This window comes from Staurois parvus, unplaced genomic scaffold, assembly GCF_062004578.1.
Source record: "Staurois parvus isolate SC_StPar_1 unplaced genomic scaffold, SC_StPar_1.0 ptg000155l, whole genome shotgun sequence".
Classification (NCBI taxonomy): Eukaryota; Metazoa; Chordata; class Amphibia; order Anura; family Ranidae; genus Staurois; species Staurois parvus.
The window spans coordinates 22,510,798-23,603,684 of NW_028317951.1; the positions used below are offsets into that span (position 1 = coordinate 22,510,798).

The following is a 1,092,887-nucleotide window of genomic DNA, read 5'->3' on the forward strand; positions in this document are numbered from 1 at the left end:
CAGCAGACTTCCTCCCCTTCCTCCCATGAGCCATCTGAGGTCATATTTCCCAGCTCCTAGCAGTATGTCCATTCCCTGTACAAGCAACCCCTAGAAATATCAGTCTGTACCTGGATGGGCCCGATACGATCTTTATTAAAACACATCCATCCAGATACAGTTCAGATTGGTAATGGGCTGTAAGATATGCATAAGCCTACACGCGGAGTTCACACCGCTTGGCGCCTTGCGTTATGAAGCCCATGTGGTACTATGCTGCTGATATGTGGATACAGGCCCGCGGTCTACTGCCAGCGGCATTCGCATCGAATGCCGTGGTGGTATACACGCCGGTCTATAAGCGCAGATCCGCCATCTCATCCATTACCGAGCTGAGTACTGTAATACATACATTGTACATGCGCATGGCCCAATTGCAGCCTTCAGAGCTTTAATTAAGCCACACGAGAGACATATGAATAACACGAATATATGACACATTTAAAGTTCGACCAACAATACAAAATTTCCATGACATTCCCTCCTGTTTTATCATATTCTCCTCGTATCCCTTCTTGATCTTCTTCAGCTTGATGGGTGTAGTCTCAAAACCTCAAAGAGTTCCTGTAGTTGTCCCTGAGAATAAAGCTCCATGGGGTACCTGAAACAACAAGACCCGACGCAGACTCGACACAAACAGGCTTGATTGAAGCGATGATCCTCAAGAGCGTTGGAACCTTCACTACAGGAAGGCTCTTGCAAAAACCACAAACAGACTTGTGGTATGAATAAGGCTTGTGATCCCACGGTGGTCTGGGGAGATCCAGCAGCAGATTCTCAAATTGCCCCTGCAGACGGGGCCACACAAGGCTGGTCTCGACCCAGACAGTTTTCCAAATCGCAGACACAAACCATGATGAGGCTTGAAGCTTGCTTGGAGGTCTTGGAGAATGTGGTCTTCAGGGAGATAAATCAGAGGGAAGCCAGGACGTAATCTGTAGAGAAGGTGGTTGGTTGGTGAGGTCTTCCTCCGATCAGTGGTTGGAGTGGGATCCCAGGAGCGGGCATGGAGATGTGGTCGTCTGCCCGAGCTTGGCTTACACGGTCGATGAGGCAACAGGAACATCTCACCGTGGCATATAAAAGGCAGATGAAAAAGAGAAGCATCAGGACATACACTCCCACTTCCTTCAACCAAGATCCGATGGAGAACAGGAAATCTCCCAATCCTCCCAAACCCTTGAACGGATTCCAACCCTCACTAGCTATAGCTCTAGCTTTTCCCTCTAGTTCACTAACTTTGTCCATATGGGCCTGGACCTTGTCATCGGTGTCTTCTATCCAAGTACAACAATCCTCTCCGATGAACTCACAGAACCCCCCTTTGGCGGCTAAAAGCTAATCAAGGGCCATCTTCTCCTGAAGCACTAAAATTCCCATCTGCCGTTGTTCTTGGGCAATTTCTCTGACAGCCTCTACGGTCTCGTTAAACATACTATCCACGATGACAGAAAAATTGTTCAGGCGCTTCATAAGTTCTATTCCCCATCCTGTCCATGAGGGGAACCAAGCCCATGCCTGGTCGCCCTCAGAGAACAGCTCCCTGCGAACTCTCCCTGCCATCCTTACCTTCTTGTGGACCATCAACTCTTCATGATCCATCACTACATAGGATGCGGGGACTAGCTTTATGAGGGCACGCGAACCTTTCGCGTTCTGGGGAAATGTTCTATAGGCTGCCGAACCACACAGAAAATAGTATGGACCTGTCAGAGCAGAGCAGGAGGAGTTGCTCGTTCGGCCTCTGGCACTGAGCAACAGTTGCACAGACTGGGGGATTGCTCCCTCAGTTTGCACATCACATCCGTCCTTCCAACACACGTGGTCTGGTCGGTCAGTGTGGTTACTCAGAAGGGAAGTCTGGTTAGTCAGATTGACAGTTATACCTCCCTCGCAGGTGGTAGTCCCAACAAACTTGTTACCTGTGCCAAAGCTGATGTTAAAGCACACCTGAGGGCTGCCTAGCTGTCCAGTTACCCATAATGGACTGACGAGGGTCCTACAGGAGCTAGAGCTAATATTGGTGCTAAAACTGATGTTACCTGCTAAAAATGTGTCATTAAGTTCTACCGACAAATGTCTACGTGGGGGCTGAGCAGGGGTCCCTTGCTTTTTCATGCCGACGCGGATGTCATATAGGGCATGAACAGCGGCCATTGCGGACATGTGATGACTGGGTGGGGGCTTAGAGCATACCCAACAGTTGGTTTTGTTGGCGGTTCTGGCTAAACGCAGGTGCATTTTAAATAAAAGGTTGGGGTATCTGCCGTCTTTTCCTCCGTTCACACACATGTAAGACATACAAACAAAAAGAAAAAGGAAAATGACACCCCTCATTCTCTGGTGTAGCTGAAAAGCTTCTTGCAGTGGCTTGCGTGCACCCAGTTGTCTCGTCCCTCGAGCTTGAGTGAGGTAGGTGTCGTCAGCTGGACTTGGTATGGTCCGGTGAACCGTGGCTCGAGTCCGGTTCTTTGATGTTTCTTTAGGACGACCCAATCACCTGGCTCAATAGAAAGAACACCTGTTATTGCATTTGGATCGGGGAGCGATTCGCGAACCCGATGGTGTATCTTCTGCAGCTCCCGTTGCAGAGATTGCACGTAACCTGTAAGCTGTGAATGCAAAGATGACAACTGTTGAGGAAAGTACAACCCTGTTTTTGGGAGGTCCCCCAAACAACACCTCGTAGGGTGACAGCCCATGTGGTTGCCGAGGGGCATTCCGGATGGAATAGGGGGCAATGGGGAGACACTCAGGCCAAGGTTTTTTTGGTATCGGCCATGATTTTGGAGATCCTGTTTTTAAGGATTCCGTTGAGATGTTCAACCTTACCGCTACTCTCGGGGTGATATGGGGTGTGTCGTCGCTGACTCCAGTTCCACCAAAGAAATGCAGTCGTGTCCTTTGGAAGAGAGGTTAGTAGTGGACAAAGAAGACATGTTAGCAAAAGAGGTGTTAGTATTGTTAGTTGTGTTGCAAAATTCAGCACTATCGTTGCTGTCCCCCCCCCCTTCTCATCTTCCAACACAGGAAGAAGAGAAGCTGGGTTAAGAATAGTGCATCGTTTGATAGTGAGGTTAGTAGGGGTTAGGAGGGCTTTCCCCTGAGAGGGGTACCTTGCCTTGGATGTCCTGTTTTCGCAAGACCGTTCTTGCTGCACTGGTGTCGGTGAGGCAAGGGAGGGGATATTTTAATTCCTCTAGAAAAAGGTGGATCTGGGCTGACACCGATTTGTCAACTTCCTATGAGAATTCATAGGGGTTACTTACCATGGTGGTCACAGGGGCAGAGGACTCATCAGGAATGAACTGCCACCGACCTTTAGGTAATTGGGGACAGCTCCTCCTCATGTGCCCCATTTGGCGGCACTGGAAGCACCTGGGTGGGGGCCTATCCTTCCTGTGACCCAGATCCCTTGGTTTTTCGTGTGGGGTCTGGGACATAAGAACTTTGGCCTTGTCCTGTTTTCTTCTATCCATTTCCCTCTCTATTGCCGCAAGAGTGGAAAGGATAGCAGGGATAGACATCTCATTATATTCGGGTCGGGCCAGAACCAGCCTTTCCCGAATTTTAATATTGATGCCTTCCAAAAATTTGGCCCGCAACAGAATGTGCGTCGCGGTCACCTTTACCCCTTCAGTTGGAGCATCAGGTCCAACTTCCAGATCCGCATCCAGTGCCGTCTGCTTGAGACGGCGCCAGAAGCAGGCGCTTTCCTCATTAGGACCCTGGGTGAGCTTCATCATGTCCGTAGTAGAGGTAGCACCATACATTTCTGGAAGCTTTGCCTTTAGCTGTGTACAGAACTCTTTGCCCCCTGAAGTCATCTCCTCATGCGTGGTTATAGAGCACCCTGCAATCACTGTACTGGCCACTTCCATGCCCACCTTCGCCCGCAGGATCTGTGCACAATCTGACCCACTCATACCATAGCTGAACTGGTTTTGTCCAAACATTCGAGCAAATCCTCTCGGATTGACTCGATAGTCCGGGAGCTCAGCCAGAATAGTGCGGATCTCTGCCGGGGTGAAGGGGACATGCCAAACTACCCGTTCCCCTAAAGTCCGTTCCCCCTGTGCATTGGGAGGACCTTCAAATTGCTGCACTCTGACTGGATAGGCCTCGGTCCGGGAAGAGTGCAAGGGCTGGCCCAGCTTCATCGGTGGGCTTAGATTAACCACCTCGCTTACTGCACCTTCAGGTTTGAGGTCCCTCAGATCAGGGTATAGCTGGGGGGCAGGGGTCTGATCAGTGGTTCGTAGCGCTTTGATGCAATCCGCCCTGTTTCTTAACCGGGTGTCTATTCCCCTTGATTCACAGATAGTCTGCAAATCGGTTGTTGAGAAGGCTTCATAGTTGGAAACAGAAGGAGCTGGGGTGAAGCAGGGAGAAGGGAGAGGTAGAGGTAGAGGCTGAGGCATAGAGACAGAAGACACGGAAGGTACATCAAGAGTGACATCACTAGCAGAAGAGAAAGGTGCAGTTATACTTATCTCAGCCACTGTTGGTTGTTGGGGAACCCCAGCAGACCCTGATCCTGCCTGCCTTAGTAGAGTCAGCCCTGAAAGAGCTTCCTCCACCTCTGACACTGGATCCTCCTGTTTTATTCCCTCTGGAGGCCAGGTATACATCACCTGGTTCTTCCGGACAGACACCAGTTTATGTATGCCCTGCTTCCCTAATTGGATTGACCTGTGAAGCCATAGCTGTGCGATCTCTAGTTCTGACGCCTGCATCCGTGGTCCAAATTCAGAGATGAATTTTTCCCACCTCCATGCGTCAAATGTACCTTCCCGGGGAATTTCCCATCTGGTACCCTTCGACCATTTATTCCACCTTTTGAGGGGTTCTGTAGACTTCCCCCCCAAACTCACCTTCATCAGTTGTGCAGCTGTCCTTACCCTGAAGAGGGCTGGTTCCCCCTCTCTCTTCATGGACTGACTACTGCCCATCGTGACTAGTCACTGGTATATATCCCGCGTCCGGGTACCTGTTTACCCCCTGGAGCACTCGGTGGGATCCTACCGAGAGGCCTGATTCCACCACTTTCCCAGCACAGCGTAATTTATGGGATTCTTATCGATCACCCGAAGCGCATCAAGTGGCGGTCAGACTGAGAGCACACCTCCCACTCCCACAGCGCAATTTATGTGATCCTGACCACCCGAAGTGTTTGTGGTAACCAGGCTAAGCGTTCTACTTCCCTGGACCGCCCACTCCCACAGCGCAATTTATGTGGTTCTCATCACCCACTGTGTTTGGCAGGCCACACCGCACAATGATGAAAGTGGCTTTTCTCTCCCTTCACACAGTAGCTAACACATGTCAAAACAAAAAGAGGGGTTCTTGGATGTTACTTAGGGATCACTGGTTGGCCGGAAACCTGCTAACTGACCTTTAGGAAATTTGTGTAAAGAAAAAAACTTTCCTAATACACACAGAAAAACCCCTTTTCAACCTGAAAAACCGTTTAAAAAAAGGACAAAGTGGATCCTTATGAAAAACACGGGACATTTCACAGTAAAACAATTACACAGAGGTGAACCAAAAAACTGCGCCAAAAGTAACCTTGTTGCTGACGCGAAAATCAATCCTATCCTACCGCTAAACGATCTGCGCTACACACGCAATCTTCACTGCAACCACCTAAAACCGTTTACACAAAAAGTCTGCTGGACGTGAAACACGCAACGCAGCAGCTTTAAAACAAACCCGCTTTACAATAAGGAACTACTTTTAACAGGAAAAACACAAGAAAAACATAATCACTATACAAGAAATCTATGTGCAAAAACCCAGACTTCACCGCGCTCACTAAATGTGGAACACGTGAGGGAAAAACTCGCTTAACATACTTTAAATTGGCTGGCAATACGCAAATTTAAAGCTAAAAGCAAACAAATTAAACTGTAAAAAATTTGGATTAAAAACACAAAATGGGTCAAATGCATATAGGAAACTTCATGCACATTGCATAGAGATCACTGAAACTCAAAGCGAAACTTGGAAAAAGGAATGGTGGAGAAACCACATGGCATTCACAACTGGTTGCCAAACAAAGCAGCACATGTGGTTAGTCAAGAAAATGGCCCCCCACAGGGAAGCACATGGTAGCCACTAGAATGGCCCCCCACAGAGATGCACACGGCAGACACTAGCCTCAAAATTGCCTCTAACCTCTTACACAAAACAGACTTTTGGACAGAACATACACTGGACAATTACACAACAATATACAGCACACATACAACACAATTTGGCACAATCACAGAATGGACATAAAACACCAACATGTCACACTAACATGCACATGTAACAGAAAGGACCCCCTGCTGCATGCTTGCTGGGAGCAGTAGTACCACAAAACATTGCACAGACTACATACACACAGAGATCTTACAGCAGTTAACAATTAACCTAAACCTTTCAGCACTGTAATAATTACCTCACGTGGAGGGGGGTAAAGCAATCACCACAGTACCTACAACCCACAAATACTTACCTAACACTATGCAACAACTTTTACCCACTAAAACATATACCCGTTTAATTTTTGGTTGGAAGATTTTTAAACTTGACCAAATCCAGCCAACCAAACCCACCCCTCTGCTGCTCTCCGCAGAGACAAACCCTCGTCTTTCACCCACAAATCAAGAGTTTAGGACAAAAAACTAGGTCCTTGCTAAGCGGTAATTCTTGTTAGCTAACAGAGAGCGAAATCAGCCACACGAACACGCAAAAAGCGATCCTCTTAATGGCAGAGAGACCTGAAATGTGCCGGCATACTTTTTGCTAGTTCATGATGGCCCATTCCCCCCTCGTGCTTGGTTAGCTATGCAAGAATACGCGTTAGTATCCACCAGGCTCGCCAAACTGTCTTGGAAATTCGCTTTAACGAATTTCTCCTTACCGTGAGTACTCGCAGTTGGATGCGCAGAAATCCCCCATAAAGCTGTGCGAATCTCGACTGCAGCTAAACTGCACGATTCCTGCCCATCCAAATGGATTAGCTCTGTTGAAATGTGGGGGTGGAGCTCCGTTGCCCTAGAATGATCACACGACACTCTAAGGCTAGTGTTGCAATTCACATAAGGGCCGGTTTCAGACTCAGCCTTTGGTTTTATTACAAATACACACATGCCCCCCACATGAATAAAGTTAATCCCCTCCCACCGAACAATGCAATGGGGAGTGCCTATACACAGGATGTACATTCCGATTGGAGCATAGCCTTTCCTATTATCTATCACTGGTCTTCCCCCATGAGCCTTCTGAGGTCAGCAGACTTCCTCCCCTTCCTCCCATGAGCCATCTGAGGTCATATTTCCCAGCTCCTAGCAGTATGTCCATTCCCTGTACAAGCAACCCCTAGAAATATCAGTCTGTACCTGGATGGGCCCGATACGATCTTTATTAAAACACATCCATCCAGATACAGTTCAGATTGGTAATGGGTTGTAAGATATGCATAAGCCTACACGCGGAGTTCACACCGCTTGGCGCCTTGCGTTATGAAGCCCATGTGGTACTATGCTGCTGATATGTGGATACAGGCATCGAATGCCGTGGTGGTATACACGCCGGTCTATAAGCGCAGATCCGCCATCTCATCCATTACCGAGCTGAGTACTGTAATACATACATTGTACATGCGCATGGCCCAATTGCAGCCTTCAGAGCTTTAATTAAGCCACACGAGAGACATATGAATAACACGAATATATGACACATTTAAAGTTCGACCAACAATACAAAATTTCCATGACAACACTCAATGGGGTAATTCCTGGAGGCTCCTCCCCGGAGCTCCTCTTCTCATGAGGAAGGAAGCGCTGACCTACAACACCATCTTTTAAGGCGGAAGTCACCGAAGGATCTACTGAGAGCGAGGCTTGGTCCGCAGCCTCGCTCTCACTTCCAGTCCTGCGCCCACAGACCCTGGGCTCTCCTACCTGATGTTTGGCAGATCTAGTAATGGACTCTACCACGGCCGCTCTGCTCACACTACAGGGGAGCACCATGTGATTCAACAAGCCGCCTCAGTCCTCTCCTGGATATGCCTCAATGGAAGAGGGAGGAAAGGCACCTGTCCTTGGAATGCCAGGCACACCTCCCCTATGCCATGGAAGCTCTGATCAACTGGGACCCCAGGCATGGGTGAGTGACCCCGGTTACAGCCTGCCATCCCCAGCTCAGCTGCTTACCCCCCAGGGGGAACCTTCCAGGCCTTAGTTCTGAAAAAAAATGTTTTGCTGCAGGGAAACCCAATCAAAAACTGAGGAGTGAAAGGAAGGGCATGGAATTTAAACTCAATTTTTGATTATGTTTCCTGTCCGTTGGAGCTAGTCATCACTCAGGTGTGCCATCCTGGAAGATGACTAGGCAAATGCAATTTTTGTTGAAATGCTCCCTAAGGGTTAGTCACTTCCAAGGCTGAAATCACACTGTTTGCGGTGACAGGCATTTTACTGCATTGTATAACAATGGTCATCTCAAGGACCCACAGAAAATTATTTTTTTCTGTGTGTCCAATTTATGCTGCAATGCAGCCCAGAGCTGTGCTGCAGTGAGCTGCAATACAATACGGACATGCTGCATTTATTGCTACAATGTTGCAGCAAAGTTCAACTGCAAGGTCTCCTGAGGGTGATTGCAATGCAGTGTCTGTCTTGGTGTCAGGGAGATGAGGGAGATGAGGGTGATTCTCCAGCTGTTCTCTATCCAACTTGAAACATAGCTTCTTAGCAGCAGAAACTGTGTTGTATAACTGGAACTCATAGTCAGCCTATCTACTCTGCGTCTTAGTCCCTAGTATCTTCTAATCTGTCGTGCAGCCAGACCTCTAACTACCAAGTGGCTGACAGATGCATTACCTGACATTAGCCAATGCTGGAGCCCTGTGCTAAGAAGTAGTTAAAGAATCTGAGACCAGAGGGGACAGGATTAACTAAAATAACATGAGCTATGAACTCCATTGCAATGAACAGGTTTACCTACTAACATACTGGAAGGTGACCACTACATACGTACAGTAGCACATACCTAGCTACCTGGAATTGTGCATTTGAGATAATAACAATATTACAAAGATACGTTTGTCACAAGAATTCTGATACACACTCAAGAAGCTATGAACAGCTTCAGTTAAACTATTTGAACATAGAAATACTTGCCTAATAGTGTCTGCTTCTGGTCTGGAGAAAGCACAGTAGAAGCAGCTCCTGTTTATGTAAGGTAATGTAATTCAGTTCCTCACTCTCTCCACTTCCTTCTTCTAGGGTTTCTCACTCAGCTAGCAGGGACAGGAAGTACTTCTCCATAACCAACTAACGTGTGGTAATAAACAAGCAATAGTTATTTACAAATACAGATAGTAGAGGACAGCAGATCCCTACACTTTTAAAGAATCTTCTTACTATTTTGTGGAAGTTCTGATCTAATTGCCAAATATTCAGTTATTTCCAATGTTCTGTACAGAAGCCCCCATGATATTGTCTGCATTGGTTTCCATTTTGCAGAACAGCAATTAGATTAAAGTGTATGTAAACCCTTACAATGAACTTCTTCTATCTGCTCAATTTTGATCTGTGTAATAAACCATTGGAAGTATTTTGGTATACAGTGTCTGTTTGATAAGTTGAAAAAAACTATTTACATTATTAGAAAATCAGAACTGTCCTGTGTCTTCTGCACACTTCCTGTAGTAACTCAAAGAGACCTACAGAAAAATTATCTGAGTGGTTGAGTAGCTTAGCAAAAGACACTGGGCAGGGCTGACAACACTCACACCACAAAAGCAAAAGGACTTAGGTAGGCCATAAATGATGCAAATTTCCCATCAACACAGACAGTGCTCACAGGGGAATCCCTTCTGTCAATCAATTGCCTTCTCCTGGTGGGAGGGACTGTGCCCACTGGGAAAAGACAGTGGTTATTGCTAGAAGCTATAGCAGCCTCTAGTGATAATCACAAGTCCAGCAGGCTGGTTGTACCTAAGCCGATCGATCGATCAACTTAGTACTCTCAGCATGCCCACACATGTTTAAATCTCGACCAGTTCCTGCCTGTTCCAGCCGAGATTTGAAGCGTCTATGGATGGCTTTAGTGGCTAAGTGCATTTCTGGCAGATCAACATGTATTTTTCTGTGTTTGCCAAGTCTTTAAATGGATAAAACCCAGGGATTTTTTTGCCTTGACATATGTATTAAATAGGGTCTGTCATATTTCAATTAATATCTGGGCTAACATGCTGTGTACTCCAAGCCAGAAGCTTTTCTGTGCCTGTGGAGGCCAAAATGATAGACCTGGCTTTGATTTCAGGTGCATAAACAAGGACATATGCAGGCAGAAGTGCATGTCTGCTTTTCACCCTATGGGATATATAACTGCAGTTTAATCCAAATAAATAACCACAGAACATTATTAGTGCTCTTTCTAGAGCTGTTCAGATTGTGAATGCACAAATTACAAGACAAACTGAAGATTTGCTTCAAGTTCCTTCTTTATAAGGATTTATATAATTGGATATACAGTCTCTGTGAACTACAATGGAAAGAAATAGTAAGTATTTGCTCAATTGATGCAGACGTATGGAAATTCAGTGCTTAAAGGGGAACTAAACCCTTGTATCCTTTTCAGCCAAGGAAGCAGCCATCTTAGCTTCTGTTTGATCTGCAACTGTCACGGTGCTGCATGTGTGATCAGTTATGACACAATCCATTTGATGGTTTGATAGTTTGGTGATTGATGGGATTACTTCCATTTTAAAGTAGAACTGTGGTCTGACTACGGACATTCAAATATTTATTAATTGTAGCAAGAAGTAAAAAAATCTTTAAATTATGCATTCACTGACTTCTGCAGATACAGCCATCATGCAGAAATGAATTCTCAAAGTTTACAGGAGAAGTAATGCAGTCCTTCAAGTCAGGTCTTGGAACTTCTTCACATCTCTCCCTTCTTCTTGTGCTCCTGCCCTGTGTTTAGATTAGAAGGCTGACAGGCTGCCAACTCACTGCTAGGAGGGGGGAGCAGGAGGAAGTTAAGCTACGTAGAAAAAATACATATGTCATTGAAAAACTTCTGCAGCAATATTTGCAGCTGAATTGCTCTTCAAAGGCTACAGAGTTTAGTGAGGACTTGTTTTAATACCCTTATATTTGTGTAGTATCCAATAGTGTACTACTCGGGTAGTGTAGGTGATTAGGTTGGGTTACTGCAGGTCAGGCTGGATAGCTTAACAGGTTGAAACTCTATCACCTCCACCTGGTTCTGGAGGACCGTGGAAGCTTCCAGAAGCCAGTGGTGGAAGAAGTGGAGACCTAACCTGCATGTTTATGGGAGTCTAACCATAAACACAAAGAGTGGCGAGGCCAACCCATAAATATGGGAAAGTCAAGCTGGCAGGGGAGTTGGGTGGAAGGTGGAGTGCAGAGTAGACTGTCGTTGGGCTGGGAGGGGTCCCCTAGGTCTAGGGGGGCAAGCCTCCAGACTGGGCTTGGGCTTGTCTCGGGAGGATCCATTCAGCATCCCAGTATAAACACAATCCATGTCTGGGAGCAAGGAAGACAGAGTGAGTACAGCAGCACACCCAGGGATTCACAGAGGGAGAGAGTTCCACCTGTAACAAGCTTTCAAAGGACAGCATTGTGCTCAATCCTCTATCCTTGTCCTGGGGGATCTTCTGAGCAGCCAGGAGGGCTGGTAGTGTCTGTAGGCTGTGGAGCTGTTCTACAGCGGAGAGGAGATATCTCTGCATGTAGTTTCAACAAGCTAAGCTAACTTTCAGAGGGCTGAGAGTCACTAGCCCATAAGGGGCAGTTGCTACTGATCCATAATGACGACTGCTTTTAAGGAAAAGAACAGTCCAGGATCTGTTTTTGTAAATAGGAAGGAAGTTGTCCCTGTGCATTGATTCAGTCTAGTTGGGCAACCCATAATCCCTATTACCCTATCTAAGTTATATCCCCTAATAACCAAGCTCATGGACTGTTCACTGACTGTGGATGCAAATGTGGAAAATGTGTATTGACTTACTGTGTGAAGCTTAGAGGGATCCAAAAACACAGCAGCCCTCAAGAGGGTAGAACTACATTTTTAAAGAATATATAAATATTTGAATATAAATTGCCTAGCCACAGTTTAGCTTTAAAGGGAAAATATAGTGTATTTTCATTGAGTATAGATTTTCAGTTATTATTGCAGTGCCTACTTTAAAGTGGTTGTCAGGGAACGAGAAGATCGCCATGGCGCATGAATCTGCACATGCATAGGATCCCGACAAGACATACAGGCAGGCGAGCACTAGGATCCAGGCATGCCTGTCACCAATGACGGCGCCGGGCAGGCACTAGGACCCAGGCGTGCCTGACGGTGCTGGGCAGGCTATTTAAACTGGCCATTGCAATGTGCAAGTTGCCGTATGGTCTTGATCCTTTGCTTGTGTTCTGATCCTGTGAGTGTACCTTGTTGCCGAACCCAGCCTGATCCTGATTACTGCTGACCATCTCCTGCCCTGAGCCCTGAGCCCTGGCTTGCCTTTTGACAACTCTTGTGCCTGCTCCTGATCGTCTGACCTCCTGTTGCTGAACTTGGCCTGTGACCCGACTATCCTTTGTCTGCTGCTCTGTTCTGTTCTGCCTCCACAGTTACCGACCCGGCCTGTCTGACTCCGCTACTTGCTTCACGGTGTGTCCATCCTGCACAGATCCATTCGTTTACCGCTCAGGTCTGCCCTGACTCTTCACATCAGGCTCTTATCCAGCTACGTCCCGTTGGCGGTCCTCTCTACTACAGTTGGGTGTACCGCGACCTGGTCTCAGCCTGCTCCAAGTCCATCCCCACCATCAGGGGCTCTGGTGAAAAAGCAGACTGGGGCTTAGACTCCACGCCCTGGGGAATCCCGAACTGTGGATCCATAGAGCTACCGTTAGCAAGTACGTGACAGTGGTTCTATAGTTTATATTATTTTTACCTTAATGCATTTTCTGTATTAACTGCTTCCCGTCCGCCCTATAGCAGAAGTACTGCTACAGGGTGGCACGGGTGCACAAAATCATGTATATATACGTGATTTTATAGTTCCAGGTAGGGGGTGCGCACCCTATCCATGCCGCCATTCGTGGCCTCGGCTGTCAATCACCGGGTCCTGGCCGGTGATTTCTCGCCCGCACCCGGTGATTGCTCTCCAGCACCCGGTGATTGCCGAGCATCTCCGATGGGGGGAGAACTGTTTGTAAACAAAACAGTTCTCTCCCCTGTCAGCTACTGCACACTGCTTTGCATGGCTGTGTCCTTTGACAGCTATTTGGTATTGCCCATGGGGGTGAGGTTTGAATGGAAGAAAGAGATCCTGCAGACAGGTGTCTTTTATACACATGCAGTAACAAGTTGTCATTAGGAGCACCTTCTTAAATTGACTGGACTAATCTGTGTACCTCATGAGCACATAGCCATTCTGCGGGAGCCAGAATTATTGTTGGTTGGTAGGGGATCAAATACTTGTTTTACTCATTGAACTGCAACTCAATTTATAACATTTGTATCGTGTTTTTTCTGGATTTTTGGTTGATATTCTGTCTCTATCATTTAAAATACACCTATGATAAAAATGATAGACTCTTCATTTCTTTCTAAGTGGGGAAACTTACAAAATCTGCAGGGGATCAAATCATTATTTTCCCAACTGTACTTCCATCCAAGGAAAGGGTCACGGTTGAAAACCAAAGATGAAATACAGCAAACCAAAAGATAATATACAACAATTCCATTACTGTATTGTCACCCTTTCAGATATGTTTCCGATGGAGACTATATGTGGCTATGCACAAATTATGCAGATATGGTCCACTGTTGTCACAATTAGGAAATCTGCCCTGAGAAATGTCGTTAAGCTAAGGAAGACAGGATGCGGCTGCAAAGAAAGATCAGCAGCACTAAGATGCAACAAAGTATTTGAAGTGTTATTAATACGTTGCAAAGTTAACATCTGTTCCACATAACTCTTTGAGTGTGTGAAAACGCAAATTTACACGTGTTTATATTGCTTTAGCTTTTGAATTGGTACAGCCAAGACAAAAAAGGTTTGAAGCACTAAGAGTTACTCACTTATATTAAACCTTTTGTTTTTAAAACAGAGTAAGCCCCCTTTCCATGAATTACCAGCCTAGGACATCATGCGCATTACACATTGGCTTTTATCCTTATGGCTGGTGGGTTAGCAAGTGTCCCTTCAAACGTAGACTATTTGCAGGTTTATTGAAAGAGCAGCAGAATGGTCCTGCTGTAGCTGTATATCATTAAAACCCTACTTTACAAATGTGTTTTGTGCTCCTCTGGCTTCAAGAATCCAAAGCTTGTGAAAGGCAATGAGCAGGGAGAGAATACAATGCTGGAAGGAGATGCTGGTCATGTAACCTGTCAAAGTCAAATGATTGTCTTTTCTCCAATCGTACAATCTGCTGATAAAGAAGAATTCCAGGTAAGGCAATTTATATAGTTATGGTCAAGCGTAATTATGTATGTTCCATCCTGATACTACAGTGCTGTCCTGCTGCATTGGGAAAACTGGAGGCTGTTTGCTCAGCATGGCCACCAATCAGGGAGCACTTTGCATTTCTCAGTAAATGGAAACAGTTCTCTGGTTGGACAAGCTGGAAAAATGGGGAGGTGAAACAACAATCTCCACTTCATCCAATCAGAGAATGCTTTACATTTCTTGAGAAAAGGGAAAGTGTTTTCTTAATGGCATTCACACTGACTGGGTGACCTCCTGTAAGCAGAAAGTCAGCTACTTGGCGCAGGACCTGGAATCTAGTGGAGATACCTTGATCCAGCTTCCAATGGGATCCCATAGGTATGGCACATACATACTTACATTGATTCAAGCTGTACCAATGAAATTCAGCTTTAAGCAAAGAGAAGTCCAAGGACCAACTCAGGCTGCACACCCAATTTTATAAACGACCTGTAAAATACAGGACACGGTTTGTGTACCTCAGTAGAAAATAATGGACAGAGGATATTGATATCCATTTTCAGCTTAAAAGAACCCCATGAAGATATATGTGCAGAAAATAAAATTTCTAAAAAAAAAAAAAAATCAGTTCTTTATTAACCACTTGCCGACCGCAGATAGCCGAATGATGGCTTCATATGACGTCCTCCCAGAATGTGCTCTCCCGCGAGCACACCCACACGCCCCCGGCGATCTCCGTGATCGCTGTATCCTATGGACACAGTTGATCATGTGATGTGGTAAAAGGCCAATCACAGCGGTCCTTTACCACATGATCAGCCGTGTCCAATGACACAGCAGATCACAGGTAAATGCAGTTGCCGGTTTTCGGATGCATTTTCCTCACGCTGTCACAGCATGAGGAAAGTACTGCTGATGACCGGCAATTGTCAGAGGACAGATTGGCACTGATCATCAGGGCACTGATGATCAGTGCCCAGCAGTGCCACCCACCAGTGCTGCCCACCTGTGCCCAGCAGTGCCACCCACCTGTGCCTATCAGTGCCCAGCAGTGCCACCCATCTGTGCCCATCAGTGCCTATTAGTGCCACCCACCTGTGCCTAGCAGTGCCACCCATCAGTGCTGCCCATCAGTGCTGCGCATCAATGCCACCCATCAGTGCCCAGCAGTGCCGCCAGTCAGTGTCGTCAGTGCCATCCATCAGTACCCATTAGTGCCACCTATCAGTGCCCATCAGTGCCCATCATTGTTGCATATCAGTGCAGCATCATCAGTGCCACCTCATCAGTACTGCCTATCACTGCTCATCAGTGCTGCCTATCAGTGACGCCTATCAGTGCCCATCAGTGCTGCCTATCAGTGCAGCCTTATCAACGCACATCAGTGAAAGAGAAAAATTACCTGTTTGCAAAATGTTATAATAGAAACAAAGAAAAACACCCAGCAGCAAGTACTTGCCACCAAAAGAAAGCTCTATTTGTGTGAAAAAAATATAAAAAATGCATATGGGTACAGTGTTGCATGACCACGCAATTGTCATTCAAAGTGCAACAGTGCTGAAAGCTGAAAATTGCCTGGGCACGAAGGGGGTATAAGTGCCCGGTAGGCAAGTGGTTAAACAGTGGAAATGCTGGACAACAGTATGGTTTCTAACCTCTTTCATTTTGGTATACGAAAATACAATCAGTATCATTTTTCAGATTTTGAAAAATGGCACAGGCACTCAGTGAAGCAAAATAATTAAAGTGACCTAAATCTGTTTATTCTGTTAATAAAATATTACATAACTGCTTCTGTAAGGGTTGCTAGGTTTCAACACGTCTGTGCATAGCGTTAAATATTAACATCTCAGGAGTACATGTTCAAATTCAAGAGCATGGATACTGTTTAGCCAATCACAGAGCAGTCCTGTTTCCATGGCAGCAGTATCACTGATTCATTCACAATGAAACCCACAAGGCTTTTACAAAATGCTCTAAAAATAACCTTTTAAGCGGAAGCAGTGCAATTTGCCAGCTATAGTTTGTTCAGCTTTATATTGGTACAAAATTAATTTATGGTGCTTTAAATGAATTACTCATGTTTTATTCATGTATCATGTAAGAGAGCGAGAGAACGTTTCTTGATTAAAAATGAAATCTGTCTAAAAACAGTATTGTATTGCTATCAGTCAATAAAGTCTTTTTATTTTTACTTTCAGTTTGCCCAGCAGAACCTGGATTGATTATTGGCTGAACAACGTCCAAGTACGTGAACTTTTCAACTTTCAAAGAATCAAAAACCTGAATGAAAATCTGATGTCAAAATGACTTTTTTCATTTCAGCAGAGGGGAGGAGCCTAGAGTGCCGTGGGCAGGGGCGGACTGACAACTCATGGGGCCCCTTGGCAATAGGGGATCATGGGGCCCCTGTGTCCTTGCCCACACTCAAAAAAGCCTATAAAAAAGGTACCAGGGGCATTTCATGGGGCATTTCATGGGGCCCCCTACTGACCCGGGGCCCTCGGGCAGTGCCCGAGTGCTCGAATGGTCAGTCCCCCCTGGGCCGTGGGGGACCCGAGAACAGAAGGATCTGGGCTGCTCTGTGCGAAACCCTTGCACAGAGTAGGTAAATATAACGAGTTTGTTATAAAAAAAAAAGCATTTAATATCAATTTAACCACTTGGCGACTGGGCTATAGCCAAATGATGGCTACAGCGCGGTCGTTCAGTTCTAGGAGGGCATCATATGGCGTCCTCCCAGAACAACACTTCCCGTGCACCCTATGGGGAGGGCACCTGGCATGCCCTGTGATTGCTGTGTTTGTCACACTATCACAGTGACCGTTTACCACGTGATCAGCTGTGTCAAATGACATGATGTAAACACACATCTGCCTATCCGTGTTCACCGGTTATCGGCTACACTTTCCTCATGCTGTCACAGCGTGAAGAGAGGAGAGCCAGAAACCAGCAACTGTGAAAGAGGATATCAGTGCAGCCCCAAGGGGATATCAGTGCAGTCCCAACAGTGTCCATCAGTGCAGTCCCAACAGTGTCCATCACTGCAGTCCCAACAGTGTCCATCAGTGCAGTCCGTCAGTGTCCATCAGTGCTGCCAGTCAGTGTCTATCAGTGCTGCCAGTCAGTGTCCATCAGTGCTGCCTGTCAGTATCCATTAGTGCTGCCAGTCAGTGTCCATCAGTGCTGCCAGTCAGTTCCTATCAGTGCCTCCAGTCAGTGCTCATCAGTGCCGCCAGTCAGTGCTGCCTATCAGTGACCTTTAGTGCTGCCTATCCGTGTTCATCAGTGCCGCATACCAGTGCAGCTCCATCAGTGCAGCCTATTAGTGCGCATATATGCTGCATATCAGTGCTCATCAGTGCAGCTTCATCAGTCAACATCAGTGAAGGAGAAAAAATACCTGTTTGCAAAATTTTATAACAGAATCTAAGAATTTTTTTTCAACATTGTTTGGATTTTTTTGTTTATTTAGCAAAAAAATAAAAAAGTGATTAAATGCCACCAAGAGAAAGCTCTATCTGTCCCAAAAAAAGGATACAAATTTAATTTGGGTAGAGCATTGCATGACCGTGCAATTGTCACAGCGACAGCGCTGAAAGCTGAAAATTGGGCTGGGCAGGAAGGGGGTGACAGTACCCAGTAGGCCAGTGGATAAAACTGACTCTAAGTTGGTGTACAGAGACAGGCGAACTGTATGCTGTTTAGCAGAGCCACATGTTTGCTGCTGCTACCCTCTCACTACCTGTCACTGGTTGTCAAGGATATTGTCGACTTCCCAGCCAACAGGCTCCTAGCAACCAGTGATGTTGACAATGGGAGAAGCCTATTGGCGTAGCTGAGGGACTAGTTCCTCATCAGGTCCATCAAGTTCTGTAATGAGAAGGCTGTCTATTGGCTATGAAATTAAACTCTGGTAAACAATGGTATCCATTCAAAAATACAATCAAATACAGTCATACAATCAAAATACATTTAATGGCTGAAAGAGTTTAGCTTCAGCACTGAAAACTAGTGTAAATAAGTGTCCTACACACCCCACAAAAATTAGCCGAAGATCATTCTTAGTGTTCACATCACCCATAGCCAAAAATTTAAAACAGAACTCTAGAAGTTTCCCCTGCATTACTTAATTTCCACCACTAGATATCCTCATTCTAGCATCATGCAAACTATTTCCTCTAAACCGAGGATGTCCAACCTGTGACTGGACAGTGAAAGGAGAAGCAGCGCAGTGATGATTTTATCTCCTCATCTCACTGCTTCCTGATCTTATCAGTATGCTTCTTGTCAGCACGTGAACTGTTTGACTCCTTGTGCTTCTTTTTTAGCTTACAATAAAGTCCTGCTGTAGAGGAATTGCAAGAGGCATCTGATACCAGGTCAAATACTTGTGCTTGCGCCAATTACAAAAAAATACAGTTAATGATAGGTGATTAGAGAACAGCATTAATGTGTTCTTTTTATATTTGCTTAGAGTTCAACTATGAAGAAACACAGTTACATTGCTGTTGTACACCTTATTGGTTCATTGCCATTTAAGCCTGGCTAAACTCTTCCATTTCCAGTCTTGATGCCCAAAATATGCTAAGTGCACTGTGTAAAAATATGCACGTATCACACATTCTAGGAGGAGAACCACTTGGGGAATCAGTGCTGGAAAAGGATCTGGGTGTTTAGTAGATCATAGACTTAAAGGGTAAGTCCACTTTCATGGGAAAAAATTGCAAAAAGGAAAAAAAATAATGTAACATATACAACTGTGACACAAGTCATATTTTAACAATGTTATTAAAATTACCTTTCCTTTTCAATCTGCAGCACTGTAATTTTCTGTAAAATGTAATGCAATATAACAACCTGGAGGCATTCCATACACAGATGGTATACAGAACGCCCCCCATATATGTAATCTCCTCCTTGTGTGATTGGCTTACTGATTTTCTCAGAAGTCTGCACTAAGATACAGTCAGATTTTGGGCATCCCCTACAAAAATGTCATATATGGTCAGACACTTCCAAAGGGAAATCACATCTAAAGGGATAGATACCTTGCAATTTTTCCATTAGAGCCCTGTAGGTGCAGCAGCTGATAGATTATTATAAAGTCACTCCCATACAGATTCACTCTGCACATAGACATAGACAAACAAACAGCTTTTTTTTTTTCGGAATAACAAAAGGTAGGAAACTTCAACAAAGTTTGTTAGAATTCTTGCAATGTACATAGATCAGCTAGAGAAGAATGTTTTTTTTTTCTCAGCAAAAGTGGAGTTACTCTTTAATAATAGAATGCAATGTTAGTCAAATACTTGTATTAAAATAGACGTAGACTCAAGAGTGAGAGATATGGTGGGAGGGGGAAACAGGAAAGAACCTCAGTGTTGTAACATTACCATCATAGTATAGCTACACTTTCAGATGGTCATACCCAGATCACCATTTTACAGGGTCTCCACCTCATAGAGATAGGGATCTAGCCTCCCCCCAAGCAGCCCAGATCCTATCAAATTTTTTGGGACACTTGTGACTTATGATATAAGTAAGCTTGTGGAGGGGCAGGGCATAGTTCACCATGGATCTCCACTGGGAGATTGTAGGAGGGACTGTCTGTTTCCATTTAGAAAGAATAGCTTTTCTGGTGTAGAAGGCAGCATAGAACACAAACAGCTTTTTGTGGGTAGTGGAAGTTATTGTGTCACAGACCCCCAGGTAAGAGTGCCAATGGGTCCATCAGAACAGTCAGTCATCCCACTGAATTATTATCCGCCACCACCACACTCCAAAACCCCTGGATAATTAGGCAGGACCACACAACATGAATAAATGTACCTGTCTCACTTTGGAATTTAGGGCAAACAGCAGAGTGTGCAGGGCAGATCACAGAAAGCTGCTGTATAGTATGCTCTATGTAAAATTTTAAACTGGATATACAGTATCTGTCGTTTGCCGAAATTACCAAGGGAATTTACTGCTGGATCCCCTCATCCCTGTCTACAGTTTTCAGGGTCAGAATATCCCTTTGCCCCTTTCTCCCTTTTTAATAACTGCTTTTTCTTCCTCTTTTTCTCTTTCCATTATGGTTTTGATATGGCCCGCTTGTGAGGTACACACGAGGTACATACAAGCTAACCTTAGACCAAGGGTGGACTGACAACTCATGGGGCCCCCAGGCAATAGGGGATCCTGGGGCCCCTGTGTCCTTGCCCAAACTCAAAAAAGCCTATGAAAAAGGTACCAGGGGCATCTCATGGGGCCCCCTACTGACCCCGGGCCCTCGGGCAGTGCTCGAGTTTCCAAATGGTCAGTCCGCCCCTGCCTTAGACCTATATTTTAGAGGAGTAGCGTAGGCTTCCAGTACCTCAAAGAGTTACTGGATGTTCTCCCCCCTTCATACACTGAGCATGCAGAGGACAACATGACCTCCTTGATGCCTAGTGCGGTGCCCCCCCATTGCCCCTCCATACTGTTGGAGAGAGTCAGGGACAGAGGTGGGGGCATGATTGAATCTAAGCTCAAAATATCTTCACAGTATAAAGCTCCAGATTTTTACACTATGTAGAAAATAACTATTGTTGATAACATGTCACCTTTTTGCTTATTTTCTGATGTACACTTCAAAACGATGTACATGTACACTATTTTCTGAATGTGTACTTATTGGATTTTTATATATCTATTGAAAATCTAATAAAAACATTGGAAAATAAATAATACCATTGAAATTGATGCAAAACATTTTGGTGGTAAATTCTCTTTTTGGACATTTTCATACAGAGAGATAGAAGTAGACAGAAATATCAGAAACAGAAAAATATTCCATCTATCAGCTCAAACTTTACATATGAGTTACATATTAAATACTGTATATACTGAAGCAAACACGTAAACAGTTATTGACAAAATTCCTAATAAAAGAACACTGTTCATTTATTCTTAATATTATATAGTAATGACATAACTATATGTGTGTTAACCACTGTATTTTTAGTAGGTTTAAATGTTATCTTTTGTTACTTTTGCAGTTAATAACTCTTTTACATTTTGTTTTAGAGGCACATTCTAATGCAGTCCATCCATGGATTTCTAAAAAATGTTAGATTTACATCTACTTCTTCTGAAATATATAACCCAAAGGTGTATCTGAGGAATCATGTTGTGTTTCAAATCCATGAAACAGCAATCTCTAGATGTCTGCTTGCTTCCTTGGTTTATTTTTTGAGCGCATTCAGCAGGGTATCCTCAATACCTCTTATGCAAATAACGGCTACAGTTTTCAGTTGCTGCTCCCCCATCTCTTATCCCTGAACCTTCTTATTAGTAATCAAATGCAGCTGGTGGCCTCACTGCCAATAGGCAGGCAGGAGTGCTGAAGTGGCTACAGTAGCTGTCATCAATGCTTGAATAGGACAGCTGGAATTTCGAGAATACTTGAGTGCTATAAAGATAAACCAAGGATCCAAGCAGGTAACAAATACACCAGCAGTCAAAGAAATATTCAGTTGCTGAGATTCTATAATGAAAGAAAATATGCCAATGTTGAGTCTTTATAAAAAATAAAAGTAATGTTGACCTTTATAAATTGACATTACAGTATCACTGGCTCAGCTTTTAATTTCAAGTATCTTTATTTGCATGTCAACAGGGTATCTACATTTTTGAAAATATTTTTGAAAATATAAATATATGCAAGGTGTTTGCAGGTGGGCTATCATCATTCTTTAAATATCAACTCCAGTGACAGTTTGTAGAGCACATTTCCAATTACATTTTGTGGACAGAATTTTCAAACCCTAATTTGCACTCTATAGAAATGTACCATAAGTGTTCTGAATATATCTTCAAGAGCTGTGTGTATATTTTCCATATTACATTGAAGGTTATATTTTTTTCTCTTAGCTGTTCCCATGGATACAATCATTTTCACACAATGGGGAACTTAAATCCACTTCTTCCTTTAAATAGATTACACCTAATATATAATGTTCTCGAAGGCTTGGAGCAGACATTTTTCTTGGGTATTATTTTACTAATTTGTATTTCGTTCATGGCCATATCATTGTTTTTACAAATTAAACCATTGCTTCCTGAACTTTAGCTGGCTATTGTTTTCTGAACTTTAGCTGGCTATATACAGTATCACCAACTCAACCTGTGCAGTGTCCTTTGCAATGTACAGGTACCTCCTACATTGTGAAATGTTATTACGTGTACCATGCTCCAGCCACACCACAACACTGGTGCTGCACATTATTGCTGGGCTCATTCCATAAGAGCCCTTCATTTGTATTCCAGCAATCTTCACTATCAGAAAGACCCACTCCAGTGGGTTTAACACCCTCTGCAAAATGGTCCTCATTTATTCTGTTGGTTATCATCACAGGTAGCAGGGGATTGGGCGGGATTGAGCATTGGGAATTCCTGGATCTAAGGAATTTTAAAACAGGAGCAATCAAAGCAGAGCAGGAACAGTAATGTGAGCACAGTGAAGACTTACAGTAAAGTGGGTACAGGGTCAAGCAGAGAAAGACAAGAGTGTGAGAGTCAGTACAGTTTAAATAAGAAAGATGCAACCACACTGGCAACTGATGGAGGATTCCCTAAATAACCACAAACACAGAACAGATGGGACACAAGTCAAAAATACCAGCCCTAAGAGAAAAATATAAGATCTTAAGGGAAAAAACACACCAAACTCATGAACCTTGAATCAACATAGATACTCATGCTTCCTCTAGAGCAGAGGTCTCCAAACTTTTCAAGCAAAGGGCCAGTGTACTGTCAGACTTTAAGAGGGCCAGCGAGGATAGAAAATGTGCTGGCTCCAGCATCAGTAAGAATAAACATGGCCGCAGGGTTGATGGTCAGTAGGAGGAGTAGTGCCCCATCATTGGTATTAGTGGGAAGAATAGTGTCCCATCATTGTTTTCAATGGAAGAAGTGCTGCCCCATTGTTGGTCTAAGTGAGAGGCATAGTGCCCCAAAGGGCGGATAAAGGGTAGCAAAGGGCCAAATCCAGCCCTCGGGCCACAGTTTGAAGACTCCTGATCTAGTGCAATGAGATATTCTGCATGGTATTCCTTCATCATGGGTTAAAGAACTAAACATCAGTGGGACCATATGGTGATAGCATTTAATACTACTTTGTTCAGGGATAAGTCTATTAGAAAATACCAACACCTTAATTACAACTCTACTCCTGAACAGCTTGGTAAGACCCTCTTTTGAAAAGTAAATAAAATATATTAAACCAAGGTAATTTTTGTAAGAGTGTTAACAATACAAAAAATATTTATTGTCTGTTGCTGCTGTACAACACATTTTACAGATTACCATAGTTCAGCTTTGATCCTAGTTTATTGTGCATCCTCTTGGTAGCTTGGAGTTTTTGCCTGTACCATCACCAACTGTTTTGAAGAGGTAAGCTTGTAGAAAAATCTTCAGCATCCCACACAATTCGACACGTGTCAGATGCCTGCTCCCCTGCCTCGCACTATGGTCAGTTCCTCTGGAACATACAGCATGTCACTACTGTGTTCTTTAATGACATAAGGATCAGCTGAAAAAACCACAGAAGGCAAAAGGGCTTCTAACACTCATATTATGCTGAATGAGGAGATTTTTTTCAGCCAGGTCTTCAAGATAGTGAATATCAGTAGCTGGATGGGTAAGTATTAATTCTGTTCTTTACAGGCAGGTCTCTTTAATTTAATTTTGTTTTAATTGGGACTGAGTATCTTTAAATAAAAGGCATATAAAAATGTTGTCTGAATATATACAGTGGGGATCGAAAGTTTGGGCACCCCAGCTAAAAATTTGTATTAATGTGCATAAAGAACCCAAGGAAAGATGGAAAAATCTCCAAAAGGCATCAAATTACAGATTAGACATTATTATAATATGTAAACAAAAGTTAGATTTTATTTCCATCATTTACACTTTCAAAATAACAGAAAACAAAAAAATGGCGTCTGCAAAAGTTTGGGCACCCTGCAGAATTTATAGCATGCACTGCCCCCTTTGCAAAGCTGAGACCTGCAAGTGTCATGGATTGTTCTCAATCATCGTCTGGGAAGACCAGGGGATGTCAATCTCAAAGGTTTTAAATGCCCAGACTCATCTGATCTTGCCCCAACAATCAGCACCATGGGTTCTTCTAAGCAGTTGTCTAGAAAACTGAAACTGAAAATAGTTGACGCTCACAAAGCTGGAGAAGGCTATAAGAAGATAGCAAAGTGTTTTCAGATGTCAATATCCTCTGTTCGGAATGTAATTAAGAAATGGCAGTCATCAGGAACAGTGAAAGTTAAAGCAAGATCTGGAAGACCAAGAAAAATATCAGACAGAACAGCTCGCAGGATTGTGAGAAAAACAATTCAAAACCCACGTTTGACTGCACGATCCCTCCAGAAAGATCTGGCAGACACTGGAGTTGTGGTACACTATTCTACTATAAAAAGATACTTGTACAAATATGGTCTTCATGGAAGAGTCATCAGAAGAAAACCTCTTCTACGTCCTCACCACAAAAATCATCGTTTGAACTTTGCAAATGAACATATAGACAAGCCTGATGCATTTTGGAAACAAGTTCTGTGGACCGATGAGGTTAAAATTGAACTTTTTGGCCGGAATGAGCAAAGGTACGTTTGGAGAAGAAGGGGCACAGAATTTAATGAAAAGAACCTCTGTCCAACTGTTAAGCATGGGGTTGGATCAATCATGCTTTGGGGTTGTGTTGCAGCCAGTGGCACAGGGAACATCTCACGAGTAGAAGGAAAAATGGATTCAATAAAATTTCAGCAAATTGTGGATGGTAACTTGATGCCATCTGTGAAAAAGCTGAAGTTAAAGAGGATGGCTTCTACAAATGGATAATGATCCTAAACACACCTCGAAATCCACGGGGGATTACATCAAGAGGCGTAAACTGAAGGTTTTGCCATGGCCTTCACAATCTCCTGACCTCAACATAATTGAAAATCTATGGATAGACCTTAAAAGAGCAGTGCGTGACAGACAGCCCAGAAATCTCAAAGAACTGGAAGACTTTTGTAAGGAAGAATGGGCAAAGATACCTCAAACAAGAATTGAAAGACTCTTGGCTGGCTACAAAAAGCGTTTACAAGCTGTGATACTCGCCAAAGGGGGCAGTACAAGATATTAACTCTGCAGGGTGCCCAAACTTTTGCAGACGCCATTTTTTTGTTTTCTGTTATTTTGAAAGTGTAAATGATGGAAATAAAATCTAACTTTTGTTGACATATTATAAGAATGTCTAATCTGTAATTTGATGCCTTTTGGAGATTTTTCCATCTTTCCTTGGCTTCTTTATGCACATTAATACAAATTTTTAGCTGGGGTGCCCAAACTTTCGATCCCCACTGTATATATATATATATATATATATATATATATATTATCTCAAAAAAATTAAAGGAACACTTTTTAATCAGAGTATAAAATCAAGTCAATTAAACTCCTGGGATATTAATCTGGTCAGTTAAGTAGCAGAAGGGGTTGTTAATCAGTTTATCTGCTTTGGTGTTAATGAAATTAACAATAGGTACACTAGATGGGCAACAATGAAACAACCCCCAAAACAGGAATGGTTTTAAAGGTGGAGGCTGTAGCAATCGTGCACACAAAGCCAGACGCGGCCCTCCATTTTGTTAAGAATTCTCCATGTTGTCCCATCATCCCCCCTCCCTCTCTGTTCACCCACAGTGATATGTGGCCTGAGTGAGGAGAAGGATCACAGGCGTCCAAAGCACAGCAGGAAGCTCCGAGCTATAAAACCTCAAAAGCTGGGTGCCTAGCTGTCTAAGAAACTGTGCAATCTGGCACATCGTAAAAGTATAAACTGAGTCCCTCACTGAACTTCAAAAGACCTTCCAAGGGGTCTGTCAGACACCGCCTGGCGGTATCTCTAGCTGCCCACAGTGCGGGGTTCCTCAGGGCGTGGGGTCTAAGTCCCAGTCTGCTTGTTCACCAGGGCCCCTGATGGTGGGGATAGACTTTTAGCAGACTGAGACCAGGTCGCGACCCCTGAGTACGTCCGGCAGTGGTAGAGGGTACCGTCAGAGGTGTGCGGGGTATAGAGCCTGATGTGAAGAGGCTGGCAGGCCTGGCAGCGGGGACTGATCCGTGCGTGATGGATGGATGGTCAGTGTGAGGTAAGGCGTAGTCACTCAGGCTGGGTCGGCAACGTACGGGCAGCGAGGTACCAGAGGAGCAGACAGAGAACGGTCAGGTCACGAGCCGGGTCCAGTAACTAACGGGCAGGTAGGTACAGGAGGAACAGGCAGAAGAGTGGTCAGGTCAAGCTGGGGGTCAAGCAGGAGACAATCAGCAGGGTCAGGATCAAGCAGAGGTCGGCATCAGGGAAGCTTCAATAACAGATCACAGGAACAGATAATAAGACCAAACGGCAATGCACATACCTTCTGGCTCATTTAAATAGCGTGCCCTGCGCTGTCATTGGTGCCAGGCGCGTGTGTGCGCATGCGCGGCTGTCGCTGTTACCGCGATCGCCCAGGTCCCGCCACTCACCGGCTAGAGCGCGTCAGTATTCTGCGCATGCGCCACCCGGCGCATCGCTGCAGAACACTGGATCCCTGACAGGGTCGTAAAAACAGACTTTTAAAAACTCACTTTTCATATAACTTGATATCTTCACGTAGGACATAACTACCTAAACATGGAGCCTATATTCGGAAGGCTCAGTTTGAAACCATTCTCCTGGTATGTGACACCCCTTAGCTGGCATACCTAGAAAAGCAGAAAACTATATCTCTTGAACCATTCAAGTGCATGTTTCATCTCTAACCATTCCGAAGATTCGGCTGAGTATTAATACACTAGTGCCCAGGCCGGCAAATGTGCCTAGGAAAAGTTATGAGCCAAAATATAAGCGAGATTCTGGTTGTAACTTAGGTCTCCACCCAACACCCCTCCCCAAAAGGAGACCATTGGTTACTACTCCAAAGAGACACCCTGCTGGGATTTGCTAGAAAAAGGGCTGTTATGCTTGGAGTGTGTGTGAGAGAAAGCAGAGTCTCCTGCGTTTAACATTGAAACTAGCAGTAGAGACAAGAAATCCTTTTGACTTATGACACTTGAAGCTGCTTAACCCAAGGCGGACTGGCAAGTACTTTAACCCTTTAACCTCCTTTCTGTTATCTCTTTGCTGTGCTATTGTTCTCTGTATATTTATATATATATTGGCTACATCTTTTTTCTGTAAATATTTTTATTGCACCCTTTTGATCTTTTAGTAATAAATCTTACTTTCTGAAAGTGTTGAACTGTTTCTAAAGCTTTTTAATGCAACGTATTCCTGCCGCTGAAGAGCGCTACTATGTGTGTTTAACCCTCTGTATAACCTGTCTGAGGTGACAGTGGTATACAGACGATTATTTCAACCATCCTAGTGTTATTGCTGATATTTCCGAGTTTCCTCTTTCTCTGTACAAAAAGGAGGTGGTGGCCGTGTGAAGGGTTAATTTCGTAATTAACATGACCCAGTAACAATCGCGCTCAGGCTGCCGTTACATCGATTTGTGGTCCAGTGAGCTGGAAAATCATTGTGCAGGGTGCAGCTGGGCGTGGCATTGTTACGCACCTGACATCGCGGTTTTAGATTGGCTAGTCCTTCGGTCACGAGTTTGGTGAGAAGGGCAGGGGTCTGACGTCGCGATCGTCACAGAGGCCACTGAAATTTTTTCCCTATTCATCTTTTCTGTTTTTCATTAGTTTTGCATTTGGCTAAGGTCAGTGTCACTACTGGTAGCATGAGGCGATACCTCGACCCTACAGAGGTGGCAGAGGAAGTCCAACTCCTCCAGGATGGCACATCAATACGTGCCATTGCCAGAAGATTGGCTGTGTCTCCCAGCACAGTCTCAAGAGCATGGAGGAGATTCCAGGAGACAGGCAGTTACTCTAGGAGAGCTGGACAGGGTCATAGAAGGTCTTTAACCCATCAGCAGGCTCGGTATCTGTTTCTTTGTGCAAGAAGGAACAGGATGAGCACTGCCAGAGCCCTACAAAATGACCTCCAGCAGGCCATTGGTGTGAATGTGTCTGACCAAACAATCAGAAACAGACTTCATGAGGGTGGCCTGAGGGCCCGACATCCTCTAGTGGGCCCAGTGCTCACTGCCTGGCATCATAGAGCTCAATTGGTATTTGCCATTGAACACCAGAATTGGCAGGTCCGCCACTGGCGCCCTGTACTTTTCACAGATGAGCAGTGGTTGAGCAGTGTATCTACTGTATATACATACAGTATATATTTTATTGAAAATTCACAGCAATTGTGTAATTGATAAGCATATTCTAAACAATTGTCTACAGTCAATGCACTCTAAAAAACAATCTGTTGTTAATATTAGGAATTACAGAACACAATAGTTACTTTAGGTAAATTTCACTGCAGTTTTCCCTACTGATCCAGCTTTGCATAAAGCAAGCTGTGTGTGAAATTGTACAGATTCTACACTGCTCCTTGTTTGCATAATAAAATACTAGCAGATAGGCATGAAGCATTGTACAGGTGTCTAAATGTACCTTGACATTTTTAGTGTCAATATCTTAAACAAGTTATATATATTTAAAATGTAACAAATTTCAGTGTTATCTGTTTAAATTCATGTTTTCAAAATGTTTAGGTCTTACTGTTTCATTGTACTAAAAGTAATTAGAATATATCTGGTGTGACAATAATTATTCAAATATGGGTGGAAGTTGGAACAGATGTTTGCGCTATGGGGAATGACTCTGAAAAGCTGCCAAGAAAACTTTCCAGTAAGTGACTTTTTCTTTCTCAATAATTTTGCAATGCTGAAAACGGAAATATAAACAACTGAGAATGTAGAATTAAAACTCTATCTGTGGAGAAGTTTGAAACGAATCGAATCATTTGAGTTTATGTACCATTATGAACTTTATGAATCAGAACAATACCACTATTGGTTATTTATTAGGCAATAACTTTGAGATAACAAATTAATATAAAGTAATCTATCACTATTGCAAACCATTACATATACCTAGTGAAGTGACTGGCCTCAGGTGATACGCAGATGAGATAGAGCTTCCTGCATAAGTTGTACCTGTCTATCTGAACTCCTCTCTCCTCTACATCTGTTCAAAGTGCTGACTTCATAAAACTTGTCTGAGAGTTCAGAAAAAAAGGAGGCAGAGAGCTGACATTACACTCTGCAGGGCTCAGTGAGGAGAGTTCTGAGAACTGATTAGAGGGTAGGGAACACACCTCCCTTTACATGATTCATGCTGACAGCAGAGAAACAAGGCAGCTGACAGAAATGACACTAAGTGCTCTGTATTGAGACAAGCACATACTATAGAGGGATATGCTTTGTTCATATTCTATGTCTGAGGTTTACAACCACTTTAATTATAGTTTAATTAATGTTGTGTTCTTTGTGTTTTTGTGTATATTTGATTATTTGTGTAGTGTTGTTTACATTTTTTTAAAACTCTTTTTCATTGCTGTTTTTTTTTCTTTTTATGGAGCTAAAGATGAAGCTAAAGATGATCCATTTTTTAATATAAGAACAGGTCTAGGATAGGAACTTTCATAACCCACAGTATCTAATTAACACTCACTGCACCATTACCAAAAATATCACCTTCCCTATTGACTCTAATGTGTTTCTCTGATATGATGACATTTCTCCAATATTTCCAGATTTTAGCAAAAAATCCAGGGAAATAAAAACTTTCAGTTTCGCTCATCCCTTTTAGCCAACTTGACTAAACTCCCAGGATTTTTGGTCCCACCAACTCAAGAGACTTTAAAACCTAACTCCAGGAATTAAAAAGAAAACTACACTAGGGGATGAAGAATAAGATGTAATACTTACCCTACTCCTCACTCTGGCGAGGCTCTGATGCTTCTCTCTATACTGGGCTGTGGGTGGTAACATGCTGTCCTCATGTACAATGTAGTGCATTCTACTCGAGGATATAATTGTGTGAATGCGGCTCAGATGGCCTTAGAGAGGAGGCCGTGGTGGACCAATTCCACAGATGAAGGGAGCCAGCTAGACCAAAGAATACAGTAAGTATTACACTTTATTCCTAATCCCCTATCATTAACAATCATTTAACCCATTGCAAACTCTGCTGCAGGGATAATTTTATTGTAATTCCTGGAGTTGGGCTTTAACTAATGCATAAAAATAAAATTGTTTTATAGCACATCATAAATGACTATTGGATTTTTCTCTGCATAATTCTTCTTTGAACAAGAATATAGAAACATTTAGTTTGATCAAGCAGCTGTTCCTGGATTCTGTGAGATTAGTGTACACAAAAAGATAATTAGTTTTTGCGAAGGTTTTTCATAAATAGCATTTCCTACCACTTGTTCATTATAACCTCTTTATGTATCCTCAGTAATGTTTAATGCATGTCTGTTAGATTCATTCAAACAAAATCTCTTCTCTAGCATTTCTAATTAATGGTAATTTACATATATGTTACTGGGCCTTCTAATATGTAGATGAGCCTTTAAATATGTCCCCAAGCTTTACTTCGTACTTACAGTTTTTCTTTATGTATGTGTCATTTTCATTCTGTCTCATGATAGTAGGATGTGAGAGCAGGCAGTCACGATGACAGGATGTACCACAGAACATGCTTTTATCCAACAAATGTTAGGATTTTAGAAGTTTTATATTAAAGACTAACATCAGGCAGCATTTTAAGAAAACAAAGCTTTAGCCAGTGCTTAAAAAAAAAAAAAAAAAAGAAGGAACTCTAACTGCAATACTCTCCTGTTTTCCACAGTAATCCCCCTCTGCCAAGATTTCCTCAGTCCAGCATCATTCAACATGAAAGATTGAAGACACACTGTGAGTGCAGGGTGTAATGGACTCACCCCTGAAGAAGACATGATGAATCAACTCTGTACTTACAGTGTAATGATGCAGAGAGAGGTTGCCACATTAGTCCTGCTCTCTGCATCAATAAGAACCACTGGTGACAAAAGATGATCCGTAGCAGAAGAGTACCCTGCACATCACACGTCACCTGTTTGGAAACAGGCAAGTATGCAAAAAACATAAAAATAAAAATAATAATGTGGGAGGAGGGGAGTGGAGAGGGGAGCACTAAGGGATGGGATGTGGGCATGGTTCTAGGTCTGAAAAAATAAAGCCCAGCTTTAAGTTTTTAGTTTACTGGTTAGTTTAATTCCAATAATTTTGTAAAACAGCATTGTCAGTGATTGTTGATTTAGCCCTGTTGGAAACAATTAAAGACCTGTTCACACTTGTGCATTGTGGCAGTTCACGCTAAAGTGTACAGTACGTGGTAACACATGTTGCCACAATGCATGCCAACAAATCTGCTCTTTGTGGTTGTGTTGTGGTGGCATTCATTGTTAATGATTGCAATGCCTGACACAATTCACCACAATGGGCATACCATGGATTGTGATGTTCTATGTTTTGGAGAAAAAGGCAATGTACTTTCTTTGTCTGTTATGGTGCTTTGAAACCACATTCATAAGGGTTGCCTTAACGCAACACACTTTAACATGTGCAAAACCACACATTAACCTGCATGCGCTAGCACACAGCAAGGGATCACTTTAGTGTGATGGGGCCCACATGGGTTTTGTTTGGTTATTATGATGGAGATTAACATGTAAATAATAGTCCTGACAGAGGCAATCATTTCCCCTATAAATAATCATTCATTTTAAAACTGCATCTCCTTAAAAAATGACTTAACTATATGTTTGGGCTTATGGACATCACATAGGGAGTGTTATATTTCCACTGTGTGTCTGTGTAACACAATCTGACAGGATAATAAGGTTATTTCAGGATTCACTGTCTCCAAGGGTCATAAGCCTTCTGCTATGAATGTTAATCCTTTTTAGCATTCTTTAGAGTAACTGTATAAGTAGGCCAATCGCTTTAGTGTTACCTTTCCATTTGCAGCTCAGGCAAGAGAATCAAATTAATTGATTTTAGGTATAGAACCACAAAAATCTGGGCACAGTACTTTGCTACATTACAGTTTGAAAAAAGGGAACATTTTATGTGTAAATATTTCTTTCTCCCCTTTTCCAGTCTTTAGGGTTGATTAAAACTGTAAATGTTTAAATTTGAGGCAAAAAAATGGGAACAAAAGTGGAATTGTTGCTTGCAGTATCCAATCAGAATTTTAATATCAACTTTTCATTAAGTGAAGGGTGAATTCTGATTGGTTGCTTTTCTGAGCTGTAGTGTTCTGTCACAGGTTTTTCTGTTCTTAGCATCTGAAGACAATCACAAAAAAGGAAACATGCTTGCTGCCTTACTCTCTATTTAACATCTTACAAGAATGAGTAAAGTGACTCTAAGCATACCCCAACCTTAACAAGTCCCAACATTAAAGGAAACCTTTCTGAGAAAAACATGGAGAAAGCAACAGCTGGCTTCTCATTCTGCAAATGTTAGGTGTTTGGCTTTAAAGCTGTACTCCAGGCAGATGTAAAGAACACAAATGTATTTTAAATAGTGTAGGTATCTGAATTTAACTTGGTACAGCCTCTTGCACTCTCCTGTACAGCAGCACTCAGAATGGGGAAGAGATGGGCTTGTCTGGGAGCGAATCATGTGTGCTGTATGAAAATATGCTGTCAAGGAATATGATGATAGGAAGAGAGAGCAGGGCAAATGGTGATTTGATCTCTTTAGTGTGCTGCTACTCTTTTATTGACAAATCAGAGGGTTAAAACTTTAACATAGAAAGTGGTGCCATCTGCCTGACTGTTTTGTCTGACAAGTAAATCTCAGGACTGGATGAAAAGAAATACAAATCCTTTGACAGATAAAACATCTCCCATATATGTACTTAATTTGAGTATTTAGTTGAATGCTTGATGTTCAGTTTTTAAATATAACCTTTTTCTCCTTAATAAAATAAAAAAAGAAAAATTCCTTAACATGGAGAAAGTGTGCAAATTAGTTGTAACTTCGCTTTGGCTCTTAGCCCTGGAGAATCAAAATAGTGCCCAGTCCGGCCTAACACAACGTCTCGCTAAGTGCATTGACAAAAAAATTTAGTAAGTAAGGAAAAGCAGACCCCTGAGAAAGAAACTCTTGGGGTCCCATTCGCCCCTGCTTGCAAAGTAGCCTGAGGACTGACTGCAGCTACAACTACAAGTACCTGGGCCAATATCCTGCCAGATAATCTGGGTCAAGACACAGAAGCACTTCAACAACCTACCATGAAGGAAGTCTTAAGGGCAGCTTCAATGGGCACCATAAGGGGATGCCTGGGTGGCATAAATGTGTATCCATGATGCGGTAAGACCTTCAAAAGATTAGAGAACGAACAATGGTGGCAGAGAGCCGATTAAGTGATCTAGAAAATAAGCTAACCACACTTATTAGAGAATCCTGCACCACTTCCCAACTAGCAATGACAAACAACCAGAAGAATGAGGATATTGAGAATAGGCTTACAAAGAATAATGCTTGTATTGTTGGGCTACCAGAACAAGTGGAAAGTATGAATCCTACTGACTTTGTGAAGCAATGGCTTCTGAAGCTGTATGATAAGTAGGACTTACACTTATATTGCCAAAAGAATTGGGACAACTGCCTTTACACACACATGAACTTTAATGGTATCCCAGTCTTAGTCGGTAGGGTTCAATATTGAGTTGGTCCATCCTTTGCAGCTATAACAGCTTCAACTCTTCTTGGAAGGCTGTCCACAAGATTTAGGAGTGTGTCTATGGGAATGATTGACCATTCTTCCAGAAGTGCATTTGTGAGGTTAGGCACTGATGTCAGATTAGAAGGCCTGGCTCAGAGCCTCCTCTCTAATTCATCCTAAAGGTGTTCTATTGGGTTGAGGTCAGGACTCTGCCCAGGCCAGTCAGGCCAGGCCAGTTAAGTTCCTCCACTATAAACTCGCTCATCTATGACTGTATGGACCTTGTTTTGTGCACTGGTGCAAGGTCATTTTTGAACAGGAAGGGGCCATCTCCCACAAAGTTGGGAGCATAAAATTGTCCAAAATGTCTTGGTATACTGACACCTTTTGAGTTTAGTTCACTGGAACCATGAAAAACAACCCCACACCATATTCCCCCCTCCACCAAACTTTACACTTGGCACAATGCAGTCAGGCAATTACCATTTTCCTGGAAACCGGCAAACCCAGGCACATTCACCGGATTGCCAGAAAGAGAAGCGTGATTTGTGACTCCAGAGAACATGTCTCCACTGCTCTAGAGTACAGCGGCGTACTTTATACCCCTGCAACCGAAGCTTTGCATTGCACTTGGTGATGTAAGGCTTGGATGCAGCTGTTTGGCTATGGAATTCCATTCCATGAAGCTCTCTACACACTGTTGTTGTGCTAATCTGAAGGTCAAACGATGTTTGGAGGTCTTCAGCTTTTGACTCTGCAGACAGTTAACGATTTCTGTGCAAGGTGCACTTCAGCATGCGCTGACCCCGCTCTGTCATTTTACTTGGCCTACCACTTCATGGCTGAATTGCTCTTGTTCCTAGTTGCTTCCACTTTGTTATAACACCACTAAGAGTTGACTGTGGAATATTTAGTAGCAAGGAAATTTCACGGATGGACTTATTGCACAGGTGGCAACATATCACGGTACCACCCTTGAATTCACTGAGCTCTTGAGAACAACCCATTGTTTTACAAATGTTTGTAGAAGCAGTCTGCATACCTAGGTGCTTGATTTTATACACCTGTGGCCATGGAGGTGATTGGAACACCTGAATCCAATGATTTTGGAGGAGTGTCCCAATACTTTTGGCAATATAGGGTAATTCACTATAGCTCAAGAATGAGCTCATAGAAAACCTATGTACCCTAACATCCCTCTAGGACTATGCTGGCATGAGTCCTGAGCTACAAGAATAGAGCGATAATACTGCTCTTTGGCTGAGAGCATCAAGTTATCCAGTATAATGGAATGAAGCTGTCTTTATACCCAGATTTCTCTGCTGAATAGCTGGGGAGCTTTATAGTTTTTAACAGTCGTACAGTTCCTTGACAAGGAACAGCAAAGTACCCCCTTGTCTTTCTGCTTAACTAAAACCGTTATTATTATTACAGGAACTTACAGTACATAGCGCTGTCAATCTACATAGTGTTTTACATATATATTGTACATTCACTTTGCTCCCTGCCCTCAAGGAGCTTTCAATCTAAGGTCCCTAACTAACATTCATACACATAATAGATCCAATTTACACAGGAGCCAGTTAACTTACCAGCATGTCTTTGAAGTATTGGAGGAAACCTACGTAGGGACAGGGAGAATATGCAGGCAGGTAGGGACATAGTTGGGATTTGAACCAACAACCCTACGTTTCTTGGATTTGAACTATCTCACCAAAGACCCTAGTGCTACTTGGAAGAAGTGCTAACCACTTAGCCATTGTACATAATACTGTGCTTTTATGAGCTGCTTGAATTTGCAGACTATATCTCACTTGCACCTGAATGGTTGTTGTGCTGAAAGCTGAAGTATGGTTACCTTATGTTAGGTAATGTTATGTCTTTTTTGTTTTCCCTAGCCCAGTGTATTTTATATAACATGATATGGGGAAAACATTAGCCAGGTACACCTGTCGATTTCATGGTATGAGATAATCCAAGTATACAGCAAGCTACTGCTCACCTGTGTCACTTATCTATGTCTGCAAGTGCGGTGCAATGGAGAGCTCCTGTCAGCTCCAACACATGCAAATGAATGAATACAGCTTGAACCTGCTGTAGCTTTTGGAATCAGCTTCTACCTAACCCACCATCAAGGATGCCACATATCCCTAGTGGAAGAAGTGAACTGCTCCTTATGGCTCATGAAAGGGACATAATAATGGCTACTTGTTTCCATCACCCACCTACTAACACAATGGTGGATGTTCTAATAGTTTCAAGGAATGTCAGGGGACTAAAAAAATCCTCTTAAGCAAAATATGTTAACAGCAGTCTGTGGAAATATCAACTAGTGATTTGTGGTCTACAGGAAACACATTTCACAAGTCACTGCAAACTGTATTCCCAACTCACACTTAACCTATGCCTGATATTCCCAAGGAGTGAGTGTGCTGGTTAACAAATGACAGAACTTCCAGGAATTCAACTTGGTTAGTAATAATGAGGGCTGGTATATATTTTTACACTGTAGAGTGTTTACTATTACATATATATCAGCAATAACATTTAGAAGTTAAACATGAAATGGAAACACTCCATGATTTGCAGGTGTGAAAGTGATAACATGTTTGTGTTCAAAGCAGAAGTGATGTAACATTAATTTACTTTCGATGTGTGATGAGACACCTAGCTAACAAGTTGGAAAGCCTTACTTTCGTCATTCACTGTGTGCATGCAAGTAATGCATAGTTGTGTCAGAGCATACTGAGCTTCAAAGAGGGCAAATTGTCGGTGCACGCTTAGCTGGTGCCTCTATGACTAAAGTTGCCAATTTTTTGCCAGTCTTCATGGGACTGAGATCGAGCTCTGCAATCACTTTTGCAGCACTTGTTTTCTTATTCCACTTCACAATCCTGCGCAATGTCCTTTTGTCTCTATTGGTCAGCTGACCATGTCAACCACGTTTATGCTTACAGTATCAGACAACGTTTTTATATGCTGCCATAATCTTAGATACTGTACCATGCAAGATTACAGATAGATGGAATAGAGATGTGGGACCAATAACAAGAGAACTGGGTATTGTAGATGGCCATATAGCAGAACAAAGTGTAAATTTGCTATCTCAAGAGCACTATTCCAGTCCTCAAAACTAACTTTACAATGCTAGAATTCAACATACCCCTTGACTCACACAGAATGGCTAAAACATATGAATTATGCTTTGAGGCTTAAACACCTCATATTTCAGCAGAGAATGAACCACCAAATTTGAAAAAGATATGAGGTAGTTAGTTGGATAATCCAGGCTTCCATAAGGATGACATAATTATCCCTTGTTTGGAAAACAGTTTGTTGTGCAGAGTATTGGTATTGCACTTTGTATGTATGCTTCTGCTGTCTTGTCTTGTTGGAAATTATGTGTATCAGATGCATTATATTGATTTAACGGTAAGCCAAGAATCTTCAATAAAGCATTTTTTCTGAAAAATATTTCCTTAACAAAAAACATAATGGAAATAACAGCGTGCAAACAGGTCTCAGTATTCTATGTGACTTCTGAAGCCAGTAAGCAGAGACTGACTCCTGACCAGGGTGTCTTGTTCATATTTTTTATAGAGAACATCTTTGATTACTGATTTTTTTCTGTAATTTTACAGATTTTTATAACCTTTTCATAACCCTATAGTTAACGATCAGAAACATAAAATGGAAAAGGCACTCTTATTTTCAAACTTTGTTTCATAGGGGATAAAAGAAAACCTTGAGATAAAATAACCTGCAATGGCTTCAGCTCTTAGTCTTAAAATATACTTTTATGTTATTGATTTTCATTTAAGTCCCCAGAGTGTGTGAGCACAGTAGGCCATATAACAATCAGACAAAATTCTACTTTGTGAACAGAATTTTATCTCCCTGCACATTCTCAGCGGACATTGTATCAAGATGAGCTGCTAAGGATTTCATATTTTCTTCTATCTAAATTGAACCATAAGAACATTTTGCAATGGGAATGCTATAGCCATTAGTGATGCTGTCTGCATTGCATTTAGAACCTGCTAAGAATTAAAGGAAAACGTCATGTTCCCTAAAAAAATTGATGTAACTTAAAACTGCTACACAAGTCATTTAGCAATTTCATGTTATAAAAAAGCACTTTATTGTTTCAAACCCAGACACGATTTTCTAAAACTGGTTAAAAAAAAAAGAAAAACAAAAGAAACATTCCATGCAGTGACAGCAGTACTCACTGGGGTTGATTTACTGAATAAGTAGAGACCATTTACTTAAGCCTTGTACACACATCAGAAAACCGTATGAAAAATCGTTAGTACACAGCTTTCATATGAAATTATTAGCAGAGACAAGCATGAACATTTTTTTTCATACGATACCAGATCGTATAATTTTCATTTAATCAGTAGATTTTTCATCCAAAAATACAATACAAATACAATACATCACTTTAAAATTTTTATTCTGTCATACAAGATTTTTCATAACTTTAGTAACCTCTTCACTTTTGATATGAGACTAGCATGCAAAAACAAAGGGACGATCATTCGTCCGATATTCTCATTGTGTGTATGGGCTTTAGCTGAAGCTGGTATAGATGGTTCATTTTTTTCATTTATCCAGTCGGCTGAACAAAAAAAACAAAACAAAATACTAACAGATCCCTGAATCCACAAAATGAAGTGGATGGAGGAATCCTCCTGCTGGGACATTGCATTCTGACAGCAGGACCCACCTCCGAACGAGAAACGTTTTCCAGCATGTATCTTGAACAGAATTTTATTAAATGATTAACTTCTGTTGAACTGGGATGACCACACATTGATCGAACTTCGTATGGCCAGCTTTAGTAAATAACAAAGTGATGTTAACATTGAATATCCTAACATGTATAAAGGAAATTGAAAAAAGATTTTTGCATGCATATAATAATGATTTGTGTAAATAAAGCCTTACCTTATTCACTAAGCTTCTTGGAGTTTCATTTTGCTAAGTTAACTGATTCTACTCCTTTATTAAATCAACCCCATTGTATATGTAGGGTTTCTCGTAGGGAATTCTCTAGCTGAATACTTCTTCTAGGAGGCGGCACATTAGCTTTAGGTCTTGGGTGTATAGCACCCTTCAAGATTAGTGCAGGTTGTTGTACATTCTGTGATCAATGGAGGGGTTGATTATTTTAGCCTGCTCAGAGTCTCACAGGCTGCTGCTTTGATTATTTCCCTCCAGATTAGGCCTATTTCCATTCTTAGGTAAAAGAGCCATCAGATTTGTATTCATTTGAATGGCAATTTCATGCTGGACAATGATATACAAGTTATTAGAATGTAACTTGTAAGTATGCCAAAACTTTGTTAAGTTTAGAAAACTGTATCTAACAGGGAAAGCTGAATGATCGTAAAGCTGGTGACATCCCATTGGACACTCCTCAGACCTTCTCATTGGTCAGGTCATTTCTGTTAACACCCTCTTCAGGGACCAGAAAAGAAAGACTAATCAGAAGTCTGGAGCTCTCCTTTACGATCAAACAAGAGGCATCAATAAAGATCTATGAGAGCCACTGATCCATCTTATGTTCATTGATTGGACTTTACCAAATGCACAGAACCAGGGTATGTTAAGTACTTTCATTTTTAAACCCTTTTTGTTGCATTAATGTCACTTTTATGTAAATATTTTATTCGCACCATGTTGCTTTTTCTATTATTAAGAAATATTTTGAAGTGCACTATTAGTGTCTCTAATGCATTAACACAGAACTTTAAAAGTATCTCTGTCTCTTTGAAAAGCACTACTATATGATAAATCATTGGATATCCTTGTATTATAAGTCATAACTGTTAGTTTGAACATTTGATAAATTACAATAAAAATGTCGGGTGGCAGTGATTGATTTGGGGTATAAATGGTTAACTGCATAGTTAACGAAAACCCATTTGCTGGCACTCAGATTGTGATTCCACAAGCTGGAACATCTTTGTACAGAGGGAAGCTGAGAGTGTCATTGCTGTGTATTGGTGACAGCATGGTGTGAGTCTGACCAGCCATTTGTCGCAAGCTGGTGAAAGTGGCTGGGGTCTGACACTGCGTTCGCCAAACATGCCACTATGAAAGCTTGATGAGAGCCCATTTGACCTATGTTTTCAACTTAAAAATTGCTCATATAACAAGTACTTACAGGCTTTTTGGTATATTGCTGTAATAAAGTATGACCTAGACTGCAGAAGCAAACAAGATCTTGGATGGAACCAAGACCATCATGATTTTGAGTCCTAAGAAATTGCCATAAGATCTACATCAAGTGAAAACACGGATCACTCCTTGATACATTATGCTTATACATTACACTTCTGTCCCTTTTTTTTATATTTAGACTTATGACCTGAAATGTTTTCTTAAACCCTTTCTTTGCCAGAGCTATATCACCTTTTTTGCACTAATCTTAAAATACACATTTTATGCTTGAATATCAATTAAAAACCCCAAAACATTATATGTTTTCTGAAAGCAGAGACCCTGAAGAACAAAATAGTAGTTGTTACAATTTTATATATCACACAATATTAGTTCAACTGTTTATCAGACCCATAGTTTTAGTAAAAAATGCACTGAAGATAATTTACAAACACAATATAGTGCCCATATTTTTATAAAACATAAAAACTTAGATTGAGTCAAGTAAATGGATACCAAACATTTCAAGCCTTAACAAATGGTGCTTATAAAATGGTATCAAACTTTGGTGCCTAAAATTGCCTTTAGGTGAGGCTCTAAAAGCCTTAAGATGTGTAGTGCAATTGTTATTTTTGTATAAAGGTGCACCCGATGTGCAATTTTACAAATGCTTCCTGATCTCCCTCTGCTCACTGACACCTGCCATGGTCCCATCCATGCCTGCTGGAAGAGCAGCAGAGGCTAGGATACATGGGCAGGACAGTTGGTTTGAGGATTAGTAACTTGCAGTGTATGTATGGGTTTTCTGCACTACTCTTAAAAATAATAACTGTTACAGTTGTAAATCATGACATATAATTTTCTACTAAATCCTAAGGAAAAAACAAACATCACAATATTATAGAAAACATTCATATTATATTACAAGGGCATTCCCATGAAGCACTGCTGTATTATAAAATAATTTTTATGAGAAAAAATAGTTTTGCTCTGTGATATAGTATATTAAAAGTATCAGATTTTATCATATGGATATTGGTTTTAAAAGTTTTATTTAGAGCACATTTAATGTCTAGTTTTTTAACATTTACTGTTTACTCATGATATTTTTGGGAGTCTGTTGCTAGGATTCACATTCAGCTAATATGTGTTGTTTGCTGTACATAAGATCTCACAACACTGCAAGCTTCAGAACTCTTTTTCTTCTCTCTCCTCTCTCCTAGCAGTGCTTTTGGTAATGAGTGTTTCATAGTGAAGATTATCAAACATTTAACATATTATTGATTGCACAGAGTTTTGAACCTAAATCAACTATTTCATCACATGTAAAGTTGTATGCATGCTCTTAAAAGTCATAGTACTTCAGTGTTGTTTACGGGACAGATTACTGATTTATGCATGTTGGTTAACCGCTTGTGCAAAATCATGTATAAATACATGATTTACATTTCCAGGTAGGGGGCGCGTAAAGCAAAAGACGTGTAGCAGAATACATTTTGGCCTAAATTTATGACGAAATTAGATTTTTAATTTTTTTTTACCTGGATATGTTTCGTAGCAAAAAGTCAAAAATTGTTTGTTTTTTTTTCAAGATTGTCAGTCTTCTTTTGTTTATAGCACAAAAACCTAAAACGCAGAGGTGATCAAATAACACTGAAAGAAAGCTCTATTTGTGGGAAAAAGGACATAAATGGCATTTATGTACAGCATTGCATGACCGCACAATTGTCAGTTAAAGTAACGCAGCGCCGTATTGCACAAAATGGCCTGGTAAGGAAGGGGGTAAGTCCTGTGGGGGGCACGTTTGTGGAGCTTACCCCAAGTCAACTAAATTTAAAACCAGATCATGAAAAGGGATTTCCAAAAAAAAAATTCCAATTGCCAGAAACCACACTCCTGAGGAATGCTCAACTCATGCAATACCTGCATGTGACAGACACCATAAAAATAATTTGTATACGTTATTTCTGCACTTTAATAAGTTATTTCAGATGGGATCTTGTAATTTTAGCCTTGGCACACAAGGTAATTTCCAGATTCCTGAAAATTCATTTTAAGGGGAAGCTTACACAGTGGCTGTTGCCAATAAAAGTCCCCAATTGTTCGACTAACAGTGTGAATGCATAATATGGGTCAGACCACCTTTGTCAACCCACTCATGTTCCACTTCATTGGCAGAGAATTCCTAGCCCAGGGACCAGTCTTTCCATTTTGAGAAACATGCATTAAGTAGTAATCTCTAATTGTAGGCAGTATAATTATTGAATCTGGAAATGGTTCCTCCATGCACCACATTTGCGTGGATGGAGGAATCTTTTAGTTTTGTTTTTCCATTTGGTCAGAAAAAAATGCTTTGATAATCTTTAAGAAAAAAATGCAATGTGATGTCATCCTATAGTACTGTGACATCATGTTTATTTATGCATACCATGGAAGACTTGTTCAGGAGTATAAAGGAAATGTCAAGTAGTGCAGCCCATAGCAACCAAGCTTTAGTGCTGTTTTTAAGTGTTTTTGCGGAGTGCCTTGGCTAACAGAGCTGCTTCTTTTTCCCAGTACAGCACTGCATCCAGCCTTTTGGGACTGACCAGTATTATGTACATAACTAATAGGATGTACTGTATTCCAGAGATAAACTTAATTTTCTTTCAAAGGAGATCAAGCCAACAGAATTGCTATAGCAACACTTTTTGGGAGGAACTCAGTCCTGCTTACTAGACACAGAATATAATGTACAATACAGCTGTTTATATTTCATGCTTCGACATACAATCCCAGAAACAGGCAACCAACAGAACCACAAAGCATGAACATTCGTAGTCTTACTTCTTCCTAGAAGAACATGAAAACAATTACATTTCAGACATTAAAAGCGGCTGAGATGAAGAGCACGAGCCTTGAATAAATTATTTCCAGCACACATGGCAACCACATGATTTCCACTACAGATGTAAGGCAAATTGTTCCTGTAAACAAATTACAAACAAGTGAACACACAGAACACTTGGCACAAAAGTAGTAAAAATTTAATATGTTATGATGTTATTACTGAGACAGTCACGTGCTCGGCTGAATGCTGCACTACAGACAATTGTTACAAAGTCATACAGCAACAAGCCATACAGTATATTTCCAGGACAAAGAAAAGCCTTGTTTTTGCATTTCATGGTAATTAATGCCATATATAGGCTGCTATTCATATGTTAACAGAACGGAAATGTTTATGTGACTTTTTTCTGTCAGTGTATTTATTTTAACACAGTATAAATTGTTTAGCATTCTGATTATGTTTGCTCATAACAATTAGAGTTTGCACGATACCCAAGGGTTTAAGTGGACCTAAACTCAAAATGTGAAGATTTGCTATCTCATATAGGATGTCTAGAAAAAAAATTCCAAGTAATACCCTGAAAAGTTGACCTTTTGCCTTGAATTCCTCCAGATAATTATCAGTGCACTTCCCCTGCTTTTATATCTTTATTGTGAGACCTAACACACTGCTGTCTTTGATTGTTAATCTCATGTGATTTGGTTGACATTTGGGGGTTTATTTACTAAAGCTGGAGAGTCCAAAATCAGACTCCCTTCTGCATAGAAACCAATCAGCTTCCAGGTTTCATTGCCAAAGCTTCATTGAACAAGCTGAGGTTAGAAGCTGATTGGTTTCTATGCAGAAGGGAGTCTGATTTTGGACTCTCCAGCTTTAGTAAATAAACCCATTGATATCACTACTGTGTGCTCACCATTCTGAGGATTTGCTGGAGAGAAAGCTCTACTTGTGGACCTGCAGTGCAAGGATTTCCATGCTCCTGCTTCAACCATTTTGTGGCTTTAAAGTGTTTTTTTACCTCTCCTGCTGCTTCTTTAATTTTGCCCTATGAGTCATCAATATGATGATGGTGAAGTCATGGGGGGGAAGTGGTAAACACAATGGAAAAAAAACATATATCTATATGAAAAGATTTTAAGCAATATCAAAATAAACACAAGAACAATTTCCAAAATTTGGACAAAACTGAGTTGTATACATTTGTTTAGCTCATTACATGAAAGTAAGGTTAATAATATAACCTATCACAGCGCTCCTTCAACGTTACCTATAATGCTGCCTCCTCCTCTTCACTCCCTCTTTCTGTAGGGGTCCCTCAAGGTTCTGTCCTTGGACCCCTTCTCTTCTCCATCTACACCTCCTCCCTTGGTCACTTGATAAACACCCATGTCTTTAAGTACCATCTCTATGCTGATGACACAAATCTATCTTTCTTCCCCTCACCTCACCCCTTCAGTCTCCTCTCGCATTACTAACCTACTAAGCGACATATCGGCATAGATGTCACTCCACTTCCTCAAACTCAATCTTTCCAAAACTGAGCTCTTACTATTCGCCAAGGCCGTGCCCCCTCCCCTGACTTCTCCATCAAGATCAATAACACAATCATCATTCCCTCCCCTCATGTCAGGTTACTAGGTGTAATCCTAGACTCCCATCTGTCCTTTCACCCCCAAATCCAATCACTGTCCAAAGCTTGTAGACTTCACCTCCGCAACATCTCCAAGATACGCCCGTTCCTAACCTCGGAAACCACTAAGCAGCTTATTCACTTCCTTGTTATATCTCACCTTGACTATTGTAACTCCCTCCTCATTGGCCTACCGAATTGCAGGCTATCCCCTCTTCAGTCTATCATGAATGCTGCTGCCAGACTCATCCACCTTACTAACCGTTCTGTATCTGCCACCCCTCTGTGCCAATCCCTCCACTGGCTTCTCATTGCCCAACGGATAAAATTCAAGACATTAACAATTACGTATAAAGCCATTTATAACTCTGCCCCAAATTACATCACTGATCTTGTTTGTAAATATCACCCAAACCGTACTCTCCGCTCCTCACAAGACCTCCTGCTCTCTATCTCCCTTGTCTCCTCCGCCCATGCTCGTCTCCAGGACTTCTCCAGAGCTTCCCCCATCCTCTGGAACTCTCTACCCCAATTTATCAGACAATCACCCACTATGCTCACTTTTAGGCGATCTCTGAAAACCTATCTCTTCAGGGAAGCTTATCCGGCCCTCAGCTAATAATGGAATCTTCTACTCTTCCAACCAGTCCATCCTCCACAGTTACTACCTTTTGTACCACTAGCCCCTCCCTCCTAGATTGTAAGCTCCAAGGAGCAGGGCCCTCCTTTCCCTCTTGTATTGAACTGTATTGTTGCTGCATTGTCTCCCGTTATATTGTAAAGCGATGAGCAAACTGTTGGCGCTATATAAATCCTGTATAATAATAATAACTTGAATTACAAAATCTTCAGTTTTACTCGAATTAGTTGATGCAAAAATGAATACACCCCACAACAAAAACTACTACATCTAGTATTTTGTATGACCTCCATGATTTGTAAGGACAGCACCAAGTCTTCTAGGCATGGAATGAACAAGTTGACGACATATTGCAACATCTATGGATGCTGGATGGAGAGTGATGCTCACATTGGTTTTGTTTAGATGCTCAAATTGTCTCTTCAACTTTTCCCATAGGTGTTCAATTGGGTTCAGATCAAGAGACATACTTGGCCACTGAATCACTTTCACCCTGTTCTTCTTCAGAAATGCAACGCTGGCCTTAGATGTGTGTCTTTGTCATGTTGGAAAGTGCAGAATGACTAGGGGCACAGAGTGATGGTAGCATCTTCTCTTTCAATATAGAGCAGTGCATCTGTGAATTCACAATACCATCAATGAAATGCAGCTCCCCGACACAAGCAGCACTCATGCAGCCCCAGAAGGGCACTGCCACCATCATGTTTTACTGTAGGCACCATGCATTTTTCTTTGTACTACTCGCCTTTGCGGCGCCATACAGTTTTGAAGCTATCAGTTCCAAAAACATTTATCTTGGTCTCATCACTCCAGAGTACAAAGTCCCAGTAGTCTTCTTTTTCAACATGGGCCCTAGAAAATTCTAGGCAGGCTTTTTTGTGCATGGGCTTTAGGAGGGGCTTCCTTTGTGGATGACATCCATGCATGCCATTCCTCTGCAGTATACGCTGCATTGCGTCATGGGAAATAATCACCCAATTTGGCTTTCTACTTTTTTAGCTAACTGCAGTGAACTTGCATGGTGATTTTCTTCAACTCTTCTCATCAGAAGAAGACGCTCCTGTCAAGGTGTTAACTTCCGTTGACGGCCTGGATGTCTCTGTGAGATGGTTAAAGTTCCATCTTTGTTGAATTTTTGTATCACTTTTTCTACAAAATTCTGACTGATAAGTTAAGCTTTGATGATCTTCTTGTAGCCTTCATCTTTCTTGTGTAAAGAAATTATTTTCTTTCTCAGGCCTTGTGACATTTCTTTTCCATGTGGTGCCATTGCTGACAGCATAAAATGGGAAGGGGTTTTCTTTGTTAAGTAATGCCCTTTTATAATCAACTGTAAGCTGGACACCTGTTTAATGAATAATTAGACTCTCCTGTAGTTGAACTCTTGTTAATTAGGACTTTGTTGTCTAAAATTTAACTTTGCATGTAAGACTTTCATTAGGGTGTATTCATTATTGCAACATGTTTTTGAATGTATTTGTTAGAAAAAATAAATTTTTGTATGTGCAAGTTAACAAATCTTGTGTACAATCAATGGCCCGCATTTGTGGGAGTATCTTGTAGTATAGTGTAGGTTTTCTGTCAAATCTGTTGGGGTGTCCTCTTTTATGCTGAGCATTGTATAAAAGTAAAAAAGTATTTAGTCAGCCACCAATTGTGCAAGTTTTCCCACTTAAAAAGATGAGAGAGGCCTGTAATTGGCATCATAGGTAGACCTCAACTATGAGAGACAAAATGAGAAAAAAAATCCAGACAATCACATTGGCTGATTTGGAAAGAATTTATTTGCAAATTATGGTGGAAAATAAGTATTTGGTCACCTACAAACAAGCAAGATTTCTGGATCTCACAGACCTGTACCTTCTTCTTTAAGAGGCTCCTCTGTCCTGCACTCATTACCTGTATCAATGGCACCTGTTTGAACTTGTTATCAGTATAAAAGACAGCTGTCCACAACCTCAAACAGTCACACTCCAAACTCCACTATGGTGAAGACCAAAGAGCTGTAGAAGGACACCAGAAACAAAATTGTAGACCTGCACCAGGCTGGGAAGACTGAATCTGCAATAGGCAAGCAGCTTGGTGTGAACAAATCAACTGTGGGAGCAAATTAGAAAATGGAAGACATACAAGACCACTGATAATCTCCCTCGATCTGGGGCTCCACGCAAGATCTCACACCGTGGGGTCAAAATGATCACAAGAACAGTGAGCAAAAATCCCAGGACCACACGGGGGACCTAGTGAATGACCTGCAGAGAGCTGGGACCAACATAAGAAAGGCTACCATCAGTAACACATTACGCCGCCAGGGACTCAGATCCTGCAGTGCCAGACATGTCCCCCTGCTTAAGCCAGTACATGTCCGGGCCCGTATGAAGTTTGCTAGAGAGCATTTGGATGATCCAGAAGAGGATTGGGAGAATGTCATATGATTAGATGAAACCAAAATAGAATTGTTTGGTAGAAACACAACTCGTCGTGTTTGGAGGAGAGAGAATGCTGAGTTGCCTCCAAAGAACACCATACCTACTGTGAAGCATGGGGGTGGCAACATCATGCTTTGGGGCTGTTTCTCCGCAAAAGGACCAGGACGACTGATCCATGTACAGGACAGAATGAATGGGGCCATGTATTGTGAGATTTTGAGTGCAAACCTCCTTCCATCAGCAAGGGCATTGAAGATGAAACGTGGCTGGGTCTTCCAACATGACAACGATCCCAAACATACCGCTCGGGCAACGAAGGAGTGGCTTCGTAAGAAGCATTTCAAGGTCCTGGAGTGGCCTAGCCAGTCTCCAGATCTCAACCCCATAGAAAACCTTTGGAGGGAGTTGAAAGTCTGTGTTGCCCAGCGACAGCCCCAAAACATCATTGCTCTAGAGGAGATCTGCATGGAGGAATGGGCCAACATACCAGCAAGAGTGTGTGCCAACCTTGTGAAGACTTACAGGAAACGTTTGACCTCTGTCATTGCCAACAAAGGATATATAACAAAGTATTGGGATGAACTTTTGATATTGACCAAATACTTATTTTCCACCATAATTTGCAAATAAATTCTTTCCAAATCAGCCAATGTGATTGTCTGGATTTTTTTTCTCATTTTGTCTCTCATAGTTGAGGTCTACCTATGATGCCAATTACAGGCCTCTCTCATTTTTTTAAGTGGGACAACTTGCACAATTGGCGGCTGACTAAATACTTTTTTGCCCCACTGTATATATATATAGTGCTGTATTTACCGTGTATGTTTGGTATCTAACAAATCATAATTTCATTCTGCCAAATAATATGGAGATTTTTGGATTGTAAAGCCTTGTCATATCGAAATATATATACATATATATATAGCCACTGGGCATACTTACAGTGGTTCTAAAGGCATTAAGGTAAAAACCTTCTGCATGCAGCCACACATCCCAGGCCCCCCCCCCAAATACTTACCTGAACCCTATCTCAATCCAGCAATGTGCATGACAGTAGCAGCCCTCCCAGCTCTCTCTCTCCTTATTGGACAGGGAGTCATAAGTGGGAGCCAATGGCTATGGACACACAGAGCTGGCTTGGGAGCAAGCAAGCACAAGTGTCCCCATAGCAATCAGCACTCTGCAGGTGAGAGGGGACCCAAGAAGAGCAGGAACAGGGCTGCTCAGAATAAAACTATTGTAGCAAGTATGACATGTTTGCTATAAAAAAAAAAATAAGGTTTTGGCCTTTAGATTCACTGTAGTACTCCAGTACACTTTTTTTTTAAGTCCGCGGAAGTGCGAAAAACGAAAACCCGTAAGTGAACAAAAAACGTGCTAGTGCAAAACCAACACAAAAAAGTGCACTTAGGGGTGTGCTTTGTCCACCCCCTGAAGGGGTAGGACCTCTACCCTGATCCCCCGGGGCACGAAGCTCCTGACAGGGACTAAGGTTCCCATGTGGTCCACCTGGCCAAAAGGCCTGGCGGACCCCTTTCCTTGTGGTAAGGGGGCTCTCCCAAAGAGAAGCCACCCTAGGGACAGGGGAGGAAGGAACCAAAAGGCCACACATCCTCCCCCTAGACTTCAGTCCGCGGATGGTAGGCCCGAGGACCCACACCCTACCATCCATGAGGAAAAAAACACACACATAAGTGAAAAGTGACAAAACGTGGGAGAAAAATAAGTTAAATAAATAAAACCAATACATACCAATTTTTCCAAGCCTGTAGACTTTACCTTACACATAAGCCATGTATGGGGAACTGTGTAAAACGCTTTTGAAAAATCCAAGTATACCATGTTCAATGCCAGCTGTCTGTCCAAGGTTTTGCTCACCTCCTCATAAAAAAGAAATCAGATTTGATGACAACTTCTGTCTTTCATGAACCCATGCTGTCTGTTGCTTAAAATATATTTTTCCAGCAAGAACACATCTATGTGGTCGTTTATTAAACTCTCCAATATCTTCCCAACTATAGAAGTTAAACTAACAGGTCTATAATTATTTGGTAAAGATTTTGACCCATTTTTAAATATTGGCACCACATTGACCTTACGCTAATCCAGAGGTACTATGTCAGTCATTAAAGAGTCCCTAAAAATTAGAAACAATGGCTTTGTAATGACAGAGCTCAATTCTTTAAGGACCCATGGGTGTATGCCATCCGGTCCAGGTGCTTTATTCACCTTTATTCTGTATAAATATTTTTGGATTATATCAATTGTGAGCCAATGTGGATCATCTGGAGCTGTGTCAATCCAATTTCCATTATGGACAAGAGCTCCCCCATGCTCCTTTGTATACACAGAGCTGAAGAAGGTGTTTAATAAATTTGCCTTCTCTTTGTCACCAGTCACCAACTCTAGATTATTTTGTAAAGGGCCTACATGCTCGGACCAGACCTTTTTACTATTAATATATTTGAATAATTTTGGGGGGTTTGTCCTACTATCTTTTGAAATCTGTCGTTCATTTTCAGTTTTTGCGGAATTTATTTCCTTGTTGAGTGACTACTGCAATATTAAGATGGACTTAATCTTCGAGTGATCTGAACTCTGCACCATACCAAACTGATTCAAACTCTGTACTGTAACATTTTTCACTTAATTGATTTTTAAACATTGTTCAGCTGATGTGTTGAATGTTCTAACTTGAAATTAAGAGCTCTGCCTCTTTGAGGAAGCTACTGCAGTGTAAACTCTATCAAATTCCTGTCTGGGTGTGGAAGCAAGTGATACAGACTTGCTTTTAAAGGTCAGAATTGCAACAGTGAATGCTCTGAGTTATGCATGTTTCTGTTAAAACAAGTGGTGGCTAGCATGTATGCATGCACAGAGTTACTACTTAGTTAACTTGTCCCAGTGACAATCACCCTCAGTCTGCTTGTACTTGAATTGTTTCCCACAAGCTGGAAAATCTGTGTTCAGATGAGGCTGAGAGTGGATAAACATCACAATGAGTTCACCAGTCAGGGGCAGCTATGACTTGACGAAGCAATGCCCTGCCTTTACAAAGATGGCTACAGGTCAGAACAAGGCATAGTAAGTCAGTAATAGGGAAAATATTAGCTTCAGGAAGGCTACAGGCAATGCTGTTGATTGGTCCTTTGCTCTCTGCATGCCCTTTTCTGGTCACAGTTCAGGTCCTCTTTAAATAAAAATGTTCAGTGGGGGTATCGCTACACCATAATATGCATTTTGACACATGTAACTCCTAGTGTATATGCATTATGTGTGTGCATTATGTACCTTCTGGTGTGCCCTCCTTTAGGGATGCCAGGTACACTAACTGAATTATTATTTCTAGGTGATGGTCTGATTGTTACTTTCAGATGTTACAATACTATTTATTTATGTATCTTTTCTTCTAATCTTTTCCATTTAATGTTGCCTTCCCTGGTACTGCTGATAGTTTCTACTGCTGCTGTTTTATATTACTTTATATTATACTACAAACAAGAAGAAAATACTGTGATGTGGGAGTTATTAGGTGTAAAGGTGTAGAATATGTTTACATATATTTAAATTTGGAATAAAAATGCACTTTTCACCGAGGTAATTGTATTCATTTATTTTCGTTCTCCATCCCTGATACCCCACTTAATGTATTTGTAATAACTTTTGAGTAGAAGAAAGTTTATTTGTTACTTTATCTGTATATCCCTGGGCACAAACATTTCTGCTCCTGCAGTTCTTCTACATATATTTTACCCCTTCATTTTCCCTATTTGCTGTCTTATTTGTTTATAGAGGAAATAAAATCTTAACCTTGACTCTGGGGTAACACTAATTCAAACTGTACAGTCAGCAGATAGAAGGAAAAAAAATCAATGTGAGTGCATTACAGGAGCGTATGAGCTAGACAGAAATGCTGGGAAGTCACGCTGACAGTGGAAATAATTGGAATAATTCTTAAAGCAGCAGTTTGGAATAGCTGACTAACAGTGTTGATTCAAACATGGCTTGAGAAGAGCTTAAAAATTTTACGTACTTTTTTTTTCACCAAACCCCATCATTATCAAAGTCAGTGGTGCATAGCAATACAGTAATAGTTAAAGGAGTGAAGTAGAAGTTTTAAAGAAACTTGATTATTACTTAGGGTTCTATTTATAAATGTTTTCACACAATTCAAATAACTTTCACCCCAAGATTTACACATATTTCTAATTGCATTAAATCTATGAATCCTGGGTAAAAGTTATGTGAATCTTGTGTTAAAACAATTATACATAGACCCCCTGAAGTTTCACTGGAAGATTTGCATTGCGTCTTTGGGCCTTGTTAGCTCTGAGATAGCTGTTTGTTCTTGCAAGGTTCCCCTATCTCTCTGTTCACTGGAGCATTCAGTTACCCTAAATGTTCAAGACAAACATTAGCTGTTCCGTCTGTTATAACAAAAGCTTTAAATCTCTGTGATCAAGATGTTTCATGGCTTTTTTGGAGATTCGTGTTGACGGGCTTTGTGCAAATGCAGCATTGACATCAAACTGAGATGCTTCAGAGATCATTGTCAGGTCCATTTCCCCTACAGTTGGCCTCATTCTGATCTACATTCAGCCATATGGATTCTCCCTGTTATTAGAATCTCCCCAACTGCCTTCACCACCGACAACCTAAGCAGCCTCTGCATTGCCGTGGTGAAGCCACAACACACTTGGGCGGTGGGACTTCTTCTAGTTAACCTGTCATCCCATGGCTCATTGGCTTTCCCACCTCTGACCACATGCATCTGTCAGTGCTCTGACATGCCTACCTGTGGGATGTGCAGAAGGCAGAGCACCTTCCATGGGTGATGTTTGCTGGTTCCAGCATTATCCTCATAAAGGACCTGTACACAGAGGACGGGCTAACACTGCTCACCACCCCTGTCATCCCTGGTTGTCAGGGCCGGTGCAAAGATGCCTGTCTGCAGATCAGAAGGTGTATTTTACTGCCCCTTCATTCCTGGTGTTGTAAGGCAGCTGCCTTATGCTGGCATCGGCCCTGGGGACAAGGTAGCTAGAGAGCAGGAGGTCTTGGGAGTCAACAATTTGGCTAATATTTCGAGACAAGATTGGTGAGGAAGCTGGGGGCAAAGTTGGTAATAGATATGTATGTTGTAGTCAGAATTGTATACATTGGGCCAGTGGATGGATTGGCAGAGGGAGGTTGCAGCCACAGATTGGTTGGTAAGGTGAATAAGTTTGGCAGCAACATTCAACATTCATGATAGTCCCATGTCTAGCTGGCTGCTGCATAGTGTAGAAATCTTACTTCCACTGCCACTTCGTCCTTTCCCCATACTGATCCTTCAGCACTGTTAGGGTTGACAGCTGCTACAACTGTGAAAAAGTTATATTGCTTGCCCATCCTTTTGCACACACCTCCTCTATTCAAATAGTATTCTTTCCCAGACTGAAAGATGTTCTGTAAATGAAAGAGATAATGTAATTCTTCTGTTCATCCTCCATTCACAGAACATTTGCCATTCAGGGAAAGAATAGTACAAGATCAATGAATGGAGGAGGTGGCCACAACTAACAGCAGCTATTGTTGACCTTCATAGTGCTGGAAACCTTGCGGCAATGGAGAGAAGATTTCTACACTATGCTGCAGCAGGCCTGAACATGGGGTGCACTACATTTGGGGTAAGTTATGGCCCTGGTGCTGCATAGAAACTTTTTAAAACTAAACTTTAGATTAAGTGGTAGATAAAGGTGCAGCTTCCTGTAGGATTCAGGTTTTCGTGTTAGCACTGCAAATCCTGCCCTCTGCTCAAGCTCAAATTTTGTGTATCTCTGCCCATAGATGGATTGAAATTTGGCCTGCTTGTCCTGAACAAGCTAGATTTTGATTTGTCTATGGCTATATGCATAATGGTAACCTGCATATAAAAGTTAAACTGACCTTTTCAATGCATTTCAAATCAAGTTCTTCTCACTCTTCGTCTCTGGTGTTGAAGTCCAACCTGCACTGCACAGGCACTTCAGCCACCACAATATGGTGCTGCTGGAGTCTGTAGCCAATTGCGAATTATTGGCTTTTCTTCTTCACCTTTTAAATTCTGCACCCCAGCTCTGATACCTGCACAGTTCAATGTTTACACTGCACCACCAGGCAGCTAAGGACAATGCCAGGGATTCTTGTTTGCTGGGGGTATACCAATCAAAATGGGACTCTCCTCAGGAGAAAAGGATGAATGATAACATCTCATTTGTCACCAAAATTTTCCAGTTGAGATTTACTTCATCTCTTGTGCTGTTGTCAACTGTAAAATTTTAAATTCACCAACATTTTGTCTTTTTGACATTAGTCACCAGGACAAATAAAGAGGGACATCCACCCAGCAGGGACACAGACAGAAATAAAATCTTGACAAGAGTACTAATACTTCCCTAGCAAGGAACAGGTTACCTTTATTTATTGTGAAGTTCAAAAAGTTGAAGAGGTCATTGACTTCAGTAAAATCCTTGCAACCTTTTTCATTTATATTACCATGGATCCATATGTGTCAATATTTGGATCTGTCTTAAATATATTTAAAGATTCAAGATGTGCACAATAGAGATCAAGGGAGTGTTACTTCTATTAAATTCACAAGAGAAATGTATAAATCATTCACACATGGAGAGCATATGCGTTGAATGTTATGTCTGTTTTCAAGAAACATACAAGTTTTGCTTGCAAGGAAAAGGAACTCCTGGAATATCTGAGGTCATCTCCATGTTTATCACCAACTAATAGGCTTGGAATGTGCGTCTATAACTACCAAAAGCTTATTCTTGGACATGAGCCGTGTACAGGGATACAGTTTTGTTACTTCCCATTGGGAATTCCATGTATTATTCATGGCACTAAATTATTCTTTAAGATGCTAATTAAGCTATACTGCCTTTCAGTATAGTCATTCCATGCTAGTTTGTGACATCCTTAAGCTCGTGCTTCAGGCTCTGTGTGATTAAAGGTCAATAACTGTTCTCAGAATTGGGTAACTAATTGGGTAATTCTACTGTTGTAGATAAAGTCTGTAGAAATAAATAGTATTACTTAGGCTGTTAATCCGGTATTTCATCTTTTAGGAATTATTTTAGACACTGAATTGTATGTGTTTGTGATTTTTTTTTATTGTCATGTCAGTAAAATGTGGTATAAAGGTGTGTTAGAAATTATGTATACAGAAACAGAGATCTTTCCTACAGAACAGACAATGCACAGTCCACATGTGCATTTCTGCTTCACTACAAGAAGGAAACAGGAAACTTTTTCAGAGAAAGGACATACCATAGACATACCATAGATGCAGCTACAAATTTATAAACACTGCCATCTACTGGTTGAAGATTATATCTCTACTGAATACTGATGTATTTGTTGCATAAAATACTCTCACTGACCACTTTATTAGGTACACCTTCCTAGTACCAGGTTGGATCCCCTTTTGCCTTCAGAATTGCCCTAATGGCATAGATTCAATAAGCTATTGGAAACATTCCTCAGAGATTTTGGTCCTTATTGACATGATAGCATCATGCAGTTGCTGCAGATTTTTCAGCTGCACATCCACAATGTGAATCCCCGTTCCACCAGATCACAAAGGTGCTCTATTGGATTGAGATCTGGTGACTGTGGAGGCCATTGGAGTACAGTGAATTCATTGTCATGTTCAAGAAACCAGTTTGAGATGATCTGAGCTTTGTGACATGGTGCACTATCCTGTTGGAAGTAGAAGAAGATGGGTACACTTTATTCATAAAGGGATGGACATGGTCAGAAACAATACTCAGGTAGGCCATGGTATTTAAACGATGCTCAATTGGTACTAAGGGGCCCAAAGTGTGCCAAGAAAGTATCCCCCACACCATTACACCACCACCACCCTGAACTGTTGATACAAGGCAAGATGGATCCATGATTTCACGTTGCTTATGCCAAATTCTGACCCTACCATCTGAATGTCGCAGCTGAAATTGAGACCCATCAGACCAGGCAACAATTTTCCAAACTTCTATTGTCCAATTTTGGTGAGCCTGTGCGAATTGTAGCCTCTGATTCCTGTACTTAGCTGACAGGAGTGGCACCCAGTGTGGTCCTCTACTGCTGTAGCCCATCTGCTTCAAGGTTCAACGTGTTGTGCTTTCAGAGATGGTATGCTGCATACCTTGCTTGTAACGAGTAGTTATTTGAGTTACTGTTGCCTTTCTATCATCTCAAATAGTCTGCCCATTCTTCTCTGACCTCTGCAAGGCATTTTCGGCCATACAACTGCCGCTCACTGATATTTTCTCTTTTTGGACCATTCTTTGTAAACCCTAGAGATGTTCCAAAATTTCATTTACCAATTGTTGGAAACTCAGATTAAAGAATGAAAAGATAAACTTTAACCATTTCACAAGTTACCTGCATATAAGACTGTACTATTGATAATAATAAAAAACCTTAGAGATGGTGTGTGTGAAAATCCCAGCAAATCAGCAGTTTTTGAAATACTCAAACCAGCCCGTCTGGCACCAACAACCATGCCACGTTTACAGTCACTTAGCCACCGGACACTTTTACCTCATTCCTGCCCAGGCCAATTTTCAGGTTTCAGCGCTCTCACACTTTGAATGACAATTGCGCGGTCATGAAACACTGTACCCGAACTAAATTTTTATCATTTTGTTCACACAACTAGAGCTTTGTTTTGGTGGTATTTAATCACCACTGGGTTTTTATTTTTTGCTAAATTAACAAAAAAAACAGTTTTTCTTTGTTTCTGTTATAAAAATTTGCAAATAAATAATTGTTATTCATAAATTTAGGCCAATATGTATTCTGCTACATTTCTTTGGTGAAAATAACCCAAATCAGTATTTATTATTTAGTCTGTAGGAAAGTTATAGCATTCACAAACTATGGGATATATCTGAAAATTGATCAATCCTGAAGTACTGAAAGCCAAACTAATTTTTTGAGGCCAAAATATGTCAGAACAGTACAGATATCCCCCAAATGACCCCTTTTTGTATTTTTTCTGTCATCATTTTTTGTAAAATGAAGAAATTAAATAAATTTTTTTCACAATTATAATTGTTTTTCAATTTTTTTAATTATTTTTTTTTATTTTTTTACTAATTTTTTTTTCTCTTTTTATACAATTTTCTTTTCATATTACATGATGACCAAAGTGGTATAATGTTACCATAGTAACATTGTACTACTTTGGGGAAGTGATCAGTATTGTTTTTTTTACACAATATGATTTCTTATATCAAAGAATTTATTTGCTATAAGCAAGCATTTAACTGAATGAAATCAATTCATTCAGGTTTTTTTATTGTGATTAGCTGTGATTGGCCATGGCTAATCATTGGCCATGATCACATGGGCTGTGATTGGCCCAGTCTGTGCATGTGATCACTGGGACCTACCACAGCTAGGAATGAAAGGAAGCCATCCATTGTTTACAACTGTCATGTGACCTGTTGTGATTGTTCACAGCAGGTCACATGGTACTGACAACAGGCCGGTACACATATCTGTCATTGGCTGTATCCGAGGTACACAGCTGTTGACAGATCTCTCCACAGTGCGGCCCTGCGGGCATGCGCAAGACGCAGGATGTCCTATGTCGCCCACCTGGATCAATGAGAGTCCCGCTCAGCTGTCATTTTCCTATTGGCTGGGCGGGAAGTGGTTAAATCCCCTTTCTTCCCCATTCTAATGCACTGTTTGAACTTCGGCAAGTCGTCTTCATCACGACTAGATGCCTAGATGCAATGAGTTGCTGCCATTTGATTGGCTGATTAGCAAATAGTGTTACTAAGCAATTGAACAGGTGTACCTAATAAAGAGGGTGGTGAGTGTACATGAACACTGTATTCCAATAAAATATCCTGTTGTAGGTTGTTGATGAACCATCTGCAGACAATGTTGTGTGAGATGCTGATGTTAGGAGCATGGTGTGACACACTGGTGGTTATTTAGTTAAACTGGAGACTGCAAAATCTGGCATAGTTGTGCATAGAAACTAATTGACATCCAGGTCCAAGCTGAAGTTAGAAGCCGATTGGCTACCATGCACAGCTGCACCAGATTCTGAGTGCACAAGCTTTAGTAAATCTCCCTCACCGTCTCTGAACTCTCCACTAGTGCTTTGCTGCAGGGGCGGACTGACAACTCATGGGGCCACCGGGCAATAGGGGATCATGGGGCCCCTGTGTCTTTGGCCACACTCACAGCACACCCTAAAAAGCCTATAAAAAGGTACCAGGGGAATTTCATGGGGCCCCCTACTGACCCCGGGCCCTCGGGCAGTGCCCGAGTGCTCGAATGGTCAGTCCACCCCTGCTTTGCTGTGTGGTCTTCAGCCTTGTTCCTGTGATACCATCTTGATTAGCATCCTTGATCCTGTTACTTATACAGCTTCCTCTCTGACCTTGCTCTCAGATTACTCTTGCCTGCTCATGTTTGCTGTTTGATTCTGCTACCGACCCTGGCCTGGACAACTGACCATGTTTCTTCCTAGTAAGTCTGAGGGACACTGAACCTCACTGTCAGTTTGTTGCTGACTCCTGCTTGTTCCTGAATCTGATTCTGCTTACGTCCTGGTATCCTTCTATTTAGCTGACTCCACCATCAACCGGTCTTTGTGTTTTCACAGTGCACCGTCAACTGTACCACTGCTATTCAAATACCACTGCTCCCAATTTCTTGCTCACAGTTTCTACACCTTGGCACTTGTGCCTTTCCTTTGCTCCTGCAGTCTCTGTCTCAACATCCAGGGGTGCTCGGTTGGCCACTAAGCAAGAGGCCCCCCTCATCACATCTTAAACTCCACCCACCGGTATATGACAGCTGAACTGGAAAGGAGGGAGTGCCAACAACAGATGGTCCATTGACGCCTATGGGTGATATCACCATTCCAGGTTTTATTAGCCTTTGTCAGAGCACTCTGTCCTCTCCTCTGCAGCAGTCACTGGCTGATACAGAGAAATTCACGTGACTGGACCGGAGCAGCCTGAAAATAGGTAAGTATATACAACTTCTTACAAAGGTTAATTCTCATAGGTGCTAGGAGAGGGGAGGAGACAGTTTTAAGGCTAGTTAGGTGTAAGCTGGAATTCCACTTTTTGGTGGCCCTCCATGGTCCTATCCAGTACTGGTTGTTGCCATGTCCTTAACTAATAAATGCCTACATCAATCTTCTCCATCGAATAACACATTTTTAATAATCTTAGAAGTTAAAATAATGCCTTACCATGGAGGCAGGATTGTATGAGCACTGATGATAAGTGTTATACTAAGGATAAAGTGAAGAACTGGTATATCAAACACGCCACCCCACGTTGATGTGCAAAATCACAGTTTGTTCAGGTACAGTTGTGATTTCTAAACATCCTTTCAGAGAAGCTTAACAATGTACAGGGGTTGAACAAAATGATGGAACCATGCTTTACTTTTGGCACAAGTCAGTCCTGGTCGTAAGCTTGGGATGGTGTTAGCCACACATAAACACTACTGGTGGTTGGGAACAGTGTGAAGCTCAATTAATTGGACCATATTACAGTCTTCCATTGATCGATAGTTCACAATTTATGTGTGTTGCACCATTCTCTCCTCTTACGAGCATTAATATCAGTCACTAGTGGTTTGGCAGTTGCAGCTCACCTGTGAATGTATTGCTTATAGAGTTCCCTCTGCAGTTTTTGTGGCCAAGGGCTTTGGAAGACTGAAATGGTGCTCTGAACTTTTACAGCAGTTGTTTTCTTATTCTGGGTCACAATCCTGCACAATGTCTCTTTCAGTCAGTTGACCATGTTGACTGCGCTTATGCTTATCAGATGACGTCTTCCACAAAATTGTATATTACGTCATAACCTTTGATACTGTACCTTTTGACACAGCAAATAAATTGGCAACTTCAGTCACAGAGGCAACAGCTAAGTGGATACCAACAATTTTCCTTCTTTAAAGCTCAGTAAGCTCTGACATGACTCCGTATTACTAGCAGTGCACGTAATGAATGAGAAAAGTGAGGCTTCCCACCTGTTAGCTAGGTGTCTCATCACACAACAGTGTGATGATTGCGGCATCAGACCCCAGCTCTTCTCACCAAACTCGTGACCGAAGGACTAGCCAATCTAAAACCGTGCTGTCATGTGCGTAACAATGCCACGCCCAGCTGCACTCTGCACAACGATTTTCCAGCTAATGGACCACAATCGATGTACCTGCAGCCTGAGCGTGATTGTTACTGGGTCAGGTAAATTACGCAATTAACCCTTCACACGGCCACCACCTCCTTTTTGTACAGAGAAAGAGGAAACTCGGCAATATCAGCAATAACACTATGATGTTTGAATAATCATTGGTATACCACTGTCACCGCAGGCAGAGATATACCAAAGTTTAAAACACACATACAGTAGCGCTCTTCAGAGGCAGGGATTCTTAGTTTGTGTTAAAGAGCTTTAGAAATAGTTCAACACTTTAAGAAAGTAAGATTTATTACTAAAAGGTCAAAAGGGTGCAATAAAAATATTTACAGAAAAAATATGTAGCCAATATATATAAATATACAGAAAACAATAGCACAGCAAAGAGATAACAGAAAGGAATTTAGATAGATAAAGTACTTGCCAGTCAGCCTTGGTTTAAGCAGCTTCCAAGTTTCAGAGCCAAAAGGATGCTTTTATCTCCCACTGTTAGTTCCGATGTTAAAAAGGGAGATTCTTCAACTTTTTACAACTAAGCTTAGCTTAGCTTTTTCTAGCAACTCCACAGGGTGTCTCCCTGGAGCAGTAAACCAATCGCCTCATTTGGGGAGGGAGTTGTAGGTGGAGACCCAAGCTACGACCAAAACCTCTCATAGCTCATATTATGGTTCATAACTTATTCTCGGTGCATTTAGCAGCCTTGCCACTAGTAGATTAACACGCAGACACATCTGCTGAATGGTTAGATATGAAGTATGACATATCTGTTTGAATGGTTCAAGAGATATAATTTTCTGCTCTCCTGTACATGTCAGATAGGGGGTGTAATATACCAGGAGACCGTTCTCAAAGTGAGCCGTCCAAATATGGGCTCCACATCTATGTAATTATGTCCTATTTGAAGATATACAATTATATAGAAAAGTGAGTTTTTAAATATAAGTCTGTTTTTACGACCCTCTGGAATGCCTTTGAGCTCAGTGAAGGACTTGGTTTATGGCTTGATAAACCCTTCGCTAGCAAGAGTTTCCTAGACAGAGGGGCACCAGTTAGTGTGTGATTTATAACCATGACACCCTCCCAATGAGTTTGCTGCCTGTGATCTGCATCAAACAGACCACATGTCTCTCAACAGAGAGGGAGGGGGGATGAGGAAAGCTGATTTTGGAGTAGGACATGATAGAAGATGGAAGACCCTTAACAAGATGGAGGACCACGTCCATCTCTGTATGCATGATTTCTACAAGCAGAAGCAAAAGAATGTTACGTCACTTCTGCTCTCAATGCAAAACATGTTTTCACTTTCACACCTGCAAATCATGTAGTGCTTTCATATTTTTGTCCAGCCATGTACTATGACGGTCCACCTGGCACCCCACCTGTGTGCTTCTGTGAGAGAACTGCTTCCTCACTACTGGGACATGGGACCAAGGTATTATAGCTGGGCATTGCAACCAAGAACTCCACGACACTAGCTTAGGTGCAACCTGGAACTGTTTATTGAAATACAGGTTTCATACACTTTAGAAATAGGGTCAGTCCCCACATGATCAATAATAACAAATATTACGAATTGGGATAAACAGGTAAGGAGGTGAAGTTGACACAAGACTAATCCCATCATGTAGGAACCTCCAGGAGGACTAGCCAACAGACAGAAACAATAGGGGACTCAATTAACTCAATTAACAAAGGTACAAAGACACAGTAAACATATAACACCTTATTAAACAGATTACAGCAAGAGACCTCAGCATCAGGTTGTTTAGAGCCAATTATATTAATATCTGCTTTGAGTCTCTGAGTCTAGGAGGGGGGTTGAAGCAGTCAGTGCTGGTTTGGGCACAGAGACCCAAAACCTGTATCCTGGTCCTCCATGCACACACCTCCCAAATAATGGACTCTCTTCAGATGTCAGGATCCATGGTTAGTAGGCAATAGGCTAGGCTGCAGTCCCCTCCAAAAGCACCTGTCCCGTTTGGGACTTTCACATGTAAATTTTAATATCTTTGATATTCACCTGTGCTCTATATCAATCTTTTTGGAAGCTAGAATAACAATGTCTTCCCTGACATCTGTTTTGCATATAAAATGGTTGATATATTAATATAAAGAAATAACCGATAAGTTAAAGAGATTCTGCCAAATTTTTTTTGTCAATGTAGCTAAGATTTTACTTGAAGTAATACCTGACAGGAAGGCATGAGGAGGATAAGTCATAGGCAAGGTACAGTTTTTAGCAGGGATGAGATACTGTATATTGATAGGAGGCATGAAAGCTAAAAGGGTGGCACAGAACAGAAGGTAGTAGGGATAGCTTAAAATAGACATCAGCCCGACTATCAGCCAGACCCTGCTGGGCTCTTTCTTGTTTCATAAGTGACAGAGCTTAACAATTTCTGCATTTCTTATTAAAATATTTAACTCTTTAAAAAATATCTGCATTACATTGGCAACATTTGACACCGTTCTGTGCCTGTTCAATACAAATTATTTTAAAAAGCCAGTGCATGGAATAACTGTTGTATTGAATTGGAACATTTATCCGGATAGTGTCTGACATCAGGAAAGCATAATACTCATACTGTTGCATGTCTAAGTACCCTTGTTTTAGTAAAAAATGTCCTCTAAGACCAGATGGTTCCTGAACTATCATTACTGATTGGTTCAAGTTTGTGGAAAGGTCACACAAGCCTAGTTGGGTACCAGCTCTTTTTTTAATTTTTATGTAGCGCAAAAATTTATGCAGCACTTTACATAGTGTACATTCACATCAGTCCATGCTGTTAGGGAGCTTACAATTTATGGCTCCCATTTCACACTCATTCTAGGCCCAATTTAGACAGGAGTTTGGATTTTGTAATGCTTTTGCCAAGAATGGATCCTTTGAACTACCCTGCTTCTCCAGTTTTAATATACAAATACATGTATAAATAAATGCAGATGAATTCAAACCTTTATTTAATGATGTCCCAGCCTAATGATAACTACAATCACTCCATATTGGTTTTCAAGACCAGCATAAGAAAAAATTTGCTCTTTTAAAACAAGCCCCTCCCCCAGCTCTTTACCTCTGCATTGAATGTACTATGTCAACTATGTCATAATTTAGACAAACCAGTTCTTGTACCTCTGTTTTCTCGCAGAACTTAATAGACATGAACAGGCACAGCAAGATGAATTTTGGATTCGGATTAAAATAGAATTCAGTCCGAATTTTGTCTGTTTGGTGTTCGACAATCAGGTGAGTAAATGGGCTGCTTGCCATGTCTGTTTGACAGTTGTAAACAACATGGTGGCTGACCAAATATGGTCAGGGCTATATTAGGTCAATCTATTTAGCCATAATGATCAATGATTTCAGACATCATACCCACCTCTGTGTTTGCTTACCACCTGTCAGCTTGGAATCTGTCATTTGGAGAGCAATAACGATGGGAACAGATCATCTCTGCGCTCAGCGTCTTTTTTTTTGTTCTTTTAGTGGGTCAGTGGGTGTTGTTCATTGTGGTTGATGAGGATCTACATCATTGTATGATGTGACTGATGATGGATTTACATCATGGGATGTAGTACATTTTATACATCAGACAAGTGTGCCACTTCATAGGCAGGTTTAGGAAAGCATCCAAGCATTTTATTAAAAGAAAGTGGCTATTTTTAAAGTAGAATTCAATGTTTAATTTGACTTTAAATATTCATTGGGGCCCAAACAAATTATTTCCATTGCATTACATGATTATTGAGATGTCACCTGCCCACCTCTCCACCTCAGCCATTAAGAGCAAGCCTTGTATTCATTGATAAAATGAATTGAGATGCATTTAGTTTGATCCTATTTAATTCCGTCAGTAGAAGACGCCCAGACTGTTACACACTCTGCATAGTTATGTATTGAAAATAGTTTGGCCCAACCAGACTATTTATTGTCAAATTGAATATGGAATTCTACATTCATGTTTCACTTAAAGGATTATTCAAAGTTCTGCTGCACCCCCAAATGTTAAATTATAACTTTTTTTTGCATTAGTACATGATTCCCAGGTCAGTTCCCAACCTTCCATGCCATTTGTTTGACAAGCCCTTGCCTATTAGCCTTGAAATAGCCAGAACTAATTTTAAAGATTTGGGTCCTCTTGATGTTCTGAGCTTCAACACAGTTGGTGAACCTCTTGCCAACCAAACTCTGGTGTGTTCAGCATATTCCTAATACAAACGAGACAAAAAACAGCCATGTTATACACAAATAATGACTGTATGGCCCCACTCAAACTGGTGTACTTAAGTATATTGCCATGCAAGGGCCATGTTTACAGTGATGGTAGGAGGACAGGTCCACAGCTACTGCTGCTCCCAATTTGACATCTGTATGGGTGCCGGTGTGTGAATTCAAGGAAACACACCCACATGCACCCTCACCCACACAGATGTCTCTGTGTCCATGCAGGCCCTGCATCACAAGTAAAAGAACAGGACTGCTTGCAAGCGGATACAGAAAACAACTGTCAGGAATGGACTCAGCACTGGTGGTGGGACTCCCCTGCCGTGTGGGCTGCAGTACCAGAGCTGACCAGCGGGTGCTCTCAGCACTGGTGGTGGAACTCACCTGCCGTGTGGGCTGCAGTACCAGAGCTGACCAGCGGGTGCTCTTAGCAGCCAGAAGCTCACAATCAGCCAAACCTGGGGCTGATTACAGAAAGGTGTATATAAGGCATGACCAGGCCTGTGCTCTGGGCCTTGGTGTATGTTTTCCCATGAGCCTCTGTACCTGTATCCTGTGTTCCTGCTTCGTTGCTGACCCGGCTTGATCCTGATCTCTGTTGACCGTCTCCTGTTCTGACTACTGGCTCATCCCTGACTATTCTTCTGCCTACTCCTATGCTGTTTGACCTCCTGTTGCTGTACCTTGGCTTGTGACCCGTTTACTCTTTGCCTACTGCTCTGTACTGATCTGCCTCCACCGTTACCGACCCGGCTTGTCTGACCACGCTAACTACTCTGCCATCCATCCATCCTGCACGGATCCAGCCGTACCTGCACATACCTCTGGCGGATCCCTCTACCACTAGCAGGTGTACTCAGGGGCCGCGACCTGGTCTCAGTCCTGCGCCAAGTCCATCCCCACCATCAGGGGCTCTGGTGAAAAGGCAGACTGGGGCTTAGACTCCGCGCCCTGGGGAACCCTGCCCTGAGGACCGCTAGAGGTACCACCAAACGGTCATTACAGAACCCTACGGCCGGCCTGACCGTTCCACCTCTCCAGCCCTGACTACGCCTGTGTTCCTGCACCTCCTAAAGATTAGTGGAAGGTTGGTTTGTTCACTGTTGTTTATATAGATATATATCTGGGTGGCTAATAATAAACTGTATTATATTACCTGCGTTTCCCTGTGTCAGTCCACACCTTTCTGGTCACTCCTTGATTCCTGACAACAACTGTGCATTCCATTCAGGCAATCTCGGACATCCCACTGGTGTATGCCTAAGAAAGTGTATATGATTGAAGCCTATTGTGTATTTATTTCCTTCAGAATTCCTATTTGCTATACCTAATATCTCCTTGAAAGGGAAATTTGTTTACTGAGTTTTACCAGAAAGAAAACATTGTGGTATATTACTGTATGATCACTTGGTTTCCATAGCAATGCCCTAATTATGAGCTAACACTTTACAGTCTTGAAAGCACACTCTGCTCAATATACTAAAGTGAATTTACAGTAAAACTGAATATCTAAGCAAGGCTCTGTTCCAAGAAGAACTTGAACACCAGCAGATGTAGGAATGTGCTTTTTAATGTTGTAGTTTTCCTTCCAGACCTAAGTTTGATTTTATGTATAAAGCATATACTGTATTTATTATGTGTTGTATGGGCAATGAACAAGTTACAATGTGACGTATTCATACATGGCCATAGAAATGTTTTATGGCATTTCCTTTACAGTTTTAGCCATACATTTAGGGGACAGACGCACTTAAAGGGGCGTTCAGTATGCAATGTTACAGTGTGCCAACACGTGACTGCCCCATCTACAGTAAATGTATTAAGCTAGAAGGATCAGTAATCATGGACATAAGAAAACTGATTTATTAAAAACACCTGCACAAGGAAAGAGAGTAATGCCTATGAAGATTATAGACATACTTGTGTAGCAGGTTTGGAAGGGCATGCGGATGTGTTTACGCACCTAGTGAACAAAATTCCTTGACTGATCTGCTAAAATGTACACTCTTATATATCATGTGAACATCTGAATAATGCTATTTTTGTGGTATATAAGCCAAAATAATGTACTGTATGTTAAAGCCCAAAACAAATATGAATTATATTCAGCTTACTAAGCCTTAAAGTGGTACTAAACCCAGGACCCTGCATTCACTATATCTGGTTTCCCACAGTACACACAACATGGAAATGCTATTATTTTAGTAAATATAAACTGCTGAATACCTTTTCTCATCACCAGTATACAGTATAACAGTCTTGTGACTTCTATCAGTGTCCAGCAGAGCACTGGTTAAAGCTTGTAGGATGAGTTTTCATTCTGCTCTGACTGTCTTATGAGGCTGCATAACCCCTGACCCTCTGTCTGGACAGTGCTGATTGGCCCTGTGCTGATCACATGCACCTTCCTAAAGGAAAAAAAAAGTCTTTAGCCATACACACTAAACTGAACATGTGCGGAGTGATTCCTAGAGCTGTTCTATTAGCAGATGGACTGGGGGCAGTAGAAGAAGTGGAGGATCAGAGAAGACAGGATCAAACAGCCTTTTTACACAATATGGAGGATTAACTCCTTAGGTTGCACAGTGAGTATAACAAGCATGCTTTACTGCATATACAGATTGATTTTACTGTTGTGGGTTTAGTAACACTTTAAATGTGGTGGCTGCATCACCAAGCAATCCAGCTAGTAACACACTTCTTGTCTCAACAGAAACTTCATTGGACAGCAGTATTGTCAATCTGGGGAGAGGATAGTGTCAGACTAGCAGATTTAGATGGACTTAACTAACAATTTAAATCTATTAAAAAGTGCAGTGCTGAAAAGATAAAATTATAAGTGTCATAATATACAAACTAAATACAGTAATAAACATAAATGATTAAATAGTCCATAAATATGGAAATCTTTAGAGATAACAGTTAATATAATGACAACACTCCTCACTGATGTATCAGTCTTTTCCAAACTCTCTACCAAAATTCATCAGTATATCCCACTATCATTCCAAATGCACTCACCAGAAAGAATTGCTGCACAGATTTTTGCCAGCAAACTAGGCTCAACAGCATACTGCAAGGTTGGTATAACTATTTTCAACAGTTCTGTTAAGGAAATGTCCATTTGAAGATGGCAACAACCAGACTAGTCTATCAGTGGAAGCATCAGATGGATAGCGAGACTAGAATAGGGACAAGTGCTCCCTAAAAAAATCAAAATGATGTATATAGTATAGTATTTATAAAAAAGATGTCAAATAAATGTGGCCTTAAGAAAAAATATATCTATACAAATCTTCACAGTGTGCACCATCAATAGTCCAATGCATTCACCAGACCAGATGGCTGTACATCATACAAATAGTAAATGGGCACAATGGCAATCACCAGATCTTCGTAATTCACCCCTTTAAGGAAAAATTTTCTTGATACAGCACTGACCAGAAATGACGTCACATAACAGCTCCCAGGCAAATGGCAGGACACTATATACAGTATAACCTTTGAATCTCCCTTAGGATGACCAATTAGGTTGAAATGCATTGAGGCTTAGTGATGCACTTCCAGCCATGTAGTTTCCAGGTGGTGGAGGGCATCCAGAGTTCTGGCGTTAGATGTGGATAGCTGTCATCTTGCCACCTATACACAAGCCGAATATAATGGGTGCCAGTTGATAGGGCACCGTTTTATATGAGTGTATTGGTTATATTTATTTAATAAAATTATTAGTACGGGTTTAATGCTATGGGACCCTCTCTTCTTTTTTGAGAATATATGCCTTCTCAAGCAGTAGGGATTCAAGAGATTAAAAGAAATGGATGACAAAGGGACTGCCCCACAAGCACTGTTGAACATACCAGAGATAGGTGGTCAATAATACAGGATGAGTTTACATCTATCAAGGGCACAGGAGCACTGCCCAGGCATCATATACATTTTTTCCAGAAGTAGTTTCACATTTATAGTTATGTGACATGCGTGGTTAAATTTTATATGAATATCTCTGTACATAGCTGTGTCTGTTTACCATTGCAATAGAAACCGGAAACCTCATGCCAAATGCCAAAACAACATTGCTATATAGACAGATTACAATATAAATTGAGCAACTAAGCATGTTATAAAAAAAATTAAAAAAATATAAAAGGTGTGTAGATACCATTTTTTAAAATATCGCCATCTTTTGGAATAAAACTCCGTTGCACTTCAACATGTAAACTATAAACTATAGCAAACAATACATTATAAATGAAGTACCACCTAAGTGTAGCATTAAGATTACTATCCCTTATATGTATGTATAATATGTATATGGTTTATTAACTATACACTGAACATTACCTTTCACCTAAGATGTTCAATAATGTAAGTCACTCCTGAAAAAACAGGTCTAATTAGTAATCACTGATGAAGCAGTTTATATTGAATTCAATATTTAACCCTTTCGATGTCATGGTTTGTAGATCATATATCCATCTGGATTCCCTTTGGCTAAGGGTTTTAACTTTGCTGTTCCCGCCCAAAATGTTTTTATTTTTTCAAGTCCACAAAATTGCAGGGTTCTCAGATCTTTTTTATGGCAAATACGTAAGTGGATAGATACACTATGGTTCTTAAATTCAGTAGATATGTTGTATATGTGGTCATATATTTTTTTGTTTTCTGTTTTTTTTCTTAGATTGCTGTTCGCGCGTTTTCATCTCCCACATTTATAGAAAAATGACCTATCTTTGGTGGATCCAGTATATTTTTTACTAAGACATTCCTCAGGGATGGAGTTTTTTTATATATGAACTTCGGTTGTTCCGGAAGAAATTTTCCTAATTGCAGGAATGGGCCAATGTTTTTTATATTATCTTTTAAAATTTATTGTGTTGGGCATTATATTCCAATATTACTACACTTTCATATTCTTCTTCTTTCACTTTTGCCTTATCCTAAATTAATTCCTTTCCATATTTTTCACCTATTGTATTTGGTTCTGGATGAATTCTCTCTTATAACCTTTTTTGGAGGAACTTTTCTTTGAGATCTTCAGCCTGTTGCAAAAAATCATCTTCCATAGTGCAAATTCTTTTTAGTCTCATGAACTGCCCTTTTGGAATATTTAATAACCAAGAGGCACAATGGCAACTGTTTTGCGTTATATAGCTGTTTTCTTAAAATAACTTTTTGTTATTAACTTGTTATCTCTTTTGGAGATTATTACTGTAAGTCCAAAAACTGGATTTCTTCCTCATTCACATTCCATATTAGTTTGATGTTTTTATCATTCTGGTTCATATCTCTGATGAAGTTTTCCAAATCATCTCTTTCACCTTCCCAGATAAATATGATATCATCTATGAACCTTTTATATAGCTTTAACTGTTATGGTTTTCTCCTGTATATCTTTTCTTCCTCCCTATTCACTATAAAAAAGGTTTGCTACATTTGGAGCACACTTCACTCCCATGGCAATTCCAGCATTTTGCTTGTAATATGTCTCGTATCAGAAATAGTTGTGTTCTACTGAATACTCCAAACATTCCAGAACTAATCTTCTTTGTCCTATTCCTAGGTCTCCGAACTTTTTAATTGCCCAATTTGTATCTTTTTTCACATCTTTATGTTTTATGATGGTATATAATGACCCAACGTCTGCAGTGGCAAGGGTGTACTTCATATTTGATCCATTTTTAATTTCTGTATAGACTGTAGGAGATGTTTCGTGTCTCTCAGATATTATTTGTTTTTTGTTACAATCGGTTGAAGAAACCAATCACTGTATTGATCTATCCTTGCCCCGACAGAATTAATCTCATTCACAATGGGCTGGCCGGGTGGATTGTGTTCATCCTTTTGTATTTTAGGTACACTATATATAGGAATTCTGCAGGTTAAAGGAACTGAATATTTTTCTTCTTTAGAGTTGAAATATTTTTCTTTACTCCATTATTGCCAAGCCTCAACATCTCCTGGTGGTATGCATCCTTTAATAAAATTACTATGCCCGTTCCCTTGTCTGTGGGGAGTATTATTATATCTTTTCTTTCTTCTAATTTTCAGATTCCTTCTTTTATATATTTTGGGTCTCTCACTTTTTTTATTCTTAATTTTTCCAGATCCTCTGATACCATTTTATTGAAAACTTCAGTGTGTTTACTATCTATATTATTTGGATTGAATAGGGATTTATTGTGTAAATTACTACAGTATATCGAATCTCACCATCCAATCCTGAAACATTTGTTCATCGTTCACGTGGGTTTGTCAACATGTACTTTTTAATATTTAGCTGTATTTTATAACCAAATATACATAGAGAATTTATCCATATTGCTCGATGTGCAAATTTTAATCCTTTATCTAATACTTTTGTCTCATCATCTGTCAGCTGTTTTCCACTGCCGTTATATATATACCTTCACCCTTCATTTTCTTTTTCTTTTGCTTTTGCTCCTGCCCTGCATCCTCTTTTCTTTCTGGGCTTCTTCTTCTCTCCTCTCTTTTTTCCATATGCTGTTGGTGATTGATGATGATTCCCCTTCCATAAAAAATTATCATGTGATCTTTCTCTTGCATATTCATGTCTCAATGGTTCATACCTGTTGTAGGTATGTAGGTATGGGGCTTTAGTAATCATAATGTCTTCCATCATTCCGCCTATTCCTATTGTCCCAATATGGTTTTCTTCCACTTTAATTAGTCCTTCCATATTGGTTTCTTCCATTCCAATATCCACTCAATTGACCATAGTTTTTTCTTGGTGTTCTTATTGCTTCATTCCTATATTCCCTATTCCAATTGCCTCTCTATGGTGGTGATGGTGGTGGTGGTGGGGGCTCTCTGTGGAGGGGGTCCCTGCATTCTAGATCCTCTCCCCCTTTTATTTGCATATTTCAGTCACTCTTGTTCTAATGGTACTTGAATTATAACTTCCTTTTCTGGTGTAATATTTGCTGATTCTGGTTCATTTTCTTGTGTCTTAGCTTGCCATTTAAAAACCTGCTTAGTGTTAATATCTTCTTTATCCCTATGGTACTTCTTTGTCTTTGCTCTGTATTCCTGATCTTTTTTCTCCAAATCTTTATTTAGTACATTAGTCAGAGTGGTATACTATGGTAGTTCCTTAAAGGGTTCCATCTGTTTCTTATATTCTAATATCAATGATTACAATGTCCGCATTTTTTTTTTTTTTTTTTTTAAATCTCACCACTTCCTCACTCTTCTCATTAAAGAAGTTGTACCATTCCTCAATGGAATCTTTATCCAATAATCACATATGGGGACATCCCATCTAAGTCTCCTTGGTCCTGGGGCTGTGTCAGTAAGAGAGAGAGCACAGAGACATGTACAAGGCGAGATGACGACTGGACAGCGCTGGAGGCACTGCTAGCTTGGAGGAGTGCTGTCTGATTCCATGCTGGAGCGACTAAAGGTGTAGATCATTTAAGTGAATTTGATCATTTATAATTTTATGGTTCAACAGATCTGGTAAGAGGCCTCTATCATTGGAGTGGATTATTATCAAACGATAAGTTATATATTTCTTATGCACAAATCTTTCTTTGTGAAGTGATTACAATTGCACTCACATGTGGGACTTGATTGTTGGTATTGACTTATCAACACATGGACTTTCACATATGATTTTTTGTTCACAAATTATATGTTTATTAAGCGCTGCTTTCTTCACTTGTAAAAAATGTTTTTAGGTTTAATATTGCTTTAAGGACTGTATGAGACACTTACTATTCAGCACCCTTTCACTCTTGATGACAAATTTGTAGCATGAAGTGCATTGGACGGGGTAAGAGTACTGACATCACGGCTGCATGGTGATGATGCAACGGTCATAGTTGCAAGTCCAGGACACTATTTGTTTTTGTTTTATCCTGCCTGGTTTATAATACTTTAAATAAATACTACACTATATAACTTCAACGCATGTAGAGAAGTATAATCTGCAAGATCTCTCCAGCATCAAGGCTCTGGTCAGATCGCACTCCGTACTATCCTCTGTTTCACCGCGAAGAGCAGTAACCAGGATTCATCAAACCGTGTAGGCGCCAAAGGTACTCCTTAGTCCAGATAGGCACTGTGAGAGGTGGTGCTCTCAAAGAGAGCCCAATAAAGGACGCCACATAGTGTGATGCTGTTTGACTTGGGTTTATTAGTCAAAAGGGTGAAACAACAAAAAGTTACTGACCATACAATGGTCATACAATGGACCATATAACTTCAACGTAGCTCCACTATTGATGAGCACTTGTTCCACACAGTCCTGCCATTTGCTTGGGTGCTGGTACATGACATAATTTCTAGTCGGTGCTGTATCAAGAAAATTTTCCTTAAAGGGGTGAATTGCAGAGATCTGGTGATTGCCATTGGGCCCATTTGCTGTTCACATGACCTACGGCCATCTGATCTGGTGAGTGCATTGGACAGTTGGTGGTGCACACTGTGGAGATTTGTATAGATACATTTTATTTTACATCTTTTTTTTATAAATACTACACTATATCCCTCATGTTGATTTTTTGGGGAGCACATGTCCCTATTATAGTCTAGATATCCATCTGATGTTTCCACTGATGGACTAGTCTGGTTGTTGCCATCTTCAAAGGGTCATTTCCTTAAAGGAACCACTGAAAAGGGTATTATCAACCTTCGAGAGTGCTATTGAGCCTAGTTTACTGCCAGTAATCTGTGCAGCAGTTCTTTTTGGTGAGTATATTTGGATTGGTGGTGGGACACACTGAGTAATATTGGTGGAGAGTTCGTAAAAGACTGATACATCACTGAGGAGTATTGTCATTATATGAACTGTTATCACTATAAATGTCCATATTTATGGATTAATCATTTATATTTATTATTTATGTAGCACTACCCCCTTAGGAATTGCTGAGTTTGGGTCCCCCTAAGCTGAGCACGGCCTTGCAACACACATTTTCTTCACTTCTCCAGATGCACAGAGTCTGTAAAACATTAATTGAGCTGGTTTTTAGTTGTTTTTATTAAGGGGTTAACAACTTGGATGGGGCCTAAGTGTATAGACCTCTTGGGATGCCCAAAGAACTATGGAACAGGAGGACAATGTCTTGGAAACAACACTGTACAAAAATATCGACCAGTGAAAATATAGTCCTTTCCCTTTAAGGAGCACTGTAGTCCCCTTTTTGTGTACCTCCTCAGACCCTGGATGAATCCTACTCTTCACCCAGCTGCACCAAGGGTATCCCTGAGCAAGAGGTCCCAAGAGTTTGCAGTTAAGCAGTCTAGTTGGGTATTACATCTGACCGCTCTCTCCCCATATCTGGCCCAGAGGGTGTAGGAGTACTTACGCTGTCCTTTCCTGTTGTGGAGGGTCAGTGGCTGCCTTCAAGCTTACACTGGGCTGGCTCTTCTTGACTAACAGGCTGTCCTCCCTAGGAGACGTTGAGGCAGTAGAGATCTTCTTGTACAGCGTCCTGCTTGTAGGTAGGCTCCATCCCAGGCTCCACTCTCCAGCCTTCTTCTCAGTCCATTTTCCACCTGACTCTGCCCACTATTCCCCAGGCTTTATAATATTTGAGGGTTGTCCTGTCACCATGACCAGCCTTCTGCCAGGAAATTGGCCAAGGTTCCTCAATCATGCAGATCTGGGACTCCTCCCCTCCTCTACCACAGTTCCAGTTCCAGTTCTCTCAGTTTCTGGATAGATGGAAGGGCTCAGAAGCCCTGACCTGTAGAACCTCCCTGCCAGTCTTGAGGTGAACTCCTGCCTTACTTCTAGGCTGATTCATCCCAGGCTGCTCTTCCATCTAAAAAAAGAAAAAACAACAAACCATTCCGGCTAAACCTAGAGGGCATTACATCTAGTTTGTATATTATGACACTTATAATATTATCTTTTGAGCAGTGCACTTTTTAATATATTTGTTTACAAAGGTTTGGGCATATCCACCTTTTAGTGCCAGCAGCCGTTCTATTCCCACAAACTGACAGCTGTTTTTATTGATTCGTTAACAATTTAAATCTGAATGCCAGCAAACAGTTTATAAGCAGTTACAGCAACAGTTTTTTTTATTTTCTTGTGATAAAGGTTTTGCAATATTGAATAAAAGCTGACCATTTTAAGCACCCCGTCAGTGTTACACGGTTTATCTCATGGTTTGTTTGGATGGCTTGGTCTGTTACAGGAAGTTGAAAAATAAAGGAAAAAAACTAAAAAAAAAATAATAATAATGCAACCCCACACATCTAAAAAGGGTAAGCTGCACCCAACAGTGCGGCAGCTCCAAAAAGAATTGTATGCAGCCAGTGCCAATTAGGCAGTGCCAGTACAGTTTTTTTCTATAAACTATGCATTAGAAAGTAGCAGTGCATAAAACTAGCTATGGCTAACATGGTCTAAGTGTAAATGTGTGAGCATACACACTTGATTCCCTCCACAGAGCCTGCACATTGTTTTTTTCAATACTTTCAGTGTTTTTCTAAAGTAACCTTAAGTCCCTGTGGCCCATGGGCTATTGGGCACCATATAGATTGCAGAGTGGCAGCTGGGTGCTGAGCTATGGAGATATCTCCACCAAAAATACAAGTAAAGTCCTGGCCTGGCAAAGACAGAGAGAGAGGCTCAGGAGCATGTGATCAGGTAAGTGATCAACAATGGTGGGGGGGGGTTAACTTTCACTGCCATGACCACGAATGCAAGGGGGTTAACGTTCACTGCCATGACCACCTATGCAGGGAGAGCTTGAGGAAGTGGGTTAACGTTCACTGCCCCATGAGGGTTAAATTTGACTGCCACTGACCACCAAGGCAGGGAAGGAGGGGGCATTAGCTTTCACTGCCATGACTACCAATGGGGATGCAGTGGGGAGGGGGGTTACCTTTGCACTGACTGGAAACCTGCATAGGAGAATAATGGGTTGATGTGTGGAAGAGTACACTCACAATGTTAAGATGAATGCATCACAAAACAGAAGAAATAAAAGCTATCGTCACTCAGGTATACAGTAGTACTCACCACTCTTCCAGTCTCCTTGAATGTTATTAGCTTGATGTCATCATCAGTCTGTAGGCGTCACCCATTTGATGCTTATCATCCAATCCTAGACTTCCTTTCTAATTTATGCTAAAAAGTGTTTGTCTGTTCTCTTTGTATTGCTTCCTTTGTGTGAAATTCTTGGTGTTCCTGCCAGTCGATTTCCAGTTTCAAACTGACCACACTAGGCATAGAAACACATCCATCCTAATGTGGTCAATTTTTTGGCTGTTAGCACAGACCTCATGTCCTCCAGTGGCCAAGACTTATGCTGACAGGTCCCCTGCACAGCCATTCACTGAGAAGATCAGTGTGCTGCTGTTTCTCAACCCCCACTTCTCCAAGCCACTTTTGCAGCTGAGGAAAGAGATCACTTGTATAAAGAACAAAAGTATATACTGTATCTATATATATCTAGCTATCTCTCTCTCTCTCTCTGTATATATAGATAGATAGATTTTTTTTTTCCTTTTCTATTTTAAACTGAATGGGTTGTTTTACAAAGTTAGGGTTCACATATACTTTACTGTCAAAGTGTTACTAAACCCACAACAGTAAAATCAACCTGTATATGCAGGAAAGCATGCTTGTTATACTCACCGTGGAGCCTAAGGGATTAATCCTCTGCAGTGTGTAAAAGGGATATTTGATCCTGTCTCCTCTGATCCTCCCCTTCTTCTACTGTCCCCAATCCATCTCCTGATAGAACAGAGCCTTGGGGACAAGCTGCATATTCTCAGTTTAGTGTGTATTGCTAGATAGTTTTTTTTTCTTGGGAGTCGATTAGCACTATCCAGACATAGGTTCAGTGGTCCTGTAGCCTCATAGGACAATCAGGGCAGAATGAAAACTCCTACTACAAGCTTTAACCATTGCTCTGCTGGACACTGATAGAAGTCACAAGACTGCTCTAACTGCTGATGAGAATAGGTATTTAGCAGTTTATATTTACTAACATAATTGCATTTCCATGTTCTGTGTACTGTGGGAAACCAGATACAGTGAATATAAGGTCACGAGTTTAGTAACACTTTAACAAGCATTGCACACTGTTCAAATCCATTAAGCTTCCTCCACAGGGAAGAAGAGAAGAGAATACACAGAATAAGAGCTGGATTAAAGAGGGGATTGAGGTAAACTTACACTCTGGAGGAAAAGTGTTTTCCAACCAGTAAATCAGGTACGCCTACATTTTTTCATCTTAATACTTTAGGAAACGGAATTTCATTTATTTTGGAGAACCTAATGATTTATACCTGCTGTTGTTCTTTTTACTTTAGTAAGTCAAGTTCAATGTCTATTTATCTATTTCTCTGTCTCTATTTGTCACTTTTTCTTTCTATCTATTCATATCTTAAATTGCACTGGAAGATATATATACAGTAAGCAATCAACTTTTATTGTTCTAGGAAGCTCCACATAAGAGAAGACACAATGTTTAATAAAACAATGGCATTTTAAACAGAAGCACTGCTCCAAAGATGTTACATAACATGGATTCATTTTTAGAAACAACATTTGAGATTCAGTAAATGCTTATTTCCTGAATTTCCTGCAGAGAGAACAACTTTCTGTTAACAATATAAAATCCCCCTACGGCGTGCTAGCATCATAAGGGATGCAAGCTAAGCTGTTTTCCAGCACTCCAACGTGGATTTTAGTAATATTGGTACTGACACATCAAGTCTATATCCCCTTTGTAATCAAGGTCTGTATCACAATAATAATACACCTTTTATTGTCTTACAGTACACCATAAAACAAAATATATGTGTTGTACTAAAAGGTATGGCAAATCTGTTTTAGTAATTATAGAGGAAATCCATGACCACATAAATACATATATTGAGCTGAGTATAATAAAGGAAAATGCCAAATAGGTTTTACTGCAGAACATTACTGCCTAAAAGTGACTTGTATTTTAGAATATATTTGATAATTACAAAAAAAGAAAGAGGTGGAGGTTTTGTCCATAGCATGTAGTGAGCCACTGGCTTTCTTTTTCTTGCCTGTATTACAAAAATAAAAGCTGTTTTGTTTGGTTACCTGCAATTAATAATAAAGATGATAATAATAAATATAAATAATAAAAAATGTCAAGGCAGACCCAAGGCATAAAAAAGCTAAGTAGCCAATTAGATGGCAAAGTAGGCGTGAAAATATAATTTATTTTGTACAGTCAGGTCCATAAATATTGGGACATCGACACAATTCTAACATTTTTGGCTCTATACACCACCACAATAGATTTGAAATGAAACGAACAAGATGTAATTTAACTGCAGACTGTCAGCTTTAATTTGAGGGTATTTACACCCAAATCAGGTGAACGGTGTAGGAATTACAACAGTTTGCATATGTGCCTCCCACTTTTTAAGGGACCAAAAGTAATGGGACAATTGGCTTCTTAGCTGTTCCATGGCCAGGTGTGTGTTATTCCCTCATTATCCCAATTACAATGAGCAGATAAAAGGTCTAGAGTTAATTTCAAGTGTGCTATTTGCATTTGGAATCTGTTGCTGTCAACTCTCAAGATGAGATCCAAAGTGCTGTCACCATCAGTGAAGCAAGCCATCATTAGGCTGAAAAAACAAAACAAACCCATCAGAGAGATAGCAAAAACATTAGGCGTGGCCAAAACAACTGTTTGGAACATTCTTAAAAAGAAGGAACGCACCAGTGAGCTCAGCAACACCAAAAGACCCGGAAGACCACGCAAAACAACTGTGGTGGATGACCGAAGAATTCTTTCCCTGGTGAAGAAAACACCCTTCACAACAGTTGGCCAGATCAGGAACACTCTCCAGGAGGTAGGTGTATGTGTGTCAAAGTCAACAATCAAGAGAAGAGTTCACCAGAGTGAATACAGAGGGTTCACCACAAGATGTAAACCATTGGTGAGCCTCAAAAACAGGAAGGCCAGATTAGAGTTTGCCAAACGACATCTAAAAAAGCCTTCACAGTTCTGGAACAACATCCTATGGACAGATGAGACCAAGATCAACTTGTACCAGAGTGATGGGAAGAGAAGAGTATGGAGAAGGAAAGGAACTGCTCATGATCCTAAGCATACCACCTCATCAGTGAAGCATGGTGGTGGTAGTGTCATGGCATGGGCATGTATGGCTGCCAATGGAACTGGTTCTCTTGTATTTATTGATGATGTGACTGCTGACAAAAGCAGCAGGATGAATTCTGAAGTGTTCCGGGCAATATTATCTGCTCATATTCAGCCAAATGCTTCAGAACTCATTGGACACCACTTCACAGTGCAGATGGACAATGACCCAAAGCATACTGCAAAGGCAACCAAAGAGTTTTTTAAGGGAAAGAAGTGGAATGTTATGCAATGGCCAAGTCAATCACCTGACCTGAATCCGATTGAGCATGCATTTCACTTGCTGAAGACAAAAGTGAAGGGAAAATGCCCCAAGAACAAGCAGGAACTGAAGACAGTTGCAGTAGAGGCCTGGCAGAGCATCACCAGGGATGAAACCCAGAGTCTGGTGATGTCTATGCGTTCCAGACTTCAGGCTGTAATTGACTGCAAAGGATTTGCAACCAAGTATTAAAAAGTGAAAGTTTGATTTATGATTATTATTCTGTCCCATTACTTTTGGTCCCTTAACAAGTGGGAGGCACATATGCAAAGTGTTGTAATTCCAACACTGTTCACCTGATTTGGATGTAAATACCCTCAAATTAAAGCTGACAGTCTGCAGTTAAAGCACATCTTGTTCGTTTCATTTCAAATCCATTGTGGTGGTGTATAGAGCCAAAAATGTTAGAATTGTGTCGATGTCCAAATATTTATGGACCTGACTGTAGCAAAGCTATCTAGTTCAGACCCCATACTGGACTCAAGCTTTAGAGCAGCCGTGTCTAAAAAATCAACAATCATTTAGTTTTTAACATAGTTGACCTATGCAAATATAGTGCTGTACTGTCATTTAGAGTTTTCAGTTGGATCTGCTTCCCTCATAGAAATTGATGTAGGAAATGGGAAGGGTTGCAATCTAGTGGGAAGGGGCTACAAACTTACTAGATAAAAAGGCCTGCAATAAAGTGGAAAGGAGGACTTTACAAAGGGACAACACTAAAGCTTCACTACAAGAGGAGGAGAGACAAGAGGACAAGAACCTATTTTCCTGTAGTTGCTTATTGCCCCGAGTCCTGTTCCCTAGGGAAAGTGTGGACCAACTATAATGGAAGATAACTTACTTTCAGTGTACCCCAATTGCATGCAGATTATTGCCTATGTTTCTCTGCTACAAAAGCAGAGACCATGTGCATGTGTGAATTTATGCATATTTGTAGCCCTTTGCATGTCTTCATTCATTCTTCTATCACTGTAAATAGTTTCCATATGCATCATTTTTGTCTCTTAACTTTCTGGGTTTGTTCCTTGGTCTTTACTGCAAGAAGACCTGTAAAATATTTATTGCATTATGCTACCCAAGGGGAGATTAACCCTCTCTATTTGTCACTGTAACAGAAAATGTTAGGAAATCAAGACAGGAGTAGAGAGGAGAACTTCCACTTTGATTCTTCAGGACAGGAAATGAATGGACATCTCTCAAAAGGGAACCAGCAAGAAAAAGAGAATCTGCAGAGAATAACTGCATTAAAAGCTATTGCTTGAGATAAACTTTAATACATACCTTTTGAAAAAATATGAAAAGTATGGAAAAAAATCATACTTTATAATGCATCAGACACATGTTAGAATAGGTTTGCGTGCATTTGCCAGATTCACTGCTACACTTGCATCCTTATGTATCAACGAGTCCCTACTGAGAACAAGTGTTACTTCTCCTCATCATCAGACTTTTTCTAAAAGGTTGAATCTCATTGATAGTTGGGGGGGGGGGGGTTTATCAATGTGTTTTTATGAAGAATTGGATTACTTTAAAACCAAAGCCATCAATAATATTTGAACTTCGAATCTGATCATTGGCTGATAGGACATCTTTAGTTCTCTTAGTATAAATGCATAGATACATCCGGCTAAGTGTTGCTTCACTCAGATAATACAGATTTCAGCTGTCTGTGTGATTTTCTTTGATCATCTGAGCTCTGGTCTTTACAGACATGGAAAACTAACATAAACAGCCACAACACCTGCTCCATTACTACTTAAAGTGAGCTTTTACATTCCTAAAGCATGTTAACATATTGGTACCTTCATATCCAGTGCCATCAGCTATTTTAAAAGTCACTCTGACTGTACTGAAAATTTCCAGCCTGTTATCCAATTGTAAATATCAAACTTTTGTCAAAGGTCAACAGCTAAGTCCTCATCTCCCTCCCTTATCATTACCTTGATGGGTGATGTATGCAAAGAGCAGTGACGCATGTCTGCCATAGGTTGGAATAGAAATGTTTTTGATGTTTGAGCTTTGATGTGACTGACAACTTTGCTTTATTGTCTCAATGCTGTGTGATAGACAAGATGGTGACACCCAGTAGAGGAACAACTGGGTCATAGGAAAACAAACTGGAGTTAACTTTTGTCCATCACTAATGAGCACCAGGGAGTAATTTGTAAAGCTGATTTGACAGCAGATTCTAAAAATATTGGTAAAGGGTTATTTTAATGCCCATAATCTGTGGTGAAAATTTCTACATTGTTAGGCAAGCTCTGCAGATACAGTCACTTGATAACTTGTCCAATAAGGCTCACCTCTGCTTGATTAATCTGTATTCCTTTTCCTTTCATTTTTTCTTTTGTTATTGTATTTATCGTATTTTGCTCTAGCAAGGGAAACAAATCCTTCCTATTCGGATATTCCCTGGTTCAACTTTACCTATAAATATTAGTATCCAGTTACTGTGTATAATGTGCATTTAGGAAAGAATCCAGGCCTTTTTTAAAGCAATCTACTGAACTGGCCAGAACCAGCTCTTGAGGGAGTCTATTCCACATTTTCACAGCTCTTACTATGAAGAAACCTTTCTGTATCTGGAGATTAAATCTCTTTTCCTCCGGACATAAAGAGTGCCCCCTTGTCCTCTGTGATTACCTTAAAGTGAATAACTCTACACCAAGTTCAAAATATAGACCACCTATGTATTTATACATGTTGATCATATCCCCCCTTAGTCTCCACTCCTCAAGAAAGATTAATTACAGTTCCTCTAATTTTTCCTCATAGCTGAGCTCCTCCATGCCTCTTATCAGTTTCTCTGTACTTTCTCCAGTTCCCTAATATCCTTTTTTTGTGAATTGGTGCCCAAAACTGAACTGCATATTCCAGATGAGGCACTACTAAAAATTTGTACAGGGGTGAAATTACATCTCTCTCTCTGCAGTCCATACGTCTCTTAATACAAGAGAAGATTTTGCTCACTTTAGAGACCACAGCTTGGCATTGCATGCCATTATTAAGCTTTTGATCTACCAGAACTCCCAGATCCTTCTCCACCATTGATTGCCCCAGTTGTACCCCCCCCAGTATGTATGATGCATGCAAATTCTTAGCCCCCAAGTGCATAACTTTACAAAATTTACCAACATTGAACCTCATTTGCCACACAGTTGCCCAATTAAACAGTGCATTGAGCTCGGCTTGTAAATTGGAGACATCCTGTAAGGATGTTATTCCACTGCACGGCTTGGTGTCATCTGCAAACACTGAGAAGGTACTTTTAATCTCAGACCCTATATCATTTATAAGTATATTAAAAAGTAAGGGTCCTTACACTGAACCTTGGGGTACACCAGTAACAACCCTAGACCATTCAGAGTATAAATCATTAACCACTACTCTCTGAATACAATCTTTTAGCCAGTTTTCTATCCATTTACAAACTGTTTTTCCAAGCCTGTAGAATTTACCTTACACATTAGCCGTGTGTGGGGAACTATGTCAAACGCTTTTGCAAAATTCAAGTATACTACATCCACAGCCACTTTTTGTATAAGGTTTTGCTTACCTCCTCATAAAAAGAATGATTGATTTCATGAATCCCTGCTCTCTGTTGCCTAAAATATTTTTTTCTAGCAAGTACTCATCTTTGTAGTCTTTAATCAAACTCCCCAGTATCTTCCCAACTATAGAAGTTAAACTAACAGGTCTGTAGTTACTTGGTAAAGACTTTGACCCCTTTTTAAATGTACTGTAGGCACCACATTGGCCTTACACCAATCCAGTGGTACTATGCCAGTCATTAAAAAGTCCCTAAAAATTAGAAACAATGGCTTTGAAATGACAGAGCTCAATTCTTTTAGGGCCTGTGGGTGTAAGCATCTGGTCCAGGTGCTTTATTCACCTTTATTCTATCTAATTATTTCTGGACCATATCAATTCTGAGCCATTCTGGATCATTTGGAGCTATTTCAATATCAACCCCATTATGGACATGAGCTCCCCCATGCTCTTTTGTATACACAAAGCTGAAGAAGGTATTTAATAAAATTGCCATCTCTTTATCTCCAGTCACACACTCTAGATTTTGTAAAGGGCCTACATGCTCAGACCAGACCTTTTTACTATTGATATATTTAAAGAATTTTTGGAGGTTTGTCCTAATATCTTTTGCAATCTGTAGCTCGTTTAAATTTTTGCGGCCCTGATTTCCTTTTTACATATTCTATTATATTTCTTGTAAATGTGTCAAGGTCCTACCTTTCCTCAGAGCTTGTGCTGCTCCATGTACTGGCATCCATCTTAGGTTTCTGCAAAGCATTGTGGGTTCCTTTATGCTCTCAAGCCACTGCGGCTCCTCCTCCAGGAGGTGGTGGCTTAGCACATTTAAGCCTGCTGTCTGCAGCTGCTCTTTGCATTCGTGTCCTGTCTCTTGCACAGCAACAAGCTCCTGTTTAGCTACTCATTGCTTTCCTGGATACCGACTCGGCTTTGGCTAAGACTCCTCCTGGCTTCTGACCCCGGCTCTGGCGACCATTCTTCCTGGCTCCTGATCACGGCTCTGGTGACGATTCTTCCTGGCTCCTGATCCCGGCTCTGGTGACGATTCTTCCTGGCTCCTGATCCCGGCTCTGGCGACGATTCTTACTGGCTCCTGATTCTGGCTTTGGCTACGATTTCCGCTGTTGGACTTGCATAGACTCTTGTCTTATATTTATATTAATAAACCTACCTTTAATTGCAGCTCCTTGTGTGTCTGGCTCCTCGCTCCCTGACAAAATGATAATAGTGTTCCATCATTTTTATATTTTTTCAAAGCTTTTTTAATATTATTTATAGCTTTTTTAACTTTGGGCATGAGCCACATAGGTTTCAATTTTAGCCTTTTAAACTCACAAACAGTCTTTTTGAAAAATTCCCATTTGTGTTCGTCAATGCCAATATTCCCTCCTAGTCTAAGTCTTGGATAGCAGCCCTCATCCTTGGAAAATTAGTTCTCTTAAAGTTGAGTGTTCACTTTTATTTATTCTACTTGAACTCATTTATAAAGAGATAAATACTGGTATTGCATGTGCCTCCTAGGTGCCTCAATTCTAGGGATATTGCGTAGAGAGGAAAGGTTGATCTACTCTAATTGTGTAGTGACATTATGGGCTATTACCCTGCACTGGAAATCTCTGGTGGTCCCCTTGTCTTCGCTTCTAGCCAGAACTGATTCTATTATATTAATGGAAAGGATCCACTATGCTTTACAATATAGAATACATCTGTTTTCTCTTGGAATGTGTGGACTACCCACTGTCCAGAAAGCCTGAAGTAAAAAATAAATAAATAGCGAAGGGCAGACATGACAGTATGAAGTGGGGAGACAAGAAGCGAAGGGGTTAAGATAATACTAAGATAGCAGAGTTAAAAGCCTACTCGATAGGGGGGGGGGGGTGGCACGTGGCTAATGAGGAGTCTTGGCATTTTAGGGAGTGGTGGAGAGCCATTTGCTTCCTGTGGAGTTCAGCAGATGAAGAGGAAACTTCCCACCCTCCCTGTGTTTTTTGCTTTCTCTGTTTTTGTTGATACTATGGAGTCATGGCAGCTGGGTGGTCTCTGACCTATTATGGTTCCACAGTAAATAATGAAACATGTTTTGATGTCTTCAACAACTAACAAGCTTATCTGTTTCTGTTTAAAGGACTGTTTTGTGTTAATTTAATTTTATTTGTTAATAAAAGGCTGTGATGGCCATTTTGACTCCAAGTTTTGGTGTGGTCTCCTTTTATTTATCAAGGGGAGGGTGCTGAATTTGTGGGGTATGGCCTAGCAGTTATCTGTCAGTGTTGGGGACATTTTTTCTACGCTAATCAAGATGTTTCTAACTTAAATCTGATTTGTCTCCTCTCTGTACATGTCCTCTATATTATTTTTATCTAGATAAGTGCCTTTTGGCACATCTATTGTCACTGCTGTTGTACCCGTCTAACTCATTGTTATTACGATCATGATGTTCTAGGTACTCATTGTGCTTCTAAATTGTTTTTCCTTTTTTGACAAATATGTATTCATGTTTTTGATGTATTTTCTCTTTTGTACATTGTCATAATACTTTTTACTGAATTCATATCTTTTCTTCAATAAATAGTTTGTAAACAATACAAAAATGGCATTGCAAATGAAAAGTGTTCAAGCATTATGACAATGGTGAACACAATTACTTATAATTCAAGCCTTTTTTTTTCTTTCTCTGTTTGGCAGGTTTGCTAGGTGGTGTCCAGCTCAGAAGGTATGTTTGCCATTTTCTCTGATAATACTTTACATTTGCTTATTTGTTTGATGTTTTTCAAATTCACCATTTAATGTTTCTGTGCTTTATAGATATGAGAGAAAAAAAGATGTTCGAAAATTTGCTAAACAGACTTTGATTTGACACTTCCTTATAAACAGCCTCCAAAGTTCCAGAAGTTTGAAAATCTTGCCTGATTTACAAGAAAAGTACACCATGCTCACTTTGCAAGGGAGCTTTTAATTAGCTTAATGTGTGTGATAAAAAGTCACTTTTCAAAGAAGAGGGCAAGGAAAATGTAAGAAAAAAGATTTTGCATGCGCAAAATTGGATGTTTGAAATCAGCATAATTTTTATCTCATTAGGGAAGTTAAGTGAAAATGCACTTGCAAAGTGAAAATTCCCTGTTCTAAGTTACCAGCTTATACTCATTTAATAACCGTCAAAGGTCAAATGCACTATTTTCAATCAAGTTTGGGACTTTAAGATCACAATGAAACAAGGGCACTTGCTTTAGTGAAATATGTCCAAAAAGATTTCCCTCACTTAGGTTTTCTCTCACTTCCACTGGTTTCTACTGAGGCAAATCTCTCTAGTGAGACACAAGAGACAAAAAAAAACAGACAGGGGTTTAATCATCTCCTACTCTATCAAAAACTTAAAGCAGAACTAAACCCATCAAGTTAACGGTTTACCCAGTTACATCCAAGCCATGCCATGAATAACTCAGTTGTTTGTGCTCTCAATCACACTGTCCAGCCATCAAATGGCTGGTGTTGTAACTGATCACATGGGAATTAGAAGATCAAACAGAGGCTAAGATGACCGCTCCCTTAACTATAAAGGATAATGGGGTCTAGTTCTACTTCAAGAAAACATTTTTAGATATATTTCAAAGCTAAAGATTAATCTTCCTTTATTTAATTTTCCCTGTTTTCATTATGTACCTAGTTTTAGTCGCAGTAACATCATTACTGAGTCCCTGTATGTCTCTGTGCAATGCATAGCTGGTGGAAGAGGCTAGCAGGGTGCTTTACATAGCTTCATAAAAATGGGGAGCTGTGGCAATGCCCACATGTGATGCTTAACCTTCATGATTGAAATAACTTAAATACAATAAATGAAAGGCAAGGGACAGTAAGGCTGGAAAGGAAAAGGCTAGATGATAATGGACTTCCTCCAGCCAGAAAATGTATCTGGCTGTATCTGACCTCCTGCAGCTTCTAATGCACACTGTGAGAAGCTCACAGTATGGAGTGCAATCATAGTAGCCAATCTTAGTACAGGGGAGGAGCCTGTACAACTGTGTTAGATTGAGGGTAAGGCTGGAGGTTTTAAACCCAAAATGAAAAATGTAATATATTGCAGCTTATCAATCATTAGATGTGGTGGCTTCATCCGGTTTCTTTTTTAGTCTTTTTACCTGGCGATGTTCCCAGTAACACACCTTCTGTATTAGAGTTCCCCCATTCTGGATGAAGGAGCACAGGGATACCTTTGGACAGCAACATTGTCAGTCTGGGGGGAGGGGAGTGTTATATGTACTAGCAGATTTAGATACACTAACAAAATGAAGCCTAACTCCAGCGAATACTTTACAACAAACAGTTTTTTTGAGGAGGGATAAAGGTTTTAAATAAATGAATAAAATCTGATTGTTGTAAGCACCCCTGTCAGTGGTTCAATACCGCTTTAAGCCTCGGAGCTAGTGAAGCGACAAAATCTGAATCATAATACAATAAAACTTTGTACAGCTTTTCTTGGTGAAATGAAAAAAAAAGGCAACTGCTTGTCCCTGTGCAAACATTGAATGTTTGAAGATCAAACAGGTACAGACACTAAGATATGTTTGTGTGGAGTATAAATATAAATTGGCAGTTATTGAAACCCACTGGTCCCACCATAACCGTATTTCACAGCAGACTGAATGGATCCCAAGGCGTTCTCTTTGTATATAAACATGTAAACAGTTCTGTATTCTGACAGAAATATCTTATTTTCCCACAGAAGGCAGGAAATACATCAGAATAACAACCCAGCTACAGAACAATTTTGTTTTCTGCCAGAAGCATTTAATTCCATCACATAGATGTATGGAATCAGTCACACTGGCCACTGCTGAACATTTTTTTTTTCTAGCAAGAGGATTTCCTGTGAAAAGATGTGATGCCTGTCCTTCACAACATCAGAACAATAAGAATCCATTTAAATAGAACACTCTTGCTAAAAGGCAGTGAGAGTTATCTAGTCAAGAAATATGTGTTAAGGTTCACCCATTGGTAGAATTATTTTGAATGTGTTTCCACATGTTCCACAACAATGTTCAAGGATGTAAAGCAGCTGTATGAAATTAAATGTATACCAGAGAAGAAAATAAACATTATATACACCGATACGCACATGCACATACAACAAAACCCAAGAAAACTAGAAGAATGTTTACGTGCATGTGTTCGTAATACACACAAAAACTCTGAAATATGCACATTTATTATACAGCCCATCCTTGTATTTTTACACGGGAATTTTCTGCCAGGATTGACATAGCATAACTTAAAAAAAATAATAAATCAGAAAATCAGAAAAAAAAAAATGTCAGCATACTTTTTTAGATGCTTTATTTCAGATCCTCCAGCAAGAAAAAAAACAAAGTAATTCCCTTTGTTCATGAGTGGGCTGGGTAGCTGTGTTTGCCACATTTAGCCCTGTCTGTGCTGTGCAGGCAGATCTTCATTGTCAATTGTAACTAGACTTGACCATTGTCTGTCCTAACAAAGGGTTAGCCATGGCACTGCCTCCTGAGACACATCTAAAAATTAAGAAATGTCTATATAAAAAAAAACTATTTTTTAGGCTTTCTATGTGAATGGGCAATGGGAACACATAAATATATATTGGGGTTTTCTTAAATTTGACAGCAAAAGTGGAAATATGCTTTAAAGCATCTATAATGAAATGTGAAAGGTACATTTAATTCCTATGTGCAAGTTTTGCATATTCACTGATGAAAGGGCAAAAACCAATATCTTCAAAGTTTACCTTTGAGCTTAATGTATATCAAGCTAAAAAAATTGTTTTATAGTTTTGGATAAAGAGGGGAAGGACAAGTACTCTTGTTGCGTTTATACTGCTACCCTGGATTCTGTGAGAGATTTGCCCTCACTTTATGTTTTGCTGACAACAATTTCACTAGTGATTGTTTTGCTTTGAGTCTTTTAAGGTTCTTTGGGGTAAAGACAAGGAAGCATAAAAACCTCTGTAGTGTATTAATATGCTTTACTAAACAAAAATGCTGTGCATACAATTGTAGGAAAGACAATAAAAGAATTAGAAAAATATTACAGGTATACAAAAAACCACACCTACCTAAACTAGCTAACAAATGGGCATGATCAATGGTCTGTTAACAACAGGTATATGCTAAAAGGTTACTTAGCTCATGTTATAGTGGCTTCACAATATCTGTAGGCAACCAGGACCCCAGATTCTTCCTTTGGTTCTGTGAAGTCCCCTCTAGCACAGGCCTTCTTTGTTGTTATATCAATATGGCGTTCTCCTGTCAGCTTATGCTGCTGACCTTTTCTTGGAAAGTTTAGGTAGACAATCTCACATGGAAATATCCTTTCTTACTACGTTCTTTACGTTAATTTTTATGGGTGAAGTATTTCCCAATTCAACTTTATGGCCGTATTGTTTCATACATGCTATAGATCAAAAGGTCAAGCTATTGTTGATCTAGGTTACCTAAATGCATCGTCTAGCTAGAATTCCTGGAATGGAAGCATCTAACTGCCAGATGACATTTGCCAAACATACAATAATATTATCTATTTTTCCATTATATCAGAGGATAGCTTGTGCAAACATTTCCAACAGCATTTCTTTGAGAAATGTCCACTCAAAAAAACCTGATGGCTACTTTTAAGGGTCCAGCAAGCTCTAAAAAACAGGTACGCCAAGAGCCTCTATGGCCTCAACAGGAAATTAATAAACCAAATATACAGTCTTGTATGTGGGGCCACCAAATGATTGCTGACTCCATCCTAAAGAAATTAAATAATATGGGGTATGATCACCAAAACTTATGGACATAATAGAAAAAAACAGAAGTACTACAGGTACCCCCATAGGAAGTTTCATAGGGACCATGCAGCTTAATCAAATATTGGTTTTATTTAGAAAAAAGTCTCAAAATAATAATACAACGCACTACAAAGCGAACAACCACCACCGACACTACACCAAATTAAAAAAGATAACATTGTCTGAACACCCAAGCAGCTGCTCAACCGTCACACACACACGCATACATGGAAATAAATAGACTAGATGGAAACAGATGGGTTACATTGGGTGTTCAGACAACCTTGTCTTTTTTAATTCAGCGTAGTGTCGGTGGTGGTTGTTCACTTTTTAGTGCGTTGTATTATTATTTTGAGACTTTTTTCTAAATAAAACCAATTTTTGATTAAGCTGCATGGTCCCTATGAAACTTTCTCTGGGGGTACCTTTAGTACCTGTGTTTCTACTTCTAAAGGCTCATTCACACCATGAGGCAGAGACGTCACTTTTTTTGCATGCATTCTGCAAGGACACAACAAAATCAATTGTTTTCTATGAGCCCTGTTTACACCCCAACACTAGTATCATGTGCAGATTTTCTCTGTGCAGGAATCTGCAACGTGTATAAATGTCATTGAAGTGTGCATGAAAACTGATGTAAACTGATGCCTCTGCAAGTGAAATCTGCACGTAGGTTTCCATCAGTTTTTCTGCATGCATGGTGTGAACAAACAAACAAATAAAGAGATTGTTATGTGTAAATCTGGAAAAGAAACACAAGACTATAATATATAATATATATAATGCAACACAGTGATGAGCTTGGATTTGGAAGAAAGCTGTTGTTGCCAGGATAATTCACTGTTGGTGAGAGATTCCCCACACTGAAGCTGCATGTACACAAAGATGCTTATGACATCATTGACCTAATATAGCCACATAAACCTTTTGGCCCTTCTTTCTGGGTTTGGAACAAACCCAAATTCATCCCTAAATTTTACAGGAAGAGAGAGAAAATCTACAACACGAACAGAAAATAAATACATCCTTCCAACCTCATGTCAAATCACTTACAAACACATACAGGCTCCACCTCCGCAACATCGCCAAGATACGCTCCTTCCTTACCCCAGACACCACTAAGCTACTCGTGCACTCCCTGATTGTCTCACGCCTTGACTACTGCAACTCCCTTCTAACCCGCCTACCCCAGTGCAGGCTCTCCCCGCTTCAGACCATCCTGAACTCAGCGGCTAGACTCATCCACCTCACCAACCGCTCCACCTCTGCCAACCTCCTCTGCCTATCCCTCCACTGGCTCCCGGTTACCCAACGCATCAAATTCAAACTACTCACTCTGACCTACAAAGCCATTCACAACACTGCCCCTACCTACCTCACCAACCTGATTCCCAAGTACCACCCTACCTGTACCCTTTGCTCCTCACAGGACCTCCTTCTGTCTTGCTCCCTGGTCTCCTCCTCCCATGCACGACTGCAAGACTTCTCCAGGTCCTCCCCCATCCTCTGGAACTCACTACCCCAATCCATCAGATTGTCGCCTTCCCTCCTCACCTTCAGGCGCTCCCTGAAAACCCGTCTCTTCAGGGAAGCCTACCCCACCCTTACCTAACAGCCGTCCTCCTTCATTCCTCCTACCACTCCACCCTCCCACAGCCACTTCCACCTGTACCACTACCTCCTCCCTCCTAGATTGTAAGCTCGAAAGAGTAGGGCCCTCTAACCCCTCGTGTGCTGTTTGTTGTTGTTGTACTGTTTCATGTATTGTCCCCCTCTCTATCGCACAGCGCTGAGCAAACCCTTTGGCGCTATATAAACTCGATATAATAATACTTTGTATCTGAAACTATGGCCCTCCAGGTGGGGACTTTCAGGACTCTGATAGCCACAGGCAAGACTCCCAGAGGCAGAGGCACGATGGGACTTGTAGTACTTCAACAGCTGGAGGGCCATAGTATGGAGACTCCTGTATTAAAGTACAGAATTTTTATTTTTATCTTTGTTGCTGTTGGAGAGTACATCTCACTTTCTATCTGGTAAAATGTCAGCAGGATAACAGGGTCCCAGTAAGCAGTAACAATCTGATGAGAGTCCTAACCCTGAAACCTAAAACCCTACCTAAAGGGAATGAGCTAGGCACATTACCATTGCTAACTTCATATAGCACCATGCAACCACTACAACCACTACAACATAGAGCAGGGGTGTCCAACCTTTTGACTTTTCTGGACCACATTGGAAAAAGAGGAATTGTCTTGGGCCACACATCAAATACACTAACAATAAGCCTAGCTGATGAGCAGAAAAAGTCAAGCAGATCACAAGTTAATGATCACTGATATATATATAATGTATCTATCTGAGTAATAAAACTTAATTTTGTGTGCATTTTTTATTATAAAAATAAAAGAAGGCAACATAAAACTAGTGCATTATTTGACACTGTTTTTGATAAACTATATCAATAACTGGTTTGATGGGTATAGTGTCAGTTCTCAAGGTGCTCATCATGTATTTTGGCTCTAATTTTGCCCTTCATGTGCTTCATCCTTGAAAATGGTTAATTATAGGTGCTGCTGAAAACTAATGACATAAATAAGGCGTGGTTGTGAAGAGTGGGATATTTTTCTTTGGGAAGAAAAAACTTATAATAGTCCAGTGAAGAGACAGTCAAATGTTTATTTGGCCACATGTGTTTGCTATGTGTAAATGTATTTTTCAAAAATTCCCATACAAAAATCAACAGTTTCAAGTTTACGATTTTGTGTTGGGCTGCATTCATAGCTGTCTTGGGCCACAGGGTGGATACCCCTGACATAGAACAATCTGAATTATATAAATTCAAATTAAAAGCAGCATAACTGCAGTTTTTTTCCCTAAATAGCAGTACATTGTTGCTTGTAATTGCTACATAAAATCCAAAGTGTTTAAATAAACAAAATGTTTATATAGAGGGCAAGGGCAATGCAAACAAAATAGAGGACATGCAGAACGTAAAATAATATATAAGAAAAAGTATTATTATTATTTTATTAACCACTTCAAGTCCCAACGCTTTCACCCCCTTCTAGTCCAGGCCAATTTTCAGTTTTCAGTACTATCACACTTTGAATGAGAATTGCGCGGTCATGCAACACTGTACCCAGATGTAATTTTTTTGCATTTTTTGAGACAGATAAAACTTTATTTTGGTGGTATTTATTCACCACTGGGATTTTTATATTTTTGCTATATAAATGAAAAAGACCAAAAATTTTGAAAAAAAGTGTTTTTCTTATAACATTTTGCAAATAAATAATCTTTCTTCATAAATATTGGCCAAAATGTATTCATCTAGTAATAAATAACCCAAATTAGTTTATAACCAAAAATTATAATTTTTCTAAATTTTTTTTTGCATTTTTATATTTTTTTATATTATTATTTATGTATATATATTTTTTTTACATACTGTCACCCTAGCAGTACAGTGTCACCATAGTGACACTGTACTACTTGTGGGGGGTGATGAAGATTATTATTTTTTTTTTTACACTGATTGCTTTTACACCCATAAAGGCTATAAAGGCAATCATTTCTCTTTCTTTCTGGATGTATTCTGCAGCCATTGAGAAATACTGTGAGAGCTGTGATTGGTCACAGCTTGTCACATGATACAAGGCTGTTGTGAATAGCCTTGTACCATGTGACCTCTGTGATCATTGACAGATTTCACTAGTAGTAAGCGATGATGTCAGGAAGTGACATCTTGTTTACTGCTATTCATGTGATCACTAATTGGCCAATCAGTGATCACATGAATTGGGACCTCAGACAGAGGTCCTGTACAGCGATCTGTGTTCCGCTGTGTCCGGAGGCTCCCAGGGAGTGCGTACAGGCAATGGATGCGGGAGGACATTTACAAACGTCCACCCGCATTGGCAGCATTCCTGTCCATCCGTTTATCGGCATGGGCTGGACGGGAAGAGGTTAATAATACAAGATTTATATAGCACCAACAGTTTGCTCAGCGCTTTACAACATAACGGGGGACAGTACAATTACAGCACAATTCAAGAAAAAATGAATTGGAGGGCCCTGCTCGTGGAGCTTACAAACTAAAGGGAGGGGGAGATGGTACAAAAGGTAATAGCCACAGGGGATGATCTGATGGAGGTGACTCAAGTACAGTTTTTTAGGTGGAGATGGGGTAGGCATCCCTGAATAAATATGTTGTCAAGGATTGCCAAAGGCAGAACTGGCCAGACATAACAGGGTAGGAAATGCCAGAGGATGGGAGAGGTTTTGGAAAAGTCCTGGAGGCAAGCAAGGAAGGAGGTAACAAGACAGCTAGAGCAAAATGTTTTGGGAGGACTGAAGCAGACAAGTTAGGCAATTTCTGCAGATGAGGTTGGTGATGTAGCTGGGGGTAGTGTTGTGGAAGTATACAGAAAATATTGTCAGCAGTTTAATGATGCTGGCAAGGTTTATTCCAGCCCTACAAACCCACGTTTATTCATCAGATGCAAGAGAGATAAAGAAAAAAAATCAGTTTATCCGTAGCTCTATTAGATATAAGATGCATAAGACTGGCCATACAATATACAATTTTCTGTCCAATTTGTGCCCAATTTCCTTTAGATTTACCTTCAACTATGTAGTGCAAGGGCCTGCCTAATTAGATACAACTGAATGTGTTGTTTAGGTCTGACCTCATATTATATGGTTTTTGGTAAATCTAAAGCAAACTTTTCAAGAAAATTTAATAATGTATGGCCAGGCTTAGAAGGTTCTTTTAGCACCTTTCATGCATATTTTTTTTATTAGAATTAGAAGTTAAAGTAATGTAACTTAGCAAAACAATGCTGTTATGCATACAGTGTTTTCAGTAAAAATCATAGCTGGTAAATTTTGCAAGTTCTGTGGTATTTTTCGCATTTAGGTATGTTGGGCCCTCAGTATAATAAATGCAGTTTGACACTCTATCTCATTTGACATTCCTGCTATTACTAATGCTCTGTTTGTTAGACAAAAGCTTCATTTATAGCCTGATAATCAAGCAGAAATGCTTCCCATTAAATCACACAGGTGATTTCTTTAGCTGTTATGCTGACCACTTTTACCTGAATGCAGATGAAACATACAAGAGGGAATGGCAAATCTCTCATCAGTATTCTGTGTGATACAGACTTAATGCCACTGGGCTAAAAACAGCTTAAAAACCTTTTAGAACACAATTACAAGCACTACTTTTCTCCTTGCTAATGTGAACGCAAACAAAATACTTACTGAGCAAAAAAGACCAAAATTGTATTTCACAGAGACACAATAAATGTTATCAAACAATTCTAAATATTCTCTATGATAGAGTATTTGTGTTTAAATAGCAGTGCCAGATGGGCAATTCTAAATGGCACAATATTTGTAATTGAAAAGCTCTTTTTACTTTCTCCACTATTACCTGAAAACTGTATAAGCTAAGTGTATGTGTTAGAGGAGTTCCTTTCATAAGAACATTTAAAAATAGAATTATCTTCAGCATTTGTTGTTAAACTGCCAAGAAAGCCAAAGGGTCCAATAATTCTAATCTGGAATCTGGAAAAATTTAGGAAACAAGCCCCAATGAACACTTTTATTAGTGAACTGCAGTCAGACTGCATATACAGTTGTGACTATGACTCTTTTTACTTTTTTTATTAGCTAAGTGCTAAAGCCAAGGAAATGCATATATAGAGAGATCCTTTAATGATATGGCAGTGCATATATAAGTCTATGAAGTAATGGAAAAAGGCTGGGGTGCCCTCGGGTGAAGGGTCACTCTCAATATGTACACTAGTCCCACGTCCTAATTTATGCTAGCCAAAAGAAACAGGGATAATACAAATGGACTTTATAGGCACAAAGACTACATACACGTGTTAATAAAATTAGTATTGCTTTATTTGACCTTACGTCACATATACACCATAGTGTTAAAAGACTTGTTAAGTGATATACCCGCAATGAATGTAACAAAGCCCACCATTTAATGGAATTAACAAAACAAGTGATGAGGCATGGAAAAACCACCAGTATGATCCTATAGTGGGTTGAGGGACATTCTAGGAGAGTTTGCCTGACATGTTTCGTGACAGCAGTTGCTTCCTCAGGGGCTAATTGTATATCTAAAAGAAATACATAGACTTCGATAAACAAAACAAAACAAGAGAGCATACAGACATAATACAGGGCTCATAAAATATGTAATACACTTACATAAAATATCACTAAGCACCAGACAGTCATGAGCCCTCCAGTCAGTGAGAGCAGGCCTCCTCTAAGTACGCAATGGGACGGAAACCATTCAGGGGGCCAGGTATGGGGGCGCAAAAAAGGCAACGCAGGCCAGCACCCAAAGGTACCTCAAAAGGCTGAATTCCAAATACGGGGGAATTATGAGGAGCCAAAAAGAGCCTGAATAAAGATATATATAGGGAGACTCAAAATATCATCCTACATTGAATAGGATTGATTAGATGTATAAGGAGAATTCTTTACCTTACCACGGCACTGTTAAATACAGGGTGGTCCCTTCCATCAAGGAGATTAGAAATAATAATCATCAACTACCCTACAATCCTTAACATGGAGGAGGCTTGTGTTCAAATAAGAGATGCTAGGTTTCTACAGAGTTGAAAAACCGTAAAGCTATCTAAAAAGGTATATTACCATTATGTTAGTATACAAAACATGTTTGACGACCCATCTCCAATTACACACAAGCTACATAGCAGAGCTTACCATTTAGGGTAGTGTGAGTAATCCTTAGTCACAATAATGTAGTTATAAAGGCATCCAAAGCTGAACCATGGAAAATATATAAAAAGTATAGCCCAATACCATTGGTAATGGTAGACCACCTCCTAGCAGAAGATTGGCCTGTGGGCCTAAAAAAAGGGGAGAAAACAGGCCATTGATATATATATATTGTGGGAACTTGCTTCAAAGTGGTAGAGCTTTGTTAACGCACACAGCAACTCGCTTATTTTTCAGGGCCTTTTTAGCCCACTTTTATTTACAGTTGTGTCCAAAATTATTCAACCCCCAATGCTGTAAAGGGGTTTAGGGACTATAGTGTACATTTGGAATTGTATTCAGAATCAAATCCTACAAGGACGTTGTAACTACCCAAATGCAACTAAAATGACATCAATTGTTTATGTAATACAGTAGTAAATGGTTCTTATGTGGTTTCTTCATTGCCACAATTATTCAACCCCTTAAAGACTACCACTCTGAAGAACAGAGGTTCATACAGGTGCTTTCCATCAGGTATTGAAAACACCTGTGGATGTCACCGAGCAGCAATCAAGCATAATAAGCACCAATTAGGCAGCTTTAAAATGACTGTGATACTCAGCTCCTTCTAGACATTTACTGGTGTGGTTACAAACATGGTGAAGGCAAGAGAATGGTCCAGGAAGACAAGAGAAGAGGTGATTTCTCTTCACAGGAAGGGCAATGGCTATAAGAAGATTGCAAAGATGTTAAACATACCAAGAGACACCTTAGGAAGCATCATTCGCAAATTCAAGGCAAAGGGCACTGTTGAAACGCTACCTGGTCGTGGCAGAAAGAAGATGCTGACTTCGACTGCTGTGCGCTACCTGAAGCGTAGAGTGGAGAGAAGTCCCCGTGTGACTGCTGAGGAACTGAGAAAAGATTTGTCAGATGTGGGTACAGAAGTTTCAGCCCAGACAATAAGACGCACACTGCGTAATGAAGGCCTCCGTGCCAGAACTCCCAGGCGTACCCCCTTGCTGTCTCCAAAGAATAAGAAGAGTCGACTGCAGTATGCCAAAAGCCATGTGGACAAACCACAAAAGTTGTGGGATAGTGTTCTGTGGACTGATGAAACAAAATTAGAACTGTTTGGGCCCATGGATCAACGCTATGTTTGGAGGAGGAAGAACAAGGCCTATGATGAAAAGAACACCTTGCCTACTGTGAAGCATGGTGGAGGGTCAATCATGCTTTGGGGCTGTTTTGCTTCTGCAGGTACAGGGAAGCTTCAGCGTGTGCAAGGTACCATGAATTCTCTTCAGTACCAGGAGATATTGGATGGAAACGTGATGCAGTCCGTCACACACCTGAGGCTTGGGAGACGTTGGACCTTTCAACAGGACAATGATCCCAAGCATACCTCCAAGTCCACTAGAGCATGGTTGCAGAGGAAAGGCTGGAACATTTTGGAGTGGCCATCGCAGTCACCAGACTTAAATCCGATTGAGAACCTCTGGTGGGACTTAAAGAAAGCAGTTGCAGTGCGCAAGCCTAAGAATGTGACTGAACTGGAGGCCTTTGCCCATGAAGAATGGGCGAAGATACCCGTAGATCGCTGCAAGACACTTGTGTCAAGCTATGCTTCACGTTTAAAAGCTGTTATAACTGTAAAAGGATGCTGTACTAAGTACTAAGATTGAATGTCACTTGGGGGTTGAATAAAACTGATAATGCTGTGAGCACAGAAAAGACATTTGTGGTTATTTCATTATAACTGTTATGTTATATTTGTCTGACCTACAAGTGCCTCTTTAATGTAAATGTAAGCAAGATGACTGAATGATCAAAAGCAATGTCAAACTGGCCAAAACACTCAATTTCAGTGGGGGTTGAATAATTTTGGACACAACTGTAAATGAAAGTCCCGTAACATAAAGGTTTCCCACGCAGGGGTTTCCACCATCACACAAATTAAACAATACTCAGCCTTCTGGCTCTCTCAGGGATACCACTCTATGTCTGTCTCCCGCAGACTCCTTCCAAAAGGTTGGTTTTTGCACACACAGCAAACTTCTAGCACACAGCTAGTCTGGCTTCCACCTCTCCTTGGTGAAGCCCACCTGACCCCAAGCAGTGACCTCCTGTCTTCCAAGTGGAGCCCTCCTATCTGCCGGGGTGGAGCCCAGAACCCTGGTCCTGACTCTATGAAGAGGCCTGCACACACCTGTGCAATCAGTCTCCTGGCCATTTCCAAAACCTGGTCCCAGGATTGGAGATTTCATTCCTCCCAGATCTCTTTGAAATCTCCAGGCTCCAGATCCCAAAACAGACCTTACAAACAAAGGAGGAAAGTGAAAAGCCACTTTCCTCCATATCAAACATTTACCCTGGAGCCCCTCAACCTGCCTTGTTGAGAATCCTGGGTGACAGATTGCCACACTGTCACTATATATATATATATATATATATATATATATAGTATATTACTCATCACTGACTTGTCACAAAAATCCAAATATATCCATCAATGGCAGGTGTCTTACCAGGAATTGAGTACAGGAGCGCGGAGTCACACAGAGCTAATGACAGAAGCGCACTAACAAGAATGGCAGAGATCGGGTGCCGGTCTGCAGCCTATAAAGCACCCCAGCGCAGCGCGCCCACGCCGGAGCGTGTGATGTCACCTCGCCAAGCATCAGTGAGGCTCTGGTGCGACACACCCACGTATGCACCGCAAGCCACTGCGGTGAATGCCATGTGTGCGCATATGGGGAAAGATCAAGGGACCCACCCCCTGAAACCACGAGTGCACCACCCCAGGGACTGGACAGAACATCCCTCGGCCACCTGGCCGCACACCAGGCCCAAAAGGGACAGGCCTCCCACCCACAAGAGGTCCAAGGGAGCAACCACAGGTCCAACTCCCGGAGACTAAAAGGGACCACAAGAGCATGGTGCACAAATAAAGAAAACAAACATTGAGAAATATATATATGTATATATATATATATATAAAAGAGAATTTATCTAACCATAAAGGAATACCAAAATAAATCAACACATACAGGAGTATATGCATGTGTATGTAGTCTTTGTGCCTATAAAGTCCATTTGTGTTATCCCTGTTTCAAATCTATGAGGTGGCTGATGAACAAGTCCATCCAAACATGAGGTCACAAGATACAAAACCAGTCAGCACCTCAGGGCAACCCTTCAGACAGAGAGAAAAAGCAGTCTCCAGGTAACATGTAAACAGAAAAACATAGAGGCGCCTCTGCGTGTAGACTGTAAATAGATTTATTAAAAATGGTAAAATTTCACTCACTTTTAGTTAAGTTAAAATAGGCACATCAACAGTCAATGTTCAGTATGTAGAATGTCAGATGCTCATGACTGAGTATTATGACCGCCACTCTGCTGGATCCACAGCCGACTGGATGGTACAGGAGGACCAGATCGAGGGCTGGAGCGCTGGTGGAGTGCAGCATTGAATGTAAGAATGTCACTGGATGTGATCATGACACATTTCAGAGAATGCGCACAGAGGAGTAGTACATTGGGTGTGTTCCTTTATAAGGTACTGGAACTGAGCTAGATGTGCATTTATGTAGAATGTTGGTTGGCGCCACCACTTGCAGTATAAAACTTACACTACATACATGCAAAGGACTAAATTATCAGGCAAGAAACAATGTAAATACATTAATAATTGAATAATAAATAAAATATACAGTGTATGCAAACTAGAAATTATGTGTTTCAAGATAATGGGCCAGGATAACAGTTAATCTAAAGCTAAAAGCTATATGGATAGTGGTACTAAAGGGAACTATCTCTACAGAAAAGCGCTTAGATCAGATGTGTGCGTACCATCTATATATACTATATATATAATGTGTGCATACATATGTAAAACAATAAAAACATATACCTTATGGCTTGAGGAATGTCTTGAACATATATATGTTTATGAAGGCAGGAGGAGGAAATAGGGAATTGCGTATCTCTCTTGCTTGTGCACTACATACATATATTTCATGTTGTGCACTTATTTTAAAAATTGGAAATAATTAATGTAGTAAAATTGTCATAAAGCAATTACATATTAATGTATTATAGTGTATGATAAAATGCTGAATAATAACACGAACATGAATTTGAACAGATAACCTGTGTATAAGGACTTCTTGTTTCCAATGTATACTCCCCTAATAATAATAATAGTGCTAGTAGGATAGCAGGGTATATAAAACTGTTTAATTACAATAGAAAACAGAATTACATAATGGATAATTACTGGTGCCACTCACCACCCAAAGAATAATATCCACCCAACCAACTGAAAAAAAGAGAGGTGGAGGGGAATAGTTATTATCTAAGCAGAATAGATGGTAAATGAATGAACAAGATTAAAAAATTGTGGAAACTTCGATCTCCTCATTGAGGCCTCCAGCTGCCAGGGTATCTAAAGTATAGATCCAGTATGTTTCCCTTTCACGGAGCTTGTGAAACAACTCTGCTTCAGGGAGAAATCTGAATATCTTCTTAATGACCCAAACTTCCAAACCTTTGGTGAATTTTTTATGGTACAAAGCAAATAGACAGGGAATACTGGGCTTATACTTCCCGTCTTCAAATAGGCAATGATGTTTGCCAAAACGCTTTCTTAGATGGGGATGGTAAGGCCTATACATAGGAGTTTACAGGGGCATAATAGGCAATAAATTACAAAATCTGAGGAACAGTTGTAAAAATCTTCTAGTTTAAATGTCCTGCCTTTTGCCGTGAACTCTTTTTTACAATGCTGAATAAAGAGGCAGGTTTTGCACAGTGTTTTTTACATTGATACATGCCTAATATAGGTATGAGGCATGTTTGCAAAGGGGATCTATCTTGGCTGAGTTTTAGCTTCCTATGGGAATTTTTGTTTCTTAAGTTTGGGGCCCTCTTGTAGGCTACCCGAGGTCTGTTAGGGAGCAAAGGTTGTAAATGTGGATCTTCCAGTAATATGTTCCAATGTTTATTGATAATTTGTTCCATTTTTTTATGCTGTTGATTTGATATGGTTATAAATCTAGTGGATTGGTCAAAATTGTCTTTATCTTTTCCTACAGCCTTTCCATTGAGGTAAAAAGTATAGGACTGTTGGATTAGAGATTCTGGATACCCTTTTTTCTAGAAGTTTGTCTTTTAAGATGGAATATTGTTAGTCCATTTGGGCTAATGGCAACTACTATAATGTAAAAGGGAATTACCTGCAGTAGGTTTATTATAATTTTTGGCAAGAATCACATTATTGTCCTGATATACCTCAAGGTCCAAGAAGGCTAATTTTTCAACATCTAGTACATAAGTGAATGACAATTCAAATGGGTTATTATTGCAGTGCTCAACACATTTTAATATTAGACTGATGGGACCCCCCAAATGATAATAATATCATCTATGTACCTTCCAAAAAAATGAGGTACAGTGTAAAGGGGTTATTATTCCATATATAGCAAAATTCCCATAGACCCATAGCCAGGTTAGCGCATAAAGGTGCAAGATTTTTGCCCATCGCAGTCCCTTGAACTTGTAAATAAAAATCATCATTAAAGCTAAAATAATTATGCGTAAAGCAAAATTCTGTAGCCTCCAAGATGAAATTCACCTGTCTTTGAATGATAAGTGGGTCAGTAGATAGAAAATTACTAAGGGCTAAAAGTCCAAATTGGTGAGAAATGGAGGTATGAAGTGAGTTCACATATAAGGAGACCCAAACATAAACGGATTCCCATTTATAAGGTTGTATTAGTTCCAATAAATGGATATTATCCCTTATATATGATTGTAGGCCTTGCACCAACGGCCATAGAAATTGGTCAATGTATAGTGAAAAACCTGTAGTTATGCTTTCCCCAAACTTTAGAAATAAAATTGCCCCTAGCAAACTAAAACCCAGACAAAATAGATCCCCTTCTCAAACATGCCTCATAACTATATTAGGCATGTATCAGTGTACAAAACACTTTGCAAAACCTGCCCCTATTTGGCACAGTAAAAAAGAGTCCACGGCAAACGGCAAGACATTTAAACTAGAGGATTTTTACAACTGTTTCTCAGATTTTGGAATTAATTGCCTTACATGCCCCTATATAAACTCCTATATATAGGCCGTACCATTCGCCATCTATGAAATCGTTTTGGTGGACAACGCCGCCTAGTTGAAGAAGTGAAAGATAAGCACAGTATTCCCCGTCATTTTGCAGAGTACCATCAAAAATTTAACCAAAGGTTTGGATGTTTGGGTCATTGAGCAGATATCCAGATGTCTCCCCAAAGCAGAGTGATTTCACAAGCTCTGTGAAAGGGAACCATACTGGATCAATACTTAGATACCCTGTCACCTGAAGGCCTCAATGAGGAGATCGAAGTTTCCACAATTTTATAATCGTGTTAATTCATTAACAATCTATTCTGTTTAGATAATAACCATTGACTGTTGATGTGCTTGTTTTAACTTCACTAAATGTGAATGGCATTTTACCTTGCTCTTTTAATAAATCCATTTACAGTCTAAACTCAGAGGCACCTATTTGTTTTTCTATCTACAGCCAATGAAGCATTGGTTTATAAAATTTAGTGCTGGTAGCACTAGGAGAGTGGGACCACTGTTTCCACACACAAGCAGTGACCTGTGTCTCCTGAGGTCCAATATTCCCTACTAAACTCTGCTCCAATCAATATCAGTCCAACATGCTGCACTGAACACTTCTATAATCAACATTACTCTTGTTCCCAGAGCAGTGCTGTTGTTTAGAGCAGTGTCCTGTGGGTTGTGTGAAAGAGCGGACCTGATGCTTGTATGTGAGAGAAGTGCTCCATGTACTCTAAAGCCTTGTACACAATGTAAGTTTTTTTTCATTCTACCCAGCGGGCTGAACACAACCCCCCCCCCCCCAGAAAATCCTTATACCACCACAAGCAATGTTGGTTCAATGCTCTCCCTTGCTGTTTCTTTGCATTCTGACAGGGGACCTGCCCCCCCCCCCTGGAATACACCAATAAGCCCTTAAAGCCATTGGCTTCAAGCACTGATCGGATGCTGGTTTTCCAGCATGCTCCTCGACATAAAAATCAGATAGACATCTGTACACATCAACAGTTAGCTAGTTCCTGCTAAACCACCCGATTTTCGGCCAGTGTGTACCCAACCTAAAAAATATTTGACACCTGCCGCAGTACTTAGCAGATAAAAAGAAAAGAAGCTTATTCCATAGTGTATATGCATCCTGACTGCATTAAGGTAATACATTAAGAATGTTGAACTGGGTTTTAAGGCAACAGTCAAAATTAAGAGGCATCAGACACCTTCAGGTGGACTTTTTGGAGGCCCTGTATACTGATCTGTTAATAATGAACACCTTCTGGGGCTCTTGGCTGTGGGAAAAGACCCCCGCCCCCCTCCACACAGCTCACAGGAAAAGAGCTGAGGCTTTCAATCTACTGCAAGCCCCTTCTATGTCACCATTTTTCTCTTAGCGTGAGGAAAACTTGATTCATGCTGATAGCAAAGGAATGAAGCAGCAGACAGAAATTACATTTAGTGCTCTGAATTGAGACAAGTACTCACTATAGAGGGATATTATTTGTTCATATTTCATGTCTGAGGTTTACACCACTTTACCTTAGTGATTTGTGAAAGTGTGTGGGTCAGAGCTGGCAACCATGGAAGTTGCTCTATATCTGGACCCCTAAAAAAGATGTGAGGTGTAACATGCAGGAAGCTGACGGTGCCTGCTGTCCAGGGTGAGCAGTAGTTTCATCTTTTGATTCTAACCACAGGTTTAGTTTAAGTGATTACTTTTATGAAATAATGGTTATTTATAAAAGCACAACCTGTGTGCCCACAAAAGTACGAACAGCATTTGTGATCATTTATGATTAAAGTAAATGTGGAAGCAAATGTGAAAAAAAATCAGAAGGGTACTTTGGTGTAGATTTACTAAAAGTAGTGCACTCAGAATGTGGTGCAGCCGTGCATGGTAGCCAATCTGTTTCTAACTTCAGTTTCTTCAATTAAGCTTTGGAAATAAAACCTGGAAGCAGATTGGTTGCTATTTAGAGTTGCACCAGATTTTACAATCTCCCGTTTTAGTAAATAACTCCCTTTGTGACCATCTAACATTTCATGTTCAAAGTACTCTTTTGGCATCTTTAATAGTTTTTACATGACTGCTCTCTTTCTCTGTCTACTAAATTTGGCAAGAGCTGTGGGTAGGTTTGAAGGCTCATTGGCATATCATTGCCATGGCATCTTGATTTTCAAGTTCCTGCAATTCTTGCTAAACTTCCCATTACAGCAGTGGCAGCAGTCTGGCTAATTTACACAGACCACACACACAATTTCCATCAGCGGCTTATAGTCCTATTGTGTGGTAACAACATTGCTGCTTTATAAGGCAGTGGGTTAGATTTGTCATGATAAAAGAAGCAGTTATATGTCCACAACAGTAAACTTGATCATTAATGGAGGCACGAGCAAATATATATTTAAAAAATTAAAACACAATTTCTAGTTTGTGATCTCTGACCCACTTTGCCTCTCCATCTCCTGTAAGATCACCTGGGCAGCCTACATACCTTTTTCCTGGTGTTTGACTTGGCCAAGTCCAGTGTTGTCACAGGTCCCACTTTGGCCCTTCCTCTTGTGATCAGTCGATCCAATTTGCTGCAGAAAGCACCACATGTCAAGACTCCCTCTGCCTTAGGCTCACAGGAAATTGGTTGAATGATGATGAATATCATTCAACACCAAAGACAAGCATTACTAGATCAGTGGTCCGTTGAATGTTAAAGGCGGATAAGATGATTATGAGATGCTAGAGATTGAAAATGCAAATCCTTAGGCAGATAAAAGAGTATATGTATTTTATTTGTGTATTTAGCTGTTTTTCTACAGTTCAACCTGAAAGTAGTTAGGATATTTTAAAATTGAGAATTGAGTAAAGATAATACAAGTTACTAAGACAGAGATGTCATCCTGAGAGAATAGTTGATATGATGAGAATGAAGCAGCGTGCATTGTGGCAAAAACAAGGTGCGGCCAAATAGCTTGAAGGATGCATCCTAAAGCCGGCCATAAATGGTTCAAATCTCTGCTGGTTCAGCAGGGACCAGCCGAGATTCAAACCATCTATGGCCAGTCTGTCAGATTGTTCATGCGATTATTTCCAGCGGCTATATCCGGCAGCAATAATCACTTTGTTCTCCTGGCATGGACGGCTCGCCCTGTGTAGCCTCGCACCCCCCTCCTGCCGGGAGAACACAATAGCTCCACAGGAGAGATTTGCTCATCAACACTGACTGTGTGGATAGGGGACTTGAGCGACTTTCTTTCCTGAAGCCCGTGGTTGCAGGAAAAAACAAATCACATTGCCTATGTGTAAAATGTAATGTAAAATGGGGTTACAATGTGCATAATAAAAATGTAGATGTTAAGCAGCCATTGAGAGCCATACAGCACATTAATGCCAGGTGCACACAGGCTGAAAATTGGCCAAAAATTATTGGTTCGGCAGGAACAGCTACAGAAGCAGTGAAATGGTACTTTGTCAAGCTGTTGTAAAAGGGACAAAAACTGAGAATTATATCCAGCTTGTAGAACAAAGGAAATAGTGCCATACTATTGCATTCACAAACCAAAACAGCAAAATATACATACTGTATTTAGCACCCTCCTAGATAGGTACTAGGATCTGTATAGTTAGGATAAGTATAGCTTTAGAGGCTAAGCAAATGAACAGCATGTATATAGATACAGCCCTGGCCAATTTCAGGGGAGGGTGTCCCCATTGCATGCTGGGAGTGATATTTATGTTCTGTGAACACATAGGCTCAAGGTCTTTCCTGGAGAAGATTGCAACAAGCCAGGCTGGAGGCAGGCTTGCCTTGCATAGCACTTGCTGCCATGTGGACCTCAGGTGGGCAACCTGAGGGTCTGGAGCTAGAAAGACTGATCCTGGTTCTTCAGTATGCTGACTGAGGGGAGCAGTCTTCCCAGGATCTGTCAGGTATCACTGAAGGGTGTCGTTGGGAAGATTGGAAGGAGGCTGCAATTCTGTCCTTGGGCATTGTGAGTAAAGACACTGAGAGATTTTGGGGATTCTGTGTACTGACTACCCCTCTAGCACTTGATAGTCAGCGTGGGTCTGAGAAAAGGGAATGCTGTCTGGTGTTCTGAAGAGTTTGTCCAACTGTTGCTACTGCAAGGGACTTTGCTCAATCCTAAACTACTTGTTGCTGTAATCTAAAGAGAAGTCCTCTATCTGCCTTCAGCAAAGACTTCAACAGTACTTAACAAAGAGGTCAATTAGATGTCCTCAGCTGTGAATAGTTCTAATTTTGGAGCAGGGGCGGACTGACAACTCATGGGGCCCCCGGGCAATAGGGGATCATGGGGCCCCTGTGTCCTTGCCCAAACTCAAAAAAGCCTATGAAAAAGGTACCAGGGGCATCTCATGGGGCCCCCTACCGACCCCGGGCCCTCGGGCAGTGCCCGAGTTTCCAAATGGTCAGTCCGCCCCTGTTTTGGAGTATCCTACTAAAATCCCCAATCCCTATCCCCAATTCTACAATAAAACTCCAAAAACAATACCCCCTATACTGGTCATTGTAGACAACGAGTGAAAGTGTGTCTGCACCTGGCTGTGGAAAATACTTTGTGCCTGATTGCGGGGTGAAGGAAGGGGAGACCTGGGCAAATATACAAGCCGCTCCTCTGGGGGTAGCACTACATGTATATGAAAACACCAGAACTGTGTTGTCAAAAGGGACATCTGTTAACTATGCTGGAAAGAGGCCTGGGTTGAACCTCTGATTAATAAGAGCTGCAATGAGTGATGCAAAGCAGAAATGCCAACCACAAAGCCACTGTATGGGCAGTGGCTTAGCACTAGAAAGGGGTGGACTGTCAGCATACTCTCAACTCTCACTTTCTCATTTCAAGTATTCATATCAGGAGCTCTATATCCCTGGCCTGGACATGATCATTGTGTGTTGATGCTGCAGGTCCACTTTGTCTTTCTCACTCTTTTGAGATGGTGATTAAAATTGTCTTTACTGCTTCACCAACCTTGTTTTGATGATGCCAACTTCAAACATACCAAAAAAATCTGATTATACCTTCTGTTAACTTTTCACATAGCAAATGGACTTTTTTTTTTTTTTTTTAAAAAGGGAAATGTCAATAGCCACAATTTAAATTACTTTTTGTGACTTTTTCTAATTTTTTTGCAATACCTCCTACACATCATAAATATAAGCCCCTACACTGGCAGGTTTAGGCCAATCCCCAGGCATGTTATTTAAAGGATTTGCAGTTTAATTTTAAGTATTATCATAAAGTTATAAATGCTTTTCCCTCTGAATTGTATTTTCATTTATTTGTTTATTTTTCATTGGCACATGCCCCCCATGGTTGTGCTCAGCTACCAATGATTTTTTTTCACAATCTCTTGTCTAAAAGCCTTGAATATGGCCTATATATTGAATATATATTAATTCTTGAGATTCAGCTCCAATTGATTTCAGTGAGGGTTCGGATTCAGCATCCAGACCTCAGCTATGTTCAGTGCACCTCTCCTGAATCCTAACGTGGGACATACATAGACCATGATAGGATAGAGTTGCAGTTGAGGGTCAAGTCAGGTTTGTTGCTATTAGATCCAGATACTGTGCATCAAAGCCAAAGTGAAGAACAAAACATTCACAGCCACATTAGCGCAGGAACATTTCAGACAAGGTCAAAAGTGGCATGATTAACAGCTAAATAAATCCTAGTACACAGGACAGAATGGAACAACCTCACTTTACTAACTTTGCCCAGTGAACATCCTCTACTCCTTTATTAAAGAAACCCTATTAAATCTATGTGTCTTGTAGCTTTTCCTTTTTCAACTATGTATTATTTTGCAAATGCAAGTTTGGGTTGTAAATATATTTTATACAAGTACCTTGTGCTGAAATGTTCATAATACAATAAGAACCTACGAGGAGACTTGTGATTTCATCCCGACAAAACACTACAGAAGCCTAGTGTGTCTAATGCCATTCCAAAAATAGATCCATATTTCACAGAAGTTGACATTATTTCCATAAAAGATAAAAATAGAGGGGAACATTATTTTTCCACAGCACTCGTGCTCCAACTATTTCTATTTATATGTTGATTAAGTATAGAAGGAAGTCATTTGTAATAGGGCAGTGACCTTGACGAGTAATCTAAAAAATACATCTCTAGATATCCTGTATAACATTGTAAACTTGTGTGTAAAATATTTAAGGGTGTTAAAATCAGAAGCCATGTTGAATTTTGAATTATGCTAAACATTCAGCATTGTCATTTTGGATTCACTTTTAAGATGCCAGTTTCTCTCCCCTGAACACTAGTAACACATTTGAAAGGCTCAATTCCCTAAATGGATGAGTCATTTTTACTGAATATTTACTTATTTTTATTTTCTCCAAAAATGCTCAGTTCACAAACAGAAATATTGCTTAGGAGTGGGTTTAATTTTTTTCATGAAATGGGCTTTTAACATTTGAAAGTCATATTTTCTCATGAATCAAAGCTTTATTTTATCACTCTTTTAAACAACTCTTGGCTGATCACCTCGAGAGGATTGAAAAATCAATTTTTGATGCAAAAATTGCAGGGCATTGAAAATACTGCATGTTTTATGTTTGTAATAACTGAGCCTATAATGTAAAAAGGTTTTTTTTTTTACTGCACAGCTTAATAAAATGGTTCCTATGATTTTCTTGGACATATATAAAAGGGTTCATAGCACATTCACCATACATTTTCTGCACATTCATCAAGCACTAACTGTCATGTTACCAAAGCATATTCGCGGGGTGAAAAATCTGCCCTAGTATCTGTTCTTCAGTGGAAGAATGTGGTTACTTTTAAAATTCCACTTTTTTTTATAGCAGCAACAATTTCACATTTCCTGCCAAACAATTGCATGCTCCCATCTGACCTCATCCAGAAAGGCACACAAGGCATGTAGCCCAGAATCTGCATAGAAAGGCCATCATATAGCCCCTTGCCATGTTGATTAACAAGGTACTGCTAAAAAAGAAAAAAAAAAAAAAAAAAAAAAACGACCCTAGAAATGAAAATTTTATGTCTATTTATAGGAGTTTCATTTTTGTATTTCACTGCTCTGTCGGAAGAAAAACTCTCCAGAATATAGAGTGTAGGGGTGATTTACTATTATTTTTTGCAAAGTGAAGCTTTATCATATATATTAAGCTCTGGGAAAAATTATCTTGCAGAGTGCAACTTCACTTGCAAGATGAATAGTACAAGTGAAGTTGCACTCTACAAGAGAATTTTCCCCAGAACTTAGTGAATATGATGACTTTGAAAAGAATACCCATTTAGGTGCATGAAAAAAACAGCAATTTTACTTGCATATGATTGAATAATCATCAGAGTCATCAGATGAGAGTCATCAGAACCTCACCCCATTCACTAAACTCTAGGGATGATTCCCTTGCAAAGCAAACAATCTATTTACCTGTAGTAAATCAACCTCTATGTATGGTATTTTCCAGTTAGTATTCAGCCCACTGAGTTCATCACACATGTCCTTGTCACTAAACACTGCGGAAGGGTTCTATCATGCACTTGTTAGAGACCAGGTGAATGAAGGTAGTGACAGAGTGTGAGGACATGGAGTAGCATGAGTGCTTGAGTTGCAGGCAGTACTGGGTGCATGTTGCTACGATGAATTGAGTGAAGGGATGGGGATCATGGAGCAGACCCCAAGGGAAAGAACATCATGGTACCCAAACAGAATACAGGAACAAGGTTGAGACCTTTGCTGAGGGTGGCCAAGGTCTATCACTGGGGTACCAGATCAGTAGACAGACGTAGAGTTGGGGCTCAGCTGAGCTCACAACCAGCCAAACAGCATAGTACCAAATCAGGAAGCAAAAGCAGAGCCATAAAACAATCTGAAGTCAGTATCAGCAAGGCAAACAACGTGCAAGGCAAAAGGCAGAAAATAAAGTCCACAAGGCAGGCCAAGGTCACAATGAAGAGGATGAATGACAAATTGTTTTGGTACAATATATATGTGTTATGATTTGGCATTTTTTTCTTTTTTCTTTTTTTTTTTTTTATCAGTTGTATTCAGCTACACCCCATGAACCCCTGAAGAAGCTCACCCTGCATCAGGATTTGAGCACCTCCCTTCATGGTTATGTTTTCTGCAACTATATTATGACCATGCTGTAATCAATGCTGACCTGTCATTATGAATGTGGAAAGTGAAAGACAACCAGCACAGTCGCTATTAAAGCAAAATACCATAAACTATCTGTGAAAAATTAACCTAATGTACATAAATCACAAGTAAATCAACATGCTTGCAAATCTGTGACTTCTTAGTTGCTACTCAGCACTGTTAGGCATTTTCACTCCACCCCTCTAAGATATGACACAAATAATAATGCAGCGCAACGAAAACAGCGTCTCTTAAATAAATAAGTCTCAAATATTGAAACAAAAAAAAAAAGAAAAGGCCTTAAATATGTATGTGTGGCCAACTGCCAGTGAATTCCAGATATCACAGTATTCTCTTCAATGGATCTCCTACGTATCGCATGCATCACCCAGTGAACTATATGGGCTCATCTCCTGGATTGGATCTTAATCAATAATGAAGATCAAATGCACTTTTTTTTTCCCTGCTAGGGCTATACTACAACTGGCTCATGGCTCTCAGTAGCAATCACAGGCACCAACACATGAACTGGAGCTTCTGTTTGACCTCCACTCCGTGTGACATATACTTATGCAAAAGGGATAAAACCAATAGTTCTCTCCATACATTTTAAAACAATTTAATAAAATCTAAAACGGGAGACTCACAAACAAATGCACTTTCAGTGCCATATCCAGTACGTCATATAAACGTAAACTGCTTTCTTACCACTGGGTCTTCACACCACCTGGAGGTGGCATCAAATGTAATTCCTATACTTGCTATACCTCCAAAATACTGTATACAATATACAGTGAAGGAAATAAGTATTTTATACCCTGCTGATTTTGAATGTTTGCCCACTCACAAAGAAATGATCAGTCTAAAAATTGAATGGTAGGTGCAGAGGCGGACTGACAACTCATGGGGCCCCCGGGCAATAGGGGATTATGGGGCCCATGTCTCCTTGCCCAAACTCAAAAAGGCCTATGAAAAAGGTTTTAGGGGCATCTCATGGGGCCCCCTACTGACCCCGGACCCTCGGGCAGTGCCCGAGTTTCCAAATGGTCAGTCCGCCCCTGGGTAGGTGTATTGTAACACTGAGAGACAGAATAGCATCACAAAATTCAAAAGAAATGCATGTGTAACAAAATTATGCACTGATTTGCATGTTCATGAAGGAAATAAGTATTTGATCCCCTTCACAAAACATGACTTGGTGGCAAATCCCTTGTTGGCAATCACAGAGGTCAGACGTTTCCTGTAGTTGGCCACCAGGTTAGCACACATCTCAAGAGGGATTTTGGCCCACTTATCTTGGCAGATCCTCTCCAAGTCATTAAGGTTTGGTGGCTGACGTTTGGCAACTTGAACTTTCAGCTCCCTCCACAGATTTTCAATATGATTAAGGTCTGGAGACTGGCTAGGCCACTCCAGGACCTTATTGTGCTTCTTCTTGAGCCACTCCTTTGTTGCCTTGGCCATGTGTTTTGGGTCATTGTCATGCTGGAACACCCATCCATGACCCATTTTCAATGCCCTGGCTGAGAGAAGAAGGTTCTCACCCAAGATTTGATGGTATATTGCCCTGTCCATCGTCCTTTTGATGCGGTGCAGTTCTCCTGTCCCCTTAGCAGAAAAACACCCCCAAAGTAGAATGTTTCCACCACCATGTTTGACAGTTGGGATGGTGTCCTTGGGGTCATAGGCAGCATTCCTCCTCCTCCAAACACGGCGAGTTGAGTTGATGTCAAAAAGCTCAATTTTGGTCTGACCACAACACTTTCAACCAGTCCTCCTCTGCATCATTCAGATATTCAGTGGCAAACTTCAGATGGCTTGGACATGTGCTTTCTTGAGCAGAGGGACCTTGTAGGCACTGCAGGATTTCAATCCCTGTCGGTGTAGTGTGTTACCAATTGTTTTCTTGGTGACTGTGGTCCCAGCTGCCTGCAGATCATTGACAAGATCCTCTCCTGTAGTTCTGGGATGATTCCTCACTGTTATCATGATCATTCTCACTCCACGAGGTGAGATCTTGCATGGTGCACCAGGCCTAGGTAAACTGAAGTTGTTTTGTGTTTCTTCCATTTGCGAATGATTGCACCAACTGTTTTCACCTTCTCACCAAGCTGCTTGGCGATAGTTTGGTAGCCCAGTCCAGCCTTGTGTAGGTCTACAATATTGTCCCTGAAATCCTTGGACAGCTCTTTGGTCTTTGCCATGGTGGAGAGTTTGGAATCTGATTGTTTGATTGCTCCTGTGGACAGGTGTCTTTTCTACAGGTAACAAAATGAGATTAGCAGCACTCCCTTCAAGAGACTGCTTCTAATCTCAGCTTGTTACCTGCATGAAAGACACCTAGTAGCCAGAAATCCTGCTGAATGATAGGGGATCAAATACTTCTTTCCCTCATGAACATGCAAATCAGTGCATAATTTGTTAGACATGCATTTCTTTTGAATTTTTTGTTGCTATTCTGTCTCTGAGTGTTACAATATACCTACCATTCGATTTTTAGACTGATCATTTCTTTGTGAGTGGGCAAACATTCAAAATCAGTAGGGGATCAAATACTTATTTCCTTCAATGTATATAGTATAGTATAGCAGTGTATTTTGAATGCTTTTAACTCTGAGTTGGTACATGATTTAGCTATTTGCTTTAACAGAACATTCACACTGACAGAAATCAATAAACACCATACAAATAAATAGAAGCAAATTCTAATTACAATTATTGAGCTTGGTTTTAATGAGTCACACATAACATGTTTGCAATTGATTACATGCACCAGCAACAAGGTGTTAAATATTCCATGATCGTTCCACATCAACAAGAAATCCTTGACATTTCAAGAAGATAATGTATTTGCAAGATGTAAATGGTAATTGTTCAGCCCTGAATGACACTATTAGCACTAATGAGTAGTTTTGCTTCTTCATCAGATAGCTCTATTTTTAGGTCAAATGTAGACAGGGCATTTGCAGTTATGTATGGTTTGAAAAATGGATAACGCTAAATCATTTATACTTACACTCTTGACTTTATTAGGATGGAAAAATTACTATCCCGCTTAGGGCAACAAAACCAATTAGGAATTGGAAATAGACGAAGAAATTATTCCCAATATTACATATGCTTTGCTGGCTAATATATAGTACATTTCCATGATGCATGTCATCTCAAATACAGACTGGGGTCGTTTCTTCTTCTGAAAGCATCCAATTACTTTATGTCTGCCTCAATGGAAAATGTGAAGACATAATAGATGTATTGGGACACAATACTTGTTTGTGATACCATTAATCTGCAGGGAACCTAATGATTTTATATAAAAGCCTTTCACTACATTAAGCGTGTTTCAATTTTAGAAGGAACTAACAACATTCTTTATACATTATGTCCTGGGTACTTCATATGTTGTAAACCAAAATTTCAGAATTTCATGATTCTGGAATCCATAGATATATTGTTTTCAATGCTGCCGAAAAGAGCGAATATCAGTTAAAGGAGACCCCAAACATTATTTATTACATGTATGTATTTTATATAGAACAAATAATTTGTGCAGTGCTTTATATACTGTACTTTCACTTCAGTCCATGCCATCAAGGTTCCTACTCATATGCTAGGGCAACTTTAGATAGGAGCCAGTTAACCTACCAGCATGAATGTGACCAGAAACCAACACAAACATACAAACTCCATTCAGATACCATGCTGGCCAGATATCAAACTGAAGACCCCAGTACTGTAATTTAAAAATGCTAAACACTAAGCCCCTTGCTGTCCAGGGGCAGACGGACAAATCATGGGGCCCCCGGGCAATAGGGGATCATGGGGCCACTGTGTCCTTGCCCAAACTCAAAAAAGCCTATGAAAAAGGTACCAGGGGCATCTCATGGGGCCCCCTACTGACCCCGGGCCCTCGGGCAGTGCCCGAGTTTCCAAATGATCAGTCCGCCCCTGTTGCTGTCCAACCCATACGAGGTTGTTATCCAAGTTTTTGACACTCTTGCTGCAATAGATTAAACAACTCTATTTAAAAGGACTTTCTAATACAATACATTCATACAAAACACTCTTCTTAGATATGACGATGTTTTGCCACACTAGACTACTAAAGATTACTGGGGTGGAGGATTTATTCTCATTTGTCTTCCAGCAAATGTAATGCAACACACGTTAATTTGCAAATAATGCATGTTGATGCATGTGATTTAATGTAATGGGCCACACTGTAAATGTATTCATCTTTTAAGAAATGCTGTGCTATGTTTTACAACCAATGGGGTTCATTTACTAAAGGAGAAAAATATGTTCACTTTGAAAGTGAATTTTCAGTTTGGAAAGTGAATTATCACTATCTTAATGAATAAAGAGAAATACAGTAAAAAATAACTTTATGCAGAAAAAAGGATTTTTGTTCACACGTAGCTTACTCCTAGAAGTAAAGTAAAGTATGACTAAACCCAGGACCCTGCATTCACTCTATCTGGTCTCCCACAGTACACAGAACATGGAAATGCAATTATTTTAGTAAATATAAACTGCTAAATATCTTTTCTCATCAGCAGTTAGAGTAGTCTTGTGACTTCTATCAGTGTCTGGCAGAGCACTGGTTAAAGCTTGTAGGAGGAGTTTTCATCATTCTCTCACTGCCTTATGAGATTGACCCTCTGTCTGGACAGTGCTGATTGGCCCTGTGATGATCACATGCACTCTCAAAAGAAAAAGAAAAACCTTTCTAGCAGTGCACACCAAACTGAGCATGTGCAGAGTGTCACCGAGGCTCTGTTCTATCAGGAGATGAAATGGGGAACATGGAAGAAGGGGAAGATCAGAGAAGACAGGGTCAAACATCCTTTTTACACAATGCAGAGGATTAATCCCTTAAGTTCCACAGTGAGTATACCAAGCATGCTTTACTGCATATACAGGTTGATTTTACTGTTGTGGGTTTAGTAACACTTTAACAGTAAAGTATACAGTCATGGCCGAAATTGTTGGCACCCTTGATATTTTTCCTGAAAATCAAGTATTTCACACAAAAAAGGTATTGCATTAACACATGTTTTGCTATACACATGTTTATTCCCTTTGTATGTATTGGAACAAATATAAAACAGAGGCAGAAAAGCAAATATGACATAATGTCACACAAAACCCCAAAAATGGGCTGGACAAAAGTATTGGCACCCTTAACTTAATATTTGGTTGCACACCCTTTGGAAAACATAACTGAAATCAGTCGCTTCCTATAACCATCAATAAGCTTCTGACACCTCTCACCCGGAATTTTGGACCACTCTTCCTTTGCAAACAGCTCCAGGTCTCTCTTATTGGAAGGACACCTTTTCCCAACAGCAATTTTAAGATCTCTCCACAGGTGTTCAATGGGATTTAGATCTGGGCTCATTGCTGGCCACTTCAGAACTCTCCAGCGCTTCTTTGCCATCCATTTCTGAGTGCTTTTTGACGTATGTTTGGGGTCATTGTCCTGCTGGAAGACCCAGGATCTTGGACGCAAACCCAGCTTTCTGACACTGGGCCCTACAGTGCGACCCAAAATCCTTTGGTAATCCTCAGATTTCATGATGCCTTGCACACAGTCAAGGCACCCAGTGCCAGAGGCAGCAAAACAACCCCAAAACATCATTGAACCTCCACCATATTTTACCGTAGGTACTGTGTTTTGTTCTTTGTAGGCCTCATTCCGTTTTCGGTAAACAGTAGAATGATGTGCTTTACCGAAAAGCTCTATCTTGGTCTCATCTGTCCACAAGACGTTTTCCCAGAAGGCTTTTGGCTTACTCAAGTACATTTTGGCAAACTGTAGTCTTGCTTTTTTATGTCTCTGTGTCAGCAGTGGGGTCCTCCTGGGTCTCCTGCCATAGCGTTTCATTTCATTTAAATGTCGACGGATAGTTCGCGCTGACACTGATGCTCCCTGAGCCTGCAGGACAGCTTGAATGTCTTTGGAACATGTTTGGGGCTGCTTATCCACCATCCGGACTATTCTGCGTTGCAATCTTTCATCAATTTTCCTCATCCGTCCACGACCAGGGAGATTAGCTACAGTGCCATGGGTTGCAAACTTCTTGATAATGTTGCGCACTGTGGACAAAGGCAAATCTAGTTCTCTGGAGATGGACTTGTAACCTTGAGATTGTTGATATTTTGCCACAATTTTGGTTCTCAGGTCCTCAGACAGTTCTCGTCTCCTCTTTCTGTTGTCCATGCTTAGTGTGGCACAGACAGACACACAATGCAAAGGTTAAGTGAACGTCTCTCCTTTTTATCTGCTTTCAGGTGTGATTTCTATATTGCCCACACCTGTTACTTGCCCCAGGTGAGTTTACAGGAGCATCACATGCTTGTAACATTCTTATTTATCCGCAGTTGTGAAAGGGTGCCAATACTTTTGTCCAGCCCATTTTTGGAGGTTTGTGTGACATTATGTCGAATTTGCTTTCTTTCCTCCCTTTTTTTGTTTTGTCCCAATACACACAAAGGGAATAAACATGTGTATAGCAAAACATGTGTTAATGCAATACGTTTCGTGAGAAATACATGATTTCCTGGAGAAATATCAAGGGTGCCAACAATTTCGGCCATGACTGTATGTGAACCCTCACTTTGTAAAAGCCTCATTCAGATGGGTGCTGGCACATGTACTGCATGCATAAGGATTTTTTTTAGCTTCTTTATCCGCCCCAAGCTGTGTGCAGGTAGTGTATAGAAGTGGATGCAGATGCAACAGGTGCATGGACACAGCTGCTATCAAGGAGTGGGTGCATGGCTCCAAATGCACACTGTCTGGAAATAAAAATCAAATTCTTCTTGCACGTGATTGGGTATTTTTTGCAAAGTCAATTTTAATGTTGTTTTGCCTCATTTACTAGGATAAGTGAAAATTAAAAACACAAATCAGATGGGACACTACAACACCTTTGCTGTATGCAGTCATGAGCTTGAAACAGATTTTAGAAAAAAAAATCATGAATGCAAAGACCCAGCAGCAATCTGTCATAGTGAGAATGCTATACTTGGACTCTTGCAAAGTACCATGCCAAGGTAGGTGAACCTGCTATACCAAGGGACTGACTTATAAGTGGATTTTGTACAGAGTCAGCTATGTGGGCTATTATCCAAGCTTAGGGGATTTAGGGGTATCTGAAGCTCTAAAGGCAAAAGAAAATCGTGCGCTGCCAAATAATGAGAATAATAATAGATGAGCTCCTGCAAACACGTGTGAGGTGTGTAAACATAAAAAACAGACTAAAACAAATGTAAGTGTTGCACTGCTAGCATAAATCAATACATGTAAATATACGAACAAAAACATGACTGATAGTCCGAAAAGATGATAAAACATAAAAATAAATGAGATTCTTCAAAAAAAAAATCCAAATAAGTGAAAAATCTCCCTGCTGGTGATTGCACCCAAAATCTCAGTGCTGTAAATCTTCAACACATGAATGAATCACCACAGTGAACATAGACTTCCAGGTGGTCTCTCACCTTCTCACATGGACCTGTATGTGGACACAGGTCAAACAAGGCATCTCCCCTATTAGTGCGGGTAACACATAACTTGCTCCTCTGTGCACTCTTCCCCTTATGAATCACCACTGGACCTTCACAAATGGCACCCGATTTCAGTTCAGTATTTTTCTGTTTTATCATCTTTTGGGACTATCAGTCACGTTTTTGTTTGTATATTACATGTATTGATTTATGCTAGCAGCGCGACACTTTCATTTGTATCTGAAGCTCTGTTTACATCTGCAGACTTTTGAGCAAGTAGAACATTTTTTGTATTTAAGATTTTTGGTCTTTTTTCATTTATACAATAACAAAAAAAAACCCACCAAAATGAAAGCCCTATTTGTGTGAAAAAATAATAAAAATGTAATTTATGTACAGTGTTTCGTAACTGCGCAACTGCCAGTTAAAGGAGGTCAGTGCTGAATAGCAAAAACTGGCCTGGTCATGAAGGAGGTAAAACCTTCCAGGCCAAGTGAGATACTACACATCACAAAGGACCTTCGGGAAAAACTCATGCAATAATATGTCTTGTCAAAGTGTCTCCCCAAAAATAACCCAAGAAAGTTGGTAAGATGTATGCTGTCTGCAATGACCAAAGCAGTCATTCACTTGTAATTTCAGCAGGGGCGGACTAACCATTTGGAAACTTGGGCACTGCCTGAGGGCCCGGGGTCAGTAGGGGGCCCCATGAGATGCCCCTGATACCTTTTTCATAGGCTTTTTGAGTTTGGGCAAGGACACAGAGGCCCCATGATCCCCTATTGCCCGGGGGCCCCATGAGTTGTCAGTCCGCCCCTGAACTTCAGTATTCTTGCACTTGTTTGGCATAGAAGGAAATTCTTTGCCCTAGACACTGCATACCTATGCTGACTCAGTGGCAATTGCAGGAAGATCAAGTTGTTCTTATGATTTTATTTTTACACCTTTAGAAAAAACGGAACTAATTTCCCTTCCTAAATATATACCACTCACAGCTCAAGCATCATATCAAAAGGCCTAAGAAGCCCATCATAGTCACTTACATCAGTCATTGTGCAAGAACATCCTTCCATCCACAAGCCAGAAACAGAATCCCCCAGACTTGGCAAGAATTTCCTTCAATCAGCTAAAGATTTTATCCTACTACCACCCATAAAGGATATTAAAGCTTCCCCACCTTTCGTGAATTGAATTGATGTCGTCATGAACTGTTCTAGGATATCATACAAAGGCCTTTCTGACTTGAAGATGGGTTCTTTGAAAGAACCATCTGAGACTTCATCTTTTTCTTTACGGACTTATGTTTTTGGTTGCATGTTTTCTTTATTCTTTATGTCTTTCAGGTCCAGAAGACAAGTCATCAATTTATTAATTAATTGAGTTTTGTTTATACAGTCAAATCTAAAGCTTTCAGGTGGGAAAGTGGTGTACCACCTATTATGTGTTATTTTTTATTGGTGTTGCAATTCTGTTGCATTGTATTGTTATTATTGTGGTATCTACAGACACCTAGAGGGGAGTGTGGTGCCACAGAAACTTGTTTATTTTGCATTGGGTATGTTTGCTTGTTCTCGTCTTGTGTGCTAGTCAGTACAGCCTGGTCTTCTATGATTGTCTAGTTTCGTTTCACTGTCATGGCAGAGACAGGGCTTCAGAAAAATTATTCTTTATTTAAAATACTGGAAAGCCTTCCCAAGATCTATACTTTGTGAAATAAAAGTACATTGGATTTAACTTCTGTGTTTAATTGGAGCATTAAGTTGTCTGTGGCTTCTGCTTATCTGCTCAACAAGGGCCATATCAGATCAGAGTCTGAAGAGGTATGTCATTACATAAAGCTGCAGTTGAGACATTGCATACCTCATGTCCTGTTCCACAGAAAATTCCATGTTTGGCCCACTCAGTGGGAACTTGATCCTTTGACATGAGTTGCCAAGAAAAAAAGAAGATTGATAAAGTATTCTGCATATTAGAGAGGTTCAGTTTCTTAATATCTTGCTAGTTTACATAATATGCATCAGTTAATATCACTGCAATTTAAGACATGTGGTCTAAGAAAACAATAATAGTGTATGAAGTCTTAAAGCTGAACTCTGGGCAGAATTATTATCCCCATATTGCAAAGTCATCAGTTTACCTAAGAAAATCTGCAATCTTTATGAAAAAAGCCTTAGCTGGCTTTTAAAAACAATATCCACCACAATGTTTTATCCAGCTTTCTTTGAGTTCATAAGGCTGGTCACTACTGCACTCATGAGTAGGGGGGCTGGTTGAGTAAACTCCCCTCTATAGTTCTTATAACATAAGTGCAAACAACATAGGTGTATGGAACCTCACAGCGCCCACCTCCTAGCAGCTGGACAAAACTGCAAGCTTGGGGTAAAGGAGATGATGGTACTAACATTTATTTATTGATTTCCCTGAATATATATTTTTTTAACAACTGTGGAAATTTTGATGTACAAGAAAAAGGCATTTTATGGAAAGAATGAAAGGTCAACCTGGATCTCATTGTGACTCAGAAAAATGTCAAATGATTCCTATCCAGCTCAGCCTCTCCACTGGCTCTTTTGTTTCCTACCTCCTCTTCATGTTAGTGTCTTTTGGGTGCCTTTGTCCCCCACCATACACATGTTGGTTCTATCCTCAAACACTTATGTCACTATAGGACTCAGCAGTGATTTAGGGGTCACAGGAATAAATTGCAGGAATGGACACAGGCATTTCAACACTCTCATGGGTGTTGAAAGATGAAGAGTCTGCCGGAGGCTGCAGTGCTGGAATGGAGAGAGTTAGGAGACAAGCCACCGGAGAGGTGAGTATACTACCGGGTATATTGCAGCTAACAGGACTTTAGGATTTTCACTTTTTCTGATAGGGTTGCTTTAAAGCCAGTGGGTCAGCAATTTGGCCAGGAAACTAACAATTTCAAAAGAAGGTCAGCGGTGGCAAGCCCTATATTTCAGTTATAAAAACATATTCCTTTTTAAACATATATGTGAACGGATTTATGATCTGCACTTTAACAAAAGAGTATTGCATGTTTTTTGGCAGATGCATGCATAGCAGTGTAGCATTAAGGCCACTTGAAAAAAAAAGGAGCAGCTTAGTTATCACAAATGTTTGACAGACGCTTTAAATGTTGTAACTGGGGATCAAGCACCCAAACCTTAACAACCTGAGTCAATGTAATTCCTAAGAACAAAAAGAGACCCAGAGAAGTTGCCAATATACTCTTTTAAATGCCATCCCTGTGCTCAGTAGACATGTGTATGCCAGAAATTTTCATTTTATTTCAGATGAATTTGTTCAATATGTTCAAAATATTGTTTTGTCATGTTTTGTTATGTTAAACCGATTTGTTTTTGGAATTCATTTTGTATCTTCAGCGTTCGTTTCGTATATTGGTGGGTCCAGGTGGATTAAGAAACGTTGCAGTTCTTTTGGAAGATTGCTATTTCTTAGTCTTCAGTTTCGATATTTTGGGTGAATGCATTACTCATATATTGAAACTAATCGGAGGGATTCGATATTTTCAGACACAACGGAATAAATGCAAAGTTCGACTGCCCCAAATTTTTCAATCCTAAGAATTGAATTTGACCGTGGAATTGAACTGACTGACTGTGACAATTACAAATTCAATTCAAATCACAAATTTACTCAAATTTGAATTATCGAATGAATTTGAAAATTGTATTCATTTCCCCATGGGTCCAAACAACTATCGAATCATGTGGCGTCATCCGAATTAAACAAATGTATTTGTTAATTTCATTACTATATCCTTTCGAAGAATTGTATACAGTACATCCGAATCTACAAAAATCATATTGTCATCTGAAAATAAAATCATTTAGAAACAAAACACACATGTTGCTACCAGTGCCACCAGAAACAGCATTTAGGCTTACCCCAGATTTTGTCATTAGTATGGTAATAGCAGGCAGCATAAGGGTGATAAGGTGATAAGAAAACCTCATCTCATACTTGTGTTATAATAGAAACAGCACTTTAGTACATATAACACGTATAATCAATATAATCGTAAAAAAGGACATTCAGATGTACAGTTTAATGTTTTTCTACAGACCTGAGAACCTCACTGATGGCCTCTGTTTATTATCTTGCATGATATATTAAGATGCACATAATTCTATTAGAAATACAAACTGAATGCATTGGTAGTGTCTCACTTTTAAAGAATTATGGATGAAAATCCATTAACCATGGGAATAAAGATGCATTTGTAACAGTTCCATAAGAACATGTTTATTTTTTAAAGCTGTGATTCTGTGACAATATTTTATTCCCAAATATAATTTGTATACAGGTTTAATATTCCAAACTCTCCAAATTATAACCAATGACATTACAATACTTACCAAGCAGAATGATATGTCTTATGTAATATTTTAGACCAGTTGTTTTTCTTTTGATGGCCTTGACCTGAGATACAAATGCTAGAAAACAGACAATGTTAGAAATGATAACAAAGGATATGAACAAAGGTCCACCGCTATCTAGTTTCTATGGAAACAGCCATAGCACTCTGAATGCAGCATAGGACTCAAGCTGCTACTGTAAAATGTAAACTGTTTAAGCCGTTTACACTGAACCTTTGTTTTTCTTTACATGTCATCAGCTTTGTATTATGTCACATGAAACATATATGCATATTATGGGCAACTAAACAAGGATGTCATGCTACACGATGGTAAGTGTGAGGTTTTTTGCTTCAGTAACCATTGCCATGATGGCACGTTTAAAACAGAACTTGCAAAGCAAGCAATCATTTGTATTAAACCTTTTTGTTATTAGCATACATTCTAATTTTTTTCTCTTGTACAGTCTTATAAGTTCATTATATTTTTGTAACTCTCCATAGTACTGAGTTTGTAACATAGCTAGAGTTAGAACATTGACAGTCAAAGCATCCCCAAATTACGCTAAGGCATGCCTACAGACAAATCTACAGAATGTTTAGAATCATACATTGTCATACATAAAGTGTCACCAAACATTGTGACCGCTTGCAACCCCCAAAAGTTGATCTTACTAACACAGTCACTTTATGTTAGGTCTACATTGTAGACTCTATACCAGGGGTACTGAACTAAAATTCACAGGGGTCTGGTCAGTAAAGTTTTCTTCCAGCGGAGGTCCAAGTGTCATGTTGGTGCTATGCCTCAGATCCTTCAAATCACGGCCTCCTGTGCACATCACAGTTCCTCCCCCCACCCCCATCCCCCCTTCTACATCACAGACCGCCCCATCACAGATTCCCTCATCACTGAAATCCCATCATAAATTCCCCCCCCTCAGCGACTGTTCCATTACAGACCGTCCCATCACAGACCCCTCATCACAGATCTCGTCCATGACAGATCCCTCAGCAGAGACCCCTGTCATCACAGATTCCCTAAAGGAGACATTAAAGAAACAATAAAGATTAAAAGATGTAAGACATTAAAGATTACTGTTAAGAAGTACTTATAAAATCTACTGAGCCTGAAAGTTTTCTTGGGGTAGAAGTGAGTAAGGCTAAAGTTGTGGAAATGGCGAGTAATGGAAATATGAATAAAGAAGTAATATACGGTACTTGTGCATTACATTGCAAATATGATAGTAATTTGAAGTCATAAATCACAGCCAAGTAAACCAAAGGTAAAAGTGCTTGCTAATATACAGTATCTCACAGAAGATAGTACACCCTTCACATTTTTTGTAAATATGTTATTATATCTTTTCATGTGATAACACTGAAGAAATGACACTTTGCTACAATGTGAAGTAGTGAGTGTACAGCTTGTATAACAGTGTAAATTTGCTGTTCAATCAAAATAACTCAATATACAGCCATTAAGGTCTAAACCGCTGGCAACAAAAGTGAGTACACCCCTAAGTGAAAATGTCCAAATTGGGCCCAAAGTGTCAGTATTTTGTGTTGCCACCATTATTTTCCAACACTGCCTTAACCCTCTTGGGCATGGAGTTCACCAGTGCTTCACAGATTGCCACTGGAGTCCTCTTCCATTCCTCCATGACGACATCACGGAGCTGGTGGATGTTAGAGACCTTGCGCTCCTCTACCTTCCATTTGAGGATGCCCCACAGATGCTCAATAGGGTTTAGGTCTGGAGACATGCTTGGCCAGTCCATCACCTTTACCCTCAGCTTCTTTAGAAAGGCAGTGGTCGTCTTGGAGGTATGTTTGGGGTCGTTATCATGTTGAAATACTGCCCTGTGGCCCAGTCTCCGAAGGGAGGGGATCATGCTCTGCTTCAGTATGTCACAGTACATGTTGGCATTCATGGTTCCCTCAATGAACTGTAGCTCCCCGGTACTGGCAGCGCTCATGCAGCCCCAGACCATGACACTCCCACCACCATGCTTGACTGTAGGCAAAACACACTTGTCTTTGTACTCCTCACCTGGATGCCGCCACACATGCTTAACACCATCTGAACCAAATAAGTTTATCTTGGTCTCATCAGACCTCAGGACATGGTTTCAGTAATCCATGTCCTTGGTCTGCTTGACTTCAGCAAACTGTTTGCGGGTTTTCTTGTGCATCATCTTTAGAAGAGTCTTCTTTCTGGGATGACAGCCCAATTTGATGCAGTGTGCGGCGTATTGGTCTGTGCGGCGTATGGTCTGAGACAGGCTGACCCCCCACCCCTTCAACCTCTGCAGCAATGCTGGCAGCACTCATACACCTATTTCCCAAAGACAACCTCTGGATATGATGCTGAGCACGTGCACTCAACTCCTTTGGTTGACCATGGCGAGGCCTGTTCTGAATGGAACCTGTCCTGTTAAACCGCTGTATGGTCTTGCCAACCGTGCTGCAGCTCAGTTTCAGGGTCTTGGCAACCTTCTTATAGCCTAGGCCAGAGGTCTCCAAACTTTCTAAACAAAGGGCCAGTTTACTGTCTTTCAATTTTTAGGGGGGCCGGACTGTTGCCTGTGGGAGTAGAAGTCCTGGTGTCAATGGCAGTAAAAAATGTCCCATGACTGGTGGCAGTGGGAGGAACAGTGTCACACTATTGGTATCAGTGGGAGAAATAGTGCCCCATCATTGGTATCAGTGGGAGGAATAGTGCCCCATCATTGGTATCAGTGGGAGGAATAGTGCCACATTGTTGGTGTCAGCGGCAGAAACTATGCCCCACTGCTGATGACAATGAGGGAATAATGCCCCAAGGGCCAGATAAAATGAAGCGAAGGGCCACATCCGGCCCTCGGGCTGCAGTTTGGAGACCATTGACCTAGGCCATCTTTATGTAGAGCAACAATTATTTTTATCAGATACTCAGAGAGTTCTTTGCCATGAGCTGCCATATTGAAGTTCCAGTGACCAGTATGAGAGAGCGATAACACAGAATTTAACACACCTGCTCCCCTTTCACACCTGAGACTTTGTAACACTAACGAGTCACATGACACCGGGAGGGAAAATGGCTAATTGGGCCCAATTTGGACATTTTCACTTAGGGGTGTACTCACTTTTGTTGCCAGCGGTTTAGACATTAATGGCTGTGTGTTGAGTTATTTTGAGGGGACAGCAAATTTACATGTTATACAAGCTGTACACTCACTATACAGTTGTGACCAAAATTATTCAACCCCCACTGAAATTGAGTGTTTTGGCCAGTTTGACATTGCTTTTGATCATTCAGTCATCTTGCTTACATTTACATTAAAGAGGCACTTGTAGGTCAGACAAATATAACATAACAGTTATAATGAAATAACCACAAATGTCTTTTCTGTGCTCACAGCATTATCAGTTTTATTCAACCCCCAAGTGACATTCAATCTTAGTACTTAGTACAGCATCCTTTTACAGTTATAACAGCTTTTAAACGTGAAGCATAGCTTGACACAAGTGTCTTGCAGCGATCTACGGGTATCTTCGCCCATTCTTCATGGGCAAAGGCCTCCAGTTCAGTCACATTCTTAGGCTTGCGCACTGCAACTGCTTTCTTTAAGTCCCACCAGAGGTTCTCAATCGGATTTAAGTCTGGTGACTGCGATGGCCACTCCAAAATGTTCCAGCCTTTCCTCTGCAACCATGCTCTAGTGGACTTGGAGGTATGCTTGGGATCATTGTCCTGTTGAAAGGTCCAACGTCTCCCAAGCCTCAGGTGTGTGACGGACTGCATCACGTTTCCATCCAATATCTCCTGGTACTGAAGAGAATTCATGGTACCTTGCACACGCTGAAGCTTCCCTGTACCTGCAGAAGCAAAACAGCCCCAAAGCATGATTGACCCTCCACCATGCTTCACAGTAGGCAAGGTGTTCTTTTCATCATAGGCCTTGTTCTTCCTCCTCCAAACATAGCGTTGATCCATGGGCCCAAACAGTTCTAATTTTGTTTCATCAGTCCACAGAACACTATCCCACAACTTTTGTGGTTTGTCCACATGGCTTTTGGCATACTGCAGTCGACTCTTCTTATTCTTTGGAGACAGCAAGGGGGTACGCCTGGGAGTTCTGGCACGGAGGCCTTCATTACGCAGTGTGCGTCTTATTGTCTGGGCTGAAACTTCTGTACCCACATCTGACAAATCTTTTCTCAGTTCCTCAGCAGTCACACGGGGACTTCTCTCCACTCTACGCTTCAGGTAGCGCACAGCAGTCGAAGTCAGCATCTTCTTTCTGCCACGACCAGGTAGCGTTTCAACAGTGCCCTTTGCCTTGAATTTGCGAATGATGCTTCCTAAGGTGTCTCTTGGTATGTTTAACATCTTTGCAATCTTCTTATAGCCATTGCCCTTCCTGTGAAGAGAAATCACCTCTTCTCTTGTCTTCCTGGACCATTCTCTTGCCTTCACCATGTTTGTAACCACACCAGTAAATGTCTAGAAGGAGCTGAGTATCACAGTCATTTTAAAGCTGCCTAATTGGTGCTTATTATGCTTGATTGCTGCTCGGTGACATCCACAGGTGTTTTCAATACCTGATGGAAAGCACCTGTATGAACCTCTGTTCTTCAGAGTGGTAGTCTTTAAGGGGTTGAATAATTGTGGCAATGAAGAAACCACATAAGAACCATTTACTACTGTATTACATAAACAATTGATGTCATTTTAGTTGCATTTGGGTAGTTACAACGTCCTTGTAGGATTTGATTCTGAATACAATTCCAAATGTACACTATAGTCCCTAAACCCCTTTACAGCATTGGGGGTTGAATAATTTTGGTCACAACTGTACATTGTAGCAAAGTGTTGTCACATAAAAAGATAGAATAAAATATTTACAAAAATGTGAGGAGTGGACTCACTTCTGGGAGATACTGTATGTGCTTCAGAAAATAGCATTATGTGCTCTCAATAAATATGACCCTACCCCATGTACACAATTAAATGCTAGTATTCCCTCGGTAAGTACTGTAGAACCTTGTACCTCTGTATTCACGGGTATACTTAATTATAAAAAGCAGTAGTGCATACAAGTTCTTAAGAGTGAATGAAAAGAATGCAAACCCACAGAGAATGCAATATGAGAGTAAAATGTTAGATAAGGCACAATGAATCAGATGAGAAGACAGGAAACACACATGTACCTTGGAGCTGTGTAGAGAACAACTTGTCAGGATATCATAGCTGGAGAAACAAATTTATGCCACCTCCAAGCTCTCAATATTTTTATTTCTCCTGGGGAGCACATAGATTGATCAAAAGCACCACAGATGATACCAGAGAGATGGAGACCCAGCAGTGATATCTGAACTCCATCCAAAGGCCACCAACTATGCCTACAGACTATTATCAGTTGGCTTTGGAAAATCCGTGATATTCTCTCCTTCAGATAGCAGCCTAAGAAGCCGATAATTTCCCTATATCAAGCTCTATTTAGCACTCTTGCTTTGAAAAGCTGATTGCCCAATTTAAACTGCCACTGACTTTTATCTGAATTTAGTTTGCATGTTCTTGTCTTTGAGGGATTTTGTCCTCGTACTCACATTTTTACAACCTAAAAACATATACCGTAGGTAGATTTATCAGCCAGCATCCAGTTTGGTTTTAGTGTGTTTGTCTGTAATAGGGATTTTAAATTGTAAACTTTTTAAAGAATGTGTTCTGATCCTGTGCATAATTTGTGAATTATTTTCTGTATTCATTAGGCTCTGGGCTAAAAATAACTATAAAACAGATTTAGTCAGGTAAATATTAAATATTGCATATACTGTAATATAATATACTGAAAACAATATTTAGTAATTTTCTTTACAGCCAAAAGGTAGAGTTGTAGACATATTTTCACTTTTTAAGGCTCTCACTTTTCTGTAAAGCCTGTAGTCTACTGAACTCAATGGGGTTTGTTTAATAAAGACAAACGTACTTTTCACACTGTAAGTGATAATTGGCTTTGCATGGTAATTTCCCTTAGTTTAGTGAATGAAGCAAAGCTTTGCTGACTTTTATCATTCAATCATCTAATTTCTGGCAAAGTTTTAGATCCAACTACAGTATTACCCTATTGCAGAAATTATCCCTCATTGTCTGTCCTTTTGACACCTTTAAAAGGACATGAGATTGCTTCATGGGGCCAAGAAAGCACTAACAACAAATAAAAACAATTTTAGAAATTCCAACCCATTCTCATTGTATTAAAAATGGGTTTTTCGGTATTGGACTTCTATATTTGATATGATTAAAGTGTTACTAAACCCACAACAGCAAAATCTATCTGTATATTCAGTAAAACATGCTTATTGTACTTACTGTGGAACCTAAGGGGTTAATCTTCTGCATTGTGTAAAAAGGAAGTTTGATCCTGGATTCTCTGATTCTCCCCTTCTTCCAGTGTCTCCTAAATATCCCCTGATAGAACAGAGGCTCGGGGGCAAGCTGCACATGCTCAGAGGTCCTGAATCCTCCTACAGGAGAGTGAAAACTCCTCCTACTAGCTTTACCCAGTACTCTGCTGGACACTGATAGAAGTCACAAGACTGCCCTGACTGCTGATGAGAAAAGGTATTTAGCAGTTTATATTTACTAAAATAATTGCATTTCCATGTTCTGTGTACTGTAGGAGACCAGATATAGTGACTGCAGGGTCCTGGGTTTAGTAACACTTTAATGACATTGACAATGGTCATATTAGTTTACTTATGGATCCAAAGATTGCACTTTTAAGTATTATAACAGATTGCATGTTATCCCCAGTGCGTAGATTAATGGTCATACGTTTACATTTTCTAGTTCAAAAACTAATAGCTCAGAAATGGTTGTTCCCTATGCCACGAACATTTCTTCAATGGCATAGTATGGTTCAAAAAGCTCTTGAAAGAGAAAAATTAGGGGTTTGTGTACAAAAATTCTATAAATGATGGTCCCCCTGGCTTGCTGTTTATCCATTGCCGGTTTATTCTGTTACCTAATTTCATGACTTTATATTTGTGTTACTACTCATGCAGATGTGTTTCTGTTCATTTCTTTTTTTTCTTTTCTTCTGTTTATTTTTATGTAATGCTATGATATCCGGCTTGATTTAATCTACTGGCAGTTGGAGCTGAACTGACATACTTTGTTAATTATCTTACATGCATCAGTGAGATATGTTTAAGGAGCATGATGTTTTTTTTCTGTTCTTCGTTATTGTTGTTTTGTATAATAAATGCTAAAAAATTTAATAAAAACTGATTAAAAAAAAAATGTATTCCTTGCTGGAAATGCTTTTGATTTATCCTTGTCTCTTCTCAATAGGGACACAGACAACAATAACATTTAAATTAGATCTAAACACTAAATGGATGACATTTAGTTTTACAAGTACCATGCATCAGAATCAATTGCCATGTATACTGTATATGTTTATAAAATATTGGGGGGGGGGGGGTCGGGATTTACTAAAACTGGTGTACACAGAATTTGGTGAAGATGTGCATAATAACCAATCAGCTACTAGGTTTTATTGCTAAAGCTTAATTGAACAAGCTGAAGTTAGAAGCTGATTGGTTACTATGCACAGCTACACCAGAGTCTGTGTACACAAGTTTTAGTAAATCCCCTCACAGTTTTAAGGTTTTATTTCATATTGTTATCTGTCATTACCTCTGATCTCGATAAGGACCTGCTTTCTGATGTGAAAACAGTGGACACAGTGACAATGAGGGCACCTTCATGAAAGAAATATTATATTCTTACATACGTTTTAGTATAGGGAAAACTGCATATTTAAAGAGCAAATCTACTTTTGTTGCGAAAAAAACCCAAAACAATCTTCTCTGGGTGATCTATGCACATTGAAAGAATTTTTATGTCCTATATGTTTGTGCTCTGAAGGAATCATGTGAGATCATGTCTTGTGTAGAACTGATTCTGAATGGGAGTATCTTGGAGGAGTGCCCAATGTCCAAAAGAATGTGCTTTTGATGGTAGATTAAGAGGCATTTATTGAGAGTAATGACAAGTACATCAAGCCAACATGTTTCAGGAGAAAAGACTCTCTCTTCTTCAGGGCTATTAAACAAATATGAAAACTATACAGAGAAACAATATATGAGAAAGAAAAAAAATAGTATGTATATTTAAAAAAAAAAAAACATATACATATCTATTAAAAAATGAGAACATTATGTTGATTATGTAGAAAAATACCAAGGTAAAATCTGTCTTAAAATTACTAAAAACACAAAAAATATATTTAAAAATAATATATACATATATTTTTTATATATATATATATATATATATATATATATAAATCAGGAGTTCCTGATCATGATCAAAATGTTCAGAATAGAAATAATCAAAATAGAAATACAATTAATAGTAATAATAATAATGGCAACAGTAATTGTAATCATTCAGCTCAGAGGAAATCTGCAGATAAACCCGATAAAAATAAAATAAAATTAAATAAAAATATTTTGAATAGTAATAGTGATACCAACACTAATGATAGTGGACATTGAGCCTACAGGAATCTGTAATGGTAATGTGTGTGGATTGCGCTAGTAGGTCGGGCCTTAAGGGATATAAAACTGTGTAGATACTACTGTGACATAGATTATGTTAAATAATGTAATGGGAGTTCCTTTTTTATTTTTGATCAGCTTATGCAGGCTTTTTTTGAGGTAAGTGGCAAGGTCTGCATCCCTTTAGAAGTGATTATCCCTGTAGATGCATCTCACCAAAATTGAAATGTTTGTTGCAGAGGATGCTTAACATCTGACTTGTATCTTATGCAGATTTCTGGGAAAATCAGCGTGCCACTTACACAAGTAAGAAATTACATCTCTGGGTGTTCCATACACCAACCGTGTACAGAACGCCTCCAGGTTGCCATATTGCATTGAAATTTCCAAAAAGTTACAGCGCTGCAGACTGAAACAGAAATATAATTTTTTAATAACAATTAACACAACAATTTACAACAAATTCAAACAATTAAAATATTTTAATAACTAATTACAATATGTCTGGTATTGCAGTTGTATATGGTATTTTACTTTTTTTCAACATTAAAGTGGAGTAACCTTTAAAAAAAAAAAGAAAAAGTAAACCACTACTGAAATTACTAAACATTTTTGCAAGAGTTTTGTGAACAAGTTTAGAAATGGTATACTTTGCTTGTTTTGTATGGTTCTGGAAGTAGAGAACCCTGCAGATCAGATTGCACATACTTGGGATGTTCAAGCACTTGGAGCTGCTGTTTTTTTTCAGCATGATCCTTCTACAGCTCAAAGAGTTCCCAGCACTGAGCTCTTGAACTTCTTCCAGTTCCCATAAGTTGGCAAAAGCATGGATTTCCAATTTCTTCCTAACCACATTTAGGTTTTAAATAAGGAAAAATAAAAAAGGGAATTACTTGAATAAATACTTGAAAAAATAACTTGTGTAAAAGTATTTTTTTTTAAGCTTGGATTGAGAAGAGAATTGTTAAAACTGTTTTCTTTTGCCAACTGTATCCTATTGAGAATATTTGTCCTCACTGTACTTCCTGTAGACATAACAGGAAGCAAGAGGATATCTCTCCACAATTAGGGAAATCTGCCCTTAGACAGAAATATTGTAACAAGTGCCCTCCCTGTTTTATACTTACTTGCTCTGTGCAATGGTTTTGCACAGATCAGCTACATCCTCCTCTTCTGGGGTACCTCACTGGTGCTCCTGGCTCCTCCCACCTTCTGAGTGCCCCATAGCAAGCTGCTTGCTATCTGGGCACTCTTGTGGGCTCAGTCCTGAGCCAAGTTGTATGTGTCCATTGACACACACAGCGTGATTTGGCCCCACCCTTTTGACTGCTCACTAGCTGTAATTGACAACAGCAGGAGCCAATGGCTCTAACTGCTGCCTCCATATCTAGTGAGGAGAGAGAGAAAAAACAGAGACACTGTTTAGTGCTTAAATTTAGTGGGTTTTTTTAATGTTATTTTATCTCTATTTTCTTTTCACAAGCTAACACTGCATCAGAGGGAGATTGTTCTGTGAATAAAGGAACACGGAAATATTGTGAAACTATGAAATTATCTTAGTGTGCCCTCATTTATGGAATGATCTTCCTTTAGTGCCATATTCTTTAGCTAAGTGTATAACATTTCAACATTTTTTTACTTTGGTGAATAAAAAGGAGTTGAAGTTGAGAATACTTAACAATGTCCTGGTTACAGCAGAGTCCAATGGATTAGCAAAGATGGTAACGTGGCTCTCTCAAGTCCAGTTAGGTGTTCTTTGGTTTAATGTTAAACAAGAGCTGTCAAAGTGTGGTGGTATTCCACTTTTCTTCACATCAAGGGGGGTGTTGACAGAGACCATCTGACCAATTATCCGGTCTAAGGGGTGGTTGCTGGGATGTCACAACATTTATGACTGTATCATGGTCCTCTCTTACATAGTTTTATAATATTATTAATATCTTCCAATATGTACAGGTTGCGTTCTGGAAATGGGTAGAATATTATTCAGCATTATATTTCAAGTCCAGGGATACCAAACACAGAATATATCGGTTGGGTCTGTCACCCAGGAGGTAGGAGACTGCTATCTCCCCTTCTGTATGCTCTAGCTTTGTCACGTATGACCTAGATTTGTTCGGCATGCTATTCCTGATTCAAATATTTACTTAATATTAATGTGTCATGTGCCTGTCTGATTTTATGAATTATGAAATTGTGAATGGGGCAGAGGTCCCTGAAAAGTAATCTCAGGCCCTGACTTCCTTTTTTACTATGCCCATTCGTTCTGCGTAGACATGCTTTAATTGCCCTACAAACCACGGGTGACAGAACTGAAGGATTTTGCTATAGTTTTATGATAGCTCAGAGGGGAGTAATCATCAGTAGATTTTTATGATTAGCAGAAATTACCAGACATCCTTCCAGAACTTCAAGTAGATATTTACAATTCTAGCAAATGCCTGTGTACTGGTGTCTGCTGTCCCTAAGTTGAGATAACAGGCTTTTTGAAATGTGAGTTAAAAGGCACATTCCTAGGTAGTTACTGCTGCAATGTGTAACAATTTTACAAAACCGTCATGGCCAATCAATGATTTTTGGACAACATGGCTGCCCATACAGCTTTTCACTTGCCCAGTATATGATATCATTACAGTATGTCACTGCATAAAGTGATATTTGAAATAGAATAATGATGCATATCATGGTAATGCCTACACATTCCTTCTGTCTTATTTTCTCTGTAAACAGGTTGGGAATGTGTACTCACAGATGTCAAGGTTGCTGCATTATTTAGTATCAATGTGGTTATCAATGTACAGAGTAAACCCATGTAGGCATTGTTTTTGTTCATACAGAGTATAATTATCATTCATTTGGATATAATTTTAAAGCTGTGCATGATATTTTAAATTGTGCATGATAAATAATTGACATTTTTAAAATAGAATGCTCTTTTTAGCTAGTAAAGCATATTACCAATATTCCTACAAATTTTGTGAGAAAGCTTTGAAAGAGTGGAAATAAGCTCTGGTTCCTAAAGGATAAAGCAACAAAGGGGTGTGTAGAGATAAACAGAAGGTTGCATGATTTATTATTGTTGACTTTCATGCATTGGCTCACATATATTTAAACATAATTCAGAACAGAGCAAAATATGAAAGCAGACTAGATAAATAGTATTTTTATGAACAGCATGCATTGGCCCACATATATTTAAACATAGATCGACATAGAGCAAAATATGAAAGCAGACTTCTCATTGATGGCAGATAAATAGTATTTTTATAAACAGCAAGTCCGGTTTTGCAGCTATGCAAAATTTTACAGTTAAAAAGAATGAATATTTTACCTATCCTCTGCATTCCATTCTCTGTGATCTAATCTTAGAAAAATGTATAAGGGGCACCCTTTTAAACTGTAAAAGGCATGTTGTGGAGTTTCAATGTCAAGTAAGATCTATCCAGAGAAAGTTAAAGAGAATACATTAGTGTATTTGACAGTACAGGGAGTTGAGCTGAACAGTAACCTGAAAAGGCTACTTTCATTAATAATCTCTTTTATTAGTCTAACCATATATATATATATATATATATATATAAAATCTCAAAGAGATATATAAATATGTGGGTTATTTAACCAATGGGTTCTTACTATTGTGTTTTAGATTGAGATGTCATTGAACTTCAGTAAGAAAAATAAAAAAATAAAAATGGGAATTCTTATTATAATTAAAGAATATGTAAAGCCAACATTTCATATTCCTGATATGTGCCTGTTGTATCGTGTACTTGTATGAAAAGGTATCCTGTTCTCTTTGTATTGCTTCCTTTGTGTGAAATCCCTGGTGTTCCTGCCAGTCCCTCTGCTTTCCTACTAAAAACTGACCACACTAGGCATGAGAGCAGAGTGTGGCCAGTTTTCTGGCTGTGCTGGGAGCTAATCCATTATCAGGCTTGTGCTGACACCCCCCCCCCTTTTGCACAGCCAATCACTAGGAAGATCAGTGTGCTGCTGCTTCTCCTCCCCTAGCTTTTATGCAGCTGAGAACAGAGGGTGTGTCATCACTTTAAAAAAAGGGGAAAATGTATTTATAACTTTTTTTTGTATATGTATACACAAATGTTTTACCTTTAATTTTTATTTTAATCTGAATGGGTTGCTTTACAAGGTGAGGATTTACATATACTTTAATCTTCCATTGATTTCATCTGCATATAGGATTACATTGTTTAACACAGCTCAGTGGTCAAAGTCTTGTGCATAAATGGCAAATTTGGAAGCATAAAGAAAGTATTCATATTTCTTTTAAAAAGTTCAGAAACAGTTTTACTCAGCACAATTACCTATGACTCTATGTTAAATAATAAAAGTACACTTTTACACTGTAATGCTACTCATCTTCAATGGCATTTCAATGGGCTTATGGATGGGAGAAACAAATCACGAAGCTAATGATCTGATAAAGCCTGGGCTAGCTGGCTGGATAAACTGTCTGTATAACTTTGAAAAACAGCGCTTGTTTTACTTAAAAAACATGTATTGTTTTATAACTTGTTACTTGCATCATGATGAAAGAGAAAGGGTCGATAAGTTCTCTAATAGCAGGATGGATATATAGCAACTTTTACCACTTTACTTTACCAGATTCATGTTTTAAGAATAAGGACCTGTGGCTGCCCATTCTGAAGGGCATGTTGACTGATTTTAGTTTTTTCTTTTGTGGACCAGCACACTTACAGCCATTCTGTAGAAATACCACTCTCTATTCTTAGGGTGACAAACTGTCTTGTTTCTGTGTGTGTTTGAGTGTGCATGTGTAGGTAGGGGGTTGCATATTTTTTTCAAATCAACTTCTGCTAAACAACTATTAGCATGATTCAGGCTTCACATTACTACAAAAAGCATTTCTATATACTGTAGATTGGGTGCCCTGGGTTAGTTTTTTTAGCTATGCATTCATTTGCTGTTTCTGAAATGAGCAAGTCTACTTTTTTTAATAGTAAAGTTTTGTTAAACACTTTCTATATAGAACGTTGTGTATATACAGAAAGAGAAGAAAACAGTGGTCACAGTATAAAGGTAAAAAACAAAAAAATGAGTGCAAAGAAGTCCCAAAACTATAGTGTCAGAAAACATGATTTAGCTCATTGTTGTAAGTCCACATAGCACTAGATCAAGCTCTTGAAGCTGTAACAGGCCCTGGGTACACACAAATGAAGAAAAAAAGTGCAATATGAAGGATGTTTATTGCTTAACAATGAAAAGCCACTCACATGATAGGTAGCTTGTGCTTGATAAAGGAGCGCACTTGCCTTCTAGTGGCCTTGCGCATGCTCCGAAACGCATTACATTGCATACTGGTCCCGCTTACATCATCACGCTGATGCCAACGCTGCACTCCAGGGTGCGCTCCACCACCCTCCATCGGAAACACACATGCTGGCCGGCTTTCACCATCTTTAGTCTCCCCCAGCGCGAGTTGCAGCTGCATTCAGCGAGGACTGGGACATCATCCCTCAACTTTTATTTCACTGATGAGCTTCTTTTATACTTCTATCATATGAGTGGCTTTTCATTGTTAAGCAATAAATGTCCCTTCATACTGCACCTAGAGGCGCTTTTTTTCTTTACAGTATAAGGCAGGGATGTCAAACTGGTGGCCCTCCAGCTGTTGCGAAACTACAAGTCCCATCATGCCTCTGTCTTTGGGAGTCATGCTTGTAACTGTCAATCTTGCAATGCCTCATGGGACTTGTAGTTTGGCAACATCTGGAGGGCCGCCAGTTTGACACCTGTGGTATAAGGGTAGTCAAAGTACTACATAATCTTTAGGGCAACGTTGTTTTTGTGCCATTCATGGATGCAAATAAATATGCTGGTAACTTATAGCTTGATAAGAGTGATCCATCTATGGATCATCTATGGAAATGTTGATAAGTGAATCATGAAAGAAGGAAAGAGGAATGGAAGGGGGAGTTAGGTCGCTGCTGAGGGGAGTGGCACACATGCCAATGGTACAAAATGCTAAGCATTGGTATCAAACTAGTTCTCTGAAACAGTCAGTGCTTGTGTAATGGATCCATGAACTCCAAGGTCAAATGTACCCAAATGGAAGAAAAATATATTTGAAATATATTTTAAAAATATTCTTCCCAAATATATTGCCATATATTTGAAATGCTACAATTTTGGCCATATTCAATATATTTAAATATATATATATATATATATATATATATATATATATATATATATATATATATATATTGCATGTTGAAATGCATTTTTACAAAATATAAAAAATACAAAAAATTTGCAAAAATACATTTAAAATGTACTGTATGTCTTTAAAAATAAAAAAAATCTACATTTTTGGAATGCATTTACAGATATAAGTAAAAATATATGTTAAAATGAATTTTTTATATGTTACATATATTTTTTTAATATATTCTTCAGATTTTTGTTAACATAAAAAAGTCATTTTAACATATATTTTTACATATAATTGTAAATGCATTCCAAAAATGTCAATTTGTATTTTTAAAGACAGTATATTTTAAATATATTTTTTAAAATATTTTGCATATATTTTGTAATAAAAATGCATTTCAAACAATCCTTTAAATTGGAGGTACTGAAGTCCATGATGGTAAAGGAGATAAATCCACTGCAAGAGCAGTGATAGGTGCCAAATGGCCAACCAGTAAAAGTTTGCGGAGCAGGGATACATTCCCAAGCACTCTCAAAACTGTGCTCCACCTTCAAAGCACAAGGTAGGTGTAGAGGTCAGTGCTATAGCCCGGGGTGCTGATCCCCAACAAGGGACTCTAATCGAAGATATGAAGGTGCAACCTGACATACTGTATGTCCTTGCTAAAACATAGCTTTTATTAGCATAACTAATAAAATGACAGCAAAAGGAGCTTACATGTTTCAGCCAACACTCAACGACTAATTCACACACAACCACTTCAAGAATGTAGTGGCCTTATAACCTAGTGTGAAAGCTGGGATACCGATTAGGGAAGTCTACTTTTTAACCATCACCTGTATGAATCTCTTTTGTTATTTTATGTTGTTTTGTGCTATGTGACTAAACAAATAGACATTTATTCAGAGTTTCCATCTTTAGGAGTACAGTGTTCATGTTTTTGTTACTATAATATTTTATGTATTTGCTCTATTGTTCTTTTCATTTGAATGTGTAACTATATTTTTATCCCTATCATAATTAAATTGCTTTTTATTTTAGATTATATTTTTATAGTTTTCTTTTTCAATTTTTTTAAACCAGTTCAATTCACTTAAAATAAATGTGGTTACACTTGTATTTGAGGCGTAAAAGTTTGATGTTATGAAACTCCTGGCCAGAAATCCTTCCAGAAATCTATGTAACAAAAAATTACAACCATTTTCCCTTTGATTCTTCTGACTTTGATCACTTGAATGTTGTGTGAACTGTATAAGCCTAAGGGCCCATTTCCTCTTTTGCCGTATGCAACTTCTGAGCCATTGTTTCCAGCTGTTTTGTAGATTGCAGCCGAAAAAAAAGGCAGTTAGCCTCTTGTTCAACTAAAGATAAACAGAAGATACACAAGGCTAACAAATCCTGATAAGGATCCATATTTTAAAAAATGTTCCAGTTATTTTCAGCAGACTCCAATGAGATTTCAAAATATGGTTACATGGCTTTGAATCAAGCTTCTGTTCTTTGTTTTCAATGGCTGAGTATGTTGATCAGAATAAAAAAGTATACAGACCTGCAGCAAAACATATTCATATCAGAAGCAAAATGCAAAAAAATGCTCAAAGCAAAAAATATGCAAAACCTCAAACAAAACTAACATGCTTTTCAGTGGAAATGGGCCCTAAATGGTAACTCTAGGTGCCCATTTTAGAAAAAGTCAGCTGGAATTTTTTCAGAAGTTGCACATTAAAGTGGTGTTAAAGTATAAGTTCACAGTTTAGTAAAAAATAATAAATGCACATTTTTTTACAGGTAAAAAAAATGTGCATTTATTATATTTGTTTGCAGCAGCCGGAAAGCATTGCAACAGCCATCAGCAGATCGTTGGTGCCATGCAGGTCTCCTGCAAACCTGTCCGAATATCTGCTTGCCTGTACGGGATCTACGAGCAAGCAGATATACTGACAAGAAGAATCAATGAACCACCACAGCATTCCACAGCGCCACAGTAGTTCCTTGAGGACTACAAGCCCACAGCCGCTAAGCCGCTAAATGTCAAAGCTGGGATTGAGGGGAACGGGGGCCAGTCAGATTGTAAGGTTACATGTTACACCCTGAATATGGGTGTAACGTTACAAATAGTGAACTTGATTCTTTAAACCCAAAAACAAAAATGTAATATAGTTGTGCTCAAAAGTTTGCATACCCTGGCAGAAATCATGAATTGATGGCATTGATATTGAAAATATGACTGATCATGCCAAAAAACCTGTTTTATTTAAGGATAGTGACCATATGAAGTCATTTATTATCACATATCTGTTTGGCTCCTTTTAAATCATAATGATAACAGAAATAATTTACATACCCTGGAATGTTTGGTCTCAGTACAGACACACAAGGTACCGTAATTCACACAGGTTACAATGGTAATTACCTACTTCAATACTGAGCACTTTTACCCCCTTCCTGCCCAGGCCAATTTTCAGTTGTCAGTGCTGTCACACTTTAAATGACTATTGTGCGGTCATGCAACACTGTATCCAAACTAAATTGTTTTCATTTTGTTCACATAAATAGAGCTTTCTTTTGGTGGTATTTGATTGCCATGGGTTTTTTTATTTTTGTAAATAAATGAACAAAGACCAAAGATTTTCTTTAAAAGGAAAGATAAAAAAGTGAGCGCTCTCACATCAGCAGCCAATGCACCCAAGGCAATCACAGTAAAACCTTCAAAAATACAAAAACATATATAAAAAGTGCGGCACTAGTAAATATAAGATCTACGAAGATATAAATATCTCAGATGATCTGAAACACAATGTGGTATATAGCACTAAACAAAGAAAATGACCAATACATCAGATAAATTGATAATAATGATAATAATGTCCAGACAAATTGTCGCAGGATCTTGCGTAGAAGCTTAAAAAGTCAGGAGCAAATAGTAAAATTGCGCACTCACCGGACGCGCTATAAACAAGCGCATATGTAGTATGACCCCTGGAAATCCCTTATCGAGCGGGGAAGATAGATAACCATCTGGGAGCAGATAATCCTGGTGTAATGGACAGCCTCCAGGTCCAGGAATCCCCTTAAGACTGGGTGAGTATATGAGTAAGGAACTCCCTCCGGTGGTAAAGATGAGTAATAGGATGTCCTAAAATTTGTTAGCTGGGAGCCAAAAAACACCTCATAGTGTAGTAGGTAAAATCAAAAAAATTATTTCAAAAATATGATAGATAAAAACAGGGCAGAAACACTCAAACAGTAAATGATAAGAGTAAAGTGTGACTGACCCAGAAGTAAACAACAACACACATAATATAAGTTTAACATATGTGTATAGTAAATCGCAAATAAACTTTCTTGATCTTACACTCTTTAATGTAGAAGGAAAGATAATTACGGAATCTTTTTTCAAGTCCACGGATCGCAATAGCTACATCCCTACGCACAGCTGTCACCATCCTTCCTGGCTAGCGAACATTCCACGGGGCCAATTTACTAGGATAAGACGGAATTGTACCAACTTGGATACGTATTATTCCCAGGCTATGATCTTGAAAGAAAGATTCATGGAAAAGGGTTACAGCAGTAGTATTTTGATGGAAACAATACAGTCTGTTGCAGATTCTGATAGGGACACTATGCTACAGGATAATCACAGACCTATTCAAACTAAAGTCTGTCCATTCGTTACTACTTATAACATACAGCATAAAGCTATTAGTGCGTTGATTAAGAGAAACTGGGATATTTTACTTACTGATCCAATCCTGAGTAACATCTTACCTGAACGACCTGAAATTATGTTTTAGAAAGCTATATCTATTAGGCATAACTTAGCACCTAATGTGATAAATCCCCCAGCCCGTATCTCTCTGTTTTCCGACATGAAAGGGTTTAGTCCATGCAATAGATGTGTGATTTGCAGATGTGACAGTACTAGAAAACGCAGGATCACTGAGTTTATATCACACACAACAGGCAAAACATATATTATCAAGAACTTTATTTCCTGCCATAGTAGATATGTTGTCTACTTACTTCAATGCCCCTGTTTAAAACAGTACGTAGGACGCACAACAAGGCGGTTAAGGGACCGCTTGCGAGAACACGTGGAAAACATTAGAAAAGGGTATAGGGATCATTCCCTATCAAACCACTACAGGATACATCATAATATGGATCCCACTTCCCTCAAGTTTACTGCTATTGACGTCGTTACTCCCCATTGGAGGGGTGTGAACAAAACACGTGCGGTGTCCCAGGCAGAAACTAGATGGGTATACGAGTTGGGTACTTTGTACCCTCTGGGGCTTAATATTGAAATTGACGTTAACTGTTTTATCGCTAATAGTTAATAATATTACAATAATATTGTTACTCGTCCTATTAATATCTTTTCTTGGTCTAGGTTTACTCCTTTTACTCTTCCATTATTAGTGACACTCTATTGTGGGTGACGTTTCTCCTATTTTATTTTATTTTATTTTATTTTATATTTCATATATCTGGCTATCTTTAATGGTATTAAGATCATGGTTCGTTTGACTATTGTCATCACGAATCTTATGAATTAAAATTATTATAACCATTTAAGGTGGTCTTTCAGTGCTAAACATGAGCGTTGATTTATTGTGTATGCGTGGTTTCCCTCTGATGTGTAGGGAACTACGTATATACATATTTTCGATCTATGATAAAATGGCGCCAATAACATTACGCCAGACTATAAAATGGAGACGCCTTTTTTATATTTTATACTTTGCATTACATTTTATATGTGTACCTGTAATAGTTCCTTTATTATATTGTTTACCATATATTATTTTACATTGGGCACTCACCTATTCATCTGTGAATACTGACTATTATTATTGAGTGATTTAATGTGAATATCTTTCTGTGTCATTTTAAATGTCATAAGTAATATATTAGGATGCTGCTGCCAGATTAATTAGCGCCTTTGTCCGCATTTTGAATTTGGCTGCTGTTTTTCCTGACTGTGTGTAATATTATTTTTGTGTATTTGTTCTGATCTTCAGTAAAATGGCGCCCGTAAAGTTGCCTATGTGCACTTCCTGCGAGCGGTAACACCATTATTATGTTGATAATGTTGTACCATATGCATTACCAATGAGTGTGCTCAATATCTAGACCCAATGGGGTTTATTTACTAAACCTGGTTGACTCAGAATCTTGTCCACTTCTGCATAAAAAACAATCAGCTTCCAGGTTTTATTGCTGAAGCTTAACTGAACATGCTGAGGTTAGAAGCTGATTGGCTACCATGCACAGGTGCCCAAGATTCTGAGTCAACCAGGTTTAGTAAATAAACCCCAATGTGACCAACTATGGCATGCTGTGGTGACATAGTATTACCAGAGGTGAGAGTGCTGTCTGAAACACAATTTCAGACCTATGACAAAATGGCGCCCGCGGAATCGTGCATGCGCACTTTTGCTGACTACGACACAATGGCGCCGCCGTTATGCGCATGCACGATTGCCGCATAATGCTATATAGGGGTAGAGGTCTGTCATGCTGCTGTTGGCCTCCCCTCTGATGATGTGCAGTGGCACGAAAGGCCTTAGGAGGAGCCAACAGAGCATGACATTACAGCCGCCTGGAGCCACGAGGAGGCCCGGCGGCCATCTTACTTCTGGGTCAGTCACACTTTACTCTTATCATTTACTGTTTGAGTGTTTCTGCCCTGTTTTTATCTATCATATTTTTATGATATTTTGATTTTACCTACTACACTATGAGGTGTTTTTTGGCTCCTATTGGAGCTAACAAATTTTAGGACATCAAATTACTCATCTTTACCACCGGAGGGAGTTCCTTACTCATATACTCACCCAGTCTTAAGGGGATTCCTGGACCTGGAGGCTGTCCATTACACCAGGATTATCTGCTCCCAGATGGCTATCTATCTTCCCCGCTCGATAAGGGATTTCCAGGGGTCATACTACATATGCGCTTGTTTATAGCGCGTCCGGTAAGTGCGCAATTTTACTATTTGCTCCTGGCTTTTTAAGCTTCTACGCAAGATCCTGCGACAATTTGTCTGGACATTATTATCATTATTATCAATTTATCTGATGTATTGGTCATTTTCTTTGTTTAGTGCTATATACCACAAAGAGTTTCTTTGCTTCTCTTATACAATTTTGCAAATAAATAATTGTTCTTCATAAATTTAGGCCAAAATGTATTCTGCTACATTTATTTGGTGAAAAGAACCCAAATCGGTGTATATTATTTAGTCTGTTGGAAAGTTATAGAATCCACAAACTATGGTATATATCTGAAAATCAATCAATTCTGCTGTACTGACAGCCAATCTCATTTCTTGAGGAGCACAAATGACAGGACAGTACAGATATCCCCCATATTACCCCTTTTTGGAAAGTAGACTGTCTGAGGTATTTAGTAAGAGGCATTGAGAGTTTTTTTGTCATAATGTTTGGGAAAATAAAGAAAATAAAAATAAATGTCGTTCTTTTTTTTCACACTGTCACCAGTGCAGTATATCGGCATCATAAAGATTGGCCAGCAGGGATTTGACTCTGGTAAGGAAGCACAGGTCAATATGATTCAAACTATTTTCTTAATGCAACATGCACAAATCTCTGATCTGCCCATGTGTCTCCTCTATGTTGACACAGAAAATATTTCTAACAGGGTAAGTTGGCCATTTTTTAAACACACTCTGATGTAAACAGGTCTTGGTCCTGAAAAGATCTGTAACATTCTCAATCTCATTTCAGCTCCATCAGCTAGGATTCAGCTAATGGATCTTTGTCACCTAGGTTGCCCATAAATAACAGTACATATCAACAGTGACATCACTAGGGTTAGTGTTACCTGGTGGGGTAAAGCATGGTGTCACCCTCCCTCCCACAGACATGAGATAGTCAGAGATAGTGGACAGTGATACAAGAGATGGTCAGAGACTGTGGACATGATACAAGAGATGGTCAGAGACTGTGGACACAAAACAAGAGGAGGTCAGAGACTGCAGGAATACTACAGGAGATGGTCAGAGACTGCAGACATGTTACAGGAGTTGGTCATAGACTGCAGCCTGATACAGGAGATGGTCAGAGACTGCAGACATGATACAGGAGATGGTCAGAGACTGCAGACATACTACAGGAGATGATCATAGACTGCAGACATACTACAGGAGATGGCCAGAGACTGCAGACATACTACAGTAGATGGTCAGAGACTGAAGACATACTACAGGAGATTGCTAGAGATTGTAAGCTCGAAAGAGCAGGGCCCTCGAACCCCTCGTGTAGTGTATTGTTACTGTCTTGTCTCATGTTATGTCCCCCTTGCTACTGTACAGCGCTGAGCATACCCTTTGGCGCTATATAAATACTGTATAATAATAATAATAATATAATAATTGTGGCCATAGCTGTGCTCACAATGGCATGGGGGTCTCCAGAGATCATGGATGGATGGTGCAGGGCAGGGGTCCAGTCTCCCTATTAATCATGGACCTCGGTGATGCCATACACAGTAGTGGGTGAAGGAGAGGGACTGTCTCTCTATCAGGGAACCTGAGTGCTGTGCAATGCTGTGTATACAGTGGGTGAGTGGTCCCTCAGCATGCAGCCAGTGTTGTCTCAGGGTAGTACACACACAGGCAGTAGACATATACACACACACACTGACAGGTGAACACCCCCCTCTCTCCTGAAGACTTGTTCCTGGTCCCCTCACTTCCCCTCACAGCTGACTTTAATTCTTCCAGCACGGACACAGAGCATTCCAAGCGGGCAGGTTAGAGAAAGAGGAAGGTGCAAAAAGTGACTGACAAGGAAGCACACTGTATGAACACACACTGTATGTACAATTGTGGCTTCCTAGGCACATCCATTCATAATACAGCTTCAGATGTGCACTTGTTCCCCAATCCCTCCCTGTGACAATGCAATGTATCCCAGCACTCCTCTGTATGGAGAGGGCAGAGGCTGGAGTTTCCCCTACCAGAATAATACTCACAGCGATGTGATCAGGACATTGCTGGTATCGGCTGCTCCACACTGGTGCCGGTTGCTCCGTGCTATAAAGGGTCAAGGTGTCCAGAGTAGAGAGCTCCTGGGAGGTGAAATAGCAGAGACTCCAGCTCTGTTCTGCGGATGCCGACCCCCTACTGACTATGGGCATTGCTCAAGTGCCCTAATACTGCCATGCTGATGCTGTTGATTTAAACATGGGGCCACTGACTCATTGAGCATGCACCCGGCCTGCCAAAATTGTCTGAGCCCAGTCGGCTTTGGAACTGCCATATTTTTTATGAATGGCTGATAACCCTGTTGTCACCCCTCTGACTGGTGTCACCCAGGTGCAGTCCACACCCCCATAGCAACGCTTCTTTATATACTGATGATGGAACATTTGGCAGTGTGGATAAAAAAAATCTAAGTATTCCAGAGATCTCTGTCATCTCCCTACAGACTAAATTGTCTTCATTCACAGATGACCTTCTATTACAGTGTGCAGTATGTTGCTCAACCTCACATAGATATGCCATCCATACTTCAAGAATTCTGAAAATTTGGCTCCTTGAGTAACTTTAAAGTAAACCACTCTAAATCAAAAATCCTTAATGTGTCGCTTCCAGAGTAGCTGATAAAACTAATCAAGACAAATTTTCCGTTCCGGATTTGTTCTGCATCTCTGAACTATCAATATCTCATCAGACCTTTCCTGGCTCTATTCCCTTAACATAAAGCCCCATAGGATTATTTTGTATCTTAAAAATTATGGCAGAAAACATTTTTGTGGAAATGTATATTAAATATCCTCAAATTGGACATTACTTACAGATTTATAAATCTCTTTCAAACTATTCTGATTCAGGTTCCGTCCCCCTTCTTTTAGAAAGTACAGAAAATATTTTCTAACTTTATATAGGGTTTGAGGTGATCTAGGTTGAATTGCAAACCACTGTCTCTACCTAAGGAATAAAAAGGGGAAGGGAGTGCCCCAGACACCTTTTTGTACTGCAAAGCACTGGTCCTGATAAGGATCCTAGACTTATTCCACAATCCTCAAATGAAGCTATGGGTTCAAGTCAAACAATCCCTCTTCTTGCTTGACCTCTGGGCTATCCGTTGGACCCTAGAAAATAAGTGCAAAGAAACTGTCTCCATTCTAACCTTTAGAAATCGAACTTTGGGCCTTTGGGATACTCTGGTTGCTAATACGAACATCTGTGCATATGTAGACCCAATTACACTATTATCTGATAATCCCTCTTAGCTACAACATGTAATGTGAGCGTTGCATGTTCCCATTAAAACATGTACTGGCATTTTTTTTGTGTGTATATGATTAATGGTGGAGTTAATGAGTGATGATTGCCCTCAGTCTGCTGGCACACAGATTGTTGACCCAAAAGTGTGGAAATAACTTTTGTAAGTCACTAATGAAAAACAATTAGCTGCAGGGAGACCAGAGGAAAAACTGATGAATAGTAATGAGCCGGTCTGTCCTGGGTTCAGTTGGAGCAGGGTTCAGTGAACTTCTAAGATGTTTGCATGCTGAACCTGAATCTCATTGAAATCAGGAGGAATCAAATCTGTCAAATTAAAATTGCCCATTTTCTAGTTTAATAGGCAAGGGGTTGTAAAAATAAATAAATAAATAACATGAGGGTTGGACACTGTCCTGAGGAACATGTACTAATGCAAAAATCATTTTTAAAAAATTTAATTCAAGCCAGGAGAATTGACCTTTTTTTAAGCACTGACATTTGCAAAGGAAATGGTTTTAAAATGCTGGAAATGTACATTTCCCTGCTGGATTTTTTTTCACGTCACACAGACCCCTCCAAAGGTCTCCCAAAATACACAGCAGTCTGCTATGTGTTTGGGGGGACTGGAGGAGTCTGAAGCTGGCAATGAAATGTTATTTTCTTGCAATTTAAACTGTATAATTTTCTGTAAATGTCACTTTTGCTGTAGCACATCTATAGAGAGACAGAGAGAATGAAAAAGATTGCGTATAGTTTCCCCCCCCCGCCAAAAAAAAAATGCATACCAGACCTTTTGAGTGTGTATGGGGTTCCTCAGGAAATCCATATCAGACCTTTCAATTCTGGCATGAATTTTAAGGAAAGGTAAAAGAAAATGTATCATAGAAATAAAGACACTCAAACATTGGACAAGTCCTTTATTGAAAAATTAAAATTCAGGAAAAATGTTAAATAACGATGGCTGCCACCAACTCGCTGACATTAAAAGCCCAAAGCATCCGGAGCATACCACTGATCCCAAAAGACCAAGAAACCCCTCTGTTATTTGGGACTTTTAAGACTACATCAATAACCAGGAATTAATATAAAATACAGTTTCTTTATTTATACAAGATCTTCCATTTTGCTTGAGGTGATTGTAGCCGTATTAGTGCATTTGCGACAGAAACAATTGAGTACTGTCTGTGATACTTTTTTTATTTTCACTAACATACAATTTGGAGGACAAGCTTTCGGGGTATGTCCCCTTCTTCAAAGTCCAAGCAGTACTGCTTGGACTTTGAAGAAGGGGACATACCCCGAAAGCTTGTCCTCAAAATTGTATGTTAGTGCAAATAAAAAAAGTATCAGGGACAGTACTCAATTGTTTCTTTATTTATACAACAAATGTTTGTTATACAATAGGTTAAAAACCTATAATGGTACAGATAATACAGCTACACGTTTTATTCACAGGCTATAAAATAAAGCCAGGATATTTAAACTGCATAGATAATCCAAAAGAACAACACCACGTTTTAAAGTCTCCTTCTCCTTCAGGGTTGCTTTCTCATTCCAGAAGGTACTTCTGCCGAATGACTGCTCCCTGGAGTGTCATCAGCTATATAAGGGAAGGGAAGGAGATAGAAGTGTCATCAATAACCAAATATTGATGATGTCACCACTGTTATTGTCCCTTTGTTTACATGGCCTGGAACTCCCAGCCATGTAAGCCAATGTGCTGGTGACATCAACAGTTGCTAGGGATGCATCCGCTGCTTACACAGGAACTATTTATTGTGGGAAGCTGTTGCATATAAAAATGGTAGCAGTACTACTTCTATATATGATACTCAGCTCCTGCCAAAGACAAAAGGATTTGAAAAAATTCAGTCTGAGCCTACGTTTGGACAGAACCAATGGCTCATCACTACCAATGGCTAATCCTTTGTCATTTGCTTGCCTTTTCAAGGACAGTTTCAGATGCTACTTAAGTAATGAGAGCAAATGTACGTTTCAGGGCATCTCTCCTTTAACTGCAACCTCTTTTTATGGCTAACATGGTACATCACTTTTGTGCTAAGAGATATGATTCACAATTGGATTCATGACATTGCAAAATATTATTGAGATATTATACTTTGTAATTGTATTCTGCTGTAATAAGCTTACTAATGAAGGAGGGGTGTTTGAATGTTGAAAAACAAAAAGTAGAGATGTTGGGGTTAATATACAACAGGTAAATATAATGTTCATTTTGCAAGTAAAGTTGCACTTTGTGAAATATTACTTGTTTATTGAAATATTGTCACACTTTTGAAATATTCCCTTTACAATCAGCAAATGTTTGCCCACTTTGTAGCATATTTTCTTACATTCCTTGTATATATTAAGTCCTTGAACAGATGTTTTACAGTCTGTATTTATAGACCAAATTTCTGTTAAATGCACTCAGACACATTTTGCGGTTGACCTTTTGTTTGAATCATAAAGTACATCATATTCTCCCAAATTATCAGAGCACTCATATAAGGAGATTCTGACTCTCCTGCTAATGCTGTGCAATGAAGATAGACTATCAAGTAGTTTCTGTTCTGTGCTCTAATAATATGAAGGATTACTGCAAATGTTTATTTATTTAATCATGAATCCTGTAAAAGGTATATCCACAATATATTGATTTACTGTTTATTGTTATATTATTTTAATCATTAATCATTGTATTCATATTGAAAAACATAATTAAAAGGAAAGTTTATTATTTTAAGTAAGCCTTGAACAAGTGCATGCTCCCCTTTGAAGTGACTTGCTTTCAACAAAATCTATGTCTTTTGAGCTTTGCTATGCTGACATTTAGGACAGGCCTCCCTATCACAATGCATTTCTGTCATAGCCCAAAGCACAAAAATGTGTAACCTGGTATAAGGAGCATGAAACCTTCACTCCTGCAAAAATAAAAAAAAAATATGACCTAAAGACTTTGGCCTTCTCCAATATTTGAATGTAGAAATTATGAAAGTGTGATTTTAAACCACAATGTCTGTTTTCAACCTTTAAACACGATACATGGTCTGTTTTGATTTGAGAAGTCACCTCTTGCAAGTCAGTGATTGATCTGTATGGTCATAAAAAAGAAAGAAGATACCAAACATTTTTACTGCACTAGATGCAACTATGGAGAAGACACTGATCCCCATTCCATGCATCCATGAGCAGCAAGATACAGTCAACCACATTTAATGAATTCCACAGTCCCCGATATACTGTACTTAATTGATCCTATGCAGCCTACATGCTTAGGAGGGTATGTAAAGCACAATAATGTTTAAATATTAAATGAGGATCTGAATCTCTACCTGTTTAATCCATTATTAACAGCTTCGTTATCTACTAGAGTGAAGGGTCTGGACTATTTACAGTAACAGCCGAATGAACTTTTAGGTCTGCAACCAGTTTTAGTGTGTATGTCAGCAGAGGACAGGATGTTGAAATCTCTCCAAACACATTATTAGTAGAGTGGGATGATCATGGGCAGGAAGTGAAGAAAAATGTCACTGAGCACACAGGCACAAATAAAAATATGACAGAAATGTTAACTCTTCCCCATTCAAGCCAAAACTGAAAAACATTGGCTGTGGTTAAGCTTTGCTATTCTTGCTGCCATTTCCCTAACATACGTTGATGAATTTCAATTAGTTACTTAAGTATTTTTTTTAAATATCTAAATCCCATACATTTCCAAATGTATTTGCTATTGCTCACCAGTCTCATCTACACCAAGTAAGTGTTTCACACCACCCATGTCTCCCTTAATTACACTGTATTAGAAGTCATAAGAATATGTTCATCAAAAAGGAAACCATAATTTTTTTTTGTCAGTTTTATTTATTTATTTGATTAGTGATGTTGTATATCTATTTTTTTCCATAAAATCTTTTATTGAAAACAGATGGTATCCACAAGAATAGCATTGCAGAATTATTTTTAAGTGGGAACATTACATCAGAAAGAAAGAAAATGTGTAGAACTGTCACATACAGTCAGTTTACAGCAAAATACAACTCAATCCAACATCAACTGACTACAGAGGAATAGGAGTATGCAAGCCATATTCCATCAGAAGAATAGTTTCGTCAACCTACTGGGTATAAAGAACCATCAATAATAGAATTTGATCCTCAGCTGTAGTACACCAGACTTAAAAATGAAACGGGACTGCAGAGAAGTAAGAGAGAAAAAAGAAGAAAAGAGAAGAGAGAAAAGAAAAAACCAAGTGATGAGTGCATAACAAACAATTGGTCCTCCTCTCCAGCAAGCACATGACCTATTGTTTTATATGTATTTTATTGCTATATGTATACATTCCTTATTTGACAAATAAACATTTTTTACAAGACAAATGATATATAGAGTGCCTTGTGTTGGCTAAAGAGTGCAGCAAAAGTAGCTCCCTTTTAGGCGCTGCTGTCTCTCAGCAAAACCTTGGATTAGTCAGATGATGAGTGGTGAATCACTTATGTTTGTGTGTAAATGTTGAGCTACTGAACCACAGCATTTTTACCACACATATGAAAGAGACATGTGAAAAGCAACCAAGTGCTCAATGTTATGTCTGGATACATTAAAACTCTTCATATGCAATATTTCATCTTCACCCTACTAATAAAAGAAAACAAATGTTTTACATTTTTTTTTAGTGCTGACCAGAATAAAGACAACCTCTACGAAATCAGTATACAGTACATTCTCTATAGGGTATAAAAGTGTAATACATTTTACTGTAGGTATGGTGCATATTGGATGTGTTTTAGGTGCTTATTACATGGGTGTTTACAAGCCTTATCATTCATTTCTACAGAGAGTGCATTCTAATGGCAAATATAACAAAGACCCTACATCTCTCTTCTACAATGTAAAGCATTAGATAAGAAAAAAAAATTGATCTAATGCTTTAAAAAAAAAAGGACGTGTTTACATTAGGAAGTGATATAATGAAGTTTCTCTGGTCCTCCTAGGCCATAGATATGAGTGGAGGCCATCTTTCCTTCACTCATCTGTATGCTTAGCCGCCGCAATCCTGAGATGCATTCTGGGGCTCACTAGGTAAGCCCGAGAACCACAGGAAAGCAGCGAGGGGGTGGGGGCGTTCAATCTAGTAGTGAATCTGCTGCTCAGACCATTTTTAGGAGAAAGAGAATTTCCAGCTGAAAAAAAAAATACCAGGGTTATGGCATATTCCACTCCCACAATGCACACATAAAGTATCAAAATGCAGAATTGGTAATGCAAATTAAAGCTGCCTGAATGGTTTCAACTGCGGGGTGGCACAGTGGCTTAGTGGTTTACACTTCCGCCTGGCAGTACTAGGGTCGTTGGTTTGAATCCCAACCATGGGAACACCTGCCTGGAGTTTGCATGTTCTCCCTGTGCCTGCATGGGTTTCCTCTGGGTATTCCAGTTTCCTCCCACACTCCAAAGACATGCAGGTAGGTTAATTGGATCCTGTGTAAATTGTCCATAGTATGCGTATGTATGAATGTGAGTTAAGGACCTTAGATTGCATACCCCTTGAGGTTTAGGGACTGATGTGAATGTAAAATATATATGTAAAGCGCTGCGTAAAATGACAGCGCTATATAAGTACCTATAATAAATAACTGAATTTAGTATATATTAGTCTAGTGCAGAACCATTAATTTTTCTTTTTTCTTTTTGCATGAATTACCAGTTCAAATGTATCTATTATAAAAAAAAATTTTTGAATCAACATTTTATTTCACAAAGTGTCATATTATTCCCCCCCCCCTCCTCCCCATTCAAAAATGTTACAATAATGCAACAAAATGATCATGATAGCAGTACTTTAATATAATATGTGATAACCCATGCAATAATCTTCCTGAACTTTGTGTGTTAAGTTATTGCATATCATATGAACCAAATTTAGCTAATTCATGTGAAAAATCTCATGTAAAAATGCAATCTAGTCCTAGCAGTAGTTGGTGGTACTACAACCAATTCCTAATGCTCAGGCTGGCCTAACAACTTACTACATTTCACTTACATAGTTTGGGACGATGGCTCCTTTGCATCTTTGCAGCCATCATTCACTAAATATACAGACAAATAAGGAAACACCCCCCCCCCTTCTTTTTGCCCCAGCTGTTTACTTTGCCAGTGCTTCAGTGCCCCCTTGTTTTCTTTGGGTCTGTTTGTGTCTTCCACTTGTTTTTCTTTCCATATTTGATTTCTCCATGTTTATGCAAAAATCACTAAATAAATATTTTTAGGTTATGACTCAGTTTTTAATACTGCATTTGTATAAAGCTCTTTCTAAATACACTTCTGTAATGTGTTTCACTACAGAACACTTAAGTGCCTGGACAACATTAATTTCAGTAATCAGGATGTCTGCACACAGTCTACAGATTTCAAACACATTTGACAAATAGAATCCCAAAAATGGCTATAATTACCACAGTATCAGATTAGGTCACCAAGCATCAGTTCTTAAAATGTCCTGCATTGTGACATCTGAACTGCAAATACATCACAGAACAGATCTGAGTGCAAATAACTCTACATCAGTGACATGCTAAGCATCCTGGAAGTCATGCATAGTTCAAAATACCTTACTTCTATCAGGATGAGGCCGACTGATGCCTGTGGTTTCATAAGCAGATGGTTAGGCTTTAAGCCTAACCTTAGGATGTGATGTCGGACTTAAACCGAAAGTTACAGAGCTGCCATTTTGGAGAAGGTTTTTATATTTCATGCTGTGTTGAAAGTTTGGATATATGCAGAGACACTATTTTCATTTGTAAGCACATTTTTAATCAATAAATGACTATATTTCTACTATTACCTACTACACTATATTGATTTGTTCTGTCCCATGTTATGATACCATTGGAAGTCGAAATTATTGTGAAATGAGAGGAGCCTATGCCTATCTATGCTGGTGGATTTATATCGTCCAGTACGGTGCATGGTCTCTATGAGGTGGTTGAGAGTGTATTCAAGAACATGGGTGATTTGTGGAGAAGTGAGGGGAGCACGACAGAGTGTTAATTGTTTTGAAGGTATTACACTATATTTTATTTCTTCTGAGGTGTATCTCATATGCAAAGGACTACGGAATGGGAGGTTGCACTGTGGTGGAAATTGGAATTTGTTAAGGCTATTTCCAAGTTTATAGAGGGTAAGAGTAAGGATGACAGACGTTTAGAAGTGGACACATGGTGGAGTGGTTTTGCACTATTTGGCACTAGCTTTTTAAGTGCGTTTATTTTTTAATGAAATTATGTATCATGGATAATGCACTATGTGCAGATATTTTTTCTTTTGAGGGTAACAAGTGAAATAAGAAGGTTTTATCACATTTGAAGGAAGAACACTGAATAAGAAGACTAAATGCCATGTTTGGTTTCACAATAGTGGTTATATTGACATTGAGATGCTGAGAAGGACTTGGACTGTAGAAAAGGGATGGAGCCTATGACAGTTTTTTTTTAAATTGTAATCTTGAACTTGTTGAGCAGAAACATAAGCACATGAACTTGTTGGACCAGACACATAAACACATTTTTAGAAGAGTGAGGAAGGGTTACAACTTTGAACAATGTTTATGTATTGTAAGTTTTTATTGAATCCAACCATAGAGATGTACATGACCAAATAGAGTCAACAGACAAACAGCCATCAGTGTCCCATAACCACACAGACACATCAAGAGTGAAATCAGTGACACAGTAGAAAACTCTATTTGCCAACTAGGTAACAGACTAGCAATCCTTAACGCCTAAGAATTGGCTCGGCTAAGTTTAACTCAAAAGTATAAATGAGAGCGTTATACATATAATCAATAATATACAATGTAATAAGACCAAGAAATCTCATGTAAAGTATGTACCACATAAAGTGGAATAGAACACAGATGCCCTCTAGAAACTACCCCATGGAAAGTTTTATATATTTATCAAAGTGTATGGGCTGGGAAACTAGGCTTTCATGCAAAGGAATGAACAAAGGGAAACTAACAAAGGTAGGGATAACTCATCAGGCAGACAGTATACAGAAAGGGGGGGGGGGGGTAGAAACAAAAGCCAACCCTCCCATGTAGTAAGACTGTAAAGACTCCAAAAGCTGCAACTGCACACCAAACGCAGGCCAAGTATTAAAACAAATATCAAATAGTTGAAGTGCTTCCCATATTTCCTATATCTCTAAAATGACACTTCCTACATATACAGTACAAATAAATTCAGAAAAAACATTAAAAAATCGTAAATACTCATATAATATATCTTCTTGTGCAAACCATCAAATGAACAAATATATAGTAAAAAAATAAAAAATAGTCCAATATTAGAGTCTCATACACCATTCAATATTTATGTGAGATTCCCAATCTCCTTGACTTTCTTGCATGTTCAAATGTAGAAAGACATATTCTCCACCAAAGCAAAATCACAGTGTACTTCACCACCCGTATGAGCAGGGGCGGACTGACCATTTGGAAACTCGGGCACTGCCCGAGGGCCCGGGGTCAGTAGGGGGCCTCATGAGATGCCCCTGGTACCTTTTTCATAGGCTTTTTTGAGTTTGGGCAAGGACTCAGGTGCCCCATGATCCCCTATTGCCTGGGGGCCCCATGAGTTGTCAGTCTGCCCCTGCGTATGAGTATAATATCACCTGGTCTGATGGACCCCACTGCAATTATGGAGGTCAAATGCTCTTTTTTGTCATACACAGACTGCTACTATCCCAATCCTTCTTTATACTCACTGGTCTCCCAAGGATAGAATGGCATGGAAGAAGCATAAAAGAGCCAGTAGTGCAGATTGCTATTTTTAAATTATTCATATAAAATCAAACGCACTCTCATATAATCAAAAACTTATACAAACAGCATCTGAAGATTCAAGAAGAACATGGGGTCTTGACTCCGCCTAGCGTGATGACATCACCGCCTGCTTGATGCGTTGCGCCATGATTGGCTTTTTCAATAGTTCCCAGGCTGTACCTGTTTGATATTTGTTTTATTTCTGTATAGTGTTAGTGATTGCACGGTTGGCTTGGAGCTGCTTATATGTGAATTGGTGATATATATTCATTATTTTGCACTTATAATACCATGGGGGGGGGGGGGGTCACTTTAATTTTTGCAGGCCAAGTATTATTGAGCTGTATAGGTGTGGGAGAATGAGAACGTGTTCTACTAAAACAAGGTCTTCCATTGCTGTTCCTCCTTCCACCCCACAGCAGCAGTCAATTCCTCCATCTGCTGGATCTCATCAATCACAGCAAACCATTGCCTTATTGATGGGGGCTCAGTACACATCTTTTTCTGCATGATACAGACCTTTGCTGTATTCTTCAGATGGACTAGAAACAATTACTTATAGCGGCGCTTGGAGATGGAAGGTGTCAGGTGAAAAAGAAATGCCACCGAGGTGCTTTTCAGGATGGATATCTGTTAATCTGAGGACCATTTTCTACACTCTCTACCAAAATAGGTAAGTTAGTGGGCTTGAACACTGTTTTTATTGCTATATGTACTTTCTTGTCTTGGGGATAGTCACAATCTTCCCCCTCCCCCATTTCTTGCATAGGCATCACAGGCACAGGAAGTGATGGAAAATCTCTCCAAGGGGGACAGAAATAAAGAATAATGGAAACTCTGTGTCTTTTCCATGCATTTAAAAAATATTAACTGGAGTTTAAACTTGAATTAACTTGGACTTTAAGCTCTGATGTTTGGATTTCTTTAATTGTATCTGTACATAGAGATGTTACAGACTTTTTCCGTTTTCACTTTTGGCACTTCAGGGAAGTACAATCATTATAATGTATCCAAAGTTTGTATTCCTATTCTCTGTCACAGTCATTCAGCCCTATTACAACAATGCATATTATGTGTTTAATTTTAATAATGCACGTAGGCTCTTAGTAAGTGATCCATTAAAGATGACACAATAATATACCATATCTATTCACAAGAGGGGGATGGGTTGTAAGTACAAAGAATATCATTATAAAGATATAAAATACAGCTCTTGCACTGGGGCTCCACCTGCTGGACAGATACTGTAATGCAGCCAGAAAAAAACACTTTCACATCTGAATGTTCTGAAAGGAAACTTTTCATGAGAGAAATACTAAAGCTGCCCATACACATAGCAATTTGTGTGAACCCTTTACAAGCGGCTAACAATTGTAAATATGATCTCAAAATATTACTTTGTAATCTACCACCCACAAGTTCAATCCATCACCATAATGTAGACAGTCATGAAGGTTAAATTGGGCAGTAAATTACCATGCAAAATTGAAATGGAATTGTGATCCTAATTTTCTGCATTCAGCTGGGGCAATTTAAATCCTATCTCCATCTCAATTGAAACAACCATTTTATATCTTCGACTTTAAAATTCAGCACTACATATACTATAGTGCAATCTATACAATACTACTGTATAGTGCAATCATTTGTAATCTGTTTTTAATATAGTCTGAGGATTAGTAAAACCTGCTGGTGTGTATTGATAGCAGAATTTTTCTGTCATACAATGAACTGTGCCAAAGCTATATTACAGGAGAATGCCACAGTAAAGTTCAAGCCACAGGAAGACTATGGGGTTGATTTACTAAAACTGGTGAATGCAAAATCTGGTGCAGCTCTGCAGAAAAACCAATCAGCTTCTAGGTTTTTTGCCAACTTTTAACTGAACAAGCTAGAGTTAGAAGTACAATGCACAGCTGCACCATATTTTGCACTCTCTACTTTTAGTAAATTAACCCCTATGGCTTCAAAAGCTTGTGTTTAAAGCTACCAATAGATGTTAAAGTGACATTAAAGCTTCAGGTTTTTTTTAATTAAAATACAAAACATGTTATATTTATCTGCTCTGTGCAATGGTGTTGTACAGAGCAGCCCAGATCCTCTTCTTCTGGGGTCCCCTGATGACACTCCTGGCTCCTCCTCTTTGGTGGGTGCCCCCATGGAAAGCCACTTTCCATGGGGGCACCCATGTGGGTTCACTCCTGAGCTGCCCTGTCTGCATCCATTGACACAGAGTGGGTGGCTCGACACTGCCCCCCCACTCCCTCGGCACAGCATTTGATTGACAAAGGGCTCCCACTGCTATCAATCTGCCAAAGGAGACTGCACATCACTGGATCAGATGAGGCTCAGGTAAGAATAAGGAGAGGCTGAGGGGGGATTGTGTAGCACAGAAGGTTTTCCACCTTACTGCATAGAATGCATTAAGGTGAAAAACCTTAAGGGTTTAGAACCACTTTAAGCATCTGTCAGACAATGGGCTAACATTATTTTTCTATAAAAACCAAAGTATGAACAATGACAGGCAATCAGTGTTTACAATAACAGCTATGTGACTACAAATATCAATTGGTGGGACAAATTTAAAAAATGTGTTATTGCTTAGTAAATTGAGCTTGATACCTGAATTTTGTACAGGTTCAGATGACACATACCTTCTTTCCAACTGCTGTAAAAAAAATCTGTTGGTTACAATTCTCAATAGTTCAAGCAGAAATTTATACAAATAGTTGGATTGAGAGGTCTCTTGGGCTGCCATAAGTGTGGACCATCTAAATAAATTAACGGCGGCTTTGGCGCACATGCACACTAGGCAAAGGACCAAGCCAGGATATTTTGGATGCGAAGGCTGTGTGGTGTGGAGTAGGCTTACACAGTGAAATGCCTAATTACATTAAGGGGGTATTTTTTTAAAGGATGACATCACTAAAACTGAAATTGTCCTTTAAAGAGTTAAAGAGATCAAATGCTCAGTCTTGCTTTAGGAAAAAAAATTATTTAATGAACATTTTTCTTGCAGCTCTCATGATTTACTTATTATAATTCCATAAAGAGCATGCTGCGTTCAATTGTGGAAACATTTTTGTAAGCTCAGGCAGCTGTAAGACGGAGTATTCAGTCTACATACAAGAGAACCACTGGTGATTATTCTAACAAGTTGATTTGAATAAGCCATACTGCCCATTTTTCCTTTGAAGCCAGTCTTGTAACCCTCATAAAGAACTATATCACAGTGAGCAGTGGTTACAGCAGAAATTTTATACAAAACGCATAAAGTCTTCTTGATGTTCATATAATGCTTTAATCATTTTGTTTAATCTAGTGCAAGGTCAATCTTCCAGATAGTCTATAATGTTTTTAAGCCCTTGCTCCATTGTTATTGGTATAGTAAGTTGCTGCTGTCTAATCTACAAAACACCATGATTTAGATTGTGTAATTGCCAAAAGAATCTTTATATCAAAGGCTAGAAGGCTAGAATGGAATTAGGCATTCAAAGGCTTTTCTTTGTTGTATTTTGTATTCTTACACTTGTTACTGCTAATTAAACCCACTGTGCCTTTCATTAAAAAGTTTATTAATAGTAGAATTTGCTCTCACCTTTATTATGTTGTGGTCATATTTGTCAGGTTCTTTTCATTCTTCCTCCATCCCAGTGCTTTCAGTGATCAGGAGCGTAAGAACTACAAAGCAAAATTGTACATAGATTTAAAATATACCGTATATTTTTTCACCCTACTGCATTAATAAAAGGAACCTGTCATGAGAGAAACGTGTTCTTCAATTGTCAACTACTCTCTAAATGTTACAATTTAGTGAGTCACTCACCTTGCAGAAATATCCAGGCCAGGACAAGATATGACCTTATTAGTAGTGTATTTGTTCTTGGTCAGGGACTCATTAAATTACATAAAGATGTTTCCCCCTGAGGTTTGGGGACGTTCCTTTAAACTATCCTGAACTTGTTTGGGTGCCAAATATTTTAGACTTTTTTTTATAAATGCCTTTTTATTGGATTTTTGCATTTTTGAACAAACACAACATATATTCCATATTCATACAAGTGGCCTGTACATAGGGGATGTATAAAGCAAAAATAGGACCAATTGCAGAAAAATTGTGATCATCAGTACATGTAACATTTAAAGTGAGCAGATAGCCAGTGACTGTCAGCCTCCGGCTCTCTGCCCTTCCATTGCTAACTGGAGCAGTGTTCTGAGAAGCTGAGCCACCAGCCATTCAGGCATCTCGGTAGATCCTGACATTACAGTAGGGATTTTTTCAGAGCCTGGAACAACTGAGCAGCATCAGCCAACAGCAGGCTTTAGCTCACTGTCAGCTAAATAGGGGTCACAGGAATGCTGAACGAAGTTCACCATTGTGACCTACAGGAGAAGTGGGGCCAAAATAGCTCCTTTACTTGATAAATTCAGTTGTTTAAAAAAAAAACTTTCCTAGACTCCTAATTACACTAAGCTCAACCAGGGGTGGACTGACAACTCATGGGGCCCCCAGGCAGTAGGAGATCATGGGGCCCCTGTGTCCTTGCCCAAACTCAAAAAAGCCTATGAAAAAGGTACCAGGGGCATCTCATGGGGCTCCTACTGACCCCGGGCCCTCGGGCAGTGCCCAGGTTTCCAAATAATCAGTCCGCCCCTGAGCTCAACCACCCTCCCAGTCACTTATTTACCTCATCTGAAGGTTAAAGTTTCCACTGTTGTCTACATCCAGGGAAATAAAAATCTAAGGCTGGACTGCCCATGCCTGCACAGTACCCTCCCATAGACTGAAATGGGACATTGCTCCTCCAGTAAAAATACATCCTATTCAAGTCTACAAAAGCATTAGGTGGAAGAATGGCTCTTCACTGTAATTATATGATCCGTACCAGCATTATTACAAGCAGCACTACAATCCTGGCATCCCTGGAGATGTGCAGCACACTTGGCTGCTATCCCACTATACTTTGCAGTTAACCAAAGGACTTCCCTGGAGATGTCTGATATTTTACTTCATACTTTGTGCAGACTGGGAAAAGCTGTGAGCCAATACCACAAACAGGGATCAGAGAATTCTGAGAACTTCAATCTACAATGAGTGTTCTATTTTCAATAACTAGGAATATGAATTTTTTGGCAGTTTTAAAATTTCATGTCTGATGTTAGAAATGGAAATTAATTTTAGTAGTTTCGTATTACAAAATGGTCAAGGGTAAAAATATATACATTTTTTAAATAAAAAAATTAAGCTCTACTTTAAAGGAAAAGTTTAGGGTATGTAAAAAACAAACATACTTTACATACTCAATTCCATGCTGTAACATTGGTCTGATGCTCTAGCTGTTCTCCACAAACTCTAAGCCAGAGAACAGAGTGATCACATGACTGCTGATTGCTCAGTTCTTGGGCAGCTCTGAGCAGAGAGCAGTGACTGTCAGTCACTGCCCTTCGCTCTCTCCTCTAGCACTCACTACAGCTCACGGCTGGGGAAGGGGTGGGAGCAGCTGGCTCTGAATCTCATGTGCGTAGCCAATTAGGCACCTGGATGGATCCCAACAATATAGTTGGGATCCTAACAGAGCCTGGAACAGCTCTGCGACATCAACAACTTAGCTTGCTGTTGGCTGATTCTGGGTCGCAAGAGAGCACAAGCTTTGGCCACACTTCCTTTTTATTAGATATTAATAGCAATGATTGCACAGCATCCATAGTTGTGTGAAGCATTCAGGAATATGGTCATTTACATCTTTTTCTATATTTACATTTAATCTGAAATAAATGGAGCAAAGGTGTGAAATGTCTTAAATATTCCATCTTATAGACAGCTTTGTAAAATAATAGAGTATGAGTTACTTGGGGCCTTCCTTGCTTTTGTGTGTATTGATACATGTTTTGCCTCTTGGATGTGCCCATAGGTCATCAATGCATGTCAATGAGTATTAAGCATACCTGCTTCATTTTTGTTCCATTTTACCACAAGGCAAAACACTTGTCTTTTAATACATTTGTTTCACATTTTGTTGCTGCACTACGTGTCACCATGCATGATAAGGCATAATAATGTATGGTACAACACGCATAAAGTGTGAAGAATCTCTTAAGGACTTTTGGCGTATTAGAAAATAAAGACTTGTATGCTGGTTCCATTCTATCTCACCCAGACTGGCCAGATAACCAACAGAATATTTGTAACATTATCAGATCCTCCAACCCGCACAAATCTTCTATAAAAGTGAACTATTAAACAGTCTTTCGGTCTGCTTACCATATCCACAATATTTTATTGTTTCTAGGTTGCTTTTGATAAGAAAAATAGTTTTTGAAATGTTAAAATAAACACATCAAATTCTTAGGTGATAAGGAGAACATACTCGTACTTGTAACGTGGATTTTGGCTTAAAAAACCCCATAAAACTATTTCCTAAGTATACATGTACTTTAACTCCCAGAACCTTTATTGCATTGCAAAATTAATAGACCACAAACAAATGGAGTTATTTTTGGCACAAGCCCTCTTTGGTTCTTTTCTTATGTGCAGAAGGAACAGACGTTGCACATTTGCACCTGCAATAAGGCCTACACCTCCTGGGAGACTGACTTATGGAAGTCTCTATTTGTGTCTTTTCCTGAGAACTATCCCAGCTGTGCATCTGTAGTTATACATAGATTTGATGTCTGGAAATACTTACTTACTATAAAACAAACTAGAAATAGGCAGCCTGAGGATAAGACAAATGGTATTTACATGACTGTCCTGCTAATGCATTTTTCAGTGTAAAATAGATCTTCACCAGAAATTTGACAGAGGAGGGATAGGGAAGTCAGTGTAGAATGTAAGCCCATTTTATATGTGTTTTCTGAGGCACATGAGACTGAGAACAGCTTGGTGCAGACTACCGCACTGAAAAAGTGTTAGCAATGACAGAGATACAAAAATAATATAAAATAATGCCAACGTGTTACCAAAGCCATGCCATAATATAGCAAGAGCATCAACACACTGCAGAGTAATAGTATGCCCACAGTGGCACTGCATTGCAATGCCATCTGTGCCACATTACAGCATATAGAGTACCACTATACAGACAAAATGCAATATTATAGCCAGGCAATCTTTTTAAGTATATATTTAAAGCCCAATTGCAAAAAAAAAATTAAAAGCTGTGCTTAGTCTTGAAGTTGTTTTTTTTTTTTTAGAAAGCAGCCATATGCTGAGTAGAAAAGCCTGTACCCTGCCAGCATGCTGCAGGAAATGACTCTTGCTTTCTATGTCGTAGCAAGTCTCTCTGTAGAGGTCCAACACACCCCCTGCTGAGCTGGTGGCACTTATCAATTGGGAAAAACCTGACATGCTGGTTGAACAGAAGTTAGATGGTTGATCGACTTTTGTCCAACCAGAGTACCCATGCATGGATTGAAATTTGGTCAGTCCCTGCTGAAACGGCCAAATTTCCATGTATGGTTGCCTTAAGCTTTTACAATTAGGGCCCAATTAACCCTGATCCCTTGCACCACCAACCTGCAGCCTTTTGCCCTCCCTGCCATTCACAGAACACAATGCAACAGTAACAATAGGAGTTCTGTGAATGGCGGACAGAGCAGAAGAGAGGGGAGACCAGCGCAACCTTTCTCAGTAGCAGCAGCTGCTGTTAACTGTTACAGCACTGGAAGACACTAGCTCAGGACAAAATAGGGTGCTTCAAAAAGAGGCACAGTAGGTAAGAATTGTAGCTGAAGCAGCCACCTGCAGGTAATGGGATACACTCCATTGCACATAATTCATGTGTTTGATGCTGTATCCTCCCCTTGCAAAAAAATACTAAACTTCAGCCTTGTGTTTTGGGAATCAAAAGTACTATTCTGGTTATACACTTGGCAGTTTTTGAGCTATTTTGGAATATTTCAGTTAACTTTTAGTAATGGGCTTGTGTATGATTCAAAAGCAGGTTCATGAAATACTTCCAAACATCTGCAAATTATAAACTGTAACATGAGCCCCATTGAATTAAAGGGGAGGGAAATCTTGATTTTTAAAAAATAAATTTTCAAGGCTAATAGGCAAGGTATTGCCAAACAAATGTATGGAAGGCACTGCCAGGGAGGAAAAGCACTAAAGCAAAAAAAAAAGTTAAAAATAACATTTACCAGGAAGCTTGTTTAATGGAACTTAAAGTGAAACATTATAAATGCCCAATTTCTTTAAATAACAAGTTTCCCCCTCTTTTGTATTTGCCCTGTGGAAGAATCCCTGGCTTTAGGTTTCCCTTGCAGCTTGCTAAGTTTTTGGGAGAAAAAAGAGTATACTGGCAAAGCAGCATGCTGAGTGCTTGTTATACTGGAGCAGAGAAATTGCAGACATGCTTGGCTTCTGCTGTGTGCACCACGGATTCAATAATAAATGAAGAAAAATAAAAATAAATACATATGATGACAAAAAAATAACAAAAGTTAAAAAAAAAATTGGCTGATGGGAACCTGCCACTCTGAAATAACCCAGGTCAAGAAATGTTCACAAGATTATATAAGGGAGGGGTTGCAATGCAAAGCGCTTGGGCAAAATTGTGACCAGTTTCAGATAACTGGGCTACGGCATTTGGAAAGTTATTGTGTAGCTTCTGTTGCTCCAGATGGCAATTGTTGCCTGCTGCACTGTCCAGCCACTGTATAATATTTTGGCTAGTATCTCTTAAATGATATACTAATTTCTATTTCAATATATAACCTCTCTCACCTCTTCATCTTATATTGTGGCTTAACCATACTCAGTATATAGTTTTATTTCAAAATAATGCTCACATATTGTCCTGATGCTAGCCAAATTCTAACAAACACATATCTGAAGTTTTCAATATATCCTGAATATTTTGAAAATAGTTGGGGCTATGGATTGGAGCAGGTTTGAGGAGTGTGGGGTTTTCTTTTTGTTCGGAGGGTTGTTTTTGTGCTTTAACACTTTACTAACGTTTAAGACAATGCAGCATGACACTTCAAAAAAAGAGAAACTGACAAACTATACTATTAAACTTTTCTATAGTTTTTAGATTTGTTGTGGCTGCCAAATCCACTGTTAAATTCAGGCCTATTACTGCTATATATAACAAAACAGGTGTAACAGCCAAAACTGCATTTTTGTAATGTTAAAATTAATCAGATTTGAGTTTTGCTGTTGTATGTAAGCTGACATAAATGTGAAATGTAAAAACATATATTATTTATTTATTATTATTATTATTTATTTATTACATGTCCAAATTATGTGATGGCAGAATACATGCTGATGCTGTCCATGAAAATTGTATTCTCCCAAGCATGTCATTTTAAGGATAGGCATTTTTCCCATTTCACCCTTAAAATCACCTTTAGAAGACCTTTCCTGCTGTATGGTATTTGTTTTTTTTTTATATTTTTGCTGTGTGAAATATCTCCTAAGTAAGTAAAGTAGAAAGTAACCAAAATTTAGAATTAAATATCATCCCCAACTGTGTTTGGTTTATTTTGTAGCTAAGTTTGGGTTTTGTGGATTTCAAGCAGAATTCAATTAACCCCTTGCAAATCAAACCTGATTTACTCACCCCTAGCTAGCAGTTTTAAAACAAACCTATGCTTTGTACATAGTTGAAGTTCAGAATTACATAAATCTTAGAAAAATGACACTAGAAATTTAAGAACTGTTTGGTGAGGTATTTAAAAGTTCAGGCACATGAAGCATTTATATCTATTCATTTCATAGCAGTCGCATAAACTGACAGATACACAAAAGCTTTGAATAAAAAAGCATTTACAATGCAGAATAGAGACATGACCCTCAGATAGAGTGTGTGTCATTTGTACAATTAGGTTATGTCATTAGAAAATGTAAGATCTTGTTAGGCATTTAGAATTATTCAGTATCCAGACAAAGCTCAGCGGTAGAATCTTCATTCCACACTATGGGATGTTAAAAATGGTACCTGACAAGGTGTTTGGCTGATTAATTCACAAGTAATATATTGTTTGCCTATTCTATTCACATCTAGTGTCCTGGATGTGACATCCGTGTCCCTTACATATAGATCCCTATAATAAACCCCAGGTTTTTGTCACATAAAAGAGCACATAGAAGTTGCTTTTCTAGATGCAAGTGGTTCTTTTTGTTTACAGCCCAACTGAAGTAAAAAAAAAAACACCCCACTCTGGCACTTTTCCTTGCAATAAATCCTTTCCACTGCTAAATTACCTCAATCGTCTGGGTACCATCATGGCATTCACCTGATAAATAAATCAGCACTGACCTTATCTCTTCATTAAGGACTGTCTACTGCCAAAAATTACTCAAAGAGGAACAGGACCTGCTCATTATGTGATGCAGCCTAAAGACATCAAATAAAGGTGAGTATGTAAAAGAACAAACAAAACATACCACGTAGGTCTCAAGGTTGGGTGAGGAAGTAGGTGAGCACAGTTCAAAGTTTGACTTTCAGTGACCAAAGTACAAAGAATAAGCTAAAAAAAGGTGGTGGTGGGGGGAAGAGGTAGTGTCATCAGATCATGATATCTTCCATTTGTATTTACTCTTGCCTTTATTTTCTGCTTTGTATGGCCACCATTTGGCACTGGGATGAATTCAGTAACAAAAGGACTTGTGTAATCTATGGGTTTATTATGGTTTTACAAGTAGATTCAAATTCAACAGACACTCAATGTCCCAAACAGTACCTTTTAGATTACTTTTTAACTCTATGATGCTTATTCTTATGAGATTTCAATTATATTTTACTATTTATTTGTGGTCATGTGAGGTCCTTGAGGGAGGAATGGAGGCACTGCATGTGCCTGTCCAAGCTGGCGGGGGTTAAAGAAGTGTCCTCCATGCCCAGCACTTTTGCAGATTCCATGCACCCACAACACTTAAGTGCATTCACACTGGAGGAATCATTCCCCATGCCCTGTTATTTTGAATGCATAAGAGCTTTTTCTTTGAAACCACAGAGTCATTGGGTAAATATTTGCTAAAAGCTAAGCCCAATTTAAATACGTATACCGTGAATGTACACAGATTATGGAAAATTTTCAAATGACAATTTTTCATTTTTACAAAGGAATCCTGTTTTAAAGGAATGTTGTACTGAAAGATGAATGGAGGCTGATTTTGCTGATTTTTATTCTGGAGTGGTTGTCTGGCCATTATGATGCTACTTTGGCATTAATGATTTGACATGGAACAAACATGGAATAAGTGAAGTCAGAACTCCTAATTTGCATACTTGTTTCAGGTCAGAGTCCAGAAAATATTGAAGCCAAAGAATCAGCGTGACAGCCAACCAACTAGCAGTTTTAAAATCTTTTACCTAAATTGGCAATATGTTTGTTGAATGGGGCTAGAAGGGAGAAATAATAGATAATTGCCACTTACAGCAATGTCTTCTTGAAATGAAATTGCATGTTAAGAAAAATCTACTTTTCCGAAAAAGAAAAAGAAATTGTAATATAAAAAATAATAAAAATTGTGTTGGGGCATACCTGGTTCTAAGCTTGTACATCCTCACAGTATAAAGTTTAAGATGTTTGGATTGTGTTTATAAAGAATAATTACTGTTGATAATTTGCCATCCTTTGTGGCTAAGTTTTTGATGTACACTTCCAAACGACATACATGAAGACTGTTTTCTGCAAGTGTAATTATCAAATTCTTTTTGCTACATTTCTTTTGAAAATCTAATAAAAATATTGGAAAAGAAAATAATACAAATAATATAATAAAAATTGTATTTTTTAAATCTTAGAAGGAAAAGACAAAGCAGAGGATATTGCATAGCTTATTGCCACTTTATATCATCGCCATATAGCAATCCTACAACCACCCACAAGATTTCAATTGTAATTTTCTATACTGCCTCAGTCTGATGATAGTCTGTTAGGCAGTAAAAACATCTGGCATTTTCCAGTGTTTATTTGCAGGTGGAAGAAAGCATTTGACTGGTTTCTATGACCAATAATTTTCACAATTTATATCTAATTAAAAAAAAACAAATTTTTTGCCCATTCAGAAAGGAAATACAAATATTCTTGCACGGTTTTTGTTATTTATTAAGAAGCACAGATTCAGAAGCATTAATGAAACCGTAAGAGATTCAAATATTTTGTTAATGAATAATATGGCAGGTTTATTTGTGAGTTGTTGATGATACCACATTTGCTGTAATTCAGAATGACATATTCAGGCCATGCTCTACATTTTACAATCTTAGATTCAGCAGCAGTTATTGATCACTATGTTAGTTTTAGTGATTTACTGCCTTACTTTCACAGAAGATACAATGAGGTCATTGTCAGTAATTTACTGGAAACACTGAATACTATATATGTACAATTCAAATGATTTTAAAAATATGCAGTTTAAGTATTTGAAACAAATGTGTGTTTGCTAATAGCAGATAAAGAATCTTAATTTGTATTGATACCAGTCACGCAGAAGTATTTTACATTGTTTTTAGCTTGATGTGTCACTTGTACTTCTACTTATTTGACAGGCTGCTTGCTGACTATCCACTGCACACTAACAGCCTGCTTAAAGGTTCAGTCCATCCAAAATGTACATTTAATTAGAACCTAATAAGCTTATAGGGTTGATTTATTAAAGGCAGATAGGCTGTTTGCTTTTCAAAAGAATTTTAATTCAGAATTGAATTGTCACTTAGCTTAGTGAATGAGGCAAGGCTCTGTTGACTTCCATCATCCAATAATGTGTAAGCATGCATGCAGATTTTGTTTTTTTATTTTTTCTTGCATGAGATTGGTTAATCTTTGCAAAATGAATTTTCAAGACATTCACTAAGCTAAGGACAAATTACCTTGCAAAGTGTACAGTCAAATGACTTTAGTAAATGAACCCTATATATCTTGAATGCTGCAACAATACGATCTTCCTTCCACAATATGGCTAATATAATAATAGGATAGTGTTCAGTAATTTAATAGAAAAATAATAATGGTTTCTAAAGAGACCTTAAAGTAGGTGTAAACTCTAACTTGATGACATTTAGTTTACTAAAGCACAATGGGGTTGATTTACTAAAGTTAAATAGGTTGTGCACTGCAAGAAATCAGCAGAGCTTCGCCTCATTTCAGAGTTGTGCACTGCAAGAAATCAGCAGAGCTTTGCCTCATTTCAGAGCTTCCCCTCAGAAGCTCTGAAATGAGGCGAAGCTCTGCTGATTTCTTTCATCCAATCAAGTGCAAGCAAAAATGCTGTTTTTTTTTAATTTTCCTTGCATGGTACCCTCAGATCTAGAGCAACTGCACTTTCAGTACACTTGCAGTATACTTCCAAGTGCACTTGAAGTGTGCAGTCTATTTATCTTTTGTAAAACAACCCCTATGTATCTCAAATAACTGTCATGTTTTCTTTTCTTGTCAAATACTGATTTCCCTCTTTTTCATTCTTTTTTTGAATCTCAGTGCTTCTGATCCCCTCCAATCACTTCCCACATATAGTACTGGCTGCACATCACTGCTCTGTGTCAACTTTCTGATAAAGATAAGAATGGTCTGTATCTGTACAGCTGCTTGTAGTCTCATTTGACAGGGTGACAACACAAATGAAAAATTAGAAGACAGTTGTCACTCCATAACAGAAGGTGACTGAAGAAGGACCCTAATGGCAAATATTCATTTATTGAGGGCTGCATATATAAAAAGGCTGAAAACAACTTTTGAAACCACATTACGCTCATATAAGATTTTAGTAGAGGGGTATAAATCTTCATTGAAAAAAATAACAGAGGTGAGGGCAAATTGGCAGTGCTGAAGTTTGGGGAGAGGGGTGTTCATGCCTGTAAAGCTGGCCATACATGAATTATTTTTTTTTTTACATTCAGCTTTACAGGCATACATTAATTATTGTTTTATATTCAACCAGTGGGTTGAATGAAAAAAAAAAAGACCAGCTGAACCGGCCAAATTTCAATGTATGGCCAACTAAAGTATAAGAGAAGAAGTATCTCTCTGCATTTATCTGCAGATTTGTTGTTTGAAAATGGTGATGTAGACCACACGTACATCAGCATTTGGACTGTCTAGGGCAGGGGTGGGCAAACTTTTTGACTTGAGGGCCGCAATGGGTTCATATATTGGACCCGGGGGCCGGACCAAGAGTAGATGAATGATGTGTATGTGTCATCCATAGTAAGTATAGTAATATTCCCCCATAGTAAGCATAGTAATTAATCCCCCATATAGTAATTCATCCCCCATAGTAATTCATCCCCCATATAGTAATTCATCCCCCATAGTAATTCATCCCCCATATAGTAATTCATCCCCCATAGTAATTCATCCCCCATATAGTAATTCATCCCCCATAGTAATTCATCCCCCATATAGTAACTCATCCCCCATAGTAATTCATCCCCCATATAGTAATTCATCCCCCATAGTAATTCATCCCCCATATAGTAATTCATCCCCCATAGTAATTCATCCCCCATATAGTAATTCATCCCCCATAGTAATTCATCCCCCATATAGTAATTCATCCCCATAGTAATTCATCCCCCATATAGTAATTCATCCCCCATAGTATTTCATCCCCCATATAGTAATTCATCCCCCATAGTAATTCATCCCCCATATAGTAATTCATCCCCCATAGTAATTCATCCCCCATATAGTAATTCATCCCCCATATAGTAATTCATCCCCCATAGTAATTCATCCCCCATATAGTAATTCATCCCCCATATAGTAATTCATCCCCCATAGTAATTCATCCCCCATATAGTAATTCATCCCCCATAGTAATTCATCCCCTATAGTAATTCATCCCCCATATAGTAATTCATCCCCCCTATAGTAATTCATTCCCCATATTAATTCATCCCCCATATTAATTCATCCCTCATATAGTATTTCATCCCCCACAGTACTATTCCCCCCCCCCAAGTAGTAAGCCAAGTCCCCCCTGTGTCAATTCACTTACCTTTGCTCTGCGCGTTCCTCTCGCCGTGTTCCCGCGCCGTTCCGGTCTTCAGGGCGGACTGTGAGAGGAGCCTAGCTCCCCTCACGTTCCTCACGCTGCCCCGCCTACACACATTCTGACAGCCGATGTTTGCCACACTCCGCGGGCCGGATTAAAAGGTCCGCCGGGCCGTATACGGCCCACGGGCCGTAGTTTGCCCATTGCTGGTCTAGGGTGTGGGTGGGGTAATGGATTTCTTACCAGTTTTATCTGGATAAACTGTGCCTGGAAATGTCTAAGCATGAGAGAATCTTTTATGGAGAGAAAGCAAATCTGAGTAGCTTGGGAATACTTCAGAGAAAGATGATAATAAATTTCCACCCTACCAGAAGTTCTTCCAGTAAAGTTCATTTAATTTTGATTGCAAGATGGTGTGGTCCCTGTCTAGGCAGCATACCCCCAAGAACCTCTGCATGGAGAAACAGGGAGTGATTAAGTGCACTGTTACCAGGTTATGTGATTGTTGGCAAAAGATTAAAGTACTCTAGAAGAGATAAAGTGGCCATGTGTGCTGAGACAATCAGTGATAGTAACCTGTGCTCTGATATTTCTTGGTCCTGGTGTACCAGGGTCAAGTAGACAAAGTGGCTGCACTATCGCTTTAGTGTAGTTTCAGGCGTTGATGTTTAGTTTTCACTTCCAAGATAGAGCAGAAGCAGGGCTATGGTTCACAAAGACTCCTAGTGATTTAAAGTGGTTGTAAAGGCTGAAGGTTTTTTACCTTCAGTATGTATCTCCCCCCTCAGCCCCTCAAGCCCAATTCTGATCCAGTGATGTGCACAAGAGCAGTTGCTCTCCCTGGTCTCTCCCTCCTCATATGCTGAGACACTGTTAATCACAAACAGTGAGGAGGGGGTGGGGCCGAGCCACACTCTGTGTGTCTTATGAACACACAGAGGCAGTTCAGGAGCAAGCATACATAAGTGCCCCCAGAGCAAGCAGCTTGCTCTGGGGCACTCAGCAGGGGGGATGAGTCAGGTGCGCTAGTGGGGCATCCTACTAGAGGAGGATCGGGTTGCCTCAGCGCAAAACTATTGCACAGAGCAGATAAGTATGGTATGTTTTTTATTTTCTTTAAACAAACAAAAATCTGAACCTTTAGTATCATAGTAAGGCTGGATGCAAACAACGTATCATGAGTATTCTTGTTAGAAATCAAAGTATTTTTCCAATGAAATATAGAAAAGTTGTTTTAGGCAGGAATTTACACGTGAATGACCACCCACCCCCATCTACTTAATAGGGAAGCAGGAAGTTGCACAGCAATGACATCAAATCACATCCAACTTTATTAGGGTTAATATTGCACACTATGGAAAACAAACAAGTGCTACAAGCTTCATCAATCCTAAACACGGGCTGTAAAAATTGGAGCATGTATTTCTATGCCCCTGTTCAACATACGCTTCTGAAATATGTCTACCAATGCAACAAACATGTCACATTTGACAGAATTCTGGTTGAAAAGAATGTCTTCATTGATGCAGTTTCCCAGTATATTTCCATATTGATCCATGATGGTAGGACAATGCTATAATGCTCCAGGAGACTTGATAGTAAGTAAGCAAAACTTCCCAAAAGTGAGAGGAAATTCTACCTTCAGCAGTTGTCATGAGAAATGGTATTTCATTTGGAAGATTTCTCCTCATTTTCTGTTCTTTGGTAAACATTTGGATTTTCTCCCTCTAACTGTCTCAGAGGCAATGGTTATCAGGACATACAATGAAGGTGGCTCTCAAAGTAACAAAAAGTTGACATATGTTGTAATTCTTACAAACTCTATCGATCATTGATACAGTTTCCCAATATATTTCCATATTGATCCTTGATGGTAGGACAATGCTATAATGCTCCAGGAGACTTGATAGTAAGTAAGGAAAACTTCCCAAAAGTGAGAGGAAATTCTACCTTCAGCAGTTGTCATGAGAACTGGTATTTCATTTGGAAGATTTCTCCTCATTTTCTGTTCTTTGGGAAACATTTGGATTTTCTCCCACTAACTGTTCCAGAGGCAATGGTTATCAGGACATATAATGAAGCTAACTCTCAAAGAGCTGACATAGGTTGTAAGTCTTACAAACTCTATCGATAAGTAGTTTGTCTGGAGTTTCACTTTAATGTATATGCAAAATGGGAACTTCCCTTGTAACCTTTAAGGCAAGCATTAATTTCATTTGAAATGCAGGTGTTAAGAGCATAACTGTAATTCTCTGAAGGTCATTCTCACTGTAAAGACATAATTGTCTACAGACAGGATGGAGAATTACTAATGCATTTGGCAGTGTTACAGAAAACTCATTTTCTTTTCACTTCTTCCCACGTAAAAAGATTTGACATTGATAAGAAACTATTTGAAACTTGATTTCCATAGTTAACAAAATATAGATAGCCGGTAATCATCTGAGGCTTCCTAATACTCAGGCAAGAATTAATTTATTTGAAGTTTATAACAGCCTTACAAAAGCAGAGCCATCCATTCCTGGGCTGGAATACATAAAAGACGGCTGCACGTATGTAAATTGACACATTTATGGTAGCAAATTACATTTCATTATGTATTAAAAGTTTAAAGACTAGTATGGATTAACTCCAGATGTCTGAGTAATTCTACCTCTGACATGAGCACCTTAAATCTGTCATTATTAGAGTCGGTCTACCACACAGTACTGGTCAATTAAAAAATCACATTTACCAAGTTTACATTTTTAGAAATTGATGTCATGTCCTTGAGAGCTTTATACAATCATCTAAAACTTTTTCCGCATTTTTTTGGCTTTGTTAAAAAATGACCCTGCACCCAGAACAGATTTCTCAATCCTGTGTGCAGTGAGGCAAGGATTGAGCCTATGCTGTGAGTTCATCACCACAAGTGCTCTCTAGTAAAACCTCATGAGGAATTAAGGGGAAACTGATAGGTTGGTGATATAAGTATCCTGACTACAAAGTCTAGCTCTCAGACTGTGACAGCCATGTAGGTAATGGTCACCAAATCTGAATGTTCATTGACAACACAGTACAGATGCATAGGATAAAAATTAATCTGAGTTTACTTTCCTTCCTTCCTTAGGGTCCTTTCACAAGGGGGGAGTCTTTTCTAATCAGAAAGTGATTGGTCAACATAATCTCCACTGAATTGGAGCATAACGGAACAGATGTGGCACCCCTGTCCGCTCAGTTTCTTTTTTCCAGAGCTGAGTAGACTCATGTTAGGTCTAAGGGTAAATGAATTTAAATGGTTGTGCGTCCCTTTGCATCCTTTTACCTCTAATGTATCACATTTAGGTCTGAAAAAACAAAAAAGGACACAACCCTTTTCTTTTTTTTTGTATTTGGACAGACTCATAGGTAGTTAGCTGGAAACAGAAGCACATTGGCTTATATCCACCTTCCCATAGACTAAAATTAAGATTCCATGCAGATCCACCCTAAAAACTAACAGGTGGATCTGATCAGAGCACTTACCTGAAAGGACCCTTAGGCAGACAAAACAATATTCTTTCCTGCAAACAGGGGTTGCAGGAAAGAAAATCGCTGGATTCCCCCACTGACCCCATCAGTCAGTGTTGATGGGGGAATCCCTCCCTCAGAGCTATTGTGTTATTGTGTTCTCCTAGCAAGGGGGGGGGGAGTATGAGAGGGAGCCATAGATTTGCATTTCTTTAATTAGCTACAGTAAGTGTGAATGTGGATTTGATTCATTTAACAATATCTATTAAAATATAAAACTTGTTTCTATATAGTTTTAACCTCTTCGTGACCACGCTATAGCCGAATGACAGCTGCAGCATGGTTGTCTAGCTCTGGGAGGAGCTCTCTGTGTGATCGCTGTGTCCTTTGGACACAGGTGAGCAAATGACATGGTAAAGGGCCAATCAGAGCAGCCTTTTACCACATGTAAATACATTTTCCGGTTAACGGCAGTACTTTCCTCAAGCTGTCACAGCGTGAGGAAAGTACTGCTGATAATTGGCAAGTATAAAGGGAGACATCTACACTGATAGTCAAAGCACTGATTGTCAGTGCCCTGAATATCAGTGCAGCCCCAAAGTGCCCATCAGTGCTGCCAATCTGTGCCCAGCAGTGCTGCTAGTCTGTGCCCGTCAGTGCCAGCTATCAGTGCCGCCAGTCAGTGCCGCCTATTAGTGCTCTCCAGTGCTGCCTATTAGTTCCCATCAGTGCCTCATATCAGTGCGGTCTCATCAGTGCCTCCTCAACAATGCCCACCAGTGCTGCCTCATCACTGCTGCCTCATCAGTGCAGCCTATCAGTGCCCATAAGTACTGCCTCATCAGTGCACATCAGTGCAGCCTATCAGTGCCCATCAGTGCTGCCTATCAGTGCCCAACAGTGTAGCCTTATCAACACACATCAGTGAAGGAGAAAAATCACCTTATTTGCAAATTTTATAATAGAAACTAAGAAAAACTTTTTTGTTTTCAAAATTTTCAGTCTTTTTTGGTTTGTTTAGCAAAAAATAAAACACCCATTGGTGATTAAATACCACCAAAAGAAAGCTATATTTGGGTAAAAAAATTATAAAAATTTCACATGGGTTCAGTGTTGCATTGTCATTGCAATTGTCATTCAAAGTGCGAATGTTGAAAATTAGCCTGGTCAGGAAAGGGGTAAAAGTGCCCGGTAGGCAAGTGGTTAAATATATATGTACATAGGGTAGCTATATTTGATAATTTACATGAAGTTTGGGCCTTTAGCTTTGTAGTTTTTACTGTTCCTTTCTTAGTGTTGCTTCCTATTCTACTATTCCCCCAAAAAATAAAAAAAAATCCAAAACTCCTCTTTTAAATATGCATTTACAGTACTGCTAATATTTCCTTTATGGACTAGAAGGTTTAGTGAATTTGTTGAGTCACATTGAGCAGTCAGTGCAGTACATATCTCTAGACTGCACTCTGATAACACCAAAGGTTCAGTTGTTAAAAAAAAAACTGGCTTCTGCACAGTCCTCACCGTTGGTCATGTCTGACGCATTTCACCTGGATTGTGATCTGTGATTAACCCCTTAGTTTCATAGTTCATTAGTCACCAATGTCTGATTATTGATAGAAAAGAGAATGATCATAAGGAAAAAGTATTATAGTTTATAAATGTTAAGACTTGGAGCTGCACACCTTACCCTGCTGGCCTAGGCAATGGCCCTTGTGTGCAGCCCTAACAATGCCCATAAGAGATGGAATACCAAATTGGTTGATTTTTCCTTGTTTACGTATTTGACTACATTTTAAATGCATGATTGTGAATCTTGAAGCAGTAATACAGTCATTTAAAAAAACTTCAGGCATAATATACTAAATAGATAGGTAAAAAAAGACATTTTTAGCACCATGAAAAACATATTACTGGAATGATAACCATACATTCACAGATAAATGTGAAGTGCTAAAGAAACTATATTTTAAAATAGTAAAGCACAAAATGCATGTATTTATTCAGTCATGATTTCTACAGAAGATGTTTATTGGCATCACCCGTATTCTCTTGTACATTAAGTAACAGACATTAAAGTTTCAATGAGTTGCACAACTGCAATTTATTCTTCTCAGAACATAATGTTCCAAAATGAAAGTGGAGCAGTGAGCTGCGGTAAAATCAAACACTTAAGGTCAGGTATTCTGAAGATGACTCATACTGAATTTTTATAAAGAATTTTCCACTTGTACAATTTGTAGTCTCTCAGCTTGGTTTTAACGTATGATGATATGCCCTGATAAACAATATGAGTCTGTGATTGAAAAATCAGACGTGCTTAGACAGACAATGAGTCTCAGACAAGTCTCACAGAATAAATATGGAAAGAAGCTGTATTGTAGGTACTGAATATTAATAAGCTAATGGGCACAATTATATCCTACTCAAATGCTTGACTCAAACGTTTGGACCCAAAACTCTTTGCCTTCTTTGCTATTTCAGCATCCCATAACGCCCATAGAAAGCAGGACTTAACTCTTTACAGCAGTGGTTCTCAACCTGTGGGTCATGACCCCTTTGCGGGTCGAATGACCCTTTCACAGGGGTCGCCTAAGACCATCGGGAAAACACACATTTCCGATGTATAAAGAGCAGCTACTGTGTAGAAAGCAGCTACTGTGTTGAAAGCAGCTACTGTGTAGAAAGCAGCTACTGTGTTGAAAGCAGCAGTATTGGAGGTAAAACGACACTTCATGAATTATAATTACTGGGTAAATAATTTTATGGTTGGGGGTCACCACAACATGAGGAACTGTATTAAAGGGTTGCGGCATTAGGAAGGTTGAGAACCACTGCTTTACAGGCTCTCGACTAGGCCTGTCAAGCCACACTCACTGGTTCCTGCTTTGTATGTCAGAATAAAGAGCCATCCACATACAGGGAGCAAAGCAACGTGCTAGCTGCGGGGGAAGAAAAGAATAGGGTAAGTTATTCCTCTACCCCTTTAGACTAAATGACAAATCAAATAAGTAAAATGTAAGGTCTCCTTATTAGATTAGGACTCCCTGAGCCTGTAAAAAGCATCATGTATTGCAAGGGCAGAAAATGTAAGGAAAAGGGATAGGATACATAATTAACTCCTGTCTTCTGTAGGGCTGAATATCTTTACCCTTTCCAGTGGAGTGCTTTGGGAACCCAAATCTTGCAAGAAGATTCTCCAGACCAGTGCAAGAGTGACTTTCTGCAAGATTTGGGGCCATCAATGTTTCCTTGGTTGCACAAAAATGACTGTGATGTCATCCTTACCTTGACACTGTGGGTGGAAGATGGAGTATGGTATTTATTTATTCTAACCCTTTCCTTATAGGTATAATTTTGCTCATGTAAAATATGGTGACTTCTATAGGGGATGGGGTTCCTGATCTAATTAGTGGACTTTGTGTTTTAATGCAGATGTGTTTTAAGAGTTGCTACATGAGGGTCTGTAGAAAATAGTAAAATTATATTTCTTACCGAAATTTCATCTCTAAAGTATAATGGCAATACTTTTTTTGGATTTGGATAGCGTGAAGATGGGATAAAACGACTATCAGGATTTTATTGCTGTTTACATCCCCATTTCGATGATTCCCTCTCTCTATCTTGTTCACCAATAAAGAATACTGTTATAAAATATATAAGTAAGGGTACAACCAAAACATGGAGTTGCCACTAGAACTGGGGAAATCTTCTTATTAGGAACACTTGTTCCCTTGGCAAATGTCTAATGCGGGAGTTCCCTTTGAAAAGATGTGTTTGCACTTCCTGTTAAGTCTACACAACAGGAAGTGAAGGGAAATCTCCCTAATGAGAAGCAGATGAGAAAAAAAGCTGACAGCAATTTTTGAAAAGATGTTCTTGCACTTCCTGTTGAGTTTACATGACAGGAAGTGAAGGGAAATCTCCCTAATGAGAAGCAGATGAGAAAAAAGCTGACAGAAGTTTTGACCCTTCCCTAGTCTATCCAAAGTGGGAAAAAAGTTTTGGCTTTAGATACGCTTTACCTTTCAGAATGGTTTACATTATCCTTAAAGCAATATTAAATAATTATTTAAATGTTTGTGGGGGGTTTTGTGGTAGGTAATATTGAGGCAGTACACTAGTAGTTGAGGGATTAAAGCTAGTGAAAATTAACGGATGGAAAATACAGAGTTGTTACAGATAAAAATAAGAGTGAAAGGATATAAAACACTCAGAAAGTTGAATAATTAACTAATAAGTAAATGGAATCTTTGGGAAAATTGGGAAAATCTCTCAGATTTTTTGAGTGTCTTAAATAATAGGAAAATCACTTAATATTTATCTGTTCTATATAATTTAGTTTAAGACGCTTGAAGGGATAGGGTTTCAAGAGGGCAATTTTAGTCTGTTGGTAAATATATATGTATATAGTGTGTATGACGAAGAAATTAGTGGGCGCTCAAGATTCAAATGGAGTCAGCAGCATATGCACTAAAAAGGAACCCAAAAAACCTTAAATAACATATAAAATCAATCAGTGCAGCGCTATAGAGTTAATGATAAACCAAAATATATGAAAATAAATTAAATGTGAAAAACAATGAATATAAAGTCTTCTGTAAAGATGCTAGGCACTATATGTTAAGTGCAACTACAAAAAGTCAATACACACAAAATTAAAGATCATGTGTTGGTGAAAATCTGCCATCAGTCAGAAAATGTGAAGATTCCATGCCCAAGTAATTTCAAATGAATTCCATGTAATAATAATCTATTCAGCAAAGTGCAGGGGATATGATAAAAAATGTGCACATACCAGATGTGCACAATAAATGCGTAATTAGTAGAATATTAATCGGTGGTATGATCTGCCAGAGGTGCCCTTTAAGGTGGATCAGATGTGCAGCCTGGAAGGAAACTCCCTTCTCTGGATCTGGGGCTGCCCTGCAGCCGTCCTCCAAATGGGATCCTGAAAGTTATTAGCTCAATGCAGAGCCAAGTCAGGCACACCCCTTTTGATAACGTGCCTGCGCATGAAATGCGTCAAGGAGGAGCCGTACGCTGTGACGTCACACCGCCAGAGCCTCACGAAGGTCCGGCGGCCATCTTAGAAAGTGGCTGGTCAGTGTTATACTTTGGAGCTCTGCTATTTTATCTATTTTCTCCACGTGGATGACATTTATACTTTTAATGGAATAAATGTTTAAATACTACACTATGGTCACCCTCTTTCTTGTCTCTGCATTAAGCTAATAACTTTCAGGATCCCATTTGGAAGACAGCTGCAGGGCAGCCCTAGATCCAGAGGAGTTTCTTTCCAGGCTGCACATCTGATCCACCTTAAAGGGGACCTCTGGCAGATCATACCTCCAATTAATATTCCACTAATTGCGCATTTATTATGCGCATCTGGTGAGTGCACATTTTTTATCATATTCCCTGCACTTTGCTGAACAGATTATTATCACATACAATTCATTTGAAATCACTTGGGCATGGGATCTTCACGTAGCACCATTTTCTGACTGATGTCAGATTTTCACCAACACATGAACTTTAATTTTATGTGTATTGACTTTTTGTAGTTGCACTTAACATATAGTACCTAGCGTCTTTACAGAGGACTTTATATTCATTGTTTTTTGCATTTAATTAATTTTATATATTTTGGTTTATCATTAACTCTATAGCGCTGCACTCATTGATTTTATATGTATATATTGTAGACTATGAAATATTTAAATATTATGGAAAACTGGAGCTAAAAGTTTGATTAATGTAAAGTGTAAGAAAAAAGAAAAGTTTAATAAAGATGATCTGATTGTGGTGCTTATATTTATGCAAATGTATAAAGCGAAAGTGATAATATTTCTCAGAGAACCTTGTGAAATGTTTGTTTTCATTTTATAACTTGCACTCGAAGAATATTTAATTTTTTTCATTTTTTCAGCAGCGTCATCATTTTAAGAAACAAACCAGGGCACGCCTAGTGTTTTTGGAAAAGAACTTGGTCCAGTGTGCCAGTACCAGCTTTGAATTATACAGGCCAACGTACAAACCTCTGGTGCATCCAGATACACTGTACTGCTGAGATCTTATTTTGTATCTTATTAAAAATACCACTTTAACACATGCCTGTTCCCTCATTTTTGGTAAGTATGTTATTTTATTAAAATACTGGAGGAGGGGAGATATCTTACAAAACATCAGTAATTTTCATCTTTTCCAAAATATGCTTCTTTATTCTGCTAATTTCCTTTTAGAAAAGTAATTCATCACACTGCAAATGTTAATTATTTTTGCTTTGCAAAGAAATATTTGGGCTTCCGTCAGTTTCTCTCATGATTTTGTTTCTTTGATGCTAAATATGAAAATGTTCACATCATACCATTTAACTGAAAAAAAAAGGTAATAATAGTTGGTTGATAGCAAAAAGCTTTTGAAGTAGTCCCCATTCCTTTTACCATCAAAGCACACCTTGCAAGTACATAACTTCCCATCAGTGCTAAAAGTAAATTACAGTAACATTACAAGACTTGAAAGGACAATAAACATAATTAAATATTTTCAATGAACTGCTTTATGTAAAAGAGTTTTTAAAAATGTTAATGGATAAATATGTTACATTTGCCAGAGAATTTGTGAACAGAAGACATTCAAATGTACTTGCCAATGCCAGTCAGAAAAAAAATAAAAAACATTGAGGGATATACATCATTTTGTTTTCCCTCCAGACATTTCTGTATTTTACAATAATCTCTATTATTGGCAACCTGCGGATCTGAGAATCCCTGCTTATAATGCAGGAGAGGGCTTGCTGATCCTATCTACTGCAGGGTCCTTGTTTTCACCCCTATATAGAAAACCTTACACAAAAAAATGTCAGTGCTTTTTTTTTTTCTTTCTTCTTCTTTTCTCTTTTCTTCACGAAGAGTACGGCTGCTTTTGAAGTCCTGGCTAGCCAATTTCTTGATATGCACTTACAATGTTGGCTCCATTGAGGCTGCCTCCAGGAGTATGTTTGCTTTTATTACTGTTGAAATCTTGGTATAAATTTGTCTTGTCTTGAATACTATCTATTTTCTCAGTCCTTAACGTAGCTGCTGCTGTACTTTTTTGGATTTTCTGTAAAATGCAAATAATTTGCCTTTTTTGTATGTTGATATTGGCCTTAATAAACATTTTCATGGAATAAAAAAAAATGTCAACTAAATGTAAAGAAAATGAAACTAAGAAGTTTCTCAGTCTCCAAACAAACCTGCTAAGGCATTAAGCTGATCTCTAAGTTAATGCCACCCCCTTCTTCACTAAATTGAACACACCCCCATATAGCTAATCTTGCAGTTAAAAAAAATCTAAATGGCCCAAATAATTACCTGATTTTGTATTCACATGACATGCCAAGTCCTGAGTATTCTTTCTTCTGGTATGAAGAGTGCGAGGGTCCTAATTTGAGTAGCCACACCCCTCCCTTAGTTTATTGGATGCTTCCTAACGGTCGGATACTCACAAGGCCTTATAGACTCTAGAGACAAAAGAGTGATGTAACAATGAAAGGCAGCAACATGACCAGTTGGAAGGACTGAATTCAACTGGGGAATCACTAGCCTCCACTTAGGGAAGAGGCAAAGCAGAGGGTCACATGGTATACTCAGATGAACAAAAAAGTCAGATGGTTTTAAAGTGTGAATGTGTGGAAATGGGGTGGGTGGGCCTGACAGGGACTAGGGGGAGTACTACATTTGTTCTGTGATGGGCTTTAAATGTAATGTGCAAAATGGGAAGCAAATTTAGAGTCTGGACTGGACAGTCTACACAGCTCTGATCCTGTAATATGGTCAATGCTTTGTAGATTCTTGCAGTATGGAATACATAGAACAACTCAAATGAAGGTAAACCGAATTAATCATCAGCTATGATTTTGGTGGCACTGTATAACTCTCCTTGAATGCTTGCATCCCCCCTGGGAACCAGGGTTGTTGGAAAAAACAGCAATCAGCATCAGGCTCAAGTGCTCTTGCTTTTAAGGGGAGCTCCATTTTGGGGGTACCTTTCAAAGCACATCCCCAAAGGGTAGCCCTTGTCACTCACTTAACCATCTATGGTTTTCTATAATACTCAATTTTGTTTGGGATTTGGTACAAATGCACTTTCTGACTACATTTTCATGTTACACTCCCCAAGTGCAGGACTCAAAGACTAATATCAGAATGGTGGAAGACCTTATACTTGCTGTCCCCTTTCCATAAAAATATCAACCTGTATACTGTGTGTGACTGGTTCATAGAGGTTGGATGAAAAGAAGATACTTTTTTTTAGTTAACCACTTCAGTACTGGGCACTTTCACTTCCTTCCCGACCAGGCCAATTTTCAGCTTTCAGCGCTGTCACACTTTGAATGACTATTACGCTGTCATGCAAAACTGTACCCATATGATATTTTTATCATTTTTTGAGACAGATAGAGGTTTCTTTTTGTGGTATGTAATCACCACTGGGTTTTTATATTTTCTTGCTAAACAAATTAAAAAAGACAGAACATTTTGAAAAAAAAAATCTTAGTTTCTGTTATAAAACTTTGCAAAGAAGTAATTTTTCTTCTTCACTGATATGTGTTGATGAGGCTGCACTGATGGGCACTGATGAGGCTGCACTGATGGACAGTGGTGAGGCTGCACTGATGGGGGCTGATGAGGCAGCACTGATGGCCACTGATTAGGCAGCACTGATGGGCACTGATAAGCTGCACTGATGGGTATTGGTGAGGAGGCACTGACAAGGCTGCATTGATGAGGCAGCACTGATGGGCATTGATGAGCACTGATAGGCAGCACTTAATTAGTTCTTAAAGTCGTGTGATGTATATTCATATCTGTATGTTTGTTATAGGCGTCATGCCTTCTTGAGAATTTCTGAAAAAAAGATTTCTGTTGATCTCGAAACACCTCAAGTGCGAATTATGCATGATCCATGACTAGATTTGCAATACCATCTTTGATGACACCGCCGCAATATGTATTGTAGCTTTATGTTTGTTTTTTAAGACTGTAAAAATAAAACTGCATATTGTTTTAAAAAATCTTTATTGAACTGTTCAAATGTATTATATAAGAGAATTGTGCCGTTCAAGTCCCGTCCAAAAGAGGACTCCCCCCCCCTTGTAATACAGAACCATAGGAATATTTTTTTTAACTGCTTCCCATCTGCCTAAAGCCAATAAACATCAGAAGGGAAGCAGCGCAGATGCGGGTTAACGTACCTGTACGTTCACAGGACGTGCACCCGGGAACCCGTTGACCCATGTGTCACCCAGACACAACAGATCACATTACCGCTGTGTGCCTGGGTGATCACGTGGTGTTTTACCATGTGATTGCTGTGTCCAATTACAGCAATCACATTGTAAACTTGTCAAACCAAAAGTAAAGATTAGTTCTCTCTGCTCTCACACAGATGTGCTGTGAGAGCAGAGAGAACCATTGCTGCAGTCTGTCAGTATACAGCAGCCTGTCAGGCTGCATGTACACTCACAGCCTGCAGTGCCAGCCAGCCCGAGTGCCCCTGATCACTGTCCCATTGTAGTAATAATAAACAATGCAGCCAGCACCTGCCACCTGTCCCAATGACACTAATGCTCACAATAACACCACCATACACCATACCAAAGTCCTGTTGGCCACCATACTAGCGTCTTGATCACTGCCATACCCCATACCAGAGCCATGATCCCCGCCACATGCCAAACCAGCACCCTGATCACCACCATATGCAATACCAGTGCCCTGTTCACTGCCATACACCATACCAGCGCCCTGATCACTGCCATACTCAATACCAGCATGCCAATCACCCACACCAGTATCCTGATTACCACGCTCCATACCAACGTTCTAATCTCCGCCATGCCCCATGCCAGCATCCTGATCACCGCCAAACACCATACCAGCATCCTGATCACCGCCATACCCCAAAGCAGTGTTCTAGTCACCCCATTTGCCATACCAGCATCCTGTTCACCGCCATACCTCAAACTAGCATACTGATCACCTCTATACCCCATACCAGCATTCTGATCACCCCATATGCCATACCAGTGTCCTGGTCACTGAAATATCTTATACCGGCGCCTTGATCACCACCATACCCGACACCAGCCTCCTGATCATCCCATATGCTATACCAACATCCTGATCACCACCATACCCCATATCGGTGTCCTGATCATTGCCATACCTATTACCAGCTATTGCCAGGAGTCTGGCATTTTATGGTCTCAACTGATCAATTTTCAAATATATATCCCATAGTTTGTAGACTCTATACCTTTCACACAGACCAAATAGTATGCACTATTTTGGGTCATTTTTACCCCAAAAATGTAGCAGAATACATTTTGGCCTACATTTATGAAGAAAGATTATAACAAAAACTAAGCAAAAAATGTTTGGTTTTCCACATTTTTAGTATTTTTTTCATTTATATAGCAAAAATAAAAAACCCAATGGTGATTAAATACCACCAAAAGAAATCTCTATCTGTCTCAAAAAACTGATAAACATTTCATATGGGTACAGTGTTGCATGACGGAATAATTGCCACCGAAAGTGTGACAGCGCTGAAAGCTGAAAATTGGCCTGGACTGGAAGGGAGTGAAAGTGTCTGGACTTGAAGTGGTTATATCCCCAGGGACAGCCTGTACACTAGTATTTATTCACCGTGGATTTGGATTGTAGACCAATACAGAGCACTTGATGTGGACTGGTTGAGGTACAATGACATCTGTGCTGATATTTTGCACTCTCCAGATTTATAAAACATGTCTGCTTTATAAGATATATTTTTTACTGAGTACATCATTGCTGTTTTGTACCAGTGGATTGTGAATTTCAACTGAGTTTGGACTGTCTCCAACAATAAGGTTACAAATTTATATAACCTGTTGATCGATACCATTGCAGACAGATGTAAGAAACATCAATGTCCTAGCTTTTATAAGACATTTGGGTGTTGATACCTGTGCTTTGAGAGGCCCAAGAATGGATAAACACTAGTTTACAGGCTGTCTCTGTGCTAGCCATGAGGATTTAAAAGATTATTGTTTTGTGCTCCTTTACAATATGACTTTTGACATTTGCCACTAGTCTCTAAGCCATAAAAACTGTTAAATTTACTTGGACATATAGCATTGCCTTTCTGGATTAAGCTGGGAATGTGTCTCTTAGTACCCTGTGATAACTTTAGGTGTTTGTCTATGACTTAAAGGATAAGTCCACCTTTTAACCTTTTGCAGGTAGGTAAAAAAATGTGCATTTATTATTTTTTGTTTGTGGAACCTCTAAAGCATTGCACTAGTGTTCAACAGATCACTGGTGCCATGCAGGTCTCCCCCTGACCTGCTTGCTCATGCATCCCGTATGGGCAAGCAGATACTTACTGACAAGGAGGCTCAATGAACTACCATGGCACTGTGGAGAGCCATGGTAGTTTATTGAAAACTACAAGCTGATAGCTGCAAAGGACTTGTAGTTTTCCCATTCACAAAATACTGTGAATGAATGATGCAGCCAGGTGGGCGGAGCCCCGCATGGCCGTGTTTTTTTTAAAAAATCATGACAGCTAGCGGGGAGAAGAAGATCCCCCACTAACTGTCACAAAGGGAATGGGGGGCCGATCTGGTTGTTACATGTTACAACCTGAATGTGGGTGTAACAAGTTACGAAAGGTGAACTTACCCTTTAAAGTGATACTAAAGGTTCACATTTGAAACAAACAAACATGTCATACTTACCTGCTCTGGGCAATAGTTTTGCACAGTGCAGCCTCGATCCTCCTCTTCTTGAGTCCACTGAAGGTATTCCTTGCTGAGTGCCCCAAAAGCAAGCTGCTTGCTCTGGGGGCACTCATGTGTTCTTGCTCCCGAGCAGACTCTGTATTTCTATAAGACACATAAGACACACAGAGTCCTGATCGATCCTGCCCACTCCTATCCCCTCCTCATTGGCTGTGATTGATAGCTGGACAACTTCCACTTTCGATCACAATCACAGCAGAGGACGGAGTGGGTACCTGTCAAATTCGGATACCCCCTCCCCCCTGTTTCTCAAAGGTGCCAATCCTTAATGTGGATCGGGGAACGAGGCCATAAAGCAGAACTTCCCCTTTTGGGTGGAGCTCTGCTTTAAAGCATATTTTCACTTTTTCAGTCAACTTTCAGGTAACCCTGCTAGATATTATGTATTCCCACCGTATAGTTGAAAAAAGGTATGCGAAGGTGTCATGGCTGATTCTCAGAATTTCTGGACAGTCCCAGTGTCTTTGTTGCTACATAGTCTGTGCATACAATTCTTAAGGGTGGTTTCCTAAATATGTAACCCTTTGTTGGGGCAGACAGTGTTCAAATTTAAAAAGGTAATCAACAATTGTTTTTTTTCGGTTATGCTAACTTAATGGGAACATGTAACAAATAAAAAGTAGGTGTTATCCCAATTTGGCTGCCAAAGTGGATATACTGTACACTTTCAGTATTGCCAATAGCTGCTGCCGGTTGTGCTTACACATTTACTGACCTGAGACTGTACTTTTGAGCAAACAATCAGTTGAAGTGACAGGAAATTTATTTTCACAATTGCTTTGTCTGGGATGTTATCAGCGTGGCCCATTGCTGCATTTTATTTTTTTTGGAAGGTGGTCCTGTTTCCCAGGGTTACAAAAATATTTTTTGTCTAATAAAATATTTTCTATAATTAATTTAAATACATACCTTAAGCTTTCTCCTTACTCTGCAGTATAATTATCTGAAGTCAAGGTATTTTCCAGTAAGACATAATAAAAAATATTATTACAATTGTTATATATATTTATACTCTTACAGAGCAGTTCAAAGCAGAAATCAATTTCCTACCATTCGCACAATAATAAAACACTAATCATAATAATGTTAATCAATTTTTGTCTCTCCCACCATTTTGAACATTGAAAGTGTTGTTAATGAGGCATATGTCATCAGGAAGTTAATATGCTGGTAAACACAAATTTCTAGCATTCCTTGGTCTATGATTTGTTTCAACATTTGTGGTACAGCAAGTAAACTTGAGTAAATCTACAAAAGTTATTAATGGTTGTGGAAATTTATAGCAAATGGACTGAAAGATAAGGTCTGACAATTTGCCCTAAGGAGATATCATCCCATGCTGTGTAAGCCAAGGTAGTAATGCTGAGATAATGATAGAAGGGTACAATTCAGTAGAATAGCCTGCAGTTCACATTCCAAGAATATATTGATTATGTTACCATTTACATTTTAAGATCCCATATATTCTCAGTAAAGAAAGGCCCCACATTTATATCAGCTCTCTAATGCTGATCTAATGAAATAAGGTGATTTCTGTTCACTCCAAAAAAGCTTTTGGTGTTATTAATTGAAATTTTTAAGAATGATCTGCCTATCAAAAACATGCTGAAAATAGGTAAGACATTATATAATATTTTAAGCAGTATTAAGCACAAAAAATGCATTTCCAAGAAATTCTTTAGAAAACGCTTATACTACTATGTGCCAGCAAAGTGTAATTAAAGCCAGAACTTATTTTTTGCTATAGTCATCATTATATTTATTGGGATGTAGAGCTACTCCTGTAGTAGCCGCTGGATGATGCTTGTCCTCTGGTTCTGCATTGACCTTGTATACCCCTCATCCCTTCTGACTCTCTAGGTACAGACATTTTCAACACAGAAAATTACACTCCTTTATGGATTAGAAGAACACAACTCATATTTAACACAGCAAATACTGTATTGAAAGAAGTTGGATAAATGGTTCAGGATAGCAGTTAAATACTTCACAAGTCAGCTTTAAAGAACCTTTTAGGTATGACACCAATTAAGTAGCATTGGATTAAACTAGCAGAATGAATATGAGAATACAGGCCTAAAGGTATAGCAGGCTATAGATATTCAGAGCAAAGAATATATAAACGAGCAAATGCAAGAGTGTGGTCAAGTGCAACACTGGTTTAAGAAGAAGAGACTTAAAAACAGGTCAGACCCCTCTGAACCACTAAAACACTGAGCAAGTCTCCAGTTTCTTATACCAGATAAAGGATGGAGTTTTCCATTTACGCAGATTCACAAAGCGCCACTAGGGACAGTTCAGATTTTAGGTGCAATAAGGTATCTTCGCTAGCATGTTGGGGCCCGTGAATGAAACATAACTCTTTAGAGATCTGTAGTGCCAAAAAAAGTATGACTGAAGTAATAAGGGTAGCGGTTCCCAAAGTGGCAGGATTACGGTGTCTGCATGCAGTGTCTCTAAACAGTGACATGGCAGGATGAAGGGTTTTGTGCACTAATCCTGGCTGGAAGGAAGCCTCCGCAGTAGCAGGATGTGCTGTGCAGATGTGCTGCAGTCTAGCTGAGATGAAGAATGGACTAGGGCTGGCCAACCATGTAGTAGAGTCATCAGGTGGCCTCATGGTCTGCTGTGCTTGTCTCAGGCTGCAGAACAGCAGCAACACTTGGCCTCACAAGCTGTGCCCAGCAATGCAGATCCACAATTTTGAGTGTTTATGTAGCAGGCTAGGCTGCAACAGTGTGCTGTCACTGTGTGCAGGGCAGCAGCCCAACCAACCCAACCAGAGAGTCCCAGACCAAGAGAGTGAGCCCGTCATTACTGGCTGCAGTCAAATATATAGGCTCTCACACATTCCTATAGTTGGCCAACTTTCCAGGGTGTGAAGTTTAGAAAAGGCTCTGAAATACAGTGATGGTTGACAACAGGACTACAAGTCCCAAGTACTCTGCTCTGATACAAGAATGCAGCAAGTGATGCAGCGGTCTGAGTGCAGGCACTAGAGGGCAACTAAGTAGTCTTTAGTTCTGTTGAATTATGTCTTCCTGATTCATCTTGCAGTAGCCTGGACCTGGCTACAGGGATATAGGCTGAAAAATATGGACACATAGACACTGAAAATAAAGTGCCATTAGCAATTTAAACAGAGCAGCAATGTGCAGTAGGCTAGGGATATGTTAACAGATTTTCAAACATCCAGATCTCAGAAAGATCATGATGATTTTCCTTATAGCAATATCAGTGAGATGTTGCCCAAAAACACCAACACAGCATATGCTATGTTCCGTTTTTGATGACATCCAGCAGATTCCCCTATTCTGCCTTGTGTTTAACCCCTTTCTCCTGTATGCCTGCCAAATCTCCGATAAAGCTAAAAAGGTGGTGTTATTTCACCAATCACGATACCCATATATTTTCAGGGGCACAACAATCATCACTCACAACTAGCATTTGTGAATGTTTTATTTACATGCAGTTGGGTATTCTTTGTAAAGTAAAACTTTGCACACACACAAGCAAGCAGGAGGTAAAGTCAGTGTGAGGGCTTATCCTGAATGAGGGTCAGAGTTAGGAAGCGAACCTGGAAGTTATGGAGAGTGAGACAAAGTCAGCAAATGGACCTGTGTGTGATAGAACAGTATGCAAGTGTACAATCCAAATGCACACGTTCCTGCATTAAAAATGGCTGTGTATATACGTGGGTGCTGCAGCGACCATCGACTGGAACCAAACGGAATCAACAAGGGAGAATGTCACCAGCACACCGAGGATCACCAACATGGGTCCAAAGGTTTTAATGACCGATCACATAGTTACAGCAAGGCAACATTTCGGAGTCTCGCAGGACCCCTTCATCAGGCATGTGACATCAGGTCACATTCCTGATGAAGGGGTCCTGCGAGACTCCGAAACGTTGCCTTGCTGTAACTGTGATCGTCCATTAAAACATTTGGACCCATACTGGTGATCCTCGGTGGGCTGGTGACATTCTCCCTTGCTGATATAACAATATGGCACATTAAAGAATCTAAGATCAAAAGATCTATTTGCACATTTCAACCAATAATATATCAATTACATTTCATGTAATTTGAAAAACTTAAATATTTTTCTGCCATTGTTGGACACATGGCAAGCTTCAGTGTCTCATCTGCTACACATGTAAAGTAAGTACAAGCATTATGGGTTTCCCACTGTTGCATTCTTACAAACACCAGCCATGTCTTGTTTTCTATAGCAATGTTAGGGGGCAATTAAGTCACAATTGAAAACTAATTATCTTGTGTTGGTTGTTCCAGAGTTCTTAAATGTTTGATTTGTAGTTACTAACCTAAATTTTTAAGCAACACACTGACATTTTAAAACAATTAAAAATAAAATTATTTATTAAAAGTCATATACTGTTTTTGTTGTCAGCTAACATTTTTTAAAAATGTTGTATGTTTCCCCCCCAAAAAGTAATATTCAAAGAAAAAATGGGATGACTTGTGAGAACTTTGTTCTCAGGTTTTCTAAAAATTAATTACGATACAATTTGGAACACAGTGAAGCAGATGTTTTGAAACGGATTTTTATCATCATTATTTTATTAATTGTTTTTATTTGAGGAAAGCAATATCGGGAGTACAACAACCTAACTTTGTTTAATAATAGTATTAAAAAAAATGATTATTTTATTTAAGTAATATGCTTGAAGTATACAGTATGTAAAATCTAAATCTATTTATTAGTGTATCCTACATCATGTCACACAATATACAGATTTCTTCAAAGAGAAATATGGGTTTGGATTTTTTCCCCCAATTATACTTGCCTAGGTGGATGCCGCATCGGTCCGATGCTGCATCTGTCCCCTGCCGACTCTAAGTGTGAGAACTCAATGATCACATGACTGCCGAGTTCTCATAGCTGCTCTGAGCAGAGAGCGGTGACTGTCAGTCACCGCTCTCTGCTCTGCCCCCCCAGTGCTCATTGGAGCACTGGGCTGTGGAGGGGGAGGGAGCGGCTGGCTCAGGCTCTCAGCGGCTCTCTGAGAGGCTGAGCCAGGTACAGCTCAAAACTCTTGGATAGATCCCAACTTTTAAGTCAGGATCTTTCCTCAGCCTAGACCGGGTGAGTGACATCAGCCGACTGCTGGCTCCAGCTGAAAATAGGTTACAGGATTGCAGAGTGAACTGCACTCCTATGATCCACAGGAGAAGTACGGCCAAAACAGCTTTAAAGTATATTACCATTGTTGCAGCCAAATTGGGTTAACACCTATTTTAGATTTGTTAAAAAAAGAGAATTAAAATGTACTGCTTACCTTGTTGAAAAATCATACTTAGCTTTCTCTTTCTATGTAATGTAAATGAGGGATCTGGGGAAATAAACCCTGAAACAAACATTTTATATATTTTAGCTTTTCAGTCCTTGTGGTGGCTGCATTCGTTTTTCTCCTCTTTATTTCATCTGCTGATCTGGCCAATAACACATTTCATGTTTTGGCATGTATGCATTCTGGATAAAGTAGTAAAGCAAACACCTCTGGACACCAGCATGGTCAGTCTTGGAGGAGGGGAGTGTTAAACTAGCAGATTTAGATAGACTTGACTAACACAGTAAAGTTGAACTCTTTATAAGCAGTAACAGGAAACAGATTTTTTCTTTGTGGGAGATGACCATTGCAAGCACCCCTGTCAGTGTTAAAAAGTTTGTCCCAACCCTCTAGCTGCTACACTGTCTGGACAGCTTGATCTGTTAAAGTAAGTTGAAAATAACAGACTTACTGGCTGAATCACCAGGTAGAAATAAAGGGAAAAAAGCCTAAATAAAGAAGAATAATGCAGTAACATCTAAGAATTTGTAAGCTGCAATTGAATACTTTTTTGCTTTGGGGTTTAAATACCACTTTAACCGTGTCTGTACTCTGCTGGCAGATCTTCATTATCAGTTGTAATTTAGATGTGCACTAAATGTCTCAAGGCTTTGGTGGCTCATTGTGTGTTAGTTAACGCACAATAGAAAAAAATATCCCTCAGTCTTATTCCTAATTGCACATTGCAAGCTATCAAGCTATTTTGAACAAAACACAGTCTATTATTTTTAGATATATTGTGTGAATGTAAAAAATAAACATATTGTGGGGGTTTCTCAATTTTGACAGAAATATTATTTTTATGAATCTGTTGCAAAGGTTCTTATCTGAGATCCTGCCATTAACAGCACTTCCTGTTCCAGGCTGAAAATGCCAAGCCACTGCCTCACAATTAGTAGCAATCTTGTCAGCCTGTTGTTTGCACTCTTTCGGTTGGCCATTGGGCTGCCTTTTAGGTCAGTCAGATAGGCAGCCTAATAGCCAACTGAATGGACATGTATGGCAGACATACAATATGGCCGCTATTCATAAGGCTATGGCTTAGTATTGTCAGCTTGCAAAAAGAATCCCAGGATCCCTGGATTAGCCTTCCACACATCCAGAAAAGCTCATTGCTTGGGATCCATGCTCAGGAAAGGGGAACGTAAGTAAAATTGTTTTATTCAATCACAAAAAGGAAAACCCATTAACAATATAAGTTTTACAAAAATAAAATACAGAAGTGTAACATTTCACATTGTAATTATAATGGTAAATGATCATTAGGGTAAATAAACTGTGCAGTTGCTCCAGAGCTTACTAAATGAGGTAAAGCTTCACTTTGCAAAGAATACCCAATATCCACATGCAAAAAATATTAAAAAAAAAATATTTTTTTTGTACATGATTGGATGATGGAAATTAGCAGAGCTTCCCCTAATTTACTAAGCTCTGGAGTAACTGCACCTGTAAAGTGCACAGTCTATTTGCCTTTAGTAAATAAACCATATTGCATATCTGTTACAAGACTTTGGGGCATATTTATAAAGTAGTGGATGTGACTGTCACCAAACATTCACTGGTGGTGAATCAATGCCATTTAAAACATGAAAATTCACCTGCTGTGGATGTTTGGTGAATACCAGATTAATTGCACTATAAATATGCCCCTTTAATTTAGCTCTGTTAATAACAGAGAGGAATAATAAGTACAAGCCTAGGTGATTTCTGTAGAGGCTCGGCAGATCATTTTACAGTTGTCTAAAAATAAACCAATTAAGGCTGTATGTCAATCTCTGTTCATGGTCCATAAATGTCTGCAGCTCACCATAAATGTTCTTTCTTGAGAATAGCATGCTCCCTCTCCATAGGTCAAATTGGGTTTATTTTCTGTAATTAGATCAAAACACAAAATATCCATCACAAAGATATTCTTTATAATGCAAATATTAATTACAACTTACAGTGCTCATTGTGAAACAAATTATTCATCATATTACAAATTATTTATCACAATAGGAAAAACATCATGGCACTCAATGCACATAATACATTTATAACAATTTATAGGTCTATCACAATATAAACTATCAATAACATATGAAACTGAATCAAGGTACAAAAGCTTTTACTATACAAAATGTCCAATAATAAACTAACAAAATTATTATTCATAATACAAACTATCAATCATAAAGCAACATGCCACCTACAATATAATATCTACAACAATATAAAATGCACATTACAATTAAAAGTAAACTTTAAAGTGATTGTAAAAGATTATTTTTTTTGTACAGAGTAGCCCCGGTTCTCCTCTTCTCGGGTCCCCCACCGGCTTACTATGGGGCCAGTCCTGCAGGCTTACTCCTGAGCTGGCTCTGTGTGTCCATAGACACACAGAGCATGGCTTGGCACCACCTCCCCATTCCCTTCTTACTGGCTGTGATTGACAGCAGGGGGAGCCAATCGCTCCTACTGCTATCCCTGAGCCAATGAGGAGGGAGAGAGCCAAGAGCCTCTGCTCTCCTACACATCACTGAATTGAGATTGGGCTTAGTTAAGTATTTATGTGTGGCTGGGGGCTGCACTCAGAAGGTTTTTTACTTTAATGCAGAGAATGCAATAGGGAAAAATACCTTTTGCTTTTGGAACAACTTTAACATGTAGGATGTGCATTAGTATGCAAAATTTGATTAAAACTAGAAATACCCACTAGACAGACACAAAATAAATACAAAATTAAATAAAATACAAGATAAGTAAAAGATGTTTATCAAAATACAAAATATGAATACAATATTCAATATTATAAGTAGTTATCACAACAATAAATCTGAAATGCAGCCTTACCTGTAGCCTTGTACAGCTGTGAGAATTGCTTACTCTGATTTCAGCACACATTTCTCATAGAGTGCATTGGAAGCTGCAGAGAGTCCGAAAAAGCCCATCTCTGCCACTTTCGTCAGCCAGTGACCAAGGCAGGGATCTGGGATAATTCATACACTAACTCTGGACTTATCCTCTAAGCCTCCTGAAAAGCCTCTATTCCCCACAGTTGTTTGTGAGTGCAACGATTGATTTCAATTTGTCCATTATACTCTTATGTATACTACAGTTTGGAGTGTATGCTCCTCCCTCTCTTTTCTTGTTTTATGCCCATATCAGTAGTGATGAGCATACCAATTTGCATTGCTGCTTGATGGAGAAACCAGGTATCGTAGAGTACCTTACTGTTGACCTAAATCCAACATATAATTTTAGCAGTTTTGAGAGAGGCAAAAGGTTCCCCACATTTCTGTTCTGTAACCAAATGTAATGCTGGCACCACTGAAAAACTGACATTTTATTAGGTATAGGCCCACTACAGGTACCAACAGTACAATGTTTCAGAAGGCATGGGACAGGATCTATATAAGGCTGGAGCAGCTAATCAGTGTCTTTGCTTTAAAAAAAACTTCCCAGTACCATAGCTGTGACCAGAAAGTGACCAGAAACTATTGGCCTGCTCCCCCAGGTAGAGAGGAGATAACAGATAGATGGTTTAAAAAGGAAGATATCCAACTGAGAGATATAATGGGGGAGGGGGAATTAAAGCCCTTTAAAGATCTGGAAAAGGAAAAGGGAAATATATTTACTAGGTTAGCTGGGTGGCGTTATCACCAATTAAAAAGTTTTTGGGGAAATCTACCAAAGCCCCTGAGAATGAAAAAAGATTGGAATTTGTTTGAAAGGTTGTTGGATTCATGGGGGGGATGGGAAATACGGCACAGCTAAAATATATAGAATTCTCACAGAATTAGACACAAACACAAAACCAATGCACATAGTGAAATGGGAAAGAGATTTGGGGGTGGTATTAGATGACGATAAACAGCAGAAAATAAATAGATTAGTCCATGAAAATGTAAGTTTGAGGGATGTAGAAATAAATTATAAATGTTTGATAAGATGGCACATTACACCAAGTTTAGAATATAAGATAAGTGGTGAAAAATCACCATGGTGTTGACGAGGATGTGGAGAAGTAGGGACAGTTTATCACATTTGATGGGAATGTCCAAAAATTCAAGTATTCTGGAAAACAATAGTACGTTTAATTGAGATCATAACTGAGATAAAAATTGGGATAGACCCAGGGATGTGTTTGCTGCATAGTGCAGAGCTATCAGTTAGCAAATATAAGAAATTAGGTTTAGGGTATTATTTGAATGCTGGAAAAAGTCTGATCCCTAAGTATTGGAGGAAAATAGAAGTACCGAAAGAGGAGGATTGGATAGAAAGAGTGAACTGGATTAGTAAGATGGAGAAGCTCAATTACATGCAGGAAGATAAGATGGAGATATACTATGCGAAATGGGAAAAATGGGAAAAATGTGGAGTAAACGTGAAAAAGTGAAATGTAGGATGATATAGAGTGGGTGGATGGGTAGGATATTCTTCTTGCTTTGGATGAGATGTTGGGAAAGAATGCAGAGTGGGGGGTGTTGGGGGGGAGGGGGAAGGGGGAGAAGTTCTAAGAGGGAAAAAAAGAAAAGTAATAAGAAATAGTTATGTGTATTTATTATGAATATGATGAAAGTGTTTGATATTATTTTTGAAAAATTAATAAATATTTAAATTAAAAAAAAAAAAAAAAAGAAACTATTGGCCTGCAAGCTCCAGTAAAAGCCTAAACCAGTGTTGTTATTATTACTTTTAGTTAACCACTTGCCATCCAGTCCAAATCCAACATTTCTCTCATATATGTAAAAATCATAATTTTTTGTTAGAAAATTATTTACAACCCTCCAATCAATATATATTTTATGAAAGCAAACACCCTGGAGAATAAAATGGTGGTTGTTTCAATTTTGCTTGTTGCACAGTATTTCCACAGTCATTTATCAAATGCAAGTTGTCAGGAAAAATACACTTTAAGAAATTTTAGTGAACATAAACACAATATAATACCCAACTTTTGGTGAAATGTAAAAGATGATTTTACCCCAAGTAAATAGATTCCTAACATGTCAAGCTTTAAAATTGCCCACACGCATGGAATGATGACAAACTATATTACTTAAAAATCTCCATAGGCGAAGATTTAAAGCCTTTACAAGTTATCAGTTGAGAATTAAACCAGAGGTCTGGTGCTAGAATTATTGCTCGTTCTCTGACATTTGTGGCAATACCTCACATGTGTGAGCACAGGGGGATGGGGGTGCTTTATTTTTTTAATTTTATTGTTTATTTTATTTAAATTTATTTTTTATACTCTCTCTTTAATTTTTTTTATCAACTTTATTGCTATCACAAGGGATGAACAAAATCCATTGTGATAGCTGGGCTGTCATGACCTGGTTCACCTGCTGGTGGCACTGTGCTTCCCTGAGTATAGAGCTTCAGTTTTAGTGTCCACCAGCAGGTATCTTCCAGCTGTCAGCAGGCTCCAGCACTCAACTTCACTTGGCCACACCTACTGGGAGGGTACTTAAGTTCCACTTCTGCTATGGTTCTTCCTACCTTGTACCCTATTTGCCGTGCTACTGCCGGATTCCATTACCATTAACTGTTGATCCTACCCTGTACCCAGTACCTTGCTCCTTTCCCAGTTTTGCTTCTTTTGGTTTCATTTGTATATACAGTATATTGTGTATTTACTTAGTTGTTTAGGTTTCTGCATTTTGGAATAAAGCTCTGATTTTCAAGTATTTCATGTTTATTGCTTTGCTGGTGTGTAGTTATCTTACACCCACCATAAATATATCTCACTTTAAAGATAAATATATTAACGCATGCACTGCCAAAAGCAAAAATTAATCTGAATAAAGTTAAGAAGAAATGCTGCAAGCACCTTACTGTAGCACTTTACTGTATGACACATCACAGTGTACAGAGTAATTCAATAAATTATGGTGCAGCACAAACTCTTCAGCCTCAAAAACATAAGTAATCTGTAGGAATTCAATACCACAACCTAATGCTGCAAATCTAAAAACACCTCAAACCAGGGGTGGACTGACCATTTGGAAACTCGGGCACTACCCGAGGGCACGGGGTCAGTAGGGGGCCCCATGAGATGCCCCTGGTACCTTTTTAATAGGCTTTTTTGAGTTTGGGCAAGGACACAGGGGCCCCATGATCCCCTATTGCCCGGGGGCCCAATGAGTTGTCAGTCCGTCCCTGCCTCAAACCATGCTAAACTAGTGTGGATCCCTGAATGTGTTATGCCATAATAAAACTGTGAGATCTGATAGTGATAAATCAATGTGCATATTATGCATAAGGTATGCATGGTTTGAGGTGTTTTTAGATTTGATGCACCAGGTTGTGGAATTAATTGCCGCCGATTACCTATATTTTTGAGGCTGAAGAGTTTGCTCTGCACCGTAATTTTTGAATCACTTTAAAAATATATACAGTACTTATGGTCTGCTCCCAATTCTGTGTGTAGCTACATACAGTATACCTGGTCATCCCAGCTGCTGATTCCTGACATAACACTGACACCCACCAAAGAGCCGGATAAGCTACGACTGGGAACTGGGAGCCATTCGCTTTGAGTATTTGCATTCCTTTTGTTAGTGGCCATCCCCTAGTAAATGTATCATCAATAGATTGGACCAGTCTTTGTGTCAGGGAACATGCATACTTATGTGCAGACTTCCTATAAGCACTGCTTATAGCCGGTTAGTGGGTGTGCGTGTGCGAGCGCGCACACAGGCACGTGCATATGCGCTTGTGTGGCAGTGCATTAGCGCCAGGCAGGCTATTTAAACTGCACTAGTTCCTTGTGTCAGTGCCATGTGGTCTACAACGTTCCTTAGCATCCGTGCATCTGTTCCTGTATTGCTCCTCTGTTGCAGACCCAATCACCCACTGACTCTACCAGAACGCTGTCCGCACTGACCCATGACTTGACTCCTGATTACTCTTCTGCCTGCCATTGATGCCTGATCTGCCTGCTAGTTGCCAACCCGGACTGTCTGACTTTGCCTTTGCCCACCTGTCTTCACCTGAACCAGCTGAGCCCTGCCATTAGTTTGAATAGTGAACTTAAAGCACATTGATTAATTTGGTCTCAGTTTTCGAATTCCTACAATGGTAGATACTTTTTTTCTTGAGGAATTTGTTTCAGCAGTTAATATCGAATTGTTCAAGAATGCAGCAGGCTCATTGGTGTTGCAGTATATGGCCGCTCTCATGGGTTTTAAAAAAGGTTACAAAGATCATTGTTTTCCTGGAACTTTTTCCAGTCATAGTGGCATTTGAATTGTGGGACAAATATTTTGTGAATAAACGTATTATTATGCAATTAAACAATAAGGGGGATAATAATGGGGGATTTGAACTACCTGGAAACTGACTGGAGTAATGGTACTGCAGGAACAGTTAAAGGGCAAAAATGTATAAACCTACTACAGGAGAATTTTATGGTACAGTTCATAGAGGCCCCAACTAGGAATGATGCTCTGCTGGACCTGGTAATCTCAAACCATGCAGAGCTTATTACGAATGTCCATATAAAAGAACATCTGGGTAGCAGTGACCATAACATGATTTCATTTGTTGTTAGCTGTAAACAACAACCACATCTGGGAAAAAATAAAAACTCAACTTTAAGAGAGCTAATTTTCTAAGGGTGAGAGCTGCTCTCCAAGACTTAGACTGGGAGGAAATATTGATATCGATGAACACAACACAGAAATGTGAGTTCTTCAAAAAGACTGTATGTGAACACACTGCAAAATATATTCCCATGGGTAACAAGTTTAAAAGGGTAAAAATCAAACCTATGTGGCTTACGGCCAAAATTAAAAAAGCTATAAATAATAAGAAAATAGCTTTTATTAAGTATAAAAATGAAGGAACGCTATCATCGTTTAAACATTACAAAGGATATAACAGAATATGTAAAAAAGGAATTCAAGGCCGCAAAAATTGAAAACGAATGACAGATTGCAAAAGTTAGCAGGACCAACCCCCAAAAATTCTTTAAATATATTAATAGTAAAAAGGTCCGGTCCGAGCATGTAGGACCTTTACAAAATAATCTAGAGTGGGTGACTGGGAACAAAGAGATGGCAAATTTATTAAATACCTCCTTCAGCTCTGTGTATACAAAGGAGCATGGGGGAGCTCTTGCCCATAATGGAAATGGTATTGACACAGCTCCAGATGATCCACATTGACTCACAATTGATATGATCCAAAAATATTTAGACAGAATAAAGGTGAATAAAGCACCTGGACCGGATGGCATACACCCTCGGGTCCTTAAAGAATTGAGCTCTGTCATTTCAAAGCCATTGTTTCTAATTTTTAGGGGCTCTTTAATGACTGGCATAGTTCCCCTGGATTGGCCAATGTGGTGCCAATATTTAAAAAGGGATCAAAATCATTACCAAGTAATTATAGACCTGTTAGTTTAAAATCTATAGTTGGGAAGATACTGGAGAGTTTAATAAAAGACCACATAGATGGCAGCACAGGTTTAAACATTGGACTTCTAATTACAGCCTCAGCCAGTTCTCGCACAGGCAGCACAGGGTTAAATCCCGAGTTCCTCATTAGCTAGTCAGCACTGGGCTCCTCTCAGGCAGCACAGGAGGTAATGATGGGCTGCTCTGTAGCAGAGACAGTGGAGGGAGAAGGGGAGCTCTAAATGCTGAAAGAGAAGAGAGTCTTCACCTGTTGGGCTGAACAAGGATGTTCCTCCCTCCATTGTGTCCTGTCAGCTGATGAACACTGCTTAGTATGGCTCTGCATACAGCCTCATAGTAAAACAGCACACAGTTAACCCTTTGATCACCCCACATGTTAACCCCTTCCTGCCCAGTGCCATTAGTACAGTGTCAGTTGTTTTTATTAGCACTGATCCCTATATTGGTGTCACTGGGGATGTCAGTGATACCAAGTAAGTTCCCCCCAGTGTCAGAATGCCTGCTGCAGTCCCGCTTTAAGTTGCTGAGTGCCACTATTACTAGTAAAAAGAGAAAAAAAATTCCAGTATATATACTGCCATTTGTAAACGCTATAACTTTCACATAATTTACACGTATTGGGATTTTTTTTTAGCAAAGACATGTAGCAGAATACATTACAACATAAATTTATGACGAAATTTGATTTTTAATTTTTTTTACTGGTCATGTTTAATAGCAAAAAGTCAAATATATTGGTTTTTTTTCTCAAAATAGTCGGTATTTTTTGTTTATAGTGCAAAAAATCAAAAACGCAAAGGCAATCAAATACCACTGAAAGAAAAGAAAGAAAGCTCTATTTGTGGGTAAAAAGGACCTAAATTTCATTTGGGTGCAGCACTGCATGACCACGCAATTGTCAGTTAAAATACCGCAGTGCCGTATCACAAAAAAAAATGGCCTGGTCAGGAAGGGGGGTAAATCCTCTGGAGGGCAAATGGTTAACAATGATAATTGCCGGCATTCTTTTGTTTACAGGAATCCTGCTGACAGCTGAAAGAACCAAGCCTGAAGGTATCAGTTTCAGGTATCGGTGCATTTGCATGAGTACCGATACTCGTGCAAATGCCTAGTATCTGCACCTTAATAACAACCAATGACCTGTTGGGTCTGGTTTGGATTTTACCTGTAGACTCGAAGTAGACATATCGAAGTATGCAACCTGGCTAGTAAGGAAATGTGCACCCCCCTCCTGAATCATACACACCACACCACATGCCCTCAACATGGGAAGGGTACCTTGCCAAGGAAAATGCCCCTTGAAAGCAACTTATCCCTGTGTCGACGAGGAACAGCCTAATCCCCCAACCTTGCTCCCCTCATAGTCCTACAATGTCAATGATGTTGTCTAGTAATGCAGATCTTCATCAGTCATGATCCCGATGATCTGGTGAAAAAAAAGAACAGTGTCCATGCACAACCCAACAAACTCCATATTATGATTGACAGCTTCCAGCTGAATGTAATCAATGGGGCTGAGAAATGTCTGATGTCATGACCATGTTTGGTCAACGATATCTTCTGCTTGTTGCTAATATGCCAGCGGCCACCAGCATTTTACTTGCCAATGATGCTGTGCAACCTGTACAACAGGAAATATTTATTTAGCGGGAAGTAGTAAAATTGCCAATAAATGAATCACTTCTTGCTTCAGAAGCAGCAAGATGTTAAAGTTCAGGCTGGCAAACCAGCCAAACTGGTTGCTCCGCAAATGTTGAACATGCAAAGTTTAGGTTGAAGCTTGCTTTAGAGCTAACATCATATTATTGATGACTGAGCATAATACCACCAGTCTCCTGCAAGCAGGAGAAAGCATTCCCTTAATCTCCTATTTTTTTATGATCACGCTGACCATATATAGTACCTGACCCAATATGGTAATGGCCTTCGGGGAAGAGAATAAAAGAGGAATGTATTGTCAGAGGGAGTGCTGTGATCTCTTTTAGAGATTCTAAATACCAATAACTGGTAGAGGTACTTTGCATACATGCACTGAAATGAATTATTGCATTTTTAGTGAACTTGTCCAGAAGCTGTCTTGAAAAATACAGCTATAAAAAAACAGGGCCATGGCATAATGTGTTCATTACATGCCTTATGTATTTTTTTTTTAATCTAGTTTCCTTTTAGGTATTATATTTTCTCATGGTGAAAACTGCAAAGTGATGAAACAGTTTGTTTACTATTTCAACACTAAGAGATTTTGGGATGGGGAAGAAAACCATTGAAAACAAAATTAATGAAGAATGTGAATGTTTGGTGAACAAGTTTATATCTTTCGGAGGTTTGTCTCTTGTCAATTCTTTGACAAACAGTAATAAAAACCTGACAAAAGTTCTAACCCTTCCACAATGTATCCAAAAGTAGAGATATGCTTTACAGAGAATATCTCTTATAAGTGGACAGGTTATTTCAGGGTTTTATACTTTATAACAGTGGTCTCCAAACTGTGGCCCTTGGCTTGCCTTTTTCTGGTCCTTGGGACACTATTTCACCAATGAGTCACCTTTAACAGGGCACTATTTGGCCCACTGACACCATTGATGGGGCACTATTCTTCTCATTGATACCAACAATGGGAATTCCTTGTTGATGCCCATCGATTTCAGGGCATTTTCTACTCCCACTGGTCACAGTCCAGCCATTCTAAAGTCTAAAGGACGGTAAACTGGCCCTTTGCTTAGAAAGTTTGGAGACCTCTGCTTTATAATATCAATGCTGTTGATGTTGTTGGCCATGGAATAGAAGAAATCCCACACTACATTATCAATCCATGTATTATAATTCCAAAGCAATTAAAGTGGTTCTAAACTCAAAACATCTTTTTATCATAATGCATTCTCTGCATTAAGTTAAAAAAATAGTTGCCACTACCAAATCTACTCTCCCTCATCCCTAAACACTTACTTGATTGAATCACTGATCCTGCGCTGTCCCCACTGCAGCACTTCTACTCTCACTTCTGAGTCTTACAGGAGACACTAAGAGCAGTGGGAGCCATATGCTCCTGCTGCTGTCAGTCAAACTCCTGTGAGGTGGGAGTTGGGGCTTGGCTTACCAGCACTATGTCTATGGATGCACACAACCCAGCTCAGGAGCGCATCCACAAGCACCTTAGCACCTGGCTTGCTGAGGGGGAACTGGAGGAAGGAGGAGCGAATGGCACCAGTGGTGGACTGAAAAAGGGGAGGTAAGGGACCGCTCTGTGAGATATCATTGCACAGAGAAGGTAAGCCTAACATCTTTTTTAACTTACACTAAAAAAATTTACCTTAACTATCACTTTAAAAGCTCAGTCAGCAATCCAAACACACCAGGGTTGATTTATGAAAGCAAACAGACTGTGCACTTTGTAAGTGCAGTTGCTCCAGAGCTTAGTAAATGAGGTGAAGCTCTGATGACTTCCATCATGCAATCATGTGCAAGGAAAACAGTTTTTTTTTTCATTTTCTTTGATTGGGTATTCTTTCTAAAGTGAAACTTTACTTCATTTACAAAGCTCTGGAGCGACTGCATTTGCAAAGTGTACAGTCTATTTGCCTTTCATAAATCAACCTCACTGATGCATTTCACACTGATGTGTGTCTAATGCTAGCAGCTGCAGTACACAGTACTGTCTAACACAGCCAGCAGATGGAACTTTAGGCTCCTTTGCACATTTGTCTATTCTTTGGTGTTCTGTTAAATAAGCTCTGTTCACTGAGTTCAGTAGCTCAAAATCAAATTTACAACACAGTTGAATGAATGAGTGGAATGAATCCTCCGTCTCACTTTTCAGAGTTTTAAGAGCGAAAGAGTGGAAATTCACAGTTTCTGCTGTACTTGCTCTTTAGAAAACATTTATTTTTTATGACTCCAATGTCATGGGTATAAATGTGATAAATCTTTATTTGTAAAATAATGATTTGATATAAATAGTCCCATAGGGATATAAATGCTTCATTTTAAAAATGTAAATCTAAAATAAATTGAACCAAAATTATTACAAAAAGTATTACAGTTTTTTTGAAGACTGTAATTCTGACGACAGGTTATTATAGTTTATGAAAAATATTTTAATCATTTTATTTATTCCAACCTCAACATAACTCGAAAAGTTATTATAATTTCAGGAAAACCATTTGAAAACACCATGATAATGAATGCTGCTGTGGCGAATACCATTGTGTCCATCATACTGGGCCATCTCTTTAACTATGAAGAGCCGGTATTGAGATTAATGTTTAATAAATGAAAACATAAAGACTACTTGCATCACCCATGGTCACGGTATGTTGATTAACATTTTTGACATTTAAGGGTCAATTAATAATGGAGCAGTGTCCATGTTGCCTTGTACAGCACAGTAAAGAAGAGCACAGTAAAGAACACTCACTAGCACCTGTGGTTGCTAAGGGTAACAAAGGAAGATATTCTTGATATTTATCAGCATATCTGACCCATAGCAACTTCTCAGACATCTTTCTCTACTTCTGTTACCCTTTCCTCTAAGTCCCAAAATACTGTTACTTTTTTTCCATCAGCAGTACACTCTGGTCAGAACCATGCAACTACAGTATCTAAACAAAAAAAGAAAAGTTTTCTTCTGCTCATTCAGTCCTGCCACTATCCACTGCTGCCTCAACCATTATTCAGCTAGTTCCAGAATCCATGCTGCCTGCTGATGAAGTCCTTTCCTTCTTAATGCTGCCTGCTGATGGAGTCTATTCCTCCTCCATGCTGCCTGCTGTTGAGGTCCTTTCCTCCTCCATGCTGCTTGCTGATGGGGTCCATTTCTGCTCCATGCTGCCTGCTAATGGGGTCCATTCCTCCTCCATGCTGCCTGCTGATGGGGTCCATTCCTCCTCTATGCTGCGTGCTGATTGGGTCCATTCTGCTTCTATTCCTAATGGGGTTCAGACTGCCTCTATACCTAATGGGGCTCAGTCCGCCTCTATGCCTGCTGATGGGGTTCAGTCTGCCTTTATGCTTGTTGATAGGGTTCAATCTGCTCCAATTCCTGCTAATGGGGTTCAGCCTGCCCCTGTGCTTGCTGATGGTGTTCAGCCTGCCCCTGTGCTTGCCAATTGGGTTCAGCCTGCCTCTATGCGACCTGGTGATGGGGTGCAGCCTAGTGACCTGCTGTTCTCTGCCAAGCCTGCTGCTGGTGACCTGCTGTCCTCTACCAAGCCTGCTGCTTTTAACTTGCTGTCTGCTGCCCAGCCAGACTATGTTGATTTCCGGGCCACTGCCCAGCCGTAGAATGCTGATTTCCGGGCCGCTGCCGAGTTGAACTATGCTGATTCACTACCTGCTGCTCACCCAGACTTTTTTGATTGGACTCTCTCCTGCTGATGTGTCTGAGGCTGCTGAGCTTCCATTGTCATGTGGCTTAAACGGGTTGTCTGTTTAGTTAATGATCCCTACTGTTGCCTGTCCTGCGTTCTTTTCACAGCCAGTTTATCCTGTTGTGCCAAGGCTAGGAGGTCCATATATCCCCTCTAAATATGAGAGCTGCTTCTGCTATTATAGCCCCAGAAGTAGAGGTCTTCTGGGGAAGGTCAGAGTTCCAAATGAACCTTGTCTTGACTCAGGTGTTATCTTTGCAAACCCTGGTGCATTTGGGGACCTGAGTTGGGTAACCTGTACATGGGTAGACCTGAGTGGCAGGTAAAAAGTGGAGCAGTCTCTAGAAGCAGAGATGGAGAAGGTCCAATTTTGATGGGACACCCTGGCATCAGGGTACCTGTAAGGACCAAGGATTCCCGTGTTAAGCCTTTAGGTTGTCTTCAGAATCCCAGCATTGGGAAGCCTGCTGCATTAAAGAATTGCAAGCTTTCGGTGTTGCACCTCTTTGGGGATTTGACCAGCAGGGAACCCAACCAGATTTTGGACCCCGGTGGTGGGGTACTCAGTCAGCCTCTGGACCCCGGTGGCAGAGTACTTGGTCCTCTAGACACCAGCAGCAGGGTACTTAGCCTTCAGACCCTGGCAGTGGGGCATGGTGGAGCATCAGGAGGCCACTCCTTAAGACAGGGGACCTGCAACAAACTGGTTCACCTGCTGGTGGCACTGTGCTTTCCTTGGCAGAAAGCTGCAGTTTTAGTGTCCACCAGCAGGAGTCTCTCAGCACAGGTTCCATCAATCAGCTCCACCTGGCCACACCTGCTTGGAGGGTACTCAAGTTCTATTTCTGCTTTGGCTCCTTGTGTCAGTGTTTTGGCTGCTCCTGCCCATTTGCTGTGCTGCTGCCAGACTCTGTTGCCATTAACTCTTGATCCTGCCCTGTACCCAGTACCTTGCTCTTTTCTCAGTTTTGTTTTTTCCCCTTCCCATCTGCTCCCCTAGTTTTCCCCTGCCTTACATGTTTCATTTGTATATACTGTATATATTGTGTATTTAGTTAGTTTTTTAGGTTTCTGCATTTTGACATTTAGTTCTGCTTTTCATGGATTTCATGTTTATTGCTTTGCTGGTGAGTAGTTATCTTACATCCACCATAAATAAATCACACTTTAAAGATTTTCAGTATATGTATTGTATGGTCTGGTCCCAAATTTTGTGTATAGCTACATATATCTGGTCATTCCAGCTGCTGATTCCTAACATGGCCAGTGACAGGCACTCTTTACTGAGAGATCTGGGATCTTTTAGACCCAAATCTCTCCTCAGCCTTCAAAAGCATCTAATCAAACCTAGAACTGTTTTATCAGATGCTTTACAAACGAGTAACAGCTTGTAAACAACAAACTGAAACTGGAACTGACAAAATCCCAGTCGCTTCCAACAGGAGGGATGAGTATGGATGTACCTGCCTATCCTCTGTGTTCAGCTGGGCCAACAGTGGAGAACCTGGGATTGGCATGGGCGACAGCAGGGGGCTACCATCTGCACCCTGTAGAAGTGATCGAAGGCCATAGACATGCTCAGATCACTTTAATAGGAAAGCCCGTCGATGGCTGCATATTTTTATATCAGGATCATGGCTGCTGCTGGTATCACCACTTCCATTCGAAGGACGTATATACTGTATACAGATAGCAAATAGGAAGCAGTTAAGGAGCTGCATTGTTGGTGAAATCACTTAAAATGCATGTAGGTTTTAGGTTCGCTTTCAATCAGGTTGATAAAGAAGAACGTATCTTTAGAAAAATCTATCTTCTCACAAGATCAGGGCAATTCCAATTTCAGATGGATTAGTATACTCATCTATAGTCATCCCCTCTCTCTGTTAGAATATTAGACCTGTTCTGATTCTGTTATTGAAAGTGTATTTTAAGCTAATCACTTTAGGAAGCATAAATAATGTTCCCGGAGACTAAGCTTTGTGTGTATCAATAATAATTTCAATTGGTAAAATGATAACACAGGAAATTAGTAATATGGTAGAAAATACTCCAAGAGCTCTTAGGAAAGGAAACAGAGACATCTAGTGTTTTCAGAAGCAGATTGTTTCTGAGATTCACCGTTTACAGTTGTATGACTGGTAACAAAGGCAACAAGTTAAAATGGATGCTTTCTTGGGTTGTGGCGATGGTCCTCAAACATTACGGTGCATTGACACTGTTTGCAGGATTAATAGGAAAACATGATAGGATATCAGCTGCTCTTGTGCTCTGTATCTAAAGCTTAGTACTCATGATCAGAAAATCAAATGAAAAATACCGCTTTCAAAGCGATCATACGATAATCTGATCGTTAGTACAGGTGTACCTCGGTTTACGAATTTAATGCGTTCTCCGGGACATTTCATATTGCGAAAGATTCATAAACTGAAACGCAGTTTCCCATAGGAATGCATTGAAAACCAATTAATCCGTTCCGGAGGTCAGAAAAAAGTTTAAAAAAAGTATTTTATCTGTTCAAAACGCTTTATAAAGTGCATTTTAAAGGCATACAGTAAATACTGTACAGGGACATGATTAAAAATTAATTTTGTAAATGCATTGAAAACCAATTAATCTGTTCCGGAGGTCAGAAAAAAGTCAAAAAAAGTTTTATCTGTTGAAAACTCTTTTTTATTATTATTATTATTATTATACAGTATTTATAAAGTGCCAATGGTTCGCTCAGCGCTGTACATTACAAAAGGGGGACAGGCCATATGACAGAACAATACCAATACAATGCAAAACATGAGGGGATCGAGGGCCCTGCTCTTTCGAGCTTACAATCTAAGATAAAGTGCACTTTAAAGGCATAGTACTGTACAGGGACATGATTAAAAAAAAATTTGTAAATGCATTGAAAACCAATTAATCCGTTCGTATTGCAAAAAAAAATTGTAAACGGAGGCATTACTTTCAATGGATTTTCATTCAGAAACCAAAAACTACGTTAACCGAGGTGTTTGTAAACCGAGGTACGCCTGTACACAGCTTTCATCCAAAATTATTTGAAGGGACAAACATGAAAAATTTTCTCGTACAATACCAGATCATACGATTTTCGTTTAATCAGTACAGTTTTCATCCGAAAATACAATACACATGCAATATATTACATCACTTCTGAATTTTTATTCTTTCATACAAGAAGATGAGACTATCATGCAAGATAAACGGACGATCGCTCATCGGATATTCTCATCGTGTGTACGGGGCTTAAGTTCAGAAAGTCACAATGGTTACCTCCTTGACTTAGGCGAGTCAAGGAAGCAGCAGATGTCTTTACAAGAGCGATGAGTGTAGAGACACATGCCCTTCCTTGTTATCACTGGGTCCTTTAGGATATAATCACATGAGAGTAGCTCAGCACATTGAATGTGAGCAATGCTGATTGCTAGGAGATCTATTGTTGCTGGTGGTGGTCTATTGTTCCTGGGGTGGATCTGCTGTTGCTGGTGGGTATTTTGTTGTAGGGGTCTATTGTTGCTGGGGAGGATCAATTGTTGAAGGGAGGGTCTATTGTTTCTGGATTCTGAAGAGGCTATTAATGTTGGCTGCTAGAAGATCTATTGTTGCAGGTGGGGTCTGTTGCTCCTGGGGTTGACTGCTGTTGCTGGTGGGCATTTTGTTGTAGGAGGGGTGGCAGTGTGAGGCCATGCCACTGTGTGATTAGGCAGTTTAGGCCAGATTTTGGAGTACACAAGCACCTTAACGAGTGTGTGCTTCCTTCATATTGGAGCTTGTATTAGAGTTCAAAGCCCCACCCTCCTGAAAGGGCCAGTGTGTGAAAGGAGTGTTGATAGGTGCTGGCATGCACCATACTGTCCAAGTCAGGACAGACCAAGGCCAGGGCCTGAGAGAGTCCATAAAGGACAGAACAGCTAGGTAGCTGCAAGGAAAGATGCAGAGCTGAGGTGCAGCATCTGTGCATGAACACTGGGATGAGTTTTATATCAGGAGGACCAAAAGAGGTACTAATCAGAGTAGTAAAGCTGCAAGAGAGAGCCTCAAGGCTGAATGTTATTTTTCCATATGGTATTTGATGGTGAGATCCCCCTTCATTGGAAATCTTTTTTTGTGAACTTTCATTTGTTTCAAATAAATGTGGGCAGAAACAGCCTTGAAAAATACTTCTGGCGTGGAGTAAACTCACTGTTTGGTGCTACCAATGAGCTAAATCACCCCAAATCATCACAGGGGTCTATTGTTACTGGGGGAATCTTTTGTTGTTGGGAGGATCCATTGTTGGAGGGAGGGGTCTATTGTTTCTGACAGCTGGAGAGTCTATTTATGCCCGCTGCTAGAAGATCTGTTGTTGCTGGTGGGTGTCTATTGTTCCTAGGGTGGATCTATTGTTGCTGGTAGGTATTTTGTTGCAGGGGTTCTATTGTTGCTGGGGGATCTATTGTTGCTGGGGAGATCTATTGTTTGGGGGGGGCTATTATTGCTGGATGCAGGGGATTTTACTGATTTTCATGTTATCGTTAACAAATTCCATGCAAATTACTTAGCAGCACAAAATGATACTTGGTTCTGTTTTCTCTAAAAGGAGAGGTAATGGGAGATGGTAGGGGGTGGATCAAAGGGACAGGTGGTTAGGAGCCAGAGACAAGAGATGACTTGGAGGGGGGAGTACCTGCACCTATTCTCTAAGAAAAAAAAGCAAAAAAAAAATTATGCAATTCCCATAAATCCTACCAACCCAGAAGAAGAAATTGGATAGTACTATTTATACTCAAAGAGTAGAGAGGAGATAACATTACTTATAATAGAAATTATGGTTGTAGCGATACCGATGCTGGTATCAGTGCCGATGCTAAGCATTTGCTCGAGTATCGGTACCTGAAACCAATACCTTCAGGCTCGGTTCTTTCAGCTGTAAGTGGGATCGCTGATGACAGCTGAAGTGTAAACAAGTCCTGGCAATTGGAACTGTCAAAAGAAAAAGAAAAAGCAGCCTGACAATACAGCTAGGGTACATTGCTCAGCCACTAAAACAGAAAGATAAAATGAAACATTGTCTCTTTTTGTATCTCCCTGTTTATTCACCTACAGAATGAACTTATCTACAGATGAAATCAGTTAAAAGCAACCTGTCAAGTAAAAAAAATTAGACTACAGGGAGGGGGGGAGGACAACTTCCGCTTCCGATCGTCTAGGCAATCACAGCAGAAGGGGGAGAGGGTACCTGTCAATTTCAGGTGCCCGCTCCCCCAATGCTCCCCAAAGGTGCCAATCCTTAATGGAGAATGAGGGACCAGTCTTTAAAGCTGAACTTCCCCTTTTGGGTGGAGCTCCACTTTAAATAATGACAAAGTTAGCACAGAATAAACAGGTCCATAGCAGAATTGTAAAAATTGCTCTGGTCTATAAGGGGTGAACAGGTGTGAGAGGTGAAGTGGTTAAGGAGCAGAGCCACCACATCCTTGACAACTGATCACTCATTCAGCTGTCAGTGGGTTTCCCTGCTGACAGCTGAAGTGTAAAATAACCAGTTTCCAGCAGGTAATTGGCATAGGTGAGTACCAAAAAAAAAGTATTGGTACTCGTACTCATACATATCAGTGCAACCCTAATAGAAATTGTCAGAATCTGATTAATTATGGTGAGGATCTATTAAACATCCCTGATGAGGAAGTCAGGAACACAAGGGGCAATAGTAAGAAGGGAATTGTTAGTACTGAGTCCCCGAATCTCCAAGAAGTATAATAAGTTCCAAATATAGGGAAATTAATAGTTATTCAACTTTGAAGGACAATAACGCCTTGTTAAAGAGACAGGTCATGAAAAGGGTATGCACCTCAATGAGTACAATGATGCTAATATCAATAGACCTTTGAACATTCAAACTGAAAAGAAGAAATACCAAAAGAAGAGACCTAACAGAACAAAGAAAACAAAAACACACTGGTAAAAGCAGAGGTAAATCTGAAATAGCCGATTTATGGCTACAAGATCTGTTTTCCACTTGGGAAACAGACAGAGACAGGGGCGGACTGACAACTCATGGAGCCCCCGGGCAATAGGGGATCATGTCCTTGCCCAAACTCAAAAAAGCCTATGAAAAAGGTACCAGGGGCATCTCATGGGGCCCCCAACTGACCCCGGGCTCTCGGGCAGTGCCCGAGTTTCCAAATGGTCAGTCCACCCCTGGATAGAGATATCTTATGAGATGATTAGGCTGTACTAGTTGAAAAGTGGGATTTTTCTACCATATTGGGAGATCTTCTGCTATGACGGGGATGTCCAAAGTGAGAAACATTAGGTTTGGGCATGCAATTGTTAAGTGCATGACCAAAGAGTAGACATCTCTCAAATGGCAAAATAAATTGACATTATTTAAACGTATCTTCAATGTTCCAAGCATGTCGCCATAGTGCCCTGCTATGACAGACTCTACTGCCCTGCGAAACATAAACTTCAATGTTTGTAAGAGGCCATTATACCTGGAATCTGTTTAGATGCAGGTACTTTTCATCCAAAAAATTTTAAGGTGATTCAGACTTTTCATTATTTACTGTTTTATTTAGCATCAAGAATGCAAGTTTGCAAATTGCAAAAAACACAATGGTGAATGTGCATAAGACTCTGTGCAAAAGGCATTAATATAATTAATTCTAGTCTTAAGGCCTGTTGAGTAATGTCTGTGCTTAGGGCCAAATGCCAAATTACACAGGAGCACAAAGTGAATTTTTCTATTTGTTGCAGACCTTGTTGCTGTAAAAGGAACATTGCTTTCTGTATCTGCTCATTTGATCAGTTACTAATGTCAGTCTGTGTATAGTGAAAGGTCAATTAAATACAAAAGCACACATTAGCATTCATGTTAAAGCATATCTAAAACCCCAAAACAAAAATGTAGTACTACAGGTTACCAGTCCTTATACATGATATTTGTATTTGTTTTCCTTCTTTGTTTTGTTTTATTTTTTTTCCCCTGGTGATTTCTCCAGTAACACATTTCACGTCCTCCTAAAATGACAACTCTCACTCACTTTTCTGCAAGGGCAACAGATGCAAGATAGGATCACAGAACCTCCCTTACCCCTTGTATTTATAACATAGCGGGATGGGGTTCTGTAGAGTTAACTTAGACCAATGTAATTGCTACCAATCAGATCAACAGTTTTTTTGCACTTATCAAACAGATTTAACAAAACATTTTCAGGCTATATTCACACTAGGACACAGTGTGGGAAACCTGTTTTTTAATGCTCATTTCTGACACCGTTTTCAAAATGCATTGCTGTTGCAATCTGTAGTGAGTGTCAATGTTAAGTTAATGACACCCCAAAATGCAGGTCGCAAACACAGTGTGCTTGCCTACACCGGATCGCATGATACCATGCCATTTGGTTGCATTTCCAAAAGCAGTGCACGTACTACTTTTGGTGCAATGCAGTGTGAATTGAAGTCATTTAAAATGATTGGACTCAAATCACTCTGCACTAAATCTTATCTGGATTGAACAGGAATGTGGGGCTTAATGGTATATATAACTGAATAAAATGGACCAAAAAAGAGTTAATTGTTAGGGCTTAGACATACATTAATGAATTAATTAAAAGAACGAGAGAACAAACTATTACAAACTGTGACAACACCTGTAATAAAATAAGAAAGTTGTTAAATACCAGCAACTATAACTATATGTGAAATTTGTTAAATTGCAAGAATATATATACACTATATTGCCAAAAGTATTGGGATGCCCCTCCAAATAATTGGATTCAGGTGTTTCCAATCACCTCCATGTCCACAGGTGTATAAGATCAAGCACCTAAGCCTGCAGACTGCTTCTACAAACATTTGTGAAGGAATGGGTCGCTATCAGGAGCTCAGTGAATTCAAGCATGGTACCATGATAGGTTGCCATTCATGGATAAGTCCATCCATGAACTTTACTTGCTACTAAATATTCCACAGTCAACTGTTAGTGGCATTATAACAAAGCGGAAGCAACTGGGAACAATAGCAACTACCAAGTGCTAGACCATGTAAAATGACAGAGTAGGGTCAGCGCAAGCTGAAGCAATTTCATGCTCCCAACAGTTTGGGGATGGCCCCTTCCTGTTCCAACATGACTGCACACTAGTGGACAAAGCAAGGTCCATAAAGACATGGATGAGTGAGTTTGGGGTGGAGGAACTTGACTGGCCTGCATAGAGTCCTGACCTCAACCCGGTAGAACACCTTTGGGATGAATTATAGTGGTGACTGCAAATCAGGCCTTCTCGTCTGACATCAGTGCCTCTCCTCACAAATGCGCTTCTGGAAGAATGATCAAACATTCCCATAGACACACACCCAGGGGTGGACTGACAACTCATGGGGCCCCCGGGCAATGGGGGATCATGGGGCCCCTGTGTCCTTGCCCAAACTAAAAAAGGCTATGAAAAAGGTACCAGGGGCATCTCATGGGGCCCCCTACTGACCTCGGGCACTCGGGCAGTGCCCGAGTTTCCAAATGGTCAGTCTGCCCCTGCACACTCCTAAACCTTGTGGACAGCCTTCTCAGAAGAGTTGAAGTTGTTATAGCTGCAAGGGGCGGGCCAACTCAATATTGAACAACACAGAACAAATAAAAGATCTCCCAGCAGCACTTACCAGCCAGCTTGCGAAACAACCAATTTAGCCCTGTCTAACAGTTTGCGTTAAAAACAGAGGGTTTTGTTTGCACACATTTACAAATACCGCCACAGTCCCACATCAAGGGTCCTCTGTATACTGTGGACCTAACTAAATTTCAAAGCCTCCATAGTAGGAGCACATGTATAAATGTATAGGTTAAGGGCAGGTGTGCCTAGAAGAGACCATCCCTCCTTAAAGGTACGCATGTGATTCCCAGCTGACCCCAAATGACAGCAAAGGCATTCAGTGCATCCCTGCGTCCAAGTTAACCAACTACCAAAAAATGGCAACCGTCCCAACCTATAACCAGCCTTAGCAGCAAGGTGCACATGAAGGGGCAATGCACAGTGCAGAACAAACAAAAGATCTTCCAGCAGCACTTACCAGCCAGCTTGCGAAACAACCAAACTGTTAGACAGGGTCAAAGTTGGTTGGAACGCAGGGACTAACTGCCTTTGCTGTCATTTGGGGTCAGCTGGGCGTCACATGCGTCCCTGTATCTTTAAGGAAGGATGGGCTCCTCTAAGCACACCTGCCCTTAACCTATATATTTATACATGTGCTCCTACTATGGAGGCTTTGAAATTTAATTAGGTCTACAGTATACAGAGGACCCTTGACCTGGGACTGTGGCTTACGCATGTATTTGCAAATGTGTGCAAACAAAACCCTCTGTTTTTAATTCAAACTGTTAGACAGGGCTAAATTGGTTGTTTCACAAGCTGGCTGGTAAGTACAGCTGGGAGATCTTTTGTTTGTTCTGCAATTCAATATTGAACCCTACGAACCCTAAGACTGGCATACCATTAAAGTTCATGTGCGTGTGAAGGCAGCCAATACTTTTGGCAATATAGTGTATATAAATATATATATATATATATATATATATATATATATATATATATACATACACACATACACACACTACTGTGCAAAAGTTTTAGGCAGGTGTGAAAAAATGCTGCAAAGTAAGAATGCTTTAAGAGATATGTGTTAATAGTTTATTTTTACAATTCACAAAATGGAGAATAAATAAACAGAAGGGAAGAAATTGAAATCAAACCAATATTTGGTGTGGCCACCTTGTGCCTTCAAAACGGCACCAATTCTTCTAGGTACATGTGCACACAAGTTTTTAAAGGAGGCAAGGTTGGTTGGTAGGTGGGTTTTTCCAAACATCTTGGAGAACTAACCACAGAACTTCAGAGGGTGTAGGCTGCCTCAAATTCTTCAGTCTCCAGACAGACTTGATGATTTTGAGATCAGGGCTCTGTGGGGGCCAAATCATCACTTCCAGGACTCCTTTTTCTTAATGACATTGGCTGTATGTAAATAATTTGAGGCCAATCACACGCCTCCCTGATGATATGGGATGATGGATAAGTATCTGCCAGTATTCCTCAGCACCATTGATCCAGACCAAATCTCCAGATCCATTTGCAGAAATGCAGCCCCAAACTTGCAAGGAACCTCCACCATGCTTGCCTGCAAACACTCATTATTGTACCACTCTTCAACCTTTCAGCTAACAAAATTCCTCCTGCTACAGGCAAATATTTCAGATTTTGACTCATCAGTTCAAGGCACTTGCTGCTGTTTTTCTGCACCCTAGTCCCTATATTTTCATGCATAGTTGAGTGCTTAGCCTTGTTTCCATGTTGGAGGTATAGCTTATTGGTCACAGTTCTTCCATGAAGACCATTTCTGGCAAGACTTTTCCATACAATAGATGGGTGTACCTGGGTATCTCCAGTTTCTGGCAGTTCTGTGCTGATGGCATTGCTGGACATCGTCCAGTGCCGAAGGGAAGTACACATGATGTGTCTTCCTACACAGCTGTTTCTGTTTCCTTTAATGACCGTGTTTCAACCTACATATGAAATTGATGATTATTAGCACATGCTTGGTATAATTGGTTAATCATACACCTGACTCTAATCCTGCAAAATCCCTGACTTTGTGCAAGTGTACAAATTGTGCAAGTGTGAGAATTGATGCTGGTTTGAAGCCAAAGTTTAGTCCCACCAAATATTGATTTGATTTCGATTTTTCTTCTGTTTATTCACTTTGCATTTTGTAAATTGAAAAAAAAAAACAATTAAAATATATAATTTTGAAAGCATTACTGAACTGACAGAAATCATCGTTACACCACTACATATACAAAAACTCCTAGATGATTTAGATAATATTTCTTATAGTCTTTTGATTGAAGGGGCAAGACTGTTTTATGTTAATAAGCATGGTCCTTTCAAATTAGATAATTCTTTTCTTCTTATTTTTGCCATTTATTGCATACATTCAGGGTGCAAAGGTACTAAGGTGTACGTTTATTAACCACTTGTCTAAAGGGCACTTTTATCCTCTTCCTGCCCAGGCCACTGCTGGGTGACACTGCTGGCCACTGATGGCCGGTACTGCTGGGCACTGAAGGGTGGCACTGATAGGCAGCACTGATGGGAACTGATGGGGTGGCACTGATAGGTAGCACTGATGAGGCTGCGCTGATGAGATGGCACTGGTGGGCATTGATGAGGATGCACTGATATGCACTGATAGGTGGCACTGATAGGTACTTATACATGACACTGATGGGCACTGATAGGTGGCATTGATGGGTGGCACTGACTATCAGCACTGACTGATAGCACCGACTGGAGGCACTGACAGACGGCACTGACCGGCGGCACTGCTGGGCACTGACGGGAGACACTGCTTGGCAGCACTGATGGGCGCTGCTGAGTGGCACTAATCAGGGCACTGATCATCAATGATCTGATTATTAATGTAGCTCTCCCCGTCACATTTGCTGATTATCAGCAGTACTTTCCTGTGACAGCATGAGGAAGGTGCAGCTGATAGCCAGCAACTGTTTTTACATTGTTATCTGCTGTGTCATTGGACACAGCTGATCACATGGTAAAAGGCCACTGTGATTGGCCTTTTACCTTATCACCGACAGTGCCGGGGGCACACAGGGAGCGCGTTCTGTGAGGACGTCCATGGATGTTCTCCCAGAACTGGACAACCACGCTGTAGCCCTCTTTCAGCTATAGAGTGGTTGGGAAGCAGTCAAGCAGAGATAATTTATCTGCAGTTCTCAGGGAAAAATCATCTCCTCTGTCCCCCTGTTTATGAAGCAGAGAACATTTTTTCTCAGAAGGAGAAGAGAGGAGTTTTTCCTCTGAGAACAGCGGAGATCTGTGTAGAGGGCTGCATGTGATCTTGTGAGATAATTGTGTGATTACAGATCACCTGAGTTTAAACAGTGAAAACAAAGTTACAAAGACCATGCAATGACATGAAAATAATAAGCACTGACCACTGGTACTTTTTAACGCACATTTTGGCACATTCTTTAAATGTGTATTTTGGCTCCTTTTTATTGTGCATTTTAGCATTATTTACCTGCATTTTGCTGCTTTTTAACATGCTGTATTTTTTTTAACACGCATTTTGACGTGTTTTTTATGTGCATTTTGGCGCTTTTCTAAACACACATTTAGGTGTTTTAATGCACATTTTTGCACATATTATTTTAACATGCATTTTGGTGTGGTTTGTAACGCACATTTTGACATTTTTATTAGCAGGTATTTTGAAACTTTTTTAAAGTGCATTTTGATTTTGTTTTTATGCATATTTTGGCAAATTGCACATCTGCTAGCCACTTAACAAATAATGGCACCGCAAACATGACACGCATTTTGCATGTGTTTCCAGAACAAACACAAAAACGCAGGTAAAAAATTAGCCAAATACATGTTAAAAAAAGCACCAAAATGCATATAAAAATTTCAACTCACATTTTTTTAAAAATGTGTGTTGAAAAAGGCAGCAAAATGTTTGTTAAAAAACTGCACCAAAATGTGCAATAAAAAGGCCCAAAAAAGCCAAACTGAACCTTGTTTGGGCATGCAGTGTTGTGTGTTTTTTCACTGCGCATTTTGGTGCATTGATAGCGTACTTGTCAAATGACAAAATGGGTGGCAAAATGCATTTCTGCTAACAGCATTTGGGGTGCGATTAACAATGAATGACACTCAAAAGTGCACTGCATAAATTAACACAATTTAGCATAATTTGGAATTGCGGCAAGAATTGTGCAATTCTGCATTGCTCTATTGTGAATGCGTTCTAAATGACAATACATTATAACTATACTGTATGTATGTATATATATATATATATATATATATATATATACAGGTGAAACTCAAAAATTAGAATATCGTGCAAAAGTTAATTTGTTTCAGTAATGCAACTTAAAAGGTGAAACTAATATATGAGATAGACTCATTACATGCAAAGCAAGATAGTTCAAGACGTGATTTGTCATAATTGAGATGATTATGGCTTACAGCTCATGAAAACCCCAAATCCACAATCTCAGAAAACTAGAATATTGTGAAAAGGTGCAATATTCTAGGCTCAAAGTGTCCCACTCTAATCAGCTAATTAAGCCATAACACCTGCAAAGAGTTCCTGAGCCTTTAAATGGTCTCTCAGTCTGGTTCAGTAGGAATCACAATCATGGGAAGGACTGCTGACCTGACTGTTGTGTAGAAAACCATCATTGACACCCTCCATAAGGAGGGAAAGCCTCAAAAGTTAATTGCAAAAGAAGTTGGATGTTCCCAAAGTGCTGTATACAAGCACATTAATAGAAAGTTATGTGGAAGGGAAAAGTATGGAAGAAAAAGATGCACAAGCAGCAGGGATGACCACAGCCTGGAGAGGATTGTCAGGAAAAGGCCATTCAAAAGTGTTGGGGACTTTCACAAGGAGTGGACTGAGGCTGGAGTCCGTGCATCAAGAGCCACCGCGCACAGACGGATCCTGGACATGGGCTTCAAATGTCGTATTCCTCTTGTCAAGCCGCTCCTGGGCTAAAGAAAAACAGACCTGGTCTGTTGCTCAGTGGTCCAAAGTCCTCTTTTCTGATGAGAGCAACAGAGTATTGAGGAAGAATGGAGAGTCACACACTGCAAGATGCTTGAAGTCCAGTGTGAAGTTTACACAGTCTGTGTTGATTTGGGGAGCTATGTCATCTGCTGGTGTTGGTCCACTGTGCTTCATTAAGTCCAGGGTCAATGCAGCCGTCTACCAGGAGATTTTGGAGCACTTCATGCTTCCTTCTGCAGACGAGCTTTATGGGGATGCTGACTTCATTTTCCAGCAAGACTTGTCACCTGCCCACACTGCCAAAAGCACCAAAACCTGGTTCAATGACCGTGGGATTACTGTGCTTGTTTGGCCAGCTAACTCGCCTGACCCGAACCCCATAGAGAATTTATGGGGCATTGCCAAGAGAAAGATGAGAGACATGAGACCGAACAATGCAGAAGAGCTGAAGGCCGCTATTGAAGTATCCTGGTCTTCCATAACATCTCAGAAGTGCCACAGGCTGATAGCTTCCATGCCACGTCGCATTGAGGCAGTAATTGCTGCAAAAGGGGCCCAATCCAAGTACTGAGTACATATGCATGCTTCTACTTTTCAGAGGTCCGATATTGTTCTATGTAAAATCCTTGTTTTGATTGCATGTAATATTCTAATTTTCTGAGATTGTGGATTTGGGGTTTTCATGAGCTGTAAGCCATAATCATCACAATTATGACAAATTACGGCTTGAACTATCTTGCTTTGCATGTAATGAGTCTATCTCATATATTAGTTTCACCTTTTAAGTTGCATTACTGAAATAAATGAACTTTTGCACAATATTCTAATTTTTCGAGTTTCACCTGTATATAAAACACGAATATACACATATACATACATAAACATATATAGTTATAATTTATATCAATGTTTAACCCCGCTGGTGCTGATATTAGAAAGAAAGAAGCCTTCTTCCTCACATCACAGCTCCTTCTCACCCATATTCTCCGGCTCTGGGCTGGAGAATCTGGGATGGAGATATTTTACACTGATTGCCAGTGAGATCTTCAGATCTCACCTTCATAAACTGTCTATCTCTGTAAAAGTGAATGACAGAAGGGTGTGTCCTGTGTTGAGAAGTGAAGAAAATGTTCTCTGCTCCTCACCTCAGCTTCATAAACTGGCACACCTGAGAGATTAGCTGTGATCATCAGGATTTTGGCTTTTCTCTCTTTCATAAATGGACAGCTTACACCCCAGTCGCACTGGGTGAGACTTGGCATGTGATTTGAATGCCATGTGACTTGCAAATCGTATGCCAAGTCGCACCCTATTTTAAAGTAGTACATACACTACTTTTTGTGCAATTTGCATAGATATCTGTGTCAGATGTCTTGCAAATCGCACCTGAAATCGGCATATTCCCCGACTTTGAAATTGTGCAACTTCACTGTAAGTCTCACGATTTCAAAGTCGGGCTTGATGTGACTGTGGTGTCAATCAGTTATAGTATGAAGAACATACTGTACCTGCTCTGCTTTTAATGTTTAGTGAAAACTCACATGGATAAAATGCACAGAGAAAATAGCTATAATACCTATTTGTGAAAGCTATAAGTACTGCTTGGACCTTGAAGAAAGGGGTACACCTTGAAAGCTTGTCCTGAAAAATTGTATGTTAGTGCAAATAAAAAAAGTATCATGAACAGTACTCATTTGTTTCTAAATACTATAACAAATACAAAACAGTATTAGTCTTCATTAAAGTCAGACTTATCCTGCTGCCACTTGGGCTACTTTCTGGACTGCACCACTTACCTGCACAGCTACCCCAGGCATCATCCATCCAGCCAAAACACTTCTCCATCGCTGCAAATGACCAAACAGAGGAAGGAGGTGCACCAGCTGGAGAAGCTGTAAAGACATAGCCGGGACTCCAGACTAGAAAAGGGGAGAAGAAGTGTCCAAACCAGAGTGCTTTACCCATGGGCTCCAAAGAGAACTCCTCTATGTGCAAATTTACTGAGGTGGAGGCAGATCCACTCTTAAGTGAAGGAGAGGCCATGTCACTCTGCCAAGGACTGAAAGCTGTGGTCCGGAGGTCAACACTATAGAATACAAAATGTAGCTACATGAATATTCCCTGGCCATGCACTGCAGTTGAATGTATTACAAAAAAATGATGGGAGCTGCTGTTTGGGGGTTCTTTTTATCACGCAGTTATCCCAAATGCCAGTACATAAACACCCAACATGAAGTGTCAGTACCAGAATTACTTTGCTGAAAACATGTGAACTTGCGCATGTGTGGAGCTGGCTATGTGACTTGAGAAAGTGGCAACCAGCTCCCAATTCCAAGATGGCAGTGTCGGGTATGTGCAGCAGTGAGAAGAATTGGCTATAGGAAAGACAGCTCTGGACTGTATGAATTGTTGAGCACCTTTTTTTAGTTAACAGTTTAGCTGCTGACCTTTTATTTTCACAATGCTGAGTGAAGTTCATCTTTAATGAGATCATCTCTGGGCTATTTCGTACTGTAAGCATATGCACTTTGTATTGTTTATAGCAATGCAGCCCAGATAGGCCCATAACTGCTGCTATGCAGTTAAACGATAGAAAAAAATTACATCAAGGTAGAGTTAGGTTACAATATACCTGTATGTGTGTATATATATATATATATATAATAGAATGCAAAAAATGTTTGTAATGTAGTAGATAAAATAGTTCTTTTATACTGTATATGCCTAGAAATCATCTTTTATTATGTATATTAGGTTACGATAAACTAGTAGATAATATAATGTTTTCATTTTTTCTTTCCTATTGAATAGGAAGGTAACAAGAAAACAAATCTTTTCAATAGTGAAAACAGTCAAGAACAAAGAAAGGATTTCCCTCTCCTTCAGCCCCTATGCATTTCCTTTATGGGCACACATAGGGAGCCAGCACTGGGCACAGACACCACAATGCAGCACAATAAAATGACTCTGTGCTTACCATATTCAAGATCACACTCGAGGTATGTGAAAATTACATTTCTTTTCATTACACCTTCCAACATTGTTTGCTGATATGCTACATATATCTTATTGAATTTTAAACAAGTAACATTCATTACTGGAGATCTAACGCAGGAGAAAACCAATTACACTGAAACAAAAGAAACTTGTCAGATTTCTCTGTACTTGCAGCATTGTGCTAGTGTGCACAGCATTCCACAATATTATTCTCTGCATTACTGAAATGTGACAGTCAATGAAAGCAGAGGAAATATATGTTAAATAGATTCAGCTTCTAACTTGTTCAAACAAGATTAGATTGGATTTTTGTAAAAAGTTTGGTGTGCTGATACATTGATCAGCATAGGCACATATGCTGATTTGGTCTTGTCCTTTTTTTTTTTTTATATATATATATAAAATTAGCACTCTTCTTGATGTTTTTCCATTCTGTGATGTGTATATGGTACTCCTTTTATAATTTTCATTTTTTTGCACTTTACCTTAATTTGATATGTTACCTAATCTCCTCCAATTGGAAAAGAACTGTAGTGACAAGTGATGATGTTGAAGCTTGGTGACAACAGTTAAAAAAGTTTTACGGGGATACATTTCCAGTGTTTCAGCTATTGGGTTTGGGTACTACGTTTACCCTGAGAGAAGGACACTATATAAAATTAGTATAAATATTGGATACTTATAAATATTGAACGCTGCACAAGTACTCTGGCATACAAGGTGTACACAGTCCCACTTGCCCTATTAAATATGCACAGCCATTGTACAGGGTGGCATTAATAGTCACTAATACTTACATCATAGACTGGTTTCAGTATTGCTCTTACAGCACTAGACTGTGACTATTTCAAGCTGTTAGTCTGCTGCAATTGTCTTTGATTTATGCCACATATTGTCTGCAGAGAACATTTAATCATTGCAACCTATCCATCTATCCATGATCTCTATCATCGCTGCCGCATTGTGCAGGACTGTGATTACTTTTTGCTGCATTGGCTCATGGCATATGTTGCATACATGCTTGCACGGAATTCCTAAATACTGCAGCCCTTCCATCCATCCAGGACTTTTGGGTCACCATGCATCCATGCAGCACTCAGTTCAGCAGCAACTATACATGAACTTTATATAGTGACCAATTGGATTGAATTGGAATGCCTTCATATCTATACCAGAATTCCAGACCTTTATGTCCATCCAAACTGACATTACTTTTGTTTTCATCGCATTATTCATTGTCCACTGTGACAGCAGTAAGCCTATGGTATTAGTTATATGGTTCATAGGGCCATTGGGGTAGCTTTCTGGCCCCCATAGTTAGATATAGATCCGGTGGACAATTAGGTTTTGGCAATTGTGCATGGTGGTACAACACCTGAGACCTTTACCCAGAGACAATTGTGATATAGGAGGGTGTTTGGACTGGTCTCGATGTTATTGGGCTGGAACAGTGTGGTGCTATTTGGGATAGTATACCATTCTTTGTGGGGGGGGTCAGTTAGGGATGGGTGGTTTCCCTCAGCTACCCTTTGGGGGGGCATGTGAGTATGTGGTGGAGGGTTTGTGGGGGGTTCGGGTTTGGGTGTGGTAGGCTTTGTTATGGGATTCCTTAGGGGAGGGTGTGATGGGGAATGGGTCACCTGTGATGCTTTTTACTTTAATTTTTTTGTGATTAAAAAACGTTTGTATGAGGAAATAGCCATATGGGTGTGTAGCCTATTTTCTCTTCTTAGGTATAAGTATTGGATATGCAATGAGGGGGATTTACTAAGACTTGAGCTGCCAGGGTCTGGAACAGCTGTCCATGGCAACCAAACAGCTTCCAGCTTTCATTTTTAAAGCTTAAAGTGGTTGTAAGCCTGTAAATCTGCTGATCTATGGGCCTGGAATTGCAGCAGTGCTGGAGAGCAGAGGCACAAACATCTGATTGGGTGGGAGTTATAGAACTGATGGAGCAGTGACAGGCACTCATCAAGAGTGACCAATTATGCCTGCCTTTTCCACCCACTCCTCCATTCATAGAAGCTTTCTTATAGCTTCTATGAATGAAACACAATATATGAAAAGAAGGGAGGTGGATGTTTCAGTCATCTGCCATTCATAGACCAAGGCTGTCAGAATAAAATGTAAGGAGGAATTCCTCCATCCACCTCATTTGTGTGGATGGAGGAACCTTTTCATTTTCTTTTCTTTCAGCCTGATGACTGAACAAAAAAAATACCTGTGTAATGGCCAACTTTAATGTGACAAAGAAAATCAGTAACTAAAAAGGTGACTTTAGGGTGTGATGCCTGGCTGGAAGCAAGAGTAGACTTCCTCATATTCGACAGTGCCTGGGCATACTTTGGTACTTTCAGGAGTTTGATATGCACACCCTGCCCACCCCTGTTTCCCATTACTGGATTAGACAATAATGGTTTTATCTGGAATTGGGGTCTAAAAGAGAAAGATCTGTTCCATAAAGACACTCCCTGGAATTCATAAAGAGTGTTGTAGATTCTCCCTAGAAATATTTCTTGCAGTAGTGAGACAAATGGCAGAACAGACTCTGACAGAACTGTTGGAAGAATCTTTCCTCTGAGTTTTACAAGCAGAGAAGATATCTGGAGATGTTCGAAGAGTAAAATATTGAGTGAACCCACTGTGCAGTGGGTTAAGAGGTTGGCCTGGGCAACTTAAGCAGCTTCAAATAGGTCCACTTTAAATTGCTGCAAGTATTTAATATTACCTAGTTTAGTAAAATTATTGTACTTTTCCTTTACCTTTCTGTGATTTTTTACTTTATGGAGGGGACAAAAGAACTGTGTTTTCCTGCTTTCTGGTTGTAGCCTTTTTCCAGTTTCAGAAGAATTGTTACATTACGCAGCATGTTTATTTTTTGTTTTTGTTTTTCAGGCAGACCTGATTGAAGCTTTATGCAGCTCTAAGGTCAGGAAGATGTAAATCGACTTGTCAATGCACATATTCTCCAGCACACCAAGGATCTTCAAATGTTGTCCAAAACTTTTGTTGCAGAAAGATCACATCACAAAAGAACAAGTGCATAACATGCCTGACGAAGGGGTCCTGCATGGCTCAGAAACGCAGCACTTGTTCTTTTTTTATGTGAATTTTCTGCAATAAAAGTTTTGGACAACATGTTAAGATCCTTGATGTGCTGGTCAATATGTGCATTGATCCATAATATTTCCAGTATCCAGCTGGTAGCTGCTGCAGCACCCACTACTGATGAGCCCTGTTTCTACGATTGGAATATAGACAAGTAAATTGACTTGTGTCCGTTTACATCTGCCTACTTCTGAGTCTGTCAAGATGTAGAATGAAAATGTGGAAAAGGACTGCATTCCTGACAGGTCAGAGGTAGCCTGATGTAAACAGACAGCAGAGACCATTTACATCCATCTGCCCATAGAGCTATCATGGGTCCATTTGTTTCTGCCAGGCATAAACTGAATGGGCACAGATGTAAAAAAACTGACATCTGTCCCATTCGGATCCAGTTCATCAGGGGATCTGCTCATGGATCACCTGTTGATCAGAGCGGACACTGCTCTGAATGAAAGAGCCCTAAGTGGAATACATTTTTAAAGGGCCACATTATATCTACTAAGGTCCATGCTCATGTAGTTTTAGAAAACGATTATAGCATTTTGTTAGCTGAATTCAAATAATGATTGCAGCTTACAATATTTTTTTTTCATACAACAAACTAAAAAAATGTTCTTGAAATATTGTACTACCAAAATGATATAAAATGATATAAATCATGCATTGATATAAATCAATGCTTTTATCAGCTGGAGAGGAGTCAAGGGCCTCATTCAATGTACATCAGCTACAGTCTGAAAAGAAGTGAGAAGAGATGCATGTGGCCCCAGAAATCACCAATTTGATGTGTTTTTTGTAAATTGTAAGTTCTCATGGTGGTATTTCTGTTATTTTGTTCAGTCACTTTTTCACAAATCTGTACAGGTATTTTCAAAGGAAAATGATTTTTTTGTATTCTTTAGGCTCATTGCTGCAGTGGTATGGTTGTTATACTTTAATGCCTGTGGAGAAACTGGACCCTTGGAAGTTTGCAAAAATAAAGAACATCAGGTTTCTGCTGTCAATTGGTTCACTTCTAGCTTTCCACCCATTTACTCATTAGGCCTATAATTTTAAATTTTCAGGGAGCAGGTTGGTGGCAATGTGTCAAAATCATTATATGGAATGGCACAGTATGATAGCAGAGCAAAGAAAAATATCCAAATAATCCACATGAGCCATCTCACAGAATAATGCATTTATTGAGATACATTATGAACAAACATTTGTGAATGTTGCTATAGCTATATGTGTTTGCTAGCATCACGTTCCAAAGACAGGTGAATACAATCAAGCATATAACCATGCAATCTCTATTGACACAGTTTAGACAACTCTGCTTCCAACCTTGTGCAGCAAATTGGTAAGGCCTTTTTCTGATTCACCATATTCCTGCTCACAAATCCAGCTCCATAAAGACATGGTTTTATCATTTTGGTATGGAAAAATACAAGTGGCATTCACTAAGCCCTGACTTCAACCCTACTGAAAACATTTGGAATGAATTAGATTGCAGATTGTGCTCTAGGTCTTCTTGTCCAAGTTCAGTACCTGACCTCATAAATGCTGAACGGGCTCAAATTCCTATGAACACAATCCAAAATCTCATGTGAAGCCTTCCTAGAAGAGCAGAGGCTAGTAGAACCACAAAATGAGGTGGGGGATGGGCAACTCCCTGTTAATGTTCATGGTTAACAATTACTTTACCAGTAGCATGCCTGATCTGACTGGCATCAAATTCAAACATGCTGCTCCACATTTCTTTAAAAAACACTGAAAAGTCAAAAGGATATACTAAGCTCCAGTATGCCAGTGATATAACATGATGGTCCCTCGTGGGACTGAAGCATTGGGAAGGCCTGTGTAGCTATGTTTGGTGGCATTGGGATAGCTGGTTTTGGAAGATAAGGGTGCCATGCAGCCTAGTATCAGCATAAAAAATGGTGTACTTGCTCCATAAGAACAAAAAAGTTGCACTCAGATGAGGATCATATCTAGGCGTTGATGCTGAGACAGTGAGGCTGATTTACTAAAGGAGTTAAAAATCTTCACTCAACAAATTGTGTGAATATTCACTTGAGTTATCCAGACATGTATAAAGCAAATATGTTTATTTATTTTATTTACACATGATTGGATATTCAAAGTTAACAGGAATTTGCTTTTCACATGACTGACTAATTGAGGTTAATAATCACTCACTTCATTGAATTAAGATTTTTAACTCCTTTGATTAATCAACCTCAATGTGTGTCCAAGCCTGTCAATGATGTTGAATTAGGGTTGCCACTTCATCTCTTTAAAACCGAACATATATTATTTACACAGGTTCTGGGGCTGATTAAGGTGGTAATTAAACTCAATTTATGCCTTACCATCATTAAATTAGCCTCAGAGCCTGTGTAATTAATGTGTGTCTGGTTTTAAAGGGATGAGGTGGCAACTCTACTTTGACTATGTCTGAGATCTGTGAAAGAAACTGGCCATGTAGCCAAAAATTGTTTTGTTGTATTTTGCCTGATATTTCTCTGGGTAGAAAGTTGTTTCGTGTAAACCTTGCTTAACATCTAATACAAATTGCCAAAATTGCTTTGAAATTGATGTGTAGAGAGTGAACAGACAGTTACATATTGTTACACAGTTGGTAAGGTTAAATAAAGAGACTGGTCCATCCAGTTCAATCTGTGTGTGTATATGTGTGTCTATCAGGGGTGGACTGACAACTCATGGGGCCCCTGGGCAATAGGGGATCATGGGGCCCCTGTGTCCTTGTCCAAACTCAAAAAAGCCTATGAAAAAGGTACCAGGGGCATCTCATGGGGCCCCCTACTGACCCCGGGCCCTCGGGCAGTGCCTGAGTTTCCAAATGGTCAGTCCGCCCCTGGTGTCTATCATTTTCAATATCACTGTATATTGTATTCACTAAGGAACACATCCCAAGTGTTTTTAACTTATCTGCACTCTCTGCTGACACCACGAACTGTGGAAAGGAACTCCACAATCCTTACCTCTCTAACAGTAAATAACGCCCTACGCAGTTTAAGATTGAACCACTTTTTGACCAACTTCATTGCGTGGCCACATATCTTCTTTAGAGACCTTAGTATAAATAGTTTCCTCCCAATGCTAGAGTCACCATTCAAAGATTTATATATTGCAATGATATCCTCTCTTAAAGGGGAATTGTTGGAATGCAGAAAAAAAACCCCAAAACAATCAAACAAAAATACATACTCAAATCCATGCTTCAGCATTGGTGTGATGCTGCAGCTTTCCCCTGCCAGCTCTAAGTCCAAGAACTGAGTGATCAAATGACCACTGATTGCTTAGTTCATGGTCTAACCTGAGCAGAGAGCAGTGACTGTCAGTCACGACTCTCTGCTCCTCCAGTGTTCACTGGAGTAATAGCTGGGGAGAGGGCAGGGGGGATGGCTCAGGCTCTCCGCGGTGCTGATCATGTATCTGGGTGGATTCCAACATTGTTGTTGGGATCTTTCCAGAGCCTGGAGCTGCTCTGTGAAAACCCACTGTCAGCTGATTCTGGGTCACAGGAGAGAACAAGTAAATGTACTCATGTGACCCAGAAGAGAAGTATGGCTAAAAAAGCTTTGGTCATACTTCTCTTTTAAGCGCCTCTTCTCAAGGGAAAAAAAGTTTAAAGTTGTTCCTCCTAACTGAGATCCTCCAGCCCCTTTTTTTAGCTTGTTGCCCTTCTCTGGACTACCCCCAGTTCAAGGAAATCTTTCCTGAAGATTGGTGATCGACATTGGACTTCATACTGTAGATGTGGCTGAAACAAGGTTTTGTAAAGTAGTAAGTAGTAGAAATATAATTTTATCTCTTGAGTGAATACCCTTGAAATAAATATCTGGGGGTTGGTTTTGAACTCCCCTTACTTATATTAAAATTATTTACTATCTTGTCAGTCCTTATTAGTTAATATACCTAAGCTCTGACAATATTGATGGTATGAATATATTACAATATTAGCTATAATAATAAACACACTGCTCAAAGAAGCGAGGTCTTATTTATTTACATAGGAAGTAAAACACTAACAGAGAAATCTAAACAAATATTAAAGAGCATATAGAAATAAAAGAGCAGAGATGATACGTTACTTAAGTTCATCCTCAAAGCTACGTATCTTTTGGCTGGGCCCTGGGTAGAAAGAGGGAAGAAGGGGATGCAAGCATGGCCAGGCTTGCATTTAAAGCACTCTCAGACACCACCCACACAAACACGCTTGACCAGCCTGATGTAGCCCTCCATCCAATGAGCGGCAATCCATAATTTATAAGGGGCTGTCCTCCCTTTTCATTAGGAAGTATAATATAACCCCAGCCATCCTTCCGGAAATATGCCATTGTCTCCACCAAGGGGCACTGATGTATTGCCAAAAATGCTATGACACAGGTCAACATTCCAGTCCACATATGGTTTCTTCCTTCTAGCTAGAAGCCAGGTAATTTGTCCTTTTAATCTGTGTCACCAGAGAATCTGGGCTGAAGCTCTCTTATCTCCATGCCGCACTACTAGGGGGTATGTGGGAACTCCCAGGACCAGGGTTTTGGTATGCAGTTTTTTGTTTCACACACCCTGTTGTAAATTCTTGTTTTATTGACACTCCAAGATGACATCCAAGAAGCCAAATGGTTCTTTAATAACCAGGCAGTAAGAATCTATAAATGTCTGATATAAAATCATGTTGCCTTCCAACCACCCTATTAAATTCATGCTAATATTCTGCTAGCCTTGCTTGCTGCAGCTTGGCATTGCATGCCTTTGCTGAGTTTGTGATCTACTAGGACCCCAAAAAGAAGTCCTTCCCTAGTGAATAGCTTGCAGTCATATTTTTAGTTCCCAAGTCCATCACTTTACAATTTTCAGTAATAAACCTCATCAGCCATAACGTTGCCCACCTCTATATTTTAACTAGGTCTGCTCAGAAAGTAGCTATATCATGTTGAAGTTATTGTCCTGCTTAGTTTTGTATCATTAACAAACACTGAGATTGAACTATGTATTCCAACCTCTATATTGTTTATGAACAATTTAAACAGAATTGGTCCTAGGATAGAGCCTGGGGCACCCTGCACACAGCTCTAGACCATTCTGAAAATATTCCATTATTCATCACTCTCTGGACCACCCAGTAATTCTTTCACTCTTTTAACAAGGATTCTCAGACCTTCTATACTGATACCAGACTGTGTGCCCATCAGTAAAGTCTTTATACTTCAAGAGGCTAGATCATAAAAATATGCATCCCATCATTCCCATCATCAAGCATTGAACCAAAAGTATTGAATTCTTCCACACTTGCTGTCCTACAGGAAGAGGAAAGTGGAATATTCAGGATTTTGCTTGTTCATTATAATATGCATTTACCAGTTATTGAGACCACCACGTCTTTAAAAATAATGTGTAAAGAACCCCTTACCCATTCACCATCTTACTAAAAAATATGAATGATATTTAAAGGATAAGATTATCATTAGGAGCAGATTACATGTTACACCCAAATGTTACATGTTAAACTCCCTTTTCTGTGGCAGCAGGTGGGGAATCCTGTCTCTGCACCCACTGTCACTTTTTGAAAACAGCATGGCTGTGCAGGGCAACACCTACACAGCTACGTCATTCATTCACAGAATTTTGTGAATGAAAAAAATACAAGTACAGTCTGCATGCTACTAGTTTATTCAGTCTTCCTCTAGCTATGCAATTGAAAGCCTGTGAGCAAAAAGCTAGAGGAACACTCTGCAGGAGCCTGACATTGCACCGGTGATCTACAAAAAAAAGAAAAGAAATGCACATTTTTTTACCTACAAAAATATGTGCATTTTTTATATTTGAAAGATGAACTTAGCCCTTAAGCAGATCTTTCACCTTTGTTCAGTTAATTCAATTTAATTATTTAATATGTTTTCATTAACGTCCTCCTTACATAATCACATAAAACTGTCATTTCTTTTGTTTAGTCATTAACTAATTTTCACTTTTACTTGAGCCATTGTCCATGCAAGTTAAAAAGATGTTGGTTAAATTTAAGCTATATATAAAACATAGTTTAGGTACATACAGGTGTTAGCATTTAATTAAATGTATTTTGAATCGTTAATAATATGATGGATTAATAATATGAATGATCTGAATTCTTCCTTTACATTAGCTTCCTGTAATCATCTACTGTATACACCATAAATCAGACAGTGGAAGGTTGTGCAGAGTGAATCATGTTTTCACCAGTGAAAGGTGGGGTAGAAGTTGTGTAAGTTGCTTAGAAGAGTGGTGAGTACCGGGAGGACCTCATCAATATGACAATGCTCACTCGGTGATCAATGAGTCAGTTGGAAGTGTGTATGTGAAAAGGAATCTGCTGAGTTGCAGTAAGGAACATTGTTCACTCTCCACAGTCTCACCGTATTTAGAAACATAGCCATCCTCTCTTGCTTTCTCGAGGGAAGCACTAGGGCAGTGGTCACTAAATGGCGGACTGCGGTCTGGAACCGGACCAAGGGACAGTCCTGTCCAGACCGCAACCACGCCATGCCACCAACACCGCCCGTGCCCTCCCTCAGGCTGAGGCCTGGACTGGCCATAGGGCACACCAAGCATTTGCCCGGTGCACTGGGGCCGCCGGGCTTAAGATGACCGGCTGCACAGTGGGAGGTAAGCAGTGACTGCGGTCTGACAGGGCTAATACAGACTGCTGCTTCCACTCACCTCCTGCTGTGCGGATATGACTAAAGAATGGCTGACAGGAGGAGTGGCAGTGATGGCTCCAGATGACAAGCAGGAAGGGACACCTCCTCAGCCGGCCTCTGCACTGAAGGGACAACGGCGGCCGCTGGCACACTGTGACAGCTCTGTAGTGGTGGTGGATGGGGCTGTCTCTGCTGGATGGGCTGTCTCTTTGCTGGACAGTCTGTCTCTTTGCTGGACAGGCTGTCTCTTTGCTGGATGGGCTGTCTCTTTGATGGACAGGCTGTCTCTTTGTTGAATGTTTCTTTGCTAGAGGGGCTTATTCTTTGGTGGACAGGCTGTCTCTTTGCTGGATGAAACTGTCTCTTTGCTGGAAGGCTGTCTCTTTGCTGGATGGCTGTCTATTTGCTGGATGGGCTGTCTCTTTGCTGGATGGGCTGTCTCTGCTGGATGGGCTGTCTCTTTGCTGGATGATCTGTCTCTTTGCTGGATGGGTTGTCTCTTTGCTGGATGGCTGTCTCTTTGCTGTAGGGGCTGTCTCTTTTCTGGATGAGCTGTATCTTTTGCTGGATGGGCTGTCTCTTTGCTGGACGAGCTGTCTCTTTGCTGGATGGCTATCTCTTTACTGGAAAGGTTGTCTCTTTGCTGGATGGCAATGTCTCTTTGTTGGAATGGGCTGTTCCTTTGCCCAGTTGGGTCCATCAAAGAGACATCCCAATCCAGCAAAGAGACAGCTCAGTCCAAGAAGGGACATCCCCATCCAGCAAAGAGACATACCGTCTTTGCTATATATTTGCTATATATTTGCTGTGTTGTTAGGGGCGCTGTGTTGTGTTAAGGGTTGTTGTGTTGTGTTAGGGGTGCTGTGTTGTGTTAGGAGACGCTGTGTTTTGTTAAGGGGCACTGTGATGTAAAGGGGGGCAGTGATGTGAAGGGAAAAGAGGACACTGTAGGACTTCTTTAAAGAGGGGTCTGTGATGTAGAGGGGACCACAGTTTGAAAGCTAAAGATGATAATGTACCGGGGGACTGTTATATCGCTAATGAGATGCGGACCTCCGCTGGAAGGAAATTTTGTTGACCAGACCTCCGTAAATTTGAATTCAAGACTCCTGCACTAGAGACTATGGACTATCTTTTAGGAATAGAGCAGTGCACATAACCACAACTAATGTTTACTTCTTTTTTCAAACAAAGAGAAGCAGGATGGAAAACAAAGGTTTGGGAGTTTATGGAGGACTTTACAAAGAGGTAGACAAACACAATAAAAATTATTTAATGAAAAATAGATTGCAGGATCCTTAACCAGAGGATGTGTATGAAATAGTCTTGGAGAATAAAGATATTGTTTAGTGTCACCTTAAAATTCAGGAACACAAATGCGGTGGTTCTAGAACCAATGAGCACTGTATGGCATGGCAGTTCAATTAAAAAAAAACCCACAGAAAATGTGAAATTCTTACAGTTTGGCAGTGCTTCAAATGCAATTAATCACAAAGGTACTATTTGTTGCAATACTACTTTCATTAATTAACTACAATTGAATTACTGACAACACTGAAAGCTCCAACATCCTATGCTGTCAAAGGTAAATGCAGGCAGTGAGCTGTTGCTATTGCTCAGATTAGCCTGAAGCTAATTTATACAGAAAGGTTTGATTGATTGGAAGGGTATTAGATGAAAAAGGACACAAATCTGGCTATATATATATATATATATATATATATATATATATATATTTGTGTCCATGGTGTTTTTTTCTTCGAATACCCTTCCAATATATATATATATACACACACACACACACACATAAATACAGTGTGTGTGTATATACAGTATATATATATATATATATATATATATATATATATATATAAAAACATACCGTGTGTGTGTAAATATATGTATGTACATATATATATATTTCATTCATGAACCTTGTTATCCTGCTTTCAAAGTGTTGTGAGGTGAACCTTTAGCATTTCAGGAATATAGGAGTAAGCTAACATAAACTGACACAAGATGGCAGTACAACATCAGCCAATTATAGTTGATGCCTGAACCCTACACTACATTCCATAATGCCATTTTAATTTTGGCAAAGATTTTGATTTTACTTAATTAAATGAAGTTAATTTCTATGTAAGCTGCAAAGCATAGTAATGAGATTAACATTTTATTTTCATGATCAGTCAGTGAAACCTAAATTGCATTGGTTTAGTCCAAATTATTTTCATTACATGGTAATTTAATGTAAGGGTAAACTGCATAACCTACTGTAAATATGTGTTTTACTTTTAATATCACGGAAAATATGCTGCTGAATCTGGGGGAAGACGACCCTGCTAACCGTTATGGTACACTTTAATGTGCATGAACAGGGATTTTTTTCAACAAACTACCTTACCTGGGAAGTTGCCAGAATTGGCTCGTCAATGCTGGAATTTGATCTGGTTTAGTAATTTTTGGAATCGTTATAATATTTTGAATTCCTGTTAAAGAGAGTTAAACAAAGTTCAGCATGTACAAGGTCATTCTTCTGAGTCAAACATGCCCCACTGAGCCAATACGCTGCAGAACAGAGAAGTGCTGACCAGATGAAGATTCAAGAATGGGAAGAGAAAGGCTAGGGCACAATGACCTTGTGGCTAAGAAAGAGGATGGTGTACCCATACCTGCTGAAATTAAATACTATGCAGATTATTTGTGAGTGCATCGCAATCTGTTGCTCCTCTACTGCTGACTGATATTCCTCATTAAAGTTGAGCTGGGTTTGATCCAAATTTTCTTTTGAACTTTGAACTTTCTCTCTGTCTCTTCCACCCACTGCAACCCATTCAACTGTGGCCAGGGTATTCTCTGACCCCCATCAATATGCACACAAAGGGGCAGGGGTGCTTATGATTTCATTCACCTATGTGGCCACATGGTCCACCCAATGTTGGACAGAACCTCACCATCAGCAATAACAATGTTAATGAATATTTCTAATGGGATTTTTTTTTACTTTATTGCTAGTTTTCTACTGTTATTTCTGGTTCATAAACAAATATTCTCCTTAGTAAGTGAAGTCTGTAGACTAAAACAGTACTGTGATTTTTGAGGTTGATTTGTAGTCTACTTTACTGAACATATCACAATGCACGCCAGAGTGAGAGAAATAAGTCAAGCACCAGAGCTCCTGCGTAACTCTGAACTGTTGCCTTACAGATGCATTTAAAGCGTTGCCTATGGAAAATATAGCGAATTGACGTTTGTCGCCTTTTCACAGGTGTACCAAATTTTAGGATACGTGATGTTGAGTGTCTTTTTACTCAGGGCAACCTCATCTTTTTTATTTTACTGAAATATTGGGTAATTTGTTGTGTTTGTGTGCCCTAAAATTAACTTTAGTATATTTATAACCGAACATTTTTATTTCATAGATCTTTGCATTAATATCATGCAACTTAAGAAACTGGAACTACCACTATTGTATTCTCTTAGAGTGTCTGCTTTCAGAAAATATATACTATTTTTGGGGTTTTATGCAATCTTCAGAGCTAAAATTATTTTTTAAACGTGCAAAAAACACAAAAACATTTCTGGCAGTGAAAGGGTTGAATAACTTGCCTGGGCGTTGCCCTGCCTTTTAAGTAGTGCATCTGTACAATGTATACAACCTACTACAGCAAAACTGACAATTACAAAGAAACAAATACAATTTAAAGTGATTTTAAAGGCTGTAATTTAAAAAAAAAATAACAAACATGTTCTACTTACCTGCTCTGTGCAATGGTTGTTATTGTTGGTCCTGGCTCCTCCCCTCTGTCGAGTGCTCCCAATAGCAAGCCTGCTGAGCCATGCTCCTGTGAATAGACATTAAATAACACAAAAAACAGCGCAAAAATTAAATACATAAAAATAATCACAAATAAATAAATGTCCGTGCAAAAATATATACAGTATATAATATTTCAAACATAAGTCCTTATTTTCCCAAAAGGATTTTCAAAACAATGTTCCAAAATGTGCTTCCACCTAATCACCAAGTGAAAAATAATATTGACCGCACTCACCAGATGGAGGTGAGTAATAAGCCTCATAGGATATAAGGGATCCTATAGCTCCTCAGGAGGAACTCAAATCGCCTTCTTCACCCTGCTTAGATACAGCAATCGACTCCACTCTACTTCTCCATGGAATCCTCAATAATGTGCAAGGAAAGAAAGGCTACATAGTGTAATACTGCCACTCAATACCATATAAATCAATAGAATAAGGACACTCACATGTTTCAATAAAATAACAGGCCTTGTTTAATAGCCTCAAAGGCTTCAAAGGAACAAGATTCCAAATTGTAAATATAGGGATCTCACGCTTTAAGGATCACTGTAGAGGATGACCAGCTTTCCACCTCAAAAATGGCTGCTTTAACCGCAAAAGTCGGCGTGCGTTCCAAATACCAGAAGTGACGTAGGCCAAGAAGACGGCAGACCAGAAGTGCATCAATGCATGGAGTGGAGTCGATTGCTGTATCTAAGCAGGGTGAAGGTGATTTGAGTTCCTCTTGAGGGGCTATAGGATCCCTTATATCCTATGAGGCTTATTACCCACCTCCATCTGGTGAGTGCGGTCAATATTATTTTTCATGTGGTGATTAGGTGGAAGCACATTTTGGAACATTGTTTTGAAAATCCTTTTGGGAAAATAAGGACTTATGTTTGAAATATTATATATATATTTTTGCACAGACATTTATTTATTTGTGATTATTTTTATGTATTTAATTTTTGCGCTGTTTTTTGTGTTATTTATTATTGGTGGTTTTCACTGGTGCACAGCTGCATAATTGTATACTTTCTTTGATTGGCGCTGGGATTTGTTTAGTTTGTTTGTGAATAGACATTGTCCATTCACACACAGAGCACAGCTTAGCTCCGCCCCCCCACTCTCTCCTCATTGGCTCACTGGCTGTGATTGACAGCAGCAGGACCTAATGGCTGGCTCTGCTGTGTGAGCCAGTGAGGAAAGAAACAGGAGAGCCGCTGCCCTCATGTACATTGCTGGATCAAGATGAGGCTCAGGTAAGTATAAGGGTGGGTGGGGGGGAGCTGCACCCAGAAGTTTTTTTTACTTTAACCACTTGCCCTCCAGAGGATTTACCCCCCTTCCTGACCAGGCCATTTTTTGCCATACGGCATTGCCTTAGTTTAGCTGACAAATGCACAGTCATGCAACGCTCTACATAAATGAAATGTGTGTCATTTTTTTCCCACAATCAGAGCTTTCTTTCAGTGGTACTTGATCACCTCTGTGTTTTTAATTTTTTGCGCTATAAACAAAAAAGACCCACAATTTTGAAATAACAAACAATATTTTTGATTTTTTTTCCAATAAAAAATTTAAAAAAATCTAATTTCTTCATAAATTTAGGCCAAAATGTATTTTGCAACATGTCTTTTCTAAAACAGCTCCCAATAATTGTATAATAATTGGCTTACGTGAAAGTTATAGCATCTACAAATGGCAGTATAGATACTGGATTTTTTATTTTAATTTTTATTATACTAGTAATGGCAGCGATCCGCGACTTATTGTGGGACTGTGAGACTGTGGTGGGCATTCTGGCACTGGGTGGGAACTGATGAACTGCCACTGACATCCCCATAGACGCTAATACAGTGATCAGTGCTAATAAAAAGCACTGACACTGTACTAATGACACTGGGCAGGAGGGGGTTACCATCTGGGGCGATCAAAGCATTAACAGTGTGCTGTGTGTGTTTTACATTGTGTGCTGTGCACTGTTTTACTTGGGAGACATGCTGCTTTGTATCTTTCTGCTGTGCAGAGAGATACAAAGCAGCATGTCCATGCTGACAGGAGAGAGACTTGTATTGTTACACACAGGTCTCTCTGCTGTCTACTTTGCTGATGGTCACTGAGTCCCCGCTGGGAATCACCAGTTGGGACCCAGTGACTGACAACCCCAGTTGCCAATAGCAGCACCGATAGGGCAGCGGTTGCGCCCCCTACCAGGAAATGTAAATCATGTATATATACGTGAGTTTGCGCAGCCGTGACACCCTATCGCAGTACTTCTGCTATAGGGTGGATGGAAAGTGGTTAATGCATAGAATGCATTCAGGTAAAAAACCTTCTGTCCTTAGAACCACTTTGAATTGATAGCAAATGACAGCTGTGGCTGCTTACTAAAGTTTGTGTACAAAGTGACCTGGGGGTTCCCTGTATCAGATGGGGGACTACTATACACACAAAAAAAAGCATGGGGTTCCCTCTAAAATACATACTAGATCTTATTCTTGATGAGATGTCTGATATGGCTGTCAAGGGGGAACAAAAAACAAATAGCAAAAACAAACGCAAGAAAAAAAACAGCGTGAGGTCCACCTCAAAAAATCACACTCTTATCTAAGCATGCTGCCTTTTTCCTTCAACATACGTTCAACTTGCAGTGGTACGAGAGAGATCCCATGGCAAAGCATCTTGTTCCCATATTGATGAGGACAAGGGACTTCTCCCTACAACCTGTAAGCCTCAATTAACAGTCATTGTTTGGACACATGAAGCTGCAGCGGTAGTCTTGGCAGTTGTTTTCATCAACTTTCTGTTAGTTTAACAGTTTATGATTATTGATGATTTGAAGTCACAGTTATGCTGACATGATGACATGATATGTAAAGATATTGACAGGGTCTCCCCATGGACCAGGTGGCTCTTTGGTCTCTCCCCCTTACGTTTGGTGGATGCTAATAATACATCAGCAGAAGTATATTTATTCCTCCGATGACTAAATTGGTGTGACAAGCGTCCATGGTCCCGAAAAAGCAGCATTGTTTGTGAATCACATAGGCCAAAGAGAATTATGATTACTTCATACTAGGACGCGTCACAATATATTGTATTCAAGCATATGTATTGTCTGACCATTTTATTGGTTCTTTTGTGATTGATGGACACAATTTTATAAAAGTTTTATTATATATTTTGATATAATAGAAGTCTATATATTATTAATACATTTGAATTCCCAATTGAATACTGTGAATTTTGAAATTAATTCCCAGGTGGAATAATAAAATTCCCACATTTATGCAGTTCTTGGTATGGTTGTAGTGGATGAGCCTGCTGGGTCCCTCCCACAGTTCAATAGAGCACAGGCACTGTGCAGCATGATAATTATCCCAGCTCTGGATTTGTAAAGTAATTTGGTGCAGACAAAGTGAATTTATCTCATTTTTGTCTATTGATAAATATATTAGAATGAAAGCTTTTGTGCCTTGGTTGAGCTTGAAGTCCTAAAATACAGTAAATGCATATATGGCTGTGCATATAATTGAAATTTGCTATTTATTCAGCTGAATTCAGTCTATTTTCATGGGGAAAAATAATGGATCTAACGGAATATTTATAACAACACAGTATCCTTTTAGTTTAATGAATTTATTGAACTGAAAATGTACATCTTGCTGTCAGATTCTAGTGGGTAAGGGCCAATACTCTCAATATTTTTAATAGCATAGCATTCTTCCTATAATTAAGCAGATATCCTCTAAAATGTTTTAGCGTGCTCTCTCCGTAAACCCAAGACATAGAGCAATCGAGTCATGTAATATGCAAAAACTAATAGTAAAAACAAATAAACAGATAACAATAATAATACACAAGTCTTCCTGCCTAGAATTTGATGCTAATAATTTGGCTTTGGAATAGTGAGTGTGGCTAATTTAGTAAAGGTCACATTTGCATGCCGTTTTTTTGTGCTTTGCAGCTCGAACATTAGTCACGTGTGAATGAAAAAAGGCTTTAATGTGAAATCATCAAGCTCTGACAATCACATTCCTTACAATTACCAAGTAGCTATAGTATAGAACCCACTTGAAAGCATACCTGTGAAGGACATAAGTAAATACTTACTTTTCTTGCTGCCCGCCCCTCTGAACTCCTCTCTGATCATCCACATTGAAACCTATAGTTCTGAGAAGGTCAGTCTCCTGGCTCTGCTGCAGTTCTCACTGGTTTCTCACTTTGACCTCCATTACAGAGGACAATAGTAATGTGGAGGTCAGAGGGAGGAACCAGTAAGAGCTACGGGGAACCCAGGAGAGTGGCATTTTTAGAAGTGTTGGTTTTAGCATTGACTTCAATAGAAGATTTCTGCAGATTTGAGTTTAGTGATACAGGCATCAGGCGGAAGTATTTACTGACTAATTTTCAACTATGCTTTCATCTAAGTTGTATGCTATTAATAGGGTCACTTTGGCAAATGTTGGCTTGGCTTCAGCAGGAAGTAAATTAAAAAATTGCAGTAATCAAGGAATTTGCAGAGCAACTCCAAGCAACAGTAAACAAGTAAAATCAACCAGTAAACAGGTAATGCTTTCTAGGAACTATGGCAACTGAACTAAAAAACAAGAATTGAAATGTTCCTTAATCACAGTCTCATATACGGTAATTCATTTCTGTAATCTTCTTGGTACTTCCGTCTCATGTAAGATGTTTCTGCTACATGTGGCATGCTAAAAGGGTTGTATATGAAACCAGGGAACACATTCTCCTATGTTATACCAGAATATGAATCTCAACAGTCTTAGAAATGTAGTAAACAGGGCAGCCAGTGGCCCAAATTCCAGGGTGAAAGAAACCTCAAATTTTTTTTTCACCTAGGTGAAGGATGACTTTATAGTCAAACTGCTTTCTGTTACTCCTGGGGCCATATTAAAGCACTATACCTACAAACAGAGCTAAACGTAGAAATAAAGCTGCCCTGAGCACACATGAATGATGATGCCATTTTGTAAAAAAGCCACATGCTTTAAATTATATGATTATTACAGTTTAAAAGGATGCAAGGATGCCCAGTTGGAGACAGCATGTGGTTTGTGTTATTTGCAAAGCCTTTACACCACTAGACAGTAGAAAAGAAAGATGGTTCTATGTTTGCTAAACCATAAATATATAATATAATATAATATTGATATTAATTATTATATTTTTGGGTCCATCATTATGATTATTTTTGGAGGTTTTGTGAGTTCTACATATGCTTTTTATTACATTTGTTTCTGTATTATTTTCTGCCTTTGACAATTTTTTCACGGATTTCTATACTTTTTATTCTCTCATCTCTGCCATCATACATTGAGCAACACTAGGTTGTGTCCCAGGCTTCCAGGTAACCCTGCCTTGACCCTCTCAGTTATAGATTTAGATCTATGCCAACTGAACACTCTGTTAAGTCTGCTGAAAGGCACTGGATGCCACGAACATTGTGCATAAGCATATGGAAGGAGCCAACTGGCTTGGAGTAGGTGTTCTGCAATGGTGTAGGGGGTAGCAAGTTTGTTTGCTACCATGGCAATGAGGTGGAAGTGCAGATGTCAGGACACCAGCATATTGATGTTCTGTTTTGTATGTTCCCTACAGTTTAAAGCCCAACATCACAAAGCTTGAAAATTATTCCTTGGTGCTGCAACTGCAGTGCAAGGGTTAATTTCTCGTTTAGGTCTAGGGGACTTGTTTGAGTATTAATATTATTATTATTATACAGGATTTATATAGCGCCAACAGTTTGCTCAGTGCTTTACAATATAAAGGGAGACAATACAGCAACAATACAGTTCAATACAAGAGGGTTAGGGGGGCCCTGCTCCTTGGAGTTTACAATCTAGGAGGGAGGGGCTGGTGGTACAAAAGATAATAACTGTGGGGGAGAAACTGATAGGAGGAATAGAAGATTCCGTTATTAGCTGAAGGCGGGATAGGCTTCCCTAAAGAGATAGGTTTTCAGAGATCGCCTAAAAGTGGGCAGAGTAGGCGTTAGTCAGATACACTGGGGTAGAGAGTTCCAGAGGATGGGGGAGACTCTGGAGAAGCCCTGGAAATGAGCATGGGAGGAGACAAGGGAGCTAGAGAGCAGGAGGTTTTGCAAGGAGCAGAGAGGATGGTTTAGGTAATATTTGGAGACAAGATGGTGATGTAATTTGGGGCAGAGTTACAAATGGCTTTATATGTTATTGTTAATGTTTTGAATTTTATTCATTGGGCAATGGGAAGCCAGTGGAGGCATTGGCAGAGAGGGATGGCAGATATGGAACGGTTAGTAAGGTGGATGAGTCTGGCAGCAGCATTCATGATAGACTGAAGAGGGGATAGACCAATGAGGAGGAAGTTTCAATAGTCAAGGTGAGAGATAACCAGGGAGTGAATAAGTTGCTTAGCGGTAAATTTGCTTACCTGATTCTTCCTGCTGCTAGACTGGTATCCACAGTGTTTTCTCACCTACGCTCCAGGGATGTAAGGTCTTGATGTCATCAAGACCAATGCAGGGTCCATTGGATGTCATGATGCCAAAGAACTTTCCACTGCTGGAGCATGGTTGAGCATTGCCTGCCAGGGCAGAATAAGCTAGACTATACAAACAATTAACCCTTGCAGTGTGGGCGTAGCCCCACTGCCATGGGAAATTTTTATGTTTTCCAGAGTTTGGACTTTAAGGCCCTTTTCACAAATGCGGTCAGTGGGATAAATCCATGCAGTTGAGGTGTATTTTTAACATTCCTCAGCTGCCTGTCAAAACTTACTAATGCCTGTAAAGCAACTGCCATTCACATTCAATCCTGCCTGCCAATGCACCCCAAAGATGTTTATAGGACTGTGCTGAAACCATGCCATTTAGATGTGTTTGTGGTGTGATGAAGAGGGATTTTAATTTGAAGTTCCTCTTCAAACAGGCATGCGGAAGGTGGCAAATCACATCTTGATCACCTGCTAACTGCAGGCCGGATGCATCATAGGCTGCCAACCATTAGTACATTTACTGACAGTTTATACAAATCAGTGATTTTTACAGCAGTCAGTAAATATCTGGTAGATACATTTTATGACAGTAAAAATCAGTCCCTTTTTCAGGCAGGTTAGTGAAAGAAAGAACCCCTTGACAGCTTGATGTACCGCCAGCAGCCACTTATCCAGTCAGAGTTTGGAGCCAGTTGGGATTACTTTTAAATAGAAGTAGGCTGGAGCCAACAGTGGAAGGAGCAGACAGCCACATTTGCTGATCTTGCTCCTCTAGCTTCAGCTGCAGAGTGATCTCAACTGTGCTCCACCTGCTGCCTCTCTGCATAGATATGTAGTTGGAATCCAGGGCTTGTCTGGCGGGAACAGCTCCTGAAGCCCATGTCCATGGCCCCACATGCCCCGTAGCTACACCACATGCTCCTCCTGAGTAACTTATCCTGCTCTTCTGCAGCAGCAGTTCTTTATCAGGTACTGTCAAGGATAAGGTTTTGGGGATGGGAGTAGAGCACTGTACTGGAGGAGGGGGCAATTTGGGGAAAAGGGGGTACCCCTGTACTCTGCACTCTGTACATAGAGCACCCCTGAAGCCTGCATTCTATGTGTATCACATCCTTGAACCCTGTACTCTGTATGCAGCGAACCCCTGAACCCTGCACTCTGTAATTAACTCACACTCCTGTTTTTTTAATGCCCCTTTAAGACCCTCCCACTGCAGGAGGTGATACTGCTGCCTCATAAATGTGTTTTTTTCTAGCCATATTGGAAATTTTGTATTGAAATACCATGCTACAACTTCAAGCCAAGCAATTGTCCTGTAGCTGCTGTGCAGTGCCATTGAGCTTGACGGGCAAGTTTCACAGGTGATGCAGGAATTCCCCCTGATGAAGCCATGTGACCTGGTGGTGCAACGTGTAGGGGAGGGGTTGTGATGTCACGACACTCAAGGGGACAGGCAGATAACAGCAAGTACACTTTATTGGATTGCTAGCAAGCACATTGGAGCAAGTTTAAAGTGATTTATTCAGTATGTAGATGTGAGTGCAATACTATGTAATAAATGAATGTTTTAAAAAGAGGGTAAGGCACTATGTTCTGATTATTCTTTATGGTACATGGACCACTGGAGGAGGATCTATAAGAAAGTGAGGGGATCCCAAGCTCTGCAGGATAATAACCCAATCCAGCCACAGTCCATATAAGGGACACAAGCTATATATGACCTCACTTAACTGTTTGGTCATATTTACTAGGTGAGAACACAACTGGTGAAGGAGCATACATGGTTGTCACATATATACAGCAGAGGCGAACCAAGCACAAGTCGTTTTGTCTACATCACTGTAAAGAGTGTGAAATCACAGATGATATATGGACACATAATTCCTGAAATATTGCATTGATTTTGGAAAGATTTTTTTGAGATTGCAGATTATATACATATTCCATATACTTATCAGTGGAGTGTGACACTAGTACATTTATTAAGTTTATATTTGTTTGTTGTGTCATATTGCCTTGATGAAAGAACTTGCCATGGTTCTGAAAATTGTACTGATTTGTGACTACAATGCACTGATAAATGCAAAACATTTTTATAAAGAGATTGGTGTGCTGGCAACATGTGCTTCCTTTGTACAGAGGACAGTGCTGTTCTCAGATTGCCACCTTCAAATTCTTCATTGTGTGATGCTCTGGATGTTATGACATGTCAGGAAATATTTCACCTACAAATCAATACATCAACCTGTAACCTGTACGGTGGCACACTTTATACCAAAGACAGTGTAAAGTTGATCTTCTGCAAACAGAATGAACACATGACTGAGCAGGACAGTTTTTCTAGGCATTGTAGCGTCAGCTCCATGCTAATGAGATCTGACATTGTGATGCCTTAAAACAAATTACTGTCACATGAAGTTAGTGATTTAAGGACATAGTGTTTTGATGCTAGCACTCATGCTATTTAAAGCTATGTTCTTTTGACATGAACAAGCAAATGGAACAGAGAAACCAAAATGTGGGATCTTAAATAAATCTATAGTAAAACATTAGACATAAACTGAAAAATACCCTTCCACCAAAATGTACAGACAACTAGTAAATGATGTGTAAGCATTTTTATAATGGTAAATAAATGAAGAGATCTACATAAATAGCAGATGCTAAAAATACTAATATATATTGTGACATGTGGTTGTTAGCTCTCATGGTAGATGCATTGTTTTAGTGAGTCCATGGCAGACAGTAACTATTTTTTAGGAGCTTATAGCCCACTTTTATTTAGAAAAACAGAACAGAAAATCCATACACTGGAAAATGCCAAGCCACCTGCCTCATAAGCTCCCTCAGCTTCAACTGCAGTACCTCTCTTGGATACTTGGCTCTCTAGGCTTTAGACACAGCATCCTGCTGCACAGCCCACCACTAGCCTTTGAACAGGGTTCTCCTGACACTCCAATAGGAGCTAATCTGACTCCTGGAACTGAGACCTCTGTCTCCTGGCTTCCGACTGGGTCCTCTGACCCCTCAATAAGACCTTCCATCTCCCCCACTGGGAGCAGTCTCCAACTGGGAGCCCTGAGCTACTCTCAGACCCGAGTATATAATGACACCTCATAGCTGTGTACTTCAGATTGAAGATGTCTAACAAAACTCAGACACAGGATTGAATGTTCCGATCCAGAGCTGCAGAAACAAGAGAAAGCTCACGCACACCTGTTCCAATAGTGTGCTTGCCTCTTTGAAAATCTGACATAAACTGACTAATCACACTGCCACACACACACATATATACACATATATATATATACACACACACAGTATATACAGTGCTCAGCAGAAATTAGTACACCCCTTTTGAAAAGTAAGATTTTAATCAATATCCCAATGAACACAAGAACAATTTCCAGTTTTGACAAAACTGAGTTTTATAGAACATTTGTTTAGCTGATGAAAGTAAGGTTAATAATATAACTTAGGTTACAAAATCTTCAGTTTTACTCAAAATTAGTTGATGCAAAAATGAATACATCCCACAACAAAAACATCTACATCGAGTATTTTGTATGACCTCCATGATTTGTAAGAACAGCACAAGTCTTCTAGGCATTTAATGAACAAGTTGACAACATATTGCAATATCTATCTTTTTCCATTTTTCCATTCTTCAAGAACGACCTCTTTTAGAGCCTGGATGCTGAGAGTGATGCTCAACTTGTCTCTTCAAAATTCCCCATAGGTGTTCGATTGGGTTCAGATCAGGAGACATACTTGGCAGCTGATTCACTTTCACCCTGTTCTTCTTCAAAAATGCAACAGTGGTCTTAGATGTGTGTTTTGGATCATTGTCATGTTGGAAAAGGGACCAAGGGCACGGAGTGATGGTAGCATCTTCTCTTTCAATATAGAGCAGTACATCTGTGAATTCATGATACCATCAATGAAATGCAGCTCCCCAACATCAGCAACATTCATGCAGCCCCACAGAAGGACACTGCCACAACTATATTTCACTGTAGGCACCATGTATTTTTCTTTGTACTCCTCACCTTTGCAATGCCATACAGTTTTGAAGCTATCAGTAGCAAAAACATTTATCTTGGTCTCATCACTCCAGAGTACAGAGTCCCTATTGTCTTCTTATTTTTCAGCATGGGCCATGGCAAATTCTAGGCAGGCTTTTTTGTGCAAGGGCTTTATGAGAGGCTTCCTTCATGGACGACACCCATGCATGCCATTCCTCTGCAGTGTATGCTGTATTGTGTCACGGGAAACAATCACCCCAGTTTGGCTTTCTACTTCTTTAGCTAACTGCAGTGAACTTGCTTGACAATTTTTTTCAACCCTTCTCATCAGAAGATGCTTCTATCAAGGTGTTAACTTCCATGGATGGCCTGGACGTCTCTGTGAGATGGTTGCAGTTCCATCTTTGTTACATTTTTGTATCACTTTTGCTACAGTATTCTGACTGAAAAGTAAATTTTTGCCGATCTTCTTGTAGCCTTCACCTTTCTTGTTTAAAGAAATAATTTTCTTTCTCAGGCCTTGTGACATTTTTCTTCCATGCGGTGCCATTGCTGACAGCATAAAATGGGAAGAGGTTTTTTTTGTTAGGTAATGCCCTTTTATAATCAACTGTATGCTGGACACCTGTTTAATAAATAATTAGACTCACCTGTTGTTAATTAGGATTTTGTTATCTAAAATTTAGCTTTGCTCCTAAGACTTTCATTGGGGTATATTCATTTTTGCAACATGATCTTGAATGAATTTGTTAGAAAATGTTTTTTTTTCGTGTGTGCAAATTAACAAATCTTGTTTGCAATTAATGGCCCACATTTGTGGGAGTATTTTGTACTATAGTGTCCCATAGAAAATGTTGATTCTGAAAAGGGGTGTACTCATTTATGCTGAGCACTATATATATATTCTGTAGGGAATAGGTAGTGAGGTGATGGCTTTCTGGGTTAAGCAGTTTTCTTAAAGGCACTGTGAACTTTCAAATATTTTCATTGTTTTAGCCAGGTATTAATGTATTCATATTCCCTGTGTTGTTTGTTTGCATTACCTTGCATTTGCATTCACCTAGCTTTTCTGTATTTACCAAAGAGGCAGGCTACTTCTTGTTCCATATATAACAAAACCACACCCAGCCTAGAGTGAAAAACCCCTTACGACCCCTTACCTCCCCCCGGAGGCCACACTGGTTTTGTGAACATTTGGATGAACACACACTATTAATATTTGGATAATGCACTAATGTTTAGTTTATTTATTTTGAGGTACTAAGGGTAGAAGAAGACACATTGCTTTGAGGAGTATTTGAGATTAAAAGATCACTAAGAACTGGTGGACTTAAAGAAGACTCCAGCAGGATATATGGAGAACTTTGGAAGGACTTTAATTACAAATTTATTTTCACTTGGTTGGATATCGGGTATTTTGTTATGCAGTATGTAGAATGACCTAAATTGCCTTTACCTACAACTTCTTGTTCCAGGTCACATATCATTCAGTGTGTGCTTCACCATGTCTTCTGTGTTGCATCACAAATGTGGAAGTGCTAATATTTTGAAACACTCCATGGTCAGCTCTCTTTTAAGTGCTCTCCCTGTTTTGTCTGTGTCAGATCTATATACTATGTAGCTCTCATCTGTAGATCAATAAACTGAGTGACCCAGGGATTGTGGGATATGTACTTTATCCACAGGAAGTGTCAGTCCTTAGACTACATGCGAAGATCATGCATTGACTTGTGCAACGCAAGCCTTACGTTTGAAAACAAACTGAAACTTCTTACACAGTAATGTGAATCTACTTTACTATAGGCTATGTGTACAGGCCAACAAAGGACACCATGACATTACATCAATGCACATCTTATGTCGGTGAAAAATATGCAGGTGCATTTAGGAAGATCTATAATGCCTTTATTGTAACAGGACCAATCCAGTGGCTTCTTGCAAAAGGTGGTATGTTTATTGGTGCTATTTACAAAGGTGATGTGCAGTCCTTTAAATAATTAAACAAAAAAGCTTCAAAACAAAACCTGGCCATATCTTACCTACTTAACTTTACTTAAACACAGCCCTGACTAGCCGACTGAACATGATAAGTGGTTGTCAGTCACAAAATGCAGTTTTCTCATTTCCAATATTCCCAAACCTTAGCTCCAGCAGACTCAGCCTGCCTGATCCATAGGCTGCACAGCACTGCCTGTGAGCATGCCCAGGTCTTTTCAATTAACCTGGCTGCTTAATTGCAAGCAGACACAGGTGCATTCCTGGGGTGCATCAAGGACTCTGGAATGTATATGAAATATGTCTTGGTGATGTATAAACCTTGTGCAGGACTTCTTCAGGATTTCTGTGTGACATTCTGCTAAAGTATGGTAGTATACAGTAATTATACATGAATCATATCATATGTTTTTTTATGTTTTCTTTATGCATCATGTTATAAAAGATGATGATCTGTCCTGTTCTGTGCTACAACATACTGAAATAACATTATTTACTTGCTAATAATAAGACTCCAGTCAAGGATCATTAACTTTAGCCCAAGGACGTTGTACTGGATTATATTGGATATATCTTAGAATTATCCACTCACTGACCTATATTAGTTTTGTTTCTATGAGCTATGATTCACTTTTGTCACCACAAGGATAGACAGGAGACTTGTCAAGTGTCATCTGACTGCTGCTTCCATTTCTGTCTGCATTAGAGCTCATGTACACGGGGCGTTTGGAAAACTCTTCGGAACTATGGAAACTGACTGCTGGAAAACGTAGGTTAGAAAATGTCAGTTTAGCTGCGTTTGCATACCGCGTTTATGCGCGTTTGCTTTTAGAAGCGTTTTAAAAAGATAACCTCAGGAGACCCTCCCAAATGCCCAGAATGCACTGAAAAATAGTAAATCATTAACTATTTCAGACATTTTGAAGACAGAGCAGAAGCAGAGAGAGTAGTATGTGTTGAGATTACCTGTCTTTTCTGGTTGTATTTACTATGGATCCCATCATGAGCATAATGCGGAACGTTCTACCAATTTTTCCTTCACACAAAACCTGGAACTGACTGTGCTGGTGTACTAGGTCCATTGAATACATGGAAAATGCTTTGCATGCATTTCTGATGATGAAAAAAGGCTCTGGACAGCATCTGGATATGGAACAGTTAAAAAACACTTCTAAACGCAAACGCTTATAAACCATGTTTACACACGTTTACAAGTGTTTGAAACGCCAGTAAAATCTACTCCTGATTGCAAGTTAGGTGCGTTCAAAAAAACGACTGTAAACTCAACTGCCCGTAAATTACTGTAAACGACATAGTGTACATGGACACATAAGAAAACATTAGGGAGAGTTCAGGGGCTGCAGAAAAGCTCCTGAATGTCAGTTTAGCAGCTGCAGTGTACATGAGCCCTAAGTGTTTAGAAGATAATAAAATAGATCTCTAGTAAGGTTCTCTAGTGTGGGTGACAACTTACAAAGAACAACAAGAAAGAGTAATAAAGCAATCTGGCACTCAGCCAGTTACCACAATAAAATTCTTTGTTAGAATTATGCTGCACATAAAAGTTCTTACAGTTGAAATTTAAGCAGCTCGGGAGTTGTGGGTGTCCATGTACAGTGTAACTGGATGCTTATATAGCAGAGAAGAAAATAAAGTGGTTGTAAAGGCTGAAGGTTTTTTACCTTCATTCATTCTATGCATGAAGGTAAAAAACCTTCTGTGTGCTGCAGCTCCCCCAGCGCCCTCAATATTTACCTGAGCCTCATCGTGATCCAGCGATGTGAATGACAGCCTCAGCTGTCCCAGGTCTCTGCCCTCTCATTGGCTGAGGCAGCAAGCAGGAGCCATTAGCTCCCACTGCTGTCAATTACAGCCAGTCAGCCAATGAGGAGATGGGGGCGTGGCCAAGCCACTGCTCTGTGTGTGAATGGACACACAGAGCAGTGGGTGCCCCCATAGCAATCTGCTTGCTGTGAGGGCACCCGACAGATGGGAGGAGCCAAGAGAGCCTGCGGGGGACTAGAGAAGAGAAGGATCCAGGCTGCTCTGTGCAGAACCACTGCACACAGTAGGTAAGTATAGACATGCTTGTTATTTTACAAAAAAATAACCTTTAGAATTACTATAACTACAGTGCTGTAAAAAGTATTTGTCCCTTACTGATTTTTATTTTTTTTTTGCAGATTTGTATCACTTAAATGATTCAGAACATCAAACTAATTTTAATATTATATAAGGATAACCTGAGTAAGTACAAAATTCAGTTTTAAACTGATGATTTCATTTATTAAGGGAAAAAAGCTGGCCAAACCTGCCTGGTTCTGTAAAAAAACTAATTCCCTCCCCATTGCTAAATTATGAATGAACTATTATTGACCCCTTTATTTGGAAAGCTTAGTTAAATTTTACTTGCCACACCCAGGCCTGATTACTGCCAGACCTGTTGAATAAAATAATTTAAATAGAAGCTGTCTAACAAAGTGAAGCATGCTAAGAGATCTCAAAAAGCAAAATATCATGTCGTGATCTAAAGAAATTCAAGAAAAGATGAGAAATAAAGTAATTGACATGTATCAGTCTGGAAAGGGTTACAAAGCCATTTCAAAGGCTTTTTGGACTCCAGCTGGGCAAAAATGGCATCCATGGGAGAGCTCCAAGGCAGAAGCCACTGCTGACCAAGCACAAAGGCTTGTCTCGTATTTGCCAAAAAAAAAAATCTTGATTATTCCTAAGACTTTTGGGGAAACATTCTGTGGACTGATGAGACAAAAGTTGAACTTCTTGGAAGGTGTGTGTCCCATTACATCTGTCATAAAACTAACACAGTATTTCATAAAAAGAATATCGTATCAACAGTCTTTCTTAATGGTGGTAGTGTCATGACCTAGGGCTGCTTTGCATCTTCAGGACTTAGATGACTTGCCATAATTGATAGAACCATGAATTCTGCGCTCTACCAGAAAATCCTGAAGGATAATGTCCGCACATCAGTTAATGACCTCAAGCACACTTGGGTTATGCAGCAGGACACTGACCTAAAACACACCAGCAAGTCCACCCCTGAATGACTCAAAAAACCAAAATTAATGTTTTGGAGTGCATAGTCAAAGTCCGGACTTATGGTCGGTTCACACCATACAAATGCAATCCAGAGGTTTTCCGGATGCGAGTCCATATGCGCGTGTTTAACGCATTTTTGGTGCATTTGGGTGTGTTTTTTATGTGTTTTTGACACGTTCTGGTGCGTTTTTGGTGCTTGCCGGTCCATTTTTTCTCTCTCTTTTTCTTCAATTTGAATAGGAATATGTGCATTCTAGTCCATTTTTGGTGCATTCCAATGCGTTCCAGTGCATTTTTGATGCATTGTACAGCTTTCCAGTACAGGTCTGTGCATGAAAAATGCAACCTGTTCTACTTTTTTATCTGCAACCAGAACGCACTGGAACTGCGTTGATGTGAACTATGACATTGACAACCATATAACCTACTTTCTGTGTGTTTTAGATACAGAAAAAAGCACACTGAAATGCATGTAGCATGAACTGGCCCTTAAAGCCGATTGAGATGCTGTGGCATGATCTTAAAACCCTCCAATGTGGCTGAATTAAAACAATTCTGAAGGACAAAACTCCTCCACAGCGATGTGAAAGACTCAATGCCAGTTATCGCAAATGCTTGACTGCAGTTGTTGATGTCAAGGGTGGCACAACCAGTTATTAGGTTTAGGGGCAATTACTTTTTCACATAGGGCGAGTCAGGTTTGGACAGCTTTTTTTTATTAATAAATGAAATCATCATTTAAAAACTGCATCTTGTATTTACTCGGGTTATCTTTGTGCAATATTAAAATTTGTTTGTTGATGTGAATCATTTAATTGTGACAAATATGCAAAAAAAAAAAAAAAACTCAGGAAGGGGCAAATACCTTTTCACTTTTTTTGTAAATTATATGAATATGCAGCTGTGGCTGCAATACTTATCTCCCTTAAGGCACTGTCTCCAGCAGTTATTTCCACCCCAACACTAGATATCTTTAGCACCCAGAGTCATTCAACCTATAAAACTGAAGACATCCTTTGAGTTCAGAGCATTCTGAATTTGAAGTAATTCAACTATGATGGTTTTTGTATGACTTGAATGAATAGAGTAAGTGTATGTTTTCTTTCAGTTCATAATATAACAAGTGACAGTAGAGGGCATGCCTGCAAATGGGTTTTACAGTAGAAATGGAACTGATGGAAGCTAAAACTAGGCAGGTATGGGCATCAATGACAACATTCACATAGATGCTTTATTAATACATAACCTTCAAAGTAATTTATATTCAAACACTTACCCTGTATAATATACATTTTTCATGCATTTTTTTTTGCTGACACATGAGATACTATATACTTATATATCAGCAACTCAGCACATACTCAAACAGTATTTTACTGCAGAAATACTCAGTGATAGGTTTCATATAGTAAAAAATTGAGAAAAATCAGTAATTGGCCACATAGATGTTTCATCATGTTAAAGTCATCTAAGTGAAATATGAAACAGTTCCAGAGATATTTATCACTTGCATGTGTACTTTATCGCATTCAGTAGGAACCCCTACTCTACTGCACTACTGGAAAACCCTGCCTTGGTGGTATCCACAGTTCAAAGCGACAGTAAATTAAACTATCATGATGTGTTGTTTTCTTTGATCATTTATGTTAGAATTTTTTTATAGTGCCAACAGCACTGAAAAAAATTAGGCTAGGTCATTAATGAGTCAAGTCTTTAGCCCATTATTGTCATTATATGCTGGCTGTAATTCCTTGTAGACTTCTAAAGTGCAAACAATAAAACAGGATCATGGTACAAGACATTGATTTTGTAATGGGCTGAGGTGTTAAAAACGTTATCTCTGTTCTTCTAAACGATAAATGCATCTATGTTTGATCCATTGCCACACTTGTGTTTAAAGGTAACGAAGCATTAAGATGCATATGTGATACTTATGGAGTGTAACATTACAATATACTGCTGATGTACTGTGCTGCAAATAAAGATTAAAAGGACAATTAATTGCGCATGTGACTACATTGTCGGAAATGCTATGTAACACAATGATCACCAAAGCTTGAAGGTAAAGGACAAGGTCACTTGTCGCTTATAGACTGCATCATCAATAAAAATGGCACACAATAATCCATAATGACTCTGTTAGAAAAACAATGTTAAAGTAATATTATAGTTCAGAGGCACGGAAATGGCCAATTATGCTCCAGTGAACCATGCAGAGGTCTGCTCACCCTTTGAATGGAAGAATGACACATAAAGGGCAGCATTCAACTCAAAAGATCAATACATAATTTGAGTCAATTACAAAGTTCAAAACTTATCCCAGGAAATAAATCTAACTGTCTTATATCAATATATGTGGCAAAGCTGTTGTTTGATATTGGGTCTGTTAAAAGACTATTCAAAGCATAGAGCCTTTTCCATGAGCATCTCATTGTGGAACAGCAGAAGAATAATGTACAGTGTAAATATTGGAAATCTACATATGTTTGCAAATGTTTAAAACAATGAGCTATGTACTGGACAACTGGAGTTAGAATTACTAGTATCGATACTTTATGAATGTGTATACAATAAAAACATGCATGTAAGAAAAAACAAAGTAGTTCCATTCTAAGTATAGAAAATGAGCTAATTTACTAAAGGAATTGAGATTTTCATTCAAATTTGTAAATATTTACTTCAATTATCCCAATCATGTGCAGATAAAAAAGTAAGCAGGAATTTACTTTTCACATGATTGGATAACTGAAGTAAAGGTTCACACAATTTATTGTGTTCATATCCTCAACACCTTTAGTAATTCAGCCACAATAACTGCACCTTTTTCATGAATTTAGAAAACAAACTATATCTAAAGGTAAGCTTGTATATCCACTAAATTCTACTGTTATGTACTATGAGAGTAATCCAATCCTATGCAGTTTTAGAGTTATTGGTATGACCAATACTACATGGTTGCATTTCATAAGGAATAATTGATGGAAAAGGTGGTCAAAGATGGAGGAGGGACTTTTTTTTTCACTGCTGTTCAAACTGAACCCTCTGTTAAGGGATCAGACAATGATAATGATTGTTTAAGTGTAAAGGTGTGGGTCTGGTCGCTTGGAATTTGTAATATCGCAGGACATTAAGTTAGTGGTAACAATGTAAGTGTGATGTAACATGGAACAGAAACACAGAGGTTTATTTACTAAAGCTGGTTCAGTCCGAATCTCATGCGTGTATGATAGCCAATCAGCTTCTAACCTCAGCTTGGTTAATTAAACTTTATCAATAAAACCTGGAAGCTGTTTGGTTTCTATGTAGATGTGCACGAGATTCTGAGTGAACCAGCTTTAGTAAATAAACCCCACAATGACAGCGTTGCTGTGGGCACAAATAACTGTAGGCATTCTATGGTTTCCCAATAGACATGAGCTAGGTTGAAAAGGTTAAGAGGGCAGGCACATATAAGAAGCATTTTTGAAAATTGAGCAACTCAACATTTGATGTTTGAATTCAAAATCCCAGCAGCTGTGACTCCAAACAGTAATTGGTTAGCACTCAGTTACTATTATATATACAGTTGTGTTGAAAATAATAGCAGTCCAACATCACTAACCAGATTAATCACTGTTTTTGGTATAAATTATATTTCTACATGGCAAATAATTTACTAGTAGGTGTAGTAGAGTCATAGAAACCCAACAGATGCAACAGTCATAACCAGGAGCGGACTGACAACTCATGGGGCCCCGAGCAAGAGGGGATCATGGGGCCCTTGTGTCCTTGCCCAAACTCAAAAAAGCCTATGAAAAAGGTACCAGGGTCATCTCATGGGGCCCCCTACTGGCCCCGGGCCCTCGGTCAGTCCGCCCCTGGTCATGACATGCATGCTGCTGATTCTTTGTAATTGAATCATTAATTGAAAGGGACATGTTCAAAATAATAGCAGTGTGGAGTTCAATTAGTGAGACATTCAGTCTGTGGAACAAGAGGTGTCACACAGGTGGCCCTTATTTAACCACTTCAATACTGGGCACTTTTACCCCCTTCCTGCCCAGGCCAATTTTCAGCTTTCAGCACTGTCACACTTTGAATGATAATTGTGCGGTCATCGAACACTGTGCCCATATGACATTTTTTTTCACACAAAAAGAGCTTTCTTTTGGTGGTATTAATCACCACTGAGTTTTTTATTTTTTGCTAAATAAAACAAAAAACACTTGAAACGTTTGAAAAATAAACGCACTTTTCTTCGTTTCTGTTATAAAATTTTGCAAATAAATAACATTTCTTCATAAATGTAGGTAAAATGTATTCTGCTACATTTCTTTGGTAAAAATAATAATAATAATTGAATTTGTATTTTTTTTTCCAAATGTTTCTATTATTTCTTTTATTATTTTTTTTTTTACTATTTTATTTTTCAGCACACTGTGACCAAAGCAATATAATGTTACCATAGTAACATTGAACTACTCTGGGCAAGTGATCAGGATTTTTTTTTTAAACACATTGTGATTGCTAATACCAATGTATTCCATTGATATTTGAAATCATTGTAAATGAATGAAACTGATTCATTCAGTCTTTTGTTGTGATTAGCTGTAATGGGGAAAGCTGAACAAATGATACAGATGGGCTGCGATTGGCCCTGTCTGTATCATGTGACTGCCTTGACCAGTCACAGCTAACAACATAGTTGTATACAATGGATGGCATGACAGGAAGCCATCCATTGTATACAATTGACATGTGATCTGCTGTGATTGGTCACAGCGGTCACATGACACTGGAAACGGACCAGTGTATTGATATGTCATTGGCTGTGTCCCGTGGAAACAGCTGGTGATAGATTGCGCCACTGCACAGCCCTGTGGCTACTTAAGCGGCTCGTTTTGACAAGATTTCATATGACACCCAGTCAGAACGGCGAGTGTCCTGCCCGGCCATCAATCTTCTATAGGTTGGGTGGGAAAGTGTTAACCACTTGCCCTCCAGAGAATTTACCCCCTTCCTGACCAGGCCATTTTTTGCGTTACGGTGCTGCGTTTCTTTAACTGACTATTGCGCGGTTATGCAAAGCTGCACCGAAATTAAACTTACATCCTTTTTTTCCCACAAATAGAGCTTTCTTTTGGTTGTATTTGATTGCCTGTGCAGTTTTAATTTTTTGCGCTATAAAAAAAAGCCCTGTAAATTTGAGAAAAAAATATTTTTGACTTTTTGCTATTAAACATATCCAGTAAAAACATATTAAAAATCTAATTTCGTCATAAATTTTGCCCACAATGTATTCTGCTACATGTCTATTTTAAAAAAAAAATCCCAATATGTGTAAATGAATTGGTTTACGTGAAAGCTGAGCCTGGAAATTTAAAGCTGTTACTCCCTACAGAGCCGGAAATATAGCATCAGGAAGAGGACAGGACAAGTGAAGATTCTACAGAATCTGACAACCTACACATCAGGGGACACAATTCATTACACATTTCAATAAAGGAAAGTAATGTAATTAAATCTGTAGAGAAAACATTTTTTTAAATTAAACTTCAGCTTTAGGTGACTAAACATATGATTGATACGATACTCACAATTAACAAAAATCAAAAGCAGAAATGCTCAAAACAAATTTTCATGACAACAAAAGAAGAGAGTGCAGTAGTTTGTATTCTGGTCTGCTCCAATGACATAGAGCATCTTGACTGTGTCACTTTCAGTGAAGTAGTAATATTAGAGTATGATAAGTTTACTAAGTAGCTTTTTTCTCTATCAGTGTGTTACCTTACTTTGCTTTCTGATTGGGTCACATTTTATCTAGAATAATGTGGTTGAATAAGCCTAGGGATGGAGCTGCTATATAAAGAGATAAAATATCAGTTTAAGCTGGGTTTATTTTAACATACTGTGAAGAATTTTAATGGAGCTAAAATAATATATTCTACATATTTTAATGGAACTGTGCTAGTCTAATTGTTTGATGTGATTTGATTAGTTCCCAGGTGTCGAAGGAATAAGACCATTGCATATTCATCTAACACAGAGGGGTTGATTTACTAAGGGGAATAGGATTTTCATTTTGCAAGTAAAACTTCCTTTAGGTTAGTAAATGTGGTGAACACTTACTTTGCAAGGAATACCCAATCATGTGCAAGGAAAAATAATAACATAAAAAAAACTGTATTGCTTACACATAATTTAATAATTAACGTCAGCAGAGCTTCATTTCATTCACTAAGCTACAGGAAAATTTCCTTGCAAAGTGAACAACAGCCCCACCAGAGACTTTAGAAAATAATGGGGCCTTTTATTTATTTATTAATTTGGGAACACAAAGGAATGGTTTGCTAAGGGTTTCCTTTTTAGTGTGGCCCTTTTAATGGAAGATATCAATACTGTGTATAGAGCAGTCAATTAAATCAAAGGAGTCTTTTTTTCAGGAAGGGGAAAATTTTTATTCAAGGTAATGGAAAAGGAGACATTTTATCCAACAATAGAGATGAGCTCCTGGGTTAGGGAGAATGCGGAACTTTATGTTTATTTCATAGGAGCAAAATATCAGAAGTAGTAACAGGTTTTTCTCCTACCGCTTTATATAACAGCTTCCTTCTTCCTCTATCAAATGCTGTTAAGGACACAACCAATGACTACATCCAGCCCCATTCATTTGCAAGCTGGAAATCCAAGACACTTAAAAAAAAAAGGATATGGGGGCTCTCTCCATCATTCCTACAAGTAGGTATGGTATGAATTTTAAGGGGAACCTCATGCAAAATAAAACAACAACAAAAAAAGGTCCCCTCAAATTGTACACCAGACCGTTTGGCTCTAGTATGGGTTTTAAAGAGGGACCCATGAAAAAAAAAACAAAGAAAAAAAGCATACGGTCCCCCCCAAAAAATCCATACCAGACCCTTATCTGAACATGCAGCCAGACAGACAAGAAACGGCGGTGGATTAGCATGGTATGGTAGTAATAGTAATTATATGAGCCTAGAACTATCCAAATTACTGCCCTACAAACTACTGAACCTTGTCTACTGCCTTATTACTACTGACCTCTGTATACTCCCCCACATACAATATATTGCCAAAAGTATTGTGACACCTGCCTGTACACGCACATGAACGTTAATAGCATCCCAGTCTTAGTCCATAGGGTTCAATATTGAGTTGGCTCACCCTTTGCCTTAACAGCTTCAACTCCTCTGGGAAGGCTGATCACAAGGTTTAGGAGTGTGCCTATGGGAATGTTTGGCCATTCTTCCAGAAGCACATTTGTGAGGTCAGGCACTGATGTTGGATGAGAAGGCCTGGCTCGCAGTCTCTGCTATAATTCATCCTTAAGTGTTGTATCGGGTTGAGGCCAGTTCCTCCAACCCAATCTCGCTCATCCATGTCTTTATGGACCTTGCTTTGTGCACTGGTGAGCAGTCATGTTGGAACAGGAAGGGGCCATCCCCAAACTGTTCCCACAAAGTTGGGAGCATGAAATTGTCCAAAATGCCTTGGTATGCTGTTACCTTAAGAGTTCCCATAACTGGAACTAAGGGGCCAAGCCCAACCCCTGAAAAGAAAACCCACACCATAATCCCCTCTCCACCAAACTTTACACTTGGCACAATGCAGTCAGGCAAGTATCGTTCTCCTGGCAACCACCAAACCTAGACATGCCCATCGGATTGCCAGATAGAGAAGTGTGATTTGTCACTCCAGAGAACACATCTCCACTGCTCTAGAGTCCAGTGGCGGCATGCTTTACACCACTACATCCGACGCTTTGCATTGCACTTGGTGATGTAAGGCTTGGATGCAGCTGCTCGGCCATGGAAACCCATTCCATGAAGCTCTGTTGTCTGAAGGCCACATGAAGTTTAGAGGTCTCTAGCTGTTGACTCTGCAGACAGTTGGCGACTTCTGTACACTGTGTGCTTCAGCATGCGCTGACCCAGCTCTGTCATTTTATGTGGCCTACCACTTCATGGCTGATTTGATGTTATTCCCAGTTGCTTCCACTTTGTTATAATACTAATAACAGTTGACTCTGGAATATTTAGTAGCAAGGAAATTTCATGGATGGACTTATTGCACAGGTGGCAACCTATCACGGTATCACGTTTGAATTTATTGAGCTCCTGAGAGCGACCTATTCTTTCACAAATGTTTATAGAAGCAGTCTGCATGCCTAGGTGCTTGATTTTATACACCTGTGGCCATGGAGGTGATTGGAACATCTGAATCCAATGATTTGGAGGGGTGGCCCAATACGTTTGGCAATATAGTGTATTACTGATCCCTGTGCAGTACGCTACATACTACAAACCTCTAAATAATTGAATACCATGTAGTTATTATCAGTTTAAGTTGTGCTTGATAAGGGATCAGCGTGCTCTGAAATATCACATACAGGGTTATTTTAACATACTGTAAAATATTTGAATGCAGTTAAAATAATATCTTATACATATTTTAATGGAGTTGATTAGTTCCCAGTTGTCAAAGGAATAAGACCATTTAATATCCAGCTGACACAGAGGGGTTGGTTTGCTAAGGACAAATAGGTTGTTCACTTTGCAAGCAGATTTCCTTTAGTTTAATAAATGTGGTGATCATTTACTTTGCAAAGAATATCCAGTCATGTTCAAGGAAAAGAGGAAAAAGTGAAAATTCCCATGCAAAGAGAAAAACAGCCTGTCCAGGAACTTTAGAAATTAATGTGACTATTTATTAATGTATTGAACTGGCAGCTAAAAGAAAAGGGAACACCATAAGTAATGATTTGCTAAAGGATTCCTTTTAATGCTAGCTTTGTCATTCTTAAGCAAGATAGCAAAGTTTTGTATTGCATAAAGCAGCCAATGAAGATGAAGGATTTTTTTTTTTTAAGGGAGAGGAAAAAATATTTACTCAAGCTGATGTGCTTGACACACTTTTTTTAAATTGATACAGTTGTAATAATAACATGAGGCTAGAACTTCCCCTCTTATTTTATTGGCTATCAAATTTATTTAGGTTTCAGAGAATATGAATATCCTAAGTTCCCAAGAAGTAAATGTAAAAAATTATAATAATATAATTTTTCCTTTTAAGCAATCTATAATCTCCAATAAACACACAAGTAGATACATGCAGTTCAAAAATGCATTAGCTGATCATGGCATTCACAAGATTATAGCTATCGAAAATATCAGCCTGGTGGTTGACAACCTGTTGATTGCCTTCTACCTTTTGATTGTCAGCAGGTGGTAGATTGTGTCCACGCTTTGCAGACCCTGTGTCTGAAGTGTTACTCCCCATATGCAGACCATTGAAAGAAAGTGACATACCTACATGTTCAGAAATGATCCTACCAGCCCTCCTCTCCCATTCATTCCAGGCACTTTTATCCAGGGGTGGACTGACAACTTATGGGGCCCCCGGGCAATAGGGGATCTTGGGGCCCCTATGTCCTTGCCCACACTCAAACTACATCCAAAAAAGCCTATGAAAAGGTACCAGGGGCATCTCATGGGGCCCCCTACTGACCCTGGGCCCTCGGGCAGTGCTCGAGTACCTGAATGGTCAGTCCGCCCCTGCTTGTATCTGACATCAAATGGGATGGAAAAGAGAGGAGGGCTAGCGGGGCTCAGTGCACCATATCAAACAGCGATGTGCCACTGCCAATTCTCTGTGCCACTCTGCACACCTCCATACTACTGCACACTGACTGATAAGCTGCTGACCCCTATACACTGCCCTACAAACTACTGACCCCTGTACTCTGTCTAAACAAATATGGTACCTGTAAGTCTTTCACTTAGAAGTTTCTAAGTGTGCATGCACATAATATGAAAAAATATCTCTACATTAAACAGCACTAAGATTGTGTTTGTACATGTTGATGCTCTAGGCATACCTGAATAGTGATACCTATTTGTACATCCTTTGTATTGTGTAATTATTTTAGTAAAAACAAAGCCTAGCACGTGCTATCAGCAGACCAACAAACAAGAGAAAGTAGAGGTGGTTTTATTTATGTTTTATAATGAGCCCCCTGACTTTTCTCAGTCTCCCCTGCACCCACTTACCTCTACAGGCTTCCTGATGAATTTATCCAAACATTTCTAGAGGTGGCCAAAAGAGGGCAACAAAATAAGAAAAAGGTTTTGCAAATTGTAATTTTTGAGACTTGCTGCTATTCTTCTCCCCTTGTCTTGCTACCCTAAGCACAAATGCCATTATGGTAAACCCATCCTTGAATGGTGCTTGTCACTTATTTGCTTTTCCCATTACATTGGAGCCATGAACAATGGGTTGGAAGCAGGGGCGGACTGACAACTCATGGGGCCCTCAGGCAATAGGAGATCATGGGGCCCTGTGTCCTTGCCCAAACTCAAAAAAGCCTATAAAAAAGGTACCAGGGGCATCTCATGGGGCCCCCTACTGACCTCGGGCCCTTGGGCAGTGCCCGAGTTTCCAAATGGTCAGTCCGCCCCTGGTTGGAAGATATCTGCCCATCCTTGATCAAAAATGTGCTTATGTTTTAAGGCAGGCCATAGATAGGCCAAAATATTTTTAAAACCACTAATTGTGGTAGACATTATATTATTTTAAATGCCAAGAGTAGACTCTCCCTCAACAAGAAAAAAAAATCATAGTGGTTGTTTGGTCGTCCAAATAATTGGTATGATCTTAAGTAAATTTAGATTTCTGTACCACACCCTTGCTGAAGTGCCTTATAACTTTATTTCTTAAGGAGGTTCTACTGTTATCCTGGTATGTAGGAAAGACTCAAAGTTCCAATGGTGTGTTCCCATATTTACTATGAGATTGAAGCTTGAATCATAAATTAATACCTGTTCTGCTTAACTACTTCCAGCCTGGCCACTATATGTAAATGGCTGGCTGGGAGCTTCCTTGTTCTGGGTGTGATCCTGTTTTGTAAATGTAGAAAACATTTAAACAATAATTTATATAAATAATGAAGGGCTCCTTCACACTTGTGGTACTTTCTGAAGAGCAATCCACATGCAGATCACTCTTCAGAGAGCATTAAAGTGGAGTTCCAGTCATTTTTGTGTTTATTAAAAGTCAGCAGCTACAAAAACTTTAGCTGCTGACTTTTAATAAACAAAAAATGACTGGAACTCCACATTAATGCTCTCTGCATTGCATACTAGCACATTATGTGAAACTTACCTTCAAACGATGCTCTCTAGCAGCGCGCTGTCACCGCTGATAGGGCTTCCATCTTCACCCAGTCTTTTTCCAGGTTTGAGGGCTCCAGCGGCTTGAATGGTCAAGCCATGATGACGTCACTCCTGCGCATGCGTGCATGAGTCACTTTTTATGGCACACAGCTCTGAAGGAACAGCATGGGTATGCCGTTCCTGCAGAACGCATGCTCTGGTGCTCCTTTACTTAAGTAAATATATCCTAAACCACGCACGCTTAGCAGATATTTACAGTACCTATAGGTAAGCCTTATTATAGACTTACCTGTAGGTACAAGTGAACAAAACAACTTTACTACCACTTCAACCACTTTCCCTCCAGAGGATTTACCCCCCTTCCTGAGCAGGCCATTTTTTGCATTACGGCGCTGCGTTACTTTAGCTGACAATTGCGCGGTCATGCACTGCTGCACCCAAATGAAATTTACATCTTTTTTTCTCCACGAATAGAGCTTTCTTTCAGTGGTATTTGATTGCCTATGCATTTTTTGTTTTTTGCGCCATAAAAAAAAATACCGACAATTTTGAGAAAAAAAACAATATTTTTGACTTTTTGCTATTAAACATGTTCAGTAAAAAAAAATTAAAAAATCTAATTTTGTTATAAATTTAGGCCAAAATGTATTCTGCTACATGTCTGTGCTAAAATAAAATCACAATACATGTAAATTAATTGGTTTGCGTGAAAGTTATAGTGTTTGCAAATGGAAATTTTGGGATTTTTTAAAAAATTTTTATTTTTAATTGAAATGGCGGTGATCAGCGGCTTATAGTGGGACTGCAGTGCTCATTGTGACACTGGGGGGAACTGACTTGGTGTCACCGACATCCCCAGTGACACTAATACAGTGATCAGTGCTAATAAAAAGCACTGACACTGTACTAATGGCACTGGGCAGGAAGGGGTTAAAATGTGGGGCGACCAAAGGGTTAACTGTGTGCCATTTTACATCATGTTCAGTGTTTATGCTTCACTGTAAGCACACTGCTTTGCATGGCTGTGCTATGCGAACCTATGCATAGCAGTGTGCAGGAGCTGACAGTGGAGAGAACTGTTTTGTTTACTTATAGTTCTCTCCCTCTGTCGGTAATGCTCCTCGATCCCTGGGTGCCGGCGAGTAATCACCTGCCAGGATCCGGTGAATGACAGCCGAGGCCATGAATAGTGGCGCGGGTACAGCGCGTGTGGCTTGAGCGCCCCCTACCCAGAAATGCAAAACCACATATATGTGATGTGATTTTGTGCACCCCTGCTGTCCTTTAGCAGTATATCTGCTATAATGCAGCAGGAAATTGGTTAATTGACAACTTCATTTTCTTTCTGCATTTTCCAAAAACTTGTGGAAAAAAATTACACTTTCAAGAGGCTCGTTATGCTTCCTATAAAATACCTTTTGTTTGCTTTCCAAAATGTGGTAATTTTGTGAGTGTTTCCATTCTCATGGTGCGTCAGAAACTCTAAAAATATGATAGGCGGTCAGGAAATTAGATGCACAGTTTATTCCTCTAGAAGGCCTGAAAATACCCCTTGGATTTTGAGCCTCTCTGTGTGGCTAAGCTGTGAAGACTCACATATGTTGTACCGCATATTTGGGAGGAGTAGTTGAATGTTCTTAGGGTGTAATTGTAAGTATGCCTATGTTGTATGTAAAAAATAACCTTGTGAAAAAAAATTATTTAATTTCCTCATTTTACAAAAAAATTATGGCAAAAAATTACAACATCAAAAAATTCACCATGCCTCTTACTAAATACCATGGATTGTCTGTTTAACAAAAAAGGGGTCATTTCAAGTATATTTATACTGTGGTGGCATTTTAGGGCCTCAATATATGAGGAAGGCAGTCAGATCATCGGGGGGTGAAACTGCCCAGTCTTGAGGTAGTAAAGCAATGTTTTAAAGTGGTGAATACATTGTTCTGCCTATACTTTTAATAATAATAATTAAAGAAATAATATTAAATATTAGCTAAGTTTATATAGTCAAGTAAACGGTGCACATTAATACAGTTGTGACCAAAATTATTCAACCCCCAATGCTGTAAAGGGGTTTAGGGACTATAGTGTACATTTGGAATTGTATTCAGAATCAAATCCTACAAGGACGTTGTAACTACCCAAATGCAACTAAAATGACATCAATTGTTTATGTAATACAGTAGTAAATGGTTCTTATGTGGTTTCTTCATTGCCACAATTATTCAACCCCTTAAAGACTACCACTCTGAAGAACAGAGGTTCATACAGGTGCTTTCCATCAGGTATTGAAAACACCTGTGGATGTCACCGAGCAGCAATCAAGCATAATAAGCACCAATTAGGCAGCTTTAAAATGACTGTGATACTCAGCTCCTTCTAGACATTTACTGGTGTGGTTACAAACATGGTGAAGGCAAGAGAATGGTCCAGGAAGACAAGAGAAGAGGTGATTTCTCTTCACAGGAAGGGCAATGGCTATAAGAAGATTGCAAAGATGTTAAACATACCAAGAGACACCTTAGGAAGCATCATTCGCAAATTCAAGGCAAAGGGCACTGTTGAAACGCTACCTGGTCGTGGCAGAAAGAAGATGCTGACTTCGACTGCTGTGCGCTACCTGAAGCGTAGAGTGGAGAGAAGTCCCCGTGTGACTGCTGAGGAACTGAGAAAAGATTTGTCAGATGTGGGTACAGAAGTTTCAGCCCAGACAATAAGACGCACACTGCGTAATGAAGGCCTCCGTGCCAGAACTCCCAGGCGTACCCCCTTGCTGTCTCCAAAGAATAAGAAGAGTCGACTGCAGTATGCCAAAAGCCATGTGGACAAACCACAAAAGTTGTGGGATAGTGTTCTGTGGACTGATGAAACAAAATTAGAACTGTTTGGGCCCATGGATCAACGCTATGTTTGGAGGAGGAAGAACAAGGCCTATGATGAAAAGAACACCTTGCCTACTGTGAAGCATGGTGGAGGGTCAATCATGCTTTGGGGCTGTTTTGCTTCTGCAGGTACAGGGAAGCTTCAGCGTGTGCAAGGTACCATGAATTCTCTTCAGTACCAGGAGATATTGGATGGAAACGTGATGCAGTCCGTCACACACCTGAGGCTTGGGAGACGTTGGACCTTTCAACAGGACAATGATCCCAAGCATACCTCCAAGTCCACTAGAGCATGGTTGCAGAGGAAAGGCTGGAACATTTTGGAGTGGCCATCGCAGTCACCAGACTTAAATCCGATTGAGAACCTCTGGTGGGACTTAAAGAAAGCAGTTGCAGTGCGCAAGCCTAAGAATGTGACTGAACTGGAGGCCTTTGCCCATGAAGAATGGGCGAAGATACCCGTAGATCGCTGCAAGACACTTGTGTCAAGCTATGCTTCACGTTTAAAAGCTGTTATAACTGTAAAAGGATGCTGTACTAAGTACTAAGATTGAATGTCACTTGGGGGTTGAATAAAACTGATAATGCTGTGAGCACAGAAAAGACATTTGTGGTTATTTCATTATAACTGTTATGTTATATTTGTCTGACCTACAAGTGCCTCTTTAATGTAAATGTAAGCAAGATGACTGAATGATCAAAAGCAATGTCAAACTGGCCAAAACACTCAATTTCAGTGGGGGTTGAATAATTTTGGTCACAACTGTATATCATGTTTATTCTTCCCAGCTAGTAGATAGTCAGATTAAGGACTCATCCAACCCCCCAGCTCTGTATGAATTTGTATGGTGCTTCAGTTAGAGACTGAAGTAGTAGTGAAAAACAGTGCCAATGGGGTAAGACATCACTTACTCTCTGTTCTGTATACCCATAATGCTCTGAAACCCCAATTCCATGAGTATCAAATGTATAGAATGTATCAAATGTATATAGAAAATAAGGATGTAAAACATCTGTAAAAAATCTGGTTCAAGTTTCAGCATAAGTATTGCAGTTCCCTTACCGGGATACAGCTAAAGAGGTAGTCACAACACACAAAACGTACTAAAAATCCTTTATTATATGGGAAGCATGAGCATATATGAAATGTGCTTAATTCTGTTAACATGCTTGATATATTTCTCTTAGTATTTGCTGTGAATAGGTTTGTATGGACATCTTGTCTGAACATAGTAACAAATACAGTTTTCTACTAATAAAAATGTAACACTAAGAATTCTATTATAGCACTTAGGCAAATTGTATGATCCAACACTCTAAACAACTGCTCTAAGCACATAAATTGGAATAAACTGCTAAATATTTAATTACTTGGACAGAAAAGCAGCATGTTTGTATTGATGACTGTGTGTGTTCTGTATATTCATGTACTGCTCAATATTCTGTGTAGAAAAGTTGCTTTACTCTAATAAATGTCACAACTCTGTCCAAAGTGCAGTTATAGATTGGACAAAGCATTGATGCAATCTGCCACATTATCATGATAGCCTAGTTAATACAATGCTAACCTTATTATAGATAATCCAGCAATGAGCTTTTTGTCAGCTACAGCTCGATTTATGACATCACTGTCCAGAACATCTTTATAGAGTTTAATATCACTTTTCTCACTGGCTATTTCCACAAAATAGAAAATGTCATTCTCAGAATACAAATTGCAGGAACCCAGTAGGTACATTTGAAAATGTGTTAAAAAGTTGAAAACTGTATTCCTTTTTAAACATGAAAGCTTGCATATATACAGTACTGTACTTAGGTAACTTATTACCCATGTCTGTGCAGCTGCATAAATAAAGTACATGCTTATATTTGCTCTACACTATTGTTAACTTTTTCTGTTAACTTCAACTGGAACAGTTATAAATTATGCATAAAGCCAAACTATAGGTATAATTATAGATGTAAATAATTCATTTTGTTAACTAGGGACTTTATTGTTTAGACATATGGTAAGGAATATTATGATACTTGTATATGTTAGGTAAGTTCTATATTAATACTTCAAAACAGAATAAGTTGTGTGAAACATACTAAGAAACATTTTAATCATTTATGAGTTACCTAAGTTTAATTCTCGCAGTTTCTCTGGATAGCTGACATATGAAAAAGCTTTTTCAGGCATTTTCCACAAGTGTGAGTAATAAATGCTAAATAATTATATAAAATCACCAAAGGGAATAATAAAACATATATGAGATCATAAATACTCTAGCTGGTGCTTAAAAATCATGCTCAAATAGGTGGATATCAAGTGCTGAAGTGCAAGCAGGTAAGTCAATCACTAACCTGTACCAATGTGCCAACAAAAGGACCCTCATAAGGGTAAAGTTGATGAGAAGATAAATATATCACACTCTATTTGAAAGTGACAGGTGCTTTAACTGTAGACACAATAGGCAAATATATCTATAGATTAAAAGTCCACAATAAAGTGCAATAACTAGTGCATGAAGATTGATGTGCAAAAAAGGCAACAGAGTGTGATATATTTATCTCATATATGTTTTATTATTCCCTTTGGTGATTTTATGTAATTATTTAGCATTTATTACTCACACTCATTTATATGTGTAGCGCTTCACCACCAGTATACTATTATTGCATATCCTCAGGTATTAGGAAAAGGTGATAGCAGCTCGCATAGATTTATTGATTCTATCATTACCAGTGGAGCGCGGGGGGATTACTGTCTACATTTTCCACAAGTAAGATCAGTATGATGTCAGAAATTTGCCAACTCCAGCTTGTGTCTCTATTGGGGGATTTCCATGCACTTCTTATCAGGATAGATTTAGATGGAAAATTGCTCATCAGGAACATAGGCAACAGCAGCAACATATTTATTAATAATGTTAAAGGAATTTAACTTTGCACAATGTAAGTGTTAAGATATACTTAAAACCAAATACTGTGTTAGATTTTTCTTACTGCCTAAGTTCCGGTTGGAGAGATTAACCTTTACTGTTTTTCAATGGGAGATAACCCATCCTACGCAATATTTATAAAGATGGAGTACATAGGTGCCATAGTTAACTTTAACGTTTGACTAATGATCTCCAGAATTGTATTTATTGCAGTCCACTGTCTTAGTGACCATTGTCTCCAACTCAAGGAAATCTTTTAATAGGGAAACTTGTTCTGGTGTTCTTGTTCCACCTAATAATGGAAAACTCCCTTGTTTTGGAAAGATCTGCTTTTACCTCTTGCTGTGGAGTTGATTTACTAAAGGCAAATAGGCTGTTCACTTTATAATAGAAGCTGCACTTTGCAAGGGATTTTTCCTAGAGCTTAGTGAATGAGGTAAAGCTTTGCTGACTTCCACCATCCAATCATGTATAACAAAAACCTTACTTTTTTTTTGCATATGTTTGAGTATTTTCTGCAGAGCAAAACAGAAAGTGACAGAAAATCTCCTAGATAGAACATAGACATCACATATATCAAACAGGGGACCTGAAGTGTATATATAACCTAGGATGGCCATACACAAGTCATTTTCTTTCATTCAACCCGCAGCTTGAACAAACGAAAATGATTCGATTCCCCCAACAACACACTAGATGTGGATGGGGGAATGCCTCCTGCTTAGCCTTTGTATTTTGACATTAAAGAGACCGCCCCACTATTAGAATACACTGATCAGCACCGTTGGCTATAGCCGGCAGCGTTGATTGAAAGCAAATTTTCCAACAGGCTGGTTGTACACGAGTCAATTGATAGATCAACTTGCGTGCAACCAGCCTGCCCATACACAGATCAAAATTCAGCTAGTCCTGGATAAATCAACTCGTTTTCGATCCATGTATGGCTTTAGTAGTGGATAGAGTAGGAAAGGTTTAAAACATCTGTAATTTTTAATTGCTTTCTTTGTCACCACAGGTTAGATTCACCTTCTGTATTTGTCCTGGTGGCTACTGCAAGTGAGATTGAAAAAGATGGAAAATCACACATTTTGCTGTCACCAAATCAAAAAGTGAAGGGTACTCTTCCAGTGAGGTTCACTGGTAACAATTGTCAAAGATAGGATTCTCCTATCTTTGGAGAAGTTTCCTCTGACTTTGTGTTTTGTCTCCAGTACATGAATTTCAGGGGAAACTTAATGAGACAACGTCAATAAACTGACACGTTTTACTCTTCCTTACCCTTCCTTACCCTACAACTAAAAAGAAACCATGAAAACATCTTCTTTAACCATTCTGCCAGCATAAGGTTAGCTGAATGTCAGATAGCTTACTTTTATAGTATTTTTCAGCTTTTTGTAAGATCGACATTGCAATTATAGGTTTGTCAGGCCTTCAGCTTCCCACTATCACATCATCCATCCAATTAGAATTTCTTAAAAGAATGATTTATAGTCATTATTTGGTTGTGTGTGTTAGGCATGAATTGCAAATTCAAACAATAAATAATGATACAATGATGGTCTGAATGATTATAGCTCTGCTGTTGTTATTGTGTACTAGTGCCTGTAAGGAATACAAGGAAGATAAAAAGATAGGAGTAGAACCAGATATGTTTTCACCATAATAATCATGCCATTTGATTGTAATGAGATGTATCATACTGTGTGCAGAACAATCTCACTTTGTGTATTGGATACTTTGCTTGAGAGCACAACTACAAAAGATAATGAGATAGATTATAGGCATTCTGAGGGAACAGCCATTTAACAGAACAGTCACAAAGAATAACTGCTTTATGTATATAGTGGTAAGAAGACTTAATTATGTCCTTCATATTCAGTGTAACACCCTCTCCAACTTATAATAAATAGGCTATACCCTTCACAGCACAATGCAATAGAAAATAGTCTGATATGTTTACAAAATAGTACAAGAATGATTGCTTGGATTAAATGTAGATTACACGTATTCATATTAACATATCAAAACTAGCCATGAGGAGGAATACTGTAGGGTCTTGGTTTTGCCAGAAATGACAAATTACTGTCCCTTTATTTGAACTTGTGATACAGTTTATTTAAAAAATAATTTGCATAATGTAGTTGAGGCACAGGATCCCAGTTTGTATCAGGAAGACAGGATTTCTATAGTATAAGTCCAACAATTCAAGTTTTCTATGTACCTTAAAGCTTTTGCAAGGTTCTTGGCAGACAAAGAGTGCAGCAGATTTACTCTGAAGTGGAAATACCTTAGCAGGTGACAAAACTCAGTTCATTTGAAGATACATAATTCTAAATTATTTAACTTCAGCCTGTAGTGAAAAAAGTGTAAGACCTCATGCACATGGGTGTCCGGGTGCCTAAAGATGTAAATTGTGGAGGTATTTCTCCACCCAAGAGCGACAAGTGCTGTGCAGTGCAACCCATGGAATTAAAAGACTGTATGCATCTGTATGAGGGTATATAGATTGCATTCAGGGCATACGTTCCTTAGCATGTGCATGTTTACGCAAGTACCTGCTAAAACCACAAAGTGATGTATACATTTGGTTAGTGCTATACTCCAACTGCAATAAATACAATTCTGGAGATCTTCAGTCAAATATTAAAGTTAACTATGGCACCTATGTACTCCATCTTTATAAATATTGCATAGGATGGGTTATCTGCCCATGAAAAAACAGATAGCTAAAAACAAAAAAAAAACGGGGGCACTATCTGTATTGCTCAATCACTTTTCTGGAACACAGGGAACAGCTGCAATATTACCCCCAAAGACTACACCATGCATGCATAGTACTTCATAGAAGAGGGGGCTACTAAGCTGAGAACTATTGTGAGTACTATAGCTATTCTAAGATTAGTTAACTGATAATGTGTTTTCTACACTAAAGCATTCTTTATTACTTAACTTGCCCCTATCTGAAAACTAAACACCTAACCTAATGAACCCTTAACCCTCCAACACTAAACATCCCATCCCTTAACACTTAATCCCCCCCACCCACACGTTAACACTCACACTTAGGAACATATTTATTAAGCAGCAAATCTTACATTCAGCAAACATTATCTGCATGTGAATCTTCCAGATGCATATGTTTTTAATGAGTGTTTGATTCTCCACAGAGAATCTCCATGTTTTGTGAAAGGCATATTCATCCCTAAAGTTGTTCCAAAGGCAGGACATTTTTTACCTTAATACAGTCCCTGCATTAAAATAAAAAAATGTTCCAGCATTTGTATTGCCCCTCACTTCTCTAAATACTTACCTGAGTCTTATCTCAATCCATCACTGTGCCTGAGTCCAACAGTGTTGATCTCTCTTCCTCTTCTCACAGGACTCAGTGAGAGCAGTGGAAGCCATTGGCTCCTGCTGCTGTCAATCAAATTCTGTGACAAGGGAGAAGGGACAGGGCCGAGCTTCTGTCTATAGATGCACACAGCCCAACCGAGCAATCCCACAGGTGGGCCACCGTAGGTAGCTTCTGTCTATGGTGGCACACTGAGAAGCAGAGTCTAGAGCACCAACAGAGGATCCCAGAAGAGGAGATTCAGGGCCACTCTGTGCAATAACATTGCATGGAGAAGGTAAGTATAACATGTTTATTATTTTAGAAAAAAATGTAAGCTTTACATTACTTTAAAGTGTATGAAAAAGCATAATGTTTATTTTAGTTTTAGAGTATAGAAGGGCTAGACCCTCTGTTAAGTTTTAAGTTTTTAAGTTGTGATCATTGTCATGGAGACAGAACGTGGCAGGAAATCCTGCAATTTAAGAGTCGTGAGCAGGACAACAGGTAAAGGAAAATCTTCCAATAGGGACACCTGTTTCAGTGACAAGTGCCTAAGAGGGGAATTCCTCTATCCTTGGGAGATCTCCTCTAACTTCCTTTTGCATTACAGATAGCAAACAGTAACTTAACAGGGTTTTAACACTTTCCTACTCTATATAGAACTAAAAGGTAAAGTTTTGGCTTTATATGCACTTTAACACAACCATTAAAAAGTGAGACCTTAAAGCGGAGTTCCACTCACCCTGTCAAAAAAATATAAAACTGTAGCTGCTGACTTTTAAAAAACAGCCACTTACCTGTCCCTCGGTCCCGTGGTGTGTCCCCTGCAGCCCGTTTCACCGGGCATCCTGTATTCCAGGAGGCCGGCATCTTCAGTGTGGGCACCCGGCTGTGACAGCTTGCGGCTGCACAACCGGGTACCCACTGTGCATGCGCACGTAGTGCTGCGCTTCATGAATGGTCCTGTAGTCTTCTGGGACCTGTCATGTGTCCCAAAAGACTACAGGGAGGGAGAGAGAGTGGACACCTTCCGCTTCCGATTGCTTAGGCGATCGCACCAGAAGTGGGAGCGGGTACCTGTCAAATGCGGGTACCCGCTCCACCCCGCCCCCCAAAGGTGCCAATCCTTAATGGGGAGCCGGGGAGCAGAACTTCCCCTTTTGGGTGGAGCTTGTTTAAGGAAGATATACCATTTAATTGCAAATTTTACAATTCTGTCCTATAGGGACAAAATACATGTAGTACTTTATTCCATGTTGACCTTTTAACCATAGTTATGAGGTCCAACCTACCACCCTCCTGCCGCAGGCAATCTGACTATAGCTTTGAAGGAGACAGCCAATTCCTCTTGCCACTGCTTGTTTGTGAAAAGTGCTCACAGCTGAGTTAAGCTCCACTTTTGAATAATTCATCTCCTTTGAAGTTGTTGTTGGACTGGCCATGGCAGATGCAGAGGGAGCAAATCAAACCTCATATCTATGATTAGAAACACTTAAAAACACGAAACAGAATACAATATGTACTTTGCCCCATAGGAGCCAGAACTGTAACAAAAAGTTAGAATGACAGATCTTCTTCTTTAATATTCAACCCCTTTATTATTTACCCTGTCACGTAACCCCTAAAATTACAGCCTAAAAACAAAGAATAAGGGTCTATCTGTGTGTTGCATTGCACTGCTGCATAATGACATGTAATACACTGTGATAACAACATGTCTGCATTTTATTGCAGCTCACTGCATGCACCTCAGGGCTGCATTGCAGTGTAACAGGTCATAGCCCAATGTGATCTCCAAAATTAATTAATCTTTATTCTGCTCACCCCAACTTGTATAAGAGGCATGCCTGTGTTAAAATCATGCAAGTTCAATGCTGAACACACCTATGATTTATACTGTTGTGCATAGTGCTCTTATTGTTCTGTGGTATTAACAACGTATGTATGTTTTATGTATACTCTACTATACAGTGCTACTGAAAACAGGAATGCTATGTGAACTATAGCTAAGACAATATTATTAAGAAAGAACCATAAGCATTTCAGTGCACTGCATTGCAGAATATACAAGTTTGCAGAAAGACTTAAAAGTATTGGAATACAAGACTGCAAATGTACTTAAGTAAATAAACTCAAAAATGAGGCAACGTGAGAATGAAATGAATAAAAATGATGAAAGAAATCTATGCAGAACGAATCGAATAATACAACATCTAAAATTTACATAAAGGAAATACGATTTCAACAATAATAATGCTACTGAAGAATATTTGTGCCTGTTGGTGACATCCAGAACTTACTAGAATTTTTATACATTCATTAAAGACGGCAAGATTTGAAATTTGTGCCAGAGAGACCCCAGGCCAGTCATTTTTATTGGCAGTAAACACTTATCAGATGCTGAAATTCACCACATATATTCCCATGAAAAATCTAACTAGGACACAGTATTTCCTGTCTTACTTGATTTACGAAAAGGTAAAACTTACATATTGCACGAAACTCAAAACAAGTTCTTATAAAACCATGATAGACACATAAACTCTACAAAATGTTATCCATACTTCCTATTTATTAGACATGAACAAAATAAACCCATTAACAAGTGCTGATTTGAGCCTTTTTCTTCATACAGAAATATACTCTGTATAGTATACCATACATAGGAGGTTATTACTGTTTATTAGGGAAGTGATAAATGATGATACATTCAAACAGTACCTTTTGAAAATGCCTGGAAAAAACAACAATGTTGATGTTTATGGTTACTTGTGGACCCTACCAGAAAGTTAATTTGCTTTTTGTAAAGAATACATGAAGCAGCCTTTCTCAACCATTTTAACATGACGAAACCCTTGATATAACTATTTGGCTCCAGGGAACCCCTGGTAATAATTATTATAATTACAGCTCATATTACTTTAGAAAGCACTAATTGCTCAAGGAACCGCTAGCAACCTCTGGAGGAACCCTGGGGTTCCATGGAACCCTGGTTGAAAAGCCCTGATGTAAACACTTGAATATTCATAGCCTGGGCAAAGGTTAATTTAAGGTAGATCATCATTAGAGACACAGAATGTAACAAGAATCTGACAGTTCTAACTTTCATGCTTTATTATCAAAGTGATCCTGTCAAACAGGGTAAAAAAAAAGTTATCACAGCCTATAAAGCATATGCAATATACCCTCCTGTCCATTGGCCCATGTGTTAAAACTCAAGCACATTGCAAATCTCTTCCCAATACAGGTATTCAAAACTTCAGGGTGTGTCTAAGTTTGCTCCCCTCTGCAATGCAGTCTTATCTATTGGCTCTTATTTTCTCTAATGTCATGTACCTGTATGAGGAGCCTGAGATGATATGGGAGGCCTCTTGAATGTGTCCCTTCTGAGTGCTTCTGTAAGCTAAGTGCCCAAGGCATGAAGGAAAGACGCAAGTTCCTAGTTGCAGAAACTGGCGACCAGAACTCAGGAATGTCGATATCAGTTATGCTGGATATAGCTGTTAATGCATTGAGGATGCGCCATTTTTAGATACAGGCAGAGTCAGGTCACCAGCCAGGGCCAGTAAAAGATAAGTAGAGAAGCACCACATCATAAGTAGAATCAAAGCTGGGGACAAGCTCCCCAGCAAGCTGCAGGCAGTGAGGTACAAAATCAGCAAGCAGAATCTTGGATAGAGGTTCAGGTTGACATCAGTAATAGGGATAATTAGCAACCACTGGCAGATAAGGGAAATCCAAGGTTAGATCAGGCATGAGGTTTAGGATCAGACATCACAGATCATGGGAATACTAGCTGTGAGATTGTTTAGCAATAAACCTATGCAGGACACTATTAAAAATGTATTGCCACTTATGTAGTCAAATTTGAGAAAACCCAGCTATATTTTAGTTATAAAAAAATATATAAAGAAAGGAAAAAGCGCCAGCAAAAACCAACAAATTATATATCAGCAGCAACTCCCACCAAAAAAATTATATATGTGTAGCAATCAATTAATTAATTTGGCAAAGTGAGCAAACATAACAAAGGAGTATGCGCTAAAAACAAAAATCATATATATATATCCACATGTGTATATCACCATATATTAAAGTGTCCAAAAATAAATAAATATTAAAGTGTCCAATAATAAATAAATATTAAAGTGTCCAAATCAATTTATCTTCTGTGACTTCATAACACTGTGAAAATCCACCACCAAATGAATTAAATAAACTCACCAGAGCTATATGCTGATCAAGTCACTCGCCCACACTCAAACCACACCCAAAAAAGCCTATGAAAGGTACCAGGGGCATCTCACGGGGCCCCTTACTGACCCTCAGGCAGTGCCTGAGTTTACGGATGGTCAGTCCACCCCTAGGGTCTAGGCTTCTAATGAGGACAGACTTGGGACAGGCTCACTCTAAAATTGTTCAAAAAGCCTTACACCTTACACCTTACACGCCATGATACCTTCTCCTGAGAAACATCTAAAAGGTAAAAAATATTTAACAAAACATTTTAGACATGCTGTGTGAATGGTAATACATAACTAAAATATAGTAAACATAACAAAGGAGTATGCGCTAAAAACAAAAATCACATCTCCATATATCCATACAGCACATTCAGGGACAAAAAAAGAGAACATAATAGTACCGCCCCTTGATGACGTCGTGGTGACGAAACGCGTTGGGCGTGGGCTACTCGATGTATACGTCAGAACGTTCTTTTCCATTGTTTGTCGGAGGTGATCCGTGGTGAGCGGGGTTCGTCCATCACCTCTGTTTTTACATTGCGATTCAAGCTGGTGTCTGTCTGGGCACCTTGTTTGTGAGTTTTTTGAGAATTATTAAATATATAAATGGTTTTAAAAACGTACTGCACCATTATGTTCTCTTTTTTTTGTCCCTGAATGTGCTGTATGGATATATGGAGATGTGATCTTAAGTGGAGAGTTTTGCCATGAGACCCTTGGCTGCAGAGTAGTTGCCTTGGTAGAGATATACTATTCCTCATGCTGGTTACTATTACCTGGAAGTGATTGAATACTATTACATCTGTTATCTGGACACCGCTTATTCATCGCTCCCAGAGCATAAGCGCTATTGCTGGTCTATGACTTGATCAGCATATAGCTCTGGTGAGTTTATTTAATTCATTTGGTGGTGGATTTTCACAGTGTTATGAAGTCACAGAAGATAAATTGATTTGGACACTTTAATATTTATTTATTATTGGACACTTTAATATTTATTTATTTTTGGACACTTTAATATATGGTGATATACACATGTGGATATATATATATGATTTTTGTTTTTAGCGCATATTCCTTTGTTATGTTTGCTATATTTTAGTTATGTATTACCATTCACACAGCATGTCTAAAATGTTTTGTTAAATATTTCTTAACTTTTAGATGTTTCTCAGGAGAAGGTATCATGGCTGAATGTAAGGCTTTTTGAACAATTTTAGAGTGAGCCTGTCCCAAGTCTGTCCTCATTAGAAGCCTAGACCCCAGGGGTGGACTGACCATCCGTAAACTCAGGCACTGCCTTAGGGCCCGGGGTCAGTAAGGGGCCCCATGAGATGCCCCTGGTACCTTTCATAGGCTTTTTTGGGTGTGGTTTGAGTGTGGGCGAGTACACAGGGGCCCCATGATCCCCTATTGCCCGGGGGCCCCATGAGATGTCAGCCCTCCCCTGCTAGACCCTAAACCTTTAACCCTTTGTTAGGACAGACAGAGTTCAAATCTAGTTACAATTAATAATGTAGATAAGCCTGCACAGTATAGACAGGGCTAATGGTGGCAGACACAGCTGCTCAGCCCCTCATAAACAAAGTGAGCTATATAGGGTTTTTTCCTTCCTGGAGAGTCCAGAATATAGCATCTAAATCAAAAGATAACTTTAAAATATTTTTTTCAGGTTATGCTACGTGAATGGGCAAATGTAACAAATATAAAGTAAATGTTTTCCCGTAATATATCATACATTGTTTTCTATCTCTGGTATGTTTACACAAAAACAGTAAATCCTTTAGAATAGGAATAATAGGTGACATTCTGCAACAAAGCCTGATCACCTCTACAGCAGGGGTCTCCAAACTTTGGCCCTCCAGCTGTTGAAGTACTACAAGTCCCATGATGCCTCTGCCTCTTGGCATCTTGCCTGTGGCTGTCAGAGACTTTATGGGGTTTGCAGTTCCTCAACACCTGGAGGGCCATAGTTTGGAGACCCTTGCTCTGGAGAGTCTAGAGCCCAAAGCCTGCTATGCTGAGGAGAGAGACTAGAGTAGTGGCTGTAGGCTTTTGTTGTGCATGATGGCACACTGGAGATGAGCAATACAAGCTCACAACAACACATGCCAGCTATTACTCTAGTCTCTCTTTAGAATAGCAGATAGGCAGGTCTGGGCTCTGTAGTCTGAGAGGGACTAGAGTTGTAAATGCCTTTTGTTGTTGTGAATGATAAATCTTGTCAATCAGACAAAATGCATAGGCCAGGGCCTATTGGACATAATGTCACTCTGAATCACATGGTAAAACAGTCAAATGGGACTTTTGCAACTAAAGTTGTACACAGTCTTTACCTGTGAAAGCTGACCTTGGTCCATCTCTCCTGTCTCCAAGGTCATCCTATTAGACAGTCAATGTGATGTATGGACTCCCTGACCAATATGAACACTGGGAATACAGGTAAGGCCAAGTTCAACTTTCAAAGAAATAGTTAAAATATATTTAGATATTTAGCTCCCTAAATCTTTAATCGTATTCTCAGTTTAATCTGCCCAGGCTTACATTAAGAATGTAAGAGCAGGAAACTTATAAGTAGCTTGAATCAAAGCACTGTTAACAAAATTGCAGAATATGATGAATCAACAAAGGTAATTAACTGAAGCTAATTGCCAGCATAGCCAAAGAGTACACATTATTATATACTTATACTTAGGCAAATGACAGTTTATTCTGCATGCAGGTATAAAATCTGTATTTCGAGTATTTTTTATTTGCAATTTTTGATTTAAATGTTGTAGAATAATGGTAGGTAGAAAGTTCTGGTCACAATGTTTTTCACAATATTATAATGGTGCTCATTTATTGGTCAAAATACTACACAAATAGAACAGTTCTTGTAAAAATCCAGCTGTGTGAAAGATAACGCAACCAGCAATTATAATACTCTGCTTAGGGTTAGGTTATCATGAGTTGCTTCAAATTTTCTGCAGGGTTGCTACGGAGTTGCTTTGAAATGTGTTTGCATTTACGTTGACTTTTATAGGGAAGAAAATAGAAGAACCTTTAGAAAGTCACTTGTCCATATGCTGCTGACTCAGCTAAAATCAGGCAAAAACCTTATAGTTATCTCCTTTGCCAGCTATTGTCCACCAGATGTAAATAATCATTAAAAAAGTATATTTTGTGAGTAAGAGCTTTGCTTGTGGACTAGTCAGAAGTCCTTGTGAGTGGGTACTGCAGGAGTTAACCTACAAGGTGGTTTGCAAAATAACTGGCTGGCACACGTGGATGTCACATATATAAGTGGCCATAGTGGAAGACACCACAGTCTGCTCATAAGAAGATTTTAATTTTGCTGTTTGTGTTCATAATGAATCAGATTCTCCTAGGACATGTATGATTATTGATCAGTATTGTTCACAAATATTAACAATCCATAAAAAAGGCTCACTTTGTTGGCAGTTTAGGAGCTGTTCCTTTACAGCAAATTTATTGTTGCTGTAGAAGTTCAGAAATAATTTCATTAAAAATAATAGAATATCACATTAATTTAAACTGTTATAATAGTATGCATAAAATTAGCTTTGAAAGTTTTTAATTTGTATTTGTAACATTATTCTTTCCTCTTCAGTAATGCATCTACAACAGTGACTGAAGTCAAACCGATGTTGGCCAAATGACCAGTGTGGAAAAAAAAACATTACTGTATGCTACAATTACATTTACTCTCAGTTACATTTTGCACATGCCATGCTGGTAAGGACTCTCTTGCCCCACATTTAACAACCCCCCCCCCCAAAAAAAAGCACAGTCCAGTAGCCTACTTTTTCTTACTTTTCCATTTTTTTTGATTATGCAAATGAGTGCAGAAATAAGTAATCTTTAAAGAAAACTTGTCATAGATATTAAAAAATAATGTCAGGTATAAAGTAGTGGGTATTTACAGAATGCAGTGGACCTGTGTGCAAGTTGGGCTCCACTGTGGTCCTGGAACAATGAATAGCCATGCCATACCGCAGTTACCTATAAATTTTTAACACCCCCACCTATACGAAAAAGTTACTTTTAGTGATGCATGGAAGGTGTGGCCAGATTGTGCTAACAGTGGGAAGGTCTTAAAGGGGCATGGTTAAATGTAACCTTAGTCTAATAGACTCTTACAACACTCAGCACAATAATGTTTAAAAATGAAACTTTTCCTTTAAATACTGTATGTTTTTTAGCCCACTTTATGGAAGAACTTAATAAAATAGTTAGTGACTGCTTAGCAACTAGCAAGTGAAAACTTAACAATCATTAAATCAGAACCCTCTTTTTCACATCAAAAGTCCCTCCTTACATGAGAGTTTCCTTTTAAGAGTTTCCCCATATATATCAAGAGTCTCTTTTTAAATAAGAGTCCCCCATAGGATCTCCACTTAGATCAGTGTCCCCCTCAGACCAGAGTCCTATCGTCACATTGAAAGTCAGCCCCCTTTACACTAGAGGCCACCGCATCACATTACAGTTTCAAAATCACACCAAAGCCCTTCTTCAAATTACAGTCCCCCCATCACACCAGAGCTCCTTATTTACACTAGGTCCTATTATCACACTAGAGCAGGGGCGGACTGACCATTTGGAAACTTGGGCACTGCCCGAGGGCCTGGGGTCAGTAGGGGGCCCCATAAGATGCCCCTGGTGCTTTTTTTTTTTCATAGGCTTTTTTGAGTTTGGGCAAGGATACAGGGGCACCATGATCCCATATTGCCCGGGGGCCCCATGACTTGTCAGTCCGCCCCTGCACTAGAGCCTTTCACATTACAGTCCCCCATCATACTAGACTCATTTTCACATTAGCACCACCATCACCACAGAGTCCCCACTTCACAGTAGAGTCCCCCCTCTACGTTAGAGCCACCCTTCTTTAGAACAGAGTCCTACCTTCAAATCCTCACCATGGCTGTGGCTCAAGGCATAGAACAGGAGGCAGATCAGGTGTAGAAAGAAGCAATACCCACCCTAGAGAATGTCCTGTTTCCATGATGCTGGTAGGCCAACTGCCAGTACCATGGCACCATGGCAATAAATGATGTCATGCATACTGGCCCATCCCATGGAAGCACATGATTGTGTTTGGTGGACTAGAACAGAGCAGGGCTGACTCGGCATAGCTGTGGCTGTGCAGTGTCCCCAACTCCACCACTTTCCAATACTGATGTATAAGAAGACAGGAGATAACAGCCACCCCTGCTGACAGGATCCTCAGTCTATGCAGTGTGTTAAAGCACAGTGGGCCCCGTCTTCCTTGGTGCACAGTGTGTGACTGGCACACATTGCATAAATTGAGGATATACCACTGAATAAAATGCAAGAACCTAGAAATCCCTGTAAATGTGTGCAGCATCTTTCAAAATATAAAGTTTTGCCTGAATTCTGAAAGTCAAAGCTTTGGCACTTCCTGTTAGTGTCAAAGATTGCCCACCCCTGCCTGCCTTCTACACATTCTCATTGACCTATGAGTCAGCCAATCATAGTGACGATCCAAAAGAAGGAGAAGGGAAGGAGTGGGCAGGCTTCAGCAGTACCGTTAAGTGTCAGAAATTTGCCATTTAAAACTGGCAACGCAAGGTCTGAGACCTGAACACCAGAGTCTCTAAAAGATATAAGCAATTGTTCATTAATTTATCTTGCCTGACATTACCAAATACTGAATTATCAATCTTGGGTAGACTCTCCTTTTAATATGCTTACCTTTCAATTCATTTTTCACTCTGGCAGCACAGCAGCTTTCTAGCATCCCAATCTTCTTCAGCATTGTTTAGCTTGTCATAAAGACTGTATTAACCATTCATGTAGCAAACAGATGTAAATGGCGATTTTCCATTATGTTAAGCAGTATGATTCTGCTTCATTGTTCCAAGGTATGGTTCAGTTATCCTACTTGCCAAGTTTATGCATTTCCATTCTCCTTTACACAAAGGTTCAGGTTGTATAATGAGATATAGAGAAAAGCCAGGATACACACTTTGCAGTCTATCTGAACAAAGAACTGGCTCCAAATGTATGGTACTGTTGTATCATCTGGTAGTAGAGTAGCTCCCGGTTGAGCATTAAATTGGTAAGTTTGGTTTCATGAACACAAATATGCCTCTTAACCTCATGTAAAATAAACAAACTTTATTGATACTTGACAAAGCTCCACTATTTATACCAACAAGGTAAAATGTTGCCTTTGCCAAAGAACCTTTAAGTCTAAAGGAAACACAAAAAATAGTTTTCAAATGAGGAGCTGTTAAATTCACTATAAAAAATTAAAATGTACTTTCCGTGTGAGGTGAGAGCCTTGTTTGCCAGAAATTTCACTTGTGTTGTTATATGGTCAACTTACTTGCTTGGGGTAGTTATGCTTTTCTTCCTTAGGGTCCTAGCCTATAGCTTTCACCATTATTTCCAAATGTTGGACCTTTATGATTGGGTATGCTTGACTGTCGCATTATACCTTGTGAACATGCCTTTTGGCCAATGAGCCAGTCCATTTTAGAAATGTGTAGGAACCTGGAAGAAGTGTACAAGTTACAAGATGACAAAAAGCACTTGAGAATAATGGCAAGAAAGTGAAGACACCTCTGATTGCCTGAGCTTTATATCTAAATCAAAACAAGGTAAAAGCAAATGCTATAAGTCAAAAGAGCAGCCAATGCACCAAAGGATACCAAACAACCTTTCAGAACATAAATGTATAAGGGGTGCGGCGCTCAAGCAATAATAAATACAATAAAATATAATAAAATATAGATAAGAACTAAATAAAATCCATAAAGTGACGTGACAAAGTGCCAACATACAAAGTGACTTCAGTGATATCATATATTCTGTCACTGTAAAAGTGACTCTTGGTGACCAATAATGATGAAAATAGATAGTCCAAATGTGAGTATAAGAGATCAAAATATCTCCATCAATAGGTGCTCCGTTCAAACCAAATGGTGAGGTGACCGGTATATATGATAAGGCTGTGCACTCCCCAGATGCACAGTTAATCTGCGCATGTAGAGACATTGCTCCTGTGGGGGTCGCTCCAAGCTCCCGTAATCAATTGGTCTGGTCAGGTATTCCTCTTACTGTTCTCCTTAGCTGGCAATGTGGCCTTACTTCCTCCTCACCAGGGCTCTGTGGTTTGTTGATGACTCACAAAGAGCCCAGAAAAAGAGGAGGCCAATAGTGTAATACTTTTTGAGCATATGCACTTTTATTCCATACAAAGGCAGTAGTAGAAGGAAAAAGACAGTTACACTGACCGTGTGATGATGACCAAAATGGCCGCCGGGACCCACGTGGTGAAGCTGAAGCTCCTCCCTATTGTGACAATATGCCACCGGCACCACGTGGGTCCCGGCAGCCATTTTGGTCATCATCACACGCTTAGTGTAACAGTCTTTTTCCTTGTACTACTGCCTTTGTATGGAAAAAAAGTGCATATGCTCAAACAGTATTACACTATCGGCCTCCTCTTTTTCTGGGCTCTTTGTGAGTCATCAACAACCCACGGAGCCCTGGTGAGGAGGAAGTAAGGCCATATATTTTATTATATTTTATTGTATTGATTATTGCTTGAGCGCCGCACCCCTTATACATTTATGAGCTTTATATCTGATAACATTTTTTAAGGTAACAGAGGCACTTCATTAAAATGAATACATCACAGTTTAAGTTTTCAAAACCTAACTCCTGCTTCAAGTCATTCAAACTGTTTAAATTATTTACCCCCAGGTTACAGCAGAATAGCAGCTTTTACACTAATACCCACTTTCTTACATGTGGTTACTTTCAAAGAAGCTGTTCAATAGCCACTGCCCCACTTCTGGACTGAATGATGCCCATCATTACACATGGACGCAGCTGGGTGTAAATGATGTATGTGGATGTGTGTTTTGTCTAAATGCTTCATAGGGGGCACTACTGTGCTATAAATAAAATGGGATGGAATAAATATGTAGTGTTGTGCACTGTACAAAGTATACTGTACATAGTATAAACTGTACTATGTATGTTATATAGTCCTGAACCTTGCACTCTTTTCACATGGCTGTGCACTACTTTTACTCTGGAGCCCTGCACCATGTACATTACACACTTCTGCCCTGTGCACTCAGTACATTACACACTTCTGACCTGTGCACTCTGTATGTTACATACTCCTGAACTCTGCACTTTCCACGTTGCACAACTCTGAACCATATGCTCTATTCATGACATATGCCTGGCCCCTGCACTCTGTACATAACACATTCCTGACCCCTGAATTCTGTATATAACACACTCATGATACCTGCACTCTGTGTGTTACATACTCCCAACCCCAGTGCTCCAACATTATTCAAAATCAGAGAAAAGAGGCCAGTAGAGACAATTTAAAACACCAGGAAGATCCCACAATGTCAATGCGCACGTCCACATGAAACCCAACTGGCAGACCTAGAGCTGTGCAATGACACTGAGACAAGCACAGTGGAAGCTGGCAGTGGGATACCAGCTGCCAGAAAAGACTGAGCATCTGCATTGGAAAGGGGGGGGGGCACAGTATGGCTTCTTTGCCCTAGGCACTGGATAACCTTTTCTCTGAACTGATTGAGGAAGTGCACTGCATCAGTGCACCTAGAATGACTGTCTAGCAGAGTCAGAAAAACTGTTACCCTATGCGCAGTTCTAGATGTATGGACCTAGAGCAGGTGAACTGTAAGTAAACAGTACATGATTCCACAAACCAAATGTGTGCCCTGTTCAGGGACAGCAGACTTAATTGCACTGGTCTGGGGAACTGTCACCAGTGGCAGTAACATGATGTGAATGGCTGTGTGCCACCACTGACAGTCCTGCCCTCTTAGACCACAGCGCATGTTAACTATGCAGAAATCTGACCCTACCTAGAAAATGATCATATGTCTCTTTATACATACTCCTGAAAATTAATTGATGTGCTGACTTTACAGGAACATACACAAATGTAGATGGTACTAATTACATATATAGGTTAAAAGCAAAACAGTAAAAAGTTACAAATTAGTTAGTAATTGTCATTAGTAAATAGTGACATTATTTACAATAATACATTTTTTATAATTATGTGCTACAATAGGATCTAAATTTTAGTTAGCAGTAAAACATTAAAATAATAAGTTTTCTCTTACTGCCTGCTAGGATGTTTAATAAACATAGATAAAATAACATCTTGATATGTATTAAATTTAACTTGCTGGTCACTGCATTGCAGAAGTCAATGTTTTTAATTAATCCAGTCCAGGACACAATTTCAAGTAATGTTTGAAGAAGATAATCGGATTAAATGATTGCCAGAGGCATATGGGACTTCTATAGCTTCCTATGTAGCATAAAATACAAGCAATTGATTGCAAGTGCAGCAGTCAGATTCATTTATATAGCTTATAATGGAAGTATGCTCTTTCTAGAACATGACTGGCCAAGGACTGCAAAATAGTAGAGTATAGTGGAAACCATGCTGGTGGCAGCTGCAGTACTCAAGCTCACATAGCATATGAGGAGTTAATGGCTTAAAACTTCAAGCCAGTATGGAAAGTCCCTCAAAAAACATGGAAATTAGCATTTCCATTTCCAAATTTGTTATCAGTATCTACCATGTGTTCAATGCACACAATGCATCCATGCACTGGTTATTAGTATTTCATAGTAGTGGGCTATGGCAACGATGTGACAAATGCTAGTAAAGCAACATCCATGGGTAAACATAAATGACTATTCTATAGCATTGCTTGGCTTTTGATCATATTTCCTCACAGAAATGAATCTTTCCTGGAGCATTATCAGATCTGAGATACACACTGTACATAGCTGATTAGTGCTGATTGTGTTTGCAAGCTATAAAAATGATTCATGCTTATAATCCTAAAGAGAGGTGTTGTAGGTCAATCGTAATGGCGTTCGGAAGGAGCTCTGTATGCCTTTAGCACTCTCGTGTGTATATATTCAAAGATAATATGCAAACATGCAGACTGCAAATGTAACCATTTTAAAAGCAGCAAGAAAATGTTTTTCTAACACACAAAAGACTAATTTGCAATAAGTCCATACCTCTCAACAGCCCTGGAATGAGCGGGACTGTCCCTCACTTTCAGCTATGTGTTTGAGCAATGTAGGGAGAGCTGACATAACTGTGTAAAGGAGAGTTACAGTGCAATAGTGTCAGTGCAATAGTGTGTTATTCAGTGCTACACTATGATGTACTGTGGATTGCAGTGTGGTGGGCTACATACCCTCGTGTAACCTGTTGTAGATCCAACAGTCCTTTTTAGAAATTTTGAGGATGTTTTGTAAAACAAGCAACAAATCAAACAGGCAGATTTTATTATCACTAATTTACACATACATTTCAGACAACACAGTCAGATGAAAGCACTTTCTGTTACAGGTAGAAGAAGTGCTGAACAGTGGAAGCTGTGCCTAAGAGGCCCAAGGAGCACAAGAAGGCAATCATAAGACAAAGGACTGGTCACCAGTATTTCTCACAGGCTCCCTGTGGCAGATCATTTCTTCTCACTGGCCTACCATGCTTGGTTCTGCACTGTATTCCTGCATATAAGTGGTCATTTTGGTAGAGGCAGGGATTTGCTTTCTCATGTCAGAGCTGTCTCCCTGATGATTGGTAACCTGATGACTGGTGGGGTAATGTTCAAGAAACAGCAGCAAAGCAGTATGAAGAACATATCTGGACAATTAATATGGTAAGACTAGCAGTCACAGGCAGCAGAAATACAGCTATGAAGCTGTAGGCACAGGAATGACTAGATGCCTTCACATACCCGGAAATGCTCTGCTATTTTTCAATGGGAGCTCAATACAAAATTCAGCATTTTCAGGGTAATGCTTAGACACAATTAGCGATCTAAATGTTCACACAAATCACATTTTTTGAGCTTGTGTCTACTTTAAGGACTACAATGATTTCATCTACCCACCCCAAGTCTGCTAACTGAACATTGAAAGAGCACTTTTTTTTTTTTGCTTTCTCTTCCTATCAGCTTGTTTCTTGTCAGCACATGTACATGCAGAACTGATTGGCTCCCAATGCTACCCATCTCTTTCATTCTGAATGCTGCTGTAGAAAAGAATGCAAGAGGCCGAAGTTTGGGTACTTTTAAAATAAGTTTGGGTACTTTTAAAATACAAATTTAATGATGTATTGAATACATGAATATAGAACTGCATAAATTTTCTTCTTCTATATCTTCATAGAGTTTGGCTTTAAGATACCCTTGCAACTAACTGAAGTTCACTGTATAAACAACATACGTAATTTTGTAGCCAAGTCCTTGACTAAACAAAGCATAGCCAAATTTGTCTCAAATATACCCATATGGGATAAAATTATATTTGAAATATATTTAAAAAATATTCTTCCCAAATATATTGGCATAGACTTGAAATGCTACAATTTTGGCCATGTTCAATATATTTAAAAATATATTTATATACATATATATATATATATATACTGCATGTTGAAATGTGTTTTTATTACAAAATATACGAAAAATGTTTTTTAAAAGTATATTTCAAATATACTGTATGTCTTTAAAAATACAAATCTACATTTTTGGAATGCATTTACAAATATATGTAAAAATATATGTTAAAATTACTTTTTATATGTTAAAAAAAATCTGAAGAATATATTTAAAAATAAAATATTTTAAGCAGCTGACCATTTGGAAACTCAGGCACTGCCCGAGGGCCCAGGGTCAGTAGGGTGCCTCATGAGATGCCCCTGGTACCTTTTTCATAGGCTTTTTTGAGTTTGGGCAAGGACACAGGGGCCCCATGATCCCCTATTGCCCGGGGGCCCCATGAGTTGTCAGTCAGCCCCTGATTTTAAGTATTATATTTTAAATATATATATATATATATATATATATATATATATATATATATATATATATATTTATTGAAATATATTGAATATGATCAAAATTGTAGCTTTTCAAATATATGACAATATATTTGGGAATAATATTTTTCAAATATATTTCAAATATAGTTTTCTTCCATGGGGGTAGGGTCTTTAGAAGACTATAAAATATCATAAAGTAAGAACTATGAGAAAATAAGTTTTCAGATTTTGTACAAACATGAACATCGCCAAAGATTAATCCTGCAAAGGAAAAATGAAACCTATTAACTTCCTAAAAGCACAGTTTTTACGATTACTAGAGCATTTCAATGAAGCACTAAAAGCAAAAGAGAATTTCTTATGAGATGCACATTGCAAGACCCTTAGATCAATAACACTGTTAGATGTGAGTAAGACTTCCTGAGCATAGAGTAAACATACTACTCCAGGAATCTGGGGGATCCAAGAATATAAAGAACACAATACAGTATACAAAATTACTCTGTTTTCATTTACAGGTCTTACCTAACACATTTTGTACAAGCCTCAATATCTACTAATCTATATAACAGAAATTAATGAGACCATATGAAGTGAGAATAAAGTATTGATATGTCAGTTTGCATTACCCTGTTAAAGGAATGATATACATAATCATGCGGGAACATTACACATGCAGGCAAGTCTAAAACTGCAGCCACGGGCTGAGCTGTTTAATAGATCTTCTTTGAAACAGATCTTTATCCTTCAATGAGTCACTGAACAATAAAAGACCAGAAAGTCATATTGATTAATTTCATCACCAGGGTTAAAGCATTCAATAGTTTAACACCACTCATCATTGTGAAAGATTCTATATGAGTCTGAATTTCCCCTACAGCTAATCAAAACTGTACGTGACTTGTATGGTTCAGTTGGTAAAGAAGCTACTCTGTTAAAATCAATGTGATGGAAATGTCTGATTTGTCAGTGTGTGAGCACACAGCTGGTAGTTTAAGAGCCATATATTGCATTATCATCTCCAGCTGCATGCTGGGTCGGTAATGTGCTACATTGTGCAGTACAGATTTTTGGATGGCTGGAAAGCTTAATTTGAACTGTACCCAAATAATTTGGTGCAGTATCAACAACAGTTTTTCAGTTTTGCCTCGATTGCAGGTATTTTTATAGAAAACTGCACACCATAAGCTTGTTTGCATAAATGTATTTTTACAGTGTGGCACTCAATAGAGGTACTGTCAGGGCTCCCGGGTATGACCAGAGGTGTGTGACTGACGCAGGGAAATGCAGACTTCAGATATGTTATAAACAATACGATTTATTAACACTAACAATACAAACATAAACGCAGTGCAATACTAAACATAATACAGTGCAAACAAACCCAACCAACCACCCACAGATAACAGTACAAACAATGCGAGCGTCGTCAGGCAGGCCGGGTCAATATCAATCGGGCAGGTAGGTACAGGGGGAGCAAGCGGGGAATGATCGGGGTCACAAGCCAGGGTCAGCAGGTAGCGGGCAGCGTGGTACAGAGGGTCAGGCAGAGGGATGGTCAGGGACGAGCCGGGGTCAGAGCAGGAGAAGTCAGCAGAGGTATAGATCAGGCCGGGTCAGCAACAAGACAGGAACAGGAATAGGAACAGGAACAGAAACAGGAAGCAGGAACAGGATACAGGGCCCAGGAAAAACATACACCAAGGCAGAGTCTGCAGGTCTGGCCATCCCTTAAATACACCAGTATAATTAGTTCCAGGTGTTTGACTGGCTGCAAGGTTGAGTCTCTGATTGCTGGAAGCACCCGCTGGCCAGCCCTGGTACTGCAGCTCATAAGGCAGGTGAGTCCCACTATTGCTGGCCAGTCCATTCCTGACAGGTACATAAAGCTTTATCTGGATGTGCTTATTCCTTTCTTCTAGAACCCCGGACCTCACTACAACAGAAACACCCTCCACCACACCACTCTCTTTGTGCACTTTCTTAAATTCACATTTTGTTGCACCCTCCTAGTTGGGCTTGTAGAATTAGCTAGGCAAATTTAGTTTGGTGGCACTCCTGTATTCAGCAGAGCTGCGTGTGATTGTCTTGGGCTGCTCTGGGTTCTGCGTGCTACAAGTTTGATTACTTCCCCCTGTTTTCTGGAGATTTCCAGAATATAGTGGGTGGGAGAGTCAAAAAAGCAGCCTGAATATTCATGCAACCCAAGCCAATCCCTGAGGTGTGCCCAGATGGTGGTGAGGAGTGCATAAATAGTTTGGAACCCCAGAGACCATGGTTTTTTCCTTGAAGGAGAGCTTCTCAGTCAGAATGGCTGCCAGCCTTTCCTGGCCGTTCTGCTGAGGGTCCAGCCTGCCTCATTGAGGTCCCAGCTGTGCTTAGCTGGGGGGATATCTTGATACAAGCCCCTTGGAAGCCAAAAGAAGGGTGCCGCTGAGGATCCGACCTGAGAGCTTACAGAGGAGTCTGCCTCCCTGAGTTTGAAGGAGACATCCAAGCCCTGAGGACACTGAGTGAGTTCAGATCTAAGGTAGAGGGATCTCAGTGAGTGGTGCTATGTTAACCCCTGTGACGCTGAGTTAAAGGTTTGCCTGGCCTGGAACATTGCTAATGTTGTACCAGTGCTGCTCACCTGATGTCCTATTGCTTAAGGGACTGTGTTCAGAAGCTGCTGCTAAGGGAAGAATGTCTGCAAATTCCTATTTGGACTATCGCACAACTCCCTATACCCTATCCAAGTTCATTTGCAATCAGGGGCGGACTGACAACTCATGGGGCCCCCTGGGCAATAGGGGATCATGGGGCCCCTGTGTCCTTGCCCAACTCAAACTCAAAAAAGCCTATGAAAAAGGTACCAGGGGCATCTCATGGGGCCCCCTACTGACCCCAGGCCCTCGGGCAGTGCCCGAGTTTCCAAATGGTCAGTCCGCCCCTGCTTGCAATACATTTTTAAAAAGGCAACCGCTAGACTGTCTCTGAGCCTTAGAAGTGGAAGTTGCCGATTGCCTGGCTGCTGTTGCACTAGTGGGAATAGAACCTGGGTCACAGACTAGTGGTCCTTGTGGGGGTTTGTGCTACATTTGATAAAATAAAGTATTAAATACCGGTCTTGCAGTTAATGTTGAATAGTGACCTTGAACTCTGCCAACATAGTTTAAGAAAAAGTGTTGACTGGTTAGCACAGGGTCACATAAAGAGCCACCAAAGGAAGCAAAAAGCAACATTTTATGCAACCTTGTTCACATGAGCTGCAGCCCTTGCCTCAGTGGATCCTTGGTGGATTACTTTTTAGAGGGCAATTGACAGCTATGTCAACTCCTCACCACCTGTTTTAACCCTAAAAAGCTTGAACCACCATGCCCCAACTGTGTGCATTGCATGCAGTTGCAAGACTGTTGCTTCATTTGAATGGGTCACACTAGGTGGCAGTATTGCCTGCAGAGCTTCACAGCTGGGGCATATATACAATGTCATCCGTCTGCCTTTGCAGCTTAAGGAAGGTAGTGGGGTGTTGGTAAAACTATGCCTCAACCACCTATTTTTACATTTCCCCAGCTGCTCGTATAAAAAAGATGTTAAATGAAGGCATATCTAAAGTAAAAACATTTTTTAACTTTAATAAACAAGGGTTAAAACGGCAACTTGTCTTATTTTACACTGCCTGTGTCCTGCTGGGAAGATGCATGCTAAGAATGCATGGACCTGTGTTCTTGGTGACCTTTTATTGCTTATTAAATTAGATACAAACCCTTTCCTGAATAAATTTAGATTACTAAAGCACTGAGTATCATAAACAGCTGCCATATTTCCTTGTAATTAAATACAATTTTCACCTTTTTTTCTTTAGTTTTGGCATTTTAGTGCTGCTGAACTCCCTGCAGCCTCTTTGCACTCATTTCTTGTCTACATGCATGCATTCCAAAAACTGCTACATGTCATTACTCAGAGCAGGTCTCCTGAAAGTAATAACAGTGGACCATGCCTACATAATATGTGTCGGCATGACCACTTGGAGCCTCCCTTAAGCGAGGGTGTCAAAGGTTGACAACAAAGTAGCTCAATTGGGAAGAATGCAATCCATTCTTCATTGTCATTCTATGAGAGAAACTTCCTGAACAAGCACCTTCATGGCAGGATAACTAGGTATTACTAGATATTATTTTATTGAAAAGTGCAGATTTTAAAATATTAAAGTAGAAAAATTGGCAATACTTTTTTTTTTCATTTTGGATAGAGTAAGGGAGGGTATAACCCCTGTCAGTTTCTCCCATTGGGGGAAATTTCCCTTCACTTCCTGCCCCATAGCCAAAACAGGAAGTGAAAGGAAATCCCTATAAATTTAGGGATTCTATTGGGGCCCATAAGGTCACCTCAACTATTTTTTTAAGGCAGAACTCAAAATGTGGGACTTTCTTTTACTTTCACTTTTGATGATAATGGTAAACATAATAGATAGAGCTGGTGAATTTCACTTATGGGGGCAGGGGTAGCAAGAAAACCCTGACAGGAGTTCTAATCCTTCTCCACTCTATCCAAAACTAAATAAAAAATTTAGTTTAGCAGCACAGTGGCTTAATGGTTAGCACTTTTGCCTGGCAGTACTAGGGTTGTTGGTTTACATCCCAACCATGACACCCCCTGCCTGGAGTTTGCATGTTCTCCCTTTGCCTGCATGGGTTTCCTCTGAGTACTCCAGTTTCCTCCCACACTCCAAAGACATGCTAGCAGGTTAATTGGTTCCTGTTTAAATTGGCCCTAGTATGTATATGAATGTAGGTTAGGGACTTTAGACTGTACGCCCCTTGAGGGTTAGGGACCGATGTGAATGCACAATATATAGATGTAAAGCGCTGTGTAAATTGATGGCTCTATATAGGTACCTGTAATAAATAAATAAAATAGTTATACTTTAAAAACAACTTTTGAAAATACGTGAATACTCTTTTTCATACACTTTTATGAGCTTCTACAGAACATGGTAATGATCCTTAAACTCATATACAGTGGGGATCGAAAGTTTGGGCACCCCAGCTAAAAATTTGTATTAATGTGCATAAAGAAGCCAAGGAAAGATGGAAAAATCTCCAAAAGGCATCAAATTACAGATTAGACATTCTTATAATATGTCAACAAAAGTTAGATTTTATTTCCATCATTTACAATTTCAAAATAACAGAAAACAAAAAAATGGCGTCTGCAAAAGTTTGGGCACCCTGCAGAGTTAATATCTTGTACTGCCCCCTTTGGCAAGTATCACAGCTTGTAAACGCTTTTTGTAGCCAGCCAAGAGTCTTTAAATTCTTGTTTGAGGTATCTTTGCTCATTCTTCCTTACAAAAGTCTTCCAGTTCTTTGAGATTTCTGGGCTGTCTGTCACGCACTGCTCTTTTAAGGTCTATCCATAGATTTTCAATTATGTTGAGGTCAGGAAATTGTGAAGGCCATGGCAAAACCTTCAGTTTATGCCTCTTGGTGTAATCCCCCGTGGATTTTGAGGTGTGTTTAGGATCATTATCCATTTGTAGAAGCCATCCTCTCTTTAACTTCAGCTTTTTCACAGATGGCATCAAGTTACCATCCAAAATTTGCTGAAATTTTATTGAATCCATTTTTCCTTCTACTCGTGAGATGTTCCCTGTGCCACTGGCTGCAACACAACCCCAAAGCATGATTGATCCAACCTCATGCTTAATAGTTGGACAGAGGTTCTTTTCATTAAATTCTGTGCCCCTTCTTCTCCAAACGTACCTTTGCTCATTCCGGCCAAAAAGTTCAATTTTAACCTCATCGGTCCACAGAACTTGTTTCCAAAATGCATCAGGCTTGTCTATATGTTCATTTGCAAAGTTCAAACGATGATTTTTGTGGTGAGGACGTAGAAGAGGTTTTCTTCTGATGACTCTTCCATGAAGACCATATTTGTACAAGTATCTCTTTATAGTGGAATAGTGTACCACAACTCCAGTGTCTGCCAGATCTTTCTGGAGGGACCGTGCAGTCAAACGTGGGTTTTGAATTGTTTTTCTCACAATCCTGCGAGCTGTTCTGTCTGATATTTTTCTTGGTCTTCCAGATCTTGCTTTAACTTCCACTGTTCCTGATGACTGCCATTTCTTAATTACATTCCGAACAGAGGATATTGACATCTGAAAACGCTTTGCTATCTTCTTATAGCCTTCTCCAGCTTTGTGAGCGTCAACTATTTTCAGTTTCAGTTTTCTAGACAACTGCTTAGAAGAACCCATGGTGCTGATTGTTGGGGCAAGGTCAGATGAGTCTGGGCATTTAAAACCTTTGAGATTGACATAACCTGGTCTTCCCAGACGATGATTGAGAACAATCTATGACACTGGCAGGTCTCAGCTTTGGAAAGGGGGCAGTGCATGCTATAAATTCTGCAGGGTGCCCAAACTTTTGCAGACGCCATTTTTCTGTTTTCTGTTATTTTGAAAGTGTAAATGATGGAAATAAAATCTAACTTTTGTTGACATATTATAAGAATGTCTAATCTGTAAGTTGATGCCTTTTGGAGATTTTTCCATCTTTCCTTGGCTTCTTTATGCACATTAATACAAATTTTTAGCTGGGGTGCCCAAACTTTCGATCCCCACTGTACTGTACACAGTTCATACAATGGACAGAATGGTCTCAATATATACTGATCGGAAACAGAAAATGGCTCCACCATCATATCTAGATTCATCAGCCTGATCTTTATTGAACAGTAGCAGTGTATTTTTTTAAAAGAAAGGTTTCCCTTCCTGTAGACTTATGGATGCTTCTTGCTAGCTAGCTGCTGTTACAGTGCTGCTCTTTTTCCATTGGATCTACTGACTCTGTCTACAGATTTAAAGTCTCCCTAAAGACACCTTTATCAAGAATGGCTGATTTCCACAGTCTGGAACAAGTCACCCCTAAAATAATTGGCAGCACTTTAACTTCTTTGCACAGTAAGATATTTGGAAGCCTTCTCAGATTCCTTTACACATCACACTGATTGCTTTGGGAAGTATAAGAAAATTCTTCCAAACTATGTTGCATCCAACATGGTTTGCTTATATAGCTTACTATAGATAATAAATATGTTTTCTTATTCAATACAAATGTAGGCTTTTCAGCTTTTCATTTTTTTTCTAACAGATGTATCTATAAAAGCACATAAAATGTATCAGTGTATATGGCATATTTATCCAGCTTATATGAAAATATACAGTACATTTATGTTTCTGGAAATGGCAACATTTACTTCACTTTGATTGTTTTTTGGGGGTAATTTTTCAAACACTGAAAGATAATCTAGCAAAGTGATTTTTTTTGCAAAGTCTAGTGAAAGGCATAATCCATTTCTTATTGAAAGTATTGCTATTATAATATTAATTATTAAAGTTATTTCACATTGAATGGCGGGAGGCTGGAACCCCCCCCTTCATAAAATGTAGTGAAGGAATATAAAACACTATGGCATACAAACAGTTTAAATTATAGAAGCTTGTAAAGTATTAAGAAATAATGTCAGATAGATTTGAAGAGGGGCTCAGGTTGAATTGCTAAGAGTTCAACGGTACGCCCTACCTGTTGGGATGTAATGTAACCTTTTATTTTTAATTTAAAAGCAAAAAATAAAACCCTTTAGTTAAAGAGGAACTTCACTTAACTTCTGAAATTGAAAAACAAAGTACACTCAGGCTCGCTTAGAACTGAATCTTTCTTTAAACGATGAGGCTGAGCGCTCCTTACGCTGGACACGCCAGAAGTGGTATAGTAAAGCAAACAAACCAGACTCCATGTTGGCTCATAGATTATGTTCTTTTACACATCACCCCAAACTGATTTCTTTACGCACTCGTCACAATACTCTCACAAGTAATACTGTAGCAGTTTTGGAGGAGTTCCGGCATCGACTTGCCAAGCTTTATACTGATCCCACACGAGCTGATCCTCAGTCAGTTTCTGACTTTTTATCTCATTTGTCCCTGCCTACCTTGACCCCGGCTCATAAGGACTTGATGGACCGTGATATCCAAATATCAGAGGTTTTGCAATGCATAGCAGACCTGAAGACGGGCAAACGCCCAGGTCCAGATGGATACACAGCACTATACTACAAGAAATTGGTTGATGTGCTTGCCCCTAACCTTGCCGCCATGTTTAACGCGGTGAAGGGAGGTTCGTACTTTTCCCCGGACTATTTGACCGCAAATATGGTTATGATCCCTAAACCGGATCGAGATCATTCTTCCTGGGCAAATTATAGCCCTATTTCTCTTATTAACATTGATATGAAGATTCTTACCAAAATTTTGGCCACTCGACTGCATTCTTTCATTTCTCGCCTGATAAAAAGGGACCAGGTGGGATTTGTCCCCCACAGACAAGCCGGAGATGCCATCAGACGTATTTTACAATTACAACATTTAGCTCATACTCGCAAAACTAAATTTCATCCCACTGGCTAGTGGTTAGGTAGGACATTTCTGCTCTAGATAGTACTGCTATAGCAAATGTCAATAAGCTGTTACAGTTAATGTTTCATGTGTCAATGTCACTCTCATATGCCACCCTAGTCAGTGTGATACTAGTCAGTTTTTGGAGTCTTTGGCCAGTGAATTGTGACTTCTTACTAACTGTATTATGCAAAGTGGTATCTGTGTTTTATGTACATTATCTGTGTTAAATCAGCTAGTTCTTTTTCAGGGTTTGTATTCTTCAATAAAACCCATAAAAAATATTCTCAGAGTGTTGAAGTGTTCTGGGTGCAAAAACCCCAGTATATATACCATTGTTTGTAGATGCTATAATTTTTGCACACTTATTGGGATTTATTTATACCAAAGAATGTAACAGAAAACATTTTGGCCTAAATTTATGATGTAATGTGATTTTTATTTTTTTTTTGGAATATGTTTTATAACAAAAAAATATAATTTTTTATTCAAAATGTCCTGCTTTTTTTAAATTTCTATAATAAAAAAACTCAGCGGTAACCAAATACCGCCAAAACAAAGCTCTATTTCTGTGAAAAAAATTCTATGAATTTCATGGGGTGCAGTGTTGCATGACTGCACAATTGTCAGTTAAATTAGTGCAGTGTTGAATATCAAAAAATGCTCTAGTCATGAAGGGGGTAAAATCTTCCAGAGCTGAAGTGGTTAAGAAAGCTCCAAGTTTTTTTAATACTGATCTCTTCGGAAAGGACCTTTGTATAAATAATGTGATGTCTGTAAATATAACATTGCTTGATCAAGAAAGTAGAACTTCAAGCAATACGCATCACCCATTCTTAGAAGGAAGAATGTGCCAGATCAGGCAGAAATAAAGCAGATAATTTATTAAAGTGATAATTTATTAAAGTGTAATGCATGCACACCTTGCAAAGTGATATTAGTGAACGTGGGGAATATTTACTTTGCAAAGGAAACCCAACTACATGCAAGGAAAAAAAAATAGGTTGCACATGCTTGGATGGTTGAAGCCAGAAGATCTTCATGACATTCACTAAGCTAAGTGAAAATTCACTTTACTAAGTAAACGGCCTGATGAAGTCACGTGATGTGTGACGCAACGTGTCGGATGGTGATATCATTTCTTGTGCGGCTACGTCAGCCGCCATCTTTGTTTATCCTGCTTTGCCTGAATAGGGATGTTAGCCCGCAGCTCCATGTGAGTGTACCTATTTATATATATAATAAATTTGCCATGCTTACTGTACTATGAGGAGCCTTTGTGTTTTGAGTCCTTGTGTAAGAAAGTGGACTCCCACTCTTAAGACATCCAAGTGAAGGAGTTTGATTAAGTGCAAGTTGACCTTTGGGTCATATTTGGGAGGTAAGCGCACACCCCTGGTGGAGGTGGACACAGCAGTGTTGGAAGTTGATTCTTTGAAGACTATTTTGCATATTATGGACTAAATTAAATGCATTTGGGACTTTGATCTAACACTGCACATTGGCACTTGTTATATGAATCACCTAGTTCACATATCTTATCATGATTAGATTGCTATATGTATTTATAACATTTAGGAGGGCCATTTTTTTGGGGGGGCATTTATTTACCCTCCTTTCATTTGCACATTTATTTGATAGAATAATTGGTTTTGTATTTCATCTCCATGGTCACATATGTTCTTTATTACCATTTATTTTTCACCTAAGAGGGCAGTCGTGTGTTTACTATTTATATATATATATATATATATATATATATATATATATATATATATATATATATATTATTATAATTATTTATCATTAATGTCTGAGGTATATTATTGGTCTGATTTGATATGATTTATTATTGGCCTGGTTTGTTTGTAGGGCTCAGCCAGGTGTTTTATTTTATTTATGCTTAATTTTTAGGGTTTTGTGTTCAGCGCAGCACTTCATATATTGGTTCTTTCTATGTATATTTTTTCACTAAGTAAACAGCCTATTGTCATTTAGCAAATCAAGCACACATATATTTCTAAGGCTAGCAATATATACATTGATCATTGCCATATTCCAGCATTGCTTGTGACACCTAAGAAAGACTGGACGATGTTGAGCTTCCCAAAGTGGTAACAAATACTTCCTTTTTCTATAGTATTTAAGATGTGCATACTGCTTCTGCTTACCCAGATCACTATATACAGTGAATAGTTTTGTTGCATTTGAGAGCAATCACGTTTTATCAAAAAGCCATTCTTACTAAGATGTCTGCCATCCTTTGAATGAGCAGTGGGTAACTTGGAAAGCCTCAGTGTTCTGCCAGGTTACCCAAAGCAGAATGTGCATCATGCTTGTAAAGTTTGCTTTCAATTTATATTAACAGAAACTTAATAAAAGTGGGTTAAAATCCAATATCCTACTGATCCAAATCAATTTAGCTATATAGCAGTGCTTTGCCATTTCTATAAGCCCATTTGTAAAACATAGCTGAATGTTTGCCTTTATTGTTTGTCATATGAGTGTCTTTATCTATCCATGCCAATATAATAAGTCTTAAAGAATTGCCCATATACCAAGCTGAACCAGATGCCATACCAAAAAAGGTCCAGTGCACAGTTGTGCAATTTTGGGTAAATGCATTTAAAGCACAATGTATGATGATACCTGTGCCATTATAACACAAGCATAAAAAACCCAAAGAGACGAGAATAGAGGTGTTCGCTATGTTATAGCAGCATCAATTGTGCATTTTGTGTTTTATTTGACATGCATTACATTGCACTTATAATGCAGTCTCGTCACAGGAGCTTAGTTATTTTGGTTGCCAAAGGCAAATGGGATGTAGAAGGTGTTTGAATTTAAAGACCCTTTTGTTTAAAGCAGAAGACCTCTTTTTAAAGTTTTATAGTGCTCTCAAGTTTATCTTTGGGTTATGTTATAGAGCAGTGGGCTCCAAACTATGGCCCGAGGGCCAGATGAAGCCCTTTGCTAGCCCTTATCTGGCCCTTGGAACACTATTCCTACCAATGATATGGAGCACTATTCCTCCCATTGACACCAACAATAGGGCACTATTTCTCTTCCACTGATACCAATGATGGGGTACTATTTCTCCTACTAATGCCAATGATGTGGCACTACTCCTCCTCCTACTGACCACCAGCTCTGTGGCCATGTTATATTCTCACTGATGCTGGGCCTAAGACATTTTTTTTACCCCCACTGGCCACAATACAGCCCCCCTAAAGTCCAAAGGACAGTAAAATGGCCTTTTGTTTGAAAAGTTTGCAGACCTCTGTTATAGATCAAGGACTTCTAAAAAAACTCGCAGTGCAATATCTCATAACACTTAGAACTTAGGCACTTTGGGTTGCTGAACTTTTTCATATCATTCCTTTTGGCACCAATTTATTCAACAAGGCCAGAATTGTTACAAGATATAATCATCCGCAATGCAATAGCACTCAGTGATAGCAATTAAAAAATCTTTGATGATCTAAATGAAATTTCCTAGCATGATGCCTTGTCTTTTTTGAATGCCTGATGTATATGTATTTGCAGTTTAAAATCTGTACGCAGGCAGTGTTCTTATTATTTCCCAATGACCTTGTGAAGCAATAATTTAAGCACATAAAAATCTATTAACACTCACTCAAATTTTATTTATCTTTCAAAAAAATCAAGTAAAAAAACAACCACCCAACCAAAATAAATGTCATGCTAAAAGCATCTCTTCATTTACATCAAACACATTTGCAAGATATCTTTAGCTTGCAGGTCACCTACCAGGAATTCTAATTTAAATTTGTTTTTGACAAGTGGTTATAGATGGGACTATAATGATAATGTGAAATGTGAAAGACAGAGAACAGGTCAATCATGCTAGCTGCTAATGTGTTTTGCAACACATTGGGAAAATGCAATTCAAGAGTCCCAAGGGTAATTGTCTGGCAATCACATGGGAGTCATTCAAAAAGCCCAACATTCACTGCAAACCCAAAGCACAGATGAACACACTGAAAAGAGCAGTCTGATGCCTAATTTTCACTAGTGTGCAACAAGTGACCTAACATTTACTTCTAGAAATGTCCTAACATCTGTGTCATTTTAAGGTGTATGCTAAAATGCAAACCAAGATGAAGTGGCAACTGGAAGGATGCTAAACAGCTGAAAAAAATACACTGATATCAGTATAATATGGTGTCAGTGTATTACATACAATATATTAAGGAGAATATCTTTGCTGAATTTGAGCCTGCAACTTGCTCTATTTACCAGATATTTTGTGTGTATTGTTCACATGAACTGTGTAATAGAGTCCTCTGTTGTTGAGTATGATTCTCACTCTCACTTATGTTCAGGACAAATGCAAGGCCCCCACCCCTAAATAAGTGAAGGGGCTGAGAAACATGGCACATCTTATACTGATCCTATGTCAGCATGACATAGATAATAGGCATGAGGGTATGTGTCTGATTTGGGTTTGCAAGGCATTCATCAAACCCACTGAGATGTCTGAAAATTGCTACTGAAGTCTAGGGGGAGCAAAATTTCAAAATCAGTTCCAGACATTTTCAAGGCTAATAGGCAAGGGGTTGTGAAATGGCATGGGGGACATGTACATTTGGCACTGGCACTGGGGACAAATTCCAATGCAAAAAAAGGAGAGATTCCTCCTTTTAATGTGGCTTTGAGGGTGAAGAAAAAAAATACCCTTCAATTTACATGGTTGGGATACGCCTTTAAGGCTGTATGTAGTGTTTTAGAACTGTGAAAAAAAATAGGTTTTATCCAGAAATTAAAATTAGAGCATATTATTATTCCCTAGAGTTTCTAATCCAGTGGTTTGTTTCAGAGAAATGAATAAAATTGGCATCCCATTTGCCCTGAGCAGAGTTTTCCAATAATAATTATTCATATTCCTCATCCCGAGTTTCACTCTTCTTTTATGTACAGTGGGGCAAAAAATTATTTAGTCAGCCACCAATTGTGCAAGTTCTCCCACTTTAAAAGATGAGAGGGGCCTGTAATTGACATCATAGGTAGACCTCAACTATGAGAGACAAAATGAGAAAAAAAATCCAGACAATCACATTAAATTTACCTCTTTTTTTCCCACAAAAAAAGAGTGACAATTTTGAAAAAAAAACCCAATATTTTTGACTTTTTGCTATTAAACATGTACAGTAAAAAAAATGTACAAATCTAGTTTTATTATAAATTTAAGCCAAAATGTATTCTGCTACATGTCTTTGCTAAAAAAAAAATCCCAATACATGTAAATTAATTGGTTTACGTTAAAGTTATAGAGTTTACAAATGGCGGTATATCAACTGTGATTTTTTTATTTTGCATATACATTTGCTTCACAAGCCATGTTGTAATTTACTTTCATGTTATCAGAATTTACCTTCCCTTTTCAATCTGCAGCACTGTATAATTCTGTAATATTCAATGCAATGTGGCAACCTGGAGGCCCTCTGTACATTGTTGATGTCCAGAATGCCTCCAAAAATGTTACTTCCTGCTTTTGTGATTGGCTCACTGACATCTGCACTAAGATACAAGAAAATTTTAGGCACCACCTGCAACTGAAATGTACGTTTTGGTGAGATACTCCCCAAGGGTTAATAATGTCTGATGGGATGCTGAGACTGCAGCTTTCTTCATTAGAACACAGAAAGTGTATCAGCTAGAATAGATAATACTTAACCAGACCCTCCAATTTAAAATGAGTATGCGATCAGTTTGCTGAAACACAGAGCTGTTTCTTCACAGCAACAAAAGGTAGAATTTACTCCAAAGTCTGTTAAAATCCCTGCCATGTACATGACCTGAGAAGGCGAAGTGATATTGAACATCAAAACCAAGCACATTAAACGTCATAAATAATACAATATGACACAAATTATTTTGGTTGGAGTATTATGGTCACAGCTTTTATTAAATTACAAGATAATAACAAACTTTAGACACCAGTTCTTAAAAAACATACAAGAATTCAAATACAACCATTAAAGCCAGGTCCTTGACAGTGCCACCCATTGATATGTTCCATTGGAAACCTGTACAGACCAACAGCCATTTACAACCAGCTTGGTGGGTACACACCACTAATTTTACAACAGTATTTACCTGGAATAAACCTTAGAAAGTTCTTCCTTTATTCAAGACATTACCAACAATCTTACTTTTTGTCATCGTCCAGGACCCACTGTTGCTGTGGCAAAAGTACGACATGCCCCACAAGTTTCCCATTCTCTTCCCATATCTCAATTCCCCAAACTTATGCATGATTACTCATATCCGTATTCACACAACTACCAATAGGAAGGACCAAATTGCTCACCAAACTGTTCCTCCTCAAGGTTTCCGTAAACTATGACCACCTGCTCCCTACGTCATACCCTTAACCATTCTCCACTCATTCTTAACCCTTCTCCTGTCTTCCCACCCAACCTGTCATGGCCATTTTCCCCTATGGGCTTAGGGCAGCCCTTTATCACCCAGAGAGGGTTGATTTTTTCTCAACAAAAGTGGAGTTGCTCTATAATCACCTTAGAGAGAAGTCATGACTAATTTACCCACAATTAGGGCCATTACTGATATGCCAACTAAAACAGAACATCTTCTGTCATCCCTTGCTTTCCTAGGCTACTTTCACACTATCAGTATTATTTGTTGTCCCCCCTGAAACCGACATGTGGTGAATTGTTTTTCAGAGGGTAGTGAAAGGAGGTTAGTAGGCAATCCGAACATAATATCACCTCCTGATGCTTGTCATTTTTTTTCCTTTCCTTTTTTTTTTTTTTTTTTTTGCTGAACAGAAACTTTACATTGTGGGACCACACTGCAACAGCAAGCCAAGTATTTGCAGTGTGGCCTCATTCACCTACAGTACATGGGAGAGTCTGACAGGCAGTGCCATATGTCATACTCTGCATGTAGCAATACAAAGCATCATAGCATCAGCAATGTATACTGGTCTGAGTGACACCATATCTGCTTGTAGGTAGGGTTGCCACCTCATCCCTTTAAAACCAAACACATATTAATTACACAGGTTCTGTGGCTGATTAAGGTGGTAATTAAACTCACTTAGTGCTCTATCTGCATTCGATTAGCCTCAGAACCTGCGTAGTTAATGTGTTCGGGTTTAAAGGGATGAGGTGGCAACCCTTGTAGGTGGGTGGTTTGAGGTCAGTAAAATGTGAATCAACCACTTGTTTTTACCACCCACTAGCTGCCTTTGTGAAAGAAACATTAGAAATGTTATTGTCTTTTAGAGCCACTAAATGTTGCTGTTCCTAAAGCAAATATACTGTGCAACTTGGTGTGCCAGTGTGGAAAAACACATCCTAGAGGTGCAAAAAGGCTAAAAATTGTATATCTTCCTTCCCTTCATCTCCCAAGAGATATGCCATGATTGATATGCCAAGAACTAATGGTATTCAAGTTTGCCAGAAGGGAGTTCATCTGCATATTGAGGACTTCAGCATGCACACACATGCTTACTTCAATATATTTGCACATATTAGCCTGCTACCATGATCACACAGTTGGATATTTTTTAGGCAATAAAGTGACAATACCCTAACTTGATTTTATAATCATGCTTCTAGGATGAAGTAATGTACAATTTATTTCATATTTAATTTTTCTTTAACACTTGCTCAGGAATGTATGCATTACTTAATGCATTTAAATGATCTCCAGGATCATCTCGCAGGAGAAATGTGTACTTTCTGACCTTGCAGCATAAACAAGTCATCCTTATTGCTGCTTATCTGACCTAACCTAGCCAATTAAGTAATTGCTTAAAGTTCACCTGTCAGCTGTGCACTGTTGAAGAAACATTTTTCTTTTTAAATGAAGGAGAATTCCACCTAATAATTAGCTAGGTACCAGTGCCTCATTAATATTTTATCACCAAATGCTTCAGTGATATGCCTTGTACCTTCTGCAGTTTTATGAAATACTGGAAAAATAAATTTGACAGTTTGGAATACAAATAGTCTAGCAGCCACATATGGACAGATCTACCAAATTTACTGAAACCTTTTTGGCAACCTGAACTGACATTCAATCTTATGCACAGATAAAGGATTGTTCCCTTATTTCTGAAGATTTGATATTTACCTTTCATCCTTTACATGCTAAAAAAAAGTATTTAAAGGAATTATAGACCATTCCAATGCTTGTTTGCTCTTATTAAAGGATAAAATACAATTTGCATTTATTCTTTTTGCTCCCTCCCATAACCTAACAGACCCTATCTTCCACCTCCACAGATGCGAACTCAGCGGGATTTGACACCTGCAGCCTCCTGTGTTGGTTTACCTCTAGCAACATAAGTCTTCTCTCCCTGGTTGTGCCTGCACATTAGAGGCATATAGACTTCTATGGGGCTCATATGCTCTCAGCTGGAAATGCAAACACAGCAGGCTGCAGGTGTCAGATCTCAGTAAGTATGCATATGTGGAGGGGGCAAAAAAGAATAAGTGAACTTTGAGTGAAAGTGCGCTTATTCTTTGAAATAGAAGTTCGGGATTGAATAAAAAGAAGCATACATAATCATCTAGGTGAATGCAGTATCGATCCCATGCTGCATCTGTGCTATGCCACCTCTAAGACCAAGAAATAAGCGATCAAAGACTGCTGATCGTTCAGTTCTCAATCTTCAGTAAGCAGAGAGTCAGTAACTGTCAGTGATTGGCTCTCTGCTCTGTTCCTCCAGTGCTCACTGGTGCACCAGGTTGTAGAGGGGGCAAAAATGGCTGGCTCAGGCTCTCAGTGGTCAGCTGAGTCAGACATCTGGGAGGATCTCTCTGGAGCCTGGACCTGCTCAGCGATGTCAGCTGACAGTGGGCTTTAGCCTGCTGTTGGCTGAATATCGGTCACAGGTAGGGTTGCCAGCTCATCCCTTTAAAATGAAACACATGTTAATTACACAGGTTGTGTGGCTGATTAACCTCCCTAGCGGTATGATTATTTCATATTTTTGGTGCTGAAAGCGATACAATTATTTTGCATGGAAATATGTAGTTTTTTTATTGTAGGCTGTAATTTTTAGGAATAACTCACTGAAATCTGTCTGAACAAGATTCTAAATCATACATTTAATTCAATAATATAATCAAACCAAAAACACTGAAATTTGAAATATAGCGCCAAGTTCGCACATTTGATGACGAATTTCTCCACGAATCATTATCACTCAATTCTGCAAGTGGTTCTGATTTACTATCGCTGTTCTCTAGCTGATCTAAAACCGCTTTTGACATAAAGGGACACTTTTTGGACGCCATGGACTTTTCTAAGTTTCCAGGCAGAAAGAACAATCAAAATGCAGACAGGGGACAGGACAAAGCACTAGGGACAATATGTATGTGAAATGGGTTGAAACAGCAATGTTTTACCATGTAAAATCGTTTTGAAAAAAATGACATTTTTTAAAAATTTTCAAATTTCCCACCGCCGGTGGCGCCCGTACGTCCCGACGTCACAGGGACCGGAACACAAGAGCCGGATGCCGGCATCAGCCGGAGGAGATGGCCGGGGACGCTGCAGGGGACACATCGCAGGAGCGAAGGACAAGGTAAGTGCTGCAGGGACTCCCTATACAGCGCCGCATGGTAAGCCCTAGTGTAGCTCGGGGTTACCGCTTTTGGTATAGACATTTTACCCCGAGCTACACTCGGGAATACCATTAGGGAGGTTAAGGTGGTAATTAAACTCACCTAGTGCCTTATCTGCTATAAATTAGCCTCAGAACCTGTGTAATTACTATGTGTTCGATTTAAAGGAATGAGGTGGAAACCCTAGTCACAGGAGTGCAGAACTAAGCACACTCCTTAGACCCAAAGGAGAAGTTTGACCAAAAGAGCTGAGGTGAGTAAACATAATGGTAACATCTAAATGTACTGGGAGAAATTGTATATGGGTGAAAAGACTTGATTTCAAGGCAAGAATGAACAAGACAGGAACTACAAAATATTAACCAGGTGGCAGGGGCGGACTGACAACTCATGGGGCCCCTGGGCAATAGGGGATCATGGGGCCCCTGTGTCCTTGCCCACACTCAAAAAAAGCCTATAAAAAGTACCAGGGGCATTTCATGGGGCCCCCTACTGACCCCGGGCCCTCGGGCAGTGCCCGAGTTCTCGAATGGTCAGTCCGCCCCTGCCAGGTGGTTTAGATGTCCTGCAGGGCTACATAGGATGCTTCTGATCTATCCTGAACAATATTGGCACTGGGTAGGAGATGTAGGAACAATGATCCACATATAGTGAACCTGCCCCTGAATCAAACTGTTTTGGGAGATTGTTTTCTAGCTCCCATGTCACTTTGACAGCCTACCAGATGTCTCCAGAATTGGCTCTACATTCCAGGCTCCCCGTTGGTGGCTAAAAAGGGGCTATTTCGCTTCCTCCCCTCAGCAGTGCGTACACTTACTGTATTCCCAGATATTGGAATACCCTAGTCTCTCCTACTATTAAAGGATGGGTAGTTGAACAGAACCATTCAATGAGAATGGAGGAATGCATTGCTAGCTTACAGAAATTATATTCTAAATTCATAGCAGTGTGGTCTACTTAGATTGAATTTTCAAACTCTGACACCTTGACATCTTTCTATGAATCATGCTCTGGAGTTGGAGTACTCAACTGATGTATGGTAGCCCTTGGGGTTCTTGGTCAGAGGGGGCCCCCACTTCCTCTTCCATTTTTTTTTATTCCTTTTTCTTGACTATTTCCCCTCTTATTTTTTTTCTTGTGCACCTTATTGGACAGCCCCTCTCTTTCTCTCTTTCACAGACTGTTTTCTACTTTCAGGAATCACTGGTTTGCCCATTGCTTATATCATTGGTTATTATGTGTTTGACATGTGTCCAGCATTAATGTTATTGACCTTATCTTTGGTTCCTACCAACCTTATTGTATTATTGTCACATTTGTGTTTTGCTGCAATAATATTGTACTTGGATAGGATAATGATGTTTTATGGTCTGTGCTTTCCAAATGTATACCTTTTAAATTTGTTCAATAAAACTTGTTCTTACAAAAACTTCTAAATGCACTCTAGCCCCTAAATATGCAGCCTAATCAGACTAAACAGCACTGTTGCTGATAAGCAAGTGTTGACTTTTGTGAAGGTTATCTCCATCACCAACTACTCCCTCTCACCACTAACCTATGCAGAAGCTTTGGGATCGATTTGCTAAAAGTAAATAGGATGTACACTTTGTGAGGGAGGTTGCACTTTGCATGGGAAATTTCCCCAGATCTTAGTGAATGTGGTTACATTTTTATTTTGCAAATATTACCCAATCATGTGCAAGGAAAATGAAAAAAAAAAAAACAGCAGCATTTTTGCTTGCAAATGTTTGGAAATGGACATTAGCAGAGCTTCACCTCATTCACTAATCTCTGGAGGAAATTCCCTTGAAAAGTGAACAGTCTATTAGTCTTTAGTAAACCTGTTGTTATTGACATACAACCTGGTTTTACTTTCTCTGTGCTGTGTGAGAGCTTGCATCCTATAAAGGTATATTTGGGTTTTAGACTGCAGACACAGTGATTATGATTCACTGATTATGCAATAAACACTTGGTAGCTCCTATCCAAGGGTGTAAATCCCTGTATTACTGTCCTAATTTAAATGAGAAGTGTGCCCCCCCCCCCAAATTATACTTACCTAGGTGGATGCAGCATCAGTCTGAAGCTGCATCTGGCTCTAAGGGTGAGAACTCAGAGATCACATGCCCGCTGAGTTCTCAGTGTCACTGTGAGCAGAGAGTGGTGATGGTCAGTCACCGCTGTCTGTTCTTCCCCCCTTCCGCATGCGCTCATTGGAACACTGGGCTGGGGAGGTTGAGGGAGCAGCTGGCTCAGGCTCTAAGATGATCGCTGAGAGGCTGAGCTTCAGCCTGTTGTCAGCTGAAAATGGGTCACAGGAGTGCAAAACGAACCTCACTCCTGTGATCCACAGAAGTTCAGTCAAAAGAGCTTTGGCTGCACTTCTCCTGTAACCACTTAAGAGCTGCCCCATAGCAGATATACTGCTACAGGGCAGCTCCGCTGTGCAAAACCACATAAATATACATGATTTTGCATCTCCGGGTAGGTGGCGTGCTTGCTGCTCTATCCACGCCACTATTGGCTGCTGGATATGTCAATCACCAGGTCCCAGACGGCGATACCTGACCAGGCCTTGGTGATCGTCAGCAGGGCTGAGAGGGGAAAGATCAGTGTGTAAAAAACACAGATTTCTCTCCTGTCAGCATGGACATGCTACTTTGTATCTTTCTGCACAGCAGAGATACAAAGCAGCATGTCTCCCAAGTAAAACATAAACAGCACACAGTTAACCCTTTGATCACCCCAGATGTTAACCCCTTCCTGCCCAGTGTCATTAGTACATTGTCAGTGCTTTTTATTACCACTGATCTCTGTATTACTCTGTGTCACTGGAGATGTCAGTTGCAGTTAGTCAGTTCCTCTCAGTGTCAGAATGCCAGCCACAGTCCTGCTATAAGTCGCCGAGATTACCGCCATTACTAGCATAGAAAAAAAAATAAAAACTGCAGTATATATACTGTCATTTGTAGATCTTTATAACTTTCACATAAACCAATTAATATACACTTATTGTTTTTTTTTTTAGCAAAGACATGTAGCAGAATACATTTTGGACTAAATTTATGAAAACATTATATTTTTTAAATTTTTTTATTGGATATTTTTTATAGCAAAAAGTCAAAAATATAGTTTTTTTTGTTTATATCACAAAAAATAAAAAACACAGATGTGATCAAATACCACCAAAAGAAATCTCTATTTGTAGGAAACAAAAGGACATAAATTCATTTGGGTGCAGCATTGCATGGCCATGCAATTATCAGTTAAAGTAACGCAGCGCCGTTTCGCAAAAAATGGCCTGGTCAGGAAGGGAGGTAAATCCTCTGGAGGGCAAGTGGTTAAGTAAGCTCTAGTTACAATCACTGTGACCAATAATCTGTATGCAATTATGCAATATTCTGTATGCAATTTGTTTTTCTTTAAGCTTAGCAGAGGTATAACTATATTTTTTTTATGTACTGGGCATTAAATTTAACCTTTGTACACATTTGTGGACATCACCTTTTTTTGAGCATGCCATACTGACTTTTGCCATTTTGCACTGCCAGTATTATGGCAAATTAAATAACACAGAACAATGCTGTTGCCTTGACTCCCAAGATCCTGGTGAAGGGTTCTGGGGAGATGTCGATCTGTGGGTTGTTGAAAGGACTAGGATCTAATCAGGGTCTACTACATACACGTACTGACAGTGACCATGCTGAGCGGTGGAGCAGAGGGATGACCTCAACACTGCGCTGCTGTTCCTTCATTGTTCAATCAGCAGACTGGAAGCCAGTTTTTCATCAAGCAGTAAGGTTTGATGATCTTATTCTACTATCTGCCAGGGGTACCTGGATCACAAGAATGGGTGAAGACAGTTACTAATCCTTTAGCAGATAAAATAATTCCCATATTTGTATTCTAACAGTGCATGTCACTACTTTACTTACGTTCAGAATTAAATATAATATTTTCATTTTAGGCATTTACCTGTCCAGAACATATTGGGGGCTAAAGTAGAGGAATTATATGGTGCAATTTTCAGAGGATAATTTAACCCTAAACTTTTATCATAAGTGGCTCTTGTAATAACAAAACAACAGTCTCATCTGTTATGTTTAGTCCTTCTGAAGATGTTTACTAATGTCATTTTCTGAAAGTGAAACTACAAGTGGGCGCTTACACTCTCCAAATACCATGAACTAAACAAAACCAAATAAAAAGAAAATAAGAGATATGGCACCTTTCCTCCAAGCTAAATTACTGCCTGTGCAGAACCATAATACCATTCACATATTACCAAAAGTGAAATACAATTATAGTGAAACCTTATGCACACCTGCACCAAATTGGTGCGTTGCAATATTTTTATAGCTGGCCCTTTAAGAGCAGGTGCAGTGCATTTTTTTGTAGCTGCCCCTTTAAGAGCACCTAGTGGTGCTCCTAGTTGTGAAAATGAAACTATAAATGGGTGCTTACACTCCCCATAGACACCCCGCACTCAATCTCCAAATGTCATGAACCAAAATAACAAAAACAATAAATGGTGCTACAAGCAGTCCGACAACAATATGAAAATACTATTTCTGTGCCACTGAACCTTCCCAGAGTGCTTGACCTCCTGTGCCACCACAATGCACTCACTAAAGATCCATGACCCTTTTATTTAAAAGAAAAGGTCACAAAGCGCTGTTTGCCCCAGATGCTCTCCAACTGGTGTTTCTCACTTTTGCTTCAATCATCACTTGTCCTATGTACCCAATGTCTTTTCATCAATGTCACCCAAGGACCACAAAGACAGAATCTCTCACTGCGCAGTATTTAATTAAGACTTGGCAATAGAAAGTATTAAACATTTTACACTTACAAAATGAGGTGCCCAATATCTTAGCGCCAATACACTAAGAGTCTGTGCACAGTTGTTCCACTTTCTGGACCTCGGCGTACATTCCAAATACCGGAAACAGGAAATGATGTAGAGATTTGGCTGGAGAGTATAAATTCCCACTTATAGTTTCAATTTTACTGTCATTTTCTGTCTTCAAGCAGCTGTCAGTGCTCAGTACCGTTGCTATGGGGGTTCGGACTGCAACAGGGTGACTACTGCCTGAGGGTGACACCATGGCCAAAACTAGGGGGGGGCACATGTCCCGAGCAGCACCTGAAATCCCAGGAACGGAGTGCGGGTCTTCCTCCAGCCATGCCCGCCCCGTACCAACCTCATCACCACTTCCCTAAGACCCTGATGCCAATCACCGCCACCAGTACCTGATCTGCCCACAGTGTCGCCGCTCATTTCCCCTGCACAAGCAGTGGTTCCCCGGCATCACTGAGAACCAGCATCAGGGAGAGATAGCAGCAGGGAAAGGCGGCCTCCAGTGTCAGTTGTGCGAGCAGTGCAACTTCTACTGTGAGCGCTGTCACCTGTCCCAGGAACTGCTGGAAAACACCGCCTGGTACCGTCCATCCAACCATAACCTGGAGAACCACAGCATGTACTGTGCCTGTGTGAAGTGCAAGACCCCAAGTGTTGAAGAAGGGCCTGCACCACAGCCACAACTTCAAGGCTCTGGGGGCCATGTGGAAGCTGCACAAGGTGAAGGGGGGGCACTGGGGGAGGGGGAAACAAAGGGGGGCATGAGTACATTCCACAAGGTGGTGGTTGAACATGGGGAAGGGGGTACAAGGTAAAGGAGGGAGGGAAAGTTGCAGAATATGAGGGGATAGGGGGTACACAAGTTTGGGAGGGAGGAGGACAAGGTGAGTTGGGGCAAGGGGGAGATGTAGAAGATGTAAAGTGGTGGGGGTGCACAAGAGGAGGGGGCAAGAGTGGGATGCACAAGATCACAAGATATGGGGGGAAGGGAACATGCACAAGGTGAAGGTAGGGTAAGAAGGACAAGGTGACTGTGTGTATGGGGGGAGGGGGGTGACACCATGTTTTAGCGCAACAGGTGACACTAAACCTAGTGACACCACTGTCGGTGCTCCTGCAAAAGTCACCAAGCTGAAGAGAAAATGTCCTTATTTATATTTGCTTTATTATTTGTTTGATATGTTCACTATTTAATTATGTATTTATTTATTGTCAGGTAAATAAGAAATATTTCAAATTAATATTATGTATTACCACTTTCAGCTAGCAGTGAATGTGCTTAAAACTTCTACAAGTAACTACAATACTTCCTGATAGTAACTGATGTAGGGGCCGGTTCACACCAGAAAGTGGTTTGAGAAAGGTGTGTTCCATGCCCGTTTCCCAAATCACGTTTAAAACCATTGTCTTTACGATTCTCTGCTGGTGCCAATACATTGTTACTGGCACCCCAAGTGCAAGAAAAATGTTACAAAAATTAGAGAAAATGGAGTGCCCCCTGGCAAAATTTTATTTGCAACTTTCAGTATTGCACCATGCTTTGGAATGTAATTTAACCCAAAACTATCATGCATAGCAGAAAAATGCAAATGACTAGATTAAAGAGTTTAGCATAAATCTTATGGGATCAGAAGAAATCTAATTAAATCATGAAATTTGGATGTGGCTGTATAAATTAGTGACTAGCTCAGTTGAAAAGATATTTAATTCAATCTAAGTGGATTGTGATTTGTGTAGTATAAGTGCACAATACTATATAAAGGTTCTCTGTGGCAATTAGTTAGCCCGCATTGTCAGCATTCTTGTGAGTGTCAATTCTACATATTATGAGAGAAGTATGGGGACTGCTAATGCTAACATAATTAAACACTGCCCCCACCTATGTTATATACTGTAACTAAAAAGGATGTATGTAAATACCTTTTACATGCTGCAGAATCTCCTACTTTACTGTATAATGGAGCTGCTCTGGTAGGGAGAAGAGGGTGTTCCAACAATGGATGGATAATTGAATCCAGTGGGTGATATCGAGGGTCCCTGAATTCAGTCCTGTTGTCCAGCTTTCCATCACACAGGGAAACCAGAACATCTGCATTGGAGGGATTAAAAACATTTCTTGCACGTGACTGGGTTTTCTTTGCAAAGTAAAATTTCATTGCATTCAATAAGCTCTGGGGAAATATCCCCCAAACACCAACTTTCCTTGCAAAGAGGACTACTTGCTCCTTGGTACCCAAAAGTAGGGAGGGGTGGGGGTAAGTGAAAACCTTTTTCCTTGCCCTGAGCAGGAAAAGTACTGGTTTGCTTTAAAGAATCTATACACAACTGAAAAGATTCCCATATGGAAGAAAAATATATTTGAAATATATTTTAAAAATATTCTTCCCATTTGGAAGGAGGAGGACTGGAGGAGAGATCAGACTGACAGAGAGATAAGGTTGTATCTGCTTCTCCTCTTCCACTTCTAATCACAGGTTGGGGGAGGAACAGACCTGTAAGAGAAGTCTAACTGCTGCAAAGAACAGTCAAGTCAGACTATACTGTGTGGCAGAACTGTGTAAATCTCAGAAATGGATAGACAAATAAAAATCCTTTAGCAGGTAAAGTTGTTCCCTTTTTTGCATTTAATTTGTATATTTAGCTGTTTGCATGTAGTTTACGTTAAGGGTCCATTTGCCCCTGTTCAACAGAGTGGATTGAGGCTAGTTGCAGCACAGTACTTCTGTAGCGCAGCACACTGCAACGTACACTGCAGTTGGGAGTGTCAATAAAAATACTTGCATGCTGTGCTGCCAGGTGTTGTGGTAAAGTGCATGCATTTTACTGTGCGTGATGGCAGCTGTCTGGTGTGAACGACCCCTACTGATGAAATGTACACCTCATATAAATCAGTAGGGCACAAGACAGCATTATCAAATCAAATTTTTGTTTGTCATAAATAGAAATGTGTCCCCAGCTCCATGTCTAGGCAGGCTAGATCACTTGGTCCCTGTCTGCCATTAGCATTGTGGGTGTTCCATGCCATTAAAGACTATAAAGAGACTGTTTTTTGTTTTTTTTTACCAATTATGTGTGGTACACTTGTAGGAAAATAAGATGATCAGCAAGACACCATATTGTGCAGTCATTCTAAGCAGAAAGCAGAGCCTTAGCTTGAGCTTAAAGTGGAGCTAAACCCATTCAATTAATGGTTTCAAAAAACTGTTACATTCCCAGAATACTGTCACAGTTACTTGTGCTATCAACCAAACTGTCAAGCCTTCAAATGGCTGGTGCCCAGGGGCGGACTGACCATTTGGAAACTCGGGCACTGCCCGAGGGCCCGGGGTCAGTAGGGGGCCCCATGAGATGCCCCTGGTACCTTTTTATAGGCTTTTTGGAGTTTGGGCCAGGAGACAGGGGCCCTATGATCCCCTATTGCCCGGGGCCCCATGAGTTGTCAGTCCACCCCTGCTGGTGCCATAACTGATCACATGCGCAGCACCATGGCAGTTGAAAATCATACAGAGGCTGCGATGGCAGCTTCCTTGGATAAAAAGGATTAGTTCCACTTCAAAGCCTAATTGAAGCAGCAGAAATAGATATTCAGTCAGTTAGATAACGTACTTGTGATTACCACTTTCCATCTGGTCTATTGTAATATGACAACTGAATGGGAGCTCCCTAAATCCAGTAGGACATCTTCCCAGTTCCATGCCTTACACGAGTCCTATCAGCCATGCTGCAGCACGATCTGTCACCCACTGTGTCCACAGGACACAGTACCATGTGACCACTGTTACCAATAACAGCGCTCACATGACATTTGTACAAAATAATTAGATTTTATTCATAGCCATTCATTATGTGCTTTTATGATGAGCTCTGTGATTGGTCACAGTGATCACATGGTACAGACAGGGCCTATCACAGCCCATATGATAGCTGAGGCCAATCACAGCTTTCACAATAATAGATAATGGCTATGAATGAATGCCATTCATCAAAATTGATTGCTTATAACAGTGATCAGTACCATTATAGGTATTCAAAGTGTAAAAAAAAAAAAGAAACTCTGATCTCATCCCCAGAAAAGTACAATGTCACTATGGTAACACTGCACTTCTCTGGTCACAGTATGTAAAATAAATGTATAAAAAAAAATTAAAACAATGAAAAAAAAGAAAATTTTCTTAAATAATTGAAAAAAATATTTTTATTATTTTTTTTACATTCTGTCACTAATCAGTATCCCTGATCACCGCCACACCACATATGATGACACTGTACTGCACCTGTGATAAACAATTGTGAAAATAAAACATATTTTATTTCATTTCTTCATTTTCCAAAGAATTGTGACAAAAAAAATTAAAATGTTAAAATCCCTGCCATGCCTCTTAGTAAATACCTTGAACTGTTTACTTTCCAAAAAGTCATTGGGGAGTATTTGTACTGTTCTGGCATTTTATGGTCTCAAGAAATGAGATAAGGCAGTCAATTCATCAGGACTGATTTGTTTTCAAATATACATACAGTGAGGAACAGAAGTATTTGAACACCCTGCGATTTTGCAAGTTCTCCCACTTAGAAATCATGGAGGGGTCTGAAATTCACATTGTAGATGCATTCCCACTCAGAGACAGAATTTAAAAAAAAATTCAGGAAATCACATTGTATGATTTTTAAAGAAGTTTTTTGTCTTGCACTGCTGAACATAAGTATTTGAACACCTGAGAAAATCTGTTAATATTTGGTACAGAAGCCTTTGTTTGCAATTACAGAGGTCAAACGTTTCCTGTAGTTCTTGACCAGGTTTGCACAAACTGCAACAGGGATTTTGGCCCACTCCTGCACACAGATCTCCTCTAGATCTGTCAGGTTTCGGGGCTGCCTCTGAGCAACACAAAGTTTCAGCTCCCTCAAAAGATGTTCTATTGGATTTAGGTCTGGAGACTGGCTAGGCCACTCCAGAACCTTGATATGCTTCTTATGGAGCCACTCCTTGGTTATCCTGGCTGTGTGCTTTGGGTCGTTGTCATGTTGGAAGACCCAGCTACGACCCATCTTCAATGCTCTGACTGAGGGAAGGAGGTTGTTGTTTAAAATCTCACAATAAATGGCCCCATTCATCCTCTCCTTAATACAGTGCAGTCATCCTGTCCCCTTCGCAGAAAAGCACCCCCAAACCATCAGTAGGGATGGTGTTCTTGGGATGCAACTCCTCCTTCTTTTTCTTCCAAACACGACGAGTGAAGTTTAGACCAAAAAGTTCTACTTTGGTCTCATCTGACCACATGACCTTCTCCCATGCCTCCTCTGGATCATCCAGATGGTCATTGGCAAACTTCAGACGGGCCTGGACATGTAATGACTTGAGCAGGGGAACCTTCCTTGCAATGCATGATTTGAAACCATGACAGCGTAGTGTTCTACCAACAGTGACCTTTGAAAATGTGGTCCCAGCTCTCTTCATGTCATTGACCAGCTCCTCCCTTGTTGTTCTGGGCTGATTCCTTACCTTTCTTATCATCAGTGATATCCCACGAGGTGAGATCTTGCATGGATCCCCAGTCCGAGGGAGACTGACAGTCGTCTTTAGCCTCTTCCATTTTCTAACAATTGCTCCAAAAGTTGATCTATTTTCACCAAGCTGCTTGGCAATCGCCCTGTAGCCCTTTCCAGCCTTGTGGAGGTCCACAATTTTGTCTCTGGTGTCTTTTGACAGCTCTTTGGTCTTGCCCATGGTAGTAGTTGGTGTCTGACTGACTGTGGGGTGGACAGGTGTCTTTAAAGAGCTCAGACAGTCCCCCCCCCCCCCCCCCAGACTGACAATGCTGCTGTCTAAATGTGCTTCCTGTGGCTCTTCATCCAGAGTGGGGGCACACTAATACAGAAGATGTGTTACTGGCCAGATCACCTGAAAACAGAGAGGAAAAGCGTAAAAAAGAAAACTAATGCAGTCAACGCATATAATGATTGGTAAGCTGCAATATATTACATTTTTGCTTTTGGGCTTAATACCACTTTAAAGTGGTTGTACCCTTACACAGGAAAGTGACAAGCCTCAGATGATACACAGAGATAAAACTAATCCTTTTAAATAAATTGTACCTGTTTATCTGCGGCCATCTCTCTTCTACATCTTTTCAAAGTCCAGAATTTATAAACTAGCAGAAAACAGGTGATAGAGAGCAGAAGTTACACTCTGTAAAGATCAGTGGGAAGAGCTCTGAGAGCTGATTGGAGGGAAGGGACACCTCCCACTTCACACAGCACACAAGAACAGAGCTGAGGCTGTCAATCACAGGCTGGAGCTCCCTCTCTTGTCACCTTTTTACCTCTTGGTGTCAAGAAAACTTGTTAGAAGTGACTCATGCAGAGAACAAAGGAACAATCTAACAGAGAGAAATTACATTTAGTGCTCTGGATTGAGACAAGTACACACTATAGAGGGATATGCTTTGTCCATATTTCACATCTGAAGTTTTCAAGCACTTTAGGGCATCCCCACCCCCTTCTTGGTAGGCACTCCTCTGTATTGGTTAGAGAGACAGAGTGTGGAGGGGGGGCGGAAGAAGTTCAGTTTTAGAGCTATAAGCTGCCATTTTCCAGTTGAGCTCCCAGGGAGTTTGGGAAAGACATCAAAACCTGTATAGACACTCGTCAATGGCTGTTTTTAACTTTGCACTCAGTTTGAATGATGGGTTTGCTTTAATGATAAACAGATGGTACTCACATTCATCAGATATAATCAGAAAAAATTATTAAACTGGCTGCCACATGAAATTGCCATGTTAATTGTAGGACCCATGAAATTCCTATTAGTTTCCGTGCCGTCAAGGAAATTCTGTACTGTAGAATAGAGTACAGAATACTAACATAACATTAGTATTCATCGCCTCCATTGGCCACACATTCACAGTCATAAAAAGGTATTCCTTCCAAGAATCTCCAAGCAGAAAAGCCCAGGCTATTGGCAAAATACTTTGTAATCTCATTGCTTTTCATAGCGCAAACCAAAATCCTCCAGGGAATTTTCTAGAACAAATTACATAGCCACTGAATCTGTGCATGATACGAATGGCAGTGCACACATACAGCACTATGTTCAATTAGATTTAGCAAATAAACATTGTGTAAAGAATAAATAGGACTGCAAGTAACAACATTTGTTTTAAAAGGCCATCATGAACAGAATTAAAAAGAAAAAAGTACGCCCTGGTAAATTAAATTTCTTTTACCTTTTCTTTAAATGTGTTGAATTTGAAATGTATAACTTCAATATTAACAGTATTACTTGGACCATTTAAAATCCCATCTGTACAGGATTCTATAATTACAAAATGTGGACATCAAATCAGACTGAATTGTATTTACAATATGTCACAATAAACATGAAATACTAAAAAGTTTAGCAATTTGGTTTTTTTTTCAAGTTAAACAGGTAATTTCCAAGCAATTCCCGAGAATGCAGAATTTCAATACACCATTTTTGTAACATTACGTAGGCTCAAATATCTCTTATTGTTAAATGTATGAACATTATATGGATTTTGGAACTACGTTATTTAAGATTCCTAAAAAAAAATCTTCCATAGTAGATACATTGTTATGGCCTTTGAAAGCACCAATATTTCAATTTTAGAAATGTTTAAATATTAATGATGAGCTTATTGTTCCATTAGAATTACTGTAAGTTTTTATCCATACCAGTCATAAATATCCATTCATTGACTGATCTCTGGCTTATTTTCATTTGGCAGGGGTTATTTTGGCATCCATTGATCAACCACTGAGCCAGGGTTGTGGGGAAGAGGCCCTTGACCTCATCAACATATGGACAAGATGCTTTGGGGGGAATTTCCCTCCTCCAAAGCACTCCCCCATGTTGAGGCATGTGGACTAGTATGGTTAGGGACCGGGGGGGAGCTCACTCTTTCCTCCCTTTCTTGGCCTGCTGAATAAGGATCTGTTATGGATTTTGGGGGGGGAGCTACACCATTTATACAAAAATGTTGCCATGGTATTCCCCTTAAAATCCATACCAGACCAGAAGGGCCCCCTTGCTGTTTTTTTATTTCATTTTATTTTTTTATGCCGTCTCTTCTTTTGTTTACATTCTGCTGTCAGTGGGGAATCCCAATCCACAGCTTTAAACATGCAATTAAATTAATGAATTTCGTTGTTTTATAATTTATTTTGGATTTGTTGAAACTTGTTACTGTTGTTATTTAAAGATTTGGATACATCTATATCTCCGAATAACAAAAATTTTGTCCAAATATCAATTCGTAATGAAATTGATTGCACATGTCAAGTGGTTGCCCATTGTCCAAAGAGGATGACTTGGAACCTAGAAGAAGTGGTCTGCTGTGCCTTCTTTTTTTTTTCAGATTTTAGTTTAAAGTTTTCATAACCAATACATAGAAAAGAAGAATGAAAAAAAGAGAACAAACATGAATTTAAACATCAGTGAAAGAAAGAAAAATATAATATCAATTTAACAAATAATACAATAACATCAACAGTACATTTTGATTCATTATCATCTAACTTTCCAAAAGTATGCAAAGGGTTTTCACAGAAATTCAAGAATTAAAAAATATTTCAGAGCAATCAGTATAATATACTATTAGCAATATGTAAAGTGTTTTTTTCCTAAAACAGGCCACCCCATTAAAATAAATAAATAAAAATTAAAAAAATAGAAACTGCATTACAGAAAAAAAGAAAAGGGAGGGTGCAAGCATTCCCACCTCTTGTTATAAGTTAAAATTGGAATGTGGTGTATCTATCCTTTTTTCCATATTTTGTCAAACTTCCGATGGCATTACGATGAGCATAGATGTATTTTTCAAACATTACATTTTTATCCATTTCCAGTCCCCAAGGGTAGGAGGATTGGGTCTTGTGCCTTCTAGAATGTTAAGGTGGCACGCCACCCACCACACATCAGTTTAATTCTGCTTTAAGAGTTTTGATCTTATTTCTCATACTATAGTATGGTGACAATGGTTCTTTTCTCCAAATAGTGGAAGAGGTCAGCCAATTAGAAGAGTGTGCTCTTCTGAAAACTCATGGTGTTAGAAGAGTAGTCTAAGCTCTGATGATATAAAGATGTTTTAAAGGTGAACTTATCCTTTAAGATTAAGCATTAGGGGGTTGAGGTTGGGTTGTAGATGGTTAAGTGTGTAACACTACCCCTGCAGAGACTGATTGATAATGCTTGTCCCAGTTGGTTGCCCTGACCTTTCAAGCCTCCCGACACCTCTGACACTCTGGGTTCAGACATATTTCAACAGTATTGGATAATAATGCAAGAGACACAATTCTTTAGCAACACCTCTATATTAATCTTGTTCAAAAGAGTAGACCACAAGAATAATGGGTTTAGGATATACAAGCCCAGTTAACACACACAAATAGAACACTGGTAAAATAGGAATAATCAGTTAGCAATGTTTAACAAATTATACAATCATGAGTAGTAAGCTTCAACTATTAAACTGCAACACCAGCAGTAAGAGGGGGAAGAAAAGGTTTGTTGACTTATCAGCTCCCTCTAGGCCTCCAGCCCCACAATTATGTAAATGTACACTCCAACTTAGATAGATTAAAGTATTATAATTTGAATAATAATGACCTTATAAGAGAAGAGACCCTTTAACTAGAGAAGACTTGTAACGTAAGTCCTGTGATGTTTAGGCTCCCTGGCGGTATTCTCGAGTGTAGCTTGGGGTAAAGTTTCAGTACCACAAGCGGTAACCCCGAGCTACAGTCGGGCTTACCATGCAGCGCTGCTCCACGATCCCTTGATCACTTACCTTGTCCTGCTCTCCCGCGATGTCCCTCCTGCAGTGTCCCCAGTAATGTAATATGGCGGATGCTGGCATCTGTCATCTGTCATCCGTCCCCTGCGAGTGTCGGGGTGTACGGGGGACGGAACGACGGGAAATTTGAAAATGACAAAAAGTGACATTCACTAAAATCACTAAAATCACAGAGTAAAACATTACTGTATCAAACCACTTCACATACATTTTGTCCCTAGTGCCTTGTCCTGTGCCCTGCCTGCATTTTGACTGTTCTTTCTGCCTGGAAACTTAGAAAAGTCCATGCCATCCAAAAAGCGTCCCTTTATGTCGTTTTAGATCAGCTAGAGAACAGCGATTGTAAATCAGAACCACTTGTAGAATTGAGTGATAATGATTCATGGGGAAATTCGTCATCAGACACTGAAAACAATTTTGCGACTTTGCTCAGTGATGTGCGAACATGGCGCTATATTTCAAATTTCAGTGTTTTTGGTTTGATTATATTATTGAATTAAATTTATTATTATTATATTATTATTTTTTATGATTATTTATTAAATTATAATTTATGATTTCATGTTTCAAGTTTTATTCTACCTGGGATGTTTAATAGACTCTTGTTCGGACAGATTTCAGTGAGTTATTCCTAAAAATTACAGGCCTACAATAAAAAAAAACATATTTCCATGAAAAAAAATGTACCGCTTTGAGCACAGAAATATGGACATAATCAGACCGCTAGGGAGGTTAAAGTTCCTGATATATTAGTGTCCGATGTCTTCTGCTAGCAATGTTGAGGCCCATAAACTGTAGTGAATACTGGTAATTCAATGAAGTTAAACAGATGTTGGCTGAGATGTGGTACTGCTTACAGCAAAGATATCCTGATACTGAGGTGTAAAGGTATGCGCATGCAGTTTTGACATAAAGAGGTTGGGCATCAGCCCGCTCACCAATCCGATGGATAGCACTGCCTCCTAGGAACAAGAGTGCTTATGCAGGCTCTTGGCTGTTTGCAGGGATGTGCAGAGTTGCCCCCTGACAGCCTGTCAGCACAGCGTGCAAAGATGTCTGCATGAAAACCAGATAGTGACAGTCCCGATGCTGAAAAGCTGATGTGATCCTGTCGTGGTGATCAGTGTCACCGCTGTGCTGAACTGATTTACAGTGTCCCACGGCAGTAAGCAAACTGTCTCAGGAAAAGAATGGCTATCCCCTTCAGCTCTGCATCATACACCAGGAGAGCAAGCCCATTAAGGGCTAAGTTTAAAAGCTACAAGGAAAGGTTAAGGTAAGAGTTAGAGGGCAGGATAAAGGTTAATTTTAAAGATTTTTTTATTAATGTTTCTAAAACATATCTGAACCCAAAAGCAAAAATGTTATATACATTTCAGCTTACTAATACTTACATGTGGTGGCTGCATTGGTTTCCTTTCTTAGGCTTTTCCCCCTTTATTTTCACTAAGGGATCCATTCAGAAAATATGTTATTTTTTTATCTTCCTTTAACAGCTATCCAGAAAAAGTGGCAGTTAGCGGGTTGAGACAAATCATTTATCACTGACAAGAGTGCTTACAATGGTCAGCTTTTAGTGTTACTAAATCAAGGACCCTGCATTCCCTCTATCTGGTTTCCCAGAGTGCACACTACATGAAAAAGCAATTATTTTAGTAAATATAAACTGCTAAATACCTTTTTCTCATCAGCAGTTAGAGTAGACTTGTGACTTCTATCAGTGTTCAGCAGAGCACATGTTAAATATTGTAGGAGGAGTTTTCTTTCTGCTCTAGGGGGATGCAGAACCCCTGACCTCTGTCTGGAAGGTGCTGATTGGCCCTGTACTGATCACATGCACTCTCCCAAGAAAATAAAAAAACCTTCCTAGCAATACACACCAACCTTAGCATGTGCAGAGTGTCTCCACACGATATGTCTTATCAGGAGATAAGAAATGGACACTGGAAGAAGGGGACAATTAGAAAAATCAGGATCAAACAGCATTTTTACAAAATGCAGAGAATTAACCCCATAGGTTCCACAATGAGTATGTCAAGCATGCTTTCCAGCATATACAGACTGATTTTACTGTTGTGGGTTTAGTGACACTTTAAAACCTTTATCCAAGGAAGGATAAGGAAAGGAAAAAAATGTTGCTCTAACTGCTTAAATGAGTTAGTTGGAGTTTGGCTTAATTTCTTAGTCAAGTCCATCTACAGTTGTGACCAAAATTATTCAACCCCCAATGCTGTAAAGGGGTTTAGGGACTATAGTGTACATTTGGAATTGTATTCAGAATCAAATCCTACAAGGACGTTGTAACTACCCAAATGCAACTAAAATGACATCAATTGTTTATGTAATACAGTAGTAAATGGTTCTTATGTGGTTTCTTCATTGCCACAATTATTCAACCCCTTAAAGACTACCACTCTGAAGAACAGAGGTTCATACAGGTGCTTTCCATCAGGTATTGAAAACACCTGTGGATGTCACCGAGCAGCAATCAAGCATAATAAGCACCAATTAGGCAGCTTTAAAATGACTGTGATACTCAGCTCCTTCTAGACATTTACTGGTGTGGTTACAAACATGGTGAAGGCAAGAGAATGGTCCAGGAAGACAAGAGAAGAGGTGATTTCTCTTCACAGGAAGGGCAATGGCTATAAGAAGATTGCAAAGATGTTAAACATACCAAGAGACACCTTAGGAAGCATCATTCGCAAATTCAAGGCAAAGGGCACTGTTGAAACGCTACCTGGTCGTGGCAGAAAGAAGATGCTGACTTCGACTGCTGTGCGCTACCTGAAGCGTAGAGTGGAGAGAAGTCCCCGTGTGACTGCTGAGGAACTGAGAAAAGATTTGTCAGATGTGGGTACAGAAGTTTCAGCCCAGACAATAAGACGCACACTGCGTAATGAAGGCCTCCGTGCCAGAACTCCCAGGCGTACCCCCTTGCTGTCTCCAAAGAATAAGAAGAGTCGACTGCAGTATGCCAAAAGCCATGTGGACAAACCACAAAAGTTGTGGGATAGTGTTCTGTGGACTGATGAAACAAAATTAGAACTGTTTGGGCCCATGGATCAACGCTATGTTTGGAGGAGGAAGAACAAGGCCTATGATGAAAAGAACACCTTGCCTACTGTGAAGCATGGTGGAGGGTCAATCATGCTTTGGGGCTGTTTTGCTTCTGCAGGTACAGGGAAGCTTCAGCGTGTGCAAGGTACCATGAATTCTCTTCAGTACCAGGAGATATTGGATGGAAACGTGATGCAGTCCGTCACACACCTGAGGCTTGGGAGACGTTGGACCTTTCAACAGGACAATGATCCCAAGCATACCTCCAAGTCCACTAGAGCATGGTTGCAGAGGAAAGGCTGGAACATTTTGGAGTGGCCATCGCAGTCACCAGACTTAAATCCGATTGAGAACCTCTGGTGGGACTTAAAGAAAGCAGTTGCAGTGCGCAAGCCTAAGAATGTGACTGAACTGGAGGCCTTTGCCCATGAAGAATGGGCGAAGATACCCGTAGATCGCTGCAAGACACTTGTGTCAAGCTATGCTTCACGTTTAAAAGCTGTTATAACTGTAAAAGGATGCTGTACTAAGTACTAAGATTGAATGTCACTTGGGGGTTGAATAAAACTGATAATGCTGTGAGCACAGAAAAGACATTTGTGGTTATTTCATTATAACTGTTATGTTATATTTGTCTGACCTACAAGTGCCTCTTTAATGTAAATGTAAGCAAGATGACTGAATGATCAAAAGCAATGTCAAACTGGCCAAAACACTCAATTTCAGTGGGGGTTGAATAATTTTGGTCACAACTGTAAATCTGCTAGTGAATCTATCACTACCCTCTCCTCAGACTGACAATGCTGATGTCCAAGGGTGGCTCTGTTGTTCCTCCATAGTGTGGAGACACCCTATGACAGGATGCGTGTTACTAGCCAGATCACCAGCTGAAAAGGAGTTTAAAAAAACTACCAACAGAAAACTAAATACAGCCACTGCATTTAAAGGGTTGGTAAGCTGTAATATATAACATTTTGGGGAGTTTGGACACACTAAGTGTTTTGAAAGTATAATATTTTGTTGGACCAAATGTAACTTCAAGGATAGCTTTGTTTTGTGCATACACTCACACGTTCCTTTCTTAACCTGTGAGGTTGATTTACTAAAACTGGAGCATGCAAAAACTGGTGCAGCTCGGCATAGGAACCAATTAGCTTCCAGTTTTTTTGTAAAAGCTTAATTGAAGAAGCAGAAGTTAGAAGCTGATTGGCTTCCATGCACAGCTGCACCGGATTTTGCACTCTCCAGTTTTAGAAAATCAACCTATGTGTGTCCTTACTAATCCACCCAACTCTCAACAAGCAAGCCAACCGTTCTCACCAACATCTGACCTCAAAGCTATGACTGCACATTACTTGTCAGTCACACACTTTCAAAATGGTAATTTTATAACAGGCGGCCCTCAAAAAAGACTAGAGAAGATGTAGGTTACATGATTTTATATATATATATATATATATATATTACAAGTGTCACCCTGTTTAATTCTCATGCTTTCCATATTGAAGATAATAATATAGCTGCTTTATCACAATTTTTCATGGAATGTTTATATAAATGTATGATTGAAATATAAAAATGTATATGTGTATACACTGGGTAATATTACAGAACATACAGGAAAGAGGGTTGCTAGCTCATCCCTTTAATTTGTGACTCTTTATAATTTCACAAGGTCTATGGCTGATTAAATGCAGGGGAGGTGCTTAAAGCCCCATTCAACCACTTGCCTATTGGGCACTTTTACCCCCTTCGTGCCCAGGCCAATTTACAGCTTTCAGCACTCTCACACTTTGAGTGGTTATGCAACACTTTACCCATATGAAATTTAGCATTTTTTTCACACAAATAGAGCTTTCTTTTGGTGGTATTTACTCATCACTGGGTGTTTTATTTTTTGCACTATAAACAAAAAAAGAGCAAAAAATGTGAAAAAAAGTTTTTTCTTTGTTTCTATTATAAAATTTTGCAAACAGGTATTTTTTCTTCTTCACTGTTGTGCATTGATGAGGTTTCACTGATAGGCAGCACTGATTGGCACTGATGAGGTGGTATGGATAGGCAGCACTAATAGACACTGACAGGCTGCTCTGATGAGGTGGCACTGATGAGGCGACACAGGTGGGCATTGATGAGGAGGCATTGATGCTGCTGCACTGATATGCAGCAATGATGGGCACTGACAGAAGGCATTGATGGGCACTGATAGGTAGCACTGATGGATGACACTGAATGGTGGTACTGACTGACAGCACTGACTGGCAGAACTGCCGGGCGGCACTGCTGTGCACTGATGGACACAACTGCTGGGTGGCACTGCTGGGCAGCTTTGCTGGGTGGCACTACTGGGCACTGATGAGCACTGGTGGGTGGCACTGCTGGGCACTGGTGGGTGGTATTGCTGGGCGGCACTCTGTGACATTTGTCGGCTATAGGCAGTACTTTCCTCACGTTGTGACAGCGTGAGGAAAATGCTGCCGATAACTGTATTTACTCAGTGATCCGCTGTGTTATTGGAAACAGCTGATCACGTGGTAAAAGGCCACTGTGATTGGCCTTTTACCTCATCATGTGATCAGCTGCGGCCGTAGGTCACAGCAATCATGGACAGTGCCAGCTGGGGGCACGCTGGAGGGTGCATTCTGGGAGGACGCCATATGACACCCTCCCAGAACTGCACAACGCGCTGTAGCCATCTTTTGGCTATAGCCCGGTTGTGAAGTGATTAAAGAGTCCCTATTCTCAAATGCTAACTCTTAATTAGCATTTACTCTTGAGTGTTTTGTAGCCTGAAGCTCAAAGCTACAAAAACACTCAAACTTAAAAAAAAACAATTGTTCTCTATGGTGTCTAAACCTGATCCTGCTATTAGGTGTGAAGAGGCACCATAGAGAACAACTGATTTGTTTAAGTGTATCAAAACTCCCAAACAAAAATGTTATCTTTTGTAGTATACAAGTCATTAGATGGTTTCATTAGTTTCCATTTATAAGGCTTTCTTTCTATATTTCTATATTTCTTCCCAGTAACACACTTCCTGTTCTTGTGTGACAACACTCACGCTACTGCAGCTAAAACCACAAACCTTTCCTCTTCCCCCCATCATCATTACACAGGGAGGAGAGCTTTAGGAGCTCATTGAAGATTTATTTACTACAGGCATTTATATAGCGACATCAATTTACCAAGCCCTTTCATATTTATCCACTTTAGCTCTGGAAGGTTTTACCCCCTTCCTGACCAGGCCATTTTTTTTCTATTCAACACTGCGCTATTTCAACTGGTAATTGTCGGTCATGCAACACTGTACCCAAACAATATTTATATCATGTTTTTCACACAAATAGAGTTTTCATTTTTGGGATATAAATGAAAAAAGACCACACATTTTGAAAAAAAACCTATATTTTCTACTTTCTGTTTTAAAAATATCCGATAAACTCAAATTTCTTCATAAATGTAGGCCAAAATGTATTTTGCTACATGTCTTTGGTAAAATAATTCCAATAAATGTATATTCATTATTTTGTGTGACAGTTATAGCATCTACAAACTGTGATAAACAGTATATACTGGAATTTACACAGCTTTTACTTTTTGACTGCCTATTACATTTCTTGAGGTGCTAAAATGCCAGGGCAGTACAACCCCCCCCCCCCAAATGACCCTTTTTTTGGAAAGAAAACATCCTAAGGAATTTTCTGATAGGCATGTTGAGCCTATGGAAGATTTTATTTTTTGTCACAAGTTTTTAAAAAATTACAATAAACATGTTTCCTTTTTTTACAAAAAGTTGTCACTTAAATAATATATTGCTCATACATGCCATTGATATATATGGAATTACACCCCAAAATATATCCTGCTGCTTCTCCTAAGTATAGGGTTGCCACATGTATGAGACTTTTTGGGAGCCTTGCTGTGTATAGGGCCCAAATAGCAATGACCACCTTCAATCTTTCAAATGGCGTAATTTCCTTTCCTCACTACCTATCACAGTTTCAGAGGCCCTAAAATTCTAGACACCCCAAGCTATTTTCTGATAGACATGTTGAGTACATGGAATATTTTATTTTTTGCCACACGTTTTTGGAAAATGACAAAAAAACTTGTGTAAAGTTTAAAATTCAGGATGTACTAGGCTGCTAGTACTTGCCAGTTCACCTAAAGGTAGTGCAGCACTAGTACTAGGGCCTTGCTGCATATGAGACAAGTCATGCGTTTCCTAGCACCTTAGCTACATAGGGCCAGGTATGCCTGATCTTAGCAGAGACCTCTTTATCATCATCTGAGCTACCTGTCAGGGTGCCGCTGCTCTCTATAGGTTCATATTCTGAAGTGGATTCTGTAAGTGAAGAACCAACTTTGCTCTCATTTGACATACTCAGAATCCTGTAGGCCTCTCCACTAGGGTACCTTTTTTTGGACATTTTGGCCACTAAATTTACAGGTGCTTAGTGTGACTCATAGGAAAAAGAGCTCCTGGCTGTCAGGGACTGCTTGAACTTCTAGAAAAAAAATCATCTGCTAGAGCTAGCAGAGATCAGATCTGATTCTGCTAACTCTGTGGTTTTGTGTGTAATGTATCACAGTTGACAGTGATCAGAAATTACACTGACACTGCACTTCTTGTTGGTGTGGGGATGGGGCGGAGGGGCTAAACACTAGTGCTTGCAGGGAACTGGGCTGATCCTGCTAACACTGCATTTTAGGGACATTATACTAAGGGGAGCTCAGGTCAGCACAATAGTTCACTATGATCATCACTGTGCTGTATTGCTGTGATCTGTGGAAACAGCAGATAATGGAGAGAAGTTGTACTGCGTCGGCTGCCTTGGTAAAGAAAAAGTATTGCTGATTGGCATTTGGATTAGCAAAGTTCCAGGACAAAGGGCTTGTCTATTAATGCTGCTTGGATGTGGGTCTCTCTGTGACTGTCTTTTAGCTGGATTGGGCTGTCTCTTAGCTGGATTAGGATGCCTCTTAGCTGGATTGGACTGTCTGTTAGCTGGATTGGACTGTCTTTTAGCAGGGACTGTCTCTTAGCTGGATTATGCTGTCTCTTAGCTGGACTGGGCTGTCTCTAGCTGGATTGGGCTGTCTCTTAGCTGGATTGGACTGTCCGTTAGCTGGATATATGGGGGATGTCTCCTTGCTGAATATATATATATAGGGATGTCTCTTTACTGGAAAATGTGAATTCATAGTTCAAAGGATTTAAGGTTCTTAATATATGCAATTTATACAGTTAATATTTTTATCGCTTGAATTGTTTCCCATTATGGGTATGAGTGGGGCTTCATTTCTAAGTTTTTCCTAAGGCCTCACAAAGCCTAGAGCCGCCTCTGCGTATGGATATGTTGCTCTGCCTGTACATGTACTGTGGGCGGTCAGCAAGTGGCTATTAAGCTTACAATCTAAGGTTCCTAACTCACATTCACAATATGGTCAATTTACCTACCAGCATGTCCTTAAAATATACTAGGAAACCCATGCAGACACAAGGAGTAAATGCAAATGCCATGCAGTAAATGTAGATAATGATAGAACAGTGCGGGTCCTCTTTAAAAATATGAGCTTTATCATTATTGCATAGCTGTGTTGTCTTTGTTGAATAAATTGTGTCAAATCAGTGATGTAAGATCATGTAATAAATAAAGGTTGCAATAGCACAGCCAGTCCTAAACTAACCTGGTTGAAACTACTTGTTGCTGATAATTTAATCATTTTACTTAATATAGATTTAAAGGATAAGTTCACCTTTCATAACATATTACATGTTATGCCATTATTCAGGGTATAACCTGCAACATGTTATGAAATGACCATCCCCCGTTCCCCCGTTTCCCTGTTTTGAAAGCTAGCGGGGGATCTTCTCCCCTCCTGGTAAGCTGTAACAATTTAAAAAAACTGTGGCTGCACAGGGCTCCACCCACCCAGCCACATCATTCATTCACAGTGTTCTGTGAATGAGAACTACAAATCCTGGCAGCCTTAACAGCTGTCAAGTTGTAATTCCCAATTAACTACCGTGGCGCTATGAGCACAATGGTAGTTCATCGATTCTTCCTGTCAGTAAGTATCGGCTTGCCGTATGAGGTACTAGCAAGCAGATATACTGACAGGTTTGCAGGAGACCTGCATGGCACCAGCAATCTGTTTATCGCTGGTGCAATGCTTTACAGGCTCCTACAACAAAAAATAATAAATGCACATTTTTTAACTTGCAAAAAAAGTGCATTTATTATTTTTGGTCAAAAGGCGAACTTATCCTTTAAGCAGCCCCAATGTGAGCATCTCTAGCTTTCCATTGCTTGTTGCTGGTAATAAATGTACAGTGTGTCATGCTTTCATTCTTTGTTGTCATCCCATTAAATACTTGACATCACTCTGTATGAAAATTAGCACAACAGTTTACAGTTGTCACAATTAGAGTCCAGCACTTCAAGTTATTCAGCAGTCACTCATATCCAGTTTGCATGCCAGAAACTTTGATTTAACAAGCTGCATGTCAACAGAAGCATGACATTTGTCTAATCTATAAACTGCTTTGGAAAAAAAGTAAGGATACGCAATTTTAGGCAATCATAATACATGCATTTCAATAAAAAGTCCTAAAAAAAAGTTACTGCATGCACACTGAAGAGTCAATATTTGTGGCATGCTTGTTGTCTTAAATGTTGCTTCATATGAAATGCAGACACATTCAGTGATAGCAGGTACTATTCTACAACCTGGGTCTGGCTGCCTCTTCAAGTCAATCTCCACCTCAAAATTAAGCCCTGCCCATGCAAATATTCATGTCTCCAAATCAATAACCATAGGCGCTAACCTTTTTCATAACCAATATTCCCCTTAATGTTAGCAGTACAAAATATTAGGAAAGTCCCCTGACGCCATATTCTTGTGAATAAAAGGAAGGAAATGAGGTGATAAATTCTTAATAAATTCAGCAGTGTTCCACCAATGTGTCAAGCTGAATTGTGCACTCACCAGATCCTCTTGATCACCAAAGTGGCCAGCAAGCATTCAGTGACAGATCCTGTATATGGCCCAATTGGATGTTTACTTCTTTATGTAGCATCCCAAAAGAATATTCTCTCAAGCACTGTCTATTAAACCACTTCCAATCCCAAGCAAAGCTCAGAGAGAAACCAGATAAGAAATATTTATAGTGTAGTGTATATATATTTAAAATCATTAAAATACAAATGTAAAATAGACGCACTCACATGAATTTGGTGCCAAAGGGGGCAACAACATAAAAAGCTCACTAGAGGGACCCTTCCCTCACACAGCAGCTCATATTATGGCTGGCGTTCATTCCAGCAACCGGAAGTGACATAGGAGAGGAATCTTCCTGAGGACACGTATCACACAAAATGCATTGAGGATGAGCCGTACACTTCATTTCTGGTCCCTCTTCTACATCACTTCCGGTTGCTGGAATTAACGCTGGTTGTGATATGAGCAGCGGTGTGAGGGAAAGGTCCTTCTAGTGAGCTGCTAATGTTGGTGCCCCTTTTGGTACCAAGTTCATGTGAGTGCATCTATTTTACATTTGTATTTTAATGATTTTAAATAAATATACTACACTATAAATATTTCCTCTTGGGCTTCTTTCTGAGCTTTGCTTGGGATTGAAAGTGGTTTAATAGAAAGTGCTTGAGAGAATATTCCTTTGGGATTCTACATAAAGAAGTAAACGTCCAATTGGACCAAATACAGGTTCTGTCATTGGACTCTTGCTGGCCACTTTGTTGGCTGTGGGGATCTGGTGATTGCACAATTCAGCTGGACACGTTGCTGATTTTATTATGAATTGATCGCCTTATTTCCTTCTTTTCATTCATTCATGAATATGCTGTGAGGGGACTTTCCTATTAATTAATATTTGCATTTTTTTTCTTCATTTATTTATTTTTAGTTCATGTGGTTGTATTTTGTACTGCTAATATTAAGGGGAAAACTGGTTAATTTTGAGAGAGGTTAACGTCCACTGTTATTGATTTGGTTACATTTCTGCTGCTATTTTATACTTAAAGGGGCAGCTGCCTTGGATACAGGGGTGGACTGACAACTCATGGGGCCCTCGGGCAATAGGGGATCATGGGGCCCCTGTGTCCTCACCCACACTCAAACCACACCCACAAAAGCCTATGAAAAAGGTACCAGGGGCATCTCATGGGGCTCCCCACTGACCCCAGGCCCTCGGGCAGCGCCCGAGTTCCCAAATGGTCAGTCCATCCCTGCTTGGATAATATGGTTTTGGTTGTTTATACAGTTATAATATAGGATAGCATGTTCTCATCACTGATTTAAATGTTCATGTTTTCCTTTGTTAACATGGGTCCACATCTGAGATGATGCAGCTTTAGGGCCTGGTAACCCTTATCTAGGCAGGAGAATTAATTAATCTAACACCAACACATTTCTGGTGGTAATTTTCTTTTAGAACTACCTGCGCCTTTTTCAGGCAAGCATTTGTGCCAGTTTCAGTAACAGTGCTGTTATGGGTGACAAATTCAGGTAGTTCTAACTACTTTAGTTACATATCTCTATGACACCAGCAGATGTTAAAGAATTTCCATCAGTCAACAGATTAGGAAATACGCTAGATGATAGCTATAAATAAGGCCTTTTCTGAACTGAAATTCATTCACATGGGTCATGCTAAGGAACATTTTCTCCTTGTTTTCAATAAAGAAGATTTAATTTATTTTTCGCCTTGTTGCTAACATTCATTAAAATTCGTCAAATCATAGCTGGTCCCAAGTTTAGGAATGATCTGGCGAATTCTAACGAATGTTGGCAACAAGGTGAAAAATAAATTAAATCTTCTTTACTGAAAACAAGGAGTAAAATGTTCCATAGCACAACCCATGCTAATGCATTTCAGTCCTGAAAAGACCTTTTTCATTGCTATGATCTAGCGTATGGAGGTACACAAGTGCTCAGAGTGAATCATGCCAGTGCTGGGAAGCTGCCATTAATTTGACAGCTTCCCGCACACTATTGTACCCTTGGCCCCATTCAGTTGTCAGCTGGGAGATTCCTCAGCCATAAGCTAGATGTAAACAAAGGGTGGGGATAGTGGTAAATGGTTTGTGTCACTGGGAGAACTAGACTAGAGACTAGTTCCCAATGTCGACTTTTTCCTACCATGTATCTTGTCAGCACATGCTCACACACCATGAACCTGATTGGCTCAGAGTACCGCCCCTCGCACTCCCATAATCTGAGTTATATTTTACAGGCAGTTACAAGATGGTGATATCAAGAAAGATTCAGGTATTTACATTATTTGATCTACTTAAAACTAGACTCAGTTACAGAGTTATATAGTTAGTATGGTTGAAAAAGACACATGTCCCCCCAATTCAACCAATAAAAGGGAAAAAATGATACACAATCCTATACCCACAGTTGATCCATAGGAATGTCAAAAAACTCCAATAAGGTATGATCCAATTTGCAGAAGAAAAAATAATTTCCTGATACCCCAAGAGGCAATTGGATATTCCCTGAAACAACTTTGCCTGAAAAATATTAATATCCAGTTACGTATATTATGTGTATCTAGGAAAGAATCTAGGCCTATTTTTAAAACATTCCACTAAGCTGACCAGAACCTCCTCTTGAAGGAGTCTATTCCACATTTTCACAGCTCTTACTGTGAAGAGGCCTTTCTGTATGTGGAGGTTAAATCTCTTTTCCACCAGATGTAAACACATAACATTTTTTTTAATGTTTTTTCATAGAATTATCTTATTTTTTTTTTTAAACTCACATTGGTTCTGCTTGGTTACAACTAATTCTTCACATTTTATGTTCAGAGGGGTGGTGGGATGTTGAAATTCACTGTAGTAGCAGTCAATACTGATACCTTCTGGGTACTACTCAAGCAATTGGCCATCTGTATACTAAACACAGGGAAAAAAGAAATACAAGATATCTTTTGAATGATTAAAGTGCAAAGTGAGCAACTCCATGCGTTCAGTATGTGAGCAGGATTCAGCATTCAACACCTGCAGTGGAAAGATAATTCACACGTAGACCAGATAATGCAACAAAATATATACCTGAGGGTATTGAAAAAGTATAACAGAGGATGCAGATAGAGCCACACCAGGCCAAAGCACAGGCAATATCTATGTAACTGTTGACACCTGACAGCATCCAACAGAGGAAGCTGTTGGAAGGCAGACCGGCAATGGGGCACCTGAATAGGGAAGGGCTGCTGGCCAAAACACAGGGACAGTCCCTAGCCTGCCCTTTCTCCACAGGAACCTGTCCCTGTGCTAGGCAATCTTTCCCTAGCCAGCGGGGGTTCTGTCCCAGACTTGACCACTTGAAAATGTGTGCCAACTGATGGGAAATAGTGCTATGTATTAACACTGCCCACACCAAAGATGGCCGCAAAATCAGCAAGGGCAGCAGTGTCCAATTGGACAGGTGCACCCCTGATGAAACCTATGAAGGTTTCAGAGGAACATGAGTTTTCCCATGGCTTCAGCTCTCCCTGCAAGCAGCTTCACCCTTGTAGGGAGGCCAAATTCCACCTGCCTACAAGTATATTGTACATATGGCAAGTCGCATGGGCAGCACCTGGAAGAGACCGGCTCCTAGCCCTGGTTCACACTGATGTGAATTGTCATGCGATTAGACCATTCAAATTGCATGACAAATTGCATCTAATGATTGGCAATGGAACTGTTCTAATTGGTGCGACTTCGACTTTGGTGGATTCGCACCGATTTGAAAGTAATTCTTGCACTACTTTTGCTGATTTCAGATGTGACTTGCATAGACATCTGTGCATGAAGTTGCACAGATGTCTATCAAGTCACACTTGAAGTCGCACTGGATCCAACTTTGAAATTGTGTGCCTTCACTTGAAGTCGCACAATTTCAAAGTTGGATCCAGTATGAACCAGGGCTTACTGTATGTAGCACAGGTTACTACAGTGAATTTCTGCATCCCAAGCAGCCCTCCAGATGTAAGACATAACAAATTAGATCTAACTAAGCTGGACTAATGTAAGTTTAAAGAAAAGATCACTCCGGGAGTTTAGCTTTAATGGTTCTATTAAATACATACAGTAACTATATTATATTGTTTTCAGTATAATTGATTTATTTTACTACTGGCTTGTTTATTTTTGGATTCAACTTATTGTATCCTGCAGATGTCACTGTTGGGCATAATGTAGGGTAAAATAAAGAGGCTTAGGTGCTTGCAAAGGGCAACTCAGACAGTAGTAGTAAAAGAAACAAAGTATCAATCCTTACTTCTTATACCCAAGAGTCCTACTCCTGTTATTGTATTAAATTCATAATTAACATGTACTGGGAGGATTTCTATGCTGTTCAGGAAAAGTTACAGAAATATTTAGCATATTTTTCAAAGAGTGACAGATTTTCTTAGAGGAGGAAAAAAATACACTTGTTAAAATCAATTTCCATTTTTTCCTCAGGAAATATTTGTTCATCAGCACTGTGACAGCACACATCTCACCCACTGAAGTGTTCAACAACTGACATTTCACTTCTTATGATTCAGAATGTGATCAATAATACCGGCAGCACAACATTCCTTTTAGAATATATATATGCAGAAGCCTAATGACCTGCCATGGCATACTGATCACTTCCTCTGTCAGTATTCTTGTTGATGTCTGATAACCTGAATCTAACTTTCATAGGGATTATCATATTTTTTTTTATGCTTAAAGCTGAACCTTAGTTGAAAATTAAAGCAGACCTTCACTTTAAATTATTTAATATTTTACCCTGCTTCCTCCTTCTTCCACATTTGCATATTAATCATTTTTATTTTAATTTAAAGAGGTTACATTTTTCTTATTTAAAATAATAAACACATCATACTTACCTGTTCTGTGTAATAGTTTTGCACAGAGCAACCCGATTCTCCTCTTCTTGTGTCTCCTGCTTGCTCTCCTGGCCCCTCCCCTTTGCTGAGTGCCCCCAGAGCAAGCTGCCATGGCTCAGTTTCACCATCCTCCTCACTGGCTGTGATTGACAGCAGTTAGAGCCAATGACTCCCGCTGCTGTGTCTCAGCCAATGAGGAGATAGAGACCTGGGAAAGCCACTGATCTCGCGAACATCGCTGGATCAGGATTGGGCTCAGGTTAGTATTGCGGGCTGCAGGGGGATGAAGATGTATGAATGAAAAAAACAGCATGAAGGTGCATGAATGTAGAAAACTGCATGCACACTGAATGCATGTAAAATTGCAATGCCAAAAATGCATTCTATGCATGAAGGTAAAAAAAGCTTCACCCTTTACGACCACTTTCATGGATTTTTTGTATTGCAAAGCAGCATGTGGCAGGTGCAGCACTATGCAGAGCCTTGTGCGCTGTGGCATTAGAAAAATTATGCAATTGCTGATTCTTTTGTTTGACTAGATTGACTTTACTCTGTAATTCCTCCAATGCCGCTCTATGGATGCAGTAGGTTTAAAGAGCACACCGAATACTTTAGTTAACTTCTTTAATAACTTCAATCTTCTTCATATAACACTGCTTACAATGGCTTGTTTCATTTATCTTACAGTAGCTTATTTCTTTCATATTACAGTGGTTTATTTTGGTGGATTATATCGATTATTTTGTTCTCTATATTTCGATTACTCTACAGCAGGCATGTCCAAAGTCCGGCCCGCGGGCCATTTACGGCCCGAGGGTCGGTTTAATACGGCCCTCCATGTCAGTGTGTCAGTGTGTCTTATGGAGCGAATATGGAGCGGCCGGTCCGGTATTTCCACCGCGGCCGTGTCAGAATACCGGGCCGGCCGCTCAGCACTGCAGCGGGACCTTACCTGTTCCTCTATCCAGCGGCGCGCTGTCTTCCCGGCTTCTGTAGTGTGGGCGCTGGGCATGACAGCCGGGTGCCAAGTGCGCATGCGCAAGAAGCGGTGCTTTTTGTGAATGGTAAGGCGGTACCTGGGACACATGACAGATCCCAGAAGCCGCCGGACCAATCACAAAGCGCAAGTGCTTCTCGCTCATGCGCACTGGGCACCCGGCTGTCATGCCGAGCGCCATTACAGAAGCCGGGAAGACAGCGCGCGGCTGGATCGAGGAACAGGTAAGATCAAAGAACAACTGCGGAAGTAAGAGCGGGTACCTGTCAAATTCAGGTACCCGCTCCCCACCTCCCCAAAGGTCAGCAGTCATCTGTACTGTCCGCAGTCTCTGGTCATCCCTGTGCTGTCCGCAGTCTCTGGTCATCCCTGTGCTGTCCGCAGTCTCTGGTCATCCCTGTGCTGTCCGCAGTCTCTGGTCATCTCTGTGCTGTCCGCAGTCTCTGGTCATCCCTGTGCTGTCCGCAGTCTCTGGTCATCCCTGTGCTGTCCGCAGTCTCTGGTCATCCCTGTGCTGTCCGCAGTCTCTGGTCATTCCTGTGCTGTCCGCAGTCTCTGGTCATTCCTGTGCTGTCCGCAGTCTCTGGTCATCTCCTGTACTGTGTCTGCAGTCCATTAGTTCAGAATTTTTTTTTCCTGTTTTCTGCCTCTAAAACCTAGGTGCATCTTATGGTCAGGTGCGTCTTATACGGCGAAAAATACGGTAACTTGGCATAAAATAATTTATTTGCATTTAATTGTAATGGTTCAAAGAATGTTTGGAAAAATGTTCGGCCCTCCACCATGTTCACTTCATCCAATCTGGCCCTCTTTGAAAAAAGTTTGGACACCCCTGCTCTACAGTGACTTGATTCGTATTTACTTTACACTGGGTTGATTCGATAGCTTATCTCGGTAGATTCGGTGGAACTACAAGTAAACACACACAACAGTTTTTACATACAGATCTACTTGCACTGCTAAACAATAGAGGAACACATAAGTGCATTAAATACCTATTCAGCCTTCTCTGCTTCCATAAAGCTTCTCTGACTGGAACTTGTCTGTTTCCTCTTCTGTCTGATGAGCAAGTATACTAACTCTTAAAGGCATATTTTCCTTTTCTGCTTCTGCTAGCACAATGAATATATAAATGTCATATAACATTCAAAGACATAAATTACAGCAATGATTCTGCTTTTGGATTTAACATATGCACATATACACTGTACTGAGGTTATTGGCAGGTTTGGTATACACATATATGTGAACCATATTAGCAACCTAGGACCGGTCTTAGCTGGCCAGCTACACAGCACTTCTGTATTTCTCACCTAGACGAGAATGATGTTCGCACCCTCCAACCCTCTCCAGATGTGAAAATATGCCTCAATGTTTCTGGACCCGGCAGAGCCCTCCAGCACACCTGTGCATGCACAAGGAAAGGGTGCTATGGAAGTTCAAAAACTGTCTTTTTATGCATGTGTGGAACATTCCCTGTGTGTGTGCAGATATTATAAAGGACTCTACCAGGGCCTGAACATACCAGAAATATGAAAATGGTGGAGCCAAACAAAAGGGGACTGGAGTTTCCTAAAATTCCTCTAATTGTTTTCCTCCCCCCAGCCTAAAACTTAAATGCAGCTTTTTAATGGGAGAAAGTGGGTACCTTTTTGACAGGTACCCAATCCTTCTTCCTTATTCCTCAATTAGATGACAAATCTATCATCTCGGATTGCCCCCCACCGTCCTCATGCTCTTGGGACATGTCACATATCACAAGAGGCTACAAGACCAGTCTCACAGAACTGCTTAACCTCCTGTATGTGCGGCGGGGACCCAGCTGTGAGACATCCGGAAGTCACATCTGGATCCCATGTCCAAGCTGGTGGCACCGGCGAATCAAAGTCTGGTGAAGAATCAGCTCCAGGGAAGACATTGCCAAACTCCATGAACTGGTAAGTACCTGTTTTTTGAAAGTCAATAACCACAGTATTTATAGCTGCTGACTTTTAACTTTCAGGAAAATGAGTGAAGTTCCTCTTTAATTAAACCAAAAAAGACCATACTGAAGGTTTGCTCAGAATTAGAACATAGGAGGTAAACACGATATTTGCCTAGGCTGGAAATGTATCTCTCCCTAATTAAATGTTTAAAAGTTTTTCTTGTCCTCAAGTCTCAGGAGCAGTCAGTGTGTAGGTCGGTGGAAGAACGAGGGGAAGGTCTACCTCTTTCAGTAGTTTTGATCATTCTTGTCATTCAGCCAGACTGAACATTTTCATGCATTTTCCACATTCGCTGCTCAAACCTTCTTATACCACAGGGATGATTTCACTGAACTGAAAAAAAGAAAAATTCCCACCCACTTTTAAAAGGATCATCCCATGTGAAATGCTGGATTAGGCATATCACTGTACGCCTAACAGGCAGCCTATTGCAATATTTATTAAAAACAGAAGCAGCGTGTCAATCAGAGGCACAGAGACTCCAACTAGCACATGCTGTAACACACGATGCTACGTTAACAGAGCTTCAGACAACTCACTTTAAGCATGGCTGTCTAGGATGCCTTGCATCCTCCTTGTCCTTCTAAACTATTTCAGACATTTTGAGCATGGAGCATAAAGCCATGACTTAGCTGTGGTTGTGACATTAATAGCACCCCCCCCCCAAAAAAAAAGAAAGGCTTGGATACAAGATCTAATGAACGCTGTACAAAACAGGATCACTGCTGGTGGCAGTTTGGAGGATTATGCTGAATCTCTGCCAGAAAATTGGCTTTTGTGACTGAAGAGAATGTGATATCTTAACACAGGTAAGGATTGCATGCAAACACAAAAGAATCTGTTGCTCGATGCTATAGATGTATTTCTAGCTGGCAGAGGCAAGCGTGTGCACGCAAGCTAACAGGCAATAATGAGAAAAGAGAAAATGTCTGCTTACATTCTAATATAAAATTTGGTTTGGAATAAGCAGAAATGTCTTGAGGACAAACAGGCTTGTGTGGTGGGGAGGGCACAGTCTTCCTGATTTCCCAAGGAACAGGATGCAAAGAGGTCATAGAGAAAACACTTGGCTTATCTTCTGTGTCAGCTGGCTTGTTGGAAGTGAAGATGGGGTGTGTTGTGTGAAAGTGGGAATCCTGAAGCTGAGAGAGACACAGGCTGCCAGCTCTGAAACCTGTAGATAAGGACGCTGATATTGTTGGCATGCTTGCATACTGTAAGTGTGATCAATGGTTTCATGGGAGTGGGACTGCTTTATAGATTTTTAATTCACCCATGCATCTAAAAAGGATCACGTATTCCTTCATCCATTGTCTTTAAAAAAAAAATGTCATTGTTACTACTGTGAATATTTGGCCAGATTTGCAGCCTTTAGAAATAGAATGTTAAAAATGGATCAGCAGAAGTCTAGCTAGCTGCCAGCAGCAACCTATTACGTAGATCAGGCTGTTAGTAACACTGGTCACACAGGAGTTAAACTGAGACAGAATACAAAATGTTACTGAAGCATGTTAAATATTCACATTGTAAACAAAGGAGGGCTATTCAGTATGAGTAATTTCCCTATGTCCTTGTGCTTGCATTTCACTTTTGCTATAGGCGAATCATTATTATAAAATAGAATATTCAAGACAGTAGTTAATTGTTTGTTTTTTTGCTTTTTAATTTTCGCTGCGACCGTGTAAGTATATTATGATTTTTATGGAAATTAAAAGACACCATTAGTGACCTATAGAATGGATGTCAAGAAGTCAGGGTGATTGTCAGCCTCATTATTTAGTATTAGAGAGTAATGTAACCCCTCAACAGGCTAATAATGAACATCACAGCTAAGCCTTCTTCTGTAATAGGAGTCTGGAGGTGTTAAGCATTGCCATTAGTTTTATTCGGAATTGTGATTTCTCCCCAAGACACCTATTTCCATCACAGTGCCTCAATAAATATATTTTTATTAGCTGTTTGATTTTGCTTTTATGAATGAAATATGTTTTAGATTGCATAAAAATTTTAATACATAAGGAAGAAAAAAGTACTATTAGTGCGCAATGGGTTGCACATTAACGTCTTGTGTCTTATAATAGGACTTTTCTATATTTTTAAATAATAGACTGCTAAAAGTAGACTTGACCCAGTGCCTTTCTTATTATGATGATCAACAGGCAGCTGTGCCTGCAGCAGTGGTAACTAGTAGGTGTGGTGTCCTCTGGATTCATGGAATGGGGGCAAAGTTTACAGGCATAGTAGAATTTCAAGAAATGTTATTTATTCCAAAGCATTAGCTGGCTTCCATTTACTGCTTCTATAGCAAGATGTTCACTAGAAGCATCAAGATATACTTCATACCACTAATGCATAATAGTCATTACATCGACATGTGATGCCTTTGGTTACCCAACATGTCTTGTTATTTACATTGAAATTAAAAATATGTACCAAATTAACTCATGTGACTTCCTAGGCAGGGCTGCAGTTACGGACAGGAACAATGACTAGTCTAGGCAAGGTAAGAGTCTCATCGAGGTGGTGCCTTCTGGGGTTACTTGGGGGATGTTCTGACCACCAAAAGCATCTCTGATATTACTGAGACAATATCCATTTGGAAAATGTTCATTGAAAAAGTAGTACTGCAGGCAAAGGTGGACATGTGTGAGGCTAAGGTTAGGGTCAATGCTAGAAGGGTGGCAGCAGAAGTGCACAACTAGATGAAGTAAAGATGTAGAATACACAGATACTAGAATCATGATAACAAATTTGGAATTAGTGGAATCAATCTCTCTCTCTAGCTAGCTAGCTATTGTATCTATCTATCTATCTATCTATCTATCTATCCATCTATCTAACCTTTTCCAGTCAAAATTATTTGTTACCTTCTCCATTTTTTTAAATCCCCATTTATCAATGAAGAGATGATAATCTGAAAATCTTTATGAAAACACCATGTAGGGTAACAACTAACATTAGTCAATTGTACACTTTGCATATGCTTTTCAGTAGAATTTTATCTGTAAACAATTCTGTAGATCAGGGATGTCAAACTAGTGGCCCTCCAGCTGTTGCAAAACTACAAGTCCCATCATGCATCTACCTTTGGGAGTCATGCTTGTAACTGTCAATCTTGCAATGCTTGTAGTTTGGCAACAGCGGGAGGGCCGCCAGCTTGATACTTGTGCTGTAGATGATACTTGTATACCTTTAAAACCATCAGCCATGTTGATTTTCATGCTCACCTTTGGCCAGGGGCCAACCTCCTAAACACACAAACACACACAAAACTTTACCCCACCCTCCACTAACTAATCACACAAGTAAACTGATAAAAAAAAGGCAAAATTCGTACCCGATTCTCTGGTCATGTGACTCACCAGGTTTAGAAACGTCTTTTTTTGGACTGCAAAGTGGGAAAAGGCCTTGTTCAAATGCTTATGTCACTACCTGGTGACATGGACACTTCACATTGGTTGATGATAATCTCACTGAAGACTTCAGTGGTAATGTGATTATTTCATGACAATGGTTGGTGGCTGTCCTGAACTTTATTCCTGGAAAGTTACTACAGATCAGGGGCGGACTGACAACTCATGGGGCCCCCGGGCAATAGGGGATCCATGGGGCCCCTGTGTCCTTGCCCAAACTCAAAAAAGACTATGAAAAAGGTACCAGTGGCATCTCATGGGGCCCCCTACTGACCCAGGGCCCTCAATAGGGGATCATGGGACACCTGTGTCCTTGTCCAAACTCAAAAAAGCCTATGAAAAAGGTACCAGGGGCATCTCATGGGGCCCCCTACTGACCCCAGGCCCTCGGGCAGTGCCCGAGTTTCCAAATGGTCAGTTCGCCCCTGCTACAGATGCTTAGGTGACAGAGAACTTAGATGAGTTAAAAAGAGCTTTAAAAGATTTGTGTTTTAATAAAGTTTATGGGCCGGGGGGAGTGATTTTAAAATTTGACCTAAGATGGGCTTTAACACACTTTCATGCTTATAGTATATGTGACCTCAGCAGAAGTATATTGCCAGAATTATTCCCTCAAAAAACCCTGTCCTCCTTTCACTTTTACTTTCTTCTTTCCCATATTTTACTTCACATTAACCCATACCTACAAATTCACACAGTTGAAAAGTACTTTATCTTCATATGACAGACATTTTAGGAATGGCATAAAGGCACATTATAGCTTTGTCCTTCTCATTCTATGTCTTCTGCCTCTGTGAGTCTTAACAGTGGTTATGTGTTATGCCAATACAAGCCTGTTTCTGATTGAAAACTGTAAGGCTTTGTTAAAGGACAGCAGGACTTTACCATAAATAGCACATAGTCTAGGGTATGAGTCAACAGAAAACTAGGTAGCACCATTTACAGAATTTACAATTATATTTACCTTTTTTTAAATTGATTTTCAATCTCAGATGTGAAAGGAGATTGTTGTTGGTAGGGAACTGCAAGGCTCTATGCACAGTAAGGCGATATTAAAAGCAATTAAAAACAAAATATATGTTATACATAGCTGCTCTGTGCAGTGGTTTTTGCACAGAGCAGCCCTGATCCTCCACTTTTCAGGTTCCCCAACAGTGCTCGTGGCCCCTCCGTCCTGCTAAGTGCCCCAGAGCAAGTAACTTGTTATGGGGGCACCTAAGCAGGCTCACTCACAAGCCACTGCTCTGCATCTCCATTCACACATGTAGTTGCAGCTCGGCCCCTCCCCTCTCACTCTCCATTTGCTCACTGGCTGTGATTAACAACGGGAGCCAATGGCTCCCACTGTTTTCTCAGCCAGAGTGGATGGAGAGTCCCCAGAGAGCCTAGGCTCTTGTGCACATCGTTGGATCATGATGAGGCTCAGGTAGGTATTGGGGTGGCTGCTGCACACAGAAGGTTTTGACAGTTTTTCACCTTCACTCATAGTCTACATGAAGGTAAAAATCTTTGGGCCTTTACAAACACTTTAAAATGGAACATCACTCCTCCTCTAGGTATTTTTTTTTCTTGTGGTTAAAACCTATACTGCTGGTTTTGATTAAAGAATGTACTCACACAGCCAATGAGTCCACAATTTTCTGCTGCAAACTTCCCTTTCACTGCAGCACTCCATGTTCTATGCCACCATCTTCCTGTCATCAGTGAGCCAGCCTCTCTTCCAGGTTCTCCCCCTGATGGTACGCTGCAATGCATGCACAGTGTACATGAGACTGTGTGCCTCAAATTGACCAGAAGCCTCTTGAGATGGATGGTGTGGATATCCCAGGAGGTTTTTTAAAGAGGAAGGATATTATTCTGGCTGAGGAGAATAAAGGCAGAACAGCCATCCAAATTTCAATAAAGAGCCATTGGGAGAAGGAAGTTTTATTTTGATTTAGTGTGATATTGTAACAGGAGGTGAAGAAGGATATGCAATGCGTGTAAAGAGCATGAAAGTCCATTTTAAGTGTCAGCAGTCATCTTATTGTGTAAGGTTTTTAATTGGTGGACTGTGTAGTCCAATGTACAATGTCAGAAACATGCAGTAAATAGCCTCCAAAAGCATGCAATATTTTCAGTGTTCACAGTCATATTTATGTGACACGGTTGACTGTAACAAAAGAAATGACACGGCTTAAGAAAGGGGTCATCATTCACTTTTGGTGGGGGCAGCATGGTTTATGGGGCAGCACATATAAAAGGTAATATTTCTATGCCCCATTCCATTGGGATCAACCTGAACAACAGTCTCTGCAGAGTTAATGAGACCCGCAACACACAACATAACCTTTGGCTATTTGTTCAACCTTGATGTCAGGGAGAATATGGAGCGGCAGCAATAATGAAAAAAGATTTCCTATTGCATATTATTGTGCATAAAATTGTATGTTTTCATGTATATCTTTCCAAGCCTGCAAGTTGGGAACATCTAAAGTTGTATGATGTCAGCTTAGAAGCAACTCACTGGTTCATAATCATTGACCAAAGATTTTGCTTCAGTGTGCCCTTTGAGACCCATATATTCCTCACTGGGCACCACCATCTTGCCTCTCATACAGCATAAGGAAGGTGAAACCAGGTTATCATTCACAGCCTGCACATTAAAGACACCTCAGTTCTTCCTGTACCAGTATTGTGTCACTGCTCTCTGCATATATCAGTGGCCAGGGAAGTTGTTAGAGGTGGCGATGTGGGATTAGCTGCTGAATTTTGATAAAAAGTCCAAACTATCTAATCAGCAACAATTTAATCTGTTTAGGCTGCATGTTTGGGAAGCATTTGATAGAGTAGATTAAGAAGGTACTCCTATGATAATACGCTGGAGGAGCTGAAAGGTTCTCTTTTGCGTCAATAAAACATCTATTTCTCGAGTAAACATTGATTAGTTGAATCCTCTGAACGGGTCTCTCCATGTTATTTGGTTTAATGTTATCTTACATGCATATGTTTTTTCACCTTTGAACTGGATGGCTCATTTCCTAAAACAGAAAGGGATGTATTAATGTTGAAGACAGCTACAGTGACGTGCACAGTATACTCTTGCTTGCATAATGGTGTATTTTATCTTACTATTATTATTAATATTATTATTATACAAAACTTACAGTCAGGTCAATAAATATTGGGACATCGACACAATTCTAACATTTTTGGATCTTTACACCACCACAATGGATTTGAAATGAAACGAACAAGATGTGCTTTAACTGAAGACTGTCAGATTTCATTTGAGGGTATTTACATCCAAATCAGGTGAACGGTGTAGGAATTACAACAGTTTGCATATGTGCCTCCCACTTTTTAAGGGACCAAAAGTAATGGGACAGAAAAATAATCATAAATCAAACTTTCACTTTTTAATGCTTGGTTGCAAATCCTTTGCAGTCAATTACAGTCTGAAGTATGGAACGCATAGACATCACCAGACGCTGGGTTTCATCCCTGGTGATGCTCTGCCAGGCCTCTACTGCAACTGTCTTCAGTTCCTGCTTGTTCTTGGGGCATTTTCCCTTCAGTTTTGTCTTCAGCAAGTGAAATGCATGCTCAATCAGATTCAGGTCAGGTGATTGACTTGGCCATTGCATAACATTCCACTTCTTTCCCTTAAAAAACTCTTTGGTTGCTTTTGCAGTATGCTTTGGGTCATTGTCCATCTGCACTGTGAAGCGGCGTCCAATGAGTTGTGAAGCATTTGGCTGAATATGATCAGATAATATTACCCGAAACACTTCAGAACTCATCCTGCTGCTTTTGTCAGCAGTCACATCATCAATAAATACAAGAGAACCAGTTCCATTGGCAGCCATACATGCCCACGCCATGACACTACCACCACCATGCTTCACTGATGAGGTGGTATGCTTAGGATCATGAGCAGTTCCTTTCCTTCTTCATACTCTTCTCTTCCCATCACTCTGGTACAAGTTGATCTTGGTCTCATCTGTCCATAGGATGTTGTTCCAGAACTGTGAAGGCTTTTTTAGATGTCATTTGGCAAACTCTAATCTGGCCTTCCTGTTTTTGAGGCTCACCAATGGTTTACATCTTGTGGTGAACCCTCTGTATTCACTCTGGTGAAGTCTTCTCTTGGTTGACACTGCTGGGCACAGGTAGGTGGCACTTCTGGGCACAGGTAGGTGGCACTGCAGAGTGGCACAGGTGGGTGCACTGCTGGGCACAGGTGGGTGCACTGCTGGGTGATCTGCTGGGCACAGGTGGGAGGAGCTAGTGGGCGCATTGCTGGGCAAGGTGGGCGGAACTTACGGGTGGCACTGCTGGGCACCGATCATCAGGGCACTGATCATCAGTGCCCTGATGATCGGTGCCGATCCCCGCTCTGACAACTGCCGGTTCTCGGCAGTACTTGCCTCACGATCTGACAGCGTGAGGAAAGTGCAGCCGAGAACCGGCACTTGCATTTCCCTGTGATCAGCGTGTCATTGGACACCGCTGATCACGTGGTAAAAGGCCGCTGTGATTGGCCTTTTACCACATCACGTGATCACGGAGATCGCTGGGTGCGCGCCCCCTGGGGCGTGCAGGAGAGCGCGTTCTGGGAGGACGTCATATGACGTCCACTCAGAACTGGCCGGCCGCAGTGCAGCCGTCATTCGGCTATCTGCGGTCGGCAGCTAGTTAAAAATTCAGCTTCCTGTGTTGCATTTCCTCCCCCAGTTTATTAATTGGATAATTAATCAGAATTGTCATCTCTGTCCTTTTAGCAGAAAAGTGATCCAGGAAGCAATATAACTGAGGGTAAGAAGAGCAACATCCTTACAAAAACCGTTGCTTACAGTGATTTATATTAAAACTGAACACTGAGTTGATGTCAGGTTATTTCATGTAAGTACTCATAATAGACACAATTTTGAAAACAGTAAGGGAAGAAAAGGAGGCGACAGCTAGGTGCAATATGTATGTAAGATGCTTTATTACAAGTGGTTAAAAACACTCACAGAATAGCTGAAATATAAGAGCTTGTTGGGTAGTGGGTCCTCCGCTTATTCCTTTGCAGGGTCCGCCGCTATCATCCAGGCTAGGGAGATGGTGGAGTGTGAATGGTACACCCTGTGGACATCAGGAAGTGCACCGGAACCACGGGTGGAGGAGACATCACTGGACGGAGGAGTGGATCGGGAGCAGTGTCAGGCTACACGCTCAGAGCTGCTTGCGCCTTCTAGAGGCCGATTGTAATAAAGCATCTTACATACATATTGCACTTAGCTGGCCCCTCCTTTTCTTCCCTTACTGTCTTCTCTACAGAGCTGGTCACACTCTGCGGATGGCTGCCATTTGTGTTTTATTGGAATTTGTGAGACCTAAGGACCTTCAAGGACTTTGTAGGATAAATAAGGACCTATAAGGACTCTTTTATTTATTAATTTATTGTTTGTATTACGCATCAGGCTGTTTTTGGGCTATTGGTCCTGATCTCAAGCCAGATAATATACTGCCTACCATTTTGAAAACTGCACCTCCTGAAAATGCTAAAGTGACCATACCCAAACACTAGAGAAAGGTACTCTTGACACCACTATGCATTATAAAGGTAAAAGAAGGAATTTCTGATATACTGCCACCATCCCGATATGACTGTATAAATTATGGAAAAAGAATCCTATACCAATGGGACTTTTCAGGCATCATACATAAAATGTGTAAACTCTTTATTTGTCAAAATTTCTTTAAAATTGTGGTACAACACACCATTGTTGCAAAACAGTTATATTGTACATTTTACCATAATACCATTAAAGAATGTTATACATAGATTAAACAGTGTTCCTGGTTAATTACAGAGAAAATTCCAATGCGCTTCGTAGCTATATAGCTCCTTCCTCAGGGATATCAGACACTGTGTATAAAGGTGATACAGTCTGTCAGATTGAAAATACAATTATTAATTACATATCGTATACAAGAAAAAATATATTTGTATAGTTCCAGATGTGTAAATATACTCACAATATAAAGGAACCCATGATGTAAATGAATTTTCAGTTATAAATTATTATACAAAGTGTCTGATATCCCTGTGGAAGGAGCTACATAGCGCCGAAATGCGTTGGTATTTTGCAAAAACATCTCTGTAATTAACCAGGATCACTGTTTAATCTATGTATAACATCCTCTAATGGTAATATGCTAAAATGTACAATATAACTGTTTTGCAACAATGGCGTGTTCTGCCACAATTTTAAAGACATTTTGACAAAAAGTTTACACATTTTATGTATGATGCCTTCAAAGTCCCATTGGTTTTTTTTCCAGAATTTATTTATGCATTACACAAGTATATATTTTTAAAGACTTGTACCTGTATGTATAAAACATATTAGTCTTTCTCAAGAAAAATATTTTCATTTAACATAAATTAAACAAAAATGAAATAGATATTCAGAAAGGTAAAGAGCAAAGCAAAAAATGCAATAACTAACAAAAACAATCTGAAATCATTTTTGAATACTTGCAAATTCAGTGAACTGGAATATGATTGGCTGTTCTGGAATATTATCCTCATTATTGCACTACCTTATTGAAGATGCCTAATATTTTGACCACCTATATACAGTTCCAAAATAAAAATTGCAGGAAGCATTGTAACAGTTGTTGGCGAGAATAGTGAAACATTAAGCTGTACTATACTGTTTCTATTTGAAACCTTGGATGTAAGCAGAGAAGTCAGCACAAATAAGTAGCAAAAATGTCCCTGGATAACCAGATAGAACGAGTGTAAACAACTGACAATAGTCTATTCTCAACTTATGGTGTTATTTACTGTATTTCCAATGTCAAGCCTTCAGTAACTCGTGTGTGCATGAGTAATGTCATACTAAAACCAGAAAATATAGATGGACTACAGAACACTGAGCCAGGCTAATAACCCCTAATGTGTGGCAGTCTTGTGGGAGTTTGTTGCAATATAACTACTCACTCATTTCTACATCAGAAAGTAAGGGTTTATTGTACATGGTATTTTTAAATGGGAAAATATAAAGATTTTTGGTCATACTTTTTTCAGTTTTTTTGTTCATAATCTAATGTTCAGTATTTTTGTTAAATACTGTATAACTATACAATATTAATTTTACAAATAAATATTTAGAATTGAAGTTAGGGAATTAAAAAAACAAACATACATACTCACCTAGGTGGATGCAGCATCGGTCCGATGCAGCATCTGTCCCCTTTGGCCTCTACACTGAGAACTGAGTGATCAAAGACTGCTGATCGCTCAGTTCTCAGTCTTCAGTGAGCAGAGTGCCTGTCATCTCTCTGTGCTCTGCCACTCCAGCGCTCACCGCACAAAAAAAAAAACAAAACAAAATCAAAAAAGAAAAAACCCCTCCCCTCAAAAAAAAAATTCCACTCAGTCTTTTTCTGCCATCACTTTTCTGTGTTTCTATGTAGGGGATGAGAGCAGCTGGCTGAGAGTCTCAGTGTCACGCTGAGTCGGGATTTCTTTAGGTCCTGGGCCATCTCAGTGACATCAGCCGACAGAGGAATTTAGCCCTCTGTCTGCTGAATACAGGTCACTGGAGTGCAGAACAAAGTGCACTCCTGTGACTTAGAGAAGTATGGTCAAAAGAGCTTTGGCCCTATTTCTCCTTTAATACTTTGCAAATTATTACCAGAGCACTATGAGTTATCAAAAGAGACAGCATAGTAAAAGCAACTTGGTTCACACCTATGCAATTTTTAGTGTGTTTTGCATCTTGCAGAAATTCTCCACATTAATTTACATAGTTTCCTATAGATTTAGTTCACATCTGTGCATTTTCATCTAGTGCATTTTTGGAAAGGGTCAGGGACTGTGTTTTGCGTGTAATAAAACTTCAATGGACCCACACCAAAAATGCTAGTTTTGTGTGTTTTTATTGGCTAATAGCAAAGTATGACAGTTCTGTTCATGCAACGTTATACTCTCTAGCACTCAAGTAGTATCAAAGTCACATCGAAGTTGCATCAATGCAGGATTTCTTTTGTGTTCAAAGTCAAATTATGGAGTTAGGGTTAAGGACTAGGATTAGGGTTAAATGTTAGGTTTAGGGTTAAGGGCTAGGGTTAAATGTTAGGGTTAAGGGCTAGGGTTAAATGTTAGGGTTAAGGGCTAGGGTTAGGGTTAAGGGCTAGGGTTAGGGTTAAAAGTTAGGGTTAAGGGCTAGGGTTAGGGTTAAATGTTAGGGTTAAGGGCTAGGGTTATGGTTAAACATTAGGGTTAGGGTTAAGGGCTAGGGTTAAATGTTAGGGTTAAGGGCTAGGGTTAGGGTTAAATGTTAGGGTTAAGAGCTAGGGTTAGGGTTAAATGTTAGGGTTAAGGGCTAGGGTTAGGGTTAAACATTAGGGTTAGGGTTAAGGGCTAGGGTTAGGGTTAAATGTTAGGGTTAAGGGCTAGGGTTAGGGTTAAATGTTAGGGTTAAGGGCTAGGGTTAGGGTTAAATGTTAGGGTTAAGGGCGAGGGATACGGTTAAACATTAGGGTTAGGGTTAAGGGCTACCCTTAACCCTAACCCTGGCCCTTAACCCTAATCCTACCATGCAACTTTGGACACATAAAAGTTCCTTCACTACTACGCAGCACCTGCATAGATGGGAACTTAGCATAATGCAGGTCATGCATGTCTCGACACATTTTCTTTTCTTTGTTTTGTAATTCAATGGTAACACCATTGATTTCAAAATTTGACTAACATAGCCTTTAATTTCACCTCATGTTGCTACAGAAAATAATTTTTATGGTCAAGCATTTTCTTGCTCATTTCTTTTTCAGTTATATTTCTTACACGATTCTTCCATCATTGATTAGAAATTTGTTTGATTTGAAAACATTTCCAACATGTCCGATCACTCAAATTCGATGGTCGCTAGAAAATCAGCCATTGCTGTGGCCCACTAATGATGCAAAATTCGAACGAAAATTCTTAGAAAAGATTTTCGAAAGAACATTCTTTCAAAATTCAACCTGTGTATGGCCGGCTTAAGGGTTCATTCACACTTGCAAATGCACCCACACTGATTAGTTGTGAGAACCCCAGCAGAGGTTGTTAAGATGAACTGTGAGAAGCAGCCCCGTTTTAGGCAAAAGGAGGCTACTGGCTCTTGCAGTTAATTGCTGACACTCGTATGTACTCACTCATGCAGCTATGATTTGCAAGTGATCGGCCATGGACACAGGCTGCCTTTGCCTGTGATGGATCACTGCATAAATGATCACATGTGAGTTGTTGCGATTAGCTGTGAGAGCTGGCAGCCTCTCGTTAATTTCAATGGGGCTGCCTCTCGCAGATATTCACAGGAGCCCCTGCTGGGGTCACAGTGCGGGGGCATTCACAGGTATGAATGCACCCTAAAGCTAAGGCTGTCTGACTAAAATCTTGGATGTAGCCATCTGATAAGTCAGTGGGATGAATCATTCAGCTGTATGTGTAAATGTTAGCTGGAGTTATTGATCACTGTGAAAACAGGATTTTCAGCAGGGGGGTAGAGCCGGCCATACATAGATTGAAATTCTGCCAGTTCAGCAAGGACTGGCCGAGTTTTGATCTTTGTAAGGACACTGTGGTTCTATAGAAGTTGATCTATCAATGGACTTCTGCAAAACCAACCGATCAGCTGAATATTGTATTCTGATGGCAGGTAAGTCTCCCCACTATCAAAATACAAAGACACAGCAGGTAGGATTCCTCCATCCACATCAAATGGGGGAATCGAGTCAGGTTTTTTTTGTTTAATCTAATGGTTCAATGAAAAAATATATATGGGGTTCCTAAAAAGAAAGTGAAAAACAGATGAAAAAGATACTGAAGCTACAGCTGTTAGCTGAATATTTGACTATACAATATTCAAATGCTATGTTTTATAGGTACTGGATTGAGGGCGGTTCACAACACAGTTTTGTGATCCAGATCCATTTCTGCATGCCCTGTTTTGATGCGTTTCTGATGTGTTCCAATGCATTTTTCCCCCCTTTTTTGCCAGAGTTTACTGGAATTGGTTGTTAGGAGCAGGTACCTGCCAGTGTCCTCCTCCAGGACAAAGTCCTGCTGTTTCAGGTCCCAGCCTATTTATATACACCTCAGCCCCTACCCATTCTTTCCCTTATGGATTGGCTGAGACTGTGTAAATATTCAGGTCCAGGGTTTGCCTCTTCCAGCCCACTACATTCTGCAATTCACTAGAAGGAAGTAGTTGAGCCTGCAACCCAAAACAGCCATCAAAAAGTAATCAAACTCTGCTCAACTGGCTACAGAGGAGCCAAAAAACTAAATTTTCCTTAATCCTACTAGCAACCTAACTAGGAGGGTGCTACAGCAGAAAGCACTGACTCATTAGTAACATTTGTGTAGGCAAAAAACAGGTAGTCTTCTCTTCTGATAAGGAGCAAGCTAGTTTTTTCTACAGTCCATATTATTTGTAAAGTACGTCCTGCTTTTCATAATAGTACTAATATTATATTTAGCATATTCAGTTTCTTACTTTTAGTACAGCACGGAACTTGCCCAGTTTTACAAACATCCCTTGGTGGGCTTTAATTTTATATAATATGCTATTTTTTATTATAATATGCTATTTGCATATGTAAAGAGTTACCTTAAAACATGTTAAACCTCATTTCCAAGAGCTCAAAGACAAAGAGAAAATGTATGGGAAATTTTCTGCTACTTACAACATTTATGGCACTTTTTATTTTTGTAAAATTATTTTCTCAATCTGTCTAGAATTTTCAAATGATTTAATAGGCACTAACTTTAGCAGAAGGATACTAATTGATCTTTTTTTTTGTTCTTCTCCAGATATAAATGACCTTCTCTGTGCTATTCAAAAGACCTGAATTGTAAGATCTTCTGTTGCTCATTTTGTTGGAGAAGAATATTATTTTCTAGAACTCTATCAGAGAAAATGTATATTGTCTGAAAAAAAAAAATCATTGTGTTATTTTTGCAGTACAGGTGAAGCATCTGAATGACTGAAGTATATCAGCTTAGACCAATAATCTAAAACACAGACACTCTGTGGTGGGTGATTTAATGGCAGCTGTTGTAGCCCTGTCAAATTTTATGGCTAGAGTGAATTTAGTTTTTTTCCATTTGTCCAGTTTCAACCAGCTACTTTTCTTCTGAAAATGTTTAACTGCTTCTGTTTCAGAGGACAGTATTTCCAATTATGAAGCTAGCAAAACACAGAGTGAAAAGAGTGAATGGGGTATAATTAGATAAATGACTTCTGCAGACCTCTCCTACTCCAGTTTCAAAAGCATTCTTCAACTATGTTCCTCAAAATCACTAAGCTAAAAGCACCTGTTCCTTGTATATCTGGGAAGGCATTTTTGAAACTAATAAACACAGTAAAGCTGTGTATACACAGCTTTTTTGTTCAACCAGCGGCTTGAATGAAAAAATACTCACAGTTCCCCATATCTACACATGTGATATGGATGCAGGGATCTCCCCTGCTGCGCTATTATATTCTGAAATCGGGGACTGTCCCTCACCCCCCGGTCAGAATACACAGGTCAGTGCTACAGTCATTGGCTTAGTGCACTATTGATGCTGGTTTTCCAGAAGAACTGCTCAACAGACTCTGATCATTAGACTAATAGAAGAGAGAGAGAGGTGCGCCAGACTAAGTGCAGTAAAATTATAACAGTTTATTGCACACAAGATATTAAAAACTCACAAGACGTGGGTAAGTATCAGGCATCAAGTATAAGGAGGAGGACATCATCTGTGCTGCACATCACGGGCGGATGGCATGCCCGCCCTGAGCATGGTTCTTCCCTGCACCGCGACTCCCGGTAACTGCGCCTGCCGTCCTCGCTCCTTCCTGTGGGACCTGCCTAGAGTGGCAGCCGTTAAATACTCTGGCACTGCAGCCATCCGCCCGTGATGTGCAGCACAGATGACGTCCTCCTCCTTATACTTGATGCCTGATACTTACCCACGTCTTGTGAGTTTTTAATATCTTGTGTGCAATAAACTGTTATAATTTTACTGCACTTAGTCTGGCGCACCTCTCTCTCTCTTCTATTCCTCTACTACAGAGTCTGGTTTACTCTAGAGAGTGCAAGCCTCACGACAGTGTCTACATTGCAGGCTTTGTATATATATATATATATATATATATATATATATATATATATATATATATATACTGTGTGTATATATATATATACACACACATATATATATATATATATATATATACCATCTACTCCAACCCAGTACTGTCTGCACCACAAGTCCTCTTCCCCCCTCCCCCCTCCTCTTACTACTCAAGCTGCGCAATCCACTTTGTACTCCCATTACTATATATAATCATATGCCTCACCTCGTTTTATTGCGTCCTTTTTTTCTAAACTGAACTAACTTTATATTTCGTCTAAGACTTTCTGGGGGAACTCCATACCCACCACCACCTCTCTTGCGCCAATTACATCTTCTGTTTGTCTGATCATTAGACTGGCTTCTGTTCAACAGACAGCAGTACACACAAGCTGAAATTCTTGATGAACCGGACAAATTTTGATACAGGAATGCTCAGTTTATTTAAAATCCTTACCACTAGCATTTGGTACTGTTCATCTACTGAAAGTTTTTAGAACCACACCTATCTATACCCAGGAAAAAGTATTGACTGAATTTCAAGAAAAGTCCTTCAGCATCTAACTAAGCGGACTGCACATTTTACAATCAAATGTCATTTTACCCTCCAGAGGATTTAACCCCCCCCCCCCCTCCCTTCCTGACCAGGCCATTTTTTTGTGATATGGCGCTGCGTTACTTTAACTGTCAATTGCGCAGTAATGCAACGCTGTACATAAATTATATTTATGTCCTTTTTTCCCACAAATAGAGCTTTCTTTCAGTAGTATTTGATCACCTCTGCAGTTTTTATTCTTTGCGCTATAAACAAAAAAAGACGACAATTTTGAAAAAAAAAACAATATTTTTTTAATTTTTACTATAAAACTTATCCAATAAAAATTTTTTAAAAAATCTAATTTTTTCATAAATTTAGGCCAAAATGTATTCTGCTACATCCCACATCTACAAATGGCGGTATATATACTGGAATTTTTGTTTATTTATTTTATACTAGTAATGGCGGTGATCAGCAACTTATAGCGGGATTGCGGGACTGCAGCAGGCATTTTGACACTGGGTGGAAACTTACTAACTGCCACTCACATCCCCAGTGACACTAATACAGTTATCAGTGCTAATAAAAAGCACTGACAGTGTACTAATGACACTGGGCAGGAAGGGGTTACATTTTGGGCAATCAAAGGGTTAACCGTGTGCTGGGTGTGTTTTACTATGTGTGCTGTTTTATAACTGAAACATGCTGCTTTTTATTTCTCTGCTGCGCAGAGAAATACAAATCAGCATGTCCTTGCTGACAGGAGAGAGACATGTGTTGTTTACATACAGGTCTCTCCCCTGTCAGCTTTACTCGGCGATCGTTGGGTGCTGGTGGGGAATCTCTGGCCGGGACCGAATAATTGACTTCCCTGGCCACCAATGGCAGTGTGGGTAGGGTGGCACCCCCATACATGATTTTGCGCAGCCCTGCCACCCTGTAGCAGAAGTTCTACTATAGGGCATCAGGCAAGTGGTTAAAGTAACCAATAACTATGTGTGTGAGAGCCTACTTGTTTAGAAATAAATTTGATCAATTGCTTGTATAGGTCTTCATACATAGTCATAGACATATAGGGGTTGACTTACTAAAGGCAAATAGACTGTACTCTAGAAGTGCAGTTGCTCCAAAGCTTTGTAAATGAGGGGAAGCTCTGCTGACTTCCACCATCCAATCATGTGCAAGCAAAAAATGCAGTTTTTTTATTTTCCTGGCTGGTGATTGGGTATACGTTGTAAAGTGAAGCTTTAACTCATTTACTAAGCTCTGGAGCAACTGCACTTGTAAACTTCACAGTCTGTTTGCTTTTTGTCAATCAACCCCACAGTCTATCAAAAATGTTAATGATTTTGTACAATTAGAATAAACTGTGTGTGGATAATGTAAACTGTGTGTGATCACTGGGTCCTGTAAAGACATAAATGTTGGCAGGAGAACCCACTAAATCTAGTCATAGATGGATAGTATTTTCTAATGAAAATTCTTAGGAAAGATCTTTGAAAATCCTCAAAATAGGTTAATTCCGCTTGTTTGTCATTTGAAAGATTGAATTTGCTTTTAACATTTTATTTTGGAATGATTGGACTTTACCAAATGACAAACCACATACACTGTTAGGAATTCATCTGTTCGAGAAAAAATTTCCATCCTGGTCTTTTGAATTTTATCATCTTTGCAGTCGAAAACAAACATTGATTTGGGCTCAAAATTGATTTCACTCAAAAATATACCCATCTATGACCAGCATAAGTGTAGCAGGGACCAAGAATCTCCGTGACCAAGGCTCAATGGGTGGGACGAAACACGTCAGAGGGCATGGCCGGAATGAGGGCTGAGGCCAACAAGGACATTCTTTATTCAATCCATGTGGAACGAGCAACGTCCATCTTCCCCGGAGACCAAGAATCTGACACTCCCAGAAGGGTTGGTTTCTAAAGAGTCTTTGGGTGTTGATTTCTCTTCATTGGAGCAGCATGGGAGAGGTATTTACTATCTTCTTTGTAGTAAACATTTAGATTGGCAGTTTGATCTTTGCAACATTAGTCACTTTAAAGGCTTGTTTAGACTTGCGGTTGGGGGTGAAGTGAGTTTTTAGAGCCTTTCAACCACCCCCCTTAAGCTGTAAAGGCAGAGGACATGTGTGTTTGCATTATGTGATGCTTTGCCTCATGCATATGGCAAAAATTGTCTGCCTAATCATATTTAGCTGGCAGTACTGCCACTGAATGTGACGCATTCAAGAATGGAGATTCACTGCAAAGGCAGTGGTAGTGAGGAGGCATCATATCAATTACTTGTCGCCTGTCAAACACCTTTAATCCAAATGCAGGTCGCTTTTCAGGGGTGCTACAATTTAGCCGCATGTCTAAAACCAAACTACAATAAACCTTTCCTATGAGAAACACAGGGGCCGTCACTGCTGACTTCTCAATGCAAAAATGCTAGTGCCTGGCTTGTATACTGATCCTCCAGCATCAATACTTTGCATCACTGACCCTGAACAAGTGAGCTTAAAAGTCAAATAACTTACATTTTCAGAAGAAGGTCAGAAATAGCAGCCCATATTTCTTTTCGGAAAGGGAACACCATAAGGAGTGTTTACTGAGGCTATTTTGCTCATGTTGACAGATGGATCTTCTTGGATAGTTTGACATTAAAATCCAACTCCAGCCAAAACTTTTTTTATAGTTATTAATTGAAAGAAGAAGGCTTAAAACTTCAAATTTGTATAGCTTTTGCCCATACCCCTGCTTTGTTTCCCTCTCCTGTTGAGAGGAAATGTCCACAATAAGTAGACAATAAAAACATAACAGAAAACCTTACCCTTTTTTTTTCATTATCAACTATTATGTTGAGATGTAAAAATTGTATTCTGTGCATTTATTTTTGATTCTTTGATTCATTAATTGTATTTGATAATCTTAATGAGTTATCTTTTGTGTTTTTTTTAGAGGTTGATATGAGTTATGCAACCTGGTGAGGATTATTTTTTTTACCTTAAGTCAATCCACAAGTATTTTATTGGATGCTTAGATATATTTGAAGTAATATATAGGCAGCACAATGGCTAAATGTTTAGCACAAATTTTTAAATAATATGAAGATGGAAAAGCTTATATTAGATTTTAGTATTTGAGTTTAGATGTATTTTAATGGGTGAAAGAACCTAAATGGGTATGTAATTTAAAAACGGCCGGCCAGCTTGTTTTGCTCATATATACATCATTAATGCAAATCATAATATCTTAAATGCCAGTGTAGTATCATTTCCCAATTTGTGTTCTTCTAGACAGACAAAAATGTATTCAGTCACAGCTCTGGTATATAAAGCATGTTGTGACAGTGCATTGCGATTGGCTTAATCGCAGCACATGATGATGTCACAAGGGGGTGGACCCAGCCCCCTTGTGATGTCATACTATTTATGAACTGTCATCTTAGTGCAGCTGTCAGAAGGCGGAATCAGTGTCGAGAGCGCAGCAGGGTTCTTTTCTTTTTTCGGGTCAGCATTGGTGGTGGGCATTGTGATTGATGTTGGATCTACTTCGGGGACATTTTTGGTTTTTAATAAAGGACTTGTCAAATACTGTCTCTTGTCATTTTTACATTTTTTTTGTGAATGTGTAGCGGTACCATGTACCCCATACTCATTCATATCGGTGGGATCTGGGGCCTAATTTTAAAGAGGGCTTCCAGTTTCCAATAAGCCCCCCCGTCTGCAGACCCCCACAACCACCGGCCACGATTGTGGGGAAGAGGCCCTTGTCCCCATCAGCATGGGGAAAAAATGCTTTGGGGGGGCGGAGTGCTCCCCTGCCCAAGAACACCCTCCCATGTTGAGGGCATGTGGCCTGGTATGGTTCAAGGGGGGGGCACTCACTCGCCCCCCCCCCTTTCCTGACCTTCAGGGCTGCATGCTCGGATAAGGGTCTGGTATGGATTTTGGGGGACACCCCACATCATTTTTATTTTAATTTTGGCATAAATCCATACCAAACCCGAAGAGCTTTTTCAATTTCCAAAAAAATGTGTAATTGCCGGGCAATGCTGGCAATTCTTTTTACATTCAGTGGTCAGTGGGGAATCCCGCTGACTGCTGAAACATTAAAGAATGTTTCACTACTAAAATACCACATGACTTAATAATATAACTCATTTAGTATTTTAGTAGCTGTGCGGTATCTTACCACATGCTTAGATGCAGTAAGATACCGCTTAGTGAATTGTCCCTGTTCGAAGTTCACGATCAAACTATTTGTAGGTTTGAATGATTGACCGCGAACAGAAACAGGGGTGTTCGGTCCATCACTATCAAACAGTTGGTCTTGAGCCTCTCAGGCTTTTCAGGCTGACCCAAAACCTTCTCATCTGGCCTGCTTATCGCACTTAAAAACTGAATTTACTGGAAGTTTTAGGATTTCTGAGCCCTTCACCTTACTAATATGTTTAATGAACTCAGACAGGGGTCTGCATAATGTAGAGATTCTTTGAGGTCCACGATATATATGATACCCAAACCTGAGATGGATCCCACTTCTATGGTTAATTGCTGCCCTACTTTTTTGAAAAATGTAGATATCCAGTTAATAGCAAAACATTTAGCAGCTAGAGTAAATTTGATATTGGCAGATCTTATTTCTAATGGCCACATAAGGTTCATCCCAGGCAGACAGGGGTGTGATAAGGAACGAGGAGAGGGTCTCTCTTCGTTTACACATAGCAGGTCAAATGCCCCACAATGCTTTTTTCTTTTGACACCAGGAAAGCTTAGAGTTAACTACATTTTGGGGTTGATTTACTAAAGGTAAATATACTGTGCACTGCAAGTCCATTTCTAAGTGCTTTAGATTCAAGGGGAAGCTCTGAATTGAGGGGAAGCTCTGCTGATTTATTTCATCCAATCATGTGTAAGCAAAAATGCTGTTTATTTTATTTTCCTTGCAAATCTAGAGCAACTGCACTTTCAAGTGCACTTGGAGTGCACAGCCTATTTGCCTTTAATAAATGAACCCCTTTGTTTTGCAGTGCTGGAGCTTTGGTCCTCATTTTCTTACTTTGATTAAGATGTTTTTTTAACTCTGCTTCTGCTTAAGTCAAATACTCAGACTTTTACATGACAGAATTTGTGGCTGCTAGGGGCACGAGAAAGGGGTGCCCCCTTTCACTAATTTTGTTTAATATAGCAATCAAACCATAAGCACAAGCTGTTAGACAGCTTCAGGATATGACAGGATTGAGGTAGCAGGTTACCAACATAAACTTTGTCTTTTTGCAGATGACTCTTTATTCATATTAATTAACCCTATGATCTCTCTTCCTAAGTTCATGCCCCTTCTGACTCGTTTTGGACATCTGTTGGGTTCATATATTAACAAAGCCAAGTTGAAGGCCTTGAACATCTCCTTGCCCATGGAAACAGTGGAGACTCTTCAGGGCTCCTTTGGTTTCTGCTGGACCGCTTCAACTTTACCTTACCTGTCAGTCCACGTTACCATAGCCTGTCCTATTACTTATGTGCCCTTCAACTGAGTATTCTTCAATTTGTTTGGAAGGGTATCTTCCCCTGTGTGATTAAAACTATTTTATACAAAGCTAAACTCTTAGGCAGCCTTGATTGATCTCTTCTGCAACTCTACTACCATGCAGCTCAACTAACACAACTTGCACCTTGGCAATCCCCTAGGGGCTTAAGTGCAAGTTATGTCTAGTTATTCACTTTTTACATGACTCAGATCTTCCTCCTTTCTGCTGTTTTCCATGACCTAAAAGCAAACATTTTTTGCAAATGTGAACTTCACATGCTGCTGACCTATCCTCTCCGACTGCTTTTAAGAGATTCTTCCTCAATAAACTGGAAGGTACTGGCTTTATATCATTGGCATCAATTTCCCCCCCTTCTATGATGTCAAATGGGATGATGTGCTGGAAAACCACACTCTGGAGGAAAACTTGGCTAGGATGTTGTCAAATATGCATAAAAGCTCTTCAAACATGATAGCTGTGGAAGCAAACAACTCATCCTGTGCTGGTAAATTGTTCCCTTGAGAATTTTACAAGCAATTCTGACCCATTGTCCTCAATGCTTCTGTGGTTGCCAGGCAAACGTATGTCTTTTGGACACATGTGGACGGACTGCCCTAAAGTACACAGATTCTGTACTAAAGTTTACCAAATGCTGTGCATGGTTACAGATAAATCTCTTTGGAGAAACCCTTACAAAGCCCTCCTGCATTGACAGCCTGTGGAATGCACTAATACTCAATTCAGGCCTTCCCTTTTGCTGAGGTCAAGCACCGAGTTTCCCAAGTGATCTTTGAAAAAAATGACAGACCACCAAAACGATAGATTGGTTATGTTTTGTAATATTTGAGAACCATTGACTGAGCCCTGTATGTCTGCTTCTTTTGATGCCGAATTGCTGATTCTATAAGAGCGTGGAGGAGTGAGAGATCCTGGGTGATAAGAATTTCTGTTTTCCTCACCCCTCTATCATTCTTTCTTACCTCCCTTCCCAGAAAGCCCCCTCCCCCTTTTTTGTTCCTATTTCTTACCCTTTCCCTCTCTTTTATGTACATGGATGAGGTGTAATACTCTGAACCCTTGCTACTGGTCTTGGTTTTACAGCATACCCCTTTTTATTTTTTCTTGTTGCCTCCCAGAACATGAGGCACGCCTCTCACCTGTAAATAACTTTTTTTCTTACATTAAATAATATTTTAATATTGTAGTCCATTCTTGGATTACGTACTTTCTTGTTATGTCATTTTCTAACGTTACATTGGCTTATGTAAGAATGCTGATTTCTTTCCTTTACTATGTATCATTCAGTTTGTTGAACTTAATCTCAAAATTGAATTAATATATATTTGAAGAAATCTATTTCCTCCAGACGTAAAATGTGCCCCCTTGTCCTTTGTAATAAACTTGTTGCAGATGTAAGCACTGCAGATCCCATTAACTCCAACACCTTCTCTCTGCCTGGCCACAAAACATGTCGGGGGGTCATGGTATCAAGCATTGCATATAGTGAGATGACATTGTCACACTGAGTGAACATGAGAGGTGATATATGACTTGGTGACATGGTTTAATGCACTTTGTATAACTTTACTGTTCATTTTATTGCCTGGCTATCAGAGGCTCTATTTTCTAAAGGAGTACAGAATGTTCAGATTTCAAAGTGAATGTTTTCTGACCTTAGTAAATAAAATGAAGCTATGTTCAGTTTGAATATCCAAATATGTGCAAGGGAATTTAAAAAACAGAATTATTTTCTTGCATGATTAGATGACTGAAGTCAATGCAGCTTCAACTTGTCCACTATGTGCAAAGTAAACGTTCACTACTCCACAAATAAATCAGCCTCAGTGGCTCAGAATCAAGTTACAATGACATGTAAGTGTTAAATATTAAGACATGCATGCTTCAGGATGGTATAATCAGTAGTGCATCTTGAGAAATCAATAATTTACTAAATGAGTGGAGATTATTCACTTTGAAAATTAATGTTTTGTAAATAAGGTGCTTCTGTGTTCTCTAGGAAGACCCAATCATGTGCCACCATGTTATTTTTTACATTTCCCTTGCACATGATTGGATATTTAAGGTGAACCCAGGGTCACACTATTTACTAACAATCAATTTACTAGATGAACACCCTTTACATGAGCTTCATTAGAAAAATAATCCTTAGTGTGTGGAGTCCTATAACATTTAGTTTTCCAGTACCGTTGGCCTTGTGGAGTTTTTTTGCAGAGTTTAATCTGCCACAAATAACTGAAAATCGGCAGTTCAAACTATAGTTGTCATTGCTATAGGTTGCACATATTTGGGTTCATTTACTAGAAACAAAATAGGCTGTTCACTTTGCTAAGGAATTTTCCTGTACAAAATGAAAATTCCAATGCAAAGTGAACATTCTATTTGCGGTAGTAAATCAACCCCAATGAGAGGAGGAATATCTCACAGTGCTAACAAGATCAACAAATTCTGACACTGGTAATAGTGCAAACAAGAATGACAAATGTATCTTCCGTTATAAGGCTCTTATTCTCATAAAATGTTATAAAGGCCTCACTAGCAATATAATGCTGTAACAAGCTTTTTTTTTTTTTTAGTCGAAAGATTTTCTAAAGCCTAATCTGTCTGGGCTTCATTAACTATAAATAGTTTTTGTGTGGGCAAGGTTATTTTTAATAAATCTAATAGCTCCAAAATTCAAATTTATGCAGATGGTAAAGTTTATTCTTATTGTACACCGCAATGTATGTAGCAGCCGTTTTATTTGCGTTTGTTTTTTTGGCCTCCTGTGGCCTATTTATCTGCATTAGCAAGACTTTCAAATTCAGTTAGATATCTTAGAAGTATGCATCCTTCACTTTTATTCTAATTCTATAACTGGATAAAAAGATTGGTCTTCGATGCTCAAAAATTGCAAGATTGGTTTCTAAATTATTTCTACTGACAGTAAGTAAACTTTACCGGAGGACCCCTTTTGTAAGTTTAATATGTATACCATGCAAGAGACTTTCCAGGGAAATTGAATATTTTCCTAGATCAATTGCCTCCAGTGGGATCAGGGAGGATTTTATTCCCTCAGTATAGTAAATTGGATTATCCTTTATTGGAGTTTTGATTTTGCCTTCCTCTGGATCAACTTTGGGTAATGTATTGTGTATATGGAGGTTTGCTATTTGTTTGTTTTTTCTATTGTTGAACTGGATGGACTTGTGTCTTTTTCCAACCTGGCTAACAATATGACTAAGCATAAACCACTCATGCTGGTACTGCCTTCTGGGCACTGAGGGTGCCATTCAAACAGCTACTTGTCAGCATATGCCAACTTTTGAAGGATACCCCTTTTTTGGGGACCTCTCTCGAAGCACTGCCAGTGCTGAAAGGTACATTTGCTGACCCCTCAGTAAGGGTACATTTGCCCATATACCTAGTGTGTTGGTCTAGCAGCATCTTAAAGGATAAGTTCACCTTTGGGAACATGTTACATGTTTCACCCAATTTCTTTCATATGCCCCATGTTGTATGATTGCCATCATATATTAAGGACACTTTGAATTTTTTAAAACACATTGAAGGATTGTCGGTGCCTGCTGGCACCCTGCTGGTGACCTTAGATGTGGAGGCCCTACACTCCAGCATCCCTCATGAGCAGGGTGTCAGGACTGCACAGACATTCATCTTTAAACAGGAATGCTCTAAATGGGAATTCAATAAATTCCTACTCAAACTTTTATTTTTCATTTTGACACATAACTGGTTTTTGTTCAAGGGGTCTCATTACCTTCAGGTGCAGGGCGTGACCATTTGTTTTGCCCCGGCTTACGCCAATCTGTACCTGGGAGGATGGGAACGTGATCTCTTCTCTGATGAAGACTTGAGCACTTATCTTGATTATGCGCTATGCTGGTATAAATATATTGATGACACTTTCATGATCTGGCCAGATACTGCTGATTCTTTACACACTTTTATGGATAGGTTGAATACCAACCATTATAATCTTAAATTTACACTTAAATATCGTGTCTGCCATCATATTCTTGGATCTATGAATTTATAAAGATTGCAGTGATTGTTTAGCAACTACATTGTATCTTAAATCTACAGCAGGAAATAGAATTTTGCACACAGCAAGTGCTCATCCTCCGGCTTTAGTGTGAAGTATCCTGTATGCACAATATGTCCGCATTAGACACAATTGTACCCATGATAGAGATTTTAAAATCCAAGCCAATCAACTATGTGAACATCTCTTGTTGAGGGGACAGTCTAAGTCATTACTATGCAAGGCATACAACTGAGCCTTGAGACAATCTAGGACTTCTCTTTTATATAGATCCAACAGGTTTGATGGCTCTCAGCATCAGGTTAAATTTATTACGAGACTTTCATCTCAACATCAGGCTCTATGTGGAGTCTTACAGAATCAATGGCATTTATTATTAGATGATCTGGCTGTGAGCAAAAACATGAATAATCACCCCCAAATTGTCTATAGGAAGGCTACATCCCTATGCGATAGGCTCACCAAAAGCCACTATACACCTAATTTTGCCCACATTAAAGCCCACACTACAGGAAAGTATAAATGCAATCACTGTAATCTTTGTCCCTTCATTCAAGCTGGTCAAGTATTTACTCTACCCAATGGAGAAGTTTTTCATCCTAAATTCCACGCAGACTGTAATACTGAGGGCGTGATATACCTTATGACCTGCAAGTGTAGGGTCTTTTATGTGGGCAAAACTATTAGGAAGTTACAATCTAGAATTAATGACCATATTTACTATTACACCAATGGCACAATGGTCACTCCAGTCAGTAGACACCTAGACCTATATCATAGATTTGACATCTCAATGGTCTCATTTATGGTATTAGAAGTCATCCCAAAAGACCCTAGGGATGGTAATTGGGATAAGAGTATATTGCAAAAAGAGGTACTCTGGATTGAACGGTTAAAATGCCACATCTCGGCCAGGTATCAATAAAACCTTGTCCTATAAACCTTTCCTCTAAGTCATATGAATTGTGGTCCAGGCCCTTATATACAATTACAACTATTCAAATAATGTTAACGAATCTAGTTACATGTATTATTATACGTAGATATTGTATAATTCCACTGATTCTTATTTTATTTTGGTTTGTTGTTACTGTTAGTAACCCATGAAATGCCATGTAACCGATTGCTAGCAATTATCTGAGTATTACTATTGATATGGATATATGTGCCATCTGTTGTATTTACTGCATGCATTTATTGGCTGGATTCTGGACTGGTGTTATTGTATGAACCTTATGACTTGATGGTATCTTCAGGCATTCATGTGTGGGGGCCCAGGTCCCCCCTTGGGGACTTGGCAGTAGTGAGAGGGTCGGCACTCCTGCTGGCGGCCCTTGGTCAGTGGGTGGCCAGTGGGAGCGTGACTGAGCATTACTGCTCCCATTATGGTTGGGGCTGGGGCTCTGTGTTGCGGCGCTTCCCGGCCATTGTTGGGCGCAGCAATGCTTGCCGGTGGTCGCTAGTGTTGCCAGCCTGTGTGTGCCTACCACTATTTTTGTGGTGGAGTCGCAGCACACACACACGGCCATACGTGATTGGGCGTGGTGATGTCACGTGCCGCCCTACGGCTGCATGGGCATCCCTCGCTGGGATCCCTTAAGTTGAGGCGGCTTGTGGCAGTCTTTAAGGCTACAATGGTGGGACAGCGTGGGCGTTTGTGTATAGGCCCTGGTGGGCGAGGTGGCTTTGGAGGCTTCAGCAACTGGTGGCTCTGGGACCAATTATGGTCGGTGTATTCTGTTCAATGGTAAAGGTACAGTTAAGCTTCTTTGATTATAGACATTTATGGGAACTCTGTGCCCCTGGTTGGGCTGTGTTTGTGGGACAATGTTGAGTTATTGTGGCTGTCTTGTTACAGATGGAACTTTGATTGACCCTACCTGATCATTCTAACGCAATTATTGTGCCACTACATTGAAGAATCCTTGCCCTTTATGGCTCACTTTCCATATACATAAGTAGGATTGTATACTCCGTTTTGTCTTTCCTCCCTGCATATTAGATGTCACCAATGAAAACCTTAGCTTAACTACCTATTTTTACTGCCCCCTCCAAGCTGCAAATTCTAATGAGCCCAAATAGTCTATTTTGCAGAGAAAGCCATATTATGCTCCTCTGAGGGGACCTAAATACTCCAGTAAAAACAATATGTTTATCTTATGACAGGAATACTGTAGAAACTGTTTACTTTCGAAAATGTAATGTTTACTATGACAAATGTATTTTCACTTTGCAAAGTGAATCATATTAAATAAAGTGAACCTGCGTTCACTTTAAATATTCAGTTATGTTTGTGGGAAATTTTAAAAAACATGATTTTTTTTCCAGCACGATTAGGTGATTAGCTTCATCCCATCATCCTCTTATACTAAACCAACATTCAACTTTTTAGTGAACGGAGTCTATACCTTTATTACATCAACCTCAATATGTGATTGCACCAAGTGATGTTTTAGCATTTTTTAAATTCTGCATAGCACTACTTATAATTGTATCTATTTATATATGCAACAACCATTGAAGTTTCTAGGGCTTAATATCCTCCTACCTTTCCAAATCAGGCACATATTCAAAGACAACTCCAATGAGTCTCACATTGATCCAAAATACCCACATGGAAGAAAAATTAATTTTAAATATATTTTAAAAATATTCTTCCCAAATATATTACCATATATTTGAATACTACAATTTTGGACATAGTCAATATATATATATATATATATATATATATATATATATATATATATATAATATACTGCATGTCGAAATGCATTTTTATTACAAAATATATGAAAACTATTTTTAAAAATACATTTCAAATATACTGCATGTCTTTAAAAATACAAATCTACATTTTTGGAATACATTTACAAATATACATAAAAATATATGTTAAATGACTTTTTTATATGTTAAAAAACTATCTGACAAATATATTTCAAATATATATTTTTAAAAATATATATTTTTTTAAATATATTCTTCAGATTTTTTTATCATATAAAATAGTTATTTTGACATATATTTTTACATATATTTGTAAATGCATTGCAAAAATGTATTTTTAAAGACATACAGTATTTTTGAAATGTATTTTTAAAAATATTTTTATCATTTCAACATGCAGTATATGTATACCGGTATATATTTAATGAAATATATTTTGAAATATATTGAATATGGCCAAAATTGTAGTATTTCAAATATATGGCAATATATTTGGGAAGAATATTTTTAAAATATATTTCAAATATATTTTTCTTCCATATGAGTAGCTATACAGTATAACTAAGGATGAATAAAATGCTTAAGTTTGTTACATTATATTTCATTTAAAAAAATAACATTAGAAAAGCCTACCTGTGTATGTATATATGTAATGGCAGATTCAAGATATTTGAAAAGTGTAATTTAAGTTTCTGATGTTTGTAAAAAGATCATGCACATATTTCATGCTAGGGAATAATAAAATGCAGTACAGTGTTATTAGTATTCTGTATACAATCTTGAGTATATATTTCCAGATTCACTTGTTCGTTTAGTTCCTCTGTATCCTAGATAATCCTGTTTCTTCTAGCGCCCAACACAAAAGATGCTGGTATACCTGACTATGATGACTGAGCTTAGTGCTCCAGTCATCACTACCACTTAGAAGCCCCTAGTACACAAGTACATAACATAAACATAAAATGTGATTTTTACTACCTTGCTGGTTTGGAATCTAAAATTACCTTTTTTTACTGTTTTGCTTTTTAATCTAACAACAAGGCTTATGTCTTATTGGCTGTTGAGCCAACAAAGTGGCTCAACAGCAAATGACAACCAATAAGAGTAGATCATAGAAATCTAAAAATATTCTCAATCAATCAATTTTGTACAAAAAAGGAAATATTAAGTATACCCACACAGTTATGTATTTTTCCCATTAGACCTCATGGACACTGCTGCTTCTAAACATGAGTTTAGTATTTTTTCTAGCGAAACCCCTGAGCTCAACTTAAAAATCATGTGTCCATACCATTTACCAGAGTTTAGGAGCAGCAGAGTTTTGGGGCAGTTATACGTTCCTCTCCTGAATACAGAAGAATTGTGTTCAGGAGAGGAAAATGTTGGCCTTGGGCATTTATTTGTTTCAATGGCAAGTACTTTGGCCAATGAAATGAATAAAAGTCCAAGTGCTAAACATGGCTAAAGGCAGTACCACATTTACATGCATTTTTGCAACCTTTAGCATTTTTCTGCTGCCAGGAGAGTTAAAGTGTTACTAAAGTAAAAAAAATAATAATTAAATTAAAAAACATGTTATACTCACCTGCTTTGTGCAGTGGTATTGCACAGAGCAGCCATGATCTTCCTGTTCTTGGGCACCTGCTGGCGATCCTGTCTTCTCCTCTTCTTCGTGTATGTCCCCATAGGAAGCCTCTTGCTATGGAGGCACACAGTGCTTGTGCACTCCCGAGCTGTGTGTCTATGGATCCGTGCTCCATAGGCTTACACAGCAGGACTAAGCCCACCCCCCACGTCCTCCTCACTGCATTTGATTGACAGCAACAGTAGCCACTAGCTCCTGCTACTGCTCAAGTGCTTTGTGAAGAGGAAGAGAGGGGAGAATAGATACAGCCATATCTATCACTGGATCTATTCTCCCTTCTCTTCCCCTTCACACAGGGATAGGGGGGGAGGGGCAGAGAAATAGAAATTTTTTTTTACCTTAATACAAGGAGTACACTAAGGAGAAAAAAAATGTTTTTAGCTTTTGTGTCACTTAGCACCTAGGGGAGTTCCAGTGTACATGTAGCCTTATCATCGGTTATCGTGGAAATGTGCCATCTCCAGTCCCACTTGCTGCATAGAAAACAATATTAAACACATTTACCAATATTATTTTGATAAGAATTAGCTATTCACTAGAAAACAAAGTTAAGTCAAGGGAGTCTATCAGGGATGTTCTTTTCTTTTATCAATAGTCACCAAATCCTGATGGAAGTCCTACCAGCAAGGTACATTTTAGTCTACATATCATACATGGAATTGTCCAGTCGCTATTGATGATACAAGGCAATTTCCTTGCAGCAAAGACAAGATAAAATGATTCAAGGGAATATATAGTGTTTTGTGCATATTTTATATATTTATTCTAATTAAATTTATAATACAGGTGTACCTCAGTTTACGAATGCCTCGGTTAATGTAATTTTCAGTTTACGAATGAAAATCCATTGAAAATAATGGCTCAGTTTATGAATATTTTACAAATTTGTTTCATAATATGAAGTGTATGTCAGTGCCGATTTTTAAATGCAATTGCCGGCTTTTTTTTTTCTTCACTATAGCTCACAGAATTAGCTGTCACTTTCCCCGGAGCTAAAGGATACTTTGTTTCTTTTATCTCAGGACACAAACTAAAAGGAAATATTTTTTATTTTAACTCGGGGAAAAAAACTAAAAGGGAACTTTCTTTCTTTTAGCTGGGGGAAAAGTGACAGCTGATTCTTTGAGCTAAAGTGAAGAGAAAAAAAGCCGATAATTACATTTAAAAACCGGCACTGACCTATAGTGACAGCGGCTTTTTTTTACTTTTTTTCTGACCACTGGAACGGAATAATTGGTTTTCAATGCATTCCTATGGGAAACCACGTTTCGGTTTACGAATTTTCCACAATACGAAACATCCCGGAGAATGCATTAAATTCGTAAACTGAGGTACACCTGTATATATACAGTCATGGCCGAAATTGTTGGCACCCTTGATATTTTTCCTGAAAATCAAGTATTTCACACAAAAAAGGTATTGCATTAACACATGTTTTGCTATACACATGTTTATTCCCTTTGTATGTATTGGAACAAATATAAAACAGAGGCAGAAAAGCAAATATGACATAATGTCACACAAAACCCCAAAAATGGGCTGGACAAAAGTATTGGCACCCTTAACTTAATATTTGGTTGCACACCCTTTGGAAAACATAACTGAAATCAGTCGCTTCCTATAACCATCAATAAGCTTCTGACACCTCTCACCCGGAATTTTGGACCACTCTTCCTTTGCAAACAGCTCCAGGTCTCTCTTATTGGAAGGACACCTTTTCCCAACAGCAATTTTAAGATCTCTCCACAGGTGTTCAATGGGATTTAGATCTGGGCTCATTGCTGGCCACTTCAGAACTCTCCAGCGCTTCTTTGCCATCCATTTCTGAGTGCTTTTTGACGTATGTTTGGGGTCATTGTCCTGCTGGAAGACCCAGGATCTTGGACGCAAACCCAGCTTTCTGACACTGGGCCCTACAGTGCGACCCAAAATCCTTTGGTAATCCTCAGATTTCATGATGCCTTGCACACAGTCAAGGCACCCAGTGCCAGAGGCAGCAAAACAACCCCAAAACATCATTGAACCTCCACCATATTTTACCGTAGGTACTGTGTTTTGTTCTTTGTAGGCCTCATTCCGTTTTCGGTAAACAGTAGAATGATGTGCTTTACCGAAAAGCTCTATCTTGGTCTCATCTGTCCACAAGACGTTTTCCCAGAAGGCTTTTGGCTTACTCAAGTACATTTTGGCAAACTGTAGTCTTGCTTTTTTATGTCTCTGTGTCAGCAGTGGGGTCCTCCTGGGTCTCCTGCCATAGCGTTTCATTTCATTTAAATGTCGACGGATAGTTCGCGCTGACACTGATGCTCCCTGAGCCTGCAGGACAGCTTGAATGTCTTTGGAACATGTTTGGGGCTGCTTATCCACCATCCGGACTATTCTGCGTTGCAATCTTTCATCAATTTTCCTCATCCGTCCACGACCAGGGAGATTAGCTACAGTGCCATGGGTTGCAAACTTCTTGATAATGTTGCGCACTGTGGACAAAGGCAAATCTAGTTCTCTGGAGATGGACTTGTAACCTTGAGATTGTTGATATTTTGCCACAATTTTGGTTCTCAGGTCCTCAGACAGTTCTCGTCTCCTCTTTCTGTTGTCCATGCTTAGTGTGGCACAGACAGACACACAATGCAAAGGTTAAGTGAACGTCTCTCCTTTTTATCTGCTTTCAGGTGTGATTTCTATATTGCCCACACCTGTTACTTGCCCCAGGTGAGTTTACAGGAGCATCACATGCTTGTAACATTCTTATTTATCCGCAGTTGTGAAAGGGTGCCAATACTTTTGTCCAGCCCATTTTTGGAGGTTTGTGTGACATTATGTCGAATTTGCTTTCTTTCCTCCCTTTTTTTGTTTTGTCCCAATACACACAAAGGGAATAAACATGTGTATAGCAAAACATGTGTTAATGCAATACGTTTCGTGAGAAATACATGATTTCCTGGAGAAATATCAAGGGTGCCAACAATTTCGGCCATGACTGTATTTTTGTCAGGCAGCTATGAAACATTACATATAAATTTTATGTAGATTTCATTCCAGACAGAAGGTGGAGCTCTTTTTCACATTTCCCTCTATCTCCTTTGCCCCTTTATTTGTAAAAAGCCTGTGTTTACAGAGATCAATATTTAAAGCTGAAATATATGTGAATGAAGTGTTTAAGTTAGAAAGGTGAATCATCACTTATCAAATGGCCCCATCCAAAGATTTTGAAAGATATGATCAGTCTGGAAATAGCTATGGCTCTGTTCTTTCTTTAGAAAACACTGAGTGCTATGGCAATCCTTTGTCATGTATATTTGTAACACACAAATATGTATAATATAAAACACAAAAAAAACATTTTAAAAATGAATACACGTTAAAGTGGTTGTAAACCCAGTATATCCATATACCCAGTGAAGTGACTGGTCTCAGGTGATAAACAGAAATTCAACAAATCCTTCCAAAACTACATATTTTACACAGCATCTCTTAGCATCTCTTAGCAGCAGAAAGCAGGGGGTAGGAATTTGATGTCAAACACACTGCAAAGCTAGAGGTGGGTGGGCAGACTCCTGGGAGGCTGAGTTCTAACTGTGGCTCATGCAGATCGTAGAGCAATCAGAGAAGAACTAGTCTCGGTGCTTTGGATTCAGGCTAGTATATACTATAGTGGGATGTGTTTTGTTCACTTTTCATGTCTAAAGTTTAAAAACACTTTAAATAGGATTGACACTAAATAATTTTAGTTTAAGACTTTTAATAAGTAATGAGAACCATGTATGTAATGGTTTAAGTCACAATGTTCTAGTCAGCTGGACTGACAGCCGTATAATGGTTTAAGACCTGGAATGTTCATTTTGAGTAATTGTAAAGGTTCATAAAGATATCTCCATTGCACAATAAATCGGTATTCACCCTCATGTGCAAGATGCAGAAACGACTGGTAGATGGCACCACAGCAACCAGTTAGAATATCTTTCCAGCACACTGATCTTCTGAAATCAAATAATATTTATTGATGTTTGTTCTGACTGTCATACAAAAAGTGCAACATTGCAGATCTACCAGGGTTCCTTCATCAGACAAAGTGACAAGTGTTTTTTATGTTGCGTTAACTATTTGCACTTACAAGGACTCAAATAGCATGTGTGCAATCATTTATCATCCTAAGATTGTCATAACTGGACTGATCCCAACCATGAAAAAAACAGATTCTACTTTGTAACTGAGGTTACTCCTTTTCTGTTCAGCACTAGTCATGTTATCACTTAGTTGTGGGGGTAAGCAAAGACACATTTTAAGGATGTCAGGTTCTAGACAGCTTATAAGAAGCTCCTATGCAATTTAAAAAATATAGATCAAAGTGTAAATCATAACTTTGAACAGATCTTAACTGCATTCTTATACAAATGAAGTATAATTAAAATGAATAACTTTCAAGATAACTTGTCCAAAGAGTAGAAATAAACATACATTTAGTGTTGGTCGATTAAATGGTACACAAAGAGCTACCTGTATGTACTTCAATAGCCGACTGCGGTAAAAAGGGTATATCATTTAACAACTTGCCTATTGGGCACTTATACCCCCTTCCTGCCCAGGCCAATTTTCAGCTTTCAGTGCTGTCGCATTTTGAATGACAATTGTGCGGTCATGCAACACTGTACCCATATGAAATTTTTATCAGTTTTTTGAGACAGATAGAGCTTTCTTTTGGTGGTATTTAATCAGCTCTGGGTTTTTTTTTATTTTTTGCTAAACAAACCAAAAACAACTGAAAAGTTTGAAAAAACATTTTTTTCTTAGTTCCTGTTATAAAATTTTGTAAATAAGTAATTTTTCTCCTTCACTGATGTGCGCTAATGAGGCTGCAGCGATGGGCACTGATAGGCAGCACTGATGGGCACTGATTAGGAGGCACTGGTAGGTGGCATTGATGGACAATGACAGGCATCACTGATGGGCACCGAAAGACAGCACTCATATATTGCACTGATAGGCGGCACTGACTGGCACTGATAGGCAGCACTGATAGGCGGCACTGACTGGCACTGATAGGTGGCACTGACTGGCACTGATAGGTGGCACTGAAAGGCAGCTCAGATGGGCACTGATATGTGGCATTGACATGCACTGGTATGTGGCATTCATGGGGTACTGGTGGGCACTGGCAGGTGGCATTGATGGGCACTGACAGGTGGCATTGATGGACACTGATAGATGGCACTGATGGGACTACACTGATCATCAGGGCACACTGATCATCAGTGCCCTGATGATCAGTGTACATGTCCCCTCTGAGTAATGCCAATTACTGGCTCTCCTCTCCTCACGAGCTGTCAGCATGACAGCTCGTGAGGAGAGGAATGCTGATAACTGCCATTTCCTTATTTACATGTGATCAGCTGTGATTGGACACATCTGATCACATGACAGAGCCAATGTCTTTGGCTCTTTTCGTTGATCGGTGATCCACTGTGTCCCAGGGACACAGCGCACCACCGATCGCCACGCTGCATGCCCAAGGGGTGCGCGCGTGTGTGGTTAGAGTGGGAAGACATCATATGACGTCCTCCCAGAACGAGAGAACCGCCTTGCACCCGTCATTTCCTTATATGGCGGGCGGGAGGCGGTTAAGATACACTGATATGTTAACAGAACAAGAGATGTATAAAGTACCTCATGCTACATAGGGCACCCTCGTGGAAGAGCCACAGAACAAAAATCAAGATAGGAAAGGAAAAGGAAAAAGTGGAGACAGAAGAGGGGGGAAGAACATCTAAAACACTTGAGATCAGTTTATGGTTGAGTTAGGCTATAGTGAGGAGAAGCTGTTCATTGAAATCTCCGCGTGGGCATATTGGGTCCATAGGGTCCAGGTTTTAAGGAATGAGTGTCTGAAAGGATGCTGGATAGTTTTTTGTTTGTAAGAAAAAAGTCAAGGTAGCGGTGAACTTCTATAAAGGATACGAACTGCTGTTTCCAGGTTTTCGCTTTGGTTTATTTGGCCGCCAATAGTACATGAGTGGCTAATTTAAACTGATGTTTAGACATGCCCGGAGGTTTTAAGTGTAAGAGAGTGTACAACAGGTCTCTCGGAAACGGGCAAGTGAATAATAATTGGAGTAGTTTGAGGACCTTTGAGCAAAATTGGGAAAGCATAGGGCATTTCCACCATATATGTAGAACATCTCCCGGTGCGTTACAGCCTCGGAAGCAAACATTAGGGGCTGATGGGTGAATAGATGCTAAGTGGGATGGGACAAGATACCATCTTGTCACTGTTTTGATTGCCATTTCCATAGTTAGGATATTGATGGAACATGAGGTCAGAATTGACCATATCTGTGACCAGCACGTATGGTCTTTAGTGTCCTTAAGGTCTTTTTCCCATCTGGAAACATAAGCATGATTGTTGGGGTTCTGTAAGTTAGTTAATTTTGAATACAGAATAGAAATGAGTTTAGGAGAGAGGTGTCCGGAGTCATATGTGTTCAAATATGGGTAATTGTGTGGTCGGGTCTTTGTTGGTAAGGACTGAATTTACCCAATATTTGATCTATAGATATCAGAAAAGTTCAGTAGAGGGGGCTTGATGTCTGTCCCTTATTTCAACAGTCCTTTATTTTTAAATAATGTTCAGTTATTCCACAATTATTTAATATGACTACCTATTTGCTATGCTGAAGGATAAATGGGGTTATCAGCAATTTATTCCTTTATTTAACAGTTTTATAAATGCTTATTATGGGACTGTATTACATATATGTTTCTTTATAACCACAGCTCCATAGAAACATTAGATTCTAAGTGCAGTAAAAAAAGATGTGAATTCCTTGGAAAGATTTGTCAATGCAGATGGGCCATAAACCACATTATTTATATACAAAAAAAACTATACAAAAAGTCCCCAGAAGCAATACTCAAATGACTAAATGTCTTAGAGTGGGATAGATTTTCTGATAAATTGACTAAGCATGATGCATTAACCTAGTATTAATTTGTGATGAAAGGGTACAGAAGTTAAACTCCAAGGGAGGAGTGTAGAGGAAAACAATCTATAGCATAGCTGCTCACTAGGGAGAACAAGCTGAATAAATCTACAGACTCTCATTATGGAAGCGCTGTATATAATGAACTATATCCTAAATTTAAAGACTTAGATGACCAATTCATCAGTGTAAAGCATTTTTGCTACAGCTTGTATTTTCTTACTGTTGAGTTTTCCAAGTAGTGCTATGCCTGCAGCTAAGACTTGCAGACAGACGGTAAATTAGGAATTGGGAACTGTTCCATAAACTGATAATTCTGATTGACCCTATTACATGTGGGTCCATTATTATCTCACACAGCTTTCCTCATCTACTTGAACACTGTTCAAAGAGAGTTCCTTCAGGGTATACTGCTAAATTCTTCTATTTCATCCTGCAACAGTAAAATACTTATTACTTATTGTCTTTCCAAGACTGGGGTTATTTAAAAGAAAATAATTAAAACACAATTTGAGTAGAATGAAAGCTATTTTTCTTTTTCTTTTACTTTTTTTTTTATATTTTTAATCCTATTACCAAGCTAAGTCTCCTCTGTTATGGTATTGTATTTTTTATTTTTCAATGTAAAAAAAAGATAAACTTCATGCAGTCAATACATTAAGCATCAACCAATTAATTTTTCTTTCTTTAAGACAGTAGCATTACTATCACTATTAAAAAGAATTATTCTAAGTAATATGTGTTAGTTTATTTTTATCAATTAACAAAATGGGAAGAGAAATCCTAATCAAAACAATATTTGGTGTGATCACCCTTTGCCTTCAAAACAGCATCAATTCTTCTAGGTACACTTGCATACAACCTTAGAAGGAACTAGCTAGGTAGGTTGTTCCAAACATCTTGAGAACTAACCACAAATCTTCTGTGGATGTAGGCTGCCACAGATCCTTCTGTCTCTTCATGTAATCCCAGACAGACTCAATGATGTTTAGACCAGGGCTCTGTGGGGATCAAACCATCACTTCCAGGACTCCTTGTTCTTCCTTACGCTGAAGATAGTTCTTAATCACATTGGCTGTATATTTGGGGTCATTGTCCTGCTGCAAAATACATTTGAGGCCCAATTACAAGCCTTCCTGATGTTATGGCAAGATGGAAAAGTATCTGCCTGTATTTCTCAGGATTGAGGACACCATTGATCCTGACCAAATCTCCAACTCCATTTGCAAAAATGCATCCCCAAACTTGCAAGGAACCTCCACCATGCTTCCCTGTTGCCCCATTATTGCCCCACTCTCCAGACCAGGGGCGGACTGACCGTTTGGAAACTCGGGCATTGCCCGAGGGCCTGGGGTCAGTAGGGGGCAACAAAGGATGCCCATGGTACCTTTTTCATAGGCTTTTTTGAGTTTGGGCAAGGATACAAGGGCCCCATGATCCCCTATTGCCCGGAGGCCCCATGAGTTGTCAGTCCGCCCCTGCTCCAGACCTTCACAAACAAACATCCTCCTGCTACAGCCAAATATTTCAAATTTTGACTTATCAGTCCAGAGCACTTGCTGCCATTTTTCTGCACCCCAGTTCTTATGTTTTCATGCATAGTTGAATCACTTAACCTTGTTTCCACGTCGGAAGTATGGCTTTTTGACTGCAACTCTTCCATGATGGCCACTTCTGGCTAGACGTCTCCTTGTACTTCTGGGTGTACCTGGGTCTTTCTGGTTTCCACCAGTTCTTTGCAGATGACATGCTGAACAGCTTCTTATATACAGTTGCAAGAAAAAGTATGTGAACCCCTTGGGATTACGTGGAGTTTTGCATGAATTGGGCATAAAATGTGCTCTGAACGTCATCTAAGTCACAACAATAGAAGAACACAGTCTGCTGAACATAATATTACACAAACATTTGATGTTGCCATGGTTTAATTGCACATAACATGTAAACATTCACAGTGCAGGGAGGAAAAAGTATGTGAGGTCCTAGCTTAATGACTTCTCCCAGAGCTAATTGGAGCCAGGAGTGAGCCAACCTTGACTCCAATCAGTGTGATGATATTGGATGTGTTGCTGACAGCTGTCCTGCCCTTAAAAAACACACACCTGTTTTGGGTTTACTGGTTTCAAGAAGCACTGTCTGATGTGAACCATGCCTTGCAGAAAAGAGCTCTCAGAAGACCTACGATCAAGAATTGTTGACTTGCATGAAGCTGGAAAGGGTTACAAAAGTATCTCCAAAAGCCTTTATGTTCATGTGTCCATGGTAAGACAGACTGTCTACAAATGGAGAAAGTTTAGCACTGTTGCTACTCTCCCTAGGCGTGGTCGTCCTGTAAAAATGACTGCAAGAGCACAGCGCAGAATGCTGCATGAGGTAAAGAAGAATCCCAGAGTGTCAGCTAAAGACCTACAGAATCTCTGGCACATGCTAACATTTTTGTTGACACATCTACAATAAGGAAAACATTAAACAAGAATGGAGTACATGGGAGGACACCACGGAGGAAGCCATTGCTGTCCAAAAAGAATATTGCAGCACGTTTGAAGTTTGCAAAAGAGCACCTGGATGTTCCACAGCACTACTGGCAAAATATACTGTGGACAGATGAAACCAAGATTGAGTTGTTTGGGAAGAACACACAACACTATGTGTGGAGAAAAAAAGGCACAGCACACCAATATCAAAACATCATCCCCACTGTAAAACATGGCGGAGGGAGCATTATGGTTTGGGGCTGCTTTGCTGCCTCAGGGCCTGGATGGATTGTTGTCATTGATGGGAAAATGAATTCCAGAGTTTATCAAGACATTTTGCAGGAAAACGTACGACCATCTGTCTGCCAACTGAAGCTCCGCAGAGGATGGGTGATGCAACAGGACAATGACCCAAAGCATACAAGTAATTCAACAAAACAATGGCTGCAACAGCACAGAATACGCCTTCTGGAGTGGCCCAGCCAGAGTCCTGTCCGCAGCTCGATTGAAATGCTGTGGCATGACCTTAAGAGAGCGATTCACACCAGACATCCCAAGAATATTGCTACATTAAAACAGTTTTGTGAAGAGGAGTGGTCCAAAATTACTCCAGATCGTTGTGCAGGTCTGATCTGCAACTACAGGAAATGTTTGGTTGAGGTTATTGCTGCCAAAGGAGGGTCAACCAGTTATTAAGTCCAAAGGTTCACATACTTTTTCCTCCCTGCACTGTGAATGTTTACATGTTATGTGCAATTAAACCATGGCAACATCTAATATTTGTGTAGTATTATGTTCAGCAGACTGTGTTCTTCTATTGTTGTGACTTAGATGACGTTCAGAGAACATTTTATGCCCAATTCATGCAAAACTCTGCATAATCCCAAGTGGTTCACATACTTTTTCTTGCAACTGTATTTTATGTTTGAGATAGAGTAGGTAAAATTTCAGTTTTTATTTCTGTCTATGACCACATAGCAGAGTTTTTTGCCCTGTTCCTATTCCTGTGACACCTTCAGAAGTAATAATCATGTATGGTAGTCACTATGACGAGTAAGCACAGACAGCAATAAAAACATTATCAGAAGTTCAAATTTTTCACCACTCTGCGAAAAAAAATATGTTTTTGTTTTAGTCTATGTATCCATTGGAAAGACTTCTAATCATTTATTGTCCATACAGAAAATGTAATAAGTGAAAGACAACAAAGTTATTGAAAATACAAGGTGCCTGTTGTGCTCTTAATACTGTGCAATCCTTGGTCATGGTTTGTGTTGTCTTTTAACAATTCCAGGCCTTGCAGGCCTACAGGCAAAGCATGTATGCTTCCTACTGATGGACTTATTTTTGAAGCAATGTAGCATAAATTACATGATTTTTTTTAGAATATGCTGTTAATTGTTGTCCAATTGCAATGCTCTGTTAAAGCAAATTCTAGAACTTGTTTAAAAATGAAAACGTTTGGGAACCTGGAGCCTCAAGAATAATTGTGTGCAGCTACAGTGGATAAGAGGTCAGCACATCTGCCTGGCAGCACTGGGGTCATCAGCTTGAATCCCAACCATGACACTACCTGCACAAGTTTACATGTTCTCCCTGTGCCTGCATGGGTTACCGCCCACACTCCCAACACATGCTGGTAGGTTAATTGGATCCTGTCTAAATTTGCCCTAATATGTGTATAGATGAATGTGAGTTGGGGACCTTAGATTGTACTCTCCTTGAGGGTTAGGTATTGATAAGAATGTACAATATATGTAAAGCTCTGCCTAAATTGACAGCGCTATATAAATACCTGTAATAAATAATGATAGCCTAAAAAAATGGCGTGTTTTACAGGTGGTTAGGAGCTGTTATGTTTTGCTTTGGGGCATGTGTACACCATCGTCTGCTACCTTTGAAACTTAAGGGCAATGGCAGGGGGGTTAAAAAGCAGCTCAATTGCATCTTTTTACTGCCCCCCCCCCGTCTCCAACCGCATGTGTAAACCAGCTCTGATGGTTAGAAAAACTGTAATCAATGTGAAAATCTTTAATACTAGCTGGGATAAACCACTGAAAAATCATACTGCTTTGGGAAAAATGCTACGATCTTTTGTAATATTGTAATGGAGAATGTCCCATGCATATGCATGCCTAGAAAAATTTAAATTATGAAAAATTAAAAAAGGTAATCGGTGGAGAAGGATCTGGGAATTCTGGCACATCACAACCTTAATAATGGAATGCAATGCCAAGCTGTGGTTTCTAAAGCAAGCAAAATCCTCTCTTGTATTAAAAGAGGTATAGACTCCAGAGAGAGAGATATTATTTTACCCCTGTACAACTCATTAGTAACACCTCATCTGGAATATGCAGTTCAATTTTGGGCACCAATTCACAAAAAGAACATTGGGGAACTGGAGAAAGTACAGAGAAAGCCATCCAAACTGATACTAGGCATGGAGGAGCTCAGCTATGAGGAAAGATTAGAGGAACTGAATTTATTATTTCTTGAGAAGAGGAGATTAAGGGGGGATTTGTTAAACATGTATAAATACATCAGTGGTTGATATAGTGAACTCGGTGTAGAGTTATTCACCCTGAGGTCATCACAGAGGACACTCTTAATGTCTGGAGGGAAAGAAATTTAATCTCCAAATACGGAAAGTTTTTTTTTACAGTAAGAGCTGTGAAAATGTAGAATAGACTCCCTCAAGAGTTGGTTCTGGCCAGCTCAGTGGATTGCTTTAAAAAAGGCCTGGATTGTTTCTTGGCTACACAGAATATAACTGGATACTAACATTTATAGGTAAAGTTGATTCAGAGAATATCTGATTGTGTCTCGGGTAATCAGGAAGGAATCTTTTCCCCTGCAGGAGCAAATTGGATCATGCTTTGCTGGGTTTTTTCTGCCTTCCTCTGGATCAACTGTGGGTGTAGGATTATAACTTTTTTTTTTTTAATGGTTGAACTGGATGGACTTTTGTCTTTTTTTCAGCCAGACTAACTATGTAACTATGTAATATAGATTTGGGACAGACAAACTGTTGTGCCTCACACTAAGCAAGTCCCAGAATGCACTGCTAGCCACTGTCCTAAGTCATTACCATTGCAACTAGGGACATGTTAGAGGTCAGCATGCAGGTTCATACTTGATATATACAGTAAGTAACTTTGATTTTGAATCATGTATCAATATTCTTAAATGTATGGATTTCAATTAAGATTAGCAAAGTAATATATAGCTATAACTACAGGGACATTGCAAAGGAAACACAATAAAGAAATAATAAAGGTCATTTTCATTATTAATTTCTGTTTTTTAGCTTTCCTAAAGAACATCCAGTATCTATAAACACTCACAAAAAGTTTCTTAGAAAGGGTTAAAAAGGATGACCTGTTTGCTACCTTTTAGCACATACATTTTATTGCAGGAGTTTCTGTTTCATTTATGGAGTCAAGTGTTCTGACCCCTTTGGCTGTGTAGCCCCTGGTGTGTGCTGAGCAATGAATTCTTAGTGCCAGGGTTTAGCCTGCTGTCTCCTTCCTTCCTTTCTCACATATTTCCAGTAGTCTCATCTTCTGCTGTGATATATGCTGTGTGATTTGCATGTAAGGGCCTTGGCAATGCCATACCACTATTCAATCATATTCTAGAAGTAATGAAGAGTGGGAATATCAGCCTTAGCTATAAATGGACTGCAACTTGACAGGCATGTTAATGATATTTCAGCAGCTTTTGCTTTGTATTTATTTACCATGGCCAATTTAACATCTCACCAGTTATTTGCACTTGAGGGAATATTTGCTGTTAATCATGGAACGGATTGTTTTCAAGAAAGATGTTGCATGTGGCATTATTAGATACAGTGATAACTCGCTCCCAAAGCCCTGATACATTTCATTTTCTGTCCATGTTTTTAATATACTTTCCTCACAGGGGCTCCTTCAGCCTTGATGGCTGCTTTTGCTTGACTCTTTATATATCTGAGAAAATGTATTGCATCATTTGTGTGGATGTAGGTGGGGATAATGTGGATGAGAATTCCTACCCTTGTATTACAAAGGGAATTAGTACATTATAATGGAAATTAAGTGCACGATGTGCTGATGCAACATATATTGTAACACTGTACAGGGAACCCTAAACAATTCACCTCCATCCTAACACGCTTAACTTACAATCTGGTTAGTGGAGAAGAAATGACAGCACAGGCTTTTCTATGTTGGAATTTATTGGGGGTGTCAATTATAATTCAATAGCTATACTATTACATTTTCTTTTTATCTGGATATACTGTTTACCTCTGTACTCACTTCCTTTAGTTACATGAAACACAGGGAGTCATGAAACGAGGAGGAAATTTTTTTTTAACCATTTTACAAAGCCGAAGAGAACAATGGTGAATTTGTTTGCCCTTTAGATTGGTAAAGATCTCTGAATACCCATTATTGACTCCCATCTAATTATCATTAAAGAAGAACTCTTGGATAGGCAAAAAATTCACACATTAGTATGCCCCCCTACACAACACTAAACAGTGACATTTTGAAAATCCATACCATTTAGGAGAAAAATCTACTTGAATTTTCATGACCTCATCTCTTTAACTCAAAAGATAATAGCATCTGCTCTGCCAAGGAGCAGGTATAACAGCAGGGATTACATCATATCTTTCCTTTCTCTCTGCAGTAAAAGTAAACTACAGTTCCCATCAATCACAGGGAATGCTAGTGAATGTGGGCAGGCACACTAGGACTGTACATGTTAAATGTGTCTGAGAGTCTCGGTCCACCCACCACTGCAAGTGGGGCAGAATTACATCACTGCTTCCCGGAGAAAGAACTACAGAAGGGATGTGCCAAGACCAGTGGCTGGGGAAATAGGAGGCATAGCAGCCACTCGTACAAGCAGGAAACCAAACTGAATTACCAGTTTGATTTGAAAATGAAAAGGTTATTTCAGAGCAACTATTGAGCGAGCCAGAAAAATTCAGTGAAGGTAAGAAATTAGTAACAAGGACATGTAAAGAAGTTTTTACCCAGAGTTCTGTTTTAATGGATACCTTAAATTGTACCTATACACTTATTTTAATATGAAGCTATGTCATCAGTCTTACTGAGATTGATAGAGTAATGGAAGTCCTGTTATATATATTTATGTAAATGTGACTTAATACAAGCAGTGACATTTCTCTGGGGAAATTGTTGCACTGGATTCATTTCTAAGTCATTGCTGGATAAGATCAGTCAGTGTGATTTCTGATTCTCACTTTTAACCATAATCACCTGAGTAGTATAGGCCTTCATATTTTTAGAAAATTTTGAGACTTCTTTTTTTCAAACAATGTTAATATTTCAGTTCTTCCATATTTCTTTAAAGGCTATTTTTAAAAATTAAAATAAAAAAGAGGTGATACTTACCTTCTCCAGCAGTTCCTTAGATCCTCTTCTGGATTCCCCTGCTGGTGCTGTCCACTCCTTCTTCCCCCAAGTGGCCCATTAGCAAGTTGGGCGCAAAGGGGGCATCTGTGTGGGTGCATTCCTGAGCCTTTCCTGCATTCATAGATTCATTCATTATTCACCAGTAAGCTATGCCCCCGATCCCTCCTTACTGGAGTGTGATTGACAGCATCAGGAGCCTATGGCTCCACTCCCTCAAAGTCTCCTGTGAGTCCAGGAAAAGAGGAGCATGAGTGGTGCTACAACCGATGCATCACTGGATCGGTGACAGTAGTGGAAAAAGTGTTTAGGGATTGGGGGACAAGTAGTGGGGCTTTTTTTTTTACCTTAATGCAGGGAATACATTAAGGTAACAAATTGTTTGACTTTAGAATCATTTAATTTAATTATCCTCCATAGCAAAGCTGTTAATATTGATTCATGTTAACTTTTGATCTTAGATCCATGTTATAGTTTAGGTGAACTTTACAAGAAATACTTATGCTTTTCCCCTAATCCCCCTAAAAAAAACAAAAAAAACCTTGTGGAATTTTCTCATTCTCTGAGTGCCAGAGGACTTCTGAAAGAGACATTATAGCAGATCTGGTGAAAAAAAAGTCTTGTAACATTCTCTTTTATGTCTTAGAAGTGGAAGTCTTCTCTGCAGCATGTTAAGAATTCAAATGTCATTTCTTTATTTTAGAAATATTTACTTTTTATCTATTTCACTTACTTCTAGCTTTGCTGCACCCCTGAGACTACATGTCCCAGCAAACCTTGCAACACTGGTTAAGGGGCACGTCTGTAGGTAGATCTATAGATTTTAGTACCACCCTATCCATAGCACTCATCAAGACAAGGCAGTTCATTCTAAAGACTGGCCCACACGAGAAGCAGGTTTTTCCAACACACATATTATACTTGGATCTCAATATTCATGTGTAAATGAGCACAGCTTTAGCATCACTAGTAATGCAACAAACTGTTATGATGATAATAATAATAATCATAGTAATAATAATTTTATTGTCTGTTAGTGGGGGCATTCATATTGTATATGGTCACCTTTTCCTGTGCTTGAAATTTGAGTTTAGTTTCTCACAACTACTATTATTATTAATAATAGTGATGATAATAATAATAATAATAATAATAATATTAGTAAGAAATTACAATCAAACTGCAAGCAAAGAGAGAAGTGACCATATACAATATACACTCACCGACCACTTTATTAGGTACACCTGTGTAGTTGGTAACACAAATTGCTAATCAGCAAATCACATGGCAGCAAAAAAAAAACAAAACAATGGATATTCTATTGTCACACTTAAATCTTCACCAAAAGATGGAAGAAATAACTCTCCACATATATACTACCATACATAGTTCTTAAGATGGATATTAATACGGCAGCTGAAAATGGGGTTCCACTATCTTCGACCTCTACATGCTTTATGGCTTCCCGCTTCTTCTGGAGGATGTGAAGACTATAATAGTGCAATTCTAAATATAACAATAGATTTCACACATAAACTACATAACGTAGAGATGTACATCGAAGCAGATTTGTGCTACTGTATGTTTAACATACTAAAACCATGTAAGAAGATACAGGTAGAGTGTCCCAGATATCATTGTCCCGGGGTGAGTGAGGAGATTGGAATAAGAACACTTACAATTGGTCAATATAAACCAAACACCATACATCAACAGAAAACTACTCAAAGTGTCCAAATAGGAGTGCTGGAATGTAGGCACAACTTACCCTTAAGAATATATGTGAGATGCAGGTAATACTATATCAAGTGTGCCAGTATATGGTTGATGTCATAAAGATGTGCATAGAACACAGGAAAAAAACAACAATGGGCAACCTGTAGGTCAAATTTAGTACATTTTTTTCCCTATATATGTTTTACACACATCTTTATTAATACCAGCCTGCTACGGTCACCATAGGTATAGTGTTCTATTCTCCTATGTTTATTTTTAGATGTTCACTGTTAAAGTCACATCTTCATGAAAAATCAGGAAGCCCCGAAACATGTAAAGGACAAGGATGGTGAAACACACTATTCTGCTGCCATATTAATATCCATCTTAGGAACTATGTATTGCAGTATACATGTGGGGAGCTCTTCCTTCTGTCTTTTGGTAAAGACCTAAATGTGGAGTTAGAACATCCATTGTTTTTTATGATTGTCACACAATAAATATCAGATATTAATGGTAAGTTATTGAACTCCATGAACAATGGGCTTATTTCTTCAAAGCTAAATGAGATCTTTTAAAAGAGCACTGTTGTTTTTTTTTCATTTTTATTTATGTCCCCAGGGAACCAAATGCATATAGCAATTGATTCCACTATGATTGGCAGCCCTATTGTCTCTTAAACACAACTTTTAGCACCAACTGTAGCTCCACCCCCTTTTGAAACCCAAATTGTGGGCATTACTTGTGGGGAGGTACAGCCAGCACAGAGCCCTGCCTCTCTAGGCTGAGTGATCTGTCACTATTATGAACGAATAATCACTGTTTCTTGTTCATTCATAATAGTAAAAGATCATATAGAGCTTCAGCTTTGTGTAATGTATCTGCCGATGCCCTGCGTGTGTACAAACAGCCACAGATAGATTACAGTGAGCAGCAGATCTGAGCGATCATTTACTATTATGAATGAACGAACAAACAACACTGACCGTTTACTCATAATAATGACAGATGACTCAGCACTGTGTTGCTGTGTGTCTATCAGTGGCTGTATTTACACATATACAGTCTGCCCAATGGATAACACAGTGCCGCAGTGTTGTGTTAGCCTTCACTTTTATGAATGAGCTATTGGCATTGTTGGGACCATATATGCCACATTCCAAAAGCACTGATTGCTCATTTATAAAACTCAAATGTCACACAGCACTGCAGCACTATGTGATCCATCGGCCAGGCTGTGAATTTGTCCAATCAGCCACTGATAGACACACAGCACCACAGGCTGTGTGATTTTTTTTTTTTTGCCCTTGCTGCCAGAGACCAGAGCTGATATCATACATCCATCTGCTCTCTAGATGGGGGAATACCGGTCTGCCCAAGCTGTTTAGAAACTAAGTAACAAATATGGTTGGGACCAATTGCTACTGTATATGCAGTTAAATACATAAAAAAAGTTTAATAATAGATCATCTTTAAAACACAAAAACGATCCTAATGCTCTATCTGCTGCATGTATCAATGACTACATACTACTCATATAAAATAATTCATATGTACCTGATTAAAAAAATATTTTTTGGGAGGGAATGGCAGCACTTGTGTCCAGATTGGCCCCTATGCCAGAGAGCAGATCCTTCAATCACAAATCCATCTCCTTTTCCGCAGCGTTGTCGGGTAGGAGGAATATCTGTCCGACCATGTTACTTTGACACTAAGGGAGAATTTACTAAAACTAGTGCACTGCGAATCTGGTGTAGCTTTGCATGGTAGCCAATCAGCTTCTAACTTCAGCTTGTTCAGTTAGACTGTTACTAAACGCATGAGCCCGCATTCACTATATCCAGTCTTCCACAGTACACAGAACATAAAAATGCAATTATTTTAGAAAACATAAACTGCTAAATAGCCTTTCTCACCAGCCATAAATAGCAGTCTTGTGACATCTGTCAGTGTCCAACTGAGCACTGGTTAAGCTTATAGGAGGAGTTTCATTCTCCTCTGACTGTCCTATGAGGCTGCATGATCCCTGACCCTGTCTGGACAGTGCTGATTGGCCCTGTTCCAATCACATGCACCCTCCCCGCCCCCAAAAAAAGACTCTCTAAACAATACCTACCAAACAGAGCATGTGCAGACTTGCCACTGCTGCTCTAACTATTGCAGATGGATTGGTGACTGTGGAAGAAGGGGAGGATCAGAGAAGACAGGTCACCAGGGACGGACTGACCATTTGGAAACTCGGGCACTGCCCGAGGGCCCGGGGTCAGTAGGGGGCCCCATGAGATGCCCCTGGTACCTTTTTCATAGGCTTTTTTGAGTTTGGGCAAGGACACAGGGGCCCCATTATCCCCTATTGCCCGGGGGCCCCATGAGTTGTCAGTCCACCCCTGCAGGTCACACAGCCTTTTTACACAATGCAGGGGATTAACCCCTTTGGTTCCACAGTAAGTATAATAAGCATTCTTTATGGCATATACAGACTGATTTTACTGTTGTGGGTTTAGTAAAACTTTCAGTTTTGGCAATAAATCCTGGGAAGCTGATTGGTTTCTATGCAGAGCTGCACCAGATTTAGCACTCTTCAGTTTCAGTAAATAACCCCCTAAGGAACAAATCTAGGCAGGTAAAAAAATTAAAAGTGTTTCATGAGAGATCTTATTTAAAACATGAATAAGAGCCTAAAGCTCTACCTTCTGGGTGTATAAAGGAATATGAAGTATTTCATATTTACCTGACTCAAAAAGATAAAGATGTTTAAATATTTGTTTTTGTAGTCCTGACCATAAGGAAGGAATTAATATACAAATCCACTGCACATTTCCTATAAGTAGGAGGGAATCGCAATATAGAAACGGGTACCAATTAAATATTTGTATGAAATTCCAAAGACTTCCAGTTCCCTAAGCTGTAACACGTGTGTTCATTTTCACAGTAATTGTTATTAGCCATGTGACTGTTATTTTTAGTCATCTGCTTCTAGTTTCTTAAAATAACAGTCTGTGTGACAGATTGTTATAGGTTGTTAATTCAGCCTAATCTCACTTCTGTAACATCTGCAAGTAGGTGACCGGACTCCTCACAGATATAATGAATTTATATGAATAATTCCTGTTGACACAAGATAAAGACCTTTTTAAAGAAAAATAACATTTTTACTGTGATTTGACCATCATGATTTTTACTACTTTTTACAATCAAACAAAATGTATGATTGTTAATTTGCCAATTGCTTTGTATTTAGGTCATGGAGATTGTGACAGACCAATAGTGCTATAGTTATTACCAGGAGAGACTGAATGATAAGCAATGTTGTGTAGAAATTAGTGGAGCTGAACAAGCAGAAAGAAGTTCAAAACCAATTAAAAATAAACATGACTCAGAATAATAATTTTAATGAATACAAAGCATGAAACATACAGATGATATCACATGAGCTCAATTAAATTATGCAGCCTAAAATTGGATGCCACATGTGTGTTTACAACAAATACAACTGCATTCCTTACAATACAAAAACACTAAGCAATGAAAGCATCAAGGTGTTTAGTTTGATAACACGATGTAAATATTTATTAAGGCCAGGTTCACACCTGTGGTTTTTTTTCATGCATTTTACTTTTTGCAGGAACACAGTGCGTGCCATTTATTATGATTTCCTATGGATCACATTCACATCTATGCAGTTTTTGCGGGCGTGTTTTTTGGAAAGGGTCAGGGACTTCTTTTCCCGCAGCAATTTGCATTTTTAGTCCAATAGACTTCAATGGAAACACATATAAAATGTCATTATTGGCTAAGATTTTACTCGTTTTTGAGGTGTTTTGCATTTTTATCTGCCCAGAAAAAAACATAAAAATAAAAATGCAAAATGCATCAAAACTCGTCAAAAACGCATGTGCAAAAAGCACTGCAGAAACAGATCAGACACAAACTGCATAGGTATTGTGACGATTGTGAGCAATAGAAACATAGACGCTGTACGTGATAGCCATCTTGTTAGGCCTCAGCCATTTTGTCTCTTCTCTCCTCTCTCCTCCCTTTTGAAATGGAATTTATAGCTGTACGTTGAATGGACTTAAAAAGGTCCTCTTATCTTAAATAAAACAATTAGTCTGGTGCAAGAGGTCTGCTTTGAAAACCACTTTCCTCTGCCTGATCATAAAACAATAACTCCGTCAGTCATGACCTGTTAGGCCATTAGGGCTAGAGCGTGCCATAAAACATACATTCCACATGTAGACATTTTTCATACAATTCATAAAGTTCAGCAGGAACTGGGCACATTAATATTAGGTATATATTTGGATATATAATTTTAATGCGAGTCAAACAAGGCCTTACATGACTATATTAGCACCTAGAATGGGGAAGAACAAAGTCTCTTCCCTCCTGGGTGACAAGGGTACACTGTATTTGGTATCCCTGGGTTTGAAATAGAATTCTGAATATTAATCTGCCAGTTGGTAGGATGCTACCAGTACCTATTGGAGGTTATGAAATTGTAAGGTGACTTTGTAATAACTTTGGTTACCTCCTAGACCCCATCCCCAAACTGGATGATTGGTCATTTGTTCTCAGGCGACACCCCTTTAATATGATAGAAAAAAACTGACAGGTTGGAGAAGGGAGCACTCATTTAACATCAGGAAATATCTAACAGACTTGAGAGCCAAGGCAATCTTTTTGTTCCGACAATTGGACTCTGCTAAAACCAAGGACATTGCAAGTATTCTGCCTTCTGAACTCCTTTCTTTTAGTTCTCAGTTGTTTTATTGTTCTCTTTATATCTTTGTAACATCTTTTTCTGTAAATATTTTAATTGCACCATTTTGACCTTTTTAGTAATAAACCCTATTTTGAAAAGTGTTGAAACTGTCTCTAAAGCTTTTAATGCAAACTAAAGAATCCCTGTCTCTTGAAGAGTGCTACTGTATGTAATAATCCTCTGAATATATCTGTCTGTAGTGACAGCTTGCATTACAGACGCTTGAGTTAATATCATAGTGTTACTGCTAAGATTTGTGAGTTTCCTCCTTCTCTGTAAAAAGGTGGTGGTGGCAGTGTGAAGAGTTAATTGTGTAATTAACCTGACCCAGTAACAATCACTCTCAGGCTTCTGGCACATAGATTGTAGTCCCGCGAGCTGGAAAATCTTTGTGCAGGGCACAGCTGAGAATGGCATTGTTTGGCACGCAAGCAGGGGTCGGATGCCGCATTACGTCACAGGTGTGAACCTAGCCTAAAAGTGAGCATTGCAGTAGTTTATGTTGTGGCTATATCTCTCAGCTTGTGTATGCATGTGGGGCACATAGGGAGGAACTTTATCCCCCTCCAGGTTAGTTTTGATCTTTACACTTTCCTACCTTGTTTGCTGGGTTGAGCCATAATGACATACGCACTTGCTTAGTAAATCTAGTATAGTCCATCTGTAACCAGCTGAAAGTCACCAAACACCAGGTCCTGTGTTGCCATTTTCTTTGTGATCTCTTTGGGGGGCCAGCCTACTGATGACACTACCCTAAACATGCCCAATGTATTCTAAATAGATCTGAAGCTTCCTGGTGTTTGTCATTTGGCTATCACAGGAGGCTGTGGGCGGGGGGTCATTCGCTGGCTGCACTCTGCCAAAAAAAGATATCCCTTTCCCTCCAAAAAAATTGCTGCGATTTATGATGATGTGACTCCTGGCACATGTACACAGCAGTTACATTGTTTTTCACACTCTATTTCATTCAACGCATCTATGACATGGCAGAAACTAGCCGATGTGTACACAACTTGGTGTGTGCCCCTTACAGTGTCCATACAAAGAAAAGTGAGAAAAAGCAGGTTTTTGCCAGAAGAGACTTTGCATGTCTATTCTGCCCAAAAACTCTACGTTCTTTTTTTTTTATTTTTACATTTTATGTCTTCATTGTCCTGTGTGAAAATGTTAGCTTTAAAGCTCAACTCCAAGTACAGTATGTGTGTTTAGCATGTTTTCAGCTGTTAATATTTTTTTAATGAGTTCATGCAGGCGTTTTCAGAGTTGTTTTAAGCAATACTTTCAATTGTCAGGATTAATAGAGCTCCAGCTGTACTTTTGGGCTACTCCAGACAGGAGCAATGCATGTTTCATAGACCCCAGCACTGGTGTTGTGTCTCCCTCCCATCCATTGGACTTTCACAAAACACATGGTCACAGGCATAATTTTTGTCGAAAGACCATGAGAAAGGGGGTTGGAGACTTTACATGTGACTAGCAGTACTTAGGAGTGGTTCAGAAGTACAGTGGGAATTCTATTATTTCAACAACTGAAAGGACTGTGTAAAAGTTAAACTTTATAAAGAGCCTGCATGAACGTAATTTACAGCCAAGTAAAGAAATATTAACAGCTGTAAACTTGTTAAAATTATTGTTCCCAGAGTTGGGCTTTAATGGACAGGTTCAGGTTGTCGTAATTTGAACCTCACCCAAATACTTACTTCCTTTGTCCTGATGGTGGTGGACATAGACTTCTTCATTGCTGTGTCCTGTAGTGGTTGGCACAAGTAACCACTGAGCACATCAGTGGACCAGATCAACATCACCAGTAATGGTTCAAAAGAGCCTTTGGAGGATGATTTCTCTTCAATAAAGCAGTGATTGGTGGCCCAGGCAGTGGAACACATAAGATCCACTATCTTGTCAACATGCATAGCTTTTATTTATCATTTTAGAATTGCTTTAAAGTTAATGTTAGGTTAAAAAATATATATACAGTACATTTTTGCACATTTCCCCATATTTCATTCTTTTAAAAAGCCATGCAAGTACAGAAAAACTCTTGTTGATCTCCCATGCATTTGCTTCCCATGTCCTGTTGTGGGCTGACAGCACACAGCATTTTTGTAGTCTGAGTGTCAACCCTGCTCAGTTGGCCTTTGATTAACTGAGAGGGCTATTTAGATTCCTTGACATGACACGCTGTGCACAGGGCAGCTCACTTATTGAACAGATATAACAAGTTGCTTTCAATGGTACCTTTACATAACAAATACAATAAGTTCATTGTTAAGGTTCAGATAAACTCTAACGCAACCAATTAAATATTTCATGCTCGTTGCACATTTAGAATCCCATGAATGTTTTTCTTTGCACTAATTTGTTGTTGGCAGGTCATAATATAATGAGTCAATAGGCAACAACACATACAGTACTTGTCTTATATCTCAGACTGTAGATTGATTTTACAGAAAGCAACATAGTAAAGCCGTCTTTACAAGTTTCCAGTTCTTGTGCAAACATTCAGAACCATGTTGCCTCTATTCTTCTTCTACTGTATTCCAATAATTGTTGCATTAAATGCATTCACATTCTTCCTCCGGGGAAAAGGCTTCAGCTAGAGTTCTGATTGAAACTGGCATTACTGGATATGGATGGAATCAACAAAGTGTATTCACTCTGCTAAGCATGAAGCTGTTGGAATTGACATTTCTTATGAAGCTTTTATGTATTTTACAACATATCATTCACAGTCAGCAGAACATGTAAGACTGTACCTGAATACAGAATGAAGAAAGTACAATGCATATTTTCGTCAAAGATTACTCTGATAGCCTCCACTGTTTTATATAATGCTAGACAACTGTTTGTCACAAGTAATGTGTACTATGATCCTTTCCGCTCAACCCCCTCCCCCTCCCCACAGCACGACGACCACCACCACACACACAGACACTGAAGGAGTTAAAGTGTTACTAAACCCACAACAGTAAAATCAGCCTGCCAATCAGCCTGCCAAGAGAAAGATGAGAGACATGAGACCGAACAATGCAGAAGAGCTGAAGGCCGCTATTGAAGCATCCTTCCATAACACCTCAGCAGTGCCACAGGCTGATAGCTTCCATGCTACGCCGCATTGTGGCAGTAATTGCTACAAAAGGGGCCCAAACCAAGTACTGAGTACATATGCATGCTTATACTTTTCAGAGGTCCGATATTGTTCTATGTACAATCCTTGTTTTATTGATTGCATGTAATATTCTAATTTTCTGAGATTGTGGATTTGGGTTTTTCATGAGCTATAAGCCATAATCATCACAATTATGACAAATCACAGCTTGAACTATCTTGATTTGCATGTAATGAGTCTATCTCATATATTCGTTTCACCTTTTAAGTTGCATTACTGAAATAAATGAACTTTTGCACGATATTCTAATTTTTCGAGTTTCACTTGTATGTAGTAAAGCATGCTTGTTATACTCACTGTGGAAACTAAAGGGTTAAGTCTCTGCATTGTGTAAAAAGGCCGTTTGATCCTGACTGCTCTGTTCCTCCCCTTGTTCAAGCGACCACCTCTTATCTCCTGATAAGACAGACTGAACCATAGGCATTTTGCACATGCTCAGTTTGGTGTGTATTGTTAGAGAGGTTTTTTTTTTCTTGAGAGAGTGCATGTGATCAGCACAGGGCCAATCAGCACTGGTGAGACAGAGATCAAGAGTTTTGCATCCTCCTAGAGCAGAAAGAAAACTCCTCCTACAAGCTTTAGCTAGTGCTTGACTGAACACTGATAGAAGCCACAAGACTGCTCTAACTGCTGATGAGAAAAGGTATTTAGCAGTTTATACTTACTAAAATAATTGCATTTCCATGTGCTGTATACTGTTGGAGACCTGATATACTGAATGCAGGGTCCTGGGTTTAGTAACACTTTAAATGCTTATTACTTCTAGCAGTAGAGGAATAAGCAGCTATACTTATCTTTTCTCTTGCTTCTGCAGACTTTCTCCACTCTGTATGATGGGCTCCTCAAAGCTGCTGCCTTTTGCCACTCTGCAGGTTGCAGGCATTCTGACATCCTCATGTACAATGGAGGCGTAGCAGTCCTGCAATGTATATGAGGAAGATCCTGCCCACATCTTGGAGTATCATAGTGCACCAGTTGCCAGGGGTGCAACTAAAAAGGAAAGTATAGCTGCTTACTCCTCTAAACCTAGGCAAAATTAGCATTTTTTTAATTAACCTGAAAAAAAACAGCTATAAAAGCATTATATATATAATAATTATGACCATCCACCTAATATTGAGTTGGTCCACCTTTGCCCCCCAAAAAACCTTTTTGCCACTAAAATAGCTCTTACTCACCAAGGCATGGATGCCACTAGACCTTCAAGGTTTGGTGTGGTATCTTGCACCAAGACGTCAGAAGCAGATGTAAGTCCTGTAATTTGTGAAGTGGGGTCTCCATTCATCGAACTTGTTTTTCCAGCACATCCCACAGATGCTTGATGGATTGAGATCTGGAGAATCTGGAGCCCAAATCAACACCTCAATCTTGTGTTCCTAAAACCATTCTTGTGGAATTGTGGCAGAGTGCATTATTCTTCTGAAAGAGGCCACTGCTGTTAGGGAGTAAAGTTTCCATGAAGGGGTGTACTTGCTCAGCAACAATTTTTAGGTAGGTGGTACATGTCAAAGTAACATCCAAATGAAGGCCGATTTGCCTTCTTCCCATAGTGCATCCTGGTGCCATCTCTTCCCTAGGTAAGTGACACGCATGCACTTGGCCATCTGCATGATCTAAAAGAAATGTGATTCATCAGACCAGGCCACTTCTCCCATGGTCCAGTTATGATGTTCACTTGCCCATTTTAGGTGTTTTTGGCTGTGGATACACATCAGCATGGGCATCTAGACTGACCTGCAGCTACTTAGCCCCATATGTAACAAACTGCAAAGCCTATTTTTTCTGCTTTCTGGTACAATATTTTTTATTGAAATACAATGTAAGCAGAGCAAAGAGAACACAAAAGACTTGGTTCCCACGCAGGGGAGATGTACAGATACAACTACAATAGTAACATTTATGTTTTCAACATATAATGCGACAAACTGTCCAGCCCAACCAATATAAAATAAGTATGCAGCGCTAATGTAAAAAATATAGAATCAGACAGATGAAAAAATATATAGAATCAGATAGATCAGAAATTGCACAATATCATATTCCAGCAACTTAGTCCATATATAGTGGTACAGCAAAGTGATTATGTGCAAATGTTCATAAATCCGCAATAGAGGGATAACTGTGACTCTTGTGCTCTTGAAAGTATACAAACATTGAACTAACCAGATAGCGCATTAACTGCGCGTGGAGCAATTATGACCTGCTCCTGGTGCTCTGGACTTGTAATACCATGAAGATGTCATCAGCGTATAGGCCACTAGGTGTCATCAATCTAGGTGTACTCTTTAAACGTCCACTATGCCAGTCACCAGGGGGGAGGGAGAGGTCACACACCAATCCAGGTCATCAGGAACCTTCAAAAGCGGGCTCCCATGGAAATGATGAGCCCAGAGAAAGCTTCCAATAGTGCAGTAGGTCTTTAATTCACAAAATTCCAGCATATACAGATTAAAAAACAGGGCCACCTCCCTAATGCGTTTCGTGTGCTTACACTTCCTCAGAGGGCTGGGCTAGGCCTAAATGGGGGACTTAAAAGGTCCAGACCAAAACTCTGGGGAGGGGTGAATGGCAGGGAAGGGAGGGTGGAAAATAAGAAGCAAAGGGAAAGACAGGGAAAACCCTGAGAAAAAAGAAAGCAATGCGAAATAGGGGAAAAGACAAGAGTCAGGAAGGAAGAAAAGGAAAGAGAGCGAAGTCTGCATGTTAGCAAGAGGTAGTGGGACTAGAGGCACCCATGCTAGTCAGGGGCAGGGTTGGAAGGGCAGATGACAACCAGGGGTCCCAAACTTTCAGGAATTTGGAATGGGTGTTGTTGAGAATATATTTTTTCTGCTTTCAACACATGAACTTCATGGACAACATGTTCTCTTGCTGCCTAATATATCCCACCCACATTCAGATGTAATAAGATAATCAATGTTATTCACTTTTCAATGATCATAAAGTTGTGACTGATCAGTGTGTGTGTGTGTGTATATATACAGTCAGGTCCATAAATATTGGGACATGGACACAATTCTAACATTTTTGGCTCTTTACACCACCACAATGGATTTGAAATGAAACGAACAAGATGTGCTTTAACTGAAGACTGTCAGCTTTAATTTGAGGGTATTTACATCCAAATCAGGTGAACGGTGTAGGAATTACAACAGTTTGCATATGTGCCTCCCACTTTTTAAGGGACCAAAAGTAATGGGACAGAATAATAATCATAAATCAAACTTTCACTTTTTAATACTTGGTTGCAAATCCTTTGCAGTCAATTACAGCCTGAAGTCTGGAACGCATAGACATCACCAGACGCAGGTTTCATCCCTGGTGATGCTCTGCCAGGCCTCTACTGCAACTGTCTTCAGTTCCTGCTTGTTCTTGGGGCATTTTCCCTTCAGTTTTGTCTTCAGCAAGTGAAATGCATGCTCAATCAGATTCAGGTCAGGTGATTGACTTGGCCATTGCATAATATTCCACTTCTTTCCCTTAAAAAACTCTTTGGTTGCTTTTGCAGTATGCTTTGGGTCATTGTCCATCTGTACTGTGAAGCGGCGTCCAATGAGTTCTGAAGCATTTGGCTGAATATGAGCAGATAATATTGCCCGAAACACTTCAGTATTCATCCGGCTGCTTCTGTCAGCAGTCACATCATCAATAAATACAAGAGAAGCAGTTCCATTGGCAGCCATACATGCCCACGCCATGACACTACCACCACCATGCTTCACTGATGAGGTGGTATGCTTAGGATTAGAGATGAGCAAATCGAACCTGGTGAAGTGGAATTCGTTTCAAATATTAGGAAAAATTTGATTCGCGCCGAATCCGAATATTAGCAAACTTCGGATGCACGAATCAAATTTTCCCCGATCGGCCGATTTTCATCCCTTCTACAGCCGGCAAAAAGTGTCCCTGCAGAGAGCTCCGCTATTTCTGACAGTTCTCTGACAGTTCCTTCACATTTACAGCAGTTGAAACATTGTATCTATTTGTTTCCATTTAGGATACAGATGTTTTTATTCGGAAACAAATAGATACAATGTTTCAACCGCTGTAAATGTGAAGGAACTGTCAGAGAACTGTCAGAAATAGCGGAGCTCTCTGCAGATACACTTTTTGCTGGAATGGAATTCTTCTTCATCCTCATCCTACTTCTTCTTCTTCTTCATCCTCATCCTACTTCTTCTTCTTCTTCTTCTTCTTCATCCTCATCCTACTTCTTCTTCATCCTCATCCTACTTCTTCTTCTTCTTCTTCATCCTCATCCTACTTCTTCTTCTTCTTCATCCTCATCCTACTTCTTCTTCTTCTTCTTCATCCTCATCCTTCTTCTTCATCCTCATCCTACTTCTTCTTCTTCATCCTCATCCTTCTTCTTCTTCTTCTTCTTCATCCTCATCCTACTTCTTCTTCTTCTTCTTCATCATCCTCATCCTACTTCTTCTTCTTCTTCATCCTCATCCTACTTCTTCTTCTTCTTCTTCTTCTTCTTCTTCATCCTCATCCTACTTCTTCTTCTTCTTCTTCTTCTTCATCCTCATCCTACTTCTTCTTCTTCTTCTTCATCCTCATCCTACTTCTTCTTCTTCTTCATCCTCATCCTACTTCTTCTTCTTCTTCTTCATCATCCTCATCCTACTTCTTCTTCTTCTTCTTCATCCTCATCCTACTTCTTCTTCTTCTTCTTCTTCTTCATCCTCATCCTTCTTCTTCATCCTCATCCTACTTCTTCTTCTTCATCCTCATCCTACTTCTTCTTCTTCTTCATCCTCATCCTACTTCTTCTTCATCATCCTCATCCTACTTCTTCTTCTTCATCCTCATCCTACTTCTTCTTCTTCTTCATCATCCTCATCCTACTTCTTCTTCTTCATCCTCATCCTACTTCTTCTTCTTCATCATCATCCTCATCCTACTTCTTCATCCTCATCCTTCTTCTTCTTCTTCTTCTTCTTCTTCTTCTTCTTCTTCTTCTTCATCCTCATCCTACTTCTTCTTATTCTTCTTCTTCATCCTCATCCTACTTCTTCTTCTTCTTCTTCATCCTCATCCTACTTCTTCTTCTTCATCCTCATCCTACTTCTTCTTCTTCTTCTTCTTCATCCTCATCCTTCTTCTTCATCCTCATCTTCTTCTTCTTCTTCATCCTCATCCTACTTCTTCTTCTTCTTCTTCTTCTTCTTCATCCTCATCCTACACTTCTTCTTCTTCTTCTTCATCCTCATCCTACTTCTTCTTCTCCTTCTTCTTCATCCTCATCCTTCTTCTTCTTCTTCTTCTTCATCCTCATCCTACTTCTTCTTCTTCTTCTTCTTCTGCTTCTTCATCCTCATCCTACTTCTTCTTCTTCTTCTTCTTCTTCTTCATCCTCATCCTACTTCTTCTTCTTCTTCCTCATCCTACTTCTTCTTCTTCTTCTTCATCCTCATCCTACTTCTTCTTCTTCTTCTTCTTCATCCTCATCCTACTTCTTCTTCTTCTTCTTCTTCTTCTTCTTCATCCTCATCCTACTTCTTCTTCTTCTTCTTCTACTTCTTCTTCTTCATCCTCATCCTACTTCTTCTTCTTCTTCTTCTTCATCCTCATCCTACTTCTTCTTCTTCATCCTCATCCTTCTTCTTCTTCTTCTTCATCCTCATCCTACTTCTTCTTCATCCTCATCCTACTTCTTCTTCATCCTCATCATCCTCATCCTACTTCTTCTTCTTCTTCTTCATCCTCATCCTACTTCTTCTTCTTCTTCTTCTTCTTCTTCATCCTCATCCTACTTCTTCTTCTTCTTCTTCTTCTTCATCCTCATCCTACTTCTTCTTCTTCTTCATCCTCATCCTTCTTCTTCTTCTTCTTCTTCATCCTCATCCTACTTCTTCTTCTTCTTCTTATTCTTCATCCTCATCCTACTTCTTCTTCTTCTTCTTCATCCTCATCCTACTTCTTCTTCTTCTTCTTCATCCTCATCCTACTTCTTCTTCTTCTTCATCCTCATCCTACTTCTTCTTCTTCTTCTTCATCCTCATCCTTCTTCTTCATCCTCATCTTCTTCTTCTTCTTCATCCCCATCCTACTTCTTCTTCTTCTTCTTCTTCATCCTCATCCTACACTTCTTCTTCTTCTTCTTCTTCATCCTCATCCTACTTCTTCTTCTTCTTCTTCTTCTTCATCCTCATCCTACTTCTTCTTCTTCTTCATCATCCTCATCCTACTTCTTCTTCTTCTTCATCCTCATCCTACTTCTTCTTCTTCTTCATCCTCATCCTACTTCTTTTTCTTCTTCTTCTTCTTCTTCTTCCTCATCCTACTTCTTCTTCTTCTTCTTCTTCATCCTCATCCTACTTCTTCTTCTTCTTCATCCTCATCCTACTTCTTCTTCTCCTTCTTCTACTTCTTCTTCTTCATCCTCATCCTACTTCTTCTTCTTCTTCTTCTTCTTCTTCATCCTCATCCTACTTCTTCTTCTTCTTCTTCTTCTTGCCATGGGCCCCTGTACCGCCTCCTCATGCTGCTGCCAGGTCCAGAGTGTGTCATGGGTCCCTGTACGGCCTCCCATTGCTGCTGTCTCCATCGCCACACTCTGCCATGTGCCACTTTCAGGTCTCCTCACACTGCTGGTGGGTTCCATTTTGTCATAGGGTGCTGTATGGCCTCCCATTGCTGCTGCCTCCACCGCCACACTGTGGCTCCACACTCTGGTTTTGGCCCCGTGACTGCCCAAATGAGTGAAGTGTGCGGTGATTCTAAGATCGACGGCACTCATCTGCATGTCATACTGACTGACAGTATTATTTCTCTTCCCCAGCAGACTCCAAGGGCATTTAAATTAAAGGTACAGTGTTCTGCACTAATATAAAGGCTCTCTGAAGCCTAGAAACCCTTTTTATACGTTAAATTCGCAGCGAATAAATTCGCATCGAATCGAATTTATTCCACAAATTCGGCGAATCAGCCGAATCGAATTTTTGAATAATTCGCTCATCTCTACTTAGGATCATGAGCAGTTCCTTCTCCATACTCTTCTCTTCCCATCACTCTGGTACAAGTTGATCTCGGTCTCATCTGTCCATAGGATGTTGTTCCAGAACTGTGAAGGGTTTTTTAGATGTTGTTTGGCAAACTCTAATCTGGCCTTCCTGTTTTTGAGGCTCACCAATGGTTTCCATCTTGTGGTGAACCCTCTGTATTCACTCTGGTGAAGTCTTCTCTTGATTGTTGACTTTGACACACATACACCTACCTCCTGGAGAGTGTTCTTGATCTGGCCAACTGTTGTGAAGGGTGTTTTCTTCACCAAGGAAAGAATTCTTTGATCATCCACCACAGTTGTTTTCCGTGGTCTTCCGGGTCTTTTGGTGTTGCTGAGCTCACCGGTGTGTTCCTTCTTTTTAAGAATGTTCCAAACAGTTGTTTTGGCCACGGCTAATGTTTTTTCTATCTCTCGGATAGGTTTGTTTTGTTTTTTCAGCCTAATGATGGCTTGCTTCACTGATAGTGACAGCTCTTTGGATCTCATCTTGAGAGTTGACAGCAACAGATTCCAAATGCAAACAGCACACTTGAAATGAACTCTGGACCTTTTATCTGCTCATTGTAATTAGGATAATGAGGGAATAACACACACCTGGCCATGGAATTGCTGAGAAGCCAATTGTCCCATTACTTTTGGTCCCATAAAAAGTGGGAGGCACATATGCAAACTGTTGTAATTCCTACACCGTTCACCTGATTTGGATGTAAATACCCTCAAATTTAAGCTGACAGTCTGCAGTTAAAGCACCTCTTGTTCGTTTCATTTCAAATCCATTGTGGTGGTGTATAGAGCCAAAAATGTTAGAATTGTGTCGATGTCCCAATATTTATGGACCTGACTGTATATATATATATATATATATATATATATATATACTTTTTTTTAAATGATCACACAACCTTTGTTTTAAACTAAATAAGGGGTTTAGAGGAGTAGGTGGTGGAGACTGCAGGGGGTTGGGTCAGCAGCAAGATGCAGAGAAACAGCAGCACAATAATCTTCCCCCTGGAAGATGCTGTGGAAGGGGGCATGTAAGCACAAGTCTGACCACTGGGGTATAGACAGGTAGTACTCTCAAATAGAATGCAAAGACGTAAATTGTTCACACAGGGATGGATGTGTTTCCATGCTTAGTATGGTCAGTTTGAAACAGGAAAGCAGGGGGACTCCAGGGGAATCACCAGGAATTTCCCACAAAGGAAGCAATGCAAAGAGAACAGGATACTTTTTAATACAAGAACATGGGACAGCAGACATATCAGGAATATGAAATATCAAGGAAACATACACTTTAGGGCAGCACTAAGTCTATAAAGACCTTTATTGCTATTGCTTAAACATAATCAGATGTACTTCTCTATAACGTTTTCTGAGACTTAACACTCTATGTCAAGAATTAATTTCAACATTTCCACAGAGCTTTGTGAGCAAGCTATGGTTTCATGTTACAAAGTATACCCAATAATGTGCAAGGATGTGCTTGCACATAATTGGATGATGGAAGTCACCAGAACTTCACCTCATTCACTACATTTTGGGGAAAATTCCCTTGCAAAGTGCTTATTCCTTTGCAAAGTTAACAGCCTATTTATACTTATATGATTTATTTATGGTTTACTGATTAGTAGTTGAGTTGCACTGAATTATGCACATGATATATGTAATACGAAGTATTTGCTTATTTATTGTTTGATTGATTTTCTTATTACATTGTTTATTTTACAAATAGTAATTAAAAATTTTGAGTGCCGTTACACCACTTATATTTACTGTATAACAACCTATTTGCTTTTAGTAAATCAACCCCAATGTTTACAGAGATGACAACATCTAGTAATATAAAAAAATACCTTCTAGTTAGTTGAGGATTTTCAGGAAGAATTGCTTTTACCAGTTAAACCACACATAAAACGTAAAATTTCATATCACATACTTACCGTAATTTTCCTTTCCTGATGGACTCCATGGCAGCATATGTATTAGTTAGTCCTACCCTCTCCTCTCCTATAGGACCCCACTCCCATAAATCTTTGCTCCTCCTGACAGACTCCATGGCAACATACATTTGAGAAATAACTAGCCATACACACACGGGTGGGCAGTTACTCAAACAAAGACTTTAATTTGCCCATCAACTGACTGGACTTTCAAGCCAAAATTAACAGAGGATAAGGAAGCAGGCTCTACACAGTAATGAGCCATAAAAGTTTTGATTGAGGACCATGAAGCAGTTCTGTAGATCATCTCAGGGCCGATATGCTGAGAAGCCGCCCAGGATGTAGCCACACTTCTGGTTGAGTGTGTGGTCACCACCTCCTGAGGCATCAAGCCCTTAACTCTGTAGGCCATTTGGATGGCCTGGACAATCCAGGCCATGACTGAGCTGGGAGAAGCCTGGTCTATTTTAATCTTCCCATGGAAAAGAATGAATAGATGGTCCGACCTACGGAAGGACCCTATGACCTGCAATTACAGCTTTAAGGTCTCACCCACGTCCAGGGGTGAACATCATTGATTCCAGAGGTTCTAAACTTTGACAGGACAATATCCTGGTTTTTGTGGAAGACCAAGGTCACTATAAGATTAGAACCTAACATAGGGATGAACACCACTCAGTCCAGGAAAAACTTAAAAAATGGTTCTTTGCAGCCAAAGATGCCGATTTCAGAGACTCTTTTTGCTGATGTAACCACCACCAGAAAGGCTGCCTTGGTGGAGAGCTCCCTCACTATAGGTGCACCAGCAGATTCTGGGATGACTCCAGAGAAGAAGTCGAAGACAAGCAGGAGGTCCCATTTAGGGAACCTCGGTTTTCTCTGGGGCCTTAACCAATAGCCCCCTTAAAGAATTGCCGGAATGAGAGTGGTCGACCCATAATACTCCAGTGAAGGCCGAGACAGCTGATACTTAAACCCTGGGGGTTTTGACCCACAGGGGCAGATAGAGGCTGACTGTAGGAATCCCAGGACATCCTGAACCATCAGATTAGTATAGGATGGTCGAGATATAGTCCACCAATCTACTTGATCTCCTAGCATTCTTCAGGATAAGGGATGACCTCAACCGGACAGCCTAAGGCATCCAGCCTCCCCCTCTCAAGAACCAGACCGTTAGATGAAGCTGGGAGCCTGTCCGTATCTACTGTGCAAGAGCTGGCCACAAGGAGGTGGTGACACATCCATGTCGGGTCAGCTGTGAAGGCAACCAAGCTGTAAAAAAATAAAACATAAGTATAAGTATACAATACGGTAAATCCTCCAAACCACCCAATAAACTACTTGATTCCGAATAGAAAATAACTTTCAGCCCTAGAAAGTTGCAAACATCAAAATATGATCTAAAAGAATCATCTTTTCATATACATCCTGCGTGGAGCCGGGAGACTGGGGAACTGGCTTATGGTACCATGAGGGGATGACATTCTAATCATAACGTCAGGAGTGGAGGCAAGGAGACTGAGTGGTTTTTACGGAATACTCTACTAGATATCTTACAGCGTTTTGTTTTCATTTTTTTTCACAACTCTACTGGATACATCCAGTTTTTCTTTTTTCTTGGTTAAGTTGTTAGTTTTTCCCTATTGTGTTCAGTCACTGCTATCTCCCGCTACCAAACTGACAGGTACATGGTTGGCCCTGTACAGTGGTGGAGGAGTCTCAGTCCTCCTTCTGAGACATAACTATTGTGAAGAGGCTTTTTCCACATTGTATATACTGTTCTCTACATACCTATTATAGGGGCCCATACTCTACTTTGTTTTATTTTGTTTTGTTTATATGACTGTTGGATGCTTCTGATGGAGTATCATGAGCTTGTGAGTCAAAATTGTTTAAGCTATACCGTTCTGTAACTGCTTTAATCATTTTGCCTTTTTTGATTTATAACACTCGTACATGCTTAGGTGTGTTTGTTACAACTCATCTATACCATGTAAATTTTCAATAAAAACTCTTTATGGAAAAAAAATATATATATATTTTATTAAAGATGCACCAGGAGAAGGAGAAAACAAATCAGCTTCTCTTGCTTAGCTTGTTCAAACTGCACCATGACAGCTTATTTCGGCTTTGAACATCAGGTCATTTCAGCATCAATAACATCAATTTAAATGTGTTTTATAGCAAGCTACTCGGAAACTAAAGGGATAATAATTGTCCGATATTAGACCACTTAAATCCTTCAGTCTTTCTGTTTCCAATATGTCTATTGGCTGTTGCTCATTCGTACAAATAATCCATAATAATAAAGTCTTCCTCACATGGATAAGGTGTAATTTTCTCCGCTATGTTCAGGAAAGATTTCCGCATCCTTTCAAAATCTAATCAAAGGATTGTGTAATATTTCAAACTGGACACAAGTGTACAAAATCATTTTGATTCCATCTGGCTATTTCCAGTGTCTATAGCGAAACAATGACTCAACAGCCAAACTCAAAGAAAAACTCTGGTTTGGAAAAGAAAGATATTATTTCAAAAGAGTTGTTTTTCAATTACAAAATATAATGTAGCGCTACCCCGAAGGAGCTGCTTGTATGTTTTCCATGGGCTTCTCCTTGCTTCGCCCCGCAGCCAGGCACACACTCTCTCTTTGGCTCATTTTCTTCAATGACCACTCTAGGGGATGTTTTGTTTTATAGTTTTATTATAAAATTGGGTTAGGGATGGGGAATTGTAGTAGGATACTCCAAATTCAGAACTATTCACACTGAGGACATCTAGCTGATCTCTTAGTTGAACACTCATGAAGTCTTGGCTGACAGTAGATAGCAGCATGTAGTTTAGGAGTGAGCAAAGTCCTTTTTTGCAGTAGTAGTTACAGGGCTGAGCTCCGCAGGTATAAGCCAGTAATGACAGACTGGGGTTTATTTACTAAACCTGGTTGACTCAGAATCTTGTCCACTTCTGCATAAAAACCAATCAGCTTCCAGGTTTTATTGCTGAAGCTTAACTGAACATGCTAAGGTTAGAAGCTGATTGGCTACCATGCACAGGTGCCCAAGATTCTGAGTCAACCAGTTTTAGTAAATCTCCTATACTGTCGCAGCCCAAAGGTAACATAGCTGAGCAAAGTTCTTTTGCAGTAGGAACACTTGGACAAGCTCTTCAGAACACTAGCCAGTGTTCCCTTTCAGACCCATGCTGACTATCAAGCACACAGAGTCCCCAAGATCTCACAGAGTCCCCAAGATCTCTCAGAGTCCATACCCACATGTCCAAGGACAGAATAGTTGCCTCCTTCCAATCTTCCAAGCGTCTCTCTCTAGTGATACCAGACAGACCTTTGGCAGACAGCTCCCCTTAGTCAGCTTACTGAAGAACCATGTCACTCTCTCTAATTTCAGGCCCTCAGGTTGACTCACCTGAGGCCACATGGCAGCAAGTGCCAGGTGAGGCAGCCTGCCTCAAGCCTGGCTAATGTAATTCGCTCCTGGGAAAGACACTGAACCCATATGCTCTCAGAATATAAATACCACTCCCAGCATTCAGTGGGGAAAACCTCCACTGCAAGTGGCCATGGCTATATCAGTATTCATGCTATGCATTTGCCTAGCCCCTACCCATGTTCTGGAAGGCTCTCATAGCTTCCTGAAGGCGGGCAGAACTCAGACAAACTCCAACAGCACCAGAGCAGCATGATCTGACCTAAATCATCAATCACATCACTCTGTTAAGCAGAATACCACACTGAATTTACCTGACAGCCTCTCTGGTAAGCAGAGAAACACAGCTATGCTTAATCTAACTATATACATCCGAGCACCTAACTAGGAGGGTACTACAATAGTAAACTTTCTAACTTACTTACAGTACGTCTTTTCCTGTATGAATGATTCTAATATGCAGCCAAGCACTTGGCAAGCTCAAAGTTTTGTGTTATTCCCCCCAACCCTCAAATTCAAATCCTTCCATATGTGAGTATAAAGCTCCTTCCAAAACTATTTATTTTGTTTTGGATTGAACAGGTGAGATTTAGAGCCTTTGTCATGCTTTTTTTTTTGCATATGTGTATGTTGAGGAGATTTCCCATTACTTCCTGTCTTTAGTAAAGTGGGGTATGTTTATAATGTCTGACAATTTTTGTATTCTGTCCATGCCTTGACAACTGCTCACCCCATTTTTTTGTAGATGCATCACAAGGAAGTGAAGCAAAGTGTCCCCATAGCCCCAGTTTAGTTCAAATTTTAAAAAATTAGCACAAGGGATAGTACTTCCATTTAACAAGAAGTGTCCCTTGTGCTTGATGTCCTAATAACATTTTTTGCCCTCCCTAATAAAATCTTTTGCCCTCCCCCACCCGAAAAGTGATAATCTTCTAGTGTTGTGGAGGTTTATAATCCACTCTGTTCATAGAAGCTGTACTATAGATTCCATCAATGAAAAACATGAATGGAGGATGGGCGGATACATGAAAGGTCTGCATCCTCCATTCATAGTGTGCTTTCCATTGATATAAGCTATAGTACAGCTTTTATGAATGAAGAAGGGGAGAGAAATAAAAAAGGGCATAGTTGGTACACTAGAAAAATGCCTATGGCAGGTCCAATGGCTGTATTAACCACCACAGCAGCAGACGAATACCACTGTAGGGTGTGTATGTTGGGGGGCAGAGGACAGACAATGTTTAACTAATTATATACAAGAAAAATATCTAAAGAATTTTAATATTTTTGGGGCGCATTCATCAATATCAAATTCTAAATGTAATAAAAAAGTCCAAATGTTTCAGTCCATTCCTGTGATCACCACGTGAGAGATATCATAAATTAAATTACTTAGATCATCCGATAATCACCATGTGAATGCTTGTGCCAAAACGTTTTATGACTCTGTGTGGTGCTCCCCTCTCAGGTGTGCACTCATCAAAATTTGATGAGTATATCTTGTAAGTAGTATTCTTCGGTGGAAAATAATGTGTTTCAGTGATACTACACCATGTGGGCAGGGGTGGAATGACCATTTGTAAACTCAGGCACCACCTGAGGGCCCGGGGTCAGTAGGGGGCCCCATGAGATGCCCCTGGTACCTTTTTCATAGGCTTTTTTGAGCTTGGGCAAGCACACGGGGGCCCCATGATCCCCTATTGAGGCCTGGGGTCAGTAGGGGGCTCCATGAGATGCCCATGGTACCTTTTTCATAGGCTTTTTTGAGTTTAGGCAAGGACACAGGGGCCCCATGATCCCGTATTGCCTGGGGCCCCATGAGTTTTCAGTCCACCCCTGCATGCGGGTTTCTTATCTTTTATCTTCTATGTGATATAAGCTTTTGGGAGACTTTACAATGTTTAACTAATACACTTAACCAAGGGACACTTCTCATTTCATGTAAGTACTGTATGATAATACAATTGTCTTCACAGATATAGCTCTTCTAAAATGGTATAAGGGTTATTTTCATTGGCCATTTTAGATATAAATAGTACTTATTGTCATTTTTGAGAACCCCTGAAAGGGTTAATGGTTTAATCATTTTTAATATAGCAATTAAATGGTAGCAAAGCAAATTATCGGCCTAATGTGCAACCTCTGGTGGAAATTTTGCCAAAGTCATTAAAATGTAAATCCTTTTAAAATATATGTTAACTCATCGGCTGTGAAACTCACAATCTGTCGAACAATAAAATTCCTCTTACTCATCATCTCAACTCCTTGCCGAATGATAAGACGTGATGGATGTTTCTGTTCTACAGGCGCTATCAATGTGTTTTCCTTATAAAGAAAATCTTTTGCTGACACTACTCATGAAGACCTTCGACTGAAATCCTTTGGATATCATCAGCACATGGAAGACAGAAGAATAATGAGACAGTTCAAATATTTGCGTGAACTATTTCAGTCTTTATTTTTAATTTAGATTTCTATGAATGGGTTTGAGGCTGTGCTAGGATGTACAGTATATGAAGCTGGATATCAATGCCAAATTGAGCACTTTGGATTGGTATTCTGGCAGGGAAAAAAAAATGATAAAAGATATCACAATTGCATAAATTGGTTGAGAGCTTTTACATTCACATGTTCTATACAAAATATATGTTATTCTTCACCTGAATTACACAATCCTAGGAAAACATTACATACTGTAGTTTTTAATTTTCAGAGCTTTTGAAAAAGGGGGTTAAACACATATTGAGGAATTTAAAGTATAATTTTAAGCAGAAAAAATATTGAATCCGGTTTACATTCATTAAAATATGTTTATGTGCTTTTACATCAATCTACTGCAATCTGTTTTTGTACTTGTCTTGTGTAATCCCCTGCACATCAGTGTTCAGTATGGAAGAGGAAAGGGCATCACTGTTAGGCCATCAGGCCTTCCTGTTTGTGTTCTGAATCTAGCAAATAAAATTTGGTAATTGGAGGGGGGAGCACTGAGAAACCTTGTGAGCTGACGGCTGCTCTTTTATTATCCAATCACATTCATGACCGAGCTGCATTGCTTGTGCTGCAGTTAAGAAAAGAAAATGGTCAACATCTTGTATATTATTGTATTTATATTTTATTTATTATATTTATTTATTTTTGTTTTTCATATTGGACCAGCGCTTTAAGGTTGCTTAAAATTCTGCAAATCAACATTATGTAAGCATTTCCTCTCACTGCATTACACGTATCATCATTAATGTACATTTAGCCTGTGACAAATCAAAACAGAGAGAACAGTTAATATTCCGCCCTATGCAGCGAGTTCTAAAATTTGTGGCAATGTACCATCTTTAGAGAGACAGTGAATTGTACCCAGATGTAACTGATTGAATCTTAGATGTTTCAAAAATAATGACTATTGCTGTGACTTGCATAGAATATAATGTAATGAGATTACATTAATCAACGCTGTAGCAAAACTAATCCATTTGATCCATAAACTGTTTAACAGAGGTAATTCTTTTCATCTACAGTATATATTTTCTAGAGTAAAGCCTAGACTAGCATACTAATGAATATTAAAAGCTTCCTTTCTTACTTGAGGAAGGTATATAAAAGGAATGTGTAACCTTTGGTGGCTTTGCAATTGATTTCTAATTTACTTAGTATTAACTGATAATACCAAAAACTAAGGTTGTCTCATAACATTTGTATATCTATAGATGAAGGCATTGAAATGTGGAAAGTTTCCTCATATAGAAAACCTTAAGACTAGGGTGAATTAAAACAAAACATCACCAACAGATAGTTTTCATCCAAGCATAGCTGTGAAGCACTAGGCCACTCTTTGCAATTGTAATATGCTGCAGCTTACCATTCTTTAACCACATGCTGCCCAGCCACTGCATAAATACGGTGGCAGGGCGGCATGGCTGGGCAAAACCACGTTTTAAAACGTGTGTTTTGTAAATAAGTAGGGGGCGCGTGAGGCGCGCCGCCGCCCTACCTGTCCCACTGATCACAGCCGCTGATGTCAGTCGTCGGGTCACAGCCAGTCCTTACCGGCTATGTTCCGGCGATCGGCGGCTATCGCTGACAGAGAGCACAGCTGCAGTAGCTGTGCTTTCTGTCAGTTCCCTGACAGTTCCAGGACAAGCTGATCAGGACAGAAGAGTTTCTCTCTCCCGATCAGCCTGTCCCCATCCAGCACACACCCCCACCTCCTAGTAAAACACTCCCCTTACACAGGTAAGCCTTGCCCTGAAAAATAAAGTTAACCCCTTCCCCCCCAGTGCCATTAGTACAGTGTCAGTGTTTTTTTTTTGCACTGATCACTGTATTGGTGTCACTGGGGATGTCAGTGACCCCAAGTCAGTACCCCCCAATGTCAGAATGTCTGCCGCAGTCCCGCAGTCCCGCCATAAGTCGCTGATCACCACCATAAGTCACTGATCGCCGCCATAAGTCTCTGATCGCCGCCATTATTAGTATAAAAAAAAACCTAAAAATGCCAGTATCTTTCCCGCCATTTGTAAACGCTATAACTTTCACGTAAACCAATTAATTTACACGTAATGGGTTTTTTTTTTAGCAAAAACATGTCTTAGAATGCATTTTGGCAGAAATTTATGACTAAATTTGATTTTTAAATTTTTTTTTACTGGACATGTTTTATAGCAAAAAGTCCAAAATATTGTTTTTTTTCCTCAAAATTGTCAGCCTTTTTTTTTATAGCGCAAAAAAAAAAAAAAAACGCACATGCGATCAAATACCACCTAAAGAAAGCTCAATTTGTGGGAAAAAAAGGATGTAAATTTCATTTATGTACCGTATTGCATGACCGCGCAATTGTCCATTAAACTAGCGCAGCGCTGTATAGCAAAAAAATGGCGTAAATTGCAGTATCTATACCATAGTTTGTAGACGCTATAACTTTCACACAAAGCAATCAATATACACTTATTGGGATTTTTTTTACCAAAAACATGTAGCAGAATACATTTTGGCCTAAATTTATAACCAACTTTGAGTTTACTATATATTTTTTATAGCTGAAAGTAAAATATTGTTTTTCTTCAAAATTTTTGGCCTTTTTTTGTTTATAGCGTGAAAAATAAAAAGCGCACAGGTGACCAAATACCACCAAAAGAAAGCTCTATTTGTGTGAAAAGGACATAAATTTCGTTTGGGTGCAGCATTGCATGACCGCGCAATTATCAGTTGAATTAGTGCAGCACCGAGTAGCAAAAAGAGGCCTGGTCATTAAGGGGGGGTAAATCCTCTGGAGGTCAAGTGGTTAAATGTAGTAACTGCATTCATTTTCTGTTTTTAGTTGTATATCCTTTATTTTTATTTGGTGATCCTGCCAGTAAAACACGTCCTGTCTTAGGATGGCTCCTCTGTCTATGGAGGACAACAGAGACCAGCAGAACTGTTGAGAGGATAGTATTAGATGGACTAATAGATTTAGGTAGATTTTATATATAGTTACATAGTTAGTCTAGCTGAAAAAAGACAAAGTTCCATCCAATTCAACGATTAAAAAAAAAAAGTTATAATCCTACACCCACAGTTGATCCAGAGGAAGGAAAAAAAAACCCCAGCAAAGCATGATCCAATTTGCTCCTTAAGGGAAAGAAATTCCTTCCTGATCCCCCGAGAGGCAATCTGATATTCCCTGGATCAACTTTACCTATAAAAGTTAGTATCCAGTTATATTCTGTGTATTTAAGAAAGAATCCAGGCCTTTTTTAAAGCAATCCACTGAGCTGGCCAGAACCAACTCTTGAGGGAGTCTATTCCACATTTTCACAGCTTTTACTGTAAAGAAACCTTTCCGTGTTTGGAGATTAAATTTCTTTTCCTCCAGACGTAAAGAGTGCCCCCTTGTCCTCTGTGATGACCTTAGGGTGAATAGCTCTACACCGAGTTCACTATATGAACCACTGATGGATTTATACATGTTGATCATATCCCCCCTTAATCTCCTCTTCTCAAGAGAGAATAAATTCAGTTCCTCTAATCTTTGCTCATAGCTGAGCTCCTCCATGCCTCTTATCAGTTTAGTTGCAGATATGTTATATAAGTGACTAATAAATTAAAAATTCACTCCAGATAACACTTTTTAACCAGTTACATATTTTTTTTTATCTTTTGGAATAAAGGTTTTACTAAATGAGTAAGAGCTGGTCATTGTAAGCAGCCCTGTTAGGGTTAAATGACTTGTCTATAAGTTCCACTTTTACTGCACCACTTGGTCTGTTAACCCTTTTGCCACCATGTCTGTACGTCATATGGACCTTACAGCGGTGGGGATTTGCGCACACTCCCAGTGGTTGCAGCCACCGGGAGTGTGTATATATCTGACAAGCCGACTGCCAGCTGCCAAATGGAAGTAATCCAGCAGTTGGGTAGCCGCCCAATCCCGTCCAAGCCCCACAGTGCACATCCAGCATGTATAAGGGTCTGCATGCCCATTATCACTTTATTACTTTATTAATCACAAAAGGTGAAAGATGATTTTTTGTGATTAATAAACTAATTATTTTTTATACTTCTGTTATATATTTTGTTGGTAAGTATATAAAGTCCCATTCCACATCTGCACATAATATACATACAGACAGTGGTTCTCTACTGACCCAACCTGTGTCCATTGCAACCTGCAAGCAGCCAGTCACTTCTCAACTACCATTCATGGGACTGTAGCATTTTTAAATATGTGTAATCTGTTGCATGTCCTGGTAGTTTTTGCTCTTGTGTAGTGGAGGACACCATATTTGCTAGAGTTCATATTTCTGATAGCTGATGTAATTTGCCAGTAAAAAGCTACTGTCTGAATCTGAGATCTGTTTATTTTTTCCTGCTTTTTTTAAAAGGGCCAGGGAGGAAATACATAAATGTTTTAAAGTGCTAATAAACCCACAACAGTAAAATCAGTCTGTATATGAAGTAAAGCGTGGTTGTAATATTCACTGTGGAACCTAAGGGGTGTATCCTCTGCATTATATAAAAAGGCTGGTTGATCCTGTCTTCTATGATCCTCCCCTTCTTCCACAGTCCCAATCCATCTGCCGATAGAACAGAGCCTTGAGAGTAAGCTGGACATGCTCAGTTTGGTGTGTATTGCTAGAGAGTTTTTGTTTTCTTGGGAGAGTGCATGCGATCAGCACAGGGTCAATCAGCACTGTGCAGACAGAGGGTCAGTGGTCCTGCAACCTCATAGGGCAGTCAGGGGAGAATGAAAACTCCTCCTACAAGTTTTACCAGTGCTCTGCTGGGCACTGATAAAAGTCACAAGACTGCGGTATACTGCTGATAAGAAAATGTATTTAGCAGTTTATATTTACTAAAATAATTTAATTATCATGTTCTGTGTACTGTGGGGGACTAGATATAGTGAATGCAGGGTCCGCTTCATTTATTCTAGAATCTGGGAAAAAAAGCGAATTGCCTGTTACTAATACCAAATATTAACATTGGTGTCTTCAATAATAAAAATGCTTGTTGAGTGCAGGAAAATTAGATGACATATTCACCAGCTGCAGCATGGACCATTAAATACTCTTCGTTTGGTCAAGAACAGACTGATATTTATGCACAATCTGACCACTTTCAGGCACCACCATTTTCCACCGGATTTAAAAACATGAAGAGGGAAGCAGATGAGTAGTGCTGGCAAACATCTCTATGTGGGAATCATATCTATCACAACATGGTATTTAACCTGCTTGATTGAATGTCACTCCAGCCAGTGGCCAGCTAGGTCAGAGGTCTTTGGAAGACATGAGGTTATCTCCTGATGCAGCTAAAAACAGCCGGATAGGAAAATTGTCATAGCATGCCTATTGTTTTCTTTCAGAGCGATAGTAGTTTGGAGAGATATGATCTTGCAGTTTTTCCACAGATCAAAGGATCTGAAACCATTCGTGTTTTGTGAAAGCTGATAATATGCTATCAAATAGGCGTAATTAAAGTATTACTAAACCCAAAGCAGTAAAATCATTCTGTATATGCAGTAAAGCATGCTTGTTAGGCTCACTGTGGAACCTAAGGGGCTAATCCTCTGCATTATGTAGAATGGATGTTTGATCCTGTCTTCTCTGATCCCCCCCTTCTTCCACAGTCCCAAATCAATCTGCTGATGGAACAGAGTCTTGGGGTAATTGAATGAGCTCAGTTTGGTGTGTATTACTAGAGAGGTTTTTTTTTTTCTTGGGAGGGTGCATGCGATCAGCGCAGGGCCAATCAGCTCTGTCCAGACAGAGTGTCAGGGGTCCTGCAACCTCATAGGACAATCAGGGGAAAATGAAAACTCCTCATACAAGCTGTATCCAGTGTTCTGGTAGACATTGGGGTTAATTTACTAAAGGTAAATATACTGTGCACTGCAAGTGCAGTTGCTTTAGATCCAAGGGGAAGCTCTGAAATAAGGCGAAGCTCTGCTGATTCTTTCATCCAATCATGTGCAAGGAAAATGCTGTTTTTGTCTGCATGTTTCCCTTAGATCTAGAGCCACTGCACTTCTATGTGCACTTGGAGTGCACTTGTGGTGCACAGCCTATTTACCTTTAGTAAATCAACCTCACAGATAGAAGTCACAAGACTGCTCTAACTGCTGATGAGAAAATATATTTATTTTTTATACTTACTAAAATAATAAAGTGAATGCAGGGTTGTGTGTTTAGTAACACTAAATATGCTCTGATATGACCGAAATATACTAAATATGTTTTTTTGGGCTTCTGTACTGTCCATATCACTATACTGTAGCTTGCTACAATGCCATGATCCTAAAATTATTCATTTCAGGAGAAATATTCATTTTAAAGCAGAACGTAAAGGGTAACTCCTTTTACATGGGAAATGTTACAAATAAAACAAAAATATAGCATGTACAATTATGACACAATCCATATTGTAATTTATTGTTATTAAAATTATATTTCTTTTTCAATCTGTAACTTTCTGTAAAATTACATACAATGTGGCAACCTGGTGGAGTTCTGTACGCCATTGTATATGTGTATGGAACGCCCCCAAGGATGTAATTTTCTACTTGTGTGATTGGCTCACTGATTTTCTCAGAGGAATCCTCTGCAACAAAAATAATCAGTTTTGGTGAGATGTTCCTAATGGGTTAATCACTTCTAAAGGGATGCAGACCCTGCCATTCTCCTCTTTAGAGCCCTGCAAGTGCATCAGCTGTTAAAAAATGAAAATGTCACTCCCAATCTGAATCAGTCCTAGACATGATCTAACAAAGAGCTATACCTTCAGAGCAAAAACAGGTAGGACTCTGCAAGAATGTTTAATAAAATCCTTGCAATGTACATTATTCATCCAGAGGGAATTTTTTCTACAAAGGTGGAGTTATTCTTTAACTGTATCTTAGTACCACAAACTGAAAACGTTGGTTAATTCAATGTTGATATTCAAGAAAGTTTACCCATCTATCCATGTCTCCATGCTTTATTTTCTTGAAAATTCATTTATTTTGAAAACACCCTTCCCCCTAGCTTTTCTAGCCATGTCAGTCTTTACTAAGGGCAGATGATACATATAGCATTTACCATCTGCCCTTAACTCAGGCATGCAGGATGAACAGATGAACAAATAAAAATGCCCATGAAGACTCCTGGGATGTATGACGTACTTTTGGCCTAGGCCAGAAACCAGGAAGCAACCAAAGACATGTAAAACAAAAACAGTTTAAAGCAAATCAAAATAATATTTCTTCTTATCTATTTACTAATGCTGACAGCATAGGGATTAAAAATAGTTAATGCCGATTGAGAGAGTTTAGTTGAATGTATAAGGAGTCAACAGAGGTAGCAAACTACTGCTGCCCTTTAAAATACTTCAAGGACATTTCCAGTTTGCCCAAGATGGCTCCAAGTATAAAAAGGGTGAATTCTGCCTTTCAGTTGAAGTGGCAATTGGCCCAGTAGGCGAATTTCAAATTATACAAATCACATTCAGGATTCCAAGTGAAGTGGTTCCTCCTCTCCTATTGCTAATCACAGCCGTTGGTATAGAGGCAAACTCCTGATTAAGTGGCTCTCATCTGGTGTTTCTATGTAAATTCAGGTTAATTTATTCAGAGTTTCCACATAGTCTGTTTAATAACAAGATATTTTATAGACTGTTTGCTCTTGTATTTGGAGGGTTGACAGAGAATCTTAAAATATAGATGAAGTAAAATGTTATTAAAAGCCACAAAAATATGTATGGCATAACTATGTAATATCTATGTACTGTACATAGGCATATTCATATACATTATGCCTCTGGTATAGTCTGCCCTTTAACAGGCAAATGGACAAATGCTTAATACTTACAAAGTGATCATTGATTAACATGAAGAGTAAGATAATTAATTTGTTTGCCAAAAAAGGGAAAGGCATTTAATATTACACCATTTGGACCTGATTTAAAAAAAAGTTAAATTTTTTTCAAAAGGTCAGTTGTCCTTAAAACCTAAGTTTAGTCTAAATTTTTAAAAAAATCAGCGTAAGGGACAGCACTTACTATCAATGTTATGTGTCCCTTGTGCTGCTGACTCCTGCATTAGTTGAAATCTTCCTTTTTCCTTCACCCCCTAGTCCTGCCGCCATAATATTCAGGTGTGGTGGGGGTTATTAGAGCTGAATGGCCTGTTATATGGATGTATCAAGAGTGCTGACTATGCACACACTTTCGGCCTCCTCCTCCATTCATAAGGCTGTACTCTAGTTTCTATGAATGAAAAAGATTCATAAACGAAGGATGGGCAGATGAATGAAAGGTCCACCTCCTTCACTCATAGATCACATCTCATAGAGGCTATAGTACAGGCTTTAAGAAGTATCCTGAAAATCTGCCTTGAATTCCTCTTGAAACATAGCAGTGCAATTTATGTGCTTTGAGCCTCATAGCTTTATATCTTCAGAATGATATTATCTAAGACACTGCTGCCTCTGATTCCTAGTCTCACAAGAAATAAAATGATGGGCTGGTGATGTCACTATTTTGCTGCTTACTATTCTCCATCCCTAGAAGAAGCTCTACACAAGGATATGAAGTCACTTTATCTTCCTGTTTCTGGTTTATTCATTCTGTGCTTTCTGACCCCCTGTTGTCCTCAGTCATCAGATCAGTAGTTGTCAGAGATGCAGTTCTGATATGAGGAAGCAAAGCCCTGCTCAAGATGGCCCCCTTAATGCAGAAGCACAGTGCAGAAAAATGCATGGTAAGTCAATAACTGGAAAAGATAAGGTGCAGGGAGACTACAGGGAATATACATAGGTGACTAGTTCTTTGCTCTCTACTTTCCAATTTTGTGAACAGCTTCCACAGTTGAGGTTCTCCCCCTTTCCAGTCAGTGTCATTAGTACAGTTAGAGTGCATAGTATTATCACTGATAACCATATTAGTGTGACTGGTGATGTCAGTGTCAGTTAATCAGTTGCCACCCAGTGTCACTTAGTGTCACACTCCCACTGTAAGTCACCTATCACTACCATTAGTAGTATAAAAAAAATACAAATTCCAGTATATATATACCATAGTTTGTAGATGCTATACCTTTCAAGCAAAAAAAAAAAAAATCAGTATACACGTATTAGAATTTTATGTGTTATAGCAGAAAGTAAAAAAATATTTATTTTTCTAATTTCAGCTGTTTTTCATATATATAATAAAAAAAAATAAAAAACAGTGGTGATCAAATACCACCAAAAGAAAGCTCTATTTGAAAAAATGATATACATTTAATCTAGGTACAGCAATGCATGACCGCACAATTACCAGTTAAAATATCCAAGTGCTAAATAGCAAAAAATGGCCTGGCCATGAAGGAGGTCAAACCTTCCAGAACTAAAGTGGTTGAAAAGTGCAAAGCTCACAGATCATGCATAGTTGTTAGCAGAGATTCACGCTACAATAGGTTTGCAGTGAATTTCCAGGATTAGGGAAGTTTGCGAATTGTGCACATTTAATTGAACACTTTGCAGGTTTGCTGCCAAAAATAAAGAACAACCTATAGCTCAGTGCAAAGCCTTTGCCCTGGTCAACTGAGTCACAAGAGCCAACAACTTGAAGGAATGGATAACCCAGCCTTTTTATAAAAGGTTAGGCTCACAGCAGCCACGGAGGTTACTAATGGCAAACAGGTTGTTCACTTTGTAAGAGAAGTTGCACTTTTCAAGGGAATTTTCTCCTGAGCTTAGTGAATGTGGTGAAGTTTCACTTTGCAAAGAGTATCCAATTACATGTAAGGAAAAAAAACTGTATTTTTGCTTGCATGTGATTAGATGATGAAAGTCAGCAGAGCTTCACCTCATTCACTAATATCTAGGAAAAAATCCTATGCAAAGAGGATGTTCTCTGTGCAAGATAAATTTCAATTTACCTTTAGTGAATTAACTCTATATTGCCAAAGTGTGTAGGAAGAGTTGACAGTTCTGCATAAGGAGGGATACCATTCATACTTGTCTCAAATTGCAGTGCCTGGCTCCCCATGCCTTTTTTTAGACAATGGCTTACTTATTGGCCCTACAAATAAACACATATTAAACAAGATTCATCCCCCGTTGACTTTAATGTAGTTTACGGCAAAGTTTGCAAACTTTGAACTTTGAGCAAGATTCAGGAGACACCCCTATTGATTAGTCAATATCCAAATTACAGACACCCTTGTCTTGCAAGATATATAAGAATGGTAACCTTATATCATACATTCACACTGCAGAGAAGTGGTTTTCAGAAACATTCAAGCTGCAGGTAAGATTAGAGATCAGGGATGAGTATTGTAAATCAGAGCTTAGTGATTTGTAGAAAAGGATTTTAGGTCTGTTCCCAATCCAATGAGTTGGATGCCACCAGTGGCAGTATTGTATTTTAATATAGGTATTGCATGGGCTTACTTTCTAAGTCATACAACAACATGAAGTGACCCACAGAACATCCAACATTCATTGTTCCAACTAATGAAATGTGAAATGTAATGGGCTGCTGTGGGTTTGGTACTGGTAAATACAGCATAAATCTTGCTGAAAAAAACATTTGCCAACCATGCAGACATATGAATTATAGAGAAAGAATATACATCAAAGATTACACATTTAAATAAGAATCCATAGAGGTTCACTGAAAACGGCAGCTGGAGTTTCGACCTCCTGGAAAACAGTAATTCCATAAAACAGTTCTTTGTTCTCATGATAATTATGAAGAATTCTATGCTCTATTTACTGAACATCATCTTCCAAGTAGGGGGCAGAGTCCAATCAAAGATATTTAAATGCAAATTGTCAAGAAAACTGTGACAGATACTGCATTGAGCTTCCTTTTTCATTTTTGAAAACTTTGATTTAGTGTTAGATGAGAAATAGCTATAATTGTAATGAAATTGAGGATTATTTTCTTCTATTTTTGCCTCCAGCTTTATCACTGAGTTTTTCTTTTTACTTAATTTCCGAGGCTGGATAGAATGTGGATAAAAATGTGTAACATTCCTCTATTACACATTAATGGTAGCGGCTAAATGCGTTTCATGCATTACTACATTTAAGGCCTGTCTAAAGGTTGTCACTTATACATTAAAAACACATTAAAACAGTTTTTATACTGGCATCACATTCATCTAGAATTCTAATCTTCTTTTACCATAATGAATCTCTAGAAGTTTCATTTAGTGAAAACACTATAAATCAAATCTGTATCTAGCTCCTTCAAGAACATTATAAAAAAAAAGAAAATGTATCAAGCCAAAACTTGTTTGTTTAGTTTTAGATACAGTGGGAAATGAGTGGGCCTCCTTTATTTTTTAACTGCTGTCCAGGGCTTCATAAGAAAGATGTCCCTTGACTTTCTGTTCCTGTGGCATCTGTTTTACAACACTGGAGGTAAGGGAAATCTGTAACAGTCATGCTCAGGGGCTGACTGACAACTCATGGGGCCCCCAGGCAATAGGGGCTCATGGGACCCCTGTGTCCTTGCCCAAACTCAAAAAAGCCTATGAAAAAGGTACCAGGGGCATCTCATGGGGCCCCCTACTGACCCCGGGCCCTCGGGCAGTGCCCGAGTTTCCAAATGGTCAGTCTGCCCCTGGTCACGCTATCAAAATTAAATCAGAGATATGTTTTAGCCTTTTTCTAATCTACTAAAAATGATGTGTTTTGCTGTTGGAGATTTTGCCCGACTTCTTGTTAGGTAAAACAATGTCAACCCTTCCTCCTAGATTGTAAGCGCTAACAAGCCGGGCCCTCTGTTTCCTCTTGCACCAATTTGTATTGTAACTGTATGTCTACCTTCATTTTGTACAGCGCTGCGCAAACTGTTGGTGCTATATAAAACCTGTATAATAATAAAAATAATAATAACAGTATGGGAAGTGATGGTAAAGCTCTCTTACGAAACCCCGGATAACAGTAAAACTTTCCAGGAGCTCTAACATATCCCTAGTCTAACCAAAACTAAGAAAAAAAGTTTTGATTTGACATAGACTCATTCACACCATGCATAAAAACGGATGGGAAAAAAACGCACAGATTTTACTTGCATAGGCTTGTTCACACTTTGTGCATATTTATTATATACATCTCTGCAAGGACACAAAAAAAAGAAACGTTTTCTATGTGTCCTGTTTACACCATAACAATGGTATAACTTGTGGATATTTTCTGCGCAGAGATTAGTAACATGGTTGATGTAACATGTTTTTTTTTTCATGCAGAAAACTGCATACACGTTGCAGATTCCTGCATAAAAAAAATGCACATGATACCAATGTTGTGGTATGAACAGGGCACATGGAGAACAACTGTTTGTTTTTTTTTGTGCCCTTGTAGAAATATGCGCAGAAAATATCACATCTCTGCATATGTTGTGAATGAGGCCTAAGGGTTAGGCTAAGGCCGGAGCATGTGGAAGAAGATTTTCTTTTCTTTATACTATATCAAGCTAAAGTTATGCTTTTTTAGTTTTAGATAGGGTTAGGAATGGTTATGATACCTGGAAGGTATATTTTTTCTGTTTTTGTTCAAGGAGATTTCCCTTCACTACCAAAGACTTGGTAAGAATAAGAAGAAGTCCCTTCCCTTAGGGGAGATCATGTGTATCCCCCATTTTTTCTGATAAGATGTCTCGGGTGAACCAGATGTTGTTGTTGATGTGGGGTTTTTTTTATAGTTTGAAGGTATGTTTTGGGCTTTGTTCCTTTTCCCCATTTATGTTTACATCTGGTCGGGAAGGAATAAAAGGTAAAAAGGAAAAACCAAGGTATTGTCAAGAAGGCTTTGGATCCTTGTGGTCTCTGTTTTGTTTGATTATTATTTCTGTTATTCTGTCCATTAATGGATCTGTGTATCCATATTGTTCTATTTATGTGTAATCCTGTTGCTGTAGTAATGTCATTGTGGATTCTGTAAACACTGTTCCATTTTCTTTATTATCTTGACAATAAAAGTTGTTTGGATTTAAAAAAAAAAGAATAAGTCTCTCTAAAAGGAGGTGATACCCCCTCTTAGACAGTTGTCACCATGACAGGTGCCCCCATTTGAAGATTTCCTCTTACCGTGTGTTCCTGTGACAGCTCAAAAATGTTGGAGTTCCTGTTATCTATTCCTATTGATTGGAGTCATTGGAGTCACTGGACCTAGGGGGATGGTTGAATATCCTCAGCACAGACGCAGACAACAATAAAAATGGAGGGTGGTTTGAATCCTCCTGCATTCTTTCCAGAACTAAAATATATGTTTTGGCTTCACACTCATTTTAACTACTGTATATCAAATGCCCCATACCTACAGCTAATCCACTGTTCTTTTCTTAAATATGTGCATCGTCCTATCTTTTTTAATGTAGAACTATAGGCAAAACTCTTTTTTTTTTTATTTTGAATAGACCAATAGAGGGTTATAACCCCTGTCAGATTTTTTTCGACATTCCTGTCCAATAGCTAAACAGGAAGTGAAAGGAAATCCCTAAAAATTAAAGAAATTCTTTGGGGACCCCATTGGTAGATTTCCTCTCTATTACTTTTCTGGGGATGACCCAAAAATTTTCTTTTACTTTCACTTTCAATAATAATGGTAAACGGGACAAACAGAGAGGGTGATTCTCCTTAAAGGGGGCACAGATAGCAATAAAAACTGGCAGGGGTTCTAATCCCTAAAACAAAAAAAAAAGGTTTTGCCTTTAGTTATTCTTTAACTCCACTTTATACGACTCCTTTACTAGATGACCAGCAGAGGTTAGCAACTTATCTGCCTATAACAAGAGTATGTAAGTTTTACATATACTTCACCTGCACTACCACTCCACCGTTTAAGTGGTGCCAGAAGTGATGTTTTGAGTGTCCCTGTTTTAGGAGCCAGCCCAAGGCGATGTCAGCTAACAAACCAGTTATGCTAAGCTGGTTTGATTTGGAAAGTGGGCACCGGCATTTTTCAATTTAAAAAACAAAACAGGAAAAATAATTGGTCTAGATCGGTAAGATTGACTGCCAGTTCGGACATTATTTATAGCAGCCTACTGGCTGTAAATCAGTCCAATCCCCTACAAATCTCAATCTCGGTGGATTGATTTGCTTATCTTTATTCAGGGACATAGTTCATCTTGAAATTGTAAACCTGTTATCTGAGTGTAGGGCAACATTTTGAAGTCCGTGTTTATGCTCAAAATAAGCAAACATTTATTGCCATGAACAGGCTCATTGCTTTCTTCAATGAAAATGGAATGAAGGACAAAATGTTTTCCAGTCTATCTGAATAAAATACAAAAGTGAACAAGTACAGTCAACAAATAACTATCTGAGAAGGCATATGTCATTTTGTCAGGATCAGGAAATGATGATGAGAAAGTATATTGTCTGTATACTGCCATAGGCCTGTTTTACTGTTATCACTTGAGTGCACAGTAATATTGAGTCTTAAATGCACATAAACCCATTCTTTATTTTCAGGTTGCGGTTTAAGATAAAGAGGCAGGAGAAAAAAAGCTTTCTGTTGCTCTTTGACAGTAGGAAAATGCACTTGTTTATTTGTCTTTTTCTATTTTCTAAATGCACACACAATAAGCACGTTTAGCAGAGAAGTCGCATGATGTAGAAATAAAGTGAAAATCCAGGAATGACCCGAATTTACCCCCAACCCTCTCTCTCCCCCCTATAGCAAGTCCCCACATGCCCAAGGCCAGTGCTTCCACTAGGCAAAGAAAGCAGCCACCTAGGATGCACTGCCACCTAGGGGCGCCTGGGTGCAGCACAGGCCTGGCACTCTCTCTGTGTGGCCTATGGACCTCTTGTATGAATTCTTAATTTATCTGCAGAGTCCCACTCTCCTCATACACAGGGAATGATGGTATCTTTCACAATTGTCTCACAGCCTGTCCACACACATAACCATTTAGTACATATACACTCACTGCTCTCTTTATTAGGTACACCTGTTCAATTGCTTGGTAACACAAATGGCTAATCAGCCAATCACACGGCAGCAACTCAATGCATTTAGGCATCTAGACGTGGTGAAGATGACTTTCTGAAGTTCACACCGAGCATCAGAATGGGGAAGAAAGGGGATTTACGTGACTTTGAACGTGGCATGGTTTTTGGTGCCAGACAGGCTAGTCTGAGTATTTCAAAAACTGCTGATCTAATGGGATTTTCAATGCACAACCATCTCACGGTTTTAAAGAGAATGGTCTGAAAAAGAGAAAATATCAAGTGAGCGGCAGTTGTGTGGATGAAAATTGGATAATATAGATTTTGTCATTATTATTGGTGCTGGTGGCATCTTATGGCACGTATTTTTGCAAATTAAAAGAAATTAGCTGTTTCATATTTTGTTGTTTTTTTAATTTTTTTTTTTTTTTTTTTGAGGGTGGAGCAAGAGCTGGTCTTGTCTAGGGCGCAAAACAGTCTAGAACCGGTCCTGCACATGCTCATCCTTTACATACAGTGATTGGGAAGGCTGTTGGGTGTGAAAACAGGAGCATTGTTTTGCGGGGATGGAAATCAACTGTGTGCTAGCAGAGTTCTGCAGTCCTACAGGCAAGGATTTACAACACAGGTTGGCATATCAGTGCAGAAAAGACACTGGGGGAGATTTACTATAACTGTGCACACAGAATCTGGTGCAGCTGTGCATCAGCTTCCAGGTTTTATTTTCAAACCTTAACTGAACAAGCTGAAGTTAAAAGCTGATTGGCTACTATGCACAGCTGCACCTGTGTGTACCAGTTTTACTGGTGTTTTCAGTCCAATTAAGAAGTTAGAAGTACACATAATTTTTCTTATTTTTCTGTATTTGCAGCATTTTATCAAGGGATAAAACCTGAAAAACCATCACATACTGAAAAATGTAATGAATAATTTTTATTGTTTTTTTTTTGCCCAGAAATACATTTCAAGGTCAAGCTACTTGTAGGGTACATTTATATATGTCCCCTTTAGGTGTGACACTTTGGGGATGGTGTATGATTTTTTTTCCTTGCTCTTCTCTTACTTTCTCCAGAACTGGTTTTCCCCACGTGCGTATTGTGCCAGTGTGTAGTTTGGACACACAAAAATTCAGGGACATCAGTTAATTTTTTTTAAATTTTATAGTAAATTAACTCCATGGGTCATTCTGCAATTACAATTCATTTCTTTCCAACCACTTTAAACACTTCTAGACTGTCCATTACATTTCCCACAAACTTACAAGGATATACAGTACGGCATACTTTTACTCTCACTAGAAGTATAGATCAAGCTGATTTTCTCCACGTCTACAGAATTACATTAAACCAGCTGTAACAGACACTTTTTTTCTGATTTGGACAGCAACAACTACCAATTAGAGTACAGAACCTGTATTACTTTGGTAAGCTTTAGTGGTAGAGACAAGGCCAAAATGTAGTGGCAAACCTTTACAAGTGTAGGGGTCCCCTGTCTCTATTCCTTCCCTGGGTGTTCTTCTCAAACATCCTGTGGTATGTTGGTGTATTCTCAGTGGTTTGCTATTTAATGAGCATGTATGAATGGAAAAGCACCATTTGCAAATGGGTCAGTGTAAGGTAGGTCAGTGAATGGATTCTGTGTTCCTATTTGAATATTAGCAGGGAAATGTAATGGGGGAATGAATGTAAAAGCTGTGCCCAATTCTGCAATTTCATCCTAGTAACTCAGAGAAAAAGAAAGTAGGAGTTAGTCATCCACAGTGGATGTGGCTTTAGAGATAACCATTCAGTCTTATGGGTTATCGAGGCATCCAAGGCTTCTATTATAAGCTGCCAAAAGAGAGTTCTACAGAGAAAAAGCTGCCTTTTCAGCAAAGAGAGGCATGCAAGCAGCACTGCCCTCCAATAAGCAACTGTACTGCATTGGAACAACTCTGCACGGTAAAGGACTACTTAGAAATATTGTATTTTGAAAAAACTGTGTGTTGTCTAGAACACACACACACATATATATACATACATATATACTGTATACAGGGCTCAAAATTTCAAGTCCTGAGCTACTAGCCAGGCCTTAAGAGATACTCTCCACCAGTTGCCCCACCCAACCCCTACCCTGCCCCGCTGTGAACCGCAGAAAAAACTGTTCTGTTTTATGCAGTTCACATGAACGTAGTGCGAATTTGATGCAGTGCTGGAAATGCACAGAAACCTTTGCAAATTCCGCACTGCATCAGTGTGACTTTTGCACTGCATCAGTGTGCACTGGGCCTAGGCTTGGTTCACGCTGATACAGTGAGGAATTTGTCGATTTCTGTGCATTTCCAGCACTGCATCAAATTCGCACTCCGTTCTATGTGAACCACTGTAGATGTGTATGCTAGGTTAACAACACCCCAAAACTGGTTTGCAAAATGCAGTGCAAATTGCAGAATTGGATTGCATGGGTGTGAACACCCATGCGATCCAATTTTGGTGTGGTAAAAAAAAAGTTTCCTGCACCAGTTTGATGTGGATGCGGTGAAATTGGAGCCATACAAAATGAATAGGCTGAAATCGCACTGTAATTTGCACAGAAATGCAGTGGGATTCCTGGCTAAATAAATGCAATGAGAGAAGGAGAGAGAGAGGGAGAAGGGGGGGTGAGAGTGTGAGGGAAAGGGTGAGGGAGGGAGAGAGAGAGGGAAGGTGAGAGAAAGAGAGAGTGTGGGAGAGGGAGGGATAGTGAGAGAGTTAGGGAGAGGGAGAGAGAGAGAGGGTGGAGTGAGAGGGAGGGGGGGTGAGAGAGAGGGAGGGAGGGTAAGAGAGGGATGGGGGAGAGTGAGAGAGAGGGGGGAGAGGGAGGGAGAGTGAGAGAGTGAGGGAGAGGGAGAGAGGAGGAGGCTGGGGGTATAGAGAGGGAGGGAGGGGGAGAGAGGGGGAGAGTGAGAGCGAGAGGGAGGGAGAGTGAGAGAGAGAGGGAGAGAGAGAGGGTGGGGGGGGAGGGAGGGAGAGTGAGAGAGGGAGGGAGGGAGAGAGAAGGGGGAGAGGGAGGGACAGTGAGAGAGGGAGGGAGAGAGAGAGAAGAAGGGAGGGTGAGGGTGGTAAGCAGAGAGAGAGAGTGGGGAGATGGAGGGAGATTGAGAGAGGGAGGGAGAGTGAGAGAGGGGGGTATGGCGGGAGATTGAGAGAGGGAGGGAGAGGAAGAGAGAGGGGGGAGAGAGAGAGACAGTTCTTGGCAAGAACTGTCTCTCTCTCACAAAGTGAGGGACACTGAACAGAAGACAACATCGGCTCTCCTAAGCAGAATGTGTGATCTCAGTGCCTTAGGGAAGGTTGGTTTATATTGTTCCTGCGGTCCCCTAATGTGTCCCCACTGCGGTCCTCATTTCATCCTCCCCACCTCCTGATCTGCTCCTATGTTGTGTGTGTCTGGGGTGTTGTCCTCTGCCTGACCTGTGTAGCTTACCCAGTGTCCAATTCACTGGCGCCGCTGGCTGCCCCAGGTCCCTGTCTCATGCTGCACATCCTGCTGGCAGCTGTGTGTCCCAACTCTCTCCTCTCCTGCTCACTTCTACTGGGGCTGCAGAATCAAGATACTAAAGGCAGGCTGGACTGAGGGATGGAGTAGATTCCCAGCAGGGAGATGTTGACACTGCTGTCTCCGCGGGAGTGCCCACAGAGCCGAAGCTGTAAGCACAGAGACCTTGGCGGCATTGGAAAGGCTGAGGGAAGGGAAGAGGTGGAGTTTCAGAGAAGGACACAGAGCCTATCACTGGAGGCTATAGGGGAGAGGTAAGGTACCGGAGAAATGGTGAGAAGGTGGAAGTGGCGAATGCTGCAGTATACAGGGACATGGGTTGCTGCGATCAGTCTACACAGCCTACTATCCTGGCACCAACCCTGCCTATAGCCTGGGACACACTCGCCCCCACGTTCTTTCCAAATGCGAGCAGGCGAGTGGAAATGTTGAGATCTTCTATATATATATATATATATATATATATATATATATATATATATATATATAAAAACACCTAAAATTGTATTTAAAAATAGTGCACATTGTGTAATTTTTGTAACTTTCTGATTTTTAAAAATACATTTTAACCTCTTGGCGCCGGCCGAATGCAAATGTGTGGCCTCCAGGCATCTGGGCCTAGACGCCGAGGGGCCACACATTTACGTTCTATTAAAAAAAAACATATGTGCTGAGAGTGCGCGCCCTGTGCGCTCCCAGCACACACGTTCGGTACTCACGTAAAGGTCCCGATCTCCTCTTTCGATCGGGACCTTTCCCAATCATGTAACCGCCATGACTGCGAATCATGGCGGTCACATGACCCTAAAACCCCACCCGCATTCCGGCTTCTGGAACCCTTAAAGGGTCGAGAGGCGCTGGCACCAAGGGGTTAAGTACAGCAATACCTCTCTGTTTTTTCCTATGTATGGCCCATGGGAAGGCCTGATTGCTTTGCACTGTGATTAATTAGCGCACATCACCTTCTTGTTGAAATATATATATATTGTACATATTTAAAACATAGTAAGACACAAAATAAAACTAATGAAGTAGATCAATGCCTTGTTCACATTTCTCAGCCCTTTATTTGTGTTTTCTTCCAAATTTGCACGCAGAGCAAGTTGTCCAGTAAAACTGACAGTGACAGGCGTTGGGATGAACTGGAAGACTCCATAAATGTTAGAGCAGTTTGAAGAGTTTAAGGTTTAAATAAAGTGAATAAAAGTTAACCATTGCAAACAGCCCTGGTGATGTTTTAGTTTGTTCTAATGCCTGTCACTGTCAGTTTTGCCATAGAACTCGAACTTCATGTAAACATTGAGAAATATATAAGAAAGCATATGTGAAATAAAAAAGGGATGTATGTGCTAATTTATTAGAATAGTATCATTATTTCAAATTTCTAATGAGCGTCTACAACGCCCTTTATGAATTCTAGGGAATTTCTTGTGATGGTGGACCTTTAATTAAAACAAACACATTCTGATGGCTCAGAATAAGGAGGCTCAAGTCAATTAGCTGAAGATAACATTTTCATAAGTTTTTTTCTAAGTTACTGGTTATCGTTCTTCCTAGGAAGATGCTGCTGTGACAGAAAACAATTTTCTACATTAGGAATGCATTCTTTACTGATTATTTCAGTGTCACAGAATGAAGCTTTGTATTGTTTAAAGGAAACTGATGGCGCATTTTAAGTAAGTAAATATTTTGAGTTGTTCTGGTGATATTATCAGGCACATAGGAAGTGTGTTGTTCTTGTGTGTTGGCTGACTCTGAATCCTGTATTATGAAAAGGAGCAGTGAAAAAACAAACACCATGTAGCAATGCAAAACAGAAGAGGACCCTGACCATACTAAAACAATTATCTACATTCTCTAGTGTATCTAGTAAATGGAAAGTTCTTAAAGTTTTGGTTCTTAGTATTACCTACATACAGCAACCATTAGGAATTCTGGACTAGAATGGCTTTAGTAAACTGAAATCTGATTGGTTAGCACTGCACTCTTGAACTGTTTGTTGAATAGGGCTGTAAATATTCTTGGGAAACCACTGTAGGAAAAGTTTAAGAGCCCATTCACATTTATGTGTTTCAGTAATGCATGCTTCACACCTATGCAGTTTGCGTTTGAGACGTTTCTGCATTGCATTGCGTTTTGCGCTTTTGCACCTGCGTTTTTGCCACGTTTTTGATGCATGATGCATGGGCAGCACGGCACCACCAGCCTGGAGTTTGCATGTTCTCCCTGTGCCTGCGTGGGTTTCCTCCGGGTACTCCAGTTTCCTTCCACACTCCAAAGGCATGCTGGTAAGTTAATTGGCTCATGTCTAAATTGACCCTAATATGTGTATGTATGAATGTAAGTTAGGGACCTTAGATTGTACGCCCCTTGAGGGTTAGGGACTGATGTGAATGTACTATATATATGTAAAGTGCTGCGTAAATTGACGGCGCTATATAAATACCTGAAATAAATAAATGTTGCATTTTTGTTTCTTGTTGCTAGCCATATTTAAAATGCAAAACGCAAACGCATCAGAAACGCATCAAAAATGCACTACATGCTTTTCTACAGCATTTCCATTGACGTCTATAGAACCAAAAATGCAACTTTTTGCATTCAAACAAGTCCCTGACCCTTTCCCTGACCCTTTCCAAAAATGTATCGGTTGAAAACGCGGGGATGTGAACGTGTCCCATAGGAAATCATGTTAAGCTGATTGTACTGATTGTACTGCATTTTTGCAAAAGGCACAACGCTGTGGAAAACGCTTAGGTGTGAACCTAGGGTTACAGTGTGTTACCACAACACACATTAAGGCTAGGTTTACACCTATGCAGTTTGTGATTGAGCCGTTTCTGCATTGCGTCTTGCGTTTTTTCACCTGCATTTTTGCCGTGTTTTTGATGTGTTTTGTGCTGGGTTTTTTGGGGGGGTTTTTCTTGTTGCTAGGCAGATTTAAATGCAAAACACAGCAAAAACTCATTACATGCTTTTCTGCAGCATTTGCATTGAAGTCCAAAGAACCAAAAATGCAACTTTTTGCTTTCAAAAAAGTCCCTGATCCTTTCCAAAAAATGCACCGGGTGAAAACGCGGAGATGTGAATGTGTCCCATAGGAAATCATGTTAAATGGACTGTACTGCGTTTCTGCAAAACGCTGCAGAAAATGCTTAGGTGTGAACCTAGGGTACATGCAAACTGCAGTGCCGTATAATTAATTTTGTTAAATTACCGAACAGATTTATTATAATGAATGGATTATCTTGTCACAAAGAACGTCCAGAAAAAAGTGGTCAAGCTCCATTAGCTGGGTCCAGATAATATGACTGATGGCTAATTTTAATTGAAGTGTATAGCTGTAAAAAAAAATAGACAGATAAACAATTACGGTTTACTCCGTAAACAGAATTTAAAAGTATATATATATATATATATATATATATATATATACAATATTTGCCATCTATGGCCATGGTTAAAGATTTCAATAAAAAACATTGACTGAAAGCAGTCACTACCCTTCGAACACATATGATGAGTAACATATTTACCGTACGCAAAAGAACCATCAGAGCAAAAACAAATTCTTTCTCCACAAATCTCTTTCTGCAGTATTATTGTGAAGTGCTCATTTCTGTCACTATCACACTGAAACCTCCAGGGTTTACAGCTTGAATGCAGATTGCATATTATGCAAAATGTGAATTGCATGCATTTGAATGACTGCTGTGCCTCGCCATTTTAGCTCCCAAAATACCCTTATACTGCGTAGTTTCCATTTCACTTCCTTTAGGCTCTTAGCTAAAGAAATAGAATTTCTACAGTTTTACAGTCCATAGAAATACATATTTAATATCAGATTACCATTATTTGGATAGTTTTGGTTTATGTAAAATTGTCTTAAAGCGGTAGTAAACCTCACCTAAAAAAAAAACAAAAAAACCCCTGCATCACATACTAGCACATTATGAAGGACTTACCTTAACCACTTGCCTTCCAGAGGATTTACCCCCCTTCCTGACCAGGCCATTTTTTTGTGATATGGCACTACATTACTTTGGCATTTTTTTCCTACAAATATAGCTTTCTTTTGGTGGTATTTTTGATTACCTGTGCGTTTTTTATTTTTTTGCGTTATAAACAAAAAAGAAGAGCAACAATTCAAAAAAAAAAAAAAAAAATTAGACTTTTTGCTATAAAACATCCCAAAAAAAGTTTTACAAATCAAATTCCTTTATAGATTTAGGCCAAAATGTATTCTGGTAAAAAAATCCCAATAAGTGTATATTAAATGGTTTATGTAAAAGTTATAGCATCTACAAATGGCGGCATATATACTGGAATTTTTTTCTCATATATACTAGTAATGGCGGTGATCAGCAACTTATGGTGGGACTGCGGGACTGTAGTGGGTATTCTCAGGAGCGGACTGACCATTTGGAAACTCGGGCACTGCCCGAGGGCCCCGGGGTCAGTAGGGGGCCCCATGAGATGCCCCTGGTGCCTTTTTCATAGGCTTTTTTGAGTTTGGGCAAGGACACAGGGGCCCCATGATCCCCTATTTCCCGCGGGCCCCATGAGTTGTCAGTCCGCGCCTGGGTATTCTAACACTGGGTGGGAACTGACTAACTGGCACTGACATCCTCAGTGACACTAATACACTGATCAGTGCTAATAAAAAGCGCTGACACTGTACTAATGACACTGGGCAGGAAGGGGTTAACATTTTGGGCGATCAAAGGGATAACTGTGTGCTGTGTGTGTTTTACATTGTGAACTATGTGCTATTTTACTTGGGAGACATGCTGCTTTGTATTTCTCTGCTGTGCAGAGAGATACAAAGCAGCGTGTCCATGTTGACCACAGGAATCATACTGAGTGGGTGACCCCCTTCATCCTGCCTACAGAATGCTGCCAATGTTGAATGATCAAGTGCAGCGGCTTGTTCAAAGTCCACACATCTGAAGTGCACAAACTCTCCCTCCATGAACTCAGCTGCTGCAGCTACAGGAGGAGAGGTCACACTGCATAGAGAAGCACATAGACCCAGTGATGGCAACGCTGGGTCTAAAATAGTGTTGATAAATGGGAGAGGGGAGGGGAAGAAACCAGGAAAGGGAAACTATAAGCATATTAAACTTTAACAATAAATACATTTAGTTATAAATACTGATGGAGGATTTTTTTGTGGGTGAGATGCAATGAAGCTGTGGTAGCATGGAGTAAAGTTAAGAGTTAGAAAATGTTTTAGAGGAAAGATACAGATTGCTGTGGATTAAGTATGAACATTAACCATGGATAATTAAAGTTTATCTGACCCACTGGTAGTTCAATTAGACCATAAAGATGTTATTTCCATGCCAAATAAAAGGGTAATATGGGGCATGAGTCCCATTCTTCCTACAGTTTTCACATTCAAACAACAAGCTACTGAAAAGTGGAGTAATTGTAGGCACAGTTGCATTATACAGCATTAATTACAGCGAGGTTTCTGGAAATTCTTTTTATGTTTATGTTAATCAGAAGTTTTTTTTATTATACTGAGTTTAATGAATCAATGCAATAAACACAGTTTCTTCCAGCAAAATAAAAGTTTTCTGATTTATTGACTTTTATTGGCTTCTATACCTACATCCCGTGCACCATACTTGGCAGCTAGCTAATTTGGAAATAAAGTAACAACTATAAACATACCAAGCTGTCAATAACATGGGTGTCATTCAGCCTCTGGCCATCATAGTTACATAGTTAGTCTGCTTGAAAAAAGACAAAAGTCCATTTAGTTCAACCATAAAAATTTTTCAAAAAAAGTTTTAATCCTATACCCACAGTTGATCCAGAGGAAGGCAAAAAAAAACCCAGCAAAGCGTGATCAAATTTGCTCCTGCAGGGAGAAAAATTCCGTCCTGATCCCCCGAATGGAAATCAGATATTCCCTGGATCAACTTTACCTATAAATAATAGTATCCAGTTATATTCTGTGTATCTAGGAAAGAATCCAGGCCTTTTTTTTTTAAAAGAAATCTACTAAGCTGGCCAGAAACAACTCTTGAGGGAGTCTATGCCACATTTTCACAGCTCTTACTGTGAAGAAACCTTTCCGTATTTGGAGATTAAATCTCTTTTTCTCCATAAGAGAAGGTATATAACGTCAGGTATATAACAGTTTCTTTTCCTACTGATAGCTATGGCATCTGAATTGTTCATCTGAGATAAAGCTGACAAACATACAGAAGATTGTTTAAAAAAAATAAAATTATGAGAAAATATAGCTTTGTGCATAGCAACAAATCGTATTCCAGGTTTTATGATTCTAGTGCAAGCTGGAAACTTAATGCTTGCTATGGTGAACATGTCTAACTGCCAGTTTATCTAACTTTACACATAAATATCATGTTTTATTTCATGCACATATGCGTGGAAGAGAAATGAAATTCTATCACTCAAAAGCATTACGTGAATGTGTTATATTACAGATGTTAGCACTTACTGTGCTCAGCGCTGATAGTACCCTGAATATTATAGAACAGTGCTCACATCTCACTCCATGGGTAGAACAGTGCTCCAATTTCACTCTACAGATAGAAAAGTGCTGTCATTTCACTCTACAAGTAGAACAGTACTCCCTTCTCATTCTACAGGTAGAACAGTGCTCCCACCTCACTCTATGGGTAGGACAGTGCTCCTATCTCACTTTACATGTAGAACAGTATTCCCTTCTCATTCTACAGGTAGAACAGTGCTCCCACCTCACTGTATGGGTAGAACAGTGCTCCTATCTCACTTTACATGTAGAACAGTACTCCCTTCTCATCCTACAGGTAGAACAGTGCTCCCACCTCACTCTATGGGTAGGACAGTGCTCCCATCTCACTTTACATGTAGAACAGTACTCCCTTCTCATTCTACAGGTAGAACAGTGCTCCCACCTCACTCTATGGGTAGATCGGTGCTCCCATCTCACTTTACATGTAGAACAGTACTCCCTTCTCATTCTACAGGTAGAACAGTGCTCCCACCTCACTCTATGGGTAGAACAGTGCTCCTATCTCACTTTACATGTAGAACAGTACTCCCTTCTCATCCTACAGGTAGAACAGTGCTCCCACCTCACTCTATGGGTAGGACAGTGCTCCCATCTCACTTTACATGTAGAACAGTACTCCCTTCTCATTCTACAGGTAGAGCAGTGCTCCCACCTCACTCTATGGGTAGATCAGTGCTCCCATCTAACTTTACATGTGGAACAGTACTCCCTTCTCATTCTACAAGTAGAACAGTGCTCCCACCTCACTCTATGGGTAGAACAGTGCTTCTATCTCACTTTACATGTAGAACAGTACTCCCTTCTCATTCTACAGGTTGAACAGTGCTCCCACCTCACTGTATGGGTAGAACAGTGCTTCTATCTCACTCTATGGGTAGAACAGTGCTCCCACCTCGCTCTATGGGTAGAACAGTGCTTCTATCTCACTTTACATGTAGAACAGTACTCCCTTCTCATCCTACAGGTAGAACAGCGCTCCCACCTCACTCTATGGGTAGGACAGTGCTCCCATCTCACTTTACATGTAGAACAGTACTCCCTTCTCATTCTACAGGTAGAACAGTGCTCCCACCTCACTCTATGGGTAGATCAGTGCTCCCATCTAACTTTACATGTAGAACAGTACTCCCTTCTCATTCTACAGGTAGAACAGTGCTCCCACCTCACTCTATGGGTAGGACAGTGCTCCCATCTCACTTTACATGTAGAACAGTACTCCCTTCTCATTCTACAGGTTGAACAGTGCTCCCACCTCACTGTATGGGTAGAACAGTGCTTCTCTCTCACTCTATGGGTAGAACAGTGCTCCCATCTCACTCTACAAGTAGAACAGTACTCCCTTCTCATTCTACAGATAGAACAGTGCTCCCACCTCTCTCTATGGGTAGAACAGTGCTTCTCTCTCACTCTATGGGTAGAAAAGTGCTCCCACCTCACTCTAGGAGTGGAACAGTGCTCCAATCTCACTCTACAGGTTAAAGAGTGCTCTCATCTCACTCTACAAGTATAACAGTACTCCTTTCTCATTTTACAGATAGAACAGTGCTCCCATCTCACTCTACAAGTAGAGCAGTACTCCCTTTTCATTCTACAGATAGAACAGTGCTCCCACCTCTCTCTATGGGTAGAAGAGTGCTTCTCTCTCACTCTATGGGTAGAAAAGTGCTCCCACCTTACTCTAGGAGTGGAACAGTGCTCCAATCTCACTCTACAGGTTAAAGAGTGCTCTCATCTCACTCTACAAGTATAACAGTACTCCTTTCTCATTTTACAGGTAGAACAGTGCTCCCATCTCACTCTACAAGTAGAGCAGTACTCCCTTCTCATTCTACAGATAGAACAGTGCTCCCACCTCTCTCTATGGGTAGAAGAGTGCTTCTCTCTCACTCTATGGGTAGAAAAGTGCTCCCACCTTACTCTAGGAGTGGAACAGTGCTCCAATCTCACTCTACAGGTTAAAGAGTGCTCTCATCTCACTCTACAAGTATAACAGTACTCCTTTCTCATTTTACAGGTAGAACAGTGCTCCCACCTCACTCTACGAGTAGAGCAGTGTTCCCATCTCACTCTCCGGGTAGAACAGTGCTCCCATCTCACTCCATGGATAGAACAGTGCTCCCATCTCACTCCATGGATTGAACAGTGCTCCCACTGCACTCTACGAGTAGAGCAGTGTTCCCACCTCTTTCTCCAGGTAGAACAGTGCTCCCATCTCATTCTATGGATAGAACAGTACTCCTATCTCTCTCTCCGGGTAGAACAGTGCTCCCATCTCACTCCATGGATAGAACAGTACTCCTATCTCACTCACTGGTTACAACAGTGCTCCCATCTCACTCCATGGATAGAACAGTACTCCTATCTCACTCTCTGGGTACAACAGTGCTCCCATCTCACTCCATGGATAGAACAGTGCTCCCATCTCACTCCATGGATAGAACAGTACTCTCATCTCACTCTCCAGGTAGAACAGTGCTCCCATCTCACTCCATGGATAGAACAGTACTCTCATCTCACTCTCCAGGTAGAACAGTGCTCCTATCCCACTCCATGGGAAGAACAGTAAGGTGGAGGGAGATGAGTTATTACTCTGGCTGAACATGTCAACCTTAGATAGTAGACTTTGTAATCAAAGCAGCTAATGATAGACAGTGCATTTGTAACAAAAACATCTCAAAGACCGGCTTATTAACGCTCTGCTAAAAGTTTGTGTATTAGTACTGCTTGGACTTTGAAGAAGGGGGTACACTTCAAAAGCTTGTCCTGAAAATTTGGATGTTGGTGCCAGTAAAACAGTATCACAGACAGTACTCAGTTGTTACAGATGTCAATTTTTTATGGGAGATGAGAGTAGGCAGGCTCAGAAGTGGAAACAGATAGTCATTGTGAAGAGTGCTGGAGTGCTAAAACATACACATCGTCCCAAATGAGTGTTTGCATAGCCTAATCTATGTTGCAGACACAACTTATTTTATAGAAAATGCTTTCAATTACACTGTTGCTGCATTATGGGGTTTTTATTTTTTTTATTTTTTTTTTTTAGAAAAAAGTGATTGCACATACATCATTTCACAAATTTTCTCATTGGCTCATTCTGTATTACAATGTACTACAAAATGTATTTTGTCACGACAACAAGTAATAATTATCTGAAATATCCAGCCACAGAGCAGTGTGGAGAGCATTTTGCTCCATGTAGTAAAAAGCCTATAAAGCTCTGATCTTCCATTGCTGATAACTCACCAACAGCAGCAGGAATTCAAAAATTAAAAATGATTTCTACACTCTGCTCTAGACTCTAGAGCATTGTGATCTTGACTTATATGTGGCAGATTCACTTTAAGCTCGTTAGCTCATGGTTCATTAAATCTATGCTTCTCATGATTTCAATTATGTTCAAGTGTTGCTTAATAACATTGATACACACTGAAGTACCTTCTCCCTTTTTCAACTGTACATAATGCATAGTTACCCTAAACAGTAATTCCATGATACTGGCTGAGCTTCCAACATTGCTTCTTAATGATAGGTATTGCTGTTAAACAGCGAACACACAATTATTAAACTCATGTGCTCCAACTCTACTAGCCACCCCCACAATCTTGTAATTTTTCTGTCCTTAAAATATATGTTGGTTTTAAGTATCGTTTAATATTACACAGTTCTTTCACATTCTGCCATTAAGAATAATTATAATATGCCATTTTCTAACAAATACACTGACATAAATGTACCGCACAGCTAATTTAGTTGATGTGTTGGACACCAGGAGCAGAATTGTTAATTCAGTAGCAATTATTTTCACAAATGTATTTTGTGTCCTGATTATACTGCAGAATCTTATAAAAATATTTGTTGCACTTTCTAAAAAATGGTTCAGGGCATAAAATAAAAATTCAAAGCAATGAAAACATTTTTTTTCCATTTCAGAAGCATTATAGGTTATTAGAACAAGCCCCAACAATACAAGCTATACTTCTACTATCATTGCTCATTTTCTTCTGCTCATTTCCTCAAGCATGCAGTACCTGGATAAAAGAAAGAGGAAGACAGTAGATGTGCTTTAAAGCAAGGTTATACTCTTTTGTGGCATAAAACAAGCCATCGCTTCCCAACAGATGTAATCTCTGTTTGAGCATATGCAGCTGTTTTACAGAGAAGCAGCTGAGTTTGCTTGAATCCATAAAATACAAATAAACCTGCCTATTTATATAAAGTTTTTATTTTTACAACCTGTCTGTAGATAATAAGAGAACCCTAGACTAACAGTATAGCTTTGATTCTCCCCTTCCCAATGTCATTTACATTCAGGGGCGGACTGACAACTCATGGGGTCCCCGGGCAATAGGGGATCATGGGGTCCCTGAGTCTGTGCCCACACTCAAAGCAAACCCAAAAAATCCTATAAAAAGGTAACAGGGGCATTTCATGGGCCCCCTACTGACCCCGGGCCCTCGGGCAGTGCCCGAGTGCCAGAATGGTCAGTCCGCCCCTGTTTACATTCAAGCTTCATATACAGCTGTGTAATTTCAAATTAGCAGTAAGTGATATTATTTATAGTATATCTAAAACAGAAAAATAAAGTTTTAATACATCACAGCTTATCAGTCCTTACAACTGGTGCTTGCATTGGTTTTCTTTTTTCAAGCCTTTTTTTCTTTATTTTAATCTGGTGCTCCTGCAAATAACACACTGCCTTCATGGCTACATTCATTTTCCCGTTGTATCAATGGAGGAAGCCATGGTTGTCACACAAGCTGGACTTCTGCCTTCATTACTTGGTAGATTGATGGGACTAGCAGCTCACACAAGAAAGATAAGGATGCTTGTGCTTTCTTATCTCACACAAAGTGACAAGGACACTGCATTTTTTGGCAAGATCGATAGATATTTCTGTACTTGATGAAAATGTTCTTAGCTTGAAAAAATTAAAATTGGTGCAGCCATCATATCTAAGGACTGGTAAGCTGCAATATACTATTGTATTATATTTTTGTCTTTAGGTTTATAAACACTTTAACCACCTCCTGTCCGGCCGTTGTATATAAACGGCTGGACGGTGGCAGTGCAGGGTCAGGTGGCCGTTCATAAACAGCCTCCCCGCCCCCCGCTTGTGCACGCTCCCTGGGAGCGCTCAGCACCACGATCTGGTGCCCTCTGTGCAAGGTCCCGATCATGTGATCACTGATTGACCAATCAGTGATCACATGCAGAGTAGTAAGCAAGATGTCACTTCTGACATCATTGCTTACTACGTGTGAAATCTGTGAATGATCACAGAGGTCACATGGTACAAGGATATTCACAACAGCCTTGTACCATGTGACAAGGTGTGACCAATCACAGCTCACACAGTAGTTCTCAATGACTGCAAGAATGCAGCCAGAGAGAAGGAGAAATTATTGCTTTTACAGCCTTCATGGGTGTAAAAGCAATCAGTGTAAAAAAAAAAAAATCTTCATCACCCCCCACAAGTAGTACAGTGTCAACATGGTGAGACTGTACTGCTAGGGTGACAGTATGTAAAAAAAACAAAACATAATATAAAAAAATAAAATAAAAATGTAAAAAAAAATGTTTAAAAATTATTAATTTTTGTTTATAAACTAATTTGGGTTATTTTATTTTTACTAAAAAGATAACAGAATAAATTTTGGCCAAGATTTATGATGAAATATTATTTATTTGCAAATTTTATAAGAAAAACACTTTTTTTCAAAATTTTTGGACTTTTGCATTTACATAGCAAAAAAAAAAAAAAAATCCCAGTGGTGAATAAATACCACCAAAATAAAGCTTTATCTGTCTCAAAAACATGCTAAAAAATTCATATGGTTAGTGTTGCATAACCGCGCAATTGTCATTCAAAGTGTGATAGCACTGAAAGCTGAAAATTGGCCTGGACAGGAAGGGGACAAAAGTGTCTGGACTTGAAGTGGTTAATGCTGTGCTCCTTCTTTTAATCTACCCCAACTTGGGTTGGATTATTGTCACTGGAACCTGTAGGTAGTTTTGGTGCCCTACGTAACACCCCTCTGTATGGTCAAATCCTACAAAGGACATCTCCTTGGTTGTCTAGTCCTACCCTGGTTTAGAGTATTGTAAGAATATATAAATAGTATATAATAATAGAAGATGACTATTCCAATTTATAATGGGAAAAACATGTAGCCAATACATTATACAGTGAAAGGCGGCCATTTTGCCTTTGCTTCCTATAGGTACAGTATGTGTCTGCTGGGCCTAATCGCAAATCCAGCTCTAAATCCAACTGTTGACAGGTTCAATCTGCCTGTCACTGACATTTGAAGCCTTGAAGATTTTTTTTATAGGACAATTGTGATTTCTTTATGTCCATCAGTGGCACGCGTAATAGATAAAACTTAGAATGTATAATGCTGTCATTATTTTTAATCTTTGACTTTCTTTAGTATTAATTCTAAGTAATTACTGTAATTGTTTCCCAGCTATTCCTCATATTTTATTTACAATGGGGTTAGATTGCTAAATGTTTAATTTTACACTCTATGTTGCCTATCTTCCTTGCTCCTGAGCTGCCAGAAACTTCTCTTAAGGAGGATGAGTCTATTTAAAGGACCGGTGTCCATGTGTCTGGTACTCTAGCAATGCTATGCTCCAGCTTCTGAGCCCTTTTCCTGTGCACTTTTTTCTGCCTGTTTCTTCCTTGGATTAAATTCCCATGTACCAACCTTGGCTGCCTGTTTTGATTTCTTTTCCTGCCCTAAACGTAGGTATTCTGTTTTTTCGCTTCATCCTGTCCATATTCTTGTCTGTTACAATGAGGATCATAGTTTCACTGCCTGTTCTTCTGTTTGGTCAGTAGGCTTCTGTGCTGGGTTCTGCATGGCCTGGTTTGCTATCCATCCAATGCGCTCCTGTCCTGAGTTCCATCTGGGCAAGTCCACTTTGTCCTCTGGTGTGCTCCTGTTCCAGCCTAATCTTGCATGCCCCGTAGTCCCTCTCCGCAGCATAGTTCCCATCTATACCACTGCCGCTAGAACACTACTGTGCTTATCTGCTTCAGCAAGTGCAGCTTAGCTTCCAAACATTAGAGAAAACTGAATCTGCATGTAGTGACCTAGGGTTAGAACACAGCTAAGTCTAAAACTCTGCATTCGAGAAATCCTGGTAGAATACTAGCTTTAGATGCCATGCCCTGGAAGATCCCACATCACCTGCTCATATGTGGTTTAACTTCATTAACCTCCATAAGACCCTAATGTTGGTTCAATTCAACTACTCAGTCAGGTACAGAGGATTTAATGGGTCAGTCCCCTGAAACTGTAATTTCAGTTTCAATTGGCAGATAATGAGAGTTAGGTAACTTAAAGTGACATTAAAGCTTCCTTTTTTTAATTAGAATAACAATCATGGTATACTTACCTGCTCTGTGCAATGGTTTTGCACAGGGAAGCCCCAATCCTCATATTCTGGGGGCCCACTCTGGTGCTCCAGGCTCCTCATCTTCAGCGGGTGCCCCCATGGGAAGCCGCTTTCCATGGGGGTACCCGTGCAAGCTCATTTAGCCCTATCACCCACTCGGCACAGCAGTGGTCGTCAATAGCCGGTGAGGAAGGAGACAGCGGCTAGAGCCACTGCTCTCCTGTAGAACCCTGCATTGGATCAGACTCAAGTGAGGGGGGCTGTGGGCGGGTACTGCAGCACAGAAGGTTTTTCACCCTAAGGCATAGAATGTATTAAGGTGAAAAACCTTAAGGCTTTAGAACCACTTGCACAGTTACAAACATCTGTTAGAAACTCTGTTGGTAAAAACTTTACAATTTAATTCCCAGGTTCCCTGAATAGCATCAACAGCCATTTTTAGGCTTCATGCGCACTAGTTTCAAAAAACACCAGTGCTTTTGGTGGAAAAAAATGCTAATTTTGAGTATTTCTTCTACTAGCATTTAGGCATGTTCAGCGTTTTTCTTTTCTGCCAGAAAACCGCTTTAAAAAACACAAAACAGAAGGGTTTTTTTTCTGTTCTGAGCTTAAAATATGCCTCTAGACTACCTAATGTGCATGGACACATAGGATAACATTAGTTGCTTCTATTGGCAAAAGCTAAACTCCTCTAGAATTTTTTTTCAGCCAGTGTGCATGGACCCTTAGAAGTTTGCACTCTGCCTCCTGAAATTTTTATGTATTTTATATTATGAAGAATGCCGCAGAGAAATGGAAAAACGCATATTCTAAGGTGGATTGAAGCAGAGCAAGGAAGGATTGATGCCAATACATAATATAACACATGTGTGTGTCCCCTCTTATCAGAATCATTCTGTAGTTGAAATACCACTAGCTAAATGTAGCCAAACATACTCATAAAACTGATACTGATATACATTTGCTCGGAATATATTGTGATGAATAGTGTTTCTCATCAAGTTGACTAGTAACATAGCAGCCAGTATGTGCTCCTTTAAAAGGGGACAATGTCAATAGCTATTTTTACCTGTGGATTATAGAAGCATAAACAGGTTTGTGAATCCAGAAAGAAAATATTTTTTTTATAGTAGATCAATTAAACAATGTTAACATTAAGACACACTTGTCATATTTTATTGTATTCATTTATAAAGTCTCAACAAGTCCAGCACTGGAGCATACAATCTAATGTCTCCATACCATATTCATACAGACAAACAGCAGGGTCAGTTTGGGTGGAAGCTGGTTAACCTACCAGTATATTTTCTTGGTGTTAGAAGAAACCCATGCAATCATTCAGAAGATAGAGTCCCTGGTGTGTTTTAAATTCAGTATTACAAGGTGAGATATTGTCTCTATATTGAATTCTGTTCAGTGCATATCTCCCTTAAATTTTTCAGTTTTATCCTTTCTACTTTATGCAAGTAATTACCGTGGACAATCTAGCAGTTGTGAAACTGAGAAATGAAAGGAATAGGAAGTTTTCCCTGTCTGTCTTCCCTAGGAATTACTGTGACTAACTGGATTTCAGGTGATCGTTGCATGGTACAATATACATACAATGCAATGAGAGCACCAAACAAGCATCCAAGAGTTCAGGGTGATTTAATGATAAAATTGATTCATAGCAAAATAATTCCAACATGTTTCAAGGGATAAACACACTCCTGCTTCATCAGGGCTTAAGGATTTTGACTGTGGTTAAATGAGAAGATACCAGATAAATCTGCACTGAGATGTAAGAGGGCAGATTACACAAGTGTTAATGAATAAAACATAAGACTAGAGCCGGTGTGCCCAGTGACAATTTCCATGACCCTTAGCAAATCTGAATCTGGTGTCCCACTTGTTCTTGTGTTTTAATGATACAATATTGCCTCCAGGAAAGCACAAAGTCATTTCAATACTGTGCTGCCACAAGTATTGAACAAAACAGGTCTAAATTTTTTTTTAATAAACTATATAAGCAATGTATTTGTATGAAATATACTGAAGCATAGAATAGAAGAAAAATAAAATATTCAAAAAGTAAAATGGAAAGTTAGCCATGTTACAGATTTGGAAACCATAACGTTTTTAACAGTGGACATGAAAATTATACATTTAGAACAGGGTTTCCAAAAGAGAAGAAATTTAAACCGTCTATAATTGTATTTATACCTTTAAGTGAAAGAATATGCATTTTAAGAAAAAGCGGTAAAATGTTCAATATCTCATGAATAAGTGTGTATAACCCTATGGAGAAAGCAGAGTTAGAAATGAAAGGCAGTATTTATGAACAGCTGGAAAGAGTGTATAACAGTTTACCAAAGTATGATGTTAAAATAATATGATATACACACTAAAATTAGAAAAGAAACATATAGGCTAAATTTAAAGAAAATGCTGTAAAGTAGAATATATTATGCACATATTAGTATACATGAAGTAATATACAGTAGATAACACGTTTTGGTAAAACCCAAAAATAAAATGTATCACAGTGTAATGGACAGAAAACACAGAGGGGTTTATTTACTAAAGCTGGAGAGTCCAAAATCAGACTCCCTTCTGCATAGAAACCAATCAGCTTCCAGGTTTCATTGCCAAAGCTTCATTGAACAAGCTGAGGTTAGAAGCTGATTGGTTTCTATGCAGAAGGGAGTCTGATTTTGGACTCTCCAGCTTTAGTAAATAAACCCCAGAATGTCTGTAATGGGTGTCCAAAATATGAGAGGAGTGAATTGATCAACCCATTCCCTGACCAAAGTTCATTAATGCCTAATTGCTAAGGCCATATTTACCAGCATCAGAATGTGCCAGTAACTGGACAATAACTCAAGTGATTATTTGGTCTACCTATATAATGTTGACATTTTTATAAGGACATATATTATATAGCTTCTGTTTTGTACACTGTCTTACCAACCTCCTTACTTGTATTTTTCTATTATAGGCTGACAAATACATGTTTTAAAACAAATAAATACATATTAGTTTACAAGGGGCATTCAAGTCAAACCGAGACTTTTACAGGTATTAAAAAGGCATACTAGCGTGGCGGTAATACATGCAGTAGTAAGTGGCAAGTGTGTCCTATTACTGATAGGCAAAGCACATGTTGCGGGCCAGTCCAGAGACTGTTAATCAGGATGGCAGTGTTAGTATGTGCATGAAATAGTGTGTGGTGAGGGAGTTTCTTGTGCACGAAGGCGTAAAACCTTTGGATATCTACAGAAGATTCAGTATGGTGATGAGACGCTCAGCCTCGGTAAGACATTTGAATGGTGTAAACGCTTCAAAGATGGCTGTACGTCCATCAATGGCAATCCCAGCCATGGTGGTTCCCAGCCTACAGCAGTCATTCCTGTGACCATTCAGCATGTGGAACACCTGATCCTGCATAATCAACACATAACCACATAGTCGTGAAATTGCACAAAAGACATCTTTCTGTGGGAACGGTGAACACAATGATGACACAGGGAGGCAGACTGTCCTAAGATGGCTCAGGCGTACTGACAAATCTTTATATGCCAAAGCTTTCCAGGCATTAGTTAAACACTGGCATACGTTTATGAATGTAGCAGGGGAGTATGTCAAAATATAAATGCAGTTTCCACTCCTTGAAATTTGTTCTTTTTATAATATATACTCAAAAGTCCTGGTTTGACTTGAACGCCCCTCATATAAATAATATATGTTTCTTATTTTTTTAAAAATGCATTTTTTAATCTTGTAACTGAATCTAGCAATTGGCAAACTCAACAGAAAAACACTTTCATCTTCAGGCTACAGTGAAATCTTTTTGTATTTGAATTTCCAGCCTGCACATGATTACCAAGCATGCTGATATGATGCTTGGGAACCACTTTGACTGGTTGCCATTGTTAATGGGGACCAGCACAGTTGGAGGCAACTGGATCTGACAGTTAGCAGTTGCACACAGTGTCAGCTTCTAGCAGTCAAAAGCGGAACATAGATAATATGTTGATAACCTGAACAGAGATGGAGGTATAAAGCATAAATATCATGAAGAAATGATTAAGTGTAGAAAAAGAAATGGATTTAAGATGTCAGAAAATAAATTGATAACAGCATATGTAGGAAACATTGTATGAAGGGATTCAGGCTTGTTTCCTGTAGAAAAAGGCAGTAGATGAAAGGAGTAAAGTCAGGTCTAAGTGTTGGAGAGAAAAACAAGTATAGAGGAATTTCCTGAAAAATGAAAACTGGTAAATAAAATATGCTAGAGGAAGAAAAGAGAAAAAGAAGGGGAAAATCTCCAGAGAAAATAGAAGAGCTATTTGGAAAGAAAGAAGCAAGAAATCTGCACAGGGGTTAGTACAATAAAGGAAAAGTTCAAACCACAAAATACATCTCATGTGGAGATAAAATAGAAACTTAAAGCTGAACTTCAAGAAGGTATTAAAAGAAATACAGCGTGATGCAGTTTTGTAGTTATTTAAAAAAGTAAAGACATTTTTAAAACAAATCTGTACTTTGCCTTTGCAAGGTGAAGCATTCAATTCCCTTTAAAGCACCCAGCAGCACATAATCACCTTTCCTTCAAACAAGGGATATACCTGTTACTAGTATGGAGGAGTTTGGTACTTATGTCACCTGAAACTCTGGTAGTGAGTAACTGGTCCAGAGCTGTTACATGGAGGTTGCAGACAGTCAGTTCCAATTATAGATGTGTCTACATCTTACACGGGTCTCTCTTCAATCCCAAACAGCTGAAGCGTACAGAGAGAAAGAGCTGGAAAGTTTAGTATTGCTGCTAGGGAAGCTGGATTTAAAGCAAACCTGTTGGTCTGCCATTCATGAACAAAACATTTGTTCATTTTAAATGCAACCAGTGTAGCTTCCTGACCCTGTCTTGATATCAATCTCATGTAATTCCATGTACAGTAGAATTCAAACTGGCAGAGGGAAGGGAAGTATTGAGGGCCTTTTAGAGCTTGCAATATGCAGATGATGAAGCCTGATGCCAAAAGGAGAGAGAAGAGGAATGCCCTCATAATATTGCTGCTGCTCCTTCTTTGTCCAGCCACATACTGGGGGTAAGGAGTTGTCACTACTGGTGAGGCAAACCTGAATTTCAACCCTATTGGCTGCAATTTTCTGCAAATACAGAAACATACCTACTGACCTTTGCAGATATCTAGGGTGCTTGAAACGTACCGTGCACTGAGCAGAAATATTTCAACCTTTTCAGCTATAATCTGTAAATTACAGAAAACCTCTCATTATGTAACAGAGATGAAGAGAGGGGGATGTGTTTCTAGTTGAAATCAGGTGCATAGCTTAGGGTGACAGTACAATGAGTAAGCATTGTCGCTCGATGATGTAAAATGTGTTACTGGCCAGATCATTCAGTGAAAAAAGGGTACAAATTGAAGGAAAGAAAAAAAGCGAATATGTCCACTGTATCTCAGGACTGATAAGCTGAAATATATAATTACATTTTTGTTCTTGGCTAGATACACAGAAATTCTGTGAATTTTGTCATTTATATTAAAGTATGAGGGTATGATTCAGAGGAAAATCTATAAAGTGTTCAAGCCAACTAAAAGAAATCCTAAACCTACAGCTAATTCAGGGGAAGTGAAAAAAAAAACTTGAATGCATTGCCCAATTAGCTCTAGCTGGAAAGTAAATCCTTCCTGATCCCTAAAGGCATCAAATAATCCTTTAGATCAACATAATAAAGCAATATGTTTACAGTATTATTTCTTACAAATATTATTAGCCATTTTTATTTTGTGCACTTAGAAACACATCCAACCATTTTTTTAAAGAGGCAATTTTTAGAAAAATACATTTGTCTTTAAAAGCCTTTCCTAGGAAAAGAGAGTAAATACCTCTGTTGCTGCCAACATTGCCAAATGATGTGCTGTTGAAGAACATATCTTTTGGAAAACCAACACTTCTGGTGCCTCTCGCTTTCCTCCACATCAGTTGTCAGTACAGGGCACAGTAGTGGCATAGGGGCTGGAACCCCTGAGCACAGCATGGGATAACAAGCGTGTCCACCTTCAACTCCCTACTCTCCCCCCCCCCCTCCTCCACTCAGTACCTCACTCACCGCCCACGAAATTGCCACTTATTTCCACAACAAGATTGATGCAATCCGTCAAGACATAGTCAACTCGCAATCTACCTCCCCACCTAGCCTCCCCCCCCCTATCTCCCCCTCATCTCTTCCCTCCTCTGACCTCGCAGTCGCACTGCCCCCCTCCACACCCAAGACCCCACTTACCGTAATCCCCCCAGCTCTGCACTCCTTCAGCCCCGCTACCACTGAGGAAGTCACCAGGGTCTTCTCAGAAGCCCGCCTCACTACCTGCCCCCTGGACCCTATCCCCTCTCGACTCCTCCAGTCACCCCCCTCTTCCCTCATCTGCTCCCTCACCCACATCTTCAATCTCTCCCTCTCTACCGGTGTATTCCCCTCCCCCCTAAAGCATGCGCACATCACCCCCATACTCAAAAAGCCCTCCCTGGACCCCTTTGACCCAAACAACCTCAGACCCATCTCCCTGCTGCCACTCACTTCCAAACTCCTGGAGCGCTTAGTCTACGACCGCCTAAGCGCCCACCTAACTGACAACAACCTCCTTGATCCACTACAGTTCGGCTTCCGTCCCCTACACTCCACCGAAACCGCCCTACTCAAAGTCACTAATGACCTACTAACCGCCAAAGCCAAAGGCGACTACTCTGTCCTCCTCCTCCTGGACCTCTCCGCGGCCTTCGACACAGTTGACCACCCCCTCCTCCTTAATAAACTACTCTCCCTTGGCATCAGAGACACCGCTCTCTCCTGGTTCTCCTCTTACCTATCCCGATGCTCCTTCAGCGTTTCCTACAATGGTGCCACCTCCCCTTCCCTCCCCCTCTCTGTTGGGGTCCCCCAGGGCTCTGTCCTTGGACCCCTTCTCTTCTCCATCTACACCTCCTCCCTTGGCAAACGCATACACTCCCATGGCTTCAACTACCACCTCTACGCTGATGACACTCAAATTTACCTCTCCACCCCCCACCTCACCTCCATTTTCTCCGCCCGCATCACTCACCTCCTAAACGACATCTCTGACTGGATGTCGCTCCATTTCCTCAAGCTTAATCTCTCCAAAACCGAGCTTCTCGTCTTCCCCCCTGCCCGCGCCCCCCATCCTATCCATCACTACTAACATCACCACCATCAATCCCGCCCCGCAAGCCAAAGTCCTTGGAGTCATTCTGGACTCTAACCTCTCCTTCCAACCTCATGTCAAATCACTTACAAACACATGCAGGCTCCACCTCCGCAATATCGTCAAAATACGCACCTTCCTTACCCCAGACACCACTAAACTACTCGTACACTCCCTGATTATCTCACGTCTTGACTACTGCAACTCCCTCCTCACTGGCCTACCCCAGTGCAGGCTCTCCCCGCTTCAGACCATCCTGAACTCAGCGGCTAGACTCATCCACCTCACCAACCGCTCCACCTCTGCCACCCCCCTCTGCCTATCCCTCCACTGGCTCCCTATCGCCCAACGCATCAAATTCAAACTACTCACTCTGACCTACAAAGCCATTCACAACACTGCCCCTAACTGCATAACCAACCTGATTCCCAAGTACCACCCCACCCGTACCCTTCGCTCTTCACAGGACCTCCTTCTATCCTGCTCCCTGGTCTCCTCCTCACACGCACGTCTGCAAGACTTCTCCAGGTCCTCCCCCATCCTCTGGAACTCACTACCCCAATCCATCAGACTGTCACCTTCCCTCCTCACCTTCAGGCGCTCCCTGAAAACCCACCTCATCAGGGAAGTCTACCCCACCCTCACCTAACTGCTGCTCTCCTACCACTCCATCCCCACAGCCACTTCCTCCTGTACCACTACCCCCTCCCTCCTAGATTGTAAGCTCGAAAGAGTAGTGCCCTCTCACCCCTCGTACGGTGTTTGTTATTGTTGTACTGTGCCATGTATTGTCCCCCCCTATTGTACAGCGCTGAGCAAACCCTTTGGCGCTATATAAACTCGATGTAATAATAATAATAATAATAATAATATTTTTTACCTAATTCAGCACAGTGGCTAAATGGTTAGCTCGAAAGAGTAGGGCCCTATAACCCCTCGTGTGCTGTTTGTAGTTGCTGTAATGTTTCATGTATTGTCCCCCCCTCTATTGTACAGCGCTGAGCAAACCCTTTGGCGCTATATAAACTCGATGTAATGTAATGTAATGTGTCATACTTACCTGCTCTGTGCGGTGGTTTTGCACACAGCAGCCCAGATCCTTCTCTTCTCGGATTCCAGTGCTCCTTGCCCCTCCCTCCTGTCGAATGCCCCCATAGCAAACCCGAGCAGGTGCACTCCCAAGCCGTGGCTCTGTGTTTCCATGAACACACAGAGCTGTGGATTGGTCCCGCCCCTCCCTTTCCTGATTGGCTCACTGGCTGTAATTGACAGCAGCAGGAGCCAATGGCTCCCACTGTTGCCTCTCAGGAGTGAGAGTCCCCAGAGAACCGAGGCTCTCATGGACGTTGCTGGATCGAGATTGGGCTCAGATAAGTGTTAGGGGGGTAGGGCTGCTACACACAGAAGTATTTTTACATTCATGCATCAAATGCATGAAGATAAAAACCTTCAGCCTTTAGAACCACTTTAATTATTGCATTTATCAACGATAACTACCTCAATATCAGCATGGTACACCCCTTCATTACCAGGCCATTTTTCAGTTTTCAGTGCTGTGATAGTCTGACTAACAGTTACTCATACGAAAATATATATTTTCATACAGATAGAGCTTTCTTTTGATGGTATTTACAGGATTTTATGTTTTTACTATACATACAGTTGCAAGAAAAAGTATGTGAACGCCTTGGGATTACGTGGAGTTTTGCATGAATTGGGCATAAAATGTGCTCTGAACGTCATCTAAGTCACAACAATAGAAGAACACAGTCTGCTGAACATAATACTACACAAACATTAGATGTTGCCATGGTTTAATTGCACATAACATGTAAACATTCACAGTGCAGGGAGGAAAAAGTATGTGAACCTTTGGACTTAATAACTGGTTGACCTTCCTTTGGCAGCAATAACCTCAACCAAACGTTTCCTGTAGTTGCAGATCAGACCTGTACAACGATCTGGAGTAATATTGGACCACTCCTTTTCACAAAACTGTTTCAGTGTAGCAATATTCTTGAGATGTCTGGTGTGAATCGCTCTCTTAAGGTCATGCCACAGAATTTCAATCGGGTTGAGGTCAGGACTCTGACTGGGCCACTCCAGAAGGCGTATTCTGTGCTATTGCAGCCATTGTTTTGTTGAATTACTTGTATGGTTTGGGTCATTGTCCTGTTGCATCACCCATCCTCTGCGGAGCTTCAGTTGGCGGACAGATGGTCGTAGGTTTTTCTGCAAAATGTCTTGATAAACTCTGGAATTCATTTTCCCATCAATGACAACAATCCGTCCAGGCCCTGAGGCAGCAAAGCAGCCCCAAACCATGATGCTCCCTCCGCCATATTTTACAGTGGGGATGAGGTTTTGATGTTGGTGTGCTGTGCCTTTTTCTCTCCACACATAGTGTTGTGTGTTCTTCCCAAACAACTCAATCTTGGTTTCATCTGTCCACAGTATATTTTGCCAGTAGTGCTGTGGAACATCCAGGTGCTCTTTTGCAAACTTCAAATGTGCTGCAATATTCTTTTTGGACAGCAATGGCTTCCTCCGTGGTGTCCTCCCATGTACTCCATTCTTGTTTAATGTTTTCCTTATTGTAGATGTGTCAACAAAAATGTTAGCATGTGCCAGAGATTTCTGTAGGTCTTTAGCTGACACTCTGGGATTCTTCTTTACCTCATGCAGCATTCTGCGCTGTGCTCTTGCAGTCATTTTTACAGGACGACCATGCCTAGGGAGAGTAGCAACAGTGCTAAACTTTCTCCATTTGTAGACAGTCTGTCTTACCATGGACACATGAACATCAAGGCTTTTGGAGATACTTTTGTAAACCTTTCCAGCTTAATGCAAGTCAACAATTCTTGATCGTAGGTCTTCTGAGAGCTCTTTTCTGGGAGGCATGGTTCACATCAGACAGTGCTTCTTGAAACCAGTAAACGCAAAACAGGTGTGTGTTTTTTAAGGGCAGGACAGCTGTCAGCAACACATCCAATATCATCACACTGATTGGAGTCAAGGTTGGCTCACTCCTGGCTCCAATTAGCTCTGGGAGAAGTCATTAAGCTAGGGCCTCACATACTTTTTCCTCCCTGCACTGTGAATGATTACATGTTATGTGCAATTAAACCATGGCAACATCTAATGTTTGTGTAGTATTATGTTCAGCGGACTGTGTTCTTCTATTGTTGTGACTTAGATGACGTTCAGAGCACATTTTATGCCCAATTCATGCAAAACTCCACGTAATCCCAAGGGGTTCACATACTTTTTCTTGCAACTGTACATACATACAAAAATGACCAAACATTTTGAAAAAAATACTTTTCTTGCTTTTTCTTTTATAACATATTAAAAAAAAACAAACACCCCCCTTCCTTTTGAAAAGTGGACACCCCAAGGTAAACTAATTTTTGCCAACATTTTTTGGAAATGAAGAAACGTTCTGATATTGAGGTGGTTAAAAATCAATTAGTCTTTAAACATCTTCTACTGAAGCAAGTTTTCTATTAGTGGAAGAAAGTTGCCTGAAGAATGACATTTCATTGCACTCAAATTGCATTGTTGGCAATGGCTAGATGCCATGGATATATCGAACACACTTTAAACTCCCCTCTAAAACAATCCCACAGTTATTGGTAGCCAGTGGCATTTTAAATCAAGTCATTAGCCACCACCTGCTCGGACTATTTTAAAAAAAATGGCCTAGTGGAAGCATTGTTACCCTGGGTGGACGTTATATGACATACTCCAGATGCACACTTCATGTGCACCCTTGGGGCCACACAGCAGCACGTTCTTTCATCCACTGTGTCCAATGGATACAACGGAAGACAGATCATTGTACCGGGCTGGCCCTGGTACCATGTGATAACTGTCACCAACCACAGCGATCAAATGCCAGTTGTACACAATGACTTTCTTTCAAAGCCATTCGGTGTGTACTATTGTGATCTCTGTGATTAGTCACAGTGATCACATGGTAGAGACAGGGCCAATCACAACACACCTGTATCATGTGATAGCTGTTTCCAATCACAGTGATTACACTTGTACACATTGGCAAATGATTGGATGCCATTCATAAAAATTATTGCATATAACAGTGATCACATATACAGTATATAGATATATTTTTTCTTTCTTTTTTTGTTTGTTTTTTTTGTTTTCTCATACTGTTACTGATGATGCTGTACTCCTCTAGTGACAGTATTTTAAAAGAAAAAGTTGTATTTAATTTCTTCCAATGTTCCAAAAAGCTCTCCAATGTTCCAAAAAGTTTTGCACAGAAAACTGACAACTTCAAAAAGCTCACCATGCATCTTACTAAATACCTTGGACTGTCTACTTTCCAAAGAGGGGTAATTTGGGGGTATTTGTACAGTCCTGGCATTTTAGGGGCTCATGAAGTAAAAAATGGCAGTCAGTACCTTGGGACTGATCAATTTTCAGATATATACCACTCATGTTTCTAAGCTGTGTCCTTCTGCAAAAATTAAAGTAGATTTATTTCAAATTCAGTCTTTCCTACATCCATGGTGGCTATCACTGATGATGTATTATTTCTAGCAGATACCCTTATATGTGAGATTCAGGAAGGTAGAATGAGAGGGTGCTTTTGTCAGGTTCATGGTGAAGGACTTTCATGACTGTGTGCATTGGACATGCTGTCCCAGTAGGCAGAGGATCTGGTTTTCTGACACTAGAAGAGCTGTCTCCCAATGTGTAAGGTGTGTAGAGTGCAGTCAGAGAGAGTGTAGAAACTTGGGGCACCTCCTTGGTCAGTAAAATCATTGGTGCTCATGTAGTTTCATGTTTATTGCTGTGAAAAAAGGTGTGAGCTAGAAGTGCTGGTGGAGTCCATTGGTGGTTGTGGCATAGCCCTCAAACTTACGTGATTTAGAGTCGTAGCATTGAGAAAGCATCTTAGCACCTAAACTTGTTTCCTGTTTTGCCTGTGTGCTCGTCCTTTGGTATCTGACCTCCTCTGACAAGCACTCTATCCAAAGAGTCATCTTCTAAACTCCTTTCATCAAAGCTGTACTGTATTCATCCATTTTCCTAGGGCTGCTGATTGAGCCAATATAAAGACATAAATGTACTGAGCATTTTTTTTTTGTTTTGCTTTTATAGTTTAACTAGCTTGCTTTCATGGCAGCATTCACATTACAGACTATGGGATCATGATTAATGTTAATTTATTATACAGTATCTAGGACACCTGTCCTATTGATCATGTTAAGCAAACAGCAAAGGAAACTTGCAAAATTGTTAGTTTCTGGGTATCTGAAAATGTGCTTACGGTGAGTATAATTATTGTAGATTTTTTTACACTGGAAAATGGTTATATCATTTGGCATATTAACAAGTTCACTGAAGCCCATTTTCTACTAGAATGAATAGTCTTTCTTCTTTTTAGGATGTGCTGTCTTGGTAATGACCAGCTAGAGACTTATTCAATACTTTGCTGAGACTATTTAAGATTACTCATGTAGCTCTGGCATGGGGAAATGTAGAGGATATGCCACTATTCATTTATTTACTGCCAGTAAACACAATGCAATCTTTTTAAACAAAGTCAATAGTATGACTAGACACTGATCACATACAGAGGCGCAATTTTTCAGCTGTTGCACAATAAATGTTATCTTTTTACATTGAATGTTTGTCCATTACAAGCAGCTTTAGTCTTTCTGTGGAATATTTTGCAGTATTTACATACCATCTGTTCATACTGGGTCTCTGTCCTCAGGTAATATTTCATCTTGTCAGTAATCTCTCGCTCTTTAGGCTGTACACATATATTTTCTATCTGCTTGAGCGAAAGGAGAAAGGGCATTTTCCGGATAAATAAATTGTCTAGAAAATTGCCACTTCCATTCTCATTCATATTACTTTGAAAAGGCAAATTGCTATGCTTCCAGCTAAAAGTAAAGTGGACTGAGGTAATAAAACTACTGTGTACTATTTAAGGTATTGTACATGGCCACTAAAAAACAGCCATTTGTTGAGTCGTGGCTGTAAAGCACGTGGATCAAGCCATAATAATAAGTAATAAATAAATCATCATTTCCTATTTCTTGTTGTCACAAAGTCCTGTTGTCATATATGGTAGTGTTGTTAATGTGGTCAAGGGGCACAGATATTAAATCCAGATCAATAACTTGAAACTTACCATTAGTTTATAAGCTCAATACCTATTAGGACTAAAAAATAATTTACTTAGTAGGTGGTTCATTTTTATTTTGATTCCAGTATATTAAAGGGATCGGTTGGAGTGAGTAGCCTTACGTAAGGCATTTTGCCAGCAGAGAGATAAGTTGTGTGTAAATGGTTACGTTAGTAAATGATTATACATGAACTATAAAGGTGTGTGAATTTTTCATTCCAAAGTTTGTAAAATTTAATTGTTAGACTGCTCTGGGAGGTAAATTTATGGCCTGCTTTAGCTCACTAAAGCCCATTTCCTAAGGGAAGCCTTGTAGCAAAAAAAGTGTGACATGGATGGGACAAATATCAACAATGAAAATAAATGAAAGATATAAAGCTCCCAATAATAAGAACAAATAAAAGCCAGCAAAGTCTTGATTGCTCAAAGAGCTAGCAATCAGAATAACCAATGGCTCCCTTATTGGCCCGTCTGAGTTCTTGAGGTAATATAAACATGTGTATAAAAGAAACAGTATATGTGGATTGGGATTTTTACAGGCATCCAGACTAAGAACTCATACAAGTACAATTTATATTGTCACATATTATAATACATCTATTAAAAATGACATAGACAAATATTAAAATGATAAGTTATCATAGCAACAACTTGAATATATGACACAAAGAAATAACTAAATAAATAATGCCTACATGGTACAACTGTAGCGTGGCCTGTACAATTATATATATTTTTTTCATTTATTGCATTTTCTAAACTGCAAACAGGTGCAATGAACAATTCTTGAACTGAATCTTTTTTTTGCCCCCTTTTTTCTGTTTTTGTGCGTATTTTTTTTTCTCTTTTGTTTGATCCAAGAGTGGCATCTCTGATACTGTCAAGCAAGATGTCCCTGTATCTGCTGCATAGTAGTGGGTGGGAATTCCCTAGTGCAATAAGTTTTTGGCTTCAATGTTCAGTGATCCCTTGGGTTGTAAGTGTACAACACACTGGTTAAAGCTGATTTTCCTAATGTTGCTGAGCATTAGTTGTGATATGTTTTGCCTGTTGTTTCAGGTTCTGTACCTTCTGTTTTCTTGAAGGAAAAAGTGTCTTGAAATGCGTCAGTTCATGAGACTACTATACCCAAGTTGTTGCTATGCTAAGTTATCATTTTAACATTTGTCTATATCATTTTTAACAGAAGTATTATAATATAAGATAACAAATATTGTATTTTTATGAACTAACAGTCTGGATGACTGTAAAATCCCAATCCACATACAGTATATATTTTCTTTATACATTGATTTGAAGGAATGATGGCATTCCCAGGGGTGTGAAAACACTCAACTCTTGTTGTATGTAATTGAAATATAGAACAACTGTGTGCATGTGAAGATAACATACCGAAATGTAATCTCCAAACACGGAAAGGTTTCTTCACAGTAAGAGCTGTGAAAATGTGAAATAGACTCCCTCAAGAGTTGGTTCTGGCCAGCTCAGTGGATTGCTTTAAAAAAGGCCTGGATTCTTTCTTAGATACACAGAATATAACTGGATACTAACATTTACAGGTAAAGTTGATCCAGGGAATATCAGATTGCCTCTCGGGGGATCAGGAAGGACATTTTTTCCCTGCAGGAGAAAATTGGATCATGCTTTGCTGGGTTTTTTTCCTTAGTCTGGATCAACGGTGGGTATAGGATTATAACTTTTTTTTAATGGTTGAACTGGATGGACTTTTGTCTTTTTTCAACTAGAATAACTATGTAACTATGTATATTCATCACTGTTTAAGGGTTGTAGAGGTTTTGGTTGACACTGACTCTTCACCCCTGTTCAGTCTCCAGTTTAGAAGAGCTGACATCAGGAGGAGCCTTCAAGATCATTGCTAGTCACAGATCCCTGTGTCTTTTTTCTTTTTTTGTGCAGTAAGGAGCATTTGTTTGGCAACCTTAGCAGTGCAGATTTATCACCTCGGAGCTTCTGTTAGCCAGCTCTAAAATTAGCAATATTTGTCTATTGCAATCTTCCCCATGCTATAAAGAGTGTGTCCTCAGGATTAAAACAAGTTTGTATTAGCAGTAAAATATTAAGGTGATAAAGTAATTGTGAGCATTTATGTAATAATCTTCTTTAAAATATTGTAATGGTTATTATTATTACCCCTACAACTCTTTTTTTAACTGAGTACTAGATCATTTCTTTCAGCATTCGCTTGCTGTGGTGGTGGAAGGGGGGCTTATAATTTACACTGCTGTGAGATCTATGATGCTGCTGCTTTCTTTCCTGACAATTTATTCCTACAGCAACAGTCCCTAATAGAGTACTGACTATGTTGAAAGATCTCATGCTGCCTGCTCTTGATTTAGGCATACTTTATGATAAGATTATAGTATTTCTAAGATTCATTTCAAACCTCCTGAGGAAACATAATTGTGTGAAATGCGTTGAAGGGTCATACCTTTTCCCCCTGTAGAATATGGATAGTGGACAGAACAGTTAATATTTACTATAATTTTATAGGAAACCTTGAATACCCAGTAATGCAGTGGAACAATGTTGATAATAGGACACCTTTTTATAAGAACATATGTAACATTGTATCACAAGTTTATTCTGTACATACTGTATGCTCTAGGAATGTATAAATATTATTTTTTATATGTGTCAATACAATGTGTGCTTTAGATTTTTATATATGCGTGTGATCCTAATTGCATCCTAAAAGTACTATTTAGTTGTTAATGTTTGGGTATATGTTAGGCATGGTTCACCCAAGCACACTTACAGTAAGTGCACTTAATGCAAGGGCTGTGTTTGCCTGCATGGGGATGCATAGGCGTTCTGTGCGTTCTGTGCAGACAGTCCTATTCATATCAGTTGGGACACATTGGCCAAATGGGCACAACCTCTGCTCCCAATTTGACAGGAGGTCCTATTCCAACTGTTTATATAGAAACAGGCTATGTGAACCATTTGGCAGTGGTAATCCCTAGGATCCCTAGTCACCCACTTCCTTCCTTTCTAATTAAACTACTGAATTCATCCAACAAGGACAATATTTTGCAGAAAGCTTGATATTGCCTTGAGTTTACAATTAACAACTCAAAGATTACAATTCTTCCTGAAACAAAATGTAAAATTTTTGAGTGTCAAGTGATGGCTGAGAAATTGGCATAGCCCCTACTCAAAAGTTAAATGTATTTCTTTGTTAATACTCCAGCAGAATAATTTTGGTTATATTACAATGGAAAATCACTGCGGCACAATACAGATTAGTTATCCTTTCATACTTTATGAAAAGCTTTACCACATGGCAAGTGGAACTATATTTCCACAAGCAGCACTGCATGACGCATCAGAGAGCACTTTAACCCTCACTGGATTTCCAGTGTCAGGTGTGCTTGTTTGAGAGAGTAAGGTAGATCCTAATACAAAATATATTTACATTTATATCACACCTCATATTTCAGGGGTGTGAACATTCTCTTCCAATTATGCAAAAGAGCACCAAATTGTCAATGTTGTTAGATTCATTTTCCTATATTGGGTCTACTGATTGCCAGCAGCCCTTTACATGGGCTTTAATGCTAGGGGGTTGAGCAGCTTCCTAATCATGTGACTGTTGTGATTGGCTTTCACAGTGGTCACATGATCAGGAGCCCATCCCTCTGGATCCTGATCAGAAGTCATAATCGCGAGCTGTGAGAGACAGTTTGGTCAGTGTGCTGGGAGCTTGCAGTGAGCATTCCCTCAGCACACAACCTCAGACCGCTGTGGAGGCATATGCAGCTGCTGGGTGTTAAATACCAATTTTAATACCACAATCAGAACACCTAAGCAGGACCCTACATTTCTGGTTACATTAGTTGGAGAGCTGGGATTAACCACTATATAGTATGGAGAACTCAGCACACCGGTATATTTGTTTATCTGATACATAGGACACTTTCTCTTATTGGCATGGCAGCTGAACAAGCACGTTTATAACTGATCAATGCAGCATACTCTCATCCCAATAATAAGGCTCATGGCTTTGATGACTTCCCAGCGGAGATATACAATATATTCTCATTAGACCTAATATCTACCCATTTGAACACTTTTAAAAGGTCATATGAGACTGGTGTCCTTTCTACAACAATGTATGATGTGATCATAGTGGTTATCCCAAAACCTGATGAAGATGCTTCCAAAGCAGACTTTTAAAGATCTATTTCACTACTCACAAATTATGTAAAAGGTTAGCTAAGGAATGGATAAGGCTCTAGCCATTTACTTGTCTGAAGTTATTGCTAAATTGGTACACAGTGAACAGTCTAGATTTGTCCCCAGTAGAGCCACTGCCTCCAACATTAGTGGATTTTCTTTTAATTTACAGGCATAGATACATTATAAAGTTGAAAAGGAATTTTGCCTTTAGTTATACTTTAACAATATCTTGTCACAATCCACTTTTTTGGAGAGGCAGGAGGTAGGGTTTTCAGTTCCAGACCTTTTGAATTCCATTGGCAATTCAATAACTGACAGCACCAATTACACAAAATGACTGCATTAACAGTTTTCTTAGAAAAGATGGGGAAGATAAATCTGCACTATAGGCCAGTGATATCATTCTGTTTTTGGACGATACGTTGTTCCCTCTGGAATAAATTATGACCATTGTCCATTATATCTTATACTATTTTATTAAACCTAAAACCCTGTAATGTTCTTGGGAAGGAAAGGCGAGTGTCAATACCTAACTCTAATGACAGCAGCACAACTGCAACACTTTCTGGGGGGGTTACACATCAACTAGTTAGCCTGAGCGAGACATTACTTACCTTAATATTTAACCCACAGGGTGATATTTTGGCTCTGGTATCAGATTCTTTACTGCATCAACTACATCTACCTACTTCTAGGCTTTACCATTAACTTTGACAAACTTTTAAAACATGTCTACATTAACAGGGTTTTACCAAGCACCCCCACTGTGGAACAAAATGTATTTAAAATAATTGCCCACCTGTGCCAGCTTTTGATCACTAACATATTCAAATCCTTTCAACAGGAACAACTGAGTGCTGTCTGTGATACTTTTTTTATTTGCACAAGTTTTTATCTGAACAAGATTTTGCAGTGTCTCCTACTTCAAAGTACTGCTTGGACCTTGAAGAAGGGGGTACGTCCTGAAAGCTTGTCCTGAAATTTTGGATGCTAGTACAAATAAAAAAGTATTAAGGACAGTACTCAATTGTTCTTGTTGCAAGTGCACTAATTTGGCTACAATCATACTGTATGTTATATGTATAACATATAGTGAATGATGGTAAGAACCTCCGTTGTGTGAATGTAAAGTCAATGCAAAAATGTCTCTCCAACTCTAAAGTATGATGAAATAAACTCTGTGTCTTGAAAAACAGTCCATTTAAAAACATGCTGCTTAAACAAATATGTATCTAATAACACCTCACCATCTGATATTTACCACAAGCAATCCTATGCACTTACCTGCATGTTACACCTCAGAGGGTCATTGAAAACCTTCCCCACCCTGGGAGAAAATCCCCTGGTATAGGATTTTGTCTGCTTCACCAGTAAGATGGATCCTCCAGCAAACAAGGCTCAAGTGGGATAAAAAAAAAAGGCCATCTTTGTGTTTTGCCATATTAAAAGATTTAAATTTAATTAAAACACAATATTTGCACTCACTGAGAATAGTGCACTTTTAACCATGCACATGGATATATGGCTTCTTGGTATACAATATGCTGTCCACTTATGAAAAAACAGGAAATCGGCATCACCTTCTAACCATGCATTCCAACCATACTTCCTGTTTGGCTTGACTCCACCTCCTTGTGTTTGTTTTTAAAAAAGCAAAAACTATAACGAGATGTTGTTCTTTGAAAAATATCTATTTGATACAAATAAATAAATAAATACCACTTTTGTGTAGACTGAGCTACGTTTGGGCCATACTGAATAGAACGTATCACAGATTGGTGACATGATCTCTGTGCCTGTTATACTATTTGCAGTTATATATTGTTTTCTTTGTTAAAGATGAAGATGATTACTCCAAATGTTTTTGTGTTTTAATTACACCTGAGTGATTCTCATTCAGTGTCACGCATCAAATGTAAATTACTCTATATACATGCTGCTGCATATATATCTAATATCTAATGTTGCATATATTTTTATTCATACTATTAAATTAAAAATACTCTAAAAAAAATAATTCAGGATGCTCAACAGCTCTGGTAATTTAGGGTACCTAGGGAATATAAATGTACACTATTTCACACCAACTTTTAGCTGCTTCACTCTCTAATTAAAGATTATGTTTCCCAAAAATATAAAGTTACTTCTTCTGGAGAAAAGTATATAGCTACTGGCATTTTGTAATTAACGCCTGACATTTTCAAAAGGTCTGTTGTGTCTTGTGTTCCCTGGAGGTATTTGCTTTCTAGGAAACAGGTAGAATTAGGCTTCCTGATAAAGCTTTCCTATAAGATCATGAAACTGTGTGTTGCTGTAATGTATTTGCACTTATGGAAGATACTGTAAATTTTATAATTATTCACTCAAAAGAACCTAATGAATTTTTAAACCTTCTGTACTCTACTAAAAGAAGGATAGACTAATGGTTTTTATTGGAAGGAGGGTTTTATTGTTCTAGTCATTAGAGAAAAGTGTAAATCTCTTCATATGGGACATAGACCACAATAAAAATCTACAAATGTGTTGTTTTATATAATCTATATAAAGATAAGATTCAGCTTAACCCTCTTTAATCATGTTTTCTTTGTGTAGAAATAAATAAATCTCTAATCAAGTCCAGAGTTTAAAGGCTTAAAGTGTTACTTCACCCTTGTGATATTGGCACTGTGTACATTTACTGAGTTTCCTTTATATGTAACTATCATTCTTTCCCTGTTTTAACAGTTCTTTACTTTGCCCAAGTGCTGCCCTCATTTATAAACTTTGGCTATTGGCAATAGAATCATAAATCAGTAATTGTATTTTTGTACAGGTTCTGCAGAATAAAGCAGTGGTCGAGCCACACCATCTAATAAATAGGCAGGTCTGCCTTTTCCATCTCAGAATGGCTATGCTATACAGCCACAACATGCGCAGAAGCTGGAGAAGTGACTGCCAAAGTCCTCCCACAAGAGTAGTCAATTGTCTACAAGTGCTGTTAAAGCACACTTTTATTTCTCCGTTTTCTCCTCTTCTCTTCTTCCTCATCTTTTGCTAAACCTACCATAGCCCAGCAAACTAGCTAGAAGGAGTCAGCAGAATTATTTGGTCACTCAATTAGCTGCAGGAGGATGATTTTGGTCATGCAAAAGCATACATTTTTTCAAATACTGAGGAAAATGAAGATAGCACCATAACCAGAGAGAGAGAGAGGAGAATGCAGCCACACAGCAGTCAGGATACATCGGGCAGGTAGCAGCAATATTCCAACAGCTGGAGCTACCTGAAAAGTGGGTTCCAGCAATGAGGGGAGTACCAATGATTGGAGAAAAAGAAAGTTTTGAGGGAGATTCAGAACAGCAGTGTGGGAGGATTTTGTCCAGGGACAGGGACAACTTGCAGAGGACTGGAGGCAGTAGTCATTCTATTCCATCTGGCGGCACTGCCCCACTGGTACAGGTAACTGCAATCCCCAAGGCCCAGAGTTCTGCAGTGTGGATGTTTTTTAATGCATCTGATACCAAAAGCACTGTTGTGGTCTACAGCTGTTTTTCTTGCATCATATTGGCCATGGCAAATGTACAAGCCATGTTGGTACCTCATAAATGAGTAAATACATGACAACGTATTTGGAACAACAACTCAATGAATCAAGTCAGCAGCAAAAGGCACACTCCTCATTGTTCCTCACTATACAACCCCTTCTGTATAACATTCTCCTGATGCATCTGCCACAACAGTTTTGACCTCCATGAGCTCCACCCCCATGGCCAGCATCTTAATGCCATCTTGGAAAAACTGATGAGTTTTGATATGTGCTACAAGTCTGTCTGTGCTACAAGTATTCATTTGCTATTGTTTTGTCCAGAAGGCCATCCATTCACCAGCATGTGTAATGTAATGCGTCTGTGCCACTGGACCATGATGTCATTAGCAGGGTATATATGACCAGAGACACATGTCTATTCCTCCTCCAAATTTTCTATCTTTACCTCCACCTCCACTTCCACTGCCTCCTTTCTGTATTCCTCCTCTCCATTCTCCATCACTTCTTCCACCTCCATATCATCCCTCTACTCCTCCTGCTCTTACCCCTTCACCTCTTCCTCCTTAACCCACTCCTCCTGCTAAGTGATTATGGCTTGAAGAGAGGCTCTGGGTAGTTTTTCACCATGCCAGTGGCTCATTATCTAAGAGCATTGTACCATTTTGGCCCCTTTTAAAGAGACGACTAAAATGGTGAGCTGTGATAAGACACAGAATAATTCCTCTTAGATCACAAACTGTGTGGTCCCATAGATAGGATCACTAAGAAAATTACTGCAACCCTTCCATATTTAGCCCTATTCCTGGTTCCTGGCCTTTGTGGTCTAACAACAACAATAACATATTCCCACCCCAGTCTTTTTTTTTCTTCCCTTGTATGAACATCAAGAGCAGTGCTGGTAAACATGAACAGGGAGATAATTAAAATATTTTTTCCAAAATACAAAAAACTGAACGTTGTGGGGGTTTTTTGCAAGAGGGTGCTAATGAATGTTACCCTAGTAGGCTGTTTGATTTGGTCAGTTGTTGGGCATAACTAGCATAACACGCTGAGATAAGCATAGAAAAAATGCCCCTGAATCAGTGAAGAACTGTTGCAGAAAGGTTTTGATCACTTAAAAAAACATTCAATGGAACTCTTGCTGAATTCAGTGGCTTAATTGTATTTATATATACTATACCGTATAAATAATACTTTGTATTTGATAGAGAAATTGCAAAATATATATTTCCTTAATAATTGTGGACTCACAAATATTTAAGAATGCCTCGAAGCCTTGGTTAAAGGGCTATATGAGGACAAGGCCTGATTACCTTAAATAACTAACGAATGCACCTGTATGCCATGCCATATAATGGAGAGACCTATGGCAGAAACAGCATCTTTAGTTAAGAATTCTTGTTATATTGTCTTTATCTTTATCTGTACCTGTCATTTCTTGTAATAAATGTTTTACTTATAAGTATTTCTGTGATCTCTCTTTACACATATCGAATACAACCCCAAAACATAACAAAACAGTATTTATATTCAAATGTTTTCCTTGTAAAGAAACCCTTGCCAAAGTTAAGCAAGCACAGGGAATGCAAGGCAGTTGGGTAAAATATTAGCAGTTGGGAAAGGGGTCCCAAGTAGATTGTGTGAGGCTACCATATTTAGTTTGGTGCAATACTCATTTCAACCCCCCTTGGTCCTTGTTGGCTTTTGCCTTTGAGCCTTTCCCCAAGGACAATAGGGGAAGGGCAGACAAAAATTAAGCATATAACCCTAAAGCTATAGGCTGTACAGCCTTCCTCAAAGTGAAACCTTGAAACTCAAAGCAACACTTGCCAACACCCACCTCACTGTATTTAGTAACAACCTTTTATAAACAATATTTACAGATTTACTTTCTTATACTTTTCTTTTTTTTTCCTCGTAAGTCTTCCTCTGCTATGTTTAAAGAAAAACGAGCAGCAACAGCATGGTTGTAACTAATATGCTTAGAAGCATTTATTTCAATGAATTATTGGTTGTCAAGGATGTACCACTAGCTGGAGGTGTCCCAATATGCGCTTGAGGTGGAGGCCCGCCCTTTGCATGTGTCATGTCACAAAAGGCCTTTGGAGCAACATGGGTACTTTTGACTAAAAAGCTAAACTTTAATAAAAAGAATCAGACCTGGACTACTAAACGTTCATTACAGCTGAAATAATGATACATTGAATACATTTATTTGATATATGTCAAACTAATAAATGACCAAAATGTTTCCCTGTTACTCTTAGACTTCTCCTTCTTCTCTTTCTCTCATATCCAAAAATAGCTAAAGATAACTTTCAATACTTTCTGTTTCAAAATGTGCCCTCTTTTCACTGCATTGTGTCTTTAAATGAAGGCTTGTACTTGTTTTAAAATTTGGTGCTGGTGGCCGATTTGCCCAAGACCCAAGGCATAGAGTTTAAAGAGCCGCATGGTTTTCACCAGCGCACCCCACAAGGAGTGATGGATTTTGCTGCAGAATGGTGCCAAGGTTTCAACCCTCATGTACATTCTAGCAAGCATTTTTTCTTGGTGTTTAAAGAATGAAATTGATTACAATAAAAAACAGCCTTGTGTTTACACATGTTGACCTGTTTGAGCAATTTATAAGTATATGTGAAATACTGCATTGTCATTTTTATTGTAGAAAATTCTATTGCCTTTTTTGTTTCTGCACAATTTGGATTATTCTATAACACCTTGCTTAATGTCAATGACAGTACGCTTTTATTATTAGTGTAACAAAACACCTGCCTTGTGTTTAAAACATTTTACTCTGTAATAAGCACCCAAAAAACTGTCTTGCTGCTAGTCAATTTTTACTTAAGCATCTCTGCGGTAAAATACTTGAAACACTAGTGCAGTAAAACACATTGTGTTTTGTACATTCATTTTTTACCTATTTTACTTATAGTCACATTCACATACTGTCTTGAGCTGGCCCAGTTTTACAAAACCATACCTAAGGGTTATACCTAAGGGATACTTGACTTGTTATATGCCCTCTGCCAATCTTTTATTACTATTCAACAATCTTGAGGTACAATCAGCCTTTCTGCTATTACCATTGTTCTTAGTAACATGCGAGTCCTATTCTCTGTCATGTCCTTTTTTGAAAGCAATAAAGAGATTGAACAAAAAAAATATGGGGATACATTTGGGGTTGTGGTGCACCTGGGGTGAGGGTGTGTGTTGTTTTGGGCTCCAGGACATCAAGAGCATTAAGATGTGAAAAGGATTACAAAAAAAGTAAAAACTCTTCTCCCCCTCATCCTACAAAGAATTTGACCTTAAGACATATGTGCCATTTGGCCTCAACATTGACTGAGATATCAATTGCTTCATTAACAACAACTAATAGAACACTTGTGAAAGGTCTTTTTCATACTTTGTTTAATGTTATGTTTTCTATATATTTTTTTTTATTTCTGGATATTTGTAAAAATATTGTATTAGATTGCTGTCAGATTATAGAAGTGGAGATGCGACCTGAGATTGTATATCAACCTTTTTGATATATGATGGAGAAAAACCTTCTTTTTTACCTATTTGTAATATAATGAAACCACAATAACTACTCATAGGGGCCCCGGAACAGCATTATGATATATGAGTTTTTATTATATGGTATATTGTTACCACTAGGAGGCTGTGAAGGCCTAATATAATGTTCTTTTGAAGTTAAGTTTATATGTATTCCTTGGCAACCAATTGGAATATAATGTAATCATAATAACTAACCTTTTAGGGGGCCCTTGAACAGCATTACGATACATTTTTTTTTAGTTATATTTTTTATATTATATATTTTTACCACTAGGGGTCTGTGAGGGCAGATATAATGTTCTCTGAAAGCTGAATTTATTTGTATCTCTTGGCAACCAATTGTGGTTGTGAGAGGAACACCAATCAATGCTGATCTTCTCTCCGGTGTCTTCCTATATAAGTGTGTGGGGGCAGATGTGCGCCCTTGACCCCCTGGTGATGTCATATCTGATGAAATGCGTTGGGAGGAGCCAGGACGTACGTTGCCACACATACACACATCACTGTGGCCATCTTTGATGTGGGAACAGATCAGGAGTTTGTTTGTACAGTACTGTACTTTATCTAGTACCTTTTTAAGTGCAATTTTTATTCTAATAAAAGCCTTTAGTTACATTTTTTTTGCTTTACACATGGATGTCTTATACATTGTAAGCGGTTGACCATTATGAAGCACATGGATGCCTAAGGCACCATATCTGATGGTTTGGAGGAGACTATTGGGCTGCCCAAATTCTGAAATGCACTAAAATCATACATTCAGCATTTTTTTTCGTTAATGTGCCATAACATAAATTGTTCACATTTATGTGTTGTGCTGCACTACAAAGAAAGTGTGTTGACGTGTATTGTGTAGGAGTGTTGGGATACCATTCAGAATGCATTTCACAGTGTTGCATTTGTTTCCTATTAAAAAAAATGTAATAACATAACATGATGTTATAAGCGTTATGCCCAAAGCTGCAGATCACTGTGAGACTGTGGACTCCAGGGAGAAGAGGACTGAGCTGCATCACAGTGCCTTGCCACTGAAGGATAGAGATCAGAGAGAGAGAGCTTCAAAATGCAGTGACAAAGGATAGAGTGAGCCTCCTCATAGCATCTGTGACAGAGAAATACAGGAGGGTTGGGTGTGGGGGAAGGTGGGCTTACTTTGTGGTGTCCTATTGGCATTTTTCTACTGGGGGATCGGAAACAGGCAAAGTGTTACACGTGCCTCTGTTTTTGTTCCTCCTATGTTACATGTGTTCTTGCTTCTGTTTCCCTAATGGCAAAAGTAAAGTAGGACCTTTTTTTATTATTAAGGATATGCTTATATACTGTAGGTATACTCAGGTCAGAACATACCAGTCCTCTGTACTGGCACTTCCAATACTGGCCCTGTGCTCACCAATTTATTGCTGCCATAAAGGATCTGATAGAGGAAGTGTTCTTAGCTACTCACTTCCTCTGCAAGTTCCTGTTGCCATCTGGTGGCTCAGATGGAGAGTCCCCCCTGCATTATCCATATGATATCAGAGGAGGAAAGAGGGGCATTTACATGGCCATACCAGTCTTACAGCAATGGGTCCTCTTGCAGCCTTTACCCCCAGCTGGCGCATAGGACTTCTCCACAACTGTGGCACTCTCATTTCCTGTAGTGACTAATACCAGCTCTTTTCTTTCACAGCAGCCCTCTCTCTGCCTCTCGGTACTGGAGCACATTGTACTTGGTGAGCTGGGGGTGGGGGTAGCTCTGTACTGAGGGTGTTTTCGGGGAAAGTAATTTTTGGTTGTACATTGGTCAGTTTGCCACCCATTCCTGAACCCTGCACACTGTGCAATATGTACTGCTGGGCCCTACACCCTGTTCATTACACACTCTGAGCCCTGAACTCTGGCAATTATATACACCTGAGCCCTGCACCCTGGATGTTATGCACTCCTGAGCCCTACACTCTGAGCATTGCATACTATTGAGCCCTGCAACCCGGGCAGTATGCATTCTTGAGCCCTGTACCCCAGGTTTTATGAACTCCTGAGCTCTGCACTCTGTGTTTTATGTACTTCAAAACCCTGCAATCTGGGCATTATGTAATCCTAAGCCCTGCACTCTGGGTGTTAAACAGTCCTGAGCCTTGCACCATGAGTGATATGCAATCTTCAGTCCTGCACCCAATGTAATATGCAGTCCTGACCCCGGCACCCTGTGCAATATGCAATCCTGAGCCCTGTAATATATGCACTGTTACACATTTCATATTCCTGACCATTGCACTCTGTTTGGTGGGCTGTATTTGACATACTCCTGATCTATGTACTCTTAATGCAATATTTTACAATACATACTTCTGACCAAAGTGTGTATTGTGTCAACAGTTGCTAAGTAGTCACTGACATTCAAAGCAGTGTGCCCGAGCTGACAGGGAGGAGAACTGTTTTGTTTACAAACAGTTCTCCTCTCCATCTGAGATGATTGGCAATCACTGGGCATTGGTGAGTAATCACTGGCCGGGACTCAGTGACTGACAGCCGCAGCTACAAAAGGCGCAGCGGGTAGGGTGCACACGCGCCTCTCCTCTGCCCCCTACCCGGAAATGCAAAATCACGTACTGTATATATAGGTGAGTTTGTGCACCCGTGCTGCCCTGTAGCTGTATTTGTGCTATAGGGTGGTCAGGAAGCGGTAGGCTGAAAAAACATTTACAATGGAGGAATTTAATTGTTTTTAAATATTTGTTCTGAGTGTTGTACATGTCTGTTAAAATATCACTTGCAGCACAGAAATTATAGCATAATTTGTGAGTACAAGGACTGCAACACATGCGAGCTGTGCATACAGCATGTAGGCTCAAATTTTATTTGTCCCTTTAAGAACCTCCCACTCACCAAGTGCACTGCTTTGCTACTCTACCCCAGGGGATGAAGAAGATGGGGGTCAAACCTATTCTTTGACAAAAAAGAAAGAAAAAAAGCAGTACCATAGTTAATCTATCATATCTGTTTGTAAAAGTATAAGCGCAGGAAATTTTTAATTTGATCATTGCTTTGATATGCAGTAATTCCAAATAGCATGTATTCCCAGTTCACTCCTTTACTAGGCTTGCAGATATTTTAAGGCTATCTGAAAAATTTGTTATGAGGCTTTCAGCTTTTATTTAGTATATATACAGAGAGCAACTACAGATAATAGGATCGTATCTCATGTCAGAGTGGTAATGAAATGGCTATGGAGGTCTGACTTGGTCTTGCCAAAAGACAGATAAGCAAAAAGAAATTCTCAAGAATATGTAAAATATGCAATCACGTGTCAGTTTACTGGCTTGTCATCTCCTTATTCCCACACGCTTCAACAGTTTACAGTAGAAGATTAAGTTTGTATCAGGGGCGGACTGACCATTTGGAAACTCAGGCACTGCCTGAGGGCCCGGGGTCAGTAGGTGGCCCCATGAGATGCCCCTGGTACCTTTTTCATAGGCTTTTTTGAGTTTGGGCAAGGACACAGGGGCCCCATGATCCCCTATTGCCCGGGGGCCCCATGAGTTGTCGGTTTGTATTCTTCTGTACAATTAAAACTAATTTATGGAAGGAGGATTCAACAGTTTTACTATGTGCTCATATTTTAGAAAATAATAGGGTTAAAAATGCTTGCACTCTGGAGTCACCTAATAATGTGTTCATTTTCTTTATATTTTCAGACACTTGTTTGAAAGGCCTGATAAAAAATACATGCTTTGTTGATCCGATATAAACTGACAATACAGAGAATCATATAATGAATAGGTATAGGCGTGACAACATAGAATACTGTACAATGAATAGGTATAAGCCTGAAATAATAAATAATAAATAATTCTTCCTTTCTATGTGTGAAAGCATTCTGAAATATCACATAAGAATAGAAAATTATATCTGCCTCTGGCAAATGACAAACATGTAACATGCATTACTGAAACAAAACAAAAGGAAGCTAGCTCCTAGGCCTAATACATAATTAAGATAAATGCCATGTCCTTATATTGTTTTATTTGTATAAAGCTCTAAAACACAATTGCAAACATAATGGTGACGATAGATTTTCACCCTTGAGCCTGTTTACAGAATTCTTGTGCTATTAGCAACATATCAAAACATGATTTAAAAAAGAAGTTCCATTTAAAATAGAAATACCAAATGTATCATAGTGATGATTATAATAACTACTGAAAGTGAATGGAAGAAGTATTTAATGAAGAAAAACCTACTGGGGTTGATTTATTAACCACTTCCCACCTGGCCCATGTACATAAATGGCTGGACGGGAGCAGTGCAGGGGCGGGTTGCCGTTCATAAATGGCGCCCGCATTTTCAGCTTGTGCACGCTCCATGGGAGTGCACGGCACCGCAATCCGGTGCCCGCTGTGCCCACTGTGTCCAATCGCTCTGTGTCAGGTCCCGATCATGTGATCACTGATTGGCCAATCAGTGATCACATAAATAGTAGTAAGCAAGATGTCAATTCTGACATCATTGCTTACTACTAGTGAAAACTGTGAATGATCACAGATTGTCACATGGTACAAGGCTATTCACAACAGCCTTGTACCATGTGACAAGCTGTGACCAATCACAGCTCACAGTATTTCTCAATGGCTGCAAGAATACAGCCAGAGAGAAGGATAAATGATTGCTTTTACAGCCTTTATGGGTATAAAATCAATCAGTGTAAAAAAAAAAAAAAATCTTCATTACCCCCCCACAAGTAGTACAGTGTCACCATGGTGACACTGTACTGCTAGGGTGACAGTATGTTAAAAAAAAACATAAATAATAATATAAAAAAATAAAATAAAAATGTAAACTTATTTTTTTATTTATTTTATTTTTTGGTTATAAACTAATTTGGGTTGTTTCTTTTTTAGTAAAAAGATAGCTGAATACATTTTGGCCAAGATTTATGAAGAAAGATTGTTTATTTGCAAAATTATATAAGAAAAACACTTTTTTCTAAATTTTTGGACTTTTTCCTTTATATAGCAAAAAAAATAAAAAATCCCAGTGGTGAATAAATACCAGCAAAATAAAGTTTTATCTGTCTCAAAAAATGCTAAAAAGTTCATATGGGTACTGTACTGTTGCATGACCGCGCAATTGTCATTCAAAGTGTGATAGCACTGAAAGCTGAAAATTGGCCTGGACAAGAAGGGGTTAAAAAAGTCCCGACTTGAAGTGGTTAACCACCTCCTGTCCGGCCGCTGTTTATAAACAGCAGGACGGGACACCTCCAGGAGCGGGTTGCCGTTTCTGAACGGCACCTTGTATCTGAGGCTCGTGCGCGGCTCCTAGAGCGCGCACCCGCGAGCCCGATGATCGCCGAGTCCGACGGACACGGTGGATTATGTGACATGGTATGGGACCAATGAAATCGGTCCCATACCATGTGATCAGCTGTGTCCAATAAGGACACATCTTAAGTGTAAACAAAAGCCGCATGGTGCGGCTTCCGCCTCCTTCTCCTCACACGGAGTTGTCTGTGAGAGGAGAAAGAGCGAAGAATAGGTGGTAGCCAACTGCCCTCCACCTCAGTGACACCTGATCACCCCTAAAGTGTCCCTGATTGCCCCTAAAGTGTCCCTGATCGCCCACAAGTGTCCCTGGTCACCCACAAGTGGCCCTGGTCACCCACAAGTGGCCCTGATCACTCCAACAAGTGGCCCTGATTGCCCCACGTGTCCCTGACCACCCCAACAAGTGGCCCTGATTGCCCCACGTGTCCCTGATCACCCCAACAAGTGGCCCTGATTGCCCCACGTGTCCCTGATCACCCCAACAAGTGGCTTTGATTTCCCATAAGTGGCCCTGATCGCCCACAAGTGTCCCTGATTGCCCCACGTGTCCCTGATCACCCACAAGTGTCCCTGATCGCCCACAAGTGGCCTTGATCGCCCACAAGTGTCCCTGATTGCCCCACGTGTCCCTGATCACCCACAAGTGTCCCTGATCGCCCACAAGTGGCCTTGATCGCTTACAAGTGGCCCTGATTGCCCAACAAGTGGCCCAGCAGTGTCCCTGATTGTCAGTGTTCCTGATCGCCACAGTGTCCCTGATCGTCGCAGTGTTCCTGATCGCCACACAAGTGGCCAAGCAGTGTCCCTGATCGCCGCAGTGGCCAAGCAGTGTCCCTGATCGTCACACAAGTGGCCCAGCAGTATCGCCGCAGTGGCCAAGCAGTGTCCCTGATTGCCACACATGTGGCCCAGCAGTCTCCCTGATTGCCGCAGTGTCCCTGATCACCGCAGTGTCCCTGATTGCCGCACAAGTGGTCCAGCAGTGTCCCTGATCGCCGCAGTGTCCCTGATTGCCGCACAAGTGGTCCAGCAGTGTCCCTGATCGCCGCAGTGTCCCTGATTGCCGCACAAGTGGTCCAGCAGTGTCCCTGATCGCGGCAGTGTCCCTGATTGCCGCACAAGTGGTCCAGCAGTGTCCCTGATTGCCACAGTGTCCCTGATTGCCGCACAAGTGATCCAGCAGTGTCCCTGATCGCCGTAGTGTCCCTGATTGCCACAGTGGCCCAGCACTGTCCCTGATCACCACACAAGTGGCCCAGCAGTGTCCCTGATCACCACACAAGTGGCCATCAGTGTCCCTGATCGCCGGACAAGTGGTCCAGCAGTGCCTCTGATCACCGCAGTGTCCCTGATCACCGCAGTTGCCCAGCAGTGTTTCTGATCGCCACACAAGTGGCCCAGCAGTGTCCTGATTAGAGATGAGCGAATCGAACATGGCGAAGTGGAATTCGTTTCGAATATTGGGAAATATTCGATTCGCGCCGAATCCGAAAATTAGCCAACTTCGGATGCACGAATCGAATTTTCCCAAAAATGGCGGCGACGTGTGGCGACGGAGCGGGGATCTCTGGGAAGGCGCGCAGACAAGGCACGCTGATCCATAATGCATTCATTCATGACATGTGATCGCATTAGCCAATCAGCAGCCAGCCAGCCAGCACTGTGTAATGGTGGAGCTATAAATTGCGGCCATCTTACAATTCTCCATTATCCTCCGGTCATTCAAGAGAGACAGACCTGTCTGTATTAGGGACAGAGTTAGGGCCAGAGAGACTTTAGGGCCACAGAATCGTTACTTAGGGACACAGAATCGTTACTCAGGGACACAGAATTGTTACTCAGGGACAGATAGAATTGTTACTCAGGGACACAGAATTATTACTCAGGGACACAGAATTATTACTGAGGGACACAGAATCGTTACTCAGGGACAAGAATTGTTACTCAGGGACAGACACAGAATTGTTACTGAGGGACACAGAATTGTTACTGAGGGACACAGAATTGTTACTGAGGGACACAGAATTGTTACTGAGGGACACAGAATTGTTACTGAGGGACACAGAATTGTTACTCAGGGACACAGAATTGTTACTCAGGGACACAGAATTGTTACTCAGGGACAGACACAGAATTGTTACTGAGGGACACAGAATTGTTACTCAGGGACACAGAATTGTTACTCAGGGACACAGAATTGTTACTCAGGGACACAGAATTGTTACTCAGGGACAGACACAGAATTGTTACTGAGGGACACAGAATTGTTACTGAGGAACACAGAATTGTTACTCAGGGACAGACACAGAATTGTTACTGAGGGACACAGAATTGTTACTGAGGGACACAGAATTGTTACTGAGGGACACAGAATTGTTACTCAGGGACAGACACAGAATTGTTACTCAGGGACACAGAATTGTTACTGAGGGACACAGAATTGTTACTCAGGGACACAGAATTGTTACTCAGGGACACAGAATTGTTACTCAGGGACACAGAATTGTTACTCAGGGACAGACACAGAATTGTTACTGAGGGACACAGAATTGTTACTCAGGGACACAGAATTGTTACTCAGGGACAGACACAGAATTGTTACTCAGGGACACAGAATTGTTACTGAGGGACACAGAATTGTTACTCAGGGACAGACACAGAATTGTTACTGAGGGACACAGAATTGTTACTCAGGGACACAGAATTGTTACTGAGGGACACAGAATTGTTACTGAGGGACACAGAATTGTTACTCAGGGACACAGAATTGTTACTCAGGGACAGACACAGAATTGTTACTGAGGGACACAGAATCGTTGAATTAAAGAGTATGTCAGACAACACGCAGAGGAGGCAATGTTTTAGGAGCGAGCAGACGTGGCAGCAGAGGAAGGGGTCGAGGCAGCACTAGTCGCAGCCAGAGGCCAGTGCTCCCGGTGTCATCCAGCGGTTGTGTCTCCACCGACAACCCTGCCGTCATCGATTGGTTGGCTCGGTCGTCTTCCTCTTCCCAGGTCACCTCTGACACCTACAGCCAACGGTCGGTGGGTACGTCAGACACAACCGTTAGTTGGCATGGCCCGGGAGCAAGCCCACTGAAATCACATGTCCTCTACCTGCCCCTGTCCTTTGGTGTTCCCTCACCAAGCGAAGTATCGCATGCTGTGGGCTCAGCCCCACTGTACAGTGAGGAAGAGCTAACAGAGGGCGGTCAGGAACGGGGGGAGACATCCGCCTCTTCAGCAGCCAGGCGAAGAAGTACTGGCGAGGAGAGTGGCTCGGTAGCCGGTCTAGAGACAGGTCTGTCTCCTGACCCACACGCAGCCGAGGGGGCTAGTAGTGAGGCGGAGACCCTAATTGATGATGATGAGGCTGATCGCACTTGGCAGCCTCGTCGTCATCAGGCTATTGCTTCCGCATCATCAGGAGAAGAGGGTGGCAGCTTGGCAGCGAGCAAAACAGTCGGTGGGTTGCCCAGGAGGCAGCAGGGTCGCAGCAGTGTCAGTGGAGGCAAATGGCCACGGAGTAGAGCACCAGCTCCACTGCAGCCTACCACCACGGCCAGTAGTGGTGCCGGTGTGCACGGAGGAAGTAGCAGTCAGCCAGTGAGGAGTAGCGGGGGCAAAGTTTCCTACTCGGCGGTGTGGCAATTTTTCGTCAAGCCGCCCGAGGAAGTAAACGTAGCCGTATGTTTACTATGTGGCCAGAAAGTCAAGCGTGGCCAGGGGGCCCATGTCTCCATCGCCACACTCTGCCATGTGCCACTTTCAGGTCTCCTCACACTGCTGGTGGGTTCCATTTTGTCATAGGGTGCTGGCAGATTACGGGTCTCCCATTGCTGCTGCCAGGCCCGTAATCTGTCATGGGCCCCTGTACCGCCTCCTCATGCTGCTGCCAGGTCCAGAGTGTCTCATGGGTCCCTGTACGGCCTCCCATTGCTGCTGTCTCCATCGCCACACTCTGCCATGTGCCACTTTCAGGTCTCCTCACACTGCTGGTGGGTTCCATTTTGTCATAGGGTGCTGGCAGATTACGGGCCTCCCATTGCTGCTGCCAGGCCTGTAATTGCCATGGGCCCCCGTACCGACTCCTCATGCTGCTGCCAGGCCCGTAATCTGTCATGGGCCCCTGTACGGCCTCCTCATGCTGCTGCCAGGTCCAGAGTCTCTCATGGGTCCCTGTACGGCCTCCCATTGCTGCTGTCTCCATCGCCACACTCTGCCATGTGCCACTTTCAGGTCTCCTCACACTTCTGGTGGGTTCCATTTTGTCATAGGGTGCTGGCAGATTACGGGCCTCCCATTGCTACTGCCAGGCCCGTAATCTGCCATGGGCCCCCGTACCGACTCCTCATGCTGCTGCCAGGCCCGTAATCTGTCATGGGCCCCTGTACCGCCTCCTCATGCTGCTGCCAGGTCCAGAGTGTCTCATGGGTCCCTGTACGTCCTCCCATTGCTTCTGTCTCCATCGCCACACTCTGCCATGTGCCACTTTCAGGTCTCCTCACACTGCTGGTGGGTTCCATTTTGTCATAGGGTGCTGGCAGATTACGGGCCTCCCATTGCTGCTGCCAGGCCCGTAATCTGCCATGGGCCCCCGTACCGACTCCTCATGCTGCTGCCAGGCCCGTAATCTGCCATGGGCCCCCGTACCGACTCCTCATGCTGCTGCAAGGTCCAGAGTCTCTCATGGGTCCCTGTACGGCCTCCCATTGCTGCTGTCTCCATCGCCACACTCTGCCATGTTCCACTTTCAGGTCTCCTCACACTGCTGGTGGGTTCCATTTTGTCATAGGGTGCTGGCAGATTACGGGCCTCCCATTGCTGCTGCCAGGCCCGTAATCTGCCATGGGCCCCCGTACCGCCTCCTCATGCTGCTGCCAGGTCCAGAGTGTCTCATGGGTCCCTGTACGGCCTCCCATTGCTGCTGTCTCCATCGCCACACTCTGCCATGTGCCACTTTCAGGTCTCCTCACACAGCTGGTGGGTTCCATTTTGTCATAGGGTGCTGGCAGATTACGGGTCTCCCATTGCTGCTGCCAGGCCCGTAATCTGTCATGGGCCCCCGTACCGACTCCCCATGCTGCTGCCAGGTCCAGAGTGTCTCATGGGTCCCTGTACGGCCTCCCATTGCTGCTGTCTCCATCGCCACACTCTGCCATGTGCCCCTTTCAGGTCTCCTCACACTGCTGGTGGGTTCCATTTTGTCATAGGGTGCTGGCAGATTACGGGCCTCCCATTGCTGCTGCCAGGCCCGTAATCTGCCATGGGCCCCCGTTCCGCCTCCTCATGCTGCTGCCAGGTCCAGAGTGTCTCATGGGTCCCTGTACGGCCTCCCATTGCTGCTGTCTCCATCGCCACACTCTGCCATGTGCCACTTTCAGGTCTCCTCACACTGCTGGTGGGTTCCATTTTGACATAGGGTGCTGGCAGATTACGGGCCTCCCATTGCTGCTGCCAGGCCCATAATTGCCATGGGCCCCCGTACCGACTCCTCATGCTGCTGCCAGGCCCGTAATCTGTCATGGGCCCATGTACCGCCTCCTCATGCTGCTGCCAGGTCCAGAGTCTCTCATGGGTCCCTGTACGGCCTCCCATTGCTGCTGTCTCCATCGCCACACTCTGCCATGTGCCACTTTCAGGTCTCCTCACACTGCTGGTGGGTTCCATTTTGTCATAGGGTGCTGGCAGATTACGGGCCTCCCATTGCTGCTGCCAGGCCCGTAACCTGCCATGGGCCCCCGTACCGCCTCCTCATGCTGCTGCCAGGTCCAGAGTGTCTCATGGGTCCCTGTACGGCCTCCCATTGCTGCTGTCTCCATCGCCACACTCTGCCATGTGCCACTTTCAGGTCTCCTCACACTGCTGGTGGGTTCCATTTTGTCATAGGGTGCTGTATGGCCTCCCATTGCTGCTGCCTCCACCGCCACACTGTGGCTCCACACTCTGGTTTTGGCCCCGTGACTGCCCAAATGAGTGAAGTGTGCGGTGATTCTAAGATCGACGGCACTCATCTGCATTTCATACTGACTGACAGTATTATTTCTCTTCCCCAGCAGACTCCAAGGGCATTTAAATTAAAGGTACAGTGTTCTGCACTAATATAAAGGCTCTCTGAAGCCTAGAAACACCCTTTTTATAAGTTAAATTCGCAGCGAATATATTCGACTCGAATCAAATTTATTCCGCGAATTCGCCAAATCAGCCGAATCGAATTTTTGAATACTTCGCTCATCTCTAGTCCTGATCATCGCAGTGGCCCAGCAGTGTCCATGGTCGCTGCACAAGTGGTCCAGCAGTGTCCCTGATCGCCACAGTGTCCCTGATTGCCGCACAAGTTGTCCAGCAGTGTCCCTGATTGCCACACAAGTGGTCCAGCAGTGTCCCTGATCACCGCAGTGGCCCAGCAGTGTCCCTGATCACCGCAGTGTCACTGATTGCCGCACAAGTGGTCCAGCAGTGTCCCTGATCGCCGCAGTGGCCCTGATTGCTCCAGTGGCCCAGCAGTGTCCCTGACCACAACACAAGTGGCCCAGCAGTGTCCCTGATCACCGCATTGGCCCAGCAGTGTTCCTGATCACCACACAATTGGCCCAGCAGTGTCCCTGATCGCCGGACAAGTGGCCCAGCAGTGCCCCTGATCACCGCAGTGTCCTTGATAACCGCAGTAGTCCAGCAGTGTTTCTGATCGCCACACAAGTGGCCCAGCAGTGTCCTGATCATCGCAGTGGCCCAGCAGTGTCCCTGATCGCCGCAGAAGTGGTCCAGCAGTGTCCCTGATCACCGCAGTGTCCCTGATCACCGCAGTGTCCCTGATTGCTGCACAAGTGGTCCAGCAGTGTCCCTGATCACCGCAGTGTCCCTGATTGCCGCAGTGGCCCAGCAGTGGCCCTGATCACCACACAAGTGGCCCATCAGTGGCCCTGATCACCACACAAGTGGCCAGTAGTGTCCCTGATCACCGGACAAGTGGTCCAGCAGTGCCCCTGATCACCGCAGTGTCCCTGATCACCGCAGTTGCCCAGCAGTCTTTCTGATCGCCACACAAGTGGCCCAGCAGTGTCCTGATCATCGCAGTGGCCCAGCAGTGTCCATGGTCGCCGCACAAGTGGTCCAGCAGTGTCCCTGATCGCCACAGTGTCCCTGATTGCCGAAGTGTCCCTGATCGCCACACAAGTGGCCCAGCAGTGTCCCTGATCACCGCAGTGGCCCAGCAGTGTCCCTGATTGCCACACAAGTGGCCCAGCAGTGTCCCTGATCACCGCAGTGGCCCAGCAGTGTCCCTGATCACCGCAGTGGCCCAGCAGTGTCCCTGATTGCCACACAAGTGGCCCAGCAGTGTCCCTGATCACCGCAGTGGCCCAGCAGTGTCCCTGATCGCCGCACAAGTGGTCCAGCAGTGTCCCTGATCACCATACAGTGGCCCAATCAGTGTCCCTGACCACCTTACAGTGTGCCTGTTCATACAGTGTCCCTGATCTCTGCCACACCAGTGGATCCTGTTCACTGCCATCGTCTGTGAGGAGAGAGATCCAGTACAGCTAACTGTGAGTAATTTTCAGCCTTTGCACAGAGTTTTTTCCAAAACAGCAATAGGTAGTTAAGAAATTAGATGTGTGATTTTTGCCCTTAGAACGCTAACAGGTGCTTATTGGATGTGGAACCCCTCTATGTGGCCAGACTGTGAAAAAGTCTCACACATTTGGTATCACCATATTCAGGAAGAGTTAGAGAATGTGTTTTGGGGTGTAATTTTAAGTATGCCTATGCAGTGTATTAGAAATATCTCATAGATTGACAACTTTGTGTAGAAAAAAATACATTTTCATTTTCTTTTCGCATTTTCCAAAAACTTGTGGCAAAAAATGAAGTCTTCAGAAGACTCCGCATGCCTCTTAAAACATACCTTGGGGTGTTTGCTTTCCAAAATGGGGTCATTTTGTGGATAATTCCATTATCCTGATGCTCCATGACCTCCAAAACAGCAATAGGTAGTTAAGAAATTAGATGTGTGATTTTTGCCCTTAGAACGCTAACAGGTGCTTATTGGATGTTGAACCCCTCTATGTGGCCAGACTGTGAAAAAGTCTCACACATTTGGTATCGCCATATTCAGCAGGAGTTAAAGAATGCGTTTTGAGGTATCATTTTAGGTATGCCTATGCTGTGTAATAGAAATATCTCATAGATTGACAACTTTACGTAAAAAAAAAATACATTTTCATTTTCTTTTCACATTTTCCAAAAACATGTGGCAAAAAATGAAGTCTTCAGAGGACTCCCCATGCCTCTTAAAACATACTTTGAGGTGTTTTCTTTCGAAAATTGGGTCTTTATGTGGGTAATTCAATTGTCCTGGTGCTCCAGGACCTCCAAAACTGTGATAGACAGTCAAGAAATTAGATGTATAATTTTTGCCCCTAGAACGCCTAAGGGTGCTTATTGGATGTGGGGCCCTTCTATGTGGTTAGGCTGTGAAAAAGTTTTACACATGTGGTATTGCCATACTCAGGATGAGTAGCAGAATGTGTTTTGGGGTGTAATTGCAAGTATGCCTATGCCGTGTGAGAGAAACAACTTGTTAAATGACAACTTTGTGGGAAAAAAAAAAGAATTTTGTTTACTTTCATCAATTCCTTAAAAAATTGGCAAAAAATGACAACTTCAAAAAACTCCCCATGCCTCTCATTAAATACCTCAGACTGTCTACTTTCCAAAAAGGGGTAGTTTTGGGGGTATTTGTACTGTCCTGGCATTTTAGGGCCCCAAGAAATTATATAGGTAGTCCGTACATCAGGATTGATACATTTTCAAATATATCAAATATATATACCGTGGTCTGTGGACTCTATAACTTTCACAAAGACTAAATAATACACACTGATTTGGGTTATGTCTACCAACAAAATGTAGCACAATGGATTTTGGCCTAAATTTATGAAGAAAGTATATTTATTTGCAAAATTTAGTATCAAATACTAAGAAAAACATGTTTTTTTTCAAAATTTTCAGTCTTTTTTCATTTTTCAGCAAAAAATAAAAACCCCAGTGATGATTAAATACCACCAAATTAAAGCTCTATTTGTTTGAAAAAAATGATAATAATTTCATTTAGATACAGTGTTGTATGCCTGAGTAATTGTCATTCACAGTGTGAGAGCGCTGAAAGCTGAAAATTGGCCTGGACAGGAAGGGGGTAAAAGTGTCCGGACAGGAAGTGGTTAAAGGCAAATAGACTGTTCACTTTGCATGGAAATTGTCCCTAGTGCTTAGTGAATGAGGTGAAGCACTGCTGACTTCCATCATCCAAAAAAGTGCAGCAAACTGCAATTGTTTTGTTTGAATGAAAACTCCTCCTACAAGCTTTAACCAGTGCTCTGCTGGACACTGAATGAAGTCGTGCAACTGCTCTAACTGCTGATGAGAAAAGGTATTTAGTGGTTTATATTTACTAAAACAATTGCATTTCCATGTTCTGTGTACTGTAGGAGATCAGAGAAAGTGAATGCAGGGTCCTGGGTTTAGTAACACTTTGATTCATATGCTTTAGTAGTTTTCCCAAGAACATAGGGGAATACTGAAGGAAATATAAAAATGTTGCTTATTAAATGGCGTCAAACATGCTTGGGAAAAACATAGATCTATACTCAGAGAAAAAAGTTAAAGTGGTTGTAAAGGCTGAAGATTGCTTACCTTCATGCATTCTATGCATGAATGTAAAAAACCTTCTGTGTGCAGCAGTGCTCCCCAGCCCCCTCAATACTTACCTGAGCCTCATCGTGATCCAGAAATGTGAACAACAGCCTCTACTGTCCCAGGACTCTGCCTCCTCATTGGCTGAGAAGGCAAACGGGAGCCATTGTCTCCTGCTGCTGTCAATCACAGCCAGTCAGACAATGAGGGGAAAAAAGGGGATGGGGCCAAGCCGCGGCTCTGTGTGTGAATGGACATATGGAGCAGAGCGTGCCCCCATAGCAAGTGGGGGCACCTGATAGGAGGGAGGGGCCAGGAGAGCCTACGGGGAACCAAGAAGAGGAGGATCCAGGCTGCTCTGTGCAAAACCACTGCACACAGTAGGTAACTATAACATGTTTGTTATTTCCCACCAAAAAAATTAACCTTTAGAATTGCTTTAACGAAAAATAAACACACGCACACACAAAAACAAAAAGAAATCCCAAAATATGCAAAACATGTATTTAAAAAAAAATGGCCACACTCGATGGACCACTCGGTCTTTTTTCTGCCGTCATTTTTCTATGATTCTATAATTTTTTTGGTGTTTATCTACCTCCTTTTATGCACCTATATGCGCTTACATCATTTTATATTAGCTAATGTATTTACTCAAAAGTGACGAAAAATGCTATCTACAAGTAAATGTGTTTCACATAGAGGCATGATGTTAACCACTAGACATTTTTATAACACTTCTTACACTTATTTTAGTTAGGCTGTAATCTTGTCTTGCCTACACTGAATGTGTTCTATATACAGGCATTTATGTAGTAGAGCAACTGTCCCTTGGTCAAGACAGCAATTTATCATCTTATTTATAGTCTCCTCTGTTCACTGCCATTGTCCTTTTGTAAAGCAGCTAAAGGCAAACAAGCTCTATTTGTTGAGTTTTACAAAACACAAGGCAGTCAATTTAGATCACCAGATAAAGCTCTTTCTTTAATTATATATTGTTTCCTTTCAATGTCTATACCAATGACTATTGATACAGTGGAATAAAAGAAATGGAGTGAAATAAAGTCTCTGCATCTGTGTCTCATTGTCTGTGTATCCTTAGACACAGAACTGAAAATGACCCAACGATAGAATGATTGTTCAAGTTACCTAGTTGGTAAGGTTGAAAAAAAACACCAGTCCATCCAGTGCAACCTGTGATAGGCAAGCCATAGATGATTCATTTTTTTTTCCTTCCACCAGAGGATGTCTTGATTACCTCCCGAAATGGGAGTTGTGTTCTGACAGTGAGGGCACTATTGTGTTTTGCCAGCGGTAATCATTGTGTTCAGCCAGTCACCAGAACACAGTGATTACTGCTAATGGCTACAGCCACCTGCAGTAATTGCATGTAAAAAAATCTTACAGGCTGGTTGTACCCAAGTTGATTGGTGGATCAACTTGGGTACAATCAGCCTGCTCATACATTGATCAAAGCTTGGTTGGTCCTTGCTGAACTGGCTCAATTTCAATCCATGCATGGCCGGCATTAGTATGTGTGTATTTAATCATGTCACTACCATTTCTCATATCCCTGTATGTCATGTTTGCTAAGATGCCCATCTAAAAGTTATTTTTTTAATATCTACACTCTTTGCTGACACAACCAACTGTGGAAAGGAGTTCCACATCCTTGCCATACTGATAGTGAGGAACCTCTTATGCAATTTAAATATTTCTGGGGAGGGGGTGGGGCGGGTGTTAAAAAAAAAAACGCTAACAAAAGCTGAAAAACTCAAATTTTTCATGTGACTTTACACAGCTTTTAACATGACTTTACACAGCTAACATTACCAAACCATCAAAACGTCCAGTGTGCATGAGGACTAACAGAATGACATAGAATATTTCTAGTTGGATATTCCACCAAGTGACACATGACACTGTTTTACAAAACATCTAAGTAATAACGAGCCTTAAATGAGTGATTAGTTCCATCTGCCCAGTCAATATCTGGATAATTGAAATTCCCATGATTATAGCATTGCCCTGATTCACTGCCATTTCTAACTATGAGAGGAGGTCAGTCACCTCTTCCACCTTCAGGTTAGGGGGCCTGTAACATATACCTACTATTAATGTCCCTTGTGTTTCTTCCCTTCAAAGCTCCAGCCACAAGGATTCCACCCCCCTCCCCTTGCAATGCTAGCAATGTTATCCTGAACAGATCATTCTTGACATACAGGCAAATCTCTCCCCCTCTTTTACCCTCCTTGTCCTTCTGATACAGGGAGTATCCCTGGGCAGCTGGAAGCCAGTCATGTGAGCTATCAAACCAAGTGTCTGATATTCCCACAAAGTCAAAATCCTCCTCATGTATCAGCAGTTCCAGTTTTTTTCATTTTATTAACAAAACTGCTATCATTTGTGAACATGCCGATTAATTTTGTGAGAACGCATATTATTTTCTCCTTGTTTGTACTGAGACCGCAATAGGATTTTGTCAACATACACACTTTGGTTTTAGGTGTCCTAGTTACACTACCAGTGTTGCCCCCAGTAGCACCCTCTGTCCTTCACTCACTGCCAGCTATAGCTTCCTATGATCTCTTCCCCCCTACCTATCTTAAATGTTCCTCCAACCTTTTGGCCATCTAATGGCACTATGAACATTGTAAACAATGCTTGACATTTAAATTGCGAATATAATGTTTTTTTGGTCAATCTGATTTTTTGAAATTAATTATTTAAAAGCTCTATTTTACTAATATATATTTAGTAGAGGATTAGTTCATAACACTCGCTTTGCAAAGTTTACTGGACTTTTCTGGTAAAAAAAAACCCAACATGACTACCTATTTACAGCCATTGATTATGTAGCTGAATATGTCAGATTTAGTTTGTTATAGGTTACATTCCATTAGTACAGTATTTTCTCTATGGAGTCCTTACTGTAAAGTTTTCATTTCTTTGTGTCAATGCATTTTTTTTTTATCTTTCTATCTTTTGTAAACAATTTAAGAAAACTTCATTGAAATTTTCTTTCAAGATCAATATTAGGGGCCTTTAAACAGCATGGGGCCCATAGGCCAGTGCCTATTCTGCCTATTTGGTTATCTGTCACTGTACATGGCCCTAATGTTTGCCAACTTTAACCCCCTCTCAATGAACATACGCATGTATGTGGCCTCACTGAAGTAGGTCTGTATCCATGGGGCTGCATATATGCACTGCTGTGTTTGTGCAGAGAGTTTGCCAATGACAGCTCTGGGTCTCAAACTAACAACTGGGAACTGGGGGTCCCAGTTCCTGGTCACCTGATTGCTGTGATAGCCTCTGATCGGCTATCGCAGTGATCAGTCACTGTTTAGTCCACCCTGTGTTGTTTCCTCCTCTTGAATGGAGAAAATGATACACTATCTTTTCTCTTTTCCAGAGGAGAAAATTGTAAATAAAAAAAGCGGGAAAAAATTATGATTAAAAAAAGGATAAAATAGCTAGATCTAGGTCAGTATTAGGGTTAGAGTTAGAGTCAAAGGTCATGTTCAGAGTCAAAGGTCAGGGCTAGTGGCTAAAAGATCGTATTCAAAGAGTAGTGGTTAATGATTCATACTCTGAATGGTCTGGGGTCATCAATGGTTTACCCCAGCGTTCAGTGTTGGGACTCTTACTTATTAATATATTTATAAACGATATAGGGTCTGAGATTAAAAATCCCATTTCAGTCTTTGCAGATGACACCAAGATGTGCAGTGGAATAACGTCCTTACAGGATGTCTTCAACTTTCCAGCCGACCTCAATGCACTGTTTAACTGGGCAACTATGTGGCAAATGAGGTTTAATGTTGATAAATGTAAGGTTATGCACTTGGGGGCTAAGAATATGGATGCATCATACATAGGGGGGGTACGACTGGAGGAATCAATGGTGGAGAAGGATCTGGGAGTTCTGGTAGATCACAAGCTTAATAATGGCATGCAATGCCAAGCTGCGGTTTCTAAAGCGAGCAAAATCCTCTCTTGTATTAAAAGAGGTATAGATTCCAGAGAGCGAGATATCATATTACCCCTGTAGAAATGATTAGTAAAACCTCATCTGGAATATGCAGTTCAGTTTTGGGCTCCAATTCACAAAAAGAACATTGGAGAACTTGAGAAAGTACAGAGAAGGGCAGCTAAACTGATAAGAGGCATGGAGGAGCTCAGCTATAAGGAAAGATTAGAGGAACTGAATGTATTCTCTCTTGAGAAGAAGAGATTAAGGGGGGATTTGATCAACATGTATAAATACATCAGTGGTTCATATAGTGAACTCGGTGTAGAGCTATTCACCCTGAGGTCATCACAAAGGACAAGGGGCACTCTTTACATCTGGAGGAAAAGAAATTTAATCTCCAAACACGGAAAGGTTTCTTCACAGCGAGACCTGTGAACATGTGGAATAGACTCTCTCAAGATTTGTTTCTGGCCAGCTCAGTGGATTGCTTCAAAAAAGGCCTGGATTCTTTCTTAGATACACAGAATATAACTGGATACTAACAATTATAGGTAAAGTTGATCCAGGGAATATCTGATCGCCTCTGTGGGGATCAGGAAGGATTTTTTTTTTTTTCTATGGTTGAACTGGATGGACTTTGTCTTTTTTCAGCCAGACTAATATGTAACTATATGTATTTTGGGTAGGATAAAAAAAAAAAAATTTTTTAATTTAGAATCAGTGTTAGTGTCAGTGGGCTTTAGGAAGGGTTAAGAAGCAAAAATGCACACTATTCTTTTTGGGCCCTTCTATAGGTAAAAACAACAAATAAAATACACACATTTGGTATCGCTGCAATCATCAGAAGCAGGAGAATTTATTTTGGGCTGTTTTATGGTAGGTTATGGTAATAGCAGGAAATATACAGCTACAATTTAAAAAAATATATTTTTTATTATTTTGCACCACTTTTTCTTTGGTAATCAAAAATCAGAAGATATACATTACCATTTACTACCAAATGAAAGTCCAATATCTCCTGGAACAAATAAGGTATGATTCACCTAGAAAAAGCAGTTGTGATGATATATAAAACTGTGTTCAAGCGTTAAGATATGTTTTACCCTCCATCATGAAGGGGTTATTATTGGCTGTATATTGTTAAAACTGATCATACGCCATGTTCCTTGTCTCTAGGTATGACACATATATTTTCTTACCTCCATAATGAATAATATGTCACTGAGGTGTAATGTGCACAGAGGTCATAGCACAAAAGCATACATTTTGTTTCACGTGACCTGTCTTTTATGTATTTGCTACTAAAATGTCCAGTGACCTTGTTGCAATAATTTCTGGTCATCAATTCCTCCTTTCACTGAATGAGCAATTTCTTTTCAATGCAAGTATTCTATTAGCCAAGGGAGCAATCAGCAAAGAGGTTAGCTTGGGTTCTCACTTCATATTTTGCACTTCTTCTTTCTCATGACTAATGTCATCAAATCAGGCATGAACATGTTTGTAATTTTTATTTTCTTGTTCATTTTTCAATTTTTCATTTCATTTTATTGTCAATGTCCACTAAGAATTGAGTTCAAGGTGTGATTTAAATGTTTTTAACATTAAGAGAGAATAAGTCCCACCAGAAACCAAAGGTTGCCCCAGGGCACTTGCATACTGAGCTGTGAGCTTTAAAAATGATTTTTCTTTATCTTCTTTTGGTATGCTGTAAAAGGATGCATATGTGTCAACCTGATAGCATTTTTTCTAGCTGTTATTTTGTATATATTGATTTTATGATATATTGATTACCTTGCAGTTTTGGGAGATTTATTACATCCAAAAGGTATATATCCATAAAATATGTGTCTCTTGTGGCATTGGTGTGATATCCTTTTTGGTGAGCTCATGGGGGATCTTCTCACAATTGAATATTTCACAATTCAAAAGCTTTTTTGCTGTTTAGGCATAGTTGTTTTACAAATAAACATGTAATACAAGGTAAACAAAAATTTACAAATCCTCTACTAAGGGTTTACCCCATATTAAAATATACGTTCATTGTGGGGAAAATCAGTGGCAGTGGATTCACAGAGCAGTAACGGTTTTCAAAAAAAGAAGTCACTGCAGAAGCTGTTTATTTCAGTCTGTGTCTTTCTTTGGTTAAAACGGATGATGGTACCAATTAAACAAGTAGTGTGTCATATGTGTGTGCGTGTGTGTGTTATAAGCTTGAGCACTTGAGCTCTGTAAACAGGATGTTTTTCTTTAGAAAAACACTAAATGATAGCACAGAAAATGTGGTATTGAGCTAAAAGATTTTTAGACATTTTTAAATTTGCAGCTCTGGGCAGTTGAGTACCATGCCATCTTAGAACTTAGAATTTGCAGCTCTGGGCAGTTGAGTACCATGCCATCTTAGAACTTAGAATTTGCAGCTCTGGGCAGTTGAGTACCATGCCATCTTAGAACTTAGAATTTGCAGTTCTGGGCAGTTGAGTACCATGCCATCTTAGAACTTAGAATTTGCAGCTCTGGGCAGTTGAGTATCGTGCCATCTTAAAACTCCTCGAGAGCTTAGTCTACAATCGCCTAAGCTCCCACCTCAATGACAACAACCTCCTCGATCCCCTACAGTCCATCTTCCATCCCCTACACTCCACCGAAACCGCCTTACTCAAACTCTCCAACGATCTGCTAACCACCAAAGCTAATGGCCACTATTCAGTGCTCCTACTCCTCAACCTCTCCGCGGCTTTTGAAACAGTCGACCACCCCCTCCTCAAAAAAAAAAACTACACTCCCTCGGCCTCAGAGACTCCGCTCTCTCCCGGCTCTCATCCTACCTATCACAAAGCTCCTTCAGCGTTACCTATAATGCTACCACCTCCCCTTCACTCCCCCTCTCTGTTGGGGTCCCTCAAGGCTCTGCCCTCGGGCCCCTTCTCTTCTCCATCTACACCTCCTCCCTTGGCCAACTCATACACTCTCACGGCTTCAACTACCACCTCTATGTCGATGACACGCAAATCTATCTCTTGACCCCTCGCCTCACCCCCTTAGTCTCCGCCTGAATCACAAGCCTATTGAATGACATATCAGATTGGATGTCGCTCCACTTCCTTAAACTGAACCTCTCCAAAACCGAGCTCCTAGTCTTCCCCCCAGCCCACACACCACCCCCCCACTGACCAACTGACCAACCCCATCATGTCCAACAATGCCACCATCAGGCCCGCCCCGCAGGCCAGAGTACTTGGTGTCATTCTTGACTCCAATCAAACCTTCCAGCCCCAAGTCCAATCACTAACAAACTCATGCAGACTCCACTTCCGCAACATCACCAAAATACGCACGTTCCTAACCCCAGAAAACACTAAGCAGTTCATCCACTCCCTCATCATATCACGACTCGATTACTGCAACTCCCTCCTCACTGGCCTGCCTCGCCACAGGCTATCCCCGCTTCAGCCAATCCTGAATACGGCAGCCAGACTCATCCACCTTAGCAACCGCACTGTTTCCACCATCCCCCTCTGCCAATCCCTCCACTGGCTTCCGATTGCCCAATGAATCAAATTTAAAATCCTAACACTGACGTACAAAGCTGTCCACCATACTGCCCCGAACTACATCACTGACCTAATATCCAAGTACCGCCCAGCACGCACACTCCACTCCTCACAAGACCTCCTTCTCTCTAGTTCCCTGGTCTCCTCCTCCCATGCCCGCCTCCAGGACTTCTCCAGGGTGTCACCCATACTCTGGAATTCCCTACCCCAATCCATCAGACTATCACCTACTCTCCTCTCCTTTAGGCGCATCCTGAAAACCCACCTCTTCAGGGAAGCCTACCCCACCCCCTGCTAATTCCCGACCTCCTCCACTCTTCTACCATTCCATCCCCCACAGCTATTTCCTCCTGTACCACTATCCCCTCCCTCCTAGATTGTAAGCTCCAAGGAGCAGGGCCCTCGAACCCCTCATGTATCGCATTGTATTGTTATTGTAATGTCGCATGTTCTGTCTCCCATTGAAATGTACAGCGCTGAGCGAACTGTTGGCGCTTTATAAATACTGTATAATAATAATAATAACTGGCTGCATTTGCTGGCTCACAGTTATAATAACCAATCAGATATTGGCTTTCCCTAGTTCAACTACTGTAAATGATCAAATATTTACATGAGTATTGTTGATTAATATTGGCTACTACACAGCACACTGTTTTCTGTTACATTTTAGTAAATAATCAGGTGTGAAATTATGATGAAAATGTGTTGCTCTATTTATTAATACCATATTTAAAAAATATATATATATATTTTAGAACATAGACATTTGCAAGAAGGTTATGCCACCATGCAATCATTTTATGTTTTTATAAAGAATAAGTTCACCTTTGGGATCATGTTACATGTTCCACCTATTTTTAGGGTGGAACATACAACATGTTCCCAATGTTATAGCCACTGCCCACTGCCCCCTCTTCCTGTGACAGAAGCATAGGGAGAGGTTCCCCATACTAGCTGTCACTTTTTGAAAACAGAGAGGCCATGCTGGGCTTCACTCACATGGTCACATCATTCATTCACTGTGTTCTGTGAATGTATGAACTACAAGTCCTGGCAGCCTTAGCGCTGTGGAGCGCCGTGGTAGTTCATTGATTCTTCCTGTCAGTATATCTGCTTGCCTGTACATCCCGTATGGGCAAGCAGATATACTGACAGGTCTGCAGGAGAGCTGCATGGAACCAGCGATCTCCTGATCGCTTGTGAAATGCTTTACAGGCTCCTGCAGCCAAAAATAATCAATGCACATTTTTTTACCTGCAAAAAAAAGAGTGATCATATCCTTTAGCCAGTGAACGTGACATACACCAAACATTCATGGGTGATTTATCAATCCTAATAATCCACAGCACATGCACCAAGATGTTTGGTGAATATCCCATTCACTGGTTTATAAGTACGCTTTTTCGTGGTAACAAGACCAGTGATGCTGTGGTGCTTTCTCTGTGTTCCTTAACAGGAAAGAGCTGCCAAGTCCAGTTTGTCAACCACCTATGCAAAGTCCAGCCTAGACCACTTTTGGCTGCAATTAGCAGCTGTAAAGTCAAAGCTGTTCGTTCTGCTAAAAAAAAATGACAATTCTTTGTGATATGAAGCAGGGAAAGGAGTGTGCCTCTATGTTCCCCTGTCCGTGTTTCAATTCTAGAGGTGTGTGAACAGCAGTTCACAGGTCATCACTTTAGGCTGAAGTGCGTGAGGCATGAATTAAAGTACTATTAAAGTGTTACTAAACCCACAATAGTAAAATCAGTCTGTATAGGCAGTAAAACATGCTTTTTATACTCATTGTAAGGGGTTGATCCTCCACATAATGTAAACATTCTGTTTGATCCTGTCCTCTCTGATCCTCCCCTTTTTTACTGTCACCAATCCATCGGCCACAGTACAGAGCAGCAGTGGCACATGCTCTGTTTGGTGTGCATTACTAGAGAGTTTTTTTTTTCTTGGGAGGGTGCATGTGGCCAGCACAAGGCCAATCAGTGCTGTTTGAACAGAGGGTCAGAGGTCATGCGGACTCATAGGACAATCAGAGGAGAATGAAAACTCCTCCTACACGATTAAACAGTACTCTGCAGGACACTGATGGAAGTCACAAGACTGCTATATACTGCTGATGACAAAAGGTATTAAGCAGTTTATATTTACTAAAATAATTGCATTTCCATGTTCTGTGTACTGTGGAAGACCAGATATAGTGAATGCAGGGTCCTGAGTTTAGTAAGAGAGAGGGCTTTTTTATTTCATTAACCCCCGTGGCAGTATTCCCGAGTGTAGCTCGGGGTAAAGTTTCAGCACCAAAAGCGGTAACCCCGAGCTACACTCGGGCTTACCATGCGGCGCTGCTCCCGGATCTGTTTTTCACTTACCTTGTCCTGTGCTCCCGCGATGTCATTCCTGCAGTGTCCCCGGCAATGTCCTCTGGCGGATGACGGCATCTTTCATCTGGGTTCCATCCCCTGTGAGCGTCGGGACGTACGGGGACAGAACGGTGGGAAATTTGGAAATGACAAAAAGTGACATTCACTAAATACACTAAAATCACATAGTAAACATACTGTATCAAACCATTTCACATACATTTTGTCCCTAGTACTTTGTCCTGTGCCCTGCCTGCATTTTTACTGTTCTTTCTGCCGGGAAACTGAGAAATGTCCATGGCGTCCAAAAAGCGTCCCTTTATGTCAAAAGCGGTTTTAGACCAGCTAGAGAACAGTGATAGTAAATCATGTTCATCATGTGGAAAGGGGATGTTAACTCCCTGGGGTCCTTTCTTAACAAATTGAATTGTAACAATAAAAACATTAAATTCACATGGGAATATAATAGTTCACATATTAATTTTTTGGATCTTAATGTTGGTATACATAAAGGTAATATTGTTACTAAGACGTTCTTCAAGAATGTTAGACAGGAATGGTTATATTCCGTGTGATAGTTGTCACTACCCTTCCTGGCTATGTAATATCCCTAAAGGCCAATTTGTTCGCCTTAGGAGAAATTGCACTAACAAAAAAGACTATGAAGAACAAGTGGAAATATTAGGTGAAAGGTTCATTTCGAAAGGGTACCCCCCGTGACCAGATTAAGAGTAAGATCAATATGGTTGGTAATATGGAAAGAGACACACTTTTGAAGGATAAAGAAAAGACCCAGGGTGAATCCAAGGATCTGAATAGTAAACAACAAGTGCCTATAATATTAGATTTTAATGTACACTATAAGAAGATAGAAAAGATTTTTAAGAAATACTGGCCTATCTTAAAAGTGGATCCGGGTTTGAATAATATAATACCAGAGTGGCCTCAATTTGTATATAGGAAAGCACCTACGCTTAGGACAAAATTGGTGAAAAATGTGCTAGACCCCCGATAAAAAATAAAACGATCACTTTTTTAGAACAAAAAGGTTTTTATCCTTGTAAATCGTGCCTTGCTTGCAAAGAGACAAAAGGACAGAATGTAAGACGCAAAGTTTTTGTGTCTAACAGTAATGGAGTAGAATATCAAATTCGAGATTTCATCTCGTGTAGGACAGAAGAGGTAGTATATGGCCTTCAATGTCAGTGCGGTCTTCAATACATTGGGAGAACGAAGCGACCAATGTGGAAGAGGATTCGTGAACACGTACAGAACATAAAGAAGGGCTACCCCAAACATAATGTTTCTAAACACTTTTCCCTATATCATAATAAGGATCTGTCCACACTACTCTTTTGGGGAATAGAAAAATACAGTGGACACTGGAGGGGGGTCTCATAAAGTGCGATCTTTAAGTCAGGCTGAATCAAAATGGATCTACATTATGCAAACGCAAGTGCCCAAAGGTTTGAACGTAGAGTTCGATCCGAATTGTTTCATTAGTGATTTTTAATAATTTAATTATGTAGGTAGTCCACCTGGCTGTGGTTTTTGTTGTTGTTTTTTATCTATATTTAATGTATTTTAGTATATGCATGCATATTTTACTTTTATTTTTATTTTTTAATATAGAGGTATTTATTACATATGGATATATATGTGTATGTTGGTTTTATGTGCACATGTATGTATGTGCATGTGCATGTATGGGTATATTGGTCGTGTGTGCACATGTATATATATGCATGTGTTTTTAACCATTATGGTTCATTACAGTGGTGTAATGCGTTACTATGTGCTATATTTACTATGTAGCATTTATATTGGAGTCGGTTTAATATGGCTCTGTTTGATCCCCTGTTCTTTTCTTTGTGTAATTTATATGATGGGTTCAATTATTATGCACATAGGAGGTTCGTTTCTCCGCTATGCAGTTACCTGGTCCACATATGGCTGCTAAAGTGTAGTGTTGGTTTATCTAAGTACCGAATATTGGGCTCCGAGAAAATGGCCGCCGTGGGTTGTTCAGTTGGATGATTGACATCCGGGCGGCCTATATAAAGCATCGATGTCAGCAGGGGCGGTTACCCTGATGAAGTCACGTGTTACCCGTGACGCAACGCGTTGGTACGCCCTGACGACACTTCCGGTACGAGGTGACGTCACTTCCGACGTCCGCGCCATATTGGGACTCCAGGTACACCCACAGTACTAGGATACCATGAGGATTTGCATGATGCTTTAAATCGTTTGTGGACATGTGAGTGGGCATTTTTTATATACATTTTATCAATAAATATTACGGTATCACGCTATGGGAAGTCTCTGTTTATGTCTCTGAGCATCGTTTGGTGGCATAATACCACCACTATACAGCGGCTGGAGGTGGCTTTGGATAACAGTACTTGAGGTGAAATCAACTGTGGACCTGTAACCGGTTGACATCTGAGGGATACACCCTATGATACAAAGGCGTATTGGCCCTTGTGGTCAGTGCGGGAAGGTGAGGAGGCACTCAGACCATTGTAGGATTGTGGCACCAGTGGCACTCTCACGGTTCCTAAAGGATCACAGTTTTTGTTTGAAGTGGACTGTACAATATTCACTTTTATCACTTGCTGCAGTGTATCATCCTTTTGCATGATTTTGTGTGCTACCACCACAAGCATATAGTCACGGTTTTTTCCCCATTAAGGGATATGCAAGGGGTTTTTTCCTTGTATGCATGATTATTTGTGTTATCTATGTATATATGTTTATGTATAGTGGCATCTGTTTAGCGCTACACCAATTTTTCTTATTTTTACTTATGCACTTTTTGGTTAAAAGGAGGGTGTTGGCAGCTTAGCGTTTTATTCATCTGAAGCGCAGGAGGTTTTAATATAATTTAATAGTAAATCAGAACCACTTGCAGAATTGAGTGATGATTCGTGGGGAAATTCGTCACACTGAAAACGATTTTGTGACTTTGCTCAGTGATGTGCAAGCTTGGCGCTATATTTCAAATGTCAGTGTTTTTGGTTTGATTATATTATTGAATTACATTTATTATTATTATATTATTCTTTTTTATGATTATTTATTAAATTATAATTTATGATTTCGTGTTTAAAATTGTAACATACCCGGGATGTTTACTAGACTCTTGTTCGGACAGATTTCAGTGAGTTATTCCTAAAAATTACAGGCGTAAAATGAAAAAAAAACATAATTCCATGCAAAAAAAGTACCGCTTTGAGCACAGAAATATGAACATAATCAGACCGCTAGGGAGGTTAATTAGCTAGATTATTGTCCAGATTATTGTTCAGATTATAATTAGCCACATAGACATCACATATATATTCGAACAGATCCAGGCTTTGCCTCTTCAGCTTGACAAAGGAGCGCGCTTCCGCCCTTAGAGGTTAGCGCATGCTCTGAAACGCGTCTCTATGCATGCTGGTCCCTGACATCATCACCCCGACGCCAACGTCACGCTTTAACATGCGTTTCAGATGCCATCTTGTGAGGTTTTACATGCCGGCCAGCTTTTCCTCTTGATACCTCAGTATTCCTGGGTGCAGACATGGCTGGTAAAGCCGGGACACAGCCATTCCTTCAATCTTCTTCACCACATACTTTACACAAGCCTGTGTTACTAACATTAAATATGAGTTTTATTTTATCTGTTACTTATTAAAAGTGGTTCTGCTGCACTTAGAGGCACTTCCTTTCTTTCTCATCCTACAGAGTTATGCTACTAAACTTTATGAAGCTTGCCCAAGTGCCTCATGGACTTTTACACAGTTTTAATTTAATTAATTTGCATCTATTGGACTTTATGAACTTCCACCATTAGTTTGTTGAACTGGGGGTAGTTTTGTGCGCTGACTACTTCTTTTTTCTTCCTGGGTTTAGTAACACTTTAAAGCCTCCTGAATGACAGTGTAAACAACTACCATTACAAGTTACTATGTGATGCATAAGCATCATAAAGTAAACATTCTTGCTTTACCTAAAAACTTGCTTTATCTTCACTGACTGAGCCAAATTCTCCTTCAATTGTGCCTTAACATTACCCCACCCAGACACTGCAGCACACAGTAAAGCTAGGTACAAAACAACAATAAAGAAATTGTCAGCGCACAAATGTATATTGTAACCAGTCCATAAATCCCAAATAAAGTCTACAGTGGGTAACCGCTGTTTAGGTGGCAGCCGTCCCAGTGTAAGCTAGCTCTGTATGCATAGCAAGGGAAAGAGAGGAGAGGCGCCTTCTAAGTGAAGTATAAACATATTTTAATAAGCCACTAATTGGTAAAACTCAAATTCTGGAAGTGTAAAAAAAGCCCATTAGTGTGATCCTAGCCCTGCAAGAAGCCGTCCAGTGGAGTTCTATCTGCTGTGGATGGTTTGGGGGATCCCAGGCTACTATGGATGGTCAGAAGTCCCAGGCACGGTCGTCCAGCCGGAACCGGAAGTACCTGTAACCAGCGTGAACCACAAGCCGGGCAGATGTGATGTCACACAGGAAGAATGCATCCAACAGAGAGGGAGAGAATAGGCTATGCACTCGGAGCTAACTACTCCTTCTACAGGCCTAACAGTGCAATGTCTGCCATGTCCTATTAATAGGGCTGGAGCGTCCAGAGGACTAGAAAGCCCAGCTGACCATATAATTAGAAAATAAAAGAATAAAATCACATATAAACATGGTACAAATTATATCAATAGACCATCCGTGAATAATGGAATTAAGACATAAATAAATGAAGCACAAATATATGTAACTCCATGAGCTAAAGGGGATGGGGAGAAAGGGGGGGGGGGAGGAAATGGCATATAACAAGATATACTGTATAAGAAATAAGAGATTGTATATACACGGGCCATTAGGTAAAATTAAAAATATTACAGAACCAAGTGCATAATTTACAGTAAGGTGTGGATCTCTATCTCTTCATTTAGTTCCCCTGGGGTGAGTGTCGCTAACATGTAAATCCAAAAAGTCTCGCGCTGGCATAAACGTTTAAAACATTCAGCCATAGGGAGAGCTCTAGGAATGGATTCAATGATCCAAACTGACAGGCCTAAATTGAAACCCTGGTGTGCCTCGAGAAAGTGTCTGGGAACACCATGTTGGTCGTTGCCATCCTCTATGAGGCATTTGTGTTCGCCAGAACGCTTTCTAAGTGTTCTGATAGTTCTGCCTACATAAAACTGGCCACAAGGGCATGTGAGCAGTGTACTACATAGTCAGATGAGCAATTATGGAATTCCTTGATGGGATATGACTGGCCTTTGACTACAAAGTCTTTCAGCCCATGTGTAACAAAGGAACATGTAAAACATAATTGTTTCTTACACCTATACATACCCTTAAGGCTGAGAAATGTGGTAAGCAAACCTGAAGTGATTTGTTTGGTTTTCAGTTTACTCTGTGCAAATTTGCTCTTGATATTGCAAGCCTTGCGATAAGAGATTTTGGGATGTGATGTGAGTGAAGTTTTTAGGAAAGGGACCTCAAGCAGAATGGACCTATGTTGCTTGAAAACTTTTTCCATCTGTCTATATTGAGCATGATACTGTGTAGTAAACCTGATTGTGTTTGATGTGTAGTCTCAGGTTTGTTTTGTTGGGCACAATATAGAACAAATGCATCCTGAACAAGTCGAGTGGGATAGCCCTTTTCCTGGTGAGCTCCATGTGATAAGTAATCCTCCTTACAAGTACAGTTGTTCCGCAATCTTCAGAATTTGCTCTTGGGGATGTTATTGATCCATATAGTGTGGTGGCAGCTACTGTAATGGAGGAAGGAATTACCTGCTGTGGGTTTAGTGTAATTAGTAGTATAGATGTTACACTCATGGTGCAATTCTTAATCAAGGAAGGCAAGGACACTGTGGTCATGAACATGAGTGAAGGAGAGTCCTAGAGTGTTATTGCAGTGTTGGACAAAAGAATCAACAGTATGATCAAGACCATCCCAAATGATGATAATATTATCAATATATCTGCCATAGAAGATAATATTAGGTACACACCTATGCAGGCTTCGTTTGAGCTGTTTCTGCATCGTGTTTTGTGTTTTTATGCATTTTTGATGCATTTTGCATTGGTTTTAAATTTTTTTTTCTTGTTACTAGGCAGATTGCTATGCAATTCTGCAGCATTTCCACTGAAGTCTATAGAACCAAAAACGCAACTTTTTGCATTCAAAAAAGTCCTTGACCCTTTCCAAAAAATACACTGAGTGAAAACACACAGGTGTGAACATATCCCTGAGGAAATAATGTTAAAATGACTGTACTGTGTTTCTGCAAAAAGCTGCAGAAAATGCTTAGGTGTGAACCTAGGGTAAGAGGGTCTCAGCAATAGATGCAATGCTGTCAAACTAGAAAGCAGTGGGCAGGATTAGGTGTGGTCTTGCGCTGATTGACTTGCACATCAGTAGGGACAATTCTGATAGCCTCACCCCCTATAACATATTTTCATCCAACTCTAGTGCAAGCAGGCACAGCTTACATGAGAAAACAAACTTAGCTCTGAATTCAAAAGCAGTGCGGCATTACCACACTTTCACAGGAAGCTGCTTTAGGTGGACATGACTGACAGGCTTAACAGTAAGATTGAACTGAAAATCTGGCTTTGGTTCAAGGCAGGCTCAGTAAATATTACCAACATTCTAGTGTATTGAAGTATTTGGAATCTGAATGTTAAAATACAGTAATGGCCATTTTCCTGGGTAATGGGAAAGGGATTATCAAACAAATAACATGGGGGCAGGACACTTCCCCAGGGAACATGTACTAAAACCAAAAATACATGTTCTATTTGGTGGGGAGCAGTGACTTTAATAATGCTTAAGGGGCAACATTAAAAATGTAAAATTCCTTTCAATATCATGACTGGGAAATGAACAAAATATGCATGTGAATTGGTACATCTGTCCAATGTATACAACTTACTACAGCAAAACTGATATTTACTAAGAAAAAAAAGAAATAAAAAGCTGTTTAAATTGATGGTAAATGAAAGTAAGTGTCTGGCAGCTTCATTCTGTTTGAAAACAGTAAGAAATTATCTCCTATTTGAGGGTAAGGTATGGATGTCAAGGAGGACCCAAACCAAAAAAAAAGAAAAAAGCACCCCCCCAAATCTACACCAGATGCAAGCCTTCAGTCTGGCTGGGAAAGGGGGGGGGGGGGAATTGTGCGTCCCCCTCTTGAACCCTACCAGGAGTCATGTATTCAACAATGAGGGGTAGCTATGTCGATGAGGGCAAGGGTTTTTCCCCCACATCCCTGGCCCTGTGGTGATCTCCAGGCAGTTGACTAGTTGAAATTTAGAAACCCTCTTTAACAAGAAGTTGTGCCCCCATATACCCCCAAGTAAATGAGTAAGGGGTACAAAGTAACCTAACCCATTTACAAAATATTTCTGAAAAGTAAATAGACACATTGACACAATATTTAGTATTTTATTTAAAAAAAATAGTCCCTGAGATAAATCCATCTCAAGTCATGTTGTCTAATGATGTAGATTCACGTCATTCATGATGAATGACACCTGCTGAATAAAAAAACTTGACAAACAGCAGCTTGATCAGCTCATAATGCTCTTTTACCTCAAATGATGTCTTCAGGTCCTCACACATGGAAAAGTTTACTCACTTGTTTATTTACTGTTTTAAACCCTATATTGTGGCATTTCGGCAATTAGATAGATGTTATATATTATGCTTATCTTGCTATGTTTCTAGGTAGCACTACTACCACCATGAGTCATGTGAGCTGACCCCAGGATGGCCTAGTAAGTATACACTCAGAATGCACAAGTCTGCTTACATTGATACAGCTCCTGGGTATAGCCACTCTCAGGGCTTAATCCTTGACAAAAAAAAAAAGCCTGATGAGGCATGTCAAGGTGTTGTCGGGCACATTTCATAACTGGGCTTTTTCGTGGCTTTGGTGCAGAAAAGCCTTCTTTCTGGCAATTTGACCATGCAGCTCATTTTTATATTGTTGTATTGATCTCCCTCAAAACATCCACACCAACTTTTTCCAGAGTAGCCTGTATTTCTCTTGAGGTTACCTGTGGGTCTTTCTTTGTATCCCGAAAAATTCTTCTGGCAGTTGTGGCTGCAATCTTTTTTGGTCTATCTGTAGTTTGTTTGGTATCAAGAGATCCCCAAATTTTCCACTTCTTAATAAGTTATTCAATACTGACTGGAATATTCAAGGCTTTGTATATCTTTTTGTATCCATTTACATCTTCATATAGTTCCTTTACTTTGTTACGCAGGTCTTTTGACAGTTCTTTTCTGATCCCCATGGCTCAGTATCTAGCCTGCTCAGTGCACCCTCGTGTGCAATAACAAACTCATTGATTTATACACAGACTAATTGGAATTTAAAAAGCCACAGATGTGGGAAATTAACCTGTAATTGTCATTTTGGCCTGTGTGTGCCACTGTGTGTCTGTACCAAAGCCAAACATTCCAGGGTATGAAAACTTTTGATCAGGGACATTTGGGTGATTCCTGTTATCATTATTATTTAAAACAGAGCCAAAGAACTATGTGATAATAAATGGCTTCATCTGATCACTATGCTTAAAAAAAAAACCTGTTTTTTGACTAGATCAGTCATATTTTCAATATCAATGGCAAATGTTCATGATTTCTGCCAGGGTATGCAAACTTTTAAGCACAACTGTAGATATGGATTCAATCTCAGCTGAACCAGCCGAGGTTCAATCCATCTATGGCCGGCTTTTCTCTTCTCCCTAATAGAGTCTACCCAGCAGTGTCCAGCAAACGTAATTAATATTCTGACCTTAGTAACCTTTGCAGAGCACAGACTTTAAAAAAAAATACTTAATTTGCATACAACCTGGCTGTCAAAATCAGTCAAAACACCAACCTAGGGACAATACTGCTTAAGGCAGGTGTTTTGCATCTAAAATGGTGAGATCAGAATATTGGCAAAAGGTCTACTAGCTTTTAAAGCATCTCCACTCTTCTATTGTTTTTCAAAAATATTAATTCCAGCTTTCACTTTCTAAAAGCAATTGAATCTTTTTTAATCTTCAATAATCTATATCTGACATCTTTATGTCTCATTCAAAATTGTATGCTGAACTCTATATATCTCGGAGTCTGGATCTTAAAGGGTAAGTAAGGTTTTCTTGTCTGATATTGGCATGAGTATCATAGCTAGGGTTATTATTTTGTGACATTTGTTTTCACAGTCAGTAATAAAACTTAAGTGTTTGTCATAATTATCACCTATTCATTCTGAATTTGACATAAAACTCCAGCATTTTTTGAACCCTTTCTTCATTTTTGGCTAATGTGAGTAATAAAATGGTTTTTAGGCTCATGCTGAGTGTAAATGTAACGCATCAATCAGTTACTGACATTCAGACATTCTTATCTCTATTATTGTTTTCATGTACTCATCTCATTGCATAGCCATCCGCAAAAAAAGATCTACTTAGATGACAATAAATTATATTTTACATTTAATGCACAGGAAGTAAGATACAATTTTATTTACTTTTTTGCCCTTTATTATTCCAGATGGTGTACTCTGTAATGTAATATTTGTTATTAATAGAATAATTTGCCTGTAATACCAGATCCAATTTAGAAAGTCATGCACTGTGAAGATTGCATTGTTTAATTAAATGTGCACTCTGGTTAAACATTATATTTTACATTAAACACACACTTAAGGGTATAGCCTACATACTGAGCTCTTCTAATAATTATTGTTTGGATTTTTTTTTAAAATATACTTTAAAATAGAGAATCAGAAAGAGCAGTAAAAATGTCATCATAGGTGGAACAAGGAAACCTCCAAGGTGGGTTTGAAAAGAGTCCGAAACTATATCAGGGAAATTTTGGTCTTGGAGTTGCCTATCCAACTCCACCTCTAAATGAAGCATCCCCTAGCTTTTAAATGGACTAAGGCACGAACTCTAAAATTTACCAAAATGCTGGTCAATAACATGAGCACACAAAATTTACACAAATACACAAGTTGCCACCACACATATAGAATGAACTTGCTGGAGACCAACACTTCTCATGCTTCTAGTTGGTAAGCTCTGCTCTCCTGCAGACTGGTACACAAGCTTTCATAGATCACATACTCTAGCAGTGAGAAGGATAGTTAAACTGAACGCTTTTGACATGTGTGTACTTTAGTGCAATTAAAAACCACAAGCAGGTTTCGATTTGGCCAAAGCTTTCTACACTCATTAATGCACAAAATTATGAATTATAAATCCACAACTGTGATTAGTGGTTTTGACTGTCTTTCCCATACACATAGAGACCAAACATGCTTATTAACTTCCTCAAAGCCCTAAGTACAGCCAAAATATTTTTTTTTTGTTTTGTACAAAGAGGAGGGGGATTAAAACCTTTATCAGTTTTTTATTTTTTTTTATTGCTGTCTGTGCCCCCACTAAATACATTTACTCTAAATATCAATATAAAAACCTAGTTTGGGACTCTATCTCCCTCCTCATAATAAATTATATAAAGAAAAAGATCAATCACAAGAAAAATGTACCCTCGCTAGATGCCTACACTTCACCAATGCACTGTACCAATACTTTATTGCATACAAAAATCCACATAGTAGCACAATTATATAGATTTTAATCCTGGAAGAAATGAGGAGCTATTACAGTCCTATTGTCTATATGACCTCAGACTTGTAAGTGAACAGCAAAGTTCAAAAGTGTTCCAAGGATGAGATATATATATATATATATATATATATATATATATATATAGCATTAATTATTGACCATATAGATGTCAAATCCACGAACAGTTCCCAGTGAACTTCACAGTACAAAGCTGGGCTGGTCAAGAGGAGGACAGCAACACCACCTGTTGAAATGCACTCCCAAGGGTATCACTTCCATAGGAAAGTACTGGATGTTAAGGTGCATATAGTGGCATAAACAAACCTCCCTCCTTTACCTGCCAAAAAGATAGTTCACCTTTCCAGATGTTGGGAGTTTACAATACATAGATCAAAGAGTAGAATAAGCGCACCCTTGGAGTACATCTGCTATGGTTGGATGGTCAGCTTCAAAATAAACTTATCAGTCCTCCAAAGTAGCTCCTTCACATAGAAAGGGAGACTGGGTGTGATGGTAAGATTTAAGGTGTTCTAAATAAACAATCCATCAACTTTATAGAATACACCTTAAACCAATATATCCATAATTCAATGTCCTGGATTTGTGAAGGAACGATCTAGAGCTTTACCACACAATTCTCTTCACATTGAATCACTGCTGCTTGAGGCTCCTCAGATTAAGCTATGCTATCAATTCACCTTGAAGGGGCTTCCACCATTAAGACCATTAATGAGAGATGCTACTCTACTCCTCTATGGGATTCTACTGTGCTTGGCACTAACAAAACCACTTTCACTAATTTCCACAATAAGCAGCTGCCCAAATACTGTATGCCCTATGACCAACAGGGCCATAGGGCAGAACATGTGCAAAGAAACTGAGGAGTTGTATCCTTGCTGTTGCACCTCACAAGAGGTAATGTCAACCTCACCCTTATTTGCATGTATATATATATATATATATATATATATATATATATATATATATGTACTGCCTATGTATTTATGTATTTTGCCATTTTGCCTTTGTTTTGACTAATATTTTTTATAGGATAATATATTTCTTAAAAAGAGACCAAAGATACATCACATAACATGAGTGTTCACAAAATGAGACGAGTGGTGGTAATCACAAACAGCTTCAGGGTTAACTGTACACTTTCACCTAAAATCCATCATTCTGGACACACATGGATTGATTTTCTTATTCCAATATTGTGTGTGTTACTAGATGAAATCTAAATGCAGTGTAATCCTAACTGCAGCAATAGAGCTGAATATTCTGTTTCCAAGTGAACATTTCATCTCTGTATTCTGTGTTAGTTCCAATAACCATTTGGGAGTAAAAATGTTTGTTTAATCAGTTGGATTTGTCTTTCTCCCTAACATTTTTCTTTTGCCTACTATTTGTTTGATCACATTTTCTAAATATTCCCCAGCCATATTAGGTTTCATTGTCTTGCTTAATTACAAACTTTAGGTTTGCAAATAATATTTATTGATTTCATGTGTACAAAATAAGTTTGGCGTTACACTTTGAATTATGAGCATATACTGTTACCTTTTATTTTATATTTATTCATGGTCAGGATTGTTGTGTCTTTATTACAATATCATTAAAGATACTAAAACCACATCTTCTAGATATAACTTATTTTGGGTAACTAGGTAATAGTCTGTGTTTTCTTAAATTTTGAACCACATGCAGTTTCTGGATGAATGACATCTGTGATAACATCAAGCTATATATAGATACAGAAATCTGACATCTGCTGTTCTTCTATCTTTATACAAGAGTTTCAGACAGACAGTGCCAATAAAATATTTATATACCACAAGGGAGTTACTGGTAACCTACAGATCTTCAATATCTAGCACTAGTTTCGCTGTAAATACAAACTTGTATTCATTTTCAGTATATTTTAATTTCGGGCAACTTGGAGAAGAAGACCTAACATTATTTCTTACTTGAGCATATTGAAATGGTTTAGCAGACACCCCATTCTTACTACCATGTGGTCCATGTGGTCTACTAAGCTTCCATTGCAATTGCATCCACGCTCACCTCTAAGCACCAGCTCACTGAATGTGGATCCATGATTTTAGCAATGTATAAAACGGCACTATGCTGGTATATTTGGGTGTCAGTTTTTTGTTAGAAATTTTGTTTGCTTTGAGGGTTAAAACATATCTAAAGGCAACATTTTTTTTTTTAGTTTTGGATAAAATAATGAGGGATGGAACCATGGTTTCTTGCTGGTTGTGTTTCCAATAAGGAGATTCCCTGTCACCTGGATGAAAAGTGAGGGAAAATCCAAAATTTTAGGTGTCACCAAAACAGTAATAGAGGGAAAGTTTACAATGGGGACATTTATTCCAAGACAACTGTCTAAAAGGAAATTGCCTTCACATTGAAGAGATTTTCTCTTGCCTTTTCTTTCTTCTACAAGACAAGGAGTGAAGGGAAATCTCCCTAATGAAATCCAGAAGCAAAAAAAAATTACAGTTGTTTTAATCCTCCCCTATTCTAATTAAAATTTGTATTTATTACAGGTACTTATATAGCGCCATCGATTTACACAGTGCTTTACATATATATATTGTACATTCACATCAGTCCCTAACCCTCAAGGGGCATACAGTCTAAGGTCCCTAACTCACATTCATACATAAACGCAATAAGGACCAATCTAGACAGGAGCCAATTACCATACCAGCATGTCTTTGGAGTATGCGAAGAAACGCAGGCACAGGGAGAACATGCAAACGCCAGGCAGGTGGTGCCATGGTTGGGATTTGAACCAGTGACCCTAATACTGCCAGGCAGAAGTGGTAAACATTAAACCACTGTGCTGGCTGTACTGTAGCTAGATTAGGAAAGCAAACTTCTAATCTAGTCCCTGTCACGGTGTAAGGTCAGGTTCAGAGACCAGTTGCTATAGCAGTAAAAGGCTTACCTGGAACCAGCAGGATAGGTACACCAGCGGATCCCCCTGGGAATGACGCAGGCTCCCCTGAGGTGCGGGGTCTAAGTATTAACCGGTATTCACCAGAGCTCCTAATGGTGGAGATGGATTGGGCTGCGTGTTAATACCAGGTCGCAGATCTCAGGATCACCCCACCAGGGAATGAGCAGACTGGTAACCGATAGCGGATCAACAGGTTAGGGATCAGATGAAAGCAGAGTCAGTCACAAGCCAAGGGTCGGTCACAAATGGTAGCAGATCAATCGTAGTACGTTAGGATGAGACAAAATCGTGGTCAGGAACAAGCCAAAAGGTCAGTAGCGGAGGTGTAGACAGCAGCAGGAACAGTAGCGGGATATTGGCTGGAAAGACACAATAATCTGGCAAGGAGGAAGTGCATGGACATGGCTTTTATAAGGAAGTTCATGGGAGGAGCAAGGAGTTCAAGGTTCAAGAGTTTTCAAGGCACAAGGCAGGATTATCCAAGAATTGTCAAGGGAGCTGTCCAGCATTCCAGATAGCTCAGTGAGAAGAGACATTGCCTCTCACTGCAGAAGGACCAGGTTCAATCCCAGGCTCTGACAGTACTCCCCTCCTCACAGGACGTCCCCTGGACGTCTTAGGACCAGGCTTGTGAGGAAACCTCTGGTGAAATTCTCTTGTCAATATAGGAGCATGGACATTTTCCTCAGGCTCCCAAGAATTTTCCTCTTGCCCATATCCTTCCCATTGGACAAGATACTGCAATTTTCCTCTAAACATCTAGAGTCAAGAATATTCTCTACCACATATTCTTCTTTACCCTGTACCTCAACAGGAGGAGGAGGAGGAAGAATTCTTCCAGAGAAAGGATTTTCATGAAATGGTTTGAAAAGTGATACATGAAACACAGGGTGAATCCTCAGACTGTCAGGCCCAACTTTGCAGATGGAACCTGAACCTTCAGATTTTTAGTAGATAGCCAAACCTTGTCACCCACATGAAAGGTAGGAAGTGATCTGCGATGACTGTCGGCAGCCCTTTTATAACATTCCTGAGCCTCCCCCAAGGTCTCGATCAACTTCTCTTGAGTCTCCTGCAAGGTAGTTAATCTGTTGGCAACAGCAGGAATTTGAATTGTGATAGGGAGCTCCGGAATAAAAACTGGATGATACCCCATATTGAGGAAAAAAGGGCTTTGGGAGGTGGAGCTATGTTTAGCATTGTTATAGGCAAACTCTGCCGTAGGTAAATAGTCCACCCAGTCATCCTGAAGATAGCTGACAAAACACCGAAGGTACTGTTCCAAAGTTTGATTGGTCCTCTCTGTCTGACCATTAGACTGTGGATGAAAAGCAGAGGATAGGTTAACAGTTACCCCTAAGGCTGAACAAAAGCTTTTCCAAAATTTTGATGTAAACTGTACACCTCTATCAGATACCACATCATCAGGAATTCCATGTAATTTAAAAACATCTCGAATAATCAACTCTGCAGTTTGTTCGGCAGAAGGTACCCCCTTGACAGGTATAAAATGAGCCATTTTGGTAAGGCGGTCGACGACTACCAAGATAGTAGTCATTTCCTTTGAGGGAGGCAATTCGACCACAAAGTCCATAGAAATTGACCCCCAAGGTCTCGATGGAACAGGAAGTGGCTGGAGTAACCCCAAAGGAGAAGCTCGGGGTGTCTTATGACGTGCGCACGTCAGACAAGAGGCCACGTAGCGCTTGATATCCTTCTTGTAACTGGGCCACCAGAAGGAACGTGACAGAAGGTCATCAGTCTTTGAAATCCCAAAGTGTCCTGCCAGTTTGGAGTCATGAACTAATTTGAGGACTTCCACCCGAGCAGACTCAGGTACATAGAGACGATGTGCTAGAGTCCAAAAGCCATTCTTGTACTCAAGGTTTATGTCCCTAGGAGGATCCCTAAGAATTGGATCATTCTCATACCCCTCTTTAAGAAGATTCAAGAATGCCTTAGGACTTGTGGCCCCTAGAAAGTTCTTCTGAGGCAGGATTGTGCATTCAGAAGTGTTCTCCTGGAGAGGCCCAGATGACATTCGTGATAAGGCATCAGCCTTTCCGTTTCTTGACCCAGGTCGATATGAGATAATAAAATTGAACCTAGAAAAGAACAGTGACCAACGTGCTTGTCTAGAAGACAATCTCTTGGCAGAACGGATGAATTCTAGATTTTTATGATCCGTGAAGACAGTCACAGGATGCTTAGCCCCTTCCAACAGATGCCTCCATTCGGAAAAGGCTTCCTTAATTGCCAGCAACTCCTTATTCCCAATGTCATAATTCCTTTCAGCAGATGACATCAAACGAGAAAAATAAGCACAGGGATGAAGCTGCATTTTTTCCCCTCGTCACTGAGAAATGATAGCTCCCACGGCGGAGTCTGAGGCATCCACTTCCACAATAAAAGGTAGCTCAGGATCAGGATGTACCAATATTGGTGCAGATGTGAAGAGAGTCTTTAGCTTACTAAAAGCAGTTTGTGCCTCAGATGACCATGCAAAGGGCACTCCTTTCTTTGTCAGCTGTGTAATTGGTGCTATTACTTTAGAGAAGTTTCTTATGAATTTCCTATAAAAATTGGCAAATCCAATAAATCGTTGTATTTCCTTAACGTTTCCAGGGGCAGTCCAATCCACCACTGCCTTGATCTTTTCGGGATCCATGCTCACTCCTTCTGAAGAAACGATATATCCCAAGAACTGGATCTGGGCTCGTTCAAACTCACACTTCTCCAGTTTGATGTAAAGTCGGTTCATCCTTAACCTTTTGAATACAGTGCAGACATGCTTGCGATGCTCCACCAGGTTGTCCAAAAAGATGAGGATATCGTCCAGATAAGCAATAACAAACTGGTCCAACAAATCTCGAAACACATCATTTATGAAGTGCTGAAAAGTCGTGGGAGCATTACATAGGCCAAAAGGCATAACTAGGGACTCAAAGTGTCCATATCTGGTTCTAAAGGCAGTCTTCCATTCGTCGCCTTGACGCATGCGTACCAGGTTATATGCCCCCCGTAAGTCAAGTTTTGTGAAGACTTTGGCAGAGCGGAGTCTTTCCAACATCTCTGCGATTAAAGGGAGTGGGTAACGGTTTTTAACAGTGATTTTATTCAAGCCCCTAAAATCAATGCATGGACGCAAGGTGGAGTCCTTTTTCTCAACAAAGAACAGGGCTGCTCCTGCAGGAGATGTTGAGGGTCTGATAAAGCCCTTCTCCAAATTCTCATCAAGCCACTCCCTCAGCACCTTTAACTCAGGTTCTGATAAATTGAAAATGCGGCTGAATGGTATTTCTGCGCCTGGAAGCAGTTCAATGGGACAATCATATGGACGATGAGGAGGTAGTTGATCCGCATTTTTCTTATCACAGACATCTCGAAACTCATGGTATTGTGGAGGCAGATTGTCATATGACTGTGTAGTCACCATATCAGCCTGTGATTTCCTGATTGGTAGACAACTTGTAGCACATGGTTTCCTACAATGTTCCTCACAATGGGGAGATGTAAAATTTATGGACCGTGCTCCCCAGTTGATGAAGGGATTATGGGTAGAAAACCAAGGGATGCCCAGGATGACAGGAAATTTAGGTGATGTAATCAGCTGAAAGCTGATGGTCTCAAAATGGTCAGCCTGAAATTGGAGTACTATAGGAACTGTTTCATGAGTAACTGGTCCTAATGATAAAGGTGAACCATCAACTGTCTCCATATCAATAGGGGCAGATTTGTTTCTCCTGAGAATATTATTATTGTGGGCAAACTCTATGTCCATAAAGTTTCCCCCAGCCCCAGAGTCCAGCATAGCAGAACAAGGAATTTCATGGCCCTCAGTGAAAAGTTTGATAGGGACAACAAAATGAGACTGTTTAGGACCAACTTTATTTTCTTCATCGATCAATGGGGAGATAGACTGGGTAATTGAATTTATGTGTTCAGGCAGGATAACATCAGTCGCAGCAATTGTTCTTTTGACTTTATTAGGACAATTGACTGCGTAATGCCCAGAGTCCCCACAATATAAACATAAATTCTCCAAACGTCTTCTCTCCTTCTCTTGAGTAGAAATGGATCTTTTAATAGTATCTACTTGCATAGGTTCAGGTGTGTTAGAATCTGAATAAATGTTTAAATCCTTCTGACTGAACTGATTAGCAGAAAAACGCATGCCACCATTACTTCCCAATCTCTCCTTTCTGTCAGTCTCTGGTCAATCCGAATGCATAATTGGATGAACTCCTCAAGATCGTTAGGAGTCTCTACTCTGGCGAGCTCATCCTTCACCTGTTCAGAGAGCCCCTGCCGGAACTGACTCTTTTGCGCTGCTGGGTTCCAGGTGGTATCAGAGATCCAGCGTCGAAATTCAGTTGTATACTCCGCAACAGGTCGTCTACCCTGCCTCAAACTATGCAGCTTTGCTTCAGCGGTAGCGCAGCGGTTGGGATCATCAAAGACCTGGTTCATTGCAGTGACAAAAGTCGCAAAACTGTTTAACATTGCATTGTTTTGCTCTATATAGGGAGAGGCCCAAGCTAGGGCTTCCTCAGTCAGGAGGTTTATAACAAACAATACCTTCTGCCTCTCAGTATTAAATGCAGCAGGTTGCATCTGGAAATAAATGCGGCATTGGTTAAGGAAACCCCTGTAGTGGCGGCGGTCTCCATTGAACTTGAGTGGCAGAGGCATGCGTGTATTAGCAACATCGCGGGAGCACATGTCCAGCAATCGTGTCTGAAGAGCATGGATCTCTTCCTGTTGCCCCTCTACTACACTTTGCAGTTCAGCAAATTTCTTTTGGTAGGTGACACCAAACTCTTGTAGCTCTGAAATTTGCTGCCTGACAGGAGCCATGGCATTTGCTATAGCGGCCTCCATGTGTGGGCCAGATTATTCTGTCACAGTGTAAGGTCAGGTTCAGAGACCAGTTGCTATAGCAGTAAAAGGCTTACCTGGAACCAGCAGGATAGGTACACCAGCGGATCCCCCTGGGAATGACGCAGGCTCACCTGAGGTGCGGGGTCTAAGTATTAACCGGTATTCACCAGAGCTCCTAATGGTGGAGATGGATTGGGGTGCGTGTTAATACCAGGTCGCAGATCTCAGGATCACCCCACCAGGGAATGAGCAGACTGGTAACCGATAGCGGATCAACAGGTTAGGGATCAGATGAAAGCAGAGTCAGTCACAAGCCAAGGGTCGGTCACAAATGGTAGCAGCTCAATCGTAGTACGTTAGAATGAGACGAAATCGTGGTCAGGAACAAGCCAAAGGTCAGTAGCGGAGGTGTAGACAGCAGCAGGAACAGTAGCGGGATATTGGCTGGAAAGGCACAATAATCTGGCAAGGAGGAAGTGCATGGACATGGCTTTTATAAGGAAGTTCATGGAAGGAGCAAGGAGTTCAAGGTTCAAGAGTTTTCAAGGCACAAGGCAGGATTATCCAAGAATTGTCAAGGGAGCTGTCCAGCATTCCAGATAGCTCAGTGAGAAGAGACATTGCCTCTCGCTGCAGAAGGACCAGGTTCGATCCCAGGCTCTGACAGTCCCTGTGGTGTATTTTTTAGGACCCACTGATACCAGCAGGCATGCATTATGGTCCGTATAACATGTGTGACCTGGTGTGCATTGTGTAGGGGCAGTGTGATGCCTTGATACAAAGCATCACAGAATTTAAATTTTCCCTCTATTTACTTCCTTGAACTGGAACAAAGTGACATTTCATTTAACTCTACGCACAACAGTGAATTGCTTTGCATTGTGGTGTGTGGCAGTACTTTTTTGTGTGTTGCACTGCTCCAAAATGCAAACATGCTGCCTTTCTGCACAACACACACCAACTCGCACGTATGGAATAAACAGACACATAGAAGACAATTGTGTCCTTGTGGTGATCCTGCGTTGATCACTGCTGATCAATGCAGCTTAATGCATCTAGTCTGAGTGAGCCCTTATACTCAAAATAAAACTTGTTTGTTTTTTTTCAAAAAAGGATATGTTAAAATAAATGTATCTATCAGGTTTGCATTTATACTGTGTGATGGAGGTCTCCATATTTTAGCAACAAACGTCTGACCCGAAATCTCCAGTAATACCTAAAGCTACCCATGCATAAAGTAATTTGGACTAGACTGTTCAAAAGTACACAAAGGCACAAATATATCTATATCAGATCAGAGGAATATATTGTATGCTTAGCTCTGGTAATGTGGTCTGAGCATTTGGTGTGCTAGGTGGCTAGTGACTAGATGCAAAATGCTAGTGTTCCTTGAGGTGACTTTAAATCACTTTTCTTCTGGTTGACCAAGTTAATAGGGAGGTATTGCAAATATTAAGCAGGAAAATTTGTTCAGGATGGACACCCATGAAGGTGACTGCCGTGAACCAAGGGATTTTTCTTGTGTATTTGATATTTTAAAGGTTTAAGAAATGAACCCAAGACCAAACCGATGGGTAGACAGAAGAGGATGCCAACTTTTGGGCATTTTAGGGCATTCAAATAGGGTAGGACCTGTGACTTATGCTTCTGAAGTACATGGGTTGGAAAAAATTATGAAAACACCAAGTAAAAGAACAAAATTGTTACCTAATATGGCGTTGGACCACCTTTGGCATCCAAGATGGCCTGAATTCACCTGGGATAAAGTCTTGGATGGTGGATAATAGAATCTGATACCACTCTTAAAGCAAAAATTGTTCCAGTTCTCAAAGAGATGCCAGAGGCAGAAAATGAGTCTGAACCTTGTTCTCCAAAGTCAACCATAGTGGTTCTATGATATTGAGGTCCGCTGACTGTAGCACCCAGGGAAGGTGCAAAACTTTGTCTGCATGTTCGTCAAACCATTAGACAACATCAGCTGTGTGAATCAGAGCATTATCATCTTGGTAAATGGAGCTGTCTTTGGAAAACAATCTCTGCACCATGGGGTGCACATGGTCAGCCAAAATATGTACATACTCACTGGCAGTGATTGTATCTTTCTAGGTAATGATGGGGCCTGCAGAATACCAAGATATTGCTGCCCAAACCATGAGTTCACTGCCGCCATGCTTGGCACAAGACAGTCCTGGTTATAAGCTTGGGGCAGTGTTTGCCACACATAAACATGTCCAGTGGTTGGGAACAGTGTAAAGCTTTATTCATTGTACCATATTACAGTCTTCTATTGATCAATAGTTCACAATTTCACCACTCTCACCTCTTCTGAGCATTAATATTGGTCACTAGTGGTTCAGTAATTGCAGCTTGCCCATGATTATTTTGTTTATGCAGTTCCTTCCACACAGTTTTTGTGGACACAGGCCTTGGAAGACTGAGATTGAGCTCTGCAGTCACTTTGCAGCAGTTGTTTTCTCATTCTGGGTCACAATCCTGTGCAATGTCTTTTTGTCTCTTTCGATCAATTGACCTGCTTATGCTTATCATACAATGTTTTCCTGGCAACTGTAAATGCCCTCATAACCTTTGATACTTTACTTCAAGACACTGCAAATAAATTGGCAACTTCAGTCACAGAGGCACCAGATTCTTTGAAGCTCAGTAAGCTCTGACATGACTAGCAGCGCACACAGTGAATGATGAAAGTGAGGCTTCCCATCTGCTAGCTAGGTGTCTCATCACGCAGTGGAACCAAAAGAATGTTACATCACTTCTGCTTTCAACATAAAACATGTTGTCACTTTCACAACTGTAAAATCATGTAGTGTTTCTAGATTTTTTTCCAACCCCTGTAGTTTATAGCTCATTCCCTAGGGGTTACTTCGGCTTTTCATCTTGAGTGTTAAAGGACCTTGTCCCAGCATTGAATGGACTACTTAATTGCATGTGCTTTGGCCAGCCATGTAGATTGATTTTTGGTAATGAGCTTCAAAACTTTTTTATGCTTAGGAAATATGAAAACTGGAATAGTTCACCATCAGACGAGGTCACCATCTGCTAACACGCGTTATCAATGGCTTTTTTTGTATCAAAAACTATCCATATTTTGGCCTCTTCCAGCTGCCGTGTTGTCTCTTTGTAAATGAGCACACACTGAGCTGCTGGGTGGGAGAGTGAGGAAGCAGATGTCAAGACAGTGTCACTGATAGTGAGGAAGTTGCTTTAATGAGCAATTACTTATTCATCAAGGCAATACATCATAAATATGACACTTTTTTTCTTAAAACAAGAATGCAATATTCTGAAAGCATATCATAAAATAATGTGGATGTCCTGCTGGGGACTTGGTCATTAAACATTACAATCTACAATCATGAGTCTTGGGATTTTATTAACTACAACACTTCTTTAAAAAATTTACATACAAACAGGGAGAGACGCCGATGGCGGTTATTCAGTTTATGCATTTCATTTTTATGCAGAAACAACCTGAAGAGTTGTTTTAAAAAGCTGAAATATCACTGCCTATTCATGAAATACATTTTTTATTTATTTCAGGTACTTGTATAGTGCTGTCAATTTACGCAGTGCTTTACATATATATTGTACATTCATATCAGTCCCTAACCCTCAAGGGGCATACAATTTAAGGTCCCTAACTCAGGAAACCCATGCAGGCACAGAAAGAACATGCAAACTCCAGGCAGGTGGTGCCATGGCAGAGATTCGAACCAACGACCCTAGTACTGCCAGGCAGAAGTGCTAACCATTTAGCCACTGTGCTGCCCATAAATACATATTTATGCTTATTAAGTAAAGCGCTGCTAAGCATAATGGCAATATGCAAGGGCAGTCACAAGGTTCAACTTAATGCAGTGAGTTACTGCACAATACACATTGGCATTGATGTCCTAAAGGTAAGTAGGTGGTTCGCTTTGCAAGGGAAGTTGCACTTTGCAAGGGAATTTGCCCCAAAGCTTAAAGAAAGAGGAGAAGCTGTGCTGACTTCCATCATCCAATCATGTGCAAGTGAAAAGGTACATAATTGGGTATTCTTTGCAAAGTGAAACATCACCAAACTCACTAAGCTCTGAGGCAACTTCTCTTACAAAGTAAATAGTTAGACATGTGCAGTTCTTTTCATTCTGAATTGAAATTTGGACAAATGTTCCATTATTCTGATGTATCTGAATTATGAATCACAATAGTAATGAATTTAAATGAATCTGAAATAAGGAAAGGAAATTCGGACGAAATTCAAATCAATTCGAATTTGAAAACACATTCAAAAACCAATTCAAATTCGAAAACCAATTTGAAAAGAAGAATAGAATAAAATAGAACAGTAAATAAAGAAATAGAAAATAATAGAATAGAAAATAAAAGAATAGAAGAAAAAATAATAGAATAGAGGAAAAAAGAATAGAATAGAAAATAACAGAATAGAACAGAATACAGTAGAAACAAATAGCGTAAAACAGAACAGCATAGGATAGAAAATAAAGGAATAGAAAAGAATAGAATCCATTGGATTAGAATAGAAAATATTAGGATAGAAAATCAAAGAATAGAATAGAAAAGAATACAAAAGTTTAGAATAGAAAATCAAACCAAAGAATAGGAAAGAATATAATCAATTAGAATAGAATAGAAAAGATTAGAACAGAAAATCAAAGAATAGAATAGAAAATAATAGAGTAAAAAATAACAAAATAGAACAGAAAATAAGGGAATAGAAACAATTAGAATATAACAGAAAATCAAAGAATAGAATAGAAAAGAATAGAAACAATTTGCATAGAGAATCAAGGAATAGAATAGAATAGTACAGAAAAACAATAGAATAGAATAAAATAGAAATAATATAACTGCCTTCCTAAATTCGAATTTTGAATAGAATTACAGTAATTTGAATTCAAACAGAATACATTAGAATAGCATATAAAATAATGGTAAAGAATAGAACAGATTAGAAAAGACTAAAATACTTTACAAAAAATTGTGAGCTGCGCTATGATGACTTGGGTAGTGATCAACAAAGACCCTGAAAATTTTGTTGAAATAGAAATCTCCAATATGGTCACGCAACTCTTCATATAGCCCATATACCATCAAAAACACATATGGATTGTGGATTATGGATTGTAATGTTAGAATTTTTATGGAATCACTTAGAATTATTAATTATCCAATTCGTTCAATATGTTTTCGAATCCGTTGGTATTATTTTGGAATCTGTTAAATTATTGTCAAATCCATTTGAAATTTAAAATTCAGTCAAATTTGAATAAATGAAATGAATTCCAAAATTGAATTAAATGAATTTAACTAATTGAATGAAGCAAAATTAGTCAAATAACGAATCGAAACAAAACGATTTTTTTTCATTTTGCACATGTCTATAAACAGTCTATTTGTATTTAGAAAATCCACCCTATTAAAGTATAACTAAAGGCAAAATGTCCTCTGTTCCGTCACCCTCTCTATTTCTCCTGTTTACCATTATAACTGAAAGTGAAGGTGAAAAAAAATTGCTAATTTTGTGATTGCTCGCCAGCTCATGGTGATTATTTAAGATTTCCAATGGGGAGGAGAACAGTTTTGTTTACTAACAGTCCTCCTCCCTGTCAACTCAAGCACATTGCTTTGGATGTCTGTGCACAGCACAGCCATCCAAAGCAGTGTAATTACAGTGAAGCACACAGACAGCACCCCCTAGTAAAACACTCCCAGCACATAGTTAACCCTTTGTTCGCCCCTCATGTTAACCCCTTCCTGCCCAGTGCCATTAATACAGTGTCAGTGCTTTTTGTTAGCACTGATCACTGTATTGGTGTCACTGGGGATGTCAGTGACACCAAGTAAGTTCCACCCAGTGTCAGAATGTCTGCCGCAGTCCCGCAGTCCCGCTATAAGTCGCTGATCACCGCCATTACTAGTAAAAATAAAAAAATAAATAAAAAATCCCAATATATATATATATATAGGCATTTGTAAATGCTATAACTTTCAAGTAAACCAATTAATTTACATGTATTTTTTTTAGCAAAGACTGTCGCAGAATATATTTTGGCCTAAATTTATGATGAAGTTTGATTTTTTAAATTTTTTTACTGGACATGTTTAAAGCAAAATTAAAAAATATTGTTTATTTTCTCAAAATTGTTGGTCTTTTTTTACAGCACAAAAAATAAAAACGCTAATTTCATTTGGGTGCAGCATTGCATGACCGCACAATTGTCAGTTAAAGTAACCAGCGCCGTAACACAAAAAAATTACCTGGTCAGGAAGGGGGGTAAATCCTCTGGAGGGCAAATGGTTAAAGACAAAAATAATATGGGTGTGTGTTTATTAATAAACAAATAAAAATATTTTTTATAACAGTCTAAGTACTTAAATTTGAGTTGATGTTAGCTTTATTCCATGCCCTTTAGAATTGGAGCCAAACAGGTGGTTTGCATGCAAATGTACTGACAAGGAACATGCTGATAGGAGAAGAGAGCAGAGAGATGATTTCACCTGTCTTCTACTTCTTTTGAACTTTTCTGCCTGCAGACTGGCGACCAAGAGATGGAGCCACTGTATTCTTTAACTGTAACAGAGAAAGCAGTGCCCTTAGCCTGGCTCCACCTGGTGTAACATAGCTGTCTAAATCTCAGGACTAGATGAACCTAAATACAAATCATTTGGCTGATTAACTAGCTCCCTTATACTGTATGCATTTCACCTCTGTATTTAGCTGTTTGTCTGGAGTTCTACTTGAAGAAAGCATACCTTCGACATAATTGCATAATGGTGCTGTGTTGTTTTAATTGACAATTGCACGGTCATGCAATGCTGCACCCAAATGAAATTTATGTCCTTTTTTTCCCACAAATAGAGCTTTCGTTCGGTGGTATTTGATCACCTCTGTGTTTTTAGTGTTTGCACTATAAACAAAAAAAGACTGACAATTTTGAAAAAGAAACTATATTTTAGAATTTTTGCTATTAAACATGTCCAGTACAAAAACAAGTTTAAAAATCAAATATCGTCATAAATTTAGACCAAAATGTATTCTGCTACAAAAATCCCAAAACGTGTAAATTAATTGGTTTATGTGAAAGTCATAGCATTTACAAATGGCATATATACTAGAATTTAAAGAAAAAAAAATTTCTACTAGTAATGGCGGCTATTAGCGACTTATAGCGGGACTGCGGTGAGCATTCTGACAGGGGGGGGGGGCTGACTAACTGTCACCGACATCCCCAGTGACCCCAATACAGTGATCAGTTCTAATAAAAAGCACTGACATTGTACTAATCAGGGGCGGACTGACCATTTGGAAACGAGGGCCTGGGGACAGTAGGGGGCCCCAGGAGATGCCCCTGGTACCTTTTTCATAGGCTTTTTTGAGTTTGGGCAAGGACACAGGGGCCCCATGATCCCCTATTGCCCGGTGGCCCCATGAGTTGTCAGTCTGCCCCTGGTACTAATGACACTGGGCAGTAAGGAGTTAACATCTGGGGCGATCAGAGGGTTAACTGTGTGTTGTGTGCTATTTTACTGTGTGCTGTGTGTGTGTTTCTACACTGTAAGCACACTGTTTTGTATGGCTCTGCTATGCAGAGCCATACAAAGCAGTGTGCAGGAGCTGACAGGAGAGAGATCTGTATCGTTTACATACAGGTCTCTCCCCCATCTGTGATACTTGGTGATCGCTGGGTGCCGACGGGGAATCACAAGCCAGGACCCGGTGATCGACAGCCGAAGTTGCCAATGTCGTATATACATGATTTTGCTCAGCCGTGCCACCCTGTAGCGGTATTTCTGCTATAGGGCGGAGCCAGGGGTGGATTGACAAATCATGGGGCCCCCGGGCAATAGGGGATCATGGGGCCCCTGTGTCCTTGTCCAAACTCAAAAAAGCCTATGAAAAAGGTACCAGGGGCATCTCATGGGGCCCCATACTGACCACGGGTCCTCAGGCAGTGCCCGAGTTTCCAAATGGTCAGTCCGCCCCACGGGGGAGCTGTGGCGGTTAATGAACTCACACAAATTTAAAAACTGCAAATATTTATGTTTTATTGCTGTATTCTTCTCTCAGATGATGAGAGAGGATAATGTTGTTTTCAAATTATATCTTGTTGATGGTCATGAATACATTTGTAGAAAACTGTGTACACTAAAGCATACATTGGCATAGGCCTGAACCTAAATACAGTATATATTTATGAGTAAATGCCCTTCTATACTCATGGATACAAAACTTACACATTGGTGTTGATTTGGAGCAGAGGCTGATCACCCAGCAAAGTATATACACAGTGTGCTAAGTGGATTGTCAATGCTAGATCCTGGAGCCCAGGGTATGTGCCCTAGGTCTTCTACTGAGTACCCCGGGTTACCTATGCAGTAACTGTTGCCCAACATCCCTTGTATAATCCTGTAAACAAATATTTTCCAGTCTTGCACATTCTTACCTTCTCTAGTAACTGCATTAGCAATTATGTTAGGTATATAGAGAAACGGCTATTTTGAATTAAAGGATAAGTTCACCTTTTATAACATGTTCCATGTTACACCCATATTCAGGGTGTAACTTGTAATATGTTATGTTAGGACTGGCCCCCACATTCCCCTCTCCCAATCCCCTTTTGTGACAGCTACCTGGAGATCTTCTTACCCAGCTAGCTGTCACAATTTAAAAAAACGTGGCTGTGTGGAACTCCATCTGCCCAGCCTCGTCATTCATTTACAGAGTTCTGTGAATGGGAAACTACAAGTGCTGACAGCCTTTGTGGCTGTTGGCTTGTAGTTCTCAATGAACTACCACAGCGCTGTTGAGCACCGTGGTCAGGGCACCACCTGTCCTCCTGTACGGGGCCCAGGCCAGCAGAGGGGCCCAGGCAGCTGAGTGAATCGAATGTGGGCATGGAAGGTGATTGGCATGGTGGGGGGCAATTACCCTTCTGCCAAGACCCTTGTGTGCCCCCACCCCCACAGTGCTGCTAGTTTCCATCCTCTCCATCCCACTGGCAGCTGCAGGTACACAATAGGATCCTTCAGGATGTAGAGTGGGGAAAGAATGCCGTAAATATGTCACATTTACCAGTCCCTTCCTTTCCTGAACGAAGACAAGGAGTAATCCTCCCTGGACCCCAATGACCCGAACAACCTCAGACCCATCTCCCTGCTCCCACTTACATCTAAACTCCTCGAGCGTCTCGTCTACACCCGCCTATGCTCTCACCTCAACGACAACAACCTCCTCGATCCCCTACAGTCTGGCTTCCGCCCCCTACACTCCACCGAAACCGCCTTACTCAAACTCTCCAACGACCTTCTAACCGCCAAAGCTAATGGCCACTATTCAGTGCTCCTACTCCTTGACCTCTCTGCGGCCTTCGACACAGTTGACCACCCCCTCCTCCTCAAAATACTACACTCCCTCGGCCTCAGAGATTCTGCTCTCTCCTGGCTCTCATCCTACCTGTCACAACGCTCTTTCAGCGTTACCTATAATGCTACCACCTCCCCCTCACTCCCCCTCTCTGTTGGGGTCCCTCAAGGCTCTGTCCTTGGGCCCCTTCTCTTCTCCATCTACACCTCCTCCCTTGGCCAACTCATACACTCTCATGGCTTCAACTACCACCTCTATGCCGACGACACACAAATCTATCTCTCAACCCCCCACCTCACCCCCTCGGTCTCTGCCCAAATCACACACCTACTGAGCGACATATCAGATTGGATGTCGCTCCACTTCCTTAAACTGAATCTCTCCAAAACCGAGCTCCTTGTCTTCCCCCCAGCCCGAACCCCACCCCCCATTGACTTCTACATCACATCCAACAACGCCAATATCAAACCCGCTCTGCAGGCCAGAGTACTTGGTGTCATTCTGGACTCCAACCTATCCTTCCAGCCCCAAGTCCAATCTTTAACAAACTCGTGCAGACTCCACCTCCGCAACATCGCCAAAATCCGCACGTTCCTAACCCCAGAAACCACTAAACAGCTCATCCACTCCCTCATCATATCACGACTCGACTACTGCAACTCCCTCCTCACTGGCCTGCCTCGCCGCTGGCTATCCCCGCTTCAGTCCATCCTGAATACGGCTGCCAGACTCATTCACCTTTCCAACCGCTCCATTTCCGCCACCCCCCTCTGCCAATCCCTCCACTGGCTTCCGATTGCGCAACGGATCAAATTTAAAATCCTAACACTGACGTACAAAGCTGTCCACCATACTGCCCCGAACTACATCACTGACCTAATATCCAAGTACCGCCCAGCACGCACACTCCGCTCCTCACAAGACCTCCTTCTCTCTAGTTCCCTGGTCTCCTCCTCCCATGCCCGCCTCCAGGACTTCTCCAGGGTGTCACCCATCCTCTGGAACTCCCTGCCCCAACCCATCAGATTATCACCTACTCTCCTCTCCTTTAGGCGCACCCTGAAAACCCATCTCTTCAGGGAAGCCTACCTCACCCCCTGCTAACTTGCTGACCTCCTCCACTCTTCCTACCACTCCATCCCCCACAGCTATCTCCTCCTGTACCACTGCCCCATCCCTTCTAGATTGTAAGCTCGAAAGAGCAGGGCCCTCGATCCCCTCATGTTTTGCATTGTATTGGTATCGTTCTGTCACATGTTCTGTCCCCCTTTGTAATGTACAGCGCTGAGTGAACTATTGGCGCTTTATAAATACTGTATAATAATAATAATAATAATAATAATCAGTACTGATCACTCATTGTATTCATTCATAACTGAAGCATAGTAAACTGTGTTTTTTGGAGGGTTGGGGGCCCTGTCAGGTTGGCTGTATGGGGCCCCATGGTTTCTAACCAGTGCAGGAGACCTGCATGGCACCAGTGATCTGCTGAATGCTGGTACAATGCTTTCCAGGCTCCTAAACCATAAAATAGTAAATGCACATTTTTTTTACCTGCAAAGAAATGTACATTTATTAATTTTTGTTAAACGGCAATCTTATCTTTAACTACTTGGTTTCTATGTTTACCTACTTCATAATGCATTTCTTTAACCAGATGCAAGCTCACTGATTGACAATGATTACAATAATATATTATAGAAACATTATATTAACATCAATAATATTATCATAATTATTATTTTTTAAGCATTATCATTGATTTTTATTTTCAGTCATATCATCATATTTATAAATAGGAGAATATTTGTACAGGATTTTTTATTATCAGAGGGCACCACAGTGGCTAAATGGTTAGTATTTCTGCCTGGCAGTATTAGGGTCGTTGGTTCAAATCCCAACCACAGCACCACCTGCCTGGAGTTTGCATGTTCTCCCTGTGTCTGCATGGGTTTCCTCCAGTTTCCTCCCACACTCCAAAGACATGCTGGCAGGTGAATTGGATCCTGTCTAAATTGTCCCTAGTATGTGTATGTATGAATGTGAGTTATGGACCTTAGATTGTGTGCCCCTTCAGGGTAAGGAAGGGACTGAAGTGAATGTACAATATATATACTGTATGTAAAGTGCTGCATAAATTGACAGCACTATATAAGTACCCGAAATAAATAAATCAGTGAATTAAATGTGGAAAGATAAACAGCGTTACCTACTTTTAATCATACTATACTACAACACTTAATTGTAGGTGTCCAAATATATCTTTTGGTACCCTATAAATACACATGTAACAAATATTCACTTTGCAAAGTGAACCTTAACTTTACAAAGCAAACAAAATGTGCATCTACTCTTTAGTTTATCAACCCAAATTCATTAGTGTACTATATAAGTGCTATATCATATAGTATAGGAAAGAAAAAAATTAGAGTAGACATTGGTTCATTAGCCAACCTTGTACCTCTATGACATTACATGACAGTTTCTTCATTTGCCATCACTGTTACTGTGTAGCCAATGTGAAAGGCAGGCAGACACCATTAAATGTATTAAATAAGACAACGACAGATTGCATTTACACAGTTGATTTGTTGAATATATTTACAACAATTGCAATGAAGGATTTCATGATAGCTAACCTTTAAAAGTAGCAGTAGTCATTTTTTTACATGCATTAAATAGAAACAATATCCCCATTGTCATCTAAAAATTGGCAAGAAAAAGCTTTGATTTACACATACTTAGGGCTTCTGTCACAAGTGTCTGAATGAATTTATACAATATATGTTCTCCTTGTTATTACTTACTAAAGACTTGTCTTATTTTATCAGCAATTACTATCCATAAGTGCAATAATAACATACGTAATGCTTTAATTTCTTTACATTTAGATTAGGATGGGGGATGGAATATGCTGAAAGCCCTTCTAATAAAATAAAACACACATTTGTATGACAAGAGCATTTGCTTGCATGCTGGGACAGAATATACTGATGCACGTGTTCAGAATGTCAGACTAGCAGATTTCCATTTCTCTATATGGAAAGTTCAGCAGGTTATCAATAAGGGCAATGATTCTTCACATGCCATACACCATATGCAGGCCATGTGAAATGGCATTCCCAAGCAGACACATTATCATATTATGAGCCATATAGTGGTGAGTCACTGCAGCTGTAATCTCTTTACACCAGTTCAATCCATCCTTAGTGGAAAGTGAAGGTATATAATAAAACGCATCAGGGCTCAATAAGAGGCAGGAATATATAAGTCAAGTACACATACTATATGCATGGAAATCACTGCTAATTACACCCAAATATATCATTTACTCAGATTTTCTTTTTCCTAAATAAAGATAATAGTAGCTTTATATTAGCTCATATTTGAAAATTGCACAGCAAAATATAATCCTTTGTAGAGATAGGACCAGCCAATCTTTCTTTTACAACTGGACCAACAGAGTGAAGGGATGCACTAAACCCCTTTTATATGAGGGGTCAGCCATGTTGAACATAGATTTGTCAGATATGTTCATTATCATTTTTCCAACTTGGCAAATATCACCTTCTCGGGGTACCACTAAAGGATGGTATTCTCGCCTGCAGCAATGCATCAGACAGATATGCTAGGACAGGGTTGGACCGTTAATGGCAAATCAAGTGAGCTTTCTTGTCATTGGTACCAATTGCCTAAGTCAAGTACATATAATATATGCATGGGAATCACTGCTAATTACACCCAAATATATAATTTACTCAGATTTTCTTTTTCCTAAATAAAGATAATAGCTCTCCCTTTGAAAAAGTGTTATTACACGAAACGCGTCAGTAAGACCCCCCTGTTAATGGATTACTGACTTGCCATACTCTGCTTTATTCATGGATGTAAGTGTCCATTTTTTACTGTGTTTTTTGATTGTTACTCCCCATATTTAATAAATACTACACTATTGGAGATTTTTTTCTCTCTTCTGGGCTCATTTTTTGGGATACTGTGAGCCCCCCCTTCCTTCAAGGTGCACCATAGTAGGCAACTCACACTTAAGTGTATCATTCCCCCGGTGGCTGAAATCCGGTACTACAAGATGCATCTAATCTGATGAATATACGTTATACTGGAATGAGGAAATCTGCCCTGGTCTGATGACATCTGGTGATTCAACTCCACGTGATGACTTCACCTGTTTGCAGAGTTCCCACTTCCAGAGCACCTTGGAGTAGGTCTTATTTACTCCAACGCACATAACTTTGTGCTATCTGGTTAGTGCATTGTATACTCATTCTTCACAAGCCACGGAAGTCACGATAACTCAACAGCCATCTAGTGAACCACGATTATCACATTGCACCTTTTTGATTATTACCTTTAAGACTTTTACTTATTTATGCATTTTTATCTGTACATCTTAGCGCTGCATTCTCATTTGATTATTTTGTAAATTATTGGAGGATTCAAGGTATTCCCTCTTTTTTGCTGGCTGCTTATTTTGCTTAATGTTTTACATTATACTCAGCGCTCGTATATTACTGTTTCAAAAGATAATAGTAGCTTTACATCAGCTCATATTTGAAAATTGCACAGAAAATATAATCCTCTGTAGAGACAGGGCCAGCCAATCTTTCTTCTACAACTGGACCAACAGAGAGAGGGATGCACTAAACTCCTTTTATATGAGGGGTCAGCCATGTTGAACATAGATTTGTCAGATACATTCATTATCAGTTTTCCAACTTGGCTAATATCACCTCCTCGGGGTACCCCTATATGATGGTATTCTTGCCTGCAGCAATGCATCAGACAGATATGCTAGGACAGGGTTGGACCTTTAACCACTTGACCTCCAGAGGATTTACCCCCCCTAATGACCAGGCCTCTTTTTGCTACTCGGCGCTGCACTAAATTAAACTGATAATTGCGCGGTCATGCAATGCTGCACCCAAACGAAATTTACGTCCTTTTTTTCACACAAATAGAGCTTTCTTTTGGTGGTATTTGATCACCTGTGCGCTTTTTATTTTTCCCGCTTTAAGCAAAAAAAGGCCAAAAATTTTGAAGAAAAACAATATTTTTTACTTTCAGCTATAAAAAATTTATAGTAAACTCAAAGTTGGTTATAAATTTAGGCCAAAATGTATTCTGCTTCCTTTTTTTTTGTAAAAAAAATCCCAATAAGTGTATATTGATTGCTTTGTGTGAAAGTTATAGCATCTACAAACTATGGTATAGATACTGCAATTTACGCCATTTTTTTGCTATACAGCGCTGCGCTAGTTTAACTGACAATTGCGCGGTCATGCAATACGGTACATAAATGAAATTTGCATCCTTTTTTTCCCCACAAATTGATCTTTCTTTCGGTGGTATTTGATCACCTGTGCGGTTTTTATTTTTTGCGCTATAAAAAAAAAGGCTGACAATTTTGAGGAAAAAAAACAATATTTTGGACTTTTTGCTATAAAACATGACCAGTAAAAAAAAATTTAAAAATCAAATTTAGTCATAAATTTCTGCCAAAATGCATTCTGCGACATGTCTTTGCTAGAAAAAAAAACCCAATACGTGTAAATTAATTGGTTTACGTGAACGTTATAGCGTTTACAAATGGCTGGAAAGATACTAGGATTTTTAGGTTTTTTTTATACTAATAATGACGGCGATCAGCGACTTATGGCGGCGATCAGTGACTTATGGCGGCGATCAGCGACTTATGGCAGGACTGCGGGACTGCGGCGAACATTCTGACATTGGGGGGTACTGACTTGGGGTCACTGACATCCCCAGTGACACCAATACAGTGATCAGTGCAAAAAAAAAACACTGACACTGTACTAATGGCACTGGGGAGGAAGGGGTTAAGTTTATTATTCAGGGAAAGGGTTAACTGTGTGAGGGGGAGTGTTTTACTAGGGGGCGGGGGTGTGTACTGCAGGGAACATCGCTGATCGGGAGAGAGAAACTCTTCTGTCCCGATCAGCGTGCCCTGGAGCTGTCAGGGAACTGACAGAAAGCACAGCTACTGCAGCTGTGCTCTCTGTCAGCGATTGCCGCCGATCGCCGGGACATAGCCGGTAACAACCGGCTGTGACCCGGCGACTGACATCCGCAGCTGTGATCGGCGGGACAGGTAGGGCAGCGGCGCGCCTCATGCGCGCCCCCTACCCTTTTACAAAACACACTTTTTAAAACATGCTTTTGCCCAGCCGTGCCGCCCTGCCGCCGTATTTATACAGTGGCTGGGCGGCATGTGGTTAATGGAAAATCTTGTGAGCTTTCTTATCATTGGCACCAATTGCCTAAGAAGATAGTGTTCTGCTATGCAGCAGTAAAACAAGCTAAGCATATTGATCTGTCTGACATATCAATAACTCATGGCAAAACAAGGGGATCAGTTAATAGACACATCATTATTTTTTTAAAGACGATATTTATTGGTTTTCAAAATTGTTTTCACCAAATACCATAACAATAAACTTTACATTCATCTGCAGAGGCTGTGTCCTGTTTAACTTGTTATACTGTATACCCTTTACAAAGTGAAGCCTGATTATACAATGTCAAGTTAGAGGTCAAGTCAGAGGTATCTGAAAAGATCATACATAAAAAAAACATGGTCTAACAGGAGTCTAGTTGGGTTATATAGTAAGAAGAAAGTTGGTCCAAGGTCCCCGAATTTTCTCAAAACTTTGTGGAGACCCCCTATTAGTGTATATAGGTTGGGAGAACAGTATTGATCAGCTGTTTCCATTCTGAGAGGGTTGGTGGGAAGGACCTCTTTTTAATGATTAAAATACGATTTTTGGCATAAAAGTATAGAGGTATATTTATTACTGATGTGTTGCAAACTTTTACTGAATCCATGTTCATATTTTATTTAAATGCAAAATTTTATATAAATACAACAGCAGAGCGTCTGAGGTTGCAAGAGTTGGTGGTGATAGGTTTCTTCACCTTTGTGAATGATGTGATTTGGATGAGAGTGACATGCTGAACTTTAAAGTATTTTAAAACTTAGCGATTTAAAATCCCATATAATCTTTACCATGTTAACCCTTTTGCTGCCAGGCGCTGCACTCCACTTTTAAACTCAGCTGGCCGGGCCATTTTTGAAATTTTTCCATTACTTTTTTATTTTTCCCTTACAGTTCGTAAAAGATCCCCTAAACCATATATTTTCTGAAAGCACATGTTCAGTAGAATAAAAAAAGATGCTACTGATTTGGGGGATCAGGTAGGATTTTTTTTTCCCTGCAGGAGCAAATTGGGTCATGCTTTGCTGGGTTTTTCTGCCTTCCTCTAGATCAACTGTGGGTATACTGTATAACTTTTTTTTTTAATGGTTGAACTGGATGGACTTTTGTCTTTTTTCAGCCAGACTAACTATGCAACTATATGTAACTATGTAACTGTGTACTGATTTTTAGGGCCCATGATATTTATGCAAATGTTTATGAAATCAATATTTTTGCTTAAAATATACTAAAATCGTTATTAGCAGATGAAAACACAGCAAATTTTACTAATTTCCGATGGAATATTAAAGCTTAACCTGTATAAAGTTAATAAGTAACAAATATTTGGAAATTTTAAATTGCTCCCTTTTGCGAAATGGTGAAAATCAAATATACGCAAAACTGTAAATACCAAATTTCTCTAAAAATCTGGAGGTTTTCATTTTGCACTTACAGCTTTCATAATTTATAAAAGACCCCCCAAACCATATATTTTCTGAAAGCACATGACCAGTAGAATAAAAAGAAGGTGCTAATGATTTTTAGGACCCCGTGATAATTGTGTAAATGTTTATCAAATCAATCTTGTTGCTAAATTCCTACTAAATTTAAACACTTAACCTGTCTTGAATTAATAAATAACAAATATTTGTACATTTTTAATTGTGCCTTCCTGATAAGTGGTGAAAATCAAACATACACAAAATTGTAAATTACTGCAATACACCAACAATCTGCTGATCGCAGGTGCAATGCTTTACAGACTCCTAACAATAAATAATAAATGCATATATTTTTACCTGCAACAAAATGTGCATTTATTATTTTTTTTGTAAAGGTGAACTTATCCAATAATGTTTTCAAAGTAATTTACAATACTTTTAAATCTGCAGCTTTTGTTAAAAAATTATCAGATGATCCTGCCATGAAGGTCCTTGTTAAAGCATGACAATAATCTATCCCTGTTTTCCAAGTGCTCTTCTGCATTGTCACTCTGTCACATGAACTTCTAGTGGACACTATAAGTTGCTGGGCTGACACTTTGTATGCAGGTATATTTCAACATCATTATCAGGATGCCAACCCTGAGCCTGTCATGAAGCAGCACAAGGATGCAACAAAGAATGGAAACAAAGTTATTATTATATTATACAGGATTTATATAGCACCAACAGTTTGCTCAGCGCTTTACAATATAACGGGAGACAATACAGTAACAATACAGTTCAATACAAGAGGGATTTGAGGGCCCTGCTCCTTGGAGCTTACAATCTAGGAGGGAGGGGCTAGTGGTACAAAAGGTAGTAACTGTGGGGATGGACTGGTTGGAAGAGTAGAAGATTCCAGTATTAGCTGAGGGCAGGATAGGCTTCCCTGAAGAGATAGGTTTTCAGAAATTGCCTAAAAGTGAGCAGAGTAGGCGATAGTCTGGTAAATTGGGGTAGAGAGTTCCAGAGGATGGGGGAAGCTCTGGAGAAGTCCTGGAGACGAGCATGGGAGGAGGAGACAAGGGAGCTAGAGAGTAGGAGGTCTTGCGAGGAGCGGAGAGTACGGTTTGGGTGATATTTGGAGACAAGATTGCTGATGTAATTTGGGGCAGAGTTATAAATGGCTTTATATGTTATTGTTAATGTTTTGAATTGTATCCATTGGGCAATGGGAAGCCAATGGAGGGATTGGCAGAGAGGGATGGCAAATACAGAACGGTTAGTAAGGTGGATGAGTCTGGCAGCAGCATTCATGATAGACTGAAGAGCCTACTCTGCTCACTTTTAGGCGATCTCTGAAACCTATCTCTTCAGGGAAACCTATCTCTTCAGGGAAGCCTAAGTGAAAATTATATTTTAAAAAAACTGAGTTTTAAAGAACATTCACATTTTTAGCACTACAAGAAACAACAGCCACATAATCCCTGCCTAAATAAAGTGTTTACAATCCAATGTCTCTGACATAGTCATAGAAACTAGGAACAGTTTTGGGTGGAAGCCAAATAGCCTACAAGTATGATTTTGGTCTGTGGGGATCCAAAACAGTTAGAGCAAATCCACACAAACAATGAAAAACTCCATTAACCCATGCAAGGTCATGCAGGCCTTTAAGGCATAAACGAATAATTGGCATGGAGTTTTTTTTTTAGGATTTGTGATGAAAATGAGTACAGGTACATTTTGTTGACAATGCTGTATTTTGTTAAGGAGATTTGGGGGTTGATTTACTAAAGGCAAATAGGCTGTACACGTTATAAGGGAAGTTGCATTTTGCAAGTGGATTTTCCCCCAGAGCATAGTGAATGCGGTGAAATTTCACTTTGCAGAGATTTCCCAATCACATGCAACGAAAATTAATACACTTCATTTTTGCTTTTATGTGATTTGATTATGGAAGTCATCATAGCTTCAAACTATGAGGTTTGCTTGGGTCAATCAACATTACCAGCATTACGAGGTTTGCTTGGGTCAATCAACATTACCAAGCCCTCATGTTACAGTGAGACATGCTGTCTACCATCTTGTGTTTCAAATATATAATGAAGTAGTCGTCCTCATGTAGTCCACTAAATGTAATCCATGCAAGATTATTATTATTATTATTAATATTATTATTATTATACAGGATTTATATGGCGCCAACAGTTTGCTCAGTGCTTTACAATATAATGAGAGACAATATAGCAACAATACAGTTCAATACAAGAGGGTTAGGAGGGACCTGCTCTTTGGAGCTTTCAATCAAGAGGGAGGGGCTAGTGGTACAAAAGGTAGTAACTGTGGGGGATGGACTGGTAGGAGGAGTAGAAGATTCCATTATTAGCTGAGGGAAGGATAGGCTTCCCTGAAGAGATAGGTTTTCAGAGATCGCCTAAAACTGAGCAGAGTAGGCGATAGTCTGATAAATTGGGGTAGAGAGTTCCAGAGGATGGGGGACGCTCTGGAGAAGTCCTGGAGATGAGCATGGGAGGAGGAGACAAGGGAGCTAGAGAGCAGGAGGTCGTGCGAGGAGCGAAGAGTGCGGTTTGGGTGATATTTGGAGACAAGATTGGTGATGTAATTTGGGGCACAGTTATAAATGGCTTTATATGTTATTGTTAATGTTTTCAAAGATTATCCAGAGGGCTCTTATCCACCACCGACACATACAATTTAGGCAGAAGAGATATGGCACAGGTACTCCGGGACATTCTTTTATAGTATTCACTGAAATCCACACTGGAACAATGAACAGCTATTTTGGATGAACTTGAAAAGGTTCACCACAAGTTCACAATACACTTGATCTTGAAGAAGGCCTTGGGGTTGCCCAAAACAGTTGCTCAAATATATATATTATGTCCAGGGGCGGACTGACCATTTGGAAACTCTGGCACTGCCCGAGGGCCCGGGCAGTAGGGGGCCCCATGAGATGCCCCTGGTACCTTTTTCATAGGCTTTTTTGAGTTTGGGCAAGGACACAGGGGCCCCATGATCCCCTATTGCCCGGGGACCCCATGAGTTGTCAGTCCGCCCCTGATTATGTCCCATTATTTTGAACCACAAATGTACTGATCTTTTTATCTAGCAAGTATCTTATATTTCCCTTTAATTTGTTTTACCATTTTCTGACTTTAATTCTTTAATTTGGGGAAGATTTATTTTCAGTTCCTGTTGTGTCTAAAAGCTAGAAAGTGGCTGGAAATTTTCACCAATGCAACACAAAAAAAAAATGATAGGGCTTTTATTCTGTCCATATTTTCAAAATGTTATACCTTTGTATGTACTTTAGAAATCTATAAATGGCCTCTGTTTTTACATTGAAAATATCTTTCCCTGGATTGAGGACTGTAGAGATATTCAAATAGAGCACTTCTGACACCAAAGCCTTAGATTTTAGCCCTGGTTCACACTGATACGGTGCAGAATTCACAGCATTTTCTGTGCGAATTCCGCACCGCATCAGAATCGCACCCTGTTCATGCAAACTGCTGGGGGTGTGTATGTTAAGTCAACAACACCCCAAAAGCAGTCTGTAAAACATGGTGCGATGTGCAGAATCGGATCGCATAGGTGTGAATACCCATGCGATCCGATTCTAGTGCGGACCAAAAAAAAGGGTCCTGCACATTTTTGGTGCAGGTGCGGTGCGATTAGAGCTATACAAAATGTATGGCTCCAATCGCACTGCACACAAATCGCATGTGATTTGCACAGGAATGCGGTGCGGTTCCTGTGAGAACCACATGCGATATACCGCACCGCATATATGTGAACCCAGGCTGAAAGTAACATTAAATAAAGGGTATGTAAAGTGGTTTTCTGTATATTTATTTATTTGCTTATTGTAGTCTGTACTAAAGAATGCAACATCTAAAAACATATTTTATTAGATAATTATTTTATTTTCTACATGAATATTATGTAGTCCTTTATCTTGCCAGAAGGCGGTGCCAGATGCTTCATTTTACATGCTTTCTTGAAGTTTCTCTTTACCATAATGCTGAAGAAAACTGCTGTTTAACCACTCGCCCTCCAGAGGATTTACCTACCCTTCCTCACCAGGCCATTTTTTGCAATACGGCACTGTGTTACTTTAACTGACAATTGCGCAGTCATGCAATGCTGTACATAAATGAAATTGATGTCCTTTTTTTCCACCAACAGAGCTTTCTTTCAGTGGTATTTGATGACCTCTGCGTTTTTTATTTTTGCGCTATAAACAAAAAAAGACCGACAATTTTGAAAAAAAAAATATTTTGACTTTTTGCTATAAAACATATCCAATGAAAAAATTTGAAAAATAAAATTTTGTCATAGTAATGGCAGCGATCAGCAACTTACAGCAGGACTGCGATGAGCATTCTGGCACTGGGTGGGAACTGACTAAATGCCACTGATATCCCCAGTGACACTAATACAGTAATCAGTGCTAATAAAAAGCACTGACACTGTACTAATGACACTGGGCAGGAAGGCGTTAACTGTGTGCTGTGTGTGTTTTACTGTGTGCTGGTTTATTACAGAGACATGCTGCTTTGTAGTTCTCTGCTGTGCAGTGAAATACAAAGCAACATGGCTTTGCTGGTAGGAGAGAGATCTGTGTTGTTTTCACACAGGTCTCTCCCTTGTCAGTTCTACATGCGATCGCTGGGAATCTCCAGCCGGGACCTGGTGACTGACATCCCTAGCCGCCAATGGCTGTGCAGATAGGGCAGCGCATGCAGCGCCCCTACCCGGAAATGCAAATCACATATATATACATGATTTGCGCAGCCCTGTATCAGTAGTTTAACTATAGGGTGGCGGGCAAGCAGTTAAAAAGATCAATAGTGCAACGTTAAATTTACATATACATCCAAATGATTTATCACATTGATGAATACCAAATGTTTATGTTTTGTGGTGTATATTGTTATGTAATTCATGAAAAAATATTACACTTTATGAAAAAAAAAATGTATTGAAGCAAATGTTGGTGCATTAAAGTCTCATTGACCATATTTGAATTTGGAAAAACATTGATTCATCCCATTTTGTACGATTCAGTCCAAACAGATACTGCTGGAAAAGAGAATATTACAGCTCTGCTGTTTCTTTAATGGACCCACTGTGCTATTTGTTAATGAAGAAAATTGTATAGTTAGTAGTAAACTAAAACTTACAAATGTAAAAAAAATAAGCCGACCCAAGTCATTATAGTTACCATTAAAAATGCACGATTAGAACTGCATGCAATTTCCAATTTCCAGTGATGTATCTGGTTTTTTGAAGTAGTCTTTTTTTGGACGGATATGAAATTAAAGGATATGTAGAATTATTTTATATTCAATTATTTTTTATTAAAGGATTTTCAACATACAAAACAATGTATATTAACGATAGCATGAATAGGATTCACATTCAGATATAGCAGTCGGTATATGAAAGAAGGGTCCCCACCAATTGGCTGGGGAGGTTGTAGACTTGAGTCGCGCTTACATGAGAGGTATGTTTAGAATAGTGTGAACCTCGTTGGAGTAGAAGTGAGGTTAATATTGGAGCGGGGTAATGGGGGGGAGGGGGGGGGAACACCAGTCAAATGTTTAGGTCATAGAGTGGAATTATTTTGTAGTAATCATTTTATGGAACAGTTAGGGTTTTGTAGAGACCACTGAAGTTTGAATTTCTGGTGTGAAGAATTGTGGAAAGCTGTTCTTCTTTCCATCTCACATTGGAGGTTAAGGTCGGATATGAGAGCTGAAAGAGAGGGAGTTTTAGTGGATTCCCACAGTTTAGTGATATTAATTTTAGTCGCTGCCAATATGTGGATAATGATAGTGCGTGCGTCTGTAGGAAATTTGTCTATTCCTATGTGTAGGAGAGCCAGAGAGGGGTTTGGGGTCATCAGGACTCCTGTGACTGAGGAGATCAGTTGAAAGACTTTGTTCCAGTAGGATTTGAGGGATTTACATGTCCAAAGTAAATGCATAGTTGATCCTGTTTCTCCACACTGTCTCCAGCATGTAGCTGAGTGTTGAGGGTAATAAAGTGCGAGTTTTACAGACATTAGATACCACTGTTGTAAAATTTTCAGGTATGTTTCCCAGTGGGAGCTACATTTAGAGGCTTTATAGGTGATGTTGAAGGTTCTTTCCCAGGTGTGTGGGTGTATTGGGTGAAGGAGAATTTTCTCCCAATTGGTTAGAGAGGTAGTGTGAAGTGTAAACTGTGCTTTGGTTATGAGCATGTAGAAGGTCAAGATTCCTTTCTTTGGATATTGTGTCTTATGGAAAAATTGGTATGCGGTAGCAGGGATTGTGAGTTCGAATGGTACATTTATTTTGTGTAGAGAGTGCGCTATTCGCATATAGGTAAAGTTTTCCTTCTCAGGAAGGTGGAATTTCTTCTGGAGAGTGGAAAATGAGTCTAAATTATGGTTTGTGTATATGTCTTGAATATGTGATATGCCTCGGTTTTCCAATTGAGTCAGATGTGTAGTTGTTTTTAGAGTATATATTTTCTATATTTGTTATATTCAGGGCTAAGGCCCCGTTCACACTAGAATATGGTGCAAGAGACCCGCGTTCTGCGATGGTTTCCCACACTGCATTCCAGTGGGTGTCAGTGGAAAGTTAGTGATACCCCAAACACAGGTCGCAAATGCAGTGCATTTGCCTGCACCAGATCGCATGGTATAAAAGTACAACATGATCCGGTTGCAGCATATTTCCAAAAGTAGTGCATGCACTACTTTTCGTGTGGTGCAATTTCAGCCAATTCAAAATGAATAGGCTGAAACTGCACTGTACAGAACTGCATGTGAATGGCACAGGAACCACAGAACATTCCTGTGCAATTCACATGCCGTTCCTAGTGTGACTGGGCCCTAATAGTCACACAAGCATTCAAGTGGTTCTTAAGGCTTCAGTGTGCAGCTCCTCCCATTAACTCCCCCCCCCCAGTACTTTCCTGAGCCTGATCTCTATCCAGCGCTGTGCACAGGAGCAGCAGCTCTCACGGGTCTCGCCCTCCTAATTGGCTGAGACACAACAGCAGGAACCACTGGCTCCCACTGCTGTCAATCACAGCCAGTGAGGAGGCACCAGGGGGGCGGGGTCAAGCCGTGCTATGTGTGTCTAATAGACACACAGAGGGGGCTGGGAGCAAGCAGACACAACTGCCTGTAGAGCAAGTAGTTTGCTCTGGGGGCACTTAGCAGGGGGGAGGAGCCAGGAGTGCTGACTGAAACTCGAGAAAAGGAGGATCAGGCCTGCACTGTGCAAAACCATTAGAAAGAACAGGTAAGTATGATGTGTTTGTTATTAAAAAAAAAAAGCTGAACCAGCAGTATCACTTCATATTCACGTTTTGTATTTTCATACTGTATGTAGCCAGCAGGGGCAGCTCTATTCCAGCTCAATTTCACGTTTTTCAGATTATTTTTAACTCTTCTGTTGTATTTTGTCATTTACCGAGGTTAATAGCTCAAGCTGAAATGAATACACACAAGTGAAAGAAACAGAGCAGTGTCACATAACCCTTCCGTGTTTGACACATTTATTTCATACATTTATATATATATATATATATATATATTATATTTTATTTTATACATTTAGACTGTTTTAGAAATTTAATTCAGAGAGAAAGTTTGAAAGAAAACAACTTCTACTGGGCTTTCTTTTTAGAAAACATATTTTTCTCTTTAAACCATGTTCTGGGTACATCAAAAGAAAGAGGGCGAGAGAGTTAAAATCAGTCAAACATCACTTTAAATACATATAATCCTATAAAGATATTTACAGGTATAATTAATTAAAAGCATACCATTACCCTTAACAAAAAAATCATAACAAATATAAAAAAAAACAAGTATATTTCCCACCTAGTACCTGCATGAAGAGGAATGTTTGGCGGAATAAAGCAAAACTAAATGAAATATTGCAATGTTCGCAATGACAAATGATTATGCTAATCTGTCTCTACTGGCTGAATTCCAGACATTTTAGTTTCTTATTGGTTCTTCTGGTGCTTGCAGATAATGTACATTTTATAACAGACTTGAAACAAACATGACTGAGTATTTCTCATTCTTAAGTTTTAATGAGATAAAACTCATCCTGAAACATTATCATTTTAGAGAGATAAAATTAATTGTGCATACATACTTCAGCCATCAGTGTTGCCCTGAATACCTAAAACCAAGATAGTTTCTTGCATTTGCTATAAACCTCCATTTTCGTAACCTTTTCAATGACTCTTTTTGAGCTTTTCCAAATCACTCACTTCGGAGATGATACTTGAAGATAATGTTCTTAAGCTTACATTATTTGAAATTCATAATAGTTGTTTGAGGTGTCTATTAACATTGTAGATTAAATTTATGGACATGGTCTGGATTTATTAATGTAGATATAACAAAGGTGGATAAATGTTAAGCTTTCCATTACAGTATGCATGAGTGGGCCAAGAAATTTAAAATAATTATTTTTGTGTTTATTTGATTAATTTTAGATTTCTAATTACTTGTGTACATCTTTTAGGAAATAAACTGGTAATCAGCCTGAGTTTTTCATCAATGTGTTAGCATCTCCCCCATACATACACAAACACAGTTTAGGATCTTTAGTTTCCAGAAGCTCTAATTTGAGGCTTTACATCAGAGGTCTCCAAACTATGGCCCTTCAAGTATTGAGGAACTGAAAGTCTCATGAGGCCTTGCAAGACTCTGACAGCCATCGGCAAGACTCCCAGAGGCAGAGGCATGATGGGACTTGTAGTACTTCAACAGCTGGAGGGCCATAGATTGGAGACCCCTGCTTTACATGCAGCACCACTTGCTGATGAAATCCAGTAAACATATTATCTGATAGTGATATTCCAGTCTGTTGAGGGTCCTTAGGCTATTTATAAGGGGGCTCTGAGAGACATGACCTTGTATGTAGGTCAGAAGTAGATTACAGGTCAACCTAAAAATTTTAGGAAAAATAAAACAAATTCATAAAATCAATATATTTGTCACTATGATGAATTTATGATAATAGTGGGTAAAGGAATGATTAAAAATTCCATGAATTTGTGTTCAAAACAGTAAACATGATTGCAAATAGACAAACATGGAATCACCTTTGATGGCACACTTTGACTGCCTCTATGTCATTAAAAAATCCATAAACCTTTGATGTCTTACTAGTTTTTCAAAAAGCCGGGATCACAGATTTTTCCAGTCTTATACAAAGTCTGCAATGATTGCTTGCAAACAGCTCAGTATCACAGGTTTCAAATAATCTGTCATGTCTCTTTTGTCAGGCACTGCTCATAAGATCAGAGAACTCCCAACCTGAACAAAAAAATGAAAGATTTCAGTCATTCAATTGATTATAATAGAGGGTTAACTTAAACTTGAAAAGAGACCCTAATATTAGTATCATAGTTCTTGTGATTTTATCACCTTGGGGCTGTCAGCAGTACCATGCTTTGACTTCATTAAAACAGTGTGCTCCATAGCAATGAAAGTTATTAGCGTAGTTTACAAAATGCCTGTCAATAAGAAATGTGTAGAAGTGCAAAGTGGATTGGGGAGACAGAAGACTTTTATGTGAACGTTCATTCTGTGAGGCATGCACATCTTCAGGACACAGGATGACAGGTACATGCAGACACTCAAAAATAAAGCATGAAAGAAATGCATGCATCTTTTCTCATGAGCATTAAACTTCAAAATTGTTTTCTACAGTAACCGTACATCAACTGACTGGACAGATACTGCCAGTGGAGATGTCACAGTGCAAGGTTTTTTATTACAAGGTTTGAATTCTGAAATACACGTAAATCATGCATGTTGAATAGATTGGTGTTTGGTAATTATTATCTTATTATTGTGAACTTGCTCTTCATGTGTATTAATACTTTATAACTAATTCATACTTCATAATACTAGTTCCAATCAACTAAACTCTGTCAATTAAGTATTTTCAGGTTGATGCAATGTTAGATAGCAATCATTTTACACACAAATATGTTTGACCTTGCCAATAAAATATTTAAAAATTAAAAAGTTGCTAAGTAGTAGGGGAGATCTGGAAAATGCTACTTTATACTGTATATTAGCAGGTATTGACTCTATACAGTGTTTATATGTATACCCTACTGAGCAAACATTTTAGGTAGGTGTAGGTGTAAAAAAAATGCAGTAAATTTAGAATGCTTCCAGAAATAGAAGTGTTAATAGTTCACTTTTACCAATTAACAAAATGGAAAGTAAATGAACAGAATCAAAATCAAGCTAATATTTGGTGTGACCACCCTAGCATAGATCTTCTGTGGATGTAGGCTGCCTCAACTCTTTCTGTCTTTTTATGTGATCCCAGATAGACTCAATGATGTTGAGATCAGGGCTCTGTGTGAAGGTCAAACCATCACTTCCAGGACTCATTGTTCTTCTTTACACTGAAGATAGTTCTTAATGACATTGGCTGCACGTTTGGTGCTGTTGGGGCCAATCACAAGTCTTCCTGATGGTATGGCATGATGGATAAGTATCTGCCTGTATTTCCCAGCATTGAGGACACCATTGATCCTGATAAAATTTCCAACTCTATTTGCAGAAATGCAGCCCCAAACTTGCAAGGAGCCTCCACCTTGCTTCACTGTTGCCCTCAGACACTCATTATTGTTCTGCTCTACAGCCCTTCGGTGCACAAACTGAGAAGGAGTTTATGCAATATACTACACAGCACATACAGCAGTGGTTTCCAAACTGTGGCTCTATGGCCAGATCTGGCCCTTTGCTTGCTCTTGTATGTCCCTTGGGACACTATTTCATCCACTGATATCAACAATGGGGCATAATGTCCCCCTGACACCAGTGAAGGGGCATTGTTTTTTCCCACTGATGTCTGGACCTTTTCTATTCCCAATGGCCACAGTCTGGGCCTCCTAAAATCTGAAGGACAGTAAACTGGCCCTTTGTTTAGAAAATTTGGAGATCCCTGCTATAGAGTATAGCAGTGAGCCCAATGCAATGTACAACATAGTGCAATAGTAAGGAATATGTATCATAGGAGGTCAGTGAGAGGAAAAAACACCCCAGGGTCAGTTGTGGGAATAAAAAAAGTCAGTGGAGGGGAGCAGGATTCCCTGGATAAATTGGTACATAGAAGAAAGAAAATTAAATCCCTGGATAAGTAGTAGAAAAAAAGGAGGAACAAATGTACCTTGGAGATGTTGGGGAACTAGTTGTCAGTGGGTGGTGGGAATCAACAATAAAGCCCAGTTCAGTGTGTAGGAAAACTTTGGTTTCAATTACAGCACATTCTATATGTTTGATTTGGTTTCTCAGCCTGGATAGCCTGGATAACAGTAGAAACCCAGCAAACAGTAGAAACCCAGCAGGAGTTCTACTTCGTCCCCACTGTATCCATAACTTGAAAAAGAAGCACTTGGCTGTCTACATCCTTTAATTACTTTTTGACATTGGATTTTACTAATCTGTGCAATAAAAACTGACATACTCAGAAAATATTGGAGGACTTGAGATAGCTCCACATATGTGAGTGGGTCTTTGCTGTGCTTTATTTGTCTGGTAATTTCTTACACCATACTTCTCTCCTTTTCATTGCTATTGCTATTTACTGTACATACATATTCTGATAACAGGACTGTTCTATACATTTGTAATGTATTATGGGATATGTAACTCAGCAACAAATATGTGAGATTTGTAGAGTTATAACTGTATACTAAGTAAGGCTCTGAAGGTGGAATAGATAAATAACATGGTACAAACCATTTTGCAGTAGGTAAGGCCAGCATATATAGGTGGAAATGATTGTACGTTATGATCATCTTGGGCACTATCATTGAACAATCTTCTTGTGTATGGAGCATAAATGATCATGTTGGTGGACCAAGGGACATCAGAATTGGCAATCATGGCATCTGAGCAATTTTTGCAAGATAGTATGTCCTGCTGAATAGACAAGGAATTCCTCATTACTGCCTTACAAGAAGCAATGGCTAGATACCTCAACATGCCTTAACCGGGGTGGTGACATCAAACCTGACTTTGAAATCGTGCGACTTACAGTGAAGTCGCACGATTTCAAAGTCGGGTGAACTGCCGATTTCAGGTGCGATTTTCAAGATATATGACACAGATGTCTATACAAATCGCGCCAAAAGTAGTGAATGTACTACTTTGGAAATCACTTTGGTGATCAGTGCGGCTCCGACCAAGTCGGAACCGCACCGCTATGACTGCTGTAATTGCGGACAATAGGGTGCGACTTGGCATGTGATTTGCAAATGGCATGCCAATTCGCATCCAGTGTGACCAGGGTGTTAATTGGGTATGCATGTCACTTGATCACTTGTTTCCAAATATTAGGTTCCACTAATAGATTACCCTATTAAAAAAAACTTTATATAATGTATGGCAGATATTCTGAGTACCTTCTATTGGGTGCATATATAACATGCTGGTGTACTAAATTCTTATTAATTTTAGTTTTCTATTTTCTGCTGTAATTTTATGTACCTTAGGTTACACAACATACAGCATCAACATTAGTGGGTTCAAACTGCATAGAAACTAGAATGCAGTATTATGGGTTTCTATGAAGTAACATCAAATAATGATCTTTATTTCTTTTCATTACCCTCTATAATAATGTAAAATAAACTGTATTAAAGGTTTGGATGTTTCTTTTAGGTAAATTGAAGGCAACATATTTTTAAATATAATATTGGTATAGTGTGGTGTGTAGTCCCCACCATATGGGCTTTAAATGTGGGTGTTATTGGTATTTCTATATACTTTATTACAAAGTTGCTGACCAATAGTCTATTGAGTCAAGTTCTGCCAAAGCTCATAAATTACACATATCCTGACAGACAATAAAAGAGTGTGAATATTTCCAGTGACAATCTGTTCATGCCAGCTGACATTCTCTGGTGAGCTTATTAGAGATGAAGCTTTTGTGAGCTGTCTGCTCTGTTATTTCTTTATACCTTTGTGACTATTTGCTCCTTTTTCTGTGCTCAGGTCTCCAAAGAGTAGCTAAGATCTTTATGTATGTATTTTGTTATACTATGGTGTAAAGGGGGATACATTCTAGAATGTTTTAATGTGTCTTAGAATTTATACCTAAAGCTGAAATCCAGGAAGCAGCTAACTACAAAGCTGAAATGTATTTGTGAACTGTTTCACCTGCCAAAAGATGCATGATTTGGCACAGTCAGTCTTATGATCCAGGCAACTCCAACCAGATAGTATAGCCAAGTCTTGGGAGACTACATTATAGTAAGCAAAACTGCTCAATGCAGGACTCACTTGGTTACGGATCAATGAAGGGGCAGCATCTCACTACTGCCATGCTAGTGCTCTCCCCTCTTGCATTGATTGCTTTTTATATCTACCCAGAGTTTAGTGGTACAAACAGTATAACATAAAGGTATTATTTGTAGGACGTCACGTGACCAGCAACGCCTTGGGAGGAGCTAGCGGTGTCACTTCCAGTTGACGTGAAAACCTGATATGTGATGAGAGTGGCCATTTTTATGTAGGTAACACTGCTCAATATCTTTTAGCTTTATGGGTGTATCTTTGTGTTGAATAAAAGTGATTTTAGCATATACTGCGAGGTTGCAATACAAAGTATTTTCCTTTTTGTTTTAGCTACATTCATACTGAGGGCAGTAGAGTTTAGTCTCCTAAAGGGACCCTACATGGGAAGTATCTGCTAATAGTTATAAGTGGAGCCACAGAAACCTTCAAACAAAGCAAATGTGACCTATTTGTTGCAGGTCAAACATTAAGGTGAGCGAGCATTGCACTTAGAGGTGGTGTGGTATTCCGAACACAGTAGCACTGTAATGAAAGGACTCTATGGATGAATTCACATGAGCACTGGAGCACTTTGATGACAGCACTTTATATCAGATTCCTTTTGTTTTAACTAAGATTGAGTATAAATTATCTCATTTTGAAATACGGTTTTGCACTATGAGATATTTTCCTTCATTTCGGCTACACCCATATTGGAAACAGCAGGGCTGGTCGTTTAAAAGGATATCAAGAGGGAAGTGGCTCTTAAGAGCCAGAGATGGACCTGCAACAATGATTAAACATAGCGCAAGTGAACTATATTTTATGTAGGTCAAACTTCAAGGTGGGTAAGCATTGCACACACAGGTGTATATATATTTTATGGACACTAAAGCACTGAAGTAGAAGCACTTTGTCAAGAAGTGTGGGTTGCTGAATTATTCTTTTTTGTGTATGTGGACATTTATGTTTAACTTCAAGATCTATTAGTTTAGCACTATTTTTGTTATTGATGCATTGCATGTGATACAGTTTTATGATATTATACCTAATTCAAAAAGTGGGGTGGTTTCATGTAACACATTTGTTTTGTTGAATGTAGTATACTGTATCGTCTAGCACTTAAAGAGACAGTGCACCATTTTTTTGTTTAATCAATATTTGGAGTGTATTATTTGGTTTGGGTAGCACAAATTAATTTTCCATGTATTATGATTACATTAAGATTGGTACAAAGGGAAAAGGAGAGGATTTTCCTTCAATTCTTTCATTTCCAGTGCGTAAATGTGTACACATTTTCCCTGGAAGAATCATCTCTGCCAAGATGTGGAAAGGCCACAGGAAGGTCCTAAGTCTTGTCTTCGAATTGAAATGTTGAATTTTTTTAAAACTCTTTATTGAGGACAACATGGGAAGATTGGCAAATATTCTCTTTTTTATGATTTAGAAGTCTAGCTTACTTGTGACATATTTTTGATTCAAAATGTACTTGTCACTAAGAAATCATTTATGATAATAGACACCTTAAAGTGTAACTTTGCACCATTAGAGTATCCAAATTGTGCTTAAGGTCTTGGGTCTGCACACCTCCTGTAACGCTTATTAGGGATTTACCATTAAAATTGTTTTGTTCAGCAACTTTTAAAAACAGGATATAAACTTGGAGTAATCTCCCTTAAATTTTATTGAGGAGGGTGAACCTCTTTAAGATGGTCTCCCTGCCTATAAATTCTTATATATTTTTCCCCAGTTTATATCCCTAAAACTACATTTCAAGAAACAGATATCCCTTTCAACTAATTTTTTGGGGGTTCTAAACCTCTATATTTATACTGACTATATTGTAGCTACAAGAACACAAGATGGATTGCGTTTGCCCAATGTCTGCCTCTATTACTGTGCTTCTCAACTGGTATACATTTATTGGTGGCTGTGCCCGAATTTAAAAAATGTAACTATGGCTATGGACATGGCCCTTGTTCTTCTCCTTTGTGCTCAGGGTAGTTGGATGATGTACAGTCAAAGGACAGGTTCTTGACACTTTGGGCTTACAGGAACTGACTTATTTAATCCAAAACAGAATCCGAGAAGATTTACTTTTGGGACAGTGCTGGAGAAAGGGTAAGTATGACAGTAAGCAATACATGGTCTGGCCAATTTATTAAAATAAGAAAAAACAACAACTTTACCTTGAGTTAGGCTTTACAGACAAAAATCTAAAGAACGGGTGTCTGCGGTCTCTGGCAAAGTCTTCAACATTCAACATTTCTGGGAGCATACCTGCGTTCTCCAACATTCATTGTCATTTCTTTCCCTGGCTGGCAAAAAGATCCACAGCATGCGGTGGGGGAGGCAGGTTTTCAGCATTCACAGAAGTGTTGAATGTTGAAGACTTTGCCGGAGGCTGCAGTTTGCAAGACAGAGTAGCTAGCTTTAATAACAGCAAATATACAGCTATATACAGTACATTATATATAGAAAGTAGCACAAATATGAAATCTACTGGTAACATTTCTGATGCTAGATACAATACAAAAATATTTGACCATTGCGTACAGCATTTTGGGATTTTTAATATAACTTTGTATTTGCTATTAAAGAATAAAAACTTACACTCATTTTACTATTTTTGTTTGGGCAGCCCATTTGGGCATACAGTAAATCAACATTCCATATGGTAAGATGCAGTTGAACTTGACCTTAGGTATATCAGCATTTTGTCCTCATTCGAGTTCACATATAATTTGTATTGTTCTTTTTTATGGTAGTTTTGATACAGATCGTTTGACATCCTGGTTGCCTTATATTCCTCCTCTTGTCATTGTCTTGCTGTTTTCAGCAAGTATGTCATGAACATTACTAATAGTTAATTTTATAAGGATAATCCCATTGAATTAATTCTTAAATGCAAACAAACACGGATTTGTTGACAGTTAAAATAATATTTTCAGCTATGCTTGCAGTATATTGTAATATTCTGTTGGTGCATCCATATCGTGCTCAACTTGGGCGAGTTGTACACTATATGTGATTGTTGCTCAAACTGGACACACCGTTTGAGTAAAGCCTTGTACACACAGGCTATAGTTTGTAGAAGATCAGTGTACACTGAAATTTTTCACAAAGTATTTAATAAGCTTTTGAAATGTATCATTCACAGATCTTTATGGAAGCCTTGACCATCATTTAACCACTTGCCTACAGGGAACTTTTACCCTCTTCCTGCCCAGGCCAATTTTCAGTGCTGTTGTACTTTGACTGACAAGTGCACGGTCATGCAACACTGTACCCATATGAAATTATTATAATTTTGTTCACACAAATAGAGCTTTCTTTTAGTGGTATTTAATTGCCACTGGGTGGTTTATTTTTTGCACTATAAACAAAAAAAGAGCAAAAAATTTGAAACATTTTTTTTTCTTTGTTTCTATTATAAATTTTTGCAAACAGGTAATTTTTCTCTTTCACTGATGTGCGTTGATGAGGCTGCACTGATAGGCAGCACTGATGGGCACTGATAGGCAGCACTGATGGGTACTGATGGGCATTGATGAGGTGGCATGGATAGGCAGCATTGATGGACATTGATAGACTGCACTGATGAGGTGGCACTGGTGGGCATTGACGAAGAGGAACTGTTGATGCTGCACTGATAGGCGGCACTGATGGGCGGCGCTGACTGGAGGCACTGACTGGTAGCACTGCTGGGCACTGATGGGTGGCACTGCTGTACACTGATGGGCCCAGCTGCTGGGCAGCACTAATGGGTGGCACTGCTGGCTGGCACTGATGAGCACTGGTGGGAGGCACTGCTGGGCACTGGTGGGGGGAACTGCTCGGTGGCACTGATCATCAGGGCACTGATCATCAGTCCCCTGATGATTGGTGCAGATGTCCTCTGTGTCATTTGCCGGTTATCGGCAGTACTTTCCTCATGCTGTGACAGATTGAGGATAACCGGCAACTGTATTTACATTGTGATATGCTGTGTCATTGGACACATCTGATCACGTAATAAAAGGTCGCTGTGATTAGCCTTTTACCTCGTCATGTGCTCACAGCTATCACAGAGAGCTCCGGGTGCGTGCCACTGGCAGGAGGGCGTGTTCTGGGAGCACATCAAATGATTATTTTTACCATTTGAAAAAATAATCCCCCCTTGCTGCTAGGCCCCCCTTCAGTTCTCTCCCTCACCAATCCTCAGAGGCCCCCCCTTGCATCTCTGCTGACAGGCTTTCCCTCTGCCCCCTCCCACCTGCTTCAGCTGCTGTACGAGAGATCAGTGTCAGGATGGATAGCGCGGCGCTGGCAAACGTGTTTATCAGCCTCCTTTCTTTCTTTGAATGGACAGTCAGTGATTGGTACCAGTCGCTGTGTTCATTCATCACTGAAGATAGTAAACAGTGTTTACTCTGCTTCAGTTTGTGAATAAAGCATAGTAAACAGTGTTTACTATGAATCAGTTTGTGAATGAATAGGAGCCGCTATACAGACTCCTGTTCATTCACCTACAGTGCAGCTGAAGCTGCAAAGAAAGGAATTGTCCCTTTCTCTATCTCACAAAAGAGACATTAGGGGTCCTGATGTATCTCCAAAGTCCCCCCCACCCCCCAAAAAAAATGTAACAAATATTTTTTTAAAAAAGGACCTGTTAACAAAAAAAATTATAATAAATACATACCATAATTGGGATAGATTTAGACATGCATCTAAATCCCCCATGCCTTTAAAGTGTGATCCTCATTCGTATCACACTCCAGAGGCTACTGGCAAGCTGTGAGGAAGTAATATGATGCTTCCTCACCACCTGTTCTAACCCCATTTTTGCTAATAAATGCACCACAACTACTGGGGGGACAGTTGGTGAGCAGCAGAAATGCAGCTCAACAGCACATTTTTGCAGCCCCCCCACCCGCAAGTCTAAACAAGACATAGGGCCATGTTCACACTGGACATACTACAGGAGGCCATGTTTAGCTGCACAGGGATTAACAGGTGTTTCATGCATCCCCATACAGGCAGTCCCATTCATGTCAATTGGGACACAGCAGCTGCATAGACACAGCCGCTACTCCCAACTTGACATCAGTGTGGGTGCATGTCCCTGAACTCACACTGTCTGCATTTGGGGCCATGCACATACACCCATACAGATGTAAGATCTGTCCTTGCAGCTGTTGCATCCCAATTGACATGAATGAGACTGCCTGCACAGGGATGCACCAATCACCTGTGAATCCCCACATGGGTAAACATGGCCCTCCATAGGCATACGCTTTAGTACATCAGATGTGAATGAGGCCTTATTAGGAATTTAGCCAGAATTTTTTAAGTTATGTTTTGTCTATGTGTTCTAATAAGAATTTAGGTGTTTTTTTTTTTGTGAAAATAGCAATTTGATACATATTTGTGTTGCACAACTACTGTGGGGCCTAAAAAAACAACAGTAGCATCTTCTTTTTATTCTACTGGTCACGTGCTTTCATAAAATATATGGTTTGGGGGGTCTTTTATAAACCCTGAAAGCTGTAAGTAAAGAATGAAAACCTCCAGATTTTTAGAGAAATTTGGTTATTTGCAGTTTTGCGTACATTCGATTTTTCACAAAAAGGTGCAATAAAAAATGTTCAACTATTTGTTATTTATTGACTCAATATAGGTTATGTTTTATATTTAGTAGGAATTTAGCAGGAATTTTGTAAAATTTACTGCGTTTGTATCTGCCAATAATGATTCTAGTGTATTTTTAGCAAAAACGTTTTGATAAAAATTTGCGCCAATATCACTGGGCCTTAAAAATCAGTAGCACCTTTTGTTTTACTGGTCACATTCTTTTAGAAAAAATATGGTTTGGGGGTTCTTTATAAATCCTAAAAGTAGGTGAAAAATAAAAAACAATGGAAAAATTGCAAAAATGGTCTGGCCACAGGAGTGTAAAAGTGGAGCCCAGGGCCTAGCAGTGCAAGGGCTAAAGCAGAACTTTACCAATACAAGTTGATAAAAAATAATGTTCTTTAGTAAGGAACATACAATCCACATTAAAAGTTATGCTAATAAAAATGAGTATGTGCTGTAAATTGACTCCAGCGTTGTATACAGTCATGGCCGAAATTGTTGGCACCCTTGATATTTCTCCAGGAAATCATGTATTTCTCACGAAACGTATTGCATTAACACATGTTTTGCTATACACATGTTTATTCCCTTTGTGTGTATTGGGACAAAACAAAAAAAGGGAGGAAAGAAAGCAAATTCGACATAATGTCACACAAACCTCCAAAAATGGGCTGGACAAAAGTATTGGCACCCTTTCACAACTGCGGATAAATAAGAATGTTACAAGCATGTGATGCTCCTGTAAACTCACCTGGGGCAAGTAACAGGTGTGGGCAATATAGAAATCACACCTGAAAGCAGATAAAAAGGAGAGACGTTCACTTAACCTTTGCATTGTGTGTCTGTCTGTGCCACACTAAGCATGGACAACAGAAAGAGGAGACGAGAACTGTCTGAGGACCTGAGAACCAAAATTGTGGCAAAATATCAACAATCTCAAGGTTACAAGTCCATCTCCAGAGAACTAGATTTGCCTTTGTCCACAGTGCGCAACATTATCAAGAAGTTTGCAACCCATGGCACTGTAGCTAATCTCCCTGGTCGTGGACGGATGAGGAAAATTGATGAAAGATTGCAACGCAGAATAGTCCGGATGGTGGATAAGCAGCCCCAAACATGTTCCAAAGACATTCAAGCTGTCCTGCAGGCTCAGGGAGCATCAGTGTCAGCGCGAACTATCCGTCGACATTTAAATGAAATGAAACGCTATGGCAGGAGACCCAGGAGGACCCCACTGCTGACACAGAGACATAAAAAAGCAAGACTACAGTTTGCCAAAATGTACTTGAGTAAGCCAAAAGCCTTCTGGGAAAACGTCTTGTGGACAGATGAGACCAAGATAGAGCTTTTCGGTAAAGCACATCATTCTACTGTTTACCGAAAACGGAATGAGGCCTACAAAGAACAAAACACAGTACCTACGGTAAAATATGGTGGAGGTTCAATGATGTTTTGGGGTTGTTTTGCTGCCTCTGGCACTGGGTGCCTTGACTGTGTGCAAGGCATCATGAAATCTGAGGATTACCAAAGGATTTTGGGTCGCACTGTAGGGCCCAGTGTCAGAAAGCTGGGTTTGCGTCCAAGATCCTGGGTCTTCCAGCAGGACAATGACCCCAAACATACGTCAAAAAGCACTCAGAAATGGATGGCAAAGAAGCGCTGGAGAGTTCTGAAGTGGCCAGCAATGAGCCCAGATCTAAATCCCATTGAACACCTGTGGAGAGATCTTAAAATTGCTGTTGGGAAAAGGTGTCCTTCCAATAAGAGAGACCTGGAGCTGTTTGCAAAGGAAGAGTGGTCCAAAATTCCGGGTGAGAGGTGTCAGAAGCTTATTGATGGTTATAGGAAGCGACTGATTTCAGTTATGTTTTCCAAAGGGTGTGCAACCAAATATTAAGTTAAGGGTGCCAATACTTTTGTCCAGCCCATTTTTGGGGTTTTGTGTGACATTATGTCATATTTGCTTTTCTGCCTCTGTTTTATATTTGTTCCAATACATACAAAGGGAATAAACATGTGTATAGCAAAACATGTGTTAATGCAATACCTTTTTTGTGTGAAATACTTGATTTTCAGGAAAAATATCAAGGGTGCCAACAATTTCGGCCATGACTGTATGTTTCTTCTTGCTGAAGGCTGCCATTTTGCTAAAGCCAGAGCCCCTGAACACCAGTAAATCTTTAGGCTATCATCAGTTCGTATCAGTATCATTTTAAACAGTATAAGCACTTATTTTTAATGTTTTACATAGTTATACCTGCAAAAGGGGCCAGCCTGAGGTGATCTAGCTGTACTTAATTTTCTGACTAAAGTTCCACTTTAAGGTAAAATATATTACACTACTGAAATCTGTCTGTTGTGATCCTCAAAGATATGGCACCTAGGATTTGCTATTCATTTTTTTTGGTGAAGAAAGGTCTTCTTTGCTTAAACCTACAACTGATGCTAATATTCTCTTCAAATCACTGATCCATCTCTTTTTTTCTTCTTACACCCATATTTTCCTATAAACCAATCTTCTTCCATAATCCACCTCCAAGCCTTATCACACGGTCAAGCCATCAATGGAGCTGACGTCTTACATGCGTCTATCTAAAGTTGATGTTAACATGTTGTATAATTTATGCTTTAATGTTTCCATTCTCTGTTAATTAATTTCCCTTGGAAATCCGCCTCAAAACTCTTTTTTTCCCAAATGTTTAGTGTGTTCTCATGTTTTTTTCAATACTAAGGTTTCTGTTGCATATGTAACAATAGGTTTGAGAATTGTTATTACCAATTTGAATTTTAGATTTCTTTGAAGAAATGCTTGCTCTCATAATTGTCTTTAATGAATAATAACACCTCTCTCCCAACAGCCCTCATTTATTTTCGAGGTAACAGAAATATTTCACTATATATCTATCTATTCTCTCTTTTCTCTAGTTTTTTAATCTAACATTTACTGACTCTTCCATGAGTTTCCTCATTTTTTCACCTAGAAAGATCATATTTATTTCTATAAAATCATTAACACTGCCCTATTCTGTTTAATATGGTGTACTTGGGGTTCTCTGTTATCTTTGTCATTGAACACTTTAAGATGAGGTTGAACAGAATCAGGGCCCCCCTATGTAATGTTTTTCTTTTATAACTTATTTCAGAAAATACTATAAATGTTGAGGGTATGCCTATTACCTGTATAATGATTATATGCATATAAAATAATATATGATAATATAATCATAAATAGCTATATATATATATATATATATATATATATATATATATACACACACACACTATATTAACAAAAGTATTGGATCTACCTTTACATGCACATGAACTTTAATGGCATCCCAGTCTTAGTCCGCCGTAGGGTTCAATATTGAGTTGGTCCATCCTTTGCAGCTATAACAGCTTCAATTCTTCTGGGAAGGCTGTCCACAAGGTTTAGGAGTGTGTCTATGGGAATGTTTGACCATTCTTCCAGAAGCGCATTCGTGAGGTCATTCACTTGTGTCGAACAAGAAGACCTGGCTTGCAGTCTCCGCTCCAATTCATCCCAAAAGTGTCAGGGCATTGTTGCGCAGTCATGTTGGAACAAGAAGGGGCCATCCTCAAACTGTTCCCACAAAGTTGGGAGCATGAAATTGTCCAAAATGCCTTGGTATGCTGACGCCCTAAGAGTTCCCTTCACTGGAATTAAGGGGCCAAGCCCAACCCCTGAAAAACAACCCTACACCATAATCCCCCTTCCACTAAACTTTACACTTGGCACAATGCAGTCAGGCAAGTACCGGTACCTGACAACTGCCAAACCCAGACACATCCATCGAATTGCCAGGCAGAGAAGCATGATTCGTCACCTCAGATAACATGTCTCTACTGCTCCAGTGGCAGTGCGCTATACACCACTGCATCCGACGCTTTGCATTGAACTTCGTGATGTAAGGCATGGATGCAGCTGCTCAGCCATGGAAACCCATTCCATGAAGCTTTCTATGCTCTGTTGTTGTGCTAATCTGAAGGCCACATGAAGTTTGGAGATCTTTAGCTGTTTATTGTGCAGACAGTTGCCAACTTCTGTGCACTGTGCGCTTCAGCATGCGCTGACCTTGCTCTGTAATTTTATGTGGCCGAGGTGCAGTTTCTTCCACTTTGTTATAATACCCATAACAGTTTTTTTTTTTTTTTAATTATAATGTGTAATGCATCCTTTTGTGGTTGGCGTGATCATATGTTTCATCTTTTTTATTAAAGCTGTTTTCATGGAGTTCAGGTTTAAAATCTATGAATATCATATGGATATCTGCAACATATATATTTTTTTTAATACTGTTTAATGTATTGTAAAACTTGGCTAGCTGTTCTTTCTGAGGTCCATACAGGTAATGTCAGGGACACCACAGGCATCCAGCAAGGGTGATCAGATCAGTGGGCTGCACCATAAGGAAGCAGGATCAAACCGAATAATCTTAAAATATGTTTATTAAGAAAAATTACACACGTCCAACACCAACACCAGTAAGCCATAAACAAGACAAGTGATACATAATTGTGACAGTGCAAACCCCAAATCAAACCTAACTATATATAAATGGAGGGAACACACATGAACAGGACAAGGTTGGGATAGGAGACAAGGGGAGCAGGGAGCCAGGTACTGGGATCAGGAAGCAAGATACAGGGAACAGGTCAGAGGAGCAGGTCCCAGGGTAAGGTACAAGGATCAGGCACAGGCTTAGGCAGGGACACAGCTTGCAGGAAGAATACTGAAGCACTGATCTTTTGTCAAGGGTGGGCTTATATACCTCCCAGCAGCCCATGTCAGGTGCTGCCTAAGTACTTGGACATCCCAGCTGCTGGGAGACACCCGCTGATGACCACCAGAACTGCACCCTTTTACTTTGGATATAACAGTGCCACCAGCAGGTGACCCAGGTAATGACACAAGTCCTGACAGGTAATCACTTGGTTCCACCACTATATAAAGCTTGATCTCTGAGCTAATGGCTTTCTAACAATCTTTTTTTTTTATTTCCAACAAAGCTATGGGCATATAATCTGAATATATTGAAGTTGATTTACTAAAGTCAAATAGTCTGTGCACTGCAAGTGCAGTTGCTCTAGATCTGAGGGGAAGCTCTGAAATAAGAAGAAGCTCTGCTGATTTCTATCATTCAATCATGTGCAAGCAAAAATGCTGTTTTTTATTTTCTTTGCATGTGATTGGGTATTCTTTGCAAAGTGAAGTTTTAGCTCATATACTAAACTCTGGAGCAAATGTACTTGCAGTTCACAGTATATTTGCCTTTAGTAAATCAACCCCCATGTCATCCACATTTTGTTTGTATAGAGACAAAAACTTTCCTAATTTTTTGGCAGCTCTTTTTCTAATATTTTACAGAAACGCTTCTATATAGTATATTCCTCTTCACATGCATTCCCTTCCTCTTACCAACATTTCTGCTGTAACTATATCTTTGCCTAGAGTCTTTTTTCCTTAGATCTTGAATGATTTCCTTTACTTCCATCACCTCCAGTGCTCCTGTTACACTTCCCATTTCTTTAACATTTCATCATCTCTCACTTCAACACTGTTCCCATTTACTATCCCTTGGCAAAAAAAATCTTTTTTCCTTTTTCCTTTGTTTAGTATTTGCCTCCTATAAGGTTCAGCTTGCAACAGTTGAAATGCTGCTCGGCAATCACTTGTCTAGTTCGAATTCATTCCTACTCCTCATCCACACCTTTTTCCAGGTCATATGCTATATACTGCTTGTACCTCATACTTCACACTTCTTTTTTTAGCTTTTTCCACATTACGTCATTTTCTCTTTTCTCTTTCCTCCTCCTTTCTGTGCTTATCTTTGGTTTTCCTCCTTTCATGTAAAGTGATCAGTGTCACAGTTGCTTTCAACTTTATTTCTCCTTGTATGCCACCATAATCTGGTTTATACTTTTCTCCAGTGTAATCCATTTATCTTTTTATGGTTCTCATTCAGATACCTGCCAGTTATTTTAAGTTCTGATCTCACTGTGAATGCAAACTGACTTTGCATTACTTTCTTTGTGTAGGCTTGGTATACTTATATATGGTCTTCATTTTAATCACCCATTATTATTTTCTCATAATTTTAATAGCTTTATTGTATGCCTCCAGCACTTTTATCATAAAACCTGTCTTCATCCTCATCTTCCAAGGGAGCATGCACTTGGAGCATGTACATTTTGAAAATGTTTCCGTTCAGCTCTAAGCATGCATATTCCCCTATTTACAGGGCTGAATCTGAAAATTTGGTTTACAAACCCCATGTACTTTACAACCTGCCCCAAACTTTCCTATCTAGACTTTAATGAGCGGCATTGGGGTTGATTTACGCAAAAAAAAAGCAAATACAATAGGCTGTTTACTTTGCAAGGGATTATTCTTTAAAGCAACTTTCAAAATAAAAAAAATAGTATTTTTGCTTGCACATGATTTATTGATGGAAGTCTGTGGAGCTTTATCCCATTCAGTAAGCTCTAGGGATAATTCCCTTATAAAATGCAGCTTCCTTTGCAAGTTTCCCTTTAATAAATCAACCCCACCATGTATTCTCTAAAATGTTATTCTTTCTACTTTCAATCAATTGTTCAAGAGAGTTAAGATAGTTTATAGTTCTTAACCAATCCTTTTCATTTACTTGATGCACCAAGCCTTTTTATATTAAGTACACTTCTTATCCCATGCCTTATACCATAATCATACTTAGACCCTTGGTACAACTTTTACTGTGTCCCGGTTTGTAGACAGTTCTCTTTTTCTGGGAAATTTTTGTCTAGCTGCCAGTTCACAGGAAATGTACAAAGTATTCCACTTTCCACTATATGAAGGCTCACCTAGTAGCTGAATAAAGCAGGCAACCTAATTAAGTAGTAATCCATACCCTGTACTTTAGTAGCAAATACAGTACAGAAACAGAAAGAGAGTGAGTGCTGATTTCCACATGTGCTGTGCAGATTGAAGCTCAGGTTTCACAGCTTATTAATACAGTATTTGTTCAGCAGTTCAGGTCAGGTTTACATCAGGTTCAGGACAGGGTTAGGTCAGGTTCAGGTCAGGATTTTATCCTGATCACAACTGATGATGTGCGGTTTAGAAGGGGTTCCCATAGAAGTCAATAGTCTGTGATCCAAACCTGAACAGGATTGCAGTGCTCAGAAATCGGACAGGACTCTTTTTCATTCCTCACTGAATCCACATTGAATCTGTAGTGCCAGTGCACCAGACATACAGTATGTGAACAGGCACCATAGGAAGCAATGTTATTTCACATGTCATGAGGATTGGATGCGATTCAAACCGCATCCAATCCGCATATGTGTAAACCGACACTGAAAGAGAAAGAGGGTTTACGTTGTCTGATAAATAGAGAATAAGGGAAGGAAAGAGATTGGGTGCATAGGTACTATCACCACATTCTTCTTCACTTCTATGACTTCATCAGGTTGAATGATTAACATGTTGCGCATCGATTGCTTGAAATACAAATTTGGTTACATGACCCTGTATAAAAATGACCTACAAAATACCACATTTTTAGTAGATAGCCAACATCCCTTAGTAATTGACAAGGTAATTTCTGTATCTCCATAAGTTTGTTATATTATTGAGCAAGTTTAAAAGGATTAGCTGATAACAGTATTACTGATACTGAACTAAATAGATGCAAAAGTGTAGGAAAAAAAGGAAAAAAGAAGTATGATGGATGTTTTGCATTTTTGTCTTTGAATCTTTTAGGATTAAAAGTATAAAATGTGGCATATACATTTGCATAGACTGCTAGTTTGGAGCTTCATATATTAGCTATTGTACTAACATACTTCGGGCTGATAAATGGGTATTGCACCACATCCCCAGAAATTTCAGAAAGTAGCCCAGAAGTTATCAATAATTTTAAGGTGCTGAAAATATCATCTTCATTGCACATTGTCAATAAAATTGATTTTTATTGTATAAATATTTAAACTAATATATCATAAAAGCAATTTCATTCCAAACAGATTTTTACAATCCACATATTCATGAGGGCATTGTACCCTGAAACCCTTTCCTATGTGACTTGTCCCCTTATTAGACATTACACTGATTTATTAAAGTGTTACTAAACCCACAACAGTAAAATCAGTCTGTATATGCAATAAAGCATAATATACTCAATGTTGAACGTAAAGGGTTAATCTTCTGCATTGTATAAAAATGTTGTTTGATCCTGACTTCTCTGATCCTCCCCTTCTTTCAGTGTCCCCAGCTTATCTCCTGATAAGACATATCATGTGGAGACACTCTGCACATGCTCAGTTTGGTGTATATTGCTAGAGAGTTTTTTTTTTTTCTTGGGCGAGTGCATGTGATTAGCACAGGGCCAATCAGTACTGTCCAGACAGAGGTCCGGGGTTCTGCATCCTCCTAGGGCAGCAAAACTCCTCCTACAAGCTTTACCCAGTGCTCTGCTGAACACTGATACAAGTCACAAATCTGCTCTACTGCTGAAACGAAAAGGTATTTAGCAGTTTATATTTATTAAAATAATTGCATTTCCATGTTCTATGTACTGTGGGAGACCAGATATAGTTAATGTAGGGTCATGAGTTTAGTAACATTTTAATATACAGTATGTTTACATCTCCAAGAGTCCTTTCATATTAATGTCATTTACACTCTAGCTTCCTCCAGAGGATAGAAAGAGGTTAATATTTTGCCAAGCTTTTCCAAGCATGAAAACAAGGAGTTTGAGACCTACTTAGTATCTCTAGCAGAGAGAGGTGAAATCACGTGGGATATCACATAGAAATATGTAATCAGTGAGTGGATTTTATGATCAGTGCTGGAAAGCTTTTAAGATACTCCAATTGATGTTAAGCTTATTATATCTACCCACCAATAGGATAGAATCACTTTCATGGATTCATATGACTTCAGCTAGAAAAGACAGATGGTTCCACAGGTTTACACCATTACAAAAGTGTTTAGGTATCCTTACACCACCATTCAGTTTCACCAAAATTAAGGACATTATTCACAGGTGGCTGTAAAGGACAAGGCTTAACAAGGAGGGGTATAGAAACTATTATCACAGTATCAAACTCTTCCTAACCTCCTGAAGAAGCTAGACTTTGAAATGTGTTGAGGGAAGCCTATTCCCGTTTCAATAATGACATTCACGTGAAAAGACTCCTGGAGATGTTAACCATGCATTATTCTAAGTTCAATGCCTTCATGAATATGTAACCTGTTTTGGATTAAATTACTTTTGTGATATATTTATTTGTAATATTTATGTAATAAAAATCTATTTATTGATGTTCTTCTACTCCTCTGGCCACTGAAAAAAGTCTCAAGGCCACATCTTTTATTATTATTGAATCAATCTACAGAATATGGTAATGTTTGGGAAGCACTTCCAGAATTGTCATTTTTTTCAGTAAAGATCTGGGGAGTTTCTCCATTAGTTTAAATTTTTTCATGTTTCCTATAGATGCTTGCATTCATGATTCTTTTTTAACTGCTCCCACACACTGAGGTACATGTGTAGAGAAACCAGACCACATGCTGATCCAATAGCCTGTGTGTTTTTTGTTGTGCTTTAATTCTGGTCACCTACTGCATAGATTTAACTGAATTATTAATAAGGTAAAATCTCCGGAATCATGCCTTTCACACCCTCATTATGAAACTGCACAGCTATCTCAGTAGTCTTCAGCTGTCAGAGAAATAACAGGCTACGGCATTCTTCCTTGGTGTTACCTTTTCTGTTGAAATGTTCCTGAAATTGTAACATTTATCTCTAACACAGTACACTTTCCTTTCTTTTCATGTGTCCATTAAAATTCAAGAACAGTTGAAATTAGCCGGTTAAGCACTTTGGCAATTAATGTCGCTCTGCAACCCTTTGAATGCCTTTAATTTGAACAGATAGAAAAGGTCTAAGGAAAGACATGCTGATTGTATCTGATGTCAGGTTGTCAAAATCCCACAGAGAAATAATTAAAACTCATGGTCCGCAAAACTTGGAATTTTGGAAGTTGGAATTATGCAATTCCTATATGCATAGACATTTGTTTTTCCTTCTTCTTATCATTTACCATATGCTTGGTGACTAAATATACAGTATATATATATATACTGTATATATATATATATATATATATATATATAGTATTTGTTTTATGTTTATCCTGTGGATTAATACAGACTGTACCGCAGAATGTTTCAGGTAACAGCAAACTATTTCTAAAGCAGGCTTTCATTTAATTATATGTTGTCTTGATCCTTGGGCTTCACCTGTGATTCATTAAAGTTCTGCCTATTTATGCCCTTCATCCTAAAGGCCATGACAAACGTGCAACTTTGTAGTAGAAATTTGCAACAGCTACAGTATCATCCTCTATATATAACCTTTTTGTAGCATGGGAAATTTGAATACTAATCAATGAAAGGTGTGTGTTGCAGCACTTCCAGCATTTGAAGTTCAGTCCCTGAGCAATTGACTTTTGCAGCACTGGAAGTCAGTTACATAATCACCAGCATTAATAAATACTCACTTTCTTTTCGTTGCCTGTTTCCATTTGGAAAATTCACTCTATATATATTTGTCCTGTTCACCACTATCAAAAAGACTGAAAGTGATAGGAAAGTCCAAAATTAAGAGTGCCTGCCTGAACAGGAATATAGGGGAATTCTTCCTATGGGAATATGTGTCTAAAAGGGGTTTCCTCTTGAGAAAGTCAATGTTGGTGAAATGCACTGTGGCCATAACTAGACCTTTCTAGCCACTGGCTGCCTCCTCTCTCGATTACCACATAGTGAGACCCAGGACTTTAACCTTTCTGGACATCACTGAAATATACTGCATATTTGTTTTGATATGAAGAGATCGCCAGCCACCCAACTATTTAAAAGCAAACAGACTTTTATTGTTGAAATAAGAAAACAAGACATCTATCTGCAGCATATCTAACAAAACAATCCAAAGTCCAGGTACACAAAATAAAGAATAGGCTCACCACCAGTATAAAAAAAAAATCCCCCACCAGGGTTTGAGGTTCCCATTTGCTGTGGGGTCCAGACAAGGGCCACTGGAGCTCAGCAGCAGTGTCTCAGCAACAAATGAATCCACAATCCTCACATGGCTGTGTCCTGCTCAACTCAACATCTCACAGACACCTGCTGACTGCTCCCTAGCTTTCCATCCCTCTTCCACACGTAGGTTAACCCCTTTAGGACAAAAGTCCCTGTAATCGGGGTTGGAGGTTCCTTCCCAAACAAAATTTCTCTGAGCCTTCAGATTCTGGATCCCCTCGATCCCCGCCGCGATGGTCCCGGCGCAGGCGCAGTGCACCGCCCTGTGCAGGGACGCGGGCATTAGGCCGGCGTTCGCGCATGCGCAGTAGAAGCCGCAACCGCCCGCTGGGCACCAATGGCAGCGCAGGGCGGGATATTTAAATGTCCCTGAGCTGTCATTCCAGTGCCTTCTGGTCTTACCTGTATCCTGTGATTCTGAACCTGTGCCTAAGTAAGTTATTGACCCGGATTGCTTTTGACCTGCTGATTTCTCCTGCCCAGACCCTTGCTTTGCCTGACCTCTCTTTCTGAATGCCCCTCATTAGTTCTGACCTACTGTTGCTGACCTGGCGTGTGACCCGACGATTCTCTGCCCGCTCCCTTGTACCTTACCGTCCTCTCCGTTACCAACTCGGCCCGTCTGACTTCGCACTTGCTCAGCCATCCATCCATCCCATCGGGGTTACCCGACCTCCTCACATCTGGCTCTCCCTGGTTGGAGCCCCTGGCGAACACCCCTACCACTGACAGGTGTGCTCAGTAGTGGCGACCTGGTCCCGGGGTACTCCAAGTGCATCCCCACCATCAGGGGCTCTGGTGAACAAGTACCCTGGGGCTTAGACTCCGCGCTCTGGGTACGCCTGACCAGTGGAGTGCTAGTGGTGCCGCTCGGCGGTCCCTCACAGCAGGACTTTACAATCGTGAGAAAATTGAGCACTCCTGTCTCTTGTTGTCCCCTTCCGAGGAACCACAACCCAGATAATGCAAACACATACCTGCCTTCCTAGACCCATGCGTTGTTCTGTACGCTGTTTACTATAGTGGTAACTATTAGTGAATACATGAATTGACTACACTTTCGGTTGAGCATTCTGGCACTGAACAAATGAACACAACCCATTCAGGTAAAGAAATGATATCTGGATTACAGACATTTCGTATCATCTGCATTATGAATGTGGTACTTTCATCTACAAATGTATAAGTCGTGATACACAGGGGGAGGTGTACTCAGAATCTGGTGCAGCTGTGTATGGTAGCCAATCAGCTTTTAACGTCAGCTTGTTCAATTAAGCTTTGACAATAAAACCTGGAAGCTGATTGGTTTCTATGCAGAACTGCACCAGATTTTGCGCCATGCAGTTTTAGTAAATCAACCCCAGTAGATTGTCCTTAGGCTTTAAACAAGAATCTTAATGTTAAACAAGATAAGATCCCTATTAGTACTTTACATAGTGACTGGATCGCTGGGTCGGTATTATTTTACAGAGACATATAATGATCCTCCTGGTATTATCATAAGTGCACTCTGTTGATTCTCAATTTACAGGTGGCTTGATTAATGAAGAGATGCAATAATCAAACATGAGAATTTATTCAATCAGTATGTACTATTAGTGTTTTGAGTCAGACTAAGGTGTCAGTTTAGTCTGCAGAGGTCTTCTTTTTTTTATTATTTTTTAAAACTAATTACTTTTTTTGCAGTCTTTAAGTTTATAATGATGCTATTTTTAAATTTAGTATAACGCTTTTTTTTAATGGAGAGAAACAAAAATTAGTTTTTTTTTTCTATGGCAGTATCCTTAGGACTGTTGCCATTAAAGTGGTTCTATGCATGAAGGTATAAAATCTTCTGGGTGCAGCTTCCCCTCAGCCCCTCCTAAGACTTACCTGAGCCCCATCTTGATCCAGCGATGTGCACAAGAGCCTCAGCTGTCCCAGGACTCTCTCTCCTCATTGGCTCACACACCAGCAAGAGCCATTAGCTCCTGCTGCTGTCAACCATGGCCAGTGAGCTAAACAGGAGAGAGTGAGGCAGACTGAGGCTGAGCATGGCTTGAGAGCTAGCCTGCTCGAGTGCTCCCATAGCAAGAGGCTTGCTATTGGGGGCATTCAGCTAGGCGGAGGAGCCAAGACTGCCGGGGAGACCCAGAAAGAAGAGGATCAGGGCTGCTCTGCACAACTCTATTGCACAAAGCAGGTAAGTACAGCATATTTGTTTTTTTTGTTTTTTTAATTTAACTGTTAGAATCACTTGAAGTGATTTGGAATTGAGGGAAGAATCGTTATGATTCTGGCTATGATTCCAAGTTGCGACAAAACACGCAACGCATGTTTGGGTGCCCTTTATCCTAATGGCTACAGAGCGCTTCTGCCATGATTGTCGTGCAACAGAATCACATGGCAATTGCAGAAAATAAGGCATTTAAAAGTGGCACTAAGCTTGTCCCAAAAGGGAACAGAGGCTTCTTTTGGGTGACACATTTGCATAGGGCGCATCAAAGTGAATATGCTGCCCTATGCAGAAAGAGCAGAAATTCTATTTCCCCAAGAAAGACTATGGGAATGTAAGGCAGTGCTGAACTAAGAGCCAAGTATTGTTAAGTATAAAAAATTGACAAAGTTTATTAAGTCTAAACACTTTAAAAAAAATTTTTTTACAACATATATATTAACAGCAATAATTACAGAACGTAACAGTCAAGCAACTGACGCACTTCGAGATACAGATTCTCTTTTTCAGGGATGTACCTGATGACTGTAAACTATATTTTACAAAAACAGTGTATATAATAACATTTAAAATACACAAAAAGTATACTGTCAAATATTCTTACATTAACAATTTTTTCCATCCAAAAAGAGATTTGTACTGACCTGTATAGTTAGGAAGATTAGAAATACTTTAAAAGGACCAAAAGTTGTGTATAAACCACATACTGGGAGATTGTACCATCACGACAAGCAGAAATGCATGTAAATCGCACTTTCAGAATCACAAGTGGGAACTCTCTGAATGGAGCCTAACTTTTACTTGCTCATTTGCTCCTTAATATTAATTTACCAATAAAGTCTAGGTCTTGCAAATTTGATATGTTTTTGTATTTTTTTTAGTTTTTTGTTTATTATGAAAGGATATTTTCCCTTTCCTTATACCTGTCCTTTGATGTTATTGCACATTTATGGCATTTGAAACAGCACTGGTTTCACATTTTCCTTATGTAAGATTTGTACTAGAAGTTGATACCGCAGGCATAAGTCAATAGATATTTAATTTATTGCTTTCATACTGTGCAAGATATGTATGTTTGCTATCAGGGTGAAATAACTGTATGGTATGTTTAATCAATGTGCAGTAAAAATAAAGCTCCCCTATTCACAATATGTTTTATTTACCACTTTCCTGTGTCATAAAGCATGCTGATAAAATGAAAACATAAATCTGGCAGCTGACGTTATCTTTAGCTGGGAAATCACCCACAGCAAGATGGATGGAGTCCGACAGAACTACTGTCCTAACAAAAAAAGTTTATCGGCATCTCTCTTAAAATGACATATTCCTAATACTACAGATATGCAAATGCGTGCAAATTAGAAATTTCACCAGAATCTCAATTAAATTCCCCACTATATTTAACTTTTTATTTATTTGTTGTATGTCATCTTTGCTGAGAGGAACATTTTCTCTGCATTGCTGAGCAGACTATTAAATAAGAGAGAGCCATTACAGGACACCCACTGAACACAGTGGCAGTATTATGGGGGTAAATCTGACCTTAAGGGGCTCCCAAGCACTTCTGAGCTACATTTTCACTATACAGAAGAGCAGCTCATACAAAGCTCATACTCCTCTGTTTGTGCAGGAATCCTATTCTAATCCTCATTTCTAAATATCGATCTATTGTTATAGTCTACAAAAATCAGTGTTCCACTATGACACACGGTACAGAAACATACACTTTTTTTCTCTATCTCTGCAAAGTTAGGAAGATTGCGTGTGCACCAAAAAATTCTGCTGGGTCACAGAATAAGTGTAGATGCCAATCTGATAGCATAACATACAGTATTTACATTAACATATTAATAGAGCACACTTTGAATTTAACAGCTATATCTGTAGAACTAATTCCCCTGCACCCTATAGCAGAAATACTGCTACAGGGCGGTGTACATATATATATATATTTAGCAGTTTCGGGTAGGGGGCATGTGCGAGCTGCGCGCTCCCTACCCGCACTGCCATTCGCAGCCTCGGCTGTCAGTCACCGGGTCCCGGATGGTGATTGCTCGCCGACACCAGGTGATCGCTGAATATCTACGATGGAGGAGAAACCTGTATGTAAACAATACTGATCTCTTCCCTGTCATCTCCTGCACATTTCTTTGTATGGCTCTGCATAGCAGAGCCATACAAAGCAGTGTGCTTACTGTGAAACACAGACACAGCCCACGTAGTAAAACAGCACACAGTTAACCCTTTGATCGCCCCACATGTTAACCTCTTCCTACCCAGTGCCATTAGTACAGTGTCAGTGCTTTTTATTAGCACTGATCACTGTATTGGTGTCACTGGGGATGGCAGTGACAACAAATCAGTTCCTCCCAGTGTCAGATTGCCTGCCGCAGTCCTGCTATAGGTCGCTGATCGCCGCCATTACTAGTTAAAAAAAAAATCCAGTATCTATACCGCCATTTGTAAACACTATAACTTTAACATAAACCAAATAATTTACATGTATTGGGATTTTTTTTAGCAAAGACATGTAGCAGAATACATTTTGGCCTAAATGTGTGACGAAATTTGATTTTTAAAATTTTTTTACTGGATATGTTTAATAGCAAAAAGTAAAGAAATATCGTTTTTTTCTCAAAATTGTCGTTCTTTTTTTGTTTATAGCTCAAAAAATAAAATAAATGCATTGGTTATCAAATACCACTGAAAGAAAGCTCTATTTGTGGGAAAAAAAAGACATAAATTGCATTTGGGTGCAGTGTTGCATGACCGTGCAATTATCAGTTAAAGTAATGCAGCGCTGTATCACAAAAAAAGGCCTGGTTAGGAAGGGGGTAAATCCTATGGAGGGAAAGTGGTTAATAAGAATTTCTAAAGTGGTCTTAAACTTGCAATAATGACAAAAACTAGTCATGGCAGCAAAACTAACGCCTGCTTAAAGGAAATCCTAACAGGATGACATTGCTTGTTAAATTACTGTGTATTATGAACAAATTCCATGATCAACTTCTCTCAGTGCTGCTGATCTCCTCCAGTCATTTAGCCACCACACCCTGTCTATATGCACTCATTACAGCAGCAACTGCACATCAATGCCTCTTAACATGCTTTCTTAAAGAGACATCTGTGGTAACAAGCCTGTGTAATGAGAGGTAGTATTGCTACTTATAGGTGTTGAAGTATTAAAGCAAATAAGCTGTTCACTTTGCAAGCAAAAATGCTGTTTTCTAATTTTTTTGCACATAAGTGGGTATTCTTTGCAAAGTAAACTCTTACCACATTCAATAAGCTCTGGGAAAAATTCATTTGCAAAGTGCAACTTACATTGTACCTTGCACAGCCTATTTCCTGTTAATAAATCAACCCCATAATCTCCACTGGAAGCACATATGACAGGGTAACTACTTAGGAGACCAACAGAGAAACATGAAGAGAGCATTTTCACCCAATAATATGCAATGCTTAAAAAGGGAGCTAAATGGCAAAATTACCAGCTATTTACTTTGGGTACTTATATAGTGCCCTCAATTTATGCAGCACTTTACTTATGTATTATACATTCACAGAAATCCCTATAGGTAGGCAGTGTGCAGAAAACCACAAGTAATTAAATGGTTTTGTTTGATTTATTTATTACAGATACTTATATAGCGCCATCAGTTTACACATCACACTTTACATATATTGTACATTCACATCAGTTCCTGCCCTCAAGGAGCTTACAATTTAGGGTCTCTGATTTAAATTCATACACACACATACTAGGGCCAATTTAGACAGGAGCCGACTAACCTACGAACATGTCTTTGGAGTACCCAGAGGAAAACCACGCAGGTAAAAGGAGAACATGCAAACTTCATGCATGAAGTGCAGTGATTGGGTTTCAATACAATGACCCTAGTCCTGCCAGGTGGAAGTGTTAACCACTTAGCCACTGTCTTGCCCACTAGTTTAATCAGTGATTTAGATTTAAAATGACTGAAAATGACCTTTGACATCATATTAAAGCTGGCCATACACTGATCAAAATTCAGTGAGTGGGCTTTCCCATTCAACAGAAGTTGGTTTCATTTACTTCTGTTGAAGGGACATGATGGAAAGCTGCTGATTAGTAAACAGAATGTCCGAGCGGGGGGGATTCCTTTATCCACCTTGTTCAAGTGTATGAAGAAATCTGTTTTTTTTTAATTGAGCCCGCTAGCTGAATGGAAATAAAAACAAACAGTTTATGGCTAGCTTAGCATGTTAAAGATTATATAACATTTCTTTTTTCTTTTTAAATTTTTTTTTCATTTATAGTCAATAAAGAAAAACAAAATCATATAACACAATCTTAAAGAGAAACAACAGGCAGACTGTAATTTAAAAAAAAAAAACACATGGTATTTTATAAACTACACTGTGGCGGGTTCCATGTACACTGCCTCCTCCTGTCCCTCTCCTCCTGTCTGCTCCACCCACACTCCAATTCCCAACCAGTTCTGAGCCTGAAAAGATGTGTGGGCAGGAAATTTCAAGCACTGTAGCTGACAACTAGATCGTGGCTGCAAGATTGATTTCTATGCTTGAGCCTGCAGAGACCAACCTGGGTGAGTGAGCTGAACTCTGCACTACAGCTGAACTCTCCACATCTCCCTCCTACTCTCCCCCCCTCCATCTCCCTCCTTCTCTCCTCCCTCCTTCTCACTCATTCTCTCCCCTCCATCTCTCCCCCCTCCATCTCCCTTCCTTCTCTCAACCCTCCATCTCCCTCCTTCTCTCACCCCTCCATCTCCCTCCTTCCTCTCCCTACCATTTCCCTCCTCCCCCGCCCTCCATTTCCCTCTTCTCTCCCTCCTCCATCTCCCTCCCTTCTCTCCCCCTCTCCATCTCCCTCCCTTCTCTCCCCCCCTCCATCTCCCTCCCTTCTCTCCCCCCCTCCATCTCCCTCCTTCTCTCCTCCTTCCATTTCCCTCCTCCCCCGCCCTCAATTTCCCTCTTCTCTCCCCCCCATCTCCCTCCTTCTCTGTCCCCTCCATTTCCCTCCTTCTCTCCCCCCTCCATCTCCCTCCTTCTCTCCCCCCTCCATCTCCCTCCCTTCTCTCCCCCCTCTATCCCCCTCCCCTCCCCCCTCCCATCTCCCTCCCTTCTCTCCCCCTCCCCCTCTCTGTAGTATTATTGGAGATGGCTGACAATCTGCTGGTTGGATAAACAGATGGAGGTTTCTCTCAAGTTTGTGTTGCTTATGTTTAACCCCTTCCTGTCCAGCCCCAGCATCCCTTTAGGGGCTTGTTCACATGAGCGTTGGTCTCTGAAGAGGAAACTGAATTCAGATCACTCTTCATAGAGCAGTTTGCTGGCAGTGAGAAGATGCTGTATCACCTCCTCACCACCTGCTCTAACCCCTAGAACTCCACACTAGTGCACTGCCACCAGGGGCGGACTGACAACTCATGGGGCCCCCGGGCAATAGGGGATCATGGGGCCCCTGTGTCCTTGCCCAAACTCAAAAAAGCCTATGAAAAAGGTACCAGGGGTATCTCATGGGGTCCCCTACTGACCCCGGGCCTTCGGGCAGTGCCCGAGTTTCCAAATGGTCAGTCCGCCCCTGACTGCCACCATGTTCATTGCCCACAGTTGTGGGGTGCTTGCAGATCAGCCTCATTCACTTGAATGGGTCACATTCAGCAGGCACTACAGAACGCAACAGAGTATAGTATTTCTGTCATGGCCGCAAAACATCACAGAGGCAGAATGTGTACACCCCAGTGTGATGCTCATCCTGAACTATACTCTCCATATGTTGTTTTTTTTTTTTTTACTTACTCCTGACCCCTGTACTCTGTACTGGTTTTAATGAAGTTCTTCTTTAAGGAAAGGCTCAGTAAAGCAGCCTATATATTAATCATTTTTTTTGTTCAACAGTGGGTTGAACAAAAAAATTACTTGATTCTCTCATCCACAATTTCGATGTGGATGGGGGAATCACTCCAGCTGAGGTAACGTGTTCTGACAATGAAAAGACTTCAATGCTGCCAGAATACACTAATCAGTGCTGCCAGCTATAGTCGGTGGTGCTGATCGTGCAGAAATTTTCCTAGAATGTACAGAAGTCGAACGGTACATCGACTTCTGTACAACTAGCCTGCCCATGCATGGATCGGAATTCAACCAGTCCCTACTGAATATCCTTTTTGTGTGCATAGATACATATGAAATGGAAACCTTTAATTAAAAAAAATGTTCCTTTGTCCTGAGGTTTGTGTCTTTGAGACTGTCAGTTGTGGCACAGTATTTATTATTTTGTGGGTAAGAGTACTGTGGTATAGGTGTACATTGTATACAGCAGGCACAGATTCTGTTCAATCTCCCTTTAAGACCCTCCCACTGGCCAGCCACAGAACTTATTTCTCTGTCCTTTCCCAGGGTGCCCAATGTCTTTCATAATCCAAGTCTTGCTCACATTTTGTCAACCTGCTTTGACTTTTTAATTGTAAAGCCAGTCAGATTTATGATGAAATTAGATTTTTTTAATTTTTTTACTTGACATGTTTAATAGCAAAAAGTAAAAAATATAGTTTTTTTCTCCAAACTGTCTGCCTTTTTTTTATAGCACAAAAAATACAAAACACACAGGCAATCAAATACCACTGAAAGAAAGCTCTGTTCGTGGGGAAAAAAGGACGTACATTTCATTTGGGTGCAGCGTGCATGACCGCGCAATTGTCAGTTAAAGTAACACAGCGCAGTAACGCAAAAAATGGCCTTTTCAGGAAGGGGGGCAAATCCTCTGGAGGGCAAGTGGTTATAAACATATAAAAATATAAACATAAAAACATGTCCTGTGCACTGCTGACCCCCTGTACACTGCCATACTGACCCCTGTCCACTTCCCTTCTGATTAACCGTCCTCTGTGCTGCTGACCCCCTGTACACTAGCCTACAAACTGCTGACTCCTGCAATACACTACCATACTTCTCCCTGTCCTCCGCTCTGCTGACCAACCATGCTCTGCCCTGCTGACCCCCTGTACACTGCCTTACAACTGCTGACCCCTGCCCAATGGTTTGCTAAACCCTCTCCTCTGCCCTGCTGACCCCCAGTACACTCCGCTACTGATTCCTGTTTTTGCAAGCTGCCCCTCTGACGTTTGTTACTGCGCCCCCATAAAAGACCAGCTAGATTCGGCCCTGTGACAGACCATTGTCTATAGAAGCATTCCTACATAATAGACATAATAGACTATAGGTTATAGTTCCTTTGGTTTTCACATCATTCACAGCAGCGCAACACATTTTCTTTCTTTTGTTTGATGTATTTGTGTTTGACAGCCACAATTAGTGAATGCAGCAGCTGTGCTTAACACTGGATGTTTTATTTGCTTATTTATTTGGTTTTGGCAGCACATAATTATCATCACTCTGTAATAGACAAAGGTCTGCCAGTGTGATAAAGGATTGAAGTAACCACCTCCCTATCTTTCCATATCTTCATCGGCAGACTAGGAAGAAAAGCTGCAGAAGTGCGGTTATACAAGGCCGGAGGCCACTCCTCCACTCAACACCCTGTCCATAACCGGGTGAAAGGGGGCCAGACTGGGACTATCTAGCCAGGCTTCCTAAAGTTTAATAAATTTACCAGCACAACATCTGTGCTGATAGACTAACTTTTCTCAAGTTAGCGTATCATTGACCACACTAACCCAGCCTGCCTGAGAGGGGGGAGATGAAGACTGCCATTTTTGAGCAGTGATTTTCTTGTCCATAAACAAGAGGCAAAGGATAGCAGTATATGTGTTGGGTTCATAGTTCTTCTCAACCAACCAACCTAATAAGCATAGTTTAGGGTCTAATGAAACAGCAAGGAAGAAAATGTTGTTAATAAGTGCTTTCACGGAAGCCCAGTACCGCACTAATTTAGGGCATTTTCCCAACATGTGTATCAATGCACCATTCTCTACTGCACATTTTGGGCACAAGAAAGTGTCCCTTTTATGCCATTCATATGGTTTCTGTGCGGTGCAGTATGTGTGATGGATTATGAAAAGTTGCGTGAGCTTTTGAGACGTAGACACAGATACTGATGATACTATATGTTGGTATGTATCGTGGACCACTCATCGTCCATGATGGTTCTTAGGTCCTCAGCCTAGTACGTTCTGCGATTATATAAGATTTCATGTTTAATTCATTTTGACCTACTTTAGTCATTCTGTTAGCACTTAAGCAGTTAAGGTATCTCCTCTAGTAGATGTTCTGATCTGGAATTTAATAGTGATTCTGTCATGAATCTCAATACTCACAAACTGGAACCTTCAGACGTCTTCTTGGTATTTTCTTTTGTATATGTGAGGATATGTTCACAAGTTGATTTTTCATTTCTCTATATGTGAATGTTTAAAAGTACATTTTTTTTGTATACCTCAATGTATGAATGATGTGTTTGGAACTACAGACTGAAGCTCCCTGTCTGTACTTTTGTGTAGTGAAGGTTTGTTAACTCCCAATAGTTTGTTTGGAAGCATGGACTTAGCCATGTTTCAAGATGTCAGCGTGTATTATAATAAATGTCAGGAGGTTTTTATGCAGTATATTGTGAATTTTAATGTAACCTTCATTCATTCACTGTTTTAGTAAACATGGCATAAGAATTATGTGAGATGACATTTTCAGAAGTTGGGTGCTTTAATATTGTAATCTGTGATTAACCTTTAAATGTGTTATGAAAAATAATGAGATAAAATTGGAATTGTCAGTGTCCAGGTAACTGACCTTAGTGGCAGGTATATGGTTTGTAATAGAACTCTATAGCACATACTGTGTTAGAAAAGCAAATAATAGAGCATCTAGTTGTCCAGAGTACTTTTTTTTAAAAAGGATTTATTCCAGAGTACTTTTTTTTAAAAAAGGATTTATTCCAGGCAGCTGTTTATATAAGTCTTGTTATCCCCACACAGAAATAGAGTAAAGCAGTCCCTAGATAGTGCAATTTTCATTCCAACCACAACAGATGTAAGGAAAGCAAATCGCTTGATTCTCCCATCAACATTGTATTTAGCTGCAGGCAGCGATCGCATGAAAAAAAATCAGACAGGCTGGTTGTACTGAAGTCAATCGACGGATTTACTTTAGTACAACCAGCCTGAGCATAGATGGATCAAATATCAGCCAATTCGACAGATTCGATCCATCTAAGGCTGGCTTAACTGTTCATGAGGTTTAAATTAGGAATTGATCACTTTTCCAGATCTCCTCTATTACTCTTTATAATTGGATGATTTCCCACACTCATTTTTTTAAATAATGTGGCAATGTCCATAATTTATAATAGTGCATTAATTCTTGAATGCCTAGCAGTTATGGTTGAAATCCATTGGAGCGACACAGAAAGATCTCAATTGATAGTTCAGTTAATGCTGAACTCCAGGTAAACCTAAAAGACTCAAATACATATTTCCCTGTATTCAAAAATACATCATTATTTGTACTTTTCTAGGACTATATGAACAGAAATACAAATCCTTTAACAGGTAAATGTCTCCCATATATGTTAATGCTTGTATATAGCTATTTGCCTGACGTTCACCTTTAAACTTTAAATTGAGAACACCTTTGGTTTTAAATTCAATCAGCCAGATGCCTAAGGGGCATATTGATAAAACAGTAAATGTAACTTTTACCAAAAATTTGCTGGTGGTGAACAAACCACTTTAATTTAAAACAAATGCACCAGGAAGATTCTCCTGTGGTGATAGTTTGGTGAATGTTGGATTCACAGTTTTTTTTTATTTACTGTATACGTGTTAGCGATGATACAGAAAGAATAATGAATTTTAGCAATATATCAATTAGTGATATGAACTAATTGATATATTTTGTCCAACAGTAGTCATCATTCTGTGACACATTACAGGTGTTGTGTCATATGTTAAAGTGTATTCTGGTCATTGCTAGTATTTGGTGAAGTCAAGGAGAGCAAACTACAAAGCTTGGTCTTTTCAGTGACATCTCAAGGTCATATAAGTGAGTCTAGATATAAATAAAAAAACTGTGCTGAGAATCTGTGATGGTTGACCTGTCCTCTTGAATACAACAGTTGCCTGGCTGTCATGTTGAACCATTTGTTGCATGCTTGTTTTTTTTGTAATCCAAACTCTTTTTATTGATTAAGAGATCAAAAGTGACAGTGCATTCTATCAGATATACAGCCAGAGCAGTCAGTTATTACAGTGGTATACAACATTCTCTTGAAAAAGCATACAGCGTATAATATGTAATACAGAAAAACAAAAAAAGAGAGAAGGACTGTTGCTGCATTTGTGATCCCAAACATTCCATCCAGAAGAAAAAATATTTAAACCTACTAACGGCAGGTGGGATTATCTGCAGAAATTAGGAGACAATCTAAGATGGTATTTCAGCTTGCCCTATAGTGAGCTTTTAAAAGATATCAGTACATAAAACACATATACCAATGATAGCTAACAATAATCATAATTGAAGCAGCCCATGCATAACTAATTGTGATGGAGCTTAGCCTGGCATATCGAGCCAGGTCTGCCAGACCAACTCAAATTGGCATTCCGGTGGTGATAGGTGATTTGTTCCTTAAAAGTAGAGTGTTGACATATTCAATACATTGTTTGAATGTCGGGTAGGGTGGTGACATCCAATGCCTGACAATTAGTTTCCTAACTAGGTATAGCAATTGAGAGATCATGGTATGCACTCCTGGTTGATACTGTTCAGTACACAGGACCTCAGTCCAATATCTGGTGAGTTTTGGACAGCACCAAATCATGTGGATAAAGTCCCCACTATGAAATGTAAATTTTGGGCATAGGGGTGTATTTTGGGCATAGGTACAGATTCCAACGCCACATCCCATTGTTCTCCACTAATCTCCCCTATGTCCTCCGCCCATTGGGCTCTACTTCTAAGAGTTGCATGATTTTGTATATTGGACAACAGTGATGCATAAATATGAGAGATCAATCCCTTTCTCACAGTGGTTCAAGTGATCTCCACTGGAAGAGGTTAGTCAGAACTGCGCATGCCAGTGGATTGTACCTGCATTTGTACTCCATGATGTAGTTGTAAATATTGCTAGAATTGCTTGTGAGACAAAGTAAATTCAGAACATAATTGAGCAAAGGATTTAAATGTGGAGTTCAAAAATAATTGGTTCAGAAAACATACCCCTTGTTGCCTCCAGGTTTGAGACCCTTCTAATTTAGCCAGCTCCGGATAGTCTAGATTACTCCATATGTGAGTGATATCCAAATATCCAGTAATGCCAAGCCTTTAAGGCACTCCATACATTTCCTAATAGAATAGCAGTAGTACAGGCAGGGGGAGGGGGGGAGAGGAGGCAGAGCTATCTGTAAATGTGAAATTGCAGACAGGGTAGGGTCAGCCAGGGTGATTAATTTACTAACAGATTATGCATTACCCACTACCCCCAGCCAGCCAGTTGCTGGAATTGTGCTGCCAAGAAATATGTTCTAGGATGTGAAACAGCCAGTCCTCCTTTCACATACTGTAAAGTTAGTAACCTAATTCTAGTCTGTTGTTTTTTTTCCAAATTAAGTCCCTGACTTGGGAATCTATTCAAGAAAAACATTTCTTTGGTATCCAGGTATGGGAATTATGAAAGATGTATACGAGCTGTGGGGCCCAGATCATTTTTATTGAGTGAACGCTACCTACCACAGACAGGGGGGAGATTACTCCAGCTTTTACATTTCATCCTATGTTTGTCCAAAAGAGGAGCTACGTTTAATTAAAGGAATTGGGCAGGGTCAGGAGAAATCACCACCCCCAATTGGAATTTGTTGAACATCATCAGGTAAGGGGACAACTAAGGGGTCTAAAGGCATGAGAGTGGATTTGTGCCAATGTAGAAATCAGAAAAATTCCCCAAATCTGTTCATAAGTGGCATCAGAGTTTGCAAGGAGCTATTAGTGTTTCCCAAATATAGTAAGGTGTCATCAGCATAGAGGGATATCTTTTCTTCTCTGTCTTTCCTACAAAATCCAACAATGTCAGTAGACCTCTGGACCATGATGGTTAGGGGTTCCACTGCCAGGACAAAAAGCAGGGCTGATAAAGAGCACCCCTGCTGAGTGCCCCTGTGCAGGTGAAAAGATGCAGAAAGGCCATTATTTATGTGAAGAGTATAATATCTGTACCTATTTAATAAACCTATCCCCCAGTCCAAATCTGGATAGCAAATCTGGATAGCATCTCCTCTCCCAGATATAGGGCCATTCCACACGGTTAAAAGCCTTGGCACCATCTAAGGAGAGGATGGCCCTGCATGCTTGTTTAGAGGTAGTAATTCAAAAGGATTGGTGTCAGAAGACCACTATTGCAGGAAGTTGGCTATTCCAGAAGGTAAGCAAATTATTTATGTTAGTGCTTTTTTCCTGTACATGCAAATGCTTCTGTGTAATTAGAAACATGACTTCTGTTCTTATAAATATGCAGAGGACATACACCATATCAATTTGCAGTATGAGAATAGGGAACTGCAAAAGCACAACAATAGCAATAAGAATTATAATGGCAGCAAAGTGTATATCTGTAAAGTCAATTCCACATAATAAGGAGTTAACTGTTATACCTGGCTGTGTTTCTGTTTTGCTCATAACATGACTCTGAGAAGTAAAAATACGAAGAAGAGCGAAAAGCAGCCTGTTTAGAATTCAGGGATATTATTTGACTTTGATTTGACAAAGGAGAAAGGTTCTCTCTCTCCTTCATCACAGTACATTCAGTAGCAGTTTCTGTCGTGGAATGTGTTTCCTAGAAAATTATTATACATCAAAAGGTGCATTTAATTATCTCAGTATGTATTTCTTTTCTTGACTTGCAATTTATCTCTCAGCTAAACTATCACAGAGATGAAGAGCACAGAATGAGCATTCTATATGTATGACCTTTTTCAAGACACAGATGGATTGTCATTCATGTTCTATAATCCGTGCACACTATTATATTCTGGGTACAGCAGACTGTTTTGTATGGCCTTTTCTTTTCTGGGGATAACAGGGAGGACTGATATTTAGTCTAAGACCTCTCTACTGGGAGCTCCAAGTAGCTGAATGGATTTCTTTACTAGGCTTCACATGTCTTCATTGTAAGCGATGCACTCTTTTTTTTTACTCTTTTTTTTTTTTTACTATTAATAATGCATACGCTAATTAGCCTCTTTTGTCTAATATAATACAAGTCAATAATTACTGCAGTGTATTATGTATTTCTCTTGATAACCACTTAACAATACAAAAAGAATAAATACGATACCTCGCTGGATACACAACAACAAGATTGCCAACTTGTCCCTTTAATTAATTACACATAAATGTTATACAAGATCTGCAGTTAACTAGATTTTCCTGTACCAGCCAAAGACCATGTATAACTCACATATGTCAGCAGTTAAATTTGGGTCTATTAGTAAAATCTAGACTTCACATAAATAATTAGAAGGGCACATATCAGCATTACCAAAACCCAAAACAGTGTTATTTTAATTAATTGTATCCCTTACTTATCATGAACAAAAAACTGAAGTTCTCTGGCTCACAACATAGCCACCCTATTGACCTGTGTCGACAGGCTATGGGTTTGTGTCAAGGACATCAGTTGAGCTACATTTGAATTTGTTTTGAATCTACTGACAGGTGCATTGAACTAGGGATGAACTTAGGGTTCAGCCCAGAACATTTACCTGTTCAGTGGAAACCAAATGTCATGTACAGGGGCGGACTGACAACTCATGGGGCCCCCGGGCAATAGGGGATCATGGGGCCCCTGTGTCCTTGCCCAAACTCAAAAAAGCCTATGAAAAAGGTACCAGGGGCATCTCATGGGGCCCCCTACTGACCCCGGGCCCTCGGGCAGTGCCCGAGTTTCCAAATGGTCAGTCCACCCCTGGTCATGTATAATTGTGTTTTACCACTACTAATTTACATGACAGTTTCCTGCTGGCAATGGTTGTTATGGATGCCAGTGGGTGAAGGGGCGTGGGTGGTTTTTAAAAAAAGCATGGGGTCCCCCCAAATTCATATGAGGCCCTTCAAACCTGGTATGGATTTAAGGGGAAAATTCCCACACAAAAAAAAACAAAGGCCTCTTCCCCACAACCATGGCCCAGTGGTTGTAGGGGTCTGTGGGCTGGGAGCTTATCATAATCTGGAAACCCACTTTCACAATAAGGGGGACCCACTAACCATCCCATTATTTGCATGGGGAAAGGATGCATAGTACCCTTACTTATTCACAAACAATATAAAAAATGTCCCACAATGAAAATCATATAATCACACAATGCAAATCTGTGTCAATCACGATGCACAAACCGCGATGCCTGATGCCGGCTGAAAGAAAAAAACTCCACCAATCACACCTGTTCCCGTCACTTTGCTCCCACTGAAAAACAAGTCATGTTGCCATGTTGAATTTTCAAAACTTTTTTGGTTTGGTACATGTTACCCAGGGCAGCGTCCAGCCCCCCATGCCATTTGCTTGACAATCTCTAGCATATTACCATAGAAATTGCCCTTTACTGTTTTTTAACAATCAGCTCCCATTAATTTCAATGGAGTTCTGAATCGCCACCCAAACTTTTCATTGAACCTGCCCCAAACCAAACCCAGGTATGCTTAGCTCATCACTACATTTGATCTGCATTTTGATCATCTTCAAACAGGTTTTGCATTCCTTGACTTGTATAGAAATCTGAAATCGATCTGCAGTGAACAAAAAGCCCTTTGACATTCAGAGTCTATTGCTTTTGATTGGATGATCATAATGTTGCCCCATCTAAAATTTTTTAAATTGACTATCATTCTGTATTAATGGGGTAAAGTGGCAAACCTGCACAATAATAAGTAGAAAAACATTTGAGCTATTACATTTTCGAAAGCTGGCCATCAACATTAAAGGGTGGTCCGATGTGCAACCAAAAATGTAATATATTGCAGCTTACCAATCGTTAGATGTGGTGGCAGCATCTGTTTTATTTTCTTTGGCTTTTCCCCTACTATTAGAAATACACATCACAAGATGAATGATCACAGGAAGCACAGTAGCTAGCAGCATTGTCAGTCTGGGTAGAGGGTTAAATGTATTGGCAGATTTAAATACACTAGCTAACTCAAGCCAAACTCTAGATCACACTTTATAATCAGTTACAGCAAACAGTTTCGAAGCTTGAGCTTTGGAAAAACAGACTTGCTGGCTGGATCACCAGATGAAAATAGAATAAAGAAAGCCTCAAAAAACAAAATGAATGCAATCATCACACCGAAGAATTTGTAAGCTGCAATATAATAAATGTCTACTTTTGGGTTTATTACTGCTTTAAGAATCCGTAACAGCTGATCCATCCCAATATACATATGGTCACATTCAGCGACCTTTCAGAGAAGGACTATGGACACTTATGAGATGAAAATAACAAAAAAGTCTATCAAACCTGTCTGACCACTATTTCCCCAGAGGAGCCTCAGTTGGTGGTGTCTACTGGTGGCTCTTAGACATAAGATTACTACCTAATCCACCAAAAAAGGTTTGGTTCTAGGGATTATAGTTCTCATGACAGACAATAAAAAAAACACCTTTCCCCAACATACACGCTGATACACACTACCCAGTCCCCAGCCAAACAGTTAAAATGTGCTTAATTTATGCAATAAATTTACATGACTGAATATATTAACGAGTATAGGAGTGGTATGCAGGTACCGGTCAAAATACCAGCAATAATAAGTCAGCATACAGCTGAAAAATGTTACTACATTTGTGATGTGCACACCACACTGAGTAGCACACCTATACACAATAGAGAGCAGCTGATTGAGATGTACTATTTCAGCAGCCAATACAACAAAAGAATAAACACTTGCTGTGCTGTGAAAACCACATCATTGTATTTGGTATACCACACTCAACCTGGCATATTTTTTTGCAAACTGAACAGATGCAAGGAATATATGTGTCTGGCGGTAAAATTCCAAATTAGTAGTGAAATACCTGGCTCACATTCTGGGTTAGTGAAGACTGTGTACATGAAGCAGTTGCATGCCGAGCACAAACATTTTCTAACTGTATAAACTCTAAACCCTGGCAGTAGAATGCTGGTACAGTGCAGCATCAATTTCATAGCTAAAATCTTGAAAAGACAGGTTGGTTGGCCAGATTGAAAGGATTTAAGATCTGCAGTTGAAGACCATTTTTTCATCAAAAACACAATTTGAACTTTGATGGATACCACATGGGTTTAAACTGTATGTAAAGGCAAAATTTTTCTTTTTGTTTTAAAATAGGTAAAGGTTAAAATTTCTATGATGTTATTTATTTGTTTATTTATCCGCTCTCCTTGTACCTCTGGGAAGGTTTTGCTTCACTTCCTGTCATTGGGACACAACAGGAAATGAGAGATAATGTCTCCAAAGTATTTATTTTAGGTACTTCTATTGTGCCATCAATTTTCGCAGCGCTTTACATACATATACTGTACATTCACATCAGTCCCTAACCCTCAAGGGGTGCACAATCTAAGCTCCCTAACTCACATTCATATATACACACTCACATTCATATATACACATAGTAGGGCCAATTTAGACAGGAGCCAATTAACCTACCAGCATGTCTTTGGAGTGTGGGAGGAAACCCACACAGGCAGAGGGAGCACATGCAAACTCCAAGCAGGTGGTGTTGTGATTTGAACCAGCAACCCTAATTCTGCCAGGCAGAAGTGCTAACCATTTAACCACTGTGCTGCCGAGTAAGTAAACAGAATTCCCATCTTAGAGAGTTGCTATAGGACCAGATACCCCCAATGAAGGATTTTCCTTCGCCTCTTGATGATCACAACTTATATTGTTTGGCTTTCCCTTCACTTTCAGTTTCAGTGAAAATGGTCACCAGGTAGAAGGGCAAATCTCTCCAGCGGGGACACAGACTGAAATAACAAGTTGACAAAGGGAATGACTCTTACATACTCTATCAAATACCAAAAAAAAGTTTTGTCATTATCTTTACTTCAAGTATTTGAGGGCTGGTGTATTAAAATCATGTTTTTTCTAACAGCTTAGGAAAGGCTTTATGTGTAGTTGTAGTAGCTGTAATTGTTTTTCTGGGCCTCTAATAAAAATTATTGAGGTCTAGACAAATAGGAGATTGATAAATGAATTTGATTGATTAGATATGAAATAAGAGATTTATGGAGATAATATGAATTAGATAACTATGACATCAAATAGACATTTTCTTTTAGTAAACTGTACATTTTTCTGCAGAGAATATATAGACTGTTCATGTTGCAAGGGAAGTTGCACTTTGCAAAGGAATTTCTTCTAGCGTTAAATTAGCAAATCTTTGCTGATGCTGATTTTCATTATCCAATAATGTGCAAGCAAAAATTTTTTTTTTTTTTTGTAATTATCCTTGCAGGTGGTGGAGTATTATTTGCAAAGTGCATTGTCACTGCATTCACTAAGTTCTGGTGAAAAGTCACTTACAAAGTGCAACTTCCCTTGCAAAACAGCCCATTTGCATTTAGTAAATAATTTCCTTTACATCTGTTATGCCTCATTTTCTGTTTCCTGTTTGAACATTAAAAACGAAAACCATATGCAACCTTCCAGGCATTTTAATTAAAGAAAAGTATTGCACAACAGAACCTGCAGTTCTGAAGACTTTATGTCACAGTGCCACCTGCTACCAGCTGTTTTAGGGCATTCACTATATGAGTAAAGCACTTCTCTTACATAAGCCAATCTAAGCACCACCCACTCACATAAATCATTTTAGAAAATATCCAAAACTACAGTAAATGTGGACTTGCCTATGAACAGACACCACAAGCAATTTGCTGTTGAACTCGTAGACTAGAAAAGTATCTTCTGTACTCCTCTCTGGTTTGGTTTCACTTTGTTACTGGGGTCTGAGCCCTGCTAATTGTCGTTCCTCTGTCTAACTTTGGTAAAAAATATGGACACTCTTATTGGACAGGGAAATATCAGTTGCTCTACAATCAGTGAAAATAAAACAATCATGTGATATAAATCAATCAATGTGAAAATAAAGTCCATCATAACATGTAGATGTCGCTTTCAGTGTTGGAATCTTCTAATATTCCTAAACCAAAATCACCACATGCTCGTGAAACCGCCTTCTCTTTTGCGTATGCACTCACCAGATCTGGCGGTGGTGACAGCATGACACGCGCATCTTACTATATTGGAGTATAACAAGTGTTTTTACTAGTTTATTTTTTCAGTGGCTTTTTACTTATTTATTAAAATAGAGGATATTGCTTACTGTGCCATTGGAGTTTATCTCTTACTTTTACATGACCATGATATCTGGTGGAGAGGAGTAAGGAGATTTATGGAGATTATGAAGTTTACATGGTGATACCACAATTTGAGATTTCACAAGTGATACATGCCGACCATGAGAGTGGAAGGCATGTGGGTCTGGTGAGTGCATACCCAAAAGGGAAGGCTGTTTCACGAGCACGTGGTGATTTTGGTTTGGGAATATTTGAAGATTACAACACTGATAGTGACATCTACAGTACATGTTATGATGGACTGTATTTTCACATTAGTTGATTGATTCATATAAGATGATTGTTTTATTTTCACTTTATTTTATATCATTTTATTTTACATTCTATCACTGGAAAATGTGTTTTACTGGATTATTTATATTTATTTATGTATAGTCTATTTATTTAAAGTGGCAGCAGTGGTCATTATTTGTTATTTATTGAGATAATCCATTTAAGCATGCATTCAGCGCAAGTATTTTTGGTTGTGTTTTATCACCTGTAATGTTCTACTTAGTACTCCTGTAAGGATTAAGGTGTCCGTTCATGAACCAGGGGTAATAGATCACTGCTCAGTTCTCCGGCATTCTCGGAGAACACAGTTCTCCTGTGAATGCAGTTTATGAAGCAGTTCTCCGAACGAAGGGAGAACGGTCTCCAAACGCTGGAGAACGGTCTACAAACTCTGAAAAACGGCTGATTTTACTATAATCTCGCAAGATTACAGTAAAAGATCAGTTTAGTAAGCAGAGGTAAATTATCTCTGCTTAGCTTGCGGTCCCTCCGATTCTCCAGCTCTGGGCTGGAGAATCTGGAGAGAGAACACAGATCTCCAGTGAAGGGCTGACGTGATCTCCTGAGTGTCATAAACTGTGAATGACCAGAGAATAGCTGTGATCCTCTGAATCTCAGCTATTCTGTGTGTCATAAACGGACACCTTAGTACTCCTGAAGGTGGCAGAACCAACTACTATACACTTGTCATTAAGAACTAGTCAAATCCATAATGAACTTTCTATTTATTGTGTTGCTATTACTGTATCAGGAAATATAATGAATGTCTTTGTAAATGGCATTTTATTGTTTGTTATCTAATCAGATCAACTTACTTTAATAAGTAGGCGTCCATGAGAAGGCAATACTATTATAAAATATAAAACAAAGTTAAGCTGCATAAGATGCTGAATCTCAGTTCTCTTTTGTATTTTCCAGTAATTACACCCATATATTTTCTGTTCTGAATCATGTAAATATGTCTCTAGGGGTAGCTGATGCTTTTGATAAAAGCTTTATTGTTTTGAGCTACAACAAGCAACTTAACTGTTTTGATGGTTATTTATAACTTCTAATGGACTTGCCCTTCACAAAATAGGATTGCAAAATTGTCTTCTTATAGGATATGATTTATAGAACTGTCTTTCTTTATCCTTACTCCAGTATCTGCTTCTAGGGAAGAAATAACATGAATTCCTAAAGCAACAAACTCTCCCATAATCCAATTCTCATCTCATTTTGATAACCTTATACAAAGGTATACTGTAACTTAACTGAACAGTAGCCTGACCTAATTTTAAAGGTGGTTGACCTTATTAGTACGATAGGCAAATTTTGATATCACTCTTTTGGTGTCCCCTAAAATCCTAAATATTAAATAAAATAAGAACAGTAGCCATCTTCATACTTTCTTCTTTTACAACATATGATGAACTATAGTCCCCTACTTTAAGAGTGAAAAATAATATTAAAGACATTAGTTATAACTAATTAACATAATCTATATTAGTAATGCTTTGCATTACTAGAGGAACCATAGTGAGTACAGGTAATAACCTAACACCAGAGTGACAACACTCCAAAAATTGATGCAAATTCCTTTATTCCAACTACAGGGTACAGCAAGTAGGTAGAATCTTATATATTTAATGCATACTAGCACTTAATCATACTGCAAGATGCCTTCTATTCACACAGGAATAGTTGAGCGCTCAAATTCATATTTGAAGAGGCAGTGTCTACCAAAATGTCTTCTTCTTGGGCAGAAGCTGTACAATTTGTTAATTATAATTTATTAGGATTGAACAGAAGTTAACAACAAAATGTCTGTAGATCTTTTATAATTGAATTTAGCTGTAGTTCCTCAATTATACCGATATTCCCTCTTACCTGTTATGAGTTGATCTACTGTACTATGGAAGGGGTCTCCAAACTTTCAAAACAAAGGACCAGTTTACTGTCCTTCAGACTTTCCTCAATTATACCGATATTCCCTCTTACCTGTTATGAGTTGATCTACTGTACTATGGAAGGGTCTCCAAAATTTCAAAAAAAAGGACTAGTTTACTGTCCTTCAGACTTTGGGAGGTCCAGATTGTAGCCAGCAGGAGTAGAAAATGCCCTTGCATCAGTGGGAGTAAATATTTCCCCAGGCTTGGTGGTCAGTGAGAAGAGAAAAGTACATAGTGTCTGTGGTTAGTAGGAGGAAGAATAGGGACCCATCATTGGTGTTAGTGGAAGAAATAGTGCCTCATTATTAGAAGGAATTTTGCCTCATTGTTTGTGTCAATGGGATTAAAAGTGCCCTGCAGGCCAGAAAAGGGCAAGCAAAGGGCTGCCCCCAGCCTGTGGTTCACAGTTTGAGGTCACTGTACTGTGGTAAAGCCACCCAATTCCTCATAAAAGTAGAAAGTTACATAGTGTATCAGATCTTTCTTTGAAACACAAAAAATGTTAAGCACAACCTTAAACAGCTTAACTCACCCACCGCAAAAACACAGCAAAAACACATAGGGATTTTCACTTTGCTTTCTGAGCGTTTTTAAAGGACATGTGACTTAAAAACTGCACCAAAAATGCTTTTCAGAGGTGTTTTTGAGGCGCTTTTTTTAGGTGATTTCCATTGATTTCAATGGGAAGAGACGTTTATGGGGTGTTTTTTTTAACTCATCAAACATGCCTTAAAGATTGTGCAAGCAGGAGCTTTTACACCGCACCGCAAGCGCAACGCCTCAGTGTGGAAACATACATAGATATGTATTCACATACAATGGGAAGTCGTTTTCTTGAGCTTTTCAGGCACTTTTTTAACTCAAAAATGCTTCAAAAGCTCCGCAGTGTGAAATTGGCCTTAATGTCAGACTTTCAGGAATCAGGATGTACTAGAGCATAGGTGTCAAACTGGCGGCCCTCCAGTAGTTGAGGAACTACAACTTCCATCATGCCTCTGCCTTTGGAAGTTATGCTTGTAACTGCCAGCTTTGCAGTGTCTCATGGGATTTGTAGTTCCGCAACAGCTGGAGGACCGCAGTTTGACACCCCTGTACTACAGCAATGGTTGCCAACCTATGAGGTATAGGCAGACTTAACTTCTGCCCCTTACATCACCAAGGGGCCACACACAATGTTTAGTATATGTAATGCCTGCCCAAATTCCTGGCTGCTGGAATGGAAACACAGTGGCAGCAATCCCTGGTGATATAATTGACCAAATATTGTCATGACCAAACCTAGTAGCAGCATGAGGGATCTGTCATTTTGTGATGGGAGTGAGATGTGTAAAAGGTGTGTTTATTTACATTTAACTCTTTGTGTAAAAAGGTTACGAATTAGTGATGTACTCCTGTACTCATTCCCTTGATAGAGTTTATATATCTGGGTGCCACCTTTATCATAATATATATTCAGATTCTGCAATAATTCCCCCCATATTACCCGCAACTTTCTTCAGAGCATCAGGGCATCAGAAGTGAAGAATGGGTCCTTGACCCTGAAGTTTAGGACAAGTGTGCCATGCAAGGGGGTGGGCCTTTACCACCCCCTCACTTTTTAAATATACCCCCAAATGCTGAAATGTATGGTTTGGTTTGGTTAAGGAGGAGGGGGCATATGCTCACTGCCCATTTCTGGCCACTCATGTTCTATGCCTCAATGAGGGTCTGAATTTTAGGGGAAACATCTTGCTGTATTTATTTTTTAAATAAATGTGTATGGACACCTTCATTTTTAAACATTATCTGACTTTAGGAATACACTTTTAAAGTGGCAGTACGCATTTAAAAATAATTCATCATCAAACACAACCACTCGACATTTGCTGATCTTTACCCACTGCACTTCCATCAATAAATTGTATATTCCTGGGCACTGAAGTAAAGTAAACACAGCAGCAGAGATCCTGGATGTATAAAAAGAGGTGAGCAATGATTGGCCTTCAAAGTTCATAAACTCCTGGGCCTGCTGGCTCCATTGTGAGGAGTCTTCAGAGTATGAAGAATTGCTTGATAGGTCCCTGTAACTGATTTACTGTTCCATTCATTTTCCACTTTTTTGTGATTCTGAGGAAGGTTATAGGGGGACCTCTACCCCTATCCCCCCCTTTCCCTTCCCCTTTCTTTATCCCTTCTTCACCACCCCCTATTTTTTCATGTATACCTTTATTTTGTGGACTGCCTAATTCCGTTTGCTATGCCTTAGGCTTAGTGCTTGCAAGGAATGGCAGGTGGCTGATTCCAAAGCTTTTCATTGTCTGAAAAGTATTCATTGTTACTTTATATCTCTGTAATTAGTGGTATGCTACACACACTTTACCTATTAGTTGGTTTCCCCTGTACTGTGTATGAACTTCCGTGTTACATAACCATGAACCTCTCTGGGGTCCATGTTTGTAGTTGTATCCAAGCGTTTTGGTTTCTTACTGGTACAATATACCTAGTATCTATAAATTTGGCCATGGATGACTTTGGTTCATGTATCGTGTACTGCTCCCTGTCTTACTATGTTTTTTTTTCTTTTTTTTAAAGTTTCAATAAACTCCTTGTAAAAGAAAAGAGATGAGCAGCCACATCACTTGTCTAGAATTTTAAACGTGGATTTTAGGTGCAAGTAAATTGGGTGTGAGTTTAAAGTAGATGTAGATCCCTACTGGATGACAGTTAGTTTGCTAAAGCAATATTATGTAATCAAAAATAATGAAATACTTTTCATCATGGTTGCATCTCAGAGTTGCTGATCACCTGCAGCTCCTATACAGCCATATCCAAGCTACATGTACTCCAGGAACAACTGCATTGTGTTTCTCATTGTGGGTTTCTTGATAGTGACAACAATGGACCTTGACTGATTAATATGTGTTGTATTCTCCATCAGAAGCTTGTGTGCCAGGGTAACAATACAGGGACACAACTGGGAGACAGGGAAAGAACTATAAAACTGACCAAACAAGGACATTTATGGTGACATCACCAGGTATTATTTTAATAATAGTTGCACATTAAAAAAAAAATTGACTATTATTATTATTATTATTATACAGGATTTATATAGCGCCAACAGTTTGCTCAGTGCTTTACAATATAACAGGAGACAATACAGAAACAATACAGTTCAATACAAGAAAGGTTAGGAGGGCCCTGCTCCTTGGAGCTTACAATCTAAGAGAATGACTTTGAAAGCATATTGACCTTTTCAGAGGCGTAGCTAGGATATTTTGTGCCCAGGGACAAACTATAAAATCGCGCCCCAGCCCCCCTCCCCGTTTAATCAGTGACACCAATGATGGGGCACTATTCCTCCCACTGACACCAATGACACTTACCTTGCTGACCCCTACTCCAGCCTAGGCTCCTTCCCTATCCCATCCACAGCCAGCATACCTGGTTGCAGCACCATCTGCACAGCACACTTACTGATCAGGTGTCTTCTTCACTTGCTCCGGCTGCTCCCTCACTTGATCTTTGTGCTGCCGCTCGGCTCCTCCTCTCCAAGCTCTGCCTCGTTGCAGGTTATTTGCCGCCTGTGTGCCTTGACTGAGCTACAGTTCTGGCACCCAATCACCGGTGAGGAAGCAGAGCTTGCAGAGGGAGGTACAAGCTGCCATAGGCTGTCCAGTGATCCCGAGAGTGTGGCCAGATAACAGGGGCAGCATGTCATGCCGCCCACACATCGCGTACAGGGAAAAGACACCGGACCTGCGGACCTCTCTACCACTCCTACAGCAGCGCCTCCTGGACTGGATCGTCATGGGACTGGGACACGGAGCCAGGTAAGACACAGAAGCCCGATGCCCACCCCTGTACTAAGTGTCCCTTCTGTTGGAAGGGGGGGATGCGGCACCACGCCGCCCCCCTAAAAAGTGCCGCCCTAGGCAAACGCCTTGTTTGCCTCACGGCAAATATGCCCCTGGTTATAAGCCTCATTTTGGTGCCCCTGTACCTTGGCATCCGGGTACATATGTACCCCGCTGCCCCCCCCTAGCTAAGCCTCTGGACCTTTTAAAGCTTATATGTTTTGGTGACCGAGTAGTTATCCAAGATCATACTTTTCCATTAGCTCTTATTAATCTATTTTATATGTATAGCTGGTATAAAGTGGGCAAAATAAGCATTTTAAGAGATAAACCCTCAAAGTGGTAAGTCTGATAAGTGCAGTATGTTGATAAGTATGCAAGATGACAACACCCAATGCATGATTCAGTAATTATCTGCTCTTTCTTGTGTACCATTTTGTATTTAACTAAATATGTTTTAGTTATCTTTGTCAAGTAATGCCCTTATAAGCTGAGAGTTGTTTTGTGCAGTCATCTACAGAAAAGAAAATCACATCTTGTCTAGTGGTTACAAAGAAGCAGGACTCTGATATGACTCATCCTTTGTTTACAGATGTATCATGAAGTTTGTATAAGAACCCAGCCTGTAAAATTTCGTCTAAGATCATGTTGTGGGATTTTTCCCTAATGAGCTTAGTTGATGTCTACTGTTGTGAACGCTGATTTCCTTTTGCAGCCTCAAAGACAACTTCCACCAAAACTTCTGAATGAAGCAGAGGGCAGACAAGAATGATGGGGAAGTGGGCAACATAGTTTGTTAACAACCAAGCATTTCTGTTTTATCGGACATTGGCATACACCTAATGTTTTTTTTCTGAAAAAGAGCATACATTTCAGCAGACTGACACTCAGATCTTCACTCTTCTTTTGTCACATTTAACAAGCTATTTCACGCTAAATAGAGTTCAAATTTAAAATGGTTTTAGCGCTGTCACCAAACCATATCAAGCAGTACTTTCTTACATAGCAGGTATGGATCTTGGTTGCCAGTACCGAATGTTTAAAATATCATTTTAGGTCTGAAGATTTAACAAAAAAAAATTATGTATTTTTTGAAAGCCAACTCCATAGAGAATAAAATAGTAGTATTTTTATATCACACAATATTCGCTCAACAGTTTATGAATTGCAAAATTTCAGTAAAAAATATATTAACATTATGTTTAGGGCACATGAACACAATATATTACCCAATATTTGGTAAAATATAAAAGATGAGGCTGTGCCAAGTAAATAAATACCCAACATTTCAAGTCTTAAAATTGCATGTGCTTGTAAAACAGCGACAGACTTTGGTACCCTATATTTTCCATAGGCAACACTTTAAACGTGCCTACTGGTCATCAGTTAACCATGAATAATGGACCTAGAATTATTACTCCAGCATGTGCAGCAATATGTAACATGTGTAGCGCAATCAACGTTTTTATGTGTAGGTGCCCCTGGCGTGTGCATTCACACATTTACATTTGTGAATGCATGTATGTGGGTGGTTGTGGGGGGCTCAGCATTTTTTCTGTGGGGATCTTATGTGCTTGGGTGTAACTTTAATTTCCTACACTTTTAAAAAAAAATTTTATACTAAACTTTTTTTTGTTCACCTAGAGGACAAAAAGTTCCTAATATGATGATTTTTTTTGCTGATAGTTTAAAAGACACCTTATGTTTCACCTGTACTATAATTAAACTAATGTAATGCAGATCATATTGCATTTTCTTTTCTGAGTTTCTTCCCCTGCCATACTGGCTGAGGGATATCACAAGGGGACAGAGAAGTGACATTTTACAGTCAGTAAAAGAATGGGTGGCCAGCAAATGGATTTTCACTGGTCTTCCTGCCTTCTACCCGATGGCACCCACCATGTTTGTCTCAGGTCCACCAATGGATGCATGGAGCCCAGGAAACATAGTGGGGGTTCACCAGGGTATCATTACCAGGGTGTGTGGAAGCAATCCGGCAGCTTCCATCTTACAGCTGACAGTTGGTTAAAGCAGAGGTTAAAGCATCCCCTAAGCACAGCATTATCACTTTTAATGTTGTATTTTAAGTTTTCTTAAAAGAGCTTCTCCCTTCTAGAGAAGTGTTTTTGTACTGGTACATACACCCAGTGCATAATCCAGCTCCCCATTCCCTTTGTGTGGCAATTCCCTGTTTATTAGCCTTGAAAAAGGCATTTTGTACAAACAGAACCAAGCTGGTTTGGGAAATGCAATTTGGCAGCAAATTGGATTCTCTTTCTTGTTGTTTGTTTTAGTACATCCCTACAGATGCACAACTTCATGGGCAGGTTTAAGGTATCCCAAAGAATGTTCATTAAATAAACAGTCCATTTCTAATGTTTCACTTTAAACCTTATTTAAACAGCCTTTCCAACCAACAGTATTTAAAAGTAGTGCCCAGCTAATCATGCCCTTTGCTTGCCAATTCCTTGCCTATTAGCCTTGAAAATGGAGAGCTATTCAATATTCACCTTTCAATGACTTCAATGAGGGTGGCATTTAAGTTTTCAATTTGTGGATTTTTGTCTATGTTCACAGAACATGGCTGAGAATTGAACCCAAGCAGATTCGCTCATCGCTACTGACTGCTTCAGAATTGATTGTCTTGTGCAACAGTTTTTCTTTTTCTATGGTTACCTTAGCTTCTCCTAGTCTTGAAAAATAGCTAATTCTGACATCTAACCTTCAGATGCCAAGTGTTTTTAAATCTGCTGTGTTTGCTTTGTGAACTTCTGAATTAGCAATGCTCTCAACATGCAGATGTTGAGAGAGTCTGAGACTGCTACTTGTTCCTGCATACACATCTTAACAAGTCAACTATAGAATGATAGAAAATACAGTACCTCGCACACAGTCTCAGGAGCTTCAATAATGAAACTGGTAAAGCAAGCCTTTAGGATTATAACACATAATTCTACATTATATATGCATATTCAGCACATTTCCTTAAGTAGGTACAGAACAGCGAAGAAATGCCCTAAATTATTTTATCATGTACTAAACAGAAGCAAAAAAGCAAGGACAAATAAATGCATGAAAGTGTCTTACTGCTTTTACTGGTCAGGGCCTATTCAGACACACTTGGATTTATGAAGTATCATGCTGCTCATACATAACAGTCTTCCCACACTCTCCATTATGACACCCAATATACTGTAAGGTGCAAATGTATTTAATTTCTTTCTGCTACCTCAGCAGAAATGCCATTAGCTATATCTGCCTTACTAACTCTGTTCATCGTAACAGGCATTTTATAAAAGACCATTAGTCTCCAAGAAGATGATGAACTAGTTAAAATGTCCCACTTCAGCTCCGGAAGGATTTACCCCCTTCAGGACCAGGTCCTTCTTTGTTTTTTAGCACTGTGCTACTTTAACTGGTGAATGCAATGCTGTACCCAAATGAAATTTATATAATTTTTTTTTCACACAAATAGAGCTTTCTTTTTGTTGTGTTTGACCACCTGGGTTTTATTATTATTATTATTATTATTATATAAATGAAAAAAGACCAAAATGTAAAAAAATATATTTTTTACTTAAACTTATGCTATAAAACATGTCCAATAAAAAAAAATGTAAAATACAATTTCTTAATAACTTTAGACCACAATGTATTCTGCTATATGTCTTTGGTAAACAAAAATCTCAATAAGTGTGTATTTATTGTTTTGTAGGAAAGTTATAGCGTCTACAAACTATGGAATGAATGCTGGAATTTTTTTTTACACTACTAATGTTGGTGTTCAGCGACTTATAGGGGGACTGTGATAGTGCAGTGGACAATCTGACACTAATTACCACTGGGTGGGAACTGACTAACTGACATTGACATCACCTGATGCTAATACAGTGATTAGTAAAAATACTATACTGTACACTGTCCTTGACTAATAATATCCTGGGTGATAAAAGGGTTAAATGTGTGTCTTACAAGTTTTAATGTGTGTATTATGTACTGCTGCTTACTAAAAATCTTTTTGTTCCTTCTCCCCGCTTTGCATGTTTGTAGTTGTTCCTCATATTTGAAGTCCTCCAGCCCCCTCTATTGGCTTTGTTGCCCTTCTCTGGACTCGTTCCAATTCCAGCACATCCTTCTTAAAGACTGGTGGTCAGAACTGGACAGCATACTCAAGATTTGGCCGAACCAGAGTTTTGTAAAGTGATTGAATTATAGTCTATCTCTTGAGTACAATGCAATTACAATACATTTCAGTACAGATGGAATAGGATATTAAAACTAATTCTTCAAGTAGTTGCCCACCCCTTTATTTTATTGAGGTCTTCTCGTAAACTTGTTATAACCTGTTGTGAAGTTATTACCCTGTTTAGCTTTGTATCATCAGGAAACACTGTGATATCAGAGAATTTGAGGCTCCTAGTGGCTGAGTGTGCTCAAAATCATCCAGAAGAGATGTTTTAGATAAATACAGTATATTTGAATGTGTCCTCACAGTAGCCTGATCCACTGCGCTGTTTAACAATTGGTTGGATGAGCGTTTGCCTGAGGATGTGTTGAGGTGAGGATTCCCTACCATGTTAAAGTCTCCTCCAATGATTAGATGCCCTTTTTTTGGGAGGATATTAAGGTGCTAAGTCTCTTCAATATTGTAGTTGCTTGGAATTGGGTCCATATATGTTGACCAGTGTGTATAGTTTGTCATTAAAATTGCATATGAGGATGTGGTAGCGGCCTTGAAGGTCTGCAGTTTCGGATATGAATTAGAACTTGAGTGAGTTTCTTATAGCTGTGAGGACTCCATTTTCTTTTTAGTGTTTGATGCCATGAACAGTGAGGAAAATTGCTTTATTGTGAAATGTGGCGTTTTAGATGCGGCGAAGTGAGTTTCCTGGATGAAGGGGATGTCAGTTTGCAGTGAGCGAGCTTCTAAGGTGACTAAAGATCTTTTGTATGGAGAATTGAGGCCTCGAATATTGAGTGATGCTATTTTAATCATCCTGTGTATATTGGATTCGGGTGTGCTGCGGTCTTGAGATTTGGCGGTGATCGCTCTTGTCTAGGAAAGTGCATGATCCTGGAGGGATCAGTGTGATCATTTAGTAGTAGATGTTGTTGAAAGGATTGCCAGGTGAGTAGGAAAGATACTTGGGGTGGTGGAGAATGGTAAGGTGAGCTTGGGGAGCTCAGGAAGAAGGGGGGAAAAAAAAACCAGTGAAAAATACAAGTACCATCGGTTGCATTTAATGCTACTTTCAAACGGGGGTGGTTGAGCAAGCATGACTCAGGAAAGTTGTCATACTGGTAATGAACATAGGTTCTCTTTATTTCTTGAAGAAGGCTGTGGTTCAACTTTCAATGAAATAAGTGAACGTAGGCTAATTGTAGTGGGACCATTGATATTAGCGGGACATCCGGTCCATTCCGCGTCCATCCACTGTGGGCGATTCGAGTTGGGCGGGTGGTCATCTGCGGGTAGGATGTTCCATTCTTTCAGCAGGTCAAGGCCTGCTTCTAGGTTTCTGACTGTGAATATTCTTCCTTGTCGTTTAATAGTGAGTTTTGCGGGAAATCCCCACTGGTATCAAATACCATTGTTTCTTAACGCTTTTGTTATGGATATTAGCTTCTTTCGGTTATATGTATAATATCTGAGGTTTTAGGTAATTTTCTAACAAAACAATACTGATTTGAACTTGTAAACAAAAAGTGTCAGAAAATGTTTGGTCTTCAAGTGGTTTTTAGTGCTCGTTCACATATATGCAGATTGGATGCTGTTTGAACTGCATCCAATCCACATAAAATGTGAAAAAACATTGCTTCGTATAGTGCCTGTTCACATATGTCCGGTGCAGATTCAGTGCGGTTTTAAAAAGAGTAATGTCCGATTTCTGAGCAGTCCAGTTCAGGTACATATTATAGGATATTGACTTCTGTGGGAACCATTTCCAAACCGCATATGTGTGAACAAAATATATCCTGAGCTAATCCTGTCCTGAGCCTGACATAAACCTGACGTGAACCTGTAAACAACTACTGTATCAATTACCAGTGAAACCTGAGCTTCAATCTGCACCGCACATGTGTGAATCAGCTTTTAACGTGTGTTGCATTAGACCATTAATTTTAATGCACTAAGTAACACATCCCTACAGGCAAAAAATCATGCATGCATCCTTTTTGGCAGCACAGAGCACAGCAATGCATGGTAGCTCAATGTAATAAGTTGCAGAGTGTTGCAACACAGGTACACTGGCACCACAATGCATTGCACATTAATATAGTGCACTGATGTGAATGGGCCATAACAGACTTTCAGGCAGCAGCTGTAGTAAAAAAAAAAAAAAAGTTAATAAGCTTGGCAGGCTCAGAAGCAAAAAAAAATTAACAGATTGGTTCACATCAGGAAAAATGACTGGACATCCAGTATTTGTGAATTTCCCCAAATCTGATTTGTGTGAAGTGATTTGTTCATTTCCAATTACGAACTATGGAGCAGAAGTAAAATATTAGTTGAGCCATATAAGATACAACTTTTTTTTCAAGGAAGTTAATGACCCTATGACTATTGTAATTTGTTCTTTTCTGTACCAGTTCTTTGGAGCTTGTCTGTTACACTTTGGAATAGAACTAGAAGATCATCTGAAGTCAAACAACCCTGGAAAATGTTTCATGGTGCACTGGGGAATGACCCATCATTTTATATATTTACCTGTTTGATAAAAAAGGGTTTAGAATACAGTGTTGTATAATTGCTTTATTTTATTGAGGTCTTCTCGTAAACTTGTTATAACCTGTTGTGAAGTTATTACCCTGTTTAGCTTTGTATCATCAGGAAACACTGTGATATCAGAGAATTTGAGGCTCCTAGTGGCTGAGTGTGCTCAAAATCATCCAGAAGAGATGTTTTAGATAAATACAGTATATTTGAATGTGTCCTCACAGTAGCCTGATCCACTGCGCTGTTTAACAATTGGTTGGATGAGCGTTTGCCTGAGGATGTGTTGAGGTGAGGATTCCCTACCATGTTAAAGTCTCCTCCAATGATTAGATGCCCTTTTTTTGGGAGGATATTAAGGTGCTAAGTCTCTTCAATATTGTAGTTGCTTGGAATTGGGTCCATATATGTTGACCAGTGTGTATAGTTTGTCATTAAAATTGCATATGAGGATGTGGTAGCGGCCTTGAAGGTCTGCAGTTTCGGATATGAATTAGAACTTGAGTGAGTTTCTTATAGCTGTGAGGACTCCATTTTCTTTTTAGTGTTTGATGCCATGAACAGTGAGGAAAATTGCTTTATTGTGAAATGTGGCGTTTTAGATGCGGCGAAGTGAGTTTCCTGGATGAAGGGGATGTCAGTTTGCAGTGAGCGAGCTTCTAAGGTGACTAAAGATCTTTTGTATGGAGAATTGAGGCCTCGAATATTGAGTGATGCTATTTTAATCATCCTGTGTATATTGGATTCGGGTGTGCTGCGGTCTTGAGATTTGGCGGTGATCGCTCTTGTCTAGGAAAGTGCATGATCCTGGAGGGATCAGTGTGATCATTTAGTAGTAGATGTTGTTGAAAGGATTGCCAGGTGAGTAGGAAAGATACTTGGGGTGGTGGAGAATGGTAAGGTGAGCTTGGGGAGCTCAGGAAGAAGGGGGGAAAAAAAAACCAGTGAAAAATACAAGTACCATCGGTTGCATTTAATGCTACTTTCAAACGGGGGTGGTTGAGCAAGCATGACTCAGGAAAGTTGTCATACTGGTAATGAACATAGGTTCTCTTTATTTCTTGAAGAAGGCCGTGGTTCAGCTTTCAATGAAATAAGTGAACGTAGGCTAATTGTAGTGGGACCATTGATATTAGCGGGACATCCGGTCCATTCCGCGTCCATCCACTGTGGGCGATTCGAGTTGGGCGGGTGGTCATCTGCGGGTAGGATGTTCCATTCTTTCAGCAGGTCAAGGCCTGCTTCTAGGTTTCTGACTGTGAATATTCTTCCTTGTCGTTTAATAGTGAGTTTTGCGGGAAATCCCCACTGGTATCAAATACCATTGTTTCTTAACGCTTTTGTTATGGATATTAGCTTCTTTCGGTTATATGTATAATATCTGAGGTTTTAGGTAATTTTCTAACAAAACAATACTGATTTGAACTTGTAAACAAAAAGTGTCAGAAAATGTTTGGTCTTCAAGTGGTTTTTAGTGCTCGTTCACATATATGCAGATTGGATGCTGTTTGAACTGCATCCAATCCACATAAAATGTGAAAAAACATTGCTTCGTATAGTGCCTGTTCACATATGTCCGGTGCAGATTCAGTGCGGTTTTAAAAAGAGTAATGTCCGATTTCTGAGCAGTCCAGTTCAGGTACATATTATAGGATATTGACTTCTGTGGGAACCATTTCCAAACCGCATATGTGTGAACAAAATATATCCTGAGCTAATCCTGTCCTGAGCCTGACATAAACCTGACGTGAACCTGTAAACAACTACTGTATCAATTACCAGTGAAACCTGAGCTTCAATCTGCACCGCACATGTGTGAATCAGCTTTTAACGTGTGTTGCATTAGACCATTAATTTTAATGCACTAAGTAACACATCCCTACAGGCAAAAAATCATGCATGCATCCTTTTTGGCAGCACAGAGCACAGCAATGCATGGTAGCTCAATGTAATAAGTTGCAGAGTGTTGCAACACAGGTACACTGGCACCACAATGCATTGCACATTAATATAGTGCACTGATGTGAATGGGCCATAACAGACTTTCAGGCAGCAGCTGTAGTAAAAAAAAAAAAAAAGTTAATAAGCTTGGCAGGCTCAGAAGCAAAAAAAAATTAACAGATTGGTTCACATCAGGAAAAATGACTGGACATCCAGTATTTGTGAATTTCCCCAAATCTGATTTGTGTGAAGTGATTTGTTCATTTCCAATTACGAACTATGGAGCAGAAGTAAAATATTAGTTGAGCCATATAAGATACAACTTTTTTTTCAAGGAAGTTAATGACCCTATGACTATTGTAATTTGTTCTTTTCTGTACCAGTTCTTTGGAGCTTGTCTGTTACACTTTGGAATAGAACTAGAAGATCATCTGAAGTCAAACAACCCTGGAAAATGTTTCATGGTGCACTGGGGAATGACCCATCATTTTATATATTTACCTGTTTGATAAAAAAGGGTTTAGAATACAGTGTTGTATAATTGCTTGATTATATGAATTCCAGTGTAGATGTACACACATAGAATCATAGAATGCTTTTCTCAAATGGAATATGGATATATGGATCAAGCATTTTAGAACATTCTTCATAATTAAATCATAATTTAATTCAATGGTGGGGAAAGACAGACTTCCGAGGCTAAGAAACACTGCAGCCCCCCCCCCCCTTTCACATCTATATATATAATTATAGCTACTTTTGGCACTCCTTTATGATAAAGTGAAGTTTCAGTCAAAATAAAATAAAATAAAGTTATTTGTCATAAACTAAGTACCACACTTCTTTCCTGTGTAATTTGTAATCCAACAACCTTACCATAGGGTTAGAAGGTCACTCCTTGGAGAAATAATTAAATGATGCATAGGATAGTTAAAGCTGAGTCACCTGCTGAATTTTCTTAGCTTTTTGGAAATTTAGGTGCTGTTGTCCACATTAGATGTTACTAGTCTACCAGTATAATTATTCCAACTCAGTTTAGCTATATGGCAGGAAAGACTAGAGAAAAAACATAAACTTTAAAATTCAGTTCTGAAAAAAGAAACAGAGGCCTATAAAAATGTGCCTAGAAAAGTGGGCATTGAATATTAACTGGGCAATACAGTTACAATAGTATCACATTTGTATTATACCGCTATGGTATCACATCTACAGTACTATCTCCATGAAGATTGTAGCAAAGATCAGTATTTGATCTAGAGGTATCATTTTTACATTTTGACCACTAGCCTACCGGGCACTTATACCCCCTTCCTGCCCAGGCCAATTTCCAGCTTTCAGAGCTGTCACACTTTGAATGACAATTGCGCGGATATGCAACACTGTACCCATATGAAATTTTTATCATTTTTTTGTGACAGATAGAGCTTTATTTTGGTGATATTTTTTCTTAAACAAACCAAAAACCACAGAAAATTTTGGAAAAAAATTTTTTTTCTTAGTTTTTGTTATAAAATTTTGTAAATAAGTGATTTTTCTCCTTCACTGATGTGCGCTAACGAGGCTGCAGTGATGGGCACTGATAGGCTGCACTGATGGACACTGATAGGTGGCACTGATGGGCACTGATGAGGAGGCACTGGTAGGTTGCACTGATGGGCATTGACAGGCATCACTGATGGGCACTGAAAGGCAGCACTGATACATGGCACTGATAGGCAGCACTGACTGACACTGATAGGTGGCACTGACTAGCACTGTTAGGCGGCACTGATTGGCACTGATGCACACTGATAGGCAGCACTGATGGACACTGATAGGTGGCACTGATGGGCACTGATGAGGAGGTATTGGTAGGTGGCACTGATGGGCATTGACAGGCATCACTTATGGGCACTGAAAGGCAGCACTCATATATGGCACTGATAGGTGGCACTGATAGGCAGCATTGACTGGCACTGATAGGCGGCACTGACAGGCGGCACTGATAGGCAGCACTGACAGGCACTGATAGGTGGCAATGATGCGCACTGATAGGCGACAATGACTGGCACTGATAGGCAGCACTGACTGGCACTGATAGGTGGCACTGATTGGTAGCACTGATATGTGGCACTGACTGGCATTGATAGGTGGCATTGACTGGCACTAATGAGTTACACTGAAAGGCATCTCAGATGGACACTGATATGTGTCATTGATGTGGCACTGGTGGGCACTGCAATGTGGCACTGATGTGGCATATATTATTATATGGCGGACAGGCGGGAGGCGGTTAAAGAAACTCTGTCACGGGAACGGGGGTGGTGGTGTTGCAAACTGCTGTAGGTATGAAGTACAGATCCTTTGTGAAGGCATGTGTGCTACATCTCTTGCAGAGTGCCCTGGGCCCCAGGTCTGCTACCACCCACTTTTTAAAACAAGTGTTTGTAGTTCTACAGTGCTACAGTGCCTCTGCCACTTGCTTTGCAGCGATCACTTCTGCCACCTTTCAGACCTCAGGTATAGGAAGCAGTTCACCAAGGGGAGGACTTCTTGTCACTTTGAACTGCCACTGTGCTCTCTACTGACCTGTTCTCTTGACCCCTGATTTTATGTATTATTTACTTCTGATCCCTGCACTTTCTGCAATATTCACTTCTGACCCCTGCACTCTATACAATACCCATCCTGACCCCATAATTCTGTGCATTATGCACGCCAGACCTCTGCATTGTGTGAATTATGCCCTCCTGACCCCTGGACTGTGTAATATAAACTCCCAAGTTTGCACTCTTTGAGGTATGCACTCCTGAACTTTGCACTCGTATACTATACACCATGTAGGGCATTTCATACTCCTGACCACTGCACTCTGGAAACTAAGCTGTATAGAACATACTTCTAACTACTGCACTCTAAGTACATGATATATTCCTGACCCCTGCACTCTTTATACTATATTGTACACCAGTTGCATGTTAATAAAGTTCTTCAAGGTAGGCAGTGACCAGAAAAGCACATGTAATTAAACAGTTTTGTTTGTTATCAAATGATTGTGCAGGGAAAAAAAGCTCAGGACCAGTGGGTTTCTAGAGGAGTTTTTTAGTTGTAAAAACGCTCTAATGCTGAAAAAAATACGGCAAAATGCGGTAAACTGCCGCAAGCTGGCGTTTTTGGACCAAAAAAATAGTTTTTTTTGTCAAAAAAAGCTAAAAACCGCAGATGCGGAAAAACATGGGAAAATGCCACTAATTGAGGCAAAATGCAACTAAATGCTAAAGCAAAAAAGCTAATGCAAAAACGCTAAAAAACCTGAAAAACGCACGTTTTTAACGTGACTTTACACAGCAAATGTTACCAGCGCAGGGGCGGACTGACCATTTGGAAACTCGGGCACTGCCCAAGGGCCCGGGATCAGTAGGGGGTCCCATGAGATGCCCCTGGTACCTTTTTCATAGGCTTTTTTGAGTTTGGGCAAGGACACAGGGGTCCCATGATCCCCTATTGCCCGGGGGCCCCATGAGTTGTCAGTCCGCCCCTGTACCAGCATTATCAAAACTCCAGTGTGCATGAGGACTAATACTGCTGATTGAAAGAAATCTCAATGTGTGTACCAGGTTTTATGTATACTGTGTTATACAGCTAGTTCCATTGTTGTACTTTGTATGGTTTATCAGGAACTAGTTTGCCACCTGATTAATTTAGCTTTACTTTTTTTTTTGTTTGAGCATGGTGACATCTCAACAGTGACAGAATCACTGAAATTCACCTGCAACCTTCCCTATGATTCTAATGATCAGCCATTCTTTTTCCTCAAAAGCAGTACATGCATGGTTAGCACATGAAAGCATATTTATGGTCAAAGTTTAAAATAATATATTTATTTACACAGTGGGGTTGATTTACTAAATCTGGAGAGTGCAAAATCTGGTTCAGCTGTGCATGGTAGCCAGTCAGCTGCTAACTTCAGCTTGTTCAATTAAGCTTTGACAAGTAAGTATTAAGTGTCCAGTTAGATTGGTACAGCAGAAATTTTAAAACAATGGAATAATGTACATAAACATTAGAAATTAGAAATGATATGTGCATTTTTTTTTAGAGTTAGTGGTTATAAAAACATTGAAGATATTGGACTAACATAGCAGCCAGGCAATTAATATTTTTGGAAGGTGAGGATGGCAATAACATGCAACATGTTTTTCTCAGCACAGGTTTTCTTTAAAGGAAAAACTGTGTCCGGTGTACACTGCAACAAAATGTTCAGCACCCAAACTGTCATACCAAAATCTGCTGCTCCCTCAACCATTGTAGCTTCTAAGCACAAACTTAAAAGGAGTCCAACATCAATAAAGAAAAGTGCTTGACCAGGAAGCAATAGTTACATAAAATAACATATTCACTGAGTCCACGAGTCTCTAAATTGCAAAGAACAGTAAGGAGAGTTACTGGCTCCATGCAGCTTTTCGCAAAGCTATCAGAAAAATAAACATAAAAAAGCCCAAACCACTGATGTTCCATTGCTGATTGCCTGGGAAGGGCAGAATCAACTTAAAAAGTAATGATTTTAGCAGGGTCCCTTTGTAGTGAAGAACAGAATATCACTGCAATTTCTCAGCCTTTCAAATCAACATTTGCAGAGGTACAACTTTAGCTACATAGAGGATGCATTTATTACAGGTATTTATTTAGTGTCAACATTCACATCAGTCTCTGCCCTCAAGGAACTTAAAATCTAAGGTCTCTATCTCACATGCAGAATAGGGCTGATTTAGACAGGACCCAATTAACCTATCAGCTTATCTTTAGAAGAGCTGGAGGAAACCCACACAAGCGCAGGGAGAACATGCACAATGTATGCAGGTAGTGTTGTTGCTACGATTTGAACTGATAACTCTAGTGCTAAAAGGCGGACATGTTAACCAGTAAGCCACTGTGTTCCCATATTGACTGGTTGATGTGAACTAAAAAGGCAGCTGTACGGCACATACACTGTACTCTATGTTCTTGCTACATAGGGACGTTACAGAGGCATATTAAGCAAGTACATATGTAATTATAAACAGTAGACAGAAATCTTTTGAAATATATAAAAAGATGTATAGTTTTATATTAAAAGATTTGTTACGTTGTTAAAGTGATTCTAATGCCTGAAGGTTTTTAACCTCCATACATCTGCTTAAAGTAAAAAACCTTCAGTGTACTGCTTTCCACCCAGCCCGCCCACCCCTTTTATACTTACCTGATCCTGATCACGATCCAGCAAATCCAGTGCAAAAGAGCAGCGCCTCTCTCTGTTATCTCTACTCATTGACAGAGGGGCAGCAGTGGGAGCCATTGGCTCCTGCTGTTGTCATATATAGCCAGTGAGGAAATAGTAGGGGGCTGGGCAGAGCCATGATCTGTGTGTCAATGGACACACAGAGCCAGCTTGGGACCAAGCATGCACAAGTGACCCCATAGCAATCGGCTTGCTATGGGGGCCCTCAGCAGAGGGGAGGAGCTGACAGCACCAGCATGGGACCTAAAAAGAGGAGGATCAGGGCTGCTCTGCGCAAAACCACTACACAGGTCAGGTAACTATAACTTGTTTGTTATACAAAATAAATTAAACACAAAGCTTAAATATCACTACAAGCTTTGTACATTTTTTAGCAAAACTGTGATACGAAGGGGAATCTTGTAATAATACAGGGAATCTTGTCTTAAATTGCAGACACTTACAAAGCTTATGCCGTAATTTAGATATCAATAGCACATTGTAATCTGTTACTGAAAATTAAGAATGAATTTGGATCAGGATCCTTTTTGCAAAAGAGTTCCACCCACATTTATATCAGTTTCGGTCTACTTTAAAGGAGAAGTCTCACTTCAGTTTTTATGAATGTGTTTTGTTCCCCAGGGCACACACCACATGTAGTACTTTGTCCCATCTTCCTATCCGCTGTCTAAGGCAATACATGGATAAGTTTTTTTGATCAGCCAGCAGGCTGATCAAAAAAAATGACTGAATGGATTCTCCCATCCATACAAGCCAGCTATGTTATTGTATTCCAAATATTGCACACATTTTTTCCAACAAGCCTGTTCATGAGAAGTTGACTATTAGATTGACTTCTCACAAATGGGAACTGCCAATCCCTGCTGAACCGGTTGAATTTTGACCCATGTATGGCCAGCATAAGGCTAGCTGTGGGATCAGACAGGCTATCCCTCCTTCCTTTATGGCCTTCCAGCAATGCAGCTAGCAAAGAGACAGCTTCTTGGACAAAGAATCAAGTCTCAGTCTCCAAGCACTTGTTTGGAACATTTTAGCTCGAAACTGGTAAACAGACAAGAGGTAAGCCATTATGGTTTTGTTATTGCCGACTTTGGCCACTGTAGGGAGATTTCCCCTTGCTTTTTGTCCTGATGACAGCATTATCATTGGGAGAGGATACGTGGGGAAATCCTTCTAACAAGGATACAGCAGCAATAAAATACACCTTCTGTCCCTCTTGGAGATTTTCCCTTACTTTCTGCCTTGGTGAAAATGTGACAGGTCACAGATAACAATAAAAACTGAGGTCCTTAATTTTTCCCACTCATACAAAATAAAAATGTTTTGATTTGCATAACACTTAAATTTTACTCTAGATTGTAATAGGTCTGGAACTGCATGCCTAGCATAAGTGGAGGGCCTGCATGACTGAGTTTGCTGTGCAGGCTACAGTTAGGCAAGGATAGGAGCATGGTGGATGATACAGCCAATGCGACAAATGTTCATTCACTAATCCAAGACTCATAAAAAGTCAGCTAAGTACATTATGGTACATTATGGTTGTAAAGTTATTTTTGTAAAATCATGGTTGTTAACCGCTTACTCTCCACCCTCTAATAGAACTACTGCTACAGTGTGGCAGGGCTGCACAAAATCATGTATATATACGTGATTTGCATTTCAGGGTAGGGGGCACGAACGTGTGTGTGCACTGGCCTACCCATGCCACCATTGGCGGCTAGGGATATCAATCTCCAAGTCCCGGCCGGCACTTGGCGATCGTTAGGTAAAACTGACAGGGAAGAGACTTGTGTGTAAAAAACACAGGTCCCTCTCCTTTCAGCAAGGACATGCTGCTTTGTATTTCTCTGCACAGCAGAGAAATACAAAGCAGCATGCCTCCCTAGTAAAACACACACAGCACACAGTTAACCCTTTGATCTCCCCAGATGTTAACCCTTTCCTGCCCAGTGTCATTAGTACAGTGTCAGTGCTTTTTATTAGCACTGATCACTGTATTAGTGTCACTGCAGATGTCAGTGGTCGTTAGTCAGTTTCCCCCATGTCAGAATTCCCGCTGCAGTCCCGTAGTCCCGATATAAGTCTCTGATTGCTGCCATTACTAGTATAAAAAAAAAAGATTCCAGTATATATATTGCCATTTGTAGATGCTATAACTTTCATGTAAACCAATTAATTTACATGTATTGGGATTTTTTTTAGCAAAGACGTAGCAGAATACATTTTGGCCTAAACTTATGAAGAAATTTGATTTTTAAATTTTTCTTTATTGGATATGTTTTATAACAAAAAGTAAAAATATTGGTTTTTTTTCAAAATTGTTGGCCTTTTTTGTGTTTATAGCGCAAACAATAAATAATGCAGAGATGATCAAATACCACCAAAATAAAGCTCTATTTGTGGGAACAAAAGGACATAAATTTCATTTATGTACTGCTTTGCGTGACCACTCAATTGTCAGTAAAAGTAAAGCAATGCTGTATTGCAAAAAATTGCCTGGTCAGGAAGGGGGGTAAATCCTCTGGAGGGAAAGTGGTTAATAAAAGGCTGCTATGACCATTTATATCCAAAATGCATGGTTGTTTCATTATTTATAGTAGACGGGTGTTAGATAAGTAATAGAAGTAGGTCACAGCAGCTGCAACATCAGCAATACTTCAGTCAAGAAATTCAGTTGTCTATGAGTAAAAATGTCCTATTCAGCAAGTCAACTTTTCTTTGAATGTTGATGGTCAGAGGATAGAAAATTTATTATTACACTTGGGGTTGAGGCAGTAAAAACACACGACTGATCCACATTTTTACACCCTCCCAACTGCTCTCCTATAAGCTGTAACAAAGCATAAGTTATCCCCACTGTAACTGAATGCAACCCTTTCAAATGCATGGGGCCATTTTTGTAAATTTGTGCAATGCATGTGGTTAAGTGTAGCGATGCTGGTTTTGAGGGATTAAAACAGACAGTGATGAAGCAACATACCACCTCCCTACCGCTTGCCAAATGATCTCTGAAGAGCCATCCACTGCAGATCACTCTTTAGAGGGCATTGCAAGTGTTAATCAGTCCTTACTGTTCCTCCACAGAAAGCCAGTTATAACCAAAAGCAAGTGGTATCTGATGATTGGCTTCTTATGCTTACAGGTTAGTTGAGAGTTCTTTGCTGACCTTGCCAAGGTGATATGTAGTTTTGTATTGTTATTGAATACTTTTGTCTTTTTTTTACTGTACTGAGGAAATGTGCTTTTATTCAACCATCAGTTACCCTGAATTGATTTGCCAGGTCTATTCAAAACCATTATCTGTGGCATTGTTTGCTGATGTATATTCCATGGTGTTAATTAGATTAAGATGCTTTAAGATAAGAAGATCTCATCTGTGATAGCTGTTACATCTGTGCTTGGGATTCTCTTGCCTCTCTTGTTAAATTATTGGCTCTCCACCGTTTTTGTTTAATTTAAACGATTCAGGATAGCTTTTAAAAATCTCTCACTTACATTCTAAACAAATATCACTTTTTTGCTGCTTGTTTTTATTACAGTTACTGACACTTTTATATAACAGCAGCTTTTTGTGATATTTTAGCAATATGCAAAAAAGATGCTAATTTGACATCTGACTACATTGGTAAGGATATCTTGAATCAATTAGCTGTTTCAATGGTCACAGATATACAAATATGTTTTATTAGAATGCATTTATGAATATAAAGCAACTAGGACGTTATGATATGAATATTCCATATTCATAATATCAGCTAGTGCATCTGCACTAATCACCAATGTAAATTTATACAGTGACAAACGGAGGTGCATCAGCTTTGAACTTGTGTTTGCCTCGACCATGTAAACTGCCAAGCAAATATGAATTTGTTATCTTCAAACAACATCTTCAAAAGATGCAAACCCATTAAAATAATGCAATATCCTGCTGATTGCATATTGGAACAAAGAAAGCAGAGTGCGATATGCCAACCTGCTAATGTGAATAATGAATTATATACTGTTACTGCGAAAATTACCCATCGCTGGCAGGATGGTGACGGCAGGCAGTGACAGGCTGACAGGGAGCTTTAGATGAGCTGCAGAAGCTGCTATTTTAGGCTAGGCCGCTCTTTGCTGATCAAGAGGTCACGGACACTGAGGTGATGTTTCTGTTCAGTGGGGTTCATTGACTAACCATGTGTAAAAAGCCAGTATTAGCCAGCCATATCATGACATCCATGAACCATCAACCTAAACGATTAACTTGGCTTTCTCAATACAAAGAGATGCAAAGATGAAGGATAAAGTGCAGAAATGCATTGTACATCTGGCCATACACTATACAATTTTCTTGTGCAAGTTCTGTACAATCTCCTTTAGATTTACCTTCAACTATGTAGTGCAAGGATCTGCCTGATTAGATACAAATTGAAAGTGTTGCTTAGGTTTGGTCTCAAATTATATGGTATTTTGTAAATTCAATGGAAAATTGTACAGTAGGATTGTATAATGTATGACCAGCTTAACACATAACATGCCATCCTCGGTTGGCCATACATTATACAATTTTCATGTACAATTTTCCTTCAGATTTACCAAAACCATATAATATGAAGTCAAACCTAAACACTTTCAATTTGTATGAATCAGGCAGGCTTTTACACCACATAGTTAGGTAAATCTAAAGGAAATTGAATAAGAAAATTGTATAATGTATAGCCAGCTGCTACAGGATAACATTGTAACATGACACATACTATACATAACACTTCCAGGTAACTACATATGCAATTTGTGTAGATTTGTAAAATAACACTGTGGCCAGGTACGGTGGCGTCTGTAATCCCAGCTACTCAGGACGCTCAGGCTTTTGGATTGCTTAAGTCGAGGAGTTCTGGTCTACCCTGTTGATTGGGTGTCCGCAATAAGTTCGATATTAATATGGTGGCTCTAGGGAAGCTAGGAGCCACCAAATTGTCCTAAGGAGGGGTGAACTGGCCCAGGTCGGAAACGGAGCAGGTCAAAACCCTCAAGCCGATAAGTAGTGGGATTGCACCTGTGAATAGTCAGTGTAGAGCAGCCTTGGGAATACAGTGAGACACACACAAAAAAATAAATAAATAACACTGTGGATGCCCATTTTATAGTCTAGTCCTCTGTTTGGAAAAAGTAGTTTGTATTAAATTATGCAATATTCAAAAATCATGTCACTTCTAAAGTAACAGGCAGGCTTCTGTCTCTGAAATTATAGCCCAGTAAATATGCTGACAGTGTGCATGGAGTATGTACAATATTTCTGGCTTTTGTCTAATATGTTGTCTAATATGTTATAATTTTTTTCTTCAAAAGAAAACCTGCCTTGTCTTAAATTTTGGCCTAGGAAAACCATTAACTTTAAGTTGAAATTTGGGCTGGGATTTGAAAATTAACAGACTTTGTCTCTTCTGCCTTAAAGCTTCTTACCTACCTGTCCAACCCTATACAGTAAGCTGTGCAAGCACAGCTCACTGCACAGATTTTGCAATGCCGAATTTCACAGAACTTCTGTGCATGTGGCCAATGACAGCAGTTGACAATAGAGACCCGGAAGCTGGCCACCCGAAGATGTGAGTGGCCGGCGGGGAAATTCCGGGGACAGTGCATCACTGGATTCAGAGTGAATATAGTTAGCTTTAATGAGCAGTGACACTGTACAACATTTCTGGATGTTATATCTGAAATAATACACTATTTTAATTTAATTATAAAAACTTCCTGCCACTTCCTCTTACATTGCAGCCCAATAAAACAGTTTTTATACTCTCCAGCCACTGTACTATATTAGGGCTTTGGTCTCTGAAATATGGCACTCTAGTTTTTATTTTAGAATAAAACTGCCTCATTTCTGGAATGTGAGGTTATAGTTTTGCTATGTTTTAGTGAACTCTGCTTTCACATGCTATGAAACCTTTAGGATAATACAGTGTGGTACTGCAAAATAGATCAAAAGCTATACTACGAAACGTTTTTGCCACTGGCCAAAAGTAAACATTCCTATAGGTTTTAGATCTGTTGTGGCTACTACTTCCATGGTTCAATTCAGGACTATTACCCCTGGATAAAAATATAGATGTCAGAGTCAAAACTACCTAAATGAGTGTTTTTTTTTTTTCTTTCCCAAATCAAAATAATCAGATTGGGTTGCTGCCATTGTATTTAAACAAGTGCTAAATGTAAAATTCAATAACACATACAAATTTGCGATGCCAGAATACAATGTTGCTGATGCTAATTGAGAGAATTGTACTGTTCCATAACAGAACATACAGCTTTAAGGCATCTCCCAAGCATGTTTTGAAAGGAATGGTGTTTTTCTCATGTCACTCTCAATGTTGCATTGATACATGTCCCCCATGACAGAACCCAGCTCCCCATGCCCTTTGTATAACTATCTCTTGACTATTAGATTTGAAAGTGAACAGAATCAAATTTAAGGATTACCCCCATAGACTTCAATGGGGTTTGAATTAGAGTTTGGCAATGTGTTCTGCAAATAGCCCGAAGTCTGAACCCAGGTCCATTCACTCATGATTTCACATGATTTCATGCGTTTCTTTAAATAAAGTAGATACAGTGAATAGTTTATATTGAAATAAAGATGTAAATATGGAATAATTGTTAAAAATGTCCTTGTCCCAAGGATTTCTTATTTTCAGAATGAAACAAAAAGGTAACTAGGGTTTTTAAACTAATCCCCTACTTACAGAAAAGGTGAATTCGAGTTCAAATGGCTTTGTGTGTGTGTTTTTTTTTTTGGCGCTCTGTTGCTGGCGGTGCAGCTAATGCAAATAAGTACTGTTTACTGCTCTAGTGCATTGCTGATCTTGTAACCCTGTTTGAAATAAATGAACTAATCAGTAAAAGACAGAGCTTGATTAATATACTGTACACTCATGCTTATTATTCGCTAGTGCCTTTGAGTTATTCACTAAGCTCTGGCTGAGATGCTTGTGAAGTATGCAAAATGCTGCATAATTTTCTTTTTGACTTTCCATGTCTTCATTACTATATTGCTAAAATAAAAAATTGTTTCTCTGTATGAAAGCTAAGCAGTTTTATGACATACAGTCATCAGATAAAGTGTAAACAGGCTGTAAGCAATGCCAGCCAATTAGCAGTAAGCTTTGACAAGTCTAGTGCCAACTGCAGACTGAAAACAAATGTTTCATGATTTAATACTTATTTGCATTTTTCACTTGTTAATTGATACCCAGCATGCATTGCTACATATACTGTTTTTAGCACATATCATATGTATATATTGTAATGTTTTGTTAGAATTTGATAGTTTCTACACCTAAAACATACTTTCACAAATCAGATAAATAAGTAAAGCTATTTCATGGACATATCTGGTTCAAAGTGTATCTAAATCCAAAATATGATGTATATTGCAGCTTACCAGCTTCGCCTAGTAATATTTATTTATTTATAATAGGTACTTATATAGTGCCATCAATTTACACAGCTCTTTACATATATGTTGTACTTTCACATCGGTCCCCAACCCTCAAGGGGCGTACAATCTAAGGTCCCTAATGCACATTCATACAAACACATACTAGGGTTAATTTAGACAGGAGCCAATTAACCTACCAGCATGTCTTTGGAGTGTGGGAGGAAACTGGAGTACCTGGAGGAAACCCACGCAGGGACAGGGAGAATATGCAAACTCTAGGCAGGTAGTGCCATGGCTGGGATTTCAACCAACGACCCTAGTACTGCCAGGTGGAAGCGCTAACCATTTAGGCACTGTGCTTCCCTAATAACACATTACCCGCCCCTGGCTAGTTACATTCACTGCTCCACTCTATTTATGGAGGGAGTCATAATTAATCCCCAGGCCGGACAAACATGTCTGCCTTTGTTTATTTATATTTCACGAAGGCTGAGAAATTTACATAAGAACAAAAAAAAATGTTTTTGCTATGTATTCAACTTAAAGAAAAGCACACTGCATTTTTGGTAAGATCGGCAGGCATTTTCTGATCTTGCAGAAAATGTTTTTATCCCAAAAAAGAAAATGAATGCAGCCACCACAAGGACTGGTAAGCTGCAATATTTTACATTCATTTTAGATATGCTTTAAAGGCTAGTCCAGCCAAAGTGATATGTTAGTCATAAGCAGAGAGCTGGTTCAGACATCGCGTATGTCTATGATAGTGACATATTCCCCCATATTTCCTAACATATCCATCTTTAAATTTTGGGGTTTTCCCATCCACCTTATCCACAACCTCGTATTGTATTCTTTCTTAAGCATTAGCATGTTATATTTTGTTTTTAGATTCTGTTCTATCCTTAAGTTATATTCCTTCCTTACTCTATATCAAGTTTTATTCATTTTGGTGCCCAGTGTCAACAGGACATAAAGAGATGGAAATCCAAAATGTTACAGTTTCCACCAGAATAGGAGATGAGGTATTTTTTTCTAATGACAATGGGGACACCTGTTCAAATGACATCTATCTAAATTAGAAATGTCCTTTACTTAGTAAAGAGTTCCACTCATTTCCTGTTGTATCTCCTTTCAGAGGAAATGCAGACAGCAAAAAATAAACTGCCAGGGCATTTATCTCTATCCAAGCAAAAAAGAAAAACATTTTATATACTGTACATAACCTAAATATGATAATGACCATACCAGGTGTACAGGAACACGAGTTCAGATCAGCACATCATTACTGTCCTAGACAGATATAGGAAAATGTCATGTAGTTTTAAGTTCCAGCATCTACCAAATGCTGTAATATCAGTTTTGGCACTTTAAATTTATTTTATTTGCCTACAAGCACCAAAATATTGGGACGTACCACATTTACAAAATCATTTCTCATTGTATGTTCTAGTGATATCTCAGTTCCACTGCCCACAACTCTGGGTGACATTTAACATTAACAGCATTTCTAATTAATGATGGTCCACAAGGAATGTTTTTCCATAATGTTGTAAAAATCTGCTTGGTCAATATCTGCCAATTAATTAGGGGATCCTGGTGTGGGGTGGGAGTCTGATGTAATTTGGGTCATTGATGGGTACCCTGTATTGGGGGGGTGGACTTTGATAGGGATCCCTGATATAACGGAACAGCCTAATGCACACTATTGTTCCCTGTGCATTCATGCACCTTCTCTGCACTACCTGTCAGACATTACGTTCAGGTGGTGATTTGTGGTAAGAAGTGTGCCAGGTGAACAGGATATATGGGTTTTCTATCACACTGTATGACAGACTGTCAGTGACCCCACACATAATGCCACAAACCACAGGATTTTATTGGAATAATCATGAAATATTTATATATTTTTTCTTTTACTCTTATGTTCTCCCTCTTCTATGCACTTTCCCTCAACTTTCACTTCTCAGTTATGAGCAGTGTAGGTATACTGCAGTCACAAACGCTGCTCTCTGCACATTACCCAATCCCAGTGATTGCCTCAGTAGATTGCATTCATGCTGGTTGAACATTCATCATGGGTAGTTCTGTGTGGGCAGCAATTTTATGAATAGGAGGTTTTCTTTGGCTTTTCTTGCCAAGAGCTGGATGCACAGGTACTTACTAATATAGTACATCTGGGGAGCATGCTGAGGAAGTTGGCTATGTTCCCACATACAATAGGACCTTGAAGACTGAACATAGCCACCCTCCTATCAGAAAATGGATTAGAGCACATGATAAATGCATTTTCTGGAGAAAAATGTAATGCTGCTATTACAAGGTAAATAGATGATATCTATGAAGGTATAGAACATGATATATATTTTCTGTTTTGGGCTTAGTGATGCTTTAACTGCTTTCCGTCTGCCCTATAGCAGATATACTGCTACAGGGCGGCACAGGTGTGCAAAATCATGTATATATATGTGATTTTGCATATCTGGGTAGGGGGCGCGCATTAGGCACGGGTGCTCTAACTGCGCCGCTGCTGTCAATCATGAGGTCCTGGCAATTGCCAAGCATCTCCGGCAGGGGGGAGAACTGTTAGTAAACAAAACAGCATTGCATAACCGCGCAATTGTCAGTTAATTTAACGCAGCACCGTAACGCAAAAAATGGCCTGGTCAGGAAGGGGGGAAATCCTCTGGAGGGCAAGTGGTTATACCACCTGGCAATTTCATATACTGTATCTTTTATATAGGTGAATGCTCTCTGCTGGAGTTCCTGAGTCAGTACAGCTGCTGTATATTGTATAATATGGAGAAAGCTGAAACACACAAAGGTGTACAGGAACACCACAAACTCCTAGGCTGACAGGAACAGAATTGGAAAATATATTATAACAGGGAGATAAGAAAGCAGAGGCCCACCAGACACCACTTTTAGCAAAAATATCACCTTTGGGTAGACTGATTATTTCAGTGGTTCAGAAATATAAAAGTATTTACTATATTTAGCTGATGTTTTTATTATCATTTATATGATGGCGTTGCAGTAAAAAGTGAATAGATTAATTCCTAGCTTGTACCAAGTTGCATTTTTGAAAACTAGAAACAATAAATTTTGTCTGCTAATTTGATAAATAAAAAAAACAAATATTAAAATCAGCTGTAAACTCAATCATTAAAGCTTTAATATGTTTTAAAAAAATCATACTCACTTTCATATCTGCAACATTTCTTAAAATAATTCCAGATGATTCTTTCACGAAGATCCGTTTTCAGGAGATTTCTGTTATAAAGTCAAACAACCATTAATATCATTGGACATCCATGACTAAATCCCTGTTGTGGGATTGTACCACCATCCCTAATACCGTCATAAAGCATATGTTAAGGCTCACAAATTAAGTCTCAAATAATTTGTATTTATTTACCTGGTAAAAAAGATATCCAAATAAAGAAATAAATATATTATGAGGCTGGTAATGTTTGTCACAATGCATAGGTCCTGTACATATTTTCTTCCAAAATTGTTTTCCATTTAACATATATATATATATATATATATATATATATATATATATATATATATATATATAACATTTTCACATTGCATATATTTCATATTTCTTCAGTTGGAGTGTAACAGTTCTAAACAGTTCATGAACAACATTCCTTTCTTCAGGAGAGTACAAATACATGGTTGAAATAGAAAACAGCCAGCCACAGTGTTAAGAATGGTTTCCGCTCCACAGATACCAACTCCAGATGACCAGATATGGACTACATGCTACATGGGATATCTACAAAGTCTCCCCTCAGAACAGGAATGATCTGCTGTTTTTTTACTGGCCAGAGCCTGGTATTCTTTCTCCTGCTGGAGTGACAACAAGTAGAGTGCCCAGCATGCTCTTGTGAGCAATAAAATAGAGAATCATTGCCACTGAAAATATAGAGGACCTCAAGAGATATCAGATGTGGCTGATATCTGATCATCTGGGGGTGGTATCTGTTGCGCAAGAATCATTAGGGTTTTTTTAACACTGTGGCTAGCTGGGGTTTTTTTTCAATTCTACCATGTATTCTTAAGCTCCTGATGAAGTGAATATTCTTCATGAAACGTGTTGTTATTGTTGAATTGTTACACTCCAAATGAATCAATAAGTAAAATATGCAATGTGGAAATGTTATATATAACATATAAAGGGGAAAAACATTGGTAGAAGATAAGCGTAAGACAGATGTAATGTGACAAACTTTACCAGCCTCATAATATATTTATGTTTTTATATGAATTACTTTTTTAAGCAGGTGTCAGGGCTCAGGGTATGACCAGAGGTGTGTGGACTGACACAGGGAAATGCAGGCTTCAGGTATAGTGTAAATAAGACAATTTATTAAGACTAAACAACAAACGCAGTGCAAGGTAAACATAACAGTGCAAACAACCCAAACTCCAACAGATAACCATATATACAAATCAAACGTAGTCGGGCAGGCCGGGTCAGTAACAAACGGGCAAACAGGGTACCAGGAGCGAGCGGAAGAGTGGTCAGGAATAGCTGAGGTCAGGACAGGCGGAGTTCGTTCAGAGTCAGGATCAAAGCAGAGTCAGGATCAGGCAGGAAGCAGACAGGATGCAGGTAAAGGGGCTCATAGGAAACATACACCAAGGCCCTGACTGCAAGTCTGGCCATTCTTTAAATGCACCTCCTGCAATCAGCCTCAGGTGATGGCTGATTGCAGGAGTGAGCTTCTGGTTGCTGAGAGCACCCGCTGGCCATCCCTGGTACTGCAGCCCACACGGCAGATGAGTCCCACCACTAATGGTGAGTCCATTCCTGACAGCAGGTCAAATAAATTACAGATTTTATGAGACTAAATTTGCGCACCTTCAAACTCCCAATTAATATTTTATTACATTTCTGGTATAAGGTGCTTTGTCGCTGTCTCCCAACTGTGCTACTGCAATATAATCCTGTCATGTTGGCTCACAATGTAGACTACAAGGGGCCTATCAACAAACATTACATAGTAGTGCATACCTCCCTACATGAATGCCTGGTGCCAGAGTCACTACCCCTTTTAGCATTGAGAGGTCATCATCATGCATGTTCAAATGGTGTAATCCACACACAGGTCTTTAAAAAATTAATAGGAGCCCTTTTATTTATAAGACTTCAGTGGTTAAAGACATTTGCACAAACATACTAAATTCACATTTTTTGCAGATAACAAAATGTGCATTTATTATTTTTATCTGCAGGAGCCTGTAAAGCATTGCATCAGCGATCAGCAGATCAGCAGATCGCTGGTGCCAAGCAGGTCTCCTTCAGACCTGACAGCATATCTGCTTGCCCGTACAAGATGTATGAGCAAGCAGATATGCTTTTTTTCAAAATGTTTGGTCTTTTTTTGTTTGTTTAGCAAAAAATAGAGAACCCCCAGTGGTGATTAAATACCACCAAAAGAAAGCTCTATATGTCTCAAAAAAATTATAAACAATTCATATGTGTACAGTGTTGAATGACCATGCAATAGTCATTCAAAGTGTAACAGCACTGAAAGCTGAAAATTGGCCTGGGCAAGAAGGGTGTGAATGTACCGGTAGGCAAGTGGGTTATTAAAACATCAATTGTTTAGCATCTAGGTTACTTTAATAAAACTAAATGTTATTCAGATAGTGTTTACATTTACTATAATGCTGTTTTCATGTAAAGCAAACACCAATTGCCAGTGTCAGTCACTGGAATATGTCAAAGTGATATAAAATTATTGATTATATTTCATGCAATATTAATGTAACCCAGAGAGTCGTTTGGTATAGAAAAGTACACATAAAAGAGTACACATATAAATTTATTTCCATTGAAACACATGGAAAGGGAGCCTACTTAGGCAAGTACTTTTTTTTTCTTCTTAACATAGTTTTTGAATGAAAAGGCCTTGGCTGCAAACATAGGTTTTTTTTCCTGAGTGTATTAAGCAACTGAAGTGTTCACTTGCCAGTAATTATATCCCTTAGTAGACATATCATTTTCTGGTTTAGTTTACCTTGCAACATTGCTTCCCTGGAATTTTCCCTGCTGTTTTATGTACTGACAAGATTCAGTCTTGTAGAATACATAATCAGTGAACCCAACCTGCCATAGCTATTTTAGCTTTCAGGAAACCTTTGTTTGATCTTGTCCTCTCATCTTGTATTGTGAAAGCTGGCACAATCAGCTCTTTCTGTGCCTCGATAAAATAATGCCAATAATATCATCTGCCGTGTAATATAGATTTAGGATAGCTAAATCTATTATCTATGAACACATCATATTTTTCAATGTGCAGTGTTGAGGCATAGGTTTCCTTATTCCAAAAAGAGGTTGAATGTTTCAGAGTGGCCTAGTGTTTGGAAGGGTTGATGAAATCAAGGAAATCACTGGCTCATTACTTTATAATGCTGCTGAATATTATCATGTAGATTTGTCTGAACTGCAGAGGATCAAACAACTTAGAAGCCCAGGCAATCATAGTTGATGAATTGTAGGATTCTTTTCAGACTGGACACATTTGCATGCACGTGTTCAAGAGAAATAAAAAATGTGCAATGTACAGATTCTGTGTAAAAAGGATTACCACTATAGCACATCCCCTCACTTGGGGTTTGATGTTGTAAATGATGAGGACAATGATGTAACAATGATGGGGACAATGATTTTGTCAATGGCAGAAACAACGATGTTGTAAATGATGGTGACAATGATGTTACAAAGATGTTGTCAATGATGGGGACAATGATGTTGTCAATGATGGGGACCATAATGTTGTCAGTGATTGGAACAATGATGGGGACATTGATGTTACAATGACATAACATAAACCTTTTCTACAATCCTCAAATTCTACCCCACAATTCCCCAGTATATTCAAAATCTCCAAAATGCAAAGTCCACGATGCAAATAACAAAAGTCCACCACGAGTCCACACTTATATAAAATCTTCAGGCGTTAAGCATTATCCCATTTCTCACTTCAAATCCAGGAAACCTTTTTTGCTCTGGGCAATATATAACAAATCAATTCTTGAATACAATACTATGTAAATCAACGAACAAATTTTCTTCCAATGAAAAATATTACTGTGTGAATCAACGAACGAATTTTCCTCACATGAAAAACCACCATTCAAGGATATAGCAAGGATATATCGCAATCCGATTCTTAGATGCGAGAAACGAACAAATTTTCCTCAGATGAAACTCCACCATTCAAGGGTGTAGGTAATTTCCAGGAATATATCTCACGACTCTTTCATATATTTCCATACCATAGGGTCCATGTTTAAAGGTAAGAAAAAAGAATCATGGTGCAACAAGTTTTAAAATTATAACAAACTTTTTAATGAACGAATAAAACTCACAAGTCAGATGTTACAATGACGTTGTGAATGATGGGGACAATGATGTTGTCAATGATGGGGACCATGATGTTGTTAGTGATGGGGACAAAGATGTTACAATGATGTTGTCAATGATGGGGACCACGATGTTGTCAGTGATGGGGACAATGATGGGGACATTGATGTTACAATGATGTTGTGAATTATGGGGACAATGATGTTGTCCATGATGGGGACCATGATGTTGTTAGTGATGGGGACAAAGATGTTACAATGATGTTGTCAATGATGGGGACCATGATGTTGTCTGTGATGGGAACAATGATGGGGACATTGATGTTACAATGACGTTGTGAATGATGGGGACAATGATGTTGTCAATGATGGGAACAATGATGGGGACATTGATGTTACAATGATGTTGTGAATTATGGGGACAATGATGTTGTCAGTGATGGGGACCATGATGTTGTTAGTGATATGGACAATGATGTTACCATGATGTTGTCAATGATGGAGACAATGATGTTGTCAATGATAGGGACGGAGATGTCAGTGATGGGGACAATGATGGGGACATTGATGTTACAATGCTGTTGAGAATGATGGGGACAATGATGTTGTCAATGATGGGGACAATGATGTTGTGAATGATGGGGACCGTGAAGTTGTCAGTGATGGGGACAATGATGGGGACATTGATGTTACAATGATGTTGTGAATTATGGGGACAATGATGTTGTCAATGATGGGGATCTTGATGTTGCTAGTTATAGGGACAATGATGTTACAATGATGTTGTCAGTGATGGGGACCATGAAGTTGTCAGTGATGGGGACAATGATGGGGACATTGATGTTACTATGATGTTGTGAATTATGGGGACAATGATGTTGTCAATGATGGGGATCATGATATTTCTAGTAATAGGGACAATGATGTTACAACGATGTTGTCAGTGATGGGGACAATGATGTTGTCAATGATGGGGACAATGATGTTGTCAATGATGGGGACAATGATCTTGTCAATGATAGGGACCATGATGTTGTCAGTGATGGGGACAATGATGCCTTCATAGAGCTGTATGTTCCCTGTGTCTGTAATGGTATCCTCTGGTACTCCAGTTTTATGCTAGAAAAGAAAAAATCACTGTTTGGTTAAAGCCCCACTGCAGACAAAACTTAGTTGTTTTTTTTTTGTTTTACAATCTGTGTTTCTGTTGTGGAGATTTTCCTTTGTTCCCTCTCTAGACAGGAAGTGGTGGGATACCTCTCCAGTGGGGACATACAGTAGACTGTAACTAAACACATTTTGTTCACTAACTTGGGGAAAGGTAAGAACCTCTGTCTGATTAATTTTCTGATCTTTGACTTTCTGTCCCATTGACAATTACTCCCCTTTTACTCTTTGATTTCCTGTCACAGACTGTCAGAAGGACAGGCAGTGAGGTCAAATTTCCCTAAATCAGCAATACAAAATGACAGATGTTTTCACTTTTTACAAGTCTATCCAAAACTAAACCTAAATGGAAAGTTTTAGCTAGATTTTGGTCTTAATGGGTCACTGACCAAACAGGTCCTGTGTGAGGTTACTGTAATATTAGAATATAAGGTTAGTTCATACAGCAATTGACATTAATTGGTGTACTTTGCCTGCTGCATGTTAAATTGATGCTAATATTAGAAATGAAGGCAAAAAGCCTCAATATAGATGTAACAGATGTCTTACTTTGGCAATTTACTGTAAAAAGAAAATATGTCCTGCACTACACTTAAAGTGAATGTAAAGGCTAGTGTTTTTTTTACCTTCATGCATTCTATGCATGGTGATAAAAAACCTTCTGTGTGCCCTCCATATAACCTATTTAAGCCCCCTCTGGATCCAACGATGTGTACGAGAGCCTTGGCTGCCCTGACTCTCCTTCCATTGGCTCTCACTGCTGTCAATCACAACCAGTGAGCCAATGAGGAGAGAGGGAGGCTGAACCAAGCCGTGGCTCTGTGTGTGAACTGACACAGGGCAGTGGCTCGGGTGCCCCTTAGCAAGCTGCTTGCTCTGGGGACACAGCAGGAGGGAGGGGCCAGGAGCACTGGTGGGGACCCAAGAAGAGGAGGATTGGGGCTGCTTTATGCAAACCCACTGCACAGAGTAGATAAGTATGACACGTTTGTCACAGCCTTTAATATCATTTTAACTCCTAATCAGAACCCAGCCTATTGGCAATGCAGCTTGCACCCAGATACATGTTAAAGGAATTAGTGGACCTGCAGCAAATACTATCTCATGGGTGGGTCCCCAAATTCTTAAAACCCCAGAATCCCCCTCCCTTTTCCTCACCCGCAGTCCCAGATTTCAGGAGTGTAGCCTGTTATGTTACATAGGTAAAGTTTTACCTATTGGTGCAGCGGGGTTCTTTCTCTCAAACTCTGCCTAATTTACTACAAAGTGTTTGAAAAGAAAGGTCTCACTGCACAGATTACAATGTTTGGCTGAGAGACTGCAAGACATTCAAGGTCTCTTCTGGTGTGCCCCCTAGAGCTGGTGGGCATGTGTGTGTGTTACGAACACTAGACTGTGAACTTCTGTAGGACAAGGTTCCATCTGAATGGATCATGATTCTCTGTAAAGTTCTACAGAAAAAACATCAGTGCTACACAAATTACTAATATAAAATACATAAAAGATACATAACTCTAAAGTGTTGCTTAATATTCCTGTTTAGTGACCTTAAAACCTAAATCAGATCACAATGACAATCTTACAATCATATTTTTCAGGCAAGGTCAGCAATGGACAGTTATTACAATTATCAAACAGTATATTTGAGCAAAAAGTTTGTGAATTTATCAGAATTATGTGGGAATGGAGAGTTAGATTCTTATAGCTGATTGCCACTAAAACTGTACAGTACCATGTAGAGCAAAAAGGGTTTTGGGATTTAAAGTGGTTCTAAAGGCAGAAGGTTTTTTACATTCATGCATTCTCCCTCGTCAGCCCCCCTTATACTTACTTGAGCCCCATCTCGATCCAGCGATGTGCAGAAGAGCTTCACTTGTCCTGGGACTCTCCCTACTCATTGGCTTACACAGCAGTGGGAGCCATTGCCTCTCGCTGCTGTCATTCACAGCCAGTCAGCCAAACAGGAGACATTGGGGGCGGGGACAAGCCACTTTTTGTGCGTAAATGGACAATGGGAAAAGTACACTAGCAACTGTAACAAGTATCACCAGAAGGTCTTGAATGTAACTGTTTTGGAAAACCATTAGGGCCAGTTCACACTACAAAAATGCACTCTGGATGTATTCCGAATACGTTTTTGCTTACAGTTCACACCACACGCAGTTCCGGTGCAGTTTTGATGCAGTTTGCCATGTTCCAGTATAGTTCTGTGCAGAAAAAATGCAGCGTGTTCTACTTTTTTTTCAGCATTGGAAACTGGCTGGAAGTGACTGCACTAGTGTGAACCAGGGCTATTGGAATACATGGAAAACACTGTGCATGCATTTTTGATGCAGAAAAAAAAGTGCACTGAACTGCATCTAGTGTGAACGAGTTCTTAAAGCAGATCTAAACTCTCTCAATCAACACTGACTATTATTATTACAGGTACTTATATAGTGCTGTCAATTTGTGCAGTGCTTTACATATATATTGTACATTTACATCAGTCCCTAACCCTTAAGGAGAAGTCCCTAACTTACATTCATACATACTAGGGCCAATTTAGATAGGATCCAATTAACCTACCAGCATATTTTTGGAGGAAACTGGAGTACCTGGAGGAAACCCATGCAGGCACAGGGAGAACATACAAACTCCAGGCAGGAGATGTTGTGACTGGGATTTGAACCAATGACCCTAGCACTTCCAGGCTGAATTGCTAACCATTTAGCCACAGTGCTGTCAACTATTTTTAATATTTATGCTGCTAGCATTAGTTAATAGATAGGCTAGTAATAGTATATTATATTTACTTGTTTAAAACGTTGTTTTTTACATGTTCCCAGTTACGTCATGGTTTCTGGCCTAGGCCAAAATGATACATCTATCCCATGAGCCTTCATGGGCATTTTTATTTTCTTTTATCTGTAGGAGGGGATGAGGAGCTTTCTCGGCTAAGCACACCCTCCAGCCTTCATACTTGAGCTAAGGGCAGATGGATTCCAGGAACTAAATGCAACATGAATCATCTGCCCTTATCAAGATGGTTGAGGCTAAAATTTCTAAGGGGGATTTTTCAAAGCGATTCCTCAACAAAATAGAGCATGGAGACTTGGAAAAATGGGCAAGTGTGTTGTGAATATTAAGCGCTTTCCTGCGCCCTATAGCAGATATACTGCTACAGGACGGCTGGGGTGCACAAAATCACCTATCTATATGTGATTTTGCATTTTCAGGTAGGGGGTGTGCATGAGCCGCATGCCCTATCTGCATTGCCATTCGTAGAGAAGCAAGACTAAGAAAGAGATAGACATAGAAAAGGAAGGGAAGGGGACTAGGGAGGAAAAAGAGGAGATGGGTAAAGTGGGTCTATTTCAAATAAGAGAGTAAAACTTTATAACTGACTCCTTACTCTGATCTTAAAGAGAAAATAAACATGCCATCTATGTGTAAGAAGCACATGTTGCCAATCTGGTGCTGTCATCTTCTCTGGCACTTCTTTTGAACTAGTGTCCTTTTATTCAAGCCACTGAAGTTGTATGCCAAAAATGGAACAAGAGTGAATGGTGCACTTCCCATGTGCCGCAGACAGTGTATACAACAATAGAAAATTCTAGGAGAAAATTTAAGATTTCTTCTACCTAAAAGACCCTACCTGCTAGCAGTTTTGTTTCTAGACATAAATTCCACTTTAAAGAGAAGGCAGGAACACTTGCCATAATTTGTAAGTACGCAATGGTTAACAGATTATACGTTCACAAATGGTACATTGTAATTATGTAACTGCAACACCAGAAGCAGGAGGGGAAAGAAAAGTCTTGTTGACTTATCAGCTCACACTGAGTCCCCGGTGTCACAATAGGAATGAAGAATTATGTAAAAAAAATTTGTGTATGTGTTTGTGTGTACTCTGTCATAAATGAATTGGGTAAAGACACCCTCATTTGAATAGCAATGGCTTAGATGCAAAGAGGATTTACTAGCAAAGAGCGTTAACTAGAAATAGCAACTTTAGTCCTGGGATATTTAAAGTTCTTGATGTGATAATAGTTGTTGTCTTCTGCTAGCAATGGTGGGGCCCATATACAGTAGTGAGTAATGGTAATTCAATGAAGACAACAGATAGGCTGTGGTAAATGCTCAAAGCAAAGATCTATTGGTACTGAGGTGTAAAGGTTTCTGCAAGCAGTGTTTCTAGAGTGTTGTTAGAAAGTGGTTTGGAATCTGCCTCCTCCCCAATCCTATGGATAGCATGAACTCCTAGTAACAGAGTTATTGCACAGGCTCTTCTGTTGTTCGCAGAGAAGTGCAGAGTTACCACTTGAAAGCCTGACAGCCTGTCAGCTTGGCAAGCAGAGATGACTGTCTGAAGACTGGATAGTGACAGTCTAAATGTGGAGAAGCTGGTGTGATCCAGAAGTGGTGATCAGCCTCACCGCTGAACTGAACTGATATGCAGAGACCCGCAGTAGTATCCTGCCTCAAGAGACTCCAGACAGTTCCTTGATGTAGAATAAATCTGCTCTCCCAGCAACCTTCTGGTTTCCCAGCTCTTTGGTAGTTGTAGTTCAATCAGCACTCAGGAATACAGTATGTATTAGCCATGAGACCACAGGTCCGAAGATCCTCTGGTGTCAGAAGAACTGGATCCACTCTGCTAACAGGAAGTGATGTAGCAGTCCCAGTACTGGGCACTAAGGGGAAAAAAGATTACCATAGTCTCATCTGTAAATGTCCCAGAATGTCATAATGATATATCCAGCACCTGGCTACATCTATAATACACATAATGAACATTTGTTTGATTATTGTTTTTTCATGTCCATTTTCATCACTATGAAATCGCGATCAGCCTATCAATGGAGTACCCCTGTCTCCAGCATTACATAGTCACCATCTTACAAATATCTCCTCTCTACATGCACAACTTTATAATTCATCTCTTCAACCTTATTGGGTATTTAGGTAGAACCTTGAATTTAAATGTGAGATAATCATGGCTAGATTCAATTGGTTTCAGCTAGATTGGGTGATGATCTGCATGCCTGTGGCCACCAGCAAATCTGAGGATAAAGCTGCAAATGGACGTGCTTGACGTTTCTGGACCATTGCTATTGCTCTCTCCCAAAATAAACTAGCTGCTCTGTAGCCATGAAAAACATGATTGGGTCACCCGAGCATGCATGTTTATGTGAGTGTGGAATCTGAAAATCTTCCAGCATTTAAATCATGCTTACGTGTCTGACTAACCTCTAATATCAACCTCTAATATCAGCCTAAAACTGAATTGAAACCTTTACTGAATTGTTTCAATACATGTTATTATAGTAAAAATGTAATGAACCTTATGATTATTGAAGCAATGTACAGTAGAGCATCTGCAATCCTTGGTGATCTCCAAAAAGTATATTTTTTGCATATCTTCTCGAATAATCACAGGTCTGGTTATTTGAAACTGTTACCAGTTATAAACTTTTTTTTAAACTCTTAGCAATCAACACAACAGTCTACATTTCTCAAATCTTTCCAATTAATAAAACTGTGCTTCTACTTGGAAGCTGAAGAAATAAGCTCTCGTGACCAGTGAGAGCCAGAACTGAAAGACACCGCTTTAGAGATTTTGCATTGCAGGCCATCAATTGCATCAGTATAAAAAATGCATAAAATATCAATGCCAGTAAACATCAACCAAATACTAAATGTATATAATAAAACACACATGCACATAGACACACCTATATAGATATTGCATCATGTACTTCACTACAACCTTCACTTTAATACATTATATGCTTTTCTTTTACAAAAATAGGTAACACATCACATATTAATAAGATACTTTCAATATACCGTGTCTATTTTGGTTTGTTTTTCGAAAGATTCTCTTCTACCTTTAAATTCAGGGAGCTTTGATATAATAGGAGTCATCAGAGAGGAACAGCTAGTTACCAAGGAGACTCCCTGATGAATGAGAGAGAGGGACTGGTACCAGAGCTACACATTCTGTATCTCCCTAATTCAAAGGAGCTCACATTTTATCCACTGGCTGGTTAGACTGTGTCAGGCATTCACAGAGCATGGCTTTCTGCTGACAAACAGGACTATAACCTTATTTGTGCGGGGAAGGCTTGTTTGTGTGATCTGATTGTGGGAAAAAAAATCAGGGACATAGAAGAAAGCCTTGTTTCAGTGTGAGAAAAGAGCAGAGATTGTAGCGATGAAAGATTTCCTTGGATCGAACTTGACTGCACGAGAACAAATACATTCCAAGGACATGATAGCCTAGCCGGAGCAGGCTAAGGTGGAAAATGAGATTATTGATATTTAAAGTGGATATTCCAATATGATGCAGAGCCAGGAGAGGGTGAGAAATGCCTCCCTTTCTCTGTACTGCAGTATATGGGATTTCTGTTTAAGTCATGGATCTCTGGAAAATGTGATTTCTCTATGGATCTCTGGACTAGGTCTCAGCAGGCTAGCCTAACTTCTGCATGCTGCTGGCACTTATTTCTTTGTTAAACTTAAAAAAAAAAAACATTTTCTATTTACATGTTATTTGCATTGAGCAGTGAATATTTGGAACTTGTCACTTTAGCAGTTTTCTTTGACGCTTGAAGCTCTGAGGACTTTGATGTGACTTGTCTGATGACACTCACATTTTTCTAACAGGATACAAAAGTTACTTATCCGACACAAAACTACTGTAAGGCTCTGCGGATGAGGGGAATTATTCTTTCCATGGAGCAGATTTATACGCCAGCCTACAAAGGAGATACAAAGATCAGTGACAATAGAAGCAAAGAAGCTTTCAAAAATGCCGAAGTCAGGGCATTGTAGAATAAAGGTAGGCTGACAATTTCCTTACTAACATTTTCTGCTTGCTTCCTAGGGGTTTTTGTGTGTATGTGCATGAACTGCCTGAAATAACAATGGATGGGCTTTTCAGAAATACTGTGTTAGGATAGTCTTGCTTGTTTATTGCCTTATATTCTTGTATTTTTTTTTTTCTATTAAGATTTTTTGTGCTTCTGTTGTAGGTATTGTTTTGTGCATAATACATTATAAATTAGAATGTACTGAGAAAATGGTATTTAGATTAACCCTCACATTTGGTACCATCCAAATATAAGCCAGTGCAGTGAGTTACATCCTACACAAGTAAAATGAATAAATTGTGTGAAAGATTTATTTTATATGCACTGAATAGTAATATAGTACATTTGGTCTGTATGCCTGGGACACCAATCTCTACAGAGGCATTAGAGCTATTCTGTAAACTAGGGGTTGAGACCTTTCCTGCGGTAACTTCAAAGTCTTCTATACAGCTGAGTGAGGATTCCATGTACTGTTTTGTCACTGGTAAATTCAGGTCAGAGAGTCATACAGCGAAAAGTGAATTATGCTATTAAATCCTATACACAAATACTTCTTAGCTTGCATCTACAAAGTTCAGTTTTTTAGCAGTGCAATAGTGTGTATCAGAAATTCCTGCACTGAGATAAGCCTAAGAGTTACCTGGGAGCCAAGAGCTCAACTGAATGAAAGAGGTCATTCAAGCTAATAGAAAGCCCCCTCTCTTCTGACCCTTTATAAAGTAATTATAAAGACTGTACCCCCCCTTAGATTCTTCTTCTAGCTTACAGAAAGCAAGCAGAGGATAGGACTACTTTCCTACTGCTATCGGTAGGGTCTCATAGAGATTCAATTTTGTCTACAGAAGGATACATTATTTTTATGAGTATGATCATGAATGAACATGAATGAGATTCGTGTGGATTCTATTATACAAGATGAATACATTTGTATGTTTATTCACCCCAGAAAAAAAATAGCTAAAGAGATCGGACCATTTCCTGATGCTATCTGGAGGGTCTCATAAAGCTTCAATTGTGTCTCCAGAATAATACAGTAAAAATATATTTATTCATATGATATTTTGTGTGAGATTCTTGTGGATACTATTACACAAAATTAATATATTAGATGTTTGTTGGCCCATAGAAAGAAACATAGGTAAAGCATTTGACATGTTTTACCTCCATGTTGGCTGATAGGCCCAAAGCATCTGCTACCTAAACATGCCTAGAGGAAAATAAATGTAAAAGTTTAAAATTTAGATTTGTAGCAAATGTCATTCCCTGTTTATACGCTTGGTTTTAACTATATGTATTATTGCTGACTGTCTGATGCAGAGCATCTTGTCATTATGTCAATTCCTGATGCAAACCTATAAATAGGGGAAAAAAATTAAAAAAATCTAGGATTGTATTTTTCTGAAATGCTTGTGATATAGTCACACAAGAAGTACATAGTACAATTCTTTGCTTCTAATGTATAATTAAACTGATAGCAGTTCTCTGACACTAAGGCAGTCCATTCATTCACTCACACCATGATGACAAGACGTGTTATTAACTAGTGATGAATGTTATGTTTGTTAACAAGGTGAATTTGGGCATCTGAAAATGTCATGATTAGTTGATTATGTACATGCAGGTTGTTCCAATCTGCAAAGAGTCATAGAATTCATGAATCACAATCAGCTGGATTCCTGAACTCTGTGATTCTCCATGGATCAAACAGAGATGCAAACATATATTCAGGACAAACAAAACTGCAAATCTCAGATTCTCATGACTACATTATTTCCATTATTAACCTTAACAGTAGTATCAGCTGGGTAAGAACAGTTTTTATTTTGTGCTTTGTGCCTATCACATACAGTGCATACAACGGCACAAACTGTTAAAGGAAATGTTCGCAACGTAGCATCAAAACAGAATTGGCCTTGTCCTTTTTCTCTGTTGTCATAAAGCGCTTCCCTGCCTCCATAGAGCTAGTCTGTATGATATGACAGTTTCCCAGTGATTGCAAAACAACCCTGACAAAACTTACTAACAGCAGCGAGACAAGAAGGAGTGATTACTCATCGCACCAATTTTCTGAATGTTCTTGACACTGAGACAGCAGATGAACAGTCACTTATCTGTTATTTTTCTAAACTAAGCATAGAAAAAAAATTCTTATTATGACACCTAAGGCCATTAACAAGTCCTATCTATAAAACTATCAGTTTAGCTGAGAGGATTAACATTCTAATCAGTTAAGGAGGAACTTCAGTCATTTCCAGAAAAATCAAAAGTCAGCAGCTACAAATACTGTAGCTGCTGACTTTTAATAAATAGGTACTTACCAGTCTAGGGATCCAGTGTTGTCATCAACTGGGTTAGTTATTCACTGGTCTTTGGGTCCCTGGTGCCACCATCTTGAGTGTGGGAAGCCGGCTGTGACTTCCTACTGGCTCACAGCTGGCTCCCCACTGCTTATGCACAAGGCATGCTGCACTTGGACTTGCTGAATGGACAGGTAGCCTCGTGAGACCTGTGAGGTGTCCCAGGAGGTTTCAGGTAGGAAAGGGAGACTGAACTTCCACTCTGATCACCTAGGCAATCCAAGCGGAAGTGGCAGCAGGTACCGGTCAAAACTAGGTACCCACTGCCTGAAACAAAAAAAACCTTCCAAATATAGTAGAGGAGGGGGGAGAAGGAAAATAGGTACTGATTTTATGTGAAGTGTGGCTTAAGTGCTGGTTCACATATTTGCAGATTGAATGTGGTTTGAACCGCATCCAATCTGCATGATATGTGAAATAACATTGCTTCCTATGGTGGCTGTTCACATACAGTTGCAAGAAAAAGTATGTGAACCCCTTGGGATTACGTGGAGTTTTGCATGAATTGGGCATAAAATGTGCTCTGAACGTCATCTAAGTCACAACAATAGAAGACCACAGTCTGCTGAACATAATACTACACAAACATTAGATGTTGCCATGGTTTAATTGCACATAACATGTAAATATTCACAGTGCAGGGAGGAAAAAGTATGTGAACCTTTGGACTTAATAACTGGTTGACCCTCCTTTGGCAGCAATAACCTCAACCAAACGTTTCCTGTAGTTGCAGATCAGACCTGCACAACGATCTGGAGTCATTTTGGACCACTCCTCTTCATAAAACTGTTTCAGTGTCGCAATATTCTTGGGATGTCTGGTGTGAATCGCTCTCTTAAAGTCATGCCACAGCATTTCAATCGGGTTGAGGTCAGGACTCTTACTGGGCCACTCCAGAAGGCGTATTCTGTGCTGTTGCAGCCATTGTTTTGTTGAATTACTTGTATGCTTTGGGTCATTGTTCTGTTGCATCACCCATCCTCTGCGGAGCTTCAGTTGGCGGACAGATGGTCGTACGTTTTCCTGGAAAATGTCTTGATATACTCTGGAATTCATTTTCCCATCAATGACAAGAATCCGTCCAGGCCCTGAGGCAGCAAAGCAGCCCCAAACCATGATGCTCCCTCCGCCATGTTTCACAGTGGGGATGCGGTTTTGATGTTGGTGTGCTGTGCCTTTTTTTATCCACACATAGTGTTGTGTGTTCTTCCCAAACAACTCAATCTTGGTTTCATCTGTCCACAGTATATTTTGCCAGTAGTGCTGTGGAACATCCAGGTGCTCGTTTGCAAACTTCAAACTTGCTGCAATATTCTTTTTGGACAGCAATGGCTTCCTCCGTGGTGTCCTCCCATGTACTCCATTCTTGTTTAATGTTTTCCTTATTGTAGATGTGTCAACAAAAATGTTAGCTTGGGCCAGAGATTTCTGTAGGTCTTTAGCTGACAATCTGGGATTCTTCTTTACCTTATGCAGCATTCTGCACTGTGCTCTTGCAGTCATTTTTACAGGACGACCACACCTAGGGAGAGTAGCAACAGTGCTAAACTTTCTCCATTTGTAGACAGTCTGTCTTACTGTGGACACATGAACATCAAGGCTTTTGGAGATACTTTTGTAACCCTTTCCAGCTTCATGCAAGTCAACAATTCTTGAACGTAGGTCTTCTGAGAGCTCTTTTCTGCAAGTCATGCTTCATATCAGACAGTGCTTCTTGAAACTAGTAAACCCAAAACAGGTGTGTGTTTTTTAAGGGCAGGACAGCTGTCAGCAACACGTCCAATATCATCACACTGATTGGAGTCAAGGTTGGCTCATTCCTGGCTCCAATTAGCTCTGGGAGAAGTCATTAAGCTAGGGCTTCACATACTTTTTCCTCCCTGCACTGTGAATGTTTACATGTTATGTGCAATTAAACCATGGCAACATCTAATGTTTGTGTAGTATTATATTCAGCAGACTGTGTTCTTCAATTGTTGTGACTTGAATGACGTTCAGAGCACATTTTATGCCCAATTCATGCAAAACTCCACGTAATCCCAAGGGGTTCACATACTTTTTCTTGCAACTGTATGTCCGTTGCACTGGCAGTACAGATTCAGTGCAGTTTGAAAAAGAGTTCTCTATGGTTTCTGAGCAGTGCAGTCTGGTTCAGGTGCGGATTACAGGCTACTGACTTCTATGGGAACCATTTCTAAACCACATATCTGTGAACAGGATAAAATCCTGACCTAATCCTGCCTGAACCTGATGTAAACCTGACATGAACCCCTGAACAACTACTGTATCAATTAGCTGTGAAACCTGAGCTTCAATCCACACTGCACATGAGTGAATCAGCAGTTAAAGATCTAAATCCATAAACAAAAATTTAATATATTGTAGCTTGTAATATCTTATATGTTTTGGTTACATTAAGTTTCTTTTTCCATTATTTTTTCCATTTTTTTTTTTACCTGGTGACACTGCCAGAAACAAACTTCATGTCCTATGGTGACTTACTCAGTGTGCTACATCTCTAAAGCAGCATCGTCATCCTAGGACAGGACTACTGAACACCCTACCCGATATACTTAAAGTGTTGGTGGTGCCGGTCTTTAAAGGATAAGTTCACCTTTTTGAAAAAAAATAATAAATGCACATCTTTTTGTAGGTAAAAAAAATGTGCTTTTTCTTTTTTTACTTGGAGACTGGAAAGCAGAACACGGGTGCGATGCAGGATACCTGCAGACTTGTCAGTCTGTCTGTCTGCTCGTACCTCATATGGGCAGGCAGATACACATTGACAGGAAGAGTTAATGAACTGCTGCAGCACTCAACAGTGCCCTGGTAGTTCACTGAGAACTACAAGCTGACAGCCACAAAGGCTGTCAGCACTTGTAGTTTTCCATTCACAGAATTCTGTGCTGTGCAAGCTGTCATTAGATACAGCAGAGCGGGCAGCAGCTCCGGGAGTGGCAACATGACATGTCCCACACTAAAAATGGTTCCCAAAAGTGGACTTATCTTTTAACTCAGAGAGGTGATTTGTGCACAGCTAATAAAACCGCTTGCAACACTAATGCAGAAACCACAGAAAGTTTTTAGAGATGTGTTGGTTTTTGGCAGGATCAATGTTTTTATCTCATATTTTTAACAGATATTATGAAAAGCTTTCCACGACATATATAATAGATCAAAGGGGTCAAATTTTAAAAGAAAAAGTCTGTCACAGTAAATCAGTTATCCTTCTTGGACCACGATAAACAGATTTACTAACACTTAAATTTGAACTCCAGAATTCATTTTTGATGGGTCAGCCTGTCTTCTCCCTCCAACAACACCCCAGCACACCTCCTGGCATCTAGTTATGACAAATAAAAACCTTAAGCAAGACTAAAGTCCTGGTCATGTGAAAACTGCTGCTGCTTTCTTCGTGTCTCCACTATCAGGAAGTAGGCGGGCTTCTTCAACATGCTTGCACATATATATATATATATATATATATATATATATACTGGGCAGCCCAGTGGTTAAATGCTTAGCACTTCCACCTGACAGTACTAGGGTCGTTGGTTAGAATCCCAATCATGGCACTACCTGCCTGGAGTTTGCATGTTCTCCCTGTGCCTGTGTGGGTTTCCTCCCACACTCCAGAGACATGCTGGTAGGTTAATTGGATCCTGTCTAAATTGGCCCTAGTACGTAAACCCTAGAGATGGTTGTTCGTAAAAATCCCAGTAGATCAGCAATTTTTGAATTACTCAGACCAGCCCGTCTGGCACCAACAACCATGCCATGTTCAAAGTCACTTGAATCCCCTTTCTTCCCCATTCTGATGGCTGGTGAATGTATATATATATATATATATATATATATATATATATATAAACAATTTTCAGCATTCAGAGTGCTATGTAGGGGAAAGCCTACACATTTGTAGGAACCTTCTATCAATAAGTTATACTGGGCTTAGCAGTTTGAATTCCGATCATCACAGACAGCAGTAACACCCATCATGAACCCAGACAATATGATGATACACCTGTCTTTGGTCCATGACAACCTGGGCTCACAAGGAGAGGTTGTATGATACTGCACTTCATTTAATCCTTTAACCAGGAAATAAGATAACAGTAATAGAATAACCAGAAAACAGAAAAAGGACAAGGTAAATAATATAAAAAACACAAATACTTATGCAAATAGATAGTAAAATACTTATGAAAAAAAAACATAAGTATTATTAAAATAACCTAATTTAAAATATAACATTATCAGAAAAGAGTAATGTCATGGAGAGCTCCCAGCTATGTAGCATATATATGTAGTATATGTCCTTCAAGCCTCCAACTGCATTACCTCCAGAGTAAGGATATTGTCTGATGTATCACCATCATATTATTCTGGTATAATTGGTATTCTGCATATTACTGAAAAAAATTCAACACTGTGTAGAAAGCCAGCTGTTTATCTTGCCCTTCCACTTTAAAGTAAACCTTAAAAATCTGTGTTACCATTTTAAAATAATAGAGCTTTCACATGTACAGTCATTAATTTATTCTAAAGGCAAAATGTTTTTTCCTTTTTACTTTAAAGCGGGACTTTTTCCTATAACAACTTGATAAAAAATAATGTTCTTTAGCAAGGAGCATACATTCCACATTAATAATTATGCTACCAAAATTAGTGTGTGCTGTAAATTGCCTCCAGCATTGTTCCTGTTTCTTCTTGGTTGCCATTTTGCTGAAGCCCAGAGCTCCTGAACAGCAGTAAATCATAAAACGGAACTAAATCCATTGATTTAACAGTTGCAATAAACAGTTACATTCTTGGAATGCTGGGATTGCTGTCACATTTGCTTGTGTCCTCAACCATACTGTCAAATCATCAAATGACTAATGCCATAACTGATCACATGTGCAGCATCATGGCAGTTGCAGATCAAACAGAAGCAGCTTCCTTGGCTTTAGGAATAGAGGGTTTATTTCCACTTCAAGGCTGTCAGCTGATCGGCCTCTACAGATTCGGCAGTGCCTAAAAATGGAGAGAAACTGAGCAGAGCAGGATGAGACAGTGTATTACTAGATTTTAAACAGTATAGTCATTTATTTTTAATGTTTTATCTGCAAAAGGAGCCAGTCTGAAGTGATCTTGCAGGACTTAATTTTCTAACTAAAGTTCCACTTTAATGCATTCTTTGCCTTTAAGTAACACACCTTCCAACACCAGATTCCTCACCCATTGCTCCCACTGCTGTCAGTCAAATCCTGTGAGGAGGGAGCATGGGGTCTGGCAGAGCTACGCTGTGTGTTCCCATGGACACACATAGTCTGGCTTGGGAGCAGCCCACAAATGTGGGAACAGGAGTGGAGAGATTCCAGAAGAGGAGGTAAGGGACTGCTCTGTGAAATACAATTGCATAGAAGGTAAGTATAACATCTTTTTTATTTTAATGAAAAATAAATTAATAAATGCATAAATAAATAAGCTTCACAACCACTTTAACCACATCCCTGCCACCCTATACCAGATATACTGCTACAGGGCAGCAGGGGTGTGCAAAATCACGTATTTTGCATTTCCAGGTAGGGGGTGCATGTGAGTCACGCGAGCACCCTACCTACACCGTTATTCGCAGCTGTGAATCACCGGGTCCCGCCTGGTGATTACCGAGGATCTCTGATGGGGAGGAGGACTGCTTTGTTTACTAACAATCCTCCTCCCTGTCAGCTCGGGCACACTGCTCTGGATGGCTGCGCACAGCACAGCCATCCAGAGCAGTGTCCTTACAGTGATGCAGCAACACACCACCCCCTAGTGAAACACTCCCTGCACAAAATTAACCCTTTGATCGCCTCTCATGTTAACCCCTTCCTGTCCAATGTCATTAGTACAATGTCAGTGCTTTTATTTTTAGTATGGATCACTGTATTAGTGTCATTGGGATGTCAGTGGCAGTTAGTCAGTTTCCACCCAGTGTCAGAATGCCCGCCACTGACATCCCCAGTGACACCAAGTCAGTTTTCCCCAATGTGAGAATGCCCACCGCAGTCCTGCAGTCCCGCTATAAGTCGCTGATCGCCGCCATTATCAGTAAAAAATAAAATGTGAGTATATATGCCGACATTTGTAAACATTATAACTTTCACAGAAACCAATTAATTTACACTTATTGGGATTTTTTTTAGCAAAGACGTAACAGAATACATTTTAGCATACATTTATGATGAAATTTGATTTTTAACATTTTTTACTGGACATGTTTAATACCAAAAAGTAAAAAATATTGTTTTTTTCTCAAAATTGTCAGTCTTTTTTTTTATAGCGCAAAAAATAAAAGACACATAGGCGATCAAAAACCACCAAAAGAAAGCTCAATTCGTGGGAAAACAAGGATTTAAATTTCATTTTGGTGTAGCATTGCATGACCACGCAGTTGTCAGTTAAAGTAACGCAGAGCCGTAACGCAAAAAATGTCCTGGTCAGGAAGGGGGGTAAATCTTCAGGAGGGCAAATGGTTAAAACATAAAAAAACCCCACTTTGTTCTAAAAAATAGAAAAAGAAAAGTTGAACCGATAAATAACTAAATTTTTGTTTCAGAATGAAGTGGTCATTTTTATGGAAATCACAGGACAGTGATAGCTCCTTCACCAATCCTATTACATAAACACTTAGGCCTCTTTCACACCGGCAATCCGATTGGGTCTGCCTGTCAGTTTTCTAGGTGGAACTGATCAGATGATCTATGTATCCCTGATCGGATGGTCTATGTATCCCTGATTGGATGGTTCATGTATCCCTGTGGACTGGCAGGTGTAAATGGAGTTGTGTCCGCTTACACCTACGTACTTCCAATCCAATTCAGTCTGCTAAAAAAAACAGAAGGGGATCAGTCTCCCTCCATCTAGGCACATAGGATGGGAGGGCAGGCTGTCCATTTACATCTGGCCGCCAAGAGAGCAGAGCAGGCTCTGTCCGTGTCCGCTCTGTATAAACTGAATGGACACGGATATGTCATCCGCCTGCTCTTTTCCAATCAGCAGGGGATCAGCAGACAGATCCCCTGCTACGCAAATCATATTTCTCTCGATGTGAAAAGAGCCTTCGACATTTATTCAGTAGGGCAAAGTGTAGTAGTAAACAATCAGAGTTCATTTTTCAGTGATCTTCCTTAGAGCAAACCTTTGAACATAGCAGTACGTTCATATTATGGTGCATTACCTGTTTTTAAAATACTATTTCCACAAAATATGCAGCCTAAGCATTTTAAACAGCACCATTATGGATATACAGATTTTGACTTTTTGTCCTGATCTTCATTTCAAACTACAATTTTTGTCTATTGACATATGCACATAGCAGTGATATGGCTGTCATAGGATGGGATGTTACGGACATGGTTGCTGCAATTGACAGCCTAGATTTACCTTCTCCATGCTTTGTGACAGGTTATATAGGGGAGATACCTGGTCTCCAGAGGCACACTGGAGTAGATTTTTACTCACTGATCATATACACAGTTGAATATAACATGAATAAATCATACATAGCAGCAGTTTTGTAAACACTAGAAAAAGAAAGAATTGCGTAAAGTAGAAAGTAATGTGAATGTCACCAATAAGTGTACTTACTGCATCTTAACATTGCACTCAATGAGGGTGACTCATTAAAGGAGTCCATTTTCATTTAGTTAAGAAACCCTATGTTTACTCTGAGCAATCAATCAGGTGCGGGAATTTAACAAAAAATACATTTGGTGACTGATGTATTCACAGCTTTACTGAGCTAAGTGAAAAATATATGAGAGGTCAATCAGTGTAGCTTATGGTGTGGTTACCATCATCACTATTTTCATACTCAGATCATTTTTACCTTACATTTTTGTGGAATTTTTAAGGCAACATTGAAACATACAAAGAAGTCACTTGTTAAAAAGATCAACATTTTATTTTAGGAAAACATTTTCTTGTTTAGACACATTGAAGTATATCAGATAGGTAGTGCATACTTGACAAATATCAAAAGCAATGGTTTATAACAAAGCATTTTACACAAATGTGTGGTTTATGCAGTATGTATCCAGTGGTATCCCTCAAAAGCTGAATTGCATCGTACAACTGCAAGATTGACTGCAGATACACAGCATCTCACAGAAGTGAGTACACCCTCACATTTTTGTAAATATGTTATTCTATCTTTTCATGTGACAACACTGAAGAAATGACACTTTGCTGCAATGTAAAGTAGTGAGTGTACAGCTTGTATAACAGTGTAAATTTGCTGTCCCCTCAAAATAACTCAACACAGCCATTAATGTCTAAACCACTGGCAACAAAAGTGAGTGCTCCTCTAAGTGAAAACGTCCACATTGGGCCCAAAGTGTCAATATTTTGTGTGGCCACCATTATTTACCAGCACTGCCTTAACCCTCTTGGGCATGAAGTTCACCAGAGCTTCACAGGTTGCCACTGGAGTCCTCTTCCACTTCTCCATGATGACACCACGGAGCTGGTGGATGGTAGAGACCTTGCGCTCCTCCACCTTCCGCTTGAGGATACTCCACAGATGCTCAATAGGGTTTAGGTCTGGAGACATGCATGGCCAGTCCATCACCTTTACCCTCAGCTTCTTTTGCAAGGCAGTGGTCGTCTTGGAGGTGTGTTTGGGGTCGCATCTTCTGGGAATACTGACCTGCAGCCCAGTCTCCAAAGGGAGGGGATTATGCTATGCTTCAGTATGTCACAGTACATGTTGGCATTCATGGTTCCCTCAATGAACTGTAGCTCCCCAGTGCCAGCAGCACTCATGCAGCACTCATGCAGCCCCAGACCATGACACTCCCACCACCATGCTTGACTGTAGGCAATACACACTTGTATTTGTACTCCTCACCTGGTTGCCGCCACACACGCTTGACACCATCTGAACCAAATTAGTTTATCTTGGTCTCATCAGACCACAGGACATGGTTCCAGTAATCCATGTCCTTAGTCTGCTTGTCTTCAGCAAACTGTTTGCGGGCTTTCTTGTGCATCATCTTTCCTTCTGGGACAACAGCCATGCAGACCAATTTGATGCAGTATGCAGCGTATGGTCTGAGCACTGAAAGGCTGACTCCCCACCCCTTCAACTTCTGCAGCAATGCTGGCACCACTCATATGTCTATTTCCCAAAAAAAACTCCTGGATATGGTGCTGACCACATGCACTCAACTTCTTTGGTGAACCATGGCGAGGCCTGTTCTGAATGGAACCTGTCCTGTTAAACCACTGTATGGTCTTGGCCACCGTGCTGCAGCTCAGTTTCAGGGTCTTGGCAATCTTCTTATAGCCTAGGCCAACTTTATGTAGAGCAGCTATTCTTTTTTTCAGATCCTCAGAGAGTTCTTTGCCATGAGGTGCCATGTTGAACTTCCAGTGACCAGTATGAGAGAGTGAGAGCGATAACACCAAATTTAACACACCTGCTCCCAATTCACACCTGAAACCTTGTAACACTAAGGAGTCACATGACACAGAGGAGGGAAAATGGCTAATTAGGCCCAATTTGGACATTTTCACTTAGGGGTGTACTCACTTTTGTTGCCAGCGGTTTAGATATTAATGGCTGTGTTGAGTTATTTTGAGGGAACAGCAAATTTACACTGTTATACAAGCTGTACACTCACTACTTTACATTGTAGTAAAGTGTCATTTCTTCAGTGTTGTCACATGAAAATTGATGCACATCCTTACAATTATGCAACAATAAATTACCGTATTTTTCGCTACATAAGACGCACCTGACCATAAGAAGCACCTAGGTTTTAGAGGAGAAAAACAAGAAAAAAAATATTTTGAACCAATGGACTGCAGGCATAGTACAGAAGATGACCAGAGACTGCGACAAACTACAGGAGATGACCAGAGACTGCGAACACAGTACAGGGGATGACCAGAGACTGCGGACACAGTACAGGAGATGACCAGAGACTGCGGACAGAGTATGGGGGATGACCAGAGACTGAGGACACAGTACAGATGACCAGAGACTGCGGACACAGTACAGGAGATGTCCAGAGACTGCAGACAGTGCAGGGGATGACCAGACACTTCAGACAGTACAGGGGATGACCAAGAGACTGTGGACCTTTGGGGAGAGAGGGGGAGCGGGTACCTGAATTTGACAGTTGTCCTCCCTTTAGTGTGGGCACCCGGCTGATAGCCAGGTGCCCACTGCGCATGCGCGAGAAGCACTGTGTTTTGTGAATGGCCCGGCATTTTCTGGGATCTGTCATGTGTCCCAGAAGACGCCGGACCATTCACAAAGTGCAGTGCTTCTCGCGCATGCACAGTGGGCACCCGGCTGTCACAGCCGGGAGCTCACACTAAAGATGCCGATACGGGAAGACTGTACAGTTGGACCGAGGAACAGGTAAGGTCCTGCTGCAGAGAAGAGCTAAGCGGCCGGCCCGGAATTCTGACACAGTGGCGGCGGCGGAAATACCGGACCGGCCGCTCCATATTCGCTCCATAAGACGCACTGGCATTTTCTCCCCCATACAGTAGCTATACAGAACAGATGGAAATCAGCTTTTGAGGGATAACACTGGATACATTCTGCATAAACCACAAATTTGTTTAGTAAATGCTTTGTTATAAGCCATTGCTTTTGATATTTGTCAAGTATGAACTACCTATCTGATATACTTCAATGTGTCTAAACAAGAAATTTTTTTGATAAAATAAAATGTTGATCTTTTTAACAAGTGACTTCTTTGTATATGTTTAAAAGTTGCCTTAAAAATCCCACAAAAATGTAAGGTAAAGATTCTCGAAGTGAAAAATTAATAACTATTGGACATGCACCTTCTAAAACGAGTCAGCTATTGCAGGTTTCATACAGTATTTCTATCCTCATATGATGACAAAGTTGATGTTGCACCTAAATGGAAATACACCTAACAGTAAAATAAACAAGACGATCGTTGCTTTAGTACTGCAGGTTTCCGGTCTTTATATTGTATAGGGAGACATAAAAGATTGTGGGGGAGATTTACTAATACTGGTGCACACAGAATTTGGTGCAGCTCTGCATGGTAATCAGCAGCTAGTAATCAGTTTCCAGGTTTTATTGTCAAAGCTTAATCGAACAAGCTGAAGTTAGAAGCTGATTGGTTAAGTTTTATCTCCACAAACAGAATATTCTTTTCAGAGTATGTTCTATCAATATTTCTGATTGCTATGTTATATCATGGTGGATATGCAAGATGATTATTGATTATATGATTCAAGTGTGTACAAGCTGACCATACTACAATCTACGGAAAAATTTACACTTGATCAAGACACTCCCCAGCCCGTGTTTGAATAGTGAAGGAGCTGCAACAAACTTATGAGGTCAGCCCCGTGCTCTTGCTTAGAGTATTGCCTCTTCTTTTCCCAGGCTTTGATTTTGCTCTGCTGTACAGGGCACTGAAAACTAAATGATTAAAAACTAAATACATCCAAAGTTATCAATACAGTACATAGCTGGGTTAAACGTAGGTAATATAAGAGGCATGGAGGAGCTCAGCTATGAGGAGAGATTAGAGGAACTGAATTTAATCTCCTCTTGAGAATAGGAGATTAAGGGGGGATATGATCAACATGTATAAATACATCAGTGATTTATATAGTGAACTCGGTGTAGAGCTATTCACCCTGAAGTCATCACAGAGGACAAGGGGGCACTCTTTATGTCTGGAGGAAAAGAAATTTAATCTCCAAATATGGAAAGGTTTCTTCACAGTAAGAGCTGTGTTTTTGCTTGGCCTTGTTGATGTTTAATGAAACCCCAGTCTGGGTAGGCACAAACATTTAAGTACTTTCAAAGTTTGAATAAACCCTAGTTGTGTTCCTGCAGACACCAATGTCCAAGCCCCCCCCCCCTTCCTTGACATTAGTGATTTGTTATTCTATGCCTCTTCTCATGTAAAGTTGATATTTTTATCAACTGGAGTTGATGTACTAAATGCAAATAGGCTGTTCACTTTCCAAGGAAGTTGTATTTGGGAGGAGAATTTGCCCCAGAGCTTACTGAAGGTGGTAAAAGTTTTCGTTTGCAAAGAATACCGAATTACCTGAATGAAAAATTAAAAAAAAACTGCATTTTTGCTTGCACACGATTGGATGATGGAAGACAGCAGAGCTTTACATCATTCATTTACCATATTTGGGACAAATAAAAATCTATCCTATACTTCATTACTTAAAAAAAGAAAGAGAGAAAAAAATGGGACAGGCTCAATGGATCACCTTTTTTTCTGGCAGTCTTCTATGTTTCTTTGAGCTGTGAATGCATACATATAATACCCGTATTCAATTTAAAAAACTGCATTTTTGCTTGCACATGATAGGATAATGGAAGTCAGCAGAGTTTTACCTCATTCATTTACCATGTTTGGGACAAATAAAGATCTAACCTATACTCCATATACTTAAAAAAAAATGGGACAAGGTCAATGGATTACTTTTTTGCCATCAGTCTTCTATGTTTATTAGAGCTGTGAATGCGTACTTATAATACCCATAATTAATTTAAAAATCTGCATTTTTGCTTGAACATGATTGGATGATGGAAGTCAGCAGAGTTTTACCTCATTAATTTACCATGTTTGGGACAAATGAAGATCTATCATATACTCCATATACTTAAAAAAAAAAAAACATGGGACATGCTCGATGGATCACTTTTTTTTGCTATCAGTCTTCTATGTTTCTTAGAGCTGTGAATGCGTACTTATAATACCCGTATTCAATGTTTCATAAAATGGAATGAGAGAAATATTACACATTTTTTATTATATTTAGGATCATTAACTCGGTTCTTTTCAAATTATACAGAGAAATCTCTCATGAGTGCTTCACTTGTACAATAAGCTACATGTTACCTTGCCTGGAACAGTGATATAAGTCAAGTGAAGTAATTGTCAATCACTTTGGCATGGTATATGACTTAGGTAGCATTTTTTTCTTGTCGTTAACATGCATCTATAGTGCTATTAATCGAACACTATACCAGCCCAGTATTTTTAGCTTGTTTTCTTAAATATAAAGAATATTAGGTATTTCACTTCCTTGGACTTTAACTTGGGAATTTAATTAACCACAAGCCTACAAGGCACTTATACCCCCTTCCTGCCCAGGCCAATTTCCAGCTTTCAGCGCTGTCACACTTTGAATGACAATTGCGCGGCATATGAAATTTTAATAATTTTTTTGAGACAGATAGAGATTTCTTTTGGTGGTATTTAATCACCTCTGGGATTTTTATTTTTTCTTAAACAAACCAAAAACCACTGAAAATTTTGGAAAAAAAACATTTTTTTCTTATTTTTTGTTATACAATTTTGTAAATAAGTGATTTTTCTCCTTCACTGATGTGCGCTAATGAGGCTGCAGTGATGGGCACTGATAGGCTGCACTGATGGACACTGATAGGTGGCACTGATGGGCACTGATGAGGAGGCACTGGTAGGTTGCACTGATGGGCATTGACAGGCATCACTGATGGGCACTGAAAGGCAGCACTGATACATGACACTGATACATGACACTGATATATGGCACTGATAGGCGGCACTGATAGGTGGCACTGAATGGCACTGATAGGCGGCACTGACTGGCACTGATGCACACTGATATGCGACACTGACTGGCACTAATAGGTGGCACTGATTGGCAGCACTGATAGGTGGCACTGATTGGCATTGATAGGTGGCACTGACTGGCACTGATGGGTGACACTGAAAGGCAGCTCAGATGGACACTGATATGTGGCATTGATGTGCACTGGTATGCACTGGCACGTGGCACTGATGGGCACTGGCACGTGGCACTGATGACCACTGACAGGTGGCACTTTTGGGGTCACACTGATCATCAGGGCACACTGATCATCAGTGCCCTGATGATCAGTGTACATCCCCTCCGCGGAAAGCTGATTACCGGCTCTCCTCTCCTCTCGAGCTGTCAGCGTGACAGCTCGAGAGGAGAGAAATGCCGACAACCGGAATTTCTGTGTTTACATGTGATCAGCTGTGATTGGACACAGCTGATCACATGACCGAGCTGACATCTTCGGCTCTTTCCGTGATCCGCTGTGTCCGAGGGACACAGAGGACCGGCGATCACCGCGCTGCGCGCTCCCTGAGCCGTGCATGAGCAGTGAGAGTGGTAGGACGTCATATGACGTCCTATCAGAACGAGAGAACCACCTTTGCGCCCATCATTGTACTATAGGTGGTTAAATAAAAAGTTCAGATAATATGCAGTGAGATCTTTGTGATCATGTCCTCCTGCTATTGTAGTTACAGATGACTGAAATAATACAGTAAAGAAATAGCATCATTTGTGATGCTGTTAGTACATAGCTACATTTAGTTTTCTCCCGTCAAACTTTGACAACTCACTTCTTATCCCATGATAAACCTCTTTACTTTATGCTACCCTGGTACCATCTTATACCTATGCCACACATTATTTCAGTTCTTGTAACCATTTGTGGAACCATTCACCCCCCCCCCATTCCCACTTTCCTTCAGACCTTCCCTACTTGTTTCCCCCCCCCCTCCTTGTTTCCTTTTTTCTTTTCACCTGTGACCCCTCTCCATTTGCCATCCTGCATAATTGTACACTCTCATGTTCCGATCCCCTTACAAAGCATTGGGGAGTATGTTTCTTCATCTATCCAAATTCTGTTTGTAATTATGTATAATGCTTCTACTCACCTTCTGCCATTTGTAACGCCAAATGGTTGTACCAGCACTTTCCTCCTCTCCCCTTCTTTGTATAGACATAACTACAGCTGATACTATGACCTCATGTTTGCGAAATGTCTTTTACCTATGTCTCTTCCCTTTGTTAAAATGACAATAAAATATTTGAACAAGACATGGCTACATTTAAAGTAATGATGTAATCCTGTCTATAACAACTACAATGAATACTGACTTTGAAGGGGCCACATCCAACTATCTCCATAACACATCTGCCTACAGCAAAGGCAATTGATGCAGCAGAGGCATTTGGTTTTTATGGAAAACTGCATGGGTTGTGCACACAGGGGCATTGAAAACACATCGATGGGTTTCTGGGCACTTAAATCTCTTGCAGTCACCTCAGTAGATCCAGCAATGTCCTCTTGTCTGTGGTCTTAATGTCAAAGCAAAGGGAAATTATAAAAATGGAAATTACTGAAGCAGTAGGTTCTGCACTGGTTGAACCTTTTACATTTAACGATTTCAATTTCAAACCACACTATAATGTTGGAAAATAAAAATGTATATTGCCCATATGATGCTTAAAATGCCCAGATCTGCACCAGATTTGGTTGGCATCTCATATAGCGAGCCTAACGTGAATGTATAACCAAAAGATTTTTAATGTTTGTATAGGGAAGGATTATAAGCCATGTCAATTTGTTCTTGCTGCTTGTGTTCAATGGGGAGATTTCCCTTCAACTTTCCTAAAGATGCAACAGGAAGTGAGAGAAAATCTCTACTAAATGAGAAGACAGTTGTTACTTGAACAATGTCCTCACAATTGACTCTTCCAGTAAAGATTGGATTTGCCATTGTTTTCCCATGAGGACCAATAAAAAAGGATGACATAGCAGGGACACTGACAGCAAACAAAAGTGGATGGGATTCTAATCCTTCCTCTCTGTATCCTAAAATACTGTGCAAAATAAATATGAGAATTGTATCCCAACACATTTTGATCACATGTTACCTAGTCCCTTAAAGGATAAGTTCACTTTCTGACAAAAAATAATAAATGCATATTTTTTTCAGGTAAAAAAAGGGGAATTAATAATTTTTTGTTGCTGGAACCTGTAAAGCATTGCACCAGCGATCAGCAGATCATTGGTGCTATGCAGGTCTCCTGCAGACCTGTCAGTATACTGTATCTTTTGCTCGTACTGGATATATGGGCAAGCAGATATACTGACAGGAAGAATCAATGAACTAGTACAGTGCCCCACAGTGCCGTGTTAGTTCATTGAGAACTACAAGTAGACAGCCGTTAAGGCAGAACTCTGTGAATGAATGATGCGGCTGTGTGGGCAGAGATCTGCACGGGTGCGCTGTTTTAAAAGTGTCAGCTTGTATGGGGAATTTCTCTAAGTAATGCTGTCACAAGGCGATCAGGGGGATTGGTCAGCAGCTGCAGCTTTGGGAACATGTTCCATGTTCCACCCTAAAAACGGGTGGAATATGGAACATGTTCCCAAAGTTGAACTTATCCGTTAAGATACATTCTAAGGGATAGATGTTATCAGGTTCTCTTTCTTTTCAATCCAGGACTGGGAAATTAAAAAGGAGAAAACTTTAAGTTTCAGTCTCCCAAGATGCATATGAGCACCCTAGACAACATGTGACATGTTTGGAACTCTGTTTATAATTCTTGACATTTATCTTCAAATTGTGCATTTATTTTGCACAAATGATTGCATTTTCGAGCTTTATTGTTGTAGAGATGAGGTTTGGGTCCACCATGGGTTAGAAGAGAATCCTGCCAGTTCGCAGTTCTAGCTAATGCTGGATTTCACTGGGCTGAATGGTTTGTAACCATAATGATCTGTAAGGACCTTTAAAATTAGGTCAGCTGGCTTAAAAGGGCCAATAGAAAACTTTATATGTCTTCCTCAAAAACAGCATATACAGGATGTTGGGAATTGTTAGAGAATAAAAAGCATACACATATGCATCAAACTGGATGGACCTGTGTATTCTATCAACATGTCATACTTCATAGGAAAAGACTAGGGTCAGTTGGGAAACTACTTTTATTCTGAATAATAGCTTTTTGGCCAATCAACCCTTTGCTGCCTTTTTTTCGTATTATTGTTGGCTCATTTGCATTTAATTCTATTTTGTGGTTGACCTAAGGTCAACTCTCACTGCTGCTGTCCTGTATTTTTGTATTGATAGGGAAATAATTAAACAGTTTTTTTTTTCCTGAAGGGATGTGCTGGCTGGAAACTGAAAAGTTGGACATTGACTGGCGAGTTATTGCTTGTGGTTGCAATTGTTTTATTTTCCTCTTTGGGATCTTTGCTAGCAGCTTTTAACCACTAGCCTGTGGGCATTTTTACCCCCTTCAAGCCCAGGCCCATTTCCAGCTTTCAGCACTGTCACACTTTGAATGACAATTGCGTGGTCATGCAACACTGTACCCATATGAAATTTTTACCATTTTTGTGTGACAGATAGAGCTTTATTTTGGTGGTATTTAATCACTTCTGGGTTTTTTATTTTTTCTTAAACAAACCAAAAACCACTTAACATTTTGAAAAAAAAAGTTTTTCTTAGTTTTTGTTATAACATTTTGTAAATAAGTGATTTTTCTCCTTCACTGATGTGCGCTAATGAAGCTGCAGTGATGGGCACTGATAGGCTGCACTGATGGACACTGATAGATGGCACTGATGGGAACTGACGAGGAGGCACTGGTAGCTGGCACTGATGGGCATTGACAGGCATCACTGATGGGCACTGAAAGGCAGCACTCATATATGTCACTGATAGGCGGCACTGACTGGCACTGATAGGCGGCACTGACTGGCACCGGTAGGCGGCACTGACTGGCACTGTTAGACGGCACTGATATGCAGCACTGACAGGCACTGATAGGTGGCACTGATGCACGCTGATAGGTGGCACTGACTGGCACTGATAGGCGGCACTAATTGGCACTGATAGGTGGCACTGATTGGCAGCACTGATAAGTGGCACCGACTGGCATTGATAAGTGACACTGACTGGCACTGATGGGTGACACTGAAAGGCAGCTCAGATGGGCACTGATATGTGGCATTGATGTGCACTGGTAGGCACTGAAATGTGGCATTAATGTGGCACTGATGGGCACTGACAGGTGGCATGGATGAGCACTGACAGCTGGCACTGATGGACACTGACAGGTGGCACTGCTGGGGCTACACAGATCATCAGGGCACACTGATCATCAGTGCCCTGATGATCAGTGTACATGTCCCCTCTGAGGGATGCCGATTACCGGCTCTTCTCTCCTCTCGAGCTGTCAGCGTGACAGCTCATGAGGAGAGAAATGTCGATAACTGGCATTCCCTATTTACAGGCGATCAGCTGTGATTGGACACAGCTGATCACATAACCGAGCCGACATCTTCTGCTCTTTCCATGATCGGTGATCCGCTGTGTCCGAGGGACACAGTGCACCGCCAATCGCTGCGCTGCACGCTTCCGGAGCCGCGCTTGCACGGTTAGAATGGGAGGACATCATATGACATCCTCCCAGAACGAGAGAACCGCCTTGTGCCCGTCATTGTACTATATAGTGGACAGGAGGCTGTAAAACACCTTTTCTGTCAATTTGTAAACAGCATTTTTTCTTTCCTTGGTTAATTGTTCACATGTGGTATAGGCACTAAATACCTTTCTGTAGAGCTCACATTAGGCTTGCCCACATTTTGCTTGCTGGAACTTTGACAAAGTAGGACATTTGACTAAATGGTGAAATAAAAACAGGAGTTTTAAAAAGGAGATTAAAACAGGAATCTTCTAACCTGTAAGTAACATCTGAAATTTCCTGTAAGTAATATTAATATTGTAACTGGGATAATGAGTGGAAGTGAGGTTAAAGGTTTTGCACATTGAACAGTGTGTCACATGTATACAATAAAGGAGCAATAGATCTGGAGGAGCAAGCTGTAACACTGGGCAGAACTGACAACCTTGAAAGGAGTTTTCTGCTCACCGAGCAGATGGTTAATGGAGTTGATGTGGAGGGTGGACGGGTAAGTCAGGATTATCAAGTAGGAAGATGGAACATTTGAACACCCAAACTAATTTGCCCAGCTGGGGGAAGATGTGGGGGTGGCAAACTCAGAGGTGGCATCCCTAGATCTCACTGCTACCCCTAACAGCTGGGAGAGCAGCCCATTTAGTAGGGGTTGTGAGGGTTGTGCAGGAAGGCATAGACAGCTAGTGGTAATAGGGGTTCTATAATCAGGAGGATTTGTAGGATAACCTCAACAAAACGGTTTGCTGTCTACCTGGTTGAAAACTTACTGAGAGGGGCTGGGCATGACCTTTCTGTCTTGGTCCATGTTGGAACCAATGACAGAATACATGGAAGAGCCAAGTTCTCTGACCTCACCTGTGGTTATCTTCTCAACAGCTTGTATTATTCATTGAGTGCTTGAATATGTACTTATGGTAAGTGCTGAAATATGTAAGTGTGATTTTAACATTTCTTCAGTAAAGTTTTTATCAGAGAGCACTATTTGGCTTTCTTCCATTTCTGCGCATGTACCGGTCATATGTGTGGAAACCTATATTGTGGATCAGCAGTGCTTCCATCCAAGTTACACCCCAGTAGGGGAACACAAGACATGACTTTTCTGGTCATATTTGTATTCGGTGGTGAGGACTGAGCTATGTTTTGTTGTCCAACATTGAGGTGACTTCTTCTAGTAGTCCCATAAAACAATATTACTAAATGCCCATAGCCCCAAAATTGTCTTTTTTATCTTATTTAATGTGGTAAAATTGTAATTTTTAAAAGAATACCCGAACTAAAAAAAAAGACCAGGATTTTTTCTTGCATATACTGGAATGAATAAAATCAGCACAACTTCACCTCATTCACTAATCTAAGTGAAATTTACATAATTTAAATTCATTTTTCATTTATTTATTTTGCAAATTCTCTATATTTTATACCAGCTGTGTAATGCAATAAAATGAAATATAGTGCAGTGGCATCCTAACCTACATAACTAAATAAATATATTGTAGATGTAGTATAAACAAAACTCTATGCACTCTTAAATGCTTGTACCACAATTTCAAAGATTAGCAATAACAGTTAGAATTTTATAATAAAAGTTTTTACAAACACTGTCACCACAGACAGGTATATTCAGAGATTTATACTACAGTAGCACTTTTCAAGAGGCAGGTATTCTGTTAGTTTGCATTAGAGCAGGGGTACTGAATTAAAACTCATGGATGTCCAACCAGTCAAATTTTCTTCCAACAGAAGTTCGAACCACATTTTTTTTCAGCCCTCTCCTACTGTATATCACAATCCCTATAATTCAGTGTCCTCAGGATCTGATGCAGGAAGCACAACATTGAATCAAACATGGGAGCTGAGGGGGTTAACTTTTTGTATTAACCAGCAGGTGATTGGCTGCTAGGACGGCCCTGCTTCCAGTCAGCCGCTGGTCCTGCACTCTATTCAGTGCTGTGCTGTGCTTCCTGCATCTGATCCAGAAATGTTAGGAAAGCTCCTGCCCCTGCGTTCTGTTCAGTACTGTGCTGTTATTCCACACTTGCTCCGGAAATGTTCAGTCTCCTGCTGTCTGCTCTGCTGTTATAACAGACAGCAGCGGAGGATGAGGAGAAAGAAGCGGCTCCTAAATGGCGTGAATGGGTTCGGTTGAAACAATGGTTAGGTCCGCATCCAGACCACAGTCCGCCATTTAGTGATGCCTGCTGTAGAAGAAGGGCATTTATATGTGAGTGATTTTTGATGCTATTTTCATTCATATGACATTTACAAAGATTTTTTGTATTTACCTAATTTAACTTGTTTTTGATACACCATGTGTGTCCTGTGAAAGCAGTTACCCTTTGACTGGTGTTCTAGTCACCTTTTTTCTTTGTATTAATACATACGCTGCAGACATACTGGCATATTCAGGGGCGGACTGACCATTTGGAAACTCGGGTACTGCCCGAGGGCCCGGGGTCAGTAGGGGGCCCCATGAGATGCCCCTGGTACTTTTTTCATAGGCTTTTTTGAGTTTGGGCAAGGACACAGGGGCCCCATGATCCCCTATTGCCCTGGAGCCCCATGAGTTGTCAGTCCGCCCCTGGGCATATTTCTACGGTTTAAACAATTTTACCTCTTTATTAGCAATAAAGCCTTACATGGATCCTAATTCTTCTCCATTGTACCCATTCCACTGGATATCGCAAAAGATAACATACAGCATTATTTCATTAGATAAATACTGCATATCTTATTTTAATAGCGTTTTTATGTGAATGCCAAAAACTTTTTGAAAAAAACCCTATGAGGTCTTTTTTACTGCAAATTTTAAAGAGGAAAATACCACTTTGTGAATGGAGCCCATTATAATCTTGCCATATGTGAACATTAGGTAGAAAGAGCACCAAAAAAAACATTTCTTTGAAGTTGCTGTTATGTTCGTAAATATTGCAAACAAGGATTATTATATTGTAGAATATGAAACTTTACTATTCAATGAAATTGAATGTAAATCTGATCACTAAAATCTCATATAAGAATAAACATGTTAGTGTAGTGTCAGGTGCCATTTTATTATTTTAAACTCCCAGTTTTTATTAAAACAACACTTGGTTATCTTGCCATGAAGGTCCTTGTTCAGGCATTTCTTTTTATAGTGTGGTCCAGTCCTGGTAAAGTATTTGTGGTCCACTGTTGATACCATCAGAAAACCTGCCACTGCAAAATTCCACCCAGCATGCTGAAGTTCATGTACAGTACAGGGGCGGACTGACCATTTGTGCACTCGGGCACTGCCCGAGGGCCCAGGGTCAGTAGGGGGCCCCATGAGATGCCCCTAGTACCTTTCATAGGTTTTTTTGGGTGTGGTGTGGGTGAGGACACAGGGGCCCCATGATCCCCTATTGCCCGGGGGCCCCATGAGTTGTCAGTCCGCCCCTGGTACAGTATGTACTCAGAAAGAGGCTGCAAAAAGACTGCAGGAAATCAACACCATTAAGTACTTCTAAAATATGTATATTTATCAAAACAGCTATATAAATGTGCATTAACGCACTCAAATCCGAAAACACTAACCTAGCCAAGAAGTGTTGCTAGATTTGTATATGACGCTAATGCAAAGTGTAAACAATACATCATAATTATACTTCTGTTCTAATAACTGGGGATAAGAGAAGTGCATTGTGCAGTCAGAGCCTCACTAGGGCCCCGTACAGCCTTTATACAATAGTACCTCTGCTACCTCTATGCCAGTAATTATGAATTTAGTGTAATAATTAGAACTCCCCCCTGAAGTATTCCAAAGAGTATACTTACTGCGGGATGGGAAACTATGATCTATGCTTTTGCCAAAAAATAAATAGACACACATTCATGCCTGACCATTCCTTACCTTTTAAAGGAAAGCTTCAGGAAATGAAATGTACCATTTATATCAGAATAAATTACCTGCATAATACTGATTTTTATTCTGGCACTTAGTCTTCATTTAGGCTACAGCATTGTATGGATGACTGTGTTTGTAGGTAACTTTTTGACTCTGTTTCTGGTATCTGTTATCATTCAGACCAGGGAAGCATCAAAATTATACCAAAAACACAAAAGTGACATGCATGTCATTTCTAATTACACATTTCCCAACATTCTAATTATGAACAGCCATAACTCAGAAATGATGCATACATTTAAATGCCTCATATGCAGTCTACAGAATGTATAGAGTTCAGATTTACTTTTTAACCACATCAGACCAGACACATACCTGTAGACTTTCCGTGGTTGTACCGGAGTGATGCCTGCAGTTACCATTATTTAGAGCCAGCGGTAAGCTCGTAAGCTACTAGCTGCTCAATTGCTTGTACAATTAGCGCGAATGGACTCCCCCCCCCTCCTGCCACCTCTCGCCACTCTCTCAGGATCTCCCATCCCACTGGGAATCCTGAGTGTCAAGCCGGCTGGCCATAGAGCCGAACAAAGCCGAATCGGCTTTAATTGGCTCTCCTGTATTGTAAACCAGAAGCGATGACCTGACATCACTTCTAGTTTACTTGGAAACTTTGGGCGCCATGTTTAAAAATCTGAAAGCCATCAAAAACACCAATGTTGGTGTTTTGAATGCTTTCAAATGCAGAGCAGGGATTTGGGGTCTCATAGACCTCAGATCCCTCCATACAAATACCTGTTACGTTTCTATTGCTGTCACAGGGGATGTGCACATTACTTGTGACAGCAATAAAATTGATAAAAATTCATAAAGTGCCCCCCCGACCCCCCCCCCCCACGTGCTCGTGCACAAAAGTGAGTGCACGCGTCTGTCCTGCACACATGCAAGCAGCAATCGCCCCACACATGTGAAATATCGCCACAAATGTAAGATCGTGTGCAGTAATACTAGCATGAGACCTCCTCTGTAAATCTAAAGCGATAACCTGTAAAGACTTTTAAAGCGTCACCTATGAATAGTAAAATGTACGCCATTTATCACTGTTGCATGGGCGTGCACAATTTTAAAGCATAACATGTTTCATATCTATTTACTAGGCATAACATCATCTTTTATATTTTACAGAAAAATGGGTTATGTATTCTGTTTGTTTGCAATAAAATTCAAAAACGTGTACTTTTCCCCTAAAATTGCGTTTGAAAAGCCACTGCAGAATTAGCGTGCAACATTTTAAAAAATGCAAAAACCACCAATTTAATCTCTAGGGCCTTTGCTTCAAAAAATATACAAAATATAATGTTTAATGGTTCTAAGACATTTTCTAGCAATAAATACTTGCCCTCCAGAGGATTTACTCCCTTCCTGACCAATAAGTCGCTGCATTACTTTAACTGACAATTATGTGGTCATGCAATGCTGTACCTAAATTAAATTTACGTCCTTTTTTTCCCACAAATTGAGCTTTCTTTCGGTGGTAATTGATCTGTGTGCTGTGTGCTGTTTTACATAATGGGCTGTGAGCGTTTTACTAGGGAAACAGTGTGCAGGAGCTGACAGGGGAGAGATCTGTATTGTTTACATACGGGTCTCTCCCCTGTTAGTGTTACTCGGTGATCGCAGCGTGCCGTCGGGGAATCTCTGGCCGGGACCCGGTGATTGACATCTGTAGCCGCCAATGACAGCACAGGTAGGGCGGCATGTGTGTACCCCTTACATGGAAATGTAAATCATGTATATATACATGATTTTGCGTAGTCCTGCTGACCTGTAGCAGTAGTTCTACTGCCCTGTATCAGTAGTTCTACTATAGGGTGTGGGGCAAGTGGTTAAAATGTAAACAAAAAGTGACAGGAATAGCCTGGAGCTAAAGCTGAAGAGGGAGGTTGCACAGAAAGACTGACAAGAAGTATTTTTAAACACCCTGTTTAAGCCAATATAAAGATTCTTGATAAATGGATACAAAACAAATTAAAATAAATTGAATGGACTTTATGATGATAGCCTGGTGTTTCTTTATTGCATCTGCATTGTATTGAATTAATTTATTTGCAGCCTGGAGTTGCTTTGTATTTTGATTTGCACAGAATTATTTATGTTTTGCTAGATCATTATTCCTATGGGTATTTAATCATAACCTGTAACAATCATGGACATCACCTGCTGAAAGTGTAACACGCAATGTAAAACATCTTTTGTGTTTCCTAACAATACTAAATGTTAAATAACCCTTGAGAAATGTTCATGCTACATTAACAGTGCTTTGTGCAGAAGACTAAATGATGGGAACTTTTATACCACGTTTAAGTTATTTAATGTTACATGATACCTATACACAAATATGTTGTCTATAACAATTCTTTAGAAGATTTAGCAAATTTTAGTGTATTTTAGGGGTCAGTCAACACTAGTGTAGCATTTTCTAATCCACTCAAAGGAAACCTGTCATCATAGAAACATGGAGGCTACAAATACTGACATTCTTCTGCAGATGCATTTTACCCCGGCTGTATGCTGACCCACTGGCTTTAAATACTTCTGACCCATATGGAAGAAAAATATATTTGAAATATATTTTAGAAATATTCTTCCCAAATATATTGACATATTTAATATATTTAAAATATATATATATATACTGTATGTTAAAATGCGTTTTTATTACAAAATATATGAAAAATATGTTTAAAAATACATTTCAAATATATTGTATGTTTTTAAAAATACAAATCTACATTTTTGGAATGCATTTACAAATATATGTAAAAATATATGCTGAAATTACTTTTTTATATGTTAAAAAAATGAAGAGTATATTTAAAAAATATATATTTAAAAACATATTTTTCCTATATTTTGTAATAAAAATGCATTTAAACATACAGTATATATATATATATATATATATATATATTTTTTTTTTTATATATATTGAATGTGGCCAATTGTAGCATTTTAAATATGTGTCAATATATTTGGGAAGAATATTTTTAAAATATATTTCAAATATATTTTTCTTCCATATCGGGAGTCACTGACCCACAGCAGGTATGCAGACCAGGAAAACCAGAGCAAATCAGAAGTCCTTATCTGTTTACTTGTTCTGGGCAAGCAACTCAAACTACCAAAGCAAGAGGGTGAGGATGACAGCCAGACAACTAGCATTTTTAGGGAAGGGAAAGGTCTGTATTAGCAGCCTTCATTTTTCAGCCAAGGCAGATTTCCTTTAAGAATTCTTTCAACAAGATAGCAAGGCTCTATTTCGTTGAAAGGATTTCCTGTCATTTCTGAATCACACGTTCTGGCTGCTGCTTGTATTTTGATGACATATCGATAATATATAGTGGTCCATTATGGTTTATCTATTTATTCCTTTGGGAACTACACCAAAATCACACATTGAGATGTGCACCAATTTTACAGTTTATACCTATGTACTCTGGCTTGCTGCAGTTCCAATGTGCTTAAATGCAAGCATACCTGTCATAGAGATTAGAAATGAGCTGAAAGTTCAGACCAAAGGTTGGTTGTTTGTACATTCAGATAAAATCAGAACTTTTCAATAACAATGCAGCCCACACACTATGAAAGGAAGCTTTCACAGTAGTCCTTTGTCAATGTGTGGGAGTTTAGTGTGAGGGACAACTGACAGAATTGCAGGGACTTTGCAGCCTAGTGCTAATAGAACAATACAGTGGTAGAGGTATATACAACCCTATATTTAATGCTGTATATTGCCAGATAATTGAAGTTTATTTGGCTAGGGAAAGTGGACTGTAAGCCCACCCCTCATTTACTGCTATTTGGATGGTGTATTTTGCTTGCATTAGTTTAGGGCTCTTTACGTTTATTTTAGTTATTTTAATTGTTTGTCCTTCAGCTTTATTGTTTTATACTCAATTTTGTTAAGGTCTTTTAATTTTTTTTTCTTTGATGGGGTTAGTGGCAACAACACAAAAGGTGCCCTTTGCTTGTAGTGAAGCACTACATATTATACCGGTACAGTTTAGTCCACAACAGCACCACAGTTCCCAGTGCATGCAAGCACCACACTCCCATTCAGCTCTTGCCATATTTGCTATAAAATGTAGGGTCTGGGAAGCCCAAAGGTAGAGGTAGACGTGGTTCCTGTTCAGTTATCAAGGGGCAAACAGCATCCATATCCATTCATATCCATCTCCAGCTGCAGCAATCAGCAGGGAAGTTCTTCTGCCATAGCTTCTGGAATTTTAGAAGCACACCCCCAGTCACCCCACTGCTCAGTGGCTCATTGCCATTTTGGCAAAATTGCTGGCTTTACACCTCCTGCCCTTCCAGCTATGGACTGTGCTGCAGTAGCAGGTTTCTGGCCTCCATTCACCCTCCATTCATCTCTGCTCTCCACCATCATATAGAACCACTTAGCTTGACCACATGGTCAGCACAAACGTGTTTCAAGTATTGACAGGTAAAGTATGATGTATATCTTTCATAGCCCACTTGGAAATTGTGCTGGCAACTGGGCAGGATGCAAGAAGGAGGACACCATTGAAGCCCCATATCCTTACAGCTTGTGTAGGTGAAAGCACGGTCACTTCCATTTCCTCCTCCCTAATACCTTCTCCAGCTGAGTTATCCTCTGAACCACCAAACAGATGGTTCCCTCTGTACAGAGCCTTGTGTCATTGTCAATACAGGGCTCTGGGTTGTAATTGGACACAGCAGATCAGCAGGTCTCAACCATGAATCATTGGCTGAAACCTGTTGACAAAATCCCGCTGTGATTGGATCGGGGGTAGAGGTGTGTGCCCTGAACCCAGAAGATGGTGCCGATGTACAGGTGCATGACAGTAAAATTACTATGGGTGGTTGGCAAGATTAAAAAATGACAGTACAAGTGTAAGTTGACTGAAAAAAATAAATATATTGCCTATGCTATTTGAAAATAATCATCCACATGCTGAACATAATATTGCCCATTTTCATAGCACTGCTCACCTAGGGTTACCACATGTAAATCACAACTGTCAAGACCTTTAACCATGACCCCCAGATGCTTCAAAGAAGCCTTTAGGTTGTAATGTTACTGGTCTTCTCTTGTAACAGAGCATGGTCCAAGTAGTGTGGTTCTCTCTAATGAAGTGTGGGTAAGCACTATCTACCACTTCTAAATACTATATTTTTGCGGTTAAGAATTATTACTTTGAAGACGAACAATGACAAGTTACCAACTAGTTTGCAATTTTTTGGTCACTCCTGAATAATCAGGCCTTCACTTTTTGTAACATCTAGTAATATCCACATGCCTGGTAAACACCAGAAGCAACCTTGGGTATTCCACGGTACCCAAGCTTTGCGCTCTCCAAGCCTGGGTGGGCAATCATGCTGACAATCATTCTGTTGTATCTACTATTCAGTTAGGTTGCTGCAGAGACAAATTATAAAAGAGGGAAATGCCGGCATTGCTCAACTCCTGTAGCAAGTCCCTTTTTACAGCTTTCTGCTGTTACAGCTTTCTGCTGTAGGGGCTGGCTGGGGAGACAGTTGCATGTAAGCTCTAGTCAAATTAATCTGTAATGAAAATTCATCAAAAGATTTCCAAAGTCTTCTAGCAAAACTCCTGTCCTACATAACAATACAAAGAATAAAATTCATTCTCCATAATAGTAGCTTCCAAACCACATCTAGAACAACAAATACAGAAAGTTAATTTTCAACCCATATCCCATAAAACTAGAAATATAGGGGTTGATTTACTAAAGTCAAATAGACTGGTAAATTTGCAAAGTGCAGTTGCTCCAGAGCTTAGTAAATGTGGTAAAGCTTCACTTTGAAAGAATACCCTGTCACCTTTAAGAAAAATGAAAAACAAACTGCATCTTGTTTGCACAAGATTGGATGATGGAAGTCAGCAGAGCTTCTACCCATTTACTAAGCTCTGGAGCAGCTGCTCTTGCAGAGTGCAACTGCAATTTGCAAAGTGCACAGTCTATTTGCCTTTAGTAAATCAACCTCATAGAGTCTTCACATCATGACAACCTTTCATTAAACCCTGAAGACTTGCCAGTCAGAAATATACAAGAACAACAAGACAAGTGCAGGTAAAGAAATTCTACCCCTTATACTAATAAAAATTAGTATTTGTGTAGCTGTAATTCACCACTATTAATTAATTGCCCTGTAAAACAAAGAAATGGCAAATTAATAATGCCATATTACTCAGTACAGAACTGTCATTTGACTGTCCTTAGAATGGAAATTAATGAATCCGTTTCAGAGCTTGTTACTGGGAATAACAGCAGGCTTATTGGCAGCTAATAAATTTGGCTAGTCTGTTGCCTGGGAAAATCTGCAACAGGAAAACACAATGGTGTAATGACTGATACTGTACTTCACAGGTGCAGCTAAATCTGATCTTCATTCACACATTGCAGAATATATCAGCTGTCACAACATAGCCCACAAGAACAATAATGTTATTTTTTCTGCCACCAGAATTTTTTGTTTCCAGATTTTTAAATCTTCTTGTAATATACTTAAATGGTTATGGAAAATGGGATATTCGGTATCAGTCAACCCAAGAATGTCATTATAGTACTTTTGGAAGCTTTAATTGATAAAAAAGATTAAATAATAATCATCTTCATAATAAAAATTATTATTATTAATATTATTATTATTATCATGCTTAAACATGACATATATACAGTCTAAACCATGCAACTTTCAAACCTTTTTATGGCAAGCTTTTCCCACTGCAAAAAAAGCTAGATGAACATAATAGACGGAGATAATGCAGCCCTGTATTAATTATTATATCCTTACCTGTATTTTTTGTTTTTTTAAACACCGTATTGTAAATATCTAAATGTCACTTTGCCTCAGCCTCTTGCAACCAGGGCACCAATCATTAGAGCTGCAGTACAAGGAGCATGCTAATAGGAGAGAGAAAAGTGATGGAGAGTTGAGCTTTTAAGTCTACTGCTTTGCCTTTTACTGTCTAGTTAAAGGGTGGGGGTGCGTATGGGACCTGTAAGTGTTACTTAACTGAAGCAGAGAAAAATCAGGTCTCTTTCCCTGACGGACTGGGCTCTACAGTATGGCAGAGCTGTGTAAATCCCAGAAATATGGATGGACAGAGATACAAATCCTTTGGCAGGTAAACAACTCTCCTTCTTTACCTGTCTTTGTTGCTGATTAGCTACCTTCACTAAATATGTCATCCAACCGCTGGTTCACTCAGTAGTTGCTCTGAAACAGCCTATTTATTTTCTAATCAAACTGTTAATTCTCTTTGGTGTCCTGTTTGTAAGACCAGTGGCTGCTGTGCCTCCTATTCCCCCAGCCACTTGTCTTGGCACTTCCCTTCTGTAGTTCTTTCTCCAGGAAGCAGTGATGTAATTCTGTCCCACTTTCAGTGGTGGGCAGAACAAGACTCTCAGACACATTCAACATGTACAGGCCTAGTGTACATGCACACATTCACTACAATTCCCTGTGGTTGATGGGAACTGAAGTTTCCTTTTACTGCAGAGAGAGAGGAGAGGATTTTATGTAATCTTTGTTGTTACACCTCCTCCTTGGCAGAGCAGATGCTGTTATCTTGTGAATTACAGAGATGAGGTCCTAAAAATTCAGTTAGATTTTTCTCCTAAATGGTAAAGATTTTCAAATCGTTATCAACTGTTTAGTGTTTTGTGTTGGGCTGGCGTACTAATGGGTGATTTGTTTTGCCTATCCCTGAGTTTTTAAGTCCACCTGCTTTAGCTCTTTGTACCATCAATACTCTAACCATCTGTCAGGCTGTGTTTGTCTGTCACCCTGTTGACCTTTTATTTAGCCTTTTTAAAATATGGATCCTGATTTACTGAAGGGTACAGTGAGGTGAAATGAGGTGTACCTATTTTAACTTTAAGCATTCAGTTGTGAGCAGGGGAATTAAAAACAATAATAACTTATCTGTATATGATTTGAGGATTGAATTGAACAAAGGTTCATGTCATTATATATTAGTTTACTTCCAGCTTATGTAAATCAGGCCCAAGATCTTTACAGGGAAACTGTCACCTTCCTATGCAACGCAAAGTGACATTTGCAAAGGACATCCCTGTCACTCTTATACTCACTTTATGGGTACTCCATCAAAGTTACTTTCTTCTCTACAGCCAGCAATGAATTTGGCTTTATCAGTGAACCAATCATTCAACAATGTTTGGGCCCAGTGACTGGTTGCTTGACCTGGGGCACATCTCACAGATTCAAGCCACATGCTCCTCCATACCTGGAGATGCCAGGTGTTCTTGATGGCTGCAGAGGAGTAAGGAGCTCTGAGGGAATGCAGGAGAGTATAAGGGGGTTGATGTGCAGTATGTCCCACACCAGAATGGCTTACAGATGATAAATGCTGTATATTAAATATACCAACCTATCAAATTTGTTACATACTAAATCATGTAACAGACATCATCCAGCTTCCAATTACTGCCTTGAATCACAGTTTTACTCATCGACCCCAGCAACACTCTGCTTTAGTCTTCTATCCTGGCTCTCCACCTTTCCATCTTCTCATTCCAAAGACTGTGTGTCTTGGCACTTGGCACTAACTCTTCTCAGACTCTAGCTCCTCTCCAGGCTCTCCCCTAATGCTTTAAGCCACCAGTGGGTGACTTTTTTGACTGGCATCTGGCAAGCATCAGGTAGAATGATGGGATCATTGTGGTGTGTTAATTGACACAGTGGACAGCACCAGGAGTGGGGTAAGATTTCTCTCCCTAGGCTCCCCCTGAGTCTTGCATTGTATCAGCTCATTGTTGTAGGGTTGTACAATGTGTTCGCAGCATGCGGGTGGGGTGCTGCTGTACAGATTCGGGGGAAGGATAGGGCACATTCAGATTGCATGGCATGACTACATGCTGTGACTGCTATCGGTGGGTGAAACTCAAGCAGGAGGAGGAACTCCTTCTGCCCGTCACCCAACAAGGCCAAATTTACTCTGCAAAGACCTGCACTACCACTGTCTAGTGTTGCATCGTGACACTTTTTGTTTATAAACAAAAGTAGCAAATTTAAAAAATGGTGGTATCTGGTGGTGCACTTCCCTAGGTACACTTATGGTCGTGCTTACTGTTCTGTTCTCTACAGCGTGTATGAAATGATCCTCTCCATTAGATTACATTGCTGTGCTTTAATTTAACAAGATTACATCACAATTAATTTTATGTCTGCTGTCGGAGGCCTTTTTTTTAAGATATAGAGAAAGTAGCTCCTGGGCCTAAATCTGTAAAGCAGATCATTAAACGGATACATAATCCTTCTCTTTTGAAAAATCTTATCCAATGCAAGAAAAAATATGCAATCATTTAGCCTGAAAATATGGATGAAAGGTATTTTTGAGCATTGATGTGTTACATGCACTCATTTAGGTTGTGACAGATTCCATGTAACCAGGAACACAAACTGTGTTGATATTTATTATTCTGTATGTGTTCTGCTGACGGGATGAATACATTCTACCCGGTTTCACTAACAAAGCTGAAAATAGCTATCATAGAGGATGTGCAGGATCAGAGCAATCAACCGTTAATCATGCCACCATCCAATGATAACAAAGATATTTTCAGAATGCTAGGAAATTCCTGCCAACCATCGGTCATTGCCTTTTATCTTTAATAGCAACTCCTAGCCAGGGAGCCACAAGACATCCAATTCAATGGGGTGAAAGTGTCCTTTTACGCTGACTTCAAAATAAAAGTGCAACATAAAGCTGCCAAGTTCTCTGAAGTTAAAAAGAGGCTCCCAAGGTTGCAACTTATTCCATGTGGTACCCTGCCTAGCTGTGTGTCACATCTCTTGGCAGACCCACTTCTTTCAGATGGCCTCGGATGCATCCTCCTGGCTGAACACTAATGAGCCTTTCCTGCAGGCACAATCATCTAGAGCTGCAGAGGTATAATCCTTCTCCTTAATTGTTTCTCTGGACTCCCTCTTTGCTTCGGATGTCCTGCAGCCGATTTCACTTACCTGCCGGAGACACCCTTTATCTGTAACCATCTCCGTTTGGCTCCAGCTGTCATGAGGTCTATACTCCTTCTTGTCTACAGTTGCTATTTGTTTGATACTTTATGTTGTGAATGCGTTCCTTGCACCCCAGGAATGTCCCTGGGGCCTCTGAGCTCTACCATTTTTGGCACTGACTACTTGGACTTGGTTGCTGACAAGACTGCCTGGTTTTGGCAGCATTATGCTTATCCTCAGTTTTTGTTTTCCTGTTCCAGTATCTTCAGATGCGCATGGACTCTGACCCTTGACACTACAGGTTGCATTACTCCTTACCAGCTATGCCTTTTAGTGGTCACCATGCAAGTGACAAACTCCTGGAGGTCTGTGACTGTTATATTTCTGCCTATGACTGAAAAAAAATTAAAGTCTGATGTAAAACCATAAATGAATACTTGCAAGTTGTAACATACTGTATTTTGTAATATAGTATAACTGACTGTTTGCTAAGCCTAGATTTATGCAAGGTCTGCATAGACTTGAGACTAGAAGAAAAAATATTAGAGAGAGACAGACTTCTGTTTCTTTATCTCATCAAATTTCTTAATATTTTTTTTAATAAGATGCAAGGTAAAAAAAAAAAGATTAGGAAATTAACATTTAAATGCATGTTATATGTATGCTATATGAGATAATTAAGGTTATGTCGCTCTGTGATCAGATTGTTTAGTATTAATCATTTTTTATAAATAGTAAAAAAGATATAGTCACAGAAGACTACGCTATGAATAGAAAAATAATTTTTTTGTGTAATTAAAGCCTGGATATTTGCCCATACTCTACTGAAGGCTTGGTCACAGCTCTGACTTTGGTTGCTGTATAGCACACATTTTGTACTGCAGGTAATTTCAGGGACAGTCATTAAGAAGTTTTTGTCTGTGGATGCTGTTCTTATCATTGCGGTGCATTGCAGTGCGCTGACAAAAAAATCCTGCATTATTTTTTCTGCAGTAAAGCTCACTGAAGCATTTTGTTAGGCACAAAAGGTAATACGTGACACTGTGCTTTAATGTCAGTTGCGAGTAATTCATACTGCACTTTTACAGCATGGTGGAAACAAATTCAATTTAACTTTTCATAAAAAGCACACTGAATATGTGTTAATGTGTTTAAAAGGCCATATATATTATAAATGTTCATTATTGCATAGATGTGAACTATAGGAGGTAATTTTGGCCATATAAATCTGTTTAGCTGTGATACCTAAACATATTAGAATGACTCTGTCACACACTTCTGAGTGTGTGAATACCTGCTTCTCCCACCACATGCTGTGGTTCCTCTCACCAGCTCATCACTAGAGTACTTCAGTTTTAGTGCCAGTGGCACTGATCATTCAGGAAAAACCTGACAGGCTGGTTGTACACAAGTGGATCAATAAATCTACTTGTATGCAACCAGCTAGCCCATACCAGCAGGTCCCTGTTAACCAACCACATTTTGGTCCATGTATGGCCAGCTTAAGTTACAACATGTACAGTATAAAAAAGGAATTCTAATGTTTTTTTATTTATTGCATGCTTTTTAGGTTCTCTGAATCTGAAAAATGAAAGACAGACACAGCTGGATAATTAACATTTTCAGAAGGAGGTCAGCTATTGCAGTTGTCTCTCCTGACAGGTGTAGTGTAAGTTAAAAAGTTTTCTCAGTTATATATACACTATATAGTGGCAGCTTTATTTACTTATGACACGCGATGCAGGCTCCTGTTCTTGACCGTCATAAATCACTGCACTTTACTGTGCTTTCTCACATTGCAAGTCTATATGTTGATTAGATGTTTACAGTTCTGAAGGGCAGGCGGAAGTGGGAGCTGCTGGAGTTAACTTCTCAAGTTAACCAGCAGGTGATTGGTTGCTAGGACACAGGATGGTCCTAGCAACCAATCATCAGCTTGTTAATATGAAAAAATAACTTCAGCACCTCTAGCTCCTGCCTGCCATTCAGAACTGTACAGCCTCCCACTCTCCTGTGTGTGCCCATGTAAGTAGACGTGTACGGGGCAGAGGAAACCAATGTGATGGAAATGTGATGTGAAGTGGGGGCAGTGGACCATAGGACACTGCTGTGGGGGCTGAGATGTGAAGGGGCATAGGACACCGCTGTGGAGGCTGAGATGTGACAGGTGAAGGGGGCAGAGGGTACCGCAGTGGATCGGGGGGTGATGTGAAGGGGGGCAGAGGACACCACTGTAGGGGGGGGCTGGGTGATGTGAAGGGGAAAAAGAGTACACCATTGTGGGGGCTGTGGTGCGGGGCAGAGGATACTGCTGAATGGGGGTGGATGATGTGAAGGGAGCTAAGGACACTGCTGTGGAGGGGGTGATGAGAAGTGGGAATAGTGATATGCAGGAGGGCAGAGGTAATTTATGTAAGAACAGGATTATGACTTAGAGGAGGGGAACTGTAATGTGAAGGATCTGAGTAATTGCACAAACATGCGATTCGGACCATGGCTGGAAGAAAATTTTACTGATCAGACCTCCATGAATTTTAATTCAATACTCCTGTTATACAGTATATACTTACAACAAAAAAAGGAAACATCTGGCTTGTAAAAATGTGAAAGTCTTGTCAGAAATTACTGTATTTTTTTTATTATTATTATTATTATTATACAGGATTTATATAGCACAAACAGTTTGCTCAGCACTTTACAATACAAAGGGAGACAATACAGAAACGAAATAAAACATTACAAGATCGCTAGGAGGGCCCTGCCCCTGGGAGCTTACAATCTAATAGGAAGGGGCTGGTGGAACAAAAGGTAGTGTGGCACTACCACCTTACGAGTTGCTGAAGATTTGGGTCCCTCTATAGTCCTACACAGCCAGGCAACACACATTTTTCACAGAATTGCATTCTGAAGACAGTAAATAGTCATTGCTTTTTAAGTTTTATCAGGGGTATTGAGCTTAGATGGGGCTGAGACGTGTATGGGATGCTCAAGGAACAATAAACAATAATGCCCAAGAACAACCTCTTGGCAACTATATACAAGTCCAAGATAGGAAATTATCTTCTGGGAGAGCTCTACAGCCTCTCCTGGTGTATCACCCCAGACCCCAGAAATATCCTACTCTTTACCCAGCTGTCTGGAGGAATCCCTGGGCAAGGGGATCCAGTACCTGCCACTGTAAATTAAACAGTCCCGGGTAAGGAGCTAGTCAGGCTTCCCTCCAGAATCCCTGGGTCCACAGGTGGTCCTCCCTCCAGAGACCAATGAGGCTGAGTGATCCTCCTTTCTAGGTCCCATCCTGTAGGTAGGCCCCTTCCCACTGGACCTAGTGCTCCTGCATCTCAGCCTTCCTTACATCTTTCACCCAGACTCCTCTCCTGCTGATCAGGCTCAAACACACTTAAAGGCTGCCCTGGCCCTATGCCAAGCCTCCTGCTTGGGGATTGGCCAAAGTCCTTCAAGTGTGCAGGCCAACCCCTCCTCGGCACTACCCATTGCTTCTAGAATCTTTTCCAAGATTCTAGAGCAGGGGGGGTATCAAGGAACCAACCTGCAGAGCCTGTCAGCCCTGATTCAAATTTGACCCTACTGACTATTTTCCCAGGGCTGCTACTCAGCCTTTCTAACTAAAAAAATGTAACTAGCTCCCTCTGGCTATCTAGAGGGGTGCTACAGTAATAACTGTGGGGAATGAACTGATGGGAGAAATAGAAGATTTGGTTATTAGCTGAAGGCAGGATAGGCATCCCTGAAGAGATAGGTTGTTAAGGATTGCCTAAAAGTGGACAGAGTAGCAGGCAGTCGGACAGACTGGAGTAGAGACTTCCAGAGGATGTAAGAGGCTCTGGAGACGGCCTGGATATGAGCATAAGAGTAGGAGATTAGAGAGCAGGAGGTCTTGGAAGGAGTGGAGAGAATGTCTTGGGTGATATTTGGAGACAAGATTGGTGATGTAGCTTGGGGCAGAGTTGTAAATGTTATTGTTAATGTTTCAAATTTTATTAGTTGGGCAATGGAAAGCCAGTGGGGGGATTGACAGAGATGGGTGGCAGACACAAAATGGTTGGTAAGGTAGACGAGTCTGACATTCATTATAGACTGAAAAGGGGATAGCCTGCAATTAGGTAGGCCAATGAGGTACAATAGTCAAGGTGAGTGAACAAGCTGCTTAGTGGTTTCAATGGTTAAAAGTGGGCGTATTTTGGAGATATTTCAGAGGTGAAGTCTACAAGATTTGGTCAGTGATTGGATTTGGGGCTGAAAGGACAGGTCAGAGTCCAGGAATAAACCTACCACCCTAGCAGGTGGGGGGGGGGACTGATGGTTGTATTATTGATTTTGATGGAGAAGTCAGTGGAGGGGACATCGGCTGTAGAAATTATTATAAGCTAAGTTTTTGAAAGGTAAAAAAATGCAAAAACTACAAGACAATATCATTCACTGTTAGCAGACAACATGAAAGCTGGTCCGGCTTGGTTACATCGGTCCAGTTTGGTAACAATGTATATACCATACCCGTGGGGTCTGTCTAGAAACTGGAAATAACTGTAATAGACACCTCTACTACAGTGATCATCACTAGCTTCCAAGCCCCATGGTGAGTGGCTGTCCTGCTGCATTATGAACACAGGAGGTCACAAGCTTGGCAGATGCCATTTCAGAGATCTATTTGCATTTTCTCCAAGAATGCAATATTTTTTTTGATTGGACAAAGCTGAGCTACATAGCAGTGATGCCATGCTCTCCATGTAACCAATCAGAGAATAGTTTGCTTTCATAGAGAAAATATAAAGCTTTTTCTGAATGCCAGGTGGGCTACCTCCTGTTTTTAAAATGCAGTAGGGTAGTCACTCAGAACGTGGCTTGGAAGCTGGTGAAGATCACTGTAATAGCAGTGTCTACTACAGTGATTTCCAACTTCTAGAAGGATACCACACAGGGGCGGACTGACAACTCATGGGGCCCCCCGGGCAATAGGGGATCATGGAGCCCCTGTGTCCTTGCCCAAACTCAAAAAAGCCTATGAAATAGGTACCAGGGGCATCTCATGGGGCCCCCTACTGACCCTGGGCCCTCGGGCAGTGCCCGAGTTTCCAAATGGTCAGTCCGCCCCTGATACCACAGGTACATTGTTACCATGCTGGACCAATGTAGATAAAGCCCTACTGGAACAATAAACATTGCATGCTGCACTCAGCATATGAGTATTTATGCGTTTCTTGTAATAATAAAAATATGTCTGTGATAAATTACCACTTTCAAATAAATACAAATATCCCCGATGCACTAAAATTTAAGGTTGTAGGACAATAGTCATTACCATAACAAACCAGCAGAGAAGTTGAAATTTGGAAAACATCATGCCCTCCATGTTTCTAAAGAAATGCAATGGCTGTTGTACAATGCATCCTATTTCACCATCCCCATTAGTGACAACTTTACTAAATGTTGCCAAGTAAAGGCCATGGCTGTTTAAACACTTTAAAAAACAGCTTTAACATTTAAAGCAGCTACTGGAACTTTAAAGTTAAAAAGAGCAACATGGGTGAGAGGTTGTAGATTTTTATCTTGCAATTCTTGTTGCTATAGAAACCACTTTTATATGTTTGAGTTTAACACATCTGGGTCACTTGGACTCATACAAAGTAAAAATGAGTTGTCTGAAGCAGATAAAAATATTGCTTTAGATATAAAAAAAAATACACAAACAAAAATGTTGGTTTTAGTTTTTATTGAATCATTTAGATTTCTACTAATAGTGTAATGGTTAAATGCTTTTTTTTTTTTCGATCACAGAGGAATGCCAAGTAGCCCATAGTAAGGGCATAGATTTATATTAAGAATGCAGAAATACTCTTCATTAGAAGAGCTCTAGCTATTAATTTCCTAATATTTTTCAAAGAATTGTGAGGTCCATACAAAGCCATACAAAATAAAAGTACAGTAAGGGGCCAGTGAACCCACCCAGGACCGTGGATACGGGTTACCACCAGTCCTCCTGTATGGGGCAGAGGCCAGCAGGGGGCCCAGGCAGCTGGGTGAATCGGATGTGGGTAGGGAGGGTGATCGGCATGGCATGGGGACAATTACTGGAACTAATCCCCTGTATGGCTCTCTCTGCAGCAGCTGAAAGCTGGCTTCTTTTTCTCTCCCTCCCATTGGCTTTCAGCTACTGCAGAGAGAGCCATGCAGGAGATCAGTTCCAGTAATTGCCCCCCCCCCCCACCACACTCATCACCCTCCCTGTACACCATAATTTTCCCCTGCTGCCTAGGTCCCCCTGTGTGCCCCCTTCCTATCCTTCCTACCTCTCCTTCCTACTGGCATCTGCAAGCACACAATAGGATCCTTCAGGATGGAGAGTAGGGGAAGGTTCTGGTAAATATGTCACATTTACAAACCCCTTACTTTCCTGAATGAACACAATGAGTGGGTACACAATGAATGGATAACAACCACTCACTGTGTTCATTCATAACTGAAGCTTAGTAAACTATGTTTGTTTTTTTGGGGGGGCCTAGTCAAGTTGGCTGTATGGGGCCCCATTGTTCCTAGCAGCAGCCCTGAACCCATCTAACCTAGGTCATGGCCTTACTGATGCTTTCTTCTTTCAAAATAAATTCCATTCTCATGGTCTAAGAAGATAAAGTAGGACTGTAGTCAATATAACACAGCTCGTGTCATAATGTGCAAAAGGCACAGCATATTTACACATTTTGGCAGACTTAGCCTTTTGGTTTGCTGTCTTTTAGCAAACCATATCTGTGCTCCCTCTTGTTGCCACCATTTTTGCCCAGTCGGATTCCACCTCTGGAGTTTTGGAGGCCATCGCTTGGCCATGGATGGCATAAATTTCATGCATGTGCAGAAGACTAACAGGGTCCCACAACCTGGCTATTACCTCAGGTATCTTAAGAATTCCCAGGTTTGTACACTGAGCTGTGCATACATTGATGTACAATTAGGAAAAGCATGGTAGCAGGTAGAGAAAGAGGTAAGTTAAGTTTGGTTGAGCTTTAGAGAGAACCTATATTGAGACAAGATTGAAGAATGGCACTGTTGACCTCTTTTTAAGAATGATAAATGCCTTGCTCTGTCTCTGACTTCGATATTTTTGAAGTAACCACTAAGCAAACATCAGAATGTAATAGAAAGGGTCAGAACTCCTTATCTGCATATGTGTTCTAGGTCACTGACACAGACAGTGCTGAAGCCAATGGATCATTAGTATGACAGCCAGGCAACTATCATTTTAAAGACGACTCCTATGGCAGCTGAAAACAGATCTCATCATAAAAGTTTTACTGTCTGTTTATTGCATATGTATGAATAAGCAACTTTAGACAGAGCTTCTCCTGAGTATAACTATACATGGATATGTATTCATTGAGCCCCGGTTTCACAAATACTGTATATGAATTGGATGTGTTTTGAACCTCATCTAATTCACATGGCATTTGAACCAAACTGGCTTTTTATGGAGCTGGTTCACATATGTGCGGGTTGGACACAGTGTGATTTTAAAAAGAGCCAAGTCCAATTATCAGTGTGGTTCGGGTGCAATTTCCAGTGCTATACACTTTAAAAATTTGCACCTGAATAGCGTCTGAATAGCTGAATGAAATCCACAGTGATCTATGTCTCTGCATTTAGGAGATCAGCGGGAGGAGATCCTCAAGAGTTTGAACACACAAGAATTGCACGTGTCAATGCATGTTGAATTTCTTTGAATTTATAGGTGATATTAAATATGTTCTTGTATGTTTGAAGGATTGAAAAAAAAGATGTTGCATAAATGTAAAATTGTGAGAATTTTACCAGCAGCAGAGTTGTAACACAAAAGTAAAAGTAGGGTAGTTATACCAATAGTTGAGATGTGGCATGTTCTGTAGAAGTAGTATGATTGTATGTGTAGTTTAATTCAGTGGCATTAAAAATACGGTATTCCCTTAATCAGTAATCAGTCTTAGACAAATGATTTTGAAAAGGACAGAGCAAGCTCAAGACCAGAAGTGACACTAAGATGCCAATAAAATTGTCTCCTCCTTGTAGGTATAAAATGTTCACACTTTTACATTTATGTTGCAAAAGATATCATTAATCCATGCTTTTTAAAGTTGTTACATAGGGTTTACATCAAAACAAATGTGTGTGATGTCAGCCCTTGCCTGCCTGTATAGCACTACCTACTTAGGAGTTGCTAGAAGATTTGGGTCCCCCTATAGTCCTGCACGGCCAGGCACCACACATCTTCACAAGAGCTTGCATCCAGAGTCAGAAATCAGTCCTTGAGCTTTGGTATTATTGTTTTATTGAGGGAATTCTCTGCAGTCTCTTCTGGAGTGCCAGCCAGCGTCTCCTTAGTGCACCACCCCAGATCCTAGATGAACTTTTCCTCTTCAGCTATCAATCTGGAGGTATCCCTGAACAAGGGATCTGGGTTCCTGCCACTTTAAGAAATTAAAATTCACTGGTAGGTGGCTAATCTGGTTTTCCACCAGAGTTCTCATTCCCCTATCTGCCCAGGGGGTGTAGGTGTACTCACTCAGATCCCATCCTTTACCGCTTGTAGATTGGTGGCTGCTACCAGGCCTATCAGCTGGGCTGTTCCTTCCCTGCCATACAGGTGGTTCCCTCTCAGGGGGTCAGTGAGCTCCAAGTATTCCTCCCTTCCAGCTCCAGGCCTGCAGGTAGGCTCCATCCCACTAGGCCTCCTCACAGCCTCCTGCTCTCAGACTCACATCTTGCACCCAAACTCTGCCTCCAACTCTCCTGCAACTGAGCAGGCTCCAACACTTTTAGGGGTGTCCAGCCTCTTGCCAACCTCTTGTTGGGGATTGGCTAGAATCCCTCAAGAGTGCAGCCAGCCACTCCTCAGATCCACCCACTGCCTCTAGAGCCTTCCTCCAATTCCCTAGAGCAGGGGGGAAATACCAGAGGGGCTGGCCTGCAGAGTCTCTCAGCTCCTGACCACAATTTGACCCCACTCTGGCTATTACGCCTGGGCTACTGCTCAACCCCTGTCTAACCATTGGAGTTTAGCTCCCCATAGCTAAACTAGGAGGGTGCTACACCCGATATGCACAGGAATACTAGAATGTGTTTTTTAGCATAAACAAAAGTGCAATATTTATATTACCTAGTCTACACCCAAGGATTTTACATTATTTCAAATGGAACTGAAGCCTTCTATTTAAAAAGTGTGAGCAGGCAGGCTGTTATCACAGAAAAAACAAATAATGTGAGGAAAAAACACCTATCTGTCTGCTCGCAGACTCAGCTCAGCTTACAGTAATATCCATGTCCCTATGTGCCGGGATGGCTGACTCCTGTGTGTGCACAAGAGTTACATCATCCCAAGCCAGCCAATCAAGATGCCAGAATACCAGCACTTGGGGAGAAGATGTCAGTGCTGGCAAGGGGCCCAGACTGTTGACTAGTAGGTATCATGACTTTAGGTTAACTGCTATTAAATATCATAAAACTGACAGTTGGGTTCAAATCTAACTGTGTCCTTAATCTAAAATGATCTTTATTTGTTGCTAACCAACAGAAACAATGCTGACTGTTAAAACCATGATAAGGAAATGTAATAAACGGACTACTTTACATTTCTTTATATCAAATAACTACACTGGTTCAAATAAATATCCTGATATCAGTGTATCAAATTATACAATGTACTGTGTAAAACAAGCAAGTATGGTATGAGTAATTATTATCTCATGCCTGTTATATTAATAGAGGCCCTTAAGCTTAGAGAGAGAAGCTTTAAATGTGGCTCTATTACAGTAGCTGTTGTTTTCTATTGTAGTGTGCGGTTATGTATATAGAGGAATATTTAGACTGTGTTATTTGTCTCTAAGCTGATGTAATTTCACTTCTTTGCTCCTGAGGCTGACTGAGCCATTGCTTAACCCTATCTTGTCATATCTCTCTTTACATATTTATTTTTAATTGCCACTTGCTATAGCAGCACCATCCTGTTTATAATGTTATGTATGTAAACTGAAAAGTCAGGTCATTTTGCTTGCATGTAACGTCGCCAGGCCATCTAGACTTTGTTAATGTTAATATGACACAATAAATTCTCCTGTAGTGGCATATTAATTTTAATGAGTCAGTTTATCTTGTTAAAGCAAATCTGAAGCCAAAAGTTGTATAGTGCAACCAGTGTATCATAGTTGGCAGGTCTACATATCCCATCATGTATCCTAATTAGTAGCGATGAGCAGAAAGTACTTGCATTTAGTTTGAGCAGGGTGCAGCAAACATTACTAAAGTTTGAGTGCTGAATCAAAGCCAGAATGAAGTCAAGGGGAGCTGAATGTTAAAAAGCGGTAATGGCCATTTTCTCAGCTAATAGGCAAGATTGTCAAACAAATGGCATGGAGGACTAAGTCACAGGTGTAACTATAACCTTCAGGGCCCCTGTGCAACCATTAAAGGCCCCCTGACCTCCCCTAGCCTGGGCCCTTTCCATTGGTCTCAAGATCCTTTCTATTGGTCCCGGGGCCCTTCTCTGCAAGCCTGGGTTCCTTCACTGTGAGCCTGGGGACCTGACCACTGTTCCTGGGGTCCTTTACTCCCATTGTTGGGCCCTTTATTATGGTCCCACAGTGAGACCCTTTTGCATGTTCTGCAGTAGGCTCCTTCTTGCTGTCTTGGATCAGCAAAAGAAACGTAGAAAATATGACACCAACCAAGGCTACCCTGTACAAAAGTATTAAAAAATTTGTTATTTTATATTTACCAATCAATTCATACTCATAATTAGGAATCACTATTAAAAAAAAAAAATTCTCTCTGCACCCCACCCACACTGTTAAAACACCCAATGACCCTTTACTACTGGCAGTGCACAGCTGTCATGGAGTATCAGCAGCTATCACATTCGAAGTGCAGTCTCCCGCTGTCAGTTCTGGCAGTGTGTGGTTCCCAGTCAGCGGCATGTGGGAGTGACAGTGAGGTCTTTGACTGTCGCGTCTTAGGGCCCCCCCAAAGCAGAGGAACGCCAGGGTCCAGTCACAGCCTATATGACCCTGATAGTTCCACCACTGAGCTAAGCACTGCCTTTGGGAACATGTACCCAGGCAAACAAAAATGTAAAAAATCTTATTTGGTGGGAAGCAGTGATTTTAGTAATTCTTAAAACAAAACATTGAAAATGCAAAAGTTCATTAAATAAAATTCCTGGGGAATGCTCTGACCCTGATTATGAAGTGGTGCATCTGTGTAATATATACAACCTACTGTAGCCAAACTGACAATTGCAAAGAAAAGTGTTTAACCACTTGCCCTCCTTAGGATTTAACCCCCTTCCTGACCAGGCCATTTTTTCCATTACGGCGCTGCGTTACTTTAACTGACAATTGTGCGATCATGCAACGCTGCACCCAAATTAAATTTATGTCCTTTTTTCACAAGAATTGAGCTTTCTTTCGGTGGTATTTGATCGCCTGTGCATTTTTTATTTTTTGCACTATAAAAAATAAGACCAACAATTTTGAGAAAAAAAAATAATATGTTTGACTTTTTGCTATTAAACATGTCCAGTAAAAAAATAAAAAAAAAACAAATTTCATCATAGATTTACACCAAAATGTTTTCTACTACATTTCTTTGCTAAGAAAAAATCCCAATACCTGTAAATTAATTGGTTTATGTAAAAGTTATAGCGTTTACAAATGGCGGTATATACTGGAATTTTTTTTCTTTTTTACTAGTAATTAATAGCGACTTATAGCGGGATTGCGGGACTGTGGTGGGCATTATGACACTGGGGGGAACAGATTTGATGTCATGACATCCCCAGTGACACCAATACAGTGATCAGTGCTAAAAAAGCACTGACACTGTACTAATAGCACTGGGCAGGAAGGAGTTAACATGAGGGGCGATCAAAGTGTTGACTGTGTGCTGGCAGTGTTTTACTGGGGGGGGGTGGTGTGTTGGTTCACTGTAAGTGAACAGTGTGCTTGAGCCAACAGGAAGGAGGACTGTTAGTAAACAAAGCAGCCCTCCTCCTCTTTGGAGATCCTCGGTAATCACCGGGTGCCAGCGGGTAATCACCAGCCGGGACCCGGAGATTGACAGCCATGGACACGGAAACACAAAATCACGTATATATACGTGATTTCGTGCACCCTTGCCACCCTGTAGCAATATATCTGTTATAGGGCGGTCAGGATGTGGTTAAATTGCCAGCAAAATGGAAGCTCCAAGCTGCTTACCTATGTTTGTAAACAGAGCGGCTGGAGAGTCAATTCATCAATACCATATTTTTTCCTAAATGAGAGTCCGATATAGATGGCAATGGGGGCCTTGCATGCACAAAAATGGCATGAGATTCCCCTTTCAATCCATTCCAGGGCCTTCAGGTCTGGTATGAATTTTAAGGAGAATCTCATGCAAGAAACAAAAAAGAGTTTGAAGTCCTCCAACAAAGGCCTTACCAGGCCCTTATCTGAGTATGAAGCCTCACTGGCCAAGAGGGGGGAACGAGGCCCTCTCCTAAAGCATACCAGGCCACATGCTCTTAAATTGGGGTGGGGGGGTGACATGTTGATGAGGATAAAGGCCTCCTCCCCACAACCTTAGCTTGGTGGTTGTGAGGGTCTGTGGGAGGGCTGTTTTTTAAATCTGGAATTCTTTTTAACAATAGGGGAACACCCAGATAACAACAACCTATGTAAATAAGTACATAGAACCCATACTCAGTCACAAAAACTGATGTAAAATATAAATCAAATAAATCCACAAACAGACCAAAGGCGCTTGACATTTGGTGGATTTGTATAAAATGCAGTTTAGAAACCTACATTCCTGTGCTGCTAGCTAACCACTGGAGAAACTGGAACCATAAAGAAACCTGTATACTGCACACTAGTGTAGGCAGGGGAATCAGAAATCCCTGTCCTCTGCCCTGGACCAGCTCGCCCATCTCACTACACACAGAATCAGACCTGAGCCCCACAACCCTGGCAAACAGATGATACCAGAAGGCTCAAAAAACGCAGCTGCACTCTGGAACATCTGTGGCGTAAGACTAAGTCTCACAAAGACTTCAACCAACATAAAACCACCCTCCAAAAATACAGTTTTTTCCTTGACAGTGCCAAGCAGACCTATTTTATCACTCTCATTAACACCATCTCATCCAGTCCCCATCAACTCTTCTCTACCTTTAACGTTCTACTTCATCCTCCACTGCCTCCACCCACTAACTTACTCACTACCCAGGATATTGCCAATCACTTAAAAAATAAGATTTATACAATTTGTGATGAAATATCCACTCTCAGATAACTCCCCCACTTAACGCCCCATGTCAGCAGGTACGTTCAACACTTCCCTTATTCAATCCTGCTACTATAGATGAGGTTGCTAAACTTTTTTTTAACACCCACCTAACTACTTGTCCCCTGGATCCCATTTCCTTTCAAATACTGTGGCCACCCCCTGGCTCCACCCTACACTCTCTAACTAACATCTTCAATCTCTCCCTCTTTTCTGTCACCTTCCCCAACACTATAAAACATGCACTAGTCACCTCCATACTTAAAATGCCTTCTTTGAACTCCACCAGTCTTAACAACTTATGCCCCATCTCCATGCTCCCCTTTTCCTCCAAATTCTTTGAATGCCTGGTCTACAATCAGCTTCAGAGAAGCCTATTTTGCCTCCACCTAACATCTGTACATTTATTTTCTCCATCAGTTCATCCCCCACAGTTATTACCTTTTGTATCACTTGACCCTCCTCTTTTTAGATTGTAAGCTCTAATGAGCAGTTCCCTCTCATTCCTCCTGTATTGAATTGTATTGTAACTGTACTGTTTGCCTTCACATTGTAAAGCACTGTGCAAACTGTTGGTGCTATATAAATCCTGTATAATAATAATAATAATAATAATAATGAGACCATGGGAATATACTGACGTGGTGTGTAGGGTGGTGCTCAAGGCCTTTCACTGATCACTTGAAATGCCCACATAGCCAGCTGCACACCACTGTCAATGTACTTGTTATGTGCCACACTTGTAAGTAAAAGACAGCAATGATTAATTATGACTGTGGACAAATCATGATTGGATACTGGGAAAATGTACCCATCGACAGAAGTGATGTAAGCACGTCACCACTCTCCTTCAGCCAACTACAGATAGGAAGAAACATGATCGTGATCCATTTCTCCTTATTGAAGTAACAGCTCCCAATCATAAAAACTGGAAGATATCAGAAATAGGGGGCATAATGGACCTATTTGGAGAAACAGAAAGAGGGTGAAAACAAATTGAAAAAAGAGGGGCAGAGCATTTTGGCACAAGGTAAAGATGTTCCTTGCTAATAAGATTGTCTTCCTTCCCAGCTGCAGTTCCACTTTAAAGGCTAGGTTCACCTTCAAAGTGTTACATGTTACACCCCACATTTAGGGTGTAATCCAACATGTTCCAGCCACAGCACCCCCTGAGCCCCCCATGATTGTAGCAAAAAAATAAGTTCACATTTTTTCTGCAAAAATACTGCATGTGCATGTATTACTTTCCCTTAAAGGATTGGGTGGTCAAACACAAATCCTTTCGTAGTTAAAATAGCTCCTCCCTGTAAATTTTAGTGATGTATTTATCTATCCTTCTGCATTCAGGTTTAAAAGTATGTTTAGTGCCTAAGCAAAAGTTCCTGTCAGCTCTTGTCATATCATGTAAGCTTTGGCAATTCACTTAATTTTCCTGATTTCTCTTGCTCTCACGTAGAAACTGTGCCTGGGTCAGCAGTCTATGGTTTCTTTATCCATGGAATTCAAACTTTCTTCACTAAATAGTCAATAGGGATGTTTGCTAGTGCATAGCTGTTACTGTATCTAGCTAGTCAATTATAGTTAGCGATATATTTAATAAAATGTATGAATAAATATTGTAATAGACACAGCATGGATGTCCCTCCCTCTAGGTCGATTGATGGGTGAACCTCCTTAAGACGATATTCCTACCGAAGTTTCTATATATCTTTCTGCAAACTCCCAAATTGATTCCCAAATCCCTTTTCACCAAAATGGATAATACCATTTCTTCTTTTCTCTGGGCTGGGAAGACCTCTAGGATAGCCAAACCTACTGTATTTCATGTCTACCTTTGAACAGGGGTAGCTTGGCCCTACTGACCTTTTTGACATACTACTAGGTGGCTGTCCTTGTTACAGTGCATTGGTGGTTCTCCAACCCTCAAGACAATGCAGTAGTGATCTTGGAGGCTGTATTGCTGGGTTCCTACACACAGCTTGGTAGTCTGCCATTGAGAGGTCCTGGTTCTAACCCTTCTGTAATACTCCCATGAAAATGACCCTAGTGATTTTGCACCAGGCCAGAGCAACATACAAAGTCAAGGACTCCTACTCCCCACATAGCCCCATCTGGGGTAATCCAAGTCTCTCTCATTTATATACCATACCAGACTCCCATCTAGGGGCTGTACTGTATGTGGGATCAAAGTATTGCAGCATATAATGTCACAGGTCTCTTTACTACCCTTTGATATACTGAAACATACTTTTCAGTATGTTCTTCTGCTTTTTGAAACTCAGGCTTGTGGGGGCCAATTTTCCAAAGCCAATCAAACCCAATTGATAGCTTGCTTATCCTAGATAGTCTTTCCAAACTACTTTTCTCTTTATATTCCCAACTGTTTATGTTGACCATACCTAGAATGACTTCCCTGTACCAAAAATGGCACGTCCACATAGCACTGTTGACCAAGAAAGATTAGGAGGAATGTTTATAATAGTTTCTGCCCAATATGATTTTTGCCAGATAAAGGTTTACCAAATTTAAATGTATCCATCATATATTCAATACTCCTAAAAACTGTCCACTATTTACCTTGGTTGTAAAGTCTGTCCCAGGTGCAGTCCTGATACAGGCAATTTTCTTCACATTGTATGGTCATGCCCCATGATCCAGCATTACTGGTGGTGGATACTGTAATATGGTAGGTGAGATATCACTCCCAATTGATCCTGTTATCTTTTTAATAGGTGTTACCAATACCGTTGATATATCTAGATATGTAAAACATTTTATTTTTCATTCTGCTTTTTATGCCAAAAGAGATAATCTCTGAAATAGAAATCCTCGTCTTCCCCTATAGTACACAGTTGGAAGATGACTATAAATGGGATTCTTTCCCTATATAAATTCACTTATGCTTGTAGGATTTTCCCTAAAAATTTTGATAAAATCCGGACTAACTGTATTGACACAAAAAGTTTTTTTTTTTTACCCAGTGGTCTTTATTGTACAACAGGATGTGATGCTGCTTATTCTGCCTCTTCTATCGCTTAAAGTTAATAAGGGCCAGATAACTTAAAATAAACAACTTTATGCAAGTTGAAATAAATTACTCTAAATTTAGGCTATTTAGTGCTATTAAGCACTTCCAAAGGCCCGGTTGACCACAGGGGCCTAAAAAATGTTTTTCAAAATTATACCCATTATCCTAAATTGACCAACAAACCCCTGGTCTATAGAATTATTATCAGATTTAAGAAAGTAATGTGTCCTTTACAGTGCTATAGAGAAGGAACTTTTTGGCCTCTTTTATCCTCACCATAAGCTGACTAAAAGTTTAAGGCCTTGTTCATACTTCCTCATACTGATGCCTAAAGAGTTAATGCAAAAGAGTTCGCTGAGTTTGCTTCATGTTTATTGTGCATTAAAATCAAGTTAAAAACGCTTCCCAAACGCCATATGCTCTTTTGATATGAGTTTGACGAGTGACAAAAACACACCCCAGATGCCTAGGTTTTTTCTTGGCTACTGTCAACAAGGCCTAATTTCCTGCAAATACATCACAAACTCACTGGAAACACATGCCACTGAGTTTATGGTGCGTGTGAAACCCAGACTTGTTTAGAAGGAGTTGAGATGCTTCAGCAACTTCAAAACTCCACATGAAGCTTCATTTTTGAAGTGCAGCAACACAACGTGACACAAACTCTTCACGTTTTGATCATGTGAACAGCACTGTGTGCTGTCCATAGTATTAATTGCAGACTGATTTACTAGGAGTTGGAGGAGAGTTAAAAACACACCTCAAACTCCTGCTTTCAATTCCAGTATGAACAGAGCCTAAAAGGTACTTGATAATTGTTTGTAACTGAAAAATATCAAACCACAATTTCTGTCCAAGTATGCCCAACATTTCTGTTTAACTTCTTGCATACAGTATATTAATGGTTATATCTCTTATAATACAATATACTTCACAACACATTCATTTTCTACACTATTTTATGACTCTAAGGCTGGATAAGTATGATAAATTAACTCATCTGCTATTTTCTGACAAAAGGAAGAACATAAAAGTACCTAATATATTGACTGCATAACATTATCACATTAACAACAATAGGAGCTTTTACAGTTTGACTGTAAAAATAGAAAGTAAATCAGAAGGGGTAAACATTTATATAGATGATTTGGAATGTGAATAGGATTGTATAAAGCCCTAAGTTCTGCTAGGACAAAAAGGAGGGATTCTTGGTGTAAGAGAGATCCTTCCCTCCCCTTTAATAAAGTCTACATTCTGTTTTTACAACTGATCTTTTCTGGAGTTTTTAAGTATACGTTGTTTTCCTGTTCACCCGAATGGCAGAAGGATCAGACTGGTATTATAACTGTTATGACCAGGGGCAGACTGACCACTCATGGGGCCCCCGGGCAATAGGGGATCATGGGGCCCCTGTGTCCTTGCCCAAACTCAAAAAAGCCTATGAAAAAGGTACCAGGGGCATCTCATGGGGCTCCCTACTGACCCCGGGCCCTCGGGCAGTGCCCGAGTTTCCAAATGGTCAGTCCACCCCTGGTTATGACTTTTGTCAGAAGAGCTAGAGATTTAGAATATCTGTGAGGGCTTCATGCACATGGGGCATTTTAATAACACTAGTAGCATTATCTGTGTAAAGTTACATTAAAAACACGACTTTTACAGCATTGTTTAGCATTTTTGCATTAGCATTTAGCCGCGTCTTGCTGCTTTTTTCTGCGTTTTTCCACATTTGTGGTTTCTAGTGTTTTTTTAGTGTTTTTTTACCAAAAAAATGTATTTTGCTTAAAAAAATCTAAAAACGCTGGTTTGCTGCGTTTTATTGCATTTTACCACGTTTTTCAGTGTTAGAGTGTTTTTACAGCTAAAAACCACCTCTTGAAACCCACTAGTTCTGGGGGTTTTTTCCAGCCAAAAAACACCCCTGGCAAAAAAGGCTGATTATAACCTATGTGTGCATGGACACATAGGATAACATGCTGGGGAGTTTACTGGCTGTAGAAAAAAACGCTAAAAGCTAAAAACAGCCGCTGTAAAAATGTCCAGTGTGCATAAAGATTAAACTGTTTGTTGTATGTTGTTTGTTTATTTTGTTTTTGTTTTGTTTGTATTAGATGTGTATTTATCTATCCAGCAATCTAGTCCTGTAGCAAGTTCCGAGTCCTGTATAATATTTGTGCTGTTGGTTTTATTGGTAACACATGCAGTGATGTTTTGTTCTCTATTTAAATCATGCCACTGGATCTGTTGATTCTTTTGTCACATTTGGATTTACCTTTTCTTGGGGTAAAAGTGATTTTAAAGGTTCAGGGATTTTTACCTTCATGCATTCTATGCATGAAGGTAAAAAACTCTGTGTGTAGCAGCTCCCCTCCAATATCTACCTGAGCCCAATCTCAATCCAGCAATGTGCACAAGAGCCTCTGCTGTCCTGGGTCTCTCCCTCCTCTCACTTCTGTCATTCTCAGCCAGTGAGCCAATGAGTAGAGAGCGCAGGGGCGGTGCGGAGTCACGCCTGTGTGTTAATGGACATGCAGAGCAGTGGCTCAGAAGCGAGCTTGCTCAGGTGTCCCCATAGCAAGCTACGTACTGTGGGGGCACTTAGCAGGTGGGAGAGGTCAGGAGCACTGGCAGGGAACCCAAAAAGAGGAGGATTGGGGCTGCTCTATGCAAAACCATTTCACAGAGCTGGTAAGTGTGGCATGCTTGTTATTTTAACCATTTCAATACCGTGCAATTTTACACCTTCCTGCCCAGGCCATTTTTCAGGTTTCAGCGCTCTCACACTTTGAATGACAATTGCAGTCATACAACACTGTACCCAAACTAAAATTTTATCATTTTCTTCACACAACTAGAGCTTTCTTTTGGTGGTATTTAATCACCGCTGGGGTTTTTATTTTTTGCTAAATTAACAAAAAAAGACCAAAAAGTTTGAAAAAAAAACACATTTTTCTTTGTTTCTGTTATAAAAGTTTACAAATAAATAATTGTTCTTCATAAATTTAGGCCGAGATGTATTCTGCTACATGTCTTTGGTGGAAATAACCCAAATTAGGATGTATTTTTTAGTTTGTAGGAAAGTTATAGAGTTCACAAACTATGGTATAGATCTGAATATTGATCAATCAATAGTACTGACAGCCAATCTAATTTCTTGAGGTCCAAGAATGTCAGAACAGTACAGATATCCCACAAATGACCCCTTTTTGCAGAGTAGACAGTCCGACGTACTTTATAAGAGGCATGGCGAGTTTTTTGAAGTTGTATTTTTATGTCATAATTTTTCGGAAAATGAAAAAATTAAAAAAAATATTTTCACTATTTTTTTTTTACATACTGTCACCAGTGCAGTACAGTGTCATCATATAACTGGCATGGCGGTGAACAGGGACACTGACTGGTGACAGTATGAAAAAAATATATATATATATATTTTTTTTTTTATTATATTTAATTTTTTATTACATTTTTTTTATTTTTTTTAAGATTTTTTTTTCATATTTTACTATGACCAAAGTAGTACAATGTTACCATAGTAACACTGTACTACTTTGGGGAAGTGATCAGTATTTTTTTTTTTTTTTACACAATTTGCTTATAGCAAAGAATTACTTTGCTATAAGCAAGCATTTACCTGAATGAAATCGATTCATTTAGCTTTTTTTTTTTTTTTTTTTTTTTTTTTGTGCTTAGCTGTGATTTGGTCACAGCTAATCACATGACATGTGCATGTGATTAGCTGTGACCATTCACAGCTAGGCACTAGTATACAATGGATGGCATCATGAATGAAGCCATCCATTGTATACAACTGTCATGTGACCTGCTGTGATTGGTCACAGCAGGTCACATGGTACCAGCAACGGGAGCCGGTACTCGGATCTGTCCGAGGTGCACGGCCCGTGACAGATCCCGCTGCTGCGCCGCTCTGCATTACCGCAAACGGCGCATGTGCGGGAGCACGCCAAATGGCGTGCACCCGGAATGAAGAGGCACATCTGAAGCCGCCAAACGGCCATTGGCCGGGCGGCTAATGGTTAAAAAATAAACCTGTCTTTACAAACACTGTAAATTCAAGTTTTATTGTTATATATGTAATTTGTGTACAAATTATGCAAAGAAGGAAGTGGAGCCAGGAAGGATTGGCCACAGCTGCTGCTAATGAATGTGTTGAGGATTCAGCTTTATAAAGATCAGTCTCTCCTGTTCTGTAAGTCATGAATAAGCGCTAGTAGCAAAAACGCTTTGACAGTGTTTTCTTGCTCCCACATTTTCTACTGTTGCTGTATATAGTGTTATAAAGATTGTCAATAAAGTGGATGCAGTTTTCCAGTGTGCAGCCTTTTGGATCCTATTGTATTTGTTCCACATGGCTGGATGAGCGGTGCTATCACCTGAATACACTGTACACTGGAGATAAAAGGGACTGTGTGGCGGACCCGCCTGGAGCAGCAGCATACACAAAGAATTTTAAGTTGATTACCAGATGGTATAAATGTTTAGAAGCTCTGAACTGTATCTGTCTCATTGTCCTTGAGACTTGTTAGTGTTGCAGTAGAGTCAAGGGGACTATGACACATATTTGGTGGAAATGTCCTCATATTAAAAATATTTGGGCTATGATCATTGATATGTACTACAGGTTAACAGGGACCAAAGTTCACAATATGCCCAAAGTATTATTAAGGTATTCTCTATCATTCAGAGCCCTATTGAATTATTATTTATTTATTTCAGGTACTTACACTGGGGATCGAAAGTTTGGGCACCCCAGCTAAAAATTTGTATTAATGTGCATAAAGAAGCCAAGGAAAGATGGAAAAATCTCCAAAAGGCATCAAATTACAGATTAGACATTCTTATAATATGTCAACAAAAGTTAGATTTTATTTCCATCATTTACACTTTCAAAATAACAGAAAACAAAAAAATGGCGTCTGCAAAAGTTTGGGCACCCTGCAGAGTTAATATCTTGTACTGCCCCCTTTGGCAAGTATCACAGCTTGTAAACGCTTTTTGTAGCCAGCCAAGAGTATTTCAATTCTTGTTTAAGGTATCTTTGCCCATTCTTCCTTACAAAAGTCTTCCAGTTCTTTGAGATTTCTGGGCTGTCTGTCACGCACTGCTCTTTTAAGGTCTATCCATAGATTTTCAATTATGTTGAGGTCAGGAGATTGTGAAGGCAATGGCAAAACCTTCAGTTTACGCCTCTTGATGTAATCCCCTGTGGATTTCGAGGTGTGTTTAGGATCATTATCCATTTGTAGAAGCCATCCTCTCTTTAACTTCAGCTTTTTCACAGATGGCATCAAGTTACCATCCAAAATTTGCTGAAATTTTATTGAATCCATTTTTCCTTCTACTCGTGAGATGTTCCCTGTGCCACTGGCTGCAACACAACCCCAAAGCATGATTGATCCAACCCCATGCTTAACAGTTGGACAGAGGTTCTTTTCATTCAATTCTGTGCCCCTTCTTCTCCAAACGTACCTTTGCTCATTCCGGCCAAAAAGTTCAATTTTAACCTCATCGGTCCACAGAACTTGTTTCCAAAATGCATAGGCTTGTCTATATGTTCATTTGCAAAGTTCAAACGATGATTTTTGTGGTGAGGACGTAGAAGAGGTTTTCTTCTGATGACTCTTCCATGAAGACCATATTTGTACAAGTATCTCTTTATAGTGGAATAGTGTACCACAACTCCAGTGCCTGCCAGATCTTTCTGGAGGGATCGTGCAGTCAAACGTGGGTTTTGAATTGTTTTTCTCACAATCCTGAGAGCTGTTCTGTCTGATATTTTTCTTGGTCTTCCAGATCTTGCTTTAACTTCCACTGTTCCTGATGACTGCCATTTCTTAATTACATTCCGAACAGAGGATATTGACATCTGAAAACGCTTTGCTATCTTCTTATAGCCTTCTCCAGCTTTGTGAGCGTCAACTATTTTCAGTTTCAGTTTTCTAGACAACTGCTTAGAAGAACCCATGGTGCTGATTGTTGGGGCAAGGTCAGATGAGTCTGGGCATTTAAAACCTTTGAGCTTGACATCACCTGGTCTTCCCAGATGATGATTGAGAACAATCCATGACACTGGCAGGTCTCAGCTTTGCAAAGGGGGCAGTGCATGCTATAAATTCTGCAGGGTGCCCAAACTTTTGCAAACGCCATTTTTTTGTTTTCTGTTATTTTGAAAGTGTAAATGATGGAAATAAAATCTAACTTTTGTTGACATATTATAAGAATGTCTAATCTGTAATTTGATGCCTTTTGGAGATTTTTCCATCTTTCCTTGGCTTCTTTATGCACATTAATACAAATTTTTAGCTGGGGTGCCCAAACTTTCGATCCCCACTGTATATAGCACCGTCCATTTACACAGCGCTTTACACATATATATATTGTACATTCACATCAGTCCTTAACCCTCAAGGGATGTACAATCTAAGGTCCCTAACTCACATTCATACATACACATACTAGGGATAATTTAGACAGGAGCCAATTAACCTACCAGCATATCTTTGGAGTATGTGAGGAAACCGGAGTACCTGGAGGAAACCCACACAGGCACAGGGAGAACATGCAAACTCCAGGCAGGTGTTGCCATGGCTGAGATTCAAATCGACGACGCTAGTACTGCCAGGCAGAAGTGCTAACCATTTAGCCACTGTGCTGAATTAGTTAAAAAAGATGTCTTTAAACATTTCCTTTCAGCAGTAAGAGATATAATTCTTCGACTTTGGAAGTCTGCTGTGTTACCACCAATAGTGAAATGAGTGGTGGGATTAGATGCCTTTTGTAATCTTGAATATCTGCTGTCATGGGAAAATGATAAAACAAAATAGTTTTTAAATACATGGACCCCATGGCTCCAGAATTCAGCACTTGAGTAACTGAATGAAAATAATACCAGTATGGCTCCATGATGGAGACATTTCTTTTTCTTCTTTTTTATTTTGTTCTTTTTTGTATTGTTCTCGAAGTCTAGAACATTCAGCTTCGTTTTCCTTTTTTTTTTATGCGGACAACCTGGATTTATGCAAAATCTTCAGGATATTTCTTTTCATGGATGGATATCTTCATGTTGTCTTGCATTTGCTCTTTCATTAGGACTACCTTAACAGGACCATCACTAGGAGCAGATCTAAGTCATATCTGTACTACCCCCTTAGGGATTGTTGTTGAATTTGGGTCCCTCTATAGTCCTGCACAACCATTCATTCAGCATTTTCCACACAAACTTGCATTCAGAGACAGAAATTAGTCCTTGAGCATTGGTTTTCCTATTTTATTAGATTAGAAATTGGATAGGGTGAGGGGGGTATAGGATGCCAGCTCCAGGCACTCAGGCAGGACCCATCCCACTATGCCTCCTAGCAGCCTCCTTCCTCCTGTCTCACATCTTCCACCTGACTCTCCACACTCCTCTCCTTCTTCCACTCCTCCTACTGAGCAGGCACTTACACTTTTAAGGGAGTCCCAGCCCCTTGCCAAGCCTTCTGTTGGGGAATTGGCTGAGGTCCCTCAAGAGTGCAGCCAGCCGCTCCTTAGATCCACCCACTGCCTCCAAGGCCCTCCTCCAAAAGCCTCAGAGCAGAGGGAAATTTCAGAACGGCTGGCCTGCAGAGCCTTTTAGCCATGTCCACAATTTTCCCCCCTGGCTAAGACACCTGAGCTGCTAAGCAGATCCTGACTAACCAAGAGAGTCTAGCTCCTCCTAGCTGAACTAGGAGGGTGCTACATATCTGATCAATATGGATAAGTGAATCTGCCTTGGTTCATTTTAGGAATTTTGCTTTATGCTTGTAAACTTTGCAATGAACGCCAAAAAAGTCTATGGGAATGAGGGAGGGGGGGGCATTCGTGTTTAATTCTGGCTATTTGTAGACTGCTACTATACAAGCTATTGTCAAAGAAATGGCATAGGAAGCCAGGCACTTCCCAGATGATATGACAAATTTATTAACAATATATCTCCTTATACAGAACCAACACATGCTCTCTGACTGGGGCCAAAACTATGCAAAAGCCAAGGCTGTTCGCTGCATTAAAGTTTGTGATGAATCTGCAAAGCTTCCAGACAAAAATGTATGATTTACTAGGTAATATTCAAGGTTTTTATTTAAATTCAAAATTTTAAAAATATGTAAAACCAACATTTCATATTCATCATATGTGCTTGCTGTACTATGTACTTGTATGAAAAATGTATCCTTTTCTCTTTTAGCCTCAATTAAACAGGTTTTTAAAAAAGTTGCAAAAAAAATGTTGCCAATTTCATCCAAATTTCTGCTGTCATTTTCCCAAAGCAGTTGCAAAAAATAAGCTCTCTTATCTGACACCCAGCTGTTAAAAAACTACAGGTTTTAGTTTTTTTTGTGGTAAATTTGAGTATTTTGTATTAGATGTAAATACTGTATATACTGTACATATATATTTGAGATCAGATTATAATTTTTACTTAAAGTCATTGTAAACCCTCACCTTTTAAAACAACCCATTCAGTTTAAAATAGAAATGAAAGGTAACACATTTATCAGGACAAGTCTGTCATTTGAGGAGAGCAGTCTGAGTTCCCAGCAGAGCTAGAAAACTGACCACAATGTGTCCTCCTGTTTAGGGTTGTCAGTTTTTAACAGGAAAGCAGAGAAACTGGCAGGAACACCAGGGATGTCACACAAAGGAAGCAATACAAAGAGAACATGATACTTTTTCATATAAGTACATGGTACAGCAGGCACATATCAGGAATATGAATTGTTGGTTTACATATTCTTTAAATGCAACTGTAATTTGTGATCTTGGAACAACATTTTTAGATTAATGTTACTAAGGTGTCATCAAATTTGATTACTCTGAATACTCACTAGAGAAACATTTCTATGTTATATTTTGTCTTATTGAGTTATAAATGTCCTACATCTCTAGATGTTGAGTGCATTTTCTTAATAGGCAATATACTATTATATAAGTGAAGTAATGAAATCTTGTTAAAATTAAAGCATCTTTTGCAAATACTTATTTGCTGCATAGGAAAAGTAGATCGCTATGATCTTAGAATTAATGAGCTTCTTTAATGGGCCTTTTGGGTCAGTTCACCCTGGGCACTGCATGATGTCCGCCTTATCTCTGTTAATAGAGAAATTTCATAGACCTCATATTCACTGTAAATAGCAATTTCTTCAAACTGAGCTGTAATTTTGTTTATTTAAACCATCACTGATAATATAACTGGCGCAATAACTTTTTTGGTACTGTTTGCATTCCAAAGCTATTATCCTTCAAAGGCATCATATTAGGCATCATATTAGGCAGGTCATTAAGTCACATTAATGCACAGTAGATCCTGAATGCCACCCAAGAGAGAGAGTTTTATGGCCATTCTGTGAACTCAGCAGTTATAATATGGCCAGTTCTGAGCAAAATAAAATTATGTTTTTAAAATTATATTTTTACAGTACATATACTGAATTGTTATTATACTATATTTGGCAGATTTTATAAAATAATATTTAATTCATGCAATGCATAGGCAAAGATAAAACAATTATATATGACAATAAGGTAACTATATCTCCTGACGAAGACACCACAGAAAGTGTCATGCACTATTTCTGTGCATCGCCTCCCTTTCATTGTAATCACTAGTGATTACATATGTAATCACTATATAGAACTTCACCTAATTCATATTTTTGACTATTGAATTTCTCATTTGCTTCACTTACTATAATTGCTCTAATATGTTTCATAAGTACAGGCTGGCATTGTGAAATACATCATTTATGATATTTTGAATGACAATAAAGCGAATTATACATATTTTGACATATCTGAATCCAGATTCTCCTAGGAGTGGGGCAATATGGCAACAGTTATGAAAGTTTGAGTTTTTAAAGGCTTTTTATCTTTGAACATTTGAAACATTTTCTGTGATGTATAAAAAATATATTATCTATTCAAATAATTTCTGGCTGTTGAAAATTATTTATAGGGGTTTTATTTGCTTTTTATTGTCATTTAACTAAGAGTTAGTGCCCCAGTTCATTGATTTACCACATTTTTTATATTGTTACAATAAGATAAAGAAGGGATCAATGGTTTATTTACATTATGGACCTTTACATGTAAGCTCTATGTTTGCTGAATGGTTTATTTACATTAAGGACCTTTACATGTAAGCTCTATGTTTTCTGAATTCAGAGAGTCATCACAATTGGAGCTGCCACTACCTGTATAACAGATTCAAAAATTCCTCCACTCAGGCCTTTAAGCCAGCTAAAAAAAAAATAAAAGCTGCTTCCAATAAATGTATAAGATAAATGAGATTTTTAACCTAAAATTAAAGCCAGGCCATATTATTTATGAAGTGAATGTAGTTTTCCCCAAATGTAGAAGATATTCGGGGCTATGTATTATAGGAGCACCAGAGATTTGGTGTTCATCCTTGCAAGGGCACCCATGTTTATAAAAGCAACTATCGAATGTGTATACCACCCAAACTCTACAGTTTATTACTTTCAGTAGTTTCTTGATAAAAATATTTTTCTACACTATACTGAAGGCCGTTGCCATCTTTTTAAAATTCATGTTTTTGCATTGCCCTGAGGCCAAGGTCTACACATAATTCTAAATGAGGTAGATTGATCTCATTACACCTGGTAAAAGAATATAACTAGTTGAAACTAACTAAATTATATTTTCAAGATTAACTAAAAGCTTTACTCAGTTGAAAACTATCTCTGTTTAAGTATACCTAGGCATTCCAGCCTTATTAGAAGTTAAATCTACACCGACTTCCCTTTTTTCAGTTCCACGATCTGATGGTCATTGGCCCTAGTATGTGTATGTGTGAATGTGAGTTAGGGACCTTAGATTGTACGCCCCTTGAGGGTTAGGGACTGATGTGAATTTACAATATATATGTGAAGTGCTGCATAAATTGACAGCGCTATATAAGTACCTGAAATAAATAAAAAAATATATTCCTTATTAATGTGTCCAACTGCTTCCAGCATCGCCTAAGAAAAAGAGCTTCATATACTGAAGGGTCGTAACACCAGACAAAAAATATAAAAATACAAGATCCTTTCCTAAGCACTATGTTTCCAGAAAAGATCAAGTGCAGCTCATTTACCAGCCCATTAGTCCATCTGTTCTATTTTTCTGCATGTTCCTTACAAGTTTGCATTAACAGCATAATAAGTAAGGATTAGCAAACTTCTTAAAATCTATTGTATTGAAGTGCCTATTTTGTCATCACATTCTAGTTTCTATCATAAATATCTGCTGCAAATCACACATTTTTTGACTGTAAGTTATAATAAAAGTAGAAAGGTTCCCTTTTCTTGAAAAGAGGAAAATTGTATTCTTAACCACTACTCTCCAACATGTCACCCCTGTCTGTCTAAGTGAACATATTATAGCAAAAATGTGTTTTGCTAATAGCATAGATCATTTGCCAGTTTGCCAGTTCCTTTTTTTGGGGGCGTTATATCACAGACTTTAGACATGCAAGGAGCTGATAGTCATTTTTTTCCAGCAGTGTAAGGTTAGCACTAGTCCAACAAAAAAGAAAATAGAAACTTTTTTAGAAATTTTTATGGGGTTGCAGCATAACAATTGCAGCAGCCAGTAGGAATAAATAAAACTGGAACAAAAGTTATCATATCCTCTTTGTGACCACCTGCCCACAATGTATTGCGGATGGGCGGTTGCTGTACGCAAAGCGACATATGGGTATGTCGCCACCTACTTCCTGGTTTTGGACGCATGTGCCCCGCCGTCAGCACCCATTGCGATTGTACACAGCGGGTGTTTATCAGCAAGTCTCAGCCAATGATTCATGGCTGGGACCTGCTGATTGGCTGTGTACAATCATAGCCCAGAGGTCTGTGTTGACACTCAACACAGCTCTGTACACTGGGAGCAATCTGCCAGTTTCTCATCCCAGCAAAGCAGAGAAACTGATAGATTGTTAGTAAAAGCAGCACACTGTACACACATTACGCTTAGTCAGGCACACATTTAACCCCTTGATCTCCCTAGATGTTAACCTCTTCCCAGCCAGTGTCATTAGTACATTGACAGTGTATAGTATTATCACTGATTATTGTATTATTGTCACTAGTGATGTCAGCCCCATTATAAATTGCTGATTGCCGCCATTAGTAGTATAAAAAAAAATTCAAGTGTTTATCCCATAGTTTGTAGGCGCTATAACATTCACATAAACCAATCAATATACACTTAGTGGGACTTTGTGTACCAAAGACATGTAGCAGAATATATTTTGACCAAAATTTTAACGGATATGTTTTGTAGCAGAAAGTTGAAATTTTTTTTTTTATTTTTGGTCTTTTTTCGTTTATATTGCAAAAAATTAAAAATGGAGTGGTGATCAGATACCACCAAAAGAAATGATACAAAATTTCATTTGGGTACAGAGTTGCATGAACGTGCAATTACCAGCTAAATTAGTGCAGTGTGGTATATCAAATATGAGACTGGTCATGGAGGGGTTAAAATCCTCTGGAGCTGAAGTGGGTATAAGCACTCCTGACAAGCGATTTAACAATGACTTCTAATATATACAGTATAGTTATATACCTCTATTAAAGAAACAATTACACTTTCAGAAGTACTATACTGTATGTCATTAGGGGGAAATGCTTTTTTATTTTTCAGCTCTCTGTCTTTTGGTATTGATTATGCAGAGTGTAATGGCCACAAATGCAACTGTAAAAATTTTGTGTAGCATTTTTTAGAAAATATACATTATTTGGTTTAAACCAACCCTACCCATAGCTGTTTATTCAATTTGGCATGGTTGCTGGCAAAAACAAAAATGCTATCTCTTGAGGATTTTATTGCCAAGATATCTTCACCAGAATTCTCAGGCCCTTCCAGCTGTTGTGGCATTACATATGAATATACATTTCCAGTTATGCACAAATAGCATGTGCTTGGATTAACATTTTGTGGAACAGACATTATCTTCTATAAGGCCTCTAAGTAAGCTGGCTCAGACACAAATTCTATTGAAATTATATTCTAGAAAACTCAAAAATACAGAGAAAAAGATATAGGAAATACAAAAGAAACACAGAAGAGAAACCCTTACGAAGTACGTTTTGGTTCACACTACTGCGACCTGAAAGTAGCACGACTTACAGTGCGACTTTGCCAGGCGACTTCCTGGCGACTTGAGTACTACTTTGGTGGACTATGCTGTGACTTTGATGCGACTTTCAGACAACTTTCAGGAAATGCCTGGGTAATCTTCCTGTAATGTCAGATCCAAATCACATCAATATAGATGAGGATCTGACTTGGACGCAACTTCCATTAAAGTCTATAGGCACAAGTCGGATAGACGTTGCCTTGAAGTTTTACAAGAACCTTTTCTAAAGTCGAAACGACTTCAGTAGTGCTAATTAAGACAGCTTCCATTGACTAACATGGGATTTCACATGTCATGCAACTTGGGGTCTCATAAGTCAGATCCTAAGTCACGGCTGTGTGAGCTGAGCCTAATAACATATTGTGATGGGAGTCACTTTGGGTGGGGGGCTCATGGAACCCAGCGCACTTTAGAGAGGTAGGTAGACCCCTGTCTCAGCTCCCCATATCCCTATTATGTATAAGTCACCCTGTGCCTCTTAGGGGTACAGGGTGATCTGTCCTAATATGGGGTGGGGGGTTGTTGATTGTTTAATGCCATATGGTTGCATCCCATTGTTCTATTGTGTGTCTTGCTTGGGAGAAAACTATTATGGGATGTATGTGTTTATGTGTATTAGCTTAGTGGGGGGTGTCTCCAGCAGCCCTCCCTCCTGATGGGGCTGTCTGCTGAAGTGAAGTTTGAATGCCCGTGTGTCTCTTGTTACTAAATGTAGATTGCCCCGTCCTGTGTCATTATGCAGGGAGGGGGGATTTTCCCCTGAGTGTATAAAAAGCCAGTTCGAGTTTCAACTAAAGAGTTCCATGTTCAGACAGACTGATATCATCTAGTCTTGTTTGGTTGTGGTGTCTGTGGTCACTGTTCGGACGGGGAAGTGGTATTCTAATGGAAATACCCAAGTGCAGTCTGGGGTCGGTTCTGTTACACATATCACTGAATGTCTGTGTGTGTGAAATTAAAATACAATTCCCTTTTGTGCTTACTTTTGAGCAGCACTGAGAAATGAACTTTTTGAGAATGCAAGGTCCTTGGCTGCCTTGTTGATGATTTGGCTTCAATGCTGTCTTAGCCACAGACCCAGAACCGATATAAAGATAAATTGATCTGATACTTTTCTGACACTCATTTAAAGCATGCTTGTTCCAGGCCCATGATTTAAAAGTACTTATGTCAGATACATCCAAGAAGCTAGCATTTCCAAGAGGAGAATAACAATGACAGCCGCTATAGTTCTCACGTAACAATGTCTCTCCAGTGTTGGCATTTTGCCTGCTTGGCTGTGGCAAAGGGTAAGTAGGCAGAATGGAGAAAGGGAGGACATCCAGCACTGGAGAACCCACCAAATATCACCAGGATAGAGTCAATTATTATGTGATCGCAAAGGTTTATGGATCTACTGATAAGAAGTCTTTTTATTTTCAGATGTTGTAATAAAATTATTGATTGCTTCTTCCACGGTAAAATACTAAACAAAGTGCTCTTGAAATGTGAAAATCCAGCCTTTCCATTTAATCTGAATTCTTTAATTGGAATTACCAAGGCATTCGCTTCCAGATACCAAACACCAAGCATCTGGTAGGACAATTTAAGCTCAGATAAGGAACACTACCATTGCTTTGAAGCAGAAATTACAGGAGAAATTGCAGTGTGAGCATTTTGTTTTAAGTCCTTTTTAAACAGAGTCCTTCCTATTTCTAAACTCCCCAACCTTCTGTTAAGCTAGCTGCTTAGATAAGCAACAGTAGCTAATTATTGCATCATCTCTCCCTGTACTATGCGCATATGGATGTATTACTGTGCAATTGATACATTATTGCATTTGTTTTACATTTCAGTTTGCAGTACAATAGCCTTTCCAGCCGTATGGTAATGTCCTGGCTGAGTGTATAGCACACTAATGTATACAAGACTAAATGACTATTGATGGTTTCATTCTATCTTGTGATTCCTATTGATGAGTAATTGAGATTTATCACACTAAAAAAGCTTCTTGTGCTGTGCTGTATCTGTTACCATGTCAACAGAGAACAAATTAACACCCATTCTGGCTGCATATCTTTCCAAATGAAAATTATATTTTTATAGTCAGTTTTTGAGAGGTAAGTGTTAAATAATGATCAAATTAGTTGTGCTGGGATGGAAATGTACTGCCTATGACATTTTGTGCAATTTGCGACTTATTCATTTTTGTTCACTGTTTTCCTGACCTTTTCAAGCAGTGAAATAGACCCCAGATCTATACTGGCAATAAACGTCATTCAGAAAGTTTTTGTCTACAAAATGTGAAACAACATACAAACTATGTATATGGGCATATTTATTAAAGGGTGTACAGAATGGTTTTTTACATATTTTATTATTATTATTATTATTATTATATATTCTTTATTTTTAAAGAATTGTACACATTTTGTATTTCACTTATTTTGGATATGAACTATTGTGAATAAATATTTGAAATTTTATCCAGCCAGCAGGGTCTTGTTTACAGAGGTCTATAGATCAAGGTGAATCATAGACACAGAAAGTCAAAGCGATGAGTCAGTGCTAATCTGAATGCACAGTACAGAGTTTCGGTGAGCGACAGCTGTGTTTGCAAGGGAGCTACTTCTGCTTTACTATTTTTTTTTTTTAGCTGACCCATAATGCTTTATGGAATCCTTTGTCGTGTATTAAATGTTCCTAGCACAAAAATGTATACATATTGAAAAAACATATTTAAAAGCACAGTGGCTAAATCATGGGTGTCAAACTGGCGGTCCTCCAGCTGTTGCAAAACTGCAAATCCCATCATGCATCTGCCTTTCGGATTGATGCTTGTAACTGTCAATCTTGCAATGCCTCATGGGACTTGTACATGGGACAGCTGGAGGGCCTCCAGTTTGACACCCTTGAGCTAAATGGTTAGAACTTCCAACTGGCAGTACTGGGGTCGTTGGTTCGAATCCCAACCATGCAATCACCTGCCTGGAGTTTGTATGTTCTCCATGTGCCTGCATGTGTTTCCTTTAGGTACTCCAGTTTCCTCCCACACTCCAAAGACCTTAGATTGTACACCCCTTCAGGGTTAGGGACTGGTGTGAATGTACAATATATATGTAAAGCGCTGTGCAAATTGACGGCGCTATATAAGTACCTATAATAAATAAATAATAATAGTTAAAAACATATAAACTTGCAAAAAATAAAACTGATGCATCCATTATCATTTCCATATTTCACTACGTAATTCTAGGTTCTGGTCCCTGCGAGCGTCAGGACGTACAGGGGCCGGAACCGGCGGGAAATTGAACAATTCATCATAGATTGGTATATTGACCCTAGCTGCCAGTATACACTAAAATGGATTATTTCAGCAAGTATGCAGCAACCATACTTATTTACTAAAGCTGGTTCATTCAGAATCTTGTGCACCTGTGCATGGTAGCCAATCAGCTTCTAACCTCAGCTTGTTCAGTTGAGCTTTAGCAATAAAACCTGAAAGCTGATTGGTTCCTATGCAGACGAGATTCTGAATGAACCAGCTTTAGTAAATAAACCCCTGTATAAACAGATCAAATGAGCATTCATGACAAAAGATCCTAATGTGGTCATACAGGGATTCAAGTTCAGCAAGTACAACACATATTGATGAAGGTCAATTCCAATTTTTCATTTTCTTTTTTATTTCTTTTTGTTTGTTATTGTAACGTGCGGATCTCCATACTTTTTTCAGGCTGATGACACTCTGAATGTCTTGAAGTTAGCAAATCAGCAGAACTGCCAGGCAACTAGTATTTTTTGAAGGAGACAAGTAAGATTTGCCTCCCTATTTCTCTTATGACTGGTCTTTATTCATGTGTAGTACTGATGCTGCTGCTCATAAGTAGTCAATAATCCACTTAATACAATCCAAACTTCATCCACACAGAGATATACAGTACATAAAATAACATACAAATAATTTTCAAAAATAAAAAAAAAATCTTGATTTAACCACTTGCCCTTCTGAGGATTTACCCCCCCCCTTCATGACCAGGCCATTTATTGCGTTACAGCGCTGCATTATTTTAACTGACAATTGCGCGGTCAAGCAATGTTGCACCCAAATGCAATTTACGTTTCTTTTTTTCCCACGAATTGTGCTTTCTTTTGGTGGTATATGATTGCATGTGTGTTTTTTATTTTTTGCGCTATAAGCAAAAAAAAACAATATTTCAAGCATTTTGCTATTAAACATGTCCAGTAAAAAAATTTCATAAATCAAATTTTGTCGTAACTTTAGGCCAAAATGTATTCTGCTACATGTCTTTGCTAAAAAAAATCCCAATACATGTAAATGAATTGGTTTATGTGAAAGTTATAGCGTTTACAAATAGCGGTATAGATAATGGGATTTTTTTTCTACTAGATATGGTGGCGATCAGCAACTTTTAGCAGGACTGCAGCGGACATTCTGACACTGGGGGAGAGCTAACTTGGTGTCACTGACACCCCAGTGACACCAATACAGTGATCAGTGCTTAAAAAAAGCACAAACACTGTAATAATGGCGCTGAGCAGGAAGGGGTTAATGTGAGGGGCGATCAAAGGGTTAACTGTGTGCTGGGAGTGTTTTACTAAGGGATGGGAGTAGTGTTCTTCACTGTAAGCACACTGATTGGAATGGCTGTATTGTGCACAGCCATCCTGAGCTCAAGCTGACAGGGAAGAAGATTGTTTGTAAACAAAACATTCCTCCTCCCCATCAGAGATGCTCGGGAATCATGGGGCGTCAGCAGGTAATCACCTGCCGGGACCCAGTGATTGACAAGCGGACGCAAATGATGGCGCGGGTAAGGCACATGCACGGCTCACACGTGCCCCCTACCCGGAAATGCAAAATGACATACATAGACGTGATTTTGCATACAGCTGTGACTTTGCTAACAGTTGAGTGTTATGTTAGCAGTAATTTTATACCAAGGCTCAGTGCTTGAATTTGTATGGGATGCATTATTAAAGGGGTGCTCTGGTACTTTTAAGCCCATGTCACACGGTATTTTTTTTATTTTGTAGACCAGTGATACTCATCAAATAACCTAGTGTGTTATAGCCAGAATTGTTTATTTGTTATAGAATTTTAGATTTATTAAAATGAATTCTGTGTATCTGTTACTAGCAGTGTTTGATGCATTGAAGCACATTGATTTTATTGTGTGCATAAGCAATAACATTCACTGTTCATCTGTTTGAAATGCACAGCAAAGTGGAACGACTGCTACGTATGAGAAAGCTGTGAGATCTCCCAGTCCTTGTGGATAGGGTGTGCTTGTAATGAGGCATACTAAAGCAGTTTACTCAGACAGCATTCTTTGGAAACTAGCAAAATGAAGCCATTTTCAAATGGCATTCTTAAAACTAATATCTCAAGGTAACAGGAAGAAGGGCCGGAGGATAGATGAATATAGTGTATATTTATTGATCCATAGGACACACAAAACACCAGGACATGAATACAGGACCTGTTAACATGTTTCACACGATCTCGTGCTTAACCATAACTGTTATGATTAAGCACGAGATCGTGTGAAACGCGTTAATAGATCCTGTATTCATGTCCTGGTGTTTTGTGTGTCCTATGGATCAAAAAATATACAATATATTCATCTATCCTCCGGAGTGCAGCTGACCCTTCTTCCTTTTTCATCGTGTGTGGTGGCAAGCCAGACCTTGAACCTGTTGTGGATTGATCTGGATTGTTTGCCTGAGCGGTATACCTTTGTTCTTTAATATCTCAAAGTACCCATTGTTCTGATGCTGTCCTGCATGAATGCAAGGGAAGTGATCATTACCACTGGTTGTTGGTGGAAAAAATAGATACAGGGCTGGTTCACAGTACATGCATTCCAGTACAATTATTTCACCATCCAAAATGCACAGAAAGTAGGTTACTTGGTTGTCAATGGCATGGTTCACACCAGTGTTTGCAGTTCCAGTGCATTCTGGTTCCAGAAAAAAAAAAGTAGAACATGCTGCATTTCTCCTGGACAGAACACACTGGAATGCATCAAAAATGCACTGGATCCCAAATGGCCCAAAAAAGGAGGGAAAAAATTATCTAGAATACATAAAAAATGCACCAGAACACATAAAAATACGCACGCAGAAACGCATCTAGACCGCATTTCTATGATGTGAACCAGTCCACAGTGAGTTCAGAAAGTTTGCCATGTGCCTGTTGTTGAATGTAAAGAAAACCCAACATAGAGTGTCAATAGGATGTGAACGTATGATATCTAAAAGTTTTGAACAATCTATAAGGAAATACTGTTTTCACTACAATTCATTTAATTTATTAGGTATAAGGGCTCATTTCTTGTGAAATAATACAGACCTATTTATTAATGTAAAATAATAATGTAAAATATCATTTATTTCAGTAACTTATTTAGGGGTAGTACCAGATACTGTCTAGATGGGGGATTTTTATTTTTACTGGTTACTAACTGTAATAAACTTCTACAGTAAGGGTCACAATATTTATCATAGGGCAGTGGCAGTTGGGCCCAAGGGTGTATTTACCACAAGGCAATTGCCTAGGGCAGCATTTTTCATGGGGGGGGGGGCAGCACCTCTCCCCAGAAGAAGAGATGGAAGAAGGGACATGCACATCATGGGAACCAGGTGGGATCTGAGAGAGGCTGCGGGCTGCTTGATGGTGTATGTAGAGCCTGACTCTCGTTCTCAGGGATGTCCGGAGCTGTGAAGATGAGTGTCTTTCTACCTATACATGGGGGGGGGGGGCAGGGGTGTTGCTGGTCAATGTCTGGCTCTCTCCGCGGGACGGGAAAGGGGGGGGTGGTTTTGGTCGGTGTCCGTGGGGGCAGATGATATTTGTGTTGCCTAGGGCAGCACAAAACCTAAATACACCACTGTTTGGGCCACTGACATCCATGTTCAGGCTTGTGGAGAGGTAAGGAAGGAGATCAAAGACACCTAATGCTAGCTAGAAGTGTCTAGCACCAGAAGCATAGGATATCTACACAAAACAATAACATATATTACAACTTGTATTCTTGTTGGAGTTTCCTTTCACTTTGACATTCCTCCAAACAGGGTGTGGTCCACAATTTTTTAAGCAAATAAAGGATACAGCAGAAGAACATGAAGAACGTTTTGCCATATATCAATGGTCTATGTGAGCTCAATTTTACTCAGTAGTACCTTTGTGCCCATCATAATGTCATGATGTGTTTGGCACTGGATAAACTCACTCAGAACCTTCTTTTGACACCCACGTATTTAAGAAACGTAGACTTTGGTTCTCAGTTTATCATTAAAACTACCCTATTACAATCCACTGGAGCCATAAATTGAATTTTGATGAGTTATCCTCAAATAGTTATCGTCAATGACTGCCTGAAGGTTTCTGACCTGACCTTCAATAGAGGAAGACACAATAAAAACAAACTTCCCACTTTCTTCATATCTGCAATAACAAGGGCTTACTTTTTTAGAAAATCTAAGGCCTCATGCACACTATGTGTTTGCCCAGCTCTTCTGGACGCCTTTCTCCTGGCTGGAGAAAAACAGCATTAAAAATATGCCTAAAGTTATGTCTTTCAAACATGTGCAGGAACGTCAAGCGTTTGGTCATTCATTAATTTCATTGGCTAGAATATTAATTTATTATGGCCACTGAAATGAATGAACGCTCAAGCACTAAAGACACCTAGCAATAAGGCTCCACTCTTCTCCACCAGTCCATGTGTGTGTGTGCGCGCAAGAGAGCAACCAGAGGGGTGCATGTTTGAGCTGAAATAGGCAGAGATCCAAGCCTGGGGGCCAGAGCAGCAAGGGTCTGCTAGCTATGCAGACAGTATTGGTAAGAAAATGGTCTGTGGGAGACAGACAAGGGTCTGAAGTGGAAGGTCAGAGCTGCAATTGTCAAGGTCCTACCTTTTCCCAGAGGTTATGCTGCTCTATGTGCTGGCATCCATCTTGGGTTTCTGCAGAGCATGGTGGGAGTCTTTTATGCTTTCAGGCCTCTGCGGTCCATCCCCCAGAGGGGTGTGGTTGATCACATTTAAGCCTGTTGTCTGCACTTGCTCTTCGCATTCGTGTCTTGTATGTTCGTGTTGCAGCAAGCTCTGTTCCTACTCTCATGGCTCTCCTGGAAACTGACTTGGCTTTGACTAGACTATTCTCAGCGTTATCCCTTTATCTGACCTCCCGTTGCTGAACCCGGCTTGTGACCTGTATATTCTTGTCTACCGTTCTGTACTGTCTGTCCCGCTGTTATCGACCCGGCCTGTCTGACCACGCTATTGTCTTATCTGGTTCCTACCAGCTATACGCTATTGGTGGTGGCCATTACCACAGCTGGGGTGACTCGGAGGCCGCGACCTGGTCCCTGGCTGCGTCAAGTCCATCCCCACCATCAGGGACCCTGGTGAAGAGCAGCCTGGGGTTTAGACTCTGCGCCCTGAGGGACTCCGGTCTGTGGGTGGTGGTTGTCGTCAGTCAATGCGTGACCCTGCCATTAGGCCTGCCTGTCCGTTCCACAGTTCCTGCCCTGACAGCAATGCTGTATGTTATTTATTTGCAGAGCCCGTTTTTATGATCCAGTTGCCTTACCCAGAGAAGGAAGTTATCCTGTAAGCAGGCAGCCTCTTCTACCTATCCCTTAATGGGACCTCTGGTTACCTGGATCCGAGTAATTTGTTACCTGGCATTTGCTGACTACTATCCTGAGGGAGGACCACCTAAGCCTTGACCAGACGTATATCTGATGAGGAAATCTCTGGATGTGATACTTAATGCGTATAACTATTATGCATCTGGTGAGTGCATAATTCTGCCGTTTTTCACGGAGCACCACCATCGAGTTTTAACCAGTCACCTGGCACTTTATAGTCACATAAACTGTCATTTATATTGAACATTTATTATCAGTTTGTCGTCTAAGACTTTCCTTTGTTTTGAATCATAATTTTAGCGCTGCACTGTTCTATCTATTCTATTGTAAGGTTTATATTGGTTACCTTGAGTGCTTAGCTGCTGATTGGATAGCGCTCACTTTTACATTTTTACCATTATTAGCAATTAGGCTTGCTTACACATGTTTATGTGCATTGGGTGCCCAAACGCTCCTCTCCTGAATATGATTTTGGTGCATTCATACTGTTGCCCCTGAATGCTTGTAAAAGCATGCTTGTGTGCATGGACGCAATAGGCTAACATAGAGAGGTGTTTATAGGCAGAAAAAAAGGCAAATGACTGTAAAAAGCATTTAACTTAGCTGCAGTATGCATGAGACCTTAAGAAGACTTATGTTCACTAACACACAGCATTCATCAACTGAAATGCTTTCTGACTGGTTTTCTTTGGATTTATGCCCCTTGCATTTTGTTTCTTGCTTTATTGCATTCCTTTAAAATCAGAAGAGGTAAGCTGGCCTTACTTTTCTCTAACACATGCTTATTTTTTGTGTAGCCAGACATATCAAATATTTCTCAAGCCTTTGAAATTTACAAATATCATTAACAACCCCTCTTGTGAAAGTTTATGGCAACATAACTAGTATTATTTTACAATAGTTTGCATAATAAGCTGACTTTGCATGAATATACATAGAACAACCAAATTATGTCAGTGCCCTAGCTTTTTCTCATTATTGTAGTATCGGGTTAGTGCACAAATCCATAAACATACTGCATAATAATTTCATCTGTAATTTCTAGCAGTAGTTCAGTGGTCTTTAGATTTGTAGTACTTATTCTCCGCTCTCATGAGAATTAATTGTTGTTTGGTTCCACTTGAAAAGTCTGTTTTAAATTATATATTTGTTTAAAAATATAATGTATTCTGTATTTGAAATGAAAGCTTTATTGGACTCCTGTACTGAATTTTTAAGGTTACTCTGATGCTGGGCTACAACCATTCAGTGGAGGTATTTGCCCCAAGAGATGGAAGACAAGGGGCACCAGAACTATAAAAAAGAAAATATTCATTCTGTTTTCTGCCATTGGTCTTTGCTGTTTGATGCAGGACCATCACAATGACAAGCTGAAATCCATTTTTTCCAATAAGAACAGTTCACACCAATGCATTGTGTTAATGTGTGTTGGGTGAAAATGGAAAATGTTGCTTTTAAATACAGCCCAACGTGCTTTGACATGTCATAGTGCACTGTAGTTTAGTGTTAAGGAAAACAAATTTAAGCATTTTGGAATCAGCTGTGGAACAAAATGCACATCAATGCAATGTACTTTGTTAAAAAATATGTCAGCATGCATACACTCAGGCGTGTTTAATGTGCATTAATGCATGCTAAACACAACGCACATGGTGTAAATGCAGTCTAAACGAGCATTTGGGTCACAAGAGTAATTGACCATTAGAGTGCACTCTCACATAGATTAGAGGAAGAATTGTTTAAAATGGAAAAAAAATGAATTGTACTTTTTAAGTCTTCCATTACAAAATCAAATTGGTATTACCACTATTAATAATCACTGTAAAGCACCAATGGCAGAGAAAAAAGGTGGCAGTTGGCTGGTTTCCTCCTTGGCTAGAGGTCAGAAAGTTTGACCCCAGGTATGGTAATTCCAACAGTTATTTCAATCAGCACTAAGCTGTTATTTGAAAATCAAACAATATTTCAGACTTTTAAGGCACAATACAAACAATTATATAAAATGTCATACTTATTAAATAATATTAAAAATTACTTGTGAAATTCATGGCATTTAATGTGTCACATTCTGAAACCTGGATGTCTCCATATTCTATACTTTGTTCTGGGGATCTCAAAGAGAAAGATGATTATGTCTGCCTGGCTGTCAAAATGATAAGAGATGTTTTAAAAGGGAAATATATACATATGAATAATTTTCTTAAATACAAAAGTGGCAGCTGAGAGGGACCAGAATGCTGTTGCCACCATCGGCCACCATTACAGTGTAAGTAAAGATTACATTGACTCATATGGGCTCACCTTTTTCCATTTTGTATCCCTGCACCCATCAGTGTTCCATGGTTCCATGTGCAGCACATTTTGAGGATGTATGTAATTTTTAGGTATGCCATTGATAATACTGACACGTTCCTGATGAAGTAGGCCATGTATTACCTGTGAAATACAGAGATACCCATGCACATGTAACCTATCGCCATTTACCAATAAGAAGTGTCTTTCTATGTAAAATAAAACATTGTTTTATTATGTAACTTTCCTATATTTATTTGATCGTCAGTGGGATAGTGAGGCATAGCATCTGGCAAGGTTTTTTTTTATTTTATATGTCACTAAGAACACAGATTATGACACCTCAAATTCTATGAATTTTAAAAGTGATGTTTTGTAATAGCAATCAGAGCTGCTAACTAGCTGCTTGATCGCTATTGCAAGCAGCGGGAGGGGACATCCCCCCCGCGCCGCCTTCTGCCACTTGCTCGGGATCTCCCGTTCCACCGGGAGACCCAAGTGACCTGCCTCTCCACTCCGCTCCACTATGGTAACGTGGATGTCAATGGTGCATCTTTTAAAAAACATCAAAAACATTCAAAAACACCAATCTCAGTGTTCGTCCTACACATGTGAGGTGTCATTGCGAATGTCAGATCATGGACAGTAATGCTAGCACCAGACTTCCTCTCTTGTTGCTTTTACTCTCTTGATTCCTGTCAGTTGAGGACACAGCGGTAATTCAGGAGCGCATGTGCGCATGCAGGAGTGCACACTCTATTTGGTACCAAATTCAAGGATTTGCTGTATCCTGTGACTAAAGAGCTTGGATTTGTCAGGCAACTTTGTGCTGCCCTGCCACCACATGTTCCAGCCAACTTCTCTGGGGTTTAGAGAGCCAAGGCAGTTCATGCAGACCACATAATTATAGTCCTCAGTCAGTTTGTACCTGTTAATTCTACTTTTTTAAGCTTCCTTTGGATATTGTAAAAGTTTCTGTGGATTTTTATGTGCAGTTGTTACCAAGCAGTATCATCTGCCTGACACAGATTCTGATAACAGGTCATGGTCAAAATGTACTCTACTCTAATGCAGGTTGAATAACAGACCACAGCCAGACTGCATTCTGTGATGATGCAGGCTCAGTAATGAATCATAGTCAGAGTTTATTGTAGGTTAATCAGGCTGAGTAACACACCAGTCAGACTGTATTGGTTAGGTTTAAAACTCCCCTGGTTAATTTACAACAGCTGTTGTTCCCATGCAGCTTCACCTACCCCAGTGTAGATATTAACAGTTTTTCACCCTGTTGTTCTAATGACCATTGGATTTAGTGACCAGTGGATTTCTTTCTCCGATTTCCCTGTGGCCACTATGTATTTCTTTAGTGGGCAGGGTACTGACTAAATCCCTGTTACAGGTCTCCACATTGCCTCACTGGTATTGCAGTACATCCTTGTAGTTGGGGGATTATTTTGACTTTTACAGTAGAATTCCAGCTTACACCTAACTAGTCTTAAAACTGTCCCCTCCCCCTTCCTAACTCCTGTGCTAACTAACCTGTGTAAGAAAAATGTATTTACATACCTATTTTCAGGCCACTCCGGTCTGGTCATGTGATCTTCTTTGTGTCAACTAGCAGTGGCTGCAGGGGAGAGAAGAGAGCCCTCCAACAGCAGCTATTAAAGCCTGGAGTGGTCACATCACCCATAGGCTTCAATAGCTCATCCTTTGTCAGCTTTCCCTCCTCTCCCTTGCAGCCATGCTGCCTGACAATGGGGAGCCGGATTATGTGACCAGAAAGGAGTGTCCTGAAATTACTAAATTATATGCATTTTTCTTACACAGGTTAGTTAGCATAGGTGTTGGGAGAAAATGTAAGACTAGTTAGGTGTAAACTGGAATTCCACTTTAACCTTTAGCTTATTTTGCTGCATTCACTTCTATCAGTGGTGAACAGAAGAAGGGTCCCTTTTCTGAGCCTTCTTGGGTCTTCTGGATCAATATGTCATTGCTGTATTTCCTGTGATACAGGTTCAGGAGTTTTCCTCCAACGTTTTCACTATTCCCATACATAAAAGGAGCATTCATTTTATCTTTGATCTCAAATTCTGAATAGCCTTCTTTTGAATCCCCAAATTCTACATGGAATCCTCCATTCAGCGCTGAGCAAACTTTTTGGCGCTATATAAATACTGTATAATAGTAATAATTACCTTGGGTACTGTTTGACTTCTAACATCAAGAGCATTTACATTTCTAATGTTTTGCTGTGGGGTCCCTCACTACTAGTTTTGGACCTTGACTTTGGGCCTCTCATCTGCACCTTGGAAGTTCACTAGAATGTTAGCCCTACTGTTAGCCCTGCTGCACTATTGTGACATCCACATTGTGGGATACTTTGAAGACCTCCTGTTGAGGGAACTGTCAGAGCAGGCTTCTGTCAGAAAATATGGCCCTGACTCTCCAAGCAGCAGTTTGGGTTGATCACTTCAGAATTCATTGCTGAAACTCACTCACTGTTTATAGTATATGGATTAAGGCCTGTATACAGCATGGGCCTAAATGTTTTTCCACAGAAGAAACTTCACACTTTCCAGTCTAGGATTCAAGCTTTCCAGTCCAAGAGCTGCTTGACTCTCCACTTTTGCATCAGAGTTCTTGGTCTTATGATAGCCTTCTTCAAGACATTTCCATTTGCCCAGTTTTACTTCAGACCTCTACAGCACAACATTCTGTCATCATAAGAAAAGTCAATCAGGTTGATGGGCAGATTGATTCATATGGCACTGAAAACCAGGTTGTATTTAATCATGTAGCTTAAGAATCGGGGTTTGGAATTGAAGAAATCCTTCATTCCCTTATTTTGGGCAGGGCACACTCTCAAGGAGAGATATTTGGTCATCAGAGAAGTCTCATCTTCTGATCCTCATTATGGAACTTTAGCTGCTTTTGCTGTCTCTGCAGCATTGATCCATCCTGCTGGAAGGTCATCCAATCTGGATGATGTCATGGCAAGCGCAGACATTAAACATCAGGGAGGAATCAGAAGTCTCACTGCAGCGAGAAGAATTTTTTGGATCATGTTCTGGGCATAACATCCCACCTGTGCTTTTTATGAACAGGTACACAATAGAAAATTGGAAGGCAGACTTTACACCCAAAGGTATTCCAGGACCAATGTTGCAGCTGGGAGACACCAATTGTCCAGGTTAAACAGTAATCTGTTCAGGTTTGTCTCCAGTGAACAGGTTTGTCTTGCTCTAGCGGAAGCAGTGATCAATGGATTTTCTGGTGGCTCATGGGTTTAGTACACCTTAACTATTCTTTTCCTCTCCTGAAACGTATTCCTTGCCTACTTTGCAGGATGAAGATAAAGGGCATTCTGATTATTCTCATTGCTCCTTATTGGCCCAGGGGATGCAAGCTTTTTCATGTCATCAGGATATTGTGCTCCAAGGACATGGAAGGCATACTTCACTTTGTGTGAGATACAGTAGCTTCTTTCAGACCTTCATTTTATAACTCTTTGGTTTAGACCTTTGTACAGGGAGTTTTCTATGTAGCTCTCCATTTGTTACCCTTTGACTACTTGGGATTTAAATCTATTTCTCTCTGTGTTTTAAAAATCACCCTGTTGACCCACTGGAGACATTCCTTTCTCTACTCTCACCAATGTTATTTCTTGTAACTATCACCTCTACAAAGTAAGTGTCTGGCAATCGTATCCTGCAAGGAAACCTTTCTGGTTTCCTTACACTAGGTGGTGATGAGGTCAAGGACTTCCTTCTTTCCTAACATAGTTTTTCCTTTTTTTATCTCAACCAGGGCATTGCTCTCCCTTCCCTCTATCCTGCCGTAGTTCTCCAAAAGAAAATTTCCTCTAAGTTGTGAAGACTGTGAATGTCTATCTCTCAGCCATTGCTACTTCAGGAAGGCTGATTCCTGTTGCATTCCAGATAGACCCCATAAGGATACACAAGCTTTTTATTCCACCACTTCTAAGTGACTCAGGCAGAGCATTATTGAAACCTATGCTCTTAAGGATCAGGTTCCTCCCATTCCTGTCAACTACAAGATCTGTGAGAGTTTTTGCTCTTTTCAGCATCATTCCTAGTTTGCAGGGCTGCCACCTGGTCTCCTGTTTTCATTTTCTAAGTTCTACCAAGTGGATACCAAGGCCTCATCTAGTGGTGCCTCTGTTGAAGTTTCTCCCAGATTCAAGTATTAGATCTTTCAAGCTGCTCTTTGAGCTGCAGGCAATCTCCTGTTTTCTCTTCTCTTCTTGCACCTTTTAACCTTTGTTGCTATTTTGCCCAGTAAATTAGCAACGTGACAGTATAACTGCAAGAAAATAATTGTAAATACAAAAATCCTATTTTTTAGAATGAGATCAACAATTTTAACCACTTGCCAATCGTTTCACGTAGGAATATGACGGTGGAGCAGCTCTCCTATTCTGGATCACCTACTGTATCTAATGATCCAGCTGTTCAGCTAGGGGGCGCACGTGCACAATCGCCATCCTGATTGTGCATTGATTAGTCACAGCACAAGCCAGTCAGTGGGTCCTGGCCAATGATTTTCTGCCGTGACCCGCTGGTTGGTGAAGGGGAACACAGGACAGAGCTCTGTGAATGTAATCTACACAGAGCTCTGTCCTGCCAGGTTTTGTTTCCTTGCAAAGCATCCCTTAGTAAAAACAGCATGCAGTGAATGCACCAAGCACTGTTAGGCACACAGTTAACCCTTTGATTGCCCCTAGATGTTAACCCTTTCCCAGCCAGTGTTGTTAGTACAGTGTCAGTGTTTATTAGCAGTGATCACTGTATTAGTGTCACTGGTACCTACAAAGTATCCAAAGTGTCAGTTAGTGTCAGATCACCCGCCATACTTTCACAGTTCCACTATAAGTCATTGATCACCCTAATTACTAGTTGTATTAGTATTACTACTAATAAAAATAAATAAATAAAAATGCCAGTATATATACCATAGTTTGTAGATGCTATAACTTTTGTGCAAACCAATCAATATACACTTGTTGGGATTTTTTTTTACCAAGTGGTTAAGATGGTATGCGTGGGGCCGTTTTGGGAGATGTCCCCTCATTCTTAATGGACTGTAAATAAAAACCTTTTTTTTAAGTAATTGAGAAAGGTTAGAAAGTATAGCAGGTTCTTAATACTATCTGTGTCTATCAGCCTCAATGGCAACTAGTCTCATTTCTTGAACTGCTACCGCTGGGAGAAGGCGTGAGGTGAATTCTTCTCTGTGATGTTACAGACAGCAATAAAAACATAACAGTAGGAGCCATGCTTCCCATTTCTATTCAAATAAAAGTTAGGGTTTTGTTTGGTTTTAATAAAATAGCAAAATTCACCATAACTTTTATGTGTGCCAGTAATGCCAATACGTTACCTGAATAGTACTGCCTTTGTCTTAGGGCATTTCCATATAGATTTGGGTGTTTCATATATGGGTTGTGTAATTTATGCACAGCCTGAAACTGTTTACATAGGAATGTTGCTTTCAGATTTTCAGATGTTTACTGTATATGGAGGTCATATGGACTACATAGTATAGATTTGTAGGGTGCAATTCAGCTTGAAATATAAATGTGTGTCTGAATTCTGTAAAGGTCTCTAGGCAACTGGAAGGGATCAGCTGGAGCATGGCCTACTTAGTCCCAGACAGGAACTGCAGCTGGGGCACACATCTTCTGCAATGCTAGAAGAATGTGTCCTTGAGACGGAGATAGACAGTCAGTTATGGAAACTTTAAACTTTGCCACTAATTGGTGTCAGTGTCTGTTCACTGTTATATGCTGGAAAATAGACAGTTGTTTGACATAAAAAAAATGTACCAAGAGAAATAAAGAGGTGGCCATTGCTTACCTTCATTAACAAATAATTTCCTAGTTGTCTCAGCATCAATTCTTTCTCAGTTTCTGATCCCAACTAAGCATGCACATTAGGGAGGCAAATTTTTGGGTCAGTAATTCAGACACACTGGATCACCCTCCCCATTTATCTCAGCGTAAGTTTCCTTTAGGCCTCTTTTACATGGATGTTCTGATCAGGTCCGCCTGCCCGTTTTTCAGGTGGATCAGATCGGAACCTCCATTCTTCTCTATGGAGCGGCAGGTGTAAATGGACTGATGGGTAGCACTGCTGGGCACTGATCATCAGGGCACTGATCATTAGTGCCTTGATGATCGGTGCCGATTCATCCTCTGACAATAGCTGATAATCGGCAGTACTTACCTCATGCTGTGACAGCGTGAGGTAAGTGCAGCCGATAACTAGCAACTGCATTTGACGTCATATGACGCCCTCCCAGAACTGGACAACCACACTCTAGCCATCATTCGGCTATAGCACGGTTGGCAAGTGGTTAAAGGCCTCATTTTTTTTTCTGAAAAATGAATGATGGGCTTTACCAAAAAGCTGTAATTTTGTTTCGTCTGTCCACAGCACATTCTACCAAAAGAATTTTGGCTTCTTCAGGTAAGTTTTGGTAAACTCCAATCTGGATTTTTTATGTTTCTGTGTCAGCAGTGGGGTCCTCCTGGGTCTTCTGCTACCATAGCATCCCTTTTCATGGCAATGTATAGTGCGATCTGACACAGTTGTACCCTGTGCCTGAAGGTCAGCTTGAATTTGTCTGGAAGTTGATAAGGTTCTTTATCCACCATTCGAACAATCCTTAGTTGTAATCTTTAATCAAGTCTTTCTCTTTTGTCCACATCCAAGGAGATTAGCTACAGTACCATAGGCTGTAAACTTCTGACAATGTTGCGCACAGTGGACACAGGAACATTAAGATCTCTGAAAATGGGTTTGTAACCTTGAGATTGTCCATGCTTTTCCACAATTTTTGTTCTCAAATCCTCAGACAATTATGTGCTGCTGTTTCTCTTCTCCATGCTCCATGTGGCACACAGAGACAAACAGAAAAGTTGAGTAAAGTAGTTTTCACCGTTTTAACTTGTTGCCGATGTGATTTCTATATTGTCAGCACCTGTTAATTGATACAGGTGAGTTTTATTACAAATTACAGGAGCATCATAAACTTGGAATGCAAATATTTCTTACAATTATGAGACGGTGGCAATAATTTTGTCCAGTCAATTTTTAGAGTTTTGCATGGAATGTGTTAATTTAGCTTTTTGTTTCTCCACTTTTTTGTGTCATATCAATGCAAACAAAAATAAATATGTGAATGCCTAAAGTTTGAAATTGCAACAATTATCTAGGCAAAGTGGTGCATTATTTGTCAGAAATGCAGGGGTGACAATTTTTTTGACTGTAGATGTGATAAATAGTTAGGAATTTAGATGTGTAATTTATGCCGTTAGAATGCCTAAATGTGCTCCTTGGATTTTGCACCCCTTTATGTGGCTAGGCTGTAAAAAAAAGTCTCACATACAGTATGTGGTATTGCTTTACTTAAATGGAGTAGCAGAATATGTTTTGAGGTGTAAGTTTAGGAATGCTGTATGTAAGAATTTTTTTTTTTAATAGACAATTTTGTGTGAAAAAAATACAATTTCATTCAGCATTTCCACAGTCTATCGGGCAAAGCTAGCCTGTTAACAGGGAAGGAGCCAGCCCAGTGTAAGGCCTGAAGGCAGCTTCAACCTCTAAAGCTACAGGAACAGGACACTGTGAGTACTTCTACACCCACTGGGCCAAAGAAGGAAGAGGACAGTCAGGTGCAATGCCCAACTAGTTCTCCCTGGGACTACATTCTTTGTGTGTCTTGGAATCCCTTGCCTTAGGATACTCTCAAGACAGCATGGTGGATGTGGAAATTTTCATCTGGGGTCTGAGCAGGTTAATTTAACCACTTCAATACCGAGCACTTTTACCCCCTTCCTGCCCAGGCCAATTTTCATCTTTCAGCACTCTAACAGTTTGAATGACAATTGCATGGTCATGCAACACTGTACTCAAACCAAATTAAAAATGACAGATCTCGCCACAGCATGTCACCGACAAAAGTCCTGCTCTGCCATTATTTTGTTATTAGTCAGGCAGAAATTGGTTAAGGGGACCAAATGCTCCTTGCAAAGACTGTGTGCTAGTCTGTCAGAAAGGAAGTGCCACTGCTAAAGGAGTAGAGAGCTAGGATCCATTTTGTGCTGTTTGCTGGATTCTTGTTATTTTGCCTAAGAAGTTTGTTCTCCAACTTGTTCAGTTCCATTGGGCATCCCATGTACCACTATCCAAGTTTTTAAGCCCTAATAAAACAACAAAAACTAAGTTCATGGACTGTTGACTGACTCGGGATGAAAGAGTGGAACATGCGTGTTGCCTGGCTGTGCAGAGCTTAGGGGACCCAAAAACTCAGCGGCCCTCAAGAAGGTAGCGCTACACTCACAAGACCTTTAGGACATACTCAGTAAAACAAAGTACAAACTATAACTTATAGCAGTGGTCTCCAAACTTTCAACCTTTTGTTTGCCTTTATTTGGTCCTTGGGACACTATTCCTCTCAAACATTTAATTTATTATTACTTCTACTGACACCAACAGTGGGGCATAATTCCTGCCACTGACACCAATGAGGGGGCATTACTCTTCCTGCTAATATCAATAATGGGGCACTATTCCTCCCACAAGTATCAATGATGGATCACTATTCATCCCACTAGTGTCAATGATGGGGCACTATTCATCCCACTAGTGTCAATGATGGGGCACAGTTCATCCCACTAGTATCAATGATGGGGCATGTTTCCTCCCATTGACATCAACAATGGGGCACTATTCCTCCCACTAAAACCAATGATGGAGCACTACACCTCCTCCTACTGACCACCAACCCTGCTTGAGGCCATATTTATTCTCACTGCTGCTGAACCTGGGATGCATTCTACCCACTGGTCACAATCTGGCCCCCATTAAAGTCTGAAGGACAGTAAACTGACCCTTTATTTGAAAAGTTTGGAGACCCCTGACTTATAGCAACCAATTAGAATTATATTTTCATGGATCCTTTGTTACTAATCAGACTTCTTACTATCCAGACATAGACATAACCATTCTATGATGCTGGCCATTTCTTTCCACAACTTCCTGGAATCCCTGCATGCTTTGTAAATTCCTCTCAGCTGTTTATTTTCAATTTGTAATAACTACATATCCCATGATACCTTACTACCTGGAAGCAGTGATTCCTGTACTGACTTCGCCTCCTGAAACTCCTCCTCTCAGAACCTCTGTAGTTCAGTAGGCAGGCTCTGTGAAATTGGTGACGCAGCAGTGACTACTCACAGGGCATAGTAAATACATGTCACAGAAATCAAGAAAGTAAATTTGTGGGGACCTTTACCAAGTAAGCTTTCAGACTTCAAAACTGTTCACATTAATCGGAGTATGATGCTAAAAAGAATTGAAATTCAAAAGATAAAATAATTATAATGATTTAAAATTTTGACCATAGTGATTATTTAAGTGCCTTCAACAGTATGGGGATTATTTACTACATGGTGCAAAATCTGGTGCAGATCTGCATAGAAACCATTCAGCTTCCAGGTTTTATTGCCAAAACGTAACTGAACAAGCTGGTGTTAGAGGCTAATTGGTCACCATGTACAGTTGCACCAGATTCTGAGTGCTCCAGTTTGAGTAAATCTCCCCCTATATGTCTTCACATTTTCCTTCATCTTTCACAGATGACTAATGCAGGCCATACATGGGTCGAATTCTTTAGAAACTCTGACATTTTGTGCATTTTGTAATCTGATGGTGCCACCACTGATTATGAAATTTAACCAACCAAGCCTTTAACTTCACCTCATGTTGCTAAAGAAAAGAATTTTCATGGCCAAGAATTTTCTTTTCTTTCCAGGTCACAGCTCATGATCATTTCTTCCATCATTGATTAGAAATTTGTTTGTTTTTTCAAAATATTTCCAACTTGTCCGATCACTAAAATTCAATGGTAGCTCGAAAATAGGCCGTTGATGTGGCCCACTAATGGTGTGAAATTGGAACGAAAATTCTTAGAAAAGATTTTCAAAAGAAAATTCTTTTGGAATTTGACCCATGTATGGCTGGCTTTAATCAGTATAGCTGACTCATTAATTGCAACTGTAATTTTAAAGGAAGGATATGCTGACAACATGACCTGTAAGTGTTACTTGAAGACTGGAACTGAAAGTGGGAAATTAGTATAGGGGTATTTAAAGTATGAGAACCAGGATATTTTTCTATCCTATAATGAAAATTTGCAGCATGAACAAAAAAAAAAAAAAACCTTAAAGAGTAACTCCACTTTTTGGGAAAGAAATATCACAAATACAAAAAATAACAAACAATTGCGACACAAACATTTTTCAATCTGCAGCACTGTAATTTTCTTTAAAATGCAATATGGCTACCTGGAGATGTTCTGTTCGCAGATGGTGTACAGAATTCCCCTTGAGAAATGTAATTTGCTGCTTGTGTTATTGGCTTACTGATTTTCCCAGAAGTCAGCAGTGAAATAAGAATCAGATTTTGGGCATCCTCTGCAACAAAAATTTGTTTTGGTGAGATACTCCCAAAGGGTTAATAATGTCTATATGGATTCAGACTTTCCTCATTAGCACCCTGCAAGAGCAGCAGCTGGTAGATAATTAAAAAGGGCACTGATATTCACTTTACACATAGACAAACAGCTATTTTTTCAGAATAACAAACGGTAGGATTCTACAAAATGATGTTTGTTAAAATCTCTGCCACGTACATTAATCACCCAGAAGGGAAAGTTTTTTCTCAACAAAAGTGGGGTCACTCTTTAAAGGAAACAAACAGCAACCCACTTAGGAAATCCAACCCAGCTAACCACTTGTTCCTCTGAAGAAATATTGGCTAATGGGTGACTTCTGTTACTTATAAGGCTGGCCATGCATGGGTCCATTTTCGAACAATTTTTTGTTTGAAAATTGGACCTAAGAATAATTGGTCGATTTTCGCTCTGTTACTGGGGCAATGGCACTGCCCGATTGTCATGGTTCCTCCCCATTTCGTTTATCGGGCATGATGGAAAATGTGTGAAAAATTACTACGATTACAGAACGAACAATGTTTTCTATTTTCGATCTAATTTATTTGGAATTCGACCCATGTATGGCCTACTTAAGTATAGTAATTATCACGGACTAGGCCAAAGTCAGCCAGAATGCCAAAAAGACTGTCTCTGAGTACTTATAGTTACTAAACCTAAATAAATAAATAAACAAAAAGAAAGGATTTGCTCACCTGTTAATTAAGCAAGTTAATATGTATAACAAATGATAATCACTTAAAAATCAACTGAAATGCATCTATATTGTTATATTTATGTTTTGTTGAAACTTATCTTTACTGAAAATATGTAAACCCTCACCTTGTAAAACAACCCATTCAGTTTAGAAAGGAAAGGCAAAACATTTGTGTATAGATATAAAAAACATTAAAAATACCTTCTTTACCTTTTGTTATAGGTGATCACATACCCTCTGTTCTCAGCTGCATAAGAGCCAGAGGAGGAGAAACAGCAGCACACTGGTATTCACTGATGGCTGTTCAGGGTGGGTCATGTCAGGGCAAGCCTGATCATTGGAGGACAACAGGCTGAGTTTCTAGCACAGCTAGAGAAATGACCATGCTGTGCTCTCCTGCTTAGTGTGGTCAGTTTTTAATAGGAAAGCAGAGGGACTGGCAGGAACACCAGGGACTTCAAACAAAGAAAGCAATACAAAGAGAACACAGGGGTGTTGAACTTTTAAAAAAAAAACTACTTGTCCAGGGACTAAATCTGGGCCCCAATCTACTTGTCCCTCATGACAATCTATTTGTCCTAATAAAAAAAAAAATTAACACCTCCCTGTTTCCAGCACCACACCTGCCATGTGATGAGCACCGATTGGGTGCTCATCATGAAAGGGCAGTGTCAGGATCTCAACTCTCAGTGAGTAAATGAGTCGATGAGAAAAAAATTACTTTATTCCTTCAGGTTCCCCTCACACACGGCAGCACTTGGGTGCTCAGTACAAGCGCATGCTTCATGCAATAATTGCCCATGTGCCTGAAGGGAAGACTTTTGGTTAAAGCTTGTAGGAGCAGTTTTCATTCTCCCTTGATTATCCTATGAGGCTGCAGAACTCCTGACCCTTTGTCTGGACAGTGCTGATTGGCCCTGTGCTGATCACAGGCACTCTCTCTCAAAAAAAAAAAATTCTAGCAATACACACCAAACTGAGCATGTGAAGCTTGCCCCAAGGCTCTGTTCTATCAGGAAATGGATTGGGGACAATAGAAGATGAGATAGGATCAGAGAAGACAGAATCAAACATCCTTTTTACACAATGTGGAGGATTAACTCCTTAAGTTCCACAGTGAGTATAACAAGCATGCTTTACTGCATATACAGACTGATTTTACTGTTGTGGGTTTAGTAACACTTTAAGCTTGGGCATAAAAGTACACTGAAAGGGATAAAAGGGTCTATTTTATATTTACACAAGCCTAACTTTTTTTTTTCTGACACAGTGACTATCTTTTTTATGGTATACTTATAAAAAAAGAAATTGCTTTGTTTATGAGCTGTTCCCATCTGTGTAGTTTTTCTGCCATGTTCATTGTGATATTATCTCTGACTTATGCAAGCTGTGGGTTTTGGTGCTGAGCCAGTAATCCCACGGGACATTTTTGAAGATGTTTGTCCTCCAGTAACGGGAAGCAATGGGTGGCTTTTATTTACACAATGTGTAGCTCACTCCCAAGAGTTCACTCTGCTAATTATCCCCACAGTACCTTTAGAGTTTCACGTTGTGATATGTGTGTATTAGCTGATAACAGGGAGTGATCTGCTAGCATGGCTGCATGTGGCTCTTTGTCTCTTACGACCATTACAAGGTATGTTAACTTGCGCTCATATATATTAACTTTTGCTCTCTTATACTGCTCTGACGCGGTACAGTATGTATGTTGACTAAGGAAAGTGACTTTATTATATTCTCTGGTTTCAGAAAATGTATGAGCTTTGCGCATATGCACAGTATGACTGAGATATTGCATAAGCATAGCTGTTTGCTTCTGAATTTCAGACACATGCCTAAGTATATAGCAATATGAGCAGCAGAAGTTGCAGTAACTACTAGATTCATATTCCTTGATGAACCAAGAGCTGGCACTCACTGGGGCAGGTTTCTTCTTCAGGAGATAAAAGAACAAGAATGTCATGATGTATTTGTTAGGTGCAAGTAGCTTTCATACTCACCGTGAAAGATATTTTAATTCATGTTTTTATTAAAAATGAAATCAATACATTCTGTAGATCATTCATGTCCAACCTTCTCTCAAAATGAGGATACAATAGGATGTCCTTACACAAGACACTTACTCAAACGCAAAACACGCATCTGTCCATCTTTTTTTATGAGCATGAAATTCAATTTTTTTTCTGCTATTAAATATTCAGTAACTAAGTTCTCTTCATACCAAAATGTTGGTGTCTCATTATTCCTAGGTTAACTGGAATCCATATGCCCCCCCCAAAAAAAAACAAGTCACTTTTATGAGACAAATGATAAGACGTTATCAGTTCTCAGTTGCAAAGCATATACTCATACACTCATTTATTAGTGGAATGGCACATTAGTGATATAAGCCAATATTTTGGGGTCGCATAGGGTCCTTTCCTCAAGACGACATTGTGACCTTCTGGAAGGCACCACACATTGCCCTGAAACAATGACTTATATAAGTATATAACAATATGAGCAGCAGAAGTTGCAATAACTACTAAATTCATATTCCTTGGACCAAGAGCTGGCACTCACTGGAGCAGGTTTCTTCTTCAGGAGATAAAAGAGCAATGTCATAATATGTTAGGTGCAAGTAGCTTTCATACTCATTCACCCTGAAAGATATTTGAATTCATGTTTTTAATACAATGAAATCAATACATTCTGTAGGTCATTCATGTCCAACCTTCTCTCAAAATGAGGATACAATAGGATGTCCTCACACAAGACACTTACATACATGCAAAACACGCATCTGTCCATCTTTTTTTATGAGCATGAAATTCAATTTTCAGTTCTCTTCATACCAAAATGTTGGTTTCTCATTATTCCTAGGTTAACTAGAATCCCTATGCCCCCTCCCAAAAAAAGTCACTTTTATGAGACAAATGTTACCAGCTCTCAGTTGCAAGCATATACTTGTAGCACACCCTTGGGTGATGCTTGGCTAGATATATAGGTTCAGCTCCCACCTGAGTCTGGTGACACCGCCGATTATACCCAGAACACTTCAACACTCTGAGAATATTTTTTATGGGTTTTATTGAAGAAGACAAACCCTGAAAAAGAACTAGCTGATTTAACACAGGTAATGTACATGAGACACAGATACCACTTTGCATAACACAGTTAGTAAGAAATCACTCTTCACTCGCCAAAGACTCCAAAAACTGACTAGTATCACACTGACTAGGGTGACATATGAAAGCGACATTGACACATGAAACAATAACTGTTAATGAGATTTAGCAGCTTATTGACATTTCTATAGCAGTACTATCTAAAGCGGAAATGTCCTACCTAGCCACTGGCCAGTGGGATGAAACTTACAGTCTCTCAACGTTGGGGCCCTTTAATCAATAGAAGAGCGCTCACTCTCTGCATGGTAGAGTATTTGTAATCCGGGGTAGCAGAATAGCACAGTCTCCTTTAAGCGGAATCTTCTAGTGAACATTGCAATAGAAGAAAAACAACACTTCAACAAATCTTTACCATACAGGTGAAATCCTGATATACTGACACTTGCTCAGTATATTCAGAGCAGCAAGCTTCTGTGGGGACTTGGAACTAAACACACTCTTCAGCCACAGCACAATTCTTGAGGAGACAAACCAGTAATATACAGAGACAGAGTTCTCTCATCAATCAGCAGCAGGAATAGCTAATTCTGAGCAGCTTGGGCTTTCCAAGATCCGTGTCACTCTGAGAATTAGAGAGCAGGCTTTCTCATGACCATTCTCCAGAGATGAACAGCAAATGCAGCAATATCAAAATCCCCTTTCATCACAGAGTACTCACTGTTTCTGGATTGGCCTCTAGATAGCATTAGACAGTAGTAGAAATCCTCTCTCTTTCAGCAGCTCCAGACTTTGAGAGACACATGCACTTGAATGGCTGTAATCCTGAGTGTCAGACAGGACAATCCTTAGTTTGCACACTGTCCTCCTGCAACAATTTCTCTGCTACACACTCCCAGCCCAGCCCATGGGTTCCAGCAGCACAGAGAGTGAGACTCTGTGACTTTACATCAGGAGCCCCTGCTCCATGCGGTCCCCTGAAAATGTCTGCCCACCACATGTGCTTCTTCTTCCTTTTTCCTCTCTCCTTTCCTCCACAGTCAATCATACGTCCAGCTGCAACAGTGCTACTATGGGTGGATCCTTCTCAGCTGTAGCAACAACCAATCAGAGCACAGTCCTGCTTTCCCTGTCTGTCACTCACACAGAGGGGAAAGAAAAAAAAAATGCTTTGCAACTACTGTTTAAGATTTAAAGCAACCAGCACATCTGTACATACTCATACACTCATTTATTAGTGGAATGGCACATTAGTCATATAAGCCAACATTTTGGGGCCGCATAGGGTCCTTTACTCAAGACGACATTGTGACCTTCTGGAAGGGACCATACGTTGCCCTGAAACATTTACTTACTTGGCTCATTTCACATTGCACTTATAAATGAGTGTATATGTTTGCTAATGATGTCTCTTCTTTTTACTGCAATTTACATGGCGCCATTCACTATAGTCTAACAAGCATTTCATAAATTACTGAGGTCAAACATTGAAATGAGTGTGGTCTTCATTCTTTGATTTGTACTTTCATGAGGTTCTGTAGTCTGCAAAAATATGGTCTATGGTCTATAATAACAAAACCAAATACTACAGTTCCAATTCGTCATTGAGCTGCGGAAGTAAACTGAATGACTTGAAGGAAACCCACTACAAACACCATGCAGATATTGTCCCTGCTACGCAAAGCAAGACTGCTAATTGATTTGCCACCTATATAATTATAATTATTGACAAGGGTTGATCAGTTTGAAACTTCTCAGACTTTGTACATTTATTACACTTGGTTGTACACACCCACTACTGCAAAATACACAATATAAATAAATAAATATAATAAAATGCTATAACTATGAACGTGGAAATGTTTTGCCGCTACCCTTTATTAAAGTATAAATTTAAATTTTACTTGAAGTTGTAATAAATTACTAGGCTTTTAAACCATCGGACTTCTCAAAAGCCTGTTAATCAAACAGAATTGATGATGAAAACACTGTCCACCAATACAGTGGGCAACAATAATCCTACTAAGGATAAACCGTGACAAATAAAGTGTGCTTCAGAAAGAGTTTGCTGATGTAGATAAAACTGCTTCAAGCCTCACTGATAGCCCTGTATAATTTGTTATTGGATGTAAGCTTTCCCACCAGAATATATGTGTATCAGTTGTCCTTCGCTATGTCAGCAGCAGCTGCTTCCCTTTCAGCTTCTCCCTAACAGCACCAGACCCTGAAAGTAATAAGATAAGACCAGAGTAAGTCCTAGCTATTGTATACATTATAAATGAAATTATTAAAGAAAAAATGTAGTAAAGTGGGGGGGGGGGGAGTGACGATCTTAAATGGGGGGGGCATTTCTTTTTTTTGTGGCCCTCACATTCACATTATAATTCTTATGTTACATTCAGGTCTTATCCATGGAATATTGCCTTTAAAAGTTTACATACTTTTAAAACTCCACAGGAAATGTTAACCCCAGTTTTAATAAGTATGAAATTGTGTAGTTGTAAGTGCATGTCTGAGACACCATTGTGGGTAACTAGAATAGGCCAACCACATCAGTGATCCCCTCTCAGGAACATGGTGTTAGGGTGGTAAGTTCAGAAATAATGAGGTTCTGTTATCCAGGTATGCCTTTTTATTCATGGAGATTTCACAGCTGAATTGTCAACCTTCACAGCCACATAGTTAAGAGAATGACTGACCTATGGGCCAAGGGATCTTATGTATAGAAAGTAGACTAACAAGAAAATGTATTGTTTAACTTAGCTGCTGATCAGAATCACTGTTACATTTTCAAACCATTTTCAAACCACAAAAAGGATTAGTTGAATTTTAGTTGATTGATATGGACAGCAAAAATATTTTCTATCACCATGCTTTTTACAAGTACATAGAAGACATAATAATGCATCTTTTATGAAAATGTTAATTTTATGCAGGGTCTTTTTTTTATCAGAGAATAGGTGCAGGAACTCTCCCCTTCCGAATCCCCCTATATATCCACCCCCCAACTCACCTCCAAGCATTGTTCTTTGGTTCCACTATCCACCTCCCAGTACTGCCCCTTTTACAGAAATACAAAACCAAGAATCATTTTGTGCTGTAAATTTCTATGGAATTTGTTAATGACATGAAAGGCAGTAAAATATATTCCCTGGAGCTAGAAGCAATAGACCCCTCCATGACCCCACAACAACAGAGCCCCAAATAACAATAGATCCAACCCCAGCAGCCAGCATCAATAGACCTTCCAGCAGCTAGCAACAATAGACCCCTCCCTCAACAGTAAATTTATCCCTGCAAGGATTAACCCTCCCCCAGCAACATAAGGCCCACCCTCAACAAAAATAGATCCTCCATCAGCAACAATAGACCCTACCACAAAAAAAGGTCCCCTCTAGCAACAACAGATTCCACAAAAGCCAGTATCAATAGACCCTCCAGCCCACCCCAGAACCTTCTGCAGATACATATATTCAGAACTGGAGGTGCCAAAACAGTGTTCCCCCACGTTCCCCCCGCGTTCCACCTGAAAAAAAGCCCTGATTGTATGTGTGGCAAATATTGACAAGATTTTTCCATTAGAACATTTTTCATGTAAGAAATCCAAATAGCAAGATTTTCTAAAAATAAGCATTCTTTGTTTAATTCCTGATGGATATAATATCCATGTAATATCTATGGTGAGCCACAGCTATCTGGGGGAACCGATCCATGAGATTTTTGCCTCAGGTCTACCAATGTCTAATTCATGAGCTTTCATTGTGTTGTTACCGTTACTATACTGCTCTATACCCAGTTAGAAAGAGCATTCAGTTAGTAATGAGTGAATGAAGCAGCGCGCTCTATGCTACATACATGCTAACCTGATTTCAATTATTCTGCCTTTCATATTTTGTACTTACCTCAAAATAAATGTTAGAGAGTGATTTAACTGAATTTTATTTACACTTTAAATGGACACTTTTACTGGGAAATATGGGAGTTGACATTGCTGACCTCCTTTCAACAACACTAGTTGCCTGGCTGAATATTTAAAATATAAAATGTGCTTACAATGCACAGAGTTGATTCCAAACACATCTGTTGCCTCACTATAAACATTAGGTAAGTAACAGAATTGGAGAACTATCGCTCTAAGATGTCGGTGGTAAGAGGGACAGAACATGGCTATCACTTACGTGGAGCTGACACAGGGAGGAGTGAGGGGCTTATAACACTAGCTTGACTGAAAGGGATAATAAAGCTGGAAGCCTTGCAAACAAGATATACTTATGAGGTCATCTCTCTGCTCACTCTGCTCTCTGCATCTATCATCATGATGCTTCTCAGTACATTTGTTTGCAACACAACTGACTGGCTGTCAGCTCGCCCCTCTGTCTTGCAGTCTAAGTGCTGTTTTACAGCATTATAGGAGGCTAATGCCAAGGTAAATGCAAATACTTACACTGGCATTTTAAATATTTATTTTAGAATAGCTCTCTGATTTAATTCATTTGTTTTATATCTGCATGGAATTCAGAGTAAACTTCATCTTTGAGGTATATTACATTTGTTTTCACTAGTTTTCTGAACTGAAGCTCACTGCAGAGGTATCTGGCACACAGGTTTTATTTTAAAGAATTTCATATAGAGGTTGTGAAAATGCATCAGAAATGCATCTTTATTATGTCTAGTGTGAACAAACTAAATGGCATGGTAGTATTTGGTAGTGATGAGACAATTTATATATTCTGATAATTCCCTCTCTACAGACCCTGACAACCATTGAACCAGGGTTGTGGGGAGGAGGTCCTTGTCTTCATCAACTTGGGGACAAGGTGCTTTGCCAGGGGCCCCCTGGCAAGGTACCCTGCCCATGTTAAAAGCAATATGGCCTGGTATGGTTCAGGAGGAATAGGTTACATGCAGGCTGAATGCTGGGATAGGGGTCTGGTATAACTCCATACATTCTTTTTCTCCTTTTTTGTGCATGGGGTTCCACCCTTAAAATCCATACCATATCTAAGTGGTCTTAGATGTATTTTGTGGGGAGCCCCATAACCTTTTTTACATGGGGCCCCTTTAAAGTCCACACAAGACTCCTATCTAGGATAAGGGTCTGGGATGTTTGTTGTGGGGGAAACCGCAGTTTTTATGATTGCACCATAACAACCAGCTGCCAGCATCCTAGCAACCGGTGATATCATGTAGCTAGCCTATACAGAGTCTCCATTTGCTAGGAGGCAGGCGACTGTTTGCACCCTAGATACCAAAGAAACTTGCAACCCACACAGCAAGAAGTTACAAATTAGTGGTGGTAGAAATACCGCCACTAAATTAATGGCTTCCAGCTACAATTGAAGATTAGCTACAGTGGGCAGGCGACCACCCTATTTAGTTTGCTTGTTCGTGGAACTGCAAACACTAAAAGTTCATGCAAATCCAATGTGGATGCAGACGGAACTCCATCCCCACTATTTAAAGTCACTTGTGTTGACAATCAAATGAACATCAAATGAAATGACATAGTTTACTTTTTTGTATCTATTCTTTGTCCAGCTTTTATCCTACATCTCCTCACATGCCTATGTGTGTGGTCATCAACATAGTAACATATCAGAACGCGTTTATTAAGACAGAAAAGCAATAACTGGTTACTATACTGGTTGCGATTTTATATTACCTGTTTTTTCTATAACAGGAATCGAATACATTTTAGAGTACAGGTGAACTTTGTTTTTACAGAAAGGGTTCTTTCACACAGGTGTTCTGTTCAGATTTGCCTTTCAGTTTTTCATGTGAATCTGAACAGAATCAGTATCAGTCTATTGGCAGGTGGATGTAAATGGACATCCAAAAACCTCTGTGTCTGTAAAAACAAAATAGAAAAAGGTTGCTTCATTTCTGTTTTCTTCTGACTCAGTCATGACAGATCAGAGTTAAAGGATGTAAACTTATGTGTTCCAGCCCTTAGAAATAACATGGGTCCATTAAGCTCTGTGTTCAAGTGGTGAGGCATGTCTGTTCAAAGTGAACAGACACGCATGCCACAAAAGGAACAACTGTTCCCCTATACGCTGATTTAGCTGGGGATTTGTTCATAAATCTCCTGCTTATCAGAACAAACTCCATCTATGTGAAAGGGGTCTAAAGAGGACCAAGTATGTTATGTCTATTCAATGAGAATTTCACACGTTACTTGTGGAGTTGGTACTATATTCCAAGGGAAAAGGTTGCTTGTTAACTGCTAATAAAAAAAAGCAATATGCCTTAATGGTATAAGAGATAGCTGACCAGGGGCGGACTGACAACTCATGGGGCCCCCAGGCAATAGGGGATCATGGGGCCCCTGTGTCCTTGTCCAAACTCAAAAAAGTCTATGAAAAAGGTACCAGGGGCATCTCATGAGGCCCCCTACTGACCCTGGGCCCTCGGGCAGTGGCCGAGTTTGCAAATGGTCAGTCCGCCGCTGTAGCTGACCATTGCTTTATACACATAAATAGCAAGATATTAAGGTAGAAATCTCATAAAATGTGCTTAAGCACCTAATTGTAAGTGCATCTGCATTAACAGTTTTCTCTTAATACCCATAGAACTCTGACAATATAGTCCATCTAATACAGCTTCCTATAATGGTGTGGCAATGATGCTGCACTACTCCTGAATTAAATCAACATTGTTACACTCATGTAGGTTGTGTCTGATTGCACTTTATTGGCCTACTAATTTCTGGATTGACAGATCTGCCTCTCTTGTTGAAACCCTCCCAGATATGTTGCAGTGTCTGGGAGGGGGAACATGTTAAAAACAAATGAAGGATGATTTGGCTCAGTCAGGAAATGTGAAGGATGTTTTTTGTTCACTTTGTGAGGCTTGTGCATTACAAATTCACTGGGTTTGGCACTTGTTTAGGATAGTGTTTCTCCACCACAGTTCCACTGCACTCTGGCATGCTGTCTGAGTCCCCCCATGGTGCCCTGAGTATGAGACCCAGTTTGCCTTGGATCAGCATCATGAGTTGCTATAGCAATTAATGATGCTCTAGGGCAGGGGTGGCGAACAAGTTAGACACAAAGAGCCAAAATTTTAAACTGTGAAAGTCAGAGAGCTACACCACGCAGTGACCTGCCAAAACAGACAAACACTCACACAAAAACACATAATTAAAACCATATTATTCACCATAACACTTTCTTCCCCTTACAAAACAACAATGTGTTCATTTCAAGGTAAGTGTCCACCCTCAACACACACATCAAATGCAACTTAGCCAGAGTTAACACATCAACTACCCTGGAGGTTGCTGTGGCACCTGTTTCTCTCTCTCTCCCTTCTCTCTCTCACTTTAACACACAAGTATACAAAAAAAAATTCTGAACTAATGGACTGCAGACACAGTACAGGAGATGACCAGAGACTGCGGACAGCACAGGGATGACCAGAGACTGCGGACAGCACAGGGATGACCAGAGACTGCGGACAGCACAGGGATGACCAGAGACTGTGGACAGCACAGGGATGACCAGAGACTGTGGACAGCACAGGGATGACCAGAGACTGTGGACAGTACAGATGACTGCTGACCTTTGGGGAGGTGGGGAGGTGGGGAGCGGGTACCTGAATTTGACAGGTACCCGCTCTTACTTCCGCAGAGTTTTTGTTTGATCTTACCTGTTCCTCGATCCAGCCGCACGCTGTCTTCCCGGCTTCTGTAATGGCGCTCGGCATGACAGCCGGGTGCCCAGTGCGCATGAGCGAGAAGCACTTGCGCTTTGTGATTGGTCCGGCGGCTTCTGGGATCTGTCATGTGTCCCAGGTACCGCCTTACCATTCACAAAAAGCACCGCTTCTTGTGCATGCGCACTTGGCACCTGGCTGTCATGCCCAGTGCCCACACTACAGAAGCCGGAAGACAGCGCGCCGCTGGATAGAGGAACAGGTAAAAATAAGAGAAACATGAAACTTGCCAAAGAGCCACAGTATACAAAATATGATAAGAGGCAAAGAGCCGCATTAATTTTGGCCGGGAGCCGCACGCGGCTCGAGAGCCTCGTGTTCGCCACCCCTGCTCTAGGGCAAGGATACATGGTGTAATTCGTTGGTATTGTGATGGTGACCGGCTCACCAGCACCATGGCAAAGCATGACTCATGGCAGGTATCATGCAGGGCCACTCCCAGAGTTCAGGATAAGATGGAAGTCCACCTCCACCAGGTCTCTTCCATCTCCTGCACTCTGCTGTGCTGCTGGAGTCAAAAAGGGGTTCTACTGGAGCCAAAAATAGGTTGTGAAGAGGAGACTGTGTGATTGGGGGTGCTCTTTAATTGGAATGCTCTGTGGTTGGGGGACTGTGATGTGATGGGGGGACCTCATGTAGACATGAGTCTGATATGATAATGGGCTCTCATATACTGCATATGGGGCCTCTAATGTTTAGGGGGGCTTTAGTGTGATGGGAGCCTCTGACAATGAAGGGGCACACTGAAGTGACAGTCAGTCCTCTGACATGATGGAAGACCTCTTATGTGATGGGGAGGCTTTAATGTGATGGGGGGGGCTCTGATGTGATGGGGGACCTCTGATGTGGATATGGTTGTGTGTATTGTCCCAGGCTCAGGCTTTCCATTGATAACATTTACATTTTAAACTGGGGTGCCTTGAAATTTTGCATACTTTTAAAGGGTGCAGTGACTGAAAAAAAGGTGGAGTGCATTTTCATAAAAAGTATCCCACATATGCTTTATACACCTTCTGTGTTAGTAATAACTTTTTTTCTATGGCTCATATTCTTATATGATTCCATATCTTTAGTTACTTTTTTCCCTGTCCAGGAATATATACAGAAGAGGTTTTTAAATCATAGAAACATCTTTAACAGTGTGCAGGGTTATATTGTAAACTGCTGCTTCTGAACTGCCTAGATTACCACTCAGTACTCATAAAAGAATGACAAGAAAATGGTTTCAGAGAGCCAAACCAAAACCACCAATGTATCATTTTAAAATTATTCTAGTTGAAAGGCAACTAGCCTGGCAGATAAGAGCTGAAAGAGCTCGGAAACTGTATGAGGTGCACTGGCAGCCAGTATTAGGTCTTTCGCTTGCTCAAGATGTATAGAATTTTTTTCTCTAAGAAGATAGCTAATTCCGCAAGTAAGAGAGGAAACATCTGTCTCTGGTCCACCCTAACCCTTGCCTTGGTTCAGCTTCCAGCTGTCAAAATCGTATTAGCCCACCTGCCCTTTTCTTCCACCTTATCCCTAATAGATTTCCCCAGTAGCATTTAAAGTGTTTAAGATATTATTGAAAGCTTTCTTTGCTTCCCCTGTCTCCTGCTGCCTGCCATCTGCCTGATGTACTGCTCTGCAGGAACAGAGGGAAACACCTGCACACAGCGCTGGACAGGGGAAGATTCTGTCATGCTATAATTACCAGCAAGTGTTGTTTATCAGTTTTTAATAAAATCTGCACCTGCTGAATTGAGCAAAGTCTCCTTATGTCCAGTGACCTGGAATTACATGCTTAAAAATGTCATACTGGCCTCACATGCTTGCATATGATACCGTTATATTTTATCAGCATAATGCATATACTGAAAGATGAGAATAAATATGGCCGAAAATCATTTGTCCATAATAAGATTTTGGATGTTTATGTAGACATTTTCACATCTATAACTGCTTAGGCTGTAAAGTATGGAAGAATACAAGGAAACATCTAAAATATGCATTAAGTTATTAATTAGTATATACAGTCATTGTCAATTATCTAGGTCCTATATACAGCTAGGTCCATATATATTTGGACACAAGCACAATTTTAGTTTTTTTAGGTATTTACCAAACCTTATTCAAGCTATAGTTATATAATGGATATGAGCTCAAAAGTGCACACTCTCAGGTTTAATTTGAGGGTATGTACAGCCGAATTGGAGGAAGGGTTTAGGAACTCTTACAGCTCTTAAGAGTAGCCACCCCCCCTTTTTCAAGGGACCAAAAGTAATTGGACAATTCAATCAAAAGCTGTCTAATGGCCAGGGGTGGGCTACTCCTTCGTTATTTCTTCATCAATTAAGCAGGAAAAAAGGTCTGGAGTTGATTTTAAGTGTGGTATTTGCATTTGGAATCTTTTGCTGTGAACCAACATCATGCGTTCAAAGGAGCTGTCCATGCAAGTGAAACAGGTCATTGTGAGGCTTCAAAAATGAAACAAATCTATCAGAAAGATATCAGCAACATTAGAAGTGGCGAAATCAACAGTTTGGTACATTCTGAGGAAAGAAGAACGCACTCAGCAACATAAAAAAGCATGGACGTCTATGGTAGACAGCAGTGGTGAATGATCGCAGGATCCTCTCTATGGCAAAGAAAAACCCATTCACAACATCCAGACAAGTGAAGGAAATTCTCCAGGAGGTGGGCGTATCATTGTCAAAGTCTAAAATCAAGAGAAGACTTCACAAGAGCAAATACAGAGGGTTCACCACATAGTGCACACCATTGATAAGCCTGAAGAATAGAAAAGCCAGATTAGACTTTGCCAAAAAACATCTAAAAAAGAAAGACCATTTCTGGAAAAGCATTCTTTGGACGAATGAAACTAAGATTAATCTGTACCAGAATGACAGGAAGAAAAAAGCTTGGAGAAGGCTTGGAACAGCTCATGATCCAAAGCACACAAAGTCATCTGTAAAACATGGTGGAGGCAGTGTGATGGCATGGGCATGCATGTCTTCCAGTGGCTCTGGGTAATTGTTGTTTATTGATGATGTGGCAGAAGACAGAAGCAGCTGGATAAATTCTGCAGTGTTTAGAGACGTCAGCCTAGATTCAGCCAAATGCAGCAAAGTTGATTGGACAGCGCTTCACAGTACAGATGGACAATGATCAAAAACACACTGAAAAAGCAACCCAGGAGCTTTTGAAGGAAAAGTAGTGGAATATTCTGCAATGGTCGAGTCAATCACCTGATCTCAACCCAATTGAGCATGCATTTCACTTGCTGAAGGCAAAACTAAAGGCAGAAAGACCCACAAACAAAGAACAACTGAAAACAGCTCACCTGGAAGAGAAGCAGATTAGTGGCTTTGTTTGAGTCTCACAAGGTGAATTTCATTTGGATGCTGTATGTACCTGATGCTGAGCATTAGCTTCACCTGTGAGTGGTTCCTATTAACTAAGAGGGTCCAATAAAAGGTCTGGAGAGTATCCCTGGTTTTGAGTGTCGTTTGAATACCACATCTCTACCGGGTTCCAGAAGGCCACCAGCACCCTTATACTACATGCGTATTTATGATTTACGTCTGGTGAATGTAAGCACACCCTATAATAAATGATTTGATGATGCAGCACTAAAATATTAAACATCTACACAAACAAATAAGTAAAACAGATAAAAGTGAACAGGATAAAATAAATCACTTAGTGCAATACGTGCAAAAAAGAGGTTCAATGGAACCTAAATAAAGTGATTTCAGATCAATATTCCCTTCAGGGAATTAACCTTTAAGTGTTTCCCTAAATCGGGACAATAATAATCATATAGGTGACGTGTGCAAACAGATCTCAATACATCATAGATCCAGCAAAATAAATAAATAGTCCATCAATAATAATTTGCTGTAGAATCACATCAATCGTGCAATTTTCAAACGTGATCATGCGTTGGTGATAAGTGTAGTAGTATCCAAAAATGGCAGGCATGTGTGCTCACCTTCACACTGCGACCCCAAAGGGGCCACAAGACTTTTTGGATCCCCTGGATCCTGCTAGTGATCACTGGGTGAGATCAGGCTCTGAATCCTTAATAGTACCTCCTTCTCTCTCCTTTATGCCTCCATCCACAGTAGATAATAGATCCGCTCAGGCCAGTACATAGCATAAAATCATAAAACAGAATGCCTCCATAGTGTAAAACCATACGTTTAATAAATAAATAATAAACGCCAAATGCTCACTTACATAGTAGCCAAAATATACAGACTTCTCATCATTGAAATATGTGTGCTGCATACACCCTGGAGTTCAAAAGATGGCGCCAATCAGGAAATACGTCACCACACCGCCTCTACGCGTTACGCCACGCCCACATGGCTTCCTCAGGATGCCTATATTGCTTGAAATCACAAGATTATGTGAAGTTGAATAGGATTGATCGATATCTTCCTATCTGAATTACTGACGCACTTGCAATCCATTAAATGGACTCATGTCATTTGCATTTATGTGATATATTGTGCTTAATACTGTCTTGTCAATATATAAATTTGGTCTTTTTTAAGACACTATCACTGTCACATATTTGCGCATCAACTTGCGCTCTCTGTCACACTCACATTTTATTGTATTTATTACATCTATGTAAGCGCTGCATTTTTTATATATTTATATGTTAAAGGGTTTTAGAGGTTTTCTTATGGTAGCTGCTTATACCCTGGACTGAAAAGCGCTCGCTTTATGTTTTCATGCAGTTAGAGCCTGGCAAAGCATCAAAAAGGAGGAAACCCAATGGTGATGTCCATGGGATTTCAACAAAATATTAAAAATTAACAGTTTATTTATGATTATATTAATTTGTCCAATTACATTTGAGCCCCTGAAAATGGAGGGACTGTGTATAAAAATGGTTGCAGTTCCTAAAATTTGTACTTGATATTTATGTTCAACCCCTTGAAAATTAATTTGAATTGTTTCGTTTTAATTTATTCTGGTGGCATAAAGAGGCAAAAGTATGAAAATTGGGCCTGTGTCCAAATATATATGGACCTAACTGTATCTAAATGAAGCACATTGTCTTGTTACATTCTGAATTCTTTTCTGGTGTGCTTAGGAACAATTTTTTTCAATAGAACTTACACAAAAACAGTGTACAGCAGAAAGAAATGTGTTTTTTTCTGGATTGTCCATGTAGTAGAATTATTTCCTTATAATGCCCACAGCAGCCTTTGCTCGAAATAACTTTACAGCTATCCTTGCTTCCATTGACAATCCCAAGCTGACTCTATTAATAGACATTAAGAATCCATCGACCACTAGAACAAAAAGAGCAGTCTGTCCTTACTATGTGACCAGTAAGCAGATACAGCTTGGCTTAGAGTGCTTGCTTGTATTTCAATACTTACCAAAACAGTTAGCATGCCATTAAACTTCAAAATCTATATTATGTATATTTTGGTAAGATCATTTTTAAAATTTTTGCACATGGAAGAATTTGTTAAGTTTAATATCCTTCTGGTGTTGTCTTTTGAAGTTGTATAGATTTATATTTTTGGAGTATGCACCACACATGTGTTTTATGTGTACATACAGGTGTAGAACGATGTAATGAGCATTGAAGGAAGAAAAGGGGAGATGAGTTTTTTAAATATATAGTTAATATTTTGTAATATAACTATAACTGTATTTTCACACCAGATGTGGTGGGACTGCATTGGGCAGCTATTCCAGTGCACACCTACCGCATGGACAAGGGAACATGCCTTGTTTCTTATGTGCCTGGTTCCCACCACTGCATTGTGGTGGTATGCGGGCAGTGTGTTGAGAAGAGGTACTGCATGGGTACTTTTTCTCAGCTCAGTGAGAGGCAATCCACTGCCTCAAACCATGCAGCTTGCAATTGAACTTTATGAGATGTCTTTGGCCAGGACCTCTCAAGAGTGCAAGCCAGTCACTCCTCAGATCCACCCACTGCTTCTAGACGTTCCTCCAAAGCTCTAGAGCAGGGGGGAAATTCCAGAGGGACTGGCCTGCAGAGTCTTACAGCTCCTGACCGCAATTTGACCTCCTGACCATCACACCCAGGCGGCTACTCAGCCCTCCTCTCTAAGAGTCAGGATTCTAGCTCCCCCTAGCTAACCAGGAGGGCGCTATAATAGATTGTACATTTTCAAATGTAAAAAGAAATTTCAGCTGTGTGTTCAAAAATACCATTCCATGGTATACCAATTTACTTTCAAATATCTTATGTTCTAATGATATCCTGAAATATTTACCATATGTGCATGGATGGTATTGAAAACTATTTGCACACACTTTTGTTTGTAAAGAAGGTACTATATATTTTTAAAGTAGATCTTAACCCTAAATCAATGACACGTAGCTCGCTAGAGCACTGTGTATGATAAGCAATTGCAATTTCTTTCACCTCTTTTTCATCCTATTTTGCATTTCAGTGCAGTTGTTTCCTCTAGCCTCTTTCAGCCACGTTCTGTCTACATGTACTTGTTCCAGCTTCAGCTGCACATAATTGCTCTGGACTGAATACTGATAATGGTGGATCATGTCTGCATGATGTGTGTTGGCATGGCAGCTAGTATTTTCTGCCAGGGCCAAATGTGACAGGGTGACAACACAATGTGATCAAAAACCTACAACCTTTACAAAAAACAATTAATATATGTGTTTAATATATGACAGTGCAGATTCAGAATAACAAGTGTGCATCACTTCTTCTCATATATATGATTTAAAAGAGAAGTATGGCTTTCCTTTTTTCCCCAAATTATACTTACTTAGGTGGATGCAGTACCGGCTCTATGCTGCATCTGTAACCCGCCGGCTCTTAAGTGTGAGAACTCTGAGCAATTTCATGACCACTGATCGCTGAGTTCTCACAGTCACTCTGAGCTGGGAGCGGTGACTGTCAGTCTGCTCTGCTAGCCCCTGTGCTCACTGGAGCTCTGGACTGTGGAAGGGGAGGGAGCGGCTGGCTCAGGCTCTCAGTGGCTTGCTGAGAGGCTGAACCAGGTGCCGCTCCAGACTTTGAGGTGGATCCTGACTTTAAAGTTGGGATCCTTCCCCAGCTTGGACCTGCTGAGTAACATCAACTGACAGTGGACTTCAGCCTGCTGTCAGCTGAAAATGAATCACAGAAGTGAAGAGCGAACTGCACTCCTATGATCCACAGGAGAATACAGCCAAAAGAGCTTTGGCTGTACTTCCCCTTTAACTGCTTCCCATCCGCTCTATAGCAGATATACTGCTGCAGGGCGGCACAGGTGCGCAAAATCACGTGTATATATACGTGATTTTGCATCTCCAGGTAGGTGGCGAGCGAGCCGCGCACGTGCCCTACCCACTCCACCATTCGCAACTGCAACTGTCAACCACTGGGACCCGGCCGGTGATTACTCACCGGCGCCCTGTGATTTTCGAGGATCTCCGATGGGGCGGAGAACTGTTTTGTTTACTAACAGTTCTCCTCCTTGTCAGCTCGTGAACACTGCTTTGGATGGCTGTGCTGTGCACAGCCATCCAAAGCAGTGTGCTTACAGTGAAGCACACTAACACAGCCCCCTAGTAAAAGACTCCCAGCACACAGTTAACCCTTTGTTCGTCCCTCATGTTAACCCCTTCGTGCCCAGTGCTATTAGTACCGTGTCAGTGGTTTTTTTTAGCACTGATTACTGTATTGGTGTCACTGGGGATGTCAGTGACACCAAGTCAGTTCCCCCCAGTGTCAGAATGCCCATCGCAGTCCTGCTATAAGTCGCTGATCGCCGCCATTACTAGTAATAAAAGAAAAAAAAGTATCTAAAAAAGTATCTATACCACCATTTGTAAACACTAAAACTTTCACGTAAACCATTTAATTTACATGTATTGGGATTTTTTTTTAGCAGAATACATTTTGGCCTAAATTTATGACAAAATTCGTTTTTTTAATTTTTTTTACTGGACATGTTTAATAGCAAAAAGTCAAAAATATAAGTTTTTTCTCAAAATTGTCGGTCTTTTTTTTTTTATAGCGCAAAAAAACGCACAGGCTATCAAATGCCTCCAAAAGAAATCTCAATTCATGGGAAAAAAAGGTTGTAAATTTCATTTGGGTGCCGCGTTGCATGACCGTGCAATTTTCAGTTAAAGTAATGCAGCGCGTAATGCAAAAAATGGCCTGGTCAGGAAGAGGGGTAAATCCTCAGAAGGGCAAGTGGTTAAATTGATAGTGTTTATTTATATTGCAGTATATTAGGAGTATCTGCACTGTAGAATTTTCTGCACAGAGCACTCAGATGATTTATTTGTTGATATAGGCACAGTTTGATGCTTGAAAAAGGACCTTAATAGTAGGATCAAACAACTTTTGAAATTACATGATCAACAACAATTTAAATTGTATGTGAGGTTTAAGGGATTGGGTTTGTTAGGTTTAGCATCAATTTGGGATTACAAGGGGCAGCTTAGGTAGCTGTAGGCATAACTTGAAGGTAAATTGGTTAAAGCATGGGCCAGTCAGTTACCACACAGTCAGGATTGTTGAAGCTATTGTATAGTGACTGCATCGGCTTGCCTATAAGGTTATACCAGGGGCGGACTGACCATTTGGAAACTCAGGCACTGCCCGAGGGCCCGGGGTCAGTAAGGGGCCCCATGAGATGCCCCTGGTACCTTTTTCATAGGCTTTTTTGAGTGTGGGCAAGGACACAGGGGCCCCATGATCCCCTATTGCCTGGGGGCCCCATGAGTTGTCAGTCCACCCCTGGCTTATACACTTTCATATTGTCATGTACATGATCTGGAGAATATGTTAAGACCAATAACCTTCAGTTCGGGAGGATGGTATAATGAGATACAGATTCCTCACTTTCTACTTCTGCTGAATGTCTATATGCAAATAAACTTGTTAGACCTGCAGAGGGTCACCTGTTTTAGAAATTCAGGCACCTCTTATACATAAAAACAAACCAAATAATTTCCTTGTGCTAGCAAAAACAGAAAATAAATAAAGTCTGCTGCAGTTACTATGCAATCTAGATAATATAAGTAAAACAACTATTTGAAAAACTTTTCAAGTAATTCTTATACATGGATTGGATGATTATATGAAGAATAGGCTAATCTGCCTACAAATAATTATGGGAATCAAAATATCTCAAATGTTCACATTGTGCAGTCAGTTTCACTCATTACTAAGGATAAGATTTAGGTTCGAGTCAAACTCAAACCCAGTGTAATCGTGAACAAGGCTAACTATTTGGCCAAAATTGGCCAGTTTGCCAACAAGAATCTCAGGGTAGCAAAGTCTACCTGATTAGAGTTAGTGATGAGTAGGGATGAGCAAACTTGTTTTCTTGGGTTCATCAAATCTAGAGAAAAAAAAAAACCTTTATTGCAAAAAAATAGAAAAAATGTAAACAATGCCCCCAATGTAAATCCACTGGCAATCACATCATCCAGCAATGTAAATCCATTGTCAATTGCAACAACCTGCCATCTGACAATGCTACTGATGATAAATGATCTTTGGCACTGCTGTAATGTAAACAAACAGCAGGGTATCCCGGGTGACATCATAGACTAAATATGGTTACATTATTGGGGAGGCTATTTACTTTTTTTTTGCTATTTGGGTTCAGTGAACCCGAATCAAACAGGTTTGCTAATCACTATTTATCACTAATTCTAATCAGGCAGATTTGGTTGCCCTGAGTGAGATATCATTAATAACAGGTCCAGTATTACTCTAAAGCTTTGGGTCATATATTTGTGTACATCTGGTAAATTACATTTTACATAAAACCTCTCCTGTAAGTTAATGGATTGTTTAGTGGTGTTTTGACAATACATCTACATGAAACCTTTGTAGACATCCTCAGCATTCATGTGTGTCAAATACTTCTGCTAAGTGAAGTGTTTTTCCCATGTGCCCTTTTAGATGGAAGTGCTGAAATAGGGCATTGATGTCAGAAATAAAATAAAAAGAAGAGAAACAGCTTAAAGGGTGAGAATCAAAGTGCTAGTTTGATGGAATGGGATTGAATTCCCTGGGGACAACCATGAACCTGTTTCCTATAAATGTGGTATCAAAGTGCTCTGTTCCTTGGAGCAGAGCTGTTTAAAGTTTCACAGGGATATTTAATAAAGTGTCTAGTGCAAACCTGGGGCAACTGAAGGCTTACATTCTGTTCATGAAAACGAACACAAGAAAATATATATATATTATTATAATGTATAGACATTAGTAAGTGTTTAAAAACTGTGCTTTACAGTCTTAATTGAAATTTGCAGATATGAAAGGGAAATCACTCATAGCTCAATGTTCATAATTATCATGTTAATATACACTATTCTCTTAACCAAACATTATAATTATGGTTGGTAATTAGTTTTTTTCCTTTTATCAGTAAAATAGCTTAATTTTAATATATTTAGGAATGTTCTTGTTTTTTTTCTGTTGAATAATCAAAAATTAAAATAATAGACGCATAATTAACATAAATATCATATTCCATAGCACTTCACAGTTGGGTGTGCAGTAATTATTCATAGATTGGGAGTAAAATAAAGTATTAGAAGAAACACAGGCATGGGAGTCTCACGCACTAGGGCTTGTTTACACTTGCTTCAAAATGTGGCATTTAACACACTTTTTTAAAGCACTCTGAATGCCAATCAAATCCCCGTCATTAAATAAAATGGTAAGCATACTTTCCTGTTCACATGTTGTGTTTGCTTTTTTTTTAAACTTAAACCTCATGTCGATTTCTTGGTGCTTCCAAGAAAAGCCTCCATAGAAATCCAAGACAATGCTCGCTAACAGCACCTGCAACTTTTGAGGGCTTTTATTCAGAGTTAGCTTTGCTTTGTATTGGAGGTATTGCAGGTATGAGATATCCTAGGATGCACCAGGACAGTGAACCGGAAAAAAAATCATCAACAGTCACTTCAGGTTCTTGTGTATATATTCTGGGAGTCTCTTGTGCATGTGTCACATCTGGTGTGCATCATGGAGCTGCAGGAAGGTGAGCGGGGTCTGGACTGAAGCGGAGCAACTAGCAGACTGCATACATGGGGATTGATTTACTAAAGGCAAATAGGCTGTGAGCAAGTACTCTCCAAGTGCACTTGGATGTGCACTGAAAGTACAGTTGCTCTAGATTTGAGAGGAACATGCAAGGAAAATTTAAAAAACAGCATTTTTCCTTGCACATGATTGGATAAAAGAAATCAGCAGAGCTTCCGCTCATTTTAGAGCTTCCCCTCGAATCTAAAGCAACTGCACTTGCAGGACACAGTCGAATTTCCTATAGTAAATCAACCCCATGGCATGCAACATGGAAACACTATAGCGGAAGGTGGGACCAGAATGAGAGGACTGAGTGACAAAGCTGGTGGACCAGAGCAGGAGAAACTAGAAGATGTGACATGTGATGCGCAGTGTGGGAGCAGAGCTAAGGATTACTACTGAGTGGGGGGGGGTCAGCAAAGTTGGGGATTAATGCTGAGTAGGGGACCAGCAGAGCTGGGGATACTACTAGGTGGGGCATCAGCAGAGCTGGGATTATTACTGAGCGGCGGATCTGCTGAAAGAGGGCACTGATAAGCTGGGGATCTGCTGAACGAAGTTACTAATGAGCTGGGGATCTGCTGAGTGCAGTTACTACGGAGCTGGGGTTCTACTGGGCCCCTTTAAAACAAATATAAAATCAACACACATAGGGCATTTGCTAAGCTTCATTAAAACGTCAAAAAAGCATCACCGAAGCATCAAAAGCACATAAAAAAGCAGGTTGAAGCGGTAGTCGTTTTAATATGTGTTAAAGTTGAAGTGTAAATGATCCCTTAGTGCTTAGACATGGAGAATACAAGACATAGAAGGACCATTCATATAGTCTTTCTATGCAGTGGCCCTAGGCAACACAAAAATTGGCGCCCTCCCCGCAGAAAGAGCCTGACATTGACCAAGAACACCCCTGCCCTCCACTCGAGCCTTCCACTATCACTCCCCCCCATACACCAGTCACCACCCCCCATGGACAGAGAGAGAAAGACACTCACCTTCACAGCTCCGGACATCCCCAGGAAGGAGAGTTGGGCTGTGCATACACCATCATGAAACCCACAGCATCTCTCGAAACCCACCAGGTCCCCATGCCACGTATGTCCCTTCTTCCCTCCCGTCTTCCAAGGGGCAGTGCTGCCCCCCCTGAAAAATGCCGCCCTAGGCAAATGCCTTGTTTGCCTTGTGGTAAGTACACCCCTGCTTCTATGTGCTTATATCTTTTGGTTGTCTCAAGCACCCAAAGTCAACAGTGTGCAGCTGACTTTTGGGTAAAAAAGTCTCATATACATAAACAGCGCACAACTATCTTTCACAGGTCTTCATATATTCTCACCAGAGTCTCCCCAATCAGAATGCATTATGTATCATATGATCTCCTCTCTTTCTTCTTGACCATCTATTTGACTGCTTCCAATCTCCAAAACAAAAAAAAACTAATATAGTGTAGTAATTTCCACATATAATGTAATACGTGATGCACCCATGCAAAATATATAACACTGTGAATCAAATCCACCACTATCCACACTAATTACCCTTACCCTCACAGGGTGAGAATGTGCATACAACTCTCCATCACTATAATTATCTTAAATAAAAGTGTGACCATGCTTTATCCACCTCCAATGTGCAAAAAGATCAGCGTGCTCGTTCCCTTCCCCTTTAAGCATGCACCTTACACTGGATACATTAAAAAGTGCTTTTCAATACTCACTCCGTTTTCTCCTCACCCGCTCTTCATAAACTCTCAATCACCATAGAAAAGCAAACATAAAAGCCCATAGTGCAGCAGTAATGTAAAATGATCAATTTAATGATGCAATTGTGCTTACATGAAAGAAAAGTATAAACAACCTGTACAAAAATGGCTGCTGCGGCACTTCCGGTTACGTCTGACGTCACATACGTTTGACGTCACATACGCTGACGCGTTTCATCATCAAATTGACTTCCTCATAGGCATTAGACCATGTAGCTGTTATTAAATGTCACTTGCAACAAGATACATGTGGTTGAAGACCGTACAACCACAGTAATATAGCGTGTGCAATGCATCCCATACAACATGAGTAAATGTTGCAATCTAAAGTAAGTCCCACGCTTACTATGATTGATTTACTAAAGGCAAATAGACTGTTTATATTGCAAGGGAAGTTGCATGTTTCATGGAAATTTTTCCCAGAGCTTAGTGAATGTGGTGAAGCTCTGATAAACCCCTCTATCCAATCATGTTCAAGAAAAAAATGCAGTTTTTTGATTTTCCTTACACATGATTGGTTATTATTTGCAAACTGAAATTCTAGTACATTCACTAAGCTCTGGGGAAAATTCCCATGTGAAGTGCAACTGCCCTTGCAAAGTACAGCTTTGCTTGCTAAGTGAGCAGTCTATTTACCTATCAACCCCACTATGTCCAATTAATTATCCACAAACCTTGGGGAAATAAAAAGCTACAGTTGCATTAACATGTATATTAAATTACCTTGCTATTAACGTTTTCATTTATTAACTATTAGACAGACCAGCCAAGGTTGAAGTCATGACCAAGTTCTTTTTCCCTTCTACCAAACAGCAAAAAAATGTCACAAGCTGCAGTTTCACATTGATGTCTATATAAACATACATCTTAAATTCAAGTAAACCTCTCCATTCACACATACATTTTAAATTCACTCAAATCCTTACCACAATCCCATCTAATTCTTAAATTGTCCTTTGCTCACAACAGAGATAAAACTCTCTCCTACAGACCCAGAATGAAACAACTTTAGTCAACTGAAATTCAAATGAATGCCATCAGAGCGTAAATACTGTACCTTCTTGTCTTTTTTTCTGGATTCAAATGATCCAATACAAAACCACTAAAGCACAAATTTCAACTTTTTTTTACAGAAACAACTTAATAGATTTTGGGTGATATTTCAAGTCCAAACCATTGTCACAGTAGGTAGGGCAATATTACTCTTAATAACATTAACACTTTTTATTGTTTTTACCTGCCCTAGGAATTAATACCTAAGACCAAGCACCAGAAGTTATTTATCCATTTCTTTAGTTAAAGGAAAACATGTTCTGGACACTGTAGGTGTCAGCATGCCTCTATGTAGCATGTGATATATAGAGAAAATCACATATGAAATGCTTGAGTGGCATGCCAACACTCAAATCTAGAGCGTAAGCTGTTTGTATGCAAAATAAACCAACTGCCGGGTCATAGGTCGTACCTTGGTGTTATACATTTAATGAGTGTTTCTTTAAAAAGAAAGCCATTGCTTAGTGTGAACCATTTTTAGGCCTTGTCTTATTTTTATTTTTGTACGTGGCCTCCCACATGGAAGAAGAATATATATATATATATATATATATATATATATATATATATAAATATGTACTGTATGTTGAAATTCATTTTTTATATATTACAAAATATATGAACATTTTTTATAAAAATATATTTTTTTAAATATATTCTTCAGATTTTTTTCTAACATAAAAAAGTCATTTTAAAATATAGTTTTACATATATTTGTAAATGTATTCTAAAAATTTAGATTAAATGTATTTTTAAAGACATACAGTATATTTGAAAATGTATTTTTAAATATATTTTGAAATATATTGAATACGGCCAAAATTGTAGTATTTCAAATATATGTCAATATATTTGGGAAGAATATTTTTAAAATATATTTAAAATATATTTTTCTTCCATGTGGGCTTTTGAACATAAAATAGCTGGCTTTGGAAATTATACAAAATTATGGCTAAGAGCTTTACAAAAAAAAATGTCCCGCAGTGTAATACATCGTTTCCAGTATTGATGGGGTGGGAAACAGTAAGCCCTTGGTAAGTGTATTAAAATAACATGTGCAAATGCCATCATTAGCCAAGAACTCGCTCACATACATTCAGGGCAAATAGAGTTGACCAAGGCTATTTTAGTGAAGCTTAAGTTCCAAGCTTCCAATTATGATTTAGAATGAAATACAAAAGTAAATTTATTTTCTTAGATTAGGTATTTCCAACACTAAAATAATTATTTTTTTGGCTAAAGTTGCAAATATTATTGTGTCCTCACATATAGTTCCACTAATTATTTGACACTTGTTACTCAAACTGAAGTTCTACAGTTTTCTTCCCATGTAATGACAGAATGCCTTTTCTACCTAAAGCGGAGTTCCAGCCGTTTTTGTGTTTATTAAAAGTCAGCCGCTACAAAAACTGCAGCGGGTGACATTTAATAAACACACACTTACCTGTCCCAGGGTTCAGCGATGTTCTCACCCGCGCTGTCCCTTCACTCCCTTCACTCTTCCACAGTGCCGGCATTTCAACTGTAGGCACCAGGCTGTGACAGCTTGCGGCTTCACAGCCAGGTGCCTACTGCACATGTGCAAGTCATGCTGAGCCTCCTGATTGGTCCATCAATCTTCTGGGATCTGTGAAAGTTCCCAGGAGACTGAGGGAGCAAGGAGGGGACTGAACTTCTGGCTCACTTCGCCGCAACGAACTGAGCTGGAAGTGGGAGCAGGTACCTGTCAAAACCAGGTACCAGCTCCCCCCCAAAAGGTGCCAAATATGGCAGTTAAAGGGGGAGGAGCCAAACAAATGGAGCTTCCACTTTCGAGTGGATCTCTGCTTTAAATTGGCACTTCACCCAAAAGGGGAAGTTCCGTTTTTTTAATCCCCCCCCCCCTTTCTCCCTGCCTTAAGCCATACATGGGTTGAATTCCAAAATAATTTTCTTTCGAAAATCTTTTCTAAGAATTTATGTTTGAATTTCGCACCATTAGTGGGTCATAGAAACAGACGATTTTCGTGTGACCATTGAATCTGAGTGATTGGGCATACTGGAAACTTGGAAAACCGAACAAATTTTGAATCAATGATGGGAGCATCGTGTGAGAAATATAAACGAAAAAGAAATGAGCATGAGCTGTGACCTGGAAAGAAAAGAAAATTCTTGGCCATGAAAATTCTTTTCTGTAGCAACACAAGGTGAAATTAAAGGATTGGTTGGTTGAATTTCGAAATCAATGGTGGCACCATCGAATTACAAAATGCACAAATTTCTGATTTTCTAAAGAAAATGCATTCGGAATTCAACCCATGTATGACCTGCATTATTTGCAATGTTTTTTTTAGGGGGTGAACTGATTTAGACCAGCTCCCACTTCTGCTCCTACCACTTCTGCAGTTGGAGCAGAAGTTTGCCCCCCGTCCTTTTGTGGTAGCACCCAGATGTTGTAGAGTTCCCCTTTAAACTCTAACACTTCTAGCAGCCTGTGTTTGTAAAAGCAAGGTTTTTGGCTCATCTTACCCCCTCCCTTATTTCCTGTGATTATTATGTGTATTGGTTTGTAGCTGGTATTTCTTATCTCTAGCTGCTGGCCAAGGTTATTCTGCAGAGTTTAGGAAGTCTTTTGAGTGTATAGAAAGTAGGAAAGGAATGTATGCCTTGTGATGTAATCATTGGTATATACACTTGTAAATGTTTTCTATAAGCAGCAGATGCGAGCACGAGCCATCTGTTGAGTCAAAACAGCGCTGTTTTTAATAAATCAGTTGTTTCCTTCAGATGTCCATGTCTGGAGTTTCCTCTGGTTTGCCAAAATTGCTACTACATTTTACCTGCAACTTCTTGGGACACCTCACAGGTCCCAGGAGACTGTGGGACCATTCACAGGATGTAGCACAGCCCACACATGCGCAATGAGCAGCCAGCTGTGAAGTCGCAAGGAGTCAGTCAGCTGCCTAAAGTTAAGATATCAGTGCTGAGAACCCGAAGACCAGGGAAAAGCCGGGTCAGGTGAGAAGAGCGCTGGATCCTGGGACAGGTAATTGTGTGTGTTTTTTAAGTCAGCAGCTGACTTTTAACTTTTTGTTTAAAGGGGAGAACCGTTTTAGGTCAGATAAATTATGTATTCCTGATGCAAAGATCAATAATCATGAGCATAAGCAATTAACATTTTGTTCTCTCTTCCTCACCTTCTATTTTTCTCTTATGCATATCTCCCACTGACTAAACAAAAACTGCATTTTGTTAGCATAGCTCATATTTATAGGGCTGAAAAGAACAAAGATAACGGACTGAGAGATAAATGGTCTGTCACTGGACACATTCTAAAAGCTCTGTGTGCCTTGCATTCCCTGTGCCTTCTTGTGCTCTCACTTTGCAGTGTAATGTATCGTTATTGCTGTTTAGGCCTAATATGATCTTCCACCATGGAAATAAATAAAGTTGAAGTAGCAAGCCTTTTCTTGGCTTATTCCAATATGAAAAGAAATATGGGTTATTAAGAGCCATAAAAATAGTCTGTATTTCAAGCATGGGCTGTATTTGCTGAGTGACTTTCAGAGCTAAGCTCTATCATGTGCTATTGCTCATTTTAACTTTACATCTGATAAAACATTTACCTAAACATTATTGCAGACAATAAAACTGACAGTAAAGGATAAGCAATGTCTGACTCATAGAATATAAGGAATCACTGCAAAATGTCATATATCGCCATTGCTGTCAATTTATTTAACCACAAACACTGATATTAAGCTGTAAAGAAAAGTAAACAAACAGAATTGTATGAAAACACACTGGGGGAGATTTACTTAGAATATGGTGTCACTGTGCATAGGAACCAATCAGTTTCTAACTTCAGCTTTTTCATATAAGCTTTGACAATAAAACCTGGAAGCTGATTGGCTTCCATGCATATCTACACCAGATTTTGCACCATGCAGTTTTAGTAAATGATCCCCAAAGTATTGCTAACTGAATATCATCTTTGCCAAGTGATAGCCATCACTACTTTTTGGACGAATGTATGAAATGTTGCCTACAGTAAAAAGAAATTTTGTTGCCAGCAGCAACCAGTCAGGATTCTTGTTGCATGGACTTGAATGCACAGTTCTTAAAGTTGTAATAAACCCCAAAATGAAAAATGTATATATTGATGCTTACAATTCCTTAAATGTGGTGGCTGCATTAGTTTCCTTTCTTGGTGTTTATTCCTTTTGTTTCACCTGGTGATCCAGCCAGTAGCACACTTTCTATAAGGTGTCTCCGCTCTGAATGGAGGAGCAATTTGGACAGCAGCATTGTCAGTCTGTTGTGAGGGTAGTGTTAGATGCACTGGCATATTTAGATGGACTAACACATCAAAGACAAAGTACCCCTGTCATTGCTAAATGGTTTCTCTCCACCTTCTAACTGCTATTTTTGCTGGACAGCTTGGTCTGTTGAAGGAAATTGGGAAATAACAGACCTAATGGCCAGATCAACAGAGAAACCTAAAAAAAAGCACAAAAAAAAAATGTTCCACTACATTTATGATTTGGGAAGCTGTAATATAATAAAGTTTTGTTTTGGGGGGTTTAACCAATAAAACACTTCAATATTAGGTTAGGCAGATAAATACACAACACTTAGTAATGGATTTAGGCCCTGTGCACATCTGAGCGACAAGATGTATAACTGCTAACCATGTTTGAGGTTCCATTAGGAAATAATGGCACTGCAAGTGTGTCGCATTTTAGCACATTTTTAGCATGTTTGCGGTAACCCGGGCAGAAATGCATGTGTCTACCCACATTTCCACTATGCCCAAATCTGAACAGGGCTTAAACTCAGTGTGACCTTTTATTGTGTAATAATAAACTGAAATGTAATTTTAATTAAAAAGGAAAAAAAATGTCAGTTATTCAAGTTGTCCACTTGGAAGTGGTCAAATTAACCCCTTCCCCAATAAATTTAGGCCAGCAAAAATAAATAGGTGGGGGGGCGGGGGGGGGGGGGCGGGTACTTGCTGATAAGAGTCCAGGTGAAAACTAGGCTACATAAAGGATAGGCTGTCAGATTTTACCGATCTTCCAGGTACTAATACTTACATCCCCTTAACAACAGCAGCCAGAATTTCTCCACAGCAACAGCTTTAGCTAACATTCTCCCAAAATGGGAAAAAAAACAGAGCCAGCAATCTGAGCCATGGGTTTTGACATTATGACCTAACTATATACCCATTTACCCAGTGAGTTGCTAAGTCAAATAACTACTTAAATATTAATGGAAATGAATTAAAATAAGAAGAAAAAAAGAAAAAAGTTAAAAAGTAGAAGAGAAACCCAGTATGTATAAAAAGGAGAAAGGGGAGGGGCATAGATACCATGAGGCCTCAGCCTTGTCAAAAAACAATGCATCCTTCCTGCTCCCCCATCCCCTGTAATTAGCTGTTGGCCAATGGGACTATCCCTTGTATTTGTTGACCAGCAGCAAAGGGTCAAGGAGGTAGAACAATGACTGATTACACTGTTCAACAGGTAAAAAGTTTTGGGCATAAAATTAGCTAATCTTACATAATTTTGGGGTGCTGAAAACTAAAATGACCCTAAAAAATGTTGATTGGCTCTAGTTTCCATGATATATTCACCCATCTAATGACGTAAGCCATTCAAAATTATGATGCAACTGCAGCTGCATATTGCGCAATTGATACTGGTGACCAATAGAAAATTGCATGTATACTGAGATGATGCAATATTAGCCTTTAATTGCATCACTTCACTGTATAAAAGCTGCATTATCTGTAGCTGATTGTAGTTCGACAGCGTCTTTACATTTCGTTTTATGCTTATATAGGCTACTCAGTAATGCCTCGAACTTGTGTGAATAAAGCAGATAATTTCTGCTATATCTGCGGTGAAATAACTTTTATCTCACAAAAAAGGAGGATAACAGGAATGATTAAGAAAGCCTACAACTTGTATTTTGGCTGCAAGATAGGAGACCAGGACAAGAGCTGGGCACCACATATATGCTGCAATTCTTGTGGGACAGCACTGGAGCAATGGTTGAATGGAAAAAAGGCATCTATGCCTTTCGCTGTGCCAATGATTTGGAGAGAGCCAACAGATCATGTTAGTAATTGTTACTTTTGTATGGTGATTCCAATTGTAAAAGGGCTAAATAAGAAGAAAAAGTTATCTGTGCACTATCCAAATATTCCATCGGCAATACGTCCAGTTCCTCATAGAGAGGGGCTACCAATTCCTAAAGCACCAGAATCCTTCGTGGTTGAGTCAAGTGAGGAAGAACCTGAAGCGTGTAGTCACGTGCAGTTGTAAGAGATAGCCCTTTCCTCGAATACAAGAGAAAAGCTAAGAGAAGCAAAACCGACACAAACTGAAGACAAAACTAGTGAGAATCCTAAGTATTAAAATGATTCAACTTAGCTTATGGCTATAATTTTTCTTGGTAATCCTATGCAATATATTATGCCATTTAGGCTTTGTTATGTAGTCAATATCACTTGCTTTATATTTGTGGAAAGACATCTATCTATATAATTATTGTGCATTATGTAGTCATTACGCCTATAGTAGAAAACTTTCCGTTTACAGAAAAACTAGAGCCAATTGACAAATTTCATTGTTATATTTGAACTCAGAATGTGAAATTCATTAAGAAATGCATCCTTTTGTTTCCAAAACTGGCAAAAAAATAAAAATTTGTTGAACAGTGTTATAGAAGCTGGGGTAGACATTTGCATAACAAAGCAATCAAGATTAGTCTACTTGTTCCTTTTAATATAGCAAAGTAAGTTTCATTGGCATTGGCTACTGGAAACTAATGAAAGTTGACTCGTTGTACAGCATCACTTCTATTTGCATTGTTTAAAAAAAAAAACATTTCAAACAGAGAATGTAAAAATAAACTTATAGTAACTATCATAAAATAGCACAGTCTAATAAATCAACTTTTCAGTAATGGAATCAAAACCTTAGTGTGTGCAAGGAATTATAAGTGGTTGATTTACTAAAACTGAAGAGTGCAAAATCTGGTGCAGCTTTGCATGACAGCCAATCAGCTTCTAACTCCACCTATAAAAATATTACTTGAAGTGATTGTAGCCGTATTAGTGCATTTGCGATAGAAACAATTGAGTACTGATAAAAAAGTATCATGGACAGTACTCAATAAAAATATTAAAAAGTGTCAGCAGTAATATAGATAAGCTGCTAGCAAAAAGTGTCCATACACAAAAAAAACAAAATAATACGTAAATACAATTGTTTGCAGCGTTAATAAAACAACAAAAAATAAACAACAACACCTGTGACAAGTGTGTTAACCAAAAAAGGAATAAACAGTCCAGCAATATCAAAATATTTAAGGACAGTCTTCTCTGTAACATTTCTTCATATAGTGACTTGGATAGTGCTTGACCTCCACCTTAAAGATAAATGCACACTCACCAAACACAATTGCTGACTAAATGAATAGAACAGCAAACATCGCTTTGTTAGACAATGAAGCTCTTCTCCAAGAAAAGATGCTCCAAACGAGTCAATCTCTCTCCACCACTCTCTTAGCCTGGTGAGACCACAGAAGACCATCACACAGAACTGAACATGGGCATAGAATGTGATTAACATTATCTGGTATAAAGAAGTAGCTGCTGGTTTCCCAATGTCCTTTCCACTCTGAATCCTGATTAGGAGGGCCAGTTTCTAACTTTAGCGTGTTCAGTTAAGCTTTGACCAAAAAAAAAATGGAAGCTGATTTTCTATACAGAGCTGCACTAGATTTTGCTCTCTGTGGTTTTAGTAAATCAACCCCTAAGGCAGGCCATAGACCGGGTGTCGGCAACCCGCGGCTCCGGAGCCGCATGCGGCTCTTTTTCACCTTTCCTGCGGCTCACTGCCCACCAGGTGACAGGCAATAGGGTCGGCAAGCCGCGGCTCTTTTAATGCAGCTCTTCTGTGTGCCGGGCGCCCGCTGGCAAACATTGGCTGTCAGGATGTAGGCGGGGCAGCGTGACGAACTCCTCTCCTCTCACAGTCCGCCCTGAAGACCAGAACGGCGCGGGAACACAGCGAGAGGAACGCGCGGAGCAAAGGTAAGTGAATTGACACAATATGGGGAATGAATTACTATAGGGGGGATGAATTACTATATGGGGGATGAATTACTATGGGGGATGAATTACTATATGGGGGATGAATTACTATGGGGGATGAATTACTATATGGGGGATGAATGATTATAGGGGGGATGAATTACTATAGGGGGGATGAATTACTATATGGGGTATGAATTACTATATGGGGGATTAATTACTATGGGGGATGAATTACTATATGGGGGATGAATTACTATGGGGGATGAATTACTATAGGGGGGATGAATTACTATGGGGGATGAATTACTATGGGGGATGAATTACTATGGGGGATGAATTACTATATGGGGGATGAATTACTATATGGGGGATGTATTTTCAGTTTTAAAAATGTTTCTCTCAAAATAAATTTCAATCGTGGTTTTGGCGAGATTTGGCTCAGTTGAAAAAAAAGGTTGCCCACCACTGACCTAAGGCTATGATTGTGATTATGACGATACACTGTGGCCCTGATTAACCCTTTGCTTACTGGGCCCTTAAACCCCCTTCATGACCAGAGCGCTTTTTGCAATATATGCAGTGTCGGATTTGTTTTAAATGTTGCAATGGTTTTGCGGCTCCCAGTCTTTTTTTCCCTCTCGGAAACGGGTCCAAGTGGCTCTTTATGTCTTAAAGGTTGCAGACCCCTGCCATAGACGGTCGAGAGCAAGAACCAGCCAAGATTCAAACCATGTGTGGGCAGGCTGAATGTACAAAGTTGATTGATCAATCAACTTGGGTACAACCAGCCTGCTGGATTCACTTGTGATTGTCGCTAGCTATAATCACAGACAATTTCTTGGCAGGAGGGATTCCCCTGTCAGCACCATCTGTGTTGATGGGGGAATTGTGCTAATTTCATTCCTGCAATCCATGGCCTGCCTTAGTCTGATGTGGAAAGAAGTTACTATTTAGGTTCAGCATGTACCATTTAATCTGCATGTGTTATCAGCCCTCTGGTTATATTTCTAAAAATATGCAGGTCTGTCATATCTACATCTTTTCTCTCCATGTAACCTTTGTTATGAAATACACCCTCTTTTGTATTTTGTTTTTCTTTCTTTGTTTCCATTGAATTTGTAGTGCAACCCCTGCAGGTGCTGCTGATGATATTAACTGGTACATCCCCAATAAGTGCAGAGGCTGCCTATCCACACAAGCAGCAATCCATTTATACTGGTTCCAATAAACAGTTTAGGGGAATGTTGTTTTAAGGTTTATTGCTTGATCGAACTTTTAACAGGAAAGGGGATGGGGTTAGGGGATGTGGTTAAGGGATGGGATACCTTAAAATTCTCAGTAGTAGCTAGTTGTGACAGTCTCTTCTAGTAGCAGTAACAGCTAATGGTGAACAGTCAGAAACCCCACAGCTGAAGACCACAGGCAGTCAATACACAATTGTCAGTACGCAGTGTAGCTTCTGAGGTATCAACTTAAGGTTCTTAATCACAAGTCTCTAGGACAGATTCTGCCTTCCAGCTTCCTCTGGACACTACCCAGTGAGCGAGATGGTGCCTCTCCGGACCAGATCTTTTGTGGTGTGGTTCTACCATAAACTCTGAGCAAAGTCCTGCCTCCTGGCACCTCTGAAGCTGCTGGAGCAGTAGTAGAGTTCATGGGTTGCCTAGAGGCTGCAGCCCCTGCACCTCTGGAACCCTTCTGGTGAGAAGGAACCCTGCTCCTCAGTGTCCCAGACTATTTACCTACATTCCAGCCCCCTTCTGGAGATTTCCTCCTCAGGGATTGGTTGGAACCCAATAAATATTTGGGCGGGTCAATTTGAATCTGCATCTCTAAGTTCTGGAAGTTTTTTCCAGAGGCAAGGGGAAAAATGCCTAGCCTGTGAGGCCCCGAACAGGCCAGACCAATAATATACTGCTCCCTGATTACAAAAGGAGTCAAAGCTATATTTGCCCAGAAGCTACGCAAGGAGGGTGCTTCAAATTCAACAATACAACTTTGCATAAAGCAGCTCATAGCTCAGTGACATAAAACAGAATGCAATAGAGTTAATTTACTAAGACATAAATCATCTGGAAGTACAATTACTGTATAATACCCATTCCTGTATGTTATTCTCTAAATTTTATGATTGAGATTGTTTTCAATGCACTTGGGGTTTTAGTGAAGGGATCAGCAGAATTCACACCATGCATGTTAAATTAATGATTTTGTAAAAGTCAATACACAAAGATTATTGCAATGGTTATCATTCCTTAAAATACCACTAGCTTCTAGCTCGTGATGATTCCTTGTGACTTGTCTAGCAAGCAGAGCAGAAGGAGCTGCATGTTGAGATGAAAACCAGTTCAACTAAATTAAAAAAAATGGTTAAATATCAATTTCATGTCAAACATTAAAATGCTATAAAGCAAAAATGATTGTTACAAAACAGAAATGCAGCGAGACAGAGAAAGAAATAAAGAAAGAGAGAGAGAGAGAGAGAGCCCAGGCATACATAAACATAAAGAAGATTGCTGCAAGGACATCCCTTTGCATTAAACCATCATATTTTTAAAAAGATCTGCCTTTAAACATCAGTGCACTTGGTGTTGTTGTGGTTATTTGACCGTCAATACCTGGCTCAGGCCTATTCTTCTCCAGGCAGTGAGCTGGTCTATTGACATTGCAGTGCAGTGACCCTGCAGGCAGCGTGAGCAATATTTCTATGGCCAATAACACCACTAGGGCAATGGTTACCAGCACCACTGACAGGAGTGAGAAAATATTGCCGAAGGGCCAATAATGGGGCTGTGTTATATTTGGAAATATCACTATAGAAGTAAAAGGATTTACAATCATTGGTGGCATCAACAGGTAAATTATATGTACAAAATGAAAACTGTCATATGATATTCTAATTGACTGTGTAGTGAAAGGAGAATGTATATGTAGAAAATTTTTGGATTTGGGGGGGGAGGTAGCAATTTGAGTACTAGTCTCAGAACTTTCTTCAGTGGATTACAAAGTTCTAGTAGAGAGACTTTATGCAATGCTCCCTGGGAAATGTGTGCTAATGGATTTCTGTAAAAAGACTAATCAGTAAGTCATGTTTTTATGATAAACCCAAGTAATTGCCCCAACTATGGGAATTTTAAAGCATTACACAAATTTCTGCCCTATTCATACAAATAAGACTTCATAAAAGATTATCTGGGTAACGCATTTTTACAATGCATAACAATATAAATTTTTTTTCAAAAGTCCCCTTTCCTTCTTGTAGTGGTAGCAATGAGGTATTCCTGGAGTGTTACAAAGTCTGGGGGTGTTTCTTGGGTGCACAATAGGCATTTTATTTCTTAATACAGGTTCCATCAGGTACAGCTCACTGTAAACAAACATAAAAGAATAATTCTTGTGTAATGCCAGGATAGCTAGATAGGATGTTTGTTCTTTTCTTTTTTTTTTAGATAGAGCCTGAGTAGCAGCCTGGGGATGAGTCAGCCTAGGAGTGAGGTAGTGAGGTTGCCTCAGGAGAGGCTGGGAAGCTCTAAGAGGTCAGGGCTTCTGGAGCACTCCCACCTTTCCAGAAACCTGCTAGCTTTCTGGAGCAGGGGAGAGGAGAGGAGGAGACCTAGATCAGAGCATGTTTGAGGGACCTTGGCCAATCCCCTGGCAGGAGGCTGGGCATGATGACCATGGCAACCATCAAATATCAGAGAGCCTGGTGAATAGTGTTCAGTGTCAGGTGGAAGAAGGAATGAAGAAGGTTGGTGTGAGGAGCCTGGGAGGGGGCCCCAGAGATAGGAGCCTACCTACAGGCAGGTCACTGGAGAAGAAGATCTCCACTGCCTCAATGTCTCCTGCGGAGGACAGCCTGTGTAACAGGAAAGGTGCCATTACAGCGTAAGGCCTGAAGGCAGCCACCACCTCACTAAGCTAACAGGAGAGAACAGTGTGAGTACTTTTACACCCCTTGGCCAGATAAGGGGAAAGGATGGTCAGGTGCAAGACCAAAACAGTTTCTCATCAGGACTTTTTAATTGAGAGATTCTGGGTCCCCTTGCCCAGGGAATACCCTCAGTGCAACTGGGTGAAGAGGAGGAATCATCTAGGGTCTGAGGAGATACACCGAAGGGTTTTAGTGCTCCTTAAAGAGAGACTGTTGCTAATTCACATTTTTGTACATAGTTGCTAAAGAGTTGTCCTCAAGTTATACAGTTCCCTGGGCATGCTATATAACCCTAGACTCTATCCGAGTTTGACCCCTTAATAAAATCACAAAACCAAGATCAAGGACTGTTTTCTGACTCCAATGTGCAAAGTGTGGCAAATGTGTGTTGCCTGGCCGTGCAGAGCATGGGGGTACCAATTCAAATCCAGCGGCCCCTAAGGGGGTTGTGCTGCACTTGTAAGACTTAGAGTAATATACTGTGTTTTTTCAAAGTGCAGATTTCTAACTGCAGTATTAAGTGCTCTGGTATTTCTAAAGATTATAAATACTGTAAATATAAACTGCATATTTGTGGCCTGGACAAGAGTACAGTGAGGAGGCTAGGAGATACCATCCACCCACTTCCATGATTAACCTGTGTTGGGCCTTCGCATCACAACAATGATTATATAATTTTTAGACATCCTCTAGTTGCCTAGAAATGGCTAACTAGAAAAATGTACCTATTATAAAATAAAGTAAAGGTTTAAGGTTAACTTGCACATAATTGAGACTAAACTTAAAGTATATGTGCATTTCTTGACAACACATGAACATATTTTGCTCAGTCTCTGGTGCCTAGTGTATGTAGAACAGTTCTGCTGATACTCTTGTTAAAGTGGTAAACTCTTTTTTCTAAATTTTAGCTACAGGTAAGCTTATAATAAAGTGTACCTGTAGGGAAAATGAATATATCCTAAACGTTCACTGTTTAGGAGATATTCTCTCTTTTTTTAAGCCAGGGCATGCGCTCTGAAGGAATGGCATATCCGTGCCGTTCCTTCAGAGCTGTGTGCCATGGCCCAGGACTCCCACGCGTATGCAAGGGAGTGACGTCATCGCTGTCCAGCCTGTCTTACAGCAGGAGCTCGCAAACCCAGAACGAAGACAGGTGAAGATGGAAGCCTCTACAGCAGTGACAGCGTGCCACTGGAGGGCTTCGTTTTAAGGTAAGATTTACATAATGTGCTAGTATGCGGTGCATGCGAGCACATTAGGACATTACCTTGCATGGGACTTTTTTTTCTCTTTCCTGCGGTTTACTACTGCTTTAAAATACATTGTGAATACCAGAACAGTGGCTGTATCTGACTGGATGCTGCCACTGTTCAATCTAATTTTTTTCAGCAGACAAAAGTCAATCAAATGATCAAATTTTGTTAAATGATATGGTGCCAGCAGGGTCACCCGCTGAGCAAAGTTTGATTCGTTTCTCAGAAACCTGACAAAATTTGCACAGTGTCCGGCCAGTTAAAGTGGAGGAAACTATTGACTGTAATTATTCATCACTTTATTTAAATGGAAGGACAATTAGTAGTAATGAAAATAAAACATTACATCCCAACTCTCACTTTTTACATCTTTTTTTTTTTGCAATGATACAGTCTTTTTCCTGAAGAATCAGTCAAGCAAAAAAAAAAAAAAAAGACTAATCAGTCTTCTGATAAAGCATGAAGCAAATCATCCAGTCCTCTGTCATTTTCCACATATTTGCTGGGGAAAGTACAGTCAGGAAAGTTAATGGACTGTAGCTAGGGATAAGCTGAATGTACCTAGGTTCAGTTTGAGACAAATTTAGCACATTTTTAAATATGTACCAAAGCAAAAACTAAAAATTACATTTGACAGGGAGCAGCGATTTTAAAAATGTTTAAAGTAAACCATTACTTCTGTTTGTAAATAAAGCTGCTTTTAATTTCCTTTATCCACACCAGACCCTTATCCTAGATAAGAGTCTGGTATAAATGATAAAGAATACATTCTCGATGAGGGTCTGGGATTTATTTTTTGTGTGGGGTCCCCAGTAAAATTCATACCAGACCTGAAGGGCCTGGTATGAATTATGAGGGAAACCCACACTATTTTTTTAAACAGTTGCTGGCTGCCCACAGTACAGGAATGAGCAGGCTGGATCACATACATGTACATCATCCAGCTAAGGGGTATGCAGCATGCTGCTCCCACGATTGCTTTGTCCACTTGATGTAAAAAAATTAAAGGATTAGTTCACCTTTGGAACATGTTACATGTTCCTCCCGTTCTTCATGTGGAACATGTAACACGTTCCCATAGCTACAGCCGTGCCCGACTCCCAACCTCCCTCTGACAGAAAGTAGGGGGAGAAGTCTCCCCATACTATCTGTCAGATTTGAAAACGGTGCGGCTGTGCAGGGCTCACACACAGGGCCACGTCATTCATTCACAGACTTGAATGAATGAACTGCGAGTCCTGGCAGCCTTAGCAGCTGTCGGCTTGTAGTTTTCAATGAACTACCATGATGCTGTGGAGCGCTGTGTTAGTTCGTTGAAGCTTCCTGTCAGAATATCTGCTTGCTAGTATATCCCGTATGGAAAACAGATAATCTGACAGATCTGCAGGAGACCTGTATGGCATCAGCAATCTACTGATCACTGGTGCAATGCTTTCCAAGCTCATTAGGACAAAAATAATAAATACAAATTTTTTTACCTGCCAAAAAAGTGCACTTATTATTTTTGTCCAAAAGGTGAACTTATCCTTTAAATTAATGGTATCAGTGACATTACTGGTTGCTAAGTACCGAGCAAGCGCTTGCACCTGTTGCTGTCTTAACAACCATTGACAACGTAAGAACGGAGCTGTTTTTAATATATATATACAGTGAAGGAAATAGGTATTTGATCCTCTGCTGATTTTGAATGTTTGCCCACTCACAAAGAAATGATCAGTCTAGAAATCGAATGGTAGGTGTATTGTAACACTGAGAGACAGAATAGCAACAAAAAATTCAAAAGAAATGCATGTCTAACAAATTATGCACTGATTTGCATGTTCAGGAGGGAAATAAATATTTGATCCCCTTCACAAAACATGACTTAGTACTTGCTGGCAAATCCCTTGTTGGCAATCACAGAGGTCAGATGTTTCCTGTAGTTGACCACCAGGTTTGCACACATCTCAGGAGGGATTTTGGTCCACTCCTCTTGGCAGATCCTCTCCAAGTCATTAAGGTTTGGTGGCTGACATTTGGCAACTCAAACTTTCAGCTCCCTCCACAGATTTTCAAACGGAATAATGTCTGGCTAGGCCACTCCAGGACCATAATGTGCTTCTTCTTGAGCCACTCCTTTGTTGCCTTGGTCGTGTGTTTTGAGTCATTGTTATGCTGGAACACCCATCCACAACCCATTTTCAATGCCCTGGCTGAGGGAAGAAGGTTCTCACCCAAGATTTTATGGTACATTGCCCCGACCATCGTCCTTTTGATGCGGTACAGTTGTCCTGTCCCCTTAGCACAAAAACACCCCCAAAGCAGAATGTTTCCACCACCATTTTTGACAGTTGGGATGGTGTTCTTGGGGTCATAGGCAGCATTCCTCCTCCTCCAAACACGGCAAGTTGAGTTGATGCCAAAGAGCTAGATTTTGGTCTCATCTGACCACAACACTTTCAACTTCAGATGGGCCTGAACATGTGCTTTCTTGAGAAGAGGGGCCTTGCGGGCACTGCAGAATTTCAATCCTTGTCGGCGTAGTGTATTACCAATTGTTTATTTGGTGACTATGGTCTCAGCTGCCTGGAGATCATTGACAAGATCCTCACGTGTAGTTCTGGGATGATTCCTCACTGTTCTCATGATCATTGACACTCCACGAGGTGAGATCTTGCATGGTGCACCAGACCTAGGGAGACTGACAGATGTTTTGTGTTTCTTCCATTTGCAAATGATTGCACCAACTGTTGTCACCTTCTTACCAAGCTGCTTGGCGATAGCTTGGTAGCCCAGTCCAGCTTTGTGTAGGTCTACAGTCTTGTCCCTGACATCCTTGGACAGCTCTTTGGTCTTTGCTATTGTGGAGAGTTTGGAATCTGATTGTTTGATTGCTCCTGTGGACAAGTGTCTTTTATACAGGTAACAAAATGAGATTAGCAGCACTCCCTTTAAGAGACTGCTTCTAATCTCAGCTTGTTACCTATATGAAAGACACCTGGTAGCCAGAAATCCTGCTGAATGATAGGGGATCAAATACTTATTTCCCTCATGAACATGCAAATCAGTGCATAACATTGTCCTCTATGTTCAGTTGGATCATGAAGAAAAAATTCTTGCTAACTATGTTTCTCTATGGTCGCCCCTTTAAAAAGCTAATTGTGATATTGCAGCTAAATTGTAAAAATAAAATATATATAACTATAATATATAATAATATATTAAAATGTATATATATATATATATATATATATATATCGTATTTATATTTTGACATGTTTATAGATGTGTATTTGGATAAACAAAGGTGAAATGCACATGGGAACGCAGTAGAATACAGTACATTTTTTCCAAAAGAAAAAAAAACATTTTCACCACAGTAAAGCCCATAATGGGAAAATGAGTGTATATTTATGCCATGAACTAGATCACATGGGTGAATTGTCAAGGGAACCAATTCAAGGATCTTCGTTCAGCACTGTTTACGTCTGCGATAGCTTACTTTTCTGGTATAAAAAAAATAAAACTTAAAAATAAGATACTCAAGGGCTATACAAGCGTCTAAATCTAATGGCAATTTTAACCACATGTTTGCATTCACCTCATTTGGTGCACTGGGATCAGAATGCTACTAATAGGATGATAGTCAACAGTTGGTTAAATCTCCTAGTAAATGAGTTTAATCATCGGAGTAACTCTAATCCAAGTTCTATAAACAGAGACTACCACATAGTCATAATTTGTTTACTTTAAACAACTCTCTTTAATATTTGTTTTTTTCTTATTTTATGATCTCCTTTATTTGTCAACTAGATTTCTTGCCTTCTTGAGTATAACCACGGTTGCATCTTTATCTCTATTAAGTGATTATGTCAAGAGTAGAAGACAGAACATTAAAATCATGTTAACAAATCACAGAAGACTAAACTAATTTCAATGATGTCTTGTATCATTTTATGAACACTGTCAAACTTTGGCATTGGTTGTATATAAAGCATAATTCTAATTGCTGTGTAGTCATAATATACATGTTTTTTGTCTGTACAGACCAATGGGAAAATAGAAAATATCCAAGAAATATGCTTCCTTAGAAATTAACCATATAGAATCTGTGAAAAACTTTAACCCCTCACGCCCAACATCAGCAAGTGCCTTGGTATTTCCACATATTGTTGCTTTGCTTTCATAAACTTCCAGTGACTGTTATCATATATGCAATCTTAGGGAAAAAAAAGTAATTACTCAACAACATCATCATTATTTCTCTGGGATGGTAAAAATGTCACAGAAATTCAAGAGTGGGGGAAGCAAAGATGTATTCTTTTTTATCTATAATATGGCTCCCTACGGTATATTGAAAATGGCAGAAAAATACCAAATTTATATGAATCTTAAGGACCATAGTTCTGAAAGAGGTGGACACAGGCGGCAGTCACTGATTCTTTCAGTGATGAAAGTTTTAAATTGGCCATACACTGATCAAAATTTGGCAGGTTCAGCAGGGACCAGGCAGATTTCAATCAGTGTGTGGCTGTACCCACTTGGCTGCAACTACTGATTAGGGTATTATGACAGTATGGGGTCCCGCTGTTGGAATACATTGTCCCAGCGAGGGAGGTGCATTCCTCCATCCACCTTATTTGTACAGATGAAGGAATTGCCTCAAACTCATGCTATATGTGCATTAGAGCATCATCCCTACTTAGGTGTAACATGCTTATCTATCTTTTAACATTTTATAACTTCACTTTAAAGTAGTATTAAACCCAGACGCAAACATTTATTATATTCCATCTTGACAGTTCTTAGACATGGTGGCTGTATTAGTTTTATTTTTTTAGGCTTTCTTCTATTTTCACCTCACCACGTTCGCCAGTAAGTCTGTTGTTTTTCAAAAGAACAAGCTATCTTCCAGATGTATCAGTTTATGTGGATGGAACAAACTATTTAACACTGGCAAGGGTGCTTACAATGATCAGCTTTATTTATTAATGTAAAACCCAAAAGGAAAAAAAACTGTTTGCTGTAACAGATTATAAAGTGTAAGCTGGAGTCTGGCTTTAATTTGTACATGTATTAAAATGTATTTAAATCTGCTAGTACATTTAGCACTCCGCTCCCCCAGACTGACAATGCTGCTGTCTGCTGTGCCCCCTGTGTGGGCACCCTAATACAGGAGGTGTGTTACTAGCCAGATAACCAGGTGAAAACAGAGGGCAAAAGCCTGAAGAACAAAAACTAATTCAACCACCACATCTAATGATTGGTAAGCAGCAATATATTACATTTTTAGTTTTGGATTTAATACCCCTTTAAATGTCCAAATGAATTTTCAGTGCAGATCAGCTTATTACATAAAGCATCAAAACATAAAGGGGGGGGGGTAACAAAGCATTTCACCCACTTTTCTGGTGGAATGGCCATTTAAGAGGTCTTACACTAGATTCACAAAAGCCTTGCTGCCAGTTTCAGTAGCTTTGCTGAAACAGATTACAACAGATTCAGGGGTATATCCTAATAGTATCACTAATTTCACTAAATTCACTGATATCACTAAGTGGCTGCACCAGTTTCATAAAGGTTTACCTATACTTCGTAGATAATGAAACTGGAGGTAATCTCTAACTTGGCATACATAGACAGAGTGCCTGTCTTTGTATGCTTTGTAGCAGGATGGCATGTTTGCCGCCACTATTCCTCACCACCAGTCACTGGTTGATAGCCTCCTAGCAACCCATGATGCTGACAGTGGGTGCAGCCTTATGGGAAAACTGAGGGACTACTTCCTCATCAGGTCTGCCTTTCCTTGTGAGTAACAGAAGGTGGTGTGTGAAATCCATAACCCTGTCCCTTCCCTCCAATCTCAGAGCTATCCTCGCAGTGCTCTGCAGTGTGCAAGTTCAGCTCTCCACCCCTCTTTTTCTGAACGCTCAGACAAGCTTTATAAAGTCTGCACTTTGAAGGGATGTAATGAAGAGAAGACCGCAGATAGACAGGTACAGCTTATGTAGAATGATTTGTTTAATCTCTGTATATCATCTGAGTGGACATACACTATATTGCCAAAAGTATTGGGACACCCCTATAAATCATTGGATTCAGGTGTTCCAATCACCTCCATGGCCACAGGTGTATAAAATCAAGCACCTGGGCATGCAGACTGCTTCTACAAACATTTGTGAAAGAATGGGTCGCTCTCAGGAGCTCAGTTAATTCAAGCATGGTACCATGATATGTTACCACCTGTGCAATAAGTCCATCCGTAAAATGTCCTTGCTACTAAATACTCCACCGTCAACTGCTAGTGGTATTATAACAAAGTTGAAGCAACTGGGAACAACAGCAACTCAGCCACGAAGTGAGAGGCCACATAAAGTGACAGAGAGAGGTCAGCGCATGTGCAGAAGTCCCCAACTGTCTTCGAAGTCAATAGCTATAGACCTCCAAACTGCATGTAGCCTTTAGATTAGCACAACACTGCATAGAGCTTCATGGAATGGGTTTCCATGGCCGAGCAGCTGCATCCAAGCCTTACATCACCAAGTGCAATGCAAAGCGTCAGGTGCAGTGGTGTAAAGCACGCTACCACTGGACTCTCTGGAGTGACGAATCACGCTTCTCTTCCTGGCATTCCGATGGACGTGTCTGGGTTTGGCAGTTGCCAGGAGAATGGTACTTGCCTGACTGCATTGTGCCAATTGTAAAGTTTCGTGGAGTGGGGATTATGGTGTGGGGTTGTTTTCCAGGGGTTGGGCTTGGCCCCTTAGTTCCAGTAAAGAGAACTCTTAAGGTGTCAGCATACCAAGACACTTTGGACAATTTCATGCCCCCAACTTTGTGGGAACAGTTTGGGGATGGCCCTTTCCTGTTCCAACATGACTGCACACCAGTGCACAAAGCAAGGTCCATAAAGACATGGATGAGCGAGTTTGGGGTGGAGGAACTTGCCTGGCCTGCACAGAGTCCTGACCTCAACCCAATAGAACACCTTTGGGATAAATTACAGTGGAGACTGCAAACCAGGCCTTCTCGCCCGACATCAGGGCCTGACCTCACAAAAGCACTTCTAGAAGAATGATAAAACGTTCCCATAGATACACTCCTAAACCTTGTGGACAGCCTTCCCAGAAGAGTTGAAGCTGTTCTAGCTGCAAAGGGTGGGCCAACTCAATATTGAACCCTATGGACTAAGACTGGGATGCCATTAAAGTTCATGTGCGTTTAAAGGCGGCGTCCCAATACTTTTGGCAATATAGTGTATGTAAGAGTTTACAACCACTGTAAGGTGAAAAAACCTTTTACCTTTACAACCACTTTAAGTCACTACACACTCTTATGCTGTCTGAAGGGCTTATCATGCTCTGTGCTGTAGGGAAAGAATGGGAGCATGCTTGGGGAGCTTATGATGGTCCAAAAGATTCAAATGTTTGAGGCCCAAAGAACAATAGTTATGCTACTGGATAGATAGAGAGATAGATAGATAGATAGATAGATAGATAGATAGATAGATAGATAGATAGATAGATAGATAGATAGAAAGATATTCATTATTACCCAGTACTAGTACAATTTCCCGATTACGATTCTATTTACTTACCACTTCTTAGGAAATGTAAACTAATATGCCCTTCAGCAAAATACCGTTTATACATATTTTATGAATGATCTGGGCATGCTCTGCCTGTGGAGCATTCTGCATGAGCTTATGTGAGGCAAGGCATGTAATAAACAAAGGCTGCCTATAGGCACCTGAATTATGCTGTTGTCATACAAATCACTGAATGTTCCACAGCAGGGTGCATAGATGGTAAAGGACATTTTTAACACACTGAAGAACAAACAAGCGGTACACAAATAAATAATGCAGAGTTATTAGCCTTTATCAGATTTGTTAAGGTCTCTATGGTCTTATACGATAAAACAAATGTTCTATCTCTTACGTGCTTGTGCTTAAAGTTAAAGTGATTGTAAACCCTCACCTTGTAAAGTAACCTAGTCAGTTTAAAATAAAAATGAAAGACAATACATTTGTGTATAGATATAAAAACATTCTACATGCCTTTTATGATCCCATACCCACTGTTCTCAGCTGCATAAGAGCTGGGAAGGAGAAACAGCTGCACACTGATCTTCCCAGTGAAAGGCTTGCAGGGGGGATGTCAGGACAAATGTGACCATTGGAGGAGAGCAGGTTGAATTCCCAGCTAGAAAACTGACCAGGGTGTGTTCTCCTGCTTAGTGTGGTCAGTTTGCAATAGGAAAGCAGAGGAAATGACAGGAACATCAGTGATTTCAAGTACATGATACAGCAGGCATATATCAGGAATAAGAAATGTTGGGTTTACATATTCTTTAACCTGTGCCCAGGTCATGCATCAAAGCATATACATATTGTGCAGAAGCAGTAAAAGTACTCTACAAGTGCACAATACAAGCCTATGCTCATTTCAGTATCTATAGAGAAAATTAATTTTCAAAACAACACAATCAGTGAAATCTTAGCTTTTTTCTCTGAGGCTAAGTTTTTCAGAGGGCAGAAGAATAGAGGCTTTCAGGCATCTGCCGCCTCCTGAATGTCTGCTTCTTTTTGACTTTTTTTTGCTGAATGTAGATTTTGATGTGTTACCATGTCACAACCATTTGGCTAATTGTTGCAGCACAGTTCAATTGACTTCATTGGTTCAGTTTGACAGGTTGTGCTTGACAAGCCAAGTTAAATTTGCTTGAGTTGCAGCATGTGAATGGCCTCCTTCAGCTGTATGTTATCTTTTAGGGGTGCAGTCGAGGCAGTAGAACTCAGGCTCAGCCACCTGTTTTTATTGCCCCCTTGGCACCCATGTAGATGAAGCCAATGAGCAGTTCTTGGCAGGCTATTGGACCTCTAATGTAAACACACAACAGTTGTTGGCTTGTTCACACCATGGTAGGCACAACAAAATCAATTGTTCTCTATATGCCCTGTTCACACCACAACACTAGTATCATGTGCATATTTGTTCTGCGCAGGAATCTGCAATGTGTGTAAAACTCATTGACATGTGCATAAAAACTGATGTAAATTGATGTCTCTGCAAGTGAAATCTGCATTTCAGTTTCCATCAGTTTTTCTGCAAGTTTGGTGTGAATGAGGCCTCCAAGTTGTTAAAGTGGCTCAAGGTTTTTTTATCTTTCTATGCATGAAGGTAAAAAAACTTTTCTGTGCAGCATCCCCTCCAGCACCCAAATACTCACCTACGCCCCTTTTCGTATCAGCAATGTGCACTGGAGTCTCTTCTATCCCTGGACCCCCTCTCCCCTAATTGGCTGAGACAGCAGTGGGAGCTCTTGGATCCCACTGCTGTCAATCACAGCCAGTCAGCCAATGAGAAGAAGGAGGTGGAGCCAAGCCATGGCTCAGTGTGTGAATAGGCATACGGAGCAGCAGCTTGGAAACGTGTCTATTTAGGTCCCCCATAGCAAGCTACTTGCTGTGGGGGCACCCGACAGGAGGAAGGAGCCAGGAGCGCTGGCAGGGGACCCAAAAAGAGGAGGGTCAGGGCTGCCCTGTGCAAAACCATTACACAGAGTAGGTAAGTGTAGACATGTTTGTTTTGTTTTTTAAAGAAAGCATTTAGTATCACTTTAAAAACTGACTGAAACTGACTTTAGAGTTTTGTTGTGATCTTTTAGGACTGCTGAAAGTGAATAATATCACACAAAAAAGCAGCTTTGCATTAAAAGCAGCTTCCTTCAGGCCATTTACGCTGTAACACTGTACACATGTAAACATTGCTCAAACATTACATGCATTCAGGGTACAGAGCATGACCAGGGGACTAAAGATGGCTTGTGCCCAGTCCCCTCTAACCATTACCTTCTCCCTTTTACCATAAGTAACCACTCAGACAACAAGCTGGATTTAATGGCCCATCAATAAATAACATTTTAAAATGATGTAAACACAGTATAACTGAAACTTCAAGGTCTCAGTAGGCATCAAGAAAAGAAATACCTGCATCCTGCTTAAAATAGGCCACCACTGGGAGACAACCACCGCAGATACCCTCATCAGAACAACTGGGAGCCATACCTCAAATGGGTCCCTACCAAGTACCATTTTGTGCCCACAGTAACCTACGAGGACCTTGCACCCCACAGGCTGCCCGGAAGCACCAACTGGCACAACCACAACCATAACAAGCCATGAAACCACAGGTGGGCGGGAGGGAAGTTTTCCTTGGCAATCTTCCTTCCAACTGAAGCCACCCTGCCACACCCTGGCTGACCACCCCCTGTGGCTCCACCCACTCCTACCTTAAACACCGCTTAGAAATCCCCCATCAACTAATAGGACTCTCCTCTCTCAAAGCCTTTAGCCCCTGTCATGCCGGCCCTTTGTTCATGTCTTCTTCATTTTCTTTACTCCGGGCCTCCCTTTTTTTTAGGCAGGACCTTGCTATCAGCTTTTGACAGCAAGATCCTGCATACTAGTTGCTGTATTTATTTATGGCTGTGTGCATGCACCCTAAAGAAGTTAGTGATGGCTTGTTTTAAAATTCTTATTAAGAATATGTAGATCTTTTAAAGTGGAAGAAAACCCGTGGATTTAAGTTTCCCAAAACAGTTACATTCAAGTCATGTTGTGAATGAACTGTCACAGTTGTTTGTGCTCTCACCTGAACTGTCAAGCCATCAAATGGCTGCTGTTATAGCTGGTCACATGTGAATCACCATGGCAACTGCAGAACAAACTGAGGCTAAATAGAGAAATGTCATCTGCACACCAAGGATCTCCAATGTGGGTCCGAAAAGGCTTTAACAACTTGACTACAGCTCGGTTGTCCAGTTCTGGGAGGGCATCATATGACGTCCTCCCAGAATGCGCCCTTCCATTAGCCCCCAGCGGCGCGCCCCCAGCGATCTCCATGATCGCTGTGTCCTACGGACACAGCTAATCACATGATGTGGTAAAAGGCCAATCACAGCGGCCTTTTACCATGTCACAGCAGATCACCAGGTAAATGCAGCGTGAGGAAAGTACTGGCAATAACCGGCAATTGTCAGAAAACAGATCGGCACTGATCAGTGCCCTGATGATCAGTGCCAAGCAGTGCCACCCATCTGTGCCCATCAGTGCCCAGCATTGCCACCTACCTGTGCCCAGCAGTGTTGTCCAGCAGTGCCACCCATCAGTGTTGCCCAGCAGTGCCACCCATCAGTGCCCAGCAGTGCCACCAGTCAGTGCTGTTAGTCAGTGCCACCCATCAGTGCAGCCTATCAGTGCCCATCAGTGCCGCCTGTAAGTTCCAATCATTGCTGCATAGCAATGCAGCATCATCAATGCCAACTCATCAGTGCCGCCTAACAGCACCCATCAGTGCTACCTATCCGTGCCACCTCATCAGTGCCGCCTATCAGTGCCCATCAGTGCTGACTATTAGTGCAGCCTCATCAATGCACATCAGTGAAGGATAAAAATTACCTGTTTGCAAAATTTTATAATAGAAACAAAGAAAAACTCTTTTTTCTTCTTGTGTTTATAACGCAAAAAATAAAACACACAGTGGCAATTAAATACCACCAAAAGAAAACTCTATTTGAAAAAAAAATGATAAAAATGTCATATGGGTACAATGTTGCATGACCGCGCAATTGTCATTCAAAGGAAGGGGGTACAAGTGCCCGGTAGGCGAAGGTTTACATAGTTACTGCAAGGCAGTGTTTCGGGACTGGATACCTTATTTGGGCAAAGGTATCCAAACATAATTCACTCTACCAAGTTAAACCAGTAAAAGCTGCATTCTGATAGCTGATATGGGTACTGCTTAAGAGTGGCATTGCAAAATAATCAGAGGGCTGTTTTTGATCTCAGGGATGTGTATCTGCACTGCTTTATAGCTTAGTACACTGACAGGTTCATGTAAATGCCTACTGCAACCAGCAAATGCAAAGCCATCAAAAGAAAATTAATATGCTGAGTTATAAAAATGAGGAAATATAGATAAAGCTATTACACATAGCAACCAATTGAATTCCAGCTTTTGTCATCAAATTTGCTCTAGGAAAATTAAAGATGAAATCTAATTCACAAGAACCACACACATTTTTTTTATAATTGAATCTCTCTTCACCTTGCTCAGTGATGCAGTGCTGAAAGTGAAGTACAAAGAGCAGTAGGCTACAGCAGCCAACATCTACTGAAGTCATATCTTAAGAGTTACAGCATTTTGCACACCATCTTTGCTAGTTGAACTGCACCAGTAAACATGCTTCCACAATCCTTATTTAATATTTTTGCATACTTGGCTACAAGCTTTCCTGAAGATTGATTTTCCTATCCCACAGTTCTTTGATCCAAACTCCAGGATTACCAATAGATGTCAGACAAGGAGGTTGAGTATATGAATGGACTGCTGAAACATATTTTTTACTCTCAGCATAAGCCAGTATAGGGAGAGCAATGTCATGGCTTGATTTTAAACTGGTAACCCCTGATTAAAATTTACTAAAGGTATACAGAATGCATACATTATTTCTGCTGTATCCATTCCCATGCCTTCACATAGTGCTGTTATTCCTTAGGACTCAGGGATGTCAAACTGACAGCCCTCCAGCTGTTCGAAACTACAAGTCTCATCATACCTCAACTGCCAATCTTGCAATGCTTCATGGGATTTGCAGTTTGGCAACAGCTGGAGGGCTGCCAGTTTGACACCTGTGCTAGGTAGTTAGCTGGCCATGCTGGTCATGTAGCTCTTAAAATCATCCCCTCCTGCATGGTAAGCATGGCTTAGAAAATGCACCAGGCAAAGCATATTTCCAGCTGCTGGTTTACATTTGGTTTGTCTGGTACATAGCATATATTCCTAGCTGTGTATAATGTTTTGATTTGTATCAATTTTCATGTTCAAAGTAGTATTGGAGATTACATATCTTCTCAGGTCGATTTCCTTTACTATCCAATGATACCAGCCGATTATACTGTTTATTACTGCAGATGATTAAATGGAAAAATTGCTAATACTATCATGTATTGATTTATCAAATATTTCTATACCAATCTGCGAGATTGGGAAGAATCACGCAGTTCGTGAATTCAGGCCATTCTAGTGTGAACTACCGTACTTACTCTATACTGTTATGTGCAGATTGAACAAATTTGCATGCATATATGAAGGGTCCATGCCAGTGGCGGACTGGCAACACATGGGGCCCCCGGGCAATAGGGGCTCATGTGGCCCCTGTGTCCTTGCCCAAACTCAAAAAAGCCTATGAAAAAGGTACCACGGGCATCTCATGGGGCCCCCTACTGACCCCTGGCCCTCGGGCAGTGCCCGTGTTTCCAAATGGTCAGTCCACCCCTGGTCAATGCACACTGTGCACAAAAAAAAACACCAGTTCCCTTGGCAAAAAAATATGCTCATATACAGCACTTTTGCACGTGTTTAGGCACATTTAGTGATGTTTAGGCACATTCAGAAAAAACTCCTCTCAAAAACAGAATCCTGAAGGTTTTTTTTTCCTGCCTTGAAATGCTGAGCTTAAAATATGCCTCGAAATGTCCCAATGTGCATGGACACATAGGATAACATTGAACTGCCTCTACACGCAGAAAAAAAACCCAAAAACTCCAAAATCACTTGATTTTTTTTCACTGATTAATGCATAAAGTTTTTTATAACACAATAATGTTCATTTCCAAAGAAAGCTATACAGTGATTTCATTACTTATGCTTTTCTGGGCATTGTAGCAAAGAACACATACACAGGTTTGTAAGGTATCACATGAGTTGCAGTCATCTTGAATGAAAAAAATAGGAATTCAGATTAATAAATATTTTTAAAAATAAATGTATTAAATGTATAGCCGTTTAAGATAATTTCAAACAAACACTGAACTTAAATAGCTGAATCAAGAAGTGATGATTTGATTTTATCAGGCATGATTTCCTTCTCAAGCTTAAATAAGCATTTGAAAGTTTCAGTAGGTTGTACTAAATCTAATAAATGTGCAAAGTACACTTTAGTGGTTACATACATTGTCCCTAAACACTCTGAGTTGGGTATACATATAATGATGTCAGTGCATGTAAAGTGCATAGTGACTATAAATCAAAAAAACCCATAAACACTGTACATCAAAAAGCCCCATTATGAAGAGTGAATTCCGTAGACAGAAAGAAAAACATTACAAGCCGTAGATGAGACATTACCAAGAAACTTTAAAGGCCTGTACACACAATAAGAAAATCGTACATGAACACAATGTCCTCTTTCCATTTCACCACCAACCATATAAACTCATGGTTGGGAAACACTTAAACTCTCATAAACCAAAAACACTACACAGAACAAATTCTCCAAACCATTTGGCCTTTGGTTTGTTTGACAACTGCACATTTTGGTTACCGAAATGAAATAAACTCATATCAGTTAATACCACATTTTATGAAGGTCCATATGAAGTTATCAATATATCACCATGGTATATTGAACAGTTCGAAGTAATTGTTATAATATACTAATAGCATTTACTCACAAGGATTTTACATCACTACAATATATTGATTAAGCTGGAAATCTCACCATAATTGTCTCTCTAAAAAATCAATAATATAATAAATGAATAATATTTACTGTATACACATCAACATATCACTTACAATTCCTTTTTGCTTTCTGACATCGTGCTGACTAAATATGCAGCATTTTTTGCAGTTTGTGAAAGTCTCCTTTGTCTTAGCATATGTCTTAGCATACGGAAGTCGGGTGGTTCTTCTTCATATTGCCTGGCTCCTCTTCTATGTTCCTCCTATTCTTCTTTTTTCTGATTTTTCTATGGTCTGTTGAGACATGCTTCGTATGTGGTGCCTTGGGCAACTAAATGTGGGTACTGGGCCCATGACATTAATGGTACAATATTGAGGTATACACTCCATACAGGGGAGGTCTCTAGTGGGAGGTATTGTAGTGTTTAACTTGCACATCCCATTTTTGGAACACTGTTATTACAGTATGTCTACTATATTATTGATATAGCAATGGAAGGCATTATGGTTCCTGTATTTTGTACCTTATGTATCAAGCAACATTGTACGACTGTATCTTTGTTTTCTTTTATTCAATAAACATGAATGAAAACAAAATATACAGGGGGAGATTTACTATAACTGGAGCACTCAGAATCTGGTGCAGCTGTGCATGGTAGTCAATCAGCTTCTAACTTCAGCTTGTTCAATTAAGCTTTGGCAATAAAACCTGGAAGCTGATTGGTTTCTATGCAGAGTTGCATCAGATTTTGCACTCTCCCACTTTATTTTTTCAAAATACTTTTTGATTGAAGTTTTCAACAGTTTACAATCCACAAACCTCTCCCGTTTTAGTAAATAACCCCCAGAGTGTTGTAGATTTGGACTAGCATCACATCCTTAATATCTAAGTATAGATGCCATTGGAGTGAAAAATGTCAGGACTATTCAGGTGTTGCAATTATAAACCCATGCATGTACACAATATTACAAATTCATAAAAATATCTAGGTTCTTTATACACAAATTAAAAGAGAAGATTTATCAAATGCTACCCCTATAGGGCATAAACCATGGAGCTTATTACAATTACAGCCAAATGTGTTCCATCTCTTCAATTATTGCTGCTTCCGCATTAAAATGTCTCACAATTACACCAGTCAGCACTTAATAGATCCTACTGTATAAGCAAATTCCATTTATCCTATATCACACTTATCTAATGGTAGGCCAAGGTTATATGGAAATAAATGTATATATACATCTATATACACACATGTTGAGGGTTGGTCCACATTGTTTGACTCCAAGGACACCACTTGAATACAGTATTACAATGCATTACATGTTATTTTAAATAAGTACATATATATAAAGTACCTCTGTAACTGTACAGTTTCCCTGGTGCTATTTAAATTAACTTTGCATTCATCATTTTAAGCTTTCAAAGTGAAAGTGTTTATGGCATTTGAAGTTGTCCACTGTCACTTGGTATTTGTAGTTGCATTTGATTTGGATGACTGATGATAAGCCACAATCAATAGTGTTGGACAAAAGCCACAGAGGAGTTAAGATCATGAGTAATTACACTGCAGACAATTGAAATGTCCTGCTAAGGACATTCTGAAACTTTTCAAAGGGAAATCAGCATCAATAATTGTCTGTTCTGTGGCCAGGAGTACTTAAAGTGAACCTGTGCCCAGATCATGCACACTGAAGTAATTATATATTCTGAAAAAAAGCCATCATTCATCCCTGTATCTGTAAGCATTGTGAAGAAATTCATTGCTTTTTTCCACAAGAATATTGGTAGGCTTTCAGACCTCTAATGTAATAACACAGTGAGTGTTTCTAAACTATTAGAAACCGACTAAAACTTAACTCTAATGTCTTTATTTTGATCTTTTAAAATGGTCTTGAAGTAACATTTTTAAAAACCGCTAACAGGCAGGTTTATATAACAATGTATATTCTTATTGCCCCTAGTGCCAAAGGTCCAAAGAACCAGTCCTGTGGCTGAGAATATAACTGCCTCCTTGGGCAGACCAATTTATCTGTATTAAACCAGCGCAATAGTGATCCAAAAGTCCATATGAGATAAGAGATCACATTATACTCTCACCAGATTCACCCGATAATCAAACGTTGTATACAAATAAATCCTCCTCTCCACCTCTTCTCTTCTGTCTACTCTTCTACCCATGCTCCCAAAATAAAAAACAAACATAGTGCAGTATGTTCTTAACTAATTCAATAAATAAAATACATAATTTGCTCACTTTTTCAAATTATATAGTGTGCTCCAAAATTACTGTGTAATCCTCCCAAATTACTGTGTAATCATCACTGATCACTGTTCTCAATATTTACTCATCCTCCAGAAAAAATGTCATGCATTATATCTATATGTGTATCTTCTCCTCAGAATCTTCACAGTGTATCTGTCAAGCACCGCGTGGCAGAGTCTCTAGCAACCCACAGCATGGAATTCCTCAGGGCGCGGGGTCTAAGTCCCAATCTGCTTATTCACTAGGGTGGGGATGGACTTGGAGCAGACTGAGACCACATTGCGACCACTGAGTACGTCCGGCAGTGGTAGAGAGCACCGTCAGAGGTGTGCGGGAAATGGAGCCTGATGTGAAGAGGCTGGCAGGCCTGGTCACAGGGACAGATCCGTGCAGGATGGATGGATGGATCATCAGGGTAACGTAAGGTGTAGTCGGGCAGGTTAGGTCAGCAACGTGCGGGCAGCGAGGTACCGGAGGAGCAGGCAGAGAATGGTCAAGGTCACAAGCTGGGTTCAGCAACTAATGGCAGCGCGGTACAGAGTATCAGGCAGAAGAATGGTCAGGTCAAGCCAGGGGTCAAGCAGGAGACAATCAGCAGGGTCAGGATCAATGCAGAGGTCGATAACAGGAAGCTTCACATGATCAGATTACAGGAACAGGACAATAAGACCAAACGGCAATTGACACACTTCTTGTCCCGCTGTCATTGGTGCCATGCGCGTGTCTGCGATCGCGAGTGCACATGCGCGGCCGTTGCGATCGCCAAGGTCCCGCTGCCTGCTGGCTAGAGCGTGTCAGTGTTCTGCGCATGCGCCATCCGGTGCATCGCGGCAGAACACCTGGTCCCTGACAGTATCAAGTGCACCATCCACCTCAGAAATTCACACCACCACTAGTGCTCCTCAACTATCCTCCAGGTTATGCAGCTTACCCTCTATAAACTGAATGTCTGCCTCTTTAGATCTCTCTGTTGAATCTCCAATATCACCTCTTCTCTATATTCCGTGAATCTCCCCCCCCCCCCTATTTGGCTGAGCTTATCACATGCCTCTACCACCTTTAGATTTCTTCCTGACAGGTCTGACAAATGGCTTGGAGCTGGGACTTCCCTAAAAGACTCAGCAGGTGATCTTCCCCCGGACTCCTCCACACACAGCCTCTCCCAGGGTGCAGCTCTGTGTAAGCTCCAAAGCAATTTAGTCAGAGCTTACACAGAGTTTAGCACTCTCTCCCTGTATCTACTGATGCAGGGGATCACATGCTCCTCCTTACCTGGTTTTTTTTTTTGCAGCTAGTTGACTGGAGCCACAGAAGAGCATAGATTATATGATTTTCTTTCCTTCCAGCACAGGTGTAAAGAAAGAAAATCACTTGATTCCTCCATCAGCACAGTCATTGTTGATGAGGGAATGCCTCTAACAGCGCTATTGTGTTCCGATGGCACAGGGAGCCTTGTCGACTGGCAGAACACAATGATTGCTGATAGCCACTATAGCCACTGGCAATAATGTGAAAAAAAATCTTACAGGCTGGTTGAACCCAAGTCGATTAATAGAAGGTCATATAAGATGTAAAAATGGTTAACCAACCCTGGAACATGAAGAAAACATGAACTTCAACAAAAATTAGTTAGCTAAATGACTTTAGCAAAGATAAGAGTTTATACTATTGATTGCTGTTTTGTAAGATTCTGTACAATAAAAGGATTGCAGAGGTTATTGAATTAAGTATTTTGTGTTATAAGAACATCACAAAGCTAATTAGGCATTGCTGGACTAAAGTGAAACTCTAGCCAAACAGATAAATGCACATTTAAAATACAGTACACATTTGTGTATTTGTACTGTATATATAAATATATCTGTAGAAAGAATAGAAATATCCTCCATGTAGGCATTAGACATGTGCAGAACGGAAACGTTTTGTTTTGGATAAATTCAGTATGTTACTAATTTTGTTTCCTGGATTTGTTTCAGAATTCATTTAATTTTGTTTAGTTTATTCATTTTCTAATGAATTCCAAATTTTCAGAACAATTCAAATTTAAAAATGTATTGACCAATCCAAATTCTGTGTAGAGAATAGCTGGTATGTTAAGGAGGGGGCAGAAAGCTGACCGCCACATCCTTAAGAACTGATAACTTATCAGCTGTCAGAGGTTTCCCCACAGACAGCTGAATGTAAAAAAAAGGAATTGCAGGCAATGAAATTTTTTTTTTAAAAAATAGTGTGGATTCCTCCCTAAAATCAATAGCAGAAACTTATCCGAGATTGCAACTGTGCATGTGGTGGTTGTGGGAGTCTTATTGGAATCTGGAAGCTCTGTTTAACAAGGGAGCCCCCAGATTCTGGCCTCCCCATATGAATGAGTATGGGGTACACAGTACCCCTACTCATTCACCAAAAAATTGTAAAATTGAGAAAAAACATAATACCACTTTTGACAAATACTATATTTCAGTGGTTTCCCCAGTGGGGATGAGTCATTAGTTGTTAAGGACCTGGCAGACGTTTTCCAGCCCTCTCCTTAACAACCAGCTATTCTACACACAGAATTCAGATCAGTCAATACATTTTTGACAGATTCAAATTTTAATTGTTCTGAAAATTTGGATGTAGTTGGAAAATGAATAAACAAAACATAATGAATTTTAACAAAATCTTTTACTATTGTTATTCAGAGATTCAGATACATCGGAATCTCCGAATAACTGAAAATTAGTCTGAATCTAGATTCGGACCGAAACGAATTGCACACGTCTAGTAGGTATATTATACCATTTAATGATCACATTTAGTGCGTAGGATGTTCATGTATTACAGTAAATTATTAGGTCTTGTGAAATAGGTTTTATTCTATTAACCATTATTTTTGCAAAGATTTTGGAAATACAAAAAAACTATGCATTAAAGAATAGAAGAAAATAAATATTTTAACTTTGAAGAAGTTGTTCATTTATAAATTATTGTATGGATTGTATCTAAATATCTCATAGTTTATACTACTTGATATACATCTGAACAAGGATGAATATTTAATGTTTAAACACTTCTATATAATATTTATTTTCTTCCTGTATATATGTGACTTGTAAAACAATAAAAAGATACAGTATATAGCGATGTTCTCTTTGAACATTACATCTGCCATACATGTTATTTCAACGTGCACATACAATCTGATTACTTAAATATGTGATGATGGATCTTGAATGTTAGTAATTTTATATTTTGATATCTAACTCAGAAATATTCCCAGAATGTGAAATGTAAAGGATTTGGCTTTTGAATGAGATAGGAAGATGTAGTGCTTCAGTCTTATGAATCAGGCCATTCTATGCATATTTGTACTTAGAAAAATTGCTTTAACAATTTAAAGATAATCTAATTTCACTTATAATGTGAATGATTTGATTAATATTTGACCTCTAAAAATTGTTAGAAAAAAATCAACATTCTGTTGGATCTAAAGAGTTTTTCTTTTATACATTTAGCTTTTCTCAGACATATGAATTGGCCTATTAGTTAGCATGCATAATAATGAATATTCAGTTTCTATAATGTGTATGTTAATAATTAATAAGAGTTAATAGCATTTCTCTAGAGACTCACTAAAATGATTAAATGTCCTGCTCCAGGTTTCCATCATGTGGCTATAACCCTTTAATATTAATGCATTTCAGCATCCTCAACTATAAACTCAAAGTTCAGTTCCATTTGCCCTCCTGGCCCCAGAGAGAAGTGCTTTTGTCATTTACGCATATCATATATGCTGTTACAATTAGGTATAGTACATGGCCATTTTCTGCTCCATTACACAGGCAACAATTTGGCTATGTGGATTTGTAAGACTGTAAGATATAAAGCGTGATCAACCCCCTGAGAAAAAAGTATTGTATAAATGTCACTGCTAGTGCCACTGCCGCATTGGCATACTATTCCAAAACTAGCATGTCAAGTGAATGCAAATTATTTTAGCTTAGTTAAAGGTCACTTAATAGATCGCTTCAGCCAAAAACTGTTATTTCTTACAGTTTTTGGTAGTTGCTGTATAATTTAGTCAGCTTACAGTTTCTTATATGTTCTTGCAGATTCCAATGATAAGATGCATGCACTTGAGTTTCCTGGTCTGCACAACTGGTGTGACCAATATCAGGGAGTCAAGTCCTGCTCTCCCTGTTAATTTTACTTCATAAACTATATTATGGACAATGCAGCAGAACAAGTGGAAATAATGAAAGGTGGATGGGGACAGCCAAAATGTCAAGATGGTGAAGAACACATACAGAATTATGACAAGGATATGTGTAATGTGTAGCATTAGAGTGTCTGAGTGATAGAGGAAGCTAAAGAGTGACTAAATCCACCAGGCGCCATCTATAACTGAAATATCACTTTTGAGTGGAATGGCCTGAATAAATTATTACACAATTCTGATTCTTCATTTTTATGATAACCAGAATTAAGGCTATGCAGAATTTGTAAATAACATAGAAGTGCGACACTTAAAATAACTGTAGCAAATGGAATAGAAGTCCAATTAATATATAATGAAGATGAAATAAACCCCATTTCATAGGGACATCAATAATGTCATAAATACTTCAATCTGGTCAAGTAGATATAGGGGATCCACCGTCACCAACACCCAAAAAATTCTGCCTCTTACCAGACCAAAATGATCCGCAAATATGGAAGGGTCAAAATGTGCAATGCAAATTCCAAAAGAAGGGTGTGGACCTGGATATTTATTGACTCCAAAGGAACAAAACTGGACCCCAGTTGTGAAATTATTAACACCCGTAAAGCTGATTCCAAAGACAAGCCGTGCTCAGGACACTGATATAACTCCAAGCTTGAACCTCAGAAATTAGACGTGTCCTCCTCTTCCATGGCAGCCGCACATTAGACTGTCTCTCCCATCACCGTCTGCAGAGAGGAGAAAGTTTCCCAAATCACTGAAACAAAACTTCTTTCTGTATGCAGAATTTGTAACAATCTCAGAAATAGAAGCTTTGCTTAGAAAATTCAGACTCCTAATTACTATAAGCCATGGCTAGAGTAAAAGCAGCCTTCACAGCTGCTATTGATCTCGAAATCATGTAAGCCCCAATACAATCTAGTAAATATGTTTACTAGTAAATATATTATTTTATGAATATAGTCCCATATAGTACACACACAGTACATCTGTAACCCATTTGATGCTAAATAAATGCAGCTTTAGAGATGCACCTTCCAGTCTTGGGACATCGATGCAGACAAAGTATTGGTCAGTGTTGAAGGGTTCAAGTTCCTTGAAACTGTGCACACTCAGATGCACTGTTGCGCTAATCTATCCTGTGCATGCATTTAACTTTTATTTACCATATATGCAAACATAGGGTGTATGAAAATTCAAAATAAAATAGAGATTACGGTTAGAACGCTGACCAGGTTTAATTGATCTCCCATGAGTTTCAGTCCCAGGGACTGCCTGTGCATCAGACTGTGACAGGAAAAGAAAATGGGGTTTTCAGTAGGTACCCACTTGCATACTTATTAAAAGCTTTATCTGTAATTATTTTAAAAAGGATTAACTTTGGTTTGCATGATTCAGTGTATTTGCTACTGAAATGAAAAAAACATTACATATCTTGAGAGATATATATGGGATATTGTTTGCTAGTACAAAAGCAGAATCTTGTTTTTGTACCCTTCCACAGCCTCAAAGACAACTAATTTATAGAAAGGTGTATAGATTGAATACTTCTATTGCTGGACGTATACCACCCAGAAATCATTATGCGGTGTTTAGACTCCTGAGACAAATCACAGATTAATGTAAGATATATCATATATTTTAGCAGTTTATTATTTGTATACTTTATTTCCATATTAATAAAACAAAAATACATTACAAATAAGAAAATTATTATTGTAAAGAAATTGATGCCCAAGGGAAAAGCTAAACACTTGAGGACATTGTTTGGTAATATAAACTGCAACTTCGGGTTATTCCATAGCTATTACCGTACACACACATATCTCACACAAAATTGACAAGGAAAAATACAAGTAGTTTTGAGTTAGGTTTAAATCTGTCCCCCGGGTTATAAAATGAGTAACATTTACCGGCTCTGCTATTCCTGTTTTTTTGCAGCTACCAGTTTCTCTACATACAGCAACACCATCATAATAAACAAATACTAGAAAATAATTGTAATCAATAGTTATCACATAAAGCAGCTGATTAGCTGCCCACTTTACCATCATGTTGCCTATCATTTAAAGTCTGCCTGCCTAAAAAGTTTACCTGCCTATAAAGGTGAGGCAGCCATTTGGGCCAATATATTTTAGAAAAGGCAACCTGATCAAGAGCAAAGAAAACAATGACATCATTATATTGCATGAGACAGCTATTGTGATTGGACTGGTGGGTATATGATTTGTTGTACATGGGTAATAGGTACAATTTAACTTGATGATGTGAGTTATGATATAATGTCTATGTCTTTTTCATACATTATGTTGTGACTTTCGTTTGAAAAATCGGCCAAGAAAAGATGCTTACTATTAAAAACTGAATGTAAATAGCTTTTTACATAAAAGCCACTGAAAGATTAAGTGCTTGTCTATCCCATGGGAAGCCTTTTCACCCATCCATAAATAATCAGAACATTTATAGATGCTGATTGTGAGGTCAGCATTGGCTCTTGTTTATTCTTTATACTGTTGCCAATATTTGTAACTGTAGACATAGCTCTAGAAGTCTTTGCCTTCCTTAGATCTCTATTAACTGTTCTGCTGCAAAGTAAAGCAAACATTTGGTGCAGGCAAAGCTTCTGTTCAATCACATCCAAGCTGAAATGTGCAATTTACCCAGCCATCCGATGAAACTTGGCAGAGACCATTTTATGGAGTACTGCTGCAGCATATTAAGGAAATGTATGTTTGAAAAAGATTATATGGACGTATTAAAACTTCTATATTGCATTATGATGCTATAGTGTGTATTTTATGACGATAAACCTTTTAAATTGCAATTTATTCTTTAAGTCTCCCAAAGCAAACATTAAGTGGATGTCAAATGGTTATATCAAGGTTATTTTCAAGGAGGAGCAAGGACAAATTAAGTAAAATATACTTTTATGAAAAGTGTGAACATTAATCATAGACTTTGGTGATATGATTAAACAGAGAGAAGTCAGTGCTTTGGCAGGCTTTTATCAGTGTCATCCTATGCTTCACTGAGCTTGTGCATGAATAGAATGGGCAGGTGTTAAAGGGAGGAAGATTAAAGTGATGGGGAGTAGCTAGCAAGATCAGGTTTGCTTTGTGGAATCAGCATAAACTATACAGGGAATAGTCAGGGATTCCATGGGACAGGTGAGGCCAATAAAATTGAACAGAAAATGTTCTTATGAGTCCTAGTTGGACTGTTTTTAAATTATATAATGAGTGTTTTTTTGACAGATGCCCTTTAGAAACTTTGAAATGTATCCTTTAATGCTGGGTACACACAGGAAGGTTTTGATCTTTTTTGTTCAACCCAGCAGGCTGGGTGAAAAAACCTTACAAATTGCCGTACTAACACATCTGATGTTCCCACTGAGCTATTGTGTTCTGACAGGGGGATCACCACCCTGCCAAGACACACTGATCAGTGCTCACTGCCATTGGCTGTCAGAGCTGATTAGATGCTGGGTTTCCAGCACACCTGTTCAACAGAAGCTGGTTATGAGACCATTTTTATATTATGCCAAATCTATGGTCCAGAGAGCTATTGGTCAGAAGGCATTTACATACTACCTTGAAGCTGAACTCTGGGCACAACAATTTTAATACCCTTTGATTTAATGTTCTTAATTTACCAATGCCTGTGCCCTTATTAGTTTTCTCTCCCCTGATAAGCATATACAATTGATTGCAGGCTCACCCTGAAAGTACAGCTACCTGTTCTTCCTGTCTGGCAGCCAACCCCAATACTGTGGTGTCCTCTCTGCTGCACTGCATGCACTTTCCCATTCAAACTGTGATGACGTTGCAGTGTCATTCAAAAATCCAGACTGTTACAGTAGTGCAACTTTATCACAGTCTGGGTTTTAGAATGAGAAAGAGCATACAAGGACCCTAAAGCTATATTGGAGAAGTGGAAAGAAGAATGAAGCAACTGAATGCATGTGCTCCTGCGCTGAACTGTGGACTCCACAATATTAGTATCCCCACATGAGTGCGAGAGAAATGCAGGTCTTGCTGCCCTCAATGGACCAGGGAAATTCAAAGAGAACTGTATATAGGAAACAAAGAGAGGGCGCACAGGCCTGGTGCATTACCTTAAAAAATGGGATTTATTAATAAATAGCAAAATACTCACAATGCAATGTAAAATCAGATTACAATCAGTGGTTCAGGAACCCCTGTGGGTGGTCTGGTGGGGGACTGTGAGCCTCTGGATAGCTGGTGACTGATGCGTTTTGAGGTTGTACCTCTTCCTCAGAGCCAGTGTGTCAGCCACCAGCTATCCAGAGGCTCACAGTCCCCCACCAGACCACCCACAGGGGTTCCTGATCCACTCTGCATCCCTTGCGACATGCTTTCCATTTTAATCTGATTTTACATTTCTTTGTATTTTATTATTTATTAATAAATCCCATTTTTTAAGGTAATGCACTGGGTCTGTGCGCCCTCTCTTTGTTTCCTATGTATATTGGAGAAGTGGTCAATAAGATAAGTACTAACAACACTCACAAATGAAATGTGAACATTATAACAAATAAATACTACAAGCTTATTAGGGAAGAAGATGACAAGCCATGGTTGATAAAGGCAAGCTGTTAGACTGTAACACTGACCAAAACTTTTTTTTTTTTAAGTAGACCGGGTTGACATTCAACCTTTATATTGCTGCGTCCCTCACTTCATATGATAGGGACCCCTATCACTGAGACATAAAAGTCCCCATGAAAAAAACAGTTTGCATCTTTTCAACACTCTTCCCTTTTATGATCCCAACAGCCAACCCCCAACCACAAGCCAACCCCCAACCTCTATTTCCACCTAGATGGCAGCGACATGTACCCTGCACATGCAGTCTCCTGGAATATTGAGGACAGATATTCTAGAAGGCATACACAGCTGGAGAAGGGTGAACCTAATGGTATGTCATTGGGCTGCCATACCTTATGGTATGGCAGTGGCTGCAAGAACCAGGAAGAGAGAGCTGGATCCCAATGATATCAGAAAGTAAGATAGTAGCATGGGGACCTGCGTGCAGTGGGGGAGGGTTGATCAAAGCAGGACATCACTAGGTTCACTGGGCATGTAAGTATGTCGAGTATAACCCACTGTAGTCACACCTTATGTGTGCTCCCAAGTTAGTTGTGCCTGCTGTAGTAAGTACAGTAAAACTCAAGCACTAAGCTGCCACTGAAACTTGCACATATCATACTATCAGTTAAACAGTGCAGATAGGAAAAACAAAAATAAAATTACGTGAAAACTGTATTTTTTTCTACAAGAAAAAACAAAAAAATAATGCAATCTTGTTTTATTTATAGTACTCTACAAAACTAAGAGACTGATTTATAAAGAATGGACGATTCTTTCTGCTATACGATGCAGTATTACTCCACACTGTGACTTGCATTTTACACCCCTTTATAAACTGAAGGCCAGTGTGGAGCCTGTGCCATGTCATGCAGAAATCTCCCCCTAAAGGATAAGTTCACCTATCATATCATGTTACACCTATATTTAGGGTGTAACATGTAACATGTTATGAATGCACCGGCCACCGCTCCCCCATTTTGACAACAGCTAGCAGGGGATCTTCTCCCTCCTCGCCAGCTGTCAAGCTATCAGACTGTGTTCTGTGACTGAGAAACTACAAATCCCATCATCCTTAGCAGCTGTTGGGTTGTAGTTCTCAATGAACTAATGTGGAGCGCTGTGGTAGTTCATTGATTCTTCCTATCAGTATATCTGCTTGCCCATACATCCCATACTGACAGATCTGCATGGCACCAGCTATCTGCTGATTGCTTGTGCAATGCTTTAGAGGCTCCTGCAACAAAAAATAACAAATGCACATTTTTTTATCCGCAAAAAAAGTGCATTTGTTATTTTTTTGTATAAAAGTAAACTTATCCTTTAAAGTAGCAGAGAAAAACTCCATGATTGCAGGAGCGGCTGATCATAAGCATTATTCAGTTTTTGTTTTTATTCATTTTTTTTAGCACTTCACTGGCTTCAGAGTTTCAAAGCCAGCAGTGCATTAGGCATGTTTGTAAAGTCCATCACTGTGCTTTATTAACCACTTGCCCTCCAGAGGATTTACACCCCTTCCTGACCAGGCCACTTTTTGTGTTATGGTGCTGTGTTACTTTAACTGACAATTGGGCGGTCAAGCAATTCTGCACCCAAATGAAATTTACTTCATTTTTTTCCCACTAATAGAGTTTTCTTTTGGTGGTATATGATCACCTGTGCGTTTTTTATTTTTGCGCTATAAGAAAAAAAACAGCAATTTTGAGAACAAAACAATATTTTTGACTCTTTGCTATTAAACATGTCCAATAAAATAATTAAAAAATCAAATTTTGTCATAAAATTAAGCCAAAATGTATTCTGCTATATGTTTTTGCTAAAAAAAATCCCAGTGCTTGTAAATTAATTGGTTTATGTGAAAGTTATAGCGTTTACAAATGTCGGTATAGATGCTGGAATTGTTTTGGGGTTTTTTAGCAATGGCGGCGATCAGCAAATTATAGCGGGACTTCAGGATTGCGACAGGCATTCTGATACTAGGGGGGAACTGACTTGGTGTCACTGACATCCCCTGCGACACCAATACAGTGAGCAGTACTAATAAAGAGCACTGACACTGTACTAATGGCACTAGGCAGGAAGTGTTTAACATGTGGGGCAATCAAAGGGTTAACTGCGTGCTGTGTGCTGTTTCACATTAAGCTATGTCTGTGCTTTCAACTGTAAGCACACTGCTTTGCAAGGCTCTGCTATGCAGAGCCATACAAAGCAGTGTGCTGGAGCTGACAGGGGGGAGAACTGTATTATTTACATACAGTTCTCTCCCTTCGTCGTTAATACTCGACAATCACCGGGTGCCGGTGAGTAATCACGGGTCGGGACCTGGTGAGTGACAGCCAAGGCTGCGCATAGCGGCACTGGTAGGGCGCGCGTGTCTTGCGCACCCCCTACCTGGAGATGCAAGATCACGTATATATACATGATTCTGCAAACCCCTGCCACCCTGTAGCAGTATTTCTGCTACAGGGCGGCAGAAAAGTGGTTAATGTGACACTTTTTTAAACAGTGGAATGATTGCTGTAAGGCTATACTGTTTATTTTATAAATGGGGCCCTCACAACTACTTGTGAGAATTTAGATCTACTTTAAATAGCTAGCAGTGTTTCTAATTCTTCTCTTTTTTGCTATCTATGTCCCCAGTGGAGAAATTTCCCCTTGAAACATTTCCTGTCATGGTGAAAAGTTAGAAACACACAGTAATAAAAGAAAACCTGATATAGGTTTTAAGCCTTTTAACACTTTATCTAAAACAAAACAAAACAAAAAAAATTGGCCCCATTCCCAGTTTAAAATACAACTGTAAACCTGCCATGAAAGTAACAAGCACCACTTTTCTTCCTGCAAGATTTTTATATCTTTGGTTGCTTTCAAATGCAAGAAAATTGGGGTCAGTGAAACCTTTACTTTTCACATGAGTATCGTATATGTATAAATGTTTTCCATAAGGTTTTATGTTGTCATGAATGAATAGTGAAATGGATATTGAGAAATTTTACCGTGTCATTTAGAACGTCACTCTGGCATTATGAGTCACCGTTTCTGTGTCAGTTTTGAGTGAATACATTTTTACAAAAAAGATTTAGTCATGCAAAAAAAGCCTTAGATTATTCTTATGTGTGGTGAGTTCATTTATTATTCAGAGTTTCTCTAAAAGTTGTTTTCATTGCTGTAATTGTATAGGTAGTAGCTTATGGACTACTGTGGAGCCTAGAAGTGCTGTACACAATCATGTGTACAGAGTAGTGTACTGCATAGAGGAAAATGTATGTCTTTGGATACCCTTCTTTCTGACCACATAATTGGGGTAACATATATATATATATATATATATATATACAGTGGGGATCGAAAGTTTGGGCACCCCAGCTAAACATTTGTATTAATGTGCATAAAGAAGCCAAGGAAAGATGGAAAAATCTCCAAAAGGCATCAAATTACAGATTAGACATTCTTATAATATGTCAACAAAAGTTAGATTTTGTTTCCATCATTTACACTTTCAAAATAACAGAAAACAAAAAAATGGCGTCTGCAAAAGTTTGGGCACCCTGCAGAGTTAATATCTTGTACTGCCCCCTTTGGCAAGTATCACAGCTTGTAAACGCTTTTTGTAGCCAGTCAAGAGTCTTTCAATTCTTGTTTGAGGTATCTTTGCCCATTCTTCCTTACAAAAGTCTTCCAGCTCTTTGAGATTTCTGGGCTGTCTGTCACGCACTGCTCTTTTAAGGTCTATCCATAGATTTTCAATTATGTTGAGGTCAGGAGATTGTGAAGGCCATGGCAAAACCTTCAGTTTACGCCTCTTGATGTAATCCCCCGTGGATTTCGAGGTGTGTTTAGGATCATTATCCATTTGTAGAAGCCATCCTCTCTTTAACTTCAGCTTTTTCACAGATGGCATCAAGTTACCATCCAAAATTTGCTGAAATTTTATTGAATCCATTTTTCCTTCTACTCGTGAGATGTTCCCTGTGCCACTGGCTGCAACACAACCCCAAAGCATGATTGATCCAACCCCATGCTTAACAGTTGGACAGAGTTTCTTTTCATTAAATTCTGTGCCCCTTCTTCTCCAAACGTACCTTTGCTCATTCCGGCCAAAAAGTTCAATTTTAACCTCATCAGTCCACAGAACTTGTTTCCAAAATGCATCAGGCTTGTCTATATGTTCATTTGCAAAGTTCAAACGATGATTTTTGTGGTGAGGACGTAGAAGAGGTTTTCTTCTGATGACTCTTCCATGAAGACCATATTTGTACAAGTATCTCTTTATAGTGGAATAGTGTACCACAACTCCAGTGTCTGCCAGATCTTTCTGGAGGGATCGTGCAGTCAAACGTGGGTTTTGAATTGTTTTTCTCACAATCCTGAGAGCTGTTCTGTCTGATATTTTTCTTGGCCTTCCAGATCTTGCTTTAACTTCCACTGTTCCTGATGACTGCCATTTCTTAATTACATTCCGAACAGAGGATATTGACATCTGAAAATGCTTTGCTATCTTCTTATAGCCTTCTCCAGCTTTGTGAGCGTCAACTATTTTCAGTTTCAGTTTTCTAGACAACTGCTTAGAAGAACCCATGGTGCTGATTGTTGGGGCAAGGTCAAATGAGTCTGGGCATTTAAAACCTTTGAGATTGACATCACCTGGTCTTCCCAGATGATGATTGAGAACAATCCATGACACTGGCAGGTCTCAGCTTTGCAAAGGGGGCAGTGCATGCTATAAATTCTGCAGGGTGCCCAAACTTTTGCAGACGCCATTTTTTTGTTTTCTGTTATTTTGAAAGTGTAAATGATGGAAAAAAAAATCTAACTTTTGTTGACATATTATAAGAATGTCTAATCTGTAATTTGATGCCTTTTGGAGATTTTTCCATTATTCCTTGGCTTCTTTATGCACATTAATACAAATTTTTAGCTGGGGTGCCCAAACTTTTGATCCCTACTGTATATATCCACTTTACAACCACCCACCTCCAATGTAAGGTGGACAGGCAGCCATTGTAAGCAGACTGGGTATGTTGCTCCCTACTTCTGGATTTCAGGTGTGTACTCCCCCCCACCCACTGTGATTGTACGTGGCCAGAGCCTGCCAGCAAGTCCTACTGATCGGCTGTGTATGATCACAGCCCAGAGCTCTGTACAGAGGGAACGATCTGTAAATTTCTCATCCTATGACAAAAGGCTGTATGCACAGGGGAGGAAAGCAGAACACATGACACTGTGCAATATGTGCAGAAGAAGAATGCAGAGGGTATTCAAGTGAGAAATACTGTATATACAGTAAAGGAGTGTGGAGGCTATTGCAGTGGGCAGTGTGTGCAAGGAAGGAAAACAGAGGGTATGATAGTAGACAGTATGTGCAAGGAAGGAGTGTGAACGGTATGACAGTATACAGAATATGCTGGGAAAGGGTGCTGAGGGTATACAAGGTGTGACAATTTAATTCCCGGAATTAAAAATTAAAAATCTGCATTCTTCAAAAGATTGGATGAAGTTTGAAGACAACGTTCTTTCTGATCTTCTGCCAAGATTCGGGGCACCGTCTTTGTGGAAATCTTTTTCATTCCCAAATCCTCCGTTAGGCAGCACTGTTTCTCTATTCATGTTCAATTCTTCTGCCATCATTCGCACAATCATTCTTCGATCTGAGTGTAGGAGTGTTGGCATTCTGTCCGCATTTGCATGCAACCTTTTGCATTTTTGGCTGCCCACTTCTTGTGTCATCTTCCAGCCCCTCTTTAACCAGCCTATACAATTGAAAAACACTTTATTTCCTCATGGAATGTTCACCATAATCCTGTTATAACAGAGCTAAAGTTCCACTGACACCTGCCAATTTTCACACAAAATGAGATGTAAATTGCTGCTCCAGGTTCCCGACACTCATTTTCCAGCAACAGCACAACACACACACGTTATTGCTGCTACTACTCCGTAAAGACTGAGTCAACTGATGTGCGACCCAGGCGAGTGCAAGTTAGAACATGCTTGAGTGACTGTGTGACTCATCACGATAGTGCTACACCATGGGCATTCCGGGAATTAAATTGTCACACCTCATAAGGCAGTGAGAAAGGTATGAGAGTAGGCATGCAGGACAACGTAACAGGATTTTTAGATAACCCTTCCTCAGGCACCACTGCAACTCTATTTGCAGGCAGACTTGTTAAATGTAAAACCAAAAGTAATAATATCTTTCATCAACAGAAGTCATTTTTGCTCATAACAGTAGCTATAAAAAAAGGATGCAATATTGCTTTTTAATATGGTCACACCAAGTAAAATTGTAGACACATATTTAAAATTACAGTATAGCAACTAGTAGAGTAAAATCTGACAAAAAAGCTGATATTAAAAACACTGCTGCGTAAACAAGAGGTAAAATGTTAGTTGAACACTGTAGCCTGCATTACACAGTGTTTTCCATTTTCAGAATATGTAAAGACTTCTTTCAGTTTAGCCATTGTAAGGAAGATAATGATTCTCAGCAGTAGCTGGCCTGAAATTACTTAATCGTTGAAGTGAAATCCAATTCTATGGTGTGGCTGTCATACTTTGCTCATTGCATTACTTGCTCTGTTCTGTGTATAATGACCGATTATGTTCATTTTTGCTTGTGCTCTGTGGAGGAATATTGATGCAAATCTCAAGCTAAAAGTATAATGTTTTCTAGTTACCAGCCATAGCTAGATCCCACATAGCAACTAGTGCAGGTCGTGCCAGCTAAGCCTTTCCTTCCAGTCACAAAACGTAGAAATGGCCATGTAAGCAAAAGGTAAGCATAATAAGCATTGTATTATAAGCTAATGATTCCCTAGAATATTTGTAATATAAAACTTCTCTATGACATTTCCTACATTCAATTCACTTGAGGAATTGCATTCTAGGCTTAATCCTAGACTCTGATCTCTTCTTTGGGCCCCACATTCAATCACTGGATAAATCCTGCCGCCTCAACCTCCGAAACATTTCCAAATTCTGCCCCTTTCTGACCAATGACACCACAAAACAACTTATCCATGCCTTGGTTTTATCCCGCCTTGATTACTGCAACTCCCTCCTCACTGGTCTACTGTTACACAGGCTATCTCCCCTTCAGTCTATTATGAATGCTGCTGCTAGACTCATACACCTTACCAACCGATCAGTGACTGCTGCCCCTTTCCACCAACGCAACATATAAAATTCAAAAAACTAACCACAGCTTACAAAGCTTACAACCACAACACTGCCCTTAGCTACATCACAAACCTGATCTGCAGTTATCGCCCAAATCGCCCACTCTGCTCCTCCCAAGACATCTTCCTCTCTAGCTTCCTCATCACCTCCTCCCACGTTCGCCTCCAGCACTTCTCCAGAGCCTCTTCCATCCTCTGGAACTCCTTACCACAGTATGTCCGGTCAGCTCCCACCTTGTCTGCCTTTAGGCGATCTTTAAAAACTCGCTTATTCAGGGAAGCCTGCCCCACTTCCACCTAAGAACAGTACTTGGATCACCTCCACCAGATCATCCCTCGCAGCTATCACCTTTTGTATCACCTCCCCCTTCCTTTAGAATGTAAGCTCCATGAGCAGGGCCCTCCTATTCCTTCTGTACTGAAATGTATTGTAATTGTACTGTCTCCCTTATATTGTAAAGCGCTGCACAAACTGTTGGTGCTATATAAATTCTGTATAATAATAATAATTCTACATGTAGTAAAATGTTAATTCTGTAGTGCATTCCAACTAAGACTTACTTAAGAAACTTACATAAATTAATCTTTTGGCGCTGCCCAAATGCAAATGTGTGGCCTCCCGGCATCTGGACCTAGATGCCGAGCGGCCGTACATTTGCTTTCTATTAAAAAAAACATATTTGCTGAGAGCACGCACCCTGCGTGCTCCCAGCACACATGTGCGGTACTCACGGAAAGGTCCCGATCTCCTCTTTCGATCGGGACCTTTCCCGATCATGTGACCTCCGGTCACATGGCCCTAAACCCTGCCCCACCTCCCGACTTCTGAAACCCTTAAAGGGCCGGGAGGCCAAGGGGTTAATTATAAAACATAGGGTGTCTCTCCCCCCTGGCTTGGGCCTATGTTAACTTTTATTTATAATTCCAGGCCAGATATTTTGACCTTGTCTAGCTCACATCATCACATTACTGTAAAAAGGTAATAGCATTCTTGAACACATACGGCATTATTATATATCTTTTGACCTTACCTGGCTGCCTGCTCCTAGGTGCTCTTGGCTTTTCCAGATGTATTATGGTTTTTTATAATTATATTTTCTATACACACAATGGTATCAAGTGCTCAGCCATACTGCACATGGTAGCATTCTTAATGGGTCTTTGCTTAGATATTCTGCCTTGAGTCTGAATTCCATAAATCCTAAATCCAGTTTCCCATCATGACCTGTTAGCTAACTTTGGCTTCTTTTAACTTTTTGGCTTTACAATATTATTGCCCATTCTGATTGCTGATGCAGATAAAGCTTGAATTGACCTCGGAAGCGAAGATGTGACTAGAGCATGCACAATAAAATATTTGCATATTCTGAAGAAGCAGTAAACACACTTTAAAAGAAACATGCATTCAGGAGCTATAGGCATTGTGGAGAAATTAATCTTCAAAGTTCACAGCACATGCAAAGCTTTTTTGTATAAGACCAGATCCTATCAGCCTGCCAGCCCTCTAATGTAAATAACAGCAACTGTTTCTAAGCTGTAATAAACTGACTTAAAATGACTTTAGAATCTTTGTTGTTATTTTTCAGGATTTTTGAGTATGAAAAACTTCACATTAGATTCAGACTGTAGGTACTACTTTTGTTCACCATTAAGACATTCATCCCAGTTGCTCCTTTGATAGCAGTCCTTTGTTAGCATTCCCAGTTACTGTAATGCTTGTTCTTGACCCTTGTTGTTTGGTATGTGCACTTCTGTGTTGTGACGCGGCAGGAATCTGCTCCCTCATGTACCATTTCTTGTGTATGAAAAGTGTTTGTTATGTTTTGCTCAAATACCAATAAACAAGTTTGACAAGGAAAAACATCACATTAAAAGCAGCTAGTGAGGTTAGTGTGGGTTTCCTTTAAAGCTCTTTTTGTTAGGAATATGTAAAGAGTTTAACATCTATAGTCTAGGCACAGGTGCACTTTACCTTCATTGTGCTTTTTTTGATTCTTTGCTCTTTCTGTGATATCTTCCTGCTCCTTGACACATCATACCTGCCTACCTGGTACCTTGATTATATCTTAGGAAGCTAGGTGTCCTTTTGAGTGAATGGCTTTCTAGACCGTATTGAAAAGAAGTGAGTGATCTACTGATCGGTGGTGCAGGAAATGTCTTGATCACTCTGAGTCATATGTTTCATACCCACGAGCTTATACAGTATATTATATCATATTATTTTGACCAGAGTTGAATTGTGGTTTTATTCTCTCTTACACCCATCTACACTGGATTCAAATATCCATTGATTGGGGGCTGCAACTATACCTACGTGTCCTCAGGCAACCATCTTGGCTCCTTAGGCACCATGACGTGTGACCTGTGTGGGTCCTGGGGCCGACCTTAAAAGACCTCTTCTACATATACATCTCTGGCAATAATGTACCATACCGTCCATACTTTCCATGATGAAGATTTATTCTATGTAATCAAAATGAATCAGGGATAGATTGAAATGCAACAACGTGCCTGTTGAGCGGCTATTTTGTTTATTGGTAATAATACTTGTCATGTAAAAAATGTAAAGGTACAGATTATAAGCACTTTTGGCCAGAAAGATACCTATTTGTTTTTATGTTCCTTCTTTTATGATACAATTTGTACAAACAAAAATATATTTTATCTACTTATGTTGTATGGGTGCATTAAAGTTCCATGGGAGGTTTTTTTTCTTTGATTTCTAGTTGAGAATCTCATCACTGTCACCACTGTAGTGCTTGGTGCTAAGATTCTTAATTCAATGACCAGATCTTGAAGAGATCTCCTATTGTATGGCATTGTTCATATTCAATTCATTTGTAATGACTCAAGGGAAATAATTATATACACTATTTAAGCCTCCCAACACAGTGCCAGTAAACTAGCACACGCACAATAAAAAATAAATAAAAAAAACTACAATTAAAGTGATTCTAAAGGCATAAATTAAATAAGATTACAAAAAAAGTGTCTATACTTATCTGTTGTGTGCAGTGGTTTTGCACAGAGCAGCCCAGATCCTCCTCTTCTCAGGTCCCCTGCCAGCGCTCCTGGCCCCTCCCTCCTGAAGGATGCCCCACAGTAAGCAGCTTGCTATGGGGGCACCCACTGCTTCGTGTGTCCATTGTGTCCAATTGCTCCTGCTGCTGTCTCAGCCAATAGGGATAGGGAGTCCCGAGACTCCAGTGTCCATCGCTGGATCAAGAGGGTGACTATTCGGGGGGAATGGGGAGGATGCTGCACACAGAAGGTTTTTACCTTCATGCATAACATGGAGACCAAACCTGCAGATATTTTTGCACTGCTGGCAGTTGAGTTTCTATGATCATGATGAGAATTCTCTCATCAAATAGCCCCCAACAGTACACTTTTGAGCCTTGGTCTTATAGTGTTAAAAGCAACAACAAGCAATGTTTGGGTCACAAAAAGGTTGATTATCTAAAGGTACATAGGATGTTCGCTTTACAAGTGAATTTTCCCTAGGCCTAGCGAATTATGTAAAGCTCTACTGACTTCCATTATCCAATAAGTGCAAGCAAAATTACCTTTTTTTCCTTGCAGGTGATTGGGTATTTTGTGGCAAAGTGAACTTTCACAACATTCACCAGGCTAAGGCAAAACTCCTAAATGTATCCCAAAGGTGTTACTACATTAAATCTAGTTTGTTCCTAAATAATGATCAAAGTCTTTGTGCATCATTAGCTGCAAGTTTAGAAACTCACTTTACACTGTTTTTTCTAAAAAAAAACCTTATCTACCCAGAAAAGGGATTAAGCCAACATCTGCTCACTATGCAAATCCAAAGACTTTCCCCAAGAGTTAGAGTGCAGTGTGCCCATGCTTAGTGGAAAGATTACTTGAACACTGTCACTTATTTGCATAGATCAGGGGTCTCCAAACTTTCAAAACAAAGGGCCAGTTTACTGCCCTTCAAACTTTACAGGAGTGGGGCTGTGGCAAGTGGGAGTAAACAATGCCATAGGCTTAGTGATCAGTGGTAATAAAAAAATTGCACCATTGGTATCAGTGGGAGGAATAGTTTTCCATGATTGGTATCAGTGGAAAGAATAGTGCCCCGTCATTGGTGTCAGTGGAAGGAATAGTGCCCCATCATTGGTGTCAGTGGGAGGAATAGTGCTTTATCATTGGTGTCAGTGAGAGGGATAGTGCCCAGGGGCGGACTGACAATTCATGGGGCCCCCGGGCAATAGGGGATCATGGGGCCCCTGTGTCCTTGCCCAAACTCAAAAAGCCTATGAAAAAGGTACCACGGGCATCTCATGGGGCCCCCTACTGACCCTGGGCCCTCAATAGGGGCTCATGGGGCCCCTGTGTCCTTGCCCAAATGCAAAAAAGCCTATGAAAAAGGTACCAGGGGCATCTCATGGGGCCCCCTACTGACCCCGGGCCCTTGGGCTGTGCCCGAGTTTCCAAATGGTCAGTCCGCCCCTGATAGTGCCCCATCATTGGTGTCAGTGGGAGGAATAGTGCCCTATCATTGGTGTCAGTGGTAGGATTAGTGCCCCATCATTGGTGTCGGTGGGAAGAATAGTGCTCTACCATTGGTGTCAGTGGGAGGAATAGTGCCCCATCATTGGTGTCCATGGTAGGATTAGTGCCCCATCATTGGTGTCAGTGGGAGGAATAGTTTCCAATGCATGAAGGTAATAAATCTTCAGTGTGAATCTCCCCCCCAGCCCCCCCTAATACTTACCTGAGCCCCATCTCAATCCAGTGATGTAGACAAGAGCAGTGGCTGTTTCATTGGCTGAGACACAGAAGCCGGTACCAATGGCTCCCACTGATGTCAATCACAGCCAATGAGGAGGGAGTAGGGGGTGGGAATGAGCCACGCTCTGTGTGTCCCATAGGCAGACAGAGGCAGCTCAGGAGCAAGTATGCACAAGTGTCCCCAGAGCAAGCAGCTTGCTCTGGGGAAACTCAGCAAGGGGGAGGGGCCAGAAGCGCCTGCAGGGCACCCAAGAAGAGGGCAATCGGGGCTGCTCTGTACAAAACCATTACACAGAGCAGGTGTGTATGATTTGTTTATTATTTAAAAGCAAAAAAAAACAAGCCTTTAGAACCACTTTAAAGCAATACTGAACTGAAATTGAATGTATACAGAAAGTGGTAGAGGTTTGCATACCAGAGCATTCTGAGATTTAAGGGTTCTTTAACAGTCACTAGGAAGCCTGGAGGTTCTTGCAAATCTTTCATAGATAAACAAAAAGGTGTAAAATGATCCAATATCAACAACACACCATACACAAACTGAGCATTAGCACAAAATACATTAGAACTGTCTTCAAATACTAAAGCAGATAATATCTCATTTTAATTTGGAACTGAAATATATTGAAATATCAAAATGAAATGATGTGAGTGGGAAATTCAGGCATGTGTCAGAGAGATACTTTATAGTGGAAAGTTAGTCTAAAGTTTTCAGTGCTTGCCCTCAGTTTTCAGTCTAGTAACTTGGAAAGTGCTCCAGGCTTAGTTTCAATGAAATGCCAGTAGGCAAATCTAAAGTGAATTAGCAACAACTTTAGCAGCTGCTTGGTAAAGAGAATGCCCGGGGCTGTGTTGGTCTATCTATATCCAACATATAATGCTAATAAAATCCATAAAGAAGAATGGTGATAGCTCCATAAAATTGATGATAGTAGCTACATATTTATGGCCATCCAATGCTAAAACCCAGTGTGCAGTCCATTCAAGTGAAGAATGAAAGGAAAGGGTTCATCAGATTGGCCCTCAAGGAACCTTTAAAAGGTCAGGAATGAGAGTAATGCCAGCTTGAACACAGCTGAGTGTCAAAATGAGCAAGTTTCTTATTGCCCTTTTATTGATCTGTCCTCAGGGAGTTACTAAATCGAGAATTCCCAGAAACGAGTAATAGTTCTCTGCACAGAAACTTACCCACACATATATTTATCACCAAGGAGTGATTGAGAATATGCAACTTTGTTTACAGGTCATCATCATAAATGTCTTTACAGTAGCAGAAATTGCTCTAAATTTTATTTCAGTATACAAATAATTGGTAGAAATCATGAGCAGGGAAGAATTAGGAATGTTCTGACCATCTGGACAGTGTTTGAGAAGTCACTAATGTTGATTTACAGAAGCAAGTTTTTGGTATTTATTCAACATACAGTATTCATGTTTACCTGACCCACTCCTAGTGTCTTTCAGCTTGTTTTTTGCCTCACTCTTGTGGCTTCCAGCTTGTTTCCTGCCTTATTCCTAGTGTCATCCAGCTTGTTTCCTGCCTTATCCCTAGTGTCATCCAGCTTGTTTCCTGCCTTATCCCTAGTGTCATCCAGCTTGTTTCCTGCCTTATTCCTAGTGTCATCCAGCTTGTTTCCTGCCTTATCCCCAGTGTCATCCAGCTTGTTTCCTGACTTATTCCTAGTGTCATCCAGCTTGTTTCCTGCCTTATCCCTAGTGTCATCCAGCTTGTTTCCTGCCTTATCCCTAGTGTCATCCAGCTTGTTTCCTGCCTTATTCCTAGTGTCATCCAGCTTGTTTCCTGCCTTATCCCTAGTGTCATCCAGCTTGTTTCCTGCCTTATCCCTAGTGTCATCCAGCTTGTTTCCTGCCTTATCCCTAGTGTCATCCAGCTTGTTTCCTTCCTTATCCCTAGTGTCATCCAGCTTGTTTCCTGCCTTATTCCTAGTGTCATCCAGCTTGTTTCCTGCTTTATTCCTAGTGTCATCCAGCTTGTTTCCTGCCTTATCCCTAGTGTCATCCAGCTTGTTTCCTGCCTTATTCCTAGTGTCATCCAGCTTGTTTCCGGCTTTATTCCTAGTGTCATCCAGCTTGTTTCCTGCCTTATCCCTAGTATCATCCAGCTTGTTTCCTGCCTTATCCCTAGTGTCATCCAACATGTTTCCTGCCTTATCCCTAGTGTCATCCAGCTTGTTTCTTGCCTTATCCCTAGTGTCATACAGCTTGTTTCCTGCTTTATCCCTAGTGTCATCCAGCTTGTTTCCTGCCTTATCCCTAGTGTCATACAGCTTGTTTCCTGCCTTATTCCTAGTGTCATCCAGCTTGTTTCCTGCCTTATCCCTAGTGTCATCCAGCTTGTTTCCTGCCTTATCCCTAGTGTCATCCAGCTTGTTTCCTGCCTTATTCCTAGTGTCATCCAGCTTGTTTCCTGCCTTATTCCTAGTGTCATCCAGCTTGTTTCCTGCCTTATTCCTAGTGTCATCCAGCTTGTTTCCTGCCTTATCCCTAGTGTCATCCAGCTTGTTTCCTGCCTTATCCCTAGTGTCATCCAGTTTGTTTCCTGCCTTATCCCTAGTGTCATCCAGCTTGTTTCCTGCCTTATTCCTAGTGTCATCCAGCTTGTTTCCTGCCTTATCCCTAGTGTCATCCAGCTTGTTTCCTGCCTTATTCCTAGTGTCATCCAGCTTGTTTCCTGCCTTATCCCTAGTGTCATCCAGCTTGTTTCCTGCCTTATCCCTAGTGTCATCCAGCTTGTTTCCTGCCTTATCCCTAGTGTCATCCAGCTTGTTTCCTGCCGTATTCCTAGGGTCATCCAGCTTGTTTCCTGCCTTATTCTTAGTGTCATCCAGCTTGTTTCCTGCCTTATCCCTAGTGTCATCCAGCTTGTTTCCTGCCTTATCCCTAGTGTCATCCAGCTTGTTTCCTGCCTTATCCCTAGTGTCATCCAGCTTGTTTCCTGCCTTATCCCTAGTGTCATCCAGCTTGTTTCCTGCCTTATCCCTAGTGTCATCCAGCTTGTTTCCTGCTTTATCCCTAGTGTCATCCAGCTTGTTTCCTGCCTTATCCCTAGTGTCATCCAGCTTGTTTCCTGCCTTATTCGTAGTGTCATCCAACTTGTTTCCTGCCTTATCCCTAGTGTCATCCAGCTTGTTTCCTGCCTTATCCCTAGTGTCATCCAGCTTGTTTCCTGCCTTATCCCTAGTGTCATCCAGCTTGTTTCCTGCCTTATCCCTAGTGTCATCCAGCTTGTTTCCTGCCTTATTCCTAGTGTCATCCAGCTTGTTTCCTGCCTTATCCCTAGTGTCATCCAGCTTGTTTCCTGCCTTATTCCTAGTGTCATCCAGCTTGTTTCCTGCCTTATTCCTAGTGTCATCCAGCTTTTTTCCTGCTTTATTCCTAGTGTCATCCAGCTTGTTTCCTGCCTTATCCCTAGTGTCATCCAGCTTGTTTCCTGCCTTATCCCTAGTGTCATCCAGCTTGTTTCCTGCCTTATCCCTAGTGTCATCCAGCTTGTTTCCTGCCTTGTCCCTAGTGTCATCCAGCTTGTTTCCTGCCTTATCCCTAGTGTCATCCAGCTTGTTTCCTGCCTTATCCCTAGTGTCATCCAGCTTGTTTCCTGCTTTATCCCTAGTGTCATCCAGCTTGTTTCCTGCCTTATTCCTAGTGTCATCCAGCTTGTTTCCTGCCTTATTCCTAGTGTCATCCAGCTTGTTTCCTGCCTTATTCCTAGTGTCATCCAGCTTGTTTCCTGCCTTATTCCTAGTGTCACCCAGCTTGTTTCCTGCCTTATCCCTAGTGTCATTCAGCTTGTTTCCTGCCTTATCCCTAGTGTCATCCAGCTTGTTTTCTGCCTTATTCCTAGTGTCATCCAGCTTGTTTCCTGCCTTATCCCTAGTGTCATCCAGCTTGTTTCCTGCCTTATTCCTAGTGTCACCCAGCTTGTTTCCTGCCTTATCCCTAGTGTCACCCAGCTTGTTTCCTGCCTTATCCCTAGTGTCATCCAGCTTGTTTCCTGCCTTATCCCTAGTGTCATCCAGCTTGTTTCCTGCTTTATCCCTAGTGTCATCCAGCTTGTTTCCTGCCTTATTCCTAGTGTCATCCAGCTTGTTTCCTGCCTTATCCCTAGTGTCATCCAGCTTGTTTCCTGCTTTATCCCTAGTGTCATCCAGCTTGTTTCCTGCCTTATTCCTAGGGTCATCCGGTATGTTTTCTGCCTTATTCCTAGTGTCATCCAGCTTGTTTCCTGCCTTATTCCTAGTGTCATCCAACATGTTTCCTTAGTAAAGAGCAGGCGTTATGTTAGCTTCTGCTCTTCTACACTTTTCAGGGCTCTCACCTCTACTAAGTGAGTGGCCAGTCATCCATATACACTTTGTGGCTTTTATCGCTCTCAGCCCAGTTAGTGGCTGTAACACAAAAGTATGGTCTGTGTACGCTCTTATTTGCATTTCCAACATGTACAAATAGCTTTCATGCCTCTTTTTCCATTGTCTTAGGCTAAATTCCCTGTATGTCCTGTACGTCCTGCATTGTTAGGCATTGTTTGACCATCCCAAATCCCTCATCCGGCATATCAAGGGACTGGATTTTGACAGCTGTCAGAGACTGCTAAGGGCGGGCGCCGTTAACACTGTCTCGTGGATCTCCGTACACTGTAGGAATGGAGGAGAGGGAGCACAGGGAGTATCAAAGGACACACCTTCTAAATAAAAGAAATGTGTTACCGCCCCTCCCTATCCTCCATTCCTACAGTATACAAAGATCCACGAGGCAGTGTTAGCTGTGCTGGCCATTAGAGGTTTCTGACAGCTATCAAAATCCAGTCCCTTTATAAGGCGGCTGAGGGATTTAGAATGGCCGTGTACTAAACACACTCAATATCACTTCCATGCTGAGATCTGTACCTGAGCCGCTTGCCAAGAGCTTTACACATGAGTGTACTATTTTAATTGTTTCAATAAAATTACATATATCGCTGACGGAGATCCCGCTCTGCTGTCTCTTTTGTCTTCCCAAGCTATTTTGGATCTTCCCGGGTTTACTGGTAGCTGCAGGATTCTCTGGCTGTGCTTATCTCAAGATTCGCTTCCCCCATCCCAGCAGCAAATTGGATATTGGATTTTGAAAGCTGGATCTTGTAGTGCCCTAGATGGGTTTGTGAATTGTAATGTGAATTGAAAGTGTAAATAAAACCACATCCATCTTCAATCACATTGTCCAGTGAATCAGGTGACAGGGCAGGGTCTCCTTGGTGACATCATTGATCATATATAGACATGTGTCTGTGTGTTTTTTTTACACTTTAGGGTCTGGTATAGAATCTGGGGGAAACTTCACACTTTTTGTTCCATGGGTCCCTTTTAAAATTCATGCCAGACATGAAGGTCCTGCTTTTTTGTGTTGGGCTCAATCTAGTATAAGGGTCTGGTGTAGCTGAATGGATTTCCTGGCTGCACTGTTTGCAAACAGAAGGAAGTGGCTGTGAGCTGTCATTTTGCTGACAATTTAAACACACTGGTAATGTTTTTAACATTTGGCTCCTATTGGTGTCAATGGGATCTGGAACTGGCACACGAACTTTAGAGATGCTCAGACTGAAACCAGGTGCACTTGGCTCATCACTAATGCTTACATCTTGATAGAATTGTTTTTCTATTTAGCTGTACTTTTCATAATCTGGGAAAACTGCTTTGTTCAAGAGTGCTTTTCAGGGTCTGTTGAGAAATGTTGGGAAGAGCCTATAGACATAGCCAGGGGTGGACTGACCATTTGGAAACTCGGGCACTGCCCAAGGGCCCGGGGTCAGTAGGGGGCCCCATGAGATACCCCTGGTACCTTTTTCATAGGCTTTTTTGAGTTTGGGAAAGGACACAGGGGCCCCATGATCCCCTATTGCCCGGGGGCCCCATGAGTTGTCAGTCCGCCCCTGGACATAGCAATATTTTTAGATCCAAATATAAACAGTTGGACTGGATATTTTTCTAAATCTGTAAGTACTTTAAATTGCTTACTAACTAAAAATAACTTAGATGGAAAGATGGCTTTTATAGGTAAACATTACAACTAGAGTTCCTTAGTAACAATGGTAACCATACATATTTTTATGAAAAGGCAAAACTGAACTGAAATGAATGAACGTTAGCCACAACATAAGCACAGCTAAGCAGTAATGAGCTTATTATACAATAAGGATTAGAGCAATAATAACAGATAACTAAAATCAAATGTTTGAAATATTGTAAATAGTATTTTGAAAAAATGAAGCATGTATGTTAAGCAAAAGCATATAGTCAGGCCTGAACTAAAATATGTAAAATAAATAAATCTTGTTCTGCGCATTTTTTAATATTTGTAGGGTGACCTTTGAAGTTAAATCTTCAGTGCCATTATTAATAATTTTATACAAGATTAGACATGTAATAGTGTGTTAAATGGCTGTAGTTGGCATGGAATACCCAGTTAATGGTGCAGAAAAAATTAATGATGTCACATATGGTCCAGCTTAACTAAAAAATATAATTGTAAAGAACTAAGCCGCACTCTTTTTTCACAGTTTCTCTATCAATATGCTAACTGTTGCTCAGCACCTCCTATTCCCTGACTGTTTGCCTTGTAGATTATTCAGTGGCAATACGTTATAATAAAATGCACCAAATACAAGCACTTCATTACCAGAAAAGGCTGGAGGAATAATATTTATTTACTTTTGCAAATATAAAATACAACACAATTACCAGCCTTCAGGTACTGAAGCTATTAACATTATGTACAGTGTCTGTGCAGTATACAAAGCATTTTCTATTTTCATGAAATGAAGAACATAGAATGCATTACAAACTAGCAATTTCCAGACAAAGTCTGATTCGAGACAATGTTTTTCTTATATAAAATAGAGAGAAGTTAAAATTTCTGAGAAGTTTTTTTTCAATGTGACACAGTACTAGACAGAGTCACCAAGGGCCCCCTGTGCAAGACCATTTAACTACTGGACTAAAAGTAAAAACTGGTCCAAAAGTAAAACATTTATTCTATGTGTATAGATTGATATCTAAATCAAAGTGAGTTGTGTTCAGGTGTACAAAACCCGCAGCTACACCCTCTGTACAAATGATATGTCTACCCCTGCTATGATGCCTGGTCAAAAAAAGAAGTCTCAGAAGGCACAGACTAAAGTAAAAACATTGTTAGAAGTTCCAAGTCAGTTTGCCATCACGACCTGCCTTGATGAGCAGTGAACAGAAGACTACTATTACTACTACTACTACTACTACTACTACTTACTACTACTACTACTACTACTACTACTAGTAGTGACACATACAGCAAAAAAACCTGGCAGTGGTTCTAACCAACCTCGAAAATGAAATATACAGGTTTGCCCAGACTTAGGCTTCAAAGTAGTTGTATTTCTGGTGAACATGGCAAATTATATTTTAAACTTTAAGCTCATAAAATAACAGACTTAATAGACTGGTCATCTGTACAGGTAATTTTCAGTTTAGCAGACAGCTACAGTACATAAACATGTACATCTAAATTGTTGGAGAGTGCATGTTTAAGTCAGCAGGGAAGTAGGAAGAAGTCTGTTCCTGGCCTTGGCTTATCTAATTGGAAGCCTGTAGTAAGTAATCAGCCAAACATATTCAACATAACTGTTCCAATTTTGCCTAGATGACATAATCCAGAAAATGCTAAAAGTTGTCAATGGTTTTATAAAAAGTACCAATACAAGAAGAGAACTTTTTCTGAAAACTGTCATAAGTTTTCTTGTCCTTTTTTGTGTTGTCCATTGACTAGTGAAGAGATATAGTGCATACACAATTGCTAGGTCTGATCTTTGGTTCATAATCAGCAAGTCAAACTTGCAGCCTGTACATGAGCAAATCCCACAGTGGAACAAGTGAGGGAGGTTGGATATGAGCTGGATAAGGGTATCTACACAACAAGGGCAGGAAACATTTTGATGATGTCACCCTTTCCTTTGTATTTGTGCTGTGAAAAAATGTGGACGGTGGACATACTCATGGAGAGACAAAGCAGTAGTGGTGTCTGAAGAGAACTAGAAAGTAAATTATGTATAGCCTCCTATTCTGTTGCTAGCACCAGTCTAAGGTATCAAAATACATGTATTCTTAAATTAGTTAAATTCATCTTTCAGATGATAGAATCTCTAAAGTTGGAAACAAGACTGCATATTGGCCTGGCTACATTAAGAATGAAAATAATTTTTTCATTACCACTGAACACCAATGAAATTCAGTTTTACCAGAGGTAGTGCAAATGTATGTACCACAGAAACCCACTATGATTGTATTTTTGTCACTGAATGCTAAAATTATTTTATTATGCCTATGAACACCAATGCAAATAGTTCCAGCAAAGAGGAGGGGGGTGTCATCCCTCAAATGTGCCTAGGACAGCCCAATCCTCTGCCAAGAGACATCTTACAGGTAGAGGGTAAGCACAATATGCATTACTCTAGAGCAGTGTTTCTCAACCTTTTTTAAGTCAAGGCACCCTTTAAAATTATGGACAGCCCTGAAGCACCCTTTAAAATTATGGACAGTCTGGAGGCACCCCCTTCTAAAATGCGGTGCCTCCAGACTGTCCATAATTTTAAAAGGGCACTGCATTCTAAAATGAGAAACTATGTGACCCCAGCACTGATGGAGAAGGGCAGGGGAGGGTCAAACTAGGATGCTGTGCAGGCAGCTGACATTCTCCTTATCAAATGATGGTGTCATTAGTTGTCAGGACGCCGACACTAGAAGGTCATAATGGTGCACAATGAAAAGCTGTGGCTTTGTGTAACTAAAAGGCAGGCTTGTTCCATCGCTGGCTTGTATACAAATTTTGGGCAATTTTTAGACATTTTGCCAAGGCACCCCTGAAGATACCTCAAGGCACCCCAGGATGCCTGGTTGAGAAAGGCTGCTCTAGAGTGATGCTAGATCTAGTGATGCAGATCTTAGAACTGCAAATATCATTTGTATGAAGGCAGTGAGCTAGCAGTGAGCTGGTACAAGGATTTCTGAAGAGGCTGGACATGAGCAAAAGGGAATTTTACTCAGACTAAACAAGGTGGTGGGCAGTCTAAGTAGAACACTGCCCTGGAGCTCCCCAAGCCATTTTCTTGTTCTATTTTACCAATGTTTTATTTCAACTTGGATTCTATCAAGTGTTCCTTCTTCGGTTTTAAACCAGAGGGATGTAATCTCAGTTACACAGGATATTTAGTCCAAGCTACAATTTTAATTGCTGACTTTGACCACAGAGAGCAAAAGTGTACCTCAGTTTTTTTTTTGCTAAATGTTTGGTGTGCTGAAATTTATTATCTACTAAATAAGTGTGCCTCGTAGCCTTCAGTATCAATATCTGACTTGCCTGCAGCCTTAGTGACCTCTGAGACATTGGTTGAGGTTGTTCTATCTTACGAAGAGTCTCACAAAACCTTGCTTGATAAGCTAGGCCCTGAGGAGTCACAGGCAGTCTTCAGAACTCCCAGGATCTTATTGATGTTGTGTGTGCCATTGTAAAGATGGAGGAGTAACCTGGGGCTTCCACCATTGCTGCTACTAGTCCAGGATTCAACTGATTCTGTGCTTCTGCATTAGAATCATGGAGCTGATGTTAGCTTCCATCAAGGAAGGTCCATTTGCTCAGTTCCACTCCAGACCCTATAGCCAATCATTGTCGGACAAATCGATTTAATCTTTGGACAAACCAAAAACCAAAGACCAGGTAATATTTGGCCTAGTGGCTCTGCAATCCAGTTCTAGATGTGGGGAGAAATCCCATACCATGATCAACATTCTAGAGCTCTGGACAATTGGCTGTCTCTACAATGCTGAACATCCTGACTGGAGGGTTTTTTCTCCCCTGAAACTATTAAAGTCCAGTTCTTAAGGGACAGGGGCATCTCTGACTCAGTGATTACTACATTGTTAAAAGTCAGGAAGTCCACTTCATGTAAGGTCTACTGTTGGACATCGAAGGCATACTTTGCAGATGATACACTGCTGCATCATCTGCTGTCTATTTATTCTTAAAGAGAGCTTGATTGAAATTAGCCAGTGGCAGAACAGTTTTCCATCAATGTGAACAATGACAACCTAAAACAACCCAAAAAAAAATTATCAAACTGAAATGAATCAGATTGGGGTTCTGCTGTATGTATGCCAAGCTGATCAATATAACAACCAAATGTTCACTGCCAGTGTACACTGTAACTGAGACTGTCCATACTGTTTCATAAGAGAGCATGCAGCTGTAAGTAATCCTCTAAGCATGTTATTTAAATGATGTGTGTTTTTAGTGTTGCCCTTAAAGCTACATGAGAAGACCCTCTTCCCATTGTAAAGCTTTTTTGGTTTGGTACATGTTCTTCATGGCAGATCCCAACTCCCTACAACTTTTTCGACAGTGCCTATTAGCTCTAAAAATGACAAGAATTTGATAACAAGATTCTTACCAATAGACTCAATAAGATTTGTCTCTGAGTTTAATCCCTGAGCAGATGGAATCAGACCTGAGCAGATTTTGCCATCACTATTGTTAAATACACAGGTTAACAGGTTTCAAACAAGAATCAGTTGTGTGGCTTCAAATGGCTTCCAAAAACATTTGCTTTTGCTCTAGATTAATGCTCTGAATAACTGAACTCCTCTGAATAGAACTTAAATCTTCATATTTTACAGACTGAGAGTTTATTAGCAGCAGATGAGTCCTACAATGCATTTTTGTAGTCAACAGAGTAGAAGGAAATATTTTAGGCAGTAGGTTCACCACTAATGATAGTTCCGCTATCTTTTTAGCCACCCTCTACAGCAGTAAAATTACCATGTCGTAGTTGCTGTCTTTTTTTCTACCCACCAAGGAATTTTGGATGTTGTTGCCAATTTTGGGATTTTGTTTTCTCTTTTCATAGTCTCCATAGTGAATAATATAACAAGTAGAACTTGTATTACCAAAATAAGAACAAGCATAGGTACAACACTAACTTTATTTTTATGTTTCTGTGTGAAATTGAATAATTGGCATTCATATTCATGTTGCTATTTCATATTGCCTGTCCCTATGGCAGCTATAGAACATATCATGGCTAATTTTTTTAATTAGAATGAAGTTGACAAACACTAACTTGCTGTGTGTACAATTCCGAGTAATTATTAATAGTTACATCCAGAGAATAAAATGTGCAATTTACCTTTGAAAAAAAGCATACAATCTCTGTATATTTTACATTTATTCAGAACAAAAGATTTATTCTTATTTAAACAAACTATAGACTGCCTTGACGTACTCATGTATTTAACCACTTTCAGGCTGCCCACCCACAATGTACTGTGAACAGGCTGCAGCTACACGGCCATCGATGTACCCGTACGTTGCTTGTCTTTTGGCCAGACAGGGGGGCGCTGTTCAACAAACACAGCAGAATGAGAATCCAGGTAATCGGAACCCAGTGATCACATGATCACAATGACAAAAAAGCTTTTATGAATGAATCTGATTCATATATGCTTTGCTTCTGTTCCTGGAGAACTGTGATTGGTCCACATGACACATGGGGCCAATCACAACACCCTGTACCATGTGACCAGCTTTAGCCAATCACAGATCGCAATTATATTGAACTGTCATGAACTTAACACATTCATGACAGTTCATAGCAAGCTATGCATTGCAGAGCAATGATCTTCATTGCTCCTGCATTGCAAAGTGTTAAAAAAAAATCCCTGATCACCCACCCCCAGAGTAGTACAATGTTACTATGGTAACATTGCAGAACTCTGATGAAAGTATTTTTAAAAAATAAATAGTAACAAAAATTTAAATAATGTTTAAAAAACTTTTTAAAATGTTTTAAAAAATTGAGAGAATTTCTTTTTTAACTAGTTGCCACCCGCCAACAATGTGCGGGCGAGCGGCGGCTCTGGAGAAATCGATGTAATCTTATGTCGCTTTCTTTTTCCGGGTTTGTGGGCGCATTCATGCGTCCCCCACTGCCCCCTATGCCGTCCAAGGATAGAAGAACGAACACGAAGTAAAAGCACTACATTTTACATGCACATGTTACATTAGCACATTTAACTCTTTGATCACCTCTATTAACCCTTTGATCACCCCGTCACCCAGCCAGTGCCATTAGTACAGTGTCAGTATATATAATTTTTCACTGATCACTGTATTCCTGCTACTAGCGACATCAGATAGCATTAGGGTCGGTTAGCACCCTTCCCAGCCAGGGTCAGCTAGCATTAGATTGCCTTCACACTACTGCGTTCATGCTATAGGTCGCTGATCATGTCATTACTAGTATAGTGTTTGTACAGATCAATATATTGATCATGAACAGAACTATACTAGTGTCTCCTTTGTATAGTGTCTCCAAAAACGCTGTGTTAGCAGGATCAGCCTCGTTTGCTGTCAGCACTAGCGTTTAGCCCCTCTGCTGTTTTTCATGGAAAATTTGTACCTATTGATTGTGGGCCAAAGTAATTTATACGCACAACAATACATCACCCAAAGGAATGTAGTATGCAAACCACCTGTGCTACCCAGACAAAATGAAACTGAAATAAGGAAGCTGCTATCACCTAGATATACACCTGAATAAATTGCAAATATAAAGAAAAAACGGTGTTGCGCTCCCATACAGAGTACCTAAATATTAAATACACTCAAATAACATGATATATGCATGGATATAATACATCTCTAATAAACTCTAATGTGTGAGATGTAAACATCAAAAAAAGACAATCTCATGTGATAATTTGCAAGAATATACACACATATAAAAGAAAAAAATACACATCAAAAAACTGAAGAAAATGGTGAAACAATGCACATGCGTCCCTTCATTAAGGGCAAAAGTGACATAAATCACAAATAAAAGAGCGATAAATATATAGCAAAAAATATGCCTGCAAAAGTGCCGTGAAAAAAAGGACTCACAACTGACATGAATAATACCTATAGTGATATAAGGTGAGACTGTCAGGATAAAAACCTGACTCAAGACAAGACTTTAGGACCACACAAAGTCCTTCCACATTAATGTGTTTCAAAAATGTGATAAGTGACTAAAATAAACAAATATAAATAATGTGCTCCAGTCCCTAATTGGGACTTATTTGTGCTAATACAAACACACATCAAAAAGTGACACAAAGTAAATAACACAATTTGATACAAAAAAACATATATAAAATACCCTAATAAGCCACAAAATGCCACAAAATATGTGCCACCAAAAATAACAACAATAAACAGCAAATGTCTCCATGTGAAATATTCAAACAACTGATTACAGTGAAAAATTCCAACAGAAAAAAATTGGTGATACAGGTGTAGGAAAATGGGATCTGTCACCGACTGGATCGCCCCCTCACCTTCATGTAGCGACCCCGAGGAGCCAATACGCCTTCAAAATATTAGACAATACGGCCAATCAGCAGGTATGGATCCAGTTTAACAATAGTGGTGGTATCCCCAGGCAGGCTCCCCCGACTCCGTCCTATATGTGCCCGCCACCTCCAGCGCTCCTTCCTCAGCCAGATACTGCCCAGAGCGCCCAGCTCTACTGACCACAGACAGCCGACCACAGACGGACGGAGCTGTAGTTCTGCTGGCTGACAATATAGCCGATCAGAGACTGGAATGCCTCCAATCATCTAAATCCAATCATCGTCTAAAAGACCGTACGCTATGAGCATTTCATCATTTCCATTTCGCCGGATATAAACAGCGCCATTTTAAAAGTGGGAAAGCATCTGATCACAATTATCTTGGTGTGATCAGATGCTTTAAGGGCAGAGGAGAAATCTAGAGTCTAATAGACCCCATATTTCTCAGAAAAGAATACCTGTCACTGCCTATTGCTATCACAGGGAATATTTACATTCCCTGTGATAACAATAAAAGTGATTAAAAAAAAATAAAAGGTACAGTGTAAAAATAATTAAAAAAGCAAAATAACTAATGAAAAAAACAAATTCACCCCCATTCCCATCCCGTGCGCAAAGGCAAATGCAAGCGGCAGTCCCATGATGGTATGTGAACAGAGATTGCACCATGCATGTGAGGTATCACCGTGAACATCAGATTCACAGGCAATATATTGTGGTTATGTGCATTCAAATTCTAAAAAGTGTGTTATTTCCAAACAAATTGCATTTGAAAAATCACTGCACAAATACTGTGTGACATAAAAAATTTCAACACCCGCCATTTTATTCTCTAGAACCTCTGCTTTTAAAAATGTATAATGTTTGGGGGTTCAAAGTAATTATTCAAGCAAACAAAAAGTGTTAGAAAAGTGGGTGATGTTTGGCATAAGCTTCTAAGCTTTGTTGACCCTGAAATCCCAGGATAGTAGCATTGATAAGAGGACATGGTGAATATTTTGCAGATCTAAATTGCCGCAAGTTTTTGGAAAATGAAGAAAGAAAACAAAAATGTATTTTTCCTTTTCTTTTCTTTTTTTTCAAAACCCTGTGGCAAAAATGATATCTGCAAAATACTCACCATGCCTCTTATCAAATTCCTTGGGGTGTTATCTTTCCAAAAAGGGTCATTTGGGGGGGGGGTGTTTGTACTGTCCTGGCATTTTAGGGCCTCCAAAGCTGTGATAGGTAGTGAGGAAATTATATGAGGAAATATGCCCTTTGAAGGCCTGGAGGTGGTCACTGGATTTTGGAGGCGTGTATGTGGCTAAGGTTTCTCACATGTGGTATCCCCATACTCGGGAGAAGTAGCAGAATGTGTTTTGGGATGTTATCCCACCCATGGAATATATCATTTAATTGACAACTCTGTGTACAAAAAAAAACTGTCATTTTCCAAACATTTGTAGCATTCCATGGACTCAAAATGCCTCTCAGCAAATTCCTTGGGGTGTCTACTTTCCAAAAAGGTCATATGGTGGGGGTGTTTGTACTGCCCTGGCATTTTAGCACCTTCAGAAATGTTACAGACAGAAAGTAAAAGCTGAGTAAATTCCAATATACAGTATATACCATAGTTTGTAGACGCTATATCTTTCACCCAAAAATATTATACATGTATTGGAATTTTTTTTACCAAAGACATGTAGCAGAATACATTTTGGCTTAAATGTATGACTAACTTTGAGTTTGCTACATATTTTTATACCCGAAAGTAACAAATATTTTTCTTTTCATAATTTTTGGTATTTTTTCATTTATATGCCAAAAATTAAAAAACACAGTGGTGATCAAATACCACCAAATGAAAGCTCTATTTGTGTGAACAAAAGGACAGAAATTGTGTTTGGTTACAGCATTGCATGACCACGCAATTACTAGTTGAAATAGCGCAGTGCTGAATAGCAAAAATTGACCTGGTCAATAAGGCACACTGATGAGTTTTTGAAGCGTTTTTGCATTAAAAAAAAGCGCCTGAAAAGCTCAAGAAAAATTCTTCCCTATGTATGTGAATATATATCTATGTATGTTTTCACACTGAGGCGTTGCACTTGCATGTTTGGTGAGTTTAAAAAAACGCCCCAAGAACGCCTCTTCCCATTGAAATCAATGGAAAACGCCTGAAAAATGCCTGAAAAGTGCCTGAAAAACGCTTAAAAAGCACCTCAAAAACACCTCTGAGAAGCATTTTTGGTGCAGTTTTTAAGTCGTGTCCTTAAGTCGTGTCGTGTCCCGTCCGGCCGTTGTATATAAACTGCTGGACTGTGGCACTGCAGGGTCGGGTGGCCGTTTATAAATGGCCTCCCCGCTCCCCCGCTTGTGTGCGCTCCCTGGGAGCACGCAGCATCGCGATCCAGTGACCGTTGTCTCCTCTGGACACAGTGAAACACCGATCGTTGGTTTGGCCAATCAGTGATCACATGCAAAGTAGTAAGCAAGATGACACTTGTGATATCATTGCTTACTACGTGTGAAATCTGTTAATAATCACAGAGGTCACATGGTACAAGGCTGTTGTGAATAGCGATAAGCTGTGACCAATCACAGCTCACGCAGTAGTTCTCAATGGCTGCAAGAATGCAGACAGAGAGAAAGAGAAATGATTGCTTTTACATCCTATATGGGTGTAAAAGCAATCAGTGTGAAAAAAAAAAAATCGGCATCACCCCCCACAAGTAGTACAGTGTCACCATGGTGACAATGTACTGCTAGGGTGATATAGGGTGAAACCATATAATAATATAAAAAAAAAAATGTAAAAAAAATGTTTAAAAATTATAATTTTTAGTTATAAACTAATTTGGCTTATTTTTTTTTTTACTAAAAAGATAACAGAATACATTTTGGCCAAGATTTATGATGAAATATTATTTATTCGCAAACTTTTATAAGAAAAACACTTTTTTTCAAAATTTTTGGACTTTTTCATTTACATAGCAAAAAAAATAAAAATCCCAGCAGTTAATAAATACCACCAAAATAAAGCTTTATCTGTCTAAAAAAAAGGTAAAAAATTCATATGGCTGCAGTGTTGCATGACCGCGCAATTGTCATTCAAAGTGTGATAGTGCTGAAAGCTGAAAATTGCCCTGGACTGGAAGGGGGTAAAAGTGTCGGGACAGGAAGTGGTTAAAAATGCTCAGAAAGCGCGGCAAAAACACCTATGTGTTTATGCTGTGTTTTTGCGGCGGATCAGTGCAAAAGTAACCTCAGGGGGGTAAATCTTCTGAAGACCAAGTGGTTAAACAGGTTGCTGCATTCCTCCCAGAGCTTGACCATGTCTCATTTTCCTTCACTATACCAAACTTCCGTTGCTCCCAAGGGTACCTTGTTAATTGTTTATTGCACTGTATTCTCTGTCTGTGGTAGGGCAACCTGCCCTCCCATTTCTCTCCCCTTTCCTCATTTAAAAAACTTTTTGTTTGTTATTGTTTTGATCATGTAATTCTATTTGAGATGCAATATGTTTGTTCTCTTTGTTCTGAAAATTAATGAAATGTTTGAACAAGAAACAGGTTGATGCATACAAAAATATAGAAAGGAAAATAAAAATGAAAGTGGAATCGCAGACTCAGAATTATCTTTTAATTTTTCCGGTATATGAAAAGTAAAGTGTGATTTGTTGCTGTTGCCAACAATTTCATTTTTTAGGTTTTTATGAATAAATCATTGTATGTATCTTTTTTAATCACAGATATTTTTCCAAATTAAGTGCAGTATTATACAGTGGAGGATCACAGACACCTGGAATTATATTCATATACTAGAACCTTGGTTAAAAAGTAAAAAAAATATATATAATTTAAAAATGTGTGTGCAGTCAATACGAATATTTTAGCGAGAGACATAGATTGTAACCACTTTAACAAATATACTGTATGTACCTTATATACAAAAATGTCTGTCATTTACTGTATTCTGCCAGCTTCTAAATGGACTATATGCTTTAAGAACACTTTAAGCATCAGGACCAATCTGTACTTCTTACCCACTTATGTAGATCTAAATTAATTTGGGTATATTTTTACATTTTGGGTTCAAAGCCAAAACAAGGTAACCCACATGTAATCATTACACATTTGTATTAGCTCTCATTGTGAATCATTCATTATCTATCTATCTATCTATCTATCTATCTATCTACCTATTTTATTTATTGGGTATCATACAAAAATGAAATTCAGGTCTTATTATATATTTATGCAATACTAAAATCACTAACACCTTAATAGCAGTGTTCAGTAAATGTGGGTTTCACACTGTTTGAGTATATTATTAGCTTCTCAAATGCTTGAGTATGTAAAAGGTTTCCTTATATGTTTCTATGGAGACTCAGCAGACCAATGAATCTTAAACAAGCGTGTTTTTAAAATGAGGTGGTAGAATTTAGAATCATTCTTTTTTCCTGCTTCTAGCAGATAAATTTAGCCACTTTTGTGTTTTTGCAATTAATACTTTTCATTATTATCCTTCAAAGCAACTGCCATATGTATTTAGAATATGAACGTTTGTTATTCTTGCTAAAGGATTAGCAGAGCCTGAATGTTCTCATAAAAGTCAGCTTCAATCCAAGCCTGAGATTTCAAAAATAACAGACATTTCAAGGAAAGCCAGGGACTGATGGAAAGGACAGAACACTGGCAGAAAGGACGGCATTAAAAAAAGCCAGCCTCCAACTTGTATGTTTCTAATACCAGTCAGATGATGAAAACTGACAGGTTGCTAAGGGCACTATGCCTTCCTTACCTCCACTTTTTACAGCAAGTAGACAGTTATCTAGAGTATTCAGGATCTCTAACTTGTATGGAAAGGTCAGTTCCCAAATAAGTGATTGCTTCCCATGGAGTCCTTTCAGAAAACTGTTAATTTTCTAACCCTTACTAAAAAAAATACATTTTTGTATTGGAAAGTATATCACATTCATTTTCCCGATTTTTTATTGGTAAATAAATGCTGTGATGTCATTTGTTAAAAAAATAAAAAGTAATGCCTGCTTTATATTTGTTACATATCCCCATTCGCATAGCATAACTTAAAAAAAATAAATAAATAAATTGCAGCTTACCACTTTTAATGCTCTGTCCTGGACCTGGCTCTGTTACTGTGCATTAATTAATACAATACTGTGTATTTATAATATTTCATTATAAATTGTAACTAGATTTGAACACTGTCTGTCCTAACAAAGGGTTAAAGGCATAGAGGCTGGCCTTTTTGCACTGTATGTTAATGAAGGCAGACCTGGAAAAGCTCACTTTACCATTCTTCAAAAAACCTTGCAGTCAGCCATGACACCTCCTCCTTAACTGCTGGAGTATGGCCGCAGATCTGTGCCGGATCACGTATCTAGTAAGTGATCTGGCACCTCTGAGGTAGGGCTCGCATGCTCCCTCTGCGCACCAACTGTACTGTGATTAGTCATGATCAGAGGGTGCTGGCCAATAATTGACTGCCAGCACCCGCTGATTGGTGAGGAGCAAGACAGGGCACTGTAAACAATACAGAGCTCTGTTCTGTCAGTGGGGATGTGCCGGTTTTTGTTTCCCTGCAAAGCACAGAATAAAAACTGGCACATCCCCTAGTGAAAACACTTCACAATGTACACATAAACACTGGTTAGGCACACATTTAACCCTTTGATCACCCTAGAGGTTGAACCCCTTCCTCGCCAGTATCATTAGTACAGTGATAGTGTATATTTTTAGCACTGATAACTGTATTAGTATCACTGGTTCCCATAAAGTGTAAAAAGTGCCAGTTAGTGTCAGATTGCCCACCATACTATTGCAGTCCTGCTATGAGTCGCTGATTACCACCATTTCTAGTATTAAAAAAAAAATCCAATATATACCATATATATAAATACCATAGTCTGTAGACATTATAACTTTAATGCAAACCAATCAATATAGGCTTATTTGGATTTTTTTACCAAGAATATGTAGAAGAGTACATATTGACCTAAATTTATGAAGACATGACATTTGATTTTTTACATTTTTTTTATTGGATATGTTTTTGCAGAAAGTAAATTTTTTTTAAACATTCAGTCTTTTTTCCTTTATAGCACAAAAAATAAAAAACCCTGTGGTTTACCACTCAAGGAAATTTCTATTTGTGTGAAAAAAATACACAGTGTTGCATGACTGTGCAATTGTTAGTTAAAGTAACACAGTGCCAATAATAAAAAAAATGGCCTGGTCATGAAGGGGAGTAAATCTTCCGGAGTTTAGAATGCTTTTAACCACTTTCAAGTGGTTAAAAGCATTCTAAAAGTCAGAAAATTTTTTAGACTTGCTATGTGAATAGGAATACATAAAAATTATACAGTGGGTTTTTTTCAGATTTGACTGTAAAAATAAAAAAATTTACTTTAAGTCCTGTAAAAAGGACAGCTAAAATCTGTAACAGTGAACAACAGCGCCTTTTTTTAGCCATAGTTAGTAGAATTACCAGCATATAGACATCTTAATACGGTAATAGACAGATTGAATTTCAGCAGGAATCAGACGAATTTTGATCAATGTATGGGCAGGCTGGTTGTACTGACGCTGATTGCTCGATTGACTTCAGTACAATTAGACCAGGGCTTAAAATTTCGAGTCTAGACCTACTAGCCAGGCACAAACCTTACTCTCCACCAGTTGCCCCACCCAACCTTGCCCAGGTCCACCTCCAACCCCACCCCTGGCCCATCCCCCAACTTCACCCCCAGCCCTGCCCCCAACCACGCCCCCTTAAAGTTTATGAAATTACATTTTTCTTTAGAATAAAGAGTCCAAAATATAAAAAACTGCAATTATAACATAGCTTTATTATGCCATTTTAAACATAACAGCAATAGCTTAATAGCAATAGGGTGCAATCAAAATATCAAGTTTTACAGCTTTAAACCTGTAGTAAACATTTTGTATTTTTTTTGTTTATCTCCTGCATCTTTAAAAAGAGATTTTAGTAACTAAAGTTTACCTTAAGCTGGCGGGTGTAGTGATGTGCACCGTTGGCAGGTCTCTACTTCACGTGTCCCCTATGCCGGTGTAGAGCTGGCCTCTCCTCGTGTCCTCCAAGGCGGTGTAGAGCGGGCCTCTCCTCGTGTCCCAAGGCAGTGTAGAGCAGGCCTCGTGTCCCCCAAGGCAGTGTAGAGCGGGCCTCATGTCCCCCAAGGCAGTGTAGAGTGGGCCTCGTGTCCCCCAAGGCGGTGAGGAGTGGGCCTTGTGTCCCCCAAGGCAGTGTAGAGTGGGCCTCGTGTCCCCCAAGGTGGTTGAGAGCGGGCCTTGTGTCCTCCAAGGGGGTGGAGAGCGGGCCTCGTGTCCCCCAAGGTGGTGGAGAGCAGGCCTCATGTCCCCCGAGGTGGTGGAGAGCGGGCCTCTCCTCGTGTCCCCCGTGGCAGTGGAGAGTGGGTGTCTCCTCTCAGCAGAGGAGAGTGGACCTCTCCTACACCTGTCCCTTCAGCGGCACTGACCTGTGGTTGCAGGATAGAAAATTGCTTAATGTATGGCCTGCTTTACTGGTGTAAAATAAGTAAACACAATCTCTTCTTCAGTTTTTCTCCAGAGAAAGTGAAGACAGGCTGTAAATCACAGTGTACATGTCAAAGGCATCTCATAGGTGATGCATAGGTGGTATTCTTTGGAAAAAGAGAAAGTTCATTAGAAACAGCTAACTACTAGTCTGGAGGAGGCTGTCAGATTTAGCATCACTACTAACACTGCCACAGAGTTTTGACTTGGCCAAATACCAACGTAGTTTGGCCATTTTCATGGACCTCTGAACATGCATAATTCAGTCCTAAGCGGCAGCTCCCCTTTGAGCCTTCAAGCTATCAAGGCCAACCAAGTACCCCCTTCACCTGCTGTTCAACTTACAGAGCAGCTACATTACCTCTACTCACACTCAGTTTTGATGTAAAGGAAAGACTGTCATTCCTCAAGAAGTAACAGTTGGTAGGTATGACTCCCTCAGCAGCTCAACTCACCTGTTTCCTCCTCCAAGAACTCCTGCTTTGTATTTAGATTAAAAGGCTGAAAGGCTGCAAAGCCACAGCTGAGAGGAGGCAGCAGGATGATCTGAACTGCTGATCCTTCAGGTTAAATTGGAACTGAACTCTGGAAGCTGTGTCCAAGACCAGGCGTCAGTATTGTGATCCCCTCTAGATGATTTTTCTCCATGATTGTTTCACCTCTTTTACTAAGCTCTGGGGAAAATTTGCATGCAAAGTGCAACTTCCTTTGTAAAATAAAGAGTCTATTTGCCCTTAGTAAGTAAATCCCCACCGGTCTCCTGAGATTAGCAGTCAGAGGCAGCAGTACCTTAGATCTCCAACTGTAGATACACAGCTATGAGGCTCTAGGTAGGGGTGTGCCTAGATACCCTCACATACCAGGATTGCATTTCTATTTTAAAGGAGTAATTCAAGACATAAGGTACATTTTCCCTGTGGTTCCTATAATTTAGCAAATCTTCACTTTTGGAGTTCAGGTCCACCTTAAAGTGGAGGTTCAGTCAAATCCTACCCAAACTTAAACCTGCTCCCACCACATTCTAAGCCCTATATTAACTACGCTATAAAGGAAAGATGTGTATACTTACCTATTCTGAGGGCATTCTGGTTCAGTCATGGAATGGTATCAATGAAGAAAAGAGATCGCTGACAATGACTGCGGACCCTATGCAGTGGCATCACCCATAGACTTACTATGGGGTATCCTTTGTTGGCTGTCCCTCTTCTACACTGAAGCTGGCACTGAGAGCTGATCATGTGACTGAACCAGAGCACCCTCAGAATAAGTAAGTACAGACATCTTTCCTTTACAGGATAGTTAGTATAGGTCTGGGTGGGAGCAGGTTTAAGCTCAGATTGTATTTGACTGGACTTCTACTTTACACTGGGGTGTGACAATTACGAAAATAGATTTTCAAAAAAATAAAGAAATACATGGATGTGTTTATAGTTTTGCTGGTTTTCATTTCTTACATATCTTTTACATAACTAAAAAATGAGCATTGTCAGCAGCTACCACCAAAACTTAATTTTAATTTCTTCTAGCATACAAGAAAACTATTTTCTGAATTCTAATTGTTCAATATTGTGAGGCTGATGAAGTTTCAAAATAGTTAGCCTTGGAAGAGTTTGCAGAACTTTCTGCCTTTTTTGCAGTGCTGCTTATACAGATTATCAATGAGTTAAAAAAAAACCCGCAGTAATGGGAAAAAGGAAACAAACCTTAAAAGGCACTGTTTGCATCACTGGTCATCAGACATCATGGAACAGCAGCACCTGGCCAGGTTGCTAAGATCCTTTCGAGCAGTGCGAGTGTACTGTGGTTTAAACTGCGTTGAGATTTAACTACAGGTTAGGTAGCAGATCAATGTGGACTGAATGCACCATAGACTGATATAACTACATGGGATACATATCTGCTCGGGAAACAAAGAATTAGAAGAAAAACAGATGGATTAAATAACGTACACAACTGTAGCATCCAAAACTGCAATTTGTTATAAGCTCAGAGGATTATGACTTTACGGCTACTAGGTCACTATTATTTCCTCGTGTTCAAATCTATCATAGGAATATAAGGCGTGACTTATCTCACACATGTGGAAATGAATATGTGAAAATCAAAGCAAGAGATAGTTCTGCCAATTAAAACTGCACGGAGAGGAAGAGTGCCATTATTATTATTTTACATATCACTTTTACTAATCAGGGGATCTTCTTTTTAAGAATCCTTTTGAGTGTTATCAGGAAAGATAAACTTTGCAGAGTTCAGTATTTAGGCAATGGGCACTGATTGTCAACATGTTCTTCAAATAAGTGACTCAAAGTATCCATCTCTCAGGTCACTTCATCATCAGTCTGCCAAGTCCACCGCTGTCGGGAAAGGCAAAGTTGGACAACACTCTAAGATGTTTATTTGGACCAGTGGCCGGTCCTCCTCATCATACAGACCAGATGAAAGAAGGTATGTCCCTTTCAAATCCTCCTATTTTGTAACTTTGCAGTGGATATTTCTCTTATCATGTTCATTTTTGTTATAATGCTATACAAGTATGTATTCTTAATTTTAAAAGCACCTTGCATTGCTCTCAGCCTCCTCCAAATCTCCAAATTCCTTTATTTTTGCTGCTGTGATCTGACTTCCTATATGTATGTATTCCTATATGTAGGAACCAGGCGCGGACTGACCATTTGGAAAATCGGGCACTGCCCGAGGGCCCGGGGTCAGTAGAGGGCCCCATGAGATTCCCCTGGTACCTTTTTCATAGGCTTTTTTGAGTTTGGGCAAGGACACAGGGGCCCCATGATCCCCTATTGCCCGGGGGCCCCATGAGTTGTCAGTCCGCCCCTGGTAGGAACATAGCTAACCTCTTCTGAATGCTCTCAAGATGGACTAGGAACTTTGGACAATGCACTATGGGATGTGTAGTGTGCATAGAACATCTAATGTGCACTACTCATTCCAAACAAACAGAGCTGAGGGAGAAAAAGAGAGATTTGGGATCTCACATGTTACAAGGAGGCAGAGAAACACAGTAAATATGAAAAATAAATTATAGGACATTTATGTAGCTGATGTGTATGGATTATTTTTGGAGAATAAGGATATTGTTATTGTCACTTGATTACAAGGCTGAAAATTACACTCATTTAAAATTTTTTAGATTAACCCAGCTTTCAAAAAGTGGATTGGTTTTCATTTGTATGAACAAAAAGGATGAAATACAGTATTGTAAATAAATGTAATGAAAATTGTTGTTTTTCTCTTTTTGGGGAAAATACGCTTTCTCTTACTCCTAGTTGTATACTGCACATATTTTTTTTCTACATTTGATTTTAGCTTTTGCAGTAACTTATAGTCAAGTATCACTGATAGTATTAGGACCCATTAACATTAGCAAGCAGGCATTACAGTGCATCACACTGTTTTATTTATTTTATTTAAAAGAAATTTTAAACATTTTTGAAATGTCACTAAATAATGTGATATTTAACTCTATGCAACGCAGTGTGTGTGTGTGTGTGTGTGTGGTGATGTGCTGCCATGATGTAAGTTTGATGAAGATGGTGGAATTTAAGATAATTCAATGAAAACCAAGGGTGTCCTGAGGATATCATCCCATAATAAATCACAATAATCATACAAAAAAAGGGGGACTTTAAATTACAGAAGACCAAATATTGCAAAGAATTCACAGGAATACATTGACTGATAAAATCACAGATATATTATACAAGTCTTTAAAGCGGAAGAGGTAATAAATAAAAATGGGCAGACAGGCAGGATTTCTAATGCAGAAGAGACAACCTTTGCACCTAGACTATGGAAATGTAATTTCCCCAATACATTAAAATGTATGTGTAGCCCAAACTAGTTTTGGATATAGTAGAGAAGGATTAGAACTTCTGCCAGGTTTTTTATGGGTTTCTGTGTTCCCACTAGATACTGTAGATTCACTCTATTAGCCATTGTGACCATTGTCTCTTGACAGAAAACAAACATTTTAAAGCTGTCACTATAACTTAGGTAAATGTTCTAATAGGCACATACAAAGCAATGTAATAAGAGAAATCCTTTTGCGCTCTTATGCAGGTACACGCAAATACTAACTGGTATGCACAAAGTATTCTGCAGCTGCTAACATCCAATCTTATACCAAGCAGACAATAATCATATACATGTAAAAATGATGTAGCGCTAGAACATATATACAATATATTCACACGGTCACCCGGTGGGATAACTTATGTCTCGATATTATCAACGTCCTACAATAGTGAGGAAATCAGCATGTGCACAGCCAAAATATGTGAAGTCCTTAGTGCACACAATAGAACACTGCAAACTGATCCACACATAAAAATCCAGTGATCCGTGTCACATTCCTCTTAGGCATGCAAAATAGGGGAATGTGTATGAACCCACAAACCCTCGAATGTGATCCTAGAATGGCTAGAGTGGCCTCTCACCTCCAGCCTGCGACCCTACAGGGCCACAGCGCTTAATGTAGACTCACACCCACAAGACTGGGGTAGGCTCCTCTTAATGCTGGATCATAAAGATGTCTCTGCAGCTTCCACCTCTCCTCTGATGTCCTTGCGGGCCAGTAAGCCGGATGTGTCCCAGCTCAGATCCCCATAAGATATAAAGACATATCCTCCATAGTGTAAAACTGTTTATTAAAAGTCATAAAAACGAAGAAAAACACACTCACATGGGCCAAAAGACAAATCGCGTTTTCCCCATATGCTGGGTGTAAGCATAGACCTCAGAAGGTGTTCCAAAATGGCGCCACGCCGGAAGTGCGTCACCACGTCAAGCCGTCGACGCGTTGCGTCACGTGACCTCGTGACTTCATCAGGTCTTTATATCTTATGGGGATCTGAGCTGGGACACATCCGGCTTACTGGCCCGCAAGGACATCAGAGGAGAGGTGGAAGCTGCAGAGACATCTTTATGATCCAGCATTAAGAGGAGCCTACCCCAGTCTTGTGGGTGTGAGTCTACATTAAGCGCTGTGGCCCTGTAGGGTCGCAGGCTGGAGGTGAGAGGCCACTCTAGCCATTCTAGGATCACATTCGAGGGTTTGTGGGTTCATACACATTCCCCTATTTTGCATGCCTAAGAGGAATGTGACACGGATCACTGGATTTTTATGTGTGGATCAGTTTGCAGTGTTCTATTGTGTGCACTAAGGACTTCACATATTTTGGCTGTGCACATGCTGATTTCCTCACTATTGTAGGACGTTGATAATATCGAGACATAAGTTATCCCACCGGGTGACCGTGTGAATATATTGTATATATGTTCTAGCGCTACATCATTTTTACATACATACAAAGCAATACAAACAATAGAGATTAAAGCAGTAGTAAATACAGCTTGCTCACTTGTACCTACAGTTAAGCTTATAATAAAACTTACCTGTAGGTAAAAGGAATATCTCCTAAATGTGTATCATTTTGGAAATATTCACTACTTCTGTAGCCAGTGATGTCACCAGCGCATGCATGCGCTTTGTGCTCCGAAGGGAATGCTGTGCTGTGCTGTGGCTTTGGGAGTGACGCAATCACAGTTTGGCTATTCAAACGGCTAGAGCCTGTGAACCTGGAAGCTCTCTCAATGCATACTAGCACATTATTACAAAACATGCAGGAAGAATTTTTTTTTTATCAGAAAATTTACTACTGCTCTAAGGCAGCCTGTGAATGAGTCAGTTTATTTTTGGTTGACAGAAAAAAAACTGACCAGATTCCCTCACCCACACATTCAAGGTGGATGAGGGAATCCTCCCACCATGTAATTGTATTTTGACAGTGGAGAGACTTCCCCACAGTCAGAATACACTGATCAGCATTGCAAGCTATAACCTGCAGTGCTGATCAAGTGGGGATTGACTAGATCAGCTTCTGTACACCCACACTGCACATACATGAATCAAAATTGAACCAGCCCATGCTGAACCAGCTGAATTTCTGTTCATGTATGGCCAGTTTAAGAGGTACTACTTCAAAGACCATTCTTCTCACTCCTTGTTACATTTCTGGGACAAGACATAAAATTAAATCACCCTAGTGACACACTCTGCTCTACCCTATCCAAAAGTAAAGAAAAGTTTTGGCTTTGTATGCAATTTAAAGGGACTACAACAGAAAAAAACAGGACTGCCTGCTCAAGTGTTAACTGTCTAATCTAAAATCTATATAGGTCTATATCTGCTAGTTGACAGTTACAGTACATAGGGTGTGTGCAGAGTTTAGACTATTCACTCCTTAGTTGTAAGTCAACTTGGTAACAAGCTGGAGAGCAACTTCAAGCATGTGTCAGAAAATAAAAGAGGGGGTTCATTTAGATCTCTGCATAGAGGTGTGTTTTTTGTAGCTTTAGGCCGGTGCATTGTCATTCAATGTACATTTCCTTTTAATATTTTGATGTGTGTTGATGTGCATTTTGAATGAGTTTTTGACTTTAGAAATGCCTGTTATATGTGTTTTTTTATATGCTGTTTTTTAACAGGCTGTAATCAGATAAATGAAATTCTAAAAGTAAGCAAGAACTGCATCTAAAAAATTCTAAATATTATCAAACAATTTTTTTAGTTGTATTTTTTGTTTCAACCTATTATACATCAAGAAAATAGCCACAAAGCCACTGTAAATTAATTTTAAGATGTGAATTGTTTGTCCCTGTAAAATAGTAATATCAAATTTAATCAAATCTAGAAGTACTGTGATGAATCAACTAATGATGGACATGGTTATGTTTATTAAAGGATAGTAAAAAAAAATTTTTATTCAGGTAACTGGTCTGTCTGCTTTTATGGGGTTAGGGAATGTTTTTTTCTCCCTATTGAGGTAAAATTGGCCACAATTGTGCAGAGTTTAATTTTCATACTCTCAGCTAAAAGAATTGAAGTTTGTGAGGAGCTGAACTTGATGGAAATGTGCCTTTCCAGTCTACTAAATAATTTAATATACTCTTTTTGTTCTGAATAAGCTTGTCCTATTAGTCCTGGGCATTTCCTAAATCTAGGAACATTTTAAATGCATTTTAAACATTGACTTTCCTGAGCCGTGATTGGATAGATACACAATATTGCCAAAAGTATTGGGAAACCCCTCCAAATCATTGGATTTGGGTGTTTCAATCACCTCCATGGCCCCAGATGTATAAAATCAAGCACCTAGGTATGTAGATTGCTTCTACAAACATTTGTGAAAGAATGGATCACTGTCAGGAGCTCAATGAATTTGAGCATGGTACCATGATAGGTTGCCACTTGTGCAATAAGTCCATCCATGAAATTTCCTTTCTACTAAATATTCCACAGTCAACTACTGGTTATTATAACAAAGAGGAAGCAACTGGGAACAGCAGCAACTCAGCCATGAAGTGGTAGGCCACGTAAAATGACAAAACGGGTCAGCACATGCTGAAGCGCACAGTGCACAGAAGTCGCCAACTGTCTTCAGAGTCAATAGCTAAAGATCTGCAAATGTCATGTGGCCTTCAGATTAGCACAACAACAGTGCTTAGAGAGCTTTATGGAATGGGTTTCCATGGCCGAGCAGCTGCATCCTAGTCTTATATCACCAAGTGTAATGCAAAGCAGATGCAGTGGTGTAAAGCACTCCACCACACTTTAGACTTTAGAGCAGTAGAGACATGTTCTCTGGAGTGACGACTCACACTTCTCTGTCTGGCAATCCGATGGACATGTCTGGGTTTGGTGGTTGCCAGGAGAATGGTACGTGCCTGACTGCATTTTGCCTAGTGTAAAATTTGGTGGAGGTGGATTATGATGTGGGGTTGCTTTTCAGGGGTTGGGCTTGGTTCCTTAATTCCAGTGAAGGGAACTCTTAAGGCGTCAGCATACCAAGACATTTTGGACAATTTCATGCTCCTATCTTTGTGGGAACAGTTTGGGGATGGCCCCTTCCTGTTCCAACATGATTACGCACTAATGCACAAAAGTAAGGTCCATAAAGACATAAATGAGTGAGTTTGGAGTGAAGGAACTTGACTGGCCTGCACAGAGTCCTGACCTCATCCTGATAAAACACCTTTGGGAAGAAATAGAGCAGAGACTGTGAGCCAGGCCTTCTCATCTACCATCAGTGCCTGACCTCACAAATGCGCTTCTGGAAGAATGGTCAAATATTCCCATAGATACAATCCTAAACCTTGTGGACAGCCTTCCCAGAAGAGTTGAAGCTGCAAAGGGTGGGCCAACTCAATATTGAACCCTACAGACTAAGACTGGGATGCCATTAAAGTTCATGTGCGTGTAAAGGCAGGTGTCCTAATATTTTTGGCAATATAGTATATGTGTAGGCACCTTTGGTGTCCACTTTAGATCCTGTGTCAGTAGACTTTTACATTGTTTTTGGACTTTATTTTTTTTTGACACATTTTATTTATTTATTTTTTTATTTAACTATGGCTATCACAATAAAAAAGCAAGCCACCTATGTGATAACTTTGGGCAGTGACAAGTACTTTTTATGGAGGAATTAGAAGTCTATTGGACCCCCAGTGTATGTCCTGCCCTTCAAAGAAGCTGATCAAGCACAGATCATGCTTGATCAGCTGCTTCCCAAGCTGTCACTTAGTCACCAATCACACTGCTGCAATTTAAAATTGCGCAATTTGTGAGTAATTTCAGTGCGATTTCTGAATACTTTATTGCTATTTATGAAGATTTTCAACAATTTCTTACAATTTGCAGTGTGATTTCCATTATATTCTATATATGTGAAATCGCAACAAAACTGCAGAAAAAGTAATGGAAGAACTACTTTAGAAATCGTGTTGCGGAAAATCACACATGATAAGACACTGACATTCACATTCATTAGATGCGATTTCAGGTGCAATTTCAATTTGCAAATCGCAACTGAAATTGCATGGTGTGACCGGGCACTTAAGGCATTTTTTTTCAGTTTTAGATGGAGTGAAGAGGGATTAGAACACCTGTCAGATTTTATTGCTGTATGTGGCCCCGGTAGGGAGATTTGCTCTCTCCATATGTGCCCTTATCATCGAAAGTGAAAGTAAAAAAAAATCCCTAATTTTAGGTTAATATCAAAACAGGAATAGAGGGGAACTCTTCCAATAGGGATACAAGTTCTGGTGACCTTGATGACATCCCAGGATTCCCTCACTTTGGAGGGATTTTCTCTCACTTCCTGTTTTGACTATGGGACAGGAAGTAAAGGGAAATTCTTGCAATGGGACACACGTCAAAAAAATTGATAGGAGTTATAACCCTCCCTTACTCTATCCAAAATGAAAGAAAAAAAGTTTTGCCTTTCGTGACACTTTAACAACAAAGAGATCTGAATGTTTTCATGAAGTATAAGTAAACATATATGCAGTTCTGATCCTGGAATACTCGCACCAGTGTTGCCATATGTGACCGATTTCCTAGTGCAACACTGGCTTCAAAGCTTCTCCTAAAATAATGCTTTTGAGAATAACACATTGTAGTTCCTTTGTTTGTGATTTGATGCCTACAGCTATACCAACAATGTCAGTTGTGAACATTACAATGCTCTATTAAAGTATACTAGTATAACAGCTGATGTGTTCCCACTGACCCTTTTATAAGCTGAAATATAATTATATAGCCTTCAGCAAATATGTACACCAAGTTCCGGATTGTTGGCCCTCTGCTGTTGATTTTTTTTTTCTTTTCACCAAGCCTACTATTTTTTTTTAAACGTGTGTTTGATGCAGTGAGATCTTCCCTGAGCTAAGGTCTGTTCCGATCTGATGACGTTTAGATCTGATGAAAAGATCTGATGAGACATCTGTGCCTTCACCCAGCATTTCCTGTCATGAAGTTGGTAAATGAATAACGATTCCTAGCCAAAGGGCCAAGAGTACCACACTTGTCATCTGGATTTGTCCTTTAAATGTGTCAGCATATGACACGTTTAAGGACTATGGGTCACCTGTAGTTTTGCTGGATTGCTATTTCATCCTGTTATAATGTGAATTGGAAAACTAAGTGTAAATATATATTTATGTACCCACACAGCTACAAATACAGAAAATAAAATCTTTAGAAAATAGAATAATAAAAAAAGACACAAAGGCAGTGCTGATCAAAGAATTGCTATAAGGGAATGTATCACCTTAAAAGGTGGTATAAAACAGTAATTAAATAATTAGCCTAATGCCCGTACACACTATAAGAAAATTGGACGAATGATCTTCCGGTTATCATCGATTGTATGCTGCTCATGCGATGTGCTTTCATGCATGAGAATATTGTACGATATAAAGGCATTGCTTACGAACGTCGTAGCATAGCTGTGGAATTGATGTAATGTACGTGTGACCCTGTAGCCACGCCTTTAGGTGCCATATTTGATTTCCCTCAGTGACAGATCTTTCGTGATGAATTTTCGGAATAGTCATGGATACCGCATCCGAATGTTCTGAAGGTACTGCAATTGCCATTATGGGTTTTGGAATTCTGGCCATACAGAGGCAACAGAGGAAAAAGACAAAAAGGAGGATGTGGTGCAAGAAATGGCTACTGAGGCATGGCCAGTATTCCCACATTTCTCTGTTGAGAGAATTGCATGAGAACAATCCAGACGAACATTCCATGGTGTTTATTTTCTTCAGGTTCTTCCAGGTTATAAGCAGCTTCCGATTAGGCGTGCTCTTTCGTATCCAATTCTTCTCGTACAAAAACTGTACACATTAAACGAAAATTGTTCGTTCTGTTCCCAAACGACAAAAATTTTGATGTTTGCACTATCATTAATTTTCGTTCGTAGATTGAAATCGGCTGTCGAAAATGATGTACACACCGTCAGAAAATTGCACGATTGCTCGTCAGACGAATACGTTCGCCGATTTTTTTATAGTGTTTACGGGGTATTAGGCTCCATGCACACTGGGTGCTTTGATAACGCAGGTACCGTTAGCTGTGTAAAGTCACGTTAAAAAATGTGAGTTTTTCAGCTTTCTTTAGCATTTTTGTATAACGTTTAGAGGCGTTTTTCCGCGTTTAGCTGCGTTTTCCCACGTTTTCCGCGTTTGTGGTTTTGCTGTTTTTAGCAGGTTTTTTTTACCAATAAAAAATTATTTTTTTTGGTCTGAAAAAGTCCAAAAATGCCAGCTTGCGGCGTTTTACCGCATTTTGCAGCGTTACAGCTAAAAAAAACGCCTCTAGAAACCCACTAGTTCTGTTTTTTTTCCAGCCAAAAAATGTCCCTGCCAAAAAACGTTGATTACAGTCTATGTGTGCATGGACACATAGGATATGCTGGGGGGTTTACTAGCTGTAGAAAAAAACGTCAAAAGCCAAAAACAGCCGCTGTAAAAACATCCAGTGTGGATGAGGACTAAAATAATCCTCTTGGCTTTTTGAACTATTAAAAATGAATGTCCTGTTTAAAAGCAGACTCCCTTTTTAGCAAGAGAACGCTCACCTGTGTGACCCTCTGGGACTGGTTTAATGTGTTGATTCTTTAACTTTACTGCTAGGTCCTGACCTACATGGTTCATTTTAGGAGGCAATTTAGAATGCGGCACTCTTTGTGATGCGATTGAGTGAAGACACATAAGCAAGTGAAAGGAGAGTTTACAATGAGTGCTGATACATGAGAATTAATGGACTATGAGTAGTTAATGAGTACAGACACTTAAAGTGTTACTAAACCCACAACAGTTAAATCAGTCTGTATATGCAGTAAAGCATGCTTGATATACTCATTATGGAGCCTAAGGGGATAATCCAATGAATTGTGTAAAAAAGGCTGCTTGATCCTGACTTCTCTGAACCTCCCCTTCTTTCAGTGTACCCCTATTATCTCCTGATAAGACATATTGTGTGGAGTCACTTTGCACATGCTCAGTTTGGTATGTTGCTAGAGAGGTTTTTTTGTCTTGGGAGAGTGCATGTGATCAGCACAGGGCCACTCAGCACTGCCTAGACAGAGGTCAGGAGTTCTGCATCCTCCTAGAGCAAAATAAAAACTCCTCCTACAAGCTTTAACCAGTGCTCTGCTGGATACTGATAGAAGTCAGAAGACTGCTCTAACTGCTGAAAAGAAAAGGTATTTTCAGTTAGTATTTACTAACATAATTTCACTTCCATGTTCTGTGTATTGTGGGAAACCAGATATAGTGAATACAGGGTCCTGGGTTTAGTAACACTTTAATAATGAGTGTTAAAAAGGAAGAAAGTGTGATGAGAAGAGCAATTATATGCTGACATATAAGATAAGCATAACTGACTGCTGACCCTGACAGGGGAGACTGACTCCAGATCCTCACATGCAAGACTCCTGACACAATCATGCAAGACCAACACACGAGACAGACTCCTCACATGCAAGGCTAATATAGCCACCTCTAAAGCTGGCTGCTGACATATGAAGATCACTAGTGATATAAAAGGCAGACTTCTGACATGTGAGCATGACTACTAAAGTATGAGGTTGAGTTATGTGAAAGTATGAGGTTGAGATATGTAAAAGTATGAGGTTGAGATATGTGAAAGTATGAGGTTGAGATATGTGAAAGTATGAGGTTGAGATATGTGAAACTGACTACTATCAGGGGAGCATGACCAGTGAGAAACACACCTATATAGGACTGTACATTTTGTCAAATACACACAAAGCCTGACTAGTGATTAACCACTTGCTGCCTGTAGGATGTCATATGACATCCTTAGGTTGAAGTGGTTAAACCTGGATGATGCTGGCAATTCTCTTTTAAGCAGAAGTGATTTCAGTGTTTGAACACCCACTTGGTTACTTCTCCATGTGGCAGAATGATGTCCCCCCACCTGTCATCACCTTTACTGGGCTCCCCTTTCAGATCGCAGAGCCTGGGACCACTGCAACAGACCACTACATAAAGCGAGAGAAACTGACGTTGTTCCTCCCTCTCTGTGACCCCGGAAACTGGAACAGAAGAGGGTTTTGGCACTTCTGGTTCCAGCTCTCTTTTTTCCTGACTGTTAGTGGCCAGGTAAGCAGCCGATCAGACCGATCTGTGTCTGATCAGCTGCACTGGAGAGCAGTGGAGAAATCTGGGGTCTATTATACCCCAGATCTCTCCATAGAGAGGATACTATTTACAAGGGATGTCTATCCTTTGTGAAAGCAATAAAGTTGATTAAAAAAATAAAGTGACAGTATTAAAAAAAAAGTTTCAAATAAAATAAAAAATACAATTTTTGAAAAAATGTAAAGTGCTTCTTCCCCCCGTGCTTATGCTCGAACGCATATGTAAGTCCTGCACGCATATGTAAATGGTGATTGCACCACACTTGTGAGGTATCATCGTGAATGCCAGAGCAAGAGCAATAATTTTAGCTTCAGACCTTCTGTGTAACTCTAAACTGGTAACCTGTAAAGGCTTTTAAAGTGTTGCCTATGGATATTTTTAGGTACAGTAGTTTGGCAATGTTCCATGGCTGTAGGCAATTTTAAAGTGTGACATGTTAGGTATCTATTTACTTGGAGTAACATCATCTTTTATATTTTAACAATAAATTAGGTATTTGTGTGAAATAAAATTAATTTAAGTGTATTATTTCCAAAAAATTGCATTTGAAAAACAGAGAATGCATGAAGGTAAAAAAAACCTTCAACCTTTACAACCACTTTAAATCCTTCTGAAAATGTTGTGATTAGTACTAAGTAATAATATACAGTGCACATAGCATCACATGATACATAATATGGACGTGATTCAATAAAGGAGTAAATAATGTGCGGTATGCAAGGAAAATGTTCACTATGTTTAGTGAATAAATGAAGCTGTGATCATTTCAATGATCCAGTTATGTGCAGCACAAAATACTTGTTTTAGATTAATTAAATTTCACATAATTGGATATTCAGAATTTCCACAGCGTCACCTTAGCCACACATTTATAAATCACACCACTGTGTGTTACAATAATGCTTAGCCATCTACTGTCTTTGGAACTCTGAAATCAACAAAGTGTTGTTCTTCTGAATGGAAGGTAGAAGAAAGAAAAGCGTAGAGAAGAACCTGGTTATGTGAACTGTCAAAGTCATGCGAACAGCTATTCTTCTACTCACGGAGTTCTCTTTGCCCTGTGCATAGAAAACTCTGAGATACAGGCTTCACAACACAGCCAGCATTTTATGAATAGGTTGCAAAAGTCAGGCCATGGCATGGTTGATCTTGTAGAGTATAGCACAGAGCAAAAACCAATATCTGCTGTTTGTTATAAATGAGCCCCTACATGGACATCCTTTACTCCTTCAGTAGGTCAACCCCAATATCTCAACACAAAGTCAATGCAAAACAGTAAGTAGTGGATATTTGTAAAATGTATGTTGTCAATAATGGAGCACAGTGTGAACAATTTGTAAGACATCTACATCCAGCTTTTATTCCATGTCTCGTTATAGTCAGTATTGTCTTATCCCCGTAATACCATCAGAACACAGTAGCAAAATGCCTGACATTTTCCAGTGTACTCAATCAATGAGTCAATGCTTGGAGACTATTTGTTGTTTTTTTGTCATGCAAGGTTTTGATTTTACACAAATGCTCTGCATTTCTCCCAGCCCTAATGCTCAAGGAACTAGGTTTGTACTTAGTGGTGCCATGGCCTTCACTTTCACCATTCACTCTCTTTCCTTCTCCAAATTGTAGTCTCACTTTGTTCCTTCTTATTGAGCATAATTTATTTTTTAATGTAATTTCTTTGGATTTTTTTTATTTTTAGATTCGTTATTCAATAATATAAATGTTCTTTTCTTACTATTTATAGCTTGCTACTTTTTTTTGGCTTTGTGTTATCATAATATAGATAAATAGTTAGTGTCACTATATGAAATTGAAATATTTACATATATTTATACTTCAACATAGATGTTTTGGAATACTGTGCTTTTTCAAACATTAGGACTTTTGTGTAGAAATCAGCTTATTGATAAATTAGGGTATTAAAGATTGGAAGTACTGTTAAATTATTTTTGGCATTTGGATTGCTAAAGCGTTGGGTATCATGAACAATAGTCTTTTTTCTATTCTTTTTTGCATCTCATTGCTCCCTGCTGATCATCTACAGCCTTTTTATGAATTCCAGTCTACGTGGCTATATGGTATTTCATATGGTAAATATGTAAATGGAGATCCTAGCATAGGGAGCAAACTGTTCAGTCACTCAATGAGGTTGAATGAGAAATGATTTAAATTTAAACTACATAGGGGTTTCTTTACTGCCAGAGTGGTAAGGATTTGGAACTCCCTTCCACAATCAGTAGTGGCAGCGGGAAGTGTTGATAATTAAAAAAAAAATATTAGATTGGCATCTTAGAGAAAACAGTATACAGGGATATGGGAAGTGGTATAGACACCCACAGAGTTTGAACTGGATGGACTGATGTCTTTATTCAACCTTACCAACTATCTATGTATTTCTAAGGGTGGGTTTCTGATAGTGACACCAATGTACTATGTCTGCATAATCTATGTTGAAAAGGCAACTTGTAGTCTCCACTGGAAGCTCATATGAAAAAGTGACAACACAGGAGGTGGTAGGGAACAGAGCATTGCCACCCTATGACAGGACGTGTCTGAGTAGGAACCTTCAATGTAGAACAACCAGGAATTGTTGTAATTCAAGCTGTAGATGTAAAGTATTAATAAGTATGTATGAAATATAGTAAAGCTTATATGAGCTTTCTAATTGTAGTAATTGGATTTTCATATACTTTCATTATGTTCTTTGATTATGGGCATATTTGTAAACAGTGGCATTTGGCTGCCCTTTAAGTAGAGAATATTTGCTTCTTATTTAAAGGATACATTTACCTTTAACCACTTGTGCTCCAAAAGATTTTATCACCTTCATGACCAGGCCATTTTTTGCTGTTTAGCACTGTGCTTTTTTAACTGGTAACTGCAGTCATGCAGCGTTGCACCCAAATTAAATTTGTATCATTTTTTTTCTCACAAATAGGGCAGGCAGCAGTCTGTAGTCTGCTAAACAGTGCCATGGTAGTTCGTTGAGAGCTACAAGCCGAGATCTGCAAAGGATGTCAGTACTTGTAGTTGATTAATTCAGAGAACTATGTGAATTAATGAAGAGGCCTTTTCAAAAAGTGACAGCTGGTACAGGGAACCGCTGCAGGAGTGGGAACATGTTACATGTTCCACCCTATAAATGGGTGGAACATGTAACGTGTTCTCGAAAATGAACTTATCCTTTAATTGTGAAATATCTTTAATTTGTGAAATATCAGTCTTTCTTGACATTTATATTATTGACATTGACATTTTTCCTGCTTAAGGAAGGATTTAGATCAGTTTAGCCCAGGGGTGGGCAAACTTTTTGACTTGAGGGCCGCAATGGGTTCATATATTGGACCCGGGGGCCGGACTAGCTGCTGGCCGGCCCAGCCACTACCATGCCATCCATAGTAAGTATAGTAATATTCTCCCATAGTAAGCATAGTAATTAATCCCCCATATAGTAATTCATCCCCCATAGTAATTCATCCCCCATATAGTAATTCATCCCCCATAGTAATTCATCCCCCATAGTAATTCATCCCCCATATAGTAATTCATCCCCCATAGTAATTCATCCCCCATATAGTAATTCACCCCCCCTATAGTAATTAATCCCTCATATAGTAATTCATCCCCCATAGTAATTCATCCCCCATAGTAATTCATCCCCCATATAGTAATTCATCCCCCATAGTAATTCATCCCCCATAGTAATTTATCCCCCCTATAGTAATTCATCCCCCATAGTAATTCATCCCCCATATAGTAATTCATCCCCCATATAGTAATTCATCCCCCATAGTAATTCATTCCCCATAGTAATTCATCCCCCATATAGTAATTCATCCCCCATAGTAATGAATCCCTCATATAGTAATTCATCCCCCATAGTAATTCATCCCCCATATAGTAATTCATCCCCCATATAGTAATTAATCCCCCATATAGTAATTCATCCCCCATAGTAATTCATCCCCCATAGTAATTCATCCCCCATATAGTAATTCATCCCCCATAGTAATTAATGCCCCATATAGTAATTCATCCCCCATAGTAATTTATCCCCCATATAGTAATTCATCCCCCATAGTAATTCATCCCCCATATAGTAATTCATCCCCCATAGTAATTCATCCCCCATATAGTAATTCATCCCCCATATAGTAATTAATCCCCCATAGTAATTCATCCCCCATAGTAATTCATCCCCCATATAGTAATTCATCCCCCATAGTAATTAATCCCCCATATAGTAATTCATCCCCCATAGTAATTCATCCCCCATATAGTAATTCATCCCCCATAGTAATTCATCCCCCATATAGTAATTCATCCCCCCTATAGTAATTCATCCCCCATAGTAATTCATCCCCCATATAGTAATTCATCCCCCCTATAGTAATTAATCCCCCATATAGTAATTCATCCCCCATAGTAATTCATCCCCCATAGTAATTCATCCCCCATATAGTAATTCATCCCCCATAGTAATTCATCCCCCATAGTAATTTATCCCCCCTATAGTAATTCATCCCCCATAGTAATTCATCCCCCATATAGTAATTCATCCCCCATATAGTAATTCATCCCCCATAGTAATTCATTCCCCATAGTAATTCATCCCCCATATAGTAATTCATCCCCCATAGTAATTAATCCCCCATATAGTAATTCATCCCCCATAGTAATTCATCCCCCATATAGTAATTCATCCCCCATATAGTAATTAATCCCCCATATAGTAATTAATCCCCCATATAGTAATTCATCCCCCATAGTAATTCATCCCCCATAGTAATTCATCTCCCATAGTATATATATAAGATTATATATGTCAAAATGAAGTCTCTCTAAGAACAATGTTGCATGGGAGTTTTTGCATTCCACATATTTCATAATGGTTTAATTTTTCTTGTTCAATAATTTTTATTGATATTTGCAAAATATAAAAATAAAACAGCAAAAAACAGTATGTATGAGTGTATCAGAAGTTGTGAAAACTGCGTACATCAAAAGAGGGGAGGTGAATCTCATTCATTCAAAGAATACAGATTGAGATGCTTAGGGGTAAATAAAACAACAACAATAGATAAAACAACAACATTTACATTGGTGCATGGTATTGCACACACATTTTGATGCTCATTATAAAAATGCACGACAATGCACTTACTACTATGTGGTGTGGTACTATTCAATGTATACAGTCAGGTCCATAAATATTGGGACATCGACACAATTCTAACATTTCTGGCTCTATACACCACCACAATGGATTTGAAATGAAACGAACAAGATGTGCTTTAACTGCAGACTGTCAGCTTTAATTCGAGGGTATTTACATCCAAATCAGGTGAACGGTGTAGGAATTACAACAGTTTGCATATATGCCTCCCACTTCTTAAGGGACCAAAAGTAATGGGACAAATGGCTTCTCAGCTGTTCCATGGCCAGGAGTGTGTTATTCCCTCATTATCCCAATTACAATGAGCAGATAAAAGGTCCAGAGTTCATTTCAAGTGTGCTATTTGCATTTGGAATCTGTTGCTGTCAACTCTCAAGATGAGATCCAAAGAGCTGTCACTATCAGTGAAGCAAGACATCATTAGGCTGAAAAAACAAAACAAACCCATCAGAGAGATAGTAAAAACATTAGGCGTGGCCAAAACAACTGTTTGGAACATTCTTAAAAAGAAGGAATGCATTGGTGAGCTCAGCAACACCAAAAGACCCGGAAGACCACGGAAAACAACTGTGGTGGATGACCGAAGAATTCTTTCCCTGGTGAAGAAAACACCTTTCACAACAGTTGGCCAGATCAAGAACACTCTCCAGGAGGTAGGTGTATGTGTGTCAAAGTCAACAATCAAGAGAAGACTTCACCAGAGTGAATAAAGAGGGTTCACCACAAGATGTAAACCATTGGTGAGCCTCAAAAACAGGAAGGCCAGATTAGAGTTTGCCAAACGACATCTAAAAAAGCCTTCACAGTTCTGGAACAACATCCTATGGACAGATGAGACCAAGATCAACTTGTACCAGAGTGATGGGAAGAGAAGAGTATGGAGAAGGAAAGGAACTGCTCATGATCCTAAGCATACCACCTCATCAGTGAAGCATGGTGGTGGTAGTGTCATGGCATGGGCATGTATTGCTGCCAATGGAACTGGTTCTCTTGTATTTATTGATGTGACTGCTGACAAAAGCAGCAGGATGAATTCTGAAGTGTTTCGGGCAATATTATCTGCTCATATTCAGCCAAATGCTTCAGAACTCATTGGACGCTTCACAGTGCAAATGGACAATGACCCAAAGCATACTGCAAAAGCAACCAAAGAGTTTTTTAAGGGAAAGAAGTGGAATGTTATGCAATGGCCAAGTCAATCACCTGACCTGAATCCAATTGAGCATGCATTTCACTTGCTGAAGACAAAACTGAAGGGAAAATGCCCCAAGAACAAGCAGGAACTGAAGACAGTTGCAGTAGAGGCCTGGCAGGGCAGAGCATCACCAGGGATGAAACCCAGCGTCTGGTGATGTCCATGCATTCCAGACTTCAGGCTGTAATTGACTGCAAAGGATTTGCAACCAAGTATTAAAAAGTGAAAATTTGATTTATGATTATTATTCTGTCCCATTACTTTTGGTCCCTTAAGAAGTGGGAGGCACATATGCAAACTGTTGTAATTCCTACACCGTTCACCTGATTTGGATGTAAATACCCTCAAATTAAAGCTGACAGTCTGCAATTAAATCACATCTTGTTCGTTTCATTTCAAATCCATTGTGGTGGTGTATAGAGCCAAAAATGTTAGAATTGTGTCGATGTCCCAATATTTATGGACCTGACTGTATATGGCACACCAGCATACTGGCAGCAGTAGCTAATCCACAACAGTGTACAACAGTGCACATGACGTGTGGTTCATTAGGAAAAGGTTATGTCCAATTTATCCTATGTTAAGGTGCACTGCCAGCCTATTCAACAAAATTAAAGTGTATCTATAGCCTTTTTTTTGGATAGAGTAGAGAAAGATTGAAACTCCTGTCAGGTTTTACTGTAATTGGAGGTTCTGTTGGAGAGATTCCTTCAATTCCTGTCAGTAAAACGATAATCCTTTAGGACAGGAAATGATGGGAAAACTCTCTAACAGCAACACAAACAAAAGTAAAAATATATTTTTTTCAGGTTTAGGGCTCGTTCACACTTGGCTGTTTTACCAACGCTTGCCAAACGCCCCTATAGCGTTTGGCAAGCGTTGGTCCGGCGTTTGTGGGGCGTTATTAACGCTCGGCAAACGCCGCATGCGCGATTTAGTGGCGGTTGCTAGGCGTTTGCCGAGCGTTAATAACGCCCCACAAACGCCTATAATACAGTTTGAGTGGTGTTACCGCTCCGCAAACGCCCCGCAAACGCGTCGCAACCGCACCGCAAACGCCGGCCGGGCGTTTGCGGAGCGGCACCATAGACGAGAATAGGAGGCTTCAAAGCCTCCTGACTCGACCAGAGGCGTCCGTTTTGCCGCGACGCAACGCGACGCGATGCAAACGCTCCCGTTAGAACAGCACCATGTGCTGTAATGTGCAGAATTGGCAGAGGCGTTTGGGAAGCGGTAAAAACGCTTCCCAAACGCCTCTCTGCCGCCTGCACACAAGGCTAGTGTGAACGTAGCCTTAGGAAGTACATGCTAAAACCCTTTTTTATTTTTGTCCATTTTCCTGTTGCAGGTTTTCCCTCTTTTCTTGGCTGATACAATGTTGTCCCCAATACAGAAATCAAAGAAAAACCTCCAATGGAGCTGCAGATAGCAGTAAAATATTCTGTACACAAATAAAAAAAATGTTTTGGATATGGGTACACTTTGAAGGGGCTTACCTTCTGCACCTTAACACACAGTAATGCATTGCTTTAACATGTTGCAAAATTTTAAGGGATTCTAAGAGAAAAGGGAATTTTAAAGAATTTACAAGCAAAAATCAGTTAAAAATCATAATATTTTAAACTACAGAATTATAATAAGAAAAATAGGTATAGGACTTCAAATGGGCTTTAAACAAAGTATATCAACAGAGTGGTAACAAAGAAACTATTTTTTCCCCTTGGAATACTGCTCAGTGGGAGCTGTTTAAATTACAGTTAAAATTGTAGTAATAATTATCTACACAAGTAATCAATATCTAAAAAAACCTGTTTCTGTAGAAGTATTTATATAATATATATTTTTGTAAATATAATCTTTTAAAACAGCAAATGTGTATTTATTATCTACAAACAGCAGTTAGTTTACCTGCAGAACCTGCAGCTGTAGGGGGGAGCATTCTCTGTGATTCCTGTGGTCCATGGATCATGTGTTGAGCCGTTATTAGGAAATTACTATGTATCTGCTTTTAATAAACTTCATACACTAATGGCAATGTCAGATGGGTGCTCTTTGTGTCATGCCTAAATGAGCTAAAACAGCAACAATAAGAAATTATGTATTATTTGTTTCAATGTTTTTCACCAGCATGGATTCAGGCAAACACGCCAGAAGTTTCCTTTCTTATTCATTTTTTTATTAATTTTTTTACTCTTGTGAAAAAAGTTGTGCTATTTTTATAGTAAGATCTGCGCACTAGTGCAAAGGGTGCATGCCAGGGGAGGACTGACAACAACTCATATAGCCCCCGGGTAATAGGGGATCATGGAGCCCCTGTGTCCTTGCCCAAACTCAAAAAAGCCTATGAAAAAGGTACCAGGGGCATCTCATGGGGCCCCCTACTGACCCCGGGCCCTTGGGCAGTGCCTGAGTTTCCAAATGGTCAGTCCACCCCTGGGTGCATTATTGAGTTTCCATTAACAACACAGTTGTTAAACAGCTGAGAGCTGTAGCTGAAAGGAATACTGCACATGGACATCAGTTGCTGCTCCTAAATGACAGAGGGAAACCTTTACAGGATATTTTGAGTAAGGAGTGAGGAATAAAAATGCAATGTCCTGGATAAGGTGAAATGTAGTGACCACCTTAGGGAGAAAGGAAGCTTAAAGCTGAGGTTTAAGAGGTTTTTTTTTGGCTGGTTACATTGATCCAGCTTGGTGAAGGCACTGCTGGCTACAGAAGTCTGTTTGCCAATTGTCCACAGAGAGAGTTAACTGTTGGACAAGGCTGGATTGTTTAGTTCTGCCCAAAAAACAATAATTTATGCTTCTATATGAGCTGCAAGACTCCTGTGGAATTGTTTGCCTGAATCCTAACTGGATGACACTGTAGAACTTTGAAGCAATAACCAAATCTCTTGGAGTTCCAAAATTCTGGTCGGAAGAAAGCTTTCGAATCTCCTGCACCAACAATTTGTCCAGAACTCCTTCCCAACCCATTATACTGGCATTTGTGATCAAAGTCTTGTTTAAGATTTCCCTGATTTCAGGGCTGGATTGCTGAGTCACTAGTCCAGAGACAACCTGGTCCTTGGTGTCAGGCATATTGGTGCATCAATGGATTTTATTGTCTTGTCCCACACAGCCATAATGTTGTGAGGGAAAATGGAAGAACTGTCTGTGTGAATGAAGCCTTTAAGGCACATGAGCTAAGCATCTTTTGTACTTGTGTTCTGCAGATCGGCATTTTTCAACATATTATTAGACAGGAGACTCAGTTACTTATGTGACCTACAATATCCACAAGCCTATTAACACAGTAGTGTAATGTACCTGGCATAAGCCCTATACACTCCAAAACTGTGATCAGTTTCAGGATCCTTGGGACAGAAACAATTGAGTACTGTCCGTGATAATTTTTTTATTTGCACTAAAATACAATTTTCAGGACAAGCTTTCGGGGTATGTCCACTTCTTCAAGGTCCAAGCCGGGCTCTTTGGATATGTCATTCATGTAGACTTCTAGGATCTGACACATGGACATGACAGCTATGGCAGATTGTAAGCCAGGGCCCACCAGGGAGAGCAAAGACTTTGAAAGGTGTTCCTATCATTTTGTCAACCTGATCCTTAAACATTGGATCAATTTATTTCTAGAACATCCCCAATGGGAATAGCTGTTCTTTTGTTATGACAAGAGATGGCTGGGTCCACAGCGAGGATTACCCATTTTTTTAGTGCCTACTCCATTCCACATTGTTCAACAACACATTATGGAGGAGCAAAACAATCTATCAGGAGTTTTGAAATCCTCATATAAAGCAGGTAGGGAACTGAACTGATATGAAGTCTTTAGGTGTAGGGTTTATGCCAGCAGACCAAGCTTCCTCAAGCATAAACTCATCCAAAATGGATTGGTAACACTCCTCATCATCCCTAGCAGAATGCACAGAGGCTACCACAGCTGTAGGGGTAGTAGGGGTAGACTCTGTAGAAGAAAGGCATAGAGGTATAATGACAAAAGCAATCATGACTGTAGCGCTACCCCCTTAGGGGTTGCTGATGAATTTGGTCCCCCTATAGTCCTGCATAGCCAGGCCATCTCCATTCTCCACTCAAGCGTGTATTCAGAATCAGAAATCAGTCCTTGAACTTTTGTTTTTGTGGTTTATTGAGGGCATTTTAACTGGGATGGGGTAAAGGGAGTATAGGATGCCCAAGGGAACTGATAACTGAGGACAAACTTCCTGGAACTATTCACAAGCTTCTCTTCAGCAACACAGTCTCTGTTGGAGAGCTAGCCACCCCTGACCCTAGTTGAAATTCTTCACTTCACCCAGCAATCTAGAGATCTTCCTGAGCAGGGGATTTGGTTCCTATTCCTTTAAATAGGAGAACAGGGGGTTTAATTTCCCCTTATCCACCCAGAAGGTGCAGGTGTACTCACTCAGATTCTCTCCTGTACTGCTTGCGGGTTGGCTGCTGCTACCTATCAGCTGGGCTGCTCCTTCCCTGCCACACAGGTCCTTGCTCAGGGGGCCAGTGAGCTCCAGGTTTTCCTCCTTTCCAGCTCCAGGCTCACAGACAGGCCCCATCCCACTAAGCCTCCTGGCAGCCTTCTTACTCCAGCCTCACATCTTCCTCTCCACACTCCTCTCCTTCTTCCACCCAACTCTCCCCCTACTGAGCAGGCTCCATCACTTTTAAGGGAGTCCAGCAACAACCTCTTGCAGCAAGCCACTCCTCAGATCCACTCACTGCCTCTAAGAAGTGCCTCAGAGCAGAGGGAAAGTCCAGAGGGGCTGACCTGCAGAGCCTCTCAGCCCTGACCAAAATTTGACCCCTCTGGCTATTACACCTGAGCTGCGATCCATCTCCTGTCTAACCATTAGGGTCTAGCTCCCTTAGCTAAACTAGGAGGGTGCTACATGGTATTGATTTTGTTCATAAAGTATAGCATAGCTGTAAATAACTGCTTTCACCAAACTCCTCTCTGGGAGAAGAGAGCCACACCTGAGAGAGGCAGGGAAAACTGAGGAGTGTGTGGACTCAAGAAGGAGACAACAATCCAAGCTGTCGGCATCAAGCCCTAATGGAGGAATGCTACAGGCCACCCCAGAGCCATTATATGATCATGAACTTGAGACACTGCTTCCTGTGCCTGCAATCTGACACACTGCAAGTATGGTAATGTGTGAAAATACCAAGAGACCTTGGTTGTACCTGATTATAGCAGAGGAAGCAGCAAGAACAAACTGAGGTAAACTCATGACCCTTCTGAAGACAGCAGTGGTGGGAACCACCTCACAGGGAAAGCTGAGAAGAGGCAATGTAAGCATAAATGCAGCATAGCTGTTAGTGATGCAGCACTTAATTCTCCAAAGAGTGTATCCTTTCAGCGGGAACTGCAGGAGACACATACGTATACAAGCGCACTATGCTCAAAATGGGCAAAGGTCAAATTAATAGATAACGGAGGCAGAAAAAATGTCCTGCTGCAACGAGCATGCTACCAAAGTACCTGGGGGTTTTAATGACAAACCCAGTGAACAAGTGACAGTGTAGGCATTCTTTGCCCCTTATGTGGGCATACTCCTAAGGATTTCTTTAGGGACTGGATCTGGTAACTGGTGTTATAGCCCTGGACCTATAAAGAACTCTTAAGCTAGGAAAACCGGTACACTAAGTGATCTGGGGGGAGCCACAAGCAGAGACCAGTGCTCAAGGTTACTTTACAGGCTAGCCCCACATCCTCACTGTGGGAGGGTCCAGGTATGGCCTCCAAGACAGCACAGAGAATTAACTGATCCAGATTGCTGCACCATGATCTCAGCTCTGCAGCATAACCAAGAATCTTGGTTATAGAAAAAAATATTGCTGATGAAAAAAAAAGGGTAGATTTTTTTCCAAGGAGAAAAATGGATCCATCCGTAAAAAACACAGAAGAAAACTAAAGCATGATGGGAGTGGGAGGGATTATACTCAACTTGCCAATGGCTTTTTTTGTTTGCCAGTACCCAATTCCTCCTGTAAGCAGCAGTATACCCCAGTTTTCTTAATTTTTCTACTGATATGGTGCCCCTTAATGAATGATATGAAAATCAATGAAATAAATATTTATTTGTACTTAAAAAAGAGGATTTATTAAACATTCATAACTTCATAAGACAAGGTTGCAATAAAAGCTCATAGCTACATGCCATGTTATACTATATGATTGTTTTCATGCAATCCTTTCTTGGTACAAAGTCCATGTTTTCAAGATTATTTAATTGTTTGCAATTCAAATAAGAGTATCTTTATTATTTTCAGTTCAAATAGTAAACATAACCTTCTAAAGAAAAAGTGTATATTAGGCATGTACCACATACATACAATGTGCTTGCACATTATATATTACCAATCCCTCAAATACAGACTTCATGTAATGGATCATAAATAGGTTATTTGATAGTACATCTCTAACCATTGACAAAGTGTCAGAAAATCACTCGTTAGGAGGCATACAGAGTGGAGGATGATTGTTAAAATGTTTTAAAATAAGATGGTGAATAGTCTAATAATAATAAAGTAGTTGCCCAAGATTCCCAGACCATACAATCTGAATGTACGAGCTCCTTTAGCTCTACTATCATTTATGTAGTGTAAGGACCTTCCTGATTTGATATGAATTGAATAGATTGTTTAGGTTTGTCCTCATATTACAAGTTTTGGAAATTCTAATGGGAATTGTGTATGGCCAGGTTTAGCCTCATATAGAGTATGCAGACCTTAGATTGATTTACAAAAGCTTCACGTACATGACCCAGGAGTGGGGAAAAATCATTAGGACAGGGTGGTGGTGTCTGTCTAAAAGAATTAGGCACATTAGTGATGTTTTTAAATCACTATGGGCCATACATACTGTATATGAGGCTTATAAAATCCCTGGGAATATTAGGCAGCAACTTTACTGCTATTAATAAGATTATTGACCCTCGTATTTTAGCATTCTCCTGCATAGAAAGTTAGCTGTGTGTCTAAAATTTCCAAGATACAATGAAAAGGTCCACAAATATAGCTTGCTTCAATTGAAAGGTGTATTCAATGAATGGAAGGCACATGCCATACAGACATCAACAACAACTCATACAGCTATTTTAATCTGTGACCAGCTTTGGTTTGTGTCCGAGATAATCTTGATTACAGCTGCTGCAAGATTGACAAATTAGCAGGAGTTAATGGATGGCTGTATATTAATCATGGGACACCTGAGATCATATTAGTGGTGAATAATGCTACATTCACATGGGTGCACACAGGTGGCTAATGGCAGCGGTTGGCAAGAATAAGTAGATTCTTGCTGGCGGTTCTGAATGCTGCATGCACACACTATGTGTAAACAACAAGCAGTTGTCAGTGGCGGCTCTCACAATTGTAAATCAATGGATGGTCAGTTTGTGTGCGATCATAGCATAGAATGCAGCCATCTCTAAATACGGCAAACTATCCATCCTCCCTTTGCCAGTGTAAATGTAGTCAAAGGGCAAAACGCATAAAAGTAGTTGCTAATGTATGTATAGGGTTACATTCACACGGGCAATAGGGGAAAATAGTTTGGTGTATTCAGAAGTTGCTAAACATTGCCTTCGGACCCAGCTGCATGTATACAAACTGGCCGATTAGCAGCAGCCACTTTGTGTGTGGCTAGAAACTGCACAGAAACCCCAACCCTGGATACACACTGTCAGAGTCAGTAAGAGGATTGATTTGCATGTAACTGCTCAGATGATTGATTACTTGTGAACAGTGGTAGTGCAAGCCATTGATTTGAGTACAAATCTGACAGCCACCACTGACAGCTACTGCACAGTCATGGGAAATCAATAAAGGTTCTGCACCAGTTTTCTGGCGTTAATAGCCATTGATAATGCATTGCGCCAAAGTTGATAACCATTTGCACCACTTCTCTTCCTATCTGCTAGTTGTTATTTAAGACACTTTATCATTATGGCGCATTCATTTACGACAAATTCAAAATTAAATAACGATAGTTTGTTTCTTGGAAAACTGGAGCTGATTAAGACCAACTCTCTTTTGGCACACAAAGAGATTGAGGTCACAATAGATCCACAAATATGTGTACACATGTAAAGGTCTGTTGAAAAAAATAAAGACTATTCAGATTAGGATTTGGTCTAGTCTACTGAGTGTCAGTTAGTGGCAGTGTTATTGTCAGTGTCAATTAGATAGTGTCATTATTATTTCAATTATTTAATTAGTTACTCATTTCATTAGTGTCATTTAACCACCTCAATACTGGACACTTTCACCCCCTTCCTGCCCAGGCCAATTTTCAGATTTCAGCGCTGTCACACTATGAATGGCAATTACTCAGCCATGCAACACTGTTCCCATATGAATTTTTTATCATTTTTTTGAGAGAGATAGTTTCCTTTGGTGGCATTTAATCCCCACTGGGTTTTTTACTTTTTGCTAAATAAATGAAAAAAAGAGCAAATATTTTGAAAAAAGCATATTTTTCTTTGTTTTTGTTATACGATTTTGCAAATATATATTTCTTTATACATTTAGGCCAAAATGTATTCTGCTACATTTCTTTGGTGAAAAAATAACCCAAATCAGTGTAAAATATCGGCTTGCCAACTGCCCACCCGCAATTGACTGCGGACAGGCGGCAGCTACAGGCAAAACGACGTATGGGTATGTTCCTCTGGCTGCACTATTAAAGGGGGTGCGCAGAGCTCCCCACCCATGACTGCAGTGTCCACCAGATACAGTGGAATGAAGATCCCAGTGAATGGGACCCGGTAATTATGTGATCGCTGTGCGATCACATAATCACAACATTAGCAAACTTGATTGCTTCATAACAGTCCTGCTTCTCTTCCTGGTGAGCATTGATTGGCCCACAGCTCTCACATGGTACATGGGGCCAATCACAGCCCCATGAACCATGTGACCAGCTCTAGCCAATCACAGATCACTGTTATTTTAAACTGTCATGAACTTAATTCATTCATTACAGTTCGAAGCAAGCTTTGCATTTCAGGAGCAAAAATCTTTATTCCTCCTGTAAAGCAAATTGTATAAAAAAAAAATCTCTGATCATCCCCCCAGTGTAGTACAATGTTACTATGGTAACATTGTACTACTCTGATAAAAGTATTGAAAACAAATACTGTATTGAGAATTTTTTAAGGGTTTTTTTAAACTACTTGCCGTCCGCCTGCCCACACTGTGTAGGCAAGCGGTGGCTCTGGGCAAAGCAACGTACCCTTATGTCACTTTCTATTTCGGGGTGTGAATGCACCTATGTCTCCAACTGCCTCCCCCTGTTGGTCCGGGGAGAGAAGAGAGAACACTGCAGTGTGAGTAAAAGCACTACATTTTACACTCACATGTTAGAATATCACCCTATTATAAGGGTTAGAATTTAACCCTTTTATCGCCCCTATTAACCCTTTGATCACCCCGTCACCCAGCCAGTGCCATTAGTAAAGTGTCAATATATAGAATGTTTCACTGATCACTGTATTACTGCCACTAGCGATATCAGGTAGTGTCAGGGTCTGTAAGCTCCTCTCCCAGCCAGAGTCAGTTAGTGTTATATCGCCTGCACACTATTTTTTGGACCTTACCCTCAACATGAGCATTACAAAAAAGAATGAATTGCGGTCATATTGATCCACAGACCTTGGTGTGATCAAATGCTTTATGGGCAGAGGAGAGAACTAGTCTAATAGTCCCCAGATTTCTCAGAAAAGAATACCTGTCGTTGCCTATTGCTATCACAAGGGATATTTACATTCCCTGTGATAACAATAAAAGTGATGAAAAAAAATTTTAATTAAAAAATAAAGCCAAAAAAAACCCTGCCTCCTCTCCTTCCCATGCTCGTGCACATACCTATATATCATAAATCTATCAAACAATATATTGTATTTTTGTGTATTAAGATTCAAAAAAGTGTATTTTTTCCAAACAAATTAGCATTTGAAAAATCACTGTGCAAATACTGTGTGACATGAAAAAGTGCACCACCCACCATTTTAGTCTCTACGACCATTTCTTTTAAAAATATATATATATTGATTTGGGAACCAAAGTAATTTTCTAGCAAAAAAAAATGTTTTTTCATGTAAACAAAAAGTGGCAGTAAAGGCTTGTTCTTCAAGTGGTTAGATGAGTGGGTCATGTGTGGTGTGAGCTTCTAATGTTGGTCCTGAAATGCCAGGATAGTAGAAGCACCCCCCCCAAAAAAAAAAAATTACCCCCTTTTGGAAAGTAGACACTCCAAGGTATTTGCTAAGGGGCATGGTGATTATTTTTCAGATCTCATTTGTTTCCACAAGTCTTTAGGAAATTAAGAAAGAAAACAAAAAGTTTTTATTTCTTTTTTCCTTTTCAAAACCCTGTGACAAAAATGATATCTGAAAAATATTCACCATGCCTTTTATCAAATTCGGATGTCTACTTTCCAAAAAGGAGTCATTTGGGGGGATGTTTGTACCATCTTGGCATTTTAGGGCCTCCGAAACTGTGATAGGTAATGAGAAAATATGCCCTTTGAAAACCTGAAGGTGGTCATTGGAGTTTGGGGTATTCCCAAACTCGGGAGAAGTAGCAGAATGTGTTTTGGGGTGTTATTCCACATATAGTCATGGCATACATGAGCAATAGATCATTTAAGTGACAACTTTGTGTAAAAAAAAAATAGTCATTTTCCACAAATTTATGGCAAAACAATAAAATGTTCCATGGGCGCAACATGCCTCTCAGCAAAATTCCTTAGGGTGTCTACTTTCCAAAAAGGGGTCATTTGGGGTTTTTTTGTACTGCCCTGGCATTTTAGCACCTCAAAAAATGTGATAGGCAGTCAGAAAGTAAAAGCTGCAAAAATTCCAATATATATACCATAGTTTGTAGACGCTATAACTTTCACACAAACCAATTAATAGACCAATGTAGTAGAATAAATTTTGTGTTTTATAACCAAAAGTAGAAAATATCTTTTTTTTTATTTTACACATAAACATGCATAGCACAGGCTGTCCTATGTGTTGCAAATGCCCCAAAGTAGCTCAAGAACCTTTTTAGTCATAGAGAATATATTTTGTTTTGTGCACATTTTGGCGCAATTGTAGCTTGTTGTGTTGTGCAACAAACATGGCAAAACACTTGACTGCTGTGATTGGGTTGTCATTAAAGGCTGCATTTCCAAATGCACAGAAAACACGCACTTTGTCGCACATTTTGGAAATGTGCTGCAAAAACGCCCTTGCGTTGCCTTTATGGAGACCACAGCGCAATGCAAGCTTGTAGTGCTTTTCAGAAATGTTGGCAATTTCATAAGACTCCATGGATGGCTCCATTACCTTGATAGATACCCCCCCAAAAAAAACAGTTCTCCTCAGAGGTGCCGGTTAGAGCAGCAACGCTCAAAATTGTAGTACCAGTTCTCTTCAGAGATGCGTACCTCAGAACAGCATCGTACCACATTGCAATAGAAAGATTAGAGTGCCAATTCCCCTCAGCAAGAGGCATGCCACTATCAGACCAGCATTGCGCCAAAATGCAATAGGAAGGTTAGTGTAAAAGAGCAATGAGACATTTTAACAGCAATGCGCCAAAAAATAGAAAGCTCAATGTGCCACAGTTACTCAGAAGAGACATGTGACGTAAACTGTATCAATGCCAAATTGTGATAAGAAGTGGGCACCAGTTTTACTCAGAGATGTGAGACAAATATAAAAGTATTGTGCCAAAATTATATACCCGGTACAGACAGGTACATGAATTTGGCGCATTCTGCTCCACTTTCTCACTGCTTCTGAGAGACTTTTATTAATTCTGTCTGCTCCAGTCTTATGAATTCCAGGGAGTGTGTGCATGCAGCTTTTAGAACCACCAGAAAGAATCTACTGATTCTCAGTGGCGGCTGTCCCTGGCCACCCAAGTTCACTGTGTGAATGCAGCCAAACTTTTTGTCTGGGAGAAAGCTAGAAGCTCTAAATTTCTTACCCTCCTTTTTGCTGTGATTTTGCATTTCCAGGTAGGGGGCGCATGTGAGGCCTACCCGCACCGCCATTCCCAGCCACGGCTGTCAATGACCAGGTCCCGGCCGGTGATTACTCGCTGGCGCCCGATGATTTCCAACGATCTCCAACAGGGGAGATCTTGATTTTTTTTACTAACAGTTCTACTCCATGTCAACTTGGGTACACTGCTTTGGATGGCTGTCAATCACCGGGTCCCGGTCCAAAGCATCTCCAATTGGGGGGGTAGAACTGCTTGTAAACAAAACAGTTCTCTCTCCTCTCAGCTCCTGCACACTGCTTTGCATGGCTCTGCATAGCAGAGCCATGCAAAACAGTGTGCTTACAATGAAGCACACACACAGGACACAGTTAACCCTTTGATCGCCCCAGATGTTAACCCCTTTCTGCCCAGTGCCAGTAGTACAGTGTCAATGCTTTTTATTAGCACTGATCACTGTATTGGTGTCACTGGGGATGTCAGTGATACTAAGTCAGTTCCCCCCAGTGTCAGAATGCCTACCGCAGTCCCACTATAAGTCGCTGATTGCCACCATTACTAGTAAAAAATAAATAAAAAAATTCCAGTATCTATACCGCCATTTGTAAACACAGGTAAACCAATTAATTTACACGTGTTGGGATGTTATTTTAGCAATTACATGCAGCAGAATACATTTTGGCCTAAATTTATGATGAAATTTGATTTTTGTTACATTTTTTTACTGGACATGTTTAATAGCAAAAAGTTGAAAATATAGTTTTTTCCTCAAAATTGTGAGTCTTTTTTATTTTTTATAGCACAAAAAATAAAAAATGCACAGGTTATCAAATGCCACCAAAAAACGCTCTATTTGTGGGAAAAAAGGACATAAATTTCATTTGGGTGCAACAATGTATGACCACACAATTGTCAGTTAAAGTAACACGGAATGCAAAAAATAGCCTGGTCAGGAAGGGGGTAAATCCTCTGGAGGGCAAGTGGTTAATTCAAAGGTGACAAATCTGCTTAAAGTGCCTGTGACAAAGGGAGGGAGGGAAGCTCTCTGTGCTGTTGCTGAGGAAAAGCTGCTGAAGAACTCCTTTTATATGGAATTCCAGGAATCATGAAAGCTCTGGAAAAGCTTAGAAAGAACACTTAAAGGGGCAATAACAGCAGAATAATAAACCTGAGGCAGAACATGTTGCTGCTTTAGGAATATATATATATATATATATATATATATATACATATATATATATATATATATATATATATGTATAAAGCAGCCACAAGCCCATGGAAAGTGGGCCCAATTGAACTGTGCCTCTTTATTCATGTCTTTTTTCATTCTTTCAGATAATGCGACTTTCAGTTTCTGCTACCTCAGATCATCATAAAACATTTTTCTTTCCACTGTAATTAACAAACTATGGGTCACACGTGTATTAGTCCCTTTCCAATACAGTTAGCTTCCCCTTTCCACTTACATATTGTTACAAAACACTGACTGGCCAGTGCTCTTAGCATATTTATCATTCTACAGTATTGATTGAATGCACTTTAAATGGGTACTTCACAATTCTTCAGGCTGACATTTATTGACATCGTGTTTCATACAGAATCTGGTATATCTATTAGTTAATTTTATTTTCCCCTCTATTTACTACACATTATTAATCTTTATAAACAACCAAAATGAGGATTGTGATTTCTGGCGAAGATTTATTACACTTTATAGACCTGGGATGTTCTTTGTAGCCATGAAAAATACACTAAAATTATGAAATGAAATCAAATTATATGTGAGCAATGCATTGACTTTATTTTTTGTCATTTCCTATTGCTACTTATGCTATTGCTACATATAGTTACAAAGATATAGTATGTGTAATGCAGCAGCTGTATATTTATTCATCCAGAAGGATCTCAGCTGAGCTCAGCATGGCTACAGAGCATGTATGGGGGGAATTATTCAGTTTGAGTGCATACTTAATTTAATTATGGCTAAGAGTCTGCATTAGTAGTAATGGCTTACAATATGCAAATGTTTCCAATGAATCAGTGAGCATCACGTAAAATAAGGAAATGCAAGGCAGACGCATCCTATGAGAAAAGCAAAACCTTGGAAGATAGACAGCCAGCAGAGAGTGTCTACTACATAGATAATGCATAACCTTCTGCATATGCTTCAGAAAAGAGCAGAAGCACTGAATCTGTGCTAATTTGGTCATTTCTGTTGAGCAGTCTGGTAAATAACAAGTTGATCAAAAAGTTTCAATATTGAATTTCATATAATGTATACACATGGTTGGGGTGTATATTCAGTAATGTATCAGTGTTGTGCTGACCTTCCCCTTCCTCCCAGAGCTATAACATCATCATGTACTGTACATGGGGCAGTTATGGCACTACTTTTACTATGTTCTGTTGCCATTGCATTACACACATAAGAATTAATTCCTATGTAAAGAAAGTATACTGTGAATCTCATTTCAGCTCCAATGTTATTGGAGTAATTGAGTTTACTGTGTTGTTTAATAAATCAACTGTAAACTTTTGCTTCTATATATAATTTGAAACTACATGGATGTGCACATGGGGCAGCCATAGATGCTCATTGCACATGCATATTTTGCTTCCTAAAAGCTACAAAGTAACTTCAGCACAATTATACCTCCACCCACTTTCAATGTGATACTGCTGCTGCCATTAAATGTGTTCTCACATATGCAAATAATACTCTGTAAACCAGTGCCGCATAATATAAATTATACAATTTATGCCGTATGTGCAATCCTCATAATAAAGTGCAATTTCCCATATGACTCCTTAAAAAGTGCATATAAACATCACAGTGTATACATAAACAATGTGTTCATCTTGCGACATAGAAGTCCCATATAACATAGAGTCCTTCTATAACATATAAATTCCTCTTAATAAGGTTACATTCTTGTAAACATATGTTCACTCTTCCTGTCATGTGCAAGATCACCCTTCTGTGTTTCTCCTCCACCAACACACAAAAGTACTCTCACATTCTTATATTGACCTATAAATGTTTAGGTCAAACAGCACCTTTCCCTTTCAACCCGGGTAGGTATAGTTCCTTTATTGCTCCACTCTCCTCCACACTCTAATCCAGAATGATCTTCCTTTTTTTCTATCCAGCATATCCTCTGAAAATTGCAGAAAAACGCCCATCAAGGTTTACAATTTGTAAAACCTTGTTTTAAGAAAGTTGCTTCCTTGATGGGCATTAATTCTGCATTTTCTGCCATTCGTGGCCTCGGCTGTCAGTCACCGGGTCCTGGATGGTGATTACTCACCAGCACCCAGTGATCGCAGAGTATTACCAACAGGGGAGAGAACTGTGTGTAAACAATATATTTCTCTCCCCTGTCAGCTCCTGCACACTGATTTGTATGGCTCTGCATAGCAGAGCCATACAAAGCAGTGTGCTTACAGTGGAAAGCACACACACAGCCTAATAGTAAAACACACACAGCACACAGTTAACCCTTTGAGCGCCCCAGATGTTAACCCCTTCCTGCCCAGTGCCATTAGTACAGTGTCAGTGCTTTTTATTAGCACTGATCACTGTATTGATGTCACCGGGGATGTCAGTGACACCAAATAAGTTCCCCTCCAGTTTCCAAATGCCCACCGCAATCGCTTAGTACCACTATAAGTCACTGATCATCACCAAAAAAAAAATTCCAGTATATATACCGCCAGTTGGAAATGCTATAACTTTCACGTAAACCAATTAATTTACACGCATTGGGGATTTATTTAGCAAAGACATGTAGTAGAATACATTTGCCCTAAATTTATGATGACATTTGATTTTTTAAAAAATTTTTATTGGACATGTTTAATAGCAAAAAGTTGAAAATATTGTTTTTTTCTCAAAATACCACTAAAAGAAAGCTCTATTTGTGGGGGAAAAAAAGGACGTAAATTTCATGTGGGTGCAGCATTGCATGACCGTGCAATTGTCAGTTAAAGTAATGCAGCGCTGTAACGCAAAAAATGGCCTGGTCAGGAAGGGGGGTAAATCCTCTGGAGGGTAAGTGGTTAAACAAGCTGAAGTCCAAAGATGATTGGTTCTCATGCAGAGCTGCACCAGATTTTGCGCTCTCCAGTTTTAGTAAATCAACCCCAGAAATTGGGAGCTTTCCTGTTTCTTCCTATTGCATCTTTGGGTCAAGAAGTAAATTTCTCCAGTCTTACACAAGCAGTAGAAGATAAACTGGCAGAGGTTTAAACACTTCCCCATACTATGCAAAACCTAGAGGTTTTTTCCTATACATACAGTTTAATAATGTTTCAGTAGGTATGCTTTCCTTTTAATATAAGGTATGACAAGTGTAAACCCTGGCATTTAATATTGATCACAGTAGGAACTCCATGGTAAAATGATTACACATGTATTTACATACAAAATCTGAACAATATCACATTGACTGTTTAACTAAATGACCATATTACGTTGATGTGATGCTCAATACACTGATGCTTGCAAATAGCATCCAAGCTCCATAATCCCTCTCAAGGAACAACACGTTTATTGAACCAAAATGTGAAAAGATAAAGAAAAATAAGAAGGGAAGCAATGTAGGAAAAGAAAATGAAAAAGAAACATGAGTGTTAGGCCACAAAAGTTCATTAAATGGAAAATTAAACAATCTGTGACTGATTAAGCTCATAAATACCATCTCACCTTATGTCATATAGTGGAATACAGACCCATTAACCTTGGACAGATCCAGTACTTTACTGGTGGTTCTACAAAGCCAAAATTAACCTGATTACTTTATACTGGTAAACATAAACACGATAAGTCACATACAGTAAGCTCTTATATATTGATTATATTTTTGATAATGTAAGGTTCTAAAAGTTTATTCACTAAACTCTCATATAATAGGCAGTTTAAAACATCAACAAAGTAAAAGGTAAAAAGTAGAGTCAGCATTAAGACATTCAGCCTGGGTTCACACTGATGCAGTGCAGATTTCGCAGCGTTTTCTGTGCAAATTCTGCACCGCATCACAATCGCACCCCGTTCATGCAAACTGCTGTGGATGTGGATGTTATTAACAACACCCCAAAATTGGTTCGCAAAACGCAGTGCGATATGCAGAATCAGATCACAGTGGGTGTGAATACCCATGCAATCTGATTCTAGTGCGGACCAAAAAAGTGTTCTGCACCTCTCTGATGCAGATGCGGTGCGATTTGAGCCATACAAAATGTGTGGTTCAAATTGCACCGCACAGAATTCGCATGTGATTTGCACAGGAATGCGGTGCGGTTCCTGTGCGAATCATGTGTAATATGCCGCACTGCATATGTGTGAACCCAGGCTCAAGCTGTTGTCCAGGTATCCTCTATTCACAGGTGTCATAACTTTTCTTATTTGTTATCTCTGCCATTCATCAATTAATAATCCAGCAGACTAGTTTCTAAACTCTCGTTAGTATGCAACTGTATTTCCCTGATTTTTCATAAAATAAAAGTCACAAGTAGGGACATATTGTGGCACATTATTGATGGTTTAATTCATCAATCAACCACAATTAAATGCAATATTGTCTAACCTCTAAGTCAAATCTACACCCTTGGTTAATCACGTAATAACCCCAATACATCATGTAGAGTTGGGAAGGTGCAAGAAAAATACTGGGAATAAATGATTCATGATTCTTAATTAATCATTGTTATTTTACAGTTAATCCGTTCATTTTTCTTACTAAACCTACAGTCATCCAAAACTAAGGACCAATCAGTCATTTGTATGCAAAAATCTAAAAATCCATCACTACCAAAATCAACCTTTATCCCTAAGTTATAGCTATGTCTTCCTCTTTTAGCAAAAAAGTCATAATGAGATCTTATTACATACCTTTTACATAACACACAAATTTAGAAATATGAATATTTCATTTGAATTCTATCTGGCACATTTTCAAAATTTAAGATGAACTCTAGGTATGATCAAAGAGCACCTTGTATTCATTGAAAAAATTACAATACGCTTTGTGAATGGTGGCAGAGCTGTGCAAGAGGCCGCCTGTGGTTATTATGCGAAGGGGAGCGGCTTATTACAAGACCCTGAAGATTGCTGCTATAAATGTAGTAGTGTATATAATAATTGCAGTGCTAAATATTCTATACATGTTTTAATGGGCTTATTGTATATCTATACCCATTTCATGCAGATTTTTGTTTTTGTTTGATAGCGCTGACTTTTTCAGATTTTTCACTATACAGGAAGGGTAATAGTGCTGACCACTGCAGTGATTTGCAGTTTCCACAGCAATAGCTCAGGTATGATATATACAAGCTTACATTGGTCTAACTTGGACCAATATAATAAATACACTATCTTGTGTTCCACCTAAAGCGCAGACTTAAAAGATATACAGTATATGTATTTTTTTTATCTGAATACATAGCAGAATGGTAGATTCCAGAAACACACAATTGTTATTACTGTTACATAAATAGTTGTTACATTTGCATGCAGAGCATCTTAGATGGCATTCATACATAATGCTGAGCCTCCATGATTGAAACAAACTAAAATGTAAAGAATGAAATAGGTGGGCCAGAGACTGAAAGGTGGGGGAGGAAAGGGATAGATATTGGTAGACTTTCTCCAGCAAAGGAAATGAGACAAGTTCTGTCTGACTTGCTGCAACTTCCCATCCACACTTTGGGAAGCTTACAGTGTGCAATGAAATCAGGGTAAGAAATGTCAGTAGAAAATCCCACACAACTGTACAAGACTAAGAGTAAGACTGGAGTTCAGCTTTAACAAGCCAAAATATTTTAAAGCAGTTTCACCCAAAAATGGATGCTCCTCTTATCTGCCTTCTCCCCCCTCCACTGCCACATTTAGCACCTTTTGGGGGGGGGAGTGGGTACCTGGTTTTGACAGATACCCGCTTCCACTTCTGGCTCAATTCGCCATGGCAAACTGAGCCAGAAGTTTGCGCCCCCTGCAGCCCTCTGGGACATTTCACAGGTCCCAGAGGACTGAGAGTCATTCACAAAGTCCAGCACGCTTCACACATGTGCAGTAGGAGACCAGGTGTGAAGCCGCAAGGCTTCACTGCTGGTCTCCCTTATTCAAGATGGCTGCACCAGCACCCGACAGCCGATTGAAGAATTGGCTCAGGGTAAGGATACTGCTGGATCCTTGGACAGGTCAATGCCCTAATATTAAAAGTCAGCAGCTAAAGTATTTGTAGCTGCCGACTTTTCATTTTTTTTGGCTCTGCTTTAAGAGCATTGTAAGGGTTTACACTTTAACTGGATTTTTAAGATGCAAAAAAAGCAGATGAAGGATTTAACTGCTACACAACTATCATCATTTTATTTTCAATGGCTCCCTATTTAATTAAGTGGAGTTCTTTGAAACCATGTGACTTTAGAAGATTCATTAAAAAATGTAGCAATAACAATAATAAAATACATATTTAGATTCCACAAAGACAGTTATTGCTCACAGCAAAATTGTTGACTATACAGAGTTGCTAATCTCTATGTCACTAATTTCATTTAAAATGTTTAAATTTCATTTTTATTTACTTCATTATTTTGTTCTAGGCTGTATTTCCCAGTCATGTTGAGAAAAAAAACATTTAGAATAAATATCACCTGGCTGCAGGACTTTACTGAGGCAAATCTACCAGATTTTCTGTGTGTATTAATATACTTTGTGATCCCTGGGCGCAGAGTGCTTGTAATTCTTTTTTCTGCTCCAAAGCTTTAGAGCATTGCTCAGCTAGTTCCTGCTCTAGGGGATAGAGAGGACTTCCAGGCCAAAATGTCAGAGATAATGCAACCTTTCCTGTGCCTCTTCATTTTCCACAACATTTATGCTAATTGGTTTTCCTGCCATGGCATACCAAATGCAAATGGCACATTAAATCCCTTAAGATAGCAATCTGCTAATGGGTAAGTACAAGGCTTAATCATTGCATACCAAGTAGGTGATCCTAAGAGAAAGCATTTATAACAGAGCAGAAATTCCCATTCACTATTTACTGATACCAGATGTTCTTTATTGTCTTTTTTTCCATGGGTAAATAAAACTGTTATTGGTCAGATGCAGTTCTTATGGGCCCAGATGACAAAGCACAAAACATAGTTAAGGATACCGAGAATTATAAAACGCACCTTTGATGATTAGCAAGTTTAAATAGAAGTGGGTAGTGAAAATTTCAGGTTGTTTTGGAAGGGTAGCATTAACCCTTGCTTCTTATATTAATTTCACCTAACACCTTGATATGCTATAAGGTGAGTTTGTGTAAGATTGTCAAGGAAACAAAACTTAAAGTAAATGTAAACCCTTAAATCAGGGGTCTCAAAACTTTTAAAATAAAGGGCCAGTTTATGGTCCTTCAGACTTTAAAAGGGCCGGAGTGTGGCCAATGGGGGGAGAAAATGTTTAGAGCCTAGCATCAGTGAGAATAAACATGGCCTCAGGGATGGTGGTAAGTAGGAGGAAGAGTAGTGCCCCATCACTGGTATTAATGGGAGGAATAGTACTCCATAAGCGTTATCAGTGGAAGAAATAGTGCCCCATTGTTGGTGTCAGTGGGAGGAATATTACTTCATATCATTGGGAGGAATTGTGCCCCTAGGGCCGGATAAGAGGCTAGCAAAGGGCCACATCCGGCACTCAGGCTGCAGTTTGGAGACCCCTGCCTTACAGGATGATATTTTTTCATCCTTTTTTAATATTTCAGTTCTACTGACCTCCTGCAACTTCTTTTAGCCACTTCCTGAGAATATGTATGTGCTCCATTATTAGATTCATATCATTGGACAAGATGGGCTCTCTTATATAGAATAAAGGCAGACCATGACTTTGCAATTAGTGTTGACACAGCTACTTATAGTCTCCACTGGAAGTGCTTGTGAGAAAGTGACAGCACAGAAGAACAATTAGGAGACAGGACAAGGCATTGTTACAGAAAAACATGAAGTTTCCAAACAAGGCCTTTCATGGCAGGACTGCCAGCTTATTATTCATTTAACAAAAGTTGTATTATTAAAAGAAATTAAAATGACATTGGAAATTACATTTACTTGTTAAATGTTATATGAGGTTTTAGTGACTGTGTTTACATGTACTTTAAAATCATTTTCCAGACCTATAAATCGTAATTATTATTTATTCTAAGCCAAGCCTCAAACTTTTGAACATTGAGCCACTTACTATGCTGTTAGTCCTCCGAAGTCCACCCCAGGCCTCCATTGGTAATGTAGTATTGATAGTATTTCAAAGAGTGCAGTGAAGCATTTAGGCAGTGTATGTGTACAACTTGAGTACCTTTGTAAATTAAGTTCCAGGACTTTCCGATTTTGATCTTGTTATGATCATTTACAGTAACTGCATAAACCATTTTGGCAGAATAAGATTGATGGTAATTTGTGGATTATTGTGCACACATTGGGGCTGATTTACTAAAACTGGAGAATGAAAAAACAGCTGTGCATGGTAGCCAATCAGCTTCTAACTTCAGCTTGTTCAGTTAAGCTTTGACAATACAATCTGGAAGCTTATTGGGTTCGATGCAGAGCTGCACCTGATTTTCACACTCTCCAGGTTTAGTAAATCATCCCCTATATATGCTACGAGTGTTTTCATACTGTCCATTTAAAAGAAAATCTGGCCTTTAACATATTATGTTCTCATAACATACACATTAGCCACTCACAATCTGGGATTTGAGGATTTTTTTCCTGGGGTTTATGTCCTTGCAAGCTTTTCATAAAAATAATTCTATTTAGTTCAAATAAAGCATTATGGTTTTTCCATATGTGTATGCTTCAAGAGACTTCAAGAGATAGGAAGACACTGCTATGCCCATCATAACTGATAGAGATTATTTATGTTGACATGAATCTTTCAGTTAAATCCAGAGGCATGAAACTTTCTATTATTTACCTAAACAAGTTTATTTGAACACAATATGATTTGCTGGAAAATATATAATCTGTAATCTGTGGATTGGTAGAATTGCTGACAAAGGCTTTAAAGTTTTGGAGAGAAAACTGTAAATATTTCACAAAGGATTTTATAATATATTTCTATATATATGTCAAGTGTTAAACTTACTTCTGTAATGATATGAATATTCACTATGATGTAATTTTCATATATCTTGTGTAAACATAGCAAATTCCAGTTTAAAACATTAGAAATAATAAAAAATGCTGTGTCAATAATCTATCAATATATTTTAATTTTCTTCTCCTTCATTATTTGATAAATACATTGCTAAGCAGTGGGCAGCCCAGAGTGCAGGCAGCAAGTACCTTATAATACCTGCTGAACAACCTTACCAGTATTTTATTACTTTATGTTAAACACAATGATATTTAAAAAAAATAATGTTTTTGTATATATTGTACAGTATATTATGTATTATTATATTTATGAAGCAGCCATTTGACAATGTTAGAGATTTAATTCCAATATAATTAATTGAGTCTCACTTTCTAATAAATTCAGTGTAAAATCTTATGTAGGGGGGATCATTTTATTTCATATTTTATCAGCCTAGTTTAGATCTAATCTGATTCAATTTTAAAAAAAACAGAGTGGCATTAATATTATTTGATGGCAGTTCAACAACAACAAGAGTGTAGAAGTTAGGAAGGCATTATGAAGGCATTATCTGCTATCCTATTATCTATATGATAACTATATCAACAAATATATTATTTAAGAAAAAAATAATGTTTTAGTACATATTGTACAGTATATTATGTATTATTATATTTATGAAGCAGCCATTTGACAATCTTAGAGATTTAATTCCAATATAATTAATTGAGTCTCACTTTCCAGTACATTCAGTGTGAAATCTTATGTAGGGGGGATCATTTTATTTAATATTTTATCAGCCTAGTTTAGATGTAATCTGACTCCCATTAAAAAAACAGCGTGGCATTAATATTGTTTGATGGTAGTTCAACAACAAGAGGGTAGAAGTTAGGAAGGCATTATCTGTTATCCTATTATCTCTATGATAACTATATCAATTAATGTATATTTTTCTTTATTTTTAATATATTACAATTGGTACTTATATTTCATTACTATATTGATGCGTATGTGTAACTTATAGTTACTGAACCAGTGCAAATTAATTCTTTTAAACTATTGTTTCTTATATTATGTATGTAATCTTTGTTAGCATACAAACATTTAATACATGACAAAGGATCTCAGACACTATGTGGTAGATTTACTAAAACTGGTGCATGGTAGCCAAACAGCTTCTAACTTCAGCTTGTTCGATTAAGCTCTGGCAATAAAACCTGGAAGCTGATTGGTTCCTGCACAGAGCTGCAAAAGATTTTGCACTCTCTAGTTTTAGTAAATAAATATGCCTTAGTTCGTTGATGATATGTGTAGGTTATTTTTGATGCAGTTTAGATGAATCAGAGTGACTTGCGAGCCACAGGTGTGATAATTACTAGAGGATCGCAAACATGAAACACATAACTACAACTGTGTTGGAAATATCTACAAATATATGTTGCGCTCCTAAATACTTCTCAATAAATAATAATTAAATTATTACCATTAAATTAATTCAAATTGTGATACAAATAACTAATAAAAGTGTACAAATACCAAAAAATATTTAAATGATATCACAACCCCCTGATGAAGCCACATGATTGGAGGCGTAAAGCGTAGGGGAGGGGCTACGTCATCACTCGGAGAGGAGCTGCACAACACGATAGATGGCAGGTGTATGACTCAGAGGCCAGCAGAGGATTTCCAATGGGATATTGCGTTATTTAAACCTGTCTAATGTGAGTTTAATACTTGGATGGTGAGAATAAAAAGTTTTAAAAGGTAAAGCACTATGTCCTCTATTTCTTCCTGCATGCGGAGTAATACAAGGAGAGGATAATTAGGTCTGGGATAACAAAAGGAGTGTGTAATCCCTGAGGGGATAATCAGCCACCAGAGGATACATCCATTACTCCTAAAGGAAGGATCTCCCTATTTCACCAGCAAAAGTATATGTCCAGCAGGTTCCAGGGAAAGTGAACCGAGGGCGTGTGTAGCCTGGTTGCAGGCATCAAAGGAGGTGAGCGCACATCTTCACTATTTGAAGGATTCACAAAAGTCACAAATTGAAGAACAACAAGCACCAAGTCACTATATATAAACAATGGTTTATTCAATGGGACTATTATTTTGATGATATTTGGATTCATACTAATCACTACTAATTATTTATGAGCATTTGGTTATTTTTATTTATGGGGATCATTTAAATGTGTTTTAGTTGAGGGTTATTAGTTGGTTTACTATTTTTATTATATTAAATGAGGGTATTATGAATATAAATGAAATTGAGGGTATTAGTAAGTACATCATGTCACTAATAGATGATTTATGAGCACTTGGTAAAAAATTTTTTAGAGGAGTGTTTCATGTGGAATTATTTTGATATTTATTTGGAGGAGATTGATTAGTTGAAACTATCTATTTAATTATTTTTGATGCAACCTATACAATTTTAAATACATTTTTTATATTGCTATGATGATATCATGACACTAGAGGGTGCTGCTCCATGTCTTTAATTGAAAACCAGGATATTTAAGCAGCTAGAAACTGATTCCTCCTGTTCTAAAGAAGTCCACAATGATTGGCGGAAGAAACGCGCCAATGTAATGACGTCAGCAGCGGTCCACGATGTCTGCACGTCGGACATGTGAGACTAATCTCATGATGCAAGGGCTGCACAAACCATTCCCAGAGGCCCAAGAGAGTTCCCCATATTGTGTTATACGACACATCATATTGTTCAGAGGCATGGGCATTAACTAACCATGGAAATGGATGGAAACGCTTAACAAACGGCTTAAAGAGCAATTGTATAAGGAAAGATCTAAAGAGAGGCTGGATTGTCTGCAACTCTGTGTCCCGGTAGCAATAAATGTGCGAAACACTTATCCATGATCTTATACTATCTCTATCCACATTCTACCAAGGCAATCCCTCAACATATGCGTGGTCTTCCTATCTGCTCAAACGGTCTCCAGTCACTCTATCCATTGTTTATAGGACTTTACGGATTGCAATAATAGCTCTTTTCTCCACATAAGATGCTCGCTTGGACATATATCCGATTCAGTCCGTATTACAATGTTCTCATGCCCACAATCTGATGGTCATTTATTTTGCTGTCCAAGAATCTGGGACATTCATTTCATAGTGGCCATATTATCTATTCACCTCTCATTGTTTAGTATTACTTATGGCCTAAAACTGTGCACCAACGAACAGAGACTGTTTAACATCAGTAACACCCTAGACTTGTATTTTCTATTACCTGCTCAGGGAACTACTAGCTTTGCCCACTTCTTTCTCCTGTTAGGAACATCAGTGTCCATTATATCTCACTATTATTATTATACAGGATTTATATAGCGCCAACTGTTTGCTCAGCGCTTTACAATATAATGGGAGACAATACAACAACAGTACAATTCAATACAAGAGGGTTAGGAGGGCCCTGCTCCTTGGAGCTTACAATCTAAGACACTAATGTCCATATTGACACTGTATACTTTTTTGCGTACTGCAATCCCGATTGCTTTTTTTTTAATAGTGTTGTAGGTGGTTGTGTACGATATTCACTGTCTGCAGATATCATTCCCTCTTTTTACTGGAAATTCAATAAAATGTGTTTTTACATGTGAGCTACTCTGCTTGGGTGTATTATTACCTACTTTGTTAGCTTGCTTTTTGCAGCTACCGTGTTTGTTTTTCATGTCAATTTTAGGTTTACACCCACACCTTTAATATTTTGGTGAGTCTGAGAGCTTAATATAATGCCACCCGCCTGACTTTGGTGGCAATTTTCTATTTATTAGTAAATAAATACCGATGGAGTTGCTCCATAGACAGCAGAGGTAATTCTTCTAGCTTTGTCTGATTAAACCGGAGCGCTCTGATACAGGATGAGTCAACGCTGTGAAGATTCACTTGGGTTGGTTTACTAAAGGCAAATGGGCTGTTCACTTTGCAAGGGAAGATGTTGTTTGCAAAGGAAATGTTCCCTTTGTTTAGTGAAGCAAACAAAAATACAGTTTTCTTGTATTCCTTGCAGGTAATTGGGTATTCTTTGCAAAGTTATTTTTCACCACATTTGCTAAGTGAAAGGAAAATTCAGTCTCAAAGTGAACAGCCTATTTGTTGCTACCAACCCATCCCCACTGAGTTTGGTAAACAATTTATTTTTTACACCCAGATCTATCTCTCCACTCCCCAGCTCACCCCCACAATCTCTTCACGTATCAGAAATCTACTAAGCGACATATCAGCATGGATGTCACTTCACTACCTTAAACTCAATCTTTCAAAAACTGAGCTTGTAATATTTCCTCCTCCCCGATCCCCCACTCACGACTTCACCATTAAGATCAACAGCACAACCATTGGTCCTTCCCCTCATGCCAGGGTGCTAGGCGTAATCCTAGACTCTGACCTCTCCTTTGGGCCCCACATCCACTCACTGGCTAAATCCTGCTGCCTCAACCTCCGGAACATTTCCAAAATCCGCCCCTTTCTGACCAATGACACCACAAAACAACTCATCCACGCCTTGGTTATATCCCGCCTCGATTACTGCAACTCCCTCCTCACTGGTCTACCGTTACACAGGCTATCCCCCCTTCAGTCTATTATGAATGCTGCTGCTAGACTCATACACCTTACCAACCGATCAGCGACTGCTGCCCCTCTCTTCCAATCCCTCCACTGGTTTCCACTAACCCAACGTATAAAATTCAAAATACTAACCACAGCTTACAAAGCCATTCACAACACTGCCCCTAGCTACATCACCAACCTCATCCACAGATACCGCCAAAATTGCCCACTCCACTCCCCCTATGATATCCTCCTCTCTAGCTCCCTCATCACCTCCTCCCACGCTCGGCTCCAGGACTTCTCCAGAGCCTCTCCCCTCCTCTGGAACTCCCTATCACAGCATGTCCGGTCAGCCCCCACCCTGTCTGCCTTTAGGCGATCTTTGAAAACTCACTTCTTCAGGGAAGCCTACCCCACCTTCACCTAAGAACTGTACTTGAATCACCTCTGCCAGATCATCCCCCCGCAACTATCACCTTTTGTATCACCTCCCCCTTCCTTTAGATTGTAAGCTCCACAAGCAGGGCCCTCCTATTTCTTCTGTACTGAAATGTATTGTAATTGTACTGTCTCCCTTATATTGTAAAGCGCTGCGCAAACTGTTGGCGCTATATAAATCCTGTATAATATTAATAATAATTTCTCTTAAAATTATTATAGAACCCTGTGTTCAAATTCCCATGAATAAAGCCCAATGCAAATCTTACAATTTTTTGGTTTTTATAGTCCTATGCCCTGCATTTGTGTGCCTTTTTGTCTTTAAATACCCTAAAGGACGTTATGTATACTAGAAAAAAAAAAAAAACATGCTTGCCTCTCTCCCACTTCAATATTTTCTGCTGGCACAGCTGAGTAACAGACACAGTGTCCTCACTCACTAAGACTTGCAGAGGAAGGGGTGTATCTGAACAGCACTTTTTCTGAGTGTTGATTACTGAGTATTGTAGATCTAACCCTGGTGCCTATTGGGCTACACAGTCATGTTTAGACACCCTGAACAAATACTGTAGCATGAAAGTGAAGGTCATGTTATGTGGTCCTGTTATATATTAATATGCATTTCTAGTGTGCCTCAGAATATTAAGAAAACAACTTGAACCCAGCGTCACAAGTCCAGTAGAACATCAAAAAATGTTTTCCCTGGTCAATCTGACCCATGAATGCCAACAATCCATGTTTACATCTGTAAAAGAGCATGGACAGAATCAGGGGCGGACTGACAAGTCATGGGGCCCCCGGGCAATAGGGGATCATGGGGCCCCTGTGTCCCTGCCCAAACTCAAAAAATCCTATGAAAAAGGTACCAGGGGCATCTCATGGTCATCTCACTCCCTTCTCTCTCCACCCTTCTCTCTCTCACACCCCTCCCCCTCCAAACCTATCTCTCCCTCTATCCCTCCTCCCTATACAATGACTAATTTGTATTCCAATTAATCATCCATTTTTAAGCTACTCCCACTATTAGGTACAACCTTACCATGATCTCCATTTTTCATGGTACGCGGCATGTGCCACTAGTTCTTTTTGTTATCCCAGGATTCCCCAGGTAATCCAACACACAATATCTCACAATTGTCATAATGTTTTGACTTTTTCATTGTAAAACCAGGCAGGGTACTTGCTCTGGGTATTGTTAATGTTTAAATATTGTTTATGTTGTTAGAATATCACTACTTTAACTGCTTCCTATCTGTCCTATAGCAGAAATACTGCTACAGGGTGGCTCGGGTGCGCAAAATCACATGATTTTGCATTTCTGGGTAGGGTGCGCGTGCGAGCCCTACCCGCGCTGCCATTCGCGGCCGCTGCTGTCAATCACCGGGTCCCAGCCGGTGATTACTTGCAGGCGCCGGTGATTATCGATGATCTCCGATGGGGGGGGCTGATTTGTTTACTGACAGTTCTCCTCCCTGTAAACTCGGGCACAGCCATCCAAAGCAGTGTGCGCACAGTGAAGCACAATGACATGGCCCCCTATGTAAAACACTCCCAGCACGCAGTTAACCCTTTGATCACCCCTCATGTTAACCCCTTTCTGCCCAGTGCCATTAGTAGAGTGTCAGTGATTTTTTTTAGCACTGATCACTGTATTGGTGTCACTGGGGATGTCAGTGACACCAAGTCAGTTTCCCCCAGTGTTAGAATGTCTGCCGCAGTCCTGTTATAAGTCGCTGATCACTGCCATTGCTAATAAAAATGTTAAAAAAAATTCCAGTATCTATACCGCCATTTGTAAACGCTAAAACTTTCACATAAACCAATTAATTTACACGTATTGGGATTTTTTTTAGCAAAGACATGTTGCAGAATACATTTTGGCCTAAATTTATGACGAAATTAGATTTTTTAAATTTTTTTAGTGGACATGTTTAATAGCAAAAAGTCAAACATATTGTTTTTTTCTCAAAATTGTCAGTCTTTTGTTTTTATAGTGCAAAAATAAAAATCACACAGGGGATCAAATACCACCAAAAGAAAGCTCAATTTGTGGGAAAAAAATTTTAATTTGGGTGCAGCGTTGCATGACCACGCAATTGTCTGTTAAAATAATGCAGCGCTGTAACGCAAAAAATGGCTTGGTCAGGAAGGGGAGTAAATCCTCAGGAGGGCAAGTGGTTAATGTCTGTTAGGACTTTCTGTCATGTTACGGGTTGTTATTAACAAATGTGCTCTGTCATTGAATCTTTCATGTTTTCTCAGTAAAAAAAAAAGTCATGGGGGTTAGTACCCTGGCTGGAATTGCATTTCTCTTGGCTGCTGTTTGCAAAAATATCAACAGTTAAGAAAAAGTTGTGGTTTTTTTTAGGTGAGAATGTGACATAGCACAATACAAGTAGAGACTTTTTTGATACAAGGTCTGCTTTAATGGTACTTTTTTCTGTAATCTTGTAGTTGATAAAATATACTAATAGCAATATCCTTTTCTTTTAGAAACTTTTACCAAAAAATCAAGGACCATGACCTTCTGGACAAAAGGAAAACTGTGACAGCACTGAAAGCGGGAGAAGACAGAGCAATCCTCCTGGGGCTTGCAATGATGGTCTGTTCCATTATGATGTATTTTCTCCTAGGAATAACACTACTTCGTTCATACATGCAGAGGTAATTTGGTCTCTGTCACCTCCAATTTGAATATATATGGCCTAATTGCCTTTACTGGGTTATTTCTTTTATCTCCAAGTACATTCCCAATCTGCTTAAAAACATTCATATGCAGTAGAAGATTTGCAGCGGTTTAGTGCCAAACTGATAAGGGCAGAAATTGGGAGCTTTATATTCCAAACACATTTCCATTCTACTGCTTTGTAGCTAGGTACAGAAACATTCAAAAATTACAGCAGATGTCTCTGGGAAATAAAAGTGCACTGGTTTTAACAGTGGGTGGAATTCATCAAAGAATTCAGAAGCATAAGGAAAGAGACACAGATCAGGTTTAATATAGGATTCAGCATTTCATTGGTTCAGGGGACTTGTAAAGCTTACTTTACAAATTGCTTGCGGTGATTGTAGACCCGTATTTCTATACTACAGCAATACTTAATGCAATACATGGTATGATTTGTTCAATTAATTGTGTTGGCTTGGTTTTTAGACTTTCTGGACTCATGCATATATAGACACATACAAACACCCACTAGCTTTTATTTGTTAGTCTTAAATGTTTAATTAAGCTCTGCATAGTAAGGAGAATTATGATGATTAGCAAAAAGCCGGCTTGCATGTATGTTTACCTTTCGGCAGTTTAGTTGCTATGGGTTTCTGTATAAAATACATTTCTCTTTGCCACATTAAAAGTATCTAAAATATTTTGGGGGGGAGGTGGGTTTTGGGGATAAAATAGTAGTTAGTAGTGTTCTACTGGAGAAACTTCCCTCCATTTCCTCTCCTGGAGAGGAAATTAAATTAAACTGGTCTGAAGTGAGGGCCTACTGTACCTGTGCAGTAACTCTTTATAGACATAAAAGGTAAGTATGTAGTAAGGGGAGGAGGTGAAGTTCTTGTTAAATTAGATTTGGGGGTTAGGGAGGGCTTTCAATTCAATAACTGGGCCTAGTGAGACTAAACTAAACTGTGTAAAATAGTTTTCAGCATTTTTCTGAGTCTATTTAAGTTTTTTTTTTTTCCTCAAATTTCTAAGACAGCTGGTTGCCCTCCAGCTGTTGCCAAACTACAAATCCCATGAGGCATTGCAAGATTGACAGTTACAAGCATGGCTCCCAAAGGCAGAGGCAGTTTCGCAGCAGCTGGAGGGCCGCCAGTTTGACACCCCTGTTCTAAGACATCTATACAACTGTATTGGTTATGCCTTTTGTTCTTGCACATTTTCTTCCTATGATATACAGTATAATAGTGATGTCCAAGTTGGCTATCAAGGGCTACAATCCTTCTATCATTTAATAAACTCTATCCACCTATAATTATGTTTGTAAGTTTAGTCTCACTAGGCTCAGTTATTGAATCTGACACTTAAAGCGGTATTAACTGCTTTTCCGCCACCCTGTAGCAGAAATACTGCTACAGGGTGGCAGGGGTGCGCAAAATCACGTGTATATATACGTGATTTTACATTTCCAGGTAAGGGGCGCACGCGAGACGCGAGCATGGCCTACCTGTGCCGCCATTGGCGGCCTCGGCTGTCAATCACTGGGTCCCAGTCAGTGAATCCCACTGCCACCCGGTGATCACCGAGTATCACAGACGGGGGAGAGACCTGTATGTAAACAATACAGATCTCTCCCCTGTCAGCTCCTGCACACTGCTTTGTAGGGCTCTGCATAGCAGTGTGCTTACAGTGAAACACACAGTGAAACAGCACACAGCACACAGATAACCTTTTGATCGCCCCAGATGTTAACCCATTCCTGCCCAGTGTCATTAGTACAGTGTCAGTATTTGTTATTAGAACTGATCACTGTATTGGTGTCACTGGGGATCAGTGACAGTTAGTCAATTCCTCCCAGTGTCAGAATGCCAGCTATAAGTCGCTGATCGCCACCATTACTAGTATAAAAAATATATATATATTTTCCAGTATGTATACTGCCATTGTAGATGCTATAACTTTTACGTAAACCAATTAATTTACACTTATTAGGATTTTTTTTTAGCAAAGACATTTTGGCCTAAATTCCTGCCGAAATTTGACTTTTTACATTTTTTAACTGGACATGTTTAATAGCAAAAAGTCAAATATATTTTTTTTTTCTCAAAACTGTCGGTGTTTTTTTAATTAAAAAAAAAACCGCAGCGGTGATCAAATACCACCAAAAGAAAACTCTATTTGTGGGAAAAAGGACATAAATTTAATTTAATCAGTTAAAGTAGCACAGCGCCATATCGCAAAAAAATGACCTGGACAGGGAGTGGGGTAAATCCTTTGGAGGACAAGTGGTTAAAGGCAATTTTGTAAAAAAAAAAAACATGTATACTTACCTGCTCTGTGCAGTGGTTTTGCACAGAGCAGCCCCAATCCTCCTTTTCTCAGGTCCTCCACCAGCACTCCTGGCCCCTCCCTTCTGCCAAGTGCCCTGAGAGCAAGTAGCTTGCTATGGGGGCACCCAGGCAGGCTCACTCCAGAGCCACTGCTCTGCGTATCTAGTCTGGCTTGGCCCCACCCCCTCTCTCTCCACATTGGCTCACTGCCTGTGATTGACAGCAGCGGGAGCCAATGGCTTCCACTGTTGTTTCAGCCAGTGAAGAGGTAGAGTCCCTGAAGAGCCAAGGCTCTCATGTACATCACTGGATCGCGATGGGGCTCAGGTAAGTATAAAGGTGGGCAGGGGGGGCTGCTGCACAGAGAAGGTTTTATACCTTCATGCATAGAATGCATGAAGGTAAAAAATAACCTTGAGCCTTTGCAACCACTTTAATCCTGGCTTGTACATGCTTATCAAACACTGGAATTTGTTTGTGCAATGTATGCGCATGGTGTCTGAAAACTATAGGGAAAGGGGAAAAAAAGCAAAGTTCTTACAATGGTACAATATACTGTTTCTGAATGTCTCTTTACTTTTACCCAACCATCCCAAAATTTGTTTCCCATTGGTCTGTCGCATGTCATACTAGCGTTTTATGCCTTACAGTAATCAGCAGGGAAATTAAAACTCTACAGATAGGAAGTAAAAATGAAACTGAGTCTCTGTGTCTCCCCATAAAGACCTGAGATTTTTTTATACCAGGACTCTTTCTTCAACTTTGATGGCCATCAGCAGCTGTTCAGCAGAGTGTGACAGAAGGTCTGCGCATTACTAGTCAGAAATACGTACAACTGAACTGTTGGCCCACTACCCTGTACATCTACTTCACATCTACATAACATTCAGCTCCACTGGATATGAGTAAAGGGCTCAAATGAGGTCCCTAGTTTATGTGCTGCTGAGGAAGGGGATGGAGAGGGTCAGTTTGCAGTAAAGCCTTCAGACTCAGCCCTCTGTGCTCCTATTAGTACCCAGCTTTTTCCTTCTATTTATTTAGTTCCTGCTTCCGTAACATTTTATCTGAGTGTAAATATACTGTACCTGTAGCTGGAAAAAAGACAGAAGGGATAACATTGATAAACTGAACAGCTAGGCAAACAAAAAAAAAAGAGTAAAATACTGCAAGCTTTCCAAATAGGAAAACCCTTCTGATTTTTAACAAACTGGGGCTAGTGCTATAATAAAACAGCAACAGTGAAGCTTGTATACACAGGTGCTGGATGCATCCATTCTTTGCATACAAACTACCTCTTTTTATTATTTCCAATGAACATTTATCAAGCAAATTAGTGACACGATAAGGGTCTCGAAGGAAAATAAATGTTTAACACCTATAGCATAAGACACATTTCAGAAGCATTTTAAACACATATTGGTCATGTGGAGAGGTGTTACCTGAAACTTTCCAGATTCCTTTTATTTGTTTAAAGAAAAACTATTTGAGGAGGTTATGCACATGAAGTGACTTGCTTTGGCATGTGGTTAGTTTTACGGTGTTTAATATGGCAGTTTTGGGTAATTCCTGTGATATTTTTGGCTATATTTTGTTTCTTATAGATCAAACTGTCTTTTTTTAAGCAATATCATTGATTCCTACACTGTCATATGTCTGATTCCTGGCTTGATCCAGCTGAAGATGATTATGGACTAGACAACTCAGTAGTCTCTGTGAAGTTTACCAAAGGGCGCTTTCATTCTCTAAACAAAGAGTTGCATAGTTATCACCAGATGGTCTATGATTATGCCTGCATTAGAGTGCTAGGTTTTGATGAGGTTTGCTCCTTCAAAATATTTAATAAACACCATAATACATTCATACAATGTCAGATATTTCCCATGCAATTCCAGGTGATATCAGGCTCCTCAATCACATCGCAGGTGCTGGCTCAGCCTATCTCTACTGAAGCAATCAATTCTATCAGTAACAAGAATACCACCAGCAGGAACAAGTTCTTTTCTGACATGTTTCACACTGGTCTGTTGCTTACTCAAATAATCTTTGAGAAAGTGCTGTGCCTAGCAGGAAATATGTCAGAATAAAACTTGTTCCTGCTGGCTATTTTAATAAAGGAAGAAAATGACTTTGCATCTCAGTGTGCAGTATCCCTGTTTCTGATACAGTTGATCCATACAGAAGCCTTTTCCTAAACAAGGTCTGAATACGAAGCAGAAGATTTTCAATTATCATCTGACATGGGTTCAGCAATTTGTGAAGTACATTTTTGATATACTAGCCAACAAGGGGAGAATTTTTACAGGAGCTAGTCAAACAACAATGACAATATTGTCAAGCTAGAGGGAGGGGTATAATTTTCAGGACTCCTTTGTCCAAGACCTGGAGGATGTTTCCTGGCCCTCTATATGAGGCACCAGCAAGACTTAAGCTGACCATACACGTATAGAATATTCATAAGAAAATTTTTTTGCACATTTGATGAACGGAAAAATGTCGTTTGAAAATTGTCTTTTGCTTTTAACATTCGATTTTAAAATGAATGTAATTTCTGAATGATATCCACATACACTGGCCGAAAATTTGTTTTCCTTCCTTCCCCTTCAATTTTTTCTGTCACTGCTGTCGAAAACAAACAATGATTGGACCCCACTAATGATTAGAAAATCAAACAAATATTCTTGAAAGAATATTCTTGGCCGAAAATCTACACGTACATGGTCAGCCATAGCATGTTAGAGAGGAATTTGTTAATTACTTCTTGTCACCTGAACAAGAGCTTCTATGGCAATATTCAAAAGTTTAAAATACTCACCCTAAGTTTACTTTTCTTCTTGTCTGGCAATCTTTAATTAATAAACAACGAGTTTGTGCAATAGAAAGTGTATATTTTTTATTTTTAACAGTAAAAATATGATGTGAAATGTTTGCTCCCAATGGGATTGTGTTGTTGCAATTCGATTTGCAAAGTGGGTGTTTAATATACAATGTTACTAAAATATTGTGTTCATTTTTAAAACCCAATGTTTGAGGAAAAGTTAAAATTGGATAGGATTATGATGTTTATAATGATCACAGCACCTTTTTCTGCAACATAAAGTGCTGGATGTGCAAAAGAGGAAATAAGGAGAATGGAATGTATTGCGTCAGGTGTTAGGGCAAGAATTGTGTTACTGGCAGGATAACCGGGTGAATATAAAGTGAAAAGGCCTAAAACATGCAGCCACAATATCTGTAATCACACACAAGCAAATATGGTGTTTGTTACATTTGTTACAGGCATTACCCTGGGTTTATATACAGAATAGTTGCAGAGTAAAATAACAGAATACAGCAAAACTGCCAAAAACAATAGTTTTTTCCTAAAACAATATGAAATCCTTATGAAATTCTGGTGTTCTATCTTTTTTGGCCAGATGCTTTTATGCAGATCTATAGTTATTTTAAAACATCAACATATGGTAAAACTGGCACGTAACAGTACATTATGAGTTACTGTAGAATGGTACTGAGGGTGACAGTTTCTCTTATTGAATTTGTCTCAGTGAGAATAGCAAACAAGTCCTTTCTTTCTTGTTCTTCTCTGTGACAAGGCTTGTAAAGTTCTCTCTTATAGAGGTAAGATTAGAGTCTTTGTAATAGCTTTTTGGCTTTGCACACAGCCTCTTTTGCCCTGGAACAATCACCAAGGCTTGAGGTTGACTGCAGAGGGTGAGAATTGTACAGACGATAGTCTCTGCATCTAATGTATCCTCCTCATTGGAGACACACATACTATGTTCACTGTCTGCAAGGTTTCCCAATGTTCTATTGATATGAAACACATGTTTCAGTTTATTGTTATGTGACTGTTGGAGAGGTTTTCAAATGTTCCAGTTCTTAAAGTACAGAAAATTTCCCCAACAGCAACTCGGACACCGGTATAACCCTACAGTTGCTAAAATAAAATGGGAAAATGCTCATGTCCTCATTTCCATGACTTTCAAAATTTTGACTCATCAGAGTAGATGTGCATTCTCACCTTCACTGACCCTGATTCACTCAGCTGTTTAGTAATCACATTAGATCCCTTTTAAATCAGTCTTCTGGGGTTTTCAAGTTGTTTACTAGACAAAAATAAAGCTGACCATAGATGGATAGAATTTTGTATGCAAATTCTTAGGAAAAGTGTTAGAAAAATTCATAGGAAAATTCTCAAAACATTCTCAGAACATTAAAATGTTTGAAAGATTTAGTTTGCTACTAACATTTTGATTTTGAAATGAAGCTGGCTTGAGATGATTGTGAAATGAATAGACTGAACCAAATGAAAACCACAAAATCCATTTATTCAAGAAAAATGTTCAATCCTGCTCCTTCGAATTTGCTCATCACTGCAGTCAAAAATGAACATCAATTTGAGCCACTATAGATTAGAAAAATGAAAAAATGTTCTTAGGAATATTCTTTGCATAAGAATTTTCAAATTTAACACCGTCTATGGCCACCTTAAAACTGAATGTGAATGCCACACTAATTGCAGCCATGGTGTCCTGCAAGCATGCATACACTGTAGAAAATGGTTGTTGCAACTCTATCATCCGCTCTATCATTTTCTAGTTTCCATAGCACCTTGGAAACTCATGCCAGGCAAATGCTAAATTCAACATATACACTATGGGTGCACTTACACTGTGCTTCCATTGACATGAATTGAGGTGTCTGGCAAACATTATGAGTTGCCAACATTTGCCAAATGTTACAGACAGATCAAAACCAACGCAATGTGATAAAATGTGATGCCAACGTGCTGTCATTGTTGCATGTGTACTACACAGTTCTCTGTCGATGTAAACTACAGGCATTTACTTTGCAAAGTATTTTGAGAGCTTTAATAATCCAGCTGAAACATCTGTTCTTTTTGCCCATGTGAATGAGGCCTTGATCCCTGGTTCACATATGCGCGGGTGGTGCCACTGCAGATCCACACAAAAATCTGTGCAGCCACACCACCCACACAGAGGAATGTGGGCCTACCAATGGGTGCCATTAATTCTAATGGCACGCCACCCACGCTGGAAATCGCAACTGTACTGGGAACCGAGGTTCCCATGCAGGCTGCGTTTTCCAAAGAAGTGTAGGGACTTCTTCCCTGCGTGTCTCGGGTCACAGGCGTTCATTCAAATGAATGGGCTCTCATGTCCACACAAAACGCTGCCCGCAGGAATGCGGATATGTGAACCTAGCCTTAACGTAAATCAAGTTGCCTCTCAAATAGCAAAGTCTCTGCAACGTGTTTACAAAATATTTTCAACCCTAAAATTTCACTCTAAACATATAGAGATATCTCAAATATAATCAACCCCGTATTCAACGTCAGATGCAGGATGCTGGAGGAACTGGTGCATGGTGCCACAGCTGTTTCCACTGTTTCTTTAATGAAAGAAAATGAGTACAGCTTTTCCATAAACCCACAGCCAGTTCATATTTACCCACACGGGGACGGCCAGTTCCCACAGATTCAATATTTGCTGCCTGGCACTAATACTGCCATTACACTACCTGTGTTGGGGGAGCGGTACCATCATAATTGCACTACCACAGGATAGGTAACTTTCATTTTGTAGCTATGGATGCTGGGGAATGAAGACAACCATTGTCCTGGTATGATATGTGTATGCATGCCAGAACTGTGGAGATTCTCATGGCAACAGCAGCCAGTGCAACACACACTTATTCCATAATCAGGCACATCCACATCTGTTGAGACAAAGCAGTTTATTTATGAAAGGCAAATAGGCTGTTCACTTTGCAAGGGAATTATACCCAGAGCTTAGTGAATGAGGTGAAGCTTTGTTGATAATCAATCGTATAGCAAAAATTATTATTTTTTTTATTTTCCTTGCATGTAGTTGGCTATTCTTGTGGGGTGAAATATCACCGTATTCACTATGCTTACTAGAGAAAGTTCCCTTGCAACATGCAACTTCCCTTGCAAAGTAAACAGCCTTGTTTTTGGTAAATCAACCCCAATGCATTGTTGGTACATCTATTATTTGTATACATTGATGTAAAGCACTCATTTCTTTAACTTCTCATGTTATAATTATAAACAGGTTTTGGTAGGAATATGACATCACCATAACATTATAGAGTGGGTAATGCACCATTTTTCATTGGTCTTACAGTTTCAATGTATAACATACTGAATCTGCATCAGTAAAGACAGTTTGGCTGCAGATGGCTGAGGTGTGGTGAAAACCTATTCCTATTCTATTTTCACAGAAGCATAATTAAGATGCAATCATGGTCACGCTTCATCCCTCGCAGTGCTACTTTAGAGCAGACAAAGGAGGAATTTTTGACTTAACAGCGATGTATGGACTTATTTTTTTCCCCAAATTATACTTACCTAGGTGGATGCAGCATCGGTCCAATGGCTGCATCTGTCCCCCGCCGGCTCCAAGTGTAAGAATCCAGTGATCACATGACTACAGTTTGCTGAGTTCTCACAGCTCCTCTGAGCAGGCAGCCATGACTGTCAGTCACCACTCTCTGCTCTACCCCCCCCCCCCAGCGCTCACTGGAGTGCTGGACCGTGCACAGGGAGGAAGCGGTTGGCTAAGGCTCTCAGCAGCTCGCTGAGAGGCTGAGCCGATCCAGAATCTGGGGGGAATTCTGACTTTGAAGTAGGGATCTTTCGCGAGCCTGGACAGCGGGCTTCTGCCAAAAAGAGCTTTGGCTGTACTTCTCCTTTAAAGTCATACTTACCTGCTATGTGCAGTGGTTTTGCAGCCCTAATCCTCTTCTTCTCAGGTCTCCCACCAGAGCTTCTGGCTCCTTCCCCTTGATCATTGCCCCAAACAGCAAGCCGCTTGTTATAGGGGCACTGGTGTGTGCTCACACATGAGCCCCACTCTATGCGTCTATAAGACACATGGAGTTGCAGCTCGGCCCCGCCCCTCGCTCTTTGGCTGTACTTCTTCTTTAAAGTCATACTTACCTGCTCTGTGCAGTGGTTTTGCAGCCCTAATCCTCTTCTTCTCAGGTCTCCCACCAGAGCTTCTGGCTCCTTCCCCTTGATCATTGCTCCAAACAGCAAGCCGCTTGTTATAGGGGCACTGGTGTGTGCTCACACACAAGCCCCACTCTATGCGTCTATAAGACACATGGAGTTGCAGCTCGGCCCCGCCCCTCGCTCTTTAGCTGTACTTCTCCTTTAAAGTCATACTTACCTGCTCTGTGCTGTGGTTTTGCAGCCCTAATCCTCTTCTTCTCAGGTCTCCCACCAGAGCTTCTGGCTCCTTCCCTTTGATCATTGCCCCAAACAGCAAGCCGCTTGTTATAGGGGCACTTTGTGTGCTCACACACGAGTCCCACTCTATGCGTCTATAAGACACATGGAGTTGCAGCTCGGACCGGCCCCTCGCTCTATGCTCATTGGCTCATGGGCTGTGATTGACAGCAGTGGGAGCCAATGGCTCCCACTGCTGTATCTCAGCCAATGAAGAGAGAGAGACCTGCGACAGCCATGGCTCCCATGCACATCGCTGGATTGAGAGGGGCTTAGGTGAGTATTGGGGGGGATGTGGGGGGAAGCAGCACACAGAATGTTTTTTACCTTCACGCATAGAATGCATGAAGGTAAAAATCTTCAGCCTTTACAACCACTTTAAGCTGTATACTTATAATAAATCTGTCCAACCACTCCTGTTTAGCATTGCCTTGCTGTGTGAGAGAATTGACAAATGTTCCTAATCATTTATTCATGGACACTCAAAAGTTGGTTGCTGGGGCAACAACGTAGTTGGTGATGTCTCCCTCAGCAACAAACATCAAGTGTTAGCAGCACAAACATCAATAATGAAAATAAAAATGTGTTGAAGACATGCCCAGTCAGTGTTTCAGAACATTCAGGGCCCTGTTCTAAAGGCGCATATGGATAATTTGCAATTTGAGTGGTCTTCTGGCTGGAAGAGGGTGCATTGCTGTGAAGGGAAGGAACAGAAATATACAGCAGCTACAGGAACCAAAGATGTTGCATCCCTCACTGATTAAAATGCAACACTGACCAGAGCTTATGTTGATATAAACATTTTCCCTACAACTGGGCCCAGGAGCACTTAGGAGCATCTACCACACATGCTGAGTCCATAATTGATATGACTGTATGTCTGAACTACTGCATATGTGATTTTCTGTCATGTAGTATTAATCATGTTGTGTTGGAGGGATCACATCCACTCTTTAACCCATTCTTGCCCAGACCCAGGGGTAGTGACCTTGTCTTAACAGCATAGCGGGGGAACTAACTTATATTCTCTTGCACGTGAGGATCTCTGTGGGATCAACCATCCTAGCTTAATAGATACCTGTTGACCGTCTCCTGCACACCTGCTTCAGACACCAATTTTGCCCCTTGGGCACAAGTTTCCTTTTCAAGAGAGATCCTCATACAGAGGTCAGGAGAGGGAAGAGTCCACACCAGGATGTCTTTTAACAGGTTACTGAACCAAGAGTTGTGAATATCTTTGTTTCTGCATCTCAAGACAGATTTAAAATTTACATTTTAAAGGATTATTGTAAATTGTAAAATAAGGTTCACAAACATGGAACATTTTTGTACAGCAAGGATTGCTACATTGTTTTTACACAGTAGAAAACTAAAGTAGAATTTCCATTTTGGAGACATGCTCCTGAATCTATTTAGTGCTGGGTCTCACTGTTGGACCCACAGCCAGACTGTATTAAATGAACTGCAGGCATCTTGCAGATACAAGTAGATGACAACATTTCTATGTATCGTTGAAAACATATTTAGAAACTTAAATTTCATGTAACTGCTGCAAATGTATGCTAATCAACTCCCTCTTCCTTTGGATCATGTTTTATGGATAACCATACTGAGGCACAAATACCAAAAGTCATTCTCTCAGCATGTACTCAGTCAAGGTTATCCTAAGGACATTGCCACATAGAAGTAAGTTTAAAGGAGACTTGTTATAAAAGAAACATGGAGGCTTCCATTGCTGAACTCAGCCCAAAATATGCTTCTTGCCTGACTTTCATGCTATGCTGTTGTGCCAATTTTTTGACATTCTGACCAAAAACAAATATGCAAACATGGATTTTAACCCGACTTTTGTGAGTCAACATGCAACTGGCTTTTTCAGAACAAGATAAGCAACAGAAGTCACCATATCTCTTTCATGGCAGGTTTATTTTAAAATGATTGTAAAGGTTGCTTTTTTATATTAACTCATTGGCGCAGAGCATACGCTGGGCTTTGGCGCCAAGGGGGCCGCATATGTAAACAAAAGGTAAACAAAAGATGTGCCGAGAGCTTGCGCCCTGCACGCTCCCGCCACATTTACCGGCTCCTCACAAAAAGGACTTGACCGCTACTTGCTGTCAGGAGCTTTCTGATCATGTGACCACCATGACAGCCAATCACAGCGGTCACATGACCCTAAACCCCACCCCATCTCCCAGCATCACAAACCCCTTACAGGGCCGGGAGGCACCAGCGCCAAGGGGTTAAAATACTAAACAAATTACCCCTCCGCTGAGCACCCCTGGAGCAAGCCACTTGCTCTGGAGGCACTCATGCATTCTTGCACTCGAGCTGCCTCTGTGTGTCCACAAGACACACAGAACGGGGCTTGGCCCCATCCCACATGCCTCGTCATTGGCTCTGATTAGCAACAGCAGGAGCCAATGGCTCCTGCTGTTGTATCCAAGCAAATGAAGAGTGAGAGAGCTGAGAGAGACTGGTCTGTGGGGAAGTTGGAAGCAAAAGGTTGTTTTAACTTACTACATAGCATGCAGTAAGATAAAAATAAAACCTTCTGCCTTTACAATCCCTTTAAGTGTGGAAAAAGTATATATTTGCTGTTAAAAATCTATATGCCTTATTCATTGACAGTTTAAAAAATGTTAAAGTAAATTTCACAGTCTAAAGCTTTGTGAGTGCCAATATCTTTATAAATGTGGGTTTCCCCATGTCTGAAAATTGCATTTACTTAGTTCTTACATATTTTCAAGTGAACTTGTGACTCTTTATAATTTCCAGAATAGATCATAACTGAGTAGATCACTTACCTGAATTTTCCAGATCCATTGTGCAAACCATTACTGAATCAACAGGTGTACACTGTATATATAGTAATTGCCTGTAACCTATGTTTTCAAATGTAAATTAGATTCCTATTATGTCTTGCCTGCCATCTGAAACATTACATTAGTTTGTGCATACTTTGTTCCATGTTCCATTCTCTGGATGTAGTAATAATTACTTGGCATTTCTACAATTATCTGAGTTACCTGATTGGGTAGACTGAGAAATATAGGCCATACCAATTTTTGTCTCCTATCTCTTCTTTATTTTCCCCATGTTTCTTCAAAGGTGATAGAGAATGTCATGTTCTAGGAGAGTGTAGGGAAAGCGCGGCAACAGTGTGCTAAATCATGGCATAGTACAGTGGGAAATGTTCTGCGACATGGATAGATATCATGGTCTTAGAGATAGTGGCAACGGTTCTGCAATATTGATATGTATTGTAGTCTAGGAGAGAGTAGGAAATGTTTTGCAACAGTGTTCTATATCATCGCCTGGAGAATAAAGAGAACAAGGATGGGGCAAGTTCAGAGTTCACACAAAGATGTATTGAGAGACAGATTTGAGGCTCAATAGATAAAAAGGTCTAGCCTTTACAAAAGTGAGCCTTATATTTCAGAGTAAGGTAAGGTGCTGCTTGGGGGTTGCTGACTAATTCAATTCACATTGCTGTTCCTCCTAAAATATGTTAGAAAGAAAAAAGGGGTGCTGTTGCGCTTAGGAAAAAAATATTAACATATATGTGAAAGAATTAACTATATATAAGATACCTATATAGCAGCAGTCCTAAATGTGAATTTCTAAACACAAAATCTTATATGTTTCAAATATGGACCACAATAAGGTCACAAATTGAAAAAATAAACTGTGCAATCTTTAAAGTGATAACACTGAGCAAAATACAAATAAAATATTAATATTTAGTCCCAACATGTGAATAATTGGTGCAGCGGTGCTGTATCTTTAATGGTGATACTCCATACTGAAATGACAAGTGCTTCACTGTGTTCACACTGGTGCCCCACATAGACGTAAACTCACCGTCATTTCATGACCACCTATCTCTAGGGAAGTCACACTCGCTTTTTTGGGACTATCCCAGTTTGCAATCCGGTCCTGATGGCCGATATTCCTTCGCCCTTATAACCATGGTTGCTGGTAGTAACCAATAATTTTCCACTAGATCTGCATCAATGTTAGGCAAATCCTCTCCTCCACAGGCAGTATTTCATATTTTCAGCATAAGCCAAATCAAAAACAGACACCCCATAATGTAAAACTATTTTTTTTTAACATACTGCCATTAGGGTAGTTCAATGTCAACATAGTGACACTATACTACTCTGGAGGGATGATCAGGGATTTTATTATTTTTTTACACAATCCTTGCTTATAACAGTGATGATCACTATTATAAGTAAAATTTTTACTGTTGTGAGTGGCTTTCATTTATGACATCTTGCTTGCTATTGTGATGCTACAGCTAATCACATGGCAGAGGGTGCCAGATACCATTTGATAGTTGTGGGCCAATCACAGCATCACAATTAGAGATGAGCGAAGTATTCAAAAATTCGATTCGGCTGATTCGGCGAATTCGCGGAATAAATTTGATTTGAGTCGAATATATTCGCTGCGAATTTAACTTATAAAAAGGGTGTTTCTAAGCTTCAGAGAGCCTTTATATTAGTGCAGAACACTGTACCTTTAATTTAAATGCCCTTGGAGTCTGCTGGGGAAGAGAAATAATACTGTCAGTCAGTATGACATGCAGATGAGTGCCGTCGATCTTAGAATCACCGCACACTTCACTCATTTGGGCAGTCACGGGGCCAAAACCAAAGTGTGGAGCCACAGTGTGGTGGTGGAGGCAGCAGCAATGGGAGGCCATACAGCACCCTATGACAAAATGGAACCCACCAGCAGTGTGAGGAGACCTGAAAGTGGCACATGGCAGAGTGTGGCGATGGAGACAGCAGCAATGGGAGGCCGTACAGGGACCCATGACACACTCTGGACCTGGCAGCAGCATGAGGAGGCGGTACAGGGGCCCATGACAGATTACGGGCCTGGCAGCAGCATGAGGAGTCGGTACGGGGGCCCATGGCAGATTACGGGCCTGGCAGCAGCAATGGGAGGCCCGTAATCTGCCAGCACCCTATGACAAAATGGAACCCACCAGCAGTGTGAGGAGACATGAAAGTGGCACATGGCAGAGTGTGGCGATGGAGACAGCAGCAATGGGAGGCCGTACAGGGACCCATGAGACACTCTGGACCTGGCAGCAGCATGAGGAGGCGGTACGGGGGCCCATGGCAGATTACGGGCCTGGCAGCAGCAATGGGAGGCCCGTAATCTGCCAGCACCCTATGACAAAATGGAACCCACCAGCAGTGTGAGGAGACCTGAAAGTGGCACATGGCAGAGTGTGGCGATGGAGTCAGCAGCAATGGGAGGCCGTACAGGGACCCATGACACACTCTGGACCTGGCAGCAGCATGAGGAGGCGGTACAGGGGCCCATGACAGATTACGGGCCTGGCAGCAGCATGAGGAGTTGGTACGGGGGCCCATGGCAGATTACGGGCCTGGCAGCAGCAATGGGAGGCCCGTAATCTGCCAGCACCCTATGACAAAATGGAACCCACCAGCAGTGTGAGGAGACCTGAAAGTGGCACATGGCAGAGTGTGGCGATGGAGACAGCAGCAATGGGAGGCCGTATAGGGACCCATGAGACACTCTGGACCTGGCAGCAGCATGAGGAGGCGGTACAGGGGCCCATGACAGATTACGGGCCTGGCAGCAGCATGAGGAGTCGGTACGGGGGCCCATGGCAGATTACGGGCCTGGCAGATGACGACGAGGCTGCCAAGTGCGATCAGCCTCATCATCATCAATTAGGGTCTCCGCCTCACTACTAGCCCCCTCGGCTGCGTGTGGGTCAGGAGACAGACCTGTCTCTAGACCGGCTACCGAGCCACTCTCCTCGCCCCTACTTCTTCGCCTGGCTGCTGAAGAGGCGGATGTCTCCCCCCGTTCCTGACCGCCCTCTGTTAGCTCTTCCTCACTGTACAGTGGGGCTGAGCCCACAGCATGCGATACTTCGCTTGGTGAGGGAACACCAAAGGACAGGGGCAGGTAGAGGACACGTGATTTCAGTGGGCTTGCTCCCGGGCCATGCCAACTGATGGTTGTGTCTGACGTACCCACCGACCGTTGGCTGTAGGTGTCAGAGGTGACCTGGGAAGAGGAAGACGACCGAGCCAACCAATCGATGACGGCAGGGTTGTCGGTGGAGACACGACCGCTGGATGACACCGGGAGCACTGGCCTCTGGCTGCGACTAGTGTTGCCTCGACCCCTTCCTCTGCTGCCACGTCTGCTCGCTCCTGAAACATTGCCTCCTCTGCCACTCCTCTGCGTGTTGTCTGACATACTCTTTAATTCAACGATTCTGTGTCCCTGAGTAACAATTCTGTGTCCCTCAGTAACAATTCTGTGTCCCTCAGTAACGATTCTGTGTCCCTGAGTAACAATTCTGTGTCCCTGAGTAACAATTCTGTGTCCCTGAGTAACATTTCTGTGTCCCTCAGTAACGATTCTGTGTCCCTCAGTAACAATTCTGTGTCCCTGAGTAACAATTCTGTGTCCCTGAGTAACAATTCTGTGTCTGTCCCTGAGTAACAATTCTGTGTCCCTCAGTAACAATTCTGTGTCCCTGAGTAACAATTCTGTGTCCCTGAGTAACAATTCTGTGTCCCTGAGTAACAATTCTGTGTCTGTCCCTGAGTAACAATTCTGTGTCCCTCAGTAACAATTCTGTGTCCCTGAGTAACAATTCTGTGTCCCTGAGTAACAATTCTGTGTCTGTCCCTGAGTAACAATTCTGTGTCCCTCAGTAACAATTCTGTGTCCCTGAGTAACAATTCTGTGTCCCTGAGTAACAATTCTGTGTCTGTCCCTGAGTAACAATTCTGTGTCCCTCAGTAACAATTCTGTGTCCCTGAGTAACAATTCTGTGTCCCTGAGTAACAATTCTGTGTCCCTCAGTAACAATTCTGTGTCCCTGAGTAACAATTCTGTGTCCCTGAGTAACAATTCTGTGTCCCTCAGTAACAATTCTGTGTCCCTCAGTAACAATTCTGTGTCTGTCCCTGAGTAACAATTCTGTGTCCCTGAGTAACAATTCTGTGTCCCTGAGTAACAATTCTGTGTCCCTCAGTAACAATTCTGTGTCCCTCAGTAACAATTCTGTGTCTGTCCCTGAGTAACAATTCGGTGTCCCTGAGTAACAATTCTGTGTCCCTGAGTAATGATTCTGTGTCCCTAAGTAACGATTCTGTGTCCCTAAGTAACGATTCTGTGGCCCCAAAGTCTCTCTAGCCCTAACTCTGTCCCTAATACAGACAGGTCTGTCTCTCTTGAATGACCGGAGGCTAATGGAGAATTGTAAGATGGCCGCAATTTATAGCTCCACCATTACACAGTGCTGGCTGGCTGCTGATTGGCTAATGCGATCACATGTCATGAATGAATGCATTATGGGTCAGCACGCCTTGTCTGCGCGCCTTCCCAGAGATCCCCGCTCCGTCGCCACACATGTCGCCGCCATTTTTGGTAAATTCGATTCGTGCATCCGAAGTTGGCTAATTTTCGGATTCGGCGCAAATCGAATATTTCCCAATATTCGAAACGAATTCCACCTCGCCATGTTCGATTTGCTCATCTCTAATCACAATAGAAAGTAAGCTTTCATGAATGGAAGCCTTTCATAACAGTTTTGCTTTGCATTGTAATAATGTAATAGGTTTGATTGGTCATAGCGATCAGATTATAATGATGGCCAGGTACACAGCACCATGATCCGGTGTGCGCAGCGGTCATGAGATTGTGCTGCTGCATGCCCCCGGGGACATGCCAGTGAGCATGTGCTGAGTGATTTACCAGTACATTGCATAGTCTGGAGCTGCCATCCACCCTCCGTAAATGTGTTGTGGGTGGGCGGAAAGTAGGTAATAATATCACTGCATCTGAAAATTACAGCATTAAACAGAGCCAGTCTGTTTAATCTTTAAAAAAAACCTGTAGCTTGCATATAATGCATATATAATAACTGTCATTGTTGATTTAGTGGTCACATGTTCTGGATGCATTTTGACAGCTAGCAGTCGCAAACAGTGTCAACTGCTATCTGTAAAATGTGGAATGCAGATTAACAGTCTCTCAGCCCTGACATTATGCAGGAAAATGGTGATGCAAAGAATAGAGAGTAAGGGCAGACTAAGGGCAAAAGTCCTTATCTGCATATTTTTCTGGGTTAAAATATAGAAGCAAGAGGGTCAGCATGACAACTAGTATTTCTAGAATAATAAATCAGCAATAGCAGCCTCTCATTTTCTCTTAGGTTGTTGTTGATGAATATGTTTATAGGACATCTGTGCTGAAAGAAATAGACTATCACTGCTGACATCTTCCTCTGAGAATGCTAGTTTCCTGGCTGTCAATTTGATCCAATGCCTTTATCCATTCTAAGTCACTGATCCATTAGGAGTTCTGACTGTAGCCTGACTTTCATGGTCACAGTTAAGAGATAATAAAGAATATTTAACATATATGTGGCTGCTCAGGAGGTGGGCCTTAACGCCGGGTGGCTGCATATATGCAGCCCTATATGCAGCACGTGCCATGCTTACAGTGCTGAGAGCACACTCCCTACACACTCCCAACATGGTAGTCAGCGGGGATCGGTAAGCTCCCGATGCATACTTGTGATTGGGAGCTTTCCTATCATGTGACTGCTGTGACAGACCCAAATGCCCGCATCCTGGGTTTTAGACTTCTTGAAGGGCTGGGAGGTGGTCATCCTGAAGGGGTTAACGCCAAAGCTTTTTCATAGAGTGGAAAATTCTGTCAGAAAATCTGTCAGGTGTTCCCAGTGGAAGACTTCCATTCTATTCCTGTTTTGTGGCAACTCAACATTTTGGATGTTTCCTCCTTTTCCTTCAGGAAAGGCATAGGTTCATGGGTTTCCTTCACCGAATTCTAGTGTGAACCAAGGCTCAGGGAACACAGAATTTAAAACCTGACAGTGGTTCTAATCCTTTACCACTTTATCCAATTAAAAAAATGCCTTTAGTTATAACTTAAATCCTTCTGTATAAATATACATGACAACTAAGCATTTTTTGTCAGCTTCCATATTTACTCCTAGTATTAATTTTCATTAGTCCAAATTCTGGATGTATAACCAAAACAAAGAAATACAAATATACTATATACTGTATGTATGCCAGGTATTCTGTTATATCTATTTGATAAGTTAAAAAAAAAACCTGTTTATCTTGCTAGAAATCCAATGTTATGCTGTGTATACTCATCTCACGTAGTGGCATCAGCCATGTCCAAAATAGCTCTGTGGACTATAGAACACCCCCTACTTTTGTTTTGTAAATGGGAAGAGGAGGAGGTGTTCTTTAGTCCTAACACCTTTTATGCCCTAAGGTGGCAACACTGCGCCTCCACAGATAAAGAACAGTGAGTAAGAGTTGTCATCCTAGAACAGGAGGAGTGTTTCTGTGAGTATCAGCAAGTGAAATTAAAAGAGGGAAAAAACTGAAAAAAATTAATAAAGCATCCACATTTAAGGACTGGTGAGCTGCAATATATTATATTTTTATTTTTGGGAATAGATACCCTTTAAGAGACTGGCCCCTCCTCATCAGCAAATATATAATCTTGCCATTGCCTTGCAATTGGAAAAGGACTTGACTAATAGCTGTTATCTAGCAATCAGCCATGTAAATTAAAGTAATTACTAATGCCAGACAGCAAGCAGGCTGACTTTTTTTTTTATTAATTTCGCTAAGAAACCTAAATGCTTTATAAAGTTGTTTCACAAGCAGCATGATATTCATTTGAGCTCTTTTATTCAGGTCATGTATGGCGGATCACTTCAATCTTATTAGTATTGCCTCTAAGCAGATTAATCATTTCAACTGAAGTTTCAGGTGACAAATATGACCACTTTATTAGGTTTCATTTTCTGTACCATTGAAGCAATTAGATTAAGTCTTTGCCATTTAATCAGCATTTATGCAATAAAAATAGTAATGACTGTTACTAGATTTGTGTGCTAATTACTGAAAAAAAAAATTTCCCACTCTCTTTCTTTACTTTCATAATCCGAAAGGTACCCACAGACTTTTAATGGTCTGCACAAAAGCTTACTGGTTTCAGCATTATTTTAGCTGATACATTGCTGTTTCCCTAAAACAGGGGTCTCCAAACTTTTTAAACAAAGGGCCAGTTTACTGTCTGTGATGAGAGCATAGGCAGGACAGACCACACAAAGAAGATGGTAAACACACAAAGCTTTATTAATCTATGGCAAGCACTCAATTTGGGGTCTGAGGGTAGCGTCTAGGTACCCAAGAAGGGAACGAGAGGGGGAGGGGCCAACGTAATTGGAATCCGACCCCAGGTAGAGCAAGTCTGAGTCTCTGGCAAGTATTAATCCAGGCAGGGTAATGTAGGGGGGTTCACGGATAGTCCAGGCAGGGAAAAGTAGGGGGGGTTCTCGGATAGTCCAGGCAGGGAAAAGTAAGTGGGTTCACGGATAGTTCAGGCAGAGAAAAGTAGGGGGATTCACGGACAGTCCAGGCAGGGTAGAGAGGGGTATAGACACTCACAGTTCTGGCAGGGGTCACCTCTGGCACACACAGCCTGCAGCAGGCAACGACACTCCTCGGTACACAGCAGATATTCCAGCAGGGTATCTCTAGGCCCACAGCGGGTAATCCAACAGAGTACTTCTGGGGACACAAGCAGTAATGCAGCGGAGTATTTCTGGGTCCTCAGTGAGTATTGTAGCAGGGTATCTCTGGGCCCCCAGTGAGTATTATACAATTATGCTGACTGTTATTTACATCAATTATTTAGGTAAATTAGAAAAATATCATTTGCATAATAATTTGGAACAGGGTGTATAAGCATGTAAAACCTCACTTAAAATGTCCGTATCTGTGTTTATGCACACAACTTCCAGCATACATGACAACGTCGGTTTTGGTGTCTGGCGTCACTTGACGACAGAGATTTTCAGAGCTGAGAGAGCCTGTGTAAATTTTGCATTTGGAATGAATGTAGGGAAAAGATGGCTGTAGATATACGGATACAATTTATGTAGACTGATTTGTTTAATTTCTGTGTATAACTTGAGGCCATTCAACTTATTGGCTCTATGTGAGGGTTTACAACCACTTTAAGGTTGTTCCACTGTTTTGTGCAGAAAAAGACAATACTTATGAATACTAGAAAGCCATCGGTCTAACTAGTCAATAGTATTTTCTGTTTGCAGATTATGACAATGAAAAACATTTTATTGGTATCAGAAGATGATGTTGTTTTGTTTCATGTATGGGAAATAACTTGCTGAAACACATACTATGCTGCATTGGATGGAAAAACAGCATATGTGATTGACTCTATAGGAAACTCATGTATCTATTGCTGTTGAAACTAATGTATTAATTGGTGTATTTTGTTCCACTATGTTGTGCTGTGAATGTTTACAGTTCAAATGATTGCCTACTTGTCTTATATCTTTCACAGTGTGTGGACAGAAGAAACCCAATGCACGTTATTGAATGCTTCGATAACAGAAACCTTCAACTGCTCTTTTAGCTGTGGTCCAGACTGCTGGAAAATCTCACAGTACCCCTGTCTACAGGTCCATGTAAACCTGACCTTATTGGGACAGAAGGTTCTTCTGTACCACAATGAGGAAACTTTGAAAGTAAATTCTGAGGTAAGGGTGAACACTTTTTATTTTGGGAGTTCTGTACTTCTCGGACATAGATATAATAGTCTCTAATTTACAGAAAACAGAATTTGTGATATAGTTTTGACTTGCCAAAGGGAAAAAACCTGTAAGATGGAACATATAACTGTAATCATTGTGTCTACACCCAAAATAAACCACCACCTCCTTAATGTGTTCCACCATGAATCACTTGATCAAGTGATTCGTGATGAAACGCATTAAGGAGGTAGTGGTTTCCTTTGGGTGGAGACACCATGATTGCAGCTATACTGTTGATGCTTAAATAAAAGTTCTTGGAAGAGTGGAGATCATAGTACAGCTCTTATTCATCTATTTTCTACAAAATGGTGAGCCAAAACAGGTTTCTTTGAGCTGACACCCTGTTTATCCATGGACAGGTGAGAGGAGCAGGTTTAGAAAGGTGCTGCGGGCTCAGGATGTTTCAACTGTAAATTTTACAGATTTATAAAGCATTACAGATTGGAAGAGTTTGACTTGATCTTGTTTCTAATCCAATATATCACCCACAGACTATATTTAGATAAACAAACAGTTCACTTTAATGTCACCAACAGAATACAGCAACATTTCGAAACCGCTAGGGGCCTCTTTCTCAGACAGTAGTGAGGAAAAGTCCCCTAGTGGCCTCAAAACATCACTGTTTTCTGTTGGTGACATTAAAGTGTGCTGTCTATTTATCTAAACATATCTTGGATTAGACATTACACTGTGTGCAAAATTATTAGGCAAGTGAGTTTTTTGACCAAGTCATCATTTTTATGCATATTGTCCAATTTCAAGCAGTATAAACGTGAATGCTTAATGAATATCAGGTGATATGTACTTGGGTACTGAGGAAGGGTGGCCTAAGGAGATCAACATCCTATATCAAGGTGTGCATAATTATTTGGCAGCTTCTTTTCCTCAGGCAAAATGAGACACAAAAGAGATTTAACTGATTATGAAAAGTCAAAAGTTGTTAAAAGTCTTTCAAAGGGATGCAGCACTCTTGAAGTTGCTAAAATGTTCACACGTGATCACGGAACCATCAAACGTTTTGTTGAAAATAGTCAACAGGGTCACAAGAAACGTGTTGAGAAAAAAAGACGCAAATTAATTTCCAAAGATTTGAGAAGAATCAAAAATGAAGCTAACAGGAACCCATTATCCTCCAGTGCTGTCATATTCTAGAACTGCAACCTACCTGGAGTATCCAGAAGTACAAGGTGTTCAGTGCTCAGAGACATGGCCAAGGTAAAGGAGGGTGAAACCCGACCACAAATGAATAAGACACATAAGTTGAGAATGTCAAGACTGGGCCAAGAAATATCCAAGGCATGGTACCCTGAATCTAGGCTTAAAATAGGGATTGGGAGCTGCACTTGAGAGTGACTTGTCATTCAGCTGGTCACAGTAATTTCTACAAAAGACAAACTAATTTACTGCTTTCCTACACCCTCATTGAAAAACGTTGTGTTCTTTGTTTTTGTGGATTGTCAGTGGAGAATACAGATACTTTTTTGATTTAAAGATCATCTGTATTCAATAGGTTGGTCCAACTTAATGGGGCTGGAGAGGTGAAAAAAGCTGGTTACAGCACAGTTCATATTTGCAGTGAATCATTAGTTATTGCTATAGGATACCGCACTGTGTGGATGAATAGTTTCTACTGGATACAGGTTTAAACTTACTTCTGCAATTTTTGCACTTTGCAATAGTGTTTGCTATTGGATACCACATTTGCAGTTTACATGTGTTTGGGTTGCGTTTATTGCACTTTGTGCTTTTGTTTATTTACTTTTACATATTAATGTTACATATAATACATGTGTGATATGCATTATTTGCTGAAGATATTTATGTTCATTGAAGGAACAAGGATTGAGTTAAGAGTGACCTCTTAGCTTGTTTAACCCAATAATTCCAGCAACTCCCGCCCATTAAGGGGTTTCTGATTCCGGGAGGCGGGCAGGGTTTATGATCATAGGGCTTGCTTTCACTATGTAAAGATGATTGAGCAACTGCTGTTCACTTGCAAAAACTGTGCCAAGATAAAGTAGTTACTACTTCCCAAAAAATTCCTCTTGTGGTCTTGGCCAGTCTTCTAAGAGAACAACATGCACATCTGATCCTGCCTCTGTCTCCAAATTAATTCTTTGCACTAGGCTGAGGATGAGACAGTATCACCACATGATTTAACATGATTCAGCACTTACAGACAGAACCCCAATCAGTACACTGCTGCAATGCCTACAGGGAAATGTAGTTCTAGCTGTACAGCATGGTGATGTAGAGATGAAAAAAAGATCACCCTACATTGGGGAAATATTTGAATGGGAAAGGTTGCACATGGAGCACTAAAAAATAAAGTCAAGTACCTTCCCTCTCTCTGCTCAATATTGCTCAATATGTCTAAATGAGCTATATGTTTTGTACATACTTAAGCCGGCCATAGACTGTTCGAATCTCAGCCAGTTCAGCAGGAACCGACCGAGATTTGAACCATGTATAGGCAGGCTGAATGTACCCAAGTTGACCAATCAATCGATCAACTTGAGTACAACCTGGTGGATTTTACATGTGATTATTGCTAGTGGCTTTTATAGCCTCTAGCAATAATCACTGTGTTCTCCTGGCAGGAACGGCTTGCTCTGCCCCCTCCCCAGGATAACGGAATGGCTATGCATGAGGGATTTCTCTGTCAACACTGTCTGTGGTCAGCCCATGGTTGCAGGAAAGAAATTCACTCTATGAGTTCCTCATTAACTGTTTCATTGCCAGCATTGTAAATGTATTTTTCTTACAATACAAAAGGCTCAATTCACAAAGCTAAAACACCAGGATAAGGTAATTTGTTAGTTATTTCCATCAAGATTTAAACCACTATAGTTAAATTGCTAAAAAAATGATCCTTATCTTTGTGCTTTGTGAATTAAACCTGAACTATGAAAGTATAACTGTACCTTTAAAGTAATGAAAACACTGCATGTGTAATGCATTAACAAAATGACTCTACAGTAAGTAAAGCTTAAAAAGGGGCACATTTAAATGCTTCATAATAAGCCTCCATAGTTGTGATAATTGAAGGTAGAATTTTCAAAACTTCCTGTAAGCCAATCATGCATGGATCCTTTAAAAGCATATGGTTACTTGGAGACCTCATGCTGTGCACCCATTCATGCACTAAATATAGATGAGCCTGTAGAGCTGCAAACACTCCTGAATTCTTGAATGTTAAGATATCATACAGTGCCGATTACACTTAATTTAAAGTATCATCTATGTGCTCATCACTCATCAAGTTAACTGAATAGTGAATGTACTGCATCACGGCTACAATACTAATTAGAGTACATTCAACTTCAGAGCTCTACTTGACATTGAATGATGTACCTAAAATCATTTGACTTCAAAATAACCCTGGGTCTCAGTCACCTGATTCTTGCCAGGATATTACCCTCAGCATTTTATTTCTAGTCTGTAGTTCCTCCAGTGTGCTAGTGGTCTTCAGTTGCCTGTTTTCCCAAAATCACATAATGCCAACATTTCTCATGGGATTATACAAGTGAGCACTTGTTACCTTCCATAATACTCGATATTAAAAATGACCTAATAATATAATTTTATTTTTATAAGGCAGTTGTGACCTGAGCTAGAAATATGTTTAAAACTCAAGCCAAAATATTTTTTCCTTTAGCGGACAGTGTGGTAATTACCTATTTGGCAAATTCACTTTCGCTTTCCATACTGCTGACTGTCATCACCGGAGAAGAAAGAGAAGAAAAATAAAACATTTTACAGTTGTCCCTATTACATGACTATAGGTGAAATAGCCCAGTGGGGACATATGTTCTGGTGACAACCATGAAAGATGAGATTTTCCTCTTACATTTTCTTGTATCTCTGAGACCGAGATGAAGGCAATTTTCTCTAATAAGGACACAAACAACACTACTATCCAGAAAGCAATTCTAACCCCTCTCTACTCTTACCATACCTGGAAAAGAAGACCAGCTACAGTCTGAACTATATTGTTTCAGTGGCGTGGGAAGGGTTAGAACCTATGACCACCTTTTATCACTGCACCTATTCCTTCTAGGTTATTCCTGCGTGATTTTGTCATTCATTGTCCCATTGACAGAGTGTCACAAGGACAGGAAGTGGGGCAAAATATCTCTAATGGGAAAAGACACAGTAACATAAGCCACTTTGCTCAGTAGGATGGGTTAAGTTAGTACCTCTGTGAGGTTTTATTGCTGCCATTGTGTTTCCTGTCTTAGTGACACAAGGTGAAGAAAAATATCCACAATGGGTTAGAGACCACAGTAAATCCTGACAAAAATGCTAATTCTCCCTAACCCTATTAAAATGTTTTGTTTGGTGTTAGGCCTCCATATATTAATATATGAATATTTAAACTGTATCCAAGCCTATCTTATAACACCTTAGTTAAATGTCAGTTTAATTTATAACAGTTGTGTGGATAATGTGCTACAGAGCAGTTATAGATGCATAGTATGAATAGTGCCGAAGAACCTATGATAATAAAATCAGCAGTAAAAGAAAGAAAGCCCTTCATTTATAAATGAAATATCTGGAGGCATTGTTATTTTGGAATAATTGTGGATCTATACAGCATTTGTCTTTCAGAGCTGCATTTGTTCAGTCTTCAAGCCATTGAGCTAATTTAGTAAGCGAATTCATTTTTAAGTACGTTTCAGCACCATGGAGAGTGCTTGCTAGGGCCATGCAAGACTAAAAACAACCTTCTGCAAGAGGTATTGTCTGTAAAAATATATATTATGTGTGTGCATTCTCAACAGGAACAAAAATATACTCAATCTCATTAGTAGTTAGAGGTTATTTCACCTTTAACCTCCCTAGCGGTCTGATTATATCCATATTTCTGTGCTCAAAGCGGTAATTTTTTTGCATTGAAATATGTATTTTTTTTATTGTAGGCCTGTAATTTTTAGGAATAACTCACTGAAATCTGTCCGAACAAGAGTCTAGTAAACATCCCGGGTAGGATAAAACTTGAAACACGAAATCATAAATTATAATTTAATAAATAATCATAAAAAATAATAATATAATAATAATAAATTTAATTCAATAATATAATCAAACCAAAAACACTGAAATTTTAAATATGTTCGCACATCACTGAGCAAAGTCGCAAAATCGTTTAGCTGGTCTAAAACCGCTTTTGAACTAAAGGGGTGCTTTTTGGACGCCATGGACATTTCTCAGTTTCCAGGCAGAAAGAACAGTAAAAATGTAGTCAGGGCACAGGACAAAGGACAAAATGTATGTGAAGTGGTTTGATACAGTAATGTTTTACTATGTGATTTTAGTGATTTTAGTGAATGTCACTTTTTATCATTTTCAAATTTCCCGCCATTCCGTCCCCCGTATGCCCCGGTGCTCGCAGGGAACAGAACCCAGATGACAGATGCCGCCATCCACCGGATTACATTGCTGGGGACACTGCAGGAGGGACATTGTGGGAGCGCGGGACAAGGTAAGTGATCGAGGCATCTCGGAGCAGCGCCGCATGGTAAGCCCGAGTGTAGCTCGGGGTTACCGCTTGTGGTACTGAAACTTTACCCCGAGCTACACTCGGGAATACCGCCAGGGAGGTTAAAGTATATATAGTATGAATCTGATTTACTAAAACTGGAGAGTGCAAAATCTGGTGCAATTGGTGAAACCAATCAGCTTCCATTTTTTTTGTCAAAGCCTACCTAAACAAGCTGAAGTTAGAAGCTGATTGGCTATCATGCACAGCTGCCCTAGATTTTGCACTCTCCAGTTTTAGTAAATCAACCTCTATATCTCTCAAGCAACTGATTTAGAATCAAGGCTTTTGTTCTCAGTGAAAAGGTGCAGGAACTCACCACCCTCCCCTAGGTCATACTTGTCTCCACCCGAACAGTCCCTACAACCACTCCCTAGAACTGCCCCTTGTTTCCACCCTAGACACCTCTTAGCACCACCACTTTAGAGAACAGTGAACAAAGTACAGTTGGGGGCTATATAAGTAATTTGTATGGAATTTGTTAAAAAAAAGCAATGCAGTAAAATAAACATTTGAATAATCCATCGATTTTAACATTCTTTTCATATGTATCTTCTTTGCTTCTCTCCTTGATTTTCACACCAGAGACATCTCCCATATCCAGCAAAGAGACATCCCTGTGTATTCAGCAAAGGGACATCCCCCATATATCCAGCAAAGAGATATCCCCCATATATCCAGCAGCAAAGAGACATCCCCCTTATATTCAGTAGCAAATAGACATCCCCATATATCCATAAAAGAGAAACCTCACATATATCCAGCAAAGAGACACCCCCATATATCCATCAAAGATACATCCCCCATATATCCAGTCCAGTCAAATCAAGCTAAGAGAAATCCCCTATATATTTAGCAAATAGACATCTACCATATATTTAGAAAAGAGACATCTCCCATATATGTAGCATAGAGACATCCCCCATAATCCAGCAAAGAGACATTCCCATATATCAGGCAAAGAGACATCCCCCACATATCCAGTCCAGTCCAATCTAGCTAAGAGCCATCTCCATATATCCAGCTAAGAGACATCCCCATATATCCAGCTAAGAGACAGTCCAGTCCAGCAAAGAGACAGTCCTATCCAGCTAAGAGACAGTTCAATCCAGCAAAGAGACAGTCCTATCCACTAAGATACATCCCCATATATCCAGCTAAGAGACAGTACAGTCCAGCAAAGAGACAGTCCTATCCAGCTAAGAGACAATCCAATCCAGCTAAGAGGCAGTCACAGACCCACATCCAAGGAGCAGACAAAACCCCATCTTGCAACATTGCCAATCAATCATTTACCAACAAAAGCTGTACAATTTCTCTCCACAGTCTCAACAGCACATTGAGCAGTCAGGTTACATATGTCACTCTTCCACACAGCTGAAACTTAAGTGTGACTGCTGCCAAAAGGAGCATCTGATCTACAGGGAGAGATGGAGTGCAGATCATATCACTCTGCTGTCCACTCTCTCAGGCTATATTGCCAAAAGTATTGGGACACCTGCCTTTAAACACACATGAGCACACAAATGGCATCCCAGTCTTAGTCCGTAGGGTTCAATAATGAGTTGAAGATATAACTGTTTCAACTCTTCTGGGAAGGCTGTCCAAAAGATTTAGGAGTGTGTCTATGGGAATAGTTGACCATTCTTCCAGGAGCACATTTGTGAGGTCAGGCACTGATGTCAGACAAGAAGTCCTGGCTCTCAATACCTGCTCTAATTCATCCCAAAGGTGTTCTATCGGATTGAGGTCAGGACTCAGTGCAGGCCAGTCAAATTCATCCACCCAAAACTCGCTCATCCATATCTTTATGGACCTTGCTTTGTGCACTGGTGCACAGTCATGTTGGAACAGGAAGGGGCCATCCCCAAACTGTTCTCACAAAGTTGGGAGCATAAAATTGTCTTGATATACTGACAGCTTAAGAGTTCCCTTCACTGGAAATAAGGGGCCAAGCCCAACCCCTGAGAAACAACCCCACACCTTAATCCCCCCTCCACCAAACTTTACAATTGGCACAATACAGTCAGCCAAGTACCGTTCTCCTAGCAATTGCCAAACTCAGACATGTCCAATGGATTGCCAGACAGAGAAGCATGATTTGTCACTCCAAAGAACATGTCTCCACTGATCCGCTTTGCATTGCACTTGCTGATGTAGGGCTTGGAAGCAGCTGCTCAGCCATGGAAACCCATTCCATGAAGCTTTCTGTTGTTGTGCTAATATGAAGGCTACACAAAGTTTGGAGGTCTTTAGCTATTGGCTCTGCAGACAGTTGGCAACTTCTGCACACTGTGCACTTCAGTATATGCTGACATTTCATATGGCCGGGGTACTGTTGTTCCCAGTTGCTTCCACTTTGTTACAATACCAACAGCTAACCGTGGAATATTTAGTAGCAAGGGAATTTCATGGATGACTTATTGCACAGATGGGAACCTATCACAGTACCATGTTTGAATTCACTGAGCTTCTGAGAGCGACTCATTCTTTCACAAATGTTTGTAGAAGCAGCTTGAGTTTATACATCTGTGACCATGGAGGTGATTGGAACACCTGAATCCAATGATTTGGAGGGGTGTCCCAATACTTTTGGCAATATAGTGTATATGAGCCCTATTAGCTTAGGCGGCTGCCCTGCTAATCCTTAAAGCAAGTGCCACTGTTCCCTGACTCAGACTGTGATTGGTGGAGGTGCCAGAAAGCCATTCCGGCACATTCCACCAGAAAAAAAAGCTTTGTTTAGAATACATATAGTTTCTGTTTCCCAACCTGTGCATGTCTCCTTTATTGCTTGTCTGATTGGTTTATTGTTTTGCAACTTTGACTTCGTTTTGGTGGTTATAAAACACACTGACTTTCACATTCATTAATCAATGTGGGAGAGGATACGTTGAAACAAATAAATATTTCTTCAGAGGGTATGAATCAGCAAAAAAGTTTATTTTTATTTTGTTTTGGACACACATTTTTGTGAAAATCAGAGCTTCTTTGGTAATGGATAATACACAGAGTGATCTTCTTCCTGCAATAATGAGAGCAGTGGTTGGGAAAGTGAAGGATCCTGTTTTTATTGGTTATTTGAATTGTGCTGTGTCCAAAAACAAATTCCTAGAGTTCAAACCTTTGCAATTCTTACAAAGTACGTAGTTCACTGAGAAGGATTTTGTTTTTCTTGACAAAAGTAAAGTTACACTCTAATGCCTAATTTTAGACTGGGCACTCATACGCTGCACCCCTCTACCCCCACCTTCCCCTCACTGCAGACCCCCCACTCATATTTTTGTTATACATTTTTACATACCTTTTTCAGTTGTCCTCAACGCTTAATTTTAATTTTTACCCAAAGCTGAAAATGGGCTTTAAAAAGACCTGGTCGCCAACTTAAAAAATTGCAGGTGAATGTAAAGAAAAATTATATTTTAAAGGTTTATTTGCAGTGTTTTTCCTTTTTAATAATTTGTATTCATTTACAATGTGCCTTTGAATTTTCTAGAAAATGTGACTACTTCAGAAGAGCACAGCCCCCTCCCATCTGCGAAATCATAGCGCTTTCCTCTTCTGTGCAGGCCCGGCTCTTCCACCCCTTCCCTACATCACCTTGTATGTAGCTTTCAGTGGAGAAGTGAATGGAAATGCTATAGAGCGACACTTGAGTAACTTAATCTGCTAAGGCTGCTGACCACATCACATCCAAAATAGCGACACCCAACAGCAGTCTCAGGGCTTTTGGATGTCTACAAATGGGAGATTTTTACAGGGAAATAACATGAATAAAATATATTAAATGCATAGATAGTCTTATGGGAAGATTTTGTTGAAACTAAGGGGTTTATTTACTAAAGCTGGAGAGTGCAAAATCAGACTCACTTCTGCATAGAAACCAATCAGCTTCCAGGTTTCATTGCCAAAGCTTCATTGAACAAGCTGAGGTTAGAAGCTGATTGGTTTCTATGCAGAAGGGAATCTGATTTTGGACTCTCCAGCTTTAGTAAATAAACCCCTAATGGTCTGGCAACAAAGTCTTTTTAAGGGCAGGGCTTATAGGTAAAAATGAAATAGCTGTTCAGGTAAATATGGAATGTCAATGGAGCACCTTGGCACAGATGCTTTTAGGGCTAAGAAGCAGTCTTTAAGTTATAAAGTAGCTTCAAAAAGCCTTTTGGGATTGCTTTACTAAAGGGAAATAGACACTTTGTTCTAGAGCTTAGTAAATGAGCGGAAGCTCTGCTGACTTCCATCATCCAATTATGTGCAAGCAAAAATGCTGTTTTTTAATTTCCTTGCATGTGATTTAGGTATTCTTTGTAAAGTGAAGCTTCATTTCATTTAGTAAGCTCTGAAGCAAATTCCCCTGTGGTGTGCAACTTCAGTTGCAAAGTACACAATCTATTTGCCTTTACTAAAATCAACCTCTTTGTCTTTATAGCATTTCTATTTTGTGGCCCGTTGTCAGCTACACAGTACAGATGATTTTCTTCTTCTTTAAATGGTCACCTTATACTACACTTAACAGTCTTTGGCTGCTGACTTTTAATCCTGCACCTGCTTGTCTGTATTCCCTCTGCCTTCTTTAGGCATTGTTATGGTCCCGAATCATACAGCTGTGTTCAGTGAATCTTGACAGCACTGACAACTCTGAATAGCAAGTAGCATTTTTATATATTTTTTTAAATCCACCAGGCCAACGAACTCTATAGAAACTACAAGTAAAGCAGTGATCTGTGAAAGCAGTCTGCTGTTTACTGAACACTAAATCTCATCTACTATTTCCTTTCATTATCTGCCAAGATGGTTGACTTCTCTTTTGCATCCAAACAGGCAAAGATAATTGATGCCAAATATCATTCTGTTGTTAATACTTTAAGAAGACAACAGATGGAAGAACTGAAAAAGGGACATTCTTAATATAATTCTTAGTATTTGTTCAACTTGAAAGATTAAAAGACACATTAGGCTTTTGTGTTCATGTACAACTAAAGAAAGTATGAAAAATGTTTGCACTGCAGTATTAAGATTCCCATATCAGCCATCATTCTGTGGGCTTCTCTGCAGCACCCTTGATTCCCCTGAAGGATTTCTTTATTTACTGGGTGTTTACAACACATTAAAGCAAACTGAACTGAAGTAAAGGTGAAAATACTACTGGACTACTGGCCATGTTTTACGGGCCTTATGCATGCACATTTTAGGGTGCCCATAGTCAATTCTAACTTTTGTATAGATATTCTTGGAATTTAAACCAATCAAGCATTTCCATAAGGGCTGGCCTAAGTGAATCTTTTTCACTTTTTTAATTTAAGTGATGGAATATTAGTTTATAGACTCAGTGGGGTTGATGTACTAAAACTGGAGAATGTAAAATCTGGTACAGCTCTGCATAGAAACCAATCAGCTTCCAGGTTTTTTTGTCAAAGGTTAATTGAACAAACTGAAGTTAAACGCTGATTGGCTACTATGCACATCTGCACCAGATTTTGTACTCTCCAATTTTAGTAAATCAACCCCGGTATTTCAGTGTCAGAAGCGTCTAGCGCTCCTACTCCACCACAGCTATTGGTCTCATTCCAGCATCCTGGTTTTGACTGTGTTGTCTGTCCACCTGCAAGGTGATTGATGTGGCCATTCTCTGGGTCTACACCAAACCTGATTTAAGCCAGCCAAGCCTGCAATCTCATGCTTGTGACAGCATGTGTAATTCATGCTCAAGCTCCCTGTTTGTCTGTCATTCTCTGCTGTTTGGATTGCCTTGTATGACCTCGGATTGGATATCGACTATTCTCTGAACTCTGCCTGCCTTTTGACTCGGATCGGATACAGATGATTCTGAACCTTGCCTGCCTCATACTTGGACTGTCATTGAACCACTCTGCCTGTCTTCCAACTGCAAGTACCTGTATGCTTTGCTCAGTACGCAACTGCACTGGCATGGTGGCCAGGCACTATAGCATTGTGTATAATTCCTGGGAGCAATCAAGTACCGATAGGCCTGCTTGCCTAATGGGAAAGAGGGCTCCTATAGTGTCTGACTACCAGCGTTAAGAGTATGCATGACATTCAGTCTCCAAATAAGTATGCTGTATCTGGGGTATTTTAAGTATTATGGATTAAGTTACTGGTTAATTCAATGTTATTGTCAAGTGCTGGGTAGTAATTTTATTGTCAAAAGTGTAAAGGATAAATGCATTTTCAGTACAGTTTCCATCAAGTAACCAACCTCCTCTGCAGTATCCCCCTAAATCCTACTCTTCCCTGTTTCTTCTACTTGTAGATCTTCAATGCAGTGTAGATCTTGTATGCAATAGAATCTCTCCACTACTGGGATTTATGACAACAGCCTTTCCATAAAAATAAATAGGAATTCTACTGCAGATGTGAGTTTTTCTAAGAGTTTACCAGTGGGATGAAAAATGAAGATCTACAAGGGAGCATGGAGATATATAGTAAGAGCAGGATTTGGGTGGGATGCTGGAGAGTGAGGTAAGTTAAATGATAATGTTAATAAAAGTAAAATTATCCTTTAAGGGTGACGTTAGGCATTAATTTAGGGTCAATTTAAGGGATATGTTTTCATGGTTAGTTTGAGGCTAGATTTTAATAGTGAGGTTACAATTTAGGCATTCATTTAAGGATTTTAAATTTTTGAAGAAGCAGTACAATTTTGCTATCCACACACTAGGCAATGAAAACTTTGTTGCAAGTGGTTGAAACTGACAAAAATTGGTTGCTGTATGTCCAGAAAATGGTTTATTTTATCGTTTTTTGGCTGCCAAAATAAAAGTGTTGTGCCAGGAATGCAGTATTTCCAGAGTGAATATTTTTCTGTGTACTACTCAGCCTTATTCATCCCAAAACAACCAGTTTGTTTCTGATATCCTGAAATACATCATACAGTATAGTAGGTATGATTTCATATTTCATATGTCCTGAGGGGTATTTTTGGATAATATCTGGATCAATGTTGCACAGGCATTCCAATATCACAGATGCTTGCTGCATAGGGCATAAGGAACGGTTACATTGCACATAAACGTGAACCATCTGTAAACACCATCATATGCACAATAATAAATAGCTGGGCCATAGACTAAAATCATTTACGCACGTTCAATAAACCAGTTCTAATGCAGACAATTCTAGGGAAAAAAACCTCAGTATGCAAATATATAGCTAATTAAGCAGTTTCGAACACGTTCCTGAACTATGTAGTCTCATTAATTTTAGCTTATAGCCCCTTCATGCAAGAATGAATTTCTTAACAGGACTGTGGTTCTGTGACACTGGACATGTTTAATGTGAAGGAAGTTGGAGTGGACAGTATCATTAAACAAGTCCTGTTTAAGCAACCAAGGCTTTGTTTATAAATGATTGTTCTTGCAGTGTAAGCGCTATAGAAATGGTGCAGTAGGGAAGGAAGGCTACTTCCTTTATATACAGTAGAATTTGGTGCCCAATGGTCCCTTCCCCCATCTGTCTTTTGCATATCCTAAACCAATATGATGTTAATTTTGTAATCATTACCTTAAGTAATATGCCCACATTTATATGTATGCATTGTAAATTGGCAGAGTCGTTGGCATATCAAGATAGCTGGTACCTGCACGTCAAACTGCACTGCAAGCTAACAACCAAATACACACATACAGTAAGGCAGTTGTTGTACCTTCCAAAGGATTTGTATTTCTATCCATCCAGTCCTGAGGTTTTCCCACCTCTGCCACCCAGCACATGGCAGGAGAATGGATTTTTCTCTGCTGCAGTAAAGTAAAACTTGGATACCTTGCTCTATCGTGTCCCTTCCCCAGCCTGTCATTTGACAGTGAAAGGAGACTGATGAGCCCATCTTTCCCCTCCCATCAGCATGCTCTTTGTACTGTAGTGCAACAGATTGGTTTCTTATTCTACTTCTCCTTATTTTTCTGAACTCTACTATATACAGGATTGCATAAAGCTAATACCAAGTTAAATTCAAGTGCTTACACTAATTGCATTTTAAAAAATACATTTAATGGTGTATTAATTATTGAAGCGCTTAATTAATTGTTCTTTTATATCTGCTTGGAGTTCAGCTTTAATAAACATAGCAAAGATTTAGAGCCATTTCCTCAGCTTGCCATTCAATATACTACCTAGCTGTACCATCGCTGTCCCCCTGCAGCTTAATAAAATGTAGCTCTGGCTGCATGACTTACCTCATCTACTGCACTACCCTCGGCAGTAATGCCCTAAAACTACAAAATGTGCATTTTTGTGGTTAAACTGGCATATCCCTAAGTAGGCCAGCTACAATTTTGTGCACCTGCAGGAAAATAGGCTAGGATAGTACAATCGGGCAAAGCTGTGCACCTACCTGCAACTTCACAAAGGAGAAAGTGTGTTTAGGCCATTGGTGTCTGATAGGGCAGGCCATGCCAGTGCAGAAAATGCAGATGTGTGCTTTCTCTGTGCCCATTGTAATGCTTATCAATACTAATAAAAGGGATGGGGGGGCAGGGGAAAAGCTACCACCTGCCTTAATCCAGCTCTGGTCATAAGAGGGTACTCTCTGGAACTCAAAAGGGTTATACAGAGGAAGATGCCCTGGGACACATCATAGGTCTGTGACATATTGAGCTTTCTTAAGCCCAATTACAAATATTGTCTATGGATTTATAGCATCAGAATGTAACATCCTTTACCAAGCCCACATTATGTATCTTATGTTTCCTTTGACCAACATGGGCAAATATACAATACATGTTTTATTGCAGTATGTTGAAAATACAGTAAAGAGCTTCAATGATGGGCATGTTTCACCCAATCCTTGCCTTACTCTTTAGCAAAATGTCACTGGACTGACTTCTTTTTAGAGGTCCATGCCCATTCTCACTAACAAAAACATATGCAAAATGTGTACTGGTATCAAATCTCATACAAAATGAAGCTTGCAAATGAACAACAGCAGCATTGTAACAACCAAAAACAACAATAAAAACAATATAGAAACACCTATAAATCAGCAGAAATGTGGAAATGTCTTTTCTCAAAATAGTATATGTATAGGTGTTCGCCCTCAGGCATATGGAGAAAAAGCAAGAAGGAATGGTGCACTTACTCACATTATCTACAAATGTTTCTGGTGACAGCTGTTGAGTTTTTGCTGACATTTCTTTTTAATTTTTGGTGGTGCATGCTACCTTCAGAGACGTGGGACTTTTATGGGGCCAAAACTTTCCCCCTCCCTTACCAACTTATATTTGGGTTGGTGGGAGGAGCTGCACATCTTTGCAGGTAAAAACCCTTTTAGTGACTATATATCTACTAGTATTGTTGCTATATACACTCACCAGCCACCTTATTAAGTACACCTGTTCAATTGCTTGGTATCACAAATTGCTAATCAGCCAATCACAGGGCAGCCATTCAACGTATTTAGGCATGTAGACATGGTATAGAACAACTTGTTGAAGTTCAAACCGAGCATCAGAATGGGGGAGAAAGGGGATTTAAGTGACTTTGAACATGGCATGGTTTTTGGTGCCAGACGGGCTGGTCTGAATATTTCAAAAACTGCTGATCCACTGGGATTTTCACGCACAACCATCACTAGGTTTTACAGAGAATAGTCTGAAAAAGAAAAAATATCCAGTGAGCGGCAGTTGGATATTTTCAAAAACTGCTGATCCACTGGGATTTTCACGCACAACCATCACTAGGTTTTACAGAGAATAGTCTGAAAAAGAAAAAATATCCAGTGAGCGGCAGTTGTGTGTACACAAATGCTTTGTTGATGTCAGAGGTCAAAGGAGAATGATGATATAAAGGCAACAGTAACTTAATTAACCACTCGTTACAACCAATGTATGCAGAATACCATCTCTGAATGCACAACACGTCGAAACTTGAAGCAGATGAGCTACAGCAGCAGAAGACCACACAGGGTGTGTCAGGGCTCCCAGGTATGACCAGAGGTGTGTGACTGAAGCAGGGAAACGCAGACCTCAGATATGTTATAAACAATATAATTTATTAACACTAACAGTACAAACATAAACGCAGTGCAATACTAAAACATAATACGGTGCAAACAAACCAAACCAAACCACCCACAGATAACAGTATATACAAGCAAGCGTCGTCAGGCAGGCCGGGTCAATATCAATTGGGCAGGTAGGTACAGGGGGAGCAAGCGGAGAATGGTCGGGGTCACAGGCCAGGTTCAGCAGGTAGCAAGCAGCATAGTGCAGAGGGATGGTCCGGGTCACAAGCCAGGGATCAGAACAGGTAGCAAGCAGCGTAGTACAGAGGGTCAGACAGAGGGATGGTCAGGATCACAAGCCAGGATCAGAGCAGGAGAAGTCAGCAAAGGAACAGAAACAGGATGCAGGACAGATACAGGGCCCAGGACAAACACAACACCAAGGCAGAGTCTGCAAGTCTGGCCATCCCTTAAATACACCAGTATCATCAGTTCCAGGTGTTAGCTGGCTGAAAGGTTGAGTCTCTGATTGCTGGGAGCACCCGCTGGCCAGCCCTGGTACTGCAGATCAAAAGGCAGGTGAGTCCCACCATTGCTGGCCAGTCCATTCCTAACAGTACCCCCCCCTCAAGGAGCGGCCTCAGGACGCTCCAAACAGTCCTAGCTGGGCAAAATGTTCCACCGCCCGGGTCTGGCAACTGGCGGGATATCAAAGACTGGCACACCGGGCAGGACTCCGGGCAGCGGCACACCGGGCTGGACTCCGGGCAGAGGCACATCGAGCAGAGGCACACCGGGCAGAGGCACATCGGGCAGGACTCCGGGCAGAGGCACATCGGGCAGAGGCACATCGGGCAGGACTCCGGGCAGAGGCACATCGGGCAGGACTCCGGGCAGAGGCACACCGGGCAGAGGCACATCAGGCAGGACTCCAGGCAGAGGCACATCGGGCAGAACTCCGGGCAGAGGCACATCGGATTACCAGGCGAAGCAGCAGGCAGCGGGCCACCAGGCGGAGCAGCAGGCAGCGGGCCCCCGGGCGGATCGGCAGGCACCGGGCCCCCGGGCGGATCGGCAGGCACCGGGCCCCCGGGCGGATCGGCAGGCACCGGGCCCCCGGGCGGAGCGGCAGGCACCGGGCCCCCAGGCGGAGCGGCAGGCACCGGGCCCCCAGGCGGGGCGACAGGCACCGGGCCCCCAGGAGGGGCGACAGGCACCGGGCCCCCAGGAGGGGCGACGGGCACCGGGCCCCCAGGAGGGGCGACGGGCATCGTGCCCCCAGGCGGGGCGACGGGCATCGTGCCCCCAGGCGGGGTGACGGGCATCGTGCCCCCAGGCGGGGCGACGGGCATCGGGCCCCCAGGAGGGGCGACGGTCATCGGGCCCCCAGGCGGGGCGACGGGCATCGTGCCCCCAGGCGGGGCGACAGGCATCGTGCCCCCAGGCGGAGCGGCGGGCGCCGGACCTCCAGATGGAGCGACAGGTCTCGGGCCCTCAGGCGGAGCGGCGGGCGCCGGACCCCCAGGCGGAGCGACAGGTCTCGGGCCCTCAGGCGGAGCGGCAGGCGCCGGACCCCCAGGCGGAGCGACAGGTCTCGGGCCCTCAGGCGGAGCGGCGGGCGCCGGACCCCCGGGAGGAGCGACAGGTCTCGGGCCCTCAGGCGGAGCGGCGGGCGCCGGACCCCCAGGTGGAGCGACAGGTCTCGGGCCCTCAGGCGGAGCGGCAGGCGCCGGACCCCCAGGCGGAGCGACAGGTCTCGGGCCCTCAGGCGGAGCGGCGGGCGCCGGACCCCCAGGCGGAGCGACAGGTCTCGGGCCCTCAGGCGGAGCGGCAGGCGCCGGACCCCCAGGCGGAGCGACAGGTCTCGAGCCCTCAGGCGGAGCGGCGGGCGCCGGACCCCCAGGAGGAGCGACAGGTCTCGGGCCCTCAGGCGAAGCGGCGGGCGCCGGACCCCCAGGAGGAGCGACAGGTCTCAGGCCCTCAGGCGGAGCGGCGGGCGCCGGACCCCCAGGTGGAGCGACAGGTCTCGGGCCCTCAGGCGGAGCGGCAGGCGCCGGACCCCCAGGTGGAGCGACAGGTCTCGGGCCCTTAGGCGGAGCGGCGGGCGCCGGACCCCCAGGAGGAGCGACAGGTCTCGGGCCCTCAAGCGGAGTGGCAGGTGCCGGACCCCCAGGCGGAGCGACAGGTCTCGGGCCCTCAGGCGGAGCGACAGGTCTCGGGCCCCCAGGCGGGGCGGCGGGCGCCGGATCCCCAGGCGGAGCGGCGGGCGCTGGACCCCCAAGCGGAGCAACAGGTCTCGGGCCCCCAGGCGGAGCGGCGGGCACCGAGACACCAGGCACGACAGTGGGCTCCGAGTCAACTGGTATGACCGCAGGCACTGGGTCAGACATTGGATGGTCTGGCTGGACAGCGGGCATCGGGTCACCAGGCATCAGGTCATTTGGCTCGACAGCGGGCACCGCGTCATCTGGCAAGGCAGTGGGCTCCGAGTCAACTGGTATGACCGCGGGCACTGGGTCAGACATTGGATCGTCTGACCGGACAGCGGGCATCGGGTCACCAGGCATCAAGTCATTTGGCTCGACAGCGAGCACCGCGTCATCTGGCAAGGCAGTGGGCTCCGAGTCAACTGGCATGACCGCGGGCACCGGGGCAGACATTGAATAGTGTGGCTGGACAGCGGGCATCGGGTCACCAGGCATCAGGTCATTTGGCTCGACCGCGGGCACCGCATCATCTGGCAAGGCAGTGGGCTCCGAGTCAACTGGTATGACCGCGGGCACTGGGTCAGACATTGGATCGTCTGACTGGACAGCGGGCATCGGGTCACCAGGCATCAGGTCATTTGGCTCGACCGCGGGCACCGCGTCATCTGGCAAGGCAGTGGTCTCCGAGTCAACAGGCACGACAGTGGGCACCGGGTCATCAGGTACCGGATTGTCTGGCTCGACAGCGGGCATCGGGTCATCAGGTATGACAGCGGACACTAGGTCACCAGGCATCAGGTCATTTGGCTTGCCAGCGGGCACCGCGTCATCTGGCAAGGCAGTGGGCACCGAGTCACCAGGTACGACAGCGGGCTCTGAGTCAATTGGCACGACAGCGGGCACCGGATCAGGTACCGGATCATCTGGATCAACAGCGGGCATCGAGTCAACTGGCCTAATAGGATCGTCAGGCTGGATCAGTTCATCATGCTGGGTAGAGGCATTAGGCCGAGTAGAGGCTTCAGGCCGAGTAGAGGCATCAGGCCGAGTAGAGGCTTCAGGCTGAAGAGAGGCATCAGGCCGAGTACAGGCATCAGGCCGCGTAGAGGCATCAGGCCGCGTAGAGGCATCAGGCCGCGTAGAGGCTTCAGGCCGAGGAGAGGCTTCAGGCCGCGTAGAGGCTTCAGGCCGAGTACAGGCATCAGGCCGAGTAGAGGCTTCAGGCCGAGGAGAGGCTTCAGGCCGAGGAGAGGCTTCAGGCCGCGTAGAGGCTTCAGGCCGAGTAGAGGCTTCAGGCCGAGTAGAGGCTTCAGGCTGCGTACAGGCATCAGTCTGAACCACGGAAGGCAGGCTCACCGGTTTGGATACTGGCAGGATGGTATTGGTTGGAAAGAATTTTCGCTTTTTTCTGGTTTTAACTACTGGAGCACTGCAAGTAAACGCAGGTCTGCAAACGAATGGAGCAGCTGGAGACAGAGAAGAACTGGAGGATGGAACAGGAGAGGGAGCAGTTGCTACAGAGGGCTTTTTTACAGGGTTAAAGGCAGGATAGGTGCAGCGAGTGGGAACAGGGTACTGACATGCGGTAGATAGCCAAGTATACTGGGCTGTAACTGGAGGAGCTGGTGGGAATACAGGAGTAGAGTTAGAAGCAGGACTGGGTCTTTGTAAGCTGACTGAGGCTGGGTGCAACAAATCTGTCCATGTCTGCAGTATGGGTTGAACAAAGCTGAGCTTACACAAAGTCTGTCTGGTCAATGACTGCACTGCGTTTATACAATCTCTCAGTGTCTGTGGTGAACATGTGGAATAACGCTCCAGAAAGTAACCCACATCATCCTCTAATAACCACACCAGGGACTCTACCTGGTCTGCACTAAATGGTGGCAAAAATTCATCCCTGCATTCGGGGGAACCAGATGAAACCAACTCTGCACAAACCTCAATCAATGGCTGCACCTCAGAGAACACTGTGCCCTGATCTACTAGAACATGAGCGAGCCGTATACATTCTAGCAATTCATCCCGGGTATACTCCTTCAGAGTTTGATAAGCATACTCCCTGTCATCAAACACTAGCAGATATAAATACTCAACCTCCTCAAGATCCATCCTTCCCATCAACAAGCCAAGATGGCTTCCCTGTGCAGCCACTTCTGGTCAGGATTGGCCTTGGTGTAATGTCAGGGCTCCCAGGTATGACCAGAGGTGTGTGACTGAAGCAGGGAAACGCAGACCTCAGATATGTTATAAACAATATAATTTATTAACACTAACAGTACAAACATAAACGCAGTGCAATACTAAAACATAATACGGTGCAAACAAACCAAACCAAACCACCCACAGATAACAGTATATACAAGCAAGCGTCGTCAGGCAGGCCGGGTCAATATCAATTGGGCAGGTAGGTACAGGGGGAGCAAGCGGAGAATGGTCGGGGTCACAGGCCAGGTTCAGCAGGTAGCAAGCAGCATAGTGCAGAGGGATGGTCCGGGTCACAAGCCAGGGATCAGAACAGGTAGCAAGCAGCGTAGTACAGAGGGTCAGACAGAGGGATGGTCAGGATCACAAGCCAGGATCAGAGCAGGAGAAGTCAGCAAAGGAACAGAAACAGGATGCAGGACAGATACAGGGCCCAGGACAAACACAACACCAAGGCAGAGTCTGCAAGTCTGGCCATCCCTTAAATACACCAGTATCATCAGTTCCAGGTGTTAGCTGGCTGAAAGGTTGAGTCTCTGATTGCTGGGAGCACCCGGTGGCCAGCCCTGGTACTGCAGATCAAAAGGCAGGTGAGTCCCACCATTGCTGGCCAGTCCATTCCTAACAGGGTGCCACTCCTGTCAGCTAAGAACAGAAAACGAAGGCTACAATTCACACAGACTCACCAATATTGGAAAATAGAAGATTTGAAAAACTTGCCTGGTCTGAAGAGTCTCGATTTCAACTGCAACATGCAGATGGTAGGGTCACAATTTGGCATAAACAACATGAAAGAATGGATCCATCCTGCCTTGTATCAACAGTTCAGGCTGGTGGTGGTGGTGTAATGGTGGGGGGGGATATTTTCTTGGCACTAGCAAGGTGTACCTAATAAAGTGGATGGTGAGTGTAGATGACCTAACTGTTATATTGGGACAGTCTTCCACTCAATTGCCACAGTTTGTCACAGTTTGTGACATTAATAAACTTCAACCAGTTAAATTTCTCCATCACTGGTGAATGGAATGCTATATCAATATCAGTTTCTTGGATATGAGTCTTTGAGGTGATTTTCAGACAGGTAAAATACAGTAGGTTCATATACTCTATAGTGGCAGTTAAACATTATTGACCATAACATCAGAGCCAGTGGGAAAATTTACAAGAACTTTAAGGAACTGTTTAGACACAGAAAGATATGTGCTAAATAGCACTATAATTGAGAGATCAGAGGAATATCCAAAATGAACCAATGATAGAGCAAAGACTGTTGTCAGTTGAAATGTAGGGAGGTTTTATTAACTGATTTGATGAGGGGAAATACAGAAAAAAAAACAGGATAGTAGCTACAAACCTACCTTTGTCAGTACATTTTCTAAGGACCATAGTAAAATGGTCCACATTGTGAAAGGGAACCTGTCTATTTTACATAGAAAGTTAAAAATATTCCTGTGCAACCAAAAATCAAACATCAATCTATTAGTGTGTTATGATACTGCTGTTCACACTTCCCACATTCCCACATATAAAAGAAGTTAAATTAAATAGAAATCAGTGTCATGCAGTATCAATCCAGACCAATGTGTAATATGTTTCAATGAGAAAAAAAAAAGATGCCTCCTGCACTGCCAGATATACTAAAAAAACGAATTTGGTGCTAACACCTAACTATAATCAAATAGTTTAAAAAAAAGTATGAAAAGAAATGGTGCTGCGCTACTTATCCTAAAAGTGAGTAAACAATCCCCATAAAGGCAAAAAAATATTGTGTAAAAAAAATGCTGTACTAATAATACATAAGTAAGTTAACAATCACATAAAACTAAAAAAAATAGTGAACAATCCACATAAAACCAAATGACTTATGTGCAAAAAAAATTCCAACAAATGTGAATCCACAATAAGTGTCACAAGCGGCAACAAAGATAAATAGTGACCAAATAGTGAATGCAAAAAAAATCAAGTGTTCAGTGCATGAAATACATTAAAATTATATATGGAAAGCAAATAATGTCAATGACGATATAATTGTGGCATAAAAAACAAATAGTCCTAAAAAACACAAATGGTGTGTATATCTTCAGCACAAAGCCGTGAAAACTCAGTGACCCCAAACAAACGGGCAGTCCTTCACCGCCTAGGGTGCGCTCTCACCGTCCAACTGCGACCCGCAAGGAGTCACAAAGCAAAAACACAAATAGATGATCCCAAACCGGATGGATCTCAATGGTAAGACAAACGAAGGCTCCTCTCCATGGCATACACAGCAGTCAGTAATAATGATGTCCTTAAAGGTGTATAACTTTAAATCTCCTCCTCCTCCAAATTCCTCACAAGAAAGGATCAAAAAGAGCTTCCATAGTGTAGTAAGTAAAGACTTTATTAATAGGCACAAAAAAAACTACTGACATGTGTAAAACGGGTCTGTAGATCCAAAAGGCAATCACTGTATTAAACAGTACAGGGTGTATGAGGTTGGGAGTACCAAGAGTTCAGCTGCCGTCCGTACCGGAAGGACGTCACCACGCTTCCATCCCTGGAAGCGTGGTGACGGATGGAAGAGGTGAAGAATTAACACTGATACTGGAAACTGCAGGACACTGAGTGGATCATTAATATATGAACAGTGAATAATAAGATTAATGGACACAGACACATGAGTTGTGAAGGGATGTTTTATTTACACATATGGAAAGTGGATATTGTCATGATTTATATGAAATCATTTTGTTGGTTTGAAATCAATTTATTGCATGTCTAAATAGCACACATTACACATTGGTTTGGATTAATACTGCGCGGAATTGATTTATATTTAATTTCACTGCCTATTTTACATGCTGATAGACCGTTACATACGATTTACAGTGACGTTACCACATCTCAAGCAGGGGAGCTCCCACACTGGGATCATTTCTTTCTCCTAGCTATTTTGAGAATAGAATGAAAGGTTCCACAACCTGGTTTTGTATCCAAAGTTAATTCAACTGTGGGGCCAATATACAGTATATTGGTATTGTATTGATCAAAAAAAAGCAAGACAGGTATAGTCTATGGTGTCTAATGAGGTTTTCCTGATTCAACACTCCTAATGTTGTCCATGTGATTTCCTACACAAAATGAAATATACAGCATGTGGGTCATACAGATAGATTACTCAGGATAAGAAATGGTTAGCATTTTTTAAATGGTCTTGTATACGATATGAAATCATTCATGTTTCATTGTACATAAAAAATGGGGAAGAATGCAAGGATGTGTGGGAACTTGCAACTCCTTTTACATCAGGATGTGCTTTGGATTTTTAAATTACAAGCCACATGGTCTTATTTTTAGATATATCATTGATTTAAATATATATTAAATATTATTTTGCTTGCAACTTTATTTTTTTTTTATTTTGCGTTTTCTCCACATGCGTGGGGGCAAATATGCTTGTCTTTTTATTAGTTTTAGTGTGGACACATGTTCACATTTCTATTGATTTTTATGTGTTTTTTTTCATTGATTTTAAAGTTGATGTTGAGAGTTACATTGTTGGCATTGTTATTAGATTGCTGGCTAACCTTTGTATAGATATTTGGCTGTGGTCCAGGTTTTGTAGGAGGTTCAATTAGTGAGAATGGGTATGGACCCATAAAAGCTCAGTCCAGTGACATCTTGCTAAAATGTATGCCAGGATTGGCCGAAACGCATGTTTGAAGTCCTTTTAATGTGACATGCTGCAATAAAAGCTTAGCGAGCATTTGAAGTTTGGATGGTGACTTATTTGATCTTGTAGTTCTTTCACTTTGCAAGAAGTTGCTGCCATACATGACCTGATGTGGTTCAGTCCTGATATTGCACCATCCAGGTAAGCTGATTAATGTCTTCCTTGCTATATCAAATATATGTTTCTCATAAGATGCCACTGTAAACCATAAACTTCTGTAAACAGAATTTATTGTCTGTAGGGTGTTTTACCAGGTCACCTCTCCAGTGTTAAACATTTCTACCTATCATGAATGTTTGCATGATCTATAAACTCTGCACCTGCAAAACACATTTCAGACTCTGCCTATGATGTCAGATACTTGTGTTTCCAGCAGTACTGTGCCAGGTGTGTAAGTTACGGTTGACCAAATATCTGATTGCCAATTGTGGTCACTGAGGTTCCCTGTTTTTCCACATGAGGACAAAACATGCTGGTTTGTAATTACAGATGCACACAAAGCTGTCGACTGAAGGTCAGTAAACACAGAACTGCCTAGATAGGTGGTTTTAGAGACTGTTTATTTTTAGGATATCCACAAAGTAAAAAAAATAAAATATACAGTATCTGTCTAGTTTTCCCTTGTATTCTTTTTCTATATAAGACATCTTTTGTTTGCAATGGATGTTTTATTTCTTTTTTTTATCATTGTCATTTTCAGTCTTTTCCATAAAATGCATCTGATACCATATCCTTATTGCTGAAATATCTTTCTCTAGTGTAAAATAGTCGTTTGTATTTTCCAGTAATTACTTTTGTTTTAGCTGTTAGGCTCTGTCAACGTTTTCAGAGGTATTTGCATTTGTTTTATGCTCATAGATTTATCACCTGCCTACTCTTTTCAAATGATAAATGCAAGATTTGCCAGTTCAAAGCTATATGCTTTCTGCATGAAACTGAGTATATATCTCACTAATCTATTTTTACTGCTTATGGATTTATCTGTGGTGTGTGCAGTAAGGCTGTTATAGGCTGGTTTAAAATGTCAAATTATATATTATCAAAGATGATAAAACTACTGTAGAGAGTCTGAGCACTATAGAGCTCATCTTCACTGCTATAAATCCAATGACATAAAGTGTAATTTTTAAGGTAGTAAATAAATGAAGCATTCCACTAAATGATGCAAATTTTATGACTTGCTTATATAACTTAAAGTCCAACTCCATGCTCAGCCACCTGACCTCATTGTTCCCCTCTCCTCCCAAGACTGTGCGTTTTGATTTTTTCTTTCTTACTGTAACACCCTCCTAGTTAGGTGCTAGGATCTGTATAGTTAGGATAAGTTTAGCTGTGTTTCTCTCCTTAACAGAGAGACTGTTAGGTAAAATTAGTGTGGTATTCTGTGTAACAGAGTGCGGTAATTGATTAGTCAGGTCTGCTCAGGAAGCTCCAATGCTGTTTAAGTCTGTTTTGAGCTCCTCCTGCCTTCAGGAAGCTATGAGAGCCTTACAGAACATGGGTAGGGGCTAAGCAAATGAACAACATGAATATGTATGAAGCCCTGTCCAATTGCAGGGGAGGGTGGCCCCATTGCATGCTGGAAGTGGTATTTATGTTCTGTGAGCACATGGGATCAGTGTCTATCCCTGGAGAGGATTGCACCAAGCCAGGCTGGAGGCAGGCTTGCCTTGCCTGGCACTTGCTGCCATGCGGCCTCAGGTGGTTGACCTGAGGGCCTGAAGTTAGAAAGAGTGGCCCTGGATCTACAGTAAGATGACTGAGGGGAGCTGTCTTCAAGAAATCTGGTATCACTGGAGAGAATCACTTGGAAGATTGGAAAGAGGCTTCCATTCTCCGCTTGGACTTGTGAGTACAGACACAGAGATCTTGGGGACTCTATGTGCTTCCTACCCCTCTGGTGCTTGATAGTCAGTGTGAGTGTGGGAAAAGGGAACACGGGCTGGTGTTCTGAAGAGCTTGTCCAGCTGTTGCTACTGCATGGGACTTTGATCACTCCTAAACTACTTCTTGCTACAACTTAAAGAGAAGTCTGCTATCTGCTTTCAGCCAGGACTTCAACAGTGCTCAATTAAGAGATCAGCTAGATGTCCTCAGTTGTGAATGGTTCTAATTTTGGAGTATCCTACTAAATTCCCAATCCCTACCCCCAGTTCTACAATAAAACTCCAAAAACAAACATCCCCAAGATTGGTCATTGCAGACAATGACAAAAAGTGTGTGTGCACCTGGCTGTGAAAAGTATTTTTTGCCTGGTTGAGGGGCAAAGCAAGGGTAGACCTGGGCAAAAATAAAAGCAGCTCCTACAAGGGTAGCGCTACATACCATTTACTTATTTTTTTTTTATTTTTCTTGCCAGCGACTTGGCACGTTACATTTTCTTATTATTATTATGTTCTCCTGAGGGTAGGTAGCCCTGGATTAGCCTAAGCACACTGCTAATATGATGAGGTCAGCACTTTACTGTTCATCATTATACTGTGCATGAAGTGTGATGTGATGAAACCCCTTCAAAAGGTCAGCCCATGATGTTCTACAACCACAATATCTCCTCAGTCTCTTAGTTTAGAGATCCTGGGCGCCATTTTACTAAGGACAACTTGTGGCAATAAGGAAGTTCTGCAGAGATAGGCCAGGATTAAATGTGTATATTGCAACCAGAGCTTTCCGACACCTCCTAGGGGTTTATTTTAATTATAACAAATTTGTCAAGGGATGGGCTTGAAAGCAAAGCCTTTCTTTCTCTACAATTACCTAAACTAAAAGCAAAGCTGTGTAGTAAGCACCATAAGGTACATGAGAGCCTTTGAGAGATCATATCTTAATCTCAGACATCTGAATGTCAGTATTTGCATAGACTTAGAGCTCTACAAAAGATACTGTTCCATCCCGGTATTTGTGTAGGGGGCATTTGGCTACACTTCCCACTCCTTAGAAATCACAACACCTGCTGCACAGTATTGTTTTTAGTTTAAGATATTATGGGGATGAAAAGCTTGCTTTAAGTTGTAGTATTAAAATAAAAAATGTGTCTTTATTTATTAAAGTGATATTAAACTCAGGACCCTGCATTCACAGAACATGGAAATGCAATTATTTTAGAAAATATAAACCGGTAAATACCTTTTCTCATCAGCAGTTAGAGCAGTGACTTCAGTAGAGCACTGGTTAAAGTTTGTAGAAGGAGTTTTCTTTCTGCTCTAGGAGGATGTGAGACCCCTGACCCTCTGTCTGAACAGTGCTGATTGGCCCTGTGCTGATCACATGCAATCTCCCAAGAAAGAAAAAAAAAAACCTCTCAAGCAATACACACCAAACTGAGCATGTGCATGTGACTACTGATTCAGTCTGTATCAGGTGGTCATTTCAACAAGAGGAGGGGCAGAGCAGAAAGGATAAAACAGCCTTTTTACACAGTGCAGAGGATTAACCCCTCAGGTTCCACAGTGTGTATAACAAGTATACTTTACTGCATTTACAGACTGATTTTACTGTTGTGGGTTTACTAACACTTTACATCTTTCATGTAATGAAATTCCATTATCGACATGGTGCACATTTCTTTAATGTACCCTTAGAGGTTTTTTGTAAAAAAATACACACCTTATTATATATAGAGCATTTACTTATACTGGCTATTATAGAAATAGGAAATTAGGTTATTAGATTTAAAAAAAAAAAAAATATATATATATATATATATATATATATATATATACACACACACTACCAGTAGTCACGTCACACTTTCACCAGATATCTGCTTTAGTTACTGCACACTTTTACTGAAGATTTATATGGGTGCACTATGGTTAAGGAAGCTTACAGGGTTAGTTCACCTCTACCAACAAAAAACTGCTGATGCAGGTAAGGGACACCCATAGATAAAAAGAAGTGGTGCAGCTTTGGCTAAAGTTGGATATCGATCTGGCTATAGGGGTGTGCTATCTTCGTACAGTATATCTCCACAAAGCCTAGCTGAAAAACTTCAAAGATGATGTCCCCTGTCGTGCCTTGTAGCTAGGATGTTGCTAAGACACTTCCAGCTGTTATTGCTCACCCCCACTATCACAGAAGCAAACTCTCAAACCCCCACACATGTGTGGTCCACTATAATCCTCTGTCACAGCATTGCCGAGTTCAGGGCTACTGCAGTGGGGGAGAGAGCACATGCAAGGGGCTTTGAATCAGAGAAAGAGTTCTTTCCTGTGATGGGGGGGGGGGGGACAATAACAGCTGGGAGTGTATTTGCAATATCTTAGCAACAAGGGTATAGAGGAGTTTTTCAACCAAACTTCAGAAGGTATGTAAATGACCTAAACCTATAGCAAGAGTATTGCTCAACATATCTGAAAGCTGCACAGTTTGTTTTTATCTACGGCACCCCTTAGGCAGTTTTTTGGTAATGAATGGTGAACTTACCCTTAGTGAATCACTGATTGAAACACACCTGGTAGAACTTCCACTATACCATATAGCACTTATAGCGCTCTGGTAGATTACAGCAATAAGAGGGTGCAGGTTGTCTTATGCTTAATCAAGAAAGCAAGGAAATATGAGATGAGGGATGAAACACCGCACACCACTAGCTCAACCGGTGAATAGAAATGTAAAGGCCTCAGTCTTGAACTCCTTCTGAGCCCCATCTCTAATGCATTTTACCCCGCCCATCGGGGCGTAATCATAAATGGGCGGGATGAAAGGAGGAGCTCAAAGCTGAGGCTGTTTACATTTATTTTCACCTGTTGAGCTAGTGGTGTGTGCCTTCTCTCATTCCCTAACATTTAATGTGTGTCCAAAATGTTGATAGGACACAGCTCACCTTTATCAAGGCAACAAACAAACTTACAATGAACACATATACACTATATTGCCAAAAATATTGGGCCACCTGCCTTTACACGCACATGAGCTTTAATGGCATCCCAGTCTTAGTCCGTAGGGTTCAATATTGAGTTGGCTTACCCTTTGCAGCCATAACAGCTTCAACTCTTCTAGGAAAGCTGTCCACAAGGTTTAGGAGTGTGTCCATGGGAATGTTTTACCATTCTTCCAGAAGCGTATTTGTGAGGTCAGGCATTGATGTCGGAGAAGGCCTGGCTTGCAGTCTCCATTCTAATTCATCCTAACGGTGTTCTGTTAGGTTGCAGGCCAGTAAAGTTCCTTCACCTCAGACTCACTCATCCATACCTATATGGACCTTGCTTTGTGCACTGATGTGCAGTCATGTTGGAACAGGAAGGGGCCATCCCCAAACTGTTCCCACAAAGTTGGGAGCATGAAATTGTCCAAAATGTCTTGGCATGCTAACACATTAAGGGTTCCCTTAACTACTCTTCTCTTGGCAACTGCCAAACTCAGACACGTCCATCAGATTGCCAGACAGAGAAGCGTGATTTGTCACTCCAGAGAACACATCTCCACTGCTCTAGAGTCCAGTGGGGGCGTGCTTTACATCACTGAGTCCCACGCTTTGCATTGCACTTGGTGATGTAAGGCTTGGATGCAACTACTTAGCCATGGAAACCCATTCCATGAAGCTCTCTATGCACTGTTGCTCTGCTAATCTGAAGGCCACATGAAGTTTGGAGGTCTTTAGCTTTTGACTTTGCAAACAGTTGGTGACTTCTGCACACTGTGAGCTTCAGCATGCACTGACACCACTGTCATTTTTTACGTGACCTACCACTTCATGGCTGAGTTGCTGTTGTTCCCAGTTGCTTCCACTTTGTTATAATACCACTGACAGTTGACCGTGGAATATTTAGTAGCAAGGAAATTTCACAACTGGACTTATTGCACAGGGGCAACCTATCATGGTACCACGCTTACCCACAGGCCACACCCCAATCCACCTACAGTGTGATAGCACCAAACAAAGTAAATCTAAAAATGGTGATGGTGTGCACCAGGGTAACCCACGGCAACCAGTGGAAGTGGGGACCTGCCAGCAAAAATTGACAGAGATGTGGCTTTATTAAGATTGCAGAGTATACAGGAATAACATGTGCACTGTACCTGATATGTGGTGGTCTCTACAGAAGCCCAAGACAAAAGACTGGCCAATGCAATAAACAGAAGAATGCCATAGCAGCATGAAGCCACTGACATCATGTTTGTCATTGAAAGTTGTCCATCCTCAGTGTATGTGCCATGTAAAGGAAGTAGCTAAGTAACAAAATGAGCTGCTGCTCTCAAGCCACGCTGCAAACAAATAGCAGAACAAATTAAATAGGGCAACAATCTCAATGACAAGTCTTATTTTGCTACCACATATAAAACTAAGAGTTACTATTACCAAGTCAGTGTTGATTGTCTTGAGTGATCTAAATCTTTCTATGGCCGATACACCTCCTCCAGTAATGAGCTATCATAATGCCTGTAGCCTATGCTATTTGCTCGTACATATTAATGTACCAGCACCTCCCAAGACATCATATTGGCTTCCACAAGCTTAATTTAGGCTGTTACCATTGCTCCAATTATGCTACCTGTCGTCATATACTCTCTGGAGCATATTTTTTACATCCACACTCAGGAAAACATATTTAAATTGGACACCAGCTCTCTTGTGACTGTGAATATATCATCTACCTACACAATTGCCCTTGTAGCCTGTATGATGTTTAAAAAAAGATTTGGCAACCACAAAACAGCTATTCGCAAAGCATTCTCATCCCTTGCCAAGCTTCAAATATATGGTTATAGAGTAGACCGTGTTCCATTGTCTCCAAGAAGAGGAAACTGCAATCTTTACTTCTTCAGAACTAGGAACTATATGAACTATAAGAACTACTTAACTTTATTTGTTCTTGTAACATTATGTGGAGTCAGATAATTGACACATAGGTACCTTGATAGAGTGACATGGGAGGATTGGGGCACAACAGGGACATCTACTGAGTTGCATCTTGCCATCTCCTTTTGGTTGTTTACTCTGACTATGCCTCCCTGACTTAAAATGTTTCTGTATGTAAATGCCCTAGCCCTTTCAGCCACACCTATGTCAATTCCAGGCTTATGCCTATAAGTGCTACATGCCCATCTTTGGTATATTGTTGAACAGTTTTATTGTGGTCACACTAGTAGTTTTAATGATTATTAATTCAATATTACGATAATTGTTTTTTATGCTTTACTCATTTTGTGTTTAATTTTCTTTTTTTGTTTTCTTCAATTCATCCCACATTTTCATTTTTTTCCCTTTTCCCTTCTTTCTCCTCTTTTTTAATCCTTTTCCCTTAATTATCCCTTTCCCCATTTTTTCCATTTTCTTCTTTATTTTTTCCTCTCTGTTTTCTTTATTGTTTATGTTTTCCTTTTGTCATTTTTCCATACATTTTTTAATCACTTTTCTTTACTTATTTTTTTCCTTTTTGTCTTTTTTTTTTCTTTACTATTGGAATGTATTGCCTTCTGATATGTTAGTTAAATGCAGGAGTGTCAGTGTTATCCTCTAGCCTGAGTTTTGTTTAATATGTAATTTTCTTTCTTTATTTTGGGCTCTGTAGCCTTTTAGGCACCTTTACTTGTTGCCAAGAGAGAGCTGTGTATTCTGCAGACTGGCTGTTTATTTACAATGTGGCTTGAAGCATACCTCATTGCTTAGTAACTTCCTTTACATGGTGCATGACGTTATTCGGTATCCACCATTTTTAGGTGTAAATTGGGTGGTGCAATTGCACTGTGGATGAATTGAGGTGTGGCTTGTGAGTATGTATGTTTTCATTATCAGTTTATTTTTTGATGTCTTGGTTATGTTGGTTACATAATAATGTTTTTTGCACTGTGCAATACTGCGATGCACCTCATTGGTTTGTCACAGATCAGCAAGCAAGCTGGTACTTGTAATCCCACGGCCCAAACACTTGTTCTAAGACTGGAAACTATGGGTGATTCCAGAGCCACACTAATATTGAGGAGGTTGCAGCACTGCACTATTTGGTTCATTGCCATCTTTCCCCTGCTGTTTAATTCAACTACACACACAGTTCCAGCCCAGACCTGGCCATGTACCTTTCTGTTTAGGCTGGGATAATTTCCTCAAGCATTGTCTGTGTAATAGGTTATTTTCCCAGCTGCAGGCCTTTGTTCCTCTAGTGTGCCAGAGTGTTCCCAAGTTTCCTAGTGTCCCTGAATTTCCATCTGACGCAAGCCGCCGAGTGACCCAGTGGTTATGAGTGACCCTGAGCTTCAACAATACCTGAATCCTTGAGCTTCCAAAGACTCTTTTTATCCTATGCTGTGACTCCACTGTCTCCAATAAACCTTGCATTCCTGTACCCCTGAAAAGTGAGGGCTTTAACAAAGCCTGAAAGCATGGGCATGTGGACACCATCCTTCTATATTTAAAATTTTAAAGAAAAACAATTTAAAAAAATTCTCCTCAGAAATAGGTAGGAATTAGGTTAGGGTCATTTTAAGAAATCTAATAAGGAAAAAAGTGGGAAGCACGTGACCATGGAAAAAAGCAGGAAAACAATGTGACCTTGGAACATTCTGGAATATTGGGGCTCATTATATAAAGGCACTTCGTGAATGAATTCACGATTGATCAGAATTGGCCAACGGGCTCCCCACCCTCCCTACCTTGTCGCAAGGCATTATTTATGTGGTTTGTGTCACCTTTTCTATAGAAAAGGGGGACTTATTGATAGAATTATTTCAGATAGCTTGAGTCCTTAAAGACTGAGAAAGTTTATTCATGGTTGATAATTAAAGTGTAAGATGTTTGAATAAATTAGATTGCAAATTTAATTTATGCTATTTGTAATTACCAATAAAAGTGCCACAGCCAAAAATTTTATGCAAAAAAATAAGAAGAAATGTGTGTGTGTCATTATTTGAAATTTAATTAAGTATAGTTATTCGGGGAAGAGGGATAAAGTGCGACCTGCATTCCCATGCCTGTTTCCTTACTGCACTCCAGATTGTATTCCGTTTCTGTGTCCCCAGTGTACTCCAGCTTGTATCCTGTGTACATGTGCTCCCCTGTGTTCCAGTCAGTGCAGCACCTCTGTGCTGAAAGAGACTCTCTCACCCCTGTGTTCCATTGATTTCCAGCACTCCAGTCCTCTTAGATTTGCACTCCTGCCTTCCTATCAGTTCAGCACCCCGGTGCTGCAAGAGAGGTCTGCATTCTTGTTTCCCTATAGTTCCAACACGTCAGTTCTTGTAGATACCTTTGTACTTCAGCCACTCTGCGGGTCCCTCATTCTTTATTTTCCTAGACTCTTGGCGCAAATGCAATTCATCAGCCTGCATGGGTGTGCTTCAGGGATGCAATTTGGAGGCTGTCGTTCAGCGAAACCCATCATCCCTTGCTGGGCATTCTGGTGAAGACCAGGTACTCCTTAGAATCTGTAGCACACAGTCACCAAACATGCAGGGTCCATCCTAGGTCTAGAATCTCTGAGCATACAAGACATGGTTATGGTAATTTAGGTAATCAGCTAGAGGAGCCTAACTTGCAGATTACTAAACAGATGCAAATTGTACAGCACTAATGCAAAGATGCACGAATATGGACTTCTACCAGCAATGTCTCCATGGCTCAATCAAAGTAACATGTGGCTGTGTAGCAACAGAGAGTCTGAGAATCACTACTTCAGTAAAACAGTTCAGAACACAAACAGTTGCTTGCAATTATGCTCATAAACCGCATTCCTTTCAGTAAAAAACAGGATAGCTCTGGTAACATAGGCAAACAGCTGGAGAGATCCAACCTAAGGACAAAAAGGTTACCCTACTGGAACTGGGCTACTTTGGTAGTAATTGGGGAGGAACTCTCCACAGTAGCCTGGGTTTACCTTAGAAGCTGTGTGCTATTAGGATCCTACCCAGCTGTCATCTGGGGCCACTACTTCTGCATTGTCAGGTATGGTATCTCAGAGATGCTGAGGGAGGGAAGCTGCAGAACTTATCTTCCCTGGGCATGGAAGATAGGTTGTGTTGCAAAAGGTTGTGTTGTACACAACCTTTGGTATTGTTTTGGACACTTTATTAATAAATATTACAATCCCTGAGACACATAAAGAAACTACTATGTCCTTGGTCAATAACACACATTATGCAAAATTTCTAGAATTCAGTTCATCTCAACGATACATAGAAAGTAAAAGGTGAGACACAAAGATCAGTATAGAGTCTTCAGTTGAATTGAAAATGGAAGGTTATTTTGGCACATCTGCTATGGAAGATAGCGAACAGAGATATTTTGAAATGTGTTGTGTTTGAGATAAAAGATTTTTCAGCTGAAGAACTTTAAACAGAGAAGTATGAGCTTTTGTGCACGTAGGAAGCTGTAACCAGCCAGTTCAAAGATATGTGGTTAGCCAAACAAGAAAGCAGCAGAGGGAATTTTAAATGAGGTTGGCACCAGCTTTCTGACGCTTGGCAGAATTTGGAAAGCACAACGATTGAATTCTTTAAATGTAATACTCTTCTATTCTCTAAATGTAAGATAGGAAATTGTAAAAAAAAAAAAAAAACTTTTATACACACAGTATTGGTTTAAATGTAAATGGCTTCCTGTTTTAATATTCAAAAAACATATTTTTATTTTTTAGGTCATAGCTTTGTAATTCATGTACTCTATCTCTTTCAACTTATTTATTTTATAAGCATTTATAAGAATTTTAATTCATTTGTATGTAGTTATGTAAAGAACAAGATTATCTAATTAATATAAAAACTAATTTATAATTAGTCGAGTTCAACACCAATCCAAATAGGATTTATTCCTGATGTGGTGCATACCCCAAACACTAAACCAATGCTCTGAACAAAGGCTGAAATTTCTGGGCAAAACTGAACTCCCAAACTATAAAGAATAAATCAAATGTATTTTTACAAAAATAGATTAAAACACTTACACTTGCTCCCCTGTCATTTTCAATGATCTTAAAGAGCAAAACCTTGTACCAAGTTCATATATGCACCATTTATGTATTTGCATAGAGAAGATATATAATACTTGTCTGTTCATCAGTTGTATCTCAGATTTTCAATCGATTGAGCAGCTACACAGACTAAAGAATCTTCAGCATTGGACACACTTCCAGAGTTGTTGGATGCCTGGTCCCCTGCTGCAAGCTTTAGCACTGTATCATCACAAGGTACAGTAATGCTTTATCGGTTGATAGGTGAACCCACAGGACATCATGGGGGATCAGATATCTGACACTCTCAGGAGTGTGCCATATAAGAACAGGTAAGTATTATAACTCTCTTTTATTTTTTAATGTGAAAGAATTTCTTTAAAGAGCCAAACAACATACTTTCAGTGTACAATGTAACATAGATGGTATTTCTGTATTTCTGATATGACTCTTGAGATTTGATCAATCCTGTTTAAGAATGTGCTTAAAGAGAGATGTTCAAAATCAAATAGCACATATCTTTCCAGTATTTAATGGCTTTGAAACTGGTTCACCTCTCTTTTTCTCATACAAGATGGGTTACAATAATCTATTTTATTAGCGTGAAATTAGCAACAGTGTGTTTTTAAAGTGCTCTTCATTTCACTGTAATTTCAGAATCTAATTTATTACTGATAAGAACATAGTCATGGCTCAGTGGGGAACCTGTAGTGGAATCTTAGGAAATCTTCTAAAATATATTTCTTCAATGCCCAGTCTGAATGGGATGCCAAATGATATCTTAAACATAGCGATTGTTTATTTATTATTGCATGTGGCATATTTAGCAGTAAAATTCTGTTTTTACAGTGAAAAACACCTTTAGATTACATAATTATTTTCAATTCCCTTGTCCCTGTTTGTGTATGCATTTGTACATCTGAATCAGGATCCATTTACAGTATTGTATTACAGTAACATATTGTAAACTGTATTTTATCACACAAACCTAAGTTTGGTTCATTGCGGTGATATTGATTTTAAATGGCACTTCAATGCACCTAGACAGCACACTGTGACACACAGGCATTTTAGCAAACTGCAATGCACAGATATGTTCCATTTGTGTATTGTGGTCCACTGCTTTGAAACAAAATGGTGCATTTTGCTCCATGGTGCATGGAGGAGAAAAGCCAGTCCATTCAATGTGAAAAGGATGCCCTAACCAGCACACCCCTAGGCACAAAAATATGCATGTTAACATAGATAAATTTACACAATGCATAGTGTGAATGAGCCATTTGGAGTATGTGTTTAATATTTCTTTTTTTCTTCTTCTTATTCTAGTGTTCATACATACCACAATGTGGAAAAAATTATGAAGACTCAATGTCACTTGTTAATATCATCATGGAGAACTTCCGGAAACATCAGAGATTTTCATGTTTTTATGATCCAGAAGGAAATCAAAAGAATGTCATTTTAACCAAACTTTACAGTTCCAATGTATTATTTCATTCATTATTTTGGCCGACTTGTATGATGATTGGAGGTATCGCCATTGTCGCCATGGTGAAACTCACACAGTACCTCTCCCTTCTATGTGAGAGAATCCAAAGGATCAACAGATAAAACCAGTTCTGAAGTTACTTTACAACAGAATACTGTTTCTTTTATTTTCATTCTTCACCAAAGAACCTTAAGTTTGTAATGTGCCAGTCTGTTTATAAGTTCCTTAATCTATTCTTATAAGTAGAGCAATAATGCAAAATCTGTTCTTTATGCAAACAAGATGTCATATTTGGAGAGAGAAACTGTGGTAATTTAATTATTTTGTGTTCTTCAGTCTTTTATTTACAGTCAAAACAGGGCTCATTTAAGGGGAAAGTATCTTGACATTTTGTCTTATAAAAGTCTTATTACATCCTTAAAAAAAATACATTTTTTGCAGTTTTGATTTTGTGTTTAAGCCTGGGCATTTTTTTATGCTACAATTGATAATAAATGTAGACTTCATTCATTTGCCTAAAATTTTCAAATCATATTTGTAAAGGAATATATGTTGGGTAGCTAAAAAATAACATTGCAGACTTGACAATTTATTATACAAAAGGTAATCTTTAAAAAATATTTATTAACAATAAGCTCTTGATCTTGCCCATGTTGATTTAAAAAATGACTGCATATTTGATCTTTAGTAAAATATTTATAAATTACATATTTGTAAGAAAATGCTTAAAGTTGAACTGCTATTCCAAAAAAAATCACATGTGAGGTGCTACCTCTTCCTCATATATAAAAGATCTAATGTTTGTTAAGTCTAGGGAGCATGTTATAGATGAAATTACTTACGTTAATCCTTAATTCTGCAGGCCTTGTTATAGTTTCTGTATTCAAAACCAGTCCCGTGAAGCCACACCTTTTCTCTGGTCATGCTCTCACCCCCTCACCGACAAAACATAGAATGCTTGAACAGCACCCACTGCAGGTCCTGCATTGTATATGATGTCAAGATCCTGCCTACATTCCTGAGCTGGAGCAAGAGCAAATAAGAATCCCAGCTCCCATAAGAGCAAGGAAAACGTATTCTTCTGCACTACACCCCCCCAGACTGAACAAATATTAGATACTTAATACACCTGAATGTGATTTTTCATGTGTAAGTTGACTGGAGTATAATTTAGTTTTGGATAGTGTAGGGAAGGGTTAGAACATCTGTTAAGTTTTTATTGTTTTCTATGATGCCTTTGGGAAGATTTTCCCTCACTTGGGGGAACACTTTAAGTTTGGTATTTAGATCATAATGAAAATATATATTCCCTTAACTTAATCATATCAATTTTGCAAAATATTCAAATATATGCAGATTAAACTGGTTTCTAAGAAGGTAATCTATGTCATTTTTAGGGTTTTCTCCAGTACATAGTATTTGCTCTGTGTTATTTCCATTACTTTTACACCTACAGTTAAGAATATATACAGCACAAATACACAATTTTTACATGTTCATTACTAAAAATAGGCTACATAATCTAAGATATAAATACTGTACAGGTTACCTGTCGCTACAGACAATTAGTACAAATATTTATGTACGAAATAATAATTACATCATTCAACCTATAAATATATAATTGTGATTTTTTTTTTTTTACACATTTTTTTGCATATTTAAGGATATTTTCCCCTTAAATCCTCATGTAATCTTGTTTTATAAGCAAGAATTTAAGAGTGACTTTTATTTTTTTTCACTTTTTAGTACATTTATATTATTTGTTATATTTTTTTTATTAATTTACAGGGCTTCCAAATGACTCTGTCAGAAGGGTCAAGACTACACATCCCAGTAACACAAAAAAAGCACTTTGTCTATTGAGCATTACCTATAATTGCAGGGTCCACGTTAATTGGACAGTTGAATTGCTGGACACAGGAAATGTTGACCTGCTGTTTGCACATGATTGGAACAACTTCTCAGTCAGTCACAGGAAACTATTGTATCATAATAGATCAAGTCTGTAGGTTCCAACAGACATAACATGAACATCACCCTACCCAACTGCTTGTAGTTGGATCAGGACACAATGTTTCTGTGAGCTTCCACTGACTTCTCCACACCCCTGGCAGACTCTTTTTTGGGGAAATTATCAATTGGTGGCTGGATTTTCCTGGCCAATCACTATTGTTTTTCCCTAAGTTATGCCAGAGCCAAAAACTCTAATCTCCTTCATCCGTTAATTGTGCATGCTCTGACAATTGGATTGAGCATCTTTATTTAATCAATATAACATCACCAAGTTTTTGCAGTACTGCCATTATGCAGAAACATCCAATTGCTGATATCTGCAAGATTTTCTATGTTTTTTCAATTTGTTTTACCAGTTATCAAGTTCAAATCTGAGAAAACTGAAAATGATCCCTCGCAGTGGGACTGTGCCTACTTGTTTAGGTCCAGGGGAGAATAAAAGCATTTTTACATACCCAGCCTCCCGCTCTCCTGGAAGACAGCACTCCCCCATGTTCTGACGGTTAACTGTCCCTTGATGTCCTCATATCCAATCTGGCATGATGATGTCAAGATTCTAGACCATTTGAGCATGGGAGAGAAGATGCTGGAGGAGCATGGAGGAGTAGAGGATAGGGTCAACAAATCTACTTTTCCATGGCCCTCAAACTCAAATGACTAGTGTTTCATGTTTCTTGGAGTTGGGCTTTAAAGTAAAGTCCAATCAAATGCCACCCCTATTCTAAACCTATTCTAACTACCCTGTAAAAGACAGCTATCTATACTGACCTATGTTGAGGGAGCTCCAGTACGGACAAATGATCAGCTTCTATTGCTGGCTTCAGTGTAGAGGAGGTACAGCCAACAATGGATGCCCCAAGGTAAGCCTATGGGTGATGTCACTGCATAGGCTCTGCAGTCATTGTCAACAATCTCTCCTCTTCAGTGAAGCATGCCATTGGAGAAATCATGAAACCGTACCAGAGCACCCTCAGAATGGGCAAGTAAAAAAATCTTTCTTTTACAGAGTAGTAAGAATAGGCTTAGAATTGGGGTGGGAATAGGATTAAATATAGCTAGGATTTGACTGAACTTTTACTTTAAGCATATTTTATTCTCATGTAATGGCAGGTCAAATTGGTCATAGTGTCCCAGCCTTAATAATTCCATACACCTCATCTCTAATGATCTATTTGTGTAGCATTGAATGAAGTGCCACAATGAAATGAGAAACGTCCGCAAGAACTTTTCAGAATAATTTAGTTATTGCTACTACATCTGCACTGTTTAAAAGGAACTATGGTTCAGGGAATAAACACCCATAAGACTCGGTGATGCCTATTCCTTTATAAGACTGCACATTGCAATGCTTTACAATATGAAGTATGTATAAAATAAATACTGCCTTCATTAAATTCCATATAGAGTTAAAGCTTATGGGATTTGAGGTCCTCGAAGACCTTTACAGTGTGCCATAATACTATACTGATCCTAAAGCTCATTTGAGACTGTAATTATTGTGTGTAACTGTTTCAATTTTCTTTTTGGTTTTATTTTTTTCAAATGCACAGCTGTTTACAAATAATAGCAAAGCCTGATGTACTCATAGGGAAAATGTAACTTTGCTCCCACACAATGCCAGACACAAGGAAGCTACAATTAACCCTTCATCTTGAAAGATAATAGTAATGACCCATAAAAAAAATCAGTGCATGTGCCTAAGAAACAGAAAGCCTGTAAGACTTGCAGTGCAGTCTTTTTTTTTAATTGTATTTGTATGTTTAAATCCTATTGATGTTTTAGATTTGTTGAAGGCACAAGAGATTGTGGGGCATATAAAAAATGTTTTTGTGCTTGCTTTGCTTTCCAATTTATAAACAATTCCCATGCAAAGGTTAAATAGGCAAACTGAAGCGAAATATAGCAAAACATGGTTTAAAAATACCTTTTTTTAGTAAGAGTACATTTTGCACAAGGCCACATAAAGCTGTTTTCTCTTTGAACACCCAATCATGTGCAGATGAATAAAAAAAGAAAAAAGGGAATGCCCTTTGCTGAAGTTAAATCAGTTTCACTGAGCTGAGTAAAAAATGCAACTCCTTTAGGTCTTAAACACAAGAGGCTTCCGTTCCTATCAGAGCAATGTGTACATCAACCATTACAAATATTCAGCAAGCTTTAAGAAGCTTTATTGAAACCTTTAAAGCAAAATTCCATTTCAGTTTTTGGCTATTAAACACAATTGATAGTGGGAGTGATGGCAGGTTTCAGCAGGCTGTCAGCAAGCTTCCCCCTACTTGAAACTTCTCGAAAATCCACTGAAGCCTGCTAGCACCTGAAAGCTTTGCTTACTGTACACACTGCTTGTATACAAACTCATGCTTATGTGTACAAATCTTTAGTGAGCAGACCCTAAGGTTTCCTCTGCCTTCTATAACATCCTTCTGTTAAAATAATGCAGGTTTATGGAAGGAAAACATCTCAGCAACATTTTCTGTACCAAAAATGGGTAGAAAGCCTTTGTAAATTCTATCTTCAGAATAGCTTTGCTGCATTATTTTCATAGAGCAGCATTGTACAAAATATCATACTATCCATTGAAACCTTAAAGAGAACCATAGGAGGCCTACATGTTGATGTATCTCTGAAAAACTAGAACTGCATATTTGCACACTATGAAAATGTTTTGAGGTGCAGACTTCATACATTTAAAATATCTCTGAGCCCATGTTTTATGTCAAAATGGGACCTGGTGTTTAAGTTTTATATTTTTTAAATTTTGTCTTTAAGTGCTAAAAACTGCACTGTGGTGCTGATTTGCTGAGGGTATGATATTCAAGTGAACCTGTATACAATTCAAACAGGCTGATTTACTAAAGAAGTTGTGTATCTTCACTGAAAAAAGTGCGTGGATATTCACTTTGTGTATTCAATTATGGTAAAAGAATCTGCACATGATTGGGTATTCAAAGTAATTAGGAATTTGCTTTTCACGTGATTGAATAAATTAAGTTACTATACACACTGTATTTTTGCATTTTGAGTTCTTTAGTAAATCAGCTTCAGTGTGGTTGATTGAATGAAGGCAAATAGGCTATTCACTTTGCAAAGGAATTTTTACTTATCTTAGTGAATGTGGTAAAAATTCCCTTTGAAGCAAATACCCAATTAAATATAAGGAAATTTTAAAAAAATGTATTTTTGCTTGCATGTGTTTGGGTGATAAAATCAGCAAATTCACCTCATTCACTAAGCTAGGGTAAAATTCCATTGCATTCCATTCCATTCCAAGTGAACAGCCTATTTGCTTTTATTAAATCAACCCCAATTAGTCAGATTAGGGGAAATGGTTTATTTGGGCTCCTTACAGGGAAACAGTTACGACAACTGTTTTGGTACCTGTTGACTGAAGCTATTATTCTTTGACACACTGATAGTTATTTGTAGTGCTGTGAATTTGAATTGTAGTGAAGTGAATCTGAAAAGCTGCAGCTTTTACTGCACCTAAACTGGTATGCAGTAAGGTTGATTTACTAAAACTGAAGAGTGCAAAATTTGGTGCAGCTGTGCATGGTAGCCAATCAGCTTCTAACTTTGACAATGAAACCTGGAAGCTGACACCCCATAATGTGCCTGTCTTAGAAGTTTCTGATGGAAGCTGACACTTAATGCCTTTCAGCTTCTATCAGAGCTTCTTAAGAGCGGTGCTTTAGTTTGTGACAGATGACTTTTATCCTGAGTGGGTTGGCAAACCCTTAGCAAATCTTTCCATACGTACTGTATATGTTACTTGCAGCAAAACAGGCTATTTTTCTTAAATGTACCTGCCCCAGCTATAACTTATTTGTCAGATATGATCTCAACCATCTGGGCCCCTTTCACTGAGCTAAAGCATACAAGTTTTTTGCTGATGCAAAGCAATTAACCAATAATGATGCATTGGTCTGATCTGGTTCGAGTTCACCGAAATTTCATTGGTTGCTATGCTTTGCACATCATCTTTGCATTGATTGGCTAAATAAGTTTCAACACAAGTCCACACTCTAGGGTAGACCCACGCTTAATGTATAGTGTTTGGTTATTTAGAATAGTTATTTCACACAGAGGGCATCCCTTATAGTGACATCATTGCTCCAATAATGAAACAAAACTATACTTCGATAATAGAAGAACACCTAATTTAAAACAAAAAAAAAACAACTGCTTTATTGTTGGGCAACTCATATCATATCAGTGGGAATTCTCACTTAATAACCCCTTAGTCTGAAAACTGATGTTTTAAATAAATACCACTGGTTGATCATCACCCAGTGACGGGTAGCTGCACTTTGTAAGCGTGAACTAGGCTTAGTCTTTAGAGAGAGGATGAATGAGTGAGCATTGCTTTGGACTTTCTACCAGTTCACTGATGCAGCAGAGCAGATTTTCTATTACTTACTCACTGATATTGTTAGAAAGGCCCTCAAACTAAATACGATTGTACAGACATTGTTCAATTAGAGTGAAATATTTGTCACCAGCTTAAGTCCCTAAAATGATGGCATTAAATAGATGGATTCAGGGACCCAGTTTAGATATTCTAAGTTATAGGCTGCACATCCCTACTTTATGTAATTTTCCTTTTTTATTAAAAGGAAAAATGGTATGTTAATTGCTGCTGGGTACATATTTAAGTTACACAGACTGGAAGCTATACATCTAAGTGACATAAAAATGTTATCTCATAAAAAATAATTTTAATGTCTTATAGCGTTGACTATGGATATTTAAAATTGGTAGCTGCATTTCATAATGTTTAATTGTAACTGGAGACATGTTTTCTGTTGTTTGTCGTTTATTACAGCTGTAGCCAAAAATATTTAAGTTATACTGAGCCCTTTGTGTTACATGGGACCAGGCTGGTTTCTGAAACATTTCAGAGTTATGTGGCTTCATCTATCTTTGAAATGGGTTCATTCAGCAACTGTCCTGTCCTGCTACCATATCACTGTAAAGAAAACACTGTCAGCTATTTTATTAATTTGTACTTGCAATTATTAACTATTTTTTACAGATAAAAATTATATAGTATATATAGTGTATTGTAATATTTAACCTTTTTGTTTACAAAAAATAAAAAATGCATAAATATGACTTGTGGCTTCATGGGAAGCTGTGTAAGGAAAATGCTTAGTTTGAAGGTTAGTTGAATGTTTTGAAATTGAGTATATAAGTAACCGTGAACAGTTTGCATAGATCTTGACATCTGTAAAGGTTTTGCCAGTCACTTCATTTTGACAGAATCTGCATTAACTGTGGACTGAAGTGTATAACTTACCTTTATACATTTTAATGCTTCACATTTTTTTCTTACTTTGCTAACGTAAGTATCTATATATATTTTTTACATAATTTGAATTTACTGGTGACATTTTCTCAGAGTTCTAACCGGCACATAGCTGTAGGTTGACCTACGTGTTGTATTTTCAATCGAATCAAGGTCAATATTGTTGTGACAAGTGATTGAAAATTGTGTCTGCATTGCTACATTGAACTGTTGCATTGTTAGAAACCATCAATATTAAAGAAAAAAAAACACTTTTTGAACTTTAAAAACATATGTGATTAATGGCCAGTGTGAATTTGTAATAAGTCAAAAGAGATGATGTAAAACACAGTTTCATATAAACTATAATATAAGGTGTATAAATGCGGGGGTGCCCCAACAGACTAAAAAAAGTTGTTGCCAAAAGTCCCTGCATTTTTTTATATATCTATGATATTTCATAGACAACCTGGAGGTGTTTTTTTAGCTACCTTAAGGTGTTGGAACAATCTCCTTGATGTGAAGGAGATTTATTGCACTTAAAATGAAGTGTCTTGAAAAATTGTATACAAGCTGGACTAAGCTGGACTAAGTGGAACTGTATTTTCTTTGTAGAAGGTTGCAGGTGAGAAGGATGGTCTATGGTCTGAGTTCTCCGAGTTTGGAGTGTAGCACAATGGATGGCATTGCCATATTCTTTAGCAAGACAATACCCAAGATGTAATGAGGGCTTCAAATATGTATTTAAAAATAGAAACATCATCAATAAAACCCTCTATACATTTTGCAATGACAGAGTCCTGTGTGTTTTTTAATACAAATATTTTTCATTGCATGACTCTTTATCTTCAACTCTCCCTGTATTTTAGAAAGCAACTTAGGGCAGCAAGTACAAGAAAAACTGCAAAGGTGTCAAAAGTCGTGAAGTCTACTCCATTTATCTTAATAGGAGTTTATGATCACCTTGCATACCGATTAGGAATACTATTAATGGGAGTTTGAGAGTGGACTAAAGCCTCTTGCCTGTTATTTTATGAGCAACTTCTCTTTTATCAAATCCCCATGGGCCAGGAAAGGCATTCTTGGGCAGGAGTAAAAATTTAAAATTTCTGAAAATTTTAAAGCCATGATAAAAAAAATTTTCTTTTTTTTTCTGGATAAATTGTAAATTTTGGAAAAATTGGGAAGAAAAATCAGTGTGGAGTAGTTTTACAAATTAAAAGTTGTTTTGTTACACTGAGAAGGTGAAATGCAGTGTATACAAAAGTATTATGCTTGAAATAAAAGTACATCGTATTCAGTAAATAAGCTAAACTTGCTTTTTAAAATTGTATTTTTTATTACAAATGAAATAACAAGGACTATATGCGCTAAGAACATTTCAACTATGCATAAAAACAAATATCCATTTTTATTTATTGACAATGCTGATCCAGAAGCATATATTGCTCTATGGAGAGATTGATCAATGTTCTTCTGATTTTCAGGTGTCATGTTTTTCTATAAATAAAGGGATTGTGTATTTTTGTGAGGCAGTGGTTTGCAACCCTTCTTTCCTTGAAGATACTGCTGGTGAAGAAACACTTTGTGATGATCCAGAAGCAGCAGAAAGCATTTTAGAATGAGAACTCTGGAGGGAAAAGCTACTTGCACTTTCATTATGGTCCTCATCATTTCATTCCATAAAGCATATGTTAATTGCTTTAGGGCATCTCTGGCATGATAGGATGTGTTTTGTCATCCTTGTAGCATTTTGAAAAGAATATTTGTTCTCACAATATTTTACAAACTTTGGATGTTTATTTCACCATCTTACTGAGAGGAGGAAAAGAAAAAAACAATTTACTGACCAAACTATAGATAAACATTATGCTGTGATAGTTGTGAACATTAATAGGAATCATTTAAAGGTTATACAGATCAACTAATTTGTGAGACAAATTTATCCTCTTACTCTTCAATGAAGGCTTGAGAGGACAGAAGCTATCATCTACTGTAGCCCAACAATCAGCCAACCATAGGAGGTACAAGATGGAGTCCACAAGAAAACTAAACTGGAGCTTTTCCCCTGCAGTGCCCCCAAGTGGCAGAAATGCACTTTTCCTTGTTTGAGAACTACAGTACAGTGCTCACAGTGTACAAGTACAGTGTTACTTGAATTGTATTCCAGGATTTGCCTGTCTTCAGCTGAGAGAACTTGCAATAATTTAAGACTTTACACAAAGTCTTAGAAATCTTTCATTAAGGTCTTCATGTTATATAGTGTGAATACCATGTCATAGATATATTATCTATCATTGCAAAATAACATATTCCACACTTTTCCTTTTTTTTCAATTTTTCCATAAATCCGCACAAAAAACAACTTTGAAAAAAAAAATGTTTTTCCCCAATTTTTCAGGGTTTTTTTCCAGGCCTTCCCATCTCTAGGCAGGCGGAAATATCACTCAGCCCTCTGATTACCTGCTTATAGGTATGAATAGATACATCTGTAATTAAAGCCAAGACACTAGAATGAGTACATATGTACACAGAACAGAACACCAGAGATAAGGAAAAGTGACCAACTTAATGAGAGGAAGACTATACTACTGTGTATGTGTATTTTGGTATACATAAAGGTGTGTGCACGCCAGCTGTGTACCTCCAGCTTGTTTTGGCATGGTTTTTATAACAAAAAATGGCACTACTGTATATGCTATATACATTAGACTTACCCTTTGATCACAAAAAAGTGCATGCACATTTTTAAGCAAGATTTTCTGGTAGGATAAGCAAATCAGTGAACATAAAGACAGACAAAACACGATTTACTGTTTCAAGAAAACAACTGAAGGAATCTAATGCTTGCCTAGTACAAATCAGGCTGTCTTTCATTTAGCTAAGCATTTGTAACAGGTTTTGTATACATTTGCAACCTAACAAGCACACCTAAGAAGTGATCAGAGGCACGTTACATATTGGTGCATGGTTACTCTTGAGAGGTAGAGGTCATAAATTAAAGTGGTATGAAACCCAAAAGCAAACATTTATTTTATTAGATGTGATGGCTGTATCAGTTTTCATTTTTTGGATTTCTCTCCCTTATTTTCACCTGATGATCCTGCCAGTAAGTATGTTGTTTTTCAAAAGAATAAATTCTCCTGCAGATGTAACAGTTACGGGGATGTAGACAAAAACTATTTAAAGTGTTAGTAAACCCAGGACCATACATTCACAATATCTGGTCTCGCACAGTACACAGAACATGGAAGTGCAAATATTTTAGTAAATATAAACTGCTAAATACCTTTTCTCATCAGCAGTTAGAGCAGTCTTGTGACTTCTATCAGTGTCCAGAAGAGCACTGGTTAAAGCTTGTAGGAGGAGTCTCCATTCTCCCCTGATTGCCCTATGAAGCTGCATAACCCCTGACCCTCTGTCTGGACATTGATGATTGGCCTTGTGCTGATGACATGCACTCTCCCAAGAAGAAAAATCTCTCTAGCAATACACACCAAACTGAGCACGTGCAACTTGCCCTCAATGCTCTGTTCTATCAGCAGATGGATTGGGGACAGGATCAGAGAATAGAGAATCAAACATCTTTTTTAGACAATGTAGAGGATTAACCCCTTAGGTTCCACAGTAAGTATAACAAGCATGCTTTACTGCATATACAGACTAATTTTAGTGATGTGGTTTTAGTAACCCTTTAACACTGAAAGGGGTGCTTACAATGATCAGCTTTTTTTATTTATGTAAAACCTTTTCCCAAAAACAGGGAAAAAAACATTTCCTGTAACTGCTTATAAAGTATTAATAGTGATAAGTGAACGCTCTGAAAATAGCAGCTGTAACACTCAAGGTAACCATAATAAACCTTCAAATGACAATACATAAAATAAAGTGCAGCACTAATATGCAGTCATAAAAATAGATATGGTTCATCCAATAAAGGAATAAAGTTCAAAAAGCACAGATTGATGATCTTCCCAACAGCAGATTTCTAGACAGACTTGTGACTGGAAATATGCGCACTCAGCGAAAGCGCATAGGTAATATGTGTAACTCTCTTAGATAGATATGTGTAACCTGGTGGTTACACATATATATGCGCATTACCTATGCACTTTCAGTGAGTGCGCAATTTTACCATTTGTTCCAGTCACAAGTCTGTCTAGAAATCTGCTGTTGGGAAGATCATCAATCTGTGCTTTTTGAACATTATTCCTTTATTGGATGAACCATTATTTACTATTTATTATCCACCATTTATGTTCACTATCTATTTTTATGACTGCATATTAGCACTTTATTTTATTTATTGCTTATAAAGTATTAGTTGGAGTGTGGCTTCAATCTAAATACATGTTAGTGTATTTATATGTATCCATTCTAACCCTATGAGATAGACACTATTAGAACAAGTACAAATGCAATAAAAATGATGTAGCACTCATAAAAAAAAATATGCACATAAATAAATGTAAATGTGACCATACAGTGAAGAACATGCACGTCTCAGGTCCAAATGTGGACCTTATGTGATGAGTGCTCTAAGAAGGGGGGGAAATGTGACCCCCAATCCACATGGGGATAATATATGTGACCCCCTAGTGCACAATAAGGGACATAAACTGATAATAAACTAATGTTGCGTGAATCCCTTGGATGGGATCAAATAAATAATACAGTGCGAGTGAAATAATAATAACCCAAAACACTGAATTCAATCAAAGCAGTCCAGTGATATGTGTTGCATCCTTCTGGTCATGCATAAACGGAGGAATGTGTGTGAACCAACACACCCTGGATGTGATCCAAAAATGGCTGCAATGGCCTCTCACCTCCACCCTGCGACCCTGCAGGGCCACAGAGCTTAAATGTATCACCACTTGATCCCCTCAGCAAACAGCACTCCTCAAGGACCGATAGCTTGAAAGAACTTCCCAGGAATCAATATCCACCTTTACAAGATTTTCTTATGGACCAGTAGGTAGGATGGATGATAACTCAAATGCCCATGAAACAAGAGAAGAACACATTCTTCATAGTGTAAACCACTTTAATGGCTGTAAAAATAGGCCAAAAATGCAAACTCACATAGTATGCTGTGAAATAGGCATTCCCCATGTGCTGGGTTTAGGCATAGGCAAAAAGGTGTTCCAAGATGGCGTCACGCCGGAAGTACATCACCACGTTGAGCCATCAACACGCTGCGTAACGTGACCTCGTGACTTCATCAGGACTAATGAATGACTTCATCAGGACTAATAGTATCGACGGCTCAACGTGGTGACGTACTTCCGGCGTGACGCCATCTTGGAACACCTTTTTGCCTATGCCTAAACCCAGCACATGGGGAATGCCTATTTCACAGCATACTATGTGAGTTTGCATTTTTTGGCCTATTTTTACAGCCATTAAAGCAGTTTACACTATGAAGAATGTGTTATTCTCTTGTTTCATGGGCATTTGAGTTATGATCCATCCTAGCTACTCCATAAGAAAATCTTGTAAAAGTTATATTGATTCCTGGGAAGTTATTTCAAGCTATCGGTCCCTGAGGAGTGCTGTTTGCTGAGGAGATCAAGTGGTAATACATTTAAACTCTGTGGCCCTGCAGAGTCGCAGGGTGGAGTTGAGAGGCCATTGCAGCCATTTTTGGATCACATCCAGGATGTGTTGGTTCACACACATTCCTCCGTTTATGCATGATCAGAAGGATGCAACACATATCACTGGACTGCTTTGATTGAATTCAGTGTTTTGAGTTATTATCATTTCACTCGCACTGTATTATTTATTTGATCCCATCCAAGGGATTCAGGCATCATTAGTTTATTATCAGTTTATGTTCCTTATTGGGCACTAGGGGGTCACATATATTATCCCCATGTGGATTGGGGGTCACATTTCCCCCCCCCCCCCTCTTCTTAGACCACTCATCACATAAGGTCCACATTTACACCTGAGACGCACATGTTCTTCACTGTATGGTCACATTTACATTTATTTATGTGCATATTTGTTTTTATGAGCGCTACATCATTTTTATTGCATTTATGTTTTGGGGCCTAATGGTATAGGATTAGATGTCAGCTGCTTATTAGCTTTCTATCATTTTCTGATATATGACATAAGAGCGCAGGAGGACTCCTTGTTTTCAACTATTAGAACATGTGTTGGTTGATGTTCTCTATACATTCTCTCCATACAGCTTATTGCCACACTTAGGTATCCTGTGATGGGACTACTTGATGAGCACTGCAAAACTTTCTCTGTGGAGCTATGGGCAAGACTGTGGGTTGTAATGTATCTGCCCCTAGCTGATGTTTTGTATAGAAAATAAGTATATCAAACACTCCTCTTTCTACATGATAGAGCTTACTGCTCTTTTGAGATGTTCAGTGTCTGGGCAGCTCAACAAGTGCTGCTAAACTTTTCTATATGGAGGTATTATCAAGGCTATTGATTTATTGGCCTCCTTTTAATGTTCTGTATAAGCAGGTCAACAGCTCTCTAGAATTGATATATATGTAAGCCTGATCTTTGGAAGTGTGGATTCTATATGATTTGCACCCTGTCTGAGTGTCAAATGTCAGTGGGTATTTGGACACTTATTCCCTTTATATGATAAAGCTCAGAGTTGGTCCTGTTCTGTTTCTACATAAACTTCAGCTTTAGATTGAATTTTTTTTTAACCTGGTTGTTACACGGCTTACTTCTTGGTATTATTCTCATTACATGCTTCTATAACAGCTGAAATATATGATCAGGATCAAGTCTGATTTTTGTACGTGTGGTAATTTACACATGCCTGGTCTTTGGGGTCATACGTTTTAGATGGTTTTAAAATACTGTTTTGTTTGACATTTATGTTTTGTTACAACATTTCAATGTGTTGAATTAAAGTGATATATTGGTATTTTGTATTACTTTAATCTCCAATACTTGTGCTTGAGTTTTCAATTTATGAGTTTAGGATTTCTTGAGTAGATGAATATTCTTATTATAATAGACTTTGTTTAACTATTCAGTTATTTGATGTTGCACCTGCTTGTTTAGGTTTAGTACATCTAACACTACCCCCCCAATTGGCACTGGTGCTGTCCAAAGGTGCCCCTGTGCTCTTTCATCCACAGTGGAGGTGCTCTAATACAGGAGGTGTGTTACTGGTTAGATCACCAGGCGAAGACAGAGTGAAAAAAGCCTACAACAAAAAAAAGAAAAATAATGTATATCTGATTGGTAAACTGCAATTTATAACCTTTTCGGTTTTTAGGTATAATGCTGCTTTAACCAATAGCCGCCCAGCCAATAGCCATTTGGTGGCCGGCAAAATGCTGTAGATTTCCGGGTGGACACCATATGGCGTCCTACCAGGCGTGCGCAGTTTTCGCGCTTGCAGAACCGCGCGATCTGTCACCAGTCGTGTACCTCGGACACGGCCGAGGTACACAACTGTCATGTGACCTGCTGTGACCAATCACAGCAGGTCACATGACAGTTGTATATAATGGATGGCTTCATTCATGCCATCCATTGTATACTAGTGTCTAGCTGTGAATGGTCACAGCGATCACATGCACATGTCATGTGATTAGCTGTGGCCAAATCACAGCTAAGCACAAAAAAAAAAAATCCTGAATGAATCTATGTCATTCAGGTAAATGCTTGCTTATAGCAAAGTAATTCTTTGCTATAAGCAAATTATGTAAATAAAAAAAAAAAAAATACTGATCACTTCCCCAAAGTAGTACAATGTTACTATGGTAACATTGTACTACTTTGGACATAGTGAAATATGAAAAAAAAATCTTAAAAAAAAGAAAAAAATGTAATAAATAATTAAAAATAATTTAAAAAATAAAACAAACATTTAAAAAAATATTTATTTTTTTTTCCATACTGTCACCAGTCAGTGTCCCTGATCACCGCCATGCCAGTTATATGAAGATGCTGTACTGCACTGGTGACAGTGTGTAAAAAACAAATAGTGAAAATAATTTTTTTAATTTTTTCATTTTCCGAAAAATTATGACAAAAAAAATACAACTTTAAAAAACTCGCCATGCCTCTTATGACGTACGTCGGACTGTCTACTTTGCAAAAAGGGGTAATTTGGGGGATATCTGTACTGTTCTGACATTCTTGGACCTCAAGAAACTAGATTGGCTGTCAGTACTTCAGGATTGATCAATATTCAGATCTATACCATAGTTTGTGAACTCTATAATTTTCCTACAAACCAAAAAATACATCCTAATTTGGGTTATTTTCACCAAAGACATGTAGTAAAATACATCTTGGCCTAAATTTATGAACAACAATTATTTATTTGCAAACATTTATTACAGAAACAAAGAAAAACAAGTTTTTTTTCAAAAATTTCGGTCTTTTTTTGTTAATTTAGCAAAAAATAAAAACCCCGGCAGTGATTAAATACCACCAAAAGAAAGCTCTAGTTGTGTGAAGAAAATTATAAAATTTTAGTTTGGGTACAATGTTGTATGACCGCGCAATTGTCATTCAAAGTGTGAGCACTGAAACCTGAAAAATGGCCTGGGCAGGAAGGGGGGTAAAAGTGCCCGGTATGGCAATGGTTAAACTGTAATAATATAGTAAATCTTTCTCTAATGTACATCACTGTTCCAGCTCTTCCTTACTGCTCAGTATGTTGACAGATCTGTACAATATATGTTTTCATTGTTAATTCAATCAAAAAAACTCCCTCATACAGCAGATCATTTGCATTGTTTTTTCATATAGATGTGTTGCAAAATTGGTGCATTTCATAGGAAATAATTTATTAACTGATTAAATGTTATACGTGCAATTTTTCAAACCTCACCATAAGCCTACAGCTCTTGGTAAGTGTTCAAGATTTTTTTTTCTGAGTTCAAGAGATGACAGTGATGGCATTTCCGTGAATTGAAGAAATATTTATCCACCAAATGTGACTCACTGCACAGGATTAGATGAACTGCCATGAATAAATATCATGCTTTATATGAAATATGAAGAATTATTCAAACTAAATGTGCCTTTAAGACTAATAAACATTAATGTGGACCTTTTTACAACTCACTAATAATGTTAAATTGTTAAAACACTATAATTTACTGAGATTAAAACATAATAATGAAAAACTATGTGTCCAGTCCTAGCTGCTGGTAATCTGTTGAGACATGCAAAGAACTGTCGACACATTCTCATGAGCCCATACAATGGTACTAGAGATGAGCGAAGAAATGAAAAATTCGATTCGGCTGATTCGGCGAATTCCAGTGTGAAATTCGATTCGATGCGAATTTCTCCGCTACGAAGATGACTTATTTAAAGGGTTTCTAGGCTTCAGAGAGCCTTTAAATTAGTGCAGAACACTGTACCTTTAATTTAAATGCCCTTGGAGATGAGGAAGGAGAAGGAGAAGGAGAAGGATGAGAAGAAGGAGAAGGAGAAGGATGAGAAGAAGGAGAAGGAGAAGGGTGAGAAGAAGGAGAAGGATGAGAAGAAGGAGAAGGATGAGAAGAAGGAGAAGGAGAAGGATGAGAAGAAGGAGAAGGAGAAGGATGAGAAGAAGGAGAAGGAGAAGGATGAGAAGAAGGAGAAGGATGAGAAGAAGGAGAAGGATGAGAAGGAGAAGGATGAGAAGGAGAAGGATGAGAAGAAGAAGGCTGAGAATAAGGAGAAGGATGAGAAGAAGGAGAAGGAGAAGGATGAGAAGAAGGAGAAGGATGAGAAGAAGGAGAAGGAGAAGGATGAGAAGAAAGAGAAGGATGAGAAGGAGAAGGATGAGAAGAAGAAGGATGAGAAGAAGAAGGATGAGAAGAAGGAAAAGGATGAGAAGAAGAAGGATGAGAAGAAGGAGAAGGATGAGAAGAAGGAGAATGATGAGAAGAAGGAGAAGGATGATAAGAAGGACAAGGAAGAGAAGAAGGAGAAGGATGAGAAGAAGGAGAAGGATGAGAAGAAGGAGAAGGATGAGAAGAAGGAGAAGGATGAGAAGAAGGAGAAGGATGAGAAGAAGGAGAAGGAGAAGGATGAGAAGAAGGAGAAGGATGAGAAGAAGAAGGATGAGAAGAAGGATGAGAAGAAGGAGGAGAAGGATGAGAAGAAGAAGGATGAGAAGAAGGAGAAGGATGAGAAGAAGGAGAAGGAAGAGAAGAAGGAGAAGGAGAAGGATGAGAAGGAGAAGGATGAGAAGAAGGAGAAGGATGAGAAGAAGGAGAAGGAGAAGGATGAGAAGAAGGAGAAGGATGAGAAGAAGAAGGATGAGAAGAAGGATGAGAAGGATGAGAAGAAGGAGAAGGATGAGAAGAAGGAGAATGATGAGAAGAAGGAGAAGAAGGAGAAGGATGAGAAGAAGGAGAAGGATGAGAAGAAGGAGAAGGATGAGAAGAAGGAGAAGGAGAAGGATGAGAAGAAAAAGGATGAGGAGAAGGAGAAGGATGAGAAGAAGGAGAATGAGAAGGATGAGAAGAAGGAGAAGGATGAGAAGAAGGAGAAGGATGAGAAGAAGGAGAAGGAGAAGGATGAGAAGAAGGAGAAGGAGAAGGATGAGAAGAAGGAGAAGGAGAAGGATGAGAAGAAGGAGAAGGATGAGAAGAAGGAGAAGGATGAGAAGGAGAAGGATGAGAAGGAGAAGGATGAGAAGAAGAAGGCTGAGAATAAGGAGAAGGATGAGAAGAAGGAGAAGGATGAGAAGAAGGAGAAGGATGAGAAGAAGGAGAAGGAGAAGGATGAGAAGAAAGAGAAGGATGAGAAGGAGAAGGATGAGAAGAAGAAGGATGAGAAGAAGAAGGATGAGAAGAAGGAAAAGGATGAGAAGAAGAAGGATGAGAAGAAGAAGAAGGATGAGAAGAAGGAGAATGATGAGAAGAAGGAGAAGGATGATAAGAAGGAGAAGGAAGAGAAGAAGGAGAAGGAGAAGGATGAGAAGAAGGAGAAGGATGAGAAGAAGGAGAAGGATGAGAAGAAGGAGAAGGATGAGAAGAAGGAGAAGGATGAGAAGAAGGAGAAGGAGAAGGATGAGAAGAAAAAGGATGAGGAGAAGGAGAAGGATGAGAAGAAGGAGAAGGAGAAGGATGAGAAGAAGGAGAAGGATGAGAAGAAGGAGAAGGATGAGAAGAAGGAGAAGGAGAAGGATGAGAAGAAGGAGAAGGAGAAGGATGAGAAGAAGGAGAAGGAGAAGGATGAGAAGAAGGAGAAGGATGAGAAGAAGGAGAAGGATGAGAAGGAGAAGGATGAGAAGGAGAAGGATGAGAAGAAGAAGGCTGAGAATAAGGAGAAGGATGAGAAGAAGGAGAAGGAGAAGGATGAGAAGAAGGAGAAGGATGAGAAGAAGGAGAAGGAGAAGGATGAGAAGAAAGAGAAGGATGAGAAGGAGAAGGATGAGAAGAAGAAGGATGAGAAGAAGAAGGATGAGAAGAAGGAAAAGGATGAGAAGAAGAAGGATGAGAAGAAGGAGAAGGATGAGAAGAAGGAGAATGATGAGAAGAAGGAGAAGGATGATAAGAAGGAGAAGGAAGAGAAGAAGGAGAAGGAGAAGGATGAGAAGAAGGAGAAGGATGAGAAGAAGGAGAAGGATGAGAAGAAGGAGAAGGATGAGAAGAAGGAGAAGGATGAGAAGAAGGAGAAGGAGAAGGATGAGAAGAAGGAGAAGGATGAGAAGAAGAAGGATGAGAAGAAGGATGAGAAGAAGGAGGAGAAGGATGAGAAGAAGAAGGATGAGAAGAAGGAGAAGGATGAGAAGAAGGAGAAGGAAGAGAAGAAGGAGAAGGAGAAGGATGAGAAGGAGAAGGATGAGAAGAAGGAGAAGGATGAGAAGAAGGAGAAGGATGAGAAGAAGGAGAAGGAGAAGGATGAGAAGAAGGAGAAGGATGAGAAGAAGAAGGATGAGAAGAAGGATGAGAAGGATGAGAAGAAGGAGAAGGATGAGAAGAAGGAGAATGATGAGAAGAAGGAGAAGAAGGAGAAGGATGAGAAGAAGGAGAAGGATGAGAAGAAGGAGAAGGATGAGAAGAAGGAGAAGGATGAGAAGAAGGAGAAGGAGAAGGATGAGAAGAAAAAGGATGAGGAGAAGGAGAAGGATGAGAAGAAGGAGAAGGATGAGAAGGAGAAGGAGAAGGATGAGAAGAAGGAGAAGGAGAAGGATGAGAAGAAGGAGAAGGATGAGAAGAAGGAGAAGGATGAGAAGGAGAAGGAGAAGGATGAGAAGGAGAAGGATGAGAAGAAGGAGAAGGAGAAGGATGAGAAGAAGGAGAAGGAGAAGGATGAGAAGAAGGAGAAGGATGAGAAGAAGGATGAGCAGAAGGAGAAGGATGAGAAGAAGGAGAAGGATGAGAAGAAGGAGAAGGATGAGAAGAAGGATGAGAAGAAGGATGAGAAGAAGGAGAAGGATGAGAAGAAGGACAGTTCTGTGACAGTTTCTGTCTATTTCTGACAGTTCTGGGACATTCACTCCATACAGCGGTTTCAACCGCTGTATGGAGGGAATGTCATAGAACTGTCAGAAATAGACTATTAATGACAGTTCTGGGACTGTCCTTCCATGCAGCGGTTGAAACATTGTATGTATTTGTTTCCATAAATGGATCCATTTATGGAAACAAATACATACAATGTTTCAACCGCTGCATGGAAGGACAGTCCCAGAACTGTCATTAATAGTCTATTTCTGACAGTTCCATGACATTCCCTCCATACAGCGGTTAAGACAGCTGTATGCAGTGAATGTCCCAGAACTGTCATAAATAGTCTATTTCTGATAGATCTGGGACATTCACTCCATACAGCTGTTTTAACCGCTGTATGGAGGGAATGTCATGGAACTGTCAGAAATAGACTATTAATGACAGTTCTGGGACTGTCCTTCCATGCAGCGGTTGAAACATTGTATGTATTTGTTTCCATAAATGGATCCATTTATGGAAACAAATACATACAATGTTTCAACCGCTGCATGGAAGGACAGTCCCAGAACTGTCATTAATAGTCTATTTCTGACAGTTCCATGACATTCCCTCCATACAGCGGTTAAAACAGCTGTATGCAGTGAATGTCCCAGAACTGTCATAAATAGTCTATTTCTGATAGATCTGGGACATTCACTCCATACAGCTGTTTTAACCGCTGTATGGAGGGAATGTCATGGAACTGTCAGAAATAGACTATTAATGACAGTTCTGGGACTGTCCTTCCATGCAGCGGTTGAAACATTGTATGTATTTGTTTCAACCGCTGCATTGCAATGTTTCAACCGCTGCATTGAAGGACAGTCCCAGAACTGTCATTAATAGTCTATTTCTGACAGTTCCATGACATTCCCTCCATACAGCGGTTAAAACAGCTGTATGCAGTGAATGTCCCAGAACTGTCATAAATAGTCTATTTCTGATAGATCTGGGACATTCACTGCATACAGCTGTTTTAACCGCTGTATGGAGGGAATGTCATGGAACTGTCAGAAATAGACTATTAATGACAGTTGTGGGACTGTCCTTCCATACAGCGGTTGAAACATTGTATGTATTTGTTTCCATAAATGGATCCATAAATGGATCCATTTATGGAAACAAATACATACAATGTTTCAACCGCTGCATTGAAGGACAGTCCCAGAACTGTCATTAATAGTCTATTTCTGACAGTTCCATGACATTCCCTCCATACAGCGGTTAAAACAGCTGTATGCAGTGAATGTCCCAGAACTGTCATAAATAGTCTATTTCTGATAGATCTGGGACATTCACTCCATACAGCTGTTTTAACCGCTGTATGGAGGGAATGTCATGGAACTGTCAGAAATAGACTATTAATGACAGTTCTGGGACTGTCCTTCCAAATACATACAATGTTTCAACCGCTGCATTGAAGGACAGTCCCAGAACTGTCATTAATAGTCTATTTCTGACAGTTCCATGACATTCCCTCCATACAGCGGTTAAAACAGCTGTATGCAGTGAATGTCCCAGAACTGTCATAAATAGTCTATTTCTGATAGATCTGGGACATTCACTCCATACAGCTGTTTTAACCGCTGTATGGAGGGAATGTCATGGAACTGTCAGAAATAGACTATTAATGACAGTTGTGGGACTGTCCTTCCATACAGCGGTTGAAACATTGTATGTATTTGTTTCCATAAATGGATCCATTTATGGAAACAAATACATACAATGTTTCAACCGCTGCATGGAAGGACAGTCCCAGAACTGTCATTAATAGTCTATTTCTGACAGTTCCATGACATTCCCTCCATACAGCGGTTAAAACAGCTGTATGCAGTGAATGTCCCAGAACTGTCATAAATAGTCTATTTCTGATAGATCTGGGACATTCACTCCATACAGCTGTTTTAACCGCTGTATGGAGGGAATGTCATGGAACTGTCAGAAATAGACTATTAATGACAGTTCTGGGACTGTCCTTCCATGCAGCGGTTGAAACATTGTATGTATTTGTTTCCATAAATGGATCCATTTATGGAAACAAATACATACAATGTTTCAACCGCTGCATTGAAGGACAGTCCCAGAACTGTCATTAATAGTCTATTTCTGACAGTTCCATGACATTCCCTCCATACAGCGGTTAAAACAGCTGTATGCAGTGAATGTCCCAGAACTGTCATAAATAGTCTATTTCTGATAGATCTGGGACATTCACTCCATACAGCTGTTTTAACCGCTGTATGGAGGGAATGTCATGGAACTGTCAGAAATAGACTATTAATGACAGTTGTGGGACTGTCCTTCCATACAGCGGTTGAAACATTGTATGTATTTGTTTCCATAAATGGATCCATTTATGGAAACAAATACATACAATGTTTCAACCGCTGCATGGAAGGACAGTCCCAGAACTGTCATTAATAGTCTATTTCTGACAGTTCCATGACATTCCCTCCATACAGCGGTTAAAACAGCTGTATGCAGTGAATGTCCCAGAACTGTCATAAATAGTCTATTTCTGATAGATCTGGGACATTCACTCCATACAGCTGTTTTAACCGCTGTATGGAGGGAATGTCATGGAACTGTCAGAAATAGACTATTAATGACAGTTCTGGGACTGTCCTTCCATGCAGCGGTTGAAACATTGTATGTATTTGTTTCCATAAATGGATCCATTTATGGAAACAAATACATACAATGTTTCAACCGCTGCATTGAAGGACAGTCCCAGAACTGTCATTAATAGTCTATTTCTGACAGTTCCATGACATTCCCTCCATACAGCGGTTAAAACAGCTGTATGCAGTGAATGTCCCAGAACTGTCATAAATAGTCTATTTCTGACAGTTCTGGGACATTCACTCCATACAGCGGTTTCCGGCAAAAAGTGTATGTGCAGAGTTCCTCTATTCTGCAGATACACTTAGAGGAGCTCTGCAGATACACTTAGAGGAGCTCTGCACATACACTTTTTTCCGGTTTGGAATTATTCTTATTTTCATCCTACTTCTTCTTCTTCTTCTTCATCCTCATCCTCATCCTCTTCTTCTTCTGAGGATGAGGATGAAGAAGAAGAAGAAGAAGAAGAAGAAGAAGTAGGATGAAAATAAGATTAATTCCAAGCCGGCAAAAAGTGTATGTGCAGAGCTCCTCTAAGTGTATCTGCAGAGCTCCTCTAAGTGTATCTGCAGAATAGAGGAACTCTGCACATACACTTTTTGCCGGCTTGGAATTATTCTTCTTTTCATCCTACTTCTTCTTCTTCTTCTTCTTCATCCTCATCCTCAGAAGAAGAGGATGAGGATGAGGATGAGGATGAGGAAGAAGAAGAAGAATGAAAAGAAGAATAATTCCAAGCCGGCAAAAAGTGTATGTGCAGAGTTCCTCTATTTCTGACAGTTCTCTCACAGCTTCTTCACATGTACAGCGGTTGAAATATCTGTATCCTAAATGGAAACTAATAGATACAAATTGTATCTATTAGTTTCCATTTAGGATACAGATGTTTCAACCGCTGTACATGTGAAGAAGCTGTGAGAGAACTGTCAGAAATAGAGGAACTCTGCACATACACTTTTTGCCGGCTTGGAATTATTCTTCTTTTCATCCTACTTCTTCTTCTTCTTCTTCTTCTTCTTCATCCTCATCCTCATCCTCTTCTTCTGAGGATGAAGAAGAAGAAGAAGTAGGATGAAAAGAAGAATAATTCCAAGCCGGCAAAAAGTGTATGTGCAGAGTTCCTCTATTTCTGACAGTTCTCTCACAACTTCTTCACATGTACAGTGGTTGAAACATCTGTATCCTAAATGTAAACTAATAGATACAATGTTTCAACCGCTAAACATGTGTTCCTTCTGTCAGAGAACTGTCAGAAATAGCGGAGCTCACTGCAGGGACACTTTTGCCGGCTGATCGGGAAATGTTCGATTCGCGCACCCGAAGTAGGCAAAATTTCGGTTTCGACACGAATCGAATATTTCCTGAAATTCGACTCGAATTCCGGTTCGCCTAGTTCGATTCGCTCATCTCTAAATGGTACTTCTGAGCTAGCAACTTTAAAATATCCATTTAATTAATATTTCCAGTCTAGATTAAAAAGCCAAGATATAATTTTAAAATTAAGTAATGAAAGTGTTAATTGCAACCAGTTGATGGATTTAAATAACAGACAGCAAATATGCAAAGCAAGTACTTAGGTGTCTTTGTGCAGCCCCTTTACCATATCACACTGACTTGTTAGCAAATATCCTGCAGTTGCTGAGAAAGTAAAAGTCCCATTAAAGTGGGCCTGTCAGGTCCACCAAAGTGTATCAACTAACATAACTGGCAGCGTGAAGACATGTTTTAGGGTCTGCAAAAATAAGTGTCCCTTACAATTCCATTGTGTGTATAGACTGTGTATCCTAAACCCAGGCTAAATACAAAGACTTTTCAAACTGAAATTATTCCCCCTATAACATTAGGCCTGCCCCCGCTTATTTACAGTAACTTTGAAATACCAGATCTTTTGACGCAATGTTTTATTATATATTCATACAATATTTAGATGCATATGGTGCTTAACCTGAAAAACAAAGCTAAGCTGAGCAAAACATGGTGGCAGGTACATGGTAGCATATACCAAACTATTAATTTGCTACTTGTGTGTAGTTAAAAAAAAATGGGAAAACATTACTTTTTTCCTGTGTTTTTTTTAGGTTTTTTTGCGTCAGTAAATAAAGAAAAGCATGTTTTCATGCTACCAGATGCCCCTAACATATTTTACAATGGGGGCAGTGGGTATCAGAAATCAGAGTAATGCCATGCCAAACAAGGATGAACTGATAGATTCTTAAGCATTACAGACCTGAAGAACTATAAATATATCCTCTACAACTGTGCTGTTCAACAAGTCAACACTTGTTTATAAACCCTTATAATGTGAAAAGTAGCTGTGATGTTAAATAAATATAATATTATTTATGCATATGCAACCTGCACTAAAGCTCAGATATGTGCTATGAATAATAAATATAATGTTGCAAAGTCCACAATTTTCCTTTGGAACTGTCTTTGATTCACCACACAAAGAATGTCCTTGGAAATGGATCCTCCACCTTCACCAGGTAAATTATCCACAAAATCGAATGTTCAGAACTGCACATCAAATGTGCACCAACTAAGTTATCCACCATCACCTTCAGAAAGGCTCATTCACCAGATCGGAAGGACCTCAAGTTCTAAAAGTCAGAAGTGCAGTTTCACCATTATCTCCAGATTTAGGAGTACTACCCAAATATTTCATAAAGGATATGTTTTCCATAATTCCAACATTACATAAATTCTTTCAGAATGGGAAGTACATAAACATAAAATATAATACAATGGTGTGATACTGCTTTATAAAAAACAAATAAACCATATAGCTGAGCTTGCATTACATTGCTTCCATTAAGCCCTATGCTAAGGAGCATGCAAGTATGGAATGATTATCATCTACAGCGTTCCTCTACAAAATAAAAACTCTAATTATTTTCTGAAGTGACACTGCACATGCCCTACACATTTCTTCATGAGAAATTGAGAAATCCCTACCGTTACATCATGAAAGTGGCTTGACTTGTAAACTACATAAAGTGGTACATTAAACAGTTTCTGCTTAAATTATACTAACGATTGAATATGAGCTGATATCAATGGTTCTGTGATACAAACACCACAGCAAACACACAAAATAAAACTGATAACCAACTTTTCTTGTGAATGAGTTGAACTTATGTTTTCCTTTACAAGAAAATGCAACCTAATTCAATTATCCACTCAAGTCTCTACAAAACAACAAATTAAAAAAAACAAAAAGGTTATAAAACACTTTCAATAAAAATATGTGGTATGTGCCCTGATAATTGTAAGACTGTTTGTTTTTTTATACTTCATAATGTTTAAATAGCTATATAAAAATAGGAAACATTGATAGATAAAAAGCTTGACTTAGGTACAGGCATAGATATAATATACTGTACCATTACCTTCCATTGTAGGGATCTATGTGCTCTTAATTTTCAGCCTGAGCTCTGTCTTCTGAGAACAAGCATGTACCCTAAAAAGACCTTTACCTTTTGTAGTGAATTCCTCTTACAAAATAGCAGTGAACCTCCTGTGCCTGGGCCTTCTGTGCCTTACTGTATATCTGCAGAATGAGATCATGTCAGAACCATGCCTCTAATTGCCATTCTTATAGAATTGGAGTGAGATATCACTATTGTGCTGCTTACTGTTCTTTTTGCTGGAGAAGAAGCTGTACTTGAGAATCTGTAGTGCAAGAATCTCCCCGCTTCTTCATCGATTCTGTAGATCTGTGCTCTCTGCACCTTTACCGCTGCTTTTTTGAAACTTCCGCACCTGTTATCAGCTCTAATATGAGGATGTAAAGCCCCGTCTCTACCAAGAAAGCCACCTCCTTCACAGGCCCAGTGAAGGGTAAGACATGGTGGGGTTTATTTACTAAAGCTGGAGAGTCCAAAATCAGACTCCCTTCTGCATAGAAATCAATCAGCTTCTAACCTCAGCTTGTTCAATGAAGCTTTGGCAATGAAACCTGGAAGCTGATTGGTTTCTATGCAGAAGGGAGTCTGATTTTGGACTCTCCAGCTTTAGTAAATAAACCCCGGTATGTCAGTAATGGGGACAAAATAATCTGAAGGAAGCATACAAGCAATACTTATGACTAGCCATTTGTCATTTGCTTGCCTTTTTTAGGCACAGTTTCCAAGGTTCAGGTCCTCTTTAGACCCTCTTCCCCAATTTTAACATTTAGTCTAACTTAGCGAAAGTCTAAAATTAACCTAACCTCTAAACTTAGCTTTAACATTACTCAATGACACATGCCTTACTGTCCAAAAACACCAAAAGGGGCAAATGAACAAAATGCGAGATGGGGTATTCTGCTTTATAACTGCATGCGATAATATACCCATGTTATAATATAGTATTTTGTGCTGAAAAAGTTGTCCCACTTTATTGTTTGTGCAGGCCATATCTTTTTCATACTGAAGATGGTGTTGTCTGATCCACACTGAGCATGTGTGGTAACAGGTGTAGGTAAAATGGCGCTGATGACTCCAGTAGCATGATGACTCATGTGTGTTGTGAAGTCATCCAGTCACAATTGACAGGCCAATCTATAAATATAAGTGTAAACAAACAATTGACGCCATTTCCCAAAGATTAGACCAGAGGAGCACTCCACATTTTGGTTCACTACTTACTTCACATTAACCCTAAATATGCTCTGTCTTTGAGCGAAATATGTAGGGTTTTCTTATGGTCTCTTTCTTTAGAGCACTTGTCGTTTTTGTAGGAGCACATGGTCACCTCTTCCCTTTAACATGTTTTGTGGGGCAAGGAAGATTGCACATTTTTTGCAATTTATGGTGATCCCATGAGCCAGGAATTTTTTCTGGATATGGTGATGTGTGTGATGTGTCCAATAGCGGTGCAAGTTAATGCCACATGGATGGGTGTACCCATACTACATATCTCTTGCTACAGATATGTAGTATGGGTGTGCCCATACTACTTATCTGTAGCAAGAGAGCCAGTAGTTTTGGGGTCAGATAGGAGGGGATTACCAGAGGATAGATGAGATATCTTGACATCAATAGATCTTTTCTTCCCTCCTGGACCTATGGTAACCTATTAACTATTGTACTTAATAGGTATCTCTATGCTAACAGATAGATGCATTGACTATTATCAATGAGGTTGTTATTTATGCAAACAGGGATCGCAATACATTGTGTACAATAGGTGCTCCCCTTGCACTATGGGTGTTTGTTAACAAGAACAGTTCTGAACGTGCAAATTTTATAATATACCTCAACAAAGGTTATGTTTTAGCTAGTGGACTTTATAGCTGCACAGGGACACGCACCCTCGTACAGGTTTTTTGTTTAGCTCTAACACTAACCTTATACTCACCCTATTCTGCACTGGGAGTCTTTGTGCTAAAAGAAAGCAATTCCAAAAGCATGCGACCCCAGGTTCTCTGCATCAGAACAAACTGCTCTGTGGATAAAAATCCATCAAACTAACCCAACACCAACATTGATTCTAGAATCCAAGTATCCGAAATAAATACAGTGACACCTGCATTCCCCACACACAGTGAGACACCATTGGCTTACAACACAGCATTAGACAGAATGTGTCAGTAACTGTCATGTCGGATCAGGTGACAACCCTCCCGGTCTGTACTCTTAAGAAATATATCAAAGAGAATGCTAAGACTGACCTAGTCCATTTATCTCAGCTCATTATATTGTCTTTTACACCTAGACAGTGTCCTTATTTTACAGTATTACTTGGGGGAGTATGTCAGCAGAATGTCCTCTGAATTTTCTGACTTGTCTGAAGTGTCTTTATTGTTTGGAGACTCGGTACATGGAAGATGGCACATTGTTTTAATTGACTTATCACTCTGGGATGAAAGGACATGGAAACTGAAAGAAATGTGCTGGAAACATAGTGACTAAGAATGCCTTCTAGAAATGGACGAAGTTCTATATGCAGTACTTGGAAAGTACTTTGAGTCACTTCACTATATTCAGATTTATTTTGCACTAAAGTTGGTTCTAGAAAATCTTTGATCATGCATATGTAATACAAAACAGTTACAAAATAGGTACATTTATCAATTCAAATTAAAAGCAATAGGAAAACTGCACCTTCAGAAACACCAAACACTTAAAGACATTTTCATATCCCCTAAAAAACCTGAGGGATTTTCCACACTCATGTGGATTCACTAAACAGGACCTATCATATAATTCCCTAAATGCTTTGGATAGCAGCATGACACTTATTATTCCAGCACAGTGGATACTAACAAAGACAATTTACAAACAAAAGTCAACCAAACAAAGGCCACAATTTGAAATCATTCTAGCAAGAGACATTTTTTTTAAACTATTACAAGCTTAACATAAAATGATGGCCATGTTACTTTTTAAAAGTGTAGGGACACCAGGGGCGGACTGACCATTTGAAAACTCGGGCACTGCCCGAGGGCCGGGGTCAGTAGGGGGCCCCATGAGATGCCCCTGGTACCTTTTTCATAGGCTTTTTTGAGTTTGGGCAAGGACACAGGGGCCCCATGATCCCCTATTGCCCGGGGGCCCCATGAGTTATCGGTCCGCCCCTGAGGGACACTCAATAGTGAAGTAACAGTTACTGAGTATAAACACAGAGCACAGGGAGACACAGAAATCCAACACATTCAGAAGTGTTGGATACTGATAATTCCAGTGGTAGTTGAGAGCATGAAAGCAAAGATTAAAATCACTAGTGGCAAAACTGGTAAATATTATTAGGCCCCTTTCATATGGGCGATCAGATCAGATCCACCTGTCAGTTTTTCAGGCGGACCTGATCAGATGGTACATGTATTCCTATGGACCAGCAGGTGTAAATAGACTTTTGTCTGTTTACACCTGCCTACCTCCAATCTGATCTGATAAAAAAAAGGGAATGAGATCCATTTCCCTCCATCTAGATGGATCAGATTGGAAGGCAGTCGGGTGTAAACAAACAGCTGATCTATTTACACCAGACCAGCCACAGCAGGTTGTGTCTGTGTTCACTCTGCATAAATGGAGCAGACATGGACCTGTCATCCACCCACTATGCTCTGCTCAGCAGGAGATCAGGATACACATCCCCTGCTGAGGAACATGGATTCCGTCCAGTGTGAAAGAGGCCTTAATATAGTTTTGAGCACTTCTTTTTTTTATTTGTTATTTTAGCCTGGCCATACATGGATCAGTTTTTTTGATCAGCTAGAGAGATGATAGCTCCAGCAGTGTGCCACATTCTGCTTCCTTCCCATGCTACTAGAAAAGTGACCCAGTGGGCCATGAATTTGATATAACATATCTGACCATAGTTTCTTGACCATATGTTTGTGTTCAGGTAGAGAAGAAGAACTGATATTCAGCGCAAATACTGGCACCAAGTCTGGAAAAGTCTGGTAGTGAGTAAAGATGGTTGGGGTGACTTTAATTGGGGGTCCGTATGGTACTAAGGGCAAGTTCCAAACAGTACTGTAGCAGACTCTGTGATAATGAGAAAAGGAGAAGAAGCACCTCTAAGTGCAGCATAACACTTTAATTGTAGATCAAAAGTGGGAACACTCACATTTAAGTGGTAGAATACAGGCATGTATTGGTATAGTGGTGTACCAATAGGAATGGTTGTCATCGGTTACCCTGAGTCCGCGTTCCGCTGGAGCAGCGTGGTGGCTGGAGGGAGACAGCTATGGAGCCGTCCGGCGTGCACGTCCTCCTCAATGCCGATGGAACGCACGCTGGAGAGCAACGTTGGCATGGGCGTGATGAAGTCAATGGACCAGGATGCAATGCAACGCGTTTCGGAGCATGCGCTGGCCTGAAGTAGCAGAAGCACGGTCCTTTCTCAAGCAGGGGGAGGGTGGAAGTCCGATCCTTGTATATATTGGGTGGTGGCCCTCAATTAGGATAATTGGCAATAAATTATACAATGATACAATTAAACCATTGGAACATGTGGAAGTGTGTGGGCTACTAATTAATAAACTGCAGCAATGCTAATGTAAAAACAGCAATGCTGGTGAAAAAAAAAATATATATATATATATTTATATACCGTATTTTTCGCCGTATAAGACGCACCTGACCATAAGACGCACCTAGGTTTTAGAGGCAGAAAACAGGAAAAAAAAATTCTGAACTAATGGACTGCAGACACAGTACAGGAGATGACCAGAGGCTGCTGACAGCACAGGGATGACCAGAGACTGCGGACAGCACAGGGATGACCAGAGACTGCGGACAGCACAGGGATGACCAGAGACTGCGGACAGCACAGGGATGACCAGAGACTGCGGACAGTACAGATGACTGCTGACCTTTGGGGAGGTGGGGAGCGAGTACCTGAATTTGACAGGTACCCGCTCTTACTTCCGCAGAGTTTTTGTTTGATCTTACCTGTTCCTCGATCCAGCCGCGCGCTGTCTTCCCGGCTTCTGTAATGGCGCTCGGCATGACAGCCGGGTGCCCAGTGCGCATGAGCGAGAAGCACTTGCGCTTTGTGATTGGTCCGGCGGCTTCTGGGATCTGTCATGTGTCCCAGGTACCGCCTTACCATTCACAAAAAGCACCGCTTCTTGCGCATGCGCACCCGGCTGTCATGCCCAGTGCCCACACTACAGAAGCCGGGAAGACAGCACGCCGCTGGATAGAGGAACAGGTAAGGTCCCGCTGCAGAGTTGAGCGGCCGGCCCGGTATTCTGACACGGCCGCGGTGGAAATACCGGACTAGCCGCTCCATATTCGCCCCATAAGACGCACTGACATTTCCCCCCCAGTTTTGGGGAAGAAAAAGTGCGTCTTATACGGCGAAAAATACGCCTGCTTGACAAAGGACCGCGCTTCTGCCACTTCAGGCCAGCGCATGCTCCGAAACGTGTCACATTGCATCCTGGTCCATTGATGTCATCAAGCCGACGTTGTGCTTAAGCATGCGTTTCATCCGGCATTGAGGAGGACGTGCACGCCGGCCGGCTCCAAAGCTGTCTCCCTCCAGTCACCACGCTGCTCCAGCGGGACGCAAACTTAGGGTAACCGATGACAACCATTCCTATTGGTACACCACTATACCAATACATGCCTGTATTCTACCACTTAAATGTGAGTGTTCCCACTTTTGATCTACAATTAAAGTGTTATGCTGCACTTAGAGGAGCTTCTTCTCCTTCTCTCATTGTGTTCAGGTAGACCCTGCAGCTGATTGCATGGTGTAGGTATATGAAGACATTACTTCGCACATGATGGTGGAGGGCAGGAATGGCCTTGTAAGTGAAAAATACCAGCCTATGGTACTGCACAGACTGAAAATTCCAGGATGGGGCTCACTGTACCACCTAGAAGGGTAGATTGCCATTTTGCATTTTACCAAGCTAGCACTGAGACATGGGGTGGAGTTGACAAAATCAAAGCATGGTTGCAGCTTACATTAACCTACTCTGCATGCCCCCCTGCTCACCATCTTCCCCTCTGGAAGTGCCATAAGGTAAACCTCAAGGGACACCTAAATACTGTCATCCCTAGCACTTAAAGCTGCTGATCAGTAATCTTGTTTAGTGGGGGGAGAAATGAAAAGGAAGGAGCTGGAGAGAGGAGGAGAAGGGCATCCCTTTTACTACCCTCCTATGCTTCTCTTGGTCTCCTCCTCAACCTAAGATGCAATCAATTGTTGTGCATCTTCTTGCAGCAAGGAAGCAATGTAAGTGGAGCAGCACCAAGCCTCAAATTTTATGAATTTTATAACAGGGGTGGAGTTTTTGCAACGGGCCATCACAATTAAGGCAGGTCTAGGGCATCTTAAACAGTGAATATTGTTCTTCCTATACACAGTACACACCTTCATTACAGCTGTTCAAAAGTCAGGCTGTTACTAGATGAATGTTCTGCTCTGTTAATCTCTCACCTTACTATTTCTCATCCATGACAATCTACATAAAGGACTTAAGACTCGAGTAGAGTATTCAAAGCCAAAAAAAAATTTTTGAGTATGGAAGGGTTAGAACCAATGTATGGTTATTACTGTTGCCTGTGTCACCACTGGACATTTTCAACCTCTGATTATCGTAGTACCTTTTGTCACTGGAGTAAAAGTAGAGAGGAAATATTTCAATGGGGACACTTGTTCCAGTGACAACTGTCAAAATATCCCGCACTATGAAAAGATTTGATCTCATTTCCTGTTGTAACTATGGCACGGAAAGAGAAGGAAATATGCTTATTGAGAACATTGTCCTCTGCCCTCATTTCATTGATCTTCACTTTGCAGCAGTACCTGAAGCACATCCTCTCTTCAGAAAGTGTAAATATCAGGTCCTCTGCATCCTGCACATGTGTACCATGCAGACAGGTCTTTTAGGCAGGGCAAAAGGGACAGCTGCCCTGGGCTCAGTCATTTTTGTGGGGCCCAAAGCAGCTGCCCCATATTTGCCAATTGTCCTGGTTTACATACCCTTGTCCCTTGAACTCTTCCTCCTGTGCTGCATCCCAATATCTCAGTGTGAAGTGCTGTCACTTATACTGCCCAGCGCTGCCCTATTGCAGTGTACAGATGACCTAGATCAGTGGTCGGCAACCCGCGGCTATTTACACGCTTTAATGCGGCTCTTGTGTGCCGGGCGCCCGCTCCCCTCCCTCCTCTCGGGCTGCAGGGACTCTGCAGCGTGATCCAAAAAAAAAACAGCCAGGGCAGCGCGCTCAAATGCAATGATTGGCCAGTCTCGCTGCCACTCACATCCTGATAGCCAGTGATTGGCTGTCAGGATGTGTGTAGGCGGGGCAGCGTGACGAACGTGAGAGGAGCTAGGCTCTTCTCACAGTCCGCCCTGAAGACCGGAACGACGCGGGAACACGGCGAGAGGAACGCGCGGAGCAAAGGTAAGTGAATTGACACAGGGGGGACTTGGCTTACTACTTGCTACTTACTTACTACTACTATATGAGGGATGAATTAATATGGGGGATGAATTACTATAGGGGGGATGAATTACTATGGGGGATGAATTACTACAGGGGGGATGAATTACTATGGGGGATGAATTACTATATGGGGGATGAATTACTATATGGGGGATGAATTACTATGGGGGATGAATTACTATGGGGGATGAATTACTATATGGGGGATGAATTACTATGGGGGATGAATTACTATATGGGGGATGAATTACTATTTGGGGGATGAATTACTATATGGGGGATGAATTACTATGGGGGATGAATTACTATATGGGGGATGAATTACTATATGGGGGATGAATTACTATGGGGGATGAATTACTATAGAGGGGATGAATTACTATGGGGGATGAATTACTATAGGGGGGATGAATTACTATATGGATTATGAATTACTATATGGGGGATGAATTACTATGGGGGATGAACTACTATATGGGGGATGAATTACTATGGGGGATGAATTACTATATGGGGGATGAATTACTATATGGAGGATTAATTACTATAGGGGGGATAAATTACTATGGGGGATGAATTACTATGGGGGATGAATTACTATAAAAACTTATTGAAACTAAAAACAGTGTACCATCCTATGTATTTTCAGTTTTAAAAATGTGGCTCTCAAAATAAATTTCAATCGTGGTTTTGGCGAGATTTGGCTCAGTTGAAAAAAAAGGTTGCCCACCACTGACCTAGATCACTTCAGTATTCACATGCAAGTAACTGGCACTGATATGTAAATAGCGGCAGCATTCATATGTATATTATGCCCTCCTGAGGTTTCATCCACCATCACCTCTGCTGAATGTTGCCCACTGGAGAGGGAAACAGGGTCATGCATAAAAGTCCTATAACTTAAATAAAGGAATGCGCTAAAACCACAAACTATTCCTAATTTAGTGTAGAAACATTAGTGCAAAAGATATATATATCTATTCTCAATTAATATCAAAAAATATCAAAATTATGTGCAAAACTATTTTTTAGTGCATAAGTAATTTAAATAATTAAATTTGTGAATATAAAAAAAAAATGTCCAATTCTGAATTTCTTCAAATGTCCAAACAAATCCTTTTCAAATTCAGGTGCTCTCAAAGAAATTGTGCCAAAATTTTGGCACAATTTCTTTGAGAGCACCTGAATTTGAAAAGGATTTGTTTGGACATTTGAAGAAATTCAGAATTGGACATTTTTTTTTTAATTTTTTTTTATATTCACAAATTTAATTATTTAAATTACTTATGCACTAAAAAATAGTTTTGCACATAATTTTGATATTTTTTTATATTAATTGAGAATAGATATATATATCTTTTGCACTAATGTTTCTACACTAAATTAGGAATAGTTTGTGGTTTTAGCGCATTCCTTTATTTAAGTTATAGCACTAAGAAATTTATTTGGTTTCTTTGAGGTGGAATTGCTGCTTTAAAGTATTAAGGGTGTGGTGCTTTTATTACACTTGTGATGCATAAAAGTCCTGCCTGCAACTGTGGCCACTGAGCCTACCATCAGCCTGTTCTGCACAGTTAAGCAAAGTGGTGCGGGTGGGGTGTGCAGAGGTAGGCACAGAAGGAATTACAGTTTAGGGGGCACAGGTGAGCAAGGAGGGGATGTACAGAAGTAAGGAAGGCTGGTGAATAGATAAGCAGAACATGCATGTAAAGGTAAGGTGGGGAGTGCTGGAGTGGAGAGGTTGGGGTTGCAGAGGTTATCACTCAGTGAGCCTTAATGATGTGCTGTAACCTCTAGCAACCAATCAGTGAGCTGTAATGATGTGTTGTAACTTTTGGAAACCAATAAATGGTAATGATGCACAGTAACCTATAGAAACCAATCAGTAAGCGGTAATAATGTGCAGTAACCTCTGGCAACCAATCAGTGAGCAATAATGATGTGCAGTAACCTCTAGCAAACAATCAGTGAGCGGTATTGATGTGCTGTAACCTTTAGCAACCAGTGAGCAGTAATGATGTGCAGTAACCTCTAGCAACCAATCAGTGAGCCGTAGTGAGTGATGTAACCTCTAGCAACCAGTCAGTAAGCAGTACTGATATGCTGTAACCTCTAGCACCCAGTTGCAATTGCTGCCTGATCTGCTGCAGAAAAATGATTTTGACTTTAGCTGCTATTTATTGTATGTCTCAGAGAAGGTGGAGAGTGAAATTGCATGGGGGGGGGCAAGAAAATGTCTGCCCAGGGTCCAATAAATATTAAAGACAGCCCTGGTGCCATGAACCCATTCATTCCTATAGGGAGTCATACTCATGGCAGCCTCCAACACTCCTGCAGCGGACTGCTATCCCCAGGGGAATGAATGATTCCATGGCAAGCATGTGCAGAATAAAGAGGACCCAGTGGGAATGCTTTTTGAAGTAAAACTGTGCAGCTCTTGGAAGGGCCACCCAATGAAGATTGCTGGATTAAGGTATATCCCTAGGTGGGGCATGCACACATGTTTAAAAAATCATGCTAGGCAGTGAAAGGGTTAAAGGACAAGATGTACCAAAGGTACAGCTGTCCTTTTATAGATAAAATCTGATTGGTTGCTCTGGCAAATGCTTGCATTCACATCAGTCTCTGTAAATCAAGCCAAAGTGTTTTCCAAAACTGTCAGTATGTTTTCTAGGCTTTATCAATTTTGTCTTGAACTGCAAGAACATAAATAGCTAGGCTTATCTAAAAAGGAAAATTGCAAGAAGCTTAGAGCAACTAACTGCAATTCACATTTGACTGACATGAACACTGAAATTTGTTTGCTTGCACTTTGTGTATTCATTGCTTTTGCACTGCCTGATTAGGTAAGATTATGGCATCCGATGTACATAGCCCTAGGAAGATTCATTGATTACCTCTTTCCAACAGACAGCTATAAAGTAGCAGCAAGATTTGCAGCTTCGTGCCCTTAAATACTATTTACAAGTGATGCTTATTTAGTAGACGAAGGGTAAAAAGACTGCAAGGACACACAAGGGAGTTGATTTACTAAATAAGTCAAAAAATGTTTAATTAGCTAAGTGATTACTAAGTGATTGGGTATTCAGGTATATTTACTTTGAATATCCAATCGTGCAAGGGGAAAAAAAAACTAAGATTTTTGCTTGCACATAATAATGATTGGAATGAACGCAAGTTCACCTTATTTGCTGAGCTAAGTGCAAAGTGAATGCTCTCAAGTCATTAAATAAATTAACCCCATTATTCTTACTAAAACATTTGTCATTAGCTTACATTAGATGATTAGAGCATTCTTTTTTGGCGATTAGAGTTTCCCACGCTATGTGAAACTACAGATAGTCATTTGCTATTAGACCTATATTCTAAAATGTAATGCACCCGGATCTGCATCTGGGTCATGAAAAAGTTAAAATGGTACTGTCCATTTCCCAGAAGATCTACTAGGGTTGTCAAAGTAAATGCAGGCAGTTTCAGAGGGAGTGTCTGGACCACCAGGCTATAGCACAACAGAAACAACAGGCTGTAAAATGAAACTGGCAAATGGCTTCAGAAGAATCTTGAGTCAGACGTACAACCCATGCCAGGTACATGACAAAAATTTAGACTCAGAAGTACCAGACCAGTCAGATGGTGGATAATTGACAGTAACACTGCAGTCAGGCAGAGCAACAGGCAGAGAGCCTGTGGAGACAGGCTAGGCAGCAGATGGAGAACCTGCAGAGACAGGCTGGGCAGCAGATGGAGAACCTGCAGAGACAGGCTGGGCAGCAGATGGAGAACCTGTGGGGACAGGCTGGGCAGCAGATGGAGAACCTGCGGAGACAGGCTGGGTAGCAGATGGAGAACCTGCGGAGACAGGCTGGGCAGCAGATAGAGAACCTGCGGAGACAGGCTGGGTAGCAGATGGAGAACCTGAGGAGAGAGGCTGGGCAGAACATGGAGAACCTGCGGAGACAGCCTGGGCAGCAGATGGAGAACCTGCTGAGACAGGCTGGGTAGCAGATGGAGAACCTGCGGAGACAGGCTGGGCAGCAGATGGAGAACCTGCTGAGACAGGCTGGGTAGCAGACGGAGAACCTGCAGAGACAGGCTGGGCAGCAGATGGAGAACCTGTGGAGACAGGCTTGGCAGCAGATGGAGAACCTGCGAAGACAGGCTGGGCAGCACATGGAGAACCTGTGGAGACAAGCTGGGCAGCACATGGAGAGTCTGATGCACAGGATGGACAGGATCAACAGACACAAGCACATGTAGGACTGGAGAAACTGGCATAGGACAAGCTTGACTAAAGAAGGTGGCACAAGGACAGGATGGAATGGGACTACTAGCATGAGTCAAGGCTGGTCCGAGGCAAGTCTAAAGTAGAAGGATTGGAGACAGGCCGAACTGGAGTATCTGGCATGGTGACAGGCTAGACAGGAACTACTGGCACAGTTCCTGTCAAAAAGACCATGGAATTTCCCTGCAGCCGTTTTTTCAAAAAGCTGTATGCACCTTTTTTGTGCAGGAAACATGGGCACAGCAGCCCATTCAAATGAATGGGATGCCATGCCTGAGCAAACACCTGCTGCAAGGCCCACAATAGTGTGAACCGAGCAAAGAAGAAGGTGAAAAATCATAACTACCATTGTTAACCAGCAAAGCCAGCTGAGAATAGATTTGACTCAGTGGCTGAATTTCCCCAAATGTACAGTTGTTCTGATCAATGAGAGAATGAGACACATGAATAAATTCCAGCAATTGCTCACTAGTTAGATAATGCAAAAGTTGATTGCAAAATTCACTGTCACCCAATTCTAGCAACACATAATAAAGTACCTCATCTGGCTGCATTATGAATAAAAGCAGCAAGTGAATACAGTCAGAAAAAAACTCACAGATCCCTGTGCAGCCAATGTGGTTGTTATTGGCCTCAGTGTTATTTTAGAATACCATGTAGTGATATCCTGTAGAGCAGGTGTGACCAGACATGTGGAGCTGCACAGAGGAGACCTGATACAAATCTAAGTTAAAAAAAACAGTAATGTTTATTGAGCACATAACATATGTAAAAAAACAACAATAAAACAGCAACCTTATATTATACCAGTAAACACATATGCAAAAGTGCAAACCATCAAACTATATAACTATATACATACTCCATATAAAGCAGCATGAGGAATCAGGTATACCAGGAGGCATGAGAAACAACAGATAAAATGGATTTGGAACAGTGTCAGAATGGGGTTCAGGTACACAGAAGCATGTGCAGGCACCAGGAACAAGCGGATAGGAGTGTGGTACACAGGAAGCAGGTACAGGCAGGATTATGGGTACTAGCAAGAAGAAACAGGTAAGATGGGTAAGGAACAGCACCAGGATGAGGACCAGGTTCACATGAGGCAGGACCAGGATCAATATTACAGGTATCCTTGAACAGAGAGTTAAAATGCTGAGGCACTGATAGTTTCTAGAGGAAGAGTTAAATACCTTCTCATGAGCCAGCATCTGGTGAAGACTAATTTCTGGGACCTGCTGACTGCTGGGAGTCACCCACTGATGGACACTGGAACTACACCCTTTAGGTCTTGGAGTGATTATAAACCCTTTTGCAGTATATACCCAGTGAAGTGACTGGCCTCAGGTGAGACACATAGATGAAACAAATCCTCCTACATAAGTTGTACCTGTTTATCTGTAGTATTCTCTACTCTACATCAGTTGTCTGAGAGTTTGGAAAAAGGGATGGAGAGATAAAATTACACACTGCAGAGTTCAGTGAAGACAGCTCTGAGAACTGATTGGAGTTAAGACACACACACACCCTCCACACAGCACACAGGAATAGACTTGAGGCTATCAATCTGCTGTAGGTACCTCCCCTGTCATCATTTTTCTTTTAGTGTCAGGAAAACTTGTTAGAAGTGACTCATGCAGATAGCAGAGGAATGAAGCAGTAGACAGAAATGATACTCGTTGCTCTTAATTGAGACACATACTGTACATGCTATAGAGTGATATGCTTTGTTCATATTTCATGTCTGAGGTTTACAACTGCTTTTTTTAGAAAACCAAAATAAAAGAACTGTTAATTGACCAACTTCCATCCTTTAACAGCAAGCATCACATGGGTACAGAATTGTTCTATTAGTTCACATTAAACTAGGCACATTTCTCTTTTCCTTTTCAAAACATAGTGACAGAGCATATACTTACCTATACTCACCTTCACTACACTTCCCTGTACTCTGTTGTCTTGGTAACCAAACCCTGTGCAAGCTCTGTGTCAGGAACCATCAGAGTTTTCACAGGGTTAAAAATGGCATCCTCCTCTTTAGGTGATAGTATTTGAGCCTGACAATTGACCACTCAGGCCTGAGCACTGCATTCTGGGAAAAGTTTACATGCATCCATACCCAAAAGCACTTAGTATTTGAATGGCCAGGAGAATGTGGCAAAGGTGTGCATGAGTGGGTTGGGGGATGGGTTAGTAAGAGACTCTGTCAATTTGCCCTTACTTGCTTACTACAAATTAAGCTCAACAAATCAGACTTGATATCTAAGTATGTTTATTTTGGATTAACTTACCTAACGGTTTTCCTTATTATTATTGTTCCTTGTGGTATTTGGCAACAAGCACCTCCTTCAACCCCCTACCTGGCCAACACTGAGACATACAGAATGTTCTTGCTATTAATGCCATTAAGGTTTTAAGTAGGAACTGATTAGTTATTTTTGAACCAACAGAGCCAAACACTATTCATATTTCATAATTCCTGTTCTAATGGAACTACCTTCTAATAAATTGGTTACACTAATATAAAGGAAGATGCCAATCATTTAGACACCAATATGCTTATATTACAAGGTCCAGGAGGCTAATAAATTAAATAAATTAGATCTCTCAAGCAAGACATAATGTAGATAATCATATTTGGTCTCTAGTGAATCATCATTTCTTTCTATGAAATAATATCTTGGTTGTTAGATTGTGAGCTGGAAAGCTAGATTTATTTGTAAAAGATCGCCAAATATAATAAAAAATATCCCAGTACACCTATCAACACATCCCTTAGACACTCAGCTCAACTTGATTTTGTTCCAGTAGCAGATGGGAAATGTTCATACCACTGCAGGAAAATAACATTGAATACTGTACGTAGCTGATGCCACATAACGATTATAAATTGTTGACAGCAGACGCAACAATTAGAAAAGTAAAGTAAACATGGAGTTAGGCTTTAAGTATTTTTTATGTTTACTCTGTTTTATTGTACTTTTGCTATGGTCTGTTTTGCAATATTGTTTCTGTAAATGTCTTTACTTCTATTAAAAATTATATTTTAAAATAGTTAAGCTGAATCTCTGAATGCACTGTTAAAAAATTACAGTAGAGACCTGCTGTACTGTAACAGTAACTCTGGTATACTCCTGCCTAAGGGTGGCAGCAAGTGATACAGACATTTCTTTTAAAAGGTCAACAACAGCAAATGCTATAAATGGTTTGTGTTTCTGTCAGGAAAACTGTGCTCATGCTTATGCTCAGAGGAATGCGCAGAATGGTCCACAAAACTGGGAATAGAATTAGGACCATACATGCATCTGAGCTCGTGAGCATGAGCTCATGAGCATTACCGTGCTGCACATGCTCATGAGTGTGAGCAGGTATAGACCTTTGCACTCAATGACCTATTTAAAGTCTTACAGGAGTCAGGATAATTGCTGAGTGGTTGTCAGCTCCTTCTGCCTGTGACCTGATCCCATGTACATCCGTATCCAGACACAGCTTGTCGACTCTGCTTGTTCCTGAACCTCTGTTACTGACTCTTGCCTGTGACCCAACCTTGCCTTCTACCTGTTGTTCTGGTACCTCCTCTGCCAGCTTGATACTGACCTTGACCTGTCTCTGATGTTGCTCCGGGTTCCTGATTCTGTACGTTTGTTGCCCGGTTGTTGCCAGCTCCTGCCTATCTGACCATCCAAGATCCCGCATCTGCAAGCTGTTATCTTTGCTTTCTCACTGTCTTCAATTTTGCATCTGCTACTAGATCTCCTGACCTGAATTTCCTACAATCACCCATGCCAATCTGTATCCTGTTATACTCTGTCATTATCCCAAGGGGAAACAGGACAAGAGGTGTAAGGGAAGCCCTCTTGTCAACTCAGCCTCAACCAGGTATGTGATAGCTTCCTTTAAAACAGGTGGTGGAAGCTACCATGTATTTCTGTAAAGGGATAACTGTGTAGTTAACTGGTCCCAGTGATGATCACTCTCTGCTATTTGATGCTTTTATTGTTCTCACAGAGCAGGGAAATCTTTGCATGTGCCTTGACTTTTGTAACATCCTCCTCATTGGCCTACCTAATTGCAGGCTATCCACTCTTCAGTCTATCATGAATGCTGCTGCCAAACTCATCCACCTTACTAACCGTTCCATATCTGCCATCCCTCTCTGCCAATCCCTCCACTGGCTTCCCATTACCCAATGAATAAAATTCAAAACATTAACAATAACATACAAAGCCATTTATAACTCTGCCCCAAATTAAATCACCAATCTTGTCTCCAAATATCACCCAAACCGTCCTCTGTGCTCCTCACACGACCTCCTGTTCTCAAACTCCCTTGTCTCCTCCTCCCATGCTCGTTTCCAGGACTTCTCTAGAGCCTCCCCCAACCTCTGGAACTCTCTATCTCAATCTATCCAACTATCGCTTACTCTGCCCACTTTTAGGCGATCTCTGAAAACCTATCTCTTCAGGGAAGCCTATCCTGCCTTCAGCTAATAACAGAATCTTCTACTCCTCCTATCAGTTCATCCCCCACAGTTATTACCTTTTGTACCAATAGCCCCTCCCTCCTAGATTGTAAGCTCCAAGGAGCAGGGCCCCCCTAACCCTCTTGTATTGAACTGTATCGTTGCTGTATCGTCTCCCTTGATATTGTAAAGCACTGAGCAAACTGTTGGCGCTATATAAATCCATAATAAAAATAATAATATCACATTCTAGTCTCCAGCAATGGCATGTGAGAGTGTATTAATTTCAGTGACAACTTAAAATGTATTTTGTATTACATCAAGGCACCAAAAATACATACATACATCAGCATGCACGCATTAACGTACATATAAGCATGAAGGGTCCCTTATGCACTGCCATAGTTTAGTTTTCCAAATATACTCTAATATATGTTATTATTGTACTAATCATTTACTGTATACACAAACCTTGCAAATATTGATTCAGATTTCATGATTAGGCTCTATATATAATTGTGTGTGCCAGCAACTCATCAAGAAACTAATACAGTTAAAATACAAGGGCTCTGACATTGATGTATGTGTTTTGTTTCAAAATAACAAAGGGATCATTAAACCTCAGTGATTTGTGTAGTCCCCTGTACATAGCACTGTGGGTGTCTCACTTAGTTTACAACAGCCAACCGTGTGGATACATTGTTATGTCATATTGCCTTTCATCTTAGCAGGGAATTAACTAGTGTTTGTGATGTGGTGTCATTGGAAAGGTCTAGTGTGCAAATGATATTGTGCCTGCGATATCAAGTCTAATTTTTTTCTTTACGCTGATTAGACATTGAGCGATTTGTTTGATAAAGTGGAAAAAAAATTAAAAAACAGTCATTACAAAACTGAACTAACTAGCACATAATGTAAAAGAAAAATACCTGGGGCTTTACTTCTAATTATTGTGCAAAGAACATAGAAAATATTTAACTGCTCTTCAGCTCCCAAGTCTTAAAGGTATTGTAAAGGCAGAAGATTTACCTTAATGTATTCTCTGTATTAAGGTACAAAACCCTTTGTGTTCAGGTCCCCATCAGCCCCCCTCTAAATACTTACCTGAGCCCAAGGCTTTTGATACTGTTGACCATCCCCTCCTCAAAAAACTCCACTCTCTTGGCCTCCGAGGGGTCCCTCAAGGTTCTGTCCTTGGACCCCTTCTCTTCTCCATCTACACCTCCTCCCTTGGTCACTTGATAAACTCCCATGGCTTTAAATACCATCTCTATGCTGATCACACACAGATCTATCTTTCTACTCCTCACCCCTTCAGTCTCCTATTGTCATTGGACACAGCTGATCATGTGGTAAAAGACCGCTGTGATTGGCCTTTTACCTTGTCACGTGATCAGCTGTGTCTATAGGACAGACAACCCGGGTGTGTGCTGCTGGAGGCGCATTCTGGGAGGGCGTCATTTGAAACCCCCCCAGAACTGGACAACCGCACTGTAGCCATCATTTGGCTATAGACCAGTTGTCAAGTGGTTAATATTATGGCTTAGCAATAGGGATGAACTCTAAATTTGGATCAATGCAGAGTTTGACCCAAATGGTTTGCAGAACGTGAATTAAATGGCCAGATTTGACCCTCCCAAACTTCTGGCTGTTGCTGTAGCTCAAAGTGATTTACTGAGTGGCAGCATCACATAGTAAACAAGCCTGCTGGATTCCCAGGTGATCACATTGACTAAAAATGGCTATGGCCATATTTGTTTAAAGACATCCGCCAGTTCTTGCCATGATTGACAGCTCCCCAGCCAGTAGCTGATTGTCAACACACTTGCTGGGAAGCTTTATTTGTGACCATAGTCCAGATGAAATCATCATGTGTAGAGCGATGTATTTGTGACAGCGGGTCATAGGGGCATTAATCACGATGAGTGATGATAGATCTAACTACAATGACATAAAACGAATGACAATGGATTTACACCACCAGGTTTTCTATAAAAGGACTTTGTCCAAATGTGGGTGTATTTATTTACATTTTCCCTTTTTTTTGTGTAAACGAGTGACAAGGGGTTCTATGTACTCCTAAGGCCCTTTTCATATGAGGCAGGCTCCTTAGTGAATCCGCTTGCTCAGCAGGGATCTCTCCACTAATCCCTGCTGAGCAAGTGGATGACAGGTCTGTGTCCGCTCCGCTGCTGCAGAGTGGACACATCCTGCTGATTTCTATGTGGCAGTTGGATGGAAACGGTCCATTTCCATCCGACTGTCATCCAATCTGATCCGCTGTACAGACTGGGAACTGGTACCTATCCGTCTGCTTTTAGCGTGCAAGATCGGATGCTAGCGGGTGTCAGCAGACACGTCTGCTGACTTTTTCCAAAAAATACCACTCCCAATATTAGTGATAATTAGCGGCGTATTATGTGTCTGTGATACACTAATTACTTTTGATCATTTCTATATGCAAACATATTGATAGATAATTACATAAATCATATGTGGCATAAATTATATGTGACATAAAAAATAAAAATTGAAAAATATATATATATATATAATAGTGCCCAAAATAAACACGATATAACATAAGTCCAGTGAAACACTGTGATTAATAATATCTAAAAAAAAGTCCAAAAAAATCTTCCACAGTGTGAATCCTCTGTAGCTCCCAGTGCAGAAATTAATAAATAAACCACGTGCTGTGCCTTTCATACACCCTGACATGTTTTGTCATATCCTGTCTTAATCATAGGGACCCTTATGATTAAGTCAGGATACAACAAAACATGTCAGGGTGTGACGGTGCGGCGGATCGGAAGTGACGCAGATCCGCAACCGGAAGTGACGTGACGGCGTTCTGTCTGGCAGATCCGGAGGTGGTGAGAGCACCAGCAGTATCTGTCTCACTAAAAGGCTATTTTAAAAAGGCTTAACTATTTTTGGAATGTTGTAAGTGCAATATTTTGGCTTATTAAAGTTGTTTACCTTTGGTAATACACGATTGGAGCAAATTTCTTTCTCTTTCTATGTAACTATAGAGAGGAATATATATTATGATCCTGGATACCATTCTTATAATGGGTGATTATTGGAGAAACTTCCCGATGTTAATATTTTTGGAATCAATAATTTGGAATCTATATAACAAAGTGGAAAAAAGGCTGTGTTCTGATGATCCTGATATCTGGAATTTATGCAATAAGGCTCATTAAAGGCTATGTTCTGGTGAGTGCACACATAAGAGGGGGTGTATGAAAGGCACAGCAAGTGGTATATTTATTTATTTCTGCACTGGGAGCTACAGAAGATTCAACTGTGGAAGATTTTTTTGGACTTTTTTTTAGATATTATTAATCAGTGTTTCACTGGACTTATGTTATATGGTGTTTATTTTGGGCACTATTATATAGATTTTTAAAAAAATTTTATTTCCAATTTTTATCTTTTATGTCACATATAATTTATGCCACATATTAGTTATGTAATTATCTATCAATATATTTGCATCTAGTAACTATCAAAAGTAATTAGTGTATCACAGACACAGACACATAATGTGCCGCTAATTATCACTAATATTGGGAGTGGTATTTTTTGGAAAAAGTTTGACATAGTATTTAAAGTGGCAGCTGATTGGATATAATATTGAATATTTAAAAGCATCAATTGGCGCGGTTTAGTGATTAACATACCCTTTAAATCACTCTATAAAATAACATGACGTCCACCACTTCATAGAGAGCTATGGAAGGTCCGATCGGGCCTGCCTGAAAAACTGACAGGCAGACCCCATCAGACTGTCATTGGGAAAAGGGCCGTACTCCTTCAAGAAGGCGTAGCTGATTTATCTAAGGGGCCTCATATTCATAAGTAGCTTACAGATTCTGATGAGTCTCTGCTGCATGATGGAATAAAGTTTTGCACTTTTTATGTATTATATGTGATCCCTTTTCAAGGCACATTTAAAATCCCATTGTATAGTTGCCTGCCTCTGTGATCCTAAAAAGGAAATTGGGAAAGAGTTCATGTATTGGTTTACTTTGAAAGGATGGCGCCATAATAGGGAGTACATTTTTTTGGATATCCGCACTCCATATGAAGTAAGTGAGTAAAGGATACTCATTCACAAAAAAAGTAAAAATATAATTAAATATATCAACACCATGTGGTGACCATTTGACCTCCAGAAGGTTTCACTCCCTACATGACCAGGCCAATTTTTGCTATTCAGCACTCTGCTACTTTAACTGGAAATTGCACAGTCCTGCAACACTGTACGCAAATGAAAGTTATATCATTTTTTTCACACAAATACAGTTTTCTTTTGTGGTATTCTGATCACCACTGGGTTTTTTTATTTATTGCTTTATAAATGAAAAAAGACAAAAAACATTTGTAGAAAAAACTATATTTTCTGCTTTCTGTTATAAAACTTATCCAATAAAATCAAATTTCTTCATATATTTAGGCCAAAATGTATTCTGTTACATGTCTTTGGTAAAAAAAAAAATCCCAATAAGTGTATATTTATTAGTTTGTGTGAATGTTATAGTGGTATTTACAGTATATTTGAAAATTGATTAATCCCGATGTTCTGATGGCCTATCTCATTTCTTGAGGCCCTTAAAAGGCCAGGACAGTACAAATACCCCCCAAATTATCCCTTTTTGGAAAGTAGACAGTCCAAGGTATTCAGAGGAATGGCAAGTTTTTGAAATTGTAATTTTTATCACCATTTTTTGAAAATTAAGTCAAATTTGTTTTTTTTCCACATTTGTTTACACACTGTCATCAGTGAAATACAGCATCATCATATGACTGCTGTGGTGGTGAATCAGAGATACTGACTGGTGACAGTATGTTAAAAAACAATTAAATTTTTAAACATGTTTAATATTTTTTCTTTTTTAACATTTTAACTTTTTTTTTACATACTTTCATCAAAGTAGTTCAGTGTCACCATAGTGACACTGTACTACTCTATGGGGGTGATCAGGGATTTTATAATTTTTTTACACTTTGATTGCTGTTACAGTGATCATCACTGTAACAACAATGTTTTGAACATCATGAATGGGTTACATTCATAACAGCTGTTGCTACTATTGTGTGCTGTGATTTGCCACAGCTAACACATGGTACAGGGTGTTGTGATTCACCCAGGTACCATATGATAGCTGTGGGCCAATCACAGCATCACTATAGGAATCACAGCTGTTATGAATGAAATTTATTCATAACAACTTGTTGACATTGTGACCATGTGGACACAATGGTCACAGGAGCTGTGCTCTACGCGCCCTCAGCTGGAAGACATGCATGTACATCCAGCCTGCCTGTGTTGCCTTGCCGTAGTAAATGTACTGTGGCCAAGCAACAACAGGCCAATTAAAAATAATGTCCAGTGGTATAATTCTAAAGTCAATGATGTCCAGTGATGTAGATCTATCATCAAACATGAATGCAAATGACAATTCTTTGGCTGGATGCTGAATGTAAACAAACTGGTTGGTGATGCTTGCTAATGTTACTGACCACATGTGGCCATGACCATATATAAGGAATGTCCTTTCCCAGGATACCGCAGCTGCTTAAAAATAAGCCGGTGAGAAGGAGCTGTCATTTAGCAGTAACAATTTGGTTATGTCACTTTTGCTGCAGTATATTATACAAGTGCTCCCATTCACATGCAGGTTTAAGGCATCTCCTGAACATGTTATTTAAAGAAATTGTGTATTTTTTATGTTACCCTTTAAGCATTTTAAAAATACCTGCTGCCTGCTGAACGGTATTTTTTAAAAACATCTTGTGCATTGAAACATGTCCCTTATGGCAGTGACATTGGCCTTGAAAAGGCCAGAAATAAATTACAAGATTCGGCTCCCACAGACTTCAGTCAGATTGAGGCTCTATGTTTGGGTTTGTGAATCTCATGCTGGGTTTATGAATCCTATGAAGCAAACTCTGGCCAGTTTGTTCGTTACTACCAAATAATACTGGCATTCTGAGGAGTTTGCTAGCAACAACAAATAAAGGTCAGCTATCATGTCCATTTTTTTAACTGTATGTGATTAAAACCAATAAAGGCAGTAGTCATTATATTAATTTATTTTCTTTGTTGTTGCAAATTTCCTTATTTATATTTTACTCTGCATTTACATATAGACCATGTTAACACAAAGTTCACTGGAGTCAGGATTTCGTTTGTCGCTTTCCTAAAGTCCATCTAAAATAGTGTTCTTTCCACTGAAGAAAGTGGAAAATAATGGTTCATATAGTAGGATTAAAACCTAATAAAACAATGTCACAGGGGGGACTGAGACACTGGCATATCCCTAGTGTGTGCAGTTGGAGCCCACTGTGGCCTTAAAACACATATTCAAGATTTTATTTGGAAGGCACTCCTCCACCATCCTTTAGACTGTTTCCTTGTGTTGCCCTTCCTCACCATCAACTACCTTCTTCTGTACTTCCTGGCCCATTATGAACTGTCCCTTCTGCACTGTCTGTCTCTACCATCACTGCCCCTCTTTGCACCTACTGTGCCCATCATCAACTGCCCCCCTATGTTCTGCCTGTGCCCAACATAAACTACCCCCATTTTACTGCCTGTCCCCACCATCACTGCCACCCTCTGTACTTCCTATCTTCATTCATTGCCCCCCTGTACTTTCTGTGCCAGTCATAAACTGCTCCCATTGTACTGCCTGTTCCCATCATCAGTTACTCCCTCTGTATTGCCTGTCCCCACCAGCAGCTGCCTCCTCTGTACAACCTCTTACCACCATCAACTACCCCACCCCCAGTTTGTACAGAAGGATTTCGCCAACTCAGAAGAATGTTTTCCTTCCAGTGAGACCACCGATGCAGGGAGCATTTTTTCCTTACCTGCTTAAGCATCAGAAGATTTTACCCCATTCATGACCAGGCCATTTTTTGCACTGTGCTACTTTAACTTGTAATAATGTGGTCATGCAACTCCCAAACAAAATTTCTATAATTTTGTTTACACAAATAAAGCTTTCTTTTGGTGGCATTTAGTCGCCACTGGGTTTTTTTATTTTTTGCAATATAAACAAAAAAAGACAGAAAATATTTGAAAAACACAATATTTTTTACTTTCTGCTATAAAACATATCCAATAAAAAATTATGAAGATGGATTTACAAATATATGTAAAAATATATATTAAAATGACTTTTTTATATGTAAAAAAAATCTGAAGAATATATTTAAAAATTATATATTTTTAAAAATATATATATTTTTAAATATATTCTTCAGAGTTTTTTTAACATAACTTTTTTTTATAGCGCAAAAAATAAAAAACGCACAGGCGATCAAATACCACTGAAAGAAAGCTCTAATCGTAAGAAAAAAAAAGACGTAAATCCATTTGGCTGCAGCGTTGCATGACCACACAATTGTCAGTTAAAGTAATGCAGCGCCATATCGCAAAAAATTGCCTGGTCAGGAAGAGGAGAGGGGGAAATTCTCTGGAGGATGAGGGGTTAAAGGGATCATTTGTGATGGATGTACAAATGCTTGAGATATTCACACTGCAATTTTTTTTTTTTAAATGTTTTTTAAAAGAAAAACCTTTAATAAGTTTCTTAATGAACATACTGTACATCCGCATTGATTGATGTCTTTATATCTGGCCAGCGTTTGGCTTTAGATCAGAAGCTGAATCGATACCTGTAAGTGGATGGCACTTACAGTAAATTAAAATTTTAAATCGAAAGTGAACAAACAATAAAGTAAAAAAAAAAAAAGCCTACTAAAAAAAAAATAGATTGTAAGCTCCAAGGATCAGGTCCCTCCTAACCCTCTTGTATTGAACTGTATTGTTGCTGTATTGTCTCCTGTTATATTGTAAAGCACTGAGCAAACTGTTGGCATTATATAAATCCTGTATAATAATAAAGATCTAATTTCTTCAAAAAGTTTGGCCAAAATGTATTCTGCTATAAGTCTTTGGTAACAAAAAATCCCAATAAGTGTATGTTAATTGGTTTGTGTGAACGTTATAGCATCTACAAACTTTGATATATAGACTGGAATTTTGTTTTTTTCATATTACTAGTGGCGGTGAGCAACAACTTATAATGGGACTGCAACAGTGCGGTAGGCAATATGACACTAACTGACGCTGGGGAGAACTGACTAACTGCCACTGACATCATCTATGACACTAATACAGTAATAAAAATATACATTGTCACTGTAGTAAAGACACTGGCTGGGAAGGACAATCAAGACTTTAAATGTGTGCCTACAAATGTGTAATGTGTGTATTATTTGCTGCTTTTACTAAGAGATCCCTTTGTAGGGATGAGAAACAGCAAGATCGATCCCTCTGTACAGAGCCCTGTATTGAATGTCAACACAGTGCTCTGGGTTGTGATTGGGCACAGCCGATCAGCAGGTACTGGCCATGAATCATTGGACTTGCTGACAGACTCCCGCTGTGTATAATTGCAGTGGGTGCTGGTAGGGGGGAGTGCATGCCCCAAATCCGGAATTAGGCAGTGATGTACCAGTATGTCGCTTTGCCAGCACGGGCCACCCATCTGCAGTACATTGCTGGTGACCCGCAAGTGACTACACTGTTGCTGGGACATCACTTTCTTCATCACTGTTAGTTGTGGGTACAGGAACTGGAGCACATGTGTGCAGTATATACAAGTTCTGTTTAATCATCCCTCTTTAAGTTGCTCCCATACCCACCATTCTTAGTGAACTTGTTTCTGTTTTATATCCCAGGGTGCTCCAGGCGTTTCATTATCCAAATAATGCTCACATTTTGTTATACTGTTTTGACTTTTTTTTAGCTGTAAAGCCATGAAGATTACCATTATGGGTATTGTTAACATTTTAATAATGTTTATACTGTTTAAATATTCATTGAAATGAGTCTGGATACAGGAAAGGGTAGGGGGGTCCAACATACAATCTTGCACACAGACACACTGCATTCAGAAAATGCCTCTGGACTCATTACTATTAACATGCTGCATCATATATGTTGCTTTTTTCTGTTTGTTTAAGTTAAATCTGTAGCAGTACTTACAGAAACCTTTCCTGCTGCACTAATCCAATTCTATTTGTATCTAAAGACAAAACTTTTTTTCTGTTTTGAATAGTTTGGTGAGGGGTATAGCTTCTATCAGTTAACCAAAATGGTGAGAGTAGCCTTTCTTGCGCCTCTGACCCAAGTGAGTCTGGCATTAGCAACAGGTGCACACGGGCAACTGAGGAGCACCTGTACTTGCTTATGGATGGTCTGGAACTGCTGTGCCAGGGTACAACAACTGGTTCAGAGACAAGGATGGCAGAGAAGGAGCCAGGGGTTGGTAACTGATGCACAGAGAGCTACAAATACAGCGGTACAGCAGGGTATAACAACTGGTTCAGAGACAAGGATGGCAGAGAAGGAGCCAGGGGTTGGTAACTGATGCACAGTGAGCTACAAATACAGCGGTACAGCAGGGTATAACAACTGGTTCAGAGACAAGGATGGCAAAGAAGGAGCCAGGGGTTGGTAACTGATGCACAGTGAGCTACAAATACAGCTGTACAGCAGGGTACAACAACTGGTTCAGAGACAAGGATGGCAGAGAAGGAGCCAGGGGTTGGTAACTGATGCACAGTGAGCTACAAATACAGCGGTACAGCAGGGTACAACAACTGGTTCAGAGACAAGGATGGCAAAGAAGGAGCCAGGGGTTGGTAACTGATGCACAGAGAGCTACAAATACAGCGGTACAGCAAGGTATAACAACTGGTTCAGAGACAAGGATGGCAGAGAAGGAGCCAGGGGTTGGTAACTGATGCACAGTGAGCTACAAATACAGCGGTACAGCAGGGTACAACTGGTTCAGAGACAAGGATGGCAGAGAAGGAGCCAGGGGTTGGTAACTGATGCACAGTGAGCTACAAATACAGCGGTACAGCAGGGTATAACAACTGGTTCAGAGACAAGGATGGCAGAGAAGGAGCCAGGGGTTGGTAACTGATGCACAGAGAGCTACAAATACAGCGGTACAGCAGGGTATAACAACTGGTTCACAGACAAGGATGGCAGAGAAGGAGCCAGGGGTTGGTAACTGATGCACAGAGAGCTACAAATACAGCGGTACAGCAGGGTATAACAACTGGTTCACAGACAAGGATGGCAGAGAAGGAGCCAGGGGTTGGTAACTGATGCACAGGGAGCTACAAATACAGCAGGCAATACAGCAAGTCAAGAGGACAGGCCAAGATCAGCAACAGTAAACAAGGCAGTAACGGAAGGACAATCATCTCAGTAGTGGTAAATCAGGAAGAGGTATTAGAGATTAGCCTTCTTTGACATTGGAGAGAATCGAAAATTTTGAGTTTCCTCCAGAACAGGAAGAGGGAAAAATCTTCCAACAGGGATTTTGGTTCTGGTGACAACTGTCTAAGAGTGGATGTACCATACTTTGAAGAGATTTTCTCTAAAGCCCTGTTGTGTCAAAAGAACAGGAAGCAAAACCCCTTGAAAGGGACAAACAGTAGGTGGCAAATAGAAATTCTGAAAGGGGTTTTAACCACTGCATATGCTGACCAAAATTAAAAGAAAGTTTAGATTTTAGATACAGTACGTAAAGCATAGACATAAGGGCGGTAATCATAATAATCATCATAATCAACTCTTCCAAGAGTGTCGAACAGGAAGCAACCCCAACCCACCACCACCAACAACTCTTACATCATAAGAATGTTTCAGCATGCAAAAAGCTGCTGCATTGAAAGCATGCCGTCATTGTCTGTTGTACAGCAGCTTTTAGTGCAGATTTTGCAATATTCCTTTTTTCCCCAATGAGCCCACTAGATACTGACTTTGTACTATTTTTAATTTTAGCTCTTCTTCATTTTCAGACTGCATTTAACTAAGAATCTACTCAGTGCTGCAATCATCAAAAAAAACACATTATAAGTGCATTGCCTGTGGTGGTTTTGAGCCTTTATACTGACTTAACCAGGATTCAGTGACTTATCGTGTACTTTATCATACAATTAGTGAAGAAGCCACCCAGTTCTTTCACATCTCAGCCATAATGGATCAAAGTGCAAGCAATCAGTATTGCCACTCTGCACATCCCCCCCTCCTTTCCCCATTTCTTCCACCATTCAAGGCGTATTATTCTGAAATGCCCTTTTGGTGCGTGTTCACGTTCACTGGATATTTACTGATCTCTCAGAATGGTACTCATTAATATGTAGAACATAACCTTAGACATTGCTCTGCTATATTTGATTGGCTTATGTGTGTGATGTTTTCCGTTTGTATAAGGGAAAAAATATTTTACTGGTTGTCAAGTGTCCAGGTCATATGAAGAATAATATGTATTGCAAGTTATGTTTTTGCTAAGGTAAAAATGCTTTGTTTCCTAGAAGGATTGATCCTCAGGAAGATTATTGCACATTGCTGTGCTTGCTTATCTGAGTACCACCAGCGCACTTGCTTCCTTCTGGTACATTTTATAAGTGGGATTTACTTTCCGGGTAGAATATAGTATGTTGAAATGTTATTTGTGAATCAAAAACAAATCCCTACAAAGCTTTTTAACCCTGTCAGTCCAAGCTCTGCAATGTCGACATGTGCCTAAAAAAAATGAAACAAAAAAGCCCATTTAAGTCTTATACAGCGTGGTGTTCTGTGACCTTACTGCACAGTTATCTGTAGCCTCGGCGTTGCCTGGGATACACAGGGAGATGGTTGAGAGTTTGACGGAGAACCGCGTTTATTGAAGCAGTGTTCAGCTGTCGTAGGTGGAATAATTTGTGTCTTAAACAGGAGTAAATTTTGGCTGATAAAATATTGTAGAAAACCAAAGTTAATATTCCATGTGAGTGCAGGAACTCAGCCATCAATGCAAATATGTTTCATGTAACGCATTGGATACATGCACTGTTTAAGCAATTATTATTGTATGTGTTGAATTGTCAGGTATGTTTATTTTTTCACTTCAGCAATAAATGATGTTTATACATTCATGCCTAAATGCATGGCATATCAAAACAGACATCAAAGCTTACTTTCCTAGCTTGTCCAGGGTGGTGGACTACATAAGCAGGTCTACACATTACTGAACCTACAAGATTACCGCAGGTAATCTTTTCTAAAAAAAAAAAAAAAAAAAAAGAAAAGCCTCAATGTCAAGTGATAAGTACTCTGCAGTAACTGGATATTAAATTATATAAAATCTCAATTTGTGTTCACGTAAGTTAAAAGTTGCCATTTTTTATTTATGTAGTGCCCTTGCCCTGGGCTGGCTAAATTTAGTGTACAGCTTGCTGTAACTAGATGAGTAGCTATTTATTTTTTAGGTTTAATCAGGTTAATCCATATACCTGGTGGGTGGCTTCTACCTGTCTAGAATGTGCCATTAATATTGTGGGAGGGCCAATCGCTTAATTATGAATGTTTATCTGACCTTGGCCAATCTCTGGGAGGGAGGCTCAGAAGGAATGTCTGTTGAGAAGATAATGTTTGTGAGGGTCTGATCAGAGCTCTCTTTCTCCTGGGGTTCCAGTCCCACCTCTGGGAGGAAGCCTGTTGTGATATAGAGGAACTACTGTCATTAGGCCTCAGCAGATACTATGGCTGAGGGCCCGAAGGTAGCATGACTTAAGGAAACTTGCTGGAGGACACTACCTGTAGAAACCCTGTGGAAGCTGGGCTGGAGAGGAAGCCGTTCACTGAAAAGTGTTACAGAGCAACTGCTTCAGAGCTGCCTCTGGACATTATGAGTAGGACCCTTCACTACAGCTCCCGGTGTGCAAGTACTTTGAGGGTTACACACCAGAGGTTGCTGCAAGGACTGTGACTGCTCATATAGAGTCTCAGATTAAGGGGTTGTCCCCTCTACTTCCAGCATTACTTTGAGACTGCTACTGTGAGCTCAATATTGCTGAACAGAGGCAGACTGACCATTCGAGAACTCGGGCACTGCCCGAGGGCCCGGGGTCAGTAGGGGGCCCCATTAAATGCCCCTGGTACCTTTTATAGGCTTTTTTTGAGTGTGAGCAAGGACACAGGGGCCCCATGATCCCCTATTGCCCAGGGGCCCCATGAGTTGTCAGTCCATCCCTGCTGCTGAAGCAAGACTTTGTCTGAGAATCTATCCTCCAAGACCTGCATATGCTTTTGAGCATCCTGCACCCTCATCCTTCATTTCTGTCTATGTTCCTGATTTGCAATAAGACTTAAAACACCCCTAGCCTCAGCTTGGATTCTGCTGGAGGGCTTCTGGAGCTGTACCAGGGCTGGTAGCCTCTGAGAGGTCTGGCTCCTCCAGGGGTAAGGGCTATGTTTTTATATCAAAAGGTTTACAGAAACAGGGCCATTTATTTGAATAGAGTTATCAGTTTGTACAGAGGCATGTATACAAGTTCAAACAGTACAATGCAACTGAAAATAATGCAATAGCATGCAGTAATAGTCAGTAAAATGAACACACAGGAAGGAACTCTACTGGAAGACAACAACATGGTGCTGGACTCAGACCTTAATATCAGAGTCACTATGGTCAATTTCAGCATCTCTGCGAGAACTGGAATGACTTTTGCATGAAGAGTGGTATCAGATTCCATTGTCCACCATCCAAAACGTATATTTGTCAATTTCCAAGGGAATTCAGGCCGTCTTGGATGCCAAAGGCCATATTAGGTAACACTTTTTTTTTAACCTAGTGTTTCCATCGCTCATCGCTCTAACTGCTACATCTGCAAGAGAGCTTGTTCTTTTGAAAAACAACAGATTTACTGGCCAGATCGCAAGGTGAAAATAAGGGAAAGACAGCCTAAAATGAAAACTGATACAGCCACCAAATCTAAAAATTGGTAAGCTGTAATATAATCAAGACTTGCTTTTGGGCTTATTACTGCTTTAACCACTTGCCCTCCAGAGGATTTACCCCCCTTCCTGACCAGGCCATTTTTTGCATTATGGCAGTGCTTTACTTTAACTGACAATTGCACGGTCATGCAATGCTGCACCCAAATAAAATGTATGTCTTTTTTTCCCACAAATTGAGCTTTCTTTCGGTTTTATTTGATCACCTGTGTATTTTTTATTTTTTGCACTATAAAAAAAAGACAATTTTGAAAAAAAAATAATATTTTTTACTTTTTGCTATTAAACATGTCCAGTAAATATGTCCAGTAAAAAATCTGATTTTTTTCATAAATTTAGGCCAAAATGTATTCTGGTACATCTTTGCTTAAAAAAAAATCCCAATATGTGTAAATTAATTGGTTATGTGAAAGTTATAGCATTCACAAATGGCTGTATGTATACTGGGATTTTTTTTATTATTTTTACTAGTAATGGCAGCAATCATAGCGGGGCTGCGGTGGGCATTCTGACACTGGAGCGAACTAACTTGGTGTCACTGACATCCCCAGTGACACCAATACAGTGATCAGTGCTAAAAACAATGCACTGACACTGTACTAATGGCACTGGGCAGGAAGGGGTTAACATAAGGGACGATCAAAGGGTTAAATGTGCTGTGTGCTGGTGCTTCACTGTAAGCACATTGTTTTGGATGGCTGTGCTTTGTACAGCCATCCAAAGCAGTGTGAACAAGCTGACAGGGAGGAGAACTGTTTTGTTTAGAAACAGTTCTCCTCCCCATCGGAGATGTTCGTGAATCACCGGGCGACGGCGAGTAATCACCGGCCGGGACCCGGTGATTGACAGCTACGAATGGCCACGCAGGCAGGGCGTGTGCATGGCTCGCGCATGCCCCCTACCCGCAAATGCAAAATCACATATATATGTATATACTGTGTGTCTGCTTTAGGGCGGTCGGGAAGCAGTTAAACATACTGTACTAAACTTGAAACATGCTAGAGACAATGTTGGCATTCAGTCAGTAGTGCACTGACACACTTTGATAAAGAAGAATAAGGAGTAGAGCACCAATCCAAAATTATTTGTATGGAACAATTTTATTTGTTGGTGCAATTGGGTTTCTTAAAGTTCCCCATTTATCAAGGCTTGGAAAAGTATCCAAAAGCATCTGCTTCCATTGTCTAATTCAGCTGTCAAACTGGGCACTGGCAGCAGATGCTTTTGAATACTATATATATTTTCCGCTGAGAATCCTATTGTTATTCAACCTGAGCTCAGTTCTTTCTACATTCCCAGTCCCTGACAAAGGGGTCCTTTGAAATGCAATGAAATACATTGACTTTTTGTATCAATACAAATAGGACTCATCTGGACCAGGAGCGGACTGACAATTCAGGGGGCCCCCGGGCAATAGCGGATCATGGGGCCCCTGTGTCCTTGCCCAAACTCAAAAAAGCCTATGAAAAAGGTACCAGGGGCATCTCATGGGGCCCCCTACTGACCCCGGTACCTCAGGCAGTGCCCGAGTTTCCAAATGGTCAGTCCGCCCCTGATCTGGACAAATGTTTGTATTTGTGCTCTATTTCTTATTCTACCATAGTTTTACAAGGACCTAGTAATTGTTCCAGTACATTAAACTGTTACATGGGGAACCCCCTGGTGCGAAACCAGAGAGGGAAGGAAGTGTTGGGCAGCTGTGAGGTGAGTTAAGAAAAGAGCTACAGTGAGACTGGGGATCAGAGTTTTATCAGCAAATAAAGGCAAAGAAAATACATGGAGAGAGTGTGAGAGAACACAAAAGTAACTCTGCACAGAGGAGTGATTCATGGGAGATAATACCAGGGGGAACAGCTGCAGTCACTGCACTGATAGGAGAGGAGGCAATGCAGGGGAAGAACATGCCAGCTGACAGAGAATACTTCAGAGGGAAGGAGGATTGCTGCAGAGCTGACTGTTGCTGCTGGACTAACCACACACCTACTGGATGAAATGTGCTGAAACTCCAGCCAGAGAGTTAAAGGGACTTTATATGAAGAACTGCACTTAAGAAATTCTAACTCTTCACATCTATAAGGAAGTCTCCAAAGAAAAATATGGGCACCCCTGCATTTCTGTCAGATAATGCACCACTTCGCCCAGAATATTGTTGCAGTTACAAATGTTTCGGCATTCTCTTGTTTATTTCTTTTGTTTGTATTGGTATGAAGTGGAGAAACAAAAAGGCAAGTATGACACATTCCACTCAAAACTCCAAAAATGGACTGGACAAAAATTATTGGCACCTTTTCAAACTTCTAAGAAATAATTGCATTCCAAGTTTGTGATGCTCCTGTAATTTGTAATAAAACTCACATGTATCAATTAACAGATCATAATGTTCCTTTGTCCACTCTGTGCAACATTATCATGATGTTTGCAGCCCATGAAAATGTAGCTAATCACCCTGGACGTGGACGAAAGAGAAAAACTTGATCAAAGATTGCAGTGAAGGATTGTTTGAATGGTGGATAAAGAATCTCGATCAACTTCCAGACAAATTGAAGCTGACCTTCAGGCACAGGGTACAACTGTGTTAGCTCGCACTATATGTTGCCATGAAAAGGGATGCTATAGTAGAAGACCCAGGAGGACCACACTGCTGACACAGAAACAAAAAAAATTGCCATATTGGAGTTTACCAAAACTTACCTGAAGAAGCCAAAATCCTTTTGGGAGAATGTGCTGTGGGCAGACGAAACAAACGTACAGCTTTTTTGAAAAACCCATCATTCTGTTTTCAGAAAAAGAAACGAGGCCTTTAAAGAAAAGAATACAGTCCCTATAGTCAAACATGGTGGAGGTTCGCTGATGTTTTGGGGTTGTTATGCTTCTTCAGACACATGGGGGTTTATTTACTAAAGCTGGAGAGTCCAAAATCAGACTCCCTTCTGCATAGAAACCAATAAGCTTCAAGGTTTCATTGCCAAAGCTTCACTGAACAAGCTGAGGTTAGAAGCTGATTGGTTTCTATGCAGAAGGGAGTCTGATTTTGGACTCTCCAGCTTTAGTAAATAAACCCCTGGATGTCTTGACCGTGTGCATGGAATTATGAAATCTCAAGACTACCAAAAAATTCTGGGGTGCAATGTAGGGCCCAGTGTCAGAAAGTTGTGACTTCCATCAGGGGTCATGGGTCTTACAGCAGCACAATGATCCAAAGCACACGTCAAAAAGCACCCAGCAATGGTTTCAGACAAGGCACAGGGGAGTACTGAACTGGCCAGCAATGAGTCCAGATCTCAATCCCATAGAGCACCTGTGGAGAGATCTCAAAACAGCAGTTGGGAACCCTCCCAATATGAGAGACCTGGAGCAGTTGGCGAAAGAAGAGTAGTCCGAAATTCCAGTAGAGAGGTAAAAGAAACTCACTGATGGTTACAGGAAGCAATTGATTTCAGTTATTTTTTCCAAGGGGTGTGCTACCAAATATTAAATTGTGGGTGATTGCCAATAATTTGTTCAGTCTGTTTTTGGGGTCATATTTGGCTTTTTGTTTCTCCACTTTTTTGTCATAAGAAATACAAACAAAAGAAATAAACATGAGAATGCCTAAACATTTGTAATTGCAACAATTATCTTGGCAAAATGATGCATTATTTGACAGTAATGCAGGGGTGCCAATATTTGTGCCCATGACTGTATTTATTATATTGAAGGTGTTGAGCTTTTTGTAACCTGCCAATACTTGGTTATACACCAACCTAACCAGGACCTCAACAATACCAAGAATTCAAACCCTCTCTACTTAATCTACCCTATATGCTGTGACAAAAACGCCAGTTTTGATATTATATGAGGTGGGACAATATCATTCCTGGATTGGACTGTACAAAAAATGTCACACGCCTCTGCATTCTTCAAAAGTTCAGATGAAATTTGAAGACAATGTTCTTTCTGACCTTCTGTTAGGATTCGAGGCACCATCTTTGCAGAAATCTTTCTCATTACCAAATCCTCTGTTAGACTCTGCCGCACTGTTTCCCTGTTCATGTTCAATTCTTCTGCCATCATTCACACTCTCAATCTTCGATCTGAGTGTACGAGGGTTCACACTCAACATTTGCCTTTTTGGCTTCCAGCTTCTTGTATTATCATGGATATCTTCCTGCCCCTCCTTAAACCTCACATGCCATTTAAAAACACATGATTTCTTCATGGAATATTCACTCATACTTTTGCCAGCTGTCACACAAAATTTGATGTTAATCTGCTGTTCCAGATCCCTGTCACTCATTTTCCACTATCAGCACAAAGCACATATACAAGCAAGTGCAAGTTAGAACATGTCAGAACACACTCGAGTGTGAATAGCTATGTGACTCACCACCATGTGCTATAGCATATGTCATAAGTCTTGCAGAGAGTATACTTTTTGCTGGCAGCATCCAGGAAATGTGTTAAACATTTTAGATCTTTTGCCAAAACAGCACTATTGCAGAAAATTGATCCAGTCTTTTAATGAACGCTTATGTTTGCAAAGTTTCCTCAAAGTTTTCTCTGAGAAATCCTAAAAAAGTTTTGACCATTTTTTTTTTTTGCTTAGCACATTTTACATGCCACAGAGATTTACGACAAACTTAAAAAAATGGTCATATTGATTTCCACAGCTGTTAAACAAGCAAGGACATCACAAATTCTCATAAATGTAAGAGTCGACCCTAAAGCTTTTCTGCTACTGTTGCCTAAACCATGCAATTTACAGTAAAAACAGAGGAATCCGCAGAGCAATTTGCTCATAATTAAATGGGCAGCTGTGCCATCAGTGTAATCAGAATAAAGAAGATAAAGAATTATCGACTAGATTATGTGCATAAATTAAAGATCATTGTTAGTCTGCAGCATTAAGCAGCTCATCTATATTCTGGAAGGAAGTGCATGGTGTACATAATCGACATAGAAAGCTTGACGCAAAACTGCTTTATCTATATTGTTCACAGAAGTTTCTCCGATATAAAGATATACAGTACTTTATAGCGTGTTGTCCACCAGTAGCATACTTTCTAGTAATGGTCCAGGTATCACAAAGCTTCATATATAATGAATGGCATTAAAAAGAAACTTTCAGGGTTTTCACACAAGTAGTTTGCATTGTGATTAGCTCCAGTTGGATTAGATGTTACTTGGACACCTCAAGGCTGTGGCTGTGCACAAGTTACAAACAGAGGTTTTGTTGCATATATCTGCAAACACATTGCTGGTACTTCTGCAAACTGTGGTCCCTAGCTCAAAACGTTCTGAGCTCCCAACCTGGGACATGTATTCATTGTTAGAGAGAGAGCCTATAGCACTGGTAAGCTCAGATATAAAATGTCCATACACAGCTGACTAAATAGTGAAGTCTGGTTAACAGGTAAAATTTGGACCTAGGACTAGAGGCCCCAATGCTCTACAAAGCTTCTGGGCTATAGGACGCACACCAATACTATTTGTTTTTAATTTTTAGTATTATGTCTTTGCACATTTCTGTGTGTTCCAAAGCATCCCCTTAAAATTCATTTTTAAATCTCTTTTTTTATGGGCTTCTTGCAAGATAAGACCAACAGCTCAGATACTGGCCTTGCAGAGGTATGGATATCAACATGGAGTTCTCTTTGGTTTCTCTATGTTTCTCTTTGGTCTCCACATGGTTCTCTGATGGAAAACAGCTTTTCAATTTGGCCTCAACTGAATTCCTGGTCTCTTCTGACATGGAGGGTTTTGATAGTATAATTGAAATGGAGTTAGAGGTTGCCCTCATAAAACCCAATGAAAGAGGAAACAATATATAGAATATCTTTTTTAAAACAGACCAATAAAGAGGTTTTTCTTATTTAAGCCATCAAAAAAAACATGTATTTTTTCAGTTTCAATCTGGACATACAGTACATTTACAAAATATAACCAGAAATATTGTATATGCATAGTATGTTAGCAGCCTTATCACACCACAATTTCAAAGGAAAATATGAGGTATGTTTTATCAATATATAGTCACAATATGGTGCAATAAAGTAAGCACCTTATTGTGACTATATATATATATTTTTGTACAGTATTCAGGAATTACGAAGTGTTGCTTTTATACTGTATGTTTTGTTTTTTTACACCAAGCACAGGAAGTTTTTCTTTAGTTTGCAGTATATAAATTGTTTATCAATAAATTATATTTAGAGTGCAATATTCCACTAACAATAACCAGAAATATTGTGCAGCCAATTGATAATTAATAAACAGATTTATTAGACTGGAATTTAGGAGGTGGAGTTGAGGCAGATTTTATTATAAAAATAAAATTACAGTGTATTATTGCAAAAAGAATAGCTAGAAATATTGTGCAGGTGATGCACAGCACATAAGTAGCTCTTTATTAGGTTTCAATTTAGGGAGTGACCAGGCATGTTTTAGGTATACTTTCTGCTGATTGAACCTCCTTATCTTTCTGGGGTTTGGTTAGGTTAATGTATTACTTTTGGATGGGCTCTCTGTTTTCCAACTGGAACAGCTCTTGCTCCCCGGTTTTCTGAAAACTATCCAGGAATACCAGGGGATGTCTACTATATAAAAGTACAAATAGGGAAAAACCTGTTGAAGACTGTGGCCTTTCCCTTACTGAGAACAAAAGGTATGGTAAAAAAGGAATCCCAGTTTTCCCCATTCTTATGAACCCCTTTTTTTGGTTTTCAAAGTTATATTGAACCATTTTATCAAGCTATCAGTTTGTTGGTGGTAGAATAAGGTATGTAGCAGGGGTGGACTGACAACTCATGGGGCCCCTGGGCAAAAGGGGATCATGGGGCCCCTGTGTCCTTGCCCAAACTCAAAAAGCCTATGAAAAAGGTACCAGGGGCATCTCATGGGGCCCCCTACTGACTCCGGGCCCTCAGGCAGTGCCCGAGTTTCCAACTGGTCAGTCCGCCCCTGGTATGTAGGTTTGTCATTTTCAACAACTGACACAGATCTTGACTTTTAACAAAAAAGAGGTTCCTTTATCTGTCAACATTTCCTAGGAATATCTGTACAAGAAAACACACAGAACAGCTCTTTATCTCTAACTTTAGTAGATGTGTTTCTGTAGGGATTGCTTCTGGATACCAGGTGGCATCGTCAAGGACTACAATTACGAGTTGGGGCCCCCTGGCGGACTTCGGCAGATCATTCATTTATTTTACACAACACCTCTACCCCACACCTCTATGTTCCCTGTTTAGATTTCCAACCAGTGGTTCATAAATATGGTAGGCACAAAATTATATCTAAGGCAGATAAATCAATATGCATGCATTTCATGGCAAGTTTGCATTTGTAATTGACTGTATCATACATAAGTTAACTGCTGTATCATACATAAGTTATATCATACATAAGTTAACTAAGCTGTATCATACATAAGTTAACTGCATGCTATTGTGGGCAAGGAAATCTACAAAAATGACAACAGACAATGCAATGGCAGCACACAGATTCCTTTTAACATCAGTTTTCAGCAGTGACCAGGCATTAGCTCTTTCTCTTGGAACAAATTAGGATAAAAAGACAGGAGCAGTCAAACAGATGCACTGCTAGAGCGTTATCAGTTCACATGAGTAAACTGTGCTTCCCCCTGTCAGACTTGTGTCCCTTGCTTACTTTATGAAGTCTAAAGTCCAAATGACCTTGAAACTGTTTATAATTCCCATCAGGATTTGAGAGAAGTACCTTATACAAGAATTAAATGGCAGAGTAACTAAACCTGTAATATATGTTCTTATATATTTTCTTTTTAAAGACTGACCATTGTCCAGTTCCGTTTTTACCAACCAATACCAGCCAATAAAATACCAGAAACTTGGTTGCTCTAGGATTGAAACTTAGTTTTATCAACACAGGTAAAAATCAATAAACCTTAAGATTTTAATATTACCTTAAAAATACTTCTGGACCAGTGATGCACCATTACGTTGCTGAACTTCAGGTGGTTATTCCAGAGTGATGCCTGCAGCTGTAGGTACGTTTTTTTAGAGCCAGTGGTTGATTCTCTTGTACAAGCAATCCAAGTGGCTAACTGGCCACTCAATTGCTTGTACAAGCAGTGGGAGGGAACGTCCCCCCCTCCTGCCTTCTTCTTCTGCTCTCTCAGGATCACCAGTCCCACTGGGAGTGCTAAGCAACCGGCCGACACATCCTCTGGCTGGCCGGACAGATGAACAAAGCCAAAATCGGCTTTGATCAGCTCTCCCTTATAGTAAACCAGAATCGATGACCTGACATCACTTTTGGTTTAGTCGGAACTAAACGTCACCATTCTTAAAAACCTGAAAGCATTCAAAATATTTTCTAGCAAAAAATACTGATTTTAGCATGTAGACAAAAAGTACTAGAAATGGCCTGGAGCTGAAGTGTTTGAAAGTTATCATTCACTTCTCCCTATTTGACAAAACCTTCTTGATCTGGATTTATTAAAGTGTTTAACAGAGGGGAAACATTTTTGGTTAACAGTTTTGCTTTATTTGCTTAAGCTTATTGTACCTGTATTATATTATTAACCAACCTAAAATCTTTATATCATAATTTAAAAGTGAAATGAGTTGATCATTTGAACATACATTTAAATTCTTTCCCTGTTTAGCAATGCTGGTAATAAGTGATTTTAATGATAGGCAAAAGTTTCTTTGGACAAAGAAAATGGCTTCTTAAAAATACACTATATTGCCAAAAGTATAGAGACACCCCTCCAAATGTATTTATTTATTTATTTTAGGTACTTATATAGCGCCATCAATTTATGCAGCGCTTTACATATATATTATACATTCACATCAGTCCCAAACCCTCAAGGGGTGTACAATCTAAGGTCCCTAGCTTGCATTCATATATACACATACTAGGGACAATTTATACAGGATCCAATTCACCTACCAACATGTCTTTGGAGTGTGGGAGGAAACCGGAGTACCCGCAGGCACAAAGAGAACATGCAAACTCCAGGCAGGAGATGCCATGGCTGGGATTCGAACCAATGACCCTAGTAATGCCAGGCAGAAGTGCTAACCATTGAGCCAATGTGCTGCCCCCACTCCAAATCATTGGATTCAGGTGTTCCAATCACCTCATTGGCCACAGGTGTATAAAATCAAACACTTAGGCATGCAGACTGCTTCTATAAACATTTGTGAAAGAATGGGTCGCTCTCAGGAGCTCCGTGAATTCAAACATGGTACCGTGATAGGTTGCTACATGTGCAATAAGTCCATCTGTGAAATTTCCTTGCTACTAAATATTCCACGATCAGTGTTAGTGGTATTATAACAAAGTGGAAGCAAATGGAAACAACAGCAACTCAACCACGAAGTGGTAGGCCACGTAAAATGACAGAGTGCGCAGAAGTCGCCGACTGCAGTCAATAGCTAAAGACCTCCAAACTTCTGCCTGGCAATCTGATGGACGTGTCTGGGTTTGGCAGTTGCCAGGAGAACGATGCTTGACTGACTGCATTGTGCCAAGTTTTAGCTGACAGGATAAGCCATAATATTTTTTGTCATGTTACCCACCTCTTCAGCACTGCCAGGCGACCAGCAATAATGGGTACACAGATAGCTACTACACCGCCACCCCTTCTAATAGGTACATCAGGCTCTAAAAATTGCATTGTATTATGAAAAACAAATCTGGAGGTGCTCAGGGTTGTATTGTGTTAGATACCCATATATTCTTTTTTTTTTTAGATATCTGCCCTCCAACGCCCATAAACTGATCAGTAGGGGGCCCCATGAGATGCCCCTGGTACCTTTTTCATAGGCTTTTCTGAGTTTGGACAAGGACACAGGGGCCCCATAATCCCCTATTGCCCAGGGCCCCATGAGTTGTCAGTCCGCCCCTGCTTCCTACGGTGCCTGTTCACATACAGTATGTCCGGTGCACTGGTGGTGCGGATTCAGTGTTGTTTAAAAAAGAGTCATGTACATTTTCTGAGCAGTGCGGTCCAGTTCAGGTGTGGATAACAGGCTATTGACTTCTATGGGAACCATTTCTAAACCTGACATGTGTTAACAGGATAAATGAATGTTAATTTTGTGCCCCTTGACATTAGGATTTGGGGAGTCTGTATGCGCTGATTTTTTGTTTCTTTAACCTGAACCTGATGTAAACCTGACCTGAACAGCTGAACAGCTACTGTGTCAATTAGATGTGAAACCTGAGCTTCAATCTGCACCACACATGTACATGTGTCAGCACTGAGTCCAGGTTCATATATATACGGCTCGGTACATCGCATGTAATTTGCACAGGAACCGCACTGTAGTACTGTGCAAATCACATGCGAATTGTGTGCGGTGCGATTGGAGCCATACATTTTGTATGGCTCTAATCGCACCGCACCCGCACCAAAAAGGTGCAGGACCTTTTTTTGGTCTGCACTAGAATCAGATCGCATGGGTATTCACACCTATGTGATCCGATTCTGCACAGTGCACTGTGCTTTGTGGACAGATTTTGGGGTGTTGTTAACATAAACACCCGCAGCGGTTCACATGAACGGAGTGCGATTCTGATGCGGTTCACATGAACGGGGTGCGATTCTGATGTGGTGCGGAACTCGCACAGAAAAAGCTGCAAATTCCGCACCGCATCTGTGTGAACCCAGCCAAAAGCACCACACTCTCAATGCCGCTATTGCCATGGCTGGTAAAAAGTTAGGCAATCCCATATATTCATCATTTCTGGAAAACATGAGGGGAGGGGCATAAGCTCCTAATGTGCAGATAATAAGGAACAAGCAGGCAGGTTATGCATCCACAAGACAAAGGGGTGGTTGGGACACAACTTTGAGAGGCAGGCCACATCTGCCTCCCCCCAGCAGTTGGTGTGCTATGAAGAAAGAGTATGTGGAGCTGGTGGTGAAGTGGATGACCAAGACTTCCTCATCCTCCTTCTCCCAAGTTCAAAGCAGCTCAGTTTCATTAGCAACTACAAATGTGCCCTCCTCTTCCTCAACTGCTATACCTGCTATTGCCCTGCAAACTGGCATTGATGAGTCAGCTGAAATATTTGAACACAGCTTCACTAACTTGCTGCAAGAGGATACAAGTGGATTCATTTAGATTCATCGAATGTAACGGGAGAGAGCACAAGGACCATAGAATAAGGTGACAACAGCCAGGGAAAAGCAACTGGCATAGATATTCCTGCAGCTGCAGCTTAATATAAAGTGCTCTTGAGTGATGAGGAGGCTGGGAATGATGAGGTGCCAAGATTATACCTGGGAGCCAGAGATTGTAGAGTAGCAAGTTGAGTAGTAGGAGGCATATCATCAGTGAGGCAAGATGTCATCTAGGAGCAGTTTGCAGAGGAGTGGAGGTAGCAACTGCCCTTATCCACCAGATGGCACTGCTCACATTTGTAGGGAACTCCTACCCCCAGGCCTGCGCTGCAGTCCTCAGCAGTCTGAGCTTTTTTAACACCATAGAGGTCTGCAGCCTTTGCCTGCAGTGTATCAATCATGGTAAATTTACAAGTCGTTTTGGTACCATATGCTTGAGGAGACACATGATTGTTCAGCAAGTTCAGTGGGAGCAGCATATTAATTAAATCACCCATACGGAAGAAAAATATATTTGAAATATATTTTAAAAATATTCTTCCTAAATATATTGACATATATTTGAAATGGCCATATTCAATATAGTTCAATATATGTGTATATACTGTGTATATATATATATATATATATATATTTATATACATATATACACTGCATGTTGAAATGTGATTTTAACATATTACAAAATATATGAAAAATATATTTTTCTGATTTTTTTAACATATAAAAAAGTAATTTTAACATATATTTTTACATATATTTGTAAATGCATTCCACAAATGTAGATTTGTAATTTTAAAGACATACAGTATATTTGAAATGTATTTTTAAAAATATTTTTCATATATTTTGTAATAAAACGCAATTCAACATGCAGTATATATATATATATATTTTGAAATATATTGAATATGGCCAAAATTGTAGCATTTCAAATATATGTCAATATATTTGGGAAGAATATTTTTAAAATATATTTCAAATATATTTTTCTTCCATGTGGGCAATTGGCAGCAAAAGACCCACATTCCTCCTCCTCACTCGCCCCTTTTGACCCCTCCCCTAACTCCACAAAAATTCCCATCTGCATCCGCTCCAACATCTGTGGCCTCAGGCAATAGGGATGGAAGTCTGACAAGGGGTTTCAGAAATATACCCTAGCACATCAACCAGGGAAGTGGGTTAGCATGGAGCCACAGAGAATAAAGCCAAGCATAGGCTTCAACCTCATTGTAAGTCTTCTAACTCAACCCCATCATCTCTGCATTCATCACCAGGCATTTTTATTTTACCCAGCCGCTGAAATGTATGAAAAAATACTCACTTAAATACCCTTATGCCGTAACTCAATATTCAACTCAGCAAAATTGTTGGCTTTCCTACTGCTCCTTTACCAGCTGGTGGAACACAGAGGGCAGTTTAGTGGAGGTACTGAGTCATCCTACACACAGATTCAATACCCAATTTCTGTTCTAGTTTGGGATGTTTCTGCAGTCTCTCTTCCATTGGTTTTTCTAGTATCCACCACAGACTTTCTAACTTGACTGCTGTCTCTTCCATTGCCGGTTTCTAGCCTAAGCTCTAAAGTACGATTACACCTCTTGGTGGGACATATTATTCTCCTGGATAAGCTGTCTTTGGCGATACATATCAATCAACTTATATTTTAGAGGTCTGTCCCACATTATGTTTTTTTTGTATACTGAACTGCATCAGGTTTTTATTGTTTTGTAGTATGCTGACGTCTAGTTTACTTATGTGATTTGGTATCTCCCTCTGTTCTCCCATCCTGTATAGTGCTTGTTAGATCAGTCCTAGCTTGATCCTCCTTGTTTTTTCTATCTTCCCTTTATCAGTGTTACTACTTTGCATAGAAAGGGCTTAGGAAAGTCATTGTCTTCTCACACTTTAAAAGAAAAAAAAAATTCTGTACTACAATTAACTGAAGTAAAAACTCATTGGATTCAACTTCTGTCTCTTAGTCAGTTTATATGAAAAACTACAATGTTGTAAAAACACTCAGAAATATAAAAAGATAAGCTTGTAAGGTTGTAAATATTCAAATACAAATTTGAATTTAAATTAAATAGAAACCATTATAGATGCCCTTAAAACTCCCCATGGAAATAAATTAACAGTGAAACTTTCAGGTACCATGCAACTGCCCAGAGATATTTTATAGAAAAGACCATGGGATAGACATGTTCAGGTTGTAAAAATGAGCTTGTTTATACCTTGAGGAGTGAGCAGAGCACTGCTCCCTGATCCCCAAACAGTAATCTCAGACATATGATTGTTCCCGCATAAAAGGTCAACAGACCCTTGGATGGCTTCATTTCATGCCATCCATTGTATACAATTGTGTTGCTAGCTGTGATTGGTCACAGTGATCACATTTTACAGACTGGACCAGTCACAGCCCATTTGTATCATGTGATTAGCTGTGACCAATCACAGCTAATCACAACAAAACAAACTGAATGAATCGATGTCATTCAGTAAAATGTTGGCTTATAGCATAATGTGTAAAAAAAAAAAAAAAGATCACGTCCCCAGAGCAGTACAATATTACTATGGTAACATTATATTACTCTGATCACAGTGTATTATTAAAAAAAAATCATAAAAAAAAAATTAATAAAACCATAAAAAAGAAAAAAAAAGAAAAAATTTTAAACAAAATCTGTATTTTTTTTCCTGTACTGTCACCAGTTAGTGTCCCTGATCCCCACTGCACCAGATATATGGTGACGCTGTACTGCACTAGTGACAGTATGTAATAAAACATGGTGAAAACTTTTTTTAATTTCTTTGTTTTCAAAAAAATTGTGACAAAAAATTACAACTTCAAAAAACTCACCATGCCTCTTACTAAATACCTCAGACTGTCTACTTTCCAAAAAGGGGTAATTTGGGGGATATCCATACTGTCCTGACATTTTTGGGCCTCAGGAAATTAGATTGGCTGTCAGTACAACAGGATTGATCAGTTTTCAGATATACTGTATACTGTGGTTTGTGGACTCTATAACTTTCCTACAGACTAAACAATTTACACTGCTTTGGGTTATTTTAACCAAATAAATGTAGCAGAATACATTTTGGCCTAAATTTATGAAGAACAATTATTTATTTGCAAACTTTTATAACAGAAATGAAAAAAACTCATACTTTTCTGTCTTTTTAATTTATTTAGCAAGAAATAAAAAACCCAGTGGTATTCAAATGCCGCCAAAAGGCAGCCCTATTTGTGTGAACAAAATTATAAAACTTTAGTAGGTACAGTGTTGCATGACCGCACAATAGTCATTCACAGTGCAACAGAGATGAAAGCTGAAAATTGGCCTGGGCAGGAAAGGGGTAAAAGTGCCCGGTATTGAAGAGGTTAAACTGGAACATAGGCAAGCATTAAAGATAAAGAAGATGTATACTTAGTAACTCATTATATCAGCTACTGAAAGTGCTTATAAAGTCTGAGGACTTTTATATCACTTTAAGCTAAGGGGGATAATAATGGCTGCAGCAGGAGGCAGAGTCAGGAAATGGAAAGGAGAAATATTTGCAGCTTTCAAGTACTTTAACCTGTCTGTGATGGTTAAATGTGTTTTTTTTGCTGATGGTACACCTTTACAGGAGTTGTGTGCTGACATGCCTGACTACTAATGTTTGACTTTGCTTATGTCTCCATTCTTATAGGCAGAGTTCTTCGGGACCATGCATCACCTTGATATAAGTAGAGTATGGAATGACCTTTGTGTTATTATATTGTCAAGAAGAAAGATTTGGAGTATAAAGTAACATCTCTATCAGTTAATTATGTCTTGTGCTTTCTAGCAAATCACCACCTAGATTCACAGGCAGATATGCTGATCTTATCAGTTCTAATGACAGAGGCCTCCTGTTGTAATGCTTTATGCCATGACATACCTCCTAGACCTATTCTGTGCCAATAGTGTGGTTGCCTTCTAATTTAGCAAACAAATTAAAGTGGTATTATTATTATATCATACAGGATTAATATAGCACCAACAGTTTGCTCAGCGCTTAACCTCCTTAGCGGTACTCCCGAGTGTAGCTCGGGGTAAAATTTCTATACCAAGAGCGGTAACCCCGAGCTACACTCGGGCTTACCATACGGCATTGCTCTGGGGGTACCTGCAGCACTTACCTTGTCCTTCGCTCCCGCGATGTGTCCCCTGCAGCATCCCCGGCCATCTCTTCCGGCCGATGCCGGCATCCGGCTTCTGTGTTCCGGTCCCTGTGACGTCGGGACATACGGGCGCCGGAACCGGCGGGAAATTTGAATTTTTTAAAAAATTTCATTTTTGCTGTCATTGCTATTTCAATGCATTTCACATATATTTTGTCCCTACTGCTTTGTCCTGCCTGCCCTGCCTGCATTTTGACTGTTCTTTCTGCCTGGAAACTTAGAAAAGTCCATGGCGTCCAAGAAGCGTACCTTTACGTCAAAAGCGGTTTTAGAGCAGCGATAGTAAATCAGAACCACTTGCAGAATTGAGTGATAATGATTCGTAGGGAAATTCGTCATCAGACACTGAAAACGATTTTGCGACTTTGCTCAGCGATGTGCGAATTTGCCTCTGTAATTCAAATTTCAGTGTTTTTGGTTTGATTATATTTAGAGATGAGCGAATCGAAGCATCCGAAGTGGAATTCGAGTCGAATATCGGAAAAATTTCGATTCGTGCCGAATCCGAAAAACAGCCTAATTCGGACGCGCGAATCGAAATTTTTCCGAAAATGGCGGCTGACATGTGCGGCGACGGAGCGGGGATGTCGGGGAAGGCGCGCAGACAAGGCGCGCTGCCCCATAATGCATTCCTCAACGACATGTGATCGCATCAGCCAATCAGCAGCCAGCCAGCCAGCACTGTGTAATGGTCGAGGTATATATAGCGGCCATTTTGGAAATCTTCATTTGCCTGCAGTCATTGAACAGAGGCAGACCGCTCTGTACTAGGGACAGGGACAGAGTTAGGGCCACAGAAACGAGAATTGGGGACAGAGAGAAGTTACTTAGGGACAGAGAACCATTACTCAGGGACACAGACTTGTTAATGAGGGCCACAGAATCGTTATTTAGGGACAAAGAAACGCTAGTTAGGGCCACAGAATTCATACTCAGGGACAGACAGAATTGTTACTCAGTGCCAGAGAATTGTTACTTAGGGCCACAGAAACGTTATTAGGGCCACAGAATTTTTACTCAGGGACAGACAGAATTGTTACTGAGTGCCAGAGAATTGTTACTCAGGGACAGACAGAATTGTTACTGAGTGCCAGAGAATTCTTAGGGCCACAGAATTCATTCTCAGGGACAGACAGAATTGTTACTCAGGGACAGACAGAATTGTTACTGAGTGCCAGAGAATTGTTACTCAGGGACAGACAGAATTGTTACTGAGTGCCAGAGAATTGTTACTCAGGGACAGACAGAATTGTTACTGAGTGCCAGAGAATTGTTACTCAGGGACAGACAGAATTGTTACTGAGTGCCAGAGAATTGTTACTCAGGGACAGACAGAATTGTTACTGAGTGCCAGAGAATTGTTACTCGCACAGACACAAAATTGTTACTTGCACAGACACAGAATTGTTACTCGCACAGACACAGAATTGTTACTCAGGGCCACAGAATTCATACTCAGGGATAGACAGAATTGTTACTGAGTGCCAGAGAATTGTTACTCAGGGACAGACAGAATTGTTACTGAGTGCCAGAGAATTGTTACTCAGGGACAGACAGAATTGTTACTGAGTGCCAGAGAATTGTTACTCGCACAGACACAAAATTGTTACTTGCACAGACACAGAATTGTTACTCGCACAGACACAGAATTGTTACTCAGGGCCACAGAATTCATACTCAGGGACAGACAGAATTGTTACTGAGTGCCAGAGAATTGTTACTCAGGGACAGACAGAATTGTTACTGAGTGCCAGAGAATTGTTACTCAGGGACAGACAGAATTGTTACTGAGTGCCAGAGAATTGTTACTCGCACAGACACAAAATTGTTACTTGCACAGACACAGAATTGTTACTCGCACAGACACAGAATTGTTACTCAGGGCCACAGAATTCATACTCAGGGACAGACAGAATTGTTACTGAGTGCCAGAGAATTGTTACTCAGGGACAGACAGAATTGTTACTGAGTGCCAGAGAATTGTTACTCAGGGACAGACAGAATTGTTACTGAGTGCCAGAGAATTGTTACTCAGGGACAGACAGAATTGTTACTGAGTGCCAGAGAATTGTTACTCAGGGACAGACAGAATTGTTACTGAGTGCCAGAGAATTGTTACTCGCACAGACACAAAATTGTTACTTGCACAGACACAGAATTGTTACTCGCACAGACACAGAATTGTTACTCAGGGCCACAGAATTCATACTCAGGGATAGACAGAATTGTTACTGAGTGCCAGAGAATTGTTACTCAGGGACAGACAGAATTGTTACTGAGTGCCAGAGAATTGTTACTCAGGGACAGACAGAATTGTTACTGAGTGCCAGAGAATTGTTACTCGCACAGACACAAAATTGTTACTTGCACAGACACAGAATTGTTACTCGCACAGACACAGAATTGTTACTCAGGGCCACAGAATTCATACTCAGGGACAGACAGAATTGTTACTGAGTGCCAGAGAATTGTTACTCAGGGACAGACAGAATTGTTACTGAGTGCCAGAGAATTGTTACTCAGGGACAGACAGAATTGTTACTGAGTGCCAGAGATTTGTTACTCGCACAGACACAAAATTGTTACTTGCACAGACACAGAATTGTTACTCGCACAGACACAGAATTGTTACTCAGGGCCACAGAATTCATACTCAGGGACAGACAGAATTGTTACTGAGTGCCAGAGAATTGTTACTCAGGGACAGACAGAATTGTTACTGAGTGCCAGAGAATTGTTACTCAGGGACAGACAGAATTGTTACTGAGTGCCAGAGAATTGTTACTCAGGGACAGACAGAATTGTTACTGAGTGCCAGAGAATTGTTACTCAGGGACAGACAGAATTGTTACTGAGTGCCAGAGAATTGTTACTCGCACAGACACAAAATTGTTACTTGCACAGACACAGAATTGTTACTCGCACAGACACAGAATTGTTACTCAGGGCCACAGAATTCATACTCAGGGATAGACAGAATTGTTACTGAGTGCCAGAGAATTGTTACTCAGGGACAGACAGAATTGTTACTGAGTGCCAGAGAATTGTTACTCAGGGACAGACAGAATTGTTACTGAGTGCCAGAGAATTGTTACTCGCACAGACACAAAATTGTTACTTGCACAGACACAGAATTGTTACTCGCACAGACACAGAATTGTTACTCAGGGCCACAGAATTCATACTCAGGGATAGACAGAATTGTTACTGAGTGCCAGAGAATTGTTACTCAGGGACAGACAGAATTGTTACTGAGTGCCAGAGAATTGTTACTCAGGGACAGACAGAATTGTTACTGAGTGCCAGAGAATTGTTACTCGCACAGACACAAAATTGTTACTTGCACAGACACAGAATTGTTACTCGCACAGACACAGAATTGTTACTCAGGGCCACAGAATTCATACTCAGGGACAGACAGAATTGTTACTGAGTGCCAGAGAATTGTTACTCAGGGACAGACAGAATTGTTACTGAGTGCCAGAGAATTGTTACTCGCACAGACACAAAATTGTTACTTGCACAGACACAGAATTGTTACTCGCACAGACACAGAATTGTTACTCAGGGCCACAGAATTCATACTCAGGGACAGACAGAATTGTTACTGAGTGCCAGAGAATTGTTACTCAGGGACAGACAGAATTGTTACTGAGTGCCAGAGAATTGTTACTCAGGGACAGACAGAATTGTTACTGAGTGCCAGAGATTTGTTACTCGCACAGACACAAAATTGTTACTTGCACAGACACAGAATTGTTACTCGCACAGACACAGAATTGTTACTCAGGGCCACAGAATTCATACTCAGGGACAGACAGAATTGTTACTGAGTGCCAGAGAATTGTTACTCAGGGACAGACAGAATTGTTACTGAGTGCCAGAGAATTGTTACTCAGGGACAGACAGAATTGTTACTGAGTGCCAGAGATTTGTTACTCGCACAGACACAAAATTGTTACTTGCACAGACACAGAATTGTTACTCGCACAGACACAGAATTGTTACTCAGGGCCACAGAATTCATACTCAGGGACAGACAGAATTGTTACTGAGTGCCAGAGAATTGTTACTCAGGGACAGACAGAATTGTTACTGAGTGCCAGAGAATTGTTACTCGCACAGACACAAAATTGTTACTTGCACAGACACAGAATTGTTACTCGCACAGACACAGAATTGTTACTCAGGGCCACAGAATTCATACTCAGGGACAGACAGAATTGTTACTGAGTGCCAGAGAATTGTTACTCAGGGACAGACAGAATTGTTACTGAGTGCCAGAGAATTGTTACTCAGGGACAGACAGAATTGTTACTGAGTGCCAGAGATTTGTTACTCGCACAGACACAAAATTGTTACTTGCACAGACACAGAATTGTTACTCGCACAGACACAGAATTGTTACTCAGGGCCACAGAATTCATACTCAGGGACAGACAGAATTGTTACTGAGTGCCAGAGAATTGTTACTCAGGGACACCTAATCGTTGAATTAAATAGTATGTCAGACAACATGCAGAGGAGTGGCAGAGGAGGCAATGTTTTAGGAGCGAGCAGACGTGGCAGCAGAGGAAGGGGTCGAGGCAGCAGTATTCGCAGCCAGAGGCCAGTGCTCCCGGTGTCATCCAGCGGTCGTGTCTCCACCGACAACCCTGCCGTCATTGATTGGTTGGCTCGGTCGTCTTCCTCTTCCCAGGTCACCTCTGACACCTACAGCCAACGGTCGGTGGGTACGTCAGACACAACCGTTAGTTGGCATGGCCCGGGACCAAGCCCACTGAAATCACGTGTCCTCTACCTGCCCCTGTCCTTTGCTGTTCCCTCACCAAGCGAAGTATCGCATGCTGTGGGCTCAGCCCCACTGTACAGTGAGGAAGAGCTAACAGAGGGCGGTCAGGAACGGGGGGAGACATCGGCCTTTTCAGCAGCCAAGCGAACAAGTACTGGCGAGGAGAGTGGCTCGGTAGCCGGTCTAGAGACAGGTCTGTCTCCTGACCCAGACGCAGCCGAGGGGGCTAGTAGTGAGGCGGAGACCCTACTTGATGATGAGGAGGTTGATCGCACTTGGCAGCCTCGTCGTCATCAGGCAATTTCTTCCGCATCATCAGGAGAAGAGGGTGGCAGCTTGGCAGCGAGCAAAACAGTCGGTGGGTTGCCCAGGAGACAGCAGCAGGGTCGCATCAGTGTCAGTGGAGCCAAACGTCCACGGAGTAGAGCACCAGCTCCACTGCAGCCTACCACCACGGCCAGTAGTGGTGCCGTTGCGCACGGAGGAAGTAGCAGTCAGCCAGTGAAGAGTAGCGGGGGCAAAGTTTCCTACTCGGTGGTGTGGCAATTTTTCCTCAAGCCGCCCGAGGAAGTAAACGTAGCCGTATGTCGACTATGTGGCCAGAAATGCAAGCGTGGCCAGGGGGCCCATGTTGGGACTACAGCGTTGCGTCAGCATATGCAGCGTCACCATTCGGTGGCCTGGGAAAACCGTGATAAACATACGGCGGTTCTGCCTGCCCCAGCCCCCGCTCCATCACCCGCTCCGTTACTTGCTCCGTCACCCGACGTCGTCAATCGCCCTCTATCAGCCAGTCAAGGCTCCAACACCTCTGCTGAGGGGAGTTGTCGCTCATTGGCATCTTCCGCTCGTTCAGATGCTCCTTCTCCTGCTACTCCTCTTCTCGGATTCCGTCAACAGTCTTTCTTGGAATCCGTATCCAAGAGACAACAGTTTGCGAGCACGCACCCGACGGTGCAAAAGCTGAACGTCCTCCTGTCCAAGTTGCTGGTGCTGCAGTCCCTCCCTTTCCAACTGGTGGACTCAGCACCTTTCCGAGAAATGATGGCTTGTGCCGCGCCGCGGTGGAGAGTGCCAAGCCGTCATTTCTTTGCCCAAAAGGCAGTGCCAGCCCTGCATTCACATGTAGAAGAGATGGTGGGCCAGTCTTTGAGCATGTCGGTCTCTGCCAAAGTGCACGGCAGCGCCGACGTGTGGAGCTGTAACTACGGTCAGGGACAGTACATGTCATTTACGGCCCACTGGGTGAACGTGGTGCCGGCACAGCCGCACCAGCAACTTGGACAGGTCACGACGCTTTTGCCTCCACGTTTGCACGTCCTTGGTCCAGCAAGCATGTCCGCCTCTACCACCTCTTTTTCCGCCGTGTCCTCAGCCGCCACCCCCGTGCCAAGTCCCATTACCCGACCGGCATATCACATGTGCAGGGCGCAACGGTGTCACGCTGTGCTGCACCTGGTATGCCTTGGCGAACGTAGTCACACAGGGGAGGAACTGCTGAGTGTAATGAACAGAGAAATCGACAGATGGCTGTCTCCGCGCAAACTAAAAATCGGAACCATGTTGACTGACAACGGAAAGAACATGGTGTCTGCTCTGCGTCAAGGAAGGTTGTGCCATGCGCCATGCATGGCTCACGTGTTCAATCTGGTTGTCAAGCGGTTCCTAAAATCCACCATCCCACTGCAAGACATCCTTAAAATGTCACGTAAACTGTGCATGCATTTCAGCCATTCCTACACCGCAAAGAACACCCTCATTGAGCTGCAGCGGCAGAACGGAATTCCACAGCATCGCCTGATCTGCGACGTTGCAACAAGGTGGAATTCAACCCTACACATGTTAGACCGCCTTTACGAGCAGCGAAAGGCCATCACCGATTTCCTGATGTTACAAGCGGATAAAGGTACTCCCCTGTGTAACTTAGATGTCAGCCATTGGCAGCTCATGCGTGACACCTGCCGCTTGCTCAGGCCCTTTGAGGAGGCCACGCTATTCGTGAGTCGGCAGGACTATGGGATGAACGACGTCATTCCTCTGTTGCACGTCCTGGAACAAATGCTGTTAACAATGGCTGGTCAGGGTGCGGTAGACGTGGCGCACAGATCTCAACGCCACATGACCCCTGTGGGGGCAGGACAGGAAGAAGAGGAGGAGGTAGAGGAGGACATTTGTGCTCAGGAATTATTGAGTGAAATGGGTGGTTTTTCCACTCAGCGGACAGGAGTGGAGGAGCAGGAGCATCTGGTAGAGGAGGAGGAGGAGACAGAGGACCCAGACGCACCGTGGCAGTATGCTGTGGAGATGGAGGCAGGGAGTCCCTCGCATTCCTTGGCACAAATGGCCCATAGCATGCTCGGTTGCTTGCGTAGCGACAGCCGAATAATAACCATCAGACAGAGGGATGACTTTTGGCTGTCCACCTTGTTGGACCCTCGCTACCGGTCCAAAATGGTGGCCTTTTTCACACCTGCTGAGAGGGAGGCCAAAATTACGTACTATAAAAACCACCTATGTAGTCAGTTGGTCTCTGCCTTTGTGCGCCAACGTCCATCCTCAGACACTGTGGGCCCTGTGCGCTCGCGTTCCGCTGGCATGGCAGCAGGGGAGGGGTGGGGTGGTAGGAGCAGTGGCAGCTCCACCAGCAGCGGCTGCCTCAGTCTGCAGTCGATGATGAGTAGCTTTCTTCACCAGCGCAGTGAGGAAACTACTAACCAGCCGCAGCAGCAGCAGCAGCATCAGGTGGACCTGGAGCAGGAGCTCAAACAACAGGCTTGGGCCTACTTGGACAGCACCCTGCCAACCGAGGTAGACAATCCCCTTGACTACTGGGCAACGAAACTTGACCTTTGGCCCCAACTAGCTGAATTTGCCCTTGAAAGGCTGTCATGCCCGGCCAGTAGCGTGGCATCGGAGCGCGTGTTTAGTGCGGCAGGAGGTATTGTAACTCCGCGGAGGACACGACTGTCCACCCAAAGTGTGGAGAGACTCACGTTTGTGAAAATGAATCAGGCGTGGATTAGTCTGGATTTCAAACCACCAGTTCCTGACACAACTGACTAAATCCGCCATGAATCATGCCTCAAACATGTGCCACTTTCAGGTCTCCTCACACTGCTGGTGTGTTTAATTTTTTGACATAGGGTGCTGGCAGATTACGGGCCTCCTATAGCTGCTGCCAGGCCCCTAATCTGCCATAGGCCCCTATATACCGCCTCCTCATGCTGCTGCCAAGTCCAGAGTCTGTCATGGGTCCCTGTATGGCCTCCCATTGCTGCTGTCTCCATCGCCACACTCTGCTGCCATGTGCCACTTTCAGGTCTCTTCACACTGCTGGTGTGTTAAATTTTTTGACATAGGGTGCAGGCAGATTACGGGCCTCACATAGCTGCTGCCAGGCCCCTAATCTGCCATGGGCCCCTATATACCGCCTCCTCATGCTGCTGCCAAGTCTAGAGTCTGTCATGGGTCCCTGTACGGCCTCCCATTGCTGCTGTCTCCATCGCCACACTCTGCTGCCATGTGCCACTTTCAGGTCTCCTCACACTGCTGGTGTGTAGAATTTTTTGACATAGGGTGCTGGCAGATTATGGGCCTCCTATAGCTGCTGCCAGGCCCCTAATCTGCCATAGGCCCCTATATACCGCCTCCTCATGCTGCTGCCAGGTCCAGAGTCTCTCATGGGTCCCTGTACGGCCTCCCATTGCTGCTGTCTCCATCGCCACACTCTGCCATGTGCCACTTTCAGGTCTCCTCACACACTGCTGGTGTGTAGAATTTTTTGACATAGGGTGCTGGCAGATTATGGGCCTCACATAGCTGCTGCCAGGCCCCTAATCTGCCATGGGCCCCTATATACCGCCTCCTCATGCTGCTGCCAAGTCCAGAGTCTGTCATGGGTCCCTGTATGGCCTCCCATTGCTGCTGTCTCCATCGCCACACTCTGCTGCCATGTGCCACTTTCAGGTCTCTTCACACTGCTGGTGTGTTAAATTTTTTGACATAGGGTGCAGGCAGATTACGGGCCTCACATAGCTGCTGCCAGGCCCCTAATCTGCCATGGGCCCCTATATACCGCCTCCTCATGCTGCTGCCAAGTCCAGAGTCTCTCATGGGTCCCTGTACGGCCTCCCATTGCTGCTGTCTCCATCGCCACACTCTGCTGCCATGTGCCACTTTCAGGTCTCTTCACACTGCTGGTGTGTTTAATTTTTTGACATAGGGTGCAGGCAGATTACGGGCCTCACATAGCTGCTGCCAGGCCCCTAATCTGCCATGGGCCCCTATATACCGCCTCCTCATGCTGCTGCCAAGTCCAGAGTCTGTCATGGGTCCCTGTATGGCCTCCCATTGCTGCTGTCTCCATCGCCACACTCTGCTGCCATGTGCCACTTTCAGGTCTCTTCACACTGCTGGTGTGTTAAATTTTTTGACATAGGGTGCAGGCAGATTACGGGCCTCACATAGCTGCTGCCAGGCCCCTAATCTGCCATGGGCCCCTATATACCGCCTCCTCATGCTGCTGCCAAGTCCAGAGTCTGTCATGGGTCCCTGTATGGCCTCCCATTGCTGCTGTCTCCATCGCCACACTCTGCTGCCATGTGCCACTTTCAGGTCTCTTCACACTGCTGGTGTGTTAAATTTTTTGACATAGGGTGCAGGCAGATTACGGGCCTCACATAGCTGCTGCCAGGCCCCTAATCTGCCATGGGCCCCTATATACCGCCTCCTCATGCTGCTGCCAAGTCCAGAGTCTCTCATGGGTCCCTGTACGGCCTCCCATTGCTGCTGTCTCCATCGCCACACTCTGCTGCCATGTGCCACTTTCAGGTCTCTTCACACTGCTGGTGTGTTAAATTTTTTGACATAGGGTGCAGGCAGATTACGGGCCTCACATAGCTGCTGCCAGGCCCCTAATCTGCCATGGGCCCCTATATACCGCCTCCTCATGCTGCTGCCAAGTCCAGAGTCTGTCATGGGTCCCTGTATGGCCTCCCATTGCTGCTGTCTCCATCGCCACACTCTGCTGCCATGTGCCACTTTCAGGTCTCTTCACACTGCTGGTGTGTTAAATTTTTTGACATAGGGTGCAGGCAGATTACGGGCCTCACATAGCTGCTGCCAGGCCCCTAATCTGCCATGGGCCCCTATATACCGCCTCCTCATGCTGCTGCCAAGTCCAGAGTCTCTCATGGGTCCCTGTACGGCCTCCCATTGCTGCTGTCTCCATCGCCACACTCTGCTGCCATGTGCCACTTTCAGGTCTCTTCACACTGCTGGTGTGTTAAATTTTTTGACATAGGGTGCAGGCAGATTACGGGCCTCACATAGCTGCTGCCAGGCCCCTAATCTGCCATGGGCCCCTATATACCGCCTCCTCATGCTGCTGCCAAGTCCAGAGTCTCTCATGGGTCCCTGTATGGCCTCCCATTGCTGCTGTCTCCATCGCCACACTCTGCTGCCATGTGCCACTTTCAGGTCTCTTCACACTGCTGGTGTGTTAAATTTTTTGACATAGGGTGCAGGCAGATTACGGGCCTCACATAGCTGCTGCCAGGCCCCTAATCTGCCATGGGCCCCTATATACCGCCTCCTCATGCTGCTGCCAAGTCTAGAGTCTGTCATGGGTCCCTGTACGGCCTCCCATTGCTGCTGTCTCCATCGCCACACTCTGCTGCCATGTGCCACTTTCAGGTCTCCTCACACTGCTGGTGTGTAGAATTTTTTGACATAGGGTGCTGGCAGATTATGGGCCTCCTATAGCTGCTGCCAGGCCCCTAATCTGCCATAGGCCCCTATATACCGCCTCCTCATGCTGCTGCCAGGTCCAGAGTCTCTCATGGGTCCCTGTACGGCCTCCCATTGCTGCTGTCTCCATCGCCACACTCTGCCATGTGCCACTTTCAGGTCTCCTCACACACTGCTGGTGTGTAGAATTTTTTGACATAGGGTGCTGGCAGATTATGGGCCTCCTATAGCTGCTGCCAGGCCCCTAATCTGCCATAGGCCCCTATATACCGCTTCCTCATGCTGCTGCCAGGTCCAGAGTCTCTCATGGGTCCCTGTACGGCCTCCCATTGCTGCTGTCTCCATCGCCACACTCTGCCATGTGCCACTTTCAGGTCTCCTCACACACTGCTGGTGTGTTACATTTTTTGACATAGGGTGCTGGCAGATTATGGGCCTCCTATAGCTGCTGCCAGGCCCCTAATCTGCCATAGGCCCCTATATACCGCCTCCTCATGCTGCTGCCAGGTCCAGAGTCTCTCATGGGTCCCTGTACGGCCTCCCATTGCTGCTGTCTCCATCGCCACACTCTGCCATGTGCCACTTTCAGGTCTCCTCACACACTGCTGGTGTGTAGAATTTTTTGACATAGGGTGCTGGCAGATTATGGGCCTCCTATAGCTGCTGCCAGGCCCCTAATCTGCCATAGGCCCCTATATACCGCTTCCTCATGCTGCTGCCAGGTCCAGAGTCTCTCATGGGTCCCTGTACGGCCTCCCATTGCTGCTGTCTCCATCGCCACACTCTGCCATGTGCCACTTTCAGGTCTCCTCACACACTGCTGGTGTGTTACATTTTTTGACATAGGGTGCAGGCAGATTACGGGCCTCACATAGCTGCTGCCAGGCCCCTAATCTGCCATGGGCCCCTATATACCGCCTCCTCATGCTGCTGCCAAGTCCAGAGTCTGTCATGGGTCCCTGTATGGCCTCCCATTGCTGCTGTCTCCATCGCCACACTCTGCTGCCATGTGCCACTTTCAGGTCTCTTCACACTGCTGGTGTGTTAAATTTTTTGACATAGGGTGCAGGCAGATTACGGGCCTCACATAGCTGCTGCCAGGCCCCTAATCTGCCATGGGCCCCTATATACCGCCTCCTCATGCTGCTGCCAAGTCTAGAGTCTGTCATGGGTCCCTGTACGGCCTCCCATTGCTGCTGTCTCCATCGCCACACTCTGCTGCCATGTGCCACTTTCAGGTCTCCTCACACTGCTGGTGTGTAGAATTTTTTGACATAGGGTGCAGGCAGATTACGGGCCTCACATAGCTGCTGCCAGGCCCCTAATCTGCCATGGGCCCCTATATACCGCCTCCTCATGCTGCTGCCAAGTCTAGAGTCTGTCATGGGTCCCTGTACGGCCTCCCATTGCTGCTGTCTCCATCGCCACACTCTGCTGCCATGTGCCACTTTCAGGTCTCTTCACACTGCTGGTGTGTTAAATTTTTTGACATAGGGTGCAGGCAGATTACGGGCCTCACATAGCTGCTGCCAGGCCCCTAATCTGCCATGGGCCCCTATATACCGCCTCCTCATGCTGCTGCCAAGTCTAGAGTCTCTCATGGGTCCCTGTACGGCCTCCCATTGCTGCTGTCTCCATCGCCACACTCTGCTGCCATGTGCCACTTTCAGGTCTCTTCACACTGCTGGTGTGTTAAATTTTTTGACATAGGGTGCAGGCAGATTACGGGCCTCACATAGCTGCTGCCAGGCCCCTAATCTGCCATGGGCCCCTATATACCGCCTCCTCATGCTGCTGCCAAGTCCAGAGTCTGTCATGGGTCCCTGTATGGCCTCCCATTGCTGCTGTCTCCATCGCCACACTCTGCTGCCATGTGCCACTTTCAGGTCTCTTCACACTGCTGGTGTGTTAAATTTTTTGACATAGGGTGCAGGCAGATTACGGGCCTCACATAGCTGCTGCCAGGCCCCTAATCTGCCATGGGCCCCTATATACCGCCTCCTCATGCTGCTGCCAAGTCCAGAGTCTCTCATGGGTCCCTGTATGGCCTCCCATTGCTGCTGTCTCCATCGCCACACTCTGCTGCCATGTGCCACTTTCAGGTCTCTTCACACTGCTGGTGTGTTAAATTTTTTGACATAGGGTGCAGGCAGATTACGGGCCTCACATAGCTGCTGCCAGGCCCCTAATCTGCCATGGGCCCCTATATACCGCCTCCTCATGCTGCTGCCAAGTCCAGAGTCTCTCATGGGTCCCTGTATGGCCTCCCATTGCTGCTGTCTCCATCGCCACACTCTGCTGCCATGTGCCACTTTCAGGTCTCTTCACACTGCTGGTGTGTTACATTTTTTGACATAGGGTGCAGGCAGATTACGGGCCTCACATAGCTGCTGCCAGGCCCCTAATCTGCCATGGGCCCCTATATACCGCCTCCTCATGCTGCTGCCAAGTCTAGAGTCTGTCATGGGTCCCTGTACGGCCTCCCATTGCTGCTGTCTCCATCGCCACACTCTGCTGCCATGTGCCACTTTCAGGTCTCCTCACACTGCTGGTGTGTAGAATTTTTTGACATAGGGTGCTGGCAGATTATGGGCCTCCTATAGCTGCTGCCAGGCCCCTAATCTGCCATAGGCCCCTATATACCGCTTCCTCATGCTGCTGCCAGGTCCAGAGTCTCTCATGGGTCCCTGTACGGCCTCCCATTGCTGCTGTCTCCATCGCCACACTCTGCCATGTGCCACTTTCAGGTCTCCTCACACACTGCTGGTGTGTTACATTTTTTGACATAGGGTGCAGGCAGATTACGGGCCTCACATAGCTGCTGCCAGGCCCCTAATCTGCCATGGGCCCCTATATACCGCCTCCTCATGCTGCTGCCAAGTCCAGAGTCTGTCATGGGTCCCTGTATGGCCTCCCATTGCTGCTGTCTCCATCGCCACACTCTGCTGCCATGTGCCACTTTCAGGTCTCTTCACACTGCTGGTGTGTTAAATTTTTTGACATAGGGTGCAGGCAGATTACGGGCCTCACATAGCTGCTGCCAGGCCCCTAATCTGCCATGGGCCCCTATATACCGCCTCCTCATGCTGCTGCCAAGTCCAGAGTCTCTCATGGGTCCCTGTACGGCCTCCCATTGCTGCTGTCTCCATCGCCACACTCTGCTGCCATGTGCCACTTTCAGGTCTCTTCACACTGCTGGTGTGTTAAATTTTTTGACATAGGGTGCAGGCAGATTACGGGCCTCACATAGCTGCTGCCAGACATGTAATCTGCCATGGGCCCCCGTACCGACTCCTCATGCTGTGACGTTGCAACAAGGTGGAATTCAACCCTACATATGTTAGACCGCCTTTACGAACAGCTAAAGGCCATCACAGATTTCCTGATGTTAAAAGCGGATAAAGGTACTCCCTGTGTAACTTAGATGTCAGCCATTGGCAGCTCATGTGTGACACCTGCGCTTGCTCAGGCCCTTTGAGGAGGCCACGCTATTCGTGAGTCGGCAGGACTATGGGATGAATGAGGTCAAATCGGCCATGGGCCCCCGTACCGCCTGTTCACGCTGATGCTGGTCCCACAGTGTGACCTGGGTCCCTGTACGGCCTTCCATTGCTTCCACTCTGCCATGTGCCACTTTGAAATCTCCTCACACTCCTGCGGTTGTCCATTTTGTCATAGGTTGCTGGCAGATTACAGGCCTTCCATAGGTGCCACCAAGCCCCATATCGGCCATGGGCCCCCGTACCGCCTGGTCACGCTGCTGCTGGGCCCATAGTGTGACCTGGGTCCCTGTACCGCCTCCCATTGCTCCCACTCTGCCATGTGCCACTTTCAGGTCTCCTCACGCTCCTGCTGGTTTCCATTTTGTCATAGGTTGCTGTATGGCCTCCCATTGCTGCTGCCTCCACCGCCACACTGTGGCTCCAAACACTGGTTTTGGCCCCGTGACTGGCCAAAGGAGTGAAGTGTGCAGTGATTCTAAGATCGACGGCACTCATCTGCATGTCATACTGACAGACAGTATTATTTCTCTTCCCCAGCAGACTCCAAGGGCATTTAAATTAAAGGTACAGTGTTCTGCACTAATATTAAGTCTCTCTGAAGCCTAGAAACACCCTTTTTTAAGTTAAATTCACAGCGAATTTATTCGACTCGAATCGAATATTGTCCACGAATTCGCCGAATCAGTCGAATCGAATTTTTCATTTCTTCGCTCATCTCTAATTATATTATTGAATTAAATTTATTATTATTATATTATTATTTTTATGATTATTTATTAAATTATAATTTATGATTTCGTGTTTCAAATTTTATCCTATCCGGAATGTTTAATAGACTCTTGTTTGTACAGATTTCAGTGAGTTATTCCTAAAAATTACAGCCTACAATAAAAAACTACATATTTCCATGCAAAAAAATGGTACCGCTTTCAGCACAAAAAATCGGAAAGAATCATACCGCCAAGGAGGTTAAACCCAAAAACAAAAATGTACTATTTTTCAGCTTACCAAGACTTCAATATGGCAACTGCATTCGTTTTCAATTTTTAGGCTTTTTCTTTATTTTCACCTGGTGATCTGGCCTGCAACGCACTTCCCCTCTAAAGGCCCATACACACAATAAGAAAATCATACGCAAATTTTCATACGAGGACCGATCGTCCGACAATGTGAACGTTACTACATAGCTTTCGAGAGCTGATCACGACAATTCATGAGACAATATCCAAAGGGACAAGCGCAAAAATGTTTCTTGTACGATCCCAGATCGTACAATTTTCATTTAATCAGTACAGTAGTCGTCCGAAAATACAATACAAATACAATACAATACATTACTTCACTTTTGATTTTTTTTTTCTTTTGTACAAGAATTTTTGTAAGTTTAGTACCCTTTTCACTTTCAATATGGAGACTAGCATGCAAAAGAAAAGATGATCATTTGTCTGACATTCTTATCGTGTGTGTGGGGCATTAGGATGTCTCCACCCTCCATGGAGGATCAACAAATACACCTTTTGTCAATCTGAGGACAGGGCAGTATTAGATGCACAAGCAGATCTAGATGGACTTACCCCCGGTCACATCAAGTCGACTTTGAAATAATGCGACTTACAGTGAAGTCACACGATTCCAAAGTCGGGTGAACCACCAATTTCAGGTGCGATTTGCAAGACATCTGATACAGATGTCTATGCAAATCGCACCAAAAGTAGTGCATGTACTACTTTTAAAATCGGTGTGGCTCCGACCAAGTCAGAACTGCACTGATATGACCGCTCCAATTGTGAACAATAGGGTGTGACTTGGCATGCAATTTGCAAGTCACAGGGCATGCAAATCGCATCCGATGTGATCTGGGTGTTAAATAACAAATTGAAGCTGAACTCTAGGTAACACTTTTTAAGCAGTTACAGCAACTGTTTTTTTTTTTCCTTTTTGGGATAAAGGTTTTACATAAATGAATATATGTTTATCATAGTCAACATCACTGTCAGTCTGTCTTAAGTGTTTTTTCTCAACGCTCTAACTGCCACTTTTGCTGGACAGCTTGGTATGTTAAAGGAAGTTGAAAAAATAATAAACTTACTGGGTGAAAAGAAAGAAAAAAAGAAATACAAAAGACAACTAATACATCTAATACTAAGAATTCCTAAGCTGTAATGTAATTTTTTTTGTTTTGGGTTTAATACCACTTTATTTCTTCAGCAACAAGATGCCGAAGCTAAATCTACTATGGTTTACTTCAGATAAGTACAGTACAGAGGATGTTTTTCCGGTCTTATGAAGTGTAAGAAAAAATGGATTTTCCTAAGCCTTGTCTCTGCAAGATGGGGAAAGAGAGGAACACACCAAAGGTACAAAATAAACAAGCTTCCGTGGCAGCACCCCCCCCCCCCCACACACACACACACACACACACACACACCTGCTAGCAACAGATACCATTATTCTATAATACTGTATAAAGCAATAAATTACAACAGTGTAGCATATTGCAAAGTGGGACACAACACCTCCAATTGGCTGCAAAGATTGTTAATAGGTAACGATGATATTTCTTCAGCCACGTTGGTGGCTTTTTTTTTATATATATTTCATTTTAATATTTATGTATTTGAAAGTCATTATTTCTTGGTGTGAATAATTACTAAATTCCCCAAAACATCAATTAGAACCCCAAAGAATCAATTTAGGAGCTCAGTGAGCTTCCCCAATATTTACAATACACACTGGAAAATAGATGCAAGAATAGTCCACCAATTCTGGAGAGGGAATGCAAATTTTGCATACTCTTTGCTTTTACCACTTGCAATCAATGCTGGCAGACACCCTCCAGTCCAAACACTGTAGTCAAGCCATCTCCTCTCTAACCAATGGCATTACTAGGAACAGAAAGAACAGAATTCTGTAAGGAATGATTAAGTAGAACCTGGGTCCAGCGGCGGACTGACCATTTGGAAACTCAGGCACTGCCCGAGGGCCCAGGGTCAGTAGGGGGCCCCATGAGATGCTCCTGGTACCTTTTTCATAGGCTTTTTTGAGTTTGGGCAAGGACACTGGGGCCCCATGATCCCCTATTGGCCAGGGGGCCCCATGAGTTGTCAGTCCGCCCCTGCCTGGGTCTATTTACTGTAAACACTGAATACATATACTGTATATAGACATAAACCTAACACTTTGTATGAGCCTTTCTTAAAAAAGGACATAATTAAAATTTTGGAAAAAGGACCACTTAGTAACCAGCAACTGTTGACAGATTGAACATTTTAGTCAGAATTATTTAACATACAACATAGCATACAGGATGCACAAAAAATGTTTGCAGTGGTCAGAATTGTGTAACGTGATAATAGCCTTGGTTTACACCAGTGCAACTTCAGGTGCGACATGCAATTTAAAATTTGCACCTGAAGTCGCATCTAATGTATTTCTATGGCACTGTCTTAATCAGTGCGATTTGAATTAGCGTGAATTAAAAAAGAGTTCCTGCACTACTTTTTTCCGATTTCATTGTGACTTTCATTGACTTCTGTGCAGTGCTGCACAAGCTGCAGTGAAATTGGAGGTACAAATTGCACCGATCTGCAGCTTTGAAATCGCGCTACTTAAAGTGAAGTAGCAAGATTTCAAAGTTGAATTCAGTGTGAACCAGGGCTTAAACCCAATACCAAAAATGTAATGTATTGCAGTTTACCAATCATTGGATGTGGTGGCTGCATTAGGTTTATTTTTTTAGGCTTTTTCCCCCCGTTTTTACCTGGTGATGTGGCCAGGAACACAACCCCTGTATGCGGTGGATGCGCATGTCGGACTCCTGTCTGTGTTTTGAGTGACACGTGGGGTCAGACCTGGCTCTGGCAGTGCTTTGCAATAATCATTCCTCATCTGTGAAATCACACGACAGCGTATGTGTGCATCAAAGTGAAAGTCAAATGTCACAGCTGGTCCTATGTGAACAGTCTGTGGTGGAGGCTGGATGTCCCACCAGAGGCTCTATGCCCCCTCCTCCAGTACTGTTGAATACAGACTGAAAGGGGAATACTTCAGTTGGTTCTCTTATTTCTCCATTAGCTGCTTCCTTTTGGGAATCCCCCAAATTCTTCTGTCTGGGGGAACACTAGGAAGGATGATACGGATTTCCTGACAGAGATTATTTGATCTAATCCAGTAGTGATTAAATTAGGGGGTGGGATGGCTGAGACCTGTATACCATAAATAGATCTCATAGACTAGAGGAGCCCAGGGTGACCACTCTATATGCTCTTATCTCCGGCATAATCCAGACATGTCCATTGGAATGCCAGACAGAGAAGCATGATTTGTCACTCCAGAGAACATATCTCCACTGCTCTAGAGTCCAGTGGCGGCGTGCTTTACACCACTGCATCCGACGCTTTGCATTGCACTTGGTGATGTAAGGCTTGAATGCAGCTGCTCAGCCATGGAAACCCATTCCATAAAGCTCTCTACATATACTGTTGTGGTGCTAATCTGAAGGCCACACGAAGTTTGGAGGTCTTTAGCTAATGACACTGCAGACAGTTGGCGACTTCAGTTGGCTTGAATTCACTGAGCTCCTGAGAACCACCCATTCTTTCACAAATGTTTTTAGAAGCAGTCTGCAGGCTTAGGTGCTTGATTTTATACACTTGTGGCCATGGAGGTAATTGGAACACCTGAATCCAACGATTTGGAGGAGTTTCTCAATACATTTGGCAATATAGTGTATATACACATACATATATATGCATGTATGTGCACTTCTCCCTATTTAAGCAGTTTTGACCAGATACAGGTGTTAGCCAGTGTGCTGCTTACTGATGTCCTCTATGAATGGATGTATTACTGGAAACTAAATGGAAAAAAAAAACAAATAACGCATTGGAAAATTACACACAAAGAAAATAGAGCATTTTATTTATTTATTATATTTCTAGGCTTATTGGTGGCATTTCCACATATTCTGTAGCCGTTCAGCTGTATATATTGCAAGTGCCATGCCCTACCAGGGTGTAAAATGAATTGTTGACCCAAGGTTATCATGAAGGCAGGTTGAGGGCTCCAGGGGGATTTTGGCATTCAGAGGAAAATGGCTTTTCAGTTTCCTCACTGTTTAGTAAAATCCATTTTGGAACCTGGAGCCTGGAGATTTTGTAGTGATTTGGGAGGGATAAAATCTCCGTTCCTGGGTCCAGGTTTTGACAACCAGCATGCCAATGGTGCAGGTGTGTGCTGGGATTTTTATAGATTTTGCACTAGGGTTCTGGGCTCCACCCTGGCAGACAGAGTTGGTCTCTGCCTAGGAGACAGGAGGGCTCCACCAAGGAGAGACAGTTGGGAGACAGAGCAGCAAGGGGCTGCTACATGTGTGGACCCTAACTTGTGTGTGAGGAATGTCTGAAAGAGACAGACAAGGGCCTAAAATGCAAGGCCAGAGCAGCAATGCTGAATGTGTGAGGCTGAATATCATTTGTTTTTTGTTTTGTTTTTTAAGGAAGAGCAATGCTGAAAAGCCCTGCAAGAGAAACTCATGTTTTGTGCTTTCTGTACGTTATTTTAATCAAATTGGGCAAGAAAAGGTCTTACAATATATAAAATTCAGAGTGTAATCTGATTGATACTTTTCCCCCTAGAGACATAATTGGCTAAAATGTCCTTAGGATTTTCATTGCCTTTTATGTAATGATGATATGCTACCTGTCATTTTGTCAAATTAATACATTTAAAGTGTTACTAAAACCCGGACCCTGCATTCACTATATTTGGTCTCCCACAGTACACACAACATGGAAATGTAATTATTTTAGTAAATATAAATTGCTAAATACCTTTTCTCATCAGCAGTTAGAGAAGTCTTGTGACTTCTATCAATGTCCAGCAAGGCACTGGTTACAGAAAAAATGAGGAAGGGTTGTAACAGAGCAAACACTGCAAAGTCCTGGGAAATGGTAGTATGGGGTGATGGTGGTATTAGTGGCTACTGTATGAAGAGCGTAGGATTCCGTGTGGCACTGAGGGCAAGGCTTCCAAATAAGCTGTAGCAACTTCTGTAGATGAGAAAAAGGAGAGAAGCGCCTCTAAGTGCAATAAGTCTTTTAATTCAAGTCTAAATGTAGAAACACTCACATGTGTGAAGTAATCATAAGCATAAAAACCGTGGTTAACAATAGTTAACGGTGGGGTGGTAACCCGGGTGAAGAGCCGTCATCTTACTGCGATGTGGGGAGGTCAGCTCTCGGCTGGAACAGCGTGGTGGCTGGAGGGGGAACAGCGGTGAGGCCGGCCTGCATGCACGTCCTCCCTCAGAGTCGGATGGAACGCACGCTGGAACGTAGCGGCGGCGTGGCCGTGATGACGTCAGATCCGAAACGCGTCACAGTGCACCCTGGGATCTGACGTCATCACGGCCACGCCGCCGCTACGTTCCAGCGTGCGTTCCATCCGACTCTGAGGGAGGACGTGCATGCAGGCCGGCCTCACCGCTGTTCCCCCTCCAGCCACCACGCTGTTCCAGCCGAGAGCTGACCTCCCCACATCGCAGTAAGATGACGGCTCTTCACCCGGGTTACCACCCCACCGTTAACTATTGTTAACCACGGTTTTTATGCTTATGATTACTTCACACATGTGAGTGTTTCTACATTTAGACTTGAATTAAAAGACTTATTGCACTTAGAGGCGCTTCTCTCCTTTTTCTCAAGGCACTGGTTACAGCTTGTAGGAGGAGTTTTCATTTTCCTGTAGGAGAATGCAGGACCCCTGACTTCTGCCTGGACATTGCTGATTGGCCCTGTGCTGATCACATGCACTCTCCCATGAAAAAAAAAACAACCTCTCTAGCAATACACACCAAACTGAGCATGTAAATCTTGCCCCTGAGCCTCTGTTCTATCAGGAGATATTTAGGAGACACTGGAAGAAGGGGAGGATCAGAGAAAAGAGGATTAAACATCCTTTTTACACAATGCGGAGAATTAACCTCTTAGGTTCCACAGTGAGTATAAAAAGCATGCTTTTCGGCATATACAGACTGATGTTACTGTTGTGGGTTTAGTAACACTAAAGTCCTGCCTACTGCCATTCCTCTATCCAATGAGAGTGCTTCAGTGGCCAGTACAGGTGTTCTCACTGGACACAGTTTGTGGATCCTAGCCATGATGATGGGAAAATGTTACATCCTCATGAAAACAGGTAATGCCCGTGCATGGATCCTTCCCCCAACACATCCTGGAAATGGTGAGGGTGGTACCCTATACAGAGCTAAAACCAACCAAAAGTTAGGAATTCTGATCAGTGTTGTTCTGATATGTATGTAAAGAGCACTAGAGGAAGGGTAAAAAGCTTTGCTTGTGTTAACGGTTAACCAAAGGCATTAACCAGTTGCAGACTCTGGAGATGTTAGACAAGCCCAAGAAAAAAAAGTAATTATTGTACCCTTCAGGGTGTGTAACAGATCCAGCCCTTCTGCTCCGCTACCAGGACCTCCCCTGTCACAGTACTGGGCATTTCAGCTCTGATTAATCAAAGTAGCATTGATGAGTACACAGAGAGAGTTTTGACAGCTGAGGCTGTCAAAGAAAAGCAGTCTGGCAATGTTTATCAACAGCATTGCTCAAAAGAAACAATGTTTCATTTTGTATCTGTTTATTCATCTACATATCAAAGGGATGAACTTACATCTGCAGATCTGTAAGTCAGTTAAAGCAAGAAGTGTAAAAAAAAGTTTTCTTTTGTTTTGTTTTTTTTCATATTAAATGTCCCTCTGTTTAATCCCTTTTTGACCCTTAGTTTACTCTAATCAGCCCTAATTAACTCCTTACTTTCCTTCTCCATTCAATTATTATTTTCCTGTTGTTTTTTTTTTTTTTTAGTTTCTATTTTATTAACTAATAATATTTAAACTTTTTGTTTATTTTGTGTATTAATATTTTTGCACCTTTAACATTCTGCCTCCTCACACATTCTGTTTCCTCGGGGCCAGCATCTTTAGTGTGGGCACCCATTCATGACAGCTGGCAGCTTCACAGCCAAGTGCCCACTGTGCATGCCAGAGCAGCGCTGTATTTTGTGAATGGTCCTGTAGTTTTCTGGGACCTGTCATGTGTCCCAGAAGGCTATGGGGAGGGAGGGGGGAGGACAACTTCCGCTTATGATCACCTAGGTGATTGCAGCAGAAGTGGGAACAGGTACCTGTCAAATTTGGGTACCCACTGTTCCCCAAAGGTACCAATCCTTAACGGGGAATGGGGTCAAAGCCTTAAAGTGGAATTTTCCCTTTTGGCTTGATCTCTGCTTTAAGTTACAAAGAATCAGCTTCTCTGCCACTGTTAAATAAATAACTGGACTTCCTCCCTGGTGTCCTTTGTGGCATTCAGTGAATAAAACCCATGGCAGTTGATGCCATAAATTAAAGCAATGCAGACTAAATGCACAGGAAACATAATTGCTGTAAACTATAGGCACAGAGAAATTTAAAAATCACTTCCACTAGAGGTTAGACCCTTACCCAATAATTTTCTGGTTTAGAAGAAAAAGGTTAGAGCTTTATTGGTTATCTTTTAATCCAAAGTAAACCAACAAGTTGCATTGAATAAGGACACCAGGCTAATCATAGATGGACTGTGAGCACCCATTTATTATAACATCACCAAAACACCTGCCTTTACCAAACGTTTGAGACAGGCATCTAACTATCCAAAACTCAGGCATCTAACTATCCAAAAATGGTTTAAAACTGGAACCATTCCATTGCTGCCAAGGTAAACTTTCCAACAAAGCCATGACAATCGGGAAGGGTGGATGGGTGATTGGAAGCTTGAAGAGCTTCAGGTCACACACTTAAATATTTTTTCAATTCCAATTTTTTAATTTCATAGGTGGCTGGATGAGAATTAGTGGACAAAAAGCACATAATAATAAACCATAATGTCCCTGTATCACTTTTATTATGTCTCAGTATCTCATGAGTTAGTACAGGGTTAAGCCACAAGTCTTTTTGTTACGCTGAAATACAAATAGCTGCCACACTGGAAAAGTGATTCATTTGCATACACATCTGTTTCCCTGAGACTTTCTTACTTTGTACTTCTCATCTCATAAAACGCACTTAACTGTCAGGAATAAATATTTCACTGTTTAGAAATGTTACAGCAAGATCAGCAATGTGAATACGTTCAGGGAAAAATAAAAAAAAACGTGAATACTAATAAAAGCGAAAGAAACCTTGGGACTTTTTTTATACTTTGAATATGATGCATTTGGAAAATATGCAAGAACCATAAATCCTTCCATCATATTTCATCCAACTGCTGCTTTGTTACTAAGAATAAATCATTATTTTTAATATTCTGTCTACTGCTTTGCAACAAGCTTTCAGGAATCAGCCAAAAGGACAGTAATTATAAAACATCATAACGCTAATAAAATTACTTGCTTAACTGAATCTAGCCCAAGTAGATGTGTGAGTGCTAACTTGAAGATCATTAGTAGTACTCCTTTTTTTCTTAAAAAAAAAAAATCCTTATTAGTAGTATTTCTTTCATTAGATACTTTTTCCCATCATCTAATTGTAAAAAATAGCCTTGAGAAAGGTTTATGAACCTTAAGGGGCCTTATCTGGATTTCTGCATGACAGGCTCCTAAAACATTACCCCTATTACAGTAATACACAAAACACATTGAAAGCAAATAAATACATATTTACAAACACACAACCTTTGATAATTCCACATCTTTATATAACAATTAATTTAGAAAAACATGGGTCACTAAAAAGGTATGGAAATCCTTAGGATAACGAGCATAACAGGAGTCAGGTGTTTCAGCAAGTTAGAGTCATTTTAACAATGGAACAGTAACACAATTATGGTAAAATTATATAGACAGAAACCTATTGAATTGAAGTGAGATCAAAAGATATTTCAGATAATAGCTCATAATGCTAGAAATAGTTACAGGACAGTCCACAGCAAGGCACACAGTTTAAAAATTATTTTAAAAAATCAGCACTCTTGATGCTTTTAGAAGATATGGACATGCTATGGGCAGCCCTTAACAGGTGACAGAAATCCAGAGAAAAGCCTTATTATCAGACTGAGGCTTTCCTTTCTCATGTCAGAGTATCTCCCCGATCATTGGTGATTTGATGACTGATGGAGGAATATTCAAGAAGCAGCTGGAAAGGTGCAGACAGCAAAGATACCACAGAATGAATGAAGCAGATGCAGGGAGATGTATGCACTGTAAGTCTTCAGGTGCAGCTTTCTCTCCAACAAGAACAGTGAACAACACAGTAGAACATCAAATTTCACTCCAAAACGCTTGAGATTAGCAGTCAGAGGTATAGTGTCCCAAGATGATCTCGCACAGAAGATATACAACTATAAGGGTCAATGTAAAGGCGTGCCTCAGCAAACTCCTACTTGAGGAAGTGGACTGCTATTTGTCTGTAGGAATTCAAGACAAAAGGTACATTATTCAGTTTAATGTTAGCCACTTGAGTACCAGACTGTAACACCCCTTAATTACCAGGTGAAGGCCATTTATCAGTTTTCTGTGGTATGCTAATTTGACATACATCACAATCTTATGCCTAAATAAATGTTAGATAATTTTGTTGGACATATAAAGTTTTCTTTTGACATATTTAAAATACCCATGTTTTATGTTTTTCTATACAAAGGGAAAATAAAACTAACATTTAAAAAACAATCTGTTAAAAAAACATATCAAAATAAATAAAAAGGAAAATAAAACACCTTCCAAATGTCCCTTTTTCACAAAGTAGATACCCTGAGATGGTATGATTTTTGCCACAATTGTTTTTTTTGCACTGAATGGACTGCTTTAGAATAATGTATGTCAACATGCAATGTTATGTACATTCACGCACTGCACAGGATTGCATATGTGTAAATTCAAAATATGTTGTTGTTCCACACTTCCATCATTCTGTGCATTATACTTTACATTCTGTATTCCACACCTCCTCACTCTGTATGCTGCATTGTACATTCCTTATTCCACACCACCTTTTTCTGCACAGGATAGAGCTGGTATAATTTTTCACACCTTGGAATTTGGGATGTCATCTAGCTAAACTATCTCATAATAAGATAGAGCTGAAAATTAGCTATGCCCCTGATATATTGTTATGATTCTGAAGCAATCACTGCAAGAAACATATATAGTATATATACAGTATATATACCGTTCCTTGGTTTACACCCTACCCACCTCCCAGTATTGCTCCTTATAAAGAATACACAGCCAAGTATTATTTTGTGGTGCCATTACATACATTCAGTGCTGGAGGTGCCAGAATTGTGTTCGTTCGTGCCGAAAAATAGCCATATATATATTATATACACACACACTATATTGCCAAAAGTATTGGGACACCCCTCCAAATCATAGATTGGATTCAGGTGTTTCAATCACCTCCATGGCCACAGGTGTATAAAATCAAGCACCTAGGCATGCAGACTGCTTCTACAAACATTTGTGAAAGAATGGGTGGCTCTCAGGAGCTCAGTGGATTCAAGCATGGCACCGTGATAGGTTTCCACCTGTGCAATAAGTCCATCCGTGAAATCTCCTTGCTTCTAAATATTCCACGGTCAACTGTTAGTGGTATTATAACAAAGTGGAAGCAACTGGGAACAACAGCAACTCAGCCACGAAGTGTTAGGCCATGCAAAATGACAGAGCGGGGTCAGCGCATGCTGAGTCAATGGCTAAAGACTTCCAAACTTCATGTGGCCTTCAGATTAGCACAACAACATTCTGTAGAGAGCTTCATGGAATGGGTTTTCATAGCCGAGAAGCTGCATCCAAGCCTTACATCACAAAGTGCAATGCAAAGCTTTGGATGTAGTGGTGTAAAGACTCTAGAGCAGTGGAGACATGTTCTCTGGAGTGATGAATCACGCTTCTCTGTCTGGCAATCCAATGGACATGTCTGGGTTTGGCGGTTACCAGGAGAACGGTACTTGCCTGACTGCATTGTGCCAAGTGTAAAGTTTGGTGGAGGGGGGAGGGGTTGGGCTAGGACCCTTAGTTACAGTGAAGGGAACTCTTAAGGTGTCAGCATACCAAGACATTTTGGACAATTTCATGCTCCCAACTTTGTGGAAACAGTTGTGGATGGCCTCTTCCTGTTCCAACATGACCACACACCAGTGCACAAAGCAAGGTTCATAAAGACATGGATGACCGAGTTTGAGGTGGAGAAACTTGATTGGCCTGCAGAGTTCTGACCTCAACCTGATAAAACACCTTTGGGATGAATTAGAGTGAAGACTGAGAGCCAGCCCTGAAAGCCATCTTTTGGGTTGTTCTGGTTTGTCTTTCTTTGAAACCTGCAGCTGAACAATACATCATAGGAATGAAAAAAGGAGAGTATATGTTGCTGGGGATGGGGGAAATAAAGTTGTGCTGCACAGGTACACAGATACACAGATAATGATCTATAGTCATCTATTGTGCTTCCTATCCCAGCTTCTATTTTCACACTTTACTAGATGTACATGAGGGGTAATTAGGGTGAAATAGTCTTCATTACAAATAAAAATAACATGGTGGTTACTTCTTAAATATAGGTTCCACCAACACCCAACACCCACCTTGCTGTATATCACTACCTAGTATGTGCTAAAAGACTAAAGAAAAAAACACAGAGACCCCCACCACATCAGAGACCCCCTAAATACATGAAAGTCTCCAAATCACACAGTATCCCCAATACAGAGTCCCCCCCAATGCACAGTCCCTTCTTCACATCAGAGCTCTAGCTTTTGACACCAGCAGTGTGGCTGAGGTCTTCTCCTGAATGCTGGGGGGTGTCCCTGCAAACCGGCTGCCCTAAGTCATGCATTGCCATGGTACAGTCGTCATCAACATAGCACTGAATGACATGTGCATCCTGGCCATGCTGGCAGTAAGCCCTCTTGCACCATAGCAATTTATGATTTTGATCCAGGGCAAACTGGGCACCATGCTCATGGCACTCCAGGGGAACTCAGTGGGCACCCCACGGCGCTGCGGCACCCTGGTTGGGAAACACTGAATTAGATGTTAGCACCAGGGAATATTTACACACCTGGCATTGCCCCTTTGATAAATCAGAGTTTACTATTGCCATTGTTGAAAGTGATACCTGCACGTAAACATCTATAGTGTGTGGTTTGCATCTTCTTCATTTTTAAAGATTGAAACTAAAACTTTTACATTTTTGATATTTGCCTTGCAGACACAGAAAAATTAATTGATGATGTGTCATAACAACACCAGCATAATTTACTAAATATTCCTGCGGCTCAGTATTAAGTAATAAGCTCTTTGCTGAAGAGATATGACTAACGTGTCTGTAATACTAAAGATGTTTCAAATGACTTTTCTCTAGAGGACCCAAACTTTGTACAAACTCAATAGCCTTTTGTATTGACTATAAAAACAAAAGAGCTCTTGGTTGAAGTTTTATACTCACAGAATGTGTTCAATAATTTGGTGGAATACGATATACTAAAGATCTGCATGCCAAGTAGTGCAGCATATGAATTGCGAAATAGAGGTTTGACTTTTTCTCAACAGGACAGAAAAAAAAATCTGGTCATTTTTTTATTTAAAAAATACCCTTTCCCTAATAGAGTTTATTCGCAATATGGTTAGCTTATAAATGGACAGGACATGTTTCATTTTCTATAAAACATATTTCATTAGAAATTCATGACTAAAATTCAGAAAACATTTATTTATATTACTACTATTAATATTATTAGCGATAATAATAATTAAAGTTCTTTCCAATGGCTTCCATACACCCAGTGAAGCCACTGGCCTCAGGTGATGCACACAGATTAAACAAATCCTCCTACATAAATTTGTACCTGTTATCTACAGTCTTCTCTTCTCTACATCCGTTCAAAGTTCAGACTTTATACAGCTTGTCTGAGCATTCAGAAAGCAGGAGATCAAAAGTTACACTCTGCAGAGACCAGTGAGGAGCCCACTAGGAGCTGATTGGAGGGTAGGGACACACAGCCCTTCACATAGCACACAGGAACAGAGCTGAGGCTGTCAATCTGCTGGAGGTCCCTTCCTGTCATCGTTTTACTCTTGGTGTCTGAAAACTATATCAGAAGTGACTCATGTAGATAGAAGAGGAATGAGGCAGCAGACAGCAATGATACTTACAGTGCATCCAGGAAGTATTCACAGCACTTAACTTTTGCCACATTTTGTTATGTTACAGCCTTATTCCAAAATGGATTAAATTTATTTTTTTCCCACAACATTCTAAAAACAATACCCCCAAAAACCCACATGTACATAAGTATTCACAGCCTTTGCTCAATACTTTGTTGAAGTACCTTTAGCACCAATTGCAGCCTCAAGTAATTTTGAGTATGATGCTATAAGCTCGGCACACCTATTTTTGAGCAATTTCTCCCATCCCCCTGGATGGGGAGTGTTGGTGCACAGATTTCAGATCTCTCTAGAGATGATTAATCGGGTTCAAGTCTGGGCTCTGGCTGGGCCACTCCAGGACATTCACAGAGTTGGCCCGTAGCCACTCCTTTGCTATGTGGGCTCTGGGCTTAGGGTCATCGTCCTGTTGAAAGATGAACCGTCGCCCCAGTCCAGAGCGCACTGGAACAGGTTTTCATCAAGGATGTCTCTGTACATTGCAGCATTCATCTTACCATCAATCCTGACTAGTCTCCCAGTTCCTGCCACTGAAAAATATCCCCACAGCATGATGCTGCCACCACCATGCTTCACTGTAGGTGAGCATTGCCTGGTTTCCTCCAGACATGACGCTCGGCATTCAGGCCAAAGAGTTCAATCTTTGTTTCATCAGACCAGAGAGTTTTGTTTCTCATGGTCTGAGAGTCCCTCAAGTGCCTTTTGGCAAACTCCAGGCAGGCTGCCATTTACCTTTTACTGAGGAGTGGCCTTCGTCTGGCCAGTTTACCATACAGGCCTGATTGGAGTGCTGCAGAGATGGTTGTTCTTCTGGAAGGTTCTCCTCTCTCTACAGAGAAATGCTGGAGCTCTTTCAGAGTGACCATCGGGAGCTTGGTTAACACACTGGCTAAGGCCTTCTCCCTCGATCACTCATTTTGGCCGGTCGGCTCGCTCTAGGAAGATTCCTGATTGTTCCAAACTTCTTCCATGAATGGATGATGGAGGCCACTGTTCTCATTGGGACCTTCAATGCTGCAGCAATTTTTCTGTACCCTTCCCCAGATCTGTGCCTTGATACAATCCTGTCTCGGAGGTCTACAGACAATTCCTTGTACTTCATAGCTTGGTTTGTGCTCTGACATGCACTGTTAACTGTGGCACTTTTTAAGGTTTAGGCCTTCCCTAATCATGTCCAATCAACTGGATTTCCCACAGGTGGACTCTGAATAAGTGGGGGAAACATCTCAAGGATGATCAGTGGGAACAGGATGCACCAGAGCTCAATTTTGAGTGTCATGGAAAAGGCTGTGAATACTTATATACATGTGGGTTTTTTTTCGTTTTTTATTTTTAATAAATTGCAAAGATTTCAAAATGAACTTCTTTCATGTTGTCATTATGGGGTGTTGTTTGTGGAATGCTGTAATCCATTTTGGAATAAGGCTGTAACATAACAAAATGTGGCAAAAGTTAAGCGCTGTGAATACTTTCTGGATGCACTGTAGTTCTCTGGAATGAGATCAGCACACCCACTGTAGAGGGATATTTAATGTTGTTGCATGCAGGCCTTTAACTAACAGACAAAATGGTTTCATGAAAAGATCTTTTCTAGATATAGGAAACGTTTTGCAATGTTAGGTTTGCTTCTTATTTCTTTTAGTAAGTTTTGGAATATTTATGTTAGTTTCTCATTCCTTTGTATATTTTTGATGTTGTGAAAGGAAAAGATGCTGAGACTGACACTAAGTTATGGTTGGGAAAGACACCCTATTGACCCATTTGTTTCAGGTATGTAAATCAAGATCATGAGATAAGTGTTCCTATTATTATAGAGGAGTTAATCAAATCATAAAATAATAATGTAATGGCCATAGAATGTATCAGTGGTCATGAAATGGGTTACGTCAAAATAAGCATATTAGTGGCATAATAAGACTTATCAAGTTGTCAGAGTTGTGGGTGCAAATAAACTGTATGCAAATGCAAATAATATGACTCTGCTACTAGCAGTTTAATAGGGTCTTGCTTTTGAAATGCATAGGTTCTCTTCTTTCAGTTTTTATAAGTTTATCCTGCAGCAAGAGACCTCCTGCCCAAGTATGATATTACTCCCTTACTGTGTGTCTATGCAGGAGCAGCATCGTCATCCTAGGAAGCATGCTTCCCTTGGAACTGCATGCCCATATGCAGACACACAGCATACTTGTGCATTCAAACAGGCTGCCCTTGTGATTCATTCAGGGATGCTGTTAGAAACCATGGGGCCCCATACAGCCAACCTGACAGCCAACACAGTTTACTTTGCTTCAGTTATGAACAAACACAGTGCATGATCGGTACCGATCACGTATTGTGTTCATTCAGGAACAAAAGGGTATGGTAAATGTGCTATATTTACCGGACCCTTCCCCCACTCTGCATCCAGCTGTGTACTTGCAGCTGCTGTTGGGAAGGAGAGAAGGGAAGCCAGCAGCACTGAGGGGATTGGGCACACAGTGGGGCCTGGGTAGCAGGGGGAAACGTATAGTGCTCAGAGATGGTAATGGGTGCAGCAGGGAGCAATTTCTGGAATCAATCCCCTGTATACCTCTCTCTGCAGCAGCTGAAAACCATCAGGAGGGAGAGAAGAAGCCAGCTTTCAGCTGCTGCAGACAGAGCCATACAGAGAATCAGTTCCAGTAATTACCCCCTGCCGTGCCAATAGCCTGCCTGCCCACATACGATTCACCCAGCTGCCTGGGCCCCCCTGCTGGCCTTGGCCCCGTACAGCAGGACTGGTGGTACCCCCTTGTTCCCTTATCCACGGCCCTGGATTCATTTATATATCTCTTTTTTTTTTTAAACCAACCATTCAAAAATCCTCTCCATTTTACTTTAGAGGCATCTGCACATCACCTACATAAGCAAGACCACAGAACAAAAGCAATTATATTTAGCAGCCAAGATGTCCATGGCACTGAATTCTAAAAGTATAAAAAAGTATACATATTAAGTAAAAATAAAGCTTTTTAAGCCCTTACCGACCCTGCAATGTAAATAACATGCTCCCATCATATTATCTGTACATAGAGGGCTTAAATTAAAGTTGTTTTTTTGTTTTTGTTTTTGTTTTTGCAGCTGCAGCACTCTCTTTCGATCAATTTGATCTACAAGGGAAAGCTGCAGACTGTTGTGAGGGAAACAAGAGAATGAATTGGTAACCACTTCCAAATGGTTACCAATCAAATTTTCTGCATGATTAAAGCAGGCCGTATGTGGATTGAAATTCGGCTGGTTCAGCAGGAACCAGCTGAATTTTGATCCATGTATGGGCAGGCTGGTTGTACAGAGGTGGAACGGTAGATCCAACCAGCCTGTTGGGTTTTTCTGATCGATCAATGCTGTCATCTATAGCCATCAGTACAGATCTGTGTATTCTGATAGCAGAGAAGTCTCCTGGCTGTCAGAATACAAAGACTCAGCGGGAATGATTCCCCCCTCCACATCAAGTGTGTGAATGAGGAAATTTGGTTATTTTGTTTTGTTGGTCAACAGGCTGGTTGAATGAAAAAAATTAAAAAACAAAAATTGAGTAATATATAGGCTGCCTTACTCTTTTACTGCAAGTCTTCTAGGGGACATCTCTTATCCTTGTGAGCAAGCCATCAGTGGTGAAATGTGTCCAGGAAGGTGGTTTTGGGTGGAGACATTAATGTACGCAGTTTCATTTTTTACAAATTAAATACAGAAAGAAGGGCCACATTTTGGAGTGCAGCTTAAATTTTGAATACTTTTGAGTGGATATGGGCTGTGGTAGCCAGCACATGGGTCATCCATGTGGGATCAAAGGAGCAAGTCTGGAGAGGAGTCATGGGTTTGGGTATATCAACCCGACTGCTGCAAATGAAAAAATTTGTGTGTTATGATAATGTTTATTGTTTTAAGAAAGAGAGGTAGATCCTACTTAATTTTAACAGTTTTTGAAAATAATAAAGCTTGAATAAAAGAACCCTAAGTAATTATAATTTTATCATTTAAAATATGTACTGTTTATACACATATTTAAAAATCAAAGGCAATAAAGTCAAGGACATATGAGGCTTACTGTAGATAAGCTGACACGCATTTACCTGGAGACATGCAGTATGTTGCACACACAATATGGCTGCTGAATATAATAGTTTTTAGTCTGTGACTTTATTTGTGTGAATGATGTGCAGGTGGCTCTGATTTCCAATGGAGGTTGTTTTTTTTTTAAATCCAGTATGTTATATAAAATAAGTGTTATATAAATGAATCACAAGGGCAGTCCAGCTGAATTCCTAGTTGCACTGTGTGTCTGCATATCAGCATGTAATCCCAATGGCAGTGAACTTCCTAGGGTAACAATGCTTCTCCCGCATAGATACACAGTAAGGGAGCAATGTCATTCTTAGGCAGGAGGTCACTTGCTGCAGGATAAACATGAAAACTGAAAGAAGAGAAAACCTGAAGTACAAAGGCAAGTCCCTATTAAGACGATAGTAGCCGATTTGAATTATATGAGTTTACCTAACTTAATTTACACATTATTGGAAAAACAAGTCAGTAGACTATGCCCAAATTCTTGTTTAGGCTCGTAGATTTATTGTGCGCAGGGTCAACCAATGAAGCCTCAATATTTTGACAACTGGATACAACTTATCATTCCATATACAGTATATACCTATATTGACATAGCACCATGATACTGTGCTGCAATTCTGAATGTTATTCGAAACCCCACTAAAATCAATGATAGACAAATCTTTAAAATCAATTTGCTTTCAAGGCCAAAAGGCATGCCATTGTCAAAAAATGGCATTGGGTGTCGGGTACTGCCCTGGGGGACATGTACTGAAGCAAAAATGTTTTCTACATTTTTTTTTCAATATTTAAATGTTATTTAACGTTCCTTTAACTACTTGCCCTCCTGAGGATTTACCCCCCCCCCCCTTCTTGACCAGGCCATGTTTTGCGTTACAGAGCGGCATTACTTTAACTAACAATTGCACGGTCATGCAATGCTGCATCCAAATGAAATTTATGGGGTTTTTTTCCCATGAATTGAGTTTTCTTTCAGTGGTATTTGATCACTTGTGAGGTTTTTATTTTTTGCGCTATAAAAAAGAAAATGCTGACAATTTTGAGAAAAAAACTATATTTTTGACTTTTTGCTATTAAACATGTCCAGTAAAAAAATGTATAAAATCAAATTTCGTCATAAATTTAGACCAAAATGTATTCTGCTAAATGCGTTTGCTAAAAAAAATCCCAATACCTGTAAATGAATTGGTTTACGTGGCAGTTATAGCGTTTGCTAGTAATGGCAGTGATCAGTGACCTATAATGGAACTGCGGTGAACATTCTGACACTGGGGGGAACTGACGTGGTGTTACTGACATCTTCAGTGACACCAATACAGTGATCAGTGGTAAAAAAAAAAGCACTGACACTGTACTAATGGCACAGGAAGGGTTTAACATGAGGGGCAATCAAAGGGTTAACTGTGTGCTGGAAGTGTTTTACTAGGGGGTGGTGTCAGTGTGCTTCACTGTAAGTACACTGATTTGGATGGCTGTGCTGTGCACAGCCATCCAAAGCAGTGTGCCCGAGCTGACAGGGAGGAGAACTGTTAGTAAACAAAACAGTTCTCCTCCCCATCGGAGATCCTCGGAAATCACAGGGCGGGACCCGGTGATCGACAGCCGCAGCCGTGAATGGTGGCGCGGGTAGGGTGTGCGCGCCCCCTACCCGGAAATGCAAAATCACGTATATATATGTAATTTTGAGCACCCGTGCCGCCCAGTAGCAGTATTTCTGCTATAGGGCGGTTGGGAAGCAGTTATATAACAATGGGAAATGCCCTGAACCTGCCTGTGTCTTTACCAATAAAGGCTTTCAGAAAAAGAACACAAAACAAAATGTGCCGCCTCCCCCCCAAAAAAGTGCATACATCACCCTTATCATTAATGATAACATGGGGTTTAAAGGGGAACCCCATGCAAAAAAAAAAAGCCTGCTTCCCCTTCAAAACCAAAAGGTCTGGTATGGATTTTAAGGGGGTACCCAACACAGAAAAGCAAAAACAATGAAATTAGGTCCCCCCAAAATCCATAGCGAACCCTGGTCCAAAATGCAGCCTTGTTGACCAGGAAAGGGGAGGGACAAACATACACCCACACCCTCCAGATCCATACCAGGCCACATGTCCTCAACATGTGATTTGACCACTATTCCTAAAATAATGGAAACATATATCTGATTGTCTCTTGATCTAGATAAACATGTCTAGAACAACTGGGTCAATGGGGTATATTTCCCGACCATGACTTGAGGGTCTGTAAAAATACACCACTGAATGAGGAACTAATAAAAATTATTGCAAAGCTGAGTATTTTTAATTAAAAAACATTTTCTGGTCTTGGTTACACCTTGCCACTATGTTTTATAGACTTGTAAAGCTACTGAAACTGCCCAGGTATGTGTGATCACGACGTAACTACAAGGGGAGTTCAAGCCAAACTGGGACTTTTGAGTTTATTAATAAAAGAACAAATTTCAAGGAGTGGAAACTGCATTTATTTTCCAGCATACTCCCCTGCTACATTTATACACTTATCCTAGTGTTTAACTAATGCCTGGAAAGCTTCAGGATAGAAAGATTTGTCCGTATGCCGGAAGCATCCTAGGACCGCCTCCTTCATTTCATCATCATTGCTAAAATGCTGACCACAGAAAGATTAGTCTCTTCTGCAATTTTACAGCAGGCTATGTGTCACTTATCCAGGATCAGGCATTCACAGGATTGACTGCTGTGGGCTGAGAACCACCACAGCCGGGATCGTCACTGACAGACATACGGCCATCTTTGAAATGTTTACACCATTCAAATGTTTTACTGCGGCTGAGCGTCTCATCACTGTACTGTGCTTGAAATCTTCTGTAGATATCATCAGGTTTTACACCTTCGTTCACAAGAAACATCATCAGCACACGCTGTTCCATGTACCCACTAACACTGCTGTCTGCCATCTTGATTAACGATCTCTGAACTGGACTGCGACATGTGCACTGCCTATCAGTAATAGTACACACTTGCCTTTTTTTACCTGTAAAATTAAAAGTCCCGGCTTGACTTGAACGTGCCTCATATATTGTAAGCAAACTCTGTTAGGGAAAGGGAATTTTTGCAATAAATTATGTTAGCCTTTCTGCAGTTCTATTGAAGAAATCTCTATTTCATAATTATTTAGTACATTGTATTCCACTAAATTATTGAACACATCTTGTGTGCATAACATTTCAACAGAGAGAGCTCTTAAGTTTTTTATAGTCAATACAACATACTATTGAGTTTGTGCAAAGGCGGGGTCCCCTAGAGAGAAGTTATTTAAAATATCTTTAGTATTACAAACACATTGGTCATATCTATTGAACAAGGATCACATTACTAACTGCTTAGCTGCAGGAATATTAAGTAAATTATGGTGGTGTTGTAATGACACATCATTTATAAAATGTGCCTTTTTCTGCAAGAGGGCCCATTTACCCTGTTGCCTTTTAATTGCACGCATTGAAAAGCACTAAAACACATGTCTTCAACTTCCCCATAATAAAAATAATGTCTGTTTCCATCTCAGCAGTGCAGTGCATTTTTTCAGCATTTTAGTGTGCTAGGAGGCCCAGAGATGTCAATGAGACACATCAAAACACATATGGCATGCACTTTGATGTGTTGGCAACATGTCTTAACAATTTCCACTCCAAATTCTAAATATGAAAATGCATTGAAAATGTGCATCAAATTGCATGTCAACTCACAAAACAAAAGCAAGTTGAGGCATGACTATCCACCTGCCTAGCACCGCCAAAATGCATATCTATGCACGCGCATTAACAGTTTATAAACAGTATGTAGCACCCTCCTTGTCAGGGATGCGGGTGTGACCAGAAGTGTGTGGACTGACACAGGGAAACGCAAGCTTCAGATATGGTACATACACATATAGAGCACAACGTAGTCAGGCAGGCCGGGTCAATAACTATCGGGCAGGTAGGTACAGGAGGAGCAGGCGGAGAGAATGGTCAGGGTCACAAGCCAGGGATCAAACAGGAGAAGTCATCAGTGGTCAGGATCAGGCAGGGTCGGCAACAAGTCAGGCAGGAACAGGAACAGGAATGCAGGTTACAAGGTACAGGGGCCCATGGAAAAACACACACCAAGGCACAGACTGCAGGTCTGGCCATCCCTTAAATACACCACCTGCAATCAGCCCCAGGTGATGGCTAATTGCCGAAGTGAACCTCTGGTTGTTGAGAGCACCCGCTAGCCAGCCCTGGTACTGCAGCCCACAAGGCAGGTGAGTCCCACCACTATTGGCAAGTCCATTCCTGACAGTACCCCCCCTCAAGGAGCAGCCTCAGGACGCTCCAAACAGTCCTAGCTGGGCAAAATGTTCCACCGCCCGGGTCCGGTGACTGGCGGGATATCAAAGACTGGCACATCGGGCTGGGCACCAGACGGAGGCACTTCGGGCTGGGCACCGGACGGAGGCACTTCGGGCTGGGCACCGGACAGAGGCACTTCGGGCTGGGCACCGGACGGAGGCACTTCGGGCTGGGCACCGGACGGAGGCACTTCGGGCTGGACACCGGACGGAGGCACTTCGGGCTGGACACTGGACGGAGGCACTTCGGGCTGGACACCGGACGGAGGCACTTCGGGCTGGACACCGGACGGAGGCACTTTGGGCTGGACGCCTGGATCACCAGGCGGAGCAGCGGGCACCGGGCCACCAGGCAAGGCAGCAGGCACCGGGCCACCAGGCGGAGCAGCAGGCACCGGGCCCCCAGGCAGGGGCGGCGGGCACCGGGCCACCAGGCAGGGCAGCAGGCAACAGGCCACCAGGCAGAGCAGCAGGCACCGGGCCCCCAGGCAGAGCGGCGGGCACCGGGCCCCCAGGTGGAGCGGCGGGCACCAGGTCCCCAGGAAGGGCGGCAGGCACCAGGCCCCCAGGCGGAGAGGCAGGCACCGGGCCATCTGGCTCGACAGCGGGCATCGGGTCACCAGGTACAACAGCGGGCACCGGGTCATCAGACATATGATCGTCTTGCTCGACCGCGGGCACCAGGTCATCTGGCGCAACAGCGGGCATCGGGTCACCAGGCACGACAGCGGGCATCGGGTCACCAGGCATCAGGTCATCTGGTTCGACAGCGGGCACCGAGCCATCTGGCAAGGCGGTGGGCACCGCGTCACCAGGCGTGACAGCTGGCTCTGAGTCAACTGTCATGACAGCGGGCATCGAGTCACCAGGTATGACAGCGGGCACTGGGTCATCAGGCATTGGATTGTCTGGCTCGACAGCAGGCATCGAGTCATCAGGCACGACAGTGGGCATCGGGTCACCAGGCATGACAGCGGGCACTGGGTCATCAGGCATTGGATCGTCTGGCAAGACTGCGGGCACCGAGTCATCTGGCAAGACCGCGGGCACCGAGTCATCTGGCAAGATCGCGGGCACTGAGTCATCTGGCAAGACCGTGGGCTCCGAGTCATCTGGCAAGACTGCGGGCTCCGAGTCATCTGGCAAGACCGCGGGCTCCGAGTCATCTGGCAAGACCACGGGCCCCGAGTCACCAGGCAAAACAGCGGGCTCTGAGTCAACCGGCCCGACAGCGGGCTCTGAGTCGACTGACGGAACAGCGGGCATCGAGTCGTCTGGCAAGACTGTGGGCACCGAGTCGTCTGGCAAGACTGCGGGCACCGAGTCATCTGGCAAGACTGCGGGCACCGCGTCGTCTGGCAAGACTGCGGGCTCCGAGTCGTCTGGCAAGACTTCAGGCACCGAGTCGTCTGGCAAGACTGCGGGCACCGAGTCGTCTGGCAAGACTGCGGGCTCCGAGTCAACTGGCAAGACAGCGGGCACCGAGTCATCTGGCAAGACTGCGGGCACCGAGTCGTCTGGCAAGACTGCGGGCACCGAGTCGTCTGGCAAGACTGCGGGCACCGAGTCATCTGGAGGAACAGCGGGCATCGAGTCGTCTGGCAAGACTGCGGGCACCGAGTCATCTGGCAAGACTGCGGGCACTGAGTCATCTGGCAAGACTGCGGGCACCGAGTCAACTGGCAAGACAGCGGGCACCGAGTCATCTGGCAAGACTGCGGGCACCGAGTCGTCTGGCAAGACTGCGGGCACCGAGTCGTCTGGCAAGACTGCGGGCACCGAGTCGTCTGGCAAGACTGCGGGCTCCGAGTCGTCTGGCAAGACAGCGGGCACCGAGTCGTCTGGAGGAACAGCGGGCATCGAGTCGTCTGGCAAGACTGCGGGCACCGAGTCATCTGGCAAGACTGCGGACACCGAGTCATCTGGCAAGACTGCGGGCACCGAGTCATCTGGCAAGACAGTGGGCTCCGAGTCATCTGGCAAGACAGCGGGCATCGAGTCATCTGGCATAATAGGATCATCAAGCTGGCTCAGTTCATCAGGCTGGGTAGAGACATCATGCTGGGTAAGGACATCAGGCTGGGTAAAGACATCAGGCTGGGTAGAGACATCAGGCTGAATTGTGGGCGCCGAGGCACCAGGCTGCACCACGGCAGGCGGGTTCTCAGATGGCAGGCTGACCGGTTTGGATACTGGCAGGATGGTATTGGTTGGAAAGAATTTTCGCCTTTTCCTGATTTTAGTTACCGGAGCACTGTAAGTAAGCGCAGGTTTGTAAACGGATGGAGCAGCTGAAGACAGAGAAGAGCTGGAGGATGGAACAGAGGAAGGAACAGTTGCTACAGAGGACTTCTTTACAGGGTTAAAGAAAGGATAGGTGCAGCGAGTGGGAGCAGAGGACTGATATGTGGTAGTTAGCAGAGTATACTGGACCATCACTGGGGGTGCTGTCGGGGATGCAGGAAGAGTGCCTTGAGCGGAGGAATGACGTTGTAAGCTGACTGAGGCTGGGTGCAACAAGTCTGACCATGTCTGCAGTATGGGTTGAACAAAGCTCAGCTTACACAAAGCCTGTCTGGTCAAAGACTGCACTGCATTTATACAATCCCTTAATACCTGTGGTGAACATGCAGCATAATGCTCCAAGAAGCAATCCACATCATCCTCTAATAACCATACCAGGGACTCTACCTGGTCTGCACTAAATGGTGGCAAAAAGTAATTCCTGCTTTCAGGGGTACCAGATGAAGCCAACTCTACACAAACCTGAATCAAAGGTTGCACCTCAGAGAACTCTGTAACCTGATCTACTAGAACATGAGCGATCCGTATACATTCTAGCAGTTGATCCCCGGTATACTCCCTCAGAGTCTGATAAGCATATTCTCTGTCATCAAAAACCAGCAGCGACAAATACACAACCTCATCAAGATCCATCCTTCCCAGCAACAAGCCAAGATGGCTTCCCTGTGCAGCCACTTCTGGTCAGGATGGCCTTGGTGTAATGTCAGGGATGCGGGTGTGACCAGAAGTGTGTGGACTGACACAGGGAAACGCAAGCTTCAGATATGGTATAAATAAGACAATTTATTAAGACTAACAATACAAACATAAACGCAGTGCGCCAAACCCCAAGCTAACATAAATACATACAACAAGGTGAAACAAACCCAAACCTAAACTGATAAAGATACACAGGTACATACACATATAGAGCACAACGTAGTCAGGCAGGCTGGGTCGATAACTATCGGGCAGGTAGGTACAGGAGGAGCAGGCGGAGAGAATGGTCAGGGTCACAAGCCAGGGATCAAACAGGAGAAGTCAGCAGAGGTCAGGATCAGGCAGGGTCGGCAACAAGTCAGGCAGGAACAGGAACAGGAATGCAGGTTACAAGGTACAGGGGCCCATGGAAAAACACACACCAAGGCACAGACTGCAGGTCTGGCCATCCCTTAAATACACCACGTGCAATCAGCCCCAGGTGATGGCTAATTGCCGAAGTGAACCTCTGGTTGTTGAGAGCACCCGCTGGCCAGCCCTGGTACTGCAGCCCACAAGGCAGGTGAGTCCCACCACTATTGGCAAGTCCATTCCTGACACTCCTAGTTTAGCTAGGTGAAGCTAGACTTCAATGGTTAGACAGGGGATGAGCAGCAGCCCAGGTGTATTAGCCAGAAAGGAGTCAAATTGTGGTCAGGGCTGAGAGGCTCTAAAGGCCAGCCCCTCTGGAATTTCTCCCTGTTCTAAGGTTTTTGGAGGAAGACCTTAGAAGCAGTTGGTAGATCTGAGGAGTGGCTGGCTGCACTCTTGAGGGGTCCTAGCCAACCCCCAACAGGAGGTTGGCAAAGCACTGGGCACCCTTAAAAGTGTTAGAGCCTGCTGAGTTGGAGGAGAGTTGGAGGAGAGTTTGGGTAGAAGATATGAGGCTGCGAGTTGTCCCAGTGCGATGGGGCCTACCTGCGGGCCTGGAGCTGGAATGGAGGAAAGCTCAGAGTTCACTGGCCCCCTGAGAGAGGACTAGAAAAGGAGCGGCCCAGAGGCCTGGTAACAGGCCTGGTAATCAGAGGATCTGAGTGAGCACACCTACACCCCCTGGGCAGATAGGGGAAGGAGCATTCTGGTGGAAAACCACATTAGCCACCTACCAGTGACTGTTCAACTCTTAAAGTAACAGGAACCGGATCTCCTGTTCAGGGATACCTCCAGATAGCTGGGTGAAGAGAAGTTCTAGGGTCTGGAGTGGTTCATTAAGGAGACACTGGCTATCTCTCCAACAAAGACTGTGTTGCTGAGAAGGCTTGTAAATAGTTCCAGGACGTTGTCCTCAGTTTATCAGTATCCTTGGGCATCCTGTACAACCCTAACCCTATCCCAGTTTAATTCCCCCAAATAAAAGTTTGTCGGCACTTCATGAGCGCACGCAAATGAAACAACAAAACCTAAGACTGATTTCTGACTCTGGATACAAGCTTTTGTGAAGATGTGTGCTATGCAGGACTATTGGGCGACCCAAATCTTCTAGCGACTCCTAAGGAGGTAGTGCTACAAGTGGCTGGTAGCAAGGAATTTTAAACATACTCCCAGCTAATGAAGCAGTCAAGAGTCCGTTCAATACTGTCAAGCAGACTCTTGGATTTATGTTGGAAGTAATTTAGCTGGCTTTTAAGCTACCTGATTACTTGCACACCCCCTGTACAATTACCTCCACCATGTATCATGGGCTATTAGCACCTATGTGAAAGCAAACAAAAGTTTAAAAAAATGAAACTAACAATGAAAGTAAAATATGATAAATAATCACATATCATGCCCCCACTTGAACACTCATAAAAATGTAATGCAAACACCATGTGTACCTACTGTACATATGAAAATGACAATTGTGCTGCACACATTAGGTATTGTCACGCGCGTCGAAGTGGGAGCAATACTTTTACAGACATCGTTCACTGTTAACCTGTGAAGTATTTTAAAGCATAACCTTTGGACAATTTTTAGTAACAAAGTTTGTCGGCATTTCATGAGTGCACGCAAATAAAACAACAAAACCAAAGCTCAAGGACTGATTTCTGACTCTGGATGCAAACTTTTGTGAAGATGTGTAATGCTTGATGTGATGCTTGGTTTGTCGGCATTTCATGAGCGCACGCAATTTTAGGTCTTTATATACTGGGCATCTAGTTACTCTGTGCAACCTAATCTTTTATATTTTATCACAAAAATTGGTAATATATTGTATGTATGTGCGCTAAGATTAACTGTAGTACATTTTATACTGAGAATAAGGGTTTGATAAACATATGCATTAATATCATATGACCTGAAAAATTGCAATTACAAGCATTTTATTCTCCAAGGTGTCTGCTTTCAGAAAAATATATAATGTGTGTGGGTTTCACATAATCCCTAGGCCTTAAATGTGCATTTTGACATGTGTGCAAAACGTTTAAAAAATGGCTGTGGGAGAAAAGTGGTTAATCTAAATGAGTAAAATAAATGATATGAAGTTCAAGATTTTCCAGCATGCCTTATATGTATTTTTTTCCTCAACTATTCTTTGCTGACTTATGAATACTACTCATTTTACAATTATGCTTCAAAAAACAAATACATCTAAGACATATGGACAGTCATAGATGGACAGATCATGTAATCAAACTGTGAGATCTGTTGTTCCTCATCCACCTGGTACCCCAGATTGTTAAGGTGTTGTATTCAGCACATACTCATTGAAAGGATGGTTTAATTTCCCTATGTAATAAAGGGTGAGGAAAATCTATGACTGCTTGTAAGATATTGCCAGAACAGGGAAGTCTTTTCAGCTGACCCCGTTTTGAAGATAGCTCTTAAAGTGGTTGCAAACCCTTACATATGGTATCCTTATTGAAGTGACTGGCCTCAGATGATACACAAAAAATTAAAAAAAACCATCCTACTTAGGTTGTACCTGTTTATTTACAGCCATTTGTCTTCTACAGCCTTGTAAAATTCAGGGATAGAAAGGATTTTTCACTGACTCACAAAGCAGTGGGCAGGGAGCTCAAGTTACACAAGCTGTACAGCTGAGTGAGAAGAGCTCTGAGAGCTGATTGGAGGGGGAGGGACACACACCCCTCCTCACAGCGCACAGAAACAATACAGAGCTGAGGATATGAATAACAGGCTGTGTGCTGGAGCTCCCTTACCCCATCACCTTTTTATCTCCTGGTGTCAGAAGTGACTCATGTTGATAACAGAGGAAGGAGGTAGATGAGAGAAATCACACACAGTGCTTTGAATAGAGACTAATACACAAGATAGAAGGATGTGCTTTGTTCATATTTTATGTCTGAGGTTTACAACCACTTTAAGGCATCACCAATCGGAATGCGCACAAGCTGTCACAGCCTGGTGCCCGCAGTTGAGATGCTGGCAGAAAAGAGGGAGGGAAGAGACAGTATGGGTGAGCATGTCGCTGGACCCTGGGACAGTTGAGTGTGTGTTTATTAAAAGTCAGCAGCTACAGACTTTTAAAAAACACAAAAACAGCTGGAACTCTGCTTTAACTCTAGCATCACTGGCACAATCAGTCACTTAAAAAAATCTGCTAGCAGGAGTCATCTGAAAGTTGAGAAGAAAATGGAAGAAGGACAAAAATGCAATTTAACGTTTTACTTCCCTCCTCTGGATCATCTGCAAGTTTATGATTTGGGGGATGCAAGGTGTTTCTTTTTTCTTTGGTTGAAATCAGCTGTTGTGGGCCCTTTGGCAGCCTTAATAGCTATGTAGAAAGTTATTTTCCTACAATGTACCTATGGCTTCAAGGAAAATTTTCTACAAATATTCCTGTTTCCTCGTCCTCAGTTGCACATCTTTAGTGCTTCCTCTGTTTCCAGTTGGCTCCAGATGAGCTCATTCTCTATGCCTTTGTGTTCTAAGGCAAGAAGAACTAAAGAGAACCATCTGCTCTTTTATATCTTGTTATTGTTTGATCTAAAGGGAATAATTATATCTGTGTCTATTACAGTGCTAAGCCTGTTGTCATATGCTGCTGTCACAGCAGAATTACACTGAGATTTTAGGCTGTGTCTTTGGGAATGGTTTGTGCATGCTGCATATTCTAAACCTGAGCTGATCTGCCTTTTTCAAGACTTTAATAGACATTATACTTATAATATGTTTAATATTTATCTAGGCAAACATTATTATAAGAGGGGTTTATACTTTTTTTGGTCTCTGAAGAGCAATCCATGGTAGATCACTTTTCCCTGTTTGACTTCCCTGGTTCCTCATTTTTCCCTCATCATCAACATAATACTTTAATACGTTTTTTTCAATCAACTTTTCCATTTTCATTACATGCCTTCTTTTGGACCCAGTGATATCATCATTGGGTTTCAGTGCTCGGAGAGGTCTGCAGGGTGTTATACATAGCTTTCTGAAAACATCGCAGCACCCCACACAGGCCTCAGCCAACCATGCAAGCATTGAGATGGCTCTTGTGAGGAGGTTTGCAGATATCCAAATTCCCTAATGAGTGGATATCAGCCTGGGTATTCGTAGGAAGGGGCATTTGCATGCAGATTTCACTAGGCTGTCGGGACTTGCAGTTTATTCATTCACGGAAGTCTGTGAATGAATGATGTGGCTGTGTGGGTGCACGGCTTCACTTCTATCTGTCAGAGGGAGGGGGAGGCTACAGCTATGGAAACATGTTGCATGTTCCACCTATGTAACATGTTCCCAAAGGTGAACTTATCCTTTGAAAAGGTAGTTCACAGAGGAGCAAGGAGTTCAAGGCTCAGCTGAAACAAGGTACAAGGCAGGATTGTCCAATGGATCAGACAGGGTGCTGTCCAACATCCCAGGTAGTTCAGCAAGAAGAGAAATACAGTTGACAGCAAGGGTTGCAGATTCGGAACCTGACAGTGAGGTTGTGAGGTTCTAATTTTACACTGTGTTCCAAATTAATATGCAAATTCTATTTAAGTGTCACAAAGATTAAATATTTTGTTTTTCAGTGTAACTCATGGTTGGCATTGTGTCTCAGAGCTCTTTTGATCACTGAAAACAATCTCGGACACCTGTGATAATTAGATTAGCCGGTGAGCCCAATTTAAGGAAAAACTACTAAAGGAGGGTGTTCCACATTATTAGGCAGAGCACCATTTTCAAGTACTATGAGGAAGAAAAAGGATCTCTCTGCTGCCGAAAAGAGTGAAATAGTTCAATGCCTTGGACGAGGTATGAAAACATTAGATATTTCATGAAAACGTAAGCGTGATTATTGCACTATTAAGAGATTTGTGGCTGATTCAGAGCACAGACGGTGTCAGGAATGGATTCACCACTAGTGGTAGGACTCACCTGCGTGTGTGGGCTGCAGTACCAGGGCTACAGAATAAAAGGTGGAAACGAGCTCTTGGACTGTTGTGTGAGCAGCTAGCATAAAGGTACAACCTAAAACCTTCTCAAAGATACCATATAAAAAATGCAGCGCTAAGTAAAATAAATTGTTGACTAGAATACATAGACATAGTACTTAAAACATGATAGATATAAATAAAGTCCAGTAATGTAACAGCAATAAGTGCATATAGTGATCAATAATCAATATTGATGCATCCCACGTTGTGATAGTGGACATCCAAAAATAAGTGCAGTACCAGGGCTGGCCAGTGGGTGCTCTCAGCAACCAGAAGCTCACTCCTGCAATCAGCCATCACCTGAAGCTGATTGCAGGAAGTGTATTTAAGGAATGGCCAGACCTGCAGTCAGGGCCTTGGTGTATGTTTCCCATGAGCCTCTGTACCTGGTATCCTGTGTTCCTGCCTATCTGCCTAGTTGCTGACCCTGCTTTGATCCTGACCTCTGCTGACTGTCTCCTGTTGAACCCCTGGCTTGCCTGACCATCCTTCTGCCTGATCCTCTGTACCGTGCTGCCCATGAGTTACTGAACCCGGCTTGTGACCCTGACTATTTTCTGCCTGCTCCTCCAGTACCTCGCTGCCCACACGTTGCTGACCTGGCCTGCCTGACTACGCCTGATGCTACCCAGACGATCCATCCATCCCGCACGGATCTGTCCCTGTTACCAGGTCTGCCAGCCTCTTCACGTCAGGCTTTCCCCCGGTACATACCCACGGCGGACCCCTCTACCACAGTTGGGTGCACTCAGGGGCCGCGACCTGGTCTCAGTCCTGCGCCAAGTCCATCCCCACCATCAGGGGCTCTGGTGAAAAGGCAGACTGGGGCTTAGACTCTGCGCCCTGGGGAATCCCGTTCTGTGGGTACTAGAGATCCCGCCGCGCAAATAATACCTCTGCATCAATGGCTGTTATGGGGATAAAAGGAGAGAAAGTCATGGTGGGGCCTCCATCCTCCTCTGACCTCAATCCTATTGAGAACCTTTGGAGCATCCTCAAGCAAAAGATCTATGAGGGTGGGAGGCAGTTTACATCCAAACAGCAGCTCTGGGAGGCTATTCTGACTTCTTGCAAACAAATTCAAGCAGAAACTGTCCAAAAACTGACAAGTTCAATGGATGCAAGACTTGTGAAGCTGCTATCAAATAAGCGGTCCTATGTTAAAATGTAACGTGACCTGTTAGAATGTTTAAAAAGTTAAAATGTTGTTAAAAGTTTGATTGAAATAGCTTTTGATTTCAGTAAATATACTGCAAACACAACAAATGACAATTTTCAGTTCTCTACAACCTATATAGTGTTTTGAAACTTACTGTGCGTAATAATTTGGAACAGTTGGAACATTTTTTATGTTTAAAAAAAATACTGTTATTATTAGGAGGTTTGTTCAATAAAATTTGAATTGTACTCTTAATAGTTGATAACATGAGAATTATGCTGACTGTTATTTACATAAATTATTTAGGTAAATGAGAAAAATATAATTTGCATAACAATTTGGAACACGGTGTATTGTTGTAGACAAATACCAGTTTATAAAATAAATGTCAATCAATTTTTATATTTGTAACTTTCTAGTAAATCTGGCACTGTAAAAGCAATGCTATATAAATTAATCAAATGTATAAGTATTATCTGTATTGTTCTTTGGCATTTTTAGTTTTTAAAGTATTCATTTTGCCCAATGGGAAATTCGCAAATTGCCAAGTGGTCACTATAGGTTCATTAGGCAAGTTGTGAACTGTAGGCCCCAGAACTAGAGATGATGGACAAATGCACCCATCATTCTCATAGAGATGTCTGGCCATCTAGGCTAAGATTATTCAACTGTTAAATGTACTGTAGATAACAACAGAAATTTGTTTAAAGATACCCATTTCTTTGGGAATATCTGAATGTTCAACAGTGGGAAAGTAGATTCTAAAAAAAATCCTATACAAAGGCTGGGCTGCTGATGAACCAAAAAAATCTTCTGCACTAGGTCAGAGATGCTCAGTTTTTATTCTGTGGCCCCATGTTGTCAACATATTTTGATATGAAAACCCAGCTTTTAGGCCTCATGCATACAATTTAAAAACTCTCCTCCTCTGGACAGCAGCATTTTGGCAGAGAAAATGTCTGATGCTTGTAAAAGTGTCTAACGCTTTTACAAGCATATGGAAGTTTTTACAGGCGTCAATCAGATGTGTGTTATTTCATTTCATTGGCCAGAATAATACCTTATTCTGGTCATTTAAATGATTTAACACTCAAGCTCTAAGCTCTCCCAACGTTAACATGCATTTAGGCGCATTTACATGTATCAAGCGTTTTTTCTTCGAAGCGCTGCTGCTCTTGGACGCACAGGCCCTGGGTTTTGGTTTCCTGCCTATAAATGCCCCTGCCACTAAAAGCTTCTAAAAGTCTATGTGTGTATGGACACGTACATGGAGAGATGTATGGAAGCAATAAAAAAAATGTCTGATGCCCCTAAAAGTGGCTGAAAAAATGTGTGTGCATGAGGCCTTACTTTGCCATTGTTTTTGGACCAAAATGTTTTTGTCAAACTAGGACTATCACAACAATATTAGTTCTAACAACCTTAACTATATTTTACAGGACACTAATTGTAAACCAAATCCTTGAGGGTCTATTCATACCACCGTGGTGCAGTAATGCATATGTTTCTCAAATGCGCGGTATTGTCCATGTTGATGCAATCTGATGCCATAACACACCTTCCATCTAAAAATCAGGTATCCATCTAAAAATCATTACAATTTTTTTCTCATATCAAAACAGATTGAGGTACCTATTGTAGCACTACCCCCTTAGGAATCGCTAAGTTTTTTGGGTCCACCTATAGTCCTGCACAGCCAGACAACATGCATTTTCTTCAGACCTTGCACAATGAAGACAGCAAATAGTCCTTGAGCTTGTTTTTCTTGGTTTTATTAAAGGGTATTGAACTTGGGTAGGGTTGAGGGGTGTATGGGATGTCCAAGGAAACTGAGGACAATTCTTTAGCAACTAAGTCCACAGACAAAGATTCTCTTCTTGGAGAGCTCTCCAGCCCTCCTCAATTCTCCTCTTCACCCAGCTGCCTGAGGGAATCCCTGAGCAAGGGTACCCAGAAACTGCCACTTTACCCAAGCAGCTCCAGGTGAGCAGCTAGTGCTAGTTGGGTTGGCCACCTGACTGCCCTCTCCCTTATCTGGCCCAGGGGGTGTGGGATTACTGATTCAGTCCTCTCCTGCAAGCTTGTGGGGTGGCGGCTGCCTTCAGGCCTTATGCTGGGCTGGCTCCTTCCCTGCTTCCTATGCTGTCCTCTCACTGGGGATGGTTGTGGCTGAGAGATCCTCTCCTGAGCCCCCTCCCAGGCTCCACACTCCAGCCTTCACTTCATCTTCCACCTGACTCTACTCCCCTGCTGATCAGGCTCTCTCATATTTAAAGGCTGTCCTGGCCCCATGGCAAGCCTTCTGCTTGGGCATTGGCCAAGATCCCCTAAGTATGCACATCAGCCCCTCCTCATCCCCACCCACTGCCCTCTAGAAACCTCTCAAGTTCCTAGAGCAGGGGGAGGTATAGTTCTAGTTCTGTCATTATCAACATGCTAGTTAACCAGACTAATTGTAGCCAGAACATCAGTAGGCTTGGCTATACAGTACATTTTTGTTTTTACTATTGGAAATCTCAAGAAAACATCCTCTGTATGTCTAAAACCTTATTTAAACTGCAATGAATTTTACTTCTGTGCATTCTTAGTGAGTTAAACTGCTTGTGGATCTAGTCAAGCTTGCAAGCCACCACATTCTCCATACAAACTAATTGTTTTTCTTTAAGAAAAGTGACAGTTAAAACAGAACATGGCATATTTTAACATTTTGAACAAATGTGTTGCAAACTTCTTATTTTAGAACATATGAACTCCTAATGACACTGAGGAATTATACTATTTAGCTTATATTGACCTTCAACAAAATGAAAGCTTATTCCCTGAGCCTGACCATCCTGCTGCTGGCCTGCATAATATCTCTGTCATTCCGCTATGACATGTACATCAATGCAATTAATTTCCGGCTCCCCTCTCAGGGATGTCTGCATAAATGTGGACCAGTTGAATTTTCAAGCAGAAATAAGGCTTATCAGAGGAAATCTGTCTTTAGCTAGTTCAGCCAGACATTGTGTTGGGTTAATTTATTACGCAGAATTGTCTGTATCAGTCAAAGATGGTTATTGTATCAAACACAAGCCAGCTGACCTTTAACTAAAACATACATGACAGGTTTACAGTGTTGTCTAAATATTAATATAACCAAGCTACATCATTACTCGAATAGCAAAAAATGGCTTTTAAAATGAATTTTATTTTTATAGCAGTTAAGTATGAAGAGTACAAATGAAGATAGATATACTAATACTGAGCTTAGTTAATGAGGGAACAATAAAGTGCAAGTGCAGTAACCCCATGGGAGCAAATCAGAACCAATCTATACTATACAGTAAGTGTCTTTCTTTTATGTATTCAATGTTCTTGCACATAAAAAAAAGATGATGCCAAAATGTAATCTGTCAGCAGGCAGTGCTTACTATCAAGGACAGCAGAGCAACTAGATGTTACAGTGGCTTGAGATAAAGCACGCTTGCAAAAAATATTACCCCAAACAATGATGCATTGTTATTAAAGCAGAACTAAACCCATTGATTTAACTGTTTTCCAAAGCAGTTGCATTCAAGGCATGCAGTGAATGATAAATGTCACAGTTGCTTATGTATATAACCCAACAGTGCTATGCCATTTATAATATATTTACAATTGTGTAGTAAAATATATCTCAAAGGAAGAGGGAAGCCGCTCAAATCGACCCACATGCATTGACTGGAGAGTGTCTGAGCAAGGGCTGAGGCCAACACAGACACTCGTCAGTCAATGCATGTGGGTAGGTTTGAATGGTGTCCATCTTCCTTTGTGATTTCTCACTCTTGGATAAGTGTCAGTATGCCCACTCCCATTTTTAAAGCATCGGCAGGGTTACACTACATTGCCCGACTTCGATTGGTGCCACAAGTCTGCTACATTACTGTAAAATATATGTGTAAGAATCTGGTTTCTAAGCACCAATGAACAAAAGCATACTGTTAATAATAATAATAATAATAATCCTAATGTAAATCAACCCAAAACTCCTAGTAGAATGACCAATCTCCACTCAACAAATAATTTATGTGGACCTCATAAACAAAGTTCATAAAGTACAAAATAAATAAATATAAAAAGTACATCAGGGATACAGTCCAACCCTGTGTGAACACTCCAGTGCTCTTCTTAAACAAAATCGCTCTGTGTTGGTGCAACATTCCACCTGGTAACACATTTATATGCTCACCTCAATGTTATGACCTCTGAGTGCAAAAAAGAGGTCAGTAGAACTTGTTACACATAAAAGGGTTATTATTCTACATGGGGCTCCTCCATTGCCAAACACATATGGGGATCCAACAGAACTTCCACTATATATGTATGTTAGAACATAAAAGAAAAATCTTGCATAGTGCTCACTCTATTCAATTTGTTATAGCATGTAGAAAGGATTAATCAAAAACACTCACAAACATACAGTAAGTAAAAGAAATGCATATCAAATCACTATACATCCAGCAATAAATGGCCTGTGAGAAATTCTGAATGCTAGTATACAGATTCACAACATTCTGTTGTCATTGAGATACAGCTCTGCCCCTCTGAGCAGGAGTTAGTCGCTGATCACTGGCATCCTCGATGGCCATCAGATGCTCGACTGCTGGTACAGAGGTTGTGACAGCATGATCCTTCTCTTTGGGCTCAGAATAGCTGGACCCTGTTGTCCCTAGGAGAGCTCTGCTTCGGGACCTCCTTGACTTGCAGCATACGTTTGGAAGACTTAAGGTGCATTTCCTCCAGCTGCTGCTCAGTATCCTTAGCACCCTTGATGACCTTCCAGGTGGCTCCCTCCTGCCAAGGCAAGTTGGCAACCACCATTCACAAGGTGCCTCTCCAAATGTGAATACCTTGAATAGGAAGACTGCAAACAATAGAGCTGGGTTGTATTTTCCAAAAATATCCTGCCGACATCCTGCATAGCAAACATAATAGAAAAGTAAACCCCCTACTTTTTAGACAGAGTAAAAAATATTGGTTGAAAGGCAGATGCCAATCTTTATTACAAAAGCAGCTAAAAACCAATATGTTTGTAAAATTTGGCCAAACAAAAAGGAATTGTGACATTGGAGTACAACCCTTCTTGTCCGAGATATGCCAATACAAGATGACAACAAACAGCAGCTAGTTCAGTCTGAGTATAGTCATCAGGCCAAATCCTGACATGTTCTTTCTTCAGGGAAACAGAAGGGTATACCATATCTATAATGCAATCACAATTGTAAGTACGCTGTGAATAATATAAGATACATTACATATTATTAACATAGTAGGCTAATCCAGGGTCATACTCATATTGTAAAAGAACAAGAATGTTTACCAAATTGTACAATAAAATCACAGAACAAACAGGCTGACTGATGCTTGCTTGGCCAACAGGCGTTCAAAAAGAGGGGCATCCCATGGTCATCCCATGCACACACAAGGGCCATTTGGTTCATAATGGAAAAATACACCAGCAGTGCTTCAGAATGGATACCACATAGAATTATGACCCAAGTCGACCCAATCTATTATATTGGAGATAAATGTGCCTAGGTATATGTGAGAAAGAGAGGAAATGAGTAAGAGGAAAAAGAAAAAAAAAGGATCGGAAGGCTCTGCATCCTTCATAGCAGGCCCAAGGTGCCAGAGCAGACGTTAGGGCACCGCATACAGTGCACACCGAGACCAAGGTCTTAGTTGTTCATGTGTGACACACATCCAGTCTATGCCTCAATATTACCCTCACCATGGTTATTGCTGCATCTTTTCTCAAAAACGTTTGGACTCCAACTGTTGATGATTATAAAACCTGGAATAGTAAAATATAAAATGGCCATTCCCATGTGGAAGAAAAATATATTATAACTCTATTTTAAAAATATTCTTCCCAAATGTATTGACATATATCTGAAATACTACAATTTTGGCCATATTCAATATATTTCAAAAATATATTTCAATATATATATACTGTATGCTGAAATGTGATTGTTATATATTAATGACTTCCCGACCACCCTATAGCAGAAATACTGCTACAGGGCGGCATGGGTACGCAAAATCACATATAGATATGTGATTTGCGCTCCCACGGTTTTCACAGGCTGGGGATACCATAAAATGACAGGAATGCAGAGACTAACCCTGAGTTAAGATGGAACCAGGAGGTTCCAGACAGCACGTGACATCACTGCCGCTGGAGCTAGGAGGAAGCCCGGCGGCCATCTTAACTCAGGGTTAGTCTCTGCATTCCTGTCATTGTATGGATGTTACTATACCCTGTTAAATCCATTGTATTTAATTTGCTGAACCTACTACACTATGGGCACCTGTTTTCTGGCTCCTTTCTGGAGCTATTAAGCCTGCAGGTTACTCCAGTGATACAGCATTACCAGAGGAAAAGGAGCCCTGTACTCAGGCTGAGCACCTAATCCATCCTTAAGGGGACCTCTGGATCCAGCAGATTTCTTTTCATTCTGTAAGGCTTGATGACTACACCATAGAGGAAAAGTTCACCTGATTATCCTGCCCACCTACAGATACATTGATGGTTTATATTATATGCGCATTATCCATGCGCTTCCGGTGAGTGCGCACTTTAACTATTGGTTGGTGTCACAAGTCTATCTGCTGCTGACTTCACTATCCTGGGATTTTATTTTTATATTTATATTTTTATATTTGAACTTTATTAGCGGACGTTTACAATACTATATTCATACAAGTTATTCAGTACTGGCAATTAATTTATCATTTTTTAGCGCTACACCCATACTATACTGTTTATATTGAAGGTTTATCTTGGTACCTTTTGGTGTTTTAGCAGCTGTTTTATAGGAGCGCTCACTATCTTTTATATTATATACAAAAATGAAGATTTAATGTATTTTTTAATAACATACAGTATATTTGAATTTTATATATATATATTTATTTAAATATATTTTGAAATATATTGAATATGGCCAAAATTGTAGTATTTCAAATATATGTTAATATATTTGGGAAGAATATTTTTAAAATATATTTTTCTTCCATGTGGGTAGGCAGATTTAAAATGCAAAATGCAGCAAAAATCCAATACATGCTTTTCTGCAGCGTTTCCATTGAAGCCTATAGAACCGATAAGGCAACTTTTTGCATTCAAAAAAGTCCTTGATCCTTTCCAAAAAACGCACTGGGTGAAAACTCAGAGATGAGAACATGTCCCATAGGAAATCATGTTAAAAGGACTGTACTGGGTTTCTGCAAAATGCTGCAGAAAACACTTATGTGTGAGCATTGGGTAAGGGAGTTGATCAATACTACAAGTGCCGCTTGAAGCTCCTATAAATTCTCCATTCTGTCAGGTGCTGGATTGCAGGAGCTCATCCCAGCTCCACACTATACAGCAAGAAAACAAGGAAAAGCCCCACACTGAGGACCTCACTCCGTGCGTGTTTATTGAGTGATAGTCCCCACCTATGGCCAAGCCTTCTAGTGAGGAACATGGTGGTAAATGAGGATTGTCATTCAGCCAGCCAAGTGCAATAAACATGTATGGAGAGAGGTCATCAGTACACTACATAAGGCTGCTACATCTGGTTCCATTCAGCACTAGGCTAGGCACTGCCTGCCTGGAGCTATTCTCTCTAACCACACCCCAAGGAAAGCTTAGTTCTGTAATAAGCCAGGAGGCTAGGCTCTATGCTTGGGGATCCAAGTCCAGGATTAAAATACATGGTACCTGCATTTTATTCACACTTGTTTTAGTTTAACCCCTTCACGCCTAAGGGTAAAACAAATCTAAATGCATAAGCACAATTCTGCAACGTTGACATGTGTTAGTAAAACCGTACATATCATCACAACTACTTTGTACATTCAGGTGAATTATACCGCGTTTTTTTCAGGACAAATTGGGCTTTCATTTGCTGGTAAATGGTAATGATATCTCCTGATTTTTTTTTATTATCAAAGGAAAACTGGCCCAAAATAGTTAAAAAAATCATTTTTTTATTTAGCTGTGTGTTTCTTGTTACTACCATAACCTACCACCAAAGAGCAACCCAAAATAAATTCTCCAGCTCTTTATGATCGCAGCAATACTATATATGTGTATGTTATTTGTTGTTTGTACCCGTAGTACAGCCCAGAAACAATAGTGCACATTTTGTTTTTGTCTTTTTTAACCTAAAACACACTGACACTCACATTGACACTAACTGACACTGATACCAATTTTTTTTTAAATCCTGACCTTTCACCCTGACCTTTTGACCTTTGACCTTGACCCAAACACTTACCCTGGCACTGAACTAGATCAAACCTTGATCTAGGTATTTTTTCTTTATTTTTTATTTTATTATGTAATATTAATTTATTTATTTATTTTTATTATTTTCCCCCTCTATGCCAGGAGTTAGAGAGATACAATGTATCTCTCTCCTCCATTCATAGAGAGAGAAAAAAACAAGGGGGCCGGGCTGTACAGTGACTGATCACTGTGATAGCTAATCAGAGGCTATCACAGAGATCATATGACCTGGAATCAGGCGTCCCGGGTCCCGATAGTCAGAATGGGACCCGGTGCTCTCAGTGACATTGTGGTCTGTGTGCTGGGAGTGAGCCGTGCGGCGCACTCCCTGCACAAAGACAGGTACACAAATATGCGGCCCCACGGAAAAAAACCCAGTTGTGTGAGGCTGCATATTTGTGTTATGTCGGCGTCAAGCGGTTGATTGCTGCTCCTATTTTGTACATGTACATTATGCCTTTAAAAGCTAACTGAACTCAAAAAGAAAAATTCATTATATTGCAGCTTACCAGTCCTTCGATGTGGTAGCTGCATTTGTTTTCTTTTTTCAGGTACAAGCATACAAAATTTTTATCTATCCTTCTGTAATCTGGTAATCATTCCACCCATCATGTAATGAAGAATAACAATAGCAAACATTTAGTACTTGTAGTCCAGCCTGGGTGACAACTATGGCTCTCTGCATTATTACAGTGGAGGAGTGAATGTAGCCACCTAAGGACAAATGTGTTATGCGCAGCATTACCAGGAGAGAATAAAGGGGGGAGGAAAGCCTAAAAAAAAAAGAAAACGAATGCAGCCACCTAATCTATGAACTGGTAAGCTGAAATGTATTTCATTTTTGTTTTTCGCTTTCTGGTACAGTTTAAGGCCCCAGGACAGTGGCATATCCACCATGCAGGGCACACAGGCTCCAAGGGGGATGGAACCCACTGTGCACTGATGCACTGTACACATTGATGGTGTCCTGACTCCTAAGTTGCAGCACACCTATCACTTGCAGCTGCAGCTCAAAGAAAGTCAAGCGTGGCCAGTAGTCGCTCAGCCTCTATACCTATCCCTGACTTACGTGAATCAGAACTAGAGAAAGAGAGCAGCCCCAGAGAAATGGACTTATCTGCTACCAACTGCTGGAGGGCCCCAAACCCAAGGATGAGGTCAGTGTAGGGGGGCCCCAAACCCAAGGATGAGGCCAGTGTAGGGGAAATGATGGGGGCAACTGGCCGGTAGTCGCTCAGCCTCTATCTGTGTCCCCAATTTATGTAAACCAGGACTGGAGAAAGAGAGCAGCCCCAGAGAAATTGGCTTATCTGCTACTAACTGATGGGGGGCCCCAAACCCAAGGATGAGGTCAGTGAAGGGAAAATTATGTGGGCAACTGAGACTTGGCTGGATGATGAAGTCTCTTTCTGACCCACTGTCTATTCTCCACTATTTACTGACCCCTCTGTACTGCCTGTCCCTACAATCCATTAAGCCCTTTGTACTGTCTGTCCCTACAATCAATTGATCACCTTATGTACTGCCTGACCCCACCATCAACTGCCCCCATGTAATGTTTGTCCCCACCATTAACTGACCCACCTTATGCACTGCCTGCCCCCACCATCACCCCCCCCCCCCCACCTTTGTACTGCCTGTCCCCACCATCAACTACTCTTTACTACCTCCCCCCCACCCCTTCAACTGCCCAATTTCTGATTTTGCACACAGGCACAGGACATTCAAAAAACACATCTTGCGCAGTACCTAACCCTAGGTTCACACCTAACTGTTTTCCGCATTGTTTTTCAGAAATGGAGTACAGTCCATTTCACATTATTTCCTATGGGAAGCGTTTTCTCCGTTTTTGGAAAGGGTCAGGGACTTTTTTTAACGCAAAAAGTTGCGTTTTTGGTTCTATAGACTTCAATGGAAACACAGCAGAAAAGCATGTAGTGCATTTTTGATGCGTTTTTGCCACGTTTTTGATGCGTTTTGTGGTTTAAATCTGCCTAGCAACAAGACAATTTTTTTTAAAAGAAATGCAAAACGCATCAAAAACGTGGCAAAAATGCAATGCAGAAACTTCTCAAACACAACCTGCATAGGTGTGAACCTAGCCTTAATTATATAAAAGATCTATAATACACAAACATTTGAGGGTGATATAAAAAAATAAGCTTTCATATAAAGTTATTGAAGTGGGGGCAAACATTTTGCTATAACATCTACCTGTCTGCTGTGAAATATTTAATATTTAGAAAACAGTATGTCTTTCTGCTGTCTTTGTGGATAAATTGTAGATTAGACTCTAATCTACAAGAGAGGCTGTATCGTTTCCTCGCTGTACACCAAAATAAATGATGTATCTTTGTATGCCCTGCTTTTTCTAACAAAATTTCAATATAAGTGCCATTTCTTATTTATAGTAAGTGAAATTATTTCTATAAAATATAGAGAATTCGTTCAGCAGTGATGAATGTGCTGTGTGGGATAGGACGGGCTGAGATCTGCCCTGAAATGCCCTGACCATCATGTTAGCAAAATTGAAGGGGGACAAATGTAAAAATGCACACACTTCTACATTTCAACATTTATATGCAAAATATATTATTAGCTGCTTACATATCAATGCTTAACAGAATGGAAAAAAAATCTAAAGCATAAAATCAAATATAAAAAACGAACAAATGGTCTTCGGGGTTATGTGATAGAGAAAATTCAAATTGCAATGAGAATAGATGAACTTCAATGTCAACTGCAGCTAATTGAAAATGGGAAACATGAGTCATTATTTTATAGAAGTTTACAGCAGGCAAGCAATGTAGCACAGCGGTAGGATCAGCCAACACCATATGGATATACAGGGAGAGATATAGTGCTAGCAGCAGGCATTTAGATGGGGTGATTTGTATTTACAGGTCATTAGGAAGACTTCACCTAGTGTTCATATCTGGAGGAGAAATGTATTTCTTTCACTGCAATGAGCAGCTCCTGGTATTAGAGGTAATACAAAATACAGAGTGATAGATATAGATAGATAGATAGATAGATAGATAGATAGATAGATAGATAGATAGATAGATAGATAGATAGATAGATCTTTGTTATCACTTTATTTTATAGCACAGCCAACACCGAACACACTTTCTCTATGAATTATTGAATAGCAGTGGGTAGAAGGAAACAAGATAGCAGTAGGAGGCCAGGAGTGTTGGTCACCCAATCATCAGAACAACCATTGCAAATTTATCACTGATATTTCACACAGAGTGGCCAGCTCCTGTAAGCGGCATCTATACACTTAATACTGTGTTGTCACTATGGGGAGCAATTATGTCAGCAAAATATATAGATTGATGCAGTTTGGGGGCTTCATTACTACAGTTCAAATGCTTACAGGTGCAACCACTCCATTGTGACTTCTGTTTTTTGTCTCATTCACACTAGTGCTGTGATTGGCATTTTTCTGCACGGGAAGAATGCTGATCACTGCTAAGGCACACCGAAAACAATTGTTTTCTATTTGACCATTCTCATTACATGACCCACAAAAAGTGTGGTGTAATGAACTGCGATAAAATGAAGACATCACTGGATGGCACCGCTGGATGCTGAGTCTGAGGCGCAATGGGCAGTTTGCGTTTAGTTGTGATGTTGAATTATTATTTTTTTTTTTTTGCTGTTTGTTCTTGTGAAGCCCGACCCATGTGACTGAAGAAGGAATTCATCTTGCATCAGGTGCATTGACTCTCCTTATAAAGTTATTTTGATGAGCCAAAGTAGAGTATGGAAGAGTGACCACAGGAGTGTTAGTAAGCCGGAGAGTGATACTACTTACTGACTAAGGATATCCTGCAAAGCCATACTTCCTAATGGTAATTATCCATTTGCACTAGTTGGAGGTGATCACGGATTATTCACCATTTGAGTTGGAGTGTTCACAATTATTGATTGGGTGGAGATATATACGTGTATTTATATATATGTATATATATATATATATGTATTTTTTTGTGTGTGTTTTGTTGTTGTGGTATTCACGTGAGTGTACACGATATGTTGTTTGCACGATACACTTGTTTGTTCACACTTGTGTTTATGAAGTTTGGTGTACTTTTATTTGCACAGATATAATTTATAGAAGGTAATACACTATTATAAGTTTATTTTTTTGAGGTTCACGGAGAATGATAAGACAATTGGAATTCCACACTGGATCATGAAAGTGTGAGATTTTGAATTTGATTGGACTTTGGAAAACACTTTATCAGAGATATATTTTGGACACAATTTTTGGGACATTTATTTTATTTTATTTATTTATTGATTTTTTTTTTGTTTTATTATTTGTGATTATTTAAATTTTGATTTTGTGGGTATTGGGATAGAAGTGATTTATATATGCAAAAGAGAAGGTTGGTTATATTGATTTAACTTTCAAGGGTGAAAATATTACTTTTCTTTAAGGGTTTTTTGGGAGTAAGTATTCATCAGTTAGTAAAGTGTGCGGAGGTACTATTTATTGAGTTCCTTGTATAGTCACTCCACTTCTCTATCTAGCTTGGCCATAACTACGGAACTACAGACCCTCTCTTTGCCCAGTCTTGCCCTTCAGGAGGCGGAGGCACTGGAGGCTCCCATCTCCACCCTTAAAATTGAGAATGCCATTGGCTCTTTCCCTAACACTAAGTCTCCGGGCCCGGATGGTATACCGGGGGAATGGTATAAGACCTATGGCAAAATTCTCGATCCCAAACTTCAACATTTATTCTCCACCTGTCTGGAAGGTGAGAAATTGCCTTGTTCCATGTACCAAGCACATGTTGTTCTCATCCCAAAGCCCGGGAAAGATCCTACCTTATGTGCATCATATAGACCAATTTCCCTTTTTGAACTATGACCTTAAGATCCTAACAAAGGTTCTTGTCACAAGGTTACTTGAGGTCCTGCACTCATTGATAGATATTGATCAGACTGTCTTCATGCCAGGTAAATCTACGGATATTAATCTTCATCGGGTATTTACTCATCTCCAACTCCCTTCTGAAGACTCTAGGAGCCGAATACTGGTGGCCCTAGATATTGAAAAGGCCTTCAACCCTGTATGCTGGCAGTATATGTCTGTAGTTCTGCATGTATTGGGTTTTGGTCCCTATTACGTAAATGGATTAACATATTATACAAGACACCGATGGCCAAGATTAAGTTGGGGGGTATGCTCTCTTAGGCTTTTCCGGTACAGAGAGGTATGCGACAGGGTTACCCCTTGTCTCCATCTCTTTTTGCTCTAGTGATGGAGCCTTTAGCAGCTGCCTTACGACAGTCTGATGTAGTTTGGGTCATCTGCATGAGTACCATAACAGAGAAACTAGCATTGTATGCTGACGATTTAGTTCTATTTCTCAATGATCCAGGACCCTCCCTCCTGGAATCCTTGGGTTTGCTCTCCCACTTTGCTGATCTATCTGGCTTAAGAGTGAGTCCTCCACTCACTCTGCTGGGAATACATTAGACCTGTTTTCTCCCATCTTTGCACTCCCTACAATCTCACAAACAACCCTTTCCTCTTTTTGATCACAATGTCATCACCTTCACAGTGTCCTCATCTTCAAACAGTTATCCTTCCAACCAGTAAACAATTACCCGCAGAAACCTTCACAACTTTAACCCTGCTCTTTTCCACTCTGCAGCTGACTGCCTCTATGACAGAATCTCTCCCCTGTCCTGATCTGACCTGGCCACTACTGTCTACAACAGTTCGCTTTCATCCACTCTAGACTCACTTGCTCCTCTAACTACATGAAATATCAGGCCCCAACCATTACAACCATGTCAGACGACACCAGAAATCTTAAGAGACATAGTCCTGCACTGGAGAGATTTTGGCGTAAAACCAAATCTCAGCAAGTATTCACCCTATATAAATCTGCTTTCTTAACATACAATTCCTCCCTCCATGCTGCCAAACAAGCCTACTTTGTCACTCTTATTAATACCTTGTCATCCAGTCCTCGTCGTCTCTTCTCTAATTTTAACTCTTTATTTTCTCCACCTCCCAGTAACTCACTCACTGCTTACGAGATTGCAAATCATTTTTTAAAAGCAAGATTGATGCTATTCATAGGGGCACCTCCAATACACAGACATCTATCCCACTTAGCATACCTTATACTAAACCTCCTTCAACACTTTCCTCTTTTGACCTTGCTACTACCGAAGAGGTCACTAAGGTTTTCTCAGAAGCCCATCTCACCACCTGGATCCTGTCCCCTCTCAACCGCTAAGGTCACCCTCTTCGTCTGTCCTATGCTCCCTCACTCACAATCTCTCCCTCTCTAATGGTGCCTTCCCCACCCCTCTAAAGCATGCACAGATCACTCCCATACTTAAAAAACCATTGTTGGACAACACCAACCTGAACAACTTCAGACCGATCTCCCTGCTCCCGTTTACCTCTAAACTCTTAGAACGCTTAGTCTACAATCGCCTGAGATCCTTCCTCACTGACAACTTTCTTGACCCCTTACAGTCTGGCTTTCACTGACTATACTCCACTAAAACTGCCCTACTAAAACCCACTAATGATCTACTAACTGCTAACACCAATTGCCACTACTCCATACTCTTACTACTTGACATCTCTGAGGCTTTTGATACTGTTGACCATCCCCTCCTCCTCAAAAAACTCCACTCTCTTGGCCTCTGAGACTCTGCTCTCTCCTGGTTCTCCTCCTACCTATCGCAGCTGTCCTTCAGAATTACCTATAACTCTGTCTCCTCCTCTCCACTTCCTATTTCTGTAGGGGTCCCTCAAGGTTCTATCCTTGGACCCCTTCTCTTCTCCATTTACACTTCCTCCCTTGGTCACTTGAAAAACTCCCATGGCTTCTTTCTTTCTACTCTTCACCTCACCCCTTCAGTCTCCCTTCAATCTCCCTTCAGTCTCCTCTTGCATTACTAACCTACTAGGTGACATATCAGCATAGATGTCTCTCCACTTCCTCAAACTAAATCTTTCCAAAACAGAGCTCATACTATTCCCTCCAACCCGTGCCCCCTCCCTTGACTTCACCATCAAGATCAATAATACAACCATGAGTCCCTCCCCTCATGCCAGGGTACTAGGTGTAATCCTGGACTACCATCTGTCCTTTCAGCCCCAAATCCAATCACTGTCCAAATCTTGTAGACTTTACCTCCACAACATCTCCAAGATACGCCAGTTCTTAACCTCTGAAACCACTAAACAACTTATTCACTCCCTTGTTATCTCTCGCCTTGACTATTGTAACTCCCTCCTCATTGGCCTACCTAATCACAGGCTATCCCCTCTTCAGTCTTTCTTGAATGCTGCTGCCAGACTCATCCACCTTACTAACCATACCATATCTGCCATCCCTCTTTGTCAATCCCCCAATGGCTTCCCATTGCCCAATGAATAAAATTCTAAACATTAACAATAACATACAGTATAAAGCCATTCATAAGTCTGCCCCAAATTACATCACCAATCTTGTCTCCAAATATCACCCAAACCATCCTCTCTGCTCCTCTTCCAATATTCAATGGTTCCAATGTGTCTGCTTTTCTGAATTGTGTGCTTCAAATTGTTTCTCCTATATCCCATATAGCATGTGAAAAATAAAATCTTCCTCTCCTTTGAGGTTGTTGGGTTGGTGGCTGCCTTCAGGCCTTCCGCTGGGCTGGCTCCTTTCCTGCTGCACAGGTGGTCCTCTCTCAGGGGACTGCTGAGTTTGAGAGATCAAAAAACACAACAAAAATAGTATCCTACTAGGTAAAAATATTATATATGTTATATTATATCATATTATAAAATATCATCGTGGGAGCCATCCACAATGTTCAAAATCCAAGAAAACATATCATATAAATGGACTTATGGCTCTAAACCAAACTCATGTTATTTCCCACTACTTTAAACCTCATGGTGAGGATGAGCAAGAGATTGAGGTTGAGAGATCCTCCTCTCAACTTCAGCCTGGAGGTAGGCCCATCCCACTGGGTTCCTTCCCAGGCTCCTGCATCCCAGCCTCTCACTCCATCTTCCACCCAAACTCTCATGCTGCTGAGCAGGCTCCATCATACTTAAGGGCTGTCCTGACCCCATGCCAAGTATCCTGCTTAAGATTGGTCAGAGCACCTTAAGTGTTCAGGCCATACTCTCCACACCCCCACCCACTGCCTTCTAGAAACTTCTCAAGTCTCTAGAGCAGGGGGAGGTATCAGGGAATTGAGCTAAAGAGCCCTCAGCCCTGACTTAAGATGACCTAGCTGACTCACACCCAGGCTGAATTATGCCCGGGCTGCAACTTAGCCTTCCTCTCTAAAAAAAAACTAGCTAGATCCCCCTGGCTACCTACTACTGTTGTAGTACCCTCTAGTGTGCTACTAGTGTTACTGTAGGAAAATTTAATATGTTAAGACTTATGGTGACTGTGTGAGTCTGTAATTAGGTCGGGTTACTGCAGGTCAGGCTGGGTGAATCAGCAGGTTGGGACTCTATCACCTCCACCTGGTTCTGAAGGACCATGGAAGCTTCCAGAAGCCAGTGGGCTGAAGGAGTGGAGACCTAAATCTGTATGTTTATGGGAGTCTGACCAATCCCAGGTTTGGAGGCCCTGGTAGTGTGGTAAGCGAACTCATAAATATGAAAGAGCCATGCTAGCGGGGGAGTTGGGTAGAAGATGGCATGCTGAGGAGGCTGACAGTGGCCTGGCATGTTGCCTGGCTGTGTGAAGCTTAGGGGACCAGAAAGACAGTGGACCCCAAGAGGGTAATGTTACGCTGGCATTTCCAAATCTTAAGGTGGTTGTACACCTTTGACATAAAATATTAACAAAGCATACCTTTCTATAGTGTGTTCTTGCCTCTATCCAAAACACTGAGTATGATTTCTCTCTGCTGCTTTGTTCCTCTGCTATCTGCACAAATCATTTCTGAAAGGTTTTCGCAACTCCAAAAGATAGAAGGGACAGGGAGGGAGCTCTAGCACACATCCTGTGATTGACAGCCATAGCTGTGCATTGTTTCCTGTGTGTTGTATGGAGGGGGGTGTCCCTTCCCTCCAATTAGCTATCAGAGCTCTCCTCTGTTTAGTGTGTGATTTCAGATCCTTTAAACTGAAGTAGATGAGAAAGGGCTAAAGATAAGCATGTATGACGAAGACGATGCATGATGTAGGAGAATATGTTTCATCTCTGTGTATCACTTGAGGCCAGTCACTGGGTATATGTAAGGGTTTGCAACTCTTTATTTATAGAAAAATGAGTAAAGGAGTAGACGGGTGCCAATATACCACCCTCAGGAAAAAATACACTACACACACTTTTAAAAGCATTACCTTCTGTATGAACTCTTTATTTATATAAATGATGACACTGTATTTATTTTAATTTTAAAAAATTCAAGTATCTTTTTTCATAATCAATACACAGCTGTCATCTGAGCCAACTCTTTTCCAACCCATCTGCAAGGAAACAGTGGTTGGGGAAGCTTATAATCCTGCCGGTCACATTTTAAAAATCAGAAAATAGCTTTTGAAATACAAAGGAAAAATACATAATTAATATTTAAAAAAGTTTTAAATCAGGATAAAAGATGTATTTGAACTAAAACTATCTAGGGGGAGGTTCTGCCAATCACAGCCAGTGTCACGTCCCTCCAGCCCGTGTCTATTGTTTGTATACGCTTATAATTACAGGGACGTGATGCCTCTATCAATCAACATGTAATATCCTGCCCCCATTGTATTTAGCTGGTTAGTGGGCATAGAGGTGGAGGGAGTGGGCTGTCATTTATCTGGAGTGTATACACCCACATGTGTGACTCTATAGTCATGTGGGCTGAACAGATAAGAAAAAAGAGGAAATGAACATCTTTGAATGGAACTGAAACTGAAGCATGTTCAGTAGATGTGCAACAGATGGTCTACACAATCCCAGGCTGCAGTGGGAACACAGACAAGGAGGAAGGGACAGTGAACAGCAGGATCAACCACGATTTTTAAAGAATACAGAAAAAGAATCCCATAGCGACTAAGATAGTATGAACAGCATGTAATACAGCATGGACTGTTTTTAATGACGTGGGCTAATGACACTTTTGGACTTCTCATGCTCATGCTAGGCATGCTCTGCTATAATTAAGTGGTATCTCCATTATTCATGGCACTATGTTTATGCCTTTGTCTTTACTTCATCACCTGATGGAATTTTTTATGTCTGTATATCTTACCATGTATTGACATGACATGTCTGACCTAAATGCAGCACTACCCTCATAAGGGCTGCTGCATTTGATTGGGTCCCCCTAAGTTTTGCACAGCCAGCCAACATGCATTTTCAACAATTGTATTTTCAGAATAAGTAAAACAGTCCTTGAGCTTTTTTTTTAAAGTTGTTTTTATTGAGGGGTTAACAACTTGGATGGGGTCTAGGAGTATATGGTGTAGAGCTACCCCTTACTTCGCCCCGCAGCCAGACACAGTGTATTTCTTCAACCAAATACACACACACTTCCGCTCGTTATCTTCAATGGCCAGTCTAGGGGATATTTGTTTTTTTTAGTTTAATTTAGAAATGGGGATAGGGATGGGGAATGGTAGTAGGATACGCCAAAATCAGAACTACAGGTGAAACTCGAAAAATTACAATATTGTGCAAAAGTTCATTTATTTCAGTAATGCAACTTAAAAGGTGAAACTAATATATGAGATAGACTCATTACATGCAAAGCAAGATAGTTCAAGCCATGATTTGTCATAATTGTGATGATTATGGCTTACAGCTGATGAAAACCCCAAATCCACAATCTCAGAAAATTAGAATATTACATGCAATCAATAAAACAAGGATTGTACATAGAACAATATCGGACCTCTGAAAAGTATATGCATTTGTACTCAGTACTTGGTTTGGGCCCCTTTTGCAGCAATTACTTCCTCAATGCGGCGTGGCATGGAAGCTATCAGCCTGTGGCACTGCTGAGGTGTTATGAAAGACCAGGATGCTTCAATAGCGGCCTTCAGCTCTTCTGCATTGTTCGGTCTCATGTCTCTCATCTTTCTCTTGGCAATGCCCCATAAATTCTCTATGGGGTTCAGGTCAGGCGAGTTTGCTGGCCAATCAAGCACAGTAATCCCACGGTCATTGAACCAGGTTTTGGTGCTTTTGGCAGTGTGGGCAGGTGCCAAGTCCAGCTGGAAAATGAAGTCAGCATCCCCATAAAGCTCGTCTGCGGAAGGAAGCATGAAGTGCTCCAAAATCTCCTGGTAGATGGCTGCGTTGACCCTGGACTTAATGAAGCACAGTGGACTAACACCAGCAGATGACATGGCTCCCCAAATCAACACAGACTGTGGAAACTTCACACTGGACTTTAAGCATCTTGCAGTGTGTGCCTCTCCATTCTTCCTCCATACTCTGGGTCCTTGGTTTCCAAATGAGATGCAAAAGTTGCTCTCATCAGAAAAGAGGACTTTGGACCACTGAGCAACAGACCAGGTCTGTTTTTCTTTAGCCCAGGTAAGACGCTGCTGATGTTGTTTGTTGTTCAGGAGCAGTTTGACAAGAGGAATACGACATTTGAAGCCCATGTCCAGGATCCGTCTGTGTGTGGTGGCTCTTGATGCACTGCGTCCAGCCTCAGTCCACTCCTTGTGAAAGTCCCCAACACTTTTGAATGGCCTTTTCCTGACAATCCTCTCCAGGCTGCTGTCATCCCTGCTGCTTGTGCACCTTTTTCTTCTACACTTTTCCCTTCCACATAACTTTCTATTAATGTGCTTTGATACAGCACTTTGGGAACATCCAACTTCTTTTGCAATTACCTTTTGAGGCTTTCCCTCCTTATGGAGGGTGTCAGTGATGGTTTTCTGCACAACTGTCAGGTCAGCAGTCTTTCCCATGATTGTGATTCCTACTGAACCAGACTGAGAGACCATTTAAAGTCTCAGGAACCCTTTGCAGGTGTTATGGCTTAATTAGCTGATTAGAGTGGGACACTTTGAGCCGAGAATATTGCACCTTTTCACAATATTCTAATTTTCTGAGATTGTGGATTTGGGGTTTTCATGAGCTGTAAGCCATAATCATTACAATGATGAAAAATCACGGCTTGAACTATCTTGCTTTGCATGTAATGAGTCTATCTCATATTAGTTTCACCTTTTAAGTTGCATTACTGAAATAAATGAACTTTTGCATGATATTCTAATTTTTCGAGTTTCACCTGTATTCACACTGAGGACATCTATCTGATCTCTTTGTTGAACACTTATGACGTCTTGCCTGTCAGTAGATAGCAGACTTCCCTTTGTCACATATAGCAGCAAGTAGTTTAGGAGTGAGCAAAGTCCCTTTAGCAGTAGTAGTGGTTACAGGGCTCAGCTCCTCAGGTATAAGCCAGTTATGACAGACTGTGTCAGCCCAAAGGCAACGTAGCTAAGCAAAGTCCTTTGCAGTAGGAACACTTGGACAAGCTCTTCAGAACACTAGCCAGTGTCCCCTTTTTTTCAGACCCACACAATTATCAAACCCCAGGGGAGGTAGCAAGCGCACAGCATCCCCAAGTTCCTCATTGTGAGTACTGACAAGAATGGTTGCTTCCTTCCAATCTTCCAAGCGAATCCCTCCAGTGATACGAGACAGAGCTTTGGCAGACAACTCCCCTCAGTCAGCTTCCTGTAAAACCAGGGTCACTATCTCTAACGTCAGGCTCTCAGGTCAACTCACCTGAGGCCACATGGCAGCAAGCGCCAGGAGAGTCAGCCTGCCTCCAGCCTGGCTGGTGTAATCCACTCCCAGGAAAGACACTGAACCCAGGTGCTCTCAGAACATAAATACCACTCCCAATATGCAATGGAACTGCCTTCCCCTGCAATTGGCCAGGGCTGTATCCATATTCATGCTGTTCATTTGCCTAGCTCCTACCCATGTTCTGGAAGGCTCTCATAGCTTCCTGAAAGTGGGTAGAACTCAGACAAACTCCACCACACCAGAGCAGCATGAGCAGACCTAACTCATCAATCACAGCACTATGTTAAGCAGAATACCACACTGAATTTATCTGACAGCCTTTCTGGTAAGCAGATAAACACAGCTATGCTTAACCTAATTATACACATCCTAGCACCCAACTAACGATATGCCCAAGGAACTGTAGAACTTGAGAATTAACTTCTTAGCAGCTATATATAAAAAAGGTGGAATGGCAAAAAGTAAGCACTGTCCCTCGGATGAATCCTCCTCTTCACCTAGCTGTGCTGAGGGTTTCCCTGAGCAAGGGAGTCCCAAGAGCTTGCAGTTAAGCAGTCCCAGGTGAAGACTAGTTGGGTATTGCACCTGACCGCCCTCTCCCTGTATCCAGCTCAGGGGGTGAAAGAGTACTCACACTGTCCTCGCCTGCTAGTGCGGTGGGTTAATGGCTGCCTTCAGGCCTTACGCTAGGCTTTCTCCTTTCCTGCTAACAGGTTGTCCTCCCATGGAGACGTTGAGGCAGTAGAGATCTTCCCGTCCAGTATCTTGCCCATAGGTAGGCTCTCCGTCCTGGGGCACCCCTCCCAAGCCTCACACTCCAGCCTTCCTCTCAGTCCATCTTCCACTTGTCTCTGCACACCTCTGCCAAGGCTCTGCCACATTTAAGGGTTGTCCTGACCACCATGCCCAGCCTTCTGCCAGGGAATTGGCCAAGGTCCATTAAACATGCAGTTCTGGGCCTCCTTCCCTCCTCCGCCCCTCTTCTAGAAAGTTCTGTTAGTTTATGGAAGGGTGGGAAGGATCCAGAAGCCCTGGCCTGTAGAACCTTCCAGCCTGTCCTGAGGCGAACTCCTGCCTCACTCCCAGGCTTATTCATCCCAGGCTGCTACTCAGCCTCTATCTAGAAAAAAAAAACAAAAAGCCTATCTAGCTAAACTTAGAGGGCATTACATAAAGAGAGAATTAAAAGAAAAAAAATGTTCATACATGTAGACAAAACACATTTAATCACCACACAGAGCCAAGAGACATTAAGATACATCATAACAATATATTTATTTAATAACCATTTTTAGTATGGCTCAAACTATCATGGACATAATGGAGCACCAATATTCACAAACCCATATACACATAATATCTGCTGCTGACCCCTGTTAGGAGATAAGTATGTATCCTGTTATTGTGGAATTCCTGAAGAAAAAATAGTTGTCCGGCTGTGATGTTGATCCTCTGGCTTAGGTACTTTCCACGCCATTCCTTTTAACTAGCATGCAATAAATAATGTCACAGTGAAGTCAGAATTCTTCAGCTTGTTTTAAGTTAGTGGACCAGAAAGTACTGAAGACCAAATCCAGATCAGTAGTGCTGCCAAGAATAAGCATTTTCGAACATTCATCACTGGGCAGCCCATGTATTTCTCTTATGACAATCTTTCTTTAAACTCGCATAGAAATGTATCCTAGAAAGAAAAAGACATTGCAGAGATGGCAGCTGATCTTTTATTTAAAATAAAAATCCCATCATTTTGCTGAAATTGAAGAGATGTTTTCCAACCTAAATTTCTTTCTCCACTCCTGTTTACTGCTTATTACATTTAAACAAATTTGCTTATAAGACCCATAAAACTACTTCTAGCATCGTTGAATGCGATAGCCAGAAGCAATGAAAGCTTTTTATTAAATTTTGTATTTATTTTTTTTTAGGCCCAATTCCCCTCCAAATAATTCAGAATTTACCCATTCAGAGCCTAGAGTATACCTGAAGTGCACTCAAACCAGTAACACATAAATACCATTGTATTATTACTACATTATAAAAAAAACAATTTTAAAACAACATTTTACAAATGTACTAGTCACCATTGTAAGAGGAAACCCAATAGAGGAATAACTAGAATAATAAATCCCATGCCTCCATACATCTTCCCATGCCCATTTTTAAATTTGCCTATACAAGTACTGATTTGAAATAGTTTTCTCTCTATATTCACACTGCCATGGCCTGGTAAAGGTTGACGTCAGCACCACAGTAGTGGTGCGCATGTGCAGGTACTGACAATAGAGATGAATGAGTTACACAATTCCCTGGTCATCCTGTGATTAAAGCACCACTGACAGACATCATAGCCAGGGCTTGCAAGGGAGGCATAAACCCCGCAATCTTTTTTTCAGACCACACAATGGACACTTAAGGTCAAAGTGTAAGTTAATGTGGTTGTAAAGACTCAAGGTAGAGGCAGATCAAGACTGCTCTGTGCAAAACTATTGCACAGAGCAGGTAATTATGCATTCTCTGCTTTAAGGCAAAAAACCTTATGCTACCAGCACCCTCCAAAGCCCCCCTAAATACCTACCCAAGCCACATCTTGATCCAGTGATGCGCAAAGGCTCTCCCGGGTCTCCCTTTCCTCAATGGCTGATACACAGTAGTGGAAGCCATTGGCTCCCACTGCTGTCAATCAAAGCCCATGAGGATCACTGACACCAATGAGGGGGCACTTTTCCTCCCACTGACACCAATGATGGGGCACTATTCCTCCCACTGACACCAATGATGGGACACTATTCCTCCCACTGACACCAATTATGGGGCACTATGCCTCCGAGCCTCCCACTGACAAAAATGATGGGACACTATTCCTCCCACTGATACCAATGATGGGGCACTTCCTCCCACTGACACCAAAGATGGGGCACTATTCCTCCCACTGACACCAAAGATGGGGCACTATTCCTCCCCCTGACACCAATGATGGGGCAGAAGAATTGTGGGAAGAATTGTGCCCCATCATTGGTGTCAGAGGAAGGAATCATGCCCCATCATTGGTGTCAGTGGGAGGAATAGTGCCCCATCATTAGTGTCAGTGGGAGGAATCGTGCCCCATCATTGGTGTCAGTGGGAGGAATAGTGCCCCATCATTGGTGTCAGTGGGAGGAATAGTGCCCCATCATTAGTGTCAGTGGGAGGAATAGTGCCCCATCATTGGTGTCAGTGGGATGAATAGTGCCCCATCATTGGTGTCAGTGAGATGAATAGTGCCCCATCATTAGTGTCAGTGGGAGGAATCGTGCCCTATCATTGGTGTCAGTGGGAGAATAGCGCCCCATCGTTGTCAGTGGGCAGAGCTCTAATAGGAAGAGGTGGAGCCTAAAGAGGAAGGGGTGGAGTTTGCAGATGAAAGGGTGGGGCAAATTTAGATGCGGTGGGGGGTGCTCGATTTTAGTCTTGCCTAGGGCAGCACAAAACCAAAATACACCACTGTGGGCAATGACCTCATGTCAGGGTGGAGCCCAGAACCCTAGTCAGGTTATTATTTAAAGCCCTGCACACACCTGTACAATTAGTGTGCTGGGGGTTCAGAAAACATGGACCCAGGCTCCAGATCCCAAAACAGACTTTACGAACAAATGAGGAAACTGAAAAGCCAGTTTCCTCTGCATTAAGTAAACCCTCTGGAGCCCCTCAACCCATTTAGTTGAGAATCCTGGGATATAACTGTCAGGAATGGACTCAGCACTGGTGGTGGGACTCGCCTTCCGTGTGGGCTGCAGTACCAGAGCTGACCAGCGGGTGCTCTCAGCAATGGACTCAGCACTGGTGGTGGGACTCACCTGCCGTGTGGGCTGCAGTACCAGAGCTGACCAGCGGGTGCTCTTAGCAGCCAGAAGCTCACAATCAGCCAAACCTGGGGCTGATTACAGAAAGGTGTATATAAGGCATGACCAGGCCTGTGCTCTGGGCCTTGGTGTATGGTTTCCCATGAGCCTCTGTACCCTGTGTTCCTGCTTCGTTGCTGACCCGGCTTGATCCTGATCTCTGTTGACCGTCTCCTGTTCTGACTACTGGCTCATCCCTGACTATTCTTCTGCCTACTCCTATGCTGTTTGACCTCCTGTTGCTGTATCTTGGCTTGTGACCCGTTTACTCTTTGCCTGCTGCTCTGTACTGATCTGCCTCCACCGTTACCGACCCGGCTTGTCTAACCACGCTAACTACTCTGCCATCCATCCATCCTGCACGGATCCAGCCGTACCTGCACATACCTCTGGCGGATCCCTCTACCACTAGCAGGTGTACTCAGGGGCCGAGACCTGGTCTCAGTCCTGCGCCAAGTCCATCCCCACCATCAGGGGCTCTGGTGAAAAGGCAGACTGGGGCTTAGACTCCGCGCCCTGGGGAATCCTGCCCTGAGGACCGCTAGAGGTACCACCAGGCAGTCGTTACAGAACCCTACGGCCGGCCTGACCATCCCACCTCTCCAGCCGTGACTATGCCTGTGTTCCTGCACCTCCTAAGATTAGTGGAAGGTTGGTTTGCTCACTGTGCATTTATATAGATATATATCTGGGTGGCTAATAATAAACTGTATTATATTACTTGCGTTTCCCTGTGTCAGTCCACACCTTTCTGGTCATTCCTTGATTCCTGACATCACACCAAGGCCTTTCCTGACCAGAAGTGGCTGCACAGGGAAGCCATCTTGACTTGTTGTGAAGGATGCATCCTGATGAGGTTATATATTTGTCTATGCTAGTCTTTGATGACAGGGAATATGCCTATCAGACTCTGCGGGAGTATACCAGGGATCAGCTGCTAGAGTGCATACGGGTCGCTCATTCCCTAGTAGGTCAGGACCTAGAGCTCTCTGAGGTGCAACCATTGATTCAGGCTTGTGTTGAGTTGGCTTCATCTAGTACCCCTGAAAGCAGGGATGAATTTCTTCCTCCATTCAGGGCGAGTCAAATAATATCACTGGTATGGTTGTTGGAGGATGATCCGGATTGCTTCTTGGAGCATTATTCAGCATGTTCACCACAGGTGCTAAAGAAGTGTATAAACGCAGTGCAATCTTTGACCAGACAGGCCTTGTGTAAGCTGAGCGTGTATAAGTTGACCAGACAGGCCTTGTGTACTGCAGACATGGTCAGACTTGTTACACCCAGCCTCAATCGGCTTGCAACGAACCAGTCCTGCTTCTCATCATTCCTCTGCTCAAAGCTCTTTTCCTGCATTCCCGACAGCACCCCCAGTGACAGCCCCCCCAGTGACAGCCCAGTATACCCAGCAATCTACCACATGTCAGTACCCTGCTCCCACTCACTGTACCATCCTGCCAGTTGACTCGGTGCCAGTTGACTTGGTACCCGCTGTCGTGCCAGTTGACTTGGTACCCGCTGTCGTGCCAGTTGACTCGGTGCCCACTGTCGTGCCAGTTGACTCGGTGCCCGCTGTCATACCAGTTGACTCGGTGCCAGCTGACTCGGTGCCCACTGTCGAGCCAGATGACTTAATGCCTGATGATTCGGTGCCCGCTGTCGTGCCAGTTGACTTGGTGCCCGCTGTCGTACCAGTTGACTCGGTGCCAGTTGACTCGGTGCCCGCTGTCGAGCCAGATGACTTGATGCCTGACGATTCGGTGCCCACTGTCGTGCCAGTTGACTTGGTGCCCGCTGTTGTACCAGTTGACTCGGTGCCAGTTGACTCGGTGCCCGCTGTCGTGCCAGTTGACTCGGTGCCCGCTGTCGTGCCAGTTGACTCGGTGCCCACTGTCGCACCAGTTGACTCGGTGCCCGCTGTTGAGCCGGATGACTTGATGCCAGTTGACTCGGTGCCCGCTGCCATGCCAGTTGACTCGGTGCCCGCTGCCATGCCAGTTGACTCGGTGCCCGCTGCCATGCCAGTTGACTCGGTGCCCGCTGTCATGCCAGTTGACTCGGTGCCCGCTGTCCAGCCAGATGACTTGATGCCTGAGGACCCAGTGCCCGCTGTTGAGCCACATGACCTGATGACTTAGTGCCCGCTGTCGTGCCAGTTGATTCAGTGCCCACTATTGTGCTAGTTAATTTGGTGCTTGGTGACCCGGTACCCGCGGTTCTGCTAGATGGCTCGGTGCCCGCTGACTTGCCCGGTGACTCGGTGCCCGCTGACTTGCCAGGTGACTCTGTGCCCGCGGTTCTGCTAGATGGCTTGGTGCCCGCTGACGTGTCAGGTGACTCTGTGCCCGCTGTCGTGCCAGATGACTTGGTGCCCGCTGACGTCCCTCTGCCTGCTGTGCAGCCCAACATGCCAGCCCCTGATGACCAGCTAAACTGGCCAATAACGGATTCCCAGCCTACTCCTGGAAATCCTGTGCCCAGTGACCTGCCTTCCTGTGTTCTCCTACACAAAGAGAAGTCTACCAGCAGGAAACCCAGCCAGCCGGTTTACTCCGGCAGTTGGATATTCAGCCAGTTACCTGACCCGGGTGGTGGAACATTTTGCCCACTAAGGACTGTCTGGAGCGTCCTGAGGCTGCTCCTTTGGGGGGGGGCTACTGTCAGGAATGGACTCAGCACTGGTGGTGGGACTCGCCTTCCGTGTGGGCTGCAGTACCAGAGCTGACCAGCGGGTGCTCTCAGCAATGGACTCAGCACTGGTGGTGGGACTCACCTGCCGTGTGGGCTGCAGTACCAGAGCTGACCAGCGGGTGCTCTTAGCAGCCAGAAGCTCACAATCAGCCAAACCTGGGGCTGATTACAGAAAGGTGTATATAAGGCATGACCAGGCCTGTGCTCTGGGCCTTGGTGTATGGTTTCCCATGAGCCTCTGTACCCTGTGTTCCTGCTTCGTTGCTGACCCGGCTTGATCCTGATCTCTGTTGACCGTCTCCTGTTCTGACTACTGGCTCATCCCTGACTATTCTTCTGCCTACTCCTATACTGTTTGACCTCCTGTTGCTGTACCTTGGCTTGTGACCCGTTTACTCTTTGCCTGCTGCTCTGTACTGATCTGCCTCCACCGTTACCGACCCGGCTTGTCTGACCACGCTAACTACTCTGCCATCCATCCATCCATCCTGCACGGATCCAGCCGTACCTGCACATACCTCTGGCGGATCCCTCTACCACTAGCAGGTGTACTCAGGGGCCGCGACCTGGTCTCAGTCCTGCGCCAAGTCCATCCCCACCATCAGGGGCTCTGGTGAAAAGGCAGACTGGGGCTTAGACTCCGCGCCCTGGGGAATCCTGCCCTGAGGACCGCTAGAGGTACCACCAGGCAGTCGTTACAGAACCCTACGGCCGGCCTGACCATTCCACCTCTCCAGCCGTGACTACACCTGTGTTCCTGCACCTCCTAAAGATTAGTGGAAGGTTGGTTTGCTCACTGTGCGTTTATATAGATATATATCTGGGTGGCTAATAATAAACTGTATTATATTACCTGCGTTTCCCTGTGTCAGTCCACACCTTTCTGGTCATTCCTTGATTCCTGACAATAACCTTGATTCTCACTGTGACAGTGCCAAGAACTGTCACAATAGCTGTACCTGCAAAAGAGACCAGCCTGCACTGATCCAGCTGGATGACTTATATCTCTGACTAACGTTCCAATTTAATGTACAGTATGTTATGCACTAAGGTACCCATTAGGAATAAATTCACACTTTTTGCATTTTTGCCTAATGCGTTTTCATTGAAATAGATGGAAACGCATCAAAATGCATGATGACTCATACAATATGTGTCATACAATGTCATGAATAGTGTCAACCTGACCATTCAAAACAAAGACCATTGCACTGAGCAATTAAAATGCACATTAACACATGAACAGTATCACCTATCAGTGATAAAAATGCATAGGTGTGAACCCAGCATAGGTGTGAAATCCCCTATTCCTGTTCCAGCAAGTCGGGATAATGTGCGTTTTCCCTCAATACTGCTATGACGAACAGGTCCTTCTTGGAAAAAAAAAAGAGTCTCACTGTGACTTTGTAACTATTTCATTGTGATAAGGTTATCTCTGCAAGTCCTACTGTAATTAAATGGCCAGCGGAAGCTCCGAGTACTGACAAAGTATAGTACATGTATCAGAGCTACAAAGAAAATCTTAATAAAATCCTGCTATTTACCAAGCATGTCTGCAAATCTCATAAGTAATCAAAAGCATATTAGATGCTGTGTTTACTCTGCTTATAACTAGCTGACTGTAACCGCTAATAAAATGACATCCTGTAGTGTCTAGCAGACAGCATTTTCTGATAATCAAAATACAATATCTGCTCTTTCATATTTATCAAAAGCAGTGAGAGGTATGATTTCAGTATAATATTCGCAGACAAAGTCATGTAAGAGATAATGAATGTAATCAATCACTGATCTTTCATTTCACTCTGAGATAAGTGCGGAACCAGGCAAAGGCAGTTTAAAATGTTCCATCAATTCAAATAAAAATGATGATAAGATGTAAGAAATGATAAAAAATAGATTAAGCCACTCCAACTTGGATAGTGAAGAGTGTATATGGGCAGGGGTACATAAAACTGAAGCAGGTGGCTGCTCTGCCCACTAAAGCTGGATATACACTATACAACCTGACTGTACTGCTTTTGTATCATCTCCTTTAGATTTGCTAAAACTATATTATGGGGACATACCTAAACAAACAATTCAATTTGTATCAAATCAGACAGGCCCTCGCACTACATACAGTAGTTGATGGTAGATTGTATAGTGTATGGTCAACCTAAGGCCTCTATCACATGTCCTTCCTCCATTCCGATCAGCAAGTGATCAGTGGACAGATCCCCGGCTGAATTGATTGAAACAGAATGGATGTCACTTTTATGACCATTCCATTTCTTATGTCGTACACTGTGAGCACAATTATTAGGCAAGTGAGTTTTGTTTACCAAATCATCATTTTTATGCATATTGTCCAACTCCAAGCTGTATAAATTTGAATGCTTATTAGATTTAAGTATATCTGGTGATGTGTATTTATGTAATGAGGGAGGGTGTGGCCTAAGGAGATCAACGCCCTATATAAGGTGTGCATAATTATTAGGCAGCTTCTTTTCCTCAGGCAAAATGGGCCAAAAAAGAGATTTAATACTTTGAAAAGTCTTAAATCGTAAAAAGTCTTTCAGAGGGATGCAGTACTCTTGAAATTGCTAAGATATTGGGAAATAATCACAAAACCATCAATGTTTTGTTGAAAATAGTCAAAAGGGTTGCACAAAACGTGTTGAGAAAAAAAAAACGCAAGTTAATTGCCAAAGATTTGAGAAGAATCAAACTTTAAGCTACCAGAAACCCATTATCCTCCAGTGCTGTCTTATTCCAGAACTGCAACCTACCTGGAGTGCCCAGAAGTACAAGGTGTGCAGTGCTCAGAGACATGGCCAAGGTAAGAAGGGCTAAAACCCGACCACCACTGAATGAGACACACAAGTTGAAACGTCAAGACTGGGCCAAGAAATATCTGAAAACAGGTTTTTTAACATTTTTATGGACTGATGAGATGACAGTGACTCTTGATGGACCAGATGGATGGGCCTGTGGCTGGATCAGTAATGGGCACAGAGCTCCACTTTGACTCAGACTCCAGCAAGGTGGAGGTGGGGTTCTGGTATGGGCTGCTATTATTACAGTTCATTTATTTCCTTCAGCTTGTGGGCAGAGACAAATGGACCCATGTTGACATCAATCTGTTTATATCCTTTAACCTCTAATCAGTCAAATTTAGGTTCAAAACACAGAAAAGGATACAAATCTAGATAGACTCAGAGGTAATCAGATGTACAATTATCAGTCCTTCACCACATGCCAGAGTGCTAATTGCAACCCTGGGCTCTGACCTGTCCTTTCAGCCCCACATCCAGTCGCTGTCTAAATCATGATGCCTCAACCTCCATGACATCTCCAAAGTATGCTCCTTTTTAACCAATGACACCACAAAGCTTCTAATTCACTCCCTGATTGTCTCTCGCCTCCACTATTGCAACTCCCTCCTCATTGGCTTACCTTTACATAGGCTATCCTTCCTTCAGCCCATCATGCAATGCAACCAGACTCCTCTATCTTACCAACTGTGCAGCGTCTGCTACCTCTTTCTGCATGTCTCTTTATTGGCTTCTGCTCACCCAACAAAAACCCAGTTCAAAATTCTAACTTACAAAGCCATCTACAGCTCTGCTCTCATGTACATCACTAACCTGGTTTTAAAATACCAACCAAGCCGCTCTTCGGTCCTCTCAAGACTTCCTGCTCTCTAGTTCCCTCATCACCTTCCCTCATGCTCACCTGCAGGACTTCTCCAGAGTCTCTCCCATCCTCTAAAACACCAAGCCATAATCTGTCTGACTATCACCTAATCTATCCATCTTTAGGTGATCCCTGAAAACCCATCTCTTTAAAGAAGCCTATCCTGCTTCTAATACACTGTATTTCCACTTTCTCCATCAGCTCATCCCCTGCAATTGTTACCTTTTGTATCACTTGGCCCTCTCTCTTAGATTGTAAGCTCTAATGATCAGGGCCCTCCGATTTCTCTTGTATTGAATTGTATTGTATCTGTAAAGTCTGCCTTCATGTTGAGCTGATCTCTCGGGTTTATGAAGATGAGGTGAGGAGCGGAGAATATTTTCTTCACTTTTCATCATAGGACACACCCTTCTGTCATTCACTTTTACAGAGATGGACAGTTTATGAAGGTGAGATCTGAAGGTCTCACTGGCCATCTTTGTAAAATATCTCATCCCAGATTCTCTAGGCCAGAGCTGAAGAATATGGGTGAAAAGCTGCTGTGATGTGAGGAAGAAGGCTTCTTTCTTCCTAATATCAGCACCAACAGGGTTAAACATTGATATAAATTATAACTATACAGTATATGTTTATAGTTACACAAGGTGTTTGTTATACTTATTACATTGAAACATGCTGTAAAGAGTCAAAATCCTACTCACCACAATTTGATTGGGTATGGTATGCAATCAGAGGTCTTTAATTTCTGGCCTTTCCACAGCGTGCTCACATGGAGCAGGCAGCACTCATATATATTTAAGAAAATAGCTGCACTGGTCTTCTATTGCCCTCTTCTTCTTTCCCATATGGACCCAATTTATTTCCTGAAAGAAAGCAAATGTTCTGTTTTCTTTAAAAGGTGTATTTATGCATTCATTGCAGCTCTAGATCAGTGTTTATCAACCAACCTTTTTCCAGTCAAGGCAGCTTTTAAAATTAAGCACAATCTTGAGGCACCCCATTCTAAAATGTAAGAGCTAAACGAGTAGTTTTACATAGGAAAGGCTTCCCACATGTACAACACCCAACATTAGAGGTGATTTATGTTGGGTGTCTGACTGGTATTCCAGCTTTTCTTCCTCATCTTGCTTCCCCTTGGCAGCTAACATGGCCCCAGTGCTGAAAGAAGGGGCAGGGGGTGTCAAAAAATGCTGTACAGGTGCTTATGTCCTCCTTATCAACCAATAATGTCAGCAGTTGCTAGGATGCTGGCAGCTGGCCTGCACAGTGCCCAAGGTTGTAATTTTGCACAATGAAACCTGTAGCTTTATCCACCTGCTGGTTTGGGCAATGTTTAGGCATTTTGACAAGGCACTTCTGAAGAACCCAGAAGGCACCCCGGTTGAAAAAGGCTGCTCTACATAGTTGCTGGGGACTGTAGGTGGACCCTCATGTTATCAATCAAACCTGAACATTTCCTACTAGTCAATGGATACTCCAGAAGTCTGTACTGGTATAACAGAAGGGAGCATGCAGTGAATACCATTTTCATTTTGGTGCCTTATTCATAACATCATGTAAAACAATTAATTTTATCCACATAATGTTATGCCTGTGCATATCAGACAGATGACATCACATTTCTTTCTCTTTGTTTGGTCTCAATGGATGTCTTTTTTGAACCTGTCTGTTATTATCTAACCTATTCAATGTATGACTAGATTAATGGCCATTGCTCTAAATCCCATAGATACAGTGTTACCATGTTACACACAGCATTAGCAAACAATAAAAACAATAATATCCTATAATCTACCTCTGCCTCCAACTTTGGCTAAAGAGTTAAATGAAATTGTCTTTTATCATCTTTGGTTTGTACCTTTTTTATGCCTCATATAACCTATTCTCCAAATGCCATCATAACCTTGTGGGAATCAGTGGCTGTATCCTTAGGCTGATGTAAAGACTCCTTGCGGATGTCAGCAAAATACTTCCCCCTTCATTGACCACAAAGTTAATTAAAAGTGTTTGTCATTGCTGCCTACAATAAATGATGGCACACACATGCTGAATTTGTTTTAGGAAGGGATTAAAACTTCAGAAAACTCTAGATCCCGAATCTATGTTTAGTGAGGCTTTTATCACAAGGTACAATTTATCTTGACTGGGTAATATATCTGGAATTGGCAACTTGTATAAGCTAAATGCTGAAAGGTGCAGGGCCTATCCCTCTAATTTTTAAGAACTCTAAAACAAGGTTTCTCAGCCAGATACAGTGCATCCCTAAAGTATTCACAGCGCCACATTTTGTTATGTTACAGCCTTATTCCAAAATGGATTAAATTAATTTGTTTCCCTTGACATTCTACAAGCAATACCCCATAATGATAACATGAAAAGTTTGTTTTGAAATCTTTGCAATTTATTAAAAATAAAAAAAAAACACCACATGTACGTAAGTATTCACATCTTTTGCTCAATACTTTGTTGAAGCACCTTTAGCACTAATTACAGCCTCAAGTCGTTTTGAGTATGATGCAAAAACTTGGCACACCTATTTTTAGGAAATTTCTCCCATTCTTCTTTGCAGTAGCTCTCAAGCTCCATCAGGTTGGATGGGGAGAGTCTGTGCACAGTCATATTCAGATCTCTCCAGAGATATTCAATCGGGTTCAAGTCTGGGCTCTGGCTGGGCCACTCCAGGACATTCATAGAGTTGGCCCGTAGCCACTCCTTTGTTATGTGGACTGTGTGCTTAGGGTTGCTGTCCTGTTGAAAGATGAACCGTCGCCCCAGGCTAAGGTCCAGAGTGCTCTAGAACAGGTTTTCATCAAGGATGTCTATGTACATTGCTGCATTAATCTTTCGTTCAATCCTGATTAGTCTTCCAGTTCCTGCCACTGAAAAACATTCCCACAGGATGATGCTGCCACCACCATACTTCACTGTAGGGATGGTATTGGCCAGGTGGTGAACGGTGCCTGGTTTCCTCCAAACATGATGCTTGGCATTCAGGCCAAAGAGTTCAATCTTTGTTTCTTCAGACCAGAGAGTTTTGCTTCTAATGGTCTGAGAGTCCCTCAGGTGCCTTTTGGCAAACTCCATGCAGGCTGCCATTTGCCTTTTACTGAAGAGTGGCTTCCATCTGGACACTCTACCATAGAGGCCTGATTGATGGAGTGCTGCAGATATGGTTGTTCTTCTAGAAGGTTCTCCTCTCTCCACAGAGAAACACTGGAGCTCTTTCAGAGTGACCATTGGGTGCTTGGTTACCTCCCTGGCTAAGGCCCTTCTCCCTTGATCACTCATTTTGGCCTGGCGGCCTGCTCTAGGAAGATTCCTGGTGGTTCCAAACTTCTTCCATTTACAGATGATGGATGCCACTGTGCTCATTGAGACATTCAATGCTGCAGAAATGTTTCTGTACCCTTCCTCAGATCTCTGCCTTGATACAATCCTGTCTTCGAGGTCTATGGACAATTCCTTGGACTTCATGGCTTGGTTTGTACTGACATGCACTATTATCTATGGGACCTTATATAGACAGGTTTATGCCCTTCCTAATCATGTCCAATCAACTGAATTTCCCACAGGTGGACTCCAATCGAGTTGTGGAAACATCTCAAGGATGATCAGTGGGAACAGGATGCACCAGAGCTCAATTTTGAATGTTATGGCAAAGGCTGTGATAAAAACCTCTTAGAGTCTGCACTGTAAATGGTGGGCTGCAGTTTGAACCCAGACTGAGTGACAGTCCCTTCCAGACTACTATGGCCATGCCACTTAGAAGCCTGGGTGTCCTCTCCTGGGTTATATCCTGCCCTGCCGCCACTGTCATCCTCACAGCCTGTGGACACAGATGTACTGGGAGAACTGTGATCTGACAGGGGCTTGTGATGTGAAGGTGAACGAGGACACTAATATAAAGAGGTGGTGTGACGTGACAGGGGAACTGTGATGTAAAAGGGGTTTAGAAGTGAAGGGGGGGATGTGATACGAAGGGAGACTGAGATTTGAAGGGGGGACTGAGGACTTTAATGTAAAGGGAGGACTGTGATGTAATGGGGGGCTGTGATGTAAAGAGGGGACTAAAATGTGATGGGGGGGCTGAGGACATTAATGTAAAGGGGGGACAGTGATGGAAAGTGTGGCCGTGATGTGAAGAAGTCTGTGATGTAAAGAGGGCACTATCATGTGAAGGGGGACTGAGAACACTCATGTAAAGTGGTAAAACAAAAAAAGGTAGCGCTATCAAATTAAATGTGCAAATTAAATAGTGGTAAAATTAATTGCTCTGCTGAGTTTGTTCATTTCTGTTGGTGGTGGATTTGTACAAACTGTTTTTGTGGTGATGGCCATTGTTTACTGTTGATGAAAAGAGAAAATTCTTAAATACTATTTTTTGTCACATAAAATAATTTTTTCACTGTTTAATGTTACCACTATTTAATTTGTACATTTAATTTCATAGCGCTACCTTTTTTTGTTTTATTATTGTAACCTTTATTTAAAGGGTAAGGTTTAGCAGCTTGTGTTAATTGATGATATGTGCACATTTTTTGGCGCTATTTCCACTTATATTTTTACTCATGTAAAGTGGAACTGTGATGTGAAGGAGGGGAGAGCTGTGATGTAAAAGGGGGGAAGAGGACACTGGTGTAGAGGGGGTCTATGATGTCAAGGTTGGGTTGTGATAAGGGGCGGACTGACAACTCATGGGGCCCCCGGGCAACGGGATCATGGGGCCCCTGTGTCCTTGCCCAAACTCAAAAAAGCCTATGAAAAAGGTACCAGGGGCATCTCATGGGGCCCCCTACTGACCCCAGGCCCTCGGGCAGTGCCAGAGTTTCCAAATGCTCAGTCCGCCCCTGGTTGTGATGTAAAGGGGGACTGTGATGTAAAAAGGGGAAAGAGGATACTGGTGTAGAGGGGGTCTATGATGTAAAGGTTGGGTTGTGGTGTAAAGAGAGACTGTGATGTAAAGGGGAACTGTGATGTAAAGGGGGGCTGTGATGTAAAAGGGGGAAAGACGATACTGGTATAGAGGGGGTCTATGATGTAAAGGTTGGGTTGTGATGTAAAGGGGGACTGTGATGTAAAGGGGGGCTGTGATGTAAAAGGGGGAAGAGGACACTGGTGTAGAGGGGATCTATGATGTAAAGGTTGGGTTGTGTGATGTAATGGGGGATTGTGATTTAAATGGGGGGGGGCTGAGGACACTTGTGTAGAGGGGGTCTTTGATGTGAAGATTGGGTTGTAAGGTAGTGGTAGACTGTGATGTAAGGGGGGACTGTGATGTAAAGGGGGGCTCTGAGGACACTGGAGAGGAGGAAGTCTATGATGTAAGTGTGGGGTTGTGATGTAATGGGTACCTGTGATATTAATAGGGGCATCTGTAATGGGAAAGGGGGACTGAGGATACTGTGATGTGAAGGATTTGAGTCAAAGCATAAACATGAATTTCAGACCTCCGCTGGAACAAAGTTTACTGACCGGACCTCTATGAAATTTAATTGTATACCCTGTTCTACAAGATAGCAGTACTGATGTGTAGGTGCTGGCTATATAGTGCAATTTATACATTTATTATACCGAACACTTTTTTCTTTAAGACAATAAAGGCAGGAGCACCACAAATTATGTAAAATTAGCTTTTTCCCTGCAAAAAAAAATTACTACCTATGGTTACTACTTTAAGATAGGATAACTGACAGTCTCTTCCCTGCAGTAAAATCCAAGCTATTTCTGTCCACGAACATTCACTTTCTGGATACCACTGCTGCTTATCGTTTTAATTTATACGGCTAATCCGGGGCTTCCTGTTTAGATTGTTTCTATTGTGCTGCACGGTTAGCAGTTACTATAGAAGAGACCTGTTCTAGCATGTTGTGTGACTTTTTTCTTCATTACTGTGTTTCTGCTGCCACCAGGAGTTCACTAACTGTTATTTATAGGGCATTCATGGTGTTCATGATTCAATGACGGATAGAGAGTGATTTTGCCTCCTTCCACACTAATAATCAACATACACATAGTTATTTTTGATATTATTCATTGAAAATTAAATGACTGGAATATCAACCTGTGTGGCTGATGGATGAAAATCAGAGTAAAGGTAAACTAAATTGTTTTTCATAGCAAGTAATCAGGTCTTTGCTTGTTTGTTCTATCCTGAACAATAAAAATGTGAATTTGATTGGATGCTATAGGCAGCAGCAAAGTCATTTGTTTCTTTGGTAGTGTATATTAGGCAAATAGCCTTCCACATTCCTTTAGTAATATTGTTTATTATATCTAAAGATATTTTTTTAAGTAAAACTCAGTATGCCTACAGCAAGCAATATTATTTAGGGCTGGTTCACACCAGGAATTGCACAGAAACACGCTCCTGTGTGATTTGAGTGCAGTGTGTTTTCAGGCCATTAATTTGAAAGGGGTCAAATCGCATTGCACCTCACCAAAAGTAGTGCATGCGTTACATTAAAAAACGCACTGCAACCGAATCACATGGTACTTCTGTACAATGTGATCTGATGAAGGCAAACACACTATGTTTGTGACCTGCATTAGGCGTGTCATTAACACCGCATTGACACCCGCTGCAGATCGCAGTGCATTTTAACCACTTCAAGTCCGGAACTTTCACCCCCTTCCTGTCCAGGCCAATTTTCAGCTTTCAGTGCTATCACACTTTGAATGACAATTGCACGGTCATGCAACACTGTACCCAAATACATTTTTTTGAGATAGATGAAACTTTATTTTGGTGGTATTTATTCACCACTGGGTTTTTTTTTTTTTTTGCTATATAAATGAAAAAGTCCAAACATTTTGAAAAAAAGTTTTTTTTTCTTATAAAATTTTGTAAATAAATAATCTTCCTTCATAAATCTTGGCCAAAAACGTATTCAGCCATCTTTCTAGTAAAAACAATAAATATCCCAAATTAGTTTATAACCAAAAATTATAATAAAAAAAATTGTTTTTACATCTTTAATTTTTTTATATTATTTATGTTTTTTAAAACATACTGTCACCCTAGCAGTACAGTGTCACCAAACTACTTGTGGGGGGTGATGAAGATTTTTTTTTATATACTGCTTTTACACGCATAAAGGCTGTAAAAGCAATAATTTCTCCTTCTCTCTGACTGCATTCTTGCAACCATTGAGAAATACTGTGTGAACTGTGATTGGTCACAGCTTGTCACATGGTACAAGGCTGTTGTGAATAGCCTTGTACCATGTGACCTCTGTGATCATTCACAGATTTCACTAGTAGTAAGCAATGATGTCAGCAAGTGACATCTTGCTTACTACTATTCATGTGATCACTGATTGGCCAATCAGTGATCACATGATCAGGACCTCACACAGAGGCTGTTTATAACGTCCACCCACTCCTGCACTTCTCCCATCCAGCCCTTTATGTACATGGGCCAAACGGTAAGTGGTTAAAAGCGATGCAGGAAACTTGCACAGAATGTGGGTTTCCCACTCCTCATTTGGGTCTGATCAGGCCCTTAAACTGTATGTGTAGCCCATACATTTTATTTTTTCAGTTTTGGATAAAGTAGGAAAGTTTTTAAACCCCTCTCAGGTTTTTGTTGCTGTCTGTGCCCTGCTAGGGAGATTTCCCTTCACTTCCTGTCTTGGAAACACAACAGGGAGTGAAAGGAAATCTCCCTAAAGTAAGAAGTGAGGGGAATTCCCATCACAGAAAACTGTCACTGAACTATTTGCGCCCATTGGAAGATTTCACTTTTTGTTCTCATGGTAACTCTAAAACGTAGGATTTTCCTCTTACTGTCTCAATGACTATGATCACCAGGGCAAATAAAGAGGTGGAAAGTGAAAACAAGTGGAAACAGAGCACTAAATCAAAATTTGGTTGGGGGTCTAATCATTTCCTACTCTAACCAAAATTTAAGACACAGCATTGCCTCTACATACAATGTAAAACCAGGCAGATGGAAAATATTTTTTTTTTTCCATTAAGACAATTGTTTTGAAATGTGTAATGGTATAGAAAAGCAAATGCAAATGGTAAGGCTCTCAAGCTTTCAAGCCTTCCTGTGCAGTTTGATTTTACAGCCCATTCAGTTGAATGGGCTACAAATTCCACTGGAACACAGTAAAAGTAGTGACATCACTACCTCTTCAAAACGCACTGCAACAAACCACATGGTACTTTGGTACCATGCAATTTGGTGCTCACATACATACTGTGCATGCGATATGTGTGTAGCACCCCTCTATTTTGCCAGGGGGAGCTGACTAGGTTTTTAGTTAGAGTCAGCCTGGGTATGAGTCAACCAGGTCAGGGCTGAGGGCTCTGCAGATCAATTCCTTGATACCTCCCCCTGCTCTAGAAACTTGAGAAGTTTCTAGAAGGCAGTGGGTGGGGGTGAGGAGGGGCTGATCTGCATAACTAGGGGATCTTGGCCAATCCTTAAGCAGGAGCTTTGTCATGGGGCCAGGACAGCCCTAAATATGAGAAGAGCCTGATCAGCAGGGGAGTAGTGTCAGGTGGAAGATGGAGTGAAGGCTAGAGTGTGGAGCCTGGGAGAGGGCCAAGCAGAGGGGTCTACCTGCAGGCAGGAGCTGGTAATGAGGATCTCTCAGCCTCAACTGTCCTCTGAGACAGGACAGCCTGGGAAGCAGGGAAGGTGCCAGCCCAGCGTAAGGCCTGAAGGCAGCCTCCAACCCACAAGCTTGCAGCAGAGGACTGAGTGAGTAATCCCACACCCCCTGGGCCAGATAAGGGGAGAGGGCAGTCAGGTGTCCAGCCCAACTAGCTCTTCATCTGGAGCTGCTTGGCTAAAGTGGCAGTTTCTGGATCCCCTTGCTCAGGGATTCCCTCAGCAGCTGGGTGAAGAGGAGAATTCATCTGGGGTCTGGAGTGGGACACCATGAGGGCTGGAGAGCTCTCCAAAAAGAGAATCTTTGTCTGTGGACTTGTACATAGTTTCTAAGGAGTTGTCCTCAAGTTGCATTTTCATTGGGCATTACAGTACAGAACTGCATATTTATACACTAAATGTACACCATTGACAAGAACATTTGAGAAATATTTGTTTAGTGATGATTCCTGAAGAAACCGCTGGAAATAGCTGGGTCCCCCTACCTGTCCATATGCTGCCTGCCCTGCTACCAGTCCTTAAGCTCACCACTCATGTTACAATCTAATTGCACAATCCCATGATTGGAATGGAGATTGATTTGTTAGATTAGGTAAGCCCTCATAGTTTTGGTTGAGTTGTGCAAAGATTGTGCGGTTAGATTGTATGGGGAGTCTAATAGGTCATTAAAGTGTTACTAAACCCAGGACCCTGCATTCACAACATGGAAATGCAACTATTTTAGTAAATATAAACTGCTAAATACCTTTTCTCATCAATAATTAGAGCAGTCTTATGACTTCTATCAGTGTCCAGTGGAGCACTGATTAATGCTTGTAGGAGGAGTTTTCATTCTCCCCTATGAGGCTGCAGGACCCGACCCTCTATCTGATTGGCCCCATGCTGATCACATGCACACTCCCAAGAAATGAACAACTCTCTAGCAATACACACCAAACTAAACGTGCAGCTTGGCCCAAGGCTCTATTCTATCAGCAGATAGATTGGGGAAAGTAGAAGGGAAGGATCAGAGAAGACAGGATCAAACAGTCTTTTTACACAATTCAGAGGATTAACCCCTTCGGTTCCACAGTAAGTATAAGAAGCATGCTTTACTGCATATACAGACTGATTTTACTTTTGTGGGTTTAGTAACACTTTTCCAAACTCTGGCTGCAGTTCAGAGGTCATTTACTGTTTATTGCAGAACACAGACAAAATGCATGGAGGAAGGTTTAAGGTACAGGATAACCAAGGCACTGAAACCACTCTGAGAACAGCTTCCTGAAATCCCTAGCAGTAAGGCCTGTTTCACATGGGCTTCACTTGTACAAGAGCAGTGTGGACAGCTAGGTTTGAGAATGCATTTGCAGTTTTCAGGAAGCTTTGTTGAAACTTATAAAGTACAATTTAGCTCCAGTTTGTAAATGTTGAACACAGATCCTAATGGAAATATTGATTGCCACTTTTAACAAGTTGCTAGCAGGCTTTCAGTACTTTTTTAAGCGTATTGAAAGCCTATCGAAGCCTGCTAGCAGCTTGTTAAAAATGGCAATCAACACTTCCATTAGGATCTGTGTTCAACAGTAACAAACTGGAGCTAAATGGTACTTTAAAAGCTTCAACAAAGCTTGCTGACAGTTCTGCAGATTATTTCTCAAAGCTTTCTGTTCACACTGCTCTTGTACAAGCTGCAGCCTGTGTGAAAGAGGCCTATCAGTCCCTTTAGCAGCAGCCACAAAGTAGCACTGATCACTGGTCAACAAAATAAAGACATTCTGGCCTGGACTTTTGCAGCTGTTTTAGACTAATGTCAGGGTGCTGCTTCAAAATCTGATCTCAAATTTGCTCTATCACATCTCATTTTTATGCTATCGGCATACCCCATTTTATTGATTTTACCCGAAATTAACTCTTTGTCACTTATGATTGCAAATTGTTGTGAGTCAGTGACTGTTTTAGTGTTAAAATATGGTGCTGTATTTTTAGGATAGTGTGTTATAATATCATTTTATGTAGATATCCACATTTATTTAATATTTTCCTTCTGCAGAGCATGATCTAACAATGGCTACAACATCCAAAAGAAGGAAATGCAGTAATGACCCAGATGTCTTCTGCTACATCTGTAGCAGCTTCACTTTGTAGGATCAAAGGCGCAACATCAATACCTTTGTCAAGAAGGTTTATCTTGCCTACTTTAACCACTACCCTACAGGGCACTTATACCCCCTTCCTGCCAGGCCAATTTTCAGCTTTCAGTGCTCTCACACGTTGAATGACAATTGTGCGGTCATGCAACACACCCATATGAAATTTTTATCATTTTTTTGAGAGAGATAGAGCTTTCTTTTTGTGGTATTTAATCACCTCTGGGTTTTTTCATTTTTTGCTAAACAAACCAAAAACAACTGAAAGTTTTGGAAGAAAAATTTTTTTTCTTCGTTTTTGTTAGAAAATGTAAATAAGTGATTTTTTTCCTTCACTGATGTGCGCTAATGAGGCTGCAGTGATGGGCACTGATAGGTGGCACTGATGGGCACTGTTGAGGAGGCACTGGTAGGTAGCACTGATGGGCATTGACAGGCATCACTGATGGGCACTGAAACGCAGCACTCATATATGGCACTGATAGGCGGCACTGACTGGCACTGTTAGGTGGCACTGATAGGCAGACTGATGGACACCGATAGGCGGCACTGATAGGTGACACTGAAAGGCAGCTCAGATGGGCACTGATATGTGACATTGATGTGTACTGGTAGGCACTGATATATGGCACTGATGGGCACTGGCAGGTGGCATTGATGGGCACTGATAGGTGGCACTGCTGGGGCTACACTGATCATCATGTACATGTCCCCTCTGAGGGATGCCGATTACTGGCTTTCCACTTCTCACGAGCTGTCAGCGTGACAGCTCCCTAGAGCATTTCCCTATTTACACGGGATTGGACACAGCTGATCATATGACTGAGCCAACATCTTCAGCTCTTTCCATTGATCGGTGATCCGCTGTGTCCAAGGGACAGAGTGCACCATTGATCGCCCCGCTGCGCACCACCGTAGCCGCTCATGCGCAGATAGAGTGGGAGGACATCATATGACGTCCTCCCAGAACGAGAGAACCGCCTTGCACCCGTCATTACCTTATATGGTGGGCAGGAGGTGGTTAAAGTACAACTTAGAGACCAAGACAAAAATTGCGCTCCTCACAAAGTGTGTAAAACCTGTGTTAAAACGTTGCGATCATGGTCTAAAGCAGCGGTTCTCAACCTGGGGGTCGCGACCCCTTTGGGGGTCGAACGACGCTTCCACAGGAGTCGCTTAAGACCATCGGAAAACACATATTTCCGATGGTCTTAGGAACCGAGACACCGCTCTCCGCCGCCACCGCCGTCTCCAGGTGTGGGCGGGATGATATGCCGCCCCTGTCATCTGGACACACCTCGAGATCAATCCTCGCCTGTGATTGGCCGCCGGCACTGTAGCTCAGGAGAGGCACACAGGCGGCCAATCACCGGCAACAGGTGGAGCTTGGAGAGGAGGAGCCGAGCGGCACCGCGAAGATCGAGCGAGTGAAGAGGAGGAGAGCGGCCGGAGAAGGAAGACATCTGACAGGTAAGTGTCGGTACCATGGGAGAGGGAGGGAGCGAGCGAGCCCAGGCTGGAGCAGGGGTCTGCAAGGTAAGTATCATTGGTGTCAGTGGGAATAGTGCCCCATCATTGGTGTCACTAATACCAATGATGGGGCACTATTCCTCCCACTGACACCAACGATGGGACACTATTTCCCCCACTGACACCAACGATGGGGCACTATTCCTCCCACTGACACCAACGATGGGGCACTATTCCTCCCACTGACACCAACGTTGGGGCACTATTCCTCCCACTGACACCAACGATGGGGCACTATTCCTCCCTCAAATGACACCAAGGATGGGGCACTATTCCTCCCCCACTGACACCAAGGATGGGGCACGATTCCTCCCCCCACTGACACCAAGGATGGGGCACGATTCCTCCCCCCACTGACACCAAGGATGGGGCACGATTCCTCCCCCCACTGACACCGAGGATGGGGCACGATTCCTCCCCCCACTGACACCGAGGATGGGGCACGATTCCTCCCCCCACTGACACCGAGGATGGGGCACGATTCCTCCCCCCACTGACACCGAGGATGGGGCACGATTCCTCCCCCCACTGACACCGAGGATGGGGCACACTTCCTCCCCCCACTGACACCGAGGATGGGGCACACTTCCTCCCCCCACTGACACCGAGGATGGGGCACTATTCCTCCCCCCACTGACACCGAGGATGGGGCACTATTCCTCCCCCCACTGACACCGAGGATGGGGCACTATTCCTCCCCCCACTGACACCGAGGATGGGGCACTATTCCTCCCCCCACTGACACCGAGGATGGGGCACTATTCCTCCCCCCACTGACACCGAGGATGGGGCACTATTCCTCCCCCCACTGACACCGAGGATGGGGCACTATTCCTCCCCCCACTGACACCGAGGATGGGGCACTATTCCTCCCCCCACTGACACCGAGGATGGGGCACTATTCCTCCCCCCACTGACACCGATGATGGGGCACTATTCCTCCCCCCACTGACACCGATGATGGGGCACTATTCCTCCCCCCACTGACACCGATGATGGGGCACTATTCCTCCCCCCACTGACACCGATGATGGGGCACTATTCCTCCCCCCACTGACACCGATGATGGGGCACTATTCCTCCCCCCACTGACACCGATGACGGGGCACTATTCCTCCCCCCACTGACACCGATGACGGGGCACTATTCCTCCCCCCACTGACACCGATGACGGGGCACTATTCCTCCCCCCACTGACACCGATGACGGGGCACTATTCCTCCCCCCACTGACACCGATGACGGGGCACTATTCCTCCCCCCACTGACACCGATGACGGGGCACTATTCCTCCCCCCACTGACACCGATGACGGGGCACTATTCCTCCCCCCACTGACACCGATGACGGGGCACTATTCCTCCCCCCACTGACACCGATGACGGGGCACTATTCCTCCCCCCACTGACACCGATGACGGGGCACTATTCCTCCCCCCACTGACACCGATGACGGGGCACTATTCCTCCCCCCACTGACACCGATGACGGGGCACTATTCCTCCCCCCACTGACACCGATGACGGGGCACTATTCCTCCTCCCACTGACACCGATGACGGGGCACTATTCCTCCTCCCACTGACACCGATGACGGGGCACTATTCCTCCTCCCACTGACACCAATGACGGGGCACTATTCCTCCCACTGACACCAATGACGGGGCACTATTCCTCCCACTGACACCAATGACGGGGCACTATTCCTCCCACTGACACCAATGACGGGGCACTATTCCTCCCACTGACACCAATGATCGGACACTATTCCTCCCACTGACACCAATGACGGGGCACTATTCCTCCCACTGACACCAATGACGGGGCACTATTCCTCCCACTGACACCAATGACGGGGCACTATTCCTCCCACTGACACCAATGAAGGGGGCACTATTCCTCCCACTGACACCAATGAAGGGGCACTATTCCTCCCACTGACACCAATGACGGGGCACTATTCCTCCTACTGCAAAATTACAGTTATGAAGTAGCAACGAAAATAATTTTATGGTTGGGGGTCACCACAACATGAGGAACTGTATTAAGGGGTCGCGGCGCTAGAAAGGTTGAGAACCACTGGTCTAAAGGAAAGAATGCTAAGCTGAAGTTTAGTGTGCCAATGGTTTGGAGAGAACCTACAAACCATTTGGATAACTACTACTTCTGCCTTGTCAATGTAAAAGGTTTCAATAAGAAAAACAAACAACACTTACAATACCCAGATATCCCATTGAGCACTGTGAGGAAATACCTGTGCCTGTATTTACTGAGCTAGCAGAGATTGATGTTGAATCCCTCAGTTTATCTGCTTCTACAGATGTTGATGATGATGCTCAGATCAAATATACGCCATCTGATGCAGATTGTGATCAATTTTCTCTGTTTAGTCAGCCTGAATTGAATGATCTTGTAAGAGATTTGTATTTGCCAAAGCAGTCTGCTGATTTGTTGGCTTCCAGAGAAAGGACTACTCAGACCTGGCACTAGTGTCTCCTTTTATCGTAACAGAGAAGCAGCACTGCGAAAGTACTTCCATTCAGATGGTCAACTTGTTTATTATAATGATGTTAAAGGGCTTCTTCTCAATATGGGATTGCCCACATATGATTCAAGTGAACGGAGACTTTTTATTGACAGTAGTTGAAGGAGTTTGAAAGGTGTGTTACTTCACAACAGAAATATATATGGTTCAATCCCAATAGGACACTCTGTAAAAATGAAAGAAGAGTATGCCAACATCAAGATTGTTCTGGATAGATTGGAATACCATGTTCATGGATGGGTAATTTGTGTTGATTTGAAAATGGTTAATTTTCTGCTGGGTCAGCAAGGAGGTCACACCAAATACCCTTGTCTCCTGTGCTACTGGGACAGTAGGACTACATTAGAACACTGGGTTAAAAAGAACTGGCCACCAAGAATCAGTTTGACGCCTGGTGACAAGAACATCAAGAATGAGCCTCTGGTTGATAGGAATTTCCCCCACTGCACATAAAACTTGGGTTAATGAAGCAATTCATCAAAGCTGTTGATCACACTGGAGACTGCTTCAGCTATATATGTTCAACCTTTTCAAGTCTCAGTGCCGAGAAGAAAAAGTCAGAAATATTTGATGGCCCTCAAATAAGAACACTCATCAGGGATCCACACTTTGTTACAACAATGACTTCGGCAGAGGATAGAGCTTGTAATGCATTCTCTGATGTGCGGAATTTCCTTGGGAACAGGAAAGCGGACAACTATCAAGAGAGTGTGGAGGATGTGCTCTTGAGTTTCCAAGCACTTAGATGTAGAATGAGCATCAAGGTTCACTACTTACATAGTCACTTGGCCCAGTTTCCAGAGAATATGGGTCACGTGAGCGAAGAGCAAGGTGAATGCTTTCATCAAGACATTAAAGTTATAGAAGAACATTACCAAGGCTGATGGGACTCAAACATAATGGCAGATTACTGCTGATCCTTGATGAGACATTCTACAAGCTGTACATTGGAGATCGTCAAAGAAGCGGTCATTTATGCAGATGTAACATCACTATTGTGAATGACCTTTTTGTACATATTTTCTTATCTTCACAATTCAATTCTTACATGGTAATATGCATTCACTCACAACTTTGTGCTACGGCTCATTAAATGTTTGTTTCATTATTATTGTATCTTATTCTTGTATGTATGCCTGTATAGCTATTCGTATATGAGAAAAATTTGCAGTTTTTATTGAAAATGCAATATTTGATATCTCAAAAACCTGATGTGATAGACAAAAACCGATGCCAGATTTGTAATCAGCACCCCAAAATTACCTTAAAACCTTTGGAATACCTTATGCCAGAAAAAGGTGTGTTGACCAGTAATTAGAGGACAGCCAAATAAACCTGTAACTCTATGAGAGTGGTCACAGTCTGTTTGTAGCTTCACATGGCGTCTGACCCTCAACCAGAAAGTTCCACTATTCCTGGAGCTGTAGCCCATAGGTCCTTCTCACAGTGTTCATGTGGTTGTTTCTGCACAGCTCCCCTGCAACAATTTTCATGGGGATCCTTTCTCCAGCCAACTTCACCAGGTGTCTCTTCCTCAGGTCCCCCAGCCCATGGACCTAGTAAAAAAAGACTCTGACCAGCCCTTCTCAATATTTATACTCTCCCTAGCCATGCCTCCAGAACTAGCTTCCTAGGGATTGGCTGGGTTGAATAAATATTCATAACTCCAGGGGTTAATCTTCCCACACTATTCTCTGGTGTTCCTCCAACAGTCAGGCTCAGTTCCACCAAGAGCAGGAGTAATCAGCCACCAGGTATAGGGAGAACCTGCAGAGCCAAGAGATTTTTTGCACAGCTGACTACAACAGACCCATAGCACTAAATTTAGCAAGTTCAGAGCAGGAGCCCTACATATGATTTGAGAACGGAGGTATGATTAACTCCCCATGTATGTTGGTTGTTTAGCCCCAATGCATGAGGCTCCGGTGTTTAGGAGAGAGCTCCAGCGGCTAGACGGGTCTGGATGGTGCACCTGGCAGTACTTAATTTTAGGGCAGCATGTGCCCAAGAAAGAATGCCCAGAACACTGAACTGACAGGTGTTCAATCCCTCTCCACGCTATCCAAAATGAAAAAAAAAAAATAAAAAAAGTGTTTCCTTTACACTTTAAGCTGGCCATACACTGATCAAATTTCGAAATTTCCAACAGTATGTGGGCTTCACTGCTCAACAGAAGTCAATAGTTCAATCTACTTCTGTCAAAGAAACATGCTGAGGAATGTATTTTGACAACGGCAGGTGCAGCTATCAGGATACAGTGTTGTGGCAGGGGGGCTGCAGAGTTCCTCTAGTTACCTTGTTTGTGTGGATGGAGAAGTCTGCCCGCTTGCTGAACCAAAAAAAAAAAAGAATAACCATGTATGAGGAGCGTTATTTTTTTTCTTCAGGAATGGTTTACCTGCTTGTGGACCACCTACCGCATTTTTACTATGGCAGAGCAGCCCTACTGCACCGGATTGCCGACCGCACTATCACAGTCCCACTATAAGTCACCAGCATTACTAGTATAAAAAAAAAATAAAAATTCCAGAATATATACTATCTTTTGTAGACACTAAACCTTCACACACCACCCAATCAATATAAACTTATTCAGATTTTATTTCACCAAAGACATGTAGCAGAATAAATTTTGGCCTAAATTTGTGATGAAATGTGATTTTTTTTAAAACATTTTACTGGATATATATATTCTAGCAGAAAGCAAAAAATAGTGGTTTTTTTTTTCTAAAATTTCAGTCTTTTTTTCCTTTTTATAATAAAAATAACCCAGTGGTGATCAAATACCAACAAAAGAAATAATGTTGCATGACCGTGCAATTGCCAGTTAAAGTACCGCACTGCTGAATAGCAAAAAGATGCTCTGGCCGTGAAGAGCATAAAACATTTCTAAGACTAAGTGGTTATTATAACTCCTATCAAACTACAAATGGAAGGTTGGGCATTGTAAGCAAGTAAGGGTCTGATACAGCACAAATCATTGTCAATCTAACATGGTTAAGGCAATGAGAGCTGGAGAGGGAGATGAGGAAGAATACAGGAGGGAAGAACATAGAGAGGACCATAACACTGTGCTGGTGTCCATTCAGAGCACATAAGGCAGTGGGGCTGTTAGAAGGGAAGCTGCTGAGCTACATTAGTGAATGCTGACACCACCATACTGGCTACATAGTCTGGCAGAGTTGTGTGAATCATGCTGAATAGTAATTGTATTTTGTCAGATAAAACAGTTTATGTGTATGAATTTCAACTGTGCATTTAGGGATTTTTCTGGAGTTCCACTTTATCTTTTGTAATTCAACATAATGAGCCAGCTATATTTGATGCTGCAGTATAATGTACAACATATTACTCTGATCATTGACATTTTTAGATGTTAAAATTTTAAGATGTGATTTGATGATTATCTGCATGTTCTGTAATGAATATTATTGGAACAATTTGTAATCCTAAAACCTTTTTTATGTCTTCATAGCGGACCACACTGTGCCCCAATTATCCCGAACATTCTGCTCAGCTGAAATAACCACTCTGGATACAATAATTTCTTCATGGAAATGATCTGGACAAGTCATACTCTAATGCCGCATTCTGCATTAGGCATGCTTCGTAATCATTTGTGCAGTAAAGCATCTAATGGCCTGAACATTACCCCAGGTCCTATAGCAAATTCTTAATGTAGTGTAAACCAGTAGGTCAAGTTCATGGAAGAAATAAAACATTTATTTGGTTTCTGAAACTCACTTCCAAAACATCAGTTAATATGTGTTTGCTTGTGGAACTTTGAATTTGTTGGTTTATTTATATCATATTTTAAATTTACTGTATAATTATATAATAATTATAAAATTGTATCAATTATATAATTGGTAAATTAAAGAAATATATTATATAACTGGTATTATGTTATTTTAACAGCACAGATCAAAGGTCCCTAGTCATATTCAACACGTGAGCCATACTCTGTCACATGTGGCACTTAATCGCACTAGTTTAGAAAACTGTAGCTCTCAAAACAGTTAAACTATAGTTCACAAAAACAACAGCATTACACATATGTGTCAGTACAGCAGGTGGGCCTTAACACCCAGCTGCCACATACTTGCATTGCTGGGTTGGTCCCATCTGACACCCCCCAGAACTGTGACCAAGCACATGGTCAACTACCATCTTTTGGAAGCCAGTAGGACAAGCCCCAATTATGACATCATTGTGCAGTCAATCACAGTTACCAAATGAACAGGCACCCCTGCTACTGGCTTCTGTTCACTTAAAGGGTTGGTTCTCACCAGCTGCAAGGCGTTTACATGCAATGCCAATCTGCAGCTTCTAGATCAAGTAAAATGTATAAGGTTGAATTCACAAAACTGTATACAAGTATAACAATCTTTTCAGCAATGTAGCTGTAATATTCAAATATCATTGGACTTAGCTGAAAATAACTGCGACAGGGGTTGCGTGGACCCATTGTTGCTGGAGAACAGCATAGAAGAAGTTAGGTGTGTGCCATAATTTGCAAATGTGCAAATTCACAACAGAGGCATTGGAATCACAACTCCTGTCACCTTATTTTTTATGGTAGCAGACTTTGGTAGCCTGATAACCTAATGTAAATAAACCGCAGGTGCTTGTAAACTGGTAGAAACCCAGGAGCTGGATTTCAGAGTTACTGTTGTCATCTTTGGGAATTAAATACTTCATAGTGCATTCAGCTACAGAGGTCAAAATATGAAAACATTTAATGTCCACAGTCTAGGCACAAAAGCTCTCATTAAAGCAGAATTGGTCAGTGAACTGTTTTTAAAAATGTTACATTTAGTAAGAGAACATTAATTTTTCTTGTACTAATGGCCCCGTAGTCCCACAACTGTTTTCCAGTTAACTGGTCTCTTTACACCAACTTCTACCAGATGACTGACTAGTCTGTGGAGTACCCCTTGTATGCTTGAATTACACGGAAGTTTTTCCTGATGTTGATCACAGCAGCTATGAATGAAATAACAAGCTCTTTTCATCCACTTATATCTTCCATATCTCAATTGTGCCCTTGTTTTGGAAGAGTCAGTGGAAAAGAAATTAAGCTATTGACAAAAATACAGGGCAGACTCACTGATGTCTTCCACACCTCTGTACCTACCCAGTTTCGGTCTTTGTCGCCATCTCATTGGTTAAGAGTACTGCAAATGCAGTAATTACCTGTGGCAAATGTCACATTAAAAATGTGATATTACCAGGGGCACACTGACAACTCATGGGGCCCCTGTGTCCTTACCCAAACTCAAAAAAGCCTGTGAAAAAGGTACCAGGGGCATCTCATGGGGCCCCCTACTGACCCCGGGCCCTCGGGCAGTGCCCAAGTTTCCAAATGGTCAGTCCGCCCCTGGATATTACATTAAAATTGCATCACAACAAAAATGCATTCATTAAATATCTTGTGGTCCAGCCATTCACTGCTTAACAAATGTTAAGAATAAGAAGTCAGGACTAGGATCTGAACCCAATACCTCTGTTGCATCTGGCAGTAGCTCTTCTTGCTGAGCTACCTGAAATACTCGCCAGCTCCCTGCTTGATGCCTTAGAACAAACTTGCCTCGTCTCTTGTTTCTCTTGAACCTGGAACCCTTTGCTCCTCCCATGTAGTTCCTATTTAAGCCATGCCTTTGCACTTACTGTATCCCAAACTGCTCTCTCTCCAGTCAATATCTCACTCTTGTCACTCCTGCTGCCATCTGAATCATCGCTACCACTTGTTATCAACCTTTGGCTTGTTCCTTGACTATGCTTCTGCGTGATCCCAACTTGCAACCACTTGTTACCGACCTTGTTTACTGACTATTCTTCTGCTTGATTCTTACCTGCTATATCTGCTACTGGACCCTAGCTTACTTACCTCCTGGTGAGGCAATCCTGAGGACTGCAACCTGGTACTAATGTGCAGCAAAGTCCATTTCCACCATCAGCTATGGTGAATACTGGTTACTACTTAGACCTCGCACCTCCAGTTAGCCCATGTCCTCCACCAGGGTGATCTACTACTATAGCTACTGGTCTCTGAGCCTGGCCCCTGATGTGATTTAAGAATTGAACATTTAGCAATAGTATTTCTACCACTGATAAATATTACAACTCCAGTTCAGGGATACGGATTGTCAGGATACAGGCAGCCAACAGTATCCCATCAATCAGTGACTCATCTCTGCATGTTCAACTTTAAGCCAGGGAGCCAAAAAAACATGATGCAAGGTCCCCCCCAAATTCCATACCAGACCAAGGCCACAATCCCTCAGTGCTAAAGTATACAATAGGTCCCGGTCACCTAGTTGACAGAATTGCCAAACATAAACATCTCTGGCTGACAGGTAAGGCTGAGTCACTGGTTGTTAGGATGATGGCAGGAGATGGCTCCCTAGACAACCATAAACTCTGCTAAACACTGCTCCAAGTAATCCAAGTCTGATATTTTTGTTTTCAAGACTGACACTTCTGGGAATGTTGATCTCTCTGGATTCCCCACAGCATTTAATGGCTCTTTCACTCTTAATACGATACACCAGGAGAAACTACTGAGAGCTGCAGGGGACCCATAAATTCGACACTCCCAAAAGTGTCAGCCTCAGAAGAAACTTCAGGGGGATAAATCAGCATTGGAGCAGTATTCATCTGTGCAAGCATCAGGGGAGGTAGGTATTTCTTTGCAGGCATGCTATTTTTAATTATACTTTGAGTAAATTAGAGTTATTTATATTTTTGGCTATGCTGATTCACCTGGTTAGTAGTTGCAACATTGCAGCAGTGCTTCAGTCTGCTCAGAATGAACTCTATGTATGAATGCAATTTAGTTTGTTTCTAGTAAACCGATGAGTAAAAGAGTTCCCTTCAAAGCGCAGTTGCAGCGTCTTTTAGCCATGTACTCCAGGGATTTTTTAGAGCTGTAGTGAGCTACTGCAAACAGGGAAGAGAAAGACAAACTATGGTGACAGAATGGTTTCAGACTTCATTAAATTACCCCCAAAGCTGTATAATTCATGCTGAGTTACCTGAGGGCTACTCATTCCATTTGCTATAAAGAAATATGTTTTTAGAATTCAGAAGTCATTTGCTTCATTGCCAGCATCAATAGTTTCTATAGTAACCAGTAGCCTTGAAGCGCTTTGGGGCATGAGGGCATTCTAACTTGCCAGACACTTGTCTGCATGCAGCTGGTATGAAATCCCACTCAAAATAGAATAATAATTTTAAACAAATGACTACATAAAATAATATATTTATGGAAATGTTCTTTAGCGCACACCTGTTTCATTTGGAAGATATCAAGAAATCGTGACTTATTTAATTGTGGTTTACATTTAAATATACATGAGTTCCCTTCTGTCTGTTTAACTTGCTTAGTTATAAATGCCTGAAAGCGCAATTCTACTACCCCAACAACAGAGCAAAAGGATCTAAGCCTACGTTTACAAAGGTGCTGGCTGAAGAGCTTCTGATACTATTATTTTTAAGGCAAAACTTGGTCCCTCTAGGAAAATCAATACAATTGAAAGAGCAGTCTGAACTTTACATTTAATATTTGGGGTGTTACACTGCAATGCCTACCACCCGCCGTCATGTGTACTGAAGTGACTGTGTACTCCCAAAGTTTGTGGGTGCTTGGAAAAGGGTCTTATCACCTGTCTAGCACTCCTATTTAGGAGTCTGTCTTTGAATTTTCAGTGAAGCTTGCATGCTACAGATTAGACACAGTAAAAAAGAAGTAGATGAACACAGCCAATATTCAAGTGACATTTTTTAAATAAAATAAAATAAATACAATCCCAGGAATTCATAAAGACTGGCTCAGACAGATTTTGCGAAAGTATCTCACAACATAATGTGAAGTGAAAAATGCTGCGCTACATGAAACAGTGGTATAAACCATTATATAACCAAAAAAACAAAGTGGAAAAAATAAATATATATTAGAAGAACAAATAGTAGAAGAAATAAAATATTTATATGAATATATAAACAATATACAGTTGTGTTCAAAATAATAGCAGTGTGTTGAAAAAAGTGAATAAAGCTCAAAATCCTTCTAATAGCTTTTATTTCCATACACACAAATGCATTGGGAACACTACACATTCTATTCCAAATCAAAACATGAAGAAAAATATAGCAAATTTGTGTTGTTCCTCTAAAAAAATTGAAGAAAAGTGAATATTAGACTGTTCAAAAAAATAGCAGTGTTTGTATTCTTCTTTACAAACTCAAACATTCACTATATAAACTGAAAAATGTTTGAAGATTTTGCTTTCCTTTGAATCACTTAATTAATATTTAGTTGTATAAGCACTGTTTCTGAGAACTGCTGTACATCTGTGTTGCATGGAGTCAACCAATTTCTGGCACCTGTGAACAGGTATTCCAGCCCAGGATGATTGGACTACATTCCACAGTTCTTCTTTATTTCTTGGTTTTGCCTCAGAAACTGCATTTTTGATGTCACCCCACAAGTTTTCTATTGGATTAAGATCCGGGGATTGGGCTGGCCACTCCATAACGTCAATCTTGTTGGTCTGGAACCAAGATGTTGCACGTTTACTGGTGTGTTTGGGGTCGTTGTCTTGTTGGAACACCCATTTCAAGGGCATTTCCTCTTCAGCATAAGGCAGCATGACCTCTCCAAGTATTCTAATGTATTCAAACTGATCCATGATCCCTGGTATGCGATAAATAGGCCCAACACCATAGTATGAGAAACATCCCCATATCATGATGCTTGCGCAACCATGCTTCACTGTCTTCACAGTGTACTGTGGCTTGAATTCAGTGTTTGGGGGTCGTCTGACAAACTGTCTCCGGCCACTAGACCCAAAAAGAACAATCTTACTTTCATCAGTCCACAAAATGTTGCACCATTTCTCTTTAGGCCAGTCAATGTGCTCTTTGGCAAATTGTAACCTCTTCAGCGCATGTCTTTTTTTCAACAGTGGGACTTTGCGGGGGCTTCTTGCAGATAGTTTGTAAAATATCTTTACTATGTAAATGTAATATAGCTTTTGAGCCGCTTAGAGCCTGAGCCAGCCATTCCTGCCCCCTCCACAGCCCAGAGCTCCAGTGAGCTCTGGAGAGATACAGAAGAGAGCCAGTGACTGACAGTCTCTGCTCTCTGCTCAGAGCAGAGAGTAGAACTGAGCAATCACCAGTATTTGATCACTAAGTTCTCAGTGCAGAGTTGGCGGGGGACAGATGCAGCATAAGATCAATGCTGCATCCGCCTATGCGAGTATAATTCTTTTCTTTTTGCATATCCCATACTTCTCTTTTAAATCCATAAGTATAAACAGAAATTGAAATAAAATAAAGCTCCCTTCAAGATTGGCAATAGGTTCTACTAAGTCAAATCTGGAAACAACCGAGCCGGTCTACCTAGACCAACATCTCTGTATTGAAAGAAAACAAAATAAGGTCAGTGCTAATCCAAAAAATCAGAAAGTGAAAAATATGTGTAGCAGCAGGCAAGAGATACCAATATTCCAAGACCCTATAAGTGCTAAATGAAAAGTTGCAGCGCTAAACACAAAAATGTTGAATAATGTCAATAGATAAATACCATCAAGTGCAAAAAAATAAAATTCACATTAAAAAAAATAATATACAGAAGTCCAATGGTGTTCAAATCAATGTTTGTGGACTCTGATAAACTGATTAGAATAGTCCCAATGTCCACTGTATAATAGATCTTCACCCGGTGATCCAGGAAAAATAGACGTGTCCCCTCAACCAATGGCTGGAATGAAAACTCACCAGAAGATGTTGCTGTTTAGAAAAACAGTAATAGCGTTTGTATGATATCCAACAGATGTCAGTACATGCACTTTCATCCTCCAAAAACCACCAATAAATCTCTTAGTAGTTTTAATAAAGTGCATATACAGTATATACAGATAAAATAGCCAATTAAAAACAAAGAAACTTGTGTTACAGCGCTGCATTACTTTAACTGACAAATGCGCGGTCATGCAACGCTGCACCCAAATTAAATTTACATCCTTTTTTCTCCACAAATTGAACTTTCTTTCGGTGGTATTTGATCGCCTGTGCGTTTTTTAATTTTTGCGCTATAAAAAAAGAGACAATTTTGAGAATAAAAACAATATTTTTTACTTTTTACTATTAAACATGTCCAGTAAAAAAAATGTAAAAAATCTAATTTCATCATAAATTTACGCCAAATTGTATTCTGCTACATGACTTTGCTAAAAAAAACAACCAATATGTGTAAATGAATTGGTTTACATGAAAGTTATAGCATTTACAAACGGTGGTATAGATACTGGAATTTTATTTTTTACTAGTAATGGCGGCAATCAGCGACTTATAGTGGGACTGAGGGACTGCGGCGGCCATTCTGACACTGGGGGGAACTGACTTGGTGTCACTGACATCCTCAGTGACACCAATACACTGATCAGTGCTAAAAAAAAAACTCACTGACACTGTACTAATGGTGCTGGGCAGAAAGGGGTTAACATGAGAGGTGATAAAAGGGTTAACTGTGTGCTGGGAGTTTTTTACTGAGGGGCAGTGTGTTGGTGCTTCACTGTAAGCACATTGCTCTGGATGGCTGTGCTGTGCACAGCCATCCAGAGCAGTGTGCCCGAGCAGACAGGGAGGAGGACTGTTAGCAAAAAAAGCAGCCCTCCTCCCCATTGGAGATTCTCGGTAATCACTGGCTGTAAGCCAGTGATTGACAGCCGTGGCCGCGAATGGTGGTGCGGCTCACGTGCGCCCACTAACCGGAAGTACAAAATCACGTATATATACATTATTATTACACCCCTACCGCCCTGTAGCAGTATATCTGCTATAGGGCGGTCTGGAAGCAGTTAAAACTACTACACTATGAGAGATTTGCTGGTGGTTTGCGGAGGATGAAAGTGCATGTTCTGACATCTGGTGGAGTGGGATACAGGAGGACTATCAAGTTTCCTGATACACAGAAGGATCCTACCGTGGGAATTTAATATCTTACAAACGCTATTGCTGTTTTTCTAAACAGCAACATCTTCAGATGAGTTTTCATTCTAGCCATTGGTGGAGGTTACACGTCTGTTGTTCATTGATCACTGGGTGAAGATTTATGTATATTATTTTTTTTTATGTGAATTTTATTTTTTCGCACTTGATGGTATTTATCTATTGACATTATTCGACATCTTTGTGTTTAACACTGCAACTTTTCTTTAAGCACTTACAGTCTTTGTATTGAAGCTTGACAATGCAGCCCAAGACTTCTGAGCACAGCTGACAGGAGAAACAGAATCAAGCCAATCAGTAATAAAAAAAAAAGTATCCACCCACATTGAAGATCTGCTGTGTGTGTGTGTGCCACAGGGGTCTTGGACAGATCTACAGTCCAAGGCTTCTAGCTCCTGAGGTGATAATGAGCCCAGACAGTGCTTTGACTAGAGCAGCCAATCACTGTCACCTGAAGTAGGGGGCAGGGGTGGACTGACCATTTGGAAACTCGGGCACTGCCCAAGGGCCCGGGGTCAGTAGGGGGCCCCATGAGATGCCCCTGGTACCTTTTTCATAGGCTTTTTTGAGTTTGGGCAAGGACACAGGGGCCCCATGATCCCCTATTGCCCGGGGGCCCTATGAGTTGTCAGTCCGCCCCTGATAGGGGGCCAGGTAATTAAAGCATATCTATGGTCAAAGGTAAAACCATATGTATTCAAATTATTTCTAGTCTACTCCTATTAATTTGAACCATTTTGAATTTTGTAAAGTTACTTTACTTCCCTAAATTCTGTGACATGTATACTATATTGCCAAACATATTGGGACATCCCTCCAAATCATTGGCTTCAGGTGTTCCAATCACCTCCATGGCCACAGGTGTATAAAATCAAACACCTAGGCATCCAGACTGCTTCTACAAACATTTGTGAAAGAATGGGTCACTCTCAGGAGCTCAGTGAATTCAAGCGTGGTACTGTGATAGGTTGCCACCTGTGCAATAAGTCCATCCATGAAATTTCCTCGCTACTAAATATTCCACGGTCAACTGTCAGTTGTATTATAACAAAGTGGAAGCAACTGGGAACAACAGCGCATAGAGAGCTTCATGGAATAGGTTTCCATGGCCGAGCAGCTGCATGCAAGCCTTACATCACCAAGTGCAGTAGTATAAAGCATGCCATCACTGGATTCTAGAGCAGTGGAGACATGTTTTCTGGAGTGACAAATTACGCTTATCTGGCAATCCGATGGACGTGTCTGGGTTTGGCAGTTGCCAGAATGGTACTTGCCCAACTGCATTTTGCCAAGTGTAAAGTTTGGTGGATGGGGGATTATGGTGTGAGGTTGTTTTTCAGGGGTTAGGTTTGGCCCCTTAGTTCAAGTGAAGGGAACTCTTAAGGTGCCATCATTTCAAGACATTTTGGACAATTTCATGCTCCCGACGTTGTGGGAATAGTTTGGGGATGGTCCCTTCCTATTCCAACATGACTGCTGACCAGTGCAAAAAGCAAGGTCCATTAAGACATGGCTGAGGAATTTGGGGTAGAGGAACTTGACTGACCTGCACAGAGTCCTGACTTCTACCTCATAGAATACCTTTGGAGACTGTGAGCCAGACCTTCTCCTCCAACATCAGTGCCTGACCTCACAAATGCGCTTCTGGAAGATCAAACATTCCCATATACACACTCCTAAACCTTGTGGACAGCCTTCCCAGAGGAGTTGAGGCTGTTATAGCTGCAAAAGGAGGGCCAATTCAAAATTGAACCCTACGGACTAAGACTAAGATGCCATTAAATGTAGTCCTTAGAAGTGGAAAGTAAACAGCAGAGAAGAAGCTGCAAAGCATGCAGGGAATCTAGGAAAGGAAGTTGTAAAAAGATATGGCCAGCAGTATGACAGAACTCAGCATGAAAGAGGATTTTTCAAGTGATCTTATTTTGAATTGTCAAATATTGTTTTTATTGCTATTACAAAGTTAATCCTATAACATGAACATGTACAGTTGTGTCCAAAATTATTCAACCCCCAATGCTGTAAAGGGGTTTAGGGACTATAGTGTACATTTGGAATTGTATTCAGAATCAAATCCTACAAGGACGTTGTAACTACCCAAATGCAACTAAAATGACATCAATTGTTTATGTAATACAGTAGTAAATGGTTCTTATGTGGTTTCTTCATTGCCACAATTATTCAACCCCTTAAAGACTACCACTCTGAAGAACAGAGGTTCATACAGGTGCTTTCCATCAGGTATTGAAAACACCTGTGGATGTCACCGAGCAGCAATCAAGCATAATAAGCACCAATTAGGCAGCTTTAAAATGACTGTGATACTCAGCTCCTTCTAGACATTTACTGGTGTGGTTACAAACATGGTGAAGGCAAGAGAATGGTCCAGGAAGACAAGAGAAGAGGTGATTTCTCTTCACAGGAAGGGCAATGGCTATAAGAAGATTGCAAAGATGTTAAACATACCAAGAGACACCTTAGGAAGCATCATTCGCAAATTCAAGGCAAAGGGCACTGTTGAAACGCTACCTGGTCGTGGCAGAAAGAAGATGCTGACTTCGACTGCTGTGCGCTACCTGAAGCGTAGAGTGGAGAGAAGTCCCCGTGTGACTGCTGAGGAACTGAGAAAAGATTTGTCAGATGTGGGTACAGAAGTTTCAGCCCAGACAATAAGACGCACACTGCGTAATGAAGGCCTCCGTGCCAGAACTCCCAGGCGTACCCCCTTGCTGTCTCCAAAGAATAAGAAGAGTCGACTGCAGTATGCCAAAAGCCATGTGGACAAACCACAAAAGTTGTGGGATAGTGTTCTGTGGACTGATGAAACAAAATTAGAACTGTTTGGGCCCATGGATCAACGCTATGTTTGGAGGAGGAAGAACAAGGCCTATGATGAAAAGAACACCTTGCCTACTGTGAAGCATGGTGGAGGGTCAATCATGCTTTGGGGCTGTTTTGCTTCTGCAGGTACAGGGAAGCTTCAGCGTGTGCAAGGTACCATGAATTCTCTTCAGTACCAGGAGATATTGGATGGAAACGTGATGCAGTCCGTCACACACCTGAGGCTTGGGAGACGTTGGACCTTTCAACAGGACAATGATCCCAAGCATACCTCCAAGTCCACTAGAGCATGGTTGCAGAGGAAAGGCTGGAACATTTTGGAGTGGCCATCGCAGTCACCAGACTTAAATCCGATTGAGAACCTCTGGTGGGACTTAAAGAAAGCAGTTGCAGTGCGCAAGCCTAAGAATGTGACTGAACTGGAGGCCTTTGCCCATGAAGAATGGGCGAAGATACCCGTAGATCGCTGCAAGACACTTGTGTCAAGCTATGCTTCACGTTTAAAAGCTGTTATAACTGTAAAAGGATGCTGTACTAAGTACTAAGATTGAATGTCACTTGGGGGTTGAATAAAACTGATAATGCTGTGAGCACAGAAAAGACATTTGTGGTTATTTCATTATAACTGTTATGTTATATTTGTCTGACCTACAAGTGCCTCTTTAATGTAAATGTAAGCAAGATGACTGAATGATCAAAAGCAATGTCAAACTGGCCAAAACACTCAATTTCAGTGGGGGTTGAATAATTTTGGACACAACTGTATGTTGTGGCCACAGATCTCTTTTACCTTGTGTAAGCTCCAAAACACAGATGAACAGAGTCCCCAAAGGAGTGTGGGTAAGATGGGTCTGGGGTGCCTTATCAAGATAACCTGTACTTTGCCATGAATATTTATTCATTCACATTGTTTTAGGTTTTAGTGTCCAGTCTGCCACAGCCCCTTTAGTTTTTAGCTTCATTTTCTTTTCACATCACAAAGACTTTTCTTCAAAAACGTGAGCCAACAAACGGAAAAACTATAACAATATGAGTTATTTATGCAATTTTCACATGGAATGGAGGCTAAAAGAATGATCCAAGTATTCTTCCATTATTATGAGTGATTGCCATTCTCCAAAATACTGAGAATAATATTGTTTATTTACAGATCTATCATGCTTTCCGCTTTAGGTCAAATACTTTGGAAATTCATCACACTGTGCATTTTGGCTAAAGAAGCTAATGACTGTGATTTATCCTCTAAGAAGAGTATACATTTATACACATCTAGACATCTAGAAAAAAAAAAATCTCGATTTTAACAGAAAAAAGTAGGACTGACTTTGCTTTAGTTCTGTATTTGTTACCGCTCACTATATTTCTTCTTTATAAAAACTGTAATTGCAAACTGTAATGATGTACAATTAGAAAGCCATTAATGCACCAATTTACCTTTTCATCCACCATAAAAAAAAATCATAGATGTTTTCAATGTGATCATAATTTCTTTTTGATTCTGCAAATACAACTTTTTTTATCTTACAGACGTGAGCAGGATTTCAACAGAATCTGTCAAGACTGGGCTAATGCAGGAATCCGAACCTCTGACTTTCTGCTTGCTTTACAAATCTGCTCTTTTAATATTAAAAAGGGTCTTCAGATTTTCTTGTATGTTCTTTTTCTCTTCATAGGTTGCAGTGTCTGCATTTTCACTTGTTTTGACAATCAAGCTGAAAGCTATAGACATTATCTCAGGCTCATTAACACTCCTACTCTACTCTTCACCTATAGCAATTATATTTCTAGGATCCTTATATGCATTCATCCTTATGTGGCAGATTATAGGGCCTGGCCAGTGTGGCTGTAGCCCAAATGGGCTTGCAGGTGGACTGGCAATTTGGGTACTACACAGTCCCAAAGGGTAAAAAGAAATCATTAATAGGGGTATCTGGTCAAGGCCAGTATGGTGAGCAAAAGAGAAGTAGGGAATTATATGTCGTTGTAGCACTCTGTGCAACTTCCTTTTATTAGATCTACATCTCCTGCATGCAATGAAGTGCCATATTACTAAATAGGCAGAGTAGGCCCTATGCCGTTTAAGGGTCCTGTGGCAATGGATCAAATTATCAATTTGATCTTGAAAGAAAAATACAATGAAGCTTTCTTAAATAGTTCACAAAAGATAGGAAAAAGTGAACCAACTCAAAGAAACAAAAATGATCTAAAGAGAAAATATTGTATTAATGGATAATGCCCAATACCAACTTAAGGTACATAACCCATAGGCATCAGGTTACAATTGGTCTCTTAAAAGCTCATCTTTCCGCTGACAGTTTGTACAATATTTTAGTGCAACCTACGTATGTCTAATGTACAGTAGTGATGGTGATCTCCATCTAGCAGCCATTGAACACACTACTTAGTTCAATGTTATACAACTAGAGCACGAGAACAAACCCTCCAGAAACCTGAGCGGGAGCCCCAAGGTTTGGGCTGCCTAGGGGACTCCACAGTGCCTAATCCAGAACTGATCCAATGCTGCCTGTATACTGCAAAAAAGGGTGGAACATACATCATTTATTTTTTAATCAATCAAAGGTGTCCATAGTGTGAATACAGAAGGACGTTGATAAAGGGAGTAATGAATGTGTTGGACTGCTTATTCCACATACAATGTAATGGTCATTCTGAATACCAGGGCTGAGGTTTTTATTGTCACTTGAGCTGCTTACAGCAAGAAAGCAAAAGTAATACATTTGCATAACAGAATTCTGCAAACGTAAAGAAGAATTCTGAGTATGGCATTTTTTACATAGTTACACTGGTATATGCATAGTTACATGGGCCCAAGCAGGACTGAAGTAACTGTAAAAATGCCATACCTGGAATTCTTATTTAAAGTTTTACTCCAGGTTTTGTGTTGATTCACAAGGAGGGATGGACACCACTCAAACCAGTCCACATAGACTGAATAGAGACCGTCTGTGTTGGCCTATGTGACCAAGCCCCCGTGGGCGGGGTGAAACAGGTCAGCAAGCAAGGGCTGAGGCCAACACAGACATTCTCTATTCAATCCATGTAGGTTGGTTTGAGCGGAGTTTATCCCTCCTTGTGAATCTACACCCCTGGATAAGTTTCAGGACGCCCGCTCCCACTCGGCGGGTTATGTCACATTGCCGACTTTGAGCAGCACCACAAATCTGCCATATTACTGCAGGTTTTGTATTACTTTAATGATTTTGTTTGTGGCAACTTGGCCCAAATGAAAGGTTTTCATTACTAAGAAATACAGTTGCTGTCAACTCTGTATACAAACTGTATGTAACATCCGCAACATAGAGTATGCAAATCCGAGGTGTGTGAGGAGATCCTGTCCACTGTCAAAACAAATTTAAGTTTGGTCTGATCGCTGCTCAGCCATTTGCAGGAAACCTTGTATTTTATGAAAGTATGAGATGAAAAGTCAGGTGGATCACTTCAGGATCTCCACCTCAGATGTATTTTATCAATGAATACAAGGCTTCTTGTGAATGACTCAGCAAAGCTCAGTCCAACTTGATTTTGTTCCAGAAATGGGATGCAAAGTTCCCATACTGTTGCCAAAAGACAGCACTGACAGCGGCCACAGCAGTTAGTAAAATAGTTTGGACCAGCTTGGCCCAAACTATTAAATTAAATAAAACCCAGAGTTGAACTTTAAATATAAACCTAACAATTAAACAAAAAATAAACTTCAATTGAGCTTTAAAAGTCAGGTGAGCCTGCTTATCTTAGGGTACATTTGGCTGTCCAAAGTGTTTGCTAATAAAAAAAATCTCACTCAGTAGGAACATAAATAATAAAGAAATTAGTTTTTTGGATATTTGGCTAATAAATACGGGAACACAAATATATACAAAAAATTATTTTAAGAAAACAGATAGGAACTCATAAATACCAGTCAATAGCTGCCATCATAAACCATGGATAAGAAATATACCTAGAGGTCAATTTCTTTGTTTAAGAAGAAATTGCACACATATTAATGACTATAGGGAACAGAGTAAAGTGCTTATTCAAAGGTTTACGGATAAAGGTTAGAAAAAAGAAATAGTAGAAAAGTAAAGAATCGAATCTATAGATAGAAATAGTCTATTAGAAACTAAAAGTTTGCCTATTATAGATAATGTGGATCTATCTATTGTGATGTCTTATACTAGACAACATAAAGATGTGCAAAATATTATAAAGAAGCACTGGAAAATCCTTACACTAGATAAGGATCTTAAAAATGTAATTAAAGATCAACCTAGATTCATATACACTAAGGCACCAAATATTAGGGAAAAAGTGGTCAAAAGCATATTAGAACCCCCCTAAAACTTAAAACACCACACTCAGGTTCTTTCAGGGCGTCATATTTTACAAATGTGGAATATGTTATAGTTGTAAAAGAACTTCAAATAATCCCAAACGCAGGCATGAATTTAACAATCCAAAAAATGGCAAACAATATAAAACAGTTTATATCTTGCGACACTAAGGGTGTTGTATATGCTCTTAAATGCCCGTGCAATCTCCTATATATGGATTGCACAAAACGCAGTTTGAAAGAACGCATTAAAAAGCATATCCATAACATCAATATAGGTTTTAAATATCATCACTTATCATTGCACTTTCGTAAATACCACAATAGCGAGGCAGATAAGGTAGAATATTGGGGTATAGAAAAACATAACTCACATTGGAGGAGAGATAATCTAGTAAGAGAAATTAGTAAGAAGGAATCCGTATGGATTTATGAACTAGGGAGTCTTGCTCCAAGTGGTTTGAATAAGGAATTTGACCTTACATGCTTTATTAGTGATATATGATTTGATTATATAATAGACAATCATTGTGTAAATAATATTATCACCATTTAGATACAATCAGTTGATAAAAGACAAATGAGTATGGGGATAAGTGAAGTATGTTCTCTTGTTAGTCTAATTTACTTTATTTTATTATTTTTATTTATATTTTATTATACTTTTTATGATTATTAGTACATTGGGTTAATAATGGTGGGTATATTTACCCACTATCATCAATAGAATTCTATATTAATTAATTTAAATATATTTTTTAGTTTCAGTCATTTAAAATTTTTTGGTCATTTTATAAGAGGAATATTAAAAGATGAGAATGTGTGTTTATACTAAATCAAAGTAATACTTTGCATTTAACATCTGATAACATGTATTGCTGCTTTATAAGTGTGCACCGCAAGTCCATGAAGGGGAGTGACACGTAGTATCTAAAAAAAGCAACATATTATCTTCATTAAGAACCTCGGCAGAGGTGATTCAAGATATCTGAAATTCTGACCCCATAAAGATGGCCGTGCCCTTGTTAGCTTCAATAAAATGGAGGACACTGATTATATATAGAATGAATGGTGTAGTGAACGTCCAATCACAACCCTCTGATGAAGCCACGTGACTTGCGGCGTAACGCGTAGGGGAAGGGCTACGACGTCACAGACCAATCGTGGACGGCGAGTAACACAGAGCACGCTGTAATCGGCTATTGATTTTAACAAAGCGATTTTAAATTATATTGAATGTGAGTGCATCTGGGCACATAATAAAGTAATTTAACCTTAAAAGGATGAGGCACTATTTTTGCATTTCTCTCCAACTGAGGAACACCTAAGGAGAAAAACAGAGTAGCAGCAGGAGAGAGAGATCCCTGCGGGGATAGGAGTACGGGGAGCCAACTGAGAGATACCCACCACCCTTCATATGATGCAACACAGGTTTCAAAAGTTCCATAAGTGAACAAAAAGCACAGTAAGCCTATCATAGGCTAACAAGGAGGTGAGCGCACAACTTAATCACACTGGGGAATCACCGGAAACTTATATTTTATTTGAATCACATCACTGGAGTTGTCACCTTATTTCAACAGAGACTTCTTTGCATTATTCAATATTTATTTTTATAGTAGTCACTATATATTTATTTGATCACATTGTTTTTTGATCACATTGTTTTTTGATCACATTGTTTTTTTGTTCACATTGTTTTTGGATTTGATCATTAAGATGTTTTTTTTGGATTATTATTTAGATTATGTTTTAGGGATTTATTGAGCCGATTTATATATATTTTCACTCAGATTGGGAACGCGACATATATTAATCATTTTTTTGGTACTTATGTACACATGAATAGAGAATGTGTTTGATGTCAGCGCACCTGTTTGGATTTTAATCAGTGGCTCACAAGTAACACTAAATTCTGGTTTGCTAATTTAGGCTTTAATTTGTTTGTATTTAACATAAAGGCCAGTTAAAAAAAAAAATACATGTCCACCTAAGACTACCCTGTCTCACTAGGTGACAACTTTGGTGTGTGATTTCACTGCACAATAATCAGCATTGTCACAGGAAGTGAAAATAACAGATTTGGAAGGATTACCAGGTAATGTAAATATGTTACAGGGGGGGAAATCTGGATGCAATAGAGGCATAAAAATATTTCAGAATAGAAAGAAGTGCATAATGTAATTTCAGAATAATTTATTAAATTCATCACCTGCAGAATCAAACTGCTGGGCGGCCTGGTGTACTTGAGCATCACCAAGATGAAAACCAAAAGGTAAGTCTTCTGTATGTAATACTCACTTGGTTACTACAGGAACTTACAGTACAGTTGCCACATAGCCAATCAGCCCACTTGGCCATTATGGGACACAGGGACATGAAGGGGCCACTTTGTTGAGGCAACAAAGAAAATCAGTATGCTTGTAAAGATAACATAGTTTCCATGAAGAGCTGTCAGATGTACAGAATGTCTTGGAAGTATGTCTGCTAGCCACAGACTTTTTTTCTTCCTTTGTGAACAGATTTATTGCCCTCAGAGCTTCTGGTCATCTTGGCCAGCTCTCTGATATTAACAGTAAATGCCTATGACTGACCAAACACCAATGTAAACTTTGGCTGCTTCCTAATATTCAATCAATGGGTGGCTTTGTTGGCACCACCATTTGAAAAATCAAAGCAGACGGGCAGAAAATTGTTGCTCAAGCAGTGCCTGCATCCATTCAGAGGGGGGGTTGTGGCTGTGCAGAGGGTGGTGTCAGCACACGTCTGAGCACTGGATTAGCTCCCAACATATTCACAAAACTGACCATGATGTGCTCTCCTGTCTAGTGTGGTCAGTTTTTAATAGGAAAGCAGAGGGACTGGCAGGAACACCAGGGATTTCACACAAAGAAAGCAATACAAAGAGAAGAGGATACATTTTCATATACGTATATGGTACAGTAGGCACATGTCAGGAATATGAAATGTTGGGTTGACATATTCTTTAAGATCAATGTACACTATTGTCCAATTGATTCGGAAAATTCTACACAGAAAGGTGGTGGGCCCAGACAAAATTCTAAAATGGAGCACCATGCATGGTGGTTACACATCTGCTGTAAAAATTATTTAGTTTCAATGGGTTCATGTGCCGTATTCTATATGCATTATGCTTTACAGGTTCTAAAGAAAATATCTGTAATGTGCAAAACTGCATATGCCATCAGTATGACCCGGTTAACAAAGTACCCCCAAATGCACCCCCCCCACCCCCACAATAGCATTGTTAGGGTAGGACATACTGGAGGTTGTCAATAAGCCAGCTTACTAATGTAATGTAATAGTTTTTTAGTGTACCTGCCTTACTTTGATCAAGCACAGTTCCGTCAATATCCACCATCTTGCTCCTGTCTGAAAGCAGTTATAGAAATGAGGGTTTTGCTCTAATGAATAGTGCCTGGCATGCCTGACTACCTGTTATTGCATGTCCTCTTATAATCAATACTGAAGTGCTGTAAGTGTAAAAGCTTAATGGATGATGAGGTCTGTGTCAATAACAGACACTGAACTGTATAAAGAAAATGCAATGATTAGAATAGTTTTGTTGTATATATTGGCACAGATTTTATCATGTATTTCCCCAAGCATTTAAAGTGGTTATAAAAGCAATGTATTTACCTTAAATCTCTGCATTAAGGTAAAAAAAAAAAAAAAAAAAACCTTCAAAAGTTTCTCCCCCCAGCTCCCACCCCTAAACACTTACCCGAGTCCAAACTCTATCCAGCACTGTGCCCATCTGCAGCACCTCTTCTGCCCTCTCTATCTTCTCACAGGAGACTCAGCAACAGTGGGCTGCAAGTAAGCAGGGAGTGAGGGTGTGGCCAAGCTGCACTGTGTGTGTCTATTGAAGCACACAGCCCTGCTCAGGATTAAGCCCACATGCCAGCAGCCATAGGAGGTGGTTTACTATGGGGGCAGATGGAGAAGAGAAGTGGACAGCACCGGCAGAAGACCCAAAAGAGGAGGTTTGAGGCCTCTTTTATAATCATGTCTCTGAGAAACAAAAATTAATTTTGACTTGTCTTTAGAGCTTTCATATCTTTTTCTGAACCACTATAAAAAAGGATCCAACTTTGCCTTTCAAAACTGTTACTTACATAGATAAGAGACAAACGAGCAACCAAGTAGTAGTTTCTAGCAATGATTGCTTAACTCTGTATATTAGCAATGTGAAAAACTAGCTATGCAAGACATGCCTATAAAATAGCAATTATAAAAGGTAAACCTCTAAAACACAAAATGAAAAAATACCACTTCAAAGTAATATTTTTTATGAAAGAAAAAAAAAACAGGTACCATAGCACACTGCCACCACAACATTTGCAAAACCTAGCTCCAGGCAGTGTAATATCGTCTCATCCGAGGCATGTAGCATCTTATTAAAGGTGTACCAGCAATGCCATTTTCGAGGAAGGGTTTAGAGTACTTACTACTGTCAATATCAAGTGCATATAGAACCTGTTAATTGGGCCAACTGGTAATTTA

General features: G+C 40.3%; 1 protein-coding gene and 1 pseudogene across 2 annotated transcripts; both read left to right on the forward strand.

Annotated features, from left to right (window-relative positions):
- Positions 1–337,511: 337,511 nt before the first annotated feature.
- On the forward strand, positions 337,512–914,687 carry KCNMB2 (potassium calcium-activated channel subfamily M regulatory beta subunit 2). 2 transcript variants are annotated; one of them, XM_089675536.1, is made up of 6 exons: positions 337,512–337,897; positions 617,233–617,407; positions 802,438–802,560; positions 849,150–849,320; positions 870,355–870,550; positions 906,435–914,687. In XM_089675536.1, exons 3-6 carry the CDS (start codon positions 802,505–802,507, stop codon positions 906,717–906,719), a joined length of 708 nt encoding a protein of 235 aa, XP_089531662.1. In that variant the 5' UTR covers positions 337,512–337,897; positions 617,233–617,407; positions 802,438–802,504; the 3' UTR covers positions 906,720–914,687. The 2 variants fall into 2 exon arrangements, with proteins under 2 accessions (XP_089531662.1, XP_089531661.1); XM_089675535.1 differs by lacking the exons at positions 337,512–337,897; positions 617,233–617,407 and having other exon boundaries at positions 802,379–802,560.
- Positions 599,414–599,697, forward strand: LOC149463329 (signal recognition particle RNA; annotated as a pseudogene).
- Positions 914,688–1,092,887: the final 178,200 nt, after the last annotated feature.

Excerpts from the sequence above, each read along its gene's own strand:
- KCNMB2 (XM_089675535.1), top strand. The coding sequence starts at position 802,379 with ATGGGCACTGATTGTCAACATGTTCTTCAAATAAGTGACTCAAAGTAT. Across the intron at positions 802,561-849,149 it reads TACAGACCAGATGAAAGAAG|AAACTTTTACCAAAAAATCA; the intron begins GTATGTCCCTTT and ends CTTTTCTTTTAG. Across the intron at positions 849,321-870,354 it reads CTTCGTTCATACATGCAGAG|TGTGTGGACAGAAGAAACCC; the intron begins GTAATTTGGTCT and ends TATCTTTCACAG.